The sequence below is a fragment of the Anabrus simplex genome, chromosome 1, assembly GCF_040414725.1.
Source record: "Anabrus simplex isolate iqAnaSimp1 chromosome 1, ASM4041472v1, whole genome shotgun sequence".
Taxonomy (NCBI): Eukaryota; Metazoa; Arthropoda; class Insecta; order Orthoptera; family Tettigoniidae; genus Anabrus; species Anabrus simplex.
The window spans coordinates 64,457,648-65,422,978 of record NC_090265.1 but is presented as its reverse complement, the minus strand read 5'-3'; the positions used below and the strand labels follow the sequence as shown (position 1 = coordinate 65,422,978).

Sequence of the window (965,331 nt, the reverse complement as noted above, 5' to 3'; positions counted from 1 at the left end):
TTGATAGTTAGCAGTAGCGATCTGACGGACTGAAGCACACCTCTCCTCCCTGATCACCGCGCCTATCAGGCATACAGCAGCAAGTCGGTCGAGTGCGGAGAGTCGAGGGAAAGGACGCGAGTCAGGGCTGCAATATCAGTCTCCAAAGCCTTGTTCTTAGAAATATGTACGGCGTTTTTTCTCATTGCTTTCAAGGTTTGTAAATGAACAATGTGTCAGATGCTTACATTATAATGTGCTTTAGATTTCCATCATTCGCATTTGAGGTTTGGGCTTCACTGATAGCCTTGGTAGCCCTGAGTTTACGCCACTGTTGTGATTACTTCTTGCCCTAAAAACTGACTCATTCATTTCATACGAGAGAAAATGTTTTTGGTCGTTGGATAGAATTATGCTTAAGTCCTGGCCATTTACACGAAAGATAGAGAAATATACATACCCCCAATTTTTTTTTTTTTTTTTTTTTTTTTTTTTTTTTTTTTGCAACTTGCTTTACATCGCACCGACACAGATAGGTCTTATGGCAATGATGGTACAGGAAAGGGCTAGAATTGGGAAGGAAGCGACCGTGGCCTTCTTTAAGGTACAGCCCTTGCATTTGCCTGGTGTGAAAATGGGAAACCACGGAAAACCATCTTCAGGGCTGCCAACAGTGGGGCTTGAACCCACTATCTTCCGAATACTGGATACTGGGCGCACTTAAGCGACTGCAGCTATCGAGCCCCAATATTAAGGTACATTGTTTGAAGACTTAACATGAACAGTAAACTGAGTTTGTGTTACTTAATCACAGCCATTCCCTTTTATCACACATTTCTCCTGTTTTTAAGCTACTTGGGCTTTCTTTCTACTGAACAGAAGCATCACAACTATACTGTAGTATCTGAAAATGTTGACATGTAAGAATTTTAAACCATATCAATATCCACACAGTTTTAAAAGTTCTCTATTTACACTGATGAGTACAGTGGAGGGAGCTTTTTGCGAAACAGCTGAGATTTCAACATGCTCGCTCGCTGCAGCGATTCTCTCATAGACGGCGCCATTGGTGCTACCTCTAGTGTATTATTTACTAACTCTATGATCTCCAAGACACACATGCAAATAGGCCAGCTGTGCAGTTCATACAGAACCTTATAGGCAACTCTTAGCCGCCTATCAGAAGAAAGCTGTAATTAAGTGTGCTCTCCTAATGTTCTGTCATTCACAGATCTAAACAGGATTGCCATAGCACCAGTATCTGTATGGATATCAATATTTGGCTCGATATCAACACTCAATATGAAGGATGGGATCACTAATCGCTGTATATCATACTCGTATCTTTCATTCTGGTGGTTTTGCAGCTCTGCAGATCGTATTATGGAGCCGCGCCTTCTTCAAATACTACCGGACTGAGCCAAGTTGGTGTCAGAAGGCCAGCACCTCAACTGTCAAGCCACTCAGCCCGGCAGTATAGAAAATATGAACAAACAACACTAGTCAAGGAGTCGTTTAACGGTTCATGAATCACTCGCTGCCACACAGGACTGTGGGTGTGACCAGGTATTAAGGAGTATGAGGTAGGAGTTGGAGAGTTTGAGGGAGATAATTAGGATTCTCTCAGAAGACAGGAAAGACGGTAGGCTTCCCTCAAACAATGTACAGAATACAGTAGATGTAAAAGAGGGATGAGAAGGAAAGGCAGGGAATTGTAGAAGACAGATGGTCTCATGTTTTAAGAGGAAGGACATTGCAGGCTAAGGCTCTATTCAGGATCAGAATTCAGGACAGGTGTCTGTGAGAAATCAGTACGAGTCACCGCAGGTAGAACAACAGAGGGAAGATGAGGAACAGGGAACTGTTGCTGGGAAGTGTGGAAGTAGGAAGAAGGGAAATGTGGAGTAGAGGATAAGAAAAGGCAGATGGAACAGGGTCATGGGAGGAAATGGAGGAGGAAGTAGCTTCTGCAGCTGTCAGGAAAGATAGGGCTGACCAGGAGGGGGGAGGGGGGAGGGGGGAATCAAATGAGGTGGGTAGTGTTGAGGCTCTGGTCATGGGGGATTCCACATGGGGAAAGTGGGGAAAGTGTGTGGAGGAAAGGGAACCAGGGTAGTGTTATTCAGGAATTAGGTAGAGGCTAATGTTGAGGAAAGTAAAAGAGAAGGAGGAGGGAAAGGAGAAGGTGGTAGTGTTTTACGTTGGTACCAATAATGTAAGGCAAGCAGGTATAAGTACCAACATCGATGGGTATGTGTGGGATCTGGTAAATTAAGCACAGGTAAAGTTTAAGGAAGCAGAGATTGTTATCAGTGGAATATTGTGTAGGAGGGATACTGACTGGAAGGTGATTGGGGATTTAAATGACTATGGAGTGGGTAATTAAGAACTAGTATTAGGTTTAATGATCCACCCAATCAATACACGTCACTTTACAAGTGACAACACATTCAATGTTAAAATATGTTATACATCTTTTGGTACAGGTTTCGTCTAATTTAAGACTTCTTCAGCCATAGCATTTCATATCTAATTAAAATACATAATTATTAATGTCTAAAAATTCAAAATGGGTGAACCCATGACCTTTCCAAAATATTTGAAAATACTTTAAAAACAATACACACTGTTTTTCCATAAAACTGTCCATCTTCTTCTTGCAAAAATTCATATAGTAAAACTTGATTCTAAATAATATTTCTTGAGATTTGACATCTGGTAGCTTCAGTGTACTAAGGTAGAATTTGAACTCTGGCCTCGGAAATGGGAGAATGGGGCCTTATCATCGACTGAATAATATTGAAGCTTTAAATCTAATGTATTTTTCCCCCCAAAAGACAGGTCTGGAAAGAAAAAGATACATACTAGTGGGTTTGAACTATCAGAAATTGAAAAATGAGTTTTTGTTATGATTACATAACACAGAAACTAACCCTCAAAATTGATGGATAGTTTTATGGAAAAACAGTTTGTATTGCTTTTACTGTACTTTGAAACATTTCAGAAAAGACATAGGTTCATCAATTCTAAATTATTAGACAGTAATAATTATGTATTTTAATTAGATATGAGACACAATGGCTGAAGAAGTCTTAAAAATAGACGAAACACATGGGGGAGTGTTCATTCTGGTGAAAGAAGAATTTGTAAGCTACGAAAAAGTTAAAGATGAGACACATGAAATTCTAGGTGTAAGGCTCATTTCTAAAGATAATAGGCAACTTGATATATTTGAAGTGTACAGATCGGGAAAGGATAGCACTGACGCGGATTCGAAATTATTTGATAGGATAGTCATAGTCAGCTATGTGGGAAACGACATGGAAAGAAATGTGATTGTAGCGGGAGATCTGAATTTGCCAGATGTCAATTGGGAAGGAAATGCGAACGACAGGAAGCATGACCAACAAATGGCAAATAAGTTAATATGGGAAGGGCACCTGATTCAGAAAGTGATGGAACCAACCAGAGGGAAAAATATCCTGGATGTGGTGCTGATAAAACCAGATGAGCTCTAAAGGGAAACTGAAATAATAGATGGTATTAGTGATCATGAAGCTGTTTTTGTGGTAGTTAAAAATAAATGTGATAGAAAGGAAGGTCTTAAAAGTAGGACTATTAGGCAGTACCATATGGCTGATAAAGCAGGCATGAGGCAGTTTCTAAAACGTAACTATGATAGGTGGAAAACGGTAAATAAAAATGTAAACAGACTCTGGGATGGGTTTAAAGATATTGTTGAGGAATGCGAAAACAGGTTTGTACCTTTAAGGGTGCTAAGGAATGGTAAAGACCCACCTTATTATAATAGAGAAATAAAGAGACTAAGAAGGAGGTACAGACTGGAAAGAAATAGAGTTAGAAATGGCTGTGGAAGTAAGGAGAAACTGAAGGAACTTACTGGAAAATTGAATCTAGCAAAGAAGGCAGCTAAGGATAACATGATGGCAAGCATAATTGGCAGTCATACAAATTTTAGTGAAAAATGGAAGGGTATGTATAGGTATTTTATGGCAGAAACAGGTTCCAAGAAGGACATTCCAGCTATAATTAATGAACAAGGGGAGTGTGTATGTGAGGATCTTCAAAAGGCAGAAGTATTCAGTCAGCAGTACGTAAAGATTGTTGGTTACAAGGATAATGTCGAGATAGAGGAGGAGACTAAGGCCAAAGAAGTAATAAAATTTACATATGATAACAATGACATTTACAATAAGATACAAAAGTTGAAAACTAGAAAAGCGGATGGAATTGATCAGATTTCTGGGGATATACTAAAGGCAATGGGTTGGGATATAGTACCATATCTGAAGTACTTATCTGATTATTGTTTGGTCGGAGGAGCTATACCAGATGAATGGAGAGTTGCTATTGTAGCCCCTGTGTATAAAGGAAAGGGTGATAGACATAAAGCTGAAAATTACAGGCCAGTAAGTTTGACATGCATTGTATGTAAGCTTTGGGAAGGCATTCTTTCTGATTATATTAGACATGTTTGTGAAATTAATAACTGGTTCGATAGAAGGCAGTTCGGTTTTAGGAAAGGTTATTCCACTGAAGCTCAACTTGTAGGATTCCAGCAAGATATAGCAGATATCTTGGATTCAGGAAGTCAAATGGACTGTATTGCGATTGACCTGTCTAAAGCATTTGATAGGGTGGATCATGGGAGACTACTGGCAAAAATGAGTGCAATTGGACTAGACAAAAGAGTGACTGAATGGGTTGCTATATTTCTAGAAAATAGATCTCAGAGAATTAGAGTAGGTGAAGCTTTATCTGACCCTGTAATAATTAAGAGGGGAATTCCTCAAGGCAGTATTATCGGACCTTTATGTTTTCTTATATATATAAATGATATGAGTAAAGGAGTGGAATCGGAGGTAAGGCTTTTTGCGGATGATGTTATTCTCTATAGAGTGATAAATAAGTTACAAGATTATGAGCAACTGCAACGTGACCTCGAAAATGTTGTGAGATGGACAGCAGGCAATGGTATGTTGATAAACGGGGTTAAAAATCAGGTTGTGAGATTCACAAATAGGAAAAGTCCTCTCAGTTTTAATTACTGTGTTGATGGGGTGAAAGTTCCTTTTGGGGATCATTGTAAGTATCTAGGTGTTAATATAAGGAAAGATCTTCATTGGGGTAATCACATAAATGGGATTGTAAATAAAGGGTACAGATCTCTGCACATGGTTATGAGGTGTTTAAGGGTTGTAGTAAGGATGTAAAGGAGAGGGCATATAAGTCTCTGGTAAGACCCCAACTCGAGTATGGTTCCAGTGTATGGGACCCTCACCAGGATTACCTGATTCAAGAACTGGAAAAAATCCAAAGAAAAGCAGCTCGATTTGTTCTGGGTGATTTCCGACAAAAGAGTAGCGTTACAAAAATGTTGCAAAGTTTGGGTTGGGAAGAATTGAGAGAAAGAAGAAGAGCTGCTTGACTAAGCGGTATGTTCCGAGCTGTCAGCGGAGAGATGGCGTGGAATGACATTAGTAGACGAATAAATTTGAGTGGCGTTTATAAAAGTAGGAAAGATCACAATATGAAGATAAAGTTGGAATTCAAGAGGACAAACTGGGGCGAATATTCATTTATAGGAAGGGGAGTTAGGGATTGGAATAACTTACCAAGGGAGACGTTCAATAAATTTCCAATTTCTTTGAAATCATTTAGGAAAAGGCTAGGAAAGCAACAGATAGGAAATCTGCCACCTGGGCGACTGCCCTAAATGGAGATCAGTATTGATTGATTGATTGTATAACACATTTTAACACTGAATGTGTTCTCACTTGTAAAGTGAAGTGTATTGATTGGGTGGACCATTAAACCTAATATTACGGCGCGAGTTGGCCGTGCTGTTAGAGGCGCGCGGCTGTGAGCTTGCATCTGGGAGACAGAGGGTTCGAATCCCACTGTCGGCACCCCTGAAGATAGTTCTCCGTGATTTCCCATTTTCACACCAGGCTAGTGCTGGGGCTGTACCGTAATTAAGGCCACGCCCGCTTCCTTTCAACTTGTAGACATTTCCTATCCCATCATCGCCACAAGAACTAACTGTGTCGGTGCAAAGTAAAACCACTAGCAAAAGAAAAGCTAATATTAGTTCTTAATTAAGCAGTATCAATATGGACATATATGATGAAGTTCGTAAAATGCAAAAAATATCAAGTGGGTATGTGGGAAACTGGGAGTGAGATTTCTAGATCCTAATGGGTGGGTAGGAGATAGGGATCTGCGCTCAGATGGCCTTCACATGGGTTCATCAATTCTAAATTATTAGACAGTAATAATTATGTATTTTAATTAGATATGAGACAAGATGGCTGAAGAAGTCTTAAAAATAGACGAAACACATGGGGGAGTGTTCATTCTGGTGAAAGAAGAATTTGTAAGCTACGAAAAAGTTAAAGATGAGACACATGAAATTCTAGGTGTAAGGCTCATTTCTAAAGATAATAGGCAACTTGATGTCTTTGGAGTGTACAGACAAGGAAAGGACACAGATGCTCATTCAGAATTATTTAATAAGCTAATCAGCTATATGAAAAACGATATGGAAAGGAATGTGATTGTAGCGGGAGATCTCAATTAACCAAATGTCGATTGGGAAGGTAATGCGAACGACAGGAAGCATGAACAACAAATGGCAAATAAGTTAATATGGGAAGGACAGCTGATTCAGAATATAATGGAACCAAGTAGAGGGAAGAATATACTGGACATGGTGCTGGTAAAACCAGACAAGCTCTATAGAGAAACCGAAGTAATAGATGGTATTAGTGATCATGAAGTTGTTTTTGCTGCAGTTAAAAATAAATGTGATAGAAAGGAAGGTCTTAAAAGTAGGACTATTAGGCAGTACCATATGGCTGATAAAACAGGCATGAGGGAGTTTTTAAAAAGTAACTGCAATCGGTTGAAGACGGTATATAAAAATATAAACAGCATGGGTTTAAGGCAATTGTTTAGGAATGTGATAACAGGTTTGTACATTTAAAGGTGGTAAGGAATGGTGAAGATCCACTATATTATAACAGAGAAGTAAAGAGACTAAGAAGGAGGTGCAGACTGGAAAGAAATATAGTTAAAAATGGCTGTGGAAGTAAGGAGAAATTGAAGGAACTTCCTGGGAAACTGAATCTAGCAAAGAAGTCAGCTAATGATAACATGATGGCAAGCATGATTGGCAGTCATACAAATTTAGTGAAAAATGGAAGGGTATGTATAGGTACTTTAAGGCAGAAACAGATTCCAAGAAGAACATTCCAGGAATCATTGATGAACAATGGGAGTGTGTATGTGAGGATCTTCAAAAGGCAGAAGTATTCAGTCAGCAGTATGTAAAGATTGTTGTTTATAAGGATAATGTCCAGATAGAGGAGATGACTAATACTAAAACCAAGCGAGTTGGGCGTGCGAATAGGGGCGCATGGCTGTGAGCTTGCATCCGGGAGAAAAGTGGGTTCGAGCCCCACTGTCGGCAGCCCTGAAGATGGTTTTCCGTGGTTTCCCATTTTCACACCAGGCAAATGCTGGGGTTGTACCTTAATAAAGGCCACGACCACTTCCTTCCCACTCCTAGTCCTTTCCTATCCCTTCGTTGCCATACGACCTATCTGTGTCATTATGACATAAAGCCAATTGTAAAAAAAAAAACTAATACTAAAGAAGTATTAAAATTTGCCTATGATAACAATGACATTTACAACAAGATACAAAAATTGAAAACTAGAATAATAAGATTTCTGGGGATATACTAAAGACAATGGGTTGGATTATAGTAGTGTCTAGTGTGGGTAAGGGCTCGAGCATCTTGGAACAAAACATCATGACCCGACGATAGAGCATGCTCAGCTATTGCTGATTTGTCTGAATGGTTGAGACGAATACTTTGTTCATGTTCCTTGATACGAGTACCAATGGACCAGGATGTTGGGCCAATGTACACCTTACCGCAAGTACAGGGAATTTCGTATACCCTAGGATGTAAAAGTGGGAACAATTTGTCCTTGGTTTTACCCAGGATTATACGGGAAGCTGTGGAAATACGTAGAAATCCTAACAATTTCAACAGGGACACTGGCTATCAATTAAGTAATACGTGGTTGCCAGCCATTAAAGATTTACATAGGTAGTTCCATTCCCTATCCCTTCTCTATTGTTATTTCATTTTGGTGTTTTCCAGTATGTTCCTCATCACCAGATGTTTCATTCTAGGCTTGTGTCAATGTCATACTTTCATATGTATGTACACCTGTTATGTTATGTGACCCTCTCAGACCTATTCTGATAGTTCCGTCAGCTTCCGCTTCGAATGATAGTGCTGTACCGTGTCCGGTGGCCATCTGGTGATGAATGAATGCACTCTTACCACTTCTATTATAACGTCTAAATTCAAACCTCATTGTTTGTGAAGCCTTTCTCGTGGACAGTCGAGACTTTCTTTGAAGACACAGAGCAAAGTTCTCTGCAAAATGTAAAGCATTTCACGTTATTTTATTATATACTAGCGAATGTACCCATGCTTCGCTACGGTATTCTACATTGTATTCGAATATCGAAGTAAATAGTGTACATGCAGTGAATAAGATTGTTTTAAAATTGCATGTCTCTTAGCGTTATCCGAGAAAGAGCATCGGGAGGTCCCCGCACGTTGTTTCCAATGTAAAGTGTTTGTTATGGATTTGTGATATAACGGCAGGCTCACTTGCCTACTGCCATTCACAATCGAGTTGGGAAGTTTACATTATAATTGCAGGCCCCATTGCCTACTACGCGGACAGAATCGATTTGGGGAGTTCTCGTTAAAATGGCAGCCCCCTTTCCTACTTCCAGACAGATTACAGCTGAGGAGTTTTTATTATAATGGCAGGCAATTACCCTACTATCACTCGAAATTGAGTTGTGCAGTTATCATTATAATGCCAGGCCCATTTTCCTACTTCCAGCCAGCTTACTGCCAGTCACACCAAGTTGGTGAGTTTCCATCAAAATAGCAGGCCACTATGCCTAATGCCAGTCACATTTTAGATGAGGACATTTCTTTACAATGGCGGGCACCCTTGCCTACTGCCAAACACAATCGGGTATGGGAGTTTTAAACAAAACTGTATGCTCACTTGCCTACTGCAAGTCAAATCGAGAAGTGAACTATTCATTACAATTGTAGACCTTCCTTACTAATGACAGTTACACGGGAGTTGGAGAAGGAACCCTTTCCTACTGCCAGTCAAAGTCGGTGTGGGGAGTACTGATTACAATAGCAGACCCACCCTTTCTCGATCGCTACAAATCGACATCAGTGAATATAGATCGACATACGAAAGTATATGCGTGTTTACAATATTGAAGACCTTCATTTACAGATTAACTGCTCCTAAACGTACGTCATATCGACAAAGGATTATACCATAAGACACGCCGGATTTAGTGGCCTAAATGGTTGGTCCTATGATATGTCATCTATTCTTGGGTCAGATTGAGTTAGAAACGTGGAACATGGTAACGTTTTTGTAAGATTATCTCACATTACATTACTTTTCGGATAATTATGTGACAGCTACATACATAGCATTTGGTTCACATATGCCTACTGGGTGGGCCAATTTTCGTGAAGAGTTTGATGATTCTGTATTTCATATAAGTAATCGAAAGTATGAATTATGCATGTGAAAATTCCAAATTGACTTAACATCGATTAATAGAGAAAAATCAAACGTAAAAGGGATACAGATACGGCAAAAAGTCATAAGACCAAGGTTGTAGATCATTCCAAATTGAACGGAGATTGTGCAATCTGTTATGTGATAGGAATTTCCGAAGGTCTGCACCATCATTAAAATTGCCTGCATATTTCGATATTCTTCGGGGATAAAAAGTGAAAAATTTAATGATCTTGGATGTTTTCCGTTCGTTACAGGCTAAAACGTATAATTTTGTCAAATTTCAATTATCTTCTTCTTCTTCTGGCAGATTATGCCGCAATCTGGATTTTGGCCGACGCGGGTAAAAATTAGGACTTTCAGGAATCTAAACCAAAAATTATGCAGATGGTCATTATTACCCCTTCAACGGAAAGCTGTACGAAAATTTCGCCAAAATAGTCAGTGTAGAGGCACACAGTCGTTACGATTTGATTTTTATAGACAAGGAATCTGCTCCATGTAAAACACCTTTTGGGCTATGTCCGCTGGACTTAACCTGCAAAACTGACCATTCATGATATCTCCCTTATTAATCCTCCTGACGATAAAATGCACATGAAAAAAAGGTTTAGAGGTGGAATTCCATCACGTTTGGTCGATTTCCAGTCAGGTTGGCCTTGTTCTGTATATGTTGTGGAAGAGTAAAATCACCATTTCGGTTCCCTGTAAACCGCCAGTCCATTCCGGAACATGAAATGTTATTTACGTTTAACCTACCTTTGGACAGGTGGATGCTAAATATAAATTTTGGTTCGAATGTCTTCAGCAGTTTTCAAGTTGTAAGGAATACGCTTTACACGCACCCTCTCGTGAGTCAAGTCTGATGGGACTTGTACAGAAAAACGGTCCGTTAATGATATCTCCCTTATTAATCCTCGTATCGAAATTTTGCACATGAGAAGAAAGGTTTAGAAATTAATTTCTACCAAGGTAGGTAGATTTCCATTAAGTTTGGTTGTGTATATTTTGTGGAAGTGCAAAATCACTGTTTCGGTTTCGTATAAACACCCAGTCAGTTCAGGGATTTAGAAACAATATTTGCCCTAAAACCTATCAAGGACAGGTGTATTCTAAATATGAGTCTTGTTGGAAATACATCCAGTAGTTTGTAGCACTCGCATACATACGGCGTAATTAAGGAAGAAAATAATACAGTTAAGAAAGTTGAAAGTAATAGAAAATGGATTATAACTGAGGACAGCCGGATAACGACAAATATGTAAATGCCAAGTTAATGTATTGGAAAATCAAATGCCCCTCAATAAATTATGCTAGTGTGAGTTATGGATATAATAAAGCGGTAACAGAGGAGAAATTTAGGTCCAGTTATTCTTAGGTAAACAAATAATAAGATGACTAATGGTGTTATTACTTAATCTATTCGAGGGCGGTTATAACATCCAACGATATTACGCCAATAGCCCGCAGATAGGCTGATTGACGTCTCTCGTGCCTTCTACCCAAGGAACAACCACGAATTTAAAAGCATGATGAGGAAAATGGCAATACGTTACTTCCCTGCTGGCATGCAGTCAGAGACGTTGCCATGGGAACCTGTAGGTTCCTTGTCGGTCTGTCGGTCACTCAATGCAGAGCACGATACCAGCGGAAAATTGTAAATTTCTCCGTCATGTGAAGAGTAAGGTAAATTATGAACATAACGAAAGTTGTTTATAATGAAGAGACGTTTCACGTGTGGTAAATGAAGTTTACAGAAAATCAATAGTATAAGAGAAAATGGAGGAAAACCAGAATGGTTTTCCTATAAACCCCCCGTCTATTCAAAGATTTTAAAATGATATGCATATTGAAACCTTCCCCGGTATGAGTATACTCTAAATATGAAGAATATGAAGTTTGGTTGAGATATATCCAGCCGTTTCGACATGATGGTGGAAAAACCATTCTGGTTTTCCTATAAACCCCCGTCTATTCAAAGATTTTAAAATGATGTGCGTATCGAAACTTCCCCGGGATGAGTATACTCTAAATATGAAGTTTGGTTGAGATCTATCCAGCCGTTTCGATGTGATGGTGGAAAAACCATTCTGGTTTTCCTATAAACCCCCCGTGTATTCAAAGATTTTAAAATGATATGCATATCGAAACCTTCCCCGGGATGAGTATACTCTAAATATGAAGTTTGGTCAAGATCTATCCAGCCGTTTCGACGTGATGGTGGAAAAACCATTCTGGTTTTCCTATAAACCCCCCGTGTATTCAATGATTTTAAAATGATATGCATATCTAAACCTTCCCCGGGATGAGTATACTCTAAATATGAAGTTTGGTTGAGATCTATCCAGCCGTTTCGACGTGATGGTGGAACAGACAAACAGACAGACAAACAGACACGAAACGTAAAAACCACCGATTCGGTCTTGAGTTGACCTAAAACGGATAAATATCTGAAAAGTTGGCAAAACAAAAGAAATTACAGACAGCGGACCCCCTACAATTTTATTTATATAGATATAAATGATATGAGTAAAGAAGTGGAATCAGAGATAAGGATTTTTGTGGATGATGTTATTTTGCATAGAGAAATAAATAACTTACAAGATTGCGAGCAACTGCAAAATAACTTCAATAATGTTTTGAGATGGACAGTACGCAATGGTATGATGATAAACAAGGTTAAAAGTTCAGGTTGTGAGTTTCACAAATAGGACAAGTCCTCTCAGTTTTAATTACTGCGTTGATGGGGTGAAAGTTCCTTATGGGAATTATTATAAGTACATAAGTGTTAATATAAGGAAAGATCTTCATTGGGGTAATCACACAAATGGGATTGTAAATAAAGGGTACAGATCTCTGTACATGATTATGAGGGTTTTCAGGGGTTGTAGTAAGGATGTAAAGGAGAAGGCATATAAGTCTCTCGCAAGACCCCAACTAGAGTATGGTTCCAGTGTTGGGACCCTCACCAGGATTACTTGATTCAAGAACTGGAAAAAATCCAAAGAAAAGCAGCTCGATTTGTTCTGGGTGATTTCTGACAAAAGAGAAGCGTTTCAAAAATGTTGCAAAGTTTGGTCTGGGAAGTCTTGGGTGAAAGAAGACGAGCTGCTTGACTAAGCGGTATGTTCCGAGCTTTCAGTGGAGAGATGACATGGAATGACATTTGTAGACGAATAAATATGAGTGGTGTCTTTAAAAGTAGGAAAGATCACAATATGAAGATGAAGCTGGAATTCAAGAATACAAATTGGGGCAAATATTAATTTATAAGAAGGGAAGTTAGGGATTGGAATAACTTACCAGGGGAGATGTTCAATAAATTTCCAATTTCTTTGAAATAATTTAAGAAAAGGCTAGGAAAACAACAGACAGGGAATCTGGCACCTGGTCGACTGCCCTAAATGCAGATCAGTAGTGAGTGATTGAATAATGAATGATTATCAATAATCTTGATTGTATATATAACTTTCACATGAATAATTCACACCAATGAAACTTTTCTGGATAATTTTAGAAACTCAGAATTTCCGCTCCTGGTACACAGATCACAAAAAATGGATTTCAGAACGCTGTTCTTCCTTGCTGCAAACAGAGAATGGTGTGGCCATCTTTATGTTGCAACAGCACAAGCTGTACTGATCTGATAACCCTGAAACCTACTACAGATGCAGACAACGGTGCCATCTAGCAGCTGGTGAGCACACAACACCATAGAGCCAACCTAAAGACAATTAGAGCCAAATTGCAGATACTTACTGACTTGCCTAGGTACATCAGTTGCCTTGACAAAAATCTGAAGAACTGAAAATTGTTTCAGCACAGACTGAAGCAGTCTAGAACTCCTGACCCATTTGTCCTTTATCATACGACCCAAATGACCCTGATGCCCCAAGTCCTGTCCATTTCTTGATCAACAGCTCATTGCTCCTACCAGCCATGCTTGATATATCACAGATGCCAGCAAATAGGTTTAGAAGGTGGTACCTTTTCATGCATTTCTGGAATTGTTAGCCAAAGGAGTACTTTGTCAACATCAGCAATGAGCAAAATGGCAAACCCAGCAACATTCCCTTAAACTTAGAATTCTCGTCCTGTAGAAAGAAGATAATGTGGCACCATTTCAGTGGAAGATGGGACATGTCACGGTGAGTCATCCCGGCAGTGATGGGGTGGTACAGGCAGCAAAAATCAAGACGTCCACAGGGTTGTTCAAGAGACCATCACCAAGTTTTGTCCATCATTTAGCAGGCAATCAGAAGCAAATGAACTCAAATTATTGAAACCCCTCATGTTTCAAGGGGAAAGGGAGTATATTCAGATTGGTCACAAGGGTCCAATCCATTGGTTATCATATTGCTACTAGTTTCACTCCTGGAGCAGAGTGGCCACACTGTGAATTCATCATTTGGGTAGCATCCACAGAAGATGGCTACAATTGTTTTTAGAACAGAAATACAATTCATTCATTAACAAATCCTTCCATGTGTGTTTTTTATGCCACCACTGGACTATCAAAGCATGGCCTAAGGTCACTGAGTTGAGGTACAAGGAGGTACATGGCGACGGGAGGCATAAATTCATTGCCAAACATGTAAAAGAACACGGTGGAGTTCAGGCCAATGATGGTAGTGTCCTCATATGAGGTCTGTTTACATGAGATGAATTGGGACCCCTGGTACATCTACCAATATTCCTCACCAGTAAACAATACAGGAACATACTGTTAGATCATATCGACTTTTTGTTCACCTCCAACACCCTGCAGGAGACCTATACCTACAGCAAGACAATGCACCCGCCCACTGCCCCCGACTGTTGCCAACTGGTTCAAAGAAAACTCCATGGATTCGAGGATGCATGTCCTAGCCCCCAAGGACAACCGACCTTCATCCTATTGATTACAAATGGGATGCTGCTGATAGAAATGTGCATGCCCTGGATCCTACTCTAACAAATTTCCATTGCATTATAGGAGGATATGCAACGGTCATGGATCAGTATAACTCCCCAATGCTTCAAGTGTCTTGTGGAGTCCATGACACACCACACTGCTACTGTCATCTGGATGAAAGCGGGTGCTACATGTTACTATCCAGGTATCTCTAATTCAATCGCTCATCACTGTATTTTTCTTCCAACAAAATAATGAAACTATCAACATACTGTAATACAAATGAGGTGCTCAGGGCTAGATAATGGTAAGCCACATTAAGGAAATTTTACAGGAGAGACATATGAAGGTTCAAAAAATTCCATAAATCAGGTGATGGACATAAGAGGTATGTTTATTGAATGATAAGGTACTACATACATTAAGGTATTCTTGTAACATGAAATAGAACCTTTTTAACTAATGCACGAGGGCAGATCAGAAAATAAGTTGCACTTCCCAGTTATGGCCATTTATTACACCAACTATACAACAGCAACACGACTATAATGACATACACTACAACGTCACTTTTCCACATAGTTTCCAAGAGACTCCAAACATTTCTGCGAACGCACAACCAACCTGTCGATGCCGGATGCATAGAAATTTCCTCCAGCGCTCTGCAACCTCTCGGAAACAACGGCCTTCACCTCCTTATTGGTTTGGAAACGTCGACCACCGAGCTCCATTTTGAGCTTACCGAATATATGAAAGTCACATGGCACTAGGTCGGGACTGTAGGGTGGATGTTGCCAGACCTCCCACTTGAAACGCTGCAGCAGTTCTTTCGTTTGGTGGGCCTTGTGAGGTGTTGCGTTATCGTGCAACAAAATCACACCGGCGCTCAATTTCCCCCAGCGCTTCTCTTTAATCGTTTTACGCAACCGGTGCAACGTTTGACAATACGACGCCGTGTTGATCGTCGTTCCTTTCAGCATGAATTCCACGTGCAGCAAACCCTCCCTGTCAAAGAACACTGTCGCCATAACCTTACCGGCTGAAGGTTGAATCTTGGCCTTCTTTCGTTGTGGTGATAAGGGATGCACCCATTCCATTGATGTTCGCTTCGTTTCGGGGGTGAAGTGGTGGACCCACGTTTCGTCGCCTGAGACGATTCGCCGCAGAAACCCATTGCAAGGAGGATTAGAAACGTTGTTCCTTGTGCTCATCGGTGAGAAGACGTGGGACCCATCTTTGACACAGCTTACGATATCCAAGGTTCTCGTGAACAATGGCGAACACACTGCCATACGACATGTTCAGCTGCGTCGTGATTTCTCTCAGTTTAATGTTCCGGTTCTGTCTAATGATCGCATTCACACTGTTGACCTTTGCACGGATCCTGGACGTTGCAGGCCTGCCTTCGCGATGGTTGTCCGTGATATCCGTGTGTCCGGCTTCGAACTGCTGACACCACTTTATGATACCTTGCCGGGAAATGGCCCGCTCCCCACACATAGCACTAATTTCACGATGAATGTCCGTGCAATTCTTCCTTTTGGCCCATAGGAATCGGATTGTCGCACGCACCTCATATTTGGAGTGAACGTCCAGTTGACGCGCCATTGCATTTGGCCGCTATTCACACGATAATAGACGAGACACCACAGCGACCTGCCTAACAGACATGTGGGCTGTGTCTGTCCCTTTCTCTGCTGTGCCCACGTTTGCGACACACAGTGCGCTGCTGCGGCGTTAGTGCAACTAACCTTTTGATCCACCTACGTACATAGTAGAAAAAACATTAAGTACAAGAAATCCATATAATTTTGTGGCTTGTCATTGTCTATCACCAAAGCTTCAGAGCCAATATTAGGCATCACTGATCACATCACTCTCGCAGTCATCTAAGAAACTGCCATCAATTAATTCAGGTTCCTCAACCTGCTCTGTGGTTTCGTACTGAGTCAGAGATAAATAATATCTGTGATGCACTGCAGGTATGTAGGGAAACTGGTCCATGACGTCAGACAGTTTCTTATGCTGTATAGGAATGGGCCTACGATTTTTTGGTGTTAAGGTCGCAATCCACGATGTCTGTGTAGGACGGCCATGCTTCTTGACATTAATTTAGCAGAAGTCTCTGTGAACAGTGTACTCTTCACCCTTAAAAATAAACAATAATGTCCATCTTACAACATGTTTATGAAACATATCGAATTACTAATTTAATATTAATTCGATATTCTGTGCCGGCTCTCCTAAATAATAATATTAATTATTATTATTTAATTAAAGTAATTATTTTTCTAATATTCTTAATTCTGGTTAATAGCTATGTTTAAGTACATACCCGATTACACCGGTGTTTACGTTTAGCCTTTTTACTCAACTCCGGTGTTTGCTGCTGCCATCGATGCCTTCCATTCTTAGCAGGTGAGATGGGCACCTCTCTAACAACGGGAGCTAAGTCTTCATCCTTGCGGAAGAAAAAAGAATAAAAAACTAATACTGTAGCATGAACCTATGAAACTACACTGAACAACACATCAATTTAACAGCTATATAATGGCAAGCCACAATAACCCCTATAGCAGTCACCTAGTGATGCCCATCTTAGTTCAACAGTCGTTTATGGTTACTTGGCTCCATATAAATATCTTAGAAACAGTCCCATAGTTCATACTTCCATAAAATATTAGCGTTACCTTACAGTACTACATGTACTGCATTGTCATGATAAGCCACATTGTCACATGCAATAATATGGCATGCCACATAATAACATTTTGTTGATGCTTACCTCTGATGTTGATGAGATATCACATGGATTTGGCTGATAATCGACATTACGTGGGATTCACTTTCAAGACAATCGGCTTCCGTCTCGGTTCCAAAATGGATTTTTTAATCGAAACAACAGCTCACACTGTTTCCTCTGTGAGACACCATCTTGCTGCGGCTTACCATACTAAAGAACAAAAATGAAGTGCTGTGTCTTGGTGCAATACATAACAACAGTGTGTGTGCTGCCATCTCTTGGTTTCTTCAAATACCACTCCTTCAGTGGCTTGCCATCCTTTAGCAGATACAAAATGCATACAAACCTCAATATTGTTCAATGTGTGGCTTACCATTATCTAGCTCAGAGTGCCTCAAATAATAAATTGATTAGCCATTTCCTAATTTCTAAATGAAAGTTTGTGTTCCTAGTTTTTCCAAATGGCTGGATTTAATAACTCACTAAGAAGATCTATATATACTGAAATGAAATTCTGTAATCTTTCTATTAACCCACAGGGAACAGAATTCAATATATTCGACAGTCATATCAGCGCACATAGTACTAACAAAAAAAAAAAAATCAACAGATAGCAGTAAACGACACTTTTAGCACTGGGTGAATGAGGACAAATAGGGTACTGCTATCACTTTCCTAGCTTACTACAAGCAGTAAGAAGCGATTATCTTTAGTCGTACATGCGTAGCAAGTTTTGAGACCGGCATTTTTACAATTTATTGCATTTTTTTGCAACATGGCAAGTAAAAGGAGAGCCAGTGAGCAGGAGATTGTTTCTATTTTGAACTCCTCTGATGCAGATGAAAGTGATTTTTCGTTTGAAAAGTTGGAAGATGGAAATTCAACTGGTGAGTCTCCCAAAGAGACTTGAGTGCCTCAGAGAAAGAAACAGGAAATGAATGGACTGATGTGAGGTGTTCTTTTTTTTTTTTTTGCTAGTTTTAAAGTCGTACTAACACAATGAAGGTTTTTGAGAACGCAAGGATGGAAAAGGACTACGATTGGGAAGGAAGCGGCCGTGGCCTTAATTAACCAGCATTTTCCTATTGAGAAAATGGTAAACCACAGAAAACTATCTTCTGGGCTGCTAATAGAGGAATTCCAACCCACCATCTCCCGAATGCAAGCTCACAGCATGCGGCCCTAATCGCATAGCCAATTCGCTTGGTGGACTTAAGTGATTTAGACCCAGGACCTTTGACTGCCATTCTGATATATAATATAAATCAAGGACCAATTTTACCCTCACATTTTGATATGGCAACTGAGGTAGAGTATGTTTCACTATTTTTTATACTAAAATTTTGACATATTTCACCAGGGAACAGTAATTCATGGAGACAAATAAAAACAATAGGCAATACCTCTAACTATATGCACAATCAAAGATTGGTCATTTCCAACTCGTTCTGATATAAGGCCTTTCTTTTACAGGGAATTCTTATGCCATTTATGCTCTTAACATCTAGCAGTCAAAAATGATGATAATTTCTTATGCACCTCTGAGACAGAGTACAACCAGCATTCAAGGTAAATTATTTATATTACGTTCATATGCATGTTTATAGCTGATGTTAGATATGTTTGATTGAGTTTTAATTTGCCATATTTTCAGTCTACGTACAGACATCAAATGCTTCTGCCCATGAAATGTTAAACCCTCTGTTCAAATGACTTTCCAACACTATCATGCTTATGACCTTCAACGAATGGGTGGGAGAATGAGTGGATGGACGAGTTGACAGGTGGAGAAAAAATAGCTTGCATATTCATTTTATATGATCTTGTTCAATCTCTTGAATGTCTAAATTATACCTAGAAATTCTCTTTTGAATAGTAATTGCAATATACAAAATATTAACAAATTACATTAAAATTATTAATCAACTGAACAAGTAGCATATTATTACTGTAATTAACACCCATTTATCTTCTCTTCCTCTTCTTCTTGGAATCAGGTTTTACTAGTGGAGGTAAAGGCAATTTCAGCACGACAACAGACTTATTGGTCTTAGATGCTGGAACAAGTCCAAGTATTTGACACAACTCCTGAACTCTGAAAGGAAAAAAAGAGGAAAATGAAATCACATTTGAATAATTTAATGTCCTTAAACTCTTGTATGTATAATTCAAGAGAGATGACTATTACTTTAACGTCTCTGACAACCGTAAAAGTAGTTAGTGGGACATAAAGCCAATAACATTATTACTATTACTTTAATGGGAAAAACAATGGGATTATCAGACCACAATCCAAGATACTTGGACGTTTCAAAGAATATAAACCCATTCACTACCAAAGCTGTATACAAGTAAGTATCCGCCAAACCATTATATTTATGTTTTGGTGCAGTGTCTGCTTTGCTGAATCAATGTATATATATATATATGGGACAGAGTGTCGTTTTGAATGAAATTCATTCACTTGCTTACATAAAACATTTATTACATTTTACGACACATTTATAAGATACATTCAATACACAACATTGGGCACTGTGGTCAGATGCACTCGATAATAGTAAGTCATATCACCCCTCATCTCATCTCGCCCAGAGTCACGCAAGCATACAATCTCTCATCCCCTTCGGTCCACACCACTTCCGGATGGGGACCTTCAAATGAATACAATGAAGGGTGCTGCCATCTGTCCTTATGTAATAGCGAGCAACTAGGCAGGACCAGCGACGCCTAGGACAGAACATGCTCCCCACCACTGAATCACCCTGATTCAACAGAATTAAACTGCCTGATATGCCCTCATGATGGTTCAGTTCAATTAAAGCACCACACAGGGACTGACACAGAGAGCTCAGGTTCAGTAACCACAATGAGTAGATCATTTCAACAAAAACACACATAAATATAACACTCTCTCTCTCTCTCGAGTTCTCAGTGCAAGTCACCACCACAACACCGTAAGTATACAATTTCAAAATGAAAAAAAGATACAAGTCACATGAAACACACATTATAGTGTTAGCCACAACGATCCTGTTTAGTGTTCAATAGGTAACAGAATTAAACTTCTTAACAGGTTCTTTCAAAAGACCACTGTTTGTTATGATGGTAGCCACCAGCGCAAGTCCATCCTTTCCAGGGTGAACACTCTCCACCACTGCCGATTTCCAACTTCCAACAAAGAGTAGGAAGGTTGTCCTCCTTCAGCAGTACAAATGTTCCAGCAGCTAGGTTCTCCTTGGGACAGGTCCATTACTTCCTCTTACTTACTTACTTACTTACTTACTTACTTACTTACTTACTGGTCAGCGCTACAATCCATGTAGGGCCTTGGCCTCCTTAATCACCTGCCTCCATTCGTCCCGATCCTTGGCTTTCCTTCTCCAGCATTTAACTCTCATCTTTCTAAGGTTGTCCTCAACATCATCAATCCATCTCTTCATGGGTCTTCCTCTCCTCCTTCTTCCTTCTGGTTTTCCTATAAAGACTTTTTTGACAGTACTGGTTTCTACCATTCTCTGAAAATGACCAGCCCACCAAATTCTTCCCTGCTTAATTTTAACAACATATCTGGCTGGCCAAACAATCTCTGCAGCTCTGCATTTGTCCCCATTCTCCATCCATCCTGATCTCTAACTGCTCCAAATACCTTTCTCAATATCTTCCTTTTCCACTGTAACAGCCACTGTTCTTCTCTAGTAGCCATCACCCAGCATTCTGAGCCATACATCACTATAGGTCTTAGTACTGTTGTGTATATTTTTATTTTAGTATTCCTACTGACATTCTTGGATTTAAACATATTTTGCAAGGCGTAAAAGCATTGGTTCCCACTTGTTATCCATTCCTGTATTTCCAGAGGTTGTATTGTCTGCAGTTATTTATTATTGAGCCTAGATATTTGAAAGTTGTAACTCTTTGATATTCCTTCCCATATATTCTCACTGTGGTCCTTTCTCTTGCTCCCTCTGTCTCTCCCATCTTCAAATATTTGTTTTATTTATATTCACTTCTAGCCCTAAGTCCTGTGTTTTCTCTTCTAACAAAGCATAGTTCTCTTCAAGAGCTCTTTTGTTTCGTGCAATAATTGCCACATCATCAGCATATGCTATCACTTGTACTAATCTGTTCAGGATGGTTCCCCCGGGTTGATGGTTAGTTGGCGTATTACTTTTTCCAATGCTAAATTGAATAGGAGTGTGGAGAGAACACTGTCTCAGCCCCTTTTCAACTAAAAACGCCTCGGACAGGTCCTGTTCCACTCTCACCTTGCATACGGTTGTTTTCAAAGTAATTTCTGTCAACCTAACCAATTTCCTCGGGATTCCAAACTCTCTCATAATTTCATAAATTTTACCTCTATCTAGGCTGTCATATGCTTGTTTAAAATCAACATACAGCTGGTGCAGCTGCTTGTCATAATCATAAAACTTCTCCAGTAATTCTCACAATATAAAAATCTAATCCAGTGTAGAGCGATTTTTTCTAAAAACTGCTTGGTAATCCCCTAGTATCCTTTCATCCATGGTTCCAGTCTTGAGGATAATATATTACTGAAAACCTTGTAAGTTCCATCCATCAAAGTAATCCCTCGGTAATTTCCGCATACTGCCTTATCTCCTTTCTTATGTATTGGACATATTATGACCAATGTCCAATCCTTGGACATTTTCTCCTTCATCCAAACCTCCTTTATCAACTCATGGACAGCCTTCTCTACTCCTTCTCCCCCATATCTCAACGGTTCTGTCTCCATCCCATCTTTACCTGGGGCTTTGTCATTCTTTAATGCTTTAATTGCTATCCTGACCTCTTCTAAATCTGGCTGCTCTATTAACTCTTCATTCAATTCTCCTTCTTCTCCATCATCACTGATGTTTTCCTCTTCTCTATCATCCTCCTTATTTCCATTGAGTACCTTGTAAAAATACTCCTGCCATCTTTCGAGCACTTTGCTTTTGTCACCGATGAGGTTTCCATCCTCGTCCTAAAAGAAAATAGCTCTTGGTTGAAATCCTCTCTTAAGATCTTTTGTTCTCTCATAAAACTTTCGTACCACATTTCTATCCTTCATTTCATCCAGTTCTTCGATTCTCTTTCTCTCAAAAGCTCTGTTTTTGGTTCTACATATCTTATCGGCTCTTCTCCGCTTCTCTCTGTACTCTTCCACTGCTTGCCTTGTCCTCCTTTGAAGCATTCTTTTCCTAGGTTCATTCTTCTCTTGAATTAGTGTTCAGCATTCTTCATCAAACCATTCTGCTCTCTTTACACGTTCCTTCTAACCCAAAGTATCATCTGCAACTTCACTGATAGTTGTTCTCAGTATCTCCCACTTACTTTCCACTTCTCCTTTCTCCCATAAGTCCTTTCTTATTTCCAAAGATTCTGCTATTTTCTTCTTGTATTTCTCTTGCAATTCCTCGTTTTTTAGACCCTCTACATTATGCTTTTGTCTTTCTTCTTACTTTTTCCATCCTTGCCAAATCTATTTTTTGTCTGTATTTTATTCTTACAAGATAATGGTCTGAATCAGCATCAGCATCTCTACAACTTCTAACATCCATGATGTCTGATGCATGCCGCCTGTCTATGATAACATGGTCCATTCGATTTCTTGTTACACCATCTGGTGATATCCATGTCTCCTTTATGTTTTTCTGCAGGTGCCAAGTACTTTTGATTATCATCTGCTTCCAACTTGCAAAGTCCATAAGTCTCAAACCATTATTATTACAGACTTTGTGCAAGCTTTCTTTCCCTACTACATGTTTATACACCTCTTCTCTTCCAATCTTTGCATTTAGATCTCCAAGGATCGTTTTCATGTCATGTGTTTGAACTTTGTTAATTTCATCCCCCAATTTGGTGTAAAATGCATCTTTTTCCTCCCCTTCTGCCTCTTCTGTAGGGGCATACACATAAAACACTGTAACATTGAAGAATTTTGCTCGAAGTCTCAATTAGCACATCCTATCGTTGATTGCAGTAAAGTTGATCACGCTTTGCTTTACAGACTTTTGTATGAGGAATACTGTGCCATTACTGCCTTCTTCTCCTCCACTGTACATCAGGATATGTTGACCAGACATTATCATCCCTTGCCCCTTCCATCTTAGTTCCTGCAATACTGCTATTTTCACTCCATACTTATCCAGTTCATTCCTTAATTCCTTCAACATGCCAGGTCCCTTTAATATCTTATATTCCACGTTGCTACTATGATAAATGTTTCCGTTTTTTAAGCCGTTTTTCTCGCCGGGTCCTCACCAAGTTATCCACTTTTCCTGTAGTATGTCTTAAGGTATCCATAACATCTGTCTTTATACGAGGTAGGGGAGTTAACCCTACACCTAACCCCCAACCTGGAGGACCAGGGTATCACTCTTAGTCTGGATCATCACCTTAGACCTGTCCAGCTTGGGTGGCCCTACCAGCAGCATGTGCTCCCGCCGGCATAGCTCTAAGGATCATTTGAACATGCAAGCCTCCAAACACCCAGCAAAATGTATTTTGACTTCGTCAAGGCAGTGATACCTTCTGGAGGCCATTTCTTCCTCTGTTGCGGTGAATTTAGGTAATCAGCAGACAACCTCTTCCACAACGGCTACTGCATTGTCTGGGTATGCTACCACTGGGACAATCTGTTGATGGGCAGGTCAGTAATGGTTGTAAGGAAGGCAACAACTAGAAAGTGAGCATGTGATAAATAATGAAGGTCATTAGGGTCATTGGATAAGGCAGTTAAAGGGCAAGAAATAAGACATGCTTCTATTTGCCCAATAAGGGTACACAGCTCCTCAAATGTTAATAGTGCATTACCCACAACTCTTCTCAAGTGGTATTTCATGGACTTGACAGGTGCTTCCTAAAGTCCGCCAAAGTGTGTAAACCTGGCAGGTATAATGTGCCACGTAATTCCTTCCCCTGCTAATGAACGCTTTATCTTTTCACAAGAACTGGTTGAAAGGAATGGTTTTTGCAGATCTTGCATCCTTCTGTTTGCTCAAGTGAAGTTAGTGCCATTATCACTATAGATTGTGGAGTATTTTCCACGTCGAGCAATGAATCTCCTCAAAGCTGCTATGAAGGCATCAGTAGAGAGGTCACTCACCACCTCCAAGTGAAGAATCTTGGTAGCCAGACAGATGAAGAATGCAATGTAACTCTTCATTGTCTGTTTACTTCTTACGTTTCCCCTCTTGACAAGGAACAGACCAGCATAATCAGCTCCTACATTAAGAACTAGGCGACTCTAAGACAGGTTAGACATTTGTGGATCACTCTTTGCATAACTGCCCTGATTGTACGAATTCAAAATGTTGCTCATAAAGATGCAATTACTAGTTGTGCAATCGAAGCCGACTTTCAACCTATTAGGTCGTGTTACGTACATTTAGTACGTGTTGAAGAGATGTTAAGTACAGAACAAAAATGGCCAACCAGACACCAGTGGGATCCGAACCCACAACCTCAAGTAAAGTTAGTGCCATTATCACTATAGATTGTGGAGTATTTTCCACGTCGAGCAAATGTACGTAACACGACCTAATAGGTTGAAAGTCGGCTTCGATTACAATGCGGTCGTGAAAATTCAATATTCATTGACTAGTTGTGCACCTGCATGCAAAAGCCTAATATGTTCTGCCATCACAAGAAGGTTTGTCAAAGCATGCTGGGGAAGAAGGATGAGCTGGTGCTTAGTAACATAAGATAGATTTGAATTTCAAGTCTTCCTCCTACCCTTAACATTCCCTTATAATCTAAGAAAGGATGTAAATCTGCAATTTTTCTCTTCTTTAAGATGCAGCATTTAGCATTAAGATCGGCTATCTCTTGAGCATAACACACTTGTTGTGCAATCTTGATACAGGAGTGCAAGGCCATCCGCAGCTCTTGTGCAGTTAATATCCCCAATCTCTTGTTTTGAGGATTGGCACTGTTTTGAACGAATCACCAACAATATGCAGTAATTCGAGTCAGTTGGGACAGTGACGAGTACTTCAGCATAAATTCATCCAAACTGGTACCTACCAACATAACTACAGGAAGTATACGTCTTGACTCAGGTACTTCCTCTTCCGTGTGGGACGACATTGTGCCTGGCCTTGGTTCAGTGGGCTCGGTTAACCAAGAGGGTCCGTGCCACCACAGGTTCATACCTTGTAGTTGTCCTGGAGCAACACCTCTGGATATTAGGTCTGGATTGCAACTGGTAGGAATGTGACTCCATTCTGCCTTGTGAGAATATTCTTGAACTGAAGAGACTCTGTTGGCCACAAATGTTTTCCACCGTGTAGCAGGAGATGCGATCCAAGCTAAGACGATGGTGGAGTCAATCCACAGGTACAGCTTGCTGACTGGGAAAGACAAAACTGGAAGGGTCTTGTGGAGTAGTCGGGCAAGTAGAAGAGCTCCACACAGTTCAACTCTTGTAGTGTCAGTTTCTTCAGCGGTGCTACTCTGGATTTAGAACATAATAATCTGACACAGGTCTATCCCATTTTGTCGACAGACTGTACATATTACATAAAATCAGCTTCATGGTCCGTATCGCACTTCAATAGATTCACAATTAAGTATTTAATTTATTTTCCACCTAGTCGATACAATGATTGCTTAAGGCAATTTTTAATGGTCAAAAGTGGTACATGTTTCGTATATTTTTAAGGACACTTCCTCTAAAGCATTACTTTGTCAATGTTATATATTTTTCATCTAAACAGTGTTATGTGGCTGAAGATGTTGATAATATACAAAACATGTACCACTTTTGACCATTAAAAATTGCCTTAAGCAATCATTGTATCGACTAGGTGGAAAATAAATTAAATACTTAATTGTGAAGACTGTACATATACACAAGCTCCATAAGCAAGTTCTGAAGCATCAGAAAAACCATAAATTGGTACATCAACAGGGGGTCTCTCACACATGACTAACTGCTCAATATAAAGTTCTCTTACTGCTTGCAGCCGAAAGTGAAATTCTTCCCATTCTCTGAATAGTTGAGGTAGGAATCTGTCATCCCAGTTCAGATTGACTAGCCAAAGTTTTTCAGCATAAAAATAAGAAATTACCAATGGACTGACTAACCAAGTGGATCAAATACAGATAAAGTTTTTCGTTACATGAGTTATATGAGTATCAGCATGATAGGGACTGTCTGAATAAAGGTTACCACAAATGAGAACAGTATCCATTACTGGATGCCATAATAAGCCTAAAGATTTCATGCTAGAACATTTATCGAGATGTAAAGGGAACTGGATTTCCCTGTCCTCTTCTGAATTTGCTTCCAGTAATGCTGGGTAGTTTCCACACCATTTCCTGAGGTGAAATCCTCCACTCTTTAACAAACTAGCGTGTGTGTAGCGTGCTTAAGTATCCCCTTGAGGGTTAGACTTATTCCTATCAGCTTGTTGCCTGTGCGATGGTACAGTGTGCTGTGAGATAGGGAAGTTCACCAGAGCTTGCCGTTTGTGCTCAATAAATTACAGCAAGTCATCAAGTAATGGAACCTGAGTGTCTGCCTGTGATAATTCCCAGTCTCATCTATTACAAGCATCAATTCCTTGAGCATACAGTTGAGTCAATATAACTTCATGCAGTGGGATAGTTCTAGGGCCTTGAGTGCATTCAAATAACTATTGAAAGTGTTAGAGTATCTGTAGCTGTTTCACTGGAGACTGATTTTAAAGTTAAGAGCTCTTTAACATGAGTGGCTGCTGTTAGTTTCTTGTTCTCAAATTTGTCCTTCAACATTTTCCATGCTACCTCGTAATTTGCCTCTGTGATGAGTAGATTTTGAATTAACTGCCTGGCTGGACCCTTGAATACAGGTGCTAAGTAATGAAATTTCTGGACACCTGGCAGATTGTTGTTGTTATGGATCATAACTTAAAAACAGTCTGCAAATGAGAGCCAGCTTGTGCACTTCCCATTAAAATGTGGAATGTTAATAGCCAGCAACTTTAAACTCGCAACGCTGCTGACCTGGGTTCTACCCGAATCTACCATGTGACGTGATGCGTCTTCAAGGTACGCTATTATTTTACTCATTTCACCCTTACTTTGTAGTATTTAGTGTCAAATTCAGCACATGCCTGCTCATGTGCTTGTTCATTTTCAATGTCTTCTAGTTCTAATTACCGAGCTCGATAGCTGCAGCCGCTTAAGTGCAGCCAGTATCCAGTATTCGGGAGATAGTAGGTTCGAACCCCACTGTCGGCAGCCCTGAAAATGGTTTTCCGTGGTTTCCCATTTTCACACCAGGCAAATGCTGGGGCTGTACCTTAATTAAGGCCACGGCCGCTTCCTTCCCACTCCCAGCCCTTCCCTGTCCCATCGTCGCCATAAGACATATCTGTGTCGGTGCGACGTAAAGCAAAAAAAAAAAAAAAAACTAGTTCTAATTCTGTCTGCAAGTCATCAAACTTCAACATTAATGTACTCATGTCTTCATACCGTAGTTTAATTTCATGAAAATTTGAATGCTGCTGAGTAATGAAATTTTCAATGAAGGTTTGCGCTTTAAACTATGACCTCTGCTTAAGAAGCTTTTGCCTCCATGATGGAGGGGGTAACACAAAGACAAGTACTGACCTGCCTTCTCAGCTTTCATTTTCCTCTAGTGCTGGAACATGAACCTGGCACTGCCAGGTGATGTCATTAAAGAGCACTTCCAAGTATTTTCATGCAACTGTTGAAATTAGACATCCTTATTTACATGCCATGCTGTTTCCACAAGGTCCTCATGGTGTAGATAATCTGGCCCAGTAATTGGACCATGTTTTGAACGTAATTCATTCACTTGCTTAAATAAAACATTTATTACACCTTATGACAGTTATATAAGACACATTACATACACAATATTGGCCACTGTGGGCAGATGCAGTTGATAATAGTAAGTCATATCGTCCCTCATCTCACCCAGAGGCATACAGTCTCTCATCCCCTTCCGTCCACACCACTTCCGGGTGGGAACCTTCAAATGAATACACTGAAGGGTGCTGCCACCTGTCCTTATGTAATAGTGAGCAACTAGGCAGGACTAGCGACGACTAGGATGGAACAGCCTTGCTTTCAATTTCTGCAGGAATGTTCAAAGAGACTAGGTTTTACAGATATACTACTCCATTTTGCACACTTTTTAAGCAATCTGATGTTATTTCATCTTCACTGAGGTATGATATTGCACCATCCTGAGGGGGTTTCTTTCTTGCACCATATTGGGCGACCCATCAATTGCTCCGGCTATTTTCCCCTCATCCAACCATCACTTCTACGGATCATTAAATGGACCAATGCATTTAATAAAAAACGATGCTAAGTGTTGGTAGCTATGCTCGCTTCTAACATTCATTGAATAAACAGTAACCGCATCATAAAATTTAAGCGATATCGCAATTTTCATTTCTCTTATCACATTTATCGATAGGATAATCCTTAAATTGCCACGCGACACCTCTCAGGAATAATTAAAATGCATCTGTGAATAGCATTATTTTTACGTGAGGTCAATTGGGAAACCGCATTTCCTTTTTAATAAATTACCATCGATACCATCCATCCACCGGAATCAATGTCAAGTTGTCCAAGTCCAATCATTCGAAGAAAAGAAAAGAAATTAAAATAAAAGTTTTTTTAAAAATTAATTAATTCAAAATCATCTATACCATAATGATATTAGCCTATCTTCAATAATAACCTCTAAATTGAATAATCTATAGTTTATTTCATGATTCTAGAATCATAAAAGAAAATCTGATAACATTTATTTACATCAATTATCTTCCTCCTCTCTATATGGAAAAATTTAAATTTAATCTATCTACAATCTGGTTCAACTGATCCTCTTGCACTTATTATCCGCATCATAAAAATAAAGAATAAATTCTCTTAATCACATAAATCGTAGGTACATATTCTATCTGTTGAAGAAGTAGTTTAATATTCTCTGAAATTAATTATCATAATAATAATGACAATTAATTGATAAGCAGAAAAAATTAATATGGGTTTAAAAAAATCTAAGTCCCTAAGCCTTAGTAAACTTCATAATAAATATGCTTAATCTGAGTCCATCAGCTCTTGTTTCTTTCTATAAAAAAAAAAAAGCTTATTTTCGTCGATATTAAATTGATATTCTGTCACTAACAAATGTATATCTTCCAATATTATAACGTCAGCAGTTGCAAGTAAGTTCCAACAGCTCAAAATGGCTATTTCGAATATATATCGATCATTAAATGAAAAATATTGGTCACTTTGACCATGTCATTTGGTTAAAATATTCAGATAACATCCTAAAATTAAATGTAGGTATCGTATAAAGATCAATTATTATCGTAGTTCAAATAGAAATTATACCTATCATGATTTATGGTTTCACCAATGTCCAATCAAGTATTAAAAAAAATTCATAGGAATGTATTTGGTAACCTACTTTATTTAATTGTGGTAGAGATTCAAATTATGAAGTTGCTCTATCAATTAAATACATTCTCGATACCAAACTTCAAATAATATTCAGTACAACGTTGACATATTCTCTAAGAAGACAACAAGTTTCCCTTTTTTTATTTCTTATTTGGATATTTAATCTGAAGACAGTTTACGGTAACCCACATACGAAATCTACGATGTATTTCATTGTATTCATGTACCACTAACCCAATATATCTCGCATTACCATTTTAATATCTTGCCGCATATGTCAAACATCACCATTGGCCAGTAATACGTCGTATTTACCACCAAAATTATCTTTAAGCATATCTATCTCTCCATTTACCAATATTAATTATCATAATATCTCGTCATTCATTCCCATAAATATATCTCAGCGAATAATTATTCGTAAAACCACATCAACATGTCACTTAAATCCTAACTTCCCTACGTAAACATTTATCATTTCCAACTAGGCAGCAAATCATCTAAACATATCATTAATGTACTGCAACGGTACATTTCTGGGTTAAGTTTCATTTGTAATACACATGAACAAGTTATCCTGTAAATGAAACACATGTATAAACTAAACAAGTTAATATTTACTCACATGTCATCGCGTCGTAATAGTAACCAGATCTAAGTTACTCAGAAATCAACTATCTTCTTTAAAACATTATGTCTGGGATATGTCTCTTTGTATACGTTGTTTCAATCCCATAATGGTTGAAAACATCACTTTAAATCTCTCCTTGTTCAATTATAAACATTCCTATACTATGACATTGATTATAAACTCTGGAAGAAATACCTACTGCCATAATGATAAATCAACTAGGATAATCTCATTGCAAAGATAGTATCGACTGAGATTTCATCACGAAGAACTCCGTAACAAGCAACATACCAATGTTCACTACAAATATTTAAATACTACGTCTACGACACATTAGTTTCAAGATAATAAAATAATTCTTTGGAACTTAGCTTGCGGCTGCTGATGTTAGATGACTGGGTTAGGCTCCGATGTTGTCATCTTAGGGCTGCGTAGAAAGTCCCCAACATCCATTACGTCACCATCAGGTTGTAGTCTCAAAACCCGGGTTAGCAGGAACAGCTGGGTGGTCTACGTCGGAAAGTCGGCTCCATCTCCGATTTAGCCTCTCATGTTGTAGCCGTTAGTCATATGTGAAAGAAACATTTCCAATATGACAATTAATATCACGTCCATATCCTTCAGAATGTTCTACAAAGAATCTAGATTATATTTTTGTTTCAGGTTATTATGTCAGAAATTCAATGTCAATTCCTTGTGACAGATTTTAACAGGTAAAATCATCAAATTAGCTTTTAATTTTTTTTATCCAGCCAATCAACCTATAATACGTTAAATTTGACTTGGTATTTCGTAACGGCGTTCAGTCTCTATTCCGACTACTGTCCGGATACTATTCAACTTCTTCTGACTTTCCGCCTCGATATTTGATCAGATATAGGCGTAATTCTAAAATTTCTTCACTGTGCAGGTTCTTCAGCTCTTATTAATTGAAATATCTCCCTTCTTCTTTCCGCGAGGATTATTTTTTTCGTGGATAAATTTACTTCGAAGTTTTGCGTACCAAATTTTTTTATTGTTCACCCACTTCCTCTTTTTTAACAATTTTAAAAACTTTCTATTATTTTTTTATCACGGCCGCATGGATCCTTTATAACTTTACGTCTCACTCCATGACCTAGGCATACTTAATTCGCCAAATGAACATCTTTCCCGTCACATGCATGGCCTCCTTGATTTTATGCGTCCGTATTATACATATTCTGAAATCACGGCCTATTTCACTTAATATATTCGTTCTTTTTAGATGTATGGCTCAATTACATAATCTTTGCGATCTCATTACCGTGCATGGCAAACTTTTAACATCGTATGACATCCTTTATTCCGTTATCAGGACGATGAAAACGGTACAATATCTTTCCGGCATTGTGTAGACATCACAATATCTCAAAGTACAGTAGAGTCTCGATTATCCGACCTAAACGGGACCTGGAGTATGTCAGATCATTGAAAATGTTAGATAATACAGAATAACTTTGAAAATGAACTAAAACAAACAGGAAGGCTATACTGTATCACTATGTTTTATGGTACTCTATTTATTGACTTATCAATTCAATTGTACAGTAGATGCAGTATTGAACGAAAATATTCCAAATGTCTTACGAAAAGAAACTTATCAACAATGTCTGCTTGCCTGCTGATTCACGTTTTCTTGGTGCGAGATCCCGCCATCAATGATAATCCTTCACTGTGAGTCATTGTTTTCTCCTTTTGTTCTGCAATGCCTCGTTCTTCTTCTTCATCATCCTCATTTTCGTTAGCATTCACAAAACAAATATCAGGGTCAGTTAGTTCAAACAGCTGATCTTGTGCACACCACTTACATCTTGAGTCATTGCATCCTCACAGCCAGGAATGCAATTCAGTAAGGGAACAATGTTTTCCATTTCTTCTTGTACCACCTCCTCCTGATGTTCAACCTCACTGAACAATATGTTCCAAGACTTTCTAATGTCGTTGTTTCAACTTCTTCCCAAGACTGCGCTATCCAGTATGCCACGTCTTTCATGTCGTTTCCTTTTAACTTTTCTATCATGTCGTTACCATTGTCCATTTTCTCTATCAGGGATGAAAGGAGTTTCTGCTGATATTTCCACTTCAATGTTTCCAGCACACCTTGGTCCATTGGCGACATAATGACGTCACGTTAGGAGGGAGGAACATGAAGATGAACAGCAACATTAACAGAAATGTTTTTAAATGCCCTAGGCTTCTTTACTTTACCGATCATAAGCAATTTGCTTTTAAGTTCCCAGTAATATTACTACAGACAAGAACAGTAACTCTTTCCTTACTACGCTTGCAGCCAGGTGCAGACGTCTTGGCTTGGGCTGTGAGAGTTTTGATGGCAGCATCTTGAAATTCAGCCCATTCTCATCACAATTAAAAATCTGATCACTGGTCAATCCTTAAGCAAGAATTATTTCTTGAAATTCCCTTTTAAATTTCACAACCTCATCGGATTTAGCTGAAAGTTTTTCTCCACAGATATTAAGCTGCCCAACGCTGTACCCTTTTTACCACCAATCAAGCCACCCAGCACTGGCAGTAAAATTAGGGTCCCCTTCATTAACCTCCTTCTGGAAATACACTGCCATTTATTGCAGAATGGGGCCAGATATTGACAAGCCTTTTTCCCAGTTTTAAGTGAACCAAAGAAATAGTGCTTCACTTACTTTTTCGTACTCACATTTTTCATTGTTTTTCTAATTTTCAGTGCATCACTTGTTGCTCTGCTAGAGCACCACTTTTCAATGTCTTCCCTCTTATGTTTCCAGTCTCCCACTGTAACACGTCCAACACCATAATCTGATGCCACTTTTTGAAGAGTTACCCCTTTGTCCAGTCTCTTTAACCCACTCAAGTTGTCTCCCACAGAAACAATCACTTTCTTCCATTTACTCGCCATACTCACAGGGAAGAACTATAACATCCGCGCCCAACCAATACTACACTGAACAACGACTGAAAAGTCACTGCACCTGTCCTTGAGGAAAAACCCAGTCCTACCGCACGCCCACCAGTGCTTGTCCCACGGTCGCACCCTCCACACCGGGTGTCCCAGAACTGCCTCCACCTAAAGTTCAAATTAAGTCTACCAGTGTCGGATAACATGGAATGTCGGATAAGCAAAGGTCGGTTGAGCGAGACTCTACAGTACACATTCATCTCCTATTGAAGAAAAAGAATGTTTTCTCATGAACAATGAATCGAAAGAGGAAGATAGAGAATATATGGTGTTAGAAAAAATGGTAGCAATGAATCTGATGGAGAATTGCCACCTCCTTCTGATAAAAGGATGAAGAAATCACACATTATAAAGTAGGCCAACCTATTTTCTTGGTTATCAGGTATGATTTTCCCATTTGTTCATGATTTTGATAACACCATTTCTGGAATCACCAATTTTGCACAATATTCCAGAAATAGTTTTGGTAAAAAAAAATATATATATATATATTGAACCCGAGTGATAGGGGTCGTAATTTAATCATGATTCGATTTCCGAAGTAGAATATGGTACGCGTATTGAAATTAAGAAAACTGGTTGAAAATATTCAGACCTAGGTAATGTTGAAATACGAGCTGAGTACGCGACATAGAGGAGCCGTGAGGATTAGCCTGTCACAATGGGTCGAGTGCTGTTCTCGGTAGGGGGCCTATTAATTTAGCGACCAGAAGATGCGGATGTACACAAATATGTTTCGTACAAGAAGAGAAAGGAGAGACAGGAAACAATGGAAAGATTGCAACATTTGCGCTGTGAAGATATATTTGTGTCAAGCAGAAACTTTCCGTGATGTCACGTATTCTCGGAATTAGAGAATGGGAATGACCAAAGCCTCAGGGCATGTTGTCAAGTTGTTACAAAGGAAAATTCAAATGAACCGCTTGCTCTAGTCCAATCACAAAATTCATTTGGCCAGCCAGGATTACCATCTTGAAAGATATGAAATAAAGTGTCAATTAATTTCGAAAGTAATCATTAATCAATTATATATGAATCAAATTAAGGAGATTTTTAGATGTCATGCGTAGAAGAATAATAAATAATAAGCTCCAAATTAAATAAATTGAAGACTGAATTTCTTGGAAACAGGGCATCTCAAATGCTACTGGCCGAAAGATGACCACGCCGTGAGAGACACTACGAAACTCGTGAATTATCTGTTAATATCTCCGAAATCTGCGATTGGTATTAAAATATGTGATGATTAAAATTTGTGAATTAATAATTATGAGTAATAATACTGGTGCTACTAAACCTTAAATGCTAATAAACGTGTTGTTTAAATTACGGTCCAATATTTTATAAATAAATGTCAGATATTTAATTTGCAAGTATTAGCCAGACCACGTAGGACTAATAATTGCGTGATCACGATTATCGAATTTCGGCGAATATAATTTCAGGCTGTTGCGATTATTTGTGGAAAGTGCCCTCAGAAGTAAATCAGATATAAAGAGAGATGTTGTAAAGATCATGCAGTCAGAAGATAAATATGTCATACGATGTTGTCGATGAGAAATAAGTCAGTTGAAAACTCTGTGATTAATAATTGAATAAAATGATGTTGAGATACGAAGAGAGATAAATTTCATATGGGGACAATTACCATATAATGAAGCTGTGTTGAAAGATAATGTGATACGAAGAAATGTATGAAATTAATGATATACACAGAGAAAATGAGTGTACAAATACGGGCAATGTAACAGAGTAAAATTGAATTACGCAGAGGGTAGGATTCGAACCCGTAATCGTACATACGAATTAAACGGACTGCGCCAATAGTCGTTTGCAAGACTACGGACCCAAAGATGAAAAGAGGTTAAGATTCCACATAAATGATCGTAGGGTGTGATGGTTTGGAATGACAAGTGATGATGATGATGATGGTGATGATGATGATGATGATGATGAAGGTGATGATAATGATGATGATAATAATAATAATAATAATAATAATAATAATAATAATAATAATAATAATAATAATAATAATAATAATAGGTATTGCAAATTTAAGGTTGGACCGTGATAAATGAAGGGACAATGATAAACGTGTTAAAGATGAATATAACTAATGATGTGAAACTGATGATAATAATAATAATGTTAGGACGGTGATAAATCGTAATGATCAAAATAATAATTATTATTATCATCAAAATAATAAAAATAAGGAATTTTTTTGTGGATGATTGAATATTTGAAAAGCGACCGGTATATCGAGACATCTGCGGACGTGACCAACTCATCATTATAATAATCATCATCATGTGAATAATATCATTATAATAATAATAATAATCATAACATTTGTATATTGCGACCAGTAATAATAATGATCACAATCATAATGTGGCAGTGTCACAAATCGTAGATAATAATAATAATAATAATAATAATAATAATAATAATAATAATAATAATAATAATAATAATAATAATGTTTGACCGGAACAAGTTAAAAGTTATGCGGACATCGTCCTATGATTACGCTAAATGGGCGCAAATGATAATTTCGTGGATGAATAATAATAATAAATTAAATTATTGACAGCGAAATCCCTCAGCGTAAGAATGTGAACAGAGATGATAATCATATGGTGTCTCATAACTACCTAAGACCCGGTTTGTTTATTTTTGCTTGAGGGGTGAGAGGACGTCATTGCCTGGTATTTCCCACTACACCTCGTATTATCTTATCGTGACATTGACCTATTGAGACCAGGTGGTCGAGCTCGGCATAATTAGATCATGCGTAAATATTTGTAGAGGCGAATTCCAGTTGGCATGGCATCCGCTGGGTAAATGATAGAATCCGTCCGTGAAATACATTTTTTTTGGTCATCGTAACATTACTCAACCCGATTGCCGACACTGGGAATTGTAGATATTGTCGGAGGTACTTAATCTAATTTGAATCGGGAAGCCAACGATAAAATTGATTATCCTCGGGCTCTCTACATAAAGAATGCTCGTCCTTGTGGACCATCAGATCATACAGACACTGGTTCGATCCCAACGTGATCAATTAGTGAATCATACCCCGAATTTGTGTTTCTTTTCCAGGATGGACATTATAAGTGTATTGTCACCACTTGTGAGTGACCTTATTATTTAATGTGTTGTAAAATCATTGTTTTTCTAAAGTGTATCTAAATTCAGCATGCCGGATGGCGCAATAAACTGCTCCTTCTGGCATTTATTTTCAAAGGAAACCATTCTCATAATCTTTTTATTGTAGTTAGATATTATGCCCTTGATAAAATTGAAATGTCACTTCCTAGTCCTATCATGGAGTCCTTAAATTCATGTTTATGATTGAGCGTCCCCCACTTTATATTTTTGCATGCCCCGTTCATCCCTGTGTTCACTGATGCCTCTACATTTATCACTATGATGACTTAAAATATGAACCGACACCCCTGAGATTAATGCTAGTCTGGGACTCAGAGAGTGGACGGGTACAATATACACACAAAAGTAACTTCTTCCTTTAAAGAAACCTGTCCCAGAGGGCTCACCTGGTCATGAAACATGGCAGTGAAAAGGTTAATAAACACAAAATTAAGTTTACTTGCATTACATTGAAACATAAATATAATTCGAGATTAGTTGCAATTTTATTTTAAGGGAAGGTTCACTTTTCACATAAATGTTGACTTTTAAATGAGAAGGAATGAGGTTCATACAATCACTATGATTTTTGGACAAAATGTATTAAACGGAAATCTTTAATTTCTATTCCAATTTTTCACATCCAACTCTTAAAATATCCTTGCACATTCAGTTTCAATACTCGATAAGAGGTGTTACGAACCCTGGTTAAAATACAGCTTGATTAGCATGGTTGAAATTAGGTTGCAAATGTCAACTTGCTAAACTGCTTCCCATTCTTCAGTAACACTGCCTGAGGTCCACACAGGTTGTAGAGAGCTCATCGATGAACACGACATCCAACTATATACTGCAAATGCTTGATGGGATTAAGGTTGGAGCTCTGTGCATTCCACTCTGAACTAAAGATTTCCACCTCTTCCAGGAAGTCTGACACACATCAAACAACACAGGGTTGCATCAACATGAAGTTCTCGCTTATGTAAGGAACACAAGGAATTACATGTGGACGGAGAGCTTCCCCAATACAATACAGTCACAACTCTGTTTTCAATGATTAACAGCTCAGATCACATGTTTGAGCTGATACCATCCCACACCATGATGAACTTTCCTCCATATGCCATCACTGACGATAAGGTACAGACAGCATAACATTCCCCTCGTCTCCTCCAAACCCTTTTCCTCCCATCTGAAGATCTGAGGTTTAAATCTCCACTTGTCTGTAAAAAGAACTTGCCTCCACCACTCCTCTGTCCAATCCTGATGCTTTTGGGCAAATTGCAAATAGGCCCTTCGGTGCCGTGTAGACAACAAAAGAATAAAGTAGACATAAACAAACATTTTGTATCACTCCACGTGTTCACATGTCTCACTGCCTGCTCTTTACGTCATTATGAACAAAAATGAAAATTGACATATGAACATGTTTGAATATTATAACCATATAGAAGTACAACCACCCAATTTCAGGTTAGGAAATGTTTGTAAATGACGATCTTTCAAATTTAGGTTAGGAAATTTTCATAATATAATTTGTAAAATAAAGTTGTGAATATCATGTGAGTTTGGTAAATTAAGATGTAAGAACACAGCATTTTAAGAAGGATTTTTAGTTAGGGAATATTGAACATGTATGTCCTTATATTAGTATAACTTTTAATTTGGGTAAGAGTCTGTAAAACTGGGCGAGTTGGCCGTGCGCGTAGAGGCGCGCGGCTGTGAGCTTGCATCCGGGAGATAGTAAGTTCGAATCCCACTATCAGCAGCCCTGAAAGTGGTTTTCCGTGGTTTCCCATTTTCACACCAGGCAAATGCTGGGGCTGTACCTTAATTAAGGCCACGGCCGCTTCCTTCCAATTCCTAGGCCTTTCCTATCCCATCGTCACCATAAGACCTATCTGTGTCGGCGCGATGTAAATCCCCTAGCAAAAAAAAGAGTCTGTAAACATAGCCTAGCAGTGAAGATTGTGCAACGAGGCTAACAGAGACTATATCGATAAAGTTGAAGTCGGTTGAAAGTGTTACCAAATACAGTAGAGACAATACGCGACACACAGCGAGATATCGAGGGACAGCTATTAGAGCTCTCTCTAGCGGATTGACCTGAGAACTACTGATTCTGTCATAAGAGCACGTATATTTGTGTGTGAAGTTTTTGGTGTTCTTTATGCATTTTCAGTGAGTTGACATAATTAAACAGTAGCGTGTGTCATTCCTTGATATCTCCTCTCAACATGAGGGGAAAGGTATGTGCTGTGTTTGGCTGCAGTAACTATGAAGTAGAGAAGAATGCGCGGTCTTTCTTCAGTTTCCTTCATGACAAGAAAATGTAAGTAATATTGTGTTTGCATATATATTCTTCCAGTGACAAAGAGATTTTTATAGTACTTCATAATCTTCTGACCTGCTCGACCCATATTTTAACTGGCTTAAAATATAATATGCATATTTTATTGTATAGTGCAGCAGTTAACCTTCAATACTGATGTGTTATTTTAGGTGTGATCTGTGGGTTTGATTTAATTCAGGAAAATACATATGCATATGAGTGTGGCTGGTTGTGTTCCAAGTTACCCCATTTGGAACACCGTAATGCGTTGTCAAGCACTGACGAAAATATGGGTGATTTAAGAAATGTACCATACATATTTTGTTGAAACAATATGATGATGCAAATTTGCTTTACCCTAATGTAATGGCATTATGGCAAGTATTGCTTATAGGGAAAGGTTGAATGTTTTTGAGGCTAAATTTATAGATTTTCTTTCTGTTAGTAGACTTTAAGTTAAAAGGAAAATTGTCCAGCTCTTAAATGTAAATTCATTGAATCATGTGTGTAAGGAATGTGCCGATATTTTTGTTGACAATTTTTTTAATATGATGATACAATGCTTTTAAATGAGAAAAAAGAAAAATCTAGCCATGAACATTCAGGCAGGTGTTCTAAAGCTAAAAAAGTAATGCACAAATGAAAGATCAAGCCTTTTCACAGCAGTCCATTTCACATCTTGATTATATGTCTAATTTCAGTCTTTAAATAATAACCTGTTAAATAATTCTTCATTCATTTATTCAGAATTGCTTTAGCAACTAACACTTTCTTTCTAGATGTAATTTATTTATCCATTTCTGTATATACATTTCCATTGATATTTGAATTTAGCACGAATTTTCAGGTCAAGCTACTTAGGAGTGCCACTTGCGACTTGTCTCCCATTTTAACAAGGCTAAATCCGGAAGTGTCGTATTGTCTCTACTGTATTTGGTGTTACGACAAGCCGTTTGGAAACCCGGGGTACAGCTAGAAAATATAGGCTGAAGATTGTTATTCATCAAGGTGGATAGAAGCGAGAGTTCTCTTATTTACGTATCGGATGCTCAGTAACCAATCTGAAAGCTCCGAAGGCCTCTTTTTACCCAGTATGGTAGCACGGCCGGTAGTACAAAATTCTTTCCACGCACTGTAAGCACACGAAACAGACACTCCGGTGAACTCTGATGTTCATTTCATGATATCGTCAATTGAACTGTCGGGATATGTTTCCACAAACTTATTAAATACATTTAAGACAATAGTCATCTCTCCAATTTTCAGAGGTTTCCCTTGCTTATGTTTTATATAACAATAGCCATTAAAACGAACTGACTCAAGGTCGTGTAACTGCGCGTGATTTTCCTCACAGCTGCGACTGACAGCTACCGATGCCAGATAAATAGGGATTTCCGAACAATACTTTATACTTCAAACTTTCAGAAACAACAAGTATTTTTAAATATAGAAATGGACTATTTACTTGACGGACAAAGACGGAAAGAAGTGTGAAGCAGTCAAAGTCGTGTGGTTTCGTTTACACTTACTTTATTCTCTAGTTGGAAAGAGTGTGTAGGTTTTCTTGATACCAGGCTCGCTTCTCTTTCTTCTGCATGTCTATAAGCTAATGTTTATATTGCAAGTTTATGTACAAGTTGATTTCTCATATCCACTGCAGTTAAATGGCATTCTCTCAAGACCTGCAAAGTTACAAAACGATCACCTAACACCATTGTACATCGTGGGTGACCAGATCATGAATGCATGTGATAAGTATGGTGTTTATTACATACTGTTACGTGTCAGCCCAATGGTACCTCCTTTAGGTATTTCCAGGAAGGGGATGGTGACTCAGACGACCTGGAATCTCCCAGCTGCCTTGTGGGGTGGGAAGGCCTTCCCATGCATTGTTCTCGCCGGCCGGCTTACCTGTGAGTTTCTCTGAGATTCAACGGGAATGTTCTGCCTCCAGTGACATCGTGAAATTTTTCGATCAAATTACGCGAGGTATAAAAAGGGAGACGAGCCCCAGAGAGTCAGTCAGTGTTGGACTCGGAGTCAGAGTTGGGCTCCGTGTGGGAGTCAGTGTTAGAGTGAGCGACAGTTGGGCTCCAAGGTAGAGCCAGTGTGACACTCAGTGAGTTGGGGTTTAGTGGTTGGGCTGAGGGCGACAGAGGTGTTGGCTGTCACTAGTGTCCCACCGAGGTCTGAACCAGGAGCTGTTGTTATGGTGTTGGAGTGTCCAGTGAGTAGCTGCATGGGAGATAGCGTACGGGACAGAAGACTGTGTACTGCCTTAGAGTACTGTGTGTGTGTGTGTACTTCTGTGGATTGAAGACTGCCATGAATCAACGATTGAAGCAGTTATCGTGAGCGTGAGGATAATTGGTCGTGGGTTAATATTCACTGTCGTCGGTACTGTCCTGCTGTTGGATACTGTTGAGCTGTTGCTGATTGTTGTTCACTTCATGTGACTGTGTGAAGTACCGAACGATCATTGGAGTCGAACCGACGAACAGTCGTTATGTGTTATATAGCCAGGGGCACTGTGTTCCAATCCAGCTGTCTACGCACAGTGGGTGTACGAGGTGACTGGACTTGAGGGAAAGTGAAAGTAAGGATTATAGACGTTTCCAGGTAGCAACCGTCCAGGACTCCTGGGTGTGTTTACAGAAGAGAGATTTGTAAATAGACTGGTAATCAGTGTGTGGCCATTCATAACTGGTTAGAATTGTTTGTTTTTAATTATGTGTGTGTGTGTGTGTGCATTTATTAGGCCATTAGAGTAATCAAACAGATGGAGTTTTATTCGTAACAATACAGTAAGTTCCATATTCCATTCCATATTGACGTCAACTATACAAATATGGTATTCCCAAAACCATCTCACAGCTCACGAAACACTTGTGGGGCTTGCTCTAACACCCCTGCAATATAACAATAGCTGCACCTTTCATCCGCTAATGCAATAGCTCTAGCACAATTTTCAGGATTTTGTACAAAAAATACATTCAGTGGTCCGCAACAACGATGCTTTAGAGAAGTCAAAGATGAAATTGTGAGGTATGTGTGCGTAAAATGCAAGAGCAGAATGGCTATACCACAGCGCAATAAATTCGTTCGTTGACCTTCACTGTCTGCGTTGTTGTTAGGCCTATACAACGCTAGCTGCTGAACTTGGCCGAACCGAGCAAGCGAGACGTACATGTAGCGGTAGCTGGTTGTACCTGACACAGAGTAAAAGTAACAGTTTTATAGACAACAGGAAATTTTCCCGATGGATCGTCATATTGTAGAGACGCGTGGAACAGGTATTGCCGGCGAATTTTCAACAGGTTCTCTTTGATATTATGATGCCAATATTAAGTTAATGGTCATTAAACCCACGGAAATAAAGAATAATTGTGCAGCTGCAAAAAAAATATGGCATAGCTAAAGCCAATGTTCGGCATTGGTGTGAAGACAAAGACAGTCTAAAAATGTGTACTGTACAAGAAAGACATTCATATGATTTTACAAAGCACTTTTTAAGCCTGATTTAACTTTTTTGAAGGAAAAAGTGGGGGTCGTCTTTCATTCAGCAAAATACGGTAGTTTACTCTTTCAGTGTCAGCCCGAGAACCACAGCACAGTGTCAGCCTGAGTATGTACTCAGGTACGTACAGCTTTGCTTTTATGGCTCCATTAGCAGATAGAAATATCATCTATAAAATTAGGAAGAAATTCTCTTTGCAACTGTGCTGCTCTAATTATTAATCTTCCTTGTTTGGTCTATATGGAGAAAACTGGACATCGCTTCCTCATTATCTGCCTCAATGGGATGATGATGTCAAAAGAGAATTATATTGTAATGATTCATCTAATGAAAGTGAGAGCTTAAGTGAATATGGGAAGTGAATTTGAACGTGATAGTAGTGATAAGGAAGATTGTGGTAATGCTCAGATTCATTCACAGGCAACACGTGGTGATGATGGCAGTTTGTATTCAGGAACTATAACTTTCCCTAAATTTGTTGTTAGTGCTCAGGTTCTTGACCAGGGCCTCTCAGGGTGCATGCACCAGTGCAATGCGCTGTGCACAATGCAAAAGACGACTTCGCTTGGTTGACCAGAGTGCAGACTCCCACTCCTCGATTTGGAGCAATAGCGCTGTCTCTCTCTTTCCCCACGACTGACTCGCTCACTCCACATGTCTCCCTCTTCCTCACTTGCTCCGTAGCGCTCCAAATACGAGATGAGTTGAGCCGAGCTTAGCCGAGTAGCCCAGAGACAAGGCGTTGGTCCGAGCCGAGCCAAGTGGGACCGATGCACTGTGCACAGGACCTCTGCGCCTCAGTTGGCATGCGTGAGATTTTGGGCATTTGAGAGGCCCTCTTCTTGACAAATTGCAATTTACAGGACAAGCACGCTTGAAAATTTAAAAAATTACCAATGTTTTTATAGAATTAGACTTTTAAATGTAATTTAAAAGTTTCCAGTCTTTCAAACACACAAGTTCAATAAAAATATTACACTATAACGTACTTGTAAAAAAGACTATTGAATAAGGAATAAAAATACACATTATTAAACAAAAAATGATATGTTTCGTTCTTAAAAGAACATCATCAGATTCTATCAAGTCACACTCAATATTTGGAAATATTTATGTTTATTTTTATCCAAACACCTAGGAATTTGAAACTTGGAACTTATCTTCATGATTTTTCTCCACTCTAGCATACAGTACAATGTGAGGCATTTGAAAAAAGAAACGTTGCTCTGTCCAGTGCACCCAGTATCTGTTGGGACTGACTTTCTACAAACTATTGCCTTTCCTAAAACTGAGGACATTTGAGAAATAAATAATGCCGGTAGGGAACGTTACTGGCTTTTTAAACTGTGGTGAAATACCTTAAAGTCATGCCAAAGCAGTGTTTGGACATGAACATGTAAAATCTTTAGTAGAACTGATTACAAATTTGGAGGGTTTTGTCTATCCCACAGCTCAAAATATCTATGGAGAGATAAAGAAATTTGAATCAGGTTTTGATAATGCAGAGAATGGCATTCTGATGGTGGATAATAATGTTGCTCTGGATTGCTGTGGCATTAAAAGCGCTGCTGTTGCCGAGGTCAGGCTTAAGTAGGCCTAACGTTAAAGGTGTCAACAAACATTCGCTCGTTGATTTCATCTTATTCTAATTGAATTGTTTTCTTAAATCTACATATCACAGATCCAAAGAACATCATACTGGCTGACATTAACCCCAAACTTATCAAACAGCTGTGCAAGGTTGAGTGTTTGGAAAGATCTGGTACAAGGTGAATCAGTGCATGGTTTCGGCGAACTAAAACAGCTCATACAGAAATAAGCAAGAGAAATACAGTGGACACTGCAGTGTTTGAATGCAATTAATTTGACATAATCAGAATTTTCAAAACAAGTGTTCAGAGGCAATTTGGATTCCATGTAGTAATGTTGATGCAAAAAGATTTCTTTCTATTTATAATACTGTTTTAACTGTGAAAAGAATAAATTTAAAAGAAAACAGTTTCACTTCAATGTCACTAATGTCTTTTGATAATTTGTAAGCATACATAAGCTATCACTAGAGCCTGGCAGTTAGGCAAAATGCCTTTTTTTAACTTCGATAGTTTAATGCTATTTTTTTTTTGTTGTTGTTGTGCATATTTTCTTATGTTACTTACGTATTAAAATTATTCAATGGAAAGAAAAAACATATAATTCCAATGATTTGTATTAAAAGTTTAACAGATTAATTTTAACCTAGTAGATAACAAATAACATATACACAAACTATATTTTCATATTACACAAATCTCTACTGAAAACTCTACAAGCCAAATGGTTGAGAGGGTTGTCAGGTCGCGTCCTTGCTACATAAAATTAAGTGCTGGTGGTGATTATTGTTTTAAGAGGAAGTAGAACTGGGTAACCATCCTCTACTAACACTAATCAAAGGAAAATGCAAGAGGTCCGATACTTCGAAAAGTGAAGGTGTCAGCAAAAGAAAGGGAAGGACCACAAAGAGCGTGAAACTGAAAGACTCCCCAGGCCTCGCAAATATAATACCACCGGGGTCAGAACAGAACAGGAGTTGACCAAGGGTGGTCAGATAGGAAACGCAACAGCGAGAAACCTGACACAAGCAATTGGAAGCAACGCCAGACACAGCTAGGGGAACCGTGGGCAGTCCCGCTTTCAGTCGCCTCCTGTTACGACACACAGAGGAATGTAAGATTCAGTTTTAAAATGTGATTTAGATGTGTGTTACGTAGCTTACATTAAAGCATCTTTATTATTTTAGTGCCCATTTTTTGTCATTATAAATGCCTATTTTAATTATTTTACTACCTATTTCTTCGGCAGCGCACCAGCCTCTCACCGCTGGGTTCTGTAGTTCAAATCCTGGTCACTCCATGTGAGATTTGTGCTGGACAAAGCAGAGGCAGGACAGGTTTTACTCCGGGTACTCCAGTTTTCCCTGTCATATTTCATTCCAGCAACACTCTCCAGTATAATTTCATTTCATCTGTCATTCATTAATCATTGCCCCTTGGAGTGCGACAGGCTTCGGCAGCCGGCACCATTCCTATCCTCACCGCTCGATGGGGGCTTCATTAATTCCATTCCTGACCTGCTCGAATGACTGGCAACAGGCTGTGGATTTTCATTTTCACTGCCTATTTCCTAAATGTTAAGTTTTATCTGCCTGCCTAGTTTAGCAAATGCCTAAACTTCCGGGCTCTAGCTAACACAATTAATAAACAATATGCAAAATAATCTCACTTCTAAAAGAAAATAACAGCCTCACAGCCGCGCACCTCTATGCACACGACCAACTCGCCTGGTACGCGCCCGGTTTTAATCTTGCTCTCTCACCTTTAAATACAAACGCATAAATTCGGTGGTTGTTATCAAAATGCCTAATCAGTTTATAGGTAGAAAATAGGAATTATTTCCCTTCATAAATCGCGCTTACCCAATAAAGTTTTCGTGAAGTCACTGCGTTGAAAAAATGGGAACACACTTTAATATTTTCGATCAGATTCTTCTCCCAGAAATTTTTCCCTCTAATAGCATGTAACCATTTCTTCCTCATTTCTTTATTTTGTGGAAACTGGTGAAATGAAAATGGGTTTCCCTGATTTTTTCAAAGAGGAACACTACAATAGCTCGGCATAGTCACGAAAATAATAATTTAAGCAACTTAAATTCGTGGATATTTAGTGGCATGAGTACACAGGAGACAAATGAAAAGTGCATTGCGCTTACCCAGTACAACAGCAGTGCGCTCTATCGGTGCTAGTTCTATACATCCTTATTGAGGGCTCACTATTCTGTCGCTTTATATGCATCTGTCTCTTTCTACACAGCTTACCCTAGTAATTAACATATATATATCCGTAATTAACATATATATATATATTTCTAAGAAATATAATTGTAAGAAATTACAGACAACAATTAGGAGATGTGAAAAATCTGTCTTTGAGACGACTGAAAGCAGGTATGTGAAAATGGAATAAAAAGATAAAAATATGACAAAAACACAAAAATTCACAGGGAAATATGACGATCTTGAGATGCAGAGGTTGACTCTCTACCACTAATCCACAGAGGGAGCTAATCAATTGATGATATGCAAGTAACATAATAGTTTGACTTCCATCGTTAGTTTTAAGTTGGGTTTTCCTACTTCAGACACCTGAAGTTAAATGGTTAAAAAACCAGGAATAATATTCCTTTCATTTACATTGCAAATCTTTTTTTTTTTTTTTTTAAATGGTGCCCGGTAATGACGACGTAGTGTTTTATTCTCCGAGTAAATTAACCGTAAAATGTGACGAAAAGTGCGGAAAATGTCGAAAATTAGTGAAAAATGGAATGCTGTGTGATTCATGTGATCGATGGTGGCATTATAAGTGCGGAAATTGCCCTAGAGACGTAAAAACTAATGAAAATGTTGACTGGATTTGTGAGCAGTGTGTTCGGAATGTTGCTGTTGGGGACGGCGTTGACGAAGCACCGAAAACAGTTGATGAGGAATATAAAAGTGTATTAGAAATTATAAACATTCTAAAAAAGGACAATGAGACTCTTAAAGTCGAAAATCAAGAATTAAAAGAAAGACTGCGATCGCTAGAATTTGGGACTGACCATTCTTCGAGTGATATACCGGTACAAGTAACAAACTCGAGCACGTGGTGTCAAGTAGTTCGTGGATGGCCGGCTAAGAAGAAATATACAACTGAATTTCCGGAAATAAACATCAGAAATAGGTTTTCTGCCCTAAATAATTTAATTCTGGAAGAAAGTGATCGCACGCGTGAAACCAAATCATCGCGATCCGTTGCCGTGCCGAGTTTAAAATTTAGGCCTAGAATTCAGATTCAAGACCCAGTTAGGCCTAAATCAGCGAAGGTAGCTGTGTTTGGTGATAGCCAAGGAAGGGGAATTGCGGGAGTGATTAACGACGAGAATATAGCAGCAACCGGAGAAATATATCCAGGAGCTTCTATCAGCAGTGTTGTGGAAAATGTAGAAGCAGCAACTACCAACTTCGGGAGCGGCGATGCAGTGCTTATCATCGGTGGGACGAACGACGTAGCTCGCGACGACGCCAAGAATGTAAGATCACAACTTAAACATACACTAGGGAAGCTGACCCACACTAACGTTTTTGTAGTGAACGTGCCCCACAGGCATGATTTGAGTAGAGACTCGTGTGTGAACATTGAAGTGGACAAGGTCAATACAGATATTGTTAACATTTGTAAACATTTTCGCAATACTCAGGTTATTGAATGCAGCAGTTTTGAGAGATACTGCTATACAAAACATGGCCTCCATCTAAACAATTCAGGTAAACGAAAGATAGCAAATATTGTTCTAGATTTTATTAATATTAAGATATGTACTGTAAAACAGGCAACTCCCTTGAGTTATAATACTGACCAGGAAAACTAGTAGAAAGAGCCAGCTGTACTTCAAGCTGGCTCAGTCAACTAGAAAAAGAAACTCAGGATAGTAAGGAATTTCAAGTTACCCAATTGCATCAGTCAAGTTTTAGGGAGGAAGGGGGTCTGAGATTGCTCTTGGTAAACTGTCAAAGTGTAGTAAATAAACAATTAAAATTCGGTACATTGATGGAATCTTATGAGACTGATGTGGTGATAGGAGTGGAATCGTGGTTGAAAGAAGGGGTGGGTAATAGAGAAGTATTTCCAGAAGGGTACACAGTCTATCGTAGAGACCGAGGAGATAAAAAGGGAGGGGGGGTGTTTATTCTGGTGAAGGAAACTTACTGTTCACATGAATGGTTTACCGATGAAAGGGATGAAATATTAGGGATAAAATTAGTTTGTGATAATATGAAGGAGGTGGGAATTATAGGAACATACAGGCCTGGAAGAGAGGAAAGAGACATGGAAATCTTTGAAAAAATAATAGATTATACTCGTAAAAACAATAATAATGATATGGTAATAATTGGGGGAGATCTAAATTTGCCTGAAGTTGAATGGAAAGGAGCTGCAAGTGAAGCCCATGAACAGAAACTGGCAAATAAGTTCATTTGGGAGGGAGGATTTACACAAGTAGTACAAGAACCTACTCGTCTCAATAACTTACTAGATGTATTCTTGGTTAAACCATGGGAAATTGTTGATAAAACTGAGGTAATTGAAGGAATAGGAGACCATAAGGCTGTAATAATGGATGTAGGACTCGTACCAAAAAGGCTTAATAAGAGGGTTACACAAGACAAGAAATTGTACAGAAAAACTAAAGTTGATGAATTTGGGACTTACCTTAAATCACAATTCAGTTGTTGGATAAGTGAAGGGAGTAACGTGGATACACTTTGGGCTAAATTTAAAGGAATTATTTGGGAAGGAGAGAAGAGATTTGTACCTGTTAAGAAGGGTAAAATGACCTCAGACCCTGTTTATTATACAAGGGAAATAAGAAAATTAAAAAGAAAATGTAGAATAGTAAACAGGAAAATCAAAGAGGGTAGGGAGAGTAGAGAAACTAGAAAACAGCTAATGAGGGAACTGAATAGAGTGAAAAAGGAAGCAAAAGAGAATTATATGAATGGCATACTTCAAGAGGGTAATGACCACAAAGAGAAATGGAAAAAGCTGTATTCATATATCAGGAATCAAAAAGGAAAAGGAATCCAAATTCCTACAATGGTGGGAGAAGGGGGTGAACACTATTTAACAGAAACTGAGAAAGCAAACCTATTTAGTAGGGAATTTAGAGATTCAGTAGATGATTGTCAAGAGTTGGAAACCGAAACAGAAGATAGAGAGGGAGAGAGACAGATGGAAACAAGAAGCTTCTCATTCACAAACGAAGATATTTTCAGAGAAATCCAACTGCTTCAGCAAGGAAAAGCAGCAGGAAGTGATCAAATTACTGGGGAGGTATTAAAGACAATGGGGTGGTACATAGTGCCTTATTTAAAATTTCTCTTTGACTATGTCATAAATAATAGTGTAATACCAAAGGAATGGAAGGAATCTATAATAATACCAATTTATAAAGGAAAGGGTGATAAAAGGAAACCAGAGAACTACAGACCAATCAGCCCGACCAGTATAGTTTGTAAAATTCTGGAGAGTTTAATATCGAAGTACATCAGAGGGATATGTGATGATAAAAACTGGTTCATGAGGAGCCAGTATGGATTTAGAAAGAAATTTTCTTGTGAGGCACAACTGGTGGGGTTTCAACAGGACATATCAGATCAGTTGGATTCAGGAGGTCAGTTAGATTGCATAGCCATAGATCTTTCCAAAGCCTTTGATAGAGTGGAACATGGAATATTATTAAAGAAATTGGAGGGAATAGGATTGGACGTAAGGGTTACACGTTGGATAAAAGCATTTCTAAATTCATGGGTTCAGAAAGTCAAAGTAGGAAATATTGTATCTCAGGAAGAGAAAGTTTGGAAGGGAATTGCACAGGGTAGTATAATCGGTCCGTTACTTTTCTTAATATACGCAAATGATTTAGGGAACAATATAACATCAAAAATAAGATTGTATGCAGATGACATAATTGTTTATAAGGAAATAAACAACATTGAGGATTGTTCAGAATTACAAAGGGACCTTGAAAGTATCCAACAATGGGTTGAAGAAAATAATATGAAGGTTAATGGAGGCAAATCAACTGTTACAACTTTTACAAACAGGAGCTTTAAAACTGAATTTGAATATACTTTGGATGAGGTAGTTATCCCAAAAGATGGCAAGTGCAAATAGGTGTGAGATTTGAAAGTAATTTGCACTGGAAGGGTCATATTGATGACATTGTTGGGAAAGCATACAGATCATTACATGTCATAATGAGGCTACTTAAAGGATGCAACAAAGAATTAAAAGAAAAAAGTTACTTGAGTATGGTTCGTCCACTATTGGAATATGCAAACAGTGTTTGGGATCCTCACCAAGAATACCTAATAAAAGAAATAGATAGTGTGCAGAGGAAAGCAGCAAGATTTGTAACAGGGGATTTCAGGAGAAAGAGTAGTGTATCAGAAATGTTAAAGGAACTTGGGTGGGAAACTTTAAGTAAGAGAAGGGAGAAAACTAGACTTATAGGATTATATAGAGCCTATACAGGAGAAGAAGCATGGGAGATATCCGTGAGAGGCTTCAGTTGGAAAATAATTATATCGGCAGGACTGACCACAAATATAAAATTAGAAGGAATTTTAGCAGAAGCGATTGGGGTAAATTTTCATTCATTGGGAAGGGTGTGAAGGAGTGGAACAGTTTACCAGGGGTAGTGTTTGATCCTTTTCCAAAATCTGTACAGATATTCAAGAAGAGAATAAACAGCAACAGAGAAAATAAATGAAGTGTTAGAGAGCATTCGACCAGTACAGGTTATTGTAAATAAAAAAAATGTGTGTGAATAAATTAATTCCATCCCCTGGTCTAAGGAGTTTGGACAGCCAAAGTAGGGGACTGCCTGTAGGGGTAAAGTACAGTGGGGACTTCGAGGACCCTGGGACCGCTACGGTAGCTGTGAAGGCCCTTCAGGAACTCTGAAAAGTGGTGGCAAAAGGGGCTCTGGTTAAGACGCAGCAGGTCGGTATGCTACTTAGGATCCAGAACGGGTTAAAAAAAAAAAAAAAATAGTAAATAAAGAAATGCAATGTAAATAATTATGTTATACCGGTTGTATAGTGTCATTAGAAGTAATTCCACATACTGTATATCAGTTGACTATATTTGTAAGTAGTACAGGAGATATTATAAGTAGAATTTTGTAAACAATATAAATTTATTAAGGATGAGCTGTGTGTTTAATAGAAAACATTGTTAGCGTAAATTGTATAATATTGTATTATAGGAAAAATTTTCTTCTCTTGTTAATTTAATATTTAGTGCTTGACAATAATGTATTTTAGTGTACCATTTGCCACCGAGGTAGACACCTCATTTGCAAACAAAGAGATTTTGAATTGATTTGATTTTGAATTTCCATCTAATTTCCTTGTTCTGATGATTTTATGTCTACAGACAGAGTTATCTCTCTCTCTCCTATGCCTAGCGACTACTGGATGAGGAGCAAGGGATTTGAATAAATTATCAAGGGAAATGTTCGATAAATTTCCGAGTTCATTGAAAATATTTTTTGTAACTCACCTTATTCCTTTAACTTTCTTTAACTCCATGAGTGGTTCAAGATCCAGGGTAAAGTTATTTCCTAATATTCCAAGAATAATAACATGGCACAGGATCTTATCTTCCATTGATTGTGGGCGCGACCTGGAGAAGTAAAACAGAAACTAGTAAATAGATTACCATATACAACAAAACATACGGAAGGATAAGAATGTTCAGAATATACTGTTGGCTTACAAAGGATACACTATGACGTTTTATGTCTTTAGGCTTTGTGCATTCTTTACTTAATGTTCTTTCAACCAGTGGTATGTCCTAAGTCATAACGTTAACTACTTATGGCATATGGCTTTTTGAAATTTCCAGCAAATACAATTTGCGATAGACACTCCCCTGTTGCTTACTGTAGATTATTTATCATCCTCTCCACTAAAGAATTTCATTGTTCTCCTCCTAATGCACTTGGTGTTCGGTGCTTCAACAGAAAGATATTATTTTATACAAAAAAAAAATTCAAAATATTCCTTCGATCTGTCTAGTGTTTCTATAAGATCTATAGTGAGTTTTCCTGATTCAACCAAAATGCTATTACTTTTCTTTTCACTCCCTTTCTAGATTTCTTTATTACAGTCCTGGAAGGTTTCCCTGTCCCTTGACCTAGGTTTTACCTCCAATGTTCCAAACTTTTCCTATGATTTCTGTTTGGACTTTGCAATTATTTCTTTTGCTCTCTTTCATCTATGTACCATTTTCTATCTACACCCATTCTTGTTTGGAGCCATTTTTTTATATACAGTACCCCTCTTTTTACCTTTGCAAGCTTCCATACTTTTATCATTCCACCAAGATGGGTGCTTTTTCCCATCTTTACACATTGGTGTTCCTAGGCATTCCCTTGCTGGTCCTATCACAGCATCCTTGAATGCCACCCCTTCTCTTTCTATACCCTGAAAGTGTTCAATAAGCATATCCATTTAGTTCCATCTAACTTCCTTGTCCTGATGATTTTCTTATCTGCAGACAGAGTTCATTTTCTCTGCCTAGCAACATCTGGATGAGGAGTAAGGGATTAGAATACATTATCAAAGGAAATGTTCGATAAATTTCCAAGCATTGAAAATATTTAAGAAAAAGCTAGGTTAACAATTATAAATAAATGTAAATATAAGGTAAACAATTGATAGGAAATCTGCCACCTGGGCAATCACCCTAAATTTAGATGACTGACTGACTGACAGGCTGACAGACAGACAGACAGACAGACAGACAGACAGACAGACAGACAGACAGACAGACAGACAGACAGACAGACAGACAGACAGACAGAACCGGTCCTGGACAACAGCGAGGCCCTTAACAATTATACTATTCACCTGGTTACCTCTAAAAATTAGCAAACATTGATTCTGAATGTCACTTCTTTCCTCCTCCTTCTTAGAAATGAATTGTAAATCCAAAGCGAGAAAGGTCTTACTTAGGGTTAAATATTTGAATTCCTCATCCGCTGGACCCTAAAAGCGATAATGCTGTTCAGCGCCAGTGGAAGCTTCATTTCCATTTGCGTCACATCCAGGTAAGTTCAATGTGACCGCACTGCAAAATGGAGTGATATCGAACTGTTTTAGGGATGGAAATGAAGGGAAACAGGAGCAAAAGCAATAACCTTGGTAGGGAAATATTGTTAATGCGACAAAAGGGTCTCTCCACATACAGTACTAGTTGTGGGAGCAATGATACAGTAAAATGCTACTTCAGAAGATAATTAAAGTGTGACTTAGACAGTAAAACTACATTAAATCTAATCATCTTAGTTCTCTTCATTCAGACAGTTGTCAAAAACACGTTCTAGTCTAGCTGATGATAATGATGATGATGATGATGATGATGATGATGATGACAGCAATAGCAGCCGTGCCTGGTCAGCTTGCGTGGGGGTTTGGCTCTGAATTGAGTAAGAGCTAAGCATAACCCTGCGTGAGACACTGGGATAGGGGCTATCAACCCCGACATGGCGTGTCCCAATGGCTGATAGGGGAAGTTCCTATAGATATGCAGTACAGGTGTAAAGAAGGCATAGCCAAATTAGCACCTGCGGATCAACTGAGGTAAAGGGAAAATAGTCAATGGCCTCGAAAGCAGAAGAGGGCATATCTCAATGGCAGAGAGGATGGAAAAGCCAACTCAAATCCACTTTGCGTCAGACTTGCAGCAAGCGGCAAAGTGGTCAGCGTCATCACTAGAGGTGCAGGAGGAAATTCATGTTCTGGAACTCATCACTCCAGTCCTAAGAACTGGACCTAGGTCCAAACCTGTGATAATCAAGTACTATGGGGGGTGTTAGAAAACAAACTTTTACCCCAGGTGGTAACCAATTCACTGCTGTCAAGAACAGTACAATCAGACTGTCGGATTCTAGGGAGTCTGGACTGACACGCAAACAGAGGAGTTGGAAACTTCTGGCCAATTTCACCCCAACAGCAAAACCTTCAATACAATACAATACAATACAATAAAAATATAGTACAAACTTACATATTTATTATGATGTTTATATAGTACATGTTTCGCTCCATTTCGTGAGCATCATCAGCCAAACTATCATTAATCTAAGATTGTATAAGATCATAAAACAATTCTTTTGGTACAAGATTGCTCCTATAAAACTAATTGATAATCTTATAACATTTTAAAAGTCACACAACAATAAAACTATGTCTTAAGCTAACACTTTTTGTCTAAAATCTTCTTCAGTCTAACATTTTATTGCTGAAACTCATCTGGTGAACATCTTTTAAAATTGTTTAAAAATAAGAATAAAATAAAAAACTTTTGAGATCTGGCTAGTTGTGTTGATTTCTGTTGCTTAACTTGTATAATTGTCATTAAAACTTCATAACGGTATTGAATATTTTCTGCAGTTGATGATTGTCATTATGGTCGATAGACTTATTCTCGTTGCTGGAGTAACATTTATTAAATGTATTGGTATTAATTTATATTATCAATGGGGTAAAACTGTTCGTGAACAAACTTGTTGATGAAACACTTTCTGATGTGATATTGGATTTAAAAGTTTCTCGAACGTTCCATAATGGCTCGTTGGTATATCTGCAATGAAAGATAAAAATTATATGTTTATGGTTTTGATTGTATTTCTGTATAACATCTTATTGGAAGAATTGTCACTTACTTTCCTTTCTGCTGCATAATTGTTTGGTGTTACTCCTAGCCTTTTGAGAACTACTTGTTGTCCTGTTTGCACTTCTTGTGTTGTATGAGTGAGTGTGGATGAGTTTACGTTTTGGTGGGGAGGGGGAAGGGGAAGTTAAGGTAGGCGGCGTATTGATAGCTGCAGTAGACTGTGGAGGGGATAGTCTAGGAGAAGTGAGGGGAGGAGTTGAGTTTGTTTGTATCAATAAGCCATTATCTTTTATCGGATTAAAATGTTTATAGAATTTATTTATATCTGATTTGAGTATTTGTATTAGTTCCGGTAATTGTAATAAGATGGGATTCTTTATTTCTATTTCATCATTTAGGTTTTTATTTTTATTGTATTGTTGATCTAAATGAATGTATATGTTTTCCAATTCCGTCATTTCTTTTCCTTTTTCTACTCATTTTTAAATCCCTTTCAATAGTTGTAAAACTGTGTCCAGTTTCATGCATGTGTGTACTCATTGCAGAATGTTTCCTGTGTTTGGCTGCATTTACATGTTCGAGATATCTTATTATAAATCTTCGGCCAGTCTGGCCAACGTATGAAAAATTGCACTCTGCGCACGTGAGCCTATATATTCCAGATCCTTGATATTGATTACTATTTATATTAACTTTATTGTGGTTGAAGAAAATGTTTATTTATAAATATAAATATGTAAGTTTGTACTATGTTTTTATTGTATTGAATAGGTGATAATTAACAAAATTATAAGAATTTGCATCATAAGTGGTATGTTCCGAGCTGTCAGTGGAGAGATGGCGTGGAATGACATTAGTAGACGAATAAGTTTGAGTGGCGTTTACAAAAGTAGGAAAGATCACAATATGAAGATAAAGTTGGAATTCAAGAGGACAAACTGGGGCAAATATTCATTTATAGGAAGGGGAGTTAGGGATTGGAATAACTTACCAAGGGAGACGTTCAATAAATTTCCAATTTCTTTCAAATCATTTAGGAAAAGGCTAGGAAAACAACAGATAGGGAATCTGCCACCTGGGCGACTGCCCTAAATGCAGATCAGTATTGATTGATTGATTACAGACCTACGCTGTTTCGCACATTGCGGTACCATTTACAGGCAACACAAACCTATGGTGTTCATCACATACGGGTACTAACAACAGGGACTTGTACTATCCCGTGGTGTTCCTCATATAGTGGGTACTAATCATACGCAAGCCAGAACCATGGGTTCCCTCATCCCATGGTGTCGCTCATATAGTGCTACTAATCACAGGTACTGTAACAGCCGTCACGCTCTCGTTTGCTACTAATCACAAACCTATTTGGTACCCAATATAGTGGTACTACGCGCAAGTAAAAGCGACCCATGGTGTTCCCCGCGTGGTGGTTCTAACTTGATCATCCCTTGGATGCCCCTTTTAGTCGCCTCTTACGACAGGCAGGGGATACCATGGGTGAATTCTTTGCCTGTGTCCCCCACCCACAGGGGGTTGTGGGTTTGGTTCGCAGGAGGTATTTTATTTCCCTCAAGTCCGCCGGCAAGCTGGTTAGGATCCCCCTATCCGCTACCTGGGACACGCCACACGGGAGTATCACCTCTCCTCCTGCTATGCCAGCGTAGTAGGTTCGTGGTAATGATACAAAGTTGATGCTGTAACATCTTCAAATGCCAATGACCTCAGCAAGAGTCAGTCTTTTTATAGTGAAAACAGAAGGAAAACAAAAAGTACTATTACATACATATTAATGGCCAGCCAACTTACCTGCTTCTGTTGCTAAAAATTGTGAAATTATTCACAATTTTTAAATTGACAATCTCTGAGAATGGGCACACACAAAGATTTCTCCTTCGTAACTCTGCATAAAGCATGCTGTATAGTTTCAAAAGGCACTCTGCATATAACAACATTTTTAAGTGCTGTATTTTATTCTCAGCAGGCAATTTTTTCAAATAATGGAGAAAATATGTGGAGTATCTAGAACAAAAGAGAATGAAAGGAAATAACAGCAGGAACATGATAATGAAAAATGTTCTTGTCTAATTATTGATTCTCCTCACACTAAAACACAAATTAAAAAACGGGAAATCTCAAGGTCATAGGAATAATAACTGTGGATTTAAAATTCGACAAATAGAGATTTGATCCTTCAGAAGTACGACATATTCCTCCCTTATTTTCATTAGTCACAACAGCAATATGCATACGAATATACTGGAAAGGGAATGTACAAGTGTACAAATAAACACTGAAAACAGGAATAGGAAAGGAACACATACTAAGGACAAACAACACAATGCCAGGCTACTGCGGGCTTTGTCCTTGCCTTGTAGTTTCCACGGAAGAGTGAAGATTTCTCAAGAACAGCTGTCTCTATGAGTATAGACGTCTGCCCCTTGATGACATGTGAAACACAAAGAAACTTAACAGAGCTGAGACAAAATTTATCAGGAAGTCGAGTGATGAGGACAGAGCCCATCCACACTTCAATGCCATTAATGACTGGACAACTGTATGAACTGGCTTAACTGGAACTACTATGGGTCAGTATGATGCAGGTCCATCCTTTGCTGCCACCACAGCCTCTAATCTTTGAGGAAAACTTCCTACTAAGTTTAAGCAGATGTCAGTAGGTACCTCCTTCCATCCCTCCTGAAACGTGGCAAACAACCTTTAGCTATTTTGGGGTAGCCTAGACTGGCTGTTAATCGGCACTCCAAATTATCCCAGAGATGATTAGGGCATTGGGCTGGCCATCTGATTTCGTTCACTCATGTTTCAAAGTGGTTCATGGTGTGGGTTACTGTAGTCACGTCCTAGTTCATGAACCATGGGCAAGGGCTGAGTGGCCTAGTAAGTGGTCCTGAGAGTCGGGATACCAGTTGCTATGGAATGGGAGTGGGCATCTCGGACATATTCTGAGTCATGGCCCTCCTTGTGCTCAGGCGGCTAGGACTATACAATCCACCGGTGGTCCATAACCCGTTAGAGGAAAGATCCTCACTTGGACTATGTGCAAGTAGGGTAGCATCCTGTTTCATGAATTTACCGAGCTCAGAACATTTTAAGCAAGCCTCGGACCTATGGGAGTAATGGAGTCCCACTCCCATTTGACAGGCGAGGGACTCCTTGGAAACAACTTGGCGAACAAAATGGAATTCGATGGGGAGCTATCAATATTAATGGGGCTTATGGAAGAAAGAAAATAGAACTGGCCGAGTCAGCAAAGAGGATGCATCTGAATGTGTTAGGAGTAAGTGATATTCAGGTAAGGGGAGATAACGAGGAAGAGATAGGAGATTATAAAGTGTACTTGACGGGTGTTAGAAAGGGAAGGGCAGAGTCTGGGGTAGGGCTCTTTATCAGGAATACCATTGCACGCAACATAGTTTCTGTTAGGTACGTAAATGAGCGAATGATGTGGGTAGATTTGTCAGTTGGAGGAATTAGGACTAGAATTGTCTCGGTGTATTCACCATGTGAGGGTGAAAATGAGGATGAAGTTGACAAGTTTTATGAAGCATTGAGTGACATCGCAGTCAGGGTCAACAGCAAGGATAGAATAGTGCTAAAGGGCGATTTTAATGCAAGAGTTGGGAATAGAACTGAAGGATACGAAAGGGTGATTGGTAAATGTGGAAAAGATAAGGAAGCTAATGGGAATGGGAAGCATTTGCTGGACTTCTGTGCTAGTATGGGTTTAGTAGTTACAAATACATTCTTCAAGCATAAGGCTATTCACCGCTACACATGGGAGGCTAGGGGTACCAGATCCATAATAGACTATATCTTAACTGACGTCGAATTCAGGAAATCTGTTCGGAATGTACGAGTTTTCCGGGGATTTTTCGATGATACAGACCACTATCTGATCTGTAGTGAACTGAATATCTCTAGGCCTAGGGTAGAGAAAGTGAAATCCGTCTGCAAACGAATAAGGGTAGAAAATCTCCAGGATGAGGAAATTAGACAGAAGTACATGGATATGATTAGTGAGAAGTTTCAAACAGTAGACAGTAAGCAGGTTCAGGATATAGAAAGTGAATGGGTGACATACAGGGATGCTGTAGTAGAAACAGCAACGGTATGCCTAAGAACAACTGTGTGTAAAGATGGGAAAAGGAGAACATCTTGGTGGAATGATGAAGTGAGAGCAGCTTGTAAACGTAAAAAGAAGGCTTATCAGAAATGGCTCCAAACAAGGGCCGAGGCAGACAGGGATTTGTACGTAGATGAAAGAAACAGAGTGAAACAAATAGTTGTTGAATCCAAAAAGAAGTCATGGGAAGATTTTGGTAATAACCTGAAAAGGCTAGGTCAAGCAGCAGTCAAACCTTTCTGGACATTAATAAAGAATCTTAGGAAGGGAGGGAAAAAGGAAATGAACAGTGTTTTGAATAATTCAGGTGAACTCATAATAGATTCTAGGGAATCACTGGAGAGGTGGAGGGAATATTTTGAACATCTTCTCAATGTAAATGGAAATCATCCTGGTGGTATTGCGAACAGCCAAGCGCATGGGGAGGAGGAAAATGATGGTGAAATTATGCTTGAGGAGGTGGAAAGGATAGTAAATAAACTCCATTGTCATAAAGCAGCAGGAATAGATGAAATTAGACCTGAAATGGTGAAATATAGTGGGAAGGCAGGGATGAAATGGCTTCATAGAGTAGTAACATTAGCATAGAGTGTTGGTAAGGTACCTTCAGATTGGACAAAAGCAGTAATTGCACCTATCTATAAGCAAGGGAACAGGAAGGACTGCAACAACTATCAAGGAATCTCATTGATTAGTATACCAGGCAAAGTATTCACTGGCATCTTGGAAGCGAGGGTGCGATCAGTCGTTGAGAGGAAGTTTGATGAAAACCAGTGTGGTTTCAGACCACAGAGAGACTGTCAGGATCAGATTTTCAGTATGCACCAGGTAATTGAAAAATGCTACGAGAGGAATAGGCAGTTGTGTTTATGTTTTGAGATCTAGAGGAAGCATATGACAGGGTACCGAGGGAAAAGATTTTGGCTATACTGGGGGACTATGGAATTAAAGGTAGATTATTAAAATTAATCAAAGTCATTTATGTTGACAATTGGGCTTCAGTGAGAATTGATGGTAGAATGAGCTCTTGGTTCAGCGTACTTACAGGGGTTAGACAAGGCTGTAATCTTTCACCTTTGCTGTTTGTAGTTTACATGGATCATCTGCTGAAAGGTATAAAATGGCAGGGAGGGATTCAGTTAGGTAGAAATGTAGTAAGCAGTCTGGCCTATGCTGACGACTTGGTCTTAATGGCAGATTGTGCCGAAAGCCTGCAGTCTAATATCTTGGAACTTGAAAATAGGTGCAATGAGTATGGTATGAAAATTAGCCTTTCGAAGACTAAATTGATGTCAGTAGGTAAGAAATTCAACAGAACTGAATGTCACATTTGTGATACAAAGCTAGAACAGGTCGATAATTTCAAGTATTTAGGTTGTGTGTTCTACCAGGATGGTAATATAGTAAGTGAGATTGAATCAAGGTGTTGTAAAGCTAATGCAGTGAGCTTGCAGTTGCGATCAACAGTATTCTGTAAGAAGGAAGTCAGCTCCCAGGTGAAACTATCTTTACATCGGTCTGTTTTCAGACCAACTTTGCTTTACGGGAGAGAAAGCTGGGTGGACTCAGGGTATCTTATTCATAAGTTAGAAGTAACAGACATGAAAGTAGCAAGAATGATTGTTGGTACAAACTGGAAGGAACAATGGCAGGAGGGTACTCGGAATGAGAAGATAAAGGCTAATTTAGGAATGAACTCGATGGATGAAGCTGTACACATAAACCGGCTTCGGTGGGGGGGGGTCATGTGAGGCGAATGGAGGAGGATAGGTTACCTAGGAGAATAATGGACTCTGTTATGGAGGGTAAGAGAAGTAGAGGTAGACCAAGACGAAGATGGTTAGACTCAGTTTCTAACAATTTAAAGATAAGAGGTATAGAACTAAATGAGACCACAACACTAGTTCCAAATCGAGGATTGTGGCGACATTTAGTAAATTCACAGAGGCTTGCAGACTGAATGCTGAAAGGCATAACAGTCTATAATGATAATGTATGTATGTATGTATGTATGTATGTATGTATGTATGTATGTATGTATGTATGTATTAAGAATGTTATCACTATTATTCACTCTTTGATCTAATGAAGTCTTCTATTTCTGATAGACTAAGTTGTTTATGTTCTAATAAATTCTTTCTAATGATTTGTTTCCTCTAGACTACCATTCACACGACTATTTCCTTCCTATTATTTATTATGCATTACTCACATGAGTGTCTCAAACACACACAGTGTCTAAATGTGAATCACGTAGCTGCAATATTTAAATTCAATAATTTCCCTGATTTGGCACATTGGTTCCAGTCACAATTACACTGTTTCTGTAATTCATCTCACTACAACTGCCTTGCGCACAAAGAAATATTTCTGCCTCTGGCATATTAGCCAGCATTTATATAGATCATCTTAAACATACTACAATAATAGGACAAATAGAAGGGCTTGACCTATGGATATGCTTTGTAGACGATACCTTTATTAGTCACAGAATCTCCCCAGGGGAGGAGCAAGCTTCAGAATGTACACATTGTTATTTCACTAGACAGAAAGTCGCATCAGTTGCTGCTAGACCCCTCCAAGGATACAGCAGGTTGACAGCATAACAAGGTGACACACCATTTTTAAATACTAGGTTCCCTTGTGCAAATTTTAATACACATTAATACAGAGCAGTTCCCCATTTTTGTTTCACTGCAGTCTTTGGGGAAGCTTTTTAATAACATCAATAAGACAGCAATCAGCTTCAGAGGATCCCTTAATAAACAAAAATTCAAGACCCATTTTAACCAAATTAAAACAAACGACAATACTCACTATGGGAAGAAAGAGCAGCTGACGAGAACAGTTTTTAAAATTAAGGAATAACATCGATATGAAAAAGTCCTTTTCAAAACCTTTTCTAAAAATGAACAACTAAGAAAAACATACACATTAGATATGAACAAAAGTGCTGTATACTAACAAATTTTTAACATCTATCTAAGTGAATAGGAAATTGTTTTAAATTAGGTTAGAACATAAGTAGATCCATCTTCCCTTCCCATTTCACTGCCCCACTCAACCCTCCCCACATTTTGAATTTTTTTTATCTTTTTAAATCAGTTTTGTTTTAAGCATAACAATGGTACTATTTTCTTCTTCTTCTTCTTCTTCTTCTTCTTCTTCTTCTTCTTATTCTTGTTTTATAAATGCATAAGATCACTTTAGTCAGTCTATCGTTCATGTCTCTTTGAAGGGATTGCTTGGTCTTCGCGGTCCTCCCAGTACTTTTTCAGATGCTCCGATCTTTGTGCCCTTTCCTCGGTTGAAAATGTGCGTGTTGTGGGTTTGCTTTGCATAAGGGTAAAGCGGAGGTTTGTATTCTTGAGTTTTGTATTCAATTTTATCTTATTTGTGGTGTCTTCTACTGTAAGGCCTATTTCCTTCAGATCCTCTCCTACTTCTCTGATCCATTTACATCCTGTTGTGATATTTTTTGAGACAAGATTGTGTTGTACTAGTTGTTTCAGAAGTCTCTAATCCTGCCTCCTCATGATATGTCCAAAGAATTCTAATCTTCTCTTACGTATAGTATCTGTAATGAGTTCTAGTTCTTTGTACACTACTTTGTTAGGTATTATCTGCCACTGACCATCTTTCTGGTATTTTTTGTTGATGCAGGTTCTTCCAATCCTCCTTTCAATTTTCTGAAGTCTGTCAGTCTTTGACTGTTTATTCAGGTGAAAAAGTGTTTCTGCTACATATGTAGCTTCCGGTTGTATAACTGTGTTGTAGTGTTTTATTTCTGCATTTATTGATAGACAATTTTTTGCAGATGTCCCATGTTAATTTTTGAGCTTTAGCTAATCTATTTGTTCTTGTTTGGATTGAGATTTTTTCATTAAGGTTATATGTTATTACTTCTCCAAGACATTTAAACTGAGTTACTATTTTGATTGTATTACCATTTATGGTAACTTCTTTTAGTTGTGTTGGTTTTAGGGCATAATTTCTGTTTTTTCAAATAATATTTTGATGCCAATTTTACTTGCAATGGTTTGAAGTTCTGATATCTGGGTTTTTGCTTCTTTTATGTCAACTGCTAGTAATGCAAAATCGCCAGCAAAACCCAGGCAATTTGTTTTGATTTTTTGGCCAATCTTTATTTTTGGGGGACATTTCCTAAACAATTTCATCATTACCATCCCTAGAGCACAATTAAATAATAGTGGTGAGAGCCCATCTCCCTGCCGTAGTCCAGTTTTAATTTCAACCATCATCATCATCATCATCATCATCATCATCATCATCATCATCATCATCATCAATGTCCCACTCCAGTCACCCAGGTGTGGTTAACAAGCCTCCTCCACTCTTTCTGTCCTTCCACTTTTCCTGCTCCATTACTTCCGCCACATCCAATCCAGCTTCTCTAATGTCCTTCCAAATCTGATCCATCCACCTTCTTCTCGGTCTTCCAACTGGTCTCTTTCCCTTAACTTCTCTTTCCAATTCCCTTCTTGCTACCCGTTCCTTTCCCATTCTTTTTACATGTCCGAACCATCTCAGTCTTGCTTTCTGTATGTTCTGTACTAACGGTTCTATATTTAGCTCTTCTCTGATTTTAATATTTTTAATTCTATCTCTTCTTGTCTTTTTTACCGATGTTCTTAAAAATTTCATTTCCACTGCTTGGATCTTACTATCTTGTCTCTTATTAGTTACAAGCGCTTCTAGTCCGTATGTTTCAATTGGTATGAAATACTGTTTACATAATGTTAATTTCATTCTCTTGGGTACTTTGTCATCCCATAAAAGCTCTCTGACTTGATGATAAAATGTTGTACCTTTATTCAGTCTGTTGTTAATTTTAGGGTTGATTTCATTACTTCCATTAATAATGCTACCCAGATATGTAAACTGTTCTACATTCTCTAACCGTTCTCTGTCTATGTTCACTTGGCTTCTCTTTTTCTCTTTTCCACAGTGCATGACTACAGTTTTCTTTTTTACTAATTACCAAACCAAACTCCCTCAGATTTTCATTCCAAATGTCCAGTCTCTTTTGTACTTTCTTTTCTCCCTTTCCCCAAATCACTACATCATCCGTAAATACCAAAGCATTCACTTCATCACTACTGATACTCTGTTTTACACGTTTTATGATTTCATCCATCAATATAATAAACAATAATGGCGACAGTGCACTTCCTTGCTCGAGACCTTTTATTGTATAAAACGTTTCAGAGTCCCCACTCCCCACTTGTACACTGCTTTTACTCTCATGATACAACATTTTTATCTTGTTAATTAATGATTTTGGTACATTCCTTTTCAGTAGGCATTCCCATACATGTTTTCTCTTAACTGTATCATAAGCTTTTTCCAAATCCAAAAATACAAATATGATTTCCTTGTTCCTTTCCAGATAACAAATATCAAGTCTATTGTTGATCTATTTGGTCTAAAGCCATATTGTTCTTCCTTTAACTGTGTTTATATTATATACCTCACTTTTGTCTATGACTTTCTCCACTATTTTTAGCCCACGTGATAATAAGGCTATACCTCTATAAATTTCACATTTCTTCCTATTTCCTTTTTTGAACAGTTCCTTGTTGCCAATCTTCAGGTATCCTTTCATCTTTCCATATGGCATTGAGGTCTCGGTAATGCCACTGTAGTTCAATGCTTCCTGGTGCCTTAATCACATCAGCGTTGAATTCGTCTTTTCCACTTGCTTTACCTTTGGTCATTGCTTTCACTGCCCATTCTAGTTCCAACCATGTTATCGGGTTCTCTTCTTTTTCTCCATCTATTATTTCCATTTTCTTATCACCTCCTTCCTCCGAGCAGTCATCCTCATTATAAAGTTTTTAAAATACTTTGCCATCACCTTCTGAAGACCCTTTTCGTCACGTACTATGGATCCATCTTCCCTCTCTAATGCCTTGATTTTTTTCTTCTTGATTTTATTACTCTGTATAATAGTTTCTCATTTCCTCAACTATCTTGCCCAATTTTGTTGGTAAACTCTCCCCAACATTTCTCCTTTTCTTCCTTGATACTCACCTTTACTTGTAGTTTCAATCTTTTGTATTCCACATGTAACCTTTTTATCTTTTTCTCATCCTGATCTTTGGTTTCTTCTTCAATAGAATTTTAGAGATTTTTACTAGTTTTAATTCCACAATCAATAATCTATGATCACCTTCCATACTTTCACTGGGGATTATCTTCGTATTCATGACGTACCTTCCCCATTCTCAGTCTTTAAATTAACTGTTATTATAAACTCGATGATTGTTCCATACTGTCCATCCCAACTATATCAGCTGATCTTATGGCTATTCCTCTCCATAAACCATGTGTTTCTTTATTATCAGGTTATTTCTGATATAAAAGTCCAACAGTTTCTCTCCATCTTCATTTCTATCGCCATACCCATATGGGCCCAGAACATTCTCATATCCCATTCTATCAGTTCCCACATCAGCATTCAGATCTCCCATTATCATGATCCCATCTTCAACAATGTATGTTTCCAGTTCCTTGAGGAACTCTTCTTTTTCTTCCACGCTAAATCCTGTCTGTGGAGCATACACCTGTATCATCTTCAGTAGTTCCTTGTTTACATGTATGTGGATTATTATAATTCTTTCATTTACATACTCAACTTCAGCTATTGGTTCAACATTCTGATTCACTACAAATCCCACTCCATTTCTTTTTTCTTTACTGTTACCCATCCAGTACAAGGGTTTCTTAGTTTCTTCATTCCTCCCCCTTTCCATTTTACTCCACTTAATCCCTGGATGTCGAGTTTTTGTCTCTCCATTACATCAATCAATTCATTTTCCTTCCCATTCATTGTTAAAATATTTATTGTTCCAAACTGGGTTTTGTTCTCTGATCTAACACTTGCACGAACATCAGGATTACCATCATACTGTGCAACTGTAGTCAGAGACTTTTCAATTCCATTTCCATTTTTAAACTTCCATCCGAGGCTTGTATTGTAGTTGAAAGCAAGTACAGATTTACTCATCTGCTGGCCTGCTAAGCCTAACGCATCTGAGGATTTTCTTTTGGGGTTTACTCCCTTAGCCTTTGAAGATCCCTCTTCTCCACAAGGCAGTGGTTTCCTCTTCTAATTTTCCCCAGAGAGGATGGGTTGCCTCATTCACCATCTTTACGATATTTCGAAACTACACTTAACTTTTGATTTGGTGTTAGTGAAAGTCAGTTTTATCGTGTTTATTAATTTGGGGTGTAGTCTAAGGTGTCTTAAAGTTTTAAACAGGGATTCTCTATGGATGCAATAATAAGCTTTCTTGAAATTTACAAATGTTATCACCATATCTCTGTTTCTTCTCCTGTTATAGTCCATTGTCAACTTAAGACTCATGATCTGGTCAGGACAGCTCCTCCAGGGTCTGAAACCTCCCTCTTTTTTTTTTTTTTCAGGGTGTCGACCTACAGAGATCTTTTGCCCCTACTTGCACCATATGATATAAACCTGCGTGTAATTAGAATTGCGGAAGTGTAGTGTTGAATGTGAGGAAAGGAACGTCAAGGACGACACAAACACCCAGTCCCCAGGCCAGGGATATTAACTGTTTACAATTAAAAACCCCTGACCCGGCTGGGAATCGAACCCAGGGCCGCCGGGTGACAGGCGGACGTGTTGCCTCCTACACCGCAGGGCCGGACTGAAACCTCCTTGATATTCTCCTAGTTCTTTCTCAAGTTGTAAACTGATCTTATTCATCATCATCATCATCATCATCATCTAAAGGCTTCGCCTTGTCGCTGCAACCATTGATCTCTTCTCTCTGCGATCCTTTTCATCTCTCCATAACCTTGGCATCCCATCATCTCAACTACCTCTTCAATGATCTTCTTCCGTGGTTTCCCTCTGCCTTTCTTTCCCATCACCTTGCCTTCGAACAAGTTCTTTATGAAGTTATTATGCCGGAGAATGTGACCGAAAACTGATGCTTTTCTCCTTTTTATCGTTGTTATTAAATGTCTCTGGGTGTTTATTTCTCTAAGCACTGCTTCATTAGTTTTCTTCTCAATCCAGCTAGTTCTAGTCATCTTCCTCCATAGCCACATTTCCACTGCCTCTAGTCGTTTCACGTCCTCCTTCAAGAGAGTCCATCCTTCACAGCCGTATAGCAGCACACTCCAAATGAACGTTTTGATAAATAATTTCTTTTGTTCAGTATTTAAGGATTTATTAGTTAAGAGCTGCTTCTTCTCCTCAAAGGCTTTCTTACACAGGGAAATCCTTCTTTTTATTTCCACAGTGCATCTGTTGTCATCGGTAATAACTGATCCTAAGTAGCAGAACTTGTGCACCTGTTTTATTAAAATATTTCCAATTCTGAGCTGTGCCTCTGGCTTCATTTTAGATTTGCTTACAACCATAACATTAGTTTTATTTACATTAATGTTAAGTTGGAAATCTTTTAAGATGGATGTTAATTTGTTGAGCATGATCTGCATGTTCTTCTCATTGTCAGCCAGAAGTGCAATATCGTCGGCAAATCTAATACAGTGTACAGTTGTTCCATTTATTTTAATGCCAGGTGTTCTGGATTTAAAAATTTTCATGGCCTCTTCAATGTACAGATTAAATAGAAATGGTGATAAGGAACACCCCTGTCTTACTCCTTTCCTGATTCTCACCTTGCATACTTTATCATTACTTTCGATGTTTATTCTTTGATTGATGTAGAGGTTAAGTATTGCTTTTCTGTCTTTCCAGTCCAAATGAATGTCCTTCATAATTTTGAACAGCCTTTTCCAATGAACATTGTCAAAAGCTTTTTCCAGGTCTACAAAAGCTATATATGTATTTCTGTTAAGCTCCAGTCTTCTCTCCAAGATGGTTTTAAGTGCTATAATAGCTTCTCTTGTTCCTACTCCTTTCGTGAACCCAAACTGATCATCATCTAGATTCTGCTCAATTTTCATTTTGATTCTGTTTTTTAATATGCATGTGAATATTTTTGCTGCATGTGAAACAAGACTTAGTATTCTGTAATTGGAGCATTCTGTTGAATCTCCTTTTTTGTGCAGAAGTACTGCTTTGCTTTCAACAAAATCCTCTGGCATATCTCCGTTTTCATAGCAGTACTGGATGATTTTGAAGAGTTCATCCTTCAGCTTTTTTCCAGAGTTTTTCCACAGTTCAGCAGGCAGTTTGTCTGGTCCAGGAGCCTTGTTTTTTTTCAGCTGTTGCAGTGCTGTTTCGAATTCACTTCTCACTATGGGAGGACCTAGTTCATCTTGTGAAACCTGGTCTTGTTTTATGATGTACTCATCTACATTGTCAATTTCTTCTCCATTATATAGATCCTCCAAATACTCTTTCCATCTCTTCATTACCTCCTCATCTTCTATTAACAGACTTCTTTCCGTATCTTTTATTACACTGGATTTCATTTTAGCCTTGAATTGTGTTCTTTTTACTTGATTGTATGCTCTGTCAACATTTCCGATTTTCATATCATGTTCTATGCTTTTACAAATGTCATTCATCCATCTTTCTTTCGCCTCTCGGCACTTTTGTGTAACTAAGTTTTTTAGTTTCTTATAGTTTATCATTCCTTCTGGGGTATTTTTCTGATGTTCTTTGTTTCTTTTCTGAATGAGATTTAGTATTTCTTCGGTCATCCAGTTCTTCCTGGGTTCAAGCGTCTTTTTTCCTAGCACTTCATCTGCTGCCGTTGTAAGTGAAGCTTTGACAGCGTCCCAATCTGTTTCGTTGCAGTTGTTGTACATGATCGTATCTGTCTTTTCTTCGAATGCTACTTGTGTTAATGGATCATTTAACTTTTCTAGATTCCATTTCTTGCTTCTTGGTTTCCTAAACTTCTTCAGCCTAATTCAACATTTTGCTAATACTGGGACATGGTCGCTGTCGATGTCTAAGCCAGGATAGCTATGGCATGAAGTTACCTGATTTCTATACCTTCTCTTAACTAGAATGTAGTCAATTTGGTATCTGTTATTATCTCCGAAATCCTTCCATGTGTAATGTCTTCTATTAGGCATGTCAAATACAGTGTTCATTATGATCATGTCCTGTTCTTCACAAAAGTCCATCATACGTTCTCCTCTATCATTTGTTCGTCCTAGACCGAATCTGCCAGCAACTTTTCTAGTAATATTGCTGCCAACCACAGCATTGAAGTCTCCCATTATGATTATGTTATCTTTGTCTTTGTTTAGTTTAATTATATCTTCTATTTTATGATACATTTCCTCAACTTCATCGTCGTCATGTCCAGTAGTAGGGAAGTATACCTGTATTATTACCATATCTGTTGGTTTGGCAGCTATTTTCACCATCATTATTCTATCATCAACATGATATGTGTTTAGCACGTTTGCCCACTTCTTTCCTAATATTACAGCTACTCCATATTGTCCACCATTTTCATTTCCACTGTACACAATTCTGAACGGGTCACTGTAGAAATCACCTTTGCCAGGCCATCTAGTTTCACATAATCCCATGATATCTATTTTGTTTTCATCCATAATTCGTTTGAGTTCTTCTAGTCTTCCTGTTTTTAGCATTGTTCTTGTATTCCATGTCCCTATTTTAATCCCTTCTCCAAACTTCTGAGGTTTTCGCTTGCTGACGACCTGGGATACCTCAGTTACTCCCCTGCCGGATCTTGGTGTCCGAGTACCATGATCAGTAGTATCTAAGTTACAATTCGTACTATCCATGGTTGCTATACTAGGAAAAATAATGTGGTGGTTTCCCGTTGCCTTCCACATCGCAGTTTTACTGCCATTCAAGTCTTCTTGACCATGCCAGTAAATTTTCAGCGACAGTCCAGTAGACACCTTAGTCCTGCACTGTGCTGATACTGATAGCGCTGCTTCCACTACCAGGAAGAGAGACTCCTCCGCCTTTCCAGCTGTTGGGACATATCCTCATCCACCCTTCAAGCCGTTGGTCCTCTTCACCTGTAACCCTAGGTAGGGGCCCTATAACAGGGTGCTACCATCCGGAGCCAGATGGACCCTGGTTTTTTAACGAGGTTTATACTCCTCCTGCTCCTCCTTCCTCATCACTTGCGAGATGAGGCCTCGGGCTTGCAACCGGCATGGCGGACGATTATTGAAAGGATTTTGTATACTATGTCTAGGAGTGAGATTCCCTTGTAGTTAATAGGGTCCCTTTTGTCTCCTTTTTTGTACAGTGGGTGAATGAAGGCTGTCGTCCAGTGTTCTGGTAGTTCTTCTTTAATCCAGATAGAGACAAGTTGTTGATGGAGGGCAACTTTTGCTGATCTTCCTGCATATTTCCAGATTTCCACAAAGTTTGATCTTCTCCTGGTGCTTTGTAGTTTTTTAATTTATTCAGTGCTTGGTAGACTTCCTTTATTGTGGGGGGGGGGGGGGATTAATGGTCTATAGTGCTGTTTTTATTGGGGTGTTGGTGTCCAAATGAAGGTGTTCTGTAGGTTCCTCACAATTTAGAAGCTTGTTGAAATATTTAGCCAGAATTTCTGCATTGTCTTTATTGTTATGAGCCAGCTTACCATTTTCATCCTTCATCAGCAGGGTCAGGGGTACTATGATGGTTTTTTGAGAAGAAGAAAATTCTATGCAATTTCACCTAAGCGATGTTATGTAGCTGAAGATGTTCCTAAGGAATGAAACGTTCTACAAATAATTAATTTGCTTAAAGCAAATATACAGTATCAAACAGGTGGAAGTTTACTTTTAATGATTTAATGAAATGGCCATATCGGTGGGCATCAATAATCATGCCACTTTCAGCCTTGCTGAGATCTCTTTGTACTTCCATTTTGACTGCTGTACCTAGCAAACACTTCTACCTAGTGTTCATGGTCTTATATAGGCTCATAACATTTGGAATGATGTATGTGATCAAGCTATTTTCCTTTCTGTCGGTGTCCGGTCATTAATGGCAATGTAGTGTATGAAGATGGCTATGTACAATTATGACAAAAATATATTGCTGTGCAAACCTAGTTGGAACGCTATGAGCGCAAATGTGAAGTTTTCCTGGGCCATATCATAACGATGGATGAAACATAGGTCGAATTGTATACGCCCAAACTGAAACACCAGTGAACAAATAGCATCATTTCGGGCCCCAGTAAAGTCAAAAGTGCATCAGAATCCCAAGAATGTGAAGGTGATGGTGGTTCTGGAGTACAAATGTGATGGCACTATCATGTACCATACCCAAAGACAGACCGTGAACGTGCACTAATACTGCTCAATTTTGGAACATCACCTTTGGTTAATGTTGCAAGAAAAGCAACTAAACTTTCTGCAGATGCCTCCCATCATTTCGCAGAGCAACACTTGGGTGCATGTCATGCAACCGGTGGCTGATTTATATGCTGTATAGGGGACTGGGAAGTGCTCTATCATCCCCATATTACCCTAACTTAAGCTCCTGTGATTTTGATTTGATACTGAAGACAAACTCTTCTGAACTGTTCCTGAAGTTCTGTGGCAATGTGTTCTACACAAGGCTGGAGACTACAGTGAGGAACTGTAGATATTTCATAGACATATCTCTCTTGTATTAGTAGCAATTACAGTAATAGGTTGCAGATGAATCAGAGAAATAAGAGAAGATCTGAAGGAAATTAGCCTTACACCAGAAGACACCACAGGTAAGATAAATTTTTTTAAAAAAATCCAGGACACACACATGCACTTCACATTCACAAGAAAGAAACTCACAACATGAATACCTTTCAACACCAGAAAGGGCATGAAGATCGGAAAATGTGAAAAAGTACTGGGAGGACCGCAAGGCTCGAACAGTCTCTTCGAAGAGACTGGAATAATGGACTGACTAAAGTGATCCTAAATGGTCATAAAAATGAAAGAAGAAGAAGAAGAAGAAGAAGAAGAAGAAGACATTAACAAAGATACAGCCCTTCTATAACATTCACAACACATACAGTTATTAAATTAATACTCTTTTAATATAAGCATTTTTTAAGGAAAAGCAATATAAAATGAATGTTTCTAACAGGCATGATGTCCTCATGTCTGCCATTCTTTTATTCATAAGGTTGCAGCTAAATGTAGAGATGGGATTCATTGAACGGAACAGTGGTTTAGCTCGACATTCGTCAGTCCATTTTCACCTAGATCTGCTGAGCTTATCTTCTCCAGCAACTTCCCAAGTGTAGATCTTATGTCTGAAAGTTTTGCGGTCTTCAATATCTGTAGGTATGACGTTGGTGTTATTGAGACCAGTTATCTTGGTACTAGATACTCTTCACGATTTCCACACTTATCGTGAATACGTGCTAATGTTCATATAAGACGGCGTAGTGAAATGTGCAGAGTTGACAGCCGTCTGCTCTCTCAGTTGGAATTATTATTATTGTTGTTGTTATTATTCAGTTAGTTCGTTTTCTCGACCCATAAAGGATCATATAAAGCAAATTGTGATTTGTTGTTATTTTTCTTGATCTTCCAGAACTCTTTCATCATGTCGCTATGTTTAGCTTGATGTTCATCAGTCCATTTTCTCCTAGATCTGCTGGGCTTATCTTCTCAAGCAACTTCCCAAGTGTAGATCTTATGTCTGAAAGTTTTGCCGTCTTCGATATCTGTAGGTGTGATGTTGGCGTTATTGCCGGGAATCAAAGGCCTCCGAGGATGGCAGCTGATAGTGCTAACCATTACGCTAAGAGGGGGGGCATCTTTAAAGGTACTCAACAATTGCTTTAAACCCAACCCACAGGGTGTTTACCTTTTTATTTACTATTTTCCACCAATCATAATTACTATTTTTTTTTACTCCCACATGCTTCTCTAATCAACCATACGGTACTGCCTAATATTCCTATTTTTACAACCCTCCTCTCTATCACACTTGATTACTCAGTCATTTGCTACTCAATTATTGTTACTGGAGCAATCTTGTCTGTAATGGACCTGTGAAGATGATTTATAGTAGTACCATAGTGTATCGAAGAGGAAGTGCGACATCTTCTCCGTTCGCCCGTAAGAGAGCTCAAAAGGTTGGTGGGACACCCGCTTGGTGGCAGTACAGGCGATTGCGATGTCAACAGAGACCCTTGGCCATTAGCCCGCGTTATATTTGCCTTCAGATGTAGTAATTTTTATTGCTCATTATTGTCGCTATCAGAGATGTTTCGACAGTTTGCATTATTAGTGTATTCACGAATGAGTTGTGTGAGAAGTGTTATGTTTTAAATACCTTGGTCTTTGTTGCTATTGTGCTGTAAGGCAACGTATATCAGTCCGGGAGGAAACTATTACATCATGCCCTCGTGTTTTGTACCCGGCTGCAGATCTGGATATGACCGATCGTCTTCAGGTAGGCATTTCTTTAGGCCTCCTAAAGAGAGTGGTGTTTTACTGAAATGCGAGAAGGCTATCCATAGAAAAGACCGAAAATTAATTCATAACTGTTTCGTTTGTGGCATTCATTTTTGCGATGACTTTCTAGTGAAAGTAGACTCGTTTACGGTGAATGGTGAAAGAGTAGAGATACCAAGACAGCGCTGGAAATTAAAACCAGAAGCATTTCCTCACATATTTCCTAATCTACCCAAGTATATTTCTAAGGCAGTTAAGAAACGCAACTCCCCCACGAATAGGCAATCCACACAAAGAGATTTCTCTAATAAAAGCCCTGAACAGATCGTAAATATCAGTGATAGTGATCAACCTGTATGCTCAGTAGTTGAAGATAGCTCTAATGTCGCAGATGCTAGGAAAACAATGAAAGAGGAGATTGAAGAATCAGAAACGTAATTTCATTAGAACACAAAATCAACTCAATGTTGCTAAAGCTAAGATACATTTGCTTGATAAAGATATTACATACATACATACATACATACATACATACATACATACATACATTATCATTATCGACTGTTATGCCTTTCAGCGTTCAGTCTACAAGCCTCTGAGAATTTACTAAACGTCGCCACAATCCTCGATTTGCAACTAGTGTTGTGGCCTCATTTAGTTCTATACTTCTTATCTTTAAATCGTTAGAAAGTGAGTCTAACCATCGTCATCTTGGTCTCCCTTTACTTCTCTTACCCTCCATAGCAGAGTCCATTATTCTCCTAGGTAACCTATCCCCCTCCATTCGCCTCACATGACCCCACCACCGAAGCCGGTTTATGCGTACAGCTTCATCCATCGAGTTCATTCCTAAATTAGCCTTTATTTCCTCATTCCGAGTACCCTCCTGCCAATGTTCCCACCTGTTTGTACCAACAATCATTCTTGCTACATTCATGTCTGTTACTTCTAACTTATGAATAAGATATCCTGAGTCCACCCAGCTTTCGCACCCGTAAAGCAAAGTTGGTCTGAAAACAGACCGATGTAAAGATAGTTTCGTCTGGGAGCTGACTTCCTTCTTACAGAATACTGCTGATCGCAACTGCGAGCTCACTGCATTAGCTTTACTACACCTTGATTCAATCTCACCTACTATATTACCATCCTGGGAGAACACACAACCTAAATACTTGAAATTATCGACCTTTTCTAGTTTTGTATCAACAATCTGACATTCAATTCTGTTGAATTTCTTACCTACTGACATCAATTTAGTCTTCGAGAGGCTAATTTTCATACCATACTCATTGCACCTATTTTCAAGTTCCAAGATATTAGACTGAAGACTTTCAGCACAGTCTGCCATTAAGACCAAGTCGTCAGCATAGGCCAAACTGCTTACTACATTTCTACCTAACTGAATCCCTCCCTGCCATTTTATACCTTTCAGCAGATGATCCATGTAGACTACGAACAGCAAAGGTAAAAGATTACAGCCTTGTCTAACTCCTGTAAGTACCCTAAACCAAGAACTCATTCTACCATCAATTCTCACTGAAGCCCAATTGTCAACATAAATGCCTTTGATTGACTTTAATAATCTACCTTTAATTCCATAGTCCCCCAGTATGGCGAACATCTTTTCCCTCGGTACCCTGTCATATGCTTTCTCCAGATCTACGAAACATAAACACAACTGCCTATTCCTCTCGTAGCATTTTTCAATTACCTGGCGCATACTGAAAATCTGATCCTGACAGCCTCTCTGTGGTCTGAAACCACACTGGTTATCATCCAACTTCCTTTCAACGACTGATCGCACCCTCCCTTCCAAGATGCCAGTGAATACTTTGCCTGGTATACTAATCAATGAGATACCTCGATAGTTGTTGCAATCCTTCCTGTTCCCTTGCTTATAGATAGGTGCAATTACTGCTTTTGTCCAATCTGAAGGTACCTTACCAACACTCCATGCTAATTTTACAACTCTATGAAGCCATTTCATCCCTGCCTTCCCACTATACTTCACCATTTCAGGTCTAATTTCATCTATTCCTGCTGCCTTATGACAATGGAGTTTATTTACTATCCTCTCCACTTCCTCAAGCATAATTTCACCAACATCATTTTTCCTCCTCCCCATGAGCTTGGCTGTTTGCAACACCACCAGGATGATTTCCTTTTACATTGAGATGATGTTCAAAATATTCCCTCCACCTCTCCAGTGATTCCCTGGGATCTATTATGAGTTCACCTGAATTACTCAAAACACTGTTCATTTCCTTTTTCCCTCCCTTCCTAAGATTCTTTATTACTGTCCAGAAAGGCTTCCCTGCTGCTTGACCTAGCCTTTCCAGGTTATTACCAAAATCTTCCTATGACTTCTTTTTGGATTCAACAACTATTTGTTTTGCTCTGTTTCTTTCATCTACATTCAACTCCCTGTCTGCCTCGGCCCTTGTTTGGAGCCATTTCTGATAAGCCTTCTTTTTACGTTTACAGGTTGCTCTCACTTCGTCATTCCACCAAGATGTTCGCCTTTTCCCATCTTTACACACAGTTGTTCCTAGGCATTCCCTTGCTGTTTCTACTACAGCAGACCTGTATGTCACCCATTCACTTTCTATATCCTGAACCTGCTTACTGTCTACTGTTCGAAACTTCTCACTAATCATATCCATGTACATCCGTCTAATTTCCTCATCCTGGAGATTTTCTACCCTTATTCGTTTGCAGACAGATTTCACTTTCTCTACCCTTGGCTTAGAGATACTTAGTTCACTACAGATCAGATAGTGGTCTGTATCATCGAAAAATCCGCGAAAAACTCATACATTCCTAACAGATTTCCTGAATTCGACGTCTGTTAAGATATAGTCTATTATGGATCTGGAACCCATAGCCTCCCATGTGTAGCGGTGAATAGCCTTATGCTTGAAGAATGTATTTGTAACTGCTAAACCCATACTAGCACAGAAGTCCAGCAAATGCTTCCCATTCCCATTAGCTTCCATATCTTCCCCACATTTACCAATCACCCTTTCATAACCTTCAGTTCTATTCCTAACTCTCGCATTGAAATCGCCCATTAGCCCTATTCTATCCTTGCTGTTGACCCTGACTACGATGTCACTCAATGCTTCATAAAACTTGTCAACTTCATACTCATCTGCACCCTCACATGGTGAATACACGGAGACAATTCTTGTCCTAATTCCTCCAACTGACAAATCTACCCACATCATTCGCTCATTTACGTACCTAACAGAAACTATGTTGCGTGCAATGGTATTCCTGATAAAGAGCCCTACCCCAGACTCTGCCCTTCCCTTTCTAACACCCGTCAAGTACACTTTATAATCTCCTATCTCTTCCTCATTATCTCCCCTTACCTGAATATCACTTACTCCTAGCACATCCAGATGCATCCTCTTTGCTGACTCAGCCAGTTCTACTTTCTTTCTTCCATAAGCCCCATTAATATTGATAGCTCCCCATCGAATTCCATTTCGTTCGCCAAGTTGTTTCCAAGGAGTCTCTCGCCTGTCAAATGGGAGTGGGACTCCCTTACTCCCATAGGTCCGAGGCTTGCTTAAAGTGTTCTGAGCTCGGTAAATTCATGAAGCAGGATGCTGCTCTACTTGCACATAGTCCAAATGAGGATCTCTCCTCTAACGGGTTATGGACCACCGGTGAATTGTATAGTCCTAGCCGCCTGAGCACAAGGAGGGCCACGACTCGGAATATGTCCGAGTTGCCCACTCCCATTCCATAGCAACTGGTATCCCGACTCTCAGGACTACTTATTAGGCCACTCAGCCGTTGCCCATGGTTCACAAACTAGGACGTAACTACAGTAACTCACAAACATGAACCAACTTTATCATATAATATCAAAGAGAAATTTCACCGAGTCAAAACAATTCGGTTCTCTCAGCAAAAAACAGAAAATTATAGTCGATACAATGTTAAAGAAATGTCAAGCGAAAAGTAAAAAAGGAATGAGATATAGTGATGAATTTCTTCTTGATGCACTTCTTTTAAAAATAAAGTCTGCCAAGGGTTATCGACACTGTTTAAATCATGACTTGCTGCCTTTGCCTTCTGAATCTCACTTGAGAAATTTGGTGAAGGGGCTAAAATGTTCGTACGGCATAAATGAGCATGCTACCTCTGCCATAGCTAATTTTTTTAATGGAAAGGAGGAACATGAACGCTTAGGGATGTTGATATTTGACGAGGTGAAGTTACGAGAAGAAATTCGCTTTAACTCGGAATCATTGCAAGTGAATGATTTTGTTGATTTGGGGAAATTTACTGAAGATAAAAGCAAGGGTCAGTTGGCAAATCATGCTCTAGTTTTTATGTTTGTTCCTTTACTATATAACTGGATACAACCCATAGCGATATATGCTAGCCGGAACGCCACCTCTGGTGATATAATTGCAAACATTCTCATTCAAGTCATCATACAATTAGAGCAAGTAGGTGTCCGAATCATTGGTTTCACATCGGATGGTAGCCAGTCGAATAAAAAGTTGTGGAAATGCTTAGGGATATCTGGTAACATAAAGAATCTGAAGTGTTATATTTCCAATCCAGCTGACTCCAACAGAAAATTATGGGCATTTTCAGACGCACCACATATATTTAAATGTGTAAGAAATCATTTTCATGACAAAGGATAGGTTAATTATAATGGCAATATTGTTGATTATTCATTCTACAGAAAAGTTTACGAATGTGACTCGTCTCCTGAATTTTCCGGATTGAAAGTTTGCTACAAACTGACCTCTGCCCACTTGGATCCTAATTCTTTTCAGCGAATGAATGTAAGACTGGCATTTCAACTATTCAGTAGATCAGTCCCTAATGGTATAGCATTCTATCGGGGTATTAAAAAACACAGGGTTTAGAAGACAGTAAATAAACGGAAATTTTCACAAGCGATTTAAACTGTCTGATTGACGCATTAAATTCATCTATTCCCACTCAAGCACTGTATAAAGGATCACAGGCACATGAAACATTAATTAAATGGCAGAATGTTCTCAGAGATACTCAAAATTCATTCGCTTCACAAATGACACTGGAGTCCTTAAGAGTTACCGTGGAAAATACCTTATAAGTCTCTGAATATTTGTGGGAACACAATTATAGCTATGTTTTGACAGGAGAATTTAATCAAGATCCCCTAGAACGTCATTTCGGTATCCTGCGATCACTACATTGTGATGATCATCCGTCCACTATTGACTTTCTACATTTACACACATTGCAGTCTAGTTACGTACCGTCTAAACTTGCCTTATCGTCTGGCGGAAACTGTGATTACAGAGCTGAATCCCCATTGACATCTCTTGTTAATCAAATGCGTATTCTTGCAAGAGAAATTGAAAGTAAAAATCGTGCAGTGAAGACACAAGCTGTAGATGAAATCAGGGAAAAAATTGTGAACATCGAAAATGACATTCAAATACCAGACTGAGAAAACAGTTTACCTGAGTTAAGTGGGCGGAATTGTAACAAAGAGTACTTAGTGTATCATTTAGCCGGATACATAGTGAGGAATATTTCAAAAGTGATTCAGTGTGATTTATGTCGTCCTTTCCTTTTTGGCAAACCGACTGATAGTGTGCCTGCTTCCCTAACACTAATTAAAGATTGCGGCTCAATGCAAAGCGCCACATATCTCACGTATGTGTCGGAAAGTGTTTATAATGTGTTGTTGCGAGTGAAAAATGTTGTTGCGGAAAAGCTATCGTGTATGGATAGTTTATGGGGTGATACTTTCTTCGAGTGCTTGGATAAATTAGATGTCATTAAAGTGAAGTCATCGTAGTTGGGGTGCTGTGAAGATCATGTGCTGTGTTTGCTACCAAAACTCGTATTTCACTACTTGAAATGTCGATTCTTCTTTCGCACGAAGGAGATAAGAAGGGAGCTGGTTACTTCGAAGGCAGCGAAATCATCCAGGAAATATTCCTAAGTGTCCAGCAGATGAAATCATTTTCAAACGTAAGTTGCATGCTTGAGTTTCTTAGTAGATTTTGAAGTAGTAGTCCCGATAATGCCTCTGTTATCCTCTCACTCAGACATCACTGTGGATGGCAGTGCCATCTGTGCGGCGGTCCACGGTAACTCGTGAAGACGTCGCACTTCCTCTTCAATACGCTATGGTAGTACTATTTTCAAGGTTGAAGGAACCTGTAAAACTAACACAGCTGAGACTGGTTTATACGTAACTCAGTTCTGTGTAATTCTGTTTTATATGTAAATTTCCACAAGTCCTGGCAAAATATAACTTTAAACATTTTTAATAAACCTCATTTGTACATAACCCATTTATACGTAATTCGGTGTTTCACTTTTGTTAAATGCAGTTTATTTGTACACAAAACAAAAAGCCCATGGTGCAAGAGCCCTGAAGGGCCATGGCCTACGAAGCGACTGCTGTTCAGCCTGAAGGCCTACAGATTATGAGGTGCCGTGTGGTCAGCAAGACGAATCCTCTCGGCAGTTATTCTTGGTTTCATAGACCAGGGCCGACATCTCATGAAAATCTCACTTCCTAGTGTATGTAGCATGTATACTGCGGAGCTTTACGCCATCTTAGAAGACTGCAGTTTGCACTGGGTGACGAAAGAAAGAATTTTCTCGTGTGTACCGACTCATTAAGTTCTCTGCAGTCTATTGAAACCTGTTTCTCGCAACACCCACTGGTGCAGCAGATTCATGACCTGCTAGCCAGGTTAAGTAATGTTGGCACCAGAATCACATGCTTCCAAGCCACGTTGAAATTGCGGGAAACGAACTTGCAGATGAAGCTGCAAAGGAAGCGGTACTTTTACCTCCAAGACCTGTTAATGTACCTGCTAAAGATATTTGTTCTCAGCGATGTCGAACCATCTTGGTGTCATGGAAATCGGAGCGGCTAACTATCCGAACTCCCAACAAACTGAGAGCAATTAAGAAGACAACTGCCGTGTGGCAGTCCTCTTTCCACCCTTCACGCAGAGATGCCATAGTATTGTGTAGGCTGAGGTTAGGTCATGGACAATCTCCGCTCTCTTATCTCCTAAAGAGGGAAGAACCCCCAGTGTGTTGTTGTGGGGCCGACTTCACCATTACCCACATCCTCACAGAGTGCGCTGATCTCTCTGGCCTAAGACGGAGCCTAGGCCTGCAGGAAACACTTGAATGTATATTAGCCGATGACATGACTACTGCTGATCTTGTCATCCGCTTTATGTGCGACAGTGGATTAATCAAGGGTACGCAAATGGCAAGTGTTCTGTTACTCAGGGAACGCACGTTCCCTTTTGATTTGTTAGAGATTTTTTTGGCTTAATTCAATGCTTTTCTGTTATATTTTGTACTTCGTTTTGAAATTTCTTTGTTGAATAGGTAGTTTTGTTTTATTTTAAATTTCTTTTCCACTTAATTTGTTCAGAGAGGATGAATAACTAGTTGTACTTCCTCTTAAAACAAAAATCACCACCACTCTCGCTGCCATCTCGCCATCAGATGGCTCCTCAATATTGTAATCTCGTAGGCTGAGTGAAAATCGAACCAGCCCTCTGATTCAGGTAAAAAATCCCCACCTGGCTGGGAATCAAACCTGGAGCCTCCGGGTAAGAAGCAGTTACGCTACTCCTACACTGCAGGGCAGGCTTATTTGTATACATACATACATACATACATACATACATATATACATTATCGTTATAGACTGTTATGCCTTTCAGTGTTCAGTCTGCAAGCCTCTGTGAATTTACTAAACGTCGCCACAATCCTCGATTTGCAACTAGTGTTGTGGCCTCATTTAGTTCTATACCTCTTATCTTTAAATCGTTAGAAACCGAGTCTAACCATCGTTGTCTTGATCTACCTCTACTTCTCTTACCCTCCATAGCAGAGCCCATTATTCTCCTAGGTAACCTATCCTCCTCCATTCGCCTCACATGACCCCACCACCGAAGCCGGTTTATGCGTACAGCTTCACCCATCGAGTTCATTCCTAAATTAGTCTTTATCTCCTCATTCCAAGTACCCTCCTGCTATTGTTCCCACCTGTTTGTACCAGCAATCATTCTTGCTACTTTCATGTCTGTTACTTCTAAATTATGAATAAGATATCCTGAGTCCACCCAGCTTTCGGTCCCGTAAAGCAAAGTTGGTCTGTAAACAGACTGATGAAAAGATAGTTTCGTCTGGGAGCTGACTTCCTTCTTACAGAATACTGTTGATCGCAACTGCGAGCTCACTGCATTAGCTTTACGACACCTTGATTCAATCTCACTTACTATATTACCATCCTGGGAGAACACACAACCTAAATACTTGAAATTATCGACCCGTTCTAGCTTTGTATCACCAATCTGACATTCAATTCTGTTGAATTTCTTACCTACTGACATCAATTTAGTCTTCGAGGGGCTAATTTTCATACCATACTCATTGCACCTATTTTTAAGTTCCACGATATTAGACTGTAGGCTTTCGGCACAATCTGCCATTAAGACCAAGTTGTCAGCATAGGCCAGACTGCTTACTACATTTCCACCTAACTGAATCCCTCCCTGCCATTTTATACCTTTCAGCAGATGATCCATGTAGACTACAAACAGCAAAGGTGAAAGATTACAGCCTTGTCTAACTCCTGTAAGTACCCTGAACCGAGAACTCATTCTACCATCAATTCTCACTGAAGCCCAATTGTCAACATAAATGCCTTTGATTGATTTTAATAATCTGCCTTTAATTCCATAGTCCCCCAGTATGGAGAACATCTTTTCCCTCAGTACCCTGTCATATGCTTTCTCTAGATCTACGAAGCATAAAAACAACCACCTATTCCTCTCGTAGCATTTTTCAATTACCTGGCGCATACAGAAAATCTGATCCTGACAGCCTATCTGTGGTCTGAAACCACACTGGTTTTCATCCAGCTTCCTCTCAACGACTGATCGCACCCTCCCATCCAAGATGCCAGTGAATACTTTGCCTGGTATACTAATCAGTGAGATGGTGGTGGTGGTGGTGGTGGTGATTATTGTTTTAAGAGGAAGTACAACTGGGCAACCATCCTCTACATAACACTGATCAGAGAGAAAAAGGAAGGGATCCGACACTTCGAAAAATGAAGATATCGGTCAAAGAAGGACAAGGGCCACGAAGGGCGTGAAAATGAAAGACTCCCTAGCCCTCGCAAACCTAATAGCGTCGGGGTCGGAAAAGAACAAGAGTTGACCAAGAGAGGTCGGATAGGATAGATGAAGGTGAGGAGTCTGGCACAAGTAAGTGGAGGTAATGCCAGGACTCAGATGAGGCCCCGTGGTTGCCAACCCATGCTCCAAAGTTCAGAGCCCCTGTGGCCCCTTTTAGTCGCCTCTTACGACAGGCAGGGGATACCGTGGGTGTTATTCTACTGCCCCCACCCACAGGGGCGTAATCAGTGAGATACGTTGATAGTTGTTGCAATCCTTCCTGTTCCCTTGCTTATAGATAGGTGCAATTACTGCTTTTGCCCAATCTGAAGGTACCTTACCAACACTCCATGCTAATTTTACAACTCTATGAAGCCATTTCATCCCTGCCTTCCCACTATACTTCACCATTTCAGGTCTAATTTCATCTATTCCTGCTGCCTTATGACAATGGAGTTTATTTACCATCCTTTCCACTTCCTCAAGCATAATTTCACCAACATCATTTTCCTCCTCCCCATGAGCTTGGCTGTTCACAACACCACCAGGATGATTTCCTTTTACATTGAGAAGATGTTCAAAATATTCCCTCCACCTCTCCAGTGATTCCCTGGGATCAATTATGAGTTCACCTGAATTACTCAAAACACTGTTCATTTCCTTTTTCCCTCACTTCCTAAGATTCTTTATTACTGTCCAGAAAGGTTTCCCTGCTGCTTGACCTAGCCTTTCCAGGTTGTTACCAAAATCTTCCCATGACTTCTTTTTGGATTCAACAACTATTTGTTCCACTCTGTTTCTTTCATCTACATTCAACTCCCTGTCTGCCTCGGCCCTTGTTTGGAGCCATTTCTGATAAGCCTTCTTTTTACGTTTACAAGCTGCTCTCACTTCATCATTCCACCAAGATGTTCGCCTTTTCCCATCTTTACACAAAGTTGTTCCTAGACATTCCCTTGCTGTTTCTACTACAGCATTCCTGTATGCCACCCATTCACTTTCTATATCCTGAACCTGCTTACTGTCTACTGTTCGAAACTTCTCACTAATCATATCCATGTACTTCTGTCTAATTTCCTCGTCTTGGAGATTTTCTACCCTTATTCGTTTGCAGACAGATTTCACTTTCTCTACCTCAGGCCTAGAGATACTTAGTTCACTACAGACCAGATAGTGGTCTTTATCATCAAAAAATCCCCAGAAAACTCGTACATTCCGAACAGATTTCCTGAAATCGACGTCAGTTAAGATATAGTCTATTATGGATCTGGTACCCCTAGCCTCCCATGTGTAGCGGTGAATAGCCTTATGCTTGAAGAATGTATTCGTAACTGCTAAACCCATACTAGCACAGAAGTCCAGCAAACGCTTCCCATTCCCATTAGCTTCCATATCTTCCCCACATTTACCAATCACCCTTTCATATCCTTCAGTTCTATTCCCAACTCTCGCATTGAAATCGCCCATTAGCACTATTCTATCCTTGCTGTTGACCCTGATCACGATGTCACTCAATGCTTCATAAAACTTGTCAACTTCATCCTCATCTGCACCCTCACATGGTGAATACACGGACACAATTCTTGTCCTAATTCCTCCAACTGACAAATCTACCCACATCATTCGCTCATTTACGTACCTAACAGAAACTATGTTGCGTGCAATGGTATTCCTGATAAAGAGCCCTACCCCAGACTCTGCCCTTCCCTTTCTAACACCCGTCAAGTACGCTTTATAATCTCCTATTTCTTCCTCGTTATCTCCCCTTACCTGAATATCACTTACGCCTAGCACATCCAGATGCATCCTCTTTGCTGACTCAGCCAGTTCTACTTTCTTTCTTCCATAAGCCCCATTAATATTGATAGCTCCCCATCAAATTCCATTTTGTTCGCCAAGTTATTTCCAAGGAGTCCCTCGCCTGTCAAATGGGAGTGGGACTCCCTTACTCCCATAGGTCCGAGGCTTGCTTAAAATGTTCTGAGCTCGGTAAATTCATGAAGCAGGATGCTACCCTACTTGCACATAGTCCAAGTGAGGATCTCTCCTCTAATGGGTTATGGACCACCGGTGGATTGTATAGTCCTAGCTGCCTGAGCACAAGGAGGGCCAGGACTCAGAATATGTCCGAGATGCCCACTCCCATTCCATAGCAACTGGTATCCCAACTCTCAGGACCACTTATTAGGCCACTCAGCCGTTGCCCATGGTTCATGAACTAGACGTGACTACAGTAACCCACAAACATGTATACAACAAAATTAAAATAATATTCCTATAATCAAAACATAGGTGAGTTAGAAATGCGATACATTAGAGTTGGCACTGTTGTTGGTGGACTTCAGCTACAGATGTCCGAGGGATACGGTGCAGCAGTGTAATGAAGGTCGAGGTAAGTGATTGTGTTGCATTTAAATAAAAGAGAAAGATTAAGAGACAATTGATTTGCATGTAACAAGTTAAAATAATGCCACAGACATATTAATTTCCTGTTGTTACCAAAAAACAGGTGAATTAAAAATGTGATACATTAGAGTCAGCATTGTTGGCAGCGGGACTTCAGCTGCAGATGTCGGAGGGGTGCAGTGGTATAGTGAAGGAAATGGTAAGTGATACTGCAACATAATGCTAAAGTAGAAAGATTATGACACAAGTGTTTGAGACATAGGATATGCTTCTATTTTAACTGTAAACAGCTTATGAAAATAACAGACATTAAAATGATGCTGAGAGCTGGCATTTGCCATACTGAGTTATAAAAACTATCAGTAGAAATTTATTGGAAGTTGCTGTCAGTTGGCCATGGAGAATGGAAAGAGAAAAATTACACGTTGGACAAGGAAGTAAAATTTATATGAGAAGTGGCAATAATCCACATAAAACTAAAACTGAAACAGCTGGAGATTTAGGAGCATATACCTCACTTCGCACAGAAAAAGAAATGCTATTTTTTAGACAAATGTTTTTAAAACTGGGTGTAAAATCAACAATGTTGGTTAATAATTTTTCAAACCTGATATAATAAAAGAATCATATATTAAAAGAAAGTTCTATGGGGGGAAGACTCAGGGTCAGATCGCTATGTTGTTAAGATCAAAATAAAATTAACTCCAAGGTTAAGAAGAGACCTCCAAATAAATATAGAAAAAAATTCGATCCTACCACCTTCATAAATAATACGGAGTACTATAGGAAAACAGAAGAAGGATCTGTCAACACTAATACATTAGAAGAACTGATCACCAAACTAAAATCGATAGCAGAAGAGTTAGCTCCAACAAATCCTAGGAAAAAAAACATGAATGGTGGGATGAAGAATGTGATCAGGCAATTGAGATGACACCAAGCTTGGATAAATCATCAAGCACAAAAATCAGAAAAATCAAATTTAGAACTAATAAAACAAAGGAAGTCAACCCATAAAATCATAAGACAAACGTCTTAAAAATGCCTTACAAAAGATAGAAGAGAGTTTTAACAAAAAACAATCACAAGATTATTACAAAACCCTTGGCAAATACCTTAAAAAGGATGAGCCCCCAATATTAATGCAGAGAGATAAATCAGGAAGGTTAGCCCATAGTAATCAAGAAAATGCAGAGATCCTCGCAGAGACATTCAACAAACTCTTAAATTGCGATGACCCACTGGAAACGCTGGAAGTAAATACTAACACACCCATTTTAACCACCCCAGATCTAATAGATCCTCCAACCATCAATGAGGTAGAATTCGCAGTTAAGGAACTAAAAAATTTTAAGCCATGTGGTGAATACCTAGTCTTTGCAGAAATCTGGAAAAAGGCAGGGAAACCAGCAATCATAAATTTACATCAGCATCTAGTCAAAATGTGGATCATAGAGAAAATCCCAGAACATTGGACCTCAGGTGTAATCCATCCATTATTCAAAAAAGGAGATAAAACTAATCCTATGTTGTTAAGATCAAAATAACCCTTTTGGACTGCACTTAGAAACTTTTCTCTTGCATAATTTACAATAGGATAAAAAACATTCTGGAACCACAACTTGGAGAATACCAAGGAGGATTTCGCCCATACAGTAGTTGCCCAGACCAAATTATCAATCTGAAACTAAAGGAATATTACAAACACAGAAATAAACAGCTGTTCATTTCATTCATAGATTTCAAAAAGGCTTATGATAGTATACACAGACCCACTTTAAAAATCCTCAGATCATATGCCCTTCATCCTAAATTAACAAACATTATTGAAATAACTTTAAGCAACACAATTTCAAAGGTGAAGTTCAGGGGAGAAATGTCAAATGCTTCTACAATAAATACAGGCCTCAGACAAGGTGACAGATTATCCCCACTGCTCTTCAATGTGGTTCTAGATTACATCATGAACATTTGGCAAAAAGAAAACCCACCTAAAATCATAATTTTAACCCTCAATAAGGACAAACTGCCTAGGGTTTGCAGATGATTTTGCTCTTTTAGCCCTTGACATATAAGAAGTCTGTGCTCGGATCACCAGTCTCCAGAAAATTACATTAAAAATAGGATTACAAATATCCTTTGAGAAAACTGACATCATGCCAATGAGACCCCTTGACATAAACGAAGTCATCATAAATGATCAAAAAATTAACACAGTCCTACAATTTAAATTACCTTGGAGAAATCATTATGCACAACATAAGCAAGAAAGCAACATGGATAAATGGAACCAACAAAAGGAAAAAAGCACAGTTTCTAACCTGGTCAACTTATAACAAAAAATTCTTGTCAACTGACACTAAGATTCAACACTACAAAGCTGTAACTTTGCCCGAAGCCACTTACGACAACATAATGGCAGTTATACCTCGGGAACAGTACGGCTTTACTCCCGGAAAATCAACTATAGAAGCGGTGGGACACGTACTCCAATTCATAAGCGAAGCCCTGGCTAAACCCAAAGGCCATGTATATGCAGCATTCGTTGATTACAAGCAAGCTTTTGACGGGGTAAAAAGGGATAGAATACTGGAAAAACTAAAACCTGTGTTAGATGAAGAAAGTCAGATCTTTAAGTTCATAGCAAGCATCCTCCGAGAAAATACAATCAGAATCCATGATGGCCTAATCCAATCCAAAGGAATCCAGCAAACAAACGGAGTACTCCAGGGAGATCCTGTAAGCCCCATTATGTTTAACGTACTTACCCATGATGTGATACAAAGGATACAAACAGAAGAACTGAGGATGTGGTTGTACGCCGATGACATGATCCTGCTCTCAGAAAGAAGAGAGCCCCTGCAAGAAGCCATAAACCAATTGGAAGAGTGGTCCCAAGAAAATGACCTAGTTATAAATAGGGAAAAGACAAAAATAATGAAATTCAGAAAAGGAGGAAATTTGGTGAACACATAGATTCACTTGCGGGGAAGAAGTACTAGAAACAGTCAAAAGCTACAAGTACCTAGGACTCGCACTGTAAGTGACAGGACATGCCTTTTCCAAGCACATTGAAGACAGAGCTGTAAGAGCAATAAAGGCGACTTTCGTGACAAAGGAATTGAATCTACTATCCATCACAACAGCATTGAGATTATTCGACATAAAGATTGCTCCCATTGCCTCATATGGCATACAGCTTATATGGAACCACCTCACATACTCGAATCTGAAGAGATTAGAGGGAATTAAAACAGCCTACCTGAAAAGAGTATATCCTGGCAGACACAACCTTCTTTATAGAAGACCTGATGAAAGCTCATAATCTGATACCAACACCACAAAGCACCAGATTCCTAGGAGACAGGCGACAGAAAGCGAGGGACATCAATCCCGGACTCCTCACCACCCCAGCAATGACAAGCAATGAATGGAAAAAGGCCAACTACCAACTGTGCCATTTATATACGAGAATGGCAGCCCACGGACTACATCACCGAATATGTTCAACCAAGGGATACCACAGCACCACCGACAGATGTCAGTGCACCATATGTGGAGGACCATGCAACACGTATCATATCACTGAGTGCAAAGACAGGGCATTGACTTTGTCACACTATGCAAATGATGTTAATTTCGTTTAATTAATTAATACCTTGTACACAATGTGTTTAATAAATTATATATAAATCTGGGAAAGAAGACACGAGGGCATTGGATCAAAGGAATTCAAGAGGATCTCAAAACAGTTGGATTTGAAATTACACACGCAGAGAACAACAATAAAATTGCCACCCTTCTTAATAATCACAAATTTTCAACTGAAATGCTGCATAGAAGGCCTGTAGAGATTTCAGAAGAATTAAGGACACTGCGATCAGAATGAATGAAGAAGTACTGGGCAGATAAGAAGAATCAAACAGTACAACCTTCAAAGAAAAAGTGTACATGGAAGACTCAAGTGGTCCAATGTGGCCAATAAAGTTAATAATAATAATAATAATAATAATAATAATAATAATAATAATAATAATAATAATAATAATAATAATAATAATAATAAAATAATCATAAGTACAAATTATGTTGTTAAACTTATATATCTGAAATAGCCTATAAATCTAATACCTCTGATGTGTTAGTGTGACATTAAACAAGTAGCAAACTTTTTCCTGAAAATAGTTATTTTTAATAATTACCTATATGACATAATATCTAAACCTGATTTGTAAGTAATTCTTAGTTAAATGTAAAATCCTTCACCTTAATATATGTATCACTCCGGTTTAACTCTATTCAGCACAGGTGAACGAAATAGGGAAACTTTGTTTTGGACTTGCCTTCAAATTATAAAATATAACAAAGAAAACTTACTGATCCTCAGAGCAACTCTCTATATTCTCTAATATCCTCTCTGCTTCTTCTTGCATGCTATCCAGCTCATACTGGGATATAATATCACTTAGTTGATACACCTCATCAACAGAGCTAGCTAGTCTATTGCATGGAATGAGGGAATCTGAACCGGCCGCAGAAGGCACAGAAAGATCCTCTTCAGCTATTTGTACTCCTGAGGCTGCTTCGTTAAGTTGATTTGCCATTGTCTCCACTTCAAACAACATTCGTTCCCGCAATTCTGTACGTCGTTTGATTCGCTTTGAACCAAATGTCTTATGAAGAGTTGAAAGTCCAATGTCATCTTGTAATGCACTCACATTTGCTTCTTTCTGATCATCATCAGGAAGAACTGGAGCAAGCTGAACACTATCAACTTCAATCAACCGAATCTAAAATAAAAAGTCAATTATGAATTCACAGCAACTCCTCATGGCAAGATTCATTACATGATTCCTAGAATAAATAAAACAAATATACCATAACATTTTCTCTCTTCAGATAATTCCAACAATGTGACTCATTATTTACAAAAGCACACTAAAATACTATGTTAAGTCTCTCAAACATATAAAGACATCCAAATTATTTTTACATGTTGTTTCTATTTATTTATTCATACAATTTGCTTTACATCATACCAACACAGATAGGTCTTATGACAACAGTGGGATAGGAAAGGGCTAGGGATGGGAAGGAAACTGCCATGGCCTTTGTTACCTGGTGTGAAAATGGGAAACCATGGAAAACCATCTTCAAGGCTGCCGACAGTGGGGTTCAAATTCACTATCTCCCGAATGCAAGCTCACAGCTCAAAATGTCTGCAAGTTTAAAGTCAAAATATTAAAAATTGTAAATTATGTGGCACTTTAAACAGGAACTTGCAAAATGCTACATTAATTGGCCTGGCATTCTTTTTGCTATTTGTTTTACGTCGCACCGACACAGATATGTCTTACGGCGACGATGGGATGGGAAAGGCCTAGGAAGTGGAAGGAAGCGGCCGTGGCCTTAATTAAGGTACAGCCCCGGCATTTGCCTGGTGTGAAAATGGGAAACCACGGAAAACCATCCTCAGGGCTGCCGACAGTGGGGCTCGAACCCACGATCTCCCGATTACTGGATACTGACCGCACTTAAGCGACTGCAGCTATCGAGCTCGGTCCTGGCATTCTTGGCACATTCTCTGGATGACAGCATAACACTACTAGGGTTAAACATAAAAAGATATTTTTGTTTTTAAATATCAATTTCCATTCAGTATTGAAGGGTGATAAAACGTTTGATACAGTCCTTAATTTCTGGTGCATAACAATACTGATCAGGTCTTCTGCATGGCAATGTGGATGCATTTAAGCATTTGTCACAAGCAGCATGAAGAAGAGTATCCAGAGTGAGCAGGAAAACATCTCCTGGAGATGCAAATATGGGCAAGTCGCACATGACATGATGGCAGAGGCAGAGTGTACAGAGCAAAACTCCACTGTCCTAAAAGTGTTCCAGTCTACAAAGAACAGTTACCCAAGCAATGTGCTGCTTGATGTATAACCATTTTGGCTGACAGAGAACAGAGAAAAAGTTTAATGTGCAACGAATATTACAGGTCAGGTCAGGATCACCCTACTACTGTGTGACAGTAGACAGTACTATCTGCAGCTGTCTGGCCGAGGGTCTGGCGACCAGTACCAAACCTGGCAAACTAAAGGAGAATCAATGGCTCTGAGCAGAGGAATTTCCCAATAGCAAATTTGATGAAATGTGTGTAGAAAATAACGCACAAATTTATCACAATGCTGCTGCCTTGTAGATCGGATAGGGGACTATCAAAGGCTAAGGGAGTTGTCCCTGACAGAAATACCTCATCTTGTGCTAGGCCCAGCAAGCCAGCAAGGGGAGAAAATTGTCAAATTGCTTTCAACAGTAAAATGAGCCTTGTATGTAAACAAAAACCAAGATACAGTCCAGACCTCCTTCTATGTATAATTCTTTTAAGGACGATGGTGAAAAGCCCAAAGTTAAACGGAATTATTCAAAGAAAATTCCCGGACAGAAAAACAAATTCAAAATAGCAACATTAAATACCATAACTCTGACAATTAAATGTTAGTAGGTTGTAGATCTCATGGAAAGAAGAAAGTCTGAGGTCCTATATACTGAGCAAAACAAAGTGAAAGGGAAATAAATTGCTGCAGAAAGGTTACAAACTCTACTGGCATGGAAATAAGAAGGAAACAAGAAATGGTGTGGCATTCATACTCAACAAGAAAAACGATGCTATGGCAGATATTGAATTATGTTAATGAACGGATTATTAAGCTACATCAGAAAATCAACAAAAACACCCATACCATTGTTCAGGTTTTTTTTCCTACTTGTCTAAGACTGCACTAACACATAAAAGGTTTTCAGTGATGGAAGGATGGGAAAGGGCTAGGACTGGGAAGGTAGAGGCTGTGTCCTTAATTATCACTGTTCGGGTTTACGCTCCACAGACTGAGTGTAGTCAAGAAGGGAAAGTTGACTTTCTTTTTGTGATAGTAAGTTCTGAGAATCCAAGGAAACATCTTATGGTGACGTGCAATAATGTAAATTAATTGAAGTTCTCTGTAAAACATAAAGAATTTCACCTTGTTTTCTTGACATGGCATAAGCCCAAAAGCCCACATCATGTCTATAAGCACGGTCCGTGAAAGCATCAATGGCATCAATGTTATGTCAAATGGTGGGAAGCAAGGAAAACCGACCAACAAACATCATGCTAGGAAAACTTTACATACCTCAGCAGCGTAATATCTCGAGCTACACTAGCCACAAAAGAAGTGACTTCATAGCCTGGGCCACAATAAATATATAAATAGATAAATTGATAAATAAATACATGTCACATCTTTCCAAGATGCTGGCGGCTACTGAAGAGTTGAAACACCATTGCAAGTCACCTTTGTAGGACAATGAAGCAACAGGGCATAGAGGAGGTATGCACCTCTACTTGTATAAATGCATTCCTTTGACTTATATAAAAAATGAATTTCCCCATACGAAACCGTAATTAAATTTAATCGATTATGAATATTAAAATATTCAAGCTCTTTAGGCTTCATCAATCATAAACAGACAGTGTTTTGCCCCAGTGTGGCAGGGCTCGTATCTAATATAATCAGAAAGAATGATTTCCCAGAGCTTGCATGCAACACATGATGCCTATAATTATCTACTTTATGTCAATCACCCTTACCTTTGTACACAGGATTTACTGTAACTACTTTAGTGCAAAGGCTTTAAAATTCTCTTTCTGGAAATGGTGCATGTGACATAAGTAGCAAATGGGTTTTACAAAATTGCGGAGAATGTGTGCAGTTTATTTCCCAATGTACACAAATTAATTTCTAGTGCAAAGAAGATAACTGTCAAGTGAGTCCAGATCTTCAAGGAGACTGCTCCTGAACTTCCGTTTCCTCCACAACTAGTATTTACAAGATGGGGGACGTGGATTTCTGCTGTCTTATACTATTCAGACAACTTTGACAAAATATCTGAAGTGATTGCTGCTCTCCCTGAAATTTATGCTGCATCAGTCTGTTGTGTGAAGAAACTTTTCACCTACGCCAGTGTCAGGAATGGTTTGTCTTTCATAGCAACCTATTACAGTAAATTGGTGCAAGTGATCTCGAAGCTTGGAAAGAGAGGGAAGCCCCTTGTGGCTTCAATGAACACTGATAAAGAAACTGTAAACCTTAGTGAAGCCATTCCAGGTGAAGTAGGAAGTGCTGTCAGTGAAAAGTGCATGCGTGTTTTGTCTGAAAATCTAGGTTTACAGAAATTGAAGCAAATTTGCCAAGTTTTTGAAAAGTGATCCCTTAGTAGACACAGATGGTCCATTTATATTACCTTGCTTTAAATACGCTCCCAACACATCACTATTAATAATCTTGACCATAATGGCCAGTATTGGGTCCGTATTGACTTAATCACAGTAAATATAGAGATGAATGATCTGCCTAGTCAATACAATGTGTTAAAAAAAATTATATTTACGTTTCACATTTACATTATATCTAGTACATGTTTCGAGTATATGTACATTCTCTTCTTCAGCTAGTTAAGTTAAAATTTGTGTATACAATAAGACCTAGTGAAAATGGGCCCCCCTTTAATTCCATGCCACCATCCAAAATTTTTAACATGTTACATTGTACTTGTCATAGATTTAGTTTTCTTAAACTAGGTCTTCATTAGGTCTTATTGTATCTGTGTCGGTGCGACATAAAGCCACTAACAAAAAAAAATAAAAATAGTATTGACAGTGTGTACCTTAAATAATTCTTGATCATTAAACAGAAACACTCGTGAAATTTTAGTAGTGAAATGTAGTGAAATTTTAAGTGTAATGGTTATGCAATGAAATACAGCAGTAGTGTTATCTGATGATTAGTATTTGGAACAGCTTACATGAGACTGTACAATTCTATTCCTCAGCACAATAGAAATGATGAAGAGGTCCAGTAGACGGAAGAATAAACTCTACAGGTTAAATAATAATGTTATCTTCTTTTCCTATGTGTTTGATAACAATATTACTGGTTTTACATCCCACTCACTAACTACTTTAAAGGTTTTCGGAGATGTCTTCTTTGTGTTTAAAATCACACTAACTCATGTAAGGTAGCCGCCATGGCCTTGATTAAAGTACAGTTCCAACAGCTGCCTGGTGAGAAAATGAGAAACCATAGAGGTTCAAATCCACATCAAGGTGATGCCGGAAACATGTACACAGGGAGGGGGTTGGGCCTTCATCTTTTGTAAAATGAGTGGAAATAAGTGCAGTTTCAACAAAAAGTGTTTGAGAAATGGTATACAGTGTAGAGTTTGTTCTAGTCATTGGAATGCATTTCAGTAGCATGAGCCCACCCTAGCACACGAGGGCGAAACGCTGGCAACCAAGAATTAGTTAGCAGGAAAATTTATAATGTCCAATAACGGACCATTTATATTGGTATTATAAATTTACTCATTCAGGACAAATATTTCAGATTCCCTATGGGAATCAACATCTATATCATCTGATGGCCAAGCAGGCATCAATTTTTGCTGATGAGACAAAGTCTCTTAGTGCATTGGCACTGCCGGTGGCTCCAGTTAGCCTACGCAGTGGCCTCCACGGTATGCACTAGCCAGCGTATTGGTAGGTGTGCTAGGTACCAACTGACGAGCCCACCCTAGCACACGAGGGCGAAACGCTGGCAACCAAGAATGAGTTAGCAGGAAAATTTATAATGTCCAATAACGGACCATTTATATTGGTATTATAAATTTACTCATTCAGGACAAATATTTCAGGGTAACTTTGACAATGAAAGGATGGAAATCAATGCCACCGAAGGGGCCGTCAACAGAAGCGAGGAATACAATGAAGGTGAAGTAGATCTTGCTGATCAGTGACAGTCATGGATGGCAATGCAATGGAATTCTTCGTTCAAAATTAGGCTAAGGTAACTAACTGCCAAGTATTATTAAATCAAATGCACATTTAACAAAAACTGTGAAAAACATTGAAAGTAAGACAGAAAGATGTGCTGGTGATAATGGGGGGAACAAATGATGTAGGGCTAAATGAAAATGTAATTAGTGTGGAATTGGGCATTCTACAAGTCAACTGCTAAAAATTAACACACAAAACCAATGTAATCGAGAGGGCAAATAAACATATGATAGGGTTAGTTAATGCATCTAAAATTGTAAACAGGGAAAGAATAGCAATTCATTTTGAATGTGAGAGGTTACCTAGGGATCATTTTACAAGGCATGGTCTTCACATGAACAGGCAAGGGAAATTTAATTTTTTAATTTTTTTAATTTATTTATTTATTTATTTTTTTTGCTAGGGGCTTTACGTCGCACCGACACAGATAGGTCTTATGGTCTTGATTTATGAATTTCATTTTCCGTATTGACATTTACCAATCTTCATAAAAGGAAAGAAAAATTCCACCTAATCAATACATTTATTTTCTTGTAAACTATTACAATCTAGGACCGGTTTCGACCCTTCATAGGTCATCCTCAGCTATATCAGAATCACATTTGCATTTCTATCTTATACCTCTGAAAGACCTTCATGATGTATTGTTTCATAATTTTTCAGTGAAAACTTATCTAAACACTTACAAATTTCTAAGCGTTGTGTTAAAATTAAAATTAAAATTTTGTAAAAAAAAAAAAATTTTGTAATTTTAATTTTTAATTTTAACACAACGCTTAGAAATTTGTAAGTTTTTAGATAAGTTTTCACTGAAAAATTATGAAACAATACATCATGAAGGTCTTTCAGAGGTATAAGATAGAAATGCAAATGTGATTCTGATATAGCTGAGGATGACCTATGAAGGGTCGAAACCGGTCCTAGATTGTAATAGTTTACAAGAAAATAAATGTATTGATTAGGTGGAATTTTTCTTTCCTTTTATGAAGGTCTTATGGTGACGATGGGATAGGAAAGGCCTAGGAGTTGGAAGGAAGGCAAGGGGAAAATCAAGTATGTGACAGGCTAGGAAAAAAACTGATTGAGAATTTGAATATGCCACTGAGAATTAGAGAGAATAAAAATCAGAACGGGAGCAAACCAACACTGCCAGATCGGTGGGTGATCAAACTTAGAGATAACCCCTCAGGTAACATTTTTTTTAGGGTAAAGGTAAATACATCCAAGGATGTAGATAATTACTTATCAATAAGCAACTCAAGAAAATGCATCAAGGAGCCCAAGCCCATAAGTAGAACAATACTAAAGAAGCATAGTTTAAATTATCTTAATGATCATTTGGATAATCCAGAAAATTATAGAATAGCAGAGGGACAACAGGATCTTGATCATAGTAAATAATTGCAAACTAATGTGGACAGCCTTACTTTCAACCTTTCATATTAATTTACAATCATTAAGAAATAAGTTACATGACATAGAATTTTTTCTTGATACATTTCCTTGTGTTGTGTGTGTTAATGAACACTGGCTTAGAGAAGAGAAAGTCAGTTTATATGTGCTATCAGGATATGAATCAGTGTCAAGTTATTGTAGAAGAAAATTTATACATGGAGGTGCGGAAATTTTCTATAAAATCAACTCGATAACATACTGCATTAAATCTTGATAGATTTTGAGATGAAAAATCATTTGAGGCAGCATGTATCATGTTCTCTAATATAAAATTGATAATTATTTCTTTATACCATGCTCTTAATTCTGATGTTAATATTTTCACACAAGGATGGGAGCAATTAACAATGTTTTTTTCTTTTTTTTTTTTTTTTTTTACTATTTGCTTTTCATCGCACTGTCACAGTTAGGTCTTATGGCAACGATGGGACAGGAAAGACCTAACAAGAAAGAATCAGCCGTGGCCTTAATTAAGGTACAGCCCCAGCATTTGCCTGGTGTGAAAATGGGAAACCACGGAAAACCATCTTCAGGGCTGCCGACAGTGGGATTTGAATCCACTATCTCCCGGATGCAAGCTAACAGCTGCGCACTCCTAACTGTACGGCCAACTCGCCTGGTGATAGTAGAGTTCAAACCCACTATCTCCAGGCTGCAAGCTCAAAGCTGCGCACCTCTAACCGCACAACCAACTCACCCGGTATGGAGCAATTAACAAAACACTTAGAAAAATACAAAGAATTTTAACATTATCTTTATAGGAGATATTATACGAACTTTTAATGTTGAAAACATTTCTCGGCAGACAAAGAAGGGGTCCCCATACTACAAAAAACTTAAAATTAAGCAATTTCCTCAATTGTGCCAAAAGTTGACAGGCTAAAGCGCCCGGAAAAGTTTCAAATTGTAAATCTTGGATAGCTCTATCAAACTAAAAAAACAAATTTCAGAAATCACTTCCGGCCTAATGCAGTTCCGGAAAAACAGCCTAAAATCGCTTGTTTATTTACATGTTTTCTTTTTTTTATTCAAATCCTAGCCAAGTTAACTTATTTACATAATTCTTTCTGTAATGTGTTCCTTAGTTCAATACCCTCAGGTGTTGTTTTTTTTTTTTTTTTTTACTTTTTGAAAAATGTCCACACTGAATGTAGTTATAAGGGCTTAAGTGAAACTCTGCACTGACTCACATTAGCGCTCAAAGCGGTGCTTATTAGCACTCATAGTGGTAGAAAAAGGCAAACTGCTGATCTAATTGACTGGATAATGATGATTAAGGAAAGGATTGTAATTTTTAGGAATAAATAAAGAATATATTCTCATACTTGATTATATTTTATTTACCTAAAATTCACAGCTCATATCCCTAGGATGTTTTCAACATTGACTTGTTTGGCTGAAGGGCTAGAACTGTGAATTTTTCTGTGATTCTTTAAGGTCATACAACTGTTATCTCATAAATAATCAGCCTCCTAAGAATAATTCCTGCCTAGACAACATAATCACAAATGTACATAAAAATAATCTAATGTATGGGGTCATACAACCTTTATGGTCATACAACCTCTGTTCTCTGACCATAAAGGTCTGTGGCTTAAATTTCCGTTTGCAAGTAAGGGAGCACGTAATACCAAGCAGATTATAAGTGTTTTAGTTCATTAAATGACAGAAATATCACAAGATTGAGGAATAAATTAATGGAAAGAGGCTGGCAAAATCAAAATTTGAACTGCAGCAGTGAAATGAAATGGCATATGGCTTTTAGTGCTGGGAGTGTCCGAGGACATGTTCGGCTCACCAGGTGCAGGTCTTTTGATTTGACTCCCGTAGGCGACCTACGCGTCATGATGAGGATGAAATGATGATGAAGACAACCCATACACCTGGACACTGCAGCAGTATTACAGAAGCATTTGGAAGATTTATAGTTAAAATAAGCTCTTACCTGAATGTAAGCTGTCCCATAAACAGGTAAGATAATAAATAAGACAAACGATAAAACAAGTAAAGCTAGGTTTATGTGGTATACTCCCTTTCAGCCATTAAGAAACTAATGATATCCCTTTATAAGAAATCTAAGAATGGTAGCTTAGAACATAAAGCAAATATACAGGAGGGAAATTAAATTAGCAAAAGTTAGGGCCACAGAAGACTTTATTAGAAACTCTAAAAATAAGTGTAAAGCTGCCTGGGCAGATATCAATTGGGAAATTGACAGGAAGGTAAGAAAGGAACCAGTACCCATTGAACCAGATGTCTTGAGTCATTTTTTCATGAATAAAGTACAAAATATTGCCAATCCTAGTAATCAATGTATAGACAGGGACAAGGCTCAACCTACAACTATGCCAACAGTCATAGCAGCACCAACAAGGAATTTAACCAACCAAACAAAGTTCACATGAGAAGAAGTCACACTGTGTGATATTATGAAAATAGTTACAGAACTTAGTAATTCTAAAACAGATGACTGTTACAGTTTCTCCAACTCCCTTTTAAAAGAAATTACTTTAACAGTCCCCCCCCAAGTACAATCGCAAACTGAGAGAGAGAGTGTGTGTGTGTGGTTTTTCTTTTTTGATTTTCCAAGTAATCCGGAATACACACTCCCGTCAATTACCCCCACTACCCCATCCTTCCGCCCCGCCTTAGTTCCATACCCCTGCAGATGTTCCGCCTCCTTCCTTCCCCTCGCCTCCTTTACCGCTGCCCAAACACTTCGTCCGGCTCCGTCTGTGTAACAACATGTTTAACATGCTGCTCAAGGTGAGTAAATCATCATTCAATGATCCTTATGATTCTAGTAACTTCTATACATTGCTTCCAACGACTAACTTGGCTATTTTCTCCTTCAGGTTTAAATTGAAGTGGGAATTCATCTTTATTTACATCACGATCTTACGAGATCAAAGTAAACTTCCCCGGAACCACCTAACATTAAAGAAATAAATGTCACATAGACAACAGCACAAATTCACTCATTCAGAATGCACACAAACTGAACTATGTAACGAACAGCCGGAATTTTAAGAATTTTACATCACAGCAATCTATTATATCATAATTTTAACTTATCTCATGTATCACTACAGCATTTGTATTTTATAATGTGTTAAAATGTGTTTTAGATGTTTTAGGAATATATATATATTGTTTAATTTGTAATTAAGGCTGATGATGGCACATAGATGCCAAAACTGGTACCATTTGACCAATTGACATGTGATTGAATCACATTAAAACGTCTTTGTATTGAATAGGTGGACCTTGAAGGCATTTCATTTTATTGTACTCACCCATGGTGTCGCTCATATAGTGGTACTAATCAGAGGTACTGTAAAATCCACCCCGATTAACACACTGTCGCTCTTAATCACAAACCTATTGTGTACCTAACATAGTGGTATTTCGCGCAAGTAAAAGCGACCCATGGTGTTTCCCGCGTGGTGGTACTAATAACGAGTAGTCGCATGGTTCTAATTCGATCATCCCTTGGTCGCCCCTTTTAGTCAGTCGTCTCTTACAACAGGCAGGGGATACCGTGGGTGTATTCTTCGCCTGCGTCCCTCACCCACAGGGGGATGTGTGTTTGACCCGCGAGAGCTATTTTATTTCACACAAGTCCGCCGACAAGCCGGTTAGGACTTCCCTATCCGCCATGTGGGAGTATCAGCTCTCCCCCTGCTACGCCACCATAGTAGGTTCATGGGTGATTCATTCTTCTGGCTCAGGAACTGGGTGTTTGTGTTTGTCCCAACATGTTGCTCTTCATATTCAGACAACGTACTACACTACCAACCACCACATAAACACGTAATAGTGATTACATCACCCCGTATAGGGTTGGCATCAGGAAAGGCATCTGGCCATAAAATAGGGCCAAATCCACAAGTGCGACACAGTTCGCAACCGCGACCTCATAGGTGTGGGTAAAGCGGTAGAAAAAAAAGAAGTGGCATATCTTATTTGGTTCAGTGTCCTGCTTTACATTTTGTGGTAATTTGTAGTAGTGTATAAAACTATAAAATCACAATACCTATTGCTATTACTACCATGTCTTATTTTTCAGAAGGCTAAACAGCAGTATATTAGAGTACTAGAAAGATTACCTGGCTCTTAAGTTTGAGTGCTGGCTCCTAGATTTAAAAACATTTGTCATGGCCTGATATAAACAACTCTACAGCCCCAAGGCAAATACTATTATTTATACTTACATTATTGGTTTTCTTATTTCGTATTGCCATTAGAGTACGGCAAATTTTAGTATCATGAGGTGCTTCAGAACCTTTGTAAACAATGCCGTCTGTTGAAGACATCTCAAAGATACGCTTTTCTCCATTTTTGTCTTCATTATACATACGGCATTGAAAATTTGGAGCATCTTCTGGCCGTAATAAACCATTCTGGAAGGAAACTAAAACAAGAGAGAATTGAACATTTCCAAACAAAACATTTCAATACCTTAAGTTAGGTGAAAATGTAATAAGCAGTTTGGTCTATGCTAATGACTTGTTCTTAATGGCAGACTGTGCTAAAAGCCTATAATCTAATATCTTGGGAGCTTGAAATTGGTGCAGTGAGTATGACATCAAAATTAGCATTTCTTATACTAAAGTGATATCACTAGGGAAGAAACCTAAGAGAAATGAATGACAGGTTGAGAATACAAAATTGGAACAGGTAGATGATTTCAAGTATTTAGGATGTGTATTCTCCCAGGATAAAAGTAAAGTAAATGAGACTGAATCAAGATGCAGCTAAGCTAACGCAGTGAGTTTGCAGTTGCAATCAACAGTATTCTGTAAGAAAGAAGTCAGCACCTGGATGAAACTATCTTTACACTGGTCTTGTTTTCAGATCAACTTTGCTGTACAGGAGTGAAAGCTGGGTGAGCTCAGGATATCTTATTCATAAGTTAGAAGTAACAGACATTAAAGTAGCGAGAATGATCACTGGTACAAACAGGTGGGAACAATGGTACAAGGGTACTTGGAATGTAGAGATAAAAACTAAGTTCGGAATTCAATGGATGATACCAGTATAAATGGTCCGTTATTGGACATTATAAATTTTCCAGCTAACTCATTCCTGGCTGCCATCGTTTCGCCCCCGTGTGCTAGGTTGGGCTCATCAGTTGGTACCTAGCACACCTACCAAGACGCATGGCTAGTGCATACCGTGGAGGTCACTGCGTAGGCTACTTGAAGCCACCGGCAGTGCCAATGCACTATGAGAGACTTTGTCTCACTACCAAAAATTGATGCCTGCTTGGCCATCAGATGATATAGATGTTGATTCCCATAGGGAATCTGAAATTTTTTGATAGTGAGACAAAGTCTCTCAAAGTGCATTGGCACTGCCGATGGCTTCAAGTAGCCTACGCAGTGGCCTCCACGGTATGCACTAGCCATGCGTCTTGGTAGGTGTGCTAGGTACCAACTGATGAGCCCAACCTAGCACACGGGAGCGAAATGATGGCAACCAGGAATGAGTTAGCTGGAAAATTTATAATGTCCAATAACGGACCATTTATATTGATATTAAAAATGTACTCATTTGGGACAAATATTTCAGATTCCCTATGGGAATCAACATCTCTATCATTCAATGGATGAAACGCTACACATAAACCAGCTTCAGTGATGGGGTCAAGCAAGGCAAATGGAGAAGAATAGTTTAGCTATGAGAATAATGGACTCTGTCAGGAAGACCAAGAAGACGATGGTTAGACTCAATTTCTAATGAAGATGGAAGTAAACGATGCCACAGAGCTAGTTACAAATAGAGGATATGGGAGGCATTCAGTAAATTCACAGAGACTTGCAGACTGAATGCTATAGTGAAGACATGCGTATGTGTATGTAAGGAAAAAAAGGGTGTAAAAATAGCTATGTAATGTTTTAAGATACAGTATATGAGTAACAACGGAATGAAAAGGAAATAAATATCTCCAAACTACATACACAGACTGTAGAGTTATGTTTTGAAGCTACTCTTCAATTTTCCACGAACAGAAGTTTAGCAGTTAGCTGATACAAAATATAACAAAGCCAAGTTGCCCTAAATGAGTGACATTAAGTATGTACAATAACATATGAAAACGCAAAATACCTGTACAGATGCATAAAACACATTTTTAACAAATGAACCAAAGACATGAAATGATCATTTAAGTACAAAATTAGAAATGAGATAAATTTATGATAGGTTTTACATGTAGTTTCTACCACAAATCACTCCAATACAGGGACTTCAGTTTCAACTTTATTCAAAGTCATCCTCAGCCTATAAATACAACAAAAAACATGCTAAGTTTCTGTTACTTCATCATCGTCGTCATCTCCCATTATCCAGCTGCAGCTGGGTAGGGGCAAATATGGTCCTCTCCACTTTCTTTGGTCTTTCCACCACTCCTCCTCCAACACTGTGTCCCAGTCCAGGTTTTTTTCTCTAATACTGCATTGAATTGTGTGCTTCCATCTCAACCGTGGTCTTCCGCGGCCTCTCCTTCCTTGCATTTGCATTTTGGCTCTTCTCTACTCTATCATTCATTTTTCCACTCCAATTTCTTTCCGGATTTTCTCATTCCTTATTTTGTCTCTTCTATTCTTCTGTATCATACTAGAGAGCACGTCCGCACGTGGTGGATAGGAGGACCCTACAGTATGTAGGGCTGGTTGAAATAACCAATACAACCTGCGGATCAACTGGTAGCCCAATTCCTGGGGGCTTTAAAATACTGGGAGACCCTCTCTCCAGGGGTCATAAATATGTAGGGCCCCTGCCCTGGGTAATGGGTGAAGTCCTCAACGGCATCTATGGCGGAGAATATGAACTTTGGTTTGGTGGAGATGGCGGAAGGGGCAAACCCGTAGCGTCTGTACTCCAGAGGAACAGCTACGAAAGGCGTCTGTCTCCGTGTTAGGGGCAGCCTAAGTTTGAACCTGGCAGTAAGTATAAACTGTCTTTGGACGTGACGAGCCCATCGTAACAATAGCCTATATGGATAAAGCAGATATGGTGCTTCTTTTGTTACTTATCATAGGTAAAGACTCCGTAGTATTTCAAACTAAGGTACATAAAATATCAAAAATATTACATTTAAAATATAAAACAGCTAGACATACCTTCTGCAGTGTGAAATTTAATTATTATTGTGTCAATACAAGGTACTGACAAAGGAAAATTGGGAAGTGGGTATTTTTCAAAATAATCAAAAATATAGGATACCATCAGAAAATAAAATAAAAGTCTTATATACAAATTACCGTGTGTTAACTGCAACTCTGTTTACAACAGCCAGACAGGATGACATTTTAAAATAAGAACAAAAGAACACATTACCATATTTTTTTGGACCATAAGACGCTATGGACTAGAAGACGCACCCTGATAATTTGATGAAAATTTAAGGAAAAATATAATTTCACTGTAGTTTCAGTCCAGCTCTGTGGCTAAATGGTTAGCGTGCTGGCCTTTGGTCACAGAGGTCCTGGGTTCGAATCCCGGGAGGATCGGGAATTTTAACCATAACTGGTTAATTCCCCTGGCATGGGGACTGGGTGTATGTGCCGACTTCATGACACGATGCGCAGGTCACCTATGGGTGTCAAATCAAAAGACCTGCACCAGGCCTCTCCGGAGGCCACATGCCATTAATTATTATACTGCATTTTCAAACAAAATTTTACAGAAATAATTTAATATTTTTCAGCATGCATCCTTAAAGAGTGCTTATTTTTGCCAGGTTCAACAAGTGATTTTCTTGCTTTCACCATCCGCGTATCATTTCTCAGTTGATGGAGATTAGAAATGACTTTCTGATGCCCTATTAGGATGTAATTTTGCATATTCCACAACTTTTAATTTGTATGCTATGTTGTAAGAAAACCTCTTCTGTACAAATGACATGGTGTATGGTAAATTGCCACTACTGGAACATGCCACTACTGAAACTTGTTGCTGATTACAAACATTTTCTTTCTACACTTCCTTGAAGGCTACCTATAATGGTATTCAAGGTCGCAGCTCTTTATGTTTGCCTGGTAAGATAAGGAGGCGGGCGAGGAAGAGGTTGCGAGCAGTCTCGTTAGGAATTCCCTGGTTACTCCCGTTCCTGACAGACAAATGCAGGTATACCACAGCTGCTGTTTCTAACTACAGTAATTAAAGGGGTCAACTGCTGAGAATACTGCAAGGAAATTTTTGAGCATTGGTGATGATAGACCTTTGGACCATAAGACGCAGCCATATTTTAGGCAGTATATTTTATAACAAAAAGTACATCATATGGTCCAAAAAATATGGTATATCATGAAAATTACAGAAGTCCATGGAGTTGCAATTTGCCAAACACCTTATACCAGAGATCAATTTACACTGAATTGGGAAAAACAGACAGCAGAGTATGTTGTAAGGGCAGGAAGCAAGAGGTGGTGATTTGTTGTTCAAATCAGAGGTGACTGGTGAAAGCTTATTGAATATCCATTTTGGACTGTACCAGCCTTGCAAGAAGAAACAGTTGGTGGTTCTAAGTTAGTGTCAAATTATTGAGGGGTATAATCATCAATGCTCACATAAAATTGCTAACACCCACGTATTAAGTTAAAAACTGAATTTCTAATTTACAACACCGTAAATAGTTTCAAAGATAATCCAGTCCAAAAAATTAAGTAAAATAAATAAACACAACATTGGAAATAGTTTAAGTATTACCAACAGTCAAAGCAAACAGTACAAAATCATTAACTGCACATGTATCTGATATCTTGACTTCAAGCAGATAGGTCATTTTCCACCCTTTTTCTTTTCAATGAAATTATTAAATTTATGATTTTCTTTATGGTGCAACAGTAGGTTTTAAATAAATTATGCCTCGTGGTCAAATATGATTTGGTGCAACACTATTTGTTAGTGAAAAACCACATTATTTTACATTCCTATTTTCTGAACTTTCAGATATCTTTGATGACATTCATGTCAGCATTCCAGAACAGAGCTTAATTACAATAGCAGAGACTCTGGGATATAAATTAAGATTCATATTAAGAACAGGAAGAGAAAATTCTAAATGGATTCTCTGCACAGATGATCTTCAGATTTATTATTACTCTCACCCACAAGACATACATATACACAGAGTCAGAAAAAAATTGTACTTAAGACAGTTCAGTGGCTATCCCAAAAATAATCAATAATATTTGTTAATAAACCCTAATAAAACTCAGAATATAATACTTGGTACAAGAAGAAACCTTAACTCGTTAAAAAGTAGACATGAACTGCCCCATTATTAAATTATACTGCCGTGCCTTACTGTACGCCAGTAAGAAACCTATGAGTTATAATGACTGAGATGGAAAACTAGACTGAACAAGTGACAAATACATGCTGTAAAATTCAGAAGTTCCTTTCTCCTCTTAAATGCTGCTCTACTATACTTCCAAAACTTAAAATACAACTGGTACAATCCCTAATCTTACTTGTTCAAAACTATCACAGCACTGTATTTATGGACATATCTAAAGACAGTAATAAGATTCTGAATGAGTGAATTTGTGCTGTTGTCTATGTATGTGACATTTATTCCTTTAATGTTAGGTGGTTCTGGAGAAGTTTACTTTGATCACGTAAGATCGTGACGTAAATAAAGATGAATTCCCACTTCAATTTAAACCTGAAGGAGAAAATAGCCAAGTTAGACGTTGGAAGCAATGTATAGAAGTTACTAGAATCATAAGGATCATTGAATGATGATTGACTCACCTTGAGCAGCATGTTAAACATGTTGTTACACAGACGGAGCCGGACGAAGTGTTTGGGCAGCGGTAAAGGAGGCGAGGGGAAGGAAGGAGGCAGAACACCTGCAGGGGGATGGCAATAAGGCGGGGCGGAAGGATGGGGTAGTGGGGGTAATTGACGGGAGTGTGTATTCCGGATTACTTGGAAAATCAAACTGGTTTTTTTTATTTTTATTATTCGTTGTGCTGACCACATGACACCTCGTAATCTGCAGGCCTTTGGGCTGAGCAGTGGTCGTTTGGTAGGCTAAGACCCTTCGAGGCTGTTGTGCCATGGTTTTTTTTTAATTTTTAATTTAGAACTCCATCCATAAGGGGCAACATGGAGATTGCGACACTTGTGCACACAAAGCCATGACAACTAGGTGAAATGTGAGAATCATATCGCAATTTACATATAAATCTAATACAAGTGTTTAAACTCCATTCAAGAATCGCTTTCTGCCCTTACAACATACTCTGCTGTCTGTTTTTCCCAATTCAGTGTAAATTGATCTCTGGTATAAGGTGTTTGGCAAATTGCAACTCCATGGACTTCTGTAATTTTCATGATATACCATATTTTTTGGACCATATGATGTACTTTTTGTTATAAAATATACTGCCTAAAATATGGCTGCGTCTTATGGTCCAAAGGTCTATCATCACCAATGCTCAAAAATTTCCTTGCAGTATTCTCAGCAGTTGACCCCTTTAATTACTGTAGTTAGAAACAGCAGCTGTGGTATACCTGCATTTGTCTGACAGGAACGGGAGTAACCAGGGAATTCCTAACGAGACTGCTCGCAACCTCTTCCTCACCCGCCTCCTTATCTTACCAGGCAAACATAAAGAGCTGCGACCTTGAATACCATTATAGGTAGCCTTCAAGGAAGCGTAGAAAGAAAATGTTTGTAATCAGCAACAAGTTTCAGTAGTGGCATGTTCCAGTAGTGGCAATTTACCATACACCATGTCATTTGTACAGTAGAGGTTTTCTTACAACATAGCATACAAATTAAAAGTTGTGGAATATGCAAAATTACATCCTAATAGGGTATCAGAAAGTCATTTCTAATCTCCATCAACTGAGAAATGATACGCGGATATAGAAATAATTGTAAGTCACTATTTTCAGTATGTACAACATGACAATATAAATGATGGTAAGAATAATGATAAAAATAAGTGTAGTAATAAAAACAATTGTAGTTATAAACAGCAAATACCTTCCTAATTTTTAGAAGGAATATGAGCATATTCATCATCATTTCTATTATTACTATTTCATTTCTTGCTATTAGTACAACTAGATTTTATTTTCTCGTATGTTTTCATGTCATTTTTACTATTTCTATTATAATTTTAATGTTATACGCTACATCCTAAAGGAAGTAGTTAAGAGTAATAGAGGGCCTTGAGCCCTAACTTCACCAAGAATTATAACATTCTCCAAAGCATCAATTCAGAGCATTAACAGTGAAGAGTAGTAATCATTTAAAGGTCCTCAACAAGCACAATATAAAAACAGAGTTTGACACCATCACAAAAAATTGCTCACAGTTTAAGTAAAAGCAAGGACAAATTGTCCCACTATTACACCCTGGAGTGTACAAAATTCCCTGTATTTGTGGCAAGGTACACAACTGGCCAAACATGCCGGTCCATTGGTACTCGCATCAAGGAACAGCAATGAAATATCCGTCTCAACCAGCCAGACAAGTCAGCAATAGCTGCGCATGCCCTATCGTTGGGTCATGATGTGTTCCACCATGTTCGAGTTCTTACCAACACTAAACACTACACATCTAGGATTATATGGGAAGCTGTGGAAATACGTAAAAATTGTAACAATTTCAACGGGGACACTGGCTATCAATTAAGTAATATGTGCTTGCCAGCCATTAAGGATTTACTTAGGTACCTAGTTCTCTTCCCTGTCCTTTCACTAATGTTATTTTGTTTCCATGTTTTCAAAATTGTACTCTCCTCATCACCAGATAGTTCATTCCAGTCTAGGTGTTTACTTTCAAAACATGTGTAAAGCTGTTATGGCCCCCGCCCTCTCCGATCGACTCACACTCATTAACCTCTGCTTTTCCTACACACTTTCTTTCCATTCTTTAGCTCTATTCTATTCTTTTCCTCTATCCTATGAGTCTTTCACTGCACTTTATTTTATTTTATATTTTTATATCTATTTATTTCTTCTCCTCTCTAAAGAACTAGAGAAACTGGGAAATGACTTTTGGTCTCAGTTTCAATGACGGTGAAATACTGACATTCACCTCCCCATGGTAGAGAGGGGGCAACGGTTGTGTATATATATATATTATATACAGTTGGCTAACAAATGCAGGGACTGAGTATCTCCCGGTATAAGGAGACCACCTTCTACCAAAAGCCAATGGCCTCCCAGGAGGGTGGATGAGCGGCTAGAAGGAAGGGCACTTTCTTGCTCTTGGAGTGAGAAATTGCTCCTAAAGACGGAAGAGCAACTAGATGTCCAACGGCATAGGATGGGGAAGAGAACAGGAAACCACTCCATTAAAGACCTGAATGGGTATCCCAAGCATCGGCTGGTTGAGAACCTTAAGGGGTGCACCCATGTCGAGTAAGTGTACCTGCTAAAACTCAAGAAATAAATATTTGGCTGATGGACCACCTGCTATACATTATAACCAGCAAATCCTATTCTAATAGAAGGGGTGAGGGTGAGTACCTGGTGCCTTAAAACTGGGACTACTCAGCTAAGGTATGGCAACCCTGACAGAAAAGTCTCTGGCCCTCCAGGTTGGGGGTTGCACACAGGGTTAACGGCTCTATTGTGGGGGGGAAAAAAAAGAAGAAAAAGAAAAAGGTTGTTACGAATATCTCACATTTGCCTCGGATGAATAAGAATGGATATAAAAATATGACGACCATGCAATGGAAATCGGCTTTACAAATAGGACCCTGTATAAACCTGGATCCTTCAAAATCCTCAGTCAACAGCTGGAGAAGTACAGAGTGGGAATTGCTGCAATTCAAGAGACTAGGTTATTAGGTAATGATATACAGGACACGGAGAGTCTATTGAGAAGGACTGTGGAACATTATGATGGAGTTTGGCTTTCCCATAAAATTAATTAACATATGCAAACTGTGTAGGGATGGTAATGTTAGCTGTGTTTTGCTCAAGGGCAGTAAATCTAAAGTTCCTTCCAGAATAAAACTGGTCTGAGACAAGGTGATGCACTATCTCCTCTTCTATTCAACATTGTACTGGAGAATATTATCAGGATTTTTGCTCTTGTAACTGCTGGCATGATATTGGGGAGACAACATAAAGTCCTTGCATATGCGGATGATATTGTTCTTATTGGCCGCAATGAATTAAAAATTAGGCAGTTATTTGTGGAACTAGAGGAAATGGCAGCAAAAATTGGCTTACGGGTAAATGATAAAAAGACACATTACATGGTTGTACAGAGACCGAACCATGAGGAGGTTGACAGACTGCCTTTGAAGGTTAGGAAATATATATTTTAAAGAGTAGAGGAGTTTAAATTCCTTGGTGTATTAATTTATGAGCAAAACCAAAGGCAACAGGAACACCAAGCTAGAATTAAGAATGCAAATAAGGCATTTTACTCTATGAGCCCTACATTAGGCTCCAAGTATTTAACAAGGAATGCAAAAATGATTATCTACAATACAGTCATTCGACCAGTACTTCTGTATGGTTCTGAGACATGGAGTATAACCAAGAAAGAGCAGCAGCAGTTGCAAGTCATTGAGAATAAAGTTTATAGAAAAATATTTGGCCCATGGTTCGATCCTATCTCTCAAAGCTGATAGAAAAGATCTTATTATGAGATTTACACCCTCTCTCAACAACACACTATAATGGGTGTGATAGAATCCAACAGAATGCACTGGGCTGGACATGTACTGAGGATAGATAAGAAATGTGTTTTTCCACCATTCAATACACAATTTATTTTAATAGATTAAGCTAGTACCGGTTTCGGCTCTTTAACGGCCATCATCAGCTAGTACATGTTTTGTTTTACCCATTAGACAATACACAAGTTGTTATTGTATTAGGCATCCGGATGTCTAATGGGGGATGGAATAATAGCATATAATTAAAATATCAGTGGTCAGGTTAAAAAGTTATAAATAGAGCATGAGTATGTAAAACATATTAAAAACACACAGGTCACAATATATAACATTTAAAAAATTTCAACACATTAAAATTGTACGTATAGGTAGACACTTGTTAAAATTTTTTCAATTTATGTTATATGGATTCCATTCTTCTGTCCTCTGTGCAGATCCTTCTAAGTAATGCTGATTTTAGTTGTGTAGGGTAATCTTCGAGGACATTTTGAAACTAGTGTACGTCTTATTGATGTGGGCCTTTGTCATGATGAAATTTCGTTATGTTATATATCCCAACTTGTGATATACTATGGCAAGTTTCAATACAGCAAACAGCAGGTCTCGAGCATGTATTTAGAAGTAGTCGGTGGTAACACTTCTCTCGTCTATGTTTGTTCTTGTAGTCTGTAAAGATAAAGTGATATAAGTATGCCGGTAGTGTGTGCATGAAATTTATAAATAATAATGTACTGAGGATGCAGAATAATAGAGCACCAGTAGATCTATACACGGGATCACTTAATGGGAAAAGACTTTCCAGAAGACCCCAAAGCACCTGGAAGAAGGAGATCAACAAGGTATGCCGGACCCTCCAAATTGATAACTGGGAAGAGCAGGCTCAAGATCGAAAAGGATGGAAGAGGATTGTGAGATCGGCGCAGGACCTTCACGTCCCTCAGAAGCCTATGGAGGAGAGAGAAAGTATTTATTTCTTCTATTATTTCATTCCTGATAACCTTGCTGTTACTTCACAACGCACATACGGTGTAACAAGAGACATCTTAATTGGAGCTTAGACGGTGTCGTCAGCTCCCACTTGGAAGGCTTGCATACAGTGAGCCATCTGGTGATGAATAAGGGTACCACTTACTACAGATCAAAGGTAAAGAATTCTTAAATTTGAACCTTTGTTACTGGAGAAGTCTTCCTCATGAACAGTCAAAATTTTCTTCTGAAGATGCTGAGCAAAGTTCTCTGTGAAACGTAAAGAATTTCACCTTGTTTACTTAACACGACAAAAGCACAAAAGTGTATTATCATGTCCCTATCAATTGTTTATCTTGTCTTTTCTTAAATAATTTCAGAGAATTTGGAAATTTATTGAACACCTCCCATGGTAAATTACTCCTATCAGCAATTCCACTTCCTATAAACAAATATTTGCCCCAATTTGTCCTCTTGAATTTCAACTTTACCTTCAAATTGTGATCTTTCTTACTATTAAAAACACCACTCAAACTTATTCGTCTATTCATGTCATTCCACGCCATTTCTCCACTTACAGCTCGGAATATACTGCTTAGTCCAACTGCTCATATCCTTTCTCCCACGTTTCCCCAGTCCAAACTTTGCAACATTTTGGTAATGCTACTCTTTTGTCGGAAATCACCCAGAACAAATTGAGCTGCTTTTCTTTGGATTTTTTCCAGTTCTCAAATTTAAGTAATCCTGGTGAGGGTTTCATACACTGGAACCATACCCTAACTGGTGTCTTACCAGACTTATATGCCCTCTCATTTACATCCTTACTCATCATCATCATCATCATCATCATCATCATCTTCATTTCCTGTTTCCAGCTTCCCGGGTCAGGTTGTGAATCAAGGACCTCCATCACTGCCTGTCTCTCCATCACTCTTCTCCTTTTCCTCCCGTCTTCTCTATGCACTCCCACACTGAATCTGTCCACCTCTTTCAGGGTCTTCCTCGTGGTCTCTTTCCTGCTAACTTCTCTGAAAAAGCTTTTTTTTGGCACTCTCTCTTCTGCCATTCCCATCATATGCCCATACCACTTTAGCTTTGTTGTATCTATCCTGTCTTGAAGTTTCAAGATTCCTGTCCTTTTCCTTATATTTTCATTTCTAATTCTATCCTTTCTGGTCTTGCCCTCGATACCTCTTAGGAATTTCATCTCCGCTGCCTGTATTCTACTCTCCTCTCATTTTGTTCTAGTCCATGATCCAGCTGCACAGGTTAGTATGGGTTCATAATAGGTTGAATATAATACTTTCTTACATTTCTTCAGGACATCTTGGTTCCACAAAATACCCCTTACACTCTGGTAGAAGCTGTTTGCTTGTTGTATTCTTTTCCCAATTTCGTCAGTTATCTTTCCATCTTCTGTGATCACAGTTCCCAAGTACTTGAAACTTTTAACCACTTCCAGAATTTTACCATTCAGTTTTATCTTTCCTCTTCCTTCCTTCCTTCCTTCCTTCCCCTTGTCATCACTATTGTTTTACTTTTCTCTGTGCTTACTTTCATCCCAAATTTTTCTATCTCTTGATTCCATCCATCTACTTGTTTTTACACTTCCGTTTCATCCTCACCCCATATCACTATATCATCTGCAAACAACATGGCTTTTGTTGCCTGTCTTCCCAATCTCTGTTTAATGTTCTTATGAATTTCATCCATGACTATGATGAATAGTATGGGAGATAGTACACTCCCCTGTCGGAGATTAGTTTCAACTTTAAACCATTTTGTTTTTCCTATACTAGTCTTCACACTACTAACATAATTTGTGTACATAGCTTTCATCATTTGCACTTCCCCTCTGTTAACTTGTTTTTTCCTTAATGTGTCCCATACCAACTGTCTGGGCACACTGTCATAAGCTTTCTCAATGTCAATAAATGTCATCACTATGTCTACATCCTTACTACAACCCCTAAATACCCTCATAACCAAATGAAGAGATCTGTAACCTTTAATTACAGTCCCATGTATGCGATTACCCTAATGGAGATTTTTCCTTATATTAACACCTATATACTTACAATGATCTCCATAAGGAACTTCCACCCCATCAACGCAGTAATTAAAACTGAGAGGGCTTTTCCTCTTTCAACCAATTATATTTGTCCATCTTCAGTCACTGACTTCCGAGACACAGACAGTTGATGTTGGTGTTCATTAGTAACATTACAACTAGAAAGGCAGTTTTGTACAATGTGGTCATATAATTCACATCTTGAAATTGGATAAAAGTCAAGCCCCACGGTCGTCAGCCTGAAGATGGTTTTCTGTGGTTTCCCATTTTCACATCAGGTAAATGCTGTAGCTGTACCTTAATTGAGGTTACACCCACTTCCTTCCAACTCCTAGTCCTTTCCTGTCCCATCGTCACTATAAGAAATATCTGTGTCAGTGCAACATAAAGCAAATTGTAGGGGGGAAAAAACAGAATGATTTATAAACAATTAACAAGTGATGTAGTGGGCAGAGCCATCTTGTGCTTTACTGAATTTTTGTGATGAACTTCTTTAAAACAGTCTGCTAACTTAGAATATTCTTATAGAACATTTTATGATGGAATTTCTAAATACAAGATAGTTTTGAAAGCAAGTCACCTAAATATGGCAGTTGAAATTACTATTTTCACAAATGGAGGACATTTTGGAATTATTGAAAATTCCTCCCAGCTGCCAGATAGAAGGCATGGGACATGCAGGGCACGTCCAGGAAAAGGAGGATGTCTCGTCACTCTGTACTTACAGTGATCCCCATGAGGTACAGATCAGTATGAAAATAAGAAAATGGAAGGAAACTCTAGATTAAGAATTACAAATTTTTTTGTCAGCGACCTTCCCTGTTTTGAACAATTCTGTATATTTAAAAACATTATGAAAAATAAAGTCAGTCAGTCCGGCCATTCTATCCGGTCGATTTCCTTCATTCTTTTTTTAACTGAAAGGTATTCATGCACAGATTTGTCATCAGGTACTATAAATCACTTAACTTCCGCCTTCCTCATATTATCTGATTTTTTTCAATTTTTTTTGTCTTTGAAGCAATCATATCTTTGGTTCTAATTGAGGTATAGAGTTCGTTTTGGCCTAAGAACACTCAGTAGATCAGACTGTTTCATTTCAGTTCTTAACTATTGAAATTGGTTGATTCTGAGGAAAGTTAAGAGTGCACATTCAATTTGAATTTCTTCAACATATTTTCTCATTGAAGCAATCATATCTTTCGTTCTAATTGAGGTACGCTGTTCGTTTTGGTCTAAAAACACTCAGTGGATCAAGCGCTTTCTTTTGAGGTAATAACTACTTAAATTGGTAGATTATTTTCAGGGGAAGGAGATTGCAGGCTAAGGGCTCTGTTCAGGATCAGAATTCAGGACAGGTGTCTGTTAGAAATCGGTACAAGTCACTGCAGGTAGAGACCCCGAGGAAAGATGAGGAACAGGGAACGGTTGCTGAGATGTGTGGAAGTAGGAGGAAGGGAAAAGGTAGGAAAGGGAAATGTAGTGTCGTGGAAAGGAAAAGACAGGTGGAACAGGGTCATGGGAGGGAGAAAAGGGAGGAGGAAGTAGCTTCTGCAGCTATCAGGAAAGATAGGGCTGACCAGGAGGAGAGGGGATCAAATGAGGTGGGTAGGGTTGAGGCTCTGGTCATGGGGGATTCCATCGTTAGACATGTGGGGAAAGTGTGTGGAGGAAAGGGAACCAGGGTAGAGTGTTATCCAGGAATTAGGTTGAGGCAGATGTTGAGGAAAGTGGAAGAGAAGGAAGAGTGAAAGGAGAAGGTGGTAGTGTTTCACATTGGTACTAACAACATAAGGCAAGCAGGTATAAGTACCAACATAGTTGGGGATGTGTGGGATCTGGTAAATGCAGCACGGATGAAGTTTCAGGAAGCGGAGATGGTTATCATTGGAATACTCTGTAGGAGGGATACTGACTGGAAGGTGATTGGGGATTTAAATGAGACTATGGAGTGGGTATGTGGGAAACTGGGAGTGAGATTTCTAGATCCTAATGGAGACAGGGATCTGCACCCAGATGGCCTTCACTTAAACCGCAGTGGTACATATAAGTTAGGAAACTTGCTTAGAAGGGTTATAGGCAGGTACATTCAGGGAAACGGGGTGGCCTAGGGAGCGGTGTTAAGCGAACAGGGAACTGGAAATCAAGTAGGGATGACAAAAATGTTAGTGCTCAACTGTAGAAGCATTGTAAACAAAGGAATCGAATTAAGTAATTTCATAGATATATACTTACCAGATATTGTAATAGGAGTTGAATCATGGCTGAGAAATGATATAATGGATGCAAAGATATTCTCACAGAACTGGAGTGTGTATCGTAGAGATAGGATAGGAACGGTAGGAGGGGGAGTATTCATTCTGGTGAAAGAATTTGTAAGCTACGAAAAAGTTAAGGATGAAAAACATGAAATTCTGGGTGTAAGGCTCTTCTCTAAAGACAATAGGCAACTTGATGTCTTTGGAGTGTACAGACCAGGAAAGGATAGCGCAGAATTATTTGATAAGATAATCAGCTATGTTGGAAATGATATGGAAAGAAATGTGATAGTAGCAGGTGATCTCAATTTACCAAATGTCAATTGGGAAGGCAATGCGAACGACAGGAAGCATGACCAACAAATGGCAAATAAGTTAATATGGAAAGGGCACCTGATTCAGAAAGTGATGGAACCAACTAGAGGGAAGAATATTTTGGATGTGGTGCTGATAAAACCAGATGAGCTCTATAGAGAAACCAAAGTAATAGATGATATTAGTGATCACGAAGCTGTTTTTGTCGTAGTTAAAAATAAATGTGAAAGAAAGACAGGTATTAAAATTAGGACTATTAGACAGTACATATGGCTGATAAAACAGGCATGAGGGAGTTTTTAAAAAGTAACTATGATCGCTGGAAAATGGTAAATAAAAATGTAAAAAGGCTCTGGGATGGGTTTAAAGCAATTGTTGAGGAATGTGAAAATAGGTTTGTTCCTTTAAAGGTGGTAAGGAATGGTAAGGATCCACTACTTTATAACAGAGAAGTAAAGAGACTAAGAAGGAGGTGCAGACTGGAAAGAAATAGAGTTAGAAATGGTTATGGAAGTAAGGAGAAATTGAAGGAACTTACTAGGAAATTGAATCAAGCAAAGAAGTCAGCTAAGGATAACATGATGGCAAGCATAATTGGTGGTCATACAAATTTTTGTGAAAAATGGAAGAGTATCTATAGGTACTTTAAGGCAGAAACAGGTTCAAAGAAGGACATTCCAGGAATCATTAATGAACAAGGGGAGTGTGTATGCGAGGATCTTCAAAAGGCACTAAAGAAGTATTAAAATTTACCTATGATAACAATGACATTTACAGCAAGATACAAAAGTTGAAAACTAGAAAAGCAGCTGGAATTGATAAGATTTCTGGGATATACTAAAGACAATGGGTTGGGATAAAGTACCATATCTGAAATATTTGATTATTGTTTGGTTGAAGGAGCTATACCAAATGTGCTTAGTTTAGTGACATACGGTACGGTACCGGTACCGTATTTAGGATACGTCTGAAAGTTGTTTAAAATTGCTGTAGTGTACTTTACAGTAGTATACGAGTAATATCCTATTAGAATTTAGTGTGATTATTTTATTATTGTAAAATATTTGTGTAGTACTGGTGTAGTAGAGGTATCCGTAGAAACTCTTACTAAAATACTGTTGTTGTAATTAAAATAGGCTTAATTGCAGTTTGGAATTGTGTAGTTCTTGTGTAGGCTATTACTTTCGATATTCAGTAATTAACAGCAGTTTTTATCCTGTCAGGGTTTGTAGGATTAAAAAAATAGAGCACGACTAAGTAGTATTGTAGTGTAGTCATATATTAATTACCTTATTGTTGTGTACTATCCCAGACAATACATCCCTCCTCCGTTCATTTATTTTTTGCAAATAAGTTATTTTATTTTTAATTTCATTTTTTTCCCCGTGAAGAATGGCTAAGGAGCGCGAGTGTACTTACTGTGAGTGTGGCGAGGCATTGAGGGGTATGAGGGAGGAGTTGGAAAGTTTGAGGGAGACAATTAGGATTCTCACAGAAGACAGGAAGGAAGATAGGACTCCCTCAAACAATGTACAGGTTACAGTAGGTGTACAAGAGGGAGGGGAAGGAAAGGGAGGAGTTGTAGAAGACAGGTGGTCTAATGTTCTAAGGGGAAGGAGATTGCGGGCCAACGGCTCTATTCAGGATCAGAATTCAGGGCAGGTGTCTGTACGAAATCGGTACGAGTCACTCCAGGTAGAACAACAGAGGGAAGATGAGGGACAGGGAACTGTTGCTGAGATGTGTGGAAGTAGGAGGAAGGGAAAAGGTAAGAAAGGAAAATATAGAGTAGAGGATAGCAAAAGACAGGTGGAACAGGGTCATGGGAAGGAGAAAAGGGAGGAGGAAGTAGCTTCTGCAGCTATCAGGAAAGATAGGGCTGACCAGGAGGGGAGGGGATCAAATGAGGTGGGTAGGGTTGAGCCTCTGGTCATGGGGGATTCCATCGTTAGACACGTGGGGAAAGTGTGTGGAGGAAAGGGTACCAGGGTAGAGTGTTATCCAGGAATTAGGTTGAGGCAGATGTTGAGGAAAGTAGAAGAGAGGGAGGAGGGAAAGGAGAAGGTGGTAGTGTTTCACGTTGGTACCAACAACGTAAGGCAAGCTGATATAAGTACCAACATAGTTGGAGATGTGTGGGATCTGGTAAATGCAGCACGGGTGAAGTTTAAGAAAGCGGAGATTGTTATTAGTGGAATACTGTGTAGAAGGGATACTGACTGGAGGGTGATTGGGGATTTAAATGAGACTATGGAATGGGTATGTGGGAAACTGGGAGTGAAATTTCTAGATCCTAATGGGTGGGTAGGAGATAGGGATCTGCGCTCAGATGGCCTTCATTTAAACCGCAGTGGTACGTATAAGTTAGGAAATTTGTTTGGAAGGGTAATACGGAGGTACATTCAGGGAGACGGGATGGCCTAGGGAGCGGTGATAAGGGAACAGGGAACTGGAAATCAAGTAGGGATGACATAAAATTGTTAGTGTTGAACTGTAGAAGTATTGTAAGGAAAGGAATAGAATTAAGTAATTTAATAGATATATATTTACCAGATATTGTAATAGGAGTTGAATCATGGCTGAGAAATGATATAATGGATGCAGAAATTTTCTCACGGCACTGGAATGTGTATCGTAGAGATAGGATAGGAAAGGTGGGAGGGGGAATGTTCATTCTGGTGAAAGAAGAATTTGTAAGCTACGAAAAAGTTAAAGATGAGACACATGAAATTCTAGGTGTAAGGCTCATTTCTAAAGATAACAGGCAACTTGATATATTTGGAGTGTACAGATCGGGAAAGGGTAGCACTGACGCGGATTCAGAATTATTTGATAGGATAGTCAGCTATGTGGGAAACGACATGGAAAGAAATGTGATTGTAGCGGGAGATCTGAATTTGCCAGATGTAAATTGGGAAGGAAATGCGAACGACAGGAAGCATGACCAACAAATGGCAAATAAGTTAATATGGGAAGGACAGCTGATTCAGAAAGTGATGGAACCAACCAAAGGGAAAAATATCCTGGATGCCGTGCTGATAAAACCAGATGAGCTCTATAGGGAAACTGAAGTAATAGATGGTATTAGTGATCATGAAGCTGTTTTTGTGGTAGTTAAAAATAAATGTGATAGAAAGGAAGGTCTTAAAAGTAGGACTGTTAGGCAGTACCATATGGCTGATAAAGCAGGCATGAGGCAGTTTCTAAAAAGTAATTATGATCGGTGGAAAACGGTAAATAAAAATGTAAACAGACTCTGGGATGGGTTTAAAGAAATTGTTGAGGAATGCGAAAACAGGTTTGTACCATTAAGGGTGGTAAGGAATGGTAAAGACCCACCTTATTATAATAGAGAAATAAAGAGACTAAGAAGGAGGTGCAGACTGGAAAGAAATAGAGTTAGAAATGGCTGTGGAAGTATGGAGAAATTGAAGGAACTTACTAGAAAACTGAATCTAGCAAAGAAGGCAGCTAAGGATAACATGATGGCAAGCATAATTGGCAGTCATTCGAATTTTAGTGAAAAATGGAAGGTTATGTATAGGTATTTTAAGGCAGAAACAGGTTCCAAGAAGGACATTCCAGGAATAATTAATGAACAAGGGGAGTGTGTATGTGAGGATCTTCAAAAGGCAGAAGTATTCAGTCAGCAGTATGTAAAGATTGTTGGTTACAAGGATAATGTCGAGATAGACGAGGAGACTAAGGCTAAAGAAGTAATAAAATGTACATATGATAACAATGACATCTACAATAAGATACAAAAGTTGAAAACTAGAAAAGCAGCTGGAATTGATCCGATTTCTGGGGATATACTAAAGACAATGGGTTGCGATATAGTACCATATCTGAAGTACTTATTTGATTATTGTTTGGTCAGAGGAGCTATACCAGATGAATGGAGAGTTGCTATAGTTGCCCCTGTGTATAAAAGAAAGGGTGATAGACATAAAGCTGAAAATTACAGGCCAGTAAGTTTGACATGCGTTGTATGTAAGCTTTGGGAAGGCATTCTTTCTGATTATATTAGACATGTTTGTGAAATTAATAACTGGTTCGATAGAAGGCAATTCGGTTTTAGGAAAGATTATTCCACTGAAGCTCAACTTGTAGGATTCCAGCAAGATATAGCAGATATCTTGGATTCTGGAAGTCAAATGGACTGTATCGCGATTGACCTGTCTGAAGCATTTGATAGGGTGGATCATGGGAGACTACTGGCAAAAATGAGTGCAATTGGACTAGACAAAAGAGTGACTGAATGGGTTGCTATATTTCTAGAAAATAGATCTCAGAGAGTTAGAGTAGGTGAAGTTTTGTCTGACCCTGTAATAGTTGAGAGGGGAGCTCCTAAGGGCAGTGTTATCGGACCTTTATGTTTTCTTATATATATAAATGATATGAGTAAAGGAGTGGAATCGGAGGTAAGGCTTTTTGCGGATGATGTTATTCTCTATAGAGTGATAAATAAGTTACAAGATTGTGAGCAACTGCAACGTGACCTCGAAAATGTTGTGACATGGACAGCAGGCAATGGTATGTTGATAAACGGGGTTAAAAGTCAGGTAGTGAGTTTCACAAATAGGAAAAGTCCTCTCAGTTTTAATTACTGCGTTGATGGGGTGAAAGTTCCTTTTGGGGATCACTGTAAGTATCTAGGTGTTAATATAAGTAAAGATCTTCATTGGGGTAATCACATAAATGGGATTGTAAATAAAGGGTACAGATCTCTGCACATTGTTATGAGGGTGTTTAGGGGTTGTAGTAAGGATGTAAAGGAGAGGGCATATAAGTCTCTGGTAAGACCCCAACTAGAGTATGGTTCCAGTGTATGGGACCCTCACCAGGATTACCTGATTCAAGAACTGGAAAAAATCCAAAGAAAAGCAGCTCGATTTGTTCTGAGTGATTTCCGACAAAAGAGTAGCGTTACAAAAATGTTGCAATGTTTGGGTTGGGAAGAATTGAGAGAAAGAAGAAGAGCTGCTCGACTAAGTGGTATGTTCCGAGCTGTCAGCGGAGAGATGGCGTGGAATGACATTAGTAGACGAATAAGTTTGAATGGCGTTTATAAAAGTAGAAAAGATCACAATATGAAGATAAAGTTGGAATTCAAGAGAACAAACTGGGGCAAATATTCATTTATAGGAAGGGGAGTTAGGGATTGGAATAACTTACCAAAGGAGATGTTCAATAAATTTCCAATTTCTTTGAAATCATTTAGGAAAAGGGTAGGAAAGCAACAGATAGGGAACCTGCCACCTGGGCGACTGCCCTAAATGCATATCAGTATTGATTGATTGATTGATGGAGAGTTGCTATAGTAGCCTCTGTGTATAAAGGAATGGGTGACAGACATAAAGCTGAAAATTACAGGCCAGTCAGTTTGACATGTATTGTATGTAAGCTTTGGGAAAGCATTCTTTCTGATTATATTAGACATGTTTGCAAAATTAATAACTGATTTGACAGAAGACAGTTTGGGTTTAGGAAAGGTTATTCGACTGAAGCTCAGCTTGTAGGATTTCAGCAAGATATAGCAGATATCCTGGATTCAGGAGGCGAAATGGACTGTATTGCGATTGACCTATCTAAGGCATTTGATAGGGTAGATCATGGAAGACTAGTGGCAAAAATGAGTGCAATTGGACTAGAAAAAATAGTGACTGAATGGGTGGCTATATTTCTAGAAAACAGAACTCAGAGAATTAGAGTAGGCGAAGCTTTATCTGACCCTGTAATAATTAAGAGGGGAATTCCTCAAGGCAGTATTATTGGACCTTTATATTTTCTTATATATATATATATCAATGATATGCGTAAGGAAGTGGAATCAGAGATAAGGCTGTTTGCAGATGATGTTACAAGATTGTGAGCGACTGCAGGGTGACCTCGATAGCGTTGTGAGATGGGCGGTGGACAATGGTATGATGATAAACGGGGTTAAAAGTCAGGTTGTGAGTTTCACAAATACGAAAAGTCCTCTCAGTTTTAATTATTGTGTTGATGGGGTGAAAGTTCCTTTTGAGGATCATTGTAAGTACCTAGGTGTTAATATAAGAAAAGACCTTCATTGGGGTAATCACATAAATATGATTGTTAATAAAGGGTACAGATCTCTGCACATGGTTATGAGGGTATTTAGGGGTTGTAGTAAGGATGTAAAGGAGAGGGCATACTTTGTACATTGCGGGCAGAGCCAACGGGAAACTGTTAGTAATTATATAAAAGTAAACAACTTCACATTCCACACTGGATTGCAAAATGAATGTAGGTAGGTAATCTGCTGACAGAACATTCTTAATTTTTTAGTTCCTATTACTCTTTGCAGTTTTCTATGATTAAATAACATTACTAAAATATTTAAAACATGCATCTGTTTTTATATGTTCATGTTTTCCCAGTGTATTGTTTATTTTGCAGGACAGCCAGGCAATTTTAGGGCAAATGAGTGTGCCATGGCAGGCCCTTTGAGAATCATGGGTTTAGACTGAACATTAGTGTAGAGGTGGTGGTGGTGGTAATTGTTTTACGAGGAAGTAGAACTAGGCAACCATCCTCTATATATCACCAATCAGAGAGAGAAAATGGAAGGGATCCAACACTTCGAAAAATGAAGATATCAGCCAAAGAAGGACAAGGGCCACGAAGGGTGTGAAAATGAAAGTCTCCCTAGGCCTCGATACCTAATACCGTCAGGGTCAAGAAAGAATACGAGCTGACCAAGGGAGGTCAAAGAGGATAGATGAAAGTGAGGACCCTGGAGAGAAGAAGTCATGTTCAGCATTTTAGCACATGGTAACTAGAGGACAACTGAGCCTCTGCTGAAATCAAGAACAGAGAGGGGCACATTTTCAATATTTAGACAAGAAACTTCTTTCGGATGAGCAAGTCTCATTAAAATTGAAATTAGTACAGTACCGTACTCTATAACAGTTTCTCTGAACTAGTTACGACCATGTGCAGCCTTTACACGTGCGCTCTAACTAGCAGAGATATCAGCAAGCTACAACCTGAGGAGATGAATTTCTTGGAAACAATCATCCAGAAAACTAGAAGGGATAAAATCAGCATTCAACACCAAGCACATATCAAGCAACCTGTTTCTGAAACTATAGCCCAAGCTAGATTTACGATTTTCTGGGCACGTGAAGAGAATGGGCTTCTGGATAGAAAAAGTGGCGAGCGTACCTTTCACAGCCATGTTGCGGTACTGTGTCTATTCATAACGAAGACTGAAAATATAACTATATAGATGAAAAGGTACTGGGCGAGACATATATATTTTTTTACAATTTCATTTACGTCGTGCTCACACAGATAGGTCTTATGGCGGCAATGGGATAGCAAAGGGTTAGGAGTGAGGAGGACGCGACCGTAGCCTTAATTAAGATTCAGACCCAGCATTTGCCACGGAAAACCATCTTCCGGGCTGCTGACAATGGGGTTCGAACCCACTCGCGAATGGAAACTGATAGCTGCGTGACCCAAACCGTGCAACCACTTGCTTGATACACTGGATGAGAATAGGTGTCCAATATTTACAAAACTTTCATTATTAACACTCGTAAATAAAATTAAAGCACTGCAGAGTAAATATGTGTGGAAGAAGTCATTAACTTAAAGATAAAAGATTTTCTTATTTAACTACAGGGACACAGGAACTAATTTTCTTCTCCTTTATCAATTTACCAGTAAGAGCATTAGATCACATTAAACAATAAGGATATTAACACGAGTGCCAAATGACTGCACTTGGGTATGTGAGAGCATTCAATTTCTTCACGTCCCCATATGGGATCGTATGCTTGTTCGAAATTGAGAACTGTGCAAACCCATTCAGGAGCGCAGTAAGTGTGTTTTTCAAAACTGTATAAAAGCTCTTTCTACCATCTGCTGGCCATCTATTTAAGTAAGTGCAAAATCCACCTTTCATTCGTCAATTTCTGTTTGGGCGCGACCCTATATGGGTACGTCAGGAGAGCTTTGTAAGCTGACAAATTCATTGCCTATCTCGCGGGTTGTTTGTGTAAGTGTGCAGTGCTGTTAGTTTTCTTTTGTGCGGGTTAGTTTTTGCATTACTATCTTTAAATATTTATGAGTAAATCAAGCCGTAAAATACTTAGTGCAGATAGTCCTGATGATTTATTGAACAAGTCGGACAATTAATATATCGACAAAGAATCTAGTATAATATGATAGATATTATATATCGTGTTGAATGGTGGAACATCCCTCACTTAATTCCTATTATATAAGTTATACGTCAACATAGAAATGAAAATTATAACTTATAAAAGAATCTAGTAACAGTGATTTTGAACCAAATACAGACAATGAGAATGTAGAAAGTAGTGACAATAAAATTCAGAAAGTGCTGAAAATGAGTTTCAAAGTGAAAACAAGGATGGGATTTTGATACAAGGAACAGCAGGGAATAACAACAACAACTGGGGACCCTTGCATTGGCCCTCAGTGTGACATACCTTTTCAAGGGACAGAGGCACTTAACAGAGGGATGGCTAATGATTCCGAAGCTTGACCTAATTACATTTACTGTTTGTTACGAATGAAGTAATGAATTTAATGGTAGAAGAAATGAACCATAATGATCAGCAAGTTTTAATGACTAAGCATTAAGTAGATCAAGCCGGCTTAAGGAATGGGTGGACACAATATCGGATGAAATGGGGAAATTCCTCGGTTTACGCTTGTAGATGGGTCTTGTCTAACTACCATCCTCTGCACGTTACTGGAGTGATAAAGACTGTTTTTATACAAGTGTCGGGACATAACTATTGTATAAGTGCGACCCCATATGCGGGTACGTGTACAGTTCGTAATGACCAATACGACCCCATTCAGGGTCGCACTGTTTGACCAAATATAAATATAATTTAACCCGCGAGTGGTCGCTATATGAGATTTTCTTTCACGTTGTTTTGTATTGTGAGTTTTCTTCTCAGTGATGCAAGGGAGGTGACTGTTCCCTCTTCTAGCTGCGTTGATAACTGTCGTAAGACGATTTAAATTTGAAGGGTAAGCATCCCCTCCTCTGGTCGGAACAAAGATTCGTATGAGTTTGTGCGCCCTGTGTGAGAGGTTCTCTCATCACACGGCCAGTGGCGTTCGTGTTATGTTGAAGTCGAGAGATATACTTTATCCTGTTGTAGGTGTTAGTATTTGACTTAAGTCACGCGCAAAACATTCTTCATTTGCAGTTATTAATAAACGAGTCTTCACAAATTATGAGTCGAGGAAGAAGCTGGGTAATAAGAGCTGTTACAAACTCCAGCTAACTCAAAAGTTAGAGGGAAGAGCTATTTTACTCTATCCTTGTATTCGTATTGCGTCTGTCAGAAACTCCTATATTAATAGCTGCCTCTGTAGATCAGTGGTAGAGTGTCGGCCTCCGGATCCCAAGATAGCGGGTTCAAACCCGGCAGAGGTAGTCGGATTTTTGAAGGGCGGGAAAAAGTTCATTCGACACTCCATGTCGTACGATGTCGGCATGTAAAAGATCTCTGGTGATACATTTGGTGTTTACCCGACAAAATTCATTAAATCTCAGCCATAGACACCCAAGAGAGTTTCGGTTTACTCGGTCTGCCATCTAGCGGGCCTAGAGTAAAACGGAACGTCGAAATTGACGAGCAGACAGCCAGATGGCGTCAAATTGAAATGTCTGCACACGGTAGCTGAGGCCATACGATTATTATTATTATTATTATTATTATTCCTATATTAATAAAAAATTTACTGGTTTTGCATCCCAGTAACTACTTTTTACAGTTTTTGCAGATGCCGAGGTGCTGGAATTTTGTCCCACAGGAGTTCTTTTACATGCCAGTAGATCTACGGCTGACGTATCTGAGCACCTTCAAATACCACCGGACTGGGCCAGGATCGAACATGCCAACTTGGGCTCAGAGACCCAGCATCCTAACCGTCTGAGCCATTCAGCCCGGCAATCTTGTGAATATTCGTACTAACATGTGACTGAACTAACGACTAATTTCCGTTGAGTAGTAATTTGTTTCTGTGATATATGGCTGATCATTTCATTTTTTAATCTTTTTTTTTTTTTTTTTGCTAGTGGCTTTACGTCGCACCGATACATATAGGGCTTATGGCGACGATGCCGGGTGTAAAAATGGGAAACCACGGAAAACCATCTTCAGGGCTGCCGACAGTGGTATTCGAACCCACTATCTACCGGATGCAAGCTCACAGCCGCGCGCCTCTAACCGCACGGCCAACTCACCCGGTTCTAAAATGTATAACGCAGACTTTGCGTCTCATTTCAGCAATTCATTTTACTCTTACGCCCCGAAAAATTATGAAAGGTATATTTATTTCAAATTAATTTTAATGTGAGAGAAAGTCTCACGTGCGATCACTCGTGTTGCAATACGGCTAGCGACCACTCGCGGGTTAACCTAATATATCATAAATATATCATCGTTTCAGCGATTAGCTGAATTGTTGAGCCTGTGACCGTTTTGTCACCAGAGAATTACTCGGCGCTATTAGCTCCCGGCACTAATCTGCAATCCCAGGAATTTTGGTCTGGCACTCAATGTGTTAAATCTAATTCGCTCTGACCCGATTTTAAATTTCCCACGTAATCACCCGATGACTTCCTGTAAGTTTCAGTACGGATAAAGCTTTGGGATTGAAGCAAGTATCCCATTACTTTGCCTTAAATATTCAACAACAAAAACATAAATATGCTGTGTTTATGTTTCAGAATTCCCGCCGATCTAACATTTATTAGTGATTAATACAGTTTTGGGGGAAAAATAATGTTGGCAATCGTCAGAAAAACAAAAATATTTGTATCGCCAAACCGAGAATAAAGAGCAAACGTTCACTTTGCATCGCAGAGCTTGTTACAGTTAAACAAGGTAATCTTTTGAAATTGTTGTATCATATTTTGATCGATACTTGGTAAATCTCGCCATAAAATGAATGATTAATTTGCACTTTCCTCACTTTCAGTTGACAACACAACCGTGCTGTACCATGTGAGTATATACTACAGTAGCTTTGCTTGTTCATAATTCAGACCAAGTGACATGATCTTACCTATTATTGGGTGTAATTTGTCGCTTTTAAACTTAACGTCGGTAATGGTGCATTTTGTTCCTTCCATCATTCCTACCATAATGAAAGATTACAACATTCTCCACAGCAGTAATACTCAGACAGACACCCGCAGTTGAAAACACTTCCAAGGGTACCAACAGAACCCATAAAAAATCACTAGTTACTGAGGCATCGCTCCTGAGTATAGATTTTATCGATGCTGTCCTGTTGGTATGCTGCTGCAGCCACTACCACCTGTCGGAGGAGTGCGGGCAGACACTTTCTCCCTCGTAGGTTGTTGAGTGTGACAGCTTGTCGCTCAAAGAAAATGGTAAGTAATCATTAACGTATATACTAATAATGTAGGACTGCATGCTTAATGTCAGCAGTTTATATGTAATTTTATAAAACTGAAGTATTACGCTTGTGTTTATAATCAGCAAAGCGAGAAAGACAATTACGATATCATTCATAGTGATTTAGAAAGTTTACGGCTATAGTCTAAGTAGTATTAAAGTCCTTGATATGGCTTTTCTGTGACAGGGTGTTTTATTGTCTTATAATATGCTGTTACATTTGATATGTCATGCTATCTGTGAGTTTCCTTATAGTATCGCATGCATCCGGTGTTTTATGGATTCCGGATTCCTTAACTTTTTCCAAAGTCTTGGACATGAATTTTCCTTGTTATATTAATGGTAGGGAAAAATTTCCATGGTCATCTATCAATTAATTATGTCTAGGTATTCAGCATGCCATAGAGTGTAATGATGAAATTGTCCGGCTCCATTGCTAAATGGTCAGCGTGCTGGCCTTTGGTCACAGGGGTCCCGGGTTCGATTCCCGGCAGCGTCGGGAATTTTAACCATAATTGGTTAATTTCGCTGGCACGGGGGATGGGTGTATGTGTCGTCATCATTTCATCCCCATCAAGACGCGCAGGTCGCCTACGGGGGTCAAATCAAAATCAAAAGACTTGTCCTCGGACACTCCCGACGCTAAAAGCCATACGCTATATGTACAGTGCATAACAGTCTTGTTTGTACACCAGCTTATTGCAACGAAATAACGGTTAAACTTTTGTATACAATTATTGTGATGTATTTTATTACCCATATCGTAATAGATACATTAATAAACAATTTAAATAATAAAGAAACATATACGTGACCTTACAATTTAACACAAATACAAGCAATGTACCATAACCGGGCGTTTCATCGTGCAACAATCTTGTTTGTACACTTGCAGAAGAAAATGAAAATTTCATTCAAAACACTTGTTTCCTTGGATTTAATACCCCGATGAGTATCCTCTGACCTTGAGAACTGCCTTGCACCTTCGCTGTATGGAATGAACCAGATTGTTACATCTTTCTGGATCGGTTTTACCCCTTCTTCGTCAACTGCACTTCTTAACTGCTCAAATGATTGAAGTTTCCTTGCATGAACCCTTATTTTTAGGTCGACCAACAAAATTTCTGTCGGTTTCAAGTCAGGGGATTAGGCAGGAGTTCGCAGTTGCGTTGGTAAGTTCTATATCAGCCAATGTTTGCAAATATTAGCTGTGTGCTTGGGGTCATTGTCTTGCTGAAAGATGCAGCGAGACCCCAACCCCATTTTTACTGCACTCTGTTTGACATTGGTCTTTAAAATGTTTAAATAACCTCATCTGTCCATGATCTCATTGATGATTCCGATATTTTCCCCTCCACAAGACGACATGCACCCCCAAATCAGAATTGATCCACCTCCATATTTTGCGGTGGCTAGGGTATTTGCAGGTTTATTGGCTGTTTTTACTTGTCTTCATACAGAACTGTTTCCATTCGAATCGTATAGAGATATTTTGGTCTCATCTGACCAAATAACTTTGTTCCAGAACGTATAATCATTGTTTTCACACTCTCTGCAAAAATTCATTCTGGCTTTTCGATTGTGTTAGTAACAAACGGCCTTTTCCGTGGCCGTCTACTGTGATAATCATATTTCTATAATATGCTACGAATTGTCTGACTTGAGGTTTTCTTCTTCGTACTTCCTTCCAGCATTACGCGGATCCTATGTGCACTTAATTGTGGATTCTGTTTTACTTGTTTCACAATATAACGTTCGTCTCTCCTGTTCAGTATCTTTTCTTTTTCTTTTCTTGGCAAATTATTTGTGGTTCCTCTATATCTGAATTTATCCAACACATAGTGTATTGTGGAATGCCGTTTATTTACTTTGCGTCCAACTTCAGGCAAAGGATACCCTTGCAATCCAAGCGATAAAATTACATTTTTTAGTTTGTCACTTAACTCTGTTATTTTACCTATTATGTAACTCACGGCCTGGTGCACAAACTGCGAAAGTATACACACTAGCACAGCACATATACACACCAGCTAACTAGGAGTGTTCCCGAGCAAATACGAGGTAGTGAACGTGTACAAACAAGACTGTTGCAAGCAAGTAGGCCACTACACAACATATTTCACTCCCATTCTTTAAATATGATGTACCGAGACTTTTGATCGCTAACATCAAGTTCTCAAAACCTTGTGCAATAACTTATCCAAGTCTCGTGCATTGGTTATGTACTATTTAGAAATTATAAAGACATTATATCTGTTAAATGTGGTGTACAAACAAGACTGTTTTGCACTGTATATTATGATGAAATTGTACATAGAAATGGTTGAGATGATGCTCGAGCTTTATAAGCATTACAGAATCCTTCGCAAGAGAATACTAGTTGTTCTCCAGTCTGCATCAAGCTTCGAAACTGAATTGACCACGCGGTTCGAGGCCTGTAACTGTTAGCTTGTATACGAGAGATAATGGGATTGAACTGAAGATGGTTTTTCGCGGTTTCTCGTTTTCACACCCGGCAAACTGGGACTACGCCTTAATTAGGACGACGGTCACTTACTTCGTAGTCGGGTCCTATACAGTCGTCGACGTAAGACCTTTCCGAGTCAGTGCGACGTAAAACAAACAGCAAAAGGAAAAATCTTAGAAAGCGAATCATTTATAAAACAAGTACCGGTATCAAGTTTAATTGCTACATTTCCTGATTTATGTTGCATTTATTCGAACGATATTTTTATTATTCCCTTTCAGCAGGGAGTGTGCAGTTAGTTATATTCGCGCCTACCTGCGAGAAATTGTTCTGCAGACATCTCTGATGAAAATTCTATAACGTACATGTAGAATGATTCTTGATAACCTTATAACTTATAACTATCTGAAGGTCACCAGCTCTTTGGACTGTCTCCATACGATGAACAGATATCTCCTACAGCACTTCCCACCAGCCGCCACCAGCTGGGCAAGAAGCACGCAGTACCGGTACTGACGAGAGAATTGGTGTAGATCCAACCAAATCCACTGCACAACCTGAACACATTTTGAAGATTCTACGTCGAAATTTGCTGTGGCTGGAGACTACCCCCAAAGAAGATCTAACTGTCAAATAGTAGAGGTATTGGCTTCCAGGAACAAACACCTGGAACCTGCTCTCTCACTTTGCTTAAATCCTCATGTCAGTTGTAACTTCATCCTTATGTCTTACGTATAGGGTTTATGTTCTGGTAAAAATGAAATGAAATGTCGTACCGTATGGCTTTTAGTGCCAGGAGTGTCTGAGGACATGTTTGGCTCGCCAGGTGCAGGTCTTTTGATTTGACACCCATAGGCGACCTGCGCGTCGTGTTGAGGATGAAATGATGATGAACACGACACATACACCCAGCCCCCGTGCCAGCGAAATTAACCAATGATGGTTAAATTCCCGGCCCTGTCGGGAATCGAACCCGGGACCCCTCTGATCAAAATCAAGCACGCTAACCATTTAGCGGAGCCGGACTATGTTCTGGTGTTATGATCGCACTCTGCGTCGTGAGGGCATCGAGAATGAAGGTGGACACGAATTCCTCTTCTTTTTTTTCTTTCTCCCTCGCAGTGGTTTAATGTCTCACTAACACATTAAAGGTTTTGAGGAAGGGAGCGGCTGTGTCCTTGATTAAGTTGCAGCCCCAGCATTTGCCTGGTGTGAAAAGGAAACCACGGAAAACTATCTTCAGGGCTGTCGACGGTGTGATTCGAGACCACCATCTCCCTAATCTTAACCGCACGGTGGGGACGAATTTATTTCTTGGCTAATCTAGAAGTATTTTTCCTTAGCTTCGCACTACGTCTCCAGGCGAATATCGGAACGTTCCGTAACATATAGCCCATGACATTCCATTTCCATACCACACTCCACAAAATAAATCCACTTTGCTACAGAGCCAGGGCCTCGCAGATTTTTCAGACGAACTTGACGCGCACCAGTAGTACGGCGCTATTGACAAAAGGTTTCGCAGTTGTTGGCATGAAACAAAGACAGTGATATTTTTTAGGGAACTGTGGTCAATTTCTCGTTGACACTTGTAATATTTCACTTGCCGTGTTTTCAATTTTTGGAGTAATTTTAACGGATTTATCTGAAACTACCTGTTGGGTCCGTCTTAAATGGGTTAGTCTTTGTACAGTTACGGAAGATGTATCTTCCATAATCCATTTGCAGTAATGTTATCTAGCAGAGATGAGTGACAGCAGAAGTGATAGAACACACTTAAACTAACACTCCTTCTGTGGATCAGTGGTAGTGTCACACTCCATGGCTTAACAGTTAGTGTGCTGCGTTTGGTCCAGGGGGTTCCAGGTTCGAATACCTGCTGTATCGAGTATTTAAACATTCATTAGTTAATTTCTCTGGAGCGAGAACAAGTTGTATGTGCCTTCGTCAACATTATCTGAAACTACCTGTTGGGTCCGTCTTAAACGAGTTAGTCTTTGTACAGTTACGGAAGATGTATCTTCCTTAATCCATTTGCAGTAATGTTATCTAGCGGAGATGAGTGACAGCAGAAGTGATAGAACACACTTAAACTAACACTCCTTCTGTGGATCAGTGGTAGTGTGTCGCACTCCATGGCTTAACGGTTAGTGTGCTGCGTTTGGTCCAAGGGGTTCCAGGTTCGAATACCTGCTGTATCGAGTATTTTTGAACATTCATTAGTTAATTTCTCTGGAGCGGGAACAAGTTGTATGTGCCTTCGTCAACATTAGAATTCATCTAGGTAAGGCTCCATCCTTACATACGCGCAGGTCGCCTATGGGCATCGGTTCGAAACACCTGAACCAAGATTCTCCGGAGGCCATACGCCATTATTAGTGGTACTGTACCGGCCTTTGGATCCCAAGATCGCGAGCTGAAACCTGGCAGAGGCATTCAGACTTTTGAAGGGCGAAAAAATATCCGTTCGGCACTGCATGTCGTACGATGTCGGCATGTAGAAGATCCCTGGCACACTGGTGTTTACCTGACAAAATTAATTAAAATTCAGCCATAGGTCGCCTAACAGAGATCCGTTCTTCTTCTTTACTTCATAGGGCCTCTAAATATTGGTTCCTAATTAGCGTCGACCTCTAAGATCTTTTGCTACCATGTTTTTCCTTCATTCCCACCTAGATATACCTGCTCCCTTCACAAAGCTGCAGGTTATTCTTATTGGATTTTTTCTCTTTCTTCACCTGGTAGTCCTAGAGTGGAGAGTCCGACTTTACCCAGCACCTCACATTCGAAAAGTATGTGTTCAGCTGAATCCTCTGCTTCATTGCATTTCCTACATATGTTGTCTGTTATTACTCCAATTCTATGTAGGTTTTTGTTTTTCAGATGGCAGTGTCCTATCAACAGTCCTACTACCCATCTTATATTTTCTCTGCTGAGTTTCAACAGTTCTTTAGTATGCTTCTTGTTTGGGTCTTTTATCAGTTCTTTTGCAAGCCTGCATCCTGGAGTATTTTTCCAGTTTCCATGCGTTTCTTTTGTACCCATTTTCCTATGTAGTGTCGGGCTTGTCCATAGGAAATCCCGCATACAGGTTCTGGGCCTACAAAATATGTTTCTGCCCCTTTCCTGGCCAGTTTATTTGCCTTTCATTTCCTTCTATACCTGCGTGCCCTGGTACCCATATTATTTTGACAATGTTGTACTTTGAGAGCTTCAGGAGAAGTGAGTGGCAATACCAGACAATTCTGGATATTATCCGGACTGCCTCCAGTCCCTTAATGGCCGCTTGGCTGTCCATAAAAATGAAAATATTCTTATTCCTATAGTTCATTTTTAGATTTTCTTCAAGACATATTGTGATAGCTATCATTTCAGCTTGAAAAACTGTAGTGTGTCTGCCCAGGCTCATCTGGATTGATCTCACAGATCTTCCCCCATTGATCCCTCCCCCTGTGCCATCCACAGTCTTTGAGGCATCAGTCCACCACACTATATCTTCTTTTTCAGTATTTCATTTGTTGATATCCCAGCCTTCTTTTTTTATTATCTGGGTCTCGAACGGTTTTTCACAGTTGTACTTTGGTATCATATGATCAGAAGGCATGTGTAGAACTTCCTCTGTTATTACTCTGTTAATTTTACAGTGTCCTAGATTGGGTCTTTGTGCATTCTAGCACTCTGATTTTGCCAATCTATATGAACTCATTCTAGCCTGTCCTTTTATGAAATTGCATAGTGATGCCATTCTCCGTAGGCTATCCAATCTACTGCTGACTTTTCCTTGACTTACTTTCTGCCACCAGACGTTTGTAGCATAGGCCATCAACGGTCTAATGATCATTGTGTATAACCACATTACCATTGATGGTCTTAGGCCCCATGTCTTCCCAGCGGCTCTTTTACATGCATACAGCAAGTTCTTGGCCTGGATTATGTTCCTTTCTATATGTGGATTCCAGGTTAACTTTTTATATAACACTACACCTAGGTGCAGTGCCTGTTCTTCCATATATATATCTCTTGCCCAAAGAGTTTCAGTGATCTCTTTCCCTCTAATTTTCTCCTTCCTGAAAAAGGGACCAGAGTTATCTTGTTCGGGTTGACTGATAGTTGTTCTTCCCGACACCAGTCCTCCACAAGGTTGAGTGATCTTTGCATGAGGTCCTGGATAACACTCATCACCTTACCTCGTACCACAATCACTAGGTCATCTGCATATCCTTGTGTATAGAAACCCTGAACGTTGAGCAGAGTTATGATTTTGTTCACCATGAGGTTCCACAGCGGAGGTAAAAGAACTTCTGCCTGAGCACAGCCTCGGGTGGCCCTAACCGTCAGCATTTCTTCAAGCAGGGTTGCTTTTATCTTCCTTCTGTCTAACATGGATTTAATCCATTTGAAGACGGTTTTACTCACCTTGTTCTTTTCCAGTGCTTTGATCGTAGTGTCATAGGTTGTATTGCTGAAGGCTCCTTCTATATCTAGAAATGCTGCCAGTGTAATTTCTTTATATTCTAGGCTTTCCTCTAGTTTACAAACCAACTAGTGGAGTGCTACCTCAGTGGATCTGCCAGGTCTATATGCAAACCGATTTTTATGTAAAGTTCAGTTGCACTGTTCTTCTGATATATTTATCCAGAATTTTCTCCATTGCTTTCAGCATGAAGGAGGTTAAACATAATGATCTATATGCTTTGGCTTGGGCATAGTTTGCCCTTCCAGGCTTAGGTACGAATACTGCTTTAGCTTCAGACCATGATTTCGGCATGTGACCTAAAGCTAGACTAGCTCTGAAGAGGTCCGTCAGGGCATTGACGAGTATCTCCCCGTCCTTCCTGTAGGAGTATCGGAAGTATCTCATCTAGCCCCGGAGCCTTTATAGGATGAAACTTGTCGATTGCCCATTTTACATGGTTGTGTTTTATTATTCTGTTGGCACAGTTCCAGTCTGCTCTTCGAGCTCCGGTCTCTGTTCCAACTATTTCTTCTTCTGTCATCTCATCAGTCTCAGGAAAGTGACACGCCATTAGCATCTCCAGCGTGTCCTTCCCCGCCTGAGTGAACGACCCATCTGGTTTCTCCAGTGTCCCCACCTGATTTATATGGGTTGCTTTAACAACCTTCTGGTGCCTTGCTGTTTCAGTGTGTGATTCCACTTTCTCACAGAACAGTCTCCAAGATTTTCTTTTTGCTTTCTGTGTCTCTAAGTTATAATCATATACTTATATCCTATGATAAACATCCCACATACCATTTCTAGATATTCTATACAACATCCTAACCTCTTTTTTAATTTTGGCTAGTTTGTTGTTCCACCACCTTACTTTTTTTTCCTTCTTTTTTTTTTTTTTCTTTTCTTTGAGAGGAACAAGAAGGATTGCAACAACTATCGAGGTATCTCATTGATTAGTATACCAGGCAAAGTATTCACTGGCATCTTGGAAGGGAGGGTGCGATCAGTCGTTGAGAGGAAGTTGGATGAAAACCAGTGTGGTTTCAGACCACAGAGAGGCTGTCAGGATCAGATTTTCAGTATGCGCCAGGTAATTGAAAAATGCTACGAGAGGAATAGGCAGTTGTGTTTATGTTTCGTAGATCTGGAGAAAGCATATGACAGGGTACCGAGGGAAAAGATGTTCGCTATACTGGGGGACTATGGAATTAAAGGTAGATTATTAAAATCAATCAAAGGCATTTATGTTGACAATTGGGCTTCAGTGAGAATTGATGGTAGAATGAGTTCTTGGTTCAGGGTACTTACAGGAGTTAGACAAGGCTGTAATCTTTCACCTTTGCTGTTTGTAGTTTACATGGATCATATGCTGAAAGGTATAAAATGGCAGGGAGGGATTCAGTTAGGTGGAAATGTAGTAAGCAGCCTGGCCTATGCTGACGACTTGGTCTTAATGGCAGACTGTGCCGAAAGCCTGCAGTCTAACATCTTGGAACTTGAAAATATGTGCAATGAGTATGGTATGAAAATTAGCCTCTCGAAGACTAAATTGATGTCAGTAGGTAAGAAATCCAACAGAATTGAATGTCAGATTGGTGATACAAAGCTAGAACAGGTCGATAATTTCAAGTATTTAGGTTGTGTGTTTTCCCAGGATGGTAATATAGTAAGTGAGATTGAATCAAGGTGTAGTAAAGCTAATGCAGTGAGCTCGCAGTTGCGATCAGCAGTATTCTGTAAGAAGGAAGTCAGCTCCCAGACGAAACTATCTTTACATCGGTCTGTTTTCAGACCAACTTTGCTTTATGGGAGCGAAAGCTGGGTGGACTCAGGATATCTTATTCATAAGTTAGAAGTAACAGACATGAATGTAGCAAGAATGATTGTTGGTACAAACAGGTGGGAACAATGGCAGGAGGGAACTCGGAATGAGGAGATAAAGGCTAATTTAGGAATGAACTCGATGGATGAAGCTGTACGCATAAACCGGCTTCGGTGGTGGGGTCGTGTGAGGCGAATGGAGGAGGATAGGTTACCTAGGAGGATAATGGACTCTGTTTTGGAGGGTAAGAGAAGTAGAGGGAGACCAAGACGACGATGGTTAGACTCTGTTTCTAACGATTTAAAGATAAGAGGTATAGAACTAAATGAAGCCACAACACTAGTTGCAAATCGAGGATTGTGGCGACGTTTAGTAAATTCTCAGAGGCTTGCAGACTGAACGCTGAAAGGCATAACAGTCTATAATGATAATGTATGTATGAGAGGACAGTTGTCATGGAATGAGTCTATAATGGCCTCTTCTAATAGTTCCTTTGCCTCATCCAATTCTTTCTGTCCTCTCACGTTAGTTGGAATTTTTTGTACAGCCTTCCCTACAACTTCTCTGTATCTACCCCAGTTAGTTCTTTTTGGGTCTCTGTACATCTCAATCCCACATAGCCTTGCATCTGTTGCAAATTGGATGTGCTGGTGGTCTGCCAATGATGGTTCCTCCAGCACCTTCCAGTCTTTAATAAAGTTTGCAATATGCGTAGTGCTTAGTGTAATGTCTATTACCTCCCTACGATTTGTATTTATAAATGTAAGCTTGTTTCCTTGGTTTAGTATTGTTAACTCAGTTCCAATAATAAACTCTAGTAAAGACTCACCTCTTGCATTGCAGTTCGTACTGCCCCATGCTGTGTGGTGTGAATTTGCTTCTGCTCCAAGGACTAAGTGTTCACCTTTCCTCTTTGTGTTGCAAATTAGGTTCTCAACTTCTTCTGATGGGGGGCAGATTAGTTGAGTCATTTGGGAGGTATGCAGAGCCTATGGTTATTTTTCTGGGACCTTCCCAATTTCGAAGTTTTATCTTGGCCGCCACTAAATCCTTTAAACAATGTTCCTGCAACAGAAGGCATTTTAGTTTTCTGCTCACAAGTAAACATGTTCTAGGCATATTCGATGTAGTATCGTACATTAGCTTACCTCCAGATTCCACCAGTCTTGCCATTCTGCCCTTAACTACCCATGGCTCTTGTACAAGAGCTACATCGATAGCCTCGGACTTGAACTTCCTGACGAAATTGGCCACAGCTGATTTTTTATGTTGTAGGTTGGCCTGTATAACTTTCAGTACCATCCTTGCCAACACCAGGTTTTGTTTTACCCTTAATTACTTGAAATTTGATCTGCCCAAGTACAAGCTTGGCCTTAAGGCCTCTTTTCTTGAGCTCTTCAAAATCTCTTTCATTAAGGGCCAAAACAATTGTTCTTCCTGTATCATCAGTAATTGTTGCATTCAGCACTCTCCACTCTTTCGTCAGAAGTTTGGTGTCATGCTGATGTATCCTGACAAGCACATCATCAACCTTCATCGTGTCATGGAGGAGGAGGAAACTTGGTGATGACCTTTGTAGTATTCAGCACCTGCTTGGCTTCTGTGACCACCAAATTCTCCCCTTTCCAAGGGTTGCAATTGGCCACTGTCTGTTCCAGCCAGCTTTTAGTTTCTGGATTTGCACAGGTCAGTACAGTTGCTCCACTTTCCAGCCTTGGAGACTCGAGGAAGCCTGGAAGGCATCCATCCGACAGCGGTTTCATTTGCGCTATCAGAGCAGATGAAAGTTCCTTCACTTCTTCCACCTTCAGTTTCCTGCCTGGAAAGATTTTAGGTATTATTGCTACCTTGATTGAAGTCAGTTTTTCCGAAAAGGACATCACCGTCTCTTCTTTCTGTTTCTTGGCGGGCGGTTTTGTAGCCGAACTTGATGGCGTACTATCCCCAACCTTGGCCTTTTGGTCGTTGTCGGAGGGATAGCCTCTCGCCGATCCCTGTTCCTTGGCTTCTTCTCCGTCCAAGTTCCAGACGCTATTAGTTGGCGACAGCCTGTCCAATTGGGACTTCTGCCTCCATTTTTTCATCTTGGGCTTGCTCCCGGATCTGCTCTACTGGAACTTCCATGGCTTCCCTTGATGTCAAAGTTTTTGAAATTGGTTCTTTATAAGCATTCATATTTTAATCAATAATAGGGTTTTTTCCCCCTTCTAGGGTCCTGAGCATCGTTTTCAACATCCGTGGTGAGGCATATAGCCAGACATTGTCCTCCTGCAACTCAGGCTCTCCGTAGCAGAGACCGCGCCCCTCACTTGTCTGTCCAGCGGTCTGCCCCTGGCCCGAAGCTAGCCAGCTTTGTTTCCCCTTCATTAGGCCTACTCACGTGGTCTCCACTTGGCATTATCATGACTGAGTTCACAGCCATGACTTTCCCCCTAGGTTGGGATCGCCCCTTTCCATCCCTTGGCTCATTCAGGCTACGTAGAGCCAAGTGATGTGTTGGTTTCAGCACCCTGCAGTGAGCGTTCACCTCAATCACCAGCCCTACTTCACCTGAACCACCGTTTCATCCATGTGGATGAACCATGGATGCCTCTCAAGTATGTGTGGGTAAGGGCTCCACTTCCAAGCCTTGACTTGGGCTAGTAACAATACAGAGATCCGTTTCTGTCATCTGGTAGAGTAAAACGGGGCATCAAAACTGACACGCAGGCAACCTAGTTAGCATCAAATCACAGTACCTTCACATGGTAGCCAAATTCATATGGTTGTTGTTATTGTTATTATTATTATTATTATTATGCCCGAGATGATTCGTCGTGCTGACCACACGACACCTCGTAATCTGCAGGCCTTCGGGCTGAGCAGCGGTCGCTTGGTAGGCCAAGCCCTTCAGGGCTGTAGTGCCATGGAGTTAGTTTTATTATTATTATTATTATTATTATTATTATTATTATTATTATTATTATTATTATTATTATTATTATTATTATTATTATTATTATTATTATTATTATTACCTTAACTAAAATATTGTCAGTGCATTGTTGAATAGTTTTAGGGGCTAACCACGGCAAATACAGTAGAGACAATACGCGACTCTTACGGATTTAGCCTTGCTAAAATGGGACACAATTCGACGGTGGCGCCCCTAGTGACTTGATCTGAAAAAATCGCGATAAATTCAAATATCAATGGAAATGTATATACGGAAATGGATAAATAAATTACGTCTAGAAAGAAAGTGTTATTGAGATATTAACTTCGAAGTTGCTAAAGCAATTCTGGGTAAATGAATGAAGAATTATTTAAAAGATTATTATTCAACGACTGAAATTAGATATATAAACAAGGTGTGGAAATGGACTGCTGTGAAATGGCTTGATCTTTCATTTATGCATTACTTTTTTAGCTTTAGCATTCCTACCTGAACTCTTACGGTTGGATTTGTCTTTTTTCTCATTTAAAAACATTGTATCATCACATTAAGACACTTGTCAATAAAAATATCGGCACATTCCTTACACATATGATGCAATGAATTAACATTTAATAGGTGGACAATTTTCCTCTTAACATGAAGCTTACTAACAGAAAGAAAATCTATAAAATCCCGGCTTTAATCTAAGAAAAGGGATAAAAGGAAGAAAAGTATGAAAATGTTGTCGATAGTGATGCTTTGAGGAATATTTACGTACAATTAGAGTAAAAATGTAACATACCCTTGGCTGTATAGTCGAGGGTTTTTAAAGTCGCTGGCCTGGAAATGATCTGAACAGATCTTATAATTCTTATATAAGCGTAACGTCCCTTCTTTATTGTAGACCTTATCCAAATCACTTCTGTGACATTTCAAAACCCTCAGATCACACCTACAACAACACATCGGTATTGAAGGTTAACTGCTGCACTATACAATAAAATATGCGTATTACATTTTAAGCCAGTTAAAACATGGGTCGAGCAGGTCAGAAGATTATGAAGTACTATAAAAATCTGTCACTGGAAGAATATATATGCAAACACAATATTACTTACATTTTCTTGTCACAAGGGTAGCGAAAGAAAGACACCGCATTCTTCTCTACTTCATAGTTACTGCAGCCAAACACAGCAGATACCTTTCCCCTCATATTGAGAGGAGATATCAAGGAATGACACACGCTACTATTTAATTATGCAACTCACTGAAAACGCATAAATAACACCAAAAACTTTACACAAAAATACACGTGCTCTTATGACAGAATCAGTAGTTTTCAGGTCTACTCGCTAGAGAGAGCTCCAATAGCTGTCCCTCGATATCTCGCTCAGTGTCGCGTATTGTCTCTACTGTATTTGACCACGGTCATCAATCCAACGTTCTTGAACATGATGACACAAGAACTCGTATGAATAGATACACGAAACACACTCCGAACATATAATCCATTTGGTCACTGACGATTACGTATCCATATCACTGTTCTCCATTCGTCTCCTTTCAATTGACTTCATGGCAAGTCTCTCCATTCATCTTCTTCCAACCAACTGAACTATCCAACTGACTTCTCCAACTGAACTCACTGACCATCTGTGGCCTTACCATCCAAATAACTGCAGCTATCGTATACATCCCATATATATAGCCATTAGTTGACACCTGGTATAACACCCACGTCAGAGCTCAAAATAGATATGATGTCACTTCCACCCAGCTACAAATGTTACATATTATGTTGAAATAGCCTAAGGCAAATACGGAACTCCCTAAATATGATCTCATCGCTAAAAGCATACAACGACAGAGCGATAATTAATCAATACATAGCAAAATCAGATGATAGAATTGAATCAAACAATAATAATAGTAATAATAATACAGATACAACAATAATAATACAGCTAAAATACACTGACTGACAGAGCAAATACAACACCAAGAAGGAGTGGTCAGAACTTTATGCCAATTGCAGGGTAGACTGACGTCACTGAGGTATGCTCATGATGTGAAATGCGCCGCTGTGCTGCGCACGTAGCGAACGATAAATGGGACACGGCGTTGGCGAATGGCCCACTTCGTACCGTGATTTCTCAGCCGACAGTCATTGTAGAACGTGTTGTCGTGTGCCACAGGACACGTGTACAGGTAAGAATGCCAGGCCGCCGTCAACGGAGGCATTTCCAGCAGACAGACGACTTTACGAGGGGTATGGTGATCGGGCTGAGAAGGGCAGGTTGGTCGCTTCGTCAAATCGCAGCCGATACCCATAGGGATGTGTCCACGGTGCAGCGCCTGTGGCGAAGATGGTTGGCGCAGGGACATGTGGCACGTGCGAGGGGTCCAGGCGCAGCCCGAGTGACGTCAGCACGCGAGGATCGGCGCATCCGCCGCCAAGCGGTGGCAGCCCCGCACGCCACGTCAACCGCCATTCTTCAGCATGTGCAAGACACCCTGGCTGTTCCAATATCGACCAGAACAATTTCCCGTCGATTGGTTGAAGGAGGCCTGCACTCCCGGCGTCCGCTCAGAAGACTACCATTGACTCCACAGCATAGACGTGCACGCCTGGCATGGTGCCGGGCTAGAGCGACTTGGATGAGGGAATGGCGGAACGTCGTGTTCTCCGATGAGTCACGCTTCTGTTCTGTCAGTGATAGTCACCGCAGACGAGTGTGGCGTCGGCGTGGAGAAAGGTCAAATCCGGCAGTAACTGTGGAGCGCCCTACCGCTAGACAACGCGGCATCATGGTTTGGGGCGCTATTGCGTATGATTCCACGTCACCTCTAGTGCGTATTCAAGGCACGTTAAATGCCCACCGCTACGTGCAGCATGTGCTGCGGCCGGTGGCACTCCCGTACCTTCAGGGGCTGCCCAATGCTCTGTTTCAGCAGGATAATGCCCGCCCACCCACTGCTCGCATCTCCCAACAGGCTCTACGAGGTGTACAGATGCTTCCGTGGCCAGCGTACTCTCCGGATCTCTCACCAATCGAACACGTGTGGGATCTCATTGGACGCCGTTTGCAAACTCTGCCCCAGCCTCGTACGGACGACCAACTGTGGCAAATGGTTGACAGAGAATGGAGAACCATCCCTCAGGACACCATCCGCACTCTTATTGACTCTGTACCTCGACGTGTTTCTGCGTGCATCGCCGCTCGCGGTGGTCCTACATCCTACTGAGTCGATGCCGTGCGCATTGTGTAACCTGCATATCGGTTTGAAATAAACATCATTTATTCGTCCGTGCCGTCTCTGTTTTTCCCCAACTTTCATCCCTTTCGAACCACTCCTTCTTGGTGTTGCATTTGCTCTGTCAGTCAGTGTAATACTGATACAGATGAATGCTTGTAACAGGATTTGAACCGTTACAGTACGTTGGTGAAAAATGAAGGTGAGTATTAAGACGAAAACAAACACCTCGCTCCCAAGCTAGAGGAATTAACCAGACACTGTTAAAATCCTCGGCCCGGCTGGGAATCGAACCCGGAGCCCTCTAAACCGAAAACGACTACGCTGACTACTCAGCCAAGGTTATGAACATGTCGGATCTATATGCTCTAATAAAAAAGAACCGTAGCATCGAGGACCTTCGCCAGCGTTCTTCCAATTGCCCGTTTCGTCTTTGATGTCGTAGAAGAAAAATGTCTTCGGTTTTGCGATGTCTCCATATGACGGGTCATTGTCTCGCCCACTTTTATGCATGTCGAATTGCCTGTAGTCAGGCTGAGTAGCTTCAAACGGTAGAGCTCTGGACTTCTGAGCCCAATTTGGCGAGGTCGATCTTTGTTCAGACTAGTGGTATTTGAAGTTGCTCGAATACCCCAGCCTCGTGTCAGTAGTTTTATTGGCTTGTAAAAGAACTCTTGCGGGACAAAATTACGGCACCTCCGAAAACCATGAACGTAGTTAATAGGACGTACACCGATATATTATTATTATTATTATTATTATTATTATTATTATTATTATTATTATTATTATTATTATTATTATTATTATTATTATTGGCCAGCTTTTGTCGCAGTCACGAACGACTTCACCTTCCTACGTGCTGTTCCGTAGCTATTCCTTCAAGACGGTGTACTGTTATCAAGAAACATGTGATAGGCTACAACCGTTTCTTCTTACGTAGCACGTGTGTGACGTCGTCGTTCCAAAGCTACGAATTTTTGTCGTACATAGGATGGAATCAAGGAAAGTAGTTCATTTTAATTCTAAGTGAATTTCGACCTTGTCAGATATGGATATTTTTCAGAGTAACATTAAACTATGGTTACTCCAGTTAATTGGCACTTCGTCTGCTATTATATGTTTCAAAGTTCCATTCCAACTTTCGTTCTGGGGCGACTATAGTAAAGACTACTAAAATTATACTCAAAATGATCTCATTCAGAGTAATAAGCAACCCCATACCATCGAACGGATCCCAGTCATTGCCTGCTTTAAGGACGGTTTTTCGTGGTTTTCTGTTTTCATGCCAGACGCATTTCCGGATTCTGCCACAACCGCTGCCTTCTCTATCCTAGCGTCGCCGCAAAGTTTTCTAGGTGCGATGTTCAACAGCTAAAAATAAGCAGACCTACTGTCGATTTTTTTATTATGGACACTCGAGTTTAGGATTTGATTACTAACGAACCGATTGGCCTATTGCAAATTAAGTTATGCCAATATTTTCCTTGTTTAATTCTGCATTAGAGCATATAAGACAAATTGTTTTCGAAATTCATTAATTGCCGTACTTTTTATTTGTGGTAGTAGTCAATATTGTCCGGGTTCTCTAGGAACAGCTCACTTAAAAATATATACATGGAAAACTACTTGGCTGATGGTAACGAACTTTGTATATGTTATAGCCACGTGTATTCGTAATGTAATACTCATGTTACAATCTTTTTCAATCACCCCAAAAAAAGTTCTTATCATTTTTCTATAGTAATATTTTCTCAGCCCAGATAAACGTAAAACAGGAAACTTGGACTTGTTTTGAAGCACTGAGTCGTGGTTATCAGAAACTATAACCACTGTAACCGTACAGTGTGATACTGAATTTATGAAGAGTTATTATACTGATGGGAAGTTGTGCGCGCGCTGCACCGTGCGATTAACAACGGGCTGGGTGATTGCCGCGTTCAGTAGTGAACACAGCTTTTTGTTTACTTTCAACATTTTATTTTATTTCTTCATACAAATTCCACTTCTCGTCACCTTTTCTCATAAGGACTTTGGGCGTTCAACTGCAGGTTTACAAATGGTTGGCTTCCTAATTTAGAAATGTCACAATACAATTTTTACATTGCTACACAGTTCAAAAAAAAAATAGGGGAACATGCTCTTGAACGTATGCCATGCTCCATAAAACAATATCTCACACCCAGGGATATTACCAACTAAACCTTTATTCTTTATCTTTGAAGCATACAAAAGAATATCGATGGATTCGCGTTCATTTTCAGAATACAGACGGAAATATCCAAATAGGGACGAAAACAAAGTGATAACAGTCCTCCAGGGTGGATTTTTATCACAGTTGGAGAGCTTCAGTATGGTGTATGTCCTCCACGAGCATTTATCACAGCTTGGCACCTACGTGGCATGCTCCGTATAAGTCCACGGAGGTCACGTTGTGGTATCAGGTCCAATTTTTCAATGAGAGCCTCTTCATGGTCTTGGAGTCTGAGGTACAACAGGACGCCCACGAAAGCTTCTGTAAAGCCTATCCCACACAGGTCAGAACTCATTGCTGGCCGTTCCATCTCTTGCATATCCAGTTCTCGCAAGACACCTCTGGTGATGCGCGTTACATGAGCCCTGGCATTGTCGTGCATGAGTACGAATTCAGGGGCAACACCGTATGCAGCAACCAACACATGCTGTAGCAGTCTCTGCTCGATGCACCCGCAACGGTAAGATTACCACGGACGACGACAAGATCCGTACGGCCATCCATACTGATGCCACCCCACATCATCACAGAACCCTATCCGAATCGGTCGCCTTCTTGGACAACATTTGGCATGTAATGCTCAGCACGGCGTATCCATAAACGTTGACGTCCATCACGCTGGACTCGTCTGTGAACAACACAGGTCTCCATTGGCGAAGTTGCCAGTTGACGTGGATACGGGCAAACAGAAGGCGAGCTGCGCTATGTTGCGGCGTTAAACGAGGCACTCGAACAGGACGTCTGGGTCGTAAGGACACTTCCTTACTGTCTGGTCAGACGCAATGACTCCAGTGACCCTCCTGAGGTCTTGTTGCACTTCTCTGGCAGTTGCTGAACGACGCCGCAACGCACAGGTGGTCAGATATCAGTCATCCTGTGGTGTTGTAATGCGTCCACAACCTTGTCCAACCCTCCTTGTGAACTGGCCTGTGTCATTGTAGCGATTCCACAAGCGGTGAATTACTGACGGAGAGACATTGAGATCCACAGCAACACGACGAAAAGTCCATCCTTCCTGGATCAAAGTGACGGCCCTTGCGACTTGAACCTTGTTAAGATGTCTCATGGGATGTGCTGGTTTACGTACAAACGTGCTCAAATGACCGCATTAGTCTGTGTACTAGGGATGGGCGCGACTGAAGCCTGGAATCGAGATTGTCGACTCCATCGACTCAGAACACCGGGCTCGCTTCGCATGAAGCCTGGCGACTCCAAGCTAACTTGACTCTCATTGCGGAGCCGCTAGCATGTCGAAGCGCGGAAAATAACATGAAATATCATGCATGTTTCTGCTCATTTTCCCATTGGGATTTTTAAGAGTATTGTAGAATGAAGTACGGTATCGTTAACGAAGACGAAGGGCGTAATGGTGTAGTTGAAATAAAAAAACCTTGTCAAGTCAGAAAGTATCGGCATTTAATTTCACGTTTGTATTTGTCGTAATCAGGAAACTGATAAACAGATATCGATTGTAAATCATTATGCATTGCACATAAAATATGAAAACAAATCTAATATGCGGAAAGCCACTAACATAATTCGAACATAGATGAAACCATTAAAAATAAACACTATATGCACTCTCCGGTTTTTCTTTCTTGTGTATATTATTTATAGGGTATTAATTTTCACCGTGAGTGCGATGTTACCTGGAAAGATTTTCCAGTGAACTGGTTTTAGGTTCGTCATAGGTATGTCATTTAAATCCAAATTGGCGACTATTTCAGAGTATTCTGTCAGAATATATTATTATTATTATTATTATTATTATTATTATTATTATTATTATTATTATTATTATTATTATTATTGTTTCGAGGTATCTGTGGAACAGCAGAGGTGAAAGAAGGTGCTGGGTGGAATAGGTCTCAACTTACTTAATTTAACCCTTAAATGCGCAATTTTTTAATTTCAAAAATTTATTTATTTTCAGTCACAATTATGATAAATAATCACCAAATAAAAGACAAAAATTATATTTTCAAAATCAATGTCAACATATAAGTGTTTTCCTTTGTTTTGCACATATGCAAAGCTGTGCAATTAAGTACATAACCGTACAGGTTCAAGTTCATGAATGTCCTGAGTTAAGCAACAGTTTCAGCGATTGATTTTGGATTTGTTGGTCTCAATTCACACTCTACTCCAGCTAGTTAGCATGGAAATCCCTGAAACAATTCTTTTCCCTGTTCAAGCAGAAGTTCACTTTGCATTTCTCACACGTGATGAAGGTGTAACCCTTGCATAAAGGCATCTTACAAGTTGTACGTTTTTTATTCCACAGGGGCCAATGATCGTTAGAATCTTTCCTTACGTCAGTCTATGGAATTGATGATCCTCGAAACTTTTTTCTCTGTTCAACGAAATCTGAACTTGGTCGACCTCGCCTAGAATTCTTTTTTCCAATTCTACACAAGATTTGTGTAAGATCAATGCGAAATTGTTTCTGGTTGAGAAGCTTACCACTTGCTTGCTCACATTCATTTACTTTCCTGTACAGAATCCAAGCATTTATAACAGTTATGTCAACCAAGTGGAAAAACAGTCGAAAATACCATTTTCTCGACTTCATTTTGTTGTGATGTCTTCCCACGTTACTGTCAAGCAAGTCCACGTTACCCATGTGTTTATTATACACTGGAACAATAGCTGCACAGTCAATTTCAACGTGTTCCTTCTTTTTTCTGTCGTATCGCATGACTTTTGTCTTTGGAATTTCCCCTACAAATGTTGATAAAAATGTCACATTGCAGTTATCCTTGAATGCAACACATGAAACATCAACAGAGTCAATACAAGTGGAATATTCTTCCGAAAATCTGCGAGGTTTATTTTTCATTTCTTGATCACTTGGAAATTTACAGTTGGGTAGTCTGTTTCTTTGCACAGTTCCAACAGCAAAAATACCTTGCTTGAAGAGATGAACTACTAGAGGTAGTGACGTGTAGTACCTATCAAAATACAGTTTGTAGCCTACATGTCTTGGTATTTTACGAGCAAGTCGAACAACAACATTGCCACTCGCTCCTAAATCAGGTTCACCATCAAGTCGAAATTTTGCATCATTCTCTTGCCCACTGTATATTTCAATCTTGTGAGCAAATCCCATGTCTCCACACAGCACAAAGAGTTTATATCCCCATTTGTGCGGTTTGTCCTTCATGTATACTTTCATATGATGTCTTACTTTTGTTGCACACATTTATTCATCAACTGCAAGCCTTTCACTCATAGGAACAGATAAAAACTTCTTGTTCAAATGATCAAGTACAGGCCTAATGTTATATGACTTGTCATGATTATCATCACTAGATTTGGGTTGCTTTGAGTTGTCATTGAAGTGTGAAAAGCGGCGTAGCTTTTCAAATGACTTTAGAGACATTGTCTCTTTTACAATATCTACACCTACTACTTCATTCCAGTAATCCCTCACATTAGTAAGTGAAGACACTGAACTGATAATGCAAATTCCCAGAAACTTCTGAATGTCATAATGTGTTGCATTTAGGGCTTTGTTGGGATCAACTTGGCAACTGTACAGGTTAGTCTCGTCAGCAATCTTTGCTAGGATGTCGTCACTAAAAAAGTATTTGAAGAACTGATATGGTGACTGTAGATCCATTACATCATCTGGCAATACTGAATTTCCAACAAACTCCCGGTTTCTTTGTGAATAATCAACATTTTTTTTCTTCCACACAACTGGCCTACGTTCCATTTTATTTACAGTGTTAGTTTTGTGTATTTTACTTGATGCAGATCCTGAAGAACTTGCGTTTATACTTCCTGAAGACCGAGCTATTACTTGGTTGTTTTCATATACAACTGCCTGTGTGCTACTTGAACTAGTATTTATTCCATTTGCATTCAAATCAACAGTCCTGTGTGTTTCACACATTTGTTTCCTATTCTCACCTTCCTCAGGATAATCTTCTGAATCTGGGAGAAACTGATCAACATGAATACTTGGGTCATTATCACTATCGTCACTTTCCAATCCATCTTCACTTTCAGATGGACAAACTAATGCCATAATATCCTCATCCGTAACTAATTTCTTCACACCACCTTCAAGGAAACTTAGTCTGTTCATTTTTACTACTAATAGTAATAAACAACACACTAAAACTGCGAAAGTCACAGATTGAATACTGGTTCAGCACATCCTAACCTCTATAAAACACCATTATGGTTTGAGTTACGATGGGTGCAATTTTGCACATATGCAAAGTATATAATTATGTCGTTGTACAAACTCCACGGGTATCAAATACGGTCAAAACACTTCCAATGTCAATAATAGGTACACATTTAGTAATACACAATTTTACACTCCAGTAGATTGATGCTACAGTTCATCAGAACTAACACAAACATTGCCTTGTCAAAGAAGATATAGAATCCAGAGATGAATAACAAAGAGAGAGCATTACTGCTTCAGTAGTGCCATCTAGCCAATTTAAATCCATGGCACATGCAAATGCACATCTCTAAGAATATACAAAGGGGAAATAACATTACCATACTTTCAAAGAGAAAGCATAGCTAGCTTACAAAATCTCCTTTGCATATATGCAATGCTGCACATTTAAGGGCTAAAACTTTAACAAAGGTTATATTTTCTTTTCAAGATAAATAAATAACAGAATATAACAGGTACCAAGTAGCAGATCAACAAATTAAGAAGGTACAATTTTAGTTCATTACAAAATTTGGGCTTCGAGCCCGACACTCACGAACCTTGAGCTATAAGCCCAACTTTACCTATATACCAAGTTCAAACAAAGGGGCAGAAAACCCCAATCATGCCAAGGAGCACTGGCTCCTGATTACCATATTAAGCCTCCTCGAGGCACACAGAAACCACATTTAAGAAAGAGCAAACCCGCTCTCAAGTTTCAAGCCCATCAAAGGCCACAACAAACAATACTTCAAACTGCCCTCAAGGCATACCAAGAACAGGGGTAATAAATACCCAACCTACTGGGCCTATTCAGTAAAGAAGCAGGTTAATTACATGGCCCAAAATACCAACTTGACTGGGGCCGTAACTTGCACTCCTACTTGGCACTAGGCCGCATACACAAGGGCTAATCCCATACTAAAGAGGTGACTTGAATAAGAAGTATTTATTACATTAAGAAAGGAAGAAACGGTCGTGAAAACAAAGTCACCTCAAAACAATAGGAGTGTGAGCTCGAGAGGGTTTAGCACTCTCTATCCCAATTTATAGTTAAAGAGACGAAGTTTTACCAAGTGTCTATTACATTTTAAAGATAGGTTACATGAGAAAAGTTTCGAACCTGACCCGAGGGTTAAACTGCTGAGCTAGCGAGAAATGAAGTTATTAAATGATCGTTACCTTATGGATGAACGGCTGCCCGAAGAAAGAGGCGCTTCCCGCCCCCTGCTACATAATCACACCAGGAGAGATGTTACTGAAGTGGCCCCGAGACAAGAAAATCAGCAGTTTATATATCCTCGTGGAACATTCGAGACCTTTCATGAATGATAAGACACACCCACAGCAGTTTATTGGTTACAGAACACAGTTACAGAGCAGGTTGGGGAAGAAAGCTCCGATTGGCCGAAAATTAATTTAAGAAATTCGGAATTGGCTAATTTCAAAACTGGCGGAAAGAAAGGATTAACATTGCCAACTCTCAAACCACAGCACAAAATTTATCAAAAACAAAACTTATGAATGTTAAATTTCTTCAGGACAGTTCATTCCTTTACACCAGAGTGCGTTATTATAGTTTTGCAGAGACATCTGTTAGAGAACGTCCAAATTTCTTGATCAGGAGGAAACAAACACAAGTCGAAATAGACACCGTTCAGACACTGCAAAATTACCAAATTTACTGTGGTGACATCTTTCGAGAAACCATCGGATTAATATAGTTTGTTAAAGTTCAGGCGTTCTCCTGTAGAGGAGTTTAAACTGGCGCAATATTTGAATTTGCATTGTGGAGGTGTACCGCCCGGTACAATTATTATTATTATTATTATTATTATTATTATTATTATTATTCACGAAAGACCCTTTTTGCGACAGTCCTGGCGGGTCTTGGCCTACCAAGTGACCTCTGCCCAGCTCGAAGGCCAGTAGATTACGAGGTGACGTGTGGTCAGCACGACGAATCCTCTCGACCGTTATTCTTGGCTTTCTAGACCAGGACCCCTACCTCACCGCCATAACGAAAGCAGAATACAGGTAAAAATCCCTGACCCGGCCAAAGTCGATCCCAGGGCATCCCTAGAATGCGGAGGCGGCTATTATGCATCACACTAATTGGTAATATATTGGTTGAAAAATAATACTCGAAGCACTATCTTTTCTTCCTGTTTTACGTCATTGAAGTTAATATTGCCGATTATTTAAAAGTATACTGTCAGATTATTATTACCACTACTATTATCCTCGTCATCATCGTCGCAAAATAGACCTACAACATTATCAATAACGATGATAATAAATCGAAACAATATTTAATGTTTGCTGGCTAATAATCATCTTACCGGGCGAGTTGGCCGTGCGGTCAGGGGCGCGCAGCTGTGAGCTTGCATCCGGGAGATAGTGGGTTCGAACCCCACTGTCGGCAGCCCTGAAGATGATTTTCCGTGGTTTCCGATTTTCACACCAGGCAAATGCTGGGGCTGTACCTTAATTAAGGCCACGGCCAATTCCTTCCCATTCGTAGGCCATTCCTGTCCCATCGTCGCCATAAGACCTATCTGTGTCGGTGCGACGTAAAAACAAAATAGCAAATAATAATAATAATAATAATAATAATAATAATAATAATAATAATAATAATGTATTCATCGTATCACAAGGGAGGAACGTGGAACTATAATTCCACGCAGTTCCGAAAACAGTTGTTAGATGGCGTAAATGCATCAGTGGAGTCGATACTGGAGTCGAAAGTGTCGGTTTCAGAGGCAGCAGTTTCGACTCTTCGCGACTCCGTTCGCAACCCATCCCTACCGCGTTCCTAACAACGACACACGGACGCACCGCTATTCACTTTGTTTTGAGGGGTCACCTGACATTTTAATGCATGGCTACGCCTAAAGATGGAGTATAACTTCGATTTGCCATATCTTGAGTAGCTAATGTCTCAAGGTATGCTGTAGGACCATTGGAACCTCATCTACCAAATTAACGTTCACATACCAGACGTTGCAAGACATGTTCCCCGAATTGTTTTGAACTGTGTATTTACATATCTTAACTTTCGTTCTGCCTTAATCCGTTTACCCTCCGGAGTTGGTTTTTGCTGAAGCGTGAGACTTTGAGTCGGGGGATACAACTGGAGAGGAGGACCAGTACCTCACCCAAGCGTCCTCACCTGCTATACTTGTGGGGGATGGGAAGATCGGATGGGATAGACAAGGAAGAGGGAAGGAAGCGGCCGTGGCCTAAGTTAGGTTCCATCCCGGCATTTGCCTGGAGGAGAAGTGGGAAACCACGGAAAACCACTTCGAGGATGGCTGAGGTGGGAATCGAACCATCCTCTACTCAGTTGACCTCCCGAGGCTGAGTGAATCCCGTCCCAGCCCTCGTACCACTTTTCAAACTTCGTGGCAGAGCCGGGAGTCGAACTCGGGCCTCCGGGAATGGCAGCTAATCACACTAACCACTACATATTTTTACTATATTAAATTCTGTCAGTATTCTTCGTCTGAAAAATCGCTATGTACCGATAAATCGGAACTGCTGTCATTCATGTTGATTATTGGCTCGAAATGAGGGACATTTTCAGACAGTCCATCTTCCACCCAGTGGTAGTCTTCCATTTTCCTAGCGCGTATTTTTACATTGTTTCCAGAGTTTTAAAAGCGTAGAAATCGACATATGAGTAAAATCCCTAATATATTCCAACAGTTTCAGGCGGAGGCTTTTAATTGTGGGGAATGCCTTATTCATGTAAAAATCGCGTAGCCTATATTTATTTCCTCTAGTGTGGCCGAAGTAAAATTATCGAGTTGGATTTTCGAACGCCCCGGCCTCAAACACTGCTTCTTTCTTGACCTGGATGATATGTTTCTATTCATTCTCCTTTGAAGCGGCTTCTACTGTCTTCCCTGACGACAACGATAATCCAAGACAATCTGCCACTTTCTGGTACACAGGGAACCTGTCCCCGCTACATTTCCACCTCACTTTGAAGGAGACAAATAGCACTCAAAACTAATATAAGTTCGCCTCTCGGAGGCATTTTGAAGTCACGTGGCTAACATACAGAACACAGGCAGACTGCCCGGGGCGAATGTACGTGGTGCGGCAACCCTGAACCTGGTTTCACCACCACGCACGCTGTTAATCGCACGGTCCAGCGCGCACAAAACTTCCCATCAATATCACTCTTCATAAATTCAGTATCACACTGTACGGTTACGGTGGTTGTAGTTTGCGATAACCTGGGCTGAGGAAAAGTTGCTTTAGAAAAATGATAAGAAGTTGTTTTGGGGTGGTTGAAAAAAATGTTAACTTCAGTATTACACAACGAATGCATGTGGTTGTAACATATAAAAATGTAATTACCATCAAACCAGTAGTTTTCCATGTATATATTTTTTAGTCAGCGGTTCTTAGAGAAGAAGCCAAAAACCCGGACAATATTTACTACAACCACAAATAATAAAAAATTAGTGAACTTCAAAAACTATTTTGTTTTCGGCGCTCTAATGCAGAATTAAACAAGGAAAATATTGATATAACTCATTTTGAAATAGGCCTATCTGTTCATTTGTAATTAACACCAAAACTCGAGTGTCCATAATACACTGACTGACAGAGCAAATGCAACACCAAGAAGGAGTGGTCAGAACTTTATGCCAATTGCAGGGTAGACTGACGTCACTGAGGTATGCTCATGATGTGAAATGCGCCGCTGTGCTGCGCACGTAGCGAACGATAAATGGGACACGGCGTTGGCGAATGGCCCACTTCGTACCGTGATTTCTCAGCCGACAGTCATTGTAGAACGTGTTGTCGTGTGCCACAGCACACGTGTATAGCTAAGAATGCCAGGCCGCCGTCAACGGAGGCATTTCCAGCAGACAGACGACTTTACGAGGGGTATGGTGATCGGGCTGAGAAGGGCAGGTTGGTCGCTTCGTCAAATCGCAGCCGATACCCATAGGGATGTGTCCACGGTGCAGCGCCTGTGGCGAAGATGGTTGGCGCAGGGACATGTGGCACGTGCGAGGGGTCCAGGCGCAGCCCGAGTGACGTCAGCACGCGAGGATCGGCGCATCCGCCGCCAAGCGGTGGCAGCCCCGCACGCCACGTCAACCGCCATTCTTCAGCATGTGCAAGACACCCTGGCTGTTCCAATATCAACCAGAACAATTTCCCGTCGATTGGTTGAAGGAGGCCTGCACTCCCGGCGTTCGCTCAGAAGACTACCATTGACTCCACAGCATAGACGTGCACGCCTGGCATGGTGCCGGGCTAGAGCGACTTGGATGAGGGAATGGCGGAACGTCGTGTTCTCCGATGAGTCACGCTTCTGTTCTGTCAGTGATAGTCACCGCAGACGAGTGTGGCGTCGGCGTGGAGAAAGGTCAAATCCGGCAGTAACTGTGGAGCGCCCTACCGCTAGACAACGCGGCATCATGGTTTGGGGCGCTATTGCGTATGATTCCACGTCACCTCTAGTGCTTATTCAAGGCACGTTAAATGCCCACCGCTACGTGCAGCATGTGCTGCGGCCGGTGGCACTCCCGTACCTTCAGGGGCTGCCCAATGCTCTGTTTCAGCAGGATAATGCCCGCCCACACACTGCGCGCATCTCCCAACAGGCTCTACGAGGTGTACAGATGCTTCCGTGGCCAGCGTACTCTCCGGATCTCTCACCAATCGAACACGTGTGGGATCTCATTGGACGCCGTTTGCAAACTCTGCCCCAGCCTCGTACGGACGACCAACTGTGGCAAATGGTTGACAGAGAATGGAGAACCATCCCTCAGGACACCATCCGCACTCTTATTGACTCTGTACCTCGACGTGTTTCTGCGTGCATCGCCGCTCGCGGTGGTCCTACATCCTACTGAGTCGATGCCGTGCGCATTGTGTAACCTGCATATCGGTTTGAAATAAACATCATTTATTCGTCCGTGCCGTCTCTGTTTTTTCCCCAACTTTCATCCCTTTCGAACCACTCCTTCTTGGTGTTGCATTTGCTCTGTCAGTCAGTGTAAAAAATCCGACGGTAGATAAGCTCCCAATGAAATATTCTTTACCATCTACTGTAAAACTTATCCATACTGATAAGACGAAGGTGCGCTCAGTTGAGCATCTTAGTCCTTACTGCAGTCTGCAATCGACTTTTTTCGTGCACTTTAGTATGTGGTATGTGTCACAATTTTTACCGCACAGCACACACACGCAATCTACGTCTGGCTTGTGAATTCGCTTGTTAATACACAGCTTGTAGTGAAAGCCGTGTATTGAAAGTCTGGCTGTCACATGTCTTTGCTTCTGGTTTTCTCTGGTCCAGGACTTTTCCACTATAGCAGGTGAGCTGTAGAATTCCAGCTGTTTTTCTTCCCTCTTCTTATTTCAGTTCCTTAGTAGCTCTTGGTATGGTCCTGTTGACGGTAGGTGGGGTTGGGTCCTGATGTCCTCTATGAAGTAGGTTTCTCCCATCATCTCGTATAGAAGTCGTGAGGGGGCTGTCTTCCCTACTCCCATTGCTCTTTTCATGTATATCGCCTTCACCTTTCCAATTTTGGTTAATTCACCTATTTTTAACTTTTCCCAGATGATCTGTATGCCTTAGGTGATGATCGGGGCTATCGCACTTCTAAATAGTGCCATCGTCTTGCTGATGGACAGGTTCCTGATATTCTTTATGTAGTATATTGCCCTGATTGCTGCCGCTGTCCTTTCTTCTACGTGAAGATTGTATGATTATGCTGTTGTTTGCAGTGTAACCCCTAGGTATTTGAATTTGTTAACTCTCTCTAGTGGATTGCCTGCAAACACAATTTTGTCAGTCGTTGCTGCTTTTCCACCCTTCCTAAAAGTCAACTGTACAGTTTTCTCTTGGTTTATAGTGACATCGTTTTCCCTGGCCCAATTCTCCAGCTTGTTAATTGCTTCTTGTACTTCTGTTCTTATAGGGGACCCGATCACCATGTCATCTGCATAAACTTATCCATACTGTCATTGGGTTACATGGCACCATATCTAAAAACCCAATCGTTCTTGCGAATGTTCTTATGTGGTGGTTTTAGTCATTCCTTATCCAAGCACGTTTTACTCATTCGGGAGATACGACACATTCGTTACAAATTAAGCACGCGCTAAGGTGTTGTTTCGCTTTCCTCTCCTCTGCATGTCTACAAGTTCAAAAACTAGCGTTTTTTTAGTTTCACAGACCGTATCTTTATAATATTCTATCATATTAGTATTCATTAACTTGATTGTATCAGTTTGAAGTTTTTGGATCAGGCATGCCCTGTTATTGGCCTGGTTGTCACAATTAGATGTACTTGCTTATGGCATGTCGGTTCCTATTTTTCCTCCCTCGGCTGGATCAGTCCGCTGCAATACGCTGCCAATCTGAAGTCTTCATAGGTGTGGTAGGCTATATGTCAAACAAAAATTCACCAGGAAAATCGACAGGGAGCTCCTGGACCATACTTTTGATTTGTTTTTGCTATTCATTGGTTTAACGTCGCACCAACTCGGACCGATCTTTTGGAGACGATGGGATAGGAAAAGGCTAGGGCTGGGAAAAAAGCTTCCGCGACCTAAAATAAGGTACAGTCCCACCATTTGTCTGATATGACGATGATAAATCACGAAGAAAGATCTTCAGGGCTGTCTATTGTGAAGTTCCAACACATCTCCTGAATGAAAGCTACACGACGCGAACCGCGCAGCCAATTCCCTTCGATGGGCCATGGTGTTTGGTGATCGGCAATCTACATTAATAGAAAACTATTCTGTTTGAACTGCATGAAATTGTAGAATGTGGACGAAACCAGATCTAATACGTAACTAGTACCATTTTTGTTTACAATTTGCTTTACGTCGCACCGACACAGATAGGTCTTATGGCGACGATGAAATAAGAGAGTGCTAGGAGTGGGAAGGAAGCGGCCGTGGCCTTAGTGAATGTACAGCCCCAGCATTTGCGTGCTGTGAAAATGGGCAACCACAGAAAACCATTTTTAGAGTTGCCGACAGTGGGGTTCGAACCCACTATCTCCCGGATTAACTTTCATTTTGTAACGCCGTTGGCATAACGGAGTAGTGAAAATGTCGTTATTTTTGACGTTGAGGTAGACAGAGAGAGAACAGATCTGCAGTATTCCTAAACGCCTGTAAGACGAGGGAAAAGCAAAGTCAGCCCAGCTTGTGTATATGTTACTCTTGCTTACCATTCGAAGTTCTCTGGTTAAGGCGATCATTTCAACTGGTATCGTCTACGTCGGAATTCTGCACCCGAAGCGCTAGAGGAGATTTTTTCCTTAATTCCTCGAATTCCTTCGTCAAAGACTACGATTCGAACTCTGGAGATAACACACAGTAGGCATTGGTTACTAAGATTTGGTTAACATGTCTTTTCTCCAAATGTGTGCATGAAAAAACTCCACATCACAATGGAGGTCTGTAGAAAAATATACTGTATATGGGAATAGTAGCTCAAAAATCTGTACGCCTCACCAAACTCTAATCCGGTGTCATGGAGACTCAAATAAAATTTAATGATGTGTCGCTCAGCAGGATGAAAATACTGATTTTGTTTCTTACGAATATGCATATTACTTGGACATTCAGTAAAATATGTCATGCTTACTAATGGCAGTTCTTTTGCTGCTACGAATAGCCTACGATGTACATTTAGTTCTAAGTAGGGGTGAACCCAGTATTTTCTTGATGTCCTTTGCCTCCGCCGTAGTGCAGTGTAATAATTGTAGAAAACCATATATTCTTCATCACTTGATGTACTGGACATGATCAAGAATCCGCAACAACAAACACTGTAGAAGGTACACAAATTACAATACGGAAATACACAAATCCCCCGATCTCTTCCGAGGTAGTGTCGCTCCGTTGGCGGATGCACGCTGTAAAATTCGCATGCCTGTAGCCCACCTTCATGCAGCTAGCAATTCGCTCCCGTGTGCGGAAAGCCTTAATGCCATTTATAGATTTCGCGGCGGCGTTAACTGATCCTTAATATGCAAAGAAAACAAATTTCCCGGCGTTTGAAATGTAACACCTAGATATCTGCAATATGTGACTGACTTCAATTGTTGATCACCGATTAGAAAAGTTTCTAGTATTCCTCTTTTCCTGAATGTCATAGAAACCGATCTTCAACTTCAGTTGATATTCTTCTGCCCATTTTATCACTAGCGGTACCGTTTCCTGAATGTCATAGAAACCGATCTTCAGTTGATATTCTTCTGCCCATTTTTTATCACTACCGGTACCGTGTATTAAATAAATTTTGTAAATCTGACTGAGATGTTGATGTCAAAACCATGTCATCAGCATACATGAGAATATTGTGGCAGCAGTGAAAAGTAAGGGACTCAAAGGGTCACCTTGAAGAACATCTAGGTACTTAGAGCAAATACAGTAGAGACAATACGCCAAATACAGTAGAGACAATACGCGACACTTACGGATTTAGCCTTGTTAAAATGGGTGACAATTCGACGGTGGCGCTCCTAGTGACTTGACCTGAAAAGTCGCGCTAAATTCAAATATCAATGGAAACGCATATACGAAAATGGATAAATAAATTACGTCTAGAAAGAAAGTGTTATTGAGATATTAACTTCGAAGTTGCTAAAGCAATTCTGGATAAATGAATTAAGAATTATTTAAAAGGTTGTTATTTAAAGACTGAAATTAGACATATAAACAAGAGGTGAAATGGACTGCTGTGAAATGGCTTGATCGTTCATTTATGCATTACTTTTTTTGCTTTAGCATTCCTGCCTGAACTTGTACGGTTAGATTAGACTTTTTTTCTCATTTAAAAATCATTTTATCATCACATTAAGACACTTGTCAATAAAAATATCGGCACATTCCTTACACACATGATGCATTGAATTAACATTTAAAAGCAGGACAATTTTCCTCTTAATTCTTATATAAGCGTAACGTCCTTTCTTTCTTGTACACCTTATCCAAATCACTTCTGTGACATTTCAAAACCCACATATCACACATACAACAACACATCGGTATTGAAGGTTAACTGCTGCACTATACAATAAACTATGCGTATTATATTTAAAGCCAGTTAAAATATGGGTCGAGCAGGTCAGAAGATTATGAAGTACTGTAAAAATCTCTTTGTCACTAGAAGAATATATATACAAACACAATATTACTTACATTTTCTTGTCACGAGGTAAACGAAAGAAAGATCGTGCATTCTTCTCTACTTCATAGTTACTGCAGCCACACACACAGCACATACCTTTCCCCTCATATTGAGAGGAGATATCAAGGAATGACACACGCTACTATTTTATTATGTCAACTCTCTGAAAACGCATGAATAACAGCAAAAATTTCACACAAAAATACACGTGCTCTTATGACAGAATCAGTAGTTCTCAGGTCCATCCGCTAGAGAGAGCTCTAATAGCTGCATCACGGTGTCCGCCATTTTGGGGGAGGGGGGAAAAATAAAAAATTTAAAATTTTTGGAATTTTTCCGTAGGTTACACGCTAATAGCTATCCCACTGCCAAATTTCAAGTTTCTAGCTCATGCCGAAGTGGGTAAACATTTATGTCAGTCAGTCAGTCAGCCTTCTGGCTTTATATATATATATATATATATATATATAAGAATAAGATAGAGCCGGGCAATGTGCACGCTAAATAGTGCAGACTTTCATTTGGAAATTCATTGCGGCCAAACGGTAAGTCGTATCGAGGTAAGGATTTCACCATCAGACGTCCCATTTAGTCGCCTACAGTACTGTCTGGGGCATTTTCTCGTATCTTCTCTATTTATACCATAGAAAGGGGTGAACGTTTCGATCCATATCAAATTTCGTCCGCTTAGCACCAATTAAAATATGGTAATTTTGCCAACATAGCAGACAGCTACAGTCTTGAAACTTTGCAGGCAGGTTGACGATGAAACGGCCTATAATTTTGGTTATTTGAGGTTTTGCCGTATCTCAACGGACTTCACCATAGATTGCTTAAGGATCATATGTTAGGCTGAAATTTCAATAGTGTTTCCACATATACGCTCCGTTCTCCCATACTTGCATGACAGCTAGAATAACGAAAGTCAGTCTACGTATGGCCAATGGCGTTCCAAGGAGCGTGCTGAATTTCGTTGATCTATCTATCTTACGAGTGTGTGAATCAGTAAAATAATGTATGGAAATTTAACAAAAATGACCAAAACCGGGAAAATGAAGCTCAATCTAAGGTAGAAGGAGTCGAGATACGACAAAAAGTCATAGGACCAAAGTTGTAGATCTCTTCATTTTAAGGTAGGAAAATGCAGTCCGTTTATTGATAACAATTACCGTTTAGCCACAAGAGAGCTCGAAACGAAAGCCTGCACCGTCATTAAATTTGGCTTAACATTTCGAATTTTTTACTGGATAAAATATATAAGAAAGATATAAAGATATAAAGCCAGAAGGCTGACTGACTGACATAAATGTTTACCCACTTCGGCATGAGTTAGAAACTTGAAATTTGGCAGTGGGATAGCTATTAGCGTGTAACCTACGGAAAAATTCCAAAAATGTTTAATTTTCAATTTTTGCCCCCCTCCCCCCAAACAAAATGGCGGACACTGTGATGCAGTACCCTAGAAAATTAAAATTTGGCAAAGTTCTAGCTCCTAGCCTGTAACCGACGTAGAAATTGCAATAAGTTAAAATATTTAATATTTTACCCAGTAAAAAAATTTTACGTGCTAGTAAATCTACCGACACGAGGCTGACGTATTTGAGCACCTTCAAATACCACGGGACTGAGCCAGGATCGAACCTGCCAAGTTGGGGTCAGAAGAGGGTGCGTTGTCAGAACCCTGGTTGTTGGCATGAAATCAGAACGGGCTTAATGCAGGTCTGCTTGCTTGTTAGGGGTTTCACTTCTGGAAGGAGACGTCATGTAACCCCCTGTGTGTAGAATAACACCCACGGTATCCCCTGCCTGCCGTAAGAGGCGACTAAAAGGGGCCCCAGGGGCTCTGATCTTTGGAGCGTGGGTTGGCGACCATGGGTCCCCCAGCTGAGTCCTGGCTTTGCTTCCACTTACTTGTGCCAGGCTCCTTACTTTCATCTATCCTATCCGACCTCTCTTGGTCAACTCTTGTTCTTTTCCGACCCCGACGCTATTAGGTTTGCGAGGGCTAGGGTGTCTTTCATTTTCACGCCTTTCGTGGCCCTTGTCTTCCTATGGCCGATATCTTCATTTTTCGAAATGTCGGCCCCTTCCATTTTTTCCCCTCTGATTAGTGTTATATAGAGGATGGTTGCCTAGTTGTACTTCCTCTTAAAACCATAACCACCACCACCAGACGTCATGTAGTCAATGAACGCTGTTTATTGTTCAACTCTTGTGAGAGGTTAGTCATCATTCATTGCTGATCTGCAATTAAGAGCTGCCGCCCAGGTGGCAGATTCGCTATGAATTATTTACGTAATCTTTTCTTAAATTATTTCAAAGAATTGGAAATTTATCGAACATGTCAATCACTAATTCCTATTCTTATAAACGAATATTTGCCACAATATCTGCGTTTAATTCCAGCTTAATCTTCATACTTTTAGAAACTCCGTTCCAGCTTATTCGTCCACAAGTGTCATTCCACGCCATCTCTCCATTGACTGTCTGGAATATACAGCTTAGTCTAGCCACCCAACTTTTAGTCTTGGTTTATAGCAGCTTGTCCCCTTCCCAAGTCTGAGGATGGTTGCCTAGTTGTACTTCCTCTTAAAACAATAATCACCACCACCACCTTCCCAAGTCTTCCCAGCCTAAATCCTGTGGTATCATCTTTGAAATCTATTAGTGGCAATAAATCTATTATTATCTTCTTTGAAATCCGAACTTTTATATTTTTCCAGTCTTTTGTTATTGACATGGCGGAAAATACATATAACTCTGTAAGTTAAGCGTATGAAATTACTACATTGTATTATACAACATTATTAAGATGTCCTCTACACTGGTAATGCTGTTAGATGTCATTATTGTATTTATTTTTCTTAAGAGGTCTTATAATATGTTCTTGGTTATAGAAAGCAATCTCGGTAAAGTCAGTGGCGCTAAACGGTGTTTCAAATCCGAGAGACGTGAATTAATTGGCCGGTGAAAGAGGTTTTCCGTGGTTACCCAATTTCACGCCAAGCAAATTCTGTGGCTGTACCTTAATTAAGGCCACGGCCGCTTCCTTCCCACTCCTAGCCCTTTCCTATCTCATCGCTGCCATAAGACCTACCTGTGTCAGAGGAACTTCAAATGCATTTTCTCTTTCCTCTTCTTTTTCTTTCTTTATTTTTTTCTTTCACACTGTTTTCCTAGTGGTGGTGGTGATAAATGTTTTAGGGAGAAGGAGGCATACAACTCTTTGTATTCTCCTTCATGTTGATAATATCGCAATGTTAGATGTTTAACGGCCTTTTAGTTGATATAGTTTTTGAGGTAAGCCTGAATGTCGAAATGTTGTTCCTCGGACAATTGGCTTTACGTCTCACCAACACAGATAGGTCTTATGGCAACGATGGGACAGGAAAGGGCGAGGAGTGGAAAGGAAGTGACCGTGGCCTTAATTAAGATACAGCCACAGCATTTGCTTGACGTGAAAATTGGAAACCGCGGAAAACCATCTTCAGAGCCAGTAGCGGCGAAACATTAGATTTTTATTCCATTTTAGATGGCCAAAACTTGGAATGATAGGAAATATTATTAAAACAAGCAAGTTGTACAAGCCCTATAGTCTTAACAGCTAGCTGGCCTTCTGACCTCAACTTGGCAGGTTCGATCCTGGCTCAGTCCGGTGGTATTTGCAGGTGAAGAAATATCAAAATCAATCAGTCACTACTGATCTGCATTTAGGGCAGTCGCACAGGTGGCAGATTTCCTATCTGTTGTTTTCCTAACCTTTCCTTAAATGATTTCATTGATTTAAATTTGAATTATTTCAGTACACCAGCCTCGTGTCAGTAGATTTACTGGCACGTAAGAAAACTCCTGCGGGACTACATTTCGGCACCTTGGCGTCTGCGAAAACCGTATAAGTAGTTAGTGGTGCGTAAGGCCAATGCTGCTGTTATTATTATTATTATTATTATTATTATTATTATTATTATTATTATTATTATTATTATTATTACTACGGACTTTCCGTAGTTTGCAGAGGTGTAAGAAGGTGCGAGCATGAATGGGTGGATAGAGGAAAGATCAAATTTTAATTTAAAACTCTAAAATTCGAAATTTTATTTCTTTCCTTGGTTTTTGGTTTCTTTTCAGATTTTAAACTTTGTTAAACAATAACACATCACAGTTGGAATTGCAACTTAGATGAACATCAGATAACAATTGGAAGATAATGTTAGTTTGTGAGCTCGAGTAACGATAATAGAAAAGTCTAGAACAATCAGGCAACCATAATTTTCCAAGATGAGCTTGAAGCTCCCAAGTTACAGATTTAACAAGAGCAACCACTGCTTCATTCAAGAACTCCTCTAGGAGACTTACTTTCCAAAATTTACTACGTTAAAAGAGCGGCTTTGCTCCACACAATTACTTTCTAGGAGACTTCTTTCCAAAATGTACAAGATTCAAGCCTTTCCAGGGCACAACCTAACATTTACACACACACACACACACACACACACACACACACACACACACACACACACACACACACACACACACACAGAGTAACCATTGTCTTAACTGCTCAACAGTCTGAGTTACATTTAAATTGGAAGTTACACTTTAACAGGGGCAATGAATGCCCATTCTACCTGGCCTTAGTGGAAAAATTATAAAGCTATTGCCCGAAAATCAAAATGTGAGGAGGCGAACACTTGCACTCCTTTGAAATTTACTAGAATATTATTAAAATCTTATGTGGGTTTATGGCCCGTAGTTTCAGAGGCTTAGCCTATACTACGGAGGTGACTAGATGGATAGACAATTTAAATTACAAAAGGAAGAGATAAATTTTAAAGTTTACAACATCATAGTCACTTCAATACCAAGTTGAAGGGGAATAACAGAGGGTTCACACCCCTTATTCCCCAAGTTAGACTAAGATCTTTCGAATAGAACTTTACATTAAGAAAGTGAATCCTTCCCCTTCACGTTAGCTTTCTGATACTATTACATGATTAAAAGATGTCTGCCTCTACCTTCAGCTGGTGGGTCTTCCGGAGATGGACGAGGCAAGCCGCCTGCCTCCGCTATGAACACACTCTAAACCTCTTGACTGGAGCGATCGAAAGACATGGCCCAGAAGGTCCCAGCTTTTATCCCCCTGTGGGTGGGGGCGGTAGAATAACACCCACGGTTTCCCCTGCCTGTCGTAAGAGGCGACTGAAAGGGCCCCAGGGGCTCTGAACTTTGGAGCGTGGGTTGGCGACCACGGGACTCCTAGCTGAGTCCTGGCATTGCTTCTACTTACTTGTGCCAGGCTCCTCACTTTCATCTATCCTCTCCGACCTCTCTTGGTCAACTCTTGTTCTTTTCCGACCCCGACGCTATTAGGTTTGCGAGGGGTAGGGAGTCTTTCATTTTCACGCCTTTCGTGGCCCTTCTCTTTCTTTGACCGATATCTTCATTTTTCGAAGTGTCGGATCCCTTCGATTTTTCCCTCTGATTAGTGTTATATTGAGGATGGTTGCCTAGTTGTACTTCCTCTTAGAACAATAATCACCACCACCACCATCCCAGCTTGTATGGCGGAGAGGAAGATTACATACTTCTCTGGGCCGATGCTCTGTCCACACCCACAATTTTGACTGGTTGATTAAATAAATGTACAAAATTCCTTATTGGCTAAAATTTTAAGCAGGCGGGAAGAGATATAATTGCTAGTAACCTAAGAACACGAAAAGGAATTTACAACATTTCGGTTCTGAAAACATCGAAAGTACAAATTTCTTTGAAAATTAATTGTTCTTCTTCTTCTTCCCACCAGATGGGGCACATAAGTAGATAGTAGAGACATCTGACGATAAACGTTCAAACCTCTCCCACTACCCAGTTTGAAGTACATTATGCAGATAGCCTTCTAAAAGGCACTTCGTTTCGTTGGTGTACCTCCGGTACAGACCTCCACCCCCGAAAGTCTTTCCACGGTTGACACAGTTTGAAATTGTACATGTTAGAAAATATTGAAAATAATAGATCGAAATCAAAAAAATTCCTTGAGAGAACATTCACCAGCTATTTTGCGAAAAATAATTCCTGAAGTGTTGTTGAAGCCCGGTAAGTAACGTCCAAGTTTACCGAGCTCGATAGCTGAAGTCGCTTAAGTGCGGCCAGTATCCAGTAATCGGGAGATAGTGGGTTCGAGCCCCACTGTCGGCAGCCCTGCAGGTGGTTTTCCGTGGTTTCCAATTTTCACACCAGGCAGATGCCGGGGCTGTACGTTAATTAAGGCCACGGCCACTTCCTTCCACTTCCTAGGTCTTTCCTTTCCCATCGTCGCCATAAGACATATCTGTGTCGGTGCGACGTAAAACAAATAGCAAAATAAAAAAAATGTCCAAGTTTGACGGCAAGAGCGGCCGCCACTGCCGATGCCTGGATGGGGTCACCGGACCCCCCAATACCCTCAGATACGTCTCTCCCGCTACCTTGAGAGGGGTAACCCTGGTGATGGTCGCCGCGGACTAAATATAGACGTTCTGCCCAATGATGAAGTGGGCGGATGTGGCACCGCATCTCAGTCCTTTACACTAGTGCTGGTGCTCAGGTTTGCCGTAGAGGAGGAGACTGGACCAGAGCGAGGTGGGCCCTTATTACGCGCCGGCACCTCTCGCCAGTTGTTGTGACACAGCCTCAGGTGACATTAGGGCACTGTAACAATAATTCCTGTTTTTATTTTTTCTGGGGAGAGTTTGTTTTTGGCGGGTGGCATAGAGGACGAGTGTGTAGAATCCAGGCTCAGGTTTGGAGGCAGGGGCAAGGTAATGGCAGATCGGAAAAAAGGAAGGGGAAAAAATCTCACTGAAGGGAAGGTTTGTACAAGAGAATACCTTAGATATTTTTACAGTGATAACAGGGCAGAAGGCCTCATCTTTCAACTTACATGAGAAAATTTAAGATTCTAAGCTGTTAAGGAAAGAATCCATGATTTTTTGGCCTATACTGAAAAACAGAGATATCATACCGGTTTTACTTGGGACAGATGAACCCTAAAAATCCTCTCTCTGTCTAGATTGCTCACCAAAAGGGTGACCGGCGTTAAGAAACCCAGAATAATGCACGGTCCATTAAATATGGGGGCAAACTTTCATGCAGGACAAAACATTTTACCATGACTTGGTCTCCAACCTTATAATTGGTGGGTCTCCGTCTACGATCATATCTTTCTTTAACTTTCTCATGAGAAGCTTTCAAGTTACTTTTGTCCTTCCTCCACAGTACCCTGATATTATAGGGATCTATGTCTCTGGCAAAATCTCATAGATTGACCGTAGATTAGACAACGGTGTGTTAGGAACGAATATAAATATGAGAGATGCAGGTGTAAACTTGTGTGATTCGTGAACAGCCGAGTTGAACGCGAAAGATAACCAGTGCAGAAAAGTATCCCATCTATAATGGTCTTCATGGTGCCTTGGCATTATCAGAGACTATGTATTGGCAAGGACCAAAATAAGCGAAAATAGTATTAAGGCAAGAAATGGTAGACTGAGCGGTGGCCAGCTTTGTTGGAAATAGCCATGAAAACCGTGTGAAACCATCTACACATGCAAGAATTAATTTGTTCCCGTTCCCCTTCGATTGAGGGAAGGGTCCGACGCAATCTATATAAAAGCGTTCCATAGGGCGAGGTGCTTGATGAGGTGATAGTAGCCCTAGCTAAGTGGACAAGGTGGGCTTACTGAGCAAGCAAGATTTACAAGCTTTACCCATATCCCTAATTTCGCCATCCATACTCTTCCAGATAAACATCTCTCTCATTTTTTCTCTAGTTTTGAAGATGCCTAAATGTCCCCCTAATGGAGTCTCGTGATAATACTTGAAGATCATGGGCACAAGAACAGCTGGAACTACAACTTTCATCTTTTGATCATGCCTAGAAGGGCAACACAGTACTCCATTCCTCAGAACATAAGGGACAACATGTCCCCCACAAAAAAGGGTTTCCATAATGGGAGCCAGCACTGGATCTTCCCGTTGATATTTTTCTATGTCACGGAACAACATAAATGCATCAGTCAAAATAGCACTAACACCAGAAGGTATGGAAGTAGGAGGAGAAGAACTTTCCTCTTGCTCAAGGGAATCAACGTCACCAGAAAACATGCGGCTTAACTCATCTGCGACCACATTCTCTGTTCCCCGAATGTATCGCACTTCAAAGTGAAACGCCAAGATACGTTCAATACGACGGGGACTAGCCAAAACCCAACTTAGAGCCTGATTGTCGGTTTCCAGTTCGAACTTGACATGTTCGAGATGCAAGCGGAATTTCTCCAAGGCAAACAGGACCGCAAGTCCTTCTGGCTCATTAAAGGAGTATTTGGCTTCTTGAGCCGATAAGGTCCTAGACGCATAGGCAATAGGCCGCCTTCCGAGTTCGGTTTCTTGAAGAAGGACAGCAGCAACTGCAGATCATGAGGCGTCGATTTGAACGATGAATTTCTTAGAGAAATCTGTCATAGCTAAGACTGGGGCGTTACAGAGAGCTAATTTCAGGTCTTGGAACGCAGCTTACTGCGATGGCCCCCATTCGAACTTGACACATTTCCTACGAAGTAGGTTTAGGGGCGCCGCCCTATTAACGGAGTTCGGAAGAAATTCACCATGCCAATGAATCTAGCAGTTCATTTAACATCTTTAGGAGGCTTAAAGTCACGAATTGCCTGAGTTCTACAATGGTCTATTGACACTCCATCGCCCTTAGAAGGACATAGAAGACGCTCTTCTACCACTTGTTACGGATTTTCCGTGATTTGCAGAGGTGTAAGAAGGTGCGGGCATGAATGGGTGGATAGAGGAAAGATCAGATTTTAATTTAAAATTCTAAACTTCGAACTTTTATTTCATTCCTTGGTTTTTGTGTCTTCAGATTTTAAATTTTGTTAAACAATAACAAATCACAGTTGGCATTGCAACTTAGATGAACAACATCAGATAACAATTGGAAGATAATGTTAGCTCGTGAGCTCGAGTAACGACAATAGAAAAGCCTAGAACAATTAGGCAATCATAATTTTACAACATGAGCTTGAAGCTCCCAAGTTACAAATTTAACAAGAGTAACAACTGCTCCATTCAATAACTCCTCTGGGAGACTTAGTTCCCAAAATTTACTAAATTAAAAGAGCGGCTTTGCTCCACACAATTACTTTGTAGGAGACTACTCACCAGTTATTACAAATTTATTTGAAAATTAATTGTTTTTCTTCCCACCAGATAGGGCATATAAGTAGATAGTAGAGACATCTGACGATAAACGTTCAGACTTCTTCCACTACACAGTTTGAAGTACGTGATGCAGATGGCCTTCTAAATGGCGCTTCGTTTGATTGTACGGAGTCGGTGGTACCTCCGGTACAATTATTATTATTATTATTATTAGTAGTAGTAGTAGTAGTAGTAGTAGTAGTAGTAGTAGTAGTATCTGGATATCCTGGAAGTGAGCTAGGGAAAATCTAAAGCAGGAACAAACAACCGTAGAGACGAATGAATTGACTGCGACACCATTAGTGACAAACGGGGAGGAGAAAGATTAGGAGAAATGGGTAAAGGTTGCCTACAAAAACAGAAGAGGGAAATGAAGGAGGATAAAGATATTCAACCTTTAATAGATGGGGTGGATTCTGGCAGAATGGAGGTTATTGATAGTGGGGAAAACCAAGATAAACGGACCCATTTAAAACCAAGGGATCCTTCAGATGCTGTCCTTATCAAACCAACAAACGGCAAGACCTTTGGAGATGTTTCGAAGGGTATTCGGAATTAAATAAAACCAGAAGACAGCGGTGTGAGCATTCGATCTATTCGTAAAACTCAGACTGGGGCGATTCTTCTCGAGTTTAATAAAGCCACATAAAACGAGAACAGGGACAGTTTTAAGAAATCTTTGAGAGATGCCCTTGGAACGGATGACGATGTGAAGTCTTTGACCCTCCGCACTACCTTGGAAATTCGGCCCATGGACAGTATCACCACTGCTTTAGATATAGAGGAAGCTGTAAGACAGGATCAAAATTTCGAAGGAGAACTGAAAGTTTCAATTAATAATCCGAACAGCAGAAGGCAAGACCTTGCTATTGTTGAGATAGAAGATAAGGAGGCTCGGGAACTTTTTGAAATTGGCAAAATTAAAATAGGATGGTTGAATTGTAGAATTCGAAAAATGATCATGGTACCTCGCTGCTTTCGATGCCTTTCCTATGGGCATCATGCACAAAACTGTAAAGGTGCCGATAGAAGCAAACTTTTTAAAGTGCGGAGAAGTTGGGCACAGGGCGGTAGGTTGCAAAGCAAATCCGAGGTGCATAATTTGTACAGACATTAATGTTGACGAAGCTAATTGAAGTCATGTTCTCGGCTCAGGAGCCTGCACAGTGTTTCGTGAAGCTCTCGGAAAGACTAAAACTAGTGGTAAATGATGCAGGTTATTCAGGCAAATATGCACAGGAGTCGAACTGTCAATGATCTTATGACGCAGATGACCTTTGAGATAGGAGTAGACATATTTCTTCTTAGTGAACTTTATCAGGACAGGGACCACACAGGATGGCTCGTGGATAATTTTGGGACAGTTGGCATTTGGACACTAGATTTGCGTAAATGCACAGTATCAAACCAAGACAGTATGCGGAGATGGTTTTGTTTGGGTTCGCACTTGTAGATATGCTTCCGTGAGGTGTTATTTTACTCCAAATGAGTCAGTATTTGATATTCAGGCTAAGCTGGATGGCCTAGAGGATGTATGATGTATTATAAGGGTTTGACAAATGTTTAATCGTTGCTGGTGATTTCAGTGCCCAAGCACTAGAATGGGGTATGTCACAGTACGACTCTAGATGGCGCCGAACTATGGAGATGGCCGCTAGGTTGGGTTTGATGGTCACTAATATTGGAAATGTGCCAACCTTTCGACGACCGGGCTGTAGGGGAACTATACCAGACGTGACTTTTGTATCTGAGGACATCGTGTCGAAAATCAATGACTGACGGATGATTGAAGAATACACGGGAAGTGATCACCAGTACATTATTTTTCGTGTCTTTCCTAAAACTCCACAGATAAATACTACATCGTATAAACCAGCACGGTGTAATATAGAAAGTATGGGCAGAGAGAAATTTCTTGGTGTCTTAAGAAATTAAATGGATAGTAAAACAGAACAAAGTCGTTGTAAAGGGAAAGAAGCGGCTGAGAAATGTGTTGAACTAACCATGACGCAAGTGTGATAAACAGTTATAACTTGAAAACAATATTCTCTCACCTATGGGTAAATAATGCAACTGTCTAGCTCGAATTATTATTATTATTATTATTATTATTATTATTATTATTATTATTATTATTACTTGTAATGCATGGTTATGAAGTGTTACATCATATGTACAGTACATACGATACGATCGCTGTTGTTGTGAGGTTATGTCATGAAACATGTGCTGTACATAAATATTTATGAGTTCAGTTAATGTAAATACCTGTAAATTAAATTATGTAATTTATTATTACCTGTATATGATGTGTAATCCGCTACAGAATTGTGAAACACACTGTAACTTCCTGAATGGCACTAGATCATGGTAGAATATTCTATACATTATAATCATGTTGTTAGGCACTCGAGAATTTACGAGAAGGTATTTTGGTAACTATCTTTCTAGAAGCCTGGCCAGGCACCTATCTAAGGAGGCGATCTTGACGGTGGAGAAGAGTTATTGTTTAGTAGAGTTATGGTGTAGCAGGAGTATACTTGTGACCTCGTGTCGTTGTGACATGCAGTGGTTGCAGTCTCCATGTTGAAGTGATAGGCAGTTGTTAAAATGGCGGCTTTGTTGATGCGTGTATTTTGCTAGTGACAGCAGTGATTAAGGTTATGAGTGTTTAATTTGTAAATAGATGTGAATAAATAACTGTACATACTGACAGCATTTCGTGTGCGTCTTTGTGGATACGTTAACCATGCAGCTTATTTGGCGAGCATGTGATTTGTTCATGACTCGTAATACATTACGCAACAGGAAGAGTTAAGCGTATTGGTGGACCAGAGAAATTTGCTGACCAGAGAAGACGTTGTCTGCAACATAGACGGAGGGCACAGAGAGCACGAGTCAGCCAAGAAGACACTTCACTCAGCTGAGTGTAAGTCGGCGAAGAAAGAACTGAGAAATGCTATTGAAAAGAGTAAAGTCGACAAATGGTGGAAAATGGCTAAGGAAGTGGATGACGACCCATGGGGTTTAGGATACAAGATGGTTATGAAGAAACTTAGAAGTTTCTCGATTTCGATCATGGACTCAAATTCAATTAAGGATATTGTGGATACATTATTCCCAGATCATCTTGAGAGGTCTGCTGCTGCTGCTGCTGCTGCTGCTGATGATGATGATGACTACATGTATGACGTGCCACTTTTTACACCAGAAGAATTGACGAGAGCGATTAACTCCCTTAGAAATAAAAAGGCTCCAAGACTAGATGGTATCCCAGCAGAGATAATAAAGCTGATACCAGATTTCTGCCCACATCTGAAGCGGCCTGCTATCGGGGGTGTTTGGTGTTCGCTTGAAAACCACTCGGCTAGTTTTAATAAGCAAAGGGAAATCTGACGGACATTCGATAATCGATGCAGTGTGGGAAGTGTTGAATATAGCAAAAAGTGCACAAATGTGTCATCATTCTCGAAAAGTGACACTTCTTGTGACTCTGGATGTCAAGAACGCTTTCAACTCGCTAAGGTGAAATGACATGTTGGAAACGCTTCAAGAAACTTTCAAACTACCAGAGTATATCATGCGCATAATGAGAACTGATTTGAAAGATCGCACTCTAGTATATCACGCATAAGATGTGCATAGAGTGAAACGGCTCAAAACTGGTGCCGCACAAGGGTCCATCCTTGGCCCATGTAAGTGGAACATTGTGTATGATGGATTGTTGAGGTTAGAGATTGTCGTAACCACAAAGACGCACACACGAGATACAGTCGATTGTGAACACTATTTTATTTACAAATTTTATACACATTATACACGCACACATTGATGAACCGCTATCTTGACAAACATTTGACTGATACATTAGCATGTCAACCTATTATGAACACAACAAAATCACAACATGAGTTCACTTGACTAACGACTTTCATTAGCAACTCTCGCTAACAACTCAATTCCAATTTCCAAGACTGCCTCTTTATATACATTGTCTGGTTGGCTTCTAGAAAAGTATGACACAACATGCTTTCTCATAATTTCTGATCTCCAACAACCTATTTACAATGAATGGAATGTTCTCTACAACTCTAGTGACAAGATAAGTTATTCTGGACTATTAACCTGTGTTCACAAAATTACATAGGATATACATCATATTTACAGGTAATAATATTATTATATACGATTAATTACGTGTTCTTAGATTAAATAAACTCTTATTAATATACGTACATACAGCAGATGTATCATGGCATAACCCCCACATGTTTTGTTACACAAGACAGATCATACAACACACAAATAATACGATCACGATTTATATCAAATAAAGTCCGTACATAACTACGTAAATAATAATAATAATAATAATAATAATAATAATAATAATAATAATAATAATAATAGACGTAAACAAATTCATAACCACACCTTACGAGTCATAATAACTCAATATTTCACTATTTACCCATGGGTCTAGAGAATTGTTCCAAGTTATACTAGTCCATTATACTTGCATCAGTATCCCCCCTATGACTTGAAACCATTTCAACTGTCTATCTCACTCGTCTACCTTGCCTTGGTCGTAGATTATATCTTCTCTCTACCTCGACGTCACTGGATTTTCTCTCCTCCTCTTGACAGGAACTTGCCGTGTGGGGGGTCAGTGTCGCCTCGCTGCCAGCCTCCTCCTCGGCGGGATTCGATGCATTCTCCTTCGCATGACCAGATTGTCCCGTGTCATTAGTAGCCTCTCCTCGAGGTGGACCCGTGGCAGTACCAGGCTTACTCTGTATGCGCAGCGGTTGGGTGACTCGCCGCAATTCCGATGCGTGGACCTTGACAGGAGGATTGGACTTTAGTGAGTAGACACCATGGCCCAGCTGCCTATCGACCTCGACGGGAACAACCCACTTAGGTGCGAGACCTGCGTGAAACCCTCCAATCTTATTACTGACTGAGTACTTGTTGGCCTGGTAGGAGGATCTGAGTCTCTTTGAAATCTTGAGTCTTAGCCTGGGTAAGGGATATCTTCTCGGCCAAAGCTTGCTTTTCCTTGATGTCCTGATACTGTTTATGCTGCCACTCTGCTAGGGAAACAGCTGCATCATTTTGACCAGAAGTGGGTGGTGGAAGAATCTCCTTATTCCCGGCGCCGTATAGTTGTGGACCAAGGAACAGCTTCGCTGGGGTATAGCCAGTGACACGGTTGGTGCGTCGTCGCATGGCAAAGAGTGACTGCGGTATTTGACGGTCCCACAGTCGATGTTCCTTGTCTATTAGGTGGACCCGTAGCATCCATTTTAGCTCCTGGTTCTGCCGTTCCGTTGGATTGCCCCTTGGGTTGTAGATAGGGGTAGTCCAGTGCTCCACACCCCATTCAGTCATCATTTGCTACCACTTTCTTGATGTGAACTGACTCCCGTTGTCTGACAGAATGCACCGTGGATAAGCGTAGCGGCTGAATACCTCATCCTGTAGAAGACTGGTGATGCTTCCTTTCGTGGCTTCTGGTGTCGGAAAGGCTTCGATCCATCTTATGAAAAGATCGGTGATTACTAGGAGTCCTGTTTTACCCCTTGGTGTTCTAAGGTAACGATCCATCAAGTCTAGGGCTATGACCTCCCAAGGGCGTCGGCCGTCTTCCTCGTTGACTGGAATCTGCCTTCCTGTTGCTCGCCTTGGTACAGGCGGAGACGAAACGCCCTTTCGCATAGTCAAGGATGTCTTTCCGCATGTTGACCCAGAAGAATGTTCGTCGAATAGACTGATATGTCTCTTCACCTCCTGGATGTCCGACTTCAGTGCCGTCGTGGAGCTTCTCGAGGATGTTCGTCGTGTGCAGTCTAGGAATCACCACTACTGCAGGCGTGTGAGTAGAGGTGAGATATGTACATCAAGTGTCCTCCGTCAACCCAGAAGTTCTTGTAGCACAGCTTTAATTCCCTCGGGATGAGTCGACTATCGGTGTGCTGTCTCCTAATCCACTGCGTCATGATCCTACAGGTCTTGTCTTGTTTTTGCCATTGCTTGATTACTTCCAGATCAAGTTCCTTCATGATAGTCATAAGAACAGGTTCATTGGGCTTGTTCTGGTGTTTTTGTGGAAACTCCCTCTCGACAATGGTGCTCCTAGCGCCAGGTTCCATCACCGGGTGCCTTGCCTTGAAGTTGCATTAACTGGATATCTCCAGGTCTACGTCGACTTCCACATCCTTGCGAGTCTGGAGCTTTCCATCGTGCCAGGCGACCCTCAGACGTCTGTCTTTTCCCCAAAAGATTTCATGAGCTGCATAGCCTAGGATCATCTTGTATTCTACCAAAAGTCATGACCTAATATGATGTCCGGTATTAGGTTCTGAATCACTGCTACGTTTATTACAATAGGCAGGTCCATACAATTAGCGGTTAGGTTAGTCTGTCCTTGGATGGAATAGATTACCCCGTCCGCTGCTTCCACTAGACTTCCGAGATGGTAAAACTTCATGGGCGTTAGTAATCTGGCAACAACCCCATTTACAAACGAGTAACTTGCTTCGCTGTCGAGTGTGGCTGAAAAATTATCGTTGCCTATCCTCAGGATGATAGCTGGGCGAGGTTGGTCTGTTCTGCTCACAATCTGACAAATCCCTTTCCTTCTTGTTCAGGCCTGCTTGTCTGTTGGGTCTTGAGGCACATTCCTGTTCCCTGTCCCATCCCCCCTCATCCAGAATGGGCCGGACCTAGTTTTTCCGGCGCAAAAGTTGGGCATTTGTTCTTCAGGTGTCCCGTTCTTCCACACTGGTAGCATTTCCTAACCGAGTTGGTCTCTTCTGTGGCTTTACTCTTGTGTTCTTCGTCCGATTGGATGAGGATTCTACGTAGATCATCAAAGGATCTCGGTTGTGATACATTCACTAGGGGTCTAATCTTATCATGGAGTAGCTCTACGATGTCTGGTAAGATCTCGTTTCTCTTCCTTTAGGATGCAGCCGCTTAAAGAGCTGGTACTTCTGGAGGACAACGCGCTAGCTCTCATACCGGTGGGTTGTGCATCAGTCAGTAGTTTCCTTTTCACAGAGCTCTGCACCCCTTCGGAATTAAACCTAGCAAGGAATTCCCTCTTGAAATCAGTCCAGTTTAAGTTTAAGCCCTTCAAGCTATTCCACCAAGTAGCGGCTTGCCCCTCTAACTGCGGTGTGACGAGTTGAACGAAGATGTCCTCCGATAGATGAGTTCATCCTAGTTGACTGACCGATCCTTCAATGAAGCTAGTCGGGTTCTCTTCCAGTCGCCCGTGGAATTCCGGAAGGCTCTCTATAATCACATTCGGGTCTAGGTGTCCTGTATTGCCGGTTAGGTTTGAGGGGGTTGAAGGTGTGGTGATAGGTTCCGTTCGAGTTAATCTATCTTCTACGGCGTGAAGGATGCTCTCTCTCATATTCTGCACATCTCCCTTGTTGGTCGAAATCCGGTTTTCTAACCTTCCTTCAATGGCAGAAATACGGCTTCCAAAATTTCCCTCGATAGTAGAAATTCTCCCCTCAGTCTGTTGTTTTATGTCGGAAACCTGGGTTCCACCTACTCCTTGAGGTTCGAGATGCCCCTTCCAGCTGGCTTATCCTGCTATCGATCTACTCAACCTGCCCCAGTTTTGACCTGATGTCCGATAACTGCTGTGTTGGTTGGTGACGTCGCTAATTTGGGGTGAATTTTTCTCATCTCCGGTTGAAATTTTCGATTCTAGGCACTGTTCTACTTTGTAAACCTGCGTATACACTTGAGATATTTGTCTAGTTAAAACTGTATTAACGTCAGAAATCTTTTCATCTGCTTTCAAACCGAGCTCGATAGCTGCAGTCGCTTAAGTGCGGCCAGTATCTAGTATTCGGGAGATAGTAGGTTCGAACCCCACTGTCGGCAGCCCTGAAAATGGTTTTCCGTGGTTTCCCATTTCACACCAGTCAAATGCTGGGGCTGTAAATTAATTAAGGCCACGGCCGCTACCTTCCCACCAGCCCTTTCCTGTCCCATCGTCGCCGTAAGACCTATCTGTGTCGGTGCGACGTAAAAAAGCTAGCAAAAAAAACATCTGCTTTCGAAATTTGTTCGGAAATCTGTTCTGTTAAGGTGGAATTGACGTCTGAAATTTTGTCATTTACTTTCGAAATGCTGTCGGAAATCTGTTCTGTTAAGGTGGAATCAACTCCTGAATCAACGTCTGCGATTTTGTCATTTACTTTTAAAAATTTGTTCTGTTAAGGTGGAATTGTGTCTGTATCATGCTCGTTAAGTTGGAACCCATTTTGTTACTATTTACCTCATCTTCCGATGACGAGTCCAGTTGTTCGTCCACCTCGATAAAAAGAACCTTTTGGGATCTTCACGGTTTTTAATGAGGTCTTCTCGTAGCCATGTCTTCAGTGATTTCTTATTGCCGTTCTTCGGAAGCTGTCCTTTTGCGAGTTCGTCTTGAAGTTGTTTTACAGACATCTTTTCCAGTATCTTTTGCATTTTGTTCTGATTTCCACGTACACTCTTATTCACTACCGAAAATTATTTTCAAGTCCTGTCACGGTCGCCACTTGTAACCACAAAGACGCACACACGAGATGCTGTCAATTGTGTACACTATTTTATTTACAAATTTTATACACATTTACACACACACGCACATTGATGAACCGCAATCTTAACAAACATTTGACTGCTACATTAGCATGTCAATCGATTACGAACACAACAAATTCACAACATGTGTTCACTTGACTAACGACTTTCACTAGCAACTCTCGCTAACAACTCAACTCCAACTCCCAAGACTGCCTCTATATACATTGCCTGGCCAGGCTTCTAGAAAAGTATGACACGACATGTTTTCTCGTAATTTCTAGTCTCCAATAACCTATTTACAATGAATGGAATGTTCTCTACAACTCTGGTGACAAGATGCGTTGTTCTGGATTATTACCCTGTGCTGCACAACATTACGTTGGATTTATACATCATATTTACAGGTAATAATAAATTATATACTATTAAAAACGTGTTCTTACATTAAATAAACTCTTATCAATATACAGTACATACAGCAGATGTATCACGGCATAACCTCGCATGTTTTGTTACACAAGACAGATCATACAACACACAAATAATACGATCACTATTTATATCAAATAAATTCCGTACATAACTACTTAAATAATATTGATAATAATAATAATAATAATAATAATAATAATAATAATAATAGACGTAAACAACTTCATAACCACACCTCACAAGTCATAATAACTCGATATTTCACTGTTCACCCGTGGGTTTAGAGAATTTTTTCCAAGTTATACTAGTCCATTACACTTGCAGCAAGATGCCGGAAGACACTATGCTAGTGGGCTGTGCTGGTGATACAGCTATTTTGATAGTAGCTCGAAATTTGGAGCTGGCTCAGTTTAAGCTCCACGAACCTACTACGCTGGCGTAGTAGGGGGAGAGGTGATACTCCCACGTGGCGCGTCCGAGGTGGCGGATAGGGAGTTCCTAACCGGCTTGCCGGCGGACTTGAGGGAAATAAAATACCTCTCGCGGCCCAAACAACCCCCCTGTGAGTGTGGGACGCAGACGAAGAATCCACCCACGGTATCCCCTGCCTGTCGTAAGGGGCGACCAAGGGATGGTCCAATTAGAACCATGAGACTACTTGTATTTAGTACCATCACGCAGGGAACACCATGGGTCGCATTTACTTGCGCGTACTACCACTATGTTAGGTACGCAATAGGTTTGTAATTAGTAGCGACAGCGTGTGAATCAGGAGGTGGGTCCTACAGTACCTGTGATTCGTACCCCCTATATGAGCGACACCATGGTTCTGCCTTACCTATGCTCAGTTCCCACTATGGAGGAATTCCACGGGATAGTACGAGTCCCTGTGGTTAGTCCACTTGCGTGAGGAACGCCATAGGTTTGCGTTGCCTGTAAATAGCGCCGCAATGTGTGAAACACCATAGGTCTGTGTTACATGTGCGCATTACACTACCTGTGAATAGTACCATAATGTGTGGAATACCGCGAGTCTCTGCTACTTTTGATTAGTACCGCAACATTACACATAGCATGGTTCTACTTTCCTAGCGATAAATACCATTATGAGAGGCCGATGACCTGGATTTTGGACTCGATTCGACTATAAGCATAATCGATTCAGCATCGTGGTATGGAAGCAGTCATTTGGTCAGTAATACTGTTGTTTTGTGCCAGCTTCTGTGCATGTGAGGCACTGTGAGTCGGATCCACTGATCGTTTTAAATTCATATCCGTTCATTTATTCTTCGTCCTCACGCTTTGAATTCTGGTCAGTGGAGGATTTTGGATTTTTAAGTTGTCACTTCATTTCGTCTCATTTCGTACCATTAGAGGCCAATGACCTCGATGTTAGACCCCTTTAAACAACAAACATCAATCAATCAGTTTAAGCTAAATCAGGTGATGCGACGAGTGAAAGATTGGATGGCGACTTACAGATTACAGCTGGCAGATCATAAAACGGGGATAGTTCTCTTGGCAAGAAAAAGGATCATGACCGTTATTCCAATGTATACCAGTATTGGACAAACAGTAATCGAAACATCTAGAAGTATAAAGTACCACGGCGTGACACTTGATACCAAACTTACATTTTGGGATAATATCAAACGGATGACGGATAAGGCGGTCAAGGATTGCGCTGAGTAGATTATTGTAGGGTTGGGCAGACCGGAACATTCACTTGTTCCGCAACATTAGGAACTTGAGGCGGAGTGCTCCGGTACAGAGTGCCGAGACACGGGACACAGGGCACAGGACTGTAACTGCGTCCTAGAGAGAACTTCGAGAGGCAACAGGACATGCTCCGCTTCAGCTGGAATGTGCCTGAACCGAACGTGCTGTGCCAAGGCCGCACTAGATAGATTAGTTGGCCTTGGCTGTGTCTGCCTATCGATACCGGCTGTGTGCCGCCCTGTGTTGGAGTGTCAACATTTTTTCATCCAGTTATATCTTTAATTCCAAAGCGATGACCCGTATTTTCCTTGGGCTTAAAAGTTTCCTTAAAGTCCAAATTAATTTTTAACATCAATCCCCGAGAAAGTGTTGAGGGAAATTTTGGAGATATTGAAGAAAGTAAATGGAAGTTGAGAGGGAAGGAATTCGAAGTGCAGAGAGCATAAGGCGGGGCGCACATTGGGACGCAGGCGAAGCAGCTAAAGCAGTGCAGCGCAGAGCAGATTTTTGTAATCCACACAAATCATTGCACCATCGCAAGTTGACAGACTGAGCAGAGCAGGCCGGTTCTGCACGTACTTCCGCCTACCACGCGATGTCTTCGAAACACAGTTATCTGCGCACGTGTCACGCAGTTAAGAAATGGAGGAGAAAATTACCACAGCCATTCAGTCTCACCATGTTTTGTAGGTACTATGTGAATCATGTGGACTGCAATGCAGTATGTACGTATATATGTATGTATGTATGTATGTATGTATGTATGGATGTATGTATGTATGTATGTATGTATGTTCGTGAGAAAATGGCTGAACAGAATTTAATTAAAATCGGTATGTAAATTCGGGGAATAAGGCACTACAGTCCAGGATATAAATCATTTTATTCACGCTGCGTAACAAGGTAGTTTAGAGAAAGGCCTAAAATGTAATCCACCGAGCAAGTGGCCGTGCGGTTAGGGTCGCGCATCTGTGAGCTTGCATTCGGGAGATAGTGGGTTCGAACCCCACTGTCGGCAGCCCTGAAGATGGTTTTCCGTGGTTTCCTATTTTCACCCTAGGCAAATGCTGGGGCTGTACCTTAATTAAGGCCACGCCCGCTACCTTCCCAATCTTCCACCCTTCTTCCGTCGCCGAAAACCTTCGATATGTTAGTGCGACGTTAAACAAACAGCAAACAAAAGAACGTAATCCTCATATATCTATGAAACAATCCATGACCCAAGTTCTCGCAACATATAGAATTTAAGACAAAGATCTAATGCTGATTATGGAGAGCATCATCGCCGACTCCGTCGCCGTCATCCATCATCACATTTATGTGAAGAGATAAATACGGAAAATCATTTATCATGTCTTGTCAAATATAAATGCAAACGCGTTCACAACAGATTGTCAATGTTGATTGATTTTAGTATCTTGTGTTTTGTGACAACTAGATGAAAATCTAGCAGTACATTTGTAAATACATATTTTTCCCTCTCCCCCACTGTGATCCTATTAATGAATTTACCATGCAAGTTGGTCGTGCGGTTAGGATCGCCTTGCTATGAGCTTGCATTCGGGAGATAGGGGGTTCGAACCCCACTGTCGGCAACCGTGAAGATAGTTTTCCGTGGTTTCCCATTTTCACACCAGGCTAATGCTGGGGGGGGGCTGTACCTTAATTAAGGCCTCGGTCGCTTCCTTCCCATTCCTATTTCATCGTTGCCATAAGACCTATCTGTGTCGGTGCGACTTAAAAAATATAAAAAATAATCATGAATTAAATTCTTTGCTTAGTCCATATGAACGCCGAACATCGGTAACATAGAAATATTGTTCAGTCTTGTAAACTGGCGAAGGTGGTTGTTTTTATTGCGATTGTCTTAAGCTGAATAACCGCGTTGCCATCAGCACAAGGGAAATTGTGAAGATGACTAACAAAATGAGAAAAATCGCGAATGCTTGAAGAAAAAGAAAAAAGAGCCTCTTTATACTGGATGCCCCAGTATCACAGAGTCTAAAGAAAACATGTTATCTCTGAAAACCGACGAGACCCTGCGTGGCAATGTGCGCTCACGTCCACTTCGCAATTTCGTAAGCTTCGCGGTGTTCTGCTCTGCTCTTCCCTGCTCTGCGGCCAACTGCTTCTCAACGTGCTCCCGGCCTAACAGCAGAAAAGTACAACAATGTATTCATCCAGTTATATTTTTAATTCCAAAGGGACGACCCATATTTTTCTTGGGCTTAAAAGTTTCCTTGAAGTCCAAATTAATGTTTAACGTCAATCCCCGAGAAAGTGTTGAGGGAAATTTTCGAGATATTAATTACTAATTACTCACAATACAGGCCAATACATTCAACTCGTGAAAATATTCTTGAATTGGTTACTTTTAAACACCTGCACTGCCATTGTAACCGTGTTATGAGTATTTTATATTGACCGGAAAAATCTTAACCTAATAGCAGCCTTTAACGTGATTATTGGGCGCGAATTTCAGTGTTCCGACTGTTCGTTCACGTTCCCTGCAGCTTTATGCTGGACCATGGCCATAACTACACACAGGCACACTCCCAGTTCCCACTGGCGCGGAGCATGTAATGTTGCCTCTCGAAGTTCTCTCTACACTGCGCAGTTGCAGTCCCGCGTCCCGTGCGCCCGCTGCACAGTTCAGCTAGTAGGCGAAGGGCAGTGCATAGCGGCGCTTCTGATGGGACAGCGAGTCAGTGTCTCCGGCTCGCTTGAGAATGTTTCGGAACAATTGACACTCGGTGTTCTGGAACAGCGGAACGTAACTGTGCACCGGCACCTTGTGCCGAAACAGGGACATAGTGCCCAACCCTAGATTAATGAGCAGCGTTAAAGGTCCAGAGTCTAGCAGACGTCGACTTCTGATGCCGATAGTTCACTCGACACTTCTATATGGCGCTGAAGTCTGGTGTGAATCTCTGAAGTTTGAAAAATACCGGCGAAGGATAGCTGCAGTGCAGCGGAGATCAGCTTTGCGTATTACAAGCGCATATCTGACAGTTTCCAAACCTGCGGTTCTTACGAAGGCAGCGGTAGCACCGATTGATTTACTTGCCTTAGAGGGACAGGAAGTTTGGCGAACTCAAGGGGAGCTCGTAAAGAAACGTCCTAGAAGCTAGCTTATAGGCTACGAATGGAACGATAGCAGCAAAGATGGGAGGAAGATCCTCGAGGAAAATGTACTAAGCGGCTGATAGCATGTTTAGCTGATTGGGTTGCACGAGCTCATGATGAGGTTAACTTTTATCTTACGCAGCACTTCACGGGTCACGGATACTTCTGGAAATGTCTACACATAGTAAGAAGAGCGAGTAATCCGGCGTGTATTTATTGCAATGATTTTGACTATGTACTTCACACATTTGTTTTTGTATGTTATCATTGGTCAACACAGACGTTTAGAAGCTGAGCAAGGAGAATTGACGCCAGAAACTATTGTGTAGGTAATGCTACGAAACCAAAAATCTTGGGATCAAGTAGCAGTATATGTAGAAGACATCCTGCGTCAGAAAAAGAGGGATTTGAATGCCCATGAACGGCAATAAAGGAGAAATAGAGGAAGAAGAAACCTGAGAAATTACAAGCACGACACCGCCCTGAAGTAATCCGAGAGCGGTTCCGGGGCGTAGATATATGTCGTGGGGAAAATGGTGTGTGGGTTTTAGCGAGTAGGATTATCACACGCTTGTGGAGTGCGGACCGTCACAAATGTCTCATGAAAGATTTCTCACACTCCCACGTAAAAAATAAAAATTATTATAGTCTTATCAGCTAATTATTTTCTTTAATTATTAACACATTTATTAAGGGAGGTAAGGTAATGGTGTATTCTGCCCGAAGGCAGGACCGAACCTCCGCAGAGGAAATACGCAAAAAATATCGTTCGTCGCTGTTAACCGATTTGTAGGCCTATAGCGCCACAGCAAGTAGTGGACATTTTACGTGTGCTGTGGGGAAGAGTAGCAGGAGTATATATATATATATTGTACCAGGAAAGGTTCGTGGGTTTAGGGCATGAGAAGGCTCTCAGGTAGTGGAAGTTAATTTTGGAGCCGGTACAGAGCAGGATAGAATCGCATGGCGAATAATAGATGGTTATACCTTTTCCGAACAATTTATTAATAATGTTAAATGATTCATCACCCTGCAATATCAATATAGGACTCAGATATTTTGTTGAAATCAAAAATGTTACCGTAAATCTTCTTGAATTCAGTTCGTGAAAATAAATAAATATCATAGATCCTATAAATTTTTGTGAAAACACGAAGTGTCAGTTCTTCACCTAAAGTCTTTCTAAGTATTATTTCATGAAATGAACACAGACTTATAATTGAACATTCCGCGGGGTGCGGACGAAGACTCGAACTTTATGTTCCATGAAGAAACCACGTTGACGTCCCTCGATGGGTACCATAGATGAGATGATGTTGAAGGTAGCTGGATCTTGTAAAATTTCACCAAGATTTCCGCTGCTCGTGGAGGTGATTTTAGCACACGGAACGTTCATTTGGTGCAAGTAGTATTTACAGATGCTATCATTCACTGTTGAAAACAGTTTAGTTCGTGTGTTAATTTTATGACGTTAAATGAATGATTACAGTCCTTGCTGCATAAAACACTATTTTAAATCGTCACTGAGAACGTCCATAAATACACAGTTCAAACACTTGAAAAAGTTACGTGTAATATTTATCATTACCGTCTCTAACCACAGTCTTTGAATCGTTATCCTAGCAGATAACACTGATTTTCTGGTGGTGAAAAAATTATATTACTTTAGAAAAAGTTCTTAATATCCACCAAGTTTGTCACTGTAGTAAGTCATGTCCTAATATGACACGTAAATAAAGAGACACAGTTCAAGGATGTACAGTATTAGAAAAAAATGAGTCTTAGAGTAGTTAGAGTTATTGTACACGACAGTTTCTGTTTATTGTGGTAGTTTAATATGTGAAATTAATTAAGTCCACACGTCATGTTCTAGTTTGTAAATATTAAATATTTGACTTCGTACTTCAATGATTTCACATGTGTTATAGTTCGAAATGTCTGTGAATTATATCGTAGTCGCGGCACGATAAACTAGGTACGGTGCGACGTCTTTTACAAGTACGACGGCGATTGATTATCCCATAATTTCGTCTCCGCGAAACGCGACGGAAAGTACTGTCTTCGAGACTGCACTGACATACTGTACGAGGGTCAATCTCCCCTCTGTCTCACTCACACACACATACTGCATTGCTCTGCACTGCACTGCTAGACTGTACTGCTGAACTGAACTGAACTGCTTGTTAGACTTGACCTAGTGGCATATATATCTGCGCCAGGAGGGGCGGTGTTCTGAGTCATGTGACCGAGAGTGCTCGATCTTCTTAAACTTTATATTGTTATAACTCAGAAACTACTGGACAGATTGCTTCGAAATTTACAGGATTTTACTTTTACGATGTCTGCTACAATTTAGCGTTGGTCCTGTTCAAATCGGTTGAGGCGTAAAAAAGTTCACGATAGAAAAATTTCTTTCGAGAAATATCTCTAGGGGAGGCAAGTTTCAAGCGGTAGGTGACGTCACTTGGCCTCGCCTGGTCGGTCGTGGCATTCTCTTTGGGTCGTGGAGTCTGGTACGTACTGGAATGTTCCTTCGCTCCGCTGTTCGCATGTCGGACGGAAATCGTATGTTGAAATAAAGTTTTTCCAATTGATCTGTGCCAGGACCTAGGCTTTCCTGGTACAATATATATATTTTTTGCCAAGGTCTTGGACACTGAGGTAGGATTCACCCGCTTGCTGCGAGCATTCGTCAGTCCGGCAGTCGTTTTAGTCAAATACTAAACTATTTTTAATTGTATAATCACGCCGTATTTCTGTTTAATTGTAATAGGTCCTACATGTGTAATATTGTTCCTTTGGTGAATTTTTTATTATATAAGTTAGTGGAAACCTACAACCTGTTTTCCAGTCTTTGACCGGATCAGGGATAAAATGAATATATATAAGTTAGTATTGAATCAAAATCTCTCTATATATATATATATAAAACCACTATTATTACCACACTTACGTTGATAAACTGTCAACCTTTATCTTTTTGTCGAAATTCGCTCAGAGATCATAAAACTTACCATGTTGTAGCTTTCTTGGTCGGTGGATGCAGAGTGGATCTCGGCCCACAAAGTGGCCATGGCTGGTCCGTGGTTCAACGGCTCTGCACTCCGACCGGCTCTACCGTGGCTGTACGCCTCTGCATTCGGGAGACGGGACAGAGCTGGATCTCACGACTGGCCCCAGCCGTCGGCTGTCCCGGGAATGGTTTTCCGTGGTTTTCTATTCTCCTGCACTAAGGCGAACGCTGGGACGGTTCTTAGTATAGGTTACGGCTGCCAACCCCCTCACCTTCTCCGTGCATCTCCTTCACCGTAACAAATTTTCCCGGCCTGAGAGGCGGCGTTACCGTTTACGAGGCCCGCCTCCCCCTTCTGGGGAGGAATGAAAACATTTTACTAGTAGCAGTAGCTTTCTTTCTTCAGTTTTGATTTACACACACATATCGGGTATTTTGTGTTGTCTGTACATTTGTTGCCCCCGACACGCACACATTTTTCTAATTCCCAATCGCTGCTTCTGTTCAGGGCTATCCGGCTCCATGGCTAAATGGTTAGCGTGCTGGCCTTTGGTCACAGGGGTCGCGGGTTCGATTCCCGGCAGGGTCGGGAATTTTACCCATCATTGGTTAATTTCGCTGGCATGGGGACTGGGTGTATGTGTCGTCTTCATCATCATTTCATTGTTCAGGGCTGCCGACAGTGGGGTTCGAACCCACTATCTCCTGAATACAAGTTCACAGCTGTGCGCCCCTAACCGCACGGTGGAAGTTTGTTAACATGTCGGAATCTAACAACACGGTATTGTCGCATGTAAACCCCTTTAATGTTCACCAACCTCTGCTGCGATCAGACCTGCATTGTTTGGAAAGCCAAAGGTTAATCGACTCCGCCACTGACGTCGACCTATTATTATTATTATTATTATTATTATTATTATTATTATTATTATTATTATTGAAATATCTCTCCCTGTAAGTACCAGGAAAGAGCTGAATTTGATGATACCGGTATGGTGATTGTTGTTATAAAGGGAAAACAAGATGTCATCTTTTCTTCATTTCAGTCGTGGGAGAAAGGTCTAACGCTTCGAATAGACTACTCCAGGGATACATCGGCGCATCCGGGATTCGATGTAACGTCGGATTGATGCACGTATTTTGAACATTTCAGATCTAAAAGCGTTTCATTTGACTTGCTGGTACGTTCTGTCCCTGTGTTTTTTCCATTATTAATGTACTATGTAGAGTTGTAGAAAATGAGTTGTAACATCGTCCGGCTCCTTGACTGAATGGTCTGGCCAGCGTAGTCACCTTCGGTTCAGTCCGGCTCCGTGGCTAAATGGTTAGCGTGCTGGTCTTTGGTCACAGGGTTCCCGGGTTCGATTCCCGGTAGGGTCGGAAATTTTAATCATCGTTGGTTAATTTCACTGGCATGGGGTCTGGGTGTATATGTCGTCATCTTCATAATTTCATCCTCATCATGACATGCAGGTCGCCTACGGGAGTCAAATCAAAAGACCTGCACTTGATGAGTCAAACATATCTTTGGACTCTCCCGGCACTAAAAGCCATACGCCATTTCATTTACCGTCGCCTCAGACGGCCCCATGTTCGATTCCCGGGCGGTTCGGAGATTTTAAGCTTAAATGGTTATTTACCCTGGCTCAGGGGCTGAGTGTTTGTACTGTGTGGCCTTAATTAAGGTACAGCCCCAGCCTTTGCTTGGTGTGAAAATGGAAAACCACAGAAAAGTATCTTCAGGGCTGCCGACAGTAGGGTTCGAACCCACTATCTCCCGAATACTGGATACTGGCCGCACTTAAGCAACTGCAGCTATCGAGCTCGGTGGGCGTCAGTCTGTCACCACCTCTCCTACCCCGACAGCCAATATTCTGATGATGAAATTTTTTCGACCAACGGGACTCAAACCGGCTAACCACGGTGTCAGACCACATAGACTTCAATGGTGGTGGTATGCAATTTCTAATCACTAAATTGCTTGCCACAAGCCTGGATTCAATTCCAATCTGTCCGCAGTGTTCATATGGAGTGAGTTGATAATGATGGTGACATTAAGCCATAAGGAGACCCCTTGGTATTCTTCTATACAAGTAGGCTGTGTGTCAACACTGCCTTTCACCTTTCTCCCTGCCTCTTCAGAAAACTGCCTTGCTGAATTTAGAAAAGGGTTATTTAAAAACAGTAAAATCTTACAAGAGTTGGTATGTTATAACTGCACCTCCCATTGGATCAAAATAGACCAAAGCACTTGATTTTCTTATCTGCATATACCATGTCATTTAGCATATCTTCAGGTAGCTGTAACAATTCCTTAAGGATACCTCTGACCACCGTATCAGTATCACTAATAAACTTGGAATTTTATATGGTGGTATGGTCTGGAATGTGTATATTACACTCTGGCATATTGAAGTGTTCATGATTAATTTCTGATTGATTTGCAATAGGGGGGATCAAATGAGCAGTTCAAGATTGGTTTTTAGAGTGTTTAATGTGGTAGCCGAATTAAAGACGATTTCATCCAAAAAGTTAATAACTTTTCGTTGTGGCATTTTTATTGTGTCTTTGAGTGTGGCTATCAGAATATGTTAGAAATCCAGTAGTGGTATGTATTTGGTTAGTAGTTATGCTTATAAGAATTGTAATTTATATGTCTGTCAGAGATAAATCCAGATGTTAATTTTGGTAGAATGACTGAATCCATTGTATTTTCAGGCTGCAAAACTAAGTGCAGAAGAGCGAGAAACAACTTTGAAACCTTTGCTAGCCAATGGATGGTCAATGGTAGATTCCCGAGATGCTGTATATAAGGAATTTCTCTTTAAGAATTTCAATCAGGTAACTGTATGATGATAGTTCATTTCTCTGACAAGGGACACCTGCCATAGAAATGATTACATGAACATTACACAATTGTTAGTTTGTAGGTCTGCCTTGTTTAGTCAAGCTCTTTGATTAATGGAAATAAGTTTTGCAAAATAATGTACAGTACCTTATTCTCAAGTCCAGTGAAGTAATTGAAGCAAGGCAATATTAATTCATGAAGGAGTTCAAACATTGATTCTTTCTTTTGATACCTCTTTCTCTTTACCAAGTCTGAATTTAAAATGTTTAAAAATGACATAAATGTTAAAATAAGGCCAAACGTGACTACTTTAGCCTGTGCCTAGGTTGTACAGTGAGTTTCTCTTATCGGTTGGCCGGCAGGCACACCCAGCCATTGACTCGTCCCTCCCCGCTCCACGGCATAGCAATAAAAGTCAGCACTTCACTCACTTTATCTGTGCATGACATGAGATAACAATTAAAATGAAGAAAATTAGTGATTAAGAAAATAAGCTCGTGCCCTATGACAGGGAGATGTTTAATAAATTTCCAATTTTTTTATAATCATTTAAGAAAAGGCTAGGAAAACAACACATAGGGAATCTGCCACCTGGGCTACTGCCCTAAATTCAGATAAGTAGTGATTGATCGATTTTATTTATTTATTTATTTATTTATTTATTTATTTATTTATTTATTTATTTATTCATTTATTTATTTATTTATTTATTTATTTATTTATTTATTTATTTATTTATTTATTTTTTTTTTTTTTTTTTGTAAAATGATGTCAATTGAGGAGTTGGCTAATACAACCCCTGTTAGTCCTCCAATAGTGAAGAGGAAAACAAACCCTAATACTCAAAGTAAGGCTGGGCTATAAGTTAATTGGGTTCCGTGAAGTGTAGCTAATCAACTAAAAATTTTAATTCCTATTTATTTATTTATTTATTTCAAATGCAGGCCCATCTAAATATTCCCAGTATTATTTAGATGTGTGCAGAGCATTTGTTTGCGCCGACATTCCTCTTGGTAAAATAAATAATCCAGAACTGAGAAATTTCCTAACAAAGCACATTAATTCTGAGCCTCCAGACGAATCCACATTAAGGAAAAACTGTCTCCCAAAATGTTACGAAGAAACTTTACAGAGAATTCGGGCAGTATGTGATAGCGAAAAACTGTGGGTGAGCATTGACGAAACCACTGATTCAAGTGGCAGAAAAGTAGGAAATGTTGTAGTTGGTGTGTTGAAGAATGACAAAACTGCTTGCGAACATTCTTATGTGCTAGCGTGTAAAGAAATGCTTGCGGCAAACCATGTCACTGTAGCTAGGTTATTCTATGAAACCATGCACTTACTTTTGCCAAAAGGTATAAAATACGACCATGTATTGCTTACATGAAAAAGCAGCCGAAGGCCTTTCTGTGAGCTTTCCGAAAATGATACATGTAACTTGCGTTGTTAATGCTCTAAACAGGTTATGTGAAACTGTGCGGGCTCAGTATCCTCAAGTGGATAAATTAGTGTCTAATGGCAAAAGTCTTCGTAAAAGCACCCTCAAGAATCGATCTCTTTAAAAAGAAAAACCCGGATCTTGCGCTTCCTCCTCTGCCTATTGTTACGCGGTGGGGTACCTGGCTTAAGCTGTGGTATACTACGCAGACAATTTCGAAAGTTTTGCATCCGTTGTAAACGTGCTAGATAAAAACGATGCGTCGTCAATTGAGATTCTTCAAGAGATACTAAAAGACAGCTCTTTGAAAAATGATTTGGCGTTTATATCTGCCAATCTAAGCTTCTTGTGTAAAACTATAGACATACTTGAAAAATCCACTAACATGTTGTCCGAAACAGTGAAGGAAGTGCGTGCTGTTGAAAAAAAATTAGATTCACTCCCGGCTTCGCAGGTACAGGGACTGTTAAAGGTCAAATATCACAATTTGTTCAGGAAAAACAGAGGATTTCAAACAATGTGCCAAATTTCTAATGTATTAGAGGGTGCTCATGTTGGCGAAATTGATGGCGTTATTGTTGGTGACATTCCTCTCTTTAACTATGCTCGTCTGACTTCCTGTGATGTGGAGCGATCGTTTCCGCAGTATACGGCGTTCTTTAGAGATAATCGGCATGCATTTGTGATGGACAATTTGGAGATGACCTTTGTTGTTCACTGCAATTCTGAGACTACTTCTAGCAACTAATATTCCAGCGTGTGATGGGTGAGTACGAACTGGTACTATTTTTTCAAAGATGATAGGTTGCTTTTGCCATATTTAAACAAATTATTACCTTTAAAAAATAACCATTCATAATATCTACTCTGGAATATCAAAAATTAATATACCATACAGCACGTTTCCATACACAGACATCATTTTGCCTTAGGGAGCACGTTTGGTAGCACCATATTCTAATACAAAACATTATACTTATTTACTTCTTGAGCGCGAGTAGTAATGTGATATTTAAAGGAAAATAATTTCAATTTTTTATCACATATTTTAAAGTTTTTCAGCACATAAAAAATAAATATTTTTCATATTTTTAGCTCATAAAAATCCGCTCCCTAGTAATCATAATACCAAAGCAAACTGATGTGAGTGGAGAATGTATGACACTCAGAAGAGTGAGATTTTAGATGAGGAATAAAAGCAAATTGTGAGGTTACTCCAAATATAGAAGATGATTTACTCAAAAGGCAAATCATGGTTTTCAGAGCAACGAAATTTCAAATTCAACATCAAGGACACAATGCAGATAATTACTTGATACCTAGGAAAGATTGGAGTCAATATTTCAAAAATAAATGTACAGAGAAAATGTTTAAAGATGATCTGAAGATGAGAAGGATGATCAGTCTCATTCCTGTGTATCAAAATAGAACTTATCAGTATTGACTCAGTCAGAGAGCAAATGATTGTCGGCAGGGGCGTAATGTTAGGGCTTGCATCGCAGGCGGGCCCGGGCCTTTAAGGGGCCTCACGGACTCCTCGCAAAGAAAAAAAATATATATATATCTAGCCTAATGTCACTCTGCCGGGAAATAGTCACACATTTATTCGACAACAATGTATAATGTCAGTAAGAAGTTGGTGTAGTAACAATCAGTCAATTCAATTTTGAACAAGCTCTCTTGGTGCTTAGGCTTATCACTTGTGCCTTGTTGAATTAAATAACATGACTTTACATCATCTAGACCGAAGAAAATGTATAGGGGGAGGGTGTGCTATTTACTGTCGTAATGATCTCAAAAGTAAAATAGTGGCTACTTCACACCAGACAATTCCCAATCGACCTGAGTTTATGTTTGTGGAAGTTTTGGCTAACAAACAAAAAGTACTGATTGGAGTAGTTTATAAACCCCCAGACGTAAGACATATATCGGACCTTGAACTTTGTTTAGCCAAGTTAATTCCACTGTACGAAAATATAATTATACTGGGAGATTTTAATACAAATCTGCTGACTGCGACAAATGACTCATTACATTTACAAAATATGTTCTTTAGCTTAGACCTAAACATCCTACCTCTAAATGCTACTAATCATCTACATACAGTAAACCGGACGACTCATACTTTGATTGACTTGATCATAACTAACAATCCTCAGAAAGTTTTAAATCACGGACAGCTTGCAGTGCCAGGTAATTCTACCCATGATCTAATATATGTCTGCTATTCATTAAAGATGCCAAAATATGAAACTAAATATATAACACGTAGGGATATAAAAAATCTGGACAAGGAAAGAATACGACATGAAACATATTATCTGCCGTGGAACGATATTTTACACGTGGATGATATTGACTTAAAAATAAATAATCTGATCTGGTGTTAGAACTGTATGACTGATTTGCTCCCGAGAAAGAGATCCAGGTAACTCGACCCCCTTCTCCGTGGTTGACTAGTGAGATTAAATCAGAAATGGCAAAGCATGACTCATGATACAGAAGGTTTAAACGAACGGATAATGCTAATGACTTTGAAAATTACCACGTTCTCCGCAACAGGGTTAAACAGTTAATCAGAGACAGTAAATATAAATACATATGTCAAGTATCGAAATGCAAGAACTCGACAGAAATATGGAAACAATTATGAACGATGGGTACAGGTCGAAAGTTATTAAAGCAGGCGCCGAATGTATCCCTTGATGACTTAAATTTACACTTCACGTCGTGTAAATCCACTGTAACAGCAAATAATAATAATAATGTTTCTTCTATACCTATTCAAGATACATTTGTGTTTAAAGAGGTTGGCATAAATGATGTAAAGCGAGTTAGTATTCTCTCAAATCAAATGCTGCTGGACATGATGGCATACCTCTGTCTTTCTACAAATATATCATTGGCGCCATCCTGCCGATTGTAACACACATTATTAATTACTGTTTAACCCAAGGAATTTTCCCTACGGCGTGGAAGGATGCCCTCATCATCCCAATCCCGAAAAAGGATGGACCCAGTATTCCTTCAGATTACCGACCAGTTTCCATCCTACCACCCCTGTCCAAAGTGCTGGAACGCCTGGTACATGAGCAAATCCTTACGTACTTACATAAATATGCTTTACTCGACTCTTACCAATCAGGCTTTAAGAAAAAACATAGTACCGTGACAGCTCTGCTGAAAGTGACAGATGACATTAGATATGCAATGGACAACAAACAAGTGACAATACTTACTCTTTCAGATTTCAGTAGCGCATTTGATACTGTCGATCCTAGGTTGCTTCTTCCCAAATTACAGTCCTTAAACTTTAGCCAGAAAGTGCTGCAATTTTTCTATTCTTACCTCACAAATCGCCGGCAGTGTGTGGTTGCAAATAATAATAAGTCACGTGGCAAACAAAAAATATCGGTGTCCCACAAGGGTCAGTCCTTCGCCCTCTTCTGTTCGCTTTATATTTAAATGATATCACCAGATCAATTAAGCACTGCATGTACCATCTTTATGCTGATGATCTGCAAATTTATTACTACACTAGAACTAGTAATATACAACAAGCAATATGTAATGTAAATGCTGACCTTCTGCAAATTAATGGCTATGCAATTAAAAACAACCTTAAATTAAATCCCCATAAAATGCAAGCCATTATCATCGGTACATCAAAGAACCTTCACATTTTAAAACAAAATTGCATTCCTCACATAACTTTAAATAATACTGTTATACCTTATTGTGAATCAGTTTCTAACCTTGGAGTTATTATAACGGAAACTCTAAACTGGTCAGCGCAAGTTAAGAATATCTGTAAAAAGGCTTATTGCGGCTTGCACCCCTTAAAACGGTTCATAAGTGTATTCCCTCGATCACTAAAAATTCAACTTGCTCAGTCATTATTATTTCCCATTTTTGACTACTGTGATATAATTCTTACGGATATAACAAATGAATTAAGCTTGAAACTACAACGCACTCAAAATGCTTCTTAGATATGCTATGGATTTACGGTATGACGCTCGAGTTTCTCCCTACTATAAACAATTATCTTGGTTACGACTAGATGACAGGCGTAAACTACATTCAAATACTCTTGTGTACCAGGTACTTTCGGAAGACATCCCTGCTTATCTCTCCAGCAATTTTCGTCACCTTGATACTCGCTCAGTGTCCCTCCTAGAAATACCTGTCCACCGAACAACCACATACCATCGATCATTTACTATCACCGCTTCGGGATGGTGGAATGCTCTTCCCAAAGACATCAAGGATGCTGCATCAAAAAGCATATTTAAAACCTCTTACTAGCAGTTCCTCGTTAAGTGCTTCCAGCAAGGTACCTGTATGAGTGGAACGAGTGATTGTGTGTGAAAATGATATTTATTGTACAATAAAATATTGGGTTAATATGATAATTTAAATTAAATTAAAAATATCCGTACTGTATTTACGAAGTAGAAGTAGCCTAAACATAGCTAGTAGTAACTACATTATTTAACTTAGATCTAGTATTGCAAGGATACATTTAGTTAAATTTCATTTAATATTTTTATTAAGCTTACTATTATTTTTATGTTAGTATTTCTTTCGTTGTGTATTGAAATGAGTATTTTTCCAAATCTGTATTACCTAGGCAGTTCCTTTTTCTTTCTTTCTTCTTTGATTGTATATATTCATATTTTTGTCTTAAAAATTAGTGTTATTTGTAGTTCTTAGAATTTTAAGTTAATCAGTGTCATCGTTAACAAATAATATGTGCGTGGTTAAGTGTAAGAAGGGCCAAGAGCCCTAACTTTGCCACAGAAAATAAAAGCTTTTATCTATCTATCTGTCTAATATTTTTCAAATTTTATTTGAATTTTTTTTATTTAATTCTGTTTGTATATTTTTCTGTGTCGAAATTGAATAAATTATTATAACTGACATTTTGGTATTGGTTACAGTGTATAGTTCTGTAGTTACTGAACAATGAAACCAATTTTAAGTACAAAAAACTAAGTGGTGTATAGATGGCAGATCAGCAGTTTAGCCCTTAAACCATGGAGGCAGTAAAATAAAACCTATTAAACTTTATTTTTTAATAATCTTACAATAATGAATAATGACTCTGTTTATATAATTTGACAATATATTATATTATTTCTACATGGTGCCAGGCTCCTCACTTTCATCTATCCTATCCGACCTCCCTTGGTCAACTCGTGTTATTTTCCGACCCCTACGGTATTAGAGCACTCGAGGCCTCGGGAGTCATTTTCATGCCTTTCATGGCCCTTATCTTTCTTTGACCGATACCTTCATTTTTTGAAGTGTCAGATCGCTTTCATTTTGTCTCCCTGATTAGTCTTATATAGAGGATAGTTGCCTAATTGTACTTCCTCTTAAAACAATAATCACCACCACCTGCTGTAAATACATTTGTATTAGTTATTTATAGGTTTTTCATTTATTTGAGGGGGCCCGAATTTTTATTTTGGCAGGCGGGCCCGTATCACATTTGTTACGCCCCTGATTGTTGGAGAGTTTTCTCTTCTCTTTTCCAAAGTGGTGATGATGTTGGTATACTGTGGTTATGAATGTGCTAAGTACTAGGCAACATATGTTGGTAGTAAAAGAGAAGGAAAGTGTAATCTTTAGACAGTGTGTAGTGGAGGAGTTTTGACTATGTTTGATATGAATGGAGGACCAAAGCCACTTTGGGGCTCATGATCACAAACGATGCAGAGAAAATTAATATGGCACAGCTTTGCCATCAAGTAAAACATCACAGAGCTCAGCCGGGAAGTAATAGTGCTTGTGCATGGGCTTATTTACAGTTTCATTGTGAGGAATGGACTCGTCCATCACAGTCCTCTCCCCCCGAGGGGTGTCAGTTCAGTCTTTAACAAGCTGTCCTGCTTGTAACTTCATTGTCGAATGCTAAGTTTTCTGTCTCACCCTCTCCATAACACTCTGATGTAACCCCTATGCTTCTTCTTCTTCTTCTCCTCCTTTTTTGTTAGTCTAGCTCGCTTCATGCACATTTTGGTCCCACGACATGCTGACCGAGCACTATATGTTTGAAGTATGGTTCAAGAAACTGGTAAGATATTGCAGGGCTGAGTGACTCAGATGATAACCATCAAGTTCTGTGGTATATGAAGGTGCCCAAATAAGCCAATCATGTATTAGCAGTTTTACTGGATAAAGGCACGGTGGTTAGTGGAACATAAAATCATCATCACCATCACCACTACCACTAGGTAAGATAGAGTGAAATGCAGTTGGAACAGACCATCCTGAAAAAAAATTAGAATTAGGGCAGTTTACAGTTATTTGGATGTGTCAGACACTACGAAGGAGGAAACAACAGCTGCAAAATGAGATTACTGGGAGGAGACATACTGGAAGACGTAGGGAGAAATAGCTGAACCAAGAGAAGGAAAATGTAACATCTAAAGTTGTCAGCTATGATACTGTTCATAGGGAGGGGTGGATACCTGGAGACACTGAAATGGAGAGTGTTTGTAAATCATACTTGGATGACAGGAGTGGAAAAATGAATGGAGCACGTTGTTTAAATTTCAAGAGACTAGATATTTATACTGTATTTTTAATAATTTTGACATCACTGTAATTTGATTAATCCCCTATGCATGAATGGATTATCGTAAAATTATACTCCAGTAATGTATCAGTTCTGATTGTGTTAGTTGTGATCAGTTCCAACTGGATACAGCTGCAACAAACTTCATACTAACTAGTGAAAACATTCATTGACCATTAATGAAAGCCACATGAATTGAATTACTATTACCCATGTTGAAGCAGCTCAGTTAAAATATTTGCACCTGCCACTCTCAAGATGTCTGGCCCAGATACTGACAGCCTGTAACATCATACTGACATCTTTCTAATGCCTTACAAATTACACCCACCCACCCACCCCCATTTTCAATAGGGACAGAACTTTTGATGTGTGTGGTTTTCTTATATGAGGATGAAAAAGGAAAGTTTTAAATAGTGTCTATCTATATATATATAAAATAACTTGTCCTGACTGACTGACTGATTCATCATCGCCGAGCCAAAACTACTGGACATAAAGAAATGACATTTTGGGGATATATTCATATTAAGATGTAGGTGCTCGCTAAGAGAGGATTTTTGGATATTCCGTCCCTAAGGGGGTGAAAAGGGGGGTGAAATTTTAAAATGAGTGTATCTATATCTCAAAACTATAAATGTTTACAGATGTAAAAATTGGTATTTAGAATCTTCTTTGAAAATAAGGAAACACGTATTTTTTTGTTTTCAGAAAATCCCAATAGAAGGAGTGAAAAAGGGTGAAAAGGGGGTTGAATGCCTTTAATCAGGATACCGGTACATATATATCAGAAACTGAAGATATTACAGACCTGAAAATTGGTACTTTTGATCTCTTTTAAAAATAAAGAAACACGTAATTTTTTGTTTTTGGAAAATCCAATTAATGCGAGGGTGATAAGGGGGTGAATTTTTAAAATGAGTGAAACTATATCTCCAAACTTTTAAAGTTTGCAGATGTAAAAATTGGTATTTAGAACCTTCATTAAAAATAAAGAAACACGTATTTTTTTGTTTTCGGAAAATCGCAATAGGAGGAGTGAAATGGGGTGAAAAAGTGGTTGAATGCCTTTAATGAGGCTACTTATATCTCAGAAACTGAAGATATCACAGACCTGAAAATTGGTGTTTGGAATCTCCTTTAAAAATAAAGAAACATGTATTTTTTCGTTTTTGGAAAATCCAAATATTGGGGGGGTGAAAGGGGGGGTGAATTTTTTTAAAATGAGTGTGTCTACATCTTAAAACTTTAAAAATAACAGATGTAAAACTTGGTGGTTAGAATCTCCTCTAAAAATAAAGGAACACGTATTTTTTTGTTTCCTGTAAATAATACGAGGGGTGTAAAAGGGTGAAAAATGGGTTGAATGCCTTTAATGAGGATACATATATCTCAGAAACGAAAGATATTACAGAACTGAAAATTTGTATATGGGATCTCCTTTAAAAATAAAGAAACACGTATTTTTTAGTTTTTGGAAAATCCAATTAATAGCGGTTAAACAGGAGTGACAAATTGGGGTGAATTTTTTGAAAGACTTTATCTACAGAATATCTTGGAAACGTAAAATGTTACAGACGTAAAAAGTGGGTGTTTGGAATCTCCTGTAAATGTAAAGAAACACAGGTGATTTGTTTTTGGAAACTCCACTTAAGGGGAACCCAAAAGGGGTGAAAATTTAAAATGAGAATTTTTACAGTATATCTAAAAAAAACTTAACATGTTACAGAAGTGAAAAATGGCATTTTTATCTCCATTAAACATAAAGAAACCTGTATTTTTAATTTTCGGAAATACCACTTGGGTGGAGGGGGGGGGGAAAGTGACTGAAAATGGTGTTGAATTCTTTTAATTAGGCTACTGATATCTTAAAAATGAAGATGTTACAGACGTGAAATTTGATATTTGCAATCTGCTTTAAAAGTAAAGAAACACGTATTCTCGGAAAATCCAATGAAGTGGGGGGAGGGGTGTGAAAGAATTGAAAGATTAATTGACTTTAATTGTATGAGAATATATACATCTAATAAAAACTAAAGTTGTTACAGACGTGAAAATTCGTATTTGGATCTCCTTTAAAAACAAAGAAAAACGCGTTTTGGGGGGGAAACCATCTTGGGGGGGGGGCGGGAGTGTAAAGGAGTTGAATTCCTTTCATGAGGACACACAAATCAAAAAGTGAAGAAGTTAGAGTCGTGATAATTGGTATTTAGAAGATCCTTTACTATTAAAGGAACAAGTATGTTTTGCGGGAAAATTCACTTAGGGGGGGAGGAGTATTGTGAAATGAAGTGAAAAAGTAAATTATTTTTATGGGGATACTTATATCTCAAACTGAAGGTAATAGACGTGAATATTGGTGTTTGGAATCTCCCTTAAACATAAAGAAACAAGCATTCTTTTAATTTGGAGGATGGGGGGGGGGGGTGGCGGTAAATAAACGTAACGGCGGTGGGGTGTAGAAAGAGGTGAGACCAATTGATTTTACTGTTAGTAATGTACTTATAAGGATCCTCCGTTGCTCAGGCGGCAGCGCGCCGGCCTCTCACAGCTGGGTCCCGTGGTTCAAATCCCGCTCACTCCATGTAACATTCGTGCTGGACAAAACGGAGGCGGGACAGGTTTTTCTCCGGATACTCCGGTTTTTCCTGTCATCAGCCATTCTAGCAACACATAATAATAATAATGTTCCGGACCGTCGTCAAATGTGCGGACCGCGCTGGAAACGGCTCCTGGACGGGTAATGACTAAGAATGCAGTCCAGCCGCGGGTTCAGTGCCACCAAGGCACCTAATATTACACCACGCCGGATCTCCTGAAGGATTTTTTCCATATTAAAAATGATTATAGGAAAAGATGGCAAAGATTTACGGACCCAACTGACCGGGAGGAATACCTGAGCCTAGCCCGGGAAGTACGTATTCGATTGCTGGAAAGGAAGATTGAAAAATGTGAGGAAACGTGCCGTAAATTAATAGAAAACCAGTCAGATCGGGAATTTTGGTGGATTCTCGCAGAAAACGAGTCAGATCGCGAATTTCGGCAGATTATATATCTAAAACAATAAGCATTCAATTATAAATTTCAGTATAATGCCGTAGCGAAGCACGGGTATCCTGCTAGTTATTTAATATGATCACTAGTTTCTTAATGTTTTAAATTTAAATTTCCTGATTTAAGCTGTAACAATTTTCATGTACAGCTGTGTACAAAATTAATCACCTGAGGGCAACGGCTGAGTGGCCTAGTAAGTGGTCCTGAGGGTCGGAATACCAGTTGCTATGGAATGGGAGTGGGCATCTCGGACATATTCTGAGTCGTGGCCCTCTTTGTGCTCAGGCGGCTAGGACTATACAATTCACCGGTGGTCCATAACCCGTTAGAGGAGAGATCCTCACTTGGACTATGTGCAAGTAGGGTAGCATCCTGCTTCATGAATTTACCAAGCTCAGAACATTTTAAGCAAGCCTCGGACCTATGGAAGTAATGGAGTCCCACTCCCATTTGACAGGCGAGGGACTCCTTGGAAACAACTTGGCGAACGAAATGGAATTTGATGGGGAGCTATCAATATTAATGGGGCTTATGGATGAAAGAAGGTAGAACTGGCTGAGTCACCAAAGAGGATGCATCTGGATGTGCTACGAGTAAGTGATATTCGGGTAAGGGAAGATAACGAGGAAGAGATAGGAGATTATAAAGTGTACTTGACGGGTGTTAGAAAGGGAAGAGCAGAGTCTGGGGTAGGGCTGTTTATCAGGAATACCATTGCACGCAACATAGTTTCTGTTAGGCACGTAAATGAGCGAATGATGTGGGTAGATTTGTCAGTCGGAGGAATTAGGACAAGAATTGTGTCCGTGTATTCACCATGTGAGGGTGCAGATGAGGATGAAGTTGACAAGTTTTATGAATCATTGAGTGACATCATGGTCAGGGTCAACAGCAAGGATAGAATAGTGCTAATGGGCGATTTCAATACGAGAGTTGGGAACAGAACTGAAGGATATGAAAGGGTGATTGGTAAATGTGGGGAAGATATGGAAGCTAATGGGATTGGGAAGCGTTTGCTGGACTTCTGTGCTATTATGGGTTTAGCAGTTACGAATACATTCTTCAAGCATAAGGCTATTCACCGCTACACATGGGAGGCTAGGGGTACCAGATCCAAAATAGACTATATCTTAACAGACTTTGAATTCAGGAAATCTGTTAGGAATGTACAAGTTTTTTGCGGATTTTTCAATGATACAGACCACTGTCTGATCTGTAGTGAACTAAGTATCTCTAGGCCTAGGGTAGAGAAAGTGAAATCTGTCTGCAAACGAATAAGGGTAGAAAATCTCCAGGATGAGGAAATTAGACAGAAGTACATGGATATGATTAGTGGGAAGTTTCAAACAGTAGACAGTAAGCAGGTTCAGGATATAGAAAGTGGATGGGTGGCATACAGGGATGCTGTAGTAGAAACAGCAAGGGAATGCCTAGGAACAACTGTGTATAAAGATAGGAAAAGGCGAACATCTTGGTGGAATGATGAAGTGAGAGCGGCCTGTAAACGTAAAAAGAAGGCTTATCAGAAATGGCTCCAAACAAGTGCCAAGGCAGACAGGGATTTGTACGTAGATGAAGGAAACAGAGCAAAACAAATAGTTGTTGAATCCAAAAAGAAGTCTTAGAAGATTTTGGTAATAACCTGGAAAGGCTAAGTCAAGCAGCAGGGAAACCTTTCTGGACAGTAATAAAGAATCTTAGGAAGGAAGGGAGGGAAAAAGGAAATGAACAGTGTTTTGAGTAATTCAGGTGAACTCATAATAGATCCCAAGGAATCACTGGAGAGGTGGAGGGAATATTTTGAACATCTTCTCAATGTAAAAGGAAATCATCCTGGTGGTGTTGCAAACAGCCAAGCTCATGGGGAGGAGGAAAATGATGTTGGTGAAATTATGCTTGAGGAAGTGGAAAGGATGGTAAATAAACTCCATTGTCATAAGGCAGCAGGAATAGATGAAATTAGACCTGAAATGGTGAAGTATAGTGGGAAGGCAGGGATGAAATGGCTTCATAGAGTAGTAGAATTAGCGTGCAGTGTTGGTAAGGTACCTTCAGATTGGACAAAAGCAGTAATTGCACCTATCTATAAGCAAGGGAACAGGAAAGATTGCAACAACTATCGAGGTATCTCATTGGTTGGTATACCAGGCAAAGTATTCACTGGCATCTTGGAAGGAAGGGTGCGATCAGTCGTTGAGAGGAAGTAAAGATGAAAACCAGTGTGGTTTCAGACCACAGAGAGGCTGTCAGGATCAGATTTTCAGTATGCATCAGGTAATTGAAAAATTTTACGAGAGGAATAGACAGTTGTGTTTATGTTTCGTAGATCTAGAGAAAGCATATGACAGGGTACCGAGGGAAAAGATGTTCACTATATTGGGGGACTGTGGAATTAAAGGTAGACTATTAAAATCAATCAAAGGCATTAATATTCACAATTGGGCTTCAGTGAGAATTGATGGTAGAATGAGTTCTTGGTTCAGGGTACTTACAGGGGTTAGACAAGGCTGTAATCTTTCACCTTTGCTGTTCGTAGTTTACGTGGATCATCTGCTGAAAGGTATAAAATGGCAGGGAAGTATTCAGTTAGGTGAAAATGTAGTAAGCAGTTTGGCCTATGCTGACGACTTGGTCTTAATGGCAGACTGTGCCGAAAGCTTGCAGTCTAATATCTTGGAACTTGAAAATAGGTTCAATAAGTATGGTATGAAAATTAGCCTTTCAAAGACTAAATTGATGTCAGTAGGTAAGAAGTTCAACAGAATTGAATGTCAGATTGGTGATACAAAGCTAGTACAGGTCGATAATTTCAAGTATTTAGGTTGTGTGTTTTCCCAGGATGGTAATATAGTAAGTGAGATTGAATCAAGGTGTAGTAAAGCTAATGCAGTGAGCTTGCAGTTGCGATCAACAGTATTCTGTAAGAAGGAAGTCAGCTCCCAGACGAAACTATCTTTACATCGGTCTGTTTTCAGACCAACTTTGCTTTACGGGAGCGAAAGCTGGGTGGACTCAGGGTATCTTATTCATAAGTTAGAAGTAACAGACATGAAAGTAGCAAGAATGATTGCTGGTACAAACAGGTGGGAACAATGGCAGGAGGGTACTCGGAATGAGGAGAAAGGCTAATTTAGGAATGAACTCGATGGTTGAAGCTGTTCGCATAAACCGGCTTTGGTGGTGGGGTCATGTGAGGCGAATGGAGGAAGATGGGTTACCTAGGAGAATAATGGACTCTGCTATGGAGAGTAAGAGAAGTAGAGGGAGACCAAGATGACGACGGTTAGACTCGGTTTCTAACGATTTAAAGATAAGAGGTATAGAACTAAACGAGGCCACAACACTAGTTGTAAATCGAGGATTGTGGCGACGTTTAGGAAATTCTCAGAGGCTTGCAGACTGAACGCTGAAAGGCATAACAGTCTATAATGATAATGTATATATGTATCAAATCATTTACTGTGTACTTGCTGACTGTTGTTGGTATTTAAGCACTCTGTGGTTCATTAAATTACTGTATGTGCTAATTGATGGTTATTAGGTGTCTTTACGCTGAATCTTAACAAGATGCTCAGGTCCTTTGAACAGACTTTTTATTATTGTTTTGTTAAGGTAAAACAGCTCTTGTTTGAACAAAGATTTAATAATATTGTGGGAATCAACATTAGTACAACAGCTTTTATTTTATTTTTTTTGTTTTTTCACAGGCCTTTGGTTTTATGAGCCGTGTGGCTCTGCTGGCTGAAAAGATGGATCATCATCCTGAATGGTTTAATGTTTACAACAAAGTACAAGTTACTTTGGCATCCCATGACGTCAATGGCTTGAGTAACAGGGATATGAAGATGGCAACATTTATGGATAAGGTGGCCAAATCATTTGCTGAATAACATATTGACTATAACATGGAGGTTTAATTGTAGAGGCAATCTCTGTGAACTTTTAATTGCAAGCCATTTGTGTAAATGGAATATATAATATTTCACTTGTAAATAAATAAATTTAAAAAGTCAACACATTCATTAATCTATAATTCCTTCTGCCGTTCCTGAATCCTCCCTATGGTGGGGAGTTTTACATGTCTTGGTAAACCAGGCTGAGTGACTCAAGACCGTTGAGGCGCTGGCTTTCTGACCCCAGCTTGGCAGGTTTGATCCTAGCTCAGTACAGTGATATTTAAAGGTCAAACATGTCAGGCCCCATGTTGGTACATTTACAGGCAAATAAAAACTATTGCGGGACAAAATTTTGGCACCTCGGTGTCTCCGAAAACCGTCAAGTCGTTAGTGGGACGTAAGAACAATAACATTATTATTGTCTTGGTAAAGCAGGTTCCTGAACTCTATCTGCATAGAGGTCAGGCTAACAAATGGTCCTTGAAATGGAGGTAGGAGACTCTATAAATGCAAGGGCAACAATGTGCATGACCTAACAAAATGGTTCTGTAATGCTACCATTAACATGTAATTATACTGAAGGCCACAAGAACTTTCAACTCTCTTTGTATGATCTATATTGTACAAATTGTCCTCCTAAGTAAACCAATAACGGACCAACTATATTGGTATTATAAATTTACTCATTTGGAACAAATATTTCAGGTTTCCTATGGGAATCAATATCTTTATCATAGTGGTATGTTCCGAACTGTCAGTGGAGAGATGGCGTGGAATGACATCAGTTGGAGGCCTCCAACACAAACCTTCAGCTATAACACACGTAGCAAGAAGTCTACTGTTGCAAATACTTCTAACTCATAACGTTGTTTCAAGCTATCTTTGTCACCGTCAAATGATTCCACTATTATATGCCTTTTCAACTAGAATATCTACAAACTCACAACTTTTGAGCATTACTTCAAATTTTGAGATGGTCCATAGAGATCCTATTTGAAACTGTTCTTCAACTTCTATTCTACAACTTCATATCCTCAACGTGTTCTACAACTTCACCATATGCCTCTGACTTTCGTCTTTTTTCTTCAAGATTATGATTAACTTTAGATCTCTCGACCAACCTTTGACTTTTATTCTCTCTTCTTTACTTCGATTATATACGATTTTTTGCCATCGTCTAATTATAACCTACCAGACTATCAACTTTATTTTTATGCAATCTTACTACTTGTTGTATAACAATGTTGTTTTATCCATTACACTTATTTTAGCAGCCTTCTAATGTTAATTTTGTTAATACTTCCACTATTATATCTCATCACATTGTATTTTTTAAACCATCATTGTTATTTTTAATGTTATTTTACTTCAAATCTCCTCAAGATTTTAAAATTCATTTCATTATTACATGTTATTTAGACGCTTATTTTTAATTTAAGGTTAAGACTATGGCTGATGATGCCTTCAGAGAAGGCGAAACATGTACCACTATTAGTTAACAAATTGATGTAAATCGTCCAAGACTAGTCCGACTCGTTGGCTGAACGATCAGCGTACTGGCCTTCGGTTCAGAGGGTCCCGGGTTCGATTCCCGGCCGGGTCGGGGATTTTAACCTTCATTGGTTAATTCCAATGGCCCGGGGGCTGGGTGTTTGTGCTGTCCCCAACATCCCTGCAACTCACACACCACACACAACACTATCCTCCACCACAATAACACGCAGTTCCCTACACATGGCAGATGCCGCCCACCCTCATCGGAGGGTCTGCCTTACAAGGGCTGCACTCGGCTAGAAATAGCCACACAAAATTAAATCCAAGACTAGACTTTGTATTGATTAGGTAGTCTAATAAATAACTTACTGTTATTATTTCAATCAAAAATGATATTTATTACATGTAACATACCACTTAGTCGAGCAGCTTGTCTGCTTTCTCCCAGTTCCTCCCAGCCCAAACTTTGCAACATTTTTGTAACTCTACTCTTTTATCGGAAATTACCCAGAACAAATCGAGTTGCTTTTCTTTGGATTTTTTCCAGTTCTTGAATCAAGTAATCCCAGTGAGGGTCCTATATACTGGAACCATACTCCAGTTGTGGTCTTACTAGAGACTTATATGCCCTCTCCTTTACATCCTTACTACAATCCCTAAATACCCTCATAACCATTTCTAGAGATCTGTACCCTTTATTTACAATCATATTCATGTGATATTTATGTGATTTAGACTTCACCAGATCTTGGTTTCTCAAGCCCCTCTGGCTCCTTGTGGGTTATATTTCATGGCTTTGATGCTGTGTTTTGGATTATACGCCTTCACTTCTTCCCTAGCCATGAACTAGACATTATGAACTGTGTCAATGTTGGACGCAAAATAAGAAATTTGCTCTCTCCTATTCAAATTACATTTTTTTAAACTGCGAGTGTTGTGTGTTTCGGACTGACATTTCTCTTTTATGAGGCTAGCTTCGTTAAATCTTGCTACACGATCCCCTCGTGTTCTGCCCTTATATCACCCTCTCCCTTTTTTTTATCCTCCCTTTAATGCTAATCTTTATATTATTAATCTCACGTCGTATGTTAGTCCTATTGTTATTTTCTGCTGGTAACTATTGTTGTTATCCTTGTTGTTGATAAGGTACTTTAACCTATCTTCATAATTTATTGTGGCTGGTATCAGTGTTCATACTAATTTAGGAAATATCCTTCATTTGTTCATATGAAAATTGTACATTTTTTGTGTTTGAAGTTGTTTCCAAATAGTATGTAAATTTTTATCTATTATTTGACTTACTACGTTTTGCTATTCGCTGCCCTTTCCTTTACGTTCCCATTCGCTTCCTCAATTTCACGTTAGTATATTATTATCATTTTGCCTGGGTAATCCTCCCCTCCCTTTTGCCTAATTCTGGCAGTGGATTATCGTGACGCCGAGTGCTCACTTATTTACTTCTATACAAACCTTATGTTGTCTGAATGCAGTTAAATTTGTCACCTCTGCTGTTCCTTTCATCTCTTATTCTTTCTCCTCATAATACTGCATTTTGTTACAACTCACAGTGGAATCTCAAACCTCTCTCTTTAAAATCTATAGAAGTGCACTGGGCAACACCCAATCATCAACCAATGTCAATCAATCACTACTGACCTTCATTTAGGGCAGTCGCCCAGGTGGCAGATTCCCTATCTGTTGTTTTCCTAGTCTTTTTCTTAAATGATTGCAAAGAAATTGGAAATTTATTGAACATCTCCCTTGGTAAGTTATTCCAATCCCTAATTCCCCTTCCTATAAATGAATATTTGCCCAAATTTGTCCTCTTGAATTCCAACTTTATCTTCACATTGTGATCTTTCCTACTTTTAAAGACACCACTCAAACTTATTCTTCTACTGATGTCATTCCAAGCCATCTCTCCACTGACAGCTCGGAAGATACCACTTACAAATGATTAATTTCATTATTTCAGCCGTATTGAATTTCAGTATATTAAAATTTTATAATTGATTTATTGATATCAACTTTTTCAATACGTTAATACTTTAAAGTAATATATTTTCAATACTTCTCCCAAGTCTAGCCAGTCCAAACTTTGCAACATTTTTTGTAACGCTACAGTTCTGTCAGAAATCACCCAGAACAAATCGAGCTGCTTTTCTCTGGATTTTTTCAGTTCTTGAATCAAGTAATCCTGGTGAGGGTCCCATACACTGGAACCATACTCTAATTGGGGTCTTACCAGAGACTTATAAGCCCTCTCCTTTACATCCTTACTACAACCCCTAAATACCCTCATAACCATGTGCAGAGAGTTGTACCCTTTTTTACAATCATATTTATGTGATTACCCCACTGGAGATCTTTCCTTATATTAATATTTAGGTACTTATAATGATCCCCAAAAGGAACTTTGCCCCCATCAACGCGGTAATTAAAACTGAGAGGACTTTTCCTATTTGTGAAAATCACAAACTGACTTTTAACCCCATTTATCATCATACCATTGCCTACTGTCCATCTCACATTGTCAAGGTCATTTTGCAGTTGCTCACAATCTTGTAACTTATTTATTACTCTGTATAGAATAAGATCATCTGCAAAAAGCCTTCTTTGATTCCACTTCTTTACACATATCATTGATATATATATAAGAAAACAGAAAGGTCCAATAATACTGCCTTAAGGAATTCCCCTCTTAATAATTACAGGGACAGATAAAGCTTTGCCTACTCTAATTCTCTGAGTTCTATTTTCTAAAAACCTATCCACCCATTCAGTCACTCTTTTGTCAAGTCCAATTGCACTCATTTTTGCCAGTAGTCGCCCATGATCTACCCTGTCATATGCTTTACATAAGTCAATCGTGATACAGTCCATTTGACCTGAATCCAAGATATCTGGTGTATCTTTCTGGAATCCTACAAGTTGAGCTTCAGTGGATTAACCTTTCCTAAACCCAAACTGCCTTCTATCAAAACAGTTATTAATTTCGCAAACATGTCTAATATAATCAGAGAGAATGCTTTCCCAAAGCTTACATGCAATGCATGTCAAACTGACTGGCCTGTAATTTTCAGCTTTATGTCTATCACCCTTTCCTTTATATACAGGGGCTACTATAGCAACTCTCCATTCATTTGGTAAAGTTCTTTCATGCAAACAATAATCAAACAAATACTTCAGATATGGTACTATATCGCAACCCATTGTTTATAGTATATCCCCCAAAACCTTATCAATTCCAGCTGCTTTTCTAGTTTTCAACTTTTGTATCTTACTGTAAATGTCATTGCCGTCATAGGTAAATTTTAATACTTCTTTAGTATTAGTCACGTCCTCTATCTGGACATTATCCTTGTAACCAACAATCTTTACATACTGCTGACTGAATACTGCTACCTTTTGAAGATCCTCTCATACACACTCCCCTTGTTTATTAATGATTCCTGGAATGTCCTTCTTGGAACCTGTTCCTGCCTTAAAGTACCTATACATACTCTTCCATTTTTCACTAAAATTTGTATGACCGCCAATTATGCTTGCCATCATGTTATCCTTAGCTGACTTCTTTGCTAGATTCACTTTTGATTATATGTCTAATTTTAGTCTTTAAATAATAACCTGTTAAGTAATTCTTCATTCATTTATCCAGAATTGCTTTAGCAACTTTGAAGTTAATATCTTAGTAACACTCTTTCTAGATGTAATTTATTTATCCATCTCCGTATATACATTTCCATTAATATTTTAATTTAGCGCAAACTTTCAGGTCAAGCCACTAGGAGCACCACTTGCAACTTGTCTCACATTTTAACAAAGCTAAATCCGGAAGTGTTGCGTGTTGTCTCTACTGTATTTGGTAGAATGCATACGTCACAGTGAAGCGAGAGACCGAACACATTTTGAAGGGAAGTGAAGTAGTATCGTTCGATTGTGACTGTGAAGCTTTCCACCACTACTCAGAAAAATGTTTATTTGGATACAGTATTAAAATAACAAACTAATGCTATAATTGCAAGAAAACTGACCTTTTCAACATATTCTAGTTTGATTTACACTACGCTTGATATAAATGGTCAATTTTATTTTCTTATACATTCAAAGAAAACTGACATGTTATAATTTTTGTGTTACAATTTACAAAGATACAGGCTTTAAACATACAAGCAACGATTTACAATTCCTTGGATGGGAATGACAGTATTCTGTTTAAAAAAAAAAAAAAAAAAGTAAAATTCCTGTTATTCATTCAGCAAAACGTAATGTATTTACATAATTCAAAAAGTTTAAGGCTTGATTTTGCAGTGTTATGTGACTCCCTGTTCACTGAATTTGTGAAAGTAGTATTTAAAACTTATCAGACATCTGATGATAATAGCTAGCCTCTAAATGGCGAGGGAGTTTCATCACGAGTGAGGACGTAGATATTTACTATCCAAGACTAAAGAACAACAATGTAAATGCATCTACCAAATAGATATATAGAGTATGCCTTCAAATAAATACTGTAACCTAACTGATGTTATTCCCAGTAAGCATGATTGCATTGTTGGTGAGTTTATCAGATAATTTAAACCCAAGCAACCACAAGCCACAGCTTATCCACCTTAACTCCATACTATATAAGAAATGTTTCTAAAGCACCTCTTAAATTTAATAATGAAAATTGTAATTCATTATGTACATGACAAAAATATTTGAGGTTGTTGGTCTAACTCTGTTGTTTGTCCAACCCTTGTCCCGTTTCTTTACGGGGTCGGATATGAGTTGAAATGAATATGTTGTGGCAGGTTTTTATGACCGGATGCCCTTCCCGACGTCAACCTCATCACAGGAGTTCATGAGATGAAATTAATGATATGATATATGATAGTAGGGAGAGGATAAAACCCGGTGCTGGCACATAGCCTATTCCTGTCGAATAGCACCAATAGGTCTGCTCAAGGCTTAACGTCTACATCCGACGGACGAATCGCCATCAGCAGCGTCATATTCCCTCACTCCATATGAGCACTGCAGAGAGGTTTGGAATTTAATCCAGGGTTTTGGCAATCTAGTGTTTAGAAATTGTATACCACCACCTCCCCTATCCTGTTGGCCAACATTCTGATGGTGAAATTTTTTTCGACCAACGGGACTCGAACTGGCTAACCTCATTGTCAGACCGTTTAGACTTCAGCACCTTAACGATCATGGCCACCAGGCGAGCTCATTGTTGGCCAAACTCTATTGTACATAAACTGCAACGAACATAAATAACTTATTTCTTACAACGTAAATTGAAAATGACGTGGACTTTTGCCCTCTTTCTTTCATTATTTTCTGCCTCCATTTCAAATTCTGGTATGTAACTGGGAGGACTTCACTCAACCTTGACGGCCTGTGATGTAACCACAATGTTACTGTGTCTGAATAGCATACGCTCATCGCCTGCCTGCCCGCCCGCTAACAGTGCTGTGTGCTCACAGAATGGAATGCCCAGAGTGAGCACCTGTATTCTCAAGTATTAAACAAAATTTAAATATAAATGCTTCTACATTTCTAAGAAAAAGAATAGGGTGATTTGATAGAATCTGATAATGTTCTTTCAAGAACGAAACATGTCATTCTTTGTTTAATAGTGTGATTTTTTTTTTCAGGTATGTTGTAGTGAGTTGATCATGTAACCTATGGCTTTAATGGGAAGTAACTCCAATACAAAAGTGATGATGACGATGCTTGTTGTTTTAAGGGCCCTAACATCTAGGTCATCGGCCCCTGATGGTACAAAATCAGACGAAATGCAGTGACAAAATAAAAATCCAAAATCCTCCACTGACCAGAATTCAAAGCGTGAGGACGAAAAATGAATGGATGGATATGAATTTGAAGCAATCAATGGAGTCGACCCGCAATGCCACAGTCTCAGAAACTGACGGAAAACAATAGTAACACTGACCAAGAGACTACTTCCATAGTTCAAAATACTGAATCGATGATGCTTGCAAGCTAAAGGGGTCCAAAATATAGGTCATCAGCCTCTCATAATGGTACTTATCGCTTGGAAAGTAGAACCATGGTATTTGTCATGGTGCGGTACTAGTCAAAAGTATCGTAGACTCGCGGTATTCCACATAGTATGGTACTACTCACAGGTAATGAAATTCGCACATGTAATACAGACCTATGGTGTTTCGCACATGGCGGCACCATTTACAGGCAACGCAAACCTATGGTTTTCATCACATAAGTGTACTAACCGCAGGAGTCGTACTATCCCATGGTGTTCCGTGTATAGTGGGTACTAATAATAGGCAAGCCAGAACCCTGGTGTCGCTCATATAGTGTTACTAATCACAGGTACCGTAAAAGCCTGACCGTGCGGTGCTCCTGCGTGCTACTAATCACAAACCTATTTGGTACCTAACATAGTGGTACTACACGCAAGTAATAGAGACCCGTGGTGATACTAATCACAAGTAGTTTCATGGTTCTTATCCAATCATCCCTTGGTCACCCCTTTTAATCGCCTCTTACGATAGACAGGGGATGCCGCGGGTGTATTCTTCGTCTGCGTCCCCCACCTACAGGGGGTTGTGTGTTTGCTCCGTGAGAGGTATTTTATTTCCCTCAAGTCCGCCGGCAAGCCGGTTAGGACCCCCCTATCCGCCACCTGGGACGTGCCACGTGGGAGTATCACCTCTCCCCCTGCTACGCCAGCGTACTAGGTTCGTGATACAAAAGTGATATCTCTAGACAACAGTAATATACCTATAACATTAATAAATTACAGTTGTATTAGAGAACAGAGTCTTGAGTCTTGTTTCATCTTGTTTCTGGCTGTGCAGTATAGGGCTAGTAAATTGCCTTGTTTTTGTTGGGTTGGGTTGAGTCCTGTGCACTGAAGTAGATGTTTTAAGTCCATCACGGATCCAGTAATTTTGCAGATGGTGCACTTTTCTGTCAGGTATATTTTGATTATAGCTAGATGTGCAACTAAGCAGTAATGTTCTGTTTTCAATCTTAAGATTGCCACTGCTTCTTTCCTTGGCTTGCTTTTATTTTTGTCCCGTCAGTCTTTTCTCCATTTCTTCATTTTATTAAGTTGGGTAGTTTCTTTCTTCCATTTTTCAAGGGTTTTATTTACGATTATGTTCTTGATTGAATTAGCTGCCAGAAGTTTGGTTCTAATGTAGGTACTAGTACCTTTTTTTTGCTAGTTTATCTGCCAGTTTGTTGCCTTCTGCTCCTACACATTCGGGGATCCATTGTAAAGTGATATTTCTCTTTAAAGTTTTATTTAATGTCATGAATTATTGATGAATAGGGTTTGGTATTTGAGAATACTACTAGTATGGCAGCTAGTAAATCTGTGAGTAGGACTGCTTTTTCAAATGAATTGACTCTATAAATCTGATTTTGTAGGGCAAGATAGATGGCTTCTACTTCTCCATCAAAGTTATATCTGCCTACTGGAGCATATTGTGGGAATAATTGGCAGGGTACTCCAGCACTTGCTCCTCTGTCATCTATTTGTGAGCCATCTGAGAAGAACCAACCACCGATCTTCAGGATATTCTTCATTTAGCATCTAAGTGCCGAGCCTCTCAGCATTACTGGGATACCATCTCTTGTTTTTTATTTATTTTTAGATCATCTGGGAGAGATAAGTTGGTTTGTATTGAGGTGTAGTCCAATGGGCTTATTGGTTCAGGGGTGGTTTCAGTTTCGGATGGTATACTTAGCGCTTTTAAAATATTGCTACATCGGTTATATGTATTTCTTGGGTTTTTAGTTGTTCATTGTGTCTTATTCTGGGTATACCATTTGCTTTTTGTGATGCTTCCATTTTAACTGAGTTTATTGCAGCTTGTTTTTGTTCATATTTTTCTCTGTATTGGTGGGTTATTTTTATGTAGTACTGTGATTGGTGTTGTTTTAACTGCTCCTGAAATTTAAATCTTAAGGCATTTGATTGTTTTCTTTCCATTTGTTCTAGACATGTTTTATTTCCTGTGACCATTACCTCACTTCCATATTTAATTAGAGGTTTCATATATGTGTTATAGGTGATGTTGAGCGTGTCTTGTGTACATCCCCATTTAGTGCCTGCTAGTCTCTTCATCAGGTTAATCCATTTATTCGCTTTTTCAGATGTTTTCCTTACTTGGCTTAGTGTTAAACGTGTTATATTTAGTGTCTGATGATGATGATGCTTGTTGTATAAAGGAGCCTAACATCTAGGTCATCGGCCCCTAATGGTACGAAATGAGACGAAATGAAATGACAAATTCAAAAACCAAAAACATCCATTGACCACAATTCAAAACATGAGGACGAAGAATGAATGGATGGATATGAATTTAAAATGGTCAGTGGAACCGACCCACAGTGCCTCACATGCACAGAAGCTGACATAGAACAATAGTATTACTGACCAAGGGACTGCTTCTATAGCACAATACTGAATTGATGATACTTGTAGTTGAAAGAGCTCTAAAATCCAAGTCAGCAACCCCTCAAAATGGTACTTATCGCTAGGAAAGTAGAACCATGCTATTTGTCATGTTGCGGTACTAATCATGAGTAGCGTAGACTCGTGGTATTCCACACATTATGGTACTACTCACAGGTAATGAATCCACACATGTATTACAGACCTACGCTGTTTCGCACATTGTGGCGCCATTTACAGGCATCCTATGGTGTTCATCACGTAAGGGTACTAACCACAGGGACTCTTACTATCCCGTGGTGTTCCTCATATAGTGCTACCAATCATAGGTACTGTAAAAGCCAATACGCTCTCAGTTGCTACTAATCACAAACCTAACATAGTGGTACTACCCATGGTGTTCCCCGCATGGTGGTACTAATCACAAGCAGTTTCATGGTTCTAATTTGATCATCCCTTGGTCGCCCCTTTTAGTCGCCTCTTACGACAGGCAGGCGATACAGTGGGTGAATTCTTTGTCTGTGTCCCCCACCCACAGGGGGTTATTTATTTAGTGTTTCACAGACTGAAAAGCTTTAACGCTACGTTAATTGATTCAGCGCTGAAAATTATAGCTTCCTTTTTAACACTACCATGCAGGACAGTGAAGAGAATAAAAAACAAAGCAACCTTGTCTTAATATTGTTGTGTTTTTAAAATAAAACTAAAAAATTAAATCCAGCAAAAGGAGATTTTAGGACATGTAAGAAGGAATGACATAATCAAATTTATCACCATTTATTTACAGATGGCAACATGGGACTGTAAAAGTGTTACTTAAAAAATGACTAAAAAATAACAAAGATCTGAGGATATAACACTGATGGAAATCTGTTAACACATTAATCTGATAATACACCAAAAAAAACATTTCACAACTAATAATAGACAGTGAAGCTCAAAGAGGGTTGAAAGATGAATTAGGAAGGGGGGGAAGGAAAAAAAAGATGCCTAGTCTTATTTATCATCTGTATAGCATCTGATCTCATTAAATTTATAGATAATTCAACAGTTAACACTTATAAGATGTACAATATTATAAACATTAACATCAATAAATACAAATGAATTTTAAAAAAACTGTTTGTACAAGTTAGGTACAGTTGCCCATCTAGCTATACATAAGTTTGTCCTGCCTCAGTTCAACAATTGTTTTTTCAAATATTGTATCTAAAAAAAAAAAAAACTCTTCTCATATCTATGTTAACAAAATAGTTCATTGAGATACCTACAGTAACTAGCACCAGTCTTTTCAATTCCTACTACAATCAATGGGCAAGACAAAAGGAGGATAATAAAGGGTCATTAATGTACCAAATTATTTAAGTCCATTCACACTTATACATGTTATGTCAGTTTGTTAGTTTCAGTTCAATCTGTTTAGTGCTTACTCGTTGAATATTTGATGTTCAGAACTGAAGAATTGTCAAACGTCACTTTGCTAAAGATGAAGAGGAATCAAATGATATGTGAAAGAGGATTCATCAATCAAAGACAACATGACTGTTCGGAATAAGGATTCAGTACGCGTTAAAAAACTCTCTTGTATAAGAATATCTCATGAGCAAGGTAAGGTAAGGGTGTATTCTGCTCAAAGGCAGGTCCAAACCTCCGCAGAGGTGTGCCTGAGTCTGAGTTTACGTGCAGTAGAGTGGCCAGTTCCTTTCCGCTCCTCCTTTCCCTTACCCCCCACCAACAGCACGTGGCAACCCATCCAAATCTTCACCACGCCCAATGTTGCTTAACTTTGGAGATCTCACGGGATCCGGTGTTTCAACACGGCTACGGCCGTTGGCTCATGAGCAAGCAGTTAAGTAATATTTGCTCTGTTTGAAGTAAGAAAGAAAATTTGAAGGACTACTACATTTGCAATTAAGATTACTTGTAATGGTAATTGGTCAGCACACCTGAAAGCAGAATATTAGTCATAGAATGACTGTAACAAGCCAGAAGGTAGAATTATTTTCTTCAAACACTGTCATGAGGAAGAAGCACTTTTTATCTTTTCCTAACCAATCTAAGGGCTGTAACATCACATAACTAAGTTAACCATATCATGAAAAGAGAACATACGTACAGTAATTACCATTGATTATGACCATCATGGTTTGCAGACATGGTCTGATAATGATTGTACTTTCTCAAGAGGAATATACTAATTGCATCAAAACTGGAGTGAAAATTATAGATGTTCCTAGGAATTTCTAAATCTCCTCTGATGGCCATGGATAATAACATGGGACTCAACTGACTCAAAATAATGCAGTATTTTTGGTACATGGTGTAAGTTGCTGAACTTACAATATTATCATCAGTAAACACAACTGAATTTTAAAAATTGGTAACAAATACAAATACCAGAATAGAGGAAACATGAAATGGTGTGAATGGACCTTAAATGTACAGTACTACAGCTACTAAAGCTTCATTATGATGACTGAAAATGTATATAAAAATACACATTTTTATATAGAACATAAAAACTGAAATAGAAAATGCACTATGTATCTTCCATTGCATTTGAAATTACGATGAACTCTAGCCAACTTTTCAGCTAAATTAATAACATGCTAGAGGCAAGAGTTATAGGTAATTTTCAGTGCAATACGATTATCACAATCGGTTTTAAATATGGTACTCTAAAATATTGATCTTAATTTATGTGATTCTTTTATAGAGTCAATGCGCCATTCATTTTAAATTATAAACTAAGCTGGTTCTCTGATTAACTGCTGCCAGGTGAATAATCAGTTTCAACTGCAAATTGCGTTTGCAAGATTAATAGACATATTTCCTCACCATGCCTGAAGATTGTTATTGTCAATTCCTTTTAAAATGGAATTACTGAAAAAACTGTCACATTTTGTAAAGAGCAATTTTAAAATTTATTTCATGAAAAGTATTGTATGGGTGATATACAAGGGAGCATTGACATGGAAAACAAACATAAAATAACTTATCAGTTATCAGCTCTTCTTATGAAACTGAAAACAGTGCAGAAAGTCTGCCACAACCTTCACATGGAATAAATGAAAATGTAATAACTGTAAGAAAAATATGAGTCAACTGTTTTCTTAAATTCAATATAATAAGCAAATAATTCTGCAAGCCTATTGTCTTACTGCTTTTTTTTATGTGCTTTTTAAAGTGAATCATCAGTAATGCATCTTGGTGATCACATACATTGTACTGTAACATTAATACAAAATATTACTGCAATACACAATTTTTAAAATTCATTATTTCAACAATGGTCCAAGGATTCAAATATTTCCACAGCTAAGTACATATTTCTACACTGAATAACAATGATTTGACTCAATCTATTGACAAATAGTTTAGTGAACATATTTTTTTTTTTTTGCAACAATATAAGCTACGTATATATTCCATACATAGATTTTTTTCTTGCATTATATATTAATAGGAAATACCTTTACGAAGTGCTAATTATCAAAATATGTTTTACAAGTAACTGTAGTTTATTATGGCATTGTATACTTCATTATAAAATTGCTAACATTTTACAGCAATTACATTTCAGTTCGCATAGTTCTTTCATAAGTTAATGCTTTGGAATAATGCACAACATCTACATCACTACATCAGAGTGGGCCAGCTCACAAAGAGTCCTTGAACTGGCAGTGCAATTCATCTCTGTATGATCTGAAATTGCACTTGTTTCTCAGAGTCTCCATAAAAACTTGACTGCCTAGAGAAATCCTCCAAGCTACTAGAATACAACAGACAACATGGATGGTTGATCACATTCATGTTGAAGTTAAAAATCCTCTACATGAAGCAGAAGATGACACTGAGGCATCTTGTTTTCATCTTATTACAGCGTAACTTCTTTATCCACTACTTTAAAAATGTTGGAGAGTTCATCTACAAGAGTCTCATAACGGAAGCCCACACGGATGTCTGGCACATTCGTACGAGTGATATCATTGCCGGCAACACCTTCCTTTGTGTAGTTTGGCCCTAGCCAGTACTGCTTCATCTGGAAAAAATAATTTGATTAGAAAAAAATATCTGTTTATTTCAGTTTATAGCTTCTCCTATCGTAAGGCACTATTAAGAGGCCATCGGAAAGAAGAAAAATATTTTGTTTCACCTTTTTCTTTTTTTTCTATTAGTTTTACCTCGCACTGACACAGATAGGTCTTATTGTAATGGTGGGATAGGTAGGGGCTATAACTGGGAAGGAAGTGATCAAGAGGACTCATTGGGGCAAATATTCGTTTATAGGAAGGGGAGTTAGGGATTGGAATAACTTACCAAGGGAAATGTTCAATAAATTTCCAAATTCTTTGCAATTATTTACGAAAAGGCTAGGAAAACAACTGATAAAGATCTGCCACCTCAGCGACTGCCCTAAATGCAGATCAGTAGCGATTGACTGATGGTCTCAACTCAGACACAGACTGATGTGAAAATGGGAAGCCATGGAAAACAATCTTCAGAGCTGCCAAAAGTGAGTTCAGACCCATTATCTCCCAAATGCAGGCTCACAACTACGTGACCCAAGTCACATAGCCACCTCGCTTGATTTTGTATCACATAATTTTGGCACTATTTATACAGTACTCTCATTTTAGGAAGAAAATTCTGCACCATTTAGCTGCCAGGTAACTTCTGCTCTCCAGACTGCATCATGGGAGCAGTTAGTGGGAAGCTAGGTGTACAAAATGAGGAAACTAGATTACAATGGAACTTTGGCTCACACTTTCTGCATATTAATCAATCAGTCAAATGGCAGATTCTCTATCAATTGTTTCCCTAGGCTTTTCTTAAACATTTGCCTTGATAAATTATCACAATCCCTTACTCCTTGTCCTATAAATGAATATCTGCCCAATTTGTCCTCTTGAATTTCACCTTTATCTTCATATTATGATCTTTAAAACTTTTAATAGCTCTGCTCAAGCTTATTCACCTACTAATGTCATACCATGCCATCTCTCCATTGACAGCTCTGAACATACCACTTTGTCAAGCATCTCATCTCCTTACAGCCAAGTCTTCACAGCCCAAAGTTTGCAACATTTTTGTAACACTACTCCACAAATAAAATTATTATTCCTTTAAATAGAAAGTTTGATATTTCCACCATTCAATACTTATAGATATACTGCAGCCCACCTGGTGGCCATGATCGTTCAGGTGTTGTAGTCTAAATGGTCTGACACCGTGGTTAGCCAGTTCGAGTCCCGTTGGTCAAAAAAAATTTACCATCAAAATTTTAGCTGGCAGCATAGGGAAGGTGGTGGTATACAATTTCTAATCACTAGACTGTGTGCCAAAAGCCTGGATTAAATTTCAAACCTCTCTGCACTGCTCATGTGGAGCGAGGACACATACGACGCTGTTGATGGTGATTTGTCTGTCAGATGGAAACTGTAAGCCTCAAGCAGACCCCTTGGACTATTTGACAGAAGTAGGCTATATGCCCGCACTGGGTTTCACCCTCTCCTCCCTCATATATCATGTCATTAATTTCATCTCATTAACTCCTCTGATGAGGTTGACGTCAGGAAGGGCATCCGGTCATAAAAATCTGCCCCGACAGATTCATCTCACCTCATATCCAACCCTGTAGAGGAACAGGACAAGGGCTGGACAAACAAACAAGCAAACAATACTTATAGATATACTGTAAGTATTATGTTAGTACATGTTTCCCTCAGTGAGACTCCTTTATTTGCTTCATTAAGTACTGAATGGTGGAAATATAAAACATTCGGTTTAAAGGAATAATTATTTTATTAGTTAAAGTCAAGATCTGGCAGGGAAAGGAATGATGCTTCCCAGGTCATCATTAAGCAAAATCCTCACATAAACAAGTCAATAAAAATTGGAATGTAGAAGGTGAGAATGCTGCTGGAAGCAAGAAAAATGGAAAAAGCTAAAATTGCCAGGAATGAAAGAGAACTAGATATTCTGCATCTATGTTATGAAATAAGATGGCCAGGAAATGGTGATTTCTACAGCAATGACTTTAGAATGATCTATAGTGGTAGTACAAGTGGAGGCAATGAAATGAAATGTCGTATGGCTTTTAGTGCCGGGATATCCCAGGACGGGTTCGGTTCGCCAGGTGCAGGTCTTTCTATTTCCGTAATATAATCTTGTCGAAACAGTGACCAAGTCCCCAGAGTAGTCTTGAGTTTTATCATTTCTTTTCAGCCCACTGCAAAGCAGGAAATATGTGACAGATGAAAGGCACTATCTGGTGTGCAAATGCAGAGGAACACAATGTTGCCCATTGCTTTCCATGTGTTTATTAAAGTATATTATTTGTTTTCTCTTACAGGATGGTGTTTTATGTAATTTCATGTTGTTTTTGATATGTTATCTTGTTGTTTAATGGGGAACGGCCCAAGTGCTGAGTGAATGTTTGTGGTCACTCTAGTTCTTACTAGATCCTTTGGTGAACCACATTTCACGTCAAGTCAGTGTAGTGTGTAAGTTTTCCTCTACCTGATCCAATGTAAATACTTGAGATATTTTAATTGTGTTGTGATTATTGTAAATATAGCATAGGGAAATGCCACTAGTATTTTTCGTAGTTCATATCATGTCCCCTTTGCGTCTTAATTCTCATTTAAAGGTAACTATTGCAGCAACTACCCTGAATTTCAATCCATATTATGGTGATACTTAAAATCGTGCTACTCCATACGAACAGGAACATTGGACAATAATGTGGAGTTATTTTGAAACTCATAAATATTTAATGTTGTGTTGGAACTTTCATTTTATCATTTATTTGATTTGCATAATTAGCACTTGTGGTCCATATTCATTTCAATTTCAGATCAATGCTAATTTCATACACGTTTTATTATTTGGATTTTTATTTGTTGTAGTATGATTCGGGGTTATTTTGTGTAATAAACTCATCTTACCCCATATAAGTGTTTCTGTTGATATATCTTCATTTCTTCTCGTTACACCGGTTTAGGTAATCAAATTATACCACAGAAACACCAGCTTCCCCACACAGATCCATTTATAATGAACTGTTGACTACAACTGACTTTCACACATACATGAAGCAAATTCAAACATTCAAAGAACAAAAGCAAACAAAGATAAACCACTCCACTCAATTACCTGAGTTACCGACACATAACCTCAATGTTGTATTCCTTAAAACTATATACACAACATTTTATTTTTATGAGAAAACCACACTTCCAACAGTTTCTCATTCGAGATAAACCTCCATTATTCCTGTCATATACTTATAGATAAGTGATAAACTTTGACTTTTAGACTTACCCTTGACAATCTACCCACTTTCTGCCCAAACCTGAGTTGGTTGGATGTTTAATCTGGAAATGGAGGTATCGTCCTAGAGGGTTATTACCCCTGGGTACAGTACAATATTTTTGGCCCACGTACAGATATAAAACGCTTCTGCTCACGTAGGTTTAAAAAAATATTGTCATCAAAATAAAGCAACAACAGAATAAACAAGGCTGTGCTTGCTGTAAAAGTGCAGGATGTGTACTTGGCTTAGAACAGAAGAGTTCTCATTTTCTAGTCCACTTCCAATTCAACATTCACATCAATTGAGCCTGGATGTTTATGTGGTAATAAGTTAGAATGCAAACTTTTTGGTAACTAACAAGTGTTGTCTAGCCCAGTCTGTGATTGTGTAGAAATAAATGCAAAGATTGTAGAGATTATACTGGGCTGAACTCCCACTGGAGAAAAATTATGAGGGCCAAAAGATAATTTCTCTTCACTTCAGAAGGTTGCAGTATAGCCTATTAATGCATAAAAATCCAGGCTCTGTGTATCAATAAATGGAAATAATTTATTTCTTAAAATTATATTCATAATTGTAGAGTTTGCAGGAAGCTTACCTTGTGAGGGAAACCACTCATCAGAACACTGTTCCTTGCCAACTCGCACATGTCGCATGAACTCAACTTCCACACCTGAGCTGCTATACTGTACTCCTCCATGAGAGGTTCCTGAAACATAAGTTTTAGTTTAGATTTACTTGGATAATCTGCTAATGTTCTAAATAAAAAATAAAAAAATAAAAAATTAAAGATCTTTTGCCTTCAGGATTCATTTATTCATAGAAAATGTAGAACATGCAAACCAGTTTGATTACTGGTGTTGTGGGGTCTTTAAAGATACCATTCACTGTAGCTGTCACTTAGTGCAAAGTCAACTGCTATCTTGAGTTGTAGCTTTTAATAAATATTGATTTTCTACGGAAATTGTTTTATATATTGTGTGGTGCCGTTTACGGGCCCACAACAGCGTTTGTGTTACAAATTTGTCGAGACTTAAAATTTTGTAAGTGTTCATATTTCATTCGAAGTGCGTGTATGATACTTTTTCTTTGTGTAAGCCTTGCTATGGCTTCCATATCTTGCCCTGGCATGTCAGTGTGTGATCCTAGGATCAGGACACGCAGATGGCCTCTCGCAATTTTCTTCACCATCCTCAATATTATTGGAATAAATTCTTTCATTGTACATACATCGCTCATAAACTACATGCCTGTCACTAGCTTTCAGTTTCTGAAAACATTGGACAGACAATTAATTGAACCCTACCTCAATGAAAGACTTGTCAATGACCGACTTCCGAAAGAATTGTGACTGGTGGTATCAAGAATTTTTAATAAGAAAATTGTTTCAAACGTGCAATCATCCAATCAAGACTCAAAAAGGAAGTGATGTACACTGTGTTCTCGCTCTGCTGAAAAAAAAAAGAATAAAAAAGGACAAATCAGTACTGTGTGAAATGTGACCATCCAACCAGCCAAACTTGCCGTTCCGTGGTGTGAAAGGATTGTGGAGAAGACATGTAGTGGTTGCGAAAATGACGTAAATGACTGTAAAATTGAAAAGTTTTATGAGTTTTGTATACTATAATATTTAAGTGTACCTTTGAATTTGCTTTGGAACAATGAACATTTAAAATGTGTTTTCATTTAAATTTAATTCATGGGAGTGCAATTTTCTTTTAAAATCAGGGACGGTAAAACAATTGTGCATTATCTCACCATCTATAATCAGTAAAGATGTTAATATCTCATTGTAGGTAATGCAAAATGTATAAGGAAACATAATTGACATATATTTATTTTTGAAACTTAAAAAAAAAAAGTGTTTGTGGTAATCCATTCTGTGGTATCATTTCCAACCCCACAACTCCACTTACGTACTAAAGTCTTCACAATGCCAGTCAAGGGTTAATTCTGAACTTGACAGTCCGGCTCCATGGCTAAATGGTTAGCGTGCTGGCCTTTGGTCACAGGGGTCCCGGGTTCGATTCCCGGCAGGGTCGGGAATTTTAACCATCATTGGTTAATTTCGCTGGCATGGGGACTGGGTGTATATGTTGTCTTCATCATCATTTCATCCTCATCACGACGTGCCGGTTGCCTATGGGTGTCAAATTGAAAGACCTGCACCTGGCGAGCCGATCTTTTCCTCGGACACTCCCGGCACTAAAAGCCATACGCCATATCATTTCTGAACTTGACATAAATATTGTAATCTAATAAACATAAGGTAAGGTGATGGTGATCCTGGCTAGTTTTGTTCCAATGATAGGAAGCTAGTACACCAAACAACACAGCTGAAGATGTTTGTGTAATTCGAATTATTTTAAAAGTACAAATTTAAGTTTATTGTAAGGATGTTGTTATTTGGAATAACTTAAAATTTTTTGGTCCTAGTATAGGAATAGAATAAATTTATTTATAGTTGATTAGTATCGTGAGAGAAGACTGAAAAATTTTGAAAATGAGATTTTTTTAAAAGTAGATTAATATTGTACCTTGTATATCAGGGTTTATTAAAGTAATTGGAATAGAGATTATGTTTTTCCTAAATTTAAAAAAAGCTAATTTATTATGTGGTTAATGTTTTATTATTATAAAGAATAATAACTTTGTAATGAGGTTAGGTTAGGTTCAGCAAGAACATCACGCATCACATAATCTACTGCACATGAGCCAAACTCTATCGGTTCCAGTAGTTATTTATTTAGCGTATGGCTTTTCTTTTAGTGCTGGGACTGTCCGAGGACATGTTCGGCGCCTGGTGCAGGTCCTTCTATTTGATTCCCATGGGTGACCTGCATGTCTGGGTGTGGGATGGTGGTGATGAGATAAGGAGAGGGTGAAACCCAGTGTCAGGCATATGGCCTACTTCTGTCAAACAACATTGGGGGTCTGTTCAAGGCTTAACGTCTCCATCTAATGGACTATGCCCTCATTCCATACGAACACTGCAGATAGGTTTGGAATTGAATTCAGGCTACTGGCATGCAATCTGCTGGTAAAATTTTTTCCACCAATGGGACTTAAACTGCCTAACCACGATGTAGCACCATGTAGATTTGATGCCTTAAGGATCATCATTCAGCAGAGAGAATGCAAGAGAGCAAGGGGAAACAGTGTGTTGTTGTGCATAGTTTGGCAAAGGAAGGTGTTAGATAAAAACAGCTACACAGCTGGCAAGATGTAGTGTTTACAGCGCACTATGTCTTCTGGTATGAGCTAGAGCAATTTTGTTACTTTCATTGATCTGTCTCAGTCTCATCCTTGCCTTTGACAATAGCAAAGTGATTGAGGTATGAGCGATGCTAGTAATGCCATTCCTTATGCAGCCAGTCCCTGCTATGAATGGTGTGAAAATGTCATTCATAGGGTCGGTTGGTGCATGCATTTCCATATGCTTGGCAGACTGATATGTAATAGCAACTTCTGGTTGAGTGAGGAAAGCAACAGGAAATTACCTCACTCCTCATTTCCCTAGTATACCTCTTCAGTGATGCCAGGCTATGACAGCTTTCAGCAGAGATTTTGAGGATCAAACCAGCCTTCGGGATGAATATCCAACATACACACATACAGATGAAAACAGTGTATGGTGATCATTGCAAGAGCCTGATAAAAGTGCATGTGAGAAAAAATAATTATTTCCTAGATGACAACTAAACAAAGTAATGGACAATGTTGTAGTGCATGTGTGCGTGGTTTGAAGTAACCAGCATCTCTTTGTGGGCAATATTGTGGTACTGGTGAAACTCTGTCTTGGTACCATGCATCACATCACCACCACCTAACTGCAGTACCAGAAAATCTATACTTGGTGGGTTCCCTGTAGCCTTGATGATGTCAAAAGAGCTAATGCAAAGCTAATGTGCAACAGGATCTGCAGTGGTATCAGCCACAGATTGACCTGTATTTGTCAAGCTTTGAGATGATGTGGAACCATCATTACCAGCCCGAAACAAGAATGCAGAGCCATCAGTAAAAGTATGTCGGTCGTCTCTCCACACATTTTCACATATTCAAGGAGTTGAAACATGCACCAGAAGCCAATGATTCACATTGGACAATGATGTGGAGGCAGTATCTCTACAATGATTCCAGTACCATTTTTTATTTGCTAGTTGCTTTTATGTCGCACCGACCCAGGTCTTTTGGCGATGATGGGACAGGGAAGGCCTAGGAATAGGAAGGAAGCAGCTGTGGCGTTAATTGTTGTCTTGTTGGATAAGCGGAATATGTACATGTGACATTGCTTTTGTTGTATTGACTCAGGCAGGTCTTTAGGTGATGATAGGATAGGACTGGAAGGAAGCAACGGTGGCCTTAATTAAGATACATTGATAACCATCTTCATGGTTGTTGACAGTGGGATTCATACCCACAATCTCCCAAATGCAAGCTAACAGTTACACAGCCTGAGCCCTGCTGCTGACTTGCTCAGGTAAGTGTTGGATAAGTGCCTCAACAGGAGCAGCAACTATGTATAGCTGACTTCCGTTTAGTTTAGTTTTCCACCAAGTGTTTGGTTTTTAAATGACCGAGTTTCATATAAACATGATATAAATATACATATAAGAAGTTCCAAGCTACTGGTCAGATATCATAAAAGTTCTGTTCTTCTCTAGTTTTACAAAGCTTGTATTTGATTTACTGTGAGGGGAACACACTCCATATTTCTCATCATATTGAACTAATTCATTCTTTGAACCCAGACGTGGCACATATTAAGCCTGGTCTCCACTGATTAACATTTAACAACAAGTTAAAAATGACATGTTGAAATTGACATATATATACAAACATTTGATTCATAGTTGACTTAACATGTTAACTTGATATGTTGAAGTTAACATATTTAACTGTTGGCATGTTTTGTTTTTTTGTGGGATTGGAAAACATGTTAAATCAATTCATTATTTGTGTGGTTTCAGCACAGCTTCAGCAAAGTTTGTATACGTAAGCTACATTAAAATCATGCTCAGATATACTCAGATATTCTCAGAAAGTTTTGAGTCCAGACCTGTCTTCTACTTTAAGCTCACAGAATTTCATCAACACTGTGCCTTCTATTCAGATATTGTCGTACTCGCATTCTCCTTTCCTTCTTTCTTAAGAAGGGCCGATGATCTATTATCGTGGAAAAAAGTATAGACACCTGAGTTTATATGTTAATAAAACGTTTATCCTCTGTCCCACATAGAAACAAGCTACGCCAATTATTTAATTATGTGTAGCAGAAATTTTTATGGTATCCAGTTAAAATTTTAATGCAGGTTGAACAAGAAAAAAGTGCCGGTATTTTTTCCATTGTCCTTGTTTGAAAATGCAAGACACCACCTGAATGTATTAACACAAACTGATATGATGAACCAGCTGTGTATAAACAAGAGAAGTCAAGTTTAAGTGTGAACACAATGTTAAATGAAACAGTGTTTAACATTTAACACACTGACGACGGGCCCCGAGCAGAGGCTGTTACCCCACGTAGACCGGATAGATCAAGCTTCCAAGAAAGAAATGACACTGGTGCACTCAAACTACTGTAACTTGAAAAGTATTCAAGGTATCAACCGCAAACTTGGAACATGTACTCACTAGGTTGCTTAGTAGTCTGTACTTGCGATACCTTTCAAAGCAGTACCATTCGTGGCTCCATTTAATAGTTTTCTAAGCACAGTGTAGTATCCCATTCGTGTACTCAATGTTTTCAAGTATGATAGGATTTCTCTTTAAGGCTACTCCCCATTTAGTGGTAATCGTTAATCATTAGAAATATCTAATTCACTGTAACTAGGTACCTATTATAACAAGTCTGTACATAATTAATCACAATTATCGGTAACCGTCAGCAACTGAATACGCCACGCCATGTTTACATCCGCACTGGAGCTCCAGGGAATAGCTCTACATATCCAAAATTATTTTATTACATAAATGAAGGTTTAAAGAAAGAAAGAACGAAAGAAAGAAAGATGCAGCTATAATTTATGTTCCATGGCTACACCATTTGGAACTCCTAATATCGTCCACAATTTCATCAATAATGAAGTACGAGGTGCATAAAAGCGAGAATTCTCGTAGGCCGGCACCTACTGTCGGCTGTCACCTATCGTCAGCTGAGAAACTACGAGAATTCTCAGGGCTCATCACACATGTGGCACATCAGACAATGAATCCACATATAAATGTTGAAATACTTTGTCATTACATAGAGCACATTGCTATGGGCGTGCCATCTTGTACAATGATTCTTGGCGCGTAAGAACACCCGTGTATATACAAAGTTTCCTCGACTACAAAGACCGTACAATTAAAAACATACATAGACACTAAAATCTAAGATCCCTTCTACTCCATGACATGATCGAAAGTAGTTAAAATTATAGTCAACAGATACCAAAACAAGCTGCAAACGATGCCTGTGCGTAAAAACTGAGATCTCCAGGGCCTGTCAACAGTCACTGGCCACAGTCCTTAGAGATCTCTGGGGCTGGTCGTCAATGTGTTAACAATTAACATGTTGGTGGTGTCCCCAGTTAACATTTAACATGTTGTTGTTAAATGTTAATCAGTGGAGACCGGCCTTTAGATTGATTATGTTGATACAATGTGGTAATATGGTAATATTATTCTAAGGTACAGGAATTCTAATATTAAAGATGGTAGCAGAACCATAAGCTTCTTTCTTCCATAATATTTTTTCAAGACCAGCCTCCATCTATAATTATTATAATACCTAAAAATATAAAAATTACCTTGGTGAAATGAAACTGCAGAGGATCATCCGTTGACAAACTGATGACTAATCCCCTAGCTAAATATTCTGGAAGTGGGTTTCGATGGTAATTAAGGAACAAAGAGTTGTTACTCAGCGGTGACATTGCGATTCCCACCTGTGCCAAGTAATACAAATACTGCAGAACTGGTACCTGAAATCAAAAGATACCATTATTCATTAAGTACAGAACTTAAAGAATAAGATAACTAACACTGCAATTCAGGAACTGTTATGAATGGAAGTCTGCTGCTCCACTCTACCAGTTATTTTAAATAATGTATTAATTAAATGTGTTGCCTCTTTGATGTATGGAAGCAGTGTTTCTTGTGCTTCCTCAGGCTCTGTGTAAGTCAGCAATAGCAAAGCAAATGCCATCCTACATCTAGCAGTCAAGAAGAATAAAACTATGCTTCTCACTGTATTAAAGTCTGTCTCCGTAGCGTAATGTCTAGTGTTATTAGCTACCATCCTCGGGGGCCTGGGTTTGATACCCGGCACTGACAGAAATTTTAAAATGGCAGGAGGGCTGGTATGTGCCTGAAAAGAGCTGCACCACCTCGGTATGAGGACATGAGTTTACTTTACTTTTAGTGTATTAAAGAGCGATAATGGACATAAACCTTCAATGGAATATAGCTAGTCTTCTATCTTCAAAACAATAAAAATAAAAAATCCTGAAGAAAACAAAGATGTCCTACATACTTGTTAATGAAGCAAAAGTATCAAAAGAAGCTAGATAATCCATTACTGTACAATCTAAAGAGCTATACAACTCATGCCAGCATCAACAAGTAGGTAGAGATATCAGCAACAGTTTTAAACCGCCTTACTGCTAAACTAAATGACTCTGACATGTGAAAATTGTGAAAATGACAGTGTGAGTAAGGCAGAGAAAACAAAAATCTCTTCAGTGATGCCTAGGCTATCTATGATAGCTTTCAGCAGAGATTTTGAGGATCAAACCAGCCTTCGGGATGAATACCCAACATACACACATACAGATGAAAACAGTGTATGGTGATTATTGCAAGAACCTAATAAAAGTGCACGTGAGAGAAAATAATTATTTCCTAGATGACTACTAGCCTGGACAACTAAACAAAAAATTAAAGCAAGACGTAATATTTGAAAAAGGAGATATTTCAATTTCATTTACTATTCAAAAATCTGGACTAATCCTGAAACTATCAAAATTGTATCTGCCAACATAGCAGGTAAATGAAAAAGAAACAGACATGCTTTGACCTTCTTTCAGTATATTAGGCCATGTCAACATAAATCTGACATTAAATAAATAAATATGACTGCATTAGTATAAAAAATGCAAACTGATTCACAACACAGGCAAAAACTTCTGTAAAACAGGAGAGAAGTTCTACCTTCTACCATAAATCAGCAATTGACTCTTGTGAGAGAAGTTTATTTAATTCGGTGTAGAATTTTACCATCAGTATTAATAAGAGTTAATTAAACCTACCTTCCGGAGCAAAAGGCCATGTGAGATATTCTCTGCCATCATGAAACCACACACCAGATGCTGGACAGGACCTGCCTCTCCACAATGGGGTCTCAGCACGAATGTGTTCAGTCCTTGCTCCCTACAAGCAAAATATTTAATGGAGAATTAGGAAAGATACAAGTCTTCCGAATACAATTATCCTTGTATGTCATTATGCCTCCCTATACTACAGGATACTTCTTACATTCCGTGCAATAAATTAATAGGAAGTGTACAGAGCCTTACCTACGGAAGTGGTTTAGGACCGTTAGGTTAGCGTATGTGTAGTACTGGTAGTAGGCATAAGGTGGATTTTCCTCATCAGCCCACTGAGATGGAGTTGGAACATCTTTGTCAAACAATGGATTTTCTGGTTTACTCTCATCATCCACAGAGTCGAACCCAATCACCTAAAATGTTACACAAGTACTGTAGCTCAAGTTTCATTTCATAAATATAGAGAAAAAATATGAAGTAACAATCAGTAAGATATTTTCCTCAAGATCAGATTCAAAAGTTCATGTGTACGTATCAGGGATTCTTTTTTGTAAATCATTTGGACATCAATCTCCCACTGACTGATAATGTAATTTTACTTATAGGAACTGTGTCATGATACAAATATAACAGAGTTGCTGTATTAAAATTATCAAAATCTAGGATATATACATGAATATTTTATAGAAAAACCATGATAATATGTAAATTAAATCAATTGGTATTATATCTTACAGTTAATTTAAATTTCAGAGAATTTCTTGTTTGGTGAACTGTTCTCAAAGTCATCAAATTTAAAATAACTGTGCTTGACAATGCAAAAAAAAAAAAAAACATCACCCACTCGCTGCTATGTACAGTCTCTGTCAAGTTTAATGGGTACAAGAATGTTCGCGAGTTTTTCAGAAAGTCAAAGCAGATTTATGTTTAATGTTTATGTTTTTGTAACTTCATGTGATCTGTAATATCTGACCGTCCACCATGGCCCACAAGAACCACTGTATTGCACTTTAAACACACTACTGTTTCATTGTTGTGTTTACACCTCGTAAGTATGGAAATTTATTTTGTAGTTTGTCACTGAACTTGCATGTTCATTTAAGAGTCATTACAAAACTCTGAACATATCAATAAAACCCTTATTTCACTTGCCACACGACAAAACCGAACATTTTAACATTTCAACAACTAGTAAATAACTTAAATGTTGCCATTTATTGTAAAATTTGATTGTATTCAATTTGAAGTAACACCTCATTCGCAAGCAATGAGCCAATCAATTTTAAGATCTTATAATACAGTATAATAGCTTGAGAATGGACTCATTTACAAAATGCTTCCAAATTTTTCAAGGTTCTTATACATACAATGGACACATGAATTAATGCATGATAATTTTTTTAACATCTCTTGCATGATGAAGTAACTGGTATTTATTTTCAATTTTTATAAATTCTGGGACATTAAAAGTCCTCAAAAGCACTTCCATGACACTGGAACTGATGATTAATCAGATACTCTTGAAAAATCCTGGATGAACAGACCCTATACAAATATTAACTGCACTCTAGAAAATACATCAATACAACTGTAGTAGATAGTAGCTTAAGAAAATAACCTGGAAGGTTCTCACGTTCGTAGATTTTTCCTGTATTCTCATCAATATTCTTTCTTTCATAGACTTATCAACAAATCAACTTGATGGACAAGAAAATATTGTTTAAATATTTAAAGATTGCAGCAGAGATTTTATTATTATTATTATTATTATTATTATTATTATTATTATTATTAACTTTATTGGCCACATTGGGTCACTTGAGTTGTTTCACGGTCACTTTCCTTTTGAAGGTTGTACTGTTTTTGTTCTTGTGATCTGCCCAGTACATTTTCATTCGTTCCAATCACAATTCTCTCAATTCATCTGAAATCGCTATAGCCCCTTCTGTGCGTCATTTCTGCTGAAAATTTGTCTTAAGAAAGGTATTGATTTTTTTTTTTTTCTGCATCTGGTATCTCGAGTCCAACTGCTTTGAGATCTTGCTGAATTTCATGGATCCATTGTCCTCCTGTCTTCTTTCCAAGATTTCTCATCACTAGTTGTCATAAAATCCAGTTTCCTGGCAGTTGCAAGATGTGAAAGGAATGCGAGATTCTTTTCTTTTTCATTGTGCTGGTGACTGGGTCAATCTCTTGATAGTTTCATTAGGAAGGATTCTCCAGACTCTTTCAACCTGGTATTTTTTTATTTATGCAAGTTATAATAATTCTTCTTTCAGTTTTGAGAAGGTGATCAGTTATTTTTTCATTTTTTTAAAATTTGGAACAGGGTTTCACAAGTGTGAGTGGCTTCCAAGAAAGTTATGATTTTAATAGTGTTGGATCAGTGTCTATTGACAGCCATTTCTAATTGTACACTGACCAGGTTAGAAACTGGGCTTTTTAAAAATGTTATTTTGTTAGTTCTATTTATCCATGTATCTTTCTCGTTTAAGTTGTGTATGATGATTTCTCCAAGATATTTAAACTGTAGAACTACAACTACATTTTTCTTTTGGATCATTTATGAAGACTATGTTGAGGGGTTTCTTGGACACAGTCTCAGTTTTCTCCAAGGATATCTGTAATTGTATTTTTAGGGAGATGTTTTGGAGATTGGTGATTTGGTCTTTGTAGTCAAGGGCTAGGAGAACTAAATCATCTAAAAATCCCAGGCAGTTTGTTTTTATTGACTGGTCTTTATCCAATTTTGATTTCAGGTAGGTTTCCCTTTCGCCGCCCGGCTCCATGGCTAAATGGTTAGCGTGCTGGCCTTTGGTCACAGGGGTCCCGGGTTCGATTCCCGGCAGGGTCGGGAATTTTAACCATAATTGGTTAATTTCACTGGCACGGGGGCTGGGTGTATGTGTCGTCTTCATCATCATTTCAACCTCATCACGACATGCAGGTCGCCTACGGGAGTCAAATCAGAAAGACCTGCACCTGACAAGCCGAACTTGTCCTCAGACACTCCTGGCACAAAAAGCCATATGCCATTTCATTTATTTTTACCTTTCGCCAAAGTTTCATGATGAAGAGCAGTGGACATAATCCATCACCTTGTCTGAGGCCAGTTTTTATTGTAAAAGCTTTTGACACTTCTCCCCTGAACTTTACCTTGGAATTCATGTTGGTTAAAGTTAGTATGATAATTTGAGATGATCTGAGGATTTTTAGAAGTGTCGTCTATGGATACTATAAGATCCTTTTTTTAAATCTAGGAATGAGGTAAAGAGCTGTTTATTTCTGCACTTGTAATATTCCATTTATTTTATTTTTTATTATTTATTTTGACTTTCTCCAACTGGAGATTGTTCCTGAGGACAAAGTATACAAAAAATCAAGATGAATATTAAAAGTAATTGTGAGTTGATTACTTAATGGTTGGTAAGCACTTTTGACATATGTGTGTTCATTATAATAAGGTTTAGATATAATTTTCACCACAAATTGCTCCAACTTAGGGACGTCAAACCTTCACTCTGCAGAAGGCTAAGGATTACTCTAATAAAGTTACAAGTCCCTGAATTGGAGTGCTTTGTAGTAAAAACTACATCTTATCTTAACACCAAAATAAAGTACACAAAATGACCAACAGATGGCACTTCATATGATACACAAGCAATAATAAGCATAACAATCGAGGTTTAGCAAAGACGATGTTCTTTATAACACATGCTCAACGTGTCGGTCATCATTCATCAACAATACCTGTATTCGAGGGACAATGTTGTGTGAACAGCATATTGCTGTCGGATGTTGTCTTTTATCATCCCTAATGAGGTCGGATGTTTGCGGTAGACTTGCGACTTCTTGTGTGCTTTATTTTGGTGTCCATAAAACCCCATATCATGCCAATCATGCATGTCAGTTATTACCTCTCTATCTCAAATATTCCGCGAAGTATCGCCTCCTCAAATGTTAACGGACTTTTGGGTTGCCCAGTACATTTAGGCCAAGAATTATCTTCTAAAAAATGTTACAAGGTTACCGGTTCAAACATGACAAAAATGTAATGGAGATGCTTACATATTGTAGGAACTTGTGCAGCTCTGGATGAGTATTGGGGTTATTCGTCACCTCAAAAAGTGGGAGGAAAATATTGTTGATGAATTCTTGGAAGTTACTCATGAGTTTGTTTGATTTGAAGATGTCACTGAAACATAAAATATGAAGTTATTTTACACCAATCAAGCTCATCATTAATTAGACAGCTAGAAATTTAGAAAGAGCCCTGTATAATTTTTCTCTCTAAGTATTGAGGAATTTCAGTAATCAATTCTTATATGGTCCACCAAAAATGGAGCCATGTTTTTAAGTTCAAGGATCACAGAAGGAGAACGTAGGAAAAGGTGATTCTATAATCTAACTCTTTCTCAACAGCTTTGGCATATTCTGCTTTTGTATCCTCTACTTGTGATGGTTTTAAATTCTCATTTTTTAAGAGCTACAACAATTTTTCAATTGTGAGTAAATCTTGCACAGTTTCACTGTTCAACATTGTCCTAGTGACATGCATAATAAAATGACTGCATTAATAATACTTTGGTCTAATTTCCTTTATGAAGTTTATGACCTTAAGTACCTCCTCCTATAAGTGATAATTGTCATTTTTTTGCAAGTATAATTTTGTGATTTATTGTATCAGAAGTACAAGCTTTACTTAAGGAAAGAAATATTCTTACTAGAGTCGTGGTATTTGAATGAGCCACCGGATATTATCTGAGCATACATTTCCAGCAATAGCCCATCGAGCAAGCTTGTCCCATTCTTCAGGGTTCTTGCCATAAATTGACAATCGAAGCTCTGCATTCTGATACTTGCTTTCTTCAAGATCAGATGCAACTTCCTGAAAAATAAATTACACATTAGATAATAAATGTATACATTATTAGAGCCCAGATTTTTGATGATGATGATGATGATGATGCTGATGATGCTTGCTGTTTAGAGGGGCCTAACATCTAGGTCATCGGCCCCTCTGGTATGAAATAGACGAAATGCGATTACAATTTAAAAGTACAAAATTCATCCACTGACCAGAATTCAAAACGTGATGATGAAGAATGAATTGATGAATATGAATTTAAAACAATCAGTGGATAAGACGCGCAATGCCTCACATTCCCATAGACTGCTTCCAAAGCCCAATCCTGAATCGATGATGCTTGTCTAAATGGGTCAATATCTATGTCAACGATCCCGCATAATGGCACTTATCGCTAGTAAAGGAAAACCATGGTATTTCTCAAGTTGCGGTACTAATCAAAGGTAGCGTAAACTCACGGTGTTCCAAGCATTATGGTACTACTCACAAGTATTGTACATCGTACAGGCAACGAAAACAATGGCGCCATTCAGAGCCAACGCAAACCGATGAGTTTCCTCACCTTGGTATACTAATCACAGGTGCCGGTATTCCCGTGGTGTTCCTCACATAGTGGGTACTAATCACAGGCAACGCAGACCGACGGTGTCGCTCATATAGTGGTACAACTCACATGCAATGCAGACCGACGGTGTCTTTCATATAGTGGTAAAACTCACAGGCAACGCGCAGACCCGTGGTGTTGCTCACATGGGTACAACTCACGGGTACTGGAAACCCACAGTCCACACACACACTGCTGCTACTAATCACAAACCTATTGTGTACCTAATGTAGTGGTACTACGCGCAAGTGAAGATGACCCATGGTGTTCCCCGTGTGGTGGTACTAATCACAAGTAGTTTCATGGTTCGAATTTGATCATCCCTTGGTCACCCCTTTTAGCCACCTCTTACGACAGGCAGAAGATACCGTGGGTGTATTCTTCGTCTGTGTCCTCCACCCACAGGGGGTCCCAGATTTTTATGGCATCTAATTTTTATTGTAGCATGTAAGGCAATTGAAACATGTCTGGTGGTGGTGGTGATTATTGTTTTACACACTGCTGGCCAAAAGTTTCTGGACAAAACATATGTACCTGCATGACTATGTTTAATGACAGAATATATTACTGTAACCAAGTTTCGAAGGTTTTCGGGCAATGGTGACGAGTTTATGTTCGACATTTAGCATCGGAAAAAATGCATCCTACTCTATAACACCTACAGTGAAACAAAGACGGGGCTCCGTGATGGTTTGGGGCTGTTTCACATTTAGTAGAGTTAGTAGACTGCACCAAATTCAAGGAACACTGTACAAAAACAGCTATCATTCCATCCTATCTCGTTATGTTCTTCCGTCTGGACAGCAACGTGGGTTTGATCTCCAATGAGTTAATGACCCCAGACACATGTCTTGCTATTGCATGAATTATCTGCAAAACAAAGAGAACTCTGGGGAACTGTTTTTAATGGAATGGCACCCCCAATCCCCGGACTTACATCCAATGAACTGCTGTGGGAGGAGTTGGATCAGCAAGTCCGAAAAGAGTGTCCTCCATCGGAAAAGCTACAGAAAATCTAGCAGAATGCCTGGCAAAGTATATCTGCATCGGTGTTAGAAAAACTTGTTATGAGAATGCCAAGAATAGTTAAAAGTATACTTGCAGCAAAGCGGGATTTCTTTGATGACAAGCGGGTTTGATGTGTTCTGGTGATATGTGGGAGTAAATGTGTACATATAGTCTATTTCTTGCTCAGATGTAAAATCTTAGTTTTAGAATATATATTTGTCAATTCCTTGTATGTTGTTTTCTTTTAATCTTAGTCCATTCTTTTTAACAGTTCAATGCTTGTCCAGAAACTTTTGGCTGGCAGTGTATGTCTCAAGCTATTGTGAATGTAATGGTACAATCCTTACTAGTCATTGTGTTAGTGTATATTTTGACCAAATTTGAGTTTCATGCCATGTTTGGCTGCATCAACTGGGGCAGCTGCACAAACATTCTGTTTGTTCTATGACCAATTAGGTAGTGAGGCAATTAACTCTCACTAATGGACTCTTGTGTTATGAACTCTATAAATATCATGAGCATATTGTTAGTTATGCCCCCCTGGTGGCCACGATCAATATATACGAGGGTTGGGGCAAAAGTCATGGCAACTATTTTTTTTTCTTGAAGATACCAGTCCAGTTGGAAAATGTGACATATACAGATGAAAGGACAAGGTGTTAACTACATGTGTGGAAAATGAATAGCACTGAAATATCGTAACACACTAATTTATTATGGTAGTATACAGGGCAATATGGCCTTCCCGGTGCAAAAGAATGACAACACAGTACACATAAAGTTGACATGACAAATCTGGGCCTAAAGAGCCTCAAAGTAGTCCCCTGCTACTGACACCACACGCTGTCAACGATGTGGGAGGCACTGAATTCCAACTGCCTCAGCATTTGCCATCCCCAACGTTGCTCATCATTGGTTGACGCATGTCCTTGTTGAAACTTTCCTACCCACCATGCTACTGTACTGTATGGTAGGGCATTATTCCCAAGGGCTTCCACTAATTCACTGTGACATTCCATCACATTTCTCCCTCGGAGAACGGCTATTTTGATGTAAGCATGCTGCTTAACACGGGTTACTTCCATCTCGCACGACACTCGCCAACGGACTGATTTCACAGCCCTCGCTGCACTATTGCCAGCTATCGCAGAGTTGCTCTGCATACACACTATGCCTGCAGAACTTCCACACGACACATATACGTTTGTGATCCGTTCACATTCTACAAGAAAAAAACTAGTTGCCATGACTTTTGCCCCAATCCTCATGTATATATATTTTTTATATCTCTTTTTGTGCTTATCTAACCTCACAACAGTGTCTTCTTGTCAATGGTGACAACTACCATTCTTATTCTGTCTTCCACTAATAAAGGCTATAGCCAAACATTTTGTATCCATATCTTTCTTTTGTGTGAACTCTATCCATGGATGCGTATATGGAAAGTTGGTGCTCTATTACCTCTACATACACACTATATGTGGATTTGAAGGAAAGTGATGAGGACATGCTGGGCTGAAAAAAAAAAAAAAAAAAAAAAAAAAAAAAAAGATGAATCAAGATGTTCCAAAGGAAATCAGTGAACAATGGAGACTGATAAAGGATATGGAAAAGAGGAAGATAAAACTAGTGAGTCATATGCTGAGACATAATGACTTCCTAGTAAATGTCTTACTGAGCTCAATAGCTGCAGTTGCTCAAGTGCGGCCAGTATCCAGTATTCGGGAGATAGTGGGTTTGAACCCCACTATTGGCAGCCCTGAAGATGGTTTTCCATGATTTCCCATTTTCACACTGGGCAAATGCTGGGGCTGTACGTTAATTAAGGCCACAGTCACTTCCTTCCCACTCCTAGCTCCTTCTTGTCCCATTGTCACCGTAAAACCTATTTGTGTCGGTGCAAAGTAAAGCAACTTGTAAAAAAAAAAGGTAAATGTCTTTGAAGGAAAAATACTAGGAAAGAAAGGAGGAGGAAGACCAAGGGAGACATACTTCGAGGATGTGAGAAACTTGATGGGCTATACTGTAAAAACTACAAGGAAGACAAGAGAACAGCAGGACTAAGGAGAATGGTTGCAATGACAAGGTTTAGCCTTTTCTGTATGATGATGCACAATATACTGTTTATTTCACTCCTGTTAGTTTTCTTACCTGAGCATTTAAAAAAAGAAACATATCACTGAAGTATGTAAAACTGGCATACTATGTTTTTTTCAAAGTATTATTTGATATAGGCTGGTAATGGAATTGGCGTACCTACATAAAAGGATGCTATAAATTATGATTGATAACTGTGTGCATTGGCAGATTTGATGTGTACAGAGAGGTATCATTTCTGCCATCCTGGAGATGGAGTGTGGCAGAAGTGGGGGAGATCTTCCAAGTGAAATGGACACTGTACGAGGCAATGCAGGAATGAATCAAGTAGCCACAGGCAAAATGGAGAACATTCTGTTTATTCCACATAATGCAAGACTTTCATATTGTCTGGTTGGTTACCCTGTGGACTGTACAGTCAGCATCTCAACGCCAAGTTGCCCCAACAAATATTCGTTTATAGGAAGGTGAGTTAGGGATTAGAATAACTTACCAAGGGAAATGTTCAATGAATTTCCAATTTCTTTGAAACCATTTAAGAAAAGGCTAGGAAAAGAACAGATAGGGAATCTGCCACTTGGGTGATTGCCCTAAATGAAGATCAGTAGTGATTGAAGCTGAAGGTGACAGTAAATAACCCGATCCCCTAAGGTGACCAACAGATTCAAACTGATGAGTTTCCTTATTTGGGATGATGGTCCCCTCAGTGTAGGAGGGGTATTTGACCCCATGTTGGAGGCAGCTACAAAAGGGGTCTGAACTCTATTCTAGGAGTGGTCTGATCACCTGCAGGCAGTAGCTCTAAAATGCCTTTGGGAGTGGCGAGCTCTAAAATGCCTTTGGGAGGGGCGACCACACCATAATAAAAGCCTAAAATGAAAATGGCATTTTTAAATCAGCCTCAGTAAAGGCTGGGGCATTCCCCGCAAGCGACATGCAGTTCTTATGCTGGGGGAACTGTGAGAAGAGAGCGACCAGCAGAGAACATTCTGAAGGTGGCAATAATCAATCCCAAGTCACTGACTGGAAAGTCAGAAGAGGTGACTGATTTTACAGAGAATGAGAATATTGCTATGATGGGAATGAGTGAGGTTAAATGGAGAGGAAAGGGAAAGAAGAAGTTGTGGAAGTGATACACACTCTCTTCTGGAGTGGAAGACGAAGTGGGGATAATAACCAACAAGATCTTAGATGAATATGTAGATAAAGTGGACTATGCAAGTGATTAGATAAATCAAAGTACAGTTAAGGGAAGAGAATGGATGAAGGATTTCATCCAAGAGTATGCACCCTAGACTGTGTACAAAGAAGATGATATGGACAAATTCCTGGAAACACTGAAGAGAGAAATAGAGGCTGCGGAAGCGACTGTCATAGGAGACTTTGATGCAATGATGGGATGTGACTGCGACAATAAAGGAATGGAAGAATTAACTGGACCTTCTGGATATGGAAAGAGGAATGAAAAGGGAGAGAAACTGGTGGATTTTTATGTGAGAAATGGGTTAAATGTGGCCACTACATCATTCAGGAAGAAGCATAGTAGAAAGATTACGAAGTATGGATAGAAAAACAGAAGGAAAAGACAATAATTGATTACTTATTGGTATAAAAAGTAAATCATAAGACAGTTGGTAGATATAACAGCCTTGCCAAAGGTGGCCTTTGGTGGAGACCATAGAGTAGTGGTAGCAAATATGAAAGTAGGAAAAATAGTGAAAATGAAATAAGAGAAAATAAAAGAAGGGAAATTAAAAGGTATAGAGGTAAAAGAAACATTCCAAAATGAATTTAAACAACACATACCCAGAAGTGAAGTAGATAGTGTGAAAGTGGAATGGGATACATTCAAGAAGGCATTTGTAAGCTGTGTAGAGAGTGCTCGTGGCAGAACAGGTGAAACAGTGAAAAATGAAGGGACCTCATGGTAGAATCAGAGAGCAAAGGAAACAGTGAAAAATAAGAGGAAACCATGGCAATTATGGAATAGAGATAAAATGGAAGAAAGTAGAAGAAAGTATCAGGAAACAAAAAGAAGGTGCAAGAAAGTAGTAAGTAAAGAAAAGCTGGTAAGGATATAGGTACACAAGAGTTGGAAGAGGGTGTGTATTGTGTTAAAAGGATTCTGTATGAATTTGTAAAAAATAGAAAAAAAAAGTCTACACAAAGCAGGTGAAAGGGGTAAAAGGGAGAGAACAGAACCATGGAGATAAGGAAAAGATATAAGGATTATTTTGATGAACTCCAGAATGTGAGAAGGGGTGTAGATGATATGATAGATGTAGAGTGTGAGGAGACAGAATCATCATCATCATCATCATTTCTTGCATGTAGTGTATGAGTGATCTCTATTTCTATCTGCACAGGTACATTCCTCCCTCTTCAACTTTACTCCATTCTGCACCTTTTTCTTGCAGATCATCTTTTATTTGAGATATCCATCTTGTTCTTGGCCTGCCTCTAGGTTGCTTACTCTCCAGGTTCCTTTCAAACCATTCCCTGCTACTCTCTTTGGATCCATTCTCTTCAAGTGACCAAACCATTTCAATCTTTAGGTTGCTAGAGTTTCACAAAGTGGTTCCATTTGTACATCTTTTTTGGAAAATATTTCATTTCTGATCTTATATCATCTTGTTTACTGAAACATTGACCTCAGAAATTTCATTTCTGCAGCCTGGAGTATGCTCTCATCCCTTCTGTTGATGGTGTAAGTTTCCAGTTCATCTGTTGTTACTGGTCTGATCCGAGGCTCTTTTTATGTCTGAAAGCACTAACCACTGGCTTACTAGGCCTACTGTGGATCTTTGAGTAAGTGTTTGGTTTTGCACTAGATGATCAGTGCCTCACAAGCAACGGCACTAAAAATGAAGGAGCAGTAGGACTTGCAAGCTTTCATCTTTGCAGACAACGTGGTGATTTGGGGTGAAACCGAAAATGATGTGGAGAAAAAGTCACAGAAATGGAGTCAAGAGTTTAAGAGATATGATTTAAATACCAACAAGGCTAAGATGGTGGTGATGAAGTTACAGAGGGGAGATAAACCAAAAATCGGAATAAATGACACCAAACTGGACAGAGTTCCAAACTTTATGTATTTGGGTAGTATAGTATCAAAAGACAATCCTGCAAAATATGAAGTGGACAGTTGAATTAGCAAGGCAACTCTATTTTACCACCAAGTAAGACAACTGCTGTGGGATGAACAAGTACCATTGAAAGCTAAGATGACATTACATAAATCATATTAACCTATACACCCATCCTTACGCATAGCTTGGAAACTACCACGTTAACGAGACAAGACAACTCGAAACTCCAAACTGCAGAAAAGAAGTTCCTATGCACTATGACACAGAAGACCAGGAAGGACAAGTTCAGGAATTAAAAAGTCTAAGTGGAGGTGGGAATAGCAGAGCCCTACTACAGAGGATACAGAAAGTAAGACTGAAGTGATTTGGCCATGTAAGAAGGATGAGTGCAAGCAGGACTGCAAGAAGAGAATATGAAAGAGAACTAAAATGAAAAAGACCAGTGGACAGACCCAGAGGAAAATGGACCTATCCGGTGAAAAAAGATGTTGAGGATACAGGACAAGATTGGGAAAAGATCACAAGAGAACAGTGTTTCAATGGACAAAGATGGAGGGGGAGCATACACCACACCTGGGCAACTGGAGATGGTCAATGATAATGATGACGACGATGTTATTGGTACGAAGTAGGCCTGATGCAGAGTGTTCTTAGATATCAAAGGCACTTGACTGTCCCAAAGGAGGTAAAATTGGGCTCCTTTCAGAACTCTGTTGGTGATTTCAGCTGAGCGTCGGCAGTCTGCTGCCAAGGTATCGGAAATGATCGACTTATTCCAATTTCTTTCCACCAGCATAATGTTCATATGTCCTCCTTGTCTGCTCACTTTCATTGCTACTGTTTTTGTAGAAATGATTTTGAGGCCAAACTCAATTGGTATTTCTAGGTGTTTAGCTTTTGCTGTAATTCATCGTCTGTGCAACCTCACAGTACTACATCGTCTGCACAAGCAAACACCTTAAAATTGTTTTGGGAATTCTGTTGTTTCACTCTCTTTATAATTTCATCCATTATGAATAATAATGGTGACAATGCACTGCCTTGTCGTACTCCCTTAGTTGTGACAAACCAATCCAAATATTCACTCCCTATTTGGACATAGCTCTGACAATGGTTATGAAGAACTGTCACTTTCCTGATAAGAGATTCTAGTACTTTACTTTTGTTAAACATTCCCGGATCTTGTCTCTGTGAGGAGACAGAATCCGAGAATGAAATCACAATGAAAGAGGTGGAAATTGCTGTCAAACAAATGAAAGAGGGGAAAACAGCAGGACCTGTTTGTGTACGATGGCTGTATAGGCTATTTAGATGTATTTGGAAAGAAAAATCTATACCATTTGACTGGAGTAAAGGAGTAATAATATCTACATTCAAGAATAAGGACAAGAAGATGTATGTGTATGTTCAGTCTTCAGCCCTAAGGCTAGTTGGATCCTCAACAGCTCTGCCATCAGCTGTCATAGATGGCCTAGCATCACTGAAGAGGCGTACAAGGGAAATAAGTGAGGTAGTTTCCCGTTGCTTTCCTCACCGAGCCAGAAGTTGTTATTACATATCAGTCTGCCAAGCCCACTGAAATGCATGCACCAACCAACCCTATGAGTAACATTTTTACACCATTCGTAGCAGGGACTGGCTGCAGAAGGAATGGCCTTACTAGCATCATATTTCATATTGTCAAAACCAAGGATAAGACGGAGACAGATCAATGAAAGTAACAAAATTGCTCTAGCCTATACCAGAAGACATAGTGCACTGTAAACACTAGGTTCTGCCAGCAAAGGCATGACAAGAAGATATGCGATAATTATCAAGGAATCACACTCATATCTCAGGTAGCAAAAATATCTGAAAGTATACTAGAAAAAAGAATGAGAAGAAAGGTGGAGGGACAAATACAAGAAGAGTAATATGGCTTTTGGAATGGAAGATGGGCACTAGCCCCTTCTTCAGTATGAGGCAGTTAATGGAAAAATATTGGGAATAAGGAAGATGTATGGTGATGACATTTCTTGATTCAGAAAATGCTTGCAATAGTGTACCCAGAGCAAACGTTTGGAAAGCAATGGAAATTATTTGGAAAACAAATTATAGAATATGTGCAAGCACTGTACAAAAATTGTTGTGGCAGTGTCCAGACTCATATGAGAAGAACAGAGCAGTTTTGGAATAGAACCGGACTACAACAAGGAAGTGTGCTGTCACCACTGTTATTTGTAATGGTTATGGGCAAAATTGTGAAGGAGGCAAAGATTAAATATGGGGATAGAGAACTGAAGGCAATGCTGTTTGCAGATGATATTTTGGTATATGAAGTCATCATCATCGGTTTGCCCTTCCAGCGAGCCGGGTAGGGTGTTTGAAAACGAGCGTCTTCTAAAGTTGCCTATTCAAGAACATTTTGTTGTCCAAGACAGATTCCCAATTCCATCCTCTTCTCTCCACGTCTTCCCTCAGTTGGTCCATCCATCTTCTTCTTGGTCTTCCAGCTGGTCTTCTACCTGTTATTCTCTTTTCCAAATAAGCACATGGTAACCTTGTGCTATTCATTCGTTTAACATGCCCAAACCATTTAAGTCTAGATGACCTAAGTCTTTCCTCCATCGATTCATTTAGACCTAGGTTAGATCGGATCTCATCATTTTTCACATGATCAAGTCGAGTCTTTTGGAGGGCAGTTCTAAGAAATTTCATTTCACAGGCTTGAATCCTACTATAATCCTTTGATGTTAGTGTGCAGGTTTCCAGAGAATATGTAAGGATAGGAATGAAATATGACTTGTACAGGGTCATTTTTGTTCTTTGTGGGACTTTCTGATCCCATAGTAGGTGTCTAACGATGCTGTAAAAGTTAGAGCCTTTGGTTACTCTGTTTGTTATTTCTATCTCAGCTCTGTTATTACTAGCGATTACGCTTCCTAAATAACTGAATTGGTGTACTACTTCAACTTGGTGGTCCTGTATTTGGTATATGAAGTGGACAGTCGAATTAGCAAGGCAACTCAATTTTACCACCAAGTAAGACAACTGCTGTGGGATAAACAAGTACCATTGAAAGCTAAGATGACATTATATAAATCATATTAACCTATACACCCATCCTTACTCATAGCTTGGAAACTACCACGTTAGCGAGACAAGACAACTTGAAACTCCAAGCTGCAGAAAAGAAGTTCCTATGCACTAACACAGAAGACCGGGAAGGACAAGTTCAGGAATTAAAAAGTCTAAATGGAGGTGGGAATAGGAGAGTCCCTACTACAGAGGAACCAGAAAGCAAGACTGGAGTGGTTTGGCCATGTAAGTAGGATGAGTGCAAGTAGGACTGAAAGAAGAGAATATGAAAGAAGTAAAGGGAAAAAGACCAGAAGTACACAAAACCAAAGTACAAGACAAATAGACATGTTTAGCGAGATTATTGAACATTATGGAATTGAAATCAACGTGGAAGTGTTAGAACAATGGTGTTGACTAGATGAGAAAGGGAAGGTAAAGGAATTATAAAAATAAATGAAAAAAAAAAAAAAAAGAAAAAGAAAAAAAAAACCACTTGAAATTGTGGAAAGTTTCAAGTACTTAGGAAGCGAACTGATGCAGGATGCAGAGCTGGACATGGTGATTAGTAAAAGGATTCAACAGTAAAATGCATTCTACCAGAGTATGAGAAACCTTGAGTGGAGGAAGGAAGTACCAATGAAGTGTGAAGAGGTGATGTACAAGATGTACTGCTGTCTAATCAATACTGACATATGCAATAAACATCCCAACCTGGCGGAAGCTGGACAAGGGAAATTAATGATGATGATGATTCAAATTTTTCAGGTAAATAAACATTTCACAATGATGAGCCAAAAAACCAACACCAAATGATCTGACATCATGTGATGCAGCATATAGTTTTGCTAGATGTAAAATTATTTTGTCAATTGGCAATATTCCAAATTTGAAAACTATTATTCTGAATACGCACACAAGAGAGGTATTTTGTTATAATAAGAATAAAAATGTCAATAAAAGAAAAAACAAAATAGTTACACCTGATGTAAAATGTTATGATTCCATCAAGATATTTTTAAATCCTGGGACTAATTTGGTTAACTACTCACACGTCAGCCATATATTATTTAAAAGGCTTAAAACAAATGATGGAATACGTGTAAGCAATGTACAAAAATTGTTTCGGCAGTGTCCAGACTCATATGGAGAGAACGGAGTGGTTTGTAGGGGTTGTAGTAAGGATGTAAAGGAGAGGGCATATAAGTCTCTGATAAGATCCCAAATAGAGAATGGTTCCAGTGTATGGGATCCTCACCAGCATTACTTGATTCAAGAACTGGAAAAAATCCAAAGAAATGTAGCTCAATTTGTTCTGGGCGATTTCTGACAAAAGAGTAGTGTTACAAAAATGTAACTTTTGTGATTAATATATATATATTTTAATGGTTCTGAAGTCATACAAACCTGGTCTCTAATCATTATCTATTAATTATGTACATATTAACTCAATACATTTTTAACTACGTTCATGTTATTTTCTGTAGGCCTATAACATTTCTGAATGTGACTTACCTTGATGATGCGTGCAAAGTACTTCCCATTAAGGTAATTGTCTGTCTTAAGAAATACTTCACGTAGCCTACTCTCTCCAATTGGATTGTACTTAGCATTGAACTTGTCAAATCTGTGGAATGTATTGCGATCCTAAAGACAAAAGTGAAATTCATATTTAGTCATCCAACTAATAATATTACAAAGGATATATATTCAAGATTTTTGAGGCAGTGCTTGACAGGGTTACCATTGAGTAAGAGTGTAAATATATATTGAGAGGAGAGTAAGAAAATTTAGTTTCTACAAATTCTTTCAACATAATTTTAAATAATATGTACATTTTGAACAATAATACTTATTATTTCTGAAGAAATCAAGTTCTCTCTGGATTTCTAAATACAATAATTTTGACTGCATAATAAAATCTCTCCAATAATTGGAATACATCATACAAAGGCTATTTACAATATTAACTCACATTCATTCTCTATGGTTTTATGGGCAGCTAACATCCAAAAATAATTCTTAAATTATTTTTACATACAGTACTTCAATGGGCTCTCCTATCATCTATGACTTACCTTGCATACACCTGGAGTTTTTTTTTGATAGCCATTTGACATTGCACGAACACATAGGTGTACAAGTTTTCAGCAACAAGTATTGTAAATTTTCAAAGATATCACAAGTTCACCTGCTGGTAGCTATGCTATAAATGTACAAAGACACTCATAATGATATCTCTGCAAAATAAGTATTTCAACAAAAGTTCACCAACATGATGATCAAAATGTCTTTTGGGCCATGTTCACCAGAAAACTATCAAAGTGTTTCCAGAAAACTACCTCAACGAAGCCAGTGATCTCCATGATCATACTGAACGTAGGAAGGAAAACTGTGAAGCCCACAGGATACAAAAGAGAAGATGGCAATCAGTAACTCCTCCATTAAGCACAAACAAGTGATGGGGTCATCATCATGTGGTTCAAAACTTGTCATTCATATTTAATCACATGAGGCACAAGGGTAACACATATTGATCACATCACCAGGCATAAAGACATTAAGGATTTGCTAGACGCACGAAAAAGTCACAGTGCAACATCTACCAATCACTTGGAAGTTATGATGTGTAAAGCTACCAAAATATGAACACAAAGCACAAACAAAACCAACGAGAATCAAATTGTGACACTGCAGAGAGAAAGAGGCTGATGTAACACAAAATAACACTGCCACCCATTTCCACAGTCTAAGAAAGTTGGACAAAAATGAAAGAGGTTCTTATTATTTCTTAGTGGCTAAATTAGTGGCATCTTCAGTCATTCAGTCACCACTGACCTGCATTTAGGGCAGTTGCCCAGGTGGCCTTTTCCCTATCTGTTTTTTACCTAGTCTTTTCTTAAATAATTGCAAAGAATTTGGAAATTTATTGAAGAACATCTCCCTTGGTAAAATATTTCAATCCCTAACAATTCCTATAAATAAATATTTGCCCCAATTTGTCCTCTTGAATTCCAACTTTATCTTCATATTTTAAAAACACCACCCGAAATTATTCAGCTACTAATGTCATTCCATGCAATCTCTCCACTGACAGCTCAGAATGGACACAGTCTGCTCCTAGGAAGTGGATGTCCAGTTGATATACTTATAAATAAAATACACCCTTCCTGTAATTTTGAAATCTGAATTTCTCCTTAATGGGAGGACATAGAGCTTATGATGAACATCTGATACACTATACTTACAGCATGTACATCCAGCATATCAACAGTAAGGTCATATGATGTGAGATTCATTGACTGGAATACTTCACGTAGGGTCATCTGCTCACCCTTTGTACATACTACTACTTCATCAGCATTATTCTTGAGTGTCTTCTTTATAAACCGTAGAAGATGTTTCTGATTCATACAAGAAGCTGCATGGATGTGGGTGTCTACCTGTGAAAATTCAAGAATACAATGTATATTATTCTTTATACTGTACCTTGAAACAGTCAATTGAGGTTCAAATATACATTTTAGTAATGTCAAATGATGGTAAATCTATTTATCTATTTGCCAGAAGAAAAAAACAACTTTACAGCACTCCCCTTTCTTTCCAAATGATGTCAGAATTTGTTTTTGTCTCCATTGTACTTTACAATGTGTTTCATTTGTACCTTGCCTTGGAGTCATCCTTCCCATGTTAATGTTATTTGCTTTACGTCCTACTAACTACTCTTTTACGGTTTTCGGAGATGCCGAGGTGCTGGAATTTAGTCCCGCAGGAGTTCTTTTACATGCCAGTCGTATTTAAGCACCTTCAAATACCACCGGACTGAGCCAGGATCGAACCTGCTCATCCTTCCCATCTACTTTTCCTTTTAGTGCTTGACAATGCAGTATGGATAGTCATGGGAACGAAAGGAACATACAGTAAGATGCAATGAATCAGAATTACTTTTTCTGATTTTAATGTAAGTTCCATAGCTCAGGTGATTGCAATGAATGTCTACCTTTTATAGTCATATTCCTTGGTCAATAACAGGTCATTAAAGTAAAAACTGTGTAGGTCAAATTAGAAACAAGATGGATCTTTTCTCTGTCTCTTCTTTCCACAGACATTTTAATGCAATCAATCAATCAATCAATCAATCAATCAATCAATCAATCAATCAATCACCACTGATCTGCATTTAGGGCAGTCGCCAGGTGGCAGATTCCCACTGTTAATCAAAGCAACCGTCTGACTGCATATTGAACTTGTCTGATTTGTGTCTGTACATTCAGGCAAAACTAAGAAGAATTTCAGTTCGCACATACGTTTATGCTTTTCAGATCAACTTTGTGTATCTTGCTGACCGTTGACTCCATTGACTACTTGTGATGAAAAAGTTTGCTGAAATAATTCTGAAGTTACACTGATGTATAAACCACGTGTTATTTTTAAATTTATGTGCAAAGCAGGCAACACCTAACTATCCAACTAAGGCAGGAAAGAGGCTGCAGATTAGAAGGAAACCAAGTAAACGCTTACTGCCATCTTTAGAGCAAATAGAAAACCTGTTCACTCTTCAAAATACAGTACTGGGAGATGTTCAATAAATTTCCAATTTCTTTGAAATCATTTAGGAAATGGCTAGGAAAACAACAGATAGGGAATCTGCCACCTGGGCGACTGCCCTAAATGCTGATCAGGATTGATTGATTGATTGATTGATTGATTGACTGATTCATTGATTGATAGATAGATACTGCCATCTGTAGAGCAAATAAATGCTCTGGGCTACGGGACGTGCATGTTGTATATTCCTCTCTAAAATATTTGTACAGTTTTTAATTTTGATTATTCCCCTTTTTTCTTCCTCTTGACATCATATAAACAGTGCAGGTCCAGACAAAATGGCATTGGAGTACGGATCCAGACTGAAGTCCACCATTTGAAGACGTGCACTAGAATGATCAATTACTGTTGTAAGCATTCTCGCTGTACGGAAGCTTATTGCAGATTAGCAGAGACCATGACATCACTGGGTGAACTATATGAGTCAGGCAGCTGTTTATCATCCACTCACCCAGACAAGGGCGCCCATACCCGGGGGCCTCCAGCTCTAAGGAAAAAGGCAAAAATCTAGTCTAGTCAGGTATTTTCCTTTCAAGAAAATGATGTAAAAGTCAGTATTACGTAGAAGCGGTAGTACTGTTCCCCACCAACAGGCAGGGAACACCCTGGATTATTCTACCACAGAATACAATTCGCCATTTATCTTCCAAAATATTAAAAATACTACGTACCCCCAGGTCTGCCCCCCCCCCCCACTACAAACTGTCATATGGGCGCTGATGCGCCCAGACACTGCACAGAGAATAACCGGCAACTTGATTGAGGCTCGTACTGTATTAATGATATACGGAATGATTTTGTACATTCTAAATCCCTAATGTTTGCAGATGATGTAAAATTCTTTACATGAACTGATGCTTCTAGTGATTGTTTTAGATTACAAGAGGACTTATATCAACTTGAAGTTTATTGTTCTAATAATGGTTTAAAATTAATTCAGGAAAATTGCAAGTTAAAATCTGGTTTTCTAAAAGGAAATGTAACCATCCCTTTAACTACAAATTAAATTCCAAAATTCCTGTAAATATTGTAGAACAGAACTTAGGTGTTTTAATCAGGTGTATCTTGAACTTCAGCAATCATATTAAACAAATATCAGTTAAAAAATCTTTGCAAAGACTGGCTGCATACCAAGGTATTCCAGAGATATTTCTAATTTACTCACCTATAAACACTCGTATGTAACATTGGAGTATTGTATTCAGATATGGAATCCTAACTATACTGTTTCCATATCTAGGATAGAGTCTATCCAACATAACTTTTATGTATATATTCTTACAGAATTGCTACACCACACAACTGCATAGAGAATATGCAAAATTGAAAAATTCTCTGAAATTATAATCTCCTCGGGAACAAAGTGATAACTTTGGTATTAGTTTCATTCATAAATTACTAAATTCACAAATAAAATGCTCCAAATTACTGCAGACTGTAAATATTTATGTTTCTCATAGATACACAAGATTCAGTCAGTCATTTGAAACTTATTGTATAATGTACAACAGAGGATTGTTTGGTCAATATATTATCAATACCGTATATATTTTATACAATGTTTTCACACATACATGTTTCAGGAGCCCCAACTCCCTTCATCAGCGATTTCTACATCAACAACATTCCCCCTATCTCAAGATGTCCGACTCATTGGCTGAATGGTCAGCGTACTGGCCTTCGGTTCAGAGGGTCCTGGATTGGTTAATTCCAATGGCTTGGAGGCTGGGTGTTTGTGATGTTCCCAACATCCCTGCAACTCACACACCACACATAACACTATCCTCCACCTCAATAACACGCAGTTACCTACACATGGCAGATGCCGCCCACCCTCATCGGAGGGTCTGCCTTACAAGGGCTGCATCCGGCTAGAAATAGCTACATGAAATTATTATCATCATCTCAAGATCTAACATTATTCTGTTTTACATAAAACATAGTCATATATAACATTATCTTTAACCCGTAAACACACACTGTCCATTTCTTGATAATGTCTGTTATAATGGAACACATTAAAACATAATAAAACACTTAAAACACTTGTAAAAAGTTTAGCTGGTTTTTCTTATATCTTTAAAATCTTTGTCTTGTTATTATTAAAATCCTTTCTAGAATAAACTGATTTATCATTAAATTATACAACACCTTAGGATTTAATTGTGTAATAGATTATATCAGGCCAGATGAAGTCGTGCTTTGCTGTTGTTGGACTGGATTTCAAACAGAGTGGATCAAACCTCCCATCATGTCCTTGAATTTGTTCTTCTTATTATAAATTATTGTAGCAGGGGAAGCAAACCTGCTCCACAATCAAACACTTACTAGCATGTATGATGAGTGTTTATGCTCCCAAAACATGTACGTGTGAAAACATTGTTTAAATAGATATTGATAATATATTGGCAGGGCAGACCAAACAATCACTTGTTGTACATTATACAAAACTAGTCAATACGGACCAACTAAGCCACCGAAAATGGTCAACTTGATAGAATCTGAAACTTATTGTCAAAGAATCAATTATGCCTTCTTTAGTCCAATATAGAGAATAAAAGAAGTGTGAACAAGTTAGATACTGATAATTTTTACTGTTCAAACTCTCTACTTATGAAAACAACTAAGAAATATAATGTGTGAAACTCACACACATCCTTTAACAAACTTAACTTTTTTGATTTGCAGTTACTAATTTGTATATATTCTTGTATTGCACCTCAAAGAGCCATCGCTCAAGTGCCATATAAACAAATAAACAAATAAATAGATTTCATTTGTTAATACAATACCAATTTCTCCCTTATACCTTACGTAATGCACATCTAATGTAACATGGTTTTATGCTAGCAAATATTGTTTCCTTTTTTGGCACACCTACCTTTCTAATATTATAAAAGTCTCTATGAGGAACAGCCTTTTGGGATGCTAATTCTCGAAGTTCATTTAGAAGAACATGGAGTTGAAATTTTGATGATAAATAGCTTAACCGACGATAACAAAATGACTTCCTGCAAGAACACCAAAGAGATGGTAAATAACAGTGAAGGCAAAAATGTTCCACAACATTAAATTGGGCATACTTTGAAACAAAATCTAATATTCTTATTATTAAAGCTGTCTTGTTCTGAACTTAGTGTTTGATATTTTGGTATTTACCAATACAGAACTGAATATATGTAGACATGATATAAGCTTTTGGGCTTTTGCTATGTCAGGAAAACAAGGTGAATTTCTTTACGTTTTGCAGAGAACTTTGCTCTGCGTCTCCAGAAAAAAGCTTGACTGTTCACAAGGAACACTTCTCCAATAATGAAGGTTTGAATTTATGAATGCTTAACTGTTGGTCTATAGTAAGTGGTACTCTCATTAGTTACCAGATGGCTCAGTGTATGCTAGCATTCCAAGTGGGAGTTGACAACTCCATCTAAACTCCAATTAAGATGTTTCTTGTTACACTGTACACGCAATGTGAAGTAACAGAAAGGTCATCAGACAAAATTGAGGTGAATGTGGTAAAAGAAATAAATGGAAATAAAAATAATAAAATAAAGCACAACAAAAGACTCAGAGGATAGAAGAATAGAACAGAGATGAAGAATGGAAGATTAGGAAAAAAAGTGTGTAGAAAAATCAGAGGATAATGAGTGAAAGTCAGTTGGCAGGAAGGGGGCAGCATAAGAGATTTGATGAGAAGCAGAGCAACATTTAATTCTGACACGAGACGATTCATTCCAGACTATGTATTAAGTGTCATACTTTCATTACACTTGTTCAGTTTAAGCTTGACTTGTGGCCAGTTTGCGAAAATGTCTGCACAAAGCCTCTTTAATATGTTGGCTGCTGCCTGACGCACATGTGCGTTATTGCATAAGATCCTGTTTTGCTTGTCTTTAATGGACGGCACAGTGATTAGGCTTTATTCTGCTGTAATGGCGTTCAGACTGAGGTTTGAGTTACTTGTTCAGGTTATTGGGAAAAGGGGGGGGGGGGGGGGGAAATAACTCTATTATTGTCTTCAGTTCCTTGAAAATCCTGCACTTCATTTACAGTGCATTAGTATTTACTGATAGTGCTATACATGAAGTAAATGACAACAATAATATTCACTACAGCATCAAAAACAGTTACTGAAGGATATTCTTGGTATGAATGATAATTACATAACAATGTAACATCACTTACAATGCAGCGTAAATATATTGTATTAATAATACGCACATCAATGATGCACATGTGCATCTACCAGCACCTGGGGTATTGTATCACTCTTCAGTGCTGATGATGGACATGTGCTTCATCGATGATTTCTCATGTGAATTGAAAACTCCACTTGTAATGTTAAAACTACCTTCTAACTAATTGAAGAAAGAGAAACATATCAGCTCCTTATAGGCTTGTCGAATAATGTATTAAGCATATGTCCATCCCATACTAACTTATGGAATCACTTACTGGGGGAATTCACAATATAGACAAGTCATCTTTAAGTTACAAAAAAAATTATTAGAGAAATGGTCGGTATTGGCAGGAGGACAAACTGCATGAATTTTTTTAAACTTTATTCTATTTTACCATTGCCTAGCCTTTATATCTTCTAAAGACTTGTATATATGAAAGAGAATGTAATCAGTTTCACCATAAACTCAGATATACATAGGTATAATACTAGAAATAGACACAGTCTGCACATAGAACCACACAAAACTAAGCTTTATGAATTAAGTTTGAGTTATGTAGGAAAGCATTTGTTTAATAAAACCATGTTCAAAATTTAAGAAAGATATATTCAAATTTGTTTCTAACCATTGTTTTTATTCTACTGAAGAATAAATAGCTCTTGAAAATTAACTTATGTATTTTTTCTTTTTCGGTTTATCTGTGCTGCTTTACTAGATTGTATATTTCTCTTTATTTTTCATGGTATGTATACTGTTGTTTTATCCTTTGCTACTGTAAATATGATTATTGACGTGTCCCATATCACTGTATGATCAGTTGGATGAAATAAAATACAATACAATATAGAGCCTCCGTGGCTCAGGCGGCAACATGCCAGCCTCTCACCGCTATCCGTGGTTCAAATCCTGGTCATTCCATGTGAGATTTGTGCTGGACAAAGCGGAGGCAGGACAGGTTTTTCTCCGGGTACTCCGGTTTTCCCTGTCATATTTCATTCTAGCAACACTCTCCAATATCATTTCATTTCATCTGTCATTCACTAATCATTGTCCCAGAGGAGTGCGACAGGCTTCGGCAGCCGGCATAATTCCCATCCTTGCCACTAGATGGGGGCTTCATTCATTCCATTCCCGACTCGGTCGAATGACTGGAAACAGGCTACTAATTTTCATTTCATAATACAATATAATACTACCAAGAATACAATTTACAGTATCAATGTCGTGCCCATATCTCAAATTTGATATTAAAATTTGGTAAGAGAATTGTCTATTAAGTCTCTTTGAATGGATCAACTAGGCTTATTAAATACCAAGAAATTCTGTAAACTCACAGTGGGCCATCAGCAATCATAGCACACAAAAGATTCATGTCTGTTACAAATGCTGAAAGGTTTGGGTATGGGTAGTGGCAAGGTTCATCTTTGTCCAGTGCTTCTTGGTTTTTGTACACCTGGAACACTCCATCCTTCGCCTGAATGAGGTAGTTCTTGGGCTCAGGAAATTCAATCTCCCACGGGTCTCCTTTACTGGCTGGTGCATGAACTGGATGATCTAGACAGAAATACGAGAAGTCATTTTATTATGATAATACTAAAGTTCAAGAGCAACACAAAAGCACACATTTGTGTAAGGTATGAAGCTTCTATGTTAAGCCTTCATTTTTATAACCAATTTTATTTCTGTTTAAACAAAAAATGCAGAAATGACTAAAAATCAACAAATCAAAGCCTGGATACAGGAAGCAATATTAAAGTTAGGATTAGGTTTCAGGAAAAGGGAGCAAAATTTGTTTATATATTTTGTTGAATAATATCAAGTACTCAATTCTACATTTTTACAGTGACTACAGATGGTTAGCAATAAATAAATGGATGTTGTCTGAATTGTTACTACCACTACTACTACTACTACTACTACTACTAAAATGTTTTCATTCCTACCCTGGAGGGGGAGGCAGGCCTCTTAGACAGTAATGCCATCTCTCAGGCCGGGAGATTTGTTACAGTGAAGGAGATGCACAGAGAAGTGAGGGGGTTGGCGGCTGTGGCCCATACTAAGAACCGTCCGGCATTTGCCTTAGTGCAGGAGAATGGAAAACCATGGAAAATCATTCTCAGGACAGCTGACGGTGGAGACCAGCCATGAGGTCTAGCCCTTTCCCATCTCCCGAATACAGAGGCGTAGACCCACGGTAGAGCTATGGTCACCCCTCCTCTGCTCGGTTGGCTGGTCAGAGTGCAGAGCTGTTGGAACACGGACCAGCCGTGGCCACTTGTGGGCCGAGACCCACTCTGCATCTATCGACACTGAATTGTTATAAATAAAGTAGAGACAAAGATATTGGAATTGCATTTTTTCAATTTGCTTTACGTCGCACCGACACAGATAGGTCTTACGGAGACGATGGGGTAGGAAAGGCCTAGGTGTGAAAATAGGAAACCACAAAAACCATCTTCAGGGCTGTCAACAGTGGGGTTCGAACCTACTATCTCCCGGATGCAAGCTCACAGCTGTGCGCCCCTAACCACATGGCCAACTCACCCTGTGTAATAGCATTTTGAGTAGAGGTAGCTTTCATATTTGAGAAACACTCTCTCTCTCTCTCTCTCTCTCTCTCTCTCTCTCTCTCTGTGTGATAAATAAATAGGAAGGTTTAGGTAGCAAGACACATTTTGCCTTTTCAGTTAGTGTACTAATGCCACAGTTTTACTGCGGCACTGTGATAAAAGTAGTTTGCTTCAAACTACATGAGAATGTGCGTTTAAATAGCAAGTTTAACATGTTTCTAGCTATGTCTAGGTTTCTCCCAGTGCTGGATCCAATGGGAAGGAATTATTTAGTTCACAAAGAACAAAATACCAGCAACTGATGTATGTTATTTGTACTCTAGTAATTTGAACAATGAATTTAATTTTGTAATTGATTTTTTTTTTTAAACCTGCTAATACCCATGTAATCACAATCATACAATATTTTAGTTTATTCTCAAATTAACTTAGTGTTTTGAAGAATAATGGGACAGATGATGATGATGATGCTTGTTTAAAGGGGCCTAACATCTAGGTCATCCGCCCCATAATGGGACAAGTCGTTCATTATATTTAGAGGCATTTCATACCCAAGTAACTCATAAAATATAAAAAGGTAAGGGGCAGCAGAAACCAACTTCACCCCTGCCTCAAAAATTATCTAGATCCAGCAATGGTCTCTAATCAATTCAAGTTCTTGTTCATTAATTTTTTTCCCAGCCCTTGACAAAATCACCTTTTGGATCCTAGCTTCATCAGGGTTGTAGATATGAAAAACAGCAGAGACAATCTAGACTAAGAGTTTAATACACCCTCAAATAACTGATCAAATATTTTCTCATGTCCACGTAGACCATCACACTAAACAGTGACTAATCAGTTTTCCTGAAGCTAAGAAGCTGAACCTAAATCAAGAGCCAATCAACTGAATAACTTAACAAGTGTTAAGAAAACTTGTGAGGGTAATGTTCTAGTACAGTGCCTTAATTTTACAAGGAAACTTTCACATCAATCAGCTGCCAGCCGACTTCCGCTCCCCCGACCATGTGTCGTGCTTGCAGCAGGGAGAATGTTCCATTACTACCAACAAATAACAACTACAGAATAAAAGAGGGATTTAAATACTGTTAAAAATACTATACATGTATGGTATACAGGTTTATTATTCACCATTCACTTCAGATACCGGTACCGTTGAAAATGACCTCCTTCCGCAGTAAGACGTCTCACATTGTTTAAACTACACCAAACCCCATGGCTCAACAGCCCCAAAAGGCCATGGCCTACCAAGTGACCGCTGCTCAGCCCAAAGGCCTACAGATTACCTCACATCAATCAATCAATCAATCAATCAATCAATCAATCAATCAATCAATCAATCAATCAATCAATCCTGATCTGCATTTAGGGCAGTCGCCCAGGTGGTAGATTCCCTACCAGTTGTTTTCCTAGCCTTTTCTTAAGTGATTGCAAAGAAATTTGAAATTTATTGAACATCTCCCTTGGTAAGTTATTCCCATCCCTAACGCCCCTTCCTATAAACGAATATTTGCCCCAATTTGTCCTCTTGAATTCCAACTTTATCTTCATATTGTGATGTTTCCTACTTTTAAAGACACCACTCAATCTTATTCGTCTACTAATGTCATTCCACGCCATCTCTCCACTGACAGCTCGGAACATACTAGTCGAGCAGTTCGCCTCCTTTCTCTCAAGTCTTCCCAGCCCAAATTTTGCAACATTTTTGTAATGCTACTCTTTTGTCGGAAATCACTCAGAACAAATCGAGCTGCTTTTCCTTGGATTTTTTCTTCTTGAATCAAGTAATCCTGGTAAGGGTCCCATCCACTGGAACCATACTGTAGTTGGGTCTTAACAGAGATTTTTATGCCCTCTCCTTTACATCCTTACTACAACCCCTAAACACCCTCATAACCATGTGCAGTGATCTGTACCGTTTATTTACAGTCCCATTTATGTGATTACTCCAATGAAGATCTTTCCTTATATTAACACCTAGGTACTTACAGTAATCCCCTTCATCCCATAATGCAGTAATTAAAACTGAGAGGACTTTTCCTATTTGTGAAACTCACAACCTGACTTAACCCTGTTTATCATCATACTGTACCATTGCCTGCTGTCCATTTCACAACCTTTTCAAGGTCATTTAGCAGTTGCTCACAATCTTGTAACTTATTTACTACTCTATACAGAATAAAGAAATCATTTACCTCCTTCTGTAATTCTGTTTTGGTAATAGACTGTATTACACATGTTATTTTGGCCTTCAATTCTTTTATAATATGGAGTTTATTTCGGTAAACCTTGCCCTTTAAGGTTCTCAAAGATAATAATCACAGTAAGTTAGATCAGCTGATCTAGGAAACCATAACCTGTACTAATTATCTGGTCAACAAAAACTGGACTAAAGTGTCTATAGAATAAAAAGTGAAATGGGCTTGGCACCATCCTGTTGAAAATACGACTGAACGTAGTTTAAAATCATTGTAGTGTATTATAGTAGGTATTTTACTACAAATGAGTGCGTTTATTCTATTACTGTGAAATATTTGTGTAGTAGCCTATAGTATCTGTAGTATCTGTATCAACTCTCATACTAGAATTCTGTTGCAGTAATTAGGGCAGATTTAACTGCAGTTTAGAATTGTGTAGACCTAATTCTTGTGTATTACTTTCGGTTTTCAGTAATTAACAGCAATTTTCATTCTGTTAGGGTGTTGTAGAAAAAAATTCGTACAACTAAGTACCGGTAGTATTGTAGTAGTAGCTTATATTAATTACCTTGTTGTTGTGTGATTTTTGTGAACTATCCTAGGCAATATTTCTTTCCTTTCATTTTTATTTGCACAGAATAAGTTATTTTATTTTTCCTTTTCTTCCAATCATTCTGTAAATAATGGCCAAGCAGTGCAAATGTAGGAACTGTGGGTGTGGACAGGCATTAAGGAGTATGAGGGAGGAGTTGGAGAGTTTGAGGGAGATAATTAGGATTCTCTCAGAGGACAGGAAGGAAAGTAGGCCTCCCTCAAATAATGTACAGGATACAGTAGGTGTAAAGGAGAGTTGGGAAGGAAATGGGGGAATTGTAGAAGACAGGTGGTCTAATGTTTTAAGGGGAAGGAGATTGCAGGCTAAGGGTTCTGTTCAGGATTAGAATTCAGGACAGGTGTCTGTCAGAAATCGGTACGAGTCACTGCAGGTAGAACAACCGAGGGAAGATGAGGAACAGGGAACTGTTGCTGAGTTGTGTGGAAGTAGGAGGAAAGGAAAAGGCAGGAAAGGGAAATGTAGTGTAGTGGAAAGGAAAAGACAGGTGGAACAGGGTCATGGTAGGGAGAAAAGGGAGGAGGAAGTAGCTTCTGCAGCAGTGAGAAAAGATAGGGCTGACCAGGAGGGGAGGGGATCAAATGAGGTGGGTAGCATTGAGGCTCTGGTCATGGGGGATTCCATCGTTAGACATGTGGGGAAAGTGTGTGGAGGAAAGGGAACCAGGGTAGAGTGTTATCCAGGAATTAGGTTGAGGCAGATGTTAATGAAAGTAGAAGAGAAGGAAGAGGGAAAGGAGAAGGTGGTAGTGTTTCATGTTGTTACTAACAACGTAAGGCAAGCAGGTATAAGTACCAACATAGTGGGGGATGTGTGGGATCTGGTAAGTGCAGCACAGGTGAAGTTTAAGGAAGCAGAGATTGTTATCAGTGGAATACTGTGTAGGAGGGATACTGACTGGAAGGTGATAGGGGATTTAAATGAGACTATGGAGTGGGTATGTGGGAAACTGGGAGTGAGATTTCTAGATCCTAATGGGTAGGTAGGAGACAGGGAAATGGGGTGGCCTAGGGAGCGGTGTTAAGAGAACAGGGAACTGGAAATCAAATAGGGATGACATAAAAATGTTAGTACTCAACTGTAGAAGCATTGTAAACAAAGGAATCGAATTAAGTAATTTAATACATATATACTTACCAGATATTGTAATAGGAGTTGAATCATGGCTGAGAAATGATATAATGGATGTAGAGATATTCGCACGGAACTGGAGTGTGTATCGTAGAGATAGGATAGGAATGGTAGGAGGGGGAGTATTCATTCTGGTGAAAGAAGAATTTGTAAGCTACGAAAAAGTTAAGGTTGAAAAACATGAAATTCTGGGTGTAAGGCTCTTTTCTAAAGATAATAGGCAACTTGATGTCTTTGGAGTGTACAGACCGGGAAAGGGTAGCACTGACGCTGATTCAGAATTATTTGATAAGATAATCAGCTATGTTGGAAATGATATGGAAAGGAATGTGATAGTAGCAGGTATAATAATTTTGTGTGGCTATTTCTAGCCGAGTGCAGCCCTTGTAAGGCAGACAATCCGATGAGGGTGGGCGGCTTCTGCCATGTATAGGTAACTGCGTGTTATTGTGGTGGAGGATAGTGTTGTGTGTGGTGTGCGAGTTGCAGGGATGTTGGGGACAGCACAAACACCCAGTCCCCGGGCCACTGGGATTAACCAGTGAAGGTTAAAATCCCCGACCCGGCCAGGAATCGAACACGGAACCCTCTGAAATGAAGGCCAGTATGCTGACCATTCAGCCAATGAGTTGGACATAGTAGCAGGTGTCTCAATTTTCCAAATGTCAATTGGGAAGGTAATGCGAACGACAGGAAGCTTGACCAACAAATGGCAAATAAGTTAATATGGAAAGGGCACCTGATTCAGAAAGTGATGGAACCAACTAGAGGGAAGAATATTTTGGCTGTGGTGTTGATAAAACCAGATGACCTCTATAGAGAAACTGAAGTAATAGATGGTATTAGTGATCACAAAGCTTATTTTGTCGTAGTTAAATGTGAAAGAAAGGAAGGTATTAAAATTAGGACTATTAGGCAGTACCATATGGCTGATAAAACAGGCATGAGGGAGTTTTTAACAAGTAACTATGATCGCTGGAAAATGGTAAATAAAAATGTAAACACTCTGGGATAGGTTGAAAGCAATTGTTGAGGAATGTGAAAATAGGTTTATTCCTTTAAAGGTGGTAAGGAATGTTAAGGATCCACCATATTATAACAGAGAAGTAAAGAGACTAAGAAGGAGGTGCAGACTGGAAAGAAATAGAGTTAAAAATGGTTATGGAAGCGAGGAGAAATTGAAGGAACTTACTAGGAAATTGAATCTAGCAAAGAAGTCAGCTAAGGATAACATGATGGCAAGCATAATTGGTGGTCATACAAATTTTAGTGAAAAATGGAAGAGTATGTATAGGTACTTTAAGGCAGAAACAGATTCCAAGAAGGACATTCCAGGAATAATTAATGAACAAGGGGAGTGTGTATGTGAGGATCTTCAAAGGGCAGAAGTATTCAGTCAGCAGTATGTAAAGATTGTTGGTTACAAGGATAATGTCCAGATAGGGGATGTGAGTAACACTAAAGAAGTATTAAAATTTACCTATGATAACAATGACATTTACAATAAGATACAAAAGTTGAAAACTAGAAAAGCAGCTGGAATTGATAAGATTTCTGGGGATATACTAAAGGCAATGGGTTGGGATATAGTACCATATCTGAAATACTTATTTGATTATTGTTTGGTTGAAGGAGCTATACCGAATTAATGGAGAGTTGCTATAGTAACCCCTGTGTATAAAGGAAAGGGTGATAGACGTAAAGCTGAAAATTACAGGCCAGTCAGTTTGACATGCATTGTATGTAAGCTTTGGGAAAGCATTCTTTCTGATTATATTAGACATGTTTGCAAAATTAGTAACTGGTTTGACAGAAGGCAGTTTGGGTTTAGGAAAGGTTATTCGACTGAAGCTCAGCTTGTAGGATTCCAGCAAGATATAGCAGATATCCTGGATTCAGGAGGCCAAATGGACTGTATTGCGATTGACCTATCTAAGGCATTTGATAGGGTAGATCATGGAAGACTACTAGCAAAAATGAGTGCAACTGGACTAGAAAAAAGAGTGACTGAATGGGTGGCTATATTTCTAGAAAGTAGAACTCAGAGAATTAGAGTAGGCGAAGCTTTATCTGACCCTGTAATAATTAAGAGGGGAATTCCTCAAGGCAGTATTATTGGACCTTTATGTTTTCTTATATATATCAATGATATGTGTAAAGAAGTGGAATCAGAGATAAGGCTGTTTGCAGATGATGTTATTCTGTACAGAGTAATAAATAAGTTACAAGATTGTGAGCGGCTGCAGGGTAACCTCGATAGTGTTGTGAGATGAACGGTGGGCAATGGTATAATGATAAATGGGGTTAAAAGTCAGGTTGTGAATTTCACAAATAGGAAAGTCCTCTCAGTTATAATTACTGCGTTGATGGGGTGAAAGTTCCTTTTGGGGATCATTGTATGTAGGTAGGTGTTAATACAAGAAAAGACCTGTTGAGGCGCGCGGCTGTGAGCTTGCATCCGGGAGATAGTAGGTTCGAATCCCACTATCGGCAGCCCTGAAGATGGTTTTCCGTGGTTTCCCATTTTCATACCAGGCGAATGCTGGGGCTGTACCTTAATTAATGCCACGGCCGCTTCTTCCAACTCCTAGGCCTTTCCTATCCCATCGTCGCCATAAGACCCTATCTGTGTCGGAGCGACGTAAAGCCCTTAGCAAAAAAAAAAAGAAAAGACCTTCATTGAGGAATCACATAAATATGATTGTTAATAAAGGTTACAGATCTCTGCACATGGTTATGAGGGTATTTAGGGGTTGCAGTAAGGATGTAAAGGAGAGGGCATATAAGTCTCTGGTAAGACCCCAACTAGAGTATGGTTCCAGTGAATGGGACCCTCACCAGGATTACTTGATTCAAGAACTGGAAAAAATCCAAAGGAAAGCAGCTCGATTTGTTCTAGGTGATTTCCGACAAAAGAGTAGCGTTACAAAAATGTTGCAAAGTTTGGGCTGGGAAGATTTGGGAGAAAGGGGACGAGCTGCTCGATTAAATGGTATGTTCCGAGCTGTCAGAGGAGAGATGGCGTGGGAGGACATCAGTAGACGAATAAGTTTGAGTGGTGTCTTTAAAAGTAGGAATGATCACAATATGAAGATAAAGTTGGAATTCAAGAGGACAAATTGGGGCAAATATTCGTTTATAGGAAGGGGAGTTAGGGATTGGAACAACTTACCAAGGGAAATGTTCAATAATTTTCCAATTTCTTTGCGATCATTTAAGAAAAGGCTAGGAAAACAACAACGCCACCTGGGCGACTGCCCTAAATGCAGATCAGTAGTGATTGATTGATTGATTGATTGATTGATTGATTGATACCCGTAAGCTTTTTAGTATCTTAATTAATATAAAAGCGAGACGTAAATGAAGTAAGCTAGTAAAATTTTCTGGTTGTACTTGTGGAGCACCTGCAATTTATTTGCGGTCATCCTTATATTTTTTGTGTTTGTATGTAATACAATAAAAAGGGTAGGTTTTACATTGCTTTGAAGAACCCACACTATTGTTGTTTACAGGGGAAGAGCGTGTGAAACTGCCTGTCTAACTCCCCCTCCATCATTTGTCTTATCGCACTTCCTTTATTGTTGCAACAATGTTAGTTGCTAATATTGTCATTCGCAGCAAAATTTGTTTATCTGTTTGGTTTTCAATCTTAATTTTCTAGTTGAGTGATTGTGTTTGTGTAGTAATTATGCCGCAATAAGTTTACTTGTTAAGTTGTTTGGTTTTTTTTTTTCTTTGATTAGTGGTAATAGTATAACATCAGTCACCATAAACAACTACTATAAACACAAATCAGGGTAGCAAAAGAGAAAATCAAAAGAAGTGCGCTAGATAAAGTCTTCAAAAGGGCAAACATCCTTGAACAGACTTATAAAATCGTGTTTGTCTTTCAGTAAAACTAGCGCTAATTTTAAGACAATTGAAAAGCACATTTTCAATATTTATTCATTCAAAAACAAGATACGGTGCATAATAAAAACTTTAGATTAATTTTATAAAGGTCGAACTTTAAGGTATGTATAAGCAATTTGCAAAAAAATCACTGTGTTTATGTAAGGAAGATCTACAAAATTCTCTTGCCTGGAACATTTTTGGGTGGGACAGGGAGTAGGAGGCCCGGTCAAGTCATTCGCCCGGGGCCCATCAAAGATGTCTACCACCCTGCCATTACTATTCAAAAGTATTTTTAATATGAACAAAAAGTTACATCAATTTGATTTTTTGTGACAAATTAAGTCCATGTCATATTCTAACATGAAATATTTATGTTCATGAATATAAAAGAAGGAAATGTTTCAAATGTATGCTGCCACAATGATGCCATGACCGACTGAAGATATTAATAATGCTCAACATATGACTGCAGATGGCTAAAGCAATGAGATTATGTTAGGAGTCTGCTTTGTTCAGAAAAAAAAGTGTAGATGTAGGGTAAATGTAAAAGAGAAATTAGCTGAACAGCATTGCAATGAAGTAATATTCAATATTCTGGGTGAAAATGGTTTCATATTTCAGAAGTTAATTTCTCCCAAGACAAAATTTAATTTTCAATGTTAAAGCCAAGGAAGGACCCCCCCCAATTGCTCTGTCACTGCATTGACCTACAAAGAAGGCTTGCAGTTAGTAGCGGCTGGCCCTTAAGGACTCCCAGACGGTGTCCTGCCTGGAGAACAAAAAGGTTCTTTTATTTTCTCTCGATATTTGAAGTCAAATATTGGACTCGAATAATGCTAAGAAAATTATATTTCATTATAAAACTGTAAATTCTCATTAATAAGGAAGACTGTTTGGCAATAAGTTATCAAACATAGGTGACTGACTTTCAGCGCACAGTTTACTGGTAAATGTTTTCAGGTTGAAGATAAGGTACGGACTCTCGAGCTTCCGTCTGAGGATATAGTGTTGGTAAGGGGGTTGAGATGTAAGGAGGAAGCGTGCTGGTGGATGGTTTCGGGGTGGGGAGAAGGGTGCGGGAAGAGGTCTTCACATGGGCAGTCCATAGTAGTGGGGCAGTAAAGAGGTCCTCACAAACCCGTATACGAGTATGTGCCAGCCATATCTCCATGGCTGCATACAATAAAATTAAATAATAATTTATGAAACATGCTAATATGGCAGCTCCCTCGGTCGTGTGCACGGAGGATCGTTCCTTCGGCGAGACCTTTGTCTTATCTCTTTGGAGTGAATCTTTGCATTGTTATGAATGCTGAATATAAAGATGGAGCCCTCGCAGATTGGAACGGCATTCTTATGTTATAAATGAATTTATAACAGATTTAAACATGACCCATACTACCTTGCTTCTTATAATTTAAATTACTGATATGGCAGGTACGTTAATCTTTATTTTAACCATGCTTTTACGGTGTTTGTAAGACATTCTTCACTATCATGCATAGCTGATTGATATGCGTCCTTGTACTCAGAGCGAGAATGGGTTGTGTGTCTGTTGTTGACGTGATAGTGATGTGTTCGTGGCTGGGTCTCTGATTGATTTATTTTGGTGCACTGCATTGTAAAATACTTTGCCATCATATGAATGAATGCCCTGCGTCTCGGCTCGGAGATCCATTTCGGGTCGTAAGGAGTGCATAAGTGGTGGGTTTATGCGTGACCGTAAGGTCACTAATATGTTGCTGCTAACTGCCTGAGCCGTGCACGCTATCCCTAACATTTGTGAGACCCCATATTTGTGATCAGGTGAGTCACACTATACAAGTTTGTGTCCAACTTAATTACTGGTGCAACTGCTCATGTCATTTGCTGATGCTGGCAGTGTGTATGTGTTTGTTTGCGTGTGTGGGCACGTGAAAGGAGAGTAAGGATGACGTATCAATCAGTTTGTTAAATATTTTAATCTTTTTCTGGACCTCATGCTTGTCGTGGGTATGGCTATTCTTGTTTTGCCTTGGTGTCTGTCCTGGCCATTTGTTGACCTGGAGGCCGCCATGTTGTTTATTTTCTTTCAGGCTAAGCGCTTGCCTGTGCTTGTCTTTGATTTTTTAATTTTAATTCTTTGGTCCAGAGATGCTGCTAAGAAGTGATCTTGTGTGTTTGTTTATGTTTCTCTGGGTTTTATTGTTAACTATTCTTTTTTTCCTGCTCCTCACTGCGGGGGAATTATGATGTGTAGTAATTGTTGAGACGATGTGAAATAATAGTAGACGCGTGGGCTTGGAATTTCTAAATGCTCGCTGAAAGAATGATTGAATTAATCCGTGTGGATTGTAATTGCATCACGGTATTATGCAGCGAGACTGCAGTTGAAACGGTGAGTGCGTTATATTAATCATTTCAGCCTGGTGTTTTAAAAAGAAAAGATATGTGGTCGCACATCAATAATATGATTTCCAGTTGGATGAGTATTGAACGTGTATGTATTATCTCTTTTTGATTGCTGGCTTCATTTCCTATTTGTTCTGTTTTTGATCTTTATTATTATTATTTTCAACAAACCCTCATTTGAATTTAATTTGTATTTTTCTGTTAGTACCCTTAGTGTTTATCCTATACTGCATTGAAATGAGGGACATTTCCAGTTCAGGGCTGTGTCATTAGCCTTTCCTAGTCGCGGTCTATGTCTCTATTGTCCCGTTGTGCGTATCATAATATGTCTGATATTATCTAAAAAGGGAGGGGTTTGGTTCATTTATGACCTTGTTTGTTTGCCCTATTATTTATATTTTAAGAAGGAAAATAATGAACAATTATATTGAAATGTAATATTTGAGACCAGGAATTTTGATTCAAATTGGGCCTCTGGCTTACATCCTGCATTTTGTGAGGGTTGGCAGCAGTGAGTGAGTTTGTTTTTGCATGGAAGACTTGAATAAGTGCACTGGTACTGGTCAGTAGCAAAGAAAGATTTGTTGAAAAAAAGTACTGTGACCCCCCCCCCCCCCCCCGACCTGAGAGTCCACTGGCCACCACTGCTTGCAGTGGTGTCTCAACAGTACACTATCTCTGCAGTATCTTTGATAGGTGTGGCAATCCAACTGATGAGCCCACTGCCTCAATGAGATGATTTTTTTTTTTTGCTAGAGGTTTTACGTCGCACTGACACAGAAAGGTCTTATGACGACGATGGGATAGGAAAGGCCTAGGAGTTGGAAGGAAGCAGCCGTGGCCTTAATTAAGGTACTTGGTGTGAAAATGGGAAAACATGGAAACCATCTTTAGGGCTGCCAACAGTGGGATTCGAACCCACTGTCTCCCGGATGCAAGCTCACAACTGCGCACCTCTAACCGCATGGCCAACTCGCCTGGTTCAATGAGATGAAACGCTGGTAATTTCGTAATTGAAAAAAAGCCTAATATAGAGCCTGAATTTCAGATTTGTTTGCTATCTGAAGCAAGCTTTATAGGTTCAAACAGTTGTCCAGTTGATCAGCTCATTAAACCAGGTAGCTTAATTGCAAAATATATTAAATATTGCAATATACTTATACAAGTTCATAAAATACATACAAATGGGAGGTTTCAGTATATGTTCAACAGTGAGCAACAGTAATGGAGTACTTACACATACACCACATGACTTGTGTGCTTTGCCAGTTCACAATATTTCAGTTTTATAATCTTTTCTGAACCATATTTGAGATGTCTGATGTTAAATACTGACTTAAGACTAAACTGTTCCCCTTTATCTAAGGATGTTTAGATAATACTGAAAAATATTGGCTCTAAGAAAGTACAAGCAATGCTTTTGCAGAACTGCAGTCATATCTTGATTGAGTTCTAAAATACTTTTTTTTTTTTTTTTTTTTTTTTAAGGAGTTTCCTTCACTGTTTCACCTTTCTGCTCTGACAAAAACACATTAAACAAAACAATTGTGCTTAGCGGACCAGCATAAAATTGAAAGTATAAGTGCCGTTAGTACTATACTAGCTAGAACATGAAGCGACATGGAAGCAGCAATTTTTCAGCCATTTATACATAGCGAAGGAAAAAGAATCTACTCAAAACTATAGACTAAAATCTACTCATAGATTGTGTCTAATTTAGTGCATCAGTGGACCATTAATGAGACAAGAGTTTGGTACTTGTGCCCTTTGGAATACCTTGCCTTCTCTGAAAACTGCGCACGTTTCTGTCACCTTCAAACATTAGAAAGAGAACAGAATCAGATACTTTACTACAGAGATTAAAAATTTCCATTTAGTTGCCTCTAAAGATTACAGATTATTTAACTTATAAGTTAGGAACTATTACAGCCATTATACAGATGATACATAAAACTACTTCACAGTTCATAAATGGAACCGTTCAACTTTACAGATCTACACTGATGGTCAGGGGATGTAGGAAAAGACACTGATCATAAGACCATGCCACAAACAGATTAGTAAGTTATGAAAAACAGAACTTAAAGTAAATTAGTGGAGTTTTATCTAGCATACTTAGTATACTGGTAATGTAACAGGTAATAGTTCATCAGTAAAGTATGAAGTACTGAACAAAAGAGGATAATTAACATGTGTTCCTAACAACAAGCACAATTCGTCACATTTTCATGCAGAATCTACCCTATCAAATGCCTTAGATAAGTCAATCGCAATACAGTCCAATTGACCTCCTGAATCCAGGATATCTGCTATATCTTGCTGGAATCCTACAAGTTGGACTTCAGTGGAATAACCTTTCCTAAACCCAAACTGCCTTCTGTCAAACCATTTATTAATTTTGCAAACATGTCTTATATAATCAGAAAGAATGCTTTCCCAAAGCTTACATACAATGCATGTCAAACTGACTGGCCTGTAATTTTCAGCTTTATGCCTATCACCCTTTCCTTTGTATACATGGGCTACTATAGCAACTCTCCATTCATTTGGTAAAGTTCCTTCATGCAAACAGAAATCAAACAAGTACTTCAGATATGGTACTATATCCCAACCCATTGTCTTTAGTATATCCCCCGAAACCTTATCAATTCCAGCTGCTTTTCTAGTTTTCAATGTTTGTATCTTACTGTAAATGTCATTGCTGTCATAGGTAAATTTTAATACTTCTTTAGTATTAGTTACCTCCTCTATCTGGACATTATCCTTGTAACCAACAATCTTCACATACTGCTGACTGAATACTTCTGCCTTTTGAAGATCCTTGCATACACCCTCCCCTTGTTCATTAATTGAAGGGGTTAAAGGTATAGTGGTGTAAGTCACTTTATCATCGTTTTTAGGAAATGAGCATAATGCGAAAGGTATTGTAGTTAATTCAGTAGACAAGTTTTTGTGATGGTATTGTTTTAGAGGTACTACGTAGGTCCAAACTTAGGGATTAGGCTTGATTTGAAATTTTTTTTGCTCAAAAGTTGTACCTCACGCACTAACCAAAGTCACTTGCACCACTGTGCCTTACCAAAGCCTGTGACATACACCACTGTATGACCTAAAACCAAAGACTTACACCACTATGGACATCAACAAAATGATGTAAAGTTGACTTGCACTTCTCAAACACATTTTTATTGAACATTACACAAAGTATAAGAATAATACAAACAATTTAATTTTTTATCACGAATGGAGTCTTAATGTTTTTAACATGGCAATACGGATTCAGCCTATTTCATCAGGATATGTGGTTTCCACAATTTCCAGAGGTCCAACATCTACAAGCTCCTCACCTTCTTCAATAGTGGTTCGCAGGGAAACGAAGAATTCATGTTTCACTGGTGGAATGTATGGCAGAAGATCAAGCATATCTTTCTTTTTAGCCTCGGTAACAGGCCTTCCCCTTGGGTACAAAACATCTTGAGAAACGTTGGCCAGAGAATGTCGCCTACCGGGCTTTGCTGCCTTTAGATTTAGTTTAGAAAATGGGATATCCTCATTCACAGTTTCTTTGTAGAAGAGAGTGTAAGGTTGATCTTTCAAAATTCGTATCCATTGAATTTTCAACCAATTAACAGCAATGTTGTTCTCATTTTTCTTTCGTCGCGTGATACAACTTTCCAACTTTGCAACAGATTTGAAATCCTCTCGGCTCATTTTCGTCACCATGAATGGATTGTTCCTTCGGCACTTCATTATGATACTGTACCAGTCGTCTGCAGTATAAATGGACTTGTTCTTTGCGTACGATTCAATTGATCCAAATTCAGCGTTGTTGGGTAGAAAAGAGTGGCCACTTACCATAAATTTGTGATCGATAATTTCTGCATTGCTTTGAGGGCCCTGTATATACTTCATGAGGTACAAGGAAAACTTAATATTACGGTTTTGGCCCGTGCATGCGTCACTGTACAACACTATGTGCCTAGCAGATGACGCTCTTGCTGCAAGATGTTTGACGATACAGGAACCAATCTCTTGAGACCCACGAGAAGCGATCGTTTCATCCCAGCAGAACATGAAGCCTAAACCTGTTCCAAGTTCATGGCAGCCAAGGTTATAACAATACATATTCCGCTTATAGTAAGCCACGGACGTCGTCAAAACAGGAAATGGCAAAGCCTTTTCGAGGTCGAATGTCAGACCATAGAAAGATTCGTCTTCCTGTGCTTTCACTTTGTCCCGATCTCTAGCCTCTCTCACCTTTTCGGCATTTCTGAGGTGTAATTCTTTTTCAGCCTTCAGCTTTGTAGATTCGTCTTCATCTTCACACACTTCAATCTTCTTGTCAAGCACATCGCATCTGGTGCACGTATCTTTAAGAGGCCGGTGGAAATGCAAGTTGAACTCATTGCTAAAGGTTCGACGGTAGATGGCTTCAGAAACAGGAATATCACCTTTTTCCGTGCACTTTTCTTTGTACAGTTCATACATTGTACGTACATTCATGTCAGGAGGAAGGTATTTCCTGTTAGGGTTCTCTGATCTACTGTAGTGCGATTGATACGATGGGAAAGATGCTATGTGGTCACGCACACCATTCATGGCAGCCTCCGGTGTTTTATTTTTGGGGGGATGGCGTCCTCGGCCATCACTTCCTGGTTGTTGACCCTCTCGTACTTTTTGTATTGCCCTTGTCATTCGCCCATCCGAAACTTGGAGTGTTTGTAAGAAAAAACGCTTGCACACAGTAACGCTATTGCCTCTGGCTTGGAATCTGAAGCTGTTTGAAACAGACTTTGCATTTCTCGTTGAATTTCGTGGGCGTCTTACATTAGGTTTCTGTTGCACAATCAAACCACATAAAAATACGTTTTGTTCAGAAAAACTGCTTAGCTTCCAAAAGGTGTCGAAAATTTCTCGCCTCGCCACTTCAGGTACGTTCTCCACACACTTTTTTTTACATTTACAATCAAAGTTCTGATACAGCTTACCGGCCACTTCTTTTCCTCTAGAGGACACGTACGGGAGCCCTGAATTTCGTGCTCGCTTTCGCTTTTGAGCTTTACTTTCGTGTTTTTGTCTTCTCCTCGTTCTCGGGTGAGCGTTTTCTCGATTCTCAGAAGTTCCAGCAGTAGGAAATTCGCTGGAATGGTTGCGCTGGCGTCCGCCGTCTACCTCTGCATCTCCTTCTGATTCTGAAACAACAAACATCTTGTTACACTTACTACCGAAATAAAAAACTGCAGGGGAAGCTTCGATTCAGCATTCAAAATTACGTGAAAAACGATACTCAACACGACCATTTTCAATAAACACAGAAAATTCACTAAAAACATCACTCTTCATGCATTTTTCTCCATTTTTCCTTTCTTTTTTTCCGAACCGATTACAAAGGTGTATTATTCAGGGAATAGTAGACCAAAAGGACCTAAGGCATAATCTAATGTAAGTACTTGCTAAAAACGTTGCAACAAAATAGGTTAGTAGGTGAGTAACTGAGAGGTTAGAAGGTGAATAGTACTTACCATCATCTGTTTCTGATGTGTTTTCTCCTTGTTCACGCTCCCATTCATCACTGGACTCCAGCTCATCCAACGGATCACTTAAACTTATTTCAGAATCCATCGTTTCTTTGAGTATTCACGCATGCATTCAACACTCGATGAACATCGCGGAACAATTACAACCACACTGGTGTAAGTCTGACTCACACCACTTCAGTTATCAGCAAAACAGATGATCCATTACCAGTCTAACTTGTGCTGCCATCTAACGACGAAATGAGTGAAGCTCTGACTTACTCCACTTTTTCTATGAACAGTTTTTTATTTCTACATCGCCTTTCTGTGCCTAAGTCAACTTCTACCGAAAATTGACTTACACCACTTTGACTTTAACTCCTTCAATTATTCCTGGAATGACCTTCTTGGAACCTGTTTCTGCCTTAAAGTACCTGTACATACTCTTCCATTTTCCACTAAAATTGGTGTGGCCACCAATTATGCTTGCAATCATGTTATCCTTAGCTGACTTCTTTGCTAGATTCAATTTCCTAGTAATTTCCTTCAATTTCTCCTTACTTCCACAGCCATTTCTAACTATTTATTTCCAACCTGCACCTCCTTCTTAGTCTTAGTCTCTTTACTTCCCTGTTATAATATAGTGGATCTTTAGCATTCCTTACCACCTTTAAAGGTACAAACCTATTTTCACATTCCTCAACAGTTGCTTTCAACCCATCCCAGAGTCTGTTTACGTTTTTTTTTACCGTTTTCCACCAATCATAGTTGCTTATTAAAAACTCCCTCATGCCTGTTTTATCAGCCATATGGTACTGCCTAACAGTCCTAATTTTAATCTCTTCTTTCTTTCACATTTATTTTTAATTACCACAAAAACAGCTTCGTGATCACTAATACCATCTATTACTTCGGTTTCTCTATAGAGCTCATCTGGTTTTACCAGCCCCACATCCAGAATATTCTTCCCTCTAGTTGGTTCCATCACTTTCTGAATCAGGTGCCCTTCCCATATTAACTTATTTGCCATTTGTTGGTCATGCTTCCTGTCGTTCGCATTACCTTCCCAATTGACATTTGGTAAATTGAGATCACCCGCTACGATCACGTTCCTTTCCTTATCGTTTCCCACATAGCTGATTATCTTATCAAATAATTCTGAATCAGCATCTGCGCTACCCTTTCCTGGTCTGTACACTCCAAAGACATCTAGTTGCCTATTATCTTTAGAAATGAGCCTTACCCCTAGAATTTCGTGCTTGTCATCTTTAACTTTTTCATAGCTTACAAATTCTTCTTTCACGAGAATGAATACTCCCCCTCCTACCTTTCCTATCCTATCTCTACGATACACCCTCCAGTTCCGTGAGAAAATTTCTGCATCCATTATATCATTTCTCAGCCATGATTCAACTCCTATTACAATATCTGGTAAGTATATATCTATTAAATTACTTAATTCTATTCCTTTCTTTACAATACTTCTACAGTTGAGCAGTAACAGTTTTATGTCATCCCTATTTGATTTCCAGTTCCCTGTTCCCTTAACACCGCTGCCTAATGCAACCTTTTTCCCTGAGTGTACCTCCCTATAACCCTTCTAAACAAATTTCCTAACTTATGTACCACTGTGGTTTAAGTGAAGGCCATCTGAGCGCAGATCCCTATCTCCTACCCACCCATTAGGATCTAGAAATTTCACTCCCAGTTTCCCACATACCCACTCCATAGTCTCATTTAAATCCCCAATCACCTTCCAGTCAGTATCCCTCCTACACAGTATTCCACTGATAACAATCTCCGCTTCCTGAAACTTCATCCGTGCTGCATTTACCAGATCCCACACATCCCCAACTATGTTGGTACTCATACCTGCTTGTCTTACGTTGTTAGTACCAACGTGAAACACTAACACCTTCTCCTTTCCCTCCTCCTCCTCCTCTTCTACTTTCTTCAACATCTGCCTTAACCTAATTCCTGGATAACACTACCCTGGTACCCTTTCCTCCACACTCTTTCCCGACATGAAGATGCAGACATCATACATTTTTATAGAAATATGAATATCCTGCACCGGTATAATTCATTCGTAAATTGAAAAAAGGTTATTGACACAATTTTGAATGATACACCATTTAAACAGAAACTGAAAGTTGTACGGTTCTTTCAATTCATCCCATAATTTTTTAATGCACTTATGTTGAGAAGCCAGCCTTCAATATAGGATGGAACAGTTTAATACTGGTTAAGGAATGTCAAATCGTTTAAATATTCTTGTAAAAATTTCTAGAAGGGAGAAGACACTCTAAATTCTCTTTAAAATTGTTGTGTGTATCCTCCGCATCGCAAGCTCTGCGCCTACAAGCTCCGCAACCCGCCGCAGCACCGAAGTTTCTAGCAGCTATGAGGTGTCCTCACTGCGCCTGGCACGCTCACCGATGACGTCAGCCAGTGATATGTAAGGAGCTCCGTTCCGAGCCTCTCCAGTACTACCCCAATGTTCGACGACCAGACCACACCGCAAGTCAGACACGGAGGCATTCCTCTTAAAAACGTGTTTTAAACAGGTGGACAAATTGCTGGCCGTGAGGTTTCACCTCTGAACATTGCCTCATTATCCTGATCCCCGTAGTCATGTCGAGCCCCGAGTATAGCATTCTGCTACTCCCTTTAATCCTCACCAGTGCTCCGACGTCCACCTTAGCATTCTGCTATTTGAATAAATTAATGCTAGTTCCTTGCAAGTATAAACCTAGTACCAGCATTCTGCCTCTCTCTGCAAGTTACGCTTGTAATTTCACAGAAGATAGTTTTCGACTATCAGGACAATTTATTAGTGAAACAGACTATCTCCTCAAGATAGAACTAAGTGTATATAGAACTCTCATATTGTATAATTGTACATATGCAACATACATTCAATTTAAGATTTAATTTCAATATTAACTGAGTGCATTCAAACAAGTTTCAAGAAGAATTCAGTTTTATTTCTGATATATATTGTATCAAATCATTGAAACAATAAACTTTATGTTGTGTCACTGTATACCAAGTTCCTTGTATACAACAGAAATACTTCAGGGTTATTCAACCAATCTAAAATGAATACATCAAAAAGGCTATCAAATTTTTCAAGGAAAATATTTATCCTGTTCAGTAGCATCACATGCTTAAAATCTTTGGGCGTTCACACAGAGCTGACAGTAGAATAAGAAATGTGATGTATAGGCCTAAGTTACTCCTCAGTCAGTCAGTACGTTAACAGGAGCTCAGTTAGTCTATATTGTGTCACCTTTCTGGTTCATTAAGCAATATTATGTTACATATGCGACTGTCAACAGTGCCATGCGGTTAGTCAATTAACCACTCTGGGGTAACAGCTCTGTGCATTAACCACTGCCACAGACTTTGCAATACGTGCTCCTATCTTTGGGATTTGAAAATAACTTTTAGTTAAGGCATTGGAAGCGGATCAGCGATCTGTAATCCACTGCCTGCTCGATATGAAGCAGCCATCAAATGCATATTAAGTAGTCAGTGCCGTGTGATCATATTCACCATACCCAGAGCATTGCCCCTTCAAGCTCTAGCTATGCAATACGCTGAAATTTGTAGTTCAAAACAGGGTTGTGATCGGCTGGCGTGGCGCGATTCAAATGGAAATGGAAAGTGAATCGGCACTTACAACTTTGTAAATACGTTCTCAATGTAAAGAAAATCTTGCTCTCATTATACAATAACGCGTAAATTTCAAGAGTTTTGGGATTCCCATGGTGTTCATGTGCTCATCTGATCCTTCAGACGAGACGCCCCTGGTCCTGTCAATACAGTTAGGAAGATGTGCAAAACACAACTGCAGAGGTGAGCAAGGTGTTCTTTAATTTTTGGTGCAAATGTAAGGTTTGTTAATATTGCAAAATTGTATGTGGTCCCAAGAAGTGTTTTATTCCTTAAACTTAAAATTATAGCACATTTTTTAAAGTTATTGTGAACTGATTTCAGCACATGTCATGCATCAAAATATTGTTTACCATATTGTTTAGCAAATGGTTTCTGGTCAGATATATTTACCACTCTGTGTAGTTTTTAAGTTATTTCATCCTTGACCACTATAAGTAAAAATCAAAGAGTACGTTTTCCTCTTGTGTCAGTGGTACAGATTTCATGGTGTTAATATTGAATGTTACACTCTCACAGGAAACTCAGGTGGTTAGAGAACTCAACTGAGGCAAAAAATAATTGAAATACACAGTTCAAAAAAATTGGGGAACAGGTTTTGTAATGTCTGGTATGTGAATGTTAATTTGGTAGATGGTGTTCCAATGTCATACAGCATACCTTGAGACCTTAGCTACTCAGGGTATGTCAAATCGAAGTTATACTCCATCTGTAGGTGTAGCCATGCATTAAATTGTCAGGTGACCCCTGAAAACAAAGTGAACAGCGGTGCGTCCGTGTGTTGTTGCGAGTGTGGTCATCTGAGCATGTTGTACGTCAACTAGCACATCCCATGAGGCATCTTAACGAGGTTCAAGTCACAAGGACCGTCACTTTGACCCACGAAGGATGGACATTTTGTAGTGTTGCTGTGGATGTCAATGTCTCTCCGTCAGTTATTCACCGCTTGTGGAATCGCTACAGTGAGACAGGCCAGTTCACAAGGAGGGTTGGACAAGGTGGTGGATGCATGACAACCCTACAGGATGACCGATATCTGAACATCTGTGTGTTGTGACATCGTTCAGCAACTACCAGAGAACTGCAACAAGACCTCAGGAGAGTCACTGGAGACACGGTGTCTGACCAGACAGTAAGGAACAGGTTAAGAGAAGTGTCCTTATGACTCAGACGCCCTGTTTGAGCGCCCCGTTTAACGCAGCAGTATCACGCAGATCGCCTTCTGTTTGCCCGTACCCATGTTTACTGGCAACTTCGCCAATGGAGATCTGTGTTGTTCACAGACGAGTCCGGATTTCCCCCGCCTCCGACACAGCATGCAATGTGTATGGAGACGCTGTGGTGAGCAGTACATCCCAAATGTTGTCCAGCAAGGTGACCGATTCGGACAAGGTTTTGTGATGGTGTGGGGTGGCATTAGTATTGATGACCGTACAGATCTTGTCATCGTTCATGGTAATCTTACTGCTGCGGGGTACATCGAGCGGATACTGTTACAGCATGTATTGGTTGCTGCATTCGGTGTTGGCCCTGAATTCATACTCATGCATGACAATGCCAGGGCTCATGTAGCATGCATTACCAGAGCTGTCTTGCGAGAACTGGATGTTCAAGAGATGGAATGGCCAGCAGCGAGTTCCAACCTTAATCCCATCGAGTATGTGTGGGATAGGCTCGACAGAAGTGTTCATGGGTGTCCTTTTCCACCACAGACTCTCCAAGACCATGAACAGGCTCTCATTGAAGAATGGGACCTGATACCGCAATGTGACCTCCGTCGACTTGTACAGAGCAGGCCACGTAGGTGCCAAGCTGTGACAAATGCTCGTAGAGGACATACACCATACTGAAGCTCTCCAACTGTGATAAAAATCCACCTGGAGGACTGTTATATCACTTTGTTTTCACCTGTATTTGGACATTTCTGTTTGTGTTCTGAAAATGAATACAAATCCATCGATGTTCTTTTGTATACTTCAATGGTAAAGAATAAAGGTTTTGTTGGTAATATACCTGGGTGTGAGGTATTGTTTTGTGGAGCCTGGCATACGTTCAAAAACATTTTCCCCTAATTTTTTTGAACTGTGTACTTTTACACAATAATTTGGTTCCTCATTCCGAGGAGCTGGCCCAAACCCAGGTTGCTGCATCAGTGTAGGAAGGAAGCGGCTAAGCTAGTTACTCTCGTTACTTTGCCTTTTTACATTTTTTTTACAAGATACTATACTTTGCATTGACACAGATAGGTCTTCATTAAGGTACAGATCTAGCATATGCCTAGTGTGAAAATGGAAAACCATGGAAAACCATCTTCAGGGCTGCCAATAGTGAAGTTTGAACCCACTATTTCCCAAATGCAAGCTTTTTTTTGTTTTTTTGCTTTACGTCGCACGACACAGATAGGTCTTATGGTGACAATGAGATAGGAAAAGCCTAGGAATGGGAAGGAAGTGGCCGTGGCCTTAATTAAGGTACAGCCCAGCATTCGCTTGATGTGAAAATGGGAAACCACGGAAAATAATCTTCAGGACTGCCGACAGTGGGGTTTGAACCCACTATCTCCCGGATTCGAGCTCACGGCTGCGCGCTCCTAACTGCACGGCCAACTCACCCGGTTACTTTGCTTTTGCTGTGGTTTGAAGTTTCAGCATTATCTTTCAAGATAAAAATACTTAGATACAACGTATTATGTATGTAATACGTATTGGAGTTGCTGTAGGTATGGATATCGGCATCAAGCGAATTATGATGCTTGAGAAATTGAAGAAATGTTATTCCTTAGGTCTCTTTTAGAATATTATTGCAGGAGGAAGTCTCATAAGCACATATTAAATTTGTTGGACTGGTATTCAATCCAATGCAAATAATACACTGAAATAATTTTCTTACAGTAAAAAAAAATCAAAGGCAGTATTCGAACCCCCTACCTATCAACTTTTTGGTGATTATAATAACCATTATGCTACAGGTTCAGACATCAAGCCTGATGAAATGTGAAATGTACAGTACTGTACTGTACTTAACACTGAAGACCCTCCAGTTTGAGTGTATTGGCCAATTTATTAATAGCTTTATACCTTACTAGCAGTAAACCAATACACCAGGAATCGTACAAGTGGACCCTGAGTTTGCCACATCCTGCCATGTAGGAAGCAGCACTGTCAAATTTATTACTGAAAACTGGTAGCTGTCTGGTATTGTTGTAGTAAATTATTTGAGAAGAAGAAGAAGAAGAAGAAGAAGAAGAAGAAGAAGAAGAATTCCGTCATCATCACCATCCTTCCATTGTGATTCATCGTTTGAAGAATATTCCACAACTTAATCATTTTGAGATTAACCCTTCATTGGAAGAGTACTTTAGTAGAGGAAGCAGCAAATGTTTCACCCACTTAACAATGCTGAGGTGAACAACGCAGTTCAGAATTATTTCACCTTTGTGAGTAGTATGTTACATTTCAGTCAGCAAAATGTTGGAAATTGTCTTTGTCCTTCAATCAATCACTAGTGATCTGCATTTAGGGCAATCACCCAGGTGGCAGATTCATTATCTGTTGTTTTGCTAGCCTTTTCTTATGACTGCAAAGAAACTGGAAATTTATTGAACATTTCCCTTGGTAAGTTACTACTCTACTTTCTATGAACAAAAATTTGCCCCAATTTGTCCTCTTGAATTCCAACTTCATCTTCATATTGTGATCTTTCCTACTTTTAAAGACACCACTCAAACTTATTTGTCTACTAATGTCATTCCACGCCAACTCCCCACTGACAGCCTTGAACATACCACTTGGTCGAGCAGCTAGTCTTCTTTCTCCCAAGTCTTCCCAACCCAAACTTTTCAACATTTTTGTAACGCTACTCTTATCGGAAATCACCCAGAACAAATCGAGCTGCTTTTCTAGGAATTTTTCCTGTCCTTGAATCAAGTAATCCTGGTGGGGGTCCCATACACTGGAACCATACTCTAGTTGGGGTCTTACCAGAGACTTATATGCACTCTCCTTTACATCCTTACTACAACCCCTAAACACCCTCATAACCATGCGCAGAGATCGGTACCCTTTATTTACAGTCCCATTTATGTGATTACACCAATGAAGATCTTTCCTTATATTAATACCTAGGTGCTTACAATGATCCCCAAAAGGAACTTTCACCCCATCAATGCAGTAATTAAAACTGAGAGGACTTTTCCTATTTGTGAAACTCACAACCTGACTTTTAACCCTGTTTATCAACATATCATTGCCTACTGTCCATCTCACAACATCATCGAGGTCAGTTTGCTGTTTCTAACAATCTTGTAACTTATTTATTAGTCTATACAGAATAACATTTTGTGTTTTCATATTTGTCCTTGTCTCCTCATTCAGAAGTCTTCCCTTCATGATTGTATATTTCTGTAAATGATTTGATTTGTTACTTGTTAGTCTCTATTTATTACTTCAGCACTCAGCTATGGTGTAGTTTGCTGTTTATGAACATACAAACACAAAGTATGTACCTTTTATAATTCCTTCACACAACTGTAATTATTTGTAATTTATAAATATACTGGGAAACCATGAAACAATACATCTCTTCATCTTCTTGTGATGAATTTCCTGGTTGTGTCACCGATTATTTTTCTTATTCCCCTATCAGTTCTGTATGATTGGTTGGAGATTTTGCACTAGAATTGGTGCAGTGTACAGGTGTTGTACAAGTTTCTTTAAACTGAACATCTGGGGATGAAATCGCAAGTTTAAAAGTGACTAAACAAATTACAGAATTTTAAAATTAGATAATGAATGGTCTTTCCTAGATTACAGTCACAGAGTGATAACTTCATGTGGTTTAAATGTGTTGTAAATTCCTAATAATCTACACCAATGTGCCTAAGAAGAAAAATATATTTTATGATAAATGGTACAATTTGATATAAAACATTAACAACTAAATTATAATTTATGTAACATAATTACAACACTAAAAATGCATATATTATTATTGAAAAATGCGCACATGCCGTGCAGAATACCATTACATTACATACACATTACTTTTCTTTGCTATAAGCTACGATGGATTTCTGTCTATTCCTGCATTTTACAATATGGTATCTATCACAGAATTCCAAGCACAACTCACACACACATTCGTCATTTGGTTCGGCAACCCTGGAAGTTCAGAGGCCCGGCAACCAGGGACTAATATAATAACATGGAACGTAGAAGGCCTGAGGGGAGTCTTGAGCCTACTTCCGAGAAATATCATGGCTGATTATGACATTGGAGTACTCACAGAGACAGTGGTAAAAGAGGACACAGAACTGAACATCCCAGAATTCTACAATTTTCATGCCTATGCGATACAGTGTGTGAGAAGAGGAAGACCAGCGGGCGGTGTGCTATGCATCATCAAACCACAACTGGCCCCCTTCAAACTACTATTAAGAGAAGAAAACATGCTGGTTGTCAGGACAAGAATTGGAGTTATAGTAGCAGTCTACTTTAATCCAGATCACACCGCGACAGACATAATAGATAAACTAGGGATGGCCTTGGATCATAGAAGTATGGATAAGATAATCATTGCGGGAGATCTGAATTGCGCAATAAATAGGCAAGATAGAAAATGCAAAGAAGTAATGGAATATCTAACAAATGAAGGCTTTACAATACACAACAGACAGGAGGACTGGACATACATAGGGCATAACGGAGCTAGCACAATAGACCTAATAATCACAAAGGGCTTTAGATCAAAACACCTTGCCACCACAGTGAAAAAAGAAGCAGCAGTCATCCGTAAACACATTCCAGTACAATTAAATATAGAAAACGGTAGAAGTAGCAAATTAGAAGAAAGACGAAATATAACATTTGGCAAGACCCTGGACATGGAAAAAATTAAAGGGAAAATGAAAGAAAAAGATAAGGTTGAAAGAGCAATAAGAGCAGGAAATATTGATGAGGCCGCTACATGGCTGAAATCAACTATAATAAGTGGGGCCACCACACAAGATTCAAATAGGAAGGCGAGGCCATGGTTCGACACAGAATGTTATGAACAAAGAAAATTGACACTGAAAACACTACATAAAACTAGAGGACAAATGGCAAGCGCAACCACCGAAGAATACCAACGAGAACGAAAGAAATACAAGGACCTAATAAAAAAGAAGAAAAAGCAACACCTGGAAAAAGAACATAAGAAAATGGTAGAGGAGGCAGAAGAAGACCCCTACCGAGCTCTGAGGCCAAAAGGGCAGAAAATACAGCCCAACATACCTATGGAAACATGGATAGATCATATAAGAATAGTAATTTGCTCAAAAGAAACAAGACCCATGATTAAGACACCTATGACTCCACAAGCTGATGAGATCTTCACCACGGATGAAATTGCGAAAGCGATACAGAAAATGAGGAATAACAGAGTACCAGGAGTAGATGGAATAAGAAGTGAACACTTAAAGCAGACAGCACAAGAATACTTACCGATATGGACCTCCCTTCTAAATAAATGTTTAGAATTAGGAAGTATACCAGACGAATGGAGAAAGTCAACAATCAAGCTATTATACAAGGGAAAAGGAGACACAGAGAACCCAAACGCGTATAGAGGAATAGCGTTGGAATCTACATTACTGAAACTCCTAACAGGAATCCTCGCCAAAAGGCTGGCAGAGAAGCTAGAACCCCTTCTACCAGAGGAACAGTTTGGTTTTAGAAAGGGAAGGTCCACGACTCTGGCAGTAGAAAACCTGTTGGAACAAATAAAACAGACGATAGAAAGACCAAAAGGAAAACTATATGTGGTTTTTGTTGATTACTCAAAAGCCTTCGATACGGTCAACAGAAAGGTATTAATAGATAAACTGGAGGAACTAATTGGAAGAACGAGCACAACGACCCTGACATCGAATATACTGGCAGAAAACTACATACAGACAGATGATGGAATAGGCATATCTGACTGGCTGTCGCAGACGAACGGTGTCCTCCAAGGCGATCCACTCAGCCCTATCCTGTTTAATGTTCTCACGAACGATGTCACCAAAGGAATGGCAGAAACAAGCACATACATATACGCTGATGACATGGCCATCGCAGCGACAGATATAGATAAACTGCAAGTATCGCTAAACACACTATGTGAATGGGCAGAGAGAAACGACATCCAGATAAACGAAGAGAAGACGGAATTGGTAGTATTTAGAAAAGGAGGAAGACTCACTGAAGCAGAGAACATCAAATGCAATGGCAAACTACTCAAGAGGGCTAACAATTTTAAATATCTAGGTATCACAATTCAAACAACAGGAAAGAGTTTCAGTTTACATATAAGATCTAGAGCAGTGGCGGCCACTAGGGCTATGAATGATATCAGGAACATCACACAACTATCGATCAGCACAGCTATGGACTTGTTTAGGTTAAAGATACTACCTGTTCTGACGTATGGCCTAGAATTAGTGGCTGAATACCTCACGTACAAACAGCTGGAAGAATTGGAGCGAGTAAAGGCTAGATACCTGAAGAGAATTTTAGGAGTCCCGCAGAATGCAAGATCGAGGCTAGTTTATGAGCTTACCAGGGAGACCTTCTTAATAGAGGATCTGAGATGCGAGCTCATACTTCAAGCTAGTACCAGCTTCAAACAGCTTATACAAGATCTGCATGAGAAGAAAAACAACATACCAGAGAACTTCTATGCAACATCTGCTATGCAAGACAGGACCTGGATGGAAGCTAATCATGATATGCGACACGTGACGACGAGATTGGCGATCCATGGTTTCCACCACAAGGTGTGCTGCAACAAATTATTTCACGAACCAAAAATGCATATATTGAACTATTGTGAAAATATGAACATAAACTAGCAGATATTTACAGAATATCACAAGGTAGCAAATAGAGCCTGATATTTTACGAAGAGACTCATACACTACATAAAAGGAATATTAAATGGTATTGAGCATTAAGTATCTCAACAAAAAGAAGAGAGGGGAAAGTAGGCTGATCTGGGGAACAAGGAAAGTTTACTTAAGTTATAAATTAGTATCTGTTATACTAAGGCATGCAGGTTACTAATACACACAAGGTAATGAGAAATTTCACCTGTTAACCCAAGAATTTCTCTTCTGTGAGATCAAGCTGTAGTCCTGTATAAAGTTTATTTCTTGCGTATACATAAAAAGTTCTTTAAATAGGAAGATACTTGATGTTAAGTTTAATATTCACTTCTAATTGATTTTAAGATATTTTATATTACATTGAGCACAATTACCAAAGTTACCAAAGGGAACGTCTTTGGAACTATTAACATTGACATTGAGGTAAAATAATGTATTTCAATTAAATTCTATCAAAATATTTTTCAAAATAACTATAAAATTATTAAGACACCTTTACACATTAGTTACCTTGCCAGTTCTTGTCAAGTAACACCATATCCACTTCAGCATCGCTGCGGCTTTCTTTCAATTCTAGTCTATGAAACAATTCCTCAGCAGCTTTTGCAGCACGCAGATCATCATCTGATGAACTAGCTACGTGAAGCTCAAATTGTTCGACACTTGGGGCAGGATGTGGGACTGGACCATAGGTTTGGATTAGTTCAGGCTGAGGATGTGATTTCTTGACTAGGATCAAAGGAGAAAGACAAATCAGGTAAGAGTATGAAGAACCGTGTTAATAGTAAAGGTTGGTAATTTGGAATAATAATAATAATAACAACTAGGTCACTAATGTATGTATGTATGTATGTATGTCAACTTTCAGTTCTAAATGATAAAATTCATCCAATAAGTAATTCCAATTTCATCCCTTGATGGTTTCAGTTCCTTGAATTTTTTTCAAGCATCCTTTATGTCACTAATTCACCAAAATTTATCTGGTTTGACACGAGACAAAACTTTCAGAATGTTGTGTGCAATGTTCTAGTCAATCAAAACGGTGATGTCAAATTCAAACAATATGATTTAATTAATATTTAATAAATTGGGAATTAAAATTACTTTCATATTTATTTATTTATTTATTTATTTATTTATTTATTTATTTATTTATACAGAAGTCATCAAGTTATAATTAACATTCAGTTGTAGGGCAAGTATTAATAGAGTAATAATTATTATTTCTACTGATATTTCAATTGGCACCTCTGGCGATATGAGCAACTATTAATTAATATTTCAAAATCTAATTCCTGTACAATCTATTGTTACAAATTGTCATCCAATAGAAGGGGCAAGTATTTTTGTTTAGTTACAATAATCAATGCTATTGGCTTTATGTTCCACAAACTACTTTTACATTTTTTGGAGATGCCGAGGTGCCTAATTTAGTCCCGCAGGAGTTCTTTTACATGCAAGTAAATCTACCGACACAAAGCTGACGTATATGAGCACTTTCAAATACCACCGGACTGAGCCAAGATCAAACCTGCCAAGTCGGGATCAGAAGGCCTTGCGTCTCAACCGTCTGAACCATTCAGCCCGGCACTGGAGAGGTAAGAAAGTATGCTGTCCAACACTAGTAAAGCTCCCGGTTCTGCTGTAGTATAGAATTGGAAAAGTTATCTTCATCATCGGTCAATTATTTCCCGTTCTCTTCCATGCGATGTATATCGATTACTAGAATGTATTATTATTATTATTATTATTATTATTATTATTATTATTATTATTATTATTATTAATCTGTTTACCCTCCATGGTTGGGTTTTACCCTCGGACTTAGCGAGGGATCCCACCTCTATCGCCTCAAGGGCAGTGTCCTGGAGCATGAGACTTTAGGTCGGGGTAAGGTGGACCAATGCCTTGCTCAGGTGGCCTCACCTGCTATGCTGAACAGGAGCCTTGTGGGGGATGGGAAGATTGGAAGGGATGGACAAGGAAGAGGGAAGCAGCTGTGGCCTTAAGTTAGGTACCATCCTGGCATTTGGCTGCAGGGGAAGTGGGAAACCACAGAGAACCACTTCGAGGCTGGCTAAGGAGGAAATCGAAACCCCCTCTACTTATTCTTTACAAGTAATTTGTTTACATTTACTCTTAATTACTCTCCAACTCTGACTATAAAACAGATACGTTTAAAGTGTAAATACCTTCTATTGTTTTGCGGTCTTCATGTTGGATGTCGTCTATGATGTGAGGAGCTCCTGAATCTACTGAGCGTAGAAAGCGAGACGTGATGGAAGGGAATGTCTGATGAGAGACAGCCATGTAACGCTCCCGTATATGTAAAGCTTGAACAAGCAGTCGTGAAGCCTGAGTTAGATCCTCTAGTGGAACCTGGAATAAGATGCACACATTGCTGTTGTAACAAATTTAAATGAAAACACTGGTCAGCAATGGAAAGTAATATATATATATACTGCAATGGTGATATTCTAAAATATATGCATGACTGGCAAAAGAAGTTGAAAATAAGGGGAATGAAACTGCATTAAAGCTAATGTTTATGACATGCCATATTTGTTCTTTATATTCTTTCCATGGAAAATACAACTGAAGCATAACTTTATCTGGTAAATAACATTATGCCATTTTCATGGCTTGGCTTTTTAACGTTTTTTTGTCACTTTCTGTTTTTTTAAAATATTATGGTCATATTTCCCCGTGAATATTTGTATTTTTATCATATTTTAATATTTTTATTCCATTTTCGCTTATGTGCTTGCAGTCGTCTCAAAGATGCACTTTTCACATCTCCTAATTGTTGTCTGATGTTTTACAATTATCTTTCTTAGAAATATATGTGTATGTGAATTAGGAGGGTAAGCTGTACGGAAAGAGACAGATGCGTAGAAAGCGACAGAAAGGTGAGTCTCAATTTAACTCTAATAATTTAACGTATTTCAAATATGCCCCAATACAATCCTGCTATGTTGAGCGTTTTTTTATCCCGTTACAAGTCAAGGTTGAGTCATTTGAAAACTTTAAAATGTATATCATTTGCTTTTGTAATTCTTTCTGATCGCCCATGAAAATGGGGCATTTATTTCATTCTGTACTGAGTCAAGAGTTACCTCTGGATTGAGTAATTAAATAAATTCAAAATACTGTATAATAATAATTGTACCGGGCGGTACACCTCCTCTCCGCTAATACGAACATTGCGCCAGTTGAAACTCCTCTGCTGGAGGAAGCCTGAACTTTAACTACAGTGTTAATTCCCTAGTTTCTCAGAAGATGTCCCCACTTGTAAATTTTGAAGTATTCTGAACGGTGTCGTTTTCGATGTATTTTTGTTTTGCCTGTAGTAAGAAGTGTGAACATTCTCTTCTAGATGGCACTACTGAAGGACTACAATTATGCACCCTAGTGCGAAGTGAAAGAACTGTGTTTTTGGAGAAATTTTGTGTTCATAAGTTTGTTCTTTGTTAAATTTCTTTCAGTCATTGTTTAGGTTGGCTGTATAACCCTTCACTTTCCACCAGTTTTGAATTCGACCAATGAGTAATTTCTGTAATTAATTTTCCACCAATCCTGGTTTTCTTCTTCACTTCTGACATGTAATCTTTTGGTCGTCCAATAAAAGGCTTGTGGACGGGTGTTCTCATTCCTGAAAGGTCTCGAATGTTCCGCGAGGGTATATAAACTGCTGATTTTCGGGTCTCTGCGCCACTTCAGTAACATCTATCAGTGTGTAAATTATGTAGCAGGGGCCGGGAAGCGCCTCTTTCTTCGGGCAGCAGTTCAACCACCAGGTAATGGCTGTCTTATAACTTCTTTCTTGCTAGCTCAGCAGTTTAACCCTTGGGGCGGGTCCGAAACTTTTATCATGTAATTTTCCTTTAAAATGTAAAAGACACTTGGTATAAATTCTATCTCTTTAAACTACAAATTGGGATAGAGAGTGCCTACCCTCTCGAGCTCCCTTTCATATTGTTCTTGAGGCGACTACGTTTTCTCAACCATTTTTCTTCGTTTCGAAATGTAATAAGTTTTCCTATCGTGTCACCTCTTTAATATGGGATTAGCCCTTGCATTAACGGCCTAGTGCCAAGTAGGTTTTAAACAAAATGTATTAGGAGTGCAGTTTTGCCTCCTCTCAAGTTGGTATTTTTGGAGGCCATGTAATTGTCCTGTTTCTTCACTGAATAGGCCTCAGTAGGTTGGGTATTTTTACCCCTGTGTTATTGTAATTGGAGGACAGCTTAAAGGTGGAGTTCGGTGTGGCCTTTGATAGGCTTGAATTTTGAGAGCGGGTTTGCTCTTTCTTAAAAGTTGATTTTGTGTGCCTCGAGGAGGCTTTATTAGGTAATTGGGAGCAAGTGCTCCTGGGCATGATTGGGGTTTTCTGCCCCTTTGTCGAATCTTGTATTTGGGCTTTCTGCTCAAGAACGGTGTGTCTGGCTCTCGGAGAACAAATCCTGTAACACTGTAATTGTACATTCTCGATTTGTTGTTAGGCTACTGAGTACCTGTTATATTTGTTATTTCTTGATCTTGAAAAGAAAAATATAACCTTGTTAAATTTTAAAATTAACTTTAATTTCGTAGATTGAGTCCTATTCATCCCAGCACCTTCTTTCACCTCTAACTACCACGGAGAACTCCGTAACAATAATTATTAATTATTTATTGTTATTATTATTGAATGTGATAGATTTTAAAAGTATATTTTCAATATAATGTACTGAAGATTTCGAAAATCTTAACAAAAAATTTTGAAGTGTTTTTTATTATGTTATTTGTTGTCATATTTTAATACATTTTTAGGTTATAAATGCATAAATATTTCTAACATTTTTAGGTAATAAACATCAGGACTACGAATATGTTTTTGATACAGACTTTCTGGACACATTTCCTCGCATGCAAAGTAAGAAAATGGGTGCGGAAACGCACTATTTCCACATTAGAACTCATTTCCTACCACTCTACATAGTGCATTAATTATGGCAAACACACAGAAACAGAACATAACCAGCACACCACATGAAATTCTTTCTTACATGAAGTGTTTAAAATGTCCTCCGTTAGCTTTGACACATGCATCAACCTGCCGTCGCATGGAATCCCGGATGCACTGATGTATCCCTGGAGTATTGCATACATGTCCGTCATTCGTCATATTCGTCCGTCATATTTCGTGACAGATGGATACCTAGAGGTAGACCAATTTCCTGGCCTCCACGCTCTTCGGACCTGAACCCACTACACTTTTATTTATAGGGGCATTTGAAAGCTCTTCTGTGTCGAACCCAAGTACAGGGACATTATTTTATCTATTCAGGGGATTGTTGCTCGCCTGGTCGCCTGCGCCGCGAACCTGTCTCCCGCCAAGCACTTTGCCGCAATACGATGCTCAGCGCCACAAGTTCCTTTGCAGTCTGCGAAGAACTTTATCAGCGTAAGGTAGTCAAGTGTTCACATGCTGAGTGCTCAGTGTATTGTTCTAATGCCATTTTCATTACGTGAGTGAGTAAATGTACATAATACATTCATAAAATACAAGAAATCTTGTGGTGGTGGTGGTGGTGGTGGTGGTGGTGGTGGTAGTGGTAATTAGTCTTTTAAGAGGAAGTGCAACTGGGCAACCATCCTCTATATAACACTATTCAGAGAGAGAGGAAGAAGGGATCCGACACTTCGAAAAATGAAAGTATCGGCCAAAGAAAGACAAGGGCCACGAAGGCAGCGAAAATGAAATACCCTAGGCCTCGAGTGCTCTAATACCGTCCGGGTCGGAAAAGAACAAGAGTTGTCCAAGGTCGGATAGGATAGACGAAAGTGAGGAGCCTGGCACAAGTAAGAAAATGCAATGTCAGGACCCAGCTAAAGGCATCGTGGTCACCAACCCACGCTCCCAAGTTCAGAGCCCTTAGGGCCCCTTTTAGTCGCTTCATATGACAGGCAGGGGATGCCGTGGGTGTTATTCTACTGCCCCCACCCACAGGCGGGAGACAGGCGACCGGGCGAACGACAATCGTCTGAATAGATAAAATAATGCCCCTGCACAGATGAGAGAGTCTGAGTGCCCGTATTGTGGAAGGCTGCGAATACTACTGCGAATACTACCACAGTGTAAGCATGCTAAGACACTCCTTCCTTGTCAAAACTGGGGAGTTGAATTAAGTACCGGTACTTCAGTCAAAAGCCATAGTAACTATGGTAGTTGTCACACTTGTTGCTCTCCTGTATTTACTCTAGGAAAAACATCACAGGCCTAACTTTATCTAGGTCATTATTCAATGAGGAATTTCTATGACTGGTAATGATGATGGTTATGGAGTAGCACTTTCTGGCAGTATAAAAATAAATAATTGGCATTATATATGGTCGTACAAGCTTAAATATTTTGTACTACTGCAGTATTACTCACAGAGAAAATAACTCTCGATCAAGAAAAAGTGGATGTATTTGAATTAAAAGGACACAGAACTAACAACCAATACATATTACTTGCTCCTAAGAGCGAATTGAGTATTTAGAAATCAACTGCATTTTGTATCCAGACAATACCGGTACCATCTGCAGGGTGTCCAAACCTGTACGCTGCTGCATACCTTCAGCAATTGCTGTCTGTTTATAAACCTTAGCATGGAGAACATTTATTAGTTAGTCAACTCAAATTAGTCCACTTATAGCCAGTATCGGTTCCTGACTTGTACTGGAGGTGGAGTTGGGGCTTTATTATTACTCTTCCATTAAATCCTGTTATCGTATTTTACTGAAGCTAATTAAGTTTCAAGTTTTACGTGACTATTATTCTGAATGTCGTAAGTCATAACAATTGCAGTTCTACATGGAATCAACACTATCAAGTGAAGTTCTGAGTGAATTTGAACCGTGACATAGTCATAGCTATTCGATATAGTTTGAAAACATTTTTCACATTGCTCAATCAATCAATCACCACTGATCTGCATCAAATATTCGTTTATACGAAGAGGAATTAGGGATTGGAAAAATTTACTAAGGAAGATGTTTGATACATTTCCAACTTCTTTGAAATACCGTAATTTAAGAAAAGACTAGGTAAATAACTGATAGGGATAGGTAGATACATAGATAGGTAGATACATATATAGGTAGATAGATAGATTTATTAAGCACCAACAGGCTATTCCCAATTACAGATGAGCGAGAGTCCTAAATGCAGATCAATGGAGATTGATTGATTGATTGATTGATTGATTGATTGATTGATTGATTGATTGATTGATTGATTGATTGATTGTGTTGCATACGAGACAAACACCCAGTCCTCGAGTTAGAGGACTTAACCAGACACTTAAAAATCCCCAACCCGGTTAGGAATCGACCCCGGAATCTTCTGAACCACTGATTATTCAGGTAAGAAGCCGGACTGTTAGTAACAGTCATACACTTAAGGGGAGGTGTTAGCCCAATTGGGTGAAAAAACATTTTTTTAAAAAAATTGTGTGTTGTATGTCCCTTTTAACCTCATCTACGTTTCCAAAGCAAAATTTTACATCTAACAACCCTCGTAGTAGTTTAAATAGCCGTTTAATAAGCATGCTGCATTAGGTGCCACACCCCCTTTTTCTTTCTCTCTTCAGGTATCTTGTATAATTCTGAAATGCTTCATGCTTTCGAGTCGAGAGACATTTTATTTTCGGTGTAATACATGTTGGCTACTCTGTAAGTTATCTAGTAGACATGCGGACATAGCTATTCTTTTGTTCCTCTGTGGCAAATTTTTTGTCGGTATAGTTGTTTCACGTTCCTACTTTTTCATATCATGTGTTTCGTGTTTACTTCAAATGACAAAACCAAAGGGTATTTTCAAAAAGAGGAAAGGTGTTGGAGGGGTATGAAGATGAAGGTGATTCACACGATGTATATATTGCTGTATCATTGGATTTGCTGAATAATTCAATCAGCTCTTGCTGATCCAAATTTGCTGAAGAAATGTTTGCACGGCAAGTCTCATAACCCCAACGAGTCTTTCAACAATGTTGTGTGGAGTCGAATCCCTAAGAATGTGTTTGCTGATTTGGAAATTCTGTGCATTGGTGTATCTGTAGCCGTATTGACCTTTAATGTTGGTAATTTTGGAAGGATGTGTGTTTTGAAACATTTAAACGCTGAACCCGGTAAAAACACTGTGATAGCGCTTAAAAAATGATAGTTTTAGAGTTAAAAGAGCTGATAAGGATATCAAAGACTTTAATAAGGAAGCTAGGAGGCACAAGAGGCAATTTAGAAAGACTGAGGATGAGGGTGATGATGATGACAACCTGGAGTATGCTGCAGGGATGCACTGATATATGCTGAAACTTTAAGTTCATTTTTCTGAAAACTTTTTTTTTGTATAAATGACCCATTTTTTCAGAAACTTATCATAGAAAAATGAGTTTCTGTTCATACATAATGATACTAATGATAACTGAGTTACTCCTACCTCCCATCTTGCAATTGTATGGATGTTACAGATAAATTTTTGCTGAAAAATGCACTAAAAATTGCGTACTACAGAAAAATATCCCTTAAAATTTTATATTCAGTGAGAACGTCTTGAAACAAACTCAACATACAAGGTATCACCATAAGAGTATACCAAATTTGAGATTCGTGGGGCTAACGGTTCCAGAGAAAATGGGTCACAAAGTATGACAATTTAACATTGTTAGTATAGGGGCTAAAACCTCCCCTTAATTTATATTAGCACTCACGTTGACAAATTTCTCTCTTCATTTTCATTATGATTGACGTTCGGAAGTTCTTCTGAAGGTATCGTTTATTGATGCTCAAAAGTGCTAACCTATAGTGCAAAAATTTAATGCACTGGATGACATTTTCTTGTTTTCTTCAGTCTTCGAAATCCGTCATCTACAAACAGTAATAAATCCACGAGCTCTGCTGATAATATCGTTAGTCTGTCCCTTAAAACAGCAATCACGAACCATCAAGTATCTACAGCAGTTTAAGAGACCTTTTTTTGTGTGTTTTAACGTCACACTAACACATCGAAGGTTTTCGACGACGCAAGGAAGGGATAGGGCTAGGACTGGGAAGGTAGCAATTGTGGTGTTAGTTAAGGTACGGTCCCATAATTTGCTGGGTGTGACAATGGGAAACCGCGGAAAACCATATTCAGGGCTGCCGACGGTGGGATTCGATCCCACCATCTTCCAAGTACAAGCTCACAGTTATGCGGCCAAAACGCTCGGTATTATTATTATTATTATTATTATTATTAGACGAGGGGTTGTCGATCACGATGGGATAGGATAGGACTAGGGCGAAAATGGCCGTGGCATTACTCAGCCCTAGCATCTGCCCTAGCATCTGCCCTACGTAAAGAAAGGCAAATCACAACTCTAACCTATCAGATGATTACTGCCCACGTGAACTAAATACTATTTCATACTTCCAATTAGTTAATTTTTAATTTGTGACCCCAAACACCTCTATTTAATCTATTAGATTTTGCTTTATTAAAGCGTTTTCTTCTTCACATGGACGGAGTGGGTCCGTTGGTTTAGTCCTGGTCTTCTGTATGTCTTTCTAACAACCATCTCTTTATCAATAACACAGCTTATAGAAATTAACGATTTATAGTCATCGTCTGAGTTGATCTACTGTTATCCGTATACCAGTGTCGTCAGAGCTGGTACAGCACCTCACCTTGCGTCATCTATATTTGTAAGGTTTCACTTTTCAATTGCATTAGAAGTCCTTGTAGTTCCCTGCTCTTGACAGAAATTAATGCATATTGCTCAACGAAGCACATTTAAAACTTTACAAAGTTAAGGTTTTGACTTATCTTTTGTCTCAAACTACGGTGCGTGGTGACTGTAACGTTAATTTGGCTCGCCTTTCCTAATAGTTTAGCTGTAATACTACGTTAATAAAGCACAGCCTTGAAAACATCACTTACTGAACTGGAGTATACAATGAAATTATTGTACAGGTAAACCTAATCACCTTGAACACGTTTCAGTTGATCTAAATTTATAACCACAGGTAACAAACGACACGGAGTTGTAGCATTTAAACACATTCAAACATCCCGTCCTCAGACGGGATCGAACACGCTACTTAGGAACAGGAGGACAGAGAGAAACGGACTTCAGTGCAGAGTTCTACAGTAATCTTGGAGTTAATGACATTTTGGTTTGAAAGTCTTGTTGTCAAACTTGCAGTACCATTTTGAATATCTACTTTCAAGGTGCTGAAATCTCTGTTTTCTCATTCTCTTCTAACAATTTGTTTTCTTCTCTTTTGCTAGTGTTTAAAGTCGCATCGACTCTGGCAAGTTTTCTTTTAACAATTTGTTTTACGTCGCACCGACACAGAGAGGTCTTATGGCGACGATAGGATAGAAAAGGCCTAGGAGTGGAAAGGAAGCGGCCGTGGCCTTAATTAAGGTATAGCCCCAGCATTTGCCTGGTGTGAAATGGGAAACCACGGAAAACTATCTTCAGGGCTGCCGGGAGTGGGGTTCGAACTCTCTCTCTCCCTCCCGTATGCAATCAATCAATCAATCAATACTGATCTGCATTTAGGGCAGTCGCCCAGGTGGCAGATTCCCTATCTGTTGCTTTCCTAGCCTTTTCCTAAATGATTTCAAAGAAATTGGAAATTTATTGAACATCTCCCTTGGTAAGTTATTCCAATCCCTAACTCCCCTTCCTATAAATGAATATTTGCCCCAGTTTGTCCTCTTGAATTCCAACTTTATCTTCATATTGTGATCTTTCCTACTTTTATAAACGCCATTCAAACTTATTCGTCTACTAATGTCATTCCACGCCATCTCTCCGCTGACAGCTCGGAACATACCACTTAGTCGAGCAGCTCTTCTTCTTTCTCTCACTTCTTCCCAACCCAAACATTGCAACATTTTTGTAACGCTACTCTTTTGTCGGAAATCACCCAGAACAAATCGAGCTGCTTTTCTTTGGATTTTTTCCAGTTCTTGAATCAGGTAATCCTGGTGAGGGTCCCATACACTGGAACCATACTCTAGTTGGGGTCTTACCAGAGACTTATATGCACTCTCCTTTACATCCTTACTACAACCCCTAAACACCCTCATAACCATGTGCAGAGATCTGTACCCTTTATTTACAATCTCATTTATTTACAAGCTCACAGCTGCGCACTCCTAACCGCACGGCCAACTCGCCCGGTAGGCAATTTTCTGATGACGATGAGACACGAAAGGGCCACGTCCGTGGCATTAATGAGGTGTGTTATTAGTTTGCCGCCGTTGGGGATCCGAGTTCGATTCCTGGTACTGCCAGAAATTTAAGACCGGCAGGAGGGGTGGTACGTGCTTAAAAATGGTATATGCTGGCCATCTCCACTCCACTCCTCGGAACGAGGACACTGATTTACTTTGTCCTGCTCCGTGGCTAAGTGGTTAGCACCCAATTCTCGGCCATGTCGGGGATTCTAATCTTAATTTTAACCTCTGGCTCGGAAGCTGGGTGTTTGTGCCGTCTTCAGCATTAGAATTCATGTCAGGTAGACGTGCAGGCCGCCTATACAGCTTCAACTCGAAAGACCTGTACCGGTACCAGACCTCTATGGAGGTCACACGCACCATGAAAACTCAGAGACACAGGCAGGGTCTTAAGCGCTTTGGAGGGGCAGGAGGAGCTGATTGAGGAAGAGAGAGGAAGTTCGTCAGGTGTACCGAAGCTCAGTGGCATTCCTGGTGATCCACGTTTGTCTCGCACCAGGCCACGTTCTAGCCAGTCGGTACATAAGCCTTCATTCACAATGGTAGTTCGACACACGCCGGGCTGAGTGACTCAGACGGTTCAGGCGCTGGCCTTCTGACCCCAACGTGGCAGGTTCGATCCTGGTGGTATTTGAAGGTGCTCAAATACGCCAGTCTCGTGTCGGTAGATTTACTGGCGTGTAAAAGAACTCCCGCAGGACTAAATTCCGGCACCTCGGCGTCTCCGAAAACCGAGAAAGTAGTTAGTGGGACTTAAAGCAAATATTATTATTAGTCTATTATTATTAGTTCAACACAGCGTAGGCCAACAAGTTTCATTCTTTCACGATAGGAAAAGTGCTACATCGTAAAACAAAATAAAACAGCAAACTGTTTAATTTGCAACAAAATATTGCATCATATTAAAAATTAACCTTCATCGTCATTACTCCTCCCGTCATGCCAACAAGTATGGTAAAGTATTTGGAGGACAGGGAAAGATAGCTCAAGCCCGCCTGATGGCAATAATCGTAAAGGCGTCGAGTCTATATGATCTGACGCCGTGGTTAGCCGGTGGTCGATAACAATTTCACCATCAGAATGTTGGCCGACAGGGTAGGAGAGGTGGTGGTATGCAATTATTTCTAATCACTAAATTTCGTCCCAAAAGCCTGAATTCATATCCAAACCTCTCCGAATGGTTCACGTGGAGTGAGGGCATATGACGCTGGTCGTTGAGTAAACTCCTTGGTGCTATCGGACAGGATTAGGCTAAAGGTCGGCACCGGGTTTCACCCTCTCTGTTCCTACTATCATACAACCTGTGACCATAAAGTTCGGTGAATAGTCCTGTACTATCAACACAGATGAACAATGCACGACTGTCCGTCGAAAGAGTCTCCTCTCATAACTATGCACTGCTGAGATCGGCGATACATGTCCTGGAAACTTCGCAAGAAGGCTCCCTTTGGGATGGTGTTCAAAAGCCTCGTCACGTTTCGTTGGATGTCAGGAATATCGTCAAATATCTCGCCTTTCAAAGCGAGTTTGAGTCGTGAGAATAGGAAGAAGTCTGGAGGGTTGAGATCTGCGAGTATGGGGGATGTCCAAGTTGCACCACCCCCTTTTTTACCATGAACTGTTTGACGATATTGGCCGTATGTGAGCGAGCGTTGTCATGGACAAAAAAACCATGAACCTTGTTGTGCGTACTGGGGTCGTACCCTGCGTAGACGTTTCATTAAAAGGGTCAAAATTTCAATGCACCGTGCAGCATTCAACGTCGTTACCTCAGGTAGAAAATCCTTGTGGATAATGCCTTGGCTATCGAAAAAGGTGATGAGCCTCGTTTTGATGCGTGAATTTTCGGCTTTGCCCTATTTTCGACGAGGGGATCCCAGAGAACGCCATTCCATGCTTTGCCGTTTCGTCTCAGGGTCGTACCTGATATACCAGGTTGCATCCTCAGTGACAATACAGTTCAAGAAATTTGGTGCCGCATCCGCCGTTTCGACAAAATCCTGTGAAGCCTCTAAACGTGCCTGCTTCTGATCGTCAGTCAAGTGATGTGGTACAAGACGAGAACACGTTTTCCTCGTCCCTAACTTCTGGGTAACGATTTGTCGCACGGATTCACGGTTAATCTGCAGTTCATCCGCTATCATGCGTACAGTTAATCGCCGATCGTTCGTGATTAATTTCCTCACCTTCTCAATGTTGTCGTCACTGACGGCGGTCGCCGGTCTTCCGCTACGGGAGTTGTCAGAATCACTTTCACCGAGCTCGATAGCTGCAGTCGTTTAAGTGCGGCCAGTATTCGGGAGATAGTAGGTTCGAACCCCACTGTCGGCAGCCCTAAAAATGGTTTTCCGTGGTTTCCCATTTTCACACCAGGCAAATGCTGGGGCTGTACCTTAATTAAGGCCACGCCCGCTTGCTTCCCACTCCTAGCCCTTTCCTGTCCCATCGTCGCCATAAGACCTGCCTGTGTCGGTGCGACGTAAAGCAACTAGCAAAAAAAACCACTTTCCCGGCCTCCTCGAAAATGGGCGAACCACTCGTACACACACTTCAAGGACAATACTTGATCTTCATAAACACTTACCAGCATCGCATGCGTTTCTTTCGGTATCTTGCCAAGCTTAAAACAAAACTATGCATTGATCTTTTGGTCGTTCTTGTTCCTGTTCGTAGTTCAGAACCAATTAACTAAACACGCTCTGTGTCAAACAGGTCTTACACAGCACACACACGATGCTCAACTGAACAACCTTGGGAGCAGGTGGTCAAAACCTGCTGCTACGCAGGTGCAGCGTTGTGTGTCGCCAGTGTTGCCAGATCGACCGTTCTGACTTCATTCACCGAACTTTATTGTCACATGTTGTATATCACGTCATTCATTTAATCTCATCTCTGATGAGACTGACGTTAGGAAGGACATCCGGTCACAAACTCGCTACTTCATAGCCACCGAGCTCGATAGCTGCAGTCGCTTAAGTGCGGCCAGTATCCAGTAATCGGGAGATAGTGTGTTCGAGCCCCACTGTCGGCAGCCCTGAAGGTGGTTTTCCGTGGTTTCCCATTTTCACACCAGTCAAATGCTGGGGCCGTACCTTAATTAAGGCCACGGCCGCTTCCTTCCACTTCCTAGGCCTTTTCTATCCCATCGTCGCCAAGGACCTATCTGTGTCGGTGCGACGTAAAAAAAAAACCTTCATAGCCGACCCCGCTGAACAACGGGAATAGGCTTGGACATACATGGAGACACCTCTTCTAGGACAACGTATTTACAAGTTGCTTTACGTCGCACAGACACAGGTAGGTCTTACGGCGACGATAGGATAGGAAAGAGCTAGGAGTGGGAAGAAAGGAGCGTCGCTTTAATTAAGGTACAACCCCAGCATTTTCCTGGTGTGAAAATGGGAAACTACGGAAAACGATCTTCAGGGCTGCCGACAGTGGAGTTCGAACCCGCTATCTCACGAATGCATAATCACAGATGCGCGCCCGAGAGCCCTCTATTTTCACGCCCCCAATACCCTTTCCCTTTCTTGTGCCAATACCTTTGGTCTCTGAAGAATCAGATATTTTCCTCTTTTTCTTGTGGTTAGTAGTGTGAGAGGATAATTATCACGAAGAAGTTTCTTTTAAATTAATAACCAACAACACTGCTAGATAAGATGCAGTTTATTCTAAGATCGCACTGTTACGTGCTAGCCCTGTCGTAGCCCATTTCAGTATTTATTGTAGGGAACTAGAGCGTCAACTGGGAGCTCCCAGTTTGGGGACAAAAGGACAGCCCCCCCCCCCCCTCTATTATTCTCCTCATCCGTTTTCCCCGTGCACCTTCTGTAACACGAAAAGGGAATGTTCCGTCTCTAACTGAGCCCCGAATATTCTTGCACTCCATCATTAGCCTATACAAAGGAGGCTAGCCGCGAACAGTGTTGGAGTTTAGTAGCTGGACTGGGGCGGCAGTGGTCAGTGGCAGCGATTAGGAGGGTCGACGGGAGATAGTACTTCGTGGGAAAAAAAATCCATTTTGGCTACCTAAAAAGTAGGAGTTATTTTTTTAAAGCACTTTATACAAACCCCTTTGTCTATTGGCTAATTCTTTCCTTTAATTGTCTTTAAAAATACTTAACAGAAATACGCACACAATGTCATTCGACGCAGGGAACCGATTTTTCAGCGTCACAGCAAGTCGTGGAGACTCGAGCAGCAGCGTGTAGAAGCGCGATTGGTATCTACTGGCACAAAACCTTAATTGTGCACATGTGTAATTGTTCCTTTGGTAAAAGCTAGCCTACACTGACTGAGCAAATGTCATGGGATAGCGGAGCACTGATGCGTAGGTGTGTTGTCTGCGCACCACACGCCCCCTGTGCCAGCGGCAGTTGTATAGGAGACATTGTGAACAGTGGCTGTGCATGTGACAGGTGTAACATGGAACGTCGTCGTGAGCTGACACCGTTCGAACGGGGTATGGTGTTCGGTGCCCGACGGATGGGAAGTGCGATTTCGGAAGTGGTACGAGAATTCGGCTTCGCACGATCAACCGTATCCAGGGTGTATCGTGAATGATTGAATGCGGGTGTCACCGTCCACAACAGACGAACAACCGGCCGTCCAGCCACCCACGATGACTGTGACCGGCGACAGCTGAGACGGGTTGTCAATCGTGACAAACGTGCAACCGTGCAACAAATCACGGCTCGATCCAACATAGGCCGTGCTAGACACGTCTCCCAGTGGACAATCCGTAGAAACATGGGTTCTATGAGGTATGGGAGCCGGCGCCCCGCACGGGTGCCACTGTTAACCCAACGTCATCGGGCACAACGACGCGCATTTGTCGCCAGTCACCAAGGATGGACACTGGAACAATGGCGTAACGTGATATGGTCGGACGAATCACTATTTCAACTGCACCATGCCCATGGGAGGCACCGTGTATAGCACAGACCACATGAAGCGATGGATCCCGCCTGCCTCGAAGGTGTGGTCCAGGGCGCTGGTGTCTCAGTTATGGTCTGGGGTACATTTTCCTGGTATGGAATGGGCCCCCTACTTGTTCTGGAAGAGACTTTGAATGGTATGCGGTATGTTGAGCTGGTTGGAGACCATTTCCACCCATTTTTGGCCTTCCAGCGCCCAGACGGTTCTGCGTGTTTCAAGATGATAACGCGCCGCCACATCGCTCCCTCGTCGCCCGGGAATGGTTCCAGGAACATGCAGCGGAGGTCCAACGACTGCCATGGCCACCCAGGAGCCCCGATATGAACCCTATCGAGCATATCTGGGATGTCCTGGAACGCAGGCTCCGTGCCATGGATCCTGCGCCCACGAACAGCCCAGCATTGGCGGCCGCTCTGCAAACGATTTGGTGTCAGCTGCGTCCAGAGGACTACCAGAGACTTGTCGACTCACTTCCACGGCATCTCACTGCAGTTCGCAGGGCCAGAGGAGACCCCACACGCTATTAGGTGACCATCTCATGATTTGCTAAATCAGTGTATAGTACTGAATCAAAATTTCAAAAAATGTTATTACTGCAGTTAAGTTTGTAAAAGGTTAACCTTTATTTCTCTGTCGAAATTCACTCAGAGAGCATTCCCCAGCCCCCGGTACTTTTTTATTTTCTAAAAATGTTCGTGCTCCGACCCCTCGCTTCTAATTCCCAATCACCGCTACTGGAGTAGTGTTGGCTGCCGTCAGTGTTCCAACCGGTGTCAGAATATCGTCGTGTTGGAGTACGGAGTAATGTGTGTGTACTGCCTTGGAGTACGGTCTAGAGTACTGTGTGTACTGACGTGGAGTGACTGGAGCTTGACAGCAGTAGTGCTGGTTGTCATCAGTGTCCTGCCGGAGTCGGATTATCGTCTCGTATTGAGCGGAGTACTGTCTGTGTACTGGCTTGGAGTACTGTGAGTGAGTACTACCATCGTGGAGTCTATGTGAGGAACAGCTGGCTAAGAAGAAGTAGAGCAGTGTTAATTGTCGTTGCTGTGAGGAACATCTTAGTGCTGGTTAACACTGTTGAGCTGTTGCTGTTTGGTCGTCAGTTCACTGTGTTTGGGTGTCAGAGTGGATGACTTTCTATAGAGTCGAAACAAGCAACAGCCGCCGTGTGTCATGGTCATTAGTCCTGTGTCTAAATCTATATGTCTGCACGTAGCCGCTGTACGGGGTGACTGGACTTGCCAGACGAAGTGATGATGATGATCATTGTTCCCTAATGGTACGAGATGAGATGAAATGCAATGACAATTAAAATTCCAAAATGCATCCACTGAATATGTATTTAAAATAATCAGCGAATCCAGCTGACAATATTGAAAGTGAAAATATTCCAGAAACCATCCATTGTCTAGAATTAAATGATTGTGAACTTAAAACAATCAGTGGATCCGACCCGCAGTGCCTCACCTTCCCATAAAATAACTTAAAATAATGGTATAAACTGAACAAGGGACTGCTTTCAAAGCAAAATCCTAAATCGATGATGCTTGTCACCGGCCCCTCATAATGGTATCAATCGCTGGTAAAACAGGACCATGGTGTTCCTCATGTAGCGGTACTAATCACAAGTAACGTAGACTCCTGGTGTTCGTCACATAGTGGTACTAATCACAGGCAACGCCCAGGCTTGTTGTGTTCCTCACATAGTGGTACAAATCGCAGGTAACGTAAACCCATGGTGTTCCGCATACAGTGGTACTAATCACGGGTACTGTAAACCCACAGTGATCCAGCCCCGGTGATACTAATCACAAACCCATGGCGTTCCTCGCATGATGGTTCTAATCACAGGTAATCTCATGGTTCAAAATCGATCTTACCTTGATCGCCCCATTTAATAGTCTCTTACAACAGGCAGGGGATACCGGGAGTGTATTTTCGTCTGCATCCCCCACCCACAGGGGATTTGCGAGACGAAGTGAAAGTAAGTACGGCTGGATCAGCATCTCCCACGTTATACCGGCGAGCCGGACCGCCTACTGCGAGGAGAACAGAGACTTCGTAAACATACGGCAATTAGAGGAGTGTGGTAATTCAGGGTTGAATTTAATTGTTTGTGTGTGCGGGTGTGCGTGTACTTATTGGGTAATCCTGGAATTAAATTAGATCGACGAAACAGACAGTGTATTACTCGTAACAATAAAATCATCGTCTTCAGTGGAATGGTTTCTTATATTATTGTATTTTTCTCGTGGATTGTATCGTATTCGCAAAGACGCACACACACGATATGCTGCCAATTGTGTACACTGTTTTATTTAAAAAATATATACATATTAATAGTTGCACATCAAATGAACCACTATCTTGAACTCAGTCGACTGCCACATTAGCATGTCAACCAACTACGGAACACTTGACAAGATCACATGTGGTACCAACACGACATAACCACTTCAACGGCAAAATCACAACATGAGTTCACATACTTAACTCGACTAACGACTCTCACTAACAACTCGACTCAACAACTCAAGACTGTCCTTTATATACCTTGCCTGGCCAGGCTTCCAGAAAAGTATGGCACAATATGCTTTCTCGTTATGTTCTATATACAAATGGATAGAACATTCTGTAAAACTCGAGTGAGATCAGGACAAAGGTGCGTTGTTTTAGACTCTTGCCCTGTGTTGCACAACATTACATCGGATTTATACATCATATTTTTACAGGTAATAATACATTATATACTGTTAATTACGTGTTCTTACATTCAATAAAGTCGTATTAACAAACATGCAGCAGAAGTATCGTGACATAACCTCACATGTTTTGTTACACAAGACAGATCATACAACACACAAATAATAAATGATACGTTCACGATTTATATAAAATAAAGTCCGTACTGACAACTTGTCGTACATAACTACGTAGATGATATTAATAATAAACAACTTCATAAATCGAAATACCAACGTATATAGCCACACCTCCCAAACCCCATGGCGCAACCGCCCCGAAGGGCCATGGCCTACCAAGCGACCGCTACTCAGCCCGAAGGCCTGCAGATTACGAGGTGTCATGTGGTCAGCACGACGAATCCTCTCGGCCGTTATTCTTGGCTTTCTAGACCGGGGCCGCCATGTCACCGTCAGATAGCTCCTCAATTGTAATCAAGTAGGCTGAGTGGACCTCGGCCAAACCTCAGAACCAGGTAAATATCCCTGACCTGGCCGGGAATAGAACCCGGGGCCTCCGAGTAAGAGGCAGGCACGCTACCCCTACACGACGAGGCCGGCAATAATAATAATAATAATAATAATAATAATAATAATAATAGTAAAGCTTAAATACCGAATGTACAGTAGTTCCATTATTAAGGGACGCTATCTAATAACAGTTTTGAAGTTATTACAGCTAACTGGTTGCTACCTAACAGAAATTCTGGCGCGCAGCTGTGAGCTTGCATTCGGTAGATAGTGGGTTCGAATCTCAGCGTCGGCAGCCCTGAAGATAGTTTTCCGTGGTTTCCCAATTTCACACCAAGCAAATGCCGGGGCTGTACCTTAATAAAAGACCATGGCCACTTTATTCCAACTCCTTGCCCTTTCCTGTGACATCGTCGCCATAAAGCCATAAGATCTATACGTGTCGGTGCGTCGTAAAGCCAACTGAAAAAAAAAAGAAAAAAAAAGAGAGAACTTCAGCTGGACGAATTGTAAGGATTAATTTGTCGGAAATTGGAAATCACGACCTGCAAGACATCAACAGCTTGCTTTTCCACTCTCTGAAGATCGTATACTACTGCCGAGAATAAAAACTCGATCTTGAAACCCTCCTTGACAGCCAAGTATGATAACTCTCGGTGGAAGCTTCACAGTTCGGGGATACTAGCAATTGTAAGTTCGATTAACGGCGCTGACTAAGTTTTCCTGGCTGTAGTTACTCCGAACTTCCTATTCTAACTCCTCCAAAGTTGTCTGTTTGAATCTTAAGTCTGGATAATACCACAGACATGTTATCAGTTCCTACGTAAAAAGTTCGTGGACAGAGTTGAAAGATATTTCACAGCAGCCGTAATATCAAAGGCGCATTCGGGCTTGGGAGGGGCTATTTGTATAACATACCCAAGTGTTGGATTAAAAAAAGAAGGGATAGTGGGGGGTTATTGTTTACTTTTTTATTTAGTCATCAACTCGGACACTGGTTGGATAATCAGGTTATAAATTTAGAAGGGAAGTCCAAAATGTGATTAGTCCTATTGACTCCACGAGTAACACCTTTTACAGAATCAACAGACACTGGATGCATCATGAATGTCATTTCTCAGCACCGTCTCAATCTTAGCAACTTTCGAACTATCATAGACATGATACGAAGCGGTCAGAAGATAATACACTTGACGATAGCAAGTCCCAAATCACAAATACAAGTGATCAAAACAGTCCGGATATTTTCTATTCGATTTGGCCTTTTTATTATATGAATTGATATTGTAACATTCAAAATCTCGACCCGTACAGCGCCTGAAGGGCCTTGAGCCTACAGGGACGAACGCAGCCCATTCAGATTGTCTGCACGTGTTGGAGTGTCACGTAATTAGCGTAACAACTTGTCAGCTGTATTGATTAGCTCATATGAATAGGTTCGTTGTCTCTCAAATCAGATAGCTCCCCTACTTTCCCTCACGAGGCTGAGAAAACCCCATTACAAACCTCAGACAAAGTAAAGGTATTGGAAGAGTCGGGATTCAAACACGCGTTCTTTATTTATTTATTTATTTATTTATTTATTTATTTATCGTGTGGCTTTTAGTGTCGGGAATGTCCGAGGACATGTTTGCCTCACCTGGTGCAGGTTTTTTTATTTCGCCCATGGTGTCTGGATATGAGGTGGTGGTGGTGATTGTTTTAAGAGGAAGTAACAATTAGAGAGAAAACATGGAAGGGATCCGACACTTCGAGAAATGAAATTATCCGCCAAAGGAAGACAAGGGCCACGAAGGGCGTGAAAATGAGACTCCCTAGCCCTCGGAACCTAATAGCGTCGGGGCCGGAAAATAACTAAGAGTTGACCTGGGGAGATCGGATAGGATAGATGAAAGTGACGAGTCTGGCACAATAAAATAAGCGTCTGGGTATGAGATGATGTATGGGGAGGGTGAAACCCGGTGTGGGCAGATAGCCTACTCCTGTCTATTAATACCAAGGTGTCTACTAAAGGTTAAACGTCTCCATCCGACGGACGAGTCACCAACAGCGTCATATGCCCTGTTTCCATGTGAATACTGCGGAGAGGTTTCGAACTGAATTCAGACTTTTGGCACGCAATCTAGTATACGAGTTTAGTATACCACCACTTCTTCTATCCTGCCGCACCACATTCTGATGGTGAAATTCTTTCCACCAACGGCTTAAACCAGTTAACCACGGCGTCAGAACATACAGACTTGATGAGCCAACATCCAGGTGAGAGACAACAGACGCTACCTCGTCAGTACGAGAGCGGCATATTATAAGAATGATAGGCCTATGTCTAAATCGCGTCTTTTATGCTGAATCCTTCTATTGAACTACGGAATTAGTAAGTACTGCAATAATTACAATGTGGACCATTCAGAACCGAAGTAAAATCCATCTCAAACACGTAGAAATGGCTGTAGAAGCTATCCCCTAAAGCTATTTTTCTTGAAAAACGTGTCAGGTTTGTTTTTTTTTTTTTTTTTTTTTTTTTTTTTGGCCGACAAAGAGCACTCGTCACGTGGTTTCATAGTAATCCAGACGCTGCCCAACATATCTCTACAAACAGAAAAAAATTCAACATCAAGTGGATTATTTTACCAATAACAATCGTGCGTTGGTGGGGATAGTTAACGCACTCGTCCGGAGAGTGGGGATTCGTTCGAGTACCGGGGGCTGTCATTTTAACTTTTCCATCTAAGAAAGTTTTTTTAGATTCCGTTGCCAAATAAAGACCTGAGTCTGATATCAATAAATCATCGTTTTTCGAGTTTATCTTTCTTGTCGTTCGTTCGTTCATAATATTTTTAATGGTTTTATGTCCCACAACTATTTTTACGGTTTTCAGAAACGTCGATTTGCCGTAATACTGTCCTGCAGAAGTTCTACGTGCCAATAAATATACCACACGAAGCTGACGTATGTACACGCCTGCAAATACCACCGAACTGAGCCGAACTAGACATCGCCAACCGTCCGGTTCCTTGGCTAAATGGTTAGCGTGCTAGGCTTTAGTTTAAGGGAGCCCCGGGTTCGATTGACGGCCGGGCCGGGGATTTTAACCTTAATTGGTTATTTCCACTGACGCGGAGACTGGGTGTGTGTGTTTCGTCCTTAAAATAGAAAATAAAAAGGACAAATAAGTGAAGAATGAGAAAAATAAGAAAATATATTAAAACATTAAAAAGCCTGGGGTCAGAAGCGAGCGCTCTATCATCTGACCCACACTCAGCCCGACATTCATTCATTATATTGCTACATTTCTTGTTTCGGGAGCGGAATCTTCCAACTCATAGCTAATATATACCGGAATCAACAAAGTCACGGAAACATGAGAGTAACTCTCTATATCTCTGACCGACCGACGTTGCTTACAGGGAGGGTATTTATATTGGAGAACAAACACCTGTAAGAATAACTCAAAACGAGAGCGAAATGACGCAGTGAACAGCTGGCCTTACTCACTCGATAACAAAGCCTCTGCGTGGTCCATCGATCCTGAACTAACAGCTGAAACACGCTGTGTGGGTGGATGTGTATAATAGGTGACATAGAAGGGGAGCAAGCAGTGAGCAAATCGATATCAATGACGCTTCATCTGTGTAGTAAAGGAAACCAATTAATTTACTTCTAAGGAATATCGCTAATTAAAAAACACATTTTGAATCTCAAGCATTTCATGGAATGAAGTTTCATATTTGACAATGCTCTTTCAACTTCGATGGTCGGAATAATAATAATAATAATAATAATAATAATAATAATAATAATAATTATAAGAAGAAGAAGAAGAAGACCGAGCTCGATAGCTGCAGTCGCTTAAGTGCGGCCAGTATCCAGTATTCGGGAGATAGTAGGTTCGAACGCCACTGTCGGCAGCCCTGAAAATGGTTTTCCGTGGTTTCCCATTTTCACACAAGGCAAATGCTGAGGCTGTACCTTAATTAACGCCACGGCCGCTTCCTTCCCACTCCTAGCCCTCCCCTGTCCCTTCGTCGCCATAAGACCTATCTGTGTCGGTGCGACGTAAAGCAAAAAAAAAAAAAAGAAGAAGAAGAAAGAGTTCAACCAACCCTTGGCCCCTTTCTCTGCGGGGTCGGGTTGAAGCGGGATGAATCTTCGTAGCGAGTGTTACGATAAGATGCTCTTCCCGACGTCAACCTCATCAGGGGAGTTAATGTGACGAAACGAATGACGTGCGTGATATACGATAGCAGGAAGGAATAGGGTGAAATTAGTGATGGTGGTAGTGGTGAATATGGTCGTGGTGGTTATTGTTTAAGAGGAAGTACAACTAGGCAACTATCCTTTATTAACACTATCAGAGGGCTGTGGGGAAAAGTGAATGGGTCCGACACTTCGATAAATGAACGTATCGCCCAAAGAAAGGCAATGCCCACGAAAGGCGTGAACATGAAACACTCTCTAGGCCTCGCAACCTAATACCGTCGGGGTCGGAAAAGAACAAGAGTTGAAGGTCAATCAATCATCAATGATCTGCATATAGGGCGGTCGCCTCAAGTAGCAGATTCCCTATCAATTGTTTACCTCACATTTACATTTATTTATCATTGTTTACCTTGATTTTCCTTTTCAACTAACTTGGAAATGTATCGAACTATTTCCCTTGATACTTTATTCCAATCTCTTACTCCTCGTCCTACAAACGAATATTTGTCCCTATCCATCCTCTTGTATTCCAACTTTATCTTCATATTTGTATGGTCTTTCCTACTTTTAAAAGCTCCGCTCAAACTTATACTTCTACTCATGTCATTCCACGCCAACTCACCACTGAGAGCTCGGAACATACCACACAGTCGAGCATCTCGTCTCGTTACTCCCAAGTCTTCCCAGCCCTAAGTTTGCAACGTTTTAGTAACACTACACCGAGCTCGATAGCTGCAGTCGCTTAAGTGCGGCCAGTATCCAATATTCAGCAGCCCTGAAGATGGTTTTTCCGTGGTTTTCATTGAACGGGTCAGGGATGGAATGAATGAAGCAGATATAGGATATTAGTACGATGGGGTCGCCACCCCGAAAGTGATTTATTAATGATTGATAGATGCTATGAAATGAGAATGGAGAGTGTTGCTGGAATGAAAGATGACAGGGAAAACCGGTCGGAAATCACCCAGAATAAATCGTGTTGCTTTCCTTTGAATTTTTTTCCTATTTCTCGTATCAAGTAGTCCTGGTGAGAGCCCTATACACTGGAGCGATACTCTAACTGCGGTCGGTTAGCATAGACGAAAATGAGGAACCCGGCTCAAGTAAGTGAAAGCAATGCCAGGACTCAGCTATGGGCCCCGTGGTCGCAAACCCACGCTCCCAAGTCAAGACCCCTTTTAGTCGCCTCTTACGACAAGTAGGGTATACCGTGCGTGTTATTCTACCTCCACCCCCATCCACAGGTGGATTCAATTGTAAAATTGGGCCAAATCTATCCGAATTTTTAGACCCAAGAAAATGGGGAAAAGGCTAAGAATAAGAATACTTTGTTTTTATTTGCCACTAACTACTTTTGTGGTTTTCGAAGACGCCGACATGAGACTGGCGTATCTGAACGATCGATCCCGCCATCTTGGGCACAGAAAGCCAACGATCCATCGTCTGAGCCCCTCAGCGCGCACCACAGTTATTCAAACGGGTTAGTAATTAGTAAAGTATAGTACTTACCTGCTCAATACTAACAAAACTTTTGGCAAGGGACCTGATATCAGTCGGAGTCAAGGTTTGCGAAACTGATTCCGTACTACTCATCACGTATCCCGGCAACTAGCTATTGTCACAACCAACCGTAATCGTTGCCTAGAAGCAAAAGCACAGAGACAATATTTCCTTCACTGAACTCTGGTTCATTGGTATATCTTGATCGTTTTTCAAGTCCTGTGTCTGTGAAAGGAAGATGAGTTCGGATAAGAAGGATATCGAATAAAAAAAATTGGCGGGGGTTGTCTTGAAGTCATGGCCGCAGGTCTGTTCAATCAGTCAATCACTACTGATCTGCATTTAGAGCAGTCGCCCAGGTGGTAGATTCCCTATCTGCTGTTTTCCTAGCAAATTATTGCAAAGAAATTGGAAATTTATCGAACATCTCCCTCGGTAAGTTATTCCAGCCCCTAACTCATCTTCCTATAAATGAATATTTGCCCCAATTTGTCCTCTTTAATTCCAACTTTATCTTCATATTGTGATCTTTCGTATATCTTCATATTGTGATCTTTCGTACTTTTAAAGACACCACTCAAACTTATTCATCCATTGATGTCATTCCACGCCATCTCTCCACTGACAGCTTGGAACATACCACTTAGTCGAGCAGCTCGCCTCCTTTCTTCCAAGTCTTCCCAGCCCAAACTTTGCTACATTTTTTAACGCTACTCTTTTATCGTAAATCACCCAGAACAAATCGAGCTGCTTTTCTTTGGATATTTTCCAGTTCTTGAATCAAGCGAGGGTCCCATACAGTGGAACCATACTCTAGTTGGGGTCTTACCAGAGACTTATATGCCCTCTCCTTTACATCCTTACTATAACACCTAAATACCCTCATAACAATGTGCAGAGATATGTACCCTTTATTTACAATCATATTTATGTGATTACCCCAATGAAGATCTTTCCTTATATTAATACCTAGGTACTTACAATGATCCCCAAAAGGAACTTTCACCCCATCAACGCAGTAATTAAAAGTGAGAGGACTTTTCCTATTTGTCAAACTCACAACCTGACTTTTAACCCCGTTTATATATCATTGCCTGCTGTCCATCTCACATTATCGAGGTCATTTCGCAGTTGCTCACAATCTTGTAACTTATTTATTAGTCTGTACAGAATAACATCATGTGAAAAAAGCCTTATCTCTGATTCCACTTCTTTACACACATCATTGATATATATTTATTTTCACAGATTTTCAATGAAATAAATCACAACTAAGAAGAGTCAATATTCTTGACTAACGATGTTGAGTGTGCTGAGATGGCATAGAATTATGATATTTCGCAAGAAAGAAAGAAGTTACACTTGACAGTTTTCTAGATCGAAAGAGCGATTATTTTTGCGCATGGTGCATGTTATAACTAAAAAATTAATTTTTTTGAGTTGTGCCACTATTCTTGCGGGGATGCGTACTGTGTCTCGTGGCAAACCTGTTGAAGGTAAGTTTCTTGAACGAAGGATTTATATCGGCTAGGTGGAACTGATTGCAGTATACCATTTTAAGAGCGGCTGTAAATCGATTCCTTTGATTTGAGATATATCCAGTAATTAACAACAATCGTGTTAAAGTTGACAGCAAGCTAATACATTTGCCGAATCGCACGTAAGGTACAAATAAGCAATGTATTCTATCTCACTTATGATATGGATTTCATTTCAGTAAGTTCAGTTTCAGATTAAGTTAACGCTAGAGGACCCATACTGCTCCGCAGCATTCGTTATAAAGAGGGCAGATAACTCGTCTTCATATGCCTGCCGTAGTCATATTGTTTGTTGCCTGCTCTTTTCAATGGTTTTATGAACATTTAACCCTTACAGTAACACGTCTATAAATATAGTTACACCACACGTTTCGAAGACGTGTCACTCAAAGCCAATTATTTAAAGTTACATTAAAGTTACCAGATGGAATGAACAAGGAATAGAGGTGGTGGAGAGGATAACTCTCCCCTCCTTAAGAGGAATAGATGGCATTCATTCGCACAACACGTCAGAAAAACGTATGGTGTTACTGTCAGGATTTAAGAAGCGCGTTATGGTATGCAGCAGTTCGTAGTCAGAATTCATCCATTCTGACGTCATGCCATCTGTTTGGTAACAATCTATCCATATATTAGTTTTCTTTTAATCCTGCAGTTCTTGATGTAAATCTTGGTATTGTATCGTAGAAGGCAATGGTATTTTTAATCGCAGTTCTATATAAAACGGTTGTCTTGTAAGCTCATAGGTTAGTTTCGAAGGAGCATTTTATTTGACAGGTAGAGAACGTGTTTAAGATATATGGCCTTCATTCATTCTAGTGTAGCTATGTTATCCTTCGATAGGTATTCTCAGATAATTTCTAAGGCGTATGTCATGATGGGATCTGTTTGTACGTAGACGTCTTTCTCCCAGCAGCATGTAAGTTATTAGAAAAGTTCTGCCATCTGTTGAGTATATTTAGAAGCTAGAGAAGGTCAGAGAGTGTATAGCACAGAATAATAATATCCCATGATCAGAGGAAGTGTATACTCTCTGGCTTGACAGCTAGTAATCAAAAATGACTGCATGCAATGACATTACTAAGGATGAAAATCACAAATCAGAATCAGAATATTAATGAAAGTGTTAGTCGCTTATTAACCGCTTAGGGAAAGCCTTCGCCTGCAATTATTGGAGTGATTTAATTATTTGATTTTATGATTACTCAAAGTTGGCTGAACTTAAGAGACTTTCACTGTCTCGTGATTCACGGGCGGGTAATTCCGGAGAACAGAAAACAGAAAACAGAAAACAGAAATTAAGGAAATCGGCCCGATAGAACGGACGGGCGGATTTGCCAACGCTGTTTTTCGTAAACTCTTAATACCTATATATTCGCCAACGACCTTAGCCATGTTGAAACACCGGATCCCGTGAGATCTCAGAAGTTAAGCAACATTGGGCGTAGTCAAGATTTGGATGGGTTGCCACGCGCTGTTGGTGGGGGATAAGGGAATGGAGGAGCGGAAAGGAACTGGCCACCCTAGCATACGTAAACTCTGGCTCAGGCACACCTCTGTGGAGGTTTGGACCTGCCTTCGGGCAGAATACACCCTTACCCCTTTTTTAATACATAGAACATAGCCGCGGGGATTTTAAATATACGCTTCAGTAAGGTCATTGTCAGTAGAAGTACAGATTTTTTTTTTAGTGTTGCGCTCTTAACACCAGAGATGGATTATATCTTCACGCTTGAAATCTAATTAAAATTTAAGAATGTTTCTATAAGAATGGAGGGGCTTCACCTATGTGAGCACTTCCCACCCCACCGTCCTGCATATTCAAACGCCAATGGGAAGAGGGAAAGGCTACCAAAATCTCGCCAGCCTAATACCGTAGGGCTCGGACTATTGGAGATCAGGAGCCTGATACACGTGGAAACAATGCCGGGGATTAATTGAGGCTTCTTACACATTTATTTTATTCTTGTTGAGCTTAATTAGTCGCACTTGGTGAGGTCGCTGATGCGGATTTTCTTCTTTCATAAGGCGTATCGTGTGCAGACATCGCCAGCTAAGGTACCGTAGGACGATGTTAAACGCAGGGTCGTGCCTCTTGCAAGTAGAGGGGTTAAATGGAACAGCACAGTCTCTTCCTCGTTTATTTTATTTATTTATTTATTTATTTATTTATTTATTTATTTATTTATTTACTTACTTTACGAGGGTCGAGTCATAAGTCATGGTAACATTTTTTTCTCGCGAACAGGAGACAACACGGAAAATCTAAGATATGTATTTGGAAATATAGGGCATGTAGGCCTACTTATGCATAGTGTCTGAAATTCTGACAAATTCTGACTTCTGGAGATTCTCGTAGGAAAGTGACAGAACATAGGCCATTGGTAAACATTGTTTTATTATGGTATAGACAGCAAATACACAAGACTTCGTACAAAGGACAGGTCTCCATTGGTTATAGACCTTCGAAATAATCACCCAAGGTTTCTAAGGTTTCCACTGTGTGTTGCCAGCGGTACATCTTTGTCCATGGACACTGGATGGCCTGGGCGAGGCAAATCGGCAGTTGATACTCTACCCCGTCTGAATGTCTCCGCCCACCTCGCCACTGTTCTATAGGGCATGGCATGCACACCTAATGCTTCCCGCAGCTCTGCATGGCATTGGCGTGCATTTCTGCCACTGAGAACTGCTATTTTAATATACGATCGTTGCTCCTGCTTGTTGACTTCCATTTTGTGACGCTCTCATTCACACACTGAACTTGGGGCCATGCTTAGACCCACACTGTTGTTTACATACACCCTCTAATGGCATCATACGCAAGTACATACCGTACGTTTATAAATGCATATCTTAGATTTTCCGTGTTGTCTCCTGTTCGCAAGAAAAAAAAAAATAGTTGCCATGACTTATGACTCGATCTAGTAGCGTATGGCTTTTGGTGCCGCGAATGTCCGAGGACATGTTCGGGTCGCCTGGTGCTTTTCTGCTCGACGTCTATGGGAGACATGCGCGTCAGGTGTATTATGATGATGCAGGGTGTCGGCACATAGCCTACTCCTGTCGAGGAACACCAAGGGGTCTGCTCAAGGCTTAACGTCGCCATTCAAAGGACGAACAGCGTCATTTACTTCCTCCTACCGTTTGAACACTGCGGAGAAGTGAAATTCAATCCAGGCTTTTAGCACGCTCTTTTGTGATTACCAAATTGTAAACCACCACCTCTCCTACCCTGCCGGTCAACATTCTGATGATGACATTTTCTTTCCACCGATGGGTCTCGAACTGGCTAACCACGGTATCAAGCCATATAAACTTGAATCCTTAGCGATCATGGCCACCAGGTGGGCAGCAAAACAATGTATATCTACTGGACTATTCAGACCCATTCAATCAATCAATCAATCAATCAATCAATCAATCAATCAATCAATCACTGACGTGCATTTAGGGCTGTTAGACACGGTTTCATCAAAACATGTTGGTACTTAATAAGCTGTTACATCATTTTAACATACAATTTGACAAAATTTGCATTTCATCAACAACTTACTGTTAACGTTAACATAATATTATGTTAAGCTTCGTGTTGAAGCTAACATCAGCCATTTCCCGTGTTAAATGGCTAACATTAGCATTTAGCTACCTGTTCCAAGATGGCTCCTGCTGTGAATCGCCCTTTAGATGCCGAATTACTCTATTTACATCGTTTATACAATAATCCTAATCGAAGAAGAGTTTTGCGACGTAATGACTTTGAAAATCTGACGTATGCTGAATTTCTTCAATGATACAGGTTATCGAAAATAGTCGTTAAGGTTATTGACGAAATTCGAGAGAGGTTGGAATATCCTACGTAGAGAAACTTATCTCTTCCTCCAATGTTGCAGGTACTGATAACATTAAGATTTTTGCTACTAGTTCTTTTCACGTTATGGTCGGAGACAACGCTGGAAGGCACTGTTAGTAGAGTTATTTGTCGAGTTTCTGCAGCAACTGCATCCATGAGAAAGAGGTATGTAACATTCCTTTCAGTATAAGAGCGTCAGCAAGTTATCCAAGACTTCTATGAAATAAGCCGTTATCCTGGTGTTCTAGGTGCAATAGATTGCACACATGTAAGAATCCAAGTACCTGGAGGCAATAGGGCCAAAATATATCGTAATCCGCAGGGATACTTCTCTGTTATGTTCAGGTGATTAGTGATCTTAACCTCCAAATCAGGGATATAGTTGCTAGGTGGCCTGGTTCTGTACACGACAGTACAATATTTAATAGCTCCCATATCAGAGCACAGTTTGAAGTGGGGACAATTAACGAAGGGATTTTAGTAGGTGATAGTGGATAGCAGTTAAGAAAGTATATTTTAACCCCATACTTACATCCTGAAGGAAGACCTCAAAACCGCTACAATCTAGCGCATATCAGGACACGGAACTGCGTGAGAAGGATGATAGGGGTCTGGAAAAGGAGATTTCCTGTTCTTAGTCTGGGATTACGGATCAAAACGCTAGAAAGCCTTACCATAATGTGGCGACAGCTGTGTTGCACTCCGTTTTACTTCACGCGCCATATTTAACAGCTGCACTCAAACAAAAGGGCATCGGAGGGCGCTGTAAAACAGCTTGTTCATACTACTACCTCCTTGATTCGCACCAGTTCGCAATGCTGGGAGAGTTAACAGCCGATTAGTTAACATTTTACAGCAAAAGTTTGAAGAAACGCAAGACACCTAACACGTTATTACATTTTTAACTCAGTATTAACTAACCATTTGTTAGTTATATATTTAACAGATGTTGATGAAACCGGCCCTTACCCACGTGGCAGAGTCCATCTAGTTTGTTTACCTGGTACTTTCTCAAATGATATCAGAGAAGTTGGAAATTTATGAAACATCTCCCTTTGTAAATTTTTCTAACTCCTAATTCCTCTTCCTATAAACTAGTATTTCCCTAATTTATCCTCTTGGATTCTAACTATATCTTCATGTTATCCGCTCAAGCTTATTCATCCACCAATATCATTAAAAGTCACCTCCCCTCTGGCAGCCCGAAACACTCCGCCTAGACGAACTGTTCGTTTCCTTATTCCCAAGTCTTCCAGCCCAAAGTCTGCAAAATTGTCGTAACAACACTAGTTCTTCGGAAATCCTTCAGAACAAAACGCATCGTTTTCCTTTGGATCTTTCCCAGGTATCGAATCAAGTAATCATTATGTGTCACCGAGCTCGATAGATGCAGTCGCTTAAGTGCGGTCAGTATCCAGTATTCGGGAGATAGTGGGTTCGAACCCCTCTGTCGGCCGCCCTGAAGATCGTTTCCCGTGGTTTCCCATTTTCACACCGGGCAAATGCTGGGGCTGAAACCTTAATTAAGGACACAGCCGCTTCCTTCCCACTCCTAGCCTTTTTCTGCCCCATCGTCGCCATAAGACCTATCTGCGTCGGTGCGACGTAAAGCAACTTGCGAAGGGAAATCCTTGTGTGGGTCCCATACACTGGAACCATACTCTAAATGGGGCCTTACCAGTGACCTATACACCTTCGCCATCCTTACGACTTCGTAAACACTCTCATAACCATATGAAGAGATTCGTGCCGCGCTGAGTAGCTCAGACGGTTGAGTCGCTAGCTTTCTGACCCCAACTTGGCAGGTTCGATCCTGGCTCAGTCCGGTGGTAGTTGAAGGTGCTCAAATTCGTCAGCCTCGTGTCGGTAGATTTACTGGCCTAAATTCCAGCACCTCAGCGTGTCCGAAAATCGTAAATGTAGTTAGTGGGACGTAAGCCAATAACATTATTATTATTATTGCCATTTATTGCTAATGGCTGTACGTCGCACCGACACAGATAGGTCTTATGGGATAGGAAAGATCCAGGAGTTGGAAGGAAGCGGCCGTGGCCTTAAGGTACAGCTCCAGCATTTGTCTGGTGTGAAAACGGGAAACCACGGAAAACCATCTTCAGGGCTGTCAACAGTGGGATTCGAACTCACTATCTCCCGGATGCAAGCTCACAGCCGCGCGCCCCTGACCGCACGGCCAACTCGCCTGGTTCAATTACTGAACCGATTTGTAAGCTTTCTGATCTTATGACGGCGATGGAATAGGACTGGGACGGAACTGACGTGACCTTAATTAAGGTCCTGATGTGAAAATATGAAACCACGGAAAACTATCTTCAGGGCTGACAAGAGAGGGGTTCGAACCCACCTTATCCCGAATGCAAGCTAACAGATACACGACCTAAAATACGCGGCCAACTCGTTTGGTATTTTAAGATTTTCTGCCTGAAGCGCATGGATAAAGTTGGATGACATTGCGGCGCAAAGCAAGCGTGATTAATTGTCTAGAGTGACAGGGTGTGCCATGGAGGTAGGCCTATATATAACCTGAAGAACACAACGTGGGTGTAGCTATACACCGTACAATGTAAGAACCTCTCGACCCTCGGACACGTACTGTACATCAGGATAAATTTCACACGTCCTTTTTCTTTCGCAATCAAAATATTCTAGGTGTCTGCAAAAACCGTAAAAGTAGGCAATGGGACGTAGACCCAATAGTAGTATTACGAGTATTTTTACAAAACATTCTACTCATGGCCTACACATAGTATGTCCCACTTTAGAGGATGGCCGGGCTGAGTGGCTCAGACGGTTGAGGCGCTGGCCTTCTGATCCCAAATTGGCCGGTTCGGTCCTGGCTCAGTTTGGTGGCATTTGAAGGTGCTCAAATACGTCAGCCTCGTGTGGGCTCGTAAAAGATCTCCTGCGGGACTAAATTCCGGCACCTCGACATCACTGAAAACGGTCAAAAGTAGTGGGAAGTGAAGCCAATAACATTATTATTATTATTATTATTATTATTATTATTATTATTATTATTATTATTATTATTATTCGAATAATCCTTTTTAGGGTACGATAAATCAACTTTGGTCATTTTTCTTCTTCTTTTTTTCTCCTGAAATCCTGCTTTTCGTGTCACTTCTCTGAAAAGTGTTCTGTTTTCTATTGTATCTATTTTAATTCCAGCGTTTTTCATGTCCTTTTCAATTTCAATGAACCAAGTTGGCTTGGATTTGTAACTTTTCAATAAATTGAAGATTTGTTTAGTTAGTCTATTGTCATTAATTCTATTAATGTCCGACTCGTTGGCTGAACGGTCAGCGTACTGGCCTTCGGTTCAGAGGGTCCCGGGTTCGATTCCCGGCCGGGTCGGGGATTTTAACCTTAATTGGTTAATTCCAATGGCACGGGGGCTGGGTGTATGTGTTGTCTTCAGCATCATTTCATCCTCATAACGACGCGCAGGTCGCCTACGGAGTCAAATAGAAAGACCTGCACCTGGCGAGCCGAACCCTTCCTGGGATATCCCGGCACTAAAAGCCATACGACATTTCAATTCTATTAATGTGTCTAAAAACTGGAATCTTCTTTTCCTCATTACGGTTGTCAGTTTTTCAATTTTTAAAAATAGCTCTCTGTTTGATCGTAGTCTGAATTCAGCATTACCGGGCGAGTTGGCCGTGCGGTTAGGGGGCACGCAGTTGTGAACTCGCATCCGGCACATAGTGGGTTCGAACCCCACTGTCGGCAGCTCTGAAGATGGTTTTGCCGTGGTTTCCCATTTTCACACCAGGCAAATGCTGGGGCTGTACCTGAATTAAGGCTACGGCCGCTTCCTTCCCATTCCTAGGCCTTTCCTGCCCCATCATCGCCAAACGACCTACCTGTGTCAGAGCGACGTAAAGCAAATTGTAAAAAAAAAAAATCAGCATTGTTGTTTCTTATAGTTCCCAGTATTATTCTCAAAATTCTTCTTTCAACTTTTTCTAAATTTTCACGATCTTCAATTCTTGTAAGTTTAAGAGTTTCTGCTGCATATAAAATTTTTGGCCGGGCCACTGTTTGATAATGTCTTAATTTCAAGTTCCACGATGGAGATTTCTTACTGTATTTATTTTTGTCATATGTAACATCCTTTCCATTTTGTTTACTCTTATATCAATAGCTACATTTTCTTTTGTGTTGTTTCTTATCCATTCTCCCAAGTATTTGAAGCATTATTATTATTATTATTATTATTATTATTATTATTATTATTATTATTATTATTATTAATTAGTTCAGAGGATGCTGGAAATAAACGAAAAGCAAAGAAGATACGGGAAGTCCGTGTAATTTGGACTGGTATAAAATTTTGTATTTGCAAGTTTGGTCATCCTCGGGTATGGTCAACAAGAGGAGCTGTCTGACCGAGGCGGTAAAGGCGTGTTTCGTTCACCCAGAAAAACGTGAGTTCGATTTCCCGTCAAGAAGTCGAGGTGCATATGGCCCTGAGGTTCATTCAGTCGACAACAAAAATTAGTAGCAAGTTCTACCACTTCTGGTGGCAAAGGCAGCCAGGCGTAGAGCTAACCACTCTACCCCACCAAGTGCCGAAGTAACGGACAGTGGAAGCCTTTACCTTTCACCTCCTCAAAGGCCTTCATGGACTGTACGGAGATGATTTTGCTTTGCTTTAATAGTTTTGATCTAACATTCAATGTCGAGGGGAAAAGAAGAAAATAAGTTAATTACTCACTTTCTTTTGAATGAATGCTGAAAAGTTGTTACTGAAAACAGGAGGGTGTATGGTAACTACTAAAAAGAACTACTAAAATATTAAATTAAGTTTAGTTATAGTTACATCGACTATTATTTTTACTATTATTTTTATGTTATTGTGAACTTGGCACGAAATGTAATTTGGACTGCTCGAAAGCATGTTATTTTGGACTCTTAAAAACATGTTCTTGTTGAATTACTATCGTATTTTATTTGCTTTTCTAACTTGTTTGTGATTCGGGAGTTTTTACTTTCGCTGAAGTCAATATTTCAGGTTATACAGCGTATTTATAACAAAAATATTTGTGTACGATATCATTTTTTCTTTACTTTTGGATGATATAATTTGGAGTAGGAAGGACAATTTTACAATTCGCTTTACGTCAACGATTGGATAGGAAAGGGGGTTGGAGTGGGAAGAAAGCGACCGTGACCTAAAGATACAGCCTGGTGTGAAAATGGGAAACCACGGAAAACCATCTTCATGGCTGCCGGCAGTGGGGTTCGAACCCACTATCTCCCGAATACAAGCTCGTAACTTTGCGATCAATTCACTCAGTATATTATGTCTTAGCTAAATCAGATCAATTAAGTTTAGAAACATGCATTAAATTGATGCAGTTCTGCTCTTCCCATTGGCTCTCTGTTATCAGATTTTCATTAGTTTCTGCCTCAATTTCGAACTCGCGTATCATGTAATGATCGAAAATGACTAGCAAATCGTTACATTTTCCCCGTGTATAAAATCGGTAAAGCCAACGCACAAGCTCCAGCTCTTTGCATTTTCCATTCCACATCCGTAGCCTAGATGACCTAGTTCTCTTGATGTCTCGCGCCCAGAATCCCAGGTGGCACAATTCCGTCCATAGCAAGCCCGGTATCTTAAAATCGTTACAAGTTACAGGGACCTTGAACTCAGACACGTCCATGCCAAGGTAGTACTAGGGGCTTTACGTCGCACCGACACAGATAGGTCTTGTGGCGACGATGGGATAGGAAAGGCCTAGGAGTTGGAAGGAAGCGGCCGTGGCCTTAATTAAGGTACAGCCCCAGCATTTGCCTGGTGTGAAAATGGGAAACCACGGAAAACCATTTTCAGGGCTGCCGATAGTGGGATTCGAACCTACTATCTCCCGGATGCAAGCTCACAGCCGCGCGCCTCTACGCGCACGGCCAACTCGCCCGGTAAGGTAGTACTATGAGAGCCAGAATACTTCGTCTCAACATTGCAAATGATTGTCACATTGATGATGAAGTATATTTCTGGGAACATTCAATCAATCAATCAATCAATCAATCAATCAATCAATCAATGCTGATCTGCATTTAGGGCAGTCGCCCGGGTAGGAGATTCCCTATCGGTTGTTTCCTAGCATTTTCTTAAATGATTTCAAATACATTGGAAATTTATTGAACATCTCCCTTGGTAAGTTATTCCAATCCCTAACTCCTCTTCCTATAAACGAATATTTGCCCCAATTTGTCCTCTTGAATTCCAACTTTATCTTCATATTATGATCTTTCCTACTTTTAAAGACACCACTCAAACTTATTCGTCTACTAATGTCATTCCACGCCATCTCTCCGCTGACAGCTCGGAACATACCACTTATTCGAGCAGCTCGTCTTCTTTCTTCCAAGTAGTGATGGGACATTCGATTCATTTTACTGAATCGATTCATTTGATTCCGTTCACGTTACTGAATCGATACAGTGATCCGATTCACGGCTCATTGGTCACCGCTCCTACTGCATCTGTGTAGTATGTGCTGGTAAGACAGCAGCAACAGCATTCAGTGCTCGCAGCTGCCATCTGGTCTTCATACTATGAACTCCTTTCTTAGAAAAAATGCTAGTTACTCTAATACATCGAAGGTTTCCGGTGACGCAGGGTGGGAAAGGTTAGGATTAGGAAGGTAGCAGCCATGACCTGAATTAAGGTACAGTCCCAGCATTTCCTGGTGAGAAAATGGGGAAACTACGGAAAAACCATCTTAACGGCTGCCGACGGTGGGATTCGAACCCACCATCCCCCGAATGCAAGCGCATAGCCACACGATATTAACCGCACGACAACTCGCTCAGTCATTTTTAAAAAAAAGTATTTTTCTATCAGCTGAGGATTTTTTATAATAGTCATATTTTGTATAGGCTACCCGAGATGTACAGTAGCCCGCTGGTTTTCTGATTCAACATACTGTTATTGCGTCTGTCCACATATGATTGAAGTCTTGTGCAACGATGTGACATATGAACTGAGAGAATACTGAGCCGCTCTTCCCAATATACAACAGGTACCGGTACTTTTGAGTGGTCATGAGCATGACTCATAGTCATAGGGCAGGCTAGAGTCGAGTTTAATTGTCAAATGTCAACTAAGTTATAATATTAAGATTCATTAAACTAATAAATAGTATAACCTAATAGCCTACCTACTTACTAGCTACTTCAGAATTATGTTGTGACTACCTTTTTAACACTGCAAATAAATCCATCTATTATTTAAACCTCCCTGTAAGAAGAGGACAGTGTATGCAAAATGGGTATTATTTTCAAATGAGCTGAGCTCGAGAGTCCATTATAGCATACGATTCTTACAGTGTAGCATGGCTCACTGTAGGTCTCGCTGCAGTGAGCCGATAAGGAGCCGTGTGTATCTTGTGTCTCACTGAGCCGCGCTCGTTCACGATTCTTTCGATGTGCCATGGCTCACTGTATGTCTCGCTGCAGCGGAAGCTCGGCTCTCCGCGTGTCCAGTGAGCCGATAAGGAGCCGTGTGTATCATGTGTCTCACTGAGCCGCGCTCGTTCATGATTCTTTCGATGTGCCATGATTCACTGATTCACTGTCTCGCTGCAGCGGAAGCTCGGCTCCCCGTCAACGTCCAGTGAGTGCGCCACTCAGCACTGTCCGCTGGGAGTAAGCTGAATCATGTGCCGTGAGCTCGCCGTTCCTGTGAATCGATTCACTCGGACACTTGAATGAATCGATACACTGCTTCGAATCATACATTCGGTAGCCAACACTACTTCCAAGTCTTCCCAGCCGAAACTTTGCAACATTTTTGTAACTCTCTTGTCGGAAATCGCCCAGAATGATGGACAAAGATCCTGTTCTAAAAATAGTTATGAGCAAATCACATGATCTAAAGACTGGGATGTTTCACGTTTTAGTCCTCTTCTTTGGTCGCTCGCTTGTAATCCAAAATGTGTTTTGATACATGCATTCTTCTCCCTATTAAAATATTAAACATTAGTTATTTTTCTCTTTAAAATGTATTTATGTATTTCATCCTAGACGTTAAGAGAGGCATATAACTTTCTTTCTTAATCTGTTTACCCTCCAGGGTTGGTTTTTCCGTCGGACTCAGCAAGGCGAGCCCCCCGCCCTCTTCTACCGCCTCAAGGTCACTGTCCTGGAGCGCGAGACATTGAGTCGTGGGATACAACTGGGGAGGAGGACCAGTACCTCGCCCAGATGCCTCACCTGCTATGCTGAACAGAGGTTTTCAGGGCCTTGTAGGGGAATGGGAAGATTGGAAGGGATAAACAAGGAAGCGGCCGTGGCCTTAAGTTAGTCTTTCTGTCCCACTCTGCTGTGGATCTCTTTATCAACTGTGGATATCTTAGTCCTATATATTATGTTCACAATCACACTCTTGAAACAGCCCACACCGAACTCTGTCAATCGTTTTTTAATTAGCCATTGAAAATGTAAAGTGTGGTGTAACATCAAACGGGAAACAGTGCAGCGTATAGCTGTCAATTTTGTGGAAAATGCTATTTTGTCGTTCCTATGAATAATATTGTGATTTACTTACAAATTCTTCTGCGTGACAACGCAGGGCTTCAATTTTTGTGTGGGTGAGCTTACTATGTATTAATTATGTTAATAAATTATGTTAAATAAATATGTTGTTCACTTCAGATTACGAAAGTGAAGAAGGTCCTTCGACACCCAAAAAATAATAAAACAGTTTGTTGTTGTTAACCTCGTCACGTGATGGGGTAGAGTGGTTAACTCTACGCCCGGCCGCCTGTGCCCCCAGGAATTAACCTGGTACTTATTTTTGGTGTAGGCTGAGTGAGCCTCACGGCCATGTGAACCTCCGGAAATCTCATTTCTTAAATTTTACGACTTCCTGACGGGGATTCGAACCCTCGTCATTCCGGGCGAACCGAGCACGCCTTTACCGCCTCGGCGAGGCAGCCCCTATCACATTTACTATTCTTCAATTTATCGACTGTTTGATTTATTCTTTAAATCCTCCAGTGTTATGTCTAATTCTTTCATGTCTTCTTTTATTTCTTTTATCCAGACAGGTTGTTGTTTTTGTTTCCAAAGATTTTCCAAAGTTCTGAGTATTAACCTCTCTTGAGGTGTTCTCAACAGATAACCAAAGAATGATATTATTATCGTATCAGAAATCTAATTTACACAGTTCAATTATGCATACTAAACTACATAAACTATAACACAGATAAAAATCAAAGCACTTCACACCAATCTCGACCAGAACATAGCATTCCGTGACGCATGAAAAACATCTTCAGTGCAGGAAGATGGACACAATATACACCGGAGCATATTCTGCATACTTTGTTCTTCACCACAGTCACATTTGATGTTGCTAGCATCGATATTGCCCCATCTTGCTACGTTGACTTTGGATCTGCCCAGTCCTGTTCTCAGTCTGTTCAAGGACTTGCAGACAGACCAGTCTTCATGGCATCCAGGTGGCAAACGTTCTGCAACTGCTATCTGTCCTGGATGACGGGGATCTTGGCTTTCCAAAGCTGTACTCTTGCAGTGTCAGGTGACCCAGTTAGTTTCTCACACGTTCGTAGGAAACTTTTTCTTGACTTCAGTCTCTGAGCTGGAGGTGTATGGCTGTGATGTGAAGTATGAATGGATGGCCAGACAATGTTACCTAGCAACCGTGCAGGCGGTCATCCGAAAATAGCAACTGCTGATGGATGCAGTGGCGCCGACTTTGGGAGGGGGGGGGACAAAGCGTTTTCTGTCCCCCACCCAACTGATCTTAGGGGGCCAGAGTGTCAACAAAAAAAAATCTCCTAGATGTTAAGTCGCTTTACAATGAAACGTGGAGTTCGACAGTCTTCGGAGCCCCGAATCGTAAATTACAGTGTAACAAGATTTAAAAAGAAATTCCCAGGTTTGGTTCTCTCAGGTCTGCTGCGTTATGGATTGAGCTGAGCTAGTGGAGTTATACGCAAGGAGGCCAGCGAGTTCTCGCTATTGGGTTTGGGAAGAGCGTGGGGGTATACTTGGGGACAAAACATGATGACCTCGCCTCACACCACTACTCTCCTGTGGCAGCCCGATGTCTATTAGCGGCTTACAGGATTTGCTACGTCTACTGTAGCCGAAGTTGCCAAATCGTCTACTGCACTCAACACGAAGAAAGGGTAAAGACTCAGGAGAGTGAGGACGAAAGTGGTTTGGCAACCTCTCCACACCAAACAAGGATCACTTAGAACTCGATAATTCAGCAGGGCGTAGGGTGTGATTGACTGCTGGCTTCCAGCTCGCTTCCGGAACTGTGGTCGTCATGTTTTGTCCCCAAGTATACCTTTCTTGAAACGTTGGTTGAGCGATGAGTTGAGAGGGACGCGAGTTGACTGACAGCTACGACAGCTACATGGACTCCCTGGAGTTTCCGTAGAAGTAATCAGTGCAATAACAACACATTATCCATGTGCAGTCAAAAGAGGTGCAAATTTACGAGTTACAGGAAAATATAAATTTCGTAAGTGTGAGTGAACGCAACGCGGCCAGAAGTGGAGGTCTGCGAGCAAGGCACGTTCAACCATGTCGTGCGGTAAATCGAGAATCTGTTTCAAACAGTGCAAACAGAAAAGTGTGTGACGAGATCTATGAACGGCCATCTAAGTTGGTGAGAAAGGACACACCGGTACTTGATGACATTTAGCACTTGTCTGATAGCTTATTATCAAATCATATTGGGGGAATAAAAAGAAACATGCCGGGCTGAGTGGCTCAGACGGTTGAGGCGCTGGCCTTCTGACCCCAGCATGGTAGGTTCGACCCTCCGGTGGTATTTGAAAGTGCTCAAATACGTCAGCCTTGTGACGGTAGATTTACTGGCACGTAAAAGTACTCCTGCGGGACTAAATTGCGGCACCTCGGCGTCTCCGAAAACTGTGAAAGTAGTTAGTGGGACGTAAAACCAATAACATTATTATTAAAGAAACATTGCGGCCGAGAAGTGGAGAAACTTGCCGCCTCTACCTAAAATGTCGATGAAGTTCATGATGCTCTAGCCCAGTGGTATTCAAACTTTTGGGTTGGCGTACCCGCAAAATCCAACTGTTTTACCTTCGTAGCCCCGAAGTACGAGTATATTGCAATTATATCAGAAATAACACATGATTGTTGCTGGTTGCCAAATAATATTAACTATAATTGTAACGGGAGTTACACCTCTACGCCGCACATTTAAATCTTGCGCCTAAAAGAACTCCTCAACAGAAGAAACACTGAACTTGAAACTAGATCTATTTAAACCTTTACTCAGAGGATGTCACTACCGTAATTTGGTTATTGTGAAGTTTCCAGTACTGCATGAAATTCTACGTGTTTTGTTTACCATTTATCAAGAAGTTTGGGCATTATCTCATAGATGTCGCTGCTAGAAAACTATAATCATGCACCCTGGTGCGAAGTGAAAGAACTTTTTTAAAGAAGTTTTGCATGCATAAGTGGTTTTTTTTCTAATTGATGTTCATTTATTTTTGGGTTGGCAATATTTATCTTTTCTTTCCGCCAGTTTTGAATCCAGCCAATACCTAATTTTTGTAATTAATTTCCAACCAATCCTGTATTTCTTCTTCGATTCTGAGGGCCACTTTTAAATTTAACCAATACATTTCTGTGGGTGTGTCTTGATTATTCATGAAAGGTCTCGAACTTTCCCCGAGGGTTTATAAACTGCGGATTTTCACGCCTCTTGGACATTTTGATCAACATCTAAGTGTGTGTGTGTCAAGCAGGAGGCGGGAGGCGCCTCTTTCCCAGGCAGCAGTTCTTCAGCAAGGTAATGGCCGTTTAAGATCTTTTATTTCTTGCTAGCTCCGCAGTTTAACCCGAGGGATAGGTCCGAAACTTTAATACGTAACCAACTTCTCTAAAATGTAAGTTCTGTTGGCTAATGTGAAAATTTCATAAAACCTGCAACTGTAAACCGGGGATAGAGAGTGATATACCCTCTCGAACTCCCCTTCATCTTGCTTTGAGGTACCGCATTTTGTTTCTTCAATGTATTGAAGTTATCTCCATTCGCGCTACCTCAGTAGTTTGGGATTAGCCCCTGTTTCGTTGGCCAAGTGCCCTATAGGTCTGTAACTTTCTTTGGAGGGGATCTCAATCTTTGACTCCATTCCAGTTGTACTCGGGCCGTTTATTGAACCTGTTCTTTTTTCACTAAGGCCCCGTAGGTTGGGTACTAGATACATCTGTGTAATAAGATGGCTATTTGTAAATAGTGCCTTGTAAGGCCAGTGATTAGATTTTCATATTGTGTTGCCTGGAATAGGCTTGAGAACTGAGAGCGCGTGAGCTCTTTTTCAAGTGTTGTAAAATTGCCTCTGGGAGGCTTGATATTGTAAATTGGGAGCAAGTGCTCCATGTATTAGGGGATTTCTGCCCTTTGTGTAAAATTGTAACCTTTTATAAAGTTGAGCTGAGAGCTCAGGTAATGTAAAGCGAGGTTACTAAACAGTCACTAAAGTTTGAGTTTTTGCTTTGTCTAAACCTTGTCATGGTGCCTGATATGTTATCTCACTAAGTGAAAAGTTGTTAAAATTTTGTTGTTGTTTTTTGAAATTCCAAAGAAATATAACCTTTGTTAAAGTTTTAAATCCATTCATGAATTTGTAGTTAGACCCATTCACCCCGGCACCTTCTTTCACCTATGCTGATCCATGGATAGCCCCGTAACAATAATCGTCATCACCATCATGTGAGCCTCCGTGGCTCTGGCGGCAGCGCGTCGGCCTCTCACCGCTGGGTTCCGTGGTTCAAATCCCGGTCACTCCATGTGAGATTTGTGCTGGAGAAAGCGGAGGCGGACAGGTTTTGCTCCGGGTACTCCGGTTTTACCTGTCATTTATCATTCCAGCAACACTCTCCAATATCACTTAATTTCATCTGTCATTCATTAATCATTGCGCCAGAGGAGTGCGACAGGCTTCGGCAGTCGGCACAATTCCTATCCTCGCCGCTAGATGGGGCTTCATTCCACTCCTGAATCGGTCGAGTGACTGGAAATAGGCTGTGGATTTTCATCATCACCATCTTAGACAGCTTATCCCTCTTGCTCAGGGCCCCTTGTAGGCACTGAGGCATGCCGGTGATTAAACATCGCATGCCCTTCCTGACACCACGGGATTTTCAACCGAAAATCTCACTTCAGCAACACCAGGAATCCAGGCACGGTTGCCGGGATGACAGACAAGCGGATAAACTGCTACGCCACCCTATTATTATTATTATTATTATTATTATTATTATTATTATTATTATTATTATTATTATTATTATTATTATTATTATTATTATTATTCTCGTGTCAGATACATCAAAAAAAGAAAACAGTTACAACAATTTCAAGTAACATTTAAATAATCTTGGACCAATACAACGCTACTTCGAGTCCTCTCTTCGTAGCTCGATGCAGGTCATCTTGCGTGCACGAAGATGGACACAGCGGACACTGAAGCATATGCTGGATGGTTTGATCTTCTCCGCAGTCACACTTGGTGTTGTCGCCATTGATGAAGCCCCATCTTGCCAAATTAACTTTGGACCTTCCCACTCCTGATCTCAACATATTGAGAGATTTCCAGATTGTTCAGCTCTCATTGCAACCGGGTGGCAAACGTTCCTCAACCGCCATCTGCTCAGAGCCTTGGGGGATCTTCGTCTTCCATAGCTGTATCCTTGCCTTCTCAGCTGGTACTATAAGTTCCTGAGATGTTCGTAGGAAGCTCTTCCTAGATTTCAGTCTCTGTACTGGAAGCTCATGTCCATGCAATAGATGAGTACTTTCGTGCTTAACCTTTGTCCTTTCCTTATTTGCAGCTACTTCTCTTCGCACACCGGGTGGTGCTATCCCTGCAAGACGATAGAGTTTTTCAGTTGGAGTAGACTTTAGACAACCTGTGACAAGTCTACAGGTCTCATTAAATGATATGTCTACCTGTCTGGCATGATATGAATTGTACCAAACAGGGCAGGCATATTCCGCTGCAGAATAACATAGTGCCATGGCGGAAGCACGAATAGTTTTTGGTTGACTGCCCCCATTCTGATCCAGATAATTTACGTAGAAGATGATTCCTATTGGAAACTTTAAGTTTAGTGTTCATGCAGTGTTTCTTGAATGTAAAGAGCTCTATCAAGCGTCACTCCTAGGTATTTTGGAGTTTCACAGTATTGTAACTCAACACCTGACCACCCTGTTCCCAATATTAACAATAATGTATTTATATACGTTATCGTAGCTGAGCAAAGTAAACATCGTAACTCCTTCAGAGTAAATTTTACAGAAGAAGCCTAAAATGAGCAGTCAGCAATGGCCTGAACTGTTCTTGGCATTTTCGTTGTTTAACGATAGCCCAAATATCCGACCATTGAAGTCTTTTGTTCCTTTCAAGGCAACGCGGCAAGCCTTCCCAAGATAGGTTGGGAAACGTGGTTTTCTCGTGAGTGGAATTACGAGATTTTCATTGCCTAGCAACGATCTATACGGTGAGTCATAAGTCATGGCAACTATTTTTTTTTTCTCGCGAACAGGAGACAACACGGAAAATCTAAGATATGCATTTGGAAACGTACGGTATGTACTTGCGTATGATGCCACTAGATGGTGTATGTAAACAACAGTGTGGGTCTAAGCATGCCCCCAAGTTCAGTGAGTGAGAGCGTCACAAAATGGAAGTCAACAAGCAGGAGCAACGATCGTATATTAAAATAGTTGTTCTCCGCGGCAGAAATGCACGCCAATGCCATGCAGAGCTGCGGGAAGCATTAGGTGTGTGACTATGATTTAATCTCCGAAGTCATGAAGTACCTCAGTACGGTAGCCTCGTATTGGTAGATTTACTAGCAACTAAAAGAACTCCTGCGGGACAAAATTCCAGCACCTCTCCGTCTCAGTCTGAGGCACTCAGTCCGGCCTAGAGCATAGAAGGCGAACACCTAATCAACTATGTTGTGCAACCGATCGAAGTTGTGAGAGAGAGAGAGAGAGAGAGAGAGAGAGAGAGAGAGAGAGAGAGAGAGAGAGAGAACGCTAATATAGGCTTCGGGACAAGTACACAGAGAGATGGCAAATATAGGTGAAGAAGATTGCTCTTTTTATCTGCTCATCTTCATGTCGACGTCCCACAGTAATTACGTTTAGCTGCCGCGAATATACAAAGGGAAATTAATTATAGAATGAAATGAGGCGGTAAAAAACAACAGACTATAAGAACTGAATAGACACAACGGAGATAATAAAACAGTGAAAATGTTTAACAGTGGTAACTTTTAACATTTCATGTCGTCGCCTAAGAAGCAATACCCCGTATATCACACTGCTCCTCCTGTCCATTATCCTCCTTGAGACTGGTCACGTCACCCTGCCTCCTATGGATTGTAGTCCATCAGAACAATTTCCGTTGTGTTCATTTTGGTGTGTCTGTGTATAAAGGAAAATTAATCTTATAACTTATACAGTGTACTGTAGGATTGCGTCAAAAAAACAACACACACACACACACACACACACACACACACACACACACACACACACACACACACACTAATTTTCCATTACACGTAACCGTAGGAAAATGAACACAACAAAAATTATTCTGATAGACTGTATATCCACAAGAGGCTGGAAGGCGTGACCTGTCTTAAGGAACATGATGGATAGGAAGAGCATTGTGAGATACGAGACATTTAGGGGACAAATGTCTTAACTTTGAGTAACGGGCTGCCTAGTAGAGGCGGCAAAGGCGTGCTCAAGTTCACGCGGAAAGGCGTGGATTTGATTGCCCGCCGGAAAATGGTGTCAAATATCCCTTTGGGAAAATCAAAGGATCGTGAGTATGTCTTTCAATAAATGAAACTCACCGAGCGAGTTGGCCGTGTGGTTAGGATCGCGTACCTGTGAGCTTGCTTTCGGGAGATGGTGGGTTCGAATCCCCCGGTCGGCAGCCCTGAAGATGGTTTTATGTGGTTTCCCATTTTTATATCAGGAAAATGCTGCCTCTGTTCATTAATTAATGGCATCGACACTTCCTTGTATCGCCGAAAAAAACCTTCGATGTCTCACTGCGACGTTAAACCACTAGCAAAAAAAAAACAACAAAAAAACACAAAAAACAAAAAAAACTCAAATTGATAACTATTAATTTATTTGCACCTAACGGATCGTTTTTGACAGAAATCTCTATGGAATCGGCAAATGTAGGATTTGCTGAACTTGTCCTCGGATACTCCCGACACTAAATGCCATATTCATTTCATCAGCTAACTGGTCCGGGTCGTCCAGCTATTTTCCAGCTATTAATTATAGTACTACCGTTGGTTTTACCGCAAGGGCGAGTAAACGAGAGTCCCAGGGTGAAAATTATGCCCTTTCATTCATCTGTTTCCGAGAATATCCGATGAGCCGGAAACATTTCTGTTTACTGCATTGTCGGAGTTTTTTTCTTTTTTTTCTGAGAGGCAGTATTTTGCCTCTAATCAAAAGAGAAATCCCTTATCGCTGAAATTTGTAGTAAAATTTAGGGGGTAGGAGTTTTTTGAACTGACAGGGAGAATCTCTCTTCGTAAGAAATGAATTTCTAATTATTTAGCGGAAGATGTTTTGAATGGCGGCCCCGCGGTGTACGGATATGGGGGCTGGTTCGAAGTCTACTCATCCTACGTTATTACAATTGATTAACTATCTGATGGTGAGATGGCGGCCCCGGTCTAAAAAGCTAAGAATAACAGCCGAAAAGGTTCTTCGTGCTGAATACACGGCACCTCACAATCTGGCGGCCTTCGGGCTGGGCAGAGGTCACTTCGTGGCCCATCGCCCTTTGGGGTTTGGTTTTAGATATTTAGGTATTTAGATATTTCGAATTTGGAAAATGCCGAAATATGAGCCATTTTCCTGTTAAAATAGGTCATAAGTGAGCCAAGGGTCTCTAAGTTTAAATCTTGTATTCGGCATCTTGGTCCTTATGACTCGTTTTAAGAGTAGGATGCCAGAGTCCGTTGAGTGGCTGAGGAGGATTCGAGATTTGGTCATTTGTACTATTCTGTTACTCTGAGATCTAAGAAGAGTAATACGAAGTTTGTAACTTTTTTTTCTTTCAATATAGAGGCTCTGGTCATCATTTTTAGAGTTTCATTCTGACATACTTGTAATTCAGAAAGAGGAGTTTGTTCCACTAACTAATTCTTGATGGTTTTCGGAGACGCCGAGGGGCCGGAAATTTGTCCCGCAGGAGTCCTTTTACGTGCCAATAAATTTGCCGACATGAACCCGATGTACTTGAGCACGTTCAAATACCACCGGACTGAGGCAGTTGGGGTCAGCACCTCAACCGTCTGAGCCACTCAGCTCGGTAAAGTGGCGTTTTAGAATAATTATTAGTATTACATCTGGAGTACCTTCCATGTACAAAGTGATCGTTCATCAATCAATCAATCAATCAATCAATCAATCAATCAATCAATCAATCAATCAATCAATCAATCAATCAATCAATCAATCAATCAATCAATCAATCAATCAATCAATCAATCAATCAATCAATCAATCAATCAATCACTCAATCAATCAATCAATCAATCAATCAATCAATCAATCAATCAATCAATGATCTGCATTTAGGTCTGTCGTCCAGGTGGCAGATTCCCTATCAGTTGTTCACCTAGCTTTTTCTTAAACATTTTCGACGAACTTGGAATTTTATCGAACATTTCCCTTGATAATTTATTCCAATCTCTTACTCCTCGTGCTATAAATGAATATTTGCCCCATTCTGTCCTCTTGAATTCCAACTCTATTTTCATGTTATGATGTTTCCTACTTTTAATTACTATTATTATTATTTAATGAATTTAATTTCCTGCCTTTACTTAATTAAACTCTGTTGATCCGAACCAAACAGTTCGCTTATTATTGCTGAAGGCTTCACCTTCCACGCCTCCAGGGACATTAATGACCTACACCAAATACTCTAGAGATAAATATGGGACAGTTTGCTATAAATAGCGACCCAACGCTATGCGCAGTATCTAGCATAAAAAACCTCGCAGATTTTCTCAGCTAGTTTTGTGGAAATTAAATAATTCACGTGATTTTTCACAATTACGAAAATACTTAGAACCCACGATCTATTTATTCGCCTTGATGAAGAATTCACACAATAATGGCTGGCAGAAGTTTTGTAGTTTACAGCTCCTATAATAGTGATAACTTATACAAAAGAATTAGACTTTTTTCCCCCCGCGAATCCAAGCGGTATGAGTTGGTTGCTATGTACGTCATTATAAAGAGTGCACTTTAGCTCAGTCGTATTCTAACTTACAGCCATATATTCACATACTTTGTTGTTGAAAACCTTTCCTAGCAGACAAAGTAGGGGTCGCCATACTACGATAAAACGTAAAATAAAAATATTTCCTCAACTGTGCCAAAAGTTGAAGGACTAAAGGGCCCGGAAAGGTTTCAAATTGTGAGCTTTGGATAGCTCCATCGAACTTCAAAAAAAAAAAAAAAAAATTGAAAATCACTTCCGGTTTAAAATGCAGTTTCGAAAAACTGCCCAAAATCGCTTGTTTCTTTACTCGTTTTCTTTTTGATTCAAACCTCAGCCAAATTAACGCACTTACATAATTCTTTCTGTAATGTGTTCCATGGTTCAATACCTTCAGGCGTTTTATGATTTTTTTTAAAAATGTCCACACCGAATGTAGTTATTTGGGCTTACATGAAACTCTGCATTGACTCACATTAGCGCTCGTAGTGGTAGAAAAAATACTAACTGCTAATCTAATAGACCGGGTAACGATGATGAAGAAAAGGATTGTAATTTTTAGGAATAAATATTATATTCTCATACTGTACTTTATTATATTTTATGTACCTAAAATTCGTACCTCATATCCCTAGGATTTTTCAACATTGACTTGGTTGCCTGAAGGGCAAGAAGAGTGGAATTTTTTTTTTGTTTTTTTTGTTTTGTGGATTACCATTACACTAAACACATAGAAGATTTTCGGCGACGCGCCGGCATGATTGGCAGAAATTATGTAGTTTATGGCTACTATAATAATGAGATATACAAAAGAATTCGCTTTCTCTCTTCACATTTCTAAGCAGCAAGAGTCGGAAGTTGCATTATTATAAAGAGTTAGTTAATGATGAGTGCATATTTTGGCTCACTCTTATTCTAACATACAGGGATATATTCATACACTTCCTTGTTCTTTTCATAGTTGTTTAACGTTGGAGAAGCATGGGTGGGAAAGGGCTAGGATTGGGAAAGTAGCGGCCGTAGCCTTAATTAAGGTACAATCTCAACACTTCCGTGGTATGATAATAGGAAACCACAGAAATCAATCTTCAGGGCTTCCGGTAGTTGGGTGCGAACGTAGCTTCTCCCGAATGCAAGCTCACAGTTATGCAGCCAACTCGGTCGCTTAACTGACATACATTATATTTGTGGCTAGTTACGCAGTACCTTTAGTTTCTTTTACGTGACCACTGTCACAGTGCACTGTTACGTGTTGATAGTAAAGGCAGTACGAGAAATCCATAGATTTTGATAAAATAATATGGCTACGCCAGATTTTAAAATCTAAATGAAGCAACAAATATGACGTACAGTAATAATGCATGTGTATTTAATCATAAATGTATAAATTATTTGTATGAAAGCAAAATCTAAGTCAAAGCAAGATTACTACAATATGAATTTTTAACACTGATTCTGTTTGTAGGATGCTAAAAGGTTAGTTTTTTCCACCTATTCAATACATATAAATTAGGAATTTATTGTTGATTCCACTTGAGACATGTTTCGCCCTTCATTGAGGGCATCATCAGTCAAAATATCACCTCAAGGTAAAAAATCAGGTAACTGGTTAGTAGTTGACGGTACAAATTAATACATATTATTAATACAATTACAAAAATTAAGTATGGGATATAGTTGTACAAAAGTGATGGTTGAACATATAGGTTTATAGATGAAAAGTCAGCACCAATGCCTAAAATTAACATAGTAGAGTTCGGCAGTGGTGCTCTGGAGAAACAGTTAACGCAATCATAGGGAAATAAAAAGTTAAAAAATATTTACATTAAAACAATTAAGGGAGAAAAGGTGTAGTGTTCGGCGTCAATGTTTGTATCCAAAAATTAATGCCAAAGGTTGGTAACTATACAGTATTTACATTGTTCAATTGAACAGTTGAGATAAAGTTTTAAAAATGTTTACATTATAACATTCAGCGTAAATGTTTCAGTATCTTCAATACGGATAGCAATGATTTTTATCACTTGCAACTGATTCTGTTAACTGCACCTGTAAGGAAATTGGCCAGTATGTGTTAGGAAATGCTTAATTACGCATATTCAATTTTACTGAAATGAGGAGAACTAAACTATCCTATTGTATTGTCAATATTTCGTTGCCAATATCTACTTTGTTAAGAATGAAGCCATATTTTCCAGTGTCGACTTAGATGTATTTTTACAGGTATGTTTATAATGTTATAATTTGTACTGTAATTGCTGTGTGTTTGACAGACTGAAAAGTTTTTGTTACATTTAAATATCTACTTTATTAAATAACTTTTTTTAAGTACTGCACTTTCATTTGTTTCCTTAATCATCATTATTAACTGATGTTTCTTAAATCTCTGTCTTTTAATTTATTGCGGCTGTTAAATATCTGCCTTTGTTCTGTAAGAAATGCATGAACGTTTTGTTCTGGCGCCAGTTTGCCAGGTTCTGCCAACAGGAGCGCCACCGTCAGCTTTATATTTTTTTATTTAATTGCCCTTTGTTGTAACAGCATTTGGTCATCCTCCGTGTACAGTGAACTCTCACAGCACACATACGTATTACCGTTGTTTGTGCGATGAATGTGGAAGAATATATATCGTACTTCAATCATATGTCCAAAACGAATCACCAGCAGCGTCATATTTCAATTTCAGTCACTACTGATCTGCATTTAGGGCAGTCGTCCACGTGGCAGATTCCCTACCTGTTGTTTTCCTATCTTTTTCTTGAATGATTTCAGAGAAATTGGAAATTTATTGAACATCTCCCTTGGTAAGTTATTCCAATCCCTAACTCCTCTTCCTGTAAACGAACATTTGCCCCAATTTATCCTCTTGAATTGTAACTTTACCTTCATATTGTGATCTGTCCTACTTTTAAAGACACCACTCAAACTTATTCGTCTACCAATGTCATTCCACGCCATCTCTCCACTGACAGCTCGGAACATACCATTTAGTCGAGCAGCTCGTCTTCTTTCTCCCAAGTCTTCCCTGCCCAAATTTGTTTGTAACGCTACTCTTTTGTCGGGAATCACCCAGAACAAATCAAGCTGCCTTTCTTTGGATTTTTTCCAGTTCTTGAATCAAGTAATCCTGGTGAGGGTCACATAATTCCCCTCAACAACATGTTTGTGTCCGTAATTGCGTGATGATCTACTATTGTTTACTGTGAATAGAGACCTGATTACTCTCGACAGAGAAAAAAAAAAGCACTCTGCATAAATGAGGCAGTCGATAATAAAAGTTGTTTATGTCCGTTAACTCAAAAGGGAAATGTCTAGACTTTAAGGTCCGATTCTGGAAACGATGACTAGTTTTAAGCCTTAGACATCGTCTACCTAAACAACATCTAAATCAAGCACGATCTTCCATTGCATAAACAAGTTCAGTCGATGTTTAACTAGACATCGCTTAAAGTTTCAATTTTGGTTTGAAAATGGAGACAGAAGTATCTTTCATGCAACTCTTTGCTTGTCGCAACCAATGAAATTCGTCGGTGTGCGCGCCGAACGCCAGTCAGCTGTTTGTCTTCCCAAACATTACTTAAATATGGCTGAGCATGACTTGCCCACGGATAAGAGTATCGGTTTCGGTGTAAATTAAATATCATAATATTATCGACACTAAAGCGACACGCCACCGTACGGGGAAGTGTAGCTTTCATTATAGCGTTGTCACAGTGAGTGTAATCTACTCATAAACACGGTAACTTCGACGAAGGGAAGATGAAGCAATAGTAATGTGTAACAGTGTGTTGTACGGGCCATATAGATGTAGCTTGCATTCTGGAGATCGTAGGTTCGAAACGCATCATCGGCAGCCGTGAAAAATGTTTTTCCGTAGTTTCCCTATTTTTACACCAGGCAAATACTAGGGCTGTTATTATGGCCACGGCTCTTCTTCCCCAGTCCTCTTTAAACAGTAATCACCACCACTTGCCTTTTTCTATCTGATGGTTGCCGAAAACTTATACGATTATATACCGTATATAAAAACTCCATACAACCTACTTTTTAGTTTTCACTATTATGAGTGTTTACTTGGCAGTAAATATAAGTGAATCCCGCCCGGCTGATGTATGTGACAGTCCTCTGGCGATCGGGACATGTAATTCTGATATGTATGTAGTCGAAGTTACCTATAATTCCATGGAAATTACCCCATGTATATAATAAAATATATCGGCTGCCAAGAATTGTATTCAAGTTGACAGTTACTGGATTGTCACTTTGTCGCTCTCAAGAAAAATCTCGAAAAGCGAAACCTTATTTTAAAATCCATCTCCCCGTGCATGTCAAACAAATTGCTGCGGTTTAGCAGCGACCCACAGAGGCCGTCGGACTAACCTTTCTTCCCGGAATAGTCTCAACATGATAATACAAATTACATATTTCATGGTACATAACCTCTGATTGTGATTCACTCCTCTCATTTGAGGTTAAACAGTGTTCTCGGCAGTGTTTAAACATGACCGGTTGAACATCAGTTTTAGACAGTGTCTAAGTGATAAATAACGTCTCTGCAATGCGGCAGCCATACTTAGGCATTGTTTAACCGTAGACATCGTCTAAATACCGTTTCTACAATCGGCCCAAAGTATCTGTGGGAGAATTCTTCCCCTCACAGTAGATGCTGAATATGACCACCTACTGCCTGCAGACATGTCCATACCCGTCGTTGCAGATTTCTGGCAGTTTTCTGTGCAGTACCTCTGGGTCAGTATTATTGAGTTCGGTGCAAAATCGTTAGTTGTTCTTGGCCGATTACGATAAACTCGATCTGTAAGATAACCCCACAAAAAAAAAAAAAAAAAAAAAAATCTAGTGGCGTGAAGTCTGCGATCCGCGAAGCTATAATGTCACTTTCGATTGGGGCGAGAGACTAATTTGAATTGTGGCAATTTGCGCAGTCTTGTTGAAAATAACCTTGAGACAGTTCAATGCCATCCAGCTGCTTAACACATTCTTGGGAAGATTTATTTCTGTATTGCTTACCAAAAAACCTGTTGTTTCCAACTTCCTAAGTAAGGCCAGGAATGTGTCTCTCTTTGGAGGATTCGTGCACCGCCTTCTCTTCAGAATGCCCTTTGTGTGGCAGTGATAGAGTTCGATATTAGTAGTTTTTCACCAAAATATACATGTCTAGCCAACGTGTACGACATCTTCACAACACACGATAACGCTTAAGAACAATCAAAACGGAGGAAGAAACAGCAACATATGAATTATGGAGACATCACTCGGATACGTCACAGAATTAAACTCCCATAGTTCCAATTTTAAAGCACAAACTGACAGAATCCCTACAGTATCAGCCATCTGATGCATATAGAGCAGGCGGTGCAATAAAGATGAACCATTTTAAAAACAAAAACAAAAACTACTACTACTAGTAGTAGTAGTAGTAGTAGGGAAGATTCTGAGGTTGTTTGGGGGTACAACGAAGGGAGAAATGTTAAATTAAATACAACAGCGAGTTAGTGAAATCGGGTTAATTAATGATCTGTCGATCAAGTAGAGTAACACCGATTTTTTGTGACGGCGTTATGACTACAGGCCCACATAGGTATCTAATTTGATGATGATGATGATGATGATTTTTTTAAAGGGATCTAACGTCTAGGTCGTCGGCCCCGTAAGTAATTTAACTTTTCATAGCAGAAAAACTATTAGCAAGCACTCATTTATAAACTCGTTAAAATTAAGTATTACAGAATTAACGGAATTAATACACAAACCAACATAACGTTTACAAGTGGAGATGATTCCTCCTCCTCTTCTTCTTCTTATTCTTCTTCTAATAATAATAATAATAATAATAATAATAATAATAATAATAATAATAATAATAATAATAATAATAATAATAAATTATCACTAATCTGCATTTAGGGCGGTCACCCAGGTGGCAGATTCCCTATCAGCTGTTTAACTAGTGTTTTCTTAAATAATTTCAGAGAATTTGGAAATTTATCGAGCATCTCCCTTGATAAATTATTCCGATCCCTAGCTCCTCTTTTCTTAAACGAATATTTACCCCAATTTGTCCTCCTGAATTCCAGCTTTATCTTCATATTGTGATCTTTCCAGCTTTTAAAAACACTAATCAAGCTTATTCTTCTACGAATGTCGAACCACGCCATCTTTCGAATGACAGCGTGGAACATACTACTTAGTCGAGTAGCTCGTCTCCTTTCTCACATGTCTTCTCAGCACATACTTCGCAACCTTTTCATAACGCTACTCTTTTGTCGAAAATTACCAAATAAGATTTTCTTTACTTTTTTTTTCCAGTTCTCGAATCAAGTAGTCCTTGTGAGGGTCCCACACACTGGAACTATACTCTAATTGGAGTCTTAACAGAGACGTACGTGCCCTCTCCTTTACATCCTTTCTACAACCCCTGAATGAAGATCTTCCCTTGTGTTAAAATATAAGTACTTACAGTGACCTCCATAAGGAATTTCCACCCCATCAGCACAGTAATTAAAACCGAGAGGGATTTTCCTTTTTGCGAAACTCACAACAGGAACCCCCCTATCATCACACCGTTGCCTGCTGACCATCTAACAACGTTGTCGAGGTTTTTTTTCAGTCGCTCACAATCTTTTAACTTAGTTACTACTCTATACTGTATAACATCATCCATCATTTGTATAAGCTACAGAGGGCGTATATATCAGAAAACAAAGATCCAATAATATTGACTTAAATTCCCTCTTAATGATTACGGGATCAGATAATGCGTACCGAGCTCGATAGCTGCAGTCGCTTAAGTGCGGACAGTGTCCAGTAATCGGGAGATAGTGGGTTCGAACCCCACTGTCGGCAGCCCTGAAGATGGTATTCCGTGGTTTCCCATTTTCACACCAGGCAAATGCTGGGGCTGTACCTTAATTAAGACCACGGCCGCTTCCTTCCCATTCCTAGGTCTTTCCTATCCCATCGTCGCCATAAGACATATCTGTGTCGGTGCGACGTAAAGCAAATAGCAAAAAAGATAATGCGTCATCTGCTCTGATTCTTTGAGTTCCACTTTCTAATAATAATAATAATAATAATAATAATAATAATAATAATAATAATAATAATAATAATAATAATAATAATCTATTTGAATCTAATCTGACAATAATTAAATGGACGACCCCTTCAAGCCCATTACAACTGATCAGGCTGTTATGGCTGTTGTATTCCGACAGTTTTCTAATTACAAAGCATAATGCAATTAGGAAAGGATTACTAAATTAAATAAGTGAACTCACCCCACTTGTGTCCTCCCCACTGATGGACACACGCTGGAAATGCGGCACAAAGTCGTGCTCTTCCAACTTGAAGGAATGGTCCGTGTCGTCTGGCACTGGGCCTAGTGATGGCTCGTAGTGACTGCGTTTGTCCTCTATGTCCTTGGCAACCCTGAAACAAGAGAAGAGGGAGAGAGTAAGATCATCGTGCGTTACATCCAACTAAGTCGATACTAGAGGGTGCAACATCAAACAAATAAAAATTAAGGCAAAACCAGCTTGCCGCAGGGACAATACAATAACATGCCATACAAAATATGGAAACGTATGACTCCAGCACTTTGCGAATGCACAGAGAAATAAACACAAACGGCTTTCCACCTCATGACAGAATGCACCCTATTTGCAAGGAAACGTCCAACAGTACTTTTTTTTTTCTAGTTGCTTTACGTCGCACCGACACAGATACGTCTTATGGCGACGATAGGACAGGGAAGGCATAGGAATGGGAAGGAAGCGGCCGTGGCCTTAATTAAGGTACAGCCCCAGCATTTGCCTGGTGTGAAAATGGGAAACCACGGAAAACCATTTTCAGGGCTGCCGACAGTGGGGTTCGAACCTACTATCTCCCGAATACTGGATAATGGCCGCACATAAGCAACTGCAGCTATCGAGCTCGGTACTTTTTTTTTTTTTTACAGTTTGCTTTACGTCGCACAGACAAAGGTAGGTCTTATGGCAACGATGGGATAGGAAAGGGCTAGGAGTGGGAAGGAAGTGGCCGTAGTCTTAAGATTCAGACCTAGCATTTGCCTGGTATGAAAATGGAGAACAATAGAAAATTATCTTCAGGACTGCTGACAGTGGGGTTCGAACCCACTATCTCCCGAATGCAAGCTCTCAGCTCCGCAACCCTAAACGCACGGCCAACTCGCTCGGTCGCTACATTACTACACACTCTTCCCCTACTTCAAGTGCTAAAACATCAGATCAACACTTCCGTCACATCGATCTTCGATAAACTTCAAGAATAACATGCCTGTACAATAATGCACAAACTCTGTAAATATCCCATCAAATCCCGAGGTTACGGATTGTACAAGCCTTTAACATCCAACCCTCCAAAGATCTTCATGGCCTGTATAGATACCAGCTGGTCCACCAGCCCCGTAATTTCTACTTATAAGTGTTCCGCATGCACTAGTGATGAATTTGATGCCTGATCACTGCTTTACAAAAGAAGCACTACAACGTGCTATATTTGGAATGTGAAACAAATAGCAGTCATTTTACTATACACGTTCTGTGACAGGGTGCATTTGTAAATTCGCCCAAGTCGCAGAATGTAAAGTTTAATAACTCATTGATTTATACACGTACGGATATTCCACTCCATCAAAATGTATGTGCTAAGCACCTTCAACAACCCATTAGCTCTAAATTGCAGCTCTGTTCGGCGAAGTACGTGTGTACTAAATATCAGCCTGTGAGCGTTCGAAAACGAGGCTTATTAACACAAGGGGACGCATTTGGTGGATAGCGCTGAGGAACAAGCAGAGAACGGCCGTCCGGTTGTTATCTCTTCATATTTTGAAGTAACTAACCTGCAGGCAGTAGTACCCATGTGAAAAACGCGTATAGACATCCCATTCATCATTACTGAATGTGGAACACTTATCAGTAGAAAGTACGGCACAGGCGGGCTATCTGGTACGGTGTTTTATTCTAGAACAAACAAGTATCATATATTAATGAACTCAGCGCCACGATCCTTGAGTCCAGTTAGTGGGGGTAGGCCGTGGATAGTACGGGCATGACTTCCATTTTCCTTCAGATAATTTCTTTGTTCATTGTCGGAGGCAAAACTTCACATGCCCTGATGAAGGCCAATGCAATTTGGCCGAAAGCTTGGCTTTATTATTTATATATATATATATATAGTGGCTTTAATCCAGTTCATTTCTTTATGTTAAGTATCATATATTCAAGATATGTATTTTGGGTTTATGCCGTGTAATGAAGTACAGTATATAAACACTTTCAACGCATCATGCGTCATGATTCATTTCTCTGTTGTGTCCTGATGAAGAAAGGCAAGGTTCCTTTTGAAACGCGTTAACACTGTTTATAGCGGGCGAGCTGGCCATGCGGTTAGGAGCGCAGAGCAGTGAGCTTGCATCCGGGAGATAGTGGGTTCAAACTTCACTGTCGGCAGCCCTGAATATGGTTTTCCGTGGTTTCCCATTTTCACACCAGGAAAATGCTGTACCTTAATTAAGGCCAAGACCGCTTCCTTCCCACTCCTATTCCATCGTCGCCATAAGACCTATCGGTGTCGGTGCGACGTAAAGCCAATTGCAAAAAAAATGAGACTGTTTATATAGTTCATTACACGGCATAAACCCAAAATATACGAAGGTCGAGTCATAAGTCATGGCAACTACTTTTGTTCTCGCGAACAGGAGACAACACGGAAAAATCTAAGATATGCATTTAGAAACGCACGGTATGTACTTGCGTATGATGCCACTAGATGGTGTATGTAAACAACAGTGTGGGTCTAAGCACGCCCCCAAGTTCAGTGTGTGAGTGAGAGCGTCACAAAATGGAAGTCAACAAGCAGGAGCAATGATCGTATATTAAAATAGCAGTTCTCCGCGGCAGAAATGCACGCCAATGCCATGCAGAGCTGCGAGAAGCATTGGGTGTGACTATGATCTAATCTCCAAAGTCAAGAAGCCATTACGTGAACAACGGTTTGCTAACAAAGAGGACATCGTAATAGCATTTCGGAGAAAGGTGTCACAAATTAGCGATACACATGCAGCGAATGGTATTCAGCGCCTGCCCTACCGCTGGCAACGCACAGTGGAAGCCTTGGGTGATTATTTCGAAGGTCTGCAACCAGTGTCCTTTGTAAGTAGTCTTGTGTATTTGCTGTATATACCGTAATTATTAAACAATGTTTACCAATGGCCTGTGTTCTGTCACGTTCTTACGAGAATCTCCTGAAGTCAGAATTTGTCTTCAGGCACTATGCATAACAAAATGCCCTATATTTCCAAATGTATATCTTAGATATTCGGTGTCTCCTGTTCGCAAGAAAAAAAATAGTTGCCATGACTTATGACTCGACCCTCGTACATCAGGTATCATATACTTCAGTATTTACCTTAGTACTAATTTTCTGTTCTTTTATTTTCCTTTGCCACTTAGAGTATTGTACGCACACTTTTTAGTGATGGATCTTTGTACTTGGTTGAGGAGTAAGGAGGGAGCACTGCCGGCTCTGGTAATACTGCCAACTGAATGGAAATGAAATCTGAATTGAATCGATAATATGATCGATCGATTTGAATTTTCTAAACCTTATTATCTTACGCCAAATACTGTGTCACGCACACACAGTATATAATACTATATAACATTTCTCGATGCGAAACGTGTTCCTAGCATGGATTCTATAGTTTGGCTTTGCTGTGTAAACAACAACAGTACTATAGTAGGGCCCACTAGAGTTGAAGTCTGACAGGTGAGCGGCGAAAGCTGTAACTACGAAGTACGCTGCGTTGTCATAGTTACCTCCATTTGCAGCCTACCAGTTAGCGTAAACGGAGAAATACTGAAATACGTAGAGGAATGTGTATACCTTGGCCAGAACATATCATTCTCAAACTGTTCAGAAAAAGAGGTCAAACGGCGAATAGGACAAGCATGGAAGAAGTTCTGGTCTCTAAAGTTCATACTGACAGACAAGACTCAGAAACTCACCCTTAAAGCTGAAGTCCTAGAAAAATGTGTGATACCAGTCCTACTATATGGATGCCAAACCTGGGCGCTAACACTAAAACAAAGGAAAATGATCCAGATATGCCAGCGCAAAATGGAAAGAAAAATACTCCAGGTCACATTGAGAGACAGAATACGGAACGAAGATGTACGAAGGAGAACCGGCATGAAGGACGCTCTGACGACAGCCGATCAGTTAAAGTGGAAATGGGGAGGACACGTAGCGAGACTGGAGCAAAATCGATGGGCCTACAAAATGACAATGTGGGATCCCAGACAAGGAAGACGAAACGTGGGAAGGCAAAGAACTAGATGGGCAGACTGGTTTGCAAGATGGGGAGGAAAACAATGGACAAGAACAGCAAAGATAAGGCAAGAGTGGAAAGAGTTGGGAAAAATTGTGTGCAGAGATCACTGACCTTACGGGATACACCTTTGCTCAAGCCCTGTAATAACATAGGTCGATCAAGACACATATTATAGATATTGTGCAGCAGTGAAATATGCAACAGTGCGCTTCCGCAAAGAGACCTGGAGATCACCTCTCTGATCACTACGGCATAATACAGTAAAATTGATAAAAGAGGTTTTTATGAAGTGGTGAATATAAAATTATCATCCTCGCGTACACTGCGGAAAGAAGCCGAGCAAGTGTAAAATATGTTGAAATACGCTCTCAGGACAGAGGTGAAGAATACAACATACAATTGTACGCTTCGACGAAGAGGATACCGTAATGGTCATCTTCTGTGCACTCGGGAGAATGGCAAGACGAATGTCAAACAGACAGACGTTTGCATGCTGTAGTGACATGAATAACTCATCCCGTAACACATAGTGGAAGGAGGATATGCACTTGCAATGTATGTCAGGAGAATTTCAACGGAGGATAAGGTCAAGAAATTACAAGAAAAATCTACAACATTCGGAGTAGAAGCTATGCAAGAACGAAGAGTGCAAGTTTACGCCTTTACCTAGAAACAACCTGAACCCTCCCTGGGATAAAAGTGTACACGTGTCATTTATGCAACAGTGCGTTTTCGCGAATTGTTGTTCCAGAAAAACACAATTGCATTCACTCGGGGGTGAGACTACACAAATGTACAATATGTGGTAATATGTTATCATGAAAAAACTACAGATTAACCAATATAATAATGCTCTTCAGGACTTGCTCACCTGATGAGCTAAACTGAGCACTGTCCCTGCATTGCAGGAGGCCATAGCCCTTAGGGGATTCATACGGCTAATTTACATTACCCTTTCAGACAGGCTGAGTGTTTAATAAAACATGTAGGCCTAGGCCTAATACAATTCATTTACCTTAACCGGTTCCTAAGCTCGTGTTAATAATTCCAGCATTTAAGACAGAACACGACATTATCGATATATATATATATATATATATATATATATATATATAAGATTTCATAATCACTAACAAAATCAACAGTTTCTGACAATAACCTCAACAAATGCACATGTTAATCACAGAATAGAACAACACTACCCACACTGATAGTTTTTTATTATTTAACTCCGATTGTTAACGGTAGCTGTACAATTCAAAAATAATCTACGGTATAATAAACACAATAGGAAGACGATACTTCATCGAGAAAAGAAATCAGTCAGAATATGAATGACAAAATTGACTGAGAGCAAGCCAACCCACGTGGTGATAGCGTCCTAAAATGTTGCAACTTTGTTATCGTTGCCATAGCAACAGGCCATTTTCGAGCAGCGTTAGTCAACTTTTTCTCGCCGGTGGCGCTAAACGTCAGACTTCAACTCTCGTGGGCCCTACTTTAGTACGTAAAGTGTACGCCAGATGTCGCACAGCGATCATAAGAGATTCTTAGTTTGTGTTTCAAAGGTTGCCAATACGAATCTCGAAGATAACCGAAGTCGACCAATTCAACACTAGGGTGTAAATATATCGCTAAAAAGTGCGCAGATAATATGTATTTATTATTATACACAATAATGCTGTTGTTTTTCTCGGTGCGATATATTCTTTGGTTAACAGTTTGAAAGTTGTGTGAAATTCTTTCAATTTTAACGTTAGATTCGCTGTCAAGATATTTGGCTCTAGTGATTCTTTCTCTCTCTCCACAGACTCTTAACAGATGTAACTAGTTCACGGTAGTGTGAATGAGGCAGTTTTTATGGAAATGCCACAAGCCACCTCCCACTGACTTCTGTTAGACACACAACACGCCAGTGTGTGTCGAAGGAGCTCGATGCTACTGCCTTGTAACCTTCGTGGCGTAGCAATTAAATAACTGATTATCCCGCACACTTTGTGTGTCACGGAATATTAAGTAGGCTTCGTTACGAAAGACTGTAGGCCCACTGAATATATAAACATTACAGCACTATAATCTGAGCGTCAACAAGAAACCTAACAAGCTGTTGTCAATTCACTTGGGAGATGTGGCTCTATACCTGCCTCCTTTTCTGCTATTTAGCCCAAGGTCCTTTCTTTGATTTCCAGCTCGTACAAGATTCATTGGTCTGAGACTTGGTATTTCAGCCACACGTGGCACTCCAGTATCTGTAGAACATCCGACTGGCCAGTTAGTTTAAAGTATTTAATAGGCTCTTTTTCTGTGGATCGGAGTGTTGGCCTCCAGATCGCAAGATAGCGGGTTCAAACCCCGCAGAGGCAGTCGGATTTTTGAAGGACAGAAGAAAGTCCATTCGACACTCCACGTCGTACGACGTTGATGTAAAAGATCTCTGGTAACACATTTGGTATTTACCGACAAAATTCATTAAAATACTCTCAACGGTACACGCCCAAGAGAGATTCGGTGTACTCTGCCATCTAGTGGGCCTAGAGTAAAATGGAACGTCGAAATTGACGACCGAACAGCCAGATGGCGTCAAATTAAAATGCTTGTTTTCCTTTGCCATTTATCATACAAAATAATGAAATGAAATGGCGTATGGCTTTTAGTGCCGGGAGTGTCCGAGGACAAGTTCGGCTCGCCAGGTGCAGGTCTTTTGATTTGATTCCTGTAGGCGACCTGCACGTCATGATGAGGATGAAATGATGATGAAGACGACACATACACCCAGCCCCCGTGTCAGCGAAATTAACCAATGATGGTTAAAATTCCCGACCCTGCCGGGAATTGAACCCGGGACCCCTGTGACCATATAACCATGTAGCCGGACATACAAAATAATGCTATCGTCTTTCCCGATGCGATCCACTCTTTGTTTAGAAGTTTAAACATTGAAGGCTATAGATTTATGACTTCTTCTTCTTAATCCGTTTACCTTCCATGGTTATTTTTTGTCTCAGACTCAGCGAGGGACCCCACCTCTACCGCCTCAAGGTCAGTGTCCTGGAGCGTGAGACTTTGGGTCGGGAGATAAACAGGGGAGGAGGACCAGGACGTCACACAGGCGGCCTCACCTGCTATGCTGAAGAGGGGCCTTTTAGGGGGATATGAAGATTGTAAGGGATAGACAAGAAAGAGGAAGGAAGCGGCCATGGCCTTAAGTTAGGCCACCATCCCGGCGTTTGCCTGGAGGAGAAGTGGGGATCCACGGAAAACCCCTTCGAGGATGGCTGAGGAGGGAATTGTACTTCCTTCTACTCAGTTGACCTCTCGAGGCTGAACGGACCCCGTTCCAACACTCATACCACTTTAAAAATTTCGTGGCAGAGCCGGGAATCAAACCCGGGCCTCCCGGCGTGGCAGCTAATCACACTAACCACTACGCCACAGAGGCGGACATTTATTTATTTATTTATTTAGCTGATATTTTTGCTTTCTTCTTCTTCTCCGAAAATCTCTTCATCATCTCAAAAAGTTTCTCCCCGCGTTCTTCTGACCAAATGTTAGTTGTTCTGGTGTTGGTTTTGTCTGCACATTGCTGATTACTGATTAGTGTTCGTATTTTACATCTATCCCATGTAATTTCCTCGGTGATGCTGATTTCCTGAAGGTCTGCTTCAATTTCACTAAGCCAGTTGTTCTTGGTTCTTAATGAAGGGGCAAGGTTGAAAATTCTTTTAGTCATTAGGCTATAGATGATTATTATTATTATTATTATTATTATTATTATTATTATTATTATTATTATTGTACCGGGCGGTACACCTCCACGCCGCTAATTCAAACTTTGCGCCAGTTGAAAATCCTCTGCTGGAGGAAGTCCGAACTTTATCTAATGTATTAATTTTCAAGTTACCCAGAAGATGTCACTACTTGGAAATTTTGAAGTTTCTGAACTGGGTCGTTTTCGACGTATTTTTGTTTTGCTTGTAGTAAGAAGTGTGAACTTTCTCTTCTAGAGGACACTACTGAAGAACTACTATAGTGCACCCTAGTGCAAGGTGAAAGAACTGTTTTTTGGAGAAATTTTTATTTCAAAAGTTTGTTTCTTGTTAAATTTCTTTCTGGTATTGTTTAAGTTGGCTGTATTCCCCTTTCTTTCCCCTTGTTTTGAATTTAGCCAATCCCGAATTTCTTTAATTAATTTATGACCAATAAGGTGTTTCTTCTTCAAATTGGATATGCTGCTTAACCCTAACCAATAAATGATTGTGGGCGGGTGTTTTCTTTCCTGAAACGCCTCGAACTTTCCGCGAGAGTATATAAACTGCTGATTTTAGGGTCTCTGCGCCACTTCTGTACCATCTTTCAGTGTGTAAAGTACATAGCAGGGGGCGGGAAGCGCCTCTTTCTTCGGACAGCAGTTCAACTACCAGGTAATGGCCGTATAATAACTTCTTTTCTTGCTAGCTCAGCAGTTTAACTCTCGGGGTGGGTCCGAAGCGTTTCCACCATGTATCTTTTCCCTAAAATGTAAAGACTCTTAGTATCTATTCTCTTTTAAGCTACATATTGGGATAGAGAGTGCTTAACCCTCTCGAGCTCCCACTCATATTGTTTTGAGGTGAACTTACTTTTTCACAACCTATTCTTCTTTAATGTAATGTAAATTGTTCGTTTCTAAAGTCACCTCTTTAGTATGGGATTAGCCCTTGCATTTGTGGCCTAGAGCCAGATTAGGTTTTAAAACAAAATGTATTAGGAGTGCAGTTCGCCTCCTCTCACATTGGTATTTTAGAGGCCATGTAATTATCCTTTTCTTGCTTAATAGGCCTCAGTAGGTTGGGTATTTTACCCCTGTGTTTACGTCCTTACAGGACATCTTGAAGGTCGAGTTAGGTGTGGCCTTTTGCTAGGCTTAAGATTTTGAGAGCGGATCGCTCTTTTGAAATTTGTTTCTGCGTGCCTCTAGGAGGTCTTACTGTGTAATTTGGAGCAAGTGCTCCTGGGCGTGATTTGGGGTTTTCTGCCCCTTTGTTAAACCTTATGTACATGTAAGCTTGGGCTAACTGCTCAAGAATTGTGAGTTTGGGGCTCGAAGCCCAAAGCCTGTAAATACTGTTGTTGCTCTTTTGTTGCCTTGCTACTCTGTACCTTCCATGCTTGTTATTTCTTGATTTTAAAAAGAGAATATAACCTTGTTAAATTTTACATTAACTTTAATTTCGTAGTTTGAGACCCGTTCACCCCCGCACCTTCTTTCCCCTCTACCTACCACAAAAATACGGTAACAATTATTATTATTATTATTATTATTATTATTATTATTATTATTATTATTTAATAAGTAACTAACGGTAGTTATTTGAATTTGAGTGCGGAAGAACTTAGGGGGAAAATTGATCAAGATGATCAATTGAAAGGTTGAAAGACACGGAGATCCAAGATTAACCCATTTCCAAGACCTCGTCTTAGCGATCTTGGATATGAAGAATGGTCAAAGGGATTTCGGATGTATTACTTTCATTTACCCTCGAACATTAGCAAGTCAGTTAGGAAGATAACTTGAACGATCAACTAGCTCTTAATTGCAACTCTGTTCAGCGAAATACGTACATCGAAGACAGGCGGCTATTTGGAAACTCCTTCGCAAATCGTCATCGAGCTTCGGTTGCATTCCGACCAGATTCTCCGTAGATTAAAATTATGTCTGTGTATTCGTCGTTGACAGTTTATCCTGTGCTCATTTGCGAGGAAGGTAGTGTCCTACTTCCAACTGGAGCCATACGGACATGATTTTCCAGTTCTAAAATCTCACACGCGACAACTGAGACTCAAATCGCGGGCAAAAACAGCAAAAATATCGTTGAGTTATAACTAGTGATGGTAGCTCGTGAATGAGTCGTTCAGAATGAACGATTCTTTCCTATAGAGTGTGAACTAACCACCAGTTTCGATGAACTGGCAGTTCAAACACTTCACAGATCTCACACTTCATAACATTCACAACTCGTTCGATTCGCCTGTCGCTCCCTCACTCGCTCTATTCCAAGACCAACTACAATATATCAGACCTTAATGCAGCTATCCATATTAGCTAAAATGGAGGTCCGATCGGTTTGTTCAAATGTAAACATGAGCATGTGCAAAGCATCTGTTTAGTTCTTTCTGATGGTTTGGTTTGATTAGGAAACGTTAGTGTAGTGATAGTTTTAAAACCAAATTTCAATAAAAAACATTTTGATATATTAGGACGTGTCGATCGTATTGCATGCCTGGATGTAATTCATATTACAGAAGATGCACTCACATTCAGATCAAGTGTACTTAATGCATCGTGACGATTTCGTAGTTACAAGTAATTTATTACGATTCATTAAAACACTCGAGGATAAATTTGTCAATAGAGAGGAAGTGTTCCGTGTACTTGATGAGTTGTTTTTTCCGGATAAGGCCAAAACTCTGTGTTGGTGCCAATCCTAGTATATTTCTCAATTACTATACCTTTTGAGAATTTTAAAAGTGAGGTTATAAAAAGTGATAAAGCTATTTATTTTATCTGTGAATGAAGATTATATTCTCCTTGTTAAATTAGAGGACAAGGTATCAACTGATATACTGTCACTTACAGTACGTATTTACGTTGCCAACGATTTGGGTTAAAGTGCTTTGTACGAAAATGCATATACTACCAGAGAATTTCAAGTTGATTCTCCTATTGATTATCTGAAGTGAAACAGACGTAGCAGTTTGATGAATCATCATCAGAATCATTGTTATGAGAGAATTGAAATTCACGACAAGGTTATGTTTCTAACAAATTTCTTGAACGGGGTAAACTATTATACTTAAAAGCACATGGTAATAGAAAGGTCATTCAAATAAATGCATTTATAAAACAAGTATTGATTTATAGGAAGAAGAATTACGGTCTGGAATAATTTACCAAGGGTGCTCCCTACTATATCGACACCAATTCGATAAATTTCCAATTTCTTTGAAATCACTTAAGAAAATACTAAACAGACAATTGATACGTAATCTGCCACTTGGATGACAGTCCTAAATTCAGATCATTGGTGATTAGTTAATTGACTGAATTGAAACGCATCAAATATTCCCCCAGGATTGTTATTTTAGAATGAAATCCTATATTGCCTATTTCTTTTATCATACTAGTTCGTAGAAAATATTTATATTTTGAATTATCCACACATTGCTCATCTAAATATAGGCTATTTTTAGATAGTGTTGGTCTATTGCCCAGAGTAAAGTATTCTGTTCGTTATTATTGACAGCTTAGCAATTCAATACGATAATCAAAAGGTTATGTTTATGTATCACAGGCGTGTTTACATTGAACCGATGCGTCGGCCATGTTGTTTTTGTATTAAGGTCTGATATTATTGTAGATGGTCTTGTCTATTCCCCCCTCCCACTATCTGCGCCATTCACAACCCCTTCACTCCCATGCCCATCCTATCTGCCAACCTGTGTTCTGACACGTATTTCATTCTTTATATGAATCAGGCTTCTCTGTTTATAATAATAATAATAATAATAATAATAATAATAATAATAATAATAATAATAATAATAATAATAATATTTATTGACACCGAAAAACCACGATACAGAGTTGCTACATTGTAACAGCATTTTACTAAGGCATAAAGGAGAAATTGATAATGTAAAAATATTAAATTATCTCATTATACAGTATTATATGACAAATAGGCAAGGTTACCTAATGATTATATTTTTAGTACATTTTCTAGTTTCTTTCATAAGGTGAGAGTGTGAACAATTATATATATCTATTCTTTTATATGTATAGATATCCAGCTTATTTACATTTCTCATCATTCTTTGCAATGGACTATGGCAAGCATAGTTTGTTCTGTGCCAGGATGTTACAAAGGACTGATATGATCTCGTATAACGTGTCCTCTGAACCATCACGTCCATCACCTAGATGCTGTAAGCGGGTAAGTCATTGCATAGCTCTGCCATCTGTTGGTAATATTATGAAGTATTATGAAGCTTTATTGAGTGAGTGAGACATTGTGAACGAAGTCGCAACTGAATGACATAATCAGCAGCTTCGTCAGGCTTCAGTACTTCATGAATGAACTACTTGATACGAACGATTCACAGTAAAGAGTGTGAATGGGTGAAGTAGTTAATACGAATGAACTGGTTCGACCCATCGCTAGTTATAACGCACTCGATAGATATTCAAAGATTATGAGGATCTGCAATAAAGTAAACAGGTATAATAAAAATCTTCCGGGCTATTATGCCGTGGTCCACTTCTCTCGCTTCTTCCAGACATTTCGACTACTGCTGCGGTAGGAATATTTAATGCCATAGAGCGACATTTAGGGTGTTTTACCAACAGCCACAGCAACGTAAAGCTAATGGTCGTTAGCGGATCGTAAGAAAAACACCGTGCCAATACAGCAAAGAGATTTTTCAATTGCTCGGCTTCTACAGTTTCGGTAATATTAAGATGAACAATTTTTCGACTACAGAGCGCCAAGTCACTTTTTAAGAACTGCCTTTGACCGTACTAGAACCGAAATCTGTGCTATTCTTAGAGGGGACTTCCTCTCTAACGTAGAACAGAAATGCATCATGTTCTGCAGCCGTAATGCCAACGATGGTATACAAAATGTAAGGGAAAACTTAGCAACTCGCAGACACCTGCTAGGTCAATAGAAATGTGGAGTTACGTAGACTAAAGGTCCACCTGTAGGCCGCGATAACGTGAGTGAGAAATAAGGAGCACAACTGCCGGGTCGTTTACAAGCTTAGATTGTTTTCCGGGACATCACGCTTTGTAAATAATTTTGAAAGTGTCTACATTTTGGTGGGGTGCATGGTCTAATACGAAGGGATGGACAACCCCTGTTATAGTGAGGGTTGAAAAGAGGGGTAAAAACCGGTCTAGAAGACAGCAAGGCGTTAACTTCACACCAGTTGTTACTAAGCAGTGGGAGTGAAAGCAAGTTAAGATGTCAGTGTGGTCTAAAGTTGAATATCGCGCAATTATCCGTCACAATTTTGCTCGTGGATTAACTGTTAATCAGTGCCTGGAGGAAATTACTCCTGTGCTGGAGAAAGACTGTCCACATCGGACAACAATTTTCTGCTGGTACAAATAGTTCCAGAGGGGAAATTTTGGGGTTGAAGACGATCCTCGTTCTGGGCGACCTTCTGAATCAGTGACTGAGGAAAACATTGAAGCTGTGAGGGAAATGTTGCAGCAAGAGAGGCGGTTGACATATCGGCAGGTAGAAGAGACCCTCCACATCCCTGCACCAGCTATTCATTCAGTTCTACTCGACCATCACCATGTTAGAAAGGTTTGTTCCCTTTGGGTGCCCCATTCACTTTCACAGGAACAAAGGACACATCGAGTGAAATGGTGCCGAAAAATACTAAAACAGTTTGAAAATGGGACTTCGCGTAACATCAATAGCATCGTTACAGGTGACGATACTTGGCTTTATTATTACGATGTCCCAACAAAATCCCAGAACAAGGTGTGGCTGTTTGAAGATGAGGGTACTCCTGTGACTGTGCGAAAGTCAAGGTCAGTGAAGAAAAGGATGATTGCAGTATTCTTCACTAAACGGGGCATCCTGACTCGGGTTGTGCTAGAAACACAAAGTACAGTTAATGCGAAGTGGTACAGTGAGACTTGTCTGCCTCAGGTCATCTAGGTTCTCAAGCAGTTCCGGCCAAGGTCACAGCTCAACACTTGGCTCTTGCATCACGACACTGTTCCAGCATATCGTGCTAATGTAACAATGGATTTTCTTGTCAGATCAGGGTTGACTGTGCTTGATCACCCTCCATACTGTCCTGATCTTACCCCATGTGGCTTCGCACTCTTTCCAGAAGTGAAGATAAAGCTGAAAGGGCGGCGTTTTGCATCCGACGAGGAGCTTCTGGCAGCATGGGTGAAAATGTAACCGGAGGAAAGTGGCAGAGTTTGTTCAGTGACTGGTTTCAACGTATGGAGAAGTGTATTGAGTGTGGTGGAAATTATTTTGAAAAAGTCTAAAGCATTCACTCACATTGCAAAACGTTCCTAGTGCCCTTTGTATTCCGATAAATAACTTAAACTTGTCGATAGACATCAACCGTGAAAGCCTGACCCAGTATAAATCCTTAATCCGTATTTCTCGACACGAAATGAAATGAAATGGCGTATAGCTTTTAGAGCCGGGAATGGCCGAGGACATGTTCTGCTCGCCAGGTGCCAGATATTTCGATTTGACGCCCGTAGGAGAGCTGCGCGTCGTGATGACGGTGAAATGATGATGACACATACACCCAACCCTCGTGCCAGCGAAATTAACCAATTATGGATAAAATTCCCGACCCTGTCGGGAATTGAACCAGGGACCCCTGTGACCAAAGGCCAGCACGCTAACCAAGCCATGGAGCCGGACATTTGTCAACATGATGCAACATAAAAAATGAGTTCGAAAAGAAAACCCAAACGATATACAGTAACTCTTGATGCACGTACCGGTGATCACTTTATTGGTTTGTAAAGAAACATCACAATATGGGAATCTTTGAGAATACATTTACTTGTATGAAAAAAAAGAGTGCTTTAGAAATACATGGGCTTCTTCATGTCGATCCGATGTGGGGAACGGACAGTTCTAAAAGAAGACCATAAAAATGTGGATGAGTATGCATATTGCCGAATCTTTCCAACCATTTTAGTGTTATTCCAATACTGCAGTGTAAGTGTACAGAACAATGGGAGCATGTTCATCCGAGTAGAGTGGCCGCGCGTTAATGGCTATGGAGCCAAGCTCTGCATTTGGGAGGCGAGTGAATTCAAACACCACCGTCGGCTGTCTTGAGAATAGTTTCCCATTTTCACTTTAACGCAAATGCCGGGACAGTTGAGATCCATAGGGCACAGCTAATTTTTTCCACAAGTTTCATTCACTATCATTCATACAATCTTCGGCGTCAAGAAGCGAATTCAGCCGTAAAACATGCCATAAATTATCATCTCACCTCATCCCCGACCCCGTACCAGGAAACGAGACTAAGTGGTAGACATATATACAACGGGAGCAGGTTTGCATTAACTTCCCAAGTCATATTCCAGGTCTCCCCTTATACCGCCAACAGACCACCCGCCGCACTGCGAAGTACAACGAGTTGCCATTTTCAGGCGCTTGCAAGTGATGAACACTGATAAAAATCTCATTTGTGTCATGTAATATGCTGGAGATAAAAATCAAACTACCAGATGCATGTTTAACTAAAACTAGATTAAAGAAATAATATACTCGATAAATTCCTTGTGTATTACATTATTCAACAATAGGTTTTAGAGTAAGGGGCGTTTTTTTAAATTTTTTTGTTAAATGTAACCTCCAGGAGCTAAAATAATTAGCGATCTCGGGGTGTCGAGATGATTGAGCTTTCTCCTCTGGCAGTCCGTTCCTTGCACCCTTCTAATTCGGGGCATATAAACCATAAGGTGAGTGACAAGCTACAATTTCTACTCCTACCAGCTACTACTGCCATCTTTCTTCCTACCTCCCTCTCCGCTAAATCCTTTTCTCTTTTGACATCAAACGTTTCAGGTTTCCACGGCCTAATGGTTGGTTCATTTCTTGGGCTTTCATAGCTCTTCCCTGCCATTCATCTGCATCATTACTAGTCAGGGGGAGATTTATATAAATATATAAGAGCGAAGGAGATGATATGGTGGCTAATATGAACACATAGAATATGAGGAAGAAAAAGAGCGCTTGCCTAGCGGAGAGGAGATGGAAGAAGAAGGTTGTAAAGGGAACATAGAATAAAGATAGACTTACCTTTAGTGACATAAGAAAAGGAATATTCTGAGCTGTCTAGAAGGTTTATTGCAGAATAGAAGACCCCTAGAAGGTTATGTTAATTCTTTATAACAATACAAGACTAAAATAGGACAAATGACGGGCTGCGTAGCTCAGACGGTAGAGCGCTGGCCTTCTGAGCCCTACTTGGCAGGTTCTATCCGGTAGTATTTGAATGTGCTCAAATATGTCAGCCTCGTGTCGCTAGATTTACTAGCCCGTAAACGAACTCGTGCAGCACAAAACCGTAAAAGTAGTCACTGGGACGTAAAACCATTATTATTATTATTATTATTATTATTATTATTATTATTATTATTATTATTATTATTATTATTATTATTCTATTCTAAAGCCTTGTCCCTTTTCTCTACGGGGTCGGTATGAGGTGAGATGAATCTGTCGTGGCGGGTTTTTATGACCGAATGCCGTTCCTGACGTCAACCTCATCAGAGGAGTTAATGAGATGAAATGAATGACGTGGTATATGATAGGAGGGAGAAGGTGAAACCCGGTGCCGGCACATAGCCTACTCTTGTCGAATAGCACCAAGGGGTCTGCTCGAGGCTTAACGTCCCTATCCGACGGACGAATCACCATCAACAGCGCCATATGCCCTCACTCCATATGAGCACTGCGGAGAGGTTTGGAATTTAATCCAGGATTTTGGCACCCAATCTAGTGATTAAAAATTATACACCACCACCTCCCCTACCCCGCCGGCCAACATTCTGATGGTGGAAATTTTTTCGACCAACGGGACTTGAACCGGCTAACCTCGGTGTCAGACCGTTTAGACTTCAGCGTCTTAACGATCAATGGCCACCAGGTGGCATGTTATTATTATTATTATTATTATTATTATTATTATTATTATTATTATTATTATTATTCTTTCGAATGGGCCACCAGAGGACCACGTGCCAATTTCAATTCCTTCTTCTTTGTTCTTTCCTTTTCTTCCAGTACGCTTTCATCTGTTCACTATGTTTCTTCTTTCTGTCTTCAGACCACTTTGAACCAGTCTTTTTTACTTTCCTACCTTGGAATCCTTCTATTTTCAATACTTTTTCCCGAAAGCCTTCTCTATTATTTATTTCTTCCGTTGTTATATTGTTTTTTTCTAAATCCTTTCTTACTTCATTGACCCAGCTTGTCGTTGATTTCTTACTCCACAAATATCTGAAAATCTTACTGGTTAATCTACTATCTTGCATTCGATATAAATGTCCAAAAAACATAAGTCTCCTTATCCTCATTACATCTGATATATTTTCTATTTTTTGATATATTTCAGCATTACTTCGTAATTTCCAACCTTCTGCTGTGTTTTGTGGGCCTAATATTTTCCTCATGATTCGCCTTTGTAGTATTTCTAGTTATCTAAATTATAGTTTATTATTATTATTATTATTATTATTATTATTATTATTATTATTGGGGAAAATGAGGTGCTGCCAGGATAAAAGGCGAAATAAACATGTGACGAATTTTTTATTATTTCATTTTTTTAAATTATGAGCTGTGGAGAATAGTAATATGTGCCAACTTCACTGAATTCACACTTCTGTCCACTTGATAGTAAGCACTGAAGAAATCCTAGCAACGATTTTGAGCGATGAGGCTACGAGTTCTTGTTTACGTTCGCGTAAAAGGAAAGCCCAAAAGTTACGAGCCTGAAAACGTTTGTCTTCCAAATTATATTTTTTTACAATAATACACAGATAGGTCTTATGGCGACGATAGGATAGGAAAGGCCATGGGTGGGAGGAAGTGGTCGTGGCTTTAATTTAGGAATAGTCCAGCATTTGCCTGAGGTGGAAATTGGAAACCACGGAACCTTAATTAAGGCCACGGCTGCTGCCTTCCAACTCCTAGGCCTTTCCTATCTCATCGTCGCCATAAGACCTATCTGTGTCGGTGTGACGTAAAGCGACTAACAAGAAAAGATATAAAAGATGAAAGTGAGGAGCCTTACCAGTAGCGGCGATTGCGAATTAGAAGTGGAAGCGGGCGGCAGGCGAAAAAATTACAGATAACGAAAGGTACCCGGGTTTGTGAATTGGGACCGGGGGGGGGGGTATATACATTAAAACTGAAAAGGAAAAAAACTACAAAAAGGTAAGTCTTTTGATGCTCTCTAAGAGAATTTCGACAGAGGTCAAGGTTGACAGTTTGCCAACTTAAGTACGATGATATATATATTTAGATTTTGATTCAGTGGTGTTACAAAAGAATGCTGAAGGTGACATTGATAGATCGAATAACGAATGAAGAGATACTGAATCGAATTGGTGAGAGGAGATCGATTTGGCTAAATTTGACAAGAAGAAGAGATAGAATGACAGGACACCCATGACTTGTTCAGTTAGTGTGTGAGGGAAGTATAGGCGATAAACTCGGTAGGGGTAGACCAAGGTATGAATATGACAAGCAGATTAGAGCAGATGTAGGATGTAGCAGTTACGTAGAAACGAAAAGGTCAGCACAAGATAGGGTGGCAAGAAGAGCTGCATCAAACCAGTCTGTAGACTAATGACTCAACCAACAACACTACTCAATAAAACTTTCACCAAAGGAACAATATAACACATGTATCACAATTAAATTGGAGTACGGCATGATTATACAATTAAAAATCATTTCGTATTTAACTGCACTCTAAAAGAAACTAACAGACACTAAAGACACTGCCAGACTGACGAATGCGCGCGGCAAGGGGGTGCATACCTCAGTGTCCATGACCTTGGCAAAAATAAATAAATGCATATATATATCTCCACTACCCTTGTCCACAACACATGCAAAGACTCCACTACTTGCTGTGGCGCCGTGCAATTCGGTCAGCCGCGACGAACGACATTTTATGCGTATTTCCGCGAATAATTTTGTTAATAATTAAAATAGAATATAGGAAATAATTAGCCAATAAGACAACAGGGTTTGTATAAGTTTCTTTTTTAATTATTAATATAATTCCTAATGATAGGTTGCTAAAATGGAATAAATGAAAATGGAATGTTTTCCCCACAAAGTGGGGAAGCGACTGCCCCGCCCCCTAACCGCTGCCACCGAGCCTTACACAAGTACGACTCAGCTAGGGGCCACATGATCGTCACACTATGATTCCAAGTTGAAAGCCCGCAGCATTACTCGTTTTAGGACAGGTAGAATATATCGTCCTCATCCATAGAGGAGTTCGCAATATGCAGCCTTTGTTCGAACACCCTGGAGTTCAGGTCGTTGGCACTTCAACTGTGTGATCTGCAATCAATCAGAGACCAGCTGGTCGGAAAGTCAATAGAGTGGGCACTCATATACGTCAAGAGGAATCAGATAGAGTAAATACACCATTATTGGATTTGCGACTTTCTCAATTCAATTAACAAAATGTTGCGGTGAAGGATTGATATCTTAATAGTCTTATTTAAGAATAAACATCTACAACGTCCCATACTGCTGCCAGAAAATTAATTACCTAAAGTGTTTTCGTTGTTATGGAACCACCTACACAGGCAGATGATCTATTAGTTTGCTCTTAAAATACTCGTAGCCTTCACAACACCTACTCAGGAAGTATTACATTTTATCGAATTCAATGGCGTATCAGGTACGAAGCACTAGAATATCTGAGCAATAAACACTTATTCGGAAAGCTCCTTCAGATTATACTCCCACGTATCTGATTTAATGACTTATCATTCGTAACGAATAACATACATACATACATACATACATACATACATACATACATACATACATACATACAGTGCTGGCAAAAAGTTTAAGGACACCTGTCAAAAGCAGATAATCATCTACAGGCCTTAAACATTGTGCTAACATACATTTTTTAGCACTGGAGCTAAAAGTACAGCAGAAATGCCACCCATTAATGAAAACCAGAGGTCTCTAGCTCCACCCATTCCCAATTTAAGGTAGTTTTTGTAAGTTAAGGCATGCTTTAAAAAGTCGTATATTTATAACAAAATAAATAATAACTTGAAAACGGTTTCAGCCAGTTTTCTGAATTTTGTTATACAAGCAGGTGAACCAGGTAGAAATCGCCAGTTATTACAAAAAGTCATTTAAAAAATGTGTATTAAAATTTTAGGGGTGTTGAATGTTTGCTGAATTTTATGAAAAAGAGATAAAATGTAGGAAGAAGAAAAATAATTTTGAATTTCCCTCCATATGATGGCCATGTGGCCATCTTACTAACATCTCTCCTTGGGTCACTGCAGTGTGCTAGAAAGTCTTTGGCCATCATATGGAGGGAAATTCAAAATTATTTTTCTTCTTCCCATATTTATATCTTTTTCATAAAATTCAGCAAACATTCAACACCCCTAAAACTTTAATACACATTTTTTAAATGACTTTTAGTAATAACTGGTTGATTTCTACCTGGTACACCTGCTTGTATAACAAAATTCAGAAAACTGGCTCAAACCGTTTTCAAGTTATTATTTATTTTGTTATAAATATATGGCTTTTTTTAATCATGCCTTAACTTACAAAAACTACCTTAAATTGGAAATGGGTGGAGCTAGAGACCTCTAGTTTTCATTAATGGGTGGCATTTCTGCTGTACTTTTAGCTCCAGTGCCAAAAATGTATGTTAGCACAATGTTTAAGGCCTGTTGATGATTATCTGCTTTTGACAGGTGTCCTTAAACTTTTTGCCAGCACTGAACATACATCATTATAGACCGTTATGCCTTTCGGCGTTCAGTCTGCAAGCCTGTAAATTTACTAAACGTCGCCACAATCCTCTATTTGCAACTAGTGCTGTGATATTATTTAGTTATGTATCCCTTATCTTTAAATCGTTAGAAACTGTGTCTTAATCATAGTCGTCTTGGTCTCCTACTTCTCTTACCCTCCATAACAGAGTCCATTATTTTCCTACGTAAACTATCCTCCTCCATTCAGCCTCATATGACCCCACTACCGAAGCCGGTTTATGCGTACAGCTTCATCCATAGAGTTCATTCCTAACTTAGCATTTATCTCCTCATTCCGAGTACACACCTGCCACTGTTCCCACCTGTTTGTACCAGCAAATATTCTCGTTACTTTCGTGTTTGTTACTTCTAACTTATGAATAAGATATCCTGAGTTCACCCAGCTTTCGCTCCCGTAAAGCAAAGTTGGTCTGAAAACAGACCGATGTAAAAATAGTTTCACGAATAATATCCATGACTTAATACTCAGTTATGCTTTATTTTAAAGCTTAGATAATCGTAGTTGTAGGGGCGTGCAGCTGTGAGCTTGCATCCGGGAGATAATGGGTTCGAACTGTCGGCAGCCCTAAAGATGGTTTTCCTATTTTCACACCAGGCAAATGCTGCGGCTGTACCTTTATTAAGGCCACGGTCGCTTCCTTCCCACCCCTAACCTTTTCTATCACATCGTCGCCGTAAGACCTATCTGTGTCGGTGCGACGTAATAAATAAAACTTTACTAGGTATTTCGCAAACGAGAGTTTAAGAATCCAACCTAGTGTGGTACACACTTTGCAGCATGTTATTCAAGACTGCCAACTTAGTTTAGATCGGGCCGGTGAGAAGAACATTGGCCTCGATTGATTACGTCCGACTAGTGACGAGACCGTTCTGTCGGACTACTACTACTACTACTACTACTACTACTACTACTACTAAAATGTTATCATTCCTCCCCTGAAGGGGGAGGCGGGCATCTTAGACGGCGACGCCGTCTCTCAGGCCGGGAGATTTGTTACGGTGAAAGAGAGGCTCGGTGAAAGTGAGGGGGTTGGCGGCCGTGGTCTATACTAGGAACTGTCCCGGCATTCGCCTTAGTGCAGGAGAATGGAAAACAACGGAAAACCATTCTCAGGACAGCCGACGGTTGTGGCCAGCCGTGAGGTCCAGCCCTGTTCCGTCTCCCGAATGCAGAGACGTAGAGCCACGGTATAGCCGTGGCCACCCCTCCTCTGCTCGGTTGGCCGGTCAGAGTGCAGAGCTGTTGGACCACGGACCAGCCGTGGCCACTTATGGGCCGAGATCCACTCTGCATCTATCGACCCTGGTTAGGTCATGCTAGTGACAATGTGGGCTGGACTCGTTACGTCCTGCTAGTGACAAGACCATTGGGCTGGGCTCGTTAGATCCGGTTGGTAGCAAGATCATTGGGCTGGACTCGTTAGGTCCTGCTGGTAGCAAGATCATTGGGCTGAACGCGTTAGGTCCTGCTATTGACAAGACCATTGGGCTGGACTCGTTAGGTCCTGCTATTGACAAGACCATTGGGCTGGACTCGTTAGGTCCTGCTGGTTACAAGACCATTGGGCTGGACTCGTTAGGTTCTGCTAGAAACAAGATCATTGGACTGGACTCGTTAGGTCCTGCTGGTTACAAGACCATTGGGTTGGCGGCAAGCAAAGGGTGTCTGGGAAGACTAGCCCCTACGTTAGTGCCGCAAAGCGACCTACGGACCTCTAGTAACACCTATGACAGATTCTTTGTTGCTACTTGTTTAATATCGCACCAAAACATCGAAGGTTTTCGGCGACGCAAGGATTGGGAAGGTACCAGCCATGGACTTAATTAAGGCACAGCCCAAGCATTTGCCTGATGTGAAAATGGGAAACCACGGAAAACCATCTTCAGGGCTACCGACGGTGGGATTCGAACCCACCATACCCCCAATGCTCGGACACAGCTACGCGACCCTAACCGCACGGCCAACTCGCTCGGTATATACATAACAGTATTGTCTAGTGACAAGACCATTGGATAGTTACGTCGCGGATACTGCAACTACATCCGGCACAGGCCATGACACGTCGCTTCCAAACTGCGCGGTTTCATTATTTTCACGAAATGTAGTAGCAGTGAGCAGTGAGAGCTCTATCAGAGACAATAGAAACTGTCCTGCAGCCAACAGGAACCCAGGAAATGGCCGTATTTCAGAGACTGATGTAGTGTCTGTTTTAATTTTTCTAGATAAGGTGGTCGGAAACAACGTGAGCCGGATATACAAGTGTTAGTGTGTTGGTCATACTGATAAATAATTGGGAAGAAACAATTAGATATCTCGCGCGCCGTTGTAATTTTACCAGCTGGTGAAGTTAGCCAATCAGATCGCTTCGCGGAGATTTCAGATGGGCTTTGCGAGGCGGTGTTGCTAAATCTGCAGGTGGCTTATGCGGCCAATAGGAGAAATAAACTTCTCCAGGGGAGGGATTTGAACAAGGACCTCCCTGCTGATAGGCTCGCCGCATAGCAAGCACGCTACAGTGCCACTGGCTGAAACCCGCGGTGTGTTAGTGTTTGATGGTAATTTCTCGGCATGACTCTCAAGCCCGACCAAGCCACGTGCAGATTTAGCAAAACCGCCTCGTAAAGCCCACTTTGAATTCACCGCGAAGCGATCTGATTGGCTAACTTCAGCAGCTGATAAAATGACAACGGCGCAAGATGTTGACGTAATTTTTTTTTCAAATTACCTATCAGTATGACCAACGTCCGGCTCCATGGCTAAATGGTTAGGGTGCTGGCCTTTGGTCACAGGGGTACCGGGTTCGATTCCCGGCAGGGTCGGGAATTTTAACCATAATTGGTTAATTTCGCTGGCACGGGGGTTGGGTATATGTGTCGTCTTCATCATCATTTCATCCTCATCACGACGCGTAGGTCGCCTATGGGTGTCAAATCAAAATACCTGCACCTGGCGAGCCGAACATGTCCTCGGACACTCCCGGCACTAAAAGCCATCCGCCATTTTTTATTTTTAGTATGACCAACGCTCTGTTCACGTTCTTTTCCGACCACCCTGCATAAGAGAGAATACTTCTAGGGACAGGTTGGTGGGTCTCTCGCAAACATAAAGGAAGGATCTCTCCTCTCATCTACTTAAGGTAGCGTTTCACATCCTTTCTGTATGATTTTCACCACACAAAAATTGCGAACGAGCTAGTAAAATGTAACCCATCATATAAGACAATAGCCGCTACCTCCTCCGGTCTAGCGCTTTGCTATCCGCCCCCGCTGAAAACGTGTGCGAGTTCTGCGACATAAAACAAACAGAAAAAATGTTCTTAAATCTTGGGGAACAAGTATGAAACAAGTTTTGTAATGAATATCCATAGATACTCTTATGGAATAAGTAACTTTGTATCAAATTTCTGCCGTATAACTACAGCTAGTAGCCTCCGTGGCTCAGACGGCAGCGCGTCGGCCTCTCACCGCTGGATACCGTGGTTCAAATCTCGGTCACTCCATGTGAGATTTGTGCTGGACAAAGCGGAGGCGGGACAGGTTTTTATTTATTTATTTATTTATTTATTTATTTATTCACAAAGCACAAGATACAGCTACACTGAGCAAATTTCTCTTGCACTGCCAACAGACTATTTAACCAACGTAAACTTTCATAATAAAATATAACAAACATAACAAAATATAACAAGATCAGGTACACAGCCTACTAATAACAACTGTCCAAATCGAAAACCATAAGAATGTCCATATTCATAGCCAAGTCGTCGTGGGTCAAGATGGCGGTATAATCCCTTCACATCAACTTATCTTTAAGAGGCTATTTACACACCTCTCGAATACACTTTTATTCGATGCTATATCGAGTTCTTGTCTCCTGTTAATATTGTTAAAGAGTGTCGGGAGGCGGATTAGGAAAGATCGTTGAAGTATTGAGTGCTGAGTGTGGGGAATGTGGAGAAGGTCTTTGGTTCGGGTGGAGCGGGAAGGAACGCGGAGAGAGAAGAGTGAGACAAGATGTTCCGAGCGGTAATGCCCATTTAAGATCCCGTGGAGGAAACTCAGGTCAGCTACCTGTCGCCTGATGTGCAGCGGTGACATATTAATTGCCATTAATACCTGCTGCGTAGACAGATTTCTGAGCTTGGGGTTTCTGTTCCTTACAATTGCAGCAAAGAAGGACACTGCTCTGTCTAACTGCTTAGTATTGGAGGGAGAGGCTGTTGTCCAAATAGGAGAGCAGTAGTTTAAGAGAGGTTGAATGATCGTGAGGAAGAAGTGACGAAGAGCAATGGGGTCAGAAATTTCTGTGAAGCGATAGAGAATGCCTAGTAATTTCATGGCCTTGGTTGTATATGTTTCTATGTGGGTCTTAAATTGTAATTTTGTATCAAATATTACACCTAGGTCACGCTGTTGCGTAACTACGGTGATGGGCTTGTCGAGTAGGTAATATGATGTCGGTAGAGGAGATTTACGTAGTGTTATGGTCATGTGGCTGCATTTTTGTGGATTGGGGATAAGTTTCCAAGTACGGCACCAGTTCGAGAGGGCATTAAGTGAGGACTGTAGCAGAGCTGCATCTCCTGGATTCCTGATCTCCCTAAATATCTTGCAGTCGTCAGCAAAGAGTAGGGTATTGGCTGTTTCGTTGAGTTCGGACGGCAGATCGTCCATAAACAAAGAAAACAGCAAGGGGCCAAGAGTACTGCCTTGTGGGACACCGGACGTGACTGGTAACCATGAGGATGAAGTGCCTGATATTACCACTCTCTGCCAACGGTTATGTAGGAAGCCAGAAAGAATGGTCAGAAGACTCTCCGGGTACTCCGGTTTTCCCTGTCATCTTTCATTCCAGCAACACTCTCCATTATCATTTCATAGCATTTATCACCCATCAATATCACCTTGGGAGTGGCGACCCCATTGTAATAATAGCCTATTTGGTTCATTCATTACATCCCCGACCAGGTCAACGACTGGAAAACAGGTTGGTAGGTTTTCATTCATTCAACTACTGCTAATTTGGTTCACTATACACCGGTGAATACGTTTACATAAATTGTCATTTCTCTATATTGTTTTCCTTTCTTCACGAACTTCGAACACTCTATGGGTGAGACTAGTACCTGATAACATGTGTTACTGTTGTACATAACAGATAAGGGCTAGTGAGTAATTGGCTTTGTTCTAAAAAAAAAAAAAAACAGAACGTAGCATTCGTCGGCCTGTGTTGAGCGGCATATGCAAAAAAGCGATTAAATCATTAAATCGGTATCGCCATCGTCACTCGCCTCATATGATCCCACCATTATACGCACAGCTTCCATCATCGACTTAATTTCTAACTTAGCTTTTATCTCCACACTGCGAATGCCCTCCTACGACTGCACCCACCTGTTTGTACCACCAATAATTCTTGCAACTTTCATGTTTGTTTTATTCCAGCTTGTGAACAAGATATCGTGAGTCCACCCAACTTGCTCTCTCGTACAGCAAAGTCGGTCTAAAACAGACCGATATAAAGACGGAAGGATAGGAAAGATCTATGAGTGGGAAGGAAGTGGTCGTGGCCTTATTAAGGCACAATTGCCTCGTGTGAAAATGGGAAAGCACAGAAAACCATCTTCATGGCTACCAATGGCGGGATTCGAATCCACCATCTCCCGAACACAATCTGACAACTAGACGACCCTAACCGCACAGCCAATTTATTCGGTCAGCTTTTATAAACTGCAGGTTAGATTATATTCGTTGTTGATCAGTAACCAGTCTACCTATCCTAAAAAAAACATGCTTTCAGGAATGGGTAAGACCCACATTGGAATTGGATTACCGAAATACTGGCATGACCAAACCAACTGTAACTCATGGCGCAACAGCCCCGAAGGGCCATGGCCTACCAAGCGACCGCTGCTCATCCCGAAGGCCTGCAGATTATGAGGTGTCGTGTGGTCAGCACGCCGAATCCTCTCGGCCGTTATTCTTGAATTTCTAGACCGGGGACGCCATCTCACCGTCTCTCACCGTCAGATGGTTCCTCAATTGTAATTACGCGGACCTCGAACTAGCCCTCAGATCCAGGTAAAAATCCCTGATCTGGCCGGAAATCGAACCCAGGGCCTCCGGCTAAGAGACAGGCACGCTACCCCTACACCGTGGACCCGGCATTGGCATGACCAGAGAAATAATTTTGTATTAAATATTACCAGTTTAATTCCAGTTCTTTTAATGTGTACTTCCTCGCGTTCGACATTTATTTCATATTTTAAAATATGTTTTTTGTTTTACGATCCACTCACTAATTTTACGGTTTTTGGAGACGCCGAGGTGCCAGAATTTTGTCCCGCAGGAGTTCTCTTCCGTAGTAATGGTAAATCTACCGACACGAGATCTCACGTATTTGAGCAGCTTCAAATACCACCGGACTGAGCCAGGGTCGAACTTCCAAACTTGGAATCAGAAGGCCAGCGCTGTACCATCTGGGCTTCTCAGCTCGGCATTTTACATGTTGAACGTCACACGCACTCAAGTGTTGTCTTAAGCCAGTAAAACGATCAGGCAACAATGATAAGTAAAAGAATGTGCTGGTTATCTCTTCGAATACGCTTTCCTCACCTCTATGACATTGCCTTGTCGTACTTGTCAGTTACGTTCTTTGCCTGGAGAACGAGGAGCTCCACTGTTCCCACAATTCTCCATGTGCCTATCGTGACATTCCAGAAGCCAGTGAACGTGCCTCCATTCCGAGCACGGAGCTTTCTTCTGAGGCTTAGGTGTACACATCAGTGATTGCTCTCGTTCAATGAACATTTCGGCTTGAGAAGTCACTACCATGAATAAATAGCAGCAATTTTTTGTCAGCCATTCTAGAAACCATATGGAATAATACTAAAGCAACAAGACCTCTCATTACGAAAGTTCACGCAGCCCCACGATTTCACTGCCTATTAGGCAAGAGAAGGTATGGAACATTCTCAGTTTGTTAGGGGCGCGCAACTGTAAGTTTGCATTCGGGAGATAGTGGGTTCGAACCAAACTGTCGGCAGCCCGAAAATGATCTTCCGTGATTTCCCATTTTCACACCAGGCTGGGGTTGTGCCTTAATTAAGGCCAAGGCTACTTCCTTCCACTCCTAGCCCTTTCCTATCGCATCGTCGTCATAAGACCTATCTGTGTCGGTGCGACGTAAAGCAGCTTATATATAAAATATCTAGCTTCCAAAAAAAGTTTCCTTACAAATTCAAATAAAAAACAGACTATTCCTAATACTGAATGCAGACGGATTCTGTGGACAAACCTTCAGAAGTATTTCAGGGATGTTCGCCAAGTGTTGTGCTCAGGGCTGCGTCAGGGCTCCCTAGCCATCAAACCCTGAATTGGAATGGCCTGACCGCCTACACCTCCCTTGAAAACCAACTGAACAAGTTATGGGTATTTAAGATGTGTCCTATCATTCTATCATTCTCGTCAAATTTGCCCAAATTGATCTCCTGTCACAAATTCCATTCAGTATTTCTTCATTCGTGATTCCATCTACCCATCTCACCTTCACCATTCTTCTGTAACACCATATTTCAAAAGCTTCTATTCTCTTTCTTTCTGAGCTAGTTATCGGCCGTGTTTCACTTCCATATGTTGACACGCTCCATATGAATGTCTTAAAAAAAGATCTAATTCCTATATCAGTGTTCTAAGTAAGCAAATTTCCTTTCTTAAGAAGGGCCTTCCTTGTTTGTGGTAGTTTGCATTGTATGTCCTCCTTACTTCTTCCATTGTTAGTCATTTTACTGCGCAGGCACCAATATTCATCTACTACCTAGACTTCATTTCCTGATCTAATATTTCCTGCATTACCTGACTTCGTTCGACTGCACTCCGTTATTTTTTTAAGGATGTATTTATTTTCATCTTGTACTTCTTCTCCAGGACTATCCATACCGTCCAGCAATTTATCCAGTTCTTCTGCCGTCTCAGATGAAATAACAATATAATCGGCAAATCTCAGGGTTTTGATTTCCTCTCCTTTGTCAAAATATGCATTCTGAAGTGACTTTCTATGCCGGGAATCGATGTAGGCTTACAATATTGGACACAGAAGAGGACTGGCCAGATATAAACTAATCTGAGGGCCATATTCAAACAAAGTTGTGAAATACTGGATCTCAAGGACTGTTAAGTAAGTATTGATAATAAGCATGAGAATGAATGAGGTCACGGAAAATCACACTGAAGAACAGTTCGCAGTAAAGCGTTTTCTAACTTCTCCTTTTTCGGGAGTTGGTAGAGCTCTGTCTTTCCGAGCCAAAGTTGGCGGGTTCGACTCCAGCTCGTCCGTGGTATTAAATGCTGTAATACGTCAGTCTCGTGTCGGTAGATTACTGGCAAGTAAAATAATTCCCGCAGGGAAATATTTCCAGCGACTCGGCACCTTTGAAAACCATAAATGTAGTTTATATCAATTGCAATACTAGTTTTCTTCTTTACTTCGATCGATACGTGGCGTAGTTCTTTAGGTACCGCCCCTTTTGCTGAAGATCGCTAGTTCGAATACTAGCACGGCACTTTAAGAGTGCTTGAATGTGAGTTTTATTTTTTACTGGTGGTTTAACGTCGAACTTAAAACATTTCCGGCGATGGAAGGATGGGAAAAGGCTAGGATAGGGAAGGTAGCGGCTGAGGCATTAAGATACAGACACAGTATTTTTCTGGTGTGAAAATGGGAAACCATGGAAGAGTATGTTCAGTGCTACTGAGGGAGAGATTCGAACTTTCCATCTTCCGAATAAAAACTCACACCTACGCGACGCTAACCGCGTGGCGAACTCGCTCGGTAATTATTAAGATTTCTTCCGCGAGTAATTAAAAGTGTTGTACCATGATAAGATGCCGCCAGTCATATCTTTTCTTCATTCTGAAACTTCACTGACTTACATGGGGACACAGGGAAGATAACTCACCATCGAACGCCTCCAAACAATGATCTAACCAACACGTTGATCACTTACCGCAAACCTCGTACCGAGCTCGATAGCTGTAGTCGCTTTAGTGCGGCCAGTATCCAGTATTCGGGAGATAATGGGTTCGAACCCCAGTGTCGGCAACACTGAAGATGGTTTTCCATGAATTCCCATTTTCACAAATTAAGGCCACGGGCGCTTCCTTCCCACTCCTAGCTCTTTTCTATCCCATCGTCGCTCCATAAGATCTATTTGTGTCGGCGCGACCTAAAGCAACTTGCAAACCTCGTTTTATATCACTTGTATCCGGCTCCATGGCTAAATGATGGCCTTTGTCCCAAGGTGTCCCGGGTGCCGGTCGGGTCGGGGATTGTAACCTTCATTACTTAATTCCTATGGCTCAGGGACTGGGTGTTTGTACCGTCATACGGAAGGCCCCATCCTCACAGCCGCGCAGGTCGCCTAAACGGCATCAACTCGAAAGACTTGGACCAGAACTCTCCGGAGGCCACAAATGAAAATCCACAGCCTGTTTCCAGTCATTCAACCGGGTTAGGAATGGAATGTATAAAGCCCCATCTAGCGACGAGGATAGGAATTGTGCCGGCTGCCGAAGCCTGTCACACTCCTCTGGTGCAATAATTAATGACTGACAGATGAAATGAAATTACAGTGGAGAGTGTTGCTGGAATGAAAGATGACAGCGAAAACCAAAGTACCCGGAGAAAAACCTGTCCCACCTCCGCTTTGTCCAGCACAAATGTCACATGGAGTGACCGGGATTTGAACCACGGAACCCACAGGTGAGAGGCCGGCGCGCTGCCGCCGGAGCCACGGAGGCACTACCCGGAGACCACACGCAATAATAATAATAATAATAATAATAATAATAATAATAATACTGGGCGAGTTGGCCGTGCGGTTAGGAGCGCGCAGCTGTGAGCTCGCATTCGGGAAATAGTGGGTTCGAACCCCACTGTCGGCAGCCCTGAATATGGTTTTCCGTTGTTTCCATTTTCACACCACGCAAATGCTGGGGCTGTACCCTTATTAAGGCGACGGCCACTTCTTTCCCATTCCTAGGCCTTCCCTGTCCCATCGTCGCCATAAGACCTATCTGTGTTGGTGCGACGTAAATAATGGGCCAACTAAGGAGCACGATGTTCAACTTTTCTTATTGTAGAGGGACTTCATATTTGCCCATACTCGCGCATTATCTGGCTATGCTTCTCTGTTCTTTCCCTTAAAGGGCGCCTCTTTCTTTTTCTTTTTCTTTTTTTTTTTTTTTTACATGATGGTCTGTCCTGAAACCTCTTTTGTTTGATTATTCTTCTGACAGCTGCTCGGTTTCTGATGTTCTTTTCAGTTACTCCCAGTTCCTGCATGTCTTTCTTCCTTTTTCTTAGCCACGGTGTCCCTATCTTTCTGGTTGCTCAGTAGTTGAAAAGCCGGTAGGTCATCCTAGTTGGGTTCATCCTTGTGACATGTCCATAGAAGGTCAGACGCCTCTTCCTGGCTACGTCTGTGATTTTTTCAGTATAACTGTATAGCTCCTGGTTTGGTCGCCTTCTGTACTCGCCATCTACTCTGATCGGTCCTAGTATGTTATTATTATTATTATTATTATTATTATTATTATTATTATTATTATTATTATTATTATTAGATCAGTTGTGATACTGAATTATTTTTAATCTTCCCTTCGATCGATGCGTAGCGTAGTTGTTTAGGCACTGTCTCTTTTGCTCAAGATCGCAGGTTCGAACACTGGTACAGCACACTTGAATCATAAAATTTACCGGCATGTTAAAGGGCTCCTTTTATGGGGGAAAATTTCCGTACTTTGACCCAACAGTTGAACATAGGACATAATTATTTCGTTATTTCTGTGGGTCATTTTGGAATGTTTATACTTTATTTGTACCATCTGTCTAAGTCATCCTTTCTTCTTCCTTATCGCTTGGGATGACCACTGCATGATGGTTAGGTCCAGTTTTACGGCCGGATGCCCTTGCTGACGCCAATCCTGCGTAGAGAGCTGTTAATGAGTGCTTCCGACGTGGTTGGTAGTGTGTTGTGTCGTGTCTGCATGAAGATATGTATTGAGACGAATATAAACACCTAACCCGGGCTATTAACTGGACATTAACAAATATCTTGCTCGGCCGGGAATTCAACCCGAGGACCCTCTGAACCAAAGGACACTAGGCTGACCATTCAGCCAAGGAGCTGGACTAAGTGTCATCTTTCACATATACATAAACTCCAATTTGAGAATCTAGCAAACTGAAATACTCCAATTCGCTTGACAGTCTAACAGACTTGTTGGTCGAATAAAGAACATCTTCGGTCATCATTCATGGGTAATTGCAAGTGTCATATTAGGCCTATGTATAACAGGAATTATTTGGGTCTAATACTTCGATAGGAACCAACAAACAAAATGCGGAGTGGGCGTATAATAATAATAATAATAATAATAATAATAATAATAATAATAATAATAATAATAATAATAATAATAATAATAATAATAATAATATTTGCTATTTGCTTTACGTCGCACCGACACAGATAGGTCTTATGGCGACGATGGGATAAGAAAGGCCTAGGAATTGGAAGGAAGCGGCCGTAGCCTTAATTAAGGTACAGCCTCGGCATTTGCCTGGTGTGAAAATGGGAAACCACGGAAAACCATCTTCAGGGCTGCCGACAGTGGGGCTCGAACCCACTATCTCCCGATTACTGGATACTGGCCGCACTTAAGCGACTGCAGTTATCGAGTTCGGTAATAAATAATAATAATAATAATAATAATAATAATAATAATAATAATAATAATAATAATAATAATAAATTTTATATGCAGCAGAAACTCTTAAACTTACAAGAATTGGGGATCTTGAAAAATTAGAAAAAGACGAAAGAAGAATTTTGAGAAAAATAATGGGACCTATAAGAAACAACAATGCTGAATTTAGACTGCGATCAAACAGAGAGCTATATTTAAAAGTTGAAAAACTGACATCTGTAATGGGGACAGAAATGAATTATAATAGACTAACTAAACAAACCTTCAACTTAGTGAACCGTTACAAATCGAAGCCAACGTAGTTCATTGAAATTGAGAAGAATATGAAAAACGCTAGAATTAAAATATATACAATAGAAAACAGAACACTTTTCAGAGAAGTAACACGAAAGGCAGTATTTTAGGAGAGAAAGAAATTAACAACTGGAAGAAAATTGACTCAAGAGGAAAAGGAACAACGTTCTCAGAAAATGAAGGAAGTTTGGAAACTAAAGGAAGTTAAATGCATATAAAAGTAACCAAAGTTGATTCATCGTACCCTAAAAAGGGTTATTCGAATAATAATAATAATAATAATAATAATAATAATAATAATAATTTGATATCAATGGAGAATATAAGAGAAGGCTCAATCATTAACTATATCTACATACGGAGAAAATAGCAGACGCTATAAGGAAAAGGATTTATTTATTTATTTATTTATTTATTTATTTATTTATTTATTTATTTATTTATTTATTTATTTATTTATTTATATGGCCACTTACCACGAACGAGACCAGGAAGATTGTCAACTCGAAACTTTGTCTACTTTCTGAATAAGAAAACTAAACGGGCCTGTTTCATCGAGGCGGAGAAGGATTCACAAGAACTGGGGATCTTACGTGATGACATCTTGCAATGTGACCCTTTAAAGAAGAAACTTGAAGGTCTACAGAGTCTTCGAACAGAATCTAAAATGGAGACAGGGAAGACGTGGGCCGAAGAACGGAAGGAAGCTCACCGAAGAAGGATGCGGGAGTAATGGGCGTAGGCGAGTGTTAAAGGTGGAGAGAGAAAATGATTGAACGAAATAATAATAATAATAATAATAATAATAATAATAATAATAATAATAATAATAATAATAATAATAATTTACATCCCACTAACTGCTTTTATTCGGTCTAGAAAGCCAAGATTAACGGCCGAGAGGATACGTCGTACTGACCATACGACACCTCGTAATCCGCAGGCCTTCGGGCTGTTGCGCCATGTGGCTTGGGTTTGGTTCCACCTACTTTTACGAATTTCAGAGACGCCGAGGTGCCGGATTTTTGTCCTTCACGAGTTCTTTAACGGGCCAGCAAATCTACTGACACGAGGCTGACTTATTTGAGCATCTTCAAATACCACCGGAGCCAGGATCTAATCTCGCAAGTTGGGTTCAGAAAGCCAGAGCTCTATGGTCCGAGCTATTCAGAATACAATCAAGACTGCTGCTGTCAGTCCGGGATTCAAACCCTCAATGGTGGAACATCCTAGTTTTATACCGAGCATGACCGAACACAACAATGGTATTTACTAAAAGGCAAGGCAACTCTGTTGTTACAGAAAACGTGGTAGAGCGCAATGTATTCGGCTAACATGTGAATGTGAATGATTACGAGTTAAACAGTAACGTCCGTTGCTATTAACGTCAACAACCCGACTCCCAGACACGCTAAACACACTTATCAATCAGAGGAAAATAAATACATTATTAGGACATTTAGAAGAGTCTTACCTATATTTAACTGTCCTCGACCAGTTGTGTACCGGCATTGTCTTGCTAGGCACTTGAATGCTCTCACTGAGACTGATCGATAAAGAACCATGTCACGGCGACAGCGAACGAGATGATTCACCTCGCATGGCTCTTACATGGCGACCAGCACGTTTGCACCCCTCTGGCCTGCACGTTACCAGTTAGGTAATCCTGAGCCGACAGACACGCACTTGTACGTTCTCTCTTTCGCAGGAAGAATTCCACCGCCGCTTGTTCTCGCGGGACCGACAGCGCCGCTTTAAGGCTGCAGAGCGCTCTCTGCCTGGTCCGCCGAACAGCTGATTGCTCTCCTGAGAAAGCAGGGCACCAAGATCTGCTTAAGAGACCGAAACACTTGTTATCTAGACCTCTGTCAACTCATCCAGTTTTCCGGACATCTAAATGCTCACACGAAAATTAAAACGAGGGCTCAGGTACGTAAGTACTGCTCATCTCCTGAACCTTACTTGGTTGGTGGGCAGCGTTGCCAACCGTAACGGTTTCTGAGCAACATTTTCACATCATTCATAACAGGGACTGGCTGCATAAGAATAGCATTGCTAGCATCGCTCAGTCCTCGGTCACTTTCAGGTTGTTAAAGCCAAGGACGAGAAGCAGTACAACATACATATATTATTATTATCATTATAGGCTGTTATGCCTTTCAGCGTTCAGTCTGCAAGCCTCTGTGAATTTACTAAATGTCGCCACAATCCTCTATTGGCAACTAGTGCTGTGGTCTCATTTAGATGTATACCTCTTATCTTTAAATCGTTAGAAACTGAGTTTAACCATCGTCGTCTTGGTCTCCCTCTACTTCTCTTACCCTCCATAACAGGTAACAGGTAACCTATCCTCCTCCATTCGCCTCGCATGACCCCACCACCGAAGCCGGTTTATGCGTACAGCTTTATCCATCGAGTTAATTCCTAAATTAGCCTTTATCTCATTCCGAGTTCCCTCCTGCCATTGTTCCCACCTGTTTGCACCAGCAATCATTCTTGCTACTTTCATGTCTATTACTTCTAACTTATGAATAAGATATCCTGAGTCCACCCGGCTTTCGCTCCCGTAAAGCAAAGTTGGTCTGAAAACAGACTGATGTAAAGATAGTTTCGTCTGGGAGCTGACTTCCTTCTTACAGAATACTGTTGATCGCAACTGCGAGCTCAGTGCATTAGCTTTACTACACCTTGATTCAGTCTCACTTACTATATTACCATCCTGGGAGAACACACAACCTAAATACTTGAAATTATCGACCTGTTCTAGCTTTGTATCACCAATCTGACATTCAATTCTGTTGAATTTCTTACCTACTGACATCAATTTAGTCGTCGAAAGACTAATTTTCTTATCATACTCATTGCAACTATTTTCAAGTTCCAAGATATTAGACTGCAGGCTTTCGGCACAATCTGCTATTAAGACCAAGTCGTCAGCATAGGCCAAACTGCTTAGTAACTCTCCACCTAACTGAATCCCTCCCTGCCATTTTATATCTTTCAGCAGATGATCCATGTAAACTACGAACAGCAAAGGTGAAATATTACAGCTTTGTCTAACCCCTGTAAGTACCCTGAACCAAGAACTAATTCTAACATCAATTCTCACTGAAGCCCAACTGTCAACATAATGCCTTTGATTGATTTTAATAACCTACCTTTAATTCCATAATCCTCCAGTATGGCGAACATCTTTTCCCTTGGTACTCTGTCATATGCTTTCTCTAGATCTACGAAACATAAACACAACTGCCTATTCTTCTCGTAGCATTTTTCAATTAACTGACTCATACTGAAATTCTGATTCTGACAGCTCCTCTGTGGTCTGAAACCACACTGGTTTTCATCCAACGTCCTCTCAACTACTGATCGCACCCTCCCTTCCAAGATGTCAGTGAATACTTTGCTTGGTATACTAATCAATGAGATACCTTGATAGTTGTTGCAATCCTTCCTGTTCCCTTGCTTATAGACAGGTGCAATTACTGCTTTTGTCCAATCCGAAGGTACCTTACAAACACTCCATGCTAATCTTATTACTCAATGAAGCCATTTCATCCCTGCCTTCCCAGTATACTTCACCATTTCAGGTCAAATTTCATCTATTCCTGCTGCTTTATGACAATGGAGTCAAGCAGTACAAGATGAAAATAAATGCATCCTTAACAAAAGTAACGGAGTGCAGTCGAACAAAGTCAGGTGATGTAGAAAATATTAGAGTAGGAAATGAAGTATTGAAGAAAGTTACTTGGGTAGTAAAATAACTAACGATGGTAGAAGTAAGGACATAAAATGCAGACTACCAGGTGTAGGCATTTCAGTGGGTTTGGCAGACTGAGATGTAATAGCAACTTCTGGCTCAATGAGGAAAGCAACGGAAAACTACCTCACTCCTCATTTCCCTACTACGGCTCTTCAGTGACGCCAGGGGCACCTATGACGGCTGATGGCGGAGCTGTTGAGGTTCAAATTAGCCTCCGGGCTGAACACTCAATATACATAAGTCAATACAGATTGTGGACAGAGGTTGTTTTACGGCACACCTTCAACTGTACAGTCAATCAAACACATATCCAGTGATGCCTTGGTGTTTTTTTTACATAACGGACGACAGAACAGCCCTACAACTAAAGGTACTCCTTCCACCCCGTCGACATCCACGCGTACCAATCACCATTTATTTTCCGTGGGCCCCAGCGTTGCCAACCTCTGAGATGGTCAGGATCGTGCAATAACCCAAAAAAGATCGTATTTTTTAAAGCGACGATCGTACAACTTTAACTAACCATTAAAATATTCGCTACGGAAGTAATTATTCCTGTTTTTGGCTTCAATGAAATTATTTTTTCTGAATATTCTTTCACAATCAGCATTCGAGTGAGGGGGGTGACAAAAAAAAAAAAACAGAGAGTGAAAATTCTGGAAGTGCGGGAAACTCACATCTGTGATAGTACATATATCACACCCCCGAATTATATGTACAAGTTAGAGATATTATTGTCAGTATTCGATTTATTATTATTATTATTATTATCAGTATTTCATTTGTATATTTTGCCATTTATATTGGTAAGCTGGAAGATATCCACATATATAGGTATGAGTAATTTGTTTTGCACGAGTGGGAAAACATTGCTTTAATAACTCTGGTAATTTGGTTGAGTCATGTGGCTACCCCAGTGTTTGTTGTGATGTACTTGTTTCGGGATATTCCATGAGTCATGTAAATATCCCAGTGTATGATGAGATGTGTTTGTTGATGTTGTTGTACTAGGGAAGTTCGGTGAGTCATTTAATAAACCCGAGTGTTTGTTATTGTATTGGAACCTAGTATGAGTTCAGGGCATGGTACTGACCAGTAGAGATCACTCATGACTGGCGGGCAAGCACCAATCCAGACGTATCATTTGAGAGGAGGGGGATGTTGATGTCTATAAAGGTTGATCATACGGCGGCAACCGGGTGATTGTAAAGGAACGAGAAGGAAGATAACTACAACCAGTAACACTGTATGAAGGAACGACAACTGACACACTGTACGGGAAGGAAGTGGTGCTGAACCTCGGTACTGGAGTGACACGGCTGCGATGGACTGGACTTCAAACGTTCGTGGAGCGTAGTCTTGTTATGTTCGTGGAAAGTGGATGATTGTGGAGAGTGCTTGCGCATTAAGTATTGTAGCACTTGTGGCGGCCTAGCATTATATGTTGGTGAAAGCTATCTCAGACTTTCCATAATTTATGTTGAGGATCGACAGACGTGTGTATATATCTTTACAACAAGTGCTAAAATATGTGAACACAGTAGTACAAAGTACAATATCTGTGTGATGTGATAACTGCCGATTGTGAGAATCGGTAAGTCGAATTGATATGGAGACAGTGAAGGGTATTTATCTTCATACATGTACATTGTTCATCGGACTATCTACAAATGGTAGCTTAGTTCTCGCTTTCGTTTTCCCACGATTTTCATTGTTGTTGTTGTTGTTGTAAATATGGAGTATTCCAGTAATATTTTATGTGTGTATTATATGTATAATGTTGTATGTTGATGAGGTGCTCATGCACGGAATTTGTTAAGAATATAGTTAGCTATTTTAGAATCAGTATTATTGATGAACCTAGGTGCAGTTCCTACCTAATTAGTCGTTTTCAGGAGGTTAGGTAAGGCTTGCAGCAGATGTACCAGTACGCAGCATTATGTACACGCCCTGGGATATACAGTTTATCATGCTCTTATCTAAATTCGAGGGATCCATTCTGGTGAACTCTGGCGCCCATACTACGGACATTTCGGTTAATTATGCTTATTAATTTTATTAAGTTTTTGAGTAATTTTATTTTTATATTTTATTCATGATTTTATTTATCAGTAATCATCAAAATGTTACACATCCACCAAACGTGTTTTTCACCTCCTGTAACTTAGCCTAAAATTAATTTACTTCAGAGCAGACCTTATTATCAACGTTGATGTTGACAAAGGGTAATTTCATCGTCAATCTGCTGAAGGCGAGTACTATGATCTACAGACGCAAGACCGTGAAGTAACTCAGCAAGGAATTGGTAAATTCCCTTTGGGAATCTCATTATTCAAAAAGCCTCTCCCTCTCCCTCCAACTTGTCATCTATGACAGAACATAACTAGCATGAATAAAAGAACGAACAAAAATCCACACGTTTTAAAGAGAAAACAATACAAAATTTACGATACGTCCTAGGATCGTACAATAGGCGTACGGTCCGCGGGTTGGATCGTACGATAGTACACAGATCGTACATGTACGATCCAGATCGTACGGTTGGCAACGCTGGTCACATTACCACAGGCTTCAGGAATACATCTGGCTCAATATAAAAGACTACGGTCGTGCAACATTCTGATGATATTTTTTTTTCACCAACGGGACTCGAACGGGCTAACCACGCTGTCAGACCAAAGAGACTCGATATCTTTAACAATCACGACTACCAGTAAGAATCACAGATAACGCTAAAGAGTTCCTCGAGATGACTAGTTTCTGTGATTACCAGATGTAACAGTATAGTACGTTACCACAAAGAAAATAATAAAACCCCCAACTGACAGGGAAAGAGAATATATTCATTACAGATCAATATGGACATTCTACAGCAGTCCGTCTATTAAAAGCCATCGTGAAATTCGAAACTGACGAGGTGGGACAACTCCAAGGTAGAACAGTCTTTTGAAATGGAGCTATAAATCAAATCACGTTCAACATTCAGCACTATAATTCTGCCATTCTAGCGGCTACGTAATACTGATCCTTAGGCGCTAGTTTTCTAAGTTCAAAGTTGCGGGATTGAATTGCAACGCAGTCGGTTGGCATTAACTGATTGCCCATATTAATAACACCGTGTAACAAAAATCAGACTTCCAGTAACCTGCAACTATGGTACCGCCTGCTGCCATTTCTTGATGGATGAAGTAATTTTGCTTCTGTCACTTGGTACAGGCTCGAGCAAAATGTAGCTTCCACCGAAGTCCCAGTCTCATTCATGGCTGAGACAATAATGGAGGTTGCTTAACATTTACGCAACTGTAGAAAATTGTATTTTAAAAAATCTTAACGTTAACTAACTGACGAAAATGGTATTTCGCAATCATATTAACACTAACTGAAGAAAACGGTATTTCATAAAAATCCTAACAATAACAAGAATCTTAACATTAACTAACTGAAGAAAACAAACAACAATGACGTAGCGATAACTGTAGAAAACTTACTTACAAACAACCTTCACTTTAAGCTCTGTAAATACGAAGAATAGAACACGTGGTTTTCAGATATTTTATACTTAACTCCTGGTAACTCCTGAAGCACCCGAGGAGATTATGCCTGTTTTTGCAGTAAAGTCATAATACAGCGATAACTTCGAGGTTAAAGCAACGAAACTAATGAGGCACGGTTTAGGGCATGTTCGAATGTTAGTGCAACGTTAAGATTGCTAGCAGAATTATTTATTACGATAGGGCCTATGTCTAGAAAATTATCGTAGTCGCCTGTACCTGTACCTATGTTCTTCAGTAGATCCTCAAGCACGGACAGGAAATAAAATTGCCATTGCTGAAATGAATTATCAATCAATTATTATTATTATTATTATTATTATTATTATTATTATTATTATTATTATTATTATTATTATTATTATTATAGTTTCAGATGGTTTGTATATTGATGTCTGTGTACATCAGGGGTCGTTACTGAGCCTGGCACTGTTCAACATTGTCATCAACTACCTGACGAAGCAACTGATGACAGACCTGCCGTGGACCATACTTTATGCAGACGATATTGTTTCGGTTGGTGAGTCATATTAGGAGGCTGAGGCAGTCTTGGAACGATGGCAAGTAACACTAGAGACAAATGGATTAAGAATAAATCGCAAGAAGAAAGAGTATAATTATGTTCTTCAACTTTGCGCAGCCAGGGCAAGCGGGCCCTTACAACACTGTATTACTTGCTGGGAAGCCACTGATGACGATCGACAAGTTCAAATATCTTGGATCAGTCATCCCAACTGATGGTAACATCGATGCAGATGTCAAGCACCGCATCAGACATGGTTGGATGAAATGCCCGTCTCTTACATGTGTTCTGTGTGATAAGCGGATGCCAGTCAAATTAATAATAATAATAATAATAATAATAATAATAATAATAATAATAATAATAATAATAATAATAATAATAATAATGGGTTTATGTTCCACTAACTACCTTTATGGTTTTCGAAGGCGTAAAAGTGCCGAATTTTGTCCGGCAGGAGTTCTGTTACGTGCCAGTAAATCTTTCTACCCGAGGCTGACGTATTTGAACACCTTCAAATACCGAATTTCAACCTGCCAAGTTAATCTCAGAAGGCCAATACTCTACCGCTTGAGCTACCAACCCAGGTAGTGGTAGTGATTGTACGAATGTTTAAAAGGGGTGCAAATTACAACCAAGATAAAAATAGTCGAAGGAGAAACAGAAACTCAGGGCAAATTCTCCTGGAGCCATAGACGACTGATACATGGAGATATGAGTGTTTCGAAATTTCTTATGCCGATGCAACGTTGTATTTCGAACGATGGTCATCAAGTTAAATAGCTGCTTAGTTTCCAACTTCATTATTAAAACTAACTCCATGGTACAAGACCCCTGACCGGGCGAGTTGGCCGTGCGGTTAGGAGCGCGCAGCTGTGAGCTTGCATCCGAGAGATAGTGGATTCGAATCCCACTGTCGGCAGCCCTGAAGATGGTTTTCCGTGGTTTCCCATTTTCACACCAGGCCATGACCGCTTTCTTCCCATTCCTAGGCCTTTCTTATCCCATCGTTGCCATTAAGACTTATCTGTGTCGGTGAGACGTAAAGCAAATAGAAAAAGAACAAGACCCCTGATGGGCCTTGGCCTACCAAGCGACCGCCGTCCATCCCGAAGGCCTGCAGATTACGGGATTCCACGTGGTCAGCGCGACGAATTCTCTCAGCCGTCATCCTTAGCTTTCTAGGCCAGAGCCTTAATTTCACCGTTAGATTATAATCATGTAGGCAGAATGGACCACGAACAAGCCCTCAGATCCAAGTAAAAATCCCTGACCTGGCCGGGAATCGAACCCGCGGACTCCAGGCCGCCAGCACTACTGTACTACACTTTACCGGCGAGTCGACCAATGTATTCCGGGCAGTCTGTTCCCCCGACGTCCCCCGCACACGCGGTAACTTTTCGCTGCCTCTTCCTGTACGTACTGATTTTATCATAATTTCTCACGTTCCTTGGTATTTACTACCTTACAACAAAAATTCTGCATTTCCGCTATCGAGCATTGATCACTTCCGACAAAAGTCACAAATAACCTAGGTGTCACTAAGGAAATGGGTGAGGTAGTTTCCAGTTACTTTCTTCATCGAACCACAGGGTGCTATTACATAGCAGTCCACAATACCCACTGAAACGCGCACACCAAGTGATTCTGTAAGACACGCGCATGCTACTCATCGCAGGGACTGGCTGAATAAGGAATGACATTGCTACCGAAGGTCATACCTGAGTCACTTTCATGTTGACAAAGCCCAGGATGGTTAACAGGAATAGATTTGTGCTAATAATAATAATAATAATAATAATAATAATAATAATAATAATAATAATAATAATAATAATAATAATTTATTATTTTACCGAGCGAGTTTATCATGCAATTAAGGGCGCGCAACTGTGAGCTTGAATTCGGGAGATAGTGGGTTCGAACCCCCACTGTCCACAGCCCTAAAGATGGTTTTCCATGGTTTCCCATTCTCACACCGCGCAAAAACCGGGTCTGTTCCTTACTTGAGGGCACGGTCGCCTCCTTCCCATTCCTAGCCGTTTCCTATCCCAACGTCGCCATTCCTAGCCCTTTCCTATCCCAACGTCGCCATAAGATCTATTTGTGTCGGCGCGACGTAAAGCCAACTGTAAATAATAATAATAATAATAATAATAATAATAATAATAATAATAAATTTATCTCCACTCCTCTTCAACTGCGTCCTAGAGAAAATAGTAAGCATTTCGAATGAAAAACTGAAAGAACTAAAACTATCACCAATAACACTGGGAAGAAAGAAGTGAGGTGTTGAAATAAACTGTCTGGCGTTTGCAGATGACTTTGCTATACTTGCAGAAAACATGACAAAAGCAGCAACACAAGTCAATGTCTTGGAAGTGATAACTAACAGAACAGACTTACGAATTTCTTTTTAAAAAATTATGACAAATATAAAAAATGCTCCAGAATTTCTAATAACAGAAATTGGTCGAATAAGGAAGGTTAAAAATATCAGATATCTGGGAGAGACAGTTCAAGAAAACGGTTTGAAAAATCCACTGTAGAAGAAAGGATACGCAAGATGGAATAACCACACGGTATGACTCGGAATATCTACAACAAAAATAGTGTTTATCGAAAAACCACAATACAACACAGTAGTCAAACCGGAATGCCTATACGCTAGTCTAATACTGATTTATAAGCTGAATAAATTAGAAGTACTGGAAAGAAAAATTATACGGAAAATACTCGATCACGTAAGAGCTACGTACAGAACTCGGGAAATCAAGAAGTAATGGTGAAATATATCGGAATATAGGATATATAACGGAAACAATACGGAAGAGGTGATTAATATTTTTAGGCCATTTATATAGAATGGATGACAACAGGTTAAGGCGACGCTCCGAAGATTAAAAAAAAAAAAAATTGGGTCATTTTTGTGAATTTTTTTAATGACTGAAATTGAAAGGATTGAGTTTCTTTTTTTGTTGTCATGAAGTTATTCCACTGAATTCAAACAATTTATCACTGTAATAATGCTTTGTTTGCCAATAGTAATTTGACATTTAAATCCGATTTTTCTCCCATAATATTCTGCCAAATGTAACAATTCGTATGATATATTGCACCCATAAGCGAATTTACCTAATTAATTTACAAATTAAAAGTTGAATATTTCGCATATGGGATACTACAGTTGGCTGGGAAACTAGCAGTCACAAAGGAACTTTCTGGCGCCAGTGTGACGGCAAGTAGAATCCTCGAAACTCTTCTTAGAGCACGACCAACTTGTAAACCGCCCTGAGTACTCCTTCCAATAAATTTTATGATACCGCCTAGGAGTGGCGACTTTCTATCTGGTTCTCACGAGAAAATCACGCGTTGAGGCCTGACCTACTTAGCTAGGACAAAGGGGACAACGACAATACCCGCCAACTCTTGGGAGGAAATGGAAGCATCCACGCTACGAAGAGCGCGAAAGTCTCAGCCAATCACAAAATTCTAAATTTGAATGAACTGTCATAGCGGGAATCTACAGTCAGTATTTCGCTATCTGAAGCCCGGTGTGGTGGTGAAAAACAGTGTCCTGACTTCTTTAAAATATTTGGAAATTTATCAGTGCGAATCTGTGGTTAATTAGTGCCTAATTAATAAAATTTAACTCCACACGGAGGGGTAGTAGTCTCCAGGAGAATGAACTGTCATGGCGGGATGGAGCCATTCACCGGAAGAAAATAACACCAGTGACGCGCGCCGTCGTGTGGATTATCCTGTGATCATTTCCCACGGCGCAATATTACATGTAAGTCAGACAAAAATTAGGAAGTTTTGTACATAAAGTTTGAAAACTTTAACCTACGGATGTACGATAAAGCGCTCCCGAGGGCTAGATCACTACGCCACATCCCTTCCACAGAACTATTTTCAAGGTGGGGGGAGAACTCTTTACAAAACCCAGCGACCAGGGGGTTGAATTCTCAGTGTTTCTTCAGATTCTCAGTGATTCTTTAGTAGCCGCAGTGATTCTTCAGTATTCTCAGTGAAACTTCAGATTGACAGTGTGAATCAGAGCGACAGTGTGACAGAGTGCGACAGCTAATTCAGTTAGTCAGCTTTACTTTTTGGCTGGTAAGAAAGCGAGTAGAGACACTTGTAGGCACTTTGAGAAAGCCTTGTATTATTTTACTTGGGAGAGTAACATTTCAGAAAATGAACACTTTAACGAACTTTTACTATTTATGCAGGCAAGAGCTACACTTTCAACACTTAGCTTAAATGAACTCACATCACGAGTCGAGAGGAACAAGTCCATGTTTTCAGCACAATTACATAAAGCCTCTCTAACCCACGGGTAGTTTCACATTTGGTATCAGCATAAACTTCTCCACAACATTTGAAACTTTATTTTAGCTTGCTTTTACCACTTAATAAACTGTTTGGCAAGCGAGATGTTTACGGGGAGAGACTAGTAAAGGCAGACAGGGAGGAGAATGACTTTTCTTTAATGAAGGCCGCAGTGGTAGATCTTGAGCAAACAGCTATGTCCCGTTGGGGTTAATGTTCGGTAAGCTCTAGGTAAACAAAAGCTGAGAGACCAGAGTGCAGACCAACAGGTGATTTTCAGGTAGATAGCGGAGATGACCGGCCAACTTCACGACAGGAGTCTGCAGTGGTATCGTCTAACCTTCACTGGAGTGCGAGAAATGCGAGTGTTTTATGCTAATGTAAGCGTGTGTAACGGCATGACAAAAATGAGTCAAATTTGCGTGTGTGAAAATTTGGAATACCACAGCAGCATCAAGATGGTATTCTAATTCACCATGACCGAGTCCGGAGGGTGAGCCAGCATGCCTCCATCACCAGGTATGAGCATCAATAAATAATGTAAATAAATATGTAGGACCGTGACTAATCGATGATCAAATGTAGCTTAGAGTATTAGGTAGGATTGTAAATAATTCACAGTTTTATTATACTACTACTACTATAATAATAATAATAATAATAATAATAATAATAATAATAATAATAATAATAATAATAATAATAATGTCGCACTTTCAGCTAGAGTTATTTGTGCATTTCGTTTAGGTAGATGTTGTTTGTGTGTTGTCATGGATTATTTCTGTAGTATGTCACTTTGACAGTTTAGGAAGCTATGATATTTAATCGATGACTGTAACGCTGATTTATTTATAATTATATATTCATCATGTTATTATATCGTTGGTTTTGAGTCATATTTTGTAGACGCCGCCTCGTTGTTTTTAATGTTTATTTTTGCTTTTATGCGCATTCAGTTTGTTTATGTTGTAGGATCATCCTTCAGATGACCGTTTCTGGTAGTACTTATCCCATGTATTTTTGCGACGATTTTTGGTAGACGCGAGTATTTACTTCTGTGTAGTTGCGGTTACACATGTTTCAACATCTGTGTTTTGAGGGGCAATCTCGTCTTTTTTTATATAGAAACAGTGAGTGCCAGGAAGCCACTGATGAGTCAGCTCTGATATTTTGTGATATGTGAAGCAGAGAATGATCGAGAGATCGAGCTAGATGAATAATATCCCTGATGATCTACGTTGATAATGGAAATGTGATATTTGGACCATGTCATGAACTGTCGTAAGAAATCGTTATATGCACGACAGATATTTCGCCCGCCGGATACGAGCGAGGCCGTATTGTGAGAATAATGAATAATGATGACGTCGAGAATTAATGAGTAAATAGAATTGTGAAATGAATAATTTAACCAAGAGTGTTAAATGTGTTACGACATGGGTTATGATTGTAGGCAGAAGCCTGTATTTGTTTAAATAATTCCAGGGAAAGTAGATGCTCGGCAAATATGCTAGCCATTGTACAATGTGAGCAGAGCGACGAGTCAATGTGTTTTTCGATAGTCATGTAAAGTCATGGATGACATGAAATAACAGTAATTATTGTCCATAAAGGTTAAATAGTATCATGTCCAGACATTTATCGTCTGAGGTTAGAGATTGCCGTCAAATTCACAATATTTATATTTTTGCTACTCGCAGCGGGATATATTTTCTGGAGACTCCGATTTTATTTTGCGCAATCCATCCTTATTAATTTCCAGTAGGCCGCGATGGTGGGATCTAGTTTTGCTTATTTGTTTTCTTTCTGAGTGTATTTTATTACCGTTTATTTGTAGGACGTAAGCGTATGTGAATTATTTATATTTGATCTGATGTAAAAGATAGGTGTAGATAGGCTAGTTTTGATTTCTGTATTTCTTTGTCGGAGCAGTGTTTCTCCGTTAACAGATTTAATGATGTAAATAAGATTTCAGATGTTAGGTTAATGGATCATCGATTAAGTCACAGTCGAAACCATAGTAGTGGTATGCTCATACCAGATTTCAGTAATTACCAAACCTTTTAAAATCCACTACATTTTATTTAGAAAATGAAGCGATCTTTAATAAACCAATTGTATAAAAACTGCCGCAATGAATGAGGTAAACAAGATGGCATCTGCCTCCATCTGGGTGGTACCACAAATAATGAGTTGATAATGAAATGCAGTTAGCGGCAAAATTCAACAGAAATTTTAATGTACAAGGATCGCTGTCATTTGAAATGTTAACGTGAGGCACTTGGCCTAATCTTTTGGATTATTTTTTTTAAGAAGTCCAGTCTATCACAGGCAAGCAAGTGAAGTTTATAAAAAAATTTAGATGAGTGGTTATGACACTCAGATTTATGTTTCAATAATTTATTTTGTTTAAACATGAGGTGTTTGAATAAGACCATGGTTATGTGGTAAATGAAGTGTAATGTTCATGGCTGTTTTCTTCGAATTATTCCTTATGTGATACACTTGGTTAGTGCAGTCCATGATTATTTTAAAGTTGGGTGTTTTCCCAAATGAGCCACATGTGGTAAATATTTGATAACTCCTCTGAGTCAGTGGATTTGATGACGTAACTAATTATTTTATTATGATTCAACTATGTTAATTTATTTGAGATATATTTTTCTACGTAATATAATTCTGTAGGTCAAAGTAGGTGGTCTTTCTGACCCGAGTTTTAGATTGATTCACGTTATCAACTTGAAGACAGTGTCAACATAGTCTGGAATATTTTAATTAATGTGATTGACCTTCAGTCAGTTTATTAGGCAGATAATGGTGTTATTGTAAGGCAGATCTTCAATCTTTAATTTTCTTAATCTCATTTATTTCATTTTGTTTACATTTTGCACTAGTTCACTTACATTCATTCTTGGCACTTTGCATTTTATTCAATAAATTAGTCTTTTATTTAAATTTTAATTCAGTCTTTGGGTACCGTCATTTATAGTTAGTTTACCCCATCTTTTCATTCCCTCACTCCTTGATCGACGGGTGGCCTCTCTTCGGGGATAGCGGACGGTCACGACTGAGGAAGAAGAGTCTACATGCAGCGGTGAGTATCATTTACATGTCATTTATTACAGGAGCAGCCGGCGCACAGAAGAAGGAAGAGTTCACCGCAGTTGTTGCCTTGAAAAGGGCACAATATGTATCACAGCTCTATTAAGAAACCTGCGTTTGGAATTTTTGATTGCAGAATTTTTTCAAGTACCGGTAGTAGGGATTTTTAAGTCCAAAATTTTAGAACGTAAAAGTTACAGAAACTTTAGTACGATATTGAGCCCAATTGGCTCATATCATTGTCTTTAAGAATATTAGAAATTAAAAAAATGGCATATGAGGGAATAGCCGCAGTTACATTATAGGCCGGATGTGTGGCGCCATTACGCTTGCCCAGGTTTAAAGATAGTTCCACGTGTCAAGGTCATCTTGTGATGAAATGGAAAGCATTGGAATATTCCATGAGGTGTGATGACAAAAGTCACCAGATTTAAGTTGGCAACATTTTCAGGCAGCGAATCGCAGCAGAGCAGGTTTTGGAATGATGGGGGTAAATTAAAGATGGGTGCCGCATAAATGACTTCTAAAAATATTTAAATCCACCAGGGGATAAGGTGAAAACAATATTGAACCATTTTGAGGATAATAATTAAAGACGGCATATTTGCAACAGCCTATTGGAATAAATAATTGCAGGCATATGTGACGGGACGTTACATCATTGTTAATGGGGTTCCCCGAGCTCACTATCCAAGAATCTGGCGTGCATGGAGAGGACGCGAGCCGCTAAGAACAGATACTCTGCTACGGAAATTTGAACGTGTCGGACGTACGTGTATGTGGTTCACGAGAACCCTAATCTAGAGCATTTCCTATCAAATAACTAGCTGTCGAAGATACTACGGGTCCGATAGACTTTGCATTTAACTCAATAATGACCGAAATTTTTGTAAATTCAAGAAGGTGAATTTTTACAACATTAACTGAAAATTAGGATCGGAGCGAGATCAAACAAGGACGCATCGCAGTGCCACGTGTAAACTCGCGGAAAGCAGAGACAAAGTGTATATTACAATTGTGAAGAAGTGTATGTGCTAGAATAATTTAACTTTATCTGTGTTTTTTATATGTATTTTAGTGTAGTAGGAAGCGATGAGCGTGTGATTTCATGAAAGCAACAAGAGTGAAGACCATGGGTGTGGAGAATGGTATGGGTTCAGGTTTTGAGGCCGTTAGCATGATGGCTTAAGTACATCATGGGGCCGACCTGAAACCATGAGGCCGTGGAGCTGAGTATGGAGCGTCGCCGAGTCGATAAGTACCCTGATTCATTATCTAGCATGTGCATGATTAGCTGTTAACTGTAAATAAGTTAATGCATGATTATTCGTTTATTTTCCTTTTTAAGTACTGTAGCAAGGATAGTTAGGTTTTTTTTTAGGTTTTATTTTATGCTGATGCCTAGGGGGGTGTACATATTGTGATATTAGCGTGTGTTAAAATATGGTCTTCGCGAGTGTGAAAATAATGTGTGTAAATAATGATTTTCCATTACGGGTGTGAAACATGTTTTTTTTTTTTTCTCAGTGCGTGATCTTCTAGCAAATATTAGCGTGTGCGTGTGTGAATATTTAATGACGTAGGAGGCATCAGTAAGGATTAGTTAGAGGGAATAGATAGATTAACCTGGCATGTCGCATGAAAAGTTCGTCAAGAAAATTTTCACTGACCCAAGTTTCGAACCCGGACTGTCTGGCACATTACAGTGGGATTTTGGAAAATATATGTCATCAGTAAGTAACGTGCACCGTTAATCAATGAGAAATTTTGTGCTGAAGGGAATAATTGTCATCCTAAAAATGTCCGAGAAGTAGTTAGCTAGTGTTGAAATAGGGACCTCTAAGACACAAAATGCCGACCGCAAGAGTCGAACCAATGATTGTGTAGCGCCATATATATATGTAAATACCGGCATAATGATATACGTGTTCCTGATAATGGAGTGAGAAATGTAGAATAATACGTGAAATATGAAATGAATAAAATATATTGAGAGTATTATATAATTAGTAACTGTTCGCACAGGCGCATGATATTGTGGAGGAACATATGGCTTCATTTAGAGTAGAGAGAGAGAGAATTTAAGTGGGTGCGAACATGTTAGAATGCCGTGTCAATGAAATGAGTCGGGCGTGCGATAAGGCTACAGACCAGGACGGCGCGTTGTGTATTAGAGAGGCTATGGCAGCTGTAGTAAGGTCTTATAAGTAACAAAATATCGCATTCATCCGTAAGAAAAATTCTGTTTGTGGAACTCAGGACAGCACAATTAGATTAAATAATGATAGCTAGACACAGTGACAGATCATTGCGGCAAGCATAATGATAGGTCACTGTAATGATGCCATGTTGAGGGTCGGAGTTCGATGCCCGGCCGAGCCAGTGTATAATGATTTCCCCTGTGACTATATGATTGAAATTATGTTGTGTTTGTTTATGTTATATGTTCTTCAATATGTGGGCAATGCAAATTTTGATTTTGCAGTTGCAATATTTTTTTTTGATGTTGAATTCAGTTCATGTGGTTGTTTATACTTGCGGCAATGAGGTTCATCCCATTGTCTGTAGAATCAGTGTAGGTTAAGATGTATTTAACACTATAGTATAGGGTTTCTTGCTACAGGGTAGGCATATGTTTTGTATATGATAAAACAGCTAATTAAGCATATGTGAGATATTTATCATTTTAATGAATCGGTAAATTAATTTAATTTATTTATGTCAGGGTTACTTTTCGATTTCGTGCGTGCGTTCCATATTATCAGCATTATATGAGGGAGGATGGTATTGAGAAAGAATAAGTTAAATAGTTTCGGACTCAAATCATAATAGGGACTATTTTTTTATATAAAATTTGTGATGAATAATTTTATGATATATAAAATTTTGGATTGAATTACCAAATCTAACAAACTTAATTGGATAAACTTATGATTTTCAAGGTAACAATTATACCGACATTGATAACTGCGAATTTGTAAATCATAATGAATTTAATGGATTTAATTAATTAAAGATGAGTTGTGAATTACACGGCGGATGTTGCTTAATGAATTTACACAGCCTCATACATTTCATTTCGAAGAGTGTATTTAAATAAATAATTTGGTATTTAGTAAATGGTAACTACAAGGTTTATAATATGGTGAGGAAATAATTCAAAGGTATGGAGAGCAAATACGAATTTGTTATTCAAAGAATGAACGGAAGAAGTTTTGGTTGTATTAACATTTTAAAAAGGTACTTTGACAAATTAACAAAGGTCATGATGAGAGATTATTATAATATTTTATTACTGAAAATTTTGAAATATGGTGGTACCAAAATATGAGTGGAATGGAATTGGATTAAAATTTTTGAAGTACTGAAGTAGAGTTGATGAATAAGATGAAAGGGAATTGTAATAAAGATGAAGTAATGTGTTTAGAAGGATTTGAAATCTATGAGTTATGAGGTTGATATTTTATAGTCGAGGGTGATAGAGGTTGTGAACAATATTTGGTCCGAAGAGTTTATTGTTTGTATAGAAGTATATTTGCTTTGCCAAAGTTTAGCCTTTTCAATAAATTTTGCATTCGTAAATGTTCTCATTCGGATTTTTATTTAATTATTTTATTTCTTCTCTTTTATCCTTCCCGCTTGATTAATTTAAGGTTAGTTTATAATATCTGAAGATATCTCTGAGGGTAGTACCCAGTCAGCGACCCTGGGATGTCTCGAGCCGGCGCCACATTTCAAAGGCAGGAAGGGTAGAGGGTTGAGTTGTCGCCCGTGACGTGGGGCACGATTGTGTGTTTACCCATTAAGTGGAACCAAGTTGATCATGGTGATGATAGAAATTTTGGAAAATTTTTTGGAAAATCCTAAATTTCGGGTTTCACGATTTTTGTTAGATATTTTATGAGTGACATGTAAATGTAGATTATTTTGCGAAACTGAATGAGAACAGATCGTGAGTACCATTGTTATGGACATAGGCTCATGGCAGTCACTTAATAGAAATGCCCAAAAGAATAGAGGGATTGTGTTAAATCCAAACGAGGTTAAAAATGTCTGGTTTATTCTTCAAATAAATTCAGCCAGGGGCAATAGTTTAAGAAATTGTAGATTTTCGTGGAAGGATGAGATGACCTCGGTCTCAAGTTGTGGAAAATGGCAGTAACAAATGTTATGGTGTCAGTTTACGACGATATGGGCCATTGTTTCGGTCATATCCGCCGTAATGCTGAGGGCATGTGTTTGTATACTGGCATGTACTGTATGTGAAGTACTTAATAATTCGAAAGCCCAATGATAGTATCGCGATATTCGGTGGTTCAATGTTAAATTTCTTTGGGGCTGTGTTAATTATTTGTTAGCGAATTTATTTCGGGTTTTGTTTTCTTTGTATAAAACTTTGGCAAAATGTAGATGAAATAGGGACAGCTTTTAGATGGCAAAGTTTGGCCAAATTTTTGATTGATATTATCCACGTAACGTAAAGTAAAGAAGCTGGAATTAAATTATATAATAGTAATTATGGAAATATGAACTTATTCTTTCTCATATCCACGGCACATGGTTAGAGGGAAGGCCCGTTTTCTCAGTGAGATAATATGGTAGATGTGGAGGTGATGAAGGGTCTTATGACCGAACTCATGAATGAATTGAGGGAGGACATGAATGAACAATTTAGGGAAGCGAAGGAGAGCACCAATGAACAATTTAGGGAAGTTAAGGAGAGTGCAAATGAACAATTTCAAGGTGTTAACCAACAATTTCAAGGTGTCAATGAACAATTTAAAGAAGTTAAGGAGAGTGCAAATGAACAATTTCAAGGTGTTAATGAACAATTTAAAGAAGTTAAGGAGAGTGCAAATGAACAATTTAAAGAAGTTAGGGACCAGATGGTCAGTATCAAAGATCAGCTATCGACAGAGATAACTATAGTTAAAGAGGGCTGCGATAGGAATGCTCAAAGATTAGAGAAGCAGATAGAAGAGGTCCGAATGGAAGCAGTTACCCGCAGTGACAAGGTGGAAGAAAAGATAGATCAGGTCGCTTTAACAGTATCGCAAGTAGATGCCAGGTTGTCGGAGAAACTGAGTCAAGTCGAAATAAACGTCGAGGGTCAACAGAAAGCTGTAAATTCGATCAAGGATAAGATGGTTGATATTGAGGAAGCGATCGTATTGACAGACGCCAAAGTCACCAAGCTACAAATAGAAACACATGAATCGTTTGTCAAGACTGCCGAGGGATTCAATGACCGGTTGTTGCAATTGAGAGATAATGTCCATGGAGAAGTTAAGAAGGTAGAAGACCAACTGAAAGAAGAGATGGCTGAAAATAGGAAGGAACTCTTGGAGGAAATAAATGGAGTGCAAGCGGATCTTCGAGCTGAAGGTTGTGAAGTAACGAAGCAAATTAGTGAATGGGCTCATAAATGCCATAAGACGGAAGTGAAGGTAGACATACATGAAGAATTAATGAAAGAAATGAAAGAGGAGATCGGACAAATCAAGGGACTTAAGGAAGATGTCGAGATATTGAAATTACAGGAGACTAAGGGAGAACTGCTCATGCGATCGATGATAAATAAACAAAATGTCTTAGAGCAGGCAGGAAGCCATTCTAGTAGTGTAGGATTGGGAAATGGAGTAGATCAGACCCGTTTACCTGAAACTACCAACCAACCATTTGAAGAACGAACTTCAACGCCACAGATTATGGGACCAATTCCATATTTTGAATTGATGAGATTATCAGAGGGAAAGCCAAGGAAATTTACTGGCGGGCCCGAGATAACACCGAAAAGTTTCCTTAGAGAGATGACAGAATATATTCAGGACAATAGAATTCATCCGGATAGACAGTTGAGGATTGTAGAGCGATTTCTAGATGGACAACCATTGATCTGGTTTAAAGCATTCAAATATTGTTTTGATGACTACGAAGGTTTCAAGCGTGCCTTTTTACAAAAATACTGGGGTCAGGAGGTTCAACAAGGACTCAGACTTGAACTGTATTCACGAAAATACCAGAGCACAGTACCCACGAGATACGCAGACTTTTTCAGTGGGCAACTTTTGAAGCTTAGGGAGTTAGACTGTCCGCCTCCAGAAGAAGAGTTAATCGCATCAATCGAAAGACAGTTACCTGTGGATGTGCAAAGGACATTGATAGCTGCGAACGTGAAAACAGCTGTAGAGGCCGAAGTATTGTTGAGGCAATTAGATCAAACATCGAACTTGTATCATCCTAGGAATCGGAATATTGAAGCAGCCCATACTATTGATTTGACCAAGGAAGAGAATTCATCAGAGAAGAAGACCCAAGGAACCAACACGTACAACAATAAGAACGATGATAATCAGAACAGAGAGTATCGAGGAGGATACCAGGGAAGAAATTGGAAAGCTCAATCCTTTGGAAGAGGACGAGTCAACGATAGAAGTTATGAGTCAAATTATAATCAGAATTATGGAGGAAACAGAAGACAAGGGTACCGATATAGATATGGAAGGTTTGGAGAGATGAGAAGACCATATCCACCATATAATAGATCAGGTGATGCAAGAGGTCGACCAAGAAGAGAAGAAAATGACAGAATGGATCTTCAAGAACGCAGGAATGAGTCTAGAAGATATGTTGAGGAGTTGGCCACGAAAGGAGTATCGTCAGACCAGTGGAAGAGTGCGATTCAACAAGGGAATCAGGACAGAAGTCATGGAGCTGAGAGTAGGGAATATCAGGCTCATAGACGTAGAGAGGAATCTGGTGGATTAAATATAAATGCCCCGAGGTTTTCAATGGAGGGAAGTGGAGCTAAAAAAAAAGCCGAAATGTAGTATTCCAAGATAGTGCAACCGCAGGACGTCGCCATCAGGATAATCATGGATGGGCAATTGCAACCATTGATTCTTGGATAGCTAGACCAGAAGATCTTGTAGAGGATAAAGATAGATTTGTGAATAATGAAATAAAGAAGTTACCTGTCATTTATGTCAGAGTTGGGAGTCTGAGGGTCAGGTGTTTGGTGGATACTGGGGCCAGTGTCAGCGTGGTATCACAAGTTTTAATCGATGAATTACAGAGGAAATGTCAAATACCAATTATACCAGTAGCGTCAGTTAAAATTCGAGGCATAATACCAGACAAAGTTACAACATGTAAAAGTCAAGCTTATGTAGATGTAGAAGTTGGAAGTAATATCATGTCTCACCCATTCATTATAATGAACCGAATGGAATTCAACATGATTATAGGGGCTGACTTTCTCCGAGAATTTAAGGCAGTTATTGATATGGAAAAGGATGTAATAAGCTTCAATCTCAGTGATGATCAGTCAGAAATTCAGTTAAACCAACTACCAAACGTTGAGGGAGAAGAAAGAATTTGGTTGGCAGAACAATCGGTGGAAGATATAGTTAGAAACATACATCAAAATCAGGATGCTATTCTAGAAGAATTTGAGGAAATGATTTTCGCATTGGAAAGGGAGACTGAGTTACCAGATTTCGGGGACAAAGTCAAAAATAAAGTATCAGAAGCCATGATAGGAGAAGAAGATAAGTCAAAATTAAAGGGGATTTTAGGCCACCATAAAACAGTATTCGGATCCAAACCGGGGAAGATTCCAAATTATAAATATGAGCTGAAAGTAAATAGTTGGGAACCGTTTAAACAAAGACCTTATCCAGTAGCAGAGAAGTTTTACCCTAAAGTTAAAGAAGTAATCAAGGAAATGGAGGATAACGGTTTAATATCTAAAAAACCTACACCATTTTTGAATCCTTTGGTGATTGTTGAAAAACCTAATGGAAGCATCCGTGTTTGCTTGGACGCAAGGGCCATAAATCAACGACTTGTGCCTGAATACGATAAGGCCCCTCCTATCAAGGAATTGCTGAGAAAATTCCGAGGCAAACATTACTTTACGACTATCGACTTAACGTCATCGTATCACCATATTGAGTTGGATGAAGCTACTAAGGTTTTGACAGGATTCCTGTTCGACCAACAGACGTATATCTTTAACCGATTACCTTTTGGTTTGAAGACAGCTGGTTCTGCTTTGATCCGAGCCCTAGATAAGAATTTAACGCAGGAAGTCAAAGATTCTACGGTCAGATACGTAGATGATATCATGATTGCAACGGAGACTTTGGAAGAGCATTTTGATGTATTGCACAAACTTTTGGAAAATTTAAATCGTGCAAATTTTAAAGTAAATCTTGAAAGTCCCACTTTTGTCAAAGAAGTATTATGTTTTTAGGTCATATTGTGGACGGTAATGGCGTCAAACCTAGTCCTGTAAAGATCAGATCAATACAAAATTTCCCCAGACCCATGAGAATCAAACATGTTCGTCAGTTCTTGGGAATGTGTAACTTTTTCTCAGACCATTGTCCTTTGTATACGGAAGTTGTTGCACCTCTTCAGGATTTGTTAAAGAAGGATAAGAAATGGAAATGGGATGAAAATTGTGAAAATGCATTTTTGAAGACGAAGGAATTATTAGCTAATAGTGTGAAGTTGGGGTACCCAGATTTCGGAAAATCATTTATAGTTCAGACAGATGCTTCAGCTGTGGGAATTGGAGCAGTCTTATATCAAGAGTCGGAAAGCAAAGATCACCAAGTAAATTATTTGGCCTTTATGAGTCGGAAATTGCGGTCTCACGAAATTAAGTACACTACGACGGAGTTGGAGATGCTTGCCATTGTTACAGCATTGGGACATTGGAGGAAGTATATTTATGGCTATCCTATTATCATTCGGACGGATCATAAAGCCTTAACCTTCCTTTTCAAGACAACTATGTCAAGCGAGAGGGTTAGCCGATGGGGCTTATTTGTTCAGCAGTATGATGTTACCCTTGAACATTGTGCCGGCAAGTTAAATGTGATTGCAGATGCGTTGAGTAGAAATCCTGAATCTGGAAAAGCAGAAGTAAATTTGATTGAAATTACACAAGAGGATAATCAGTTTTTGGAAAAACTTAGGAACATTTCGGAAGCACAAGAGTTGTGGGATGAGACCAAGAAATTGAGGGATTATTTTCAGAAGAAATTGCAGTCGGGAACAGTTGAATATAGAGAAGCAGAAAAACAAGCTATAAATTACAGTTTCTTTAATGGCATACTTCACAAATTCATTGATGAAGAGCACACGAAATTGAGAATTGTTGTACCACCACAGTTGAGATGTGAATTGATCTGGCTTACACATCATTCGATAGGACATGCTGGGATTGATAAGGTGACGGCGACCATTAAGGAGAACTTTATTTGGCCAAATTTGAAAGACATGGTGCGGAAAGTCATAATGACATGTGATATATGTCAGCGAATTAAACCTTGTCCATTTTTAATGAGACAAATTCCTAGGCCAGTGCTACCCTCTAAGCCTAAAGAGTTGTTTGCAATGGATTTCTACGGCCCTTTGCCACGTGCAAGTAGAGGATTAAAATACATTCTGGTATGCGTTGATGTGTTCACAAAATTTGTGACATTATGCCCTATCCAAAGAGCAACTACGAAAGCCGTTATTAATCAAATAAAGAACAAAATTATACCTCAGATGGGAAAGCCGGAATTTGTACTAACGGATCATGGGACTCAGTTTACGTCCGAAATTTTTAAAAGGGATACTCAGAATTTGGGAATAGGACATGTGCTCAGTTCAATTAGAAATCCCCAGTCAAATCCTGCTGAGAGAATTATGAGAGAGATTGGGAAGTTTTGTAGAATTTATTGTCGGAATGAACATTGGAAATGGATCAGAGTATTGCCAATCATAACTGAGAGTATTAATTCAACGATACATGAATCTACTGGCCAGATACCCGCTGTCGTACACCATAATGAGTATCCAAAAAGACCATGGGAAGGTATAATCCCGTTACCAAGTGATCCAAGACCTTCACACGAGCTTTGCGTCCAGAATACATCTCAGCATCTCAAGGAACAAGCTGAACGACGTTTACGAAGAATGCGTAATAAGAGGTTCCACCGAAGTTTACGTGTGGGAGAATTGGTGCTCGTGAAGAAACCTGCAGTCTCAAATCCTAGTTCAAAATTTTATCATAAATTTGCTGAACTTTATATTGGGCCATATGAAGTCATACAGGACTATGAGAATAATTCTTATAAAGTCAAAAATTTAGAGACAGGAGTTGAAAGCACTTATAATGCTGGAAATTTGAAATTATATTATCCCACAAGGAGAAATATTGACCAGGAAACAATGGTTGACGAAGACGATCTTGAAGGACATCCTGAAGAAGATGAAGGAGGAGAAGAAGATGGTGGAGAAGACGATGAGATGGAAGATGAAGAAGAAGAAGATGTTATGTTAACCTACGATACTACATACGAGATGCCCAGAGGAGAAATGGATGAAAACGAAAGTTCTGGCGGAGAATGTGCCTGTGAAGAATTAATTGAATTAAGAGGAATGATGGAGAAGGTGGTTACTAAGTTAACAATGAATAATACTCGTCTTAAGGAAGAAAATTTGAGTCTAAAATCTGGATTTGTTAAGTAAATAATGGAAAGACAATGATATATTTGGAAGATGTGTGGTTGGAAAAATCCCTTGTCAGTAATTTTTCCAAAAAGAAAGTGGGGGGAAAGATGAGCCCAATTGGCTCATATCATTGTCTTTAAGAATATTAGAAATTAAAAAAATGGCATATGAGGGAATAGCCGCAGTTACATTATAGGCCGGATGTGTGGCGCCATTACGCTTGCCCAGGTTTAAAGATAGTTCCACGTGTCAAGGTCATCTTGTGATGAAATGGAAAGCATTGGAATATTCCATGAGGTGTGATGACAAAAGTCACCAGATTTAAGTTGGCAACATTTTCAGGCAGCGAATCGCAGCAGAGCAGGTTTTGGAATGATGGGGGTAAATTAAAGATGGGTGCCGCATAAATGACTTCTAAAAATATTTAAATCCACCAGGGGATAAGGTGAAAACAATATTGAACCATTTTGAGGATAATAATTAAAGACGGCATATTTGCAACAGCCTATTGGAATAAATAATTGCAGGCATATGTGACGGGACGTTACATCATTGTTAATGGGGTTCCCCGAGCTCACTATCCAAGAATCTGGCGTGCATGGAGAGGACGCGAGCCGCTAAGAACAGATACTCTGCTACGGAAATTTGAACGTGTCGGACGTACGTGTATGTGGTTCACGAGAACCCTAATCTAGAGCATTTCCTATCAAATAACTAGCTGTCGAAGATACTACGGGTCCGATAGACTTTGCATTTAACTCAATAATGACCGAAATTTTTGTAAATTCAAGAAGGTGAATTTTTACAACATTAACTGAAAATTAGGATCGGAGCGAGATCAAACAAGGACGCATCGCAGTGCCACGTGTAAACTCGCGGAAAGCAGAGACAAAGTGTATATTACAATTGTGAAGAAGTGTATGTGCTAGAATAATTTAACTTTATCTGTGTTTTTTATATGTATTTTAGTGTAGTAGGAAGCGATGAGCGTGTGATTTCATGAAAGCAACAAGAGTGAAGACCATGGGTGTGGAGAATGGTATGGGTTCAGGTTTTGAGGCCGTTAGCATGATGGCTTAAGTACATCATGGGGCCGACCTGAAACCATGAGGCCGTGGAGCTGAGTATGGAGCGTCGCCGAGTCGATAAGTACCCTGATTCATTATCTAGCATGTGCATGATTAGCTGTTAACTGTAAATAAGTTAATGCATGATTATTCGTTTATTTTCCTTTTTAAGTACTGTAGCAAGGATAGTTAGGTTTTTTTTTAGGTTTTATTTTATGCTGATGCCTAGGGGGGTGTACATATTGTGATATTAGCGTGTGTTAAAATATGGTCTTCGCGAGTGTGAAAATAATGTGTGTAAATAATGATTTTCCATTACGGGTGTGAAACATGTTTTTTTTTTTCTCAGTGCGTGATCTTCTAGCAAATATTAGCGTGTGCGTGTGTGAATATTTAATGACGTAGGAGGCATCAGTAAGGATTAGTTAGAGGGAATAGATAGATTAACCTGGCATGTCGCATGAAAAGTTCGTCAAGAAAATTTTCACTGACCCAAGTTTCGAACCCGGACTGTCTGGCACATTACAGTGGGATTTTGGAAAATATATGTCATCAGTAAGTAACGTGCACCGTTAATCAATGAGAAATTTTGTGCTGAAGGGAATAATTGTCATCCTAAAAATGTCCGAGAAGTAGTTAGCTAGTGTTGAAATAGGGACCTCTAAGACACAAAATGCCGACCGCAAGAGTCGAACCAATGATTGTGTAGCGCCATATATATATGTAAATACCGGCATAATGATATACGTGTTCCTGATAATGGAGTGAGAAATGTAGAATAATACGTGAAATATGAAATGAATAAAATATATTGAGAGTATTATATAATTAGTAACTGTTCGCACAGGCGCATGATATTGTGGAGGAACATATGGCTTCATTTAGAGTAGAGAGAGAGAGAATTTAAGTGGGTGCGAACATGTTAGAATGCCGTGTCAATGAAATGAGTCGGGCGTGCGATAAGGCTACAGACCAGGACGGCGCGTTGTGTATTAGAGAGGCTATGGCAGCTGTAGTAAGGTCTTATAAGTAACAAAATATCGCATTCATCCGTAAGAAAAATTCTGTTTGTGGAACTCAGGACAGCACAATTAGATTAAATAATGATAGCTAGACACAGTGACAGATCATTGCGGCAAGCATAATGATAGGTCACTGTAATGATGCCATGTTGAGGGTCGGAGTTCGATGCCCGGCCGAGCCAGTGTATAATGATTTCCCCTGTGACTATATGATTGAAATTATGTTGTGTTTGTTTATGTTATATGTTCTTCAATATGTGGGCAATGCAAATTTTGATTTTGCAGTTGCAATATTTTTTTTTGATGTTGAATTCAGTTCATGTGGTTGTTTATACTTGCGGCAATGAGGTTCATCCCATTGTCTGTAGAATCAGTGTAGGTTAAGATGTATTTAACACTATAGTATAGGGTTTCTTGCTACAGGGTAGGCATATGTTTTGTATATGATAAAACAGCTAATTAAGCATATGTGAGATATTTATCATTTTAATGAATCGGTAAATTAATTTAATTTATTTATGTCAGGGTTACTTTTCGATTTCGTGCGTGCGTTCCATATTATCAGCATTATATGAGGGAGGATGGTATTGAGAAAGAATAAGTTAAATAGTTTCGGACTCAAATCATAATAGGGACTATTTTTTTATATAAAATTTGTGATGAATAATTTTATGATATATAAAATTTTGGATTGAATTACCAAATCTAACAAACTTAATTGGATAAACTTATGATTTTCAAGGTAACAATTATACCGACATTGATAACTGCGAATTTGTAAATCATAATGAATTTAATGGATTTAATTAATTAAAGATGAGTTGTGAATTACACGGCGGATGTTGCTTAATGAATTTACACAGCCTCATACATTTCATTTCGAAGAGTGTATTTAAATAAATAATTTGGTATTTAGTAAATGGTAACTACAAGGTTTATAATATGGTGAGGAAATAATTCAAAGGTATGGAGAGCAAATACGAATTTGTTATTCAAAGAATGAACGGAAGAAGTTTTGGTTGTATTAACATTTTAAAAAGGTACTTTGACAAATTAACAAAGGTCATGATGAGAGATTATTATAATATTTTATTACTGAAAATTTTGAAATATGGTGGTACCAAAATATGAGTGGAATGGAATTGGATTAAAATTTTTGAAGTACTGAAGTAGAGTTGATGAATAAGATGAAAGGGAATTGTAATAAAGATGAAGTAATGTGTTTAGAAGGATTTGAAATCTATGAGTTATGAGGTTGATATTTTATAGTCGAGGGTGATAGAGGTTGTGAACAATATTTGGTCCGAAGAGTTTATTGTTTGTATAGAAGTATATTTGCTTTGCCAAAGTTTAGCCTTTTCAATAAATTTTGCATTCGTAAATGTTCTCATTCGGATTTTTATTTAATTATTTTATTTCTTCTCTTTTATCCTTCCCGCTTGATTAATTTAAGGTTAGTTTATAATATCTGAAGATATCTCTGAGGGTAGTACCCAGTCAGCGACCCTGGGATGTCTCGAGCCGGCGCCACATTTCAAAGGCAGGAAGGGTAGAGGGTTGAATATATCTCCTTATATAAATTACGTACAGAAAAATCGATACGCAGTGCTTTTAAAAGAAGTATTTACCCAATTACGAATTTACATTAACATGTTAATTACTTTTCAAAAATGGAATTAAAAATGTCAAAAAATTGGAAAAAACTATTAATTGTATATGAAAGAAATGTTGTCCGCCTCTGTGGTGTAGTGGTTAGTGTGATTAGCTGCCACCCCCAGAGGCCCGGGTTCGATTCCCGGCTCTGCCACGAAATTTGAAAAGTGGTATGAGGGCTGGAACGGGGTCCACTCAGCCTCGGGAGGTCAAATGAGTAGATGTGGGTTCGATTCCCATCTCAGCCATCCTGGAAGTGGTTTTCCGTGGTTTCCCACTTCTCCTCCAGGCAAATGCCGGGATGGTACCTAACTTAAGGCCACGGCCGCTTCCTTTCCTCTTCCTTGTCTATCCCTTCCAGGCTTCCTATCCCCCACAAGGCCCCTGTTTAGCATAGCAGGTGAGGCCGCCTGAGCGAGGTACTGGTCATCCTTCCCAGTTGTATCTCCCGACCCAGAGTCTGAAGCTTCAGGACACTGCCCTTGAGGCGGTAGAGGTGGGATCCCTCGCTGAGTCCGAGGGAAAAACCGACCCTGGAGGGTAAACAGATTAAGAAGAAGAAGAAGAAGAAGAAGAAATGTTCGTGATATCTCTACTTTTATGTAGGTGACATTCCAACAAAGTTTCTTGAAAATCCATGCATAAGGTAAAAATATATTTTTATCTCCGGAGTGTCGCCTTAACCAAACAGTTTTTCAAATATCTTTGGAACAATACGTCAACAACAACCTGGATTCTTGAAGTCAAGAAAGATTTGGAAAGAAGCAACATAAGGGAAGAAGAAGCAACAGAGAGAGAGAGAGAGAGAGAGAGAGACTTTTAGAAAGAAAATGTTAAAAATGGAAGGATTCCAAGGTCGGATGGGAAAGAAAACAGGTTCAAAATAGTCCGGGGAAAGGAAAATGAGGTATGATGGGAAGATGAAAGAGTATTGGAGGAAGAAGAAGGAATAACAAAGGATGAAGCATTGAAATGGGCACGTGGTCCCTAGAAAACCCTAAACGTAAACAACTACAACAACGACAACAAATAATAATAATAATAATAATAATAATAATAATAATAATAATAATAATAATAATAATAATAATAATAATAATAATAATAATAATAATGACTATATGCAACTCCGGAAGTGGAAATATCTTTTCTTAAATTTTAAGACTTCCTGACGTGGAACCGAACCCACATTCTTCCAGGCGAACCGAGCACGCCTTCACCGCCTCGGCCAGGCAGCCCCTTTTGTGGTAACTGTAGCACTTGAACAAAGAGAAAAAATGCATCTTCTAGCATGCTGGATTTATTCTTATTCACCACTAGTATCAGGAATTTGTTCGGCTCCACGTGCCCGCAACTCTATGTGGAGAACGAGTAACTTGAGTACGGTACTCTTGTCCAATTTCCTGGTATCCAGTTTCTTTTGAAAAGCTCCACGTGCATTTCAAAACCTTTATGCCTCACGTGAGAAAGTTACGCATACCATTGAGCTGTGGCACCACCTGTGTTTGAACTCCTGATAGGGACCCGTGTTACGATAAGGCTCAGTGAGACATCTGAGCTGTTGGCGGACAAACGTGCACTCCACTTGCGAGACAGCTGCCTCTGTGGATCAGTGGTAGAGTGTCGGCCTCCCGATCCCAAGATAGCGGGTGCAAACCCAGCAGAGGTAGTCGGATTTTTGAAGGGCGGAAAAAAGTCCATTCGACACTCCACGTCGTACGATGTCGGCATGTAAAAGATCTCTGGTGACACATTTGGTGTTTACCCGACAAAATTCATTAAATCTCAGCCATAGACGCCCAAGAGAGTTTCGGTTTACTCAGTCTGCCTTCTAGTGGGCCTAGAGTAAAACGGAACGTCGAAATTGACGAGCAGACAGCAGATGGCGTCAAATTGAAATGTCTGCACACGGTAGCTGAGGTCATACGATGATGATGATGATGATGATTATTATTATTATTATTATTATTATTATTATTATTATTATTATTATTATTATTATTATTATTATTATTATTATTATTATTTACTTGAGAGACGACAGAGTTCCTGGAGCAGGATGTTGCTTCGCAGCGAAACTCCCAGTCGAACAATCGCCCGAAGAAGAATATCCGTATGAACTAAATACAGTGCAACCTCGATATCTCGAATCACCTCGGGGACTACATTTTATTTCGAGTCATCGAAATTTCGAGATATAGAGAATCCCGTTTTTGACCATATATATCGCATAATTGAATCATATGTATCTACGGGATTATATTGAATACAGTATTTTTTGTATAGTATTTAAAAATATACTAACAAATTCATATTTTACAGCATTGCTTTAATTATGACCGTTATTAAAGTGACTTTTTAGAAGATAGAATACAGTATATACAGTAGTCAAACAAGAAACATACCTCCGTTAACAACTTGTTTTCAAAATTGTTAGTTTCTTCTGTTTTTTTACTGTTAACCTTCTTTTCTTCCACATACTTTTCAACAACATTTATTGCTGTGAGAAACACTGCCATTTATATTCGACTGCATCTGTATGTAGGTTCGAAACCACGCAGCCAGAGATTGTCATCCACGACTTCCGGGGTTGCTTTCGTACGTGACCGGTAATAAATAAATAAATAAATAAATAAATAAATAAATAAATAAATAAATAAATAAATAAATAAATAAATAAATAAATAAATAAATAAATAAATCCAATCCTGATCTGCATTTAGGGCAGTCGCCCAAGTGGCAGGTGAATTCACACCCGAAAACAACGAGGCTTCGCCGATTTTCCGATCACTAGAAATTTGTTTTTCGCTTCCCGTCATATTAGCCCCCAGTATCACTGTAACCCTTTCGTTACTTGTCAACTGTTCCTCACAAACTACAAATGCTGTATTGCACAGTCAATGTTGTACAAAATTCGAGTTACAGAGTATTTTTTGCTTCAAGGAAAGAACGTTTGCTTCGAGAAATCGAGAAATTCGTGTAACCGAATTTCGAGTAATAGAGAAATAAATACACGTGAAGAATAGGACAACCGGCCGGGAAATTGGAGTTACTTCGAGATACTGAATATTCGAGTAATGGGGGTTCGAGATATCGAGGTTCGACTGTAATATGATCATTCTACTCTCATCAGCCAATGGCGGCGACAATGACCCCGCAGACCCCCAGGGCGGGGGAAGGGGTCGGGGCATAGCTTCTGAGGGGTCCATGAATGTTCCTTCTGCTTTCTGGCCCCACGGAGCGGTAAAGAAACGACGGCTAATGTTCGAATCACACAAATTATGTGGACAAAAATCTCTTTCCACTTGCGCTTTTCATCTGAAATTTTGTTCTCGATTATTCTCTTTCTTTCGAGTAGAATACGTTAGTGAATCGGTTAGGCACTGTCGTTTTACCGCTCAACCCGGTTTCGATTCCTGGCCGCTTCATAAGCAGTTTTTGCTGGTCAAGGCGAGAGCTTTGTAGTCGAGTGAGCAGAATCCTGGTCTTGAGTTCGATTTCCGAAAGATCACAGCCACGAATGGCAAATTCCTCTCGTTCGCGGAATGGATGTTTTTTGCTAGTTGCTTTACGTCGCACCGACACAGATAGGTCTTATGGCGACAATGGGACAGAAAAGGGCTAGGAGTGGCAAGGAAGTGGCCGTGGCCTTAATTAAGGTACAGCCCCAGCATTTGCCTGGTGTGAAAATGGGAAACCACGGAAAACCATTTTCAGGGCTGCCGACAGTGGGGTTCGAACCTACTATCTCCCGAATACTGGATACTGGCAGCACTTAAGGAATGGATGTTAGTAGGCTATCTGTCGTACTTCATCCCTCTTCATCTGTATACATAAGAACATCACAGATACACACAATAGTGAATACATATGATAGCACAATGAGCCTAACAGCTCCAGTACTATATCAACTTTTTTTAAAGCGTTGGCGATGCATTATTTCCAATTTCATTCTGCCCATACACTCACTACTGGCCAGTTTCACCCAGTTAACCACTGCTGTCTAAGGAAAGGCATACCGACTTAAAACTTGTAGCCTCCTATGTGAATCTCAACTCAACACGCAACTCCCGAGTTCATATCCGAAACCGGAGTAAGCTTCAACCCACTTATTTCGGAGCGTTCGTATGCTGTCTGGATCTATCAATGTACTCGGGGTAGAGCGGGTTCAAATTCCACGCTGGCTGTCCTGCAAATGCCTTTCTCATTTTCATTATCAGGGTAGTAGTGGAATCGGGAACGGTACTCTTACGAGAGCCGCAGAAGTTTTCTTTCCGAATTCTTATCAAAATCTGAGCAAAAGGAAAAGCTACGAATAATAGAATCGGTGCCTTGAAAAGAGGCATACAAATTATTATCGCCGTTGCGTCACTGTTCTTCACCTTGTACTACGAAATAAACTTGTAATTTTCCTCATCAGGAAACGAGGAGACCATTTTCAATTATTGCGGGGGGAAAGGAGGGGGGGGGGGGCAGCTTCTTAGAGCCGCTACTGTCCTAAGCGCTAGAATATAGAGATCGCTCACCTCGTTACATCACATGGTAGGCTACACAATTACACAAGGAATTTGTGAAATGAAAGATGGTGACGGAGGTGATTAAAGTGTTAATGGGAAATACGAGGGGCCGGTGACCTAGATGTTATGCGCCTTAAACCAACAAGCATCACCATCATCATCATCAAAGCCACTAGCAAAAAAACTCCCTTGGTCAACTCTTGTCTCCTTCGAACCCGACTGTATTAGGTTTGCGAAGTTTAGGGAGTTTTTCCATTTAACGCCTTTTGATAGCAGTCTCTTTCTCTTTGTGGCCGATACCTTCATTGTTTTATTTTTACAATCTCCTTCGCGTCGCACCGACACAGACAGGTCTTATTGCAACGATAGTATAGGAAAGGGCTAGGAGTGGGAAGGAAGCGACCGTGGACCACGGAAAGCCATCTTGAGGGTTGCTGAGAGTGGGGTATCGAACTCACTACCTCCCGAATGCACTCATTCTTCGAAGTATCGCGCTCCTTGTCCGGCCCCACGGTGTAGGTGGCAACGCGTCCGCCTGTCACCCGGAAGCCCCGAGTTAGATTCCTGGCTGGGTCAGGGGTTTGTTGTAATGATTAATATCCCTGGCCGGGCTGAGTGGCTCAGACGGTTAGGACGCTGGACTTCTAACCCCAACTTGGCAGGTTCGATCCTGGCTCAGTCCGGTGGTATTTGAAGGTGCTCAAATACGTCAGCCTCGTGTCGGTAGATTTACTGGCACGTAAAAGAACTCCTGCGGGACTAAATTCCGGCACCTCTGCGTCTCCGAAAACCGTGAAAGAGTAGTTAGTGGGACGTAAAACAAATAACATTATTATTAATATTCCTGGCGTGGGGACTGGGTGTTTGTGTCGTCCTTAATGTTCCTTTCCTCACAGACAGCATTCCACACTTCCGCTATTCCAATAACACGCAGGTTCATACAATATGGTGCCAGTAGGAACAAAAGATCCACAAAGGTCGACGCCCCGAACAAATAACATTTTTAAAAAATCGCGCTTCTTTGTTATCTACAGATTAGTGTTATGAAGGGATTATCTAGTTGTACTTCCACTTTAAACAATACTCACTGCCAGCACTTGCATGATTGCGTCGTACGCTCTATATGGACCAGCGTAGTCGACGCCCACAACGTCACAAGGGTTCCTCAGTGTTCACAAGTCGTCTCATGAGACGAGCATATAAACTGGAGTCAAGAGAAGGTGAATATGTTATGTTACTATGGTTAATCGCCTCCATTACTTCTCTGCATAAAAAGTCGTGGACGTACGGTAGTTTGCGCAGGCAACGTGAAGCTATGAATCCATAGCTTCAACAATAGCCTATCAACAATAGCCTACCGTTCCTAAGCGACGGCTTGGTGTCCGAAGTTCCCTAGTCCGTAAGGTCGCGAGTATGGGTAAAAAATTACCCAGACGAAAATGAAATGTATATTTCAGTTATTTCTAATGTGGTCTTCAGACCTCCCCTCTCAGTACCTTTCGACTGAGCCCTTCCAAATGTCTTGACCTTGAACATCTTCGCGGCTTTGTTAGTTTCACTCACAGTGTAAGAGAAACATCGACTGGGTAAATTTCAATCGTACGCGCGCTCATACATTTCAGAATGCCATTCTTTTTTATTGTTAACCACTTAGTCTTTACAGATGAACAGTGCAATCATTATTATTAGACAAGTGTACTTTATAGTATGTGTACGTTTTTCGGCAAGTTTATGCGAAATTTTAAGGAATTTCGGGAACTGAAGAAGTATTACTCTATGACGTAGAACGAAATTATAAAGCGGCTGCTCCCAAGGAAGACAGCGACACTGCGACTGGTGATTACTTGAGAAATTGTCATTGTCGATAAAAGTGATCAGGCACATTCCTAATGTTTTTTTCCTCTATAGGAATTAGTGATTGACAATTGTATCCTGTTTGAAATGCTCCGAAGTTGTGTTCAGTGGCTTTCTGGAAAATCTGAGGAAATGAAAAGCACATTCCTCAGAAAGAGTCCTCTGCAGTTTGCAATGGGTGATGAAAGAAACCATTTTCTCGTGTGCAGTGACTCGTTTTCTCTGCAGTCCATTTAAACACCCAAGGGTGCAGCAGATTCATGACCTTCTAGCCAGGTTATGTGATGTTGGCACCAGAATCACTTTCGCGCGGTTTCCAAGCCTTGTAGGAATTGCGGGAAATGAACTTGCGGATGATGCTGCAAACGAAGCGGTGCTTTTACCTCCCAAGGCCTATGAATGTACCTGCTAAAGACATTCGTTCTAAACTACGTCGAGCCACCTTGGCGTCCCAACTAGCTGAGAGAAATTAAGAAGACAACGACCCTGTGGCGGTCCTCTTTCCGGCCGAGAGATGACATAGTATTGTGTAGGCTGAGGATAGGTCACGGACGATCTACGCACTCTTATCTACTGTATGGGACCCTCACCAGGATTACTTGATTCGAGAACTGGAAAAAATCAAAAGAAAAGCAGCTCGATTTGTTCTGGGTGATTTCCGACAAAAGAGTAGCGTTACAAAAATGTTGCAAAGTCTGGGCTACGAAGACTTGGGCGAAAAGAGACGAGCTGTCGGTGAAGAGATGGCATGGGATGAGAGTAGACGATTAAGTTTAAGTGGTGTCTTTAAAAGTAGGAAAGATCACAATATGAAGATAAAGTTGGAATTCAAGAGGACAAATTGGGGAAAATATTCGTTGATAGGGGGAGTTAGGGATTGGAATAACTTACCAAGGGAGATGTTCAATAAATTTCCAATTTCTTTGAAATCATTTAAGAAAAGGCTAGGAAAACAACAGATAGGGAATCTGCCACCTGGGCGACGGCCCTAAATGCAGATCAGTAGTGACTGAAATTGAAATTGAAATATGACGCTGCTGGTGATTCGTTTTGGATAGATGTATGAAGCTTTCTCAAGAGTACGCAGATCCTTAGACGTCATAGTACAACTCCGAGCTACAACTGTACTCAATATGGTTGGTAAGGAAATACTACAATACCTCCTTTGATTCCATTCGAATGCCGTGTAAAAGCCGGAAAGTGTAACTTTTAATCATATGATTCATATGATTTAGAATTTTCAATTAATTTATAGATAGTAATTTCAACTGTCTTTTTCTACGATTTACTCAACGTCGCACCGACACGGACGGGTCTTAAGGCGACGATGGGATAGGAAACGGCTAGGAGTGGGTAGGAAGCGGGCGTGGCCTTGATCAAGGTACAGCCCCAGCATTTTCCTGGTATGGAAATGGGAAACCACGGACATCCATCTTCAAGGATGCCGACATTGGGGTTCGAAACCAAAGCTCACAGCTGCGCGGCCACTTGTTCGGTGATTTCAACTGTCGAAGACAGGCTTATGTACTAGTATTATATAACTCTTGTATATCCTTTCTACAACTCTAACTGACCTTCCAGGAGCTCATCGCGATACAGTAGCTAAGTATATTCTGCAAATTTTCACAGGACTCTTAATACACCATCCACCTTCCACCATTTAAGTCATTGGCGAGAGAACTGACACAGGCCGCCGCCTACCGGCTTCTCTTTCAACACTTCTATTAGTCAGCTGTCAGCTGCAACCAGCGGTTCTGTAACAGTGGAAACTGTAGCTATGTGTGGGATTAATGTTGTGGTGCGTCACTTGTCATGAGAAAGACATGTGTTTATCTGTAAAGGTTATTTTACTTACCCTCCTGTGTATGTGTGTGTGAGTGGGGGGGGGGCATATAATACATCCATGGCATCCTCTGCCTGAGAGCCTCCGTGGCTCAGGCGGCAGCGCGCCGGCCTCTCACAGCTGGGTTCCGTGGTTCAAATCCCGGTCACTCCATGTGAGATTTGTGCTGGACAAAGCGGAGGCGGGACAGGTTTTTCTCCGGGTACTCCGGTTTTCCCTGACATCTTTCATTCCAGCAACACACTCCATTACCATTTCATTTCATCTGTCCGTCATTAATCAGTGCCCCAGAGGATTACGACAGGCTTCGGCAGCCTTTGGAGCGTGGTTGGCCATCACGGGTCCTTTACCCGATGCCTGGCATTGTTTTTACTTACTTACACTAGGCTCCTCACTTTTATCTATCCTATCCGACCTCCCTTGCGCAACTCTTCTTCTTTTCCGACCCCGACGGTATTAGATTGCGAAGCCTAGGGAACCTTTCACTTTCACGCCCTTCGTGGCCCTTTAAGTGTCAGATCTCTTCCACTTTTTCTCTGATTAGCGTTATATAGAGGATGATTGCCTAGTTCTACTTCCTCTTAAAACAATAATCACCGGGCGAGTTGGCCGTGCGGCTGTGAGCTTGCATCCGGGAGATAGTGGGTTCGAATCCCACTGTCGGCAGCACTGAAGATGGTTTTCCGTGGTTTCCCATTTTCACACCAGACAAAATGCTGGGGCTGTACCTTAATTAAGGCCACGGCCGCTTCCTTCCAACTCCTAGGCCTTTCCTATCCCATCATCGCCATAAAACCTATCTGAGTCGGTGCGACGTAAAACCATTAGCAAAAACAATAATCACCACCATCAGCACAGTTTTAAGCAGCAGATCGGCTTGAGCGCACCAATCGAAGGAAAAGTAAACTTCGCCACGGACCTCCGAGCTGACAGGATCGCTACAGTGACACCGGCTGATTTGTGATTGCTACTCATTTCTCGGCATGGCTCTCAAACCGGTCATAAGCATATTTAGCAACACCGGCTAACTTCAGGAGCTGATAAAAGGACAAATGTTTTATCAGTGTGACCAACACTCTAACTGGTTCACGTTGTTCCCGACCACCTTGTATACTTTTTGCTGGCGGTTTCTTCTTCTTCTGCCTGCCCTGTTCTCAATTACCCTGATCGACATTTTGTATCTATTGAACCCAGTTTTCGGCAGATGCCTTTCCTGACGTGCAGAGATGTATTCACAATTGCGTCTTTCTGTAGCAATTACTTGTGTGTTATGCAGTATGTAAATGAACATGTGTATTAAGACGAATATAAAATATCCAGGTTTGCTGCCAACCCCAGAGGCCCGGGTTCGATTCCCGGCTCTGCCACGAAATTTGAAAAGTGGTACGTGGGCTGGAACGGGCTCCACTCAGCCTCGGGAGGTCAACTGAGTAGAGGGGGGTTTGAATCCCACCTCAGCCTTCCTCGAAGTGGTTTTCCGTGTTTTTCCACTTCTCCTCCAGGCAAATGAAATGAAATGGCGTATGGCTTTGAGTGCCGGGAGTGTCCGTAGACATGTTCGGCTCGCCAGGTGCAGGTCTTTCGAGTTGACGCCCGTAGGCGACCTGCGAGTCGTGATGAGGATGAAATGATGATGAAGACAACACATACACCCAGCCCCCGTGCCATTGGAATTAACCAATTAAGGTTAAAATCCCCGACCCGGCCGGGAATCGAACCCGGGACCCTCTGAACCGAAGGCCAGTACGCTGACCATTCAGCCAACGAGTCGGACTCCAGGCAAATGCCGGGATTGTACGTAACTTAAGGCCACGGACGCTTCCTTTCCTCTTCCTTGTCTATCCCTTCCAATCTTCCCATATCCCCATAAGGTTCCTGATCAGCATAGCAGATGAGGCCGCCTAGGCGAGGTACTGGTCCTCCTTCACTGTTGTATCCCCCGACCCAGAATCTCACGCTCCAGGACACTGCCCTTGAGGCGGCAGAGGTGGAATCCCTTGATGAGTCCGAGGGAAAACTAACCCCGGAGAGTAATAGGATTAAGAAAGAAAGAAATAAATATAAAACACTCAGCCCCAAGCAAGAGGAATTAACCGAAGTTAAAATCTACGACCCGGCGTGGAATCGAACCCGGGGGCCTTAGAACGGAAGGCTAGCACGCCGACCATTCAGACAAGGGGACAGTCTTTTTGTTAACAGTTTAACTTTGCACTAATACATAGAAAGCTTTTGGTAATGGAAGGGAGGGAAGGGATTAGGATTGGGAGGGTAGCAGTCGTGGTCTTAATTGTAGTACAACCCCCCCCCCCTCTAGCCTGATGTAAAAAATGGAAAACTACGGAAAACCAGCTCCAGGGTTGCCGATTCGAACCCACGATCTCCCTAATGCAAGCTCATCTGTAGCTACGCGACCCGAACCGTCAGGCTAATATTCTCTCGGTAAGGAACTAATCCAGCAAAAGCAAAGAGCGCTTTCATAAACATAGGAAGCTGGATATCCCTTGCTCCATCAACTGTTGCTAATACAACCCGGCGGTCTCACCCCCCAGGTACCTTGTACAAACACTCGCCATAGTCTACGTGATGAAGGCTGAAGAGCAGGTCTTTTGTTAAAGCCTCTCTCTTGAGCTCGGGCTATCGTGTACTCAAAGAGCGAGGATGGACAAGTATGCAGCATGAAATGTATTCTCTTCACCAAGCGAAATAATGAACGTGTGAGGTTGAAAATGTCTTGACCCTACACCTACGCCATGGTTTTAAAGTGCAGATTTAAATGGCTGACGCAATAAATAAATAAATAAATAAATAAATAAATAAATAAATAAATAAATAAATAAACAAACAAACCACTGATCATATAGACCTATCGCCCAGGTGGCATATTCCGTATCAATTGTTTATCTAGTCTTTTCTTAAATGACTTCAGAGAAGTTCGAAATTTATTGAACATCTCCAGTAGTAAATTATTCCAGACCCTAATTCTTCTTCATATAAACGACTGAAAATGAAAATCTAAGAAGAGCTAGTGGCTTTACGTCACACCGACACAGATAGGTCTTATGGCGATGATGGGATAGGAAAGGCCTAGGAGTTGGAAGGAAGCGGCCGTGGCCTTAAATAAGGTACAGCCCCAGCATTTGCCTGGTGTGAAAATGGGACACCACGGAAAACAATCTTCAGGGCTGCCGACAGTGGGATTCGAACCCACTATCTCCCGGATGCAAGCTCAAAGTCGTGCGCCCCTAACCACACGGCGAACTTGCCCGGTAAAATGAAAATCCACAGCCTGTTTCCAGTCATTTGACCGGGTCAGAAATTAAATATATGAAGCCCTATCTAGCGGCGAGGATAGGAATTGTGCCGGCTGCCGAAGCCTGTCGCACTCGTCTGAGGCAATGATTAATGACTAACAGATGAAATGAAATGATACTGAAGTGTGTTGCTGGAATGAAAGATGACAAGGAGAACCGAAGTGCCCGGAGAAAATCCTGCCCTGTGTACGCTTTGTCCAACACAAATCTCACACGGAGTGACCGGGATTTGAACCACGGAACCCAGCGGTGAAAAGCCGGCGCGCTGCCACCTGAGCCACGGAGGCTCCTCTTCCTATAAACGAATATTTCCCCCAATTTATCCTTTTGAATTCCAAGTTCATCTTCATATGCTGATCTTCCCTACTTCGAGCTTATTCGTCCACTAATGTCATTCCACGCCATCTCTCCACCGACAGCTCGGAACATACCACTTAGTCGAGCAGCTCGTCTCCTTACTCCCAAGTCTTCCCAGGCCAAATATTGAAACATTTTCGTAACGTTACTCTTTTGTCGATAATCACCCAGAGCAATTCGTCCTCGTTTACATTTAATCTTTTCCAGTTCTCGTATCAAGTATTCCTGGTGAGGACACTGGAACCATACTCTAATTGGGGTCTTAACTTACTACAACACCTAAATACCCTCATAACCATGTGCAGAGATCTGTCTTCATATTAACACCTAGGTGCTTACTGATATCCCAATGAGCTACTGTCATTTCATGAACCGGAACGGTACGATCTCGACTAGACAACTCTTTCAACTAATTTTTAAACCAGAAACAACTAGATTAATGTCCAAATCAAAACAAAAAATAAAGTGTCTTAACCAAATCTGGACGCTGGAAATCAGGGCAGTGCCCTCAGCGAGGCAAGGGAGCACTGATCGGGTATCTGAGAAGGAGTTTACTTGTGACAGGGTGACCAGTTCCTTTCCACCCCTCTAGCTGACAGTAGGTGGGGCTACCTATCCACGTGGTGATCACGCCCGAGCTTGTTTAACTTCAGTGATCTCACAGGATACGGTGTTTTATCATGACTATGCCGCTGGCATTTATTAATATCCACTGCACATTTTTTTTTTTTTTTGCTAGTTGTTTTACGTCGCACCGACACAGATAGGTCTTACGGCGACGATAGAACAGGAAAGGGCTAGGAGTGGGAAGGAAGCGGCCGTGGCCTTAATTAAGGTACAGCCCCAGCATTTGCCTGGTGTGAAAATGGGAAACCACGGAAAACCATTTTCAGGGCTGCCGACAGTGGGGTTCGAACCTACTATCTCCCGAATACTGGATACTGGCCGCACTTACGCGACTGCAGCTATCGAGCTAGGTGCACAAATAATTAGCCACAAACAGACTGATGGGCCGTGTAGTGAACTTTCATCAATTGTTCTTATACTACCGAGCGAGTTGGCCGAGCGGTTAGGGTCGCGTAACTGTGAACTTTCATTCGGGAGATGGTGGATTCGAATCCCGCCGTCGGCAGCCCTGAAGATGGTATTTCATGTTTTCCCATTTTCACACCCGGCTAATTCTGGGGCTGTACCATAATCAAAGCGACTGACTCGACCTTCCCAATCCTAGCTCTTTTCCATCCTTTCGTCGCCCAAAACCTTCGACGTATTATTGGACGTTAAAATCCTCCTCCTCCTTCTTCTTCTTTATCTGTTTACCCTCCAGGGTTGGCTTTTCCCTCGGACTCAGCGAGGGATCCCAACTCTACCGCCTCAAGGGCAGTGCCCTGGAGCTTCAGACTCTGGGTCGATGGATACAACTGAGGAGGATGACCAGTGCCTCGCCCTGGCGGCCTCACCTGCTCTGTTGAACAGGGGCGTTGCGGGGGGGGGGTGGGGGGGAGATTGGAAGGGATAGACAAGCGATAGGAAAGGAAGAAGCCGTGGCATTAAATTTGGTACCATCCCGGCATTTGCCTGTAGGAGAAGTGGGAAACCACGGAAAAGCACTTCCCGGATGGCTGATGTGGGAATCGAACCCGCCTCTACTCAGTTGACCTCCCGAGGCTGAGTGGACCCCGTTCCAGCCCTCTTACCACTTTTTCAAACTTCGTGGCAGAGCCGGGAATCGAACCCGGGCCTCCGGAGGTGGCAGCTAATCACACTAACCACTTCACCACAGAGGCGGACGACGTTAACAATCAATATCAAAAAACGAAAGTTCTTATAGGCCCTACTGTTCACACATTACGAAATTAAATAGTGTGATTTAATTTCGTGCGGCTATTTCTAGCCGAGTGCAGCCCTTGTAAGGCAGACCTTCGGCGGCATCTTCTATGTGTAGCTAACTGCGTATTAGTGTGGTGGAGAATAGTGTTGTGTGTGGTGTGTGAGTTGCAGGGATGTTGGGGACAGCACAAACACCCAGTCCCCGGGCTAAGGGAATAACCATTTAAGGTTACAATTTCCGACCCGCCCGGGAATCGAACCCGGGACCCTCTGGACCAAAGGTCAGCACGCTAACCATGGAGCCAGACAATAGTGTGATGAAAGGACGAAAGACTGTAAGAAGGGACTGGCATCCTACCACGGTTCCTAATTTCTTCTATCCTTATCTGTTTTGTACATTTAATAACTTTTTCTTTGATATCATAATATTATTGGGCTTACGTCCCACTAACTACTTTTAGGTTTTCGGAGAAGCTGAGGTGCCTGAATTTTGTCCTGGAGGCGTTCTTTTACGTGCAAGTAAATCTACCGACACAAGGCTGACGTATTTGAGCACCTTCAATACCACCGGTCTGAATCAGGATGGAACCTGAATAGTTGGGCTCAGAAGGCTAGCGCTCGACCGTCTGAACTACTAAACCCGGCACAATACCCGCATATAATAATAATAATAATAATAATAATAATAATAATAATAATAATAATAATAATAATACAGTTATTAAACCCGAATGCCTCTATGGATCAGAGACACTAATTTTGAACAGGAAAACTGATCTAGAAAATATTCAGAAAAAGGAACGCAAGATCATTTGAAAAATTTTAGGCCCAAAACTCGTAGATGAACAGTACCGCCTTAGAGGGAAACAGGAAATCAAACAATTTTCTAACATTCACAGCGACATCAGAAAACGCAGATTAAGATTCTTTGGACATATAAAAAGGATGAACCCAGATAGACTTACCAAGCAAATAGTTGAATTTTATGAAAACCGAAGTAAAGCTAAAACGGACACAATAAAATGGATTGGCGAAATTAAAACAGATCTCAAACTGGCAGGAATTACACCTGAAGACATCCAAAGCCGGGTTATCTTCAGAACCAAAGTTCATAAGTGGCAAGTTGACCAAGAGGAAAAACCAAAGAAGAAGACCGGAACAACATGGTCTCAAGAGAGAAAAGAAGCACACAGCAAACGAATGAAGGAAGTGTGGGCACAAAGAAAGGCAAATGCCTGTCTCTAAGTACTTTGCGTAGTCCTAATGGGCTCATTCGCAATATAATAATAATAATAATAATAATAATAATAATAATAATAATAATAATAATAATAATAATAATAATAATAATAATAATAATAATACACCCATTTGCCCAGTCAGAGGAAGGTTAAACTGGCAAACCCAGCCGGAAATCGAATCCAATACCTCTTGGACTTAAGGCCAACATACTAACCATTTAGCCACGAAGCTGCTCTGTTGTTCAGTTAACTGTTGGTAAATTCAGTAAGGACTTCAATGTCAGTATCAAAAAGTGCATCAACTGGGGGCTGAAAGGGCTCGGAAGTTCTCCTGTGATTCTCAGACACCCCTTGTATTCGCCAGGCAGAGATCATGAACTTATAATTTACTTCTCTTTCTTTCTTTCTTTCTTTCTTTCTTTCTTTCTTTCTTTCTTTCTTTCTTAATCCGTTTAACCCCAAAGTTGGTTTTCTCTCGGACTCATCGAGGGATCCCATCTCTTCCCTCCTCAAGGGCATAATTTAGTGTACGTTTTCTCAGGCAGTCGGCCAGAGGAGGAAGATTTTTAAAAGAAAATCGTGAAACGGAACGATACACCCACTTTTTCACGTACCGGAGTTGTGGTGGTGATTGTTTTAAGAGGAAGTACAACTAGGTAACCATCCAGTATATATCCTTAGTCAGAGAGAAAGAAATGGAAGGATCCGACACTTCGAAAAATTAAGGTATCGTTCGAAGAAAGACAAGGGCCCCGAAGGGCGTGAAAATGAAAGACTTCCTAGGCCTCGAGTGCTCTAATACCGTCGGGGTTGGAAAAAAATAAGAGTTGACCAAAGGAGGTCGGATAGGGCAGATGAAAGTGAGGAGCCTCGCACAAGTAAATGGAAGCAATGCCAGGACTCAGCTAAGGGCCCTGGGCTCCAAGGTTCAGAGCCCCTGGGCCCTTTTCAGTCGCCTCTTACGACAGGCAATTAAGTACCGGAACGCCCGTGGTTTTTTTTGTCGAAGAATTCTGCATTTACAATATAGACAAAAAACAATTAACTCTTGATTCGGGGGGCACACAAAGGAATTGCATATCGGCTGTGACTGTGAGTACAATAACTATCTTCACTTGAACCTGCGGCAGTTGTATTATTGAAATGAAGCAAATGAATCACCAAGCGAATCGCGTAATGCTATCACATGGTAGTCGCATGAAAATCTCATGCGCTATGGACGACGCTATAGTACGCAGTGAAAGGCCTTGTGCAGATCACACGTGTGAGAAGGTTCGACATAGGCGGTGGCCTTCACCCCTCAAAACTATTCCCTTGCACGTTGAAGGTACACTTTTTTGCAGCTTTATTTTCATATGAATAACTGAAAGTTTGTCATATTAGAAGTCATTTATTTTGAGCTTCGATTCGAGTCAATTGATAACTGTTAGGTTCTTCAGTCTGTCGAATAAATACGATGTAGAAACTACCTGAAAAAGATATTTAAAAAAAGGAAACAACCGAGCGAGTTGGCCGTACTGTGAGCTTGAATTCGGGAGATAGTGGGTTCGACCCCCACTGTCGGCAGCCCTGAAGATGGTCTTCCGTGGTTTTCCATTTTCACACCAAGCAAATGTTGGGGCTGTACGGCCGCTTCCTTCCGACTCCTAGCCCCTTCCAACCCCACTGTCGCCATAAGACCTATCTGTGTCGGTGAGATGTAAAGCCAATTGTAAATAATGTTAGTGGTTTTTAGGTCCCACTAACTACTTTTGACGGTTTTCGCAGATGCCGAGGTGCAGGACTTTTGTCTCGCAGAAGTTATTTTACGTGCCAGTAAATCTACCAACACGAGGCTGACGTATCTGAGCACCTTCAAATACCACCGGACTGAGCCAGGATTGAACCTGCCAAGTTGGAGTTAGAAGGCCGGCGCCTTCACAACTCAGCCCGGCGCAACTTGTAAAAAAGAAAAAAGTAACAGAGTTTCGTTTTCATGTATAATTCTGTTATATGTGTTCATTTTTAGATATTTTCTAAATATTATTTATTTATAAATATATTTCTTATATTTATTATGAATTAACTGGAAAGTTTACATTGTTTTAGAATATCTCGAGTGTGATATTTCCTTAGCGTTTCTTATCCCACTTTTAAATATGTATTTATTTCGTGTATGACATTACACAAGGTAAAAATTGTTGTAACTACAGAACAACAATATATATACAAATAATAAAATGCATATTAATGGAATGACACAAACCAAAGAATGTTTAAAGCCTCACATCTAGTCTCGCTATCCACTCACGGCTGGATGGTGAAGCACGTGACCCCTGGATGGTGCTAAGCGAGTAACAGCAATCAAGCGGCCAGACTTATCCTTTTAGTAACTTCTCCTGGCTGCAATACACATGGAATTAACTATTTCAGGTTCATTTAACGGCGTGTGGCCTCCGAAGAGACCTGATTGACGCAATATAGGCGACCTGCGCGTCTGTCAGTTAGGAGCCCTACTAATATGAATTCTAACGATGAATACGGCACATAAACCCAGTCCCCAAGCCATCTGAATTAACTAATGACGGTTAAAATCAGTGACCGGTCGTGAATCGAACCCGGGACTCCCAGCCCCAAAGGCCAGAACGCTAACCATTTAGCCATGGAGCGGAACATAAATGCATGTCCTCATCCTGAGGTGGTGCAGCTCCTTTGAGACACACCCCCAATGGAGGTGACCTGCATGTACCCTTTTAACCATAAACCAGCCCTCCTGCCATTATTAAATTTCTGGCAGTACTGGGAATCGAACCCCGAGGACGGCAGCTAATAGTGCGGAGGCGGACACTTTTAGGTGATGATTCTTCAAACGGGAGAACAAAAATATTCACAGCATTTCATGAAGTACGAAAAGCAAGCATACAGCTTTTCACGCAATTGTTAACTTTCCGACCATAAGGCAAAAGAGTTATGATTCTACCTGAATTCTGAACAACAGGAGTTTTTTCTGTTGTAGTGAAAGTCTGTCCACCTTTTTGGTGTAGTGGTTAGCGTGATTAGCTGCCATCCTCCGGAGGCCCGGGTTAGATTTCCGGCTCGGCCACGAAATTTGAAAAGTCGAACGAGGGCTGGAACGGGGTCCACTCAGCCGCCTCGGGAGGCCACCTAAGTAGAGAAGAGTTCGATTCATTTCTCAGTCATCCTCGAAGTGGTTTTTCGTAGTTTCCCACTTCTCCTCCAGACAAATGCCGGGATGGTACCGAACATAAGAACACGGCCGCTTCCTCCCCTCTTCCTTGTGTATTCTTTCCTATCTTCCCTTCCCCCCCATAAGGCCCCTATTCAGCATAGCAGGTGAGGCCGCGTGAGCGAGGTACTGATCCTCATCCCTAGTTGTATCGCCGATCAAAAGTCTCACGCTCCAGGACATTGCCCTTGAGGCGGTAGAGATGGGATCCCTCATTGAGTCCGGGGGAGAAACCAACCCTGGACGTTAAACATATAAAATAAAATAGTGAAAGCCTGCTCGTAAAGATGAAGGAGAGGATCCCGACACTAATAAGTGGAAGTAATGCCTGACTCGGCCAGGACCCTATGATCGCAACACAGTATGTGAGCTCTTGGGTGGTACTCCACACTTACGACGGTTAGTCACGATGATAATTTGGAATCCGGATGTTTTGCCATTAATATATTAGAATATAAACTTACTAAAGCGAGTAACAAGTTTACTGCAGACTACACAGCAGTTCTGCTACGAGATTTGCATAATATTAAGGGTTATGTTACTCTCGCTACGTTATTGATGAGCTAGAAAGACAACACTTCCTACTAGCCTCAACACCAGGACAATAATAATAATAATAATAATAATAATAATAATAATAATAATAATAATAATAATAATAATAATAATGTAATTAGGTTTACGTACCAGCAACTACTTCTATGATTTTCGAACTCGTGTAGATGGTGGAATTCTGTTCCGCAGAGTTATTTTATGTACCAGTAAATCTACCGACACGGGGCTGACATATCTGAGCACCTTTAAATACCGGACTGAGCTAGGATCGAACCCACCCACTTAGCCTCTGAAGACCAGCTCTCTACCGCCTGAGCTACTCAACCCGGCGATTTTTCTCACACCTCGGTGCGGACGTGGTGTGGATGTGTCCAGTTTTATATCCGAATACCCTTCCTGACGAGGAAAGTATTAACTATTGTGTGTGGTAGCGTGATATGTTTTAGTTTGTTGCTAGTGGTTTAACAAATAGAATGGCTACGATTGGGAAGGTACCAGTCTTAACTAATCTACAGATTTGATTGGTGTGTAAATGGTAAGCTGTGGAAAACCATTTTCAGGGCTGCCGACGGTGGGATTCGAACCCACCTCCTACCGAATGCAAGCTCACAGCTATGCGACTAACAGCGAAGCCAAATCACTCGATAAGAGATTGTATTAAGACGAACACACGTACCCAGTTCCCAAGAAAGAAGAATTAACCAGACGCTGATAAAATCCCCGATCCGGCCGGAAATCGAATCCGGGACCATCCTACGGAAGGGGTGGTGGTGATTATTGTTTTAAGAGGAAGTACAGCTAGGCAACCAGCCTCTATGTAACACTAATCAGAGAGGAAAACTGGAAGGGATCCGACACTTCGAAAAATGAAGGTATCGGCCAAAGAAAGACAAGGGCCACGAAGGGCGTGAAAACGAAAGACACCCTAGCCCTCGGAATTCTAATAGCGTCGGGGTCGGAAAAGGACAAGAGTTGACCAAGTGAGCTAAGATAGGATAGATGAAAGTGAGGAGCCTGGCACAAGCAATGCCAGGACTCAGCTAGGGGCCCCGTGGTCGCCAACCCACGCTCCAAAGTTTGGAGCCCCTGGGGCCCTTTTAGTCACTTCTTACGACAGGCAGGGCATACCGTGGGTGTTATTCTACCGCCCCCACCCACAGGGGTACATCCTGCAGAAGGCCTCCTCAGTGCTGGCCAATCAGTCAAGGAGCTGGGCAACTGAAGTCACGGAGTGTATTCTTTTAAATTACGGCTTCCAGTTACAGTACACAGGCATATCTAGCCGACTATAGGACAGAAGTAAACAACGCGATGAGAGAGTCGTGAGTTAGCCAGGATGCAGTGGGCGTGTCTGGTGTCACACCAGTGGAATGCTGGGTGGAGCAACATTCCTGCATTACCACATGGACAACATCCCCAAGCTACAGGCGCAACATTTTACTTTGACATTATAAATAGGGAGCAATAAAAGAATAATTTCTACAACGAATATCAACTACCTTACCAGCCAACTGGCCAGGAATAGAAATCTCGCTGGAGCTAAGAAAACAGAACGTCAATATGGACGGAGTGACTCACCGATGTGGAAGGAAGCTCCCTGCCACCAGGGTCTCAAGAGCTTGCATATCAGTGTTATAATTAAAAACCCCACGGCGCAACAGCCCCGAATGGCCACGGCCTACAAAGCGACCGCTGCTCAGCCCGAAGGCCTGCAGATTACGAGGTATCGTGTGGTCGGTACGACGTATCCTCTTGGCCATCATTCTTGGTTTTCTAGACCGGGGACGCCATCTCACCGTCAAATAGGTCCTCAACTGTAATAAAGTCAGCTGAGTGGACCTCGAACTAGCCTTCAAACAGTGGTAAGACCTGGCCGGGAATTGAAACCGAAGTCTCCGGGTAAGTGGCGGGCACGCTGCCTCTACACCACGGGACCGGCTATGTATTGTAATCAAGTTGAGGATATTTCCTAAAATGCCTATTCGTCCCTGCTAAACATGCCGAGTAAACATTGTTATTGTCACTTGCCTAGACTGGTTTGATGCAGCTTCCATACCACCCTATCCTGTGCTAACCTTTTCATTGTATACATAACTACTATATCCTACACCTACTCTGATGCGTTTGTCATATTAATGCGTTTGTCTACCTCTACCGTTCTTACCACTTACACTTCCCTCAAACACCAGCTACCGGGCGAGTTGGCCGTGCGCGTAGAGGCGCGCGGCTGTGAGCTTGCATCCGGGAGATCGTGGGTTCGAATCCCACTGTCGGCAGCCCTGAAGATGGTTTTCCGTGGTTTCCCGTTTTCACACCAGGCAAATGCTGGGGCTGTACGTTAATTAAGGTCACGGCCGCTTCCTTCCAACTCCTAGGCCTTTCCTATCCCATCGTCGCCATAAGACCTATCTGTGTCGGTGCGACGTAAAGCAAAAAACAAAAAAAACAAAAAAAACAGGTGAGCGAGTCCTGGGTGTTTTAAGCTGTCCTATCATCCTACCGCTTCTTTTGGTGAAGTTTTTCTCTTCTCATCAATTCGATTCAGTATCTCTTCATTATTATTCTACCTACGTTTGTCAGCTCCAGCATGCATGCATAATAATACGTAGTAGTAGCCTCCAGCATTCTTCTGTAACACTTATCCGAGCTAATCATTGTCCATGTTTCACCATACATTCATAATACACCACGCTCCAAAAGAAAGTGTTTAAAAACATCTTTCTAATGATAGGAATCAGTGTTCGAAGTGAGCACATTTCTTTTCTTAAGAAAGGCCTTTCTGCTTTGTGCTAGTCTGCATTTTATATCCTTACTCTTGCCGTCGCTTGTTTCAGGTCAATTTATGAGGAATAAAGGGAATTTATTAATCCCTACAAAGGAGTAGCCTGGCCGAGACGGTAAAGGTGTGCTCGGTTCATCGGGAAAGACGTGGGTTCGATTCCTTGTAAGGAAGACGAAAAATTTAAGAAAAGAGATTTCCACTTCCGGAGGTGCATATGATGGCCCTGTGGTTCACTCAGTCTACACCAAAAATGAGTTCAAGGTTAATTTCTGGGACCAAAGGCGGCCGGGCATCGAGCTAACCACTCTACCCCATCAAGTGCCGACGTTACAGATAGTGGAAGTCATTACCTTCCACCCCTCCAAGGGCCTTCGTGGCCTGTACGGAGATGAGTTTGCTTTTCTAAAACTTTGGTTATTCTTTATTTTATTTTATTTTTTGATATATTTCGCTGGTCGAGATGGAGTGTAGCTCGAGCACATCGTGCGAGTTTGAGAAGACATTCTCTCGATTAATGAATCGTATATTAACACCAGAAAATACGCAATAGTCAACTGCAACAGGACAGCAAGTCGTTTCGGTAGTGTCTTCACAGAAGAGCTTAAGCTCACAAGGAAGTAGCCGCGTCACCTCGCGCAGAAATTCTGGAGAAAGCCTATGACGTCACCGAGGAGTATAAACAATGAATATAAACATGTTGCGTGCGCATGCGTGGCAATAAATCACGCGTTGTGCGACCACATTCGCACCTAAGACCAGAAGCGGCCATTGGGAATTAGAAATAGGTGGCAAAAAAATTTAAAGTCAACAAAGTACCCGGTTTGGGGGGATATACATGAAAACTGAAAAAGAAAAGCTAAAAAATGGAATTTCAACAGAGAGGTAAAGGTTGACAGCCTACCAACTTAACTGTGGTGATAATATTTATTTGAGATTTTGATTCAATACCATACAATAAAACTTTCACCGGAGGAACAATAATACACATGTATTACAATTAAATAGACGTACGGCGTGTTTAAACAATTAAAAATCATTTAGTATTTGAGTACAAACTAAAAGAAACTGACACTAAGGAGACCACTAGACTAACGAATGCGCGCGTACCTTTCCTCACAGCACATGCAAAGTCTCCACTACTTGCTGTGGCGCTACACAAATCGGTTAACCGCGTGAACGACCCTTTTTTTTTGCGTATTTTCGCTAATAATTTCGTTAATAATTAAAGAAAATAATGAGCTGATGAGACAACAGGGCTTGTACAAATTGCTTGTTTTAATAATTCCTACAATTCCTTGTTTTAGCTAGGTGAAATGGAATACAAATGCAATGTTTCCTCTACAAAGTGGGGGGGGGGGTTCTTCCACCCACCCCCCCCGCAATCGCCGTTACTGCCTAAGGCGTTGCGGATTGCTTACTTCGCCCTGCTCAAATATGATTCCTCAAAGATGCAGGAAAACTTACATTTGAGGAGTGTTAAAGTCATTTTGCTGAAGTCAGGCCCCATGGCTAAATGGTTGGCGTGCTGGCCTTTGGTGGTGCTGGGCATGGACGTAACGTTAGGGCCCTGGAGACTTTTGCAAGTAAATACAAATTATATACCCTAGCCTAATGTCACTGCACGGAAATGATCTGGGCGATTTTGTACAACCAGTCGAAGTAGTTTGTTATTCACAACTTGTACAAAGAGAAATTGCCGCTTGGTTGCATCTAGCAGCAGTTCATTGTGTAGAGGATAACAGCACAGCTGTAAAAAAAAAAAAAAAAAAAACCAAACCACCTGCTCTTGCTATCTCTCGCAACACCGTGATACGTCCCTCATAAAAGACCTGCAAATTATTGAAAGCAAAATATCGTATTTTAATTAGGAAATTATAATTTCTTTTATTTTGCAGGTTGTTTTACGTCGCACTGACACAGATAGGTCTTACGGCGATGATGGGACAGGGAAGGGCTAGGAGTGGGAAGGAAGGAGCCGTGGCCTTAAGGTACAGCACCAGCATTTGCCTGGTGTGAAAATGGGAAACCACGGAAAACCATCTTCAGGGCTGCCGACAGTGGGCTTCGAACCCACTATCTCCCGAATACTGGATACTGGCCGCACTTTAGCGACTGCAGCTATCGAGCTCGGTATGATAATTTCTTGATGTGTAGTGCACCAGAGATAGTATTATTTGCAGAACTTTTACCTTTTGTGACACATTCATTCGACAACAGTGCATAATGCCAAACAGAAGTTGAAGTAATAATCAGTCGCCTCGGTTTAGAATGAGCTTTCTTTGCGCGAAGTTCATAATAGTGTTACGAATAAAACTCCCGTCTGTTTCATTACTCCAATTTATTTCAGGATGAGCCAATAAATGCACACACACACACACACACGCATATATCCACACAATTCTAATTAACCATGAAAGGCCACACTTACTAATTACAAGTCTATTTACAAGTCCCTCTTCCTTAGAGCGCAGCAGGTGGTCCAGCGCGTTGCTATAACTGCGGACGCTTACTTTCACTTTCCCCAAGTCCAGTCATCTCATACAGCAGCTGGGTATAGACAACTAGATCTGAACACAGGGCTACGGGCCACTCGACACACGATGACTTTTCGTTGGTTCGATTCCACAGACAGTCCAGTAATTCACACAATCACATGCAGTGAACAACTAAACAGCTCAACAGTATTCAACAGCAGGACGATACTCACAACAGCGAATATTCACACAAGTCTACTTACTCTCTCACTCACGATAGCAGCCTACCTCGCTGATTCACGGGGATCCTCAGTCCACAGACATACACAAACACACAGTACTCTCAGTTAGTACAGAGTCTTCCGTTCCGTCGTCTCCAGCCCACCTACTCACTGGACTCTCCGACAACACAACAGCTCCTGGTTCAGACCTCGGTGGGACACTAGTGACAGCCAACACCTCTGTCGCCCTCAGCCCAGCCACCGAACCCTAACGCACTCAGTCTCTCACTGACTTCACCATGGAGTCCAACACTGACCCCGAGTCCAGCACTGGCCGACTGTCCGCGGCTAGCCTCCCTTTTTATAGCTCGGGTGATTTCAGCCATAATTTTCGCGAGGTGGCTAGAAGCGGAACATTCCCGTTGAATTTCCAAGAAACTCGCGGGTAAGCCGGCCGACGAGAACAACACACGGAAAGGGCGGCCCCACCCCACAGGCCGCCTGGGAGATCCCAGGTCGTCTGAGTCACCAGCCCCTTCCTGGAAGTACCGAAAGGGGCTACCACGAGGCTGGCACTTAACAATAGGTTTATCTGTTGTGCAGTCTGATATTTTCCAAAATTTTATTTGAACATTTAAAAAAATACATTTCGTATATTTTTCTATGTTGTAATCGAATACATTCTTATAACCGAGACTTCTGTATCGGTTACAGAGTGTAGTTCTGTGGTTACTGAAAAATGAAACCAATTTAAGTACGAATATCTAAGTGGTTCATGGTTAGCAGTTCAGCAGTTAGCCGTTAAAACACCCTTAAAACCTATCAAACATCATTTTTTAATAATCTTACGATAACGAATACCGTAATCTGTTTGTTCACATAACTTGGCAGTATATTGCATCACTTTTACCTGCAGTCATTACATTTATGTTAAGTTATTGATATGTTTTACGTTGTACTTGAAGGGGCCCGAATTTTTCTTTTGGCAGGCGGGACGGTATACCATTTGTTATGTCCCTGGTCCTGGGTTCTATTCCTCACCACGTCGGAAATTTTAACCATCATTGGCCAGTTCCCTTGGCTTGGGGACTTGGTTGTGCCGTCTTCAACATCAAAATTCATCGTAGGAAGGGCCCCATCCTCACGGCTAATTGCTGAACTGCTAACCATAAACCACTTAGATATACAGATACCGAAGTCTCGGTTATAAGAATGTATTCGATTACAACATAGAAGAATATACGAAAAATATATTTTTAAAATGTCCTACAGGCACCTATTTGAAACACTTGCTCCAGGACTCTGCCATTAATATATTTTCCTGAAGGAGAACTTTATGATGCTGCCAAGGCTTACAGCATGCTACAGAAACGTAGATTGAAGGCAAGCTTTCAATTGTATATCAAAGACCAGACTTCAAGAACACTGAAGGAGCAGTACCACTACTTCAATAACTCATCGTGACCAGCAGTTTACAAGACATGTTCTCTCAAATTACAAGATTGTTAGTCACAACATCCTTGACAACTACTGAACCGTCCACCTCCGTAGTGTTATTAGCTGTCGTCCTCGGGGACCCGTGTTCGATTCTCAGACTGCCAGAGATGTAAGCTTGGCTGGCGGGCTGGGGGGGGGGGTGCCTGAAGAGAGCTGCACAACTCGAGGAACACGAGGACATGAGTTCATGTTTTAACTACTGAACCAGAAAGATGTTTGCTTCAGAGTTACTTGTGCCTAATTTAAAGACGAGATCAAGCAGTCTGGTGATAACGGCGACGGCTGACCCTGTCTCACTCACCCCCGCATTCTTATGTGCTCCTCACTCTGGTACAGAAGAAAGGTCAACCTTGAATGATAAACTGAACCCGTAACAATACCAACACTGTCAAAACGAGACAGCTTATCGCAACAGATAGTGCTTCATGTAATCGACAGTCATGCTTCATTTACGGCTTCATTCATTCGCATAATAAAGAACATACCAGCAACAGCACTAATTAGGATACATCGAGTGGCCAAGCTTAAATTATTACAGCACGAACCAACAGTTTCATGGGAAGTTCAAATCACATGAACATCCTGATTCTTTCCCAGCTAGGATCAGGAAACAGCGAGTTATGCATGCATTGCAGTTTTCAAGTCGGCCAACTTGGATGCCTAATTACCTTGGCTGGCTGTTACTACTTTGATGATAATTGCTTTAACAAACCAATATAAAAGAACCAGTCATACAATGAATTTCGCGACTGTAGAACGAAAGTACTCCGCTCAAGTTTTCCAGGACAAATCGCCTATCTGCATTATTCTATTTCCGACCCTCAGATTGCAGTTAATTTTACCGCATGTAAACAGCATACTGGATAGTTCAGTGTTTGTATGTGTCAAATGTTACACCACAAAAGACAACAGATGAGTTTCTTTAATAAGTTCCCATTTCATCTAAATTGAAAATTAAATATGGTTCATGTTTGTGGGTTACTGTAGTCACGTCCTAGTTCGTGAACCATGGGCAAGGCTGAGTGGCCTAGTAAGTGGTCCTAAGAGTCGGAATACCAGCTGCTATGGAATGGGAGTGGCCATTTCGGACCTATTCTGAGTCATGGCCTTCCTTATGCTCAGGCGGTTAGAGCTATACAATTCACCGGTGGTCCATAACCCGTTAGAGGAGAGATCCTCACTTGGACTATGTGCAAGTAGGGTAGCATCCTGCTTCATGAATTTACCGAGCTCAGAACATTTTAAGAAAGCCTCGGACCTATGGGAGTAATGGAGTCCCACTCCCATTTGACAGACGAGGGACTCCTTGGAAACAACTTGGCGAACGAAATGGAATTCGATGGGGAGCTATCAATATTAACGGGGCTTATGGAAGAAAGAAGGTAGAACTGGCTGAGTCAGCAAAGAGGATGCATCTGGATGTGGTAGGAGTAAGTGATATTCGGGTAAGGGGAGATAACGAGGAAAAGATAGGAGATTATACAGTGTACTTGACCGGTGTTAGAAAGGGAAGGGCAGAGTCTGGGGTAGGGCTCTTTATCAGGAATACCATTGCACGGAACATAGTTTCTGTTAGGCACGTAAATGAGCGAATGATGTGGGTAGATTTGTCATTTGGAGGAATTAGGACTAGAATTGTGTCTGTGTATTTATCATGTGAGGGTGCAGATGAGGATGAAGTTGACAAGTTTTATGAAGCATTGAGTGACTTCGTGGTCAGGGTCAACAACAAGGATAGAATAGTGTTAATGGGCGATTTCAATGCGAAAGTTGGGAATAGAACTGAAGGACACGAAAGGGTGATAGGTAAATGTGGGGAAGATATGGAAGCTAATGGGAATGGGAAGCGTTTGATGGACTTCTGTGCTAGTATGGGTTTAGCTGTTACGAATACATTCTTCAAGCATAAGGCTATTCACCGCTACACATGGGAGGCTAGGGGTACCAGGTCCATAATAGACTATATCTTAACAGACTTTGAATTCAGGAAATCTGATAGGAATTTATGAGTTTTTCGCGGATTTTTCGACGATACAGACCACTATCTGATCTGTAGTGAACTAAGTATCTCTAGGCCTAGTGTAGAGAAAGTGAAATCTGTCTGCAAACGAATAAGGGTAGAAAATCTCCAGGACGAGGAAATTAGACAGAGTACATGGATATGATTAGTGAGAAGTTTCGAACAGTAGACAGTAAGCAGGTTCAGGATATAGAAAGTGAATGGGTGACATACAGGGATGCTGTAGTAGAAACAGCAAGGGAATGCCTAGGAACAGCTGTGTGTAAAGATGGGAAAAGGCGAACATCTTGGTGGAATGATGAAGTGAGAGCAGCCTGTAAACGTAAAAAGAAGGCTCGTCAGAAATGACTCCAAACAAGGGCCGAGGGAGACAGGGATTTGTACGTAGATGAAAGAAACAGAGCGAAACAAATAGTTGTTGAATCCAAAAAGAAGTCATGGGAAGATTTTGGTAATAACCTGGAAAGGCTAGGTCAAGCAACAGGGAAACCTTTCTGGACAGTAATAAAGAATCTTAGGAAGGGAGGGAAACAGGAAATGAACAGTGTTTTGAGTAATCCATGTGAACTCATAATAGATCCCAGGGAATCACTGGAGAGGTGGAGGGAATATTTTGAACATCTTCTCAATGTAAAAGGAAATCATCATGGTGGTGTTGCAAACAGCCAAGCTCATGGGGAGGAGGAAAATGATGTTGGTGAAATTATGCTTGAGAAAGTGGAAAGGATGGTAAATAAACTCCATTGTCATAAGGCAGCAGGAATAGATGAAATTAGACCTGAAATGGTGAAGTATAGTGGGAAGGCAGGGATGAAATGGCTTCATAGAGTAGTAAAATTAGCGTGGAGTGTTGGTAAGGTACCTTCAGATTGGACAAAAGCAGTAATTGCACCTATCTATAAGCAAGGGAACAGGAAGGATTGCAACAACTATCGAGGTATCTCATTGATTAGTATATCAGGCATTCACTGGCATCTTGGAAGGGAGGTTGAGATCAGTCGTTGAGAGGAAGTTGGGTGTGTTTATGTTTCGTAGATCTAGAGAAAGCATATGACAGGGTACCGAGGGAAAAGATGTTCACTATACTGGGGAACTATGGTAGATTATTAAAATCAATCAAAGGCATTTATGTTGACAATTGGGCTTCAGTGAGAATTGATGGTAGAATGAGTTCTTGGTTCAGGGTACTTACAGAGGTTAGACAAGGCTGTAATCTTTCACCTTTGCTGTTCGTAGTTTACATGGATCATCTGCTGAAAGGTATAAAATGGCAAGGAGGGATTCAGTTAGGTGGAAATGTAGTAAGCAGTTTGGCCTATGCTGACGACTTGGTCTTAATGGCAGATTGTGCCGAAAGCCTGCAGTCTAATATCTTGGAACTTGAAAACAGGTGCAATGAGTATGGTATGAAAATTAGCCTTTCGAAGACCAAATTGATGTCAGTAGGTAAGAAATTCAACAGAACTGAATGTCATATTGGTGATACAAAGCTAGAACAGGTCGATAATTTCAAGTATTTAGGTTGTGTGTTCTCCCAGGATGGTAATATAGTAAGTGAGATTGAATCAAGGTGTCGTAAAGCCAATGCAGTGAGCTCGCAGTTGCGATCAGCAGTATTCTGTAAGAAGAAAGTCAGCTCCCAGACGAAACTATCTTTACATCGGTCCGTTTTCAGACCAACTTTGCTTTACGGCAACGAAAGCTGGGTGGACTCAGGATATCTTATTCATAAGTTAGAAGTAACAGACATGAAAGTAGCAAGAATGATTGTTGGTACAAACAGGTGGGAACAATGGCAGGAGGATACTCGGAATGAGGAGATAAAGGCTAATTTAGGAATGAACTCGATGGATGAAGCTGTACGCATAAACCGGCTTCGGTGGTGGGGTCATGTGAGGCGAATGGAGGAGGATAGGTTATCTAGGAGAATAATGGACTCTGCTATGGAGGGTAAGGACACTCCCGGCAGTAAAAGCCATACGCCATTTCATTTGCATTTCAACCATATCAGTATCCTGAAGCAAACACAGGCATTGTCAAAGCATGTTTTAACACATTGACCCGAAAAGTTTAGACTCCCCATAAATTCTCATTTCATAACTACTTCATAGCAGGTCAGCCAGTCGCTGGAAGCCAAGAATACAACGCAGTAGCGGCGATTACGAATTAAAAGTGCGGGGTCAAAAAATAAACAGACAACACATGTAGTCGGGTTTGTGGGTTATAGCGCTCGGCAGTCGGGTGGGGTGTATTGTACGCGCACTTTTTAGTGATAGATTTTTGTACTTTGTTGAGGAGTAAGGAGGGAGCACTGCCGGTTCCGGCAATACTGCCAACTGAATGGAAATGAAATCTGAATTGAATCGATAATAATATGATCCATCGACATGAATGTTCTAAACCTTTATTATCTTACGCCAACAACTGTGTCACACACAATATATATAATACCATGTACTTAACATTTCTCGATGCTAAACGTGTTCCTAGCATGGATTCTATAGTTTGGTTTTGCTGTGTAAACAACAACAGTACGAGTACGTAAAGTGTACGCCAGATGTCGCACAGCGATCAAAAGCGATTCTTAGTTTGTGTTTCAAAAGTTGCCAATACGAATCTCGAAGATAACCGAAGTCGACCGATTCAGCACTAGGGTGTAAATCTATCGCTAAAAAGTGCGCAGACAATATGCATCAAAACTGAACAAATAGCTGCAAAGTGGTAAGGTTTTTGATGGTGTATGAGTGAATTTCGACGGAGAGGTAAAGGCTGACAGCGGTAATAATATTTTGATTCAATACTATGCAATAAAATTTTCACCAAAGGAACAGTATTGCATTAAATAGAAGTACAGCGTGATTATATTATTAAAAATCTTTCAGTAATTAACTACACACTAAGAAACTAACATACAGTAAGTTACACTAAAGAGACTGCCAGACTGATGAATGCGCGCGGCAAGCGGGTGAATCGACCTCAATGTCCATGACCTTGGCAAAAAAATGTATACCCCTGATACCCTTCCTCACACCCCACGCATTACTTGCTGTGGTGCTATACAAGTCGGTTAGCCGCGACGAACGACATTTTGTGCGTATTTACGCTAATAATTTTGTTAATAATTTTTAAAAAATAGAGGAAAGAAGTAGCTGATAAGACAACAGGGCTGTACAAATGGCTTCTTTAAATGATACCTATAATTCCTAGTTTCAGCCGGCTAAAATGGAGTAAACAAAGTGGGGGGCAACCCCCCCCCAAAAAAAAATGCCGCTACTGATACAACGGACCACTCATTTTTGACACAGATTGTTCCTTGAAATGCGGTTAAAGGTAAGAGAGTAACAGAAGGACCTTGAAGCGACGTAGCACACAATACGATAGCGACAGGATGCACCGTGAGAACTAAGTGGAGGGGGGAGATACCGGCAGGCCGTCTGCGCCAACTACCAGTCATTTAATTATCTGGGTGTATCTACGCTGCTGAGATTACAACAGCGTTCGTCAGGAGTGAACTTCGCGGGCCACTGTGTAGTTACAGCGACGAGGCAAGGGAGGCCAATGCTCAGTCAGACACCACTGTGGGACGGTCACCCAGGTGGCAGATTCCCTATCAGTTGTTTACCTAGTCTTTTTTTAAACGATTTGGTAATTCATTTCAATCCCTAATTATTCTTCCTATAAAGGAATATTTGCCCCACTTTGTCCTACTGAATTCCTTATTTTCCTTCTTTCCTGTTTTTAAAAACTCCACTCGAACTTATTGTACACCATCTCTCCACTGACAGCTCGGAATATACCACTTAGTCTCAAAGTCTTCCCAGCCCAAGGTTCGTAACACTACTCGTTTGTCGGAAATCATCGAGAGCAAATAGCGCTGCTTTTCTTTGGATCTGTTCCAGTTCTTGTATCAAGTAGTCCTGGCGAGACACTGATTGGGATCTTACCAGTGACTTTTGCGTTCTCTCCTTTACAGGCTTACTGAAAAAGAAAATGTAAATCCACAGCCTATTTCCAGTCATTTTACCGGTTCAGAAATGTAATCAATGAAGCCCCCATCTAGCCGCAAGGATAGGAATTGTAGCAGCTGCCGAATCCTGTCGCACTCCTCTGGGGTGATGATTAATTACTAACAGATGAAATGATAGTGGAGAGTGTTGCTGGAATGGAAGATGTCGGGGAACACCGGAGTACCCGCTGAAAAAACCTGTCCCGCTTCCGCTTTGTCCAGCACACATCTCATATGGACTGACCGGGATTTGAAACACGGAAGCCTGCGGTGAGAGGCCGACGCGCTGCCGTCTGAGCCAAGGAGGCTTTACATGCTTATGCACAACCGCATGAAGAAATTCGTGACCTTTTTTACGAATACCGTTAATGTGCATACCTCAATGAAGATCATTCCTTACAGGTACCTCCTCACAGTAATCCCCATGAGGTACTTTCGCCCATCAACGGAGTAATTAAATCTTAGATAACTTTTCCTCTTGGTAAAACTAACAGCCTGTGTGTTCACCCTGTTTACCACCATACCATCGTCCGCTGTCCATCTCACAACATTTTTTCTGTCGCTCACAATCCTGTAACTCATTTATTACTCCATACTGTATAACATCATCGGCAAAAATCCTTATGTCTGATTCCTACTCATATCAAGAAAACGTCATGGTCCATTAATACTGCCTTGCGGAACTATCCGCTTAAAAGATCAGGTAAAGCTTCACCTACTTAAATTGTCCGAGTTCTATTTTCTGAAAATGTAGCCACCTATTCAGTCATTGTTTAGCCGTCATTTCCGTCAGTAGTCTCCCATGATCTACCTGTTTTAAAGTCTTCTATAAATGAACTGTGATTTCTCAGTTTGATACTAACTAAAGTAACAGAGCAATAATAACCAATAATTCTGTGTGTATTTCTGTGAAAAAAACATGTGTTATAACAACACATAGTTCACTCCAGCCAGTGCCTATTTCTTGATGGTTGCAGTACCTTAATATTTTTGGGTTGGGGGTCTATCTGGAATTAACGTAAGCAATATAGCGTCGATAATAGACCAACACGGTAGCCGTAACCAGGCAACCAGTGTATGCCATTTGGATGGAAGAAACGACGCCATTTTGGTCGACGGAAAGGCACGTTTTTTGGAAAATGTTGATTCTGGACGTGTAAGAGCTATAAAAAGAGGCTGCAATCAAAGCAATGGCGAAAATTTTTAACGGAAAAATATTCGTTAACATTTTGAACAGTGCAGAAGGAAGGGATTATTTACTGGACATAAAATCATGCGCCTTTGACCAATAGCAGTCCCATTTCTCATAATAAAATACGTATCCTGCGAATATTTATGGCCATAAAATTGTGTGCTATATCAGCTACCATTTCACTGGACGTAGATCTTGATAGGTAGGGCTGATTTGTGACATGGTAAGGGAATGTTGTGTGCTGGATCCACCGCCGTCTCGATTCTCCTATAGGATCGAGATGGCAGTGGCTGGAGCAGCTGCTATATTGTTGGACGTAGATCTTGATAGGTAGGGCTGGTTCGTGACATGGCAAGGGAATGTTGTGTGCTGGATCCACCACCGTCTCGATTCTCCTATAGGATCGAGATGGCAGTGGCTGAAGCAGCTGCTATATTGTTGGACGTAGATCTTGATAGGTAGGGCTGGTTTGTGACATGGCAAGGGATCTACCGCCGTCTCGATTCTCCTATACGATCGAGATGGCAGTGGCTGGAGCAGCTGCTATATTGTTGGACGTAGATCTTGATAGGTAGGGCTGGTTTGTGACATGGCAAGGGAATGTTGTGTGCTGGATCCACCACCTTCTCGATTCTCTTATAGGATCGAGATGGCAGTGGCTGAAGCAGCTGCTATATTGTTGGACGTAGATCATGATGCTGCAGATATATTTTTCGTTATACCGCAACTCTTTTATCTCCCCCATGGATGGAGTAAAATAATGCATTATTTCTACCCCCTGCATGTTGTAAAAGGCTACTAAGAGGGGAACAACTATAGAATCTGTACTCGCTCTCTCGCCTTCTAAGCCCAAAAACATATACAGTGGAATCTCGAATAACCTCGGGAGCTAAATTTTATTTCACTAAGCGAGTTGGCCGTGAGGTTAGGGGCGCGCAGCTGTGAGCTTTCATCCGGGATATAGTGCGTTCGAACCCCACTGTCGGCAGCCCTGAAGATGGTTTTCCGTGGTTTCCCATTTTCACACCAGGCGCATGGTTGGGCTGTACCTTAATTAAGGCCACGGCCGTTTTCTTCCCATTCCTGCGCCTGTTCTATCCCATCGTCGCCATAAGACCTACCTGTGGCGGTGTGACGTAAAGCAAATAGCAAAACAAAGTCGAGTTATCGAAATTTGGAGATATAGAGAATACCGTTTTTGAGCATGTATAGCACACAATTGAATCATATGAGTGCACGGGTTTCTGCTGAATACATTATTTTTAATAGTATTTAAAAATATACAAACTATTTTATTGCATCACTTTAATTATAACCCTTATTATATTAACTTTTTAGAAGGCAAGATAGAGTACATATAGTAGTGAGACATAAAACTTACCTCCGTTAACACCTTTAGAAAAAATAAGTTAGTCTCTTATGTTTGTTACTGTTAACCTTTCCTCCATTAGCGCTGAAACTTTGTAAATGGAGCTTGTCATCCGCGACTTCGGGGGTTGTTTTTGTACGTGACCGGTAATGAATACACATCCGAGAAACAGCGAGGCTTCACCCATTTTCCGATCACTAGAAGTTTTAGTTTTACCGTCATATTAGCTCCCAACATCACTGTAACCCTTTCTTTACTTGTTAACTGTTCCTCACAAACCACAAATGCCGTACTTGCACAGTTTATATTGCAGAAAATTCGAGTTACAGAGTATTTTTTGTTTCGAGGGAGGAAATGTTTGCTTCGAGAAATCGAGAAATTCGTGTAACCGAATTTCGAATAATAGAGAAACAAATACACGTGAAGAATATGACAAACGGACGGGAAATTTAAGTTACTTCGAGATACTGAAAATTCGAGTAATGGAGGTACGAGATATCGAGGTTCAACTGTACATGATTGTATGCTTTCCCGTGTAGAGGATATGTAATAGCAACTTCTGGCTCGGTGAGGAAAGCAACGGGAAACTACCTCACTCCTCATTTCCCTCTTCAGTGATGCCTAGGCCATCTATGACAGGTGATGGCAGAGCTGTTGAGGATCCAACCAGCCTTCGGGCTGAGGACTAAACATACACTAGGGCCTACTAATAAATTTGTCCCACCTGTGCTTCCACCGTTCAAAACCATTTTTTGTAGTCATCTTCAGAAATGGCTGACAGTTCCTCCCTGGTTTTTTCTTCACCTCTTCAATGTTGTCAAATCGGTGTCCTTTCATGCCTCTTTTCATGCGTGAAAATAAGAAAAAAATTAGCACGGAGCCAAGTCAGGCGTGGGATAACGGAACCATGCCATTTTCAGCCAAAAACTGTCTAACAGAGATGGCTGTGTATGCAGGTGCGTTGTCGTAGTGGACGAACCAGCCTCCTGTCTGCCACACATCGGGTATGTTTTGACGAACACTGTTATTCTTAAAACTTTTCAATAAAAGTTTTGCACGTCGTTCACTCAGACTTGCCATCATAAGAAACGAAACAAGAACAAAACTGCGCTAGCAAAAACAATCACTGCAGATGAACAGAACAAGGCAGGTCGACAACACAGGCGGCACTGAACTGGGATTGAGTTGCGCTATACACACTTAGCGACAGAAGTGCGTAGTATACAAGCTTCGCCCACGGCAATGTTACTTCGTATATTTTTTGCATTTGTCTTTTGGCACAGGCCAGAGTAAAATGTAGCTTCCGCCGCTCTCCATCTGATTCATAACTGTGACAACGTGCAAGCTGCTGAGGTATCAGTGGTGCTCAGTAATGACATTCGGAGCACAACAGCATATCTGGATGTGCTGCAACAGCACTTTCTGGGCGGAGGGGTGCGGGGGGGGGGGGGGGGAGCGATGGCAAATTACTCCATTCCTCATCCTGTCTCATCATGGTGCCGTCATTGGTTTTTGCGATTTCCCCCAAACCTTAAACTTCTATTTACTATTTTGATCATTTTCAATTCATGAGCAAGTTGGCAACTACAGTAGCTATCGTTCTATGCTAACACGACATCCATCAGTCCCTCTAGTCAGCAACCCCTGATAAGGGAGATAACATTCAGCCTTAATAGCAGTCAGCAAGATTTTATTCAGTATTAAAGAATAATAATGTTATTGGTTCTACGTCCCACTAATTACTTATACGGTTTTCGGATACACCGAGGTACCGGAATTTAGCCCCACAGGAATTATTTTACGTGGCAGTAAATATGCCGACACGAGGCTGATGTATTTGAGCACCTTCAAATACTACCGGACTGAGCCAGGAATGAACCTGCCAAGTTGGGGGTAAGAAGTAGTGATGGTGGTGGTGGTGGTATGGTGGTGGTAGTGATGATTTTTGTTTGAAGGCCAGCGCCTCAACCGTCTGAGCCACTCAGCCCGGTAGTACTAAAAAAAGTCATCGTGCATGTTACAAAAAGTAGCAAGCCAAGAAAATTTGTAGTCAAGAAAGACTTCGAACCTCAAAGAGTGGTTTCTACAGAAAGCAAGAACAAAGGGAGATAGGAAATGGTAAGCAGTAACTGAATATCATTTTATTTTTAATCAAGATTTGGGAGGATATATCAAAGCTTTGTCTAATATTAATGGCCTAGTATTACACATTTTCGTAGGTTTTGAAAGAGGGCCTGTTCGTTTAGCAAAGAGTAATGCACACAAAGCTGATCAAGTTATAAAAACAGTAAAACTGGGAGATTTTGTGAAAAATTAAACATTATGTACCCACTGATCACACTGAGTTCCATGAGAACATTCTGCTTCCTCAAAACAGCGGGAACAATAGGGTGGAAGCAAGGGCTCCTCAGAAGAAAATTCTATCTGCCTTTGGCGTTCAGTAGTTGTGGGGCGCGGCTGTCAGAATGCACTCGTGCAGTATATGCGTGATGGAACTGTCCCTCCCACCAGCAGGTGTTCGAGTTAATATTTAGCCGCAGAAGTCTATCTAATATTCCTTGCTACCTGAATACTTACCATAAACGAAAGAAGAAGAATCTGACCAGTAAAAAAATTATGTTATTTGTCAAAGGAAAGAAATGGTAGGAAAAACGTGAAAATGAAACTCGTACAACTTCGCCACCCTAACGCCGCGCCGCGCCGCGCGGATATGAAGAGAATAAATATGGAGATTATAGGCCAAATGGGTTGGAGGTCACAATTATCCTATTTTTTGCAGGGAGTGATTACAGACTAAAAAGAGAATATCTTCTCGGGAAATAGCACGGAGTGTCAGATCACCTACTGTGGTAAACAATTTCCTGAAGTTAAATAATCTTATAGGGAAAAACTAACTCGCTTGGAAGATCGCAGAGGCTAACATTTAGAGACAAAAGCAACCAAGTTGTTAGGAAGCTCAGTGCTCGTGGAACAACACTGGAACGACTTTTAGTGTTACAACAATGTTTCAGTTTGGGCTGGGAAGACTTGGGGGGAAAGGAGACGAGCTGTTCGACTAAGTGGTATATTCCGAGCTATCAGTGGAGAGATTGCGTGGAATGACAGTAGTAGACGAATAAGTTTGAGTGGTGTCTTTAAAAGTACGAAAGCTCACAATATGAAGATAAAGATGGAATTCAAGAGGACAAATTGGGGCAAATATTCATTTGTAGGAAGGGGAGTTAGGGATTGGAATAACTTACTAAGGGAGATGTTCAGTACATTTCCAATTTATTTGCAATCATTTAAGAAAAGGCTAGGGAAACAACAGATAGGGAATGTGCCACCTGGGAGAATGCCCTAATTGCAGATCAGTAATACACGATTGATGATCCCAAGATCAAAAGAGTACATTATCCAGGATGATCAGTCAGAGCAACATTTTGTAACAAATAAAAACAATAAAGAAGCAGCCTCGTATAACGTAACTCATACGGAGAACAGAGTGAAGTCGGCTAAGGAGGATGTGACCTCTAAGAAAGAATGGATATGCTTTATATTCAGTGATGAAAAGAAATTCAATTTCGACGGTCCTGATGGTTGGTCATACTACCGCCATGACTTCAGGAAAGAAGTGCAGGTATTTTCTAAGAGGTAGCAAGGGGAAAAAAGATGGATTCGGTTATCGAGGAAAGCAAGTCTTTCTTTGTCCTCATGTCGTACGAAAGCCAGAGACTATCAGAAACTGCTTGGAGACCACATTTCACAAGTCGCAGAGGAGTCTGGCACGGAATTCTAGGTATTTCAAGAAAAATCACCAACCCATCGAACCAAGTTGACCAAGAAATGGTTTCACCGCAAAGGTGTTACGTAATGGAGTGGCCAACCATTTCTCCGGACGTGAACCTTATTGAAAACACCTTGATGAAGGAAGATTAATATTTCAGTGTTACAGAACCTCGTGGAGGGTATGACTGACCGTATGTTTCAGACAGGTGTGAAAAAAAGCCCTTTTATAGGGCAATTAAGATGAAGTGATTTTATTATTTTGCAACAGTAGTACTCCGATAATAAATAATGTGGCAATGCTACATGTTGTATAATAATAATAATAATAATAATAATAATAATAATAATATCGTGTGCTCCCGTTTACATAGAATAACCGGTTTCATGCTAGGATTGTTTACTACGTCAGTACACAATCAAAAACCTAGTGTCTTATCAATACGCAACGTGCCTCATACGCTACTACGATATGAGGGGTGTGCGGAATATTAGGCGAAGTGCACGTGCTTCGCACCGAACGAAGCTCCGCAGAAGTGCTTATATTTAGGTTACTCTAGATCTGTGGATGAAGGATGCAGGTTGACACAGCTGGTGAGACAGCTGCACAGGTCTGATAGCGGCACGGCTAACATTCTAGCGGACGTTAAGGTAAAACCGACGTATTCTCGGTCGCTTGCTTTAAGCGCACATAGGCTTTCTGGCGACGGGATAGGGGAGGAAGCGACCATGGTCTTAATTAAGGTGCATTCCCGGCATTTGCCTGGTGTAAAAATGGAAAACTACGGAAAATCATCTTCAGGCTGACGACGGTGGGGTTCAAACCCACTGTTTCCCGAATGCAAGCTGACACCCCAAACCTTTTCGACTCCTCACCACTTCCCTTTGTAATCTCACAGACACCCTCAACCTTCTAACCTTTCATATCCACCCTGGAACTCTCATCTAACCGTTCCTCTTCGCACACATCTCCTGTCATTTCTCACTTCGTCTACCCACCTTCCTTCTCCATCAATCTGCCCCTCGACCTGCTCGTATATCTTGGCCAGGGAGAGGGCGTAACCCTTTAGGTGGCCCGCCCCACCCCTTCAGCTGACACCTACATGACTCAAACCGCGCAGCCACTTGCTCGGTTGTAGAAGACAAGAAGTAGAGACTGAATTCAAACCGCATCGCGTAGCTGTGAGCTTGTGAGAAGGTGGGTTCGAATTCCACCGTCGGCAGCCCTGAATATGGTTTACCGTGGTTTCCCATTTTCACACCAGGCAAATGTCGGGGCTGTACCTTAATTCTGGACGTCAGAGGTAAACTATTGTAAGTGATATTTCACTAACTTTACAGGAGAGAAGAGGGGCTCAAGCGACAGCGCGCCGGCCTCTCACCGCTGGGTTCCGTGGCTCGAATACCGGTCACTCCATGTGAGATTTGTGCTGGACAAAGCGGAGGAGGGGCTGGTTTTTCTCCGGGTACTCCAGTTTTCCCTCATTCCCGCAACACTCTCCAATATAATTTCATTTCATCTGTCAGTCATTAATCATTACCCCTGGCGAGTGCGACAGGCTTCGGCAGCCGGCACGATTCCTGTCCTCGCCGCTAGATGGGGCTTCATTCATTCCATTCCTGATCCGGTTGAATAACTCGAAAACAAGTTGTGGATTACATGAGAGAAGAAAGAAGCTGCTGAGGAGTATCTTTTGCTACCTTTAAGGCAGTTGGAATCTAGAGTTCTGACCAAAACAACTATCGTAAGAGCCAATACGATAAGGACTGCGGCGAACGGTACAAGGCTGAACTGTTGTAGGTTCACTTACCACTGTTTTTATCGCTGGGTTGTCCTTGAACATACGGTAGTATCACATAGCTTAAATTTGTTCCTGCGAAACGTACATACACAATAGTGTACCCATAAGAAGACACGATCAAAACAAATCGCATACGATTAAAAACCTCAATATCGTCGTTTTTGCATTTACGGTAGTTGACCTCTTAACATCCAGAATTAAGGTCACGGCCGCAAATTCCCAATCCTAGCTCTTTTCCATCTTTGCTTCAGCGAAAACCGTCAATGTGTAAGTGCTCGAAGTTAAACTACTAGCAAAAATAAAAATTAAAACACAGTAAATCCATGAGTAAATAAGCTATGCAGGGGAAAATGCTCGGAACACTTCTGATTATTCAATTTGAGATCATTTAGACAGCTTTCATGTCAATATCTACGTTCCGTTTCATTTTACCTTACGGCAGCCCCACGCTGTAGGGGCAGCATGGCTGCCTCTTGCCCGAAGGCTCCGAGTTCGATTACCGGCCAGGTCAGGGATTTTTACCTAGATCTGAGGGCTGCTCCGACGTCCACTCAGGCTACGTGATTACATTTGAGAAGTTATGTCTGTGCGATAGCGTCCCTGGTGTAGAAAGCCAAGAATAACGACCGACAGAATTCGTCGTGCTGACTACACGATACCTCGTACTCTGCAGGCCTTCAGGCTGAGCATCGGTCCCTTGGTAGGCCCTGGCCCTTCGGGACCGTTGCGCCATGGGTAGAGCCCCACGCGGAATCGGATATCCGCGAAGTTAAAATCTTGGCGGATGCAAACTGTATGGCCGTGCGAATAATTTTGCTGATAATTTCTAAATAATGAAGTTTATTGATTTTCACTCAGGTATACTCTTATTTTTGCTTGTGGTGAAGCGACCCTTGACACTGGTATAGGAAAATCGTAATACATGAAGAGCCTTAACAGCATAAAACCGTAAAATTGAGCTAACTGGCTCCTGCCCGCAAGTAGTGGAAGGAAGGAACAATGGTTCCGAAAGAGAACCGCTCAAAATGTCGGTGGCATTCGCGACAGGAAATCCCTCATAAACCTGTGACTGTAGGGGTTCTGGTGCCAAGTATCAGTCCTGTTGTATTATGTTAACAGATCTGTCCGTTTCAATACCTTGGGTGTAATCTAGTCCAATAGTTACAATATCCGCGGATAACCATTCGCGGTTGAGGATGCGGGTGCGGTTAAAGGAAGTGCGGATAATATTTTGTATATCCGCACACGGCTCTAGTCATGGGGTTTGGGTTTGGGATGCTGAAGAAATTGGAACTCTACTGGGCGACTTATGACTGAGATAATCTTGTCGGGTAAACACTGGATATGCCATCAGAGATCAGTCACATGCTAACACCGTACGACATGGTGAGTTGAATGGACTCTGAGCAGTTCCTCAAAAATCTTCTCTTGTAAACACTACGCTTCGGATCCACAAGCTGACATTTATCACTATTCCATAGAAGGGGCTGATAAATCTCGATATTTACCAAACCCCATGGCATAACAGCCCTGAAGGACAGTACCACGACCTGCTAATTGACCGAAGCTGACTCCGAAGGCCTTCTCATTAAGAGGTGTTTTGTGGTCAGCAAAACGAGATCTCTCGGCCGTTACTCTTGGCTTTCTAGACCGGAGCCGCTACCTCTCAGTCACACAGAGCCGGGACGTTCAGCAATTCATTTTGGCTAAAATAGGCAGGGAATGGTGGTGGTGATGATTATTGTTTTAAGAGGAAGTACAATTGGGCAACCATCCTCTATTGACACTAATCAGAGGGGAAGGGATTTTTTTTACAATTTGTTTTACGTCACACCGACACAGTTAGGTCTTATGGCGACGATGGGATGGGAAAGACCTAGGAGTGTGAAGGAAGCGGCCTTAAGGTACAGCCCCAGCATTTGTCTGGTGAGAAAATGGGAAACCACGGAAAACCATCTTCAGGGCTGCCGACAGTGGGGTTCAATTAATCCATCAATCAATCAATCTGTATTTATGGTTGTTTCCCAGGTGAAAGTTTCCATATCAGTTTTTTTACCTAGTCTTTCCTTACCTAAATGTTTTCAAAGAAGTTCGAAATTTATCGAACATTTCCCTTGATAAATTATTCCAGTCCTTTATTTGTCGTTCTATTAATGAATATTTGGACCAATTTGCTCTTGAATTCCAACTTTATCTACATATTATGATCTTTCCTACTTTTAAAAGCTGCACTCTAGCTTATTCGTCTACTAATGTCTTTCCATGCCATCTCTCCACTGACAGCTCGGAACATACTACTTAGTCGAGCAGCTCGATTCCTTACTCGCAAGTCTTCCCAGCCCAAACTTTGCAACAGTTCCCTAAAACTACTTTTTGTCGGAAATCACCAAGAAGAAATCGAGCTGCTTTCCTTCGGATCTCCTCCGGTTCTCGTTGAGAGTAGTAGTCCTGGTGTGAGTCCCATACAGTGGCGCCATACTCTAACTGGGGTCTTACCAGAGACTTATACACCCTCTTCTTTACAGCCTTACTACAACACTTAAATATCCACATAACAATGTGCAGAGATCTATAACCTTTCTTTACAACCTCATTTATGTGATTACCCCAATGAAGATCATTCCTTATATTAACACCTGGGTGCTTACAGTGATCCCCATGAGGTACGATCACCCCATCAACACAATAATTAAAACTGAGAGGAATTTTTCTCTGGGTGAAACTTACAACCTGACTTCTCATTCCGTTTACAAATTGACCAATTGAATTTCTTTATTTTCTTTATTCTCTTCCAGATCTATAGTATTTACTACCTTAGTGATCTGTTAATGGAGAAAAATACCAGTGCCCAACCTAGGCAAGCTCTTTCAACTTAAACTCTCCTAAATATAAACAATAATGAACCAATAATAATAATAATAATAATAATAATAATAATAATAATAATAATAAACTGAAATGTCGTATGGCTTTTAGTGGCGGGAGTGTCTGAGGACAAGTTCGGCTCGCCATATGCAGGTCTTTCCATTTGCCTCCCGTAGGCGACCTGCATGTCGTGATGTGGATGAAATGATGAAGACGACACATATACCCAGTCCCCCCGCCAGCAAAATTAACCAATTATGGTTAAAATTCCCGACCCTGCTGGGAATTGAACCCGGGACTCCTGTGACCAAAGGCCAGCACGCTAACCATTTAGCCATGGAGCCGGACATAATAATAATAATAATAATAATAATAATAATAATAATAATAATAATAATAATAAGAATAATACAAAACAAAATAATTCGAATCAAATGGCCCACGGGCGACTCCTTTCCGGGAACTGGATAAAATAACCTATAATAAGATAAAATGAAACAACATTCCCTTTACCATCTCACACTGTCATTGTTGAGTTTATGTGTTAGTGCGACGTTGAACACCGGCAAAATTCGAATCGGAATTATAATTTATTTTATTTCCACTGATTAATTTTAATGTGTAAATAATAGCAGAAAATATTCATAACAACTCAAAAGAAGGCATTTAACTTTCAAATAGGCAACACAAGCTAAAATAAGGAAAAGAAAAACTGGTCATATCGTTCCGAAATGCATGAAAATGTGTTTATCTCAATTTGATACTTTGATATATCGACCCGAATTTAGAAAATTTGTCTAACTTCACGCAGGCTGAGTAGACCTCAAACCAGCTCTCAGACCCAGGTGAACATCCCTGATACTGTACAAGTCACCATGCGGTTTGGGTCACGTAGCTAACAGCTTGCATTCGGGAGATAGTGAGCTCTAACGCCACTGTCGGCAACCCTGAAAATGGTTTTCCGTGGTTTCCCATTTTCACACCAGCAAATGCTGGGGATGTACCTTAATATAGGCCACGATCGCTTCCTTCCCACTCCTAGCCCTTTCCTTTATCATCGTCGCGACGTAAAGCGAATTGTAAAAAATAAAATAATCCCTGGCCTTGCTGGGAAGCGAACCCGGGGCTCCGGGTAAGAGACAGGCACGCTACCTCTACACCGCGGAGCCAGCGTATCTCGGTATTTAGCCATTTAATATATCAGTCATCCCCACAACCTCAACTTTCATCATTCAACAAAGGAGGCACAGCAAATGAACGCCAAGAAGCTAATCATCAGGCCAAATACGAGTATTTACGCAGTTCTCACTACACTACTGGCGGCACGTATTCTGTTCCTTTATCTAGACAAATAAAGTTGCTGACGTCTTTTGTTGTTTGTTCGGGTAATAATAATGGCGAGTGGAGAGGACTGGTGCAGGTCTTTCGAGTTGACGCCTGGTGGCCCTGATCGATTGTCTGACATCGTGGTGAGCCAGTTCGAGTCCCACTGGTCGAGAACATTTTCACGTCGGCTGCCAGAGTAGGAGAGATTGTGGTATACAATTCCCGTAAGATTGATGGGGTTCAGTTCCAAACCGCTCCACAGTGTTCGATGATCAATCATCAATGATCTGCATTTAGGGTGGTCGTCCAAGTCGCAGATTTCCTATTAACTGTTTCAGTACCTCATACTTACATTTATTTATAACTGTTTTCCTAAATTTTTCTTAAACATTTTCAACGAACTTTGAAATTTATCGAACATTTCCCTTGATAATCTATTCCAATCCCATATTCCTCGTCCTATAAATGAATACTAGCTGCTACCCACGGCTTCGCTCGCGAGGATTTGGTAAGTTGATAAAAATTCCCCGGTACTGCACTAAGACATCTTCTGAAAATCAATAAAGCACCTCTTTGCAAACCACGTTTCTGGCACTGCCTTTTGGGGCTAAGATGACCAGTCTACTGGCAGAGCTAAATCTGGAACATGCGACATGGAACTCTACATATGAGAAACAGTCCCCTTTTAAGTGGAAAAAAAGGTTCCTAAAGGAGATTCCAGATACCTATTTTCACGTCTGTAACATCTTAGTTTTTGAGATATAAGTATCCTCATAAAGAGAATTCAATTCCTTCACTTATTTTCGATCTCCAGCTTAAGTTGATTTTCCGAAAACAAAAAGTACGTGTTTCTTTATTTTTAAAGGGGATTACAAATACCAATTTTTACGTCTGTAAACATGTTAAGTTTATGAGACATACTGTAGATATACTCATTTTAAAAACTGCCTCACTCCTTGGCTAAGTGGTCAGCGTTGAGGCCTTTGGCTCACAGGGTTCCGGGTTCGATTCCCGGCTAGGTCGCTGATTTTATTCGCGTGGGCTGGGGACAGGTACGGTAGTTTTTGTTTGTCCCAACACTCTCCTCTTCATATTCACTCAACACACCACATTACCAACCACAACAGGAACACGCAGTCGTAATTACATCCCTACAGACGGGGTTGGCGTCAGGAAGGGCATCCAGCTGTAAAACAGGGTCAAATCCGCAAACGCTACCCCACAGGTGTGGGAAAGCGGTAGTAGTAGTAGAAGAAGAAGAAGAAGAAGAATATGAAGAAGAAGAAGAAGAATAAGAAGAAGAAGATACTCATTTTAAAAATTCACCCACTTTTTTATTATTTCACACCCTTAAGTGGATATTCCTAAAACAGTGTTCATTTATTTTTAAAGGTGATTCCAAGTACCTGTTTTAACATCTGTAACTTCTTCATTTTCTGAGTTATATGTATCCTCATACAAAGAATTCAACTCCTTCCTCACTTCTTTTCACCCTCTCCCTCAGTCCTTAAATGGAATTACTGAAAACAAAATTTTGTGTTCTTTTATTTTTAAAGGAGATTCCAAATACTAATGTCTGTAACATGTTAGGTTTTTGGGATATATTGTAGACAATCTCGCTGCTGTAAGAATACTGGAGCTGATGTTGCCATGCCGATTCCTAGAGCAGGGGTAGTGTGGTGCCAATACTCCATAGCGGTTGGTTTTCGGGCCCGGAGGGTTTACCGAGTTTTGTTCTTTGCGTCAAGGGGCTTAAAATGAGCTTTGTCTCGTCCTTGTACGACAAATTCGATTTCGCCTATATAAACCTATTATATTTTTATATCTCCTCTCGTCGACCCCCCCCCCCTCCCTCGAATTATTTTGAAATGAAATACAGCCCATGTTACTCACTGTCAATGTAGCTTTCTATAGGTGAAGTTAGTTTTAAAATCGGTTCAGTAGTTTTTGAGTATCCGTTACCAACAAATATACAAAATTTTCCTGTTTATAATATTAGTATAGATTTGCCCCAATTGGTCCTTCTGAATCCCAACTTTAACTTCATATTATGATCTTTCCTACTTTTAATATATCCACTCAAGCTTATTCTTCTACTTATGTCATTCCACGCCAACTCACCACTAACAGCTCGAAACATACCACATAATCGAACATCTCTTCTCCTTACTCCCAAGTCTTCCCACCCCAAAGTGTGCAACATTTTTGTAACAGTACTCCATATACAGTATACGAAGCGGTGACACTACTTCATATGAAGTTAGGGCATATAATGCTGTTGATGGTAATTCGTCCGTCGAATCGGGACGTAAAGCTTTCAGCAGATCCCTTGGTGTTATTCGATAGGAGTAGGCTACATGCCAACACCATGTTCCGCCCTCTCCCTACCTCATTATCACCATCACTATCCCACATCCAAACGCGCAGGTCGCCCTTCAGAAAGTTTGTTGGGGGAATTCGGCTTCACCCTATATATTTCTATTCTAGTAGCAGCTGCTGCAGCCGCAGTAGTATTTCTTAACTTATAACCAAAGCAATGATTAAGAAGTTATTTTGAGGATACAGTTACTTTCAATGCAAGTCTTCAGAAAATAAATAATGGCTCTGAGGTCGAGATTATGAAGACTATTTTATTTAAAATCTTTAGAATTTACGTCTACAAATAATTTAGTAATAAGACTTCAAATGTATTTATATTATTCATTTTTAATTCTAAAATTTATATTTGTATCACTTTGAATACTTTCCCGTAGTTTTAGGACATAGTTAGATGCTAACACTCTTCGAGATAATCAACAACGCCATTTCTGGCTGAGACTTTGCAGTTGACTATTTGACATGGTCCCAAGAAGTAGCGAAGGAACGAAAGAAAGTGGAATAAGGGCTGTACTAAACTTGGTTTTTCGACATTGGAATCAGCTAGGAGTTTCCACGCTTCAGAAAGGACAGCTGAGAGACGGGTTGAAAACGACGTTTGGGTATTTTTGCAGTAGGAGGAAAATATCAACACCACAAAGGACGCTGCCACTTTGAAGGCAGCTGTTAATTTTCCCCGCCACGACCAGACCGTGATCTCGAAGTGCCATTCCTAGCAAAGTTCTTAAGGAGGAGCATATACGTAGACGAGCGTTTAGTCTTGGCAGTTGGAAACTGTCATTGGAATTGGAAAAGGGTAATTTTTTAAAATAAAGTCAGCTTTTCTACAATAATTCCACAATACAGTACCGGTCAGAAGTGTAGGACCACATTAAAAAAATCATGAAGTTCCATGTAGAACCTAAAATTGTGCTAGTATACCTCTGTATTTTTTTTCTGAGCACTCGCATCTAATGTGATATACGTCACCTGATTTCAGTGATGTACGCCAAGTATTGTGTAAGTTATACATGTTTAACTGTTGGAAGGTCGCGGCAGAAAGTCAACATTTTTGGAAATATTATGTACTACTCTAATTGGTTTCAAGTATCACCACCAAGATTCTTTTATAAAGCAAAGCAAAGTCACCTCCGTACAGGCCATGAAGGCCCTTGGAGGAGTGGAAGGTAAAGGCTTCCACCATTGTTAACCTCGGCACGTGATGGCGGGTAGAGTGGTTAGCTCTACGCTCGGCCGCCTTTGCCCCCAGGAATTAACCTGGTACTCATTTTTGGTGTAAGCTGAGTGAACCTCAGGGCCATATGTACCTCCGAAAGTGGGAATCGCGTTTCTTAAATTTTACGACTTTCTGACGGGGATTCGAATCCACGTCCTTCCGGGTGAACCGAGCACGCCTTTACCGTCTCGGCCAGGCAGCCCCTAAGATTCTTTTATAGATATAGCAATATTTGGGGGTCGTTTCAGTATAAATATAAAAATTACGGAAAAAATGCGGCAACGATTTTTGTGAGTTTATTTTTTTTTCAAACCAGCGCTAAAATGGTCAACTTTTTCCTTTTTCTTGTCACAGGTCTCAGTGTGAGTTATCGGCATCAGGAATGTGTTCTTGGACGCCATCCGCAGAGTGCAAATGAAACTATCAGGCCACATAAGTCTGACGCAGATAGCTCGCCCCGAGACCTTGGGTCATACAAGACAAAGGCAAAGAAAAATCAACCATTTTGGCCCTGCTTCGAAAAAAATAAAACACGCAAAAAAAATGGTACTAAGTCTACAAAAAATCTTGGTGGTGATACTTGCAACCAATTAGAGTATATAGTTCATTATACTACCAAATTTTCAATTTTTTTGTGGTGTCCGACTCGCTGGCTGAATGGTCAGCGTACTGACCTTAGGTTCAGAGGGTCCCGGGTTCGATTCCCGGCCGGGCCGGGGATTTTAACCTTAATTGGTTAATTCCAATGACACGGGGGCTGGGTGTATGTGCTGTCTTCATCCTCATTTCATCACGACGCGCAGGTCGCCTACGGGTGTCAAATATAAAGACCTGCACCTGGCGAGCCGAACCCGTCCTGGGATATACCGGCACTAAAAGCCATACGACGTTTCAAGTTGACTTTCCAAGAGTTAAAAATTCATAACTTCTACAGTATTTGGATGCCTTTGCTGGTAGGACGTAGTGTTTACAGTGCACTATATCTTCTGGTATGGGATTTCACTGACCTGTCTCAATCCTTGGTGGTGGTGGTGGTGGTGGTGGTGGTGGTGGTGGTGATTATTGTTTTGAGAGGAAGTACAACTAGGCAACCATCCTCTATATAACACTAATCAGAGGGAATATATGGAAGGGGTCCGACACTTCGAAAAATGAAGATATCGGCCAAAGGAAGACAAGGGCCACGAAGGGCGTGAAAATGAAAGACTCCCTAGCCCTCGCAAACCTAATAGCGTCGGGGTCGGAAAGAACAAGAGTTGACCAAGAGAGGTCGGATAAGATAGATGAAAGTGAGGAGCCTGGCACAAGTGGAAGCAATGCCAGGACTCAGCTAAGGACCCCGCGGTCGTCAACCCACGCTCCAAAGTTCAGAGTCCCTGGGGCCCCTTTTAGTCACTTCTTACGACAGGCAGGGAATACCGTAGGTGTTATTCTACCGCCCCCAGCCACAGGGAGTCTCATCGTTAGCTTTGACAATATGAAAGTGACCGAAGTATGAGCGATTCTAGTAACACCGTTTCTTATGCAGCCAGTCCCTGCTATGAATGGTGTGAAAATATCGCTCATATGGTCGGTTGGTGCATGAAATCAGGCAACATATATCCTATTAGATGCGAGAGCTCGGAAAGAAAATTATAGAGGTCTAGTGGCACAGTTTTAGGTTCTAGATGACATTTCGTGATTTCTTTATGTGGTCCTAAAACTTTTGACTGGTGTAATTAGCACTCGCAAATAACGGCTACATGAATGCAAGTAGGAATTCTGAGCAAGAACGTCTAACTTGTTCGCAAGATCTAAGTATAGAAATGAATAATCTAGTTATGTCCCAAAATAGCCATCTTCCCAATGTAAGGAAGGTCCGGCAGTTTACTACGAGACAGAGAATTTAAGTCATGGATGAAGCTGCCGCACAAAGGAAAGGGCGTTGGGCTCTTCCAGGAATTCACGCCAGGGAAAACAATGGTTAAGAGATCAATGGAGAGAGGCCATCAAGATGACGGCGAATGTGGGCGCCATTCGCTCCGTGCCGTCCCAGGACAGGAGCCGGCATTGCCACAAAGAGTACGAAACCCTTGCCCATGTTCTGGGTGCTTATCCTCAAGGGGAGGTATTGAGAAATTCTCGCCACCATTCGATACGGCACATGATCGCGAACTCGCTGAGAGATCATGGTTTCACAGTGCACTAAGATGTTTCTGGCGTGGCTACCGATGGGAGTAACAGGTGTATTGACACGATAGCCTTTCAACCAGCTAGCAAGGACTAATCTTACTGTAGATCCCACAATACGCTTCGAGTCGCTCATTGGCCAGCCTGAAGAGGTGGATGGCGAGAAGAGGTCGATTTACCAGCCATCCATAAACTATTATAAAAGCAAATACCACCTAGACAACATCTCCGTCCATGGACTCATGATCGGAGCTCGAGGCATAATCCCTAAATTTCTTGTACCACTATGGGATTCTCTCGGTCTCAACCGGACACGACTTCACGACATCGCTATCGCCGCAATACGAGGTTTAATAACGATACTCCGCGTTCATCTATATAGTATCTGAAGAGCTGTACATCACACTATGTTCCAAATTTATGTCTGAACCTTGTGATTGTCGTTATTTCTATCTGGCACACTAGCAAATTCACCAATGACTTTGAAAACATCATATTTTGTATTTGATATATTGTGTCCTTGTGGCAGCCTCCTCATGGGTGAAGTTGTATTAATAAAAAGGACCCCACTTTGGTATATTTTCCTCAGACAATCCGCCACTCGCGCCCGCAGTAGTCGAGTGTCTGTCGTGTTGGGGTGGATTTCTCTTCATAGAGTGGGCACAATCCAATCGCATTCGCGGTTGTATCTTGATGGAATTCTTCTGTTTCTGCGGCATAATCATCCAGTTCACACATCTCATTTGATTCGAGACTGGTTTACGAGCAGACAGGTTATCGAATTGATAGACTGGCCCCGTCACTCTCCAGACGTAACCCAAATAAGAATATGTAGGAAACATATGAGACGTCCTGATGACTTGTGGAAGCCCATTCGACTGCAAGACGTGATCGAGTTGGGAGGAAGATTGACTCAATATTGAATGTCATTAGGTTCTTTCGTATATGCCACAAAATACGAGTATATTTATGGGGATAAAGCATTTTATGCTTTCTACTTGAAACCAGAATGTCGTAATAATGATGAAGTCATGGCATAATGAATTCATGAACCTGGTGTTAATTACATGAACTGTCATAAAGGAGACAGGAACATATATGTTTTTCTCTCTTAAAAATAACAAGTATTAGGCCGTGTTCGAATGTACAACCTCATGAATAGCGGTCCAAGTCGTTTGCACTACGCCACAATAGTAGCATGCATAACTGGTCCAATATAACTACAGATGTTGTCACGTAAGTAGTGTTGGCTACTGAATGCATGATCCGAAGCAGTGTATCGATTCATTCAAGTGTCCGAGTGAATCGATTCACAGGAAAGGCGAGCTCACGGCACACGATTCAGCTTACTCCCAGCGGACAGTGCTGAGTGGCGCACCCACTGGACGTTGACGGGGAGCCGAGCTTCCGCTGCAGCGAGGCAGTGTATCATGGCACATCGAAAGAATCGTGAACAAGCGCGGCTCAGTGAGACACATGATACACACGGCTCCTTATCGGCTCACTGGACACGCGGAGAGCCGAGCTTCCGCTGCAGCGAGACATACAGTGAGCCATTCTAGACTGAAAGAATCGTATGCTATAATGGACTCTCGAGCTCAGCTCATTTGAAAATAATACCCATTTGCATTCACTGTCCTCTTCTTACAGGGAGGTTTAAATAATAGATGGATTTATTTGCAGTGTTAAAAAGGTAGTCACAACATAATTCTGAAGTAGCTAGTAAGTAGGTAGGCTATTAGGTTATACTATTTATTAGTTTAATGCATCTTAGTATTGTAACTTAGTTGACATTTGACAGTTAAACTCGACTCTAGCCTGCCCTATGACTATGAGTCATGCTCATGAGTCATGATCACTCAAAAGTACCTGTTTTATATTGGGAAGAACGGCTCAGTATTATCTCAGTTCATATGTCACATCGTTGCACAAGACTTCAATCATATGTGGACAGACGCAATAACAGTATGTTGAATCAGAAAACCAGCGGGCTACTGTACATCTCGGGTAGCCTATACAAAATATGACGATTTAAAAAATCCTCAGCTGATAGAAAAATACTTTTTTAAAAAAAGACTGAGCGAGTTGTCGTGCGGTTAATATCGCGTGGCTATGCGCTTGCATTCGGGGGATGGTGGGTCGAATCCCACCGTCGGCAGCCGTTAAGATGGTTTTTCCGTAGTTTCCCAATTTTCACACCAGGAAATGCTGGGACTGTACCTTAATTCAGGCCATGACTGCTACCTTCCTAACCCTTCCCACCCTGCGTCGCCGGAAACCTTCGATGTATTAGAGTAACTAGCATTTTTTCTAAGAAAGGAGTTCATAGTATGAAGGCCAGATGGCACCTGCGAGCACTGAATGCTGTTGCTGCTGTCTTACCAGCACATACTACACAGATGCAGTAGGAGCGGTGACCAGTGAGCCGTGAATCGGATCACTGTATCGATTCAGTAACGTGAACGGAATCAAATGAATCGATTCAGTAAAATGAATCGAATGTCCCATCACTACACGTAAGAGCGTGTCCCAACAGCATGTAACATTGCCTGTCTCCGAACAGTAGCGAAGGGATCCGAAGGGGTCTTATCGTTCACGAGAGCTGCCACTTTCTTTTTACAGCTGTAGATTAAACATCGCATTGTCCTTGTAGTAAACGTTTTGGGATACGATTCTGGAAGTTTCCTGGGCACTTGTTTTTTTATTTCCTTCTATGCGCCAAAAAATATCAGCGAAGTTTTGTTGTATAACCCGATCACACCAATAACAAATGGTTTGGAGCCGTTGTAGATTTGATAACACTAAATCAAATAGTACATTCGCAACGCGGGAGATAAATGTTAATATCTTACGATAAGGCCGGATTAACTTCTTGGCAAACACTGTTAATTCAAGGCTGCCGCTTATTATGATTGATATTCTCAACCTCTATCGCTGAACTCTGGTAAATAATATTCCAGTAAACTTAGATTAGTATGTAAAGCATTTCGCATCGTTAGAGGAAACTAGATAAGTATTTCTAAAGATAACGATGTCAGATGGAAACGAGCTTATGTTTGCAGTTCTATAAATCGAGCGCGTTGCCTGTGTAGCTGTAAGATTGAATTCGGGAGATGGTAAGTTCGAATCCCACCTTGGCAGCCCTACAAATGTCCACGGCTGCTTCCTTCCCAAGCCTAGCACTTTTCAGAATTTTTCGCCACAATACTTCTTTAATGTGACAGAAACAATGACAGGAAATGCCACTGACCTCAACTGGGATTGAAGATGTCATGGCATCTACTTCAAGTTCCAAGCCTCGATCTTATTACTCACATTTACATCATAAACCCTCTAGTCCCTCTCCGTACCCTAACGGTTAGGGCTATTAGCTGACGTCCTCGATTCGATTTCCGGTACTCTCCGAGGCAGGAGGGCTGGTGTGAGCCTACATGCAGCTCACCCTCCACTGTGGGTGTGCCTGAAATAAGCTGCACCACATCGGGATGAGGAAACTAGTTTAATTTTCTTCTCTCTCTTTCTCACCCACGATATATCCCGTCTGTCGTAAGAGGCGACTAAAAGGGGCCCAGGGGCTCTTAATTTAGAAGCGTGGGTTGGCGACCACGGGGCCCTTAGCTGAATCCTGGCACTGCTTCTCACTTTCATCTGTCTTATCCGACCTCCCTTGGTCAACTCTTGTACTTTTCTGACCCCAACAATATTACGTACGAAGGCCTGTGCAGTCTTTCATTTTCACGACCTTCGTGGCTCTTGCCTTTCTTGGGCCGATACCTTCATTTTTCGAAGTGTCGGATCCCTTCAATTTTTTTCTCCCTGATTAGTGTTATATAGAGAATGGTTGCCTAGTTTTACTTCCTCTTCAAACAATAATCTCCACCACCACCACCTCCCCTCTCTCTCTCTCTCTCTCTCGGAGCTGTCCACAGCTCCTCTAGTAATTAACCATAGCAATCGAATCATCAGTCCCGAGTAAACAAGAAAGAAAAGGAATTTTCGAAACTTTTCCTAGTGATATATAATTGAGAACAAACATACTGGATGTCCAAAAAGATAAAAACGGGTGCCTACGAGTATACCATATGCAACCTGGATGATAATAGAGATTAAAATAAATTAGGGAAGAATCTCTGACTCACGGAAAATTCCTAACACATTTTTTGGGGGGTCACTGCTCAGGTCGTAACCGTTCTACAACTATCTCATCGTAATCTGTCGAAGATTTTTTTTATGCCCATCAGTATAACATTCATCGTATTAACCACTGAAACAATAACTCTGTTGTTTGCAAATCATTTGAATAGTGTTTTTAGAATAAGACACTGAATTTTATATTTACGCAGCAAAGTTGATCATTCATTGCAGTAATATATTACTGGTTATGAATATTGTCGGTTACGTCACTATTTAACATACGAGTATAAAGATAAAAGAAGTACGTTCAGTCTAACATAATATTATCATCAACAACCACACTCTTTAATAACCTTGATAAATGCAATAAGTTTGATTAAAGTAACACTATCCTAACCTGAGGTTCAACTACGAGGAGGAAATAAATAATAATAATAATAATAATAATAATAATAATAATAATAATAATAATAATAATAATAATAATAATAATAATAAACGCTTTTCCCATACCTGTGGTGTCGAGGGGTGAACTGTAATGCACATGTGAATTTGACCCTGTTTTACGGCCGGATGTACTTCCTGACGCCAACCTAATGTGGAAAGGTATAATCACTATTTCTTGTTTCTCTGGTGGTTGGTAGTGTGTTGTGTTGCGTGAATATGAAAAGGAGGGAGTTGGAACAAACATAAATACTCAGTCTCTGAACCAGAAGAATTAATCAAACGCGACTAAAATTCCCGACCCTGGCCGGGAATAGATCCCGGAACACACTGAACTGAAGACCTCAGTGCTGACCATTCAGCCAAGGAGTGGAATAATAATAATAATAATAATAATAATAATAATAATAATAATAATAATAATAATAATAATAATAATACACAACTGAGAATTGAATTTTATGGCCACTTGCTAAGAATGAAACCCACACGATTATCGAACCTGATGTTTACTTATTTTAAAGATAAGAAGACCCAGCCAACTTGGTTCAAGGAGGTGGAAAGGGACCTACAGGAGATGGGAATCACTTATGAAGACACACGAACGCAACCCACTCAGGCAAAAGCAAAGTCACCTCCGTACAGGCCATGAAGGCCCTTGGAGGAGTGGAAGGTAAAGGCTTCCACCATTGTTAACCTCGGCACGCGATTAGGTAGAGTGGTTAGCTCTACGCCCGGCCGCCTTTGCCCCCTGGAATTTACCTGGTCCTCATTTTTGGTGTAGGCTGAGTGAACCTCAGGGCCATATGCACCTCCGGAAGTGGAAATCTCTTTTCTTAAATTTCACGACTTCCTGACGGGGATTCGAAGCCACGTCCTTCCGGGCGAACCGAGCACGCCTTTACCGCCTCGGCCAGGCAGCTCCAACCCACTCAGGAGAAAACTAAAAAAGACCACCAGGGTTTCCAAGAAGTGCCAAAATTGAAGACGGGTAAGACGTGGACGGAGGGAAGAAAAGAGCAACACCGGCAAGGAATGAAGGAGCACCGGGCAAAGATCAAAGCCCTGAGAAGAAATAACGTGGTCCTTAGTAGGCCGACACTTTGTCCAGCACAAATCTCACATGGAGAGAACACTAACTGTTATTGATATGAACAGACAACAGAATGACAAGTTTGTCCTGGGAAAGGATTCCTTAACAAGCCAGTAAATGTAGTGGTACGGTCCTCAATATTTAACCACTCTAAAATGTCTACCAAATGAGCCGAGATCTGATTTTGCAATCTTGAGATAATTGTATAGAGTTCTCTTTTCCCCCTACCTATTGTACTCTGAGATTTGCCGACGATATCGTTATATTATCCGAGTGCAGAAGATTAGGAGAAATTGGTGAATGGTATGGACACAGTCTTGGAGATGGAGTGAAAGTGAAAATGAAAACCTACAACCTGTTTTCCAGTCATTGATCGGGTCAGGGATGGAATGAAGCCCCATCTTGCGGCGAGGATAGGAATTGTGTTGGCTGCCGAAGCCTGTCGCACTCCTCTAGGGCAATGATTAATGACTGACAGATGAAATGAAATGATAGTGGAGAGTGTTGTTGGAATGAAAGATGACAGGGAAAATCGGAGTACCCGGAGAAAAACCTGTCCCACCTCCGTTTTGTCCAGCACAAATCTCACATGGAGTGACCGGGATTTGAACCACGGAAGCCAGCGGTGAGGGGCCGACGCGCTGCCGTCCGAGCCAAGGAGGCTACACTTGGAGTACAAGATGAAAATAAACAAATCCTAAACAAATGTAATGGTGCGCAGTCGAACGAAGCAAGGTGATGGAGGAAATATAGATTAGGAAATTAAGACTTAAAGGAATTAGACGAATGTTGTTACTTGGTAGCAGAATAACTAATAACGGCTGAAGTAGACGAATGTTGTTACTTGGTAGCAGAATAACTAATAACGGCAGAAGTAGACGAATGTTGTTACTTGGTAGCAGAAAAACTAATAACGGCAGAAGTAGACGAATGTTGTTACTTGGTAGCAGAAAAACTAATAACGGCAGAAGTAGACGAATGTTGTTACTTGGTAGCAGAATAACTAATAACGGCAGAAGTAGACGAATGTTGTTACTTGGTAGCAGAATAATTAATAATGGCACAAGTAAGTAGGACATAAAACACAGACTAGCAGAAGCAAGGAAAGTCTTTCTTAAGACATAAATAATAAATAATAATGCTATTTGCTTTACGTCCCACTAACTACTCTTGTACGGTTTTCGGAGACGCCGAGGTGCCGGAATTTAGTCCCGCAGGAGTTCTTTTACGTGCCAGTAAATCTACCGACACGAGGCTGACGTATTTGAGCACCTTCAAATACCACCGGACTGAGCCAGGATCGAACCTGCCAAGTTGGGGTCAGAAGGCCAGCGCCTCAACCGTCTGAGCCACTCAGCCCGGCTTAAGAAATAAAAAATGGATATATTGGTATAGAAATATGAAAGAAATGTGGTGTTACATAAGAATGCTGAGAATGAGATGGGTAGGCCGAATCACGAATGGAAAGATACCGTACTGAATCGAATTTGTGAGAGAACGATTTGGTGAAATTTAACCAGAAGAAGACACATCTCTAGAGAATACTAATGTTACTGCCTTTACGACCCACTAACTACTTCCGAAGGTTTTCGAAGACGCCCAGGTGACGGAATTTTGTCCCGCAGGAGTTCTTTTACGTGCTAGTAAATCGATCGACACGAGGCTGACGTATTTAAGCACCTTCAAATACCATCGGACTGAGCCAGGATCGAACGTACCAAGTAGGAGTCAGAAGGCAAGCGCCTCACCCGTCTGAGCCACTCAGCTCGGCACACATCTAAGACACCCAGGACTTGTTCAGTTGGTGTTTGAAGAAGTGTAGGTGGTAGGCAAGGCATGAATATGACACCGATTAAGAGATGTAGGATGTACTACTTACGTAGAAATGAAAAGGTTAGCACAGGATAGGGTGGCACGGACAGCTGCATGAAACCAGTCTATGGACTGACAACCCAAATAACAGCACTACAATGGTAGGTTTCGGTGACTAAACTAGGATTGGGAAGCGAAGCAAAAGCAAAATCATCTCCGTACAGGCCATGAAGGCCCTTGGAGAGGTGGAAGGTAAAGGCTTCCATTATCCGTAACCTCGGCACTTGATGGAGTAGAGTGGTTAGCTCTACGCCCGGCCGCCTTTGCCCCCAGGAATTAACCTGGTACTCATATTTGGTGTAGGCTGAGTCAACCTCAGGGCCATATGCACCTCCGGAAGTGGAAATCTCGTTTCTTAAATATTACGACTTTCTGACGGGGAATGGAACCCACGTCCTTCCGGAGGACCAAGCACGCCTTTACCACCTCGGCCAGGCAGTCCCTAGGATTGGGATGGCAGTAATATAATAATCATTTCACGTGGCTATTTCTAACCGGGTGCAGTCCTTGTAAGACAGACCCTCCGATGAGGGTCGGCGGCATCTGCCATGTGGTGGAGGTTAGTGTTATGTGTGGTATGTGAGTTCCGGGAATGTTGAGGACAACACGAACACCCAGCCACCGAGCCATTGGAATTAACCAATGAAGGTTAAAATCTCCGATCAGGTCGAGAATCGAACCCGAGACCCCCTGGATCAAAGGACAGTACGCTAACTATTTAGCCATGGAGCCGAACTGGGAAGACAGTGACTGTGGCCTACAATAACTATCTTCATTTTGCCGACCGTGGGGTTCGAATACATTATCACCGGAATGCAGGTTAGAAGTACTCAACTCGTACCACGAAGCCAACACGCACTGGTATGTAAAGTACATCTCTGGTGGATACGCCACCTTGATATTTCACCTACGTCACCTTAAAGAAAATGGCAAGTGTTTTTTAAAGTTTTAAAAGGATGTTGTGACTTCTGCGAACGCTGAATTAGCGCTCTACTAAAGCAGCATTTAAAATAATTCAGTGCTAGAAGGAAACCCGATACAATGGGTTACGTAACGTAACCACTGCCTACGCTGGCCAAGAATGTGAATTTCATTCATATAAACAAGTCATTTGGTAGAACAATAGAGAGGAAAACTTCTGTCCTGATCTGTCTATGGAGGCGGAGGATAAGGCTCTATATTATGCAGACGTTTATTATAGAAAAGAAGTAGTACCACATGAACAATTTCTTACATTCGCCCCATACGGAACACCTGCTAAGAATGGAGATTCCTAGGGTGATAAAGAGTAACAGTAAGAAGAGATATGACGTAAGTAGAAAGCAATCTTCCCATTTAATGTGACAACGTCATATCATTAGCAACGAGGTCTCTAATTTTACCTAAGAGAGCGGAATATTTCAGCAACATCGTCTCCTGTTTCTCAGGCAAGATATATTCTTGAAATGTAAAGTCTCGTTCCGCGGTTCAGATTCAACGTAAAACTATAGATCCCATGGTTGTTTATCCCAGGAGCATTCACGTACAACCTCAAGCTCCTCATGGGTATGTTTTTAATTTTGAAACTTCCAACTGTATTAATATTGTGATTCGAATCGCGTTTCGTTTGGTCGGAAGCAAACAGTTTTGAAGCACAGGCACAGGTTTAATTCGAAATTAACCCCAACTCAGATCCTCTCAAGTATTTTAAATCTTGTACAACAAATTTGAAAAATTTACTCGATAATTGTTTATTCAACGAACATGAATTTAGGATCAGTCTTCTTTTTTTCTTTTTCTACCGCTTTTCCCACACCTGTGGGGTCGTGGATGCGAACTGTGGCCCAAATGGGGATTTGGTCCTGTTTTAAGGCCGGATGCCCTTCCTGTTGCCAACTCAATATGGAGCGATATAATCACTATTGTGTATTTCTGTAGTGGTCGTTAGTGTAGTGTGTTGTCTGATTATGAAGAGGAAAGTGTTGGGACAAACACGAACACCCCGTTCCCGGGCCAGAAGAATTAATCAGAGGTGATTAAATTCTCCGACCTGGCCGGGAATTGAACCCGGGACCCTCTGAATCGAAGGCCTCAACGCTGACAATTAAGCCAAGGAGTCGGGCGTGAATTTAGAATCAGTATAGGGTTGATATGCCGGCCCCGTGGTGTAGGGGTAGCGTGCCTGCCTCTTACCCGGAGGCCCCGGGTTCGATTCCCGGCCAGGTCAGGGATTTTTACCTGGACCTGAGGGCTGGTTCGAGGTCTACTCAGCCTACGTGATTATAATTGAGTAGCTATCTGACGGTGAGATAGCGGCCCCGGTCTCGAAAGCCAAGAATAACGGCCGAGATGATTCGTCGTGCTGACCATACGACACCTCGTAATCTGCAGGCCTTCGGCCTGAGCAGCGGTCGCTTGGTAGGCCAAGGCCCTTCATGGGCTGTAGTGCCATGGGGTTTGGTTTTTTATAGGGTTGATATTCGTGCAGAGCAAACAACTTTTGTCGTCTTTGTCTACGGAGGTTCTATATTTTCTTAATAATAATAATAATAATAATAATAATAATAATAATAATAATAATAATAATAATAATGATGTTACTGGCTTTACGTCCCACGAACTACTTTTACGGTTTTCGAAGACGCCGCAGTGCGGGAATTTAGTCCCGCAGGAGTTCTTTTACATGCCAGTAAATCTACGAGGCTGACGTATTTGAGCACCTTCAAATACCATCGGACTGAGCCAGGATCGAACCTGCCAAGTTGAGGTCAGAAGGCCAGCGCCTCAACCGTCTGAGCCATTCAACCCGGCTTTATATTTTCTTGATTCAGTCGCTGGATATAAGGATGATATGGTCCGTGAGACTTTGTGATCGGCCTGAAGTCTTTCATAAAACTGTCTGATGGAAGGAAATATTCAGGTATTAACGTTTGCATCAGACTAAATCAATCTGGAACCACCTACAAGATACGGTGCATCTACCGGGGACCAAGCACAGGCCTAATTAGAAGGCAAACAGAGCTCATTTATGATTATCGCAAATAATAATTTCGTGTGGCTATTTCTAGCCGAGTGCAGCCCTTGTAAGGCAGACCCTCCGATGAGGGTGGGCGGCATCTGCCATGTGTAGGTAACTGCGTGTTATTGTGGTGGAGGATAGTGTTATGTGTGGTGTGTGAGTTGTAGGGATGTTGGGGACAGCACAAACCCGCAGCCCCCGGGCCATTGGAATTAACCAATGATGGTTAAAATCCCCGACCCGGCCGGGAATCGAACCCGGGACCCTCTGAACCGAAGGCCAGTACGCTGACTATTCAGCCAACGAGTATCATCGCAAATAATCCTACACGTATTTCTGAATCTGAGATTAGAGACCAGAACTGAAACGAAATAAATCTTCAATCAATTGCTACAGGATGTGCGAGGAGCGTGGATGCGCGACTAACACAATAATATCATCCATCGCAACTTTTCGAGCGAAAAGTATAGCGACGTTCTCTCGAGGGCTTCACTGCAGCAAGAGAGGATAAGACTTATTTGAGCAGGTGACAAAATGACACTATTGACGCTGGATACAGACTAACGAAATTATATAACCATTCATTAATCAAGAATTCTCCCACGGCAAACTACGAAACATTAATTAAATGTATAAACGAAATAAAATAACGTTCTGTTTATGCTACAGTATGCAGTATAAATAAATGGACACAACTAAGGAACAAGTAGGTACCAATAACTGAGATGAGCTACACCATCACTTAGTATCCTCAACACTTCACGTGAACTGTCAGGGGACACGCACATTGAGACACAGAAATGGACTATATTTGAGAAAGCACTGAGAAGCAATTACCCACGCCTGCGCACAACTTATCCAGTACCGCACAGAAATGAAACTTCACTTGCGCATGCATTCAACACACCTGATCTCCAGCAGGTTGTCCCGGAACCAACGTTTGGAATCGCGAGCTAGCCAGAACATGCTGGTCTATCTGCTCTGGTCCCATGTTATGGCACACACTGACTGGCCGCCTGCTAGTCCAGTCCCCCAGTCCCCTCGGATTGCCGATCGATGGCGGTTACAGCGCCGGCGCAGAGCCGCGCAAAGAGTGCGCAAGCCGCACGACAACCTGTCAGCCTCCTCAAAGGGCAGGTTGGGTCCCTTTTAGATAATCATAATATACTGTAGCACCCACTTCATTCTTTAGATTCCTACTATTCCTGTTCCTTTCTCCATTTCTTTGAGACTGTTATTGCTACAGCGCCCAGTGCCGGCCCAGGGTCTAGGGGTAGCGAGCTTGCGGCTTGCCCGGAGGCACCAGCTTCGATTCCCAGTCAGAACTGAGGGCTGGTTCGAGGTCCTATAAGGCTATCTGAGAACAACTGAGGAGGCAAGATTGCGGCCCCGATCTAGAAAGCCAAGAATAACAGGAGATGGTGGGTTCAAACCCTACTGTCGGCAGCTCTGAAGGTCGTTTCCCGTTGTGTTCCCATTTTCACATCAGGCTAATGTTGGGGATGTACCTTAAGGCCCCGGCCGCTTCTTTCCTATTCTATCGTTACCGAAATACTGACACTGATAGTGCGAAGTAAAAGAATGTTAACGTGTCACTTTGGAGAGAGTTGAGTGATAACGTAGAGAGTGACTACAGTCAAATACTACACTAATCTCTAAAATTAGCGAGCAGGTGGCTGCGCGGTTTGAGTCTTGTAACTGCGAACTTGCATTCGGGAGATAATGGGTTCTAACCCCACTGTCGACAACACTGAAGATATTTTTTCGTGGTTTCCCATTTTCGCACCAGGCAAATTCTGCGGCTGTACCTCAATTAAGGCCTCGGCCGCTTTCTTCCCACTCCTAGCCCTTTCCTATCCTATCGTCGCCATAAGACCTATCTGTGTCGGTGCGACGTAAAGCAACTTGTAACAGAAAAATCTCTTCATTATACAACTACTGAGCGAAAGAGCTACGCTGTGCGGACTTAAGTTTGTGATCGAATAACCCACTGTTGGCAGCACTGAAAATGGGTGCCCATATTCTCCTATATTCACAACTTAAGACCATGGCCACTATATTCTTAGTCCTAGGCCATTCCTATTCCAGCGTCGTGAAAACTTATTTTTGTTAATTCGACGTTAAACAGCTGGCACACTAAGAATAATACTTGATATCTGTTTGTCCAATAACGTTGTCGTTAATTTGATGACAACAATGCCAGTTCATCCACATACAAATACATCCAAAGTGAACGAACATGGATTTCTAGGACGTAATGAGTTATTTATTGTATAAATCATAAATAAACACGAACATAATGTTTCGATGAAAGAATGAAATGTAGCCCCAGTAGAATAACACGAGCAAAACTGGTTACGTCTGCTCAGTCTGGCATACAACCACCGCTAACAGCAATTCAGCATCTGGAGTATGGATAGTTTACTGTATGTTGACGTGAAGCAATGCGTCTCCCTAGAACATGCTCTATAGGATTTAAGTCGGTAGAGTGAACAGGCCACTCCATGTGAACAATATCCTCCATTTTCAGAAATCAGCTTTCATTGGTGCTGGGAAAGGACGAACAATACCTTCTATCCTCACAGTACTTCGAGACAACAATCAAATATGCTGTACTAATATCTTCACGATACCTGAGGGCGTTGCCTGCTGCCATTTCTTGATGGATACAGTACTTTTATATCCATCTCTTGGCACAGGCCAGAGTAAAGTGTAGCTTTCACCAAGTCCCAGCCTCATCCATGGCTGTGACAATATGGAAGCTGCTGGGGTATGGGTGGTGCTGAGTAATGGCATTCAGAGCACGACTAGTGCATCTGAGTGTTATGAAAGGTGTTGCTCATAGGGTCAGTCGTGCTGCAATAGCACTTTCTGACCCAGTGAGGAAAGCAACGGCAAACTACCTCACTCCTCGTCTTGCCTAGTACGCCTCATTGTGGTGCTGCCATTGGTTTTTGCGGTTTCCTGATAAACGCATAACCTTTGTTGGTGCTATTTGAAGATCCAACCAGCCTCTGGGCTGATGACCTAACAGACAGACAGACAGACCCGAGGGCGTTTAAACCTTGCCGGTTTACCCATGAGAGGTGCTCATGCGGTTATTATGCCTCCCCACTCCACTATGGATCTACCTCTATACTGGTTTCTTTCCACAATTTTGGAGGCCCGAATTTTTTCTGGTTCAGAGTAATAAATAAGTTACAAAATTGTGAGAAACTGCAAAAAGACCTCGTGAGATGGACAGCAGGCAGTGGTATGATGATGAACGGGGTTAGAAGTCAGATTGCGAGTTTCACAAATAGGAAAAGTCCTCTCAGTTTTAATTACTACGTCGATGGGGTGAAAGTTCCTTATGGGGATCGCACTGAGTACCTAGGTGTTAATATAAGGAAAGATCTTAATTGGGGTAATCACGTAAATAAAAGGTACAAACCTCTGCACAAGGTTAAGGGAGTATATAGTGGTTGTAGTAAGGATGTAAAGGAGAGGGCATTATAGGTCTCTTGTAAGACCTCAGCTAGAGTATGGTTCCAGTGTATGGGACCCTCACCAGGACTACTTGATACGAGAACTGGAAAAAATCCAAAGAAAAGCAGCTCGATGTGCTCTGGATAATTTCCGACAAAAGAGTAGTGTTACAAAAATGTTGCAAAGTTTGGGCTGGGAAGGCTTGGGAGAAAGGAGACGAGCTGCTCGACTTTAGTGATATGTTCCGATCTATCCGTGGAGATATGGCGGGGAATAACATTTGTAGACGAATAAGTTTGAGTGGTGATTTTAAAAGTAGGAAAGATCACAATATGAAGATAAAGTTGGAATTCAAGAGGACAAATTGAGAAAATCGCTTATAGGAAGAAGAGTTATGGATTGGAATAACTTACCAAGGGAGATGTTTAATAAACTTACAAATTCTTTGCTATTTTTTAAAAGACTAGGTAAACAACAGATAGGGAATCTACCACCTGGGTGACTCCCAAAATTCAGATCAGTGGTGAATAATATCCAGATGCGAATCCTTCGTAAATCATTCTTAAGATCAAACCTGGACTCATCGGTAGAGATCATATTGGCCCACTAATCCTCTGTCCAACTGACATGTTAACGGCTCCACTCAACATATTTTCTACTGTTAACACATGTCAGAGACACACAGACACAGCAGGGCTCCTATAATAAAGGCCTTTCTGCCTGAACCTTCTGTACACTGTTTGCCGTGATACAACTCTTCAAGTGGATGCTGTGAGGTCGATGCCAAATGCCGTACAGTACGCCAGTGGTGCCGTCTTGCCCTTATATTGAGATAACGGCCCTCTCGTTTCGACGTCACTCCTGATCATCCTTACTCTGTCCTGCGGGTTACAGTTTCGGATTCTATAAACTATTCCCACATCCGAGAAAAAAAACAACGATGCACAATAAGCCATTCAGCCACATCCGCTTGAAATACGAGCTCGAGTCTTCCGGGCGTATTCTCTGTGCCATACGGGAATGTGGTAGGACCATGGTCGTAAGGTGATGAGAATGTCATCTGCCGTTTGGATTACGACTGTACGGACAGTGCTTTTGTCTTATGCCTGGGGGGCATCTGAAATTAGCGCTACAAGATGTTACCTAGCAACCGTTAATGGATGGCCATGACCGAGAGATAAGGCATAGGCTATTTATGACTGTTTCTCCCATAGGAAAATCTGACACCATTCACAGCCACTTTTTTCTGTTACATTTGAATGTCACTTGGTACGATTGTATGTTGACTTAGACACAAGATGGAGACATGTACGTTTGTTGCTTTAATTTTGGATACCAATGTAGGTTAACAGTTATTATGAATTAAATTCGAATTTATTGATCGCAATTTGCCACCAAGGTTAATGAGCTCCTACATGTAGCATTTACATTGAAAAAATATACTGCACATAGAATTATTACAGATGGGTAAAAAACGAAGGAAATATGTAAACTAAATATAATACAAGACCATATTATATTTAATTAAAATAGAAATTTGAAAACAAACTTCAACATTATAACATATTCTGACTCATCCTCATAACTGAGGAACAGATGCATCTCCAGCCTATGCCTTTCCGTTTAATCCGAGCTTCTGATTTTCTATTAGAAATATGTAGAGATATTCTGAAGCAACATTTAATCTCTTCCAACCATCTAGGTGCTGTTCTACCTCTGGTCCGCTTTTCATCTACCTTCCCTTGGACAAATAGTTCCAACTAGACAACTAGTGCATTGTAAAATGCAGTGTCGAGAATCTTTGGATAACCCGTATTGAATATCTAGTTCTTTTAAAATAGAGATGTTTTCCTGTTCTTCTGGATGTCCAACGAATACGTAGCAGTCACCGCCAGCACTACATTTCAAAAGGCATATATTCGATTTATATCTGATGCCTTCATCGTCTATGATGTCCGACTCGTTGGCTGAACGGTCAGCGTACTGGCCTTCTGTTCATAGGGTCCCGGGTTCGATTCCCGGCCGGGTCGGGGATTTTAACCTCCATTGGTTAATTCCAATGGCCCGGGGGCTGGGTGTCTGTGCTGTCCCCAACATCCCTGCAACTCACATACCACACATAACACTATCCTCCACCACAATAACACCCAGTTACCTATACATGGCAGATGCCGCCCACCCTCATCGGAGGGTCTGCCTTACAAGGGCTGCACCCGGCCAGAAATAGCCACACGAAATTAAAATCGTCTATGATGCTGACACTAACGATTCCGTTAGTTGTTTCTTCATGTATTTCGTAATCTGTTTTATCAGACCATATTTATATTCACAAGACTTACACCGCGTTTCGGGGCAATAGCTCTATGCTCCGTTATCTCTGCCTCACAGCTGCCCTGGCTAGAAACTAATGACCTAATGTAGTTGAATTCATTAACGAATTCAATTTGTAGTGGCAAATCTTGTAATTGGGGTGGATTAGCCCTATTGACAATGATTAGCTTTGTGTTTTTCATATTTATTTCCAGTTCAAAATTACCAATAAATGTTATTGGTTCTACGCTACTCTAATTACTTTCCCGATTTCGGGCGACGCCTAGGTGCCGGAATTTTGTCCTGCAGGAATTATTTTACGTGCCAGTAAATCTACAGACACGAGGCTGACGTATTTGAGCACCACCCAATACCACCGGAGTGAGCCAGGATCGAACCTGGCAAGTTGGGGTCAGAAGGATAGCGCCTCAACCATCTGAGCCACTCAGACCGGCTCAAAAATTAACATTTTCAGTAATAATCAGCTGAAGTGTGTCCCCGAGTTCAGCGGCATTCTTGCCAGTATAGTCATATCGTCGGCATATCGCAGATATGACCTCCCATTAACATAAAACAACTTATAACATAAAACCAAACCAAACCAAACCCCATACTGCAACAGCCCCGAAGGTCCATGGTCTATCAAGCGACCGCTGCTCATCACGAAGGCCTGCAGATTACGAGGTGTCATTGGTCAGCACGACGAATCCTGTCGGCTCTTATTCTTGGCTTTCTAGACAGGGGCCGCTATCTCATCGTCAGATAGCTCCTCAATTGTTAACACGTAGGTTGAGTGGACTTCGAATCAGCCCTCAGATCCAGGTAAAGATCCGTGACCTGGCCGGGAATCGAACTCAGAGTCTCCGGGTAAGAAGCAGGCACACTACTTGTACACCACAGGGCCGGCTTATTACACAAACTACATAAAAATAACGTACAGATGGTCTCAAGTATTACAAAAATTTAAATTGGTTAACTTGTTTGCAACGACGAACTATGCTGATGATTAACAGGGAAGAGTTAGTATAATTACTATCATAAATGCTGCCAAATGTAAGGAATCTATTTACAAGGAAAATAAACTACTAAGACTTAAAAAAAAAAAGAATAGCAGTGGCTTACGGAAAACGAAGTAATTAAGCGAACGTAGTGTGCAAAGAAATTCTTAATTAATTTTTGTATTTATTCCAGAAAACAAGTCGTTAAGCTCCTTCTGAAGCAAGTAGTGTTCGCGGAATTCGTAAATTGGTGAAAATCAGAAGTATTAAACATCCACTGCTACGTAGAGGAAAGATTTAATGTATTCAACTGATGTACGAGGGAGGGTAATGTAGAATGCACAAGAGGGAGGCCCATGAAAGTTACACCTAACACGGGAGCCATCCTTGCCCTTGTAAGTATGGGAAAAAAATAAAAGCTGACCACGAGTAAACAGAAGAGAAAGTAGCCAGGAGGCTCTGGAACATGGAAAGGAAACGAATGTCTAAACCCATCTTTTATGAAGCATTGTTGCCGAGTTGAGTGACTCAGACGGTTGAGGCGCTGGCCTTCTGACCCCAACTTGGCAGGTTCGATCCTGGTATTTGAAGGTGCTCAAATACGTCACGCTCGAGTCGGTAGACTTACTGGCACGTAAAAGAACTTCTTCGGGACTGAATTCCGGCACCTCGGCGTCTTCGAAAACCGAAAAGAAAGTTAGTGGGACGTTAAGCCAATAACATTATTAAATTTCCTCAGTCTTTTGGAAAGTTTGATGTAGGCATATTTGCGAGTACTTTACTTTACAAGATCACTTTTCTGTAGAACTAGGTTAAATACTATATAAGTCACACAACCTACAAAAAACATTTAATTATTCCGCAAGTTAGGAATTATTATGAACTTTAATTAGCAGTCAATTGTACAGTGAGTAGGACAGGAGCTGGCTAGCATACCTTGTACCACTACCAGTATTCTAAAGATAAATATTCAGAATTAGAGAAATTTAAGAAAAATATCAACTCTCGGCAAATTATGCTGGACCTCCCTCGAGATATATTTTTTAAATCCGTGCCTGAATACCACATAATACCACAATATTTATTACACAGTCGATACTTGTAATGACAGGCAACTGTTCCTGCACATGATCAAGGCGGGTTGCATATCCAACGTTATTGTGTCTGGTGGACACAACAAACTTTCCTTACTTAATCTTCTCTAGACAGAAAACTATCCATAGTACGCGTACCAAAATCAGTAGGAATAATGTCCAAATTATGGACTACAAGACTTATGGTTCACCGTACCCGAAAGACGAGTTTATCAGGGGAAAGTTCCTACATATGACACATGCAGATCTGAAGAAAAGCTTATCAAAAGAGATGTCAGGCATAACCATACCATACGTGCAGACAAGCAGCAAGCTGTCTTACGCGTTTAGACTGTCCTGGACACAGATGGACACTATTTAGAGCATAATTATTTACTGTGACGGAATTGCAACGCATTAAAAGTGTTTCTTTGGAATAGCTTTTTCTTTGTTTTTCTTTCGCATTAAGTTTCCTGTTTATGCACTCGTTTTCCTCATACAGACGGTTTGGCAGGGAAAGTTTAATTGTAAACACCCGGTAATCGGCAGTAATAGGAACATATTCGCCAGATCCAGTTCGGAGCCACACAAGTAAGAGAACATGTGATCGAAAGTTTAACGCGAAAACCAACCCAATATATCGTCGGCAATATCACGTATAACCCTGCTCCGTGGTAAAGGGGTAGCATGCCGCCTCTTATCGAAAGGCCTCACGTTCGATTCCCATTCAATCCAGGGATTTTCACAATTTTGGCCTAAGGACTGGAACGGTGTAGCCTACATTCGGCCTCATGAGTCCAACGGAGGAGCTGCCTGATGCGAGAAGCAGTGGGACCGGTCAGGAAAGCCAAACTATAGGGATGAAGATGTCAGGTTTTCCACGGGACACTCCAATGTATGTAGCCGGGCAGCAATCGTCTTGGTTAATGAATCAGCTATTGCGCTTGCTATGGGTTTTATTATTATTATTATTATTATTATTATTATTATTATTATTATTATTATTCACGTCATCATCATCATCGTAAGTGCGACATAAAATTAACGAATTAGAAACTATTATGCATATGGGAAGAGAACTTACGAATAGGCCTATAGTCGTGTTATTAAGTGAGGAATACCACAATAGTTTGCCAACCATGGCCGCTAGTCAATTATATTGTCCGAGTTGGTGCGATGTTAAACGCGCAGAAAAAACAAAAACACCGCCGGACTCAGAGGCTCAAACTGTTGAGGCACTGGCCTTCTGACTCCAACTTGGCAGGTTCGATCGTGGCTCAGTCCGGTGGTATTTGAAGGTGCTCAAATACGCCAGCCTCGTGTCGATAGATTTACTGGCACGTAAAAGAACTCCTGCGGGACTAAATTCCGGCACCTCGGCTTCTCCGAAAACCGTAAAAGTAAGCTTTTTGCTAGTTGTTTTACGTCGCACCCACACAGGTAGGTCTTATGGCGACGATGGGGTAGGAAAGGCCTAGGAGTCGGAAGGAAGCGGCCGTGGCCTTAATTAAGATACAGCCCCAGCATTTGCCTAGTGTAAAATGTGAAACCACGGAAAAGAATCTTCAGGCTGCCGACAATGGGATTCGAACCCACTATCTCTGCCGGATGCAAGCTCCCAGCCGCGTGCCTCTGACCGCACGGCCAACTCGCCCAGTGTAAAAGTAGTTAGTGGGATTTAAAACTATTATTATTATTATTATTATTATTATTATTATTATTATTATATTATTATTATTATTATTATTATTATTATTATTATTATTATTATTATTATTATTATTATTATTATTAAAATCATCAGTAGATTTCTAAACAAACCACCTATGCATTTGTTAAAACTACAGAATGCGAATAAGAATATAACGCTTGATTATTAAAACATGTATCATATGTGTTATTTAGAAGAACAGTAGTATGCATTCATAAACAATCATTCAGGCAAAGTGACGAGACTTGAAATGATTAAGGACGGTCACGACGGTAGTGTACATCGCCTCTTTCCCTAAATGAAAGTAGAAAATCCCGTATCAATCTGCTCTCCAGCGGATGATACCACTACTGGAATTTGGCGATACTGCGGTGTTACTGATGTGCTCAATAAATTGATTACCATGGAGGGTAAGCTTTATAGAAATAACTATACCATGAATTTCAACAAGACATCTTGAAAGTTCTTGACCAAAAGGTCTATTTTATATACTTTAGTCATTATTTAAGCCTCCGTGGCTTAGGCGGCAGCGCGCCGGCCTCTCACCTCTGGATTCCGTGGTTCAAACCCTCTCATTCCATGTGAGATTCGTGCTGGACAAAGCGGAGGTGAGACAAGCTTTTCTCCAGGTACATCGGTTCTCCCTGTCATCCTTCATTCCAGCAACACTCTCCAATAGCATTTAACCTGTCAGTCATTAATCATTGCCCCAGAGGAGTGCAACAGGCTTCGGCAGCCAGCACAATTCCTATCTTCGCCGCTAGATGGGGACTTCATTCATTCCATTCCTGACCCGGTCACATGACTGGAAACAGACTGTGGATTTAAAGAGCCTTGAGTCCATAAATCAGTGTATCCGTCCTAACTGGCTACCGCCCGCAATTAGTGGAAGGAAAGAACAAAGTTTCTGAAAGAGAACAGCTCAATATGTCGGTAGTTGCTGCAAGGGGAAATCCCTCAAACGTGTCACTGTAGGGGGCTGGTGCCTGGTATCAGGCCCATTGTATTGTGTTAACAGATCTACCCGTTTCAATACCTTGGGTGTATTATAGTCAATTAGTTGCAATATTCGCGGATAACCATTCACGGATACGGATGAAGGAAGTGCGGATTCAGAGAGGATGTGGATAGTACTTTGTATATGTAAGTGTTCCTCGGTTCAAGGACTATACATTTCGAATTCCTTCCTGAAGGAGACTTATGTTGCCAGTCTTCGGCGTCTTGATGATGCAGTGCGACGTGAACTAAAGTACTTCTTTGGGGCAACATATCTGCAACATATCTGTCCATCATCCTCCGTATTTACCAGATCTTCCTCCACCAGACTTCTACCCATTTTCGAAAGTCAAAACCCTACTCAAGAAGCAGAGGTTCGCGTCAACCAAACAGGTGAAGCGGAATGCAATGCGTGTTCTCAGAAAGTGACAAAAATGGACTGTATGTCTGATTCGAAAGTGGCACGGACGCTGACAAAAGCTGTTGTTATTACTATTTCTTTGGCATGTACCATCGCGTACTGGACACGATGTAATAGCTGAAAATCTACACTGACTGACAGAGCAAATGCAACACCAAGAAGGAGTGGTTCGAAAGGGATGAAAGTTGGGGAAAAAACAGAGACGGCACGGACGAATAATTGATGTTTATTTCAAACCGATATGCAGGTTACACAATGCGCACGGCATCGACTCAGTAGGATGTAGGACCACCGCGAGCGGCGATGCACGCAGAAACACGTCGAGGTACAGAGTCAATAAGAGTGCGGATGGTGTCCTGAGGGATGGTTCTCCATTCTCTGTCAACCATTTGCCACAGTTGGTCGTCCGTACGAGGCTGGGGCAGAGTTTGCAAACGGCGTCCAATGAGATCCCACACGTGTTCGATTGGTGAGAGATCCGGAGAGTACGCTGGCCACGGAAGCATCTGTACACTTCGTAGAGCCTGTTGGGAGATGCAAGCAGTGTGTGGGCGGGCATTATCCTGCTGAAACAGAGCATTGGGCAGCCCCTGAAGGTACGGGAGTGCCACCGGCCGCAGCACATGCTGCACGTAGCGGTGGACATTTAACGTGCCTTGAATACGCACTAGAGGTGACGTGGAATCGTACGCAATAGCGCCCCAAACCATGATGCCGCGTTGTCTAGCGGTAGGGCGCTCCACAGTTACTGCCGGATTTGACCTTTCTCCACGCCGACGCCACACTCGTCTGCGGTGACTATCACTGACAGAACAGAAGCGTGACTCATCGGAGAACACGACGTTCCGCCATTCCCTCATCCAAGTCGCTCTAGCCCGGCACCATGCCAGGCGTGTACGTCTATGCTGTGGAGTCAATGGTAGTCTTCTGAGCGAACGCCGGGAGTGCAGGCCTCCTTCAACCAATCGACGGGAAATTGTTCTGGTCGATATTGGAACAGCCAGGGTGTCTTGCACATGCTGAAGAATGGCGGTTGACGTGGTGTGCGGGGCTGCCACCGCTTGGCGGCGGATGCGCCGATCCTCGCGTGCTGACGTCACTCGGGCTGCGCCTGGACCCCTCGCACGTGCCACATGTCCCTGCGCCAACCATCTTCGCCACAGGCGCTGCACCGTGGACACATCCCTATGGGTATCGGCTGCGATTTGACGAAGCGACCAACCTGCCCTTCTCAGCCCAATCACCATACCCCTCGTAAAGTCGTCTGTCTGCTGGAAATGCCTCCGTTGACGGCGGCCTGGCATTCTTAGCTATACACGTGTCCTGTGGCACACGACAACACGTTCTACAATGACTGTCGACTGAGAAATCACGGTACGAAGTGGGCCATTCGCCAACGCCGTGTCCCATTTATCGTTCGCTACGTGCGCAGCACAGCGGTGCATTTCACATCATGAGCATACCTCAGTGACGTCAGTCTACCCTGCAATTGGTATAAAGTTCTGACCACTCCTTCTTGGTGTTGCATTTGCTCTGTCAGTCAGTGTATTTAAAAGTTACTTTTCTGTCTTCGGAATATTTTCTAATTGATGCTACAATCGTCTCCACAATGCAAAGAACCTCACCTCTACCGCCTTCAACAGTAAGTGTTGGAGTTGACATATTACATACGGGATAAAACTTGTGATAATGATCAGAGCACTCTGTATATCTCCCAGGCAGCCACACCCGCTATGACGGAAGAGTATCCTTTTGGGAACGGGATGAAGGATGGACTTGACATAGAATATGAGAAGGAATTGGCCCTGAAATACGCAGCGCTATTTGCTTGAAGTTGAAATGCATAGTCGCTCAAAAATGGAATGAGCACAAGGTATTGCGTGTTCCTCGCAATTAATATTGTTACAAATAAAACTCCATCTGTTTCATTACTCTAATTTATTTCAGAATTACCTAAGAAATGCATGCACACATATTTACACACACAATTCTAACCAGTTATGAATGGCCAGGCTATTTTATCAGTCTATTTACAAATAGCTCTTCTTTATGGCGCAGCAGGAGGTCCAACCCATTACTCTACCTGGGGACTGGGGAAACTTAATCCTTACTTTCACCTTCCCAAGTCCAGTCACCTGATGCAGCAGCTGTGAGTAGACAGCTAGATCTGAATACAGGGCTACGGGCCAGTCGACACACGACGACTGTTCGTTGGTTCGACCCCACAGACAGTCCAGTACTTTACACAGCCACATGCAGCGAACAACAAAACAGCTCAAAATTATTCAACAGCAGGACGATACTCACAACAGCGAACATTAAACACAGGTCCATTTATCCTCGCACTCACGATAGCGAGTTTCCTCGCTGGCTTACGGCGATCCTCAATCCACAGAATTACACGAACACACAGTACAGTCTTCCGTTCTGTCGTATCCGCCAAACTCGCTGGACTCTCCGACACCACAACAACCGCTCCTGGTTCAGACCTCAGTGGGACACTAACGACAGCCAACACCTCAGTCGCCCTCAGCCCAGCCATCCAACCCAAACACACCGAGTCTCACACCTACTCCACCTCGGAGCCCAACTGTCACTCCGAGTCCAACACTGACCGACAGACTGACTGTCCACGGCTAGCCTCCCTTTTTATAGCTCGCGTGATTTGAGCCAGAAATTTCACGATCTCACTAGATGCAGAACATTCCCGTTGAATCACCAAAAAACTCACAGGTAAGTCGGCCGACGACAACAATATACGGAAGGGCCAGCCCCACCCCACAAGCCGGCTAGGAGATCCCAGGTCGTGTGAGTCACCAGTCCCTTCCTGGAAGTACCGAAAGGGGCTACCACGGGGCTGGCACGTAACAATATTTTATCAGACATAATTCTGATAACATGCAATCACCTCCCTGTGGGAACGCATAACAAACAGGCACAATTGTTTCTGAGAAACCTGCACTAGCGAGAAACTTTGTAATGTCATCGCTCATTAATTTCGAGTGGATTTACATACAGCTACAATGACTTATGAAGCGACCCTCGTATGTATAGATAGTGCATAGATACTATCTTGCATCCTTGACCGTAGAAGGCCTCGCTGTCTCTCGCGGCCAGTAACAGTGACGACAATGTGCATTCCAACTATTTCCGGTCTGTAGGTCGATACTGACAGTCTCTCATCTTATAAAGAAAGTGCGAGGTGTTATTCGGCTGGCAGAAAATACGCATATAGTTTTTTTTCTGTGTGTGGACTCCGGAGAGGCCTGGTACAGGTCTTTCGAGTTGACGCCGTATAGGTGACCTTCGCTTCAATGAGGATGATGAATTATAATGATGAAGATGGCACATACACCCAGACCCGAGCCAATGAAGGTTAAAATCCCTGGCCCAGCTGGAATCGAACCAGGGACCCTCTGCACCAAAGGCCAGCACGCCAACCATTTAGCCAAGAAGCCGGACACGTACATAGTTTTGCTATCGGACAGGAAAGGCCTAGGAATTGGAAGGAAACGGCCGTTGCCTTAATTAAGGTACAGCCCCAGCATTTGCCTGGTGTGAAAATGGGAAACCACGGAAAACGATCTTCCGGGCTGCCGACAGTGGGATTCGAATCCGCTATCTCCCGGACGCGAGCTCACAGCTGCGCGCCCTTAACCACACGGTCAACTCGCCCGGTACGTACATAGTGACATCCCCCTTCGGCTGATCGTCAAAGCTTCGAAAATGACGGGGATTCATTGATTATACAGTAATAAATTATAGCGATACAAAAGTCAGTAATGGAGTTGGTTCTTCATTCAGATTTAAAAACATACCTTCTTGTTCCTGGCCTTATCCTAATTATCTAGGATCGCGACTAGGTACGGATTTAGCTCAGTTTCACGGGCTTTTCTGGCGTCAGCCTTATGGGGACGACTGTAGTCACCATTGCTCGTTTCTCGTTTGGGTCATTAGTCCATCCTGTGCTAGCCTTTTCATTTCTGCGTTACGTCTACATCCTACATCTACTCTAGTCTGTCATATTCATACGTTGGTCTACCCATACCGTTTCTACCGTCTACACTTCCACTCAAAAACCAACTGAACAAGTCCTGGATGTCTTAAGATGTGTCCTATCATTCTATCCCTTCCTTTAGTCAAATTTCGCGAAATCGAACTCCTTTCACCAATTCGATTCAGTATCTCTTCATTCGTGATTAGATCTATCCATCTCACCTTCAGCATTCTTCTGTAACACCACATTTCAAAAGCTTCTATTCTCTTTCTTTCCTCAGATAGTTATCGTCCATGTTTTACTTCCATACAATGCCACGCTCCAGACGGAACTCTTCGAAAACATATTTCTAATTCCTATATCAATGTTCGAAGTGTAGAATTTTTCTTTCTTAAAAAAGGCCTTCATTGCTTGTGCTAATCTGCATTTTATGTCCTCCTTACTTCTGCCATCGTTAGTTATTTTACTACTCAAGTAACAATATTCATCTACTTCCTTTAAGACTTCCTGCATCACCTGACTTCGACTGCAGTCCATTATTTTGGTTTTGGATGTATTTTCATCTTGTACTCCTTCTGTTATATTATTATTATTATTATTATTATTATTATTATTATTATTATTATTATTATTATTATTATTATTTGGAATTATACCCTAATTTTCTAAGAATACGACATACTTTCAATTGTTGCTAGTGACGCTTAAAAAAAGTCGACAGGCTTACTCACATGCTTGAGATGTTTTGTCGAATTCTCTTGTAAATTGTACACGTTTCGAACTATCGTTGGATAAAATATCCAAACAAAGAACACACTGTAACCGGTCCTGGTTATTCAAGAAAATATTAGTGAAACCTAGTTTTACATAATCGTCTTGATATTTGCATACTGTTGGTTTTGTCGAATAATTGAGCTCACAGGCAAGAGCTGAAGCAGATGTGGTAGGTGAACATACAACTAAATTCTCATCCTGTTCTTTCTTCGGTATTTTCGTGGGAAAAAACGCATTCGACAAAACACTTTCACAGGATCGCTCTTTACCGCTGTGAATCAGCCACTTGTCCATGATTACAACGATACATTACCCACTAAGAGTCCGACTCCATGGCTAAATGGTTAGCGTGCTGGCCTTTGGTCACAGGAATCCCGGGTTCGTTTCCCGGCAGGGACGGGGATTTAAACCATAATTGGTTAATTCCACTGGCACGGGTGCTGGGTGTACCTGTCGTCTTTATCATTTCATCCTCAGGTCGCCTAAGGGCGTCAAGTCAAAAGAACTGCATCTGGCGAGCCATTGGCAGCATTGAGGATGTCTTCCCGTAGTTTCACCAATCTTCACATCATGGTGTTCCTTAACAAAGGCCATGGCCGCTTCCTTCCCATTTCTAGCTATGTTTTAATCATATCATCGCCGGAAACTTAGAGCGACGTTAAAGTGCTAGAAAAAAGAAAAAGAAACCACTGATTTGAAGTGAAAAAGGAAGAGCCCTGATTCCTCTAAGAGTACGTAAAACTCGCGTAGGCCATGTTCCACCAGTTTTAGGCATGGCAACGTGCATGCCGAAATAAAACACATATTTCGAACATTTATTCGTAAGCCACGAAATCAATTGAATGAAACACAATGTTTGCTCTGTATAATTGCATCGTCACGGCCCCACTGGACAAGCGAAGTGTGTCACGAGATGGTGCTACTGGTGAAATGTCAGCGTCGGACGTACTAGGGTCATCTTGTTCTGTGAATATCTCTTGAACGGATGGCGATATCTCGATGATCCTTTCACCATCATATTTGGATTGATGACTTTTGACTTATTTCCTGTTGCTCCCTCTGGAGCATAGGGCCTTGGCGAAATTTCTCCACACAGTACGGTTCCTGGCCATTCTCTTCACTTCGCTCCAGGTCTTATCAACCTCTGCGATTTCCTCTTCGATCGTCCTCTTCCAGGTCTTCTTTGGCCGACCTCGCTTTCTGGTGCCTTGAGGGTTCCAGTCCAGCACCGCCCTCTCAACAGCTCCATCCGGCTTCCTTAATGTGTGGCCGATCCAGCGCCATTTCCTCTCCTTGATCTGGATGCCAATCGGCTGCTGATTGGTCCTGGTCCAAAGATCTTCATTAGAGATTATGTCTGGCCACCTCACATTTGTTATGCGACGCAGACATCTATTTATGAACACCTGTAGCTGGTTATTGATCTGTTTTGTAACTTTCCATGTTTCACAGCCGTATAGAAGAATCGACTTTATATTGCTGTTGAAGAGGCGAAGCTTAGTCTTCCTGGAGATGTTTCTATTCTTCCACACGGGATACAGCTGGACAAACGCACCATTTGTCTTCCGGATGCAGCTTCGAACATCTTCCTCTGCTCCCCCATCCGTTGTAACTATACTTCCAAGGTAGAGGAAGGATTCAACTCGCTCAATTTCCTTTCCATTTACTGTCAAGCTGGTCATGATATCCGAATCAATCCTCATTTGGATTGATGAAATCTATCTATATTTGACAGTTCAGCGATATGTATACAATAAGAATGGAGATAGGGCTCGACAGTCACTTTTAGCCTCGAGATTCAACTTTCACGCGAAATTACACAGCATTGTCAGAAATAATATGTTAAAACCTCTTGCGGAATGTATGTCTATTCGTCTTTGAAATGATACCTGAAACAAATAAACATGTCTGCTAGCGACAGTGAGGCATATAACACTGAGCGCGCACTCGGACGACGCATCGCAGGTGACACGCGCACAAATCGATCTCTACAACACAGTGTACTGTTCATTCATAGTCTTTGCACTGAATGACGAGTTTCAGGCTGAGAAATAAGGATCTATTCTCGAAGCGTAGCGAGGTAGTGGCGGTAACATTTTTGGGAAGGCATTCTTTCTGATTATATTAGACATGTTTGTGAAATTAATAACTGGTTCGATAGAAGGCAGTTCGGTTTTAGGAAAGGTTATTCCACTGAAGCTCAACTTGTAGGATTCCAGCAAGATATAGCAGATATCTTGGATTCAGGAGGTCAAATGGACTGTATCGCGATTGACCTGTCTAGGGCATTTGATAGGGTGGATCATGGGAGACTACTGGCAAAAGTGAGTGCAATTGGACTAGACAAAAGAGTGACTGAATGGGTTGCTATATTTCTAGAAAATAGATCTCAGAGAATTAGAGTAGGTGAAGCTTTATCTGACCCTGTAATCATTAAAAGGGGAATTCCTCAAGGCAGTATTATCGGACCTTTATGTTTTCTTATATATATAAATGATATGAGTAAAGGAGTGGAATCGGAGGTAAGGCTTTTTGCGGATGATGTTATTCTGTATAGAATAATAAATCATTTACAAGATTCTGAGCAACTGCAACGTGACCTCGATAATGTTGTGAGATGGACAGCAGGCAATGGTATGTTGATAAACGGGGCTAAAAGTCAGGTTGTGAGTTTCACAAATAGAAAAAGTCCTCTCAGTTTTAATTACTGCGTTGATGGGGTGAAAGTTCCTTTTGGGGATCATTGTAAGTATCCAGGTGTTAATATAAGAAAAGACCTTCATTAGGGTAATCACATAAATGGGATTGTAAATAAAGGGTATAGATCTGTGCACATGGTTATGAGGGTGCTTAGGGATTTTAGTAAGGATGTAAAGGAGAGGGCATATAATTCTCTGGTAAGACCCCAACTAGAGTATGGTTCCAGTGTAAGGGACCCTCACCAGGATTACCTGATTCAAGAACTGGAAAAAATCCATAGAAAAGCAGCTCGATTTGTTCTGGGTGATTTCCGACAAAAGAGTAGCGTTACAAAAATGTTGCAAAGTTTGGGTTGGGAAGAATTTAGAGAAAGAAGAAGAGCTGCTCGACTAAGTGGTGTGTTCCGAGCTGTCAGCGGAGAGATGGCGTGGAATGACATTAGTAGACGAATAAGTTTTAGTGGCGTTTATGAAAGTAGGAAAGATCATATTGTGATCTTCATATCTTCATATTGTGAAGTTGGAATTCAAGAGGACAAACTGGGGCAAATATTCATTTATAGGAAGGGGAGTTAGGGATTGGAATAACTTACCAAGGGAGACGTTCAATAAATTTCCAATTTCTTTGAAATCATTTAGGAAAAGGCTAGGAAAACAACAGATAGGGAATCTGCCACCTGGGCGACTGCCCTAAATGCAGATCAGTATTGATTGATTGATTGATTGATTGATTGTTAAGTGACTTATTGTCAGTGGGTGGAATTTGGCGCCACAGGTGACAGGTTCAGACCTGAAAGGGCATTGGTGTAATTGGAGAGATATTTGACAGCACCTAATCTCCGTACTCAAGCTGGCAGGGTATAACTGGCAGTCTTTCTGGTCAGCATTTTTGAATTTTTAAGTAAGGTAAGGCCTAGTGTGTTTCCGTGAAATTATATTGGTTCTGAACAGGAATGGAAGAGCTTCTTGCCTGGCTTACTGTACAGAGAAATTGAGGATTCAAAAACTAGATGTAGTTAATATCGTCATATGACCTTCCGATCTTAGACACGCTCCCCTAGGCTACTCTCCGCGCCCCCACATGAGGCGCGCTCTCCAATTTGCGGACCACTCACGGTACTACGTGACGTCCGCACGTCTTCTTATCGTGCTCTACGAACAGCTTTCCGAGGTAATCAATTAAGAGCCTCAGGCTGCACAGTCTTATGAAGGAAGAGCTCTGCGGAGAATGGAGTATTGTATTTCGTTCCGGGTTTGGTCCACGGATTAACAGGGCGAGTAGGGCGACAGCTTTGGTCGATAATAAACCAAGTAACTTCTACAGACACTGCAAAGCAAAACCAGCAAATTTGTAGTTTTACATGGCAGCTGATATCGAGTTCAGAACCCGGCACCTCCGGTTTTACGTGGAATCTCAACCCCAGAGATGTGAATTTTCGTTTCAAAACTCCCACAAGCATTGGCAAAAGCTAGATGTCTATGATAGAATAGAGTAGCCCATCCATTTTTGTACATTCATTTGATTTCATTTGATACATTTTAAAAATTAATTTTATTTATTTATTTATTTATTTATTTATTTATTTATTTATTTATTTATTTATTTATTTATTTATAACTCGGTGGCGAAGTTAGGGTTCGTCACCCACTCTTACACTTAACCTCGTAAATTAGAGGATAATACACATATAAAAGAAATATTTCATTATATATCAAAGATAACTAAGCTAAATAACAGATTTACCCCATTAAATTTCACTTCACTTCACTTCACAGATAAAACTACTTAGCCCTTCACCTTTCTAATCTCAGTTAGCATTGCTTATTGCCTATTACTTGTCTCCTTTTGTCCTAGATGTTAAACAATGTTATATATTCTAGGACTAGCATGTATCCTACCCTTCATTCATGAAGTCATTGCTAGTTTTGTTTTATTTTGATACATATCTTTCAGAAAGCAGAAAAAATTTGCTGTTCTTCCCGATCCAATCCCCTTTTTATTTAATAATTTTGCAAAGAGTATGGCATTCTTTCCCTCTTTCTATTTTTGATTTATAGTCCGGCTCCATGGCTAAATGGTTAGCGTGCTGGCCTTTGGTCACATGGGTCCCGGGTTCGATTCCCGGCAGGATCGTGAATTTTAACCTTGATTGGTTAATTTCGCTGGCACAAGGACTGGGTGTATGTGTCTTCTTCTTCATCATTTCATCCTCATCATGATGCGCAGGTCGCCTACGGGAGTCAAATCAAAATACCTGCATCTGGCGAGTAGAACTTGTACTCGGACACTCCGGCACTAAAAGCCATACGCCATTTCGTTTCATTTCATTTGCTTTATATTCACCCTAAGTGAATCAGTATTCCTAAATGCTCTCAACAGATTAGTCTCGTGCATTGATTCTCCACAGAACAAACGATTTTTCTCAATGCTTCTCTCTTATACCCTTATTCTTACATACACCCATTAACCAACAAACAACCATACGATCACGATAGTAAGATTTATTTATTATTTATTTTTATTTGCTTATTTTTTATAATTTGCTTTACGTCGTACTGACACAGATAGGTCTTATCCAATGTATGGATTCCAACCAGCAAGATTACGGCCAAGTTCACGCAAAGGTTTCTTGCAGACGGAAACTTGAAAGAACACAAGATCAAGCAAGACTCACTTTGTGGTGAGCTAGAGTTGAACATCTTGGAGAATGGAAAACACCTCGTGAAGAATTACCAGCTGGACATATGGAGTAGAGCCTACTGGACGAGTTGGAGGTCTTTATAAATAGCCTGCTCTCGGGTGTTACTAGGTGCAAAACCATTCTGAAAAAGTGGGGATATTTGGTGGACTCTGTTTTGTGTGGCGGACTACAGCACATCTGCTAAAATGCCATCTTTGTCCTGCCATGTACGGGGAAAGAGCTGCTTGAGGCGACAAGGAATGCACACGACGTCACTAATTTCTGATGAACCACACTCTGAACTTCTGGTGCACAGTTTATTTTTCTCATCTTTTATATAGAAAATCTTTGCACATCTTTATACAAATATAACTCTGCTTCTGACACGATATAAATAAAATAAATGGAGATTATGGGATAGGAAAGCGCTAGGAGTGGGCAAGAAGTAACCGTGAAAATGGGAAACGACGGTAAATTATCTTCGGGGATGCCGACAGTTGAATTCGAACCCAAAACGAGCTGATCGACTATGTGATATGTTCCGAGCTGTCAGTGGAGAGATGGCGTGGAATGACATTAGTAGACGAATAAGTTTGAGTGGTGTCTTTAAACGTACGAAAGATCACAATATGGACATAAAGTTGGAATTCAAGAGGACAAATTGGGGAAAATATTCGTTTATAGGAAGGAGACTTAGGGATTGGAATAACTTACCAAGGGAGATCTCCCTAAATTTCCAATTTCTTTGCAATCATTTAAGAAAAGGCTAGGAAAACAGATAGGGGATCTGCCACCTGGGCGACTGCCCTAAATGCATATCAGTAGTGATTGATTCGTTAAGCATGGAAAACTTTCGTTATTAGCACCTCTAGCTGATGAGCTATAATAATAATAATAATAATAATAATAATAATAATAATAATAATAATAATAATAATAATAATAATAATAATAGAACTGCGCAGGAAGGTGCATTTTTTTACTGGTGTTTGACACTAATATTGCACCACAGTTCACCCTTCACTGTACTCTGTGAGGGAGAACTTACCCTTGTGGCATAATGATATGTGGTATCTCTCACAACCTGAATGGCACAAGCTGCACATGCAAGTTTCACCCGGCTCATAAAAGTGAGTCTTTATGCATATCTTATGATTGTAACTGAGCACTACCAACCAGGTCAGTACATGGCGGAGTTTCTTCATTGGGTGTCCAGCCTTTGCCTATCATTGCGTCCGTAGAGTGGCTATAAAATATTGATATGTAACCCACTTCTCTTCGCAGTTGGATTCACGAGGCTGACACCTGTCACTTTCAAAACTAGATTCTAAATTTGTAAAATGTACTTTCTTCTTACGAGTTGCTTTAGGTCACATCGACATAGATAGGTCTTATGGCGACGATTGGATATGAAAGGCTAGGAGTGGGAAGGAAGCAACCGTGGCCTTAATTAAGGTACAGCCCCATCATTTGTCTGGTGTGAAAGGGGCACGGAAAACCATCTTCAGAGCTGCCAACAATGGGGCTCGAACCCACTATCTCCCAGATGCAAGCTCACAGCTGTGCGCCCCCTAAACGCACGGCCAGCTTGCCCGGTGTCAACGTAAATGATGTCGACGTCGTTCGATAAACCTGTAGGATACAGTCTGACGTCACAAGACTCTGGATAATTACAACCTTGTTAGAGTCAAGTGGATGATCAGTCTAGTTCTCACGGGACCCAGAGATAACAACCGGTTCATTTTTAACAGCCATGGCACTCTTCCTTCTTCCTTCCCTATAATCGATCATTAGATTTCCACTTAGAGTTAAGTGTACGATTATTGAAGTTAAGCAACTGGTCTAGGCTGCGACTTGTTAGATGATACTTTCATACAGGGTGCTCCTGAAATAAGACTACGCGTCTCTGTTTGAGATGAGACAAATTCAACGTAATGGAATTTTTCTCGGGATGTTTACGTTCATATAAAGTAAATGAGGTTAAATATATTTTAACGAAACTTCGTAATTAAACTATACAAACAGTGAAATGTTGCATGGGGTTAACGGGAATGAGAAAACAGTTAATATATTCACTAATAGATTCATAACCGAGGCTGACGACCTAAAGGGCAATCTAACTTTTATTAGAGCAGAGAGAGAAATGAATTTATTGATAGTCTACATTCCACTGAACAGAGCGAGAAGGCAGTGCGATCAGCGGCACGCATCTGTGAGCTTGCATTCGGTAGATAGTGGGTTCGAACCTCACTAGCGGCAGCCCTGAAGATGGTTTTCCCTGGTTTCCCATTTTCTTGATTGAGGCTACGGCCACTTCCTTCCCATATTCAGCCCTTTCCTGTCCTATAATCGCCATATGACCTATCTGTGTCGGTGCGACATAAAGCCAATCGTAAAAATATAATTTTAAAAAACATTCCACTGAGGTTAAAAAGTCCCTTCATATCGCGTGTACAGTATGTACAGTGCTAAGAAACACTAAAGACGAATCTGTATAGAGCAGATTTCGTACCGAACACCCAGGTATTTTCCGTACCTCTGCCTACGAGATTACTCAAAAATAATATTCCAAATCTGGCATGATGAAACCTAAGAATGGCTAATATTTTTGCGTGTTTCCTCCTCATAACAACAATAACCAATCCGTGGAAATCTCCCAGTACATACAGTAGGTCTTAGTTCTGGAGTTCAAAATTGCATCGTGAGGGAAAAGGTGTTTGTAAGATGGGTTGTATTGCTTTTCCTTAAAGTCAATAAATATACACCTCAAAAGATGATAATAATAATATTTGTTTTACGTCCCACTAACTACTCTTTTACGGTTTTCGGAGACGCCGAGGTGCCGGAATTTAGTCCCGCAGGAGTTCTTTTACGTGCCAGTAAATCTACCGACTCGAGGCTGACGTATTTGAGCACCTTCAAATACCACCGGACTGAGCCAGGATCGAACCTGCCAAGCTGGGGTCAGAAGGCCAGCGCTTTAACCGTCTGAGCCACTCAGCCCGGCACACCTCAAAAGAAATGTGTAATATTTTAAGATTAGGCACGTTATATGATAGGGCGAGTGTAGCCCTGTTTTAAGTCGTAAGTACGTAGGCAGGTCAATACCTATCTGCAATTTCGCTCTAATTTTCCATTTTTGTGGTCTGAGAACCATCGCTAATATACATATGGTTTGCCACGTCATTAACAGTCACTCGTCCGTTATTCAGGAGCATATCAAGCACTTGTTAAATATCGGCATCAGTTACGGCTGCAGATGGAAGCCAGGATCTTTCCTCATCCTTCACGCCCGTGCGACAGCTTTTGACCTGTTCAGTCCATTGGTAAATACTTTGCTGTGGCAAAACATTATCCCCGTATTGTGCTGAAAGTCTTCTATGAATTTCCGCTCCTGGTACACCCTCAGAAAAAAAAAAGATTACGGAACACTGTTCTTCATTGGTGCAAACGGAGAGCGACGCGGCCATCTTCATGTCGCAACAGCTCAAGCTGTACTGATCTGATACAGGGTTGCCACCTTTAGTACTTTAGTACTAGATCTAGTACTTCATGATCATTTTTAGTAGGTTAGTTCTTTTTATGGAAATCTAGTACCTTTTATGGGGGTAGAGTATAAACTCTTCTAGTGCAGCAAAAGAACAAGAAAGAAATTGATAAGAAGCTGCAGAGCCATGTGGAAGTTTGTGAACAGATTTTTTGGACGGTGGATTTTCGTGATCCTATTTTAAGAAATCTGTTCATGGCGAACCTAGAAAATTACTAATGAGGTGGCAGTTTCATCAGTATTATCCCATTAGCTATACATTTCCCGACTGTAATTACAGAAAGTGTTAATGAAATTAAATAGGAAATAGTGGTTAGCTAAGTCCACAGAAACTTAAAAGATTTTCAGCCTGGTGTGAAAATGGGAAACCACGGAAAACCATCTTCAGGGCTGCCGACAATGGGGCTCGAACCACTATCTCCCGGATGCAAGCTCACAGGTGCGCGCCTCTAACCACACAGCCGACTCGCCCGGTGTTTTTGAAATTAAAAATCCTGTAGGCGACTACACCTTTCCAAATTTGACGAATTTTGTGAAGGCAGTGTTCTGTTGCAACAGAACGGTTTTTTTCTGCTGTTACTACCAATAAGACGAAGTTGAGAAACAAACTCCAATCCTGTATGATGAATGGGCTCCTTCTGACAAAGGAGAAACTAAAACATTCGTCTGCACATAATTTTCACATTTCAAAACAGTTTATTGCTTTGGCATTGTTTTCCAAGGATTAAGAGAAGAGTAAAATATGAAGACGAAAACCGGTAAGTTCTGTTCACATTTAATAAATGTGTATTTTTGATAAGTATACTTCGATTTCTATAACTTACTTCCTTTATGAATAACCCTATTCCATTGTTAATAAATATTTAGTACTTTTTTCCATAATCTAGTACCTTTTTAGGGGAAAATTTAGTACGAAAGTATTTTTCCCGGTGGCAACCCTGATCTGATAACGCTGAAACCTACCACAGACGCAGATAACGGTGCCATCTAGCGTGTGGTGGGCACACAACGCCATAGAGCCAACCTAAAGACAATTAGAACAAAATTGCAGATATTTATTAACTTGCCCTCGTAATTAATTTGCTTGCTTGCAATACAGCAGATGTCGCTTCCCTACGGTCTGTGTTGAGTCTGGGAAGAACTATGCCACTGCAAGTGAACACTGATGGTAGTGTATGCAGAATGTACACAGTTCAAAAAATTATGGGAACATGTTTTGTAACGTCTGGGTTGTGAACGTTAATTTGGTAGATGGGCTTCCAATAGTCGTAGAGCATACCTTAAGACCTTAGCTACGCAGGGTATGTCAAATCGAAGTTAGACTCCATCTGTAGGCGTAGCCATGCATTAAACTGTCAAGTAAACCCTCGACACAAAGTGAATAGCGGTACGTCCGTGTGTCGTTGTGAGGTACACAGACTACTGCGGTTATTTGAGCACGCTGTACGTAAACCAGCACATCCCATGAGACATCTTAATGAGGTTCAAGTCGCAAGGGCCGTCATTATGATCCAGGAAGGATGGACTTTTCGTCGTGTTGCTGTGGATCTCAAAGTGTCTCCGTCAATTATTCACCGCTTGTGGAATCGCTACAATGAGACAGGCCAGTTCACAAGGAGGGTTGGACAAGGTCTTGGGCGCATTACAACCCCCACAGGATGACCGATATCTGACCATCTGTGTGTTGCGGCGTCGTTCAGCAACTGCCAGAGAACTGCAACAAGACATCAGGAGGATCACTGGAGTTACGGTGTCTGACCAGACAGTAAGGAACAGGTTAAGAGAAGTGTCCTTACGACTCAGACGTCCTGTTCGAGTGCCCCGTTTAACGAAGCAACATTGCGCAGCTCGCCTTCAGTTTGCCCGTACCGATGTCAACTGGCAACTTCGCCAATGGGGACCTGTGTTGTTCACAGCCGAGTCCATATTTTCCCTGATCCAACGTCAACGTGTATGGAGACACCGTAGTGAGCAGTACATGCCAAATGTTGTCCAGGAAGCCGACCTATTCGGGCAAGGTTCTGTGATAGTGGGGGGGTGGCATCAGTATTGATGGCTGTACGGATCTTGTCGTCGTGCGGGGTACATAGAGCAGATACTGCTACAGCATGTGTTGGTTGCTGCATACGGTGTTGGCCCTGAATTCATACCCATGCACGACAATGCCAGAGCTCATGTAGCGCGCATCACAAGGACTGTCTTGTGAGAACGCGACATTCAAGAGATGGAAAGGCCAGCAGTGAGTCCCATCGAGCATTTGTGAGATAGGCTTGACAGAAGTATTCGTGGGCGTCCTGTTCCACCACAAGACATCGAAGAGGCTCTCATTAAAGAATGAGACCTGATACCGCAACGTGACCTCCGTCGACTCACGTAGGTGCCAAGCTGTGATAAATCCTCGCGGAAGACATACATCATACTGAAGCTCTCCAACTGTGATAAAAATCCACCTTGGAGGACTGTTCTCACTCTTTTCACCCCTATTTGGACATTTCCGTTTGTGTTCTGAAAATGAACGCGAATCCATCGATGTTCTTTTGTATACTTCAACGGTAATGAACAAAGTTTTAGTTGGTAATATACCTGTGTGTGAGGTATTGTTTTGTGAAGCATGGCATACGTTCAAAAACATGTTCCCCCAATTCTTTTGAACTGTGTATCATAATTATACCCAAAAAATCAGGGGTGCTTTTCGTGTTATGTTAAGAACTATGGTGCAATCGGATTTTTCTTTTCGAGAAAATGAGCTTACTTTATTACTTCCGGGCGCGCGATTCAAACTGACGAACTCGCCGTATTTGTTATGCTAGGTTGCATAAAGAGCATTCTGGAACTTTATTATTGCATTGCAACCTTCTTTTTTGCGGCGTACAGAAGTAATGAAGCTAAGAAAGGGATCGTAAGTAATGAAAATGAAAATCCACAGCCTGTTTCCAGTCTTTTGACCGGGTCAGGAACAGAATGAATGAAACCCCCATCTAGCGGCGAGGATAGAAGTTGTGCCGGCTGCCGAAGCCTGTTGCACTCTTCTGGGGCGATGGTTAATGAATGTCAAATGAAATGAAATGATATTGGAGAGTGTTGCTGGAATGAAATATTTCAGGGAAAACCGGGGTATCCGGAGAAAAACCTGTCCAGCCTCCGCTTTGTCCAGCACAAATCTCACATGGAGTGACCGGGATTTGAACCACGGGACCCAGCGATGAGAGGCCGGCGCGCTGTCGCCTGAGCCACGGAGGCTCTATCGTAAGTAATATGACCCTTTAGTTGGAAGTAAAATGGAGTTTCCTTCTGGTACATCATCTTTCTCTGGTCCAGGCTACTAACATAAAAAGCACCCAGACCTAGGTGTCCAAGCACCCTGTCAGGCTGCTGGGTGATCGATAGAGAAGTCGCTGCACAGGCCATTCAAGTTATAGGTGTATAAAAACTGATAAAGTGATGAATGTTCCATAGCTAGTGACATCGTCTGCAGAGCAGCGCATGGAGTTAGTAATTGAGAACACGCGGGGCTCCAGCCAGACACATCCCATCACATTTTACACACTTTACGACCATCTTTTTCTCGACCTCTCTATGTAACGGGTTCTCTCGTGACCAATTATGTAAACTAGACCACGTTGAACATAATCTCTCAATGAGCTGGAACAGTACCACTCAGTGCCACAGCTACGGAGCAAACAAACAATCTAAATTGAACTAGTCTATTTAAAGAAGGAATACTGTTTTCACTTGACTATCTCTAAACGGAAATAACTTTCAACACAATAGTATTCTAATATCAATTTTTCTTCTGCACTGTGCGATGGCAACCTTGCGCCACATAAGCTGCAGCGTTTCCAGAGCATATAGCGTGAGATACGTTTTCAACTGTAGTACCAACGATCTGCAACATGTACAGATTTTGAAATCAATCTTCTTCTTCTTCATTCTGACAGACAGGATCTTGAGGATGAACTTGCAGCATTTGCTTCTGAAATAGTGAGATCATTTTGAGTGATAGAAGTAGAACAGAATATGATGCATGAACATCCATAGTTTGGGTTGATCTCTATTTCTGAACACCTCAGAACGCTAATTTCCAAGAAATACCCTCACGCGATCTGAAGACAAAAATACGTTAGTACACGAGGAGCTGGAAGCCCACCACCCACATCCATGTAGAGATTCGAGGAAGAACTTCATTCTGATCAATAATCTTATTTAGTTAATATCGCTTTGATTGTTACATATTTAAATCAACCCTTCCACCGGCTTCGCAGGGAGCAATGTTCAATTTACAGTGATAGGCATTATAAGATTTCCTTGTTTTCCTCCTGGTCTACATACATTCAAGCATGCAAATGTTTCTTACATATTAGGCATACATTTACCTGAGCATGGTACGGCGGGTAGTATAAGCCTAAGGCCAAACAAAGCTACTACTACCTCATGAAACATTACACTCTAGTTTAAACTCCTCCTTTGGACAAAGCATTCACTAAATTAAAAAGTATAGATATACTTTACGAAATGCGCACATTCATCTCTAACTTCCATAAGGGGCTGCGTTCTGGCCCCGATTGAAATGACTTATAAGACTAAACAAGATACACTGGATATCATCCGTTCCACCTAATTAATATTGTACAGGGTGTTTCTCGACGGCCTTGACCGCTCATTGTTTGATCGCTGGGTGCACGCTGGTGCTTCAATTTAAGCTCTCTTCGTCCGCCAAACTAATTGCAGACCAGCCGTCAGAGATCTGTATCTAGGGAAATGTAAGCAATTCTATGCAAATATTACCAACGTTCAAACTATTCTGTCAATATATTGAAGTTTTAACTTAATGCATTCCTAAAATGTTGGCATTTTATTCCGATAAATATATTAAAGAAATTTCTCTTAAATTGGAAAATAATGATCGATGCAATTTCCAATGTAAATTTATGTAAAACTTGAATATATATACTTTTTATATGCCTTGCCCGTCAGGCAGCCTTTAAGCTAAGGGAGCTGTTCAAACAACAAACTATTAACTTTGTGTCAACTGCAACCGTTTAAAATTCATAATAATAATAATGTTATTTGCTTTACGTCCCACTAACTACTTTTTAAGGTCTTCGGAGACGCCAAGGTGCCGGAATTTAGTCCCGCAGGAGTTCTTTTACGTGCCCGTAAATCTACCGACACGGGGCTGTCGTATTTGAGCACCTTCAAATACCACCGGACTGAGCCAGGATCGAACCTGCCAAGTTGGGGTTAGAAGGCCAGCGCCTTAACCGTCTGAGCCACTCAGCCCGGCGTTTAAAATTCACATACCAGCCTTGTTTCGAACAGACACGTAACAGAACGTGAACTATGTGGGTTTAACCGAACACAACGCGATTCTGCGCTGGAAAGGAGGCATTTTCTTAGTGCTATCAAGGGCATATGTCTGAAGACCACAGTGAAGTAGTGGAAAATCACTTTTTACCATCACAATTTGGATATAAATATTTAATCTACATGAAAAAAAAAATGCAATGTGCAAAGAATGAACATTGTAGACTGTTATTACATTATTATTTACTGGTTATACTTCATAGTTCATTTTTATGGCAGCTTATACCTTGCGATGTTCTTTTAAGGCTGCACATTTACTCCAAGCTGTTGGAAGGGTGAGCTTGGAAACTACTCATATGATATGAATGATATTTTTACAACTACTACCCACAGCATGTAGATACAAAGTAGTCGGTAGATGCAGATAGGGTCTCGGCCTATCAGTGGCCACGGCTGTTCCGTGGCCCCACAGCTTTGCACTCTGACCGGCCAACCGAGCAGAGAAGGGGTGACCATGGCTGTACTGTGGCTCTGCGCCTGTGCCTCTGCATTCGGGAGACGGGACAGGGCTGTCCTGAGAATGGTTTTCCGTGGTTTTCCATTCTCCTGCACTAAGGCGAATGCCGGGACAGTTCCTAGTATAGGCCACGGCCGCCAACCCCCTCACCTTCACAGAGCATCTCCTTCACCGTTACAAACCTCCCGGCCTGAGAGACGCCGTCATCGTCTAAGAGGCTTGCCTCCCCCTTCAGGGCAGGAATGAAAACATTTTAGTAGTAGTAGTAGTAGTAGTAGTAGTAGTAGATACAAAGTAGATTGCATATTTGGTAAAATAGTTTCATAGGAAAATTTTAAATATTGCTCTTCAAATTTTCTCAAATTTTGTCGAATACCTTATGGCTTATTTTTCATAAATAAATTGTAGTTAACGATGAAGACAATTGCACACTAAAACAATGTGCCTAACTACATTGTCTATCATCAATAGTTAATGAGACACTGGACTTACATTTTTTTTACTTTGTATTGCTCTCCTGTAAAAGTGTATTTTTTACAATATTAATTGTATTATCTCTGTAACCATTAATCACATACATATGAAATTCGGTACAATTTAGCTCCTTATTTATGAAAATATTGGCAACAGAAGTTTTGGCAAAAAATATGAGCATTTGATAACAATATTTGAACTTTTCTTGACAAAAAACTATTTTAGCAAACAATCATGACTGTAGTCTACTTTGCACCTGCATGTTGTGGATAGTTTCTGTAAAAATATCATTCATATCACATGAGTAGTTTCCGAGTTTACCCTTCCGACAGCTTGGAGTGAACGTACAGCCTTAAATAATATTACAAGCAATAAACTGTCATAGAAAGTAAACATTAAGTATAACCAGTAACTAATAAGAATCTACAATGCACACAATTTTTGTCCACCTGGAATAGTATTTCTGTCCAGATTATGATGGCAAAAATAGTGATTTTCCAATACTTTGCTGTGGTCTTCACAGACATGTACCCATAACTCAAGCAGCCTCGAAGGCGTCAAATCAAAATATCTGCACACGGTAGTTGAGGCCCTAAGATTATTAATATTATTTACTAGATGCTGTCGAGGAACAGAGGGGACAAGCGCCAACTGGAAATGAAAAATCCAGCGATTTTACCACTTGAGCCACTCAGCCCAGCTCCCTAGTTTTGAGTCCCTGGGGAGCGGGGTGAGAGGGGTGCGCGCATAAAGGACGGTTGCCAATATCCAGGATGTCGGTGACCAGTTACAAACGTTGTGGACCAACTGCAATCATCACTACTGACCTGCATTTAGGGCAGTCGCCCAGGTGGCAGATTCCTTATCTGTTGTTTTTATAGCCTTTTCTTAAATGATTACAAAGAAATTGGAAATTAATTGAACATCTCCCTTGGTAAGTTATTCCAATCCCTAACTCCCATTCCTATAAATGCATATTTGCCCCAGTTTGTCCTCTTGAATTCCAACTTTATCTTCATATTGTGATCTTTTCTACTTTTAAAGACACCACTCAAACTTATTCGTCTACTAATGTCACTCCACGCCACCTCTCCACTGACAGCTCGGAACATACCACTTAATCGAGTAGCTCGTCTCCCTTCTCCCAAGTCTTCTCAGCCCAAACATTGCAACGTTTTTGTAACAAATCGAACTGACTGACTTTGGGTTTTTTTCCAGTTCTTGAATCAAGTAATCCTGGTGAGGTTGCCATACACTGGAACCATATCCTAGTTGGGGTCTTACGACGAGAGACTTATATGCCCTATCCTTTCTACAATCCCGCATAACCATGTGCAGAGATACGTACCCTTTATTTACAATCCCATTTATGTGATTACCCCAATGGAGATCTTAACTTATGTTAACACCTAGGTACATAGAATGATCCCCAAAAGGAACTTTCACCCCACCAACGCAGTGATTAAAACTGAGAGGACTTTTCCTATTTGTAAAACTCACAACCTGACTTTTAACCCTGTTTATCATCATACCGTCTCACCACATCATCAAGGTCATTTTGCAGTTTCTCTCAATCTTGTAACTTATTCATTACTTTATGCAGAATAACATCATCCGCAAAAAGTCTTATCCCTGAATCCACTTCTTTACTCATGTCATTTATATTTTTATATAAGAAAGCAAAAAAGTACAATAACACTATCTTGAGAAATTCCCCTCTTAATTTTTTCAGGGTCAGATATAGCTTCGCCTACTCCAATTCTCTGAGATCTATTTTCTAGAAATATAGTCACCCATTCAGTCACTCTTTTGTCTAGTCCAATTGCATTCATTTTTGCCAGTAGTCTTCCACAGATCTGTAGCGTAAGTCAAGACTGTCATACGCTATCTACCAGACGTCAGCCTAAATAGCTGGGGATCTCATCAACGAAACATTAAAAGAAACAGATAAAATGATTGTGTCGGCTCTCTTTCTGGCCTTGAGATGTGTATTAATGGGGCTATTTGGAGAGCCAGATGGCTTCCTTCAATGAACTAATATTTTGCGTCATGTTACGACACAAGCCATCTGTAATTAAGACAGCCCACTTGTGGACATGTGAAGCAGGAAATGCCAGTCATACGTCAGCATGTTATGGTGGTATCGTATAGCCATTCTCGGTTATGCAGCCACGAATTACGGAATGTTGTTGTTGTTGTGGTAATTAGTCCATCGACTGGTTTCATGCAGCTTCCACGCCACCCTGCCCTGTGCTAACTAACCTTTTCATTTCTACGTGAAAGTTAATTTACACTGGGCAAATCTAAATAATTCAAGCGTTTCAGGAATCATTACCGTTTTGACGTGAGATCGCTATACCGCTTTTCACGAGAGTTTAATCCTGATTTAAACAAATAGGCGAAGCACCTTGCCTTTGCACGCGGACATAGACTTAGAAGATTGGAGAAGCAACCGTCGCACTCACTCGACTGTATGCGAGCTCGAAGAAAAGTAGTAACTTACGACGCATTCATTTTATTTTACTTTAGTTTACCGTATTACATTTATAAAGTTTGGAAGAGTAAGTAATCAAATTAAAAATATGGTTGTCATATATGTATGTGTATGTGCTTTTTTAAATTATAAAGTGATTAAATAGCGAGAAATGAAGGTAGAAAGCGTGGTGTAATACAGGAAGTCCTCTCGTAGTATGGAAAGTCCCAAGCTGTACAGCGTGTTGCATCTTGCAGCAGCAGTCAGTGTCAGTATTCATAGTGAGAGAAATGGAGCAAGGTGTAGGACCATCGCGTGTAGTGAAGCACAAAAGAGGAATTGTGAATGTGTTCAGTAAACTAAGTGAACAGAAACCAAGTTTAGTCGTTTATTCAGAAACTCAGATCTTCGCACTGTTGTCGTATGCGATGCGCTGCCCTGTACGTCCGAACACGAGACGTTGACGGGGTGGAGGTCGGTACTGCACGCTCAGCGAATCAGAAGTCTTTCTTTGGCGGAGGCATGGACATACCATGTTTACATCAGGATTAAACTATCGTTGGAAAGACATATGGCGATGTGTGAACATTTCCAGTGATCTCCAATTGGTTCCTGCGGGCTAAGTAGTGTACAAAGGTACGATGTGGCTTTGACGTGTTAGGAGCGGGAGCCCGGAGGAGTACGAAAAGGAGGGGCCTAAAGCCTGTTGTACACAGTAGCGGCGATTGGGAATTAGAAGTACGGGGGGGGGGGCAAAGAAATGTACAGACAACGAAAATACCCTGGTTTGTGGACTACAGCGGGCGGGGGATATCAGGGTGTATACATATAATACAGTGTTTCCATAAAAGAACTCCGGGGTTTTAAAAATTCATATCTTAATAACTGTAGAAGATAGCAAAATGTAGTTAATTTCTCTGAAACGAGTAGCTCATCAAGTTTAACTCATACCAATTGGGAATGTTTTCATCAACAGTTGGCAGCGCTGCGGAGCGTTAACCTTGAAACAACGTAGCGGCAGTCAGTGCTGTCTGGATTTCCGCGCTATGGCGACGCCGCAACAAAAGGCTCAATGTGTTATTTGGATAATAGAATCTCATTCTGTTGTTACGGTACAAAGAAACTTTCGACGTAATTATGGTGTTGACTCGCCTACGGATAAAACCATTCGCCAGTGGTTAAGTGCTTTCAAACAAACAGGAAGTGTTTTAAAACAAAAGTCGCCGAGTATCACAAGAGAATGTGGACATAATCCGAGCTTCATGCCTTCGAAGCCCTAAGAAATCATTGACAAGACGCAGTCTGGAGTTGGGGTTACCAAGATCAACAGTTCATAAGGTAGTTCATAAAAGACTTCGTTTAACTGCTCACAAACTTCAACTGTTACACCATATTAAACCGACAGACAAGATTAAGAGATTTGACTTTTCTGTTTCTATGCTAAACGAAATCGATGAAAATAACGATATTTTTTAAATGTTATTTTTAGTGATAAAAGCGACTTTTCATGTGAACGGGTCTGTAAACAGACATAATTGCAGAATTTGGGGATCAGAGCCGCCCCATGAGTTCGTAGAGTATGAACGTGACACGCCAAAAGTGAATGTTTGGTGTGGTCTTATGCATGAGAGAGTAATAGGTCCCTTCATTTTTGTTGAAAGAAATATCAATGGTGATGTCTATTGTGACATGTTAGAGGAATATGTTTTTCCTCAGTTAGATGACATTGAGGCGGAAAAGGATTTAGTCTGCTTCCAACAACATGGAGCACCGCCACACTTCAGTTTGAGTGTGCGTGAGGTACTTGACGCTCGACTCGGCAACAGATGGATTGGAAGAGAAGGACCTATTCTATGGCCTCCAAGGAGCCCTGATATGACTCCGTTGGACTTTTTCTTCTGGGGGCATATCAAGAATCTTGTGTATGCGGAGAAAATTCGTAATATTGGTCATCTCAGGGAACGAATAATCAATTGTGTGGCAACCGTCTCCCCAGACATGCTGGCCAGGACGTGGGAAGAGGTGGAGTACCGTTACAATGTGTGCCGTGCCACTAAAGGGGCGAACTTTATTAAATTGTTAAAAAACTTTAAAATGCAACCTTTCCAACCATGTATTTAATATAAGTTTCTTTACTTCATTACAATATTTTGCCTCAAAACCCCGGAGTTCTTTTATGGAAACCCTGTATTACTCGCACACCTTTTAGTGAAAGATGGACACCCTAGTGCTGAATCGGTCGACCTCGTTTATCTTAGAGATTCGTATTGGCAACCTTTGAAACACAAACTATGAATCGCTTACCCATCGCTGTGCGACATCTGGCGTACAATGTACGTACTACTAAAGCCAAAGCCAAATTATAGAATTCAGGCTAGGAACAAGATTTGCATCGAGAAATGCTATATAATGTGTGTGTGACACAGTTGTTGGCTTAAGATAATAAAGGTTTAGAAAATTCACATCGATCGATCATATTATCGAGTCAATTCAGATTTCATTTCCAATCAGTTGGCAGTATTACCGGAACCGGGAGAGCTCCCTCCTTACTCCTCACTCCTGTACAAAAATCAATCACTAAAAAGTGTGTAAATAATATATATAATCAAAACCGAAAAAAAAGCTACAAAATGGTAAGTATTTTGATGCTCTGCGGCGAATTTCGACAGAAAGGTAAAGGTTAACAGTTTACCAACTTTAGTGCGGTAATTTTTTTGAGATTTTGACTCAATTCTATACAATAAAACTTTCACCAAAGGAACAAGATTACACATGTATTACAATTAAATACAATACAGCGTGATTATACAATTAAAAATCGTTTAGTATTTGACTACACACTAAAAAACTAACAGACACTAAAGAGACTGCCAGACTGACGAATGCGCGCGGCAAGGGGGTGAATTATCCCTCAGTGCCCATGACCTTATCAAAAATAAATGAATAAAAAATATATCCCTGCTAGCCTTCCCTCACAGCACATGCAAACTGTCCACTATTTGCTGTGGCGCTATACAAATCGGTTAACCGCGACGAACATTTTATGCGTATTTCTGCTAATGAGACAACAGGGCTTGTACAAATTGCTTGTTTTAATAATTCTAAAATTTTTAGTTTCAGCCGGCTAAAAATGGTATAAAATTGTAATGTTTTCTCCACAAAGTGTCGGGGTGAGGGGGGGGGGTGCACTCAAAAGCTCTAATACTTTCGAGGTCAGAAAAGAACAAGTGTTGATCAAGGACAGTGAGGAGTAAGTGGAAGCAAGGCGAGGACTCAGCTAAGGGTACTGTGGTCGCCAATCCACGCTCCTAAGATAGGAGCCCCTGGGGCTGATTGTGAGTCAAGTGGGCGAGTGAAAGTTGTGGGTGAGAACATTCCTTCTCCGTCTCTTCCTTCGAGTTCTTTCATAAATTGAATTGCACCTCTCTTAATTACTAGGTAGAATTAACATTGTTCCACGTCCTAAATTTAGCCACAGTAATTAATAATTGGCCGTTTAACGCTCTACTTACGTCAGTTAACAAGGACTACTCTAGTTAACTGTTTTTGATGATGATGATGATGATGCTTGTTGTTTAAAGGTCGATTCACAAATCTCCGGGACGTGACGGCGCTCTCCGTGTCCGTATCCGTCCTTTCCGACATGAATATTTCATGTCTGTTCTCACACTTCAGTTCCGTGTAGTTCCGCGCAGTTATAAGTCGGCAATCAAGTGTTAGATGATGAGTTTCTTTTAGTGATGATTAACTGTTAATGATAGCTATAATTTTGGATGAAGAGGAGAAAGAGAGGAAGAAACAGTGGGTTCATCTTATATGGAAACGCAGGGGTTAGGAAGGAGAGTTTTCTGCTCTATATAAGTGCTTGAAGGACGACGAAGTAAAATTTCACGAATATACACTGACTGACAGAGCAAATGCAACACCAAGAAGGAGTGGTTCGAAAGGAATGAAAGTTGGGGAAAAACAGAGACGGCACGGACGAATAATTGATGTTTATTTCAAACCGATATGCAGGTTACACAATGCGCACGGCATCGACTCAGTAGGATGTAGGACCACCGCGAGCGGCGATGCATGCAGAAACACGTCGAGGTACAGAGTCAATAAGAGTGCGGATGGTGTCCTGAGGGATGGTTCTCCATTCTCTGTCAACCATTTGCCACAGTTGGTCGTCCGTACGAGGCTGGGGCAGAGTTTGCAAACGGCGTCCAATGAGATCCCACACGTGTTCGATTGGTGAGAGATCCGGAGAGTACGCTGGCCACGGAATCATCTGTACACCTCGTAGAGCCTGTTGGGAGATGCGAGCAGTGTGTGGGCGGGCATTATCCCATTATCCTGCTGAAACAGAGCATTGGGCAGCCCCTGAAGGTACGGGAGTGCCACCGGCCGCAGCACATGCTGCACGTAGCGGTGGGCATTTAACGTGCCTTGAATACGCACTAGAGGTGACGTGGAATCATACGCAATAGCGCCCCAAACCATGATGCCGCGTTGTCTAGCGGTAGGGCGCTCCACAGTTACTGCCGGATTTGACCTTTCTCCACGCCGACGCCACACTCGTCTGCGGTGACTATCACTGACATAACAGAAGCGTGACTCATCGGAGAACACGACGTTCCGCCATTCCCTCATCCAAGTCGCTCTAGCCCGGCACCATGCCAGGCGTGCACGTCTATGCCGTGGAGTCAATGGTAGTCTTCTGAGCGGACGCCGGGAGTGCAGGCCTCCTTCAACCAATCGACGGGAAATTGTTCTGGTCGATATTGGAACAGCCAGGGTGTCTTGCACATGCTGAAGAATGGCGGTTGACGTGGCGTGCGGGGCTGCCACCGCTTGGCGGCGGATGCGCCGATCCTCGCGTGCTGACGTCACTCGGGCTGCGCCTGGACCCCTCGCACGTGCCACATGTCCCTGCGCCAACCATCTTCGCCACAGGCGCTGCACCGTGGACACATCCCTATGGGTATCGGCTGCGATTTGACGAAGCGACCAACCTGCCCTTCTCAGCCCGATCACCATACCCCTCGTAAAGTCGTCTGTCTGCTGGAAATGCCTCCGTTGACGGCGGCCTGGCATTCTTAGCTATACACGTGTCCTGTGGCACACGACAACACGTTCTACAATGACTGTCGGCTGAGAAATCACGGTACGAAGTGGGCCATTCGCCAACGCCGTGTCCCATTTATCGTTCGCTACGTGCGCAGCACAGCGGCGCATTTCACATCATGAGCATACCTCAGTGACGTCAGTCTACCCTGCAATTGGCATAAAGTTCTGACCACTCCTTCTTGGTGTTGCATTTGCTCTGTCAGTCAGTGTACTACATTTGCTTTTAATTACTTGAAAAATTAAATGAATGAAATCGTTGATTAATTTTAATACCCCTGACTTTGTAGGTTGGGAGCAGAAAGTGCCTTGCCACGCCAAAGTCGGTGCCTATGTACAGACAGACTGATTTCCTTAATCTTAAAAGCAAAAAATGTTAGTTAACTACCTTCAGCTTCCATTTTCTCGCCAATTTCCTCCCATACACGCTTCTTCAAACCACTATCCATAGCTTATATTTCGAATCAGCTAGATTATATAGAAAAGAGTGTACCTTCCCCTTTAAACAATCATCATCATCGTCATCATTACTAATTCAATCAGCAGTTTGTCCTCCATTTTGGGAGGTAAAGATCTGTTCAAACGTACACAGATAACCTCAGTACTCGAAGAAAGCAGAGAAGCAGGAAGGCGGGAAGAGAGAAATCACGTCCGTGAAAACAAGAAAATATCGGTGGCCAGCGAATACGTTTTGCCGGCACGGATCACGGAGAAGCACTGAAGGTCACGGCGAATGACGTCAACGGAAGTGTAGGAACTCATCCCTTCGTTTACATGGCGACGATATTTTATTTTCACGGAAGATGCCGTCACGTCACGGAAAGCGCCGTCACGTCCCGGAGATGTGTGAATCGACCTTAAAGGGGCCTAACATCGACGTCACCGGCCCCTAATGGTACGAATGAAATAACAAAAAGTTCAAAATCATCCACTGACCAAAATAAAAAATGTCATGAAGAATGAATGGATGGGCATGACCCCCCCCCAAAAAAAACAAGAAACAAGCAAACAAAAAACAGTGGATTCGACTCAAAAAAGATCATAAATAATAGTATTACTGACCAAGGGACCACTTATAAAGCACAACCCTGAATCGAGGATGCCTGATGTCTAAAGGGGTCCAAAATCCAGGTCTAGGGCCCCTCAGAAAGGTACATGTCGTAAGTAAAGTAGAACCATGGTATTTGTCTTGTTGGGGTACTAATCAAAAGTAGCGAAGACTCACGGTGTTCCACACAAGATGGTACTACTCTCAAGTATTGTACTTCGTACAAGTAACGCAGACCTATGGTGTTTCTCACACAATGGCGCCACTCATAGCCAACGCAAACCGATGAGGTTCCTCACCTAGGTGTACTAACCACAGGGACTCGTACTATCACGTGGTGTTCCTCACATAGTGGGTACTAATCACAGACAACGCAGACCCACGGTGTCGCTCATATAGTGATATAGTGGTACAACTCACAGGCAACGCCCAGACCCGCGGTGTTGCTCACATGGGTACTGGAAAACCCATACTGATTCACCCCCCCCCCCCCACTGTTGCTACTAAACATAAACCTATTTCGTACGTAATATAGTGGTACAACTCGCAAGTAAAGGCGACTCATGGTGTTCCCCGCGTGATGGTAATAATCAAAAGTAGTTTCATGGTTCTAAGAAAATCATCCCTTGGTCGCTCCTTTTAGTCCCCTCTCACGACAGGCAGGGGATACCGTGGGTGTATTTTTCGTCTGCGTCCCACACCCACAGGGGGCTAGAGAGAGAGAAAAATAAGAAAGAAGGGATCCGTCACTTCGAAAAATGAAGTAACGGACGAAGAAAGGCAAGGGCCACGAAGGGCGTGAAAGTGAAAGACTCCCTAGGCCTCGAATGCTATACCGTTGTTGTTGTTGTTGTATGGGTCATCAGTCCATAGAATGGTTTGGTGCAGCACTCCATGGCACCCTATCATGTGCTAACTTTTTCATTTCTACGTAACTACTACAACTGCTCTAATCTGCTTGCCATATTCATACCTTGGTCTACCCCTACCGAATTTACAGCCTACACTTTCCTCAAAACACCAACTGAACAAGTCCTGGGTGTCTTAAGATGTGTCTCATTCTGTCCCCTCTTCTCGTCCGATTTCGCCAAATCTATCTCCTCTCACCAGTTCAGTTCAGTATTTCTTCATTCGTGATTCTATATACCCATCTCACCTTCAGCATTCTTGTGTAACACCACATTTCAAAATCTCCTATTATCTTTCTTTCTGAACTAGTTATCGTCCATGTTTCACTTCCATACAATGCCACACTCCAGACAAAAGTCTTCTAAAACGTCTTCCTAATTTCTACATCAATGCTGGAAGCGAGCAAATTTATTATCTTAAAAAAAGAGTCCTCCTTTGCTTGTGCTAGACTGCGTTTTATGTCCTACTTACTTCTGCTATCGTTAGTTCTTTTTTTACTACCAATATTCATCTAATTCCTTTACGATTTAATTTCTTAATCTATCTCTGCACCACCTGACATCGTTCGACCGCACTCCATTACTACTGTTTTGGACTTGTTTATTTTAATATCGTACTCCTTCTCAAAGACGGTGACCATACCATTCAGCAATTTATACAGATCTTCTGCAGAAAGCAAGACACCGATATACAAGGTCGGCTATAGTTGGGCCCACGAGAGTTGAAGTCTGATATTTGAGCGGAGAAAGCAGTAACTACGAAGTACGCTGCGTTTGCCACAGTTACCTCAATCCGCGGCATATCACTTCATACAGGCTGAATATTTAATGAGCTATGTTAGCCTAATGAAATTCAATAAACTTTGATCCGTTCCTATGCTCGTGAAATAACTCCGGCATTTAAGACAGAACACGTCATTGCCGATAAATATGCGATTTCATATTTACTAAACTGACAATAACCTCAACAAATGCACATGTCAAATAGATAATAGAACTGTACAACTAGACACTGATTAACTTACAAAAAAACCTAACAACGAAAATAATATTTTGGAAACAAACACTTAAATTATTACATAAACCAGCAATAACTAACGCAGCTAACACAGTACCACTCCGAATAATATCACAAAAGAGACTGAGAGCAAGCCAACCCACGTGGCGATAGTTGTCTTAAATGTGGCATCTCTGTTATTGTTGCTATACCAACAGACCATTTTCGAGCTACGTTAGTCAACTTTTTTTTCGCCGGTGGCGCTAAACGTCAGATTTAAACTCTCGTGGGTCCAACTATAGACTGATTTTCGACAAATTCTCGCTTTCGATTGAGGTACTGCCTATCGTCAGAAGTGAAACTCATTTCGATCGTTTTATATTTTCATTTATTTGAAATGGCTAATATGCCTAAAGCGAGAGAGTGGTGTACTTGTAGACATCCGAGAGATCTTCCTTTGCTCGATGTTTAGAAAGAATATCTTCTTTAAGACTGAATAGATCAAATGCTTTGTATGAAATATTTGAAATTCTAATTGTTCCTTGCCGCAGTGTTTACATAATTCTCTCCGAATACTGAACACGACAATGCTCCAACAATTACGGCTACAATGATAAACATAACGTCTTTATTAAATGGTTAGTTCCGTACCAAGAGAGGTTTGCACAATGTGCTGCGAAGGATGACATAAACCGAAAAATTAACTTGTGAGGTACTATGATGTGACAGAGAGAGAGAGAGAGAGAGAGAGAGAGAGAGAGAGAGAGGGAGAGAGAGAGAGAGAGAGAGAGAGAGAGTGTGTGTGTGTGTGTGTGTGTGTGTGTGTGTGTGTGTGTGTGTGTGTGTGTGTGTGTGTGTGTAATTTGTTTCGAGCCGCGTGTGCTCTGTAAACTGCGAGTGATCATCATCAATTCAGGAAACATGATCGAATATTCAGCATTCCCATTGTTTGGCTGCCTGCAAACCGATGTGGTGAGTACTTTTATATCTAAATTATGATAGCTGCACATTATGTAAGTGCTGGCGTATTTATTGAATACACCAGCGAAATCTACTTGGTTAGCCTATATACGTTTACTGTAATTAGTTTTGAGTAATTTCTGTGGAACGTTCGATTATTGGCTTGTTTTCCGCGAGGCGCAAAGGCTCTGACTTCGTACAAGTATGTCTGTGGGTGTATGTGCAGTGCATTTGAATTTCACTATTGGTCGAGAAGTTCTGCTACCGGTGAACAGCAGTAGCAACCATCGTCTGAAAGTGTTACCGTTCTTTAACGTGCCGGTAAATCAAGGTAGGCACTTTCAAAGAGTAGCAGAACTGGGATCGAATCCGCCAACTTGGGCTCAGAAGGCCAGCGCTCTACTGCCTGAGCCATTCAGCCCAGCAATTTATTAAATCAAATAGCTGGCGTGCCCGTGCTTCGCTATGGAATTCTACATTGCATACAGAATAAGTATGGAATTCGCCATAAGCCGTTCCTCATGGTGAAGTCCGGGTTGGGACATTTTAATTATATATTGGCGTCCGCCTCTGTAGCTTAACGGCTAGGGCTTTTAGCTGCCGTTCTCGGGGGCTCGGGTTCGATTCCCGGTACTGCTAGAAATTTAAAAATGTCAGGAGGGGTGGTATGTAGTTAAAATGATAGACCCAGCTGACCTCCATCGGGGGTGTGCACTTAAAAGAGTTTCACCACCTCAGCGCGAGGACACGAGTTTATTATATTAGCAGGCCCCCTTGCCTACTGCTGGTCACAATCGAGTTGGAGAGTTTTCATAATAATGTCAGGTCGCCCTGCCTGCTGCCAGTCAGAATCGAGGTGGATTGTATACATTTCCATTATAATGGCAGGCCCCTTGTTTACTGCCGGCGCTGGGAAGTAGAACTTTAGGCACACTTTTTGAGATCCATTGTTCAATAAGACCAACCATTTATGCGGCGTATTCAATCGTACGTTTTCCTCTGAGTTGCTTCACATTTTATTTCTCTACATACCCCCACTTAAAACATAGCGTAATAGCAAGCCCACTGTGTGTTAACTAAAAGTATCAGCTATAAGTTCGTCAAATTTAAGCTCCATCAGTCAAGTAGATTTTACGTGAAAAAATTATTATTATTATTATTATTATTATTATTATTATTATTATTGTTGTTGTTGTTGTTGTTTAAAGGGGCCTTACATCTAGGTCATCGGCCCCTAATTGTACGAAATGAGACGAAATGTAATGACAATTTAAAATACATTTTCTTAAACGTGACGATTACAAGTGTCCGCCTCTGTGATGTAGAGGTTAGTGTTATTAGCTGCCACCCCCAGAGGCCCGGGTTCGATTCCCGGCTTTGCCACGAAATTTGAAAAGTGGTACAAGGGCTGAAACAGGGTCCACTCAGTCTCGGGAAGGCAACTGAGTTTCGATTCCCACCTCAGCCATCCTCGAAATGGTTTTCCGTGGTTTCCCATTTCTCCTCCAGGCAATTGCCAGGATGGCACCTAATTTAAAGCCACGGCCACTTCCTTACTTCTTCCTTGTCTATTCCTTCCAATCTTCCTAACCCCCACAAGGCCCCTGTTGCCCTTGTTCAGCATAACAGGTGAGGCCACTTGGGCGAAGCACTGGTTCTCCTCACCACTTGTATACCCTCACCCAAAGTCTCACGCTCCAGAACACTGAACATGAGAGTAGTACCGAACTGGTCCGACGGTCAAAACTTTCCAAAGATGTTTTTGTTCCCTGAGGAAAGGTCGCGATTGAACTGGTCCGAAGGGCAATTGGCAGGTAGAGGCAGGAATACCCGAATGGGTTACTACCCTAACCCCCTACCCGTAACAATAGCCTCATTTCTCTAGACTCGGTGTCGGTTCTCAGACAGTTTCAGTGCAGTGCAGTGTAGTAATAGTAGAAGTGTACAATATTTTCCATGTGAAGTGAGAGGGCCTTAATTTGGTTGTTTTTAAAGGATTTAGATATTCAGGAGGTGACAAGACACAATCGGGTCAAAATTGGCGATCCTAACATAACGAAAGACCACTACATATATTTACTATATTGTCCTGTGTAACTTTATTGGGACAGTTGGTATAATTTATGAGCGGAAGATAAGGCTTCTTCGATCCTTGGTTGTGATATTTTAGGGTCGGATTAGTTCGACCCCACCTCACTAATTGGTTGACCTCCAAATTCCTGTCACTATCGGACCAATTCAACAACACCCGCCCGCTCTTGAGGCGGTAGAGGTGAGATCCCTCGCTGAGTCCGTGCGAAAAACCAACCCTGGACGGTAAATGGATTAAGAAAGAAAGAAAGAAAGAAAGAAAGAAAGAAAGAAAGAAAGAAAGAAAGAAACTATTAAAGTAAACATTACTAAAATAATATTTTTTGCAAATAAGTCGATTACTTTTAATCAATTACTGCAAAATGACCTCGATAATGTTACGAGATGGACAGTAGGTAATGGTATGATGACAAACGGGGTTAAAAGTGAGGTTGTGAGTTTCACAAATAGGAAAAGTCCTCTCAGTTTTAATTACTGCGTTGATGGGGTGGAAGTTCCTTTTGGGGATCATTGTAAGTATCTGGGTGTTAATATAAGGAAAGATCTTCATTGGGGTAATCACGTAAATATGACTGTAAATAAAGGGTACAGATCCCTGCACATGGTTATGAGGGTATTTAGGGGTTATAGTAAGGATGACAAGAAGAGGGCATTTAAGTATCTGGTAACCCCAACTAGAGTAGGGTTCCTGTGAATGGGACCCTCGCCAGGATTACTTGATTCAAGAACTGGAAAAAATCCAAAGAAAAGCAGCTCGATTTGTTCTGCGTGATTTCCGACAAAAGAGTAGCGTTACAAAAATGTTGCAAAGTTTGGGCTGGGAAGACTTGGGAGAAAGGAGACGAGCTGCTCGACTAAGTGGTATGTTCCGAGCTGTCAGTTGAGAGATCACGTGGAATGACATCGGTAAACGAATAAATTTGCTAGTGGCTTTACGTCGCACCGACATAGAAAGGTCTTATGGCGACGATGGGATAGGAAAAGCCTAGGGGTGGCGTGCACCAACCAAGAGTAAGTTCTACTTCCGTAGAAAAGTACTCTTGAAGTCAGCATTCGGCGACTTCCATACGAGAGTAAATTACTTCCGATGTATTTTAGTCCTTTCAGATACTCCTGGACTAAATTACTACAAGAGTAAAATGTTGAAGAGCACCACCTTGTAGTATATTACTAAAGAAGTAAATAACGTACGAATATAGGTTAGAATTTACTCTCACGTCGTGCCTGGAGTAAGCTAAGTTTAGACTTGTTGACTAATGATAATATCGTGCCGTATATGAGAGGAAAGAAGTTTCAAACGTGTTTATGGATTTCTTAGGTTATATTGACGATCTCGGCGCAGTAAACGATGGGAAATATAATAGTGCGTAGGCCTACAGTGCGTGAAAGGCGAGAGACGTGTAATGTGAACACGGCGAGTTTCAGGAACGTTTTTGGTCTTAGGAAGGAATCCTTTACTTTCCTTCTAAATCTACTTGGAGATCACTTACAGCTGAATTCTTGTCTTAATTTTGTTGTATCTCTCAAATTACAGTTGCTGTGTGCCCTACGAGTGTTTCGTGCCGGAACATTTCAGTACAGTTGCCGGTGATCTAATTACCGTTTACCGCACAACTGCTAGCCGTAGGGTATCTTTCATTGCGTGGTTAAAGCACTAGTTGAGGCTAAGAGGGAGGTATGCCTGGAAATGATGATCGTTTGGAAAATAAAAGGATATTCTTCACGTTGGCAGGTTTCCACACATCGTGGGTGCAGTCGACTGTGACTGCGCGCATATTCCCATTTATTGCCCTCTCGGTGACAACGGTGAACTTTTCAGAAATCTGAAGAGGTATTTTTTTTTTCAATTTGCTTAACGTCGCACCGGCACAGATAGGTCTTATGGCAACGATAGGGCAGGAAAGGCCTAGGGATTGGAAAGCGGCCGTGGCCTTAAGGTACCGGTAGGGCCTACAGACCCAGCATTTGCCTGGTGTGAAAATGGGAAAATTTCGCTGTGGATGTAGGCCATCTGTATGAAGAAACCGCCATCAGTTTTAATTTTTCCCGGGTGTCCGTGACATTCTGCTTTGCTTCCGTCTTTGCTTTTAAGTCCTTCTACAGAATCTTAACTTGCTTTTCACTGCGTTTTCCGTTACTCGAAGCATTGAATTCTTTCGTCACGACTTTCCATGAATTTCTTTTCTTATCCAGCATCTTTATGTTGTGTTTCTTACACCTCATATCCTTTGCATAGATCGTCCTTTTCTCTATTAACAAGCATTTAATTTTTTCGCTTACGATTTTCCCCCGTTTCCTATCGCATATAACCTTATCTATTTAGATTTCTTTGAAGAAGATACACGAATACAGCACTACTCCGCGAGTAACGAACGCTACTTCTGTAGCAGTAACTAAAAGAGTAAATTGTACTTCAACTCTCCGACGTTACTTCCGGAGTAAATAACTCCCGTAGTAATTTACTTCTGTAGTATGGACTTCTTTAGTAAACGCTACTTCCGTAGTAATTTACTCCAAGATTGTGCACGCCACCCTAGGAGTTGGAAGGAAGCGGCCGTGGCCTTAATTAAGGAACAGCCCCAGCATTTGCCTGGTGTGAACATGGGAAACCACGGTACACCATTTTCAGGGCTGCCGACAGTGGGATTCGTACCCACTATCTCCCGGATGCAAGCTCACAGCCGCGCGCCTCTAACCGCACGGTCAACTCGCCCGGTCGAATAAATTTGGGTGGTGTCTTTAAAAGTAGGAAAGATCACAATATGAAGATAAAGTTGGAATACAAGAGGACACAATTGGAGCAAATATTCATTTATAGGAGGGAGTTAGGGATTGGAATACCTTACCAAGGGAGATGTTCAATAAATTTAAAATTTCTTTGCAATCATTTAACAAAAGGCTAGGAAAACATCAGATACGGAATCTGCCACCTGGGCGACTGCCCTAAATGCAGATCAGTAGTGATTGATTGATTGATTGATTGATTGATTGATTGATTGATTGATTGATTGATTGATTGATTGAATTACTTGCAAACTCTGATTAACATAATACTTGATCATAAGCAGTTGTACTAGCGTTCTGATCGTCTGAAAATCCAGTTTCTTTAAAAGAGGAACATAGGGAGATCAGAGTTCCATAGCATCTCGCATCTTTCCCAGGAGAATTGAACGCGTGCCACTTTCTGACCCGTTACATCATACCTCGTTGGGGTCATGTAAACATGAGCTTAACAAAATATACCATGACACGGCTACACTTCCGGGGTACATTGACACGGTGCAAACAGCAGGCCACGAGCATTCCGCGCGCTCATTTCTACATCGTTAGGAATTGTCTCTTGATGCTGAAATTATTTAAGAAAAGACTAGGTAAACATCGATTGGCAATCTGCCACTTCGGTGACGGCCCCAAATGCAGATGAGTGGTGACTGACTGACTGACTGACTGACTGACTGACTGAATGGTCGCATGCGGCATGCTGCTTAATCCACTCTGTCGCTAGTGGCACGATTTTGGCGTGTTCGCATCCGGCACGTAACCGTTTACATATTTCTAAACATTTTCGAATGTGATTTGATAGGATCTCGTAATGTCCTTTGAAGAATGAAACATATCATTCTGTTGTTAATGTTGTTTCTTTTTCAAGTACAAATCTGTTACCGTACGCTTTCTTTCTCAGCTAGTTTATACATTTATTTATTCAAAATTAGTTTCGGCAGACAGAAGAACCTAACAGTTATAAATGCCGGGCTGAGTGGCTCAGGGGTTGAAGCGCTGGCCTTCTGAACCCAAAGTGGCAGGTTCGATCCTGGCTCAGTCCGGTGGTATTTGAAGGTGCTCAAATACGTCAGCCTCGTATCGGTAGATTTACTGGCACGTAAAAGAACTCCTGCGGGACAAAATTGCGGTACCTCGGCGTCTGCGAAAACCGTTAAAGTAGTTAGTGGGACGTAAAGCAAATAACATTATTATTATTATTATTATTATTATTATTTATGAACAGTTATAAATACTCAAATGTTCAAATGAACGAACAGCAAGCTAGTAAATCCATATATGGAATGCTGCGCATTTAAGGGTCCGACTCCATGGCTAAATGGTTAGTGTGCTGGCCTTTGGTCACAGGGGTCCCGCGTTCGATTCCCGGCAGGGTCGGGAATTTTAACCACAACTGGTTAATTTCGCTGACACGGGGACTGGGTGTATGTGTCGTCTTCATCATTTCATTACGACGCGCAGGTCGCATACGAGCTACAAATCAAAATACCTGCATCTGGCAAGCCGAACTTGTCCTCGGACACTCCAGGCACTAAAAGCCATACGCCATTTCATTTGCGCATTTAAGGGTTAAATCCGTAGAAAAGTCGAGGATTGAACCTGGTGCCTATAAGATTACAATTTATATCGATAATGATATAATGATGATGTTTATGCTTGTTTTTTTTCTATTTTGCTTTACGTCGCACCAACACAGACAGGTCTTTTGGCGACGATGGGACAGGGAAGGCCTAGGAGTGGGAAGGAAGCGGCCGTGGCCTTAATTAAGTTACAGCCCCAGCATTTGCCTGGTGTGAAAATGGGAAACCACGGAAAACCATCTTCAGGGCTGCCGACAGTGGGGTTCGAACCCACTATCTCCCGGATGCAAGCTCACAGCCGCGCGACCCTTAACCGCACGGCCAACTCGCCCGGTATACTTGTTGTTTAAAGGGGCCTAACATCTAGGTCATCGGCCCCTAATGGAACGGAATACAATGACAATTTTAAAGTCCAAAATCATTCACTGACTACAATTCAAAACGTGATTATGAAGAATGCATGGATGAATATGATTTTATGACAATCAGTGGATCTGACCCGCAATGCCCCACCTTCCCAGAAACCATCTTAAACCAGTACTATTGCTGACCAAGGGACTGCTTCTAAGGCACATTCTTGAAACGAAGATGCTTGATGTCTAAAGGGGTCCAAAATCCAGGTCCACGACCCCTCGTAATGCTACTTATCGCTTGTAAAGTAGAACCATGGTATTTGTCATATTGCGGCACTAAGCAAAAGTAGGATAGACTCGCGGTGTACTGTGGTACAACTCACAGGTAATGTAATACGCACGTGTAACGCAGACCTATGGTGTTTCTGACATAATAGCGCCATTAATAGGCAAGGCAAACCAATGGTGTTCCTCACATAGGTGTACTAATCACGGGCGCCGTATTCCCGTGGTGTTCCTCACATAGTGGGTACTAATCACAGACAACGCAGATCCACGATGTCGCTCATATAGTGGTACTGTACTGTTTGGGGATCATTGTAAGTACCTAGGTATTAATATTAGGAAATATCTTCATTGGGGTAATCACATAAATATGATTGTAAATAAAGGGTACACATCTCTGCACATGGTTATGAGGGTATTTAGGGGTTGTAGTAAGGATGTAAAGGAGAGAGCATATTTGTCTCTGGTGAGACCCCAACCAGAGTATGGTTCCAGTGTATGAGACCCTCACCAGGATTACTCGATTCAGCAACTGGAAAAAATCCAAAGAAAAGCAGTTCGATTTGTTCTGGACGATTTCCAGCAAAAGAGTAGCGTTACAAAAATGTTACAAAGTTTGGACTGAGAACACTTGGGAGAATGGAGACGAGCTGCTCGACTAAGTGGTATGTTCCGAGCTGTCAGTGGAGAGATGGCGTGGGAGGACATCAGTAGACGAATAAGTTTGAGTAGTGTCTTTAAAAGTAGGAAGGATCATAATATGAAGATAAATTTGGAATTCAAGAAGACAAATTGGGGCAAATATTCATTTACAGGAAGGGGAGTTAGGGATTGGAATAACTTACCAAGGGAGATGTTCAATAAATTTCCAATTTCTTTGCAATCATTTAAGAAAAGGCTAGGAAAACAACAGATAGGGAATCTGCCACCTGGGCGACTGCCCTAAATGCAGATCAGTAGTGATTGAATGACTGATTGATAAATCCACAGTGAAGCCGCACACTGCTGCTACTAATCACAAACCTACTGTGTACCTAATATAGTGGTACAATACAGTAACTATAGGCTAATATACAGAGGCCATACAACCGGCAAGATACAGTAGGAACTAGCCTATGTTATCAATTTACGTTATCTTTGGATGAAACATTGTATAATGAAGCTGCTTGTTGTTTAAAGGATCTTAACATGTAGGTCAACCATTTTAGCCTGACAAACAAACAAACGCACCATAAATCTGGCAATGAAACACAACTGCATGAAGGTACACAGAGTAGAACTGACATTACAATAACACAGGATTCAGACAATCAAAAATGAGAATAAGTATGTAAGTATATCCCAAAGGGTTGCATCTTGTGAGGCACAGACTAGCAAACACGGTACCTGAGTTGAGTTTAACATGGCTAAACACGAGAACTGTAACAAGTGCCGCCTACCGTCCATATTCTCTCCGTTACTCTTGTTCTCGTCTAGCCCCTATAGTATTAGATTTGTGAAGTCTAGGAAGTCCACTTGGCATGTTTTCTTTAACTGATACCTTCACTTTCGAGAGGTCAGACCTCTTAGCACTGTTCTCATTTCAAATCTACGAGTAAAGTACAGTGTCAAGTTCCAATAACCCAAGATACTGAGCTAGTGACCACTTTTAAGCTCGTAGAATGGAGCAATGGCACATGCTAAAACATTTCTAACACCTTCGGTTATTTGCGTTCAAAAGGTAAAGCTCTTCAAGACGCAATAAAACCTCTCTTGCGAATCTTATTGTTCGTTGAAGGTATCCTTAGCTGGAAATGTAATAAATGTTTTCACTCATATCCGCGGTACTTAGAACTGAACGAGTCGGCAAAACCTTACAAAATTCCTGGAACCAGAAACGGACCAAATAAACTTCGTCTGATTAACACCGACGGCATGAGATTCTGCACATGCGCGTTATTTTCTTTTCTTTGCCGTTCATCGACAGGACACGGTATTTTGTTTTTTGTCTCCTTTTCTTTATAGGTTTAACGTCGTACTAACTCGGATTGGTTTTCGGCGACGATGGGAGAGGAAATTGCAAGGAAGCCGGCGTCATTCGTTGAGACCCTCTAGGGAAGAGACGTATGTTCAGACTAGCCTCATGCGAACCATAAATCTTCGACTGAAAATAAACAACTATTCTGAGCTGAGATTTTCCTACGTTTTGTGAGCTGTTTTACACGTTTCCTTCCGTTTTATTCCTCTTCACCTTCATTCACCAGCACAACTAACCGTGCAACACCAGGGCCGCACACCGAGGCTGGGCAACAAAGTTCGTCCTCAGAACACACTGATTTACCAATGGCAAAGCCTTAGTTTTATCTCTCGCATTATACTGCCATCCTGTGCGAATACAACGCATACACACAGCTAAGCCAATCATCGATGGAAGATAATGAATCCATTACGTTACTTTGATAAAATATATATAAGCAGATATTGTACATTTCATCATGGTTATTAACAGAAATTTTACTAGGCTAAAGTTCAGTTAATCTTGCTCATTGAAGAACAAATGTAAGACCATTCTGCTATCATCTACTGTTTATTTTTGTTTTGTAATATATATTTAATTTTAACAAAAGAAAAAGACAAAACAAAAACACAAAATAGGCTGTTCTAATCCACATTATGAAAGTAGCGAGTTACAATTTTGTTTTTATAGTTTATCTTATAAAGCTAAAAGACATTTCTGTTCCTTATTATCAAGCATGTCTAATAAAGTATATACTACAAAAGCAATTAAAACACTTGCCAGGAGCCCGATCATTCCAAGCACCAATCCCAACACATCGATTAACCATCCCCCATATCCCTCACCTCTCTGCAACTCCCGCAACTCTCCTGGCCAGAGAGTAGGCGTAACCTAATAGGTGGCCCACCCCTCCCCTTCAAGGAGGGGAATAAAAACTTGTAAGTAGTAGTAGTAGTAGTAGTAGTAGTAGTATCTCCGTACAGGCCATGAAGACCTTCTTCGTAGGGGTGAAAGGAAAAGGCTTCTACTATCCGTAACCTCGGCGCTTGGTGGGGTAGAGTGGTCATCTGCCCCTAATGGTACGAAATGAGACGGAATGCAATGACAATTGAAAAGTCCAAAATTCATCCACTGACTAGAATTTAAAACGTGATCTTGAATAATGAAAGGATAAATATGAATTTAAAATAATCAGCGGAGCGAAACTCAAAATACTGAAAGTCAAAAATAATTCCAAAATCGATCCACTGGCTAGAATTCGAAAAGATGACGATAAACAATCATTATGAACTGAAAACAATCAGAGGATCCGACCCGCAATGCTCCACCTTCCTAGAAACTATATTGAAAAATTATTATTACTGACCAAGGGACTGCTTACAAAGCACAATTCTGAATCGACGATTCCTGTTGTCCAAATGGGTTCAAAATCCAGGTCAACGGCCTTTCATAATGGTACTTACCGCAACTTAAGTAGAACCATGGTATTTTTCAAGTTACGGTACTAATCAGGAGTAGCGTAGACTCACGGTGTTCCAAACGGTATGGTACTACTCACAAATATTGTACGTCGCACAAGTAACGCAGACCTATGGCGTTTCTCACATAATGGCGCCACTCGTAGGCAACGCAAACCCGTGGGGTTCCTCACATAGTGGGTACTAATCACAGGCAACGCAGACCCACGGTGTCGCACATATAGTGCTACTAATCACAGGCAACGCCACGACCCGTGGTGTTTCTCACAATGGTACTAATCACAGGCAATGTAAGCCCATGGTGTTCCACATATAGTGGTACTAATCAGGGGTACTGAAAACCCATAGTGACCCACCCACTATTGCTACTAACCACAAAGCTACTGTGTACCTAACATAGTGGTACTACTTACAAGTAAAGGCGACCGGGATTCCCCGCGTGATGGTACTAATAACAAGTAGTTTCATGGTTCTAATTCAATCGTACCTTGGTCGCCCTTTTAGTCACCTCTTACAAGGCAGGGGGTGTATTCTTCATCTACGTCCCCCACCCACAGGGGGTACCTTCGGAAGTGAAAATCTTGTTTCTTAAATGTTTTGACTTTCTGACGGGGAATCGAAACCACGCACGTCCTTCGGGGTGAACCGAGCACTGTGTAAATACACACTCTTAATAATCGAAAGTAGTCAGATGAACGTAAAATCAATTATTACGAGTTCGAGACTATGTGTGTGTTCAACCCCTGCCCCGGTTCTCTACGGGGTCGGTGAGATGAAACTTCGTAGCTACTTTTTATGACCGGATACCTTCCATGACGTCCACCTCATCAGAGAAGATAATTAGATTATATTGATGACGTGATATATGATAGTAGGAAAGGAATGAAACCCGGTGCCGGCACATAGCCTACTCCTGTCGAGAAGCACCAAGATGGTCCCCATCCCACAGACGAATTACTGTCCATAGCGTTGTATCACCTCGCTCAATATGGACACTAGATAGGTTTGGAATTCAATCCAGGCTTTTGGTACGCCATCTAGTTATTATAAATTATTAATCGCCACCGTCCGCCTCGGTGGTGTAGTGGTTAGCGTGATTAAGCTGACATCCCCAGAGGCCCGGGTTCTATTTCCGGCTCTGCCACGAAATTTGAAAAGTGGTACGAGGGCTGGAACGGGTCCACTCAGCCTCGGGAGGTCAACTGAGTAGAGGAGGGTTCGATTCCCACTTCAGTCATCCTCGAAGTGGTTTTCTGTGGTTTCCCACTTCTCCTCCAGGCAAATGCCGGGATGGTACATAATTTAAGGCCACGGTCGCTTCCTTGCCTCTTCCTTGTCTATCCCTTCCAATCCTCCCATGCCCCCACCAGGCCCCTGTTCAGCGTAGCACGTGAGGCCGCCTGGGTGAGATACTGGTCCTCCTCCGAGGTTGTATCCCCTGACCGAAAGTCTCATGCTCCAGGAGGCGGTGGAGGTGAAATCCCTCGGGAAAAGCCAACCCTGAAGGGTACACAGATTAAGAAAGAAAGTGTCCGCAGTGTTCATATGGAGTGAGGTCATTATGACGCTGACAAGTAACGCAGACCTATGGGAACGTAAAGCTTTGAGCAGACCCCTTAGTGTTATTCGACGGGAGTAGGCTAGATGCCCACACCAGGTTTCACCCTCTCCCTACCTCATTATCATCATCCCACATCTAGACGCGCAGGTCGCTCATATAGCATCAAATAAAAAGACCTGCACTACACCAGCCGAACATATCCTCGGACAGTCCCTGCACTAAACGTCACTCCTGTCCTACCGATCAACATTCTGATGGTGTTCAAACAACGGGACTCGAACCACCTAACCAAGGTGTGAGGCCACATACGTAGGTCGAGTCATAAGTCATGGCAACTATTTTTTTTTCTCGCGAACAGGAGACAATACGGAAAATCTAAGACATGCATTTGGAAACGTACGGTATGTACCTGCGTATGATGCCACTAGATGATGTATGTTATCAACAGTGTGGGTCTAAGCACGCCCCCAAGTTCAGTGTGTGAGTGAGAGCGTAAAAAAATGGAAGTCAACAAGCAGGAGCAACAATCGTAAATTTAAAATAGGAATTCTCCGCGGCAGAAATGCACGCCAATGCCATGCAGAGCTGCGGGAAGCATTAGGTGTGCATGCCATGCCCTATAGAACAGTGGCGAGGTGAGTGGAGACGTTCAAACTGCCGATTTGCCTCGCCCAGGCCGTCCAGTGTCCATGGACAAAGATGTACCGCTGGCAACGCACAGTGGAAACCTTGGGTGATTATTTCGAAGGTCTGTAACCAGTGGAGACCTGTCCTTTGTGCGTAGTATTGCGTATTTGCTGTCTATATCATAATAGAACAATGTTTACCATTGTCCTGTGTTCTGTCACTTTCCTACGAGAATCTCCTGAATTCAGAATTTGTCTTCAGGCACTATTCATAAGTACATGCACCATATTTCCAAATGCATATCTTAGATTTTCCGTGTTACCTCCTGTTCGCGGGAAAAAAATAGTTGCCATGACTTATGACGCGACCCTCGTAGAATTACGCCTTAACGATCATGACCGCCAGGTGGGCTAACTTTGAGAAAAATCCTTCTTTCTTCCCCAGTCCTCTTTCCGAATTAAGGTGTTACTAGATCTTCGGCGACGATGGAATAGTAAAGGACTACTGTAGTACAGTAAAGGAAGCGATCGTGTGGCCTACAGCCTGGTGTGAAAATAAGAAACCACTTACCGAGCAAAGTGGCCGCACAGTCTGGAGTACGTAGCTATCAGTTTGCATTCGGGAGATAGTGGGTTCGAACCACACTGTCGGCAGCCCTGAAAATAGTTTTCCATAGTTTCCCATTTTCACACTAGAAAAATGCTGGGACTGTACCTTAAGGCCATGGTCGCTTCCTTCCCACTCCTAGCACTTTCCTATCCCATCGTCGCCATAAGACGTGGGTGTGTCGGTGAGACGTAAAGCAAACTGTAATTGGAAATTATCTTCGTGGCTACTGATTGTGGTCTTAATTAATTAATTCACCACTGGTCTGCATTTAGAGCTGTGAGCCGGGTGGCAGATTCCCTATACCTGCCGAGCTGAGTGGCTCAGACGTTGAGGCGCTGGCCTTCTGACCCCAACTGGGCAGGTTCGATCCTGGCTCAGTCTGATGGTATCTGAAGATGCTCAAATACGTCACCCTCGTGTCTGTAGATATACTGGCACGCAAAAGAACTCCTGAGGGACTAATTTCGGCACCTCGGCGTCTCCGAAAACCGTAAAAGTACGTAAAGCAAATAACATTACTATTTAATTGTTTGCCTAGTTTTTCTTAAAAGATGTTTAAAAAATGGAAATTTACCCAACATCTCTCTTGGAAAATTATTCCAGTCCCTAATATCTCTTCCTATAAACGAACCCTTCATATCCGAAATACAACTAAGCAGCCAGCTCACTCTGCGAGAATGAACTCATGAACCACATTTTACCTACAAAGTCATTCCTCAATAACAACTTAAAAATCGCCATTAACCTGCACTCGAATGTTTTATTTCGAACCAGCACTGGATTACATGCCAATGTAAGACACGAGGTCAAGAGTTGGACAAACAAGCACTTGAAGGCCATCTCCTTCAGCAAGTATGAATTCACTGCTCGCCCACGTATTTGCAAAGCGAATACAAACGAGTCGAGGACAAAAATAAACTAAGGATTCTCTGCCATGCAGCTGCCGCCGTTCATCATCTCAACATTCATTAATTACGGAAACCCTTAATTAATTACAACAAACTACCCCCACGTACAGTCAAATATCAAGACCTGTGTTGTGAATCTTATTTGTGGAAGTGGATAATTTAATTTTTGTATGAATAACAATGCTATCCGGGCGAGTTCTGGATCCAACCAACGATTCCTTCTTACCATGACTTTTGATTTGATTTGATGATCAACCTTAAATAAATAAATAAATAAATAAATAAATAAATAAATAAATAAATAAATAAATCCCGTGTGGGGATTTACCGGTTACCTTCATCGGGCGCGTCCCATTGGAATTGGGGAAGCTCGCTGGCTCTGCCGCCAGCAGAGTCAGAGGGTAGTAGGGAAATAAAATACCACCGTGAAAAAAAACTGGTACCTTGCCAGGGTTACGGCGAAGACTGGTAAATGACCAGAAGCCAGAAAACATCTTGAGGCAACCTCTAGGGCTAACAACCCTAGCTGTAAAAGGATGGGTACCCGTCCAAAGCAAAGTCAAGTCAAAAAGCATGATGGCACAACATTTCAAGAAACATACCCCAGGGGATAAATCTTCGGATAAATCCCTCGTCGTGAACGCCACGGCGCACGAGTCTCGTTCGGATTCTGGGGAGACTCGACATCATGCAAGAGACGAGTCGGAGCGTCTCGGTGTACCCCGAAGAGTCAAAAACTCAGGCCAAAATCTAAAACCTTTCTAGCAACTTTCAACATAAATTCACTTACACAAACTGGCAAGCTGAAAACCCTCACCAAAGCTCTTCACGAAAATCAGATATCCATAGTGGCCCTACAGGAAACAAGGTACCCAGATGAAGAGATTTTTGAATCTGAAGGCTACCGATTTTTCAAGAGCAAAGCGCAAAGAGGAATCCTCAATGGAGCTGTGATGCTTGGAACCACGTTTGCTGTTAGAACCAAGATCCTTAAATCGGTTGCAAATTTCGAACCTGTGAATGACAGATTGTCTATACTCACAATTAAATGCGCGAACTAAAACTACGCCCTAGTTAACGCACATGCTCCTACAAACGATAAGAACAAGTCTGATCCAGACGAAGTTGATAATTTCTGGGACCTACTGGATGAAAAATTGAACAAAATCCCCAAACACCATGTCAAGCTTCTTTTGGGTGACTTCAATGCCCAACTAGGTCGTGAGCAGAAGTACAAGAAAGTTATAGGAAATTACCCTGCTCACAAAAGAACCAATCCCAACGGCAAAAGACTGGTGACCATTTGCGAAAATCACAACCTGCAGGTCATGTCGACCCACTTTCGCCATCTACCCAGAAAACAAATGACTTGGCGTTCTCCCGTCCAAGCTCTCGGAGAGTTCCAAATTGATCATGTTGCGATCTCCAGGAGAAACAGCCCTGAGATTATGAATGTCAAGGTAAAGAAAGGCATCAATGTGGCCTCAGATCATTATATCTCTCTTATCAAATTCAAACCAATTCCCGCAAACACAAGGAAGACAACCAAACAGATCACACGCTTCGACAATGATAAACTTCGGCAAAGGGTCGAGGAGTTCCAGGAGAAGGCTAGACCAAATGACTGTGACTTTAACAACGCCAAAAGTCTCCTTGTTGAGGCCGCCAAAGACGTTGCAGAAATAAAGAGAAGCAAAAAGCATGCCTGGTGGAATAGTGCCTGCGAATCAGTCCTCCAAGAAAGACTCAATGCGTGGAAACAGTACAACTCTACGAAATCAGAAAATGATTGGGAAACCTACAAAACCCAACGTGCCCAAGCAGCTAGGGTGTTCAGAACTGAGAAACGTAAATACGAAAAATCTCTCATTGAAAAGATAGAACAAAACTTTAGGAAGAATGAAAGCAGAGAGTACTACAGAGCCTTCAAACGCAAACTCACTGGCTATAAACCACAATCTCTATGCTTTGAGCGAACGGACGGCACACTGGCGACGTCAAATGAAGAAAATTGCAGCATTCTGGCAGATTACTTCAAGAATTTACTTAATTGCTCTAAACCGCAAAGCGCCATTGAGACCAAGGAACCCTTACTCAGGTACCCAGATTCCAGACCACCCGACAGAGATGAAATCAAGCGCCACATTGCCCGTCTCAAAAATAACAAAGCGCCGGGGGAAGACTCAGTTGTAGCAGAACTATGGAAATATGCCCCAGAGGAATCACTTGATATCTTGCAAAAGCAAATAGAAGAAATTTGGAACAAGGAGACCCTACCCGAAGATCGGAAAATAGCTTTGATCCATCCATTACACAAAAAAGGCAGCATGAAGAACATCAACAACTACAGAGGAATATCTTTGCTACCCGTGACTTACAAAATTCTACCACTTGCCATCCTGGAGCGTTTGGAAGCACAAGTCGAACATCAAATAGGTGAATACCAAGGAGGGTTCAGAAAAGGTCGCTCAACAGCCGAACAGATCCAAAATCTGAAAACGATCATCAGATATTGTACACTAAGGTCCAAGCAGTATGTGTCTGTCTTTGTGGACTTTAAGAAAGCGTACGACTCCATTGACCGGGAAGTCCTGCTAAACATCTTAAATGAATTTGGAGTTGATTTGAAACTGCTGGCATTAATTAGAGCCACCCTGACCGATACAAAATCCAAGGTGAAGTTCCACGGATGTCTCTCGCATTCCTTTGACATCAAAACAGGAGTCCGACAAGGTGATGGGCTATCCCCGATACTCTTCAACTCTGTTCTTGAAAAGATCATCAGAACTTGGCGGGTGAGATTACAGGAAACCAACTACAGTCCATTGAGAATAGGAACCAAATCCAAGGGGATCGCAACAGACTGCTTAGCATTTGCCGATGATATTGCTGTTCTCTCAACCGACATTAGAAACCGCTAGAGCTCAAGTTGAAATTTTAAAGGAAATTGCCGAACAAACTGGTTTGCAGATATCGTTTGAGAAAACAGAAGTAATGACTAACATCAAAGAGGCTCCACCAAAACTCCATACAAAATACGGGGACATCACCCGAGTAGACAAATTCAAATACCTGGGTGAGATCATCATGACAAATGGACTGGACAAAGAAGCACTTCAGGAGCGAGTACGCAAACTGGAAATAGCCTACCAAACATCCCGCACAATCTACAACAAAAAATACCTTTCCCAAAACACCAAGATACGTCACTATGAAACAGTTCTGAAGCCAGTAGTTCTATATGCAGCCGAAACCCTGTCTCTAAATGCCAACAAAGGACTACTTGAAGAATTGGAGAAAAGAGAACGCAAAATTGTGAGAGGAATCTTGGGATCAAAGTACAGAAATGGAATCCATCAAAAGAGATCCAACAAGGAAGTCTACAGCAAAATAGAGAAAATTACCGACACAATCAGAAAAAGACGGGCACGATTTTACGGTCATCTGAAAAGAATGGACAGAAGAAAGTTAACTAAAGAAATCTTTCACTTTTTTGATTCAAACCCCAAAACCACAATTCCCTGGTTTAGAAATACCAAAGAAGACCTGCAAATGCTACATATCTCAGCTGAAGACGCCTTTAACAGAGATCTCTTCCGCAAGAAAATATTGACGAACGGGCTAAACCGAGACGAGCAACCGAAGAGAAGACACGGTGCCCCTTGGACAGAGGAGCGTAAGCAGGCCCACTCACAAAGAATGAGGGAAATTTGGGCTCTAAAGAAGGCCAAGTTCAGTGTCAAATGCAACAAGACTTAACGTGGTCCTTGATGGCCCCAGCGAATTATAAATAAATAAATAAATAAATAAATAAATAAATAAATAAATAAATAAATAAATAAATAAATAAATAAATAAATTCCATGAAAAGCTGCATCAACTGGGTAGTGGAAGATCTACAAGAAATTGGTATTATCGAAGAAATCATTCACGATAGAACAACATTTAGAAGCCTAGTAAGCAAACAAATTTGCGTAGAAATAATAATAATAATAATAATAATAATAATAATAATAATAATAATAATAATAATAATAATAATAATAATAATCTATGGATCTAAAACCTTGGCCTCTTCAACAATCTTCCGCCATTTATCTCGATCAAATGCTAAAGCTTTCCAATTTCGATAGCCCATTTCTCGAAGATTTTCAATGACCCCATCCATCCATCCATCTGGTTCTCGTTCGACCTCGTCCTCTCTGTCCCCCAGGATTTCCATCGATATAAGTTATATAAAATAAGAGTTCTGTCTGTATGTTGCTCACAGTTTAAAAAGGATAGTATATCTGTAATGGTCGTGTCCACAGTAACAAGGAAATGCTCTTATTAATTTTCCGTAATTTCTGTCCGTCCGTCCGTCCGTCTGTACACACCTCACTAGAAAACGGGTAAAGAGAATTTACGGGGAATAAGTCTCTACAATCTAGGCTGTAAATAATTGTATTCACGCCGAGTGAAACGGTAGTTTAGGGGAAGGACTAAAATTTGATTACTAAATATTTGTTATTAGTGGTCTTGTCGCTAAATACTATATAACTTAAGTTATATACTGTTAAATTTCCGATCATTTATGTCTTATAAATTTTTACCGTACCGGCTATGATAGAGATATTCATGAATTTGGATTTTTGTTGCTTAAATGCCGAGTCACGAGAAAATGGGTGAACAGAATTTAATGAAAATCGGTATGTAAAGTCGGGGAATAAGAAACTACAGTGTACGCTATAAATATTTTTATAAGACGCCCTAATATCACAGAGTAGAAGAAAACTAAACGTGAAGGCCTACAATATAGAAAGCTCATAAAACTAATCGACAATAACATTACATTGACCATCGTTTGTTGTGATATGCTTTGTGTCTTCTGTTGCCACTCATCTCCGATAGATGGGATTACTGTTGCGTACCGAGTACTTTTAAAAATTTGCTTTACGTCGCACCGACACAGATAGGTCTCATGGCGACTATGGGGCAGGAAAGAGCTAGGAGTAGGAAGGAAGCAGCTGTGGCCTTAATTAAGGTACAGCCCCTGCATTTGCCTGGTGTGAAAATGGGAAACCACGGAAATCCATCTTCAGGACAGCCGAACCCACCATCTCCCGGATGCAAGCTCACAGCTGCGCGCCCATAACCGCACGGCCAACTCGCTCGGTCGTACCGAGTGTAACAGCCTGCCTGACTATTGACGGGTTGTAGCTGGGGAGTTAGATCACTTTCTTCTTTAGCATGCCATTCCTCTGGTTCATAAAGTTTCTGATGCTACTGGTACGTTACACACTGGTTCATCATAGGATGCGAGCTATTCAATCCCTACCCTGAGGCACTGATTAGAATGAGCAGTGTGCACAGTTACATAAATAATGGCAGAGGAGTGTTCACGGCTATCTGCGGCCTGTTGGTCATTCCAGCTCTGGGACTTTGGGCTCTTAGAACGGTACCGTAGTACTGTTCGTTAAAGTGAGAAAATGTGCGGTTTTTCATTTGATCGAATATTTTATGTAATAACATTGCTTTTAATCGGTACATTCCTACTGACGTTTTTGTAATGACCCGACATATGTTGACTTCAGTTAGAAAACCACAAAGACAGACAGCAGCGAAGCACGGGTACATCAGCTAGTTTAATATGTTTTTAGGTACTTCCACATCACTCACCCGTGCTACGCTCCAGGCCCACCTCAATCTGACTGATTTCACAATAATAATAATAATAATAATAATAATAATAATAATAATAATAATAATAATAATAGCCAAAGAAGGAAAAATCCTGAGAAAATGATGACTCCAGGAGTCGAGATAACAATGAACTGTACCTGCTTGTGGAAAGGATAACTGACACCATTCGGAAACGAAGGCTTAATTTTTATGGCCATATAGCACGTATCAGCTTGCAAATTGACCAAGTGGATCTTTTCCTACTTTCTAAACAAGAAAACAAAGCACTCTGGTTCACCGAAGTTGAAAAAGACCTTCAAGAAATAGAGATCACACATGAAGACGTCCAGAAACGTGTTCCTCTCCAGAAGGAAGTTCGAACATACCAGCGATTCCAAGAAAACCCACAGCTGAAAACAGGCAAGAAGTGGACACATGAAAGAATGGAGGCTCCCAGAAAGCGAATGCGGAAATACTGGGAAATAACGTGGTACACAGCCGGCCGAAACGAAGCAGAATAATAATAATAATAATAATAATAATAATAATAATAATAATAATAATAATAATAATAATAATAATATTGGTTTTACGTCGCACTGACTACTTCTATGGCTTTCGGAGATGCCGAGGTGCCAAAATTTTGTTCAGCAGGAGTTTTTAACGTGCCAGTAAATCTACCGACACGAGGCTGATGTATTTGAGCACCTTCAAATACCACCGAACTGAGCTGGGTCGAACCTGCCAAGGTGGGTTCAGAAGGCCAGCGCTCTACCGCCTGAGCAACCCAACCCGGCAAAATCTAAAAAAAAAGAAAAAGAAAAATACAGGAAGAACGGGAGAACACAAAAAGGAACTCGATGAATAAATGAAGATATATTGGGAAGAAGAAAAGAATTAATGTGCTAAGTGAGTTGAAACACGCTCCTTTGCTGGACAAAATGAATCAAGAATAATGAAACAACAGTATCATAGAATGTATCTATACAAAATAAACTCGCATGGCTAAAATCAAGGTTAATGAGATTCCCAAATGTCCCAATAATACACTGAAGAAAATGGAAATTGCAACACCCAGAAGGAGTGGTGCTACATTGCTGCAATTGAACATGCAGGACGAGTGTTCGGTTGTGCTTCGATGATTACACTTTCAGGTCCCTCTGACCGCAAGTTTGCACAACGATCAATACAGGATGTGCCCACCACGAGCTGCAACACATTGATGAATTCGTCGAGGCATGGAGTCAATAAGGCCCTGGATCGCTTCCTGAGGAATTATGGCCCATGCTTGCTGCAATGCACGGTCAGTTGTTCCAGAGTTGTGGGTGGCTGAGGACGGTTGGCCAGTTGTCGACCCATCATATCCCACACATGCTCAATAGGACTGAGGTCTGGGGATCTGGCGGGCCATTCTAAGGTTGTGATGTCGTGGAGAGCTGCTCTGGAGATGCGTGCAGTGTGAACCCGGGCATTGTCCTGCTGAAACATCCCATTAGCAATGTTCGCCATCACAGGGACAACCATTGGATTGAGTACCCTATCAACGTACTGTCGAGCAGTCATAGTGCCCTCAACAAGCACTAATTGTTATTTCACATTAAAGCCAATAGCTCCCCAGACCATAATGCTTGGTGTTGTCTCTGTGTGCCTCTCGAGAATAAGATCTGGGCGGCCCCTCTCCCCGGTACGTCGGCGCACACGATTCCGGCGATCACTGCGGGCAAGACAGAAGCGCGATTCATCACGAAAGACGACCCTATGCCATTCGTCGACCCACGACGATCTTTCTCGACACCAGGCCAGCCTTACACGTCGCTGTTGTCGCTGCAGGCGCACGGGCTCGTGAGCCATCTGCACGCAGGCGTTTACCAACTGTTTGTTGTGTAACGTGGGGAGCCAGAGCTGCTCGAATTTGCGCTGCTGTTGCATGGGGTTCCATCCGGGCCATCCGAATGATGCGGCGATCCTCTCTCACAGTTGTCTGTCGCGCTGGGCCTGTGCCACGTCTACGAGTGTGGGTACCTTCATTTGACCACTGCTGCCATACACGTTGCACCGTAGATGTCTGTCGGCCAACACGTCCAGCGACAGTCCTTAGCGATAATCCAGCCTCACACAGCCCAATTACCCGAGCCCTCTCAAACGGCGACAGTTGTTGATAGCGTGCTCTTCTCTGTTGTCGAGGCATGTTTGACGGGAAACACTTCACTGCACAGACTGCAAGTCAACTATGCTACACCAGAGTCCGTATAGGCCTATTGGAGTTGATTCCTCCGCGACTAATCACGTGGGGAGACTGTAGCAACAATCCAATGGGTCTGAAACTTTGATAGTTTACATAGCTACATGGCATCGTTCCATATCTTGAAAATCAACACAAACGACCAATGCCTTCATGGTGTTGCAATTTCCATTTTCTTAAGTGTATATTTCATCCTGAGCAAGTTACACGCCATTATTATAAATAATAAACTGAAAAAAATACTGAAATAATAATAATAATAATAATAATAATTATAATAATGTCCGCCTCTGTGGTGTAGTGGTTAGCACGATTAGCTGCCACCCCCACAGAACCGGTTCGAATCCCGGCTCTGTCACGAAATTTGAAAAGTGATACGAGGACTGGAACAGGATCCACTCAGTCTCGGGTGGTCAACTGAGTAGAGGGGGTTTCGATTCCCACCTCAGCCATCCTCGAAGTGTTTTTCCGTGGTTTCCCACTTCTCCTCCCTGTAATTGCCGGGATGGTACCTAACTTAAGGCCACCGCCGCTTCCTTCCTCCTCCTTTGTCTATCCCTTCCGATCTTCACCTCCCCCCAAAAAGTCCCTGTTCAGCATAGCAGGTGAGGCTGCCCGGGCGAGGTACTGGTCCTCCTTCCCAGTTGTATCCTGACCCGAAGTCTCACTCTCCATGGCACTGCCCTTGAAGCAGTAGAGGTGGGATCCTTCGCTGAGTTCGAGGGAAAAACCAACCCTGGAGGGTAAACAGATTAAGAAAGAATAATAATAAAAATAATATATTATAGTATTTCGTTTAGGGCCATTGAAGAGCGCTTTAAATAACTTACACATTTTCTGCTTTTGTTCTTCATGAAAGCCCTTGAAGTTGTTGATTTCTAACCGGCACTGTGCTCGATTTGGAATGTCCTTTCGCCTTAGTCCAGCCTTGTTGAAGCCCTTCCTCAGTTCCTCGCGTGCGTCAAATCAAAAGACGTGCATCTGGCGAGCCGAACTTGTCCATTTCACTTTCTGGAACCACTTGTCAGAAACTTTAGGTCTACTTTTAAATATCTGGAAGATTTGTTTTCTCAATCTCTTTCCATCCTTTCTGAAGAGATGTCAATACAATTTCAGTCTTTTTTTTTTCCCCAATAGATTGCATCAGTCGTTCATTTTCCCGATACAATTAATGTTTCCTTAAACTATATTGCCCATTTCGGACCTATTATCTAGCGAAGAATTTTGTTTCTCAACCTTCTCAACGCCTCTTAGACCAGCCGTCACGATCATATACTGTAGACATTCCGTTTTAATGTTGTAGTGCCAGATTTGCGCGTACAATGAGATTCTTATGAAGGTTGAGAGTTCTACGAAAAGTAGTGACCAACTTTTCTCGCTAGCTGTTGTTGGCTTCCTTTTCACATTTCACTGCGGTGTGTGAGTTAACATGAATGTCGAATATCCAGCCCCAGAGCCAATGAAATTAAACGATTACTCGGCTGGGAATAGAGCTCAGGACCCTGGAACCAAAGGTACAGCGCTACGCAGAACCACAGAACCACGCAGCGATGGAGGCGGCAATACTCAAGATGAAACAGGGCTTCGAATATGGTTTCTATGTGGGTGATACATGAAAATTAATTATATGAATTTTATATATTTTAATAATGTTATTTGTTTTTAAGTTCCGGTAACTAATTCTACGATTTTTGGAAACGCCGAGGTGCTGGAGTTCAGTCCTGCAGGTGTCCTTTTATGTGCCAGTAAATCTATCGACATGAGGCTGACGTATTTAAGCACCTTCAAACACCACCGGACTGACCCAGGATCGAACCTGCCAAGTTGAGGTCAGAAGGCCACCGCCAGAGCCACTCAGCCGGCTTGTATATTTTAAAATGCGAATTATGCTTACTGTAGAAGATCCATAATACAATTATATACCATGATAAACTCGCATGACAGTTCTCAATTAGTAATCTCCGCGATAAATAAAAATAAGGAACGTTACCCGTTAAGCTACAGTAGTTAACACATCGGAATGTCGTGTTACAATTTCCTGCGACTGTGTTGCATGCCGCAAGCCTGTTTGTTTTAGTGCCACTGTACAAAGTGTCGCACTATTGTTCTGTGCTTATACTACTTTGTTGTTCTTGAAAGGTTCCTGCTATTGTCTCGTCAATTTATTCACACTATTTGTGAGTTCGCTGCGGTCACTCTATTGTACCACTTGTATGTAACAAAAAGGCGAACCGGTAGTTAAAATTTTTATCATGCGAATAGAGCTTCGTTTAACGGGTTTGAAGAGTAAGGAGGGAGCTACAACGGTTCCGGTAATACTGCCAACTGAATGGAAATGAAATCTGAATTGAATCGATAGTATGATCGATCGATATGAATTTTCTAAACCGTCGTTTCCGTGTAGGAGTTCTAGGTTGTTCCTGTGATGTACTTTGATTTTCCTAACTCATGTTCAAGCTTAACCTATATTTTGACTTTGCTGTGTAAATAACAACAGTATTTAAAGTGTTGTAATTATACCGCCAGATGTCTCACGGCGATGCATAATCGATTAATATTTTTTTGTCAGGAGATTGCCAATACGAATCTCGAAGATAACCGAGGTCTACCGATTCGGCACTAGGGAGCCGAAGTATCATTAAAACTTTCGCGGATAGTAGTCTGGCTTCAGAGTTGTAACGAAAGTCTTCCGAGTTTCATGAACGGAAGAAACAATTTGTGCGGATTCATAACAGCCCCTCTATTCCTGCCAATTAGATATAAGTGTGGACAGCAAAGCCCGTTAAGGACTGGCAATTATTTGTTTCGTTCTCTGAAATAAACGAGCATTTCTGTTATTAAGTCATGGTGGTGTAGCTGTCGTGACATGGCAGCCGTAGGCAGGGGCGTAACGAATTTGAAACGGCCCCCGTCTGCCAAAATAAAAATTCGGACCCCCTCAAATAAAATGTAAAACCTATGAATAACTTAATATAAATTTAATTATAGGATTATTGTCAAGTTATATGAACAAAGGGATGATTCATTTTGGTAAGATTATTAACAATAATGTGTAATAGATTTTATTTGACTGCCTCCGTGGTTTAACGGCTGAACTACCAACAATGCACCACCGAAGTGTCTGTTATAATTTATGCCATTACAACACAGATAAATACAGCAACAAAATTAAATCAAAAACTGCCCAAAAAAGTTTGAAAAATATCAAATATCAGCCTATTTTTAACTGCGCGCAAAGCGTGCTCGTTCGAAACACAGTTGACTAATTGTAATTGAACCAATTGCACCACTGATAAACGGGGCTGAAAGTCAGGTTGTGAATTTAACAAATAGGAAAAGTCCCCTCAGTTTAAATTACTAAGTTGATGGGGTTAAAGTTCCTTTTGGGGATAATGTAAGTACCTAGGTGTTAATACACTGACTGACAGAGCAAATGCAACACCAAGAAGGAGTGGTCAGAACTTTATGCCAATTGCAGGGTAGACTGACGTCATTGAGGTATGCTCATGATGTGAAATGCGCCGCTGTGTTGCGCACGTAGCGAACGATAAATGGGACACGGCGTTGGCGAATGGACCACTTCGTACCGTGATTTCTCAGCCGACAGTCATTGTAGAACGTGTTGTCGTGTGCCACAGGACACGTGTATAGCTAAGAATGCCAGGCCGCCGTCAACGGAGGCATTTCCAGCAGACAGACGACTTTACGAGGGGTATGGTGATCGGGCTGAGAAGGGCAAGTTGGTCGCTTCGTCAAATCGCAGCCGATACCCATAGGGATGAGTCCACGGTGCAGCGCCTGTGGCGAAGATGGTTGGCGCAGGGACATGTGGCACGTGCGAGGGGTCCAGGCGCAGCCCGAGTGACGTCAGCACGCGAGAATCGGCGCATCCGCCGCCAAGCGGTGGCAGCCCCGCACGCCACGTCAACCGCCATTCTTCAGCATGTGCAAGACACCCTGGCTGTTCCAATATCGACCAGAACAATTTCCCGTCGATTGGTTGAAGGAGGCCTGCACTCCCGGCGTCCGCTCAGAAGACTACCATTGACTCCACAGCATAGACGTGCACGCCTGGCATGGTGCCGGGCTAGAGCGACTTGGATGAGGGAATGGCGGAACGTCGTGTTCTCCGATGAGTCACGCTTCTGTTCTGTCAGTGATAGTCACCGCAGACGAGTGTGGCGTCGGCGTGGAGAAAGGTCAAATCCGGCAGTAACTGTGGAGCGCCCTACCGCTAGACAACGCGGCATCATGGTTTGGGGCGCTATTGCGTATGATTCCACGTCACCTCTAGTGCGTATTCAAGGCACGTTAAATGCCCACCGCTACGTGCAGCATGTGCTGCGGCCGGTGGCACTCCCGTACCTTCAGGGGCTGCCCAATGCTCTGTTTCAGCAGGATAATGCCCGCCCACACACTGCTCGCATCTCCCAACAGACTCTACGAGGTGTACAGATGCTTCCGTGGCCAGCGTACTCTCCGGATCTCTCACCAATCGAACACGTGTGGGATCTCGTTGGACGCCGTTTGCAAACTCTGCCCCAGCCTCGTACGGACGACCAACTGTGGCAAATGGTTGACAGAGAATGGAGAACCATCCCTCAGGACACCATCCGCACTCTTATTGACTCTGTACCTCGACGTGTTTCTGCGTGCATCGCCGCTCGCGGTGGTCCTACATCCTACTGAGTCGATGCCGTGCGCATTGTGTAACCTGCATATCGGTTTGAAATAAACATTAATTATTCGTCCGTGCCGTCTCTGTTTTTTCCCCAACTTTCATCCCTTTCGAACCACTCCTTCTTGGTGTTGCATTTGCTCTGTCAGTCAGTGTATAAAGAAAAATCTTCATTGGAGTAATCCCATAAATGGGATTTAAAATAAAGGGTACAGATCTCTGCAAATAGTTATGAGGGCATTTGGGGGTTGTAGTAGAAAAAGTGTAAAGGAGAGAGTGTACAAGTCTCTGGTAAGACCCCCAACTAGAGTGTTTGGGACCCTCACCAGGATTACTTGATTGAAGAACTGGAAGAAATCCAAAGAAGACCAGCTAGGTTTGTTCTGGGTGACTTCCGACAAAAGAGTAGCGTTACAAAAAGGTTGCAAAGTTTGGACCGGGAAGACTTGGGAGAAAGGAGACGAGCTGCTCGACTAAGTGCTATGTTCCGAGCTGTCAGTAGAGAGATGGCGTGGAATGACATTAGTAGACGAATAAGACGAATAGCTCAAATGCTATGATTAACCAGTGTGTTACCTACTAGTAGCATCAGAAAATGTATGAACCAGAGGAATGTCATGCTAAGGAAGAAAGTTATCTAACTCCCTAGCTACTTCCCACCAAGGTTAAAAGTAGGAAAGATAAAGTTGGAATTCAAGAGGACAAATTGGGGCAAATATTCATTTGTAGGAAGGGGACTTAGGGATTGAAATAACTTACCGAGGGAGATGTTCAATAAATTTCCAATTTCTTTGCAATCATTTAAGAAAAGGCTAGGAAAGCAATAGATAGGGAATCTACCACCTGGATGACTGCCCTAAATGCAGATAAGTACTGACTGATTGATTGATTGATTGAATACTTGTCGAATAAGTATGTGGAAAAGTTAAGGGGACAGTCTAGAGTTAAATATTGATATATTGGTCATTTTGGCGAAAAAATTATCATGGCTGAAATTGAAAGGCTGCAGTTTTTTCTTTGTTGTCACGAGGTTATTCCATTGATTTCAAACAATTTATCACATGAATAATGCTTTATTTGCCGGTATGCACACAGCAGAAATGGACTTAGCGTCCGTTTTACTTTCATTTTCCCACCCATTATAATTTTACACATTATTCCCATTTTCTCCCATAGACAAATATTCTGCCAAATTAACAAAAATTGTACGATATATGTATCACATTTATATTAAGTAAACTGTGTATGGAATTTTTCATTGCAGATTTTTTTAAAGTAGGAGGGATCTTTGAATCGAAAATTTTAGAACATAAAAATTACACAAACTTTAGTACAATGAATCTACTTATTTAAATTATGTAAAGAAAAATCAATAAGCAGTGCTTTCTAAATAAGTATTATCTACCTAATTCCAAATTTTCATTAATATCGCAATAAAATGTCATGAAAATAAGGAATTAGAAATTTCAAAAACTGTTCCCAATTTTTTTTAAAGAAAAGATTAATTATATATGAAACAAATTTAGTGATATCCCTTCTATTTAAGTGACATTCCCACAAAATTTCGTGAAAATCTAAGCATTAATTTAAAATATCTGTTTATCTCAATACTGTCCACTTAAATATTCTGCAAAATGTGTGCATAATACGATCTCAGTTCCACTAAAGATGACGAGAGAATCATTTTATAACTAAAATATGATATTTTGGTATCAGTTTTCATTTTTTTTAAATATTTTGGTGCTGGTCTTTAATTAGGAGCGCGCCGCGGTGTTGTGAAAGACGGCGCGGCGCCGGCTTTGCTGTGTTACCCTCAACACAATCAAGTGCTGCCAGATGCAACTAAGTGGCCGTTCCTCTACGTACAAATTGTAAAAAAACAATTTCGAATGATTCTACAAAACCGCCCTGATTATTATTATTATTATTATTATTATTATTATTATTATTATTCTCGTATCAGAAACATACATGTTGTACACAGTTATAATTACTATATTACATTTGCCCAAAACTTGGCCACTTCCAATGCATTTTTTGATGCTTGATATAGTTCATCTTCTGTGCAGGAGGCTGGACATAGACGACACTGGAGCATATGTTGGACGGTCTGGTCTTCTCCGCAGTCACATTGGATTTTTTCTTGATCTATATAGCCCCATCTTGCCAAATTAACCTTGGATCTGCCAACTCCAGATCTCAGTCTATTCAGGGACTTCCAGGTCATCCATTCTTCATCGTAGCCAGGAGGTAGAGTTTCAGAAAATCTTATCCAGCCAGGAGGAAGGTAGGATGTAGCCCTCCATAATTGCAACCTGGCTTTTTCAGTAGTGGTTCTAAGTTCCTTTGAAGTTCTAAGAAAACTCTTCCTTGACTTTAAACGTTGCAGATGCGGTTCATGCCCATATAGAGGATGGGTCCTTTCCTGTTCCACTGTCTTTCTTTCCTTGTTCGCAGCTATTTCTCTTCGAACAGAAGGAGGTGCTATTCCTGCAAGGTGGTAGAGCCATTCAACTGGAGTGGATTTCAAACAACCTGTTATAATTCTGCAAGTTTCATCGAGAGCTATATCCACCTGTTTGGCATATGTTGAATTATACCAGACAGGACACGCATACTCTGCCGCAGAATAGCATAGTGCCATTGCAGAAGTTCGGATGGTTTCAGGTTGGCTACCCCACTGTGATCCGGCCAGTTTCCGTAAAAGATTGTTCCTAGTGGATACTTTCGATTTGCAGTTCATGCAGTGCTTCTTGAAAGTAAGAGATCTACCGCCCTGATGATTTCCGTACAGAGTGACATTAGGATATATATACCCGAGCATGTGGCTGCACTGTTTGGGTCACGTAGCTATCAGCTTGCATCCGGGTTCGAAACCGACTGTCGGCAGCCCTGAAGATGGTTTTCCGTGGTTTCCCATTTTCACACCAGGTAAATGCTGGGACTGTATCTTCATTAAGGTCGCGGTCGCTTCCTTCTCACACCTAACCCTACCCTATCCCATCGTTACCATAAGACCTGTGTTGGTGTGACGCAAAGCAGACTATAGAAATTCCTCAATGAGCGTTGAAGACACACGTCATACACGACACATGGGAATTCTGTTTTGTATTCTATCCACATCCATCACCAAGAGCCTGCCAAAAGTTCTCCAGGTCGCACCTGTTACAAGGATCGCTCTTGGCTTCAACTGAGTCGACTCACACGGTTTATGTTATTTCATTAAGCACAATTTCGCACGTTACAATTCACAAATTAAAACATAAATGAGTTTGTATAAGACAGTGAGTGTACTTAAAGAAGATAACATAGACAACTGTAAACTTTTACAAAGAAGATGGACAGTACAAAACTAAACATATGTAACCGAATAATAATAATAATAATAATAATAATAATAATAATAATAATAATAATAATAATAATAATAATAATATTTGCTGCACGTCCAACTAACTACTTTTTTACGGTATTCGGAGACGCCGAGGTTCCGGGAGTTTGTCCCGCAGGAGCTCTTTTACGTGCCAGTAAATCTATCGACACGAGGCTGACGTATTCGAGCACCTTCAAATAGCACCGGACTGAGTGAGGCTGAACCTCCCAAGTTAGGGTCTAAAGGCAACCGAATATCAAAAAACAAGAATGGTTATTATACATGTATTTTCAACCAATAAGTACGATGCATACATAAGAGCGGGGCTGCAGTTACAGAAGGACGGCCCCAGGGGCTCTTAACTTGGGACAGTGGGTTGGCGACCATGCGGCCCTTAGCTGAGTCCTGGCATTGTTTCCTTTTGCATGTGCCAGGTTCCTTACTTTCATCTATCCTATCCGACCTCCATTTTACAACTCTTGTTCATTTCCGACGCCGACGGCGTTACGTCTCTCATTTTCAGGTCCTTCGTTACCCTTTTCTTTCTTTGGCCGATACCTTCATTTTTCGAAGTTTTTGAACCCTTCAATTTTTACTCTCTGCTTAGTGTAATAGGGAATGGTTGCCCAGTTGTAATTCCTCCAAAAACAATCACCACCACCATCACCACTTACAATTTCCTCTCTTAAATGATGTAGAGTTGGAGCTCAAGATTTCCGAGGCAGTTCTAAATTTATCCGTATGTTTTAATTCATTCTGTTTCCGCTTAGTACCTTTTCAGCTTTTACGATTTTTGCTTAGTTTCCAATGTTTCCTTTCTTTTTTCAATTAAGCTGCTTTTGCTTAGTTTACGATTGCATGCTGTTTCTGCGTAGCTTCCAATGTTCTTTTTAATAATGATCCATAGTGTTCTAATTTGTTTCCAGGCTTTTCTTTAATATACGCGAAGCAATTTGAAGCAATTATTCGCACATTAAACAGAATTATTTACTAGAGAAAGAAATAAATGTTCATTTTAAAAGTATACTCCGAAAGAAACATGAATGATGCAGTAGGTGTTGACCTAATTTCCACATGTGTGTCCGGCATACTTCCAAGGAATATAAAATGAAGTTCTTGGCTAACTTGAAGTTGACAAACCTACACTACGTCGTGCCAATATCGCAGTAAGTTTAAAATACTGCTTTTATGACTTAAGTCATACAGGTATAGCTTAAAGGAATTCAAATTTCCCACCTTTTAGCGCAATCGGTGCGACCAAACCCAATATGTTTAAGTCACAGGATAACTGTCCGGCTTCATGGCTAAATGGTTAGCGTGCTGGCCTTTGGTCACAGGGGTCTCGGGTTCGATTCCCGGCAGGGTCTGGAATTTTAGCCATAATTGGTTAATTCCCCCGGCACAGGGACTGAGTGTATGTGCCGTCTTCTTCATAATTTCATCCTCATCACGACGCGCAGATCGCTTGCACCACGCCTCTCCGGAGGCCACACGGCATTTCTTTTCATTTACAGGATAACAACTTACTACAAAGTGCACGATATATTGCGCCAAATAACCTACATGCTGTACTAGCTGATGTGCCCGTGCTTCGCTACGAAATTCTGCCTTTGTAGTTTTCCCAACTGAAGTCAACATAGGTCATTACAATGACGTCGGTAGGAATGTCGCAATTAAAAGCAATGTTATCATATAAAATACTCGATTGCTGTAAACTTGCATCCGGGAGATAGTGGGTTCTAACCCCACTGTCGGCAGCCCTGAAGATGGTTTTCCGTTATTTCCCATTTTCACACCATTCACCTTAATTAAGGCCACGGCAACTTCTTTCCCACTCCTAGGGCTTTCTTATCCCATCGTCGCCATTAAAAACCTACCTGTGTCGGTGCGACGTAAAGCAAATAAATAATAATAATAATAATAATAATAATAATAATAATAATAATAATAATAATAATACTCGATCAAATGAAAAACCGCACATTTTCTCACTTTTAACGAATAGTACTGCGCTGCCGATCTGACCGTCCGGGTTTCCAGTGCTGGAATGACCAGGCCGCAGACAGCCGCGAACACTCCTCTGCAAATATTCCCATAAATGTGCACACTACTCATTCTAATCAGTCCCTCAGAGTAGGGTGGGTTACATACGAGTAGTATCAGAAAATTTATGAACCACAGGAATGGCATGCTAAAGGAGAGAGAGAACTAACTCCCCAGCTACTTCCCGCCAATATTCAGGCAGGCTGTTATACTCGGTACGCAGCAGTAATTGGAGATGAGCGGTGGCATAAGAGACAAAGAACATCACAACAAACAATGGTCAATGTAATGTTATTGTTGATCAATTTTATGCAAAAGCAAAATCCAAGTCATCTCCGTACAGGCCATGAAGGCCCTTGGAGGGGTAGAATGTAACCTCCGTAACTTCGGCACTTGATGGGATTGAGTGGTCAGCTCCACGCTCGGCCGCCTTTGCCCTCAGGAATTAACCTGGTACTCATTTTTGGTGTAGGCTGAGCGAACCTCAGGGCCATTTGCACCTCCAGAAGTGGAAATCTTGTTTCTTAAAGTTTACGACTTCCTGACGGGGATTCGAACCCACGTCCTTCCGGGCGAACCAATTACGCCTTTACCGCTTCGGTCAGGAAACATTCGTGTTTTCCGTCTTCTTATACGGTTGTGAAACATGGACTCTCAAGGCCGGAGACAAGCTGCGTATTGATGCATTCGAGCTTTGGTGCTGGCGCAGAATGTTCCGAATAAAATGGTCCGGAAAAAGAATAATACGTCCATCATGAAAGAACTTAACATCTCCAAGCGCCTTTCTGTCCGTGTCAGCCAAAAACACATCCAGTTCTTGGGATATATTGTGAGAAGAGAGAGAACCTGGAAAAATTAATCACGGAAGGGAAGGCTGAAGGCACGAGACTGAGGGGAAGAACAACAACCATGTGGATAGACCAATTCAATAAAGTTTACCTCTTCAGAAGGCTTTAAGACAAGCTGTTAACCGTTCCGGATGTCAACGCTTAGTTCATGAGATCATGACTCTCAGCAATGAGTCCAACGACTCGTGATGATTTCACGATTCGTTATAAGATCGTGTTCAAATTTGAATTTTGAAACCAAAGGTATCCTAAGCTTCAATCGTAGTCTACTTCAGTCGAAATACCAAGTTTCAACAATATATCTTGAGCGATTCTTGCGTGATGTAGGAACAAACATATATAATAGTCGTTGCGCCTCTAAATACCGCTATGTAGGGGAGAAATACTGACCCGCAGCACATGTGTCACTTAGAACGAAAATTCGTTGATGAAGTTCATGCAATACTGAACCTTTCTGGTCAGAGTTCTAAGCTGAAATATTACTACATAGCGGTTTTTCTAGGCGCTACGAAGGTATCTTTATATATAAATTGAGCCTGCGTATGTTTGTGATCGCAAAACTCTAAAAGTATTCCGTCGATTGTCTTGAAATATTGATACAACGTTGTATTTGAATACGAGTGCGTTTAGGAAGTGATTTGAATGAAATTGGATAGGTAGTTTTTTTATAATTTTATGGAATTAATTTAATTACAAAGCCGCACCAAGATTGAATCAACCTTGATAGACAGATTGTCGCTAGGCGACAACGACTTACGCTATATCATTATAGTCCGGTTATTATTTATGTATTATTATTATTATTATTATGTATCATATGATGAATCTATGTACACACATGTATATAGTTCAGAATAAATGTGCGTAGTCACAAGTCCGTACAATACTATAACTCTAGGTGTAGCATTTTGACCCAATCAACTGCTTCATCTGATGTGCGGTGAATGTCCATTAGCGTTCCTTTGAAAGCTCGAATTGGGCAGTCAGCAACAATGTGGTGGATTGACTGAGAAGAGGCACCACAATCACAATCTGCAGAGCTAGTCCAACCCCATTTGCACAACAGATAACCACATCTGCCTTGTCCAGTTCTTATCCGATTGATGATTCTCCACTGTCGTCTTGGAAGATCAAATCCTTGTACTCGTTTAGAAGGATTCTCAACTAGATGTTTGTTCACTACTGAAGACTGATCCCACTGGGCTTTCCATGAACCGGTAAGAAATTATGTATGTAGGAGGATGGGAACACGCCGCCATGTTTTATGAAGGATCTTTCTTGCTAGGAGGTTCATGTATTTAGGTAACTCATTGCCTGTTATTTGGCAATAGGAATCCAACATGCCGTGATCGAGATGTACTTTCATGTAACTAGGCAACTCATTGCCTGTTATTGTAAATGTGAATAAACATGAATAAATGTGTCCTGTGCTCGCAAAATTCTAAAAGTAGTCGATAGTCGTCTGTGTTTTCGCCAGCCATAGTACGAGTTTTATGAGTTGAATCGAAAAGAAGAAAGCACAGTAACTTCAACAACGCCAAGAACAATTAGATCAACAGCTAAGACGTATGGAGTTGCAATATTTGAATGACAGAGCTTCATATCACCGAATTGCTTTTTTTCATACGAATCAGATATTCAATACAATACCTCATGTAAATTTGTTCAAGTCGGAAAAAAAGGACAAAGTTTGTCCGCACTGCACAGCAATGAAATTTAATGGAAAAACCCCGAAAATGTGCTGCGCGAGCGGAAAAGTGAAGCTACCTGAACATGAGCAGCCAAAAGAACCACTGAAAAGTTTGTTAAATGAAATTATTGATGATTCAATACATTTCCTCAAAAACATAAGAAATTACAATTCCTGTTTTCAGATGACTTCATTCGGTGCTAACGTTATAGCAGAGCATTTTATGCCGACATTTAAAATTCAGGGACAAATTTACCACAGATCATTAGTCTTTGCTTCCTTTTCCCAGCAATAATAATACATTTCTCCAAATCTACTTCATCGGAGATGAAAATGACCAATTGAATGCACTGGAATCAGAAGACATATTGCAGAGTCGTTGCAAAAAATGTTACATGACAACAATAATTTAATTCGGATGTTCAAGAGTGCGATTGATCTCATGTGCACTAGAATACATTTATTTCCATAGCCATTCATTTCATATCAGATTGAGCCACAGCGAATGGTGGCCGGATTTTTTTTTAATGTCGCACCAACACAGATAGGTCTTACGGCGGCGTTGGGACGGAAGGGCTGGGAGTGGGAAGGAAGCGGCCGTTTCCTTAATTAAGGCACAGCCCCAGCATTTTCCTGGTGTGAAAATGGAAAACCACGGAAAACCATCTTCAGAGCTGCCGACAGTGGGGTTCGAACCTACTATCTCCCAAATACTGGATACTGGCCGCACTTAAGCGACTGCAGCTATCGAGCTCGGTAGTGGCCGGGTTTTAGCTAGTATAAATATATAAACACATACATACATACATACATACATACATACATAACACAATTCTTTTCGTCATTCAATATCAAAATGTATAAAATGTGTAAAAAACTGAAATTGCGCAAAAATCAAAAGTACAAATAGACATTATTGTTTTTTATTTGTATAGGAAGAAGATTACTTAGCTACAAGCTCTATATTTCAAGCTGCGAGTTTTTGGAAATTATTTTAAATACAAGAATTTAGTGAGTATATAGTTCAGAAAGGAGTATAATTGCCTTTTTGTCCTCTAGATATTCAATTTTATATAATCAGTTATTACAGTTTTCAAGAAAAAAGGTAAATACCAACCATGTACTAAATGGCATACATAGTAAGCAGGTGTTCTATTTTTTTTTTTTTTTTTTTTTTGACATCACTGCCGAGAGCAACTTAGAAATTGTATTTCACAATTACTGTGCGTTACCTGCACAGAAACACGATAGCACTTACCTGCTGGATATATGCCGCTGGATAGCCAACTTCTTCTCAATCTGCTCAATGGGAAACTGCGGTACCTCGTACGGCGCTGATATCTCATTGGGCAGCTCATGCAGACGACTCGTGCTGCTGCTGGCATTGAAGTCCTCCAGCACCATCTTCGGCACAGAGAACTGTGGGGAGCTGGTGCCGAATGTTGGACTTTCACTGCCTGCAAACATAAACAGACAATATAACTTCTTTCCTTACAGTCATTAATTTCTAGCATTATTTCTGATTGAAAATAAGTTCCATGGAACTAACAAAACTATTTTTTCTTATTTTAAACTTTTGTAGAATACTTTTTTGTTATTTTTTTCTCTGCAGATAAACGTGCAACGATCTGGGAATCTATGGTTTCTTCTTCACTTTTCTTGCTCTGGTCAAAGTTCTAAGCTGAAATATTACTACATAGTTTAATACACAGTGCAGATGGAAATGTTGACCCGAGAGGACAGGCATAATTTATGACAATAGCAAAACCACAATTCTTAATAATAATAATAATAATAACAATAATAATAATAATAATAATAATAATAATAATAATAATAATAATAATAATAATTGTACCGGACGGTACACCTCTATGACGCAAGTTCAAATCTTGCACCAATTGAAACTCCTCTACAGGAGGAACCCTGAACTGTAACAACTGAATCAACTCTCCTGTTTATCGAAGATGTCTCTAGGTGTTTTTTTATTTGCTTTCATTGATCAAGAAGTGTGGACATTCTCTAACAGAGGTCTCTACCAAAAAACTATGATTATGCACTCTAGTGTGAAGGAATGAACCTTCTTGAAGAAATTTTGTATTCATAAGTTTTGTCTTTACTAAAGTTTGTTCTGTCATTTGTGGGTTGGCAGTATTAATCCTTTCTTTCCGCCTGTTTTGAATGTAGCCAATCAGGAATTTCTGTAATTAATTTTCCACCAATAAGGTGTTTCTTCATCGCCTTGTGTATAAGCTTTTGCTGTTATCCAATAAAACTTTGTGGGCGGGTCGTAATCATTCATGAAAGGTCTCGAATTTTCCGCGAGGGTATAAAAACTGCTGATTTTCTTGTCTCCGGGCCACTCTTATAACATCTTGCTCAGTGTGTGAACATGTAGCAGGGGGCGGGAAGCGCCTCGTTCTTCAGGCAGCCGTTCTTCAACAAGGTAATCACCTTTTAACATCTGTATTTCTTGCTAGCTCAGCAGTTTAACTCTCGGGGAAGGTTCGAAACCTTTAATATGTAACCCAGTCTTTAAAATGTAAATCCCTTTTCAGTCTACGTAAAATCTACAAATCTCTTTAACTGTAAAGCGGGGATAGAGAGTGCTTTACCCTCTCGAGCTCCTCTTCATTTTGATTTTGAGGTGATTATGTTTTCATAACCGTTTTTTCTCTTCCTTCTTAATGTGTTAAATTTATCTTGTATACTAGTCACCTCCATAGATTGAGATTAGCCCCTGTGTGATCGGCCTAGCGCCACTTAGGTTTTAAAATGTGTATTTAGGAGTGCAAGTTCACGCCTCTAGTCCTCTCTGTACTTTGGGCCAGTAACTTAACCTGTTGTTTTTTTCTTTTTCTTCATGCGAAGGCCCTGTAGGTTGGGTACAAGATACCCCTGTTTCACTGTACGTGTGCCTTGAGGGCAGTTAGAAGTCAAGTTTGTCGTGGCCTTTGATAGGCTTGTAAAATTGAGAGCAGGTCAGCTCTTTCTGGTATTTTGGAAGGTGCCTCTAGGAGGCTTGACATTACTAAGCGGGAGCAAGAGCTCCATGTAATTAAGGGTTCTCTGTCCCTTTGTATTTTGTGGTTGTGAGCTGACAGCTCAAGGATTGTCGTATTGGGGCTCGAAGCCCAGGACTTGTAAGAACCCGAAACTCGGGCTTTCCTTGAAAAACTACTCTGGTACCTGATTTTGTTATTTCCCCTGGTGGAAAATGGTTAAATTTTTATCTAATCTTGGACTTCTTGATTGTGTACCTGATTTAACTTCTTGTTATTTGTTGTATGTTCAAAATTCTATGTCACCATTGTTTAGTTTCGAAAATATAACCTTTATTGAAATTTTAATTCATCTTTCGGACTTGTAGTTAGACCCATTCCAGCCCGCACCTTCTTTCACCTCTGCCTTCCACGGATAACTCCGTAATAATAATAATAATAATAATAATAATAATAATAATAATAATAATAATAATAATAATAATCTTTCTTAATTAGTTTACCCTCCAGGGTTGGTTTTTCCCTCGGACTCAACGAAGGATCCCGCCTCAATGACAGTGTCCTGGAGCGTGAGACTTTGTGGGTCATGGGATACAACTGAGGAGGATGACCAGTATCTCGTCCAGGCGGCCTCACCTGCTATGCTGAACAGGGGCCTTGTGGAGATGGGAAGATAGGAAATGATAGACAAGGAAGAGGGAAGGAAGCGCCGTGGCCTTAAGTTAGGTACCACGTGGAAAGCACGGAAAACCACTTCAAGGATGGCTGAGGAGGGAATCCCGCCCCGCCCCTTCTACTCATTTGACCTCCCGTGGATGAGAGGACCCCGTTCCACCCATCGTACCACTTTTTAAATCTCGTAGCAGAGCCGGGAATCGAATCCGGGCCTGTGGCGGTGGCAGCTAATCACACTAACCACTGCACCACAGAGGCGGCAATAATAATATAACAAAGAACAGAAGAAGTGGTTGAACTGATGAGGAAGAGAAGGGTACAGTTTTATGGAAACTTGTTGAGGATGGGCAGACTAACGAAGAATTCTTCTGAGAGAGGAAGAGAGAGATAAATGGTTTCGAGAAGTGAGATTGGACTTGACTAAGATGGACGTTACGGAAGATGATGAAACCGATTTAAACAACTTGTCGATAAGTACCGCGATTTCTAGTTGACTGGGGAGAGACTGATGAGAAAAGGGAGATCCTGAATAGAGGAATAGAAGAAGGAAGTACCGCAGAAGAAAGGATGGAAAGATACTGGCAGAGAGTAAAGGCATAGAAGGCTAAAAAATAATATAAAGAGTGTTAAACGTGCCCCATAGATGGCCGAAGCGAAATAAATAATAATAATAATAATAATAATAATAATAATAATAATAATAATACGCTCGCCGGCCCCGTGATGTAGGGGTAGCGTGCCTGCCTCGTACCCGGAGGCCCCGGGTTCGATTCCCGGCCAGGTCAGGGATTTTTGCCTGGACCTGAGGGCCGGTTCGAGGTCCACTCAGCTTACGTGATTAGAATTTGAGGAGCTATCTGACGGTGAGATAGCGGCCCCGGTCTAGAAAGCCAAGAATAACGGCCGAGAGGATTCGGCGTGCTGACCACACGATACCTCGTAATCTGCAGGCCTTCGGGCTGAACAGCGGTCGCTTGGTAGGCCAAGGCCCTTCAAGACCTGTAGTGCCATGGTTTTTTTTAATACGCTCATTTGCAAAAAAGAAAAGCCCACCAGGAAGGGGTCATGGGAATCACGGAATGGCATGAGACGGATATATATATTACAATTTGTTTTACGTCGCACCGACACAGATAGATCTTATGAGGACTATGGGATAGGAAAGGCCTAGAAGTGGGAAGGAAGCAGCACAGGTACAGCCCCAGCATTTGCCTGGTGTGAAAATGGGAAACCACGGACTGCTAACATTGGGATTCGAACCCACTATCTCCCGGATGCAAGCTCACAGCTGCGCGCCCCTAACCGCACGGACAACTCGCCCGGTACGGATGATTATAACGTTAATGTAAGTCATTACTGATTACAACGGGGTAAAATTATAATTTATTGCCTCTGCGAGCCTTTATATAGGACACGGGTGGGTGCAATTTCACGGTCTCTAGTGCCAAGACTGTTCACTTAATCACGTCACTACGCTAGACATTTGACTATCTGCTTGAGATATAACTGCATCCTAAGCTTTCTAGCAAAATTACATCTTCATGGTGTGCAATTCTTTGTTTTTCAAACGAGTGTAATAATAATAATAATAATAATAATAATAATAATAATAATAATAATAATAATAATAATAATAATAATAATAATAATGTCATTGGTCTTACTTCTCGCCAACTATACAGTTTTCAGAGACGCCGAGATGGTGGAATTTTGTCCCGCAGGAGTTTCTTATGTGTTTGTAAATCTACCGACATGAGACTGTCGTAAGACCTATTGAAGCACCTTCAAATACCACCGGACTGAGTCGGGATCGAACCCGCTGACTTGAGTTCAGAATGCCACTCAGTTCAACATTTTAAACTAAAATTCTGTGTGGCATAAAACATCTTCTCAGGCGAATTAAATACTAATATTACCTTCTTCGTCCCATTACGAATATATTCGTGACAATAATAATATATAGTATTTGCGTCTAAGTTTAGAACTGATGTCTTGGAATTTGAGATAAAGGTTTTCTCTCGTCTGTTTTCTGGAGGGTGAAAACTACGTACGGAATACTTATATTAGTAAACCCACCCAAGCCCCGAATATCTTAACAGTTAAGTTTTCAAGCCTACCGTGAAGCATTAGTTTATTGCATTCGGCACATTGGAAAGCAACTGAAAAGGAGAATCAGTTGTTAGAAAATATAAAATATGTACCATGGGAGTTTATTAACTTTCTACTCGTGATTGAATCAACTAAACCTTAACCCTTACGCTGTCATATTCGACTCTAGTAGAACTCGATTCATTTCACTGCGAAATTCGATTATAGCCCACTTCTGAGGAAATACTTCATAGTTTGCTATATTAATATAGTTTTCTCCCTGAACAGAAAGGCGGTATTTTCGCAGCAAAGTGTTGCCAGTTCGCTTGCAAGAAGAGTTTGATTGACTATTAATTCCGCGCATATACTCTACAATTATATTGTTTTATCAAAACGCCATCGTTCACAAGTGTTGAGCAAGTTTTATTTGTGTGTGTGTGTGCGTGCGTGTGTGTGTGTGTGTGTGTGTTATTGAGTATACCTGAAACGTAATAAGTTATCAATAAGTATTGCTAATGTCCAATAATGGCCATTATTTACTCCACTGAGTTCCTTTTTCCATCTGTAATATGCATAGCACAAAAAAGATTATTTGAAAATATTAGTTTTAGCCTCATAATTACATTTTTTCGTGAATGGGTCAATTATTAATTGCGCAGCGTAAGGATTAACATAGCTTCCTGACTAGTTCTTATGAAACCAGCTCAACAAATCGGACGTTTTGCGGCGAGTGCTGAGTAAAGAGCGCTGTGGGTGCAATTGTACTGTACAAGACGTGTGAGAATCGACCGGAGGAATAACATTTGAACATGCAGTGTCAGGATCAATGGAAAACAGAAACTAAGGGCAAGTAGTCATGGTCACTGAGATCATAGTCCTGTTTCAAGTGACCAGCTGAGAACTATCGAAGTCCTTTGAGTTATAAAAGTATTGAAAACATAAAAAAAATAGCGAGGTAAGTACGTCAGGTGAATATATGACAATATATGGATTACAGAAATAAACAGAGGTTAGTTATCTAAAGGGGTTCAGAGGACGAACTCAAATGTGCAATGAAGACTTGTAAAGGTCCAGAAGCTCTTACAAATTTTATTGAAGATCAAATTAGATGACAGCACAAGAAAAGGAGAGTAAAAATTTAATATAAAGTTTAACATGGAATAGAAGAATCTTAGATTAACATTAAAAAAGAAGCTGTATCATAGGTAATATTACTGTTTAATTATATGTAAAATTTACTTCTCAATGAGGAGAACTGCTGGTATTCTTAATTGTAGGACGAAGGCATTCATTAATGTATTTATTCAGTTTTACTTCCTTTGCCGTTTTTCCCCACACCTGTGCTCGCTTGTGCGAACGGTGTCGCAATGTGGAATTGGTCGTGTTCTACGACCGGATGCCCTTCCTGACGCCAACCCTACGTAGAGAGATGTAATCACTATTGCGTGTTTCTGTGGTGGGTTATGTAGGTATGAAGAGGGGAATGTTGGAACAAACATGAACACTTAGTCCCCGAACTAGAGAATTAATTAGACGCGATTAAAATTCCTGAATCGAACCCGGGACTCTCTGAAACGTAGGCCTCAACGCTCACCATTCATCCAAAGAGTCGGGCTCAGTTTTCCTGAAGTATCCAATTTAAAGTATGAAATAAACGTCGCCACCATCTATGATAGTGTTTACACTGATCAACAGTGAAAGTCTTTCGGACTTGAAAATAGTTATTTCCGATTCATTTCATCATGGAAAAAACGAAAATGACATGTAAAACTTCCATTTAGCTCTTGGTTCTCCAATATAGCCCATTTAAGTTCTTTCTTTCTTTCTTTCTTTCTGTTTACCTTCCAGGGTTGGTTTTTACCTCGGACTCTGCGAGGGATCCCACCTCCACCGCCTCAATGGCAGTGTCCTGGAGCGTGATACTTTGGTTCGGGATACAGCTGGGTAGGAGGACCAATACCACGTCCAGGCTGCCTCACCTGTTATGCTGAACAGGGGCCTTGTGGTGGGGGAGATGGGAAGTTTGGAAGGGATAGACAAGGAAGAGGGAAAGAAGCGGCCGTGACCTTATGTACCATCGCGGTATTTGCCTAGATGAGAAGTGGGAAACCACGGAAAATCACTTCGAGGATGGCTGAGGTGGGAATCGACCCCTCCACCTACTCAGTTGACTTCTCGAGACTGAGTTGACACCGTTCCAGCCCTTGTACTACATTTCAAATTCCGTGGCAGAGCCAGGAAATGAATCCGGGCCTCCAGGGGTGGCAGCTAATCACACTAACCACTTCACCCAATTAAGTTGTAAGCATCGTTTTTACGAAATTTGATGCCTGGAGATTGCGTTGGCACATCTGAGCAGAGCAGTGAATGGTTAAGGGTAATCTTTATAACTAGTAGGAAAAATTGGTGTCTAGAGATTATGTTAGCAGAACTGAATGCAGGAATCGTCAGTCATTCTTGCTGATGTTTGTGAAACTTGTCATTCTTGCTAATATTTCGTAACATTCACTCTGTATAGCTTGTTTCAAGTATCGAATGATATTGAGTTTCTTTCAGTTTGTGTGTAAATGTGACATACTATTTATTCTCACCTGGACGTCTTGTTCCCTGACAACTGCGGTGCTGTAAGTAACGAACTTGGAGAGCGATTCAATCAGGACATTTCGCAAATGGAACAAAGGTATCAGGGAAAATGGAACACTTCTATTGCTTGCAGACTACTGTTGGACAGCTATAAGAGACGACCCAGAAAAGGAGTACAAGCAACTAGCAAAGAGAGACTTTTTTTCAATCAATCACCACTGATCTGCATTTAAGGCAGCCGCCCAGGTGGCAGATTCCCTATCTGTTTTCCTAGACTTTTCTTATATGATTTCAAAGAAATTTATTTAACATCCCCCATGGTAAGTTATTCCAATCCCCAACTCCTCTTCCTATAAACGAATATTTGCTCCGATTTGTCCTCTTGAATTCCAACTTTATCATCATATTGTGATCTTTTCTACTTTTAAAGACACCACTCACTCGTCTACTAACGTTATTCCACGCCATCTCTCCACTGACAGCTCGGAACATACCACATAGTCGAGCAGCTCGTCTGCTTTCTCCCAAGTCTTCCCAGCCCAAACTTCGCAAAATTGTTGTAACGCTACTCTTTTGTCGGAAATCACCCAGAACAAATCGAGCTGCTTTTCTTTGGATTTTTTCCAGTTCTTGAATCAAGTAATTCGCGTGAATATATCCTTTTATTTGAGGTTGTTGAAGCTATAAAACATCGGCGTTGTTATTGGTCCAACAATAAGGTTCACAGGCCAAAGAAGTTCATTCTGAAAAGAAGACACTACGAACCCTGTTTTAAATACTTTGAAGAAAAGTATCACATACCCGCCAGTTGCTGGGAAGTGATTGGGTTACTCTTCGGTGCGCGAGGATCTGTCATAAAATTTTCAATGAATTTCTTCCTTCGTTTTGGTATTCCCGTTTCGTATCTAAAAGATATTTGTTTAGATGTTTTATGAGATTATTTGGCAATGGTAAATCATCATTTGTACGTTATGTGTAAAGAAAAATAAAGTTTTCCTAATCGGGGATAGCTGTACGGCTACAAGAGGGAAAATTCAAAAAAAAAAAAAATATATAAGCTCATTTTATCCTAAGATAAATAGTGTGAAAATAGATAATTTGATGCTCTTACCGTACGGTACCCCTTGTTCTAGGGCAGCTATCCCTTGTGGACACTCTCTCTCTCTCTCTCTCTCTCTCTCTCTCTCTCTCTCTCTCTCTCTCTCTCTCTAATGTCACATTCATTTTTCGACAAAAAATTAGGATAGTTTAACTATTTTAAAAAGGATATAATTTCGAAGTGTATTTTTAGTATTTCTAATTGAAATTGGTATATCTTACAAACTAGAGCTAACAAACAAAATCTTATGTCATATTCGTTTTTCTACAGTGCGACTCCTTGGCGTTGAAGCCTTCGGTTCAGATGGTCCCGGGTTCGATTCTCGGCCGGGTCGGGGATTTTGATCACGTCAGTTTAATTCTTCTGGCTTGGGGACTGTGTGTTTGTCCCAACACTCTCCACTTTATATTCATACAACATACCACACTACCAACCACCACAAAAACACGCAATAGTGATTGCATCCCTCCATATAGGGTTGGCGTGAGGAAGGGCATCCGGCCGTAAAACAGGGCCAAATCCACATTTGCTATACAATTCGCACCCGCGACTCCACAATTGTTAGAAAAGCGGAAGAAGATATTCGTTTTCCCAGACCCTCAATTAGGATAGATTAACTATTTTGATCAAGGAAAGAATTCCGAAGTGCATTTTTGTTGAGCAGTATTATCAGCACAAAATGTAATAAACTTAACTACGGTACAAAACCTATGCACACTAGCTTATTGTATTTTTCAACAGCACTACAAGAAATGAGCTTTACAGAACTGTTTGTTTCACTTTACCTTTGCAAGAGGGACAATCGGTACGACTGAGGTAATGCATAGGACAGGGAGCGGAGTTGGATCTGGTAAGGTTTCTGCATTCCTCTGGAATCAAATACAATGTAGTGATTAAAGGCGTGTGAAATGAGCTTAGAGAAACTTGAAAGACAAACAATCAGTTAAACTATGAACGTTACACGAACAAGGACTTAAAATTCACTCTTGTCCTACGCAGTGGTGCCAACCTTTTGGCCTTTCAGTGATCCCCACCACCCATCAGAAAATTCTCGAGTCAAATCCAAATCATCCTCCTCCTCCCTTCTCGATAATGTCACCCTTGTTGCCGTTCCCGACAACTATCTATTCAAAATTATATCATATTGTACAATAAAAAAGCTGCACATTACTACTCAGTTCTGTCATAAAATATTATTTGTAGTTTTTCTACGCACCCAGCAGCTGCTTTTCAATGTGGGTTTTCTAAAAGCATCCTTCCCAATGTGATGACATTTTCGACTTCTGAACAATAAGCCCTTTCAGTGTAGATGTGCTTAATGTAGGCCTGAATACTTCTTTAATTAAATGTCTTATTGCATTCATTCCTCGCCCTGAAGGGGTGAGGTGGGCCACCCAGAGGGCAACACCCTTTCTCTGTCCGGGAGAGTGGGCATGTTAAAGGAGGCGAGAAATGTAAGTGGGGGATGGATGGGTATGGTGATATATTTGAGGTAGTTTAAACCGATTTTGTGGGTAAGGGGGCGTGATATGAAGGTATATGTTATTTATTTGTTTGCTAGTTGTTGGTGGTAGGGGGGAGGGTCATAATATTTTCTTTCTGTTAGTTTTACATATATCGGTATATATACTATAGAACATATTACTAGTGACATCTGAATTAGAGTACACTATTACAAGGCCTGAATTACTATTGCTTTTTTATTAACACTGGAAACTGTTCCTGTGGGAGAGTTACTGTCAGGTACCCTTAATACTGCAATAACACAACATTACATTTTATAGTGGAGAACACAGCTCCTTCATTCACAATGAATTTCACAATGATCACGAGTAGCGAAAGGAAGTGACGATTGAAGTATCGCTACCATCTCACAAACATTGAAACGAGGAAGATTGAGCAGTAATCATGGAAACGATTAATTTTTCACTAAACAGAGTGCGCACTGGGCATGCAAGAAGTGGCTCTAATGAAACCTTGGGGCCTTCGACCTTCTCCAAGCTGTGACTGTGGTGAAGAATTTCAGACAATGTGACACATCACCTTCAGATGCCCACATAGAGCTTTCCGCGGAACTATGGACGACCTCCTGACAGCTTCAACAATGGCTATTCAATGGCTGCAACATCCTAGTTTAGTTTTCATTTTTCATTTGTTAATTTATGTATTTACTTATATTTTACATGATTTATATGGTTTTATATTTTTTAATGTTTCTCTATTGTACACATCTCTGCCGATTTCTACTTTGTTTTACCTTGACTTTTTGAATTTATTTCTGCGGAGGTTCGGACCTGCCTTCGGGCAGAATATACCCTTACCTTTACCTTTGTATTTATTCTATTTTGTAAATTATTTGCTACTTATACAATGTCAATGAGTCCGCGGCTTAACTTGTACAATAAACAAACAAACAAACAAACAAACAAACAAACAAACAAACAAATAAATAAATAAATAAATAAATTTTTTTTTTATTCTTTCCCTTTTCTGTAGATTTTTTCGCATTGTCTCACTGTACGTAGAGCTCTCCTGCAGTGTGTTGGAGATGAACGAATGGGAAGACATGATCTGACAATAGGTTCCTGTGTCGTTCGTCAGTGAGGGACGTTGTCGGATGTACCACGAGTTCCATTTCATCCCACGTGAACAATTGCCATCTGGGAATCCACTCTTATTACCATCCAAGTCAGTCGATGGTGTTTTTGCCCGAATCTGCGTACTCATGTAACACACTATAGACACGGAGGCCCATGGGAAGTCCATTGTCCGTAAGTACGGCACCGACAATCTAGCCGCGATCAAACGCGCCGAGGTCTCGCGTCTTACCCATCGTGTGCTCACCTTTTACTCACATGGGCAGTGCGAGATCTGACAATATCGCTGTCATGTACCACGCCAACTATTACATTCGCCGGACCGACCAGAGCGCCATTTTGTCAAAACCGCAGCTAATCCAATAACTGCTCATCATTGTACACTGACAAACAGAGCAAATGCAACACCAAGAAGGAGTGGTCAGAACTTTATGCCAATTGCAGGGTAGACTGACGTCACTGAGGTATGCTCATGATGTGAAATGCGCCGCTGTGCTGCGCACGTAGCGAACGATAAATGGGACACGGCGTTGGCGAATGGCCCACTTCGTACCGTGATTTCTCAGCCGACAGTCATTGTAGAACGTGTTGTCGTGTGCCACAGGACACGTGTATAGCTAAGAATGCCAGGCCGCCGTCCACGGAGGCATTTCCAGCAGACAGACGACTTTACGAGGGGTATGGTGATCGGGCTGAGAAGGGCAGGTTGGTCGCTTCGTCAAATCGCAGCCGATACCCATAGGGATGTGTCCACGGTGCAGCGCCTGTGGCGAAGATGGTTGGCGCAGGGACATGTGGCACGTGCGAGGGGTCCAGGCGCAGCCCGAGTGACGTCAGCACGCGAGGATCGGCGCATCCGCCGCCAAGCGGTGGCAGCCCCGCACGCCACGTCAACCGCCATTCTTCAGCATGCGCAAGACACCCTGGCTGTTCCAATATCGACCAGAACAATTTCCCGTCGATTGGTTGAATGAGGCCTGCACTCCCGGCGTCCGCTCAGAAGACTACCATTGACTCCACAGCATAGACGTGCACGCCTGGCATGGTGCCGGGCTAGAGCGACTTGGATGAGGGAATGGCGGAACGTCGTGTTCTCCGATGAGTCACGCTTCTGTTCTGTCAGTGATAGTCACCGCAGACGAGTGTGGCGTCGGCGTGGAGAAAGGTCAAATCCGGCAGTAACTGTGGAGCGCCCTACCGCTAGACAACGCGGCATCATGGTTTTGGGGCGCTATTGCGTATGATTCCACGTCACCTCTAGTGCGTATTCAAGGCACGTTAAATGCCCACCGCTACGTGCAGCATGTGCTGCGGCCGGTGGCACTCCCGTACCTTCAGGGGCTGCCCAATGCTCTGTTTCAGCAGGATAATGCCCGCCCACACACTGCTCGCATCTCCCAACAGGCTCTACGAGGTGTACAGATGCTTCCGTGGCCAGCGTACTCTCCGGATCTCTCACCAATCGAACACGTGTGGGATCTCATTGGACGCCGTTTGCAAACTCTGCCCCAGCCTCGTACGGACGACCAACTGTGGCAAATGGTTGACAGAGAATGGAGAACCATCCCTCAGGACACCATCCGCACTCTTATTGACTCTGTACCTCGACGTGTTTCTGCGTGCATCGCCGCTCGCGGTGGTCCTACATCCTACTGAGTCGATGCCGTGCGCATTGTGTAACCTGCATATCGGTTTGAAATAAACATAAATTATTCGTCCGTGCCGTCTCTGTTTTTTTCCCAACTTTCACCCCTTTCGAACCACTCCTTCTTGGTGTTGCATTTGCTCTGTCAGTCAGTGTACATTCGCTTCACTCTTTCATGTACCGGTATAATGTTGATGTAGATGATTCTCATAGGGAATCTGAAATATTTGTCCCGAAGGAGTAAATTTATAATACCAATATAAATGGTCCGTTATTGGACATTATAAATTGCCCAGCTAACTCATTCCTGGTTGCCAGCGTTTCGCCCTCGTGTGCTAGGTTGGGCTCATCAGTTGGTACTTAGCACACCCACCAAGACGCTGGCTAGTGTATACCGTGGAGGCTACTAACTAACTACAAATGCTTTCATTCCCCTCCATGAAGGGGAGGGGCGGGCCACCCTGAAGGTAACGCCTTCACTCTGGCCCGGAGTTTCGGCAGGTTGGAGAAGCGATGGTATGGGGAGGAGGGTAATTTGATGTATGGGATTAGGAGGTGTGTGCGGATAGTATTATAGGCATCGGGGATGTGTGCAAGGATTAAATATTCAGAGGGGAGTGCAAGGGTGGTCGGGGAAAAGGTGAAGTGCAAAAATGGGAAAGATGAAGGTTAGAAGAGAGGTCTTGGGTTGAGATGCAAGGTGAGAAGATGGAGGGTGGCTGTGATATTAGAAAGAGAAGTGATAAGAAAACGTAGAAGGTCGAATATCGGAAGTGGTGGGGGAATGAAACGAGGTGGGGGAGGGGTTGACAGACTTGTGGAAAAGGTGGAACAGGAGGAGCGGCTGGCCGCGGGCGACGATGTGAATTAGCTGAAGGGAAGCGAACAGGTTGGGGTGGAGAACGGGAGGGCTCCACTTTGTGGCGGTGGCCGTTGATACGAGCTCCGGTACGGATGAGATGTTGAAAGTCGTCGGCACTGGGAAGCTGGAGCCGCACCATATAAGTAGGGCCGTTGGTGTTGTGGATGCGAATCGCGCGTCGGGCGGGAACGCCGTCCGCGTGGAGTTCCTGGAGGACCGCCCGTTCGGAGATGTCAGGTGGATTCCCGCGTAGGACGCAACTAAACGTGGCATGGAAGGATGGCGGTTGCTGCTGCGGCGATGGTGGCGGGTCTTCGGCTGCTGCGGAGGTGTCTTGTAGAGGCGGCGATGAAGAAGCAGCGGTGGTCGAAGTCAACGCGGTGGAAGAGTCTGGCGGGGTTGTGGTAGTCGTGAGTAGTGGGAGAGATGAGGACATTACTGGTGAAGGGTGACAAGTTGTGACAGTGGTGATGGGAAGTGGAGAACTGGTATATGCGGTCGTCATAGTGGTCGTGGGAGTAGGAGTTGTTGAGAAGAAGGGTGATGGTGGCTGAGGCAATGTCCGGGGAAGAGACGCGTTGAAGAATGGAACAATAGTTGGATCCGCATAGAGCTGGTCTTGGATGGACGGCGGAGTTGGCCCCACTGCGTAGGTCTTATGGCGAATGGTCGCTCCGGAGGCGAAGAGGCGTTGCAGGTCGTCCTCTCCCGGGAGATGTACCAAAATCTGCGATGTTGGAGTGAAAGTTATGTCATCCATCAATCGGTAGGCGTTATAAGCTGGGACGCCGGCTGTACGAAGGTCGTGGTAGATGGCATCTTCAGAGATAGTTGGATCTACTCCGGGGATTAGGCAGTAAGACATGGTGGGTGGGGAAGGCCGACTGCCAACGAGGCGTCAGCCTATATGCTATTTGAGGTCGGCTGGGTAGCAAGTAAAGTTGAGGGCCACCCGGCCGAGCAAAAATCTTGGAGGTGCTGTGCCGAAGTTTCCCCTTGCACCAGGCGAGAAGCGTTGTGATGTGATGTGTGTGTGTGTTGCCGTGGAGGCCACTGCGTAGGCTAGTTGGAGCCACCGGCAGTGCCAATGCACTACGAGTGACTGTCTCTTTACCAAAAATTGATGCATGCTTGGCCGTCAGATAATGTAGATGTTGATTACCATAGGAAAACTGAAATATGTGTCCCGAATGAGTAAATTTATAATACCAATATAAATGGTCCGTAAATGGACATTATAAATTTTCCAGCTAACTCATTCCAGGAATGAGTCAATGTAACGTGTAGGTGGTTAGCAGGGTAAATAAATATGTACACGACTGGTAGCGGTTACTCTGAGATGCATTCAGTTATAGAACTACACAGACACACTAGGACCATGACTTAGCCTAATACATCACCACAATTATTTTTTAGTACACTCGTTCGCTCTCTCTCTCTCTCTCTCTGTTCACTGTTCAGTCACACTAATTGTTCTTTCGTTTATAGACTAACACAAATTACACTCACTCTTCCACAACTGACACTGACTGTAACTCAGTTCACATTTATTCTCGCCGTCGTTATCACAGCCATTCAATTCACAGTCCGCGCACAATCCCGCATGACGTACACTGTCCGTTCACTCGGACAGTCTTCGTCGATATCATGTCGAACTCCATACTTTGTACCAGACATGACGCTCTTTTACAGCAGCTGGACCGAGAGACTCGACTCCACCGTCGAGAGGCAGAACGAATACCCAGTTCCACGGAAAGAACATTCTCAGAGTGTGACACATAGATTGTCTCATCAACTCGAACTGCCACTGTCCACAGCGGCAGTCCTCGACAGCACTCATTCTCAGACTGAACTGACTGCACTCCGAACTAGACTCGTCTGGCCCGCCTTGAAAAGGGAGGTCAGTGGTTCCAGGACGGTCCAGAAGCTGGATACATCCAGAAAACTCTCGACCCCCCAATGTCTCGAGGTTTTATGATCATCGCTAACGGTTCCCAGGGAGAGAGACACCAAAGGGAGATCGACACATCCCACTACAAGCTCGTCCTTCCTGAGTGCACGCGTAGGCAGCGACCAATAGCCTAGCTGTGACGTCGGTTGTTTGTGGGTGGGGCCAGACCAGCTCCTCCTTTTGGCCCGTAAGCAGCATGGCGGACACCGTCACATTAACTTCACGTAAGTGATGGATATTCACATTTTAATGAGCAGGATACGGTATATTATTTTACGTGTACAACACAGCAGCAAATAGCATATCTTCAGAAGTGAATCGTATCCTTTCTCTTCTATATTTGGTTAGATATTTATGAAGTACAGTACAGTATAATTACTATAACGTGGCTTATAAATGGTTTTGTTATGATATTTTCAGTCACTTTACTAGTTTTACACGCTAAGGGTGATATGTCAATCTGTACTAACTGTGCGGACCGACTGGAGTTCCCTCCACTTTCGCTACCTTTAGGACCGTAAACAACAAGAGTTGCAGTACACCGTTATAAGATTTATTTTTCAATAAACCGTTCACTTTTTCTGCTGTTTGTAACCTAGACTTCCAACTCGCAGACTGTCCAGAGTTTTTTTCTACGAGAGGACAAATGTTATTACTGTTGATTCCTATTAGAAGCTTGGGATAGCTTTGATCAACGGTGTTGTGTTTAGAAACTGTATAATGGCTTATAATGTACCTTCCTTTGAAATGAGGAGAATCCGCAATCAAGATAGCAGTCGTCTGCGCTGGGATTCAAACATTAGATCTCCGAATATTACAGCTTTCCAGTCTTATGTTGAAGAGTTTTATTACCGTTCATTGAAAATAAACATTTGGTTTCAGAGAAAAATGAAGTGGCGTATGGCTTTTAGTGCCGGGAGTCTCCGAGGACATGTTCGACTCGCCAGGTGCAGGTCTTTTGATTTGATTCCCGTAGGCGACCTGCGCGTCGTGATGAGGATGAAATGATGATGATGATGAAGACAACACATACACCCAGCCCCCGTGCCAGATAAATTAACTAATAATGGTTAAAATTCCCGACCCTGCCGGGAATCGAACCCGGGACCCTTGTGCCCAAAGGCCAGCACGCTAACCATTTAGCTATGGAGCCGAACGTCTTCAGAGAAAAGCGACACGATCAATAGTCACTCGTAACATCGGTTGAACGATGAGGCAGAGCATCCCACAACGAATTACATACAGTACATTTGCAGTGAGGGGAAGCAGTGATGTCCATAATTAAATACACAGCTGTACTATGAGCAGGCCCCATAGTGTAAGGGTAGCATGCCTGCCTCTCACCCGAAGACCGCGCGTTCGATTCCTGGCCAGGTCAGGGATTTTTACCTGGATGTGAGGGCTGGTTCGTGGTCCACTCAGTCTACATGATTACAACAACTGAGGAGCTATTGGCGGACAGCGGCCCCGATCAAGAAAGCCAAGAATAACGGCGGAGAGGATTCGTCGTGCCGACCACACGACACCTCGTAATCTACAGACCTTCGGGCTCAACAGCGGTCGCTCTGGCCCTTCCAGGCTGTTGTCCTATGGGTTTTAGGAGGGGGGGGGGGTGTACTATGGACTATTCAACGTACGATCAACAATACTGCTTGAGACGAGGGACATCTACTCAAGCAGCAAGGAGAATGATATACACAGGGAGGGTGACGGGGGTGGGGGGTTGCACGTTTTTGACTTATTTCATCATGAGTGATGAGGATATCACTGTGTCAATGAGTAACTTGCAGTGAATTTCGAATGTCACATCACTTATATCCAATGTATGTGCTATAAAAATTGGAACTGCACCAAATGTCCACCGAGAACAAATGGATATAGCTCTTGCAAGTGAATTTAAAATAGTTTTTCGATATCGCCCACGTTCACACAGTGTGTAGCGAAGCAGAAAGCTACAAAACCATCCACAGCGCTTGTTTAGTACAACACACAATGTAAAAGGACATGGAAAAGCACAAATGTTATTTAATGTATTAAAATAGATCTGTCACGTATTTCACATAAATTAGAAACAAATCTGTTAAAACTGGCACAGCGGCGACAAGAAATGTGTGTCTACAGCTGTAATGCAGGATTTTTCCATTTTAATTAAGCACAGAGAGAGAAGTCAGTTTTATTGGATTCTGTTAATGATACTTGGAATGTAATGTCAAATCTGAATTATAACATTTAATTAAATACGTGTATCAGCAAGAAATACATATCCATTTTCATTACTTATGGATGCATGATAGCTGAAAATAAAAATTAATGAAAACACTTTTACAATAAATTTAAAAAATCGTTTTGTAATATTTACTAATACTTATGTTCCTGAAGGCTTTGTTAGTATACTGTACCTCTATAATGGAAATAAACGTTCCCCTTATCCCCTATATACAAATCGACTGCCTCATCATTTTACCCTCATTTTATTCAATACCCTATCAATATTCGGCTAGGACTGAAGAGAAGTTAGAAGAGATCGAGAGACACAAAACTGAATCTAACTTGCATCTATTTAACTCTGTCGAACTCTTCTTTCCTTTGACCTTCCTTCTGATCTGTCCAGTTAACCCTACATGAACCAGAGGGCGGGGGGTAAAATGTCATCCTTCTCCTAATATTCTTGGTCTATTTTTTGTGTGTATTTAAATGAGCGAACGAGTATTTTGTCATTTGGTTAGAAACATGCCATGGATAAACTCTCAGAATCGTAGCGAACATAAAATAAACCTCCCCCTCCCACGGTCCACAGAGTAACCCGCAGTTTTATAATGATATTCAATTATTTCAAGTATATATTGGCTTGACTTTTTTTGGGGGGGGGGGTACATGCGAGTCCTGGGACGAAAACTGTGCCCCTCTACTCACCTGTTTCCGCCACATGCCGATGAGTCGGAAAATCTCCATCAAGTGCACTGGCGGAGGAAAAGCGATCTGTCGTGAAGATTTTCTTCGCGTCAGGAAAGAACCCCCCCCCCTCTTCGCTACTCTATTAAAAATCTAATAATCATATCGTAGTAAAATTTTAGGAAGAATAAGAATAAGAGGAGGCGGAAAGCTTCCCTTCTTAACAAACGGGTCTTTTCACGGCGGATTAATTTAGAATTTTTAGAATTTAGGTAGTTACATCAAATCCAGCCGAAATGTAGGGAGGTGACCACTTAAATCATGTTAAGTTAGCCAAGGGCCACGATGTTTGAAACGGGTGTTCGGCTTCTTGGTCCTTTATTGGCTTGACTCAGTGTGTGTACGAATTTCGGTATTGTTTGTCGCAAAATTGGCAAATGTGAGAATAGTTAATTGTAGACATGACGTAGGTTTTGGGCTTGTGCCTTGTCAAGAAAACAAGGCGAAACTCTGCACTTTGCTCCGCGTCTTCAGAAGAAAATGTCGGCTGTTCACGTGGAAGACTTCTACAATAATGAGGGTTTGAATTTAAGAATATTTTACCGTTGGAGCTGTAGTGGTATGCTCGCTCGTCACCAGAGGGCTCGCTGTTTGCTGGCACAGCGCTCCAAGCGGGAGCTGACAACATTAAGCTCCAATTAAGGTGTTCTATCACACAGCGTGTGCTTGAGAAGTAACAGAGAGGACATCTAGACGAATTGGGGAAGAATGTGGCAGAATAAATAAATAGAAACTAATAAAATAAAATGCAACCAAAGACGCCAGGATAGAATAGAACAGAGGTGAAGAATGGAAAGAAAGTGTGTGGAGAAAACCAGAGGGGGAGTGGGGTGCATAACCAGTGTACACTCGTGAAAGAATGACATTAACACATAACACACAGCTTGGAATGAACCAACATGTCGGTAGATGCAGAGTGGGTCTTGGCCCTCAAGTGGCTACGACTGGTCCGTGGTCTACCAGCTCTGCACTCTGACCGGCCAACCGAGCAGAGGAGGGGTGGCCACGGCTCTACCGTAGCTCCACGCCTCTGCATTCGGAAGACGAGACAGGGCTGGACCTCACGACTGGCCTCAACCGTCGCCTGTCCTGAGAATGGTTTTCTGTGCTTTTCCATTATCCTGCACTAAGACGAATCCCGGGACAGTTCCTAGTATAGGCCACGGCCGCCAACCCCCTCACCTCCTCCGTGCATCTCCTTTACCGTAACAAATCTCCCGGCCTGAGAAACGGCGTCACCGTCTAAGAGGCCCACCTCCCCCTTCAGGGAAGGAATGAAAACGTTTTAGTAGTAGTAGTAGTAGTAGTAGTAGTAGTAGTAGTAGTAGTAGTAGTAGTAGTAGTAGTAGTAGTAACCAACCGGTGACGACGAATGTACGAATTTGGAAAACACTGAAACGAAATAACAATACAGAAAGGACAGGGAAGAATCCGTAATGGCTCGCAACCACGTATTACTTAATTGATAGCCAGTGTCCCTGTTGAAATTGTTAGGAATTTTGCGTATTTCCACAGCTTCCAGTATAATCCTAGAGATGCAGTATTTAGTGTGGGTAGAGTTCGAACATCTTGGAACACGACATCGTGACCCGACGGTAGGGCGTGCTCAGCTATTGCTGACTTGTCTGGCTGGTTGAGACGGTGTTCCCTGATGCGAGTCCCAATGGACCGGCATGTTTGGCCAATGTTCAGGGAATTTTGTACACCCCAGGGTGTAATTGTGGGGACAATTTGTCTTTGTTTTTAGCTAAACTGTAAGCAATTTTAGAATCTTCAGTGTGTATATGTAAAAACATAGTTAAAATATGGCTTGAGATGTGATCTTTTGCCTTAAAGCTATAAAATCATGTTGTGTGGTAAAACTCTAAATCTTCTCTCTTGAGCTGAACTCTTTTCTTAAAACTCCGCTATAGTCGTCAAATGCAGTGATGTAAGGAAGTAAATGGTTTGTTATATTCTCTCATGTGTATGATATCAGTTGAGTACTGTCAATAGAATATCCGTGTGACATGCGAGATCTATTGTACCAGTGTCTATTAACTTTTGCGAGGATATTACTGAACTGTGGATTATGTACTTTCAAGATTCAATCCACTGAAGATGACCCAAAATAGGGTCGAAACATGTATGGTTGATAATGTAGAAACGGCATCTTCATAGATGAAGTAAACAATGCATTGAATAGGAGGACTCGGACTCTATTAAACAATTATATTGTACAATACTGTCAATACGGACGTGAAGTTGAAATTTATTGTCTCCTGTAAAATTTTACTTTTTGTCCGCCTCTGTGGTGTAGTCTTTAGCGTGATTAGCTGCCCCCCCCCCCGCACTCCGGCCCGGGTTCGATTCCCGGCTCTTCCACGAAATATGAAAAGTGGTACGAGCGCTGGAACGGCGTCCTCTTAACCTCCGGAGGTCAACTGAGTAGAGGTGGGTTCGATTCCCACCTCAGCCATCCTGGAATTGGTTTTCCGTGGTTTCCCACTTCTCTAGGCAAATGCCGGAGTGGTACCTAACTTAAGGCCACGGCCGCTTCCTTCCCTCTTCCTTGTCTATCCCTTCCAATCTTCCCATCCCCCACAAGGCCCCTGTTCAGCATAGCAGGCGAGGCCCACCTGGGCGAGGTACTGGTCCTCCTCTCCAGTTGTATCACCTGAGCCAAAGTCTCGCACTCCAGGACACTGCCCTTGAGGCAGTAGAAGTGGGATCCCTTGCCGAGTCCGAGAGAAAAAGCAACCCTGGAGGGTAAACAGATTAAGAAAGAAACAAAAAAGTTGCATTTTGGTCTTGACCGGTTTTTGCGTCGAGATCGTCAACTGAAACGATCAATTTACAGTAAAACTTTTCCCGTTTCGAACATCCATCAGTTTATATTCTAGTCGGTTGGTACTTGATACGAAAATATTTTCCTATTGGTAAACATTTCTCCACGTCGTTGGCTAAATGGTTACCGTAGTGACTAGTTTAGAGGACCCCGGGTTTGATTCCTGGCAGGGCTGGGAGACTTTTTGCCGCGTCTGGTAAATTCCTCTAGCTCTGGGGTTCAATGCTTGTGTTCGTCTTCACACACATCTTCATTTACGTGCAACAAACAACACTACCAACCACCAGAGAAACACGCCACAGTGAATACGGTTGGCGTAAGGAAAGGCACCCTGCCGTAAAACTGTACTTAATCCGCATGAAGGGCCAACCCAAAGTAGTTAGTAAAAGTCAGGAAGAAGTAGAATAAATTTAGTAAATATTTCATTTCAATAACTGTTTTGAAATAGGCAATAATGTTGGACTTACAACAAATTCCTACCATTAATATCTATACTTGCGCTTTTACGAGTAACTATTGAGGATTTTCGTATCACAGGTTAGGCTAGCGTAAAGAATCTTGGAATAATGTGGGAAATGATTCTAGGGCTGAACCGTTCTGTAATTGCAGCATTGCTTCGTTCCTCTGTTAGAGAAGCAACGTCATCGCCGCATTGACGAAATGTTCCTAGAAAATGATATGTCACACTACGCAGGAAAGGCATTGCTGAACCAACAGAGGAGCAAATAGCTGATCGTGACTCATTCTCCTTTTGTTGGCGTCATGTCGCTTTTCACGAGAAAAAAAGTTTTTGATATTTAAAATCTAATTTTGTGCCTTAATTGTACAGCTAATATTGTGTGCTTTTAGTTACAACTAAGTTACAAATTAGTACAAATTTTGGATGCTTCGCAAAAAGCTGTACTACGCTTCCTCAGTAGTAAACGACGGCTATATTAACAATGCAAAAGGTTTCAATGCAGAGTAGTAATAATAATAATAATAATAATAATAATAATAATAATAATAATAATAATAATAAACGAGAAGCTAACAACAGTAGGCGAGATAGGAAGGCCGCAACGTTTCACAGGACTGAGGCTCGCCTAAAACAAGACAAAGACATTGAATACCACTGAGGATTGGACAACACTGGAAGGCACCGTGCAAAAGGTGGACAAATTCAAGTACCTAGGGGAATTTATAACAGGAAGGAATAGGAGCAATGAGGGAATAACAGAGAGGATAAAGAAGATGCGATCAGCCTTCTGTATGACCAGAGATATATACAATAAAAAGAATATATCTACAGACGCAAAGATTAGACATTACAAGGCAACGGTGAGAAATGCTGTATTACATGCTGCTGAGACAATAGCACTAGGAAGAAATGGTGCGGAACAACTAGAGAAAGAGGAGAGAAAAATATTGAGGAAAATACTAGGCCCTAAGAGAGGAGGTGAGAGATGGATGAGGAGACCCAGGGAAGAACTATACCGGAACATGAGGACAATCTCAGAAGAAATCAGACTGAAAAGAGCAAGGTTTGCGGGACATGTAATCAGGATGAATATGGATAGAATGACGAAAAAAGTATGGGAAACAACAGCGAGGACACGAGGAAAGACAGGAATCAAGTGGGTAGTTGGACTCCGGAAAGATTGGTCGGAATTGGGGATCAAGGTGGAAGAAAAGGAAAATTGGAGAAGCAAGTACATACCGACTAATATGCCAGAGATCAATGATAGGGATGGATACAGGAAAAGGACTGAGAGTCACCAGTGGAGTAGACAAGAGAAGAGGATACTGAATATCTCGGAAGAAGAGCGGGAGAGAAGAAAAGAAAGGATGAAGAGGTTCTGGGAGGAGAAGAAGAAAATGCAATCCATGAAGGAGCTGTCCGTGGTCCTACAGAGGCCGTAACGCAAGAAGAAGAAGAAGAAGAAGAAGAAAAAGGCAATTTCAATACAAGCTAAACTCAGACATTACAACGCGGTGATTAAACCCGAATGTCTCAATGGAAGTGAATGCCCCCGATTTACTGGAAAGGCTGGTCTGAGAGAAGCTGAGAAGTTTGAGAGCAAGATCCTTCGGAAGGTAATGGGGTCCAAATATCGTGGCTGGACAATACAGGTTGCGAGGACGAGAGGAATTTTATCAGAAAACCGAACGACTGGTGGAATCCATCAAGAAGCGACGACTCAAGTTCTACGGGCACCTATTTAGAATGGCAGACAAGTGGTTGACTAGGAAAATGTTTACCCTACTCGATAGTAGACCTGACACATGTGATAAATGTTTCAGAAAGGATCTGGAAAAAATGGACTAAATCGTGAAGACATTGTTGACAGAACCAAGTACCGACACCAGATCAGTAACTTCAAGGGCTTTCGTGAAGAAGAACAGCAGAAAGGAGACAGGTTGCCAAGGAGAGAATGCTACGATACTGGGCTGCAAAGAAAGCTTCTAAAATGTGTGAATGTTTCTTATTGTGGTCTCTAATGGCCGTAAAAGTCTAAATAATCATTATTATAATACGCGTATGGCTTCATCTAACGTGGTACAGGCTTTTGAAATTGGTGCTACCTAGGCGGCCTGCACTTCAATTTCGACATTCCTATTGTTCTGCTATCTAGCAAGTGGAATTTTACTGAAACGGATACAATGGTCGAGATCATTTAATTTTGTCGGATGACACTCGGTGCGCCATTACAGATGTTTTACATGCCAACAATAATGACAAAGTGCCAAGACTTTTACTGCCCTCAGTCGGCATCGAGCCCACGAACTTTAGTACTTTTTTTTCTATTTACTTTACGTCGCACCGACACAGACAGGTCTTATGGAGACGATGGGATAACAAAGGGCTAGGGATGGGAAGGAAGCGACCGTGGCCTTAATTAAGGTACAGCTCCAGTATTTGCCTGGAGTGAAGATGGAAAACTATCTTCAGGGCTGCCGACAGTGGGGTTCGAACTCACTATCTCCCAGATGCCAGCTCACGGGCGTGCGCCCCTAACCGCATGGCCAACTCGCCCGGTCTTTGGCATCATGAGCTGGACACAGCACTACTAATGATCTACCGAGGCAGCTATTATAATAATGATATACTATGACAAGCAGAATTACCATTTCTTCAAACGGATTTTTAATAAATAATAAACTGTACCTTTCTGCTGCATACGTCTAAGAAACAAACAAATCTTGCTTTGTTCTCAGAATGTCTAGAGAAACCGACGAGTGACCATAGTTTCCGATTCTTTTGGAGTTTTCTTCCACCTCATATTTCCCCGCCTTTCAGAGTTAACCCTTAAATTGGCAGAGAAAAATAATTTTGTGTACAAATAGTTTTATACTTTTTATTGCATATATTGATGCTAAGGAATGTGAGAAAAATATTTTTAAAAATTTTTGAATTCCTTAAACCCACTTTCTTGTATGTGCCATTTTTGGCACATTGCTAAGTTGTAGATAATATAACCACTGTTTTGTGTGTGCCAAAAATGGCACATTGCTAAGTATTAGAGAAAATAAGGTAGAGGAAAAATCAATAAATTTTAGTCAATCATATACTATATTTAAGAACTTCATCGTAGTAGAATTAATTTTATGAAACATTGTAATACTTTACATAATCAAAAAACATAAAACATAAACCCAAAACAAGGTATATGCCAAATTTTGCCTAAAAAGCACTGCATACAGTAGTTTTTAGTCTGGAATTTTATATTCACTGTTTCATCTTTTCATCTTTTTCATCTTTTTCACAACTTACAACTTACTATTTCACTGTTAATTTTACAATTTCACAATTTATTGTGAAATCCTACGAAGCAATTACTGTTTTCCTTTAAACATAATCTTACTTAGCACTTACTGCACTGGATTACTGATTTTCCTTTCACACAATATCTACACCTCCCTCTCGTTGTATAAACTGGGAAGTGTGCAATAAAGTCATGACGGACATCTTCTGATGGTCTTGGATCTGATGGCTCCTTTATTGTCTTCTCTGGGAGGTTCAATTTTTTTCATATTTCTTCCATTTTCTCTCATTCTGTTACATTTCAGAAGACACTGATATATTTCGTATCGAAACTCTTTCAGTGTCATCTTGTTTTTGAGACCATTCAGGCGTAGTTCTCTCCTCTGTAACAACCAGGCATTATTGAGGCAGGTGTCTATCAACTGTGCAAAAATCTGAAGATACCAACGTTTTGTTTTGAGCCAAATTCTATAGAGTGCAACTAGCATGCCTGCAATGTCAACACCACCCATATGGGTGTTATATTCTTTCACAACATTTGGGCAATCTACTTCAACTCTTTGTTTCAGTTCTTTTGAGTATCTCTTTACTTTACTGACAGGGTAAGCATCAGCAAAAGAGCTTATGATAGTCAGAGGCTTATTGTCTTGCCATCGAACAATGTTAATTTTTTCCTCTTCTGAAACAATCTGACTGATCGATCCTCTCCCCCTTTCCTTTAGCTCTTTCTGATCAGGCAAGTCGTAACTTTGTGTTCTGTAGCTGGCTATTACTCCAAGGCTGAAAATCCCAAATTCATTTCTCAGGTAGTGAATCAAATCTACTGAGGTGAAATAATTATCGAAGTACACTATTGATAAAGGACTATCGACAATAGATTTACATAGTGCTATCACAACTTTTCCTCCAAGACCAAATTGAGACACCTTTTCACTAAAAGTGTACCCAAGGAATGTATTCTCACCACCATACAATACAAAATCATATACGATTCCACTGATGCCAGCCAAAACAAACATTTTGAAACCCCACTTCTTAGGTTTTTTCGGACAATACTGCTTTCTAGAACCTGCTTTCCTTCCTTTGTATGGAATGATCATTTCATCAATTGAGAAACGCTATTCTTGGGGAATAGATAAACATCCCTGTCTAATAATATCACAGACTGGTCGAACTTTAAAGTATCTGTCATCATTCACATCCTCATTGTTCACAAAATGTATGAACCGTCTTATCTGTTGATATCGCTTTAGACATGATATCAGCTACTCCTGAATACCGAAATTTGTGAGACCAGTAGTCAGTGTAAGAAGGCATTGAAACTATGCCCATCAATATTTCGATTGCAATAATGTCACATATTTCTTCTTTGGTAACACCGATTGATTTGCCTCTATTTTATACCGAATAAACATTGGTATTATAAACAATCAAGTCCACCAAAGTATCAGAGAAAAATGTTTTAAAATATTCGAAAGGAGTTTTGATTGTATCAGGAATTTGCAGGTCCCTACGTACAAAGTCTGGTTTATCAGTTAAAGACCCAGGTCTCCATTTGTATTTATCTTTGGGTACAGTCTTTGATTTTATTTTTCTGGTAGTTTTCACTATGCACTGTTGTTTTTTTCTTATATCTTTCACAGATTTGTTAGCATTGTCTTTGGATGTATGGGACATTTTGTTAGCAGGTTGATATATAGCAGGCGGTGTGAAACTTCTTCGTATTTTTGATAATGATCCAGTTAGTTTTATGCTGTTAGAAGTAATAGTGCAATTTGGCTCAACACTTTCATTGTTGTTACTTTTTACTGAACGTGTTATCATACCTGAAGTAGAAGGTGATTCATTGGATGAATTAGAAACTTGTGCAAAGTCTGAAGCCAGTAAACCTGGATGATTAGAGATAGGCACACTTTCCGTGGATTCGGCTAACGACAATTCATCAGTATGAATAATGTTGGCAGCAAATGGAGAAATAACAGCTTCAGGACCTGTCTCACAACAAGATGCAACGGCCTCAGCACTACAACCAGCAGCCACCAGGCCAGAATCACCAATACTTCTACTCAGTTCACTTCCCATGATATTGTGAGGAGATGGAACCACTACTGGAATCGAATTGTCACAAAATGTATCTTCCCCAAATTCTGTAGGTTCATTTATTTTTGAAGCAATACCATCTGTTGTGTCCAAAAAGTCATATTTATCAAAACTGTCAAGCATTTCCACAAGCTCGTCTGGAAGAAATGGTGGAGGTGAACTCACATTGACACTATCAGATTCACAGTCACTTGCAGTCTCCTTATGGGCATCTTCCAAAAAATAATGAAGTTCATCCTTTTCTTCGTCATCAAGATCTGAACCAATGTCCGATGATCCTGGCTCAGGAATTAACGCCATTATTCTCCTTGTGCGATGGGAAAATGCCTCATTTTCTTCCTAAAATTGAAATGAGTATTGTATAGTAAATGTTACATAAAATATGTAACTTATAATATATGGTTTCTGTCACAGAAAATTGAATAAAAAAAGTTTGAAACAGAGGAGCTATATTGAACATTTCAGAAAATTCTAAAACTTACAGGTATTACTGAATATTTGGCACTGTGCCATTTCTGGCACACTTGTACAAATAGCAGCTCTCTCGTAAATTTGGTAATGTGCCAAAAATGGCGCGCTATAATTCAAATTATAACTACTCTAATTTAGTGTTTAGAAGAAAATAACAAGCATTAGCCAAAATTCTAAACCTTCTTGCTTATAATTTGACAACTGGAAACTATTGTTTTAGCTCTACGAACACGATTTGAAACATATATTTACCTGCTGTCTAGGGTGACCGCGCTTTCTCTCCGCCATGTTCACTCAAAGTAGATGCAGTACACAGTTGCACCGGCAGATGGAGACATAACTCTTTCCACGTGCTGTAGAATGTCCGACAAATACATAGTCTTAAGGAAATATGCAAAGCTTGACTTGATGATTTGATAATATTTTTTAAATATTAGTGTGCAAAAAATGGCACATCGTCAAGTTAAGGGTTAAGAATGATACCAAGCGGATACAAATTAACCGTCAGCAGCCCGAGACAGTGCTCTGAAACACTGCCATTTTTCCTATTTTTATCTCATTTTTTATGTTTTAGAGGTCAAATTCTTCAAAAAAGGTTTCTTAACTTTGACTTATGACCTAAGGGGAATCTCTACACCAAATTCCATTCCCATTAGCATAGTGGTTCTTGAGATATCGCGAGGGTTGAGTGATATATCTCATATACAGGGAGTGATGTATCGCATACTGTATACAGAGTGAAAATGCAGTTTACGAACAAACATTCAGAGACTGTTCAGATATGATGGTCAAGTATTCTGAAATAACAAAAAAGTATTTTGAAATATGTTCGTTGGTGGTGGCTCAGACGGTTGAGGCGCTGGCCTTCTGACCGACCCCAACTTGGAAGATTCAATCCTGACTCAGTCCGGTGGTATTTGAAGGTGCTCAAATGTCAGCTTCGTGTCGGTAGATTTACTGGCACGTAAAAGAATCTTGCGGGACAAAATTCCGGCATCTCGGCGTCTACGAAAACCTTAAAAAGTAGTTAATGGGTCGTAAAAACAATTATTATTATTATTATTATTATTATTATTATTATTATTATTATTATTATTGTTATGAAATCCGGCCCCGTGGTGTAGGGGTAGCGTGCCTGCCTCTTACCCGGAGGCCCCGGGTTCGATTCCCAGCCAGGTCAGGGATTTTTACCTGAATCTGAGGGCTGGTTTGAGGTCTACTGAGCCTACGGGATTAGAATTGAGGAGCTATCTGACGGTGACATGGCGGCCCCGGTCTAGAAAGCCAAGAATAACGGCCGAGAGGATTCGTCGTGCTGACCACACGACACCTCGTAATCTGCAGACCTTCGGGCTGAGCAGCGGTCGCTTGGTCGGCCAAGGCCCTTCAAGGGCTGTAGTGGCATGGGGGGTATTATTATGAGAAAGAAAATTCATAGAACAAGGTAGGCAGACTGGTCACTTTTGTGGAACATTATTTCTTCTTCTTCTTCTTCTTCTTTACAGCTTTTTCATACATCTGTGGGGCGGGGATGCGAACTGCGTCGCACATGTAGATTTGACCGTGTTTTACGGTCGGATGCCCTTCCTGACGCCAACCCTATACGGAGGTATGTAAGCACTATTGCGTGTTTCTGTGGTGGTTGGTAGTGTGGTATGTTAATTGAACATGATGAGAGTGTTGGAACAGACATATACACCCAGTCCCTGAGCCAGAAGAATTAATCAGAAGCGATTAAAATCCCGAACCCGGGACCCTCTGAACCGAAGGCCAGTACGCTCACCATCCAGCCAATAAGTCGGACCACTTTTGTGGAAAATTTGCTTCCAATTAACTACATTTACGGTTTTCAGTGACTCCAAGATGCTGGAATTTTGTACCTTGTGGGTTCGTGTACCTGCCGATACATCTATCGACACAAGGCTGACGTATCTGAAAACCTTCAAATACCAACAGACTGAGTCAGAATCGAACCCACGAACTTGGACTCAGGAGGTCCGCGCCAGTCAGCTCGCTTGTAACAGTATTTCTGTGTATACGATGTTCCTTTTATACACCGTACCACCATCCTGGCCTAACTCACTCGTATCATCTTCCAATTCTACTTCGTTTTGGCCAACTGTGAACCAGCTCCTTCCAAGTTCTAATCATCGCCCTGTACTACTGTACTTCACTCTTTCATTCTGCAATCTCCCCTTTTCCGTCCACGGTACTTGGGTTCGGGATCTAACTTGGAAGCTCTTGGTGTTCTTGATTCTCGACTTGTAAGCTTCCTTGTTACTGACTTACGTTCATTGTTTCCCGTTTCTTTCAGGTCCTACTTCACCTCCCGATGCCAGCACATCGTAACTTTCCAGGTCTCAATCAGCCTTTCTTCCAGGCTGGTCAGTTTTACCGGGACCACTCTGAAGAAATGTCTGAAGAACATGGCTCTCCTCTTCCGGATGGCGTCTGAGATCTTTCTGTCCCAAGGGTTCCTAGTTTCTTAGTTTCCTTTCTTTCTGTACGATCCATTCTCTGTTCCTTGGGGTTACAATACCTTTCTCGGAATTTTTCTCTCCACACGAATTCCAACATCTTGACCAATCCTATTTCTGTCAGGTTCAAACATTCAGCTCTATATACGGCTTCCGAACGGATCACTGTCCGATTATTGAGCTTTATATTGATCGGGATGGTTCATAGTTTGTGCGCCATGCTCATCTTGTTGATTCTCTATATCAGTGCCTATTTTTCTGACAGGTTGTTCTCCACCCACTTATATAACTTGAAAACAATATTCTCTCGCTCATGGGTAAATAATGCAAGTATCGAGCTCGAATTACTATTATTATTATTATTATTATTATTATTATACGATTATGATTATTAATTGTGATGTACATCCACTTATCAGTATCATTATTACTTTACGATCGCATTACTTTTTGAGGTTATGTCATGAAACATTTGTTGTATATAGATATTTATATGAGTTTAGCTAATGTAAGAACCTGTATATAATTTATTAGTACCTGTATATATGATTTGTAATCCACTACACAATTGTGAAACACACTAACATTCAGAATGGCACTCGGTGATGAGAACTCGGTAGAATATTCTGTACATTATATCTGGACCTTAAGCACTCTAGAATTTACGAGAAAATGTATCTTTCTAGAAGCCTAGCCAGGCACGTGTATAAGGAGGTGGTCTTGATGGTGGAGACGATTTATTGTTTAGTTGAGGTTATGGTTTAACAGGAGTTATACTTGTGACCACGTGTTATGACATGCTTGTAAGCAGTCAATTGTTTTAAGGTTGCGATCTTCGTGTGGCATGTGCTTAATGGTAGGCATTTGATAAAGATGGCAGGTTGTTGATATGTGTATTTTGTTTGTGAAAACAGTTGATTAGGTTATGTGTACGTTTATGTGAAGTTAAGGTGAAATAAATAAGTGTACCAGCTGACAGCATTTTGTGGATACATCTACTATCTGGGCATCTGTTGGCAACATCCAAGGGAACTGACTGGCAAACGGCAAAACAGATTTCAACCTGCCAACCATCAGGCGACTACGTGGTCTCCCTCTCGCTCAATCGTCTCAAGGTCCCTGTCTAGTCGTTGAATTGAAAAGTAGAAGTTGTAATTTAATACATACAACCCAGTACTTGGAGTTTCTTTTTTAAATACATGTTTTAGGACCGACATCAACCATGGAAACCTGTTCAGTGGCTATCTCATAACTTACATTGATATATTTAAAATAAAACATGATACTTGGTCAAACGATTTCATTTTTTACAGAGTTCCTGTAATTATGATCTTAGGAATAAGTTATCTCCCAAAAGTATGACGCGCCAAATTCCCGCTATTTCGTGTTCCTTATGGACCTATATAATCATATTTTTCCTTCTTCATCGGCTGATTTTTTTACGTCCTGATGAGGCCGCAGTTGCGAATTATGTAGCATAAGTGGACGTAACATTGTTTTACGGCCGGATGCCCTTCCTGACACCAACCGTATATGAAAGGATGTAGTGTGTATATGAAGAAGAGTCAGACAAATTAACCAGATGCGGTTGAAGTCTCCAACCCACACGGGAATCAAACCCGGAACCCTCTTGACCGACGAGCTCGAAGCTGGCCATTCAGCCGAAGGGTTACGTAATTATATAAATGGTTCTTCAGCGAAGATACCCTTCTTAAGTTACTCATGAACTGTTCAACATGTCGAGCAAGGGGCTCGCATTCACACTTCCAGTACTTCACCACTGTCGGTATCAGCCGAGATAATGGCACTAATTTTGTTTTTGAATGGAACTACACCGCTTTCTATAACTAGCCGTAAACTTACGGACATTATAAATTCAGCAGAGTGATTTTTTTTTTAATCGGACAAGTACTTCTCGAGAAAAGGGAATGTATGCAAACGTGCCTCATTTGCAAGGCGCTAGCTGATCTGTTCGATTGAATCACAAATCAGACGGCCGAAAGAACGCGCTACGTTTCAGATCCATTCACAGTTGCTGTGACCAAGTTCTTGCTTAACATCCCACATAGAGTCTGGTTTTTAACTTCAGCTAAAAATATCCATTTTATTTCTGGATCTCTCTGCAGCGTGAGATACTTACTGCCTGGAGGGAGGAGAGGGGCTACTCTACAAACTGTTACAAGTATACCCTATCAAAGTGCTATTTCAACTTATTGCTATTATTCTCAGCAACATATTTTTCCACATCATCCTAGGTACAAGACTGAGCCAACAATGGAAGATGAACAATGGGCTTCCCCAGGGGTCAGTGAGGGTCAGTGAGGGCTCCCCTTCTTTTCAATCTGTACGCTTATGACTTAAATGAAATAGTCTAGAAAGAATTTGTATTGTCCATAAGTTTAAAGTTACTGTAGGTGTAGAAAGAGTGTGGTCCCATTAATATAGCAAAGTTAGTATCGTTACCTCAGCAGATAATGAGATTCTAGAAATGTACTGTAGGTGTGATTACGCACCCCTTGGTAATATTACTGAAAACGAAAACACAACGTCGATATCTTTAAAGATAGCTGAATAACCCAGTAAGCTATAAGGATTCAATAATGAATATAAATTCAGAAGTTTAATATGTTGTTAATTCACGCTGTGATTATTTTGAAAATCGCACAAGTTCTTCTAGAGAGAACAGAATGTATTCAAAAGTGCTTCATTTTCAAGGCCCGGTCGGAACTGTTTGATTTAATCACAAACCAGGCAGCCAAAAGATGCGCTACGTCATACATGAAGTGTTGTTATTAAAGTTTGATCTAAAATATGTATTATTGTTCTACAAAGTCGTTATGTAGAAAAATGCCCCCTTTCTGGTACAGATCAGTGGATTTAATGCGCAGCTTGGCTGGCAGCCTCAAGATCGTCACACATTAATCTCATAAGCTATGAACTGCTGGTGGTTCGGCGCTTTTTATTTATTTTAAGAGCAACTGCATATATCATACAGACCATATACGAGAATGTACAACTCGACACGTGTCCAAGTGGCCGAACCATCCATTCACTTAAAATGATAACTGCGGAGCGACGACCTGTAAACGCGCGCTTCGATCCGTGTTCACCTTCGAATACCTCGATATCAGTCTTCCCTCACTAACACGTCTAGGCGAGACCGACACATTTAATTGACCTGCTTTGTGGCGTGAACAGTTCGAGGATACTGCCCCCACGTGTCTAGACAAGATAAAGGTTCATCATAGTACAGCACAACGGCTGACAACGACCAGGCAAACATCATCTCAGGTTAAAAATAGGTAATATTGCTATGAATATTACAAGCAAGACACTCAAATGAGACTTTTCGAAGAGCATCGTTAGAAGTTGTTGTTGCTTAATAAACACTCGTCTCTGAATTATTGGCTAGGCCCGTATATTTTCACACCAGTACCATAATTAAGGCGACGGTCGCTACCTTCGCAATCCTCTCCTTTTCCTATCCTTGCGTCGCGGAAAACCTTCGATGTGTTGGTGCGACGTTAAACCACTAGCAAAAATGTATTACAATAATAATAATAATAATAATAATAATAATAATAATAATAATAATAATAATAATAATAATAATGACATGATTAACCGAGTGGCTTAGCTGCTGTCTTCCTACGCAGAATGCTGAGGTTCGAATACCGGTCGTTCTTGGGTTGAGATTTTCATCTGAAAAATCACGTGGCGTCAGGAAGGGCATCCGTCCAAACTCAAAATGAGACTGGATAGCCCCAGCGACTCAAATACCTGGGATAAGCTGCAAAACGTATTATTTATTTATTACTGAACAAGATTATACACTGAGTGGCCAAAAGTCACGGGAAGGGGTGTCCCATTAGAAAATGTGCCGTGTATGACCCCTGAGCGTTGCGGCTAGCTCCGGCGTAGCTGAGCAATCTGTTTCACACACAAGTGTCGTGAAGATGGCAACACGTCGCGAGTTAACAGGCGAGGGTGGATCTTCAATATCGCAGAGACAATGCTACCACCCGCGTAAACCAACGCACGGGAAGACTGCAAGTGTTGCACGGGCACCATTTCGCCTCCGCAGAACCTTACTGGGCGCTCGACGGGCTACTGTGCGTCAGATCACCGCCCAGTTGAATATTGGAGTTAGGAACCCACTTCTACCAGGACTGTCAGGAGGCAACTGCACCGCATAGGCTTCACCAGCCGATGACTAACTCGTGTCCCTTCGCTGACATCTCGACACAGAGCTCAACGATGTGCATGGGCCCACAAACATCGGCAATGGAGCAGTGGCGGCGTGAGTTATGGTCCCATGAATATCGGTTCCAGTTGTATCGAGCTGATAGACGCGTGAGAGTGTGGCGTATGTCCCATGAAGCTATGAATCCTGCGTGTCAACAAGGTTGTGTCTAGGCGGGAGATTGCTCAGTTCTCGTCTGGGCAGCGTTCTCATGATCGCAATTAGACCCCAATGTCCGGCTGCAGGGAGCGCTGACATGTGCATGTTATGTGGACATTCTTTCAGACCACTTGCATCCCGTTCTGGCCATAGAGTACCCTGATGGATATGCCATGTTTCAGCATGACAATGCGTCATGTTACCGCTCTGTGGTGGTAAGCAGGTGGTTGGAGGAGCACTACAGTGAAGGTACGACCATGATTGGCCTTCCAGATCCCCTGATCTTGATCCAATCGAGCATTTATGGCATGCTCTCGATGTTGGTGTACGCTCCATGAACCCCGTACCAACTACACAAGACCAATTGTGGGTAGCAGTACAAGATGCGTGGGCCCAGATCTCTACAGAACGATTCCGACTCCTTGTAGAGTCGATGCCTCGCTGTATTGTCGTCTTGAGGCCCGGCGGAAGAGCAAGTCGTTATTAACATTACATTCAGTGTCTTCCCACGACGTTTGGGCACTCAGTGTATATTTTGTTACGAGTTTGTTGATTCCAAGATTCGACAATGTCCCTCAGGTGAGGAGTACGTGCTGTTTTGCATACAATGATGGTGTAAGTCTAAGGGGGGCGATGCATTCCTTGGAAGAGAAAGAACTCTAGCGAGGTATTCTTCCAACGAAAGGGGGGAGGGGGAGGTCTTCCTTCGCTGTCTTGTTTCCTTAGAGATGAATCAGGGACACAGCAATATATCTTAGCCGTATGTTCTTAAGGTCATGAATTCAATCTTGGCCGAGGTAGTCTAATACACGAAGTAGGCCTACATGAAACGTGAATTAAAACAAGACAAAAATTTCAACTGTTCATCAAACTGCAATTATTTTTGGTGGCACTGAAAATAGAATGTCTATACGTGCAGTTTACCAGTTTGTGTCAAATTTCAAAGAGAGATTCACTGTCAGAAAAAAATGCAACCCCCTAAAGAGTCATCTCCCATTAAACGAGGATATTATACTGGCTTGCTGGATGATTACAGTTAAAATTGACGAACGTTTCAAGAACGTCGCTTAACAGAAGGCGTGGTACAATTCGCTTCGTTGCATTATGTCAATCCATGATCAGGTATGGTACTACTTTTAAAGAATTGCATATTTCTGATCTGGATTCCTCATGGCATTCGATAGTACTCAACTACTTCAAAGCATGTGTACGAAATAGCTACTTTTAAAATTACATCTTTTGAACAGACACTTCTCAATTGTGCCTTAGTTACACATTTACTGTATGTACTGCATAAGGAATGTGCATTGATTCATAGAGCTCGCACTGTTTGTCACGACTGATTTTTTAAAAATAAATGCCATTTGTTCGGGGCGTCGATCTAGAGATATTTTACCCCTACTTGCACCATGTGATATGAACCTGCGTGTAATTGGAATGGAGGAAGTGTAGAGTGTTGAATGTGAGGAAAGGAACGTTAAGGACAAAAACACCCAGCCCCCAGACCAGGTATATTAATCATGTACAATTAAAAAACCCTGACCCAGCCGGGAATCGAATCCGGGGCTAAGTGTGTAGTATCTGTCACTCGTGCCGTACGAGAAGTCCCGTCAGCTTTCAGGTACGGTATAGCCCATTCCATGTTTAGAAAACAGTATAGCACTTCTGACAACAGGGTTGCCATATCGAACGGCTCTGCTAAACAGCGTCACGGGAAAACTGCGGCACATATAAATTTCTGAAATTCAGTATTTAAGTTCAAGAGAAAAAAGCGGGAGAAACTAAGTTACAATTTTTTTATGAAGTAAAGGGGACGGGAGGTGGGTTTACAGAATCAGAGAAACTACGGCGCATAAAAAACCTCAGCATTGAAGTGTAAGGCAAACTGGGGGAGAAAATAGACAAATATTTTTTTCGGGGCTCGGGGAGTGAGGGATGCATTTAATTGCATTTCAGAAATTTCTCCAGGCAATAAAGGCTAGAAAACAAACGCAACAAATAAATACTGTAGATGACTGTACAAAACATCACAGTATTACTGTTAAAGAAATAAATCACACACGTAGGCTTATCGCATAACTCTCACTGAACACAAGACAATTACGTACTGATTTAAAGCCTAAAACACACACGCAACAAATAAATACTGTAGACGACTCCACTACAAAAGTGAGCGACACGAAGCTTGAACCGGAGCAACACAGAAGAAAGAAAATGGCGGAAGGCAACGAAGCGATGGCTGTTCCCGCCATTGAGCTTCCTCCCTACAAATGTATTTATAAAAAATAAAATGTTATGAAGTTATCTTAACAACTCACGGGCAAAAATTCCTCATCCTTTTTATCTATCTTGCATAATACATTACAAAGTACAGTATAATTTCCCTTAATCACGAGGAATTATGGGTGTCTCAGGCGGGGTGTGTTCACTCCTTGTAGGTCCATAAGAGCAATACTGTTTTCTGAACGTGGAATGAGTTTATACGAGTAACGGATATTACACTCCTAGCTACAAACATCACTCGTAACAGACAATGCAAGCTTTCTTAATCAATGCACATTTCTTATCAAACTGTTCATCATGCAGTACACATAGTAAATGTGTAACTATAAAAAAATTGCTCTACCACTTTGAAACTGGACGACAGCAGCTCAATTCGCAAGCGTCATCGCGAAAGGAACAGATGTTTATTGTCAGACCTTGAGATTTGAGATAGACGCATGCGCGGCAGCTATGCTTAACCCTCACAGCTGTGAGCTTGCATCCGGGAGATAGTGGGTTCGAACCCCACTGTCGGCAGCCCTGAAGATGGTTTTCCGTGGTTTCCCATTTTCACACCAGGCAAATGCTGGCCCTAATTAAGGCCACGCAGATAGTACCTTTATATCTTCAAATATATATTTACAACTTGCTTTACGTCGCTCCGACACAGATAGGTCTTATGGCAACGATGGGATAGGAAAGGGCTAGGAATGGGAAGGAAGCGGTCGTGGCCCTAAGGTACAGCTCCAGCATGGCGACGATGGGATAGCACAGGGCTAGGAGTGGGATGGACGTGACCGTTACATCCCCGGCATTTGTCTGGTGTGAAAATGGGAAACCACGAAAACTTCAGGACTGCCAGCAGTGAGGTTCGAACCTACTATCTCCCGAATGCAAGTTTACCGCTACGTGACCCCAATCCGTGCAGCCAACTCGCTCTATCGTTATGCATCTTCTCGTGGCAGCATCCTGAAGGGGAAGGTTCATTAAGTGAGATGTTCAAAGCTCCTCTCTGCTGTTGTCGGGTACGTTCTTGTAATGCGAGAAGGAAAGCCAGCTCATCATATTGTGTGGGTTGACAAGGCTCGGAAACGCACAGCAGGACCCCACTCAGCCAGCTCATGATTGATAACCCCCCTAGCTTACATGGCAGTGCCTGATGAGATTATTTCTCGCAGACTCATGTCCAGACAGGCCTTAACCTTACCCCCAGCAAGCTAGCATTATCGGGATGTCTATTTTTGTAGAGCTAGCGTGAGTAATCTGATCAGAGGTTACGCAATCAAGGTCAAGCCACACCACAGGCACAATAAGGACATAACATTTAGACTTGTTATGATGGGAAAATGTCCCAAAAGTTACAGGGTAGCTTCGAAGATATCAGTCACCATTAATCTGCATTCAGGGCAGTCGCCCAGGTGCAAGTTTTACTAGCCTTTTCTTAAATTATTGCGAAGAAATAGGACATTTATTGAACATCTTCCTAGCTAAATTATTCCAATCACTAACTCTCCTTCCTATAAACGAATATTTGCCTCAATTTGTCCCCTTGAATTCCAACTTTATCTTTATACTGTGATCTTTCCTACTTCTAAAAACACCACTCAAACGTATTCGTCTATTAATGTCATTCCACGCCATCTCTCCACTCGGAACATACCACCTAGTCGAGCAACTCTTCTCCTTTCTCCCAAGTCTTCCCAGCCCAAACTTTGCTACATTTTCGTAACGCTACTCTTTTGTCGGAAATAACCCAGAAAAAATCGAGCTGCTTTTCTTTCAATTTTTTCCAGTACTTGAATCAAGTAATCCTGGTGAGGGTCCCATACACTGGAACCATACTCTAGTTGGGATCTTACCAGAGACTTGTATGCCCTCTGCTTTAATCCTTACTACAACCCCTAAATACCCTCATAACCACATGCAGATATCTATACCCTTCATTTACAATCCCATTTATGTGATTTTTTTTTTGTTTTTTTTTTGCTAGTTGCTTTACGTCGCACTGACACAGATAGGTCTTATGGCGACGATGGGACAGGAAAGTGCTAGGAGTGGGAAGAAAGCGGCCGTGGTCTTAATTAAGGTACAGTCCCAGCATTTGCCTGGTGTGAAAATGGGAAACCACGGAAAACCATCTTCAGGGCTTCCGACAGTGGGGTTCGAACCTACTATCTCCCGAATACTGGATACTGGCCGCACTTAAGCGACTGCGATTTATGTGATTACTCCAATGAAGATCTTGCCTTATGTTGACACCTAGGCACTTACAATGATTCCCATACGGAACTTTCACCCCATCAACGCATGATTAACAATGACAGGACGTTTCCTATTTGTGAAACTCACAATCTGACTCTTAACCCCGTTTATCATCATACCATTGCCTACTGGCGATCTCTCCACAATATCGAGGTCATTTACAGCTTCTCACAATTTTGTAACTTATTTATTACTCTATACAGAATAACATCATCCGCAGAAAGCCTTATCTCTTATTCCACTTCTTTACACATATCATTGATGTCTATAAGAAAACAAAGGTCCAATAATACTGCCTTGAGGAATTCCCCTCTTAATTATTACAGGGACTGACAAAGCTTCGCCTACTCTATAATTCTACGAGTTCCTTTTTTTCTAGAAATATAGCCACCCATTCAGTTACCCTTTTGTCTAGTCCATATTTACGCCTGACGAATTGTAATCTTTTTCAGAATTTAAAGCAATTTTAGAAAATTGGGCCCTAATAAGAAGACGAGTGAAACAATTGCTTGGAAACGTTGATTTACAACTTCGAGCAAAAATATTAATGTGAGGAATATGGAAACATACGGCGAATCGAGCGGACTTTTCCTATTTGAGAAATTTATAACCTGACTTTTAACCCCGTTTATCATATCATTGCCAGCTGTCCATCTCACAACATTATCGAGGTCATTTCACAACTGTTCACAATCTTTCAAGTTATGTATTACTCTATACAGAATAACATCATCCGCAAGAAGCCTTATCTCTGATTCCACTTCTTTGCTCATATCATTAATATACAGGGTGTTTCCGTAAGAGCGTGCAAAAATTTAACAGGACATAGAGGTTACTCCTCTGAACAATTTTAGGTAAGGAAATTAGGGTCAGCGGGGGGCAGCTTAAGGAGATAATAGGAATGCAATCACATTACTGTGTACGTTTTTATTTACATTAGTTAACAGCAAATACCATCATTGACTCAATGAACGCACCATTTACACTGTATCTTACAAAATGTGCTGAAACTGCCGGCCATCAACCTCAATGCAAGCATGACATCGGTGAACAAGATTCTGATGCAACCTGCCAAATATCCCTGGTGTGTTTCGAATCACATCTCAAGCAGCTACAACTCTGGCAACTAATTGCATCTCCGTATCCACTGGGGTCTCATATACAAGTGACTTTAGATATCCCCATAGGAAATAATCAAGGGGAATCAGGTCAGATGACTTCGCAGGCTATCGAATAGGACCTCTTCTTCCAACCTAGCGACCAGGAAATACAGCAATGAGATGGTTGCGGTCATCCACACCGAAGTGAGGCGGTGCACCGTTACGCTGTATCCACATCCTCGCACGAACAGCCAAGGGTACGTCATCCAACAACTCAGGTAGAACTCTTCGCAAGAACCTCAAGTACAGGTGGCCATTCAGACGGCCAGGTAGAAGATATGGCCCAATGAGATTGTCACCTACAATGCCGGCCCAAATATTCTCAGCAAAACGTACTTGATGGTATGACTACTACAGCGTGAGGGTTTTCCACGGCCCACACATGGCTATTCCTGCTGTTCGAAATACCATCACGATCAAATGAGGTCTCGTCAGTAAACAGCACGATCTGGAGGAATTCTGGTTGGTCAATCCATTGTTGGAGCAACCACTGACACAATGCGACCCCTGATGCAAAGTCAGTCACTAGCATTGCATGGATGCGTTGTGGCTGGGTGTAATTGTTCGTGGAGTACTCGCCACACGCTAGAATGCGCAGCGCCCATTTCACGCGCAATACGACGAGTATTTGTAGTGGGGTCCGCTGCAGCACGTTCCAGTAACTCCTGTTCAAAATAGGTTGTGCGAGTGATCCTCGTGTTGCCAGGTCCCTCATTTCTTGTTTCCAATGAACCAGTCTCCCATATTTGTCGATCGAGAGAAATAAACACTCGTCGTGACAGATGATGCCTGTTAGGAAATCGTTCCCTGTACAGCCTTTCAGCAGCGAGAGCATTGCAACGTACTTCCCCATACACAAAGTGCATGTCAGTGAGTTCTGCGAAACTGTACTGGTACCGCGCCATCGTATTGTATTCTACTTCTCTGAATATCATTGAGTAATGAATGGGTCTGTCGGTGATTAATAGTACGTTCTGTCATGGGACAATGTAAATACAACAGAGCCACCTTATGGACAGGTAAAGTAAACAAAACCTGCATTGTAGTCTATTGAAGTCATAGCATCCCAGTAGCAGCATCTTCTCCATTTGACAGGATTTGAGTAAGACATCCCTTTGAAACTTCAAGACAAGTTCAACCAGTTCAGTTCCAAAATGTACCATAAGTTTGTATATATTATGTAAAATGTATAAAAATAGTTTTTAAGAATAGTTCTAGCACATGTTAATCTCCAATAAGTTGTAAAAATGTACAGATGATTTAATCCCAATTGCATCAAGCCGTTCTCATTACCGACATTATGAAAGTGACAGTCAATATATTTCCATTAAATGTGAACAAGAGTAGAATGTGACATTAGAACTTTAAAACATGGACGGCTTGATCACTCCTTTGCACTGTTATATAAATAATATTGACTATGATTAATCCTAAAATAGCACCCACACAGAGCTCTGACTTGGAGATAGAATTAATGGCTGTTGATGTCTGCAATGCCAGGCGAAACATGTACCATACTCAAACTTAATGTAATGACATTGTTATAGTCATAAAGACTCAACCAGTATTGAACAGGTGGTTTCAATAAATTAATGTTTAACATTTAATAGATAGTGTAGTGTGTTGTCTGAATATGAAGAGGAGATTGTTAGGACAAACACAAACACCCAGTCCCCGGGCCAGAAGAATTAATGAAAGGCGATTAAAATCCCCGACCCGGCCGGGAATCGAACCCGGGACTCTCTACCAAAGGCCTCAACGCTGACCATTCAGCCAATGAGTCGATAAAGTCCAATAATACTGCCTTGAGTAATTACCCTCTTAATAATTTCAGGATCACATAAAGCTTCGCCTACTCTAATTCTCTGAGTTCTATTTTCTAGAAATATAGCCGCCCATTCAGTCACCCTTTTGTTTAGTCCATATTTACGCCTGACGAATTGTAATCTTCTTCAGAATTTAAAACAATGTTATAAATTTGGGCCCTAATAAGAAGGCGACTGAAACAATTGCTTCGAAACGTTGATTTGCAACTTTGAGCAAACATATTACTGTGAGGAATATGGAAACATACACCACAGGGACGTTTAAGGTGTAATGTGTGCAAGCTATCGAGGTTAAAAGATTGCAGAGAAATAGTTTCGATGTCGCCATGAGATAACGAGAGTTACTTTTGTTTATTAAAACAGAGAAAACACAGATAAATTCTTAAAAGGGGATATCTCAAAAATGTAAAGGCTAGTTCATCCTCATCACGACGCGCAGGTCACCTACGGGTATCAAATAGAAAGACCTGCACCTGGCGAGCCGAACCCTTCCTGGGATATCCCGGCACTAAAAGCCACACGACATTTCATTTCATTTCATTTCATTTCATTTATGTTGGTCCCGCGGTGTAGGGGTAGCGCGGCTGCTTCTTACCTGGAGGCTCCGGGTTCGATCCCCGGCCAGGTCAGGGACTTTTACCTGCATCTGAGGGCTGGTTCGAGGTCCACTCAGCCTCCGAGATTACAACTGAGGAGCTATATGACACTGAGATAGCGGCCCCGGTCTAGAAAGCCAAGAATAATGGCCGAGAGGATTCGTCGAGCTGACCACACGACACCTCGTAATCTGCAGGCTTTCGGACTGTTGCGCCATGGGTTTGGTTTGGTTTCAGTTATTTATGGTCACTGATCGTCCGGCTCTTTGGCTCAATGGTCAGCGTAACGGCCTTGGGTTTGATTCCCGGTCGGACCGGGGATTTTAACCACGTTTGGTTCATTCCTCTAGCTCGGGGAATGGAAGTTTGTGATCGTCTTAATATATATCTTAATTTATATACAACACATCACACTACTTCCTCCCGGCCTTTTCATAACTAAGGTGAGGTCGGCACTATGTGTGGATTAAGCCCTATTTTTCGCCCAGATGCCTTTCCTGACATCAACCCCATGTGGAGGGATTTGTACACTATTGCGTCCTTCTGTGATAGTTCATAGTGTTCAGTTCTTACAGTACATGATGGTCTGTAGATTTCTCCGTCAGTTTTGAACCATTCTACTGAATTTCATATTACGACGGTTTGGTCGTCTAATCAAGTCGACCGGACCGCTGTGGGGAGGTATCTTTTCTCCACGTGAGACAAGCGAGATGACTATGATCAGTGGCGTTTTCTCAGAGTATGTAAGTTGTGTGTCAACGCCCAAAATAAAGCCGAAAGGAAATTCATTATTTTATTTGTTTAAATGTGATGTTACATTAAGTGAGTCGTTGTTCCGCTCCATATAGGCTACTGTAATTACTCTCAACACCGTCCGGAACTGTCTGCCACGTCACCAAGACGTTGGTTCTGTTTCCAACGACTCGGTAGCTTCACTCCTTGGAATCACGCATGCGCACACACGCTCTCAGTACACTTGCCTTATGCTTTCTATACCTGACCAAAGACGTTGTTTCAAGTTTCCAATGGTTTGTGTTGATTTTTGTCTTAAGGATCACACGAACACGTGAACACCCTGGTAATCCCAAAACTCTTGAAATTTCTACGATACTGTATGATAAGAACAAGATTTCTGTACGTTAAATGTATTTACGAAGTTGCAAGTGCCGATTCACTTTCCGTTTCCATTTGAATCACGCGCCACGTCAGCCTATCACAACCCCGTTTTGAACTACGAACTTCAGCGTATTGCATAGCTAGAGCTTGTAGGGGCAATGCTGTGGGTATGGCCAAATATGATCACATTTTACTGTGTGATCACAGCACTGCTTCCTCGATTTGTATCCGAGGGCTGCTCAATATCGAGCAGGCAGTGGATTACGGACCGCTGACCCGCTTCCAGTGCCTTCTCTAAAAGTCTTTTCAAACCCCAAAGTTGGCAGCACGTATTGTGTAGTCCGTGGCAATGGCTAACTGAGCTCCTGTTAACGTATTGACCGACTGAGGAGCAACATAGGCCAATACATCGGAAGTTATTTTATTTACTGTCAGCTCTGAACACCCAAATATTTTAATCACGCGACGCAACTGAACGTTGCTTTCGAGTTCCACGCTTACGAAATCAAGTCAGAGGTTTAAATGTTTTAATATGGGTAGTGAAAGTATAGTAAAACAATTATTAAACACTAGTTTTTCACCACATTCTTATAGTGAGAAAAACAAGTGATTATCAGTGGCCAATGGTGGTTTGTTGATTTTCTGTACGTTAGTTTTGTAATATTATATTATTACAGTACACAAAATTTTACAATGGCAAGGTATTTTTTTTTTTTCATTTCAATATAGGCACCTGAGCCAAGGCTCTTCTTGGTGCAATACAAATAAATGACAATGGCAGCTATATTCACAATCTGATTACAAAATAAAATACAGTAAGTATATAATTTAACATGGTGTAAGAGATAAGATAGGACAAAGCTTCCTAACCATAATTACCATACTACTTCAGGTATTTAGTTAAATTACTTTTGAAGATAGATAAAGTTGGTAACATTTTTATATTTTTTGGAAGCGAGTTATACATAGTTATAGAAAAATGCCAAAGAGAGTTTTGACCATAACTAGTGGAATGAATCTGATTGTAGTGAATATTATAAATAATTCTTGTTTCATAATTATGAATCTGTGAATTGGTAATTACTGATGTGTTTGAGCGGACTAATTTGTTTTGAATTTTATAGATCATAATTATAGAAGCCTTTATGCGGAGGTTTGGAAGTGATAATATATTACAATATTTATACAGATCTTTAGTCGGTGTCAGAATGGGCAGTTTGAAAATTATTTTTAGTGCTCTCTTCCTAAGGACCTCTACCTTTCCAAATAATTCTTTATTACAGCATGCCCAGACATGTATCATATAAGAGATGTGGCTTTCAATAAGAGCATAGTAAATACCCTTCAACAACCCACGAGAAAACTTATATCGCAATCTACTGAGGATACCAATCACAGGGATAATTTTATTACAGATAGTCTCCACGTGATTACCGAAATGGCCACAGTGCGTATTTAACTTTTGAAAGAAAATCGTAATTCTCTGCAGACTTTTTACTTTTTTCTCCATGTGCTTCTATTACATTAATTCCTTTCATGATCGGAATAATCTGATAACAGACGAAATGTGAGGACTTACATTTAATCCATTAATTTCATCTATAACAATGCCTGAAATTCCGTCCCAGGTTACGCCACTGGCGATGCTTAACGAAGTGAGTACTGAGGACTAATGAGATCCGTTATTTTAATGCATTACGTACAGCGGTGGGCCTTCCGATACATTTTAAATAGGCGAAATAAACCACTTCAAGAACCAAGGATGGTTTCTTCAGACTTCATTATCTCATTAATGTGGCAGCTATTCTTTATGAGTGTTCACATTCCCCAGCCTTTACGCAAGCTGACCTATTTCATCATCGATTTCGAGATTTGAATTAACATTCAATGCCATTCTAAAAGATCACTGTATTAATTCGTGACGTTGTGGAAGTCATTAATTTCAAGGAAACAGAGATAAGAAGAGGCTGTACATTAAAAAGATTGGAAAAAAAGAACATTTCACATTCTGTTATCAATTTCCGAATTATCCCCATTGCCTCCAACCCAGAAAAATAGTTCCAGGAAATACCAGACAGCGACAAGATATTTCTTCGGAACAAATCCTTGAGGAAACAAGTTCTTCAACCGCAGAAAATACAATGGATGACGTTCACGAAATTTATGTGAACAACGATGTATCAATCCAAGTCGATATTCCAACATGTAATAAGGACAGCACTCATCAGAAGATCATAAATCAGAGGCTCCGATCGAGAATTCAAAGATTGCGAGAAAAAATGATTAAGAAGGATTAATGAACTTAAAAGACTACAGAGAAAATTCGAAGACAATCCAGTAACTGATCGTCTGAAGTAAATATAGGAAGCAGGTAAACATGATCAAAAAAATCGTATATCTTTTAGATCAAATTAATAATTTTCGCAAGACAAAACCCGCGTGGTCAGAACAAACCATAAGGTACTGTGTGGCATGGAGAATAGTATCCCCAAAAGGTTGTGAATATGGGAGGACATCTAGTATTAAATAGTTGTCCATCAACGTTGTCGTTGGAAGACACCTTTTAATAAGTTGGGCATCTCGTTTTTCCGTAAGATTGTGACTACAAAACTTAATAAGCAAAAACGAAGTTGCAGAAAAGAAGGGAAAAAGAGCATTATTTAAGAACTCGTTTGTAGCAGATATGTCCGTAAAACTGCCTACATTCATCTCTGACGGGATACAGAGTGCACAGTGCACTATATCTTCTGGCATGGGCTAGATCAAGTCTGTTACTTTTGTTGACCGATCTGTGTCATCTTTGGCTTTGACCATTCTCAATACAGACAGCCCTTGTGATGAATGGTCTTGTTCACAGGATCGGTTGGAGTATCCATTTCAGTGCTCTTGGGACACGGATACGTAACAGCATCCTCTGGACGGCAGTCTGATGGTGGATCTGTTTAGGATTCAACTAGACTTGGGGATGAGGACTGAAGTTGTGAAACTAATGCCCGCTTGCAGAATATACAATCAAAGTTTGACTGGAGTTTAATTGGCAATCAGTGTGGGTTTGATTTTGATTGGCAATCATCCTATGCGAGTTGCAGAAACAACAATCAGTGTTTGATCGACGATCATTCTCCCGTTAGATTTGACCAGCAAATTCATGCTGATCAAGCACTGATTTTTCGTTAAACTCAAGGATGCTTTTCTTTCATTAAATATATCTGATTAAACGCTTCAATAATAAATAAATTCAAGTGCATGTAGAAAGTGCGATTTGAGTGACGTACTGTTTTGTTTTCCGCAGCCCTTATTCTCACACATAACCTCAATCTTAAACATGGAACTAGTTAATTTATATTAATCAAATCTTGAAATAAATACTTATATCCGGCGCATTAATATCCATGTAAACCCAGACCTTTTAGAATTAATAAGCCAACGAGACTAAAGTTCAACTAACCGCAGCATGGTTGTTTACTCTTTGGTAATTTTGCCCACACAGCGTCCATTTTTGTTTTTTTCTTCAATTATATGCAAGTATCCTCAACTATAAGAGGGCTCTATCATTCAATGAAAAATTTGGCCCTCTCACTTTCTTGGTGGGGATATCACTCATATTGTCGAAAATTAATTAAATCAAACGAAAGCCTCAAAATCCAGTCTTTTTTCACCTTTCCCAAACACGATCAGGACCAGCTGTTCCCTGATTCACTGCCACTTTGATGTCTTTGCTAGACACCAAAGAGGATAAAATAGACATCATCCTTACCGAATCAACACTGTAGTGGTCAAATTGCGCTGTTGCCAGATTTATTTCCTTTTAGGATCTTCAATCAGTAAAATGGACAAAGCTGGTCGGGTTTAGGCTTTCTGCAACGCACTCTGGAATTAACATGCGTGAGGTCGCGCCCGCGGCAGTTTGCGGCACTTTTTAAATATTTATTAATAATTTGTAATTTCGTTGCTAGCCACTGTAGGGCTTAGAGCGCTCGTTTCATCCCTCCCACCCCTCCCTCTCTCTCGTATGACGTTGATTATCGTCAGTGTATTACCTGCTGCGTTCCGGAGTAGTTTAAGTTTTCTTTCACTCTCGCATCTGTCGCGGCAAATTGTCTTCGTGCGACCCCTCGCGTAGTGCATTCTTACATGACTGTACTTCCAAGAAAGTTTCATAAGTAAAGTTCATGAAGTTTATGGTGGCTTTCAGTGAAGTGTGGTGCTGTAGTTTTATCTTGAATTGTGACCAAATCATTGCAAACGTTGAGGCAATTTGCTCACGCGCGACCTCTCGCGCTCTTTCAAAACTCGCGTAATTTTACCAGATTTTGAAAAAGAAAATCTATTTTTTTAATTGAGAAAATATTTTTACTGGGTAGTTATGTTAGTACTAGTTGAAAGGCAGTTAAACAGGGTACATATTTATAATTTTATCAGAGCATTCACTGCAAAAGGAAAATAGCAGCTCATTAAAATATTAAGCGTGAGCAACTTGTCTTCGCGCGACCTCTCACGTGTTAAAGTTGATTGGCAATCAGCTGATCTGCCATTAAGCTTGATTTGATGGACTTTTCCGTAACGCAATGTAAAAAATGGGATGGCAAAGTATGAAATAGATAATATTTCGGACATTGACTAGGAATTATATACTGTACAGGGTGGTCGGAAACAAGGGTTGGTCATACTGATAAATAATTTGTAAAAATAATTAGATATCTCGCGTCATTGTCATTTGATTAGCTTCTGAAGTTAGCCAATCAGATCGCTTAGCGGGCGAGTTTAAATGGACTTCTTGAGGCGGAGGCTTGAGAGCACCAATCGAAGAAAAATAAACTTCACCCGGGGAAGGATTGAAACACGGACCTCCGGGCTGACAGGCTCGCGCCGGAACAAGTGCGCTACGGTGACAAGTCACGGTGTGTTTGTGTTTGATGGTGTCACGTGCAGATGTAGCAACATCGCCTCGCGAAGCTATCTGATTGGCTAACTTCAGAAGCTATTAAACGAACGACGGGGCGAGATATCGAATTTTTTTTTTAATTATGTATTAGTATGACCAATACTCTAACGCCCACGTTATTTTCGACCACCCTGTACATGATGTTTCCAAACATGTGGAAGTAATCGGGAGGTGGGTGTTACACACCAAAATAACTCAAGTCCCTATGAATCCTGTATAATGCCAAACCACCAACTAGTGTAACTTTAAAAATTTTCCGTATATAGAAAACACTAATCATAACACACAAAACACTACAATATACCTGTAAAACAGACACGCTATTAAACAAAGAATGGCACTTTTCATTCTACAAGAACATCCTACGATTCTATCAAATTACTTTAAATCATGCGCATGTATGTACAATATTGCGGCATCTGCCATGTGTAGGTAACTGCGTGTTATTGCGGTGGAGGATAATGTTGTGTGTGGTGTGAGAGTTGCAGGGATGTTGGGGGCAGCACAAATACCCAGCCCCCGAGCCACTGCAATTAACCAATGAAGGTTAAATCCCCAACCCGGCCGGGAATCGAGCCCGGGACCTTCTGAACCGAAGGCCAGTACGCTGACCATTCAGTCAACGAGTCAGACAGTGATATAATGAACACGTGAGATAAATTATGATTATAGTAGTCCTCCACTGTCAGCTTAGTAACTTCGAGAAAGTTTTCTGTACTTATCTAAGCTGCTACTCGTCAGTTACCTCCAACTTTGGACTGAAGCCGGTTCCCTTGCTCCGGTCATAATTGTTATGACGGGGGAGGGGAATTCTGTACGCAATTTCTCTTCAGTGGAAAGAGGAGGGGAAGTAGGGGTTGAGAAATTGAAGAGCCCGGCGCAAGAACAAGACAGCTCCACTTCTTGGTCAATTTCGTTTTTTTTTTTTTCTGTAACCTAACATAAAAAGCTCTATCTGCCGGTGCAAGAACTGTACTGCTCCACTGAATTGTTTTTTTAAGGATTTTTTTGGTTGGAGTGTAAAAGGAGCTGTCGGGGTTGTTTTAACTGTCTCTGCCGGCGCATGAACCCAGCCAGCTTCTGGAGCTGTCTGTTTCTTGCAGCGGCTATAGTTGAATGTTCGAGTGGAGACGTATTTTATAACAGGCAGTTGTGATTGTATAACTTTGCATACACTCTAGAAAAACAGGCAAATCATTCTGTTATATGTACGATGAAACTATTGGTAGAAAGGGTCAAAATGAGGTGCAGGGGCGTAGCCAGGGGGGGGGGGTTACTGGGGGTTAGAACCCCCCCCCCAATTGAACTTTCACAAAAATAAAATAAATAGAAACTGACAGTAAACAATAAACTTCTTTTATGTGATCAAGATAAACTCCCTGCAATCTACTGCTTGTTGAGAGTGTTTGCCACCCTACCTGTCACCACTGCAGCCAGTGAGAGATCATTTTCAACATTAAGACGCCTTAAAACCTACCTCAGAAATACCACAAGTGAAAGTCGACTCAACGGGTTGGCTCCCTTGAACATTCACAGAGACACAGTTGTAAAACCAACAGATGTGTTAAATTTATTTTCTAGGAAGCCTCGAAAATTAGATTTTAGATTGTAAACTGAACATACCGTTTGAGATAAAACTGCTGACCTCGATCATATTGTTCTTGTTCTGTATTTTAAAGTAAGAATTTTGTAGTGTATTGCAATCTGAATATCACATACAGTAATTCACTCTTGTATCAGTATCCTTATGACAGTCATGCATGCGCGTACCAGACACGCACAAGCACAAGCATTTTCATTATGTTATATCTTAATTTTGTAACTGTAACCCCCCCCCCCCCCATTGGCCGATCCTGGCTACGCTACTGATGAGGTGATAAGCATGCTACAAATAAGCGCATGCAACGCCTTTCGCCGAGCCAGCAATAGCTACGTTTTAAAGATGCGTGATCCGACATCCGAAACGACGCATTGTCTACAGGCCCTCAACATCACAGATATTAACCGATTCTCCAATAAAGGCAGTGACCTTCCAAATCCAAGAAGAATCCGCCAAGAACTAAGAAGTCGTGAAATGGCAACTTGGTGCTCTTTGCCTCAGAACGGGATCGGTGTAGAGTTATATAAAGAGTACACTCCGGCCAATAATTGGATCAGGCATCACCAGGGACTCTCTTGTAGCGAATGGCGAGAGGCAATCAAGATGACATCAAATGTTTCTGCAGTACGAACTATCCCGGGCAGAACTCAGGACGGGAATCTCTGTCGCAGATGCGTCAGAGAGAAACAAACACTGGCTCACGTTCTGGGATCTTGTCCCTACGGCGAAGTACTGAGAAACTCACGTCACCCCAAGATAAGATCACTGATCGCAAAAGAACTCCGTAGCAAAAACTTCCGTGTACATGAAGAAGTCCACGGTTTCTCTATAACAGGAAGTACAAGACGAATTGACATACTTGTCTTTAAAGATAACGACAAGAAAGGCTTCATTATCGATCCGACCATCCGATTCGAGCACCATGTCGGCCAGTCTACTGAAGTTCATTTTGAAAGGCAGAACATTTACGCGCCCACCATCCCGTTCTACAAAGATAAATGCCAGCTGAATGAAGTAGAGATTATCGGCCTAATGGTTGGTGCTCGCGGCACAATACCTGCCTTGTTCGTAGAATTCTGGAATAAGTTTGACCTGCCTATGAACAGCATTGAAAGAATAGTTACCACCACCATACATGTATCTGTACACATCCTGAAATCTCACCTTTCGGACCTCCATAATATTAAAAAATTCGTATCACCGCTATATTTCTATATGATAAAACATTCTCTATCCTGATATGCTTTACATTGTCCATTGTGGCAACCCGTAATTGCGGGAAGTAGCCGATTCGTTTCGTTCAATAAATATATAATAATAATAATAATAATAATAATAATAATAATAATAATAATAATAATAATCGTATGGCCTCAGCTACCGTGTGCAGACATTTCGATTTGACGCCATCTGCTCGTCAATTTTGACGTTCCGTTTTACTCTAGGCCCACTAGATGGCAGACAGAGTAAACCGGATATCTCTTGGGCGTCTATGGCTGAGATTTAATTAATTTTGTCGGGTTAACACCAAATGTGTCACCAGAGATCTTTTACATGCCGACATCGTACGACATGGAGTATCGAATGGACCGTTTTCCGCCCTTCAAAAATCCGACTACCTCTGCCGGGTTTGAACCCGCTATCTTGGGATCCAGAGGCCGACACTCTACCACGGATCCACAGAGGCAGCTAATAAATGTATATAATCATTTCTTATAAAGCGAGATAAGTGATGACATCACAGTCTCGTATATGTTCTCGGCACAGAATAAGAACCTCGGTATTTTTCATTTTCTGTGTACACTTGTCAAAGGACTTGGGAGATTTGAGAAAATAATACACCGGTATCCAGAGCCCGGACACAACTTCCTCCCCTGCGACCGGACCTTCGATGTAATCGAGAAGGAAAAACGAAAGTGAGGGAGAATGTATTTGCCACAAGAATATCGCGTCCTGGTGCAGAATACGAGTCGCAAGTTCACTGTTCATAATGTAACACAAACAATGTTATGGAACTACACAACTCACTTCAAAACCTTCTTCAAAACGTCCTGTGAACCTCATTTCTTTGGTGTAGGGTACATAAATAGTGTTGCATTGTAACGATATTTACTCTCATGGTAATTCTGCTGTATAATACAGTATCTTAACGTTGATAATTCAGGTAAGTAGTACTGGTTATATGTATCTGTTATACCTCCAGCTTTGGACTGAAGCCGGTTCCCTTGTTCCGGTCATGATTGTTATGTCGGGGGAAGGGGGAGGGTAATTCTGCACGCAATTTACCGGGGCACAGAGTCCACAGAGCTAGTTACAAATTTACAGTTTACCGGGGCATGAAGCAAGACAGCTCCAGTGGTTGTGTGAATAAACTGAGAGGAGTCCAGTAACTCAACCCGCATCATTTCAACTTCAATATGTATGTTGCTACTTACTCTAGCTGGTGTACGTAGATAATCCTTACTTTTTAACATATAATTATTTTATGATGTTTTCTGTATCCTGAAAAAATTATATTTTGGAGCTGTCTGGTTCTCGCGTCAGGCTCTTCAATTTACTATGTTTAGTGGAGAGGAAGAGCCTCCGTGGCTCATACGGCACCGCGTCGGCCTCTCACTGCTGGATACCGTGGGTCAAATCCCGGTCACTCCATGTGAGATTTGTGCTGGACAAAGCGGAGGCGGGACAGGTTTTTCTCCGGGTACTCCGGTTTTCCCTGTCATCTTTCATTCCAGCAACACTCTCCACTATCATTTCATAGAATTTATCAGTCATTACTAATCACCTTGGGAGTGGCGACCCCATTGTAATAACAGCCTATATCTAATTCACTCATTACAACCCTGACCCGGTCAAAGTCTGGAAATCAGGTTGTAGGTTTTCAGTGGAGAGGAGAGGAGTACTACTTCGTAATCTTATAATGTATTTGCGTGTATTAGGTAGTGTGTATTGTTTGCAGGTATTTTATAGTGTTATTTGTGTTATAATTAGTCTTTTCGACAGACTTGAAAACTATGAACTTACATTAACGGAGTCGACACTGAAATGTATGGTTCCTTCTCAACAAACCACCAACTGGCGAAGTGCACAATGTTCCTGACAGTGATCCTTTCGGTGTGAGGATGGAGATGGAGAAATGGGGGGGTTACGTGGTTAATACTTTGTGCACCATATGCTTCAGCTTTGAAAATGTTGTTGAGGGGGGGAAAAACAATCAAAACTGAATCTGGAAATACAGGTCAAAAAGTGATGAACTCCGACAAGAAATTTTTACCAGCGTCTTGAGGAGCCATTGTGCGAGTTCCTATTTCTGACGTCGACAAGGGTCAAGGTGACTCGCAATCTGATGGCTATTGTTATGAGTGGCAAGAAATGGCTTTACACTCGGAACTGCACAAGGTGACAGCTCACTGTATGTGCAAAGGACTTGCTCAGAATTGAAGTTTCTGATCAGAAAATACTGTTCGACTTGCTCCTTTTCCTCAATCAACTGAAAACGGACAATGATTCCTGAGTTTCTTGTGCAAGAACAAGCGCCAATACACGAAGTGCTTTTGTGTAATATACATATATAAGCCATTCAAAACATCATTCTAGCCTTCCTTGCTCCAAAAAGTAGTTCACGCTATTTTATTTTGTATTTCTAATTTAGTTTTCAATAGAAGACTTTTCATGGCACCCATTTCACACTCTGCCTACGTATTATACATACATACATACATACATACATTACAGCCTGTTATGCCTTTCAGCGTTCAGTCTGCAAGCCCCTGCGAATTTACTAAACGCCGCCACAATGCTCTATTTGTAACTAGCTCTGTGGACTCTGTTAGATCTATACCTCTTATCTTTAAATAGTTAGAAACTGAGTCTAACCATCATCGTCTTGATCTCCTACTTCTCTTACCCTGCATAAAAGAGTCCATTATTCTCCTAGGTAACCTATCTTCCTCCATTCGCCACACATGACCCCACCACCGAAGCCTGTTTATGAGTACAACTTCCTCCATCGAGTTAATTCTCAACTTATCCTTTATCTCCTCATTCCGAGTACCTACCCTCCTGCCATTGTTCCCATATATTTGTAACAGCGATCATTCTCGCTACTTTCATGTCCGTTACTTCTAACTAACGAATAAGTTGTCCTGAGTCCACGCAGCTTTCACTCCCGTAAAGCAAAGTTGGTCTGAAATAGAAATCGGTGTAAAGACAGTTTCGGCCGGGAGCTTACTGCTTTAGATTTGCTGCACCTTCATTCAATTCTCACTATACTTCCATTCTGGGAGAATACACATCCTAAATACCTAAAATGACCCGACTGTTGCAGCTTTGTATTCCCAACCTGACATTCAATTCTCTTAAGTTTCTTACCTACTGACCTTCTTACCTACACGAAAAGGCTAATTTTTCATACTCACTGCACCTATTTTCAGGTTCTAAGATATTAGACCGCAGGCTTTCAACAAAATCTGCCATTAAGACCAAATCACCGGCATAGGCCAAACCGCTTACTATATTTTCACCTAACCGAAAACTCCCATGCCACTTTATACCGTTCAGTACATGATACATGATCCATGTAAACTATTAATAAGAAAGGTGAAATAGTACATCCTTGTCTAACCCCTTAACTATCTTGAACCAAGAATTAATTCTACCACAAATTCTCACTGCCATATAATCTCTAAATATTGCGTAGAATTGACGCGACCGGGCGAGTTGGCCGTGCGCGTAGAGGCACGCGGCTGTGAGCTTGCATCCGGGAGATAGTAGGTTCGAATCCCACTATCGGCAGCCCTGAAGATGGTTTTCCGTGGTTTCCCATTTTCACACCAGGCAAATGCTGGGGCTGTACCTTAATTAAGGCCACGGCCGCTTCCTTCCCACTCCTAGCCCTTTCCTGTCCCATCGTCGCCGTAAGACCTATCTGTGTCGGTGCGACGTAAAACAACTAGCAAAAAAAAAAAAAGAAGAATTGACGCGCAGGTCGCCTATAGGGAGTCAATTCAAAAGACCTGCACCAGGCCTCTCCGCAGGCCACACATATTTACTATTGGGTAGAATGCCTGGGGAAAGTATGTGCTGTATTGAGTTCAATATAAGACATTGCATACTTTGCCTAAAAACGCTAGGCATTCTATATTATGTCATTGTCGGTAACATAAATTTTAAGGGCACTATGTCTTCAAGATGCCGGCCCCGTGGTGTAGGGGTAGCGTGTCTGCCTCTCACCCGGAGGCCCCGGGTTCGATTCCCGGCCAGGTGAGGGATTTTTACCTGGACCTGAGGGTTGGTTCGAGGTCCACTCAGCCTACGTGATTAGAATTGAGGAGCTATCTGACGGTGAGATAGCGGCCCCGGTCTAGAAAGCCAAGAATAACGGCCGAGAGGATTCGTCGTGCTGACCACACGACACTTCGTAATCTGCAGGCCTTCGGTCTGAGCAGCGGTCGCTTGGTAGGCCAAGGCCTTTCAAGGGCTGTAGTGACATGGGGTTGGGGGGGGGGTTTATGTCTTCAAGATGAAAATAAATACGTCCAAAACAAAAGTAATGGAGTGCGGTCGAACAAAGTCAAGTGATGCAGGAAATATTAGATTAGGAAATGACGTGTCAAGGAAGCAGATGAGTGTTGTTACTTGTGTAGTAAAATAACTAATGATGGCAGAAGTAAGGGGGATATAAAATGCGCACAAGCACAAGCAAGGACGGCCTTTATTAAGAAAAGAAATGTGTTCTCCTCGAACACTGATATAGGAATTAGAAATATGTTTTTGAAGACGTTCATCTGGAGTGTGGCATTGTATAGATGTGAAACACAGAAGATAACTAGCTCAGAAAGGAAGAGAATAGAAGCTTTTGAAATGTGGTGTTACAGAAGAATGCCGAAGGTGAGATGGGTAGGTAAAATCACGAATGAAGAGATACTGAACCGAATTGGTGAGAGGAGATCGATTTGGCTAAAATTGACTAGAAGGGATAGAATGATGGGACACGTCTTAAGACACCCAGGACTTGTACAGCTGGTTTTTGAGGGAAGTATAAGTGGTAAGAACGGTACGGGTAGACCAAGATACGAATAAGACAAGCAGATTAGAGCAGATGTAGGATTATTATTATTATTATTATTATTATTATTATTATTATTATTATTATTATTATTATTATTATTAGCAGTTTCCCGCTGGCTCCGCCCGCAATGTACAAAGTATGGTGTTGTTCGTTACTATCCTCACGGATGTATTTGCAAAGTTTCGAGTTAATGAAATAAAGCATATGATCTGCTGTGGTAATAGAATGTAATATGTCAACAAAACACTTGAAAATACATCACACAAAGAAATTGAATTAAACGTTCCTTGGACCAACACTACGCGCCGAACTGTTAAAAAGTCCTTCAAAGATCTTCGTCATGGAGACAAATGTACTCATAACTTTTCTCAGAATCTACCAATTTAAAGTCGTTATTGCCTCAAAAGAAAGCGCTTGATCCAATGAGTGTTTTAGACCAAAACGAACTGCATACCTCAATTAGAACGAAAGATATGATTGCTTCAATGAGAAAAAATGTTGAAGAAATTAGACGTCAAATTGAATGTGCACTCATAACTTTCCTCAGAATCAACCAATTTGAATAGTTATGAGCTGAAATGAAAGAGCTTGATCCGCTGAGTGTTCTTAGGCCAAAACGAACTCCGTACCTCAATTAGAATCAAAGATATCATTGCCTCAAAGAGACAAAAACTTGTAAAAATCAAATAATTTGAAAAAGGCGGAAGTTAAGTGATTTATAATACCTATTGACAAATATGTCCATGAATACCTTTCAGTTAAGAAAAAGAATGAAGGAAATCGACCGGATAGAATGGCCGGACTGACTAATTTTCATAATTTTTTTAAATATATAGATTCTTTTTTTTTTTTTTTGCAGTTTGATTTACGTCGCACCGACACTTATAGGTCTTATAGCGAAGATGGTATAGGAAAGACTTAGGAGTGGGAAGGAAGCGGCCGTGGTCTTAAGGTACTGCCCCAGCATTTGCCTGGTGTGAAAATGGGAAAACACGAAAAACCACCTTCAGGGCTGTCGACAGTGGGGCTCGAGCCCATTATCTCCCGAATGTAAGCTCACAGCTGCGCACCCCTAACCGCACGGCCAACTCGCCCGGTGATCTGGATATAGGTATGTAGAAATGAAACTGTTAGCACAGAATAGGGTGTTGTGGAAGGCTGCATCAAACCAGTTTATGGACTGATGACTCAAACAACATGTTTTCGACTATGTTTCCTACCGGAAGTGAAACAGTGCAACTATCAAACATTTAACCACAACAATCTCTATGCAAATTGCACTTATTAACGCAACCAATAAGCTAGTGTGTTATAAATCCAGAATACAATAGAGTCTTTAGGTAAAATCCTTCCTTCCAGGCGTTTATGTGGTGCAGTTGGTTAAGCCTCCACTTCTTCTGAGGGATTAAATTGCGACACAGTCTGTGAGAGTGTAAACGTGCTTTACATGCAAGAGAACCGACTCATTAGATTTCCTAGCACGTTGAAGAACCCTTAGCAGGGGAAAGCTCGATCATAAAAGCAATTCACGGCTTAAGGAGCTGTAAAAGAAGATGCTGATGATAACGATTATTATTATTATTATTATTATTATTATTATTATTATTATTATTATTATTATTGGCGTGATACAGCGGAAGTCTAGCCACTCGACTCCCGACGCTAATGTTCCGGGTTGGAATACTGGTGGCACTGGGGCGGGGATTTTCACTAGGATAAGTGCATGACATCAGGGAAGACATCCAGTCTTGATCCCCTCACCAAATCCTAAATTGACACTGGATGCTCCACCGATCGCCCAACGTGGGAAGGCGACAGATAAAAATTATTATTATTCTTATCATCATCACCATCATCATCATCATCATCATCATCATCATCAAGTGGAGTGGCCGCGTGTGTTAAAGCGCTACGGCTATGGAGCCAAGCTCTACATTGGTGATAAGCATGGGTTCGAACCCCACCGTCGGCTGTCCTTAGAATGGTTTCCTTAGGTTTCCCATTTCCATTTCCAGACAAATGCCGCGACAGTTCCTATTCATTGCTAGGGGCTTTACGTCGCACCGACACAGATAGGTCTTATGGCGACGATGGGATAGGAAAGGCCTAGGAGTTGGAAGGAAGCGGCCGTGGCCTTAATTAAGGTACTGTCCCAGCATTTGCCTGGTGTGAAAATGGGAAACCACGGAAAACCATCTTCAGGGCTGCCGATAGTGGGATTCGAACCTACTATCTCCCGGATGCAAGCTCACAGCCGCGCGCCTCTACGCGCACGGCCAACTCGCCCGGTGTTCCTATTCATAAACCACAGCCGATTACATCCACCTTCTTATCCAATTTCATTCATCATCATTCATTTCATCTTCATGAGCTCCTCAACTGAGGTTGGCGTCAGGAAGGGCATCCGGCCGTAACACATGTCTTATAAATTAATCTCACCTCATCCCTGACCTCTTATCACGAAACGGCACTAAAGGGCAATTATTATTATTATTATTATTATTATTATTATTATTATTATTATTATTATTATTATTATTATTATTATTATAGTAAAACAAAAAATCCGTGGCTCAACAGCCGATTAATGCCTTAGGCCTGCCAAGGCAACTGCCAGATGGCCTGCAGATATTGGTGTGTCAAGTGATTAACGAGACGACTTTTTCGGGCGTATTGCGAGGCTTTCTCAATGTTACACTAGTAATATTTCTTGTAATATTTTCTTTCCATTGAATTTCTGATTGTTGTTGTTGTGTAATTATGTTTTAACTTTACTTTATTATCACTTGTAATGCTAATAATAATAATCGTATGGCCTCAGCTACCGTGTGCAGGCATTTCGATTTGACGCCATCTGGCTGTCTGCTCGTCAATTTCGACGTTCCGTTTAACTCTAGGTCCGCTAGATGGCAGATAGAGTAAACCGGATCTCTCTTGGGCGTCTATGGCTGAGATTTAATTTTGTCGGGTAAATACCAAATGCATCACCAGAGATCTTTTACATGCCGACATCGTACGACATGGAGTGTCGAATGGACTTTTTTCCGCCCTTCAAAAATCCGACTACCTCTACCGGATTTGAACCCGCTAAGCTCGTAGTAAGCTCAACAGTAGTATCGTAAACCTTAGTGTTATGCACTGGAAATACTTAAGTTGAGTGTGAAATCGTATATGATGACGCTGGATTTACAATATCAAACTAGTAGTATTTCTTGTAATATTTTCTTTCCATGGAATTGCGTGTACTTTCGTTGTTGTAATTTTGGTGTTGTTGGGTAATTATGTTTTAACTTTACCTTATTATTACACTACTGTAAGTGACTATTGCCACTGGGATATTTCCTAATTGCGATGTACTTGTTAATAATAATAATAATAATAATAATAATAATAATAATAATAATAATAATAATAATAATAATAATAATAATAATAATAATGAAAATTCACAGCCTGTTTCCAGTCAGTCGACCGGGTCAGGAATGGTGTGAATGAAGCCCCATCTAGCGGCGAGGATAGGAACTGTGCCGGCTGCCGATGCCTGTCGCACTCCTCTGGGGCAATGATTAATGACTGAGAGATGAAATGAAATGATATTGGAGAGTGTCGCTGCAATGAATTATGACAGAAAAAACCGGAGTTCTCTGAGAAAAACCTGTCCCGCCTCCGCTTTGTCCAGCACAAATCTCACATGGAGTGACCGGGATTTGAACCACGGAATCCAGCGGTGAGAGGCCGGCGCGCTGCGGCCTGAGCCACGGAGGCTCAATAATAATAATAATAATAATAATAATAATAATAATAATAATAATAATAATAATGCCTCTCGTATCTGCATCATATCCTCAGTTGATCTTAAGAGGTTGAATGAGCATCATTTTAGCCTTCAGTTCAGAATTACAATACCTTGATTGACCGGGAATCGAACCCGTGTTTCCGGGTAGGAGAGACACACGCTACTCTTTCACTACGAAGCTGGCTTATTATGGTTGTAAGTTGGTTCGTAGTGTGGTTATCAATTATTATACTGGAAAGTTAACCAGGTAATTAAACGATAAAGCAACTTACAGGAACGTATAAGCTGATATCAGATGGTTTAGTGACCGATAGTACCGTATATGTCACATCATATGAAGCAAGAAATATATCTTGTTACAAAACAATCATGTTAACATTGAACTGATCGTATGACCGGAATTTTGTGTCATAAAAATTTCTCTTCTAACGACACCAGTGCCATCGGGTACGGTACATACGTACATAAGCAATCAACAGATTATATTCGTCATGCCAGGAATATGTGTGTGTGTGTTCTAATATCCAGGCGCTTTTATATGATCCAATGGCCGTGATTCGTCCGTCGGTTGGAGGCGTTAACCCGTGGTGTTATTCGAAAGGAGTAGGCTATGTGTTGACTCCGGGTTTCACCCTCTCCGAACCTCATAATCATCATCATCATTATCATCATCAACATGCCACACCCAAACCTGCAGGTCGTACATAGGACTAACATAGAAATACCTGCACTAGGCGATCCGAACATGCGTTAGAAATCCCGACACTAAAAGCCATATGCAAAATAAATAAATAAATAAATAAATAAATAAATAAATAAATTCCTTACGAGTGCTGCGAAGAGGTTTGGAATTTAATCCAGGCTTTTGGGACGCAATCTAGTGATGAAATTAAAAATTGTATACCACCACTTCTCCTACCCTGCCGGCCAACATTCTGATGGACATTTTTCCTCAGGACTTCAACGGGCAAAGCACCGTGTCAGACCGTTGAAAAACTTGACGCCTTATCGATCATAGTCACCAGATGGGCATTAACTTTGATGACCTCATCCTGCCCCCAAGAACCGCAGAAATTCACCTATATTCTTAATCTTCTTCTTATTCGTCTTCTTCTTCTTCTTCTTCTTCTTCTTCTTCTTCTTCTTCTTCGAGTAACCCTTTTGAGGGTACGATAATCAACTTTGGTTACTTTTCTTTGCATTTAGCTTTCTTCCTTTCCAAACTTTCTTCTGATAATGTTGTTCCTTCTCCTCTTGAGCCCATTCTTCCAGCTGTTAATTTCTTTCTCTCTTGAAATCCTGCCTTTCGTAGTACTTATTTGAAACGTGTTCTGTTTTCTATCGTATCTATCTTAATTCCAACGTTTTTCATATCCTTTTCAATTTCAATGAACTACGTTGGCTTGTATTTGTAACTGTTCAATAAGTTGAAGATTTGTTTAGTTAGTCTATTGTTATTCATTCTATAAATGTGTCCAAAAATCTGGAGTCTTATTTTCCTCATTACAGTCGTCAGTTTTTCAAATTTTAAATATAAGTCTCTGTTTGATCGTAGTCTAAATTCGGTATTGTTGTTTCTTATAGTTCCCAGTATATTTCTCAAAATTCTTCTTTCAACTTTTTTAATTTTTCAAGATCCTCAATTCTTATAAGTTTAAGAGTTTCTGCTGCATGTAAAATTTCTGGCCTATGTTATAATTATTGTCCGACTCGTTGGCTGAATGGGCGTACTGGCCTTCGGTTCAGAAGGTCCCGGGTTCGATTCCCGGCCGAGTCTGGGATTTTAACCTTCATTGGTTAATTCCAATGGCCCGGGGGTTGGGTGTTTGTGCTGTCCTCAACATTCCTGCAATTCACATACCACACATAACACTATGCTCCACCCCAATAACACGCAGTTACCTACACATCGCAGATGCCGCCCACCCTAATCGGAGGTTCTGCCTTACATGGGCTGCACTCGGCTAGAAATAGCCACATGGAATTATTATTATTATTATTATTATACCGAGAGGTACACTTCAACGCCGCGCATTCAAAACTAGCGCCTAAATAAACTCCTCCATTGGTGAAACAGTGAAACTGAAAATACACCAACTTGGAACTTTAATCAGATGATGTCACCACTAAAATATTGAGTAATTTTGTTATTGTAAAGTTTCCTACACTTTCTGAATTTCTCCTAGTTTTGTTTGCTATACATCAAGAAGTCTGGACATTTCTCCACAGATGACACTACCAAAAAACTATGATCACGCACCCTGGTGCAAAATGTAAGAAGTTATAATTTAAAGAAGTTTTGTATTTCTAGGATTTTGTAACTGATTAATGTTCATTTATTTTTGGGTTGGCAATATTTCCTTTTTCTTTCCGCCAGTTTTGAATCTAGCCAATCAATAATTTCTGTAATTTTCCACCTATCACAGGCTTCTTGTTCGATTTTGAGTGTTACTTTTGAATTTAACCAATAAAATTAAGAGGGTGTGGCTGGTTTAGTCTTGAATGATCTCGAACCTTCCCTGAGGGTTTATAAACTGCGGCTTTTCACGTTTCTAGGCCAATTGATCGTCATCTTTCTGAGTGTGTGTGTTAAGCAGGAGGCGGGCGGCCTCCTTCGTCGGCAGCTAGAACATCTACAAGGTAATGGCCACATGACTTTATTCTTTCTTGCTACCTCCGCAGTTTAACCCGAGGGAAAGGTCCGACTCTTTAGTTATGTAACAAGCTTTTCTAAAATGTAACTTTCTTCCGGCTAATGTAAAACCTTCGTAAAATCTTTAACTGTAATTCGGAGATAGAGAGTGAATTACCCTCTCGAGCTCCCCTTCATCTTGGTTTGAGGTGACTACGTTTTTGTAACTGTTTTTCATTCTGTAATGTGGTAAAGTAATTTCTATACGAGTCACCTCAGTAGTCTGGGATTAGCCCCTGTTTCATCGGCTTAGAGCCCCTTAGGTTGTTTTAGTGTTCATATCCAGGAATGCAAGTATACGCCTCCATTCAGTTTGTGTTTCGGGGCCATTTACTTAACCTGTTCTTTTCCGCAAAGACCCTATAGGTTGGGTACGAGATACCCCTGTTTCAAATTGTAAGTTGGGCCATGGAAGGCCAAAGAGTGTAAAATTTTTGAGGGTGCCTCGAGGAGGCTGAAAGAACCGTAGAGCCGGTGAGCTCTTTTTCTAGCTTTGTAATTGTAAAGAGTGCCTCTGGAAGGCTAGATATTGTAATTTTGGGAGCAAGTGCTCTTGATTTGGGAGGTTTCTGCCCTTGACTTAATGGTTCCCAATTTTTAACCTTGAATTGTGTAAACTGAAACCGGTATCTCCGGAATTGTAAAATGGGGGGCTTAAGGCCCAAAGAGTTAAGGTTCTGAATCTTGGATTTTTCCCAATCTTGTTTAATGATTGCTACTTGTACCTGTAATATTGTCATAAAAAAATTGTTAAGTTTGAAGTTCTGAGAATATAACCTTCAGTTTAAGGTTTAAATTAATTTTGATATTGTAGTTAGACCCATTCAAGCCCGCACCTTCTTTCATCACCTCTGCGTTCCACAGATACCCCGGAACAATTATTATTATTATTATTATTATTATTATTATTATTATTATTATTATTATTATTATTATTATTATTATTATTATTATTATTGTCTTTATTATTGTCTTTATTAATAATGGGACTGCCAAACTGCACTGCAAATAGTGGAGTGAGAAAGATGTGTGAAGGGATGAGTATACGGCCGGATGTTGTTAAACGAATAATTAAATATTGGTGGAGGCTAAAGACGGGGGCAGGGGTGAAATTCTAAGGATAACATACCAGCAGCATATGAAACACCAAAATGAGGGTTACTGGGTAGATGGAGTGAAGAAGCTACCGGATGACATAGGAAAGAAATTTATCAAGAAATGACAAGGGATTGTGTAAAACGGTGGTTAAAATAGTGAAAGACATTGAAAGACAAACAATAAGGTCAGACTGTAACAGCAAGAGAACTCTGGTTGAATTTTGTAAAATAAGTGAAAATATGACAGAACTGAAATGTTAACAAAAAGGGAAATTAGAGGGATAATTTGGTGGCTGATGAAAATATATATAAGAATAAAGCTCTAACATAAAAAAATGAGGAAAATCTCTGCATCTTATGCAATAAGGACATGGAAGTTGCTCACTTACTAAAAGAATGTAAAGAAACAAGAAAAGTAAGAGTGAAATGTATAGATGGAAATGATACAAGTAAAACTGACAATGTATATGAATTGTACACCATTGCTACATTAATAGACAGAGAATGGAAGGTACCAGGAAAAACAGCAAAACTTTGTAATATCATAAGAGGAATTTGGGAAAAGAAATTCAATGAGGATGAAAAAAGAGAAAATAAGGAAGGAGAAGAGAGATAAATTGTTGTATTGTAGGGTCGCTATTCATTTTTTTCTCAAATTAACGATTAAACTGCATGTGAATTAAATATAGGCACCCAGGCATTCTTCCAGTTATTCAATTCATTCAAAAGGTAGACAATGTAAGTACTAATACAACTTAGGGAGTGTAAGATACATGCGTGTCCTAGACTATAAAACGAGGTTTAGGTCTAGGATAAAATAAATAAATAATCTGAAAAAAATACAATCTAGAAGTAGATTGAAATAGTGAATAAAGTTTAATTGTAAATGTTTTATGTTGTATATGCAGTTTTCTATTCTATTCTATTGCCTTTATTAATGGCGAAGTTAGGGCTCCTTGTCATTTTCTTGCACTTAACCTTAATATAAAATTTACATTATGATATTATATCACAAATAAAAATTAAACTTAACTGCAATAATCTTATATTACAAATGCAGCTTAATGAATGAAACTACTGTAAGTATATATACACTATCATTTAAAATCTTAAGAGCAATTATAGCCATTTACTCACACAATCATACATCATTCACTCAGGTAGTTCTGTAGTTTAGGAAATAACTTCGGTGAAATAGATCTAAAGATCTTTAAATTTGTAGATATTTTAATAATGTTCACTGGAATAGTGTTCCAGAGTCTGGCACCCGCCACCGGTTGAAAATAGTTGTTTTGCTGTTGGGAGTGGCAATGGTATGGGAACTGGAACGTTTAATACGGTCATGCAAGGAGGAAAGTGAGTTTAACAAAGACGAAATATAGTGGGGTTGTGATTCATTCAAGCGTCTAGCGGTGTGTAGCTTACATAATTAGTCGAGTTTTAACCAGCCTAGTCCTTAAAAATAAGCTGTTATGTGAGCAGAGTAATTCGATAAAAATATTAATCCTTTACACGAATTTAATGCTTTTTGTGGTGGCATGGCCCGGTGGCACGTATTTGCTCATCATCATCATCATCATCATCATCATCACGTTTCTCACATCCTCGTAGTATGTCTTCCTTGGTGTACCTCCATACAACTCAAATACAAAACAATGCATGTATTATGTCATACATGAGCATCTTGGTCATCAAACTCATATACTTGAGCGTGTGTGAAAACGTTATATTGAGAACGGAGACTTTGGACTACAATTGCGGTTACATACCAGCATTTTCTTGAAGTGCCTGTCAAAAAGGGACTGCCTGGCCGAGGCGGTAAAGGCGTGCTCGGTTCGCCCGGAAGGACGAGGGCTCGAATTCCCGTCATGAAGTCGTAAAATTTAAGAAACGAGATTTCCACTTCCGGACGTGCTGAGGTTAATTCCTAGGGGCAAATGCGGCCGGGCGTAGAGCTAACCACTCTACCCCATCAAGTGCCGAGCTTACGGATAGTGGAAGCCTTTACATACCATCCTTCCAAGGGCCTTCATGGCCTGTACGGAGATGACTCGAAAATTGAGTGGGAAAAAAATATGACCACAGAGTTCGCAGGAATTCTAGCTTTGGAACTCTACAGCTGCCATGTTTGCCATGCTTATCGTCTGAGCTGCGGCAGTGATAGTCCTTAATTAATTCCTACTGCCTCTCTTAAAGCCACAGCTGAACTAAATGTGTACATTATTATCTGTACGACTGGAATATTTGAATTGCTTATCGAGAAGTTACGCAACATTCACCACCTGTTTACATTACCGGTAACGTCACAAACATAATGACTGCCTTAAGTACGTACAGATTCCAATTAATAACTTCTACAGGTCTACGAAGTTCATATGTAGGCCTACAAAAGACCAATCTTCCACACCATAATGAACCTAATGGAAAGAGGGTGAAGGCGTGGCTTGATCAGCCTCCCCAAATTTTGCTCGAAGGATGCCTTTACAGGAGACCTGATTATTTCATATTTATCGTAAGAGTTACTGCCAGGAGTTGTCCGAGGACATGTTCGGCTCGCCTGATGCAGGTCTTAATTAAGGTATAGCCCCAGCATTTTCCTGGTGTGAAAATGGGCAACCACGGAAAACCATCTTCAGGGTTACCGACAGTAGGGTTCAAACCCACTACCTCCCGAATGCAACCTCACAGCTGCGCGCCCCTAACCGCACAGCCAAGTCGCTCGGTCGTGATTGTGGTGGTTATTTAGTAACCAATAAGGCACTTTTCGTCCTGGGATGTGGGGTGATTATGACAATGAGACAGGGAGAGGGTGAAACGCTGACTCGGCACATAGCCTTCTCCTGGCGAATATCACCAAGGGATCTGCTCAAGGCTTAACTTCTCCATCCGACAGACGGATCACCATCAACAGCGTCATACTCCCTCACTTCATATGAACACTGTGGAGAGGTTTGAAACTGAATCCAGGCTTTTGGCACACAATCCAGTGATACCACCACCTCTCCTACCCTGACGGCCAGCATTCTGAAGGTGATTTTTTTTTTCCTCAACAGTGGGATTCGAACCAGCTAACCACGGCGTGAAATCATAGAAATTGTGGTGGTGGTGGTGGTGCTGGTGATTATTGTTTTAAAGCAGGGCCTCTCATGGTGCATACACTGTGCACGGTGCAAAAGACGACTTCGCTCGGTTGACCAGAGTGCAGACTCCTCGATTTGGAGCAATAGCGCTGTCTCTCTCTTTCCCCACGCCTGTCTCGCTCGCTCCGCCTATCTCCCTCTTCCTCACTTGCTCCGTAACGCTCCAAATCCGAGCCGAGTTCAGCCGAGCTTAGCCGAGTAGCCCAGAGACGAAGCGTTGGTCCGAGCCGAGCCGAATGGGACCGATGCACTGTGCACAGGAATTCGGCGCCTCAATTTGCACGCCTGAGATTTTGGGCGTTTGAGAGGCCCTGTTTTAAAGGATGGACACTTTAACGATCACGACCACCAGGGGAGCTAGTAGACAACACACCGCCCAGAGTCAGTTTACAGGCTGTATCGTATGTTAGGCCAATTATCCCTGCTCCAGTAGGACTCACTAGTTATTGTTATGGAATATGGCTTGAACCAATACCAGTTTTTTGTTTGTTTTTTACTGGTGGGTTTAACTACGCACTAACTCGGGAAGGTTTTCAGCGACGATAGGACGGATAGGAAAGGGTTAGGACTGAGAAGGTAGCGGCCGTGGCCTTAGATATAGCCCCAGCATTTACCTACTGTCAAAATGAGTCAAAGAAACCCATCCCATGGCGGTAGCGTTCTAACCTACCTTCTTTCGAATGTAAGCTTACAGCTACATAGCTCATGAACTACGTGGAATCCTTCACAAAATTCCGGCACCTTCATGTCTCCGAAAAGCGTAAAGTAGTTAGCGAGACATAACACTATTATTATTATTATTATTATTATTATTATTATTATTATTATTATTATTATTATTAACATGTGCCATTTTAATTTAAAATAATCTAAAGAAATAGCGAGGTTGGCGTGAAGGTTTCACATCTTGTTAGTGTGGAATGGTTATCACGACGGCCAACTTAAAGAGGTGCCTCCAGGCCTAAACACAGAAGAAACAGATTTTTTTTTTTTTTTTTTACGATTGGTTTTACGTCATACCACAGACAGAGATAGGTCTTATGGCGGGGAATGGACAGGAAAGGGCTAGGAGTGGGAAGGAAGCGGCCGTGGCCTTAATTAAAGTACAGCCCCATCATTTCCCGGGCGTGAAAATGGGAAACCACGGAAAACCACAGTCAGGGCTGCCGACAGTCGAATGCAAGCCGATAGCGGCATGCCCCTAACCGCACGGCCAACTCGCTGGGCAAAAATTGAAACCAAACTCATCTTATTAATCTGAAGGTGCTAAGTCTTGTGGTGGTAGTAGTCAACTGCTCAACAACAGTTCACAGTCGTGGCATCTCTTTTCTGCAGGTCGAGAGTATGAAGATTATGTTAGCGCGAGTTCTGGAGGCAAAATATCCGCAATATCTTGAAATGCATTTGTTTACAAACACCACGAAGTCCAGTTGATTGTGAGTAGAGACATTTCCATTGTGTTGTAGTTCGAGAACTTCATTGTTTTGTTTTGCTGGAAATCGCCGACAACAACTCGTGCTGCTTTCCTTTGGATCTTTTCCAGTTCTCGTATCAAGTAGTCTTGGTGGGTCCCATACACTGGAAGCATACTCTAGTTGGGGTCTTACCAGAGACTTACACGTCCTATTCTTTACATCCTTACTACAACCCCCTAGTCCAACCAAATGAAAAGAAATGTGACCTTTATTTACAGCATCGTGAATGTGATTACTTCAATGAGGCTATTTTCTTATATTAACACAGGTGCCTCCATGCCTCAGGCGGCAGCGCGCCGGCCTCTCACCGCTGGGTTCCGTGGTTCAAATCCCACTCACTCCATGTGAGATTTGTGCTGGCGGGATAGTTTTTCTCCGGGTACTCCGGTTTTCTCTGTCATATTTCATTCCAGCAACACTCTCTAATATCATTTCATTTCATCTGGCATTCATTAATCATTGCCCCAGAGGAGTGCACCAGGCTTCGGCAGTCGGCACAATTCCTATCCTCGCCGCAAGATGGGGGGCTTCATTCATTCCATTGCTGACCCGGTCGAATGACTGGAAACAGGCTGTGTATTTTCAATTAACACTTAGGTATTTCCAGCAGTTCACTATGAGGTACATTCATTCCATCCACATAGTAATAAAAACTGAAGGGACCCTTGGTGAAACTTGCAACCTAGCTTTTCACCCGTTTCTTACAGATTGTTTTCTATATGAGCAAAAGTATAATTTTTTCCTATTTAAAGAAGTACGTATTTAATATATCTACGATGAAATCTCGAAAAGGTTATGAACAAATTATGCCTTACAAAACTGTCAAAAGGCAGCTTGTGAAGGTACATACGGCAAAATTTAAAGAAAAGAATTCCTCATCTACACGGTTCTTTAAAATTGTTTTATGACATAATTCAGGAGTGTACTCGAGGCCTAAGGAGTCTTTCATTTTCACGCCCTTCGTGGCCCTTCTCTTCCTTTGGCCGATAACTTCATTTTTCGAAGTGTCGGATCCCTTCCATTTTTCTCTCTGAGTAGTGTTATAAAGAGGATGGTGGCCTAGTTGTACTTCCTCTTAAACCAATAATCACCACCACCACCACTGCAACAGTGAAGTGATGATAATATAAATGAGTCAAAGTCCGTCAAGTGGCCCTTATTTCACGAACAGTACCAAAATGCAGAAAGATGTACCTAGCACTCAATGAAAGATGCTTTAACTTTAAGTACCTAAAATTCAGAATACGGTAAAATATTTTGCTGTTTTACGTCGCACCGACACAGATAGGTCTTATGGCGACGATGGCATAGGAAAGGCCTAGGAATGGGAAGGAAGTGGCCGTGGTCTTAAATAAGGTACAGCCCCAGCATTTGCCTGGTGTGAAAATGGGAAACCACGGAAAACCATCTTCAGGGCTGCCGACAGTGGGGTTCGAACCCACTATCTCCCGGATGCAAGCTCACGGCTGCGCGCTCCTAACCGCACGACCAACTCGCCCGGTATGCGGTAAAATAAACAGAGTTTTATACTGTGTAAATTCGTAACATTTTAGGTGTACCTAAGTTGTAAATTAATCAAATTTACATATAACCATTAAATAAATTTAAATAATTTAAATAATCAATTTTTAACAAACAATGGAACGTTGGTCAATTCTTCTCCTCTTCCGACACAATAGTTGAGTTGACGAGCTCTTGGGGTCCTTTCATTTTACAACTTACATTTCTATATCCGGTATCTCTCTTCGTAGGGCGCGTTCACCTCCCCTGTTGTGTTGAGAGGGACTATAATGAATGAATTAGGCAATTAATTAATTAATTAATTAATTTTACAAGGAAGATGGCCTTCCCCATCCCGATGCTGAGGTAATAATTGGAGAGACGGTGGGGAAGCAATTGTTAGAACCAATGTTTTATAGACCACTTTCTTCCATGCGAGTTTATGGAAGTGGAGAGTCGGGAAGTTCACTAGGGCGCTCGTGCTGTAGAGCAAGATACATATTGATCAGCATTAATATTTCATACTCACAGAGTTCAGGCGTCTCTCCACATGAAACTTCCACTAGATAGTTTTGGATAATGGCTTCAAAACCAAACCAAGAACTAGGAGTTACACATCTTGTTTTACAACCGGGCAGATCGCATATGAAAATAAATACGTTTACTCCTTGCGCCGCACTTTTTATTCCCCTCATCTGATATCCAATGTGGATGGGGCGATAGAGTATATCCACGGTATCCCCTACCTGTTGCAAGAGGCGAGTAAAAGAGGACCCACGGGTTCTATTGTTGGGAATCGAACCAGGGGCCTTCTGAACTGAATGGCAGTACGCTGACCATTCAGCCAACGAGTCGGACTTCAAAGCATAAAATATCGTGCCTGCAATATGTTTATTAACTAGGGTTATTATTGCGTTGGAGACGGTTATAATAAAATGAACATTATCGTAATAGTTATGAAGATAAAGAACGCATCATTATGCTGTCAGTCTGTAAAAGGTAAATGAAACAACAGCACAAAATGAGAACGGGATATTTAAAGTAGACTAAATCAGTAAGAAATGTACATTATGGAGGTTGGGAGTTATATTTGAGTGACTGATGAAAAAGAGGACTACGAAAGGCTTGCTAAGAAACGAAATTCGTTGCAGCTAGATACAGTGGAGATAAAGTTAAGATTTAAGCAGAACCAGTAAATAGTTTATAATACAGTAGTGAAGACTGCATCGACATCACCCGAGGAATAAATCCACGGAATCCCGCAGGGCCTCTCATACTGGGATCCCCTTATGGATGGGAGCGGTCGAATAACACCCACGGGCGTAAGAGGCGACTAAAAGGCCCCAGGGGCTCTCACTTTGGAAGTGTGTGTTGGCGACCGCGGGACCCTTAGCTGAGTCGTGACATTGCTTCCACTTACTTGTGCCAGGCTCCTCATTTTCATCTGCCCTATCTGACCTCCCTTGGCCAACTTTTGTTCTTTTCCGACTCCGACGGTGTTAGGTTGCGAGGCCCAGAGAGTCTTTCATTTTCATGCCCTTCTTGGCCCTTGCCTTCCTTTGGCCGATACCCTCATTTTCCGAAGTGTCGGATTCCTTCAATTTTTTCTCAGATTAGTGTTATCTGGAGGATGGTTGTCTAGTTGTCTTAAAACAATAATCACCACCACCACCTCTCATATGGCAGCGTGGGTTGGGGGCCACGAGTCAACTAGCTGAGCCTGTCATTTCTTTCTCTTCTTTCAGCCAGTTTTCTCACTTTCATCTTTCCTATCCGACCTCCCTTGGTCAACTCTTGTTCTCTTCCGACCACGACGGTATTAGATTTGCCTGGCCTAGGAGTTCTTTCACTTCCACGCTCTTCGCAGTCTTTTCCTTTCTTGACCGATTCCCTCATTCTCCTAGGGTAGGGATGGCAAACCCTCCTGACCAGCGTGTCAGTTAAGGTCTTGCTTAGTACTTTTTACTGTCTAGTTTACCATTTATTATGTTCCTTTAAAATCATCATGAAGCCCCTCATTTGATTTCGTTTGGACATTAAACATTATATGCAATGGCATATAAATCCATTCGAGTGAATGTATCATGACTATTTTGCAAACATCAGTGAAAATTACAATTTAAAAACAGGAAAATCTTAAGAATATTTTTGTTTTTATCTAATACAATTTCTAAGATAAAATATCTAAGATAAAATTCTAAAAGAATTTTATTGTATAAAGTCCACCTGTTCAATACACGTTTGCCATTTGATAAATAATGGTGTCTCTAAAAGACTACATAGGACATGTTTCGACCTAGCCTAGAGGTCATCAGCTAAAATAACAAAGAAAAAAGATATATACAAAAAACAGTGATACATAAAAAGTTGAGATATAATAAATCAACTCAGTGTGGAGGTCAACACCGACCCAATCTGATCTATAGAAGCACAGGGCTGGCTGGAGGAAAGAGGAAATCCTGGCTAACTGTCTTGTATTCTTTATGAAGAAATGTAAAGAATTTTTCAAAACTTCACTCCGTTTCTAGAAGCAAGACAAATAGAACAGCATTTAACAGTCTTCACAATTTTTAAGAATTTCCTCCAGCCAACCAATAATTGTATTAAATACGGTTGGACCCACATTTACAACTAAATTCGTCCAAGTCTGAAGCTATGTACATTTTAAACACAGATTTCCATTGCATTTGTTCATTGTATTTTATCTCAATTTTTTATGTACCACTGTTTTTTGTATATGTCTTTCTTCTTTATGTTATTTTAGCTGATGATGACCTCTAGGCTAGGTCGAAACATGTCCTATGTAGCCTTTTAGACAGACCATTTATTAAATGGCAAACGTGTATTAAACAGGTGGAATTTAGACTATACAATTAAATTCTTTTAGAATTTTGTCTTAGATATTTAAAGTCAATACGGAACCGGAATGAAGTTCATTACTTGTACTATTAAAATTTGTTTAAAATATGCCCATTACCAGGTGAGGCCACCTGGGTGAGGTACTAGTCATCCTCCCCAGTTGTATCCCACGACCCAGAGTCTGAAGTTCCAGGACACTGCCCTTGCGGCGGTAGAGGTGGGATCCCTCGCTGAATCCGAGGGAAAAACCGACCCTGGAGGGTAAACAGATAAAGAAGAAATATGCCCGTAGAATTAATTGTGACAGTTCTTTATTAAAGAGTAATGTTAAAATATGCTATGCTGCTAGATTTTCGACCTATTTATTACATGTTAAACATTAAAACATGCTAGTATGGTGTGCGGCTTGCCACAGAAATCGTTTCGCGTGTCACTAGTGGCATGCATGTCATCTTTGCCCTAGGGTCCAACCTCTTCCATTTGTTCCTCCTCAGATTAGAGTTGAGAGGACCGTTGCCCAGTTATTCTTCCTCCTAAAAGAATACGCCATCAATCACACTTGCCAACTTTACGAAACCAAAAATCAGGAGATTTTGATATGAAAATCAGGAAAAATTAGGGTATGCAATTGGTCAAAACTGCTTATTCCACATGTCTTGCACAATGCAGGAGTACTACGGTATATATTATAACACTTATTGTCTCAAAACCCGACTGTTGCTATACGAGGCTACAAGGCTAAAATTTACACATCTCTATTCCCTCACAGGAAGTATGTGAGTGAGATAATCGGTCTCTGAACTCATGCTTCACACGTGCGAATGTCAAGCACTTAGATGCCATTACTTAGCAAATGCATAGATTAATATATTGCATCACGCGCCCGCGCGTTTATGTGAAGCGCAATGCTATTTATCAAGTAATAAATTAAAATTCGCCAGAATTGTCTCCAAATGGCTCCTAAAATCTCTAGAAAAGTCACAAGTCGCTATCTTTGAAATTCTGTCACTAAATTACTATAAAAGACTCCAAATCTAGTGACTAGTTTCCAGAATCGACTAGACTGATGTGAACGAACACGAACATAGCACGCGAGAACGAGAGATTGACAATCGACATACGCGTCGCCATATCGATATACAGGTTTCAATAAACATCGCACATTCGCGCGCATTTCTCGTATTAATAAATGTCGATATTTCATTTGAAAGCAACCAATGAGCGAAGGTCTTCTGGCCACTTGCGTACAAAGCTGAAATGGCGGTACTTGGAAACAAACGTTTGAAGTTAAAAAAAAAAAAAAATGCTGAAATCATAAGGAATAATAGAATAATCGGGAGGCGGGAAAATCTGTCGAAAATCAGGAGTCTCCCGCCTAAATCGGGAAAGTTGGTAGGCATGCATCATGTATGGGTAGCGTGCCTGTCTCTTCTGCAAAGGCCCCGCGTTCACATCTTATCAAGTGTAGGGATTTTAATTCTGGATTAAAACCTGCAACGGGGTTCGCTCAGCCTCGTGAGACCAACTGAGGAACTGTGCAATATGAGGCAGTGAACCCGGTCACGAAAACCTACCAAGATGGCTATGGATATCGTCACGCAGGCTACATTGCACTCCAATATCTCATGGGCATCTGGATGGGCAGCAGTCGTTTTGGCAAGCCAAGGCAAATGGTTTGTTTGATTATTTTTAAATAATTTAACACACTGGGAAGAAGCTAGACGCTGGATACGGGATGATATTATTATTATTATTATTATTATTATTATTATTATTATTATTATTATTATTAATGCTTTATTGAGTACGTTCACAGAGGCTTGTAGACTGAACACTACAAGTTTTAACATCTTAAATAAAATAAATGAAAAATATGCTGCCCTACAAGCAGCCTTTCGATGAAACTCCGGTAAAACATGGAGTAGTTTTCGCTGTTTCTCTGCGGAGGTCTCTGAATCGGGCCACACCCTGCTCAGCGGAAAGAAATGTAATGAGCTCAATAGGGCGTCGTCTGCTTTTTAACCCTCATATTCCTAAGATGCAAAGCGGAGGTGGGACAGGGCCGGGTACTCCGGTTTTCCCTGTCATCTTTAATTCCAGCAACACTCTCCATTACATTTCATTTCATTTCATCTGTCAGTCATTTATTATTATCCCACAGCAGTGCGACAGATTTCGGCAGCCGGCAAATTTCCCTATCCTCGCCGCTAGATGGGGGCTTCATTCATTACATTCCTGACCAGGTCGAATGACTGGAAACAGGCTGTGGATTTTCATTCCCAAGATATTTCTTGTTGAGGATTTTCATTAAATTTCAATTCGTCCTTCGTTAACACTTCAGTTTTAAAAATATTTCGTTCGACCTTGAGCAGAACGGCTGTCCTATGATGAGGGAGGTTGTGAAAAATCACCATTTTTGTAACTGTAACATCTGAGTCTGCAGAAGGTATGGACACGGTCTCTGAGAAGGAACACAAGATGAATATTAAGACTTCATTTCCTAATTTAATATTTCCTGTATCACTTGGCTTCGTGCGATTGCATTCCTTTACTCCTGTTTTGGATTTATAAATGAATATTGCTACTTGGGCAGTAGCATAACTAATGGTCGCAGGACATAAAATGTAGACTAACACAAGCAACGAAGGCATTTCTTAAGAAAATAAATGTGCTCACTTCGAACATTGCTATAGGAATTAGAAAGATGTTTTTAAAGACTTTCGTCTGGAGTGTAGCATTGTGAAAATCCACAGCCTGTTTGCACTCATTCGACCAAGTCAGGAATGGAATGAATGAAGCCCCCATCTAGCGGCGAGGATAGATAATGTGCCGGGTGTCGAAGCCTGTCGCACTCCTCTGGGGCAATGTTCAGTGAATGATTAATAAAATGAAATGATATTCGAGAGTGTTGCTGGAATGAAAGATGACAAGGAAAACCGGAGTACCCGGAGAAAAACTTGTCCTACCTCCGCTTTGTCCAGCACAATCTCACATGGAGTGACCGGGATTTGAACCACGGTATCGAGCGGTGAGAGGCCACCTGAGCCACGGTGGCGTTGTATGGAAGTGAAACATGAACCAGCTCAGAAAGAAAGATAATAGAAGCTTTTGAAATGTGGTGTTAAAGAAGAATGTTGAAGGTGAGATGGGTAGATAGACTCACGAATTGGCGAAATTTAACCAAAGAGGGAAAATGGTAGGATACGAAAACACCCAGGACTTGTTCTGTTGGTTTTTGAGGGAAGTTTAATTAGTACGAACGGTAAGGGTAGACCAAGGTACGAATATGACAAGCAGATTAGAGTAGATTTAGTTATGTAGAAATGAAAAGGTTAGCACGGGATAGGTTGGCATGGACGGTTGCATCAAACCAACCGCCAGCAGCAGCAACAACAACAACAACAACAGTATTAACATCTAGCGGGGATGATTGACAGCAGTTAAGACCAACCCCACCTCAGTAGTAAGTCAGTGTAATGTTATTGCTGACTAGGACACTGTAGTTAATCCCTGATCAGTAATCTCGTATTTTTCTTACGAAATGGTGATATTTGGGCGAGTGATCGTTCCTTCACGTGTTTTTTTTTTTTCTCATTTCGATAGTCATTGTTGTCTCTTTGATTAATAAGTACAAATGCCACGCGATTTTATAGATTATAAAAAACACGACAACCACCAGTGTCACCACAGTTAGTCCGCTACTATGACAAATAAACAGAAGTAAACCAAAATTTCCGCGTCGGCGATGCACGCCGTTGATGGTCAGTAATAAAACTCCACATTCGTGAATATCTCTCTTATGGCTCCTACAGTAAAAAAGTAACATATAAAAGATCGGAAATAGGATTTTCTATGTGTTTTATTATACAGGGTGCATCAAAACTTAACTGCTTGGTGTGAAATTTGGAAACCACGGAAAACTATCTTTAGAGCTGGCGATCATGGGATTCTTACCCAGAACCCACCGTGTCTTGAATGCAAGCTCACAGCTAGGTGACCCTAACCGCACGGCCAGCTCACTCGGTATTATTATATTATTATTATTATTATTATTATTATTATTATTATTATTATTATTATTATTTATTATTATTATTATTCATCCTGCCAGCAAGCCTCTATGAATTAATTACCCGCCTCAACAATCACCTCTTTTCAACTAGTTTTGTGCCTGCGTTTACTTCTACACCTCTTAAAATAATTAAAGACTGAATCTAACCATCGTCGCCTTCGACACACTGTTTCTCTTACCCTCCGTATATGACAGCATTATTCTCTCACGTGGTCTATCGTTCTCCATTCTCCTCACATATCCCCACTACCGAAGTCGGTTCATATGCACAGCTTCATCCATCGAGTTAGTTCCTAATTTAGCCTTTATCTTCTCAACCCTCCGACCCTCCTGCCATTCTGCTTGTTCTGACAATCATTATTATTCTCTCACGTGGTCTATCGTTCTCCATTCTCCTCACATATCCCCACTACCGAAGTCGGTTCATATGCACAGCTTCATCCATCGAGTTAGTTCCTAATTTAGCCTTTATCTTCTCAACCCTCCGACCCTCCTGCCATTCTGCTTGTTCTGACAATCATTTTCTCTCTACCTTCATGTTACTTCCAAGTTGAGATATCCTGAGTCCACCCAGCTCGCAGTAAACAGACCTATGTAAAAGCCAACTTCGACCAAGACCTCACTTTTTCCTTTCAGATTGCCGTTGATTGCAACTGCGAGCACACGGCATTAGCTTTTCTACATCTTGATGTGATGCCCGGCTCCTTGGCTGAATGGTCAGCGTAATGCTCATCGGTTAGGGGGCCCCGAGTCCCCAACATCCCTGCAACTCACTACACACAATACTTACCATCCACTAAAATAACACGCAGTTTCTTATACACGGCAGACGCTGTCCACCCTCGTTCGGGGGTCTACCTTAAAAGGGCTGCACCAGACCAGAAATAGTAACACGAGATTATGATTACCTTAATGTGATTTCATTTAGGTCTACTATACTGTAGTATCATCCTGGGAAAATACACAACGTAAGTATAAGAGTTGTCCAAAGGAAACAAACTTAGGTAGGCCTACCAGCTGGTCATATTTTTTAACCTGTTGCGAGTGGTCTTCTCTCAGTCTTATCCAAAGACTAAAGTGACCATAAGACTTTACTTCTTTTTAAAATCCTGGCCGAGAAATCTCATGGACTACTTCTACGGGAACTGAGTTTCACTAGGAAGAGGATACTCAAGATTGAAGACAAGCCTTAAGTCAAACAATAAGAATGTTTTGAAAAGAGGTAAATATGTGCTTTCTGTTGTCAACGTTTGAAGAGGAAAACAAGATATCCGTGCCAGCAGTGTGGAGTTCCAAATTGCTTGGAGTGTTCTAGAAAAGAGTTTGTACTATATTTGTCCAAAGAAAACAAGTGGCGTGTGCTTTGCTGATGTTTTCTTTAAAACTCGAAAGTGTAAAATAGTCCACAGTATGTAAACAACAGTGTGAGCATCTTGAACGTCAGAGATAAATGGAAGGCGATTCTGTCAGTGTAAGTTATGTGTTTTCGGTATAAGCAGGTGGTAATTCATGTCAATTTTAATATGTGTATGTACAAGCCTTGTCCCGTTGCGGGTTCGGGTATGAAGTGAGATGAATCTTCGTAGCGAGTTTTTACGACCGGATACCCTTCGTGACGTCAGCCTCATCAGAGTTAATGAGATAAAATGAATGACCTGTTATATGATAGGAACGGGGAGGGTGAAGTCCGGTGCCGGCACATAGCCTACTCCTGTCGAATAGCACCAAGGGGTCTGCTCAAGGCTTAACGTCTCCATCCGACGGACGAATAATCATCAACAGCGCCATATGCTCTCAATCCATATGAACACTGCGAAGAGATTGGAATTGAACCCAGGCTTTTGGCACGCAATCTGACTATTATACATTGTATACCACCACCTCTCGTACCCTGCCCGCGAACATTCTGATGGTGAATTTTTTTCGACCAACGAGACTCGAACCGGCTAACCATGGTGTCAGAGCACTGGATGCCTTAACGATCATGGCCACCAGGCCAGCTGTAGACGAAATAGGCTTTTTTGTAATGTTAATGCTGTTCACGTTTCCCTAGCAACGAAGTATTTATTCTATTACTCGCACACTTTTTAGTGATAGATGGACACCCTAGTGTGAATCGGTTGACCTCGGTTATCTTCGAGATTCATATTGGCAACCTTTGAAACACAAACTATGAATCGCTTATGCATCGCTGTGCGACATCTGGCGTACACTTTATGTACTAGTGCAGTTGTTCACACAGCAAAGCCCAGCTATAGAATTCATGCTAGGAACAAGATTCACATCGAGAAATGTTATATAATGTTATTTAATGTGTGCGTGACACAGTTGTTGGCTTAAGATAATAAAAAAAACCAAACCAAACCCCATGGCACTACAGCCCTTGAAGGGCCTTGGCCTACCAAGCGACCGCTGCTCAGCCCGAAGGCCTGCAGATTACGAGGGGTCGTGTGGTCAGCACGACGAATCCTCTCGGCCGTTATTCTTGGCTTTCTAGACCGGGGCCGCCATCTCACCGTCAGATAGCTCCTCAATTCTAATCACGTAGGCTGAGTGGACCTCGAACCAGCCCTCAGGTACAGGTAAAAATCCCTGACCTGGCCGGGAATCGAACCCGGGGCCTCCGGGTAAGAGGCAGGCACGCTACCCCTACACCACGGGGCCGGCAGTTTAAGATAATAAAGGTTTAGAAAATTCATATCGATCGATCATATTATCGATTCAATTCAGACTGCATTTCCATTCAGTTGGCAGTATTACCGGAACCGGGAGAGCTCCCTCCTTACTCCTCACCCCTGTACAAACATCACTAAAAAGTACTCGAAAAAATTACTCGAATTTTCTGTATCTCGAAGTAGCTTAAATTTCCCGGCCGTTTGTCCCTATTCTTCACGTGTATTTATTTCTCCATTACTCGAAATTCGGTTACACGAATTTCTCGATTTTCAAAGCAAACATATCCTCCCTTGAAGCAAAAAATACTCTGTAACTCGAATTTTGTGCAACATTAACTGTGCAATACGGCATTTGTGGTTGTGAGGAACAGTTAACAAGTAAAGGAACGGTTAAGATGATGCGGAGAGCTAATATGATGGGGAAAGAAAAACTAAAACTTCTTGTGATCGGAAAATCGGCGAAGCCTCGCTGTTTCTCGGGTGTGAATCATTACCGGTCACGTACGAAAACAACCCCCGAAGTCGCGGATGACAAGCTCCATTTACTCATCTCGGCTGCGTGGTATTGACGAGAAGTTTCAACGTGAAGGGAGGAAAGGTTAAGTAACAAACAGAAGACACTAACGGATTTTTTTCTAAAGATGTTAACGGAGTTATGTTTCTTGTTACACTACTGTATCCTGTCTTCTAAAAAGTTACTATAACAAGGGTTAAAATTAAAGTAATGCCATAAAATAGAGTGTGTTTGTACATTTGTAAGTACTGTTTACTATAATGTGTTCAGTATAAACACATGTGCTACACATGCTCAAAAACGGTATTCTCTATATCTTAAAATTTAGATAACTTGAAGTAAAGTTTAGCTCCCGAGGTGATTCGAGATACAGAGGTTCCACTGTATTGTGAATTCAGTGTTGAGTTGATTTTTGTAATTATGGTTCTCACAACAGAGGAGAAGGTGTTTATCGTGGGACATCATTTCCGGTCATACAGAGTGGGGCGTCAGAATTGGCCAAGTTTACTTCATGTTAAAGAAAAGTACGAGGAGCGATTTTATAAGGAGGCACCAAATAACAGAACAGTGCTAGCTGTCGTTGACAAGTTCCGTCATACGGGACCAACCTTAGAGAACAGAAGGGGACAACAGGGCCCCCAAGAAACATCACCTCAAACCACGAACTTCCCCAACAGGTGTTACAGTCCCCAAAGCAGTAGCGGCGATTTGAGAGGGGGGGGGGGGGGAGGAGGAGGAGGGGCGAGGGGGCAGGTGACCTCCGCCCACTTTGTGGAGAAACTATTACATTTGTATTCCCGTTTAGCCGGATGAAACTAAGAATTATTTTTTACAAAAGCAATTTTTACAAGCCCTGTTGTCTTATCAGCTAATTCTTCCCTTCATGTTCTTTAATCATAAACAAGAGTTTTAGCGGAAATACGCACAAAATGTCGTTCGTCCAAGCTAACCGATTTGTATAGCACCATAGGAAGTACTGGAGACTTTGCTTGTACTGTGAGGAAGGGTAGCAGGGGTATATATTTTTTCTAAGGTCTTGACACTTAAGTATGATCCACCCGCTTGCTGCGCGCAATCGTCAGTCTGGCAGTCTTTTTAGTGTTTGTCAGTTTTTTAGTGTGTAGTCAAATACTAAATGATTTTAATTGTATAATCACGCCGTATTTCTTTTTAATTGTAATAAAAGTGAAATATTGTTCCTTTGGTGAAAGTTTTATTGTACAGATAGACTGGCTGCCAGAATATTGTTGCTTGCTTAGCACCACCCAGGGGTCACGTGTAGGATACTTTAAAGTTTAACCTAAGGACGTGACCTGTTTCAACCCCACCTACAGAATCTCCTCCTCCTGCAGTTTGCCCGCTCTAAAAATGGCTGACTAGGTAAGGGCAGAAGGTGTAGACAGACAATTCAAACTCTGTGGCCTAGGCAACGCAGAACATGGAGAGTATAGTGCCATATTTAATTGTATATATGTATATTTTATGCCATACGATAAATAATAATTTATTCTACAGTACTGAATCAAAATTTCAAAAAAACTATTATTACCGCACTTAACTTGGTAAACTCTCAATCTTTACCTCTGTCTAAATTCGCTGAGAGAGCATTAAAAAATTATAAATGTTTAGCTTTTATTTAGTTTTGGTATATATAACCTCTCTCCCCCCCCCCCCCCTCCTCTTCTCCTTCGCTATATCACACAAACCCGGGTACTGTTTGTTGCTTGTATATATTTTTGCCGCCGCACTTTTAATTCCTAATCGCCGCTACTGCCCCAAAGCGTTGTCCACGACGAACATCGCTGAAACTCGGTTTGTTCGGTGGATGTTTAAAGAGCTGGGTGGATTTGCATACCGCTTTCAAGTAGCTCAGAGTCTCAGAGAAAGGAAAAAGCGAGCCCTATTCCAGTATTGCAGCAGACGTACTGTATGGCGTATGAGGATCCAGATTTCTTCTGCAATATAATATAGTTTTCATATCAAAGCCATATGAACATTCATGGCCACATCAACTGACAAACAACTCGTTTTTTAACGGTTTGAACGACCTGATGTCATTATACAGAAACCGCTACACAGAGCGCGGGTTACGGTTTGGTGCGCCGTGTTCTGTCATGGAATATTGGACACTATTTCGTCGAAAGCTACTGCGGATCAGAGGTAGAGCGTCGGCCTCCGAATCCCAAGATAGCGGCTTCAAACCCGGCAGACATGGTCGGATTTTTGAAGGACGGAGAGAAGTCCATTCGACACTCCATGTTGGTGACGCCGAAAAAATTCATTGAAACTCAGCAATAGACGCCCAAGAGAGATTTGATTTACTCTGCCATCTAGTAGGCGTGTAATAAAACAGAACGTCGAAATTGACGAGCAAGCAGCCGCTTGAAGTCAAATTAAAACGCTTACACACGATAGCTGAGGCCATATGATTATTATTTCGTTGAAGATGCTGCATAGTGGACCAGGTATTCTACAGAGACCTCATCGTGCGGGATTAGCCAATGGATGCAGTAAGATGGGAGCTCCAGCCCACACCCTTCCTCAACGACACTTCGTAGATCGTCTAATTTCTCGCTGAACTCCATTCCCGCATCTTTCCTGTTCCCCGGATCTCACGGCCCCAGATGCCTACATATGAGGCATGTTGAAAGAATCAGTCTTCAAGACTGAGAGGACTTTTCCTATTTGTGAAACTCACAACCTGACTTTTAACACCGTTTATCATCATACCATTGCCTGCTGTGCAGCTCATAACATTATCGAGGTCATTCCGCTGTTGTTCACAATCTTGTAACTTATTTATTACTTTGTATAGAAGAACATCATCTGCAAATAGCCGTATCTCTGATTCCACTTCTTTACACGTATCATTGATGTATATAGGCTAAGAAAACAGAAAGGTCCAATAATACTGCCTTGAAGAATTCCCCTCTTAATTATTACAGGGACAAAGCTTCGGCTACTCTAATTCTCCGAGTTCTATTTTCTAGAAATATAGCCATCCATTCAGTCACTCTTTTGTCTAGTCCAATTGCACTCTTTTTTGCCAGTAGTCTCTCATCTCCCGTCAGCGTAATAATTAAAACTGGCCTGCAATTTGTAGGTGACTCATCTGCGTGGCCCAGTCAGTTTGACATGCATTGCATGTAAGTTTTGGGAAAGTATTCTTTCTGATTAATAAAAGTCATTTTGGGAGTGGCGACCCCATCGTACTAATAGCCTATGTATGATTCATTCATTACATCCCTGACCCGGTCAATGACTAGAGGAACTTATTGTTGATATGTATACCTCGTTTTAATTTCATCTGATATCTGTAAAAAAGAGAGAGCCTCCGTGGCTCAGGCGGCCTCTCACTGCTGGGTTCCGTGGTTCAAATCCCGGTCACTGTGCTGGACAAAGCGGAGGCGGGACAGGTTTTTCTCCGGGTACTCCGGTTTTCCCTGTCATCTCTATTTTCAGCAACACTCTCCAATACATTTTCATTTCATCTATCAGTCATTAATCATTGCCCCAGAGGAGTGCGACAGGCTTCGACAGCCGGCACAATTCCTATCCTCGCCGCTAAATAGGGGCTTCATTAACTCCATTCCTGACGCGGTCAAATGATTGGAAACAAGCTGTGGATTTTCATTTGAGTTTAAAATGAAACCTGCTTTGTGCCTGCATGCAATTGTTGATTTTATATTAATGTATATTTAATTGGTTGGTTGTGTTAAAAGTAGTTTGAGTTAGTGTTATGGTTTAGTGTCATTGTGTAAGTACAGAGTAATCGTGTTCGTCAATTGAGTTTTCATATAGATTTATTGATTCTGATCAGGTAAGACAGCCATGAGCTCGATAGATTCAATATTAAGAAGTGATATCTTTACATGAATTAGTGGAGTGGCAAGCGTATTACTTAATACGTGTCCGACTCGTTGGTTGAATGGTCAGCGTACTGACCTTCGGTTCAGAGGGTCCCGGGTTCGATTCCCGGCCGGGTCGGGGATGTTAACCTTAATTGGTTAGTTCCAATGGCTCGGGGGCTGGGTGTGTGTGGCATATATAACATTAGAAATCATCCTAGGCAGGGCCCTCATCTTCACAGACATGCAGGTCGCCTAATAGGCCGTCTACTAGAAAAAGACCTGCACCAGGCCTCTCCGGAGGCCATACGCCATTATTACTATTACATTTTGTGAACACCCTTTTCTCTAGTCGATTAGCCGCCACTAGTTGTAAATAAATGTTCAAGAAAAGAAAATTACGGCAGAAGTCAGAGATCTCTCTATGATGCGAACGTAACAACTTCTATGCACAATAAAAGGGTTTTAAACACATAGCAACTTGTGTTGAAAATAGAAGCCCAGTGCGCGTATCAGTTATCTCCGCTGATCTTGGCGTTGCCCAGTGAAGCAGGTTAATTTCGACCAGTTCTCATACAAACAACTAGGATTGTGCCCGGGCCCAGCACATTCTGTAAACAGAAGTCTCTTGGCATTTGTACACATCCTGTTGCGACCTGAGACAATGAACTTTCGTTGTACGTAGATCTTAAAATATATGAGCTGGCCGTTGGCGGAAGCAGACGTAGCCAAACGTCTGACAATGTGGTTGCCAAGGATTACGGCCAATGGCCTTGGCCGCCAAATAGCAAGGAGAAATTCTGTTCAAACTCTACCAGCCTCTAAGGCCATTATCGTAGGCCTAGCACTGTTCAACAAGGAAAGATATACAGAAATGGAAGTAGGCAATCTTTATATAATTTGGGCCACTAAATTCGAAAATGACAGTCATGTTAGTATGTTAACTGGTGATTAGTCTTTTCCTACGCAAGTGTTTTAAAGTCGCACTCACTCAGTTAGGTCCTTTCTCCACGACGGGATAAGAAAGATCTAGGACTGAGAAGTAAACGGTCGTAGCCTTAATTAAGGTACAGCCCAGAATATGCCTGGTGTAAAAATGGAAAACCACGGAAAACCATCTTCAGGGATGCCGATAGTGGGGTTTGAACCACCACCTCCCAAATGTAAGCTCACGATTCACACGACCCCAATCGCGAAGCCAACTCACCGCAGCTCACAATTACGCGACCCTAATCGCGAAGCCGACTCACCTTCTCTTAACACTAATCAGAATAAAAATGAAAGAGGTCTGACCCTTCGAAAACGAGGGTATCGGAAAAAGGGAAGGGTTACGAAGGGTGTGAAAACGAAAAACTCCCTAGGTCTCGTAAACCTAATACCGTGTGGGTCGGACGAGAACAAGATTTGATCAAGGGAGTTAGCTCTCGTTGTCATTATCAGTGGCGAAACTTCTTGGAGTCATTTGAGGCAACGCCTACCCTAAGAAATACGATTAAACATAACTATTGTAGCAAATTTATATGCTGTTGTTATTGTGTTAAATCAACAATAATCTCCACTTGATATCTGCTACATGATGACAGATGCTAGATGGCGATAGCAAACTAGTTGTTCTGATAGGGCGTAACTTGACTCACCACGACTTCTTGTTTTGTTTCCGTCAGCTGTCTCCACAAGTTCCAGGCCCCAGTGAGGCATGCCTCCTCTGCTATTTGAGTGTGTAGAAACTCCCAGCGCGAAGGTGACAATTAAGTGCCGTATTGTTGATTGTGTTATTCTTCTGAGTTAGTAGGCAATCAGTGCATTATTAGCATTATTTGTGACAATTCAGACATGGAAAATTTTCATGTTTCCCAAGAGAAGACGCACAATATCAAGTCTCTCAACAAGCCGATTTTTCTTTCACGACTTCGTTATGTTGAAGGGCTTGAATTCTTGCACCTTCAGATAAAGAATGTTTTATCCTTCCGCGCCCCAGTAAACGGAATCTCTCTTCATTCTGAATATGTTCATTTGAATTCTGATGCTTTTCTAAGAAAATTTTTGTAAAAATTACCCAATTTGAATTCCATTTCTTTTCACCACCAAACAAAACACACGTATAACAAAAAATCTTCTTGCGTTCGTGACAGTCTGTCGGCACGAATATCTTGTATACCAAGAAAATTGAAATGTTCTCGCTACTTTACTGTCAAAATACTTCATATCTAAATTGGGCATACATCTTTTGTTTTTGGTTTCACTCCTCTCTTCGTAAGTCCAAGATGAGAACGGTTTACATTTTAAAGAATTCAAAAGACTCGTTAAGTTCCCGAACGGGTCTACTTCAGTCTTGTTTTACACAACTAACAGAAACTCAGAATTTTAATTGGTTATTAAATAACCAATGAAACTACGCCGCAAAATAAATAGGAAGATAAATGTAGGTGACAGGATATTCAAAAAGCTCAAAATTTTGTCATATGAAGTTCTTGACACCTTAATTATGCACATGGAATACGGTTTGGCGATTTTGAAAGAATCCAGTTTGAGTTATTGGAAACTCACTTCAAGTTTACAAAGATAGCTTCCTTGCTATTAAACTGAACATTCTTATGAATACTTACCCCTTTTTTAATAGAGAAAGATTGGAAAATGAATTGATTAACATTTATTCCGATATAGGAAAACATTTTTCCCCTCAAAAACTTTTACATTATTTTGTCCTCATTGACCTCGAACCAGTGTATGTATGTGGAAGTGCCGGGCTGAGTGGGTCAGACGGTTAAGGCGCTGGCCTTCTAACACCAACTTGGCAGGTTCGATCCTGGCTCAGTCCGGTGGTATTTGAAATTCGTGATAAGGTTATGTTTCTAATAAATTTCTTGAACGAGGTAGGCTATTGTATTTAAAAGCGTATGGCTTACGGTCTGGAATAAGTTACCAATGGTGCCCCCTACTATACCTACAGCAATTCGATAAATTTCCAACTTCTTTGAAATCATTTAAGAAAGTACTAGGTAAACAATTGATACGCAATCTGCCACTTGGACGACAACCCTAAATTCAGGTCACTAGTGACTGACTGACTGACTGCATGATTGATTGATTGATTGATTGATTGATTGATTGATTGATTGATTGATTGATTGATTGATTGATTGAAACCGCCACGCTTTGAAACGCATCACATATTCCCCCCCAGGACTGATATTTTAGAATGCAAGCCTATATTACCTATTTCCTGGACCATACTAGTTCATGGGAAAGACTGATATTTTGAATTTTCCACATATGTTTATCTAAACATAGGCTATTTCTAGATGATATTGGTCTATTGCCCAAAGTAAAGTATTATTTTCGTTATTATTGACAACTTAGCAATTCAATACGATAATCAGAAGGTTATGTTTATGTATTACAGACTTGTTTACATTCAACCGATGCGTCGGCCATGTTGATTTTGTATTAAGATCTGATTATATTGTATATGGTCTTGTTCTCACTAATATAGATGTTAAGCGATAGTTCCCATGAAGCTACAGCCTACAGAGTTTGTGTTGTGTGAATTCCAAGTGCCCATATGCTTGTGCTCTAAATCTCTGTTTCTTGTGCTTGTTTATTAGAAATATATCTTCGTCAGTCCTCCTGAAATTCTGTATTTCCTGTTTGAGTACACCTCAGGGGCTGGAAGCTGAATGGTTCTATTAATGTGTATATATATATATATATATCCTGTCTCAGTGCATTTAATCCTATTATTTTTATTTTCATGTGGTACTTGGATACTGATGTGATACCCATATCTTGCGTATGCTATGCTCTGCTGTCTTGCTTTTGAAGGAATTTATTATTTGTCATAATATAAGCTTTGTGGTAATGTGTCAATGTGTCAATCATCCATTTCAAGGTAAAGCTACTTTGTTTGTGAGGTTATGCTCTCAGTAACATAGGATGCCGTACGAACTAGGGGTATCAGATCACTATTATTTAGGACACAGCAAGTACTTAAACATAAAAATAAATGAATTATAATGTATTGGGAATGGAAATAGTAGAACTGCATTATAATCGTCATATAATCGTCATTATAATCACATATGATTGTTAATAAAGGGTGCACATGATTATGAGGGTATTTAATGGTTGCAGTAAAGATGTCAAGGAGAGGGCCTACGAGTCTCTGGTAAGACCCCAACTAGAGTATGGTTCCAGTGTATGGGACCCTCACCAGGATTACTTGATTCAAGAACTGGAAAAAAATCCAAAGAAAAGTAGCTCGATTTGTTCTGGGTGATTTCCTACAAAAAAGTAGCGCTACAAAAATGTTGCAAAGTTTGGGCTGGGAAGACTTTGGAGAAAGGAGACGAGCTGCTCGATCAAGTGGTATGTTCCGAGCTGTCAGTGGAGAGATGGCGTGGAATTACATCAGTAGACGAATAAATTTGAATGGTGTCTTTAAAAATATGAAAGATCACAATATGAAGATAAGTTAGAATTTAAGAGGACAAATTGGGGCAAATATTCGTTTATAGGAAGGGGAGTTAGGGAATGGAATAACTTACCAAGGGAGATGTTCAGTAAATTTCCAATTTCTTTGCAATAATTTAAGAAAAGGCTAGGAAAACAACAGATAGGGAATCTGCCACGTGGGCGACTGCCCTAAATGCAGATCAGTAGTGATCGATTGAGTTGGTTGGGGGGGGTGTGGTGAAGGAGGGGGGGGGGGTGACGGTAATACGATAGAAGGTGGAGGGAGGGGTTGTGGTGAGCATAACCGGATGTGCGTCACTACGGCGGAAGTCAGTTCTCTGCGCTATCTGTTGATAATAATAGTAAGGTATTGCAGACAATGCGCACTGCGGCGCAATCTCTGATTGCGGGCTGAAATTACAAGGGGCCATCTATCTTGGAACCAAAATTATCATATTATAATTATCCTCTTAAATAATGGAGCTTCCTTTCTTTACTTCACCGACTGGCACAGTTCACTGCCATACAAGACTAAATTTCTAAACAGCGATAGCTTGCAGTCACAACCCAGCTCAAAAGAATAACAGCTGTTTCCCCTAAAATGGCTTCCGCTTCATTCAACAACTTGAGGACGATACACTATTGCCACATGTGTATTTTAAATGTTCTGATGAGTTTCTCGGCGAGAACTTGGCGAGAACCGACAAACCCGGTCACACACAGCTACTATTGCTTGGTGAAATGAAATGGCGTATGGCTTTTAGTGCCGGGAGTGTCCGAGGACATTTTCGGCTCGCCAAGTGCAGGTCTTTTGATTTGACACCCGTAGGCGACCTGCGCGTGGTGGTGGTGGTGGTGGTGGTGGTGATGATGATGATGATGAAATGATGATGAAGACGACGCATACACCCAGCTCCCGTGTCAGCTGAATTAACCAATGACTTAAAATTCCCGACCCTGCCGGGAATCAAACCCGGGACCCCTGTGGCTAAAGGCCAGCACGCTAACCATTTAGCCATGGAGCCGGACTATTGCTTGGTGCCTCCTTGGAACAAAAGAGGACTATTCAGTATCCAGAGATATCCGCAAAGCGACCAGTGCCCCTGGAGAGGGCCTTCCACCCTTCAGAAGTGGGCACTACTACCTGTGGGATCCAACACAAGGTGCGGATGCGATGGCATCCAGAATCCAACAAATCATCTTGTCTGCAGCAGACTAGCTGAAGCTCCCATTCAAGTTTTGTTCGAAGCTAACGACAAAGCACCGCTGCAGCTGAATTTTGAAGTAATTTTGAAATAATTTCGAAATAATTTTACTTGACATGGGCACAGAAGGTAAGTCAGTTCCACACCCTCCAGCTGTCACAAGAAGCCGTGAAGGCGGCACATCTCATCCCTGAACTTCCTTTTAATACAATAATCACCACCACCACCACTAACGGTCTCACGTTTCTACTAACATCTAATGAACTACACTGAATAATGGAAGGTTCGATCCTGGCTTAGTCCGGTGTTATTTGAAGGTGCCCAAATACGTCAGCCTTGTGTCGGTGGATTTATTGGCACGTAAAAGAACTCCTGCGGGACTAAATTCCGGCACCTCGGCGTCTCCGAAAACCGTAAAAGTAGTTAGTGGAACGTAAAAACAAACAATTTAACGATGAAAAAGCCTACAGACTTAAAGAGCTTGAATGTTTAACATTTGCAGTCGATGAAATTAAATTGTGGTTTCTTTTTAGGAACTTTATTTTTATATAGGCCAAAGGCAGATATTTATACAAGTGGAGGCACATGCTTCCCCTAGTGCACCGTCACTGTATTGTCCTACATAGGAGGCTTGCAGTGGTGTCTTAACGGCCAGCGTCTTGGAAACTCAGCGATCTCACAGTAAAGCTGAGCTATAAACGTCTTGTCTATAACTCATGAAACGACACATTGAATTGACGTTGTCTTTGATGCGAGAACTGCAATTAGTGGTGGTGGTGATGATTCAGTCGACTTAAGACTTTTTATAAGTGCCTCCAAAACTAGTCTGAAAGATGTACTCTTGCATAATGTCAACATACTACCCTTCATCCCATCCTAATATGATGTTAATCTGACATAGCAAAGGGAAGTTAACAGTATGATGTGACATTTCGATGAACATCAGTGTTGTCACTACAGTGGTTGTGTGTCTCCAAGGTGGATACACCCAATAGATGTTCCAGGTCTATTTCATGATGCATAACGGACGAATTCACATTCGTTCTGTAACATAAGTAAGAATACCCGTTATATGAGCTCAAATACATGTCTCGAAAATCTGCCGATGTACAAATGTCGTTTTATTTCTGTCTCCCAAAAGTCTACAGCACTCCAAGAGCGTAATTTAAAGCAATTTCGCGTGGCCATTGCTAGCCTGGTGCAGCCCTTGTAAGGCAGACCCTTCGATGATGGTGGGAGACATCTCTCGTGTTACAGTGGTGGAGGATAGTGTTTTGTGTGTGATAGAGTTGCAGGGATGTTGAGGACAACACAGACACCCAGTCCCCAAGCCAAGGGAAGAAACCATTTTAAAATTAAAATCCCCGATCCAGTCCGAAATCGAACCCGGATCCCTGTGAACCGAAAGACTGCTGACCATTCTACCAAGGAGTCGGACAATGAAAAATAACTTCATTCTGGGGATACAGCATTTAGAGTGTGAAATATTATTACCGTTAATACATAATACATCACTAGCTGTTTTTCTTTTCAATCATTTTCTGAATGGAAGAAAATTACTTGGAAAACTGCTTCAGCAGAACTTAATGATAAATATCGTGGTAACTTCCTCGTAAAGACCAGAAGCATACACGAATTCATAGAAACATGAAATTACCGGCCCAATTCCAATGTATACGGTGATATGTAACTAGAGAATACCTAGAAAGCTGTCGTGTACGCTTTCGAATGTCAGAAGGTAGAGTAAATATTAAACAACCCGCGAACTTGGAAGACAAGAGCGGGGAATGAAATTATACATGGCGTTCAACTGCCTAATTACGTTCACTCAAACTATCAATGCTTTACATCAGTAGTATCATATGAATACTAGCCGAGTTTAACATAATGACACGTTACAATTTAAGGTGGTTTTCGATACCGAAAATAAGACCACCTATTGGCCATGATCGTTAAGGCGTTGAAGTCTATATGGTATGACACCGTGGTTAACTGGTTCGAGACCCGTTGGCAGGAAAGAATTAATCATCAAAATGTTGTTGATGATGATGCTTGTTTAAAGGGACCTACAGTAACATCTACGTCATCGACCCCTAATGATACGAAATGAGACGAAATGTAATTACAATTAAAATTCCAAAATCATCCACTGATCAGAATTCAAAACGTGATGAAGAATGAATGGGTGAATATGTATTTAAAACAATCAGTGGATCCGATCCGCAATGCCCCACATTTCCAGAAACTATTGTACAGCAATAGTATTACTGACCAAGGGACTGCTTCTAAAGCACAATCCTGAATCGATGATGCTTGTTGTCTAAAGGGGTCCAAAATCCAGGTCAACGGGCCCTCATAATGGTACTTATCACTAGAAAAGTAGAACCATGGTATTTGTCATGTTGTGGTGCTAATCAAAAGTAGCAGGGACTCGCGGTATTCCACACATTATGCTACTTACAGGCAACGCAAATTTATGGTCTTCCTCACATAGGTGTACTAATCACAGGGACTCGTACTATCCCGTGGTGTTTCTCACATAGTGGGTACTAATCATAGACAACGCAGACCCATGGTGTCGCTCATTTAGTGGTACCAATCAAAGGCAACGTCCAAACCCGTGCCGTTTCTCGCATAATGGTACTAATTACAGGCAACGTAAGCCCGTGGTGTCCCGCATGTAGTGGTACTAATCACAGGTACTGTAAATCCTACCCTGATTCACACTCTGTTGCTACTAATCCCAAACCTATTGTGTACCTAACATAGTTGTACTACTCGCAAGTAAAGGCGACCCATGGTGTTCGCTGCACGATGATACTAATTACAAGTAATCTCATAGTTCTAATTCGATCATCCCTTGGTCGCCCCTTTTAGTCGCCTCTTACGACAGACAGGGGATACCGCGAGTGTACTCTGCGTCTGCGTCCCCCACCCACAGGGGATCACCAGAATGTTGACCAGCGAGGTAGGAGAGGTGGTAGTATACGATTTCTAATCACTAGATTGCGTGCCAAAACCCTGGATGCTATTCTAAACCTCTCCGCAAAGTTCATATGGAGTGAAGGCATTTGACGCTGTTGATGGTTATTCGTCCTTCGGATGGGGACGTTAAAGCTTAAGGAGACCCCTTGGTGTTGTTCGTCAGCAATAGGTATGTGCCGACGCCGGGTTTCACCTTCTCCCTACCTCGTCATCATCATCATCATCATCATCATCATCATCATCATCATCTCACACCTAGATGCGCATGTCACTCGCGGGTATCAAGTAGAAAGACCTGCATCAGGCGAGCCGAACATGTCCTCGGACATTCTCGGCACTCACTAAAAGCTATACGGTGAATACATACATACAATTATAAATAAATAAATAAATAAATAAATAAATAAATAAATAAATAAATAAATAAATTGCACTTTATCTTCTGCCATCTCAGTCAGTCAGCTCATCAGCCAGAGTTAGTGCGATAGGGTGGGCAGTTCCATCCACACATCTTTGTTCCTTTGAAATGACTAATCCAAGCATTTCCCACACCTAATGTTGTTTAACATCGGAAAGAGTTTCTGAAATTAGTGTTTCAACATGGCTACGTTGTTGGCGACATTTCACAGCTCTGACGAATGAATAAAACGTCTTATTCCTTGAGACTGAGGCAGAATATATAAATAGCTGGCCGAAGTCAGTGTTGGATCCAAGTAAAGCGAAACCTGTGAAGACGCCTCGGCGTTGTGACGAGATTATCAAAGCCTACACATTAAGTCAGGAACTAAATTCCAACCTTTGATAGAAGCCCACGAGATGTTGTGTATATATTTCTGCCAAAGTCTTCAAAACATTATTGTAGAAATAAAACTATTTATATACTGTTTACACATACGCTGCGAGTGCTATCGTCTTATTCATGGTATTTTAATAACACTGATATTGGTTTTACGTCCAACAAACTATTTTTTTTTACGATTTTTAGAGAAACCGGAGTGCTGGAATTTTGACCAACAAGAGTTGATTAACGTGGCGATAATTCCGCTGAGACGAGGGTGGCATATTTGAGCACCAACTTGGGCTCAGAATGCCACAGCTCTACGGTATGACCCAGTCAACCCGGCTCGTGATATTTTCTACCTTTGGAAAATATACAAATGATTACTTTTGAACGCGAGTTGAAAGACGGGCACATGGTACATATACCTTCAATATCATACTTTCCGCTTAAGACATCACGTAGGATTTGAAACTGGTTCAATTTCTAATCTTTAGATTGCGTTCCAAAAGCCTGGATCCAATTCTAAACTTCTTCACAGTGTTCATATAGAGCGAGGGCAAGCGACGTTGTTGATGGTGATCGGTCCGTCGCATGGGGACATTAAGCCTTGAGCAGACCCTTTAATGTTATTCGACAGGAGTAGGCTATGTGCCGACACCGGGTTTCACCCTCTCCCTTCCTACTATCATACATATCACGTCATCCATTTCAACTCTTAACTCCTCTGATGAGGTTGACGTCAGGAAGGGCATCCGGTCGTAAATAAATAAATAAATAAATAAATAAATAAATAAATAAATAAATAAATAAATAAAAATAATAATAATGATTGCTTTACGTTCCACTAACTACATTTATACGATTTTCGGGAGACGAGGTGCCGGAATTTAGTTCTTCTACGTACCAGTAAATCTACCGACACGAGGCTGACGTATTTGAGCACCTTCAGATACCACCGGACTGAGCCAGGATCGAACCTTCCATTATTCAGTGTAGTTCATTAGATGATAGTAGAAACGTGAGACCGTTAGTGGTGGTGGTGGTGGTCCACGCCATATCTCTACTGACAGCTCGGAACATACCACTTAGTCGAGCAGCTCGTCTTCTTTCTCCCAAGTCTTCCCAGCCCAAACTTTGCAACATTTTTGTAACGCTACTCTTTTGTCGGAAATCACCTAGACCAAATCGAGCTGCTTTTCTTTGGACTTTGTCCAGCTCTTCGAATCAAGTTATCCCGGTTAGGGTCTCATATACTGGAACCATACTCTAGTTGGGGTCTTACCAAAGACTTATATGCCCTCTCCTTTACATCCTTACTACAACCCCTACACACCCTCAGAATCATGTGCAGAGATCTGTACCCTTTATTTACAATCCCATTTATGTGAATACCCCAATGAAGATATTTCCTTATATTAACACCTAGGTACTTAGAGTGATCCCCATAAGGAACTTTCATCCCATCAACGCAGTAACTAAAACTGAGAGGACTTATTAGTGAAACTCACACTGTCGATGGAGTAAGTCAACGATTATATGCATTAATGAGGTTTGTGAATGGCATGTCAATTTGCTATAAGCAGTAGCATATCGTACGCTCTTTACACATGTCTTAATACGAAAATGTATTATTATTATTATTATTATTATTATTATTATTATTATTATTATTATTATTATTATTATTATTATTATTATTATTATTATTATTATAACTTTCATTTGGGATTCGAAACTGAATTCCCTATTCACGGAATAAGCGCGCATTTAGTTGGGATTGCCTACGAAAGAGGAATCGTAAAATAAAATCTTCTATTTCAAAAATGTCCCTGTGAAGCGATCTGTTCGTTGATGATGATGCTTGTTGTTCAGAGGGGCCTAACATCTAGGCCATCGCTCCCTAATGGTACGAAATGAGATGAAATGCAATGACAAGTTAAAAGTACAAAATTCATCCACTGACCAGAATTCAAAACGTGATGATGAAGAATGAATGAATAAATATGAATTTAAAACAATCGGTGGATCCGACCCGCAATGCCTCACCTGACGAGAAACAATATTACGAACCAAGGGACTGCTTCCAAAGCACAATCCAGAATCGATGATGATTGTTGTTTAAAGGAGTTCAATATCCATGTCAACGGTCCCTCATAATGGCACTTATCGCAAGTAAAGGAGAACCATGATATTTCTCAGGTTGCGGTACTAATCAAAGGTAGCGTAAATCTTCCAAACATCATGATACTACTCACAAGTATTGTACGTCGTACAGGTAACGCAGACCTCTGGTGTTTCTAACATAATGGCGAATCTCATGGGCAACGCAAACCCATAGTGTTCCTCACCTAGGTGTACTAATCACGGGCGCCGGTATTCCCGTGGTGTTCCGCATATAGTGGGTACTAATCATAGGCAACCAAGACTCACGGTGTCGTTCATATTGTGTTACTAACCACAGGCAAAACCCAGACACGTGGTGTTTCTCACTTAATTGGTACTAATCACGGGCAACGTAAGACCGTAGTGTTCCGCATTTAGTGGTACTAATCACAGGTACTGGAAACACACAGCGAACCCCGCTCTACTGCTACGAATCATATAACTAATGAGTACCTACAGTAACAGAGTGGGACTATTCGCAAGTAAAGGTGACCCATGGTGTTCCCCGCATGATGGTACTAATCACAAGTAGTTTCATGGTTCTGATGCAATCATCCCTTGGTCGCCCCTTGTAGTCTCCTCTTACGACAGGCAGGGGATGCCGTGGGTGTATTCTTCGTCTGCGTCCCCCACCCACAGGGGGAAGATCTGTTCGAAGGACACTTCCATTCTGTGATCTGCAGCTGTTCCACAACGCGAAATTGGTTCCATGACTTCCTTGTCCGTGAATTCTAGAGGAAACTGTGAAGTGAACCACCTGGAAAGCATGATTCAACTGAATCTAAATTTACAGCCGCTATTAGCCCAAGAATTCGGATGTCAGACGTCTGAGATACACAACAGGACAAGAATAGTACGCAGAAATATTCGCAAGTGAGATGCTCATTTAAAATACTGAATAATGAAATGTCGGAAGTGCAAACTAATGTTTGTTTATGACGGGAGCTAAGAAACAAACACCTACAATGCGCACTCTCTCTCTCTCTCTCTCTCTCTCTCTCTCTCTCTCTTTCTCTGCATGTGTGTGTGTGAGAGGTGAAACTACGACTAGAGGGAGTAAAGAAGCAGAATAAACGATTGCTTGTGCAGCTCCTTTCGAAAGGAAGACAACGAACCTTTACTTTCAGTTGCTCGTGGCCTGAAAAGCTTCCAAACTCTCCACAGATGCTCAAGTTAATTTCATTTAGCATGAGCAAATTATTACGCATGTCTGCAGCTCGGTAAAATGATGCTGGTAATGATTGTCTTACGCCGAAAACATCACTGCATTAATTAAGGGAAGTTTGATTCTGATTTGTTGTCATTTTCGATTTATTTTGTTTTTTTTGTTTAACGTCTCGCCAGCACATACGTATTCGGCAATGCAAGAGCCAAATCACTTGATCTTTTGGTTTTTTGTTTCACAATTTGCTGTGCAACACACCGACACAGATAGGTCTTATGGCGACGATGGGATAAGAAAGGGATAGGAGTGGGAAGGAAGTGACCTTGGCCTCAATGTTAAGGTACAACCCCTGGCGTAAAAACGGGTAGCCATCTTCGGAGCTGCCAACAGTGGGGTTCGAAGCCACCATCTCCCGAATATAAGCTCACAGCTGCGCGGCCCTAACCTCACGACCAACTCGCTCGGTTTTTTTTAATTTTCATTCGACAGATATTTTTAGAATTTTCTGAATAAACTCGTGTATAACACGATAAGAAACAGTTCCTTCTGTGGATATCGTTCTTGGAACCGAATGATGGCAGATGACATTAAAAAATACCCAGGGGATTAGATTGCAGATGAAAATAAAGAACGCCCGCGGAACACGAACCACAAAATTTCAGGTTTATAGACAACGAACAGTGCAACGAAGGCCAACATTTTTAAGTTAAATACCGTGTTTTAACAAGTCAGTGTCTTGGCAACCGATATATTTAACAGCGCAGTCTGAGCTAATCTAGATCAGAACTCAGACTACGTAAAAATAATTCTAATGGCTTCAGGGAAAGTTTTTTGTTGTTGTTCTTGTTTGGGTCATCAGTAATTGGGAAAGCTTTTCATAAACGAATGTTTTATCGGTCTTGGATGATTCGAATTGAAAGTCCACAAATGTTCAGTTCAATTCTATTTAGCATGTATTTTCTTCAGTTCTGCCTTCCTTTTATACGGGGGGTCGGAAGAGCTCTAAAGCCTGTTGTACACGATCAAAGTTTTGTAAAATTCAAGACTTCGCAAGAATTTTCAATACACAAGTTTAGATGTCAAATCAGTTGCAATACTTGGGAAAATCACTTGCAATACTTGGGAAGTCTTGAGAAAAATAATTACCAAATCGGACAGAATTGACCAATGGAATTCGAGTATTAACGGTGCGGGCTAGGCCACTAGACATGCTGGGATTGCTGAAAATCAGAACAACAAAAATGGCTTCGTCTCGATGACCGAGGGATGTTGTATGTGTATTAATTGATACCTATGAGCCACATCCCTGCTTATATTCAGTGGACTCCGTAAATGAAAAAAACGGCAGCATACAAGGAGACTGCAACAGAAATATCTCAAGGAAGTGGGCAGCTTTCATGTTTTCATGTAATAAGATTTGAATTTCCGTTGCATTGCTATAATTGTTATTCAATTAATGCGGGTAAATTATTTTATGGTAGTAGATACATTGCAAAAATTATGTTGAAGATGATCACATTAATCACATTAATATTTTCCCCATATAGCCTATGGTTTATTGGGCATTTCCCTTCTTTTGAAGAATATATCGCACTGAAATGAAATGGCGTATGACTTTTAGTGCCGGGAGTGTCCGAGGACAAGTTCGGCTCGCCAGATGCAGGTCTTTTGATTTGACTCCCGTAGGCGACCTGCGCGTCGTGATGAGGATGAAATGATGTTTAAGACGATACAGACACCCAGCCCCCATGTTAACCAATTATGATTAAAATTAACCAATTATGGTTAAAATTCCCGACCCCGCCGGGAATCGAACCCGGGACTGTTGTGGCCAAAGGCCAGCACGCTAACCATGGAGCCGGACATATCCCACTGTTAGTTCAAGAACCATAACTGTATATAGGGCATATTATCCCCTCTTTCCAAGCTTTCAGGAATGCCCCTTTCTCGAAGATTTTATTGAATTGTCAAAATTTCCAACATGTCGTTTCGCTCTCCCACCCCTTTCCAAAATTCATATGTTATACCCGAAATAGCTCCTGATTTTCCCTTTTTTGGCTTCTAGTAACAGGTTCCTTCTTTCCTGAGTCGAAATAGCCTCATATAATTCAGGCAGAGTGACACTCAAACCCCCCGAAACAATAATCCCCTCATGATGAGTTCCCCACTTGTCTTCTTTATTCAATAATTTCTCGAAATACTGGACCCATGTACTATGACTTATATTGGTCCTCCCAGAACCCGACTCCTTGGTTATCTGATTTATTTTATCCCATACTTTCCTACTGTCATTGTCCTTACACTTTTTATTTATGTCTGCAGCTATCTTTTGTTGCCATTCAGACTTCGTCGTCTTTCTTAACAATTCTCTGTATGCTTTTTTTTTTTTTTTTTTTTTTTTTTTTTTTTTTTTTTTTTTTTTTACAAAATTCGTTTCTAGCTACTTGACCACCATCCACCCTGTATTTCCTAAGTGCTTTTATAACTAGTAACTTTTTCTTTGCACATTCTGCATTATACCATACACATTTTATCCGCGGTTTACCTCGATTTTGCCTCATACATTTTCCTGCCAATTCCTATTAAATTTTCTGTCATGGTTAGGGCTTCTTCAATTCTATTCACTTCTATCAATTTTACAATACCTATTTTCCAAATGTCAAAATTCTCTCCATTGAAGTACTCTCTGAATTCATTCCCTAATTCTTCTCTCCAACGATACCTAGGTATTTCCTTCTCCTTTACGCTATCGTAAACGATCTCCTGTACTCTTATATCTTGAATCATTAATTTTATAAATATTCAAGAACCATAACTGCAGTTTGCCTTTCTTCCATGTTAAAACAAAATGCTATCAAACCTTGCCAAATCTTGTCAAACCTTCAGCAGTATTGAATCTTTGACAAGATTTGACTATTTTTCTTGTGAAGTATTGAATTGAAAGAAACACTTCATGGTGTACAACAGGCATTCGACTCAATTTCGGACCTGGGTGGAGATTTACCACAAGATGACCTACCTGCTGTTGCGCCATAGCCCAACTGAAAATTTCACTCGAAGATGACATGATTAGAACCCGGGAATGAGCGTCCTCATTTAGAAAAATAATTATCTTCCGACTAAACTCATACGTCTGTATTCTTACATACTTTTAAAATCCTCCTTATTTTTTTCTTTTTCTTCTACTGCAGCTTTTTCTGCACCCTGGTAGGGTCGCGCGTTTGTACATCCTGTTTTACGGCTGGATAACCTTCCTGGCGACAACCCTATGTGGAGAGATGTATTTACTATTTCGCGTGTCTCTCGTGGTTGATTTTTTTTATTCGAGTCAGAAACAAAGAAAATATATATATGTAGAAATGACAATCTTAAATTAAGTCACACCACGGCAGACCAGTGACGCGCAACCTTAACAGTGTTTGGTGTCGCAAGGAGATCATCTATTGTGCAAGACGCAAGACGCAGGGCACAGCGTGCAGTTCGGTAGATGCTCTATGGTCTGGGGTTCTCCGCAGTCACAGTGAACGTTGTCGACAGGGAAGTACCATTTCTAGATATTGCTTTTTGATCTTCCAACTCCAGAACGAAGACGATTTAATCATCTCCGCACAATCCAAGTGTGTTCATGCCCAAATGGGAGGCTTTCTGAAGGACGAGGCCAGGCAGAGTTATTCTCAAGTCGAGAAAACCACGTTTGTTTTCATGCAGTAGCGGATGTAGTTTGCAAGACTTCAGTGGTTTTCAGGAAGCTTCTCCTGGATCTCAATCTACGGGTAGCTGGTGCATAACCACATAGTGGGTGGGATTGTGTTTACTTCTCTCTGCATTGGCAGCTATCTCACGACGAATATACGGTGCCGGTGGCACTTATCCCTGTAAGCTGGTAGAGTTTTACAAGAGGTGTAGGCCTCAACACCACCTGTAACAAGCCTACCGGTACATGTTTCATTCAGCGCTTTATCAATTTTGCGTATATGTTGTGTGTACTGTATGTGTTGGGGGAACACAAACACCCAGTTCCCGGGAGAGAGAGAAATTAACACCAGACACTGCTAAAACCTCCCACCTGGTTGAAAATCTATCCCGGGACCCTCCGAACCGAAGGCCTCGAAGCTGACAATTCTGTCAAGGAGATACTCATATAAGTTTAAAAATAAACACGTATTTTTATGTTATGATTGTATTACAGCTGAGAGCCTGCTAGCTCACATTGATGCCAAATGTCGTGATCTTCACACCATTGTTCTTTTTCTGGGGCATTGGAACCGAGCTATTTAAATAACGTAGAGATAAAAACCTAGCGACGCATTCCTTCCACATGACTGTCCTCGGGTCAAACATTTTACGTTGTTCTGCTATCCTTCCGTTCTTATCTTATGAATATGATGCTTTTTCTTGTGAACACTCAGTGCACGTTAAGTCAGTCATAATGTGTGTGTCTGTAATAGCCTATATATTATTCATTTAGATTAGATTGCCCAGATACATTTCTGGCCAGAGAAGATTTTTTAAATTCATTTACCGCTGACCTGCATTTAGGGCTATCGCCCAGGAGGCAAATTCTACTACAATTTTTTTTCATTCCTCCCCTGTAGCGGGAAGCGGGCCTCTTAGACGGTGACGCCGTCTCTCAGGCCAGGATATTTGTATTGGAGAAGATTTGTGGTGAAGGTGAGAGGGTTGGCGACCGCCGCCTACATTTATAGCTGTCCCGACGTTCACCTAGTGCAGGAGAATGAAAAACTACAGAAAACCATTCTCAGGACAGCCGACGGTGTGCACCAGTCCCTCTCCGTCTCCCGAATTCAGAGGTAGAGCAACGGTAGAGCCGTGGCCACCCATCCTCTGCTCGCTTGGTCGGTGGGAGTGCAGAGCTCTCAGACCATGGACCAGCCGTGGTCACTTGAAGGCCGAAACCTATTCTGCAACCGCCGACCTGGCAAATTCCGTATCAGTTGCTTGTCTAGTCTTTTCTTAAATGATTTCAAAGAAGTTGGAAATTTAGCGAACGCCTCTCTTGGTAATTTTTAAAATCCCTAATCACTCTTCCTATAAAAAACATATTTACCCCAATTTGTTCACTTGAATTCCAACTTTACCTTCATAAATTGTGCTCTATCCCATCTTCAAAAACGCCCTTCAGACCTATTAATTTACTAAATGTCATTCCACGTCATCCCTCCACTAACAGCTCGGAACATACCACTTAATCGAGGAGCTCGTCTCCTTTCTCCCAAGTCATTTTTTTTTTCAACAGGGCAATCCTCGTCCACACAGGGCAAAACTGTGGCCTGCTGCCGCAATACAAGCTCCGAAAAGACGTGTCGCCTGTCGTACACGATAAAAAAGAACAAAAAAGAAAAACAGAGTTAAAAGTCAGGTTTGTGAGTTTCATTAATAGGAAAGCTCCTCTCATGTTTAATGACTGCGTTGATAGGGTGAACGTTCCTTATGGGGAACAGTGTAAGGCCTAGGTGTTAATATAAGGAAAGATATTCATTGGGGTAATCACATAAACGGGATTGTAAATAAAGGGTACAGACAGATCTCTGCACATGGTTATGAGGGTATTTAGGGGTTGTATCAGGATGTAAAGGAGAGGGCATATAAGTCTCTAGTAAGACGCCAACTAGAGTATGCTACCAGTGTATGGGACCCACACCAGTATTACTTGATTCAAGAACTGGAAAAAATCCAAAGAAAAGCAGCTCGATTTGTTCTGGGTGATTTCCGACAAAACAGTAGCGTTACAAAAATGTTGCAAAGTTTGGGCTGGGAAGATTTGGGAGAAAGGAGACGAGCTGCTCGACTAAGTGGTATGTTCCGAGCTGTCAGTGGAGAAATGGTATGGAATGACATTCGTAGACGAATACGTCTGAGTGGTATCTTTAAAAGTAGGAAAGATCACAATATGAAGTTGGAATTCAAGAGGGCAAATTGGGGCAAATATTCTTTTATAGGAAGGGGAGTTAGGGGTTGGAATAACTTACCAAGGGATATGCTTAATAAATTTCCAATTCCTTTGCAATCATTTAAGAAAAGGCTAGGAAAACAAAAGATAGGAAATTTGCCACCTGGGCGACTACCCTAAATGCAGATCAGTCGTGATTGATTGATTGATTGATTGATTGATTGATTGATTGATTGATTGATTGATTGATTGATTGATTGATTGATTGATTGACAAAAAGGTAGTAGGAAGGAATCGAGCCCGGGCCTCCGAGAACGCCAGCTAATAGTGCTAACCGTTACCCCGGACGTAGATTAATCAGTAAGTCGAACCTTTGTCGTTTCCCTTGTATTAGGACAGCTATTCACAGGAGATTTTCTCTCTCAACCGAAGAGCAACAATACCGTATAGCAAAGAAGAAAGTAGGAGGTACAGAAGGAACATATTTAGGCTACATTCTCCTTTCCTTCCAACATTCTCCTCTGAGAGTCTTGTAGATAGCTTTGCTGGTCTCTGGATTGATTTGGCTCTAGACTTGAGCGATATGATAGAGCAAAACTTCAGATCTCCAAACAACCATCCTGTGGCAAGAAAACGAAGATTCGCTGCAAAATGAGCTTGAGATCTATACCATTCCCCATCATAATATCGTGTTTGATCTTCCTTTATTCAATCCTATGATAGGCCTACATCCAAAATAATTGTTTTGAAATTCATGGTAGCCATACCCAAATTAATGTGTGATGAAAAATAAGAAGGAATCAATTTCCTAAGCAGAGAATCGCAGAAGGAGGGTTGGTCTCTCTTTTGATTTTAATCTCCTTCGTTCCAATTTCTCCTGGTGTCGCAATTTCTATTTTGAGTAGTGTGCTTTGCCATCCGATAGTCCATTACTTCTAAATAATGTGATATAAATATCCATTAAGGGTTTTAAGCTGAAAAAAGTCCAACAGAATATTATATTTTAAAATCCTAGAACATTAGAAAACGTCAAGTGTAGCAAAGATCGGACAAATACAAATTCTGAAGACATTTCAGGTTTTACTGATATATTAACTAAGTAGCCATGGTAGTCATTGCAGTACATCATAATTTACATAAGGATGTCTCACAGGCCTAATTCTGTAATAATAATTGTACCGGGAGGTACACCTCAACTCCGCTCATTCAAATTAAGCGCCTTTATGAACCCCTCTATCGACCAAAAGGTGAAACTGATACTATATGAAGTTGGAACTTTAATCAGATGTCACCACTGAAATATTAAGTAATTGCGTTATAGTGAAGTTTCCTAAACTATGATCATGCACGCTGGTGCAAAGTAAAGGAAGTTGTTATTGAAAGAAATTGTGTTTATAGGTTTTCTCAACTTTCATTTTTTTTTTTTTTGTAACTCTAGGTTTGTAACACTTCTGTTTCATTCCGACAGTTTTGAATTTGGCCAATGAAAAATTTCTGTAATTAATTTTCATCCTATCACAGGCTTATTGTTCGATTTTGAGTGTAACCGTTGAGTTTAACCAATAAAATTGAGAGGGTGTATACGGGTTAGCCCAGAATCCTCTCGAACCTTCCCTGAGGGTATATAAACTGCGGATTTTCATGTTTCCTTGTCAATTGATCGCCGTCTTTCTAGTGTGTGTGTGTTAGGACAGGAGGCGGAGCGCCTCTTTCTTCGGTCAGCAGAACATCTACAAGGTAATGGCCACATAAATTCTCTTTTCTGTAGCTACCTCCGCAGCTTTATAGGAGGGGAAGGTCCGAATCTTTAGCTAGTAACATCCTTTTCTAAAATGTAAATTTTCTTTCGGCTAATGTAGAACTTCATAAAATTTTTAACTGGAAATCGGGGATAGAGAGTGAGTTATCCTCTCGAGCTCTCCTTCATCTTGGTTTGAGGTGACTACGTTTTCGTAACTGTTTTCTTCCTGTAATGTGTTAAAGTGATATCCATGCGAGCCACCTCAGTAGTTTCGGAATAGCCCCTGTTTCATCGGCCGAGAGCCCTGTAGGATTGCATATTTCATTATCTGGAGCGCAGTGTTCGCCTCCATTCAGTTTGTGTTTGGGCCATTTATTGAACCTGTTCTTTTCCGCAAAGGCCCTGTAGGTTGGGTACTAGATACCTCTGTGTAATACTATTTCTATTTGTAATTCGCGCCTTGAGAGGCCAGTGAGTGTTTGATTTTGATGTAATGTTGCCTCGTGTAGACTGGAAGAAACTGAGAGCCTGTTAGCTCTTTTCAAGTTTGGTAATAGTAAAGCGTACCTCTGGAAAGCTAGGTATTGTAAATTTTGGGAGCAAGTGCTCTTGAATTAAGGGGCTTTCTGCCCTTACCTAAATAATACCTTTTTCAATTGTAAAATTATACCCTGGGGCTTGTAGCCCAGAATTGTTATGGTCTGAATCTTAAATTTTCCAATATTTGAAATTGTCATTGTACCTGTAACCTTATGTTGTTCACTCAATGAAAAGATTGTTAAGTTTGCGATTTACAAAGAAATATAACCTTCGTTAAAGTTTTAAATTCAATTTTGATATGGTAGTTAGATCTATTCAACACCCGCACCTTCTTTCACCTCTTTCTGCTCCACGGATAATCTCCGTAATAATAATAATAATAATAATAATAATAATAATAATAATAATAATAATAATAATAATAATAATAATAATAATAATAATAATAATAATAATTGTACCGGGTGGTACACCTCCACGCCGCTAATTCAAACTTTGCGCCAGTTGAAACTCCTCTACTGGAGGAAGTCTGAACTTTATCTACTGTGTAAATTTTAAAGTTTCTCAGAAGATGTCACTACTTGTAAATTTTGAAGTTTCTGAACTGGGTCGTTTTCGATGTATTTTTGTTTTGCCTGTAGTAAGAAGTGTGGACATTCTCTTCCAGATGGCACTACTGAAGGACTACAGTTATGCACCCTAGTGCGAAGTGAAAGAACTGTGTTTTTGGTGAAATTTTGAATTCATAAGTTTGTTCTTTGTTAAATTTCTTTCAGTTATTGGTTAAGTTGGCAATATTAACCCTTTCTTTCCGCCAGTTTTGAATTTGACCAATAAGAAATTTTTGTAATTAATTTTCCACCAATAATGTGTTTCTTCTTCATCTAGTGTAGGGGTTTTCGTTGTTAGCCAATAAAATTCTTGTGGGAGGGTGTTCTCATTCCTGAAACGCCTCGAACTTTCCACGAGGGTATATAAACTGCTGATTTTCGGGTCTCCGGGCCACTTCAGTAACATCTATCAGTGTGTAAAGTACGTAGCAGGGGGCGGGTAGCGCCTCTTTCTTCGGGCAGCTGTTCAACCACCAGGTAATGGCCGTTTAATAACTTATTTTCTTGCTAGCTCAGCAGTTTAACTCTCGGGGCAGGTCCGAAGCCTTTTACCATGTAACTTTCCTTTAAAATGTAAAGACACTTGGTATCTATTTTTTTTTTAACTACATCTTGGGATAGAGAGTGCTTAACCCTCTCGAGCTCCCACTCATATTGCATTGAGGTGAACTTATTTTCACAACCGTTTCTTACTCAACGTAATGTAAATTGTCTCCTTCTATAAGTCACCTCTTTAGTATGGGATTAGCCCCTGCATTAGAGGCCTAGCGCCAAGTAGGTTTTAAATAAAGTGTAGTAGGAGTGAAAGAACGCCTCCTCTCAAGTTGGTATTTTAGAGGCCATGTAATTGACCTGTTTATTTTCTTAATAGGCCTCAGTAGGTTGGGTATTTTTACCCCTGTTTTCATGTACTTGGAGGACAGCTTAAAAGTAGAGTTTGGTGTGGCCTTGGATAGGCTTGAACTTAAGAGCGGGTTGCTCTTTCTTAAAATTTGTTTCTGCGTGCCTCAAGGAGGCTTTACTGTGTAATCGGGAGCAAGAGCTCCTGGGCATGATTGGGGTCTTCTGCCCCTTTGTTGAATCTTGTATATAGTAAAGTTGGGCTCATTGCTCAAGAATTATGTGTCTGGCTCTCGGAGCCCAAATCTTGTAACACTGTAATTGTACATTTTAGAATTAGTGGCTTTGCTTCTCTGTACCTGCCATTCTTGTTATTTCTTGATTTTGCAAAGAAAATATAACCTTGTTAAATTTTATCTTAACTTTAATTTCGTATTTTGAGACCTGTTCACCCCCGCACCTTCTTTCACCTCTGCTAAACCACCGAACCACGGTAACAATAATAATAATAATAATAATAATAATAATAATAATAATAATAATAATAATAATAATAATAATAATAATAATGGCATGTGGCCTCCGGAGAGGCCGGGTGCAGGTCTTTAGAGGTGACATCGTACAGGCGATCTGCACGTCAGTGAGGATGAGGTCTTATCTAGGATGAATTCTAATGATGACGACGCCACGCACACACACCCAGCCCCGGAGCAAAAAGAATGAACTAATTAAAGTTAAAATCTCGAACCCTGTCGGAATCGAACCCGGGACCCGTTTAACCAAAGGCCACATGCCAACCATTTAGCCATAGAGCCGGACATTGTTGAAATAGAAGTGTACTCTTTAAATGATTAAATATAACGAATCTTATAATTCTTTCGACGTTTCATCATCTGTAGACTCATGCCCTTAGAGAAAGCTATGATTTCTGCTTACAGGTGGTGGTAGTGATTATTGTTTTAAGAGGAAGTACAACTAGGCAACCATCCTCTATATAACATTAATCAGAGGGAAAAAGGGAAGGGATCCGACACTTCGAAAAATGAAGATATCGGTCAAAGAAAGACAAGGGCCACGAAGGGCGTGAAAGTGAAAGACTCCCTAGCCCTCGCAAACATAATAGCGTCGGGGTCGGAAAAGAGCAAGAGTTGACCAAGGGAGGTCGGATAGGATAGATGAAGGTGAGGAGCCTGGCACAAGTAAGTGGAAGGAATGCCAGGACTCAGCTGAGGGCCCCGTGGTCGCCAACCCACGCTCCAAAGTTCAGAGCCCCTGAGGCCCCTTTTAGTCGCCTCTTACGACAGGCAGGGGATACCGTGGGTGTTATTCTACCGCCCCCACCCACAGGGGGTTTCTGCTTACATATAGCACGCTGAGTGAGAAGTGACATACCGATATACATCTTCAGCAAATACAACCGTGCACTGATATGCGATATGAATTAGGATCCACTGACTTACACCTTGAACTAACAGATTGAAGCACAACATGATGTTGGATTGCAAACGGTGAAACCAAATACAGTAGAGACAATACACGACACTTACGGATTTAGCCTTGCTAAAATGGGAGAAAATTCGACAGTGGCGCTCCTAGTGACTTGACCTGAAAAAATCGCGCTAAATTCAAATATCATCGGAAATGGATAAATAAATTACGTCTAGAAAGAGTGTTATTGAGATATTAACTTCGAAGTTGCTAAAGCAATTCTGGATAAATGAATGAAGAATTATTTAAAAAGATATTATTCAAAGACTGAAATTAGACATATAAACAAGGTGTGAAATAGACTGCTGTGAAATGGCTTGATCTTTCATTTATGCATTACTTTTTTAGCTTTTAGCATTCCTGCCTGAACTCTTACGGTTGGATTCGTCTTTTTTCTCATTTAAAAACATTGTATCATCACATTAAGACACTTGTCAATAAAAATATCGGCACATTCCTTACACATATGATGCAATTTATTAACATTTAATAGCTGGACAATTTTCCTCTTAACATGAAGCCTACTAACAGAAAGAAAATCTATAAAATCCCGGCTTTAATCTGAGAAGAGGGATAAAAGAAAGAAAAGTATGAAAATGTTGTCGATAGTGATGCTTTGAGGAATATTTACGTACAATTAGGGTAAGAATGTAACATACCCTTGGCTGTATAGTCGAGGATTTTTAAAGTCCCTGGCCTGGAAATGATCTGAACAGATCTTATTCTCATATAAGCGTAACGTCCCTTCTTTCTTGTACACCTTATCCAAATCACTTCTATGACATTTCAAAACTCACAGATCACACCTACAACAACACATCGGTATTGAAGGTTAACTGCTGCACTATACAATAACATATGCGTATTACATTTTAAGCCAGTTAAAACATGGGTCGAGCAGGTCAGAAGATTATGAAGTGCTATAAAAATCTCTGTCACTGGAAGAATATATATGCAAACACAATATTACTTACATTTTCTTGTCACGAGGGAACCTGAAGAACGACCGCGCATTTTTCTCTACTTCATACTTACTGCAGCCAAACACAGCACATACCCTTCCCCTCACGTTGAGAGGAGACATCAAGCAAAGAGAATGAGATATCAAGGAATGATACACGCTACTATTTAATTATGTCAACTCACTAAAAACGCATAAATCCAAAACTTCACACAAAAATACACGTGCTCTTATGACAGAATCAGTAGTTTTCAGGTCTACTCGCTAGAGAGAACTCCAATAGCTGTCCCTCGATATCTCGCTCTACTGTATTTGGTGAAACCACCGCGGTTAAACCAACACAAACATGGTGTGGTGTCAATATTTCTCAACAGATGGCTGAAAGATAGATGCATTTCCCGGTTGAGTCGCATTCGTCGGCTGAATGAAAAATGCGCTACAGTCGCGTACGAAGCCACGCTGGCTTGTAGGTTTGTACTGTTGGCGGTAAGCTCGTTAGGTTCAAGAGTTTAGCAACAGATCACAGCATATAAATGGAAAAGTAATAGCGCGAATTTTTTCCAAAATAAGATTCATGGTACTAAAATTGAGCTGGTTAACAAATGTCAAAAAATGAAATGGCGTATGGCTTTTAGTGCCGGGTGTGTCCGAGGAACAGTTCGGCTCGCCAGATGCAGGTCTTTAGATTTGACTCCCCTAGGCGACCTGCGCGTCGTGATGAGGATGAAATTATGGTGAAGACGACACATACACCCAGTCCCCGTGCCAGCGAAATTAACCAATTATGGTTAACATTCCCGACCCTGCCGAGAATCGAACACGGGACCCCCTGTGACCGAAGGCCAGCACACTAACCATTTAGCCATGGAGCCGGACAACAAATATAAAATGTTGTACCATAAATGAACCATAGTGAGGTTACGCTGCTTAAAGGTAATGTAAGGGTGTATTCTGCCCGAAGGCAGGTCCGAACCTCCTCAGAGGTGTGCCTGAGCCGAAGTTTACGTACGGTAGGTTGGCCACTTCCTTTCCGCTCCTCCATTCTCTTAGCGTGGAAAGCAACTAGCAAATCATAACACACTATGAAACGATAGTGGAAATAAAGCTGTATGTCCTTAATTAAACTATGTATACTGCATACTGATACCTACTAAATGAACTCTTTACAGGACAAACTGGACGTAACATGAATTATATTCATGTTTGAACTTGACTTGTTTTATTGTATTGTTGTTTTTAACCAGCGTTATGTTCGAACATAAAATGTTTTAAAAAAGGTGTCTTTGTGGTTTCCCTATAACCGCACAACCTTTGTTGGTGCTATTTATTTATTTATTTTTTATTTATTTATTTATTTATTTATTTATTTATTTATTTATTTATTTATTTATTTATTTATTTATTTATTTATTTATTTATTTATTTATTTATTTATTTATTTATTTATTTATTTATTTATTTATTTATTTATTCGACGTAGAGCCCGGCCTCTCACCGCTGGTTCTGTGGTTCAAATCCCGGTCACTCCATGTGACATTTGTGCTGGACAAAGCGGAGGTGGGACAGGTTTTTCTCCGGGTACTCCGGTTTTCCCTGTCATCCTTCATTCCAGCAACACTCTCCAATATCCAATATCATTTCATTTCATCTGTCAGTCAATCATTGCCCCAGAAGAGTGCGACAGGCTTCGGCAGCCGGCACAATTCCTATCCTCGCCGCTAGATCGAGGCTTCATTCATTCTATTCCTGACCCGGTCGTAACAGGTTGTGGATTTTCATGTTCATGTATTCGATGTGTTAGTACATATACCAGATTTTCAATAATATCGACAAGGCAGATCTTTAAATAATTAATAACAGTAACTTAAGTCAATACGGACCACTGGTGACCATTATGGTCAAGATTATAGATACAGATTTTCACTGGTGGTATTAAACTTTTGTCACGTACTGTAAATAAATCTGTGAATTCAGATGTAACTGGTGGTATTAAACTTTTGTTAGGTACTGTAAATAAATCTGTGAATTCAGGTGTAACTACAACGGCAGTATTCTCTTGCACGTGGTGGGCCTACATATGTCTTCACCGTACTGAGTCAAGGACAGTGAAAGTAAGGAGTGCTTTACATATTCATCTGGCAGCACACTCTCGACTAAAGGACAGTAGGAGAAAGCGCGCTGGCTGGTCGATACAACACCCGCAGTTTGGTAGTTCAACGACCCGGCGCACTTCCTAGCACCTCAGCCAGCGCCACCTATGCCAAAATAAACACCAACACGCGCAACGTGCGCACGCTATTTCTACATCGTGAGCAATGTCAGGTGTCGTGGCGTTAATCCCGAACGAGCTGACATAATAAAATACACAGATACCCTAAAGCAGGGGCTCCAACCTCTTTTTGTCGGTAGGCTATATTAGCCACAGAAATAGAGTAGGTGAGCTTTCTTCATCTGATCCTGTAATCATTAAGAGGGGAATTCCTCAAGGCAGTGTATTATTGGACCTTTGTTTTATTATAACGATAAGGCCTTTTCCGGATGATGTTATTCCGTATAGAGTAATAAATAAGTTACAAGATTGTGAGCAACTGCAAAAAGACCTCGACAATGTTGTGAGATGATGATAAAAGGGTTCACAAGTCTGCGACTTTCACTAATAGGAAAAGTCCTCGCAGTTTTAATTACTACGTTGACGGGGTGAAAGTTCCTTATGGGGATCACTGTAAGTACCTAGGTGTTAGCACAAGGACATAACTTCATTAGGGTAATTACGTAAATGGGATAGTAAATAAACGGTACAGATCATTGCACATGGTTATGACGCTATTTAAGGGTTGTAGTAACGATGTAAAGGAGAGGGCATGCAAGTCTCTGGTAAGATCCCAAATAGAGTATGGTTCCAGTGCATGGGACTGACAAGGATTACTTGATTCAAGAACTGAAAAAAATCCCCCCTCCCCTCCCCAAAAAAAAATCAGCTCGATTTGCTCTGGGTGATTTCCGACAAGATAGTAACGTTACGAAAATGTTGCATATTTTGAGCTGGGAAGACTTAGGAAAAAGGAGACAAGCTGCTTGACTAAGTGGTATGTTCCGAGCTGTCAGTGGAGAGATGGCGTGGAACGACATTAGTGGACGAATAAATATGAGTAGTGTCTTTTAAAGTAGGAAAGATCATAATATGAAGATAAAGTTGGAATTCAAGACAACTTGGAGCAAATATTAGTTTATAAGAAGAGGAGGATAACTAGCTCAGAAAGAAATAGAATAGAAGCTTTTGAAATGTGGTGTTACAGAAGAATGCTGAAGGTGAGATGGATAGATCGAATCACGAATGAAGAGATACTGAATCGAATTGGTGAGAGGAGATCGATTTGGCTCAATTTGACGAGAAGAAGAGATAGAATGATAGGACACATCTTAAGACACCCAGGACTTGTTCAGTTGGTTTTTGAAGGAAGTGTAGGTGGTAAGAACGGTAGGGGTAGACCAAGGTATGAATATGACAAGCAGATTAGAGCAGATGTAGGATGCAATAGTTACGTAGAAATGAAAAGGTTAGCACAGGATAGGGTGGCCTGGAGAGCTGCATCAAATCAGTCTATGGACTGATGACTCAAACAACAACAACAACAACAACAACAAGAAGAGGAGTTAGGGATTGGAATAATTTACCAAGGGAGATGTTCAATAAATTTTCAAATTTTTTGCCATTATTTAAAAAAGACTAGGAAAACAACAGATAGGGAATCTGCCACCTGGGCGACTGGCCTAAATGCGGATCAGTGGTGATTGATGATTGAAACAGACCAGGAGATGGTTTACACAGTTTAAAGTAATTTATAAATTTAATCTTTTAGGCTTTCTAGGTTTACAGGATGATTAAACAAAAATAAAATTACATGCGAGAGCTGGTATACACGAGATCTGATGAAATATTTTTGAACCACTTATTTGACAAAACATCTAGACTGGGTTCAAATGTAATTGTTCCAATTTAGAGGACTGAATTAAAATGCTCACCTGCCAATGAACAGCGATATTTTGATGTATGCATTTTATTTCGGGGAGCATTTTATTGCATGATGCAAACGCACGCACGCACGCACGCACACACACACACACACACACACACACACACACACACACACACACACACACAAGCACGCACGAAACTGAAAGTATCTGGAACAGTCTTCGGACAGTGTACTGACGTTTAACAGATGAAAATGAAAATCAACTGTCTGTTTTCAGTCATTCGACCGGGTCAGGAATGTAATGAATTAAATCCCCATCTAGCGGCGAGGATAGGAACTGTGCCGGCTGCCGAAGGCTGTCGCATTCCTCTGGGGCAATGATTAATGGCATATGAAGTGAAATGATATTGGAGAGTGTCGCTAGAATGAAAGATGACAGAGAAAACCGGAGAGCCCTGAGAAAACCCTGTCCCGCCTCCACTTTGTCCAGCACAAATCGCACATGGAGTGACGGGGAATTGAACGACGGAATCCACAGGTGAAAGGCCGCCTCTGGCTGGCGTTCGGATCCTTCTCCTGCGGGTGGGGACAGTAGAAAATATCAATGGTACCCCCCTGCCTCTCGAAAGAGGCGACCAAATGGGGATCCCACGGAACGTGATTTGGCGACCACGGGGACCCTAGCCTAATCTGGCGTAGTTTCCACTTGTGCCAGGTTCCTCCCTTTCAAACATTCCTGTCCGATCTTCCTTGGCCAACTCTTGTTCTCGTCCAGCCCTGACGTTATTAATGCCTGTTGCTCACGGTAAAATTTTCTGTCAAATTTTTTGTACAATAATTTAATTTTATAAAATTTATGTTGCTCACGGTCAAATTCAAGTTTTATAAAACATTTGATAAAACTTTTCATAAAATAGGACATGTTCTATTCCGTTAAATTAATTTTACGAAACGAACCAATCAGCGAACCTGACATCACGATAATGTTGGCGCTACGTCGTGAGAAGATTGTGAAGCTCGATTGTAAACAAACACTTCTTTCTAAAATGGCAGGATTAGGGTGGACTAAGGAAGCTGTTAGTGTTTTACTGACAAATACCAGAAATATCCTTGTTTGTACGAAGTTAAAACACCACTTTACCACAACAGAAATGCAAGAAGAGAGGCAGAAAACACAATCGCCGAATCCCTATATGAATGCTGGTCTTCTAACCTCAACTAATTTTCGACCAAGGACAGCAATCCTCTACCTTCTTCTCTTCTTTTGATCCAATCCCGAGTCCAGCACTTCCTGGCATTTCTTTTCTTCCTTTTTACCACTGTACAACATGTAAGTGCAGCTAAAGCAGCAAGTTTTGCTTTGTTTGTTGGAGCCATACTCTCAAACTGTAAGTTGAACAGCTGATTCTTGGTTTAAAAGTTTATCGATAGATGGCAGCACATACAAATCTTAGTTCAGAAGTGAGTTCATAGATGCCCATCCTGATGCTTCGACAGATTTTTAGAAATAATTTTACCGTGAGCAACACAACTTGTTTTTACCAAAATTTTATAAAATTAATTGTACAACTAATTTTACGAAACATTTTACCGTGAGCAATAGGCATAAGTTTGCAAGGCCTACGGATTCTCACTTTTATGCCGTTTGTGCCCTGCGTTTTCTTATGCCGATACATTCTTCGAAGTGTCGAATCTCTTCAATTTGTCTCTGATTTGTGCTTTTTCTTTTACAATTTGCTTTGCGTCGCGCCGACACACATAGGTCTCATGGCGACGATGGGATAGGAAATTGTTAGGAGTGAGAAGGAAGCAACCATGATCTTTAGGTATAGCCCCTAACATTTGCCATCAGGCAATTGGAAACCATGGGAAACCATCTTGAGAGCTGCCAACACTGGGGTTCAAACTCACTAGCTCCCGAATACAAGCTCACAGATTACTGTTAAGAGAGAATGGTTGCCCAGCTATACTCTCTCTTAAAACAATCATCACCACCACCAACGGTCCGGATCTACGTAAAATAAGAGTCTTGTGACTATGATAACATCAACAGTTACGTAAAACTTCAAGCTTGCTTTATATGATCAGAAGTTAAACTTACCAAAGTTTGCACTGAAATGGTTTCGGTAGCCGGAACCCAGTGGACCGTAGGTTGGAGAGCACTGTATTATAACCCGCTAATCGGCGTGTGCTGGTGCAGATATGGACCCTACAGTCCAAATTAAAGCAACTGCACGAATCCTCACTGTCCTCGATAAAAATATCTACTGTACCTAAAATAAATCCCCCAGAAAAACATGACCTAATACGATAAATCACGTACCGGTACTGAAAAATCTCATTCTCGCATTAATATCCCTAAACCACACACAGAAAGGAACTCAGATCAAACAGCGGTACCAGTACCATTGGAGCTCGGTTCCGGATGCGGATGACCAGGACAAGACAGAGTTCCATCGGAACGTTATATCTGGCTCTGCCTGTCCAATCCCTTTGTTATTTCTTTTTCTCTTACGATCCGACGGTACTAGGATATCAGAGGTCTCTGTGTCTTTCGCTTCCTGATATCCTTGTTCTTCTACAGGTCAGGGCGCTTCACTTCACTGACTTAAAATTGACCGCACACATGTTATTGCCCCTAAAATTAGAGCAACGAGCCCTTATCACCTCATTAGGTCACGCCAATCACTAAAGCTTCATATTTAAACCACAGCATAATCCATTCCCATGAGCTGTAAATCGGGGAAAGAAATGATATGTTATAGTGAAGGTCTCTGTTTAATTTTTAACTTACGAAAGCAGCTGTGAGGCTAAGTAACAGTGGTAATTGCCGTCAGACTGTAATCGTTTAAAGAGCACATTGTCCACGAGAATAGTCCAGAGGTGTTAAATGAAGCTTGCGGATTTTAAGACATAACAGTACTTTACATTCGCCTCGGAAGTACATCCAGGGGTGAACGACACGATAACCATGCAGTTATGTTCTTTTTGAACTTCGTATGCACTTCAGTGAGCAGTCAGTGACTGCATGAGTGTAAATTAATGTTAATTATTAGCTTCTAATGTTTGAACAGTGGAAAATCAGGAATACGTGTTTAAGAAGCGTGATAGTCGAGGGGCACAGTCATTGGCTTCTCATCAAGGTGGCCACGGTTCGAATAATGGCCAACGTACATGGGATTTTTACATTGAAATATCACGTCGTTCTGGTTCGGATTCCGTGTAAAATTGAAGGCTCCATGGCTATGATCACAATGTCAACAGCACGAAAACTAATATTTAATTATTTGAATACGCGTGCGGTGACGTACCGAACTAGCGATCGTCACTTCGAGGCCCCACTGTGGGTGGAGGCGGTCGTAAGAGGCGACTAAAAGGGTCCCTAAGGGTTCTTAACTTGGGATCGTGGGTTGGCGACCACGCGGCCCTTATCTATCCTATCCGACCGCCCTTGGTCAACTCTTGTTCTTTTCTGATTCCGACGGTATTAGATTTGAAAATCCTAGGGAGTCCTTCATTTTCACGCCCTTCTTGGCCTGCTGAAAATGGGAAACTACGGAAAATCATTTTCAGGGCTACCGACAGCGGTATTCGAACCCTCAATCTCCCGAATGCAAGCTCACAGCTACTGTACGCGACCTTAGTCGCACGGCCAATCCTTTTGTTTCAGTTCAACACCTAGTGAAAAGGAAATTCATTCCCATTCATCCGGATGATTAACCAGAGGTTATGCTGCTTAAAAGCAAATCATAACGTACTACGAGACGATAGTGAAAACAAAGCTATATGCCCTTAATTAAACTGTTATGTATACTGCGCAGGCTTTAAACTTTTTTTAAAAAAAATTGATTTATGATGACAATATGAAGCAATAAGGCATCATAAAAACACTCGTTAGTCACGATTCAGCATTCATATTATCGTCAATTAACTTAGTATTACCGGCAATAACTACGAAGAAGATTAATTTCTTTCTGAATGGCAGCCAAACCATTGAATATAGGCCTACCTATGAAGACCCTACAGATTGGTTAAACAGCTGAATTTCCGACGGGTCGAGGATTTTAAGCAGATCAAGGAATGATGCAGATGGAAGAGGATTCCTAACTGCAAAAATATTTATGAAGTTAGTCGGGTCACTTAGGGCCGTTTCCCCCAAATGAGTTTAAACTAGGTTTATTTTAATCTGGTTTAAGTCTGAGTTTAAACTAACATTCATTTTCCCCATATTGGTTTAAACTTTGTATCAAGTTTAAACCTGGCTCAGAATTAAACCTTCTATATTGTTGGTTTAAACTGCTGTTTATATTCAACCTTCTTGACATTTTATTAATGTATCTGTGATTTTCCTAATAGAAGGGTTGGTTTTGACTACCAGTACTGCAGCACTTTAATGAAAAACGTACTAAAATTATAACCTAGTATTAGCATTAGAAAAATGGGAGAATTTATTGAAGTCTTTGGTTAAATAGGAAATAATTTTGATGTGCAAGAGAGGTTAAGAAGCCGCGTTCCAACAAAAGTTTACAATCTTGGAAAATCGGATGTAACGGAGTTCTTTGATGGATTTATAATTCATAAGCGAACAGCAAGGATTGTCTAGTATCGAAGAAAGATTCATTTAAAACGTCAACTGCACGAAATAATGCTATTTCGCTAGAAGCAATGATTCTGGTTGCTTTAAGATATGATGCGCAGGCATTTTTTTCATTAACAACGGGGACCACAGACCTTAAATTGCAGTCTCCTTATAATATTATATACCTACTGTAAAATACTGTTCGTGGTATGAATACTGTAATGTGAAGCATAAAAATACTCCTACATAAGTCGTGTAATACGTCCGCTCTTCATGCGGTACGTGGTGGCTGTGGTCGCTAAAGCGTGAAGTCAGCATCGTCCGAATCCGTGACAAGACGGTTCGAATCTAATTTGTCGAAAATATTTTTACCATCAGAATGTTGACCGGCACGGTAGGAGAGGCGGTGGTATACAATTTCTAATCGCTAGATTATATATTTATAGGATCAGAAAAACAATAAAGTATTTCATGCTTGGTAGTAAACTTGTAATAGAATAGATTATAGTTAAGAATGTTTCATCGTATCTATTGCCAGCATACCAGCAATAGAAATATTAATGCTATAGGGAGAAGAGTATTATGCATACAGTACGACATATCGCGAACTTGGTTATGTTATAAACGAATATGGAATCAAGCAATACATCTCCAAATAATACATCCTCAGTGGTCTGTCTGCTGGATCCAAGGTTTGTGAGATTGATCCCGGCCGAGGGCGATGGATTTTGATAGGAGATAGATCCCGAGCATGCTTGGAATTTGTTTACTTGAAATTCACATAAATGTTGATTTTCTGAGGAAAGGAATACCGTAGGCCTATTGCTGAAAGACCAGGATTTTAATATTTCAACGTTCCCGTGTGTTCCGTAAGACAATAGACATCAAAAGACACGTATCAGGCCCACGGTACTTGTTTGTGGTAAAGCATGACAGAGAAAAATAAGAAATAAAAGTGCGTTCCAATAAATTGTAGACAGCAATAGGAAGAATTATATGACACAACACTTCGCACAAATGTAAACAATTTATTTATCAGTAAAGCTAATATCCCGCCGAATTTGTTCTTTATTCACTACGTACGATAGCATTAACTCGCCACAAACAGCTGATATTATTACAAAAATGTCGGTCATTGAATTACTTGGCTCTGATTGGCCAATTCCAATCGACCATGCCTTCGACTATTCCTTCAGTGCAGCCAACGTTAGCGCCAACGACAGCTCGCCCGTTTAAACTAAACGAGTGTCAGAAATTGGTGGAGAAAATGGACGCAACTTTAAACTAGGTACTAAAGTTAAACGTGTTTAATTTATACCAGGTTTAACTCGATTTGGAGAAAATGGCCCTTAGTAGCTCACTGTTAGGTGCTGATCTTATAGCCCTAAATCTCAGGCTTCAGTTTTGGCAGCTGCATTGCTGGAGAAAACCCAAGCGGAACAGGTTTTCTGCGGGAACTTTTGTTTCCCTCGTCAGATCTATTTCTGTAACCACTCTGTAACCATCTGTCATCGTCCGTGTGCGACATGGAACGTCAGCCGGACGTTCGTATACCTTGGCGCCACTTAGTGCTTTGTCATTAGTCATTAGTCTGTAATTAGGCCGTGGCAATACATTTGACTGATGCTTCCTCATACCCGACAAAATATGGACGTGTGTCTTTTGCACTCGGTACATAAAAATGAACATGAGGCGCGACAGCTGGATGGATAGCTAGAATCTATGATGGATTCTCGCCACACAGTTTGTATCGCATCCAATCAACGTGAGATGTTTTTAATGAAAAATAACTCTTGTGGTTGGGATTCCATGTAAAACTGGGGTCCACGTGACTAAGATCACATCAACAATCAAATAAAACTACAAATTTAGTTTCCTTTTTAAAATGAACGTCAGGTAAACAAGTGGAAACTACATTGGTGATGTTTCTATTGTCTATAATAGTAACAGAATGCTAATGTCTCATTCGGCTATTTGGCGGCTGTCCAGACAGACGTAATAGTTCCACATCTCAAAGCAAGACATACGCAGTAGGCAGAACACAAAGACACAAAGCTGTATCTAGATTTTGGCCAGATACTTGCGTTTTACAATCCAATTTAACAATGAATTTAAAACTAATCTAAACCTTATTCATAGGGGTGGTGTGATTTTTAGCGCGTTGAAATAATACATTTCGCATTAATTTGTACGCATTTAGCATTCTGTAGAGTTTATTTTGTAATTTAGTGTTTTATATCGTTTTGAAGGAAAACATATAATTGAGATAATTCTGATAAATAGGTAATGCCTTTGGATAACATTAATGTGAAATTAAAAGTTCATTTGCATAGAGCTAATAGTTAATAATAATAATAATAATAATAATAATAATAATAATAATAATAATAATAATGGAGCCTCCGTGGCTCAGGCGGCAGCGCGCCGGCCTCTCACCGCTGGATACCGTGGTTCAAATCCCGGTCACTCCATGTGAGATTTGTGCTGGACAAAGCGGAGGCGGGACAGGTTTTCCTCCGGGTACTCCGGTTTTCCCCTGTCATCTTTCGTTCCAACAACACTCTCCCCTATCATTTCATTTCATCTGTCAGTCATTAATCATTGCCCCAGAAGAGTGCGACAGGCTTCGGCAGCCGGCACAATTCCTGTCCTCGCCGCAAGTTGGGGGTTTCAATCATCTCATCCCTGACCCGGTCATTGACTGGAAAATAGGTTTTAGGTTTTCATTTTCAATAATAATAATAATAATAATAATAATAATAATAATAATACGGTATATAATAAAATTGTACAGCTACTTTAAATTGAACATAAAGGGTATCCGATTTTTTATATACGGTAGATGTAAAATCAGAATTTAAAAAAAGGAAAATATACAACATCAACTGAAGTGCCACTGTTGAAGAAGATCATAGAACTTAACTGACCATTTTATTCTGTCATTCGTGCTCTCATATCACTTATACAGTTCAATTATATTCTTCCTGGTATTTTCCCAATTACTGCACTGTACACTGGATGGATTTAGCCCAGTTTTACGGGAATCGAACCCGATGTCCCCTGCTGCGAAGGTGCTGACCATTAAGTTAAGGAGCCAAACACAATTAGATCATATTGACAGAAATATCTTTCAGCACCTAAACTGTTGATGTCCGGCTCAATGGCTAAATGGTTAGCGTTCTGGTATTTGGTCCAGAGGGTCTCGGGATCGATTCCCGGCCGGATTAATTCGTCTGGCTCGAGGGCCCTGTGTGTGTGTGTGTGTGTGTGTGTGTGTGTGTGTGTGTGTGTGTGTCGTCCCCGTCACTAGAAATCATCTTAGCTAGGGCACCATCCCCACAGACATTCAGGTCACCTATATAGGCCGTCTACTAGAAAAAGACTTGCACCAGACTTCTCCGCAGGCCATACGCTATTATTCCACTGTTGGTAGGACCCCAAATACATTCCAGAGTTACATGACGCTTCAAGGGTGCACAAACTCACCCGTTTAAGTTTCCAGAAGAAGACATTTATACAGTGTTAGAAAATTGTGGATTTCACATCTATATCATTTCACATTCATATCACATGTTATCTCGTATTGAAATTGGCTTACAGCGAGCGGTTACGCGCGCGCAGCTATGAGCTTGCATTTGGGAAATAATGGGTTCGAACCCCATTGTCGACAGCTCTGAAGATGGTTTTCCGTTGTTTCCCATTTTCACACCAGGAAAATGCTGGGCTGTACCTTAATTAGGGCCACGGCCGTTTCCTTCCCACTCCTAGGCCCTTCCCCGTCCCATCGCTGCCGACAGTGGGTTTTCAACCCACCATCTCCCGGATGCACTCACAGCTGCACACCCCTAACCGCCCGGTCCCTAGATTATTTAAAAAGTGTTGTCTTTTTTGTTAGCGGTTTAACGTCGCACTAACACGAAGGTTTTGTGGCGACGCAAGGGCGGGAAAGGGCTAGAATTGGGAAGGGAACGATCGTGGCCGTAATCAAGATACAGCCCTATCTTTTGCCCGTTGTGGAGATGAGAAACCACGAAAAACCATCTTCAGGACTACCGACGGTGGGATTCGAATCTACCATCTCCCAAATACGATTTTATTACCTGAACTTTATCCTCCAATGTGGTTTACATATATTAGTATTTATTAATTAAGATAAACTATTTCGTTAGTAAAATATAAAACTTCACAGGATTAATGTTTCTGAATGGGGTGGGGTGAATAGCAGCACAAGCCCCGCTGTTTTCCTCTATATCCTGCCCGTATTCAAATGTACCCAAACAAACTTCTAGGCCTATTTCACACTGTTTCTTTTTATAAATTCACTACTTTTCGTTTCACGCCAGCACACCCTGCCAACAGTGGAAAAGAGGGCGTGGCTCAGAAGATGACAAGCGATGCAGTAAGCTCACACAGCCGTCACAATATAGGTCAGGAGGTTGCTGGCCGCACACGAAGCACCATGCAGTAGCGTAATGAGCTTCTGTGGTTGATTCCTGACCATAAACTTAAGTAATTAACAAAGCACTGCTATGTTCCTGGATTTATTATTGAGTATTACACTTTAGGACATTTCTTGGATTTCTTTTTTTCCGAAGGTTCAAACCCCAATGTTGGCAGGACTGAAAATGGGTTTCCGTGGTTTCCCATTTTCACACCAGGCAAATGCTGGGGCTGTGCTTTAATTAAGGCCACGGTTGCTTCCCACTCCTAGCCCTTTCCTACGTCATCGTCGTCATAAGACGTATCTGTGTCGGTGTGATGAAAAACAAATTGTAATATTAAAAAAAAAAAAAATACAAACTCGTTCTCAGTTCAAATATCTTTCATACATACATACATACATACATACATACATACATACATACATAATCATTATAGACTGTTATGCCTTTCAGCGTTCAGTCTGCAAGCTTCTGTGAATTTACTAAACGTCGCCACAATCCTCGATTTGCAACTAGTGCTGTGGCCTCATTTAGTTCTATACCTCTTATCTTTAAATCGTTAGAAACCGAGTCTAACCATCGTCGTCTTGGTCTACCTCTACTTCTCTTACCCTCCATAACAGAGTCCATTATTCTCCTAGGTACCTATCCTCCTCCATTCGCCTCACATGACCCCACCACCGAAGCCGGTTTAAACGCGACTTAAAAAACACAATTTTTGAAAATAAAAATAAGTGCTTCAACGAGATGCCAGACTAAGGTACACTGGTACAGTTTAGAAAATAGCTTGTTGATTTATAAGAGTTTAAATCTAGTAAGGAAAACTGCAGTCCGAAGATTCGAACCGCGGTCATCTGGTGATGCCAATGTGTTGCCTCGATCTCTATTTAATAATAATAATAATAATAATAATAATAATAATAATAATAATAATAATAATAATAATAATAATAATAATGTGAATAAAATGAATAATGAAAATAACACATCCCCTATCAATTGTTACCTAGTGTTTCCTTAAACTATTTCAAAGAAGTTAGTAATTTTTCCAATCCCCAATTTCTCTTCCTACAAAACGAATATTTGCCCCCAATTTGTCCTCTTGAATTCCAACTTTATCACCAAATTATGATATTTCCCACTTTTAAAATGTTATTCAAGCTTATTCGTCTACTAATATCATTCCACGCTATGACAGTTCGGAAAATAGTCTACTGCTTTCAGTCGATCAGCTTGCCTCCTTACTCTCAAGTAACCATTATCTCCTACATTATTATTATTATTATTATTATTATTATTATTATTATTATTATTATTATTATTATTATTATTATTATTATATAACCATTATCTCAATATGGAAGTTGCTGGGGTATGGGTAGTGCATGACTAGTGCATCTGAGTGTTATGAAAGGTGCTGCTCATAGGGCCAGTCGTGCTGCAATAGTACTTTCTGACCCAGTGAGGAAAGCAATGGCAAACTACCTCACTCCTCATCTTGCCTAGTACGCCTCATTTTGGTACTGACATTGGTTTTGGGGGTTTCCGTATAACCGCATAACCTTTGGTGGTGCAATTTGAGGATCCAACCAGCCTCTGGGCTGATGACCTAACAGACAACCATTATCTCCTACATTATTATTATTATTATTATTATTATTATTATTATTATTATTATTATTATCATCCCTGACTGTCGTTTGGATAGTTGTAGGTTTAGAACATATCACCTTGAATTACATTGTTTTGCTTTAAAGGTAGGGATATCGCGGTCATAAACTTTTTTTAAAAATCATGAAGCGTCGTACTGCCTTCCGCACCTGCCTGTGCGTTAGAAATGCATGAATTTAGAAAGGGTATCTTAACGTGTATTTTAAACTCATGGTTTCTTCTGTGATTAAAACAAATCAACGATTTTTTTCGAACAAACAGTTACAGTTAACGTATGACAAAAACCTTTAGAGTGGTCGAAATGCATATTATCACACATCTGAAGGAATAATCAGAAAGTCAAACTAGAATGGTTTTGATCTCAACTACAACAAATTTTAGAAGAAATGGTACGGAGGTCATATCTTGATTTAGACTATCCTCCGATTTTTCAGTCTCACGCCTGGAGTATGTCAAACCTGAACTTCATATTGTGAGGACAACAGAGAAATAAATTCTGCCCCTATTCAATACTTGAGTGAAGGACATATGATACAAAAGTTTTACTATTCTTATTAGATATAATCGCCTTTCCTACAAGGTATGTTTCATACCGATCAGCGATTTTTACAGTTATGCTATTTTAAGACTGCAATTTTTGTTTAAATACATTGTCTTATGTACTTTGTCTAAACTGACAGTAACTCATATTTTAATCTTGTGTGTAACTTTCTATTGTTATTTTTGTATCACCACGCTGTGTTGCGCAAATGTGGCACTACACAAAGTGTAATACTAAATTCATTCTTTTATATTTAATTTTCCAGTTCTTGGATACCCATCCCAATACCAGGCCTGAGTATAATAAATCCTATAATATCACGAGTTATCAGGCAGTAAAGCCACTTAATGATCATTATATCACTACTCTAAAAACGAACATAAATCAAGCAGCTAGATAAAACAGAAACTATTGGCAACACTGTATTATTATTTTTTTTAGTCCTTTAAAAATGTTTCCATGATGGCGGATCAAGGGAGGAGAGGATGGAGGGGAGTGTTGTTCTGGAGTTCAGCGACCCACTTTAGCAGTGTTAGTAAAAGATGAGACTCACTTGCAGTGTCCCGGCTGTCCGAGTTCGCGAGCCACATCAGCACATTATTGTGTTCCTCGTCAGTCTCCAGCACGTGCACATCCATTTCTGCATCCACTGTGGACGCCATATCGAGCGACACTGAGCTACAACCTCCTCCTCCTCCAGCCCAGCTGGGTTCCTTACCGGCCTTGGCCTCCACGCGGAGGTCATCCACCACACACTTATCCATGAAAACACAAGCAACTCGCTTTGTGAGGCACCGGCGTTAGCCTTGCACAAACTGGATGCCGCATGCTGTCTTCCTAGTCAAACTCGCCCGCGGACCCCCCACCTTCCTCTCTCCCTCCTACTTCAGCCCGCCAATCGCTCCCGACAGCGACCTGACTCACTCGCCACCAGACAAGAATCCTGGGTTTTCTAATTACGAGTAGCATGATCCACCTGTTCTTGTTGAAACACTGTCACTTCCAGGTATTCGGGAAATTCCTAGCTTTAAGTTTTATAGACGCATTTTACCCGCAGGACGTTACATTCTCCTACAAGCTCTAGGGTTCGCCGTGGTAGCATTCCTAGGTTCGACCCCCAGCTTTGTCTGCCCTTTGAAGGGCTACAAAACAAATGAGGCTCGAAAACACAGTTGACAAGAGAAGCGTGTACTGGGACTGGTTTTACGTGTTTTCCTACTTCACTCTTGTTAAACACCGTAACTCCATGGCATCTGTGTTTTGTCTGCACATCGTCACCTTTCAATGCCATAATAAAGACCTTGAGACCACCTGTTCAATTTATGCATATGCATTTATTTATTTGCTATCGGTGTTACGTCGCAGCGACTCAAGACGGTCGTATGGCGATGATGGGGTGGGGCAAGACAGGGCTAGAACTTGGAAGGAAGCGTCCGTGGCCTTAAGGAACATTCCCAGCATTTGCCTGGTGTGAAAATGGAAAATCACGGAAAACCAGCTTCAGGGCTACCGACAATTGGGTTCGAACCCATTATCTCCCGAATGCAAGTTGTGATCAAACCACGTAGCCCAATCTCTCGGTATGTATGTAGCAACCAAGCGTGCAGTTAAGGCCGCGCAGCTGTGAGCTTGCATTCAGGAGGCAGTGGGTTCGACTCCCACTGTCGGCAGCCCTGAAGATGATTTTCCGTGGTTTCCCACTTACATGCCAGGCAATTGCTGGGGATGCACCTGAAGTCCATGGCCACTACCTTCCCAATCCTAGCCCTCTCCCATCCTGTGCTGTGTTAGTACGGCATTAAATAAGTAGTTAAAATATGTATGTAGTCCGTCAGGTGGTCACGATCTTGGGTCTGTATGGTTTGCCAAAAGCCTGGATTCAGTTTCAAACCTCCCCGCAGTGCTCATATGGAGTGAGGACATATGATGCTGGTAATGGTGATTCGTCTGTCGGATGGGGATTGAGGCGCAAGTCGCCCATGGGTATCAAATAGACCTGCACCAGGCGAGCGGAACATGTCCTCGGACACTCTCCATACTAAAAGCCACACACTAAATCATATGTTTGGTCCAGTAAAACGTGAAAACTGCAAGGCATACTTTAAACGCTGGACTAATTGGTATTTGAACATTCGAAGGAGGAAAAGGGCTTTGAGGTTTGAAATGGTTTCTTGCAAAAACGATCAGATTTACAGTATATAGAAATGTTTCAAACAAAACTTTGAATTAAACTTCATTTAATATTAAGATTTTACGTCATAAGGGCTTTCCTGATTGAGTCAACCCTAACGGAGATGTCCACTAATTCAAATGTGTACTAAGTCCTTCTATGCCAAGCTTCGGCAACGTGGAAATATTGTAAAGTCGTCATAAGAATAGTGGTGGTTATAAGTGTACAAGGGAATGGAGATTCTTTATCTCTTTGTACTACGATATCCATCAAGATGTGTATTTCCTTACCGTACAGCTTATAATCTACAGTGAATTAAATGGTCGAGATCAGGTCATGTTTCTCTTGAAATCGTAATGTTATACTATATACAATGGACCTGGCAACTAAGACCTTTCAGAGGAGCTATTTCGAGCGAGGCTCGACTGAAGATCTACTGCTATTTGTCCCAGGTAGCATAGCCCCTTGTTATAAATAGGTAAGTACTTTACGCATATCAGTGATAAAAGCGACCTTTCAAGAAGCGAGAAAGTAAGATGTGTGAAGCGACCATGGGCCCCTAGCCGAGTATACCACTTGTGCGAGGACCCGCAGTCTTTCCTACTCAACCTTCTTTATTAAACTCTTGCTCTCTAATGAGCAACAATATTATTTTATTAAACTACTAGCTGGTGTACCCGTTCTTCGCTACGAAATTCTAAATGAAGTCGTGGATACGTTGTGGATAAGTTTATTAAATTGCATAATAACATAGGTATTTAAAAATTAAATTTTAGGCGCCTTCCCCTAAACTATCATTTCACTAAGCGTGAATGAAGTTATTTATAGCCTAGACTGTAGTGCTTCATTCCCCGACTTTACATACCGATTTTTATTAAATTCCGTTCATCCATTTTCTCGTGGCTAGGCATTAATATGGACTTAGCAACAAAAATCGAAGTTCATGAATATCTGTTATCATAGCCGGTACGGTAAGAATGTACAAGACATAAAATGATCCGAAATTTAATTATATGTAGTGTTAGTTATCTAGTATTTACCTATAGGACCACTATTAACATAGATTTTTGAGAATTGCGTTTTAGGTCTTTCCCTGAACTACCATTTCTCTCAGTATGAGTAAATTTGCGTATAGCCTAGATTGTAAAGGCTTATTCCCAGACTTTACATACCGATTTTCAATAAATTCTCTTCACCCATACATACATACATACATACTTTTCGCTAGTTGATTTACGTCGCACCGACACAGATAGGTCTTATGGCGACGATGGGACAGGAAAGGCCTAGGAGTTGGAAGGGAGCGGCCGTGGCCTTAATTAAGGTACAGCCCCAGCATTTGCCTGGTGTGAAAATGGGAAACCACGGAAAACCACGAAAAACCATCTTCAGGGCTGGCGATAGTGGGATTCGAACCTACTATCTCCCGGATGCAAGCTCACAGCCGCGCGCCTCTACGCGCACGGCCAACTCGCCCGGTATACATACATACATACATACATACATACATACATACATACATACATACATACGTGACGAAAAATTAAACAGTGCATTTCCTTGTTACTGTGGACACAACCGATACAGAAATAGGCCTACCATTCTTTTAACATTCTTAGCAATGTACAGACAAGACTCATTTTATATAACTTACTGTACATAGAAACGATAGCCTCTGTAAAGCCCCTTCAACAGGACAGCACTCAGCCAGTCAATAACTGACTACCGAGTGAGTTGGCCCTGCGGTTAGAGGAGCGCAGCTGTGAGTTTACATTCGGGAGATAGTGGGTTCGAACTCCACTGTCAGCAGCCCTGAATATGGTTTTCCGTGGTTTCCCATTTTCACACCAGGCAAATGCTGGGGCTGCACCTTAATTAAGGGCACGGCCGCTTCCTTCCCACTCCTACCTACGTCGCTGCGACGTGAAGCAAATTGCAAAAAAAGACCAATTCAATCAATAAATATCACTCAAAAATAATAATATTCTTGTGGAGAAGTCAGTAATTCAATTTCCTAAAAAAAATCTCATGGAGAAGTTTGCAACGAACATCAGTTTTCACGAATTTATATGCAGCACTACTGCACGAACGGACCCTTCTGTGGATGGGACGGTGTCGTTTGCCTGCCTTAAGGCTGGTATTACACTATCAAAGAAATTTGTTAAAGAGCTTTTGTAAAATATATTTTATATATGGCAGTGTAATGAAGGAATATTTTATAAAATGTCATCTGATAAAATGTCTTTGATAAAAGGAATGAGCATCGTGTTATCTTGTACAAAAGATTTGACTTGCTGAATCCAAAAAGGCGGGTCAGGACTTTTTTATAAGTTGCTTTACGTCGCACCGACACACATAGGTAGAGGCATGATTTTTTTCGCTTTAACGATAAACGCGACAAAATATATTTTGAAGCGATTTTGAGATATCTTACAGAATCATGTGATTCTGGTTACGAAATCAGTGATTTTGTTTTCGCGAATTACAGCGAATTACAGCGACAAAGCCTGTTTAAAGCGAAATTTACTTATTTTACGATAAGTGCGAAAATGCAGCGAAATTCATTGAAAATAACGATCTTGAAATTGTATTCTAATAGCACGTGTGTGAAGGGAAACAGAAGACATAATAAGGATTTCTCAATTCGACAGGTAAATTAAAATTGTTAAATCCCTTAACAGTATGGCCATATAGAGTGACAGCTGCGGCCATACATAGTGAAAGGGCAATTTGTTATTAATCTTGATTAGGCCTATATTATAGTTCTAATCAAGATTATACAGGCAGAATGAATGATTATCAATTTTATTTATCACTATTTATCTAACTTTCTCATAAATAATTCACAAATCTCACGAATTAAACATTTTATGAATAGTTTTAAGAAATTATTAAAGCGAAATTAAAGCGATGGGGTCAGCGCTATTTCGCGAAATAAAGCGAAAAATTGTTTTCTTTTCGCGAAATCGAACATAAATTAATGCGAAAAAATCATGCCTGTACACATAGGTCTTATGGCGACGATGGGACAGGAAGGGCCCAGGAGCGGGAAGGAAGCGGCCGTGGCCTTAAGGTACGGCTCCAGTATTTGCCTGATGTGAAAATGGAAAACTACGGAAAACCATATTCAGGGCTGCCGACAATCGGATTCGAACCCACTATCTTCCGAATACTAGATACTGGCCGCACTAGTACAACAAAACTGCTTATTTCAGAGTAAGCAATTAATGAAATGTTGTACGACACAAGGAGGAGGAGGAACATAAAAATAGACATTTATGACAGCAAATGCATTCAAACAAAGCGGAGGCGATAAATACTATACAGGATGGATGCACAGTTTCGGACGTGAAAAAGAAATTGAATTGATTATGTAGCCAGTATTTGACTGAAAATGAATATAATTTGTACAATATAAATTATATTCCTTTCATTCATTTAAAGTCGATTGTTGTAAGCATCTCCCTTCGTTTTTCTGATACGCCACGTGCGATAACCTAAAACCATTTGAGTTTTAAACTTTTACTATTCAGGTACAGTCCCACCCAGCTTTTGCCTGGTATGAAAATGGGAAACCACGGAGAACCATCTTCAGAGCTGCCAACAATGAGGTTCGAACCCACTATCTTCCGAATGCAAGCTCACAGCTGCGCGCCCCTAAACGCACGGCCAACTCACTCGGTATAAAATATTTTATATATTACAGTGGCTGGATGTTACAATCTTTTATAATAATAATTTCGTGTGGCTATTTCTTGCCGGGTGCAGCCCTTACAAGGCAGACCCTCCGATGAGGATGGGCAGCACCGGCCATATGTAGGTAACTGCGTGTTAATGTGGTGGAGGACAGTGTTGTGTGTGGTGAGTGAGTTGCAAGGATGTTGGGGACAGCACAAACACCAAGGGAATTAACCATTTAAATTGAAAATTTCCGGCCCGGTCGGGAATCGAAAGTGGAGCCCTCTGAACCGAACAGTACTGCGCTGACCATTCGGCCAAAGAGCCGGTCACAATGTTTTATAAAATTTAACTATCACAAAAATATTTTACGAAAGAACTTTGAGAAATTCCTTTTGATAGTGTAATCAATCAATCAATCAATCAATCAATCAATCAATCAATCAATCAATCAATCAATCAATCAATCAATCAATCAATCAATCAATCAATCAATCAATCAATCAATCACTACTGATCTGCATTTAGGGCAGTCGCCCAGGTAGTAGATTCCCTATCTGTTGTTTTCCTAGCCTTTTCTTGAATGATTGCAAATAAATTGAAAATTTATTGAACATCTCCCTTGGTAAGTTATTCCAATCCTAACTCCCCTTCCTATGAACGAATATTTGCCCAAATTTGTCCTCTTGAATTCCAACTTTATCTTCATATTGTGATATTTCGTACCTACTTTTAAAGACACCACTCAAACTTATTCGTCTACTGATGTCATTCCACGCCATCTCTCCACTGACAGCTCTGAATATATGCCTACCACTTAGTCGAGCAGCTCGTCTCCTTTCTCCCAAGTCTTCCCCGCCCAAACTTTGCAACATTTTTGTAACGCTGCTCTCTTGTCGGAAATCACCCAGAACAAATCGAGCGGCGAATTGGGTGTGTGGTTTGGTATCCACGGAACCCCTACTTGAGTCTGACATTGTTTCCACTTACTTGCACCAGCCTTCTCATTATCAATGCAGCAACTCAGTGCGGGACTAACGGCTGCAGTAAGGGAGATGCTTTGTTGTGGAAAAGGCCTTATAAAAAATAGGTAGGGAGAGGTTGGAACTTGTCTTGAACAACCTGAATAGCTTTAGGGTTTGTAGAAAAGGTGAGGGGACGAAGTGAAGTCGGGGAAGAAGGATTGCAGAGGGCAAATCAGACTTACAAGGTAACTGTTTGGGTTGGACCGGCCAGATTGTAATGAAACTTGATACAATGTTAAAATAATGAAAATCCACAGCCTGTTTCCAGTCATTTGACCGCGTCAGGAATGGAATGAATGAAACCCTTATCTAACGGCGATAGGAACTGTGCCGGCTGCCAAAGCCTGTCGCACTCCTCTGGGGCAATGATTAATGAATGATAGATGGAATGAAATGATATTGAAGAGTGTTGCTGGAATGCTATTTTGTTTTACGTCGCACAGACTCAGATAGGTCTTATGGCGACTATGGGATAGGGAAGGCCTAGGAATGGGGAGGAAGCGGCCTTAATTAGGGTACAGCCCCAGCATTTGCCTGGTGTGAAAATGGGAAACCACGGAAAACCATCTCCAAGGATGCCGACAGTGGGATTCTAACCCACTATCTCCCGAATACTGGATACTGGCCGCACTACAGCGACTGCAGCTATCGAGCTCGGTCCTATTAAACTAAAGTCGTACATGACTACGTGTCGTTCCAGGTTGAGCAGACTGTATAACTCTGAAATATGATCTGAATTTCCATATCGATTCAAAATACAATTCAACCGATGCTCTGCTTTAATTTACTAACATATTTATATTATACGTCTGTAGAGTCATTATTTAGCGTTCCAGCTGGGCGCGGTATCGATTGTGACGTATGTACTGTATACCGTGAATTAATCTGAGCGTGCAGAACTACTAAATATAACGCCATTAATTCTGAATGATCATAAATACAGAAATGGTTGAATGTGTAGATCAGCAGAATTACAGATTACAATATCCGCAAAACAAGCTTGAAATTCATATATGCATTAGACTCTGAAAATTGAAATGTTTGTTTGGCGATGTTCTCTGATCACGTCAATGCAAGGCATATTTTTGTGTGATAATATTCGCAAAAACGTAATCTTCAAGCATATATTCACAGTGTCCAGATTCATCCGTGGTGAGTTATAAGGATGTTTTTTTTAATTTTTTTTTTTTTTTTTACAATTGGCTTTACGTCGCACCGACACATATGGGTCTTATGGCGACGATGGGACAGGAAAGGGCTAGGAATAGGAAGGAAGTGACCGTGGCCTTAATTAAGGTACAGCCCCAGCATTTGCCTGGTATGACAATGGGAAACCATGGAACACTATCTTCAGGGCTGCCGATAGTGGGGTTCGACGAACCCAATATCTCCCGAATGCAAGAGTTATGGTAAAGTGCACTGCGACTTCTCGTAAAGGTTAGAATAAGTTTGTAACTTCCATCGACCTGTTCAGTATCCTCTTTGGCTTTGACTATAGACAATACAAAAAAGACTATGGTATGAGCGATACTACTAACGCCCTTTCCTGTGATAAACGGTTGTATTCATCGTAAGAATGGCTTGTTATAATATGTTACAGTGAAAGTGGGAGTTCCGGTAAAGTTGTAACATCCCGGTAATCATACAACTTTACTGGCCCCATTTTGTGAAAGTGCATTATTGATCCTAACTTGTAAGTTTTGCCTGACAATACCCATTCGCTAGGGATAGTGTAGCATCGCTAGACATTGTATATCATCACCACTTCGAGATAGGGAATGTGAACCGAACTGCTATAACAATAGTAGTCATCTTTCGGAAGGTTCCATTTTGAACATGAAAATGTCAGAACTGAATTGCTAAAAAACGGTGAAAATCTACTACTAGTGTCTTACTGTAACACTTTCTATATTGATCTGCGCACGTACTGGTTAGTGAGAAAATCCGATGAACTGACACGTCAGGAGCATAGAACCTCTCGTACAGAATGTGACCCGTGCAGTGGGAGGGCGCTATTTCATGTCAGAGCATTGGTTTAACAACAAATATTGCAATAATAATAATAATAATAATAATAATAATAAATAATAATAATAATAATAAGAAGAAGAAGAATACATATCCACTACCGGGACCTGTGATGGTACAAGTGGAAGTGTGTGATTCGCTTTATGGTAAGCTTTCGATGATAATTTTCACTAGTTTCCAGTTACGTATTTATGTGCATAAAATTCATTGTAATATGGATGTATATAGTAATTGATGCTGTGATCTGTTACAGAAATAAATAAATAAATAAATAAATAAATAAATAAATAAATAAATAAATAAATAAATAAATAAATAAATAAATAAATAAATAAATAAATAAATAAATAAATAAATAAATAAATAAATATTTCTCTGAGCTTGGCAAGTTTGTAACAGCACAAGAAGTAACAAAGAGAAAACTGATTCAGTCATTTCTCCAGCACGCCTAATCGGCTACACTTGACGATAGAACTGTTGGATATACGTAGGTCGATCAAATATAAACGGGATTTTTGTTCCTGAACATCAACAGTTGGTAGGACTGGCCTCGCGCTTCTGCTATGCTTAGGCGAGACCGTTAGGAGTGGGGAGAGCGTGCTGTTAGATATTTCCCGCCGTTTCGTTAGTAACGCTCACGATGTCGGAGCAACAGGCGCACCCCTACACTGCGCAACGCATAATTATAAGATTTCTTGCTCGTGAAGGAGTTACAGCGGTGGAAATTTGCTAGAGATTGACTGCACAGTTCGGTGATCAAACATTGTCAAGGCCGCGTGTGTTTGCCTGGCATAAAACGTTCAAGGAAGGACGAGAACGTGTGGAAAATCAGCAACACGATCGCCGTCCTCGGACCAGCATTACAGACGAAAACATTCTTGCGGTTAAAGTTATTATTGACGACGATCGACGGGCGACAGTATCAGAAATTGCAGAACAAATCGGAATCAATTACGGGAGCTGTCAAGCAATCATCACAAACGACCCACAGTTCCGTAAAGTGTGTTCCAGATGGGTCCCTCGCCTTTTGACTGAAAATCTGAAGTCGAGACGTTTGGAGGTCTGTCAGAGGCTTACAGCAAGGTTTGATCATCCTCCTTACAGCCGGATTTATTGCCCTGCGATTTCCATTTGTTCGGACCGCTTAAAGAAGCTCTAGGAGGGCAACGATTTGAAGATGACGCGAGTGCGGAAGACTTCGTGGGCTGGTGACACGACTCTGTTCTTTTTACGATGAGGGCATCAAAAAGCTGCCCATACACTGGGAAAAATCCATTTCCAAAGCAGGAAACTATGTGGAAAAATAAATTGTAATTGCCTTGTGATTTTCAATAAATGAGTTTAAATAAAAAATAAAATCCCGTTTATATTTGATCACCTCTCGTGCTAGCCTGTCGGCGCAGGCGTATTTACATCGTGAAGTAAACTCGTGTCTTCGTCCTGAGGGGGTGAAGCTATTTTCAGACATCCCCCCACCCATCCCCCAATGGAGGTGAGCTGTATTTACCATTTTAATCACATACCAGCCCTCCTGCCATTCTTAAATTTCTGGCAATACTGGGAATCGAACCCGGGACGCCAACTAATAGTGCTGACCCTTAAACTACGTAAACTGACATTTACATCGTAGTAAGAGGCGACTACGAGGGGTAGCCCCCAAGGAGTGTAAGTTTGGGATCACAGGCCCTCCCTCTGTGCGTGGGGGTGGTAGAATAACATCCACTGATCCCCTGCTGCATGCGTTTCAGTGCGCTTGGCAGACTGATATGTAAATGCAACTTCTGGCTCGGTGAGGAAAGCAACGGGAAACTATCTCACTCCTCATTTCCCTAGTACGCCTCTTCAGTGATGCCTACGCCATCTATGACAGCTGATGGCGGAGCTGTTGAGGATCCAACCAGCCTTCGGGCTGAAGACTAACCATACACACGATCCCCTACACACTTGGGAGTGTGGGTCGACGACCATGGTTCCCCTAGACAAGTCTGGCGTTGCTTCCACTTCTCGCTTTCACCTTCCCTATCCGACCTCCCTTGGTTAACTCTTGTTCTTTTCTGACCTCGACGGTGTTAGGCTTGCGAGGCCTAGGGAGTCCTTCATTTTCATGCACTTCGTGGCCCTTGTCTTTTTTTTCGATACGTTCATTCTTCAAAATATCGGACCTCTTATTTTCTCTCTGATTAGTGTTAATAGAGGATGGCTGTGGAGTTGTACTTCCTCTTAAAACAATAATCACCACCAAGTCTCTATATGAGTCTAGCATTGTTTCCATTTACGTCGGCCTCCCTTTCATCTTTCCTACTTCACCTTCTTTTCTTCCGACCCAAACAGTATTAAGTTTGCAAGGCCTTCCTTTTTTTTTATTCTTCAAAAGGTCTGAGCTCTTCTTTTTTCTCTAGTTGGAAAGGAAGAGGTCGGACCCTTCAAGAAGACACAAAAGACAACGAAGGGCTACGAAAGGCGTGCAAACAAATTCCCTAGCCCTCCTAAACTTCATAATGTCAGGGTCAGAGGGGGGAAAAGTTTTGACCTAAGAAGGTCGGTTGAAAAGTTTTGACCTAAGAAGGTCGGTTTAAAAAATGAAAGCGAACAGCAACACCGAGCGAGTTGACGGCGCGGTTCTACGGGAGAAGGCGAGTTCGAACCCCACTATCGGCAACCTTGAAGTGTTTTTCCATGGTTTCTCATTTTCACTCCAAGCAAATGCTAAGGATGTACCTTAATTAAAGCCGCGGTCACTTCCTTCTCAGTCCTCGTCCTTTCCTAATCAATTGCCGCCAAAAGCCTCAAATTAATTGGTGCGACGTTCCAACGCTAGTAAAAAACAAACAAAAAGAAGCGACCAGTCTGGCATAAATAAGTGGAAACAATATCGGACTTCAGGACACCGTGGTAGCCGAGTTGACGGGGCCTGCCGGGATGTAATTCTCACGAAGAGCAATTGTATGTTGGTTGGAAACTCTGCAATATCACTACCCGCTCGCTTACAAACCTGGGTGGCATTATATTTCAATGAACAGGTCATTATCATCTCCATCTTCTATCTTCTTCTACCATATTGTATATATCATTTGAACGTGTAACACAATATTTTGAGAAAGCCGCAATACTAACGCCTATGTCTTATACATCAGAAGAAAGGTCTCTATCTCAGGATTAAAAGAAAAATTATTTATTTCATAAAATCCTTTACTTGCGTCATTGTCATTTATTCGAACAATACGATGCTCAGGTCGTTGCAGTTAACTGCACTCGCCGGTAGATGGCTCTATGAAATCTGTCTCTGGAAGCTGTGAAAGTTATCTATGCAGATCTTTCTATGTTAATCCGATGGTGACTGTGAAATCAAGTCAGAACATTTTTTTTTTTTTTTTTTTTTTTTTTTTAGAAGCTCGAGGATGCTGCTGGAAAGCATCTGTTTACTCAACTTTTGTGTACATGGTTAGAAGCAGAGGTGACACTGCAATCGCTGCTGCATGGAGAGGAATTGTAACCTTGTTATTAGCATATGTTACGACAATTCACAAAAAGTTTCGTTTGCCTGTTCCAGTGACAGGAAATTCAATTTCGTGTATTAAATGGAAGATTACGGTAGTGCAATTGCCAAGGTTCAAAAATTTCATGTGCATGGTCACAACGGAAATATAATTTTAAATTTTCTGAGTTCAGTATATTTTCCGTTACTTTTCTCATGCTTTCTTTATCATCAGTTTCAGTTTTAGTCTCTGCTCGCAGCAATTGCCACTAGTTAACTCTGAAACGAACCTCAGTGCAAGGCAGGCCGGCATTTGCAGGCATGTGGCCAGTTCCTTGCCCCCACCCACAGCGTGAAGGACACGGCCTCTTGTGCAGTAACGGCGCAAAGAAGCTCGGTGCCCCCCGCAGTAATTAAAAATAGGCCCCTCGTTTCCTGATAAGGAAAATTACAAGTTTATTTCGTGGTACAAGGTTGTATATTATTACAATGAACAGCAACTATGATAATAATAATAATAATAATAATAATAATAATAATAATAATAATAATAATAATAAGAGGAAGAAGAAGAAGAAACACAAATTAGTTTTTCAAATCCGAAAGGAATAAAAATAATACACGTATATGGTACGAACACACACAAGGAATTCATATCCGAATTATAATAACCAAAACACGCTGACCGTCACAATAATAAGAAATTATCTCGTTCGTAGGACCAAATAATTTACGACTACCGTCCATCGTAAGCCTACTAAGCAACACTGACTGTCGGGAGACACAAAAGGCTCGAAACTTCAGTCGCCAGCGGGATACAGAAGAGCGTATCTACACGACGCCACAGAAGATGACTACCGCAGCAGTAGTCGAAACGTCTGGGAGAAGCGAGAGGAGTGAACCACGGCATAACAGCCCGGAAGAATTTGATTATATTGACACCGGCCGTGAAAGCCTTCATACTTTAATCAATATTTAGAGTTTAGATAAGGAGGGTGTCTTTGTTATCGTATCTTCGCTGACTACTGGATTCTTAGAACTGGTTAATTACTTCAAAAGCCTTGTCGATTGTTGTGAGTGGCATCGAGGGATTGTTATTATTGGAACAGGTTGAGAATGTCACATTCCTTCAGAAATAACTATCGTACTTCTACAGACGAAAGAAGCTCTACACTACGACGGCCTAAGTTTGGAAGAACCCTCTGTAATACAAATAATACAGTGTTGTGTGCTGTAGCTTTATCAATATGTAAAATCACTCTTCAGCTACTGATTTAAGAAATAACTATGAGCCCCATCACAAGCCATGCCCGCCCCGCCCCTCGAGGTCTGCGGGGTCCTTGTGGCAGTAGCCTACTGCTCACATCCAGTATTATTTAATTACACAAGTCTGAGGCGGATCCGACAAGATCAACGAGCACTTTACTGTGGCCAAAATACAAAGCTCGACCTCGACAAGGTCACTAGATGTTTTAAAGACGGGAAATTCATACCTCGCTAAGTCATCGTGTGGGCATGTAGAAAAGCTCTAATGCTCAAATTACATGTTCATCCGGCAAATTATTGTTTTCAATCCCTACAATCAATTAATCATTGGTCTACATTTAGAACAGTCGCCCAGTTGACAGATTCCCTATTAGTTAATTATCTAGTTTCTTCTTAAATTATTTCAAAGAAGCTGCATATTTATCAAACATTTCCCTCCATGAATTCTTCCAATCCCTAACTCCTCTTCCGATAAGTGTATATTAGCACCAATTTATCCTCCTGACTATTAATTTTTACTTTCATATTATGATCTTTTCCACGTCCGGCTCCATGGCTAAATCGTTAGCGTGCTGGCCTTTGGTTACAGGGGTCCCCGGTACGAATCTCGGCAGGGTCGGGAATTTTAACCATAATTGGTTAATTCCGCTGGCTCGGGGGCTGGGTGTATGTGTCGTCATCATTTCATCCTCATTACGACGCGCAGGTCGCCTACGGGAGTCAAATACAAAGACCTGCATCTGGCGAGCCGAACTTGTCCTCGGACACTCCCAGCACCAAAAGCCATACGCCATTTTTTAAAAATCTTTCCCACGTTTAAAAGCCTTACTCAAGCTTATTCGTCAACTAATATAATTCCACGCCATCTCTACACTGAGCGTACGTAACATTCCGCTTAGTCGAGGTGGTTGTCTCCTTACTCGCAAGTCTTCCCAACCCAAAGTGTACAACATTTTCGTAACTCTACTCTTTTGTCGGAAATCATGTGATGTAGAATGGAGTGTCAATATCGTTAAACTAATTACCAAAACCAGGCACACTAACACACTTCCAACAAATTTTACTCTTTCAACACGATACTACCGGCAGACAGTAACTACACACTATTGCGACATGTGGTGCAATTAGGAACATGGCAATATGCCATCGGTAATCTCAGTAACATTCCCCCGTGGAAAGCAACATACGTTTTCTTAACTACTACTTCCCAATGAGCTCACCATTTCGGAGTTACAGCACTACTATTCTAACAATACCTCCACCTCCTCCTTTTTCTTCTTCCTGCGGAGACCAAAATATAATAGCGCTGTTTTAACTTGGCACAGCTGTTGACATTTTCGTTGGTGAGATTTTCTGGATGTTAAAAATTAAATGAGGTAATTATAATTACGATCACAGTTCATGGCAACACAAGTTTCCTAGTATCGCTTTTCATTAAGTGTCCTCATGAACATCCTTGATGGTTACTGATTGAACACATGCTGTCATCGCAAACTGGGAAAGAGCCCACAACATAATGTATCTTACAGACATCGTAACGCTACCGTCATCAAAAGACTCGAATTAATTATTTAAGTTTCACGACCGCACAGTACTCGAAATACTTTAAACAGAGCACGTCTATCTCGATCATGGACGGCTCTTACTAGCGTATGAATTCCTTCCATATCACTGCTGGTTCCAACAGCGTGTTCGAATAGCCTACATCTATTAACTATATTCGTACAGAGCGGTGGCCATCTCAGTTTACAGATTAAATCAGTTGCCGCTTCATGGGAGTTACAGTTTATTTCAAAATACACATATGAGAAAAATATGTTTTGCACCACGCCGCACCGAAAAATTCCTGACTGTTCACAAGAAAAATAAAAAAATAAAAAATAAATAAATACAAATGAAAGACACACACACACACACACACACACACACACACACACACACACACACACACACACACACACACACACACACACACACACACACACACACACGTACCTTATCAGCGGTATTTAGGCCTATAGCCCAAGAAAATAACAAATGAGAGCCTCTACGACAATACAGCTTTGCTTTTTTATCAAGGTAATGTTAGTCCAAATTGTCGAGTCACGCAGTCGCCCATTAATAGTGATTCGGCGTAAATCTCGCATAGCGGTTGGTGGGTCGCGACGTCCATAAATAGCCTTTAATTTATCCCACACGTGTCCGATAGGGTTCATGTCCGGGAACAGATCGGCCACTCTAGTATCGTGATAACGAAGGAAGTCGTTGACTGGAACAGCACGATGAATGCGCACCTTATCGTCTATTTTTTTTTTAAATCCTCCAAAACTCTGGCGATACGGTGTCACTATGGATGTCGTCCCTGTGTCGTACAGCAGTGACACTGACCTGCATGACTAGGAGTGGCGTAAAGTGGTCCCACATAATGCTACTCCAAAACATCAGGAAACCACATCCTTGCTGCAAGTGCTGGACAGTGTGACTGAGATGTGAAGCCTGACAAGACTGCCACAACACATTCCTGACCATCGTCAGGTACAAGGCTTATGCGACACTCATGGATGAAAAGGATTTTATGGCAAATCTGAAGAGACCAATCGAGTGTAATGTTAGATTCATCTGTGCTGCGCCCCATGTTGTCTAGGTGTGAGAGCTGGGCCTTGCCATGGGCGTCGAGAGTGAAGTTGTGCTTCGTGCAACCTGTTCCTCACAGTTTGAGTTGAAACGTGGCGACCTGTGGTTACCCGAGGATCATTATTCAGCATGGCGGCATTGCGTTCACGGATCCTCCGAGCAGAAATTGGAAGTAATGGTCATCGACTGCAGCCATAGCTCTTGAACGACCTTTGCGAGGCAAGTCATCAACAGTTCTTGCCTCCCTGCACTGCTTCCATGTTTGAACCACATCACTGTGATTACGGGCCACATGTCCAGCAACTGCCCTTGTTGACCATCCTTCTTGATATTGTTTAATTGCCAGGCTGAGTGGCTCAGACGATTGAGGCACTGGCCTACTGACATCAACTTGGCAGGTTCGATCCTGGCTCAGTCCGGTGGTATTTGAAGGTGCTCAAATCGTCAGCCTCGTGTCGATAGATTTACTGGCACGTAAAAGAACACTTGAGGGACTCGATTCCGACACCTCGACGTCCCCAAAAACCGTAAAACTACAATAACATTATTATTATTATTATTATTATTATTATTATTATTATTGTGCGATTATGCGTACAGGTTCATACGTCGACACAGTACATCGTTCCATCGTAGACGCTCACTAAACTGCTCAGAACACACCTCTAATGCTTCCACGCTAGTGTTAAAACTTCAACTGAAATACAGTGGAAGCTTGGATTGCGTGCATAATTCGTTCCGGCAACATGCTTGCAATCCAAAGCGCTCGTATATCAAAGCAAGTTTTCCCATAAGGAACAATTGAAACGCGGATGATTCGTCCACAACACAAAAATATTTATTCGCATACTATTTCTATAACAAAATATAACGTAAAACAAATCAAAGTGCACTTTTCCTTACAATAGACTCATTGTTGGTGTGAGGGAGACGAGAGATGACATAAGAAGAGTTACTGTGTAGCAACGAATTTCACTAACGGAATCACTGCCATCTGTTGGCTCACTGGAATTCTTTTCTTTTCGTGAAACATTAACGAGGAACATGTCCAATGACTGTTGCTTTTGCCTCTTTTTGAGGATTTCGCAAAAAATGTGACATTGCATTGTCATTAAACTGATTCATCGCTCGCACTGCTACAGCCTTATTCGGGTGGTGTTTTTCTACCAAATTTTTCACCGTTTCCCACATTTTGCACTTCTTCCGAGTCTCAGTTGAAGTGAGAGATTCCATTGACTTTTACTCCTCCTCTTCCCCGGACGAGATCTCCATAACCTCCTCCTGTTGTTCGCGATGCAGATCCATCAGTTCGTTGGTGGCCAGTTCCTGGCTATGTTCTTCCACCAGCTCTTGAATGTCCACGTCATTCACCTCCAGCCCCATAGTCTTCCCTAAGGGCACAATTTCATCGACAATCAGCGGCTCATTGTCACCAACAATCCTCTCAAAGTCACGCCCAAGAACACAGTCAGGCCACAGCTTTCCCCAAGCGGAAGTGAGAGTTCTCTTGGTGACTCCATCCCAGGCTTCATCGATGATCTTCAGTCAGTTCACGATTGAAAAATGATTTCTTACAAACTCTCGGATGGTAAGGTTTGTTTCTTCGCTCACTTCGAAGCATCGCTGAAATAGTGCTTTGGGTATAGCTTCTTGAAGTTCGAAATGACTTGCTGATTCATAGGCTGGAATAGTGCTGGGAAGAAGAAAGTTAACCTTAACGAACTTGAATTCCTCCAGTAAGTCGTCCTCAAGGCCCCAAGGCCTGGAGGATGAGCAGGAGCATTGTCCATAACCAACAAGACTTCGAGCGGAAGATTATTTTCTGAAAGGAATTTCTTCACTACAGGACCAAAGACCTCGTTCAACCATTCAGCAAACGAACAGGAGAGGGGAAAAAGTAGGCACACGTAACGCTCGTATTGCGGAACCTCATTCGCTTATCAAGTTACAATTTATTTAAAATGTTTGCTCGTCTTGCAAAACACTCGTAGACCAAGTTACTCGCATTCCGAGGTTTCACTGTACTGTCTTTCATTTGAGCGTGGCGTTCTGCCTGTGGGTTGAGTTATGTGCAGTTGTGAATATGTTTACATACATCCCAACGGTCATCTTTGCCGGCCCTGCGGTGCCTCTTACCCGGAAGCCTCGGGTTCGATTCCCGGCCAGGACAGGGATTTTTACCTGCATCTGAGGGCTGCTTCGACGCGATTCTGCTTACGTGATTAAAATTGAGGAGCTATCTGACGGTGAGATTGCGGCCCCGGTCTAGAAAGCCAAACATACCGGCCGAGAGGATCCGTCTTGCTGACCACACGACACCTCATAATTTGCAGGCCTTTGGGGTTTGGTTTTTTAAGGATCATCTTTCCGGTCTGCATAGGACAGGCCAAGATAGCAATACAGTGATGTGACACACATGCGTGATGCAAAACTTGTTTCATGTGTGTATGTCAAGAACAGTGGGCTTGGCAGACTGATATGTAATAGCAACTTCTGGCTCGGTGAGGAAAGCAACGGGAAGCTACCCCACTCCTCATTTCCCTAGTATGCCTCTTCAGTGACGCCTAGGCTGTTTATGATAGCTGTTGGTGGAGCTGTGGAGGATCAAACCAGCCTTCGGGCTTAATACCCAACATACATACATACATACATACATACATACATACATACATACATACATACATACATGTCAAGAACAGGAAGAAATTCAGTGCATATTTTTTCAAGGAAAAGACTATGAGGACTTGACTTTTACAAGTCTATGGCAACGCGATGTCCGAATTTCACTGTCAACGCTTTATCATCTCTACAAATCCGTAAGTTTCTAATTATTCAAAATAACAGAGAACTTTTACAATTTTCTGTACGTCGCACCGACACATAGGTCTTATCGCGACGATGGGACAGGAAAGGCCTAGGAGTGGGAAGGAAGTGACCGTGGGCTTATTTAGGGTACAGCCACCAGCATTTGCCTGGTGTGGAAATGGGCAAACCACGGAAAACCAACTTTAGGGCTGCAAACGGTGGGGTTCGAATCCCAACCGAAAACTTGACGCCACCTTGTTTTATGAAAAGTCGTCGTAGATTTAACTTTCATCCATATATATTCGAAACTAAGAACACACAACGTCTACTGATCGTGCTCAGGCTTCACTGAAAAGGGAAGTTTTCAGACCTGCCGACGACAATCGTCACGAAACTTTCTGGGGTGAACAAGCAAGGAACCAAAGTAACTGGTGAAGGGCGGCCTTTTACAATCACCCGCAACCCCTAAAACAAGGTTTACGAAAGTAGGGAGCGCGACTATAATGTTTGCAGTCATAACGTTCCAAACACATTGTACCTGAAAATTATGATGTATACAAATTCTGAGATATCGTTCAGCACCTTGAATTTTCAAATGTCATGTACACACCTCATTCTACATCTTGGTAATGCAGCGTGAGAAGACAGCACTAGACAGCTGTAATTCACAACACGAGCAAATAACGACGACAATGGAATCAGAGTTAGGAGTGCTGTATGTGTCAAGAACATTAAAGCTAGGGATAGTTTATGTATAGTTTCTTTGCGAGTAATCCTGACATGGAAATATGCATCCGAATGGTGTAGGAGTGGGTAGTAGATGCAACGCTTTGAACGACAGTTTCAGTAACTTTTCCCCTGGTCATTGATATTGACCTAGCAGACGCGAAAGTGCATATTTTAGTGTATTTTTCCTTGATCGTACATGTTTCATAATTTGATAGTGCACGAATGCATATTTCGGGATTTATACCGCATGAAAGTCTCGTCTTTACTCATGACGTTTACTTACGAAAACAACGGGTCAAGCAAGCAAGGTTGTAATTTTATGTGGTTTGATATCATAACCACGGGACCTCCAGCTTTACATGGAATCCGTATCACAGGAACGCAACTTTCATTATAAAAACCCCATATATATTGGTGAGAAGCCAACAGTTATGTCAATCGATTATCACGCCCCGCCCTCTTCCCCTCCTCCCGATCAAGCCTAGATGTTTCTTTCTTTGATTTCACCTTATTGTTCTACATTCCCTTCCAAATCGCGTTGTATTAACATATTTCGAAATTCATATAAACCCTGTAAATCCCACAATGGTTGAAATCAGAACAATATTTCGAACCCTTTCGTACCCGGAAGTATGCCTCCACTTTCATTTCATACCCGGATGGCGGATAGATAACTTAAACCACACAATTAGCCTGCAACCCAAACTTAGCCGATCACAATGTCGGGCCACCGTTCATCGTCTGCGGTGGTATACACTGCTGGGAATAGAATGAATAAGAATCCCGAAACGGGTCTGCAAAGTTTCGAGCACATTTGGGGGGTGCTCTCTTTAAAAAAACTTACGATTCTTCCCTGTTCTCCACCAAATCCACTTACTCCATGGTGCTACGGTCCTCTGAGAACTTTGGCCTCTTTGAGCTCAGATTTCCAATACACTCTATATTCTGCACATCTCCTCACTCCAGTAGCTCTCAAGTCCTCCTCGATCTCATCCAACCATCTCATACGGGGTCGACGTCTCATTGTTCTACCACCAGATGTCCTGGAATCTTTGGATATCTCTTCTTCCATCCTTTGTACACGCCCTAAGCATCTTGTTCTTCCCATTTTGACTGAGGCTACCATGTCAGGTTTTTTAATATAATACTGTTATTTCTTCGTTTGTTCTAATTCTCCATATCTCTCCATCTTTCACTGGGCCAAATATCTTCCTCAACACTTTCCTTTCCGAGACATTCAATTTCTTCTCAATAGCCTCAGTCAGTACCCATGCCTCACTGTCGTACATTAGGACTGGTTTGATCGCTGTTTTTTTGAGAGTCCTGCATAGATTTTTATCACCAAGGAAATACACTAATACAATGCTCTGTAAGCTCCACTGACAGCCTTAATGCGATTCGTTATATCTGCCTCCACTTTATTTTCTGATGTTACAACCAGTGTCAAGATTACATGAAGCTGTCCACTGCTTCAAATGTATACTCTCCGTATATTTTCCGTTTCTTCTTGTCCTTTCAGTTACCACCATCTAATCCACGCTGGTGAACATTTTAAGTGAAGAAACGAAGATTATAAAGGAGAAATAGGAAGAGGTCAGATCTCTTGAAGAGAAAGAGATAATAGACTGCCTATACCTCACAAACCTTGTACAGACAGAGTCGAAAAAAAACATGAGTTGACGAAGGGAAGACGAACAGGAAATATGATGGAGAGGAACCTGGTTCAAATATATGGTAGCAATGCCAGACTGTTCACATCCCGTGATTACCAGACAATTTTCACAAATTGTCGAGCACGAAAAAGAAACCTTGTTTCGCCATAGTGGAAGAGACCACGACTGTATCTGGAATGCATTAGCTCCAGCCGATGGTAGCTGTCTAACCCAAGATGAATACAAATTTGGACGGCCAACGAACTAAAAATATGTCGCTAGTGTGTAACAAAATAAAGCGTCGTAGACTCGCGTACTTACACGTCTGCGTAGTTTTTATGAAACTCCATCATTGGCCATGGACTATTTTTAGATGAAGGGGAAGCAGCCGAGCTATAGAGCATAATTATTTCCCAAGTAATGAAACACAGTTCTGTATGAATGCTTTCTTGGAGATATGAGTGCGCTTGACCTTGAAGAGATATTTTAGAGCTGACTCTTTGCCAGGAATAGATGAAATAAAAAACGTTGACATTCTGCACAAACAAAATGTAAACACGACACGCTGATATTCCCTCTCCTATGGGCAGTGCTCTCTTATCTCACAAGCAGATAACACTAACTCAGCACCTTTCGCTGGGGATATGCACTCCAAAGACACGCACTTTGAAAGGATTAGGGAATGAAAGTTAAATGATTCGATTATGGGCCAAGATGACTTTCAGAGGATGTCCTGAAAAAGTTCCCTTGCACGCCTGCTCTAAGGAATGTTACGGATTATACTCTAGGTTCAGGCCGAAAAAGAATGAACACGGTAGTACGGACATCAAAATATAGATCATCACTATTTATCTCACTAAAGAACAAGGGACGTTGTCATTTCATTTAGGAAGTAACAGTGTCCTCAGTAGTCGGGTCTGAAAACTTGGTGTATGCAAAATGCAGACCGTCCTAATAGGGACTGCAACGTAAGGAAGAAAAAGTACAGCGTTTGCTTGGAACGAACGTTGAAAACTCGAAGATGAAACAACATTTTTGTCAGGTTGAGTGGCTCAGACGGTTGAGGTGCTGGCCTTCTGACCCCAACTTGGCAGGTTCGATCCTGGCTCAATCCGGTGGTATTTGAAGGTGCTCAAATACGTCAGCCTTGTGTCGGTAGATTTACTGGCACATAAAATAACTCCTGCGGGACTAAATGCCAGCACCTCGGCGTCTTCGAAAACAGTAAACGTAGTTAGTGGAACGTAAAGCCATTATTATTATTATTATTATTATTGTACCGGGCGGTACACCTCTACACCGTTTATTTAAAAGTTGCGCCAGTCGAAACTCCTCTTCTGGAGGAAGGTTGAACTTTATCTACTCTATTAATTCTCTACTTTCTCAGAAGATGTCACCACGTGGAAAATTTTTGAGTTTGTGAACTGTGTCATTTTTGATGTGTCTTTGTTTCGCTTGAAGTAAGAAGTGTGAACTTTCTCGTCTAGAGGACACTACTGAAGAATTACAATAGTGCAACCTAGTGCGAAATCAAAGAACTATTTTGTTGGAGAAATTTTTATTTCAAGAGTTTGTTCTTTGTTAAATTTCTTTCTGTCATGGTTTAAGTTGGCTGTATACCCCTCTTTTTCCCCTTATTTTGGATCTAGCCAATCCCGAATTTCTTTAATTAATTTTCCACCAATAATGTGTTTCTTCTTCCTCTATGTAGGGGTTTCTTTTCCCTAGCCAATAAAAACTTTGAGGGAGGGTGTTTTATTTCCCCTAACGCCTAGAATCTTCCGCGAGAGGATATAAACTGCTGATTTTAGGGTCTCCAGGCCACTTCTGTTCCATCTTTCAGTGTATTAAGTACATAGCAGGAGGCGGGGAGCGCCTCTTTCCTCGGCGGCGGTCAACAATAAGGTAATGGCCGATTAATAAATTCTTTCTTTTCTTGCTCAGCAGTTTAACTTTCGGGGCGGGTTCTAAGCGTTCAACCATGTAACCTTTTCCTAAAATGTAAAAACAACTGGTATCTATTCTATTTTAAAACGACATATCGGGATAGAGAGTGCTTAACCCTCTCGAGCTCCCACTCACATCGTCTTAAGGTGAACTTATTTTCTCAACCAATTCTTCCGTAATGTAATGTAAATTGCTATTAAGTCACCTCTGTAGTATGGGATTAGCCCTTGTAATAACGGCCTAGTGCCAAAGTAGGTTTAAAAAAAATCAAAGTGTATTAGGAGTGCAAGATCGCCTCCTCTCAAATTGTTATTTTAGAGGTCATGTAATCAACCTTCTTTTCATGTAATAGACCTCCGTAGGTTGGGTATTTTACCCCTGTGAATACGTCCTTAGAGGACAGCTTGAAGGTAGAGTTTGGTGTGGCCTTTGAGAGGCTTAAATTTTAAGAGCGGATCGCTCTTTCGAAAATGGAGTGTCATATGCCTCGTGGAGGCTTTTCTGTGTAATTCGGAGCCAGGGGCTCCTAGGGATGAATGGGGTTTTCTGCCCCTCTGTTAAAACTTGTGTTTGTGGTAAAACTGAGCTGATCGCTGAAGTCAGGGCGTGAAGCCCAAAACCTGTAAATATTGTAACTCCCCTTGTTTTGCTACATTGTACCTGCCATGTCTGTTATTGCTTTGTTTTTGAAAAGAAAATATAACCTTGTTAAATTTTAAATTAATTTTACATGCACTATAATTTCGTAGCTTGAAACCCATTCACACCCGCACCTTCTTTCACCTCTACCTACCACGGATATCTCCGTAACAAGTGGTAGCAGAGCGTGGTTGAATGGGTCTCAATTTAGCCCCTTTTGACGGCTAAACATTGCTTTGATTCGAACTCTAATAATTTTCTCAGTTGCTGGAATTTTTTGAGTTTTTCAAAATTGTTCTGTCGTCATGCCCGGCCCTCGCGATGTTCTCCTCCTTAACTACTTGCGCAAAGAGGAGTTGATATACGAGTTAACTATCAGAAATGTGCAATCTGGAGGCACGGTTGCAATCGACACCAACAAGCTTAGAGAGTCCCTTGATTTGCCCATTTCCATCCCCAATTTGGGAGAGAAAGAAATTGATGACTCTCTTTCCACGATCGTCGAGAATATTACTGGGCTAGCATCTGTAGTCAGCTTTTTTGATGAAAACGATCCGTCTCCTAATCAAATTAAGCGTGTGCAAGGCAGGCTGTATCACTTTGCAAATAGAGTTAATGATCTGTTGTCTCTAAAGGTGAATGACGTTCAGAGGAAGGACGCTAATACGCTCCTTGAAACTATTTCTGAATTGTCTAATAAGGTCACTCAATTGCTAACCGGCGAAGTTCCTCCCAAAACTGATCAACCCGCCACGGTGAATGTAGGTAACGAGGAAGAGCCTCCTCAGGGAGAAGTCAATAGGATAACCGTTGCTGCTCAAACTATCTCTGCCCCATCGAACAACGAATCTGAACGCCGTGCGTCATTGGGTAACATCCGCTCTGAATTAACTTCTTTGCCATTGAAACCTTTAACGACTATGTCACCTGGGTTCAGTAGCTTGCCTCATCCATTGGCAATGTTGCTTAGAGGTATCTCTAAGTTTTCCGTCAACACCACCAGTGATGTAATTTCATTTTTAAGATTTCTAGTGGAATTTCAGGATCATGCTCTTGTTTTTTCTCTTTCGCCATGTCAAATTTTGCAAATTATCTATCCGTATGCTATTGGTATTCCCTCTGATAAAATCGTAAGAGCCATTGCCGAGCAATCATCTATTGAGGATTTCCATGCCCATTTGCTAGCTAACTTCATCCCGGCTAGGGCCAGGTCCTCCCTGATTCAGAAGTACTATTACCGTGTACAGCGCTTGGATGAAAACTTGGCTGATTTCATTCAAGATATCAAATTCTACACTAGGGTGTTTGCTCTGCACTTTCCTGAAGATCAGATTGTGCAGGCTATTGTAGAAGGTATTTCGCCATCCTACAGGTCATACTTGTGTTTTGCGGCGTGCCCGCAAACTTTCTCTGAACTTGAAGCCTTGGCCGTCTCAGCGGAAGGAGTTAGATACGCCGATTCTTTGCGTGTAGCGAAAGAACCCCCGCCTTCCTTTAGTAACACTCGGCCTCCACCTCGCCGACCAGTCAATCCCCGTAAATGTTATGCTTGCGGGTCGCCTGACCATCTGCGGAATAAGTGTCCTCTGATCAAGTCAAGTGGGACAAGGAATGGAGCAGGGTCATCACAAGGCTGTTTTAAGTGTGGGGCCTTCTCACATATCGCCAAGAATTGCCCAAACTCAAATAGCACCCCCTCCTGCTCAACTTCGGGTGCAAATTCCAGCTATGTCAATAATAAAAGGTGACTAGTGGCGTCGGCTGAGCCGACTAATCCATCTTCCCGAGACTTAGCCCCTAGTAAACAGGTTGTAAATGCAGAGAACGACCAGCCTTCAAATTCATCTTTTGAATGCCCTAAAGAGTGTCTTAGGATTGCGGCGGATACCCCCGCACCTGTTCCTTTTCTTAAGATTGAGGTAAATAACGAGCCTATAACAGCTCTCTTAGATTCAGGTAGTGTTTGTTCGATTATTGCGGCTGAATGGTATTCTAAATTGAAAACGGTTTGTAAACTTCCTGACTATGTCTCTTCTCCTGTTCAATACGTTTCGGCTAATTCATCTCCATTAGAAATTCTAGGTTCCTTACTGGTCAAAATTCGTGTTTTTAAGTTTACATGGAAAGTTAAATTGTTTGTGGCCAAGCAATTGTCTTGCCCCATTATATTGGGAGCTGACTTTATTTCTCACACTGGTCTTGTGCTCGATCTGCAGTCTAGGTCGTGCACATTCAAATTTGCTTCTAGTTGTAAAATCCCACTATTAAAGTGTAATTCTGTGTCATGTTCTTCTATGTCGCCTATCCAGGATGAGATGTTGTTAGACCTTAGACATCTACCTGAGAAGCAGGCTGATAGTATTCGCAAACTGTGTCAGTCGTTTCCCGAGGTGTTCTCTGATACTCTTGGTGTCACTGACCTTATTGAATACAAAATTGAGGTTACGGATTCGATTCCTGTCCGTTTTCCACCGTATAGGCTATCTCCACCTAAAATGAAGGCTCTGAAGGAAATCATCGATCAGATGTTGAAGGACGGTATTATTAGGCCCTCTAAGTCAGCGTATTCTTCGCCTATTTTTCTAGTACCGAAACCCCAAGGAGGTTTCAGGCCTGTCATTGATTACAGGGCTCTCAATCGGAAGGTGGTGTTACAATCTGTGCCCCTTCCCGACCTTCATTCTTGTTTTTCATGGTTTCGTAAGGCCAAGTTCTTCACCATCTTGGACTTAAATCAGGCCTATAATCAAATTCCCCTTGCCGAAGAGTCTAAACACCTTACAGCGTTTGCCACGGACTGGAATTTATACGAATACAACCGCGTGCCTTTCGGGCTCCCCACGGGGGCAGCTGTGCTCACTAGGCTACTAGATAGGGTCTTCTCCGACATCAAATTCGAGTACTTATATCACTACTTAGATGATGTCGTAGTATTTTCAGAGACTTTTGAAGAACACCTAGATCATCTGCGAGAAGTTCTCGATCGCCTTCGTAAGGCTGGGTTAACTGTTAAGTTGTCCAAGGTTGCCTTCGCTAAGCCCTCTATGTCTTTCCTAGGGCATATTGTGTCACCCGATGGTGTAGCAGTTGATCATTCTAGAACACAGGCCATCCGTGATTTTAAACCTCCCAAGGATATTAAAGGTATCGCCAGGTTCATTGGTATGGTGAATTTCTTCAGGAAGTTCATTCCTAATTTTGCTAATAGAGCGGCGCCCTTAAACCTTCTCCGTAGGAAAGGCATCAAATTCGAGTGGGGACCGTCTCAACAAGCCGCTTTTGAAGACCTTAAATTAGCTCTCTGTAATGCCCCTGTACTTGCTATGCCTGATTTCTCGAAGAAATTCATCGTCCAAACCGACGCGTCGTCGTCGGCGGTAGCTGCAGTCCTTCTTCAAGAGACTGAACTAGGGAGGCGACCCATCGCCTATGCGTCTAGGACATTGTCAGCTCAAGAAGCAAAGTACTCCATATATGAGCTTGAAGGTTTGGCAGTTTTATTTGCCTTAGAAAAGTTCCGTCTCTATCTGGAACATGTCAAATTCGACTTGGAGACAGATAATCAAGCCTTAAGCTGGGTCTTAGGTAGGCCGCGTCGTACTGGTCGTATAGCCCGTTGGGCCATCCGTATTTCTGCCTTCCAATTCGATGTACGACATATCAGAGGTACTGAAAATGTTGTTGCTGATGGACTCAGCCGTATGTTTTCTAACGACGTCGAGACCCATGAACCTGTCGACAGTTCATCACCTTCCGAGTCCATACTATCTGAGGTTAATGCCATCCTAACAGATGCTCCCATGCTCTTTAGGGATATCGAGAAATACCAACGTGAAGATCCGACGCTGGGTCCGATAATGGAAACCCTTTCTTCTGGGGAACATGTCGTCCCTTATGTTCTGAGGAATGGTGTTTTATGTTGCCCATCGAGGCATGATAAGATGATGAAGGTTGTCGTGCCAGCGGTTCTTGTGCCTATGATCTTCAAGTATTATCATGAGACCCCATTAGGAGGGCATCTTGGAATCTTTAAAACCCGTGAAAAAATTCGTGAAATGTTCATTTGGAAAGGTATGGACGGTGAAATCCGTGAACTTGTAAAAGCTTGTAAATCTTGTTTGCTTAGTAAACCCACCATGTCCACCAAGGTAGGCCTTTTGTCTTCGCATCAAGCGTCGCGCCCCATGGAACGCCTGTATATCGATTATGTTGGACCCTTCCCCCAGTCAAAGGGTAATGCTAACAAGTTCATCTTTGTGTGCGTAGATGGCTTTACTAGATTTTCTTGGTTATTTCCGACTAAGCTGGCTACCGCTCAGTCCACCATTACTTGCCTAAATTCTATTTTTGCTTCTTTTGGTCCGTGCCAATACATTGTATCTGATAATGCTAAAGCTTTTACATCAAATCTGTTTCGTAAATTCTGTTTTGACTTGTCCATCTCTCATGTAACTACATCTGCTTATTACCCTCAACCATCTCTGGCTGAACGGGTTAACCGTAATCTCAGGTCCGCACTTATTGCCTATCATCATGAAGATCCTTCCAGGTGGGACACGTCCCTGCATTGGTTAGCTTTTGCTTTGATTTCGGCGGTTCATGAATCACACAAATTTACTCCAGCTTCTTTGATGTTTAAGTTCGTTCCCAACACGCCGCTCTCTAACCTCTGGTCTCTGAATGACATTCTGCCCGAGACAATAGATCCGGACAACATTAAAGATCTTTGGAAGAAGGCTAAAGCTAATCTTAAAGTATCTCATGAAAAGGTTAGGGACAGGTATGATCGTGGACGGAGACCCACCACTTTGAAGGTAGGTGACCAGGTTATGGTCAAAAATTTTGTTCCCGCGGGCAAGCTTGCCCCCAGATTTCATGGGCCTTGTATCATTCTCGATTTTCTTACGCCGGTTACCTTATTGCTAAGTAATCCAGCCACCGAGAGGATATTTAGAGTTCACCTGTCCCAGGTGAAACCGGTGTAATTTCTGTGTTAACTTGCTTCATATTATTCTGAAAGGATATGAAGGTTATATTTTTTTTGAGTTTCACTTTTAAGGCATTCTGCCCCTTCTATAATATTTTGGTTTTAGATGTAAGCCTTTTGTAAAACCCACCCCGATCCGTTAAACTGCCATCCTGTTCTTGCCACGGCCATTACCACGCTCCCGTCTCCTGCTCCACCTTACACTGTGGCTTCATAATAGTAAATGCCATGGATATCTACACGCCGCTGGCCCCTCAACCTCTCCACAAGCCTGTACCCTCAAAGAAGATGATAGTCCAACACAATTCTGCCGCCTAGCTTTAATGTTTCAGCGCCCCCGCAGCCGCGCAGCGCCGTGCAGCGACTGGGGAGGGGGATGGGCCCCCTCCTCTCCAGCGAGGACGACATGTGCACGGCGAGCCGAAGCTCTCCTCCCGGCCAAGGCTGACGTGCGGCGCACGACCTGCTACTTGCCCGCAGCCTGTATATGTTCACCGCGGGCGCGGCGTGCTTTAACACCTCTGCTCCCCTCATAGTGCGGGCGAGCGGTATCTCAGGGTACTTGAGGGGTCCGAGCGGCCTCCTTTTGGACGCAAGCTGCAACGGCCGGTCCGGCCATCCAACTTCATCAACATCAACTACATGGACAGTTACTATAAGAGATAACTACACTTGGGAATTCAACAGCAATATTTGGTGGACCGTGCAAAAAACATTTTTCTTCACTTCTAAGTATTAAAAGTTTATCTTCAGAAATTCAAATTCTACAAACTTAAAGACTTTCATTAACCTGCAACAACAACATTTTGAAACTGAATTAAGAAATCTTGTAAATGCTTCTGCTATCTATCTTCGTATCAACATCATTACTTGGACTTTGTTTCAAACTGATTTCATGTGTCACCCCTGGAGGAACTTTTGGGGGGGGAGGTCTGTACCGGGCGGTACACCTCTACACCGTTTATTTAAAAGTTGCGCCAGTCGAAACTCCTCTTCTGGAGGAAGGTTGAACTTTATCTACTCTATTAATTCTCTACTTTCTCAGAAGATGTCACCACGTGGAAAATTTTTGAGTTTGTGAACTGTGTCATTTTTGATGTGTCTTTGTTTCGCTTGAAGTAAGAAGTGTGAACTTTCTCGTCTAGAGGACACTACTGAAGAATTACAATAGTGCAACCTAGTGCGAAATCAAAGAACTATTTTGTTGGAGAAATTTTTATTTCAAGAGTTTGTTCTTTGTTAAATTTCTTTCTGTCATGGTTTAAGTTGGCTGTATACCCCTCTTTTTCCCCTTATTTTGGATCTAGCCAATCCCGAATTTCTTTAATTAATTTTCCACCAATAATGTGTTTCTTCTTCCTCTATGTAGGGGTTTCTTTTCCCTAGCCAATAAAAACTTTGAGGGAGGGTGTTTTATTTCCCCTAACGCCTAGAATCTTCCGCGAGAGGATATAAACTGCTGATTTTAGGGTCTCCAGGCCACTTCTGTTCCATCTTTCAGTGTATTAAGTACATAGCAGGAGGCGGGGAGCGCCTCTTTCCTCGGCGGCGGTCAACAATAAGGTAATGGCCGATTAATAAATTCTTTCTTTTCTTGCTCAGCAGTTTAACTTTCGGGGCGGGTTCTAAGCGTTCAACCATGTAACCTTTTCCTAAAATGTAAAAACAACTGGTATCTATTCTATTTTAAAACGACATATCGGGATAGAGAGTGCTTAACCCTCTCGAGCTCCCACTCACATCGTCTTAAGGTGAACTTATTTTCTCAACCAATTCTTCCGTAATGTAATGTAAATTGCTATTAAGTCACCTCTGTAGTATGGGATTAGCCCTTGTAATAACGGCCTAGTGCCAAAGTAGGTTTAAAAAAAATCAAAGTGTATTAGGAGTGCAAGATCGCCTCCTCTCAAATTGTTATTTTAGAGGTCATGTAATCAACCTTCTTTTCATGTAATAGACCTCCGTAGGTTGGGTATTTTACCCCTGTGAATACGTCCTTAGAGGACAGCTTGAAGGTAGAGTTTGGTGTGGCCTTTGAGAGGCTTAAATTCTAAGAGCGGATCGCTCTTTCGAAAATGGAGTGTCATATGCCTCGTGGAGGCTTTTCTGTGTAATTCGGAGCCAGGGGCTCCTAGGGATGAATGGGGTTTTCTGCCCCTCTGTTAAAACTTGTGTTTGTGGTAAAACTGAGCTGATCGCTGAAGTCAGGGCGTGAAGCCCAAAACCTGTAAATATTGTAACTCCCCTTGTTTTGCTACATTGTACCTGCCATGTCTGTTATTGCTTTGTTTTTGAAAAGAAAATATAACCTTGTTAAATTTTAAATTAATTTTACATGCACTATAATTTCGTAGCTTGAAACCCATTCACACCCGCACCTTCTTTCACCTCTACCTACCACGGATATCTCCGTAACAATTATTATTATTATTATTATTATTATTATTATTATTATTATTATTATTATTAACAAGAGCCTTCGTGGCTCAGGCGGCAGCGCTCTGGCCACTCACCGCTGGGTTCCGTGGTTCAAATCCCGGTTACTCCATGTGAGCTTTGTGCTGGACAAAGCGGAGACGGGGCAGGTTTTTCTCCGGGTACTCCGGTTTTCCCTGTCATATTTCATTCCAGCAACACTCTCCAATATCATTTCATTTCATCTGCCATTAATTCATCATTGCCCCAGAGGAGTGCGACAGGCTTCGGCAGCCGGCACAATTCCTATCCTCGCCGCTAGATGGGAGCTTCAGTCATTCCATTCCTGACCCAGACAATGACTGGAAACAGGCTGTGTATTTTCATTTTCATTATTCACTTAATTTGTGATGGCACCAATTGGTTGTGTGACTGGAACCATTTCGGATCACGAAAGATTGCAGTCGAGTTATTAGAAATTAACTGATTCATTCACTAATTGTCATCTACAGGATCATCTACTCATTGTCCCGCCCCATGGCTAAATGGTTAGCGTGCTGGCCTTTGGCCTAGAGATCCATGGTGCGATTCCCGGCCGGGTCGGGGATTTTAACTTTCACTGGTTCATTGCAATGGCTTGGGGGCTGTGTGTGTGCGTGTGTGTGTCTGTCGTCTTCAGCATTTACAATTGTTCATCACAGGGAGGGCCTCATGCTTACAGACGCGCAGGTCAACTCGAAAGACCTGCACCAGACCTCTTCGGAGGCCACACGCCATTAATTCATCTACACGTTAAAAGATGAGACTAAAACGAGTGACCCAGGCCCATGGGAAAGGGAAAGAGAGAGAGATAGATAGGTGGTGGTAATTATTTTAAGAGGAAGTGCAACTGGTCAACTATCCTCTCTTAGCATTAATCAGAGGAAGAAATAAAAGATGTCTTAGAAGAATGAAGTTCTCTGTAAAAGAAAGGAAAAGGCCACAAGAGCGTGAAAATGAAAGGCTCCCTACGCCTCGCAAACCCAGTGACGGCGGCTCCTGGCTATTCGCATACGCGCAAGTCTCTCATTTAAATCCAGACCGAACGCACGGTGTTTGTACTCTGCACTACGGCATCTGGAAGTATGGTAGACGCGCGCATAGTTCTTGTCCTTGCAAGCAGCCCGCGCGTGTTCGACCTGGCAAGCATGAGTCGCCAGTCTGAATCTCAGCTGTTAACATGGTGAGGCAGTTATCATTGCAACACCGTATTTTCGTACGTAAAAGTTCTGGTCTCATTTTAATGGTCGTGTGAACAGTCATAACTCTCGCTATTGGCGTGAAGAAAATCCTAATGTTGTTTATGAAGTCCCTCATTATGATAGGGAGATTGGTATTTGCTCTGCTGTTAGTGCAAGACGAATAATTGAGCCTATTTTTTCGAGACGACAGTAAATGCAGAGAGATACCAAGATTTTTAACACTGTTCTTCCATCAGTTAACGGAAGAAGAAAAATCAAGTGGGTAGTTTCAACATGATTCAGTCCCTGCTCACAGCAGAAGATTCCCTTCTTACAATCTCGGAAGTGTTTACAGACAGAGTGATCAGTGATTTTTATTATTATTAACAAATACATTGCAAATGGGAAATAATCCCGGTGACAATGGTCACTTACAGTAATGTAATAATAAAGTTAACATAATTACCCAACAACAACAAGAAACAAGAGTACAACAAGCAAATCTATATATATAAAATAAGAGTTTTGTCTGTACATTGCTCAGAATTTGAAAAAAAAAAATGTATTTCTGTATCGGTCATGTCCATAGTAACAAGAAAATGCACTTTTTACTTCTGTCTGTCTGTCTGTCTGTCTGTCTGTCTGTCTGTCTGTCTGTCTGTCTGTCTATACACGCATCACGAGAAAACGGTTGAAGAGAATTTAATGAAAATCGGTATGTGAAGTCGGGGGATGAGCCTCTGCAATCTAGGCTATAAATCATTTTACGCACACTGAGTGAAATGGTAGTTTAGGGGAAGGCCTAAAATTGAATTCTCAACTATTTGTTATTAGTGGTCTAATGAAAATCGGTATGTGAAGTCGGGGGATGAACCTCTACAATCTAGGCTATAAATCATTTTACGCTCACTGAGTGAAATGGTAGTTTAGGGGAAGGCCTAAAATTGAATTCTCAAATATTATTAGTAGTCCTATCTTGATGAAAATCGGTGTGCAAAGTCAGGAAATAAGTCGCTATATTCTAGGATGTAAATTATTTTATTCACGCTGAGTGAAATGGTAGCTTAGGGGAAGGCCTAAAATGTAATTCTCAAATATTTCTTATTAGAGATGTAATCGATGAATGCTACATAACTAAGGTTATATAGTATTAAATTTCCTGTTATTCATGTCTTATACATTGTTACCGTACTGACTATGATCACAAAGATATTCATGAATTTGGATTTTTGTTACTAAGTCCATATCAGCGCCGAGTAACGAGAAAATGGGTAAACAGTATTTAATGAAAATCGGTATGTAAAGTCGGAGAATAAGAAACTACAGTTTACGGTATAAAGTATACTACAAATCACAGAGTCGAAAGAAAACTAAATGTGTAGGCCTACAATATGGAAAGCTCATAACATTGATCAACAATAACATTACATTGACCATTATTTGTCGTGATGTGCTTTTTGTCTTCTGTTGCCCCTCATCTCCGGTAGATAGGATTACTGCTGCGTACAGAGTATTTTTTATTTGATTTACGTCGCACCGACATAGATAGGTTTTATGGCGACGATGGGATAGGAAAGGGCTAGGAGTGCCTTAGGCCTTAATTAAGGTACAGGCCCAGCATTTGACTGGTGTGAAAGTGGGAACCACGGAATACCATCTTCAGCGCTGCCGACAATGGGGTTCGAATCCACTATCTCTCGGATTCAAGCTCACAGCTGCGCACCGCTAACCACACTGTCAACTCGCCCAGTCGTACAGAGTGTAACAGTCTGCCTGAATATTGATGGGAAGTAGCTGGGGAGTTAGATAACTTTCTTCTTTAGCATGCCATTCCTCTGGTTTATAAATTTTCTGATACTACTGGTACGTAACACACTGGATCATCATAGCATTTGGGCTATTCAATCCCTACTCTGAGGCACTGATTGGAATGAACAGTGTGCATATTTGGCGGAATAATGGCAGATGAGTGTTCATGGCAATCTGCGGCCTGGTAATCCCAGCTCTGGAACTTTGGACTATCAGATTGGCACCGCAATCTAACCGCAGCACTGTTCGTTAAAAGTGATAAAACGTGCGGCTTTCCATTTGATCGAGTATTTTATATGATAGCATTGCTTTTAATCACTACATTCATACGTACGTTTTTGTAATGACCTATGTTGATTTCAGTTAGAAAAACCACAAAGTCAGTCTTTCTGAGAATCCCGTAGCGAAGCACGGGTACATCAGCTAGTACAGTATATGGAAAGAAAATATTACGAGAATTACTGCTATTACTCATGTACTCATGTACAGTTTCTTACACAACTTAATTATTTCCAATACGTAAGGCTTACAAAACTATAGATTAAGCTTACTACTATCAACGTTGCCAAACTTACATGACTCCGGGTTGTAACTGTAGTCGTCTATGGTCGAACTTCATCAAACTTCGACTGAGCTCTTTAAGCCCATTTACTTTGCTGTCATTAATGACAGAAATATTTGTGATGGGATGCAATAAAAGAGTAGCCTACAAGAGTACAAGTCAACTTTTACTGTTCTGATCGTTCATCATTGAGAGTTGCATTTTGTACTGGCTATGTGGACTATGGAATGCAATATGTTACGCCAGCCTTTGACTTGTACCTGTCTGTCCACTCATAGAAATCGAGCTGATGATATTAAATATGTATAAGGGCCATTCAAAAAGAAATGAGCCGGAGGCTATAAAATGAAAACCTGTAGCGTTATTTCAAAAGTATTGCCCAGCACCGTTGAGGCACTTGTCCCACTGCGACACAAGGGAGTGAATGGCCGTCTCGTAAAATTCCTGGTGCTGCGTTGTGAACCAGTTCCGAACATACTGCTTGACGTTGATGTCTGAGGTAAATCGTTTGTCTCCGAGCCTCCTTTAGCTCACCTTGGGTTTTGGGTTGGCGACGACCCTGCATGCTTCCACTGGTGACTTTTTCGTTTTCACTCAGGTTCGAAGCGATGACACTCCAGCGACCACTCGTGACAGGAACTCATTCCCTTCCTTGGCACAACGCAGCAGATGTTCGAGAGTGCTCTATGTGGCATGCTTCCTGTGCTGGTTGAATACTCTGAGGCACGCATTAGGCGCACTTTTGCCGAAATTTCAATCTGTCCTTAATGATGGAGTGAACACTTCCGACCTCTGCAGCACTGGCTGCTACCGTAACTCGCCCGCCTTACTTAATGAGGGCATCCACTTGCTGGACAATGCGGTGTGGCGTTCCAGACCGTGCATCATCGGCCAACGACATGCGTCCTTCCCTGAATCGCTTGTGCCATGCCTTGACTCTCGCAACGGACATGCAGTGCTTTCCGTACAATTGTGCCATTCTTCGATGGATTTTCGTTCCCCTCACTCCTTCTGCTGTCAGGAAACGCTCTATACTCCATTGCTCTTCTTCTGAAGCCTCCATTTCTCTGTTTTCAGCAGTGGACGACCAACGCGTGTGCGTGCCCGCTCTGTCGTCACGTGAGTGTACCCACGTCCCGTCCCTCTAGCGGCGAGTTTATGAACTCAGCGCCCTCGCTCTTATAGAGGACCGCACCTTCTTCCACAGGCAGCTGTACTTGTTAGTTCATCTCCGAAAAAGCATTGTCTACTGTTTGTACTTTTAAGTACGCAGTACGAGCATTGACAAGTGTGTTTCTTAGTACCATTTTACGAAGAGTGTGCATTTATCATAATTATCGTGTTGGTCTAAATGTAGTGAATATGGGTGAAGTCATTCAAAATCGGACACGCCCCCTTTTCTCTCGGCCTCCGCTTGACAGATACAGCGTTGCCAAGCGTACCTTCCGGCTTTGACTGTAGATGGTTCTGAGTTCGACGGTAAAGTGGTAATTTACAGTTTCGAGTTGGCAACTTTGTTAGGCCAAGTTATTGTTATCGCCACACGTAGTGAGCAAATCAGGATCTAGATGGGTGGTTCACTGCGGTGATATCATGAAAAGTTACGATCTCAATATTATGACTCAGTTATTTTGTAACAAAGAACGGAAGGAATGAGTAGAGCAGGCAAAGTTATGACGATATTTCTTGAACAATGTGGAACACAAGTACTGAAACGTGACGCAAGTGAATGAAAAACGAAGATGCCTCAAGGCTGGATAAACTGCATAACCATCTGCACATGTTTAGTGTTTATAGAGCTTCCAAGTCTGTCTATTCGAAGAAGTAAATTTTATAGCTTACCGGTAATAATAATAATAATAATAATAATAATAATAATAATAATAATAATAATAATAATAACAACAACAACAAAGAAAGAACTGCTAAACTGCAAAGGGCTTACAAAATCACATGGAACAGATACAACAAAAGATGTATATCAAAAAATGCAAAATTACGACACTACAATACAGTCATCAAACCAGAGGCACTTTATGCATCTGAAACAATGATCATTGGCGGCAGGTCACAAATGAAAAGCATTGAGAAACAAGAGAGGAAAATTCTCAGAAAAATCCTAGGACCAAAGTTCGAAAATGGAATTTGGATGAAAAAGAAACCACACGAAATTTTTCAATTCACAGAAAAAAATCACAGATACCATCAGAAAGAGACGACTAAAATTCTACGGACACCTACACAGAATGGATAACAACAGGCTGACAAAGAAAATTCTAAATCTAGCTCTAACCCTGAAAATCCGCAACAATTGGTTAGCAGAAATACATGAAGATCTACAAGAAATGGGTATCGAGGACGAAACCATTCAAGATAGAATGAAATTTAGAAGCTTAGTAAACAAACATAAATTTGCAGAGAAACCAACAAGAAAAAATACAGGCTGGACAGAAACACGCAGAAAGGAACACAGTGAAAAAATGAAGAGATATTGGGAAGAAAAGAAGAAGAAACATTGTGCAAAATAAGTTCAAACGCGCTCCACAGCTGGGCACAACGAATCAAAAAAAATAAATAATAATAATGTTATTGTTTTTTCCATCCCACTAACTATTTTACGGTTTTCGGAGACGCCGACGCATCGGAGTTTCGTCCCACAGGAGGTTTTGTACTTGCCAGTAAATCTACCGACACGAGGCTGACGTATTTAAACACCTTCAAATACCACCGGATTGAGCCAGGATACAACCTGCCAAGTTGGGGTCAGAAGGCCAGCGCCTCAACCGTCTGAGACAGTCAACCCAGTAGGGTGATATTGAGACGATAACCTATCTCTCTGAATTCTCTCTGCCGGAAGGTCCTGATAAGCTGCAAGCAAAATAATTATCAAATGTGATAAGGCGACGGCAAACATTACGTAAGTGTAACGGTTGCAAACAGAAGTACAGATTATCTCTTGACCTTACCTGAGCACACTATTATATAGCTTGTTATGTTATACTGTACAATGTACGGTAGCTCATTCGCATGAGCAATGCAAGTACTTTGTGTCTTGAGATTTAATAAAACCGACATGAAAAGGAATGAATACAACTTGAAGAATAAATTATTCACCGAGTCTGGATCACGGATTTTCGAAAATAATAATAATAATAATAATAATAATAATAATAATAATGTATATCTATATTTCCTAATACGGAGTCGGGAATGCGGTGAGGTGAAATTATATGGCGTATTTGTATGGCCGAATGCCCTTCCTGTCGCCAACCTCAGTTGAGGAGTTAATGAAGTTTGGTAAGGAGGTGGAAGAAATCGGCTGTGACCTACGAATAGGAGCTGTCCCAGCATTTTCCTGGTATGAAAATGGGAAACCACAGAAATCCATTCTCAGGACAGCCGACGGTGGGGTTCTTTTTGCTATGTGCTTTACGTCGCACCGACATAGATAGGTCTTATGGCGACAATGGGATAGGGAAGGGCTAGTAGTTGGAAGGAAGCGGCCGTGGCCTTAATTAAGGTACAGTCCCAGCATTTGCCTGGTGTGAAAATGGGAAACCACGGAAAACAATATTCAGGGCTGCCGACAGTGGGATTCGAACCCACTATCTCCCAGATGCAAGCTCACAGCTGCGCGACTCTAACCGCACGGCCAACTCGCCCGGTAACAGTGGGGTTCGATCCCACTATCTCCCGAATGCAAACTGACAGCTGCGCGCCCGTAATCGCACGGCCATCTCACTCGGTTTCTAGGGAAGTCTGCGGGCCCCTTAAGCCCCGGGCCTGCCTGCATTTCAGGCCTTGGAGGCCCTAACTTTAAGCCACTGTCCTTTTCCTATCCCATCATTGCCATAAGATCAATCTGTGTCGGCGCGACGTAAAGCAAATTATAACAATTGAAGAGGTACTATCAAGGAAAGCACTGTCGTGTTCCTGTGAGTGCTGTATTCGAAGACATAGAAAAGTAACGCGCAATACAATATAACGAAATTACGAAAAAAGTGGTCGAAAGTTAAAAGCCTTCCATGCTTACAAAAAACTGAACATGTCTCGTTTAAAGAACTCCGTTCTCAAGGAGTATAGTCACAATAGTGGCAAATTATAAAATGTGCTATCTGTTCATGGGAAGGCGAATCTGTTGATTGGAGGTCCATTAAAGCTTTTGTTTGGCGCGCCCCAGTGTCAAATAATCAGTCCATCAGTGAATGATCTAATTTTATCTCTGTTGTCTGTTGTACTGTGTTCCTGAGCTGTCTAAGGTGCAGTGTCTACGAGTATTGTCTACTGTTTGATAGCTGGCATGTGTTGGTGAATTGCTACGGTCCTCAATCTGGTTTCAAAGCGCAGATGGCTCTTGTATAAGATACGTGTGTTTCTGAAAACTGAAGAGTATGATTACTTGGTTAAAATCGGTTAGTGGCTAAAAAGGTACAGTATAACAAAGGTAATAATACTAATAATAATGCCCGGCTCCATGGCTAAATGTTTAGCGTATTGGCCTTTGGTCACAGGGGTCCGGGGTTCGATCGCCGGCAGGGTCGGGAATTTTAATCATCATTGGTTAATTTCGCTGGCACGGGTGCTGGGTGTATTTGTCTTCATCATTTCATCCTCATCACGACGCGCAGATCGCCTACGGGCGTCAAATCAAAAGAACTGCACCTAGCGAGCCGAATTTGTCCTCGGACACTCTCGGCACTAAAAGCCATACGCCATTTCATACTACTACTACTACTACTACTACTACTAATAATAATAATAATAAGAAGAAGAAGAAGAAGAAGAAGAAGAATCGTATGGCCTCAGCTACTACAGGCATTTTAATTTGACGCCATCAAGCTGCCTGCCTGTCAATTTTGACGTCCATTTTACTCCAGGCAAACTAGATGACAGAGTAAACATATTCTCTCTTCGGTGTCTATGGGTGCGTTTTAATTACTTTTGTCGGGTGAACACCAAATGTGTCACCAGAGATATTTTACATGCCGATATCGCACGACTTGGAGTGTAGAATGGACTTTTTCCCGCCATTAAAAAATCCGACTAGGGTACCTCTGTCGGGTTTGAACCCGCTATCTTGGGATCCGGAGGCCGACTCTCTACCACTGAGTATAACAAACGTGAATCCGAATACAATGTGTCGCTGGAACAATCCCTGAAAATTGTGTGTATCACACAAATTATTGAAGTGTGTTGCCGGTATCAATACCAGGCGCGGCTCGTGAGGTAGTGTCCTTGTCCCATGGCATTACCAATGTAATAAAGAAAGAATATGATATTTTCCTCTCAAGAACAGTTTATATTAAATTTAACTTTCAAGAAAATGTATGCATATCTTATTCTTCATTTGAACGAGCGCACAAACCAACATGCGCTTTCGCGGGGCTTCTCTGAGTTGTTGAGTCAGATCTCACGGGCACCGCTTCCGAACATAAGACACTGTACAAAAGACTGTTTGGCTTTGGTTTGTATGTGTTGTTGAAGGCTGCGTTGTTGGTGGCTGCGTGATTCAACGTTTCAATTTCATCCTCTAGAGTGCAGAACTGAACAAGCACAAGCATGGATAGACTAGGCACAAATCGAAACTGCTTTATATTTCCACCACTAGAATTCAGATTATGGTAACCATAACGTAGATAACAACTTGGGTTACCAATATAGCAATTTTTTCCCTATATCTTTTAACTATATATTCTTCGTCCTCTCGTGTTAAAATAGACACCTAGCGACGTTTTTAAAACTCGTATTTTGTGTGCGAGTCCACGGACTGGTTTGATGCAGCTCTCTATTACATCCTATCCCGTGCTAAACTTTTCATTTCTACATAACTACTTATCTGCTCTAATCTGCTTGTCATATTCGTACCTTGGTCTACCCTTACCGTTCTTACCACCTACACTTCCTTCAAAAACCAACTGTACAAGTCCTGGGAGTCGATGTGTCCTATCATTCTATCTTTTCTTCTGGTCAAGTTCAGCCAAATAAATCTCCTCTCACCAGTACGAGGCAGTGATTCTATCAACCCATCTCACCTTCAGCAATATGTAATACCTCATTTCAAAAGCTTCTATTCTCTTTAAGATTTAAATGTGCGGCGTAGAGGTGTACCTCCCGGTACAATCGTCTACATTCTTTAAGACTTCATTTCCTAATCTAGTATTTCCTGCATCACCTGACTTTGTTCGTCCGCACTCCATTACCTTTGTTTTGGACTTATTTTTTAAATTGTTAGCTAGTTACTTTACGTGCGTTCAGGGGCACGCGGCTGTGAGCTTGCATCTGGGAGATAGTGGGTTCGAATCCCACTGTCGGCAGCCCTGAAAATGGTTTTCCGTGGTTTCCCATTTTCACACCAGGCAAATGCTGGGGCTGTACCTTAATTAAGGTCACGGCCGCTTTCTTCCAACTCCTAGGCCTTTCCTATACCATCGTCGCCATAAGACCTATCTGTGTCGGTGCGACGTAAAAAAAAACAACCCTTACCGAGAAGGGAATGGACATCTCTAAACAGAATCAGGAGAAACCATGGAAGGTGTAAATTCTGGCTTCACAAGTGGGGAAAATCTGAAGACCCATTCTGCGACTGTGATAATGTTCCTCAAACCATCCAGCACGTTGTTATGGACTGCCCAAAGAGAAGATTCAATGGATCTGTTCAAGAATTACATAGTGCCTCTACAGAAGCAGTGGACTGTCTGAAAAGTCTGGACATTACGTTTTGAATGCTGACCTGTAAATTACATACTTATTTAAGAAATATGTATTTATATGTCATGTTTGTGGGTTACTGTAGTCACGTCCTAGTTCGTGAACCATGGGCAACGGCTGAGTGGCCTAGTAAGTGGTCCTGAGAGTCGGGATACCAGTTGCTATGGAATGGGAGTGGGCATCTCGGACATATTCTGAGTCGTGGCCCTCCTTGTGCTCAGGCGGCTAGGACTACACAATTCACCGGTGGTCCATAACCCGTTAGAGGAGAGATCCTCACTTGGACTATGTGCAAGTAGGGCAGCATCCTGCTTCATGAATTTACCGAGCTCAGAACACTTAAAGTAAGCCTCGGACCTATGGGAGTAATGGAGTCCCACTCCCATTTGACAGGCGAGGGACTCCTTGGAAACAACTTGGCGAACGAAATGGAATTCGATGGGGAGCTATCAATATTAATGGGGCTTATGGAAGAAAGAAGGTAGAACTTGCTGAGTCAGCAAAGAGGATGCATCTGGATGTGCTATGAGTAAGTGATATTCGGGTAAGGGGAGATAAGGAGGAAGAGATAGGAGATTATAAAGTGTACTTGACGGGTGTTAGAAAGGGAAGGGCAGAGTCTGGGGTAGGGCTCTTTATCAGGAATACCATTGCACGCAACATGGTTTCTGTTAGGCACGTAAGTGAGCGAATGATGTGGGTAGATTTGTCAGTTGGAGGAATTAGGACAAGAATTGTGTCCGTGTATTCACCATGTGAGGGTGCAGATGAGGATGAAGTTGACAAGTTTTATGAAGCATTGAGTGACATCGTGGTTAGGGTCAACAGCAAGGATAGAATAGTGCTAATGGGCGATTTCAATGCGAGAGTTGGGAATAGAACTGAAGGATATGAAAGGGTGATTGGTAAATGTGGGGAAGATATGGAAGCTAATGGGAATGGGAAGCGTTTGCTGGACTAATGTGCTAGTATGGGTTTAGCTGTTACGAATACATTCTTCAAGCATACGGCTATTCACCGCTACACATGGGAGGCTAGGGGTACCAGATCCATAATAGACTATATCTTAACAGACTTTGAATTCAGGAAATCTTTTAGGAATGTACGAGTTTTTCGGGGATTTTTCGATGATACAGACCATTATCTGATCTGTAGTGAACTAAGTATCTCTAGGCCTAGGGTAGACAAAGTGAAATCTGTCTGCAAACGAATAAGGGTAGAAAATCTCCAGGACGAGGAAATTAGACAGAAGTACATGGATATGATTAGTGAGAAGTTTCGAACAGTAGACAGTAAGCAGGTTCAGGATATAGAAAGTGAATGGGTGGCATACAGGGATGCTGTAGTAGAAACAGCAAGGGAATGCCTAGGAACAACTGTGTGTAAAGATGGGAAAACGCGAACATCTTGGTGGAATGATGAAGTGAGAGCAGCCTGTAAACGTAAAAAGAAGGCTTATCAGAAATGGCTCCAAACAAGGGCCGAGGCAGACAGGGATTTGTACGTAGATGAAAGAAACAGAGCGAAACAAATAGTTGTTGAATCCAAAAAGAAGTCATGGGAAGATTTTGGTAATAACCTGGAAAGGCTAGGTCAAGCAGCAGGGAAACCTTTCTGGACAGTAATAAAGAATCTTAGGAAGGGATGGAAAAAAGAAATGAACAGTGTTTTGAGTAACTCAGGTGAACTCATAACAGATCCCAGGGAATCACTGGAGAGGTGGAGGGAATACTTTGAACATCTTCTCAATGTAAAAGGAAATCATCATGGTGGTGTTGCAAACAGCCAAGCTCATGGGGAGGAGGAAAATGATGTTGGTGAAATTATGCTTGAGGAAGTGGAAAGGATAGTAAATAAACTCCATTGTCATAAGGCAGCAGGAATAGATGAAATTAGACCTGAAATGGTGAAGTATAGTGGGAAGGCAGGGATGAAATGGCTTCATAGAGTAGTAAAATTAGCGTGGAGTGTTGGTAAGGTACCTTCAGATTGGACAAAAGCAGTAATTGCACCTATCTATAAGCAAGGGAACAGGAAGGATTGCAACAACTATCGAGGTATCTCATTGATTAGTATACCAGGCAAAGTATTCACAGGCATCTTGGAAGGGAGGGTGCGATCAGTCGTTGAGAGGAAGTTGGATGAAAACCAGTGTGGTTTCAGACCACAGAGAGGCTGTCAGGATCAGATTTTCAGTATGCGCCAGGTAATTGAAAAATGCTACGAGAGGAATAGGCAGTTGTGTTTATGTTTCGTAGATCTAGAGAAAGCATATGACAGGGTACCGAGGGAAAAGATGTTCGCTATACTGGGGGACTATGGAATTAAAGGTAGATTATTAAAATCAATCAAAGGCATTTATGTTGACAATTGGGCTTCAGTGAGAATTGATGGTAGAATGAGTTCTTGGTTCAGGGTACTTACAGGAGTTAGACAAGGCTGTAATTTTTCACCTTTGCTGTTTGTAGTTTACATGGATCATATGCTGAAAGGTATAAAATGGCAGGGAGGGATTCAGTTAGGTGGACATGTAGTAAGCAGCCTGGCCTATGCTGACGACTTGGTCTTAATGGCAGACTGTGCCGAAAGCCTGCAGTCTAACATCTTGGAACTTGAAAATAGGTGCAATGAGTATGGTATGAAAATTAGCCTCTCGAAGACTAAATTGATGTCAGTAGGTAAGAAATTCAACAGAATTGAATGTCAGATTGGTGATACAAAGCTAGAACAGGTCGATAATTTCAAGTATTTAGGTTGTGTGTTTTCCCAGGATGGTAATATAGTAAGTGAGATTGAATCAAGGTGTAGTAAAGCTAATGCAGTGAGCTCGCAGTTGCGATCAGCAGTATTCTGTAAGAAGGAAGTCAGCTCCCAGACGAAACTATCTTTACATCGGTCTGTTTTCAGACCAACTTTGCTTTATGGGAGCGAAAGCTGGGTGGACTCAGGATATCTTATTCATAAGTTAGAAGTAACAGACATGAAAGTAGCAAGAATGATTGCTGGTACAAACAGGTGGGAACAATGGCAGGAGGGAACTCGGAATGAGGAGGTAAAGGCTAATTTAGGAATGAACTCGATGGATGAAGCTGTACGCATAAACCGGCTTCGGTGGTGGGGTCATGTGAGGCGAATGGAGGAGGATAGGTTACCTAAGAGAATAATGGACTCTTATGGAGGGTAAGAGAAGTAGAGGGAGACCAAGACGACGATGGTTAGACTCTGTTTCTAACGATTTAGAGATAAGAGGTATAGAACTAAATGAAGCCACAACACTAGTTGCAAATCGAGGATTGTGGCGACGTTTAGTAAATTCTCAGAGGCTTGCAGACTAAACGCTAAAAGGCATAACAGTCTATAATGATAATGTATGTATGTAATGTATGTATTTATATGTATTTATAATGTATCCTTGTTTTGCCATACGAAATAAATAAATAAATAAATAAATAAATAAATAAATAAATAAATAAATAAATAAATAAATAAATAAATAAATACCAAAATGAAATCAAATGAGGGGTATCATGATGATTTTAAAGGAAAATAACCGATGACACACTAGAAAGTGAAAAGTAATAAACAAGACCTTAACTGACACACTAGTTGGAAAAGGTTTGTCATCTCTGCCCTAGGGGATTCTCACGACAGGCATGAGATACCGTGAGGGAAAGTAGGTAAGGGTTATTCTGCCCGAAGGCAGGTCCGAACCTCCGCAGAGGTGATCCTGAGCAGGGGTTTACGTGCGGTAGGTTGGCCAGTTCCTTTCCGCTCCTCCATTCCCTTACCCCCACCAACAGCCCGTGGCAACCCATCCAACTCCTGACCACGCCCAATGTTGCTTAACTTCGGAGATCTCACGGGATCCGGTGTTTCAACACGGCTACGGCCGTTGGCTGAGGGAAAGTAAGGTTCCAAAAATGAACTGACCAGAAGGACCCTCAACACCTATAAGTTGACTCCAGATCCCAACGACCCACATCACGAACTGCTGCAGCTTGAGGTCTTCGGTAAGAACGTAGGACAATTCCTCCGGAGACATTTAGATACTCAGTAGAAAAACCTTCCGCCATAGTAATAGCTGTCAGACGATAAACGGTGGGTTCAGTCCACCAAACCACGTATTAGTGGGAACTGTGTCACATGAATAGACAGTTTTGACCACTTAGTGTATGGAACCAAACCCCATGGCGCTACAACACTGACAGGCCTTCGCCTACTAAGCGACCTATGCCCAGCCCGAAGGCCTGCAGATTATGGCTCCGCTTTGTCCAGCACAAATCTCACATGGAATGACCGGGATGTGATCCACGGAGAGCCCAGAGGTGAGAGGCCAGCGCGCGGCTATAAACATAGACAAAATATATAAAATCAACATGCATCTAATCTAACTACTAAAGATAGACAGAGCATAATGCAGAACAAAATCAAATCAAACTACGTTTAACTTAACCGCTAAACAAAGAACGAAGACGGGTGCAATTTTCATAGTTTCTCATGATTGTACCAGGTAAATGCCGGGTTATACCTTGGTTATGTCAGGTCAATGTGACGAATCCTCTCGGACGCTACTGAATTCTTAGCTCTCTAGACCGGGGTCGCTATCTCACTGTTCTCACATAGGCTAAGTGAACCTCTCGAACCAGCCCTCAGATACAGGTAGAATTCTCTTACCTGACCGGAAATCGAAACAGGCACATTCAGGTAAGCAGCAGGCTACCCCTAGACCGCGGGCCCGACTCGTATGAAACCAAAACCAAGGTAAGATGACTTATGTCTGACACATTTCTCACGTCAGCTGGTCATTCCAACTAGTGCCCTTCAAAAATCTCTGAAATAGCTGCTTGGTTCTGGATTCTCTTTGTTGAGAACGTGACATTAAATGGAGCGGCGCTCTGTGAATGGGCTCGTCCATGCCAAGTGGAAGCGAGCCATACAGCAGTAGCGAATTTGTTTCTTCCGGAGGACGCATTTAGACGTGGCCATTTGCCTGCCTTCCAGTGAGCTCAACGACCTTGTCAAACCGAAGCGAAAACAGATGGACAACATTTCCCAAATACTGAAGAAGATAGTTGCATGCTACGAGATATGTTGGGTTCGTACTCTACCATCGGCAGCCCTTAAATGATAGATTTATTTACCATCAACAGGATAAATCCTATTACAGATGATATAAAGTGAGTCAATCACTACTGATCTGCATTTAGGGCAGTCGCCCAGGTGGCAGATTCCCTGTCTGTTATGATATGACAGGTAGAAAGAACTTAATCTAACTTAACCGCTAAACAGAGGCCGTTCTTCTTCTTCTTTATCTGTTTACCATCCAGGGTCGGTTTTTCCCTCAGACTCGCGAGGGATTACACCTCTACCGCCTCAAGGGAGCTTCAGATTCTGGGTCGGGGATACAACTGGGGAGGATGGCCAGTACCTCGCCCAGGCGGCCTCACCTGCTATGCTGAACAGGAGCCTGGCGGGGGGATGGGAAGATAGGAAGGGATAGACAAGGAAGAGGGAAGGAAGCGGCCGTGGACTTAAGTTATGTACTATCCCGGCATTTGCCTGGAGGAGAGGTGGGAAACCATGGAAAACCACTTCCAGGATAGCTGAGGTGGGAATCGAACCCGGGCCTCCGGGGGTGGTAGCTAATCACACCAACCACTACACCACCGAGGCGGAGATAGAACATAAAAATCCATAACTTGTTTCCATTCATTTGACCGGCTCAGGAATGGAATGAATGAAGCCTCTATCTAGCGGCGAGGATAGGAATTGTGCCGGCTGCCGAAGTCTGTCGCACTCCTCTGGGGCAATGATTAAAGACAGACAAATGAAATAAGTGCTTCTGAATTGAATAATGACAGGGGAAACCGGAGTACCCGGAGAGGAACCTGTCCCGCCTCCGCTTTGTCCAGCACAAATCTCAAATGGAGTGACTGGGATTTGATCTACGGAGCCCAGAGGTGAGAAGCTGGCGCGCTGCCGCCTAAGCCATGGAGGCTCTAAACACAGACAATACATATAAAATAAACATGCATCTAATCTAACTACTAAAGGCAGACAGAACATAATGTAGAATAAAGCCATATCAAATAACATTTGACTTAATCGCTAAACAAAGAACGAAGACGGGTGGTTTTTCATAGTTTATCATGATTATACCAGGTAAATGCGGGTTGTACTTTGGGCTGGGAAGACTTTGGAGTAAGGCGATGAATAGTTCGACTAAGCGAAATCGTTGTCCGGCCTCGCGGAGTAGGGGGCAACGCGTCTGCCTGTCACCCGGCGGCCCCGGCCGGGTCATTGTAAATGATTAATATCTCTGGCCTGGGGACTAGGTGTTTGTGTCGTCCTGTCGTCCTTAACGTTCCTTTCCTCACATTCAATACTTCCGCAATATCCAAGTACACGCAGGTAAATAACATATGGTGCAAGTAGGGGCGAAAGATCTTTCTAGGTCGACGGCCCGAACAAATAGCATTTTAAAAAATCGAAATCGTTTCGAGCTTCAGTGGAGAGATGGCGTGGAATGATATTAGTAGACGAATAATCTTGAGTGGAGCTTTTACAAGTAGGAAAGATGACAATATGAAGAAGATAAAGTTGGATTTACAAATTCAAAATTGGGGTAAATACTGATTTGAAGAGGGATTAAGGATTGGAATAATTTCTTCTTAATGTGCTTACCCTCCAGGGTTGGTTTTTCCCTCGGACTCAGCGAGGGATCTCACCTCTACCGCCTCAAAGGCAGTGTCCAGGAGCATGAGACATTGGGTGGGTATACAACTGGGGATACAACCTCGCCCAGGCGGCCTCACCTGCTATGCTGGACAGGGGCCTTGGTGGGGGATGGGAAGATTGGAAGGGATAGACAAGGAAGGGGGAAGGAAGCGGCCGTGGCGTTAAGTTAGGTACCATCCCGGTATTTGCCTGAAGGAGAAGTGGGAAACCACGGAAAATCACTTCCAGGATGGCTGAGATGGGAATCAAACCCACCTCTACTCAGTTGACCTCCCGAGACTGACTGGACCTCGTTCCAGCCCTCGCAGCACGTTTCAAATTTCGTGGCAGTGCCGGGAATCGAACTCGGGCCTCCAGGGGTGGCAGCTAATGACACTAACTACTACACCGCAGAGGCGGATTTGGAATAATTTGCCAAGGAAAATGTTTGTTAAAATACTAACTTCTTGATACCATTAAAGAAAATGCTAGGTACACAAACGATAGGGAATCTGCCACCTAGGTGTCAGCCGTAATGCAGCTCAGTGGTGACTGTTTGATTGTGACGGTTGTTACCTTCGCAGTCCCAGTTAGAGTCCTTTACCATCCAAACGTCACCGAAATTTTTATCTGTGTTGACGCGACATCAAAACAAGCATGTGTTTCTTCCTACTATTATTGAACAATTCACAACCGTAGGGTTCGCAGGAGATGCTAATTAAACACCACTCTGTTGACATGAAAGCCCATAAGTTTTTCCCAATTATATATTTCTGGTCAAGTAATAACGTAGGAAAATAACCATTAGATGTTTTCCAAAAACTCCGTAAGTTTACTTGTCGGAATTAGGAGGTTAAGTTTCAGATTTTAAAAAGCCGAACTTGATTTTCTATAACTTTTTACATAGAACTAATATTTCCGGAGATATTGGGAACTTTGTAAAAAAAAAATGCACCCAACATAAAATATTAATTTTGCACAGTATTTTTATTACGTACAGTTTTCGATACAGCTGATTTTAATGGAGAAAGTATGCCATTTCCTGTTATGGCCTCCTTAATATTGGTACGCCACCGTACATTAATAATATAATGTACAACCTGGCTGTTCCTGAAATTAAATGCTGAGTTTCAAGAAATAGTGATTAGACAGTTTACAGTCATGTTTTAACACACAGACAAACATTGAACTGTAACGAATTTCTAATTTTGTTTACCTAATCATAGATAAAAGAAAACGAAGATCTATGAGGCAAACGTTTGAAGCGTACACAGAAAAATGATTACATTTCGTTTGTAGATATCAGCAAGAGTAGTTCATATCGTGTCAGCAAACAGCGTTTGATTCAAACTTGCCAAGTAGTAAGCTAACAATAATTCTACCTGTTCACTTCAACAATGTTGAATATTTCCTCATTTTTTTCTTTGTTCTCTCCTTATACAATTAAAAAAATTAAGTGGTTTCACAGTGTATCTCATTTTTATCGACCACAGAAGGTGATGGGCCTATACGAAATGACTACTGTCGTAACTTGTATGTTTGTACTATTGTGTACGAAATGTCATAACAGGTGCTCCTTCACAAGCCTGTCATGTGATTTGTACTTAAATGAGCAGGAAGGCCTGTGAAATACACCTGTCATCAGATGTTATTAGAGTCAGGAGGAATATTTTCCAAATAATTATAACTGTACCGGGTGGTACACCTCCACGCCGCTAATTTAAAAGTTGCGCCAGTTGAAACTCCTCTGCTGGAGGAAGTCTGAACTTTATTGACGGTATTAATTTTCAAGTTTCTCAGAAGATGTCACTACCTGGAAATTTTAGAGTTTTTGAACTGTGTCATTTTCGACGTATTTTTGTTTTGTTTGTAGTAAGAAGTGTGAACTTTCTCTTCTAGAGGACACTACTGAAGATCAACAATAGTGCACCCTAGTGCGGAGTGAAAGAACTGTTTTTTTTTGGAGAAATTTTTATTTCAAAAGTTTGTTTCTTGTTAAATTTCTTTCTGTTACTGTTTAAGTTGGCTGTATACCCCTCTTTTTCCCCTTGTTTTAGATTTATCCAATCCCGAATTTCTTTTAGTAATTTCCGACCAATCCGATGTATCTTCCCCCAACTTGAATATGTTGCTGTATCCTACCCAATAAAGAGTTTGTAGGAGGGTGTTCTCATTCCCCTAACGCCTCGAACCTTCCGCGAGAGGATATAAACTGCTGATTTTAGGGTCTCCGGGCCACTTCTGTTCCATCTTTCTGTGTGTAAAGTACATAGCAGGGGGCGGGAAGCGCCTCTTTCTCCGGCAGCGGTCAACTACCAGGTAATGGCCGATTAATTACTTCTTTTCTTGCTTGCTCAGCAGTTTAACTCTCGGGGCGGGTCCGAAGTTTTTCCATTATGTAACCTTCCCTAAAATGTGAAGGAACTTGTATCTATTCCATCTTTTAAACGGCATATCGGGATAGAGAGTGCTTAACCCTCTCGAGTTCCCAATCATATTGTTTTGAGGTGAACTTATTTTTCTCAACCTATTCTTAGTTAACGTAAAATGAATTGTTCTTTTCTAAAGTCACCTCTGTAGTATGCGATTAGCCCTTGCATTAGTGGCCTAGTGCCAAGTAGGTTTTAAACAAAGTGTATTAGGAGCGCAAGATCGCCTCCTCTCAAATTGTTTCTTTAGAGGTCATTGTAATTACGCTTTTTCATTTCATTGACCTCAGTAGGTTGGGTATTTTACCCCTGTGTCTATGTCCAGTGAGGACAACTTGAAGGTGGAGTTTGGTGTGGCCTTTGAGAGGCTTAGAGTTGAGAGCGAGTGGCTCTTTTTTCGGAAATTGAGTGTTGTATGCCTCGTGGAGGCTTTTCAGTGTAATTTGGAGCAAATGTTCCTGAACATGAATGGGGTTTTCTGCCCCTCTGGTAAAACTTATTTTGAAGTAAGATTGAGCTGATTGCCCACGAATTGTGAAATAAGGGCGCTGAGCCCAAATCCAGTAATTATTGTACCTACATTTTGTTGACTTGCTACTCTGTACCTGCAATGTTTGTTATTTCTTCATTTTAAAAAGAAAATATAACCTTGTTAAATTTTACATTAACTTTGATTCCGTAGTTTGGGACCCGTTCACGCCCGCACCTTCTTTCACCTCTACCTACCGCTAAAACACGGTAACAAGTGGTAGCAGAGCGTGGTTGAATGGGTCTCAATTTAGCCCCTTTTGACGGCTAAACATCGTTTTGTTCCGAACTCTAACAATTTTCTCAGTTGCTGGAATTTTTTGATTTTTTTCAAATTTGTTCTGTCATCATGCCCGGCCCTCGCGATGTTCTCCATCTTAACTATTTGCGCAAAGAGGAGTTAATCTATGAATTAACTATTAGAAATGTGCAATCTGGAGGCACGGTTGCAGTAGACACAAATAAGCTTAGAGAGTCCCTTGATTTGCCCATTTCCATCCCCACCTTGGGAGAGAAAGAAGTTGACGACTCTCTTTCCACGATCGTCGAGAATATTACTGGGCTAGCTTCTGTAGTTAGTTTTTTGATGAAAATGATCCTTCTCCTAATCAAATTAAGCGCGTGCAAGCCAGGCTACATCACTTTTCAAATAGAGTTAACGATCTGTTGTCTCTGAAGTTGAATGACGTTCAGAGGAAGGAAGCTAGTACGCTGCTTGAAAATATTTCTGAATTGTCTAGCAAGGTCACTCAATTGTTAACGGGGGAGGTTCCTCCCAAAAGCGATCTACCCACCACTGTGAATGTAGGTAGTGAGGAAGAGCCTCCTAAGGGAGAAGCAAATAGGAAAACCATCGCTGCTCAAACAACCTCTGCCCCATTGGACGAGTCTGAACGCCGTAACTCATTAAATAATGTACGTTCTGAATTAACTTCCTTGCCATTGAAACCTTTACCTACTATGTCACCCGGGTTTAGTAGCTTGCCTCATCCATTGGCAATGTTGCTCAGAGGTATCTCTAAGTTTTCCGTTAATACCACCAGTGACGTAATTTCATTTTTAAGATTTCTAGTTGAATTTCAGGATCATGCCCTTGTGTTTTCTCTTTCTCCATGTCAAATTTTGCAAATTATCTATCCTTATGCAATTGGTATTCTCTCTGACAAAATAGTAAGAGCCATAGCTGAACAGTGATCTATTGAAGATTTTCATGCACACTTGCTTGCAAATTTTATTCCCGCCCGCGCGAGGTCATCTCTGATTCAGAAGTACTATTACAGTGTACAACGCTTGGATGAAAACTTGGCTGATTTCATACAGGACATTAAGTTTTATACTAGGGTGTTTGCTCTTCACTTCCCTGAGGATCAGATTGTACAAGCCATTGTGGAAGGTATCTCACCACCCTATAGGTCATATTTGTGTTTCGCGGCGTGCCCGCAAACTTTCTCTGAACTTGAAGCATTGGCCGTCTCAGCGGAAGGAGTTAGATACGCCGATTCTTTGCGTGTCGCGAAAGAACCTCCTCCTTCTTTTAGTAATCCTCGGCCTCCACCTCGCCGACCAGTCAATTCCCGTAAATGTTATGCTTGCGGGTCGCCTGACCATCTTCGCAATAAGTGTCCACTGATCAAGTCGAGTGGGACAAGGAATGGGGCTGGTTCATCACAAGGCTGTTTTAAATGTGGGGCTTTCTCACATATCGCCAAGAATTGCCCAAACTCAAATAGCACCCCCTCCTGCTCAACTTCTGGTGCAAATTCCACCAATGCCAATAATAAAATGTGACTAGCGGCTTCGGCTGAGTCGACTAATTCTGCTTCCCAAGGCTCAGCCCCTGACAAAAAGGTCGTGAATTCAGGGAACGATCAGTCTTCAAATTCATCTTTTGAATGCCCTAAAGAATGTCTTAGGATTGCGGCAGATACCCCCGCACCTGTTCCTTTTCTTAAGATTGAGTTAAATAACGAGCCTATAACAGCTCTATTAGATTCAGGCAGTGTTTGTTCAATTATTTCGGACCAATGGTATTCAAAATTTAAGTCTGTTTGTAAATTACCTGACTATGATTCATCTCCTGTTCAATATGTTTCGGCTAATTCATCCCCATTAGAAATTCTAGGTTCTGTAAATGCCAAAATTCGTATTTTTAAATTTACATGGAAAATCAAACTGTTTGTGGCTAAGCACTTGTCTTGCACCATCATACTGGGAGCGGACTTCATTTCTCACACTGGTCTTGTGCTCGATCTCCAGAGTAGGTCGTGCACATTCAAGTTTGCGTCCAATTGTAAAATTCCCTTGTTAAAGTGTAATTCTGTATCATGTTCATCTATTTCGCCTACCCAGGATGAGATGTTGTTAGACCTTAGACATCTACCTGAGGAGCAGGCTGATAGTATTCGTAAATTATGTCAGTCATTTCCAGAGGTGTTCTCTGATACTCTTGGTGTTACTGACCTTATTGAATACAAAATTGAGGTCACGGATTCGATTCCTGTCCGTTTTCCACCATATAGGCTATCTCCACCTAAAATGAAGGCATTGAAAGAAATCATCGATCAAATGTTGAAGGATGGTATTATTAGGCCCTCTAAGTCGGCGTATTCTTCGCCTATTTTTCTAGTCCCGAAACCCCAAGGGGGCTTCAGGCCTGTCATTGATTATAGGGCTCTCAATCGGAAGGTGGTGTTGCAATCTGTGCCCCTCCCTGACCTTCATTCTTGTTTTTCATGGTTTCGTAAGGCCAAGTTCTTTACTATCTTGGACTTGAATCAGGCCTATAATCAAATTCCCCTTGCCGAAGAGTCTAAACACCTTACAGCGTTTGCCACGGACTGGAACTTATACGAATACAACCGCGTGCCTTTCGGGCTCCCCACGGGGGCAGCTGTACTCACTAGGCTGCTAGATAGGGTCTTCTCCGACATCAAATTTGAGTACTTATATCACTACTTGGATGATGTCGTCGTATTTTCAGAGACTTTTGAAGAACATCTAGATCATCTGCGAGAAGTCCTCGATCGCCTTCGTAAGGCTGGGCTAACTGTCAAGTTGTCCAAGGTTGCCTTTGCTAAGCCCTCTATGTCATTCCTAGGGCATATTGTGTCACCTGATGGTGTAGCAGTCGATCATTCTAGAACACAGGCCATCCGTGATTTTAAACCTCCCAAGGACATTAAAGGTATCGCCAGGTTCATTGGTATGGTGAATTTCTTCAGGAACTTTATTCCTAATTTCGCTAATAGAGCGGCGCCCTTAAACCTTCTTCGTAGGAAAGGTATCAAATTCGAGTGGGGAACTTCTCAACAAGCCGCTTTTGAAGATCTTAAATTAGCTCTCTGTAATGCCCCTGTACTTGCTATGCCTGATTTTTCGAAGAAATTCATCGTCCAAACCGACGCGTCGTCGTCAGCAGTTGCGGCAGTCCTTCTTCAAGAGACTGAACTAGGGAGGCGACCCATCGCCTATGCATCTAGGACTATCGGCTCAAGAAGCCAAGTATTCCATCTATGAGCTCGAAGGTTTGGCAGTCTTATTCGCCTTAGAGAAGTTCCGTCTCTATCTGGAACACGTCAAATTCGACCTGGAGACAGATAATCAAGCCTTAAGCTGGGTCTTAGGTAGGCCGCGTCGTACTGGTCGTATAGCCCGTTGGGCCATCCGTATTTCTGCCTTCCAATTCGATGTCAGGCATATCAGAGGTACCGAAAATGTTGTTGCTGATGGACTCAGCCGTATGTTTTCTAACGACGTCGAGACCCATGAACCGGTCGGCAGTTCATCACCTTCCGAGTCCATACTATCTGATGTTAATGCCATCTTAACAGATGCTCCCATGCTCTTTAGGGATATTGAGAAATACCAACGTGAAGATCCGACGCTGGCTCCGATAATGGAAACCCTTTCTTCTGGGGAACATGTCGTCCCTTATGTTCTGAGGAATGGTGTTCTATGTTGCCCTTCGAGGCATGATAAGATGATGAAAGTTGTCGTTCCAGCTGTTCTTGTACCTATGATCTTCAAGTATTATCATGAGACCCCATTAGGAGGGCATCTTGGTATCTTTAAAACTCGTGAGAAGATTCGTGAAATGTTCATCTGGAAAGGTATGGACGGTGAAATCCGTGAACTAGTGAAGGCTTGCAAATCCTGTTTGCTTAGTAAACCAACCATGTCCACTAAGGTAGGCCTTTTGTCTTCTCATCAAGCGTCGCGCCCCATGGAACGCCTGTATATTGATTATGTAGGACCCTTCCCCCAGTCTAAGGGAAATGCTAACAAGTTTATCCTTGTATGCGTAGATGGCTTTACTAGATTTTCCTGGTTATTTCCGACTAAGCTGGCTACCGCTCAGTCTACCATTACTTGCTTAAATTCTATTTTTGCCTCTTTTGGTCCGTGCCAATATATTGTGTCTGATAATGCTAAGGCGTTCACATCAAATCTTTTTCGTGAATTCTGCTTTGACCTGTCCATCTCTCACGTGACAATTTCTGCTTATTACCCTCAACCATCTCTGGCTGAACGAGTTAACCGTAATCTCAGGTCCGCACTTATTGCCTATCATCATGAAGATCATTCCAGGTGGGACACGTCCCTGCATTGGTTAGCTTTTGCTTTGAATTCGGCGGTTCATGAATCACATAAATTTACTCCAGCCTCTTTGATGTTCAAGTTTGTTCCCAACACGCCGCTCTCTAACCTCTGGTCTCTGAGCGACATTCTACCCGAGACAATAGATCCGGACAACATTAAAGATCTTTGGAAAAAGGCTAAAGCCAATCTTAAAGTTTCTCATGAAAAGGTTAGGGAAAGGTATGATTGTGGACGGAGACCCACCCCTTTGAAGGTAGGTGACCAAGTTATGGTCAAGAACTTTGTTCCCGCGGGCAAGCTTGCCCCCAGATTTCATGGGCCTTGTATCATTCTCGATTTTCTTACGCCGGTTACGTTGTTATTAAGTAATCCAGCCACCGAGAGGATATTTAGGGTTCACCTGTCACAGGTGAAACCAGTGTAAATTTTGTGTCAACTTGCTTCATATAATTTGAAAGGAATATGAAGGTTATATATTTTTTTGAGTTTCACTTTTAAGGCTTTCTGCCCCTTCTATAAAATTTAGTTTCATATGTAAGTATTTTTGTAAACCCTCCCCGCACCGTTAAGCTGCCATTCTGTCCTTACCACGGCCATTACCACGCTCCCGTCTCCTGCTATACACACTGTGGCTTGCTTATATTAAATGCCATGGATATCTGCACGCAGCTGGCCCCTCAACCTCTCCACCAAGCCTGTGCCCTCAAAAAAATGATGATGGTCCAACAATTCTGCCGCCTAGTTTTAATGTTTCAGTGCCCCCGCAGCCGCGTGGCGCCGTGCCGCGACTGGGCTAGAGGAAGGGCCCCCTCGACCCCAGCGAGGACGACATGTGCACGGCGAGCTGGAGCTCTCCTCCCGGCCAAGGCTGATGTGCGGCGCACGACCTGCTACTTGCCCGCAGCCTGTATATGTTCACCGCGGGCGCGGCGTGCTTCAACACCACTGCTCCCCTCATAGTGCGGGCGAGCGGTATCTCAGGGTACTTGAGGGGTCCGAGCGGCCTCCCCCTCATAGTGCGGGCGAGCGGTATCTCAGGGTACTTGAGGGGTCCGAGCGGCCTCCTTTGGACGCAAGCTGCAACGGCCGGTCTGGCCATCCAACTTAATCAACATCAACTACATGAACAGTTACTATAAGCAATGACTACACTTGGGAATTCAACAGCAATATTTGGTGGACCTTGCAAAATTTTTCTTCACTTTCAAGTATTAAAAGTTTATCTTCTGAATTCCACTTCTACAACCATAAAGACTTTACTTCACCTGCAACAACAAAATTTTGAAACTGAATCAAACCACATTAAGAGAATCTTATGAATTTTTCGGCAATTAATCTCCATATCTACATCAAAACTTGGACCTTGTTTTCAAACAAATTTCATGTGTCACCCCTGGAGGAACTTTTGGGGGGGGGGGGGGAGGTCTGTACCGGGTGGTACACCTCCACGCCGCTAATTTAAAAGTTGCGCCAGTTCAAACTCCTCTGCTGGAGGAAGTCTGAACTTTATTGACGGTATTAATTTTCAAGTTTCTCAGAAGATGTCACTACCTGGAAATTTTAGAGTTTTTGAACTGTGTCATTTTCGACGTATTTTTGTTTTGCTTGTAGTAAGAAGTGTGAACTTTCTCTTCTAGAGGACACTACTGAAGATCAACAATAGTGCACCCTAGTGCGGAGTGAAAGAACTGTTTTTTTTGGAGAAATTTTTATTTCAAAAGTTTGTTTCTTGTTAAATTTCTTTCTGTTACTGTTTAAGTTGGCTGTATACCCCTCTTTTTCCCCTTGTTTTAGATTTATCCAATCCCGAATTTCTTTTAGTAATTTCCGACCAATCCGATGTATCTTCCCCCAACTTGAATATGTTGCTGTATCCTACCCAATAAAGAGTTTGTAGGAGGGTGTTCTCATTCCCCTAACGCCTCGAACCTTCCGCGAGAGGATATAAACTGCTGATTTTAGGGTCTCCGGGCCACTTCTGTTCCATCTTTCTGTGTGTAAAGTACATAGCAGGGGGCGGGAAGCGCCTCTTTCTCCGGCAGCGGTCAACTACCAGGTAATGGCCGATTAATTACTTCTTTTCTTGCTTGCTCAGCAGTTTAACTCTCGGGGCGGGTCCGAAGTTTTTCCATTATGTAACCTTCCCTAAAATGTGAAGGAACTTGTATCTATTCCATCTTTTAAACGGCATATCGGGATAGAGAGTGCTTAACCCTCTCGAGTTCCCAATCATATTGTTTTGAGGTGAACTTATTTTTCTCAACCTATTCTTAGTTAACGTAAAATGAATTGTTCTTTTCTAAAGTCACCTCTGTAGTATGCGATTAGCCCTTGCATTAGTGGCCTAGTGCCAAGTAGGTTTTAAACAAAGTGTATTAGGAGCGCAAGATCGCCTCCTCTCAAATTGTTTCTTTAGAGGTCATTGTAATTACCCTTTTTCATTTAATTGACCTCAGTAGGTTGGGTATTTTACCCCTGTGTCTATGTCCAGTGAGGACAACTTGAAGGTGGAGTTTGGTGTGGCCTTTGAGAGGCTTAGAGTTGAGAGCGAGTGGCTCTTTTTTCGGAAATTGAGTGTTGTATGCCTCGTGGAGGCTTTTCAGTGTAATTTGGAGCAAATGTTCCTGAACATGAATGGGGTTTTCTGCCCCTCTGGTAAAACTTATTTTGAAGTAAGGTTGAGCTGATTGCCCACGAATTGTGAAATAAGGGCGCTGAGCCCAAATCCAGTAATTATTGTACCTACATTTTGTTGACTTGCTACTCTGTACCTGCAATGTTTGTTATTTCTTCATTTTAAAAAGAAAATATAACCTTGTTAAATTTTACATTAACTTTGATTCCGTAGTTTGGGACCCGTTCACGCCCGCACCTTCTTTCACCTCTACCTACCGCTAAAACACGGTAACAATAACAATTACTAAACTCAGTATATCGTAATACTATATATTGGAAGGATTATCGTCCCCATGTTGGCATTTGTTTAATATCTATTATTGGGCAATCTGCTTAGTATTACCAACTGGGAAGTTTCTAATGTAAAAAGAGTTCTGAATAAGACAACGCTTCTAACAGTGGACACAACTCTTCAAACATTGTGCAAATAACCTTCTTGGTTATTAATGTAACTCTTTTTAAAACTGGTGCGGGTCATTATTTTAAGAGAAATGTTAAGATTACTCATTAATCACGGGAATAATAATAATAATAATAATAATAATAATAATAATAACAATAATAATAATAATAATCCCACCAACTATATCCTATGTTTTTCGAACACGGCAAGGTGTTGTAAGTTTGTCCCACGCGTGCTCTTTTACGTAAAATCTACCAACGGTAACTGTGTACGATAAATCTACCGACTAAAGGCTGACGCATTCGAGCACCTTCAAATACCACCGTTGGGTCAGGATCGAACCCGCCACCTTAGCTCAGAAGAGCAGCGCTCTACCGTCTGAGTTACTCAGGTCTCGAAGGAAGGACATTAGCTAATAATAGGTAGTTCTCAAAGGCGGAAAAAATAAAAGAATCACTAGGCCTTGGAATCTTCATTCCGACAGAGTCTCAAGGTAACAAAAGTAGACTTAGGGAGTTAAGTTGGAGAAAGTGAGAAAAAAAGGAACATTGTGAAAAGAAGGGTAAAAATGCCAGACTCAGCTAAGCCCCGTTTTCTACACGCACGTCCCACAAATTGAGAGGCCTCAGGGGGCGCTTTAAATGGTAGATAATTATTCCTTAAACTGATGTACGCCCCTGTTTCACAAAGTAACATGCTAAAATCTTAAACCAAGGGGAGTGGGCGCGCGTGTTAATGCGTTACGGCTATGGAGCCAAGCTCTGCGTTTGGGAGGAGACTGGGTTCGAGCCCCACCGTTGGCTGTCCTGAGATTGGCTTTCTGTGGATTCACATTTTCGCTTCCAGGTAAATGCCGGGTCAGTTCCTATTCATTAGCCGATTCCTTCCAACGCCTTACCCAATTTCATTCACCACCATTCATCTTCATAACTTCTCGACTGAAGTTAATGTCAGGAAGGGCATCCGGTCCTCAGAACATTTCACCTAATCCTCGACCCCGTATCAAGAAACGCGACTAGACATACACCATGCTACATATCTAACAAAAGTTATAATAAATTTCACTTTAGCTAGCGTGTGCATTCTTTCGCAAAGTAGGTGGTACCCAAGTACGTTACATTACCCTTCTACAATATTTAGAAGTGACGGTAGAATTTATGGCTAGAATGCACGCACGCTTTGTGCAGACACGCATCCTTGGCTAGTCGCCGCGGCGTGGCAAAATATCAGAATGCATTGAATGAATGATCTGAATAACTGAAACCGGATCTTTGGCGAGTTACTGCAGAGATAAATAGATATACAACCCTTTCAGAGAGAAAGTCTGACATTTATGTAAAGCAGTACCTTGGATTTTTTCCCCGTGAACATTCGATTATTATTTCATATTCTGCCAGTAGGCTGTGTGTTGCAGCTGTTTAGGCGGAGGCCTTCTGATTCGAAATTTAAGGGATTAATTCTGGAATGGTTTGTCAAAATTTAAGAATGCTCCAGTGTAAAACCTTCCGTGTCAGTAGATTTATATGCAAGTTCAAAAGCTGCTGTTACGGCTTAATTCCAGCATTCTGGTGTCTCAAGGTCAATAATTACAGCAAATTAATGCGAGGAACGGTGGTCGAGTACTGGCCACCGGATCCCAAGATCACGGGTTGAAACCCGTCAAAAAATAGAAAGGCGGAAAGAAGTCCACTCGGAACTCCATGTCGTCCGATGGTGATATAGCCCATTAACGATCTGTACTGACATACAGTATTTTTGGTGTTTACCCGCCAAAATGAATCCGAACTCAGCCATAGGATGTCCAACCAAGATTTGTTTCTCTTGTCATCTGGTAGAGAAAAAACGGAACGTCGATACTGCCACATACATACATACATACATACATACATACATACATACATACATACATACATACATACATACATACATACATACATACATACATACATACATACATACATACATACATACATACATACATACATACATACATACATACATACATACATACATACATACATACATACAGCGTCAAATAAAAATGACTGCTTACGGCATTATTATTATTATTATTATTTTTATTATTATTATTATTATTAATAGACATACAATATTATAGACCCTTATGCCTTTCAGCGTTCAGTCTGCAAGCCTCTGAATTTACCAAACGTCGCCACAATTCTCTACTTGCAACAAGTGCTGTGGCCTCATTTAGTTCTACACCTCTTATATTTAAATCATAAGAAACATAGTCTAACCATCGTTAACTTCCCTTACCCTCTATGACAGAGTCCATTATTCTCCTAGGTAACGTATCCTCCTCCATTCGCCTCACATGACCCGACCAACAAAGCCGGATTATGCGTACAGCTTCATACATCGATTTCATTCCAAAAAAACCCATGGCATTACAGCCCTTGAAGGGCCTTGGCCCACCAAGCGACCGCTGCTCAGCCCGAGGGCTTGCGGATTACGAGGTGTCGGGTGGTCAGCACGACGAATCCTCTCGGCCGTTATCCTTGGTTTTCTAGACTGGGGCCGCTATCTCACCGTCAGATAGCTCCTCAATTCTAATCACGTAGGCTGCGTGGACCTCGAACCAGCCCTCAGGTGCAGGTAAAAATCCTTGACCTGGTCGGGAATCGAACCCGGGCCCCTCCGAGTAAGAGGCAGGCAGGCAGTCTACCCCTATACCACGGGGCCGGCAATTTCATTCCTAGCTTAGCCTTTATCTCCTCATTCCAAGTACTCTCCTGCCATTGTTCCCACCCGTTTGTACCAGCAATCATTCTCGCTACTTTCATGTCTGTTACTTCTAACTTACGAATAAGGTCTCCTGAGTCTACCCAGCTATTCATCCCGTAAAGCAAGGTTGGTCTGAAAACAGACCGATGTATATGGGTTATTATTATTATTATTATTATTATTATTATTATTATTATTATTATTATTATTTGCTTTACGTCTCACGGACACAGATAGGTCTTATGGCAACGATGGGATAGGTAAAGGCTAGGAGTGGGAAGGAAGCGGCCGTGCCCTTAAGGTACAGCCCCCAGCATTTGCCTGGTGTGAAAACGAGAAACCACGGAAAACCATTTTGAGGGCTGCCGACAGTGGGGCTCGAACCCACTATCTACCGCATGCAAGCTCACAGCTGCGCGCCCCTAACCGCACGGCCAACTCACCCGGTAGTTGTCCTTTTTTAGTAATACGATATAAACTTATTACTCTATATGTCACTTGCTAGAATAATTGGTATCAATGCAATCTTCAGCGTCTCATTAAATGACTACATTTAAATTAATGTAGTTGCTTGCAATCTTGATTTAAAACTCCTCAATGCAAGTCCTGATGCAGCTTGAAAGATCGCGTTGTTGGGTAGTCGTTCCTGACTTGACTCGGACGTGGCATCTAGCGGCACATTAAGAAACAAGTTTCTCTGTTACGAATTCCGCTCGTTCCGTTCTCAGAGCAGCGGGAAGTACGAATAACACTTCTGAGATACGATCGTAACTGGTGCTGTCTCCAAATACTTCCGTCATTTCTCGAGGTCGTAATAGTTATATTCTAGTATTATTGCAAAAGTCACTGACAGTGTCATAACTTGTGTCACAGACTGACAAGCACCTAGTGTATCTAAATTATTATTATTATTATTATTATTATTATTATTATTATTATTATTATTTCATACATACATACATTACATTATCATTATAGACTGTTATGCCTTTCAGCGTTCAGTCTGCAAGCCTCTGAAAATTTACTAAACGTCGCCACAATCCTCGATTTGCAACTAGTGTTGTGGCCTCATTTAGTTCTATACCTCTTATCTTTTAATCGTTAGAAACAGAGTCTAACCATCGTCGTCTTGGTCTCCCTCTACTTCTCTTACCCTCCATAACAGAGTCCATTATTCTCCTAGGTAACCTATCCTCCTCCATTCGCCTCACATGACCCCACCACCGAAGCCGGTTTATGCGTACAGCTTCATCCATCGAGTTCATTCCTAAATTAGCTTTTATCTCCTCATTCCGAGTTCCCTCCTGCCATTGTTCCCACCTGTTTGTACCAGCAATCATTCTTGCTACTTTCATGTCTGTTACTTCTAACTTATGAATAAGATATCCTGAGTCCACCCAGCTTTCGCTCCCATAAAGCAAAGTTGGTCTGAAAACAGACCGATGTAAAGACAGTTTCGTCTGGGAGCTGACTTCCTTCTTACAGAATACTGCTGATCGCAACTGCGAGCTCACTGCATTAGCTTTACTACACCTTGATTCAATCTCGCTTACTATACCAAGCCGACCAATCAATGGATTGAACTACGATTCCTTCAAGGAAGTATCAAGAAATATAAATATATTATTTCATAATTATTTATTATTTAATAATATAATAATAATAATGCCATTTTATGGGCATATTAAGATGAATCTAAAGAGACTGCCTCGTGGAATACTTAGTCTACAAGAAAAGTGGAAAGCACAAGTTGTATGGCTTAAGGAGGTCTTGGGAGAAGTTGGGATCCAGAAGGGAGATATACAGGAAAGAACGACCTTTCGGAAGAAAATTGCGAGAATGAAGCATGCACGGGAGAAACTCGTAAAGTCACGCAACATCTCGTCTGGAAGGAGTGCAAAGAAAGGGACTGAGTTTGAGACAAAGAAGATCTGGTGGATTGTGTAAACGTGGGATGACCGTAACGAATATAATAATAATAATAATAATAATAATAATAATAATAATAATAATAATAATAATAATAATAATAATAATAATAATTTATGTGCCATTAACTACATTTTTATGGTTTTCGGATACGTCGGGGCGCCGGAATTTTTTCCCGCAGGAACTATTCTTACGTACCATTAAATATTTTACGTACTGTTACGTGCCAGCCCCGTAGTAGCCTCTTTCGTTACTTCCAGGAAGGGGCTGGTGACTCCCACCCGGCCTGTGGGGTGGGGTCTGCCTTTCCGTGTATTGTTCTCGGCGGCCGGCTTACCTGTGAGTTGCTTGGAGATTTGACAGGAATGTTCTGCCTGTAGCGACATCGTGAAATTTTTGGATCAAATTACGCGAGCTATGAAAAGGGATGCTAGCCGCGGACAGTCAGTTGGAGTTGGACTCCGCGGGAACTCAGTGAGTTGAGGTTCGGTGACTGAGCTGAGGGCGATAGAGGTGTTGGCTGTCACCAGTGCCCCACCAAAGTTTGAACGAGGTGCTGTTGTTGTGCTGTCGGAGAGACCAGTGAGTGCATAAACTGGAGGCGACAGAACGGTAGTCTGTACTGTGTTGTGTAATTCTGTGGACTGAGGATCGCCGTGAGCCAGTGAGCAAACGCGCTATCGTGAGTGCGAGGTTAAATGGACCTGTGTTAATGTTCGCTGTTGTGAGTATCGTCCTGTTGTTGAATACTGTTGAGCTGCTTAGTTATTCACTCCATCGGACTGTGTGAAGTACTGCACTATATGTGGAGTCGAACCAACGAACAGTCGTCGTGTGTTGTACAGTATAGCCAGTGGACTGTGTTCAAATCTAGCTGTCTACGCACAGCGGCTGTAGGAGGTGACTGAACTTTGGGAAAGTGAAGCCGTTCCGCAGGTAGCAACCGGCCGGGACTCCCGGGTGTGTGTGTACAGAAGAAAGATTTGAAAGACTGGTAATTAGTGTGACCATTCATAACTGGTTAGAATTGCTTGTGTTTAAATATGTGATCCTACAATGATCAAGAGGGAGGGGAGGGGCAGTATTATTATTATTATTATTATTATTATTATTATTATTATTATTATTATTATTTTGCTAGTTGCTTTACGTCGCACCGACACAGATAGGTCTTATGGCGACGATGGGATAGGAGTGGGAAGGAAGCGGCCGTGGCCTTAATTAAGGTACAGCCTGCCTGGTGTGAAAATGGGAAACCACGGACAACCATTTTCAGGGCTGCTGACAGTGGGGTTCGAACCTACTATCTCCCGAATACTGGATAATGGCCGCACTTAAGCGACTGCAGCTATCGAGCTCGGTGGCAGTATTATTGGATCTTTATGTTTTCTTATATAAGTGATATGAGTAAAGAAATGGAATCAATCACAGATAAGGCTATTTGCGGATGATGTTATACTGTATAGAGTAGTAAATAAGCTACAGGATTTAGAGCGACTACAAAAAGGCATATGCAATGTTGTAAGATGAACAGCAAAGAATGGTATGATGGTAAACGGCATGGAAAGTCAGGTTGTAACTTTCACTAAGAGAAAAAGTCCTCTCAATGTTAATTACTGTGTTGATAGGATGATAGTATCTTATGGGAACCACTCTAAGTACCTAGGTGTTAATATAAGTATAATCACATTAACAAGGTTATACGGGAAGGTTACAGATCTCTTCACATGGTTATGAGGGTATTTATGGGCTGTAGTAAAGGTGTTAAGGAGAGGACGTATAAGTCTGTGGTAAGACCCCAATTAGAGTATGATTCCAGTGTATGTGGCCCACACCAGCACTACCTGATTCGAGAACTGGAAAAGATTCAAGGCAAAGCAGCACAAATTGTTCTTGGCGATTTCCGACAGGAGAGTAGTGTTAGGAAATTGTTGCAAACTTTGGGCTGGGAAGACTTGGGAGTAAGGAGATGGCGTGGAATGACATCAGTAGGCGAATAAGCTTGACTGGAGCCTTTAAAAGTAAGAAAGCTCATCTTATGAATATAAAGTTGGAATGCAAGAGGACAAATTGAGACAAATATTCCTTTTTTAACATTTGCAATAGAAGAAATTAAATTATGTTTTTCTTCTGGGAACTTAACTTTTGATATAAAGGCCAAAGGCGAGCATTTATACAAGTGGTTTCCCCTAGTGCACTGTCACTGCATTGTCCTACTTAGGCGGCTTGCAGTGGTATCTCAACGGCGCACTAGCCGTCAGCGTCTTGGAGAGGCGTAGCAGTCCAACTGATGAGCCCACTGCTACACTGGGGCGAAACGTTGGTAACTTCACGATTGGAAAGGCCTGAAGAGTTTAAGAAATATTTCAAAGGAGTTGCGAAATCAGACATCTCCCTTGATGAACTGTTCCAATCCCTAATTCCTCTTCCTATAAACGAAGATTTGCTTCAATTTGTCCTCTTGAATTCCAACTTTCTCTTCATTTTATGACCTTCTTACTTTAAAAACTCCATTCAAGCTAATTCGTTTACTAATGTCATTCGAAGCAGTAGCGGCGACTGGGAATTGAGAGGGGGGAGGAGGAGTGCAAAAACATACAGGCAACAAAAAGTAAAGTACCCGGATTTGTGAGGGGAGGGCAGCTACAAAACTAAGTTTTTTGATGCTCTCTGAGCGAATTTCAACACAGAGGTACAGGCTGACAGTTTACTAACTTAAGTGCACTAGTCTAAAGGTTTTTTATTTTATTTTTAGATTTTAATTCAATATCATACAATACCTCCCCTGCGAACCATGTGACTTAGCCGCGGTGGGGAGGCTTGCGTGTCCCAATGAAGCAGATAGCCGAGCCGCAGGTGCAACCATATCGGATGGGTATCTGTTGAGTAACCACACTAACGAATGGTTCATCGAAAGTGGGGTAGCAGCCTTTCGGAAGTTGCAAGGGCGGCAGTCTAGATGATTGACTGATATGGCCTTGTAATAATACTCAACATGGCTTAGCTGTGTTGATACTGCTACACGGCTGAAAGCTATGGGAAACTACAGCCGTAACTAACTCCCGAGGACATGAAGCTCTCTCTGTATGAATTAGCACATGATAGGGTGTCATAGATGGTTGCATCAAACCAGTCTATGGACTGATGACTCAAACAACAACACCACAACCATACAATAAAACTTTCAGAGGAACAACATTACACAAGTATTACAATGAAATAGAAGTAAGGCGGGATTAAACAATTAAAAATCATATAGTATTTGACTACACACTAAGGAACTAAGAGACCCTTTTTAAAGAGAGTGCGCGACTGACGAATGCGCGGGGCAAGCGGGAGAACCACACCTCAGTGTTCATGACCTTAGTCTCTACTACTTGCTGTGGCGCAATACAAATCGGTTAGACGCGACGAACAACATTATGTGCGTATTTCCACTGATAATGTTGTTAATAATTAAATAAATTAAACGAATGAATTACCTGATAAGACATCAGGGCTCGTAGAAATTGCTTTAAAAATAATTCCTGTAATTCCTAGTTTCAGTTGGCTAAAATTAAATAAAAATGTATTGTTTCCTCCACAAAGTGGGGGGAGGGGGCAGTTGCAGTCGTCGTCGTCGTCCCCCCACTCTAATCACCGTTACTGATTCCAAGACATCTCTCAACTGACAGAGAGGCTGATAATATTGGACACCACTACCGCACTTCTCTGAATAGATTAGCGTAATTACAAAAGAGTTAAAGGAGATGGCGTAACGGTTCACACAGTTTCCTCTTACTGGAAGATAAGTGACGAAACAGAGTTGAATGGACTACCTTAATGCTGGGTAACTATAGATAAGCGCTATCTAGAGCTGGTGGCAAGAGCGCGCGCTGAGAACGAGCTAACCAACCTCGTCGAGAGCGTACATTGTATTCATGCGTATTCCTCAGTAAAACAGTACGCTCGTTTTGCTACTTATTTTACGTCGCGCCGACAAAGACAGGTCTATGACGGCGATCGGTTAGTAAACTGCTAGGATAAGGAAGGAACAGACCGTGGCCATGTGGGGATCCAACTCAATCTCTCTCGAATACAAACTTACACCCACACGACCCAATCCGCGCAACAAACTCACTCTGTAACAACAGCACAAAATACGGCCTTACGGTTCAGTCCATTTAAGCAATACGGAATTTTCAAAATACCATCTAATAATAATAATAATAATAATAATAATAATAATAATAATAATAATAATTGAAGAAGTAATTAAAACCCTCAAAAACAACAAAGCTAGCGGAGAAGATTCTATTACAGCGGAACTTTTGAAGTGGTCCTTGCCAAATAGAATATAGCAAATGAGCTACAATTACTCTTTGAAGAAATCTGGAAAACTGAAAAAATTCCTGAGGAATGGAAAGTAGCCTTGATACATCCACTCCACAAAAAAGGTAATAAACAGAACGTTAATAACTACAGAGGAATATCTTTATTAGCAGTGGCATATAAAATATTTTCCAAGATTTTATTAAACAGAGTAGAAACAACACTAGACAATCATTTAGGTGAATATCAAGGTGGTTTCAGGAAAGGAAGATCATGCTCAGAACAAATATTTAATCTTAAGTCAATAATTCGCCACAGGTTACTTAATTCAAAGGACATTGTAGTCATGTTTGTAGATTTCAAAAAGGCTTTTGATTCTGTTGACAGAGAAACTATATATAAAATAATTCGAGAATTTGGCATAAAGTAAATTGGCAAATCTAATCTAATCCTTGAAACACTTACAGACACGGTCTCTAAAGTGAAATTTCTGGGAGAGATCACAGCCTTTCAAAATAAAAACTGGTGTACGACAAGGTGACGGACTATCCCCAATTCTTTTTAAATGTGTCCTAGAGAAAATAGTGAGAATTTGGAACGAAAAACTTATTGAACTCAACATTTCACCGATAAGGTTAGGAAGAGGAAACAAAAGGATCGAAATAAATTGTCTTGCATTTGCAGATGACTTTGCAATACTTTCTGAAAATGTGACATCTGCTATAACCCAAGTAAATGTCTTGGAAAGAATCGCCAGCAGAACTGGCTTAAGAATTTCTGCAGAAAAAACAAAATTTTTAACAAATATTTGGGATGCACCAACATTTCTGAAAACAGATATTGGCCAAATAGAGAGGGTAAAAAAATTCAAATATCTAGGGGAAATAATCCAAGAAAATGGTTTAGAAAAATCTGCGGTAGAGGAGAGGGTACATAAAATGGAGAGAGCTTATGGTGTCACCAAAGATATCTACAATAAAAGATGCCTATCCAAAAATGCAAAAATAAGGCATTACAACACAGTAGTGAAGCCAGAATGCCTATATGCAAGCGAATGTCTGGCATTAAACTATAATTTAGATAAACTAGAAATACTAGAAAGGCGAATCATGATGAAAATATTAGGCCCACAAAACACAGCAGAAGGTTGGAAATTACGAAGTAATGCTGAAATATATCAAAAATAGAAAATATATCAGATGTAATGAGGAAAAGGAGACTTATGTTTTTTGGACATTTATGTCGAATGCAAGATAGTAGATTAACCAGTAAGATTTTCAGATATTTGTGGGGTAAGAAATCAACGACAAGCTGGGTCAATGAAGTAAGAAAGGATTTAGAAAAAAAAACAATATAACAACAGAAGAAATAAATAATAGAGAAGGCTTTCGGGAAAAAGTATTGAAAATAGAAGGATTCCAAGGTAGGAAAGTAAAAAAGACTGGTTCAAAGTGGTCTGAAGACAGAATGAAGAAACATAGTGAACAGATGAAAGCGTACTGGAAGAAAAGGAAAGAACAAAGAAGGAATTGAAATTGGCACGTGGTCCTCTGGTGGCCCATTCGAAATAATAATAATAATAATAATAATAATAATAATAATAATAATAATAATAATACCCGTGTGGGGATTTACCGGTTACCTCCATCGGGCGCGTCCCATTGGAATTGGGGAAGCTCGCTGGCTCTGGCGCCAGCAGAGTCAGAGGGTAGTAGGGAAATAAAATACCACCGTGAAAAAAAAACTGGTCCCTTGCCAGGGTTACGGCGAAGACTGGTAAATGACCAGAAGCCAGAAAACATCTTGAGGCAACCTCTAGGGCTAACAACCCTAGTTGTAAAAGGATGGGTACCCGTCCAAAGCAAAGTCAAGTCAAAAAGCATGATGGCACAACATTTCAAGAAACATACCCCAGGGGGTAAATCTTCGGATAAATCCCTCGTCGTGAACGCCACGGCGCACGAGTCTCGTTCGGATTCTGGGGGAGACTCGACATCATGCAAGAGACGAGTCGGAGCGTCTCGGTGTACCCCGAAGAGTCAAAAACTCAGGCCAAAATCTAAAACCTTTCTAGCAACTTTCAACATAAATTCACTTACACAAACTGGCAAGCTGAAAACTCTCACCAAAGATCTTCATGAAAATCAGATATCCATAGTGGCCCTACAGGAAACAAGGTACCCAGATGAAGAGATTTTTGAATCTGAAGGCTACCGATTTTTCAAGAGCAAAGCGCAAAGAGGAATCCTCAATGGAGCTGTGATGCTTGGAACCGCGTTTGCTGTTAGAACCAAGATCCTTAAATCGGTTGCAAATTTCGAACCCGTGAATGACAGATTGCCTATACTCACAATTAAATGCGCGAACAAAACCTACGCCCTAGTTAACGCACATGCTCCTACAAACGATAAGAACAAGTCTGATCCAGACGAAGTTGATAATTTCTGGGACCTACTGGATGAAAATTTGAACAAAATCCCCAAACACCATGTCAAGCTTCTTTTGGGTGACTTCAATGCCCAACTAGGTCGTGAGCAGAAGTACAAGAAAGTTATAGGAAATTACCCTGCTCACAAAAGAACCAATCCCAACGGCAAAAGACTGGTGACCATTTGCGAAAATCACAACCTGCAGGTCATGTCGACCCACTTTCGCCATCTACCCAGAAAGCAAATGACTTGGCGTTCTCCCGTCCAAGCTCTCGGAGAGTTCCAAATTGATCATGTTGCGATCTCCAGGAGAAACAGCCCTGAGATTATGAATGTCAAGGTAAAGAAAGGCATCAATGTGGCCTCAGATCATTATATGTCTCTTATCAAATTCAAACCAATTCCCGCAAACACAAGGAAGACAACCAAACAGATCACACGCTTCGACAATGATAAACTTCGGCAAAGGGTCGAGGAGTTCCAGGAGAAGGCTAGACCAAATGACTGTGACTTTAACAACGCCTAAAGTCTTGAGGCCGCCAAAGACGTTGCAGAAATCAAGAGAAGCAAAAAGCATGCCTGGTGGAATGGTACCTGCGAATCAGTCCTCCAAGAAAGACTCGATGCGTGGAAACAGTACTACTCTACGAAATCAGAAAATGATTGGGAAACGTACAAAACCCAACGTGCCCAAGCAGCTAGGGTGTTCAGAACTGAGAAACGTAAATACGAAAAATCTCTCATTGAAAAGATAGAACAAAACTTTAGGAAGAATGAAAGCAGAGAGTACTACAGAGCCTTCAAACGCAAACTCACTGGCTATAAATCACCATCTCTATGCTTTGAGCGAAAGGACGGCACACTGGCGACGTCAAATGAAGAAAATTGCAGCATTCTGGCAGATTACTTCAAGAATTTACTTAATTGCTCTAAACCGCAAAGCGCCATTGAGACCAAGGAACCCTTACTCAGGTACCCAGATTCCAGACCACCCGACCGAGATGACATCAAGCGCCACATTGCCCGTCTCAAAAATAACAAAGCGCCGGGGGAAGACTCAGTTGTAGGAGAACTATGGAAATATGCCCCAGAGGAATCACTTGATATTTTGCAAAAGCAAATAGAAGAAATTTGGAACAAGGAGACCCTACCCGAAGATTGGAAAATAGCTTTGATCCATCCATTACACAAAAAAGGCAGCATGAAGAACATCAACAACTACAGAGGAATATCTTTGCTACCCGTGACTTACAAAATTCTATCACTTGCCATCCTGGAGCGTTTGGAAGCACAAGTCGAACATCAAATAGGTGAATACCAAGGAGGGTTCAGAAAAGGTCGCTCAACAGCTGAACAGATCCAAAATCTCAAAACGATCATCAGATATTGTACACTAAGGTCCAAGCAGTATGTGTCTGTCTTTGTGGACTTTAAGAAAGCGTACGACTCCACTGACCGGGAAGTCCTGCTAAACATCTTAAATGAATTTGGAGTTGATTTGAAACTGCTGGCATTAATTAGAGCCACCCTGACCGATACAAAATCCAAGGTGAAGTTCCACGGATGTCTCTCGCATTCCTTTGACATCAAAACAGTAGTCCGACAAGGTGATGGGCTATCCCCGATACTCTTCAACTGTGTTCTTGAAAAGATCATCAGAACCTGGCGGGTGAGATTACAGGAAACCAACTACAGTCCATTGAGAATAGGAACCAAATCCAAGGGGATCGCAACAGACTGCTTAGCATTTGCCGATGATATTGCTGTTTTCTCAACCGACATAGAAACCGCTAGAGCTCAAGTTGAAATTTTAAAGGAAATTGCCGAACAAACTGGTCTGCAGATATCGTTTGAGAAAACAGAAGTAATGACTAACATCAAAGAGGCTCCACCAAAACTCCATACAAAATACGGGGACATCACCCGAGTAGACAAATTCAAATACCTGGGTGAGATCATCATGAAAAATGGACTGGACAAAGAAGCACTTCAGGAGCGAGTACGCAAACTGGAAATAGCCTACCAAACATCCCGCACAATCTACAACAAAAAATACCTTTCCCAAAACACCAAGATACGTCACTATGAAACAGTTCTGAAGCCAGTAGTTCTATATGCAGCCGAAACCCTGTCTCTAAATGCCAACAAAGGACTACTTGAAGAACTGGAGAAAAGAGAACGCAAAATTGTGAGAGGAATCTTGGGATCAAAGTACAGAAATGGAATCCATCAAAAGAGATCCAACAAGGAAGTCTACAGCAAAATAGAGAAAATTACCGACATAATCAGAAAAAGACGGGCACGATTTTACGGTCATCTGAAAAGAATGGACAGAAGAAAGTTAAGTAAAGAAATCTTTCACTTTTTTGATTCAAACCCCAAAACCACAATTCCCTGGTTTAGAAATACCAAAGAAGACCTGGAAATGCTACATATCTCAGCTGAAGACGCCTTTAACAGAGATCTCTTCCGCAAGAAAATATTGACGAACGGGCTAAACCGAGACGAGCAACCGAAGAGAAGACACGGTGCCCCTTGGACAGAGGAGCGTAAGCAGGCCCACTCACAAAGAATGAGGGAAATTTGGGCTGTAAAGAAGGCCAAGTTCAGTGTCAAATGCAACAAGACTTAACGTGGTCCTTGATGGCCTCAGCGAATTATATATATATATATATAATTATTATTATTTTTATTATAATCTTACATCCCTCCACGGTTTTCGGAGACGCCGAGTTGCCGGAATTTTGTACTTCAGGAGTTCTTTTACGTTCCGATAAATTTACCGACACGACGCCGGCGTATTTGCGCACCTTCAAATACCGCCGGACTGAGATGGGATCAAACTCGTCTATTTGAGCTCAGAAGACCAGCGCTCTACCGTCTAGGCTACTCAGCGCGAAGTGCTTAGTTGTACTTCCTCTTAAAACAGTAATCACCACCACCACCACTCCAGTTACAGTGTACATGAAATATGCGTTAATAAAAATGTCTATTACTGTATTATTTACTAATTCTAGACAACGAATATTTTAGAACAGGCTCCATATTATTTTAATCAACAATAAACAACAACTTATTTATCTGACGTCTCCACGGCAACCGAGCAAATACAATACCATCTAATCTCTTTTCCTTTTTGAATGTATGTGTGCTTAACCTGCGTGTCACCATGGAGCCGCACCATGTCCATTCTTTAGTTTCCAATGGTTATGCTATACCCTTCTAAATTCAAATATTTCTGGCATGTCTATCTTTGGCGAATCACGGCTCGCAGCTGATTTGAGTATCTGAAGCCAGACTTGGAGTCTTTTAGCACAATCACTACCATTTTATGACGTGTATCTCTCTGGAACGCCATGACCAGAGCAGGTAGACACTAAAGCAAATCCAGTGTTGACTACTAACAAGAATTCTAAAAAGACCTGTTCAGGAACTTTCAGGGAAGCATCGTTATGACGTTTGTGTCTCACACAACCTATCAAAGAGAAATGGTATTCCGCTATACGCTTCTAAAACATATTGGAATGGAGACTAGTGATTAAAAAGAAATTGGTGGTGTAAGCGCCACACGGTTTTCAGGGTTTCGTAAAGTGAGTTATTAGACATAAAAGGCAAATTAGGTTCGTAAAGAAAGGGCATCAGTCACTTTTTTTTCGAAATTGAGTTAACAGTGAATTTCTCATCTTGAATGGTCATCAGTCATCACATAGTTTTATAAAGAAAGGAGATCCGTCCAGCCTATCCTTCACTGTGATATTGTGATTGGAAAAGTTAGCGTTTTGTAAAGGAAGGACATCGGAACCCTACTTTTACGAAATGTCCATAGATTATTAGAGGAGGGCACGGGAGATTTCGTCACATTTCAGTAACTATTCTTCATCCTGAGACTAAGAACTTTGTTATATTATAATATTCTAACATTTTTCTGTGAGAAATAAAAGGCTGTATGGAAACTGAGTGGTTGGATAAAGCTATTCAGTTGTAAGCCTCCTTTACACAGAAAGGTCATCAGTCCACAATATTCAAACAATCTGTATAATTCAACTACTGATGATAAATTCATGAAATATGTTCAGACGAATTCTAATATGCATTCTCTATTTAACGGTAAGAATTTTTACATTTCTGTTATGATAGTAAAATGTCCAGACAGTTTTTCTTCATTTCCCAACAATTAACTAAACTGGACTGAAGCCCTTTCTTTATGAACCGATTCAAATATTATGTCAGGAAGTCGTAAAATTTTGGAAACGAGATTTCCACTTCCGTAGGTGCATATGGCCCTGAGGTTCACTCAGCCTACACCAAAAATAAGTACCAGGTTAATTCCTGGGGACAAAGGCGACCGGGCGTAGAGCTAACCACTCTACTCCATCACGTGCCGAGGTTAACAATGGTGGAAGCCTTTACCTTCCACTCCTCCAAGGGCCTTCATGGCCTGTACGGAGGTGACTTTGCTTTGCTCAAATATTATGTGGATAATACATTTTATTCAATAGCACGTGGTACACTAGGAATGTGGGTACTAACTCTGTAGTAGGGGTCTGTTATAATAAGAAATAAGAGGCATACTTTAAGAGTTCGGAAGTAATATTACGAATAAAAGTAAGATCAAGAAATGAACTGCGTAATGTGCTCGGATAGTTGCTCGGCACAACATTCAAATTCAAGTGATGTTTGAGAAAATAAAATGCCTTTCAATTTCTTTGGATGTCTGTATTAAAATAGGCCATCAGGATGATTGGCACATCAATATCAAACTTGTCGTCAGTCATTAAACTTGATTCAGAGTAACGCATGAGTGCACTAGGGAAACATTTTCAAATTTTCCGTGGTTTCCCATTTTCACACCAGGCAAATGCTAGGGCTGTACCTTAACTAAGGCCACGGCCGCTTCCTTCCCACTCCTAGGCCTTCCCTATCCCATCGTCGCCATAAGACCTGTCTGTGTCGGTGCGACGTAAAGGAAATAGAAAAAAAATCATTTCTTTTCCCGCCCGAGTATATTTTCCCCTTAAACTCATAATTCATAATGTTTGTTTAATTTCCATTTTATTAGACGTTCAGGGATTTCCGAAGACCCGATACCAAGTGCCGGGATAGTTTCTTTGATCTACAGCTGTTTTACTAAAACTGAAGAGATAGGAACGTAGGCACGGTAGCGGCGCATTTGTCCTATTTATAGCGAGAAGCCGGGCGTAGAGGCCCACTCACTGCAGAAATTACAAAAGACAACCGATTACTCGGACAACAAATAGTGCTCATTTTACATGTTGCCGCACTAAAAGCTCTTTGTATGAATTCTGTATGTATCCAATTTGGTAATATTTATACCGCATACAATACAAAAGACACGGAAGTAACAGTAAACAGAGGACGAAAGGGTACTGTTCAGTATAATATTCTTACACGTCCTTCTCAAGTTATCTGGGTGTCAGTCAGAGCAAGCCGCTAGGCGCACAAAAGCTCGAGCAAACCTCGAACTTGTTAAAACTCTGAAATTATCTGTTCAAGCCGGGCTCAAGCACATCGTTAGTATAAGGCAGTGATGGGCGATATTTCACGAACTGTGTAATGAGTAATGACTGTTACTTTCTACGCTATCACTGTGATCAGCCGTGATTTCAAGATTTCACTTCAAGTGATCATCGTGCGCCCTCTTAACCCTATATACCGAACTAGTGAAAGTTGTTACATAAACTGTGACTGTGATCGATGCTGCGATCAGCCGCTACGAGAGGAGCTTTTCTGCTTACTTCCAGGTCACCCGAATACCAGGACAGAGCAACTGCCCTACCGGCATCGGCAGCCAGGAGACAGCCACCCAGACGTCACAGGGGACGTCTACAGCCGGGACGCAGACAGCCAGGAGACAGAGGCACAAGGAGGTGGGAACGGACCCACGCTTCTTAGCTCTGGAGCCGAGGATCGAGGACGACGGCGGCGCTCTCGAACGCTGCGATGGCGCGACCCAGGTTGATTTGCTGTACTTCACGAAGTACACGTAGACCAACAAGGCCGCCAACCAGGAACGTCCACCATCTGTCCGGGCCACCCAGAGAAGGCCTACCACCCGGGCGCAGACCAGGAAGGCGACCTGGACGGCGGAATGCGGCATGGACACGGACGACCCCGGCCGTTCAGAGGCTGCTACCCAGGCCCGGCCTGCTAGCACTTCGTTCTCGATGCAGACACCCATATGCGCCCTACAGGACAGGGAATGCACAGAGATGCCAGCAACGACCGATGCCGCCGCCAGCCAGAAGGAGGGAGAAGACCGCGACGCAGTGGGGCCACCCGGTACCCTGAGGTCACCAGGCCGGAAGGAGGGCCACCAGGACCAGGCCTCTTCCCCTGCCGAGAAGAGACCCCCAGGAAGGAGACGCCGCCCCAGGACCAGGAGAAAGAAGAAGACGATGGCCCACCAGAGAGGGCCGCCCAGCCGCAACCCAGGACTGCTCCCAGGACAGCAGTCGACCGAGGAGCCAATCAGGAGAGGATCTCAGCGGGTAGCGGCAATCAGGTAAGATCGAAACGTCCCCCTCTACAGCTCTTGCAGTGTTTCCGCTGTCTGAGGTGGGGCCATCGTCAGGTCAGCTGTGGGCTCCGAGTGAGGTGCAACCGCTGTGGTGGTAATCATCATTACACGGCCTGCGCTACACTAATGGAAGCGCCGGTGTGCGCCAACTGCGCGGGGAGCCACCCGGCCTCCCATCGCAGTTGCCCTGTATACCGGGCCATGACGCGGGCAGAGAGGAAGGAGGCCCGGCGCCATGTTCCGCATCCATCCAGCAGGTCTCCGCCTCGGCGGGCTTGGCCTCATTCTCTGGGATCGGAGACTGGGTACGAGGGACCCCAAGGGAGTCGGGCGGTGCGACAGGCCCTAGTGGCTATTGCCGCATGGCTCGGCAACCGGCAAGGCCCGCGCTAGTCACAGCAGTGCCCAGAAGGACTGATCCCCTGAATAATTGGACTGGCGTGGAATAGGCTTATGACTTGAGCATGATACCTATTTCCAACTAACGCAATTACCTGGACCTCTCCAGAACCATATCCTTGCATGTGCTATCTACAAAATGTCAGGTTTTACATGTAGGTATCTTTCTATTTCCGCCTATGTGGTTTTGTACTGACCCTTATTACCCTATTACACCACTACTGATACCCATCACCACATTACTGATGGGACATTCGATTCATTTTACTGAATCGATTCATTTGATTCCGTTCACGTTACTGAATCGATACAGTGATCCGATTCACGGCTCACTGGTCACCGCTCCTACTGCATCTGTGTAGTATGTGCTGGTAAGACAGCAGCAACAGCATTCAGTGCTCGCAGCTGCCATCTGGTCTTCATACTATGAACTCCTTTCTTAGAAAAGAATTGCTAGTCACTCTAATACATCGAAGGTTTCCAGCGACGCAGGGTGGGAAAGGTTAGGATTAGGAAGGTAGCAGCCATGGCCTGAATTAAGGTACAGTCCCAGCATTTCCTGGTGTGAAAATGGGGAAACTACGGAAAACAGTCTTAACGGCTGCCGACGGTAAAATTCGAACTCACCATCCCCCGAATGCAAGCGCATAGCCCCGCGATATTAACCGCACGACAACTCGCTCAGTCATTTTTGAAAATATGTATTTTTCTATCAGCTGAGGATTTTTTAAATCGTCATATTTTGTATAGGCTACCCGAGATGTACAGTAGCCCGCTGGTTTTCTGATTCAACATACTGTTATTGCGCCTGTCCACATATGATTGAAGTCTTGTGCAACGATGTGACATATGAACTGAGAAAATACTGAGCCATTCTTCCCAATATAAAACAGGTACTTTTGAGTGGTCATGAGCATGACTCATAGTCATAGGGCAGGCTAGAGTCGAGTTTAATTGTCAAATATCAACTAAGTTATAATACTAAGATTCATTAAACTAATAAATAGTACAACCTAATAGCCTACCTGCTTACTAGCTACTTCAGAATTATGTTGTGACTACCTTTTTAACACTGCAAATAAATCCATCTATTATTTAAACCTCCCTGTAAGAAGAGGACAGTGAATGAAAATGGGTATTATTTTCAAATGAGCTGAGCTCGAGAGTCCATTATAGCATACGATTCTTTCAGCGTAGCATGGCTCACTGTATGTCTCGCTGCAGTGAGCCGATAAGGAGCCGTGTGTATCATGTGTCTCACTGAGCCGCGCTCGTTGACGATTCTTTCGATGCGCCATGATTCACTGTCTCGCTGCAGAGGAAGCTGGGCTCTCCGCGTGTCCAGTGAGCCGATAAGGAGCCGTGTGTATCATGTGTCTCACTGAGCCGCGCTCGTTCACGATTCTTTCGATGTGCCATGATTCACTGTCTCGCTGCAGCGGAAGCTCGGCTCCCCGTCAACGTCCAGTGAGTACGCCACTCAGCACTGTCCGCTGGGAGTAAGCTGAATCGTGTGCCGTGAGCTCGCCGTTCCTGTGAATCGATTCACTCGGACACTTGAATGAATCGATACACTGCTTCGAATCATGCATTCAGTAGCCAACACTAGACCACATCTGGCCTGGTAACATGCTGAGCATGTAGTATCACACTCCCACTCCTCCCTGCTATCTTTCCATTCTTAGAACTAATAGCATGTCGGAGGCAATGTAGAAAAGAGTCGATTGCCACGCGGGGGGAGCGGGCATCGGCGGCCCCCGAAATAATAATAATAATAATAATAATAATAATAATAAATATGCTGCGATCAGTCGTGATATCACGGCATGTGCTGCCGCAACGGTATCTACGCGAAGCGATGCGTTCAAGGAAGGAGCATCGCTATGATTACCAACCGTATGAACATTGTAGATTTAATTTTTTTAAGGACGTCAACATGTCGTCAGTGTATAAGGTATTTATAGAAATTGAGCACCATTTCTCCCGAATATAATAACTGAAACCCTGGTAATCCTCGGCATCGCTTGCAATATTAGTTTTAGGAAATTGTCCAGTTGACTCGCAGTGTGGTATTATTTTTAAGCGCGCGTTCAAATTGCATCGTGGTACACGGGACTCGGTTAGAATAGTAACAAACATGTATTTCTCCTGTATTTGGGAAGGCCCAGGGGATATTTCCCTTTCTTACCTCTCATATTGTCACTTGACCTCGGTATTAGGAGGCAAGTTGACCAAAATGGCGTTTTCTAGAAAGAGGAATAGTGATCTTTGGCAGTTCTTTAAGGAAGTGGATGAAAACTTCGCATTATGCAATATGTGTAAACAAATTGTCTTATAAAACAAGTACTTCAAATCTGAAGAAACATTTGAAATGTAAGCATCTCTCAGTTGCTTTACCAGAAAGCAGTAGTCAACAGTCGGTATGTATCCGATGATACAGACTTGGGGTTTTAAGCTCTAAAAACAAATTATTTTAAGCATCTAAAATAGACTTCTTAAAGAAGTTAATAGATTTTAAAAAGAGAAATAGGCACTTCAAATATGCTTTAAAATAGGCAGAAAATAGACTTTAAAATATGACACTATAACGTTATATTTTTTCAACTTTAAGCATTGTGGTATAGGCTATCTATTCTTACCAGACATAATTGCAAAATTAAGACATAATTAAACAGAAGTTTATCACAAACAGCTATGGATTAGGTATACGAAAAATCTTCATCAATACTGTACTAAAATTACTGAACACAATTACAACACTATAGGCATCCCATAACGGTGTAAATGCAGAGTACCGGCATGTTTATGTATTTGTGAGGAACATTCCTACAGCACTTCTCATTTGTAGTTTGCCTTACAATACATAACAATAATCTTCTCCAAATTTTACACGGTCAGGCTGTGTCTTTTGTCTGTTAAAATAATTCTGAAAACAGAAAAAGAGCGCTTCACACTCACAGATGTTGGAGAGGCATAGCAAAATTTACCTACATTTTTCAGTTCAATTTCACGAGGTAGGTCTGTTTTTCTCCATCCATTACCTGATGTACCCTTTTCTGCACTAAATTACCTGGATTCTTCTGCAGTTTACTAGACCACCTTTTATTTTATCCCCTACTTTACCTCTTACTCAATTACAAAAAATAGCTGTTTGAGACTTACTTTTTTCCCATTTTTGTAATGGTGAGCGGAGGAAATAAAAAATTTGCCTGCATATATGGAATGCCTCTCTGAACACTGGGATTATCCTTTATCAGCTCTTTGTCCATACGATACACATGCAGAGTTGTCTGTTAAGGCACATTGTCTATCACAGATGTTCCATATAATACCGGGCAGCTTCCATTGAGGAACCCCAACGGCTAATGATAGACTGTGGTGGAAAGGGAATAGAGGGGAATTTCTCTCGGAAGTTGGCTATTCTTGATGGAGCTTTACAGAGCACTTTCTTAATTGTTGAAATCAGATTATTTACTGCAGGAAGCTTGGCCCTAACTGTTACTGTGAGTCTATGCAAAGCATGGGCCATGCAAGTAACATGAATATTAAAGAAGGGTAGGAAGTATTGAGGAGAGGTGGAGTAGCAATCATGTAGGAAGCAGCATCGGAGATAAGGAGAAGGACTTTATAATCAACAACACTCCCAGGATACAACAATTGCAACCCATTCTTGATGATGTAAACAATGTTTTGCTCTACTTTCCAAAGCTGCTTAGAGCAAAGAAGGTGAGCAGGAGATGCCAAATGGGTTCCATTTTTCCTACTATAGCAATATAGGCCTACCTGCCCACAGAGTTGGTGGTTTTGTCCAACACAACCATATGCAAGACTCCCAAATATCCTCCCTGACTGACAAAATTACCTCTTTATAACAAATATCTAACTAGTTTTTCTTTAATGTAGATGTTGAAGTTATGTGGTGTTGGTGTATTTCTGCTAACAAATCTCTGAAAACAGGACTATGCACAGCATTCCAAGGGATATTTGCAGTAATTAGGGCTCTACACATATCAGCACAGAAATCACTGTGGGTTGTGGGAGGTATACTTTGTGTGAGCAGAGTCTGTCTAATGTTAGTTTTCATGGCTGATTTTGCTTTGTGACTGGCACTATCTGCATGCTGCTGAAGGTGGCATTTTTCCTCTTGTGAAATCTAAAGCAATAATGTGATGAAAATTACAGACTAAGATGGAGGAATAGCTAATTAATAAAATTTGTAATTTTGAATTATTTAATTTAAACTACTATTACTCTTAAGTTAATTAAGAACAAGAAAACTCCAGGCCTCGAAAGGCCTTGGATTTCAATAACAGCTGCTGCCCAGTTTTTGGCTTGCAGATATTGGATAGCCGTGTGGTCATGGTCAACACGCCACATCCCTCAACTGTATTGCCTTGCCTCTGTGACCGCTGCTCATTGTAGCTTACCAATTGCCCTCACGCAGCAGGATCAATGCCTTTCCAGACCTCACATCTTTCTAAATTACTGCCGGTACTAATATCTAGGGAAATGAGCAGTGGTATTCCTAACCTTACATTTAGGTGGCTGAGAATAGTTATTCATCATTATATTTTTCACTTGTGCCAGATAAATGTGTAGAATTTATTTCCTATCACTTACCAAACAATCGGTTACGGTATAAAACATGACTGTTGCCAATATTGATCCTATTTTTTTCTTGACGTATTTGTTATACTTCACCATGTCCACAAGAAACAAATGTAAATGCAAAAATGTGTGCGCCTGGAAGTAAATTGACAACGGTCGTCTAAATGTAGGCCGTTTATTAAATACAAAACCTTCAGTGGCGTGATTTTCTTATAAATGTTTGCACAGGGACAGCCTTCTCACGATAACAAGGCAGTCTCTTGATCACAGGCTACAAATAACAAGCAGAAAGGACGATGCGGTGATTGTGATCGCGCATTATCTTGATCACAAGTTACAAATAACAAGCAGAACGGACGATGCGGTGATTGTGATCGCGCTTTATCTTGATCACAAGTTACAAATAACAAGCAGAAAGGACGATGCGGTGATTGTGATCGCGCATTATCTTGATCACAAGTTACAAATAACGAGCAGAACGGACAATGCGGTGATTGTGATCACGATACGACTAACAATCACTGATATAGAAGATCACGATATCACGCTGTGACTCACAAATCACGGTATCGCTCATCACTACCCATAAGGGGACTATGAGGCGCAGGGAAAACAGCACAGGAATCGCTGGTAACCGGACCAGCGATAGATATGAGTAGAGGCATGATTTTTTCGCATTAATTTATGTTCGATTTCGGGAAAAGGAAACACATTTTCGCGTTATTTCGCGAAATACTGCTGACCCCATCGCCTTAATTTCGCGTTAATCATTTCCTAAAATTATACATAAACATTTTAATTTGTGAGATTTGTGAATTATTTATGTGGAAGATAGATAAATAAAGATAAACAATAATCATTCATTATTTATGTTTATGACATGAACACCCTGTTCCCGAGCCAGGGGATTTCACCATTCAAAGTTAAAATCCCCAACCCGGCCTGGAATGGAACCCGGGGCCCTCTGAACCGAAGATGATTATTCATTATTCCTTATGGAATCTTGTTTAGAGCTATCCTATAGCCTCAATCAAGATTACATAACAAACTACCCTTTCAACCTACTGGAGTCCAACTCGTTGGCTGAATGGTTAGCGTACTGGCCTTCGGTTCAGAGGGTCCCGGGTTCGATTCCTGGCAGGGTCGGGGATTTTAATCTTAATTGGTTAATTCCAATGGCTCGGGCGCTCTTATCATTACAGACATGCAAGTCGCCTAATAGCCCTTCTACGAGAAAAAGACCCGCACCAGGCCTCTCCAGAGGCCATATGCCATTACTATAACCTACATAGACGTAGCTTTCACCCTATATGGCCGTATTATTAATGGATTTTATAGAATATTAACATCAATAGATACTTCTGTCGAAATGAGAAATGCTCATTCTGTCCTCCGTTTCCCTTCACACACGTAATATTGGAATACAATTTCAAGATCGTTATTTTACATGAATTTCGTTGCATTTTCGCTTTTATCGCAAAATAAGTAAATTTCGCTTTAAACTGGCCTTGTCGCTTTAATTCGCTCTAATTCACGAAAACAAAATCGCTAATTTCTTAACCAGAATCATACGATTCGTAAAGATATCTTCAAATCGCTTCAAAATATTTCTTGTCGCGCTTATCGTTAATGCGAAAAAATCATGCCTCTAGATATGAGTTACGTCGAGCAGTTTCGACATTAGCCGAAGAACCGTCTCGGAGCGCGCGGTTAATGTTTGCCGTACGTTTTGAAGGGATTTCAATTTCATGATTTTTCCGGTTCTGACGTAATTAACGGCAATTAACTAGAATATTTTGGTGACTACGATTTTTATAACATCAATAGGCGAACGTAGCCTAAGTTTATGTAATTAATGAAACTTTAAATTAGTAATACGTGTTTTATGAAAAGTAAACAGCAAAATATGTGAAGACATAAATCACAATAGTGAACCCAAGACCTTCTTGAAGCAACGTCTTCCAAATCAGAGGAAAATATTATTATTATTATTATTATTATTATTATTATTATTATTATTATTATTATTATTATTATTAATTAAAATATATCGCAATTGGGAAACATCCCGGTGGCAATGATAACTTACAGTAGTGTGATAATAAAGTTAAAACATAATTAACAACTACTACAACAAGCGTACAACAAAGCAATTCTATGGAAAGAAAATACTACTAATTTAACATTATAAATCCAGCGTCATTATATACAATTTCACACACTGTCCGGCTCCTTGGCTGAATGGTCAGCGTAGTGGTGTTCAGTTCGGGAGGGGGCGGGTTAGATTCCCTGGCGGGTCAGGGATTTTAACTTCGTCTGGTTATTTCTCTGGCTCGGGGACTCGGTGTTAGTGTGCGTTTTAAATGTACAAGTTCAACTCATCAAGCCAATTCATAATTAATTAATAATCACTACCAGCTGGTCAAACGGTCTAGCCTATAACCAAAGGCCAAAAGATGGAAAAAAAAAAAAAAAATCACACAACTTAAACAACAACAATTCCATGGAAAGAAAATATTGCAAGAAATACTACTAGTTTAACAATCTAAATCCAACATCATATACAGATTCGATTATTTTTTTTGCTAAGGGCTTTACGTCGCACCGACACAGATAGGTCTTACGGCGACGATGGGATAGGAAAGGCCTAGGAGTTGGAAGTGGCCGTGGCCTTAATTAAGGTACAGCCCCAGCATTTTCTTGGTGTGAAAATGGGAAACCACGGAAAACCATCTTCAGGGTTGCCGACATTGGCATTCGAACCCACTATCTCCCGGATGCAAGCTCACGGCCGCGCGCCCCTAACCGCACGGCGAACTCGTCCGGTAAATTGGAATTCATGGATCAGCTTAAAGTAATTGCACTTTATATTCTTCTCTCTTTGATATTTCTCATTGTTCTAGTAACCTCTTCGAGCTGCAGCCGTGTGTCTTAAAAGGGAAGTCGTGTTGTTAATCAAGCAGTGTCACTATTTTATACAGGAGCGTAGCCAGGGGAAGGGGGTTAAAATGAAAATCCACATCCTGTTTCCAGTCATTCGACCGGGTCATGAATGGAATGAATGAAGCCCCCATGTAGCGGCGAGGATAGGAAGTGTGCCGGCTGCCGAAGCTTGTCGCACTCCTCTTGGGCAATGATTAATGAAATTAAATGATATTGGAGAGTGTTACTGGAATGAAAGATGATAGGGAAAACCGGAGTACCCGAAAAAAACCCTGTTCTGCCTCCGCTTTGTCCAGCACAAATCTCACATGGAGTGACCGGGATTTGAACCACGGAACCCAGCTGTGAGAGGCCGGCGCGCTGCCACCTGAGCCACGGAGGCTTCAGGGGGGGGGGGTACTGGGGATTAAAACCCCCTAAACATTGAACATTTTACAAAAAGTAAATCAATAGAAATTGACAAACAATAAACTAAAGAGACATATTTGTAGAGCCAACAGATCTGTAGTTCACTTATATCAGTGTCCTTGTTGGCTGAATGGTCAGCGTACTGGCCTTCGGTTCAGAGGGTCCCGGGTTCAATTCCCTGCCGGGTCGAGGATTTTAACTGTCATTGGTTAATTCCAATGGCTCGGGAGCTGGGTGTTTGTGCTGTCCCCAACATCACAACTCACACACCACACATAACACTATCCTCCACCACAATAACACGCAGTTACCTACACATGGCAGATGCCGCCCACCCTCATCGGAGGGTCTGCCTTACAAGGGCTACACTCGGCTAGAAATAGCCACACGAAATTATTATTATTATTATTATTATTATTATTATTATTATTATTATTATTATTATTATTATTATTATTATTATTATTATTATTATTATTATAGTGCCCTTGTAATAACAAGTCATGCATGCGTCTTCATTGTGTTCTATCATTTTGTAACAATACCCCCTCCAACCCCTATCGGCCGATCCTGGCTATGCTACTGATTTTACATCTATGTAAATATCAAGTGACAATACATTTGAACACGTTTATTTTCCAAAGCAATGAACTCCTAGACATTTTATCCACGCGTCGCCACTGATATTACTACACTTTCATTTTCACTACCGGCACTGCTTTCAACCGGTTTTCAACGGTTGTCTCAGCAACTAACTCTCCTGACAGGGAACATTTGATTGTCTTGGATCTGCTACGAACATTGCAGTTATATGCTCACTTTTGTACAATATGGTCATATAATGCGAGTAATTTGAACTGTGTTTGTTCATTGAGAATGAAGGTGCATCGAGTTACAGTATATACAGTAGTTGGTATATTGCGCATTGTTCTAGAGTAATAAAAGTGTGTATCTCAGACCTGATGTGGAGACCTTCCATACTTGAGTTGAAGTCTATAATATAAGGTTCATAATAGTCTGTGCCTCGTTTTGAAATTTCGATCGTTTTTCCAGTGTAGAAAAAATCAATACTGATCTGCATTTAGGGCATACGCCCAGGTGGCTGACTCCCTATCTGTTGTTTTCCTAGCCTTTTCTTAAATCATTTCAATGAAATTGGAAATTTATTGAACATCTCTCTTCGTAAGTTATTCCAATCCCTAACTCCCCTTCCTACAAACGAATATTTGCCCCAATTTGTCCTCTTAAATTCCAATTTCATCTTCATATTGTGATCTTTCCTACTTTTAAAGACACCACTCAAACGTATTCGCCTACTAATGTCATTCCACGCCATCTCTCCACTGACAGCTCGGAACATACCACTTAGTCGAGCTGCTCGCCTCCTTTCCTCCACATATTCCCACCCCAAACTTTGCAACAGTTTTGTAACGCTACTCTTTTGTAGGAAATCACCCAGAACAAATCGAGCTGCTTGTCTTTGGATTTTTTCCAGTCCACGAATCAAGTAATCCTGGTGAGGTTCCCATACAACGGAACCATACTCTAGTTGGGCTCTTGGGTTCGAACCCCACTGTCGGCAGCCCTGAAGATGGTTTTCCGTGGTTTCCCATTTTCACACCAGACAAATGCTGGGGCTGTACCTTAATTAAGGCCACGGCCGCTTCCTTCCCATTCCTAGGCCTTTCCTATCCCATCGGCGTCAAAAGACCTATCTGTGTGGGTGCGACGTAAAGCAAATAGAAAAAAAAGGTTGGGGTCTTACCAGAGACTTATACGCCGTCTCTTTTACATTTTTACTACAACCCCTAAACACCCCCATAACCAAAACTACATGCACTCTACGATATCAGACAAAACTGTCCTTCAAACCGGAATGTTGGTAATAAATACAAGTGTTTCTATACCTGGAATTTGTTACTGAGAATGATCGTTCCTTCAGCGGTTGACAGCCCACGAACAAGATTTCTATATTTCCGATATGATAAGTCAACATAGAGAATATCCGATACGCATTAATGATATTTTTATAGGTACAATCAGTGACAGGATTCTTATTAATTAAGCAACCATCTCTACAGCTAAGATACTCCGGTACATTCCTTGTGTAACCGTCGCTTACCTTCGCCATTCTCCTCGTCTGATGATTGGTTTCTTGCTACTGGGCTGTTCAAAACCGTCCACCAATATTCCATGGATTTCAGATATTCGCACCACAGGAAAGTCTTTCTAAGCTTCTGATCACCTATGCACTGTGTCTACACCAGATGAGAAACTAATGGGCCGCTTGTAACACACGCCCCTAAAATACTATACTAACTTAATGTACTGTATGGCTCCTAGCTGTCCCTTCGCCTCGCTCGTACGCTGCACGCTTGACGTAGGCTGCGACGTCACTCCCACTTTTGGTGAAGGTAGACAACGTAGCCCTATTGTCTCATCCCTTGAAGCTTCTAGAACTTTGTAAGCATTCATATAAAAGCCTGTGTGAATCTTAGCTCAACGTTCACTACTTTCATGGAACCTTAATGCCCGACTCGTTGGCTGAATGTTCAGCGTACTGGCCTTCGGTTCAGAGGGTCCCGGGTTCGATTCCCGATCGGGTCGGGGATTTTAACCTTCATTGGTTAATTCAAATGGCTGGGGGGCTGGGTGTTTGTGCTGTCCCCAACATCCCTGCAACTCACACATAACACTATCCTCCACCAAAATAACACGCAGTTACCTACATATGGGAGATGCCGCCCACCCTCATCGGAGGGTCTGCCTTACAAGGGCTGCACTCTGCTAGAAATAACCACACGAAATTATTATTATTATTATTATTATTATTATTATTATTATTATTATTATTATTATTATTATTATTATGGGACCCTAATATGAAAGGATATTTTCAAATCTGTACAGTTAGTCTACACGTGTCTACTCTCTTGCAGCCAAGATAGGCCATTTTCGGACTACCATGCTTTTTAGACTTGAAAATTATTGGGGAGTGAGGAATTCTCCCATGGCACACTTACGAGTTTGTTTAGATGTTGGAATTTGTGGGTACATTTAGACTTAAAATTGGGAGTTAGCGCCCGAGTATCAGTTTTAATAATAATAATAATAATAATAATAATAATAATAATAATTTCAAAGATCTTCGCGGTGTTTATGGCCCATTCGTTTGTGTAGTGAATTTCTATGGGTTTGCAGTCTGAGGAAGCAGCTATTTCTTTCATGAATTATAGTTAATTGTTAAAAAAAAGTATGAGAAAAATTCAGTTTGTGAACTTCACAGTTTTTGGTGATCTTTTACTTGTTTTTGTAAGAACGTATGTGTCAATTTGTCTGTAGGAATGGACTCGTTTCAATGCGACATACTAATGAAGAACCTGTTCAAAATTGCTATATTTTTGTACGTTAATCCATTTTTCCCCGTTGACACTTTTTCTGAAGTCATTTCTTTGTTTAAAGATGCAACCTCGTCTAAAATACCGAGTGTGTAAATTTTGAAACTTTACATCTCAATGAAAACCGTAAAAGTAGTTAGTGGGACGTAAGGCAAATAACATTATTATTACATCTTAATATTCGGGCTTCCCTTAATATGCTCTCTCTCTCTCGCCGGGCTGAGTGGCTCAGATGGTAGAGCGCTGGCTTTCTGAGCCAACTTGGCACGTTCGATCCTGGTTCAGCCCGGTGGTATCTAAAGCTGCTCAAATACATCAGCCTCGCGTCAGTAGATTTACTGGTACGTTAAAGAACTCCTGCAGGACAAAATTCCGGCACCTCGGAGTCTCCAAAAATCGTAAACTTATTGGGACGTTAAATCAATAACATTATTATTATTATTATTTCCTATTCTCTATCCTTGTGGGAACTAGTACTGCATGTACCTTTTTCTTCCTCTCTCTCTTATTTTAAATTGCTATTATTTTTATTGTTAGGAAGGTTTGTATTTTGGCATTTTATTGGGAGCTTATTATCTTTGCAAAATTTGCTCCCTTTGTTGAAACTTGATCACCCTTGGAATTTATTGCCTATTTCTGGTTGTGATTTACCCTTGTTATTTGTGACAAGGTGCTTTAAGTGAAAATATATTGTTCACAAGTGTCTCTGTCTCTGTTTTTTGTTTTGTTTTTTTTGTTTTTTGCAAGTTACTTTACGTCGCACCGACACAGATAGGTCTTACGGCGACGATGGGCAGAAAAGGGCTAGGAGTGGGAAGGAAGCGTCCGAGGCCTTAATTAAGGTACAGCCCCAGCATTTGCCTGGTGTGAAAATGGGAAACCACGGAAAACCATCTTCACGACTGCCGACAGTGGGTTTCGAACCCACTATCTCCCGAATACTGGATACTGGGCGCACTTAAGCGACTGCAGCTATCGAGCTCGGTAATGTTTCTGTTGATATATTTTATAATTATATTAATTCCCCCCAAACCGGGCGAGTTGGCAGTGCGGTTAGGGGCGCGCAGCTGTGAGCTTGCATCCGGGAGATAGTGGGTTCGAATCCCACTGTTGGCAGCCCTGAAGATGGTTTTCCGCGGTTTCCCATTTTCACACCAGGCAAATGCTGGGCCTGTACCTTAATTAAGGCCACTGCCGCTTCCTTCCAACTCCTAGGCCTTTCCTATCCCATCGTCACCATAAGACATATCTGTGTCGGTGCGTCGTAAAGCCATTAGCAAAGAAAATTCGCCCCGGAGGTTTTCCCTTTCTTAAATTCTGACTTTGTCCATGATATACCGGTATTGTGGAAATTCTGTATTTTCTTGGAAAGTAGCTACAAGCTCTAGCCTGACATTACGTGTTGACCTAGCCTTATTCCCATGTAGAGCACTGTACCTTTCGGGTTCGCAAGGTCTTGTTAGCGCGCGTTCGCTCTGCTATCACTTCGCTAGGGCAGGTCATTGCTCCTCGCCATAGCTAGCTACCTTGAATCAGGTATTGACCTTAATCGTCTCATTACAAGATTTGAGAGTCTGTAATTGGGGTAGAATCTTTCCGGTCCATCTAATTATTACTATTAACTATATATCCTACCCATACACATGATATAACTGAAACCAAAGTAGGATGGTTTAATTCCAGCCCGATAAATGACCGACCGGGCGAGTTGGCCGTGCTGTTAGAGGCACGCGGCTGTGAGCTTGCATCCGGGAGATAGTGGGTTAGAATCCCACTGTCGGCAGCCCTGAAGATTGTTTTCCGTGGTATCCCATTTTCACACCACGAAAATGCAGGGGCTGTACCTTAATTAAGGCCACGGCCGCTTCCTTCCAACTCCTAGGCCTTTCCTATCCCATCGTCGCCATAAGACCTATCTGTGTTGGTGCGACGTAAAGCAAGTTCTAAAAAAAAAAGATAAATGACCGCAACTGTCATCGATGAGAAATAACAATCGAAAAAAGATAACAGCAAGGCAATCAGTTCCACATAACTCCTTCAACAGTGTACAGTACTTTTTTTTAGGATAGGGATAGGACCACGCTTATACAGCGAAGCATGATGTGAAACTCAGATTCTTTCATCACCGAATACGGAAGAGACGAAACGAGAAATGTGCTTGCCGTATCCTGCTACTACATGACAATCCTAAGCCACGCAGAAGCATCCGCGCCATAGAACACTTTATGCAATCTTTGGGATTTGCCGTTTTGCAGCTTTCAGGATATTTACCGATCAAAAGTCCACCCCTCCAATGCACTGCTACGTGTTGTTGCTGTACCAAATGTTGAGATGGAAATTTACTTCAAGCGGCACCTTTCCGAATCTAACGCTCAAATATTTACAGCTCTCTATACTACTTAAGACTCCACAATACAAATTCCACTTGCACAACTGCAAGAGTCTAGAGAAGTAAGTTGTTACGCAGCCTTTGAAATGAACCATCTGAAGTGTATAATGTGGCATCTATTTCGATCAAAGATTTTAAATCGGAACAGTCATGTGCATTCATTTGAATTAATTTAAAGCGTAATCTTTACTCACATTTTTATTTTAATATTAAATCAGTTTAATCTAATGAGTCCGCGACCAAGCTCGCCAATACAGACTGGTGTGAAGCTAATAGCCTTTATTACAGAACTAGTCAGTTGTTGTTCACGTGAAATTTTGAGATTATCTCATTGGTGTTAGAGGGCCGGCATCGAGTTTATGCAAGTTACCAAGTAACAAATTCTGCTATAAAGTATAATCTAAATTGCTGGGTTGTGGTGTGGGTTGTGCGTCCTCTGCCACCCGATCATCACGTCGTTGATCAGAGCATCGCCGAGCAGTGTTCCTCACGGCACGCCACTGCAATACACAAATAATATCCGCCATAATACTCGGTCAGAATTTGCATTTTAATCTACATGGAGAATAATTATGCTCTTCAGCGGCCACCGAAATATCCGAAACCTCGTCCTGAATATTTCAAATAGGTAACAATCATATACTATATGTTATTTCAGTAGTATAAATCCCTTTTGTGGCGCTCACAAGTAACCGATCGTGACAAATGACCATTAAAAGAAAGAAAATAGACATTAGCAGTACGAATTGCACTCTCATGTCATAACTGTCGATAATTTCTTAAAAAAATGAATTTAAAAATTGTACGAATTGTGCGATTTCCTGCTGCTATAGGAAAATACGCGCCTTCATTGCTGTCCACTTCAAATTTTGGCCGCTGGGACGCCTGTTTTATGTCATTATAGTATGCTGTAATTATCAGTTAAGAAAACAATAATAGTAAAACCAAAATTTACTTCCGGAATATTCGTCAGTATAATAATGCACTTGCAGTTGCTTCCGTTCAAGTGGATACCATAAATGTTAAACAATCAAAGATTGCATTAAATGGTAGTAAGACTGTCTAATATTGTACTGATTTGTGTATTCCTTAGTTCAGCAGGGGGCTACTCCACCACATACTTTATGAACATGTGAGATTTCTCGCACGGGTCCCCTAGTATACTGAATTTACTGTAACAACACTGGCCTAATTTTTTTTTCAAATTGCATGTAAGTGTACTTTTCATGCTGAGCTCAAAAACCGGTATGCTTTCTGATTTTTTCCATCGGGAAAGTTTTTCTTTTTTCATCATTTAGTGTTACGTTAGTATTAATTCTACGAAACTTTAAACGTGTGCAAAGAAAAAGATATAGCGATTTTCTGCCATATATTGCCTTTGGGTGTCTCTCTCTTCATTATTCGGAATCAGTTAGGTCGTAGTCGAAGTTATTACTCAGGGTCATGAAATCTGGATACTTTGGTACAGGACATTCTTCACTATGTAATACAGGCCTCATTGAAAATGACAAACAGGGACAATTAACTGTGTATTTTGGTGTAATGGGATTTCTGTTATGTCAGTTAAACAGAAATAGCAATTAGCTGAATGGTTCTTCTCTACCCTCCAAATTATAGAAACTTCAAATGGAATATGATGTGTACCATTATTCCATCCAGTAAGAAGTTTCACACACCTTACACTGCAAATATCTGGGATCCATTCTTTATCAAAATCACCAACTATACACAAAAATTCAGTGCATAACACTTTTTTTTTTACAAGTGGCCTAAAATTACGCCCCTGGAACTTGAAGGGTAGTTCACCACACACGAAGCAAAATTCGTCTGGATGATTATCATGTTGAAACTCTTCTAAAAAGTAATAAAACATAATCAAGAACAATATGAAGCAAAAAATCACAACGGGTTGACTACAACTTCAATACTGGCTGTCTACTAAGCTAAACATAGCAATGCATAATGCAATATCATAACACTGCAACGTGTCTGAGGTATACTTAAACTTGCCAACCTATTCTGATTAAAATTATAAAATGTGTGAGCAAAATTTGCAACATCTGATCCAATATTACCACTTTTTAGAACTTGTTTAAATACTTGAAATCAGCATAAATACCTGCACTAGCGTCAATATTCGATATAGTTGTAAAAATTCGTGTTGTCAAGTGTAATAATCAAATATTGCTATAACTACTCTGAGTTGTTCCACTAACAACTGTGTATTTGTTCGATGTGTAGACGGCCATATAGCTACAGCACGCATGTTGGTAATGATCAGTACTACAGAACATTAAAGTAGACAATTATTTGTATGCTAAGAAAGCACAATGAGTTATTAGAGTCGCAGCCAATTTCTGAAGGGTTTGTCGATCTTAAAAAATGATTCTTTTTTTTTATTTACACACGTACATGATATTGGAAAACAAACTATATCTTTATGTCCAGGTCGTTTATGTAACTGTCTCTGGAAATGCATGAGCAAAATCACTGATGTCGCCACTGTACTTTTTTTATGGACACTCGGTTATAATATGCTGGATGGTCTGCTTAGAGGAATCACAATCGCAATTAGGTTTAGAAATTATTTTTCATTTCTAGTGGATATCTGCCCGATCGTATTCTGTTAAGAGCAGACCAGGTTTTACGAGGAAGCTCAAATCCACGTGGCAGCGACGAACCAATGTGTGGCAGATTTGACTCAGGCCTAATATCTTGTCTTCGCTGACATTCTTTAGTTATATTTAAGTTGGTATTCTACAATTCTATTGCAGTTATTATTGGTGGATGTCGACACCTTAGACGATTCAGATGGACACCAGAGATTATTATTATTATTATTATTATTATTATTATTATTATTATTATTATTATTATTATTATTACCGGGCGAGTTGGCCGTGCGGTTCGGGGCGCGCGTCTGTGAGCTTGCATCCGGGATATAGTAGGTTCGAATCCCACTGTCAGCAGCCCTGAAAATGGTTTTCCGTGGTTTCCCATTTTCACACCAGGTAAATGCTGGGGCTGTACCTTAATTAAGGCCACGGTCGTTTCCTTTCAATTCCTATCCCATCGTCGCCAAAAGACCGTTCTGTGTCGGTGCGAGGGAAAGCCACTAACAATTACTATTATTATTAGAAATACCACTCACTCATTCACTCATTCATTCACTCACTCACTCACTCACTCACTCACTCACGATATCTCAGAAATCTCCGTAACCCACTGGAAGGGAAATTTGTCATAGAATTTCTCTTGGGCCATACGCGTAAGACAAGTAACAGCTAATAAGGAAGGGTACCCAACTGTTGTCACGGACTTTTGAACGAGACCAGTTTATTTATGTTTCAGGGCCTCAGAAACGACATTTGGTGCAATTTGACGTGCTGAGGACCGCTAGAATTGGAAGGAGGGGAAGGGGAGTATGGAGCGCAGAATGTACTAGATTGGTACAACCAGCGCCGTTTCCTTTTTCCGAACATTCAAAAGTATGGTACGGTCCACAGTTAAAGTGTGGCAAAGAAAACAATTCTTCACATTCAATCATTTGTACACTTTCAATTTTTGGCAAATTGATTCAAACAATTGATCCGATTTGCTTTCTTCAAATGTGGTTACACCGAAGAAAATGCAGGATCATTACAGACACCTTCCGAATACTGTTTCAAGAGTGGTTTGGAAGAAGAATGTTTTAAAGATGACTGTATTCAGCTTACATTCATTCGATGTGCTCACTGTGAAAAATGTTTTATCTCGACCATGGGTTACTTATCGACCTTAATGTCTACTGCACTTGAACTGCCATGGGTGCGTAATGTATTTTATTTCCAGTAGGCCTTATTTAAAAGTTACCGAATGCACTTGCTCGCCCATCTCTATATTCAGCCGAGTTCGGAGTAATCTGCACGATGATTCCTCTCTTTATGTATACACATAGTCTATATTTGGCAGCTCGTAGCTCCTATGTTTCTTGCCCATAGCAGCTGTAATTTGCAAGGCACGCATATTTCGATATGGTCTATTCAACAGACTATATAGATTCAAATGTGCACGACAACAGTTGGGTACCCTTTCATGTAGGAAACCTTTTTTTTAAACTTTCAACCCATCAGGGGTAAAAATATGGAGGTAAAAAGAATCACTAGCAGAAGGTCGCGAATTCTTATGACAGTTAACTTACACGCTGCTTGGTAGTGTCAGTGCCGGATTATCCAATAGGCAGAGTAGGCTGCCGCCTATGGGCCCTGCACTGCTAGGGGCCCCAAGACAGCAGAACAAATTTAGTCCCCATACAGTAAATTACGTAGCTCTCCGAACTGCGGATAAGTTTACCAAACAAATTTGCGAGTAGTTGCTGAATTACAATGGCGAGCTGAGTTCCTTTAAAACAGCGCCTTTCAGAGTGCATACACCGGTGTATTGCATGGCGCAAGGTGCGTAAGACGACTTCGCTAGGTTGACCAGAGTGCAGACCCCCACTCATAGATTTTGAGAAATAGCGCTGTCTCTCTCTTTCCCTACACCTGTCTCACTCGCTCCGTCTGTTTTCCCCTTCCTCACTTGCTCTGCAGGGCTCCACCATCCGAGCCGAGGTGAGCCGAGCTTAGCCGAATCGCCCCGAGACAAAACGCTGGTCCGAACCAAGCCGAGTAGGACCGAGGCACGGTGCACAGAACCTCTGCGCCTCGTTTTGCACGCGTGAGATTTTGGACGTTTGAGACGCCCTGCTTTAAAATAATGTATGTCGTGCGAACAGCGCTTGTCTTTTCAAACAGCTCATGAAGCATGCAGCATAGTTGACACATAAGGATGTCCCTACCGACCAGTTCTACTGTCCAAATTTCCTTCGATGTCATACAGCCTCATTTTCTAAAATAAATTGTAATCTATATTTCCAAATGCCGTGACAACATTGAGGATTTATAGGAGTCTTATGGTAGCAAATTCTTCTGCTGAACGGAATTTTTCACTTAAAACTAGTTAAGGGCTGTCATCGAAATTCAGCGGTACAAGAACGAGCAAATTATCTTGCCTTTATTTCTACTGAACAAGACATCTTGCAAACAAAAAATCTTTCGAGATAATCTGAATGATTTCATTGCAAAAAAAAAAAAAAAAAGGAGGGAAAGATAATATTTAGAGTGATGTTAGTTTGTTTAGATTTAACATGTACTTTTCTGTTTTGCAGTGCTGTATTATATTGCTTAACCATGTTAATGTTAATAGTTTTCCGTGGTTTCCCATTTTCACACTACCTCTGACGTAACTGAAATGTTATTGAAAATTTAATGACTTGATACTGTTTGGCATTGTTAGCAGGTTTATTAAAATTTGGGGGTGAAATTAAATACTTCGTAGGATGTGTTGATCAAGGGGTCCACGAAGAGCTCAACTGCCTATGGGCCCATATAGGGTTTAATCAGACACTGGGTAGTGTTGATACTTTGAGGTCTGCTATGATAGTTAATTTCTATGTCGCTTGGTAGTATTGATAGGTCAAAGACTGAGTTTTCTTAATGTCGCTTCGTAGTATTGATAGGTCAAAGACTGAGTTTTCTTAATGTCGCTTGGTAGTATTGATAGGTCAAAGCCTGCTATGATAGTCCATACGATCACTTGAATATGGGTGAAGTAAAAGGAAACTCCAAAAGAGTGGAGTTTTCCAGAACACCCTAAGAACTAACGAAGATTTTCCCATCATTTTCCTTATAAATTGAATAATGCCGTCTGTGGTGTAGTGATTAGCGTGATTAGCTGCCACCCCCGAAGGCCCGGTTTCGATTCCCGACTCTGACACGAAATTTGAAAAGTGGTACGAGGGCTGGAACGGGGTCCACTTAGCCACGGGAGGTCAACTAAGTAGAGGTGGGTTCGATTCCCACATCAGCCATCCTGGAAGTGGTTTTCTGTGGTTTCCCACTTCTCCTCCAGGCAAATGCCGGGATGGTACCTAACCTAAGACGAAGGCCGCTTCCCTCCCTCTTCCTTGTTTTCCCATCCCCCCACAAGGCCCCTGTTCAGCATAGCAGGTGAGGTAGTCTGGATGAGGCACTGGTCCTCCTCCACAGTTGTATCCCTAAGGCCCAATGTCTCACGCACCAGGACACTGCCCTGGGATCTCTCGCTGAGTCCGAGGGAAAAACTAACCCTGGAAGGTAAACGGATTAAGAAAGAAAGAACTAAATAATAATAATAATAATAATATATATATATATATATATATATTATTATCCCATGTAAGCATTCGGACAATGCCGCTAGTTAAGGTAAAGTTCAATTCCATTCCATAACATTGGAGAACGATTTTGTATTTTCATTTTATAAATTAAACGAGAATTCCCTCGACGACCGACAGAGAGCTAACTGCTATAACACAAGATTCCTGTTATGGCTATAATTTCTTGTCAAGGAAACGTTTCACTGCTCGAAGTTTAACGTTCACCGAGAGTGGAAACTTGACACTTGCAGCCTTTGCGTGACTGTCGCTTCCAATAGCGTGCAGACAGTGGGATACGAGCACCTCAGGGAATATCCACTGTGTGAGGTCTCCAACACAGTTTTGATTGTTCCGAAGAAACCAGCAAGCTTTTATAGTTGTTAAACGTGACTACTGATATGATCATAGGAAAAGAACCTCCAGTGTTATGAGGAATCTGAACAACAACAACAACAAAAAAAAGGACGTGACGTTTATTTTAAAAAATCCTACATGCTGCAATTCGAACCGTAGCCACCTCTGTGAGATGACAATGTCACTCTATCATCCTCCTCCCCTCCCCCCCCCCTCCGCCCGTTCGGGTGAAGAAATGTGATTAACTATTAACCATTATGATTTACATAATAATTACACAAAATAAATCTTCTTCTTCTACTACCGCTTTCCCACACTTGGGGGGTCGCGGGTGCGAACAGTGTCGAACATGTGGATTTGGTCCCGTTTTAAGGCCGGACGCCCTTCCTGATGCCAACCCTCTCTGGAGAGATGCATCACTATTATTCAATGTTTCCGTGGTGGTTGGTAGTAGGTATATGCTGTCTGAATATGAAGAAGAGACAATCAATCAATCAATCAATCAATCAATCAATCAATCAATCAATCAATCAATCAATCAATCAATCAATCAATCAATCAATCAATCAATCAATCAATCAATCAATAAAAATAAATAAATAAATAAATAAATAACCTCCGCGAGTGGTTTTAACCTGGATGCGACGTACCGGCACGACCTTGTGGATTCGCTTCCTAACCGAATTCAGGCTGTTATCAAGTCCAGGAACGGAGTTACACGATATTAAATTGATGCTAGTGATGATTTCTCCAGGGATGACTAATTTTTTGTCCGGTGAGCTTACGTTACGTCCGCCTCTGTGGTGTAGTGGTTAGTGTGATCAGCTGTCACCCCTGGAAGCCCGGGTTCGATTCCCGGCTCTGCCACGAACATTTGAAAAGTGGCACGAGGGCTGGAACGGGGTCCACTCAGCCTCGGAAGGTCAAATGAGTAGAGGTGGGTTTGATTCCCATCTCAGACATCCTGGAAGTGGTTTTCCGTGGTTTCCCCACTTCTCCTCCAGGCAAATGCCGGGATGGTACTTAACTTAAGGCCACGGCCGCTTTCTTCCCTCTTCATTGTCTATCCCTTCCAATGCCCCCCCCCCGCAAGGCCCCTGTTCAGCATAGCAGGTGAGGCCGCCTGGGCGAGGTACTGGTCATCCTCCCCAATTGTATCCTCTATTCCAGAGTCTGTAGCTCCAGGACATTGCCCTTGAGGCGGTAGAGGTGGTATCCCTCGCTCAGTCCGAGGGAAAAACCGACCCTGGAGGGTAAACAAAAGAAGAAGAAGAAGAGCTTACGTTACATGGACATGGGTTCGGAAAATCTTTATCTCCATGTAGGAACTCATTTTCTACAACTCTGCTTGGTACACTAATCATGGGAAACACACAGGAACGGAACGCACCTGCATACTACATGAAAAGTTCAAAATGCTGATACATCAACCTCCTATCGTATTGAATCCCGCTTATGTATCCCTGAAGTATTGCGTACGCCCTTCAAAAATCCGGCTAATTCTGCTAGGTTTGAACCCGGGATCTTCGCATCCAGAGGTCAACGCTCCACCACTGATACATGATGATGATGATGATGATGATGATGATGATAATGCTTGTTGTTTAAAGGGGTCTAACATCTAGGTCATCGGCCCCTAATGGCACGAAATGAGACGAAATGTAAGGACAATTGAAAATCCATAATCCTCCACTGACTAGAATTCAAAACGTGAGGACGAAGAATGAAAGGATGGATATGAAGTTAAAACAATCGGTGGATCCGACCTGCAATGCCCCACATTCCCAGAAACTAGCGACAATAGTATTCCTGACCAAGGGACTGCTTCTAAAGCACAATACTGAATCGATGATACTTGTAGTCTACAGGGTCCAAAATCCAGGTCATTGGCCCCTCATAATGGTACTGAAATGAAATGTCGTATGGCTTTTAGTGCCGGGATATCCCAGGACGGATTCGGCTCGCCAGGTGCAGGTCTTTCTATTTGACTCCCGTAGGCGACCTGCGCGTCGTGATGAGGATGAAATGATGATGAAGACAACACATACACCCAGCCCCCGTGCCATTGGAATTAACCAATTAAGGTTACTTATCGCTAGTAAAGTAGAACCATGGTATTTGTCATGTTGCGGTACTAATCAAAAGTAGCGTAGACTCGCGGTATTTCATACATTATGGTACTACTCACAGGTAATGTAATACGCGCATGTAACGCAGACCTATGGTGTTCTTCACATAAGTGGACTAACCACAGGGACTCGCACTATCCCATGGTGTTCCTCACATAGTGTATACTAATCATAGGCAAGGCAGAACCATGGTCTCGCTCATCCATGGTGTCGCTCATATAGTGGTTCGAATCACAGGTACTGTAAAATGCATCCTGAGCACACTGTTGCTACTAATCACAAACCTATTTCGTACCTAACATAGTGGTACTATGCGCAAGTAAAAGCGACCCAAGCTGTTCCCTGCATGGTGGTACTAATTACAAGTAGTATCATGGTTCTAATTAGCTCATGTACCGAGCTCGATAGCTGCAGTTGCTTAAGTGCGGCCAGTATCCAGTATTCGGGAGATAGTAGGTTCGAACCCCACTGTCGGCAGCCCTGAAAATGGTTTTTCGTGGTTTCCCATTTTCACACCAGGCAAATGCTGGGGCTGTACCTTAATTAAGGCCACGGCTGTTTCCTTCCCACTCCTAGCCCTTTCCTGTCCAATTGTCGCCATAAGACCTATCTGTGTCGGTGCGACGTAAAGCAACTAGCAAAAAAAAAAATGCTCATCCCTTGGTCGCCCCTTTTAGACAGGCAGGGGATACCGCGGGTGTATTCTTCATCTTCGTCCCCAGGGGATTGTGTGTTTGGTCCGCGAGAGGTATTTTATTTCCCTCAAGCCCGTGGCAAGCCGGTTAGAACCCCCCTATCCGCCACCTGGGACGCGCCACGTGGGAGTATCACCTCTCTCCCTGCTACGCCAGCGTAGTAGGTTCGTGGACCATTGATACAATGAAGGAGCTGAAGATCTTACAAAATCTAGAACACATATTATTATTATTATTATTATTATTATTATTATTATTATTATTATTATTATTATTATTATTATTATTATTATTATTATTATTTCAGTCCCTTAACAGCGGACTCGGTTGATTCTTAAATCTTGTCAGAACCGTATACTAGAAGACATAATGCACTGTAAACACAAGGGGCCGATTGCAGAAACGGTGTTTAGACGATGTCTACGGTTTAGCAATGTCTAAGTATGGCTGCCGCATTGCAAAGAAGTTATTTATGATTTAAACAATGTCTAAAACCGATGTTCAACATGCCATGTTTAAACACTGCCGAGAACACTGTTTAATCTCAAATATGAGTAGTGAATCACAATCAGAGGTTATGTACCATGACGCATATAATTTCTTCTATCATGATGAGACAATTCCGAGAAGAAATGTTAGTCCGACGGCCTCTCTGCAAGTCGTCTGCTGCAAAATCGCAGCCATTCATTTCAAATGTACCGGGGTGGGGGGAGGGATACAGTTTAAAATACGCTTTCGCTTTTCGAAAGATTTGTTTCTTGAGACTGACACAAGGGACAGTCCGGTAACTGTCAACTTGACTACAATTCTTGACAACCGATAAATTTTATTAAACATGGGATAATTTCCATGGAATTATAGGTCACTTCGACTACGTCCATTACGTCCATATTAGAATTACTTTTCCTGATCGTCAGAGGTCTGTCACATAAATCATCCGGGAGGGATACACTTTCATTTACTGCCAAGTAAGCACACAAAATAGTAAGTTGTGTGTGTTTTTTAATAATCGTCGCGCTTATTCAGATAAGTTTTTGGTAACTATGAGATAGGAAAATGCAACGACTGGAAAAGAAGAGCCCTGGCCATAATAACAGCTCTAGTATTTACCTGGTGTAAAAAATGGGGAAATTACGGAAAACAATCTTCAGGGCTGCCGATGATGCGTTTCGAACCTATGATCTCTGGAATGCAAGTTACATCTATATGGCTCATACAGCTCATTCGGTTACACAGTACTATTGTTTCATCTTCCCTTCGCCGAAGTTATTTAGATTACACTCACTGTAACATTATAATCAAAGTTGCACTTCCTCGTACGGTGGCGTGTCGATAATATTATGAGATTTAATTTACACCCAAAGCTATATATATTCTAATCTGTGGGCAAGTCACGCTCATGCTTAGCCATATTTGAATAATGTGTAGGAAGACTTTTTTTTTGCTAGTGGCTTTACGTCGCACCGACACAAACAGGTCTTATGGAGACGATGGGATAGGAAAGGGCTAGGAGTGCGAAGGAAGCGGCCGTGGCCTTAACTAAGGTACAGCCCCAGAATTTGCGAAAATGGGAAACCACAGAAAAACATCTTCAGGGCTTCCGACGGTGGGATTCGAACCCACTATCTCCGGATGCAAGCTCACAGCTGCGCGCCCCTAACCGCACGGCCAACTTGCCAGGTGTGTAGGAAGACAACAGCTGACTAGTAATCGGCGTGCGTACCGAATTTCATTGGTTTATGACAAGTAAGAGTTGCATGAAAGATATACTTCTATTTCCATTTTCGAACCAGAATTGAAACTTTAAACGACATCTAGCTAAACACCGGCTGAACATTGTTTATGCAATGGAAGACCGTACGCAAAATAGACGTTGTTTAGGTAGACGTTGTCTAATGCTTAAAACTAGTCATCGTTTCTGCAATCAGTCCTAGGTATCGCCACAGAGAAGAATATGACAGAGGAAATCTTAGATGACACTGATACATCTAGTGTCGTCTCGTCTTTGTCAAACGAAACTTTCGCTCGCATCGCCCATTGTCTAAAGCAGAGGTGAAATCCTCACTCTGTAGCTAAACGTTTGGTCCACGGAAGGGTCTAGCTATGCTTAGAAGTTAGGCGACGGTGACTGTTCTTTTCACGGGCAAAACCAGCCTATTTGATATTAATGGAAAGGGGTGGGGGTGGGGGTGGGGAAGGGCTATGAAGGGCGGGAAGGAATCTACACGCCTCGCAAACATAATACCGATGGAGTCGGAAGAGAACAGGAGCTGGTCCAGGAAGGTCGGATAGGAAAGGTGAAGGTAAGAAGACAGGCACAGTGGAAACAATATCAAGCTAAGAACCCAGTGGTCACCAACTTACGCTGGGATACCCCGTTTAGTCATTTACTTCTTATGTCAAGAGGTGGGTACCATCGCCACAAACAGGGGGTTGAGAAAGGAACAAGAATTGATAAAAGTGGATAGTGATCAATCTTCGAAAATCCAGCGTTTCGCCGGTGTGGCAACGGGATCGTCGGGTGGAATGCAACACCTTTCCCAGACGCTGGCTAGAACACTGTTGAGACACCACTACAAGTATCCTTCGTAGCACAGTGCAGTGACAATGCACTAGAGCAAGTTAATGTATATTCTCAGTCGGTGAAAAAATTATGGTTCCCTACTAAGAACATAATTTTTGATTGTAAAAGTAGAGATACTTTGACGAGAGTGGTGGACGCGATGCCAACCTCAGCTAAAGCACCATCCCGGGATACTTATAATGTTCATAACATTGATATTCAATCAATCAATCAATCAATCAATCAATCAATCAATCAATCAATCAATCAATCAATCAATCAATCAATCAATCAATCAATCAATCAATCAATCAATCAATCAATCAATAAATACTGATCTGCATTTAGGGCAGTCGCCCAGGTGGCAGATTCCCTATCTGTTGTTTTCCTAGCCTTTTCCTAAATGATTTCAAAGAAATTGGAAATTTATGGAACATCTCCCTTGGTAAGTTATTCCAATCCCTAACTCCCCTTCCTTTAAATGAATATTTGCCCCAGTTTGTCCTCTTGAATTCCAACTTTATCTTCATACTGTGATCTTTCCTACTTTTATAAACGCCATTCAAACTTATTCGTCTACTAATGTCATTCCACGCCATCTCTCCGCTGACAGCTCGGAACATACCACTTAGTCGAGTAGCTCTTCTTCTTTCTCTCAATTCTTCCCAACCCAAACATTGCAACATTTTTGTAACACTACTCTTTTGTCAGAAATCACCCAGAACAAATCGAGCTGCTTTTCTTTGGATTTTTTCCAGTTCTTGAATCAGGTAATCCTGGTGAGGGTCCCATACACTGGAACCATACTCTAGTTGGGGTCTTACCAGAGACTTATATGCACTCTCCTTTACATCCTTACTACAACCCCTAAACACCCTCATAACCATGTGCAGAGATCTATTCGACCTCCTTCCTTTGTCTAAGCTATTGTTCAGAAAGCTGAATTGAATTATTGAGAATAAACCCTCGACATACACTCGCAGCACCTCGTCAAGGTTGTCGGGACCAATCAATACCGCAGTCTCTTGAGCGGGCGTACGGCCAACACGCAGTAATTGGCAGGATTACAACTCCCGTCCATGACTGGCGGTTGAATCTGGGAGTCAGCATCGCTTGTGGGGTTAGGTTATAACGTACTAGGAGACCAAGACTCCAGCAAATTATAGCATCTTACCCCTCATGCACCTGAATAAAATGCTGTGGTTCCCCAGTAAGCATTCATTTTATCAAGCTTTTGTATACCGAGCAAGTAACTGCAAGGTTTGGGTCACATAGCTTGCACTCGGAAGATGGCCGGTTTAATAATAATAATAATAATAATAATAATAATAATAATAATAATAATAATAATAGTTACCGTGTTTTTGTAGAGCATAGAGGTGTAAGAAGGTGCGGGCATAATGGGTGGACAGAGAAAAGATCAATCTTAATTTAAAACACTAAAATTTGAATTTTCATTTCTTTCCTTTTTTCTCTTTTCAGATTTTAAACTTTGTTAAACAATAACAAATGGCAGTTGGATAAACAGAAGGGGAACTCTTCAGCTCTTATAACAATAGTTATTTGAAACCTAAAAACAATCGGATACAATAGACAAAATTAATTTTAAAGATATGGGTTAGGTAGCTCAGACGATACACTATTACAAAGAGCAGTACTGCCCCAATCAGTAACAAGTAAGGACACGGGGCTCCAAAATTTACCACATTCGAAAGAACATCTTTGCTCCACACAATTAACTAAGAGACTACTCTCAAAAATGTACAAGATTCAAGCCTCTCCCATCTAATTTTTACATTAGGTCAAATACAGTTTTCACTGTCTTATTCGTTCAACAGTATAAATTACATTTAAATAAGAATAGCTGCACATTGACAGAGGCAATAATTGCCCATTCTACCTGGCCTTAGTAAAAAAGAAAAGATTCAATACGTCGGCCGTAAACAAAAAATGTTAGGAAGGGAAATCTTGCACTCCTTTGACGTTCACTTGAAAATTATTCGTTCAACAGTATAAATTACATTTAAATAAGAATAGCTGCACATTGACAGAGGCAATAATTGCCCATTCTACCTGGCCTTAGTAAAAAAAGAAAAGATTCAATACGTCGGCCGTAAACAAAAAATGTTAGGAAGGGAAATCTTGCACTCCTTTGACGTTCACTTGAAAATTTTTAACATCCTATGTGGCCTTATGGTGATTAGATGGAGAGAAAATTTTAAATTACAAAAGGAAGAGATGAATTTTAAACTTTACGAAATCATAGTCACCCCGATATCAAGTTGAATGGGAGTTAAAAGAGGGTTCGCACTCTTTTTTCCCTAAGTTACAATAAAGTCCTTAGACTTAATTGAAAATTTACATTGGAAGATTGAAATTTACATCACGAAAAATGTTTGAAACCCTCCCCTCACGTTAGCTTTCTGAGGCTATTACATGATTGAAAGATGTCTGCCATTATCTTGAGCTGGTGGGCCTTCCGGAGATCGACAAGGCTAGCCCCCTGCCTCCTCTACGAACACACACTAAACCTCTTGACAGGAGCGATGAAGAGACCGCATGGCCCAAAAGGCCACGGCTTTTATAGCAAAGAGGAAGGTTTCAGAACTCTCTGGGCCGAAGCCCTGTACACATCCACAATTTCTGTTGGTTGATTTACTAAATGTACAAAATTCCTGATTGGCTAAAATTTTAAGTTGGGAAGAGATAGAAGTGTTAGTAACCTTAGAACACAAAAAACAATGTACAATAATTCAGTTTACAAAAATTTATAAATGCCAAAATTCTCTTGAAAACGAATTGTCCATCCTCTCACCAGAGGGGACTCATAAGTCGACAGTAGAGACTGTAGATAAAGTTCGAAACGTCTTCAGAAATAAGTTTCACTGTTCGTTAAACAGATGGCCTTCTAAAAGGCGCTCACTTTAAATGAATAGAGTGGGTGTTCCTCTTGTACAATAATAATAATAATAATAATAATAATAATAATAATAATAATAATAATAATAATAATAATAATAATAATAATAATAATAATAATAATAATGTTGTCTTTACGTCCCACTAAATACCTTTGTGGTTTTCAGAGACGCCGAAGTGCCGGAATTAAGTCCCGCAGGAGATCTTTTACGTGCCAGCAAATCTACCGATACGATGTGGAGGCTGACCTATTTGAGCACCTTCAAATACCATCGGACTGAGCAAGGATCGAACCTGCCAAGTTGGGGTCAGAAGGCCAGCGTCTTCAACCGTCTGAGCCACTCAGCCAGGCGAACCCCACTGTCGCCAGCCTGGTTTTCCGTGGCTTCCCATTTTCACACCAGGCAAATGCCGGGGCTGTACCTCAATTAAGGCCACGGTCGCTTCCTTCCCACTCCTAGACCTTTCCTATACAATCGTTGCCGTAAGACCTATCTGTGTCGGTGCGACGTAAAGCAAATTTAAAAACAAATGAATAGTTTAGTTGCACAATCACATATATAAGAAAAGGATTTTTTAGGATTACGTAAAAACACTTCATTTTCATACATGAAGAGTCACAAGTTTGAGAATTTTAGAAAAATATTGGTTAATGGGCGTGTAGTGGCGCCACTGTGAGACAGATGAAGCTAGGAAAAAAACAAGGACTGAAAATGATGACGATAAAAGAAAAGAGGTGACTATGTCTTCCTTCGTGCTGTATGAACACTTCAAAGAAAGAGTTGTGACCAATGTTCTTTTTCGGTTAAGAATATGATTAAAGTGAAGTCAGTTATCAAATGGTTGTGATCTACAGTTAATAAAAGAAACAATAACAGGAAATAGTTATATTCCTAAAGTGGTTTTTGCGGTTACGTATTATGTGAGATAATAGAGGATATTTTCAATGTACCTGATTTTTGCAAGTAAATGACGCGTATGATATACACTGAGTGGCCAAAAGGCACGGGAAGGGGTGTCCCATTAGAAAATGTGCCGTGTATGACCCCTGAGCGTTGCGGTTAGCTGCAGCGTAGCTGAGCAGTCTGTCACAGACACCAGTGTCGTGTAGATGGCAACACATCGCGAGTTAACCGACTTTGAACGTGAGATGGTCCTCGGCACATGGGTCATAGCATTGCGGAGATTCAACGCGAATTCGGGTTTCCGAGGTCAACAGTGTCGAGGGTGGATCTTCAATATCACAGAGAGAGTGTTTCCACCCGCGTAAACCGCCGTACGGGAAGACCACAGGTGTTTAAGGAACAGACATCACTTCGCCTCCGCAGAACCATACTAGGCGCTCGACGGGCTACGGTGAGTCAGATCACCGCCCAGTTGAATGTTGGGAGTCAGGAACCCATTTCTACCAGGACTGTAAGGAGGCAACTGCACCGCATAGGTTTCACCATCCGACGACCAATTCGTGCCCCTTTGCTGACACCTCGACACAGAGCCTGGGCCCGCGAACATCGGCAATGGACCACGGAACAGTGGCAGCGTGTGGTATGGTCCGATGAATTCCGGTTCCAGTTGTATCGAGTTGATGGGCGCGTGTGAGTGTGGCGTATGCTCCATGAAGCTATGGATCCTGCGTGTCAACAAGGTTGTGTCTAGGTGGGAGGTGGCTCATTTCTGGTCTGGACGGCGTTCTCATGGTCCCACTGTCTGACTGCAAGGAGCGCTGGCAGGTGCACGGTATGTGGACATTCTTTCAGACCACCTGCATCCCTTTCTGGCCCTACAGTACCTCCATGGAGATGCCATGTTTCAACAGAACAATGCGCCATGTCACCGCTCTGTGGTGGCACGTAGGTAGTTGGAGGAGCACTCCAGTGAAGTACGACCCCGATCTTAATCCATTTGAGCATTTATGGGATGCTGTCAATGCTGGTGTACACTCCATGAACCCAGCATCAACTATACAAGACCAATTCTGAGTAGCAGTGCAAGACGCGGGGGTCCAGATCCCTCCAGAACGATTCCAACGCCTTGAAGAGTCGATGCCTCGCCGTACTGCTGTCGTTTTGAAGGCTCACGGAGGTGCAACTCGTTATTAACATCACATTCAGTGTCTTCCCATGACTTTTGGTCACTCAGTGTATTAGAACCCAGTACACCAATGCAGTACAGAGAGTAGATTTTGAGAAAGAGAACATATGCAAGCCTTGTACACCATACTAAATATCACCTTCAAAACTCTGAAGTTGTGGGACAAGCCTAACATTTGGAGCCAGATCATCAGAGATGTCATCCACGCCGGTGCCCTCGCTGTATTCAATGGATAAATGAGGATACTGAAACACCATTTGAATTCAACCTCATGGTAACGCACTCAAATTGCACCACATCACAAACATTTATATTTAATTTCCTTTGTGCACGACTAATGTAGGCCATTCATTGATAAATTTGTAATAGTATTCTGAATCCTTGTGGTCGCCTGTATTTTCAGGAGGATTAAGGGGACAGGCTGAAGATAAAAAAATATATTTACCTAATGCATGGATTTTCGTGATAACTTGTGGGAATGGCACCTAAGTAAAAGTAAATACTTCCCTAAAATTGATTTGATATATTATTAATTACTTTGAAAATAAACATATTATTTTGAACATATCAGTTCGAGTTTTCCTTGAAATTCAAATTAAATGTTAATGAAAATTTTAAAATACGCAGATAAAACTTCTTCAAAGAACAGTGTATTAATTTTTTATAATATAATTTATGTTCTGATGTATATTGTATTTAAATTTGTGTAATTTTATGTCATAAAGTTTGAGATTTAAAGATCCCCACTACCAAGCAAGTTGCTACGCAGTTTGGGTCACGTAGCTGTCACCTTGCATTCGGGAAATAGTGGGTTTGAATCCCACTGTCGTCAGCTCTGAAGACGGTTTTCCGTGGTTCCCCATTTTCACAACAGGCAAATATTGGGGACTGTATCTTAATCAAGGCCACAGCCGCTTCTTTCCCACTGCTAGCGCTTTCCTGTCCCATCGTCGCGTGTCGGTGCGATGTAAAGCTAATTGTACACTAGTGTCCAAAAGTTAAGCATAAGTTATGAGTAAGCAGGGCAACAGGAAATAGACCGCAAATCGCACGACATATTCACCTACCAACCTTACGTGTTCGCTCTGTATAGGAAATGGGTGTGCCCTGCTTTGACTAGCGGCGTAATCGCAAGGTAAACACAGCCAGTGCCTCCGCCCCATATTCCCTCAGTCGTGTTTGCCCTGTTGTCGTGTGTGGAGTGTAGCCTCGTGGTGAACGTGACAACATAATGGCACAACGACGTCATTTGAACCCTGTTTTGCAGGATAGAATACTCGGCCGCCTGGAAGCAGGCCAGACACAGACCGAAGTCACCGTATCCTTCATTGTGCCACAAAGTGTCATTTCCAGGTTTTGGAGACGATTTCAAGACACAGGAGATGTTAGTCATAGGCCAGTACCAGGTCGACCAAGGGTAACTACCCCACAGCAGGACCGATATCTGGCCTTAACCGCCCGACAAAATCGGTGTGCATCTGCAAGACAATTGTCGGCCGAGCTTGCAGCCGTCTCAGGCGTTGCCGCTTCCCGGCAAACTGTGTACCGGAGGCTCAGAACAGCAGGGATGTTTGTCCGATGTCCAGTGGTGTGCGTCCCGCTCACCCCAGCACTGAGACGTGCCCGTTTACTGTAGCGCCGTCAACATCGAAACTGGACCGTGAATGAAAGGAGGCATGTGCTCTTTACAAATGAATCCCGCTTGAGTTTGCAGAACGATTCTCGTCGCACATTAATCTGAAGAGAACTGGGTAGCCGATACAACCACCGGAACATCGTGGAACGGGACCACTATGGTGGTGGTGGTGGTGGTGGTGGTGCCATGGTGTGGAGCGGCATCATGTTGAATGGCCGTACGGACCTGCACATCTTCATGGGTGGTTCGAGGAACACTCAACGCTCGGAGATACGGGAATGAGGTACTGTGACCACATGTTCGACTCTTCAGAGGTGCGGTTGGTCCAGACTTCCTCTTAATGGACGATAATGTCCGACCGCACCGCGTTGCTCTGGTGGATGAATTTCTAGCCGGAAAGACATTCATCGCATGGACTGGCCAGCGAGGTCTGCGGATCTGAATCCTGTAGAACATGCTTGGGATGCATTGGGGAGGCGAATTGCATCCCGTCAGTCTCACCCAAGGACCCTCAAAGACCTTCGCATTGCCCTTTCGGAGGAATGGGATCCACTGCCACAAGAGCTCTTGGACCATCTGATAGAGAGCATGCCACGTCGCTGCGAAGCATGTGCGGCCGTTAGGGGTAACCATACACCCTATTAACAGCATATTTTTTTTTGTGTGTGGTAAACATTGTCATATTTTATTAGTTATTGTCAAAGGTGTACCTTAGCTATCAGAACGTTCCTGACACTGTCTTTTTGGACAAGATGTGTGATATATGGTGTGTGAGTCAACTTCCGTTTGTTTAGCAATCCGTCTGACATTACTATCAGGCGGTATGGCCTCGTTTAGTGATTATGCTTAGCCCTTGGTCACTAGTGTATAATGATCCCTTCTACCTGAATAAACTGAGCGGAATGGCCACGCGTGTTAACGCGCTAAGCACTGCCTCTATGGAGCCAAGTTTTGCATTCAAGAGACCAGTGGATTCGAACCCCACTGTCGGCTGTTCTGAGAATGGTTTTCTGTGGTTTCTCATTTTCACTTCTAGGCAAATGCCGAGAGAGTTCCAGTTCATAGGCGACAGCCGATTCGTTCCTCCTCCTTACCCAACTTCATTGTCCGGCTCCATGGCTAATGGTTAGCGTGCTGGCCTTTGGTCACAGGGGTCCCGGGTTCGATTCCCGGCAGGGTATGGAATTTTAACCATCGGTGGTTAATTTCCCTGGTACGGGGGCTGGGTGTATGTGTCGTCCTTAACATTCCTTTCCTCACATTCAACACCCTACACTTCCTCCATTCCATTTACACTCAGGCTCATATCACATGGTGCAAGTAGGGGCAAAATATCTCTCTAAGTCGACGCCCCGAACAAATAGCATTTTTATTATTTTTAAAGGTTGGTGTCAGGAAGGGCATCCAGCCGTAGAAACATGGCATGTACATTCATCTTACCTCATCCTCGACCGCGAAACGGGACTAAGGGATAGACACAGCAGCAATATCTGCCCGAATATATTCTGCAGTCAAGATTTTCTTTACAAGTTGCTAGACGTAGACGGGTCTTATGACGACGATGGGATAGAAAAGGGCTAGGAGTGGGAAGGAAGTGGCCTTCGCCTTAATTGAGGTACAGCGTCAGCATTTACCTGGTGTGAAAGTTGGGAAACCACGGAAAACCGTCTTCAGGGCTGCTGACAGTGGGGGTCGAACGCACTATCTCCCGAATGCAAACTCACAGATGAAAAATTCCATTCAGAGGTATATTATTATTATTATTATTATTATTATTATTATTGGTTTTACGTTCCACTAACTACTTTTTGTCTGTTTTCAGAGACGCCAAGGTATAGGAATTTTGGCCCGCAGAAGTTCTTCAACTACCACCGGATTGAACCGGAATCGAACCCGCCAAATTGAGATTAGAATGCCAGGTCTCTACCGCCTGAGCTACCCAACGTAGCATACACAGGTTTCCTAATATAATTGTGATACATGTATATCATACAAACGTTGTTAAATTTGGCAGAATAATAGGGGAAAAAATGGGATTAAATACGTAAAATTGGTATTTTCGCAAAAAAATAGTTCGGCAGAGGGCACGCTCATTTCAAATGTGTACAGAACGGCAAACAAAGAATTATTTCCATTTCACTATCCGTTTAACTTCCAGGGTTGGTTTTTCCTTCGGACTAGGCGAGGCATCCCACCTCTAGCGCCTCAAGGGCAGTGTCCTGGAGAGTGAAACTTTGGGTTGGGAATACAATTGCGGAGGCGGCCTTACCTGCCATGCTTGTCGGGCAGATGGGAAGATTGTTTCTTTTTTTTTTTTTTTTTTTTTTTTTTTTTTTTTTTTTTTTTTTTTTTGCTTTACGTCGCATCGACACAGATAGGTCCTATGGCGACGATGGGATGGTTAATGCCTAGGAAGTGGAAGGATGCGGCCATGGCCTTAATTAAGGTACAGCCCCGGCATTTGCCTGGTGTGAAAATGGGAAACCACGGAAAACCATCTTCAGGGCTGCCGACAGTGGGGCTCGAACCGACGATCTCCCGATTACTGGATACTGGCCGCACTTAAGCGACTGCAGCTATCGAGCTCGGTGGGAAGATAGGAAGGGATGGACAAGGATGAGGGAAGGAAGCGGCCGTGGCCTTAAGTTAGGTACCATCCCGGCATTTGCCTGCAGGAGAAGTGGGAAACCACGGAAAAACACTTCGAGGATGGCTAACGAGGGAATCGAAACATCCTCTACTCAGTTGACCTCTTGAGGCTGAGTAGATCCCGTTCCAGTCCTCGTACCACTTTTAAAATTTCGTGACAGAGCGGGGACTCCGGGGTGGCAACTAATCACCAGAGAGGCGGACCATTCGCATTATTAAAGTGATAAATAGCTTGAACTGAACGGAATAATCTCGTGACAAAGAAAACGTAATCCTTTCAATTTGCGAAATGTTTTTCTCTCTCCCAAATGACCAAAAAATCGATTATCTCCAGACTGTCCCCTTAATTGATTACAAATAAGAGGCGTTGAGTGGGACACACAATACTATTAATTTTATGAAGATATATTGATGATAATTCAAAGAACCAATTATACCAACCTTGTCAAATGCGGTTGCTGTTTGATGTAAGATGTTGAAGGACATCGTATTCAAAAGCTCTTATGTGATAAGTTATCTGACAATCTTTAATATCCCTGGCCTGGGGACTGGGTGTTTGTGTCGTCCATAACATTCCTTTCCTCACATTCAACACGTTACACTTCCGCAATTTCCAAATACACGCAGGTTCATAACATATGGTGCAAAGTAGGGGCAAAAGATCTTTCTAGGTCGACAACACGAAAAAATAGCATTTTTATAATTAAAAGAAACTGACAATCTACTGTATGCTGGCGTGGTATCTGCGCTGGTAGGAGAAATATTTTTCAGTTACAGGTAAACCCCGTTATACGCTGATTCGTTATCCGCGATTTCGCATATACGCGATTTTGTTTTTAAGTATATTGCTTCCATCTGTTAACAGTGCGTAGAAGCTGTAATGCCTTAAGGCGGGTACACCCATGCGTGCCGAACCTGTACCGTATCGTACACTACGTTACTCGCCCAGGTTAAACGCGGCAAGCGTAATCTACGCGCACCTTTCGTCGTCGTGTTTGTCGAGACGTGAATCGTCAGTTCCGATCAGCAGAGCGGTGAAGTTGCACTTCACAGATTTCGTACTTAAAACGCCGGCCAAAAGGAAATAAAGTGTGCCTGTCGAAGGAAAAATGCGTGTACCAAAGTCGTATTAGTTAGAAACAAAGTTAGAAGTTTTGGATCGCTATGAGAAAGGTATTGTATTGTTGACATTCAGCGTGCTTTGGTACTTGGACTCCAATGTGAGAACTATTCGTGACAATGCGGAATCAATTCGAAAAGATGCTCAGTCTTCTGCTAACTTACGTGTGACTAGAGTGACCAAATCTCGCTCAGAAGCGATGGAAAAAATGGATTGAACTGAGCATTACAACCAACAACACATGCCTCTCCCTGGACCTGCTATTCAAGCGAAAGACAAGAGCTTGTGTGCAGAGTTTAGTTATATTATTGTGTGCCTCAGTGTTAAATTTTTAAGTGTATAAGGTTTGCATTAAAGTGCGTTTCAGAAACATGATAATGGTTGTTTTCTGTAAAAATACTAAGAATCTCAGCTATTTTAAACTTAATATGTGAGTAAACGGAAACCTAACCCTATATTTTACACATAAAATGACTCTCGATTTACGCGAATTCGGTATGCGCGGCAATTCCGCGGAACGTAACTATCGCGTATAACGAGGTCTACCTGTACTTAGTTTCTAACGAAATGCTTTGTGGAGCACCACCATATTTTTATTACGTAAATGAGAATAATATTTGAGTTTATGTAGGATAATATACGTGTAGAATGAGCTTTATAGAGCATTCGGAGGTTTAATTGATCAACACCATACCTGAGAAATGGATCAAATAACAATATACTACTAGCTTTATGTAATGAGAACGTTCCGAGTGGGGTGGCCGCGCGATGGCTATGCAGCCAAGCTCTGTATTCGGGAGACGCGAGAGTTCGAACCCCACTGTCGACTGTCCTGTCAATGGTTTTCCGTGGTTTCCCATGTTCACTTCCAGGCCCATGCCGGGACAGTTCCTACTCCACTGTCGATTCCTTCCACCTCCTTACCCAATGTCATTCACCATCATTAATTTCATATTCATTAACTCCTCAACAGAGGCTGGCGTCAGGATGGGCATCCGGCCGTAAAAGCAAGCCACACATGCCACTTGTAATGAGAACGTAACAATAAAAGTATAATGATAATTATAATTTTTACCTGTGGATAAGTGGTAAACTGCCTCCAACTAATACTTGAACTCGTTTATATTGTGGCCAGAGGACAAATAGACCTAATGACATCGCTAAATTACTATTGTGAAGAAGACGAAATCATATAATGTAACAAAGGCTTTTCAGTCTGTCAAACACACAGCAAATACAATGTAAATTATAACACTATAAACATACCTGTAAAAAACACACTAACATACAAAGAATGACATGTTTCGTTCTACAAGAACATTCTCAGATTCTATCAAATCACTTTAAAAACAATCTTATACACTGACTGACAGAGCAAATGCAACACCAAGAAGGAGTGGTCAGAAATTTATGCCAATTGCAGGGTAGACTGACGTCACTGAGGTATGCTCATGATGTGAAATGCGCCGCTGTGCTCCGCACGTAGCGAACGATAAATGGGACACGGCGTTGGCGAATGGCCCACTTCGTACCGTGATTTATCAGCCGACAGTCATTGTAGAACGTGTTGTCGTGTGCCACAGGACACGTGTATAGCTAAGAATGCCAGGCCGCTGTCAACGGAGGCATTTCCAGCAGACAGACGACTTTACGAGGGGTATGGTGATCGGGCTGAGAAGGGCAGGTTGGTCGCTTCGTCAAATCGCAGCCGATACCCATAGGGATGTGTCCACGGTGCAGCGCCTGTGGCGAAGATGGTTGGCGCAGGGACATGTGGCACGTGCGAGGGGTCCAGGCGCAGCCCGAGTGACGTCAGCACGCGAGGATCGGCGCATCCGCCGCCAAGCGGTGGCAGCCCCGCACGCCACGTCAACCGCCATTCTTCAGCATGTGCAAGACACCCTGGCTGTTCCAATATCGACCAGAACAATTTCCCGTCGATTGGTTGAAGGAGGCCTGCACTCCCGGCGTCCGCTCAGAAGACTACCATTGACTCCACAGCATAAACGTGCACGCCTGGCATGGTGCCGGGCTAGAGCGACTTGGATGAGGGAATGGCGGAACGTCGTGTTCTCCGATGAGTCACGCTTCTGTTCTGTCAGTGATAGTCACCGCAGACGAGTGTGGCGTCGGCGTGGAGAAAGGTCAAATCCGGCAGTAACTGTGGAGCGCCCTACCGCTAGACAGCGCGGCATCATGGTTTGGGGCGCTATTGCGTATGATTACACGTCACCTCTAGTGCGTATTCAAGGCACGTTAAATGCCCACCGCTACGTGCAGCATGTGCTGCGGCCGGTGGCACTCCCGTACCTTCAGGGGCTGCCCAATGCTCTGTTTCAGCAGGATAATGCCCGCCCACACACTGCTCGCATCTCCCAACAGGCTCTACGAGGTGTACAGATGCTTCCGTGGCCAGCGTACTCTCCGGATCTCTCACCAATCGAACACGTGTGGGATCTCATTGGACGCCGTTTGCAAACTCTGCCCCAGCCTCGTACGGACGACCAACTGTGGCAAATGGTTGACAGAGAACGGAGAACCATCCCTCAGGACACCATCCGCACTCTTATTGACTCTGTACCTCGACGTGTTTCTGCGTGCATCGCCGCTCGCGGTGGTCCTACATCCTACTGAGTCGATGCCGTGCGCATTGTGTAACCTGCATATCGGTTTGAAATAAACATCAATTATTCGTCCGTGCCGTCTCTGTTTTTTCCCCAACTTTCATCCCTTTCGAACCACTCCTTCTTGGTGTTGCATTTGCTCTGTCAGTCAGTGTATATACAGTATTGTTTTCGTAGACGAAATCAGTACATTGTATAATTTGTTTGCCATACGAGATCAAGGTATGGTAATTTATTAGTGATCTGATAAGCAATATTATTTTGAGGGCATTACTTAAATTCTCCCCTGGAAAAATTACGGTACTGTATCATATAACTTATTCTGTACTGTAGTTACCCTAGTTACTGAGCATCAACACGATATCTAGTGCGTTCATACAACTTCCCTACAATGCAGTTTTATTGCCTTTTAGTTCAAGTAGGATTCAAATAAAAGTAGCTTTGCGTGAATCTAAATATTTTCAGTGTACACATTGACGCCACTTTTAGATATAATGTTCTCTTCCTTTACCGAGGTGCCTCGTGAGAATATTAGGAAACTGAAGAGGGAGTCAAGGAGAAAGCCATAGAATTTATAGCCAATGGTGGCTATTACGATACACAACAAAGTGCACCGCGGTTCAGAGGGCTTCGGGTTCGATTCCCCGCGAAGACCAGTACGATGAACATTCAGTAAAGAGCCAGATAATAATAATAATAATAATAATAATAATAATAATAATAATAATAATAATGAAATGAAATGGCGTATGGCTTTTAGTGCCGGGAGTGTCCGAGGACAAGTTCGGCTCGCCAGGTCTTTTGATTTGACTCCCGTAGGCGACCTGCGCGTCGTGATGAGGACGAAATGATGATGAAGACGACACATACACCCAGCCCCCGCGCCAGAGAAATTAACCAATTAAGGTTAAAATTCCCGACCCTGCCGGGAATTGAACCCGGGACCCCTGTGGCCAAAGGCCAGCACGCTAACCATTTAGCCATGGAGCCGGACATAATAATAATAATAATAATAATAATAATAATAATAATAATAATAATAATAATATAATGATACGCCGCGCAAGGTTGAGGATTCTCCTGCTCAGGAATCATTCCTCGATTAGCTGTAAACACCAATCTGGTTGCCAGGGTCCATGAGCTAAACAAGGCTCAAAAGACAACTCGTAAAATGGTAGATCGATAGGCAAAGGGAACGAGAATACTCAGTGTAGCAACGTTTGATAAAGTCGCAATGATGTTATGCATCTTACGTACAGTATGTTAACAACCAACTACTTACAGCTAAGGTCGACAAGCGCATTATGCAAATGACTTATTTACAATTGTGGCGTCAGTTTCGACTGACAAACAGCCATACAAGGTCGACGTTACAACCTACCCTGCGTGCACTGCCACGTGAAGGAGTCAATATTCCGCTGCTATCGCTCTCAAGATTGTATTGGATCACGAAAGTAGCTGGCATAATAAAGGGGTAACAAAATTTTATGGAAAAGAATACAAGATCACTTTGTTAAACATTATGTACACACATTATTATGTTTCAACTGTTAAGTTCTTCAATGTGCCGAGACGAATTTTGAGTAATAAATTTATAAACTACGTGTAAAAGAAACGCATAAGATAACAGTATCTATATATTAAAAAATATTGATGAAAACTGAAGTCAGGCAGTACGGCCATTCTATCCGGTCGATTTCCTTCAATTTTTTTACTGAAAGGTATTCATGCACAGATTTGTCATCAGGCACTATAAATCACTTTCGCCTTCCTCGAATTATTTGATTTTTCAATTTTTTGTCTCTTTGAAGCTATCATATCTTTGGCTCTAATTGAGGTACGGAGTTCGTTTTGACCTACGAACACTCAGTGGATCAAGATCTTTCATTTCAGCTCTCAACTATTCAAATAGGTTGATTCTGAGAAAATTTATGAGTGCACATTCAATTTGACGTCCCATTTCTTCAACATTTTTTTTCTCATTGAAGCAATTAAATCTTTCGTTTTAATTGAGGTACGCAGTTCGTTTTGGTCTAAAAACACTCCGTGGATCAAGCGCTTTCTTTTGAGGTAATAACTACTTAAATTGGTAGATTCTGAGAAAAGTTGAGTACATTTGTCTCCATGACGAAGATCTTTGAAGGACTTTTTAACAGTTCGGCGCATAGGGTTGTTCCAAGGAACGTTTAATTCAATTTCTTTGTGTTTTGTTGACATTATATTCGATTATATTACCACAACAGATCATGTGCTTTATTTCATTAACCCGAAACTTTGCAAATACATCCGTGAGGATAGTAACGAACAGCACCATACTTTGTACATTACGGACGGAGCCAGCGGGAAACTGCTAGTAATACTTGAATTTTAAAAACAGAATGTCATGTTTCGTTCTTGCAAGAACATCATCAGGTTCTATCAAATAACAATAAATTATTTAGAAACGTATTGTTATTGTACCGGGAGGTACACCTCAACTCCGCTCATTCAAAAGAAGCGCCTTAATGAACTCCAACAAAACGTGAAATTAATCAGATGTCACTACTGAATAATTGAGAAGTTTGTCATTTCTATGTTTCCTAAACTGATTGTATTTATTTTGTTTTGGTGTACATCAAGAAGTTTGGCATTTCTCCACAGATGTCATTACAAAAACTGAGATCATGCACTCTGGTGCAAGATAAAATAATTTGTTATTGAAAGAAATTTGTGTTTATGGGTTTTCTCAAGTAAATTAACTTTCATTTATTTTTTATATATATTTCAAAGTTTGCAACACTTCTTTCTCATTCCGCCAGTTTTGAATCTGGCCAATAGGAATTTTCTGTAATTATTTTTCAGCCTATCACAGGCTTCTTGTTAGATTTTTGGGTGTAACTTTTGATTCTGCCAATAAAATTGAGAGGGTGTGTCCGGATTAGTCCAGAACCCTCTAGAACCGTCCCCTCGCGTATATAAACTGCGGCTTTCTGGCTAGCTTGTCTATTGATCTCCGTATTTCTGAGAATTAGTGTGTGTTAAGTCAGGAGGCGAGACGCCTCATTCTTCGCCAGGCAGACCAACAGCCAAGGTAATGACCACCCATCTTATATTTCTGTAGCTACCTCTGCAGACTTAATGCCGTGGACGTATTTTACCGCTCCTACACACAGGGGTATTCCAAGGGGGAAGTCGTCTCATTTTCCAACTGGTACTGCTGGCTGTGCGGCAATTGAGCCTGATGAATGCTTGTCGGGAGTTACCTCTGTGATGAAGTCTGTCTATTGAACCTGCACTCAAAATATTGAATAGCTGGTTCAACTTCCCGATTGAAGAGGAGTTGTGAAAAAAAAATCCACACTTCAGCTGAGTGATAGAAGCATAAACCAAGCAACTCAAAACACACCGCCGTTTCCAATGTGGCAGTGAAATGTGAGTGCAAGGTAAAACATTGCCTGCTTCCTCCTCACCGCTGACACTTCAATGCTGTCCACGTTTAAGGCACTGCTGTCCTGATAAGTTAACAGAGTAATTTTAACAATAGTAATGTCTCAGTCATTCTACGGTAATATATTTCATTCTGAGCTTCTTATCACCACTCATTTTAGCTACCCTGATGGCTATTGTTACCTTGTATCTTTTCACCAGTGATGTGAAAAGTACTCGTAATATACGCGGACCTTTTCTTGATACTAGAGGCCTATTCCACAAAAGTATGGTCTTGTACATTACAAGTTACTAGTGTGGGTTCTTATAATGTATGGAGTTGTACATTTCTGTTCCACAAAAGATTGAAAGTCTCTTGTATATTACCTGTGAATTGTTACAAGTTTTACAAGTGACGACATATCAATAAACATACTATACTATAGTTATTATGAGTTTCGACTTGACGTTTGAGTACTGCCTTTTGGCGGAGGGTAAGTGAATTAATCAACAGCCAATCATAGACAGCCGATCGCTCCGATAGAGCGCGTTAGACTCCAGTTGCGGTTAGCAGTGTTGTCGATTTGTTGTTTACTGTAACCACGTGCTATCAGCTGTGTGTTGTATTGTGCTCAGTTCTTTTCGCGGTCTTTGTGTGTCTTTGTGCTAGGTTGTTGTTCGTTTATATTTTGCAGTTTAGAGTTTATAAATGTATCGTTTAGTATTTTTAATAGTATAGCGCGTTATATTGTAGTAAATAGTGTCTAACAGGTGATCTATTTTATATAGTAGCTTAGTTTAACATTTCGTTCACCGGGCGAGTTGGCCGTGCGTGTAGAGGCGCGCGGCTGTGAGCTTGCATCCGGGAGATAGTAGGTTCGAATCCCACTATCGGCAGCCCTGAAGATGGTTTTCCGTGGTTTCCCATTTTCACACCAGGCAAATGCTGGGGCTGTACCTTAATTAACGCCACGGCCGCTTCCTTCCACTCCTAGGCCTTTCCTATCCCATCGTCGCCGTAAGACCTATCTGTGTCGGTGCGACGTAAAGCCCCTAGCAAAAAAAAAAAAAACAAACATTTCGTTCGGTAGTTATATAGTAGGTTAATTTTAGGCCCTGTGCGAATTTGATGTTCTGTCATGTCGACGCCTGCGTTTAAGGATGAAGCTCCCAAGAGAAGAATGCCCTTCGGACGAGGTACACCACTAAGGAGCCGGGCCCGGAATTTTTTTTTTAAGGGTTGTTTATAGTCGCTTTAACTCCAAGGTCTTATCGCGACTCTTACATATGATTACAGAATAATAATAATAATAATAATAATAATAATGTAATTATAAAAATGTAAAGAAAAAAATAAGTATAATGTAATTACATTTTGGAGTGCAAGCCAGTGTCTTTGAGGAAATTGATGACTTGATGACTCAGTGCTGGAGAAGACAGTGTCAGTTCCATTTCTTTAGGTATGTTGTGGTGTTGGCGCCAATGGTCATACAGTTGACATTCTGAGATGGTATGCTTGACAGTGAGAGAGCAGTTACATTTGCTGCAGGTGGGAGGTTGTTTCTTTTCTAGGAGATAGTTGTGGGTGATCTTCGTATGTCCTATCCTTAGTCGGGAGATTAAGACTTGTTCATGTCTGGTGAGGTTTTGGAGAGGATATATTCTCGTAGATATCATTTTAATTTTTTGGAGGTTGCTAGTGGAAGTTTTAAGCCAGTTCATTTTCCATTGTTCGTGTAGTTTGATTTTGATATAAGCGATGATATCAGAATGTGGCGTGGCAATTTGACGGTCGTTGATTGGAAGACTAGTAGCTTCTTTTGCTGCTTGATCAGCTGATTCGTTGCCTGGTATTCCTCTGTGAGATGGTATCCACATAAAAATAACATTTTTTCCTGCAATCTTGAACTTATGGTACAGCATTTGAATTTCTTTAACAAGTAGGTGTGTTGTTGATGGATTTTGTATTGAAGTTAATGCACTTTTGGAATCAGAGAATATTATGAATGAGTTATTGTAGCTTGCTTTTGAAATATGAATCATGGCCTGTTTAAGAGCATACAGTTCACTTGTAAAAACTGTGAAAAGATCTGGTAATCTGTATGGCTTATTATAGTCTTTATATTTCACTGCACAATCATTTCTCTCATTGAATTTTGATCCATCAGTATAAATTGCACTATATGATGAGTATCTATTACAAATTTCATTAAATAACTGTTGGAATTTTGCTGTGTCAGTTTGAGCTTTAAGATTGTTGTTCAATTCCCAGTTGACTGAAGGCAAATGAGTTTTCTATGGAGGGGTATCTAGTGAGTTGTGTGGAAATAAAATGGGTGGAAGGCTGAGGTTTATTTCTTTGAGAAGATTGGATATTCTGATGTTAAAGGGTTGGGGTTGAGATCCAGTTAGTTTTCCTTTATGTCTCTTTGAAATTAGGTGTTTTTTCAAGTGTTGGTTACTTGTACCAGCTATCTTGAGTGCGTATGTCAAACTCAGCTGTTTACGTCTGATTTCAAGTGGTGGTTCGTTGGCTTCAATCTCTATATTAGCTATCGGGCTGGTGCGGTGGGCTCCTAGGGCAATCCGAAGAGCTGAAGATTGGATGGTATCAAGGATCTTAAGAGTAGATGGTCTGGCAGAACAATATACTATACTGCCATAATCCAGTTTGGCTCTGATTGTGGCTCTGTATGTGTTCATTAGGACATGGTAGTCTGCTCCCCAATTTTTTGCTGAGAGAATTTTCATGATATTCATTCTTCTTTGACACTCGTCTTTAAGATTTTTAAGGTATGGGGTCCAGGTGAGCTTGTTATCAAATAGAAGTCCTAGAATTTTAATAGTTTTAACTGATTCAATTTTATGGTCTTCCATATATAATTCAGGGTTAGCGATAGTATGTTTATTTTTGGAGAAGAGAATACATTTGGTTTTAGTTTTAGAAAATTTGAATCCTGTGGTTTTAGTCCAGTTTTGAATATTTACAATTGATTCTTGTAATAGGAGTTGAGTCGTTGTAATGTTTTTCCCTAGGCAGAAGATTATCAAATCGTCAGCAAAAAGGCAACACTTAACTGGTGAGTGGATGTTAGAGACTATACCATTAATTGCCACAAGAAACAGTGTTACACTGATAACTGATCCTTGTGGGACTCCATTGTTGATTACTACTTCCTTTGACATCATTCCATTTACTCTAACTTGAATTCGGCGCATTTGGAGAAAATTATAAATGAAATATAGGATATTTCCAGATATATTATGTGTCATTAGTACTTTGATTACATAGTCTTTCCATACCATGTCATATGCCTTATTAATACACTGACTGTCAGAGCAAATGCAACACCAAGAAGGAGTGGTCAGAACTTTATGCCAATTGCAGGGTACTGACGTCACTGAGGTATGCTCATGATGTGAAATGCGCCGCTGTGCTGCGCACGTAGCGAACGATAAATGGGACACGGCGTTGGCGAATGGCCCACTTCGTACCGTGATTTCTCAGCCGACAGTCATTGTAGAACGTGTTGTCGTGTGCCACAGGACACGTGTATAGCTAAGAATGCCAGGCCGCCGTCAACGGAGGCATTTCCAGCAGACAGACGACTTTACGAGGGGTATGGTGATCGGGCTGAGAAGGGCAGGTTGGTCGCTTCGTCAAATCGCAGCCGATACCCATAGGGATGTGTCCACGGTGCAGCGCCTGTGGCGAAGATGGTTGGCGCAGGGACATGTGGCACGTGCGAGGGGTCCAGGCGCAGCCCGAGTGACGTCAGCACGCGAGGATCGGCGCATCCGCCGCCAAGCGGTGGCAGCCCCGCACGCCACGTCAACCGCCATTCTTCAGCATGTGCAAGACACCCTGGCTGTTCCAATATCGACCAGAACAATTTCCCGTCGATTGGTTGAAGGAGGCCTGCACTCCCGGCGTCCGCTCAGAAGACTACCATTGACTCCACAGCATAGACGTGCACGCCTGGCATGGTGCCGGGCTAGAGCTACTTGGATGAGGGAATGGCGGAACGTCGTGTTCTCCGATGAGTCACGCTTCTGTTCTGTCAGTGATAGTCACCGCAGACGAGTGTGGCGTCGGCGTGGAGAAAGGTCAAATCCGGCAGTAACTGTGGAGCGCCCTACCGCTATACAACGTGGCATCATGGTTTGGGGCGCTATTGCGTATGATTCCACGTCACCTCTAGTGCGTATTCAAGGCACGTTAAATGCCCACCGCTACGTGCAGCATGTGCTGCGGCCGGTGGCACTCCCGTACCTTCAGGGGCTGCCCAATGCTCTGTTTCAGCAGGATAATGCCCGCCCACACACTGCTCGCATCTCCCAACAGGCTCTACGAGGTGTACAGATGCTTCCGTGGCCAGCGTACTCTCCGGACCTCTCACCAATCGAACACGTGTGGGATCTCATTGGACGCCGTTTGCAAACTCTGCCCCAGCCTCGTACGGACGACCAACTGTGGCAAATGGTTGACAGAGAATGGAGAACCATCCCTCAGGACACCATCCGCACTCTTATTGACTCTGTACCTCGACGTGTTTCTGCGTGCATCGCCGCTCGCGGTGGTCCTACATCCTACTGAGTCGATGCCGTGCGCATTGTGTAACCTGCATATCGGTTTGAAATAAACATCAATTATTCATGTTTGTGGGTTACTGTAGTCACGTCCTAGTTCGTGAACCATGGGCAACGGCTGAGTGGCCTAGTAAGTGGTCCTGAGAGTTGGGATACCAGTTGCTATGGAATGGGAGTGGGCATCTCGGACATATTCTGAGTCCTAGCCCTCCTTGTGCTCAGGCGGCTAGGACTACACAATTCACCGGTGGTCCATAACCCGTTAGAGGAGAGATCCTCACTTGGACTATGTGCAAGTAGGGCAGCATCCTGCTTCATGAATTTACCGACCTCAGAACACTTTAAGCAAGCCTCGGACCTATGGGAGTAATGGAGTCCCACTCCCATTTGACAGGCGAGGGACTCCTTGGAAACAACTTGGCGAACGAAATGGAATTCGATGGGGAGCTATTAATATTAATGGGGCTTATGGAAGAAAGAAGGTAGAACTTGCTGAGTCAGCAAAGAGGATGCATTTGGATGTGCTAGGAGTAAGTGATATTCGGGTAAGGGGAGATAAGGAGGAAGAGATAGGAGATTATAAAGTGTACTTGACGGGTGTTAGAAAGGGAAGGGCAGAGTCTGGGGTAGGGCTCTTTATCAGGAATACCATTGCACGCAACATAGTTTCTGTTAGGCACGTAAGTGAGCGAATGATGTGGGTAGATTTGTCAGTGGGAGGAATTAGGACAAGAATTGTGTCCGTGTATTCACCATGTGAGGGTGCAGATGAGGATGAAGTTGACACGTTTTATGAAGCATTGAGTGACATCGTGGTCATGGTCAACGGCAAGGATAGAATAGTGCTAATGGGCGATTTCAATGCGAGAGTTGGGAATAGAACTGAAGGATACGAAAGGGTGATTGGTAAATGTGGAGAAGATATGGAAGCTAATGGGAATGGGAAGCGTTTGCTGGACTTCTGTGCTAGTATGGGTTCAGCTGTTACGAATACATTCTTCAAGCATAAGGCTATTCACCGCTACACATGGGAGGCTAGGGGTACCAGATCCATAATAGACTATATCTTAACAGACTTTGAATTCAGGAAATCTTTTAGGAATGTACGAGTTTTTCGGGGATTTTTCGATGATACAGACCATTATCTGATCTGTAGTGAACTAAGTATCTCTAGGCCTAGGGTAGAGAAAGTGAAATCTGTCTGCAAACGAATAAGGGTAGAAAATCTCCGGGACGAGGAAATTAGACACAAGTACATGGATATGATTAGTGAGAAGTTTCGAACAGTAGACAGTAAGCAGGTTCAGGATATAGAAAGTGAATGGGTGGCATACAGGGATGCTGTAGTAGAAACAGCAAGGGAATGCCTAGGAACAACTGTCTGTAAAGATGGGAAAAGGCGAACATCTTGGTTGAATGATGAAGTGAGAGCAGCCTGTAAACGTAAAAAGAAGGCTTATCAGAAATGGCTTCAAACAAGGGCCGAGGCAGACAGGGATTTGTACGTAGATGAAAGAAACAGAGCGAAACAAATAGTTGTTGAATCCAAAAAGAAGTCATGGGAAGATTTTGGTAATAACCTGGAAAGGCTAGGTCAAGCAGCAGGGAAACCTTTCTGGACAGTAATAAAGAATCTTAGGAAGGGAGGGAAAAAGGAAATGCACAGTGTTTTGAGTAATTCAGGTGAACTCATAATAGATCCCAGGGAATCACTGGAGAGGTGGAGGGAATATTTTGAACATCTTCTCAATGTAAAAGGAAATCATCATGGTGGTGTTGCAAACAGCCAAGCTCATGAGGAGGAGGAAAATGATGTTGGTGAAATTATGCTTGAGGAAGTGGAAAGGATAGTAAATAAACTCCATTGTCATAAGGCAGCAGGAATATATGAAATTAGACCTGAAATGGTTAAGTATAGTGGGAAGGCAGGGATGAAATGGCTTCATAGAGTAGTAAAATTAGCGTGGAGTGTTGGTAAGGTACCTTCAGATTGGACAAAAGCAGTAATTGCACCTATCTACAAGCAAGGAAACAGGAAGGATTGCAACAACTATCGAGGTATCTCATTGATTAGTATACCAGGCAAAGTATTCACTGGCATCTTGGAAGGGAGAGTGCGATCAGTCGTTGAGAGGAAGTTGGATGAAAACCAGTGTGGTTTCAGACCACAGAGAGGCTGTCAGGATCAGATTTTCAGTATGCGCCAGGTAATTGAAAAATGCTACGAGAGGAATAGGCAGTTGTGTTTATGTTTCGTAGATCTAGAGAAAGCATATGACAGGGTACCGAGGGAAAAGATGTTCGCTGTACTGGGGGACTATGGAATTAAAGGTAGATTATTAAAATAAATCAAAGGCATTTATGTTGACAATTGGGCTTCAGTGAGAATTGATGGTAGAATGAGTTCTTGGTTCAGGGTACTTACAGGAGTTAGACAAGGCTGTAATCTTTCACCTTTGCTGTTTGTAGTTTACATGGATCATATGCTGAAAGGTATAGAATGGCAGGGAGGGATTCAGTTAGGTGGAAATGTAGTAAGCAGCCTGGCTTATGCTGACGACTTGGTCTTAATGGCAGACTGTGCCGAAAGCCTGCAGTCTAACATCTTGGAACTTGAAAATAGGTGCAATGAGTATGGTATGAAAATTAGCCTCTCGAAGACTAAACTGATGTCAGTAGGTAAGATATCCAACAGAATTGAATGTCAGATTGGTGATACAAAGCTAGAACAGGTCGATAATTTCAAGTATTTAGGTTGTGTGTTTTCCCAGGATGGTAATATAGTAAGTGAGATTGAATCAAGGTGTAGTAAAGCTAATGCAGTGAGCTCGCAGTTGCGATCAGCAGTATTCTGTAAGAAGGAAGTCAGCTCCCAGACGAAACTATCTTTACATCGGTCTGTTTTCAGACCAACTTTGCTTTATGGGAGCGAAAGCTGGGTGGACTCAGGATATCTTATTCATAAGTTAGAAGTAACAGACATGAAACTAGCAAGAATGATTGCTGGTACAAACAGGTGGGAACAATGGCAGGAGGGAGCTCGGAATGAGGAGATAAAGGCTAATTTAGGAATGAACTCGATGGATGAAGCTGTACGCATAAACCGGCTTCGGTGGTGGGGTCATGTGAGGCGAATGGAGGAGGATAGGTTACCTAGGAGAATAATGGACTCTGTTATGGAGGGTAAGAGAAGTAGAGGGAGACCAAGACGACGATGGTTAGACTCTGTTTCTAACGATTTAGAGATAAGAGGTATAGAACTAAATGAGGCCACAACACTAGTTGCAAATCGAGGATTGTGGCGACGTTTAGTAAATTCTCAGAGGCTTGCAGACTGAACGCTGAAAGGCATAACAGTCTATAATGATAATGTATGTATTCATCCGTGCCGTCTCTGTTTTTTCCCCAACTTTCATCCCTTTCGAACCACTCCTCCTTGGTGTTGCATTGTCACTGTCAGTCAGTGTATCTAAACTGACTGCTATTAGGTGTTGGTTATTGAGAAACGCTTCCTGTATTTCAGATTCCAGACTTATCAAAGTGTCTGTTGTGGAGTGTGCTTTACGGAACCCGTTTTGCACATTACTGAAGAAATTTATGTGCTCGAGATACCAGCGTAATCTTTTGTTGACTATTTTCTCCATGAGTTTACACATCGCATTAGTTAAAGCAATAGGGCGATAATTTTCTGCAATTCAGTTGTCTTTCCCTGGTATGGGTATTGGAACTACAATAGTATTTCGCCATTGGTCAGGAAATGTCTTAGAGCTCCATATGTGGTTGAAAATGGCCAGAAGATAATTTATTGCACTTAGTGGAAGCTGTTTTAGAAATTCATAAGGGACCTATCTGGGCCAGGACTAGATTTGCCACATTTGTCAAGTTCAGTAATTATTTCCTGCAGTTGAAAAGCATCGTTTAGACTATAGTTGGGGTCAGAGATAGCTTTCCTTAGATCAACGGATTCACTGGATTTCTTTGTATGGAGAAATTCGGGATCATAATTTTTGTCACTAGAGATCTCGGCAAATGTGTCAGCTAATTTATCAGCGATGTTTTGAGGTTTGTTTATGAAGGTTCCATCAACGGAGTTTCTGAGGGAAGTAATGTAGAAGTGATTATATTTGCCATTTATTCTTTGAAGTTTATTCCACATTTCCTTTTGTGGTGTTTGGGAACTTAGCGAGGAGACAAATGATAGCCATGAATTCTTTTTGCTGAGTTTAATTTCTTTTCGAGCGATTGCTCTATATTTCTGAAATTGGGCTTTATTTTCAGGTGTGGGTTTTCTTTTGTAGAGGTAGAAAGCATGATTCTTATTCTTAATAGCCTCCTTACAAGTGTCATTCCACCAAGGTACTGTTTTCTTAAAGGAATTTGAGGTTACTTTTGGAACACTCATGTCTGCAGATTTAACAAGAACTTCTGTGAAATCTTGAACAATGATATTTATGTGCTTAGAAGGGAAATCATTTGGAGGGGTTAAGTCTTTTAAGTGATTATTGACTGTCTGCCTAAATTTTGTACAATCTGCCTTATTTAAGTTCCATTTAGAGTTGTTAATAAATGAGGAGTTGACAGAAGAATTTTCATTATTGATTAGTATCGGGAAGTGGTCACTATTTCCTTGGAGTGTTGAATAAACAGACCAGTTGAAAAGGGTTGCTACGTCCGGTGTGCAGATGGTTAGGTCTATACTACTACAGGTGCCGTGGGCTATGTCAAAGCGAGTTGGAGCAGTAGAGTTCATTAGAATTAAATCAAATTCATCAAGTATCTTTTCTATCTCTTTTCCTCTTGCATCAGAACTATGGCTACCCCATAACGTGTTGTGGCTGTTGAAGTCTCCTACTAGGATGAATGGTTTAGGTAGTTGGTGGATAAGGTTTCGTAGATCGTCACCTTGAAACAAATAACTGTTTGGAATATAAACATTGCAGATACATAGAGAAGGTGGTAGATGGACTGATTGCTACAGCTTCCAAATTAGTGTTAACAGTAATTTCTTTGGCATAGATATTGTTTTTGATATAAGTAGCTACTCCTCCACTCGCATGATTCACATTAGTTCTATTTTTGTGGTAGACACTGTAGAGTCTTAGATTGGCAGCCAAGTCGTTCTGAAAGTTTGTTTCTTGGAGACAGATAACAGATGGTTGGTGTTTGTTTATTAGGAGTTGTAGATATTCTAACTGTGATCGATAACTGTTAAGATTCCATTGGAGTAATGTTGCCATAATAATGATCAAAAGCAGAACGAGGTTTATCTCCATTGTTATACTGGGAAGGAATTGTCGTCACTGGAATAGTCTGGCGTTACATTGATATGCGTTGGGTCTTCACTCTGACTGGCGGATTTCAGTAGTTTTTTTTACTATTCGAGTGCTTTTGGTTTTTATGCTTTTATCGGTATAGTAAGGATAGAGTTTTTGAAGGGCTTTAGCAAGACCTTCTATGTCTTGTGTGTAGTTTGAAGCAATTTCTGATATGTCCTTGGCACCAACTGTGTTTTCAAAGGAGGACTGGAGCTGTAGGTAGCTGAGGGGGAATATTGATGGGTCGGCTTCCAGAGCTTGTTTTACTGGCATGAGCATATCACGTATTGATTTTTGCGTGTCTGTCTTGGGTTTCTTGGAAGTGTGATTTGTCTTACGGTTTTCTATTTGTTCAGGAGAGGCCAGTATGGATTTGTTGCTATCAGGAGGATTTGGATTAGTTGTTTCACTGCTAGCTAGTGAAATTGGCCTTTTACATCCAGGAAAGTTCACTGTTGTAGGGGTGGCGTGTGTTTCCATGCTGCAATTTCTCTCTCAATTTGAATTCTGGAGGAGGGAGAAACATTACAGACTTGGCTAAGTGCTAAGTCAGGGTTGGTCATTGAAGTGGCTTCTTGAGTAGGCCTATCTTTTGGGAGTGAGCTAGAAGAGCTAGAAGTACCGATGTCTGTTTTGGGGTTTTCGACCTGTGACTTTTGTGAAATCTCTTGGAGCTGAGGAAAATTATTCGAAGAGGATTCATCTTTTGGAAGTGATACGTTGTTAGGACAATCTTTGGCCAGATGTCCTTCGGTATGGCAAAGAAAACAAGTGGGTGAGTCGGATGATAGGTAAATCCAGTAGTTTGTACCATCGTATTCGAGATGAAGGGATTCGGGGAGTTTATCAAAGTCTTCATTCTGAATGTACATTTGTCTTCGAAAGCTTAAAATGTTGGAGAATCCTGGAATTGACAAACCTGCTCTGATTGGTGTAATCCTAGACATGATTTTCACACCGAGTTTTAACAATTCCTCTTCAATAACATAGTTTGGAATCACAGGACAGACGTTGGATAATATAATACGCTTGTTTTTTGTTAGAAGGGGTCGTATTTCCAGTGATACATTGTTTATTAAGATCTTAGGGTTTGTCAATATCAGATCTTCGACATTTTTCTTACTAGAGAGAAAGATGCATATCCTTCCGTTCGATATACGTGAAACAAACCGAATGTTGCTAGGGGTTGTAAGTTTACCTATAGCTAGCACATAATCCTTGATACTGATCCCGCCATGAGATTCGATTACAATAGCTTGTTCTTTGGAGGGGTACGACTGTATTGCAGCAGAATAGCTTAACCTTCCCGGGAAATTGTTTGTAATGTTAGAGAGTCGTTCTTGACAAAGCACCAACAATGGCGGCTAGAAAGAATGAGTTGATTAAGAGGTTAAAGAAGCACAATATTTCGGTTCGCGATGACATGGGGAAGGGGGATCTTATGCATCTCTTGAAACAAAACAAACCCCAGTACCCAGTTTATGTGGTGGATAGCCAGAAGGAACGGGCATAAAGTAGTTCAGACGATTATGTTGAAGACTTTATTATCTCTTTAGGGCCAAGCGAGAGTGAAACCTTCTACATCTTCTACATGGTGAGTAGAAATTTAATTTAATTTTCTCACGGTTTATCTGTTCGAGCATTGACATATTTTTATCTTGTAGCCTTATCCTAAATGTGTTGTGCATTATTGATCTTACGTGAATCATGTATGTTGCTACAAAGAATAACCGATTATGGACTTATATTCCAGTATTTACATTTCTGTTCGTGTTGTGTATCGTAAATCGGCTGTTTGTATTCGTGGCAATTTGGCACCACCTGCTGACTTCCGGCTAACTGTCAAGTCGAAACTCATAAAAACGGAACTATACGTCATAGCATGAATCAGCTGTTTATCTTCGTATTCCATTCGTTGAATTAGGTTGTGCTAGCCTCATTTATCGTAATATCGTATTTTAAGGTAACTTATGCAGCAAAGATTCAAAGAACTAATATTCCAGTGAATTTCTTAATGCTACGATGCTATTTTTCAGTTTATTTCTATGATGATAGGAAATTACTCCGTTATTATCACCCATTCTGTTCTTCGGCGATCCTCGCATATGTTCCACGACAGTCTGACATACCATGGTCTGTCATTTAGGAATCAGATGCCGCTAAGAACGATATTCGGCCGCCAAACTTAATTGTTACGAAGTTGCAAACTCTGCATGAATTGTTAAAATGATGTCAAGAGAAACGGTTATTCATTTTGAAGGAATAGAAAGAAGGAAATATATTCGTTTCGGTGCATTCAGGGAGAATCTGAAAAAAGAAGACAAAAATGGTTGGATGGAAATATTTGACTTAGGAAAAGCTCATGGAGCTTTTGAGAGGAAAAGTTGGACATATGTAAGAGATATTATGCTCATTAATGATTCCAGGAATGTCCTTGGAACACGTTTGTTCAGTATTTTAAGGCCAATGAACATCATCCTCATCATCATTTCCCTTTATCCAGCTGTAGACGGGTAGGGGCAAATATGGTTCCTCTCCACTTTCTTCGGTCTTTCCACCACTCCTCCTCCAACACTGTGTCCCAGTCCAGGTTTCTTTCTATAATGCTGCGTTGGATGGTATCCTTCCATCTCAATCGTGGTCGTCCACGGCCTCTCCTTCCTTGGATTTGCATTTCCATCACCTTTTTTGGCATTCTTTAGTCGCTCATTCGCTTTATGTGCCCAAACCATCTTAGTCGGCTCTTCTCTATTCTATCATTCATTTTTTCCCCTCCAATTTCTTCCCGGATTTTCTCATTCCTTATTTTGTCTCTTCTACTCTTCTGTATCATACTCCTCAAGAATTTCATTTCGGCTGCCTGTATTCGACTCTCATCCTTCTTTGTCATTGTCCAAGTTTCTGCTCCGTAAGTTGTTATGGGTACGTAATACATCTTGTACATAGTATCCTTTGCTTCCATTGGCACATCTTTATCCCATAACATATTTCTTACACTATGATAGAAACAACTTCCAGCTTGAATCCTTTTACTAATCTCAGCATCCGGTCGAGCATTCTCCATTATTCACTTCCCAGGTATTTAAACGTTTCCACTACTTCCAGGGGCTTGTCTGCAAGTCTAATCTGACCTTTCCCTTCTTTCTCCCCTCTAGTCATAACAAGAGTTTTACTCTTTTCTACACTTATTTTCAATCCACATTCTTCAATCTTCCCATTCACCACATTCAACTGTTCTTGAACCTTCCTGTCGTCTTCTCCCCAAATCACAATATCATCTGCAAATAACATGATGTTCATTTCTCTTCCTCCATATGCTGCTTTTGCTGTTCTCATGATGTCATCCATTAGTATTGTAAACAGGATTGGTGATAGAACACTTCCCTGTCTCAGCCCACTAGTTATTTTGAACCAACTTGTCCTGCCAACTACCACAGACCGAAGATTTTGCCATCCCATGCATATCTGCAATACCATGGTTCTGGCCACTGTTTCCTAGCCAATGTAATGTTGTTAGTAAGTGTTGTTTAGCAGAGAGAGATTTATTTCTGTTCATAGGATGTTTTAACCTATTCCCAATATCTATCACAAGTTCTTCCACCTGTATTGTGCTTAACCTAAAACGTTCACTGTATTTAAATACAGTGTTAAACTGGAAGTTTATTCTTTCCCTGTACAGACGGTAGTTTTCATTTTCATCACCATCACTATCACTACTGCTAGACTTCATATTTATGAAAATATATCTGAAATAAGCATATTTAAATAGCACTAGTACATTTATATATTATTTATATATTATTGTCCTTTCACTGGTAGAGAATACTTCTCAGTTCACTAGTAAGTTACAAGTACTAGTACTTTCGTGGAACAGACCCATAAAAATTCACTGGTAATTTGTAAGTATCGAGTAGTAAAGTACAACTGTAGAAAATTCTTTTGTGGAACAGAAACTCTGGTATTTGTACTAGTTAGTAGAGAATTTACTTGTAATGTACAAGACCATACTTTTGTGGAATAGGCCCTAGGTTGTACGGGGTTGAGGAGTAAGGAGGGAGTTCTCCCGGTTCCGGTTATACTGCCAACTGAATGGAAATAAAATCTGAATTGAATCGATAATATGATCGATCGATATGAATTTTCTAAACTTTTATTATCTTAAGCCTTAGCCCACAACTGTGTCACACACACACACACACACACACACACACACACACACACACACACACACACACACACACACACACACACACACACACACACACACACACATTATATAACATTTCTCGATGCGAATTCATGCTAGGAACAAGTTCGTAACAGAGTTCGACTTCTATAACTTACAGACAGTAATGAAATCCCTCTCTCTCCAATAGTGTATCAGTGGAAGCGGAAAATAATCCATCACTGAGTGATATGGGTAGTTTTCATCCTCATGCTGATAATGAAGATGATTTCTTGAACTTCGTAAGCAAGGAATTATCCATAGATATTGTTGAACGACTTTGAAATTGAAGACATACACCAGGACGTAATTAAATATCCTGCAGGCTACCTGGCATTCAAATGTCGCTCTGTAGATGACAGCTCGGACAATTAATGGCGTGAGGTCTCCGGATAGGCCTGGTGCAGGTATTTCGCGTTGACGCCGTATAGGCGACCTGCGCGTCTGGACCCTATCTAAGATGAATTCTAATGTTGAATACGGCACAAACACACAGCTCCCGAACCATAGGAATTAACTTATGAAAGTTAAAATCCACGACCCAGTCAGGAATCGAACCCAGGACCTCTCTAACAAAGACCAGCATGCTAACCATTTAGCCATAGGGCCGCACGCAGCTTGGGCGATAAAGGTGAAAAGTTTGCATTACCATAGGAAGTGCCTCACGACTGGTTACCAATTATTTCAAAGGGGGGCCTTATTCGTCCAACCGACGAATGATGTCAAAAAGTTATGCAGTCTGAGGTACTATTTGGCAGTTTTCACGGGATTTATATTTATAAATGTGAAAGCGTGATGCAGATTTTGACTTCTGTACTTCAATAAAAATTTCCCGAACTTGACGAGAATATCATCACTCTGTACATCAGAACTAGGACTTTCATTAGAATACGTCACCTCAACAACAACAACAACAACAACAACAAAAACAGCAAACAGATGCTATGAATGAAGTATTCAACGAAGAAGAGTCGACTGTGGGCAGCTTCAGCTTCTTCAACAACTTCTTAAGTCATCAAAACATGAGTTCTAAATACAACTAAACCAACAACTATTGCAGTGTTACTCAGAGTTTCTTCTATTATTTATCTACAGTATCATATGACTGACTGCAGGAGGTGTTTAATGTACCAATTTATTTTAACAAGGCCAACCTTTTAATCTATATATATAAAATTGGATGTTGGTATATTTGACGTTAATAGACTCAAAAACTACTGGACCGATTTCGCTGACATTTTCACAATTTGTTCTTATTTCATCTGAAAGGGATTATGAAGTGGTTTGAACGAAATCGGTAAGGTAGTTTTATTATTATGAGTAATTTTATGTAATTTTATTAAATTGCAAAACCGCACCAAGATTGGATCGACTTGATGGACAGATTGTCGCTAGGCGACAGCAGGTTACGTTATACCATGATAGTTCGCTAAATGAAATGGCGTATGGTTTTTAGTGCCGGGAGTGCCCGAGGACATGTTCGGCTCGCCACGTGCAGGTCTTGTGATTTGACTCCCGTAGGCGATCTGCACGTCGTGATGAGGATAATATTTGCTGTATATAGGAGGATGAAAACACGTCGCATTGACTTACAAAGTACCTTTCTTGATAGGAGGTGCATTCTTATGCCCATTATTTTGAAATAGCAATCCAACATGCCGTGATCGAGATGTACTTTCATGTCGTAGTATCAACATTGATAGGTCTGCCCATTTTGAAGAATGTAGCTGTGTATTAGACGTGTACAATATTTAAGAAATTTTTTAAAATATAGAATATCAACAATGGAATTACAAGAGTTATCACCCCCTCCTAATGAAGAGCAACTGGGGGTTCCCAACGAGCAAAGGCGAGTCTATGTAATCTATAGGTCTATAGGTGGGTATATAGGTATGTATGTATGTATTGCATCTCCTCCTATACCACTCGAGCGATTTCAACCAAACTTGGTACACTTATGACTTAGTATCAGGAAAAAAAACTCGTGGGGGAAAGACACCACAAGCGCCCTTAAAGGGGAGGCCTTGGGGGACGAGTTAAAAAAATAATCGAAAATAGTGTTGAAATCATAGTTTTCGGGGTCGCTGAGATAAATAGTGACACTCCGTATTTTAAAATCCAATTTCAGTCCCCTGCGGGGAGGGAGCGAGGGGGAGTGAGAAATAATAATAATAATAATAAGAAGAAGAAGAAGAAGAAGAAGAAGAAAAATAGTGCCGAATTCATCATTTTCAGGGTGGCTGAGATTAATAGTGATACTCCGGAATTTGTTGAAGTGCCAAGTTCATCACCCTTTGGGGTGGTAGGGACGAGGGGGGAATGATATATAAAAAATAATCGAAAATAGTGTCGAATCCATAGTTTAAGGGGTCGCTGAGATAAATAGTGACACTCGGGATTTTTTAAAGTCCATATTCAGCACCCTTAGCGGGGGGGGGCAAGGGGGAGGGAGATATAAACATATTAATAATAGAAAATACAAGTCGAATCCATAGTTTCGGGGTCACTGAGATGAATAGTGACACTCCGGAATTTTTGTAAGTCCAAGTTCATCACCCTTTGGGGTGGGGGGCGATGGGTAATGAGATATAAAAATAATCGGTAATAGTGCCAAATCCACAATTTTCGGGGTCGCTGAAATGTATAGTGACGCTCCGAATTTTTTAAACTCCAAGTTCATCACCCTTTGAGGTGAGGGTCGAGGGGAGAGTGAGATATAAAAATAATCGAAAATAGTATCGAATCCATAGTTTTCGGGGTCGCTGAGATGAATAGTGACACTCCGGATTTTTCAAAGTTCATATTCAGCACCCTAAGTGGGGGGGGACGAGGCGGGAGTGAGATATAATAATTATAGTAATAGAAAATATAAGTCGAATCCATAGTTTTCGGGGTCGCTGAGATGAATAGTGGCACTCCGGAAGTTTTTAAATTCAAAGTTCATCACCCTTTGGGGTGGGGGCCGAGGGGTAATGAGATATAAAATTAATCGGTAATAGTGACGAATCTATAGTGTTCGGCGTCGCTGAAATGTATAGTGACACTCCGGATTTTTAAAAGTCCATGTTCAGCATTAAGAGATAAGAATGTTGTAGTGTTCCCTATTGAAGTGAGTTCAGCGACCTTGGGGGAGGGAGTGAGTGAGACAAAAAATTAATCGAAAATAGTGTCGAACCCACACTCTTCGGGATGTCTGAAATGAATAGTGACACTCCGGATGTCGTTTAAGTCCAAGTTGATCCCCAGTAAGCAGGGTTGTGAGAAGGGGTGAAGAAAAGAAAATGTGCAAATGACCGAGATTTTGGGTGTTTGTATGCATGTTCCAGCATAGGTGTCAACTAAACTTGGTACAATACTAAATTTATTTAATAAATCACACTATCTGTAAAAAATACTGCCGGGGCAAGGCACCCCTAGAAGCACTAGAGATGGGGGCGAAATATAATTATAACTAAAAACGACCGATATTAGTGTTGAATCCATAGTTTTCTGGACTACGGGAGAGATTTCAGCCAAACTTGGTACATTTATGACTTACTGTCGTGAGACAAACTGCGAGGAGGTATGGTAGACCTAGCACGCTAGGGGTGGGGTGGGAAGGGCTGAGATGTAAAAGTAATCGAAAATAGTGTGGAGTAGTGAGACGAATATTGATACTCCGGGCGTCGTTCTGTGTATGTTTCTTCCAACATAGCCCTCATACAAAATTGGTACATATATGACTTACTATCTGAAAAAAAATACTATTGGGTAAAACGCCAGTAGCACTCCTCGTGGAGGTGGTGAAATATAAAGATAAACGAAAAAGACTGATATTAATGTTTACGAGTTCATTGAGTTGAACTGTGACACTCTGGATGGATTAGTCATACTTCACCGCAATTGGTATGGAGGTTGAGAAGGGGTGAAAGTGAATGTAAAAATAACCGTCAAAAATTTAAAAAATAATAGAAAATAACCGATATTAATGTCGAATTCATTGTTGTGACTCCCTGAATATCGTTTAAGTCGACGTTCAGCCTCCATTGGGACGGTGCACTGAAAGGAGTTTTGTAGTGTATAGTATAAAATGACCGAGATTAGTGGTGAATTCACTGCGTTTGGGGTCTCAAGGCTGATTGGTGAGAGTCTCAATGGCAGTTGAAATCGTGTAGATCATATTTATACCGTGACTGATAAACACATGAAGTTATCACCTATTATCTTTTTGAAAGGATCAAATACTTCCCAATCAATTTGAGCTTCCACAAGGATAAAATTTTACCCAAAAATGAAATCATTTAAAACTTGAAATCAAACACATCTAAATAACTCTAAAACTATATAATAGATGGTAAAAATCCATATCCCAAAAAGGAATTCTATAAAAATTCACTTTAACTTAAATAACTGGTGATACTAATCTTAAAAGTAAACATCCTAAACCAACCGGGCTACGCCGGGTAGTCAGCTAGTATAGTATAGAGTTCAATTCGGAAAATATTTTTTCGAGAGGAGAGGTGAAAAGAAAAGATAGGATAAGTTAATAAAGGAGGAGGATTAGTAGATAAGAGAAGATTAACAGAACTGGACGTTAAAAGAAAATGGGAAAGGATAGGCTAGGGAAATAAAGGAGGGGTAGTTTAGAGTGGGTTAGGAGGATGGATTATTGGAGATAGAAAACGTGGGTAGGAACTGTGTAAGGCATGGGAAATTGAATTCGTGTTTAGAAATTTAGCATTTTTGTGAAGAAGGATTAGGAAGTCGAAAATAATATTGGGTTTTTCAGATATGTCGTTTAAATTGAAATTAGGGTGAATCAAGGTGAATAAAACGATTTTCAGTAGTGTTTAGAAGGGGGCGTTTGTTAATGATTTTAAGTATTTTTATGTCTTTTTCAATATTGGTGAAATTATGTTTGGAGTCTCGTATGTGTTGTCCTATAACAGAGAATCTGTTGTATTTAATGGCGTTGATATGTTCGGAGTATCTGATATTAAAGTTGCGTCCAGTTTGACTGATGTACGAGGAGGTGCAGTTGTTACATTTGAATCTGTATACTCCAGATTTATATTTATTTTGTGATTTAGAGTTGTGTAATATATCAAAAGGGCCCCCTGGTCGCCAACCCACGCTCTAAGTTAAGAGCCATGGGGCTTTCATGTTCTTGTATAAGCTTCACAGAAATTGTGAAAGTATGTGATGGAGAGTTAAAAAAGGTTAACTGTTATATTAATGTGAGATGTAGCTCGTGGGGGAAGATTTTATATAGCAATGTAAGGTAGTATTTAGAATTTATGGGACATGCATGTGGACTCTCGGGTGGATGAAAGCCTCGATACGGCCTGTATATCACGAAGGAAGTTCTCTGAATAACTGGAAATGATATTACGGTTCAGTTTTTGGAAGCTTGACATATCGGATTTGTTTCTAAGGAAACGTATAATCTCATTATTGTCACAAAAACGTATTAATATATGAGAAAGCGGCAGCTTCTCATACATGCGACACATAGTAGTCACTGATCATTGAGCGTGATGCACCATCTCCAGGACTGAGGTAGAAGCATTACTACAGTATTTGATATCCTTAAAGGAAAAAGTGTCCAGAACAGAATGCGAGGGCAGACGTTTCACAGCCCAATTCAACAATCCTCCGGAAGGAAACAATATCATATACGAGAGAAACTGAGTTCTATTTTATTACGACCCTATTCCTTAGTGTAATATACCTATAATTTTAAGTTCTGGTAGGAAATAATGGAATTGGGAGAAGCCTTCATTCTGCTCCATAATCGCAACACAATCGGTGCACAGTCAATAATAAGACACGACAGAAACATATTATTGTTGAACAGGTCGCTTACTGTGCAGTCCGCATTCAGTTCATATAAGAAGGATAAGAAAACTTGTCGCTATTCCCCGTTCACCCAGCACGCGTCCGTAAGGATTCCGGGGGCGATCAAGCGTGCTGACTCTCTGGATGGTTGCCACGGGTGATGGCGGGGAGGGGCCATCACTACGGGGAAGCCTGCTGCGATCGCAGTTGGTACTACCCCACTGTACTTGTTAATATCGTCGGGGTGACAGTCGAACTCGACACGAGGTACTGCTCCTCAGAACAGGGGTTTTCTCTGTTTGGGGATTCAGTCCCGAGTGTCGGAAACGACTGAAACTTCGGAGATATTAACAAATACGCGGGATGAGGTGCGCGTCCGAAAGGATTCCGGGGGCGACAAAGCGCATCGACTTACTGGATGGTCGCCACGGGTGATGGCGGGGAGGAGCCATCACCTCTGCGAAAGCTTCCTGCGTTAGGTCAAGGAGGCATGGTGGAAAAGTTCTACCCACTATCTCACAAGAAAGAAGAAACGTGCGGTGAGTCGACAAAATGACGCATGTTCAGTTGATGTGAAGAGTTTCAATTGTAAAATGTTGGTATCAATGGATGGTAATAAAATCTATGTATGGATAATTTTGTATATCCCTATGATATTCGCTAAATAAAATTCATCATCACTGTTCTTAACTGCAGTATTTTTTAATATTCAATCAAATAAAGAAGGCTAAATGTATTTACACTAATGGGTTATTGGAAAGCTCACAACCATAGTGTTAACGGGAGATTTAAGATAAGATAATACACACCTCCCATAATTTCGGAAATCATAGAGCCGGGAGATGGTATTGATTATTTTAATCTTAATTTTCGATACATGCAGTTTACAAAAAATGATTATAGTATAATTGAAAAAACGTACACTAAAAGCACAAACAAAGAATAACCTGTCCGGAAATATGATGAATAAAAATTTAATACAAGTATTTGTGAGTAATTGAGAAGTTGAACAGAAAAAAGAATGGCCTGAAAAGTGTGTTATAAATATTATTGTAAGAAATGGAACTTCTCGGACATGCTATCGAGGAAACATGGCACCCGCCCCAAAGAGGTCAGCACAGTAGTTATCCTCAGTCCCTCCATATGCCCGACTCCTGAAATGAATATTAATATTGACTCTCGAAAGAAAAACAAAAAATCGTGCAGACTAATAGAACTATTACGATAAAATTATTATATGCTATATCTATAATCTACGTACCTAACTGCTCTACTCTTCAACGGAGTTATATTTTCTAGTATATACATATAAATGAATGTTCGTGTGTCACAAATGGACTCAAAACCTACTAGACCGAAATGTCACAATGTTTTCTTATTAATCTTGGGAGGGTTTAGGAATTCATTTTAACGAAATTTGATGGGTAGTATTTTTGTAATGAGTAATTTTATGTAATTAATTTAATTGCAAACCCGCACCAAGATCGGATCGACTTGATCGACAGACTGTCGCTAGGCGACATCAGTTTACGCTAAATGAAATGAAATGGCGTATGGCTTTTAGTGCCGGGAGTGTCCGAAGACACATTTGGCTCGCCAGGTGCAGGTCTTATGTTTTGGCTCCCGTAGGCGACCTGCGCGTCGTGATGAGGATGCAGTGATGATGACGACAACACATACACCCAGCTCCAGTGCCAGCGAAATTAACCAATGATGGTTAAAATTCCCAACCCTGCCGGGTATCGAACCCGGGACCCCTGTGATCAAATGGCTAATCATTTAAGCCATGGAGCCGGACAGTTTACGCTATATCATGATAGTCCGGTGAGAAATGCTGTACATAGGAGGATGGGAACACGCCACCAAGTTTTATAAAGTACATTTCTTGCTAGGAGGATCATAACCGTGCCTGTTATTTGGAAATAGCCACCCAATATGCGGCGATGGAGATGTACTGTACTTTCATGTCATAAGACCAACTTTGATAGGTCTGCCCAGTTTAAAGAATATAGCTGCATATTATATGTAAAAAAAGTGAGGGTAATTGTAGCCTATCTCAAAACTGAAGGTCACAGGCGTGAAAATTGGTGCTTGGAATCCCCGTTAAAAAACGAATGATGTATTCTTTGTTTTAGGAAAAACCACTTAAGGGGGTGCATGAAAAGAACCGAAAAAGAAGTTGAATTCTTTTTATGAGGATACGTATATCTCAAAAAATGAAGATGTAATAGACGTTAAAATTGGTACTGGAATATCCTTTGAAAATAAAGACAGACGCATATTCTTTTTTTTTCGGAAGATCCACTTAAGGAATGGGAAGAGGGGTATGAAGAAAATGAAGACTGGGTTGAATTATTTTTATGGGGAAACTTATAAAACTGATGTTACAGACGCGGAAATTGTTATTTGGAATTTCCTAAAAGAATGTATTATTTTTCGACTTGAGAGTGGGCTGTTTCTCACATGGACAGTTCCATGTCACAAGATCCAATGCCACACGCAGTTTTCAAAAAGATACTGGGGTAAATGAACCTCACTTTTCCGGTAAGCTTTTGTGCCTTAGGAAGTTTCAGAAAATCTCTTAGTGCAGTAGCGAGGAATGATTACTTTTATCAAAGTACGAAATCCACGCGAGCAAAGCTGCGGGTAACAGCTAGTTATTTATAAAAATTGAACTTATTTTTCTAAATAATCAACGTTTATGCTGCAGGCAGGCCAGTCTACGTCAAGCGCGGTCGACCGATGAGAGCGTTGTGAGCGGGAAATGGCCTCGCTATTATACTCTACCTACCTTGGGTTCGAGGTCCACTCAGTCTACGTGATTACAGTTGAGGTGAGATGGCGTTCCCGGTCTAAAAAACCAGGGATAACGGCTGAGAGGATTCGTCGAACTGACCATGCATCACCTCATAATCTTCTGGCCTTCGGGCTGAACAGTGGTCGTTTGGTGGGCCAAGGCCCATCAGGGCTGTAATATTACTGGGTTTGTTTTATGATAATAATAATAATAATAATAATAATAATAATAATAATAATAATAACTCAGCTGGTGAATTCGAGATCTTCTGAAGTGGTGTCATCTAGGCGGCCTGCTTGCCGATTTCGATACTCCGATTGTGCTAACGTATTTGCATGAAAGTGTAATTCTACTGGACAGTTCCCTTGGATGAGTTCATTTATATCGTATGCGCCACCAGAGGTCATAATATGCCAACGAAACAGTGGCGAATGCTGAGATCAAGACGTGGGCTACCACTAGACTTAAATCATCCCTTTTCGATGGTTGGTTTAGTGAACGTCAAGTCTTAAGCGTTTTGAGCAGCAGCCAATAGCCACCGGAGTAGCCTGCTGTGTTATCAGTAAGGCCCGGATTCAAATGCACTAAACACTCCGAAAATATTCATGCACATATGCACTAAAAATGTTGAAAATATGCACTAAAAATAAACAAAATACACTTACCAAAGGGATTATTTAATTTTAACTCAGTGTTAAATTGATAAACATGTTTCATTCCTTGTAAAATGATGCATGGCTGTAGGTTATCAACAATTTTCAATGTTTTCAGGGGTCAGTGCCTTTCTGTGCCAGACAGAATTAATTTATACGCTGAAAATGATCGTTTCATGTCGACGGACGTAACTGGGCAATACTTGTACACTGGCACTGACTGATCGGAACATCCTTTTAGCAAAGACTGCCTGATTCCACTTATGTAGCTGCTTATGGATTGAATGTCAGAAAGAAGGAAATAGCTGTTGTGAAAAGGGACATTATCCGCCTGCGACACTGAAAGCACTTTCCTTGATCAGGGACGGCTTCTCGTGTTGCCAAGGGATGTACAATATATATATTGAGTTCATTAGATTTTTCATTTCGTTCAGAAATCTTAACTAATCGAACACGCTTCTTCTTCTTATTCCTCCTCATCCACCGCTTTTCCCACATTGTGGGGTCGCGGGTGCGCACTGTGTCGCACATGTGGATTTGGCCCTGTTTTGAGCCGGATGCCCTTCCTGACGCCAACCCTACATGGAAGGATGTAATTACTATTGCATGTTTCTGTGGTGGTTGGTAGTGTGGTGTGTTGTCTGAATATGAAGAGTAGAATGTTGGGACAAACACAAAGACCCAGTCCCCGAGCCAGAAGAATTAGTCAGATGCGATTAAAATCCCCGACCCGGTCGAGAACTGAACCCGGGACCCTCTGAACCGAAGGCGTCAACATTGACCATTCAGCCAATGAGTCGGACCGATCACACATCATAAGAGAAAGATATATCTATATATGCACTAACGTTAAAAATATGCGCTAACGTACAAAATAGGCTTTCGCATATGCACATACGCATTTTTTTAAATCCGGGCCCTAGTCATAAGTGATGTTTCACAAGCTACTGCCCTGGCCTCTGCTAATGTCAATACTCCACACCTGGTAGCCTAACGTTTAGGAAATTAAAGTCCTTCGCTTTGTGGCTAAATGGAGAGAATGCTTTACCTTTGGTCCAACGGCCCCGATTCATTTCTCAGAATCAAACCCCTCGTACTGTTAATTCCCCTGGCTTGGGGACTGGGTGTTTAAATTACGTCTTCGCCGTTCATTTCATCCTCATTAGGTCACCATCAAGCCTATACAGATGCCATGCACTATTATGAATTATTATTATTATTATTATTATTATTATTATTATTATTATTATTATTATTATTATTATTATTATTATTATTATTATTATTAAATTGTTGAATAATACAGCATCACCAGCGGTCGTACCCATCGTTCACTGTTAGATTCCTAGTGGGATCAGTGATGGTGTCCGAACCATGACCATGGGTTCGATTCCAACCAACAAAAGAGAGCACTAAACCTAAAAGATTGCATTTCATTTTAGAAGATCTATCTATGAAAGGAAAACTATATTACTCTTCGTATAAGAACAGCCCTGCAGTGTATACCTGTGTATACCTGTATACCTGTAGGATGTAGAAGTAAACACGAGTAAAATGCCACCACTCTGTTATCTATGTAACTGAGTTAGCAGTATGAGGTGAAGAAGTATATATGATGGGTAATGCATGGTTGTTCGTTAGCAGTGGCGATCTGAATGAGCGAAGCCTTGCACACCTATCCCCCCGGTTCCCGCACCTAGTGGACATACAGAAGCAAGCCGCGCGAGGTAGGTCGAGGGGAGTGGGACTGGGCTGCAAGATCAGTCTCCGATGTCTTGCTCTCAGAAATGCGTGCGACGTTTTTTCTCATTGCTTTCAAGTTTTGTAAATGGAACAGTGTGTCAGATGCTTACATTATCATGTGCTTTATAGTTCTATCGTTCTCATTTGACGTTTGGGCTTCATCGATAGCCCTGGTAGCCCACAGTATACGCCATTGCAACAGCAATGTCGTGGAGAGCCAAGATTTTTGACCACCCTTCAAAAGTCTATCACTTCAGTCAGAGTTGAACCTGCAAACACGGGTTAATGATCTGGACACTAAACCACTGACCTACCGGGCGAGTTGGCCGTGTGGTTAGAGGCGAGCGGCTGTGAGCTTGCATCCGGGAGATAGTGGGTTCGAATCTCACTGTTTTTCCGATAGGTTTTCATTCTTTCCGAGAAGGCTTGTTTACGTTCTGCCGACCACTTTGGTCTGTACTGTTTTCGTTGTGGTTGCTCTGATGTAACTTCCCAGATGTTTACTTTGTGTATTATTATTATTATTATTATTATTATTATTATTATTGCGATGTCAATAATGAAAGTTGTCCCAGTTTTCTTGTTTACCAGCATGATGTCTGGTCTGTTCCTGTTATGGTTGACTGTTTTGTCTGTCACTACAGCAGTGTTCCAATAAAGCTTAATCGACTCGTTCTCCAGGAGTGGTGTTGGATGGTATTTGTAATAAGGGATACGCTCCTGAATTGGTTTTCCTGAGCAAATGCCTGGTATATAATTCCCGAGACATGATTGTGCCTTCTCGTGTATTCTACGGAGGCAAGTACAAGTACTGGCCAGCCTGCAGTGATATGGTCGATAGACCTCGAGATGAACGGAGCATCGTCTGCATTTCTCGGAGAGTGCTCTGGTGTCTTTGATGATGTACTTTTTGTAATTGTTTGTAGCTATTTCTTGGTCTTGTATAGCAACTGCAAATCCCTCTGTCTCCCCAAATAAGCGCCCACTTTGTAACCACATGCACGACGCATTCTTGTCTATGCTCTGTTGGTTCAGACTGCTGTAGTATTTTCCGTGGAGGGTCTTCTCTCCCCAGATCCTTTCTTTCTCCTGCAGGGATACTTGGTGATTTGTATGCTGGTGATTTGTATGAGGGTCAGAGGCATTATATGAATACATTAAAGTGTACTTGCCAGCAAGTAGTACAGCTTTATGGAGAAGGCTGTTTTCTTGCTTTTTATGGAAGTACCTTCTTAGGTTATTATTATTATTATTATTATTATTATTATTATTATTATTATTATTATTATTATTATTATTATTATTATTTCCAGTGTTCTTCTTAGGACTTTTTTAATGGGCGCACCGCACTGACGTTTTTACAGACCGCCCGGCTAACATAACCTATATAAGTGCTAGTTACATAATATTCACACATCTTTGATTCATTAGGTGTTAAAATTAAAATACAGATAGTGCAAAACTGTTTATTTGTATGATAAATTTTCATTATTGTCAGCATAATTGCATCAGTTACATCGTAATTTAAAAGTTTAGCTAGACTATCACGTAGTGACGTGCGCGAGCGGTGTCTGGATTAGCGTGGAATCACATGCGAGCACTATCCGCATGACGTCACAAATCCGTAAGGCACTCCACAGCAACATATTGAAGTAGTAAGCTCCGGTGTTACATGGTTATCAACGAGCACTAGAACACCAGAAGTTCAAAATATTCAGTTATGTCTTGTTTGTGATAACACCAATACAGCTCAATTTTGCAGTTAATATTTACCTGTCTGATGTTATTGTTAATGCCCTGAGGGGAATAAATTTAAATGTTATCATATTCATTTTTTACGTAGTATTCCCCGTCCGGCTACTCATTCCTGCCACCCGGTTGACCAAAATTTGTGGGGAGAACACTGGGTTGTTATTATTATGTACATTATAGATGTGTTTAACTCTGTAGTGTAATAGTTAGCAGTATTAGCTGCCGTCCTTGAGGGCCCGTCAGTAGTCTTCCATGATCTATACCATCAAAAGCCTCGGAGAGGTCAATAGCGATACAGTCAATTTGACCTCCTCAGCCTAAAATATCTCCTATATCTTGCCGGAATTCTGCAAGCTGAGCTTCGCAGGAATAACCTTCCCTAAACCCGAACTACCTTCTATCAAACCAATTAGTAATTTCGTAAACGTGTCTCATGTAATTCAGAAAGAATACTTTCCCAGAATATCAGAAAAAGTCAGCACATTCTTGTCTAATTCCATGGTTAAATGGTTAGTGTGCTGGTCTTTCGTGGAAGGAGTTCCGGGTAACCTTAGCTGGTTAATTCTTCTTGTTCGGGGACTGGCTGGGTGTGTCAAACACTGGAAGGTAGGGCCCCTTCCTCACAGACACGCAGCTCGCCTATAGGCGTCAGCTTGGAAGACCTGCACCGGACTTCTCCGGAGGCGAAACGCCATTCAAATATTACATCCGGAAGATAGTGGGTTCGAACCCCACTGTCGGCAGCCCTGAAGATGGTTATCCGTGGTTTCCCAATTTCACACCAGGAGAATTCTGAAGCTGTACCGCAATTAAGGCCACGGCCACTTTGTTCACATTCTTAAGCCTTTCCTATGCCATCGTCGCCATAAGACCTACCTGTGCCGGTGTGACGTAAAGCCAGTTGTAAAAACAAAAACAAAAAATCGTGACGTTAGATGGGTACTATATATAAAGGAGAATAATAAACGGTGCCAATAACGCAATGCTATAAATTAATTCAAGTCGTATTTCTTAAAACAATCTGCTTTACGTCGCACTGACATAGGCAGGTCTTATGGCGACGATGGGACAGGAAAGAGCTATGAGTGGGAAGCAAGTGACCGCGAGCTTAATTAAGATACAGGCCTCACATTTTCCTAGTGTGAAAATGGTACACTACGGAAAGCCATCTTCAAGCAAGGGCGCCCATACCCGGGGGCAAGGTGCCCCCCCCCCCACCACCACCCTAGCTCTCAGGGAAAGGCAAAGTCCGACTCGTTGGCAGAATGGTCAGCGTACCGGCCTTCGATTCAGAGGGTCCAGGGTTCGATTCCCGGCCGGGTCGAGGATTTTAACCTTCATTGGTTAATTCCAATGGCCCGGGGGCTGGGTGTTCGTGCTGTCCCCAACATCCCTGCAACTCACACACCACAAACAACACTATCCTCCATCACATTAACACGCAGTTACCTACACCTGGCAGATGCCGCCCACCCTCATCGGAGGGTGTGCTTTATAAGGTCTGCACTCGGCTAGAAATAGCCACACGAAATTAAATTAAATTAAATTAAGGGAAAGGCAGAAATCTAGTCGAGTCAGGTGTTTTTCTTTCAAGAAAATGATTTAAAATTCAGTATTACGTAGAAGCGGTAGTACCGTTCCCCACCAACAAGTAGGGGATACCGTGGGTTATTCTACCACAGAATAAAAGTTGCCATTTATCTTCCAAAATATTAAAAATACTACGTACCCCAAGGTCTGCCACCCCCCTCCCCCTACAAACTGTCATATGGGCGCTGATGATCTTCAGGGCTGCTGACAGTGGGGTACGAACGCACTATCTCCCGAATGCAAGACGTGTTTTATGTTGGTATCTTCCCTTTAACACGCCGTCTCCATGGCATGTTGTTCATTATACCCTACGACTGCAAGGTGTGATTGTTTTGTGGTTGTCATTCAATTAGACGTCATAACTTGCCAAGAACATTGTAATATGCATCATATTTCAAATAAGGAACGTTCTTTTAGCGAAATGCACAATGTTTGGTGATTAGCAGAGTTATGTTGCATGTATTTGTAACACAATGCACATGCGTACACTACGATGATATACATTTTTTTTTACAATTGTCTTTACGTTGCACCGACACAGATACGTTTTATGGCGACGATGAGATAGGAAAGGGCTAGGAGTGGGAAGGAAGCGACTGTGGCCTTAATTAGGGTACAGCACCAGTATTTGCCTGGTGTGAAAACGGGAAACCACGGAAAACCAACTTCAGAGTTGCCGACAGTGGGGTTCGAACCCCACTATCTCCCGAATGCAAGCTGATAGCTACGTGACCCAAACCGCACAGCCACTTGCTCGGTGATTTATATTCTAATACCGTAGGTTTCCTTTGAAAAATAAGGAACTGACAATACAGTGAAACGTAATGAACGGTGGCTGAGTGGCTCAAACGGTAGAGCACTTCATCACTACGCTCACTTCTTTTAGTGCTTTAAATACAGTACGACAGACGCGGCCTTCGATTATATTCAAATATGGCGGCGCAACAGCTACTCTATAGACCTTTCTAGCTCGAAGATATCAATGGATTTCTACGTTTGGTCTAGAGTCGGTATTCTTGTAGATGTATGGATCATCCGTTTAAACAACTGTTACTTTTCAACACGCGATGTAACAAAAGTTAATGTCAAATAACATTAAACTTAGTTTAGAGACTCTCGGATCCACAGCAGTATAGGCTCACCAGAAAAATTAAATGTAACTTGCACTAAATACACTAATGAAAGTAGAACTGTTTAAATTCAATAGCAGAAATGTTCGAGTTAAGATGGAAAGCGTTCATGCCTGCAGTAAACAAGCTATATCTCTCAGTGATCAATAAATCTATTGTACTGTATGTCTAGAAGAGGTCCGCTGCTTGTTTCCTCAGTTCAGTTCAAACAATTCTCATGCTTTTATGCCTTCGGTACGTAATTGCAGAGTGTCTAGACGGCAAGTGACCAGATGAACCTCTTTTCCCTTATGAAAACTTAACTCATTCATTCATTCATTCATTCATTCATTCTGTAAGAGAGCTCATTTTACAGAGACAGTAGTGGAATTTGGAAAGGGAATCACAATCCAAGGAGAGGAAATAAAAAAAATCTCTGAGATTTGCCGATGATATTGTTATTTTATCTGAGTCTGCACAAGATATGGAGAAATTGCTGAGTGGTATGGACAGAGTCTTGGAGAAGGAATACAAGAGGAATATACATGCAGTCAAAACAAAGGTAATAAAGTGCAATCGAACAAAGTCAGGTGATGCAGAAAATATTAGATTAGGAAATGAAGTCTTCAAAAGGAATTGTCATAAATATGTCTCCTAGTCATGGCCATCCACACACGGCTGCTAATTTCAGATGGCAACCAGCCATAAGGACTATATTACACTATCACATCTCTGTGTCACAGATGTTTGATAATGTTTGTGTGATGAAATATTTTACTGTGGAATACAGCATCTTTGATCACATCTAGCTGTGACACATTTGTGTGATAAAAACTCACGATCATACCTTTGATCAAATCTGTGACAAGACAGAAAGAATAAGTGCACATGGTCTGTGGTAACTACAGGCAAGGCAAGGGTTATTCTGCCCGAAGGCAGGTCCGAACCTCCGCAGAGGTGTTCCTGAGCCGGAGTTTACGTGCGGTAGGGTGGCCAGTTCCTTTCCGCTCCTCCATTCCCTTACCTCCCACCAACAGCGCGTGGCAACCCATCCATCTCCTGACCACGCCCAACGTTGCTTAACTTCGGAGATCTCACGGGATCCGGTGTTTCAACACGGCTACGGCCGTTGGCTTGTGGTAACTACAAAACTTCTTATTTCACATTATGAATCACATGAAATGTTGTATAATTCGAAGCATATAACCAAACCAAACCCCATGGCACTACAGCCCTTGAAGGGCCTTGGCCTACCAAGCGACCGCTGCTCAGCCCGAAGGCCTGCAGATTACGAGGTGTCGTGTGGTCAGCACGACGAATCCTCGCGGCCGTTATTCTTGGCTTTCTAGACCGGTCAATTCGAAGCATAAGATTATAAAAACAGGAACAGAAGACTGAAAATTGACAAAAACATTGTCTCTCCCTCTCTCTCTCGTTCTCCTCAACCTGATGGTTGGTGGGTAGCATGACTGCCCTCGTCCAACGACCTTCTATCCTGAGTCAGCTGCTTGATTAGTTGATATGGACGTCGCCCTTTAATGCCATCGAGGGACCTTGCTCTTGGTCGTCCTCTTCTAGTTTTTTCTTCCAGTTTCCCTTCAAGAAGTGTGGTGCACCATGATGAATGCTGGAGTAAGACCTATCCAACTACATCTTCTTTTCGCGATCATTTTATCTAGACTGATGGTTTCTTTAGCTCTCTTGAGAACTTCTTCATTTGTTAGCCTGTGAGTCCAGGGTATTCGTAACATTCGACGCTAGCACCACATTTCGACTGCATCTATTCTTTTCTTATCAGCCTTTAATAGAGTCCAGTTTTCAGAGCCGTAGGTCGCAATGCTCCAAATGAAGCTCTTAATGAAATGCTTTCTTACTAGTAGGGATATTGCCTTGGAGGCAACAGGCTTCTTTTTTTTTTAATTGAAAGCTTCTTTAGTCTGGGCTATTCTAGAACGGACGTCCTTTTCATACCTCCGATCAGATGTAATGATGCTTCCCAAATAATTGAACTGATTTACTTGAGCCAGTTTTTCTCCTTCCAACCAAACATTAACATCCTGTTTACCATTCGGAGTACATTTCATTATCTTGGTTTTCGTTTTGTTAACATTCATGTCACACTTTAGTATTAGTAGATCATTCAGTTTCTTAGGGAGGTCTGTATCTCTTTCTCAGTTTCAGCTATGAGAGCAATATCATCCGCGAAACGTATTGTTTGGTATAGTTGGCAATTTATTTTTATTCCATGGGTGGAGGTGGCTGAAAACTCTTTCATTGCTTCTTCTAAATACACAATTATACATTGAATAACAGAGGTGATAGACCACATCCTTACCGTACTCCTTTTCTTATTTTCTCGTTGATTTGCTCCTTTCCTATAAGCGCTGTTTGGTTCTTGTACAGCTGATAGATGATATTCCGATTCTGTAGTCAACTTTCAGACTTCTAAGAGCTTTACGTGCCTTTGCTGGCGGGACCTAGTGTTTACAGTGCACTATGTCTTCTGGTATGGGCTAGAGCAATTTTGTTACTTTCATTGATCTGTCTCAGCTTTATCCTTGGCTTTGACAAAATGAAAGTAACTGAGGTATGAGTGATACTAGTAATGTCATTCCTTCTGCAGCCAGTCCCTGCTATGAATGGTGTGAAAATATTACTCATAGGGTCGGTTGGTGCATGCACTTCAGTGGGCTTGGCAGACTGATATGTAATAGCAACTTCTGGCTCGGTGAGGAAAGCAACGGGAAACTACCTCTCCTCATTTCCCTAGTACGCCTCTTCAGTGATGCCTAGGCCATCTAAGCCAGCTGATGGCGGACGTGCTGAGGATCCAACCAGCCTTCGGGGTGAAGACTAAACATACACATACAAGAGCTTTAAGCATAATATTCCAGTTTAACATTATCAAACGCTTTCTCTATATCAATGAAAGCAATTACGATGTTCTTATTGATTCTTAGGGCTTGTTCAATAATTGTTCTAAGGCCTAGAATTGCTTCTCTTGATCCTCTGTTTCTTCTAAACCCGAATTGATCCTCTGAGAGATTTTCTTCTATTCTTTTCTCCATGCGATGGTAAACAATTCTTGTAATAATTTTGGAGGCATGTGTTACCAAGCTTAACTTTCTATAATCTTGACATCTCTTTCTATGATTACTTTTTATAACGTTGAGTTCAGTTCTTCTGATATATTTATCCAGAATTTTCTCCATTGCTCTCAGCATGAAGGAGGTTAAACATAATGGTCTGTATGCTTCGGTTTGGGCATAGTTTGTCCTTCCAGGTTTAGGTATGAATACTGCTTTAGCTTCAGACCATGATTTCGGGCCGTACCCTAAAGCTAGACTAGCTCTGAAGAGGTCCGTCAAGGCATTGGCGAGTGTCTCCCGCCCTTCCTGTAGGAGTATCGGAAGTATCTCATCTGTCCCCGGAGCCTGGATTCATCATTACAGTACTGTGACGTAACATATGATAAAAGCTTTGACATAGTGTAATATACTCAAGAAGTCTTTAATGAGCAAATTTGATCACATTCATGTGATCAAAGATTTTGTCATATTCTGTGACACAGAAATGTGATAGTGTAATATAGGCCTAAGACATAGCCTGCAAGGTTTCTGGGCGACATTGTCTATTCATACATACCTTACATCACTGCTTGTACGGTTGCTATGGTTAAACTTCACTCATTTTGTGACGGTAATTTCGTAACGCAAATTTTCATATGACACCCTGCCATAAGACATAATTTATGCCAAAAATGAAAAATATTTTGTTAGAGTGTTACTGTACCCGAAAGCCTGAATGGAGCAATGATAACCCATACGCCATCGCAACATACAAGCAAGGGCATCTGCGTGTTACACTATATGATGGACTTGAAATATAAACTAAAACAACTTTGACGTCACGTATTACTCATAGTTATGCCACGCTGACACTTGCAGTGTGCAAGAGAGAGCGGAGGTTAAAATGATAGGTGCTGGTAGGTTGTCACAAGATATCTGGAGCCATGCTGCTTACAGAGTCTCACAGTTGCTGTGGAGAGCGTAGTAGACGTCCACAGACGAAATACGACGATCGAAGTGGTCCCTCAGGTGTTCAACTGAGTTCATATCATGGTTAGATTCCAACCACTGCTGGAAATTTCTATCCATGTGAAGTGTCACACTGTCTTGCTGGAAGATCCCATCAGTTCTAAGGAAGACAATCGGCAAGCACGCATTTACTATATGTACTCAGCAAGGATTGATTCGTAACCAAATCGGCCAAGAGTACCTTTAACATGGATGGATGGTCCTAGGGAATCCCACGAGAACATTCCCCAAGATATAACGCTGCCGCCAACAGCTTCAATTCTTTCAACCATGGTTGGTGGGTGTTCATTCTCCGCCTGTTTCTCGCAAGACTCGCCAACGTCTATTCGTTCGGTGAAGCAGAAAACCGGACTCGCTGGAGAAGGCAGTCCTTTACCAATCAGCACAGTTCTAATTTCGATACTGCCATGCAAATCGAAGTTCATTCCCGCCGATGCATCTTCGTTAAGATAGATGGAGTGATCGTCTGTTTACTTGGGAGTCCCATACGCAGCAAGGTTTGTTGAAGTGGCTTTTTAGAGAGCTCCTTGATTCATGTTGACGATGAACTGCTCCGCTAAAGAGTGTCGATGTGCCCTCATGCACCTTCGTACCCGAAAGTTCACCTTTCACATCAATGACACGTGGTGCCCCGCAGTTTCCACGTCGGTTATTCGTGATGGTTTCATAATTATGGCCGCTCACGATACACTTTCACCACAGCAGCACGCAAGGTAGGTAGGTAAGGGTTGTTCTGCCCGAAGGCAGGTCCGAACCTCCGCAGAGGTATTCCTGAACCGGAATTTACGTGCGGTAGGGTGGCCAGTTCCTTTCCGCTCCTCCATTCCCTTACCCCCACCAACAGCGCGCGGCAACCCATCCAACTCCTGACCACGCCCAATGTTGCTTAACTTCGGAGATCTCACGGGATCCGGTGTTTCAACACGGCTACGGCCGTTGGCGCAGCACGCAAATAGCTCACAAACTGTGCTGTTTCAGAAATATTATCACCCTTGGCTCGAAAGCCGAGAAAATTACCTTTTGATACTCGAATAAATCGTCCCTTTTATCCGTGACAGCAAGCAGTCAGTGTGTTGGGGAGGGAGGGTGGAGTGCTCGTATGAATTCAGTTTTCCTCATTAAAACTTTTTAAAATATAATAACTAGAGGTCTCATGCTGCTCCGCAGCATTCGTTATCAGTAGGTCAGATAACTCGTCTTTAAGCCTGTCGTAGTCAGAATTCTGACGTCATCATGCCGTCTGTTTATATATTCGCTTTTTTTTATATCCTGCAATTCTTGATGTAAAGCTTGGTATTGTGTTGTAGAAGGCAATGGTATTTTTAATCGTAGTTCTTCTATACGGAACGGTTTTCTTGTGAGCTCACAGGTTAGTCTCGAAGGAGCGTTTTTTGCCAGGCAGATAACTTTTATAAGATACATGGCCTTCACTCTTTCTAGTGTAGGTAAATAAGTGTTCCCAGATAATGTCTAAGGCGTATGTCATGATGGGGTCAGTTTGTACGTAGACCTTTTTCTTTTAGCAGCAGGTAAGTTATCAGAACGCTCAGCTATCTCTTGAATATATTTGGAAGCTGGGAAAGGTTAGAGAATCAAAGAGTATTCCGTCATTAGAGGAAGTGTATACTCTCTGGCTTGACAGGTAGTAATCAAACATGGCTGCATGCAATGACATTACTAAGAATGAAAATCACACATATCAGACTATTAATGAAAGTGTTAGTCGCTTAGCAACCTGCTAGGTACAGAATGTATTGCGGGTTAGGGTAAGCCTTCGCCTGCAATTATTGGAGTGATCATTTAATGCAGGGCCTCTCAGGGTGCATGCGCGTGGTGCATGCACTGTGCACGGTGCAAAAGACGACTTGGCTTGGTTGACCAGAGTGCAGACCCCCCACTCCTCGATTTGGAGCAATAGCGCTTACTCTCTCTTTCCTCACGCCTCTCTCGCTCGCTCCGCCCCACTTGCACCTTAGCGCTCCAAATCCGGGCTGAGTTGAGCCGAGTAGAGCCGAGCTTAGCCGAGTAGCCCAGAGACGAAGCGTTGATCCGAGCCATACCGAGCGGCACCGATGCACAGTGCACGGAGCTCTTGCGCCTCGATCTGCACGCGTGAGATTTTGGGCGTTTGAGAGGTCCTGATTTAATGATTTGATTTTATGATTGGCTGAACTTAGACACCTATCAGTGTCTCATGGTTCACTAATGGGTAATTCTGGAGAGAACAAAACAAAAATTAATAAAATCGGCCCAGTAAAACGGACGGACGGATTTGCTAAGCTGTTTTTAGTAAACTCTTTCAATATGTAGATTATTGGTACTCTTGATAGCCAACAGAAGTGGTACAGTCGATTAATTGTCGTCTTTTTGCTTCCTAGATAGCAGGTTCCATTCTGACAGGAATCGGTGGCATTTCAGGGATTGTATGCAATAATATCCACTCGATGGTGTTACGGATAAAAGGAACAATGTGTTTAAGTAGCAAAAAGGCATGATTGTCTGCTTTTGAGCCAAGGGTGACAGCTTATCTGAAATAGTGCAGTTTGTGAACTGTTTATGTTGCATATTTCGCTACATTAAAGAACTTCTGCAGGACAAAATTCCAACACGCCGACGTCTTTTAAAATTCTGTAGCAACTCACGGGACGTTAAACACATTAGCATTTTACCACCTATCATTTTATCATCTACACTGAGTTAACACACCGCTACAACCAACGTCGCTGACCCGTGCAAGTTATGGCTTCATGTCTTACCATTCTAGGGCTGAGTTTTTGCCTGCAGCAATAATTGTACATCTGTTCTAATTCCATGGGAGTAAAAGTCCCGTAGTTTTGCCCCATAAAACATTAATCTTTTTGCCACACGTTTAACATTACACTAACTTTGAGATTTCGGCGTTGGAATAGGAGAGGCGGATAAGAGTCGAAGAGTTCATGGAGAAAACCTAGCAAGTCTTATTTTATTTCAGCGTAATCTGGTGGTCTAGCTAGGAGAGGTTTAAATTACTATGTTACAATAGGGGTTGAGGGGAAGAGACGAATGTTTAAAATAATCACAGACAAAGGGGAAATGCATTCCTATAACAAAACAAAAATCTGTTTGGATGGTCCTACTTTGTGCAAAATGCAGTAAAGTAACACTGAGGAAAATGAAAATACATTGAGCCAAATTAATTAATTTTCATTTGACTAAAATTCTTAAAGATCACAGATAAAAATCTGGTAATCACGATTTACCCAGCCTTTTAACTGGCAAATAGGCAAAGAGGTATAAAATCTGGTTCATCAATGTATTAGGTGCTATAAATAAAATATAAAATAAAATATGCCATAACATTAGGTGTTGTTTAATCCTGGTAAACGAATTATAACTTAAAAAAAAAAAGGTTTGCCTAGTCTTTAAAAATGCTTATCTGAAAATATGAAAAGTTGGTTTCTCTGATTTTCCCGTGGACTTGTCACTTGTTCTCTTCCGACGAATATCTTAACTTTCCCGTCGTTCGTTGTTCTCTTTCTGTAATCTTATCTTTCAAAGGGTCGATTAATTGCTATTTCTTGTGAAATTAATGTTACAGTACCTCTTAAACAAAGGCAATCGCACTCCCAGTGAGGTCGTTAGGGCTGAGGATTGAGACCTTGTGGAAAATTTTGTCTCCAAAATGAATCGTAGCTTATAATGATATAGTGGATTGATAGTTGAGTAACACTGATAAAATATTTTAAGACAGACATGACGCATCCATGTAGCTCGATTCCACTAACACTGTAGGTCTTGAACTGAACAGCTATGGCAGCCATGAAAAGCTAAAAATGTGCTTAGTATTTAAGACCAGGAGACTCGGTGAAGAACCGACAACGTTCCAAAAATATAACGCGAACATCTGGCAAAGCTTATGAAACTGATAGGTATGCAACGTTATTGCAAACGTTAGACTATGTTCTTGAGGAATTTAGCCATAAGAATCGATGAAAACGGATATTGGAAGTCAGAATTTTTAATGTAATATAGTTTATATTTAGTTACTGAGTTTATTAAATTGGGCAGGTTCATTGGAACGTGAAAAAATTCCAGGAAACGGGTTCAATTCTCCCAATTTTCACTACTGATTCAATCGTTAGGGAATGATCTATGATAGGAAGAGCCAGTTGTTGTCAGCATTATGTATAACTCAAATATACAAGGTAGGTTCATAATTTGAAGATAAAGTTTCAATTCAAGAGGACAAGTATTCATTCATAGGAGGAGGAATAAGGGAATGGAATAAATAATTTATCAAGAGAAATGTTCGATGCATTTCCGAGTTCTTTGAAAACATTTACGAAAAGGCTAAGTAAATAACTGATAGGGAATCTGCCACCTGGGTGACAGCCCTAAATACAGATAATTGAATACTGAGGTGCACATCACAGAATATAAAGTGGAGCGTTGGTGGTGTTGATTCTTAAGGGAAATTAAAATTAATAAACATTGTTTTGAGTTCATAGATAGTGCTGAACACAATGTACACGGGAAATAGCTCCAATATACTGTAGTTCCTCAGACGGAAGGAAGTTCAGAAATTAAACAGCACTGTCGAATTAGTAATGATTATTCATAATTCGTTAATACATATTAATTTTATGAAGCTAGCAAGGTACCAGGGTACGTTTATATTGAGGAGAAGAGAGATAATCCACCAGACAGCCTCCCCTATTAGGGAATCAAAATTATAGGCCTCCTTAATTAGTTCATAAGAAAAATGTTTAATTACTTTTATCTGTTGATTTAATTAGATAGAAGCACGGTTTGAGTTATGATAAACTGCCAACCATCAGGTGGACGTTCGCCTTCTGATTTTGTTGGAAGAAATCCAACATATGTCATTTCAGGTCAGAAAGCACAAATGGTGTCTCTCCAGCGAATTTTTAGTGCAGTGCTATGATCTGGATGATGATATCTGGGAAAGTCTTTTATTCTCAGAATGTCCAGCGTCTCCTTTGGAATCGTGCTTACAGCATAAATCATAAGTCCAATTACTTATTTCCGAGAACGTCAGAGCATGATTCATTTTATGGCCTTCTTTTCCTCACCCACTATATAATACCTAATGTTTGATTCACGGTTGTATTGCCAGTTGTTTAAATACGCGATACATTTTCTTTTCGTTTCGGTTGTAAAATACACTTCGTCGGTTCTTCGGCGGTAATACTGTATCTGTAATAAGGGACGAAAGAAGGGTGCATTGAAAGGCCAATATCTCCAGCATCTCGGATGTAAATAATAACGTTTTCTAATCAATCAAGAAATACATTATTCTTAAGTCCAATAACTAATAAAATCTCCTTTAAGATCTCGTTTATCGTTCGAACTAGTCAATCTTAATCCAGATATAAATTCCACACAATGCTGGAAATGTCCAAGAATGCGTTTCACCTAGACAAGAACGTGTCTTGCAATTCTCAGAATATAGAATTCACTTACAGCGAGTGTTACTACGTCCACAGGAGCTTTGTTCTATAGTTCTTCAAGGATAATAGTAGTACAGGATACTTCTATTGGCTGTTGTACTCTATCAGCGACTAAGTCCGACTAGCAGTTTATTTCGACATTTCTTTTCTATTTGCCAAGATCGAATTTTCAAGTTGTTTGTGAAATTCTTGCCACCTGCTTGCATAATTATCTCATGAATCCTTTCGTCAGCAAGCGAGTTTAATTCATAGGAGTGCTGGTGACTTTCGTCGCACCATTCTCGATACACACAGAAGTTCTGATTTGCAGTTTCACAGATTCTTGGTGTAGTATTTACAGTGACACCTGATAAGTTACCAGTTTCATACATTGTGCCACAGAAATATAATATCCTATAGGCCTACACAATGTTTAATTTCTCGCAAATCGTTTTGTTAATGTTCTCTTAATGCAAACGTAAGGACGGGAAATGAACATTTCTTCACAAGGAGCGTATTCAGATTCATATATATGATATTTACACTTCCGACAGCCTCATCAAGAACAGTGTTAATGGCCTTTGGAATCCATTATAATATCAGCACTTATCTGTGAATAACACAGTGGCTGCTTCCAATTTCTCTCCTCATTTGGTGATCTGTGACAGGGGGATAAAAGAGTATTCTATTCAATACTTCCAAGTTCTTGTGCTAAAGTCTTAACACGTGCAATAAAACTACCCAATTCCTCTATCTGTCTGTAGTTGGGACTGTGTTGACGCCCCTTTCAAACAACTCCTACTAGAACTTTGACCTTTGAAATAACCAACTAACCTTCGCAAGCAAATCCACTAGTGCCTCATCCAGTCGCCTCACATGAACTCGACATCAGGTGGTTCACAAACACAGCTTCATTCAATGCAGTCATTCCTAGATTGTATTTAAATTATATACTGATCCCACCTGCTCGTATCAGTGACATTTCTCGTTGCTTCTGTGTCGATTACTTCCACTTTACAGAAGAGATACGCAGGGTCCAGCAGTGTCGACATGAAAACAGCGATTTAAGGGATCTCAGACCTGTGAACACATTTTCTTCCCACATAATAGCATCGATGACAACGGTGAACACACTTTCTTCCTACAGAATACCGTTGATGACAAATGTGAACACACTTTCTCCCCACAGAATACCATTCATGACAACAGTGAACACTTTCTTCCTACAGAATACTATTCATGACAACTGTGAACACACTTTCTTCCTACAGAATACCATCGATGACAACTGTGAACACACTTTCTTCCCACAGAATACCATTCGTGACAACTGTGAACACACTTTCTTCCCACATATTATATTGATGACAACTGTGAACACACTTTCTTCCCACAGAATACCATTCACGACAAGTATAAGCACACTTTCTTCTCACAAAGCACCGCTGATCACGACTGTGAACTCACTTTCTTCTCAGGCGAATATATCTTCTCATGAAATACCACTGAACATAGTTGCAAGATGGTACTAACTTTACTACACCTTGATTCGATTCTTTTCACTATAATTTACTGCCAATGTTGGAAAACGCACAACTAATTGAAATGGTTCACATGTTCCAATTTCGTATTTTGTACTTACCGTAATTCAGTCATATTAGGTTTATTCTCAACAGTACTTGCTGAATTTTCATTTCAACTTTCACGTAATCGGAATGCAAATTTTCGATACCATCACCATTATAGTCAAATTATCGGTATAAGGCTGTCTGCCGACAACTGTTCTCACAGCTACAGTATATCCCACCAGGTTATTTTGTATATTACCATATGATCCCTGGCCGTTTTCGTAAAATACTGTAAAATAAATAATTTTGATATTAAATTTGGGAAGAATAATATCGCACTTTTCTGCTTTTTGTGATCATGTTTTCTAAATGACATTGCCTTAAACATTATTAGGGATTCACTCAAACTTCTCCATCATTATTTGTATTTCACAGGATAGGGAGTCAATCCTCTACTAAATCATGCATAATTATATTCAACAATGCAAGAAATTGTGATCTTGTTCCAGGACCGCCGTGGTCACTTACTACAGTCGAGACCGTTTATTGGGATATCGCTTTTAACGATGTGCTGTATATAACGACGAAGTCTGACAGTCCCGTCTGAATCCTACATAAACACCGTATTTAAAAAAATCGCTTACAACTACATATCGTATAAAACGACGTATTTTGATCACATTTTCGGATAAATGTATCAACTACAACGTCCAATGTTGATTTTTGTTTGTTAATTTGGGGATTTCTGACAACAATGTAACGCTTATTATTGTAGACGTCAAATCAGTCTGTTAAACAGTCAAAGCACGCATCGCTGTGAGGATGACGCAAAAGAAAAGGAAAGTGTTTAATAATGAAGAAAAGTCACATAATATGGCGATTAGAAAATGGGATCCAAATGTCATCATCGCGAACGAGTTGGGTGTATCACACTGAGTGATTTCTACAATTTGGAAGGAGAGAAAATAAGTCTCTTTTCGAAGAAAAAACTTTAAAAAATCAAGTGAGCCAAGTTATCCGAGCACGAAGACACTGAAGAATACTTAGATGGTTTAACCAGCAAAGAATAAATAATGTGCCGATCAATGGACCTACTCTTCAAGCGAAAATCAATGAAATTCCTCGCAGTCCTACATCACAAATACTGTACTATAAATACAGTACTTATTTCAGTTACGTTTTTGTATTCATACCTTAATTCTTTTAATTAACCATGTAACTGTGGAGCCTAAAACTTGCACATAACATTTGTAGGAAGGAAAAAATCCGACTTTTGCGACTATCGGCTATAACGACCTTGAATGGCAGTCCCTTCGGGCTCGTTATAACCAATTACGACTGTATTTTTAAGCTGATATATCTCTTAAAGAATAAATAAATAATGTAACTAACACCACAGTATGATGTCCAAACAGTTAATGCAGTTTGAAAAAAAATCTGCTGAAGATGCGACGATAGTGTTCAACAAAGTCTCACAATCAATCACTACTGATTTACATTTAAGGCAGTCGCCCAGGTGGCAGATTCCTTATCTGTTGTTTTCCTAGCATTTTTTAAAATGGTTGCAACGAAATTGAAAATTTATTGAACATCTCCCTTGGTAAGTTATTCCAATTCCTAACTCCCCTTCCTATAAACGAATATTTGCCCCAGTTTGTCCTATTGAATTCCAATTTTAGCTTCATATTGTGATCTTTTATACTTTTAAAGACACCACTCAAACTTATTCGTCTACTAATGTCATTCCACGCCATCACTCCACTGACAGCTCGGAACATACCACTTAGTCGAGCAGCTCGTCTCATTTCTCCCAAGTCTTTCCAGCCCAAACTTTGCAACATTTTTGTAACTCTTCTCTTTTGCCGGAAATCGCCAACAACAAATCGAGCTGCTTTTCTTTGGATTTTTTTTCCCAGTTCTTGTATCAGGTTCCATACACTGGAACCATACTCTAGTTGGGGTCTTACCAGAGACTTACATTCCCTCTCCTTTACATCCTTACTACAACCCCTAAATACCTTCATAACCATGTGCAGAGTTCTGTACCCTTTATTTATAATCCCATTTATTGATTACCCCAGTATACAAAGGCACTCATTCGCACAAAATATTAGCAAAAGTAAAACAATGTATATCTGTTTAGAACGAAGTGGATTGACTTATAAGGAACTAAAATATCAAAAAATCATGAAATTAATGAAGCTATGCTGCAGGTAAATTGTTCTCTTACAGTCATCAACAGATAAAAAATGGTCTTCTCATAAAAATATTTTTGGAATAATATGAATATTTTGGAATGATTTATAAATACTTTTTTCAAAACGCACTCTTCCTCAACACTATATAAACCTATGACGTGTGTATCGATAGGACAGACCTGTTTGTCTCAGTGAAAACCAAGCGTCACCAACTGTCTACTGTCAAACTTCCACTTTCTGCCAAAAGATAAGAAATAAGAAAGGCAACCTGCACGCCAAGGACATACATACACTACACCAAGCATATAACATGAGTGCTGATGAAATGCGACATGAACTAAATAAAGAGAAAGGTCACAATACCTTCATCATCTACGAAGTAATCGATACGTAAGTGTGAAAGGACATCATCCGCATCCGCAGTGTTGAGAACTCCGCGAGAACACATGCTTAGCTCACAATGCTTCCATGGAACGAACTGGCAGACACCAACACAAACCTCCTATTCTCTGCTAACCAGCGTCCGATCGCTATTTTTAGGGCCACACAATATAACTCCGTACGTCTTCTTGTCATTTGGCACCGCTGCCAACATGTAGGACCCACCTGTTGCTTACCTGGGATACCATCATGACAATTGGCAAAGACACGTCACTTGTTGGCACCTCATTGTTAATTGTGCATCGCTAAGCTACGAGAGGTCCGAGTTCTCATTTTTCTCATCTCTATTTACCGTACATCAATAGTTTTATAAAGAAGTGTTGACCTGGCGTCAATTACTCTTGATTTCTATGCTTACCCTAAGGTCGGAAGAAATATGTCATGCATGAAGATGACGTAGAATTTTACGTATCAGCCAGGATTTTTGCTAAATATCCCTCACAAATTTTAATAAATGTTGACTTTGAAGACAATATCTAATTTTTAGAACAGAACAGATTCCGCCTATTTTCGGATTTTTTCTTTTTTTAAATGCTATTTGTTCGGGGCGTCGACCTATAGAGACTTTTTTGCCCTACTTGCACCATGTGACATGAACTTGCGTGTAATTGGAATGGAGGAAGTGTAGAGTGTTGAATGCGAGGAACGGAACGATAAGGACGACACAAACACCCAGTCCCCAGGCCAGGGATATTAATCATTTACAATTAGAAATCCCTGACCCAGCCGGGAATCGAACCCCGGGCCTCCGGGTGAGAGGCGGAAGCGTTGCCCCCTACACCGCGGGGCCGGACTATTTTTGGATCACTAGATAAATAATAATGTTATTGACTCTACGTCGCACTAAGTACTTTTACGGTTTTTGGAGACGCCCAGGTGCCGGAATTTAGTCCCAAAGGAGTTCTTTTACGTGCCAGTAAGTCTACCTACACGACGCTGACGTATTTGAGCACCTTCAAATACCATCGGACTGAACCAGGATCGAACCTGCCAAGTTGGGGTCAGAAGGCCAGTGCCTTCACTGTCTGAGCCACTCAGCCCGGCCGGATCACTAGAAACTGATGAGTGTTTTAGTTTATTTTAACCCAAATTGTTTTGATACATGCATTTTTTAATAACAGTTGTTACTATTATTTGAACACCCATCTGGTGGTCGTGATAATTAGGGATTAAAGTCTCTATGGTCTGACAACCTGGTTAGCCGGTTCGATTCCGTTAGTAAAAAAAAAAAAAACAAAAAAAAAAACCAACAAACAACGTCACCATCAGAATGTTGGCCGGCAGAGTTGGTAGGAGGGATGGTGGTACACAATTTCTAATCACTGGATTACATGCCAAAAGCCTGAGTTCAGTTCCAAACCTCCCCGCAGTGTGTATATGGAGTGAGGACATACGACGCTGTTCATGGTGAGTCGTCCGTCGGATGGAGACATTAAGCCTTGAGCAGACCCCTTGGGTGCTAATCGACAAAAGTAGGCTATGTGCCGGCAGTGGGTTTTACCCTCTTCCTTCCGACTATCATATATCACGTCATCCATTTCATCTCATTAACTCCTCTAATGAGGTTGACATCAGGAAGGGCATCCGGCCGTAAAACTCGCTACGAACATTCCATCTGGCTGTACACCCTACACCGCAAAGAAACGGCACAAGTGTTGGAAATATAACAATTATTTGAACCTATGACAACATGATAAATTATAATATCAGTAGTGTTGTTCCCACCCATTTAACACATTATCAGAATATTTAAGTTATACATATCAGTGTTATATCATAGAACAAACATGTATACCTTTCCTTCATTGTTCACATTAGTGTTTATGTGAGGTTATATTATTTTACTTTGCCACATATTCTTATTAGGGGGCTGCCTGGCCAAGGCGGTAGAGGCGTGCTCGGTTCGCCCGGAAGGACGTGGGTTCGAATCCGCGTCAGGAAGTCGAAAAATTTAAGAAACGAGATTTCCACTTCCGGAGGTGCAAATTGCCCTGAGGTTCACTCAGCCTACACCAACAATGAGTACCAGGATAATTCCTGGGGGCAAAGGCGGCCGGGCGTAGAGCTAACCACTCTACCCCATCACGTGCCGCGGTTAACAATGGTGGAAGCCTTTACCTTCCACTCCTCCCAGGGCCTTCATGGCCTGTTCGGAGGTGACTTTGCTTTTTTACACATTCTTATTATACAAAACAATTTAGTACTTTCCCATTGTGATTCACTCTTTGTTAAACAGTTTGGCGATTGTGTGGAATTATTTCTCTTTTTATATCTTAATCTTGGATTCACTATCAAGATATTTGTGTGTACAATTTGCTTTACGTCGTTCTGACACAGATAGGTGTTAGGGGGACGGTGGGATAGGAAAGGCTTATGAGTGGGTAGAAAGCGGCTGTGGCTTTAAGGAACAACCTCAGCATTTTCCTGGTGTGAAAATGGGAAACCACGGAAAACCATTCCAATCCACTATCTCCCGGATTCAAGCTCACAGCTGCGCGCCCCTAACCGCATGACCAATTCACCCGTTGATATTTGATTCTAAGTGATCCTGTCTCCTAACAGACTCTCAAAAAATGTGCATCTTTCATTGTTTCTCCACACAATAAACTACGATTCTCATAATTTTTCCCTCTCTGGGCTTTATTTATACTGCTTAATTTGTATTTATACTACACTACTGCAATACTAGTCTATTCGCCGTCAGTTAGGAGAAGCTTTCTATCTATAAATCTGAACAAGACAAAGCTGATGGTAGTTGCTGTGGCAGGCACCTTCAGTTCACTGGTCTCTTCACGGATCTTGAAGTTGTTCATGAATATATCTGTCTAGGTTCAGTTCTGAGTGATAAGAGTGGCTGTGAACAGGAAATTAAAAGAGGATTAACTACTCTTGGACGTTGTGCAATGAAAATTTGATATCGCTTGGCGTGACAGGAATGTCTAGGCATACCAAAATCCGCTTGGTGCAGACTCTTATGTTTTCCATCGTCTTGTACGGTTGTGAAACTTGGAATATCAAAGCGAGAGAAGTTCAGCGAGTCGGCGTCTTTGAAATGTGGTGCTGACGAAGAATGTTAAGAATAAAATTGACACAGGAAGAATGAATATGTCAATCAGGAATTAGCTAGGCTGCTTTACTACATTGCAGTTTTTCGGCCACATCACAAGACGACATGGGTACAACTTAGAGAAGGCTATGGTACAGCAAATAGTCAATGGTAAAAGGCCAAGAGAAAGAGAACTAAGCAAATGGGTTAATCAGGTGAAGGAGGTCACCCAGTTGCCTTTACGTTAGATCATACGCGAGGAAGGAAATCGAGAACACTGGAAGTAGCAGGTTAGGTCCGGAACAAACTGACAACATGAAGACATGATGTTCAGTTATGAGCAAAACTATTAGAAAGAGATCGTGTTATTTATACAATTACGAGATACAACAACATCGAGTTGTTCTGTTGCTAACAGACGAAGCAACACGTTAAACCAAAGTTGCACTAATGTCCATATATTTAGCCAAGCTGTTACTATTCAAGAAGCCGGTTTTCCAATTCACTCAACTTTTATTTATTTTTTACTTGTTAACACTTGAGGGAAACGTAGAGTTTATATTACTTTCATAGCCGTTTCCTTTTTTTTTTTTTTTTTTTTTTTTTTTTTGCATTAACACGAAGACAAGTACGATTTAGCCAACAGGATTCGCAATACTGTATGTTTCAAATGCAGGACACATTCTATACTTTTACTGAATACTTTCTCTCAAATAAGAAAATATTCCTACACGTTCTATAGGTAAATCGAATGTCGTCCCCAATCACCTTCTAACCGGTCCGAACTTTGACCGTCAGCATACTTTTTGTAAACAGTGCGCTTTAGCCATGTTCTTTTTATTGAATTTACCGGTTCAGATTAATGAGGAGATGAAGAATTTATGAATGTTGTTTACAAAATCTACCATATATATTAAAATGTCGCGTGACTCAATGTGATCCACGTGGCTAATATAATCCAAATTGCAAACAGCAATTCAACCTGGTCATATCCATCCGCTATGATACACAGACATTCAGCTTTTGAGAGGTTGATCTAAGCTACACAAAATACCAGGTGAGCAAAATAAAACTGACCCGGAAAATATTTCCAATAGGACTGATGCGGGATTTCCTTGTTAATGAACATCACAGAAGATGCTGGAAATGGCCTCATCTGAAGAAATGAAAAACTGACGATCCAAAAGTCCTAACTCCACTTCACTCAGAAACCACCGGCAGAACTCAACACGCGAAGGTTCGTCTGGACGCTTTAAGGCAGGGCCTCTCAGGGTGCATGCACTGTGCACGGTGCAAAAGACGACTTGGCTTGGTTGACCAGAGTGCAGACCCCCCACTCCTCGATTTGGAGCAATAGCGCTTACTCTCTCTTTCCTCACGCCTGTCTCGCTCGCTCCGCCTGTCTCCCTCTGCCCCACTTGCGCCGTAGCGCTCCATATCCGGGCTGACTTGAGCCGAGTATAGGCGAGTTGAGCCGAGCTTAGCCGAGTAGCCCAGAGACGAAGCGTTGATCCGAGCCATGCCGAGCGGCAGCGATGCACAGTGCACGGAGCTCTTGCGCCTCTATCTAGAGGCCCTGATTTAAGGCAAGCACAACAGTAAACTTGTAAGGATACAGATGCAGATCCTTTTTGATAATGTTTCGACACGACGATCTCCTAATTCCCACTTGCACTGATAAACGGCGTTGAGATTTCGTCGGACTTCGCCCCAGGCTTTCCTTCATTTGAGCAATGTTTTCTGGTGTTTGAACTCTTTTCGGATAGTTGCGGTTGTTACTCGCTACACAGCCCGTTTCACTCCATTTTGCCACTAAGTTTTCCATTGTAGACTTTGCTGGAAGTTTTGCCAACATACTTCTAGTCCTAAACTCTTGATCGCCGGGCTGAGTGGCTCAGACGGTTAAGGCGCTGGCCTTCTAACCCCAACTTGGCAGGTTTGATCCTGGCTCAGTCCGGTGGTATTTGAACGTGCTCAAATACGAAAGCCCCGTGTCGGTAGATTTACTGGCACGTAAAAGAACTCCTGCGGGACTAAATTCCGGCATCTCGGCGTCTCCGAAGACCTTAAAAAGTAGTTAGTGGGACGTAAAACAAATAACATTATTATTATTAAACTCTTGATCAAACAGTCCCGCACTGTTTTTCCACGAATCGTGCTTCGCGTCAATACTCGACAGTAAACAAGCGCTGTTTTATCGTGAGCACCATTTTGTGTTGCATTCAACTGGTTACTAAATACGTCTGCTCCTCTCTCTCAATCACTCACTCACACGTAATGACAAAGCGACGTGCTCGGGAGATGCGACGCGCTGACATGTGACAGCAACCGATTGATGCATCGAAATCTCGGTGTCCAGTATTTCTTGTTCATTAACAGGGATCAATTCCGTGTCGGTCTTATAAATATTTTCCGGGACAGTTTTATTTTTACCATCCTGTAAACATTTAGTTACAATATCACCGAACCAGGTACACCACGATTTTTTGACATAAAACAATAAATCGAGCGAGTTGGCCGTGCGGTTAGGGTCGCGTAGCTGTGAGGTTGCAGTCAGGAGATAGTGGATTCGAACCTCACTGTCGGCAGCCTTGAAGATGGTTTTCCGTGGTTTCCCATTTTCACACCAGGCAAATGCTAGGGCTGTACCTTAATTAAGACCAAGGTCGCCTCCTTACCACTCCTAGCCCTTTCCTATCCTTAAGTCGCCAACGATCTTTAATGTGTTAGTGCGACGTTAAACCACTAGCGAAAAAAATGTGTTATGATGAACAGAGTTCTGTCCATCGTACTGATATGGCAAGTTTCCTCTTGCGTCACTGTTAGTTACCATCGGGTTTTATAAAAAAAACACATTCTGAAAAGAAAAAGAACAGAAGTATTTTTCATTAGTAGGCCTACTACGATTTCACAACTGTATGCCTTAAATATGTCGTACAGATTAATCTGAATGGCCCAGCTCCATGGCTAAATGGTTAGCATGCTGGCCGGCCTTTGGTCAATGGGGTCCGGGGTTCGATTCCCGGCTGGGTCGGGGATTTTAACTTCATCTGGTTAATTTCTCCGACTCGGGGGCCGCGTGTTTGTGTTCGTCTTAAATGCATTTCAGTTCATCAAAGTCGATTCATAATAATAAATTCTCACGTCATAATTGTCCGACTCGTTGGCTGGTCAGCGTACTGGCCTTCGGCGTAGAGGGTCCTGGGTTCGATTCCCGGCCGGGTCGGGGATTTTAACCTTAAGTGGTTAATTCCAATGGCTCGGGGGCTGGGTGTGTGTGGTGTACTCAGCATTAGAAATCATCCTAGGTAGGGCCCTCATCTTCACAGGCATGCAGGTCGCCTAATAGGCCGTCTACGAGAAAAAGACACGCACCAGGCCTCTCCGGAGGCCATACGCCAATTTTTTATTATTATTACTTCATAATTAATAATAAAAAACATACAAAATTGTAGCTGGCTAAATGGCCGTGAGAGGCGATTAAAAGGAGTCCCAGGTACTCTTAACTTGGGAGCGTGGGCTGGCGACCACGGAGTCCTTAGCTGAGTCCTGGCACACTGCTTCCACTTACTTGTGCCGGGCTCCTGACTTCTATCTATTCTATCTGACCCCGACGGTATTAGCTATCGAAGTCTATTGGTGTTATCTAGCTAATACCGTCTGAACCACTCAACCCATCTTCTTCTTATTCTTCTTCTTCTTCTAGTGCTATCTCCTCACAGGAGGTTGGCGACCATCATGGAGCATTTTTGTCTTTCCTATTTTGTGTTTTCCTTATTAGAATTGCCCGTTTGCAGCTTCATCCAATAAAATAACCACAATAAATGTATATAATAATATTATTACATTTTATATCATGGTATCCCCTGCCTGTCGTAAAGGGCCGCAGGGGCTCTTAACTTGGGGAGAGTCTGCGTTGGCGACCACGGGGTCATTAGCTAAGTCCTGGTATTGCTTCCACTTACTTGTGCCAGGATCCTCACTTTCACCCGTCCTATCCGATCTCCCTTTTGGCGAACTCTTGTTCTTTTCCGACTCCGACGGTATTCGAGCATTCAAGGCCAAGGGAGTCTTTGATTTTTATGCCCTTGTGGTCCTTACCTTTATTTGGCCGACACCTTCATTTTTTGAAGTGTCGGGTCCCTCCCATTTTTCATTCTTATTGCTGTTATACAGAGGATGGTTGCCTAGTTGTACTTCCTCTTAAAACAATAATCACCACCATCACCACTTCTCACTAGGTATATCTTTTGTAAGACTAACAAGAAAGCTATCTTCAATTAGAAATCGAATTGGATTATAAAACCCATCACATCTAATACATGATATAAAAATATGTCTATATGCAATATGGTAGCTCCTGAGCTTAAGGATAGGCAGACGACTGGTTGTGATATAGTGAGCACACCGGTTCCGTTTCGGAAAAATGTACTGCATTCTCATTAACTATGCTACTATTATTAACTATGCAACAAATAATATCACTTTGTATAGAATGCAATACCAAATGTAAAAACAGATCAGGACAGATGAGATGAGAAACCATGGTAGGGTGCTTGTGTTAGAAACGATTATCAGTTCCCACTTACAATCAGCTAATGGTTGCCTAGCTATACTTCCCTCAACAATCAGATTGGATGAAACAGACACAGCGGAGCTCGCCGACTCGGCCTGTCGTTTGCTAGCGGGGCAGTGAGCGTTTTGAAGACTTTGTGCCCGCTCTAGCGCAACGGACTGAATACATTCAGCTGAAATTACGCGGCGATTGCATCATTGGTAAGTATTCCCTTGTTAGATTATTAACGCTCTACATCTATGGAACCCAGCATTCGGGAGACGCTTGGGTTCGAAACCCGCCGTTGGCTTTCCTGAGAATGGTTTTCTGTGGTTTTCCATTCTCCGGGACAATTCCTATTCATAGACCATTGCCAATTTCCACCTCCTTACCCAATTTCATTCACCATCATTCATTTCATGTTCATTAGCGGTTGATGTCAGGATGGTCATCTGGCTACGAAAATATGCCATATCAATTCATCTCACCTCATCCTGAACCTCATATCAAGAAACTGGGCTAAGTGTTAGATATACATACATTATTAGGTTACTCCTCGCAATGTCAGCTTTGGCCCGGTACGGCAGCCATTTTTTTTTCTTTTTTTTTTTTTTCTTTCTGTATTGTGGTCTGAGAATACTGTAGTTTGTCTTGCCTCATCTAACGTCGCGCTTGGTTGTGTGATTTGTCACAGTCGGCAAAAGCCGCTCTGTGCATCAGTCACAGGCGGTGACATACTCGGCGGCCGACTCCGCAAAAACCGCTCCGTGTATCATCAGTCTTAAACCTTTCATTTTTGCGCCAGCATATTTTCATTCCCATTTCTTAGGTAACTTGAATACGTTGAACGAGTTTCGGCTGTGCGATAAGGCGCATTTAGACGGGCAACAAATGTCCGGCATTCTTGGGAAATAGGCCTATGTACTCTTAAAGTTGCCTCAGTATATTCCGGCAATATTGGCCAAGACAGATTGCAGAAAGTTGCTCGGAAATATAGAGCAGCTAAATGGATGGGCTAGAATGTATTTATATGAGCAAGAAATTGTCACTTTGTTGCCTGGAGGTTCGCAGCATGGATATCGCAGTTGCAGCAGCGTCGTACAGTATATAATAATTCACAAAATAATTACCAACCGACGGAAACCAAGGAAGAGGCGTGTGTGGGTAAATTCGTATTTGGATACAAGACATAGGAATACTAATTTGGTCGTGAAATAAGACTTGACAACGAGCTGTTTGAAAACTTCACTACATTGTTATAAAGTCCAAACGCCAGGTGTTCGTAGAGAAACCAGGAACTCTCTTCTTCACCAACTCGACTACCACTTTTCTTCTCGGCCGACAGTTTTCCTTTTTTCCATTTATGCCACATGTCCTTAAAACTTTAGATTTCGAACGCGTAACGTCTACCGAAACACCAGACGTATTTGCGACTTCAGATCATTTGTCAATTTTTTTTAAATGTCGGTCTCTGCACTTGTCGGATGATATGCCCCACAGTTCAGCATATAACTGGATAGTATTGATAAAGTCGAGTAATTTCTCTTTATTCCAAGACATTTTGACTTGACAACCACAAAATGGAATACCACACTCACGTGTATAGCGTCTGCAGTCTCACACTTATCTGGCAATATTATCGTGTTTCCCAAGCCTCGGCAATTCTTAAGGCAACCCGAAGATTACCGGAAACAGAGGTGGCAATATACAGCAAAACCTGCTGGTATTCAAAACATATAGCTCAACATTGTCCCACATTTCATGGCCATACCAGGCAAGTATATTGCCGTCATACATTTCCTCAAAAATATTGCCCCGTCTAAATGCGCCTTTATATGCAAGCAGTCGCTGAATCGCGGCAAACTGCCGACTATCAAAAGTCAACGGCTTTGTTTGCACGCTCCAGCCATGTGGAGTAACTCTACTGTAACTCGATGCGGTGAGTGAGCGGCTCATCTCACGCTGACTGCCAATCACCATGCACGTAAGTCGGTTAAGCTGCGAGGGGCAGCATGTTTGGTGCTATATTTAGGCCAGGGATGTTTCCATGTCGTATAACATTCTGTGATAGGGCCTACATACAATTATAAATGTCTTCTTGTCACAGTGTGTATCATCTAATAAATTAGCTATAGAGCGTTCCAACCTTAAATTGCAGTACAGCGTAGATGGAGCGCGCTGTTGCGAAATCGACTCGTGAAGATCACGCTCGAGTGTGACTCAAAGAGGACGTCACAATTCCACATTTTTTCGTTTGTAATCTTGTAATTTTAAGTTCATTCATTCATGAATTAATATTTGTAGGATGGTAAAATAAATACAACACACCTTAATCATTGGCGTTGCTCTCAGACATTGGACGTACACCTATCATTTCTGCAAGGCCTTATCTTCCCGCTTTGGATGAACCGGGTTCGGGAGATGACCTTGAGGATGATCCGGACGATGAAGAAAGTCGTATTCAAAACTTTTTTTTTGCTAGGGGCTTTACGTCGCACCGACACAGATAGGTCTTATGGCGACGATGGGATAGGAAAGGTCTAGGAGTTGGAAGGAAGCGGCCGTGGCCTTAATTAAGGTACAGCCCCAGCATTTGCCTGGTGTGAAAATGGGAAACCACGGAAAACCATCTTCAGGGCTGCCGATAGTGGGATTCGAACCTACTATCTCCCGGATGCAAGCTCACAGCCGCGCGCCTCTACGCGCACGGCCAACTCGCCCGGTTTAAAAACTTTTCCTCGTCGACATCGTCCTGTAATCCATCTGCTTTCCACAAATCTCTCGTCATTTTTCTTTACTTCCTTCACGTAATTTGCCCAGTTGTCTTATGTTTTTATGGCATAAAAATGTTAGTTCAGCATTTGGAACAAAACCATGTTCATTTCCCGCGTGGACTACGGCGAATCACGGTCCTCGGCTTTTCGGTGGTCTAAGTCCCGAACTCACCCCTTCAGTGCCGTCCTGCCGTGCAATTTTCACTGTCGTATCCTTCCATTCTTTTGTCACTGTCTGTCCAATATTTACCCACCTGTGTAAATTATAGCTTTATTTTGTGCCCTCAAACGTTTTATCTCCCTGAGATATCTGTGCCTCCAATTAATAATTTCATCGGTTTCAATGAAAGCTGCTTTGTTACCCCGTCTTAAATAACGGAAGCCTATATCATGTAAGAAGCGATACAACGTAGTTTTGGAAAATCGTGGCAAAGAATCTTTTCGATTTACCCGACTCAAAATCACGTCCAATGTCGGTGGTATGTTAGCAAATAAAAGAGAGTGAACCACTCGACGCACTCCACTTCGCACAATTTCATCATATTTAATTTTCCTTTTTCTGCCATTTTTCTGTTTTTTTTTTTTTTTTTTTTTTTTTTTTTTTTTTTTTTTTTTTTTTTTTTTTTTTTGCGGGAGTTCGCAAAGGACCATGTGTGTGTTCCTTCCTTATAGCATAGATTGTTCTTTCGGAACAACCTGTAGCTTAAGTAGTTTCACTGACTGCGCTGCTCATATTCATAGACTTTAAAAATAATCCAGGACACTCATTAAAATATTGCGTTCTTTTTCCCCTGAGTTTACCTACGGAACGTTTCTTTTTAATTTGACGATCCATTGTACATCCTTCTGCACTTCTTCGAACTAAGAACCCCCCGCACGAGCACGAACTGACAACTACACACACTACACAAACACAATCCACTTGTCCTCAAGAACTATAGATTTATCACTGATCTTGTCCGGCTCCATGGCTAAATGGTTAGCGTACTGGCATTTGGTCCAGAGGGCCTCGGGTTCGATTCCCGGCCGGGCCGGGGATTTTAACCTTCATTGGTTGATTCCAATGGCTCGGGGGCTGGGGTGTGTGCCGTCTTCAGCATTATAATTCATCACAGGTAGGGCCCGATTCTTATAGACGCGCAGGTCGCCTATGCGGCGTCAACTCGAAAGACCTGCACTCGTCCTCTTCGGAGGCCACACGCCATTAAATATTATATATATCACTGATCTTTATTTAATCAATCTTATAATACTGATTAAATGAACACCACTGCACACGGCTGTCAGTATATTTAAAAGCTCAGCCAGCCGAGTCACTCGTGAAACGTAAACAAACCAGACGTTCTCCCTGTCATAAATTAAGAGTTAACGGGATAAGGACTTGAGGTATGATTTAATAATTACTTCCATATCCGTCGACCGTTTGCTTTGCTTTAACCACGCCATGATCCTTCTGCACTTTTTCTTCGAAAATAGATCCCCACGCACGAGCACGAACTCACGAACCACACAAACGAAATACACTTGCCCTCAAGAATTGTACATACGTCACTGATATGTATTTAATCACTATTATACATACTACTGACGAAATGAGCACTGCACTGCATGCGACTGTCTGGAAATGTTAAAAGCGCATGTTTAAGAGATCACTACCGGTACTTAGCCAGCCAGGCAGCCAGCCAGCCAGCCGAGTCACGCGCGAAACCAAAATTCAAGGAGATATTCTTCCTGTCACAAATTAAGAACTAAGCAAGATAAGAACTTCGGGATTGTTTTGAAAATAACTTCCATATATGAAGACCATTTGCCTCGCTTTGACCCCCCATGCAAATTCAATAGGAAAGACGCTGGACAGCGACTGACTTTTTCGTGCCTGTACATAAAATTCCCTGAACATGACTGAAAATAAACGCATATACTGCATGTTGTTATCATTTAAATTTAAAAATAAACTTATCTATATTGAGCTGAAATGTTTCTTTACCAGTAGTGAAAAAATTAGGAAAGTAATGGATATAAAGTAGGAGTTATGACATGATAAGTTCTATGCAATGAAGATTTTGCATTTGGCGAAACTTTCCATTATATTACCATTTTCACACTAAATTATTTTTTTACATTTTTTTTTTGTTAATGGCATCGAATGCGCCTTGAAATTCTGTACATAACACGATATTTACCCATTTTAAACGATAACATTCTGATTTACGGATATCTGGCAAACCCGCTGCATTAGAGTAGGACAGCGCTACCCGCAAAACATGCGAGAAGGAAAGAGACGGAATTATCCCATTACCGCTGTACTGCAATTTAAGGTTGGAACGCTCTATACATCAACTGATAGATTACCCTGGTTTTATGACGCACCAGCTCAGTGTTGCCAACGTAGTGGAATAACCGTAGCGGAATTCCGCTACGAATAACGGAATTTGACAGTCATGGAGACAACGTGGCGGAAGGCGCAAAAAATAGGAATCGTAGCAGATTTTGGTAACACTGCAGCATTTATACGGTTGATTCTCATAGTCATTCCCCAACAGGCACGCAGACTTGGGGTAACTTGAGGGGAGGGGAATGATTATCATGAACAAGCGCGTGTGGAATGAACAACAACTATTAATGCAAACATTCTTACATACACTGAAGGAAATGGAAATTGCAACACCCAGGAGTGCTGCTACATTGCTGCAATTGAACATGCAGGACGAGTGTTCGGTTGTGATTCGTTTATAATTATTACACTTTCAGGTCCCTCTGACCGCAAGTTTGGACAACAATCAATACAGGATGTGCCAACCACGAGCTGCAATACATTGATGAATTCGTCGAGGCATGGAGTCAATAAGGCCCTGGATCGCTTCCTGAGGAATTGTGGCCCATGTTTGCTGCACTGCACGGGTCAGTTGTTCCAGAGTTGTGGGTGGCTGAGGACGGTTGGCTAGTTGTCGACCCATCATGTCCCACACATGCTCAATAGGACTGAGGTCCGGGGATCTGACGGGCCATTCTAAGGTTGTGATGTCGTGGAGAGCTTCTCTGGAGATGCGTGCAGTGTGAACCCGGGCATTGTCCTGCTGAAACATCCCATTAGCAATGTTCGCCATCATAGGGACAACCACTGGATTGAGTACCCTATCAACGTACTGTCGAGCAGTCATAGTGCCTTCAACAAGCACTAATTGTGATTTCACATTAAAGCCAATAGCTCCCCAGACCATAATGCTTGGTGTTGGCCCTGTGTGCCCCTCCATCTCCCCGGTACGTCGGCGCACACGATTCCGGCGATCACTGCGGGCAAGACAGAAGCGCGATTCATCACTAAAGACGACCCTATGCCATTCGTCGACCCACGTCGATCTTTCTGAACACCAGGTCAGCCTTACACGTCGCTGTTGTGGGGTCAATGGACACGGGCTTCTGCAGGGACACGGGCTCGTAAGCCAGCTGTGTAACGTGGGGTGCCACAGCTGCTCGACTTTGCGCTGCTGTTGCATGGGGTTCCATCCGGGCCATCCGAATGATGCGGCGATCCTCTCTCACAGTTATCTGTCGCGCTGGGCCTGTGCCAGGTCTACGAGTGTGGGTTCCCTCATTTGACCACTGCTGCCATACATGTTGTACCGTAGACGCCTGTCGGCCAAAGGAATGGAAGGAATCTATAATAATACCAATTTATAAAGGAATGGGATATAAAAGGAAACCAGAGAACTACAGACCAATCAGCCTGACCAGCATAGTTTGTAAAATACTGGAGAGTTTAATATCAAAGTACATCAGAGGGATATGTGATGATAAAAATTGGTTCATGAGGAGCCAGTATGGATTTAGAAAGAAATTTTCTTGTGAGGCACAACTGGTGGGATTTCAGCAGGACATATCAGATCAATTGGATTCAGGAGGCCAGTTAGACTGCATAGCCATAGATCTTTCCAAAGCCTTTGATAGAGTGGAACATGGAATATTATTAAAGAAATTGGAGGGAATAGGATTGGACGTAAGGGTTACACGTTGGGTAAAAACATTTCTAAATTCAAGGGTTCAGAAAGTCAAAGTAGGAATTAACGTATCGCAGGAAGAGAAAGTTTGGAAGGGAATTGCACAGGGTAGTATAATCGGTCCGTTACTTTTCTTAATATACGTAAATGATTTAGGGAACAATATAACATCAAAAATAAGATTGTATGCAGATGAAATTGTTTACAGGGAAATAAATACCATTGAGGATTGTTCAGAATTACAAAGGGACCTTGAGAGTATCCAACAATGGATTGAAGAGAATAACATGAAAGTTAATGGAGGCCAATCAACTGTTACAACATTTACAAACAGGAGTTTTAAAACTGAATTTGAATATACTTTGGATGGGGTAGTTATCCCAAAAGATGGCAAGTGCAAATACTTAGGTGGAAGATTTGAAAGTAATTTGCATTGGAAGGGTCATGTGGATGACATTGTTGGGAAAGCATACAGATCGTTACATGTCATAATGAGGCTACTTAAAGGATGCAACAAAGAATTAAAAGAGAAAAATTACTTAAGTATGGTTCGTCCATTATTGGAATATGCAAACAGTGTTTGGGATCCTCACCAAGAATACCTAATAAAAGAAATAGATAGTGTGCAGAGGAAAGCAGCAAGATTTGTAACAGGGGATTTCAGGAGAAAGAGTAGTGTATCAGAAATGTTAAAGAAACTAGGGTGGGAAACTTTAAGTAAGAGAAGGGAGGAAACTAGACTTATAGGTTTATATAGAGCCTATACAGGAGAAGCAGCATGGGGAGATATCCGTGAGAGGCTTCAGTTGGAAAATAATTATATCGGCAGGACTGACCACAAATATAAAATTAGAAGGAATTTTAGCATGAGCGATTAGGGTAAATTTTCATTCATTGGGAAGGGTGTGAAGGAGTAGAACAGTTTACCAGGGGTAGTGTTTGATCCTTTTCCAAAATCTGTACAGATATTCAAAAAGAGAATAAACAGCAACAGAGAAAATAAATGTAATGTTAGAGGGCATTCGACCAGTGCAGGTTAATGTAAATAAAGAATGTGTGTGAATAAATTAATTCCATCCCCTGGTCTAAGGAGTTTGGACAGCCAAAGTAGGGGACTGCCTGTAGGAGTGAAGTACAGTGGGGACTTCGAGGGCCCTGGGACCGCTACGGTAGCTGTGAAGGCCCTTCAGGAACTCTGAAAAGTGGTGGTAAAAGGGGCTCTGGTTAAGACGCAGCAGGTCGTTATGCTACTTAGGTTCCAGAATGGGTAAATAAAAGAAAAAGTAAATAAATGCAATGTACATTTTAATCTTATACCAGCTGTACAGTATCATTTGAAGTAATTCCACATACTGTATATCAGATGACTATATTTGTAAGTAGTACAGGAGATATTATAAGTAGAATTTTGTAAACAATGTAAATTTATTAAGGATGAGCTGTGTGTTTAATAGAAAAAATTGTTAGCGTAAATTATATAATATTGTATTATAGGAAAATTTTATTCTCTTATTAATTTAATATTTAGTGCTTGACAATAATGTATTTTAGTGTACCATTTGCCACCGAGGTAAACACCTCATTTGCAAATAAAGAGATTTTGATTTGATTTTGATGTGCAGCGACAGTCCTTAGCGATAATCCAGCCTCACACAGCCCAATAATCCGAGCCCTCTCAAACGGCGACAGTTGTTGATAGCGTGCTCTTCTCTGTTGTCGAGGCATGTTTGACGGGGAACACTTCACTGCACAGACTGCAAGTCAACTATGCTACACCAGAGTCCGTATACTGGAGTTGATTCCTCCGCGACCAATCACGTGGGGAGACCTGTAGCAACAATCCAATGGGTCTGAAACTTTGATCGTTTACATACCTACATGGCATCGTTCCATGTCTTGAAAATCAACACAAACGACCAATGCCTTCATGGTGTTGCAATTTCCATTTTCTTAAGTGTATTAATAATGTTCACAATCAAACAGTGAAAGAGAACAACAATAGAACTTGTTGCTCAACTATACTTTCTGAATTAAATATACGGGGTTTTCAATAATATTACCGGGCTGCGGTACATATCAGCTAGCATTCGGGAGATAGTGGGTTCGAGCCATTTACACAATTTGCTTTACGTCGCACCGACACAGATAAGTTTTATGGCGACGATTGGATAGGAAAGGGTTAGGAGTGCGATGGAAGCGACCGTGGCCTCTATTAAGGTACAGCCCCAGCATTAGAATAAGAGACCAGTGACACTGCCTTTCCGATTCTGTAGATTTTCAATTGTATTTATGAGCCTTAGTTAACCATTTTCCAATAGCTTACATTCATCAAATGAAACAAAAATGATGTGCTTTATGTCAAGGAAAATCCGTGACTGGTAATCAGTTCCGATAACTCCCGGACGGGAATCAGGCATTATAGTCGATACTCTAAAATGAACCTCAGCTTTCAATTACATACAATGAAACAGACTAACATTTGTCAGGAGTAAAAGTGGGAGGATAATAGTGACTGTGACCTGAGACTGAACCAATTTACTTTAGTTTCGCTGAGCTGAGTGGCTCAGACGGCTGAGGCGGTGGCCTTCTGACCCCACTTGAGAGGTTGGATCCTGACTCAGTTCGGTGGTACAGTAGATCCTCATTAATCCGGGCCCCATTAGTGCGGACTTCACTTAATCCGGACAAATGTTTAATGATAATACACACACGGCGAGTTGGCCGTGCGGTTAGGGACGCACGGCTGTGAGCCTGCATTCGGGAGACGGTGGGTTCGAATCCCACTGTCGGCAGCTCTGAAGATGGTTTTCCGTGGTTTCCCATTTTCACACCAGAAAAATGCTGGGGCTGTACCTTAATTAAGGCCACGGCGACTTCCTTCAATAAATAAATAAATAAATAAATAAATAAAACAATCAATACTGATCTGCATTTAGGACAGTCGCCTGGGTGGCAGATTCCCTATCTGTTGTTTTCCTAGCCTTTTCTTAAATGATTGGAAAGAAAGTGGGAATTTACTTAACATCTCCCTTGGTAAGTTATTCCAATCCCTAACTCCCCTTCCTATAAACGAATATTTTTCCCACTTTGTCCTCTTGAATTCCAACTTTATCTTCATATTGTGATCTTTCCTACTTTTAAAGACACCACTCAAACTTATTCGTCTACTCATGTCCTCCCACGCCATCTCTCCACTGACAGCTCGGAACATAGGCCTACCACTTAGTCGAGCACCTCGTCTCCTTTCTCCCAAGTCTTCCCAGACCAAACTTTGCAACATTTTTGTAACGCTACTCTTTTGCCGGAAATCACCCAGAACAAATCGAGCTGCTTTTCTTTGGATTTTTTCCAGTTCCTGAATCAAGTAATCCTGGTGAGGGTCGCATACACTGGAACTATACTCTAGTTGGGGTCTTACCAGAGACTTACATCCCTCTCCTTTACATCCTTACTACAACCTCTAAATACCCTCATAACCATGTGCAGTGATCTGTACCCTAGGTACTTACAATGATCCCCAAAGGGAACTTTCACCCCACCAACGCAGTAATTAAAACTGAGAGAACATTTCCTATTTGTGAAACTCACAACCTGACTTTTAAGCCCGTTTATCATCATACCATTGCCTACTGTCCATCTCACAACATTATGGAGGTCATTTTGCAGTTGCTCACAATCTTGTAACTTATTACTCTATACAGGATAACATCATCTGCATCCTTCCAACTCATAGGCCTTTCCTATCCCATCGTCGCCATAAGACCTATATGTGTCTATTAACCCTAATCCAAAACTTGTGAAATTAAAGGCCATCTAAATATTGTCATTAAATGCGTAGAATATTTCGAACATTTGAGGCATCTGCGTGAAATTAGTGTCAAGGGAAGACAAGAAAACATGAGCAGTTTCTTCAAACCAGTAAGCGTGTCAATGATGGTGTGCCTTGATCGCCATGTTCTAATTCTGTATTTTGTAGGGCCAAATACCGCATTGCATTATATCTTCCATACTAAATAACTTATGTATTTATTAAATTTAAAATACTGTGCTGTATACGTACTTTTTACTGAACAGAGTGTTTAACTGTGCACTATGGCTCATTGCATCAGCTATTTTGTTTAATCCGGACAACCCAGAGTCTCAATTTAAAAAGAATGCTATTTGTTCGGGGTGTCCAACTATAGAGATATTTTGCCCCTACTTGCACCATGTGATATAAACCTGCGTGTAATTGTAATGGAGGAAGTGTAGGGCGTTGGTTGTGAGGAAAGGAACGTTAAGGACGACACAAACACCCAGTCCCCAGTCCCCAGGCCAGGGATATTAATCATTTACAATTAAAAACTTCTGTCCCAGCCCGGAATCGAAACCGGGGCCGTACTAGAGTCTCAGTTAGTCCGGATTAATACATTTCCACTTATCCGAAAACATGTAGTCATATCACGAGTTAACCTCAGCTCATCGGACCCAACCATGCCTTACCAGACGACAAGAAGACTGTTTAGTAATGAAAGTTACCTTTGCATTGATTATCAATAATTCTCGGGGGACGGAGCTCGATAGCTGCAGTCGCTTAAGTGCGGCCAGTATCCAGTATTCGGGAGATAGTAGGTTCGAACCCCACTGTCGGCAGCCCTGAAAATGGTTTTCCGTGGTTTCCCATTTTCACACCAGGCAAATGCTGGGGCTGTACCTTAATTAAGGCCACGGCCGCTTCCTTACCACTCCTAGCCCTTTCCTGTCCCAACGTCGCCATAAGACCTATCTGTGTCGGTGCGACGCAAAGCAATTAGCAAAAAAAAATCTCGGGGGAAAACGCTTCCAAGAGATGAACTATACTTGCCAAATGATGTATTTAATCACGGACAACTAAACAGTATGTGGCATTTTCAAGAGACAGACAGGTATTCAAATAAGTCAGATTCGTATAGGTGGATTTACTGGCACGTGAAATAACTCCTGCGGGACAAAATTCCGGCATCTCGGCGTCTGCGAAAATCGTCAAAAGTAGTTACTGTGACGTAAAAAAGGAATAAAAGTATTATTACTTTAATTTCCAAATGCTCTCGGTGAATGTGTGTGAAAAATTCACATTCAGGCAAGCAACTCAACATTGAAAACATTCTAAGCTACGAATTTTAGGTAAATAAATTATAATAAAGTATGAGAATATATTCTTTATTTATTCCTAAAAATTACAATTCTTCTCTTATTCATCGTTTTCCAGTCGATCAGATTAGCATTTTACCTTTTTCTACCACTATGAGCACTAATGTGAGTCAATGCAGTGTTTCACTTAAGTCCGTATAACTACATTCGGTGTGGACATCTTTTCAGAAAATCAAACGCCTGAGGGTATTGAGCCACTATACAACACTACAATCACTACTGATCTGCATTTAGGGTAGTCGCCCAGGTGGCAGATTCCCTATCTGTTGTTTTCCTAGCCTTTTCTTAAATTATTGCAAAGAAATTGGAAATTTATTGAACATTCCCCTTGGTGAGTTATTCCAATCAACTCTCCTTCCTATAAACGAATATTTGCACCAATTTGTCCTCTTGAATTCCAACTTTATCTTCATACTGTGATCTTTCCTACTTTTAAAGAAACCACACAAACTTATTCGTCTAGGGATGTCCTCCCACGCCATCTCTCCACTCACAGCTCGGAACACACCACTTAGTCGAGCAGCTCGTCTCCTTTCTCTCGAGTCTTCCTACCCTAAACTTTGCAACATTTTTGTAACGCTACTCTTTTGTACGAAATCACCCAGATCAAATCGAGCTGCGTTTCTTTGGATTTTTTCCAGTTCAAGGAAAATATTATACAAATAATTATGTAAAATATGTTTATTTGGCTAAGATTTGAATCAAAAAGAAAACGAGAAAAGAAATAAGCGATTTTATGCTGTTTTCCGGAACTGCATTTAGGCCGGAAGTGATTTTCGAAATGTGTTTATTTTTTAAGTTTGATAGAGCTATCCAAGGCTCATAATTTGAAAACTTTTCGGGCCCTTTAGCCCTTCAACTTTCGGCACAATTGATAATTGCTTAGGTTTACGTTTTTCGTAGTATGGGGACCCTACTTTGTCTGCTAAGAAATGTTTTCGTTTTCAACATTAAAATCACGGTTTCAGAGGCAGACTATAACCGAATGAAATGAGTAGTGGATAGTCTGTCGATAAATAAATCCATCAACGGATAAGAATAAAAATAAGAAATTTTACGGAGAGTTATTTGCAACAGAAAGAGTTCCGAATATCATCCATCAAATCAGACAGCATATCACACTGGAGTGCAGTGAGTAAGGATCCTCTTGAAATCTCAAGTAGTAGTTTGCTAACAACATGCCTAGCAGTGAGATGATTTCTAAAACTACACAATGCCATATCGATTACACGGAACCCAACTCAACTTCTACAACGAATTGTATCTAGGTCAGGCCGTGAGTTAGCGTGGCTGCAAAGAGGAAGGATCCATTAAAATTCGGGAAGTGTGCAGGAAACTTTGTAGCTTGAATTCAAATAAGCTTGCAAATAAGGCGCCAAAGCGAGCACCATTAATATTCTTATCAGTCGTCAATGTAATTTAAAACAAGGAAGTTTGGAAGAATACTTCACCTACTTTTTTGTTGTTGTTGGTCAGAGACACGTGTACATTTACCTTGAAATTATACCTCTTGTCGGTAGGGGTAGTAGAATAATACCCACGTATCCACTACCTGTCGTAAGAGACGACTTAAAGGCGCCCGGGGGCTCTCAACTTGGCAGAGTGGGTTGGCGACCACGGGGCACTGGGCTGAGTCCTGGCATTGCTTTCACTTACTTGTGCCAGACTTCTCATTTTCATCTGTCCAATCCGACCTCCCTTGGTCAACTCTCGTCCTTTCCCGACTCCGACGGTATTAGAGTACTCGAGGCCTAGGGAGTCTTTCATTTTCACGCCCTTCGTGCCTTTGTCTTCTTGTGGCCGATACCTTCATTTTCGAAGTGTCGGACCTCTTCCAGCAGTCGCTTAAGTGCGGCCAGAATCCAGTATTCGGGAGATAGTAGGTTCGAACCCCACTGTCGGCAGCCCTGAAAATGGTTTTCCGTGGTTTCCCATTTTCACACCAGGCAAATGCTGGGGATGTACCTTAATTAAGGCCACGGCCGCTTCCTTCCCACTCCTAGCCCTTTCCTGTCCGATCGTCGCCGTAAGACCTATCTGTGTCGGTGCGACGTAAAACAACTAGCGGGGGGGGGGGGGACCTCTTCCAGTTTTTCTCTCTGATTATTTTTACAAATATGGTTTCCTAGTTGTACTTCCCCTTAAATCAATAATCACCGCCACCATCTTGGCATTACCTAATTTGTTGTAACGCGCGGCTGTTAGCTTGCATCCGGGAGATAGTAGGTTCGAATCCCACTATCGGCAGCCCTGAAGATGGTTTTCCGTGGTTTCCCATTTTCACACCAGGCAAATGCTGGGGCTGTACCTTCATTAAGGCCACGGCCGCTTCCTTCCAACTCCTAAGCCTTTCCTATCCCATCGTCGCCATAAGACCTATCTGTGTCGGTGCGACGTAAAGCCACTAGCAAAAAAAAAAAAAATGTTGTAACTCTTACAAATAATAAACAATACACATTCGTATGAGGGTATTTAGAGGTTTTAGCAATAATGTAAAGGAGAGGGCATATAAGTCTCTGGTAAGACCCCAACTAGAGTACGGTTCCAGTGTATGGGACCCTCACTAGGATTACTTGATTCGAGAACTGTATATAATATATAATTCCGTGTGGCTATTTCTAGCCGGTTGCAGCCCTTGTAAGCCAGACCCTCCGATGAGGGTGGGCGGCATCTGCCATGTGTAGGTAACTGCGTGTTATTGTGGTGGAGGATAGTGTTATGTGTGGTGTGTGAGTTGCAGGGATGTTGGGGACAGCACAAACAACCAGTCCCGGGGCCGCTGGAATTAACCAATGAAGGTTAAAATCCCCGACCCGGCCGGGAATCGAACCCGGGACCCTCTGAACCGAAGGCAAGTACGCTGACCATTCAGCCAGCGAGTTGGACTCGAGAACTGTAAAAAATCAAAAGAAAAGCAGCTCGATTTGTTCTTGGTGATTTCCGACAAAAGAGTAGCGTCATGCAATTGTTGCAAAGTTTGGGTTGAGAGCAGAAAGGAGACAAGCTGCTCGACCAAGTGGTATGTTCCGAGCTGTCAGTGGAGAGATGGCGTGGAATGACATTAGCAGACGAATAAGTTTAAGTGGTGTTTTTAAAAGTAGGAAAGATCACAATATGAAAAAGATAGAATTCGAATTGGGGCAAATATTCATTTATAAGGAGGTGTTAAGAATTGGTTTATTTACCAAGGGAAATGTTAAATAAACTTCCAAATTTTTTGCAATATTTAAGATAAGGCAACAGAAAAGCTGAGCGGCTCGACTAATCGGTATATTTCCAGCAGTCAGAGGAGAGATGGTGTGGTGGTAGTAGTAGTAGTAGTAGTAGTAGTAGTAGTAGTAGTAGTTATTTAGTAGAGTTTTTAAACGTACGAAAGATCCTAATCGATACTAACCCTCTACTGCATGAATTATTTTTCGTTTCCGTTTGGTGAAGAAAATTTCAAGCATTAATGTTCAACATACGCTCAATGTTTTAGATGTATCAGCAATTCTTAACTGGGCCTAATAGCTTAACACTCGTATGTGATGTGGATTGCCATATTGGAATATATACACGTTTTTTCACGATTTTACGCTAAGCTTTTAACATTCAAAGACCGAACATTACTGCCTACTGGCCATGGGTACGTATTGCAAGGCGCAAGTATGCCGTAGGTCGGTAATGTCTTTGAAGTTGAGCCAGAGGTACTCCTGAAGCCTGAACAAGGCATCACTGAAATATATGTTTAATTGATTGTATAGTTAAAGGTGTGACGTAAAACTACCCCTACAATATTTATCCATGTATACAGGTGAAAAGTTATTTGTTGCCTAATGGCAAAAGTATGCAGTAGAGGGCTAATATATAAAGAGAGACTGTGCTTTGTTTATATGCAACGGGTCCTTCTCAGAATTCGAAAGATAATTTAATTTCGGGTAACACAGGCTATGTATCATCCCGGAGTATCAATGGGTTCGCGCGAAACGGCGATTTAAACGGCAGCAGTTAATAAATCTCAAAGTTTGTATGTTGCCTGTCTGTGTTTTTTCGCGTAAAAACTACTTGACTCATGGATCTCAAATTTGGTAAGCCTATAGCTAATGCCTTTTGGTTAACATACAGGCTACATATATTGAGTGGCCAAAACTCACGGGAAGGGGTGTTACATTAGAAAATGTGCCGTGTATGACCCCTGAGCGTTGCGGCGAGCTGCGGGGTAGCAGAGCAGTCTGTAACAGACACAAGTGCCGTGAAAATGGCACCACAGACTTTGAACGTGAGATGATCATCGGCGCACGGCGTATGGGTCATTGCATTGCGGAGATGACACCCGAATTTGGGTTTCCGAGGTCAACAGTGTCGAGGGTGAATCTTCAATATCGCAGGGAGAATGTTACCACCTAAACCGCCGCACGGGAAGACCACAGGTGTTTAACGAACGGACATCACGTCGTCTCCGCAGAACCATACTGGGCGCTCGACGGCCTACTAGGGGTCAGATCACCACCCATTTGAATGTTGGAAGTCAGGAACCCACTTCTACCAGGACTGTAAGGAGATAACTGCGCCGCATAGGCTTCACCAGCCGACGACCAATTCGTGTCCCTTTGCTGACACCTCGACACAGAGCCTGGGCCCGCGAACATCGGCAATGAACCATGGCGTTGTGTGGAATTGTCCGATGAATCCTAGTTCCAGTTGTATCGAGATGATCGGCGCGTGAGAGTGTGGCGTATGCTCCATGAAGCTATGGATCCTGCGTGTGAACATGGTTGTGTCCAGGCGGGAGGTGGCTCAGTTCTGGTCAGGGCGGCTCAATTGTCCGGTCTGAGGGAACGTTGACAGGTTCACGTTATGTGGACAATCTTTCAGACCATCTGCTTCCCTTTCTAGCCCTAGAGTACCCTGTTGGAGATGTCATGTTTCAACTAGACAATGCGCCATGTCACCGCTCTGTGGTGGCACGCAGATGGTTGGAGTGAAGTTACGACCGATCCGCCGATCTTAATTCAACCGAGCATTTATGTAATGCTGTCGATGCTGATGTACGCTCCATGAAACCCGCACCAACTACACAAGACCAATTATGGGTAGCCGTGCAATGTACGTGGGTCCAGATCTCTGCAGAACGATTCCACCACCTTTTAGAGTCGATGCCTCGCCGTACTGCTGCTGTTTTGAGGGCTCGCGGAGGAGAAACTCGACATTACGTTCAGTGTCTTCCCATGACTTTTGGCCATTCTATGTACTATCACAATATATTTTAAGTGAGGTATGCAGCGAAAGAAAATGTGAAGCTAGTCTGAGGTAAAGGTACACAATTGAATACGCTATCTAAGCGGTTAGACCTATTGAACAACAAAGCGCACGAAGTGTGCCTGAAATTCGATTTCCCAGAAAAAAGTTTTTATGAATGTTCGTATCTCTAATATTTTTCGAGAATAAATGTTCCGTTTTGTTTTGACGCATGCCATATTCTTGTCACCTTTGTCTTGGTTTTGTGACCGGCAGTAGGCAAGGTTCCGTGGCTCTGGCGGCAGTGCACCAGCCTCTCACCGCTGGGTTCCGTGGTTCAAATCCCGGTCGTACCATGTAAGATTTGTGCTGAACAAAGCGGAGGCGGGGCAGGTTTTTCTCCAGGTACCCCGGTTTTCCTGCCACCTTTTATTCCAGCAACACTCACCAATATCATTTCATTTCATCTATCAGTCATTGATCACTGCTCCAGTCGAGTGCGACAGGCTTCGGCAGCCGGCACAATTCCTATCTTCGACGCTAGATGGGGCTTTATCCATTCCATTCCTAACCTGGTAGAATGACAGAAACAGGCTGTGGATCTTTTAATTGATAGAATAGCATCCTGAATTCATACGTCCTCAGATTAATGTCATATTTAAAAGATGAGTTAGTATTTTAGGATGAACGTTTACGGCTTTACTGACATTACGATATTTGCCAGCGTGAAAACGTTCTCTTCTTGTACGTAAAACGTTTTCATATAACTTACGAAAGCATACTATATGAAACTGTAGCGTAGTGATGTACTCAGAATAGCTTCTTACACATTTCTCATGTGTACTCTCTGACGCATGGTACGGCGGGTGGTATACGCCGAGGGGCCGTGGATGCTTTCTAATATTCAAAGGGGTCGTGGGACTGAAACATTTGGGAACTACTTCATTAGATTTGATTCTTGACTTAACTTTTTTTTTTCTTGATGCTAATATGCTGTTTATATATAATGGCTACATGTCGGATTGGCGGCTAATTTTCAGATAGTATGAAAAGATGAGGAACCTACTCTGTGAAAGAAGCCTCACTGTCAGCTTGGATTCACGTCACAACTTCCTCAGATATTATGTATATTCTGTGCTTCTGTATGGAGCTGAAGCATGGACTCCGAAATGTAACACCATTAGGTTTTCCGAAGGATATTACGGATCTCGTGGACAGAGTACGTCTCCGGTGCTGTCGTAGTCAAGCGCATGAGGAGGGAACGAATATTGGTGTGTAGAATTAAAAAAAGGTTTTGTGACCGGCAGTAGGCAAGGTTCCGTGGCTCTGGCGGCAGTGCACCAGCCTCTCACCGCTGGGTTCCGTGGTTCAAATCCCGGTCGCACCATGTAAGATTTGTGCTGAACAAAGCGGAGGCGGGACAGGTTTTTCTCCAGGTACCCCGGTTTTCCTGCCACCTTTTATTCCAGCAACACTCACCAATATCATTTCATTTCATCTATCAGTCATTGATAGATACTTTGGTATATTAAGAGGAATGATAAGTACAACGTACAGGGTAAAACTGATGAACGTCGAGGTCGCGGTCGAAGAAAACATTGGCTGTGGAGCTTAACTGACCGGACAGAACTAGATTCTAGAAGAATGATGAACACAGCCGAACATCGTGCAGACTTCGCTGTGATTGTGGCTAACCTCCAATAATGAAGAAAAATAACAACAGAAAGATAAAAATAGTTATTTCTATAGAGAGCATGAAGGTCCCTCGAATAACGAAAGGTATCTTCATCTTCTCTTTGTAAGGAGGATAGAACAACCAGCTCAACGTTTAGCTGCGGCTCCCCCAGTTATTTTTTAAATTTGTTTTTCGTTGCACCGACACAGATAGGTCTTATGGCGACGATGGGATACGAAAGGCCTAGGAGTGGAAAGGAAGCGGCAGTGGCATTTGCCACTCCCAGTTATCAACCTGTCACTCACTGTTGTATGGCAAATAAGCCACAAGGCCACGAGTGGGATAGGAGTTCCTGAACTATTCCCAGCTTTTTGAAAGGGCATGGTGCTAACTTCCTTCCAGGTGAACCAAAGCGGATAGACAATCCCCGAAATAGTAAAATACTCATTTATTTTCCTATTCAACTTCTGTTCGCCAAATCTTGCTCTCTTCTGACGCAGGTGGGTTTCCATTTTCTCCTCTTTTACGTCCCGTCCCTTTAGTTTCTATATTATATACCTTCTTACTCTTTCACTTGCGAATAATAAAAAGAAGGTCTGATAATGTTATTTTTTCCCTCAAACAACAATCATCACTAGCATAATACCTTTGACCTTTCAGTGACGCGGAACATTTGATTACCGCATTACCCAGCGGGCGGAGGTCATTCAGGTGTGAGCACTAAGAAATGCAGCCATCTATTTAAAAATGCACTGTTACAATAGCTTTATATTCAAACGTTAACGGTAGAGACTCAAAGACTGTACTTTATATTCATTGTATGTATGATGAGTATTCAGCCCGAAGGCTGGTTTGATTCTCCACATCTCCGCCAACAGCTGTCATATATAGCCTAGGAGTCACTGAAGAGGCATAATGAGGATTGAGGTAGTTTCCTGTTGCTTTCCTCACCAAGCCAGAAGTTGGTATTATACACTGACTGACAGTGACAATGCAACACCAAGGAGGAGTGGTTCGAAAGGGATGAAAGTTGGGGAAAAAACAGAGACGGCACGGACGAATAATTGATGTTTATTTCAAACCGATATGCAGGTTACACAATGCGCACGGCATCGACTCAGTAGGATGTAGGATCACCGCGAGCGGCGATGCACGCAGAAACACGTCGAGGTACAGAGTCAATAAGAGTGCGGATGGTGTCCTGAAGGATGGTTCTCCATTCTCTGTCAACCATTTGCCACAGTTGGTCGTCCGTACGAGGCTGGGGCAGAGTTTGCAAACGGCGTCCAATGAGATCCCACACGTGTTCGATTGGTGAGAGATCCGGAGAGTACGCTGGCCACGGAAGCATCTGTACACCTCGTAGAGCCTGTTGGGAGATGCGAGCAGTGTGTAGGCGGGCATTATCCTGCTGAAACAGAGCATTGGGCAGCCCCTGAAGGTACGGGAGTGCCACCGGCCGCAGCACATGCTGCACGTAGCGGTGGGCATTTAACGTGCCTTGAATACGCACTAGAGGTGACGTGGAATCATACGCAATAGCGCCCCAAACCATGATGTCGCGTTGTCTAGCGGTAGGGCGCTCCACAGTTACTGCCGGATTTGACCTTTCTCCACGCCGACGCCACACTCGTCTGCGGTGACTATCACTGGCAGAACAGAAGCGTGACTCATCGGAGAACACGACGTTCCGCCATTCCCTCATCCAAGTCGCTCTAGCCCGGCACCATGCCAGGCGTGCACGTCTATGCTGTGGAATCAATGGTAGTCTTCTGAGCGGACGCCGGGAGTGCAGGTCTCCTTCAACCAATCGACGGGAAATTGTTCTGGTCGATATTGGAACAGCCAGGGTGTCTTGCACATGCTGAAGAATGGCGGTTGACGTGGCGTGCGGGGCTGCCACCGCTTGGCGGCGGATGCGCCGATCCTCGCGTGCTGACGTCACTCGGGCTGCGCCTGGACCCCTCGCACGTGCCACATGTCCCTGCGCCAACCATCTTCGCCACAGGCGCTGCACCGTGGACACATCCCTATGGGTATCGGCTGCGATTTGACGAAGCGACCAACCTGCCCTTCTCAGCCCGATCACCATACCCCTCGTAAAGTCGCCTGTCTGCTGGAAATGCCTCCGTTGACGGCGGCCTGGCATTCTTAGCTATACACGTGTCCTGTGGCACACGACAACACGTTCTACAATGACTGTCGGCTGAGAAATCACGGTACGAAGTGGGCCATTCGCCAACGCCGTGTCCCATTTATCGTTCGCTACGTGCGCAGCACAGAGGCGCATTTCACATCATGAGCATACTCAGTGACGTCAGTCTACCCTGCAATTGGCATAAAGTTCTGACCACTCCTTCTTGGTGTTGCATTTGCTCTGTCAGTCAGTGTATATCAGTCTGCAAAGCCCATTGAAATGCATGCACCAACCGACCCTATGAGCGACATTTTCATACCATTCATAAAAGGGACTGGATGCATAAGGAATGGTATTACCAACATCGCTCTACCTTGGTCAATTTCATATTGTCAAAGCCAAGGATGAGACTGAGACAGGCCAATGAAACTAGCAAATTTATTCTAGCCCATACCAGAAGACATAGTGCACTGTAAACACTACATCTCACCAGCAAAGGCATTTATATTACATTCCAAACCAAACCCCATGGCACTACAGTCCCTGAACGGGCTTGGCCTACCAAGCGACCGCTGCTCAGCCCGAGGGCCTGCAGATTCGAGGTGTCGTGTGGTCAGCACGACGAATCCTCTCGGCTGTTATTCTTGGCTTTCTAGACCGGCGCCGCTATCTTACCGTCAGACAGCTCCTCAATTCTAATCAAGTAGGCTGAGAGGACCTCGAACCAGCCCTCAGGTCCAGGTAAAAATACCTGACCTGGCCGGGAATCGAACCCGGGGCCTCCGGGTAAGAGGCAGGCACGCTACCCCTACACCACGGGGCCGGCGGCATTTATATTCACTAAATTTATATAAATATTACCTTAAGATGAGACCTCCTATATTTTATACGGAATGTTATTTCTTTTGCTAGTGGCTTTACGTCACACCGACACAGACATATCTTATGGCTACGATGGTATAGGAAAGGGCTAGGAGTGGGAAGGAAGCGGCTGTGGCCTTAATTAAGGTACAGGCCCAGCATTTGCCTGGTGTGAAAATGGGAAGCCACGGGAAACCATCTTCAGGGCTGCCGACAGTGGGATTCGAACCCACCATCTCCCGGATGCAAGCTCACAGCTGGGCACCCCTAACCGCACGGCCAACTCGTCCGATTTATACGGAATGAAAGTGACGTCCTAGTATTTGCATGGGTTTTTCTTTACGACGCAAAAGTACTAGGGTAATCGCTGCCTCGGGAACTCTGAGCGAAGAACTGAAAACTGTAGTCGAAAGATTCGTTTAGCATAAAATCGAGATTAAAGAGATGATTAGTTCATGAGAAAGAGGGCGTGTACTTTGGCATGTTTCGGCGTCCATTACTTGGTCTTTCGTACAATACCATCCACTCGCACTTTGCTCAGTTCAGTTTGGTGTAGTGCTTTTATCGTGTGATTTATTCATACTTAATTACTTCACTTTCGTTCAAACTGCACCATGTCACGCAACAGCATACCTCAAAGCAAAAGCGAACGAAATAATTAGGAGTCGTAAGAGGTTTCAAGGCGTTGAAAGAATTATACAGTGGAATCCTCATCGAATCATGTCAATATGCATAACAATCCAAAGATGGTGTTTTGCACTATCAGTCTGCATACATTGTGCAGTAAAACTTGTCCGCTAGAATGCAGCAGAAATTTGAAACGTCTTCCTTGTAATCGGTGACAAAGGATTAAATGCCGGTGTACAGACTGACGAACTTGTGCGAAAACAACTGGCGTCGCATAAAGAATGCTCTTTCGTGCGACCTCCCAAGAAAGACAAAGGGATTTAAATCCGGAGACTGGGGTGGCCAGGCAACGGGTCCTTCCTGATCCATCCACCTGTCCTGGAATGTAGTAACGAGGTATTGACACACCAGTAGAAAGTAGGGAGTTGAGATCACGTTGGCCTGAAATTAAATTTACTGTCGTATTGTGAGAGACACATCTTTTAATATTTCAGGGAGGATTTCCTCAAGACAAATGTTGTACAGTACACTCTACCATCCAGGCGATTGGGCAGTATGTACGGTTCGATCAAGTACAAGGGCGGATCAAATATAAACGGATTTTTTTAAAATTATTGTATCAACTAAAAAAATACACACACAGAGATCACTTTTCTACATAGTGTCCTGCCTTCGACACACATTTTTTCCATCGGATTGGTAAGTTTGGTATTGGATGCCACCTTCAATAGTAGTGTGTAGATTCTCATAGAACTACATATGATTATGTGTGACATTCCTTCCCAAGTAAAATTAGTTTCGTCAGTAAATAAAATAAATTATGTAAAATCATTTTTTATCTAGTGTAGGCTGGGAAAACACCTGAGCGAATCGTACGTGAGCAGAATAGTCACAGGGCTCCATAGCCTGCGCCCGTTGTTTGCGGAAGCGATGTGCATGGAGAACCTCCTAAACAGTTGAATTACTAGAATCACCCAGTTCTCTCGCAAATGGCTCGCGTGCAAGTTGAAGCACCTTCAACAGTCATATCTAGCACATCCTTGTCAAAGCGAACAGAGCGCGCATCATGGGGACGTCTGTATGTACATGGAGAGAAGTGTATTAAAACAAATACCTAGTCCCAGAGACAGTGGAATTAACCATACGTAGTTTAAGTCCCCAGCCTGGCCAGGAATCGAATCCGGAGGCCTCTAAACCGTAGGCCAGTATGATGACCATTCAGTCATCAATTCATTATAAGTGCACACTCCAATACAGGCAGACATTCAAGCCGTCAGACATACTTCATTTTTTTTTTTGCTAGGGGCTTTACGTCGTACCGACACAGATAGGTCTTATGGCGACGATGGGACAGGAAAGGGCTTGGAGTGGTAAGGAAGCGGCCGTGGCCTTAATTTGCCTGGTGTGAAAATGGGAAACCACGGAAAACCATTTTCAGGGCTGCCGACAGTGGGGTTCGAACCGACTATCTCTCGAATACTGGATACTGGCCGCACTTAGGCGACTGCAGCTATCGAGCTCGGTAGACATACTTCACACTCTCACTCACAATTAACTTACATGCACATACATGTGGTGTAGTGATGAGTGTGATAAGCAGTCATTCCCGGAGGCCCGGGTTCGATTCCAGGCTCTTTCACCAAACGTGAAAAATGGCACGAGGACCGCAATGCGGTCCACTGAGCCTCGGGATATCAACTGAGTAGAGGGGGTTAATTCCCGCCTGAGCATTCCTCGAAGTTGTTTTCCGTGGTTTTCACTTCTTCTCCAGGCAAATGCCGGTATGGCACCCAACTTAATGCCACGGCCGCTTCCTTCCCTCTTTCTTGCCTATCCGTTCCAATGCTCTCATCCCCCACAAGGATAGCAGCGTAGCAGGTGAGGCAGCCTAGGCGAGATACTGGTCCTCCTTCTCAGTTGTATCCGATCAAATGTCCCACGCTCCAGGACACTGGGATCTCTCGCTGAGTTCGGAGGAAAATAAACCCTGGAGGGTAAACGAATTATATATACAGTATAATTATACTGATATTTCTAAGTGTGTAAACTTGAGATTTTAGGCCTATATAAGTGGAATCTTCGCATTTATTCTTTTGTTGAATTTTTGTAACCGCATTATACAGAATGAAATATTTTGCATTCCACCTCAGAGAAGGCCAAAGGACGGCTGTATTATTTTTCCGCCATGGCTTAAGGATTACCATGGTAGCTTCCCTCCGAGTTTGCACGTGTTCACTTCCCGGCTTTACCCAAATTTAGCCGGGCTGAGTAGTTCAGACTGTTGAGGCGCTGGCCTTCTGAACCCAACCTAGCAGGTTCGATCCTGGCTCAGTCCGGTGGTATTTGAAGGTGCTCAAATACGTCAGCCTCGTGTCGGTAGATTTATTGGCACGTGAAAGAATTCCGGCACCTCGGCGTCTCCGAAAACCTTAAAAATTAGTTAGTGGGACGTAAAGCAAATACCATTATTATTATTACTGTATTATTATTACCCAAATTTAAGGTTTGTTATTGGGTGGACCTTCTTTCGGTCATTAAGCCTGGGGTTACAGTCTCTATCTCGGTTATCCTACAATGCTTTCTCGTGGTTGTTACTGCAACTAGGGGCTGATAATCACGCTAGTTTCCCTTAAAAACAATAACCCCCATCACCTCCTCCCACTACAACGCCGAGTGAATCCCGAATCACCAGTTAATCACGTGTGCACCTCAATTCAGATGCTCACGACCTAAGGCAGACTTCACACGCTCCCTGTTACAATTTTTAAAATTTGTTTTTGAAGAACATGAAAGAACGCCTTCTCATCTTAATGCTTTTTTAAGTCACTTTACTTGTATTTTCAGTCTTTTTTTCTTTTTACTTTTACTTACTGATATTTACTTATTTTTCTCATTCTTTTCTTGTTATTTTTTATTTAAGGACGAAACCCACACCCAGTCCCCGAGCCAGTGAAAATAACCAATTAAGGTTCAAAACCCCGATCCGGGCGGGAATCGAACCCGGGGCCCCTTGCACCAAAGGCTAGCACGCTAACCATTTAGCCTTGGGACCGGAAACAATCACAAGCTTGAATTTTAATTATGGTTGACTTGCTCCATATGTACAGTTGCTCAAACAATGAAGGAGTGCATTATAGCAAGTTGCTCGCAGGCACATCTGCGCATGCGGAAGTGCAAGTACGGTTTGGTACGGTTCGCACGCACCAGAAAACAGTTTGGCTAACCAAGACCTACGTTATTCGATTATTCTGGGTAATGAAAAAACGAAATTTAAGGAATTAAAGTTCACATTAGCTCTTAAGCTAAGAAGGCCTAACATGATGCACAACAAAGCCACTTTGTAGGCGGCTGAGACATAGGTCATGAACGAATCCAAACATCGCGAGGTCGATTCCCGTCCAGCACACATGGTTTTTATTTTGTGCATTTCAAAGATACGTTTCACTCTTCACCTCGTGGATGCCTTCCTTTCTTAATCCGTTTACCCTCTAGGGTTAGATATACCGTCGGACTCAGCGAAAGATCCCACCTCTACCGTCTAAACTGCAGTATCCTGGGGCGTGAGACTTTGGGTCGGGGATACAACCGAGCAGGAGGACCAGTACCTATCCCAGGCGGCCTTACTTGCTATGCTGAACAGGGACCTTGTGAGGGGGGGATAGGCCTTAAGTTAAGTACCATCCCGGCATTTGCCTGGAGAAGAAAAGGGAAACTACGGAAAACCATTTCGAGCATGGCTGAGGTGGGAATCGAACCCCCTCTACTCGGTTGTCCTCCCAAGGCTGAGTGGACCCCGTTCCACTTTTTAAATTTTACGGCAGAGCCGGGAATCAAACCCGAGCCTCCGGGGGTGGCAGATAATCACACTAACCACTACACCACAGAGACGGCCTATAGAAGTCGTTGCTAATTAAAATGCTTCTAATTAAATTAATCTTAGTCATTCCATAACATGAACCGGTTTCTTCTCCATTCTTCCGATATCTCCCCCTGTGGGTGGGGGCGGTAGAATAACACCCACGGTATCCCCTGCCTGTCGTAAGAGGCGACTAAAAAGGGCCTCAGGGGCTCTGAACTTTGGAGCGTGGGTTGGCGACCACGAGGCCCTCAGCTGAGTCCAGGCATTGCTTCCACTTACTTGTGCCCGGTTCCTCAGTTTCATCTATCCTATCCGACCTCCCTTGGTCAACTCTTGTTCTTTTCAGACCCCGGTATGGAGGCCTAGGGAGTCTTTCATTTCCATGCCCTTCGTGGCCCTTGTCTTTCTTTGACCGATATCTTCATTTTTCGAAGTGTCTGATCCCTTCCATTTTTCCCCTCTGATTAGTGTTATATAGAGGATAGTTGCCTAGTTGTACTTCCTCTTAAAACAATAATCACCACCACCACCATCTTGCAATATCCAAGGGAATATCATAATAATGTTATTAGTTTTACGTCCCACAAACTACTGCTTAAGGTTTTCGGAGACGCCGAGGTACCGGAATGTAGCCCTACAGGAGTTCTTTTACGTGTCAGTAAATCTATCGACAGGCTGACGTATTTGAGCACCTTCAAATACCACCGGACTAAGCCAGGACGAAGCTGCTGGTCAGAAGGCCAGCGCAAGGGAATATCGTGATACATTTTAGTAGCTATACTCTGATATCCTTGCATGTTTGGCGTGGCCCCCAAACTGTGTTCCTATATTGGCGGAGCTTGCGGACCGTAGATCAGGCTGGTTTTTCAGCAATGGAAGCCGGTCGTAGGGAAGGCTGCTACTGCTAGGCGATGGGCCAAGCTTTATGCTCAAGAAGCATTTTAGAGGCCGCCGACGCATCTCTATTAGAAATTTCCTTCTGGCAGCACTAGAGGAGAACCCATTCCTCTCAGCTGTTCTACTGAGGGCTTTGTCGTACTTTCTTGGTATAGTACAGACTGTACATAACGGAATTAGGAATGCGGGACTCCGAAATTTCGTCGCCGCTAGGGAGGATTATTTGTCAGAGAACCAAATAACGGATAACCTAGCGTGAGAAGATGTAGTCTTCCGCGAAAAGCCGCGTATACAGTGAAACCAACACTAGTTGTATGTATGTATATATTGAGTCCATAATTCTACATTGCTGAAATGCCAACTACAACATTGAGAAAAATACGCGCATTCATATTTTATTGCAAGCTCACCTCGTGTTCCGTGGCTTGCGAACTCACAGCGGGAGGCGATCCCCCCAAAATCGAACGAGGTCGGAACATTTCGGAAGACCTCAAGTAATTAATAATGAAATTCTGGTTAATAACTCTCATTCTGAGAGATTTCGGCACTGTAATTAGCAAAGAAATAATTAAGAATTTTGGGAAACATTTGATAAAGCTAATTTCACAGTGTAGAAATGTATTTAATTATTTATGCTCGGAGAGAAGTTAGAATCCATTCTAGCAGAGTGAAAAACACGTGTCAAGGAAATACGGTCAAGATGAACGGGAACCATCGAACACGAAATTAATTAATTACGCCCGTTAAAGAAGCAGAAAAAATCAGAGACCAACACCATCGTGACCGGAAAAACAGACGGAATCTCTGGGGTGCGTCTCAAAGAAATCGGTCCAGCGGTCATCACATGGAATGATTGCACTATAGTAGATAATGTAACGCACCGCGTCTCTAGAGAAAGCATAAATACCCCCTCTACGAGCGGGACAGGCAGTTATCATTCAGTTGTCCGAGAGGATGAACCTACGTCGAGTGATATCAAGAAGACTTTTAAAATTAAAGTGTGTGAGATAGACTGGGGAATCTCAAAGGCCAGTTAGCTGAAAAGATGAAAATTTTGCAAAGTGGTAATGGGGAGTGAAGACAAATTAGATACTGGAACATTGTATTAATAAAATCCATCCTGGTAGGTGGGAATATCATAGGAATTATTTGTAGGATTCATGAACTTCTGCGTAGGAATAGAGCAAAGTCACAAATAGCTTTTTGGAATTCTGCGGGCAAGGTTATTTTGATCATTTGTAAGGGAAAACTGTTGGGGTCTGGCAGAGACAACATCCTTTGTCTCACACCTGGTGAAGAGGAGATGGAAATTTTCCACAAACAGCATCAGTTGAATACTCGCCACGAGGCTGTGTGGTTTAATTTTTGTGTATATGTATAGAATAACATTTCTTGTTAAGATAATTATTTCAAGAAAATTGACGTGTTGCTTCAAGACGAGTGCAGAATCAGTGTATTGATAAGGTAGTATTTAAGCGAAGAACGTCTCCTACCATTATGAGGGGTTAAATTCAGAGGTTGCTGTCTTGCAAAATGAAGCCAAGATAACGCCACGTCAAGCGGCACAATTACAGGTCTGTCTAATTCAAATACTGTATTATGTTTTTGTAGTTAGAGATGTGAAAGCTTGTCCCTTTAAAGGAATTAATAAATCATAACACCACGATGTATATGTGGTGTGTGTATTCCTATTGCACTGTAGAGGCGAATTGTCTGTTATTTATGTCAGCGCACGAGACATTAAACTGTGTTTAAATTTCTTTTAAAAAACGAAGTTAAATATTACAATGAAAAGCAATGAAATAATGTTCGGGTCGGTAAAAGTTATAATAATGATAACGATAAAAATAACCATCATAAGTGTGATAAAGTCAAATAACAACGGACCCAGTAATAATAATAATAATATCACGATTAAATTGAGATAATAACAATGATAAGTTCAGCAGTTACGTAAGCGAGATTTTCATTTTATATCGAAATCCAGTGAAGCATGATAAAGTTTGGCATTTTGAGAATTTTAAATTTTGTGACACCGTATATTTGTGATATAGAAAATTATAACATGCTATTTTGCTCCTGAGGTCCGGAAAAATTTCGATAAGTTAATTTTGAGATCATTATAAAGTTGTTTGGTTATGGGATAGCTTGTATTTAAAAGTTTCAAGCAAGAAGAAAATTGATTATAATGGAAATGAAATATTATGAGAATAATTAAGAAAAGTTAAAGGCAGAGTAAGCCTGTAATTTATGAGTGATGTAGAATAAGCAGGACGCCGATGATAAGACGCCCTGTTCGATGGAGAGGAATTTTTTGACATGGTGTATAAGTTGATATGTAATATTTCTGAGACAGGCTTTATAAGAGGAACGATGTCCTGTAGCGATCCAGAACGACTGAAAAATGTAAGGGTTATCAAATCCAAGTGAGTGCGTTGTAATGCCAATTTTAAGTACCTGTTGATGTTCTCCCCTGATTATTATTTTATGTAAGACCGTAGGTAACGGCAGTTAAGTCTAGGTGACGATTCTATTTGATACCATTGAAGTGCATTTTGTGATAGCTGACCTCACGAACAAAATACATTCTGACACACGGTCAAGATAATATTTAATTATAGTAAATGGAATTCTATTCTGTATCTTTACGAGACGAAAACATCGCGGATTGGAAACGTTGTGGGTGAGAGAATGAATTTTATTAGATTGAGAGTTTAGCTTGCGCATGGTGATGAGAAGTTACTTCACTGGACAGTTCACGATGATACTGCTGACATGGCAGGTTAGTTGGAGCCTCACACTCGAGTTATGTCGTTAATATCGTGATAGTTGTGATTATTGTTTTCAGTGATATTACGTAATATAAAACGCTATTTGAGTTTATTTTTATTTAGCGAACTTCACCACATGTGTTTAAATTGGAATGAGGAATAGATTAAACTATTCGCACCTGTTGTTTAATTTCGATTTCACGCTTTATCGTAGGAAATAGACACAGTGACATTTCGAGATTCGAGCTCATTTCTATAGCGAATTTCAGTTCATGTGTTAGAGTTTCAACGAGGATCAGATTTAAATATCCGGACATTATGTTAAAGTTTCGATTTCGTCCGGCAGTATGAGTGATGTGTAGGTACCAGAACGTTGGCTCAACGATATATTTAGGATGCCGCGTGTATTATAATTATCGTTAAGGATAAGTAGACACTGTAACGTTGACTCAATGACAGGATTAGGACGCCGTCTGTACATGGCCAAGTCATAGGTTAGGCATTTTACGAATCAACTTGAACGATGTTATTGTTTGCAGTAGTGGATACGAGTGTGGAAGATATTAGCAGGTACTATTTAGGTCATGTTTCGGCATAATCCTTACTAGCTGGAAGGTATTCCCATAATAGCATCAGTAGCGGCATGAATGTAAGGGTTGTCCCACGTGTAAACCTGGCAAATCCCTACTACTTAGCCGCGTGCGTTCAAGTTCGAGGAACTTTCGTTTATATTCTTTTTCTTTACTTTAAGATTTATTGTTCGGTGTACGGTATATTATGCTAGTGCAGTGTACTGACAGTTAATTTTTGTAGGATTCACAATACGAATGCCGTTTCGACCCTCAGCTCTTATTATATTTTATTTTCATTTTACGTTATTCACATAATTTAGGTGAAATGTTGATCTACCGATCACTTGTAGCTTGGTTTAAGGGGACATGTGAGGGTAGACATATTTGTAGTTGTAGTCGTAGTTATAGAGAATCGAAAAGATTTCATGTTGTTTGTTTTATATTGTGGACTAGTATTTTAACGAATTTAACGACGTAACTGTTTCATAACCTAAAAGTTGGTTTAGTAAGAACATTTTCAAGCGATTTATCACATTTCTTTAACTTCAGTGTTTGGTGTTTCTTCTAAACGTATAATGAATTCATGTTTTCCTGCATTTCGCAGTTTTGTTCCATTAGAACGATGTAATGTAAGATCCCATCGGATCAACTGTTGTTGGTTCCTTCTGAACATCTATTTGGGGTGATGCATGTTTTAGTATCGGGATTCCTCTATAGCTTAAGAGTGTCACGATATGACAATACATGGTGGAAATTTATTTTTGATTGTGACAGTTGCTGTTAACTTGTAATGAACACCATGCTTTCAAGTAATATTTCGCAACCTATCCAAAGCAACTGATAGTCGTTTTGGTTCGATTAGTGATCCATTCGGGGGATGTTCCGATATCCGATAAGATAGTCGACTGGTGGATAACCTTAATTAAATGTAAATCTGGAATTCTACTTGTTGAAGGTCAGATTTTCCACGGATCGTGTGGGTTAACTCTCAGTTATCGTTTGGATCAATGTTACCCAATTTTCAGGTTTTCTATTCTTTTTCTGTTTTTTTCTGCCCACGAATCTTATATTGCGTTGTCATTCGTTAGAAGACAATAATATAAACAATTTCAAGATATTTTAACCACTCACGTTATGCATTGTGAGTGCGTTATAATATGTGACAAATTTAACTGATTTTTCTTGCCTATTTAGTAAAATTAATTATCGTGATAAATATAAATGAATTATCGTGATGAATAAATTTGTAGTAAGCACATTTTTGCTCATTTGAAGTAGTTATGCTCTCCTCTGAACCCTATCGATTGGTCAATGAAGTGACAGAAAAAACTCGTAACGTTCTCAAGATCCGAGAGACGACATTGCTCTACCAAAGAAGCCGAGGCAGACGACCAACGATGGAACGGTAAGTTACAGGATTCAGTATGTATGTATGTATGTATGTATGTATGTATGTATGTATGTATGTATGTATGTATGTATGTATGTATGTATGTATGTATGTATGTATGTATGTATGTCTACCCCTTTAGTCCCGTTCCTTGATACGGGATTGAAATCCAACACCAGGTATGATGTTAAATGCATTGCTGCTTCTCAAAGAAGTGGTCATTGTAATATTCATTACTGGGGTTGGTTTACCTCACATGGTGCTGGGATGCTGTTGAGAACTCCAGGAACTCTCAACGCCAAGGTTTTTTTTTTTTTTTTTTTTTGCTATTTGCTTTACTTCGCACCGACACAGATAGGCCTTATGGCGACGATGGGATAGGAAAGGCCTAGGAGTGGGAAGGAAGCGGCCGTGGCCTTGAGTAAGGCACGGTACAGCCCCAGCATTTGCCTGGTGTGAAAATGTGAAGCCACAGAAAACCGTCTTCAGTGCTGCCGTCAGTGGGGTTCGAACCCACTATCTCCCGGATGCAAGCTCACGGCCGCACCCTTAACCGCACGCCCAACTCGCCTGGTACGCCGAGGTTTATGAACAGCTTCTGAGTCTCTCATTGATTCCAGAAGTGGACATAATTTATCCCAAAGGGTAACGTAAGGACACAGCACAACGACTGCCCTACTGAAAGTAACTGATGATATCCGACAGGCAATGGACACTCGACAAGTGACTGTACTGGTTCTACTTGATTTTTCTAGTGCTTTTGATACTGTTGTTCCTCAACTGCTACTTTCAAAATTGGATTCATTAAATTTCAGCAAGACGGCAATAAACTTTTTCAGTTCGTACCTCAAAAATCGCCGTCAGTGTGTCAAAGTAAATAATAGCAGATCTGAGTGGCTTAACAAACCCCTCGGTGTCCCCCAAGGGTCTGTACTTGGACCATTGCTGTTTGCAATTTACTTACACGATGTTGCCAAATCGATTACACATTGCAAGTATCATCTTTATGCTGATGATCTGCAGATCTACTACCACTCAAGAACTGATAAAATTCAGAGTGCTGTAGAAAAAGTTAATGCTGATTTAAGTCTCATAAGTAATTTTGCATTGAGTAACAATCTCAAAATTAATCCTCTTAAAACGCAAGCAATAATCATTGGTACTTCAAAAAACTTACACGTCTTAAAACAATACGAAATTCCTCCTGTAGCACTAAACAATACCATTATTCCATTTTGTGAAACAGTTATGAATCTTGGTGTGGCTATAAGCGAAACATTGAACTGGTCGCAACATGTGATGAAAGTGTGCCAAAAGGTATATCAAAGCCTGCATCCTCTGAAGCGGTTTAAACATATATTTCCTCGGTCCTTGAAAATAAAGCTCATTCAATCACTCTTGTTTCCAATTCTCGAATACTGTGATACAGTTTTTATTGATATCAATAACGAGCAAAGCATGAGACTGCAACGTGCCCAAAATGCATGCATCAGGTATGCATTCGACATACAACCATATGCCCATGTATCCCCATTCTATAGACAATTATCTTGGTTACGACTGAATGACAGACGTAGACTCCACGCAACTACTTTGGTGTATCAAGTGCTTTCTGAAAACACTCCTCGTTACCTATCCACCAGATTTCGCTACCTTAGTTCCCTGCACCTGTTCAATACCCGGTCAGGCTGTACGCTAGAAATTCCTGTGCATCGAACCGCAACCTACAATAGATCGTTCACTATCACCGCCACGAGCTGGTGGAATGAACTCCCCAATGACATCAGGGAAGCTAAATCTAAGACAAAATTTAAAATCCTTTGCCAGCGTCATCTTTTAAGCACTTCCAGTCTTTCTTGAGTGTGAATGGGATGCATGAATGAGAGTGAATATGGTTGTTTATTGCAATGTGTTCCTGTATATAATTTAGTTATACTTTACTCACCTTAGTTTAGTTAGTGATACTTAAGTTGCTTTAGTTATACTTTAGGTTGTAAAGATTTCATATGTTTAAATTTTATGTAAAATATACATTGTATATACATGAAGTGGTTAAGTGTAAGAAAGGGCCGGGAGCCCTAACTTCGCCACAATAAAGACGCTTTAATAATAATAACGTGTTACTGTATCTTCCAGCAGGATAATCACTCAGTTCATACCTCGAATACAGGTCAGTGATGGTTAGCTTCGCAGGCAAGAATCGAGGCGATTTCTTCGTCTCGGAGTAGTCCTGACCTGAATCTCATTGAGAATGTCTAGGGTCTCATGAAGAGGACTCTACGGGAACGCCGTCGTCGCCCGAGCTCAAAGGAAGAGCTGTGGACAATGTAACCCAACCTTTGGGAAGAACTGTCATTTGAGGACGGGTTCTTCCAGAGTACACGTTCGAGTTGGGCCCACGGTCAAAACGTTTCCCTGCGGATTTACCGTCGATCCTCGAAGGGTCGAGGTCTAGTTGCGCCCCTATTTAGTGGGGTAGATTTCTTCATTTGTTAATGTCCTTCTTAATATTAACAAGCATTAAAATTACATTTTAATATCAATTAAAGAGAGTTATTGAAATTATTACATCTCCATTTAATGATTATCATAATAACGTCTTTAAAAACAAACATGAAATAAGGTTAAAAATCATTTACGATGAAATCATTACTTAATCACTAAACCTAACCTAACCTAGTTTTGAGTACGGACTCTACACCACATTTAAAACTTACTTGAACTGATTTTCGAAACTTATTTTAACTGTATGTTTTTAACTGATTTTCAAAATTTGTGACTACTGGGGGCATTTGAACGCTTAATCGTCCTTTTTATGGACATCAGCTCAACATCCCCTGCCCCCACCCCCACCCTTCAGACGCTCACTACTTCTCAGCCCAATCGACTTCAAGCGGTCATATAGCACGAGGGTCGACAGACCAGATACTGATTTGTTTTATTTGTAGATACTGGCATTGAGTATCAACACACATTTTTATTTTCTTTCTGTGTAATCCTCGAGCGCAAGGACAAATGAAAAAAGTAATAATTTATACTATCTATGTATGGTAAGGTCCACATCTTTCGTAGCAACAAGGAATCAGTATTTTTAAAAAAGCTCACTAGGAGGATTTGGACCTACGCCAGCTTCCAATTGCCACACTGTCAGTTCAACGCAATGCTTCTATCCGCACAGCTAACACGAGGCTCCCTGACTCACTTAATTTCTTTCTGACGTATTCCCATTCGTTTATATTTGTAGAGACTAAAGTCTTAGGGTACGTTATTCACTTTCTTTTTTGTTTAATTCTCGAGCCCAGACTCAAAATTCGAGGAATGAGTAGAGTAACCTATAATCCTTGCAGTAGCGTAGCCAGGGGGGGGGGGGGTTAATAGTTACAAAATGATGGTAGAACACAATTAATGTGCATGCATGACTTGTCATAACAAGGGCACTGATATAAGTGAATTACAGATCTGTTGGTTCTACAATTTTGCCTCTGAATGTTTATTTAATTTATTGTCGGTTTCTGTTTATTTTCTTTTTGTAAAATTTCCATAGGATGGTTCTAACCCCCCAGTAACCTCCTCACCCCACCCTGGCTACGCCCCAGAATCCCTGACACTCTTGTTGAGTTTCTTCTTTAAACCAGTGCAACTTGGTCAAACCGTTACTGAGGGTGCGCTAATTCTATTTTTGTGCAACTATACACTGCATAAGAGTTGGTGCATCTCCTATCTGCTCTAGGTTTAATGACCCATGGATGATAATTTGAACCATGTGCATTTCAAATATAAGTATCATTTTTCGAAATCTTCGGCTTCGTCACTTCATCGGGACATCACATGAACAAGAATTCTATCTGTATTGGGCTCGGAGCAAATATGATATGCATGAACATTTATTTATTTATTTATTTATTTATTTATTTATTTATTTATTTATTTATTTATTTATTTATTTTACATATTTTGATTATTAATCTCTTCTATATTTGAAGTAGCTTATTCTCTTTTTCATTCTTTCGTTGCCGTCTGTTTTACGTCGCACCGACATAGACAGGTATGGCGACGATGGGATAGGAAAAAACTAGGATTAGGAAGGAAACGAGCGTGTTCTTAATTAAAGTACAGCATGTCTGTTGTGAAAATGTGTAACCACGGAAAACCATATTCAAGGCTGCTGAGAGTGAGGTTCGAACTCGCTGATTCTGGAATGCAAGCTGACAGCTGCGTGCCCCAAACCGGGTAGCCAACTCGCTCTATTCTCTCTTTTTCAACACAACAACAACAATAACAATAATAATCATAATACTATCTTTACATTCCATGAATTATTTTATGTTTTTTTCAGGAGTAGCTGAGGTGTCGGAATTTTGTACCATAGGTGTTCTCTTACGAGCCGCAGAATTTACCGACACGAGACTCGTGTATTTTTGAAGCTTCAAAAAAGCGGATTGAGTCGAGATCAAACCCACCAACCAGGGCTCAGAAAGCGCTCTAGCGGCTGAGCCACTCAGCATATCTACTTCAGCACAGGACAGTACTTGTGAATTTTTATTGTATTAATTTTGCAGGCTGTTTGTTATTGTCATCAATCCATAGACTCGTTTGATGCAGTCTTCCATGCTACCCTATCGTGTGCTAACCTGTCATTTCTTCGAAACGTTTACATTCTGCATATACTTTAATCTGTTTGTCGTATTCATATTTTGCTCTACTTCTACCGTTCTTGCCACTACACTTCTCTCAAAAACTAACTGAAGATGTATCATCTCTCTCTTCTTCTGGTCAGATTTCACCAAATCGTTCTCCTCCCACCAACTCGATTCAGTGTTTTTTCATTTGTGATACAATCCACTCATTCTTTTGTAACATCATATTTGAAAAGCTTCTTCGTTCATTTCTTCTGCACTAGTTATTGTATACTGGTATAGTATAGTGGTATACTCGTGGTAAGGTACCCGGCTCTGCTCGGGCACTTTCTATTAATGTTTAATTTAAGCGCAATTTCTTGTAGGCCTACTTCATTCCAAAATTATTTAATGTCCTTTCCGGTTCTTTACAAACTACTTCATTAAGTCTGAAGTGTCTTAAATCCATTGTCAGGGATAATAAAACTGTTACTGAAGAAATAACTAAATGAGACCATCACGTCACCATATTAAATTTATATTCGATGCTCCACCATGTGCTGTTGATCATATCCATCATTCACTCATACCCATACTCGTACTTCAGGCATCATTTAAAAATATATTTCTCTCTATGCAATTAATATTCTAAATTACCACACACAAGGTTTCACCTTACGTGGTATTTTACTGGTTTCTACTCGACTCTGTTGAGGTTGGTGTGATTTTGTTATGTATAATAATAATAATAATAATAATAATAATAATAATAATAATAATAATAATAATAATAATTATTATTATTATTATTATTATTATTATTATTATAATTATATAATATAATAATATAATATAATATATAATATATAATTATAATTATAATAATAATAATAATAATAATAATAATAATAATTATTATTATTATTATTATTATTATTATTATTATTATTATTATTATTATTATTATTATTTATTATTATTATTTCTTATTATTATTATTATTACTATTATTACTATTATTATTTATTTAATGTGTGCAAGAGATAGCAGTTCAATTTATTTTAAGTATTAATATGTTAAGAATAATACTACTACTTCTGTAATATATGTGGTTTAGTTACAAGATTAATTTTTCTCAAGTAATAATGTTATTAGAAGAGTTATGTATATAAGAAACAGAGTCCTGTAAATATGTAAACTACATAATGAGTGAATAAATACTACTACTACTACTACAAAGTGATTTGTTTTTATAGATGTCTTATTTGTTTATAGTTTACGAACTCTTTTGTACATTTAGAGTTATTGTTGTGTGTTTAATTTCAAATTTTAGTATGAGATTATAATTTCGCGTTAAACTATTTCCTTGTGGCGGCCCATATTTTGTCAGGGAAGTAGCTGATCTCATAAAAACGAATAATAAAAAAATTGTAACTGTATGTACACTGACTGACAGAGCAAATGCAACACCAAGAAGGAGTGGTCAGAACTTTATGCCAATTGCAGGGTAGACTGACGTCACTGAGGTATGCTCATGATGTGAAATGCGCCGCTGTGCTGCGCACGAAGCGAACGATAAATGGGACACGGCGTTGGCGAATGGCCCACTTCGTACCGTGATTTCTCAGCCGACAGTCATTGTAGAACGTGTTGTCGTGTGTCACAGGACACGTGTATAGCTAAGAATGCCAGGCCGCCGTCTACGGAGGCATTTCCAGCAGACAGACGACTTTACGAGGGGTATGGTGATCGGGCTGAGAAGGGCAGGTTGGTCGCTTCGTCAAATCGCAGCCGATACCCATAGGGATGTGTCCACGGTGCAGCGCCTGTGGCGAAGATGGTTGGCGCAGGGACATGTGGCACGTGCGAGGGGTCCAGGCGCAGCCCGAGTGACGTCAGCACGCGAGGATCGGCGCATCCGCCGCCAAGCGGTGGCAGCCCCGCACGCCACGTCAACCGCCATTCTTCAGCATGTGCAAGACACCCTGGCTGTTCCAATATCGACCAGAACAATTTCCCGTCGATTGGTTGAAGGAGGCCTGCACTCCCGGCGTCCGCTCAGAAGACTACCATTGACTCCACAGCATAGACGTGCACGCCTGGCATGGTGCCGGGCTAGAGCGACTTGGATAAGGGAATGGCGGAACGTCGTGTTCTCCGATGAGTCACGCTTCTGTTCTGTCAGTGATAGTCACCGCAGACGAGTGTGACGTCGGCGTGGAGAAAGGTCAAATCCGGCAGTAACTGTGGAGCGCCCTACCGCTAGACAACGCGGCATCATGGTTTGGGGCGCTATTGCGTATGATTCCACGTCACCTCTAGTGCGTATTCAAGGCACGTTAAATGTACACCGCTACGTGCAGCATGTGCTGCGGCCGGTGGCACTCCCGTACCTTCAGGGGCTGCCCAATGCTCTGTTTCAGCAGGATAATGCCCGCCCACACACTGCTCGCATCTCCCAACAGGCTCTACAAGGTGTACAGATGCTTCCGTGGCCAGCGTACTCTCCGGATCTCTCACCAATCGAACACGTGTGGGATCTCATTGGACGCCGTTTGCAAACTCTGCCCCAGCCTCGTACGGACGACCAACTGTGGCAAATGGTTGACAGAGAATGGAGAACCATCCCTCAGGACACTATCCGCACTCTTATTGACTCTGTACCTCGACGTGTTTCTGCGTGCATCGCCGCTCGCGGTGGTCCTACATCCTACTGAGTCGATGCCGTGCGCATTGTGTAACCTGCATATCGGTTTGAAATAAACATCAATTATTCGTCCGTGCCGTCTCTGTTTTTTCCCCAACTTTCATCCCTTTCGAACCACTCCTTCTTGGTGTTGCATTTGCTCTGTCAGTCAGTGTATTTTGGCCTCGTGCAATAGATATGATGTACACGATTCCAACTGTCACTGGGACTGTCACCAATCAGACTAGCGACCCCGTAAACTGTGGACTCAACACAAATATCGGTCATTTTGGACACATTCTTGTTCAGCCCTTATCAATCCCCAGAGCTTGCACTTAAACTGCATCCAGAGTGTCACTGATCGGAGCGACTCAGAAAACTATGGATTCGACACTATTTTGTGTTACATTACCACAACATTCCCATGTCGAGCTCCATGGCTAAATGGTTAGTGTGCTGGCCTTTGGTCACAGGGGTCCCGAGTTCGATTCCCGGAAGGGTCAGGAATTTTCACCATAATTTGTTAATTCCCCTGGCACGGGGACTGGGTACCAAACGATCCAAAAGTTGAAAGCTGAACAAGCATCTGGGATTGGTAAGATTTCTGGGGACATATTAAAGGCAACGGGTTGGGATAAAGTGCTGTCTATCTGATATATTATGTGATTACTGCTTCATGAATGGAGAGCAGCTATAGTATCATTTCATTCTCATCACGACTCGCAGGTCGCCTACGGGAGTCAAATCAAAAGACCTGCACTAGGCCTCTCCGGAGGCCACACGCCATTATTATAACATTCCCATCCCTAGAGGAGCTAGGGGTGGTTTACCCCCATAATATTTGTCTCCAGATAGTAAGTCATAAGTGTACCAAGTTTGATGGAAATGACTCCAGTGGTTTAGGATGAGATGTGGTAAGGTACTTCATAAAACATGGCGACGTGTCCCCATCCTCCTATATACAGCATTTCTTACCGGACTGTCATGATACAGCGTTAAGTCACTGTCGCCTAGCGACAATCTGTCCATCAAGGTTGATTCAAATCTTGGTGCGGCTTTGTAATTAAATTAATTACATAAAATTAGCTGCCTGCTGTCATTTCTTGATGGATACAGTACTTTTGCATCCATCTCTTGGCACAGGCCAGAGTAAAGTGTAGCTTCCACCGAAGTCCCAGTCAACATCCATGGCTGTGACAATATGGAAGTTGCTGGGGTATGGGTAGTGCTGAGTAATGACATTCAGAGCATGGCTAGTGCATCTGAATGTTAAAAAAGGTTCTGCTCATAGGGTCAGTCGTGCTGCAATAGTACTTTCTGACCCAGTGAGGAAAGCAATGACAAACTACCTCACGCCTCATCTTGCCTAGTACGCCTCATTTTGGTGCTGCCATTGGTTTTTGGGGTTTCCTTATAACCGCATAACCTGTGGTGGTGCTATTTGAGGATCCAACCAGCCTCTGGGCTGATGACCTAACAGACAGACAGACATAAAATTACTCGTCATAAAAATTTACTTATCGGATTTTGTTCAAACCACTTCCTAAACCCTCTCAGGAGTAATACGAACTAATTGTGACGTTTTCAGCGAAATCGATCCAGTAGTTTTTGAGTCCATTCGAGACGAACAAACAGTTATTCGTTCTTATATATTAGATCTTTCACTTTCACAGTTTGCACAGAGAAGTCTTTAAAAAGCCAATAGGGAAATTTACAGTAGGCCTATATTGTGATGAGAGAAAATGTCCTTTCTTAAGAAAAGCCTTCTTTGCTTGTGCCAGTTTGTTAACTGAACAATATTATGTAATGGATCAACGAAGTTGTTAAAAACCACGTGAAAAATATTGTAACATAATAGTTTATGGTTGAGTGGTCATAGCTAGGTGTACTGTACTGACACCACGATGTCCTAATCCCATACTTGAAGGAACATCTTATTTACAAATAAAAATCCATCAATTGGTCACGATGTTTTGATGTTTTGACACACGCGTATAACATGTGAACTGTTATCTGAGAAGGTATGTGGAGTATTTGATGACGTCTGCACGAAGTGCAAATACCTTTAATTACGTGTCCGACCACACTTCAATAACAAGTTCAGCTGCCAAACTGTCTTCAGATGAGTCACTTCCAACTGAAGCTTTTCCTTTGTCTTTTTCTTGGCCCCGGCTAATTAAAAACTCGGCGAGGCATGTGTCGTTCCTTTCAACAGATTTACACCAACCCTTCACAAACCCTACAGAAGAGCATAATGCAGACTCGATAGTCAAGCACTGCAGCATGCAGCACAACAGTTCAAAACTGTAACTTATAAAACGAGCATAGGTCTACAGGCTGAGTGAAAGGTTCGTATACCCTTGACTTCACTGAAAATCCACGGCCTGTTTCCAGTCATTTGACCGGGTCGGAAATGGGATGAATGAAGCCCCCATTTAGCGGCGAAGATAGAAATTGTGCCGGCTGCTGGAGCCTGTCGCACTGCACTGGGGCAGTGATTAATGACTGACAAATGAAATGAAATTATATTGGAGAGTATTTCTGGAATGAAATATGGTAGGGAAAACTGGAGTACCCGGAGAAAATCCTGTCCCTCCTCCGCTTTGTCCATTACAAATCTCACATGGAGTGACCGGGATTTGAACCACGGTATCTAGTGGTGAGAGGCCGACGCGATGCCGCCTGAGCTACGGAGGCTTTACTAGACTTAACTTCACTATAAAATGACAATACATTCACCTGTTATGACAGATCCATAACATCCGTATGCATTCCTCTGTAATATTTGCAGAGACATTTGCGTCTCCAGGTCCGTTTGCTCATTTTCCGTAGCATTTGTGGAGTCACAGCGGTGAAAACATTCCTCGTCGTAGACATGATATAGGCTTTTTGGCTTAAATTATTTACGTTTCACAGAAAACTTGGCCTTATTTTCTTGACGCGACATAAGTCCAAAAAGCTTATATGATGTCTACAGTTACGGGTCGTGAAAGCATGAATGGGAACATTCCTGTCGTCGATTGTAACACAGCGCCCTTTGCTGGCATCTGGCTTTGTGATACGCCAAAGATAACTGTCTGGAGTGGAGAGAGCTGGGCTTCGTGGTAGTTATGGTAAAGGTGGAGGAAAGTTCTCGGATCGCCGGCCAATCCACTTGTTTAGGAAAAGCTTTACAATTGGCTTACGTCGCACCGACATAGAATGGTCTTATGGCGACCACGGAATAAGAAAGGGCTAGGAGTGGGAAGGAAGCGGCCGTGGCCTTAATAAAGGTACAGCCCCAGCATTTGCCTGGTGTGAAAATGGGAAACTAGTGTAGATATCGAGCTCAAATATTATTATTATTATTATTATTATTATTCTATTATTATTATTGTACGATCGTGATTATTACTATTATTTCTTGTATGTTTAGCTGTGAAGTGTTACATCCATTTAGTATTAGTAATACTATTATTTACGTAGCCGAATGATCGTATTATGTGTGAGGTTATGTCTTGGAACATACGTTGTACACAGACATTGATATCAGTTCCGTTAATGTAAATACCTGTAAATTAATATTATGTAATTTATTCTTACCTGTATATATAAATTGTAATCCATAATTGTGAAACACACTAACTTCCAGAATGGTAATACGGCACTAGAACAATTGAGAATATTCTATACATTGTAATATATGTATTGGACACTCTGGAATATTCAATAAGGCAGTTTTTTGTAATGTATCTTTTGGAAACCTGTCCAGGATATATATAAAGAGGCGATCTGGACAGTAAAGTCAGTTGTGGTTTGGAAGCTATTGGAAGAGGGTTATTGTTTAGTAGTACGTGGCTGACATGCCGAAGTTGGCAGTCTCCATGTTGAATTGATCGGTAGTCATCTATTTTCAATTGTGTTTGAAAGAGTAACCTCTGTGGTATTCGGTGTTAGTTGTCAACTGCTTAAAGATGGCGGCTTTGTTGATATTCTACAAGTTAAATGCATTTGTTTTGTGATACGGAGATGAAGGTTATGTGTGTATTAATTTGTGTATATATGTGAATAAAATTCATTGTAACAACTGACAGCATCTTGTGTGCGTCTGTAGGGATACGTTAGTACCCACTGTCTCCCAAATGCAAGCTCACAGCTGCACGGCCAACCCGCTCCGTAGGAAAGGCTCATTAAGACGCAATAGCAGACCGATGACAAAATAAGCTCGTGCGCTATCTTGTTGAAGACACATCTTAGCTAAGTCCTGGCACTGCTTCCACTTACTTGCGCTAGGCTCCTCACTTTGATCTATCCAATCCGATCTCCCTTGGCCAGTTCTCGTTCTTTTCTGACCCCGACGGTATTAGCTTTGCGAGGCTTAAGGAGTCTTACAATTTTACGCCCTTCGTGGCCCTTGTTTTTCTTTGGCCGGTATATTCATTTTTCGAAGTGTCGCATCCCTTCTATTTTTTCCGCTGGTTAGTGTTAATCGAGGATGATTGCCCATTTGTACTTCCTCTTAAAACAATAATCACCACCACCACTCGCCAGATATCCTTATTCTTTGGAATTCAAGAAACAACCATTCATTAACCATTCGCAGAAGCGTGAATTCTTCTTGGACTAAAAGTAAACATTCCTATCTTTAGAACTTCGACAAACAGCATATTCGCAGGTAAAACGTACCTTCTTTTTGTTTTCTCTTAATGAGAACAAGCGAAGAAGCAATTGGCATTCTTCTTGACACCGTGAGTCCAAATATGATAGCTCACTCATTCAGGACGAAAGGATTTGACTTATTTCACATGCGGTCTCTCATGTTGGAGTGCGGAATATCCAAGTTAGAAGCATGCATACCGGTTTAGAAGGTATCCCACCCCTAGGTGCATCCTTAATGGATCTTGTCGTAAAAGTCTTCCGTTCTCAAGCCAACAATGTTCTCTTGGATGGTGGCACCTTCCAAAAACACAGCTAAAAATTGGTCATCAATTGTGCAGTGTTGTTTGCCCAGTATACTGTCGTTCATCAATCCATACTACAGTCTCTAAATGTTCTTCAATCGAGTAAATCCTTAACCCTTAACTACTACGTTGACATTTTGTACCGATCGAATTGGCCATGCGGTTAGGGGCGCGAAGCTGTGAGCTTGCATTCGGGAGATAGTGGGTTCGAACACCACTGACAGCAGCCCTGAAGATGGCTTTCCTTGGTTTACCATTTTCATACCAGGCAAATGTTAGGGCTGTACCTTAATTAAGGCCACGTCTGCTTCCTTCCCACTCGTAGCCCTTTCCTATCCCATCGTCGCCATAAGAACTATCTTGTGTCGGTGTGACGTAAAGTCAATTGTAAAAAAAATAACATTTTGCACTTTATTTACTGACGCGATGTTACAGATCACTACTGGAAATATGGGCTAGAAAATGCCAAAGTATCAATTTGGATGTATTATGTATTCTAATAAAGCACACCTTACTGAATTAAAATACTTGAAATATAAGCAGATAATTGCAATATTAAAGCACCAAAGATAATAGTACTTGTGAGGTTTAAGGAAAATATCCAAGTAGAGGACGTTACAAATACTGGCGAAGTACTATAATGTATCCATGATAATAAAGTTATTTACCAAACGATCCAAAAGTTGAAAGCTGAACAAGCATCTGGGATTGGTAAGATTTCTGGGGACATACTAAAGGCAACGGGTTGGGATATAGTGCTGTCTATCTGATATATTATGTGATTACTGCTTCATGAATGGAGAGCAGCTATAGTATCCCCAGTGTACAAGGGAAAGGATGTTTAACATAAAGCGGATAAGTACAGGCCAGTCGGCTTGACAAGTGTTGCGTGTAAGCTCTGAGAAAGCATTCTTTCTGATTATAGTATACACGTTTGCGAAATTACTAACTGGACTGATAGAAGGAACGACCAGCACCTTTTATCCACACCAATAAGTCACATGTGACGCCACCCGACTGATTAGTTACGTGAACAAAGGGATTTTCATAACACTTCCCAACCGGACGCGTTCATTTCAGCTGTTTACCTGGATCGGAGCAGAATACCTTTTCGTCCAACCAGATTGTAATTTCCTGTCGTGGAGTAACATTTTCTTGTAGTGCAAAGCTTGCGCGAAGTTCTATGTCGCCCCTTTTTTGCAGCTCGGCGTCTCTGAATACCGGGGGATGTTGAGTTGGGCCCACGAGTTCGAAGTGAGGATCGAATTGCCCCCGTGGATCTGCCTCCAGTAGTCACAACTTTTGGAAATCGGTTGAAAAATACAGTAAAACAAAGTTTTGGAATCAGTCAAACATACAATTAAAATAAATTTTAAATGCGGTGTAGAGTCCGTACTTAAAAGTAGTTTAGTAAGTTAGGTTTAGTGATTAAGTCATGATTTAATCATGAATGAACTTTTTAACCTTATTTCCTATTTGTTAAAAAGACGCTTTAATTAAGACGTTATTATGGCAATCATTGCATGGGGATGTAATCATTTCAATACCTGTTTTTAACTGATATTAAGTTTAAATTTTGATACTTGTTAATATTAAGAAGGACATTAAAATAATAAAAACTAGTGGCCCAACAATAACAAATGGAGAAACCTACCACACTGAACAGGGGCGCAACTAGACCTCGACCCTTCAAGGATCGACGGTAATCTGCAGGGGAATGGTTTGACCGTAGGCACACTCGAACGTGTCCCTGAATACCTACAACATGGAGTCGGTGACTCGAGGTAGTCGGTCAGGCTTACTGGCAGTCCAGTGCGGTAATCGCACTACCTATAGTCGCAAACAGAGAATTGTTCAAAGTTCTTCCAGGAGCCTTGTTATGTTTCCTATGATCTAGCATTCCTTATTTACTTCGTTCTTGTCATATTTGTATCCATCACCAAACTGTCTTAAGACTGCATAGTATTGCTCGAGCTATTGTTTGGGCAGTGGCATGGAAGCCTCCCACATGCCAACAATACGACCTCTATTCACTTGTCATAACATAGGAACGATCTTACAGTATAACGACATTTAGGCCTCCACAGAATCAGTATGGCAATACACACGCTGCGATTTCGACACTACCCCTTCACTCCCTTCCCTTCTTTACAGTAGGTTCGAACCCCACTGTCGGCAGCCCTGAAAATGGTTTTCCGTGGTTTCCCATTTTCACACCAGGCAAATGCTGGGGCTGTACCTTAATTAAGGCCACGGCCGCTTCTTTCCCACTCCAGCCCTTTCCTGTCCCATCGTCGCCGCAAGACCTATCTGTGTCGGTGCGACGTAAAACAACTAGCTTCTTTACAGTACTGGAGTGGAGTGGAGCAGTGTTGATTGTTTATGTCGGAACACCATTTCTGTGCATGCATGTAACCACACGAGCACCTCGTTAGGACTTGATACCACTGAGAAAGAAGGGTCATCTACAATCTACAGAATGTAACAAACTACCGGAAAAAAAAAAATCCAAGATTGGATCATTTGTAGTTGAGAATAAAAATGTATTACATCAAATTGGGCCCGGAAATGCCTAGTTTCTAAGTGTTGGTGAATTCAAATGGGGTTATCTTCTTGAATTACGATACTTTTAAGTCCAATATTCAAAATGTCTACCCTGTGTCTGTTTACAGGCCTCGGTTCGTCCTCTTATCGACTTCTGAAAGGGCTTCGACATTCCTCATGGGGTTCCTATTGTCTGATTATAGGCTTCACAATTTACTCCCAGAGGGCCTCGCAGCATCGTTCAATGAGGAATTTATTCCTGAAATTTTCCCCGGTATTTTCTTACACCCTCAGTGGTGTAGTAGTTAGTGTGATTAGCTGCCACCCCGAAGGCCCGGGTTTGATTCCCGGCTCAGCCATGAAATTTGAAAAGTAGTACGAGGATTGGAACGCAGACCACTCAGCCTCGAGAGGTCAACTAAGTAGAGGGGATTCGATTCCCATCTCAGCCATCCTCGAAGTGGTCTTCCGTGGTTTCCCACTTCTCCTCCAGGCAAATGTCGGGATGGTACCTTAAGGCCACGGCCGCTTCTTTCCCTCTTCCTTGTCTATCCTTTCCGATCTTCCCATCCCCCCTCCACAAGGCCCCTGTTCAGCATAGCAGGTGAGGCCGCCGGGGTGGGGTACTGGTCCTCCTCTCCAGTTTTATCCTCCGACCCAAAGTCTGGCGCTCCAGGACACTACCCTTGAGGCGGTAGAGGTGGGATCTCTCGCTAAGTCCGAGGGAAAAACAAACCCTGGACAGTAAGAAAGAATGAAAGAAAGAAAGAAAGAAAGAAAGAAAGAAAGAAAGAAAGAAAGAAAGAAAGAAAGAAATATTTTGTTACATTCTGTATACAAAAAAATCAGTCTGCAGTGATAACAATCGAGGGCTATGAATAAATGGCAGCTATCAAGAAAGGAGTGAGGCAGGGCTGCAGTTGTCGTCACCACCACCACCACCACCACCCCTCCTTTTCAATGTTTATACAGAGTGTAACAATAAGATACGCCAAGACTTTTAGGGAACACGCAGAAGAAAATAGTAACCGGTCTGGAAACGCTGTATTTCCATGTTAGAATTTCTACAACTCTACATAATACATTAATCATGGGTAACACGTCAATTGGCGTTAACTAGACGAGATGTTGCAGCAGGCATAACTTGAATTAGACAAGGGGTGTCTGGACATTTGCCGTCACCACAAAATCACTGACATTTGCGGTCACTGAGATGTGTTTTGTGTCCGGGTTGTGTCGGCCGAGGTGCGTGATGCATCTGCCTCCGGGGAAGTGCGGCCATCAGTCTAGTCGACCAAAATATTATGTGTACTCGAGTTTGGAAATAAGCAATAGGTTTACAGAAAATGTAATAACACCATCATTTTCCTCGTTTCATTTCACGTTAGATCATGTAGGTTTGGAATGTGTAATTTATTTTTTAATATTATTTATCGCAGGTGGAACACAAAAAGTGCCCTTTTTAAGCGTGTTTCAACCATGCGTCAACTTTAAGACATTGTTTCTCAAAAAACCGGCATGTGTTTTTAAAACATAACATTCTGCAATTTATAAACAAAGTATAATACATCCCATGTTAATAGTTGGTTTCGATCAGATGTGAAGTATTTCTTTGCCTATTGTCCTCAGTCTCCTTTACACTTGTTCATCTCCTTCAGACACACACAGGTGACGATGCCATGTTGACTTTCCGTATACTTTATGTACATATAACGACTGTAGTTTGCACAACGATTTGCCTTATTAGTAACTGTCAATCCCATTACAGCACACGACAGTAAATACTTAGGCTGGATAATAAATGCGCAAAAACGTAAAAGAAAGTCCGCAAAAATTAATTTTCTTTACCGCAAAAAAGTTTTTTTTTTCATTACAGCAAAAGATAGATTTATAACAGCGCTAAATCAAATTCCTAATTAAGTTTACAAACTAGGTGCAAGTTTTGCAACTCCGCGTTTATTCTATCCCATACTGCATACTTAACTATTGCTGCTGGTAGATGGCGCTAGATCGAAGATTGTGTGTTGACTCTATGGCCACAGGCGAAAGTTTCTGTAGATACAAAAGGTAGGCTGTATGGTGTGTTGCGTATCTCCATGTACGAAGTCTCGACGTCGAAGTGCATTTATCTTTTACTTGTCACTTTAAAGCGTTTAAAGAATAGACTTCATAAAAACTATTACAAATCGTGGAATGGATTGTAAAATTAAGGACAATTTTAAATACAGAAAGCAACGTAAAATGAGGACGGGGTGACATTTCGTGGAGGTGCACGGAAAAAAACGGTGTCAACTTTACAGACTAATGCGGAAATGAGTGAAATAATATATTTAAGAGACACCCATGATCATGAAAATAAGAGCTAGGGTTATTGAACCACATGTTATGCGGAATAATTGCAAAAGAAAAGCGTGTGATGAACTGTACAACCTAGTAAAATAATACGAGCAGAATTATCTAAGTCAGCTAGCTATGAAATACAGAAAAAGGAGACGACTAATTTTCGTTTATCATTGTAGAGAACCCGAAGGAAACAGAGTCCCCCTCATCCTCGTACAACAAACGAGGCATTAGGGCAGTTCAACAGTTTAGATATTTTAACAAATCGAGACGAAAGGCTCTGCTTCGTATAACTGGAAAATAAAACAGTATTTTTCACTTGTGAACAAAATCTGCAATGTCTGTGTAGTGACATGCGTACTGTATCAGCGGATCCGCCAAAACACTTTCATCAGCTTTACACGTTACATACATATACTAACTTGGGGGGGGGGGGGGGGGCTTGGCGGTCAGTAGACGCAAAGTGGGTCTCGGCCCGTAAGTGCTGTCGGCTGGTCCGTAGTCCAACAGTTCTGCACTCTGACCGGCCAACTGAGCAGAGGAGGGGTGGCCACGGCTGTACCGTGGCTCTACGCCTCTGTATTCCGGAGACGGGACAGGCTGGACCTCACGGCTGCCTCCTACCGTCGGCTGTCCTGAGAATGTTTTTCCGGGGTTTACCATTCTCCTGCTCTAAGGCGAATGCCGGGACAGTTCCTAGTATAGGCCACGGCCGCCAACCCCCTCACCTTCTCCGAGCGTCTCCTTCACCGTAAAAAATCTCCTGGCCTGAGAGACGGCGTTACCGTCTAAGAGGCCGGCCGCCCCCTTCAGGGAAGGAATGAAAACATTTTAGTAGTAGTAGTAGTAGTAGTAGTAGTAGTAGTAGTAAGTAGTAGTAGTAGTAGAGTATTGGCCAGAGAGTAGATGTTCCCCACTAGGTGGCCCGCCTCCCCCTTCAGGGGAGGAATGAAAGCTTGAATAGATAGATACCTTGGGGTATGTCCAAGTTGCTTTTCGTTTAATATTATTAAAAAAAACTGTATCAGCGTACGAATGCACGTGGAACGGTATTCGTAGTTCGTGCACTGACAATTTTAACCCTGAAACATTAATCTTAGATTTCGAATTTGCAGTTCATGTGGCGGAACAGAAAGTGTTTCCAAGTGTTAACATTAAAGGCTTCAGTTTTCACTTAAGTCATGCATGGTATCGAAAGATAGTCGAACTTGGACTTCGTTTTGAGTATACCAATCCTCAATCAGAAGTCTGAAAGTTTCTGAAATATATGTTTGGTTTGAGATTTCTACCTCCAATCACAGTCAGTTTTTTTTTTCTAGACCAAGTACTTGAAAACTATCTAAGTGAAGATGCTTAATTTCCCCCTAATTTATGGACCAGTATACCAACAGATGAAATCAGAACTACAAATGGTGCGGAGTCGTTTCATCGACATTTAAAACAACAATTTTACAAACATCATCCTTCTATCCACGAGTTATTGAAGGCTTTAAAGCAATTGCAAAGCGGAACTTACCTGTGCTTTAACACAGTGCATAATAAAATAAAAATAAATAGACGTGACCATGAAAATCACCGGGTTGCTATTGAATTATGGGACAAATATCAACGTGGTGAGTTACCGTTACTGGAGTACGTAAAAAGAACTCCACATCGGTCCCCACTCTAGGATAAGTGTTTCACCTGGACAAGCAGCGTGCTGCGCTGCCAGTTTTAAAGGTAAGCTGTTGTACACTTTATATTTGCGGTAGTGATTTCTAATATTTTGCTTTAAAGATATATGCAATTTTTCGGTAATGGAAATAGGAAGTTTTGCGGTAAAGCCAGGCTGCTTTCCGGAAATGCAATCTTCCGAATACTTATGCCAGGAACTTTCAATACAAAATGGTGTCTGTAGCTGAAGGTATCAGTCACTAAATAATTCACGCGAGAGAAGATAATTGTTCTCGAAGAGAGTGAGCAGGAGCCCAGGCAGGTTAGCGAGGATACCCCGAGATTAAGCTAATGAGGCCCACCCCATGCTGGAGTGACCGAAAATCTCTTATAACTGCTGTGGAATTCCTGCGAGTGGGCACAAGTATATTTCAGTGACAGTAAATCACCTTGACCGAAAATATCCGGCAACCGGACAAGGACGATCTGCGTCACCTTGTGGAATCTGACCCCCGACGTTTGCAAATCGTGATCGCCAGGTGTTCCTAATAAAGTGATCGGATAGCTGTACGAGTACATTCGATAGATGGTGGGTTCGAACTCCACCGTCGGCAACCCTGAATATGGTTTTACGTGGTTTCCAATTATCACTCCAAGTAGGTTAAATGTCAGAACTGTGCCTTAACTAAGCAAACGACCATTATTTGCGCAGTCCTAATCACAACGTCGCCGAAAACGAATGTGTGCTAGTGCGATGATAAAGAAGCAAACAAAAAAAAAGAAGAAGAAGCACAGGGCCTACATGAGACGCCGGGGCGTCGGAATATTTTCCCCCAGGTATTTTTAAACGTGCTGGAATCCATAAACACGGTGCAGTATTTCAATGTCCTCATATGCAGCCGAACAAGCAGAACCACTGAGGATGACCACCGGTTAATTCGAAGACAAATAATGTACTACCTAACGTAAGCCTAATATCTCCGTTAAACAAAGTTGACCATATGAACGACTTTTGGACGAACAGCAAGTGTGGAATATTTATTGTTTATATCTGTCCTGATCTTTTTCCGTATGCCTTTAAGTGTCTGGTTTATTGGTTTATCGTAGGCTTCTCTTTTATCCTATTTGTCATAATAATAATAATAATAATAATAATAATAATAATAATAATAATAATAATAATAATAATGAAAAGTGAAATGGCATATGGCTTTTAGTGCCGGGAGATCCCAGGACGGGTTCGGCTCTCCAGGTGCAGGTCTTTTGATTTGACTCCCGTAGGCGACCTACGCGTCGTGATGAAGATGAAAATAATGATGAAGACAACACATACACCCAGCCCCCGTGCCAGCGAAATTAACCAATGATGGTTAACATTCCCGACTCTGTCGAGAATCGAACCCGGGACCCCTGTGACTAAAGGCCAGCACACTAACCGTTTAGCCACGGAGCCGGAAATAATAATAATAATAATAATAATAATAACAATAATAATAATAATAATAATAATAATCTTGATCTTGTTTTTACGCCCCACTAACTATTTTGACGGTTTCGGAGACGCTGCGGTGCCAGAATTTTGTCCCGCAGGAGTTTCTACGTGCCAATAAATCTACCGACACGAGGCCGGCGTTTTTGAGCACAACTGGACTGAGCCAGGATCGAACCTGCCAAGTTGGGGTCAGATAACCAGCGCGTCAATCGTCTGAGCCAGTCAAGCAGGCATTTATTGGCATATTTAAGTATATGATGACTGCACAGTCAATAAATCCAAGAAATAAAAATAAAATATAAAATAAGGTAAGCCTGAGAGTGTAAATCTAATCGCAACAAAGCGCTCTAAGCATAGAATACAAATTTATTGTAAACTGCGCCCTAAAATAGAACTATTTCTTGCTTCCACGCTCAGTCAGTCCCCGGACTCAATCCTGTACCCTCTCCACAACTGGGGTTGACATACTAGACCAAAGTTGGACATAGTCAGTATCAAAATGAACCCCATGGCTCAGGAGGCAGCGCGCTGGCATCTCATCGCTGGGTTTCGTGGTTCAACTCCCGGCCGCTCCATATGAGATTTCTGCTGGACAAAGCGGAGGCGGGACAGGATTTCCTTCGGGCACTCCAGCTTTCCCCTGCCATCTTCCATTCCAGCAACACTCCAATATCATTTCATTTCAGCTGTCAGTCATTAATCATTGCCTCAGAGGAGTGCGTCAGGCTTCGGCAGCCGGCACAATTCCTATCCTCGCCGCTAGATGGGGCTTCATTTATCCCGCTCCTAACCCGGTCGAATGACCGGAAACAGGTTGGGGATTATTAATGTTTCGAACTTCAGGATGAGGATGAGTAGGCCACTTATTGCTACACATGACGTGGAAGATAATTACCTGGGTCCGGAGTTTGATGACATATCATCTTTTAACTGGTGCATCATAGACATTACTAACTTATACATACATTCTGATCATGGCCCCCTGAATACAGAACTGCCAATTTATTAAGTCATTTTTCGTCATTTTATGCCTTTTATACTTTTAGGTCATTTTTTCTCTTTTACCTAATTATATTTTTCATTTTCAGCAAATCTTTACATTTATTTTTTGTTTTAAAGTAATTTGCCTTTGTTCTGCTCCCTTATTTAGTCATTTTTATGTCTTTACGTTGGGTAATCTACATATCTGAATATCATTCGAGCTTTCAATAAAAGAGAACAGGCTTACTCAAACATCAAAAAGATCCATTACTAAGTTCGAAAACTGAAATAAAGTAACTTAACCTTCTACTACCAAAAGAAAAATACACACCAAACCCGATAGCTCAACAGGCCCGAAGGACCCTGGCTAGAGGCAAGCTTTTTTCGCATTAACGATAAATGCGACAAAAATATTTCGAAGAGATTTTGAAATATCTTAACGAATCATATGATTCTAGTTAAGAAATTAGTGATTTTGTTTTCGCGAATTAAAGCGACAAGGGCAGGTTAAAACGAAATTTACTTATTTTGCGGTAAATGCGAAAATACAGCGAAATTAATGGAAAATACCGATCTTGAATAGTATTCCAGTATCACGCGTGTGAAGGGAAACAGAATACAAAATAAGGATTTTTCATTTTGAAAGAAGCATCTCTTCGTATTAATATTCTATAAAACCCCTTAATGGTACGACCATGTAGGGTGAAAGGGTAATCTGTTATGTAATCTTGATTAGGACTAAGTTACAGTTCTAATCAAGATTACATAAGGAATAATGAAATGAATGAAGAAATGAAAACCTACAACCTGTTTTCCAGTCAGTGACCGGAATGAATGAATGAATGAATGAATGAATCCCCATCTAGGTGCGAGGATAGGAATCGTGCCGGCTGCAAGCTCTGGGGCAAAGATTAATGACTGACAAATGAAATGCAATGATATCGGGGAGTGTTGTTGGAATGAAAGATGACAGGGAAAACCGGAGTATCTGGAGAAAAACCGGTCCCGCCGCCGCTTTGTCCAGCACAAATCCCACACGGAGTGACCGGGATTTGAACCACGGTATCCAGCGGTGAGAGGCCGACGCGCTGCCGTCTGACCCACGGAGGCTCCTTGAAAGAAAATTACTACCGTATATTTCAAAATTCAGCCGGGATATTTTTCTACAGATTTTTCTATCTTGCTGTGAGCTAGTGAGATAGTGGGTTCGAAACCAACTAGTGGCAGCTCTGAAGATGTTTTTCCGTGATTTCCCCATTTTCTTACCAGGCAAATGCTGGGGCTATACCTTAATTACGGCCACGGCCGCTTCCCTCCCAATCCTAGCCCTTTCCTATCACATCATCCCATCGTCACCATAAGACCTATCTTTGTCGGTGCGACGTAAAAAAACTTGTAAAAACATTTTTTTCTATCTTTCTGAGAAATATGCAAAATGAAAAAGGCAGCAGATAAAATATTTATCATTCAGCAACATGCGGGTCACGACAAACACGTGGTATCCAGAATATCAGAGGACTGCAGCGATTGCGTAATATTCTAATAATGACGACGTACAGATGCTGAGTTAATTTACTTGTAAGAACTGATTTTTTAAAAAAAGACAAATAATAACATCTCAGGTGTTTCTGTATCTATTATTATTATTATTATTATTATTATTATTATTATTATTATTATTATTTGTTTAACGTCGTACAGATACTTCGATGGTTTTCGGCGACGGAAGGCTGGGAAAAGGCTAGGATTGGGAAGGTAGCGGCCGTGCCTTAATTAAGGTACAGCCCCAGCATTTGCCTGGGTGAAAATTGAAACAGTATTATTATTATTATTATTATTATTATTATTATTATTATTATTAATTGTATTTACTCCATTACGAATTAAAGGTACCGCGGACAATACAAATATTTTTTAAAAAAATAGTAAATGTTTATTTTCTTTCATATTTTTTGGGTTATTGACTCGCACATTTTAAGTGATTTTTTGGGAAGTTTTTCAGCATTTATTAGGTCATTAAAATACACTTTAATTCCAGAAGAATAAGGCAGACATGGGAGGCATATTTGCGGACGGTAGAAAATATGAAAGACTTCCTATATTGCCCTACGCTAGTTACTGGGACATCGTTTTAGAAGCAATCCCACAAAATATAATTTTAGAATGTCATCTGCTCAGCCAGCACAACTAACTTCCGACCGCGAGGACAATAAAGCTCCGCGCGTGAAGGGATCACATTATATATTTTTGGATATAAGCCAAAACGATAAAAAAAAGACGTAACTCCAACGATTTAATATCATCCTGTTATCCAAATATTTTAATATAATATTTTAATGAAGTTATAGTTATACCTCAGCTACAATATCACATGTAAACAAAGACACGCACTCGTGAAGAACGTTCCAAAGCTCAGTCGATGATAGGCAATGACGAGGCATAAATGACAGAATCTACTCCTCATACCAAAGCCAAATGTTCCTCCAAAGAACTCTAGTGACTCTACTTAGAAAACTACTCTAGCCTACTCTACTTACGGTACCTACAAAAGTAGTGTCTTAACATTTCGCTGGCGTCGAAGATAATGATTTACCGATAAAACATAACATGCATGAATGATAAATACAAAATTATAAATAATACATTGCATATAGCATAATCTTAACTGACTGAATGACAAGTTTCTGTTATCTGTTCACCGACTACTGTATGAGAAATACAATGACAGTACCCGGTACCGGTGTTAACATGGCATACCTTCTCTCTCTCCAGGTACTTGACTGCTAGAGCTGTCTCCGTCTCCAACATCGTCGAAGGGATGAGGGAAGTTCTGAGGACGCTCCGGGCCGCCTACTACAGCTTCTTCCATTTTCCGATACAGTCCTTCAGCACACACGATTCCAGCAACAGCTGATGGAATGACACACCCCTTCCTCTAACCGGCCAACAGCAGGCTTAACTATGCTGTAGCGCGTGTTGTCATGATCCAGGAGGCCGCGAGGCGATAGTAAAATATTTCAGCCAGGAATTCAAGATTGCCAACATACCCAACAATTTTCACCGATTCATTCATTTGAGAATGGAGCCGATAAAACTCCATTGAACTATTTCGTGTCAGAATGAACGCATTGTTCAGTATAAGTCGAGAACAATATTTCTTTACCCAGTTGATTCAAGGATTGACGTAACCTTAAATAAGTGATTTTGTTTGTGAATATTGACGTGTCGGCCTGCTGCAACTTTATTGTGCTTTTTGTGCAAGTACGCATGACAGCTGATTTCGTTTCGTATGTCTGGCTAGAATGTATGATTAAAACTTGTCTGTGTTGTCTACGTTTTAATTTTAATGAAGGAGTACCAATTGTGATTCATAGTGCATTTTCACAGAGAGGTACAATCAATACTAGTATGCTTCAGGCAGCAGACGCACGATTCCTTTTCTTTAAGAGCATTGACTCGGAGTATTTTAATGAAATATTTTGTTTATTTGCACGAAAGAACGCCAGGCCATTGTTCTTACCGGTTCTGTTTTTCGTGTAAGTGTAGCCCATTTGCGAAAAAATAGGCTATTCCTATCGCGTAATTCATAGATACAAGTTGGCCTTAAGATACGTTTCAATTACTGTACCGGTATCTCAAAATTTGTGTTGTCATAGTGCCTTGTTATTTACATGCATTGATTTGAGTCTTGGACTGGACTAGATGCCCCAGGACTGCACAAGTGATTCGGGAGGTGGTGGGTTCAAACTCCACTGTCGGTAGCTCTAAAGATAGTTTTCCGTGGTTTCCTATTTTCACAACTTCTTTAAAAATCCTAACCTTTTCCTATCCCATCATCACCATAAGACCTGTCTAGGTGTCGGTGCGACATAAAACAAATAGTAAGGAAATATTTTATGCTTTTACTATGGTATTTGTTTTTTTACACATTTTATATAGTGAATGAGGTCATTTTAATTCTGCTCAGTGCTGTTTCTGGCTGTTGATAAGTAATTAAACGTAGAAATTAATAAAATGTAACTCTTATAGCCTTTATGTTCATACCGGTACTCTTAACTTGTTTATAATACTGAGGCTATCCGTGGACTCCTCCTATGTCCTTTCTCCAAATCACAATTTCATCAGCAATATTATTGTGTCCATTTTTGTACCTTCATGAATTCCTTGCACTACCCTTCATCATATCATTCATCAGAATAAAATTATAAATGATAAAGGTGATCGTACATCTAATAGCTTCAAAACAATTAAGTATCGGTAATATGTACCATAGACCATAGCTTCCAGCATTGATGTACAGGTCTATTCACTTACATCGAAATAACTTATGATACATTGAAAATATTAATATTGTGTTCCACATTCTTAAATGCTATACAGAACTCATAAACCATTGTCCGTGGGATTGTTGGTAACAGAGATATCAACACCAATTTCGTTCCCTTAACCAGAAGAAGGCCTACACTAGTCCACCATATGGGGCTGGGCCTTGTCGGATCACAGGAACCTTATTACAAGTAATAAATTTCATCTTGATCTGTGGTGGAGTTATTATTACGTTTGAGAACTTCCACCTTTCCACCACTTTAAAATCTTACGATTTTCTTAGATTACAATAACATTAATTTATTAAAAACATTTTTTTGTAGGTACATGTTACATTTTCTATGGAAAAAGTCTTCAGCTGTGATCTTGAATGATAATTAAAATATATACAAAAACACAAGTAACATAGGTAAAACATAATATTAAAAACAACTTGTCCTTGACACACACAGATATAACACTATGAGGAAAGCAGCCTTGAGCGCAGTAGGAGGCCTGGTGTGAGTCAGCCGTGAGGAATCTCAGATGATTTGGATGCAACCAATGGATTACTGGAAGTTCATTGAAAAAACAGTGTTATTTAAATATAAACGTTTAATTTACTGAAAAGAAAGTTAAATAATACTGTGTAAAGTAAAACAATACAGTATTTCATCTGAACGATCAATCAAAGACTGACAGACTCCAGAATATTGAAAGAAGAATTGGAAGAACCTGCATCAACAAAAAAATACTAGAAAGATAGACAGTGGCGGATAGTACCCAACAAAGTCGTGTACAAAGTGTTGGAACCAATTACCGATACTACGTGTGAGAGGAGACTGGGATTCTTTGGACACATAATGAGAATGCAGGATGCAAAACATCTGAAACAACTCTTACAGTATAATCTAAACTCAAATAATACAACAACAGGATGCAAATGAATCAGAGAAATTAGAGAGGATCTGAAGGAAATTGGGCCGGCCCCGCAGTGTAGGAGTAGCGTGCCTGCCTTTTACCCAGAGGCCCCGGGTCAGGGATTTTTACACCCCCGTTGGTGGGGGAGGTAGAATAACACCCACGCTATCCCCTGCCTGTCGTAAGAGGCTGCTAAAAGGGTGTACAGGGGCTCTGAACTTTTGAGCGTGGGTTGGTGACTACTGGGCCCTCAGCTGAGTTCTGGCATTGCTTCCACTTACTTGCGCCAGGCTCCTCACTTTCATCTATGCTATCCGACCTCCCTTGGTCAACTCTTGCTCTTTTCCGACCCCGACGCTATTAGGTTTCCGAGGGCTAGGGAGTCTTTAATTTTCACGCCCTTCGTGGCCCTTGTCTTTCTTTGGTCGATACCTTCATTTGTCGAAGTGTCGGATCCCTTCCATTTTTTCTCTCTGATTAGTGTTATATAGAGGATGGTTGCCTAGTTGTACTTCCTCTTAAAACAATAATCATCACCACCACCTCAGGGATTTTTACTGGATCTGAGGACTGGTTCGAGATCCACTCAGCCTATGTGATTGTAATTGAGGAACTATCCGACAGTGAAATGGCGGCATCGGTCTACGAAGCCAAGAATAACGGCCAAGGGGATTCATCGTGCTGATAACACAACACCTCATATATTGTAGGCCTTTGGGCTGAGCAGCGGTCGCTTCGTAGGCAATGGCCCTTTGGGGCTGTTGTGCCGTGGGATTTGGTTTTTTTGAAGGAAATTGGCCTTAAACCAGAAGACATAACAGATAAGATAAAATTAAACAAAAAATAAAATAAATCCAGGACACAAACATCTACTTCATACTCAAAATAAAGAAACTCACACCACAAAGGGGATAAAAATTGGAATACTTGAAAAAATACTGGGAGGGCCTCAAGGCCTAAACAGGCCCTTCGAAGAGGTTTGGATAACGGACTGACTAAAGTGATCCTATGCGGTTGTAAAATTGATAGATTTTTAATTTACAATTGGCTTTACGTCGCACTGACACAGATAGGTCTTATGGCGACAATGTGATGGAAAAGGCTAAGAGTGGGAAGGAAGCAGCCGTGGTCTTAAGTAAGGTGTGGAAACCATGGAAAACAATCTTCAGGGCAGCCCACAGTGGGGTTCGAACCCACTATCTCCTGAATGCAAGCTCACAGCTGCGTGACCCAATTGATAGAGGAAAGACATTTTAATGAAGGTATTTTATTTAATGAACAGCTGTTTATAATCATTTCCGTACAGGCCATGGGGGCCCTTGGAAGGGTGGAAGGTAAGGGCTTCCACTATCTGTAACCTCAGCACTTGGTGGGGTAAAGTGGTTAGCTCTACGCCTAACCGCCTTTGGCCCCGGGTATTAACCCAGTACTCATTTTTGGTGTAGCCTGAGTGAACCTCAGGGCCATGTGCACCTCCAGAAGTGGAAATCTTGTTTCTTACATTTTTCGACCACCTAATGGGGAATCAAACCCAGTCCTTCCGGGCAAATTGAGCACTTCTTTACCACCTCAGCCAGGGAACCCCTACAGCAATTTATAACCATGATTAACTTCTTTAAAGCCCATCTAAATAAACAGGCAATGACACCTTCTGTTATCTTTAACATCAGCTGGTATGCAAATAGCATCACAAAAACTGCAGAATATTGTAAAAAGTGGAATTTAAAAAGCAAAATTAAGAAAACATAAGTTACCATATGTTATATAAAAAGGAAAATAAACTAAAGAGAAAATAAAAGTGGTGGTTAGAAGGTGTAGAGTTAGTCAGTAAGATAGAATATTGTGGCACCATACACAACCATTAACTCGGCTCAAGGGAGATAGGGTCACCTTACCTATTCCTCCACTTGAGTAATTCCTGTTTGGCACGTCCACGTCGCGGGGGGGAGCACCCTACACTTCAGTAGGCCGGAGTGATAGGATGGCTGAGTTCAGTCGGGGACCCAGTCCTGTGGCGTATAACACAGAACCCATGCCCAGAGATATGGGTGCAGACCTCAACGGCAGTAAAGGCGGAAGTGAAAATCACTGGTATGGTGGATCTGGCGGAAGAGGCAATATCTGATCCCTGAGATCTGACTCAGGACCTGCTGCCTTGCAGGTTGATAGGGGACTATTAAAGGCTAAGGGATATAACCCTGACAGAAAAATCTTCGAAAGTGATAGGTCCAGCAAGGCAGCTTCTGAATAATTCGGAATTGCTTTCAAAAATAAACGAGGCCTCAGAAGGAAATATTGTAATCACCAGAATAATGACTCTAGTTCCCTCATTGGTTATGACTTTAATGACGGTTCAATACCCGATGCTTATCACAACCAAAGAGGAGAACACACAAAACTCGATATGAGACTGTAATCAAAATTGCCATGCCAAACATTCTGACACTAACTGGCAAAATAGAGGAATGTGTAGGCTTAAAATGAAAACAAGGAACATAAATATACTGGGTCTCAGTGAAACCAAGTGGAAGGGAAAAGGATCAAAGGAACTCAGAGAGGGATATCATCTATTCTGGTCAGGTGGAGATCAAACAAAAAAATGGAGTTGGTGTTGTTATGGATCATCAAATGAAAGATCATGTAGTAGAACTAAAATATGTTTCTGATTGGATTCTTCACATAATATGTCCCATGGGCTCTGAACTTTGCAGCGGGGGTTGGCGACCACGGGGCCCTCAGCTGAGTCCTGGCATTGCTCCAACTTAATTGTACCAGGCTCCTCACTTTCATATATCCTATCTGACCTCCCTTGGTCAAATCGTGCTCTTTTCCGACCCTGGTATGGAGGCCGAGAGAGTCTCATTTTCATGCCCTTCGTGGCCCTTGTCTTCCTTTGGCCAATACCTTCATTTTTCGAAGTGTCGTACCCCTTCCATTTTCTCTCTCTGATTAGTGTTATATAGAGGAATTATCATCACCACCACCACCACTTCACATAATGCTGAAATTGGATTCTTCCCAGAACATCAACATCATTCAGTGCTATGCACCACAGACTGGTCGTGAAGATGAAGAGAAAGAACATTTTGAAGAAGATTTAGAGGAAAGAATAAGAGGAAATGGAACGATTATCATAGGGGATATGAATGCTCAAGTAGGAACTGTGAGAGATGGATATGAAAGTATTCTAGGAGCACATGGATGGGGTCCACGAAACCCAGAAGGAACTCGACTACTTGATCTCTGTCTGAGGAACAACCTTGTAATAGGGAACTCATGGTATCAAAAACAAAAACAAAAAAAAGCCGTAAGGTCATAAGATATGGATGAGATGTTAAAAGCGAATCTCTTATAGATTACTTTTTGATCGAGAAACAACTACAAAATAGACTGTTAGACGTAAAAGTTATTCCTAGTGTCTCCCTGAAAGTGATCATAGACTCCTCATTGGATACTTCAAGTTTAACAAGTTAAAAAAGTAAGAACCATACAGGTAAAGAAACTCAAGACTTGGAAGCTGAAGGACAATGATAGAATAATAGAGTTCCAAGAAAACAACAAAACAGTAATACCAAAGACAGATGAAAGAACAGTTGAGGAGGAATGGAAGGATCTGAACGAAAATCCAGTAATGATAACTGAGAAGGTATGTGGACGAACCAGTGGCACAAGAAGATGGAAGGAAACTCCATCGTGGAATGACAGAACAAGAACTGCTGTCCTGAAAAAGAACAACATGTTCAGAAAATATTTCAAGGACTGGATTGACCATAATAAGGAACTATACAGGGTTGCTAAAAAACAAGCAAACAAAGTTGTTACAGAAGAACAAGAGAAGTGGTTGAACAAGTGGAGTGATGAATTGAAAGAGGATGTTAATAGTAGTAAAAAAATGTTATATGGGATGATGTAAAATAGAAAAAGAGATAAAGAACACTCCAAATACCTAAGAGATGATAATGAAAATCTAATCACTGAAGATGAGAAGATCAAAGAGACTTGGAGGATTTACTTTGATGAATTGCTAGATGTGAATTGCATGCAGCCTACACAAAAAGACAGTACTGGTACTATCTCATGCAAGTCTGCCTCTGACAACGGGTTAGACTTAACATGGAGTGATGTAGGATATGCCTGGAAATACATCAAAACTAGAAAATCAGATGGTGCTGATGAAATTAATGGAGAAATGATCAAGGCTATGGGCATTTTAGGAAAACATTGTATCTACAGACTCTTTTGTAAGATCTGGAAAGAAGGGGACATACCAGTTGATTGGAAAACAGGCATCATAATTCCAATTTTCAAGAAAGGAGATAGAAAGAAATGTTTCAACTATAGAGGCATCACTTTAACATCTCAAGTTGGTAAACTTTATGAAAGAATTATACAGCGTACAATCAGATCCCTTATTGAAGAGAACCTCTTCGAAGATCAATATGGATTCAGGAAGGGGAGATCAACAACTGATTTAATCTTTACAGTCCGTCAGTTAATGGAAAAATACTATGAACAAAACCGAGATTTGTGGTTAGCCTCTCTGGATATCAAGAAAGCATTTGATGCTGTGAACAGAGAGAAGGTGTGGGAAACACTGAAGAAAATTGGAAAACAGGATGACATGATACACAGGATCAAGAATTTGTTTGAAGATATCCAAAGTAAAGTCAAAACACCTGTAGGAATGACTGAAACCTTTGATATAAAATCTGGGTTAAGACAGGGTGGTGGTTTGTCTCCTCTTCTTTTCATCACTGTGATGAACGAAATTCAGAGAAAAGTTCACCAAACCATTGGAGGTAAGAAAATGAAAGTTATCTTGTTCGCGGACGATATATGCTTGTAGGGAGACTAGAAAGAAGACCTTTCAAGGACAAATAAACTCCCGGACAGAAGCTGCTAAAGAATATGGACTCATCTTCAGCCAAGAGAAAAGTGAGGTTATGGTCATGAAGAGATACGGACAACCAAAGGGACACACTGAAATGGAGGGGAAACAGCTACAAATGAAACATCAGTTCAAATATCTTGGAAGTGTTATCTCTGATACTGATTCTATGGACAAGGGAATTTCCCACAGAATTCAGGCAGGTAGCAACTTTTACAAAATAGTTAAAGACATAATATGGAACAAGTAAATACCAACAAAATGTAAGAGACTCATATATGAAACCTATTACGTATCAATCCTGACTTACGGTTGCGAAACATGGACCATGAGAAATAAAGATGTTAGTAGAATCCAGGCAGCAGAAATGAGATTTGTCTGTAGCATGATCGGTAAAGCACGGAGGGACAGAGTCCTTAATGAGAAAATCCGCAAGCAGGCTCAAGTTGTAAGACTGCAGGACGGAATAACAGCGCAGCGACTGAGATGGTATGGACATATGCGACGCGTGGGAAATAACAAATTACCAAAAAAAAAAAAAAAAAAGAAAAAAAGTATGATCTAAAACTTGGTTCAGGTTTGTGGGTTACTGTAGTCACATCCTAGTTTGTGAACCATGGGCAAGGCTGAGTGGCCTAGTAAGTGGTCCTAAGAGTCGGGATACCAGTTGCTATGGAATGGGAGTGGGCATCTCGGACATATTCTGAGTTATGACCCTCCTTGTGCTCAGGCGGCTAGGACTATACAATTCACCGGTGGTCCATAACCCGTTAGAGGAGAGATCCTCACTTGGACTATGTGCAAGTACAGTAGCATCCTGCTTCATGAATTTACCGAGCTCAGAACATTTTAAGCAAGCCTTGGACCTATGGGAGTAATGGAGTCCCACTCCCATTTGACAGGCGAGGGACTCCTTGGAAACAACTTGGCGAATGAAATGGAATTCGATGGGGAGCTATCAATATTAATGGGGCTAGTGGAAAAAAGAAGGTAGAACTTGCTGAGTCAGCAAAGAGGATGCATCTGGATGTGCTAGGAGTAAGTGATATTCGGGTAAGGGGAGATAATGAGGAAGAGATAGGAGATTATAAAGTGTACTTGATGGGTGTTAGAAAGGGAAGGGCAGATTCTGGGGTAGGGTTCTTTATCAGGAATACCATTGCACGCAACATAGTTTCTGTTACACAATTTGACAATGCAATTTAATCAAAGCTTCATCATATAAATATGTATTCATGGTTCAGCTGAAGATGACCTTGTATATGGGGTCGAAACCGGTCCTGTAGCTTAATATAAGCAATAAAAAAAACAAGTATTGATTGGAGGAAATTCTTTCCTATTTTTAATTGTGTAATTTGTCAATACGGAAATGAAGATTATAGATTACGTTACCGTAGCCAACCAGGCAAAACGGAACGCATATAGATTTCGAAACTTAAAGATCAAACTAACGAATGCGATTAAAAGCACTGATTTTCTCAAGGAATGTCTAAAGAATGACTTAACACCTAAATTCTTGAGAAAATATAACAATAAACACAGGCACACCATACAAACTCGTAATATGTGACTAAATGCACATCATCATATAACATTCCTTTGACAATGCAATTTAATCAAAGCTTCATCATATAAATATGTATTCATGGTTCAGCTGAAGATGACCTTGTATATGGGGTCGAAACTGGTCCTGTAGCTTAATATAAGCAATTAAAAAACAAGTATTGATTGGTGGAAATTCTTTCCTATTTTTAACTGTGTAATTTGTCAATACGGAAATGAAGATTATAGATTACGATAGTTTCTGTTAGTCACGTAAATGAGCGAATTATGTGGGTAGATTTGTCAATTGGAGGAATTAGGACAAGAATTGTGTCCGTGTATTCCCCATATGAGGGTGCAGAGGAGGATGAAGTTGACAAGTTTTATGAAGCACTGAGTGACATCGTGGTCAGGGTGAACAGCAAGGATAGAATAGTGCTAATGGGCGATTTCAATGCGAGAGTTGGGAATAGAACTGAAGGATACGAAAGGGTGATTGGTAAATGTGGGGAAGATATGGAAGCTAATGGGAATGGGAAGTGTTTGCTGGACTTCTGTGCTAGTATGGGTTTAGCTGTTAGGAATACATTCTTCAAGCATAAGGCTATTCACCGCTACACATGGGAGGCTAGGGGTACCAGATACATAATAGACTATATCTTGACAGACTTTGAATTCAGGAAATCTGTTAGGAATGTATGAGTTTTTCACGGATTTTTCAATGATACAGACCACTATCTGATCGGTAGTTAACTAAGTATCTCTAGGACTAGGGTAGAGAAAGTGAAATCTGTCTGCAAATGAATATGGGTAGAAAATCTCCAGGACGAGGAAATTAGACAGAAGTACATGGATATGATTAGTGAGAAGTTTTGAACAGTAGACAATAAGCAGGTTCAGGATATAGAAAGTGAATGGGTGGCATACAGGGATGCTGTAGTAGAAACAGCAAGGAAATGCCTAGGAACAACTGTGTGTAAAGATGGGAAAAGGTGAACATCTTGGTGGAGTGATGAAGTGAGAGCAGCTTGTAAACGTAAAAAGAAAGCTTTTCAGAAATGGCTCAAATAAGGGCCGAGGCAGACAAGGATTTGTACATAGATGAAAGAAACAAAGCAAAACAAATAGTTGTTGAATCCAAAAATAAGTCATGGGAAGATTTTGGTAATAACCTGGAAAGGCTAGGTCAAGCAGCAGGGAAACCTTTCTGGACAGTAATAAAGAATTTTAGGAAGGGAGGGAAAAAGGAAATGAACAGTGTTTTGAGTAATTCAGGTGAACTCATAATAGATCCCGTGGAATCACAGGAGAGGTGGAGGGAATAGTTTGAACAACTTCTCAATGTAAAAGGAAATCATCCTGGTGGTGTTGCAAACAGCCAAGCTCATGGGGAGGAGAAAAATGATGTTGGTGAAATTATGCTTGAGGAAGTGGAAAGAATGGTAAATAAACTCCATTTTCATAAGGCAGCGGGAATAGATGAAATTAGACCTGAAATGGTGAAGTATAGTGGGAAGGCAGGGATGAAATGGCTTCATAGAGTAGTAAAATTAGCGTGGAGTGTTGGTAAGGTACCTTCAGATTGGACAAAAGCAGTAATTGCACCTATCTATAAGCAAGGGAACAGGAAGGATTGCAACAACTATCGAGGTATCTCATTGATTACCGGGCGAGTTGGCCGTGCGCGTAGAGGCGCGCGGCTGTGAGCTTGCATCCGGGAGTTAGTAAGTTCGAATCCCACTATCGGCAGCCCTGAAAATGGTTTTCCGTGGTTTCCCATTTTCACACCAGGCAAATGCTGGGGCTGTACCTTAATTAAGGCCACGGCCGCTTCCTTCCAACTCCTAGGCCTTTCTTATCCCATCATCGCCATAAGACCTATCTGTGTCGGTGCGACATAAAGCCCCTATCAAAAAAAAATGTCATTGATTAGTATTTATTTATCATGTCAGAAGTACAAAGTAAGAGAGACAAAAATTAAACAAGGAAATTTTAAACATTGGTTGACCAAAAATTGACCACGACAAGCGCATTTGGAGTTGCCCTCATTAGATCTTTAATGGTACAAGTGGCTGGAGAAGATGGACATAGTAGAAGATGCTCGTTAGTCTGCTTAGTACCACACTTGCAGTAAACTGTCTCCACAGGAAGGCCCCATTTCTGTAGGTTGGTCTTGCATCTCGTGGTGCTGGAGCATAATCGATTGAGAGCCTTCCATGTTGTCCACTGTTCAGAATGTCCAGGAGGAAGTTCTTCCTTTGGAACCATCCATTCTCTCAAATGTTGACATTTTTCCCGCCACATTGAGATTCTTGCTTGTTGTGGTGTTCCTTTAAGAGCTTCAGTGGTTGTCAAGAAGCTCTTTCTTGATTTCAACCTAGGATGTGCTGGTTGACAGGCATACAAAGGATGGGCTTCCATAGTCATAGCCTTGCTTTTCTCATGTTAGCAGCAATCTCACGTCGGATTTCGGGTGGTGCTATACCAGCGAGACAGTGGAGTTTATCTATGGGAGTAGGTCTTAAACAACCTGTGATAATATGGCAGGTGTCATTTAGTGCTACATCTATGTTTTTGGCATGGCTGGACTTATGCCACACGGAGCATGCATACTCAGCAGTGGAGTAGCACAGTGCTAGCGCGCTTGTTCTCACAGTGCAAGGGTGAGCTCCCCAGGTGGTGCCTCAAAGTTTCCGCACTATGTTGTTTCTGGCAGACACTTTTTGTTTCACGTTTAGGCAATGTTTCTTATACGTAAGCGTACGGTCCAGAATCACTCCCAGATATTTTGGAGTCGAACAGTGTTGAAGAGGGATTCCTTCCCAAGTGATTTGTAAGGTTTTAGCTGCTTTTTTGTTATTGAGAAGAAATAAACAGCTATGAGTTTTGGCAGGATTTGGCTTCAAGTCATTTTCATTGTAGTAGTTCGTAAATTCTTTCAGAGCTTTGGATAAAGTCTGTTCTACCTTTTCAAAACAGTTGGCCTTAGCAGTGACTGCACAATCATCAGCATAGATAAAACTCTGGGTACCTTCAGGTAGAGGCTGATCGTTAGTATAGATGTTGAATAACAGTGGTGCGAGCACACTGCCTTGCGGTAACCCATTCTTCTGTGTTCTCCATCTGCTTCTTTTTCCCTGAAATTCCACAAAGAATCTTCGGTTTTGGAGAATATTTTTAATGTTGCACATTAGATGGAAGTCTTTGGTGATGTCATACAATTTTGTTAGAAGAAGCCGATGGTTGACTGTGTCATAAGCTGCAGAAAGATCAATGAAGACAGCGCCTGTAATGAGCCGATTCTCAAAGCCATCCTCAATATGCTGTGTCAAGTTTAATACCTGTGATGTGCGACTTTTTCCTTCTCGGAATCCAGCTTGCTGTGGTATAAGAGACGACTCCACCTTTCCTATCAGTCGCTCAAGAATGAGCCTCTCCAGGACCTTGTACAGGTGACAGAGCAAGGAAATAGGCCTATAGCTTTTGGGATCCAGCCGATCCTTGCCTGGTTTAGGGATAGCAATGACTCTAGCCTTCCACCAGATTTTGGGAATCTTGCATTCTTGGACACAGATATTCATTAATTCCAGTAGCCATCGCCTCGTAACAGGACCAAAATTTTTTATCTGCTCTACTCGAATGTCGTCTAGTCCAGCTGCTTTTCCCAATTTGCACTTCCTCAGTTCTGATTCCAGTTCAGCTTCAGTAAATGGTGGAGATAGTATGTTGCTCTCTTGGTTTGGCTTCCGTGTTATTGGTTTCTTATCTAGCTTTCTAGATCGGGTTGATTTTCCATTTACTAGCAACTGATGGGCAATTTGATCTGCCTTTATATTAGCATATGTGCTGGCTTGGGTATTGTCATTATTGAGACGACGTAAAAGTCTCCAGGCCTTCTGACTGCTCTTGCTCATGTCACAATCTGTCATTAATTTTATCCACTCATCCCTTTTAGCCAGTGATACTGAGGAAAGAACGCTTTGTGCAAGGATTGATGTTTCTTCGCTAAAAGGATCAAGTTCATATTTCTTGTAATATTCTTCTAGCAAAGTGGCCGTTTCAGGTTTAATGCCTTTGATAAAACTGGTTCTGCAACTCTTGGAATTGATGCCCTTGAAGAAAATTGGACGATGTCAACAAACTTGTCGTACTCTTCAGGAACAGGAGCGATGCTCAGAATCTTCTCATCCAGTATGCTGGAAAATCTTGCCCAGTCAGCCTTCTTAAAGTTGTATCTTTGCCTAAAACGGACTTCTTGAGGTCTTATTGGTGGAAAAATTTGGCACATGATGGGCCTATGTTGTGTGTTTGGAATTGGTGGACATACTGCTTTGGTGCATGTATGCATAATGCTTTCACTAACAAAAAGGAGGTCTGGATTATAGCCTCATCCCCATCTTCCACTGTTAAAAGAAGGAGAGAGTTTGCTATCATGGATGAGGGCGAGTTTAAAATTTTCAGCCCACGAGAGAACTGTCTCACCATTCGTGTCCTCATGTACATAACCCCATACATGACTGTGACTGTTGAAATCACCTATAACAATGGAGGCTTTACTTTTTCATTGATTAGTATACCAGGCTAAGTATTCACTGGCATCTTGGAAGGGAGGGTGTGATCAGTCGTTGAGAGGAAGTTGGATGAAATCCAGTGTGCTTTCAGACCACAGAGAAGCTGTCAGGATCAAATTTTCAGTATGCGCCAGGTAATTGAAAAATGCTACGAGAGGAATAGGCAGTTGTGTTTATGTTTCGTAGATCTAGAGAAAGCATATGACAGGGTAGCAAGGGAAAAGATGTTCACTATACTGGGGGACTATAGAATTAAAGGTAGATTATTAAAATCAATCAAAGGCATTTATGTTGACAATTGGGCTTCAGTGAGAATTGATGGTGGAATGAGTTCTTGGTTCAGGGTACTTACAGGTGTTATACTAGGCTGTAATCTTTCACCTTTGTTGTTCGTAGTTTACATGGATCATCTGCTGAAAGGTATAAAATGGCGGGGAAGGATTCAGTTAGGTGGAAATGTAGTAAGCAGTTTGGCCTGTGCTGACGACTTGGTCTTAATGGCAGACTGTGCTGAAAGCCTGCAGTCTAATATCTTGGAACTTGAAAATAGGTGCAATGAGTATGGTATGAAAATTAGCCTTTCGAAGACTAAATTGATGTCAGTAGGTAAGAAATTCAACAGAATTGAATGTCAGATTGGTGATACAAAGCTAGAACAGGTCGATCATTTCAAGTATTTAGGTTGTGTGTTCTCCCAGGATGGTAATATAGTAAGTGAGATTGAATGAAGGTGTAGTAAAGCTAATGCAGTGAGCTCGCAGTTGCGATCAGCAGTATTCTGTAAGAAGAAAGTCAGCTCCCAGACGAAACTATCTTTACATCGGTCTGTTTTCAGACCAACTTTGCTTTACGGGAGCGAAAGCTGGGTGGACTCAGGATATCTTATTCATAAGTTAGAAGTAACAGACATGAAAGTAGCAAGAATGATTGCTGGTACAAACAGATGGGAACATAGGCAGGAGGGTACTTGGAGTGAGGAGATAAAGGCTAATTTAGGAATGAACTCAATGGATGAAGCTGTACACATAAACCGGCTTCGGTGGTGGGGTCATGTGAAGCGAATGGAGGAGGATAGGTTACCTAGGAGAATAATGGACTCTGCTATGGAGGGTAAGAGAAGTAGAGGGAGACCAAAACGACGATGGTTAGACTCGGTTTCTAACGATTTAAAGATAAGAGGTATAGAACTAAATGAGGCCACAACATTAGCTGCAAATCAAGGATTGTGGCGACGTTTAGTAAATTCTCAGAGGCTTGCAGACTGAACGCTGAAAGGCATAACAGTCTATAATGATAATGTATGTATGTATGTATGTATGTATGTAAAACTTGTAGACAAAAGACCAAGAGAGCGACCAAGACTCAGGTACAAGGACATGGTGAAGATTGACATTCAACAGGGAGGACATGCTTTGGAAAGCATCGAAGGAGTGGAGTTGAGAGACCGCAACTGGTGGTGAAGCCTCGTTTGCCAACCCATCGCTTAAGATGGAAGAACGTGGGATATATATATATTTATGTATTTTGGAATAATACTAGCATCTAATGGTAAGTTGAAATAACAAACAAGATGAGCAAAAAATGAAAGGACTGGCAGCTTTATCTAGCATGAGGTATTTGGAGAGGAAGATGCCAAATACTGAATATAAACTGCAGAAAAATTTTCTAAATTCACTTTTAAAATCCGGAGCATTGTACGAAGCAGAAAATGGGGCGTTGAAGAAGATAGTAAGGAACTAGAGGTAATAGATAGTAAGTTGTGCAAAATAATAATGCTGCTAGCAGAATATACAGTTAACAGAGAAGTCAGAATTCTATGTGAAGATATAAGTATACATGCAGGTATAACTAAAAATAGTAACTAAATACAGGGACTTTTTTTTATTTATTCAGGGACTGCCGCTTGTCTGGTCGCCTGCACTGCGAACCTGTCTCTCGTCAAGCACTTTGCAGCCAGCGTTCACCCGGCACTGGGTCATGGAGTGTTTTTGCACAAGATTTCCTGTGTTTTATGAAGGTATTAGTTATATACAACTGTACACTTATGTAATGAAAATGGCATTAGAACAAGACACTGAGCACTAAACATGTGAACTCTTGACTAAACTGAACCTTACCCTGATAAAGCTCTCAGCACATTGCAAAGGAGGGAAACTTGTGGTGCCGAGAAGCGTACTACGGCAAAGTGCATGGTGGAAGACACGCTTGCAGTATGGGCGAATATCCCCTGAGAGATTAAAAAAATGTCCTTGTAATAGTCAAGATTAAAGAGAGGAAACAGGAGGAAAATACTAAATTTAGCATACCAACGTCAGATGAAAGATGTACATGCTAATTATTGGGTAACCAAGATGAAAAGGATGCTAGATAGAATAGGAATGGGAGATGGGAGACTAGTGGGATAAAGAGATTCAGAATGAAGAAAAGAAATCGAATAGGAAAGTGACTATTACAGTGAAAGACACTGAGAAACAGATGATTATGTCAGAATGTTGAATCAAAAGAACATTACAGGAATTTTGTGAAATTAACAAAAAACTGTCCATAAAGGAAGAAAGACTTACGTATAGAGAAGTTAGGGGTATATTGTTGTGGCTAGTAGGAATATATATAAAGGTCTAGGAGAGAAAACTGAAGAAAACCAATCAAGCAATCAATCACTTCTGATCTGCATTTAGGGCAGTTGCCCAGGCGGCAGATTCCCTATCTGTTGTATTCTTAGCCTATTCTTAAATTATTGCAAAGTAATTGGAAATTTACTGAACATCTCGCTTGATAAGTTATTTCAATCCCTAACTCCCCTAACTATAAACGAATATTTGCCCCAATTTGTCCTCTTGAATTCCAACTTTATCTTCATATTGTGAGCTTTCCTATATTTAAAGACACCACTGAAACTTATTCGTCTACTGATGTCATTCCACGCCATCTCTCCACTGACAGCTTGGCACATACCATTTATGAAAAAGATGTTGATTCCCATAGGGAACCTGAAAGAATTGTTCCGAATGAGTAAATTTATAATACCAATATAGTTGGTCCGTTATTGGACATTATAAATTTTCCAGCTAACTCATTCCTACTACTGGCAAAAATGAGTGCAATTGGACTAGACAAAAGAGTGACTGAATGGGTTGTTCTTTTTCTAGAAAATAGATCTCAGAGAATTAGAGTAGGTGAATCTTTGTCTGACCCTGTAATAATTAAGAGGGGAATTCCTCAAGGCAGTATTATTGGACCTGTATGTTTTCTTATAGGCTATATATATCAATGATATGTGTAAAGAAGTGGAATCAGGGATAAGGCTTTTTGCAGATGATGTTGTTCTGTACAGAGTAATAAATAAGTTATAAGATTATGAGCAACTGCAAAATGACCTCGATAATGTTGTGAGATGGACAGTAGGCAACACAGCAGAACAGAACAACACAGCGCAAAACTGTTAAAACTGCGTGATACTCTCCAGAAACTGTCAGCAGAGGGCAGTGAGTCAGTAACTTCCCTCCTGACCATCACAGCACAGTGCAACAATCCCTGCGTCTAGTCAGTAGGGATAGTGAATAATGTGGTTGTGATTCACTCAACAGACTTTCACATTCCTTGAAGCATTTCTATGCTTACTGTCAGCAGCAGTCCTCCATATGCTTTGCCTCGAGGAAATTCAATGAAACTTGGCTGAAAGCTCAGCATTTTGTTAAATACTCGTTGAGGGAGGTATAAAAGTGGGCTATTGGTTAAAAAAATGTTGATTTTTAGTTTTTATGGAAAATTATTATTTGGAGTTTCCTCTTTAATTTGATGCTTATTTCAATGATTTTGGAAGACTGTAAGTATTTATACATTTTTAAAATTGTTACTGTACAAGCCATTTCTCCAGATTTTGTGAACACTTGTTTAGTTAAGACAAGATATCCCGGGAACAATTTCCTCTAGAAGACTGTAATTTATGTTAATTTATATTAAACATCCTGCTGCATAAAATGGCTACATTGGTTTTTCTGATATCACTTCCTATCTGGTGTTTATGTGGTAAGAAACATGGTAGCATTCAATTTTTGTAAGTGGCAGTACATTTTCAAGTCTGCTTTCTGAAAAAATAACTTTTTTTTTGGCAATAATTTCCTATTTTCTCAGAAACTACTTTAGCAAGAGCACTGAAATGTTTACCTCTCATTAACAGTATTATTGTTTTTATATGGATCTTCAGTGATAAGAGATATCACACATAGTTTGATCATAAATATTTTTTAAAAAAGTTTAAAAATTTAAGAACTTGATTTAAAAAAACCATATCTTAATTTCTAATAAAGGTAGAACCAAGAGAAAGAAGAAGAAAAAAATACACAGCCTGTTTCTAGTCATTCAACCAGGTCAGTGATGGAATGACTGAAGCTCCCATCTAGCGGCGAGGATAGGAATTGTGCTGGCTGCTGAAGCCTGTCGCACTCCTCTGGGGCAATGATAAATGAATGACAGGTGAAATGAAATGATATTGGAGAGTGTTGCTGGAATGAAATATGACAGGAAAAACTGGAGTACCCAGAGAAAAACCTGTCCCGCCTCCGCATTGTCTAGCACAAATTTCACATAGAGTGACCGGGATTTGAACCACGGAACCCAGCAGTGAGAGGCCGGCGCGCTGCCGCCTGAGCCATGGAGGATCTCAGAACCAAGAGAGTAGATTAGTAAATGTTTTAGATACGAATATTTATCCTTTCAAAATGTTGTTTTATTTCCTTGGAGAGTAGGCCTTTGATACTGCCCTAATATATATTGTACCGGTAAAAGAGCCCGACTCTCAGATTATATTTTAAAGTACGCAAGTATATAGTTCTCAGGGCAAAAACTGGGTGACTAGTAGCTAGGGCTTGGTACAGGAGGTAGGGTCCTATCTACAAGAAAACTTTGACTGAACATGAGTTTATTCATATAAGACATGAAATTGCACATCACCTCCAGGTAGATATAAGTTGTCTTCCACATAGTCCTATAATATGGCTCGGATTCTCCAGTTCACCAAGCCGGGCAGGTTGGATCACGCTCCAGAAGATTCCAGGGACTCCGTACAGAAGCGGCTGGACTGTCTGGGTTGGTAGAAGGTAGAGATGCCTCGAACTTTCGAGGCCCAGGTTGAACCCCGATGATCCTGGTGATGTTGCAGATAATCATTTGCTACCTCAGTCCAATGTGACTGAGAGGGTTGATGTCTCCAAGGTCACTCGCAGTACGGATAAATCTGAGTTCATAAAAACCTTGGGTGATTAACCTATTAGCGAAGTCACTGGTTATTATTCGTCAAGACTTTCAAAATTTAACACTCGTAAAATGATATGTCTCTGTATACGAGGAAAATAATTTCAGAGTTCACCACTAGCAAAAGTCTTCGTCTCTGAATAAATACTGGCAAAAAAACACAAGTCCCTTCTCATGAAACAATAACCAAATTTAAAGTTCATCACTGGCGAAGGTACAAGTCTTTGAATGAACATGGACGAAAAACATAAGTCCATCCACATGAAAATCTGAATAGATTTAAAGTTCATCACTGGCGAAATTTATAAAGTTTTGAATCAACACTGGCAAATGTACAAGTCTTTGAGTGAACATGGACGAAAACACAAGTCCATCCATATGAATAAATTTATAGTCTATCACTGGCAAAATTTATAAGTCTTTGAACCAGTACCGGCAAAATCACAAATTTATGCTTACGGGAACTTTGAGCACATTCAGAGATCATCACTAGCAAAGTTTATAAATCACTGTTTATTAGAGGAATGAGTCTCTTAACACTCGCAAGTATTGCAGGTTCAATTTACGAAGAATTCGTTCTTTAACACACGTAAATAATACAAGTCCAATTATGAATTTAACACACGTAAATAATACAAGTCCATTTCATGAATAATTGGAAAAATTCCAGTCTCGAACACCCGTAAATATTGTAAGTTCAATTATGAAGACTTAGAAAATGTTCTTTAACACTCGAAATATTGCAAGTCCACTTGAGAATACTTGGAAGAATTCGTTATCCCACACTCGGAAAAAATACAAGTTCACTTTATGAATACTTAGAAAATTACAGAGTTCCTCGTCGGGACTGTCACTACACGACAATAGTAGCAGCAAGAGTGTCCACGCTGACTACTCAGCTGTAACTGAGTGAACAGGCTTTTTTTTTTTTCGGGGGGGGGGGGGGGGCGAATCCCGCTCCCCCCCGCATGAAAATCGACTAAATCTACATGGCCTCCGACATGCTATTAGTTCTAAGAAGAAAGAGATAGCAGGGAGGAGTGGAAGTGTGATACTACAGGAGTATCTGCCTGTCCCCATGCTCAGCATGCTACCAGGCCAGATGTGGTGGTGGTTATTAATAGTGGTGTAATCAGGTAGTAAGGGTCAGGACAAAACCACATAGGCATAAATAGAAAGGTGCCTACATGTAAAACCTGACATTTTGTAGATAGCACATGCAAGGATGTGGGTCTGGAGAGGTCCAGGTAATTGTGTTAGTTGGGAATAGGTATCATGCACAGTCATAAGCCTATTCCTTGCCATGCCAGTTATTCAGGGGATCAGTCCTTCTGGGCACTGCTGTGACTAGCGCGGGCCGTGCCGGTTGCCGAGCCATGCGGCAATAGCCACTAGTGCCTGCCGCACCGCCCGACCCCCTTGAGGTCCCTCGTACCCAGTCTCCAATCCCGGAGAATGAGGCCACTGCTGGATGGTTGTGGGACATGGCGTCGGGCCTCCTTCCTCTCTGCCCGCGCCATGGCCCGGTAGACAGGGCAACTGCGATGGGAGGCCGGGTGGCCCCCCGAGCAGTTGGCGCACACCGGCGCCTCCATAAGTGCTGCGCAGGCCGTGTAGTGGTGATCACCACCACAGCGGTTGCACCTCACCTCGAGCCCACAGCTGACCTGACGGTGGCCCCACCTCAGACAGCGGAAACACTGCAAGAGCTGCTGAGGGGGACGTTTTACTCTCACCTGACTGCCGCTACCTGCTGAGGTCCTCTCCTGATTGGCTCCTCGGCTGACTGCTTTCCTGGGAGCAGTCTTGGGTTGTGGCTGGGCGGCCATCTCCTGATGGGTCGGCGTCGCCTTCTGCTTCCTGGTCCGGCGTCTTCTTCTTCTTCTTCCTCCCGGGCGTGTCTTCTCGGCAGGGGAAGAGGCCTTGTCCTGGTGGCCCTCCTCCCGGCCTGGTGAACCCGGGGTAGCTGGTAGTACCGTTGCGTCGCCGTCTTCTTCCTTCTCCTGGCTGGCGGTGGCGGCGTCGGTCGGTGCTAACACTCGACTGCATTCCCGGTCCTGGGGGGCGCACATCGAGGTCTGCAGCTCGACAGACACGATAGCAGGCTGGGCCTGGGTGGCAGCCTCCGAACGCCATGGGGCGTCATTTTCCACTGCTGTGCTGCCATCCGCCATCAGGGGCGCCTTCCTGGATTGCGCCCGGGTGACCGGCCCTTCCTGGTAAGCCTGAGTCTGTGACCACTTCGTGGAGGTGGTCCTTGGAGGAGTGGTCTGCGTCCACTTCGCAGTTCCGAGTCGCTCAGCCTGGGTCGCACAGTTGCGGCGCCAGGGGGCGGCATGCTCCACCTCCGTAGTGGCGTCGCTGGTCTCCGACTGGGTGGCTTGGACTAGGTCAGTGTTAACCGCCCTATGCCTTAGCCTCCTCGGCGTCTGTGTGATGGCCTCCCTGGTCTCTGGCTCAGCATTCCTCCTGAGGGCACTGGCGTTCGTCCCTGGCACGCCGTCCCTCCCAGGTAGTCGGACGACCTGAAACAGAGTAGAGAGCTCCATCTCCATGTCGTGCATCCGCTCCTGGTCGTGATGCCTTATGATAAGGCCTCCTGGTGGAAAGCTCTCCACGGACATGGTTGTCGGTAGCCTCCTGCCTCCCTGGAGGGGGCGCCGCACTCTGTCCAGGACTAGGGCCCGTTCGGAATGAACAGCGCGACCTGGCCTGTAGTAGACGAGCAGCACCTCGTACTCCGGATCGGTGTAGCCCTCAGAGAAGAAAAAGCCTTCAGGGGGGTCGCACCCGTCCCTGTGCGGCTCCGACTCCACTTTGGTCTGCGACGCGTCCTGCTCCTTCGGTGAGGACGGTGTCTTCGGTTCGGGGTGGTCCTCCATCCATTGCCGCATTGGGTAGAAGCGACCTCCCCTGTAGATAACTCCTTTCGCCAACACCATGCCATAGGAAGCGTCCCTGAAGTTCGCCGTGGCCTGAAAGAGAGAAGCGAGCACTGAGAAGTGCTCAGCTTAGACAAATGCTCCTTCGAAGATGTACTAATAAGTACAAGTGCCTGGCTGATACTTGAGAAGTACAGAGCGCCTGGCAAGGAGAGAGAGAGCAGAGCGAGAGGCACACGTCCTTCCGCTACGGCTGTCGAACTCGTCCTGTGGTCGAGTGAACAGGCTACAGTGGGCCCTCCTTTTATTCGATCCGGGACGTCTACGTCACAATACAGCTTGACTGAATATCTCCTGAATCCCTCGATGGATTTACTTGAAACTCGAGCATTGCGACGTTCAGGTGATCCCAAACAAGATGACATATCGCTCAAGCCGCTAGCATAATTATTACGGAAGTTACAAAATTTTCCCCGTCGAACAATCTGAAAGATGTGACGTGAAATCTAGAATATACGAGTCCAGGCTGGGAACACGTGATGTGACGGGCGGGCGATCTAGCTAGCCCCTGTGGCTACGTCACAGCTCACAGCTGTCCTTCACTTGCTCGCTTGCCCCGCTGACGGTAAACAAACCAGGCGTGCTCAGAACATTACGCGTGATAATTAAATGTCATTTATAGGTCGTAACCAGTACAATATATATACATAATAGAAATTATGTTTATTAAATAAATTTCATTAAAAATTGAATTAATGAATTAATTCAATTTTTTCTTTTTCTGGTATTTGCTCAGTTTTATTTTATCATAAATTAGTTTCAACAGACTGAAGAATACAACAGTTAACAATTTTGATCAACATAAGACTGACCTTTTAATTCCTCATTCATAGCTGCATTCCCGTCTTTAATCTTCTCCCAGCATGACAAATATAAGAACAAGTGTGAGGACTCCTCGAGTTCAAGCGTGCCCTGCCAGGCAGATCTAGAGTGGGCAAGCTCCACAATACTGACCAGCTTGTATAAGGAATGATGCCAGAGGAAACGTATTACTTCGTAACTTATAAGTAGAGATGGGAATTTGCCTATTTGCCTATTTTATTCCTGTGTTCAAAAACGTAGGCTTTTGAGATATAAATCCGTTTTAGGGTTCTTTAAGCTAGATTTTGTTGGTTTTATTGTGCCTTTAAATGGAGAGTAGGCCTATTTCAAGGGTTTGTGCCTATTTGGAGTATAATTGCCTGTATGTATGTTCAGTCTTCAGCCCTAAAGCTGGTTGGATCCTCAACAGCTCTGCCGTCAGCTGTCATAGATGGCCTAGGCATCACTGAAGAGGCGTACTAGGGAAATGAGGAGTGAGGTAGTTTCCCATTACTTTCCTCACCGAGCCCGAAGTTGCTATTACATATCAGCCTGCCAAGCCCACTGAAATGAATGCACCATCTGACCCTATGAGCAACATTTTCACACCATTCATAGTAGGGACTGGCTGCAGAAGGAATGGCATTACTAGCATCCCTCTTACCTCAGTCACTTTCATATTGTCAAAGCCAAGTATAAGACAGAGACAGATCAATGAATAACAAAATTACTCTAGCCCATACCAGAAGACATAGTGCACTGTAAACACTAGGTCCTACCAAACCAAACCAAACCAAACCAAACCAAACACTACAGCCCTTGAAGGGCCTTGGCCTACCAAGTGACCGCTGCTCAGCCCGAAGGCCTGCAGATTATGAGGTGTCATGTGGTCAGCATGACGAATCCTCTCGGCCGTTATTGTTGGCTCTCTAGACTGGGGCCGCTACCTCACCGTCAGATAGCTCCTCAATTCTAATCACGTAGGCTGAGTGGACCTCAAACCAGTCCTCAGGTCCAGGTAAAAATCCCTGACCTGGCCGGGAATCGAACCCGGGGCCTCCGGGTAAGAGGCAGGCATGCTACCCCTACACCACGGGGCTGGCCTAGGTTCTACCAGCAAAGGCAATATAATTGCCTATTTGATGCCTTTTGAATCTATTTTACAGAAGCCGATTTTCTTCCAGGGCATTATATTGTAATTGATGTGCTTGACGGTATTATCTTCTAATTTCTCAAGACCTGTCTACCCCACGAACAAAAATGGGAATTCTCAAAAGTCACCAGAAATAGTTCTTGGGAGATTTCTGTCAGGAGAAACAAGGAACAATATGACCTGGATGCCTTCAACCCCTCCAAACTTCGAAGACATATTAAAGTTAAAAACTTCATGATTGTTCCGTATTGAATAGAGAAATAAGATGATGTACAATATTATAGGGAAGGATCCACCTTTCAATACTCCGTAGTAAGTTGAACTAAAAAGTAGTTACAACCTGTTAATTGGGACCGGTTTCAACACATTTCAAGTTTCATCATCAGCCAATTAGTGAAGATCTTAAAACAACTAATATATTGAACACAGGCAAAAAATTAACATTGTATCATATCGTAGCAATTCAATTAATGTTCAAAACACAATAATCACAGTCAAGAGAGTAAACAGAACATCACTATCTTGCGCCGAAAACAAATATAGTTGAAGTTCATAAGCAGATCAAGTATGCACTTATGTAAAGTCGTTGCTAGGCAGGTCTTGTAGGCATTTGTTTCTCCGGCCGAAGAGTAAAAGGTGACGTGAATGAAGTCTTAGGAAAACAGTGTAGGATTTAATTTCGTCAAATTCAAAGTGGATATATAGGTTTAAAATAATTTAAAACGTTAAAAAAGAATAAAGCCAAATAAAAATATATTAAAAAATAGGAAATAATGAAAGAAATACGAGGTTCAACTCGAAACAACTTGCCGTAGTAATTGATAAATTTTTTTTTTTTTTTTTTTTGCTAGGGGCTTTACGTCGCACCGACACAGATAGGTCTTATGGTGACGATGGGATAGGAAAGGTCTAGGAGTTGGAAGGAAGCGGCCGTGGCCTTAATTAAGGTACAGCCCCAGCATTTGCCTGGTGAAAATGGGAAACCACGGAAAACCATCTTCAGGGCTGCCGATAGTGGGATTCGAACCTACTATCTCCCGGATGCAAGCTCACAGCCGTGCGCCTCTACGCACACGGCCAACTCGCCCGGTGTAATTGATAAAGAAATGATAAATAGAGAAAGGGGGTGGGGAACATTTATTAGAGGGTGGTGATGGTGGTCAACTCTTGTTCTTTCCGACCTCGATGCTATTAGGTTTGCGAGGGCTAGGGAGTCTTTCATTTTCACGCCCTTCGTGGCCCTTGTCTTCCTTTAACCGATATCTTCATTTTTCGAAGTGTCGGTTCTCTTCCTCTTTTTTCCTCGAATTAGTGTTATATAAAGGATTGTTGCCCAATTGTATTTCCTCTAATAACAATAACCACCACCACCATCACCACCCTCTAATAAACGTTCCCCACCCCCTTTCTCTATTTATCATTTCTTTATCAATTACTACGGCAAGTTGTTTCGAGTTGAACCTCGTATTTCTTTCATTATTTCTTCCTAGTTTTTAATATATTTTTATTTGGCTTTATTCTTTTTTAACGTTTTAAATTATTTTAAACCTATATATCCACTTTGAATTTGACGAAATTAAATCCTACACTGTTTTCCTAAGACTTCATTCACGTCACCTTTTACTCTTCGGCCGGAGAAACAAATGCCTACAAGACCTGCCTAGCAACGACTTTACACAAGTGCATACTTGATCTGCTTATGAACTTCAACTATATTTGTTTTCGGCGCAAGATAGTGATGTTCTGATTACTCTCTTGACTGTGATTATTGTGTTTTGAACATTAACTGAATTGCTACGATATGATACAATGTTAATTTTTTGCCTGTGTTCAATATATTAGTTGTTTTAAGATCTTCGCTAATTGGCTGATGATGACACTTGAAATGTGTTGAAACCGGTCCCAATTAACAGGTTGTAACTACTTTTTAGTTCAACTTACTACGGAGTATTGAAAGGTGGATCCTTCCCTATAATATTGTACATCTTCTTATTTCTAAGACATATGCGAGTACTACGAAGTATGTTGCAAAACCCACATCCCTTATACCTCTTTCTTGATGTGAACTGTTGTATGCGTACGCTTTATCTTCAGGACATGTTGCGATTTATTGTGAAGAAGAAGTTTGTCTGTGGCAATGCCCAAAGAAAAATTATTGGGCGAGTTGGCTGTGCATTTAGGGGTATGCAGCTGTGACCTTGCATCCGGGACATAGTGGGTTCGAGCCTCACCGTCGGCAGCCCTGAAGATGGTTTACTGTGGTTTCCCATTTTCACACCAGGCTGTACCTTAATTAAGGCCACGGTCACTTCCTTCCCACTCCTAGGCCTTTCCCATCCCATCGTCACCATAAGACCTATCTGTGTCGGCGTGACGTAAAAACATGTTATTGCAAAGAAAAATCATCGTCCTACTGGCTGAAGCGTTGGGTCGCAGGGGATCCCAGTTTCACTACGGATGGAAGGGTAGTCTTCTGCCAAACTTGCTGTAAGGAGGTAAGTTGGTTTGTTCCTATTATCTTCTTCTTCTCTTTTTTTTTTTTTTTTTTTTTGACTGAACTACATTTCATTGTAGCAAGTTGTTTTGTTGCAATGCTGTATTAGATGTGAATTTTCAATAATTTATATTGCTAAAATGTAAATAATCATTTAATTACTGAATAAGGAGTTAGAACGCCACTGGTCTCTTGTCACAGAATTCATGAAAATTAAAAATCGGTATTTTGAACTCAGATTCACGTCCTGTGAAAATAGAGATTTACAACTGAAATATTTTCTTTCTTTCTTTCTTTCTTTCTTTCTTTCTTTCTTTCTTTCTTAATCTCTTTACCCTCCAAGGTAGGTTTTTCCCTCGGACTCAGCGAAGGATCCTACCTTTACCGTCTCAAGGGCAGTGTCCTGGACTTTGGGTCGGGGAATAAAACTGGGTAGGAGGATTAGCACCTCGCCCAAACAGCGTCACCTTCTCTACTGAAAAGGGGCCTTGTGAAGGCATAGGAAGATCGGAAGGGTCAGGCAAAGAAGAGGGAAGGAAGTGGCCGTGTCCTTAAGTTAGGTACCATCCTGGCATTTTCCTCGAGGAGAAGTGGGAAACCACAGAAAACCACTTCGAGGATGGCTGAGGTGGGAATTGAACCCACCTCTTCTCAGTTGACCACCCAAGGCTGAGTGGACCCCGTTCCAGCCCTCACGCCTCTTTTCAAATTTAAGGTAGAGTCGGGAATTGAATCCGGGCCTCCGTGGGTGGCGGCTAATCACGCTAACTACTACACCACAGAAGCGGACTACAACTGAAATGTCATTTAAAAAATCGTGAGTAACTTTCACCAGCGCTATGTGTAGGCTCTAGTGAACTCTATTACGCTTCTGCTAAGTCTTCGTGAAACATAGGTTGAAGATCAAATGTGGTGCAGCTAGGACGATGTCACAGCATGTTTTGCAAGGCTCCAAAGACTATCTTTACAAGACCAGGCCAGTGAAAAGACCGTTGGTCTTGATTGGTGAGGTCCGCTTGGTAAGCGTTGTGCTGTGGGAAGGGGGGCAAGAAAAGAGAGTTTGGGGTATGTAAGCTCTATCATCTCATTTAGAATCTTGCTAAATTGTGACAAAAAGTAAGGTTATGGGCGCATGTCACAACAATTTCAAATCACACGGTTTTCTAATTTTCAACGAGGCTGGCTGCCTAATGGACACACATGATGCAGGATCTATTGCAGGCAACAGAAAATAGTTTTCATTACAGCTGACCCGGCTGAGCAAAGCCGGCGAATAGTAACATAAGAAATGTTCACAAATCAGAGATTTATAGTGCCTCCATTTTAAATCTTCCATATAAGTAAGAATACTGCTAGGGGGAGCTTGGTGAGGCCCTGGTAAGCATATAGGAAGGATCTCTCCTCTCCGCTACTCAGGTATTGTTTCACATCATTTTTATAATTTTTTCAACCAGTGAACTCGACAGGAAACTGCCAGATTGCAAGTGAATATTTCTGAGGACATATTTCCACTTAATTACGAATTCTCTTGTTCCTACTTTAAAAACTTCTAGAAACATCAGCTCTAATAGTCCTGTTTTTTTTATGAAACAAATGCATGTTATACACTAAGCAGAGTTGTCAATTACCCCAGCTGTAGAAATTTAAGATACCGTATAGGAACATTGTAATTTAAATAAATTTTATTATTTTTCAGATCAAATGTGAAAAGATACTATATAGATCAACATTTAAATACCACAATGTATTTGGCATGAGTACAAAAAGTGTTGTCATCGCAGCTTTTCTATAAGTCCACTGTGAACAGCGACCAACAACAATTTTCTATAGATCTGTGCACTGCAATGGTGGGAGTTAATATCCTCCTGCATAAACTGGAGCATCTTCAAACTTCAACAAGCTGCCGGGAGCAATCACGAAGGTGGATAAGAGTGGCTTTCCCTGGTTGAGTCATTTAGGGTTGTGGAAGAAGACAGGAGAAGTTTTGACCAATCCTCTGGGAAGGTAGCCCCTGTCAGCAAAAAGTTACATAAGAGTCCTGCAGCAGAATCCCTTATGAAAAGCGACGGTATAAGTAGCCAGAGTGCTACGAGGTGAGGCAGATGAAGCAGCTGAAATAAAACCAGATGAAGTGGCTTCATGGAAGTTTTGTCCAATCACTTCCTGCGATGCTGAGAGATCTTTCTCTCAGTACAAAACATTCTGCCCGAAAGGAGAACAAGATAGTTACCGGAAAACATTGAAAAGTTGCTTGTTGTAAATTCCTTTTATAGTTATTGGGTGTGTTATTAAATTAAGTATTTTTTTTCAAGACTATTTTGTTGCCTATTTTACACGTTAGTGCCTATTTACATGCCTATTTTGGCTAATTTAAGAGCCTATATGCCTGCCTATTTTAACTGTTTCTAGTGCTTATAATTCGTGTCTTTTAAGAAACAGTGAGAGATTACAATTAAAATACCACACCAGGGAACAATGGAAAAAATCATGCATGGAAATAAGAGCTACAGCCTTCATCATATTTTGTGGAAAGCACAAGTTACTTGAGTCTACATATACAGAAAAATAGCACATAACTCCCAGCATATTAAAATATACACCCATTAACTAATTAAAGGTAATACTCTTCTTACCAACTCAGTTTGTCGGTTACTGGACTTTTGAAATTTTGCGTGAAGATTTGGCGAATGTTCGAGTTGAGACTGGATCTAGCTTGAATTCAATTTCGATTAGAATTTTTTAGGTGCCTTTTGAATGATAATATTGATTTTTGGCATCAGAAAGCACACTAGAATGACCCAAATTTTTATCAACATAAGACTGACCTTTTAATTCCCCATTCATTGCTGCACTTCCATCTTCAATTTTCTTTTTCTTGATGGTGTCTTAGATTTTTTTCCTGTTGGGAGTTTCATGGGACTTAATCTCACTTGAAAGGTATTTCGGCAAATTAGGGAAAATGTGAGGCACTGCTCCTAGATGTAATTTCCATCTCGCAGGACAGATACTGGTATTCACTTTTTCACCATTCACTATACAGTTATCTGATATTACTATCAAATCATCCGAGAAATGAACATGAAAAATTCTGTTCTTACACATTAACTCAGTATCCTTCCGTGGAATAGCTGTGGCCCATTTTTCAAATGGAATGGTCGCGTTGTTTGGCATCACACAATCGGTCATGTGTTAGATTTCATACAACATGTCATCTGTCTAAAGAAATGACTAAATAGTGTATTTTTGTGGTCAGATTTGTTTCTTCATACTTCAAATGCATTAAGGTAGTTTTCCTATTATGTAACTTGCATTTTTATTCCTTCAACATGGATTGTGTGGAATACCACGAGTCTACGCTACTCTTGATTAGTACCGCAACATGACAAATACCATGGTTCTATTTTTCTAGTGATAAGTACCATTACGAAGGGCCGATGAGTTGGATTTTGGACTCCTTTCGACTATAAGCATCATCGTTTCAGTATCGGGCTATAGAGGCAGTCCCTTGGTCAGTAATACTATTGTTCTACGCCAGCTTCTGCGCATGTGAGGCACTGTGGGTCGGTTCCACTGATTGTTTTAAATTCATATCCATCCATTCATTCTTCGTCCTCACATTTTGAATTGTGGTCAGTGGAGGATTTTGTGTTTTTAATTTGTCGTTTCATTTCGTACCATTAGGGTCCGATGACCTAGATGTTAGGCCCCTTTAAGGATGAATCAATCAATCAATCAATCAATCAATCAATCAATCAATCAATCAATCAATCAATCAATCAATCGATCGATCAATCAATCAATCAATCAATCAATCACTCAATCAATCAATCAACATGGATTTAATGTAAAGAAAGGCAGTTTTAGAAATAATCACTAGAACATTGAAAGTTAATAATATATTCTACTGAGAAAAAGTACATACTTTATTAAATAAAGTATCTATCCACACTTGTGTAAAAAGATATTCTTTCAAATTATTAACCATTTCAGTTCCTTCATCACTGATACTATGTTTCGTAGTTCAAAAATACTTTATCCTTCGGTGGTGAAAAAACTGCATATCATTAACTACTCTACCATAGTCTGACAAAACAGTACGGCATGCTGAACTATTAAATTTATCAAGCCACATAAGATACATGCTTGAAGTACACAACACAAAATGAACTGAGTTTAGGAACTGAAAGCAAAGAAAGTTCCACTTATTCACTGAAATATCTCGCACAGTAACATCTCCTGCACTTTTCTATACCCGACTTGCCAGAACTACTAGAGCACGCGTTGGATATAATCACTTGCAGTGCTTGCAGTGGTGGGACCACAAACTACCCTGCTATAATGGCTGTGTCCTCACACTTTGTCTTATATTCATCATGGTTATAGATTAACTAAGTCAAAACTGAAAATAAATGGCTTCCACTATAACGAAATATAGATGTGATCTTCCATCTGACAACATTCAGCAGTGATATAAACAGTTCCAAATGATGGAATGCCTGAGTAAAGGAAGAGTCTGTGGTGACTTTGAAAGTCAGATAAGATGGTCTGACATGTCAGAGTGACCTTCATGACGTTTGGAGAAGAAATCCTCTCCAATGAGACCGGGGTCCCAAGATCCCCCAAAAAGCCTGGCAAATCGTCTGCCAGCCCTCCTCCAAAGTGTTCGAAAATTGTGGGCAAGAGTGAGGGAACACGATGTCCCTCTACTCTATCACTCTCTGGGGAACGAAGTTCTCCCAGGAAGGAGGTCCACCGCTCGCGATCAATGAGATCACCATCTGAGGAGTGCGCGGCCACCGCATCTCCCTTTTCTAAGGAGATGATGGAGACTGAACCACTCATTTTCGTGGACGATGACGACAATACCGACAAGAACGGCGGAAAGTGGCAGGTAGCTGACCGAAAGAAGGGCAAGCAATTGTCCTAATTTTGCAACACTACCAATCGACACAATGGTACTATTGCGATGATGATGATGATGATGATGATTGTTGTTTAAAGGGGCCTAACATCGAGGTCATCGGCCCCTAATGGTACGAAATAAGACGAAATGGAATGACATATTAAAAGTCTAAAAATCTCCACTGACCAGAATTCAAAGGCATGAGAACAAAGAATGAATGGATGGACATGAATTTAAAACAATCAGTGGATGCGACCCGCAATGCCTCACATTCACATAAACTGACATCACAAAAGGGTATTACTGACCAAGGGAGTACTGCTATAGCATAAAACAATCGATTATGCGTGCAATCAAAAGGGGGTCCTAAATCGAAGTTATCGGCCCCTCATAACGGTACTGATCGCTAGCAAATTAGAACCATGGTATTTGTTCTGTTGCGGTACTAATCAAAAGTAGCAGAGACTTGCTGTATTCCACACATTATTCTACTACTCAGAGCTTATGAAATTCGACATATAATACAGACCTATGTTTTTCTCACTTTGCGGCGCCATTTACAGGCGACGCAAACCTATGATGTTCATCACAAAAGAGTACTAACCACAGGGACCTCTCCCTCTCCCGTGGTGTTCCTCATATAGTGGGTACTAATCATACGCAAGGCAGAACCATGGTAGCTATCATCCCATGGTTCTGCTCTTATGGTGGTACTAATCACAGGTACTGCAAAAGCCGACCGCACGGTGCTCCTGTGTGCTACTAATCACAAACCAATTTCGTACCTAATGTAATGGTACTACGCACAAGTAAAAGCGACCCTTGGTGTTCTCCGCGTGGTGGTACGAATCACAAGTAGTTTCATGGTTCTAATACAATCAACCCTTGGTCGCCCCTTTTAGTCGCCTCTCACGACAGGCAGGGGATACCGTGGGTGTATTATTCGTCTGCCTCCCCCACCCACAGGGGGTGTGTGTTTGGTCCGCGAGAGGTATTTTATTTCCCTCAAGTCCACCGGCAAGCCGGTGAGGACCCCCCTATCTGCCACCTGGGATGCGCCACATGGGAGTATCACCTCTCCACCTGCTACGCCTGCGTAGCAGGTTCGTGGGGTACTATTGCAGTGGAACTGCAACAGTTATCACTGTCGCCTAGCTGAGTTATGTCAATTGATATTCGTCTATGCGGCCTCCATAGTCTGTCTACAGGAATCTCGTTTGAGACCTGGACACGACACGACTATGAGAGGATATCGTATTTATTCTAAAGACAGAGTAGCTGTGGATGATTCGGCTACTGGGGGCGTTTGTACCCTAGTTCGCTCTGACATCTTCAGCGAGGAAATACTGCTCCATACTCAGTTAGATGCAATTGCAGTTCGCACTCCGTTGCCAGTAATGACAACGGTGTGTAACGTGTATATTCCACCAGACTTCGATCTTGAAATACATGCACTACAAGATTTAATCACTTACTTACCTCCTCCTTTCCTCATGCTGGGAGACGTCAATGCCCATAACATACTCTGGGGTTCTCCGTCTTCCTGTGCTAGGGGGAGGATGCTCGAGCGATTGATAAACCTGTTCGATCTTTGCGTGCTTAATACAGGGGAACCGACACATTTCAGCAGTGCACATGGCACATTCTCACACCTGGATGTCATTTTGTGCAGCCGTGTGCTATTTCCCCTGCTACGGTGGTAAGGACACGACGACCTCTGTGATAGTGACCACTTCCCGATAATTCTCTCTCTCTTGAATCAAAGACAGCCTGAAATACCAAAGCGCTGGTTACTTCGGTGGACAAATTGCCCAGAATTTTTGAAACACGCAGTGATGGCCGATGATATGCTGGAGTCTGTTGACGACCACATTTCCTCCATTACTACTGGAATTTTGGCTGCTGTAGAGGAAACAATTTCTTCCTCGTCCGGTATTCGTTGCCGGAAACAGGTCCAATGGTGAACGGATGAAATTGCAGCAGCCATACGTGATCACCTACGGGCTTTTAAGCATTATCGTTGGAATCCTATGATGGCCAATCATATCACATTTAAACGTCTGCGCGTGAAGGCCCGTTTTTTGATTCGAGAAAGTAAGAAAGCTACATGGGAAAAGTATGTGCCTTCCATGACGGCACATACTCCGTCATCACAAGTGTGGACAAAACTCCGCCGTATTTTCGGAGTACAGAATGTGCCCTCAGTACCCGGAATCTCCATTAATGGAGACATTGTTACGATTCCTTCAGTCATTGCCGACCACATCGCGTCACATTTCGCAGATATGTCTGGCTCTTGGAGATACGACTCTGCATTTCTTCCAATTAAGCGCGAAGCAGAAGCACACCATCTCTCTTTTGCCTCTAGTGCTTCGCATCCCTACAACGTGTCCTTCACGGAGTGGGAGTTGCGGAGTGCACTCGCACTATGCAGAGATACGGCTCTTGGACCGGACAAAATCCATAATCAAATGCTTAATCATTTGAGTGACAGATGTGTCAAGGATATCCTCACTCTATTCAATAGAATATGGAGTGAGGGAATGTTTCCATCTCAATGGCGCAAGGGAATTGTGATATCAATTCCCAAGCCAGGTAAAGATCCAAAATTTCTGGATAGTTATAGGCCAATATGCCTTACGAATGGCCTCTGTAAGCTATTTGAAAGGATGGTTAACCGGCATCTTGCATGGGCCATGGAAAAGGAGGGTCTCTTGTCTAACTACCAGTGTGGTTTTTGCTCTCATCGGTCTGCCACACTGGTCACACTGGAGAGCGCCATTCAGGAGGCCTTTCTCCGGAACACCTAGTCGCCATTCTTTTTGACCTGGAGAAAGCTTACGATACTACCTGGCGATATTGGATTCTCTCCACTCTACACCAGTGGGGATTTCAGGGAAATCTGCCAACGTTTATTGAGAACTTCATGTCCCTCCGTCTCTTTCGAGTCCAAGTAGGGAATGCATTTTCTCAATATTATGTTCAGGAAAATGGAGTAACTCAGAGATCTATACTGAGTGTCACGCTGTTCGCAATCGCCATCAACGGCATAGTTGCCACTGCTGGGCCCGCAGTTGTTCCATCACTGTATGTAGACGACTTAGCTCTACATTATAGCTCCAGAAGGGTGGTGTTTGCTGAGAGACAGCTACAGCAAGCTATTAACCGAGTCAACAGATGAGCCCTGCAACATGGTTTTCAATTTTCAGCAGCGGAAACCTCAGTTGTACACTTCTGTCGACGTCGGCCTGTGCATCCTGAACAAGAGCTCTGCTTGCAAAACATTGTCTTACCAGTGGTTGACACTTGCAGATTCCTGGGTCTCCATTTTGATAAGAGACTTACGTGGCAGTTGAAGGTTGCCTGCATGAAGAGACTTAACATTCTTAAGTTTCTCAGTGGCACTTCGTGGGGAGCTGACCATGCGGTACTGTTACGATTTTACACGGCGACAGTCCTCTCCCAAATTGACAATGGAAGTGCGGCTTATGGCTCAGCATCAAAATCTACACTGAGCCTTTTAGACAGTATTCACCATAGTGGAGTAAGGCTGGCAACGGGAGCTTTCCGTACTAGCCCCATTCCCAGCTTACTTACTGAAGCAGGAGTTCCACCTTTACGGATAAGGAGGCAGCAGTTACTCCTCACGTACACTGCCAAAATTCGTGAAATGCCACTACATCCAAGCTATCAATGCATCTATCGTACCCAATACCAGCAGAGGTGCCAAGGCCGGCCGAATGCCACACGGCCGGTTGTGTTTCAGATTGATAGCTTGTGTCATGATTTGAATATTGATATTGGTGGTTGTCTTGAACAAAGTCTTAGCGAGGTACCTCCGTGGTTGGTTCCGCGACCGGATATATGTCTAGATCTGCTCCTTGGACCCAAGGTGAACACAGATTCCTCCGTTTATCGGAGGTGTTTCCAGGACTCCGTTCACCAATGTCCTTCTGCGAGACATACCTTCACGGATGGTTCTAAAATCAGAGATAATGTAGGCTGCTCTTTCGTCATTGATGATATGAGCACGAAGATCTCGCTTCCTAGAGTATGTAGCGTGTATACTGCAGAGCTTTACGTCATCTTAGAGGCTCTGCAGTTGGCACTGCGTGATGAAAGAAGCCATTTTCTTATGTGTACTGATTCTCGTTAGCTCTCTGCATTCTATTGAAACCTGTTTCTCGCAACACCCACTGGTACAGCCAAGATAAGGGATGCTGGCACCAGAATCACTTTCATGTGGCTTCCAAGCCACGTTGGGATTGCGGGAAATGAACTTGCGGATGAAGCTGCAAAGGAAGCTGTACTATTACCACCAAGACCAGTCAGTGTACCTGCTAACGATATTTGTTCTCAGCTACGTCGAACCATCTTGGCATCCTGGGAATCGGAGTGGCTAGCTATCCGAACTTCCAACAAGCTGAGAGCAATTAAGAAGACAACTACCATGTGGCGGTCCTCTTTCCGACCTTTACGGAGAGAGGCCATAGTATTGTGCAGGCTGAGGATAAGTCATTTACGATCCACGCACTCTTATCTCCTAAAGAGGGAAGACCCCCCAGTGTGTTCTTGTGGTGCCTACTTCGCCATGGCCTACATCCTCACAGAGTGCGCCGATCTCTCTGGCCTAAGACGGAGCCTCGGCCTGAAGTTGAATGCATACTAACTGATGACGAGACTACTGCTGATCTCATCATCTGCTTTATGCGCGACAGTGGACTTATCAAGGGTATATAAATTACAAGTGTACTGTTACTCAGGGAACGCAGGTTCCCTTTTGATACGTTAGTAATTTTTTCGGCCTAATTCAATTATTTTCATTTTTGTTTTATTTTGTACTGTGTTTCCAAATTCTTTTGTTGGATAAATAATATTGTTTTTTATTTATTTTAAATTTCTTTTCCACTAATTTGTTCAGAGAGGATGATTACCTCGTTGTACTTCCTCTTAAAACAAAAATCACCACCACCTGACCTTCATGCTCAGTCCTAACAAATCTGTGTGACGGGCAAGATGTGAACTAGCATTGCTGATGATGACAGCCTGGAAAGAGTTACAACTATTGGTTCGACATTCTGGTTCACTACAAATCCCACTCCATTTCTTTTCTCTTTACTGTTACCCATCCACTACAAGGTAATACCCCTTTCCTAGTTTCCTGTTCTTTTTACATCTCCGAACCATCTCAGTCTTGCTTTCTGTGTACTAACGGTTCTATATTTAGCTCTTGTGTGATTTTAATATTTTGAGTTCTATCTTTTTAACCGATGTTCTTAAAAATTTCATTTCTACTGTTTGGATCTTACTATCTTGTCTCTTATTAGTTACCAGTGTTTCTATGTAGTATTTGTCGATAGGACCACTAATAAAATAAATATTTGAGAATTAAATGTTAGGCCTTCCTCTAAACTACCATTTCAGTCAGCGTGAATAAAATTATTTGTGGCCTAGATTGCAGCGACTTTTTCCCCGACTTTGCATGCTGGTTTTCATTAAGATAGCACCACTAATGGCATAAAAATTTGAGAATTAAAATTTAGGTCTTCTCCTAAACTATAATTTCTCTCATCGTGAATAAGGTTATTTATGGTCCAGATTGTAGAGACTTATTTTTCAACTTTGCATACCGATTTTCATTACGAAAGGACCACTAATACATACATTTTTTTGAATAAAATTTTAGGCCTTCCCCTAAACTACCACTTTTTTTTTTTTGCTATTGGCTTTATGTCGCACCGGCACAGATAGTCTTATGGCGACAATGGGACAAGAAAGGGTTAGGACTGAGAAGGAAGTGGCCGTGGCCTTAATTAAGGTACAGCCCCAGCATTTGCCTGGTGTGAAAATGTGAAACCACGGAAAACCATCTTCAGGGCTGCCGACAGTGGGGTTCAAACCACTATCTCCCGAATACTGGATACTGGCCACACTTAAAGGACTGCAGCTATCGAGCTCAGTAAAACTACCATTTCTCTCAGCGTGAATAAGATTAGTTATGGCCTAGATTGTAGCGACTTATTCCTGGACTTTACATACCAATTTTCATTAAATTCTCTTCACCTGTTTTCTCGTTATCCGTGTACATACATACATACATACATACATACATACATACATACAGACAGAAATCACGGAACCGGGCGAGTTGGCCGTGCGCGTAGAGGCGCGCGGCTGTGAGCTTGCATCCGCGAGATAGTAGGTTCGAATCCCACTATCGGCAGCCCTGAAGATGGTTTTCCGTGGTTTCCCATTTTCACACCAGGCAAATGCTGGGGCTGTACCTTAATTAAGGCCACGGCCGCTTCCTTCCAACTCCTAGGCCTTTCCTATCCCATCGTCGCCATAACACCTATCTGTGTCGGTGCGACGTAAAGCCCCTACCAAAAAAAAAAAAAAAAGAAATCACGGAAAATTAAAAAGTGCATTTCCTTGTTACTATGGACATGGCTGATACAGAAATACCATCTTTTTTTAAAATTCTGAGCAATATACAGACAAAACTCTTATTTTATATATATAGATGTAATTGTTATCGTAGGTGAATTTTAATACTTTGTTGGTATTAATCACCTCCTCTATCTGGACATTATCCTCGTAATCAACTATATTTACATACTGCTGACTGAATACAGTACTTCTGCCTTTTGAAGATCCTATCATACACACTCCCCTTGTTCATTAATGATTCCTGGAATGTCCTTCTTGGAACCTGTTTCTGCCTTAAAGTATCTATACTTGAGGTGTCGTGATTGGTGCAAGAGGAACAATTCCTAAGTTCTTCGAAGAATTCCACTCAAGATTCCAAGTACCAGAGCCGTTGATGAAAAATATGGTCCTCAAAGCCTTGAAAGGTTCATTATCCATGCTGAGAATTCAATTATATAGTCATAAATGTATTTAGTATACGAGGACCATTCAATATATAATGCAAAACATTTTATTTCTTAGCCAATTTTGGTTTTTAAAAAATGGAATTTTGTTCGGGACATCTTTGAATATTCCTGCTTTGTCTCATAGAGTTTCATTAATTTCCGATAGGTGGCAGCACTATAACTAGCCTTCAAAATGGCGTCTGTAATGGAGGTGCATAGAGAGCAGTTATTGAGTTTATTTTGGTGGAAAACCAGAGCATCACAAATATTTATAGGCACTTGCAGAATGTCTACGGAGACCTGGCAGTGGAAAGAAGCATTATAAGTCATTGGACGAGGCGTTTCATCATCACAGCAAGGTTCAGCAAACCTGTCTGATCTCCCGTGTGCCAGCCGGCTGCACACAACTGTGACGGGTGCAAAATTGGAATGGTCGACGGATCACAAACACCTGGCTGCTGAACTTCATGCCTCTGCTGGTAGTGCTGACCCACTTATCCACCAGTTGGAGTATTCAAAACTTTGTTCCCGCTGGGTTCCTCGACACCTAACGGAAGACCATAAAGAGTGAAGAAGAAACATCTGTGCGGAATTGGATGCTCATTATGAGACTGAAGGTGACAATTTCTTGTCAAACACTGTCACAGGTGATATCACTTTGAACCTGAAACAAAACGGCAATCCATGGAGTGGTGCCACACCAACTCTCCCGTACCCTCAGCTGGTAAAGTCACGGCTATGGTCTTCTGGGACTCTGAAGGGGTTATTCCGTTCAATGTCCTCCCTCTTGGTGAAATGATCAACTACTGTGTTACTCTAAGGATATTGAAAAACTGACTTCAGCGTGTTCATAGCCACAAAAATGCAAACAAACTTCTCCTTCTTTACAACAACACAAGACCTCACACAAGTCTGCACACCCGACATGAGCTCACAAAACTTCAGTGGGCTGTTCTTCCTCATCCACCGTACAGCCCAAATCTCGTGCCTTCTGACTTCCATCTGTTTGGCCCAATGAAGGATGCACTCTGCGAGAAGCATTACGTGGATGATGGAGAAGTTATTGGTGCAACACGACGTTGATTCCAACATCGACCAGTCGAGTGGTACCATGCAGGCACACAGGCCCTCGCATTACGGTGGTGTAAGGCCGTAGCATTTAACGGAGATTAAGCTGAAAAAATAGGGTATTATAGCAAAAGTATTGGGGAATAAGATGGTGTATTTGATCCTCAAATAAACCAACCTGCTTTTAGCAAAAAAAAAAAAAAAAGGGTTGCATTATATATTGAACTCCCTTCGTACTTTGTCCTCCTTATGTGGGAAGTGTTTCTTCTCTGAATATATATATACAGTATATATAATGAAATTCGTATGGAGTATGGTACAGAAGACAAGGAGGGATAGAAGGAGAAATGAAGACACATGAAATGACATAAACATGCAAAAACTAAATGACACACTGGAACAGAACAGAATGAGGTGGTTTGGACATGTCAAGCAGATGAACGAAGAAAGACTGTCAAAGATAAGCACTGGGGAGACAGATAATAGGAAGATACAGTAGGATGAGGGAGACCAAGATTACGATGGATGGTGTCTGTAAAAAGTAGCATAGAACAACGGAACCTGGACTGGAACAACATGGTGGAGATGGACGAAGTGGAGAGGAACCCTTTTTGCCCCTCACCTGGTTTCAGCTGGAAAGGGAGAATAAATAATGATGATGATGATGATGATGATGATGACTGTTACTGTCTTACCATCATTCAGATGCAATTCGTTTGCTTCTGCCCATTCACTCACCCTGTTGAAAGCTTGCTGAAGATCTTAGCTCCTCGAGGCCAACACCATGTCATGGGTCCGGCTCCATGGCTAAATGGTTAGCGTGCTGACCTTTGGTCACAGAGGTCTTGGGTTAGATTCCCAGCAAGGTCAGGAATTTTAACCATAATTGGTTAATTTCGCAGGCACAGAGGCTGGCTGTATGTGTTGTCTTCATCATCATTTCATCCTCATCATGATGTGCAGGTCGCCTATGGGTGTTAAACCAAAAGACCTGCATCTAGCGAGCCGAACTTGTTCTCGGACACTCCTGTCCTGTTGTCCTGACAACTAAGGTATGCTTTCACCATAGTAAAAGGTGTGGGGGTTCAATGGATATCCTATCCCAGGGGCTTGAAGGACTCCTATTGTCTGCTCTTGTACAATTTGATCTTGTTATTTTCTTACAGATTTCCACAAAGCACCTACTAAGTATGATTTTTATTAGCTTGGCTAGGCTCCTCCTCTGAAATTTTCCAGTTGACACATTAGAATTTGTCTGTTAATAGAGACTAAAGCCTTGGTATAGTCTAGGAAGACTGCATAAGAAAGCCCTGAGTTGGAATCAGAGTTGGGAAGTAATTGAGTAAAAGTAATCAAATTACTTGTAACTAACACTTTTTGTGATGATGATGATGATGCCTGTTATTTAAAGGTTAAGTTAAAAAAATATTTTCAAATGAAAATGAAAAAATTGACTACTTGAAAATATCTTCATGAAAAAATATGTATACTTGATGGACTTGACTGATTCTAATACAGGTTGCAGCTATAACATTACTAATCATAATAAAAAGAGAATCATAGAAAAATATTCAAGTGTTTGGAAATTATCAAGGAAAGGGAAAAGTAGTGGCCATGATGCACTGCCATTTTTAATAATTAATTGTATATAATGGCATGGGTTTATATCATTTCTAAATATGCAGGCATATTATTAAGGAATAATGTGTTTGTTATACTAAGTTTCCTTTTATTATTCATTTCTATTGCTGCGGGGAAAAAATGTTGAAAGGTGTAGGTTCCCCCAAGACTAGTGTTCTGTGAAGTAATTGTAATTTTACTGCTTTTGTTGAAAACGTTAACCAGTTACTTTTTTCTTGTAATTTTTCCATCACTGGTTGGAAAACAAATGTTGAAATGTTTAAAGGATAAAAGCATGAAGAGAATACATAATTTTTCGCTACTTTCAATCAGATTTTTGCTGATGTTTTGTCTTAGGAATGAGGAAATGGGTATCCTTTGATGAAGGTATAAATCAGGTCCTCTCAGAGTGCATTGCACGGCACAAAAGACGACTTCGCTAGACCCCCACTCCTGGATTTTAAGCAATAGCATTGTCTCTTTCTTTCCCTACGCCTGTCTCTCCCTTTTTCACTTGCTCTTTAGCGCCCGCCATCCGAGCAGAGTTGAGCCGAGCTTAACCGAGTTGCCCCGAGACAAAACGGTGGCCAAAGCGAGCCGATGCACAGAACCTCTGCGCCTCGGTTTGCACGCGTGAGATTTTGGGCATTTGAGAGGCCCTGGTATAGATCCACCATATAATATAACATATTACCATGTAGCACTGATAGTATGCATTCCTTTATTAAAATATATCTACATTTCATATACAAGGTGCCAAAAATATACTGCTTCTATAAATTAACAATGTCATATGTCTCATACTACTCTGCAAGTCATGAGAGAGTACCAGCTATAGAAAGTACAGTATTAAAACTCACAATAAAATGTGTAATGGATAACAATAATTCTTTTTATGCAATCATGTAACACAGCCCAGCAGCAAAGCACCACACAGACATAACTTTATTAAATAATTTTCAACCATTTCAACAGTTAGGCAATAAATATCAACTGTTACATTGGATATTTAGAAGGAAAATATTACAGAGAAGTGATAACAGAGATAGGAATAGGCAGACCTACTGGATGAAAATATGCATCTCATTCTCACACCCATACAAGACATAACAAGCACAAGGATTTCACAAAAGTACTGCTGTTGTTATTCAGATGGTCACACTCCTTTGTATATTGTGTCTTTCTACATACCTCATCAGTATAGCCCGGAAGTTCAGGCATTTAGTTTTGCTGAAATAGGCAGGCAAATAAGCACTTAACATTTAGGAAATAGGCAATAAAATAATTAAAATAGGTTTCAGGAAAGGAAGATCATGTTCAGAACAAATATTTAATCTTAAGTCAATAATTCGCCACAGGTTACTTAATTCACAGGACATTGTAGTCATGTTTGTAGATTTCAAAAAGGCTTTTGATTCTGTTGACAGAGAAACTATATATAAAATAATTCGAGAATTTGGCATAAAGTCTAAACTGGCAAATCTAATCCATGAAACACTTACAGACACAGTCTCTAAAGTGAAATTTCTGGAAGAGATATCACAGCCTTTCAAAATAAAAACTGGTGTACAACAAGGTGACGGACTATCCCCAATTCTTTTTAATTGTGTCCTAGAGAAAATAGTGAGAATTTGGAACGAAAAACTTATTGAACTCAACATTTCACCGATAAGGTTAGGAAGAGGAAACAAAAGGATCGAAATAAATTGTCTTGCATTTGCAGATGACTTTGCAATACTTTCTGAAAATGTGACATCTGCTATAACTCAAGTAAATGTCTTGGAAAGAATCGCCAGCAGAACTGGCTTAAAAATTTCTGCAGAAAAAACAAAATTTTTAACAAATATTTGGGATGCACCAAAATTTCTGAAAACAGATATTGGCCAAATAGAGAGGGTACAAAAATTCAAATATCTAGGGGAAATAATCCAAGAAAATGGTTTAGAAAAATCTGCACTAGAGGTGAGGGTACATAAAATGGAGAGAGCTTATGGTGTCACCAAAGATATCTACAATAAAAGATGCCTATCCAAAAATGCAAAAATAAGGCATTACAACACAGTAGTGAAGCCATGCCTATATGCAAGCGAATGTCTGGCATTAAACTATAATTTAGATAAACTAGAAATAATAGAAAGGCGAATCATGAGGAAAATATTAGGCCCACAAAACACAGCAGAAGGTTGGAAATTATGAAGTAATGCTGAAATATATCAAAAAAATAGAAAATATATCAGATGTAATGAGGAAAAGGAGACTTATGTTTTTTGGACATTTATATCGAATGCAAGATAGTAGATTAACCAGTAAGATTTTCAGATATTTGTGGAATAAGAAATCAACGACAAGCTGGGTCAATGAAGTAAGGAAGGATTTAGAAAAAAACAATATAACAACAGAAGAAATAAATAATAGAGAAGGCTTTCGGGAAAAATTATTGAAAATAGAAGGATTGCAAGGTAGGAAAGTAAAAAAGACTGGTTCAAAGTGGTCTGAAGACAGAAAGAAGAAACATAGTGAACAGATGAAAGCGTACTGGAAGAAAAGGAAAGAACAAAGAAGAAGGAATTGAAATTGGCACGTGGTCCTCCGGTGGCCCATTCGAAAGAAGAAGAAGAAAGATGCTTTGATGTAAGCTACGTAACACACATCTGCATCACATTTTAGAACTCAATTTTACATCCCCCTGTGGGCGGGGATGATAGAATAACGTCAATGGCATCCCCTGTCTGCCGTAACAGGAGGCAACTAAAAGCGGCACCAGCGCCTCTCAACTTGGGAGTGTGGGTTGGCGACCACGGTTCCCCTAGCTGAGTCTGGTGTTGCTTCCACTTACTTGTGTCAGGAGGGCTCTTACATTTCCTGTCTGACCTCCCTTGGTCAACTCTTGTTCTTTTCTGACCCCAACAGTATCAGATTTGCGAGGCCTCGGGAGTCTTTCATTTTCACTCTTCGGGGTCCTTTCCTTTCTTCTTTTTGCTGATACCTTCATTTTTCTAAGTATCGGACCTCTTCCATTTTCCTTTTGATTAGTGATAGCAGAGGATGGTTACCAAGTTGTACTTCCTCTTAAAACAATAATCACCACCAACACTTAATTTTACGTAGCAAGGACGGGACCTGGCAACCCTTTCCACCATTTGGTTTGTGGAGATTTCAGTAGAGATTTGTGTAATATGAAAATATTCTTTATGTAATCATTATTTATGTTAAAATGATTTTTTAATTATTATTATATTATTCTTTTCGTTTCAGGTATCTATGGGCTACGATTACGCAACTTCATTGCTTTCTCAAGTTCTTTCTCCTTCCTCTTTCGCCAGTATTCCTTCATCCGTTGGCTTGCTCGTGCTCGTTCTTCTGCCAAGAATACTCTATTCTTCCTCGTTTTCTCATCAGTTAGGTCCTTCACCTCCGCAACTCTGTGCCTGAAGATTTTGTCTGTCCCCTCTTGCTACATCCCTATTAAACAATACCCACACTCCTGAATATTCTCATTCATTCCCGGCCTTTACTTAGCTTCTGCTCCATTTCCAACACCGCAGTCCTCATAGCTTTTTATATATCAGCTTTAAGAATTTGTTCAGTTCAATGCTCTTGACTTGCTCCTGGCTGCGGTGGCATGTATCTCTGCCACCTACTGACGACAGCACCACAAGCGCTCTCAGTGCTTTGTACAGTGCAGTGAAGTGCCGCTTTTCTTATACTCTCCTTTTTTCACGTTCTAACTGCCTACGTAATTCACGTATGGATTATTTTTCTTTACCTATTGGTGTGATTTAGTATCTTTCTTTTCTCTGAGTGTATTCTATGAGTTTTATTTGCGTGTGTTTCTCCTTTTGTGTCTTTCAAATCTTACCATTACTTTTTTGTCTTTCTCACATGTGCAATAACTTCATATTCTTTTCTAAGTACTACGTTACTCAATCTTCTGTTTGTACTATATGTAGATGTTTACCTTTATACTATTTCTGTGTTTCTCTTATTCTTATCTGACAACAAGATGGACAATATCTATATTTCTGTTGCTTCAGTTGAATTACGTATGTGATGTTACATCACGATGGACCATGTATATTTCTGTTGATTTAGTTGAATTACTTATGTGATGTTACCCTGCTCTCATACTTCAAGATGGACTTTTATTCCTCATTTTTCGAGTGCTTAGGCATACATATATGGACTCTATTTGCCCATTATTATACCTTTGTCATACTGTATTTTATTTCTTGTATACTGTGTACTGTTTTCTTTGGACAAATAAATGGGGGTTTTGTAGGGAGACTATGGCGGGGTGGGATGCAGGTCTCACTCTGGGGTCCCAGTGTTGTTTTCGCGGGTGCCCCTGCGCCAATTTCTACATTTTCCCCTTTCTTCGGCATGTATGACACATACCTCCTCATTTAACTTCTTTTCACGTGCACTTTATCTTCTTCTACAGCATAAGAACTGCTCGTCCAGTTGTCCCTCCACGGCAAGAACTGAAATAACTTCACTTTGATTCATCTCCACGGTATGCACTAGCCATACGTCTTGGTAGGTGTGCTATTTAGCAACTGATAAGCCCAACTTCGCACACTGGGGCGAAACGCTGGCAACCAAGAATGAGTTAGCTGGAAAATTTATAATGTCCAATAACGGACCAACTACATTGGTATTATAAATTTACACATTCGGGACAAATATTTCAGGTTCCCTATGGGAATCAACATCTATATCATCTGATGGGCAGACAGGAATCAATTTTTGAAAAATGAGGCAAAGTCTCTCATAGAGCATTGGCACTGCCAGAGGCTCCAATTAGCCTACGCAGTGGCCTTCTTGGGGTCAGTAGATGCAGAGTGGGTTGTTGTCCCATATGCTCTGTACTCTGACCGGCCAACCGAGCAGAGGAAAGTTGGCCACGGCTCTACGCCTCTGCATTCGGGAGACAGGCCTGGGGCACAGTGCCGGACTTCACGCCTGGTCCCACCCGTCGGCTGTCCTGAGAATGGTTTTCCATTCTCCTACACTAAGGCGAATGCCGGGACAGTTCGTAGTATAGGCCACGCCCGCATACCCCCTCACCTTCTCCGCACATATCCTTCACCGTCACAAATCTCTCGGCCTGAGAGACGGCGTAACCGTCTAAGAGGCCAGCCTCCCCCTTCAGGGGAGGAATGAAAACGTTTAGTAGTAGTAGTAGTAGTAGTAGTAGTAGTAATAGTAGTAGCAGTAGCCTCCCCGGTATGCACCAGCCATGCGTCTTGGTAGGTGTGCTATTTACCAACTAATGAGCCCAACTTCGCACACTGGGGTGAAGCGCTGGCAACCAAGAATGAATTAGCTGGAAAATTTATAATGTCCAATAACGGACCAACAACACTGGTATTACTGGATACTGGCCGCACTTAAGAGACTGCAGCTATTGAGGCTTGGTCAGAGATTTTACCTAGATCTGAGGGCTTGTTCAACAACCATTCCACCTATGTGAGAACTAAGGTGGTATATGGTGGTGAAAGCCAAGAATAATGCTTGAGAGGGTTCATCCCAATGATCACACATTACCTGAAAATTTTTCAGGCCTATGGGCTGAGCAGCAGTTGCTCGGTAGTCTAAAGCCCATCTGGACTGTTGTACCATGGGTTTTGTTCGTAGAAGTGAATCTGGGGTAGAAGCAGGGCATTTCTCTTGCTTAGTAAATTGCTAGACCACCGCAGCTTATATTTTGAGCATATGTATGAATTGTTTAAATCCAAGAGGTAAGGTTTATTACTAATATAATAACAGTCATGTCTCCTTACAGGATTGACAAGGTTTGGAATTCTCTGTTAAGCAATAAATTCACCTCCAAAACTTCAACTGATAGGAGGGAAGAAATACAAATCTCAGTCTTTCCAGAGAGTAAGAGGGTGGTGAAACTATTACCTATTGCTCATCAGGGTGTCTTTCAATAATAATAGTCTACATCATAACATTATATGTCACAATATGTACAAGTTAAAATTTTAACATATATACATTAACATTTTACCAATTATTGTAAATGTAAAAGAAATGGCCATCTTATCACCATTCAGTACCAAACTTAGTGTGCACCTTGATAAGAATTTAACAAACTTTGAGCTCTTAATCTGATAGACATCCATTGTGTTGGTGTCTATTTTTATGTAAATCAAGAAATTAAATTTCAGCTGAACGACTCAATAAATGTGCTTGGTGAAATGTTTCTGAAGTTGTCAGCTGCAGTTGCATCTAGTAGGTGGGGGCGGGGTGAAGCAGAAGGGCAAAGTTCCCCATGCATGAAGGATTTTGCAATATAACACTGTTTCTGTGTAAGGCAACTCTGGTAGTTATGGAAAAATAGGTCAAATAATGTTACTGCAGCTGGCATCTTAAATGTGTTCTATTAGCTATTGTTCACTACTGAAATCAAATTCATCACTGTCTATATTAGATCCCCCTGTTGTGTCTAGATGAAGAGATTCAGAATCTGATTCCAACACTTTGGTCAGTCCCGGCAATTTTTTAGCTACTGGTCTGGGCAGTGGTTTACTACCATCCACGACAGAGCTTCCCTTTCCCAGTTTGACACCAGAATGTTCAGATGATATTTCATTCTTAGACTTCAGCTCTTCAGTCTTAATGGGGTTTGGTTTAGTGACACTCGGTAGTTCATTGTGCCTTGAAGACTCGTCCAAAACATGAGATGGTTTACTTTCTCCTTGAATTTCGGTACCATGTAAAACACTACAACAGAAAATAAAAAGATTAATTAGGGAACAAGTCAATAATACCATTACCACCATATTTTTAGCTTATTTTACAAGATTCACAAAAAGAATTAAAATTTGTTAAGAAAGAAACCATATTTTCCAGTGTCTATTTATTAAATGTAATAAAAACTCTCCAGTCTGTGCTTATAGTGTTTTAATTTACCGTACATTTGAAATTGTTGTGTGTCTGAAAGACTGGAAAGATTTTATTACAAAGAATTAAAAGTTTGTCTTGGCAGATAACTGCAGACTGAGGGAAGGTGATATGTTGTTTCAAAATCCAAGAAAACTTTGTATGATAAATGATCTACTAATTGATATACAAAATCTGCATATTTCATTAACATCACAATTCCCACTATAAAATGAAGCCAGGGAATTCTTTCACATTATTATCTCAACAGCTGATTCCATAAATATTGTATGATGGAATAACTGATTATGGGTATCTGACTACAGGACTTTTCTGTAACAAAAACTTACCACTTGAAAGTTTCGTGTGAGGCCATTTAAAAAAGCCGGCAAATTCTGGTACCGTTCACCAGCTCATCACTTCGGTAGAGGCCTTGTAGATCTGTCTCACCACAGATTTTGTCATATGGCAGACTGTCCGTACAACATCATGTTCAACTCTGCATTAACCAAGGTGGTCAACATTTCGAACAACTGCTTTGTTAAACGTAGTACTGGCAGCTAACTGGAATATCCACCTTGTTTCATAGCCATTCTAATTCTAGTCAAACCAAGCTAAATAAAGTACTGTAATTATACAAATAGCCCCTTTTCAAGACCAAGTAAACAAATCATTTTTCGGAAAGGAGTAGATAAAGACCTTGCCACATCCAGCGTAATAGGCAATAAGAAAAAAGTAAAGAGCAATGGATCATGATTTGAACCTGCCTTTCCGCCCCCCCCCCCCCCATCATATCCTGGCTCTCAGTCATCATGGAGGGTGCTCTTTTCAAAATGAGCTACTCCGATGCTCAGCACATGAACAGCAGTTCACAGTCTATTCGGTATCTGTTCATAGTCTTCATGAATCTGCCACCTGGGCAACAGCCCTAAATACAGTGAATGTACACTTCCTTTTGTAATATAGGTGTTATTTGCATCTGTGATTGCTTTAAGAGTTCATTCAAGTTTCAAATATTGAATTAACATTGGCATGAACAACTCCTGTAGAAGACAGCAATGGTGCGCACTCTGCCTTACCTTTGTATGTGAATACAAAAATATTTGTGTACGCCTGGATGTGAACCGTCCATCTGCTGTTAGCCCTGATAGGCGACTGGCCCCTTGCCACTTCAGCCATGCTTGCCCCGTAGAAGACATACTTGGAGTGAATTAGCATCCACCTTGCAAAGTAATATCCTTTTCATATTTCTGATTCATGGTTTCAGGTGTTTATTTAACATTCTACCATAATGGATCACTTGGTACAATCAAGTGATTGCATTATATTATAAGTAGATGCATTATAACACCATGCTTTAATTTAATGTTTGCCAAAAGGTCTTTACCTCTTTTATTTATTATTATAGCGATCATCTTTATGTCGCACCAACACAGATATGCCTTATGGCGATGATGGGATAGGAAAGGGCTAGGAGCTGGAAGGAAGCAATCATGGCCTTAATTAAGGTACAACACCAGGATTTGCCTGGTGTGAAAATGGGAAACCATGGAAAACCATCTTCAGGGCTGCCGACAGTGAGTTTTGATCCCTGACACAAGTGTAATAGACTAATATAACTTGGAAACAATATTCTTTAACCTATGGGTAAATAATGAAAATACTGATTATTATTATTATTATTATTATTATTTAAGTAGTTATGTCCGGACTTCATTTGGCATAAATCATGATCGTATTATTTGTGAGGTAATGCCATGAAACATCTGCTGTATATATATTAATATAACTTCATTGAATGTAAGAACACATAATTAATAATATAAAATTTAATATTACCTGTATATACGATGTATAATCCAATGTAACATTGTGCAAGACACTGTAATAAGTGCAGAACAATGCTATGTTCAACCAGAAATATGTAGAAAGTTCCTTACATTGTAACTAGGCTATTGGAAACTCTCGAATTTACGAGAAAATATGTTGTGTCATATTGTTCTAGAAGCCTGGCCAGGCAACTCTCTTTTGAGTGAGAGTTGAGGTGTTTTGATGAGACTTGTGTGGAAGTTGTGTTAGCCAAGTGTTTGAAGTCAAGTATGTGAATTGGTTTTGTTGGGTTGGTAGTTGACATGGAACTGTTGCAGTCTCTTCGTAGTAGTGTTTTGTTTATCAAGATGGCAGTTCATTAGAGCGTGCGTGTGGAAGATGTAAAGATAATTTGTAAATAAATAGTGTATACAACTGACAGCATTTTGTGTGTGTCTTTGTGGATACAACATCCCACTATCTCCCAAATGCAAACTGATAGCTACGTGACTAAAACCGTGCTGCCACTTGCTCTTGTCACGAATATTACATATAGCCTGTTTTTCTTTGAATGGTACACTCGATTTATGTTTCTACCATACAGATGGCAAGCAATGCAATATGACCTTAAGAAATAGTTGTGCTCAGTGGATTGCCTGCACTGGATAATTATAAGGGGCTGATAAACCACCCAAAAGAACAAAAAACACACACTCTCTCTCTCTCACTCACTCTCTCTCTCTTTTTTTAATGTGTTCAGAATTACTTTCTGAAGTGCCACGGGGTAAAATGAGTTTTCCTTTTATTAAATTTGTTTACAGGAGTAAAGAGAGAAAAGCCATTTAGGATGGCTGCCCTAACACTGGGGGAAACCACAAAGGTTAAGCCTACTGATCAATCCATAAGGACAATAAGAAAATAAATTTTATTGATTTCACTGGAATTTTTAAAAATGTTGCAATATTTAATCATTTTTGGGCTGCTACCCTGCAATGAATTTTATTTATTCAAATAACTTTTAAGTTATGCAGATAATTTTGTACTATTTGGAGTGAATCCCTCAAAATTGCAGTCGACATTTCTTGTAGAACAGTAGTAGGGAGTTGAAACCTTATGAAAATATTAACAGAGACATTTCTGATTGTTCTGCATGCACCAAACAACATACTAATAACCTTCCAGTTCTTAATTTTATACTTGTGTTCCAAGTCACAAAAGCAAGGAATAGGATAGGATAGGAATGGTAGGAGCGAGAATATTCATTCTGGTGAAAGAAGAATTTGTAAATTATGAAAAGGTTAAAGATGACAAACATGAAATTCTAGATGTAAGGCTCATCTCTAAAGATAATAGGCAACTTGAAGTCTTTGGAGTGTACAGACTGGGAAAGAGTAGTGCAGACGCTCATTCGAAATTATTTGATACGATGATCAGCTATGCGGGAAATGATATGGAAAGAAACGAGACTGTAGCGGGTGATCTCAATTTACCAAATGTCAACTTAGAAGGTCATACAAATGACAGGAAGCAGGAACAACAAATGGCAAATAAGTTAACATGGGAAGGACAGCTGATTCATAAAGTGATGGAACCAATTACAGGGACGAATATTCTGGACGTGGTGCTGATAAAACCAGATGAGCTCTATAGAGAAACCAAAGTAATAGATAGTAATAATGCCCAATAATGGACTAACTATGTTGGTATTATAAATTTACTCATTCGGGACAAATATTTCAGGTTCCCCATAGGAATCAGCATCTATATCATCTGATGGCCAGGCAAGCAGCAATTTTTAAAAATGAGACAGTCTCGCATAGTGCATTGGTACTGTTGGTGCTCAAAGTAGCTTACACAGTGGCCTCCACGGTATGGACATGCCACGCATATCGGTAGGTGTACTATTTACCAACTGATGAGCCCAACTTAGCACACTGGGGCGAAACGCTGGCAACCAGGAATGAGTTAGTTGGAAAATTTATAATGTCCACTGAAGCTCAACTAGAAGGATTCCAGCAAGATATAGAAGATATCTTTGATTCAGGAGGTCATATGGACTGTATCGTGATTCACCTATTTAAGGCATTTGACAGGGTAGATTATGGGAGACTACTGGCAAAATGAGTGCAATTGGACTAGACAAAAGAGTGACTGAATGGGTGACTATATTTCTAAAAAATAGAACTAAGAGAATTAGAGTAGGCAAAGCTTTATCTGGCCCTGTAATAATTAAGAGGGGATTTCCTCAAGGCAATCTTATTTGATCTTTGCACGATCGAGACCGTTACTTTGAGAAGGCCAGGCTGTTTGAGAGGACCACCACCTTCTAAACACCACTGTTGGAACTTCATTGATGGTTTTCACTAGGTCACTTACAGTTTACCATGCAGCTGTCATCTCCCTAACACAGCTTCTCAGTTTTATATCCCGGCCCTTCCGACCTTTTTTTTTATAAGGCAAACCAACCAGCCAACATTATGAAACGATAATCAAGAATGGGACGCTAGACTGAGAAGATATTGAGAATGCTGCTGTTCTAAAGCTTTAAATTTCATCAGTGTTTTTTCCTTGTCACAGGCTTTTCGCCTGCACGTTATGTCAGGCTTGGTTTCTCAAACTTTTTCGCTCCCGCTCCCCTCCTAGCCAATTTGACGTGATGGGTTTCTACAAAGATAGATTTTCTGCTTGAATTTTCAACGGTGATTTCACCCTGTTTTGTAATGTTATAAAACCAATATTTTGTAAACTAAGAGGTCTGCAACATCACTATGTGCACTTATTGTTCATTTCCATTTGTATCATTTGTTTTCATTTCTCTTCTTCTTAGGTTAACACAGTTTTTAGTTTCAATTATTTTTGTATTAACCCCTGTTGCACTGATTTTTATCGTAGTGAATTGTTTTTTTGCTCCATATGATGATCTAAATATTGTATATTGTGCTAATTTTGTTTCCGTCTAGGCTCTCTCTTGTTTTTTCATTTGTTCCTTCATTATGTTTATTGGCATTTTTTTAGCTTGTATTATGTAAACTATTTCACCCCACCCCCTTTTTCACTGAAGTTGGCTCAAACAAGCCGAAACATGTTTGAATTTGATTACTCCGTCTAACGATGGAATATATGATGTACTGAATTAGGAGGATACACTCAACTTTTTCACCTTTGTAAAATGAAAACCGTCAATACGGAATGATTCTAATATCTTGTAATAGGTCATCTCATGAGTTGATTACAACTCCTATGCTATAGGGTTCATGAGGCCAAGGGATTAGTCATAATCCTAATAGTTTTAAGTTTGCAAAGCTGAAGAATAGACTATCTCCCTGATTTTCATAGTTCTTTTCCCATTCTTTAAAAGGATGGCTAGATAGTTATTGTTAAAAAGAGATGAGGTTATAATCACTAGGGAGTGGATTTTGATGGGCTAAGAATGCGACAAATATTTATTTATATCTGATAAAAAGTTATAAGTATTGGGCCGATTGCAGAAACGGTTTTTAGATGATGTCTAGATTAAACAATGCCTAAGTATGGCTGCCGCATTGCAGAGACGTTATTTATCACTTACACACTGTCTAAAACTGATGTTCAACCGACTATGTTTAAACACTGCCGATAACACTATTTAACCTCAAAATGAGAGGAGTGAATCACAATCAGAGGTTTTGTACCATGAAACATGCAATTTGTATTATCGTGTTGAGACGATTCCGGGAAGAAAGGTTAGTCCGACGGCCTCTCTATGGGCCGTCCGCTGCTAAATGGCAGCAATTCATTTGACGTGTATGGGGAGATAGAGCTTAAAATAGATTTTGCTTTTCAGGAGATGTGTTTCTTGAGACTGACAAAGTGACAGTCTGGTAACTGTCAAATTGAATACAATTCTTGGCAACCAATATATTTTATTATACATGGGATAATCTCCATGGAATTATAGGTCACTTCGACTACATACATGTCTGAATTACTTGTCCCAATCATCAGAGGGCTGTCACATACATCGGACGGGAGGGATTCACTTATATTTACTGCCAAGTAAACACATATAATAGTGAAAACTAAAAAATAGGCTGTATGTGGTTTATATACACAACCATAATTGGTACAGTATGTACAATATGTACATTAACTTTGCCAGAATTTACGAACAATGAACTAATTTATTTTATAATGACTAGACATCCAAATTGTAGATTGGATTGATCACAGCGTGAATTAGGGTTTCTCAAATGGTATTTATCACAGCGTGAGTTGGGGTTTCTTCAATTGTTATGGTCGCCAACTCACGTGGATGAGGAATGATGGAGAGACAGGACAAATATGATATTTGCCACCACCTGGTGTCAGCTGGAAAAAGAGAACAGATGATGATGATGATGATGATGACGGCTTGTTCTGCCATATTTAATCAAAACATATTTTTTGTAAATACCATAATATCTGCTCTCTCACATCAAAAATTAATTAACCATACTGTACTTTTCCATACACAGACATCCATTTACCTTAAAGAGCCTGTTTGGTAGCACCATACTTTAATACAATAATTTATACTTGGTATGTTTATATTGGTTAAATAAGGTCCCAAACCTTAACCTAAAGGTTGTTTACAGGCTGAAGATGCCCAAAATAATGGGTGAAACATGTACCTGACCAAATAAGTCTACATAAAATCATGTAGATAATAACCACATTAAACGTGGAAAGTATTGAATAGGTGGTTTTTTATTAAATTATCCTTGATATCTTTGCCTAAGAGTCCATCTATCGTAACCTTGGTCTTCCTCGTCCCCTCTTCCCTGTCATCTGTCTTTCCAGTGCTTCTCTTGGCAATCTTTCTTCTTTCATCCGCTTGACATATCCAAACCACCTCAATATGTCTACAATTCTCACCCTGTATACTGTTGAAGAGGTGATCTTGTACTCAACTTCACTTTCCATGTAGTTTTGTAGCTTAAGACACATGTATTTATGGTGAATCACAATTTCAGTAAAAATAAAATAAAAATAGAAGTAATATTTCCTTCAGTGTCTGCTGCTATCTTAGAAATTCAGACAAAATCGCAAGACCACGGTAATAATATAAGGAATGTAGGATGCTAAAAGGTTAGTTTTTTCCACCTATTCAATACATATAAATTTTATAAATTAGGAATTTATTATTGATTCCACTTGAGACATGTTTCGCCCTTCATTGAGGGCATCATCAGTCAAAATATCACCTCAAGGTAAAAAATCAGGTAACTGGTTAGTAGTTGACATGTACAAATTAATACATATTATTAATACAATTACAAAAATTAAGTATGGGAAATAGTTGTACAAAAGTGATGGTTGAACATATAGGTTTATAGATGAAAAGTCAGCACCAATGCCTAAAATTAACATAGTAGAGTTCGGCAGTGGTGGTCTGGAGAAACAGTTGACGCAATCATAGGAAAATAAAAAGTTAAAAAATATTTACATTAAAACAATTAAGGGAGAAAAGGTGCAGTGTTCGGCGTCAATGTTTGTAACCAAAAATTAATGTTAAAGGTTGGTAACTATACAGTATTTACATTGTTCAATTGAACAGTTGAGATAAAGTTTTAAAAATATTTACATTATAACATTCAGCGTAAATGTTTGTAATAAAAACTAATGTCAATAGTTGGTAACTATATAGTAATTACATTATCTAATTGAATAGTTGAGAATTTACAATTATATACATAATTACACAAGAGCAGCTGGTGTGCAAGGATAAAAAATTTTCAGTACCAAGTGCGTCCTGATGTTTTAGAGGTTGGAAGAAGGAATTAGTATTGACATTTCAGAAATATGTAGAGCAGTTTATTTTAGTTAAAATCACCAGGGGTAGGGAAATATTTCATAGCCAAATGAGGTTTTATAGGCATCAAGCTGGAAGTTTTTCAGTTGCGGCGCCGAGATCGGTACGGAGACTGGTCAGTGTGGATGGAGATTCATGGGTATTCCGTGCGTCTGAACGGCAACAATGGTGACAGTTATTAGTGGGTAATTGCTAGTTATGTGGGTAATTGCTAATTAGGAAAATGTCTATTCTATCTCACCAGACCAGAAAAGAACAATAACTTCATCCCGAAGTCCGCCATACTTTATTCCACGGAACAATATCAATTTGTCTCACCAGCATTTCACACCGATGTCTTCACATCTCATTCGATGCTACAGAAGTCAACTAAAAGAATAAGCGAAAGTTTCAACCCGCAACATTTTCCTAATTAGCAATTACCCACATAACTAGCAATTACCCACTAATAACTGTCACTGCCAACCTGACTATCTCATCAAGAGTTTTTACTGTGACTTCACAAGATTTTACTTGTCATTGTGAACACTTCTGTTACTTTTATCATTATTCGCAAATACGGTTTTTTCACTTTTATCTGTCATTCCACCACCATCCCATCCTTTTAGATCCTCTCATTTCTCCATACTATTTTTATCACTATGTCTTTTACTGTTGTAATTTGGCTAGGCTGATGATGGTCCACAGTGGACCGAAACTAGTACCTTTTAATGTCATTGTAATGTTTTTGTAAAAACATCACATGATTTTTTAGTATTGAGTAGGTGGAATATTAAAATTAAAATTTTGTATTTACTTTAAGCATAGTCTCAACTCAATACGGAACCTAACAATGAAGTTTATTACTTTTAATGTTGTTCTTGTTCAGGACAGCAGTTCTTGTTCTGTCATTCCACCATGAAGTTTCCTTCCATCTTCTTGTGCCACTGGTTCGTCCACAAACTTTCTCGGTTATCATTACTAGATTTTCTTTCAGATCCTTCCATTCCCCTTTAACAGTTCTTTCATCTGTCTTTGGTATTTTGATGTTTTCTTGGAACTCTATTATTCTATCATTGTCCTTCAGCTTCCAAGTCTTGAGTTTCTTTACCTGTATGGTTCTTACATTTTTAACTTGTTAAACTTGAAGTATCCAATGATGAGTCTATGATCACTTTCCAGGGAGACACTAGGAATCACTTTTACGTCTTAACAGTCTATTTTGTAGTTGTTTCTCGATCAAAAAGTAATCTATAAGAGATTCACTTTTTCCATCCCATCCATATCTTGTGACCTTATGGCTTTTTTGTTTTTGATAGCATGAGTTCCCTATTACAAGGTTGTTCCTCAGACAGAGATCAAGTAGTCTAGTTCCTTCTGGGTTTTGTGGACCCCATCCATGTGCTCCTAGAATATTTTCATATCCATCTCTCACAGTTCCTACTTAAGCATTCATATTCCCTATGATAATCGTTCCATCTCCTCTTATTGTTTCCTCTAGTCTTCTTCAAAATGTTCTTTTTCTTCATCTTCACAACCAATCTGTGGTGCATAGCACTGAAGGATGGTGATGTTCTGGGAAGAAACTAATTCCAGCATTATGTGAAGAATCCGATCAGAAACATATTTTATTTCTACTACAGTACATGATCTTTCATTTGATGATCAATAACAACACCAACTCCATTTTTTGTTTGATCTCCACCTGACCAGAATAGATGATATCCCTCTCTGAGTTCCTTTGATCCTTTTCCCTTCCACTTGGTTTCACTGAGACCCAGTATGTTTATGTTACTTGTTTTCATTAAGTCTACACATTCCTCTATTTTGCCCGTTAGTGTCAGAATGTTTAGCGTGGCAATTCTGATTACAGTCTGATATCGAGTTTTGTGTGTTCTCCTCTTTGGTTGTGATGGAGCAACAGGTATTGAACCGTCATTAATATCATTACCAATGAGGGAACTAGAGTCATTATTCTGGTGATTACAATATTTCCATCCGAGGCCTCGTTTAGTTTTGAAAGCAATTCCAAATTATTCGGAAGCTGACTTGCTGGGCCTATCACTTCCGAATTTTTTTCTGTCAGGGTTATCTCCCTTAGCCTTTAATAGTCCCCTATCAACCTGCAAGGCAGCAGGCTCTGAGTCAGATCTCAGGGATCAGATATTGCCTCTTCCGCCAGATCCACTGTACCAGTGATTTTCATTTCCGCCTTCAGTGCCGTTGAGGTATTCACCCGTATCCCTGGGCATGGGTTCCGTGTTATACCCCACAGGACTAGGTCCCTGACTGAACTCAGCCATCCTATCTCTCCGGCCTACTGAAGTGTAGGGTGCCCACCCCCGCAACGTGGACGCGCCAGACAGGAATTACTCAAGTGGAGGAATAGGAAAGGTGACGCTATCTCCCTTGAGCCGAGTTAATGGTTGTGTATGGTGCTATCTTCCGAGAAAATGGGGAAAGGGCATGTACGTAACTGGTTTCAAAACGTTTTTCATCCGCAATTACAGGAAGATGGAAGAAATCTTCTTCTCATAGATTCATTCAGTGGCCAGGGCAAAAATGCACAACCTGAATCCCTGACGAACAAACCTGTACAAATTGAATACATACCAAAACAAACTATGTATCTTTGCCGGCAGTGTGATCTTGGACTCTTCCGACAACTAAAATGTTTAGTCCGTTGAATGGAAAACATTTGCCACGTAAGGGATTTACATGGCCTGTCAAAATTAAAACCCCAAAACAGACTTTTCATTGTAACTAGTCAAATACTAGCGCATAACCAATTACAAGCTGATTATTTTGTACTAATGCTGAAATATGGTTGGAAAGTGGGTGGTTATTCAATTAATGGCAATATACCACAATTTCTTACTGTCTTGCAAACAAATTTTCATGATTTGACTGTTAAAAAGTGTGTGGAAATGATTGTACCTTTTCGTTTATAAGGTGTGCAAATTGTAGTCTTGTGTTTTGTTATTCACATTTTGTGTTAGATTTTTACTATCATGCCATGAACAATGAACCAATGCCAGACTGTGTTAGAATAAAATCTTTTCTTCAACACTTTGAATGTCATGATGATGCAAATGATATTTGTATGTTAAGTAGTGATTTGTAAACAATTCTTATTGTTTATTTATTCCATAATGAATTCATCTTTGTAAATAAAATGTCCCAACTAACATCAGTCTTCACCCGTAATTTCATGTACACAACTGTAGGCAGCCGTATGTGGTGGGGGACAGAGGAAAATCGAAGGAGTGGAAAGGCTGACATGTGCCGGCATGTACTATACAATTCATTGTGCGCACCGCCAACTTTGATATCCCAAATGCCCCCTTAAAAAGGACCAGCGAAAAATTAGACTTCAACTACCCGTTTCAGCTTAAAAAGACCTTCACGAATATGTAGGTAGATAGATAGATAGATAGATAAATGTCTTTATTGGCGTAGTTAAGGCCATTGGGCCTTCTCTTACACTAAACCAATTAGTATACATTAAAGTCATAAGTAATACTATCGTAATTAAAACTAGAAGACACAATTAAAACACAATCAAAATACAACTGAGATAAAATTCCACCACAGTAGGACATACATACAACAGCAGCAATAATAATAATAATAATAATAATAATAATAATAATAATAATAATAATAATAATAATAATAATAATAATAATAATAATAATAGCTAGTATTGATATTGTAGAAGCACGATCACTGAAAGGCCAGAAATTCACAGGTCACTCGCATCCTGTTGCACCTCTTAACGCTCTTTTAAATGACACTGTAGTTGTTATTCCCCTGACGTCGTCCGGTAAACGATTCCATTCTCGTGCGGCAAACACCGAGAATGAGCTGTTATATGCGGCAGTTCGATGGTGAGGGATGATGAGCAGGTTGGATGTTTGAGCCCTTGTATGTCTGTCATGAACATTTGAGAAGTAATGGAAACATGAAGAAAGGTAGGATGGGGAAGATGTAATAAGAACTCGATGGAGGAGACACAAAGTATGATGGTTACGACGAAGTATGATGGTTACAAATCAAATCGAAATTTGCCGTCCGACTTTGTACCGTTCGCTTGTCAGTCATAGAGGGTAACAACTTGTGCAGCAAATCAAATCGCTGGGAAGACTTAGGAGAAAGGAGGCGAGCTGCTCGATTAAGTGGTATGTTATGAGCCGTCAGTGGAGAGATGGCATGGAATAATAATAATAATAATAATAATTTCATGTGGCTATTTCTAGCCAAGTGCAGCCCTTGTAAGGCAGACCCTCTGATGAGGGTGGGCAACATCTGCCATGTGTAGGTAACTGCATGTTATTTTGGTGGAGGTTAGTGTTATGTGTGGTGTGTGAGTTGCAGGGATGTTGAGGACAGCACAAAAACCCAGCCCCCGGGCCATTGAAATTAACCAATGAAGATCAAAATCCCCGACTCAGCTGGGAATCTAACCCGGGACCCTCTGATCCAAAGGCCAGTATGCTGACAATTCAGCCGAGTGAGACATGGCATGGAATGACATTAGTAGACAAATAAGTTTGAGTGGTGTCTCTAAAAGTAGGAAAGATCACAATATGAATATAAAGTTGGAATTAAAGAGGAAAAATAGGGGCAAATATTTGTTTATAGGATGGGGAGTTGTATGTATGTTCAGTCGTCAGCCCTAAGGCTGGTTGGATCCAGGATTAGAATATCTTAACAAAGGGGATGTTCAATTAATTTCCAATTTCTTTGAAATCATTGAAGAAAAGGCTAGGAAAACAAGAGATAGGGAATCTGCCACCTGGACGACTGCCCTAAATGCAGATCAGTAGTGAATGAATGATAGAATAGGCAGACCCATTTCACTCTATACATTTCAATATTTTATGAAATACTTTGATTTACAAAAAAACATTATTATCAAGTTTTAAAATTCCATGATGAGTTTTTCACTGCCAGCGTAGAATCTGAAATAATGTATCATTGAGACAAGATGATTATTAAATATGTTCACTCACCGATCAGTAGACTGTTCCACTAGTGCTGCCAGCTGATCTTCTACATCGTCAATATCACTGTAACCACCAGTATCACTATGTGACTCTGCAGCCACACCAAGCAAATTCCTGTACTGCTCCACAGCTGAAGAATGATAAAGGAACATCATCAGCCATGAAAGAAGTGGAATAATTATTGTTTCTACACAGCACGAATGTACTACGGTCATCTGACGAGAAGTCGCGTGGTTGCGGAGTAAAGGGTACGAGGAGTAAACATGGCTGCCGCACATGCGCCTATATCAAGTCTGAAGGCCTGACAAACATTTGTTCCGTCTGCGGTTACTCTTGCAGAATGAGTGCTGTTCTGAAGCTTCAAAGTGATAGTGTAATTGTGCTTCAGTTACACATTTAACCTACTGCAATTATAAGTGCTGTATATACAAGTTAATAGTGAACATGCATCTGTTTCAGAGAGTTCGCATTGTCTATCACAACAAATGTTTGTAGCTTAGAGTGTAGTATCTGTTACTCGTGCTGTACCTACAAGTTGCCGCGACTTCTCGTGAGACGCAGATAGTATATCCAGCAACATCCTAAAGTATTCTGTCAATTCAGACTTGCTTACAACAAAGGCATGCTGCTATTAGATACTGATCTTTCCAAAGCCATTGCTTGTTGTATGAAGTAGTACCTTTCTCCTTATTTGGGACAGGAACACGTGTTGCATGTTATAAATCTCATTCCGTACTGATGGCTATCACTTTACAAATAGAAAAGACTTTATGTTGTCCTCCTTTTCAATACAAAAAATGTCCACCTGTGTTAGATGGGACAATGTCTAGACATGTTTCGGCTTATATAAAAGCCATCTTCATTAGAAAACTAAAATGTTACATAATTATACATTAACAAATAAAACAGTGAAATAATTGTGTGGAATTAAAAGAACAATGATCATGATTAACACACTAAAAAACACGTGCTGATGTGAGGTAAGAAAAGGTCCTCTTGTCTAAACTCCTCTGGCTGAAGTAAAATCTTTTCTAGTCCTTTTTAAAATGAAAATCTGTCTTCCAAGGTGCTGATATTTTGTTAATGGAGCAGCTGGATTCAGTTGGTTGTGTGATATCTGAGGGTTTCACAATTGTGTTGCTTGAAGTAGCTGATTACATGTACTCATATTCCCTTATCAACTGGATAAGCCGAAACGTCTAGACATTGTCCCATCTAACACAGGTACTGAAAAGAAGGACAACATAGACTTTTCTATTTGTAAAGGAACACATGTTTCGCAAATGTTCAGTGTGGGTTTAGCAGTCCAATACAAGCAGGTACCATGCCATGGAGATGAAAAAATGTTCCTTTTGTGGAATAATATTTTTAATGAGTTTTCATGGGAGTGAAAAGTCCAATTTGAGAATTACAGGCTACGTTGGGCAAGGTATGTTAGTGCTGCTTCTTTCCTGCAAACTGAATCTGGTCAATTAAATGGTTCCATATATACTCTTAGATCAGATTTAGAATGATAACATGTAACAGGTCAGGTACATCCTACTACCTGCGACTGTCTGGCCGAGGGTTGGGCAGCCGTTACCATACCTGACAAACTAAGGAAGAACCAATGGCTATGGACAAAGGAGTTCACCCTTAGGGGGCTTGCTGAAGTCTTTGTGTAGGAAATTAAATTCAACAGGAAGCTTTGCACCCGCTGGCTTATTTACTGGTAACTTTCTGTTATGTCAGGCTCCGGTGATGTCATCAGCCTTTGTGGAATTGTAATTATAATCTGTTATTATTACAACTATTATTGTTATTATCATCATCAATGTATTTTACATTGTTTTGAATGATTTAGAAGGGATGTTTAATGAGCAGTAATGAATTAATGAATTATATCATTTAATGGAGTTTGAATTATTCTGGTTTCTTGATACATGATTGTGTTCTTTGTACCTGGTGTGGAAATCATGTTTCGATTGGCCGATGTATGTGGCATTATAATGTGATTCTTGGCATTTGAGTTCATATATTCCTGATTTGGAGAAATGGTCTCTTTTAATTTTACTAATTCACTTTTGTAATGTGTTGTTTTTTCTGAATACTATTTTAAAACCTTGTTTTTTTAATAGTTACCTATTTTATATGTGTTTTTATTCACAAAATTGTGAAGAACAGTTTGGTTTCAGATCTGGCAGAGGGAGTGGAGAGGCAATCCAGGCATTATGAATGGTCGTGGAAAGAAGGTTGGACACAAATAGGATCACTGTTGAGGAATTTATTGACTTGGAAAAGGACTTTGATATGGTTAACTGGAAACCAATGCTTGAATATATGAGAAATGAAGGAATGACTGGAAGGATGGGCAACTGATCTGGAAGATTCATAAGAACTAATGTACACAGATAACTGTGAAAGAAAATGAAAGAGCAGAAAAACCAAACAAGGTGTGAATGAGGGGGTGTCCTCTTTTACCATACTAGTTAAACATATTTATAGAGGAATTATTTTTTCGCATTAACGATAAATGCGACGGAAGATATTTTGAAAAAATTTTGCGATATCTTTACGAACCATATGTTTCTGGTTAAGAAAATAATAATCTTATTTCTGCAAATTAAACCAGTAAGATTGTTTTAAAGTGAATTTTTTTTTTTTGTGATAAATGTGATATTGGGGCAAAATTTGTAGAGCATAACAAGCTTGAAATTTTGTTCCAAGATTAAATGTATGAAGAGAAAGGGAAGAGAGAACAAAGATTCCGCAACAGGACTGAAATACCTGTTATGGCTGTTATCTTTAATATTCTGGAAAATCTCTTTAAGGCATGACACCAAAGAGTGAAAAGGTTTAGGGAGGGCCAGGTGTTTTATGTAATTCGGAACAAATATTGCTGACTTCGACTCCACGCTTCTTGCGAAACAAAATGTTTGGAATGTTGTTCTCGGGGTGGCTGATAATCCCAACTCAGCCTGTCTCCTCATGCTACAGAGTGCTAATATTCTTGGAAATCCCCAATGCAGAGGTGCCAACCTTTGATGTGGGTTTCCAGTAATACCCCCCCTGGTGCCCCTCAAAACATTTTCGAGTCAAATCTAAGGTATCCTCCTACCTTCATGATAATGATACAACCCTTTACCCTTCCCTACAGCAATCTATTCTAAAGTATTTCATATTACAAAAAAAAAAATAAAAAAAATTGCACATTACCAGTTAGTTCTTTCACAAAACATTCTTTGTAGCTTGTTTTGCACCCCACAGTTGCTTTCCAGAGTGGATTTTCTTGAATCATCCTTTCCCCACTGATGGCATTTTTGCCTTCTGAACCATAAGCAATTCCAGTGCAATGTGCTTAATGTAGGCTTGAATTTGTTCTGATTTTTCCTATCGGACTTGGCTCTAATCTGCGACGAAATTACTGACTCTTCAGGCCGCTGTGTGTTCACAGTCTCGATCAAAACTCAAGATCCAGTATCTGAACAGGAAATATTTTAGTTAGAATGTGTGTTTCTAGATGCCGCAAACAGCAGATCTTGTTCCCAAGCAATCCTGCATGCCTGCATACATTTGAAATTAACCATGAGAACGTAAAATCCGTAATAACTGATTCTGTCCCATATATGTTAAAATGTTGTGAACTGCTGAAGCGAATTACGGGAGAACATTTAATTCACATCACCTGTTGGGCTCATAAATTCAGCTTGTTCGTTGATATCTTGCAAACAAATTTGAAAGAGCTTAATGCCACCTATTCAGTAAGTGGAAGTCTTTATCTTTTGTTTTACATTATATTGCTCTTCAAATATGGAATAATATGAAATTTATTACCTATGACTATAAAGCCACTGTGTCAAAAATGAAGAATTGTTTTCATATCAAAAGGAAAATCAAACACTTGTTCCGTTTATACCTAGATATGTCAATTTGTCTGTATGCCGAGCCTGTGTTGAGTAGGTGGGGAAGTTGGATTAAAGCCACCTGTTACATACATACAAATTTAGATATCCTCCACTCATTTTTCAAACAACTGTCACGAAAATGTGTTCCTGTGGTAAATTGGTTGGCAGAAATGGAAGATGCCAGATTTTGCAACCTGGTAAGATTCCAAGCAGCATTTGTTTTTGAAAATTGTAAGTATATTGGAGACATTGTTTTGGAATTAGAAGGGTCTAATCTATATATTATATAAAATAACATGTCCTGACTGACTGATTCATCATCTCCAAGCCAAAACTAAAGGATGAAATTTTGGGTGTAGGTGCTCACTAAGGGAGGATTTTTGGATATTCTGTTGCTAAGGGTGTGAAAACGGGGGTGAATTTTTAAAATGAGGGTATCTATATCTCTAAAACTTTAAAGTTTACAGATGTAAAAATTGGTATTTGGAATCTCCTTTTTTTGGGTGGGGTGAAACCAACTTAATGGGTGGGGGTGGAGTGAAAAAGGAGTTGAATTATTTTCATGAGGATACCTCAAAAACTGAAGATGTTACAGACATGAAAATTTGTATTTGGAATTGTCTTTGGAAAATCCACGTAAGGGGGGTGAATTATTTTAAAAATTAGTTGAAATATTTGTATGGGGATACTTATATCTCAAAAACTAAAGATGTTAGACAAGTGAAAATTAGTATTTGGAATCTCCTTTAAAAATAAAGATACACATATTTTTGGAAGGGGGAAAATCAACTTAACGGGCTGGGGTGGAAAAGGATTTGAATTATTTTTATGAGGATACTTATATCTCAAAAACTGAAGATGTTACAGATGTACAGCCATGAAAACTGGTATTTTGAATCTCCTTTTAAAATAACGAAACATGTATTTTTTGTTTTCTGAAAATCCAGCTAAGGGGCTGAAAGGAATTGGAAAAGCGGGTGAATTTTTAAAATTAATACCGGTATATGTACATTATATGTCAAGAACTTAACACGTTAGAGACAAGAAACTTGGTATTTGGAATGTCCTTTAAAAATACAGGAAAATTTACCTTTTTGTTTTTGGAGGAGGCAGTAACGGGGGGTGAAAAGAAGTGAAAAATAGTTGAATTAATTTTTATGGGGATAATCTTAAAAACTGAAGATGTTACAGACAAGAAAATTGGTATTTGGAATCTTCTTTAAAAATAAAGAAACATTTATTTTTGTTTTCGGAAAATACACTTAAATGGGAGTGGGGAAGGGGGAAGGACTGACCAAGGGGTTGAATTATTTTTATGGGGATACTTATGTATATCTCAAAAACTGAATATTTTACAGATCTGGGAACAGGTATTCGGAATCTCCTTTAAAAATAAAGAAACATGTATTTATTTCTTCGACTTGAGAGAAGACTGTTTCTCACATGTACAGTTCTATGTCACATGGTCGTCTTAGCCCCAAAAGGTAATACCATAAACATGGTTTACAAAGAATTCCTGGGGTAAATGAAACTCAGTTTTTGGGTGAGTTTTTATACTTTAGGAACTTTCAGATAATGTCTTAGTAGAATGCCGAGGAACAATTACTTTGATCAAATTACGAAATCCACATGAGCGAAGCCACGGGTAATTGCTAATTACCCGTATTCTCATTTGCTGGTTTCAAAAATAACAGAACTGAAGGACAGGATGAATGTAATTGCTACTGGTCATATTGGTGAACTAGTTAGTAAGATTATTGAGGGATTTAGTGACTTGTTAAAAAGTGAGGAGCACATGTCCCCAAGTGATACTAACATGTTATTTGGACTTTTGAATGATTTATTTCATCCAGCTAATGTATTTTAATCAAAATATACAAACATTTTAGCAATAAGGAAAAAAAGCAAAAAAAATTATCTGTCTTTAAAATGTTAAAACAGTCCAATATTATTGCTGGGCACCTTGCTTTTAAAGATATTCTGCTAAATCAAACTGAAAAATTCCCAGTCAACAGGTTGAAATAATTCAGTCACTACAAGCATTGGAATTAATGACCTGAACTTTGCAAATGCTGTCTTAAAGTCTATTTGGGTTCTCTGTTCATCCATTAATGCAGAGAGATTTTTTCAAAGTATAATTTCATTATCCATGACTGGAGATGACTAATGAAACAGAGCTCCACTGTAACATGTGCTATGTTACTTTTTATGAAGTAAAGCATGGGTAGGATGGCCCAATGATAATGTAATGTAAGTATTATGTAATCATAATCAGGAATATAATAAAATAATATTGGATGTTTATTAGTAACTTGGTACATCTTACCATTCATGTAAATAATTCAGAACCACAATAATGAAACCTTTAATGAATAATTTTAGAATTTCATTAAAGTGATACGGCAATATCTGTATTACAAAGTAATGCAAAAATTAGTATACTTCTCATGAAATTCTTGCAAAAAAATTATAACTCTACACATTTATTGAGGAGTGGACTAATATTTTGAAAGTACAGACTAAAGAAATAAAAGTAAATGGATAACCAATCCACTACATCAGATTTTCTGATGACATTGCACTAGTCACAGATTCAGTAAAAGACATAACTAAACTGTTGGAAGTGCTGGCAACTGCACTCAGCCAGTACAGGCTAAAGATCAATGATCGGAAACAAAGATCCTAATACCCTGAAAACAACTGCACATATAAAGCTGGGAACCTCTAAAATAGAACAAGTAAAACAATCATGTTTGTTTAGAAGTATTATCAGTGAATACAATAGATGTGGTTCAGAAATAAATAAAAGGATAGCATTGGATAAACAAGCTTTGCAAACCTGGAAAGAGATTTTTAACTAGCAGGCCATGAGCACTGAGACAAGGAAGGATTTTGCAAAAGTCCTTCCTTTGGACTGAATTATTACATGAGCATGAAAGTCGGACAGTTGTGAGAAGTGAAGGAGCGTGGCTAGAGCCAGCGGAGATGTGAATACGAAGGAGGATCACCAGAATGAAGTGGGACTAATAAATCAAACCTTCAGGTTTTAAAAAGGTTACTGAAAACCAGACACTCATGAATGAGACGGAAAGAGGAAAATAAAACCTGTAGGCTACTGCTGAGACATGATAAGTTTCAAAAAAATGTTTTTGAAGGGACAATGGGAAAGAAAGGCAGAGGAAGACCCTGAAAATCATACATTAAAGATCTCAAAAACATGATGAAGTAGTACACAGACTATAAGGAAGTGAAGAGAGCAGTAAAGGGGAGAGAGAGTGAAAGGTTGCAGTGACAAAGCTTAGTTCATGATGATGATGAATCTTGTAAGGAGGGTTGCCCTGTTAATACAGGACGCGACCTTGAGCGCACGTGCTGCTCCTGGAAGCAGCTACCTGTCTTTTTTTAATTTTTGTTCTGTCTGGTCAGTGTGATTTAGAGAAGTGTCACGCAGTCATATCATACCACTATTACCTCTTTGCCTGCCGAATTGCAAATATATGGCAGGCTACACTGTTTGCCTTTCCGATGCTAATTTCTCATTATCAAGGAATGTACAACAGTGTAAAGTTAAAGATCTCAACACTAGTAAGTCCTCTGTAGGATATGTGATAAAATTACATCAGAATGGTTTCCCGCCAGAAACAACAACTTCCAAAAAAACTGCCGCGGAAGAGAGTTCAACCCTGCAGAACTCCGGACATCGTTAGGAAGGTAAAGGCTGCTGACCTGAAGGAAAATCCACCGACTCAAAGACACCTTGCCAGCCGCACAAGTATATCTATAAAGGTACAGTCTATCATATAATTAAAGAAGATCTGAACCTGGTAAAGCGGCATAAGGCATGCGGACATGCTTTAAAAGCAAAGCACGTTAAAGAATGGTTCACTAATGCCAGAAAATCATACGAAAACTACCTAGCAGGGGGATAAATGGCAGTCGGTTGTTATCCTGGATGAAGCTTTGGTTTATTTGGATGACACCAACCAGCCCTGAGCAATTTACTATTGCCCAAAAGGCCAAAAGGGGCACTCAAACTTCGTCAAGGACAACAAAGAAAATTTTGCTAGGGGCTTCAAGGTAGTAACAGGATATTGTGCCTGGGGTAAAGTCAGAATCCTCAGAGTGCCGAAAAATGTGAAGATCAATGCTACCTACTTCCAGAAGAATGTCACAGACCCCTATTTCGATGAAGATATCCCTCAGCTGTACGGTGAGGATGCTTGAAATGTCTGGATCCACATGAATAAAGCATCCAGTCATACTGCCAGATCATCAGTCACCTACTGCACGAGAAAAGATGCAGAGAAGGGTGTATGTCGTACCATTTAGCAACATCCCTGCCAAATCCCCAGATGCCTCACTGATGGATTTCTGTGCCTTTGGTCTCCTGAAAAGAGGACTTTCTCCCAGGCATCCCACCACTATTGAGGGTCTTCAGAAAGTGCGCAAGGAGGTATGGGACAATATTCCTCTTCCTGTACTTCATCGAAGTCTTCTACAGTGGAAATTGAGATGTAGAACAATAGTCCATGCACGTGGCTATCCCATCGAGCACAACCAGGTCTGGAGAAAAGGAACTGCCTAGGACAAAAGGTATGTCAAAATCGTCCAAACTTAAGTGGGGCAACCCTCCGTATAGAGTACCTGCATCATACACAACTGTGCTCATTGTCTAAAATGATATTTTTATGCCAAAGACATTATTAGGTCTATACAAAAATAATTCATGAACTAAATTCTATTATTGCTCTTTTGCCTTGTCTCTTAGTGTATTATGGACATAATAAAATGAAATACCGTATATATTTATCCACTTACTTCCTTCAGAAGTTCCTGTGTTAGTAGGATGAATACTAGGGTTTTGTTCTGGTCTGGAATCAGATGAGCTTTCTGATGGATCATCAATCAGCTGACGCTTTAACTCATGGGCTGCTATAGTTGGTTGCTGATGATTTTGCAGTTCTGCCAAACTTTCATCTGATTCCTTGATTTCTTCAGTAAGATACAATTTACGATCCAAGGTTTGCTCCTGTTGCGTTCCTTTAGGCTGAATTCCTGATGGTGTCTCCTGTGGTGTAGACTGCATAATATTATCTTGACTCACTAACTGCACTGCATCATCTTCCTGTTGATGATCACTGAATTCATCTTCTTCAAAGATTATATCCCGTCTATGTAGTGAAGTATCTCCATACAGACGAGTACCTTTTCCTTGCTCGTCATTGCTAGGCTGCTGTTCCCACTCTTCAGGAAAGTTATCTTCATATAATTCCTCTTGCTGCTGCTCAGCATTATCTGACTGCTGCTGTTGCTGCTGCCACATCTGTAATTCCTCTTCTTGATACTGCACTTGTGGGTTATCAGATTCATAAGGCTGCTGCTGCTGCCACTCTTCTCCTTGATTGGTGATATACTGTACCTGTTGTTCAGTATTTTCTTCCTGAAGAGGCCAATTGGCTGTATATTCACCTTCTTGCATGTTTTCAGAGGAATATTGAGGTAAGTTAGGATCATATACAGCTGGCTGTTCATTCTGGTTGTGTTGTGGCCAATTATTTTCACTACCTAGTTCTTGCTGTGTGTTACTGTCATATTCCAATGGGTAGTTAACTTGCTCTTGGGCTAAGTTCTCCTGTTGCCAATTTTCATTGTATTCTTCATTTTCATAAATATTCCCCTGTCCAAAGTCTCCAACTTCTGGTTGCAAATTACCTTGCTGTTGCCAATATTCATTATTTTCAGTTTCCTGTAATTGATCTTCGGCTACTACTCTGTGTTCTGTGTAAGACTCGTTGAACATATTTTTCTGATCCTTTGCAATCTCTCCAAACTCCTCTTGTTGCTGCTTCCAGCTGATGTTAAACTGGGAAGGGTTGTCTTGTTGCCAAGCTTCTGCCTCACTCTCCTGCTGTTGCCAGTCATTGAACTTTTCATTGCTTACAGGTTCTTCTTGCTGTTCTATTCTCTCTTTGTAATCATCAGTTTTTGGTTGGTTATTTTCAACCAATTCTTCTCTGATCTTCTCATTGCTGACAGATTCTTTTTCTTGTTCTATTCTCTCTTTATACTCTGCAATTTTTGACTGATTGTAATCAAGCAATTCTTCTACATTCTGTTGATCTTGCCAGTTGCTATCAGCGATTCTCTGTTCCAATATATTTTCTTCCAGGGTGGTGTTTTGCACTGTGTTTGCAACTTCTGCTTGGGAATCTGGAACATAATTTGGACCAGCAATGGCCTCTTTTGACTGTGAAAGTTCAATGCGGCCATCTTCATAACCTATATTCTTGATATTTGTAGCAATTAATTCACTATCCTGTTTTCTTACAACAGCCAGGCTCTCATTTGCATCACCTTGTCCATGTTCTACAGGAAGATGCTGGTTTTGATTTTCTTTTACTGGTTGAGCTATGTTTTCTGCATCACCTCTACCATCAGTAGGTGGCAGTAACTGCTTCTTCATTACAAAATATCCATTTTCTTCTTGTGATTGAGGAGATGAATCAACAAATGCATGACTATCTATTTCAGACCCCTTTAATGTCTGACCAGGAACAATTTTGCTAACTTCTTCCTCAAGAACACCATCATCTGATAGTGAAATGTTGAGCAAATCTCTACTAGTATTTTGTTCTGGCTCATTATCCATTGAATATCCCACTTTACTAACATTGTCCTGTCCAAGAGTACTTTTCCCTTCATCTTTCTTTTCATCATATGCCTCTTTTGCCTTTTCAACAGGCACCTCCAGTAACTCTGCAGCTCTTTCTATGTAATCTGTTAAAGGTCTGTCAACCTTGTTGGGCTGTAACAGTGAATGATTGTTCATTTTGTTATCCACTGAAGGCAAGTTTTTAATCGTGTCGTCACCCACTCCCGTCGTACCATTTACAGTCAAGCCTTTGGGATCCTCGACATTGTATGTAAACTTTGGAACTGTGGCAGGTATCTCAGATTTTACAGGTGCAACAGCGACAGGCCTGCCAGGAGATCTAAGGGATTCAAGATTTAGGTAGAGTCCTGGATCTTGGATACGAGGAGATATACCATATTGTTGATACATTCCTGGAAGTTGAGCTTTGTTATCCAAAGGTGAAAGAAGGTTCGGTGGATAAAATGGCAATGCAGATGGTACCATATTATGAAGATTACTAGGAGGTGCAGTCAAATCACTCATAACAATTTTTGTATCAGGCTTTTGCAGTACTCCAACCTGATTGGCAAATCGCTTCTCAACTGAATATCCAACCTGATTCTTCCACACTGGGTACATCCGTATGAGATAAGCTTCATAGTGTTTCTGAAAAGAAATGAAAATTATAATTAAATAAATCTTTTAATTAAATATGTCTAGTATTTTGGGCCAAGAAATCACAAATCAAGGAATTTTTCTATTAAGGTATCATAAATAGTAACTTAAAACAATTTCTCTATTCAGTTTATATTATAATTTTTTGTTAATCCTCCACCTTGAGGTTCATGTGTAATATTTTGAGAGTACAGTAGATGCCCTCTTAACTGGCCTTGAGTTAACCAGCTGAAATCGTGGATAATGTTGCTTCCGGCTGCCCCTGGTCACAAACAGCCATGTTGCCTCCCACCCCATCTCACTCATGGACAAGATGCAACTTGTTTCATATTTCTTATTGCTTACAGTAGCAAATGCTGCTTTTAGTCAGTTAATAAGCCTATAATATTTTGAAATATTGTTTAAAACTTCTTATATTAAAGTATAATCGTGGAATAGGATTATCTCAAGTAATAATACAGCAAGTATCACTTGTATGCAGACGACATACCAATCTATGCACAAGTTCATCCTCAAAACCCTTATAAATGGCATGAACGAAGACTTGAGACACATATGTAAATGGACTGATAACTATGCACTTAAATTAAATGCACTGAAATCAAAATGGATTCTGATAAGTACCCAAAAGCTCTCGTATCATACACATCTGTGCTCATTGTCTAAAATGAATATTATATTTTTATGCCAATGGCATTACTAGTTCTATACACAAATAATTTATGAACTAAATTCTATTATTGCTCTTTTGCCTTGTCTCTCAGTGTATCTCTAGTAAGCAAATAGTACGAAGCATGTTTTTTAAGTAAGTACCGTTTTTAAATATGGCCTTTGCAACACTTTGGTAGTCATTCAAAGCAAGCATACTCTGTACGTACATCTGTAGGCTAGCCAAAAAAGCCATTACGGAAGCATTCACCAGTATTTACGTTTGTTTGAGCGAATTGAAAATGCCTCTGACAATGAATGGTCCCGCTGAGTGTGAAGTACGTGCTTTGATCCATTTTCTATATGGAAAAGGCGGGAAAGCTGTTGATATTCATCGGCAGATTAGTGAAGTGTATGGAGAACACACTATCAGCGAAGGAATGATAAGAAAATGGGTTAGAAACTTTGAAGAAGGCCGTACTAATGTCCATGATGAGAAGTGTAGTGGGCAATCGTCTGTCATTACTAAAGGCTTTGTGCAAAAAGTGATGCAAAGGTTTGAGTAAACAGACGCTTTACGATTTCATCATTAAGTTATGAGTTGCATGAAATTTCAAGGAGTGTTCTTTATGAAATTGTGTCAGAATGCCTAGATTATCGGAAGTTGTGCTCACGTAATCCAAAACAAATGGCATGGCATCCTCACAAGGGGGGTTGTTTTGCTTCATGACAATGCGCGACCTCATATGGCTAATTGAACCCGAGACCTCGTCGCTTTATTTGGTTGGGAACAATTTGATCATTCTCCGTATCATGACCTAGTGACTACCACTTTTTCTTGCACTTGAAAAAGTATTTAGGAGGTCAACGCCACGACGGTGACCTAAAAATGACCGTGCGGAAGTGGCTAACACATCAAACGGCAGATTTCTACGAGGATGGAATTCAGAAGCTTGTTTCACGATATGACAAGTGTCTTAATATGCTTGGAACTTATGTTGCGAAGTAGTTTGAGGTACAGGCTTTCATGTAAAAAGAAGAAGTATTTAAACAATTGCAACACTTTTTTCTGTATCAAAATGGTACTTACTTAAAAAAACATGTCCATACTTGATGGAACTTCACTGCAATTTAAACACAAATTCATAAATGTAAGACTTCTTACAGGCAAACATTTCAGTTGGCATGAGCATGTCATAAATATATATCAGCAGGTGTTCTATTCCTTACATTTATGAAAAGACTTACAGAATTATTCCATTAAAAGTAAGGAAATTCCTGGTACAAAGTTTTATATCACCCATCTTTGATAACTTAAGCAAATCACTTCCCAACAAACCTCAATGAGCCTATAATGCATGTGTTATACCTAGGTATATATCTTTAATTTACCATTATTTGATCATTTTATCTCTGAACTCAAATGGTTATGCTTGAAAGAGCGAAGAAATTCTTCACTCTGTGACCATCTTACATCACATTCTGACCCTAAATACCCCCAGCATACCTCACCTTTCAGTTTCTTTACTTATCTACTTCCACAAGCCCACAACTGAGATCCTTACCTGGCTCTATGCTCAGGATACCCATTCACTGATCTGCTGGCTATAGTAAGTCATTCGTTGTCTCCGCAAGCTGCACCTGTAATTCCCTACCTGCTGAGCATGTCGAAAGGATTACACTTTAAGAAGCAATGCATGAAATGGATGTTTGAAAGTATAAAACTTGAAGTGGAACGGATATGTATAAGAACTAAGCAGTAAATTAATATACAGTAAAATAGCTTTTCAAACCTACTTTATAATATTGTCTACGAAGATATAATTAATTAGTTACAAAAACCTAGTTGCAAGTTTAATTGTAAAATAACTTATCATATTTCAAATACAGGTGAACATATGGTCAGGCAGATCAGCAGACTTCATTGCCTGAGTCCTGCCATGTAAAATAAGACATTTAATGAACAAATAAATTGCTGGGTAGGCCCTTTATTTTAAGTTTGTCGGTTTAACCAGCCACTTCATTATTCCACCAAGAGTCGGGTCCCCAGCAGGCCAGTTAAGAGTGCATCCGCGATATACCTGAGAAAATTATCCAGAGCAATAAAGGTGATTCCCACATAAAATAAATGCTTGCAGTTGGTGGAATCTCTCCACAGATCTACGAGGTTTACCTTCATTGGATCCAAGAAGCTCAATATATTGACAATCTCAATTTTCACCTCCAGGCTGTTGGCCCGCTGGGTAGGAGAGGTGGTGGTATACAATTTCTAGTCACTAGATTGCGTGCCAAAAGCCTGCATTCAAACCTCTTTGCAGTGTTCGTACTGAGTGAGGGCACATGACACTGTTAATGGTGGTTCGCCCATCAGATGGGGATGTTAAGCTTTGAGCAAACTCCTTTGGGCTATTCGACAGAGGAGTATGCTATGTGCTGACACTGGCTTTTTCCCTCTCTCTTCCTACTGTTATATACATGTAATTCATTTTATCTAATTAACTCCTCTAATGAAGTTGACGTCAAGAAGGGCATCCAGTCATAAAAACTCACTATGAAGATTCATCTCGCTTCACATCTGACCCCGTAGAGAAATGGAACAAGGGTTGGTTATACATGGTGATTCAGAACAAATGGAATGCTTAGCATGTTGTACAGTTGGCAAGTTTACTATTTTTTCCCCATGTCCAAAAAATGCATGGTTTGGCGTTGTGGGATGCTAAAGTTTCAAGATGCTTTAGATATGGTAGTGGATGAGTGCCCCAAATTTTGTCAAGAAACCTCCACTAAGCCAATCAGAGCATCACAGCGTGCATTAAATTACAAAAGAGGTTTGAATTGTTGACTTCCATCTCGATTACAGAGCGTACATTGTTGGTACTGTTATTACTTTTTTTGCTGTGATCTTGAAAGCCATTAACTTATAACTGCTAGGATCTTCAGTCTAATAATCTGTGGCTCAGGTGGCAGCACGCCGGCCTCTCACCGCTCGGCTCCGGGGATCACATCCCGGTCAATCCGTGTGAGATATGTGCTGGACAAATCAGAGGTGGGACAGGCTTTTCTCCGGGTACTCCGGTTTTCCCTGTCATCTTTCATTCCAGCAACACTCTCCAATATCATTTCATTTCATCTCTCAGTCATTAATCACTGCCCCAGAGGAGTGTGACAAGCTTCAGCAGCCTGGAAAACCATCTTCAGGGCTGCCGGCAGTGGCATTCAAACCCACTACCTCCTGAATACTGAATACTGGCTGCAATTAAGCGACTGCAGCTATCAAGCTTAGTGTGATTTATTTAAATCATGCACTGATAACGACCAGAATGGGCCTGAAGACATGGCAAAGTGATTTTGTTACACGACAATGCAATAACCAGCGAAAGACACCTTGAAATTGCCTGGATGGGACATCCTTCCGCATCCGCCGTACTCCCCCGACCTGACGCCATCTGATTATCACCTCTTTGCATCAATGGGGCAGCACTTCAGCAATTTGAAGGAAGTTGGAAAATGGCTCAATAAATGGTTTGCCACATAAGACAAGCAGGTTTTCTGGCATGGTATTCACAACTTACCTGAAAGATGGGCGAACTGTGTAGAAGCCGATGGCCAATATTTTGAATAAACAAAAAATTAATTTTCCTTGAAAATTACGTGTTTTCTTTACCACAAAAACTGGCAAAAACTTATGCATACACCTGGTAAGTCATGTTTGTGTATTGTTAGCCAGTAAGATTTAACAGCTGTCAAAGGCAATAATGTCCACGTTCACAATACCAACAGAAAATATACTACACACAAGACAATATGACTTATCTGATGGAATACACTTTCATTAACAATATTAACAAGGTAACTGAATTTATCTGGTTCTTACCGGTGACTGTTTTGTACTGTATTCTTGAATAATCTGTACGTAAAATTTGGCTACATCAGTATTATGATGAAATTACTTATGTTGTTAGTATCAAAAGATAGAGAGCATCAACCTTGATAGGTTACTGCAAAAAAATTTAAAAACTGAAAAAATTAATCTCGTTTTTGCCTGGGATGACTGATATATAGAACAACTTCAGATAAAACATATTAAGATTTAGCATATGACAACTGAATTAAGAACGTAAAATATATCTTGTTTCTATGAAACCCGTACTGAGTACTTGGAAAAATGGATGATTCCTACAGAAGAATTCAAGTGGTTGAAAGGGCTAAACTACAAGACATAAAGGAACTTATCTTTGAGGACATTTTCCCATGTCTGCAAAATTTACAATCAAAAGGTGTGTTTAAACAGATGATTCCAGATTATGTAACCAGTTCTGCAAGATCAAGAATTAGGTTAAAAGTTCAACTTTGGATAATTACATCAATACAGCCTCTGTGGCTAGGCGTCAGCTTCTCACCGCTGGGTTCTGTGGTTCAAATCCTGGTCACTCCATGTGAGATTTGTGCTGGACAAAGCGGAGGTAGGACAGGTTTTTCTCCAGGTACTCTGGTTTTCCCTGTCATCTTTCATTCCAGCAACACTTTCCAATATCATTTCATTTCATCAGTCAGTCATTAATCATTGCCCCAGAGGAGTGCGACAGGTTTCGGCAGCTGGCATAATTCCTATCCTCACCACTACATGGAGGCTTCCATTCA

At 40.9% G+C, this 965,331-nt stretch overlaps 3 protein-coding genes across 8 annotated transcripts; 1 reads left to right on the top strand and 2 right to left on the bottom strand.

Annotated features, from left to right (window-relative positions):
* Positions 1 to 19,094: 19,094 nt before the first annotated feature.
* On the bottom strand, positions 19,095 to 126,553 carry Polr1E (RNA polymerase I subunit E). 2 transcript variants are annotated; one of them, XM_067156185.2, is made up of 6 exons: positions 126,392 to 126,553; positions 100,241 to 100,440; positions 89,072 to 89,484; positions 56,408 to 56,620; positions 51,479 to 51,601; positions 19,095 to 19,382 (listed from the first exon to the last, which is right to left on the bottom strand). In XM_067156185.2, exons 1-6 carry the CDS (start codon positions 126,468 to 126,470, stop codon positions 19,253 to 19,255), a joined length of 1,158 nt encoding a protein of 385 aa, XP_067012286.2. In that variant the 5' UTR covers positions 126,471 to 126,553; the 3' UTR covers positions 19,095 to 19,252. The 2 variants fall into 2 exon arrangements, with proteins under 2 accessions (XP_067012286.2, XP_067012291.1); XM_067156190.1 differs by lacking the exon at positions 56,408 to 56,620.
* Positions 126,121 to 202,355, top strand: Pcd (pterin-4a-carbinolamine dehydratase). The gene is made up of 5 exons (XM_067156199.2): positions 126,121 to 126,210; positions 126,305 to 126,330; positions 126,498 to 126,722; positions 187,134 to 187,256; positions 202,049 to 202,355. The coding sequence occupies exons 3-5, from the start codon at positions 126,609 to 126,611 to the stop codon at positions 202,229 to 202,231; spliced, it is 420 nt and encodes a 139-aa protein (XP_067012300.1). The 5' UTR covers positions 126,121 to 126,210; positions 126,305 to 126,330; positions 126,498 to 126,608; the 3' UTR covers positions 202,232 to 202,355.
* A 10,577-nt stretch (positions 202,356 to 212,932) lies between these two features.
* On the bottom strand, positions 212,933 to 888,985 carry AMPdeam (AMP deaminase). 5 transcript variants are annotated; one of them, XM_067156162.2, is made up of 15 exons: positions 888,756 to 888,985; positions 538,499 to 538,697; positions 337,335 to 337,485; positions 283,399 to 283,585; positions 252,647 to 252,866; positions 250,013 to 250,142; positions 245,772 to 245,966; positions 244,039 to 244,170; positions 232,526 to 232,689; positions 231,870 to 231,996; positions 228,051 to 228,214; positions 227,784 to 227,904; positions 226,284 to 226,457; positions 220,088 to 220,198; positions 212,933 to 216,213 (listed from the first exon to the last, which is right to left on the bottom strand). In XM_067156162.2, exons 1-15 carry the CDS (start codon positions 888,865 to 888,867, stop codon positions 216,049 to 216,051), a joined length of 2,352 nt encoding a protein of 783 aa, XP_067012263.1. In that variant the 5' UTR covers positions 888,868 to 888,985; the 3' UTR covers positions 212,933 to 216,048. The 5 variants fall into 5 exon arrangements, with proteins under 5 accessions (XP_067012263.1, XP_067012271.1, XP_067012255.1 ...); XM_067156170.2 differs by lacking the exon at positions 888,756 to 888,985 and adding an exon at positions 825,121 to 825,251; XM_067156154.2 differs by lacking the exon at positions 888,756 to 888,985 and adding an exon at positions 662,828 to 663,077.
* Between the last annotated feature and the right edge of the window lie 76,346 nt (positions 888,986 to 965,331).

What these genes read in the sequence shown, in the direction of transcription:
- Polr1E (XM_067156185.2), bottom strand. Translation starts at nt 126,470, where the DNA reads ATGGTAGGAATGATGGAAGGAACAAAATGCACCATTACCGACGTTAAG. An exon ending in GAGAGTTGCTCTGAGGATCA is followed by an intron (nt 56,621 to 89,071) that starts GTAAGTTTTCTT and finishes CTTTTGTTCTAG; the next exon opens with ATACTCCACATATTTTCTCC. An exon ending in AAGAAAGTTAAAGGAATAAG is followed by an intron (nt 19,383 to 51,478) that starts GTGAGTTACAAA and finishes TTTTCCTTTCAG; the next exon opens with AGTTCAGGAGTTGTGTCAAA.
- Pcd (XM_067156199.2), top strand. Translation starts at nt 126,609, where the DNA reads ATGCTGTCCTGTTGGTATGCTGCTGCAGCCACTACCACCTGTCGGAGG. An exon ending in CTTGTCGCTCAAAGAAAATG is followed by an intron (nt 126,723 to 187,133) that starts GTAAGTAATCAT and finishes TTGTATTTTCAG; the next exon opens with GCTGCAAAACTAAGTGCAGA. An exon ending in TCTTTAAGAATTTCAATCAG is followed by an intron (nt 187,257 to 202,048) that starts GTAACTGTATGA and finishes GTTTTTTCACAG; the next exon opens with GCCTTTGGTTTTATGAGCCG.
- AMPdeam (XM_067156154.2), bottom strand. Translation starts at nt 663,038, where the DNA reads ATGGATAAGTGTGTGGTGGATGACCTCCGCGTGGAGGCCAAGGCCGGT. An exon ending in GTGGGGAGGACACAAGTGGG is followed by an intron (nt 283,586 to 337,334) that starts GTGAGTTCACTT and finishes ATCTTATTCCAG; the next exon opens with GTTCCACTAGAGGATCTAAC. An exon ending in TGCAGTTTCATTTCACCAAG is followed by an intron (nt 220,199 to 226,283) that starts GTAATTTTTATA and finishes CTTATGTTTCAG; the next exon opens with GAACCTCTCATGGAGGAGTA.